Here is a 1,153,433-nt window from a genome sequence, read left to right on the forward strand (position 1 = left end):
CAGGATACAGTAACTTGTAATGATAAATTCTCATGACATTTTCTAATGGAAAGGAATGCAATTTTAAAAAAGACGCATTAGAATATAATACACTTTTCTGCACATCAAATGCAAATCTACTGCATGGTAAACAAGAAATGAAAATTTTTAGTATTCATAAGATAATGACCACAGTCAGCTGAGCATACAGCTTCAACAACTGCATGATGAACATAGGTTGCCTGAAGTCTTCAATTAAGAATAAAATAGATCCTATTAGTTATTGTTTGAGACTAGAGAACAGTTTTGCAATTAGGATGTCCACTGAGAAATACATCTCAATCTAATACCATTTATAAGTAACAAAAGTATCTGTGATAGCAATTTTATCATCTGTCTGAAGGGAGGAAATATACTTGGTGGTGGGGGGAGGGCAGGGACACACGAGGGAGATGAAATATAGAGTTGAGTTTGCTTTGCAATGCTTGAATCCAAATTAGGCTTTGAAAATCTTTCCCAGAAGCTTCAAAACTCCTACCTTGCTCCCCTTAAGAGTCATCAAGGATATTCTAGAAATAATTCTGTCTTCCAAAGTCACATTCAATTTTTACACCTTTCCACAGAACAACTGCAAAATTAAACCTTTTAAAGAGGGGCCAGGAAGAATGAGGCCAGAGAAGAGTGGTGAAATCCAGTCAAATTGTGATAACCTTTTGGTATTGCAGTGATTGGAACTGGTTTTTTAAAGGGATTAGCTGGAATCTTCTCCCATTCTGTCTAGATCTTTCAAGTCTAGGTTAGAACCTTTAAGAAGAATTCCTTTGGAGTAAAAGGTCAGATTGTTTATAAACCACTTTTCTCCAAGTCCTAATCCTGTGCCTCAATTTAAAAGGGGATGCAGGTGTCCCTGCTCTCAGAATCCTTTTGTCTGGAAATGGATGACAGGAAAGGGATCATTTGAGGATTACCTGTTGTGTTCCCTTCCTCTGGGGCATCTGGCATTGGCCACTGTTGGCAGACAGGATATTGGGCTAGATGGACCTTTGGTCTGACCCTGTAAGGCCGTTCTTATGTTCCTATGAAGCATCTTGACATTTAGAAACAAATAATGATATTACTATTCACTAATATCACAAACATACTTCATACACAAATTTTGTTACTGCCAGTACTATGACTACTCTAGTTAGTTCTTTCCATCCATAGCTCTTAAAGTGCACTACAAAGCAGGTTATTTTATAGAGGAGGCAATTGAGGCACAGAAAGGTAAAGTGACTTGTAACTTACTAGTGTAGTCTGGCTATTGACTAGACATTTGTGTAGGTGAAATTATGTTTGCCTTTCCCCAATTCAGACACATCACTAGTTCTCTATTTAACAAAAATTTTTCCCTCAGTCTTTCATACATGGAAGCCTCCGGGGGTGGGGGAGTGCAGGAAATATATGACCACAATTGTATCTCCTACAGGTATTCCATTGACTTGTCAGTGGGTACCCATCTCTGTACTCCTTCTAGCTGCACTTTGTTATGTGGATAACATGGTATACTAAGCTGCTATTTCAAATCTGAAACCTCAAAGGTGGCAGGGGCTGTAGGGATTGGGACAACAAACCAATAATAAGAATATTTCAGAGACCAGCAGTGGCTACAGAACAGAGTAAGTGTTTGGTTTGAGTAGCTTTTTTTGAGGGAAAGCAGTTTTGAATTAAAGCATAGAGGTGCCTTCACGATAGAGCAATTTTTGGGTTTTGTATCACTGTTTTAGACTGAGTGATGGTGCCATAACCAATAAAATAGCAACAGTTGGGAATTTTGGACAAAATAGTTGATGACTGCTGTGATGGATGTTCAGGATTGACAGGAATTCAGGTATTCATGGCATAATTGGACAAAATCTCAAAAGCAATGTGAGCAAAATCTCAAAAGCAAATATTAATCATTTGAAAGGTGTGTAATATGATCTCATCTGTCAAACTATTATCTATGCTTTTTGTGACAATACACTAAGCAGGTAACTCATTTTTTACTTATCAATGCTACATAAAGTGAGGCTGTACTCGGGGAGACATGATCAAAGCATTCCCATTTTTACTGCAAACTCCACATCCAATCTTACATAATTTGCTAAGCCTTATTTATCCCAAACACAAGCAAACAAGGCAATTTTCATGTTAAATCTTTCATACAACAAAGCGCACATGGGGCAACTAAGACTGAACCACTGTGTTACCCCCTGCCTTCAATGTGAGGGAATCTTTCTTGTGCTTTGGTGATTAGCTCCTTTACACCATCAGACTTTCAGACACTTAAGCATCCTCTCTGGGTGATGCCAGTTCATCACACTTGCGGATTAAGAGGTGAAACCTTTTCTTTTCTATTATCCACTTGACACTAGCTATCCTCAGAAATTCCAGATCATACCCCCCCTTTTTTTTGTAAAGAGCTGGTTTATTTAAGAAAGAATGAAGATTTGACTAGAAATGAGAGCAAGTTACTAAAACAAAGAGTTACAATTGTAAATGAAATTGTACAACACAAATATAATTTAATAAAAGTGAATTTTTCCCACAAAATTCAGTCTGTTGTAGAACTTCCTTGTTGCATTAGGACAAGGATCCAAATATTTATGAAGACACTTCACAAGAGGTTTCTTTAGTGAATAGAGTTAAAGAACCTTTCCCCTCCTCTATATGTATTATATAGAACCAGTCTTAATTCATTTTCTATCCATAGACAGGGTAAACCTCTGTTCTGTTGTAATGTTCCTTTTATACCCTGAAGGGGTTTCGGTTGTTTGCAGTTGCCTCTGATGCTTTTCCATTCACAGCACTGATATGAGCAAGGCTAAACAACAGTGCTTTACATTACCCCCCAGCTAAACAGGACTGAATGGAATCAGTGAGACATATACTGAAAATATGCTTCATTAGTCACCAGGGATAAGCTCTTTATACCCCAAACAGTGCCTGTTCATACCTGTTAGAATGATTGAGAGTCTTTATAATTAATGAGATTTCTGTAGATAAATGTTACTCTTTGGTATATATCTGTAAGATATGTTTGATTTACCTGTAGTGAACTTGTCATGTCTGAGGTGAGAGTTCTTTGCAAAGAACAGGAAATCCTTTGCTAAGTCATCTGTCATAGAACACATCTTCCTTCAGGGTAAACTTAGCTCAAAATCCACAAGTCATTTATTTAGATCTGATAGAAAGACAGGCTTATATAAAAGAACATTTAGGATTGAATTACCTACCTGGCCAATGTGCTGAAATCAGCATAATTGAAATGGAAGATATTCAGAAACTAGCAGTAGAAGTAGGAATACAACTCAGAGGTCCACAGATAGGATCATGACAAATAAATTGAGTCAATTACCCAAGCAGAGCTATTGTTCTACCATTGCTCTCTGTGGAAACCTTACTCAGACTCTCTGTTTGCAGATTTGTGTCATTGATTCTCTGAAGAAAACTAATCAGGATTCAGTCTGCTAAAGATAAAGTGACTTTCAAGACATCTGAACATTTTTAAAGATGCAACTATATCTTTCACATTCTTAATGAATATTTCTCTGTAAAATCACATCTGGAATTATACTAACTTTCTGGAACATTTCAAATTTTAACCTCCCATTAACATGGAGCTTACCTGCTCCTGCCCTTTCTGGGACAACTTGAGCCATTGAACATTCCTTCAGCTCTTTGAAGAGTCAAGATATGGCTATTACCAGCAGTGGGAAATCAGAGGTCAAATGGATTGTGTTTCAATTTGTGGTCTATCAGGATAAGATTAATCTGGGAGGACACATTTCTAGACAGTGCTGAACCATATATCATTTACAACAAGGAAACTTTGCTTCCTTCTTAAGAAACCGTTCCCTCCTCCCACTTATAGCATAATTGTTTACTTAGGTACATCAGTTAGTATACTGTTTAACCATGGTTATCAGTCATTGCTTAATTAAAACCTTTTGTGCCTGGCAACAAAATGCATGTGAAATAAAACCTTTAACATGTCTTAAACAGGGAGGGGAAGGAAAAGATTTTCTAATCCCACAGGAGAGGGAACAAAAAAAAAAAAGAGAGGCAACTGTGCAATTTGTTAACCAACGATAAGAACTAATTTGTGTTAAACAGGAATTCTTAACTCTTAGGACTGGAAGTGAGAGTCAATGAGAAACACACATTTTCTTCGTTATATTGAGCAAAAACATGAAAGTTAACTTTAATATTTTTCCAAATCCACAGCATGAAGGTAACCCATATCCCAAAAGAGGTAAGTAACTGCTTTCAGGCTCTCTGCACAGGTACTATGATGGAGAATTTTTTGGCAGAGATCTCTGAGGGAAGGGATCAGAATGAGACTCCATCGACCAGAAGGCATGGGATGTATAGCCTTAGAGATGGGGGTTCCACAACCACCTCCTCAAGAAAAGGAGATGGGTGGTGATGATCAGGGACTCCCTCCTAAGAGGGATGGTGTCATCCAACTGCCCTCCAGAACAGGAATCTCGACAAATGTGCTGCTTACTTGGAGCTAGAATTTAGGATGTGACAGTCTTCTGAGAGTGATCAAAACTTTGGACTACTACCTCTTCCTACTTACCCATGTAGCAACTAATGATACTTCCAAGATTGATCTTGAGTGGATCACTGCAGATAGATAGTACTGGGAAGTAGGATCAAGACGTTAGAGGCACAAGTAGTGTTCTTGTCCTTCTTCCCTGTTGAAGGAAAAGGTCCAAGTAGGGATCACTGAATTTTGGAAGTAAATGTGTGATTACACAGGTGGTTTCAGAGGGAGGGCTTTGGTTTCTTTGACTGTGGGATTCTGTTCCCTTTGACCAGGGTTGCTGCTAGGAAGAGATGGGATCCACCTAATGAAGAGAGGGGAAGAGCATCTTCTTAGGGAAGCTTCCAAAACTAGTCAGAAGGGTTTTAACCTAAGTTGGTCAGGGGACTGTGACCTAAGCCCTGAGATAAATGGGGAAATATGATACTGGGAGAAAACACAAGGAGGAAGATTCAACCGAAGAGGACCCCTGATAGGTATGGAGAAGGTAGGGCAATCAGCTAGTTATCTAAGGTGTATGTACACAAATGTAAGAAGCCTGGGAAACAAGCAGGAAGAATTAGTTTGACTGTGCCAGGACTTCTATGATTTGATTGGAATAACGGGGACTTGGGATGACTCACATGATTGGAGCACTATCATGAAAGAGTATAAACTGTTCAGGATGGGAGAGGTCGATATGTTGGAGGGCAGGGATAGGGTACAGAGTAACCTAGACAAATTGGAAGATTGGGTCAAAAGAAATCTTATGAGGTTCAACAAGGACAAGTGCAGAGTCCTGGACTTGGGATGGAAGAATCCCAAGTACCATTGCAGGCTGGGGACCGACTGACTAAGCAGCAATTCAGCAGAAAAGGACCAGGAAATTATAGTGGACAAGGAGCTGGATATGAGTCAACAATGTGCCCTTGTAATCAAGAAGGCTAATAGCATATTAAGATGCCTTAGGAGGAGCATTACCAGCAAATCTAGAGAAGTTATTGCCCTTTATTTGGCCCTGGTTAGGCCATATCTGGAGTATTGTGTCTAATTCTGGGCCCTCCATTACAGAAAGGATGTGGACGCATTGGAGAGGGTCCAGCAAACGACAATGAACATAAGTATGGGGCTGGAGCACATGACCTACAAAGAAAGGCGGAGGGGTCTGGGTTTGTTTAGTCTGCAGAAGAGCACAGTGAGGAAGTATTTGATAGCAGCCTTTAACTTCCTGAAGGGAGGTTTGCAAGAGGATGGAGAGAGGCTGTTCTCAGTAGACATATGGCAGAATGAGGAGCAATGGTCCCAAGTTGGAGTGGGAGATGTCTAGGTCGGCTATTAGGAAAAATTATTTCACTAGGAGGGTGGTGAAGCACTGGAATGGATTAACTAGAGAGGTGGTAAAATCTCCATCCCTAGAGGTTTTCAAGTCCCTGCTTGACAAAGCCCTGGCTGGCATGATTTAATTACGGTTGGTCCTGCTTTGGGAAGGGGATTGGACTCGATGACTTCCTGAGGTCTCTTCCAGCCCTAGGATTCTATGAATAAATAGATAAAATGGGACAGGAAAAAATTCCACAAAGAGCTAATTTCAGAAAGTAGTAATTTAGGCTCTGCACATTACATACATTTCTTTCTGAAATTGTTACATTAAGTCCAATCATTTTCACACTTCTCTTATATAGATATACTAGGTAAAATTTCCCCCGCTGCATAATCATTCAGTAAAAAGTAAGATCTAAGCTATAAAATTTAAATCCAGACGCAGGTTTTCCAAAGCCTAGGTGTTCATGTTAATTTGATGGAATGGTTATTAAGAACCATCATAAGCCTCAAACTTCAGATATAGATCTAAACTACTTTCAAATTTGGGTGCAGGAGCTAATTCTGGATTCATGGTTCTAGGTCAGGCTTATCTATAATGTCGGCATTATCCATTACAGAAATTAATAAATTCCCCATCAGGTAGCAATTCTATAACACTCATCATAATTAGTGCCCATATGATAACTTATCCAAAAACTATTCTTTTGGTTAAAGTGGGAGTCATTTGAATAAACTTACCAACCCTTTCTTACATCACAAGACATTGCCCACAAAGCCATCTTTCTCATTTATAGCTCACCCAAAAACTCACTCACTTTGGAGCACCTCCCAAAACTAGCTGGCCATGAGTTTGATTCAAAATCCATTAAAAAAAAAAAAAGGCAATGGAAGGAGTCCCACTGAAGGGGTTTGCATTAGGCTATTATACCTATTTGTTTATCTCATGAATAAATGCTGGTCAGAGGTATATGAAGGAAGGGTAAGTGAAAGGCAAGAACACAGAAGGGGCACAGAATACTAGAAGCAGAAAGGCATGAAACACTGAGTTATGGGAAAAGGGTAGAAAAGGTAAAGGAATGTATTGTTCTTAAATTACAGCCCCCACCTTCACCTCTCCCACAGCAACTACAGTGGCTGTTATGTCATCACACAGATCACTCTGCTTATATGTTAAAGCCCTTTCTCCAACCCTTCAGCTGTCTACATACTTTTAAAATGCACATTCTTTGGAGGAAAAATGTATGATGAAAGAGCTAGTCTATCATATGGTGGATATTCCTGCACATCATTACCATACACTCTGATTTTAGTCCCTCTCTCTAATTTCTTCTTCCTGTGATAGGGTGCTACACTCACTGCTAGAATGGCATCACCTCCTGGTCACACTGGGGAAATAGCTTTCATGATTGCTGCCTTTCCCATAGTTACACCCCATCTTTTGCATATGTGTCTGTTTTTGGGCCTGCAGACCCTTCTCTTATCCCACAAACTTCTGCTTCATGTTTGTTACTTAACCCTCTGGCCAAGTCACCAAATGATTTCCTCTTCCAGGATTGGACAGATTCTTCCTACAAACAGGCTAAGGCAATCTTGCCATCTATGCCAAACAGTGACATTCCCTCAGTGGTCTGCAGATGAACCCAGGCCCACCTTCTACTCCAGCTTCCATATCAAGAACCCTCTAGGCAGCTGTCAAGGTGAGTTTCACCCCAGAAATTGTTACATTTCCCTAAATCCTTTCCTAACCTTCTGGCCCTCCCTTTCTCCTCTAGAGCTATTAACTTTACCACTCCCTCTTCCCAGGGAGCCTTTCCCAATCACCATCCCACCCACTTTCTACTCTCAATTTCCTGTCTTTGTAAATCCAGTTCAGCTCTTTCCTCCCCAACTGTGCTCCCTCATTCAATCCTAGGATTACTTAGCCACCTGGTTCCTCTCAGATGTGGCCTGTTGTGTTAATTAGCTCAATTCTTAGGCTTCATTAATCCTGCCAGGGCAAGTGAGAGAGTGAACACCCTATTACACCTGACTTTGCCCTTCAGCGTACATTCAGATCAAGGGTAGAAAAATCTATCAGTAAGAAAGTACTTCCCCATGATTAGTCTCTCTCTTGCTCATTTTTTCCCTCAGTTGTTGCTCGGGTTTATTCTACTCTTAATGATAGAAGAGTACATTTGTAATTGATACTGATTGTCACTTAATGCCATTTTGATGAATATATCTTCTCTAGTTAAAACATTTGGGAATACTAGTAAGCTTTCATAAAATATGAATCATACAAAGACGTTAAGGACAATAGTTATTTCTTGTGTCATACATGCCCTAAAGTGATATGAAAAGAACATTTCTCTTTACCCTGTGCCAAGAAACTCTAAACAGAAACCATATTTTATAATAAAGGAACAACTTGTGCTTATTTCAAAAATGAATCTTTCACAGTGCCCTCACAGGACTTTTTTTAAAACTCCACTTCCTACCATTTTTCAGGCAAAAGTCTTGGCTCACAGAAGCCATATTAATTGAGTTTTTACTAGACTTTCCAAACAGATGGGGGGAAAAACAAGACATCCATGATATTTGTCAGTCAGCATAAGACTAGTGTAACATTTGTAATAACAATAAAAGCTCAGTCTTTATCTGAGATTACTTTGAACAGAGCACTGACTTGACATTCAACATCAGGTTGAACATGTTCCCCTTTTTTCTTAAAATGGCCCTGTTTTTTTAACTGGCTATATTAAAGGCTCTTCATTTTAACTCATGTGTGGAACATAAATGCAAAGCTCCTCTAAACTCACACTTACAAGGCAACTTAAAATGCTCAGGGCATAATTATATGAATTAAATTTCACCGAAGAAGCAAGGTTATATGTGCATGTTCTTGACAGTTGGTTTGACACAGAAAGGGTTTTTAATTCAGAAAGTTTAGAGTTCTGTTTTGGTTCAGATAGGCATCTATGTACCTTATGTACAAGATATGAATTTTTCAGTCTCTCTTTATTTAGGAAATTCTCTGTCCAATGCCCACATGACTGTCATTACAGAACAGCCCTAGTTCACTGCGCTATTAGCTTTAGTGCCCTACCAAATTCATTGTCAATTATGGCTAATTTCACAGTCAAGGACTTTAAAAGTTATAAATATCATGATTACAGCTGTTTAAATCTGAAATTTCAGTGTTGTCATTGTAGGGATCCTGACCCTAAAAGATGTTGAGGAGTGGTCACAAAATTATTGTGGGTGATTGCAGTACTGCTACCCTTATTTCTGTACTGCTGCTGGTGGTGACTCTAGCACCCCTCTTCAGCTTGCAGCATTGAAAGCAGCACAGAAGGAAGGGGGGAAGTATTTTAACCAGCACCCTAAAATAACCTATTGGTCCATCCCTGCAACTATGTTTTGGGTCAGAACTCCAAATTTGAGAAACACTGGTCTCCCATCTGGAGAATATAGAGTGAAAAGCACACAGAGCCAGATTTCACTGTCCATGACATGTTTTTCATGGCCATGAATTTGATAGCACCTTAATTATCTTATGACAAAGGGGTATAACTAACAGCTTTCTATTATCTCTACTGCATCTTTCTTTCTTCTTGTTTGTGCAGTGTACAGCAGCTTGCTCCATAGCCTTCAAGAGACATCTCAGTAGGCCCCTGATATCACATAAGAGAAAAAAGGTTCTGGTCAGTAATACTCCATGGAAAATCTGTTTAGAAATTAACCTCTCCACCCTCCTTACTTCAATTGCCATAATACCTGAGTACCTCAATCTTTCATGTATTTATCCTCACAAATGCTCCTGTTATAAAGAAGTGCTAACATCATTTCATACATGGGAAATTGAAATATTAAGGTCCTTAGGGGAAGACAGTGCTCAGTAAAATATGCACAAAGGTACTTTTAGTTCACACACAGTTTGTGCAATTTAAATTCACACTCTCTTTTGCAGCATGCTAACTTCCCTCTCTAAACCAGTCCTAAGTGACTTGCCCAAGGTCACAGCTGGTCTCTGACGGAGCAAGGAATTTAGCCAAGACCCCAGGACAGTGCACAAACTACCAGATTACCCTAACACTTTTACTGGGGAGGGGAAAGGGGGACTTTCAAAAACACTCAGCATTGACCTAATTCTGCTGCTATGAATGTGGTTGGGAACATTAACACTGATTTAGGGGTGTCTACGGAGGGAGAGGGGGTGCGGGATGGTAATCTGAAGCTTCCTTACACATATCAGGTTAATCACAGTATATATGTCACAGCAAATAATGCACACACAGAATGCCAGTTTTGTTTTCAGTTCAAATCATGTGAACACATACAGCAGTTTGCTTTGAAAGAAGGCGTAGTCCATGGTACTTTGTGTTGCTTCTGTGCAGCATCCATTCTGGGAGGCTGTGTCTACATTGGCAAGATTTAGCGCAAAAGCAGCCACTTTTGCACAAAATCTTACCGCCTATCTACACTGACCGCGAGTATTTGCGCAAGAACACTGACGTGCTACTGTATGAAATCAGTGGTTCTTGTGCAAATACTCTGATGCTCCCACTCAGGGATAAGTCCTCTTGCGCAAGAGGCCAGTGCAGACAGGTAACCTCAATTTCTTGCGCAAGAAAGCCCGATGTCTAAAATGGCCATTGGAGCTTTCTTGTGTAAGAGAGCATCTACACTGGCACGGATGCTTTTGCGCAAAAGCAAATCTTTTGCGCAAAGGCACATGCCAGTATAGACACTCTCTTACTCAAATACTCTATCGCAAAAACTCTTGCGTTTAGAGTATTTGCGCTAAATCTTGCCAGTCTAGATGTAGCCGGATTGTTTTCATCCAGATTCCTCTGTCTCTGCCCCATGCTTCTTTGATGGGATGTCTCACATCATTTTCAAATGGTTATTGACCAGCAAGGACCAAACAAAGCTCTTCCCTTCTGTGGTGACAAGGATGAGTATGCACAGGCTGTGTGGACCATATTACAGAGCTAGATAAATTCAGTAGAATTGGCCTTCACCCTCACACTATTGAGCATATGAATCAAGAAAACATTCTGTCCGCCTCTGGCAGCAGGGGACAGAAGACCATAACAACAATGAACTATTGGAACAAAGAAAATAAGTTCCTAGCTCACCTGTGCATCATTCAGTGCCAATTTTGGGCCTGGGAAACCAACATGGGTTGGTTGGAGGATCATTTTGCAGACATGGGATAATCAGATTTAACAAAAGAACTTCAGGATGGGGCGTGGCTACAATTTTTTGAGCTCTGCAGAAAACTGACACTAGAGCAGCAGGGGGCAATAACTGACCTGTGAGCCGGATGCAGTTCTCCAGGATTAGCTCCTGGAAAGCTGCTGCCACTTTATTTACCTGAGCCTCCACAGGTATGGGGGCACTTGTAGCGCTCGTTGGCCACAGATCACCATTCCCAGCCAATGGAAGTTGCAGGAAGTGGCATTCTGGTCCGCTCTGCTTTCTGCAGCTCCCATTGGCTGGGAACAGCGATCCATGGCCAACAGGACCTGCAATCACCTCGTAAACTGTCTCCATCTTATTGCCCATCCCTGAGCTAGATCTTCAGTGAGAGTGTATCAACATGCTGTGTCCTATGCCTATGGAGAAATGGGTTGCCAGCTGAAAACCAGCCATGCTGGAATGTTACTTATCAAGAGCCAATTTCAACATGGGGAGATTAACTGTTGGTGAAATTTTCATGCAGATCTGCTCTGCTATTGATAACATGCTGTCTTTCTAGATCATGAAACTGGGTAATGTTGAAGAGATTAATGTTAGCTTTGTACTTGTGAGGTCCCCAAATTGCAGGTGCAACTGATGGAACTTATTGTTTACCTCTTTCTCTATGCAAAGCATAGCATTTCTAAACAGAAAAGGGTGTTTTTTTTCTTTATTGCTCCAAGAACCTATGAGCCTAGCATCAGCTTTACTGACATAAAGGCAAGGGGTGGCCATAATGCTTTCAGAACTCGGTACTGTTTAAATTAATAGTAATTTTGTTGAAAGGAGCGCTGTGCTCATTAACAGAGTGGAAATTAGTGTGGGTATTCTGGGAAGTTTAGAATAGCCTCTGGTGTGCTGGCTAATGAAGGTACACAGACTGGTTGGGCAGCAGAAAGGAGTAATGTAATTACAGGTTGTACCTTAACCGGTACTCTCTGATTTGGCAGCATACGTGGACCACAGAGCCCAGGTCGGGCCTCAGAGCACTAGTGGGGCAGGATGAGGTGGCAACTCAGCCAGGAGCCCTGTGTTGAGGGAGGGGTGGGCGGTACAGCAGAGCGTTCTAACCCCTGCAGCTGGGTGGTAGCAGAAGGGGGCCTGCTGCTGTTGTGGAGCTCCGACCCCAGCCACAGAGCTCGAGGGCCAGCTGCAGTAGCATCCACAGAGCTGCAGCAGCCATGGAGCTCCAGCCCCAGCCACAGAGCTCTGGTTCTGGCAGCAGCGGCCACGGAGCTCCAGCATTGGAAGCCACAGCTGGGCTGTGTCCAGACTCAAGGGTTTTTTCAAAAAAACGTCATCTGCGTCTCGACTACAGCCGCGTTCTTTCGAAATTAAATCGAAAGAACGCGGCTTTTCTTTCGACAGCGGAAAACCTCATTTCACGAGGAAGAAAGCCTTTTTTCGAAAGTGCTCTTTCGAAAAAAGGCGTTCTTGAATGCAAACAGGGCTTTTTCGAAAGAGAGCATCCACACTGCCTGGGTGCTTTCTTTCGAAAAAGCGGCTTGCTTTTTCGAAAGTACTGCTTGCAGTCTAGACGCTCTTTTTCGAAAGTATCTTTCGAAAAAGCCTCTTTCAAAAGAGGCTTGCAGTCTAGACATAGCCCTGGGTAGGCAGCAGTGGGGCTGGGTCCTAGCCAGGGGTAGCATGGGGCCATGTTGGGAGGGACCTCTCTTCATTTGGTAAATTCCCTTGCTCGGGACCATGGTACTGGACAAGGGGAGCCCAACCTGTATCACTTCAGTAGTTGAGGAATGGTAGTTGAATATGTATTTGGCCATTTGGAATCCAGATATGGCACTGCTTATGGAATATGTTGGAACAAGTAGGGGGAAAAGTGTTCCAGCTGCTCTAACTCCATGTTGTGTTTCACAAAAACATTTGAAAGAGAAAAAAGCCTTACAGCTAAGTAAGGGTTTGAAGCACCCAGGCTCTAACAGCCAACAACAAGGAGACCCATGAGAATACAAACAGCTGGGGGGAATGCCTATCTATAATTTGAGTCTCACTGTGGAACATGTTATCCCATAGGTGTTGTGCTGTGATATTGGATTTGGCTTATTCAAGTACTGTGCTTCCTATGTGCTTTTCTAAAAGATATATTATTTAATCTTTTAAATAATTTTCTGTTTACAGTGCACAAATGACTCATTGTGGGTGGGTGTAAATGGCTTTATTATGAGACAATGGAAAATAAAGTTTAAATGAAACCAATGGGAAAATATCTTTGTTTTTGGAAATATATATAAATTAATCAATCTATAAAATAACCGAGTATACACAAACCTTTAATGAATGCCATAGTGAACATAGAATTCTAAATGCAACAGAAAGAATGCATCAAAATCAACAAATGTATGGGTTAGAAAAGGCATAAAGTTATAGGCAATTATACATCAGGCCGCTGAGGCTGAGTGCCATAAGCTCAACATTTCAATGGAATTACAGGACTCGAAATAGCAGGATTCCCAGGTGCAGTTGTTCTGTGCCCAGAAGCTGGAACTGAGTGGTAAACAGGAAAACATAAAAAGCAATGCTCAGGGATGCAATGATTAGGGGTTGCTGCCAGTCCTGGTAGCTAGCATTGTCCAAAGGAAGGGCATGGTTGTGTCCAAATGACAGGACTCCTGGACTAGCAGGAAAATGGTTTCCATCAGGGCATTCTGGCTCAGGATTGCGTTCATGTGCTGCCTCTGCATCTGTCTTTTTTCTATGTTCTCCTTCAGCATGGTGATGCTGATCTTAGACACATCTACACTTTCCCTGGTAATTTGGAAAGTGTCATTGGCTACCACTGTAGTCCTGTGAAAGCTGCTTTTCTTTCTCCTTCTACAGCCTTATCTGTGGTCTCTACCTTTTAACCAGCCAGTTTTTCTGTGTGACTCAGCCATGAGTTCTACATACATGTTACTGCAAGCCTCCCTATTTTTCTCCCTGAAGTTGGCCAGCCTGTCTTCAGTGTATGGAGGCTCCGTCCTTTATGGTATAATTGTTGCAAGTGCTGTGTATGTAGTAGTAGTAGAAAAAAAACCCAAATCAGAGTCACTTACTGTTCACATTCCAGACAATCGTATCTAAAAAAATAACCAATTAATCTGTGGCTTTACCTCCCTCCCTCCCAATATTGTGGGCAAGCTCAAATGTGGTAAGTGGTCTGCATGTATAGAGAATGCTGGGTGCACTTGGATTTCTGTCTATTATAATTGCTCTCATACTGCCACGACTGGGACAAGATAGGTGGTTGGAGCTATGCTCCTTTTTTAAAAATATTTGTGTGTGTGCGATTGCACTGAAGGCTCTCATATGGCATTGGAGTGTAACGAGTTGCCTGCAGTGATATTGGGGGCAAGTTGTATAGTAATGACCGCTACCTTCCCTTTATGCCATCCTGACTCGTGATTACTTTATGCTGAGATGTGTGACTAAGGGTACGTCTAGACTACAGAGTTTTGTCGACAAAAGTTCACTTTTGTCGACAAAACTATACCTGCGTCTGCACTACCGCTGAGTTCTGTCGACATAACGTTGACAGAACTCAGCAGTTTTGTCGACGCTGGTAAACCTCATTTTATGAGGCATAACATCTTTGTCGACAGAGTTCTGTCGACAAAAAGGGCAGTCTGGACGCAGGGGCTTCTTTTGTCGACAGAAGGAGACCTCCAGGGAAGCCCCCTGCTGGAGAGTCCTTCTTTAGGAAAAACCTCTTCTTGGTCCTGTCTGTAGCCATGTTTTAAAGGCACAGACATCCCTGGCAGGCATTGTGACAGGAAGCTGGCCACAGAGAGATCCTGTAAGCCCAGAGCTCTCCCAGCGTAACCTGCACGTGGCCATGTGTGCAGCTCCAGCGCCACGAGGCCCCCAAGGACCTTCGAGGGAGCCATCTCGAGTGCCCTCTGCTGAAAAAAAGAGAGCTTGGTCAGGGACAGAGGTCCTGACACTGTTAGAACTGTGGGGAGAGGAGGAAGCAGTCCAGGCCCTGCACACCTGGCGCAGGAATGCAAATATCTATGGCCGCATGGCTCAGGGGCTGGCCAATAAAGGGCACCATCCCAGGACACTCCAACAGGTCTGGGCCAAAGTAAAAGAACTTTGCCAGGGGTACATGAAGGCCTGAGAGCAGAGCTCAGCCTCAGGTGCAGCCCCAGTGCACTGCAGCTACGATCAGGAACTGGACCGCATCCTGGGAGGCCAGGAACCAATGTCTGCACCGGTGCTCGTGCAGACAGGCTTGCACACACCGGTGCAGCATAGCCGGCAGGAGGTCCCCAGGGACAATGTCGAGGAGGAGGAGGAAGAGGAGGCAGAGGAGCAGACGGAGGACACCCTGACCCTGACTCTACAGCCTGTTCCAGAGACAGAGGAAGCCTCGCAGGTACCGTCTGACACTGGAGAAGGAACATCAGGTGAGTGCAGGCAGGGTCACAGACACAGAACAGGGGAGGTGGGAGCAGAGAGGATGCAGAGCAGTGTTCACATCTTGGTCCTCCCTCCTGGACATCTTGCATCTCTCTGTGCATGTACAAGCAGGCGGGCAGGTGGTGGGTATGTGGGTGGGGGGCATGGGAGACCCAAGGTGCAGCAGGCGCCTGTCCTACTGTGCCTGCACACTGATCTGGCCTGGATGGCCACAGTGGAGGGCGGGAGGATCTAGGGGGTGGAGGTGGACATTGTCCTAGCCACAACGGGTCCCCTGTGCAGCCGAGGCAGCTGGCAAGGCCAGACGTGGCCTACCAGTAACAACATTCCCATCCCTTGTTGTAGGGACTTGTGTGTGAATTGCTAACACTGATCGGTTCTCCATCTTCTTCTCCACAGCCGGACCTGCTGCAGCTGTCCGCCGCGCAACTCCTGTGCCACCACCCACCCGGTCCCACAGCACCCGCAGGCATTGGAGGACCTATAATGACCTCCTAAAGTGGCATGTGGAGGCCATGGAGAAAATGGAGAGGACCATGGCCAAAATGCAAGAGACCATGGCTGAAAGAGCGAGGGAGGAGGCTCGGTGGCATAGTCGCCTGCTGCAGGACTTCCTCCCAGAGTGGAGCAGTATGTGTGCCACCGTCCGGGAGTCCCTGGCTGTGTCAGGCCCTCTCCCCCTGGGGACTCCTCCTGCCCATCCAGCTCCAGCCCCCTCTGTTCCCCCGTCCTTCCCCTCAGCCCCCTCTGATCCTCCTTCTTCTCCCTCCACCCCTGCCACCCCTTCCTCTCCCTCAGCCCCTGCCACCCCTCAAGCCCTGCCCCTCCCCCCCTGCTAGGGCAGAGTCATTGTCAGCCCCCACTCGAGACCGAGGATGGCTGGGTCCACGGACCAGGGGTGGCAAAGCCTTGTGGCCTATGCGAGGCCGCCATTACCCTTAAGGTGTCTGTCCTCCCTCCCTCCTTCCCTCACTCCATGTTGGAAATCCCTCCTCCCTCCCTCCCTCCAGGTTGAAATCCCTCCTCCTACCACAGTTATAAATACAGGTTATTAGTTAAAAAAAGAACTTTATTTTTCACTGTTGTTGAACAATTCTATTTTGTATAACAGATCTAATTTCTTACATTACTCCTTTATAAATATATTTTTCAAGTTTAACATGGTGTGTGCGCCTTAACTGTTCGGAGACTGATGCAGGGATGGATCGTGGGAGGGAAGGTTTTGGGATGGGGGGGAAGGCCCACAGACCCCATTGGTGATACCTTGGGGAGTCATAGGGCTCCAGCTGAGAAGCGCTCACACAGAGCCTCCCGGATGCGAACCCCCACCTGATGGGCTTGGCGAATGGCAGCTGTCTGAGGCTGCGCAAACCGCCTGCCCTCCACTTCAGCCATTGGCCCCGAACCTGGAAGGAAGGCCTCCCCTTTGCTCTCCACCAGGTTGTGGAGGATGTAACATGCTGCCACCACTTCTGGGATATTGTGTTCCCCCATGTCAAGGCGAGTTAGCAGACACCTAAACCTTCCCTTCAACCGGCCAAATGTGCATTCTACCTGTAAACTGGCACGTGTCACGTGCACATTAAACACTTCCTTGCTCAGGGTCAGATGCCCTGTGTATGGGTTCATAAGCCAGGGCATGAGGGGGTATGCCACATCGGCCACAATGCAGACCGGCATCTCTACGTCCCCGATAGCAGAGGTTCACTGGGGGAAGAAGGTTTCTGTCTGCAGCCTTTCGTACAGGAGTGAATTGCAGAAGATCCGAGCATCATGTGCCCGGCCCGACCACCCCACACACAGGTCTATAAATAGTCCACGGTGGTCAACCAGGGCCTGCAGCACAATGGAAAAGTACCCTTTCCTGTTGATATACTGGGCGGCTCGATGGGGTGGTGCACAGATGGGAATGTGTGTTCCATCGAGCGCTCCTCCGCAGTTTGGGAATCCCAGCCCTGCAAAACCAGCCATGATCGTGTCTAGGTCTCCGAGGTGGACAATCCGATTCAGCAGCTCTGAGTTGATGGCCCTCATCACCTGCAAAAATAGACACATACAAACACACACAGATTATGAAGTAAGAGGGGTTGCCTAAGTCCTTTGGCTACCCCCCCCCCCAGTGCTTGCTCCCAGTAGTATGATGGTGTAAGGCACAGGAGCCCGCCACCACCTCCCCTCCATTGCCCCCCACCCACCCTTTTTTGGTTACAGTCCCCTTACGGACTGCCCTCCCCCCATCCCCAAGGGACTTACCTCCATCAACACAGCACCAACACTTGATCTCCCCACACCAAACTGGTGTCCCACTGACCGGTAGCTATCAGGAGTGGCCAGCTTCCAGAGGGCAATAGCTACCCTCTTCTCCAGCGGGATGGCAGGGCGCAGGTGGGTGTCCTGTCGTTGCAGCGTGGGGGCAAGCCAGTTGCAAAGCTCCAGGAAGGTGGACTTCCGCATCCTAAAGTTTTGGAGCCAAGCCTGATCATCCCACTGCTCCATTATGAGCCGGTCCCACCAGTCCGTACTTGTTTCCCTCCTCCAACATCGCCTGTCCGGGAAAAAGTTTGGAGGCAGGAACAGTGCTGCTGCATCCTGAAGGAGGGGCTCCAGTCTGGGCTCAGGTTCCAGACCAGGCATTAACAGCATGATAGTCTCATGCAGTTGCAGCAGCATTTGAAGCACCGTGGAGTGGGGCCAGTGCCTGGCCAGGGGAAGCTCTCGCTCCATGGTAAACAAAGGTTAGGGAAAACCTTCAAAAAAAAAAACCCCACACTGCTGTGCTGTGCCGTGCCAGGAAGCAGGGCACTCCAAACAGGCACTGCAGAACCTTTGCTATCCCTCTAGGCAGCTGCAGCAGCAGAGCAATGGCTAGTCGGGGGGGGGGGGGGGGGGTGCCCCTTTTAGCATGTATCTCTGCAAAGTGCAGGCAGCAGAACAAGGAAGTACATGCTACCCCTGTGACCTGGCAAAGCAGTTCCGGGTACTTTCTTCTGTTGACAGAGCGTCCTGCAGTCTGGACGCTCTCTGTCGACAAAGCAAAAAGTTCTGTCTATAGTTTTGTCTATTGCTTCAGTAGTCTAGACGTGCTTTGTCTACAGAAGTTTTGTCAACAGATTCTGTCGACAAAACTCTGTAGTCTAGACGTACCCTAAGAGACTGAAAATAGTTTCGTAAGGCAAAGAGCAGAGCAGTGAGATATGCTATGAAACTATGTATCAGGACAAGTCCCCTCCCCCCTATTCTCAAGAAGTGTGACAGAAGCAGAAGGAGCTTGCAAGCTGTACCAGGGGGTCTGGGCTTATAGCTGTTCCCTATAAAGCAGAAGCCAAAATTGAGCAATCTCAATCAAGTTCTGCTATATCTCCCCTGCAGACATGGAGAAAGTGTAAAGAAAAATAGATAGGATCCTGCAATCAGTGCCAGCTAGAAGACACGTTACAGGGTATTTGTATCGCAGCAAGGAACAGAATTGTCTGTGCCCTTAACAAGTTATGCAATGTGCACTCATACGTCATGTCAACTCTGAACGCTAACCAAATGTGTTTTCTTACAAGCATTGTCTCAGTGAACTATTGACCTTTGCGCAAATGAATGCTTTCAGTATTCACATATGCTGTGGGAGGCATGCCAGGAGAACGCAGAGGTACAGACTGCAACTGTGTCATGCTAGCATGTGCCATTTTGAAACAGCAAAGATAGGGAGGAGGTGGCAACTCCTGGGTCACAGCTTCTAACAAGTTGTAAAGCTATGTACTTACATGCTACAGTTTTTGTCAAGAGATCTGATTCTTCAGTCTTGGCCTGGATTTCTTGTTGAGACTCAAGCTTGACCAATTCAGGGTAGCACTCAAGATCCATTGTGGCAGGATGGAACTGAAGCTGGCTTTCCTGCTGGCTGTCATTGGGGTCCTGAATCCCAAAGAGATCCTGGCTGTCAGGGGCAGCTCCTCTTCTTGCTCTCCTACTCATTCCCCAGTGGGTCAAGTTGATCATCTGCAGTAGAGGAAAAATGCAGGCATCCGCCCCAAGTAGCTTGTGGGACAATTATACTGCAATTGAATAGACTCCTTCCCAGTTCATCAAAAAATGAACAGGTGTCACGTGCCATACCAGATTGGGCCTCTCTTTAATAATCTTTGTGGGGGAATATAAAAAGAAACTAACTACCGTAACAGCTTCAAGGTAGGATTGGTGGAGTGCAGAAACCACTGTCTATCAGAATGACCAACGTTTTCTTGTTGTTTCCTTGTATTCCCCCATCTCTCCATATCTATCTGATGTTTCTCATCTTATGATTACACTGTAAGCACCTTGGGGCAGGGTTGGTCTTTTTGTACTGCACCTAGCAAAATGGGCTTCTGGTCTATGACAGGTGCCTTTAGATGTTTGGGTACTACTACTTACATGCTTTTGAACTGAATTAATGCTAACTTTAGCCCTTGAGCAACAAACATACATAAACTTGCTTAACTTTATTCACATGGGTAGTCCCACTGAGGTCAATAGGTGACTACATAGGTGAGAAAATTACACATGAGAATAAGATTTTGAAGGAATAGTGGTGGTGGTTTTTGTTTAATTTTGTCCTCAGTTATCATGATGATGACTATAAAAATGCAGAACATAAAAATTACGCCCTTAAACATGGGCTCATACAATCCATTTAAATCATTTGAAAAGTAGGGCTTGGAGATATTTTATTTAGCTTCTGTTTAATATGATTTGTTACCTTGTGTTATTTAAAATTTTGTTTTATTGATCATGAAAATCATGAAATTGAATTTAAAATAGGTGTCACTCTGGGATAATCTTGCAAACAAATCTTGTTTAAAACTCAGACCGATTTGCTTTTCCTGTGTTAATAATTTCCTTGCCACTTTTACTAATTATAAAATGGTTTTATTGTTTACCCAAAGGACTTCTCTCTCTTGTAGCCCATCTGCTCCTCCTACTTTGATGTTACATGAATAATTAAAGCAAGATGAAGCTAAAAAACTGATTAAAAAAGCTTTTGGCAGCTTATAAGAAACAGCTTTTTGGTGGTCAATATAGGGGTTTTTTTGCCCTTTATCTACCTGTAAAAAAAATCTATTCCCTCAATTGGGGCACCTAAATTAGAGGGCAACTTTTAAAATGTAGACTGAAAGACTAGAGAGGAAATAGTCACATGCCAGAGGAAAGAGTGCAAAGTCTGAGAACTTTAGGCCATGTCTTCACTCTGTAGAAGATCGACGCTGCCGTAATCGATCTTCTGGAGTTTGATTTAGTGATTTTAGTTAGGAATCGATAAATCAAACTCTGAGGGTGCACCTGTTGGCATCCAGTACTCCTGCTCTTGCTACATTCCACACGCTGGGGTGTGACACTTCAAGTGGCAATGTAAAGGACCATGGGTTCTGGTTACCATCACTGAGGGGCCGCCACCATTGTAGTAGCAGCAACAGCAGCCTTGCCCCTGGATCACACTATCCACAAAAAATAGGGAATCTGTAAAATGCTCTGAAAATGGGGAGAAAAACAGTAAAATGTTCATTGAATTTTTTTATTAGAAGTTTTGCTGTATCATAATGTGAGGGGGAAAGGACAAAAGGCAATGTGCATTACTTTGCTTTAAATTTTTTTGTCAACTATCCCCCTCTTACTCTCATTAAGTTATTTATTTCTATTAATACTACAGTAAATTAACATCTGAGAGGTGTATGAAGTCTCGAAACTTGCTTTGGTCAGCCATAATTTATAATTGGATAAGTGCTGAATGTCCTTAAGCTTATGATATGTTATGGTCTCAACTGAGTTGGAGTGGTGATGAATAGCATGAACTGATGTATGAATCTTTAGCACATCTGGCACATGAATATCTTGCAATATTTCCTTCCCCTTCTGACTTTCTAGTAAGATTTAAAAAGGAAACAGGCAACATTAGCTCCTACAAATTGTTTGTTTGATCAATAGACCGAACAATAGGAGGACTGAGTGGAGTTGTGAGGGTCTGAAGTTTTACATTCTTTTGGTTTTGAGTTCAGTTATGCCCAGAATTGGACAGTTTTCCACCTAAGATCTCACCAGTGTCTAATAGAACCCAGAGCAGAGGGGATGGGGGACAGGTGGCTGGCTGGGTTGCTGAGCTGCCACAGCCCCAGGGTTGACAGGGCTCTACTACCTTGGTGTTGCCACTGTCCTGGGCTGCTGTGACTCGCCAGGGTTGCCAGGGCTCTGGGGCCACTGTGGCTCTGTTGTTCCATGGCCAGACTGGTTTTCTAGCTCTCCTTCCTGCCACTAGGCTCCTAGGGCTCTCAGGTCCAGGGGCTCTCTTCTCCAGCAACATCCATGGTCTTGCTGGACCATGGATGTTACTGGACCAGAGAGTCATAGAGCAGAGAAGTTCAACCTGTGCTAAAGAACTACAAGTTCAAGATCCTGAAGACACAAAAGAATGTGATAAGTGATTCCTCTAGCTTTTCTGGTTGGGAGGGCCCTCCTCAGTCATGCTCACGTCTATCATTGCACAATTCTCTCTTCTTGTTTAAGGGCTTATTTTTTTCTCCTTACATCAACTGGCTACTTTAGATAAGGACCTGGCCAATGAGAAATCCATTAATGTAAATCAGCATATAGCTTAACTGAAATCAAGCAGTATCAGTTGAAATACTAGTCCCTCCACCATACCAATGCTAACCTAATGGGATAACCTTACATTCTAAGAAAGTAATGCATGCAGATTCAATTTCTTGGTCCATTTGCTAAAACTACAACAGAGATACAAATATGGACTGTGTGGCTGACATTTCCCCATTAAGAACTGAACCAAATCCACAAAAACTTATTTAGGGAAATAATTAACTGGTTAATGGAAATAGTCCGTGTTTGTTACTGATGCATCAATAGGACTCACTAAAGTCAACAGAATTCTAAAGCTGAGAATCGAGCTTAACTATCTAAACTTCATTAGGATTTTCTATATCACTCATCACTGTAGTATTTGAAACCTGGAATACAAAGCCAGAGATATTGCAGTGAAAGGCTCAATATCCCTTAGCAATCAATCCTTAACACAACCTCAATTTTAGATAAAGCAGTTGCGCTTCCCTTTCTACTAACTTGATTCTTCTGATGGTAGCACATTTACAGCCATATGAGAGAACTGAGGATAATTACCTGACTTGGTATTCACTACTTGGTCCAAAAGTAGTCAGGAGATATACAAGTCAGTGAGAAATCTCTCACAACAGTCTGTTGAAAAGTTTGCAGGTAGATTTAGAAACGTGTGTTTGGCTCCAAAGGGAGTTTTATCTATTTCTCCTGAACTTGAAGCTGGTTTGGAGAACCATGTCTTAAAAAGGACATAGAAAAATGCATAGACCTGCTGTAGTTAAATATACACTGAAAGCAAAATGTAATTGCTTGACCTGCCTATGTTGATGGTGAATCTCTGTTTCAAACAAGAATGGAGCATTATCTTTACTCAAGTAAAAAATTAAAACCTGCAATAAAAATTGAGATAGGTGAATCAGAGTTGAAGTTTCGATTGTTTAATCATGCTTATAGGTTTATAATTGTCTGCAAGCTAGTCTCTTCAGTATGAAAAGCTGAACGAGCTGATGAAATAAAGCCCACAGAATGCTTGTAATCAATCTTACCTGTATGATTATATGATACTGCAGACAGATGGCATGAATAGCCTCATCCATGAAGGAGTTTGACTGTTCTGGGGCTCTGTGGGAATCTCTGTCAATAGTGAACTAGCACAGCTACTCTGAAAGACTGAGCTAATGGAATCAAAGAACATTTCTAGTGAAATTGAAGTGATGCTCACTGTAAAACAATACCTTTTATAAAGATGCAGATCATTTGTAACCACTATTAAACAATTGGCATGACCTTGGGTTTCCAATTTGCAAGTATTTTTAGAAATCCATAACTGTCATAATTGATTAAACTTTCCGTTACCATAGTTAAAAGCCTTGTAAAGCTTCCATTATTCTTGAGTAATTGGTAATAATGTGCTGTTGTTCTAATGGGTGCTTGTGCATGACTGCAATATTAACAATTTATCCTTTGATTTCTAATGCAGTGTAACTAACAAGAAATAGTATATTAATTTTCAACTTTGTATATTTGATATAGCATTATATACGTCAAAACTACAAATAATTCCTCTCTTTGTTAGAGGATATTTTCTGAATGTTTACAATCATGGACCTTACCTACAGCTCTAGCTAATCAAGTAATTATTTGATAAAATCTGCAGAATAAGAATGAAAAAAAAACACTGCCATAAAGGCTGGCTATATTCATTATACAGGCATAATGCTTGGAAGCTTTGACTTTAGTGGATTAACCATGTGGGTTGTGCCCACAAAAGCTCATGATACCATCAACATGTTTTGTTAGTCTTTAAGGTGCCGCTAGACTACTTGTTGTTTTTTAACCTTTGGGTGTGTCTAGACTACCTAGTTTTGTCGACAAAAGTGGACTTTTGTCGACAAAACTATACCAGCGTCTACACTACCGCTGAGTTCTGTCGACATAACATCGACAGAACTCAGCAGTTTTGTCGACGCTGGTATACCTCATTTTACGAGGCATAACACCTTCTGTCGACAGAACTCTGTCGACAGAAGGTGTTATTGCCTGTAACACTGCGTCCAGACTACGGAGTTCTGTCGACAAAGCAGCTTGCTTTGTCGACAGAACTCAATGTGTCTGGACGCTCTTTGTCGACGGAAGTTTTGTCGACAGTATCTGTCGACAAAACTTCCGTCGACAAAACGCGGTAGTCTAGACGTACCCTTTGACTTTATTAGTGAACTCAATCACTAACAGAACTCTAACTTAATCATATTTTATTTTTTTAAGATATATATCCTTATAATTATGATGAAAGCAGTTAATTCTTGGAATTTACTATTTAACCAGTGTTATTAAGGACACTGGTTATTTACGAATCAAAGGAAATATTTCTTTTATTTCATATTTTTCCAAGTATACTTTCAACATATAAAAGTATTCAGTTATTACCATATAAGCCATCTGTGTATTATCTAAGTTCAAGAATAAGGCAAGTAAGTCTACATTACAGGCAGCCCCTGGGTTACATACAAGATAGGGACTGTAGGTTTGTTCTTAAGTTGAATCTGTATGTAAGTCGGAACTGGCGTCAGCCGCTGCTGAAACTGATCAGTTTCAACCGCGGCTGAATCTGGACGCCAGTTCTGACTTACATACAGATTCAACTTAAGAAACCCAGGCATCCCCAAGTCAGCTGCTGCTGAAACTGATCAGCAGCTGATTCCAGGAAGCCTGGGGCAGAGTAACTCTGCCTTCGGCTTCCTGTAGTCAGCCGCTGGTCAGTTTCAGCAGCGGCTGACTTGAGGATGCCTGGGGCAGAGCAGCTGGGGTGCTACTGGGTTACTCCAGTAGCGCGGTTTCTCGGCGCTACTGGAGCAACCCAGAAGCACCCCAGCTGCTCTGCCCCAGGCGTCCTGATTCAGCCACTGCTGAAACTGACCAGCAGTGGCTGAATCAGGACACCTGGTGCAGAGCAGCTGGGGTGCTGCTGGGTTGGTCTGGAGCGGCGCTGCGGGACCAACCTGGCAGCCCCCAGCTGCTCTACCCCAGGGTTAGGCAAGAAAAGCCTGGTCTGCTTGGGGGGGGCACTATCTGTACCCCCCCCCCCCCCAGCAGACCAGGGAGACAGGGGTGGCAGGACCGCCCAAGTCCTCCACGGCTTTGCTCTGTCTCCCTGGTCTGCTGACCTGGGAGACGCGGAGCAAAGCCGCAGAGCACGCGGGCAGTGGGACAGTCCAGGCACGCCGCGGCTGTCCCACTGCTGGCATGCTCCGAGGCTTTGCTCCCCATCTCCCTGGTCTGCTGGTCAGACCAAGGAGATGGGGAGCAAAGCCGCGGAGCACGCCCGCAGCGGGACAGCCCGGGCACGCTTGAGCTGTCCCGCTGCGGGCGTGCTCCGCGGCTTTGCTCCTGTCCCCCTGGTCTGCTGAGGGGGTCCAGCAAAGACGCTGGACCCCCCCAGCAGACCAGGGACACCCGAGCAAAGCCGCCGCCTGGGCGCAAAGCCTCCCAGGAGGCGGGACCCCCTCCGTCTGGGCGGCTTTGCTCCTGTCCCCCTGGTCTGCTGGGGGGGTCCAGCAAAGCTGCTGGACCCCCGCCCCCAAGCAGACCAGGGACACCAGAGCAAAGAGGCGGCAGCTTTGCTCCCGGGCAAACGAGCAAATCCGCCCAGGCGGCGGCTTTGCTCTGGTGTCCCTAGTCTGCTGGGGGGGTCCAGTGGCTTTGCTGGACCCCCCCAGCAGACCAGGGAGACCGGGAGAAGCTTTTCTTGCCCCGGAGGACACAGGTGGCGACCCGCCGCCCGTGAGCTCCGGGGCGAGAAAAGCCCTGTTCGTAAGTGCGGATCTGACATAAGTCAGATCCGCGTAAGTCGGGGACTGCCTATACTTCCTTTTGAAAGAGTGTTTTTTTCCATTACACAGTTACTGTAGAAATCCTACTTCAAAACTAAATATATCCTCACCTTTTGTTCCTTAAGATGGAAGCTACTATAAAAGCCCGAGGCAACCCTAAAATTTTCACCTTCACACATAAGTACAATGAAAGCAGCAGAAGAGACCATCTTAATTAAGCAGCATTTACAGTATAAGACCTTCCAAATACTTCAGAGATAGGAAGCCCAATTCTGCGGCACCATTTTTAGGAGACTATCTCTCCTAGTAAATGATTATTCTTTTGAGTGACTATTGGTTGCTTCAGGAATGTCTCGTTGTCTTTATTTCCATAGGTGATAGTTTGCATTTCCAGGTTAAATGGAAACTGCTGATCAACCTTCCACCTACCAGGCCCAAATGGAATGGCGCATTCTTGGTGAATCCATGAGCAATGAAACCTGAAAGCTATTAAGTCACAAAGCATTGCTCAACCAATTCAAATTCAAAATTAATTCATTCTAGCACACACCAGACTGCAGAATCAGCAACTTGCTGTAGCTGTGACCTCTCACACATTGTAATGTATTGGCTTTGTGCATATTGTTCTCTATTGCTTGGCCTGATAATTACCTGTCACTATTATTACCACCTACTACAGTGTTTGTCATCAGATATTTGTCTGTGTGTGGATTTTCAGCACTCTGTCCCAGCTCTGTGCAGATAGCGGAAATAGCAGACTTCCATTGAATAATAAATCCACAGACTTCTTTTATAGTGAAAGTATAGGGCCAGGTTTATTGTCGATGAAGTATGGCCCTAGTGGCCACCAGACTTTACATGACCAGTAATGCATGTATGTCTATTACAGTTGACCAGCTCAGTGAATGACAGGTATTTCCACTCCTCCCAAGCCAGACAAAGATACTCCCTCGGACTCCATTTTATATACAAAAATAAACAAGTTATGTACTGCCGCTTTGATGTGGTTAGTTGCCATGTCACCCTCTGACGTGACTAGCTACCACCCATGACCTTGTAGAAACACAGACTCAGAGTACTAGAACTGGAAGGGACCTTGAGAGGTCATCAAGTCCAATCCCCTGCATGTACATGTTGGTTCAGTCTAAACACCTCTCTCCATCATATTGTCCGCATGATCATATCTTTGGGGAGCATGTTTGTTCCATTCTTGGTATCCGGGGGTTTGGGTACTGCCATTCTGGAATGAGTTTGTGTGAATGTTCTGTGCCTAGCACTTCACAGAAATGTGTGTTTTTGCAATACCAGCCCTGTTCATGCCAGATTCTGTGAGCATGCACACAGAGGGTGTTTATAGACTATACCTCTCTGTCAACAGAGAGATGTAGATGAGGCACATCAAAATTGCTAATGAAGCTGGGATTTAAATATCCTGTGCCTCATTAGCATAAACATGGCCGATGCTTTTTTCGAAATGGAGTTTTTAAAAAAACCCAGCAGTCTAGACGTGGATCTGTCGAAAATAAAGCCTTTTTCGACAGATCCTGTAAACCTCATTTTTTGAGGAATCAGGATCTGTAAAAAAAGGTTTTATTTTCTACAGATCAGCAGGTAGACTGTTGGGGTTTTTTAAACTCCATTTTGAAAAAAAGCAGCGGCCATGTTTATGCTAATGAGGCACAGGATATTTAAATCCCTGCTTCATTAGCAATTTTGATGTGCTTGATTTGCATCCCTCTGCAAATGGACCAAGGGTTGCAGTCTAGATGCAGCCAGACAGAGCCTGACTTCTGCTCTCAGCCTGGTTTTGCTTAATATCTGCAACACTTGGCCACTATTTTAATTCAGCCTGAGGCTTCTTATCAGGACTCTTGTACAAGGGCTTATGTTTTAGGCTTTCTTTCTACTACAGTGTTCATCTAGTTCAAGTACTGGAAGAAAGAATTCACTGCTGATTCTAAGGGTCTTATTCTGAGCTCCCTGTATGAAAGTATACATTATGTGTGATTTATACAGCAACGGTGGGTTTGTCTACATACTAAAATGTGCCTTAAGAGCACCTAATGTAGTACTATAAGACTATATTAACATGCACTAGGGAACCTCCACTATATTCCAAATAAGGTCCATACAGGCCAGTTAGTGGACAGTATGGTCATGAACATTAGAATATATATTGAAAACTAAAGCAGTACGTAGACACGACTTGTGTGTGTTTGTAGCTTTTACTGCAGGTTCTCTCTCAGATGTTGGACTTGAAGCATGGACCTCAGATAACATGACAAGCATTATATCTTACAGGGAGGTGTTGATAAAGTAACTTACTGAGTTGGAGTCTGAACAACATAGTCACATAATCTAACAACTCTACCCTAATTACATTTGCACTTCTTCCATGCTATTCTTGCATATAGAAGATACTTCTCAAACTGATACAAAGGACAGACAACTAGCTTCTCATTGTTTGAGACCCTCTCCAATGCTAACTTTGTCTGTTATGCCTACAAAATCAGCCAGGTAATAGTTCTAAATAGAAAGGCAATAGGGCTATTCTCAGTGTGCATGTGAGCACAAACACAAAATGCACAAGTGTCAGTTCACTTACCTCAGTTATTTCATCTCTCTCGCACACTTTTTGCTAGGTTTTTGTCTTTCATGTTTTAATGTTTTTTGGGCAGAGAACATTTTATATCATTTTGGACAGCATCTCACACATTATGGGTACTATTCCATTAACCAGTTGTCATAATATTGTCCTTTAGTGGCTGGTTAAAATAAAGGATTATAGTCCTATTAGAGCTACAAAATACCTCCTCTAATGAAAATGTATTTTTTAATGTGAAATATCAGGTTCTAGTCTTGGCTTCACAGGTTTGTCACACATACTTTATGTATATGGTTTATAGATTCATTCTACCTGTTGAAAACAAAGGAGTGTAGTTATTTCAGTAGTAAGGAATGTTACGGCCAGAACCTCTAACTAAGACCACTCATTGGTACCCATATATAAGAAGTCTTTAATTATTCAGTTATCCCTACTCCTGCTCAGTCTGTTTGGCTACGTCCACACTGGCACATTCTCATGCAAAAACTCTTTTGCAGAAGAGTTCTTCTGCAAAAACTCTACTAGAAGAGAACATCTACACTGGCATGTACTTTTGCCCAAGAGATGTGCTTTTGCGCAAGAGCATCCATGCCAGTGTAGACGCTCTCTTGCGCAAGAAAGCTCTGATGGCCATTTTAACCTTGGGGCTTTCTTGTGCGAGACATTCATGTTGCCTGTCTACACTGGCCTCTTGTGCAAGAACAGTTGCACAAAAGGGCTTATTCCTGAGTGGGAGCATCAGAGTTCTGGTGCAAGAAGCCCTGATTTCATACATTAGAATGTCAGCTTACTTGCGCAAGAACACGCAGCCAGTGTAGACAGGCAGCAAGTTTTTGCGCAAGAGCAGCTGCTTTTTCACAAGATCATGCCAGGGTAGACACAGCCCTTGAGAAGGGTAAGGGTGCAGTGCAAATGTAGCTTGAAATAAGCTACGCAAATTGAGTAGCTTATTTTGAGTTAGTTTAGAAATAGAGTGCTATTCCAAAACAACCCTTACTCTTTGTGGATGAGGTGTTCAGGGACATCAGAATAGTAAGCCCATTATATTTTGAAATACTGAGTTTGCTCAAAAGACGTGGAATAGCTATATCAGGATACTTCTGGTATCCCAAAATAGTTCCACAGTGTAGACGTACCCTAAGAGTTTTGCGGAGATTAACAGGGGCATTGGAACAGTTTTTGGAGTGGAGGTTCTGAGCTGAACCTTGCCCTTCTCTTGTTCATGGTCCTCCTTCCCCTTGGAGCTAAGTCCAGTAGCACGGCTGTGGCTCAGGCTATGTCTACACTACCAGGTTATTTCAAAATAACTATTTCAAAATAAGTCTATTCCTCTTCACAAGCTGGAGTTAGTAGTGTGGACACTCGCCTTGTTATTTCATAATAGGGAGGGAGGGCTGGACATGGACAGGGGTAAGGCACCAGAGGCTGTGGCTACAGCTAGACATGTGGGGCCAGCAGCTGGGAAGTAGGACAGCCAGAGCTGGCAGCTGGGGCACAAAAACTGGGGGTGCTATAGCACCTCCTCCATATCTACTTCCTGCACGTATGAGGTTACAGTAACAAAGTAGTAAAAATGCTTGAACTTAATTTACACAACAGTAGTTCCAGAGCGGTACACTTGTTGATAAACATGGATAAGAAATTTCCTATTATACACAGACCCTTTTGTGTTGTCATTTGGCCAGTGATTCTGGGTGTCTAGATTTCTGGATGCCAAATTAAAACAGCTTAAAGGGATCTCAGGGGGCCAAGTCACTCAGCACTTTCTGAAAGTCAGATACATTTAGGTTTTCATAACTTTTGAGACCCCAAAAATCTAAACACTCAAAATCTTTGGTTATCCTAAATGTCAGCCTGCTACTTTCCCATTATATATACACATTAGATTTTCAGGATGAACATTTACCAAAGATGGTGTCCCTGGCCTCTGTTTGTCAGAGGCTGGAGATGGATGGCATGAGACAAATTGCTTGATCATTGTCTTCAGTCCACCCCCTCTGGGGCACCTGGCGCTGGCTACTGTTGGCAGACTAAGCTACTGGGCTAGATGGACCTTTGGTCTGACCCAGTATGGCCATTCTTATGTTCTCATGTTCTATATTTCCTGAATACAAGTGTTTAAGGAAGCCACAAGAGTAAGTTGGTCTCTTCTACTCTGAACTGGTGAGCCTTTCACTGGTGATGTGTCCAGTTTTAGGCCCCACACTTTGAACAAAGATGTGAACAAACTGAAAGGCGTCCAGAGCAGAGTGACAGCAAGAAGAGGTTTAGAAAACCCAACCTATCAGACAAGGCTGAAAGAACTGAGAAGAAGATAGAAGGGGACTTGATAACTCAATAATACTAAGAGTTGTTATAAAAAGGATGGTGATCAATTTTCTGCATGCTCACTGAGAAGTAAGTCAAGCAATAATGTGCTTAGTTTCTAGAAAGGAAAATTTAGATTAGACATTAAGAAAAAAGCTTTTTAAAGTTTAACTTTTCCACAGCTACTTAGGGATGCTATGGAATCCTTGTCATTGCAGGTTTTGAAGAACAGGGTAGATACGCTCCTGTCAGGTATACTTAATCCTGCCTCAAAATAATTCATCAGACTGTGCAGGATAATGCATCAGATGACCTCTTGAGGTTTATTCCAGGCATACATTTTTTTATGATTAGAGAAATCTAGTGGACATAAAGTTTCCATGACTGATAGCACATTGTAATGATTAACACATGTATACTGAAATAGATTTGGAGCTGCTTCTTTTTTGTTATTACACAGCATCGTAGAAGAAGTCCTAAAACAGTATTACCTCAATATACCTACCATGGACCTGGATGAAAAATTAAATGTAATCAAAATTTTGAGCAGAGAGCAGATTTGAGTTTGGTTCAACCATTTGGTGAAGGTCTAAGTTCTCTTAATTTTATTTGAAATGATTTTCTCTATTCTGAGTCTAAGGGTATGTCTTCACTGCATTCCTCTTTCGCGAGAGGTATGCAAATGCAGACGAACAAAATTGCAAATGAAGCGTGGATTTGAATTTCCCGTACTCCATTTGCATAATTGCGTCCTTATGAAATGAGGTTTAAGGGTAATTTCAAAAGAAGGGTTTTCTTTTGACATAACCTCATCTAGACAGCGTTTCTTTTTTCTAAATAGGCTATTTTGAAATAGCGCTCAGACGCGATTATGCAAATGGAGTGCAGGAAATTCAAATCCGTGCTTCATTTGCAGTTTCACTCAGCTGAATTTGCATTCCTCTCTCGAAAGAGGAATGCAGTGTAGACATATCCTGAGATGTATTTTATTAACAGAGACAATTCAAGATTTTAATAGTGTAAAGAAAGGAACAGTATTATCTGCAATCTATCCCAGAGCAATTCAGTAAGGGCGGAAATCTTCTGTTTGCCTAGTGAACTGTAGCAGTAACAAGAAGCCACATCTATATCTTTTAAATGGAAAAAAAAACCCTATGTCTTTTATGACTGTGGGGCCTAAATAAAAGATGACCATAATAAAATGAAGTTCAAGTAGCTGGGTCCATAGAGTATTTGAGATTGTCTACTTTAAGTGTTGCACATAAGCACAGAAAAAAAACAAAACCCTGAAACACAGAAAGAAAACCTTTCAAATAGTTTAAGATAAAAACAACAACTAGAGCCTTGAATCTGTCAGGACCTAACTGCTCAAAGTATTTTATGTGAGTGGTGCATATAAGTTCTCCTGCTCTTATTGAAGGAAGAGAAGAATTCAGAAGATCACTGGATTTAAAAATGTAGGGGATAACCACAGTCACACTAACAGAAAAGGAAAACATGGTGCTTTTTGTAAAAACTCAAAACCACTTTCAACTATAGGGGAAGATGACACTGCTACAATTTCCAAACAATTTGGAAACAACTGATTCCAGGTGTGGTAGTTACTTCATTGGGAAAGAAATAAGTGGATGCCAAGAGAGTATAGTGAAGTCCCAGTTTATTTTATTCACGCTTATTTATATGCCTGAACAGGTGTTTTTGATGGTAAAATTGTCAGCAAATCTTACAGTTCACAGGTGTAGCTCTGTTTTCAGAACTCCAGCAAAGGCAGCTCTGTTTGAACAACTTAAGCTATCCAACAACAGTTTCTTTTCCTCCTGCATCTCCCAAGACACTAGTCCCAAAACTGCTGTATGTCTGCTTCACTTTTTCACTCAAATAAAGACTTTTACTTGCAGCCTTGTGTAGAATTATTTATTGTTGTGGTGTGGTGTGCATATCAGCAGGCATAAACTCACGTACGCACACCATCTCTCTGTCTGTTTTATTTGGTCCAACTACATAAAACACCTATGCACCCCCAGCTCCTCTAACATATTTAGCTTCACGTCACTGCTCCAAGTAAATAAGTGCTATTATTCTCATTTGTCAGACAAAGTGACTTATTCAGGGTTACGCATCAACTCTGTAACAGTGAGGTCTTGAACACATGTCTCCTAATAACTAGGTTAATCACTGGCTTACCCCTGCTTTCATAGCCAATAAGGGTTTGCACCAAAACCAATAGCTTGCAGTTGATGGGAATTTGCTCAGGTCACAGCCAAAACCTTAGTCAATGCCCACTCTGAGGATACATCTACACTGCAGGCTTCTTGCGCAAGAAGCTTTTTGTGGAAGAGATCTTCCACAAAAACTTCTTGTGCAAGAGTGCGTCTATACTACAAAATCACATTGCAAAAGCAATGTGCTTTTGCACAAGAGAGTGTCCAGAGTGCCACAGAATTAGAGAGTGTCACAGAATAGCCACCAGAGCACCTATGCTTTTTTTGATTGGGTCTTTTTGCGCAAAAAAAACCCCTGTTGCCTGTCCCCACACACTTTTTTGTGAAAGAACTCTTGTGCAAAAAGGAGTTATTCCTCGCAGAAAGAGGAATACCTAAACTTCAAAAACCCCTCTGTTCTTTTGATTTGCTTTAAATCTACTTGAGCAAAAACATGGTTGAGGTGTAGATGCTCTGCAGGTTTTTGCGCCAAAAACCCTGTAGTGTAGGTATAGCCTGAGTGTCCCCCTATATTTGTGTACTACACACCATTATAATAATATTTATGCTAGGTGAGCTTTATGAGGTATCATTTGAAATCTAAGAACTCAATCATCAGTAATATCATGGTGAAATACATGTAGCCACCTTATATTTAAATTTATCCATTGCCATGAATGCTGTTGGTGGCACCTGTTCAAACCGCATACCTGTTCATAGTCCCAGTTAGTAGTAATGGTCAAGCAGGTCTATTTTAAAAGAATGGGTGTCTACCTTAACCTACATGTAAGCTGTAAAGGAGGTCCTTGAGGCAAAAAGAGGGAGAAACCACAGACTCCCACCTCCTTCTTTAATGTTTGACTAAACTTTGCTGTGAGGGGATGACCTCAGACGAATCCATTACAAAAGGGGATCAAGTGACAGAAAAAGCACCCCGGATATTAAATTAATATTTTCTTCCCTTATATTCACACCAAAGATGACAAAAATAATGCACTCTGGACAGGGTTCCGGCCTAAGAATGTGATGATCGCTGTTGATGGGAAGTATTATACTTGGAACCAGAATAACTTGTTTAAGTTTTGTTACTAGAAAGTGTTTTATCTTCATTGCTCTTGTAACCATTTCTGACTTCAGTGCCTTGTACTCACTTAAAAAAAAGAGAGTTATGGTAGTTCAGTAAATTTGTTTTATTCTTGAATTTAAACTATTCCTGTATTTATAGTATAGAGGGATGCAGTCTAGACACAGCCTTGGCGTGTAACCTGCATGCAGTTTTGGTAGGAGTCCAGGTTGAGAACTAAAGTAGAAAAATCTTCTGTGGCACCCAGGTTTCAGATCAGATGGTGGCAACCCCTTACTGATCTGGCTTGCACTTCAGAAGGTCAGACACTCAAAAATCAGCTAGACAAAAAGTCCACACCCACTTATAACAGACTAGAAGCGTCCCACACAGCTACTCCTGCCAGCTTCACATATCTTGTTAATTATATATTGACACAGATGTAATTGCATAAGTGTTTCCCTGCTCCTGGTGCCCCAAAGCATTGGTCCACATACAGGTCTGTTTTGGGACAGAGTCAAGGAGAAATCCAGCCATACTCATGGCTCCACAGTGACTCCAAACCAACTGAGGAATCCTCTGCCTAGGAGTATTTCTCTAGGATCCTCATCTGCCAGATTTAAGGAAGTTTTCCATCAGCAGAGCAGTATAGAACTATCTGAACACAGGCAGGAACCAGGTTGGCATCTAATTTTATGGGTGCAATTTTGTACTCACTATTCATCATACCAGTAATTTTGCACCCCACTTCAATTATAGGTCAGATTGAGGCCCATTAAAACATTATGTATTTTAATGTATGAAATGAATATGTGTATCCAGGGTCGGCCCACAACATTTTGTCACCTGAGGTGGGGAGCTCAAATGACGACCCCATGCCTGCTCGCTTGGGCCAAAACTTTGGGCCGCCTTCCTCCAGCACATCACTCCACCATCTCTGTGCATCTAGAGCAGAGAGGATACATATGCACCAGCAGCAGAAACAATTTTTTACACTATGGGTACTAGTGGCACCCCTCCACAGTCTGGCACCTGAGGCAGCTGCCTGAGTTCTCCTCATGGTAAGGCCAACCCTGTGTGTTTTATTTTTTATTTTTTCACTTAGCTCTCTGCTAAATCACTACTAAAGGATAAAAATTTTGATAGGCTGCTCCTCTAAAAAGAGATAGCAGCAACCATATATATTGCCCCTCTAAAAGTGAGTCTCTACTAAAGTTAATCAAATCCAGAGAAGATTGAGCATCCAAGTTAGGTGATTGGACAACAAGTGCAGATGAATTTTAAAGCTGATAAGTGCAAAGTAATGCATACAGGAGGGAAAGATCTGAGGTTCCAAATCTTACAGGGCTCCAAATTAACCATATTAATTCAGTAAAAGAACCTGGGCATCATTGTGGAAAGTTCTATGTTTGATGTGTAGCTGTGGTCCATAAAGCCAACAAGATATTAGAATGTGTGCTCCCCAAAGTTTTTAACCTCATAGATCTCCCTTACCCATGTCCACACCACCTCCAGCCCTCTGGAGAGAGCCAAGGCTGGGGCCATAGCTGAGGGGGGCAGGAGTGGAGCCAGCAGCATGGGGCCCCTGGGGCCAGGAAAGGAACTGGTTGGCACTCCCTTCCTGCTTCTTGAGAGGACTGGCCCCAGTCTCAGCCAGGCTTCTCCAAACATTCCTCTGCATGCTTCACAGATTGTGGACAGAGATGCATATAAATTGGATAGAAAATGTGGAAAGTATAATTTTATTATATCAATCAATGGTATAAACTCTCCCTGAACCAGTGTGTGCAATACTGGTGATCCCATCTCAAAAAGGATATTAAGGGAAGCACAATGAGAGCAAGTAAGGGCTGAAACTCTCACATGGCAAGATGGAAATGATTGAGATTGTTTAGCTTACAAAGGAAATGAGTGAGAGTGGACATGATAGAAGAATGAACGGTCTAGTGAAGTTTGACATTCAACTAAAACAAATGGTGTCAAATTCAAAACTGATAAAGGAAATGAGTTTTTCAAGCAAAATGTAATTAGATTCTGGAACTCATTGCCACAGAATGGCACTGAGGCCAAAAATTTAACAAGATTCAAGAAGAGCTTGGACATGTGAGCAAGAATATCCCTCATTGTAATAGTTAATACTAACAAAATTATTTGAAGGCGAACAAAACCCCGTCCGTCAGCATTTCAATCTATCTCCAAAAGTTACAGATTAAGTTGAGACCTTCATGAAAGACTGACTGTTCCATATCTGCCTAATTTGCATTGTATTTCTTGCACATTCCTAGGAATTGCCTGACTCTAGCACCTGTCAGACGGAGATTTCTGGACTTGGTAACTCCTGGTTACCTGATCTGTGTTGGCAAATCCTACTGATAGCGCAAGCCTGATCTTTGCTTTATCATTTAGTTTTGATACATTGAGCCTGACTAATCTTTGTGTTACAAAACTGGCATGACAGGGGTGAACCAGTTCCATTAGTGGGTTTTTTTCCAAGCCTCATTCCTCATAGTTAGTGTTCTCCTTCCCTGCTTTATTTGTTTTTTGTTATTTTTAAACCTTATCATTGCTCTTCCCTCATTTTCCTCTGCTAAGCTTAAGCACACATCAGACTGCTCTTTAGGGTATTAAGTGACTCAATTTTAGTTTTATTTCCACTGAACTATACCACTGAGTCAGTTTAACTTTCATTTATTGTATTTTTAAGTGGCTTGATTATGGTTTGTGAGTTTCATTGCTGTGTTGGAAAAAAATCCACTAAAATAGCAATAAGTAAATAAATGAAACACCTGATGAAGATCCAATATTTACTTCTAATTCAGTTACCTAAAAATAAAAACAAACCCGTTTGTTTGGCAATCACTCAGGCCATAAAAAATAACCAGCCTTGGAATGGTGCCAGCACCTAATTCCAAGTTCAATCAAACACAGAGGTGCAATAGATTCTATTGTTCCTCCCATTTATATCTAGCCTGAAGTCTCTAGCCTGTATAATAAAGCTAAACATTTTCACATGTTGGACATGCAGGCTAATGGTATCAAGGGAGAGTAAAAGTAACTGTGAGCTAGGGAACAAACGTATCTGCTATACTGAAGACAGAGCTAATGAGGTTCAATAAATCTTTCTGGCATTGCATTTATAAGAAATAAAGCTTTCTTGTAGGATCTTGGTCCCACTTTCCAGAGTTTTCAGGTGTTGAGATTGACAGCTCACTTAATTTCACAGGGAGAGACACTACCTTTTGCCTCAAGTAACTTAAAACCAAGCTTTCTGTCGGGTTAAGAAAGATTGCCTGCAATTGGAAACTCACCCATTCTTCCCCCATCCTTCTCCATGAGGCTGCGAAGCAGGGCTTCAAAGGTGCTGAGATAGAAATAGGCCAAGAGAAGGATCCTTTTTTAATTGTAAGAGGCCTGTGATCCCTGAAGGAATGACTTTCCAAGCTAAACTCCAATTTTTGTTCACACAGGTGCTTTGTTCATTAAAGTAATTCAGTATCATTATGTAATGATATTAGTATGAAATGTGCTTAGTATGTACAATCCGGTTATAATTACTTCATAGATTTGTGAAAGCTAAATAGACATTCAGAAAATTGCAGAAAAACAAGCTAATGACATTTACATATAAATCACCTTTTACAAAAATCTTCTGTATAATAGAGTCTATACTTTCATTACAATATGTTTCTTTACATAGAACAAAATTACCAAGTTCCCTAGTGGCTGACAAAAGAGTGTTAAATATATACTAGCAACTCTCTCACACATCAAATTTGTCATAAAGAACATGACTAAGTCTGAAGGAAAAATTGACAGAGAGAAAACATTAAATAGAAATAATTATTTTAACAGATTTTTTTTTTCCACACACACACCCTCCCCCTCACTTCTTCTAACTTTCTGTCTTTCACATCAAATCTCTGCATTTCAGTTGTGGGGAAGTGTTGCCCAATTTAATGTCATTTAGGTTCATTCACATTGAGAGGCAATATAGAAATTTAATATAGTTAATAAAGTAGATTATTTACTAAGACTCCTTAGTCTCCATCTCTGAGGCTGCTACAAAGTTTAAACCACCGCAAATCCTTTTAATTTGGAATTCCAATATCATCATTGTGGTGGTTTTATCTGATACTGAAAGCTTCTATCAGGTAAGTCTGCCACAGAGCATTGACACCCAGCTTTGTTCCTTACTTGTCATGAAAGCAGTTGACTGTATCTAAAAATCTTGCCTTTCCAAATGAGGTCTCAGTCCTAATTTTAAGTGCTTTCCCCCCTCCATATCAGTATATACCTCCCATTAAAGAAACATCCAGGATATGGCCACGCTGCAATGAGACAATTGTCCTCTGCCAGCTGATTCTGGCGTAGAGGGCTTGGGATATCGAGCTATTTAATTCTGGTGTAGACATTCTGGCTTGGGCTGCAGTCCAAGTTCTGGGACTCCCCCACTTCGCAGTGTCCTGGAGTCCAAGTGCCAGCATGAGCCCGAACAGCTAGAGTGAAATGAAACAGTCCCTTAGCCCAAACACCATGCTGAGCCCAAATCAGCTGGAATGGGTCATAGGGTTTTTAATTGCAATGCAAACAAGCCCCCGTTCATTTATAGATAGTGACCTAGTCCTTAAAAACTGCAAGTGGATTTATTCCTTAGAACATTTTGGCTCAACACCATTAGGTCTGATATCTTTTCATGCTTTAAATCACAGTTAAAGGTTTTTCCATCTAATGTTGTTAAAATGTCTTCCTGTGTAGCAAAATCCTAGGCCTGTCTGCTTACTCTTGCTTTGTGCATAATATGACATTGACATTTTCTTTTTTCACCTCCTTATGTGCTCTTCTGTAAAATATTTCAAGATATGCATGGGAAATTATGAGTGAATTGGTACATTGGATAGGTGCTCGTCAACATTAACATATTGAATGAATTTCAAACATTTTAATGGAACTATTTGGACAACACTGTTTGCCTCATAAGTGATTATATTATCCAAAACAGTTGTTTCTTTTCTTAAGGCAACTCTGGATTGCACTCCTGCATAAAATATATTAGCATTTAGAGGTTCCACAATTCATTTTCATATCTGGCTTTTTGTGCTCATGCAATTTATAAAGAGGTTTCTTGACTGTCCATTTAGCAACCCCTGCTGTTAAAGATGTGCCCCTTAATCAGAATTTTTTTTAAAGCTCTATATGTATTGAAAAATGCTGCAAGAAGTCATTTGGAATTATGCATTCCATCTGTGAAATTGAAATACATTCTTTAGACATGAGAAATGGTGCAGACTGCTCTCACAAAAAAAGAAGAATATCAATATTCTGTAAAGGAGAGTGCTCCCAATAAGAAAACCTAAATGTTTTCAATAGAACATATTTCAATGCTACCTCTTCAGAGTCTTGAGGAAAGAAGCACAATGAAAAGGAACTCAGCTCTTTTTCCCCCCCTCAATCATGTTGGAAGGCAGGAGATACAGAAAGGGTTTTTATACATCATTTAGGAGGAAATAACCCCACACTTTCCATCTTGAGAACAAAACCATCAGACGTCAATAATACCTTTCAAAATCCAAGACTGCTAGAAATAGGAAAAGTTCTTGTCTCAGCAAGTTCTTGAAGAAGCCAATTAGTCTATAAATCTTATTAAAATGAGATTGCCCTGAGAAATGTGACTATGAGAGTGTCATTATGGGGCTCCATGTTTACAATTTTGTTTCATATGTATAGAAGTGTGAAGATTTTTGTTCAACAGTCAGCTCTTCAAAACTGAGTTAGGGATTTAAAAGTCAAGCTGAGTTCTTTCTGGTGAAGTATTCAAGACTTGAAACAACCTGGTTGAAACAGACATCAAAATGAGATAGACATCTATGCCTTCAACCTTATGCAATGTAGATTGCCTATGGTGGAGTTTGAATTCTCCTCTGACATCAGCTGGGGTGAGTCACTGATTCAATGAGACTTTACTTACCCTCTGAGGCTGAGAGATCATTCTGGGCTCAGTTGTTTTCTCAGAAGGATCTATTTGTCCCCTTGTGATTGATGGGGTGGTTGGTTCCCTGTAGTTGAAATGTTCATATCTTGCTAAAGCACATTGTGAGGGTAGCATTGCTGCTGCCTCTGACTAATGCTCTCTCTTAGGAACACAGAAATGCTTGCTGCTTCTGTGTTGTGAGGGTGGTAAACAGACAACCCAGAGGGTTCAAACAGCAAAATCATTCTCCTTCTGTTTACCCCATGAAGATAAGGACAACACAAAATAGCTGTTAAGTAGCAGCCAAGGAATCATCAAGAAGCATGGAAGTAAAATAAAAAGGATGGGTGACAAAAAATGGCCTGGTTCATTACCCTGACATAAACCAAAATAATTTGTGAATTGTATGCCCTCCTGACTCAAAAAAGGTACATTATTGGTGTCAGTAAAGTGCAACTGCCAAGTTCCTTTATATACAACTCAATATAAAAGTAATGGTTAACAATTAAAATTTGTATTCATGATGCATGAGCTGAACTAATTATTGCTCAATGTTTAACCTCCCATTTCTAAGCAAGAGTCAAGAAGATGGAAACTATGTGTTTTGTTTCTAATAGCACACACTAAACACAAGTAGGCTGATGTCTATCAAACTTCAGGCTAACACAAGATATGGAGATAGTAGTTGCACCACCTCTGGATGACCACCTCCTAGCCATACTCATCCTCCTGGGTCTCAGTGCATCATTTTATTCATGACTATTGCCTTTTTCCCTATCCCAAGATAGGTGCATTGAAATGCACTGAAATGGCTGAGGTTCTTCACACTCTGAATCACAGGTTCCTTACAGGCAACTATTTCTCCACCTCCAAGACCTGCACCTGTGGACTCATGCGGCATGTCATGATTACAGGACAAGCTTCATTCAGCTGTCCCTCTTGAATGTGCTCCACTACCTTCACCTCTTTCTGGGCGAAACTACCACTCTGTCACTGAGTCTGTGGCCTGAAGTCCCCATTTATCACTCATAATAATCAATAAATAAGCCTAACGGTATTTGACATCTTCTAGAATTTTCCTTCAGGACCCATTTAAGTAAAGTGACTTAAAATGGGTCCTTCAAAATAAACTATTATTTTCAGAGAAATGAGTTAAAGCGGCATGGCTGTGTCTAGACTGCATCCCTTTTCCGTAAAAGGGATGCAAATAAGACACATCGCAATTGCAAATGAAGCGGGGATTTAAATCCCCCCCACTTCATTTGCATAAAAATGGTTGCCACTTTTTTCCAGCTCAAAGCTTTGCTGAAAAAGAGCACCAGTCTAGACGCGGATCTTTCCGAAAATAAAGCCTTTTCCAAAAGATCCCTTATCCCTTATTTTAAGATTATTTTAAAAGGGATAAAGGATCTTTTGGAAAAGGCTTTATTTTCCGAAAGATCCGCATCTATACTGGCGCTTTTTTCCGGCAAAGCTCCGAGCCGGAAAAAAGCGGCAGCCATTTTTATGCAAATGAAGTGGGGGGATTTAAATCCCCACTTCATTTGCAATTGCGATGTGTCTAATTTGCATCCCTTTTACGGAAAAGGGATGCAGTCTAGACACAGCCCAGACGTTTATCCAGTGCTTTTATTTTTCTAATTTTCATAAGCTCCATTTAGCCCATCCATTGCTGGGTAGGAGACAGACATGACAGCCCTGCAGCATTCTGCCTTTCTGTTTTGCCCACTCACCTCCACTCTGCCTCTCTTGGGGGGAGGGGGCGGGTTCTTACCTAGACTTTGGATCAACAAAACAGGTGACACCAGAAAATAGCATCTTTCAAATTAGTAGCCTAATCATTGCAGTTGTTGAATGCAGATGTTTTATCTGACCCCTGTTTTGTTTCCTTTTTGCTATTCCTAAGAGCTCCTTTAGCTCTGTGTAGTCAGACAGCTATACCAAGCAGCTCTAAGTATAGCTATCACTGAAGACTAGGCTGAGAATAGTGTGAAGGGAAATTCATGTAAGAAAAGTTGTCTCCTGAGGGCTATGATGTCCAATAAGCATCCATCCATGACAGGCTAAAAGCCTGTGCTCTGGGACAGATCTGGGGGAGAGAGGTTCCAGGCTTCCTTATTGCAACATTTTATTGCTAGGAATGAAACCGCATGCCTTGAAAATTTCCTACTTATGCAAGTCATAGCAATCTCTCTGCTTAGCAACACAAGTTGACACAAACAGCACCCTAAAGCTTCACTCGCGATACGAATTCTCCAATGGATACATAGTCCAGTTTACTCTGTCTACACTGAGATGCAAAGCTCTCAACTTGCCACTAGCACCCAAGAGATCCCCTGACCCACTAAAAATCACAACTCATCTCTTTGACTTTTCCTCGGTAAGTTAGTCACTAACACAGAAAACTAACAAGCTATTTCTTTTACAAGATGGAAATAAAAAGATTTTTTTTAAATAGAAATAAGTTTTAACAATTCATGGATGGTGCTTAGATCCTATGATAATAGGGACCATAACGCATAAATGAGCTTGAATTAACAAAATTTACAGTTCCCTTGAGAAAGAAAATGCCAATATAACAGTGTCACTTTAAAAAATAAGTACATTTTACATTTCAGACCAGGCTCAAAGGGGATTTGACTTCAAGATATTTATTGATCTCATTAGCTCAGTGTGACAGGATCACAGACAGCCATTACACGTTCAGTAGTCAAGTACACAAGGAAAATATTTTTATGTGGCTGTCTCCCCATTTAGACAAAGCAACAGCTGCACCATTTTTACCCAGCAACTCTAGCACTTAATTACAATAACCTCACTTCAGGCCTACCTTCCCTTCCAAAGGGTCTGACAAGCAGTGTCTTCTCAAGCAGCTACTGACTCCAAACACACCACTTACTTTCTCAGAGTGAAAGCTAGAAGTCTGTGCCCCTTCCCAACCAGCCTAGAGCTGAGCTGGGCTCTCACCTTTTAACTGTTCCTTTCAAGCGTAGCATCTCATGCAGGTATAGCAGGCAAGGGCTGATTAAGCTCACAGAGATGTCTTAACCTTTTCCTAGACAGTGGAGGGTTCACCCATTCACACCCATTGCTACAAAACTTTTTTGATTCTTACTCCATACGTAAATGTTAACTCCATTCATAAAGACGAAACAAAATGTAAAAGAAAGAACCAAATATAAGACTGGGATCCATGTCCAATGTGTGAAGGTCAAAAGGGCTTTTTGTAACATCTGGGTACCATGGCTGGTTGGGAATTTTTCAAAGGAACAAACTTCTGCTGGAAAATGCAAATTAATCAAAATCCAAACTTCTTGTAGAAATGAATTGGTTTTGATAACAGAGCTGATTAAGTCACTGTGTTAGGATGTAGAAAATGTAGTTTCATGTCTCTGCTTCATATTACACAGTTTAAGAACTTCAATCTATATCTCCCACATGTTAGCTAGGTACCCTTATCACGACCACAAGACGAGTTAGAGAGATAGCAGTACCTCTCTAATTCTTTTTTTTCAAGAGGTCTCAGTTTCATCCTGAGGTTGAACAAGTAATAATGTTGAAATTTTGGTGGGATAGGAAAACTGCTTCCTATGCAGTTCTAACAAGCATGAACTATAGGAGAATTGACCTTGAAAAAGCTGTAATATCATTTACATGGACCTCAGGGAAGAGCAGATTTACAAACTTCTCTCTAGCCAGCTGCTATATGGTAATAAAGTGCTGGAAGTGGTATTAGGAGAAGTATGTGTGTGGGCATGTGTGTTGTCTCCCTGTCATCCCAACATGGAAATGAGTTTCTCCACTGCTGACAGTGAGGGATAGCATAATGCCCTGCTTTGGCTTTGTGGAAGTCAGTGACAAAGCTCTGGTAGGATCTGGGCCTAAAATGGGCCACAGTTCTTGAAAATATTTTTTTTTGCTGACAGCCTTAAGAAGATATGGGGACAATAGGCACCGAAAGAGAAGGAATCCTTCCCACATTTCAATTGCTATAATCCTAGAGCTCAAGTAACAACTAATGACCAAGCTGGGGCGGGGGGAGGGGGGGAGGAGAAGGGGAGGAGAGAGGATGATTCAGGTAATATGCAGCGTTGAGTTGGTCAAAATATGCAGAAAGAAAAGGTTAAAAAATGTTGTCCACTTTCTCAACCAGTAATATAAATAACAAAATCTCTCACCAAAAAAAAATAAAAAATAAAAAATTGAAAATCCAATGTTTCTACCATTTCTAACATAGGGTTACTCTGGTTGCAATGTGCACAGCAGATAGGAATTCCCTGCCCTTGTCATGCAGAAATTCCTGACCTTCCATAGGAAAAGCTTGCCCCAAAATTATTATTGTCAGTTTTTATGTGGTGGTGGGGTTCGCATGCTTCATACTGCTACGTACTCTGACCTTAAGATTTAGTCCCAGTGTAATAACATACTTAAAACACAAAGGCTAAATCTACACTGCAAGCTTCTTGCGCAAGAACAGGTGTTCTTGTGCAAAAACTTGTGGCACGACTATACTGAACGCCTGTTCTTGCGCAAGTAAATTTACAGTAAAGAGTTGGAACAGAGGGCTTCTTCTGCAATAGTTATTACTCGTCCCATGAGGAATAAACCCTCTTGCGCAAGAGCTCTTGCACAAGAAGTCAGTGTGGATGAGCAACAGGCTAAAATGGCTATCAGAGCTTTCTTGTGCAAGACAACATCCACACTGCCATGGATGCTCTTGTGCAAAAACACATGGCAGTGTGGGCGCGCTCTTGTGCAAGACCTTTTGCATAAGCACTCTTGCGCAAAACAGTTCTTGTGCAAGATGTCTGCAGTGTAGACGTAGCCAAACTGTCTTGTCAAAAATCAAGTTTGAATGAGAATGGAAAGAATCTTATGGGCCTGTCATAAAGGCTTCAAATGCCATCATGCACTCATCTCTTTCTGCTGTCAGTATTATTTTCATTAATGCTAACTTGGGCCATAACAATAATTCTTATATTTGCCAGGCATTGGGGTACTTTCCACTCATTAGAACTCTCAAGGCTACAGGTAGTGCAAGGGAAACCCATTTGAAGGCAGATGAAGAAAGATGGAACTTAGGAACAGGGGGTATGTCTACACTACAAAATTAATTCAAACTAACAGACCTTAGTTCGAATTAACTTTGATAGGCGCTACACTAGCAAACCGCTAGTTTGAACTTAATTCGAACTAGTGGAGTGCTTCATTCGAACTAGGTAAACTTCATTCCAAGAGGACTAACGCCTAGTTCGAATTAAGTAGTTCGAATTAAGGGGTGTGTAGCCACTTAATTCGAACTAGTGGGAGGCAAACCCTCCCCAGCTTTCCCTGGTGGCCACTCTGGGCACCACCAGGGAAACTCTTCTGCCCCCCTCCCAGCCCCGGAGCCCTTAAAGGGGCACGGGCTGGCTACGGTGCCCATGCCAGGTGCAAGCCTGCCAGGACCCAGCCAGCAGACACTGTACCTGGCACAGCTTGAGCCGGCCACCCGCTGCCACCCAGCCCTTCGCCTCTTCCCGGGACCAGGCTGGCGGCTCCCGGGAGCCTGGCCAGGTCCGCAAGAGGCGGGCGCCCGCCTGGTCTACTGCAGACATCGTGGACCTCATCCACAACCTCCGCACTAGGCACAGGAAAGTGGCTGTCTAGGGCAGAATAGCTGCCAGCCTGGCCACCCAGAAGCAGGTGTGCATGAAAATCAAGGTGGTCCAGTGAGACCCCCAACTCTGAGCCCTGAGCTTAGAACAGCCGTACTGGGTCAGACCAAAGGTCCATCAGTAGCCTGTCTGCTGACAGTGGCCAACACTAGGTACCCTGGAGGGGATGGACCGAAGACAATGACCAAGCCATTTGTCTCGTGCCATCCATCTCCAGCCTTCCACAAACAGAGGCCAGGGACACCATTTCTACCCCCTGGCTAATACCACTCCATGGACCCAACCTCCATGACTTTATCTCACTTCTCTTTAAACTCTGTTATAGTTCTAGCCTTCGCAGTCTCCTGCAGCAAGGAGTTCCACAGGTTGACTCTTTGCTTTGTGAAGAAGAACTTTCTGTTGTTAGTTTGAAGACTGCTACCTATTCATTTCATTTGGTGTCCTCTAGTCCTTCTATTATGGGAACTAATGAAGAACTTTTCTTTATGCACCCTCTCTACACCACTCATGCTTTAATAGACCTCTATCATATGCCCCCTCCGTCTCCTCTTTTCTAAGCTGAAAAGTCCCAGTCTTTTTAGCCTCTCTTCATATTGGACCTGTTCCAACCCCCTGATCATTTTAGTTGCCCTCCCTTCTCCCAGCCTCTCTCTTCCCCTCTCCCACCTCCTTTTCCCAGTTTCCCCGAGTTTTGTTCAATAAAGAGAGTTTCTATTTTTGAACACACGTGTCCTTTATTTTGTACATCAGGAAGGGGGGCTAGAGAGGAGTCAGTGGAAGGAGGTGAGGGAGGAATGGGGGACGAGCCCCCGATGGGGAGCACTGGGGTGGCTCTGCAGGCTCCTCGGGGTGGAAGCTCTCCTGCAGCCCCCCGAGTTCACCCCCCCAGATGGCAGCCTGCGGCAAGTGCAGCTGGGCTGATGACCGAGTGTTGTGATGTGCCGAGTGTGGGCACTCAGGGCACTCCAAGCCAGGACTGTTTTACTGTCCCTCAACGAGTTAGACAAGTGAGCGGGGAACCCCTGAGAACTGACTGTCTGGGGTGAGGGTTGGGTCCCTTTAAGCACAGCCCTCGGCTAGCCTGAGGCAGCAGCTCCACGCTCTAAGTCCTCATAGACTCATAGACTCATAGACTTTAAGGTCAGAAGGGACCATTATGATCATCTAGTCTGACCCCCTGCACAGTGCAGGCCACAGAATCTCACCCACCCCTCTTAGAATAATCCTCTCACCTATGTCTCAGATATTGAAGCCTTCCAATACTTTGAAGGCCCCAACATGCAGAGAGTCCTTCAGCTGTGATCTGTGCCCAATGCTACAGAGGAAGGCGAAAAACCTCCAGGGCCTCTGCCAATCTACCCTGGAGGAAAATTCCTTCCTGACCCCAAATATGGCGATCAGCTAAACCCTGAGCATGTGGGCAAGACTCACCAGCCAGACACCCAGAAAGTTCCCTATAGCAACTCCTATCATCCCTCCATTGACCTATTTCCAACTGGAAATGAATGGTCAATTAGTTACCAAGATCATGTTATTTCATCCAACCATCCCCTTATCATAGAATCAGAACTGGAAGAGACCTCAGAAGGTCGTCAAGTCCAGCCCTCCGCTCTAGGCAGGACCAATCCCATCTAAATCAACCCGGCCAGGGCTTTGTCAAGCCGAGACTTAAACACCTCTAGGGATGGAGACTCCACTACTTCCCTAGGTAACCCATTCCAATGCTTCACTACCCTCCTAGTAAAATAGTTTTTCCTAATATCCAATCTGGACCTCTCCCACCACAACTTGAGACCATTGCTCCTTGTTCTGCCATCTGTCACTACTGAGAACAGCCTCTCTCCATCCTCTTTGGAACCTCCCTTCAGGAAGTTGAAGGCTGCTATCAAGTCCCCCCTCACTCTTCGCTTCTGCAGACTAAACAGACCCAAGTCCCTCAGCCTCTCCTCGTAGGTCATATGCTCCAGACCCCTAATCATTTTGGTTGCCCTCCGCTGGACCCTCTCCAATGCGTCCGCATCCTTTTTGTAGTGGGGGGCCCAGAACTGGACACAGTACTCCAGATGTGGCCTCACCAAAGCCGAATAAAGGGGAATAATGACATCTCTGGATCTGCTGGCAATGCTCCTCTTAATGCATCCTAATATGCCATTAGCTTTCTTGGCTACAAGGGCACACTGTTGACTCATATCTAGCTTCTCATCCACTGTAACCCCCAGGTCCTTTTCTGCAGAACTACTACTTAACTGGTTGGTCCCCAGCCTGTAACTATGCTTGGGATTCTTCCGTCCCAAGTGCAGGACTCTACACTTGTCTTTGTTGAATCTCATGAGATTTCTAGTGGCCCAATCCTCCAATTTGTCCAAGTCACTCTGGACCCTATCTCTGCCCTTAAGCGTATCTACCTCTCCCCCTAGCTTAGTGTCATCTGCAAACTTGCTGAGGGTGCAATCTATCCCCTCATCCAGGTCATTAATAAAGATATTGAACAAAACCGGTCCTAGAACCGAACCTTGGGGCACTCCACTAGAAACCGACCTCCATCCTGACATCGAACCGTTGATCACTACCCGCTGGGCCCGGCCTTCTAGCCATCTTTCTATCCATCTTACCGTCCATTTATCCAATCCGCATTCCCTTAACTTGCTGGCAAGAATATTGTGGGAGACCGTATCAAAAGCCTTGCTAAAGTCAAGGTATATAACATCCACTGACTTTCCCATGTCCACTGAGCCAGTTACCTCATCATAGAAGCTAATCAGATTGGTCAAGCACGACTTGCCCTTTGTGAATCCATGCTGACTATTCCTGATCACTTTCCTCTCATTCAAGTGTCTCAAAATGGACTCCTTTATGATCCCTTCCATGATTTTTCCAGGAACCGAGGTAAGACTGACCGGCCTATAGTTCCCTGGATCGTCCTTCTTCCCTTTTTTGAAGATGGGCACTACATTTGCCTTTTTCCAATCATCCGGGATTTCGCCCGATCTCCACGACTTTTCAAAGATAATGGCCAAAGGCTCCTCAATGACATTTGCCAACTCCTTCAGTACCCTTGGGTGCATTAAGTCTGGACCCATGGATTTGTGTACGTTTAGTTTTTCTAAATAGTTCCTAACCTGTTCTTTACCCACCAAGGGCTGTCCATCTTCTTCCCATCTTGCGTCGCTTAGCACAGAAGTCCAGGAGCCGACCTTGTCCGTGAATACAGAGGCAAAGAAAGCATTGAGTACTTCAGCTTTCCCCACATCCTCTGTCACTAGGTTACCTCCTTCATCCATTAGGGACTGCACACCCTCTCTGATCACCTTCTTCTTGTTGACATGCCTGTAGAAACCTTTCTTGTTATCCTTCACATCCTTAGCCAGTCGCAACTCCATTTGCGCTTTCGCCTTCCTGATAACCCCCCGGCATTCTCGAACTATACATTTAAGCTCCTCCCTAGTCATTTGTCCAAGTTTCCACTTTCTGTAAGCTTCCTTTTTGTGCTTAAGTACACCAAGGATTTCCCCTGTAAGCCAATCTGGTCTCCTACCAGGTTTGCCTCTCTTGCTACGTGTCGGGATGGTTTCTTTTTGTGCCTTCAATAAGGCTTCTTTAAAATACTGCCAGCTGTCCTGGACTCCTTTCCCCTTCATGTTAACATCCCAGGGGATTCTTTCCATCAGATCTCTGAGGGAGTCAAAATCTGCTTTTTTGAAGTCCAAGGTGTGTATTTTACTACTCTCTTTCCTTCCTTTGGTCAGGATCCTGAAATCTACCATCTCATGATCACTGCTTCCCAGGTTGTCACCCACCTCTACGTCCCCTATTAGTTCCTCCCTGTTTGTGAGGAGAAGGTCAAGCTGTGCACGGCCCCTGGTCGGATCCTTCAGCACTTGTACCAAGAAGTTATCCCCAACATTCTCCAAAAACTTCCTGGATTGCCTGTGTACTGCCGTATTGGTTTCCCAACAGATGTCAGGGTGATTAAAGTCCCCCATGAGAACCAGGGCCTGCGATCTGGAAGCTTCGCTCATTTGTTCGAAGAAAGCCTCATCTACCTCATCCACCTGGTTCGGTGGCCTGTAGCAGACACCAACCACAACATCACTGCTGTTTGCTCCTTTAAACCTGACCCATAGACTTTCAACATGTTTTTCTCCCTCTTTATACTGGAGTTCAGAGCAATCATAGTGCTCTCTTACATATAGTGCAACTCCTCCTCCTTTTCTCCCCTGCCTATTCTTCCTGAACAATCTATACCCTTCCATGACAGCGCTCCAGTCATGCGAGTCATCCCACCAAGTCTCTGTTATCCCAATTAAATCATATTTCTTGGCCTGGGCCAGGGCCTCCAGTTCTTCCTGCTTGTTGCCCAGGCTTCTCGCATTAGTGTACAAACACTTCAGGTAACCAGTTGATTGCGTTATCTTCTCCATTCGAAACTGGGGTCCTCCTTTCTCGCTCCTTGCTCTATGCATTTCTTCCCGGTATCTGACTTTCCCACTCCCCTCAGGGTTTTGGTCACCGTCCCCCGACGAACCTAGTTTAAAGCCCTCCTCACTAGGTTCGCAAGCCTGCCCGCGAAGATGCTCCTTCCTCTCTTCGTTAGGTGGATCCCATCTCTTCCTAACAATCCTTCCGCCCGGAACAGAGTCCCATGGTCGAAGAAACCAAAGCCCTCTCTGCGACACCACCTGCGCAACCACGCATTTACGTCCTCAATTCGACGATCCCTGCCCAGTCTTTTCCCTTCAACAGGGAGGATGGACGAGAACACCACTTGCGCTCCAAAGTCTTGGATCCTTCTTCCCAGTGCTACATAATCCGCAGCAACCCGCTCAAGGTCATTCTTGGCCGTATCATTCGTTCCTACATGGAGAAGCAGGAAGGGGTAGCGATCTGAAGGTTTGATCAGCTTGCTAAGCCTCTCAGTGACATCCCGAATGCGAGCTCCCGGTAAGCAGCACACCTCTCGAGATTCCAGGTCCGGACGGCAGAGGGATGGCTCAGTCCCTCTTAGGAGGGAGTCCCCGACCACCACCACCCGTCGTTTCCTTTTGGGGGTGGTGGCCGTGGAACCCCCATCCCTAGGACTACGCATCCCATGCCTTTCAGTAGATGGTGCTCCCTTCTGGTTTCTACCTTGTGTGGTCCCTTCCAGAGCATTCAGCACTGCAGAGCCTGTGGAGAGAGCTTGAAAGCGATTGCTTACCTCTATAGCATCGGGGGAATCCCGTGCTGGCCTTTTTCCCCTTCTAGAAGTTACATGCTGCCAGTTCTCCTCTTGGTCGCGTACTGCCCTCACTGGCTCCTCTGCCTGCCGTGCTTGAAGGATCAATTGCTGCCTTCTATCGAGGAAGTCTTCATCCTCTCTGATCAAGCGTAAGGTCGACACTTGGGCCTCCAGTCCTCTAATTTTTTCTTCCAAAATCTCGACCAGCTTGCACTTGGTGCAGATGAAATCCGTTCTTTCTTCCGGGAGGAAGACAAACATGGCACACGCCGTGCAGGTAACAACAGCAGCAGACGCATCATCAACCATCGCTGCTGTCCTGGAGAATGGATTTAAAAAGAAAGGCAAGAGAACTGCCCGCCCTTCCCTCTCCCCTTCTGAACTCCCTCTCAAAACTCCCTGTTAGCAATCACCTGTTCGCAAGCTCCTTGGTCGCTTGCCCACTGCCTTATAAAGCCCCTCCCCCTACCAAGGCTCAGCCAATCAGCAGAGGCTTCTACAATTCAAACTTTAATTAGAAGCCAACAGTTTCCACCTGCCAATCACAGCCCCTACCAATCACAGCACAAACTCTATCAAGGGGAGGGGGGAAGGGAAAAAAAAAAAAAAAAAAAAAAAACCTCACTCAAACACAGGGGAAAATAAATAAATAAATAAATAAATAAACAAACAAGAACACACACAACCCTCACTCACAACACAAGCTCAGCATACAGCAAGAAGCCCCAAGCACAACACCCACTTCTCCCAAACTCCTGTATCTACTTGTCCTGTACCTGGAGAACTCCCCCTCTAAAGCCTCACTCAAACAGAGGGGGAGGAGGGAAAAAAAAAAAAAAACACCCCACAAACCACCACACACCAAACAAACATAAGCTCTGCACACACTGAGAAAGCCCCAATAACAAAACACACTTCCCTCAAGAGTCCTGTATCTGCTTCTCCTTCACCTGGAGAACTCCCTCTCAAAACTCCCTGTTAGCAATCACCTGTTCACAAGCTCCTTGGTCGCTTGCCCACTGCCTTATAAAGCCCCTCCCCCTACCAAGGCTCAGCCAATCAGCAGAGGCTTCTACAATTCAAACTTTAATTAGAAGCCAACAGTTTCCACCTGCCAATCACAGCCCCTACCAATCACAGCACAAACTCTATCAAGGGGAGGGGGGAAGGGGAAAAAAAAAAAAAAACCTCACTCTCAAACACAGGGGAAAATAAATAAATAAATAAATAAATAAACAAACAAGAACACACACAACCCTCACTCACAACACAAGCTCAGCATACAGCAAGAAGCCCCAAGCACAACACCCACTTCTCCCAAACTCCTGTATCTACTTGTCCTCTACCTGGAGAACTCCCCCTCTAAAGCCTCACTCAAACAGAGGGGGAGGAGGGAAAAAAAAAAAAAAAAAAAAAAAACACCCCACAAACCACCACACACCAAACAAACACAAGCTCTGCACACACTGAGAAAGCCCCAATAACAAAACACACTTCCCTCAAGAGTCCTGTATCTGCTTCTCCTTCACCTGGAGAACTCCCTCTCAAAACTCCCTGTTAGCAATCACCTGTTCGCAAGCTCCTTGGTCGCTTGCCCACTGCCTTATAAAGCCCCTCCCCCTACCAAGGCTCAGCCAATCAGCAGAGGCTTCTACAATTCAAACTTTAATTCAAACACTGCTTCCGGCCATCCTTAACCCCGGTTCAGGGTCCCCTCAATGTGGACATGCTAGTTCGAATTAGGAAAATGCTAATTCGAACTAGTTTTTTAGTCTCGATGCGTTAGTTCGAATTAGCTTAGTTCGAATTAACTAATTCGAATTAAGTTAGTTCGAATTATTGCTGTAGTGTAGACATACCCAGGGAGACTGAAAGTAGAGTGCTTAGAAGATGCGACTAAATATATGATTGCAAGTAAGAAGGAGACACTGCTACAAATGTCAATGTAATACACTTTTGCCTTCAAGATACAAGAGCAATCTGAGGGATAGTTTTGCAGGTTGTCATTGCCACAGGCTCCTCCAGAATGTTTCATCCTTTGAACACTCTGCCTTGTTCATTCTTTCTGACATCTGAAAGCTCCTGAAGGTTTTTTAGAACTCTTTGGCAGCTTCTACTCAACTGATTTCCCACTTGTCAATTGTCCAATTTTCTCTGTGATTTCTTTCTCCCAAGCCTGAATATGTTTCTTCCCTTAAGAGGCAGTAGCTGCTAACACTGTATTAGTAGGAAGAAAATCCACCTCAATCAGCAATAGAATCATAGGATAATTGTCCCTTTCAATTTTCTTATGATTGTGGAACCTTAAAAATTCTACCTGTCCTGCAGGTCTTTTCTGAATAACATATTTCTGATAAACCCCATTAGAGGTCTTTTCTTCAAACAAAAGTGAAGCCTGATGGCTGAAGGAATAGGTACCTTTGAAAGATCAGCTTTACATTTTAACTTTGTCAATTTGTAGTCTAGCACCAAGCACAAAAGGTTACTTTGGAACAAATATCATTTCAAGTAGCACAGAATTTTAAATAACAGAGCAGTGAACATTTACCAATAGGACATCATTCACATGCAAACATGGCTACTCTTGGAAACAGAGTATGTGCAATTTTAATAGGAGAGATTATACATATAGCTTTTTAGAAAATAGGTGAATTTATTTTGTGAACAAAATCATGATATTCAGTTTCACAATGGGGCAATCTCAAAAAATTAAATCAGAAATACAACTGCAAACATACCACCAAGTAGCACAATTAGTTTCTGATGGGAAAAATCTTCATTCTCTTCTACCCCCAAATTAGAGGCAAAAACCAAAAAAGTATATTGCTGTTATAGAAACTCATGAACTCAGTGCAGAGAGCTAGAGATACCATCCAAGTCTAAATGTCTTCCATATTTTGACTCTATATTGCTTCATTGGCTTTGCCATTGGGGAGAATTATATAACATAGTTCTGATAATTGAATTACATCCTTATATTCATGAATGTGCAGACACTTTCGTGCATTTGTTTCCCTAAAAAAATGAGAAAGCTACATGTATGTAACAAGGATAAGAGGAGGGTGTTTGCTTTGTTTTTAACAAACCCAAATCTATCAATTTAAGAAAGGGTAGAACATATAAAAGTAAAGGATGTTATCATAAAAATTAAAAATGTCCTCTACTGCTAACAGATTCTATCTATATATCATCATAGTGGGCTCTTTATTATGTAGTCATTCAGTTTTATTACCTTTCCGTTTGTGGGATGCACTAAAAGGCAAGAATTTTCAGAAACAATAGGTCCTGACAACATGCATTGTTTAAAAAAACCCAAATGACTAGTTATATTATGACAGCATTTGCAGATGCCAGAAAGAGTTCTGAATCTATTTCCAAATCATAAAAGGAATAACATATTCTGTACAGTCAATCAGATTAGTAACCTTTTTTGATCTAAGTAGTTAGCTAATGTTCAGGGTCCTGAGGACTGTTTCTGTTAAGAGGTGAAATTGATGATGTAATCAGGTAACTTTCATGCAATCTTGTTTCTTTACAAAGAAATTACCAAGTCCTGTTTTCCTGAACACAGGAGAAATCAAACAACAGGACTTAGTTTTCTTGATTACTGCTCTAAGCATCTTTCCAGCCAGCATTTAACTCCAAAGCTCTCTTTTTTTTAGGCAGTGCTGCCAATGCTTTGGTCATTCTACCTGGTGGCTTCTCTGGGGTTTTTTTAAATCTTTTTATTGAAGCAAAGTTACAATTAAATGTTAATATACTACACTATACACCATGTACTGGGCACTTATTCAGCATTAGGTTCAAAGAACCTGGGTAAAGATTGCTTCGGTTTCTCCCAAACACATAATAAAAGTCAACAAAACTCTTCCACCAACATGTGCCTTTGCTTTGGATGGTAGGTAATATGTGCCCATGTTTGAGGTCGAGGCCATTACTATTTTCACCTGTATAAAAGAGCTCATTAGCTTCTACAATTATCTTAAATGAAGAGTGGTGATTATACTGCTTGCCCCAGATTCAAAGACATTTAATCTAATGCTTAACAATGTAATTTAGTTCCATCTTATTTAAATATACAGATTTGAATGCATCCTAACTACTGATATGAAAAAACCCACAACCACAGTGTTCATTTTCAATCCACAGTGCTTACAATTAGACATCTAAAAAGTGGCCTGATTGTCAATAGAGCTGAGCACACACTTTTTTTTGCTACATTTTGATTCAGGGGTCGAACTTTGGGCACACATGTTTAAAAATTTTACCATATAGCTATAAATAATTGTCCTTTTGGATCGTATGTTTTGCATACAAAGATGGGCAGGAATCTTTCTATTCTGTTGGTGCTGGAGACCATGAAGGTGCCATGAGAGGGCTAGTTGCCTCTCCCTAGATTCAAGCTGTTTCAGCCCTGATTCAGTAGTAGACAGATAGGAGCACTATATGGGCTAGTCTAATTTAGGACACCTGGTTCTGGACCCTAAGGGACCATATGCCAACTATGGGTTGACACAGAATTTTAGTTTCCCTTGCCTCACCCTTGTCTGCTATGACAGATTTGATTTCAGAGATTCCCTTGAGTCATTTGATGTGCTGAAAATTCCTCAGAGACTGCTTAGCTGCCCTCTTGGGTGCTCCACCACCCTGTCTTGCTGAGCTGGAACCTCTGATGTTCCCCAGCAATGCCACAGAGTTGTTGGGGTCATAGCCCACAGCAGAGCAACACAGACATTGAGATCCACTTAGCTTTGGGAAGCTTCAGTCAAAGGGACCATCACAGCACCCAGGTGCATAGCTCCATGGGGCCAGAATCTCAGATAAAGTGAGGCTTATACAGAATGAGCTGATAAGTTATTTGCCCCCTCTTTAGAAATGAAAAAGAGATATGCCCAGCTGTTGTCCTCCAGGTAGCAATTATTTACATTGGGGTTATTAATAAACAAAAGTGATTTTATTCAGTATAGAAGGTAGGATTTAAGTGGTAGTAAGTTATAGCAGACAGATCAAAGTACGGGTAGGTCTACACAATAGCATTAATTTGAAATATCTTATTTTGAAATAGTTAATTCAAAATAAGTTAGTTTGAAATAATGCGTCTATACACAAAATGCATTTCAAAATAACCTTTTTCTATTTTGAAATACTGTGTCCACACTGAATGGACCCTGATTTGGATTTAAAGCCGGCTGGAACCAGGTCAGGCAGGGCATCAGGTCAGGAGTGTCTGTGTACGGCTGTTGCCTGAGGCTATCTGAGTCCTGCGCTTAAAGGGACAACATCCCCCCCCCCCCCCCCCCAGGCAGCCGGTTCTCAGGGGTCCCTGCTTGCTTGCTTGCCTGCCTCGATGAGGGACAGCAAAGCATTTGTGTCTTGGAGTGCTCTGGTTGCCCTCACGAGGGACACTATAGCAGTCTGCAAGATGGAGCCAGAGCTGCCCCTGGGCACTCCAGTGCATCTCGTGGATGCGTTGCTATCAGCCTGGCTGCACTTGCTGCAGGCTGCCATCCAGGAGGTCCATCAGGGGGCTGTCAATATCCAGGAGGCTCTGCAGGAGAGAATCTACCCTAAGGGGCATTCAGAGTCTCCCTGGTCTGCCCCACTGGGGGCTTGTGCCTCATTCCTCCCTCACGTCCTTCCACTTATCCCTTCCTAGACCCCCTTCCCAATGTCATGTATTTTCAAAAATATAAACTCTTTATTTAAGAAAACTGGGGCGGGGGGGAGAATGAAACTATGGGGAGACTGGGGAAAGGAGGTGGGAGAGGGTAAGAGACAGGGTGGGAGAGGGGAGGGGGAAAACTGGGAGGAGGGAGATGGAAGAGGGAAGCAAGGTGAAGAAGGGGGGAAAGTTATGGGGTGGGGATCTTGCTGGGCCAACTGTCTCCCAGCACAGCGGGTGTGGGGGCCTCGGCGTCCCCAGGGGGATGGGGAGGAGGGTGTGGAGGTTGAAGAGGGAGAGGTAGGAGGGAGAGAAGGAGTGGGAGGAGCGGTAGCTGGGGAGGCAGCAGACCTGGAACGGCACGAGGCAGCAAGCTCTGCACCAGGGTCTGCAGGAATTCACAGATGGCACGACCCGGGGCAAGCAGCTCCCACCGGAACTCCCGGTCGTCCTGCACCCAGTGCTCCAAGGTGTGGTGCAGGGCTTGCAGGGCTCCCAGGTGCTGCTGTTGGTACCCCTGCAGTGTTCGAGTGGACCTGCCGAGCCCTCGGGTGTGGGAGCATGTCCCGGGAGGGGTGGTGTGCCCTGCACCCGCAGCTGGTGCAGCTGTGGAGAAACAAGAGAAGTGGTCAGTTCTCCCTGGGGACACAGAGGCCATGATCGGAATGTCTGGCTATCCCTTGGAGTGGCCCCGAGACTGCACCCATGCCCCTGTTCTGTGTATAGTGCAGCCAAGGCCGGGCGGGAGGGGAGATATCCCCTGCCTCTGTGTAGAAGGGGCTTGTGAAGGGAGGGTATCCTGCTGTTTCCCACCCTGGGGTCAGGAGCATGTCATATCTCTTCACACACGTGTGTGTCTATCGAGCGATGGCCCCTGTGTGGCAGGCAGCTGGAGCAATCTGCCCAGGGGTGGCACCACACGTGCTCACATGTGCATAGGTTCCTGTGTGATCCGTGGTATGCAAAGCCCACTCGCGCGGTCCCTGGTCCTCCCCCCCCCCACCCCGGGAAGGGGACAGTGATGGCACTCACCTGGTGTGGCCTCCCCAGATGACCCTGGTGACACCGCTGCTGGGACAGCTCAGTGGTGCTGTCGGCGTGGCACCCTTTGTGGTGGCTCCTGCGGCTCCTCCTCCACGCCCTGGTCAGGGCCCTCCGCTCCCAGATCAGAGCCATCCGGGGTGGCACGGACCATCCCGCCCCCCATGATGCGGTCTAGGATGTCAAAATAGGGTAAGGTGTCTGCCCCTGTTGAGGAGCTGCCCCAAGTGGCCCTGGTGTATGCCTTCTGCAGCTCCTAAATCTTCATGCGCACCTGCCTTTGGTGGCCATGGTGGCAGCTATGCGGCCGTACATGGTGACATTCCTCCATCTAGTGCAGAGATCATGGACATTGGAGGCCTCCCCCCAACCCTCAATGAGATCCATGATCTCCGCAGTAGTCCAGGAGGGTGTCCGCCGTCTCTGGCCCCTGGCTGGCTGCTGGGGGACTGGGTGGGGGACAGCTGGCTGGCACTGGCTGCCTGGCTCATACTGGGGCCACTGGGTGAGGGTCAGTGACTGCTGGCTCTGTGCTGGCAGGCCTGTAGCTGGCACATGCACTATGGCCAGAGTCTATCCTTTTAAGGGCTCCAGGGCTGGGGCAGAGGAGAGGAGTTTTCCTGGTTTCCTCGTGGGATGAGGTTTACCGGGGCTGCCGACAAAGGGCTTTGATGTCGGCAGGGGAGTGTCCAGACTAGCGCACTGAGTGGACAAACAGCTGATCAGCTGTTTGTTGGCTCAGTGCGGCAGCCATGTAAATGTAAATGAATCCGCGATCATTTAAATCGCGGCTTCATTTTCCCTTGCCAAAACAGCAAATCTACATGGCTCCGTCGATGGAGCCATGTAGTTTAGACGTACCCTTGGTGTTGTAATGTAATGTATCCTCTCAGGGTAGGGAGCAGTCTCTAAAGCCAGCTGAAGACAATTGTTGTTTACTTCCCTTTCCATAGAATGAGAAATCTTTGTTCAGTTCCATGCACTCCTGTGGCAAAGGACAAAATTCAAGATGGATTCCAGCATCAGGTGACAAGGTCACATGTCTTTGTAGGACCAACCATAGTCCAGGCTTACAGCAAAAGCAACACTATTCACAGATACTTGTCGCAAATACCCTAAGTACAACTACTGGCCCTCACTTAGTATGTCTAGATCAGGGGTGAAGAACCTCAGGCCTGGGGACTGGATATGGCCCTCGAGGCTCACAGCCCTCTCTGCATTGGGGAGCCCATTCTGGCTCTCCAAAGTCCCTGCTGCTCCACCATGGAGCTAGAAAACACATCATCTACTGGCTGTCCCTGCCTAGACTCTGGTGTGCAAGGGTAAGGTGGGGAGTGTCTTTTTCCTTCTCATTAGGGGTGCCATGTCAGTGAGGGGTTGTTTGCTTTTTTGTTTTTTTGTTTCTCACTTGTGTTCAGCCTCCAACTGATTTTTCTGTGGGTTAATGGCCCACAACCCCAAAAAAGTTTCCTTGCCCCCGGTCTACATCAGTAAACAGGTTTATGCTTTATATATCTAAGTTGAAGTACAGGAATGATACATGCACAAAAAATAGAACAGAGACATTCTGGGGATTACAAGCTCTCCAATGATAGATTCATTTATATAAAGTATATTTGAGTTAGGCATATTCATATTTATAAACATATTTGCATAAAGAATATGAAACATCACATCCCCTAACTCAAGGAGGTTTGATGGTATATGAGCCATTTTTGCTAGTTTTTCACCAGTTGGCTATTCCTCTACATCTGGGGAATTCTCAGCTTGCACCTAAAGCCACTTTCTTGCCCCTTTATGCTGAAAAGATTTTACAGTAAGGACACTGCAGCTGTCTCTACTTGCATATCATGCTCCTTTCCTTAGTGTTAATTTGCACACTAAAGAGCAAATTGTCAAAAACAGTTTCTAAGGTAATCACTATTTTATGCCAACAATCAACTGTAGGAGCACATTTGTGTGGAGAATTATACTTCAGAAACAAAGGACAGAATTCAGATAAATCACTACCTGATTTTCAAGTGCAAATAATTGCTGCTATTTATGCCCTCCACTGAGCAAGTAAAATTATGCCTGCTGGTGAAACTCACACCAAATTAGAGACAGAGATGAGCACTGTAAATATCAGGAAGGATGGTAGAAATCCCACCCCAAGGAGTTTACAAATCTGAGATGACAATGTCTTAAAATCTTCTGCTAACCTTCTTGCCTATCCTATCAATGTTTTGTTTAATTAATTATAACTGTTTGGAGATTAACACTGACTGGCCTTGCTGAAGAACTGTGCTTATAGGAGGGGTTAAAAGGGAGGGGTGTGTAAAGGTTTGCTGCCTTAGGGAGCAGATGAAATTCCTAGTGCAGCTAGACAGTGCCAGGAAGGAGAAAATGAAGGGATGAGTATAGGAAAAGGATAGGGAGATGTGTGATGTAGGCCTTTGGGGGAAGCAAAGGGGAGACGTATTTACAGCTATAGAGTGAATCGGAGCATGAAAGGTTCTGGTGAGGCTAAGCAGTTTTAACATGATGTGTTAGACAATCAGAAGCCAATAAAAGGACTTTTAAACTTTTAATATATTCAGAGGCAAATGAATAATATTATCTTATTGGAAGCATTTTGCAGATGGCATTTGGAAATATTAGATATTGCAAACTTACCATACATTTATTTAGCCAGGAAATTGGATTTCAAATTTTGGGTGTATGTTGCTTGTATCAAGGGAGCCAGAAAGGAATGTTTTCCATATACATAGATCATCATACCAGTGGTTTGGTGAATTATGGGTAAGTCTATGATTATGCCATGGATGCCCCAGAATCCCAGTGACTTCCAAAGACCACCTGGAGCTTAGCTTGTGATGGCTCAGAGTTGCAGAATAGATGGGAGCTAGGGGATACCCCCTCGCTGTCTGAGGCAGTTCTGACCCTCTGTGTATAGCAGTGGGGCTGCTGTGGGTGGCAGGGGGGTTGCCACAGTTTTCTTGCCATACCACCATGGGCAGCAGGGGGGTTGCCACAGTTTTCTTGCCACCCTAAGCTATCGTGGCAAAGGGTATGCCACTATTTCTAGGCACTGCAGGCAGTGGAGGGATCCTCATAGTCCTCCACTACTGAAGGTGGCAGAAGGATCCCCACAGCCCCAGACTGCCACAGTTGGCAGTGGGAACCCCACAGCTCCCAGCTGCAGGTAGAGGAGGGTGACCCTGAAGCTTTCCATCAGCCTGCAGCTGCCCAGTGTTACCCATTTTGTCAAGGATATTTTTAGTAAAAGTCAAGAACAATTCCTGGGCTTCTGTGAATTTTTCTTTATAGCTCTTGACTTGTCTGTAATTTTTACTAAAAAAAAACTGACTCAAAAATCTCAGCCTACCTTATGGGAAGAATAGCCACCCCCATCCCCCCGCATCCTCTGAATAATCTCTAATTGGCTACTGCCCAGGATGTCTAGATTACAAACAGATGTAATGGATTTGAATGTTCAGATAGTAGATAACACTACAGAAATTGTGAATTACAATAGCACCAGTAGATGTATTATTTAATGCAATCACTATTCTGTATCCTTCAAATGTCTGAGAAGCAGTCCCTCTAGAGGAAAGAAAAAAAATATTTTTCTGTCTGTTCAGTAAGCCCTGGTCTACACTAGGGAGTTATTTCAAAATAACACCTCCTATTTTGAAATAACAAGTGGAGCATCCACACTACCAAGCCCATTATTTCAAAATAAGGGGCTGATAATTTTGAAATAATAACTCCTGCTTCCCAAGAGCAATAGTGCTTATTTCAAAATAGGTATTTTAAAGTATCTACTCCCCAGCTTTATTTAAAGTAATTACTCCCCAGTGCTTCCTGGGGCACTAAGTCGAGATAGCACATCCACATTATGGGCTTCCCAGTAGTGTGGACACGCTATTTTGAAATAGTTATTTCAGGAGCTATTATTTCATTTAGACATGCCCTAAATGATCATGTGGCTGGTGCTTATTTCTAACATTAACATCACACACAAATGAAAACATGATCTGATCTGTGCAGGTAAATCCTGAGGTCCAATGATATAGATTTGTAGATTCTAAGGCCAGAAGGGACTACTGTGACCATCTGGTCTGACCTCCTGCATAGCACAGGTTTTAGAACTACCCAGAATAATTTCTGTTCAAGCTTAGATCATTTAGAGTGCATCTACCAGCAGGGCTTAACTTGAAATACACTATGCAAATTGAGCTACGTCAATTGAATAGTTTATTTTGAAGCTATATCTACACAGCACTTATTTCAAAACAGAGCACTCTTCCTCTGAATTTCCTTACTCCTCGTACAATGAGGGTTATAGGAGTTGGTGTAAGAAATCCTCCAGATTGACAGTATTTCAACATTATTTCAAAATAACTGCCTGCTGTGTAGAGGTGGACTAAGTTATTTTGAAATAATGTTGCTGTGTAGACATACCCTTAGAAAAATATCCGATCTTGATTTTAAAATTGCCAGTGATAAAAAATCTACCATCACTTTTGATAAATTGTATCAATTATTATTTACCCTTGCTGATAAAAATGTACATTTTATTCTAGTAACCCTATATCGAGTTTCAACTTCCAACCGCCATTGTACCTTATTATATTGTGGTCACCAAGATTAAAGAGTCCATTACCAATAATTGTCCCCAATACAGTACTTAACAAAAGTTATCTGTGTACCTTCTCTTTGTTAAGCTATGTAGGGTTTATCACAATAAGATATTTTTTTCAAATTTTAATATTTAATTATTCATTTACATTTACTATTAACTGAAAACAAAAAATTCAGCTACATCTAGTAGCAAGAGCTATTGGTTAAGAAAAATCAACAAATAATATAGAAATGAAGGCTTGAATGCATTTGAATATATCCTTTTTATTTTAAAAAAAATAGCTATTATTTCTCACAGGGTCAATTGAAAACAACAATAAAATGATATTACAAACAAAATAAAAATGTATTGAGAGATCAAAAATATTAATTTCATGCAAAAGTTCATGTGAACATCTGGACCTACATTGACTGATTTCAAGCTTTTCTAATGCAAATCATATTTTCATTCTACATTCCCCATATATCTATATATACTGTATAATGGATGGTGCTGATAGTACCAAGAAATCACATGCATGATCCTACACTTTGCTATGAGATAATTTTAGGTTGCCTGTATTTTCATGTAAACAACGTATTTCAAGCAACACAGACTGGTGAAGTATGAAGTCATATTTTACTGGCATCTCAGATGTGCGTACAATACTGACTTTGTGGATTACTTTGTGTCACGGGGTGTTATGGGGCCTCTAATATGGCTCGTAGGTAATGTACGTGTTCCTTCCAGTCTTGGCTGTAGATGACAATGTCGTCAATGTAGGCTGCTGTGTATCTTCGGTGGACCTGGTCCATCAACCTTTGGAAGGTCGCAGCAGCCCTATGCAGACCAAACAGCATTGTCTTAAATTGGAACAAACCAAACGGGGTGGAGAAGGCAGTCTTTTCTTTGGAAGCTGGTATCAGGGGGATTTGTTAAGTCCAGGGTTGATATGTATTGGGCTTGTCTCAACCTTTCTAAAAGTTCATTCATCTGAGGCATTGGGTAAGCGTCAAATCAGGAGATCGCTTTTACTTACCGGAAATCCACACAAAACTGGAGTGACCCATCTGGTTTTGGCACTAGCACAATTGAGCTCCTCCACCCACTACAGGATTCCTCGATCACCCCCAGGCATAACATTTCCTGCACCTCTCTCCTCACGGTGTCCCACATCTTTTTTGGCAGGGGTCTTACCGCGGGTTGTGGCACTGTGGTGGTATATGGCTTGGGTCCCTCCTGGTGACTTGGAGAGGGTGGAGGCATGGTCTCGGGTGATCCTTCCCACTTCTTTGCGTTGCACTGTTGTCAGTTCTGCTCCCATTGCCAGAGGTGTCAGGCTCCCCATTTCCTCAGTCCACGGTCTGACTTCGGGTTCTTCCAGCTCAGGAACTATCATGAGGGCCTCGCGGGGTTTCCATTTTTTTAGTAAGTTTACTTGGTATATTTGGGAGCCTACTTTCTTCCCTTCTAGCCGCACCTCGTAATCTACTGGCCCCTCCGTATTACTTCAAAGGGGCCCTGCCACCTCGCCAACAATTTCGACTCCCTTATCGGTGATAAGATGATCACCCTATCTCTGGCTTCAAATTCCCTTAATTTAGCACCCCAGTTATAGTACAAGGCCTGCCGGTCTTGGGCCTGCTGCAAATTCTACTTTGCAAACTCCCCTAGCTGTTGTAACTGTTCCCGCAACTTTAGGACATAGTTTACTGTCCCCTGTACGTGGGTCTCTTGCTCCTCCCAGGTTTCCTTAATAAGAGCTAGGATGCCACGGGGTTGTCTCCCATACAACAACTCAAAGGGACAGAACCCAGTCGAGGCCTGAGGAACCTCCCTTTCAGCGAAAAGCAGGGCTGGCAGGGCCTTATCGAGTCTCAGGGGTCCTCCTCCGAGAACCACTTTAACATATCCTTCAAAGTGCGGTTGAATCTTTCTACTAACCCATCCGTTTGTGGGTGGTAGACTGAAATTCGAAGGGTCTTTATTTTTAACTTACACAATTCTTGTATTAATTTAGAGGTCACATTGGTCCCTTGGTCCATTAAGCTCTCTTTGGGGATCCCTATCCGGGCAAATATCTTGACCAGTTCCCCCACTATCATTGCTGCTGTGGTATTTCTTAGCGGGACTGCCTCTGGGTAACGGGTCGCATAATCTACCAGGACCATAATATACTGGAACCCAGTTTTGGATTTCTCCACCGGTCCCATGAGGTCCAAAGTGACTCAATCAAAAGGGACACCCACGACCGGGAGGGGAACAAGAGGGGCCTTAGGACTTAGCTGTAATTGGTTATGTTGGCAGGTGGGGCATGATTCACAAAAGTCTTGAACGGCTTTGTATATCCCTGGCCAAAGAAACCGCCGTGTGAGTTGTTGTAGGGTCTTTTCCCTTCCTAGGTGCCTTGGTGCCTAGGTTCCCTTCCTAGCGAGCTGGTACCATTAGTTGCCGGACCACCCCCCGTCCCTCCATTTCTCGCGTCACCCAGTATAGGCGGTCCCTCATACTTCGAAATATGGTCCCATCTTGTCCAGGGGCCCATCTTCCTCATTCCCGCTGGCTTGCTCCCAGGCTCGTACGAGGGACGGGTCATCCCTTTGTTCCTGCAGGAAGTCTCATTCCGCTACCCAGTCTGGTTTGTTCTCCTCCCTTCAGCGTGTAGGATACTCCTCCCTTTGGCGTGTAGGATACTCCTCCCTTTGGCGTGTAGGATACTCCAGCCGACACTAACACCTCTTCTCGGTCCTCTGGGCGTCGCAGTTGGTTCCATGTCTGTAAGATCCATTGGAACCCTGGCCAATCTCTCCCTAGGACCACGGGGTATGCCAGCTTTGGGGCTAAGGCCACTTGGCATACGCCTTCATCCGCTTCACTTTCAATCCGCACCCAGGCCATGTGGTAAGGCTGGACATCGCCGCACCTGAAGTGTGGAACCGGCAGGCTCAGAACTCAGGACCAACTCAGCTCAGACCATAGTTTGTTCGCACCCCGAGTCCACCAAGGACTGAACCAGTACTCCCTCTACCATTACCAGAGTGGTTACTATAGCTCCTTGGTTGGGGGGTGGGCGTACCCCTTGCTCAAAGGAGCAATCCATGAAGGGACAATCCTGTTTGAAGTGCCCTTCCTGACCGCACTTGTAACAGTGGTTCCGGGGGGTCCTTTCCTCCCAAGTTGCCTCCCCTGTTTCTCCGGCCTGTGGCCCACTTGTTCCTGGGCTCTCATCGGGCCCCTCTTTTAAGTCCTCGGGGGGTCGCCTTATTATTCCCCGGCCCAAACCCCACCAGGCCTCCATTCCTTTCCTCCCCCCCCCCCACTATCCCCTCGTTCTCCCTGGATATCTTTTTCCCCTTTTCCTGGTACTCCCGGGTGTTCAGCGGCCAGATAATTTTCCATTAGGAAGACAGCATCGACTAATGTCTGGGAACAGTGCCTATGCACCCATTGCTGTGCCCCCGGGGATAGAATCTGGAGGAATTGCTCTAACACCACCATGTCCAACAATTGGGTGTTGTCCCTCTTGTCAGCTCCAGCCACCGCCAGGCCAATTCTCTCAATTTCTGTGCCACTGCCCATGGCCAAGCCCCACTAGGGTATTTCTTGTGCCGAAACCTTTGCCTAAAGGTCTCCGGGGTGACCCCAGCTTGGTCAAGTATGGCCTTGTGACGGACCCGGCACACCCTGGGGTGGGGAGTGCCCCCCCCCCCAGTGCCAGACGAGTGGGCAGGCAGCCTGGGAGACTGGGGCAACCCCGCTCAGGCGGAAACCCAACACGGGGAGAAGTGCTCTGCCCCGTACCAGGGGAGGCGGGGCCAGGAGCGGCTGCGGCGCGCCGGCCATACGGGACCGCACAGGGCTAGGGGCAGGGCAGCCCCCCACATCACGGAACGTGAGGACGCCCGGGGGGCGGAGCCAACGTCCCCAGCGTCCTTGCCCGGGCTGCTTGAAAAGTGGCTGGGCAGAGCAGCTAGAGGCGGAACCAGGAGGAGCCGCCAGGGACCCCGCAACCAGGCAGAGACCCCCCCATTGGAGGACCAGAAGGCCAACGCCGGAACCCCCAGGACGGCAGCTGGACGGGGCCGACGCTTCGGGCTGGGTAAGTGCCTCCAGCAGCCACGCTGGCAGAGCGGACGGGAGCGGGGAGTGGATGGAGCCCGGGGCAGGGCCCTTCTGGCACCCATGGACAGGTGTGTTACGGGGATAGTCCCCACCTGTCGTGGGAGGAACGCCTCCATTGTTCCCCCACTTAGGGCCCCGGGCAGGGACCCGGTGGAGAGGGTGGGCCCGGGTCCCCCACACCCCGCCCCTCCACGCATAGTCTCGACCCGCCCCACAAGTCCCATCAGAGCCACCCGCGGCTCGGCAGACGACGGGCAACTGAAACTGCGCAGTAAGACGCTCAATACTCCGTAACCCACTCCCAGCATGGACCTTGCCTCCGGACAGGCCGCCGGGAGTTCCCTCCCTTCCCCACTTTGTTTTACTGTTTGACTGAACCCAGGGACCCCTCTTCCCCCCCCCCCCCCCCCCAGGAGGGCCAGGGCAGTGAGTTCACCGAGCCCCTGTCCAGGTCTCCGGCCGGGTGATCGCACTCGAACCTGGGACAGTAACGGGTAACCCTAGATGGCGGGTCCGCTGAATCCCCCTGCCCAGCCAGTAAGGGGCGCTCGCACCCATAAGAAGCCTTCACTTTATAATACCTCAACGCATCCTGGGCTGCTAGGCTCCTATAATCCAGTTGCGCCGGCCATGTGAGGTATGGGGCTAAGAGAGTGACGCAGTGTTCTTTGGGCCAACGGGCCGCTTGTGCTACCCTCGAAAGTTATGAGGTAGGCCTCCGGGTACCATCTAACGGCCCCATCTTCATTAAACTTATTGGCAATTGGGCCGTCCCCGCCAGCCCCTCGTTCCCCTCTCCCAAGGGCATGCCACTGGCCCTTCCTAAATTGTCCCCTTGCTGCACCCATCTTTCCTGTTGCCCTGCCAATTCTCTAACCAGCTGCCGCTGTTGTTCCTGGCTTTGAGCGGCTAACTGCTGCAGCAGCTGTACTTGCTGTTGTTGCTGCTGCTTTTGGTGTTCCAAAAACCATTCAAATATCTGAGCGGGGTCCATGGCTCTACTTCCCCATCTCTCTCTCTCTCTCTCTTTTTTTTTTCTTGTGGGTGCCCCTTTGAGTCTAGGGTCCTTGGAATGATGCCTGCATTCTCCACCACCTGCCATGGGGTGTTACGGGGCCTACCCCCTACCTGGGGTTGACCCTCCCTGTTTTCCCCCTTTTTGTGCCTGTAAGTTCTTTGTCCACTGTTAGGTAGTGTGGGAAGTCCTGGTGACCGCTGGGAGAGAAGGGGGACCTGGGCCCTCCCTCTCACCAGGTCCCAGCGCAGGACCCTAAGAACAGGCATGACTGATGCCTTGTTCGATCTGGTGGGGCGAATGCCACAACTCACCAGCCCTCAGGTCCTCCCTGACCCTGTCCTGGGCTTCTTCCTTCCCTTGGGTCATCCTCCGTCCGGGCTTCATTGTCCCCGGGTCCCGCAGCTGCACCAGTGTGGTCTGAGTGGGTCTGCACCGTTGTTCCCCAGCGCCGTTCCCCAGTCTCAGCCTCATCATCCCCAGGTCTCACAGCCCCTCTGGTGGTCAGCCCGAGCTGGTTGGCGCCGCCGATCCCCGGCGTCCCACTGACCTCCATCTGGGCTCCCCCCTATCGGGGTGATCACCCTTCCCTTTTAAAGCCGGCATCCATTTCCCGTGATGCCAGTGCATTCACTCCATGGCCCCTCTCCCATCCCCCCGGTGTGCCCACCGGGGAACCCCCCGTGCCTGCGCAGGCAGCCACCGCTGAGCAGGCTCTGCAGAGCCTCTTGTGTGCTGCGGCGCTGGGGCCGCACACCGCTCGGGTACAGGGTGTGGGGCTTAACCTTTCAGCCCCTGCCGTCCCATCACACTTGGATTTTTTAAAAATGTCTGTTCTAACACAAAAGATTAATATTTTAAAGTTTTGCCATATGAACTCAACAGTCATTTATTTCAAATATCATGGTCACTAGCTTCTTGGAAGCCTAAAACATAAAGGTAGTATAGAACTGAAGGAGTTTAGCGTTACAGAGAAAAAGTTCAAGCATTAAAATACAGTACTCAGAAAACAGCTTCAATTATCCCACGAATAAGAAAATATCCTTGGACAGACTCCCCTTTGAGCCATCCTACCATAGAATCATAGAATAATAGGACTGGAAGGGACCTCAAGAGGTCATCGAGTCCAGTCCTCTGCCCCCATGGCAGGACCAAGCTCCGTCTACACCATCCCTGACAGATGTCTATCTAACCTGTTCTTAAATATCTCCAGAGAGTGATACAGTGAGTGCATTATTCACAGACTTCCTGCAGGTGACTGGTTCCAAGTCCCAAACATTACACAATTGGTGAAGTTGGATTTTGCTCAAAATTTGGGTTGTATAGTAAGCATAAGAATAGGAACAGGTGTCCACCTTACTCAGATGCCTTGCAGAGACATACAACCTCACAGAGATAACCATCTAATTGCAGTTTTCCATTCAGTACAATGATCACATTAGGGGATTGAAAAACACCTGCATGAAATCTCACATCTTCTACATAACAAAGTAATACGAACAGAGAGTGCATAACCATTGTGCAATTTGAGGTCTCCCCTTTAACAACCTGGATTTTTTGTTTGTAGCTCATATTGGATTTTTAATGGGAACCTAGCAGCATGAATATAACAAAACTTGGAAAGATCTATTTTCCTGCCTGCAGGGCCTTGTTTGCCTGTTCTTTCCAGAGATGAGAGTTAACTATCTATAGTTACTTCATGGGAAGCAATTCTCAGCAGTCCAGTATAATAATATTTGCTGGCATTTCCTAATAATCCACAGGTGGAGAGAAAACATGCAGCTGCCATTTCTTTGTGTAGCTGAACTAGCATAAGGCTCTCTCTTTCTTTTCACTCTCTCACACATTTCCAGTACTTTAAACTCTGAAAAAAAGGAAAACAAAAAGTGAAATAGCTCCTGTGGGGTGGAAATAGATATTTCACCATAACTGTCTAATCTAGACATTTCTCTAGATATGTCTTTTTTTCTTCAGATGTGCTTTTAATATTATGGGCCAATTAAATGGACATAATATTACAATGCCCTTTTGAACAAGGACCCCTGATTACAGAAACACTGATCTCCCACTGTGAAATTTGTATAGTATAGGGTAAAATCATTCAAAGGTCCAGATTTGATGTTGGGAGACCAGATTTCACAGTCCACGATGCATTTTTCATAGCTGTAAATTTGGTAGGGCCCTATCTAAAATAGAACAAAATGGCTTTTTTAAAAATGATTTCTTAAAGGTGACTCAGTATGGGGGGGGGAGGAAGCGGAAGGGAGACCTGGGGTAGGAGGAGGAGCAAGAGCTGGGGCGGCTGCAGGGGCTGGAGCAGAAGGAGGCAGGAACCTGTCCACCATGGTCTGGAGGTGACCTCGGAGGGCACAGCCCTGATCCTCTAGTGCCTCCAAGCTCCACTGCCGCAGCTGCAGGTCCTCCAGGACCCAGTGCTCTTGGGTGCGGAGCTGCTGCCCCAGTAGCCACAGGTGCTGCCACTGGTACTCCTCCTGGTTGCCGGTGCACCTGTTGGCCCGGGTGTGGGTGGCTGTTACAGGCAGGATGGTGCGCCCTGCAGGCCCAGGTGCTGCAGCTGTGGTGAAACAAGAGCAGTGGTCAGTTCTTCCTGGGGACACAGTGGGTGAAACCCAGCCCCCCTCTGAAAGGCGAAGTCAGCATGTGGGGAATGGGCCAGAGCCCCTGCATGACAGCAAGCTGCTGCTCCATGGTGGGCAAGGCCCAGACACACAGTCCCTGGGCTCCCTCTCCACCCCCCGCAATACACATAAGGGAATCATGATGGCACTCACATGTGGAGCTCTCCCTGGCCTCACATGACAGATGTGTTCTGTAGGATGACTCGGGGGTCCTAGGTCCTGGGCAGGTACCCTGCAGGCTCCTGCGGCTCCTGGCTCTCAGTGTCCTCCTTTTCCTCCATTTCTGCCCCGGGGTTGACCACCACCTCGGGGAAATGGACTGCGTGAGCCCCCATGATACGGTCCAGGGCCTCAAAGTGAGGGCACGCCCCTCTGGGTCGGCCCCTGGTTGAGAGGCCCTGATGTAGGCCTGCCACAGGTCCTTAATTTTGTAGCGGACCTGCTCCTGGGTCCCCATGTGGCCTTTGGTGGCCAGGCTGGAAGCCATGTGGCTGTAGACGGCCGCATTCCTGTGCCTAGTGCGGAGATCGCGGACATTGGACGCCTCCCCCCAAACCTCGATGAGGTCCACACTCTCTGCACTAGACCAGGAGGCGCCCGTCTTTTTCAGCCCCGGGCAGGCTCCTGGGAACCTCCAGTGTGGTCCTGGGAAAAGGTGGAGGGCTGGGTGGCAGCGGGTGGCTGGCTCACCCTGTGCCAGGTCCGTGGGCAGACCATGCCCCTTTAAGGGCTCCGGGGCTGGGAAGGGGGGCAGAAGAGTTTTCCTGGTTTGGCCCAGAGTGGCCACCACGGCAACCTGGGGTGGGCTAGCCTCTAGATAGTTTGAATTAAGTGGCTACACAGCCCTTAATTCGAACTACTTTATTCGAACTAGGCATTACTCCTAGTAGAATGAGGTTTACCTAGTTCGAATTAAGCACTCCTCTATTTTGAATTAAATTTAAAATAGTAGTTTGCATGTATAGCCGCTATTAAAGTTAATTCGAACTAACAGCTGTTAGTTCGAATTAACTTTGTAGTGTAGACATACCCCCTGTTCCTAAGTTCCATCTTTCTTCATCTGCCTTCAAAGGGGTTTCCCTTGCACTACCTGTAGCCTTGAGAGTTCTAATGAGTGGAAAGTACCCCAATGCCTGGCAAATATAAGAATTATTGTTATGGCCCAAGTTAGCATTAATGAAAATAATACTGACAGCAGAAAGAGATGAGTCCATGATGGCATTTGAAGCCTTTATGAAAGGCCCATAAGATTCTTTCCATTCTCATTCAAACTTGATTTTTGACAAGACAGTTTGGCTACGTCTACACTGCAGACTTCTTGCACAAGAACTGTTTTGCGCAAGAGTGCTTATGCAAAAGGTCTTGCACAAGAGCGCGCCCACACTGTCATGTGCTTTCACACAAGAGCATCCATGGTAGTGTGGATGTTGTCTTGCATATTTCTTGGAAACAAGATATCAAAGACAAATGCTCATCGTCTTAGCGAATGTACAACATGTTTCAGGTGGATTTAGTCTGTTGATTTAATAGGATGCTACAATGTTCACTTATAGCATGGCATTAAAAGAACACTAGAGCTGCTTAACCTTGACCATGCAAAGAAACTGCAATGGAATTCATAATGGATAATCGGGAAACCTCAAAATTATTGCAACAGGTAGCAGTGGAAAATCATCTCTAGTTTTCTCCTTCTCCTTGTATCAGAGAAAAGTACAAATCTATTTTTTCAGGATTCTATTGAAATAAATACTGCATGATCATGAGAATACTGATATCAAACAATACAAGGATGGATGGAAAGCACTATTCTATATGTAACAGGCCTGAAGGCTCTAGCTAAATGATTGCTGAAAATAACTTTAGAGAAACAATCTGGAAACTGTAATTCCCCAATTTTATAGACTACTGAATTAACAAACTGTCTGCTAGGTATGAAAATCACAATCAATCTCTTCACATGAAAACCTGCGTTCAGGAAATGAAGCTCTAAATACAATGTTGTAGCGGTGGGGTTTTTTTTGTTTTTGTTTTTTGGTCTGTTTTCTTTTAAATCAGTAGTCTACAGAACAAAGTAGCTTCCTAATTAAAGAAAAAGATTGATCTGATTCCAAAAACTCTTTCTTGAGGATTAAGAAATAACAATATTAGTTTTTCAAAAAATAATCCTTGTAAAGTATTCACATTTACTGAACCAAAGATGTTTAGTGTTTGCCAAACATAAATATTCATATAATTAAGAAGCATGCTACGGAATAATAGCTATTTTTTCTTAGAGTTATGTCAAACTTCTGTATAAATACACCAAAAGCACATAATGGCCCACTACCATATTATTGGATCGGGAAACCATTCCTAGATATATTCTCTAAGTGGCTGACACTCAAGTTGGACCCTTTTGCTAATTTTAGATCCCCTGAAAGTTAGTGCAAAAACTCCTGATAGGTATTTTATCAGATTTCCTGTTTTACACAGCTGTCTGGAATGGTACTTTGTAATCTGGATACCATAGTTGGACTTTTGCTTGCTTAGGCTCTGATAAATATTGAGAATGTCTACCTTATTTGCTTGCTAGTGCTTGTCTTTAACCACTTTCATGACATAATGACATATACTGATTGTTCTACTTACGTAGAAGCTTCATTGATACCAGAGTGGGAAACAGCATAGAATCATAGAATCATAGGACTGGAAGGGACCTCGAGAGGTCATCGAGTCCAGCCCCCCGCCCTCAAGGCAGGATCAAGCTCCGTCTACACCATCCCTGACAGATGTCTATCTAACCTGTTCTTAAATATCTCCAGAGAGGGAGATTCCACCACCTTGGCAATTTATTCCAATATTTGACCACCCTGACAGTTAGGAATTTTTTCCTAATGTCCAATCTAAACCTCCCTTGCTGCACTTTAAGCCCATTACTCCTTGTCCTGTCCTCAGAAACCAAGAGGAACAAATTTTCTCCTTCCTCCTTGTGACACCCTTTTAGATATTTGAAAACCGCTATCATGTCCCCCCTTAATCTTCTTTTTTCCAAACTAAACAAGCCCAGTTCATGAAGCCTGGCTTCTTAGGTCATGTTCTCTAGACCTTTAATCATTCTTGTTGCTCTTCTCTGTACCCTTTCCAATTTCTCCACATCTTTCTTGAAATGTGGCGCCCAGAACTGGACACAGTACTCCAGCTGAGGCCTAACTAGTGCAGAGTAGAGCGGCAGAATGACTTCACGAGTTTTGCTTACAACACACCTGTTGATACAACCTAGAATCATATTTGCTTTTTTTGCAACAGCATCACACTGTTGACTCATATTCAACTTGTGGTCCACTATGACCCCTAGATCCCTTTCATGCTCCTTCCTAGACAGTCGTTTCCCATCTTGTATGTATGGAACTAATTGTTCCTGCCTAAGTGGAGCACTTTGCATTTCTCTTTATTAAACTTCATCCTGTTTACCTCTGACCATTTCTCTAACTTGCTAAGGTCATTTTGAATTATGTCCCTATCCTCCAAAGAAGTTGCAACCCCACCCAGTTTGGTATCATCTGCAAACTTAATAAGTGTACTCTCTATCCCAATATATACATCATTGATGAAGATATTGAACAGTACGGGTCCCAAAACAGACCCTTGCGGAACTCCACTAGTTATCTCTTTCCAACAGGATTTAGCACCGTTAACAACAACTCTCTGACTAGTTATCCAGCCAATTATGCACCCATCTTATCGTGGCCCTATCTAAGTTATATTTGCCTAGTTTATCAATAAGAATATCATACGAGACCGTATCAAATGCCTTACTAAAGTTAGGTATATGACATCCACCACTTCTCCCTTATCCACAAGGCTCGTTATGCTATCAAAGAAAGCTATCAGATTAGTTTGGCATGACTTGTTCTTCACAAACCCATGCTGGCTATTCCCTATCACTTTATTACCTTCCAAGTGTTTGCATATGATTTCCTTAATTACCTGCTCCATTATTTTCCCTGGGACAGACGTTAAACTGACCGGTCTGTAGTTTCCTGGGTTGTTCTTATTCCCCTTTTTATAGATGGGCACAATATTTGCCCTTTTCCAGTCTTCTGGAATCTCCCCTGTCTTCCAAGATTTTTCAAAGATCATAGCTAAAGGCTCAGATACCTCCTCTATCAGCTCCTTGAGTATCCTGGGATGCATTTCATCAGGACCTAGTGACTTGCTGACATCTAACTTTCCTAAGTGGTTTTTAACTTGTTCGTTGTGTATCCTATCTTCTAAACTTACCCTCTCTCTGATTGTATTCACTACGTTAGGCACACCTCCAGACTTCTCGGTGAAGCCTGAAACTAAGAAGTCATTGAGCATCTCCGCCATTTCCTAGTTTCTTGTTACTGCTTCTCCCTCCTCATTGAGCAGTGGGCCTACCCTGTCCTTGGTCTTCCTCTTGCTTTTAATGTATTTATAAAAGGTCTTCTTGTTTCCCTTTATGCCTGTAGCTAGTTTGATCTCATTTTGTGCCTTTGCCTTTCTAATCTTGCCCCTGCATTCCCGTGTTGCTTGCCTATATTCATCCTTTGTTATTTGTCCTAGTTTCCATTTTTTATATGACTCCATGGGTCTAGCATGGGATGACAGTCCTATAGTGCTCATTGTTTTCCTCAGTGGAGATCTTGACTAATATAGTGGTGTCTCTTTATTAGAGATTTCCTCCTGAAAGGACACAAAGGAGAGTTCTTCTTCTAGAGAATATAAAACACTAGTTATGCAAGAATAATACTCTTGCCGCTCAGAGTCAGCAACCAGATTAAGGAAAAAGAGGCCGAGGCATCCCTCTGGTGAATCAAAGAAAAGCTGTCTTATTTTGATCATAAACATAAATAAATGAGGGTAGTAGAAGAGCAAAGAAGAATTTGTTCTCGTGGTGTGAGCATGGGACAGCTCCACTGGACATACTGGGCCTTTCTGTGTGAAAGGAATGGGGCCTGATGATTATCTGGGGCTTCAGGAAAATGTCCCTACCACCTTCAGGTGGAAGTCATGTTTGGGAGCAAATTGGGAAATTAATGTTCTGAGCACAGGTGATACCATGCTGACTTTGTTGGAACTTAGAATCGGGAGAGATGTTGCAGGGTATCTTTTAGCTCTGCCCCTGCTCAACCTTCCACCATAAGCCCTCAGGGAGTCCTGTGGCACCTTATAGATGTATAGGAGCATAAGCTTTTGTGGGCAAAGACCCACTTCCTCAGATGCATGTAGTGGAAATTTCCAGAGGCAAGTATAAATATGCAGGATAGAGATAACGAAGTTAATTCAGTCAGGGAGGGTGAGGCCCACTTCTAGCAGCTGATGTGGAGGTGTGAACACTAAGAGAGGAGAAACTGCTTTTGTACTTTGCTAGCCAAACACACTGACACATTCAGTCAATGCAATTTGACTATTAAAAGAGAGATTATAGATACATGGAAAAGGGGTTTTGTTAAAAAATTATGATTAAGAATGCCATGTCAATGCCAGACTTTTACTAATACTTTTGTCACTGCAATTATTAAAGAGTGATTTTCACATGGTTAGTCTTAAAACAAGGATTATACTCTTGTCCTGCTACACAGGCGCGCTGCTTCTATTAACAGTTATTTTGTATTTATATGCAATGGAGAATAGAGAGGTCTCTAATGCACACTGAAGATATTAGAAAAAGCTACTGCATGCCAGCACTTCCAGAATGTTTGCTTTCACCAGAAAACTAGTGAAATAAATTTGCTGTCTTTATTTTCTGCTCCAATTCCCTCCTTTCTTTGCTGCCCTCTGTACATGAAAAGGACTCCCAATTCCAGCATATCAGTGTTTTACTCACTTCAGATTCCAATTTCTGCAAAGATCTCCATTGTCCATTAGTCCCCCAGGCACTAGCTGCCTTCATTCAAATGCTTTCTGCACCCCACTGTTAGGTGACAGGAGATAGGAGAGGGGAAGAGCGGAGGAACTATAAAGTTACTACTTTTTCTGGATTGTATAGTGTATCTAGTTTTAGTTATATCTTAATTTGGGAGGATGAAAATTGTAAAACCCAAATTTGAGTTTAGAAATTTAATCTCGTCTTGGCTGCAGTACTCATTGATCATCTAATTTCACTTTATTATCAGGTTTCAACTGCATACTCCTTACTTTCCTTTTGTTCTTCTATGACACTAGTTTTCTGTTAATCACAGACAGAATGACATAATCAGTAGCTTTCTAAGAACCTGATTCAAATGAAAATCAATAAACATTCTCAAGCAAGAGTCTACAGATCAAAGATATGGCCAATTTTGGCTTTCTCCAGGAGGCTATCACTATTTTCTTTATGTGCAAAGAGCTCCCTTTGAAGTCAGTCATATCATATACTTGTTATGCTTTCTCCTGTCTCAAGCCAATTAACAAGTCAGCTCCTCTTCTACTTTACCATTGTCTCCTGCCCCCGTTATGAATATAATAGGCCTCAAATTTTAAATGGTTGTCCAGAGAATAAAACACACACAAGTGCTGTACTCAGAGCTGTGGCAGGCCTGGGCCATTAGAAGGTCTGCCACAACTGGGCTATTAGGCAATCTGAGAGGGGCGAGCTTTGACTTTAAGATTTAGATGATGCTCTATCCCAATGTGTTAGAGGTTTCATATCCAGTGCAGAGGTTGAGTCCCATTTCAGTTGTGCTATAGCTGTTCTTCCACCATTTATAAAGGAATACTTAAGTGTACAATGCCCTTTACAAACCTGGGGCTTATTTGACACCCAAGAGACTTCATTCTAGGCATCAGCATGAGAATGTTCCTGGCTCAAGATAAAATTTTCAAGGCTCTAGATTAGCCAAATATCAACATACATTTCTGACTGTATCTTGGGCCCCTGTAAACCATATATTTATCTCCACCCTAGCTGTGTGTCTGGGCTTTATGCTTGCAAATTAGGTAATTTAGCGTTAAGTACCTGAGATGCAAGTGCAATCAAGTAGTTTGACATTTGGAACACTTAAATTATGTCTGTAATTATTTCCAAGCAGAGGTTTCATGAGCAAAAATGGAAGCTGGAATCTCTGAATCTTGCCCTTCATGATTATGCTAACACATCTCCCCTCTTCCATCTTTTCTTCATGTTGACCTTTTATGCAGCGTGTCTCCCCTTAAACAAATATTCAAGAACTACTACTGGTCAGCCTCTAAAATTCGGGACTCTTTGGTCTGGCAACATCGATGATCCAGCAGGACCACAGATATTGCTATACCAGAGAGCCTGGGTTGGCCATATTCAGAAGCACAGACCAGACTGGGCTAGTGGTAGGGAGTGCCAGTTTGGTGGGGAGAGCAGCCCTGGCAAAGGCTGGTGCGGAGGAAAACACAACTTTGGTTAGGGCTGGTGTGGTGGGCAAGAAGGGGGAGTGTAGCCCCAGCCAGAACTGGGGGGGCCAGCAGTGTCAGTGGGGCCAGCAGCTGGATATGCAGCCCTAGCAGAGGCTGGAGGCAGCAGTTCTAGCTCCTATTGGGCTGGCACGATGGGGGATGCATCCCCAGCTAGGGCTGGCATGATGTGGGACTGGCGGCAGCAAGGCAGGTAGCACAGAGTGCAGCCCCAGTTGGGAGCTGAGCCTAAAGCTGGGTTGAGAACCTTTACCTCCCATGGTCTCGCAAACTCCATGGCTCAGGACTACTCAGGTCCCCAGACAAGGAAGATTTGACCTGTAGAAAACTAATCTATCATACACACTTTACCAATTCACTTGGAACAAATTTCAGATACTCATTCAGTCATGAAATGAATACAGCCAGGATGACTAAAGCCTCCTAATACTTTTAAGAAACATCATAGCATGCTCTCTGTGTATCTTTTCTATAGACAGTAAATATGGTTCATTGGTTTGTTTGGTTTTTTTTAAACAAAGTATCATTTAAACTCTCTTTTCTATAATAAAGTTTTAGGATCCTACTTGCATCTCATTTATATCAAGAGTCAGTGCCTTTAAGTCAGTTAATTCACTGGAGCAAAATTGTAGGTGAGAAGAGAATCAGACATTTGCTAAACAAACCAAAAGAGGAAGCCATAAGAACATAAAAATGGCCATACTGGGTCAGACCAAAGGTCCATCTAGCCCATTATCCTGTTTTCCAAGAGTAGCTAATGCTAATTGCCTCAGAGGAAATGAACGAAACAGGTAATCAAGTGATCCATCCTGTTACCTGTTCCCAGATTCTGAGAAACAGAGGGTAGGGACACCTATCCCATCAATCCTGGCTAATAGCCTTTGAAGAATCTATCATCCATGAGTGTATCTAGCTCTTTTTGAACCCTATTATAAACCTCCATCATAGCCTTTGTTACTCACGTTCACAACCTAAAGGTCTTGATGGATCCTTGGCAGTTGCAGGTAGGGAAATAGTGGAAGTGGCCTTGGCTCAGAGTCAATTTTTTATCTGTGCTTAGCCAGAATGATAATGGTGTTGGGAGGTCACAATTCTCATTGGATTTAATTATTTTTGTTCTCTTCAAATTGTGTTACCCCAGTGTATTCTTCATACTTGAAGACTACTCACATAGCTGTGCTTCTTCAGACAACTGTTCAATATATGCTCTGACTTCCAGTATATTTCAGGGTGCAATTCAAGCTCTTGGTTTTGATAACATAAATTCTCAGAAGGTTGGTGCTGGTCACATAAGACAGTATTTTTTTCTTTGTGTAATGCATCAGTAGCCGAGAGTAGCTGAGGTACACAAGGAATTTACTTTTCAAAATATGGCTGAGCAAGACCACAGTCTGTTGAGACTGTCAGAACATGCAATAAAGCTTAGCTGTTCTCACACTCCCCCCCCCCCCCCCCCGAGGAATGGGCTGAACAAATGCAAGGCAAAAGGGAATTAGTGGAACTGTTCCTGGATGTTGGAATTGGTACAAATCTATGGCTAATTTACAATAGGTATATTTTAGGAGCTTCATAATATTGATGCAGGTATCCTTACCTGAAATACCATGAAAGGTAAAAGGCTAAACATCACAAGTCGGAATGCAGGATGGAATGGCTAACAGTGGCAAATGTTGTAGGATGTATACATAATAATTTACAGCCTTTTTTTGGTATTAGCTCCTTCCCATTAAAATACACCTGTCCTGCCAATTAAAATAAATGGCCCAAATTAAGCTGGCATTGCTAACTTAGTTACAAGTCTAGTCAGGGTGCTCAAGTATTTTGTGCTAAGCGAGTGAGAGGATTTAATAACGATACTTTGACATTTATACAACATTCTACATTTATAAGTCTCCTGAATAACTTTGCAAACTATATTTAAGAATAATTTCATTCATCACTGAAATGCCTGGGTGGAACATAACAGCTGCTTAACAGCGCACTGTAAACGACACCCATTTAAATGAAGAAAAAAATCTACATCTAAATTAAACTGCAGGGTAATATATAGCAAGGTGGAATGTAATTACCCTATCTGGAGTACAGCCAAGACTCGAGACTGAAAAACCAAATAGTGGTATGAGATTTTTAAAAACTCAAAATACTGAACAGCTCACCTAGCTCTCACCCAGCAAATAACCCCTCCAATAAAAGCACCATGTTAATTCCACTGCCATCCACGCTATTTACAATAGCAATAAGTCTCTTGTTTAGAAGTCTCCTATATAAGAACTTGTTAAATTGGATGATTCTTAATATTTGCATTCGCAGCTGACAAAATGAGAGCTGAGATGGCATTGCTAGAGGCAAATCCCAATGATTATAATTTTCAGCCTGCACTTTTTAAAGCACTATGAGCACTGGTGTTTTTTAAATGTGTCTGTAAATGTGTGAACAAGTATGCTTTCATTTTTGATGGGATTGGGTGTTTCAAATATCAGATATTTGTTTGCAAAGGTGTTTTGGGGCCCATGTACTCTCTTGTGCTATATGTCCTCTTACTGGAAATAATTTGTTTGCAGCAGATATAATTAAATGTGTTAAAGTAGGTATTTTGAGCTTAGTTTACCTATTTCTGTGAGAGAATTAATTGACACTGAGGAAACTAAAGAGTCTATTGAAAGACTGTAACTGAAGGAAGGTGCCGACACTATGGATCATGAGCACACCCATCAGATTTTAGAGTAAATACCTCCACTAGTTTATAGAAGGAAACTGCAGTGGTCTCCCACCTTCCTTTCCCTGCATGTACTGGTATAAATACTCAACACAAGACAGGTAGATCATATTTCAACTGATTATTGGGATGAAAGAAATTATTAAAAAGTCAGCGCTCCAAGGTGCCCCTCTGCTATTCTCCCTTCTCCTATCAAACTGATGGAAAATTTAACATGATTTCTTTGTCTCAGGTGGAGTTCATTCTTGTGTCTGGATATGGCTAAATCAACTTTGTCTCATAAAAGTATAGCAATCTTTTGGAATAGTTCAGGATGGACTAAATGGGAAGCTAATAGTTTTCAAAGCAATTCCCAGGAGGAGGAATCCATTCTGCCTCCCTCCCCCCCCATTTTCCAAATTACACATTTTAATGCTGTGCTGTCCTCTCAATATACTCAGTTTTGAGAAGCAAACTTTTCCAGAAAATTATACTTATTGCAAATTTATTTGCCACATAGTTTTGACTCCACTTTGTATTGGACTAAGTTTCTCAATCTGTATCTATGAGCAGACCCTAAACTTTTACCACAGATTATGGAAGAAAATAAAGACTTTTACCACAGGACTTTTTCCATTTTTGTGGAAGGCTCTTGCTAAAATATTGTCACAGAACATTATTAGGCTATATTTTAAGAGAGAGGATTGTTTGGGGCTTTGTTTATAACTATCAATAAAGAAAGGCTCTAAGTAACTATCTTTCCCAAGTATACTTACAATAATGGATTTTAACTAGAATTTAGCAAGTTACTGGGCTAGAATTTATGTTTGTATAAATTAATGTAGTTTCCTTGAAGCCACTTGAGCTCTTCCTGTTTACATGAGAAGAATTTTGTCCCACTATATTAATTGAAGCTTAACATGTTTAATTTATAACTGAAGATGCTAACTATTTCCAAATATTTTTGACTATTTAAAAAAATTACTTTGACCTAACTGGTAATTGGCTATTGCACTTCTACTTTAAAGAGACAATGGGCCTAACACACAATAAAAACAGTTTCTCAGAAGTATCTTTTACTATTGGTAGCATAATGTCACTATGCTTTATAGATAAATAGATATCTCTATTTTTTCTGTGTAACATCACATGAAAAGCTTCCCAGTTGGTAAAATTTCTCCAGACAAAAAACATATGCTACACATATCATTCCTGATATGCAGTAGGTGATGAAAGGCAGATGAGCCTCTTCTCCCTTGGCCTTCACATAAAAGCAGTGCTATTTGTTTCTCATGTAACTACAATAAAATGTAATGGCTGTATTGCAACATCACTGAAGTCAAGAGTGTTCAAAATGTAAGGGATTTATTCTCCTTTTGTCAAGCATTTTCTACATACAGAACATCCACATGGTGTAAGTTACAGAAGAAAAATGCATGAGACAGACTACTGTAAATAATTGAGAAACAGTTTACATGGATCTCATTCACAATGGGGAAAATTGTTAAAAAGGAAAACAGATTGAGTAGTTAGAAATGTAAGCAGATTTTTATTTTAATTAAATCTACCTGCCAGGAAGTTTCCTCAAGCTAAAGAGAGATCTACTGTATTACAGAGCACAGGATGCTAAATACACACACAATTACAATGCTAGAAAATTGCAGGTTTCTAAGTGATTTTATACAATCTAAACTGGAGCAAAATTTTATTTAGAAAAGATTTATTTTCCTAATTGCCTTTAGTAAATAGAGGATAGTTTAAGAGCTCATAAGCATTCACTAGGAAAATAAAAAATAAAAAAAAGTTATCTCAAAGTATTTCTATCATTACTATAAGTCTATATAGAAGTTTTACTGCTGGTTTCGATTAGTCTCATTTTTTTCTGATTCTATGTGCTAACATTGTTCTAAATTTGAGAATCTTATCATTCTGATTTAAATGTGACAGCTCTGTCTAATTTTAGAGTAACAGTTAGTTAAACTAAAAAAAAAACCACAAGGGATTTTTTTTTCAATAATCCAATTGAAGATTTGGAGTGGAAAAATCTACTGAGCAAATCAAAAAGGTTACAAAATACTTGTACATGACATAATGCACAAGCAAGAACTCTATACACTGGATGTAGTCTTAAATCCCGTACAGAGTTTTATTACAAGTTCTTCAAAATGCATGTCTCAAAATTATTTTCAAAAATAACAGTTTTCTTGCCAGTACATTTCATATCAGTTTGACAAAGTGTGATTTATTCTAAGCAGATACACATGATTTTTCTCTTTAGTAGAACTGAAACTCCCTGTTGATGCAATCCTGTGATGGCAAAATAACCTGACACTTAGATTTGTTACAAGAAAGGTAAAATTTCTGTTATCAGTTGAAATTATCTCAACTAAAACACACAATAAAAATAAGATTCTCAAATTGCAATGATAAAAAAAACAAAACAGAACATGGAAAACATTGTAAATATAATTTGCCATTTTTTTCCATTATGTGCTCCACAATCTGATAGAAACTACAAACCTGTGACACTAAATGTTTCTTTTCAATGACAATCAATCCTGTAGCAACACGGGGAAAATTATATAATTTCTACTCTTTCTTTTTTTTTTTTTATGAGACATTCCCTTCAAGGCACAAAAAGATTAAACAGTGGACAGGACAGGACAAAACATTTCAGTTTAAGAAGTCTAAGGTTGTACAACACTTCTTATTTTTTTTAGAAGGAAAGCAAACCAAAATTTAAATACATTTCAGTATGCCACTTACAAATGCAATGGATCATATTAAGTCATTTGAAATTCCCTGAAGCTTAGGTTTGTTTGATTTTTTACTACTTTAAAATATTGTATCACTAGTTCACAATTAATCTTTAGAATTGCTTTCATTATTAAGGAATGCATCATAAATTTCAATATTGATTCTAGTCAATCAATACAACCTTAGATGTCATTAGTAATAAGTCCCTTTGATGAGTAATCACAGTTTTAATTATTTTCTATGTCAAAGTTAATATCAAATTGTATCTGAACCAAACAAATGACAGATGCATAAGGGTCTAAATTTCAAAGGAAAACGGTGTAAATTTAAATAATGAAGTTAAGTGCAATGTACTGTAGAACTATTCATTCAATAATTATCTAACGCAATTCCTTATGCTTCTCCAACCCAAATTACTGTGTTGCCTCTCTCAACTTCAGTGATTTCACAATTTAACTTATTGAGTCTTCCATCCAGGATAAACAGGGATTCCTTGGAAGGTGTCATAAGGTATTGGCCAAAGAGACCACTGTCCTTGATTAGCCGGTTCTTACTGTTCCATGGCCATTCTTCTCTCTTGACAGGCTCTTTAAGGCTCTTCACCATTTTAACTTTGCCAGAGGAGAGCTCTACAAAGAGCACATCAGTTTGTGTGCTGGAACTAGCATAGATGTTGTATTGGTGGGCTTCAGTAAATGATGGCTGAAAAGCAACATCAGATATGTGCAAGTTAGTATGAATATCAAATGCATCCTGTATTTCTCCTCTGATGGTAATGGACTGGACCCTCATGAGACCTTTCACATCATCAATGCTGATAAGATAGTGCCCATCTGGAGAGATATATGGTGTGCCCGTCACATCATCATTGTATCCAATCACAGAATCAGTGACACTGTCCACTATGAGCTGTGGTGGAATAGCCCCCGTTGTATCAGGCTTGCAGCAGATAAAATAGTATCCTCCAAGGTGTGTATAAGCCAGAGACTGAGGGATGCAATTATAATCCTTTAAACTAATTGTCTTGATGTATGACATAGTTTCAAGATCAATTTTCTGGAGCACAGGCTCATCTTTGTGAAGAATAAATCCAAACCTGAGAGGAAAAAGCACAACATCAAAGACAGAAAGTCCAAAGTCTAATTATGCTTAAACGTGCAACCTATGCAAGTAAAGCAGAGGAGTTAAGATGTATAACAATATGCTCCTGCACATCCTCAGCTCCAAACGTTTCCAACAGTAAGCTGCTTATAAATATCTATGTTTGCTTGGCTTCTTTGCAATTATAATTCAGAATTTGTAAAGCAAAAATTTTAAAACCATAGATCTAGTTATCTGGAAGAACATAATTAGGAATTTTTTTTCGAAGGGTAAAAGATAAATATTATTTTGAATGTGTCTAAATCTATTGAAATGTTGTATATTTGGTTATAAAATCAAGTAACTTTTACCAAAATCAGAAGGGATAAAAAGCTTGAATATCAAGATATAATATGTCCTATATATTTTAATTCACTTCATGTAGTTCTATTTTTTTGAGAACATCAGCTCAATTCTTCTCAATTGCTATTCAGATAATAATCCAAATCCTTCTAATTTAATTCAGCTGATATATATATCACATAAGGATTTAGTCTTATGTCTTCCAGCCACAGGGACCTCATTTGTTAAATTTTTAAATATCCCACCATAAATAACACAATTTCAACTGAAAATGAGTTGTACAATTAAAACTTAAAATCCTGAAGTTTGATATTGATAAAAAATTCAACATAAACCCTAGTGTGTCCGCACACTCTACCACAAAAGAGCATTTCTGGTGCCAATATTTATTGCATTGCCCCACAAAAAAACCTTAAAACATTTTCTAAAGCTTAGAAAGTGCATGGTATTCTTCCCTTCAAGACAAGTAGCATCAGCAGCATTTTTTAACCTTAATAGGTGCTTCATCTCAACACACATCTCAAACCATGACTGACCCTTCGAGCCTGAGAGCCAGGCTTTCTTGCTGCTATGTGATAATACATGTGGCAAGCCTGACAATCCAAGCTAACCGGTTAATAGGATTAACAACAAACACGGACAACAGTGATGCTGGGACAGGAAATTGGAATGGATTGACTGAATAAGATTAGGCGATGATGTGTTTTGGGAGAGTCAGATTTTGGATTCTTTTTCTTTTAGCTTTGACCTTGACTAAAAATACTGTCCGACACTCTTTTCATGAAGCCTGCTGAGACTCAAGATGTATGATGTTGTATTGCAGAAGATGCAAAATACAGTGTTCACATTTTGTCAGTATGAAAAACACAATGGGCTTATGATATACACATCATGAAATACCAAATGCAAACATTTGTCAGACTTCTAAAACAATATTGGGCAGTATTATGCATGAAATTACCATTTGTAACACAAGGTCATTTATCAAGCAACAACATAATTCGTAAAACTATGAAACCTCTATGCACATATCAACATACTGCATACAAATGCAAAGAGATAGCATGATTTAATAAAGGTGACTAGAAAAGAGCAAATAATAATTAAATCCTGATGCTTTTATTTAATGGTTCAACCAAGTTATCTTTGGAGACTGATCCTTGCACCTCCAGTGCTAAATGTAAAGAAGCATTAATTGGTAGCTATAGTGGACTTAGAATCTCTATGAATCAAGTTGTAAAACCATAGTTTATAGTTACCAATTACTCAGTAATTCCCTATTCAAACAATTCAACTGGATTTTTTCTGGATAAATGATGACGTGACACATAATATCTTCAATTCTGAAGCAAAACTCCCTTGGACTTCACTTTTGATACCACATTCCTCCCTCTCCCCTCAAAAAATTTTTTGTAACATTAAGATTGCTAAATCAAGCATTCAAAAGTAAGTAAATAAAAAAATTTAAAAAAGTATTTGTCCAACATCATTAGCTCAAATAAACAACATAACCTTCTACTTTATGGTGTGCATTAATAAAAACAAAAATTACATTTCACAAGTAAAATAGGATTTGAAATCATCTTGTATTTGCAAAACACCTGAGTTAACATTGTGGGAGGAGAATTATAATCTTTGGCATTTCTTGATGAGTGAATACAATTTATATGATTTTAATAAATGCATTTTTTTTTAAATAAATCCTTTTAAATACTGGAGGCTAATCTTTTCAAGAAGAGTACCAGGAATGCATTAAAATAACAATGCAAGGGAAAAGAGACATGGAGGCAAATTTAGTACAATATCAAACTCAGTATATAGTTATCACACTGAAACAATGTGACACACAATGTGAAGATATAACTGACGTTACTTCAACTTGATGGGAAAATACACATAATTGGAATATTAAAATCACTGGTTAGAATCTGTTTAGGATATAAAGAGCTGGACAAAGATGTGATAACACTATTAAAGACACCAGTGCCTATTTTACAGTTAATGGATCTTGAATGTATATATCAATGTGTTAACTATCAGTGCCTAGGTGTGGGTACTCATGAAGGTCTGTTATATACCACCAAATCACACCTGAGAACAGAATAAATAACTCCTTAAATACCTGCCTGTAATGAGTGGAAAGAAAAAAAATGAGTTATGTCAGTTTGGAATACACATGCTCAAGCTGTCATACAGCCAGTGCAGTGAGAAGTGGGCCTGAAATGGAAGCCCACGTATCACAGGCCTGGTGTGAGGCCTGAAACCTAATAATGGTCAAGACTTTGCTAATATAAAGCAAAGCTAGGTTGTGAGAAAGAGGCAGGCTCCCGGAACAAATAGGTAGTGTTGCCAGGTGTCTGTCCGGTTTTCATCCGGACAGTCCAGTATTTGTGGACCCTGTCAGGTAAAAAAAACAACCAGAAAATACTGGACATATAAAATGTCTGGTATTTTCTGTTTTCCTTGGATGGAAGGCCAGCAGGGACATTTTTCCTCTGCCATGTCTGGTGCAGGGGCAGGAAGCGTGGGAATTTAAAGGTCTGCCATAGTCGGGATTTTTTGTGAAAGTATCTGGCAACCCTACAAATAGGGTTGATAGTATAAAACACCAATTGGTAAGAGGCTCATGTGTAGAACAGTAATTGGTGCTAGGTACCAGCTGTAAAACAGCAATTGGTACTGGGCACAGGTTGAAAGCCCATTCCAGAAGGATGATCACAACACTACACTAAAAAGGACCTTGGAACCCATACATTCTCCACAGATAACAGGGAAATACTGACCCAGGTTCAGAAAAGGGTTTAAAATGACAGCATGAGGTATAAAGATGTTTTGATTGAATCACTAGTTGCAGGGTAATGAGTAGTATCTAGGTTGGGGTGGGCAAGAGACTGCCAGCAGGTGGATCCGGCTTGCCAAGCCACCAGAACCGGCCCACGGCTGCCTCGCCAGAACCCTTGGACAGAGAACAGCTCATACTTTAAATAGCCAGCTGTTCTCCATTCTAGATAGCTCCCATTGGACAATTTCCTAGTTTTTGGCCAATAGGAGCTGAGAATTTTTGCTGGGAGCAGGGAAAGTGAAGGAAGCCTTCTTCCTTCCTCCTAGAGCCCCTTCCCCAATCCCTCCCTCTCATGCCTCGAGCGGAGCCACCTAGAGCAGACTGCAGCAGACAGTCTGCCTCAGGTTTATGCTTATAAGAGCCTTCCATCCAGAGCCTGCTTCTGACACTCCAGCCCCTCCCCAACCTAAACCTCTGCATCCCCTCCACATACCCAAACCCTGTGTCCCTCCTGCACCCATACCCCCTCCCAGATCTGGCCAATCTCCTGCCCCAGAAAACAATCCCCTCCTACCCTAAATTACATTCCCAAATCCTGCATCCCAGTTCCCTGCCCTACATCACAACTGCCTCCTTCACCCAAACACCCAACCTACAGCCAGTAGTACAAATATCAATAAATACCTAAAGGTTATAGACAATAATTTAATAATATAAAAAGTATTGTATCCATAACAAATAACTATTTTGGACCTCATTATAATGATCATTAAGCACTGAAATGAAAGTTGTGACTGTCTAGAGGCCGAGTGATTCTTGACCTGATTCAATTTAATATGGGCAACCAGAGGATAGTCTCAGATAGTATTATATGGTACTTCAAAAGAGTTAATTTCCCCAATATGAGGCAAATTCTAAAGAAAATTGTTTGACAGAAAAAAGAGACAAAAAAATTGAGCGGAAAATGGAAATTCTTTAAGAATGTATTAGACAGCCAAAAAGAGAAGCTTCCAAAAATTAAGAAAGAAGACAACATTGGCTAAATGCCCACCTTTGTTCAGTGGAAATAAAAATATAAACAGATAAATGGGAAACAAGGATACATTCAAGTGATATAAATTAGAAGTTATAACATATAGAAACTTGATAAGGGAGGCTAAAGGCTTGGCTAAAGAAACAAAGAGGAATCCTTTTTAAGTACATTAGTAACACAAACATTCTGGCAAATCTGTAGGCTCATTACTAGAAGAGATGATAAAAGTACTATAATGATTTAAAAAGCTGACGTGCTCAACAAATGATTCTGTTCTGTATCTGGAAAGAAGTAGAGGTTGTAATAATCAGGGCTTGCCAAGTGGTGGTGAGCCCTGCTCATCAGCTGCACAGTTCTGCGCTCTGCGCCAGCCCTTCCAGGTTGTAAGCTACTCACACGGGCAAGTAGATTACATTATTTGTTGAGCCCTGGTAATAATATATGAGCATGATGAAGTATTTTCTAGTTAATTTGTAACGAAGAAGGATATTGATCAGCATCTACTAGTATATGACGACAGAGAATCATACGGAATGGTCTAGATTGCTTGGCAAGCAGGGTCCATTGGTGCAAAATGCTTTTTAGTACTATCAAATGAAAAATTATACATGTAGGAATAGAGAACGAAGGCCATACCCACAGAACAAGCAACTGTATCCTGAGAAGAGATATAGGGGTCATAGTGTACAAGCAATTCAACATCACCTTTTAGTGCAAAGCTATGGAAAAACGAAACAAAAACAAACAAAAACCCTAGTTTGTTCCTTGGATGAATAACAGTGGAAAAGGGAGTAGGCATGGGGAGGTGATTTTGCCTCTCTGTGTGGCTTTGGTGAGACTGATACTCAAATTCTGTGTACAACACCAGTGGCCACATTTTAAAAAAAGATTCTGAAAAATTAGAGAAGTGGAAAAAACACAACAAAAATAGCTTGATGGCTGAACAAAATGCCATACAGGATGAGCCTTAGGTTACGTCTACACTGGCCCCTCTTCCGGAAGGGGCATGTAAATTTCACGAGTTGTCGTAGGGAAATCCGCGGGGGATTTAAATATCCACCGCGGCATTTAAATAAAAATGTCCGCCGCTTTTTTCCGGCTTTTAAAAAAGCCGGAAAAGAGCGTCTAGACTGGCCCCGATCCTCCGGAAAAAGTAAGAATAAGAGCCTCCGGAAAAGGGCACTTTTTCCGGAGGATCGGGGCCAGTCTAGACGCTCTTTTCCGGCTTTTTTAAAAGCCGGAAAAAAGCGGCGGACATTTTTATTTAAATGCCGCGGGGGATATTTAAATCCCCCGCGGATTTCCCTACGACGACTCGTGAAATTTACATGCCCCTTCCGGAAGAGGGGCCAGTGTAGACGTAGCCTTAGTGTTTAATTTGTTTAACTTATTGAAAAGATTGAGAAGTGACTTGATTAAAATGTATAAGTACTTTCACATGGAGAAAATACTGGGCATTGAAGGGTTCTTTAATATAGTGAAAAATATATAATAAATAAACCAATGATTGGATACAAGTTAGACAAATTTAAATTAGAACTTAAATAAATGATATATATTTAAACAGTGAGGGAGTGACTAACCACTGAAACCATCTATAAAGGACAGAGGTGGATTATCATCTTCAAACCATTTAGATATCTTTCTGTAAGAGCAGAGCTTTAGTCAAACATGTTATGCCTTGGTCAAACAAAAGGTATTAGAAGACTCTACACTAGATTAAGTGGGTGAAATGTAATGGGCATTGACCATAGAATACTAAGACTGGAAGGGACCTGGAGAGGTCATCAAGACCAGTCCCCTTTCCTCATGGCAGGACCCAGTACTGTCTAGAACATCACTGATAGACATTTATCTAACCTACTCTTAAATATCTCCAGAGATGGAGATTCCACAACATCCGTCGGCAATTTATTCCAGTGTTTAACAACCCTGACAGTTAAGAACTTTTTCCTAATGTCCAACCTAAACATCCCTTGCTGCAGTTTAAGCCCATTGCTTCTTGTTCTATCCTCAGAGCCCAGAAAGAACAATTTTTCTCCCTCCTCCTTGTGACTCCCTTTTAGATACCTGAAAACCACTATCATATCCCCTCTCAATCATCTCTTTTCCAAACTAAACAAGCCCAATTCTTTCAGTCTTTTTTATAGATCATGTTCTCCAGACCTTTAATCATTCTTGTTGCTCTTCTCTGGATCTTCTCCAATTTCTCCACATCTTTCTTGAAATGTGGTGCCCAGAACTTGAAACAATATTCCAACTGAGCCTAATCAGCACAGAGTAGAGTGGAAGAATGACTTCTTGGTCTTGCTCACAACACACCTGTTAATGCATCCCAGAATCATGTTTGCTTTTTTTGCAACAGCATCACATTGTTGACTCTCATTTAGCTTGTGGTCCACTATAGCCCCTAAATCCCTTTCTGCTGTACTCCTTCCTAGACAGTCGCTTCCCATTCTGTATGTGTGAAACTGACTGTTCCTTCCTAAACATAGAACTTTGCATTTGTCCTTATTAAACTTCATCCTGTTTACCTCAGACCATTTCCCCAATTTGTCCAGATCATTTTGAATGATGACCCTATCCTCCAAAGCAGTTGCAACCCCTCCCAGCTTAGTATCATCTGCAAACTTTAAAAAGGTACTCTCTATGCCGATATCTAAATCGTTGAAGAACATATTGAACACAACCAGTCCCAAAACTGACCCCTGTGGAACCCCACTTGTTATACCTTTCCAGCAGGATTATGAACCTTTAATAACTACTCTTCGAGAATGGTTATCCATCCAGTTATGCACCCACTTTAGAGTAGCCCCATCTAAGTTGTATTTGCCTAGTTTATTGATAAGAATATTATGTGAGACCGTATCAAATGCCTTATTAAAGTCTAGTTATACCACAGCCACCGCGTCTCCCTTATCCACAAGACTCGTTATCCTATCAAAGAAAGCTATCAGATTGGTTTGACATGATTTGTTCTTTACAAATCCATGCTGGCTGTTCCCTATCACCTTGTTATTCTCCAAGTGTTTGCAGATGATTTCCTTAATTACTTGCTCCATTATCTTTCCTGGCACAGAAGTTAAACTGACTGGTCTGTAGTTTCCTGGGTTGATCTTATTTCCCTTTTTTATAAATGGGCACTATATTTGCCCTTTTCCAGTCTTCTGGAATCTCTCCTGTCTTCCATGATTTTCCAAAGATGATAGCTAAAGGCTCAGATACCTCCTCTATCAGCTCCTTGAGTATTCTGGGATGCATTTCATCAGGCCCTGGTGACTTGCAGACATCTAACTTTTCTATGTGATTTGTTACTTGTTCTTTTTTAATTTAATCTTCTAAACCTACCCCCTTTCCACTAGCATTCACTATGTTAGGCATTCCTTCATCAGACTTCTCAGTGAAGACTGAAACAAAGAAGTCATTAAGCATCTCTGCCATTTCCAAGTTTCCTGTTACTGTTTCTCCCTCCTCACTGAACAATGGGCCTCCCCTGTCCTTGGTCTTCCTCTTGCTTCTAATATATTTATAGAATGTCTTCTTGTTCCCTATATGCCTATAGCTAGTTTGAGCTTGTTTTGTGCCTTTGCCTTTCTAATCTTGCCCCTGCCTTCCTGCATTGTTTGCCTATATTCATCCTTTGTAATTTGTCCATTTTCTTTTTTAATAGGACTCTTTTTTTATTTTTAAATCATGCAAGATGTCCTGGTTAACCAAAGGTGGTCTTTTGCCATATTTTCTCTCTTTCCTATGCAGCGGAATAGCTTTCTTTTGGCCTCTTAATAATGTCCCTTTGAAAAACTGCCAAGCAGAATTAAGTTATCCCATCAGCCAAGTTGTATGCAGATACATTATATCAGTGCTTTTCCCCTCAATCTTGCCTCCCATGGACCTTACCACGAGCTCTCTGAGCTTACCAAAATCTGCCTTCCTGAAATCCATTGGCTCTAATTTATACAAGGACAATCCGGATGATCTAAGTTGACAGTTTAAATTTACAACTTGGCTAGATACTAAAATCACAAACTGAATAGAGATCCTGGATTTATGGATTATTACAATAATTTATAACTCACTCCCTCTCCTTGCCCCACTTTATTTTTTTCTCTCATACCCCTTAGACTTGAGAGGAGTTAATGGGACACTTCATTTTTAATGAGCCCTTAAAATATGGGATAACTACTTATGCTAACCAATCTCTTTCTCTTCAGTGCATTTAGTTGGGATACTGAGAGTACCTGAAGAAGAGCTCTGTGCAATCTAGAAAGCTTCTCTCCCTCATCAATAGAAGTTAATACAATAAGAGATATTACCTCACTCACCTTGCTTCTCTGATACCTTGGAATCAATGTTTATGATAAGACTGCATAGAGAGTTTAATGTTTTTTCTGTCCTTAAAATTGAAACACACTGTTAGTCCTACTCAAATATCTTGTCTACACAAGGATATTGTGTCATTTTAACTTAATTGGTTTAGAAACTGATTCAGTTGAATCAATACAACCTCCTTATTTAGACACACTTTATTTTGGTGTAAAAGTGGAGGAGGTTGGACTGATTTAACTAAATCTGTTTCTGAACCAATTTAGTTAAATTGATGCCATTTTCCTGTGGAGTCAAAGGCTCAAGTAACACCAAATATGCTGGTGGCAAACCAGTTTATCTAGCAGCTAAAAACTTGTAATTTAATTCATTTATCCCAAAGCCTTAAAATCATCAATTTAAAAAGTATCAATGTAGAAAAGTGAGAAGAGAGTGCTTGTAAAGAGCTTTATAAATGCTGCTTTTGTACTAATATCTGTGCTTTTAGAGAGTATCACTGAAATTGGGATGGGTACATATGCGTGGGGGCGACAGGTCTGTGTGTGTACATCTGTGCCTAAGCAAAGAGAATCTGGTAATTAAGACATTGGACTGGGATTCAGATATCTGGATCTGACACAGACTGTATGTAGGATCTTGAAGAAATTACTTAATTTCTCTCTATCTTATTTTCCATCTTTAAAACCAAAATTCTACTAGTTTCTTTCTGACACCCTTGGTCATCATCTTGCACACTTTTGGATGCAGGGACTCTCTGTGTACATAGAGTATGACAAGGTGATCATCTTTGTTGGGGTCTCCAGATGCTACTGTAATAAAAATAATAAAAAGGAAAAATGATATGCACCTCCCTGTGCTGGAAGCGGTGGCAGATTAACCACTGGGCCAACAGGGATTGTGCCTGAGGGCCCTCAGGAAAAATGGTTGCCCCCTTGCCCCTATCCACTCTACCTGGCACTTCTGCCAGAAGTGCTCATTTCCCTAGCAGGAACATGGGGGAGAGGAGCAACAGAGGGGGTTACAGATAGAAGCGGTGGGGAGGGGCCCCCACTTACTCTGGCCCAGGGCTCCACAGAACTGTATCCGCCTCTGGCTGGGAATGGATTGTATTGCTACTGCTCTCCCTTGAGTCTAGTAGGAGGAAGCAGAATTAAGTTATCCCATCAGCCAAGTTGTATGCAGATACATTATATCAGTGCATCTCAGTTTGGCCTTTCAATTTATTTTTGGCCAGATCTGCACCCATGTTGACTGTGCTGATTCCCTAAAAGCCTTCAGTGAGGGAACATTGCAGCTTCTTTCTATTACAACTTCTCACCAGTAGCCTTTTCTCTTCCAAAGGCCACAGTCATGGTCTGCACCAGCATAGACACTGGGGGTATGTTTACACCTAAAACAGCCATTTTTCTGTCAAAAATTGAGGAACATCCACACTGCAATTGCATTCTTCTACAAGAAAATCAAAAGAACAGAGGTTTTTTTCTGGCATTGGTAATCCTCATTCTATGAGGAAGAAGCCTTTTCACAAAAAAGCTCTTTCGAAAAAAGATGTGTGTAGACGGGGAGGAGGGAGTTCTTGTGGAAGAAGAGCAAAAAGGAAAAAGCACAGGTGCCCTGGTGGTCATTCTGTCTGTAGCAATCACAGCTTACATGTAAGAGAGCATCCATTTAGTGTGGATGCTCTCTTTTGAAAAAGCAGATAACTTTTTCTATGCATTTTGGCAGTGTTGATGCTCTCTTTTGGAAGAAGTTTTTTCAGAAAAATCTCTTCTGAAAAAAGCTTCTTCCGAAAGAAGCCTGTAGTCAAGACATAGCCTGGGTGTCTGATTCCAGAGCACTCTATTAAAACACTTATGGCTGGGATTTTCAAAACAGTTGGGCATCTAACTCACTTCTATTCCTTTGAAAATTGAATCTTATAAACATGTCATAAAATAGCATGTAGAGGCTTCTGTGTTCATATAGACCTTTCATATTACATTTGGACCATTTTAAAAAGGAAGAGTTTAGGTTTTAAATTTAACTTCACACCACTTTTTGTTTAGAACTTTTATCATTTCCACACTCTGCTGATTTCACACAAGGGCATTTTACTTAACTTTCTCTGAATGAAAAGGACTGAATGACCAGTTGATCATACACATTTTTCAATAAATGTCCCCTTCCACATAAATACATGTCTTCTTGTGAGACACTGATTTAGTAACTGGAAGAGTTTATTGGTGTTCATAATTTTATATTTTAAAAATTGTCAAAAAGGGGACCAAGCCTGGGCAGGCAACTCTTTTAAGGGTAAAAATCTAAATAAATAAAATATTAATTAATAAAAATGCATTGTTGCTAACAGATGGTTTTCATGTTAATCAGCAGTACAATGGAAGCTCAAGTAGCAGTAGATGGCTTAGGGGGTTAGTGCTGGAAGAGATACAGAATCTTTTCTCACAACATTGCTGGTTGTATGCAATATTGCAGCTGGGTCAATCCCAGAATAAGAGGGTACATCTACACAGCAACATTATTTCAAAATAACTTAGTCCGCATCTACACAACAGGCAGTTATTTTGAAATAATGTTGAAATACCATCTAGCTGGAGGACTTCTTACTCTGACTCCTGTAACCCTCATTGTACGAGGAGTAAGGGAAGTTGGAGGAAAATATGTGCTGTGAGGATGCTCCCAATTTTGAAATACACTATTTTGAAATAAGCTACACAATTGACATAGCTCAATTTGCGTAGCTTACTTTGAGTTAAGCCCTGCTCTGTAGATGCATCCAGAGAGACAAGGTGAATGAGATAATGCCTTTTATGGGACCAGCTTGTGCTGGTGAAACCCAGCCTTTCAAGTTTACACAGAGTTGTGCTTCAGGTCTGGAAAACACACTCAGATTGTCACAGCTAAAAGATGGTTTTGCATAAGGAGTTAACACAGATTCTGAGGCAACGTCCAAGGTGAAGTGTCCCATTAATATCTCTTCAATCATTGGGGTGGAAAGAAGGAATGAGGGAGTTGCTAGTGGGTTACAGATTGTTGTAATAAACCATAAATCCAGCATCCTTATTCAAAATGATCACTCTGCACCTGACCTCTCATTTCTCATCCTCAAAGGAAACCTGCAAATGAACTTTCAATAGATGAGCCTGAGGGATTGAATTCTTAACATTGCTGGACACTAAAAATCATCTACAACATATAACCCACCAAAACCCCACATGCCCTTCTTTTCCTCCTCCAGTGACGGGACAGGCATTAACAGGCCAATTTACCTTGAAAGGCCCCTCCAAAGATGTATTAATTACTTTTGCTAAACAGTCTTTTAAGTCTTATATTTAGCTGTGACATTCTGAGTACATTTCCCAGACCTAAAGAAGAGTTGTATAACCTCTAATGCTTGTCTCTCTCACTAATGGAGGTTTTACAATAAAAAATACTATGCCACCAACATTGTCTCTATAAGATTGGCAGTTGGGATCAGTGGTAGCCTGTCAATACAGGCGAACTAGGCAGTCACCTAGGGCGCCAAGATAAATGGCTGTTGAGGGCTTTGGAGGCAGGGGTGTTCCTGGTTGGGATTTGGCCTTGAGTATTAACAAATGCTTATTTTTGCTATTTTATCTCTTCTCAATGTCCTATATGGAATGAATGGGTTGTCATCTAAATCCTAGTAGAATGATGTCCACTTCACAAAACTGGCTTTAAAGAGAACCCACTGTTGACAGTCGTAGCAGGTTGGTTAGTAATTGACTGGGCAGCGATTTCACTTTATAGCTTTATATGAGGTTTTTTCTGATCTGTGTGGGAAGTCTGTGTTGGTACGCTTCACCTGCTCTGTGGATGCAGGAATTCAATCTGCAGGGCACATTTCAAAAGTGCTTAATTTTAAAATGTTTTTGTTTTTTAAAAAATATAGACACACATAATCATATCATGACATGATGCCCGTGGCTAATGCGCTTAAGTCTGCTTTATGACTAGGCCTCCAATAGAACAATAAGAGATATTTCACAGGGCCTTCAGTTTTCACAAATGATTAATATGTAGGAAGTGGTGTGTTTAATGCAAAGTTTCCTCTCATAAAAATTGATATGCAAAGTCCTCCCACTGTTCATTAATCCCTGATTAATATTTATGAGTTCAACCCTCATGTCTTCATGTAATAAAATTATGCACAGTATGAGGCAGCCTATATGGCATTTGTCAGAGCACAAAATGGGAGCTCAAACAAGTAAAGTCTGCAAGATTCAGTAGATAAAACTCATTTTTTTCAACCATTTATTTCATAATTAATGAAAGTGGGAAGCTGTAGCCTGTAGACATATCACTGCATTTAGAGTATTTGTCAGAGTAACAAAATCTGTAGTCGGCTATGTTTTTTCTCAATTTATTCCATCTGACTGTCTGATTTGAATCCAATCTTTTCAGAGGTAAAGAAAAAGTAATTAAATTGTATTTTTGACTAATAGTCAATAGAGGAAATCTGAAGAAATAATATTTTGCACTTGTGTACCACTTCTTAGATGGTGGTCTAGAAGAACTTTACGACCATATATGAACTAAGCTAATTATAAACACATTAAGGGTGTGTCTAGACTACAGGGTTTTGTTGACAAAAGTGGACTTTTGTCGACAAAAACTATACCTGTGTCTACATTGCCGCTGAGTTCTATCGACATAACGTCGACAGAACTCAGCAGTTTTGTCGATGGCTGTAAATCTCATTCTACAAGGAATAATGCCTTTTGACAACAGAGTTCTGTAGATAGAAGGCGTTATTGCATCTACTCTGTCCTTTGCGTCTACACTGTCATGTCGACAAAGCGGCTTGCTTTGTCAACAGAACTGGATGTAGTCTTGATGCTCTTTGTCAACAGAAGCTTTGTTGACAGATTCTGTCGACAAAACTTCTGTCGACAAAAGCCTGTAGTCTAGACATAGACTAAGTGTTTGGATAAGTACTATTACTATTGTACCAATCTGGGTAAAGGGAGGCAAAAGAGAAGTTAAATGCCCTCTCCAAAATCATATAGTACAAGTGAAAATTCAATCCAGGAGTGTCATTAGACTGCACTTTCCCAGAAGTAAAGCATGTTCTATACAGATAGTTCTTTGGTTTTTTTTCCTGATTCAAACAAAAGTAGCTGTATTAAAACATAGTCTGTGTCTAGACTACATCCCTCTTTTGACAGAGGGATGTAAATTAGACATGTCGGAATTGCAAATGAAATGGGGATTTAAATATTCCATGCTTCATTTGCATAATCGCGTAATGGCGTTCTTTCAAAAAAGTGCCATTTTGAAAGTAAAACCACAGTCTAGACGCAGTTCTTTCGAAAATGGAAGGCTTTTTGGAAAGATCCTGTAAACCAGGAGTTTTCGAAAATACCTGTGTTTTTGAAAAAAATGTGTCTAGACTGTGATTTTACTTTCAAAATGGCACTTTTCTGATAAAGCGCCATTACGCGATAATGCAAATGAAGCGCAGTATCTGTAATAACTTAACACTATGGGTATGTTTACACTACAGCGTTATTGCAAAATATTTTATTTCGAAATAGTTAATTCGAAATAGCTTATTTCAAAATAATGCGTCTACACAAAAAATGCATTTCAAAATAGTTTTTTGCTATTTCAAAATAGCGCATCCACACTGAGTGGACGCTGAATCGCATTTATGGCTGGACAGAACCAGGTCTGGTAGGGCATCAGGTCAGGAGTTGCTTTGTGTGGCTGCTGCCTGAGGCTATCTGAGGCCTGTTCTTAAAGGGACCTCCCCCCCCACCCACCGGACAGCTGGTTCTCAGCTTTCCCTGCTTGCTTGCATACCTCGATGAGGGACAGTAAAGCATTTTGTCTCTGCGTGCTCTGGTTGCCCTCACTCGGGACACCACAGGACTCTGCAACATGGAGCCAGAGCTGCCCCTGGGCACTCTAGTACTTCTTGTGGATGCGTTGCTGTGATCCTGGCTGCACTTTCTGCAGGCTGCCATCTGGGAGGTCCATCGGAGGGGCTGTCAGTATCCAGGAGGCCCTGCAGGAGAGCTTTCATCCTGAGGAGCATTAAGAGCTTCCCTGTTCTGCCCTACTGGGGGCTGCTGCCTCATTCCTCCCTCATGTCCTTCCACTTACTCCTCCTTAATCCCTCTTCATGATGTCAAGTAAAATACATATATTTTTAAGAACGCAAACTCTCTTTGTTTAACAAAACTGAGGGGGGGGAATGAAATTCTGGTGAGACTGAAGAAAGGAGGTGGGAGAGGGGAAGAGAGAAGATGGGAGAGGAGAGGGGGAAACCTGGGAGGAGGGAGCTGGGAGGGGGAAGCAAGGGGAAGAAGGGAGGAGGGGAAACGCAGGGCTCAGGGTTGGGGGTCTTGCACGACCAACTTGATTTTCATGCAAACCTGCTCCTGGGTTCACATGTGGCCTTTGGTGGCCAGGATGGCAGCTATCCTGCCATAGATGGCCGTGTTCCTCCATCTAGTGCAGAGATCATGGACATTGGGGGCATCCCCCCCAAACCTGAATAAGGACAATGATCTCCATCCTAGATCAGGAAGGTGCCCACCTTCTCTGGGCCCTGGCAGACTGCTCGTGGGGAGCGGTGGAGGGCTGGGTGCCAGTAGCTTGCTGGCTCATGTTTTGGGGCTGCTGGGTTAGGGGCAGTGACTGCTGGCTCTGGGCTGGCAGATTGGAGCTGGCACAGGCACTGTGGCCAGAGTCAACCCCTTTAAGGGCTCCAGGGAGGGGGGAGAGAGAGGAGTGTTCTTGGTTGACGCTGAAGTAGAAGCCCCCTATTAATAAGAACAACCCAGGAAACTACAGACCGGTCAGTTTAACGTCTGTCCCAGGGACGATAATGGAGCAGGTAATTAAGGAAATCATATGCAAACACTTGGAAGGTAATAAAGTGACAGGGAATAGCCAGCATGGGTTTGTGAAGAACAAGTCATGCCAAACTAATCTGATAGCTTTCTTTGATAGGATAACGAGCCTTGTGGATAAGGGAGAAGCAGTGGCATTTGATACAGTCTCGCATGATATTCTTATTGATAAACTAGGCAAATATAACTTAGATAGGGCCACGATAAGGTGAGTGCATAATTGGCTGGATAACTGTAGTCAGAGAGTTGTTGTTAATGGTGCTAAATCCTGCTGGAAAAGGATAACAAGTGGAGTTCCGCAGGGGTCTGTTTTGGGACCTGTACTGTTCAATATCTTCATCAATTATGTATATATTGGGATAGAGAGTACGCTTATTAAGTTTGCAGATGATACCAAACTGGGTGGGGTTGCAACTTCTTTGGAGGATAGGGACATAATTCAAAATGACCTTGGCAAGTTAGAGAAATGGTCAGAGGTAAACAGGATGAAGTTTAATAAAGAGAAATGCAAAGTGCTCCACTTAGGAAGGACCAATCAGTTCCATACATACAAGATGGGAAGCGACTGTCTAGGAAGGAGCATGGCAGAAAGGGATCTAGGGGTCATAGTGGACCACAAGTTGAATATGAGTCAACAGTGTGATGCTGCTGCAAAAAAAGCAAATATGATTCTAGGTTGTATCAACAGGTGTGTTGTAAGCAAAACTCGTGAAGTCATTCTGCCGCTCTACCCTGCACTAGTTAGGCCTCAGCTGGAGTACTGTGTCTAGTTCTGGGCACCACATTTCAAGAAAGATGTGGAGAAATTGGAAAGGGTACAGAGAAGAGCAACAAGAATGATTAAAGGTCTAGAGACATGACCTATGAAGCCAGGCTTCATGAACTGGGCTTGTTTAGTTTGGAAAAAAGAAGATTAAGGGGGGACATGATAGCGGTTTTCAAATATCTAAAAGGGTGTCACAAGGAGGAAGGAGAAAATTTGTTCCTCTTGGTTTCTGAGGACAGGACAAGGAGTAATGGGCTTAAAGTGCAGCAAGGGAGGTTTAGATTGGACATTAGGAAAAAATTCCTAACTGTCAGGGCGGTCAAATATTGGAATAAATTGCCAAGGGAGGTGGTGGAATCTCCCTCTCTGGCGATATTTAAGAACAGGTTAGATAGACATCTGTCAGGGATGGTGTAGACAGAGCTTGGTCCTGCACTCGATGACCTCTTGGGGACCCCTTCTAGTCCTATGATTCTATGATTTCGATATAAGTGTCTACACAGCACTTATTTTGAAATAGCTATTTTGAATTTGGTGTTTTTCCTCATGGAATGAGGTTTACCAAATTCTAAATAAGAGCTCCGCTATTTCGAATTAATTTCAAAATAGCAGTTTTGCTGTGTAGACGCTAGTAAAGTTATTTAGAAATAATGGCTGTTATTTCTAAATAACTTTGCTGTGTAGACATATCTATGTTCCAGCTGACAATCTGTACTATCTCAAAATCTACATATGACATGAGACTTTTTTTGTTTACTGTATGTTCCTTAATACTTAGCTATGCTTATATTAATGATTGTTGCCTCCTATAAAGGAAAGATTGAGTGATATTCTACACAAAGTACAAAAGAAACAGTTTTTTAGCCGAACTTCATATGAAAGCAGAGGTGAAATATATCAGTTGTTAAATAGTAGGTACATTAATAGTAAGAAAAAATGCAGATAGCTACAAATGAGTACATTTATTATAGCTCTAAAGCTAGAGCTAGAATGAGTATTGCATATCTCAAATCCTGGGACATAGCTGAGAAATGGATGAGCTATTCTGAATCCTAGATCTATGGAATCAATAACCAACCACTATAAAGGCAGAAACAGACCATGGTAAACACTTATCAGCATAGAGCTTGTTTTCTCACACAAATCCCCCAGCATGAAAGATTTCCACTGCTTCCCTACAGCCACTGGCAGCTGTTGCAAAACTAGTTCCCTTATACTGAACACTCTTCAAGGCCATGCAATTCTCAAAATTCCTTTCTCTGTTCTGCCAATAGCAGCCTCTTCTTCCACTTCTGAGTTTCCCTTACTTCATTACCTACTTGAAACATTTTATTTCCATTGTCTTTAACTAGTGAGTACCTGCATGTTTTAGGTATGATCAATTTTCCACAAAATTTCATAGAATCAACAGAATTCCCATGGCAGGCTAGACTAGTGGTCTAGTCCAGCAGCCTATCTGATTAAGAAACCCTGCAGTAAGCAACTGTGATATGTCATGCTCCAAGGAAACGTGTCTTCACGGGTCTTTTAATTTACAATTAACTTATACTCTTAAGTTAGGGTTTAATTCTGGTTTTAAAATATACTTATTTTTAAATCCTAATAATGGTAATTCTGGATGTTCACGTTGCCCATATTAACATGACTCTAATGGTTTGTCAAGTTTTACCTGCCTCCTCATGTTAGCTTTACCTGTTTTCAATATTGTTTCATATTAACTACTGTGAAATGTGAGAATGAGTTATACATTATACAAATTTATTAGGTTGCAATGTATATCCTCAAAAGTGTATGAGAAAATATTGTGTGAGAATGCAGTTTTCATGTTCTGTTGCCACCTTGGGATTTATATATCTACCTTCTTTTCATTGCCTGTAACACTTACACAAGGGAGATTTGTCATTGTCTTTTAGTGCATTAGTTATTTTCACAGCTGCTATAAATATGCTGCTACAGCAGAAAAAGAACTCAGTATCTAGCAATATCCATTTCAGACATTTGAACTGGAGCAGTCCCCCTGATGTTGTAGATCAACAGGAGTAAAGATTCTCTTTTATCAATGGAAGACGTGTCCTCAGCTTGATTATTCTCTTCTTCCTCATTATATGCATCTTTATTTCCACCACTACTTTATAAATGTATTAGCACAGTTTAAAGTGTGCCTAGGTGCCTCTGTGGATAGATGCCTCTCCAATTCAGATGCTTATTTTAAATCTTATAAAAACTACCAAGTATTTTGGAAGTTTTCCCATCTAATACCCTCCTTGCTCCCAGCAAAATTAATAGTTCTTACAATCAATAGGTTCCAGGAGTTGCCTGGGTACTTTTTCTCCTGTCTTCTAGCACTGAGAAGAGCTAGGGAGCCATCTTCTAAACTCCCACAGAGCTTCCTCTGGACTTCATTTCAGCACTTCTATCTCTGCATAGGAATCATATATCTTATTCGCCCAAACCAATGTCCATGGCTGTTAAGCAAGCAGGATAAATGTTGTTCAGAGAGGATATAGAGCAAGAGGACACACATGACAGCAGAGGTTGCTGGTCATACTTAAGTATGAATTTTGTAGCCTCTTTTTAACGTATTACATTTACTATGATCTTTTAATGCTTTCATCTGGCATCTTCATTCACTTAGGCTGAAGTCCCTATATGCCAGCCAGACTGGATATAAAAGTTGCAACAGAATTATATATAGCTAGGGAATGCCCTGATGAAGAAGCTACATAGGGCCAGCTCATGCCCCTATGCAGCTCTGCCCTCCTTTCCTTGAAATTTCCATTTGGGGGCCAGAAGACAACTGACGACTATGGGAAATTATATGCTGCTGCCATAAATCTGAATAGCTGGATCCTGGGTAGGTCACTACATGTTAAAGCAGACCTCTGCTGGAGTCTGTTCTGTGCTCCTCAGCAGCTCAGAACCCAGTGGGTGCAAGTGTGGCAGGAAAATTAGCTTTGCCGCCCAATGTCCCTGTGATGCACCACCCTCGAACTGGAGATCAGACACTATCCCTCTCTATGGTGTATTCTGAATCATACAGCTTTCAAAATGGCACCTTTCCCTGACAGTTTATTATTATTTTTGTCATAATAAATCACTTAAACTCTATTGTCATTTGATTTCTTGTTGATTAGCTGCAGTAATGCAAATATATTTCATACTATATAAGGGCCTTCTTTTACACCTTTCCAATGCAGTTATTTCTTGAAGCATTCTACAAGTTTCTGAGTTTTCCTTGTAATGAGGGCAGTAAATAGTTTTTCTTCTGATCTATTTTTTTTAAAGGAAAGAAAGAAAAGAATTTTGGTGTCAAGGTAAGTTGGTCACATGACTTATTTTCTCTATTCTCCTCTCAAAAGCCCATGGATAGTGTTAGTACACAAATGTTGCTTCTGAGTTAATTGGTGGGGCCTCTTGAATGTAACACAAAGACCTTTTCTGCTCCCTAAAGAGATGAGCATACTGCCTCTGCTTATAAATTCAGTCTAGTTCTTCATTTTGTGAAATGGATGCTCAAATTTATACTTCACTATCATATAACGCATGCTGCTTGTGATGAATCCAGCAAATCCTGAAGTTTGGGTGATACACCATCTAGATCCAAATTCTGTAACTAATGCATATTTTAACCTTAACTGTTGGTGATGTTTTTGAATGCTGAACATTAAAAAGGGCTTCAAAAGTCAATCCTGGGTATATGTAATCCTGGCCATAAAAAAGCAGTGTATTTTAGGGAAAAAATAGTTTTGAAACACTAGTGAGTAATTTATACTTGTAAATTTTCAAAGAGATCTTCCCGAGGGAAAGAACTAGACACTTGAAAGAAAAAAAGGGGAAAAGATAAAAAGAAAAAGGAGATAAAAAAGAAAAGAACAAAAGAATGAAAAAGAAAGAAATGTGTGATTCTCCCTTGCATTTCTAGGCTCCTTACACTAAGGGAGGCCCATAGCATGAGGTCCATAGGTCATCTCTGTTAGAATCTTTCTCCTCCCTAATGAATCACTGACTGACATATGCTGATATGTCTATCAGCTCAGAGTCCACACGGTTCAAAGAACTGCACATGACATTTACCAATAAGTTTTCCAATGGTAATTGTGCTTACTACAAATCTAAATGTGCAAGCTGTTGTGACTATTTAACTAAAAGATTTGACATACTATGCTGGCATTACTGTGATAGCAGCCAGTGATATGATTTCTACTAGATTTCTTTAGATATTCCATTTACAAATGTTGGAAAATGCTTAGAGAGGAAGATTGAACTCTGAAGAAAACATTAATATTTTCCCCAGGAAAGCCTAGATATTTTATTTAAAGCATTGCTTTAATATTTTATTGATGACTGCTAAATTACTCAGTTGATTTTTTTAAATTCTATCAAATACAGCAGTAGCAAAGCACTTGAGTCACATTGATGATTTATAATATTGTGGCTGAAATTAAAAGAAATATTTTTATTAGCGTGATTAATTTTTAAAGTTATTCCTTTCTTTAAAAATATATTTTTAGTGTGCCTTTGTATGTACACACAGGCAGATATTGTCATAGCTAATAAGGAAATCGGATATCCAGTTTTCATGAACTAAGAAACAATATCTCATTTAGGTTATATGGGTATACTTCTATATATTATTTCTTTACATATGTATGTACAGAACAGAGTGGCCACCATTAGACAATTGTCATCAATTTCTCACTATTTAGCATAGGAGATAGCTGTGTGAACTGTGTGATCATATCTAATTTCTATACAACACATTAGTACTAGGTGGATAGATCAGAAATAAATTCAATCCCACATAAAACAGTTACATTTGAGCTCCTGCTTCACCTTAGGGTTAGCCCAATTAAGCTTACCCAATTAACCATTTAATTACTGCATCATATCATATTAATTGAAATGTCACTAGAGAATCAGATGCATGGGCAATCAGAACTGCTTCTTCTGAGAACTGATTGTTGGAGAACAGGAAACATGTGATAGCTGTTTCCCTTCATTTCTGAGCCCATGTCAGGAGTTCAGGTGATTCTGATTTGACCAAACTTAGTATCCAGCAGCTTTGTATCTACGCCAGTAACACTGCATTCCCAAATACACTATTGCCATGATGACATCTAATGTAGTTAACTTCTATTGTGAAGAGTAATATCATCTGAAATCTCACATGTATAACTTTAAACACAGCTCTCCTGTTAGATTGAAAATAGTTTCAAACGCAGTTACAAACACTAGTGAAGGAGTTAATCTGATCTATTCTAAATGTTAATTAGAAGAAACTGTGATCACCATTACACAGGAATATCATGGTAAAGTAAGACGGTCATACAGGTCATGAAAAAGAATTAAGGAAACATTCACTTAAGTGGCAAAAATTATCATCCTTTCTCATTATTTTCTTTTAAATGTAAATGTTATATTTATTTGTAAATATCTGTCTAATGAAATGAGTGGGGAAATGGGTTGAACAGAGCATGCCGTGGATAAAGTCATTTTAAATTGTTATCTCAGTCCCTGCTCTCACAATGTACCCATTGAAGTCAACAGGCATATTTTTGGAATCAAGAATAGAGCGAATGAGGACTCCAAGAATTTATCGTAAGGAAGGAAACTGAGCAGTTAAGAGAAATTTCTCTCAAAATAATAATATAGGGGAAAAAACAGCAAAAGGAAAACAAAATGGGAAACAATAGGTGTGGACTAATTAAAGAACAAGAATTTATCCTGGAAACTAGCAAAGAGCAGCAGAAGTTTTAGCAGTACCCAGGACTTCTATGGGACTCCATAATGATGTATTTGTCTATCCATGAATTATTTTTTGGTAGGGCTGGGGGTTAACATCGTGAATGTACATGTAAAACATACTAGGATATATGCAATACAAAATAGCTCAAAAGAAGTATAGCCACATGGAAAACTACTAATTAACACTAACAAAATTCCAAAAAAGCAAAATATTATCTATAGGTTTAACCTCCCAAATCTGAGACACTCTGGTTCGGCTCATCTGTGGTCCACCAGGCCACGGATGTTGCTGGACCAAAGAGCCCGGCAGGTGCAAGTAAGAGCCAGCCACAGAACACAGGGTTGGGGAGCCCTGGTGACGGAACTCCAGCATCAGTGGGGCCAGGCAGTGGAGAGGAGCCCCCACCCTGGTCAGGGAACTTCTAGTGTAAGTCAGGCTAGGCAGCTAATGAGGAGCCCCTACCCTGGGTGGGGAACTCCCCACAATAGCAGGGCCAGAGGGGTCTCGGCAGGGGAATGCCCCGGCCTTATCTTGGCCAGGAAGGGCCAGGGTACCCTTGGCATCAATGGGGCCAGATGGCAGCAGGAGCGCTTTGGTCAGGGAACCACAGGGAATCCCCAGCAGCAGCAGGACCTGTGGCTTCTGAGTGGGGCTGGTGGCGGCTGGGTGGCCCAGACAGGAGAACCCCAATGGCAGTGAGACCGGCAGCAACCAGGTGGTCCTGGCCAGAACCCAGGGAACTCTGATGGCAGCAAGCGGGCAGCAGGGTGGGAGCCCCAGCCTTGGGAGCCCGAGAGTGTGACAGCTTACAGGGAGTATCGACCTCCCCATGTCTGGCAAACTCCCTGGCTCAGGACCCTTCAGATCCTGAAGGTATCAGACCAGGGAGGTCCAACTTGTATTTATCTGATTAAATTGTATAATATTCCCCAAAGCCCCAGTAAGGAAAGTATTCTTTTGAAATCCCCCCCCCCAAAAAAACCCTAAAAGACCTAAAAGAAACATCGTTATGTGTGTTTTACCTGATTCTTCAGATCAATTCCTTTCAGGGCCCATTTAATTTTTGTGATAAAATATCCAAATCATTATGTTTTTCACTCTAAATATTTAATCCTCTAAGAATCTGACATATAGTATCCCAAGCACTAGCTATTAATTTATTCTGTTATTTTCCTGTGTATAGCTACACAAAGATGGATGTGAGAGTGGGATTGACCGGTTGCACAGATCATTTATTTGATCTGGAAGCTTTTTATTCAGAAATTTTAAAGTACCACATGGATAACTTTCTCCAGCTAAAATGTTTTTAACCAGGCTATACTTCTTTAAAGCCATTTTATATTACATATATCCTATTATGTATTACACATACATATATTTATCTATAGATAATACGCCCACAGACATTTTAGACTAAACTGTTTCTGATGTGAAAAACTGTCAGCAAGTGCACTGCAAACATCCCCTCAGGTCTTAGAAAAGAATTGCTGCCTAGGACAGTACATTTCCGACAGATGCCAAGAACAATCCTTTGTTTAATTTCTGTAACTCAAAAATTGTTGTTTGATGATAACGAAAGGCTAAGTGACTATTGCCCAGTGGCTATTGCTCATCAGAATAAAAAAGTTGTTTTTTTTTCTTTTGGGTGCTATTACTGTCTGACCTTTAAAGTTCATTTCCTTAATTTTCCTTTCCTGCTGTTCTTAATGAATAATAAAATGTTACTGTACTTTTCCATCAATATTTAAAGCTCCACTTTGGTTGTTCTCCAATATGAGTTACATCATATATTCCAGAAACAAAAGGAATAACAATGATCATTGTTGTTATGATGTTGTTCAGTCAGACAGAGAAACACTACAACATTCCAAACATGTAAACAAGTGACCTATCATCTCCAGTTAACCAGGATTATATATATAGAAGGGTTTGCATGATCAGGGACAACATTTGCACATTAGATATATTTAAATGCTAAAGGAGTATATGGTATCAAATTAATATAATTATGGTAATTGTCACTGCTTCATGCTTTTAATATTTAAAATAAGTTTGTACAAGGAAGAAATACAACCACCAGACACTGCAGGATACCATTAACGAGGAATTTCTTTATAGGCTGATGCTGCAGCAATGAAGTCAACAGCAATTTTTTACATTGTCTTCAGGAGGACAATGTCCCAAGTACAAAGAGAAGGAAGACATATTTATTTTAGATCATGGCAGTAAAAGTTTTCCAGATTTGTTAATATCTCAGGAGAGTGCTTGTGTGTGTGTGTGTGTGTGTGTGTGTGTGTAGAGCTTTACATGGAAAGTATTTTTCAAGGAAAATTTCAGTATGTTTTTAATTTTTTTTTTCTTTTTTGGAAAGATTACCAACCAAAGATAATGATTTTTTTTAAAAACATTTTCAGACCACAATAAAGATTCTGATAGTTAATGAAAAATTGAACATGAGGCACTACTAAAAACAGTATTCAAAGTCAATATGAGGAAGATGCAGGACTATGTAGCACTTTAAAGACTAACAAGATGGTTTATTAGATGATGAGCTTTCGTGGGCCAGACCCACTTCCTCAGACACTATTTGATCTGAGGAAGTGGGTCTGGCCCACGAAAGCTCATCATTTAATAAGCCATCTTGTTAGTCTTTAAAGTGCTACATAGTCCTGCATTTTGCTTCAGCTACACCAGACTAACACGGCTACATTTCTATTACTATTCAATATGAGGAAGGTCAGAATTAAGAAGATTTTGGATTTAGAAATCATGGTAACATCAAGGTGTGGTGATGTCATGACGAATGTGCAGAGGAATATGTACAAGTCAGAAAAGAGTGAGTGTACAGAGGAAGGAAGGAATCAAGAGGTAAAGATCAAATTGCCAAAGGATTTGAATTACAGGCAGTCCCCGGGTTACGTACAAGATAGGGACTGTAGGTTTGTTCTTAAGTTGAATTTGTATGTAAGTCAGAACTGGCATCCAGATTCAGCCGCTGCTGAAACTGACCAGAGGCTGACTACAGGAAGCCCGAGGCAGAATTGCTCTGCCCTGGGCTTCCTGGAATCAGCCGCTGATCAGTTTCAACAGTGGCTGAATCTGGACGCCTGGGACAGAGCAGCTGGGGTGCTGTCGGGTAGGTCCCCGCAGCGCTGTACCTCAGCGCTGCGGGGACTAACCCGGCAGCACCCCAGCAGCTCTACCCCAGGTGTCCCCAAGTCAGCTGCTTCTGAAACTGATCAGCGGCCGATTCCAGGAAGCCCGGGGCAGAGCAACTCTGCCTCGGGCTTCCTGTAGTCAGCCGCTGGTCAGTTTCAGCAGCGGCTGACTTGGGGACGCCTGGGGCAGAGCAGCTGAGATGCTGCCGGGTTGGTCCAGTAGCGCCGAGGAGCGGTGCTGCGGGACCAACCCGGCCGTGCCCCAGCTGCTCTACCCCAGGCATCGTCGGCGAGAAAAGCCTGGTCTGCTGGGGGAGTGGGGTGCACTAGCTGTGCCCCCCCCAGCAGACCAGGGAGATGTGGGTGGCGGGACCGCGGAGACGCACCCCGTCCCGCCCGCATCCTCCGCGGCTTTGCTCCGCGTCTCCCTGGTCTGCTGGGGGGAGCTACCCCCAGCAGACCAGGGAGACGGGGAGCAAAGCCCCGGAGGACGCCGGCAGCGGGACAGCCACGGCGCGTCTGGGCTGTCCTGCTGCCTGCGTCCTCCACGGCTTTGCTCCGCGTCTCCCTGGTCTGCTAGGGCCCTTCCCCCCAGCAGACCAGGGAGACGCGGAGCAGCTTTTTTCGCCCCGGAGGACGCGGGCGGCGGGACCGCGGCGCATCTGGGCGACCCGCCGCTTGCGCCCTCTGGGGCGAGAAAAGCCTTGTTCGTAACTGCGGATCTGACATAAGTCGGATCCGCGTAACTCGGGGACTGCCTGTACTTGTATAATTCAGCAGAACAAAGAGTCTCAAAATATTTATTTATTCTTATTTAAAACTGTGCCAATCATCATGATAGCTGGGGACATTGCAAAAAAAATGAATTAATTGACACAATCAAACTCACCATATAGCCTCTGCCACTACACTCCTCTATCAACCCAAATGAAGAAAAAGCCAGATAGCACAAATGCATTTTGCAGTGTACCCTTCAGATCACCAATAGAGTTCTGGCGAATGGAAGAATCAGAGATTAAGCTGAATTTGCATATTTAGGACTCTGTTTCCCTTTCATAAGAATAACTTTTGAAGGGAAAGACTTAAATCTTTGAGTCATGCCATTACACGAGAATCCAGGAATTCATGACAAAAATAAAAAAATGTTTCTAGAACTTGTGATCATAAAGAAAAGCTTGAAAATGTGAACTTAGTATGTTTTAAAGGGACAAAACTAAAAAAAGCAAATAAAAACCCTATTTTGTTAAATCCCATTCTATTTAAACCAATTTACTATTTTTCAGAAGCCTGACACACTAATTTTTGAAACCAGGAGGCTGGCAATATTGACATGCGGAAAAACTTGGCTCTGACTAACTCATGGAAGTATAAATCATGAGTAATTCCTCTGACATTAGTGAAGCTGCATCAGTGAAAAAAAATTAATAATAAATGTGAAGAAATCCAAACCCTTTTAGGCAAAAAAAAAAAAAAAAAAAATTGACTGAACAACAGCTTCTGTATATCTCTGATGGACCTTGGTTTATAGCCTACATTTTTTGTTCTTCTAATTCAGACACATGAGTATACATCTGATAAATATTTCAGAATTACAAGGCACTTCATCATTTCCTATTAACTCGTAGATGGAATAGGCACCAAAATAAGATTAATTAACTTGCATTAACTCAGTGTAAACAATAAAAAACAACCCCCCCCCCCAGTCCCTTAGTACATATTTAGGTGTTTTGTGCTGAATTTAGTTTAACAATCATACTCTGGAGGTTGGCAAAATGGGTAACTGTTGAATTTCAGGATCCCTTCATATGCCAACTGAATTTTTACAATTTGATTTATCTGAAATATTCATAATTAATTAGGAAAGCATAGAAGGGAAGTTACCGTCTGTTCTTTGAATATCTAGGGTAACAATCTGTGACTCTGGGGGATAGTTTTATACTATACTTGAATATGTTTTAGAATATATTACATAGTGCTATATAATGCTTTTCCCAGAACAGTTGGGGAAATTAAAGTGTGACAATTATTAAAGTGTGGTTTATTTGGCAACATCTAATGGACATCCACCCTTTAATATATTTGCACAAGCACTAAGAAAGAAGAAACATATAGGATGACATTTTTATCTCACTGAAGTCAATGGTAAAACTTCCATTGACTTCTCTGGAGACAAGATTTCATGTACACAACTTATTTATAATCATGTTCTAGTCAGTGTCTGAATAGCTGTGAAAGGGGAAGGCACAAGACATTTCCTTTTACCACTATCCTTGTGCAGCAGCACATGTCTGGTCAGAATACCATATGTTTCTGATAGAGTTTAAGCATTAATTCTGATAAATAATGTGCTGACAGTTATTATATTTACTATAATCTTTACTCAATTAACAGCTACACTTCTGCAGCTCTTGGAAAATTCTTCCCCACCCACTCAGAATACATTTTTGGGGGTTTGTGGGTGTGCATTAAATCAAATATTCTTTTTTTCATGGTGTAACGAGGCAAGTAAATTTCATGCCTGAAATGCTGGTCAATTTTCATAATAGTTGTTAAGGCTGATTTATTAAATGTATTGTTACTGATTAGCTATATTGGAATAGCTGTTGCCTCTATAAATTGATGACTTTTAAATAGGAGCAAAAAAGATCACAAGATCACAAGGTGAATTTAGAAATGAATCGTAATCTAGAACACATTGCAAAATAATATTTATTATCTTTATCTATCAATTTAATTTGCAAACAATGGTAAAATGAAGCCACAAACTTAATTTGAACTGTTATACCAGTTCATTTCTTCCATAAATGCCAAATGACCTATTCAAACTAAATCTCTTCTTTTGGTTCATTATTTGTATTTCTTTTAAAGTACAGATCCTGGAAAGCCACAGTTTAGAACTAGAGGTAGGTAAAGTCTTAAGGAAGGTTTCTATCAGTTCCATGTTCTTCCTGTAAAACTTATTTATGCACTAAAATGCACCATTTCCCCCTTTGGGAGCAGCAAGAGGAAGGATATAAGAATGGGAAAGAGGGTTGACAAATTCTGCAAGTTTCCTCACTGCCCTCCAGTTTCTAGTGTGAAAGGGTCCGGCCAGAGAAATACAAGACAGTAACAGAAGAGAGGTATATTAATCTTAGATTGAGTAAATCTCTGTTTCCAGCATAAACTGGCAGGGGCTAATCCAGAACCAGCGAGAACCTACCAGAATCAATCAGGGCAATTGAGAACCTTAAGCTATTTAAGTGGGCTTACAAAGTCAAGTGAGCCATGCCTAGTTAGAGCACCTGGGGCCAATTAAAGAACCAGTTGATATTTCTCTGCAGTTAGTTGGTGTGTTAGGAGCTGAGAGGATGGAGGGAGCATTACAGAGAGTCTAGGAGGCTCAGGCACCAACAGATTCTAGTAGGAAGATAGCTGTCTTGCAGCTGGTGTTAGAGACTTTTATAGGCAGCTGCTATTGCAGGGCCCTGGGCTGGAATCCAGAGTAAAGGGTGGGTCCAGGTTCTCCCAAACACCCACTTCCCCATTTCCACTTGGGGAAAAGACTGGCTGGAAAAAGGAAAGGGATTTACCCAGCCCTGTATCATTAGGGGTTCCACTGAGACTGTGGAGTTTGGTTTCCCTCTATACCGCATGTTGGCCAATGATGAGAGTAGCTCAACATATAGCAAGCTGATACCCCCAGGTTTGGTGCCTAAATTGAGAGCTGCTGTGAGTCTCCGAGGCAAGCAATCTATGTGAAAGTGTAGGACCCACCAAGTTTGAATGGGAATTTTGTCACACCACCTAATGCTCTCCTTGCAATTCTGGGATTTAGAGAGTTTGAGTGAGAGTAGGCCTCCAAACTGGAGAAAATGCAGCTCCTACTGAAGATGTGCCACCATTGGCTGAACAGAGTATGTATCAACTGGATCTACAGTTACTATCAATTGCAGCTGCTCCTCAGATTCTCTGTGCTCCCCATCTGAGAAGGCCTCTACGCTTGAAAGTCTTGCTCCCAGAATGGGGCCATACAGTCTATTTTTGCTGTGCTGTGGTGTTGCTGAGCCTCACAAGTCTGCATCTTTAAGCACCACTTGAAATGGCTTTCCCTTTTCTTCGAGTACCACAGACGAGCATTGCTCCCTATATTATAAACATGTCACTAATATGACAGAATTAACTGTTCTAAGGAATGTTTGGAGGAAAATAAAGACAATGGATTTCAAGAAGGCAGACTATAGCAAATTCAAGGAGTTGACAGGTATGGTCCCATTATTAAGGGTGAAAAAGCAAACTGTTCCACTGCATAGAAAAGATAGGAAGTATATCAAGAGACCATCAGGCTGAACCAGCAGATCTTGAATGACCTAAAATCAAAAGAAGTCCTACAAAAAGTGGAAACCTGATCTAATCATGAAGGCTGAATATAAACAAATAATACATGTATGTAGGGGCAAAATTAGAAAAGTGAAGGCAAAGAACAAACTCAAAATAGCCAGGGGCATAACAAGAAAAGGGGATAACAAGAAAACATTCCACAGATATATTAGAAGTAAAAGGAAGACAAAGGACACTAAGGGGTAGGCCTGATCCAGGGGAGCAGGCTTTAAAGGACAGAGTCAGAGCAACCGGGGGCTGCAGACGGGTGGGTTTAAGAGGGAGAGCAAGAGATCCCACCGCTGTACAGGCTACCAGGTAAGAATACTAGCTTTTGATGTGAGCAAGTTAACTCAACTGTTTGAATTTTGATTCTGATTTCAAGTGATTGCAGTTTCAGTTGCTGTGGCAATTGGGACTGAGTGCCTGACCTTTGTTCCCTTGATTGCCATTGATCAGCCTTCCCCTATGTGACTCATGAAGGGTAGGCCTGACCTAGGCAGGCTTTAAAAGCCAGAGGCAGAATGGACAGGGGCTGCATACAGGGGAGTTTAAAAGGGAGTTTGACAGAGGGAAGCCTACAATGGTCAGGAAGACCTGCAACACCTATGCCAGCACTGCTTCTGTCTCCTACACCTGCGCCTGTAGCCATACAGACCACCTGAGCATGAAGGACTCTACCCAGATCCTGTGTGGTTTTGCAGGGACTGTGGCTGGCAATTCTCACTTACTGATATCCATGCTGGGGGGACCATCCAATGTGAAAGGTGCCTGCTGGTGGAATCTCTCAGGCAGCAGGTGGGAGAGCTACAGGAGAAGGTGGCTAGGTTGAGGAGCATCCGAATCCACGGGCAATTTCTGGACAGTATTCATGAGGAGACACTGGAGGTAGCTGTCTCAGTACACAAGACTGCTGACACACCACTGGTGGAGGAGGAGATGGCTCAGGGTGGACACTGGCAGCTGGTTACTTCTGGCAACAGGCTGTGCTCCACCCCTGCCTCCAACTTTCCCCCCATGGTACTAGGAAACCATTATGCTCTTCTTGATACAGGAGATAAGGAATCACCCCCTACAACAGAGGAGGAGAAGCCTACTATTCCCAAAGCTGGGAGGTCTGCTGCCACCAACGCGAGGAGGAAACATAGGGTAGTGGTGGTTGGAGACTCTCTTCTGAGGGGGATAAAGGCACCCATCTGTCACCCTGACATGTCATCTCGGGAGGTATGCTGCCTGCCAGGGGCCCGTATCTGAGACCTTATGGAGGCATTGTCAAGGATTATCCAGCCCTCTGACTACTACCCCATGCTACTCATCTATGTGGGAACTAATGATACTGTGAGGTGTGACACTGAGCGGATCAAGAGTAACTTCAGGGCTCTGGGAGTAAGGGTGAAGGAGTTTGGAGCACAGGTGGTATTCTCTTCTATCCTTTCTGTCAAAGGTAGGGGACCGGCAGAGACTGGTGCATCCTGGAGGTGATTGCCTGGCTGCGAAGATGGTGTCACCAGGAGGGCTTTGGCTTCCTCGACCATGGGATGCTATTCCAGGAAAGACTGCTAAGACGGGATGGCATTCACCTTTCAAGGAAGGGGAAGACCGTATTCGGATACAGACGGGCTAACCTAGTGAGGAGGGCTTCAAACTAGGTTCTACGGGGACAGGTGACCAAAGCTCACAGGTGAGTGACAAACATGGAGACCTGGGAGATGGGTCAGAAATGGGAGGGAGTGTGGACTATGCTAGCAGGGAGAAAGGAGGGGCAAGGCAGAACTGGGAGGCAAGATCAAATCAGTATCTTAGATGCCTATATACAGATGCAAGAAGTATGGAAGAACTGGAAGTGCTAATAAATAAGTACAACTATGACATCGGTGGTATCACAGAGACTTGGTGGGATAATACACACGATTGTAATACTGGTATAGAAGGGAACAGCTTACTCAGGAAGAACATGTAAGGGGAAAAGGGAAGAGGTGTTGCCTTATATACTAAAAATGTACACACTTAGACTGAAGTAGAGATGGACATAGGAGATGGACGTGTTGAGAGTCTCTGGGTTAGGCTAAAAGGAGTAAAAAACAAGGATAATGTCATGCTAGGAGTCTACTACAGGCCACCTTCACAGGCGGAAGAGGTGGATGAGACTTTTTTTAAAAAACTAACAAAATCATCCAAAGCGCAGGATTTAATGGTGAAGGGGGACTTCAACTATCCAGATATATGTTAAGAAACTAACACAGTGGGGCACAGACTATTCCATAAGTTCTTGGACTGCATTGAAGACAACTTTTTATTTCAGAAGGTTGAAAAAGATACTGGGGGGAAGCTGTTCTAGATTGATGAACTGGTTGAGATTTTGAAAGTGAAAGGCAGCTTGGGTGAAAGTGATCAAGAAATCATAGCGTTCATGATTCTAATGAATGGTAGTAGGGAAAACAGCAAATTAGAGACAATGGATTTAAAGAAGGCAGATTTTGGTAAGCTCAGAGAGCTGGTAGGTAAGGTCCCATAGGAAGCTAGACTGAGGGGAAAAACAACTGGAAAGAGTTGGCACTGTTTCAAGGGACATTAAAGGCCTAAATGCAAGCTATTCCACTGCATAGGAAAGATAGAAAATATGGCAAAAGATCACCTTGGATCACCCAGGAGATCTTGCATGATCTAAAAATAAAAAAGAAGTCCTGTAAAAAATGGAAACTAGGACAAATTACAAAGGATGAATATAGGCAAACAATACAGGAATGCAGGGGCAAGATTAGAAAGGCAAAGGCACAAAACGAGCTCAAAGTAGCTACAGGCATGAAGGGAAACAAGAAGACATTTTATAAATATGTTAGAAGCAAGAGGAAGACCAAGAACAGGGGAGGCCCATTGCTCAGTGAGGAGGGAGAAACAGTAACAGGAAACTTGGAAATGGCAGAGATGCTTAATGACTTCTTTGTTTCAGTCTTCACCGAGAAGTCTGATGAAGGAATGCCTAATATAGTGAATGCTAGTGGGAGGGGGGTAGGTTTAGAAGATAAAATTAAAAAAGAACAAGTAACAAATCACTTAGAAAATTAAGATGTCTGCAAGTCATCAGGGCCTGATGAAATGCATCCTAGAATACTCAAGGAGCTGGTAAAGGAGGTATCTGAGCCTTTAGCTATCATCTTTGGAAAATCATGGAAGACAGGAGAGATTCCAGAAGACTGGAAAAAGGCAAATATAGTGCCCATCTATAAAAAAGGGAAATAAAAACAAACCAGGAAACTACAGATCACTTAGTTTAACTTCTGTGACTAAGTCTATTTACTTTGTATTCGATCTCATTAGCTAATTGGATATACATTCCCAAATGTATCTATCTCTTTGTTTTTGTTTTGATAAGGCTAGATACAGAATTTACTGCTTGTATCATTTGATATGCAAATCAAAGAAAAATGTCATGATTTCTAATCTTACAGGATTTTTGATGCAAAGTGAGATTTTTTTTAAAAGTGCTGAGTTGCATTTAATTAAAAAGTGTTCTTTTCAGTTCTGTAAGTATTCCACAGCTGTGTGCAAGTCTATGCTTTAGAATTAGGTTGGAAAATTTGTAAGTTTTGTGAATGCATTCATTCTTCCCAAGTGGTTAACGTGTAGGAACTCTCACAGAGATTTATTTCCAATCACTTTTTAAAAGTGGCTCAGTTTTCACAAAGCTTGATGTGAGCAAATCAGTATAATTTCAGAGTAGATATTTCTCCTATTATCATCTGCACAACAGAGAGAGAGAGAGAGAGAGAGAGAGAGAGAGAAGAATGAAATATTAAAAACAACAAATATTTAATTTTACTCAGATCCCAAGACATTCTCCATCAATAGGTTGATAGTTCATTCTTTCACATATTGAGGCACGTATCTGTATGATGTTCACAATGCTCACTAAAAAGATTATAACAGCTAAAGAGTAAGGAAACATCCATTACAGTGAGTTCATTTAATACTGCTTTGAAACAGTGTAATGATAAATTTTAATTTATTTCAGTTATCTTTTGTTCAATTAGACTTATGAAGTGGAGAGTTGAAATAATCATCCCTTGTGTTTCTTAGACTTCTAAGAACATATTTTGGTGGGCATTACAAAAATCAGGTTTGTGTAGCCATCCTCCACACTAATTCTCTATAAAAATCTCTACAGGCAGTCCCCGAGTTACGTGGATCCAACTTACGTCGGATCCGCACTTACGAATGGGGCTTTTTTGCCCCGGAGCTCGCAGGCAGCGGGACCGCCCAGAGCACAGTGGTCCCGCCACCTCGACCTCAGGGGAGAGAAAAGCTGCTCCGGGTGCCCCTGGTCTGCTGGGGACCGTCTCCAGCAGACCAGGGACACCTGGAGCAAAGCCGCAGCAGCGGCAGGGGCCCCCGCCTCTGAGGCTTTGCAAGAGCAAAGCCTCAGAGGTGGGGCACCCCGCCGCCGCTTCGGCTTTGCTCCCTGTGTCCTTGGTCTGCTGGGGGGGGGGGCTCAGCTAGTGCGCCCCTTCTCCAGGAGACCAGGCTTTTGTTGTGGACCCTGGGGTAGAGCAGCTGGGGTGCTGCCGGGTTGGTCCTGCAGGGACCTACCTGGCAACCCAGCTGTTCTGTCCCAGGCTCGAGATTCAGCCGCTGTTGAAACTGATCAGTGTCTGATTCCAGGAAGCTGGGGGCAGAGCAATTCTGCCTCCAGCTTCCTGTAGTCAGCCCCTGGTCAGTTTCAGCAGCAGCGGCTGAATCTGGAGCCAGTTCCGACTTACATACAAATTTAACTTAAGAACAAACCTATAGCCCCTGTCTTGTACGTAACCCGGGGACTGCCTGTATTTTTATTACAAGGAATAGGTATTATTCGATATTTAAGGACAACATGATTGGTTGTATTGATCTCTCTGGAGAGGAAGGGAGGTTCATTGAATGAAGTTTTCTCTGAGATAAATATATGAGGCCAAAGACTGAAACCCAAACTCAATTTTACAGACAAATCTCCCAAAGGAATAAATTGTTTGTAGGTCTGTCTGAGTAAAAACTAAGTAAAACAGAATTAGGACCTTGTGATTGGTCTGCTAATAACATGTTCCATCTTAACTAATGGTCTACTTGTATGACTATGGTATCTGAATACCTGTACCTACAACAACAACCTGTACCTACAACAAGTAGGACCTACTTTCAGGCTGTCTATACTGGAAGTGTAGATAGAAGAAACTGCATTTTTACACATATTCACTCACATTCACATATACACAGCGTGTGCTCTGATATGATTAAATTGAAACCATCAATGGTTCAGTGTGGTACAGAAACTAACAAAATATCAGTAGATAATGTCTATACTTATTTAAAGATTTGCAAAAGAGAAAAAAACCTCTATTGAGGACCATAAACTCCTAACACCGACTCCACATTTATATAGGTTTGGAATCACTGGTGCCTTAGTTGGTTGTACTACAGTGTCGTTTGAGCGTCTGATCTGCCTAAGATAGAATTTTAGTGTACTGGACTCAACTAATGAATACCGGAGTCTTGGTAAATAGTATAGTCCTGCTGAAATCAATGACTTGAGTAACCAACTGAAGCATGTGTTAAGGGGAAGAAGCTCTTTTGCTGTCCCTTGGAGGAACTCCCACATGCATGATGTGACCCATCCTAGTGTAACTAGCAAGGAAAACCGCCAAGCCAAATAGTGACATGGGAATTATGGGGTTAAATCCACAAGATTTGTCTCACCAGGGAGTGGCTTCAGTGATCTGAGAGTAACTGAAAACATTTTAGGCTTCCTGCCTGAATTTGACATAATCGGGCAAGGGTTTGGTATCTAAAAACAAGGACAAGGAACTCTGAAAGTATGAGTACTACCTTTAACAACAGCCTTATTGTTATTAAATGGCTTGCTATAGGGTTTAAGTGACAAGAAGGCAATGAGGCCAGAAACTCTGATAGCTTAACAGTATTTTGGCAGGGCAGAGGCAGTTTGACCAGATCAGCGGATAGAAAGGTGCACACTGTGTTCTTCGTCATGTTGCAAAATAGAGTGCAAGGTGGGGGCACTCACTGCTTCACCTCCCAATGCTGGTGGCCCTCCTCTTCTGTCTCATCTGAATGATGATGTATTCATCTTAGAGAGGAGAGGGATCTGGGGATGGCATCAGAGATGGAAAAGGTCACATGCGCCATCTCCTCTTTGCACTCATTCAGCTAGCTTGAGGGAAGGAATCAACCAGGATTGGTCAGCTCTAACTCATGATGTCCAAGTTGCTCCTTCTCATCCTTCCTGGTAGGTAATGGTCCTGAACATGGCAGAAGTATGTTGTCAGCTTAGCCAGATCACTTCTCAGTCCTATGGGTAAGTTGGGATGAAATTTTCTCTCAGGACACTATTGGTCAGGGCTTTGAGGGCTTTTGGGTTTTGTTGTTATGCTTTTCACTAAGTCACAATACCTGGGAAGTCTTGTAGGGTATGTTGGGCTTAGGGAGTTGACACAATTTTTAGCTGGTGTTTTGTATGGGATCAGTGTAGCTGTCAGTTGATTCAGCTCCTGGAATAAACTTCAGTACAGTATTAAAAGCATTTGCCAAACTTCAGTGATGCAAGAGGAGCTATCTTTGATTTAGCATGGGTCATGGCAATTTTCCTTCACTTTCATTTCCTTACAAGAACAGGATTTATAGGGGGAATCTTTGTGGATGTTAGACCTCTAGATTGAGCCCTTGTTGTTGCTCAAAGCCATAATTACCTCTACTGGACCACTCTTTTGACTGGTAGAGTTTGCCAAACCCATTATTTCAAATCAATAAAAAAGTTATGGTCTGCTGCTTAAACATATCTGCTGTGTGTTGTTTCTGAATTCATCTTAGTAGCTGGGTCAAAAATGCTGAAAATAAATGCCAGATTTGGATTAGCTGTAGGGAACACATTAAAATACTCTCCAGACAGCGACTATCCCAGTCCTATTTCCAGTATTATTTTCAGAGAACAATCAGCAGCACCCAGTTTAATTGAACTATTTAGTCAAATAGACACAACATTTAAAGAGGAACTCCAATCCATTGTTTCAAAAATTATTTGCTCTAATGTAGTAAGTCTATATCTCTTGGGACTCCTGTAAATCCTTAGAGCTTTAAAAACTATAGGCTAATACTCCATTAAGTGAATGGCTGAAGTACAGTACTCAGTGAACAAGTCTTGCATAATTCACTTCTGTTCATGCTGATAAGGTGAAAGGACCTTTTAAATGACAAAGGTGGTAAATGGGTAAATGTGACAACCAATTTTATATGACAGATTTTTTAAATAACTTAGAAGCAATTTTCTTTTTTAAACATAACATTAAAAATAGCAAACTACTTGGTTTGCCTAGGCATGATTTTCACTCAAATTAAAATATGAAACTCACTTGTATTATATAACATGTAAATATGTACGTCGTTGTGTTAAAGATAAAAATGAGAAAGAACCAGTAGTCCGCTGTAGCTTTATATTTCTCAGGGCATGTCTAACTAGGAAATTATTTTGAAATTAGCAAATTCAACTTAACTCCTGATTTAACAAATTTGAACTAGCGTATCCTCACTACGGAGAAGCATCAAAATTAGTTTGTATTAGTCCAAAATAGCGAGTCTACATTGAACGGAAACTGCCTTGGACTTAGAGCCTCTCGTAGCACTCTGGGGAGGGTACCAGGAGAGTGGATACTTCCTGTGGTGGCTTTCTGGAACAAGCTGCAACACATGCTTCTAGGGGCTTCTCTCTACGGCCACATCTCACAAGCCACTCCTCCACTGCCTCCCCCCTTAAAGGACAGAAAAGGGACACAGTAGGCACATGGCTTCTTATGTTCTGGTTGCTTGTATGAATGCCACAGCAATGAAACCATGGAGCCAGAGCTGCTGCAAAGCAGTGCCAGGCTTATGGGCTTCGTGCTGTGCCTCATGACTCAGTACTTTCAAACTTCCTGCATGTTGCTCCAGCAGGGTGAGGATGAGGACGAGGAGGACAAACCCCAGCATAGCCCACAGGCCCTGTTCACCCAAGTCCGACTGCTGTGTATTCCCCTCAGTCCCCTGGACATAGTGGAACACCACTTCTGGCAGAGGAAGATGAGCTCAGACTGCTGGGATTGCATCGTCCTGCAGGGATAGGATAATCAGCAATGGCTGCAGAACTTCTACATGCGGAAGGCCACCTTCCTGGAGCTCTGAGAGTGGCTCACCACTAACCTCAGGAGACAGGACACCTGCATGAGACCTGACATTTCATGCGGAAGTGCATGGCCATCGCTCTGTGGAAGCTCGCCATGTCAGACAGCTACCACTCAGTCGGGAACTAATTTGGTGTGAGGAAATCTGCAGTCAGGGCCATGCTCGTGCAGGTAGCCAAGGCCATCCACCATGTGCTGTTACGGAGGGTTATCACTCTGGGAAACGAAGATACCATTGTGGATGGCTTTGCCTCCATCGTCTTCCCCAACGTCAGTATGTCCCCATTCTGGACCCCGACCACCATGCCTCGGAGTTCTTCAACAAGAAAGGGTACTTCTCCATTTTGCTGCAGGCCCTTGTGGATGACAAGGACACTTCACCAACATCAACGCTGAATGGTTGGGAAAGGCGCATTATACCCACATCTTCCGGAACTCCTCCCTCTTCCAAAAGATGCACACTGGCACTTTTTTCCCCTCACCACATCATCAGAGTCATAGAAGTGGACATGCCCATTGTAATTCTGGATGACAAAGCCTACTCCTTACTTCCATGGCTCATGAAGCCCTACATGGACAGCCTGGACCCCAGCAAGGAGGAGTTTAACACCAGGCTGAACAGATGCAGAATGTTTGAGGAATGTGCATTCGGCCATTTACAGGGGAAGTTCAGGAGTCTCCTCACCCATCTGGACCTCAGTGAGGACAACATCCCCTTTGTGTTGGTGGCATGTTGTGTGCTCTACCACCTGTGTGAAAAGGGTAGGAGAGAGATTCTGGAGGTTAAATTTAGGCTGCTAGGAAAGAGTCTGAACTCCAGGACCTCTATGGTAGCGTTCTTTGAAATGTGTTCTCAATGTGCGGATGAGACTATATGGTAGAGAGGAGGGGTTTAGATTTATTAAGAATGGGGGAAACTTTTGGGAAAAGGGGGAGTGTACACTGTGTCCCACACACACTGGGTTCAGGAGTGGTGGCATCCCACAGAGAGAGAACTTGTATACCTGCCTGCTGACAGGGAGAGGGAATTAGGGGAGATGCGTGAGAGTGGCAGGACCCACTGACTCGAGAGAGTCTAATGCGTTCTCTCTCTTTCTCTCTCCACAGCAGGTTCCCAGGCACAAGAAGAGTCTCCTCTGGATTACTGTACTTGATCAGGAGTGAATGCTGACTGAGTGTGGGTATGACCCTGGGCCATGTGTGGCATGGCTGTATGGTTCCATGACTCCAACCTACTTAGTGGCAGTATGGCATGGGAAGATGTCCCACCCTGGATGTTGGAATAAGGCAGGCCTCTCCAGGAACCTTGTGAGAAGGATTGAGGGATTTATGTGTGAAAGCGTCATAGAGCTGAGTGCTTGGACAAGCACTCCATATACACACATGTTGTGCGACCTGCGGGCCAATTAGGCTGAGAAAGGAACATGCAGCCCCCCACAGTCCATCATCTGCCACCGCTTGTAGATAAGGAAAGTTAGAGAACTCACCTGAAGTGCCCTTCCTGGGTTCCGTGGAATCCTAGAAGACATCCTGGGGGCAGGAACCAGCTCTAAAGTGAAGAGCAGCTCCTAGCCAGTGGGTATGAGGGCTGGCTGCCTCCTCCTCATCATCCTCCTCCATCACCATACCCTCCTGCAGGCTGACACTGGGAATGTCCAGGCTAGACTTGATGATGGCAGGGGAGGTGACCAGCCCGCCCCCCTCTGTCCCCCGGATGGGATTGAGCTGCTCATAGTAGCAGCAGGTGAACAGTGCCATCCTAGAGCATCCACTCTGCTCCCTGGCCTTGTGGTAGGCCTGCTGCAGCTCTTGAATTTTAATGTGGCACTGGCCAAGTGTGCTGGTGTACCCTTTCTCAGAAAGGCTGGCAGTGATCCAGCCCTAGAGAACTGCTTTCCTTTTCGTGGTGCAGAGATCCTGGAGGTTGGACTCCTCCCTCCACACCTCAATGAGGCCCAGCATTTCTGCACCTGTCCAGGCTGGAGCTCTCCTGCATTTGTGGGCAGTGGAGGCACTGGGAGCAGCAGTGGTACTGGAAGCCATTGGAGGGCCCAAGGAAGCATTGGGGTAACTCAGTCTGCCTCAGGTCCTAGTCTTTCACACATACTCAAAACTCTGCCTCATCAGTCACAGAATTTAGCTTACAAGTGACAAATGAGCATAAGTACAGAAGGTTTTCATTATGATGGCAAATGCTACTCTTGCATAGTCAGTCAGGACTGAAATTCTAACCAAGCAAAGAGGAGGTCTTGAACAATTAACTATATCATCTCACTCATCCAGTGCAGTAATTTCCCCTGTAGCTGTCTCTTGCTATTTGAGTTCATGATGTGTTCTCCTAGTGAGTTTATACAAAAGGATAAGCAGCAAAACTGATTTTTGTTGCCTAACATCCTTAACTTAATTATACTGTTATTGCGTATTTTAACTGTTCACTGATGACAGGTTAGATTTAGGCAGTTTTTTCCTTACCACTACTAATTTAATGGATGCCTCTGGTGCAGTTAATATAAAATCTTCCCTGACAAGCTGCTCACATAGTTCATTTTTATTTAAACAAAACCTCAGTAAGTGAATGCCACACAAGATGGAAGGTGAATTTCTTAAGCAGTACCAAATTTAAATAGGATTACTCCATATTTGTAAAAGAAAGTATACAAATGACATCTGTCTACATTATTGCTTTTTTAATACTTTTTTGACATTTTCTGAACTTTTTTCAGTGGCAATATATCTTGAGATTGGAAAAAGTTTAGAAAAGGACAACAAAAATGTTTAGGGGAATAGGGAGAGATTAATAAAACTGGGACGTTTCATCTTAGAAAAGAGGTGACTAAGGAGAGATATGATAGAGGTCTACAAAATCATGACCAGTGTGGAAAAGGAAAAATCATCTGCTTGCTCCCAGAACACAAGAAGCAGGGGTCATAAAATGAATTTAATAGGTAGCAGATGTAAAACAAACAAAAGGAAGTATTTTTTCACATAACACAGTCAACCTGTGGAACTCCTTGCCACAGGGTGCTGTGAAGACCAGGACTTTAAAAGGGTTCAAAAATAAATAGATGAATCCATGGAATCCATGGCTGTGTCTAGACTGCATCCCTTTTCCGTGCTACTCAGGATCAGAGGCTTTAATGATACTATAAAAATAACATTTATCAAACTATTTGCAAAAAAACAATTTTTTATTTTGATTTTAAACAGAATTGCTTAAAAAAGTAAGGCACTAGTTGTGCCTTTAAATATTTGATAATGGAATGTCCTTACCAGAGATTTTTCTAAGCATATGTTTTTGAGAAAATCTTGTGGGGCATTACAATACAGCAGAAAGCAATCAAACTCTGGAATAAATTTCATTGCTTATATATAGGGCTGCAAATTGATGTGCATTAATGCCTGTGATTAATGCAGGGAAGGATCAATGCATCATTTTTTTTAATGCGTTAATCATAGGCATTAATGCTGCGCTACCCCTTTGAAACGCCGCTCTGGTGCTTCAAAGGAGCAGCGCATTAGGAGCCTGGGATCAGCTGGAGTACCCAGCTGACCCTGGGCTCCATGCAGCACTGCCCCTTTGAAGCACCACTCTGGCACTTCAAAGGGGCAGCACAAGGTGGAGCTCTACATCAGCTGGGCACTCCAGCTGATTCCTGGCTCTGTGTTGTGCTTCCCCTTTGAAGTGCACAGCTGATCCCGAGCTCTGACTTGCTCTGCCCCTTTGAAGCGCTGCTACACTTGGGGACTTCAGCTAATCCGGGGCTCCCGCAGTGCTGTCCCCTTAGAAAGGCCAGGGCGGCCTTTCCAAGGGGCAGCTGCACTGAGGCTGGGGTCAGCTGAGGACTTCAGCTGATACCACGCTTCCGCAGCGCTGCTGTATCATTTCAAAGGGGCAGTGCACGCTATTAATCGCCATTAATTTTTTTAATCACTTGACAGCCCTACTTATAATATAGAAATAATTTATGTCAGCATTGGAAAAATATTACAGGCCCTTTTGAAACAATGGCCACAGAAGGCCCTTCTGATCTTATAATCCATGAAGTGATATTCATTTCTGTTTCCTGTTCTGACTGTACACAAATTAATGTAATCAACTGAAATGTCATCCTTGTTCCACTGTAGTTTTTTTCTATAAAAACCTGCACAATTAATGTTTCATAAGACTGTAACACAACAGGCCCAGCAAACAGTGGGAAAGTGCTATTAGGATCTGGGAGGGAGGATCCACTGAACCCTGGAAACCAACTAACTACTTTGGACAAATAAAAAGAAAAAAACAGGGGCAGGTGTGAAGGTCAAAGGGGCAAAACAAGAGAACCAGAAGATGAAACTTGAGTAGAGAGGTAACCAACAGATATTGAGTGGGAGAGTGCTTGAGGGGAGATATATAAACACTAGGCTAATTAAGGTGTGATTCCCTGGAGACTAGGGAAGGCTTCTACAAGCTAATTGAAGCACCTGTCGTCAATTAAGACTGTCAGGAACCTAATACACCCCCTGCCTTGTACTTTGGCAGAGGGGGCAGGGAGAGGAAGGAAAGAGGTGTGGAGTTTGAAGCTGTATTGAAAGACCAGAGAATTGGAGAAAGGGAGACTATTGCTTTTTCATGAAATAAAATAAATATGCTTATTACTGGTAGCTTTGTCATGATTTGTCAAACACAGTCTTTTAGGGTATGTCTAGACTACAGTATTTCTTTGAAAAAAGTAGCTTTTTTGGGGAAAAACTTTACCTGCATCTAGACTGCAGCCGAGTTCTTTAAAAAATAAATCGAAAGAACACAGCATTTTTTTCGATTGTGGTAAACCTCATTCTTTCAAAAAAAGGCGCTATTGAATGCAAACTGTGCTTTTTCGAAAGAGAGCATCTAGACTCTCTTTTGAAAAAGCGGCTCGCTTTTTTGAAAAATCTGCTTATAGTCTAGATATAGCCTCGAAAGAGGCTTGAAGTCTAGTATAGCCTTACTATTACGCGGAAGATATACTGCTTAAATTGAATACAATTTGAAACATGAAGTGCTCACAGGATCCACTAGTTAAAATATTGCTCAGGAAGACAGTTAAATCATTCAGTTAAGCACTTCAGGGCAGATCAGTGCCAACTCTTCCCTTTCAATGTTCCTCTTGATTATGGATTAAGGGTTTGTGGGCACCTATCCATGTCAGATCCACCTCCACTGCATGCTATTAATGACAGAATTCAATAGAAACACAGTGTCCCCAGGGCATTAATACAGAAATAAACTATATTCCATTAATGTTAGGAGAAGTGCTTCCTTCCTTGATTGCTACTTTAAAGGCAATGACCACTATTTATGTAAAGTAATGCTACTCCAAAATATAGCAGACATGGTTTAATGATTTTCTAAGTGTGAAGACAAGGACTGTTGGTACACAGAAATTGCATGTTATCATGTTTAAATCTACTAAATTAAAGAAATATGTGCACAGCAATGGTATTTGGAATCAATTTATTATTCAAATATATTAATTTATATTTACTATATATTTTTATTGACATATGACTGGATGATCATCTACTTCTTATCCAGGAATTATGTGGAAAATTAGACATTTTGCCTTTTAATGTGACAGCATCTTCATGAGAACTACGATGTTTTCTGATACAAAGGACAAGATTCATAAAAGGAATAGGGAATATATTTAGTTTTATGAATTTCAATAGCTCAGTCTTTTCCCTATTCATTTGAGTTTAGAAACTGACATTGACAAATATTTCTAATGATATATTTCTGAATTACAGATCTGAGAGCCAATGCCAAACTTCTAAATGTATATAAATTATTTGAAAATTTGGCTAATTCTCCATCAGGGCAAATGATTACTTGTTCATATATAGTGGAAGTATATCAAATTAAAGTTGTTTTTACAAGTAGAGAAAACCTTTAAAACTGAGAGTACTAAACAAACAGCTCAATTATTTGAATACAATCTGAAGTAAAAGCAGGACTAGGTTATTCTTTGGGTGCCCTTGTATTCCATGAGGACACGAAGTTCCCAAAGAGATTTAATAGAGGTTTTTACAAGAGTGGAGGGAACCTTTAGTGCCTGAATTCTATATCTGCTGTGAAGTGAAAAAGCAGTAAAATCCATATAATATATCTGCCAACATATCTGAGCATACAATGAGCATACATTTACATTGGTTACAGCACTTGCTGATGGTATGGGGACTTCCAGCTCTTCTGCCTTGAAGTCCGGGAGAGGGAGAACTTGGGGTGTGGGTGGAAACATGCGATTTCTTTCCTCTTATGTCTCATTTCAAATATTTCCCTCCTTCTCTCATCTCTTCATCATTTATCTTTCCTCTCTGCACCCCACCCCAGTTTTCCACTTTTCTCCCACGCCTGGTATTTTCATATTACAGAGTTTATATAGTCTGTGGGTCAAATTAGCACAGCTCATGGAATTCATAAGCGTCTATGATTCAACTGGTGGATTGTTTCTCTCCTAAAGGGAAACAGCTAGAGTCCATGGAACTTGCAATCTCTTCCAATACAAACACCACTAAAATATTTAAGATGTATATTTTTTCCATGAAGAAATGACATGAAACTCATTATACTAGAATACATGTGCATTGATTTGTGAGGGCACAATCAAGAAAGCCATGGGTTACATCTAATATAGTCACTGTCAGAAAAAATGCTTGTTGGCTTTCAAGACACCCTCTCCTGCCACCAGGAATCAATACTGCATTGTCAATGGGACTTTCAAGTGCATGCACAATGCATGAGCAATACTAACAAACTGGTATGTGTGACCTTCAGTCAAGGAAGCATCCAAACTCCACAAATAAATCAACCCTTCAAATAACCAGAAAATACTCAATTATTCCATTTGTGGAGCCCTTATTGACATCAGTGGAAGTTTCCAAGATATGCCAGGATCAGGAAGACATATGCTGGTACACAGCCAAGGTCTAACATATTTAGTTCACACTCAGCAAATGTCCCAGTGAAATGGGCCCTTAGAGAATAACTTCATAATGCAGCAATAAATGTTATCGTTACTCTTTTTTTTTTTTCAAACAATGCAAGTCCTTTCTTTACAGGAGATGTCATGTCATGGTTCATTTGAAAGTTAATTACAAAATATTATGATTCATGTGGAACTTACCTAATGTGGGTGATGATTAGTGTTGTAGTTGGAATGAAAAAGTCATCCACTCTGTCAAACTGTTTCCCCACTGGCTGAGTATGAATTGTGTGGTGAGAAACACTTCCACTGGCTTGTGTTATAACCTAGAGCAATAATGATAGTATTACATACTTTAAAAATACTTCTAAAATAAGTAAATTAATAGGCTTTGATTCAAAATAATAAGCAGGGTTAAAGACAACCTCCTCCCTCAACTCCACCATTGTCTGCACAGGAATATGGTATGTAAGTCAAATTTAATAAATGGTAATAGTCCCTCATCAACTGAATTTGTATTTCACCTGTGTTTGCATTATTCTTTGTCTATGATGACAAAGAGCAGTTCAAAGGATAATGGAATAAAACTGACTGGTATTACAGATTGTGTGTGTCCAAGGTTAACCTTCTTGCAATGTTTGAGCTTACACATTTATCTTAATTGTGAACGGAACTGTAAAAAAGTGCATCAAATTATAGAATATTACTGTAACCACCAACAACTAATGTTGTTGGGAAAAGGCACAAAAGTAAGACAGAAAGACATAATATAAACAAAAAGTCTTACTAATATAATTTAAGAACCGACCAAAGTTGTGGACAATAATAAAGAATGATAGTATTTCATGCTTTAAAAAGACTTCTATCATTAATCTGAAATAATGGGATTTGATTCAAAATAATAAACAGGTGCACAATGATAATGAATACTATACCACCCATCACTTCCTTTTGGGGTACTTAGTGGCTGTGTCTAGACTGGCAAGTTTTTCCGCAAAATCATCTGATTTTGCGGAAAAACTTGCCAGCTGTCTACACTGGCCGTTTGAATTTCCGCAAGAACACTGACGATCTCATGTAAGATCATCAGTGTTCTTGCAGAAATACTGTGCTGCTCCCGTTCGGGCAAGAGGGCCAGTGTAAACAGCACAGTACTGTTTTCCGCAAAAAAGCCCCAATCGCGAAAATGTACATAGAAGATGGTGGGAACTGACAATAAAAGCATGGGTGATTGCACTAGAAGCGTCTCTGGCTGATTCGTGGACCAGAAGGTGTCCCAGACCAAGTGTCCTGAGTGGGGACTCCACCACAAAGTCTTTTATCTTTTTCCCATTAACAGAAGAGCGTTTGAGACGAGGGGAAACATCTTGCTTGATAGTCTCTTGGGGCATGTCTATACATCAGCCTCTTTAGCCAGGCTACAGTGGCAGAGCTCTGGCTTAGCCAGCAGTCTGTCACAGTCTCAATTAATACTTTACATCGCAAACACTTTCACTGTTTTTTCTGTATAAATAATAAAAGGTTAAAGATGTTAACTGTTGTATTTGCCATACTAAGCAGCATGGCACCCAACTGTCTTTAACACCATTTCATGTTGCATGCTGACACGGTTGTGTAACACGTTTCATATTTTGGACCCCTGTCACAGGGCAGGCTTTCCTTGCTCTGTCCTTACTGCAAACAGTCTTCATGAACACAGAGCTAAAGGCAGTGGTCTCCAACCTTTTTACACCCAAAATCACTTTTTAAATCTCCGAACAGGCGAAGATCTACCCCCCCGCCCCTTCCTTGAAGCCCCGCCCTCTCTATTCTCCTCCTGTCCATCACTTACTATCCTCAACCCTTACTTACACACTCTGATAAACAGTTTATTTTTAAATTATGCGATGTATAAAATTAAAATCACATGTTTATAGCTATGAAATAAATGGTCTGTTTTTTATTCATGCTTTTTAAATCTAAAATGAAGCATTTATAATTATACATTTTGTGGGGACAGAGTTCTGTGGCGGGGGGTAGGGAACAGGGTGCTGGGAGGGCAGAGGACAGGGTTCTGCAGCAGGGGACAGAGTGCCAGTGGGTACAGGAATAAGGACAGTTCTGTAGCTGGGAACAGGGGAGTGGTAACAGAATTCTGTGGCTGGGGACAGGGCAGTGGGGACAGAGTTTGGGGAGAGGGGAACAGAATTCTGTGGCTGGGGACAGGAGACTGGGGACAGAGTTCTGTAGCTGGGGACAGGAGAGTGGGGACAGAATTCTGTGGCTGGGGACAGGGGAGTGGGGACAGAGTTCTGTGGCTGGGGACAGGGGAGCTGGGGAGGGGGGTGCCAGTGGAGACAGAGAGTCCCCTGTATCTGCCTCCTCCCAGGATTCACCCCCCCCCCCGAGGGAAACCAGCAAGTGCCTGCCCCGGGGCCGACCCCCCATGGCGCAGGGAAGCCCCGCGCACACACACCTGCCCCGGGGCTGACCCCTCTCGCCCCCCAGTGCAAGGAAGCTCCACGCGTGCATGCCTGCCCCGAGGCTGACCCCACTCCGGAAAGCCCCCCGCGCGCCTGCTCCAGGGCCGACCGCCCCACATGCATGCCTCCCCCAGGGCTGATTCACCCCTCCTGTGCAGTGCAGGGAGCCAATGCTCCCTCCCGCAGTACACCCGGCAGAGCAGCTAGTGCTAATTCCGGAATCGCCAGAAGTGGTGCTAAGCTGCGGAACTTCTGTCCATCCCCGGGAAGCCTACACTACCTCCATTTTCACTTGAGGTAGGTAGTGGGGCTTCTCGGGGTGGGAGGGAAATGGGGGCAGGGTGGACAGGATGCCTCGCGATCGACTGGTTGAGGCCTCGCGATCGACCAGTCAATCGCAATCGACCTGTTGGTGACCATGGGCTTAAGGCAAGTCTAACATCCAGTGCTTTATTTATAGGGTGAATACAACAGAGCAAGTGCCCTAATGTTCTTACATTCACCCTAGGCAAAGTTTGAGAGAGAAGACAAGATTGCACCTCTCTGAGGGTATGTCTACACTACAGAGTTGTTTTGGAAAAACAGCCATTTTTCTGAAAAAACTTCAATTATGTCCACACTGTGATCGCATTCTTCCAAAAGAAAATGGAAGGAGCAGAGGGTTTTTTTCTGGCATTGGTAAACCTCTTTCTATGAGAAAGAAGCCTTTTTCCAAAAGAGCTCTTTCAGAAAAAGGTTTGTGTGGACGGGAAAGTGGGAGTTCTTTTGAACGAAGAGGAAAGAGAAAAAAGCACAGGTGCCCTGGTGGCCACTCCATCCATAGTAATCACAGCTTACATGCAAGATAGCATCCATTCTTTTGAAAAAACCGATCACTTTTTTATGCACTTTTGCAGTGAAGGCGCTCTCTTTCGGAAGAAGTTTTTCCAGAAGATCTCTTCTGGAAAAGCTTCTTCTGAAAGAAACCTGCAGTCTTCTAGCCTGAGATCCTAGGGTCCTCCCTCTCTCCCTCTTTCCCTCCTTTCCTTCCTTTTTCTTACTTTTAGCTATCAGTTGATGAGATGACCCACACTGTTAACTTTTTAATCATTCAATCTTTAACTAAATATCTCCCTAATTTGCCCCATGTGGGGATGTTTAGCAAATGCCCAGTTTGATGAGTCGGCCTAAGGCTATTCTTACTCTCTCACAAGCCCATATATTCCATCTAAATTGGCACAACAGCCATCATGCTTACTTTTTTATTCTAATACAGTTTTCTTAGGCCAAAGTCAAGACCAAGATATTATTTAATGAGTGCCTAAAATCAGGCTGCTGAATCCACAATAAGGCAGTTACATTAAAGGGCCAAATTTTCAAAATGTGTAACCAGTAGTTCCCACTGAAAACCGCTACCTGCTTACGTACCTACACTCAGTTTAGAAACATCTGTTCAAGTATGCACTTTACAAAAATATTGTCCTTAATATACAACAAAAAAGGAAAGTATGGGGGAAGATTCTGAGAAGCAAAATAAAAGGAAATAGTCAGGTACTCTGAAATTACGGTAGAAAAATTTCAGGAGAGTACCACTTTGTCATGATGTTGTTTTAAACAGAGATAGAAAATACTATTTAAAAAATTGGAGTGCAACTGTTGGAATGTGTTCTTTAAATTGCTCTCCAGTGACTGTATTTAGATTTGCTCATGCTTTCACAAACATTGTCAAAGTGAAGCTTTTTATACTTTTATTTCCAAAACAGTTCAGGTGATGGATTTTTCTTAGCTTGCCTATATCTCCAGAAAGCCCACCTAATTTTAGTGAAATGCAGTTTAAAAATGGTACATCTGGGTAGCAGAACAACATGCTTAAAATGCATTGATGGCTCCAACCAGACATACAGTCATAGTCAGTAGCAACAGATACTGCCTACATCCAAAAGAAACACAGCTATAAAACATGCTATTCTTGTAACCTGTATCCCATTGTCATTTTCTATTCAATAGAATCCCCCTTTTGAAATGAATATAATGAAAGCAACCAACTTTAGGAAGCAAATTCTCTGGTTATCTGAATTATTTTCCAGTTCACTTTATCGCCATTGTTAAGATTATTAATGTTATGTGTAAAGGAACACACACAAAATGTTATGATTAAGCAGATTGTCAGATTTCCATATAATTTAATAATTTTGGAACTAGATAGTGTTTCCATGTAATTTTAAATCATTCTTTATTTGCTGAACAAAAAGTATTTTCCCTCGTGAAAAACTAATCTGGGTAAACAATTAAAACTGTTTTCCTCAACACCATTCTCTTTAAGTGGCTTAGTTTCAATATATAAAAAAGCACAAACTAAATATTTTAGTTCTATGTTTTCTTCTCTTGTGCTTTTAATTCTTTGTGCTCAGTTTTGAGAGATGGTAAGTTGTTTTTGAGATGTGATGAATCTTCTAGACTCCCAGCGATGCCAGTGACTATGCAAGGTCTTCAGCACCTTCCATGATCAAACTCAATATTTCCTGTTGCATCATGCAAACAAGAATGATCCTCAGATCTGCTGAGCCCTCCTCCTTCACTATCATTCCTGGCTCTGATTTAGGAAAGCATCCTTATTTAGGAAATTAAGCATTTCTTTAAATGCTGTCCTGAATAAGTATGCACTTTTAAAAGAGTTTATGTGCTTAGCTGAATCAGGTCCCAAGCTTCTGTGCTCAAAATTTTAAAGCCAGGTTTCTAGAAGGTAAAATGCCAGGACATATATCTGCTACCTCCCTGTTGTTAGTGTTGCTACTGCTGTGTTTTGGAGCTCCTGTGTATTTTGCACCAGCAGTGAGTGCATGTTGTTGATCGGCATACCTTACTGTTTCTCACAACCATAGACTCAGTTTGGAGGTGAAGGTGTGGTCAGGATTTTTTTCAGGAAAGTACTGAACTAGTACCTTATCCAATGGGTCACAGGTTCACTAACACATGTATGCCTATGACAAGGTACTGGCTGAATCACTATAGTGTTATTACTTAGGCCATTACAAATATATCCTTCCTTCCACTCTCTTCACATAACGTGTTTCTATCTATGTATACAACATTTCATATGTTGTTACCACGAACAAAACATCCTCATCCATTATTCCTGTTCTCTCAGGTCAGGCTATATATACAGAGGCAATTGAATGACAACTAAGCCCTCACCTGCCAAAAGACAGAAGTTTTTCCACAGCAAGTGCCAGTATTAACAGCACATTGTCAGGAAGAGTGCACTCTTGTTGGCAATGTGAATACCACATATTGGGAATAGACGTATTTTTTGAGTCAAAGAGCTGACAAACAGTGATTATCTCTGCTATCTCAGCCTTATTTTTAGAACAAATCTGTGTGCTTGTGTACCACCTTAAGAACTGGTTTACATGGTTAGTTGAGAACTATGTGTCTCCATTTTCTCGGGTCAAGGACATGCTTATATCTATCCTACCGCAGTAAGTTGACCTAAGGTACTCAATTTCAGCTATATGAATAACGTATCTAGAGTTGATGTACCTTAGGTTGAATACCTGCAATGCCTATACCATGCAAGGTTGATGGAAGACACTCTCCTGTTGACTTGCCTTACTCTTCTCATCTGGAGTAGAGTACCAGGGTCAACTGGAGAGCTATCTGTGGCCAGTTGGGCAGGTCTTCACTAGACCTTCTAAATGAACCACTGGATCTCTCTTCCATCAATACCAGCTATAATAATGTATATGTAATTCTGACAAAGTCTACTTTGATTCAATTTGTTTACTTCATACTGAAATCTGTGCCTAGGGCTCCAGGAAGGCCTTGCATAACTCACCGGTATTTTTTAACCATGGTTATGACCGTTACTGCAATAATTCACATAAATATACTGACCTGCAGCGTTGGTAAATTCTTCTCCATGTTTCCCCAGCTGAGCACCCAAACCTGATCATGTGATTTGTCATAGTGTAGTTTCACTGGAACAGGGTCTGTGCTTACTGCCTGCAATGGAAGACAAGTAGAAATAATCAATTTCTTTTTTATTTCAGAAAAGAAAAATACTATAAGACTGAGTTAGAAATTATAACTGTATGAGCCCTTCAAATGCTATAAGACCACATATAAAAAAAGGCTGGCAATTGTTGAAGCAGGTGTCTGACTAATTTGAAGCTACTGTACTTCTGCTTAAATGATAATCTTTGTTCATTATGTATGAACATATGGCATAGATATATGTTCACTCAGCATCTGACTGTAAACCATACTGCAGCTACAAAGACGCTCAAGACAAAAAGAGGTAGGTCAGCCAAAGGTTTATACCCATTGTATAACCCTTAACGAATATGGGTAAAACTTTTTACTAGAAATTCACTGAAAAGGGAAGGGCATTTTGATTATTTATTTTGCTAAAAGTTCTGAATTCCTCTTGAGTGGTTAATCAAAGTTTGAAAAATTCCCTTATACATTTCATAGCTTAAATCTGCAAGTACATTTGTGCAACACATGCATCTCCAAGATGAATTACTTAAATGACAAAGCCACAAGGAATAAGGAAACAGTTTGTATCGTGTTGTGTATAAATTAATATTGGTATTAGTCAACCTTTATTAATGATTAGTATTCAATTTACAAAACGTGAAAGAAATGACTGCCAAAAGAACAGTCTTATTTTATTTAATCTGGTACGTCCGGTGCTTCCACTCTAGATGAACTTTGGAACAGGCCACGGTTTCACGTGTGACTGAACAGTTTGTCTTAAGGCCTCTGTTGCACAACTTCACATTTTAACCATGCTAGCTAGATTAAAGCTTGTGTAGCTATGACTACCGAAGCTACAGTCACATCTTTATTGCCAAGTATCAGAGGGGTAGCCGTGTTAGTCTGAATCTGCAAAAGCGACGAGGAGTCCTGTGGCACCTTATAGACTAACTGAAGTGTAGGAGCATAAGCTTTCGTGGGCAAAGACCCACTTCGTCAGATGCATGTAGTGGAAATTTCCAGAGGCAGGAATAAATATGCAGGCCAGGATCAGGCTGGAGATGACGAGGTGGATCCAATCAAGGAGGATGAGGCCCACTTCTAGCAGCTGATCTGGAGGTGTGAATTCCAAGAGAGCAGAAGCTGCTTTTGTAGATAGCGAGCCATTCACAGTCAGACTGTGACTGGCTCGCTAACTACAAAAGCAGCTTCTGCTCTCTTGGAATTCACACCTCCAGATCAGCTGCTAGAAGTGGGCCTCATCCTCCTTGATTGGATCCACCTCGTCATCTCCAGCCTGATCCTGGCCTGCATATTTATTCCTGCCTCTGGAAATTTCCACTACATGCATCTGACGAAGTGGGTCTTTGCCCACAAAAGCTTATGCTCCTACACTTCAGTTAATCTTTAATTGCAGTGAGGACAAGAATATAGTGTGAGCTGTTCATTAGGATAATTCAACAGAAAACTCACTAAATTGGAAAATATGTGTGTCAGGATGCTAATAGGATGCAATGTCCTTTCAAGGCTGTGGAAAACATAGAAAAGTGTATTCACTTAAATAAAATATATTCTGGGCAGTTGAGAATTCCATTAGAACTGTTCATATAATCTTAATAAAATACTAAATATTTACATATTTAAATTCACTAGGGGGCTGTGCCGCCTGCTCACCAACCCCCCTCTCTCTGGTGGCTTTCACGGCCAGAGAGCATGAGAGCTATGCTCTCCAACTACCCTCTCTCTGGGGGCAGGTGTCTGTCTGGAGGGGGGAGGAGGGAGGAAGTGCAGGAGTGGGTTGGGGGAAGGCTGTCTGGCTGGAGGGGCAGGGACAGGAGCAGGGGAGGGTGCAAGAGCAATGGGGATAGTTTCTGGCCACCTGGCTGGGAGTGCAGGGTTTCATTGGAAGGGTGTAGTATGGGGGCTGGAGTGCGAGGTTTCAGCAGGGTGGTGAGTAACGTGGCTGGGGTGTGGGGTCTTGGTATGGTGAGGAGCGAGGGGGTTGGGGGGTCTCAGCAGGGTGGTGACTGAGTGGGTTGTGGCTGCGTAGTGAGCCAATGCTGGTGCTCCAGCCTTCTCCCTGCCCAAGCTGAGACCCCACATTCCCCCCCCCCCCACATACACACACACTTACCACCTGCTAAGCAGTGGGAAAAGTCTTCTTGAACCACCTCCCTGTGCTGCTGTTTCCCCAATTGGGGAAAGGGAAAGGGAAACGACAGCGTGAGGGGAGTCTCGGGAACATGCTGCCCATGGGGCTCCCTCCACTTCTGTTTCACCTGCAAGGGAGGCAGGTGACACACAAAGAGCCCTTTGTGGTATGGCCACTGCCCCGTATCCAGGTCTTCTCCATGCTGCACCCACTGACAGCATGGGCTGTGGCCAGGTAGACTTTCCCCTACTCTCTGCAGTGCTCCGAGTTCACCTCAGCTCCTGCAGCAGTGGGGTACCATGCACTCCAGCCAGCACTCACTGTAACAGGCCATCCCAATCTGAGCTAGGGGCCCAACTTGCTGCCACCTCCTCACCTGGCATTGCTGCATCACTGGGGGAACTCTCTCATTCTCGCCTACCCATTCCCTGCCTGTTGATGCTGATATGATGACGTCATTCTGTCATCCCACAGGAAATTGTTTTTATACAGAAAGAGAGAGATTACAAAACTAGAGAAACTGAGAATAGAGATAGATTTTTTCCTCTCAGTAAGTGCAATAATCCACCAAAGGCAAGATTCACAGAAGATCTTAGGTCCATTTTAGGCCACTTCCGGGGACTAAATACCAGAATCAGGTCATAGTAGAATTCATAAAACCTCATCTCAATTGCCCGTGTCCCATACCACTGCTTTTTTTTTTAACCTGGTCTCACATCAACCCATCTGGAGTAATTCTGTTGGAATCAACACAGTTATACCAGTGTGAGACCATAATTGTGGTTCCAATAACATTTCCTGCATTTTGAAACCTTGTGATCAAGTCTTAGTAGGTCACACAGTTCAATGTCACAATCATAATTCAGGATATAAATAATATGACTTCTCTTCAGACCAACTAATTCCTGTAGGCATTTGCAATGTCCTTCTTTCCTTCCTTGGAAATGGCTTGTTAACAAAAATCACGCAGATGAAAAAATATATCTGAAGGGTTTTATAAGTGGCAGGGAGGGGGACAACAGAACATGTGATTAAGTGACACATCATTTTATGAGTGAGGTAAAACAACTGTGGAGATAATTTTTCTGTTTTGGTCATTACAGTAGAAAAAAATCACATGTGGCACTCTGTGGGGTTTTTTTCATTTTGCCATTATAGAACTGTAAAGCACAGCTTGTTTATCAGTTTGTCAAGGAGAGTACCAGCTGGCTAATTAAGTGAACCTAATTTAAACTAATGATGTCGATCCTCAAGATAATGCACTAATGGCTGGATGAGACTGCAGATGATACTTAACTGTACTCCTGAGGTGTCAGAACAAGCCTCTGCTATATCTAAGCAGAACCTTGGTTTTCCTTCTGAACATACTAAACAAAGCCTGTTGTTTACCAGCTCTCTTTTTAAAGCAGCAAGATAACCCCTGTAAAACATCATTCACACTTTACAAAACATTTATAGTTCTGTTGAGTTAAGTTACTATCTGAAACAATAGCTAAAGTGCTGTACTGTTTAATTTGCCTGGAATTTCCAGTTAGCTACTTCAAAGGAAGTCTGAATGACAAAAATGGTTATATGTGAACGATTCCATTTTTTCCCTCCTGGTAATGCTCTAAGTTCCCAATCATGACTGAGGGCCCATAGTGCCAGACACAGCTCAAACACCAAAGGCAATTGCAAAAGGAATTTAAGGTCCTTATGTTAGAGATATTTAATGTTATGCATGTGAATAGTTCAACTAAAGTCAAGGGGCTCATTCCTGTTAAAAGTTAAACATGGGCTTGTTTGCAGCAAACATTTGTAATTCAGAACTTTCAATATAGGATCAGTCATCTCAAACAGGTGCTTCTCACCTAGCCCCAGGTGCCGCAGTGAGAGAGGTCTCAGGTTCTCATATCTCTCTGGGACATCCTGCATACTGAACTCCTCAACCCTAGTCCCACCCCAGAGCAATAAAGAAAAATGAAATTTATTTGAGTTAAGGACCTTGATTATGTATGTGTATATCCCTAAAAATACACCATCCTAGAACCAAGCTCTCACATATTCAAAGGACAATAAATGAAGAAAATAAGAGATAATATTTAGATTGGAAAATCCAGAATTCTGCAACATAAAAATCTGTACAAAATATGAAAAATTGAGTTTAGTGACTTAGCTTTTCCTCACTTTAGAAACTTGGTAGATTTTTTTTTCATGATTGAATTCAGGCCTCTCTCTGTTGTCCTCACTTTTGATCATGACCAGAACATCTTTTAGCAGGTCTCAAAACTCAGTCTGGACACAGACTGGCTAACCTAGCGAGGAGAGCTTTAAACTAGGTTTGACGGGGACAGGTGAGCAAAGCCCATGAGTAAGTGGAGAACACGGAGACCTGGGAGATGGGTCGGAAATGGGAGGGAGTGTGGGCTATAATGGCAGAGAGAAAGGAGGGTCAGGGCAAAGCTGGGAGGCAAGGTCAAATCAGTATCATAGATGCCTATATACAAATGAGAGAACTATGGGTAATAAGCAGGAAGAACTGGAAGTGCTAATACATAAGTACAATTATGACTTTGTTGGCATCACAGAAACTTGGTGGGATAATACACACAATTGGAATGTTTGTATGGAAGGGTACAGATTGCTCAGGAAGGATAGACAGGGAAAAAAAGAGAGGAAGTGTTGCCTTAGGGTATGTCTTCGCTGCCACCCTAGTCTAAACTAGGGTGGCTAATGTAGTCATTTGAATTTGCAAATGAAGCCTAGGATTTAAATATCCCGGGCCTCATTTGCATGTTCCCGGGCACCGCCATTTTTAAATGCCCGGTAGTTCGAACTACTTGCCCATGACTACATGTGGCATGGGCTAGGTAGTTCAAACTAAAATTCCTAATTCGAACTACCGTTACTCCTCCTGCAATGAAGTTTACCAGCTAATTTTAGTTAGGGCTTTAAATCAGACTCCCGTTTCATAGAATCATAGAATCATAGAATAATAGGACTGGAAGGGACCTCGAGAGGTCATCGAGTCCGGCCCCCTGCCCTCAAGGCAGGACCAAGCTCCGTCTACACCATCCCTGACAGATGTCTATCTAACCTGTTCTTAAATATCTCCAGAGAGGGAGATTCCACCACCTCCCTTGGCAATTTATTCCCTGACAGTTAGGAATTTTTTTCCTAATGTCCAATCTAAACCTCCCCTGCTGCACTTTAAGCCCATTACTCCTTGTCCTGTCCTCAGAAACCAAGAGGAACAAATTTTCTCCTTCCTCCTTGTGACACCCTTTTAGATATTTGAAAACCGCTATCATGTCCCCCCTTAATCTTCTTTTTTCCAAACTAAACATGCCCAGTTCGTGAAGCCTGGCTTCTTAGGTCATGTTCTCTAAACCTTTAATCATTCTTGTCGTTCTTCTGTGTACCCTTTCCAATTTCTCCACATCTTTCTTGGCGCCCAGAACTGGACACAGTACACAGTACACAGTACACAGTTTCACTGCAGCGTGTAGACATGGGCAGTTACTCCGGGCCAGTGAATTTCTAAAATGGCGACTGGCCGGGAACATGCAACTCAAGCGTAAGATATTTAAATTCCGGGCTTGATTTGCAACTTCGGTATGCTTCATTTGCCTCCCTACTACGAAGTAGGGGCAAGTGTAGACATGCCCTTGTAATGAGGTGGAGATGGACATAAGAAATAGAAGTGTTGAGAGTCTCTGGGTTAGGCTAAAAGGGGTTAAAAACAAGGGTGATGTCATGCTAGGAGTCTACTACAGGCCACCTACCCAGGTGGAAGAAGTGGATGAGGCTTTTTTTTAAACAAGTAACAAGAACATCTAAAGCCCAAGATTTGGTGGTGGTAAGGGACTTCAACTATCCAAATATATGTTGGGAAAATAACACAGCGGGGCACAGACTAAATTCTTGGACTGCATTGGAGACAACTTTTTATTTCAGAAGGTTGAAAAAGCTACCAGGGAGGAAGCTGTTCTAGATTTGATCCTAACAAATAAGGAGGAACTGCTTGAGAATTTGAAAGTGGAAGGCAGCCTGGGTGAAAGTGATCATGAAATCATAGAGTTCACAATTCTAAGGAAGGGTAGAAGGGAGAAAAGCAAAATAGAGACAATGGATTTCAGGAAGGAGGATTTTGGTAAGCTCAGAGAGCTGATAGGTAAGGTCCCATGGGACTCAAGACTGAGGGGAAAAACAACTGAGGAGAGTTGGAAGTTTTTCAAAGGGACATTGTTAAGGGCCCAAAAGGAAGCTATTCCACTGTGTCGGAAAGATAGGAAATATGGCAAAAGACCGCGTTGGCTTAACCATGAGATCTTGCATGATCTAAAAATAAAAGAGGAGTCCTATAAAAAATGGAAAGTAGGACAAATTACAAAGGATGAATATAGGCAAACAACACAGGAATGCAGGGGCAAGATTAGAAAGGCAAAGGCACAAAATGAACTCAAACTAGCTACGGGAATAAAGGGAAACAAGAAGACTTTTTATAAATACATTAGAAGCAAGAGGAAGACCAAGGACAGGGTAGGCCCACTGGTCAGTGAGGAAGGAGAAACAGTAACAGGAAACTTGGAAACGGCAGAGATGCTTAATGACTTCTTTGTTTCGGTCTTCACCAAGAAGGCTGAAGGAATGCCTAACATAGTGAATGCTAGTGGGAAGAGGGTAGGTTTAGAAGATAAAATTAAAAAAGAACAAGTAACAAATCACTTAGAAAATTAAGATGTCTGCAAGTCATCAGGGCCTGATGAAATGCATCCTAGAATACTCAAGGAGCTGGTAGAGGAGGTATCTGAGCCTTTAGCTATCATCTTTGGAAAATCACGGAAGACAGGAGAGATTCCAGAAGACTGGAAAAGGGCAAATATAGTGCCCATCTATAAAAAGGGAAATAAAAACAAACCAGGAAACTAGAGAGCACTTAGTTTAACTTCTGTGACAGGAAAGATAATGGAGCAAGTAATTAAGGAAATCATCTGCAAACACTTGGAAGGTGGCAAGGTGATATGGAACAGCCAGCATGGATTAGTAAAGAACATATCATGTCAAACCAATCTGATAGCTTTCTTTGATAGGATAACTAGTCTTGTGGATAAGGGAGAAGCGGTGGATGCGGTATACCTAGACTTTAGTAAGGTGTTTGATACAATCTCACATGATATTCTTACCAATAAACTAGGCAAATACAACTTGTATGAGGCTACTATAAGGTGGGTACGTAACTGGCTGGATAACCGTACTCAGAAAGTAGTTATTAACGGTTCATAATCCTGTTGGAAAGGCATAACAAGTGGGATTCCACAGGGGTCTGTTTTGGGAATGGCTCTCTTCAATATCTTCATCAACGATTTAGATATTGGCATAGAAAGTATGCTTATTAAGTTTGCAGACAAAACCAAGCCGGGAGGGGTTTCAACTGCTCTGGAGCATAGGGTCATAATTCAAAATGATCTAGACAAATTGGAGAAATGGTCTGACATAAACAGGATGAAGCTTAATAAAGATAAATGCAAAGTGCTCCACTTAGGAAGGAACAATCAGTTTCACACCTACAGAATGGGAAGCGACTGCCTAGGAAGGAGTATGGCAGAAAGGGATCTAGGGGTTATAGTGGACTACAAGCTGAATATGAGTTAGCAGTGTGATTCTATGGCAAAAAAAGCTAACATGATTCTGGGATACATTTACAGGTGTGTTTTGAGCAAGACACGAGAAGTCATTCTTCTGCTATACTCTGCACTGGTTAGGCCTCAGTTGGAGTATTGTGTTCAGTTCTGGGCACCACATTTCAAGAAAGATGTGGAGAAATTGGAGAGGGTCCAGAAAAAAGCAACAAGAATGATTAAAGATCTAGTGAACATAACCTATGAAGGAAGGCTGAAAGAATTGGGTTTGTTTAGTTTAGAAAAGAGAAGATTGAGGGGGGACATGATAGCAGTTTTCAGGTATCTAAAAGGGTATCATAAGGAGGAGGGAGAAAACTTGTTCATCTTGGCCTCTGGGGATAGAACAAGAAGCAATGGGCTTAAACTGCAGCAAGGGAGGTTTAGGTTGGACATTAGGAAAAAGTTCCTAACTGTCAGGGTAGTCAAACACTGGAATAAATTGCCCAGGGAGGTTGTGGAATCTCCATCTGTGGAGATATTTAAGAGTAGGTTAGATAAATGTCTATCAGAGATGGTCTAGACATTATTTGGTCCTGCCATGAGAGCAGGGGACTGGACTCAATGACCTCTCGAGGTCCCTTCCAGTCCTAGTATTCTATGATTCTAAGGAAGCGGAAGCAGTTTAACAAAGAGCTTACTATTGTATTTTCCAAGACACCTTGACATTTTTTCAATTTCCTGTACTAGAAAACTGTATTCATTACAGAAATACATATTTTTTCAAACTTACATGAGTAAGAAGTTAAACTCCCTTTTTTACATTTTATAGTATACATTTACAGACCTAACTTAAAGGGAAAGAAAAAAAAATATTGGTGTGTGGAGGAAAAAAAGGTAGTGGTGGAGGGGTGAAAGTAGATGTCTTATTAAAAGATAGGACACACAGGACTGTTTCCACAATAATACCAGTGATGCTGAGCAAAGTATTTCTTGTGCTATGTGCAGAAGCTTTATGGGCTTTTCCCCTCTTCTCTACTTGAAACACTCACAGACATTTTAGGTTGTCATTAAGCTATTAAATTTAAGAATTAATAGCAACTAGTCATATGAGGTAAGTCCCAAGGTATTTTTGTACTATCACTGATTGCCAGTTGAATTCAGAAGAAACCCTACTCAGCCACTTTAGTAGAGAAGAGTGACTATTTTTCCATTCATTTCTCTAGTCCAACGGTTATTCTAGTCGTACTATCTGACTTCTTATAACACTATCTTATATTTGTGTGTGTCTGAATTCAGTATTTTCAAGTTTACTTGGTAAAAATGAAATATTTTCCCACTAATATATGTTTCCTTGTATTCTGGGACCAACAGACATAACAGTGTCACTTCCATAGTTTCACAAGCTGGTGTCCAGCAGTAGTATCATTCAATGTTTTGCTTGATACAAATAGACTTTAGTTTTACAGTTGGAATTGTCCTTGATATTCAAATTTTTCTTATGCAGAAACTAAGGTTTCTGATAATTTGCACTTCTCATATTAAGGGAATAGCTTAGTTCCTGGTGCAGACTAGCATAGATCTGTTCCACATCCAGGATCCATTTCTTTACACAGCACAGGGGACTTTTGCAGGGAAACAAAGAGTTGGCTTCAGAAGACCTTTGCTCTTGTTTTAAATTTAGAATAATATAATGATGTATTCCATTCAGTGTTATGATCACAAAAAGTAAATCTTTGTAGTGAGTCAGCATGGCCCCCGCTGACTCAGAGGAAGAAGCTCCCACAGAAACCCCTTGGTGGGCGGTGCCAGAATCACCCAGCCCTGCCCACAGGAAAGAAGAAGTGAGAGCTAGGGGTATAAGAAAGGAAGTTCCCAGCTCAATCAGAGCCCAGATGCTGAGCAAGGCAGAGGCTCTTCCCCAGCCGCAGTGTCGGAAGGCTCTGCCGCACTGCGCTGCAGTGGGTGACTGGGTAGGATCTCCCAGGCTGCTACCAGGCCCTGAGGCCAGGACTAGATCACTCCTGGATCCTGGGCCACCCCTGCGGAGGCCACCACACAGGCCCACCCATCTACCTGAATTCTCAGGACTTGTGCAAGTCCCAGACGAGTGGGCTGGACCACCTGGACCCTTGCTTACCTCAGACCCCGAGCCGACGGACACCCTGCCAGAACCCCCGTTCTTAGCAGACAAGGACTGGCAACCAGTCCAGCTAGGCCCCCAGGGGGAGCAGGGAAGTGGCCTGGGGACAGCTGGCCTTGGGGCAGCTGAAGAAATGGAGGTTGGGTGGGCAGCGTGCTGTGGCTCGGACCCCCGCTGACCCATCGACCTGGACAGCACATTATGGCCTGGAGCCCTGCTGGTCCAGTGGCTATAGCACTTCCACTGTTAGAGCCTTGGGCTGGGATACAGTGCAGTAGGGAGGGCATGCGTGCCCCCTGCCACTCCCTCCCCTCGGTGATACGTTTCCCCTGTGGGCAAAAACCCCTGTGCTTGTCAGCTCTCTGCCAGCGATGAGTACTGACCCCTGGCTCAGTCTGCGAACAGGCCTGTGCTGAGGAACCACCCTACTGTTTACCTATGTACTTACTCCCTTGCCTTGACCCTGGACCTGGGCTCACAAACTGTTGTGAAGCCCCTAAGACTACTGTACAAGTGTTTATTTATTGTTTTGCCCTGACTCAGGGTCTGGGCTCCTGAACTGTGGGGTAGCCCTTAGGACCACTGTTGATCTTTTGCCTGACCCCAAACCAGGGCAGGCCACTAGAACTGCTAATTAGTGGCCATCCGGCCATTGAGGCTCCGGACTAGGGGCTTGCCATGAGTCAGCATGGCCCCCGGCAGACTTGAACAATCTTAAAAACAAGCATTTGGAATGAGTTATATCTCAAATTACAAACTTGAGATGTATTTGAATATTTGTGTTAGAATCCGAAAATGTTTTAAAATCAAATGTTTATATTGCTAAAAAGCATTTGTTATTCATAAGCATTATATGTCACAAAAAAATCTCGTAGACTTGTGTGATGGCAATTTGAATGAGAACATGGAGTATCATGTTAGAAATGCTCACATTGAAATAGTTCTCTTTTTTTCTGAGTATGACAGTACAATTGTTAACAAGATATTAGGCTTATTCATGAAATGGCTTCATAGTTGCTTGCAATAGAGTTAAATTTATTTTAGAAAGTGTAGAGCTCTACTTTTTTAAAAGTTATAAGATTGTTCTACATGTTCTGAAATGGACTATAATTAGAAAACTTCTTTGCTGGCAAAAAGACAGTTGACAGTTCCAAATGGAATGCCTGTAATTAGTTGACCTGTGTTGCAGCTGGGAAAAAAAAGCAAAGCTAGTTTTCTTGGTCAGATGCCAACAGTCAGAAAGACTAAAAATTGTATGTACAATATTCCACTGTATAGCATCAGTATTAAAAATGAAACATTGAGTATAATACCTTTATGGGGTATTAGACAGACTGAACAGTAAAAAGAGTTCTATTACAATTGTGCCTTTTGAAAATTTTACCTGTATTGTTATAAACTGTAAACACATGAGAGTTTATAACTTAAGTGCCCTCCTCATATTTTGGCAATATACTTTAAACATTTTAAAGCTTATTCTGTTATTCTCCAAGCATATTTTTATATTTGAGCATCCCATGTAGCTGGTAATGAAGGGACGGATCCTTATGCCATTAGCATTAATGACAAAGTTTCCACTGAGTTCAAATGGGGGCAAGATTAGGTCCACATTGCTCAGTTTTGAGTCCTTTAGTCCTTACTGAAATGAATCCTTCTCTTGATTGACTTAAATGGGAGGATTCACGAGTAAGTACTATTGAGTTATTGACATCAGTATGACAGTGCACATGAGTAATGTCACCACAAGTGAGCCTATAGCTAGATTTTACGCCACCTCGTTAACAAATCAAAACTGTACACCATTGAGCAATTGGGAGGGATTCTCACCTCTTTTAGAACATTTCTCTGGCATCATAAAACAGCCCAAGGGGCTCCAGATCCAAATGGAGAAGACAGGTTGCCATAACTTAAGAAGCCTGTCAGGGTTCTTAAAGCCATGTTTGAGGCTTCCCTATCTCCATAGCAGCCCAGACTGAAAGAACAGAAAGGTGGCTTAAAGAGCAAAAGCGTTCATTAATTTCTTTTGAAGTAAATAATGTTTGGTGTGAATTGTGATAATATGTTAAATTGTTTTCGGATACAAGATGTAATTGTCAGGTTTAATTCATGTAGAGATGCAGAGCTAAAAATGTTGCAACTAGATTGTCATTAATTTTAAAATTAGAAATAAGTACCTGCACAACTTTTTGGGATTGTACATCAACAATTAGCACTCTATCCAAAGTAGGCTGGGTTACGTAAATGAACTTGTCTTTGATATTGACAGCAGATGCCCACACACACCTCTGAAGAGTATCTCTTTCAGCTTTGGGACAAACTTCATCCTATAATGCAAGAGGAACCAACAGGAAAGAAAATTAAAAATCAAAACAATAAACTCAAGCAATGCAAAGAATTAGTTACAATTACTTTTTTTATAACCATGTTTCTTCCTAGATCAAATATAAGGGGTATTCCATTTCATCAATGGGACAGAAAAAAGGTTAGGGTTTAGACTATTCCAGGAATTTATCATCTTAGTGTTAAAATCAATGTGGACAAACATGTTTAAGTCAGATTTTTTTTTCAAAATCTCATGCATGAAATACTGAAACCTTAAAGTTGATGGCAAAAGTTTCCACTGAATTTAAAGCATCAGGAAAAAAAAATGAAAAATATTCTGTTTAGGAATGTCTGGTAAATATCAAGTTATTTATTACATTTCCCATCTTTATACTATCATGGACAGTTTCAGCAAAGTTACATTTTTGTTTGCTTAGCATTCATGTGCTGCTTATTCATTTTTAATCTACAGTTCTCTGTTGTATATATGATAACTAGTTGCTGTAGAAATTATTATCATGTGTCAGAAGAGGATTATTTCAAGAGGAAAATGAGCAATAAGAATCAATGATCTCTTAAACAAAAAAATTGTTTCCAAACATAGGACTCTTTTGAAAAGAATAAAGGGAAAAAACAATATGATGCCATGCCAGTAGAACTGGTACTAAATAATATGTTTATCATGATATGAGATATGTTTTAAAGCTAACTTTTCTATAGCATCAACATTTTAAATAATTGTCCCTCTGGTCGACACAGACTAGACCTTAACAGGTCAAAGTGAAAAATTAATGAATTGCAAATTTCAAGAGGCAGACCTACTTGTATAGAAACTAACAACCAATGATTACTCTATGGCAGACGCTTTTGTGCAAAATCTTGACGCCTGTCTACACTGGCCACGAGTATTTGTGCAAGAACACTGATGTTCTACTGTATGAAATCAGTGCTTCTTGTGCAAATATTCTAATGCTCCCGCTCAGGGATAAGTCCTCTTGCGCAAGAGGCCAGTGTAGCCAGGTAACAACAATATCTTGCGCAAGAAGCCTGATGGCTAAAATGACCATCGGAGCTTTCTTGCTCAAGGGAGCGTCTACACTGGCATGGATGCTTTTGCGCAAAAGCATCCGTGCCAGTGTAGACGCTCTCTTGTGCAAATACTTTTAATGGAAAAAATTTTTCCGTTAAAAGTATTTGCACAAAATCATGCCAGCATAGACGCAGCCCACAGTTTTTAAATCTGAATTGGAGTAGGATCCTAGGAAATCATGTTGATAAGGCAAAGTGCCTGCATTCAGTACCATGAGACGGTACATAAAAGCATGTTCTTTAGAGGAACATGAAGGTAGAATAAGATTCACTTGGTGCAGGCTATAAAATTGCACTAGTTCAAGGAACATGCTACCTGTCATCATTGTAGCAGGAACATATATGAGGGAAAATCTTACATAATTATTAAAATACTATTTATGAAAGCTCTTTGTTGCGAAGAGAGCATACATAGAAGGCTTCTAGTTTGAGCAAGCAAAATGTAATATGGTATATGATTGCCAGATTTCCAAGTGTTGGGGTTTTTATCATGTCCTCTGAAATGCTATCCTGTAGATCACCTGGGTTCAATCCTTCAGAAGGTTCAGTGCTGATGGCCTCTTACACCTCTGAAGTCCTCTTATAGGATCCAGGTTTCTCAACAGGGAAATTATTTCTGATCCTCAGCCTAATTTTCATCTTCCCAATTTTATGTAATTAACCAAACATATAACCTTTTGAATCACCCTAAACAGCTTTCTTCTTTCCTTCACATTTCCATCTAAATCAAGCATGCTCTTCTACAAAATCACTCCGGCTACGTCTACACTGGCCCCTTCTCCGGAAGAGGCATGCTAATTTAGAACTTTGGAATAGGGAAATCCCCTGCGGGATTTAAATAAACATGGCCGACACTTTTTTTCTGGCTTGGGGAAAAGCCGGAAAAAAGCGTCTAGACTGGCGCGATCCTCCGGAATAAAGCCCTTTTCCGGAGGATCTCTTATTCCTACTTGCCCTTTATTCTGGAGGATCGCGCCAGTCTAGACGCTTTTTTCCGGCTTTTCCCCAAGCCGGGAAAAAAGAGTCAGCCATGTTTATTTAAATCCCCCGCGGATTTCCCTATTCCAAAGTTCTAAATTAGCATGCCTCTTCCGGAGAAGGGGCCAGTGTAGACGTAGCCTCCAAGTTTTCAGCATGTTTTTGGCACTGAAAATCCTACAGCTGTATGTGGTATTACAGCCAAGGTCTCAGAAGTATTGAAAGTATAGAGTGACCATAATCTTCCTCGTGTATTTCTGTACATTAAGTCTAGAACGATCTTAGCTTTTTGGCTGCCATTTGGCATTTTCAGCTTGTGTCTTATCAAATATCCACCACAGTCAAAAGCCTCTCTCAGTACTATGGCATACAAAGTTTCTCATCCCAATTTGATACCTATTTATTTTATTACCATATTATTACTATATTATTTTTACAATTTTCACAAAATGCAAAGGATTTTTTAATTTAAAATATATTCATATGGACATATTGGAAAATAATACTAAATTAACAATGTAGGCCCTGATTCAAGAAATCTCTTAGGAATATGCTTAAGTGAATCCACTGATATCACAGCTTCCCAAGTTAGTCTCTCTAGTTGGCAAATGCTTAAGTGCTATCTAAAACATAACAGATTTTCTGAAACGGGACCTTAAAAGAATTCTCATTGTTCCTTGTGTTCCACATAAAAACTTGTGTTTGCTAGCAAAAGGTTCTGTAAATTGATGGAATAGGGTTGGTTAGGGCTGTCTTGTGAAGTTTTTATGAAAGAGAAGGGGGTTTGGAGACTGAATGGAACAAATCAGGGAGGAGCTGGTAGGAAGAGGTGGCAGGAGGGTGGGGGGGGGGGGGACAGGAATCGCATGGAATGAAGCAAGCTAGGGAACAGAGTCAGAAAAGCAGTCCTGGTGCCACTTCAAAAATTTCTGAAGTGTCCCTCAGTCAAAAATTATTGCCTACCTCAATCAACATACTGGTAATCTCAGTTATATGATTTGAATATTGGTTCCCAAATGGTTTGATTTTTTTTCCTCTATAACTTCATAGAGTATCCAATGTGTGAGTACATTGAGAAATTTAAGAATGTATGTCCATGGGAAAATGAAGTAAAAAACTATGAGACCCATCAGACAAATTTCAAATTTTCTTTTTTTTTTTAATTAGCAATATGTGAAACTGACCTGAACATAGGGAATATTCAGTTATTTCTTTCCTAATCTGCAAGCTTCAGATTATACATTAAAAGGTGGTCAAATTAAAGTTTATAATTATACTTCTAATGCAAATGCCATTATAGAGTCCCAATAGTGGCTTTATGATGTTTTTGTTAGAATTCCACAATACATAAGCTGGCCCTTGTAATGCCTAAAACATCTTTCATAAAGATATATAGAAAATTTCAAATCAATAGTACAGGCAGTCCCCGAGTTACGCGGATCCGACTTACGTCGGATCCGCAGTTACGAACGGGGCACTTCCTCTCCCTGGTCTCGAGCAGACCAGGGAGAGGAAGCAAAGCGGCGGCGGAACGCGCCGCCAGCTGACAGCCCAGACGCGTCTGGGCTGTCAGCTGGCCGCGCGTTCCGCTGCTCTGCTGTGCTCCGCTCTGCTCCCCCTCCCCCTGATCTGCAGGGGGGGGGGGAGCAGAGCGGAGCACGCGGCCAGCTGACAGCCCAGATGCGTCTGGGCTGTCAGCTGGCCGCGCGTTCTGCCGCTCTGCTCTGCTCCGCTCTGCTCCCCCTCCCCCTGGTCTGCAAACCATGGGGGGGGGGGGAAAGCAGAGTGGAGCACACGGCCAGCTGACAGCCCAGACGCGTCTGGGCTGTCAGCTGGCCGCGCGTTCCGCCGCTCTGCTCTACTCTGCTCCCCCTCCCCCTGGTCTGCAGACCTGGGGGACGGGGAGCAGAGCAGAGCAAAGCCGCGGAGCCCGAGGGCAGCAGGATAGCCACGGCGCGTCTGGGCTGTCCCGCTGCCCCCGTGCTCCGCGGCTTTGCTCCGGACGCCTGTGGTACAGCAGCTGGGGCGCTGCCGGTTGGTCCCGTAGCGCCGCTCTGGGTGCCACTGGACCAACCCAGCAGCACTCCAGCTGCTCTGCCCCATGTGTCCCCTAGTCAGCAGCTGCTGAAAATGACCAGTGGCTGACTACAGGAAGCCCCTGCCCCGGGCTTCCTGGAATCAGCCGCTGATCAGTTTCAGCAGCAGCTGACTTGGGGATGCCTGGGGTTCTTAAGTTGAATCTGTATGTAAGTCAGAACTGGCGTCCAGATTCAGCCACTGTTGAAACTGATCAGTTTCAGCAGCGGCTGAATCTGGACGCCAGTTCCGACTTACATACAGATTCAACTTAAGAACAAACCTACAGTCCCTATCTTGTACGTAACCCGGGGACTGCCTGTATAGAACTCTCTTATCTAAAATATGGTTTTATTTTCCCATATGAATTATTTCCTCACTTGCTTCCCCATTTATACAAACACACGTTATGTGACACTTCTAGAGGTCCAAGAAATATTTTTTTGATAAATGGAACTAAAATCTTGCTTTCTGAATAGGTAAAAAATTATCTGAGGAGGCTGAGCTGGAGTTCTCTTTTAAACTATGCTCTCTACAATTAAGATTCCCTATTAATTTCTCTAGTAATTAAGTAATTGGATAAAATAATTTTCCCTTAAAATATAGGTACAAGTGCATTATTTTCTCTTTTTTAATTAAGAGGCAAGCAATTTACCTTTTTCTAATTTAGTTTTGTACAAGACAAGCAAACATCTGATAAAATGGCAATGGAAAAACTTAATTTATTTCAATTCTTTTCACCACACTTCCTTAATAAGAAAACGACTCATTCTAAATGAAATCAAGGGACAAAGGAAAATAAATCCTTGGGAATATTGCAAATAAAGTTTGTGAAAGGCATGGTCAACAATACAGTCTAAAGAGAATATATTTGTGAATACATTTTACTTTCATACAAAGCCACTACTGTCAATACATTGTCCATTCTATTATACTGAAAGTAGAATAGGAGATATTGGATACAATTTAATTGCTTCAATTGTATTACTAAAAGTGTACAGAGCAGGTACTGCCATGTTCATTCAATATCTATGGGGGGGGGGAGGGTTCACCCTCTCCTTTTTCCATTCAGATTCTCCAGCCAACCCATGGATGGAACATTACCATACCCCTCATCAAATAAGGATTAAGGTGGAATATAGGAAAGGGGGACAGCTCCCTGATGAACATAGGAGTCCCATACTATCCGTTTTAAAATTTACCAAGCCATTTATCTGATCACTGTAGCACTCCCCTATGGAGAACCTGCACTAAATATCTTCCCCATACTTGCATCACGAGTTGCAACATTGAAGCCTACTTGCCTTCCCGATGCACCATAACAACATCCCTTCTGAACTTATAGACTCAGAGACTTTAAGGTCAGAAGGGACCATTATGATCATCTAGTCTGACCCCCTGCACAGTGCAGGCCATAGAATCTCACCCACCCCTCCTAGAATAATCCTCTCACCTATATCTCAGATATTGAAGCCTTCAAATACTTTGAAGATCCCAAGATGCAGAGAATCCTCCAGCTGTGATCTGTACCCCATGCTACAGAGGAAGGCGAAAAACCTCCAGGGCCTCTGCCAATCTACCCTGGAGGAAAATTCCTTCCTGACCCCAAATATGGCGATCAGCTAAACCCTGAGCATGTGGGCAAGACTCATCAGCCAGACACCCAGAAAGTTCTCTATAGTAACTCCTATCATCCCTCCATTGCCCTATTCCCACTGATAATGAATGGACAATTAGTTACCAAGATCACGTTATCTCATCAAACCATCCCCTTCATAAACCCATCTAGTTTAATCTTGAAACCAGATAGATCTTTTGCCCCCACTACTTCCCTTGGAAGGCCGTTCCAGAACCTCGCTCCTCTAATGGTTAGAAACCTTCGTCTAATCTCAAGTCTAAACTTCCTACTAGCCAGTTTATATCCATTTGTTCTTGTGTCCACATTTGTATTAAGCTTAAATAATTCCTCTCCCTCCCTGGTATTTATCCCTCTAATATACTTAAAAAGTACAATCATGTCCCCCCTCAGCCTTCTTTTAGTTAAGGTAAACAAGCCAAGCTCCTTGAGTCTCCTTTCATAAGACAGGTTTTCCATTCCTCGGATCATCCTAGTGGCCCTTCTTTGTACCTGTTCCAGTTTGAATTCATCCTTCTTAAACATGGGAGACCAGAACTGCACACAGTATTCCAAATGGGGTCTCACCAATGCCTTGTACAATGGCACTAACACCTCCTTATCCCTACTGGAAATACCTCGCCTAATACATCCCAAGATCGTATTAGCCTTTTTCACGGCCATGTCACAATGGCGGCTCATAGTCATTTTATAATCAACCAGGACTCCGAGGTCCTTCTCCTCCTCCGTTACTTCCAACTGATGTGTCCCCAGCTTATAAGTAAAATTCTTGTTATTAATCCCTAAATGCATAACCTTACACTTCGCACAATTAAATTTCATCATATTGCTATCACTCCAATTTACAAGATCATCCAGATCTTCCTGTATGATATCCCGATCCTTTTCTGAATTGGCAATAGCTCCCAACTTGTGTCATCCGCAAATTATATTAGGACACTTCCACTTTTGGTGCCAAGATCAGCAATAAAAAGATTATATAACATTGGCCCCAAAACTGATCCCTGAGGAACTCTGCTAGTAACCTTCCTCCAACCCGACAGTTTACCTTTCAATATGACCCGCTGTAGTCTCCCCTTTAACCAGTTGCTTATCCACCTCTCAACTTTCATATTAATCCCTATCATTTCCAATTTAACAAATAATTCCCGATGTGGTACTGTATCAAATGCCTTACCAAAGTCAAGGTAGATTAGATCCACTGCATTTCCTTCATCTAAAAAATCTGTTAATTTCTCAGAAAAGGAGATCAGGTTGGTTTGGCATGATCTACCTTTTGTAAAACCATGTTGTAATTTGTTCCAATTGCCATTAGCCTCAATGTCTCTAACTACTTTCTCCTTCAAAATTTTTTCCAGGATTTTACATACTACAGATGTCAAACTAACAGGCCTATAGTTACCCGGGTCGCTATTTTTCCCTTTCTTAAAAATCGGAATTATATTAGCAATTCTCTAGTCAAATGTTACAACCCCTGAGTTTAGAGATTTATTAAAAATTTTTGCTAATGGACTTGCAAGTTCATGTGCCAGTTCCTTCAATATTCTTGGATGAAGATTATCTGGGCCCCCAATTTACTCCCATTATGCTGTTCAAGTTTGGCTTTTACCTCGGATATGGTAATATCTACCTCCATATCTTTAGTCCCATTTGTTAAGTTACCATTATCCCTAAGGGTATGTCTACACTACCCCGCTAGTTAGAACTAGCGGGGTAATGTAGGCATACCGCACTTGCAAATGAAGCCCGGGATTTGAATTTCCCGGGCTTCATTTGCATAAGCGGGGTTCCGCCATTTTTAAATCCCCGCTCGTTCGAACCCTGTGCCGCGCGGCTACACGCGGCACGAACTAGGTAGTTCGAACTAGGCTTCCTAGTTTGAACTACCGTTACTCCTCGTGGAATGAGGGCACAGGGTTCGAACGAGCGGGGATTTAAAAATGGCGTAGCCCCGCTTATGCAAATGAAGCCCGGGAAATTCAAATCCTGGGCTTCATTTGCAAGTGCGGTATGCCTACATTACCCTCCTAGTTCGAACTAGGAGGGTAGTGTAGACATACCCTAAGCTCTTCATTAGCCTCATTAAAGACTGAAGCAAAGTATTTGTTTAAATATTGGGCCATTCCTAGATTATCCTTAACCTCCACTCCATCCTTAGTAATTAGCGGTCCTACTTCTTCTTTTTTGTTTTTTTTTCCTATTTATATGGCTATAAAACCTTTTACTATTGGTTTTAATTCCCTTTGCAAGGTCCAACTCTACCTGACTTTTAGCCTGTCTCACTTTGTCCCTACATGCTCTAACATCAATAAGGTACCTTTCTTTACTGATTCCTCCCATTTTCCACTCCTTATATGCTTTCTGCTTTTTCTTAATCACCTCTCCAACTTGGTCTAACACACCTGCCTATAAATTTTTTCCCTTTTCTAGGGATACAGGCTTCTGACAGCTTCTGCAACTTTAACTTAAAATAATTCCAGGCCTCCTCCACTTTAAGATCCATAATTTCTTTAGTCCAATCAACTTCCCTAACTAATTTCCTTAATTTACTAAAGTTAGCCCTTTTGAAATCAAAAACCCTAGTCTCAGATTTAGTTTTGTTTATCCTTCCATTTAATTTGAACTGAATTAGCTCATGATCACTCGAGCCAAGGTTGTCTCCTACAACCATTTCATCTATGAGGTCCTCGCTACTCACCAAAACCAAATCTAAAATAGCATCCCCCCTTGTTGGTTCAGCAACTACTTGATGAAGGAATTCATCAGCTATCACATCTAGGAAAATCTGAGTCCTATTATTATTACTAGCACTTGTTCTCCAGTCTATATCTGGAAAGTTGAAATCTCCCATGATTACGCAGTTTCCATGAGTATTTACTTCATTAAAAACATTAAAGAGGTCTCTATCCATATCCAAATTGGATCCTGGTGGTCTATAACACACCCCAAGCACTATCCCGGGGAGGATCTGATAGTTTTCTTCCCCAATGTGATTTTTGCCCAAACAGACTGTCTTCTCCATTCCATCACTTTTTATTTCTTTACAATCTACCTCATCTTTAATAAACAATGCGACTCCACAACCTTTACCCTTATTTCTGTCTTTCCTAAACAGCACATACCCTTCAATACCTGTACTCCAGTCATGCCTAGTATTCCACCATGTTTCTGTTATTCCTATAATATCTGGTTTCACTTCCTGGACCAATAGCTCTAGTTCCTCCTTTTTGTTACCTAGGCTCCTTGCATTGGTGTACAAACATCTTAATTTTTGCTGTTTGGCCTCATTCACATTTTTTTGTTTTGTTAGTCTTTAAAGTACTACCAGACTATTTTTTAAGTTTTTTGTGTTATACACTAACTTGGATGCATCTGACATAGTGGGTCTCTGCCCACGAAAGCTTATGCTCCAATAAATCTGTTAGTCTATAAGGTGCCACAAGACTCCTCGCTGCTTTTGACAAAACTAAGTGATTGGGTAACAAAATGGCAAATGAAATTTAATGTTGATAAATATAAAGTAATGCACATAGGAAAAAATAATCCCAAATATACGTAAAATATGATGGAGACTAATTTAGCTATAAGTACTCAAGAGAGGATGTAGGGAGCTCTGGGTAGAGGTAGTACCTTTGTTCTCTTTAGCTGCACTCAATTTTTGAGTGGACAGAAGCACTGGTCCTCATCCATCTCCTAAATCTCTCACATCTGGCTCCTAGTGCCACACCCCGGTAAACCACTTCAGCTGGCGGGCTAAACGACGTGAGGGGGTGATGTTTACACTGCATCACTGGGCGAATGAACTCCCACGATGGAGTCACCAGCCAGGGCGGAAGGGTCTCATTAGGACCCAACAGCTAAGTGTTCGGGACCAAGACGCGCCACTTCGTTATTGTGGATTGTGGCTGTGGCCTACCAGCTATGGTTTGAAATAGCAGGGAAGGTGGATCTCTTCAGCCCTGGAAGGCCATCTGCCTAGGAGAAGGAAACTCTGATGTAAAACCTACGGCCCAAGGACCTTGCTGTCACCGTCCCAGCTTGCTAGGCCATGGCAGCTGAACCCCGGGTTTAAAGGGTGGAGCCAGTTCCGCGCACACTGTACTCCACTTGAAAGCTCCTTTGTGCAGGCAAGAAGGAAATACCCACGTCAACTTCCCCCAGTCTCACTAAGTCCTGTAGCGATGGGAAAGAGGTGAACTCAGCAGGTGTAAGATGACACTGGCAGCCGCAGTCTCAATCCTGCATGCAGGCGGCTCAGGTGCTAGTGGTCGTCTGATGATGACCTGGAGACGACATCATCATTCGGCAGCACCCTGAGCAACCAAGCAGCCTTTTTTAGGGACAGCACTGCTTGCTCCACACGGAGAGGGGCCTAGAAAAGGTGGCCTAAACAAAGCTCGTCTCCTTTTCCCCCAGTTGGCTTACCGCGGTCAACGGGCATCTCCATATGCAGTCGAAATATATCAAAGAATCAACGGCACATCCCACTCACCTTGAAAGGTGGGAAAGGACTTAAACTCGCCTGCTAGAACATCAGAACCATGTTAGACTCAGCCGACAGCACTCGACCTGAGCGACGATCCACTTCAATTGCACATGAACTCACTAGGCTGGATGTTGACCTCGCCGCACTCAGCGAAATCCGCTTTTCAGAAGAAGGCAGTCTAAGAGAGCATGGCGCAGGTTACACCCTCTACTGGTCAGGCAAACCAGTGACAGAGAGACGTCTTTCAGGTGTCGGCTTCATGATCAGGGACTCCATCGCTATAAAGCTTGCAAGCCTGCCAACCGGCCACTCTGACCGCATCATCTCAATTCGTCTACCACTTCGTGACCAGCAACACACCACACTGTTTAGTGTGTATGCTCCAACTCTCCAGGCTGAAAAAGACAAGTTTTATTCCAACCTACGCAGCCTTCTGCAGGATGTTACAGCTGATGACAAGATTGTCATCCTGGGTGACTTCAACGCCAGAGTGGGCAGAGACTCAGAAACCTGGAAAGGTGTACTTGGAAGGCATGGTGTGGGCAGCTGCAACGGTAATGGATGCTTGTTACTTGAACTCTGCATGGAACAGCAGCTTTCCATTACCAACACTATCTTCCAGCAGAAAGACAGTCTGAAGACAACCTGGATGCACCCTCGGTCAAAACACTGGCATCTCATAGACTACATCCTAGTGCACCAGCGTGATCTAAAAGATGTCTTTCACACCACGGTAATGCCCAGTGCCGAGTGTCACACAGACCATTGCCTTGTCTGCTGCAAACTCAGCTTCCACTTTGAGCCCAAACCAAGGAAAGGTGGCGCCCCAAGGAAGAAGCTCAAAGTCTGCAGCTTTCAGTCTGCCGCGCTCAAGGCAGTTTTCCAGGAGAGCCTACGATCCAGGCTAGAGGAACCGATCTGCTTAGCAGACTCGCCTCCAGCTCCAGAAGTGCTGTGGGATCATATCAAAACCGTTGTTCTGCAAACATCTGAAGATATCCTCGGATTCTCCACGAAGAAGAACAGGGATTGGTTCGATGAGAACAACTTAGAAGTCCAAGAACTGCTGTCAAAGAAGAGGTCAGCACACCAGGCCCATCTAGCCCAACCATCCTGCCCGCACAAAAAAAACAGCCTTCCGCCTGGAATGCAGCACTTTCCAGCGCAAGCTTTGAGAGATTCAGAACGAGTGGTGGACCAACCTTGCAGTAATAACTCAGTTTTGCGCTGATACTGGCGACTACAGGAGATTCTACGAAGCTCTCAAAGCAGTATATGGCCCTTCGAACCAAATCCTGAGCCCCTTGCGGACTGCAGACGGGAAAGAACTGCTCACCGAAAAGGACTCTATCCTGAACCGCTGGTCTGAGCACTTTTACACCCTCTTCAATGCTAGCCGCTCAGTCCAGGAACCAGCGATTGACCGCATCCCACAACAACCAGTGAAAACTGAACTGGATGTGGCACCAACATTACAAGAGACTGAGGAAGCCATTGAACAGCTGAAGAGTGGTAAAGCTGCAGGAGTTGATGGCATCCCTCCTGAGGTATGGAAGAACGGAGGCCCAGCACTGTATACCAAACTCCATGAATTCTTCGTCTGCTGCTGGGAGAAGGGTAAACTCCCTCATGACCTCAAGGATGCAGTCATCATCACCCTGTACAAGAACAAAGGGGTAAAGTCAGACTGTTCCAATTATTGCGGCATAACACTTCTGTCCGTCGCTGGCAAAATCCTCGCAAGAGTACTGCTGAATAGACTGGTACCCGCGATAGCAGAAGATCACCTCTCAGAGACACAGTATGGCTTCAGAGCCAACCGGGGAACCACAGACATGGTGTTTGTCCTGAGGCAGATCCAGGAGAAGTGCCGGGAGCAAAACAAAGCGTTGTACATCACCTTTGTGGACCTGACAAAAGCGTTTGACACCGTGAGCAGGCAGGGACTTTGGAAAATCCTGGAAAAACTAGGCTGCCCACTGAAGTTCCTCACCATGATCATCCAGCTTCATGAAGACCAGCTTGGACAAGTCAGACATAGCAGCGACCTCTTGCAGCCTTTCCCTATTGCAAACGGCGTGAAACAGGGCTGTGTTCTTGCTCCCACACTGTTCACCATTTTGTTCAGCATGATGCTCCAGCAGGTCACAGAGGACCTTGATGACGCTGATGGCATATATATCCGCTTTCGTCTCGATGGGAGCGTGTTCAACCTGAGGCGTTTGCAGGCCCACACAAAGACCATGGAGAAACTGATCAGGGAACTGTTGTTTTCTGACGATGCTGCCCTCCTTGCTCACACAGAGGCAGCTATGCAGTGAATTACGTCTTGTTTCGCAAAAACTGCTCAGATCTTCAGTCTTGAAGTCAGCTTGAAGAAGACTGAAGTTCTTCATCAGCCCGCACCCCACGAGGAGCACCATCCACCAAGCGTCTTCATCGAACAAACAGAACTGAAAGTTGTCCACCAGTTCAGCTACTTGGGGTGCGTGATCTCGTCTGACGCCAAGATCGACAAAGAAGTCGATAACAGGCTGGCCAAGGCAAACAGTGCATTCGGCAGACTATACAAACGAGTCTGGAACAACAGCAACCTCAAAAGAGAACGAAGGTCAGCATCTACAAAGCTGTTGTGCTGACCACTCTCTTGTATGGTGCTGAATCCTGGGTCATGTACCGTCGTCACCTGAGTCTCCTCGAGCGTTTCCATCAGCGCTGCCTCCGCACAATCCTCAATATTAATTGGAGTGACTTCGTCGCCAACACCGAAGTCCTCGAGTTAGCGGAGGTCACCAGCATCGAGGCCATGGTCGTCAAGATACAGCTTCGCTGGGCAGGGCACATCACCAGGATGAAGAACCACTGCCTACCCAAGATCGTGCTGTATGGGGAACTGTCCTCTGGCTACCGCGACATAGGGGCACCACGAAGATACCCGCAGGGCCTGTATGGAGGACAAAAGGAGAAGGAAGAAGAACTGTGACCCCTCAGCACCTATCCCGGATCAGACCTATATTTGCAGCCATTGTGGCAGGACCTGCCTGTCCCGCATAGGCCTCGTCAGCCACCAGCGTGCCTGCAGAAGACGTGGATTTCCTTCCTAGATCTTCGTTCATGAAGCCAAGCCATGACACTCAAGAGAGAGATCTTGTCATTGTGGATAGTTCTCTGAAAACATCTAATCAGTGTGCATGCAGCAGCAGTCAAAAAAAAAAACAACAACAGAATGTTAGGAATCATTAAAAAAGGAGAGAGAAAAAACAGGGAATATGTTGTTGCATCTACATCTTGAATATTATGTACGTCCACATCTTGAATATTATGTACATTTGTAGTTGCCTCATCTCAAAAAAGATATATTGGCATCGGAAAAGGTTTGGAAAAGGGCAGCGAATATGATTAGGGGTTTGGAATGGATCCCATATGAAGAGAAATTAAAAAGACTGGGACTTTTCAGTTTAGAAAAGATGAGACTAAGGGGAGGAGGATCTGATATGGTCTATAAAATCATGACTGGTGTAGAAAAGTGAATAAGGAAAAGTTATTCATTTGTTCCCATAACATAAGAACTAGGGGGTCACAAAACAAAATTAATAGGTAGCAGGTCTAAAATAAATAAAAGGAAGTTTTTTCTTCACACAGCGCATGGTCAGCTTATGGAACTCCTTGCCAGAGGAGGGTGTGAAGACAAGGATTTTAACAGGGCTCAAAAAAGAAGTAGATTCATTCATGGAGGTTAGGTCCATCAATGGCCGTTAGCCAGGACTGATAGGAATGGTGTCCCTAGCATCTATCAGAGTCTGGGAATGGATGACAGGAGAAGGATCACTTGAGGATTCCCTGTTCTGTGCACTCTCTCTGGGGCATCTGGCATTGGCTACTGTCAGAAGACAGAATTCTGGGGTACATGGACCTTTGGTCTGACCCAGAATGGCCGATCTTCTGCTTCTGGGGCTGTAAGTCAACATATCACATCCACATTGGGGAATCTGCCTCAGACTAATTTCTAGGCTTCCCTGTAGTGTATATATGCTATTTCAAAATAGTTATTTTGGGAGTTATTATTTTGAAATAAGTTATTTTGAAATAATTTCCGAGTGTGGATAAACCCTTATTGACTTCAATGAGGCCGGATTTTCATCAGCCTCAAGGGAAGGGAGTGGATTTTGATTTTGTTTGTAACTCAATGATTTTCATTAAAAATCACTCTTTCAGACAGAAAATCCCCTGCATGACAGTTGGAATTTTAGGGCTTCAGGACTATATCACAAGCAACAAACTACATAACTAGCGTGAACTTTTCAAGGTCAATAAAACCAATCTGAAATATTTTTAAGTATTTTTTTATTTTAAAGAGAGGTACACTTTGTGCCTACAGAAATGTAATGAAAGGAATCAGTACATTCAGGGTATGTCTACACTGCAAACTTATTTTGGAAAAAGTTCTTCTGGATGATATCTTCCTGCATAGTTTATTTTGAAATAGAGCATCCACACTATAGGGAAGATTCAAAATTAGTCTGAGGCAGGCTCCCTATTGTGGATGTGCTATCTTGATTTGGATCCCCAGGAGGCACTGGGGAGGAATAACTTAGATTGGCCCTAGTGAAGACCTATTTTGACAAAGCAGCAGTGGATCATCCACACAAACCTTCATCAAAAGAGCTTTTTCAGAAGAGGCATTATTCTTCATGGAATTAGGTTTACCAACACTGGAAAATGCCCTCCTTTATTTTGATTTTCTTTCAAAATAACACAATTGCTGTGTGGATTGTTTTTCTGGAATAACAGCCATTATTCTGGAATAATGGTGCAGTTTAGATGCACCCTCAGAAACTCCTTAAGAGAATGAAGGCTTTTATTTTTTCTGGGGAAAAAATACCCTGATCATATTTGGGATGCCATTGAACCAAGTCTGGATGCATGCAAACAAACCAGGTTTCAATCCAGCAAAGTACTCCAACACATATTTAATTCTGAATGGGAAAAATTTAAATGTTAAGCACCTGTGTAAATGCTTTGCTCGATTTAGGCTCAACAGAATGAGTGCCTATAAAATCTTAGTTTATCCATGGTAGAAAACTACATTTCCCCATCATCAAAATGTAGACATTTAATTTACTGAACAGAATATACTCATAATTACCAAATAGCCCTAAACATAAATTTAAGGAATATATGAAGAATTACATTAGAAAGGTATTTAAAAAGTAACTGAAAGAACTGTGAATACACTTTGCTTTCTTCTTCCTCCTCTGAAAGGCTCATATTTAGGAAGCTAAGTAAAAATCACAGCATGTTTTTGTAGACATATCAAAGAATTAAAGAATGGAAATATTTTAGCCATGGTAGATATATTAAGTGATGGGAGAAAATATATGCATAGATATAACTATAGCGAGTAGATGTAACTAAAATTCTGCCCAAGAAAGCTCTCAGACAAAGGAAACATGAAGAAAGAATAACTGAGAATGCATCACATGAATTCTCACCAGGCAATGAGCACAAGCTGAAAGTTGATGAAATCTGACACTGAACCAAAATTGAATTTTTATTTAGAGCAAACTCAGAGCTTTTTCTAAAGAGGCATGGGAAAGATATACTCTGCAAAGGAGTCAGTTGTTATCTAAAGTTCCTGCTCAATAAGTTATTTTGAGTAGGACACAGCTGCTGTCTTGATATTAAGGGAATTCTGTTAAATCCACGCTTCAATCCTTTTTATTGGAAGAAAATATTCTCAATGGACTTCTATTTCTCCTTTTTCATTGCAGACTCTTTCATTGAAAACAAACTTTTTTTAAGACAGGGAAGTAAAAAGTGGTTTTACAAGTATCTGAAAAAAAAACAACCATAGGGCGATTGTTTGAATACTCCTGTGTTTCCTTCTGCAACAAAAAGTCCCCATTAACCTGCCTATTCAAGGAAAGAAAAGTCAATCTTCCGATGAACATGTAGCACTATCATGAAGTTAATGGAGTTGACCCACACATTTAAGGGCAAAATCTACAGTCCCCACTTTTTAAATTATATATGCATGTAGTACCTCATAATTGTATACCTAATCAAGATACATTCTACAAACAGACCAAGTTGGTTGCTATTTAAAGGAAAGTCATTCTAACACTTTCTTGGCTTAATTAGAATGTTATTTTGGAAATGGAAAGATACAAAAAGAAATAAGATTTTCTTTCATTAAACTTACTTATCTATAACATTAACCATTCTGAAAATCATTAAATTCTTAAATAAAACATGAATTACATTTAAAATACGCTATTCTCATTTTCATTTTAACTCAATAACATTTTCAGAGACTTCTTAAATAATCAGCCTTTGAATTAACCATCCATGAAGACAGGTCTTTGGCTTATTTTTGGCAGTGTTAACCTAATTTAAACTTAAGCAGCACAAATCAAGGCATGATTAGCTGCTGAAAGTATAATTATTCACAGTAAAATATATAGCTTGCTGTTGCATATTGCATATTTTGACTTCTGTAATGACAGCTGAAGAGGCACATTCCATAGAGACTGTTTTGTTTTTACTTGAATGTACTTTTGCTAATTGGAAAATGCTGCATAGGATTGCTCATAGATTGTTAGACTGAATTTTTCATCTACAGGTCATCAGTCAAATCCAGATCTGCAGTGAGAGTTATTACCATTTGAAGCCTCCATAAAGTACTATACAAAATGAGTTAATTTAGATACAAGCACACAAAGGTTTCTATCAAAAGTGTTCATCTTCTCAGTGAATGAGTGGATGTGGAGATTAGACTACTGTTTACATAGTGCCACATGCACACAATACTTTACAAACATACACAAAAAATGAACACAGAAAAATGGATGAAACTGGGAACTCAATTATTTGCAAAGATAATTGCTGACTGGTGATGTCAACTCTAATTGCGATCCACAGTGAGAGATCTTCTGGTGTTAACCATGTCATTCAACTTTCAGGAGCTATGAAAATTTACATCAGCAGTGGTCATGGATCTACACAGTTAAAAATCTAATTGTGATAAATAAAATGGAGAGCAATAGAAACAGAATATGCAGAAGGGACATTACATATTTGAAGATTAACATTGCAAAAAATTTCTAGAGAGTCGCCTTAAAGAAGGAAGATAGGGAGGTTGCTTGACAAAGCTGCATCAGGGTCCTGCCAATAACAAAGGATGACATGAAGAAAGATATGAGGTTGAAAGTGGAAGAAGACAGGGGGAGTGGATAGATGAAAGGAGTGGGAGGAAAGAGAAGGAGGGTCCAAGAAATAAAAGGTGAAAATGCTGAACTGGAACAGAAGATCTGAAAGAGAGGATAAAATGAGAAGTTTGAATTAGACACAGCAGAAGGATTAGTCTCCCCCAATAACAATGATCACTTCAGCATTGAGGTACATTGGTTTGTAGCAATTACCTGATCAAGGAATATATAGAAGACTTCACTTTCCATGGTCATCATGCTGGCACCCTGACCAGCATTAAATTGAAAATTCTCTTTTAAAAGAAAAGAATCAGTGAGGGAAAAAATGCTATAAATAAATTTATAAATTACTTGCCTGAAACCCAAGAAGTTTTTCACTGGGCTTAATATGTCTCTGAAATTCACATTCTACAGGTTGTATCACTTTGATTCCATCTTCATAAAAAACATAGAACATATTGCCAATTCCCAGACCTTAGGAACACAAACACATCCAAATGAAAAAATTAGACCATTAGAAATTGAATTCCTCCTCAATTCCGCCCTCACCATATCACTATACAATATCACTGATGTGAGATCAGTTTATTCATATGCATGATGTTAATAAAGCTAATCCGATACATCTTCAATTGGTTAGTTAAAACAAACATGAAAAAGCTGTGATATTATTCAGGGTTTCACATTTTCCCCTGAAGTTGACTTAATTAACACAGACCTAGAAATATATACCATTTTAACAGCTTCATTAATTAAAATGATTGTGTGGTTTTTTTGCATTGGTTCAAATGAAAATAAATTCCATTAATTTTTTCACTTTTCCTTTTCTATAATACATTAATGAAACTTCCTGACTTTTAGTAATTCATTATTATATACCACAATTCTTTCAGTACTCTGAAGAAGATAACCTCTGTTATATTTTATTGGAAAGTCATGGTGGAAGAAGAGGGGACCCACTTCAATGCTAATTTAATGTAGGTCTGGATGGCACCATGAGAAGTCTTCCAGTCCAGCACTCTGTTCTGAGGCAAGACCAGGTATAGGACAGGACTATTCCTGGCAAACGTATGTCTAACTTGTCCTTAAAAATCTCCAATAACAGGGATTCAGCAATCTTCCTTGAAAGCTTATTCTAGTGCTTAATTATTTTTACAGTTAGTAAGTTTTTCCTGATATCTGACCTAAATGTGCCCTGATGCATATTTTTGTTTGACCTTCAGTGAAATGGAGAACAACTCATCATCCCCATCTTTATAAATATATAAGAAGGCCGTTATTAAGTCTCTCCTCTCCTCTAGTCTTCTTTCCTCAAGGCTAACTGCTCATTTTTACCTTCTCCTAAGCCTTTTTTTTCCATTCTGCTCCATAAACTAAAATCTCTCCAATTTCTCTACATCTTTTCTAAACTTTGGCACTCAGAACTGAACACACGACTCCAGATGAGGCTTCACCAGTGCCACGTAAAACCCATGTGTATTAAAAACAACACCCAATCCCTCCTGAATTATAGTCACATTTTTCACAATTGCTTCACACAGCTGTCTTATATTCAAGTTGTAATCCACGGTGACCCCTGGATCTTTTTCAGTAGTACTACTGCCTACACAGTTATTCCCTGTTCTGTAGTACTTGTCTTAATTGAACTTCATTTTGTTTATTTCAGACCATGTCTTTAATTTGTCTAGATAACTTAGATTTCTATTCCTATCTTCCAAAACACTTCCAGCTTCTCCCAACTCGTCATCCCACACATTTTATAAGCTCTCTATTCCTTTGTCCAAGTCATTAATAAAAGTATGGAATTGTATTGGACCCTGAACACACCCATATGGGACCATGTGGACTGGATACATTCTCTCAGTTTGATGTGAAGTATCAGAGGGGTAGCCATGTTAGTATGAATCTGAAAAGGCAGCGAGGAGTCCTGTGGCACCTTTGCATGCATCTGACAAAGTGGGTCTTTGCCCACGAAAGCTTATGCTCCTACACTTCAGTTTGAAGGTGAACCACTGATAACTACTTCTTAAGTTTGGCCTTTCAACCAGTTGTTTATCCACCATATATTAATGTCAAGTAGACCACATTTTCCTAGGTTTTTTATGAAAATGTCATGTGGGATTGAGGCAAAAGCTTTAAACTAATCGTCTATTGCTCTCTCCTCTCCACTAAGACATTAATCCCATCAAAAAAGACCATTAATTAGGTCTGCCATGATTTGGGCTTGACTAATGCACTCTGGCTATTTCATATAATCCTATGTAACTACACTGTAGGAGGTTACAACATGATTGTTTAATAATTAGCTCCACTATCTTTCCAGGTATCAGAGATAGACCAATAAGCTTATACTTTCCCATATCCTGTTTATTTCCCTGTTTAAACATAGGAACAATGCTTGCCCCTCTCCAGTTGTCAGGGACCATACCATATAATTGCTGCAAGTTCAAGATGTATCTATGCTGACCAATAACTACAAACATGAGAACCTGCATTAATCTGTCAGCACACAACGCAATTAAGGCAGAGTATAACGTAAAGATCAGGCTTAAAGGAAAAGGAAAGGATGCGGGAGTGTTGCAACAGAATGGGAAGGGAGCAGTCAAAATTTCACTTCATCCTGGTGTTGCCATTATTGGGTTTCTGCTCGCACCTTCCTGCCAACCTAACACTTCTTAAAGGCACAGAGACTGTAAACAATAGGAGACAATGAGTATGTATTTGGGTACAGCAATGTCACTATACCTTTTCAGTCCACAAATAGCACTCCTAATGCTCTATAAGAGTCAGTGGGACATATTTACCCTGTGTTCACCAGTCCACATAGTGGCACATTATTTATTATTAATAACTATTATTATAGAAGAATTCAAATGTGGTTGATACTCTCTAATCATAGAAGATGACAGAGGATCTGTCTTTAAAAACTTACACTAAGCTTATACTCAGCAGTCAAATAGGGACAGCAATATGCTCAGTTCTGTAGAAGACAAGAAATGAGAGAACTTCTTTGCTAAAGTTGCAAAGAATGCTAAGAGGGTGATTAGTCCCAGCCAACTGAAAAAAGAACCCTAACATATGACTATTATTATGGTCTTGAAAAAGTCACTTGAACTCTTGTTGCTAGATTCCCAATTGGCATACACTGGCTCCACATAGATCAATGGACAGACTGAGTTTATGCTAGACCCTATCAAATAGGGGTGTTGAAAGAACTAGTTAATATCTTTAAAGCACTTCGGCAATATAAAGAATTATGTACTAAGAACTATTTTGTAATTAGGCCATTTCCAAAACAAATATTATATTTTGAACTTTGGTTTCTATGGAATAGAAAATTCAGTCACAAAAATGTTTTTGAGAGCCATCCTTCAACATCTATGGTGGCAAAAGAGCATGGTAGCACAGAGCAAACTGTGTGAGAATCTAAGCTACCAAAAATATTTCATAGAAAGTAACTAAAAAAACCCTTTACATTTATGAAAATATTTGAAAATTTCCCTGTAACTTTAATTGAATATATGGCTACTAGGGGTTAAGAATAAAGGTTCAAACTAACACTTGAGCATCAACATTTTCCCTTGTGCCTAGATATTGCTACGGTTTGTCATATCAAAGCAGTGAACTCAGAACCTGAAAAATACCTAAAAGTAAGCTTCAGAAGACAATAATGTTCTAAAGTAAATACTTTATATTTTCATACTATAATATGTATCCCTCAGAGTAGGTTCCAAAAGGTCATGAAATTTCACCCCAGAGTCACAATGTTATAGCAAGAAGCTGCTTTGTTTCATTAACTAATTAACCAAACAGAATTCTCTATTATTCTGGGAGCTGCACAAGATGATACTCTTGACAAATGAGTCACACCATGTGGCCAAAATTCTAACTACAGACAAGCTGAATGGCTGAAAGATTTATAACATCAACAGGACAATTTAAGGGCAAAGCAACTTGGATTTTCAGTTTTAACTCTGAGTTTCCTTATTCCTACACATTTAAGCCTTAGCATTACACAAATGTAAGTTAAATACAAACAATAAAAATAAGTTGTTGTAAATTATTAATTTGATTCAAATAATGAAAAACAGTTGACAATGACATGCTTATATAAAGGGATTAAAATAACATGATATTTTACAAAAAAAGTTCCAAAAATGAAAAGAAGTACCAACAAGAAATGGAATAAGCACAAATGAAAAAATATCATACTACAGAAAAAATAATGTATTAGTACCTTCCTCTCGCCACAATATGTTTGCAACTGCAGCATGTAAGAAAGAACAGAAGAGACAAATGAACAACAAAAAAAACCATGAAATGGTAAATCAGTCCCTGAAATAATTAAGATGCTACATTTTCTGGGGCATAAACTAAAGAATTTATGTATATATAAAATAACAGTGATTTGAATAATTGAACAAAAGATTCAAATGCAACTATTGTACTTCAAAATGGGAAAAGCTATGACTTATACAAGTTTTTGTTGATGTTATAAGATGTTTTTCACAATCAATGTTTCTAGTCTTTTAATGCAGCGTGTGTTTAATATTCCATTACTAACAACAAATCTCAAGTTTGTGTTCTTAGAAATATTAATACGATTATAGCTGAAGCCAATTTGAATCCAATGTTTATAGTGCAAATAGTGAATTTTGAAGAACTAATTCTTTGAGAAAAAAGTGCTGATACACACTTAATAATGTATTTATAAGAGGCACTTAAAATCATCCTTACTTTTATACTGTCAAAACATGAATCCTGATTCTGCAAAGTGAATGGTATGTTTGCCATTGATGTCAAGAGAAGTAAGAAAGGGCATAACTTATTTCAAAATAATAACTCCCCAAATAACTATTTTGAAATAGCATGCCCACACTACAGGGAAGCCTCAAAATTAGTCCTAGGCAGACTCCTTTAATGTGGACTCCCTACCTTGACTTAGAGCCCCAAGAAGAACCAGGGAGTAATTATTTTAATGACTGTGGGGAGTAGTTACACTGTATTTCAAAATAGCAACAATGGAGTATATACACAACTGCTATTTTGAAATAACTATTTTGAAATAAGCAGTATTCCTTGTGGAAAGCAGTTATTATTTTGAAATAATAGGCCTGTTATTTCAAAATAATGAGCCTGGTAAGGTGGATGTTCCACTTGTAATTTTGAAATAACTCCGTAGTGTAGACCAGGACAAAGAGACAATAACTTTGTGGGGCAAACATTCATGAATTGAGAGTTACATTTACATGGCATCATTAGCCATATTTGAAATTCTTCCTTTAAGTGATTTTACACTTGGATGGATCCATATTAATTATACAAACACTGGTACCCCTTCTTCCTGATGGAACGGAATATATCTAACATAATTGTATACATTCTAAATAGTTAAAACTCTGCCTTCAGTGGAAGAAACTGATTAAACACACAAAAATCCTTGAAAAATAATTGTCCTCACAAATAAATACAAATTTAAAAAAAAATGGGACAGAAAAATCAGAAATCAAAAGGGCTTGTAAGCTTGTGGAAAATGCCATTAGACTTCTAAGTTCACCATTCAGAGGCTCCAGAAAATATGGCTATTGGGTTTTCCATATTATGTTATTGTCTCCTCATTTTATTTCACAAACTGCCTCGCTTAGTAGTAATGACTTGTGGTATGACCTTAGCCATAGTACTTAAACACTCCATTTCCCCATCCTCACCGGAGAATAACATTTGTCCTAATTCAGCACTTTCAGGTGTATGGATGAAGTTTTTTATGTAAGTGTGAATTACTGCTAGCAATATTGCAGTGTAGCCTTATTGAATTTTGGAATCAAAGCTTCCCACTTCTATATGAGCACATCGGAGATGTATACATTATTAACATATCACTGTAGGTATGTATATAAACTTTACTAGGTTTAAATGTTCTTAATTTTTCTGTCTTTGTTAAATGCCCCTGGAGTGCACAGCAACTTCAAACTTTCAACACTGTATTATCTTCAATATGTGACCTATTAATGTGCTATACACTTCAAATACTAATTATGGTCCTGATTCTTCCACCTTTTATTCGCACTATGACCTTTCTGTAAAAGGGGGCAAATCCTCTTAATTGGTTTAAACTATAAATCAAGCCAAAGTAGAGTCAAGACAATTATACATATTCCCTCAATAATTATTTTTTATATTTGTTTTTTTTTTATCCGAGGTTGGCTGCTTATTTCAAAAAGAGATTGAATTCAGGGGAGATATGACAATTTACACCAGCTCACGATCTGTTCCCACGTATCCTGCTGCTTTCACTGGGACTATGTGCAGAGTGAATTACTATCCAGCAACTGGGAGAAGGGCAGAACCAGGCTCTATGTTTACAGCTCAAAATGAGCTTGGCTTGCAGTGTGATATTAGATTGCCAACCATGAACACAGTAGTTAATGTGCCTCTGTTAGAATAAGGTACAATATTTTTTACTTGGCTACTCATGTGGAAGCTATTTGGCTGTTCTGCTAAATGATATTTCTTTTGTCCTTGTATAAAACAGTTTAACAGTTTGCTGCAGATCTAGTCCTTTTGCTATAAAGCTGCATTAATGTAAGGAGGGAATATTAGCTTGATGTCTTATTGACTGATTCTCTTTGTGAAATAAGAAACCAACTTGACACCATGAGAGCAAATAGAAAAAAAATGGTGATGGTATAAAATATATTTTTAAAATTGTATTACTGCAGATAATGGAGAGAAAAAGGTTGGTTTGGGGGTGTTTTTTTTCTACTTAAAGAATATTTTCAGTGAGATAAACATAGTTCTGCTGCCCAGGAAGGTGAGGACTGGTGTACGTCCCTAAAGAAAAGGAGTACAGGTTGAACCTCTAAAATTCTGGACTCTGATCCAGCAACATCCATGGTCTGGCAGGACCATGGATATTGCCAGACCAGATATCCCTGGTTGGTCAGGTTCAGAAGAGCATCCCAGGATGGGCTAGCAGTGGGGAGTGCATCCCCAGCCAGGGTTAGAGGCTCAGGGCCAGCAGTCAGGGGCACAGCTGCGGCTGAGGTTGTTGAGGTGAGGAGCACAGCCCCACCTGACACTGGTGCTGTGGGAAACACAGCCTTGGTCAAGGCTAATGAGATGGGAGTGGGTGGGGTGAACACAGCACAGTTGGCAGTCAGGAATGCAATCCTGGCTAGCACTGGTGGCAGAGAGCACATCCCTAGCCAGGGCTGGAGTCAGTGGGGCTGGCACAGTATGGCTTGCAGCCCCGAGCAGGGCTGGCATAGTAAGGAACTGGAGGCAGTGGCAAGAAGCGCAGTCCCAGCCAGGAGCAGAGCCTACATATGGGTATGGAGCCTTGACCTCCCCTTGTCCAGCAAACTCCACAGTTTGGGACCACTCAGGTCCCAAGGGTGATAGACAAGGGAGGTTTGACCCATACAATCAATAAAGCATTGTCCTTCTCTTAACTCCTTAAAAGTTCCTCTCCTCTAACAACCTACAATGGAGCTTCATCAGGTGAAGGAGATGCAAGCATGAAGGTGAGCAGGCAGAAGAGACAAAATAAGGAAAAACACTCTGGCTACATCTACATTGTGCTTTCTTCTGCAAGAACATATGCAAAGGAGGTGCAGCAATGACTATCATTACACCTCATTTGCATTCTTAATGAACCGCCATTTTGCGCAAAGGGCTTTTGCACAAGAAAGAGCAGTCTACACTGTGCAAAATGGCAGCTCATTAAGTATTAATCACCATGCCTCATTTGCATATGTTCTTGTGCAAGAAAGCACAATGTAGGCGTAGCCTCTACATTTCATTTACCCCAGTAACTCAATCTTTCCAAGAAAAAAAATACATATTAGTTAACACCCAAACATTTAACAATCCCTTTGTACATTTGAAGGGGAGTAGGGCACAAAAAGGGTTCCAGAGAGGAACACTGATGAGCAGGGTTTTCTTGAAGATACACCAGGATTTTATGGGTGGAGATTATTATGCATGAACATTCAGAATCTGCAACATTTGTGGGCTCAATTTGCCTATGTTATGTTATGCAGCATTTCTCTGCACGACTGAAAAACTGTCTCTCTAGAGCAAATTGGAGGATTTTTTTAAAATTAGTTTTCCTCTCCAAAGATGTTCTTAAGGAAGGACAGCATGTGATTCAAATGTATTCAAGGCCTCCTGCGCTGAGCTCTAACTCCTGCATTTGAACAATAAATTTTAGGGAAGCGCAACATGGGGGAGGGAAAATTAAAACCATTTCCCCAATGATTTCTACTACTGGTAAGGACATGACATTAACAAATGCACAGCAAGTAAGACATTCTGTACAGAATATAAAGAATCTAGTTAATGCAAACTGACACACATGGTCTCTATATTTGTTAAAACAGGACAAAAATGAATAAAGGAAAAATATCTCAGCTTTAGAAAAACTGATTTGCTAGTTTGAAAATAACCTTAAGCCTGATAAACTGTAGTAGGAAGAAGATTTAACATTGCTTTTTTAAAGGTGCATTGTGATATTAAATGCAGATTTCATACATTTTAAGAGTGGATCATTATCAGCATCTAATCTGACCTCTCGGATAGCACAGGACAAAGAATCTGACCCAATAATTTATGCATTAAATCCACAACTTATATCTGAGCTATAGCATATTTTTAAGATATTCCTGATATGAGGATTCCAATTATGGAGGATCCTCCACATCTGCATTACAGATGGAAGACACTACAAGGAACATGTTCTTCAGTTTAATGAAAACTAATCATTGATCCAGACCCCAACACACAACTCTTGCATTTTTATTGGGCTCAAGATAGCACATTGCATGATTATCATAAATATTCGTGGATGAAAATTCTTCCCATATGTTAAAATGGAAAGTTTCCATTTTCCAGGCATGTATTTTTTGTGACAGGAAATGCAGTGTTTAATGCATTAAAATGACTTATTAAACAGTTATGTAACACCAACAGACCCCAATCATCTGCAGGCAAAATCAGATCTGGGATAGCTGGAACTTAGAGCATGACCTCTATAACTTCAGGAAAGATAAGACTTAGATAAGGCTTTAGAGCAGATTCATTATTCTCTCATTATGTGGGCTCAGTGCCAGTAGATGGGACAGTACACCACACCCAGAAGGTGTGTAGGGTACAGTTACATAAATAATAATACTGATCAACATCCAGAATTTTGGATAAGAAGTGTTCTTAACATAATCAGAATGCAGTGTAAATCAGTTTGCAGTGTTTCCAAAGATGTTTATATGCAGGCAGAGAAACTCTGAATGGCTAGCAAAACTTACACAATCAGCTTTTACAAAAGATGACATAAGTAAATAAAATATGATGCAAGTATAAATTATAAATTTATTTCTGTGCTTTTGTCATGAGCACCATTTTCCCAACACATATTCTGGCAATATATTTCTACACTGCATTTTGAAAACCTTTTTTTCAATAATTCAGCCTTTTATTAATCTTCCATCTTTAGTGGTCACTTCTCTCTCTCTCTCTCTCTCTCTCTCTCTCTCTCTCTCTATCTGGAAGGCAGCTGTACAGTTACCTATATATAGATCATTAGCATCTTGCAGATTGTCCAAGATTAATCTTCTTATAAAATGCAACTGCGTGTACCCTTTGTACAAGAAAAACAAAATGCTACTTACTCCTGGGAGAGAGTGCTAGAACATTGTTCCAAAGATGAAGTTTCCTGCTATATTGTGCTAGCACCAAGCTATTGCCATTATTTTCACTCTGTCATAAGACCTCCTTAAGACAACCAAAACACAATCTTCAAATGATGTGCCACATTCTCAAAGAGGCACCCTCTGGTGGTCCCTCCACACAAGTCACTCCTACTGTGCTGAATAGTGATAGAAATGTAGCCGTGTTTGTCTGAGGTAGCTGTGCTGGTAGGTTTCTATCTTGATACAATCCAGAGTAGTGGTGCTGTGGCTTGCTGGCCAACGTACCCCTCAGTCCTACAACTATGTAGGGAATCAGGAAAACACACTCAGTTCAAAACAGGGTCATCCAACATACCATTGGTGGGTCCCATCTTTCCATTTAGGACTAGTTTCTCAAACAGTCTGTTCTGCCAATTCCCTTTCCCCTTCCTTCCATCACTCCATTGGATCTGGTTGACCCTATTAAGGAGAGCAGATCTGCCTACCATGTGAACTCTCTTTCAAGGCTGAACCCAGGCTTATCTGCTATTTAGACGGGCTTATCCTCCTTCTTCATCAACAGTGAATTAGGCTAGTTCACCTCTGCTCTACTTTTTTCATGTTTAAGATTGGCTATAGGTCATATGGGGGTTAGTTCAAATTAAGATACACAACTACGTTAATTGTGTAGCTTAAGTCGAGGTATCTTAACTCAAATTTTGGCAACATCCACACTGTGGGAAGTCAAAGGGAGCACACTCTTCATTTGACTTCCCTTATTCTTTGTAGAAGGAGGACTACTGGCATTGATGGGAATTAGTGTGTCTTCACTAGATCTACTAATTCGAACCTTAGAAGATGGACTGCAGCTGCTTTGATCTTATTTGTAGTGTAAACATGGCCATGGATTCTCAGTTTTTTCCCAATGCTTTAAATAATCAGTGGAGACCTTGACAGCTTCCTTAAATCTCTCCCTAACAGTTGGGAATTTTTTGACTCATCATATGAGATTATATTAATTTATATTGAATTCACAGAGGATAGAAATAAAGTGTGGGATACTCCTTGTTGGTTTTCATGTTACTTTAAATTCAATTCAATTATTCTACAGTTAAATTAACAACTTTCTTTGGCAATATAACTGGATCTTCATATTGCCAAATATCAATAATCAACACTATATTTCCAGTTAAAACACAAGATGAGGCCACTGAGAATCTGAAAAGTCACTTGTTTTGTATTAAAAATGATGTTTCATTTTTTCCATAGAACAGTTTTATGTCTTGATGCACATTCTTCAATGGCTATCATTTTAAAATGACTGATGACTTTTAAGATCTATTACCCTCACTAAAATACTATCATTTTTCTGTACCTATAGTATACAGCTTATACTTAAATAAGCACCACCACCCCCTTTTTGTATTTCAAATTGCAGACTAAACAAAACATTTTCAAAGCCATTTATGTTGTTCTGATTTGAATGTAGTCTAAGTTAAAATTAACTGAAATATTAACTTTAGAAAAGTTTGCAGAATGACTATACTGGCTGAACACTTTGATTTAAAAAACCCATAGAAGGAAAAAAGAAAATCTTAATCATAAAGATACCAAATTCTCTTCTCAGTTTCTATACATATCTTGTAAGAAATTAATTGTTCAACATTGCAATTTATTATATTAAATTAACATAATTTCACACTGGACACCTGGCAAGTGGAGAAAAAATGATGATCTTTCCTAACACCTTATGATATTAAACTCAAAATCTGATTTCTAGATCTCTGACTCCCCAAAGTAACTTTCCAATGTTTTCATTAGTTGTGATCATCATTACTTCATACCACATGAATTTCAATTTAAATGTTGCATTGAAAACCATCAGGTTTCATTTGGTTTTCTGCTCACCATTGAAACCCACAGAATTTTCAATGTTTCTAAATGAATCCAATCGGAGTTTTTGCTTCGTCATGAAACCAGAAACCAAGCAAAATTTTTTACATGTGTTTGTGGGGGGAGGGGGGGGGCGGGGGAGGGGGGACGTGTGTGTTATCTTTAGCTAGTGTAACCAAATATAAGAAAGATATCATTTCAATGCATATTATGACACATAATCTTGCTGTCAAGAGATTAAATATTTCACTCCTTTTAGTGAACCTGGCTTTTCAGAAGCAGAGTAGGTCTGGTGCTCATCATTGATATTAGTCAGCTATACACTGCTCTCTTTTACTTTCTATAAAGTGCTATTAGTTGCTCCACATGGCTTGTGTTGCAGAGCAGGTCCTTTTGACCATGTCCTCGCACGCGCATTGCCCATTCTGCCACACAAAGGACCCTCACAGAAAATGTAGGCCACTGACACACTCTGAAAAAGCATAACTTGTAAGCGCACAATGAAGCTTTCTGTGAACAGAATTTAACCTTGCAGGCATCTAAGAACAGGGAGGTGAGCATGAAAAGATAGAGCACAGCTGCAAGAGATAAATAAGACTCTCTTGACCGGTCCTTGAAGGTAGGGAGGTAGGCAAAGGGAGATTAGACGCAACTGCCATGCACACTGACCATGCCCACACCCGGCACTGTTCACGGGGCCATCAGGCAGGCATCATGAAAAATCCTATAGGGCAATATTGCACATTACCTCATTACCAGCCTATCAGGCCCGGCCAGGGAACAAATCCTAATAAGGTACCGGATATCAGGTTATGTTATAAAAGACCCTCGACCCCTTCATTCAGAGAGGTTCCGTGTGTTGAGGGCACATATCCTTTTTGCCCGGCTGAAGGACTGATCACCCTGAGGCTGCCTCCCCACCCTTCGAGTCAAAGATAGGGGTGCATGAGTTCTGAGCATGCTCCGAGTTCGAGTGTGTCTTTATGCTGTTATCGTTGCTGGATTTGTAAGTATTGCTTAAATATATTAGTTATTGGTTTAGTTAATATTTGAATCGTGTTAATTTCATTGTGTAATTCTGTAGAGTGTAACTGAGCTCTATTAACCACACTGTGTAAATTGTATAATCTTGTGTTGTGTAGTGGTGTTGTATTTAGGCCAAGTATAAGTGTTAGAAATAGAAACCCAGAAATTGTTAAGTTGTAAAGGTAGATTAATGACTAACTCCACCAGCTGCCCTAAAATAACCATAGAGGGGCTAGCTGTGGACAGAGTTTTTTATTATCATTATATTGTCTTTGTTTTTGTATTTTTTGCTTGCATGCTGCGCTGCCTTAAGCGAATTAGAGATAGTGGTTTAATATAATCGAATTATAATCACAAAGTTTGTAATCAGTTAAATGCAGTTTGGTTCAGTTTTCCCTCCTGTAAAAGCATTAGGCAATTGCATGTTTTAAAATTCATTTAAAAGTCACTTGATTTTTGATAAAAGAATCATTCTGTTTAATAAAAAATCATTTGTTTCACCATTATCCAGTAGTTTTCACTGGGTAGTCGGCTTTAACCCCTGGGGGCTCCCATCACATCACCGAACCAAGTTGCGACAGCTTCTAGTTTATGGTTATAAGTTACACATTAAATAGAATATTTATAATTTTGTTAAGAGCCTTAGTCACTGCAATGCAACACTAAAACAGCAATGACTGCAGAGACTGTGGCTAAGACTAGCCTTTTCTGCCTATTTTCTTCTGAAAAATATGAATAGTTCTCCTTATGTCAATGAGTAGTCCTGTGGCACCTTAGGGTATGTCTAGACTACATGCCTCTGGTGATAGAGGTATGTAAATTAGACTACCCGACATAGTCAATGAAGTGGGGATTTAAATATCTGCCACGTCATTAAAATAAAAATGGCCACTGTGCTGTGCTGGCTCAGCTGATCATCGGCACAGCGCGGCAGTCAAAATGCGGATCGGTCAACAGGGAATGCCTTTGTTGACTGCTCCTGTAAAGCTCATTTCAGCACAGTGGCCATTTTTATTTTAATGAAGCGGGGGATATTTAAATCCCCGCTTCATTGACTATGCCGGGTAGTCTAATTTACATGCCTCTGTAGGCAGAGGCATGTAGTCTAGACATACCCTTGGAGACTAACAAAAATATGTAGTATCATAAGCTTTTGTGGGCAAAACTCACTTTAACAGAAGATGAGCTCTCCCTTATGTCATGAATCAGGAATCCTGGTTTCTGTTCATAATTCTGTCACAGACTTTCTGTGGGAGACTAGGTAAGTTTCTTATTCTGTGGTACACATTTTCCATAATACTTTCTTAAATTATGTGTTTCAGAATTTCTTCATTACCATTTAGTTTCCCTTTATTACAAGTTTGAGTACATTTAATGATATCAGATCCTAATTTAGATTATCTGGCTCATTATCTACCAATGTCATGTTCAAATACAATTCTTCATCCATGGTGAAACTCTTAACAACATGAATGAAATGTTCATGTATGGACTCAGAGCAATGTACAGTTCTAAAAATTCATTTCTAGGTAAGTGTCAGGCCTGTCTCCATAGTACTGTATAAATGAGTGCAGACAGCATTAGTGAATTGTGGGAAGAGAGGTGCAACCCACTTTTACTGCAGTTATTGGTATGATGTAATTATTGAGAAATTATTTCACTTTTGGGGAGATATAGTCTTTGCTTGATTTATATGGTGATAAATCTCATCGGCAACAGCTGTACATACAAATGCATGCATCAAGATGAGATTATATTCCTAATGGTATTGCTTGTTCTTGTACTTTTAAAGCAGTCATGTCTTGCAGCCCGATCATTTTTTTAGCGGCCCACAACTACACTTTTACAAAAGATCTAAGTGCATCCCACCATCTGCTTGGTACATGTGCCCCAGCACCTGCTGTGAGCATCCCAGTGCCTGGACGGAAAAGCATGTGGCAGAGGTGGTTCCAGGACACAGGCATTAGGTTACAGCGGGGGAGGGAGGTATGTGAGAGGGAGGGTTTGAGAGTGCGTTCATATATGTCCACAAGAAACTATAGTGGACAGTTATTCCCGGATAGGGAATATTTTTCTTCACTCATCAGTTTTTAGCTGGCCTATGACCTGAAACACGAGTGGGTTTTAATCTGTTTTTTATCCTACCTATGGTATTTTAGATGTTTTCATTATCAATAAGCCTTCATCTTTTAAAAAAATCTTACAAACTTTTGACCTTACTGCTATTTAATGGCAGTGAGTTCCACAAATGAATTGGGTAAAAAAAAGATTTCCTTTTATCAATATTTAATTTGTTGTCATTTAAGTAAATGTAAAAAGATATTCAATGAAGCCAGGTGAGGTTGCACCATTGATCTTTGTAATGGCATTACAATACTTGGATTTCTCTCAAATACACAAATAATTATATGTTTATGCAAAATCTCAAACTTACAAAGTATCTCAAATTTTCACAGAAGCCTGTTCTATTTGATTAACCACTGTCTATACTTGTTTTTATTTCAACAAAATATGTATCATATAAAAATCATTTAAAAGTACCTTACATATATATTTAAATTAAAATGATTATATATGAGCTAACAACCGTTTTACACATGAAATTACTGTATTATATTAAAACAAAACCTGAAAAAATATTATAAAATGTACCTAAAACATAATCTATAATAATAAATAATTACAACTTTCCAATAGAAGTACATTTTCTTGGGGGGCCCTGAAAGCTATCAGTTTTCATTTGTGCGGCCCTCAGTAGGCTTCTAGTTTGACATGCCTGTTCTAAAGCATAAAAATTATATTCCTAGGTGATAGGGACAATGTTGTGTCATTACCACTTCTTGGTACAAGAATAAAAGAATGCGCTTAAAAAATCCCATAGCTTATTTCAGCTGGTATTCATATGATGGAATATATCTAACAAAGTAAGCCTGACGCTTTTGTTCTCTGAGCATCATCTCAGAGTTAAGAAAAAAAATAGGTGCTCTGCCTGCATGTGCTACATGATTTGATCTCATCTTGAGGTATATTAAAACCAATTATCTAACATCTATTGTCCTGACTAATTATTAAGCTTTTACTTATCAGTTAAAATGTCACAACTTCCACATTACTTCCTCTGATTATATTGCTCAGAGCAGAAGGTTGTTTGATTTTAATTTTTCATAATTATATCTTGAGATAGCGTAACAAAGACAACATCTCAGTGAAAGGTGTGCATATTATGATACCAGTAATTTTGTTATGAAAGTTTAAATATTCACACATTTCAGTGAAACTAACTTTTCATGGGTATGATCATTCTGGAGTTCATCATGAATGCTAGTGAGCTGCTCTCTTATTTATTTTCTATAAGTTCTGGTAGTGATCCATCCTGAATTCCTTTCCTGTAGCACATTTACACAAAATAATATACACAAATATAATCTGAAAGCTTAGTCTTCTAAGCACTGAATACCTAACCATAAAATGAAATGCCAGCATAAATTATCTCCATAGAAATTAGGTAAATAGTTATCACTGAGTATGTGATGCGACAGGAAGATTCCATTAAAGGTGAATAAAGTCTTGCAGGGAAACTTCAGGCAATAGATCATAGTCAAAAAGCTTTTAGTCTTATTCCAAAGCGTAGGCAGTGGAGATGCCCGGTTGCTTATGATGGCCATAAACCTGTCAAATCAGTAGTATTCAAATCACACAACCTCTTGTTAGGTGATAAGACTGTGACATTACCTCCAAAAAGGCACTGTGTTAGAAACAGTGTATTTAATGGCATGGAAAAGGCATATTATTTTTTAAATACAGCCCCAAGACACAGAATGCATGTGGCAGATAATTTGCAGCTTGCTCTGGGTGAACAGATAAAAGGATTTATAGAAAAAGTCATGGAATGTGACAGTGTCACAGTGGCTATAGTGAATACATGGGAAGCTGTAATTGAGGTTAAAGAATAAAAAATGGTTGATAAAATTTCAAAAGGTCATCAAATATTGTTAAACTGCTCAAAAAAATACCATAATGACATTATGTGACAAATTTCTATTTCATTAAATAATTGGATATACCTCTAACCTGAACATTTAGGTCTAGGCAGTAAATTAGTTAAAAAAAGTAAGAGAGACACTTTTCAATTTAGGCAAGACATTTATTTTGTAAAACAAGCTTCTGAAAAGCCTGAAAGCAATAGAAATGTTTCCTCTATTTACAAACAAAAACAAAAAAATCAGCTGTACCAGTTGATTTTATGAGCACATGTATTTTCATTTTCCATCCCAATACTATAATATTCAGTGAGTGTGAAATGACTCAACAGTGAAACTGACTATAAACAAATGAAATTAATCTAGTTGCACTGTCAAAACTGAGCGAACAGCAAAAATTAGAAAAAAGTAAAAAAAAAACAAGTTTTATTTAAAATATTGTTAATAATTTATTATCAAGCTAGGGTTTTTTGGTTGGTTGGTTGGTTGGTTTTTTGCATAGCAATTAGTACTGAAAGTTTCCCTTTTGCATGCATTTTCTTCTCTTTTTCATGCTCATTCTTTTCCTCTTTCTATAGTTTTCTTTCTGGTTATCTTTTCCCTTGCCATATAATTCTCTGCCTATCTAATCTAGTCCACACTACTAAATGTGATAAATACTAGTTTAGTTCTATAGCTTTCCTTTATCTTTCTAACCTGATTTGAGGTTCCACATAAGACAGATTTCACTATGCTTCCCAACATTTTAGTTCTCTTAGAATGCAAAATTCACTGTTGCTCTTATTCAAATTCATATTGGTTAATTAAAGCTTGAGATATATACTACCAACACTATTACTACACGGAAAAATCTGTAAGTTAATGTTAATAAAAGTAATTTTTGTAAGACAACACCACCTCTGCCTCCTCAGTCCATGATTAGTGTTTCATTGTGTCATAGTGAATGAAAACCGTACTAAAATGATCATTCTCTGCATTGTCACTTGCATGTTGTCAGCACCAGTTAACTAACATTCATTAATATTTAATGAATTCCGGTGCCTCAGCCAGAGCACCTGGCTTTAACTTGTGGCTTTCAGAGCCCCGGCTGACCAGACTGTAATTCTCCTGGCAAGAACACCTATGTTAAACTGAGTCAGCACAGGGCCTGCTGCAGGCTGGCATTCACATAATATAATCAATGATACACTCATTATGATGGATGGAGAAGCTGCTCATGTCAATGACTTTAATGAGAGAGTGGAGAGCTTCTTGAAATGCAGCTGCATGTACTGCAGATTTATGAAAAGAAACAGCTGTCTTATCAGCTGTTGCTGGAGATGATGGACTACTGAAATGAGAATCATGTTCATGTTTCTCTTAGAAGACGATGTAACTTCAGCTACACTTAATACCTTTCTTTTAAACTGAAAGAATTATTTCTAGCTTGATATTCATTCGATGACATTTAATTCTCCTCTTCACCCTTTAGCAACAAGACCATAATGTGGCAACATTACAGCAACGTGTCAGATATGAGAATAGTGTGATGCAGAAACAAAAAAGCAAACATAATTCTAGATTGTATTAACAAGATTGTCATATGTAAAACATGAGCGGTAGCTGTTCCACTCTACCCAACATTGGTGAAGCCGTAGGATGAATATTATGCCCAGAGATTGGCACCATGCTTTCAAAAACAACGTGGACATACTGGAAAGCAACAAAATTGATAAGAGGTTTAGAACACAAGGAATTTTTTAAAAGACATATTTAGTTTTGTGAAAAGGAGACCTAATAATAGTCTTCAGCTATGATAAGGGATGTTATAGAGAGACATCCTTGATCAGTTCTTCTCCCTGTCCAATGAAGTTAGGAGAAGAAATAATTGAATTAATCTGCTTCAAGGGGCATTTAGGAAAAAGTTTCGAACTAGATGATAGCAAAATACTGGAATAAGTTATGAAGGGAGGATGCAGAATCCCCATTATTGAAGGCTTGACAGAAAAGGATAGAGTAGACAGTCTGGCCTGTAAGTGATGGTCTAGGTACACTTGGTCCTACCTCAGTGTGTTAGGCCAGGGCCCTATATTTCAATGATTCAATCAAAGACATGAGTTATTGAGGAGAAAAAATTATGGCCAGATGACGCCTTACAAAGATTATTAATCCAAACACTAAATCACGTGAAAAAAGCTGTAAGAGAAGAAGGAAAAACATTCCCTTTTAGAGCTACTAAAAACCTGGCACGTTTGGTTTGGTTTACATAGATGTTGGCAAACTTTATAGTATGTTTAATTGTTAAATAAATAGTTCTATTCCTTATTTAGAAATAAGTAGGATCATACATATTTACCAGATGATATTTTTCATTAAAGAGTCTCAAAAAGGTTAACTAAGAAAAATCAATGGCTCATCATGTTAATTTTTAAACCTTGAAACACCAGGGAAATTCCAGAATACTGAAAAAGTTGTAATTTTGTGATAATATTAAAAAAGAGCAAGAGAGATGACCTAAGTAACAAGATTTCAGTCAGTCTGATATAATTCTAGGCAAAATAATGTAAACACTGGTAGGCTATCCAATTGATAAAGAATAGCACTATAATTCATGCCAGTCAATATAGATTTTAAGGCAAATTGGTTTTAATCGAAGGAACTTTATTTCATTCTTCAAGGAAATTGTGAGCTTGGCTGGTAAAGGCAACTACAATGTTATAACACATTGACTTAATATTGCACAAAATTCTGATTAAAATATTACCATTATACAATATATTAAAAAGCATAAGTTAAATGGAATATGCACTAGAAAACAGACAGATCTCAGGAAGTAGTAAAGTACTTGATGATGGGAAATCATCATCAAATGGAAGCGTTTCTAGGGGTGTTCTCTAGAGACTGCTTATAAGCCTAATACTAGTCAACATTTTCATCAATAATATGGAATTCAATATTAAATTGCTGCTGATAAAATGTACAGGTGACAAAGATTGGTAAAGTGATAAATAATGATAAAAAGAAAGCAATAACACTGCACAAATCTTGATTGCTTGGTAAACTGTGCACATTTTAAAAAAGTGTTCTAATGTAGACAAATGCAAAATTATACATCTAGAAATGTATAATGAAGAAGAGGGAACTGTATCCTGGAAAGCAAGAATTCTGAACAGGATTTAAGAGGTCGCAACAGGCAAGCAACCCAATATCAGCTCCCAATGTGATGCTGTAGCAAAAATGACTAATGTGATCCTGGGTATCATAAATAAGGGAGCAATGAGTAGGGATAATACAGTGATTTTACCTCTGTATTCTGCAATAGAGACTTATCCTGAAATACTGTGTACCTTATTGGTGTCCACTGTTTAGAAATGATGTTGAAAAACTGGAGAAGGTACAAAAAAATGCAGAACAAACATTTGAGGGCTAGAGAAAATGCCCTACTGTGAAAGACTTGCAGAATTTTCTTCACATAGCTTATCACAGAAAAGAGATGACTTGAGTACATTGGGGAGAAAATGCCAGTAGCTAAAAGTCTTTTTGAACTAGTAGAGAAAGGCATAACAGGTACAAATAGACAGACTATAAAGCCAGAGAAATTTTAATGAGAAAACAGGCATTTTTGTTTTTTAACATCCATAAGAACATAAGAACGGCCATACTGGGTCAGACCAAAGATCCATCTAGCCCAGTAGCCTGTCTGCCGACAGTCGCCAACACCAGGTGCCCCGGAGGGGGAGGGCCGAAGACAATGATCGAGCGATTTGTCTTGGGCCATCCATCTCCAGCCTCTAGCAAACAGAGGCCAGGAACACCATTCCTACCCCCTGGCTAATAGCCTTTTATGGACCTAACCTCCATGAATTTATCTAGCTTCTCTTTAAACTCTGTTATGGTTCTAGCCTTCACAGCCTCCTCTGGCAAGGAGTTCCACAGGTTGACTTCGTGCTGTGTGAAGAAGAACTTTCTTTTATTAGTTTTAAACCTGCTACCCATTAATTTCATTTGGTGTCCTCTAATCCTTATATTATATCCAGGTTGGTTAATCTTTGGAACACTTACTAAGGGAAGTGGCAGATTCTCCATCTATTAATATCTTCAGATAAGGACCTGAAGACATTCTAAAGGATGTACTTTAGCTAAACAGAAGTTATTGGGCTCAATATAGTCATGACTGCGTGAAATTTGATTGCCTGTGATGTAAAGGAGATGTTGTTGTTGGTTGTCTCTCAGGTGCCGAGGAAGACATGTTATGCATTTCATTTGTGGAAACGCATGAGGCTCTGGAGCCCAAAGGTCAAAGCACACATGCGGCTGCAAATAGGGCACAGGACGCCAATTGTCAGTACAGGAGAGAACACAGCTGTATGTCGTCTTTCACGTGCAGCTGTGAGGCATTGGCGGTGGTTGTCCTCAAACTTTGTCACTGCTTTCCTCGTAAGAGAACACTAATTAATCTTGTCTGCAGCAGTCAGTTCAAACTGTCGAGGCTGACGGCCTGTCCACTGCAAGTTGGTCTTCAGGTTATCCTTATACCTCTTCCTTGGGCGTCCCTGTTTGTGACTACCACGTACCAGCTTTCCCTAGAACAGCTGCCTCAGGATCCTGCTTTTGTCCATGCAGAGAACATGGCCAGACCATTGAAGCTGGATCTGGAGGATCTTAGCTTCGATGCTTGTGGAAATAACTCTATCTCGCACTTCTTGGTTAATAATTCGGTCCTGCCAGCATACTCACATGATTGATTGTAAGGAGCGCATGTGGAAATGATCCATTTGCTTGATGTGCCTACGGTATAGGGTCCATGTTTCACAGCCATGCAGGAGAGAGGTGAGGACCACGGCATTATATACCTTGAGTTTAGTTGACAGGCGAATATCTTTGTGCTGGAGAGCTTTAATACGCAATCTCCCAAGTGCCTGACTGGCTTTCTGAATCCTTGCTATAATCTCTTTGTCAAGGGATCCATCACTTGATATTGTGCAGCCCAGGTACTTAAAGCTATCCACTACCTTCAGTTGTGTACCATCAATAGTGATACATGGCTGTGGAAGAGCACTGTTTGGTGAAGGCTGTAAGAGGGCTTCTGTCTTTCTAAGCCTAATTGTGAGACTGAACAGTTTAGATGCTTCAGAAAATCTGTCAATGATGGTCTGCAGGTGGTTCTCTTGGTGTGCCATAAGGATGCAGTCATCAGCAAACAGCACTTTGGTGATAAGCCTCTCTAGTGTCTCGGTCTTTGCAGTAAGGCATCTCAAATCAAACAGTGAACCATCCAAACGGTATCTGATGTAAATACCAAGATCTAAGTCTCTGACAGCATGCATGAGGATTTGAGCGAAGAACAGGTTAAAAAGCACTGGGGCGAGTACGCAACCCTGCTTCACGCCATTGGAGATGTTGAATTTCTCAGCTGGCACACCATCCGAGAGTACCTCTCCTGTCATGTTGTCATGAAATAGCTTGATGAGCGAAATGAACTTTGGTGGGCAACCCGGCTTCCTGAGGATGATCCACAATGCATCTCTGTTAACTGTGTTGAATGCCTTCATCAGATCAATGAAGACAGAGCAGAGGTTCCTATTCTGCTCAAGGCACTTCTCTTGCACCTGTCTCATTACAAAGATCATATCAACAGTACTGTGATTAGGGCAGAAGTGACATTGTGACGCGGGGAGACTCACTTCTGAAACTGTCAAAATCAGCCTGTTCAGGATGATGCAGGCAAAGATATTCCCAGCAACGGAGAGCAGCAAGATACCTCTGTAGATCCCGCAATCGGATCTTGCACCCTTATTCTTGTACAGAGCAACTATCACGGCATCATGGAGGTCAGATGGCATTTCTTCCTCTTCCCAAATACTGGTCAAGATATTATGAAAAACCTTAAGTGACTCCTCATTAAATGCCTTGTTACAGTTCTGCAGGAATTCCATCCTTGCCGGATGCCTTGCCACAACTCATCTGCCTGATGGCCTTTCTAACTTCGTCCATAAATAGAGGATCTCCCAGGTCTTCAAGCGTTGGCTTCTGAGCAATCTGTTCCAGTGCTGACTGATCGATTGATGATGGACGTTTCAGGAGCTGACTGAAATACTCTTTCCATCGGTTATTAATAAAATAAAGTTTCTCAACAAAACTAATTTTTAATCATAAACAAAAACAATGTATTCTCCCCTTAATTTTTTTCTCAGAAATGGTTGAACCTATTTGTGATGGGCTCTCTTAGCCTCAGACTATGGGACTGCAGTGCTACCTTAACTCTCCAGCCTAAGCTGTCTCTCACAAAGCTTTGCTCGTAATAAGCATCAAAACCCTCCTGGCTCTCTTCTTACTCAGCACAACAATACGAGGAGCTCCACACTCAGCTAGAATGTACATATACTCCCAGAGCTACTCATGAATAAAACAGAAAGGCACCAGCTCCCAAGTCTGTACCTCAGGAATATACCATCTTATGCTGCTGAAGATAAACAATGCATATATATTTATTGGTTCACTACTTCATCAATGGAAAGTGGACATACGCCAGCCTTCATAAACTTGGGCAGATTTACCAAACTCTTCCAGCAACCAGTTAATTTACTGACTACAAAAGACAGATTGTAAGTGAGAGGCAAAAAGTCAGTAAGTTACCAAAAGAAAATAAAACATAAAAACCGTCTAAACTCTCAAACCTATTAGATGAGGCAACATCTCGATTAAGCAGTTTTTCTCATCTCATTTGATATTTCAATTTATAGAAAGCATTTCACCCTTGAAACTTTGGCCAATCCCCTCTGTTGGAATCTTCCGTGTTCTGAATGTCCTTGTTGATTGCACAATAGGTGGAGGAGAAAGGCCAATCATGTGGCTACTGGGTCCTCTTTTATACTCTTAATCCCATATGCTTGAAGAACACAAATCCAGGCATGTCTAGTGGACATTTCTGATTCCCCAGGCAAGGTTGAACAATTCTTCTGGTGTGGCCTTATGCAGGTGAGTCATTGAATAGTAGTTCCTTTGCTGGACAATGACTGTTAATGGTTGTTTGATACCCACCTGGGCATTGGTTAGCTCCCTTATTCTTGTAGCATATATGTTAGTTAAAATTATGCAACACAATTCTTATAATTGTATATGCATTAATGATATACATATGTACATGGCACAGTGAGTTTCAGCAAATCATAACTTTTCCCACAATACCTCACATGTCATGCTCTATGTGCAATAGTATAATTATATACAAATAAGAAATATGGGGATAACAGACACTCTCCAAGATATAGAACGTCACACTATTAGTAGGAGCAAACAAACAAAAAACACGAGACACAAAATGAAAATGGAAAGTTTCAGCCTAAATAATTAAGTTTCAGTAACTGAAAATAGTGTCTAATCATGAGAAGTATCAGGCAACTTCTGCATACAACATAAATATTTTGGGGAATAGTATGTAACTTTAAATTTTTCCATAGCTTTTTTCAGGTCTGTTGAGGAAAAGGTATGAATTCTTGGCCTCAGATATAAAATATATCAAGTTTCAATTGAAAAGGGAGTTTTATGCTGACATAGTAATCCCCTGAAAGTTCATCATTTGAAAGAAAATGATCTTGCATATTCTACTATTATGCTTCTGGGACAATCCAAACATGAAAACATGTATTTAAAAGTTTGGTTTTTGTTTTATTTTAAAAAACACACACTGTAAAATGCACAAAGGCTAACCAGAGGCTGGACTTTTCTTGAGATTACTGTCATTTGTTAAACTCTTACCAATATATAACATAACATCAGCTCATTGTTTAATGTGAACATAAATTTAGCAGCTCTAGATGACAAAGCATCTTCACAATTTTTTTCATTTACTTTAATCCTGAATTTCCATCTTGATGATGAATCATTACCATCTACGCATACTGACTTCTCCTGAGAATGTTTCAAATATCTGTGCTACCTGCTAGGAACTTTAAAATAAATAACTTCCTTACTGATCTACCTAAGCAATACTTCATACTATTTATTTCCTTTTATTCTTGCTTCTAGCACCAGGTACCACACAATCCACTCTAGGGTCTATCCATCACTCTATCTATCGTTCTGTTACAAACCACAGGCTATTCATCTCTAACATACCACACCATAAAGCAGTGGTTCTCAAACTTTTGTGCTAGTGACCCCTTTCATATAGCAAGCCTATGAGTGCAATCCTCCCTCTCACCTTATAAATTAAAACACTTTAGATATTCAACATCATTATCAATGCTATATGCAAAGCAGCACTGGCGGGGAATGGGGGCTGACAGCTTGCGATCCCCTATTAGTAACCTCGGCATCCCAAAGCTTATTGGAAAACCTCTGCCAAAAACTATTAAATCTGAGCAGCCTAATCTCAAATTTAAAATATATCAATAAATGAAACACAATGCTTTTTGTTTCAGAAAATCAAATTTCAGCATGTAAGTTTAATTAACAAAATTTAAGAAGTGATATTAAGACAGAGGCATGGGAAAATGTAAGACTTTTTATCATAGTCTATAAGATCTAGTTCTTTCCAGGAGCTTTTGTAGGACAAGAAGAGGTTCATTATCTACATTACATAATTCTAGGGCTCTTGCAAGAAGATAGCACTTCTATTTATGTTCACTCTATACGTATACTCTTTAATACACAAATTGAGCAACTCATTTTGGTTGGGCTGAAAAATGAGATCCCAGAGATAAATAGCCAAATATAATATTATGCAACACTGATTCGATATCTATTGACCAAAAGTATTATATGCATTCAAAAATAGTAGGTGGAATCAGTGAAGAAAAGCAATCCATCATACCCAGGAAATGAAATGCTTACACCAGCAAGGCCCTCACCCCATGTAGGTTTTGGCTTTTTTTGTTTTTTGGTTAGATGAATTATGTTAGTACTGTTAAGTGCAATGCAATGCAATTATAAATTCTTTATATTCCACTCGAATGTCTCATTATAAATCATTACCACCTTAACAGCCAATCAGCATTCTGAATTCCCCAACATTCTGATATACCATTGTACTCGGAAAGCTGGGGTGTTCAGGCTAGCTGATGAGCTGGAGAGGATCTATCTTGCTTGTGCTTTTAGGCAGACCCCTCTTTGTGCAGCGTTCCATTATAACATTCCCAATAGGGAGGTTTTTTCGCTTCAGTGAGAAAGAAAAAAGAGCCTAGATTTAAAATATAAACATGTCCGCTTTTATTCCCTTAATGGAGAATAAAAGTGAAATCATTTATAATGAATGTGATATATAAGGGCTACAGCGTATGTGGGATCATACAAAATCACATTTACACCACTCACCAGAGGACAGTCTTAGATCAGAAGCTGTGGCTTCAAGAGCAGGAATTAGATTATAGTTGAAAAAAATAACTTTGTATTTAAGTAATAAATAACTAACCAGATGGTTCTAGATATATCAGTCTCCTCCTTGTTAGGGGTAAAGCATTTTTTTTTTCCAAAATGCCATACTTGGAAGGGTCTGAATAAAAGCAGACTGAGGTTAATGACAAAGCCCTCTTCCTCTAACTTGAAATATCATTAATTAAGTATTCTGTAAACAGTATCTTTTTCAATAAGAACACAGGAGAAGAGATAGCAAAAAAAGTGTGCACCTTGGTGTCTAGAAAGATCATCACTTGTACAGGCAGGCTTACATTTGTATCGGTAAAAACAATAATTGGATACTGATAGTAACTACCTATTTGAATGTATATGCCCATGTCTGATCTGCATATGTAAATATATGTTTTGAATGTATATGTGTCTTGCAGAAGCTCCTATTACACCCTTATTTAAGCATGGCAACTCAAAGTCTAGTGGCATCATGAAATATTGAGGACAAGTCCAGATCTATGGTCACAGGTTTGTAGGAAAACATGTTAAGAGATTTTTAAGAATAGATCAATTACACTCCCTCTCCTGAACGTATACAGTGTGACTAGGATACTCAAAGAAAGCAGTATGGTTTGCTTGGATGAATTCTTGCAGAAACATTTAGGTTTATATTCCGTTTTTCTCCTCTTACAAATTTCATTTAAACCCAAATGTCTCCCCTAAATGCACCAGACATGTTGCTACCAGACCTGAATGCATTCACAACATGCATTATTTACCACCTATTATATAATTTTTGTAAGTCCTATAAAGTTAGCTGCTGTGAAGTCATCATTTTATAATTAATGAAAATAATATTTTAAATTTAAGGGACTCTTTTCTGAGTTTTGACTTCATACAAATCATAATGTGGAATAAATTTTCTCAGCCTTACATTAATTATTAGTTTTATAAATTAAGAATAAACATGGCTAGGCATAAAATATTAGTATTAATAATTTGCTTTCAATAGAGGTATCAAAAATAAAAAACCTAGATATTAAGCTAAAAAAAACTAAAAAAAGATATCAAAATTGAATTCCCAAAATGCTACTTAAAACACATATATCACTTTAAAACATGACCTCCTGATCCTGAAAAATCTAACCGTTTATCAAACTGAAAATGACAGTACCTGTTTTGTAATCCTAGAACAGCAAAACTTATGTGTAAGATTCCTTAATGATTATGGATGTTCAAGTGAGTTTTAAATTGTTTTTTATAATCTTTGGCCCATTTCTAATGTCATGAAGATTTTATTTTATATTCCCTCGTCTCATTAGCACCACTAAGCAGATGCTTATCGGTTAATGGTGTTGGTTATACTCATTGAAGCTGCTCCCCTGGGACCTTGGTGGACAAGGGCTATTGGCTCTGCTTCCAGGGAGTGGCCTCGCTGCCACAGCGAAGTCTCCTCCTCAGGTGCCGAGTCGGGCTGGCAGGGGCTGGTGGTCCCACTCTCTGGAAGTCCCTGCAGAAAGTTCAGCAGCATAAAGCTAAGCTAAGCTTTATACTGCAGAGCCCACAGTGTGGGTAACCATGTAAGTGCTAAGATTTTCAGCACTTACACAAATACCCTAATACATGATTTCTAACACCCCAATATCTCAATTCATGTTTGTGATATACACAGATACTACAGGTTGATCCTCTCTAGTCTAGCACCTTAAGGACCTGACTGATTCTGAACCAGAGAATTTTCTGGACCATAAAATATTATCTAGCAACATTGCCTCACTTCCTCTGCTTTCTAGGCTGTTAGAGGACATTTAGGGGTAAGTTAGAGCGAAATAACAGCAGAGAACATTGAGAGCTAGGACCTATTGCTGTAAACAAACTTTATAGGACCTCGGGAACTTGGCCACACCCATGGGCAGTGGCTAACTACAATGACACTGCTGAGGAAATTACTAATTCTGTCCAAAAGATCAGGATTTGAATAATGTACAGTAAATAAAATTTAGGGCTACCTATTGAATAATGAAGATACAACTGTATTGAAAGTTGCATGCTAATTTAGTTTCATTCATTTAGTTGCTGAGTACTGAATGAAGCAGAAATTCTGTGAAAAAATAGTATGTGATTTTGTAATTAAAACTTGCATCAGCATACAGGCGCATATGGGGTTTGGGATAAAGTTAGCACAATTAAGATTACTTTTTCTTCATTTCCTAACTTCTAAGTGCTAGACTTTGCAATCCTAATAATGTCCTTTCAATTTAGTTCTTTCTGTACAACTTCCCAGATTTAAAAATAAAAAACCTGCAAAAATAAAAAGTCTATCACATGGCATCATAATGACATGCATTGTGTCATTATTCGCTTTGAAACATTTAGATTCATGCCACTTGAGCGAAAGGAGCAACTGATAGAAATAGCAGAAGAATATGCAAACTGGGAAAGAATATTGCCAGGTCCAAGGAGAGCCCAGTAGGGGGATTCCAGAAACAAGGACCCTATGAAATATAGTGACCAGAGACAAGGCAGCATTCTGGAAGTGAGGACACTCTACTAGAGGGATAAGACATTTTGTCAGAGATTTGCTGTCAGACTTAATAATCTTGGGTTCCATTATATATTCCAGAGGAAAGTGTGCTATAGTGGGCACAGATTCCATCTGCAGTCTCTTCCCCCAAATTATTCACTCTCAATCTCCACCCAGCATCCATCTCCTCTGTGTTTGATTCATGGAGCTTCCTCCTCCACAACTCATGGTCCCAGCATGTTGAGCTCAGGAGACACAGGCTTCCCTGCCTCAGTTTTGGTACCTTGGTACTAGCATGGACAAGAGGTAGCAATTGCTTTGCACCTGCTGGAACAGGCACAGGACAGACAGACTCTTCAGAGATTTTAATGATTAAGCGCTAGTAAGTCTTGTCACAAAATATGCAAACTGTAATTTTTCAAAGGCTTATAACATAATCGAACTTGGGTGAATTTGCATGAGAACACCAAAAGACATTTTTTTTTTTTACATAATAGCCTGCTAGTGCCAAATTTCAAGTCCCTACTCAACTATGGAAAATTAGAGCATCTAAAAGTAAAGGTGGCCAGAATGTTTTAATACGTACATACAAATAGTTTTCCTGAGACTCGGTCTCAGAAATGGATTAACCCTTTTGGTTGAAGTTTAAAAACCAAAAACAACAAAAACAAAACCTCTACAAAATCCGTGGTAGACACCCAGCATTCATAATTTCAGTCAAATGCTTAAATTTTAGTAAAATGATATGCAACTGGGAACAATGTCTTATAATGAGAAGCGTCAGGCAATCTTACTAGTAATACAATTATATATCTACTACATATAAGAGTTTGTCTGTCTGTGAGTCTGTATGTCTGTCTGTTCAAGATTGACTCCTAAATGATAAAAGCAAGGAACACCAAATCTGGTATACAGTTCCCTCTTATCATAATGTAAAGCAAGATAAGGGTCTGGTTGTGCAAGTAAAATGGGATGTGGCTGGAAAGGGATTGCTTCTCATAAAACCATACAGAAAAGAGACAGAATCACCAGGGAAAAGAGCTGAAAAGAGCTGGAGGGGACATACACACCCTCCATCTGGGGCTACCCAGCCGTGAGTCTCTTACCCCAAGGTGCCCTTTAGGACGGTTGGGGGAAGGGAGAGGTTGAAGCAAGAGGAAAATGCACAGTGTGATGCATTCCTCACTCTGGCTGGGGGCGGGAAGGGGGGGAGACACACAAGTATATATAATAACCTAGGGATTCCCTGAATTAATACAACAAGACTTCTTATTCTGCTATTAGTTTACTGGGTGTATATGCAATAGGTGGGCATCTGCATGATATTAAATATATCTTGAAGATTTATTCCACCACTGACAAAGCTTAGTGTAGAACCTGGTGGGGATTTTTGCAGGGTGTCTCTCTTTCAGTTGATATAAAGACCAATCCTTGGCATCTAAATTTCTTCAGTATCAACTCTAGTTCTGCAAAGGGCAGTTAAAACTGCCTTAAGGTAACAGCTAATGATTTTTCTAGCATAGTGGAATCCTGTGCTGGCATAGGACTAGCATCATTCCCTGTTTCACATTGCCCCAGGCAACCAGGTGCTTAGAGGAGGATTGGGGTATGCAGGGAAAATTACGAGAGCACAAGATTGCAAAGCAAGACTAGAGTTCATTAGACTCACTGGACTCTATAATATCCTAGGGCAATCAAAGCTGTCCTGTTGCTACTCCGATGTGAACTAGAGCCATATTTCACCTTCCAATGTTAAAGGAACAAAAGACTCCAATGTCACAGGAACAAAAAGGTGGCAGAAAGTTACCTACATTTTGTCTTCCTCCACTGTGCTGCTCTGGCATACCTAGGGAAATACATCATAGACAAACCTAGGAAGCCATTACCATCTGATAAAATGATCCTCAGAGAACTATCTGAATAATAATGCTGGTGCAAGGAGGCGTCAATTCACAGAATTAATCAAACATTTCACGTTACGTCTGCTTAAATTTAATATTTAAAATTGCACTTTGCAATGGCTATAATTATTGTTACAACTTTTTTTTAAGTTTCTAACTATCTAGACATAGAAACTGTAATTTATTCGGTACTTCACAGTGCTTTTCAATATCAATTTTCTTAACATATAGCTGAGGGCTAACATAAGTAATAGATTTTTTTCCTCAATACATACGGGTCTTTCGAGCAGAATCTTCCACAAAGAGAGAAGAAATGTCTTCATCCACTCCTGCTTCATTCTTTGCAATACAAGTATATGCACCTGTATCTTCATAGCGCACATTGCTAATGTGCACCTCACTGCCATTTGCTGAAAACAGAGGGAAAATACACACAATTTCAGTTTTGCTACAGTGTTTTCAGATTATATACTCAGTCAGTTTTCTCAGTTCACTCTAATTAAACTGCTTCCCTTCCTGAGCTCATGTACTGGCACAAGGCCAAACTCCAAAAGTATTCAGTTGGTTAGTGATCTGTGCTATCATCCATTTCACAGAGTGTAGAAATATCACTTCTACATGCTGCTTGGATCTGGATGTCAGTCTCAGATTATATATCTGCTTGAGTGTTGACATGCTTTTTTCTATAGATTTTGGCTGCAGTTGTACTAACTCTATATAAAATCAAGGGTCTGTTTTGGGACCCGTACTGTTCAATATCTTCATCAGTGATGTAGATATTGGGATAGAGAGTACGCTTATTAAGTTTGCAGATGATACCAAACTGGGTGGGGTTGCAACTTCTTTGGAGGATAGGGACATAATTCAAAATGACCATAGCAAGTTAGAGAAATGGTCAGAGGTAAACAGGATGAAGTTTAATAAAGAGAAATGCAAAGTGCTCCACTGAGGAAGGACCAATCAGTTCCATACATACAAGATGGGAAGCGACTGTCTAGGAAGGAGCATGGCGGAAAGGGATCTAGGGGTCATAGTGGACCACAAGTTGAATATGAGTCAACAGTGTGATGCTGTTGCAAAAAAAGCAAATATGATTCTAAGTTGTATCAACAGGTGTGTTGTAAGCAAAACTCGTGAAGTCATTCTGCCGCTCTACTCTGCACTAGTTAGGCCTCAGCTGGAGTACTGTGTCCAGTTCTGGGCGTCACATTTCAAGAAAGATGTGGAGAAATTGGAAAGGGTACAGAGAAGAGCGACAACAATGATTAAAGGTCTAGAGATCATGACCTATGAAGCCAGGCTTCATGAGCTGGGCTTGTTTAGTTTGGAAAAAAGAAGATTAAGGGGGGACATGATAGCGGTTTTCAAATATCTAAAAGGGTGTCACAAGGAGGAAGGAGAAAATTTGTTCCTCTTGGTTTCTGAGGACAGGACAAGGAGTAATGGGCTTAAAGTGCAGCAAGGGAGGTTTAGATTGGACATTAGGAAAAAATTCCTAACTGTCAGGGTGGTCAAATATTGGAATAAATTGCCAAGGGAGGTGGTGGAATCTCCCTCTCTGGAGATATTTAAGAACAGGTTAGATAGACATCTGTCAGGGATGGTATAGACGGAGCTTAGTCCTGCCTTGAGGGCGGGGGGCTGGACTTGATGACCTCTCGAGGTCCCTTCCAGTCCTATGATCCTATGATTCTATGATTCCGGTGTCTTGTATTGCTGATTTAACACAAAATAACATATCTTACAGAGAATGTAATGTAGTAAATTTTCAGCAACAATTCTTGTTGAATGAGATATAGCTCCTAATGTATAGGATGCTACATTAATTGAACTTCTTTATAATGTAGCATAATTGAGTTAGAAAAATGAATGGTCACATTTGCATAACCCAGCCTCTTTTTCATGTGTATATTCCTGCTCACAAATTAATCAGAGTGCCACTTCACACTCAGGTGACAATTTATATGTAAAAAAACATGGAAAAATGGATTTTTTTAGCCCATTAAAATTCACTCCCATGTCTTTTCAGCCATAAAAGTCTAATGAATGCATTCAAAAGAACTACTGCATCACATGCTGAAATATAAAGATAGCACCTAGGTTATGCAATGCTACTCACAGAGGCTAGGAAGAAGGTCCTTTGAAATATCACTCTGAGCAAACCCACCTTTCTAAAACATGTCACAAATATGCAGTGTTGCTCTAATACACATTTCAATTGATAATTCTGCTTTAAAAAAGCAGCATAGCAATTACTACAGCTGAAATTGAATACAGAAGAGTAGTTGACAAGTTTATACAGGATTTTATAGTAGTATTCTGTAGAAACCTGCCTCTGTATCAATTTCAGAGCTATATAATAAATATGCATCTAAAATAGTATAGGTTGGACCTCCCTGGTTTGGCACCCTCAGAACCTGAGTGGTCCCAAAGGAGGGATTTTGCTGGAACAGGGGAGCTCATTTCTGACCCCCTGCCACGAGCCCCCAAGCCTGGTTCTGCGCCTGGTCTAGCCTCCTGGCAGGCTCCTCATGTGCGAGCAGCCCTGCTGCCCTGTCACCGCAGCCCACAGTCCCACTGCTGGGGCTCTCAGCTTTGACGTGGAAAACCACTGCCATGATGCCACTGTTTGCTACCAGGCCTGCCAGGACAGAACTGGCCGTGCCAGCCCACAATCCTGCCGCCGGGACTCCTGCCCCCCCTCATTCCATGGCAGACTGCTGCTCAGCTACCAGGATTCCCAATCCTGCCAGCCCTACTGGGGAAGCACCAGCCCTGCTGCTGGCTCTCCTGGCCCCACCACAGAAGACTGCTGCCCCACTGAAGCCTGCTAATATTCTGGCTGCCCTGCCACCGGCTCAGCTGGACTCCCATAGCAGGGATCTCAGCTGCTGGTCACCCTGCATCCAGCCTGACTGGGTTCCCGGCCCCCACAGGGCTCTTGCCTCTGCCCTTCCCCATGTTTCTCTGGTCCAGAAACAGCTGTAGTCCTGCTAGAGTCCTGGTTGAGAGAGGTTCAGCCTGTATACACAAATAGAGTTTTGTGCAGAAGCTTCTACATGAGAAACCTGTATTTGTCCATATAGAATTTCCCTGTATGTGGACTTGGGTAAATAGGTACAATGATCTGATTTTCATATACAAATGCCTTTTTGTAATAGAAGTGCTACATTGCTGTACGTGCAAAATATGCCTGATCAACTTCAGAATCTGTGATTCAGACTCTGGTTTTTGAAAATGTATATGGACAAAATGTGACCCAAGGATGTGGCTTCTTGCTGGTCTAAGAGCACATTTCCTTTGTTCCAGCCTTGACTTTTTTTTTACTGCTGACTTGAGCAGTAAAGATAGGAAGTTATAGGAAAAATGTATTGTATTGAGATTATCCATAATTTAATTTTTAATGAAGTGTAGTAAGCAAGAGGGCATGGAATATATTTTCCTTTAACAAAGATAATTCTCTTCATTTTTATTCATCTTTAGACATCCAGTCTTAAGACCCAAAGAAAACCTTTTCATAGAACCCTCCTGAAAGCACAGGCAGCTGTCAGAGTCCAGAGAGCACTTTCCCATGGACAGCGGTCATGCAAAAGGGAATAGTTCCATGGTATGAAGTACTCCTTCAAGAGAAAGAGGGGGAGCAGGAGTTGTTAGGAGAGTACCATCTGAAAACTCAGTATTCTTATCACCTATAAGGGTAGCTCCATTCAGACAGAATTGCACTTATCTGCTACCCACTCATTCATACTATTTTCCCTGATGTACTCTGGTATATTGTTGGGAGTTACTCAACACTGTCTCATTCTCCAGACACCCTTCTGTCTAAAGGAATCACTTCCCCATGGCTTACCTTTGTTGTTGAAAATAATGGAATTGTGGAGGGATAATGACATCAACAATGACAGATAATCCAAGAGAAGGATGGAGGTGAAGGACAGCAAGTAGCTCTGCATTTGGTCATCCCTTGCATTCAGACACACCTGAGATTCACAGGATCACTCCCCTTTATCTTCCCATTATTATTTCACAAAAGCACATTCCTTTAGATACTTTTGTTTGCAGGAGTACTCCCCACACATCCCATTTAGAGAACCCTTGTGGCATCCCCACCCACTGTGCATCTTTTGGGTGCTTCTCTGGCGCTGTCTGCTACTGGGTTCCTTATTAGAGAGTCAAGTGTTCCTCCCCACATACCGACATTTGAGCAAAGCTCAGGGTAGTATTGCAGTTAAGTGTCCCTCTTTGCTGACAACATAGTAACTCTCAACATTGAGGTACTCTTTCCTATATGTTTTAGAGTTAAGGACAAAACTAACTCCTAAATTAGATCCCACTCCAAACTTTGGGAAAAAAAATTAGATCCAGAACTAGACTTAGTGGCTTGGGATTCTTCTCTCATATCAGAGAACTAGATTGCCATTTTTTCCAAAGTCTGTATTAATTTTTTTTTAAAGATAACAAGTGGGAGCTAATATCCTTCTCTTTCTTAATCCATTATTCAACTTTTTAAAATATTTGGGGATGACATATGTGTGGAAAGTCCTACACAAAATAAAGATGCGTAGCATTATGTGAGACTGCATTCCAAAAAGCTATCCTGACATATGGGAGTATGGAGGCAGTTTCAATATAAGTAAGAATTCACTTGACTGTTTATCCAAACTTGAAATGAACCAGAAACTAATTTTGTTAGGAGTTTGAAATAGTTTTTTAGTTTTCTTTTTCTTTCATTTTTGCTCAACTTTGGCTGCGACAGGAAGCACTGAAATTCAGTAAAGGGCTATGCTTGTGATATTTCTGACCTGATCAGATTCATTACATTTAGAAATCTCATGAAGGAGCCTGCCTTCTGTCCAATTTCCAGACAAAAGTGACATCCACATTGTCAGTGCTGTCTAAAATCAACTTTGAGGGTTTTCTCTATATTAAGACAGCCTTTCTTATTACTGAGTTGTAACTTACTTCTTAAATAGACTCAGTAGTATTAGAAGAACTACTCACATTAATAATATTCATCGTGTATAAGGGTGCCAGAATGTAGCAGTGACCCATGTTCTCAAAATAAAAACCATGACATACTTTGTCATGAAATTCTTCTATAAAAAAGATAAAGTACACATTTTAAAATGTGATATACAGCTGTTGTTATCTCACACATATATATTTCTCAGAGGGGAGGATTTTCTCCACTCACTCAAGGCAAGTGTACTTTGCAGCTGGAAGCTGTCTTCCCAGTGTGGGTAAATAGATCTGCTTAAGCCTATGCACAGAAAATAGCAGGGTTGAGGCATGTGCTAGCATGCCTCCCCATGCACACTAAGGGCTTCTACTCAGCCTACAAAGGAAACTGCTACTATTGCTGGACAATTCTATTAGTCCTTCCGATATTGCCAATTCCTGTCCAACAGCCGAGGATGATTTTTAAATCTGAGGGGGTGTCTACAGAGCACCCTAAACTCAAAATAAGATACACAATTTGTGCTATGCAAATTGCATATCTTAGTTTGAAACTATTTTGAAATCGCTTATTTTGAAATTTGGCATGTCTATACAGTGCCAAATTTCAAAATAACACGCTATTTCGAGCCATCCCTTATTCCTTGTGCAACAAGGTTTACTGGGATGGCAAAATAGTGCACCCGTTATTTTGAAAAATATTTCAAAATAACAGGAGGCTTGTGTAGACTGGTGGTAGCTAAATCGGGATACTTCCCATTGGCTGTGGTTTGCCAACTTTAAGAAACACAGCTCTACTGCTCAGTTTCTCCTGAGGTGGTGCAGTTCACACTTCACTGCTTGGTTCAGGACTGAGACATTTTTTCCTCCCCAACATGGCATAATGAATTTTTCTTTAAATATCCTATTAAAATCCCCATGATTGCTTTCAAAATCATCAGGAGAAAAATTAATGATGCAGGAGAGTGATGATAATTCCAGGAGACTCTAGGTCAATCCTGGAGGATTAGCAGATTAGCAACATTGTATTTAGAGGCATAATCTTTCTCTAAACAGATCAATGAAAGCAGCATAAAAGGTCAGATTCCACTGCAGAGACTCCTCAGTCCTTTAAAAAAATCATATATATGCCCTTGGCAGTGGAAAGTATAACTCATTACCTTGAAGAGTTAACTGTTTGGATAACTTTGGAGTAATGTCAATTCCATTCTTCAACCAACCAAGCTGTGGGTTGGGGATACCTTCAGCGTGGCATCGGAGGCTGGCTGTCACACCAGGTTCCCTCGCCTGGCTCTCTGGATAGACTCGAATGACTGGTGGAACTGAATACAGAAAACAATCATCAGTCAAATTAAAAGCAAAAATATGAAATTAAAAAAACCCCAGGTCTCCAAGCAACTGATGCTCATAATCCTGAAGCCACATATAATGAAATATGTAGTATTACCCGCATATTTAACAGCATCTGGCATTGAGCTCTATAACAATTAAATTTATGAAAGAGAAGGAATGTTCTTCTGAGAAATCCCTATTTCCATCATCAACTCTGAATTTTAATTCAATTGTTCTTAGGGTTTGATTATTATCTATATTTGAAGAACAGGGGCTTATATGAATCATTTAAAATCTATCAGCATCTTTCAGGTTTTATATATAATGTTTAGATAATATTTTAGCTACACTTCACAGTTGAGAATTGAGATTTTTGGTTGGTTTATTCTTCTGCCTTTTTTGCTGTGTGTCCATGCATCTTCCTTTCTCTGCATTTACCCCATCACCTTAGAGAACATTTTTTCCAAGCAACAAGGAATAATCCATTTTAAATGAATAAAAATATCTATATTTATAACAGTTAATGCTAACAATATTTTAATGATGGAAAATTCATGATACAGGGCTTAAGTCAATATTGAATTCTTAGGAATTAGAAAGAGACCTTCAAGAAGGTAAGATTGGCCCACATCTGCCTAGTGCAGGGTTTCCTGTCCTCTGAAGCATGTAGTGCTGGCCAGTGTCAAACATAGTATATTGGATGAGATGCAACTTGGGTCTGATCCAATAAAAAAATTCCCACAGTTCTAATTATTTTAATGGGCAAATAGGGCTTGCTGGATAAAAATAATTTAGTTTTGTGAATAACTTTCAGGTTTCAATTTCTGTTTCCATTGTGTGTTGGAAGAATACAGATGTCTTTGGAAATGTTTACTGAAAAAAACAAAGGAAGAGAGTCAAATTCAGTTTCAACTCCCTGCTTTTTGATTCAGAGCAAGGATTTGAAGACAGTCTTCTATACCAGTGGTATGCATGCAAATCATTAGGATCATTAGCAGAAGCTCTTTACTTTCTTTTCCTTCCTATACTCCTTCCTGGACCCAAGACACCTTCCCAATGAAAGCATCATCAAAATAACTGTTGCACAAAAAGTTTCAGTTTCAACAAATCTGCGTTTTCCCACACGAGAAAAATTAATTCCAATCAGCTCTTCTGAACTACATATACAATTTACAATACAGAGCTATAAAAAACTGAACTTACAAGATAAAACCATATAAAAACTGAATCATGTGCTTATATTTATTACACTTGAATTGATGTACTCCGAAAGTCCCTCATCTGGGAACATCCATGTACTCCCCTTGGCCCCACAGCTGGGAGAACAGCAGCATAGCAACAGACTTCCCCTTCAGCTTTCCGCACAGCTATGGGAGCAGCAGAGAGTGGTGCCTGGGAATAGTGCAGGATGTGGAACCACGTGTGTGTCTGAGATAAGCATCCCACTCTCATCCCATTCATGCCCAGGCCCCGCAGCGCCCTCTCTGGCCCAGCAAAATCTTTATTCTGGCATACCCTTTTCCCCAGGTTGCCAAATTAAGGGTTTGAGTGAATGATGGAGGTTGTGAAATGGATAACAGAATAATGACAGATGCTCAGTCTGGATAAAATTGAAGTATTCTAGATTGGTAAGGACTAAATTTGTGTGCATGTCTTGTGTTCTTTCCTTTACCAACACAATCCACAGTGTGGTATCATTTTAATGTGTCTTTTTGGATGCCTAATACAACAGCAGTTGTTCAGAGCACCTGTAGAATTGGCTCACACCAAAGGTCCACCAGAGTTCACGTTTAATGAGCTGTCGAGGCAAAATGCTTGCACTTTTTAACATTAATTAATCTAATTATATTTTACTTAATTAACTGATTTAAAATTTAAAATTAAGAACGGATAGACTAATAGATTTGTAAAACAAAAAACTAAGAACAAAGAAGTTTAGAGCTTGTAAAATAAGGAGGGCACCGTTTTCATAGGGCGTGGGTACTTGAGCCTTCCCTCTATGTCTGAACTTAGTTTCCCACCAAAATGATGGGGTATACCTAATCTATAGGCTGGTATATTTGTATGTATTGATGAAATATACATACACCTTTGTTATTTTTGTCCTCCCAGTTATTTCAGGTCTTTCCTTATGATATAGTCATTAACATTACAGAGGGTATGCATTTAGGAAGTCCCTATGCTAACCTCATTCAACACATCCTTATCTATGTCTTTTAAAGGTTGTAGCCATATATGGACCTCATGTTTTAATGCTTCACTGTCTATCTAGGTGAAAGTCCTGCCGTGAGGGCAGGGGACTAGACCTGATGACCTCTCGAGGTCCTTTCCAGTTCTAATGTTGTATGATTCTATGATATATATGCATGCTAACTTTTCTACCTGGGAGAAAGGTCTCAGACATATGTTTGATAACTTTGCCTTCGGTCAACATACAAGATGTGGCCAATAGGTTCCTTATGCCAAAATACTTTAAAATAAAAGTATTCTAATAAACCAAATAATCAAACCTATCATAAACTTAGAAACCTATGAGAAAAGATATATACGCAAGCAAACAGGCTAGCCCAATAGGCTGCATAGTAGATCCTCTTAAGGGCTGGAGCTAGCCAACACTGATTACAGAATGAGCCCCACCTTGTAGAGATAAGGTGCTTGCCCTATAAAGAGCAGTAGATGCCCAAAAGCTTCGGAAATCATAAAAAGTGTCAATGACCCATGCAGGAAGATCTTGACTGAGAAAAGAGTTTGGACCTGCAAGCCAGAACTAAAAGGCTGAGGAAAGCTGAGCTTTGCCAGATAAAGCCTGGGAGTTTTCAGCCCAGCTATGCTAGAGACCCTGATATGGTGAACAGTCTGGTGATCTGGAAGCCAGAGGCCTCAGAAGCCAGGTACAACCTGATGTTACACTAAAATACTGGCACTGACTCTTGGAAACTGGGTCAGTTGACTTGGGCTTGAACAGCTTGGGGCTAAAAACTGTAGTGTAGATGTTTAGAGCAGAGACTCTGAGAGACACCCTCATGCAAATTTAAGTCATATGACGTAGGCGAGCCGTGCCAGTACTGCAGGTCTCTTGTTGCAGTGTAGACATACTCTGTGATCTAGCCTGTATTGGGACCTAGCTTTGGGAAGAAGGCAGTCCCCAACCCCTAATTAACAGAAGAGAGTGAATGAACTAGGGTTGGGATCTGGAGGCCCAGTCAGAAAGGTGTTAATAAATGGGGTCCCAGCAGAGAAATACGTTAATTTCCTGCTGATTGTTGAACTCCTAAGGAGCCATGACCAAGGAGAATGTGGTAGCAGGTCACTGCAGAGTGATCTCTGGCCATGAAGGGAAGCTCATTAAAAGCCCACCCTAATACAACCTCATTATGGTTAAATTTATATTGCTGTACAGCTTACCTGATATTACATTACTTAACCTTAGGCAGTTGAACTAAATGAGAAGTAGAATCTATTTATACAAATTAGCAGTCAAACATATAAATAAAGCATAGCTAGCTATTCTACAGGTTTACATTGTTGGTTACAGTATGTGCTTAATATATGAATGTATGTGTGTGTGTTCTATTATAGATTATTTCAAAATAATTGACCTTAGGCTATCTAAATAATTGTACTAAAATCCCAGATCCAAACCACCTATTTAAATAAGCTCCAGTGGTACTCAAAAATTACTCTGTTGTTTCTAACACTTTTCTTAACAAAATATAATTACAGTCCAAAAGCACTTACCTACGTCTTGTAAATACACTATAATTTATGCTTATCAGTGAAAAATCTGATATGTAACACATCACCTTTGGCAGGAAAAGGATGTGATATCACAGTGACATTTTCCTATTAGATACCATTGATTAAGTAAGATTTGTAAAGTCTGCTAATGAAAATGTTTAAGCAAAACTAATTGGGGATCTTATCTTTCTACACCAAACAGCAGGAACTTTGAGCTCTTTGTTAAAGAGAAATGAGTTGTAAAGAAGGTTAAAGAAACATACCTTCCAATCCCCAATGTTTTATTTCCTGTTTATCTATTTATCTCCAAATTAAATAGAATTGGGAGTACTTAACTTGTAACACAAACCCCAGTCGGAGAGACAATGAAGATCCCATTCCAACATAGTTAAATATTTTCAAGTTTTATTCAACTCTTTACAAGAAATGCTCCAGTATGTTGTTCCATTAGGGTCCTGTTAATAAATATATGCCTCAGCTTTCTTCCTACTAAGAAGTACACAAATGCTTAGGTATTGTACCTCAGAAAGAATGTGTAAAATTAGCGGTAGTAAGAATGTTCTAAACACATAGAATTACAGATAAAAGGCTTCTAAACATTTAGAGATGGAATACTAAAACACACTTTTCTCAATATATTTAGAATCTATATCTGTTACTGCCTTCACGTGTCTTCGAACACCTATAGGCTGTGTCTAGATTGCATCCCTCTGCTGAGAGAGGGATGCAAATCAAGCACTTTGGAAGTGCAAATGAGCCTGGAATTTAAATATCCCGGGCTTCATTTGCTCACATTCCGACACTGTGCCGATCAAGCTCAGTGTCGAAAGTGAAAGTAAAGTTTAGCCGCGGCTCTGACGACAACAGGGAGCTTTTTCAGCAGCTCCTGTACTCCTTATTTTTGGAGGAACTACATCAGAGTAAATATGATCTCATTCTGGGGCAAGGAATTTGAAAGATTTCTGTCCCCACATCAGTTTTTTCCCTCCAGCTTCCCCTCAGTTGTGATGCATCTTGGGGAGTGTGTGTGGGGGGGGGGGGGGGCGGGGGTTCTTCACCCATTTCCTAGGCCTGGATAGTGAAGACCAGGGTCGTCTTCTACAGCTAGATGTTTTCGGTGGGGATGGAGTAGAGAAGCCATCCCATAGCTCGCAGAAGGGTGAGGGAATACCTGGGCCCTCCCATTTTACAAAAATACTGCCAACTCCTGAAGTGAGGGAAAGAACTCTGCTGGCTTTGCACAGAAGCCTTGACTAGTTGTTCTTCCTCAGGAGGGCACACAAGTGAGGAAAGCAGTCAATGGAGGTGAGAGGATTTTCTGCCAGGCAGGTTGACACTGGAGAGCAGCTGGAGCTCTTTATGTTATAACCAGATTAGGGCCAATTCTGGTTGAATCCTATCACTTGTGAATAAGCTGCAAGATGACATCACTCTACCAAAAAATTAGTGAACTACTTCTTCCATCATTCAACTATTTTTATACCTAGCTGAGTAATAACCAAATAATATAATAAATAAATGTTACTCAATTTATTTTTGTCTTGTGCCCTCCCAGTTCTCATTATTATGTTTATTTCTACACTGAAAGCTCCTGTGTCTGGTCAGATAATGTGGGCTTAGTCTATGAGAATGACAGAGTAGACAGACTCTATTTTGCCCTGAAACCGCTGCAGTCGATAAAGTAACTGCAATGTTACTAGTAAGAGTAAGTTTTAGTAATTACTACAATTAAAAAAATATATATGTATGACACACACACACAACTATGTGAAGGAAGTTAATGCCAGAGTTAAATCTGTCTAGGGGTTCCACAGCTATTTGTGGATAACATAGGAATGGTGAAGTTCAGGAATCTTGGCTTCCATTCCAATTTCTGGAGAAGAATGTTTTCTACTGATCACAGATTCCTCTATTGCTGTTCCTGTCATTACTGACTCCTTGTGCCCCATGTATAACCTGTCCCAGTCCTTTCTCCCCACTACAGCTCCTCATGCCAAACCCAAACCCAGTCTCCACTGCAGGCTCCTCATCCTACCCCCACTCTCTTTCCTTATGCAAGTGCTAGGATCCCTCTTGAGGCTCCATATCCAACTCTGATTTTTTTCTGAAACACAGATGCCAGTTTGCCTCGCTGGGCTTCTTATTCTAATTTCCCTATTCCTGCTTCTTGCCTCAGAAGGTCCAGACTATTCTACCCTGGTCTCTGTATTAGATCTTAATGCCACTCTTCCCAGTTCCCCACACTGGCTATTTCTCTCCGTTTTCTCACCCACGCAATCCCAGTCCCAGCTTCCAGTTGACTAATTTGATTTTGAGACAACTCTGGGTTACATTCTCAGACTTCTCTCACATGCTTCTTTTCAAATATCAGTGTTCCCCCACCCATTGGCTTCCAGTCTGCCCCTCACCACCATTTTCTCACATTGCTGTTTCTCCTATCTCCACCTACCCAATCTCCCATGCCCAGTTTGTGTGTCACCCCCAATTGACAGTCCTAATCTATGCCAGACTCCCCAGAGGCTTCTTTCTTTATGCTGGCTGGACATAAACAGTGACAGTATTGACAGTGCAGGAGAGGAAGTCTCCTTCTTGTAAATCCTGATGTCTGACATCACAGAAGATCCCAGCAAGAAACGCTATTGTTCCAACCTGGAATAGAACATACTCATTTGCTCTGGGGCGGGGAGGGGGGGAGGTATTTTCAGAGAAGTTAGCACCCTTTTATAATAAGTCTCTATCAAATAGATATAAAGTGAGATTTTACAGAAGTTTATAACTTGACCAAACTTGAGAAAATAGACATGGGGTTGTGACAAAAGCACTTTCCTGAGTCCTACAATCTAAACCATGGGCATTCCTAGCTGCCCTGCCTGTAATACATATATGAAACTGGCAGTGCTATGTACATAATTTCCCAGTGCTTCTCAAAATAAATTATCTTGATTACTTAAAAAACTAATACTATAATGGCTTTCAGTAGGACTTGAAAATAATATCTAGCCCTTATACAGTGCTTTTCTATCCAGCTTTTTTCCATCCAGCTATCTCAAGTGCTTTACAAATGAGTTTAGTTTTCTTTATCCCTATTTTATATATGAGGAAACTAAAGCAGACAGAGGTGAAGAGTTGCCCAAGGTCAGCAAGACAGCCAGGAATAGAACCCAGGACATTTGAATATCAATTTAGTGCTCTGAACACTAAACAACACTGTTTCCCTGTAAATCTTTACATCTGGAAAGGAGCCAGCCTAACAATAGGGAGAGTCCTTTACTTTTCCTCATGAAACACTATTCAGAGTCAGCTGACTTTTAAGTTATCAAAAATTGCCATTTGTTGTTTTCACTAAGATTAGTAGTGCTTATTTCAGGGCTGCGGCTAAAAATCACTGTTTAATCTGAGAGTATTCCCAGCACTGGACAGAGCTGAACCTCTTCCTCCTCCATCTTCTTAAAATACACTTTAGCTTAGGAAAGCTGCATGGGGCAAGGAACCAGGAGATCATGAATTCTAAGTTTACCACTTTTGGTAAATGATTAATAATACTGTGGTTCTCTCAAAATTTAGTACTGAACAAGCTTCATACCCCACACAGAGGTTAAACTAGGTGAGAATCTAAATCTTATCCATTTTGCTTCTTGGGTAGTAACTGCCAGATATATGGACTGAGCTTCACTGTCTGTAAAATGGGATTAGTAGTGTTTACGTAATGCACTACTTCCATTAATTATACCTCTTCCTTTGGTGAGTGATTGTTAGGGAGTTGCGGGGTCCAAACCCCTACTTGGGACTTCTATTCAATCACCTATTTGCTCTTGCCCTATCTGGGGCTCCCACCCAAGGCAACCCCTGCAGGAAAGGGGCCCCCATATGGGCTTCTTGCCACTCCTGGTGCTATCTACCACTTTCAGCTGCCGTAATTAAGATCCAGACCTAATGGGAAGGGTTCAGGTGGTAAAGGGAGACTCGGGCCCTCCCACTCTCTGAGTCTCAGCCCAGGACCCTAAGGACACAGGGACCCTCTGTCCCTGTCTTGACTGGCGAGGCTGATGCCCTCAACTCTCCAGCCCACTGGCTTGCAACTCCTGCACCCAACCTGGGCTACTTCCTTTCCCCTTGTTCCCCTTTCCTGGTGTCCTATCGCTGAGTCCTCCCAGCCATCTCCTCCAGGGATGCTGACGTTGGAATCACCCTCACCCGGTCCAATGTCCACCTCATCCTTTCTCCCATTCCTCCTCCTTTCCTCCCCCCTTGGGGTTTCATTCCACATCTCAGAGCGATCTCCCCTTCTCCTCTGGTCCCCCTCGGCATTCTGCGGGTGACCTCTTGAAAGGCCCACTCCTCCCGGGCCCCTCCCCCTGTGGTGGCATCGGGACGTTCTCTCATGCCCGGCATGCCCTCTTAACCCCGGCCTCGGTGTGCGTTGCACTGTCCAGAGTGCCCCCCACCCTACGTCTGAGCCCTGCTGGTTGCAGTCCCGGCTTTATGTCTGCACCATTCTGGGCACAAGTCTGGGGCCATATCGCCCTGTCACAGTGTTCATAACTGCTTCTTAGTCATTTAGCGTATGTGGTTTGTGTTGCAGTGCTGAGACTCCAACATTCATTTTTTGCAGATGATATGTGGAAGGTAAACATAGTTGCATTTATAATATAATATGTTCTATTTTCTTTTTAATAAACCCTAGAAAATTTTTAAAAAAACAAAAACTCTGAACAACAAAAACATGACATCAAAGGAAAGTTATTAAGTTGCAAAGTCAAGGACTCAGAGGATAAGAAATGCCAGAATTAAGGCTATTCATACAAACTAAACCATGTCCCTAGTTTGTATACATTATAATACATCCTTTTATTACACAGCCTCATAGTACTTTTTTTTTCCGGATTGTGATACAGCCTAAGAATGTGCTTCACACTAAAAATACTTGCTCAAATTGTAAAGCTAATTTGGTACAGCCATAGTTGTGTGCCCTTTGTGTTCTCCATCTAAACTGTTGCACAACTGAGTTCCACTTGCCTGGATGCTCATGGAAAGAAAATGTTAAACATGCATGCTAAAGCACTCATTACTGGTATATTTAAAATGCAAATTCTTGAATAATTGCACTCAAAGTAATATATTTTATAATGGACAGAGAATCTTATGACCAAACAGTGGGTATGGGGTTCTTAGGTCTCCTCCTCAGAGCTACTCCAAATTAAATGAATCAAAGAAGGTTCTGACCTACACTATTTGCAATCAAGATCAACAATCTACATGTTACACCTCTATAAACTGGGACTCTTTGGTCTTGCAACATTTGTGGTACAACAGAACCATGGATGGTCCAAGATCAGAGTCCCGGTGTGCTGTGGGGAGTGAGAGTGTAGCGTGCTGCACTGGATGGCCGTGCTGGTTGCCTGGTGCAATGCAGGGGTGGCAGGAAGCTTGGCATTGTTCAGGCAGGGTGTGTGTGTAGCAGGAACATGTCATGTGGCCCAGCTGGGCTACTTGGGGGGCTGAGAGCTGAGAAGCTGCCACACTGTGGAGGGCAAGGGTTAAGCTCAGAAACCCAGCACGTGGCTTAGCTGGGTTGGGAGTGAGGAGAGACAGTAGACAGGGTGCAATTCAGCTGGTTGTGGGGGGTTGGGAGCTAGTGTGCAGCGCAAATGGGCTGGGCTGCACAGAGGAGCCGGTGGGGTGGCATGGCAGAGGGTGGGCCAGCAGCAGGGAGGCCAGAAACCATCTCCCCTGGTCCGACAAAATCCCTCATCTGGGACCAGCCAGGTCCCATGGGTGTCGGACCAGGGAAGTAGAACCTGTACATGAAATTACTTGATTTGAATGTTATGCAGGAGGAAATCTATATCCAGCTAATAAATCTTACAGTATCATGATTTTTCTAGGAATGTCTGAGTCAAGAATTGTAGTTCCTCATATCCCAAAGAAAAATAACCACTATAAATTAGATGAAATCCACTTAGCAAAAAAGAAAAAAAATCCCTAATGATCCAGACACTACAAATACTCTAAAGAATCATTTCTTCTTTGAGAATTAAGGAGAAATATCTGTCTTGGAGGCAAAATGTTTTTCAGGTTAAAAGGGACTTGAAGACAATGGGCCAGTTCCACAGCTGCTATAAATCTCCATAGCTTACACCCAACCCAAACGTATCCTGGGGAGAACACACACAATTATTCATCACGGAAAACAAGACATAAGAAGTGGTGGGAGAAGAGGATGATAATAAAGGAAATAGTAATATATCCATAATGTTATCTGACCTTGCTATTGTGATTACATTTTATGTTTAATATTTGTCTTTAAATGAATATCTTCTGGCTCAATTTTCTCATTGGTTTAGTCATAATTAATTGGCTGACTTCTTGTTGGTTTCAAGTCTTGAGGAGATATTTGAAGAAGGAAGGGTAGTGACTTTATGCATTTCTTCTGCAAGGGCATTCAACTGACACCAGGCAATATGGAATAAAATGCAGAGACACTTGCTGGAGATATGAACAAACAGACATTCAAGGCTGAAAGAACAAAGGGAGTAGGAACACAATGTGACAGTGAATGATGATGAAAGGACAAAGTTGAGGCAATAACAAGGTTTCTGAATTTGATGTGATGGAGAATGTGCAGGTACCAGGAAAATTCAAAGGTGGAAATGGAAGATTTAGTCAGATTGAAGGACTAGGAAATGGTACCTTTTGTATGAATAGAATGGACAGATGTGAATATCAGGGAAGCTAGTGAGAAGATTTGAGTTATCAAAGAAGGAAATAATCAGAGCACGGAAGAGATTAACTGATGTCTGGACAAAGCAAAAGGACGCACTATAGAGTGGATGGAAGAAGTGGCAGGGAGTGGACACATGTTTAATTGATCTAAACTGACAGGGAGAGTCCAAAGTGACAAGAATTTGAGCTTAGCTAATAAGGAGAACAGCAGTGGTATCCACAGTAAAAAAAAAAAAAGTCTGGTAGAATGGAGTAGACTTGAGCAGATTTCAGAGAAACAGACTTTAAAATCTTTAATCCTAACCAAAAATATTGGATTGAATGAAGAATATAGTTGAGGTTTTGCTTAAGTAAGGAATAGAAGATTGACATTTTATATAGTGACAAGGACTGTGAACTTTTTAGCGTAGACTTTCAAAAGCAGGACCCTGAATTTGGACTACAAAATACCTAAAAAAATGGTTTCAGTTTTTAAAAATTAGAGCTCTCATTGGAGCGCAACACTTTAGGCTTCTATTTTTAAAATCAATTATGGATTTTTTGAAATTTGTATTGTACATAATATTTTTTGCAAGGTAATAGAACTGCAAACACTCTTTCAATGATCAAGTTGCCATTAAAATTATTTTTATAAATATTTATTATACAATAGTATGTAATAATGTTCAGTAACAATATTAAAGCCTTGGGAATTGAGAAACAGAGAAAAACTGTTTGGTTCTGTATTATTCTATTTAATAAGTATTATTTATATAGGATCATTAAATACTGTGATTAGACTTTGTTTTCTTGCAACAATATATACAGAAGGAAAGATATGAATAAAAACATATTGCCTATATCTACTATTGTATTCAGCTGTAATATAATGTTAAATAACTAAAAAAATCTAGTGAATAAAATCCAGAGACAGTCCTATGACTAGGCAGTTAGGACATCTTTCCTTACCATTTACTTGAACGATATGAGTCTGATAGAGATTGTCATAGCCATCAGCATTGCAGCTGTAATTTCCCATGTGAGTTGTGGTAATCTTAGTAATGTACAAGGACCCATCATCTCCAAAATCCTACAGAGAAAGATTAAAAACAAGGTGATCAAAATAATTTCAGCAACAGTACAGTAATTTTGTTCTTCACCTTGGCAACAGAGCTGTGATGCAACTGTCAGACATCTACATTTCAAACCAAAATATGCTGAAGACAATGAAGAAACTCCAGATATGCACTGGAATTAGAACAGACTTTGTCTTCACATTTTATAGATAGGGGGTGTGTGTGTGTGTGTGTGTGTGTGTGTGCGTGCGCGCGCCTTCTCTACCCCTCTGCTTATCTTAATTAAAAGGAAATACCAGGGATTTTTTGCAACTTATTAAACCTCAGTTCATATTAGTACTTATTATTGCATCTAACATTTTTATTTATTTAATTATGGTAGCTATAGGGAAAAGTTTAGTTTAATTTAGTCTCTACCTATTCATCATTCATGAGTCACTACTTTCTATTCTGTAGTTTTCCCATCTGCAAACTGGTGAAAACAATGTTCACTGCACTGTAAAAGGTTGTGAAATGTTTGGAATGAAAGAACCAAGTTTAAAGCATTATCTTTAGTAACAAGATACAACCTCAAATTTACAGTAAAAGTTTAACAGTTATGACATTTATTTGGCAGATTTATAGAAATGTAGCTGTTGAAGCTTATTCAGTGTTTCCTTGTTTTATTTCATGTCTTCAAAGATTGCAGTCTGGTAACTTTAACATAAAATTCATATTCCTCTCTATGGGTATGTCTACACTACAAAGTTAATCCGAACTAACAGACATTAGTTCGAATTAACTTTGATAGGCGCTACACATACAAACCGCTAGTTATAACTTAATTCGACCTAGCGGAGTACTTAATTTGAACAAGGAAAACCTCATTGTACGATGACTAACGCCTAGTTCGAATTCACTAGTTTGAATTAAGGGCTGTGTAGCCACTCTGGGCACCACCAGGGAAACTCTTCTGCCCCCCTCCCGGCCCCGGAGCCCTTAACGGGGCACAGGCTGGCTACGGTGCCCGTGCCAGTTGCAAGCCTGCCAGCACCTAGCCAGCAGACCCTGCACCTGTCACGGCTCGAGCCAGCCACCTATTGCCACCCAGCCCTCTGCCTCTTCCCGGGACCAGGCTGGCGGCTCCCGGAAGACTGCCCAGGTCCACAAGAGGCGGGTGCCCACCTGGTCTAGTGCGGACATCGTGGACCTCATCCACAACCTCCGCACTAGACACAGGAAAGTGGCCATCTAGGGCAGGAGAGCTGTCAGCCTGGCCAACCAGGAGCAGGTTTGCATGAAAATCAGGGTGGTCCAGTGGGACCCCTGACCCTGAGCTTAGAATGGCCATACTGCATCAGACCAAAGGTCCATCTAGCCCAGTAGCCTGTCTGCCGACAGCAGCCAACACTAGGGACCCTGGAGGGGATGGACCGAAACAATGACCAAGCCATTTGTCTAGGGCCATCCATCTCCAGCCTTCCGCAAACAGAGGCCAGGGACACCATTTCTACCCCCTGGCTAATACCATTCCATTGACCCAGCCTCCATTAATTTATCTAAATTCTCTTTAAACTCTGTTCTAGTTCTAGCCTTCACAGCCTCCTGCAGCAAGGAGTTCCACAGGTTGACTATCTGCTTTGTGAAGAAGAACTTTCTTTTATTAGTTGAAGCCTGCTACCCATTCATTTCATTTGGTGTCCTCTAGTCCTTCTATTATGGGAACTAATGAAGAACTTTTCTTGATGCACCCTCTCCACACAACTCATGCTTTTATAGATCTCTATCATATCCCCCCTCAGTCTCCTCTTTTCTAAGCTGAAAAGTCGCAGTCTCTTTAGCCTCTCTTCATATGGGACCTGTTCCAAACCCCTTCCCCTCTCCCACCCTCTCTCTTCCCCTCCCACCCTCTCTCTTCCCCTCTCCCACCTCCTTTTCCCAGTCTCCCCAGAGGTTAACCCCCCCCCCATTTTGTTAAATAAAGAGAGTTTCTATTTTTGAACACACGTGTCCTTTATTTTGTACATCAGGAAGGGGGGCTAGGGAGGGGTAAGTGGAAGGAGGTGAAGGAGGAATGGGGTACGAGCCCCCAATGGGGAGGACTGGGGTGGCTCTGCGGGCTCCTCGGGGTGGAAGCTCTCCTGCAGCCCCCCGATTGACCCCTCCCCCAGATGGCCGCCTGCAGCAAGTGTAGCCGGGCTGATGGCCAAGTGCTGTGATGTGCCAAGTGTGGGCACTCAGGGCACTCCAAGCCAGGACTGCTTTGCTGTCCTCCATCAAGTTAGACAAGCGAGCGGGAAACCCCTGAGAACTGTCCGGGGTGGGGGTCGGGTCCCTTTAAGCACAGCCCTCCATGCTCTAAGTCCTAATCTGATGCCTTGCCGGCACTGCTTCCGGCCAGCCTAATGAAATTAAATGAGTAAAGAACATTTTGAAAATTTTGTATTCCTTCCACTTTCCCAAATACAACAAAGAATTTCAAACAAGCAAGAAAAGAAGAGAATACAGGTCAGTGGGACAACAGCAGTCTTTCCTAAAGCAATCAACAGTTGAAAAGGTTGCCTGTACATGTATAGAAAACCAAATATGAAATAGGCCTTTGATGGACTATAGCTGTACTAACACCAAGCAGCCTGTGACAAATGAACTTGTATGCCTTATTAAGGTCAAGGACTGTCACAAACTCAATAAATTTGTAAACACTGATTTTCAAACCAGGAAGAGTTATTGTGCCATATTATTTTTCTATGCTGTGCATCACTTCAGTGGGGGAAAAGCAGACATATCTGGGCTGCAACAGGCTAATGATGCTGGGTAATTCTCACCTAAATAAATCCAGTTAGGGTGAACCCAATATCAGTTGTCCCCCACTTACTAGCATAGGAAAAGTATGAGTTTCCATTCTACTCTTCCAATACTCAGTTGGCATAGGACCCACTTACATCAGGGCTGGGTAAGACCCTTGGGAAGGAGGAAGCAGTAACCTGATGGACCTTCATCTCTGTTCATACTAAGTGTATTTCAGGGCTAGAGAGAATCTCTAGCTCATCTTTTTTACTGGATTTTTGGCATTGTATGTGTATGTAAGGGGGCAGGTAACATTTTAAGAAAGATGGAGAAGAATAGTTTACTGAGTATCAGAACAACTATTTTGTTTACTGTTGATTGAGACTGAGTCTTCATCCTCATTAATGACAGGTAAATACTGACACCATGATTGTTCTCTCAAAAATTCAGTTCAGATGATAGGACATTAGAAACAGAACATAAAAATGCAATTAAAATACAAATACATTATGTGCAACCCCGAGAGAAATCAAAATCAAATAATACCAGAACAAGAGCAAGTTCTAGTACAATCAACCTGTGACAATTATTGACTAGTACAAGCAGCTGATCAAAGATGTACAATTATGTAATGGAGGCACTATTAGTCATTGTATGTAGAGTACAATGAGAGTCCAAATTACCCATTATCAGAAGCATCTATTACAGTAATTATGAGAAGTATTAACATTTTGAATTCTCTCTTGGGGTTTTATTTATCTAGCAAAACCCGTGAATCTATCATATAGGTCCAAAGACCAGGGTGATTTTTCTAAACTACAGCTAGTCATGACATGCAATTATTTTTCTTGGATGTGACCCACATTATCATTTATGTCTTTGTATTTGAAGATTAGATTATTGCTTGATATTCTGTAGAAGGCTATAATTTACTTCAATTTGAAAACTGAAATTGGTGTAGAAGACAGTGTCTCACTTGTCACTTAATGTATCTTGCTATGAGTACATGACATCAATATACAGTAATCTGCATTGGCTGCTTGTTGATTTCCAGGTGGAGGTTATGACACTGGGGCAAACTATATGGTATAGGGGTGGCCATTTATAATATTATTGATACCAATATTACAAAATTGCAATTAATCTAATACAATATATACCATGTAAAATATCACCATAATTTGCTAAATATAACAAGCTTAATTATATACATATAAACATCTTTATATCATGAGTTATAAACATGTGTGGTATATTAATATTTCAAACTTGTGCTGTGCATCTGGATGACACCCCCCGACAGACTGGCATCAGCACTATCTAACCTGATCAACGGCACATCAAGGACAAAGAGCTATACTGGTTGAAACTCTGGTCCTGGTTTGGGACCACTCAGGTCACAAGGTGACTGGACCAAGGAGGTTTGGGACAAAGTTACATTCAAGCCACATGGCAGAGAATATAAAAAGGCAGCTGCACCACCAGACATACCAAGATTCCCACATGGTAGATACACAGACATCAGTGAGAGTATGTCTACACTACTACCCTAGTTCGAACTAGGGTGGTAATATAGGCAACCAGAGTTGCAAATGAAGCCTGGGATTTGAATTTCCGGGTTTCATTTGTATCTTGCCGGGCGGCGCCATTTTTAAATGTCTGCTAGTGCAGACTCTGTGCCGCGCGGCTACACGCAGCACGGACTAGGTAATTCGGACTAGGCTTCCTATTCCGAACTACCGTTACTCCTCGTTTCACATCCACACCCACACTTTCTACCCAGCTGCCCAAATCGCAGTATAAACCCTACATTACTTCTTACATCTCAGAAACCCCTTGCTTTCACATACTCCTACCTCAAGCTCAGAAACCTTTCACCTTCACAGTCAGAAAATGTCTACTTAGGTGAAGAGCCCCTCACTTCCTAATCTCACCTAACCTCAAATTCTGAATTCTAGTCCCACAGAAACAGGAAGGAAGGGGGAAATCAGAATGATTGTCATTTTACCCTCAGTAATAATGCTGATTGAACTTCTCTAGACCAGCACCCTTGGGACCTGACCAATACTGAACTAGAGAATTTGTCGCACCACCGGAAATCAATATTGTCTAGCAGCACTACCAACTCTTCCATAGCTCATTAGGTTCTTAGAAGACATTTATGGGTATATTAGAGCTAAGTAACAGCACAGAACAGTGGCGGTCAAGTCTGGTGGCTGTAAGCAAACTTTATGAGACCATGGGAAACTTGGCCACACCCATCATAAGTGGACACCTGGCAAACTAAAATCATGCTGGACCACGGATGTTGCTGGACCAGAGTATGTTGGACTAGAAGGTTCCAACTGGTACAACAAACTCCATTTTGGATCTGCACGTAAATATGGGATGTTTGCTTCTCATGAATAATCCCCACACAGTCATAGAGTATGCCCGCGGTTACACTTTCGAAATTCCAGATGGGTTTGATGAAGACACAATTGGAAAATATGAATAAGCATCTATCATATGACTTGTAGAATCTTTGGTTTTAAGGATAATCCAAGAGAAGTAAACATGCCTTTCAGAGCCCAGTATGCCTTTCAGAGCCCAAGTGAGTTTGTAGAGCTGATAATCAGGGAAAAATATTTTTTGTGTGTGGGTTAACTGTACATATGTAATGATACACATACATGAAATTAGAAAAAAAAAGGACTCTAATACAGTCAAAACTAGTGTAAAAACAAACTTTTTCTGCTTCTGTGTCTGCTTCCTGTGCTCTCAACTCTGTTCTTTTATCTGATTAATAACATTTGGCTTTTTTAAAATTTACTACATATTTTGCTGTGTTGTGCACTTTACTTCAATTGCTGTTCTATCTAATTTTTTTTTTCATTTCAGTTTCGGGGACTGCAGCTTTCTGTTAAAATATAGGCCATCTTTTTGCATCATCTGTCGCAATCCTGGTCCTTTGAGTTAAGTAGTGCTTCAGAGATTCACTTAGAACTGAGAGTTCTGTGTTTGGTTTTCATGCATTAGCGATTTCATGCACAGAAATTCAGCACACAGTTATTTAGAGTCATCCGATCCTTGTTTCCAAATATGGTTTGGGTTTTTTTTGTTTGTTTGTTTCTGTCGTGAATAAAAGAAAATAACACTAGAAGTATTTAAATCTGCAACATGTCCTTTGAGCAAGACCTTTCCATAAGAGCTCATTTCTTCATTAAATACAGTAAATTCTCTGCACATTCACAGTCAAAGGTTGCTAGTAGGGCTCTCAGGAAAACAAGAATCCTGTAGTTTGAAATTAGTTTTCATTCCAATACAGAATGTAAGCAGGACCATTCAAAAATATTTTGGGGAAAAAAATCACAAGAGAACCACCCAGAACAACCAATACTCTATGGTCTAGAGCATGGGGAGCCTGAAGAAATTCCAGGGGGGGTGCAAGGCGACCCAGCTTCCCCCCCCCCCATCAAGTTTTGCTGCCCTGCTCAGTTCCTTTTTTTTTCTCAACAAGTTTTGCTGCTTTTTTTTTTTTTTTTGGCAGGGCGTGAGGGTTTTTTCAAAAATCAAGAAATGGGGGGGTGATGCCGAAAAGTTTGGAAACCACTGGTCTAAAGCATACACCTGAGGTATCAGGCAAAACAAGGACTTGAAACTAGTGTTGCAAAGGCTAAGCACCTGACTATTCTGTGATGTGTTTCTCACTCAAAATTTCATCCTATATTTGAGAAATCATCCTAATAAACATTTCATTGAAACCAATGCATATCTGTGAAACATATCAGTTTCAACAGTATGGTAGATTTAAATAGGAAAAAAAACTGAAAAATTTTGATCAGCTCTAGTTGCTTTTGAAATTCTGCAATGTATTATGCAGTTCACTGGACTACAGTCTCTAGCTCTAAAGTAGATTATAGAGAGATCACTGGAGTGGAATTTGTACATTACAATAATATGATTCGGGCTGCTGCCATCCAAAATAGGCTAGAGCACCTGCATGAGTTCGAGCAAGAACATATAGTGTAAGCAAGTCTATATTCTCTGGTTAGCAGTTGCCTTAAGCTACTGTTTAATTGGCCACTATAACTTTTGTAGAACTTAGAATGATTTTTACTAACATGATATCTATTTCCAAAGGAAGAAAATTCCTATATTAAACTCAAATAATGGAACTCCTCAAAAATGTGCCTGCTGTGCTGATCAGTTAAACTCTACCCTTCAGTGTATTTAATTACATGAAGCAATATCAGGAAGTTCACATGTATCACATCTCCCATTCTTATCCCCATGGTTCCATAAAAATAGGACTTCTGTTTTAAACATGGAGATGACAGAAAATTCTACTCTCATTTGTCATATTCTGTATTTATGTATTTAATATTTCATAGTGAGTAAGAGAGTATATTCAAGAAGTAGTACGAAGCAACACTGAAGAAAGGACACAGCTTTATGTAATGATCACTGATTAGTTTTAATTGTACACATTGCCTTATTTCTTCAGTATGTGACTCAGTTAGTAGGCTTTTTCACTACTATTTTATGAGGGATAACATTTTGTTTACGAAGAAGAGACATTTCAGAATTTAACATTCAGATGGATTATTCAAGAAGTTAAAACTTGGCTTGTCAGCAGAAAATCTCTCCAAACTTTGAGGTTAGATACTGACATTCTTTATCTCTTGCATGGCTCTGTGAAGTAATAAACCCCTTTGATATTTTCTCCTCACTAGCTTGCTACATATTTTCAAGGGGTGTCTGTTTAGCTAACTGGAGGCAGTAGCATTGCTCTCTTCAAAAAAACCAAAACAGAGGGAGAAGAATAGTAAACAGGCTGCTCTTTCTTACTGCAAATACACTATGAATAAATCAATCACATGACTTGGTCTTACTGGGACTGTGCTGTTTTTCCACATGCTGTCCCAGGAACTTCTTATGGGATATATGAAATATTCCAGTGTTTTTTATTTTTTCATTTCATGAATCAAAATGTTTGGTGTTTTTTACAAGTACAGAATAAATGTTAATGGCACATTATTACACCAAACAGGATTTTCCCTGTGTTACCAGAAAACATATTATTGGCTCTCAGAAAACAAAGAGAAATTGTTGTTGAGTAAAGTAACCTTATCACCCATAGGTGTTGGGGAACAGGGGACATTCTGTTATCTTCTAAAATGATTTTAAAGCTGTGACCTGAAAAAAAGTTTCCCAGTTTTTGAATTTGAATATATGGCCATTTTAAGCATAAAGTGTATGGCAACTACTTCTGAAATACACACTATTACAATTTATAAAATTTAATGTATAGTCTTTCATTATTTTCATCATACAGGTAAACTATGAAATTAAACTATTATTTTGGAAATGATTCTTAAAAGACATTGTATACAGCTAAAGGACATGGAATTTAAGCATGTGTGTGATGAGTATCAATTAAAGAGACCCTGTTAAACTAAAAATGTTTACAATCAATTTTCACTTTTTTGTTATTGACAATAGAAACCTAAAGAATTTTAAAATTGGTTGTTTTATCTTAAATTGGTTGTTTTATCTCCCTTAGAATTTCAATTTGTTTTCATGTGCTAATCCCTATGCAAATGGAAAGCATTTGAGAACGCTTTCTAATTTTTGATTATGTGTGACTCCAGAAGCTTTCACCTTGTATAAGAAAGAGGAAGTGCATGAAAAGAAAGTAATTTAACTCCAATCTATGTGTAAATTTATATATAAATTTCATTATTTTATCAAACTAATATAACTTTCTTAAAGGGTTTTTTTTTTTTTGGTTTCTATATATTTTTATTTGACTTAAAAAAACTCTGATCCATTTCTTCAGTTACAAAATACCACCTACTTTAAAAACAAAAAAAAGAAGAAATTTTCCCATCCTGCCACATCTCTCCCTGCAAAAATAATGCATGCAACACATACAAAATGTTTTCCGATATTTCCACACACAATACACAATATTCTAGAATTTTTGCAAAGGTGGCACACCTCACTGTTTTGGAAATAATCTCCTGCAGTCATAAAGGATTTCAGAAAAGCAGGATTTAACATATAGTCTGTTGAAGGCCTGACTTGGTGCAATATTTTGGATTATTCTTGGTTTGGCACTTTATTTCTCTCAATCTGATGGATTAAGACCTGAAAATCTCCGCATCTCCTTCCATATCTTTTCAAAGAGCAACTCTTTTTCTTGTGAGAGAAAAAAAAGATGGCTCGTAGGACATAGAGTCTGACTTTATTTTGAAACAGAAAATTTAAGTTGATTATAATGAGATACTAGCAGAAAAAAACACAAAAATTATTTCTGTAGTGATACCGTGCTATAGAAATTGTCTTTCTTACTGCAATACATCACTCAGTACACAATGACACGATAATAGATGGTCTTCTCCTTGTGCTGACACCTTGATGCGGTTGAAAACCTTGCATATACATAAGACCATAAGAGCAATGCCATCTGAAATCCTGTGCTCCTGAAAGGATCACGTATGATGGTAAGGTCAAAGGTGAGGTACCAAACAAAATGCAGCCAAAACACAACCCAGTAAGACCTCTGGTATATTGGAACAACAAGTTGTGAGGTATTTTCCACCCCCTTCTTTTTGGTAAAATCCTCGTCTCATTGAAGAAAATGGAAAAAACACAAACTCAATAAATTCAAGATGATAAGTTTTTACTTTCTAATTTATATTATGGGAAAACCTGCATCAGTCACTGCCATGATGATTTGCCTTTGTTTGCTTGCAAAAGAGAGTGTGTGTGTTTAAACTGATCTTTCAATATGCTGTTTACATCTGATTTTGACACCTGTGTATTTCAGAAATAAGTCATTATTTTCTTTGCATATTGTGTATTTTTATTTGAATAACAGTAATCTAAGTTTTAGAGAAAACCAAGAGAGAAGACAACCTTATGAGATTTAACTGTCAGAATTTACAAATATTCTTTGATGTGTTCTCAGCTTGTCAGATAAATACTGCTCACATATTTAGTGTTAATGTCAATTTCACAATTTATATATTTTGGTAATAATCAGTTTCTCTGTTGTTCACACTAGCAGTGTAGTATAATTATTAGGCTTACTACTACATGTCAGAAAGGTATTGAATTTCTATACAAAATCTGGGAAAAGGTACACTGAGGGCTAATCCAGGATTCTTTAACCTTTTCTTTAAAGTACAGAAAGGAGATTGAAATAAAAAAGTTTCCTACATATTCAATTTTTGACCTAGCTTTTGTCTAGTCTGGGATTTTACAGACACAACAAGAAAAAAAATCAGAAATCCATGCTAAGGTTCAAATTCTTAAAAAATGTTTTGACATTTCCACATTGTGTGTAATGTTCAGGTCTCATTTTCATGATTCTGGGATTTAGGAACCTAGGAACTTAAATTACATTTAAAAATGAAACGTATGCTTCTAAGGCAATGAGGCATAACAAAGTAATGCCTAAATACCTTTACAAATCTTGGCCTAAACCTACAAGAAAGCAAACCTAGCTATAAAATGCTAGGGAATTGCTATCTCTCAAAGAGCACTTTCTGAACATATATAACTCCAGCTGAAATCAATGGGATCTGAAAAGGTTCAGCAAGTCTGAGATTTGGCAGGCAAACTTTCTGTTACTCTAAATGATTGAAATCCATTTAAATTGATTGATCTTGAGTCTGTTTATACCAGCAGATTATTTGGCCTTAACGCCTGCCTCCCTCTCCATAATTCTGAGTATACAATAAAGATTGAAGTTTTACACAAGTGATAAATAAATGACAGCAGCTATTATCTGCTGCCTTTTTATGCTGTAAATAACCACCAACCCTGTACTCTCCAAACTCTGCAGCCAGAGTGAGGGCTGCTTTTTGGCTGTGATTGGCCAGAGGAAAGTGTCACTTGTTCAGGAATGAAGAATAGGAGGTAACTATCTATCCCCCTCTAAGAAAGTAATGATGAATCTAGTAGATCTTGTAGCATATCACCAGAAGTGAAAGAAGACAGAATAGTCAGCCCCTTCTCATTAACAGAGAAAGCGACTCTCTTTCTTGTTACACTTCTTGCTGACGTGTGCTAAGGTCAATGCCTTCTGAATCAATGATGAAAGCAGACATGAAGATAATAGCCGGATAGTATATATTGGGTGACATGGTTATGAAATTTGAATCTCAATTTAGAATTCTTGAAGACCATCTACTGGAATGTGTATTGGCTTGATCCATCATGAAGGGAGACAAAATAATGTTTTGAGGACAATAAAATCTCAATTTTATGACCAGAAATGGCTTTTTTTTACTGAAATGTCTGAGTGTTCTGACCTAGGGGCTCCCTTTGAGATGGTTTACTATTGGTGAGATTTTCAAAAGTTCCTCGGACTTTTAGGAGTACAAAATATATTCACTTTACACAGAATCACTTAGGAACTTTTGAAAATCCTATCCATAGTCTGATATCTTACAAATATTTATATAATATCCTTGTGCATTGATCAAGTTTCGCAAATTAAAAACTAATGTGACATCTCCATAATCCACTTTTCCACCTACTGGTGGACTTTTCTTTTCCATTGAAGGTGGGATTTTTCCTATCTTGTTTTTTCCCCTTGTTTTGTTTACTCTGGTTGTGTCTTTGATTTCGCTGGTACTACTTACATTCATATTAGGGGAATGTTGTCTTGCATTATTTAGTGAAAATTCAACCTATTTCATTTTTCAAAAACAATGAGAAAAGTATTTTGCAAAACAACATTCCCCTAATATGAACATAAGTAGTACTGGTAAAATCAAAGACACAACAAAGACAATTTTGCATTGTGAGTAGCATGATTTTAGCATTATTTTAATGTTGTTATATATTTCAGTTTATTTAGATAAAGCTATCTAGCATTTCCCCAATATACTTTGAGCATGTTATTCCTTTGAAAGATTTAACAATTTTTCATGCACTGTTATGACATTCCTCTGTAATAATTACTCCATTTTCATAATCATAAAAGATAAATTAAGCTAGAATGAATTTAACACTGCACGTTCCATATAAATTCTGGAAAAAAATATATAACCCTGAGTGAAATCCTGAACTAACTGTCCCATCATTTTCATCCTCAGCAAGCTACCTATTGCAATAGGCTCAAGACATTTTGTCTTATAGCCATGGCTCAATGTTTACTTTCTCAAAAAAAAAAAAAAAAAAAGACAACCTCAAAAAACCCAAACAGCTGTCACCCTCCTCCCCCCCCAGAAAAGGTTTCAGGAGTGGCTATCAAATTCTGTTTAACTGAAACTGCTTAGAAGAACATTTGGGACTTAATCCTCAGCTGAAGAAAATCAATATTGCTGTATTCAAATCAATGAAACTGTACCGATTTATATAATTTGAAGGTTAACAACTTTCACGTGCTATAAATAAGTACCCGAATTTCACAATAAACCAGAAATCAAGCTAATTCCATTTCAAAATAAGTCAATCTGTAAAATAATCCCAAAAATGCCTGTGACTACATCTCCTCAACATGCAATCTGGGTCTGGGACTGTGGTGGGCCTGCTGTGCAACCCTGAACTATCTTCCCCTAGCTTCCTTCTCCCTCCTTTTTGGGACCTAATAAAAAAAGATGCAATAAACCAAAACAAACAACAAGCTAGAAGCCAAAACTAACTAGCATGGTACTTTAAAGCCAATTAAGCCTGAAACAAGTGCCACTTTCTTCCTTCTGAATATGTCAACCATTACTCTCCGAAAGTGATCTTTCTGTTCTAATTGTATGGAATCAATTAATTAACTTAATTAATTAACTTCAGAGAGACCATATCTTAAAAAAACATTACATGTCAAGTGATCTCTCTTCTGGGCACATAATTCTGTCAATTTACCATTTCACTAGCCAACCAGATTACATTGTTTTTTGTTTTGTTTTTTGACGTAGGTGCGGCTGAGACTATTTGCTATTGGAGTTCATTCTTCCATTTTCAGTTAACTATTTAATTCCACACATTTCTAAATAAAACAATCTGACCCTGGGGTTGCTTCCAGATCTTATCTTCACCAAAAATGTTCTATCAATTTTCATTTGTAAATAATGAGCTATTTTGGAGGCACACTAATCAATAGTTTGTACACAGGCTATATCTAATTAGTATTTTATATCTCTGCATAATAATGTTATATCTGTGAACTGATATAACTTATGCAGAAACCCTGGCATGGCACATGGGCATTATAACACTGTGCTCTATCCTTCAGTCACATTCTTTCCCTACTTGCTACAACAGTAACAGGACAAGGAGAGTGAATGGTATAAAAGTTCAATTTTTGAAGTAATTTCCCTTCAATCACATATTTAAAACCAGACATGGTAAGCAGAATGGCACAAAGAATACACATACACTGCATAATCTGATCCAATAGCTATAATTTTAGTATCCTAACTTTTCATACTCAATAACATATGACTGTATACTAAAACCACAACTGTAGAAGTTCAAATTGTCTTGATGAAAATGAATTCACCTTTCATTGATGTTGCAAATGAATCTTTAAAAGCATTCTTTTTTCCTTTAGCTTTGCTGCATGTATGCTGCTATTTTACTGATAATATCTTTAATATCATTGCATTACAAGTAGTTTGTTGTCATCTATTAGGGGTGACTTTAATATTACTTCAATTCCAACCACTTTAAGAGAATGCAGCTCTTAGAACAGAGAGCTTGTTATAGCTGTTTAAGCATATTTCTTCTGAATATTATAGGAAACATTATTTGTGGTCAGATTGAATTCCATCTATGCAAACCTTTGACTTATGATAGATGTAATTTACAATGTTAGAGTGAAGAGTTGAAAGTATATTTTTGTTCCTTTAAAATATTGTAGGTAACAGCTATCTTTCTTTTTCTTCTTTTTTTATTATACCAAATTTCTCTGCTTGCATATTTAGAAGCTTATAAAATTCAACCTAGAATACAAAAATGAATCTCATAACCTATATGTTATTGAAATCTTCATCCACCCACATTTCCAAAACTGTCAGAAACAATATTTGTATACACAGATATGCATCTTTTTTTGCACACAGGCAAAAAAAGCTCTGAGAGCTAAATCTGCATTTTACAACTGGGGAACAACACTATCTTGCACTGATATTATAAAGACCAAAAGGATAAAATACTTGTCAAACATATATCTTTTCTTCAAGTATGTTACAATCAATGCAGATATTTGAGAGCCACCTCAAATCTTTGCCTTGCTATATAATTCTGCTTGCATCTAAAATCCTTAAGAATGGCTACTCTTTCTTCGTTTGGTTTCTTTTTTTAAACAATATTATATTTATACATTGGAAAGTTTCAGAAATTCTGATGATTCCTTTGCCCTTTGTTAAAACAGAATTTCATGTGTTACAGTGGGTCAAAATCAGTGTTGTGTTTTCATATCTGTTTTACTTGAATTCAAAGTCTACAATATTCCTAAAAATTCTAGAGAGGAACTTTGGTTTCACCACAACAGAATTAGCAAATTTAAAAAAGATAAGAGGGAAGGTCTTTTCATGGATTGATAACTGGTTAAGAGACAGGAAACAAAGGGTAGGAATAAATGGTAAGTTTTCCGAGTGGAGGGAGGTAACTAGTGGGGTCCCCTAAGGGTCTGTCCTGGGACCCATCTTATGCAACATATTTATAAATGATCTAGAGAAAAGGCTAAACAGTGAGGTGACAAAATATTCAGATGATACCAAACTGCTCAAGACAGTTAAGACCAAAGCAGACTGTGAAGAGCTTCAAAAAGATCTAACTAAGTGACTGGCAACAAAATAGAAAATGAAATTTAATGTTGGCAAATGCAAAGTAATGTACATAGGAAAAAATAATTCCAACTATACATACTAATTTAGCTACAACTACTCAAGAGAGAGACCTTGGAGTCATTGCAGATAGTTCTCTGAAAACATCCACTCAGTGTCAGCGGAGGTCCAAATGTTGGAATCATTAAAAAAGGGATAGAAAATCAGACCAAGAATATCTTGTTGCCTCTGTATAAAACCATGGTATGCCCACATCCTGAATACTGTATACAGAGGTGATTGCATAATCTTAAAAAAAGATATATTGGCATTTGAAATGGTTCAGAAAAGGGCAACAAAAAAGATGAGGGTTTGGAATGGGTCCCATATGAAGAGAGATTAAAAAGACTTGGACTTTTCAACTTAGAAAATAGGATTAAGGGGGGGATATGATTTGATCCATAAAATCATGACTGGAGTGGAAAAAGTGAATAAGGAGAAGTCAATAGGCACCAGGTTTAAAACAAACAAGAAGAAGTTTTTTCTTACACAGCACACAGTCAACCTGTGGAACTCCTTGCCAGAGGATGTTTTGAAGACCAGGATTTTAACAGAGTTCAAGAAAAAACTAGATACATTCATGGAGATTAGGTCCTTCAAATGCTGTTAGCCAGGACTGGTAGGAATGGTGTCCCTAGCCTCTGTCAGAGGCTGGAAATTGGTAACAAGAGAGGGATCACTTGAGGCATCTGGTATTGGCCACTGTTGGCAGACAGGACACTGGACTAGATGGACCTTAGGTCTTACCCAGTATAGCTATTCTTATGTTCTTATAAATGACTTATATGAAAGGACTAGGGAAATGGAGGCTGCTGACCAGTGTGCCCTGAGTGGTTCCGTCTGAGTGCAGATGGAGAAAAGACAGACAAAGAGGCAAACAGACACACAGATATTATTGTGGTGCTTTTGGATGAGTCACTTGAAATATGACCTCACCTAGTTTTGTATTCAGGAAAATTAAATAAGCTGCTTACATACTTTTGGGTACTTATCTGAACTAAACCACAGAAGATGTATCTGTCATTCATTTAGTCACTGCACACCTTCCCTCTCAAAATAGTTCAGGGTCTGACAATAAGAAAATACCTGATGCTTAGAAAATAGCAAAAAAGAATTGTGAATTACCAGGTGATTTGGATACAAGATGGGATACTATGCAACTTGCAGGTCAACAGAATTAGGCAAGGAAATCTCAGAAAAAACAGCTTCTCCTTTTGTAGTCCACGTCTTTTGCTTAATGTCCCAAAGGGAAAATAAAGATTTGAAAAACAAATAATTATAGCTATTAGCCTTAAATCAAAATGATTCAGCTTTTTAATTTTGGGAAACACTGAAAAAAGAAAACTCTTATTTGAACATATTTGTCTATTCCTAACTCTCATATTCATATGCAAAAGTCCACACATAATCCCCTAACAACAGCATATTGATAGCAGTAACGGTTGTATTTTTCATTGGGATTAATAACAGCCTGCCATTTTTGGCAGTTCATTATACAATATGTTACAGAAAGAACAAAATGACACAGACATGTATAAGAAGATTTGAAGGCCACTTGCTTTTGAGAAAGATCCTATATGAAGGTTAGGGAAAGAATATAGACTAATACACACACACACACACACACACACACACACACACACACACACACACACACACGAAAAAAAGTGAGAGAGAGAAAGAGAGAGAGAGGTGTCATATTACTCCCATTATCTTCCTTAGTTCCCAACTGATGAAGAAAGGAGAGTGGTGAAAGATAGCACATTTGTTCTAGTTGCTTAATTTTAGCAAGAGCTTAGCCTTATCCCATTTTTACATACTTTACACCGATTGTATCTTTTTTGTTAAATGACTTATTTGTGAACACAGTTTAACACCAGTGAGTCTGAACTAAGAATTTAGTATTAGCCTGAGAACAGCAAGTAGAATGAATTTGTAAACAAATACATAGAAAATGATAAATTACACTAATTTAAAACTGGAAGTTTAAAGAAGCAAAGCATATATGTTGAATGTCAGTTTTAGGTGCAAACAGCATGCCTAGATATTGCCTTTCACAGATCTCTAGCACAATGTAACATCCTTGTCAGATTAATTTTATAGCACGAGGGGGGAAAAAAACCCTGTTCCTGTGCAAGATCACTTCTATTACCCAAGTAGAAGAAAAGACCTTTCAGTTCCATTGGCAGCAACTTCAACACTTCTATTGTAAGTATTGAAACCAATTACGTAGGAATGACTCAAATTTTTCTTCTACCAGAAAGGGTCAAAAAGGTGGCCTCCTTAAAATGGCTTTTGTATTTCACTTTGATATTGTGTTCTGAACAGGCAAGGCATAGGCTATTAAATGAGGGCAGAGCTAGTGGGGCGGGGGGAGGGACACTGTTGGTTACTGTGTTGGACAATTTATCTTCACCAAAAGGATTGAGCAGCTACATGCCATTCACAGAAGTTATTGGTTCCAGCTGCATAAGTATTCCTCTAAACTAGTGACATCTTTTCCTTTACAAATTATATAAATCCAAGATGTTATCAAGAAATTAAATAATTCTACCAATAATCTATTATACTTCACCTTTCCCAGTTGCATTTGTATTCCCATCTTCTGCAAAAGTACAAAATTAACCATCCTCTCTGCCTAAAAAAATCTTCAGGGCACAACACAACAGATTTTGACCAGTTTGGAACAAAGGAAAGGTGAATTCCAAAATCCTAGGAAATGACATGCTAACAGTTTTACTCATCACCAGTGATCACCAGCTCAAGCACCTCAGCTATTTTATGACAGCATTGCACAGGGAGTGGGAATGCAAACTTTCTCTCAAATAGGCAGGTCCTAGTACATTTAAAGCTAAACTGTTAACATCATTACCTTATTCTTTACCCAGAAGGCAACTTATCCAGTGATGATCAGAGAAATCTGCTGCCAGGTACTGCCAGGAAGAATCCCATGAAGGTACATATAAATGATAGACGCTTCATTTCACATCAGGTATAGCTTCCAAATAGACTTCAGGTGTAGCCTTATGAAATATCTAATTGCAGTAGTGTGACTCTGAAGTAACAAAGACCTGGCCGTCTCTACAGCTTATGGCCAATAAAATATTTGTGTTCCTTTTCTCACACACTGCCTTTTATTTTGCCTGATCCTAAAGATGGAAATCTGTAGGAAAATTACCCATGTGCTAGCGTACCACACTTTCCGGCTACTGTTAGAAAAATCCTGCAGATATTGAGTGCTTTACTGAATCACTCCTGGAAAATGTTTGGATAACTATAGACTGATAGGCTATGTCTACATTAGTGTGATCTTGCACCAAAGCAGCCGCTCTTGCACAAAAACTTGCTGCCTATCTACCCTGGCCACGAGTTCTTGATCAAGTATACTGACGTTCTAATGTATTAAATCAGGGCTTCTTGCACAAGAACTCTGACACTCCCATTCAGGAATAAGCCCTTTTGCACAACTGTTCTTGTGCAAGAGGCCAGTGTAGACAGGCAACATGAATTTCTTATGCAAGAAAGCCCTATGGTTAAAATGGCCATCAGAGCTTTCTTGTGCAAGACAGCATCTACACTGGCAAGGATGCTTTTGTGCATAAGCACATCTCTTGCGCAAAAGCACATGCCAGTGTAGATGCTCTCTTCTGGAAGAGTTTTTTCAGAAGAACTCTTCCGCAAAAGAGTTTTTGCATGAGAATGAGCCAGTGTAGACGTAAGCCCTACAGAGTAAACTGCAAAACATAATGCAAAGTACTTGTATTTTATTTCAAAGCATAGTAGCATTAAGAAAAATGCCACTTAGTTTCGGTGTGTTACTCAGACAACAGAAAAATTAAACTCTGAGGCCCTGATCCAGCAAAATATGTAAGTACAGTTTAAATTTAAGCATAAGGAGTTACACTGGAGTCACGCACATGCTTGTATGTTTTGTGGGATTAGGGCCCAAATTACCTATATCTTTTGTGAGAAATTAAATATTGCAATTTTATAGCAGTGACAATTCAACTCTTTGATTCTTTATGATTGTACATGCTATTAACTAATTTCTTAGGGTATGTCTACACTACAAAGTTAATTTGAACTATCGTCCGTTAGTTCGAATTAACTTTGATAGGCGCTACACTAGCGCTCCGCTAGTTCGAACTTAATTCGAACTAGCGGAGCGCTTAGTACGAACTAGGTAAACCTCATTCTACGAGGACTAAGCCTAGTTCGAACTTACTCGTTCGAATTAAGGGCTGTGTTGCCACTTAATTCGAACTAGTGGGAGGCTAGCCCTCCCCAGCTTTCCCTGGTGGCCACTCTGGCCAACACCAGGGAAACTCTATTGCCCCCCTCCCGGCCCCGGACCCCTTAAAGGGACACGGACTGGCTACGGTGCCCGTGCCAGGTGCAAGCCTGCCAGCACCCAGCCAGCAGACCCTGCACCTGGCACAGCTCGAGCCAGCCACCTGATGCCCCCAGGCCTCTCCCTCTTCCCGGGACCAGGCTGGCAGCTCCCGGGAGCTTGCCCGGGACCGCAAGAGGCGGGCACCCACCTGGACCAGTGCAGACATCGTGGACCTCATCCATGACCTCCTCACTAGGCACAGGAAAGCGGCCGTCTAGGGCAGGAGAGCTGCCAGCCTGGCCACCCAGGAGCAGGTTTGCATGAAAATCAAGGTGGTGCACTGAGACCCCCGACCCTGAGCCCTGAGCTTAGAATGGCTGTACTGGGTCAGACCAAAGGTCCATCTATCCCAGTAGCCTGTCTGCCGACAGCGGCCAACCCTAGGGGCCCTGGAGGGGATGGACCAAAGACAGCGACCAAGCCATTTGTCTCGTGCCATCCCTCTCCAGCCTTCCACAAACTTCGGGCAGGGACACCACTCCTACACCCTAGCAAATACCACTCCATGGACCCAACCTCCATGAATTGATCTCACTTCTCTTTAAACTCTGTTCTAGTTCTAGCCTTCACAGCCTCCTGCAGCAAGGAGTTCCACAGGACTATTTGCTTTGTGAAGAAGAACTTTCTGTTATTAGTTTGAAACCTGCTACCCATTCCTTTCGTTTGGTGTCCTGTAGTCCTTCTATTATGGGAACTAATGAAGAACTTTTCTGTATGCACCCTCTCCACCCCACTCGTGCTTTTATAGACCTCTATCATATCCCCCCTCCATCTCTCCTTTTCTAAGTTGAAAAGTCCCAGTCTCTTTAGCCTCTCTTCATATGGGACCTGTTCCAAACCCCTCATCATTGTAGTTGCCCTCCCCTCTCCCACCCTCTCTCTTCCCCTCTCCCACCTCCTTTTCCCAGTCTCCCGCAGTTTTGTTCAATAGAGAGAGATTCTATTTTTGAACACAATTGTCCTTGATTTTGTACATAAGGAAGGGGGGCTAGGGAAGGGTAAGTGGAAGGAGGTGAGGGAGGAATGGGGTACTAGCCCCCGATGGGGAGGACTGGGCTGGCTCTGCGGGATTCTGGGGGTGGAAGCTCTCCTGCAGCCCCCCAATTGCCCTCTTTCCCCAGATGGCAGCCTGTGGCAAGTGCAGCCGGGCTGATGGCTGAGTGCTGTGATGTGCCCAGTGTGGGTACTCCGGGCAATCCAAGCCAGGACAGCTTTGCAAGCGGGGCACCTCTGAGAACTGTCTGTCTGGGGTGGGGGTCGGGTCCCTTTAAGCACAGCCCTCGGCTAGCCTGAGACAGCAGCTCCACGCTCTATGTCCTCATCTGATGCCCTGCCGGCATTGCTTCCAGCTATCCTTAACCCCAGTTCAGGGTCCACTCTGTGTGGACATGCTAGTTCGAATTAGGAAAATGCTAATTCGAACTAGTTTTTTAGTCTCGATGCGTTAGTTCAAATTAGTTAATTCGAACTAAGCTAATTCGAACTAAGTTAGTTCGAATTAGCGCTGTAGTGTAGACATACTCTTACTCTCAGATTTCTATATCTTGAGAAAGGGAAGGTTGCTCAATCTGGGTGGAAAATGACGTTCTTTTAGATGTGTCTCCTTATGAGTGCTCCAACATAGGTACAGCCACCCTCTTACCTACAGCTGGGATCAGAGATTCCCCAGTAGAAGTGCCCACTGGACCATATATGAGACACTCCCCATCTTGCGCCATGAGTAACATTTAGATATAGCACCATCTGGTCTAATTGCTCCTAGTCCCTTCTCTATCACAGAAGAAACTTTCCAAAGCAGAGGAGAAGAGAGCTGGTAATGGAGCACCCACAGGGGGACATATCTCAAATGACCTTAGTTATTGCACAGGGCAAGTAACCTTCTCTTCTTCAGGTGAACTGTCTATGCTGCTTCACTGTAAGTCATGATAAAGCAGTTCCCGTAGTTGAAAGGATGGGCTTTGGAATGGCATTTAATGTGGATGATAGAACAGCTAAACATATCTGGATATGCCCACATGGCCATGTTGCAAATGTTAGCAGTTGGGACATTGTTGGGAAGGCACCTGACATTAAAACAGCAAGGGAATGTACTCAAGTTTCTGGAGGATGTTGTTGATTGTGTAGTAGGTAGAACAGGTAGATCCACGTGAAAAGACATTGTTTATAAATGGCCATGCCTTTCAACCTTTTCACCACTGATAGGAGTAACACTGCGTCTAGTTCTGTCCGAGTAAAAGGCTGGGAAGACAGATTTACTGATTTAAATAAAAAGAGGATGATAGAACTTGATGTGGATGTAAGCAGTATTCCCTGTAAGCAATTGTGCAGGAAAGATGCAAATGCTGCCCACTTGATTAGCAGAGCACCCACAGCAAGGCTTTGTCTTGGTGCACATAAAAGTCATTCCACACATGGATGGAAAAAACTAGAGGAAACATTGGACATAAGGTAACCTTATCTAATGAATTACGAGGTATGCGTGGCATGCCATGAGCATGCCAATTTCTTACACATGACGGGCATAGATGGTAACAAAAAGAAATACTGTTTTGACGGAAAAGTGAATATTAATGAATATAAAAGCATGTTGCCATTGGTTTGAACAGTGATCAAGTAAGGGAATGGAGCAGAAGGCCATATTCCCAAGCTGGAGTGTGATCCTATATATGAAGGTAAAGATTTTGGAGTTATTTTTAGAATCTTTTCATGGTTAAAAATGGAGTGACCCTCCCTACCAGGGTGAAACGCAACAATGGTGGTTAAGTGTATGTAAATGGGGCTGGTGGATAATCCTGATTCTTTAAAATGTAAAACACAATCTATGATGAGTGGTAATGTTCATTGCATTGACACGATTGGTGGTGCACCAGGACTGGAATCTTGTCCATATTTGGAAATAAGTGGTGTCCAGTTGCATCCGATTCAAGGTCATCTCTTTTACTGCCTCTGAACTGGTTATCTCTGAACCACAAAATCATGAAGGAGCCACAGCTTCATATGGAGTGGCTGTGCATTGGGATGGAATATTTGAGCTGCATTTGTGGTATAAGATAAAGATATCAGATCTGCCATGGCCATAATGAAGCTACAAGGTCCTCTCAGATTTTCTGGGGTACTCTGAATAAGAGGGAAAAGGAAGGGATGGTACAGTATCAGGGCATCCCATGTGAGGAGGAAAGTGTTTTCTAAGGATCTGTGGCTTAGGCCCACTTCAAAGCAAAATTGAAAACAATGAGTATTCTCCAATGTGGTGAAGAGATCTACTACAGAAGTTAGTTTATTTCTTCTCATAATATGTGTTGAAGAGAAGGGTATCTGAAGAGAGAGAGAGAGAGAGAGAGAGAGAGAGAGAGAAAGGGTGGGTTGGTGGCATACATAGGACTGGGATGAAGTATCCTCCTTTGAAGACCTCCAGGGCCTATTTGTCCAAGGTAGTTAGCCACCATGATGAATAGAAAGGGGCTGAATGCTTGGCAAACTAATCGGATCTGTCTCTCAGGAAGCTTCTCAGACGCAAAGTTATTTGTCTGATGGCATAGAGGAAGTAACCCTTTGCGGAGCTGAGTGCCTGTGCTTCGAATGAAGTTTCTGTTTTTGGCATATGACCAATGAGGAGTAAAAGATAGAGGTCGGGATCTTTGGGGAAGTTGGTATTTCCCAGGCAGTCTCTTCAAGGGTGGCATATAAATGCTGAGGGAATGCAGAATCACTCATGAGTCCTTGAGGAAGTGTAGGTACTTATCAGTTGTTTTTTTTTAATTTAGGGCCTTCAAAGGGTAGGTCCTCAAAAGTGGTTTGTACCTCCTTAGGGAGATTGAAGAGGTGTTGCCATTATACACGTGTCATGACTATGGCTGTCAAAATGCAACAGACAGCTCTGTTACAGAATCCAAGGAGGCCAAGAGATGTCCTTCAGATCTGAGTGCCTGAAGCTGCTACTTTTTGTGATCGGAAAGGCCATGGCAGAATTCCTGTATCTTGGAATAGTTGAGATTGTTCTTTGAGAGCTTTGTAATAAATCTTAAGATGGAAGAGGTCCATTTGCTTTCAATCCCTGTCAAAATGGGTGCAGCTTCAGTGGTATTAGAGCCCATTTTCTTGCATGACACTGACAACTAGGAAGTTTGGAGTGGGATGGGGAAAAAAAGGAACTCCATGTCATAAGCCAGACATAATATTTCTTGTCTTCCTGATTACAGCTATATATAAATGCCATTAATGGTATAAAATGGGGAGGTGTGCATGTATGGTCCAAAGGGCTCTGCTACTGGAGATCTCGAATCTCAACTGCACAAGGTACTGCTGCATCTACAGTGGAGCATCCATAAGGACATTACTTGAAGAACATTTTGATTTTTCAACCAATTTTTATTTAACTCCCAGTAATACATAATCAGAAATACAAGGCAACTTTTGAGGTACTTTGACGTTAGTAAATTATTGTTAGAAATGTAATGCACTTTCCTTAAAAATAAAAATAATCAAAAGAGCTAGTGGATTTTATTGTGTTTGTTTAGTCTGTTTTAGTTCACTCACATAGTTATCTAAATTAAGCATCATTCAGAACTTCATTTAGATAGCACATTGGTTTTTGTACCATGAAACCACATACCTAGAAAATAGTTGCTTTTTGCTGCTTTGTCATACATTTCCATTCTAGACAATGCAGAGGCACTATTATTGTAAAGCATGAATGTTAATGTCAGTATATGTAATTTGGTTACGAATACAGCAGTAAAATAATTTTTTCTATGAACAGTTCAGACTGAGCCTAGTAGGCTGAAATGCACAGAAGGTCGCTTTCAATTGCTGATGCCATTTGCTAACCCTGAGTTTCAATTATATTTTACTCTATTTATTACCCTATCATCAACAATTGCTGACAGGTTATGTTACTCATTCCAGGGGGAAAAAAAAGATCTTCAGTAAAATGACATCATACATGGAGACAAAAACCAACAAAGGATATGTATTTTTTTACTTCAATTTAAAATGTCAGTTTTTAAATTATATCTGCACTGCTTTCAATCATGATTTTTTAGAATAAAGAATAATGTGTGTTTTGTGTTCAAAATATGCACTCATGGCAAAGCATTTACATTTCCTCACAACTGATGAGTCTACTTCATAGAACTGATAAATAGAGCTACGGTTTGTATGGACAGGAAGATATAATCTTTGATTTAAAGAAATGGTAATCAAATTTGAAACAAGGTACAGCAAGTCATCTTCTTTCATGTGGCTAGAATAGGTAGCAACAACCACAAATGTATATGGGTATGTCTACATAGCAAAGTTATTTTGAACTAACTTTCCTAGTGTATACACAGCCAAACTGCTATTTCAAAATTAATTTGAAATAGCAGAGCACTTATTTCGAATTTGGTAAACCTCATTCCATGAGGAATAACACCAAATTTGAAATAGCTAAATTGAAATAAACACTGTGTAGACACTTATTTCGAAATAGGGGACCTCCAGCCCTTCCCAGGGTGCCCTGGTGGCCATTCTGGGCACAACCAGGAAAACTCCTCTCCCTCCCACCTTGGAGTCCTTAAAGGGGTAGAGTTTGGCCACAGTGCCTGTGCCAGCTCCAGGCCTGCCAGCCCAGAGCCAGTAGTCACTGCCCCGACCCAGGACCCCACAACATGAGCCAGCAAGCCACCAGCACCCAGCCCTCCGCCGCTCCCCAGGACCAGTCTCCCAGCTCCCAGGAGCCTGCCAGGGGCCGCAAAAGCAGGCGCCTTCCTGGTCGAATGCGGAGATCATGGACCTGATTGAGATCTGGGGGGAGGCCGCCAATGTCCATGATCTCCACACTAGACACAGCAACGTGTCCGTCTACAGGAGGATGGCTGGCCACTAAAGGCTACATGCGCACCCAGGAGCAGGTGCTCATGAAAATCAAAGAGCTGTGGCAGGCCTATGCCAGGGCCACAGGGGGCAGCTCCCAACCAATGGCAGACCCACACACCTGCCCCCATTTTGACGCCCTGGACCGCATCCTGGGGGCGGAGGGTGGGACGGTCCCTGCTTCCCCCCCCCCACCAGGTGGTCATCAACCCTGGGGCAGAGGGCTCTGACCAGGGCATCAAGGAGGAGAAGGAGGAGAGCCAGGAGCCAGAGGAGGCCATCATCACTGCCTTGATGAGCCAGGGCCCCCGAGCTGCCCCAGCGGACCTGTTGCCAGTGTCATCTCAGGCCAGAGAGGCAACAACAAGTGAGTGCCAGGTGAGGACACTCAGTGTCCTCTTATGTGGCCAGGGAGGGGGGGCGATGGAAATCAGGGACTGCGTGTGTGGGCCTTGCTGTTCATGGATCATGCAGCCTTGCTGTTCATGGATCATGTGCCATGCCACCCCTGGGCATGTGGCCCCAGCTGGATGCCACACAGAGGCCTTATCCTGTTAGTCACACGTGTATATGCGTAGGCATGACATTCTCCTGACTCCGGGGTGGGACACAGCAGGACGCCCTCCCTTCACAAGGCCACTCTACACAGAGGCAGGGGACATCTCCCCCTCACCCACCCACACTATATACACCACAGGGGCATGGGTATGGTCTCAAGGCAGCTCCCACTCCTGGGGATAGCAGGACATTCCGAACATTGGCTCTGATGGTGCAGGGAATGGTCCTTCTCACCTTGCAGAGGGGGGCTGGGCTTCACCCACTGTGTTCACTTCTCTTGTTTGTCCACAGCCACACCAGCTGTACATGCAGGGTGCACCACCCCATCCGGGACATGCTCCCACACCCGAGGGCTCTGCAGGCCCACCTGTGCAGTGGAGAGATGCCAACAGCAGCACCTGGGGACACTGCAAGCCCTGCACCGCACCCTGCAGCACTGGCTGAAAGAAGATCTGCAACTCTGGTGGGAGCAGCTTGCCCAGGGCTGTGCCATTTGCCAGCACCTGCAGACCCTGGTGCAGGGTGTGTTGCCTCCTGCTGCTCCAGTGCCTACTGCATTCCCAGTTACCGCTCCTCCTTCTCTTCCTCCCGCTTATCCCTCCACCTCCTCCACACCCTTCCCACCCTCTATCCCCTCCCCACACTTGAGACAGTTGGCTTGGCGAGACCCCCAACTGTGAGCCCTGAGCTTCCCCTCCCCCTTCTTCCCCTTGCTTCCCCCTTCCAGCTCCCTCCTCCCAGGTTTCTCCCTCCCCTTTCCTACCCTCTATCTCCCTTCTCCCTCCTTTCCCCAGTCTCACCAGAATTTCATTCCCCACTCCCCATTTTGTTAAATAAAGAGATGAAAATATTTATGAAAGAGATTAAAATACTTAGGAAAATATGTGTACTTTATTTTACACCAGGAAGGGGGTTAGGGAGGGGTACGTGGAAGGACATGAGGTAGGAATGAGGCACAAGTCCCCAGTGGGACACACCAGGGAGACTGTTAGTGCTCCTCAGGGTGGAAGCTCTCCCGCAGAGCCTCCTGGATGCTGACAGCCCCCCCAGTGGACCTCTCGGATGGCAGCCTGCAGCCAGGCTTGCAGCAACATGTCCAAGAGAAGCACCAGAGCACCCAGGGTCAGCTCTGGCTCCATGTTGCAGAGTGCTATGATGTCCTGAGTGAGGGCAACTAGAGCACATTGAGACAAAAATGCTTTGTTGTCCCTCATCAAGATAGACAAGCAAGCAGGGAAACCTGAGAACCGGCTGTTTCAGGTGTGGGGGAGGCCCTTTAAGCACAGACCTCAGTTAGCCTCAGGCAGCAGCCCCACACAGTAAGTCCTGACCTAGTGCCCTGCCGGAACTGGTTCCAGCCAGCCTTAAATGCTATTTAGAGTCCACTCAGTGTGGACGTGCTATTACAAAATAGCAAAAAGCTATTTCGAAATGCACTCTGTTTGTAGATGCGTTATTTTGAAATAACTTATTTCAAATTAACTATTTCAAAATAAGATATTTCAAAATAATGCTGTAGAGCAGACATATCTTATCTAAGTTTGATAACCAGCACATTCCTGGTGAAGTTCATGGTGAATATTTTTCAGGCCCCCAGCAAAAGAACAAAGGGAATGTTCAGATATGATGTACTCTATCATTTGTGCCTGGGGACAACAGTCACCTACACATGTTTGTTTTATTTTCCATTTAAAGAGTGTTTGTCCACATCTCCCATGAGATGTCTGATGTCATTCAGTATATATCAGTCTTTTCAACAAAACCCAGTGTTCCCTCAATAGCATTAATGATTATTTGTTTGTTTGAGCAGGCAAAGTGTTCCATGTAAATCTCCATTCAGCTTCAGCATCAAAGTTGGGTGTAAGGATCTTGATCTGGTTCCCTAGAGGGTTGTGAGATTTTAATGTCACCTTTGGCAAGTTCTTCAGGTCATGGTGCAGTGGGATCCTTGTACTTGCTGTCATATTATTGAGAAAGTGACATGTCTGAGTGACTCTTCTAATCTGTGAATGCTGGATGTGCTATAGAACTGGGTGCCAGTCAACTAAAACAGATTTGAGCATCCCTAACATTATGTGTTTAACATTGTTGAGCTGAATGTTAGTGTGACTGCTGTGGATCCACTCAGCTGTGCAATATGCAGCTGCAGAATATATCAAGGGAATTGTGGTTCATAAGGTCCATGAACTACAGCCCCATGATGTTCTGTCCAATTATCTGATAAGGGAAACACAAGACCTGACCTTCTCATGGGCATTTCGCAAAGGTTGTCAAAAAGTTAAACCCCAAACCAGTGCCATGCCGTGATATTTTGTATTAGTTTCATGATTAATGCTCTCACTGAAGAACTGCACATGAGGTTTGGTATTAACAGTGTTATTGTTCAGAAGGAAAGCAGTTACCGTGTGTTTTCTTAGATTAGGCCTACATTTCCAGCATTAGAAATAATCAGCCATTTTGCTAAAATCTCAAGTCAGGGTGCAAATGATGGTCTGAAGGCTTTTATGCTGAACAACTATTGCAATATCATGTGTTATGTGTGGAAGTAAAAAGTGCTGCTATCCATTCCTGTCCCTGTCTTCCCACATTCTTGTCACCAACTGCTGCAGCTCTCTGGCTTTGGTTTCCAACAGAACAAATGGAGTTCCTTGACTGAATATGGGGAAGGGTGCGGGGTTAGCTCCAGGCTTTGCTGAAGATTTCTGAAAAGTTCCCACTGGACCTCTCCTGTCTGTCAGCACCTTGCTATTAGGAAAAAAAAAAAAAGAGAGAGAGAGAGGAAGGAGCATTTCCTCTGACCTTTGCTGAGCACTGCATTACTGACTTGGATCTTCCAAATTGCCTCAAAAAAGTCCATTCCTTATGGCTCAAATGGGCGAAATTGAGACTTTCAGTGGTCTCTTTCCACCTTTCCAGGTGTGTCAAATTCAAGGACTTAAGCAGCGCAGCAGCTTTACCATCTGGAATACCAATTTTTTCATATTCCCGCAGGAAAGACTCAGTTTCTTTTGTCCAACAATGGGTGAATGCCTTGCAGTAACCACATGAAATGTACTTCTTAACAGTTGATTTTAGGATGTTTGTAAAACGATGACGTTTCTAGCTGCTGGTTTAAGCCATAGGATCTGAGATTCTGTTTCTGAAGTGTAGGTGGGCCAGTCAGCCTTTTGCACACATATTGAGAGATGTCAAAGCAGATGATGGGAATAGACCAGGGTTGACAGGATAGACTTTATGGTAGGAGAGTGGAACAATGTTACACAGACTTTCAAGAAATATAGTTGCAAAGAGAAAGGGAAAATGGAACACATGATTCTAAAGAGCATGCTTCATTAACCAAGTAGTGCAAGAGACAAGAAACAAGAGAAAGGGCATCCATGGCAGCACCAAAAGCAACAGGATGAGTAAGCCACAGCACTGGGAATCTCAATTGCAGGCAATTATATCACTCAATATATAAGAATAAAAATTCAGGAGTTTCATATTTTAAGGAGTTTTATATGCACAGGGAATGCAAAATTGAGCTCTCAAAAGAAGTTAACAAGAGAGGAAGGCAGAATCTGGATGTCCACTAGCTGTATCCTCTATTGTATAAGATTGTTATCAAACTAAAGTGCAGGTTTTTCTAGAATCAACACAAGTCTTCCTATAACTGAAAAGAGAAATCACTAAAGCAGATATATACTCCTGAGCCTTACCACACTCAGAATCAAATAGACAGAAGCAATACAAGATGAAAGCAGAAGTAGCACAACTAAAACAAAAAGGAGAATCAAAAAGACTTACAAAGGATGATGATTACTGAATAGCAATGTCAAGATCATTAATTTTCCAAAAAATATGTTATCAGCTAACAGGAATCAAAAATTAAATCAGCAAGAGGGAGTATTTGTGTACCAGAAGTAGCACTATCATTTAAGGAAGTTTATGATGTTTCTATTCATTTTCTATTAAATAACACATAGCATTAAGAAATACATTGAATGAGTTGTGTAAAGACAAACAGAAGTCTCAGCAACTGGCTCTCCAATAGCACCATGAATAATTGTGCCTTTGAATCCAAGTGCTATCAGTTTTCAATATGAAGAAGGATCTGAAAGTTTCAGGGAACAAAACTTTTGTTTGTTTGTTTGTTCTTGTAGCCACCTTGAATATTTTAAATAGAAAGGTGGGGTAAAAATATTTTAATTAATTAATTAAAGTATAGGAAATACAGTTTTTCACCATCAGATTGTCTGTTCAAGTCATATAATCATAAAATAACAGAACTGGAAGGAACCTTAAGAAGTCATCAAATCCAGACCCTTATTGCATGACCAAGCACTTTGAGAGAGCATTCCTGACAGGTGTGTGTGTCCAATCTGCTCTTAAAAATCTTTGATGATGGACATTCCACAACATCCCCAGGCAATTTATTCCAGTCCTCAGCCCCCCCTATCAGTTTGGAAGTTTTTCCTAATGACCAAAATAAACCTCCCTTGCTGCAATTTAGGGACATTGCTTCTTGTCCTATCATCAGAGGTTAAATAGGACAGTTTTTCTTCCTCCTTTTTGTAACCACCTTTTGTATACTTGAAAGCTTTTATGTTCCCTCCTCAGTCTTCTCTTTACCAGACTAAATCACAATTCTTTCAATCTTGCCTCATAGCTCATTTTTTCTAGATCTTCTCTGGACCTTTTCCAGTTTGTCCACATCGTTCTTGAAGTGTGGAGCCCAGAACTGGACACAATACTCCAGCTGAGGCTTAATAAGCACAGAGGACAGTGGAAGAATCACTTCCTTGTGTCTTGCTTACAATATTCTTGTTAATATATCCCGGAATGATGTTTGCTTTTTTTCCCCAATAATGTCACACTGTTGACTCATATTTAGCTTGTGATGACTATAATTTCTAGATCCCCTTTCACAGTTCTCCTTTCTAGATACTCAGTTGTATGTGTGCAACTGATAGTTCTTGTTGAACTTCATTCTATTTACCACAGACCGTTTGTCAAGATCATTTTGAAATTATAATTCTATCCACCAAAGCACTTGCAACCCCTCCCAGGCTGGAGTCATCTACAAACTTTACAAGTATAAGTCTCTATGCCATTATCTAAATTATTGATGAAGATACTAAACAGATTTGGTAGTCAAGCTAAGTAAGACAAGTGGCATTGATAGCATCTCTCTCATGCCCAATAGAATGGTGTCAAATAAAAGCAACATCTAATTAATAGGCTTTGTTGGGAGAGGAAGGCCAAGACAGGAATGACCATGGACACTGCAATATCATCTACCTCCTTGGGGTGACCCTTCTAAGTTACTGTTAAGGTACAAAACCAGGAAAGGGTAAAGAGAAAAAATGTCCTTGATTTACTGAGCTTGTTTTGTGGCTCAAGAATTTCAGAAGTAATAAACCATTTGAAAAATTAAATTCAAAATAATTTATGACATATGATGCTTTCAAAACTTCACAATTTAGCATGATAGACATGGGTTCAAAAGAGAGAAATTATGACAGACAAATCAAGTAAAATATGTAGGAAGTATTTCAAGTTTTATATGGGGAATTCATTGTCATGAGCTTAAGATCACTTTGATTTGTATAGTGTTGTTCAATATTTCACAGTAGAAATGTGAAAAAAATAATATAATACTCAATAAGTGCAGGGCTGTTTGTACATATAAAATCCTTACAATGAAAACAAAGGCTACTTACATACATCTGGAAAATGGAAAGAGTTGCAGATGAAAAGGTGTGAAAAATCATTGTTACACAATCTAAATGGGTTTTAACTTAGTATAAAAAACAAGGAATACACTGGAAGGTGATACGGTTTACACATGGTATAGAACTTGTAACATGAAAAGATACTTCAGTCAGTAGTAAGGTAGCTCATCGATGTAGAAGTAAATGGATTCAAGGTACTAGGAACATGGCTAGATAGATCACCGAGCAGTTTAATTTAGAGAAATGTTAAGTGCCATCACTTGAGAAGTATGTCAGACACTTATGTTGTAATCCTGTCGGAGCTCACATATTAAGTAGGGGTAATCTGGATAAGCAATTTGCTGCATCTCAGTTCTGCCGAGAATGATGCTGGTGATTTTATAGGTGGGTGGAAATTTGTTTTTTGAGTTAGTACTGAATCAATGCCACAGCTCTGTGATGAAACACTTGTTGTTCAGTCCTCTTGTCGTAGTAGGATTGCATGGCATTTTGGAGCACATTATGGATATGAGCTCCAGTCAAATTCCAAGCAGGACAACTCCATTCTGCTTATCTAAATTCTCTTTCCTCAGATGCCTAAACTACTCTTGTACTCAGTCAAATAGTTGATCCGAGATAGAAGCATTTTAGTAATGAATAGATTCCCATTAAATATACTATAACACTCATTCTAAATCTAGGATCACAAACCACTGATGGTCCACAGAATTGCTTCTTCCATAATAACACAGCCTCTGTCTTTCTTTCTGCATTGACCAACAGCACACATACAAAATGGTGAGGATCATAAATAAATAACTGCACAACATGAGTATGTTCACATCAGTCATTTAAATATGGATTTAGTATTTTTTTTAAATATTTAAACAAGAACTATATTTTTTCAATTAAGATACCAGGTGTCTGAGACCACAATGTGAAAAAAAAGATTGAGAACCACTCCATCTATATTTTTTTAGAAATAGAATCAGACACAACAATGATACACACAATCAGAGAAAAGGTTAGAGATAGAGGACCTAAAAAAAAAATCTTAGAACATATGAAAAGGAAACCATACTAAAATAACAAATTCTGAGGTGAGTTGAGATGTTAAGAAGTGTTTTCTGTGCAACAGTCAAATGCAAGAAAGATGAGGCGTGAACTTAAAGTCAGGACTGATGCTAAATTGGATGGTATCTCTTGGAAAAATATTATAAGCTACTGTAGTCATAGAAATAAAGAATAGTTTTTGAAAACATAAATTCAGAGAAATGCAATACTGAATATAAAGACCACCTGCTAAAGGGAAGAAACAAGTCTGGAAGGGGTTCCTCACCCTTTTTTTCTTGCAGTGTCCCACATTTCTAAAGAATCATGAGCAGCTAATTAATATTCACTTCATACAACTAAAAAGTAGAACAGATATCATAAGCAAGGCACAAATGTGGAGGACAATACTAACAATGATACAAATTAGAAGAAAAATTTTTGCTTTCTTTCACAAGATAAAATTAGCTCTGTAATTCCTATAGTAGAAGAAACTTTTTTAAATAAAAAAACCCTGCATCAGTGGAAAACAAAAAAAAAAAGAATGTTTACAAATAAATGAGGATTCTCTCATAAAAAAAACCTTATAAATATCTTATACAAACTGGACATTCATTTAATATGTAAGATAGCAAATATGCATATGTCCTTTTCCATTTGTTTTCAGTGTGTGTAAAATATGAACAATGTAATATGTTGTGTTCTATAGTGTAGCGAGACATTGGGGATACCCAGCTGTACCCTGATAGAAGCTTCCAGAACAACATCAGAAGGGGTTTATATTTTGGAAAATTACTTTTCTCTTAATTGGACATAAAAAAGGTAGTGATCGTATCAGGACACTTTAGTTTTCATAAAATGGTAATTAGCTTTGAGATAAAGGCTTTAAACACCTAGAAATTAATATTAGTTTAAATTTAGAAAATCTACGTATAAGGAGGGTCTGAATCAATGTTTCCATTACAGCCAGCTGGAATGGGAAAGGAATGATGGCTGTGGTTATGTAAATCCACTTCAAGCAAATTGCTCAGGCCTGCTAGATGTCCAACTGTTAGAAGGTGCTTTGCCCATTGTAACCAATTTGTTTGTTGTGTGTGTCACAAACTGTTAAAATTAAATGGAGGAATTGTAAGATACGACCATCAATGCTTGCAGTTATTGTGTGAATGCACAATGCAGAAAAGTCAGACTGTGTTTAATTCAGTTAAAAGAAGAGACCCTGTCAGTGTAAATACACTTCTATGGACAGAGCTGCTTTTTCTGAGACCTATGGACTGAGCTGGGGAGGGAGATGAGTCTGCAGGCTGCATGCCCTCCAGGCATGAGCAGAAAGACTATCTCAACCTGTTTCTCCTCACTGTTTCAATGATAGAGTTAAAGAAAAGCTCCATGAGGAGTCCCTTTTGTATGCAAACTTACTTCAGTGAATGCTGGAATCTCTGGTGGCTGGACTGTGCTTTGGGCCAAGAGCTGAACACATCCTGTATTCCTCAAAAAATGAGGTTTACAGGATCTGTCAAAAAAGGGTTTATTTTCGACAGATCCGCGTCTAGACTGCCGGGAGGGGGGGGGTGTTTTTTCAAAAAAGCTCCATTTCAAAAAAAAGTGGTGGCCGTGTTTATGCTATTGAAGCATGGGGTATTTAAATCCCTGCAATCTGTCATTCATGAGAACATCCTGGAGAGACAAAGAAAACACATGAAAGATTAAGACATCATCTTTAAGCCTTTTCTAGTCACATGGACCTACATGTTACTTGTCCCTCACTTTCTTATGCATCATTTAATGAATGACAGATTGCTGTTTACTTATGCTGAATGTTCAAGTCAAGATTTTCAAAAGAGACTAGTTATCACCAATTCTTTCAAAACATCTCCACAGTCCATCGGAGACTATGCTGTACCTGATCTGATCCCTGGTCTCATAATCTGGAATGTCTGACAGTATTTATCTATTACCACAAATTTCAAGTAATATTTTTTTCTGGTTTGTTAATCTGAGATTCATTTTCCTACTGGCTATATTGTGCTCTCATTGTTCTGTATCTTAAAAGCCCCTAGTCTGACTTCAAGGAAAGTCTAAAAACAACTCTGAGGATCACTTTGCATGAGGCCATAACGTTCAGTTTTATATAATTGAGTGACTCTGCATCAATATTATTACATACAATTATGTTGATATTCAGACACAAGTCTTTGAACTCAGAATGCCCATCATGTCCGTAACGTTTTCACTTCAGGTTGTCTATGCTGTAATGTAAGCCCATCAGTAGCAGAACTCAAGACCCTGGGTTTATAACCAGGGTTTGCGCATTTACACTTATTTGTAACCCTTGGTTAGGAATTGCTGAACCCAAGAGCTCAATCCGGTGCTTCTGCTTCTACGCTGTATTTTGTGGACCTAAATCAACCCCCTATATCCCTGCTTTCCTAGCACCATCCAGAAAGTGGCCTCTCTAGCTCTTTGTGATATTGTGTGAGAAAATGTGACTGTTCAGAGCACAAATAAAGTTGACACATGGGATCGTGGAATGCTTTTGGTGAATACCAACAGAATGAGTCCAGTGATACTACATCTACACTGCATATAAATGGGGTTTGAACCATGTTCAGCTTGCCTCCTTTTCCCCCTCCCCTCCCACTCTATGGGGTGCTGGGAGACTGAGTCAGCACAATATGTGTATAGACAGTGGAGAGGTTAGACTTGAGCCTGAGTTCAACCCTGGACTTAAATTGCAGTGTTGGCATAGTCCCTTTGGGTCTACCACTTGTTTCTTTGTGAAAACTTGTACTACTCCAAAGTTTAATTGTACTTTGGAGAGCAATAAGTCCTTAGTGGTCCCCAAACAAGTGGTCAAGTTGAGGAAGTTGTGAGATTCAGTCCAGCATCCACTTCTCTGCCCTGTTCCATAATGAAATAAAATAAAAGCTTTCCTTTTAAACTTTCCTCCTTTCTCCTATAATTTCTGATTCAGGCCGATCCAAACCTTGGCTAGATTCTTCTCTGCAAATTACATGGTTTCTTGGATGTTTTGGACTGCACAATGCTTCACTTTAGACACTCTCAGAGACAAATCACAGCTGCCATGTTTTGCTAGCAATGAGTGATCTGGCAGACAGACTGAATTGTAGGAAAGCATGCTGAGCATGCTGGAGCCAGGAGAAAGGTTCAAGGAGCACAGAGAAACATATGGCTACAAAAGAAGAATGAGTCTTACTAATGAACCCATATGTGAAATCCAATGTCAATCAACATCACTTTTGGACAATTTACTCCAACGTGCCTTCCAGTGTAGTGACTATAGCCCAGCCTTGACTCCTTTCATTGTCAACTTTATATATTTTCCAGCACTTTTCCATATGACTAAAGGGTATGTCTATTCTGCAACACTATTTCAAAATAACTTAGTCCTTGTCTACATAGCAGGCAGTTATTTCGAAATAGTGTCAAAATACTGTCAAGCTGGAGGACTTCTTACTCTGACTCCTGTAACCCCCATTGTACAAGGAGTAAGGGAAGTCAGAAGAAGAGTGCTCTATTTCAAAATAATTGCTGGCTAGACACTCCCTATTTTGAAATAAGCTATTTCAAAGTAAGATACGCAACTGACGTAGCTCAATTTGTGTAGCTTATTTCGAGTTAAACCCTGCAGTGTAGACTCGCCCCAAGACAACATTCCTTCTTTCTATGTGCTAAATGTCCTTGCTCTCTTTCTTCAAACCCTTCCTTTACACTCAACTGTTGATTGACATTATTTTTGTTTGTTTAAAACCTTATTCCTCTATTCCCTGCCTATTCCTTGGTATACTATCTTCATACTCTATGTCTAAATCAGATAACAAGCTCTTAGTGCAACTAGAGAGCAACTTCATATCAGGCTCCATGTAGAGAGCTGTGCCTTGGAAGTGCAATGAAACCTAAACTGATATGTTTAGAGGAATTACTAATTAAGCAGTAATACATAGAAACTATTTTAGCTACCTCCCCCCAGTAATTATCTATTTTTATTTGATCTGCAATCTTTATTTAGTATTTCATATTACCAGGTAAAGATACTGGTATGATTACTTTTATTCAATAGTCATAACACTTTTGCAACAAAAAAATTAAACTTCAGTACATTCCTGAAAGATAAGTAAATATCATCATGAATAGTTTGCTCAGGGTTAAAATGAGATACTTAGAGGTGAAGCAGATTAACAAAGAAGTTGTCACACAATATCAGTGTCATAACAGACTCCATGATCTCTACTCCAATTACAAAACCACATTCTTCCTAATTTGATCACAGTCCTGTCACAGTCTTAAAAAAAGCACACAGCAGAAAATACAGTGTAGCACTTTACATTTCTTATAGGATATTGCTATCATAGATGCCACAAATTAAACATTGAAAACACTGAAGCAAATCATACAGCATGTGCAAAACAACCTACTTTAACAGACCAAGCCACAGAAACACAAGCTTAGGGACAGATTCATATCTGTGTCATATGGATAAGGTGCCTCCGTTATTCAGGAAATGATGAAGGGAAGACCTAAATTATACCCTTTTTGCAATGGCTCTTATAGGAACAGTAACAATGGGATATAGGCCTAACTGACTACACTCCATCTTGTCCTAGCCACAACTTTGGAGTCTGCCAGGACTGGAAGCATTTAGATTTTTACTACAGAAAAGTTCTATAGCCAAAATTTCTGGGCCCTGGATCTTTATCCACCATGTTTAAGTTCAGAGATAAAGAGTGCACCTAAAAACAATGTATTCTATTGATATCCAAACTAAGTTTCAAATGACACATGAAACTTCTAGGTTAAGTGTCATCTACCAAGTTATACAACAAAGTGATAAAATAAATATTGTGAGAATTAATCATGCCACCATCACCAGTGTATAAAGATTAATCAAAGTTAGGAAAACAGCATTCAGTTTGTTCAATGGGCAATGCAGGGCTTAGTATTTCTTAGAAACAGAATAACAGTATTAAATATCTACAATATAGAAGACACTGCATTTTGGAGGTTTTTTTAATCTATATTATAGACAGTTTTGATAGTGTTTGGCTTCATTATAATTCATGTTGGAGATATGAATGGTGTGGAAGGAACATATTTAAGCCATCTATATAATTCTTTATAATTCTCTCTTTATGGAAGAAGTTTTGAACCTCTACTAGTTAAGTTTTGCATCCCCTTAGATGTAAAGTCAAATTGAAACAGTAGGTAAATTAGCTTGCCCCAATGGTTGTATGTATGTATATGTATTGCACTGATTGTTAAACATCCATTTTAAAAAGTTATGATCCACAGAGCACTTGAGACAAATCCCTAAGCTAAGAGATTCAGCTATTTTGAGTAGAAAACTGTTAATAATACAGTATAATATGGGTATTTTGTTAAAATACTAGAATTAGTATATAATGCATTAAGGAGGAGGCAATAATGCATAAGATTAGAATGTACGGGGCTGATTATATACAAATGACAAAATGAAACTGTCAAATTTTCCTAATTAATGCCGCTAAAATATTTCAGATTGTGAAGGTGTAACGTATAATTAGAAAATCAATGCTTTTAAAATATTATTTTTTCAAGGAACATAACATTGAAAATCATACATTTGTTTTGAAATCTTGTACCTGTTATTGCCAGAAAAATTCTTGGATTAATAAAATTCAAAGAGACTGGGGGTGTGTCTAGACTACATGCCTCCTTCGACGGAGGCATGTAGATTAGCCAGATCGGAAGAGGGAAATGAAGCCGCGATTAAAATAATCGCGGCTTCATTTAAATTTAAATGGCTGCCCCGATCTGCCGATCAGCTGTTTGTCGGCAGATCGGGGGAGTCTGGACGCGATGCCCCGACAAAGAAGCCTTTCTTCATCGACACAGGTAAGCCTGGTTTCACGAGGCTTACCTGTGTCGATGAAGAAAGGCTTCTTTGTCGGGGCATCGCGTCCAGACTCCCCCGATCTGCCGACAAACAGCTGATCGGCAGATCGGGGCAGCCATTTAAATTTAAATGAAGCCGCGATTATTTTAATCGCGGCTTCATTTCCCTCTTCCGATCTGGCTAATCTACATGCCTCCGTCGAAGGAGGCATGTAGTCTAGACACACCCTGGGAAGAGAAAGATCTTTCTATTTCTGTTTATTATGGGCATTGCATAGCACTTTGTATAGGCCAGTTTCATTTAACATTTATTTATATTGCAGTTCTGCCTAGAGGTATGAATCAGATTGGAATCCCAGGCTACATCTAGACTGCAAGCCTCTTTCGAAGGAGCGTCTAGACAACAAGAAGTTTTTTAGAAAAAGCGACTAGCATTTAAATATTATCGCTTTTTCTTTAAATATTGCTGGTTGTAAATAAGTGTCCCAAGAAGATATGGGGAAAAGTGATTGTGAAAAAGAACTAGTACAACTGTGGTCAAAACAAAATACATTTCACATAAAAATTTAAACAAAGAAAAATATAAAATATCTTGTATAGGCAATAATAGGCAATCTTATCAGTGAGAATTTAAAACAAACGTAATTGTTTTGATGTTTAATTATAAAAGCCTAACAGAGCCAACGGTATTATTATTTGATCCAGCAAAGAACAAAATCCCCAAATAATACTCAAGACTTAGAAAAGTAATGCCTAAGAGATAAAGGAGCTATAAAAATAGTAATGTGCCAGCTTTGATGAACTATTATTAATCAAATCTGTCTACTCCAGAAAATATAATCGATAAAAAATATAAGAGCTAGGCAGGAGACAAGTTTGAGTTTATCAATAAGAGAAATGTATAAGAAAAAATGACAGCTAGTTTGTTAAAATGAACTTCATATAACCTGTTGGGAACAAATACTGAAGATTAAACACCAAGAAGAATTTGTATATAAATTGTTCATTGACTGACCATTATTTATTGAGGAAAAATGTAAATAATTTATTTTAAAAGTACCTAGCCAAAAGCCAGTTTACCTTTGAAACAATACTGTATTTCATCTAGAAAAACTTAAAAAACAACGAATAGTCTTGCAGCACCATAGAGACTAACAAAAAATGTAGATGGCATCATGAGCTTTCATGGGCACAACCCATGGGATGCAAATGTAGCCAACCGAAATTGCTAATGAAGCGGGGATTTAAATATCCCATACTTCATTAGCAAATTTCACCTGTGCGCTATTCTGTTTGCCAGCTGATTCAAACCAGGAAGTATGCTCTAGGCCACGTGAGTTCAAATCAAACCCCTTGGTTCGAACTAACATTATGCCTCAAAAAAAGAGGAAAAAAAACCCCTAGTGGTCAATTGCAGAAGAACTTTGGAAGTGCTAATTTAGGGGTGGCGAGGCCTGCATTCTTTCCCCCCTTTTCCCTATATCTGATGAGCCAGAAGCAAGTCTTTGGGAACATACGCCATTTAAGATAAGCATTGTTGCCAGTATAGCAGGAATGGGAAAGAATGCATAAACAATTCTGTTTACCCTAACGTACTGATCACGTAAACAGGGCCAAAGAACAAGCAGAACTAGATCAGAACCAGATCGATGACTAACAGCTAAGCCCTACATCAACACGTAATGAGTAACCCCTGGAAAATTCCAAACTGCCAAACAAGGCAGGAAAACTGTATTTAAGGCTGCCTTAGAGCCTAGCAAATCAGACCTCATTGATGGGCCTCGGGTACCGGTACCTCGGAAGCTGAGACAACCTCCCACTTCATCCGTAGCCTACCAGGCTTATAAGAATGGAAATAAGATATGCTGCTTCTTTTTTATGTTGTTCTTCCATTTAAGGGTCACAGCTGTTAGCTGTCAGGAAATAAACTACTTGTGTTTGACAGATACCTGTGTGGCGTACTTTCAGAACCCAGTGTTGGACCTTAGACTTACTCTGGCTGGCTACAGCCCCCTTTTTCGAAGGATCCTGTGCTTCTCAGTTTGAGGAGTACAGGATCTTTCGAAAAAGTTTTCTTTTCTTCAAAAGAACCACATCTAGATGGCGGTTTCACTTTCAAAATACCCTTTTTTGAAAGAATGCTGTGACGTGATTATACAAATGAAGAATGGGATATTTAAATCCCTGCTTCATTTGCATTTTTGATCTGCCTAATTGACATCCCTCTTTTGAAAGAGGAATGTAGTTCAGACATGCCCATACAGACAATATGATAAAACAAGAGCCTAATTACTTCTTCCTATGGGAGAGGTTCAAGGACAAGGAGCATTCCGTAAGATCATCTTAAGAGCTTTCTCCAAATCATTCAGTAGTGTAAGGGCAGGTTTCTCCTTTGTTACTCTTACAGGAGACTCTGCTCCCATAGTCCATGAATCCTAAGATACCTCAAGAAGGCCATCTCCGTGGAAGCCCAGTTCTACTTCAGTGCTTCTTGTGCCACCCTTCTCATGGAGTACTGCCTGGGGACTCTGGAGCCCAAACGGCTGCTTGCGCCACTTGCTCTCCCGCGGTGGCCCAGCTGAGCAGCGCAGAAGTCAGCTGAGCACCACGGCAGGAGGGGAAGGGGGGCAGGGCAGTGATGTACACAGCCAGGGGGCAGGGCCTGGCCGTGTACGTCACCACCCCGCCCCCCTTCACCTCCCGCCATGGCACTCGGCTGACTTCTGTGCTGCTCAGCTGGGCCACCGGGGGGGAGCCCAAACGACCACTTGCTCCCCCACAGTGGCCTGGCTGAGCAGTACAGAACTCAGCCAAGCGCCATGGTAGGAGGCGAAGGGGGCGTGGGGCCTGGCCATGTATGTCACCCGCCCCGGTGCGAGTAGAAGGGGGGTGGAGCAGTGATGTACACGGCCAGGGGGTGGGCGCCTCCCCCCTTCGCGTCCCGCTGTGGTGCTCAGCTGAGTTCTGCGCCGCTCAGCTGGGCACGTCCCCGCGCCTCCCCCCTTCGTGTCCCGCTGTGGTGCTCAGCTGAGTTCTGCGCCGCTCAGCTGGGCCGCCGTGGGGGAGCCCAAACGGCCGCTTGCTCCCCCACGGTGACCCAGCTGAGCGGCACAGAACTCAGCCAAGTGCCATGGCGGAAGGGAAAGGTGGGCAGGGTGGTGACATACATGGTCCTGCCCCCTGGCCGTGTACATCACTAGTGTTACTAGGTAGGGTAAAAAAACAAAATGGGGTCGGAGGGGGAAGAGACTGTCTGGGAGAGGAGCGGGGCTGGCTGGGAGGAAGGGGGGGCGGGAAGCAGAGCTGGGGTGGGGGGGGTCAGAGGCAGCGTAGCTGGCCAGGGGAAAACGGGAAGGGGTGGGGGTCAGAGGTCGTGGGGCTGGCAGTGGAAGATCAGGAGGAGGAACTGGCTGCTGGGGGGTAGGGTGAGGGAATCAGCCGGCGGGGAGCTGAACTCACCAGGGCACGTGCAGATTCCAGGGTGCTGCCCACCCCTCTCATAGTCCCAGTGAAGCAAGTCCAGCTGTGGCTCCAACACACACTGGAACAGCACTCAGGAGCAGGGACAGAGCTTCTCCTGCTTCCCAGTAGCAACTAGAGGCTCTCAGCGCCGATCGTGCCCCACCTCCCAGCCACTCCCCCGTCCCTGCCAGGCTTCCATGGGGCGCCCAGGTGGAGAGCCAGAAAATACTGGACATTGTACATGTCCAGTATTTTCTGGGTTTTTTTACCGGACATGGAGCCCCAAAACCGGACTGTCCAGTAAAAAACTGGACACCTGGCAATCATATATATCACCACCCTGCCCCCCTTCACCTCCCGCTGTGGTGCTCGGCTGAGTTCTGCACCGCTCAGCTGGGCCGCCATGGGGGAGCCCAAACAGCCGCTTACTCCGCTTGCTTGCCCGTGGCGACCCAGCTGAGCGGCACAGAACTCAGCCGAGTGCCACAGCGGAAGGCAAAGGGGGGGCGGTGACGTGTGACAGTGGCTCCAGGCCCCACCCCCTGGCCGTGAACGTCACTGCTCCACCTCCCTTGCTGAGTGCCACGGCGAGAGGCAAAGAGTGGCGAGGCGGTAACGTACATGCCCAGGGGGCAGGGCTTGGATGAGCATGCATCCCTGACGGAGACAGAGGAGAGTGGAGAAAGAGTGAGAGGCAGGAGTAGGAGAAAAGAAAGAGAGAGACGGAGCAGAGGGAGAGTGAGAGGCAGGAAGAGGAGGAAAAGAGAAAGGGAGAGTGAGAGTCAGGATGGGGAAAAGAGAAAGAGAAAGACGGAGAGCTGAGAGACAGAGAGGGGGAAGCAGTAGGAGGAGGAGGAGAGAGAAAGACCGGAGGCTCAGGAAAGAAGAGGGACATGGAGGAGAGACCTGAAAATCCCATCTTATGACGGGCTAATTGGCTAGTATTATAGGTAAACAGACAAACCAGAATTTAGTAAAATATAGGGTAAAAGCATTAAAACACTCAAATGTGTATTAACACATTGATAAAATGCCCAGACACATCAATTCTTAAATGGGTCATGGCACAAATATATTAAGTTATGAGTCATGTTGAGTCTGCACAGATGAAATTAATTTTTAAAGTCACATTCTGACAAGTGCTGATTATCCACAAGCCACATGAGCTTAAAATGGGAGAAATATCAGAGCAAAATGGATTATTTGCACCAAAAGTAATCATCTGAACCATAAGAAAATCTAAAGAGCAGTAAGCTGTCTCAGACTTACTACTTTTTTGCAATCAATAAAACTATTTAGTATTCACCATGTCAATATACCTGGAATAAAATTTGACCTGTTTAAACTGCATTCTGGGAAAACAGAAAATTAGTAGTTACACAAATTCAAATGATCATTTTTTGATAAACAACATTTCTCTATATTTTATGTCCTCAGAGTTTAAAGAATATAACACCAATGGACACCAGGTCACATAGCAGTATCTCTCACCATTGGCTGCCTCACATATATATCCTGTAGTTTTCAGAAATGGGGCTAACTTATATTCAATCCCTAGTCTAAACCTTCAAGAATGGATGTAAGGAGGCTCTAGACTATTTCTGATTCCCCATTTCCATTTATGTATTATGGCCCCAAACTGGAAGTTATTGTGGGAGATTTAGGTACATGGAATGAAATCCTGACCCCCATTCTGAAACTCCCTGACCCAGTGTGTCCAGGATTTCACTGAAGACTGGTGTGTGAAAAACTGCATATAGGAAGAAGGATGCCATTTCTACATCCCAAGTGTGTTCAGGTGCATTTGCCAAAATGCAAAAATTCTCTTCATACTTGCAGCCATGCTGCTTAGACTGATGCAGAATTACCAGTGAAGCTAATCTCTGGGGAATTTTGCTGACAAAGTATTCAGCAGTTTTTCCAGAACAGAATCTGTTGTCACGTCATTTCACCAAGTGTGCTACTAATGAGTACAAAACACATACCCTCTTGGGAGATACTTGAAATTATAAAAGTGCTTTGAATGTTAAAATTGCCAACAAGTACAACAAATGAGTTGCCAATTAAAGTGTGACTTAGGCAGTAACACCTTATTGATCTCGTTTTATGTTTTTGTTTTAAGATTCATGTGACTGAGTGCTACATTTACTTTATGTGAAAGGTTTAAAATGCAGCTCTCCTCTGTGGAGCTATTCAACTATTCTTCTTCTTTCTCCCAGGTTTTTGTTTTTGCTACTTAGCCAAAACGGATATCATATGATGACTGCATCACAACTAAAAGTGAACATGAGTCTAGAAATGACTAAATAGATGGAGACTATCAAATTACATGGGGGGTAGGATGAGATAACCAAAGAAATTTTCCAAAATCCATGAGGAAAACCAGAAAATTAAAACAAAAAAGTAGATCAGTATAATGTAAAATAGCTCATAGTGAAAAATAATTCTCATGGACTAGCAAGAACTTAAGGAATATCAGTTCAATGCTGGAGTAATTTGCTGCAACTCCCTTTAAGTTGATTCATTTATGCCATCTATGCTTGTGATGAGTTAGCTTCAGAAGTAAATTAAACTTGATTGGACTAGTTGTAGGATGAGCAAAGAGGCTACCGAATAAAGTGCAAATCAGAAATATTAGATGATGGTGGGCACACCAGTACAACAATTGAAAATTAGAATGCTTGCTAATTTATACACCTCTATTTATCTAAGCCTGAAAACGGGACACAGAACTGCAAATGGAAACAAATCTTGACCTATTCTTACATGCATGGCAGCATGTATGTTTCATGCAATACAAATTGTGTTGTTGATAGTTTACTATTCCAATAACAGTGATCTGCTTCTGTTTGTAATGTCATACTGTTCCATGACTAAATCAAATCGCAAACTTTATGGGGTAGGACTTTTCCAGTTTACCATAAAGTTCTATGTAAACTCACAGTGCCTATGAATAGCCTTGGCAGAATTTGATTATTTTAATACAATTTTGAGAGACAGTATCATTGTTTATTGTTAAGCATTTATTCAATTTTTATTTATGTAAATGTTTATGTTGTGCAAAATTATGGCTGCTAAGCCCCACCCCATTTTTAGTGATTTCAGTTTTTACAGTTGTGGGAAATTATAGAAGGGTCATATGAGGGCTAGTTTGTAATTATTTAATGGCAGTAGATGTTGAGATTCAAATTAAAGCCTTATAACCATTAACACAAATGATCAACACCATGGCTACGTCTAGACTGCAAGCCTCTTTCGAAAGAGGCTTTTTCGAAAGATACTTTCGAAAAAGCCTTTTTTGAAAAAGAGCGTCTAGACTGCAAGCAGTACTTTCGAAAAAGCAAGCCACTTTTTCAAAAGAGAGCACCCAGGCAGTCTGGATGCTCTCTTTCGAAAAAGCCCTGTTTGCACTCAAGAACGCCTTTTTTCGAAAGAGCACTTTCAAAAAAGGCGTTCTTCCTCATGAAATGAGGAGTACCATCATCAAAAGAAAAGCCCCGTTCTTTCAATTTAATTTCGAAAGAACGCGGCTGTAGTCTAGACGCAGGTGAAGTTTTTTCGAAAAAAGGCTACTTTTTTTGAAAAAACCCTGCAGTCTAGACACTGCCCATGTATCAAAAAGAAAATAGCCTTAAACACAAATTCTCATGCAGGATTTTTTTTTACTTTGCTTATCTCTAAATTTCAAATATTATTGAGTTAAACATTTTTCTTTGATTGGTATTTGTACAGTGATATAAATATGTATTGATACATTTTTATGGCAAGTTTCATCTAGTGGTATTTGTGTGTTTGTGCGTGGCAAAAAATATAATCCTAAAAAAATTGGTTTAGTGATATTTATCATTACATTAAGATATATAATATACAATACAGCCCCTTTATTAAAGAACAGCAAGTTCCTTATTGCATTAGTTTCCCTTTTTAAAGAACAAAGTCAGTATTTATTCTTCTAATTATGATCTATTTGCACCATGATTCATTTTCATGGACAAGAATTTGGTGTGATATGTGGTACTACACAGATTATATTTTAACAGGTGATCTTGACTCATTGTTCTTACATTGCTGTATCCTTTCTCTGAAATAGTGACCCGGTACATTTTATTTTCTCTGTGTGTGATTCTTGCTATTGAGTCCTATACTGCAGTGGGTGTTTTAACGTTGACTTCAATGGGAGCACAACTAGACATTGAAGTAACTATTGGCCATCATAAATGCTATAACAAAAGTTGCTGATAAACAAGTAACCATGGAGAAACTGATATACATTGGCACTAAAAGACCAGATATTAAAGTGTTACATTTAATGGTATTTTCTTAGTAGCTTCATTTTATGAACAAATATTATATACAAATCTAAATATTATATAGATCTACATTTATCTGCAAAGATGAGCTAAACTCAGATCACGAAGGTAAGCAGACAAATACGTTATACCAGATTGCATATACTTCACAAACTTGGTTATGTGGTCATATTATAACAATGCATAATTATTTCAAAACAATAGATCAGTAAAGATCTGAAAACAATTCAATTTTCATTTGGTTTATGCTGCAAAAAAAAAAAAATATATATATATATATAGCCAATAAAATAAAAATATGTATATTCACTTTTAATTTCCTCTTTTCTATGTTATTAGCAAATACCTGTCATAACACTTTAAGTAATATACCAGCAGAGGCAGTTCTCAGCTTCTCAAATAACACTCTGCTAATTTTGTGTGGCAAAGATTTTACAATGAGGCCATTAAATCATTTTGTAGCCCTTTATTACTTACATTGATGTCTTCCAAATCTAAGTTATTCAGAATGACATTGTTTCTCTTCCAGATGATAGGAGGTCTCAGAGCTCCCTGAATGGCACAGCTTAGGACAGCACTTTGTCCTACTGTTGCTGTAGTGACACTTATTTTCTGATCATCTGGCAGACTCAGCTGAACAATCTCTGTAAAAGATATATTGTTTGGAAAGTTAATTAGCATGCCATTTCATAAGGTTAACTGGCATGCAATTTCCGTACCCTGGTAATTTAAGGAGTCTAAATTGAATCAAAGGAAAAGGAACTTTCAAGGAACTCTTAGAAGTTTAAACTGTTCCAAATAAAAGGTCAGCATGACATTTCAATTAAATTGACTGACAAACATCACTTAGAACAGAAGCGTTTAACATGAAATAAATTTCAGAGATAAAGTTATAATAAATATGGCAGACAAGATCTAAAGGTAGACATACAATGTTATGTAATTGCAAAGCCAGGATCTGCAATTGCACCAAAACAGATCAATTTATTCATCAATAAATTGCTTGGAGCCAGTTTAACACAAGCAAATAAGGTTACAGCAGTCAATTGATAAAGCTGACAAATAGATTTATTGTTGAGGGCAAAAACATTTGTATAAATATTTTGCATACATATAAAAGAAAAAATATATTTTGATGAGACTATATGGAAAAAAAACCCACTGCTTAGATCCAATTTGCAAACGCTTAATTTACTGGGACATGTGGCAGACAAAGTAGACAAAATCCCAGTTTAAACCAGTTCAATAAATAACAAACGACCTCAGGACTGTATCGGAAACCCTTTCCAAGGAATGTGAATATCCAAAAGATGACTTTTCCTACTTAACCTACCATTTTCCCAGGAAGAGGTGAAACTGAACATTATAACCCGAAAAGAAAAAGGAAAAATTTCTAAAACACAGAGAAAAAATTAAATTTTTAGTATTTATAAAAACCTACAAATAATATATCACAGTAAGATACAATTTTAATGTTACACTGACCAAATACAAGGTGGATCCAAATCACTAATTAGTTTTCTAAAAAAATCAGATATTTAAGTTTAAAATGGACTTTTAATTTGAATTACATACATTTTCTTTTAAACATAAAACTATTCAAAATTAAAATTATGACAACCTGTGTTAAAGCTTAAATTTACTATATGTTAAGGTAACGGAAAATAAGATTAGGCAGTGCATGTTTTCCGCTGAAGTTGTAAAGAAAGTCAAATCACTGTACCAATGGAAGCCACTAGCTATACACCTGAAACCATTTAACTGTAATTTTAAAGTAGCTTTTGACAGCAATAGCCTTCTGCAGCCATAGAGAATATTTTTTTTCATTTTTCACAACCAATTTAGTTCAATGACTAGTTCATCTAAAGTTAAGAAACTGATTGGGAGATGAAAAAAAGCAGGAAAATTTGTTTTCTTCTATTAATCCAAGAATAAAAACAACTTAGAAATTTCTAAAATTTACAAGTTCTATTCTTTTGAAAGACACGGTAAACAGAAAAAAAAACAACTTAATTTACATACTACTTACAGCATACACATGCATGTATAAACTGTTTTTGTTCATTTTAATAGAATTCCAATTCCTATCTAAATAGAATTTGCCAGAAAGTATAAATAAATCATCTAGTAAATAAGAAATGCATCATTCAACATTTAATAACATATATAAAATATATACTTTAAGAAATGGAATGTGTGTTAAGATATGTCATTACAGTACTTAATTGGGTGTGTAGATATAGCATTGCCTCTTGGTTTGAAAGAAGAAAAAACAAATTTAGCGTAAAGTCTATGTTTAGTTCAAAATCAACATGTTTTAATACTTACCAACCAATGAGAATCAACCTGTCTTTAGCATTATAATTAAAAAGTGCAAATGCAAAACAAGATTAAAATAAATTATTTAAATCATTTCCTGCTTGCTGATTTAAATAATGATTGAAATAGTTGGTTTAATTTGCTTTGATTTGAATTAATCCACCCTGACCTCAGAGACCCAATAAAACATGACACTTCTGACTTAAATCTGGCCCATTTACCCTTTCATTAGAATATTTATTTGCACACCTGATGAGTCTCCATGTTTTGAAAATGAGAGGAAGGAATTTGTTGCAGTTTCTCTATTGTGCTTCTGCTTTTCTTCTATCTGTTAATAAAATCATTGTTTATTGATCAGGCTAGCACTGCTAATGAAGGTGGGAATGTTCCTGCTTTCTAGCTTTAAAAAGAACTTTATTATCCATTGGGCATAATGGGATTTCAAATTATTTCCTCTAAAACCCAGAAGTAAGTTAATTTCTCTTGGATTACTGTAGTACATGAAATGGTTCCTCAGTATGCCAACCTCCAGGAATTTCACTCTCTTATTCTGCTTACAAGATGCAAGTGTGCCATATTTAAAAAGCAAGTACCCAACTAAATTGTCAACACATCTGGATTTTCCAAGGTTTTCTGTTTTATGTGCATCTGGTTTTCAGAAGTGCTGATCATACAAAAGTCCTGTTGAAATTTATGAGAGCTGCTCATGTTCAACACCTAAGAAAAATTAAGCACTGTGTTGGTGCTAAACAAACAACATTATATGGAACAGTTCTTACTAAAACCACAAAATGTTGCACTGCAGCAGAATCATATAAATACAAATATTCAATACAGTCAGTGTACTTAAAATAGGCTGATTCTGTCTCTGCATTTTTCATTGTCTTCTTTATACGTAGCATGGAGAAAACCTAGAGGATATTCCAGATTACAGTGGTATTTAGTAATCTAAGAAAAAATAGAAGTTCTAAAATATGACTACTGTATTTACAGTGTGGAAAGAGAATTACATGTATTACATTTTGTTATTGGAATTACAAGAGCTGGTTCTTATCTGTTTACTAACGAATACTAACAGTGTTTGTGTATTGTATCTGTGTATTCATTTATCTTTAGTGCAAAGTGCCTAAAGCTTGAAATGCCCCCTTTTTTATTTTAAATAAATACAAGTTTAGACAAACAATATTTAAGAATCCTTGAACCAAACATGGATAAAACAGTCTTATTCAGCTGTACTTCTGTTGTACTATATTTTGGAGCTTGCCATTTAGCTAAGGGCAGTCTTGGCAATTTAAACAGGCCAGTTTGCTGTAAACAACACACTTGATGTGTGACCCACTAAATGCTTCTTATGTTGGAAAAGCATGCTTTTTAATAACTGCATCACATCACACAGAGCCAGGAGGATTTTCTCTGCCAGAACCAGAGCCAATAAACCTAAATCTGTATAATGTAGTGGGGACTGACAGAAAACAATGCTATTTTTCAACCTATTTCCTTTTTTAATGGTGCATATATACATACACTAATCTTCCCTGTAAACACAGATAATTGGAAGAAGAAAGGAAGAGGTCCTGTTACACTAACTACAAGAAGATTTTTTTTAAAAAAGCATCAACAATCCTAACTTTCTCCAGACTGAATTTTAAACACACAAACAGAGCTCACCCTAAGTGCATCTACCATCACCGTAAGTGGAAATAAGATATGCAATTTGTCAATTTTATACATGTTCACTTTTTTTGATTGTATCCCTTTGGTATATATGGTCATGCCAATTTTCTTCCACAATTTGATCTGAGGAAGTGGGTCTGGCCCACTAAAGCTCATCACCTAATAAACCATATTGTTAGTCTTTAAAGTGCTGCATAGACCTATGTTTTATTTTAAAATTGCTTATTTTGTCATTTAGCACTGTCTACATAGCACTACATTTGAAAATAAAGTGCTATTCTGAAATGTCTTTTACTCCTTGTAGAATGAGGTTTACAGGGACATAGGAACAGCAAGCCTGAAATAACAGGCTTGCTGTGAAGACACGGGATAGGTATTTCAGGATACTCCTGTATCCCAAAATATCATTGCAGTGTAGATGTACCCTGAATTAGAATGGGTTTCTACCTTCTGTCAATATGTCATCTAATTACAAATCTCAGTAGATTTTTCCCTGCAAACAAATTGAATCCCATCATCTGAACTATACAATTATCAGGGAACTGGTACATCATAGGCATGGCTCTACCAAATTTGCACTCCATTTTGATCAATTTTATGGCCAGAGATATTAGCCAATTTCATGTTTTCAAATATTTTCATTGGAAATTTCATAGTGTTTTAACTGTAATTGGGTGTCCCAGTCCAAAAAGTACATGGTATACCTGGATGTGGGTAAGATTATCCTCCCTCCCCCTCAAAGAAAAGTCTTGTCCCTCCCCATGCTGGCCAGCATGCACAGCTAGGAGCACTGCCAAGAGCAGAGAGAGATCAGACCTACTCCAGAGCTCCCTGTTCTAGTAGGAGGCACTCAAAGGTAAGTTTTGTCTTCCTCCCTCCCAAGAATAACTATTTAAGGAAAGGACAAATCTTGTCCATTCCCAGCCTGGCCAGAACTCATCACTAAGACTCCCTGGTTGAGGCACTTTCACCTTTGGAAGCTTCCACCAGCTTCCGGAACCTTTGAGGCTGTTGCACAGCCCTAAAATTTCCTGCAGCAGGACGAAGCACCCAGAAGAAGATCTGAACTCCCCCTGAAAGCAATTGTGCAGGAGAAAGACAAGCCTTGTCCCTCCCCAGGTCTGCTGCGACTAGAAGATAGGAGCCCATGGGTGGAGCAGCAGCATGGGGAGATTATATTTCATGGTCCATGAGATGACATGTTTTTCATGGATGTGACATGTTTTTCATGGATGTGAAATTGGTTAGCCTTAATCATAGGCTATTCTCAGGACACTAGGCAACATACTGGAGGCATAAGGATCCAGGCGATGCCTCCCTTCTGTCCAGCCTGCCTTCTACCATGTGGTTTGCAGAGAGAAGCCAGCCACAAACTTCAACAAGTAGGCACACAGCAGGCAAAGCAGGAATAATAATGCACATAAAGCTGCAGGGGAACACTTTAACCTCTCTGGACATTCAGCAATGGATTTGAAAGTAGCCATCTTTCTACCAAAGAATTTCAAACCCCAGTTACAAAGGGAGATAGCTGAACTGGAATTCATTTGCAAATTAAAAACTATCAATTTAGGACTGACTAAGAATCTCAACTGATTAACACATTACAAAGGCAATTTCCCCACTCTAGATATTCACATCCCCACATTAATTGCTGTGAATGACCTACTTCCATCCAGACATGATTAGCTTCATGAACACAATTTCTTACTTATATATATATATACTCCTGATTCTGTAAAAAAGTGGGTTTCCTCCACAAGGCTTATGCCCTATTAAATCTGTTTGTCTCTAAGGTGCCACTGGACTCCTTTTTATTTTTGTTAAAACATTTTCACTTAAGTGTTGTCTATAGCTTTTCATTTTAAGGAAAGGAGATGGGTGTTCTGAGAACTGGAATGTTGAAAGTTCTGGCTACTGGATTAGTCTAAACCAAAATAATCTAAAAGTGGCATAATTAAAAAAACCAGCATATTTAGGAACATTCATGGAATTTCAAGGGGTCAGTAAGGAGGTGCTAAGGAGGAATTCCTGCTGTTTCCACCAGTAGTATCCACTGGACAGATTTTCATGGCAACAATGACAGCATGACTGTCTCTCTTAGGCTATGTCTACACTACAGGGTTTTTTCGGAAAAAGTGCCCTTTTTTAGAAAAAACTTCACCTGCACCTGGACTGTTGCTGCGTTCTTTTGAAATTAAATAGAAAGAACGTGGCGGGGCTTTTTTGTCAGTGGTAAACCTAATTTTACGAGGAAGAACACCTTTTTTCGAAAGAACTCTTTCAAAACAAGGTGTTCTTGAACGCAAACAGGGCTTTTTCAAAAGAAAGTATCCAGATTGCTTGGGTGCTCTCTTTAGAAAAAGCGGATTGCTTTTTCAAAAATATTGTGGCTGACTAGATGATCTCTTTTGAAGGAAGCGTGTACTCTAGACATATCCTTAATCTGTTCTCTCCTACCAACAGCCAGGCTGACTCACTCAAAAAGGCAAAAAGCATGAAAAGAATTTAGCTAGAGGAATAAGTGAATACTTTTCATAGGATTTAGAGCTGAAATGGAGCAAACTGTGGACTGCCTGGAAGTTATTTGAAGGCTTTCTTGCCACATTATGCTTTCTTCTACAGTGCACATCTTGCTCTTAGGAAGATGTCTTGGTTTCTTTGTTGTGGAAATTGTGTAATTCAGTCTTCTATTGCCAGTAGAATTACTTTAGTCATTCAGAAATTTTCATAGAGTATAATGAAACTCAGTTTACAACACATTCTTAATCTCCCTTTCACATCTTAGACATGTAACTGCTGAAATTTGAAATGTGAAAATCTTAACTTTATAAGGGTTTCATCCTCTCAGGAAATAAGGGGGAGAAATTTTGGATAGTCTGAATGGCTACGTCTACACTGGCCCCTTCTTCGGAAGGGGCATGCTAATTTTGAAAGTGGGAATAGGGAAATCCGCGGGAGATTTAAATATCCCCCATGGGATTTAAATAAACATGGCCACCGCTTTTTTTCCGGGTTTGGGAAAAGCCGGAAAAAAGCATCTAGACTGGCCCGATCCTCCGGAATAAAGCCCTATTCCGGAGGATGTCTTATTCCTACTTTGAAGAGATCCTCCGGAATAGGACTTTATTCCGGAGGATTGGGCCAGTCTAGACGCTTTTTTCCGGCTTTTCCCAAAGCCGGAAAAAAAGCAGCGGCTATGTTTATTTAAATCCCATGGGGGATATTTAAATCTCCCGCGGATTTCCCTATTCCCACTTTCAAAATTAGCATGCCCCTTCCGAAGAAGGGGCCAGTGTAGACGTAGCCAATAAGTTTAGTGTGTTACCTTTCATACATTTTACTGAATCTTGACAACCTTTCAGAGCTCATCCAAGGCTAACCATTTTGCTGCCAAGTGCTAGACCTTTAGTTATTTTATATTTCAGTATTCAAATAACTGGAACCAGAGGGATAGCCGTGTTAGTCTGAATCTGCAAAAGCAGCGAGGAGTCCAGTGGTACCTTATAGACTAACCAAAGCATTGGAGCATAAGCTTTTGTGGGCAAAGACCCACTTCGTCAGATGCATCTGCTCAGACCCTACGCCACCAGCACTCCCAGTTACCTCCATGACACTACTGATTTCCTGAGAAAACTACAATGTATTGGTGATCTTCCAGAAAACACCATCCTAGCCACCATGGATGTAGAGACTCTCTACACGAACATCCCACATGTAGATGGAATACAAGCTGTCAGGAACAGTATCCCTGGTGATGCCACAGCACAACTGGTGGCTGAGCTCTGCGACTTTATCCTTACACACAACTATTCCAGATTTGGTGACAATATATACCTCCAGACCAGTGGCACTGCTATGGGCACCCGCATGGCCCCACAATACGCCAACATTTTTATGGCTGACCTGGAACAAAGCTTTCTCAGCTCTCGTTCACTTACGCCCCTTCTCTACCTACACTACATCGATAACATCTTCATCATCTGGACCCATTGGAAGGAGACGCTGGAAGAATTTCACCACGATTTCAACAGCTTCCACCCCACCATCAACATCAGCATGAAAGTTGTCTACATGGGAGTTCCATTTTCTGGACACTACAGTGCAAATAAGTGATGGTCACATAAACACCACCCTATATCATAAGCCTACCGACCGCTACGCTTACCTGCATGCCTCCAGTTTCCATCCTGGACACTCCACACGATCCATTGTTTACAGCCAAGCACTGAGGTACAACCGCATATGCTCCAACCCCTCAGACAGAGACCTACACCTACAAGATCTTCAACAAGCATTCTGTAAACTATGATACCCACACAAGGAAGTGAGGAGACAGATTAACAGAGCCAGATGTGTACTCAGAAGCCTCCTGCTACGGGACAAGCCCAAGAAAGAAACCAACAGAACACCATTGGCCATCACCTACAGTCCTCAGCTAAAACCTCTCCAACGCATCATTAGTGATCTACAACCCATCCTGGACAATGATCCCTCACTCTCACAGGCCTTGGGAGGCAGGCCAGTCCTCACCCACAGACAACCCGCCAACCTGAAGCATATTCTCACCAGCAACTATACACCGCACCATAATAACTCTAACTCAGGAACCAATCCATGCAACAAACCTCGGTGTCAACTCAGCCCACATAAATACACCAGCAACACCATCACAGGACCTAACCAGCTCAGCCATACCATTACTGTTTCATTCTCCTGCACATCTACTAACGTAATATATGCCATCATGTGCCAACAATGCCCCTCTGCTATATACATCGGCCAAACTGGACAGTCCCTACATAAAAGAATAAATGGACACAAATCAGATATTAGGAATGGCAACATACAAAAACCTGTAGAGGAACACTTCAATCTCCCTGGACACACAATTTCAGATCTAAAGGTAGCCAACCTGTAGCAAAAAAACATCAGGACCAGACTTCAAAGAGAAACTGCTGAGTTACAGTTCATCTTCAAGTTTGACACAATCAACTCAGGATTAAACAAAGACTGTGAATGGCTCGCTAACTACAAAAGCAGCTTCTCCTCTCTTGGTATTCACACCTTCAGATCAGCTACTAGAAGTGGGCTTCAGGCTCCCTGATTGGATCCACCTCATCATCTCTAGCCTGATTCTGGCTGCACATTTATTCCTGCCTCTGGAAATTTCCACTACATGCATCTGACGAAGTGGGTCTTTGCCCACGAAAGCTTTTGCTCCAACACTTAGGTTAGTTTATAAGGTGCCACAGGACTCCTTTCCGCTTTTGCAAATAACTGGAGTGACTCCTAAAGGCTTCACTTTTCTCCATTCTTTAATTAGCAAATTACGTTAATATAAAACAGACATTAATCTCTAGATTATAGCACAACAGCAACCTATGCACATGCTGAGATCCTTAACTGGCTCTTTTTTAAGCACAAAAGCAACACTTGGTGATTAGCACTAGCATAATTAAAAAGATAGTATATTTTGTCTAATGTGTTTCAAGAAGTAGGCATCAAAGAAGTGTTTCAATAGCTTTTGGAAGCAAAGCTTTGTTATTTCATCATTAGATCATAAACTCAATATTTCACTTTTCTCTTGAATATAAATATTAATAATCTATTTAGACATGAAGAAAAATTACATCAATTTGTTCTTGTCTAAAAGGCATGCTCCATAAGTCAGAGCTTAATATATTGCCCAGCAGAGACATGTGAATGTGATTTCCACCTGGTTTTATAGGATTCATCATGTGACATGCAATTATGAATGTCACCAACTAGAAAATCTTTTTTTTTTTTTTTTTTTTTTAAGATAGAAACTTTGTGAGGATCAACTAGAATATCTGTGGTCATGTACTTAAGTTTCTAAAGTTAGACATATCCATCTTGAATGTTTCAATCACTTCCCCTGCCACATTATTAGCAATACATATGGAATAGACTTCCTGAAACTATTTGTCTAGCCACTGACAGATATAAAACAGATAATTACTTTTAGGAGGCAAAGACATACTTTGTTCAATTACAGTGCTTTTCATCCAATGATCTCAACGGATTTCACAAATTGTTATTGATGGTGTTAGCGACCTACAGTATGAAGGAGATCAAACAAGAAGATCTTGCTGTTCCTTCTGGCCTTGACTCTATTAATCCTAATTATGGGGAAATAAAGGAATAAAGGGATTAACTGAATTGTGCAAGATTACACAGGAAGCCACAGTTGGGGCTAGTCTTCAAAATGCCCAGCCCTGTGCCTTAATCTCTAGACCATGCAACAATGCCAAGTTTATTTACACAGTGTTAACTTTAAAAAATAAAATACAAAAGTCCCACTTGTTTTAATATTTTTCTTTTTTACAATTCCTTGCAGAACTAGAAACACTACAAATTGAAGTGTTCAGTGGAGCAGGGATTAGCAATTTTTTTTTGATAGAGCCTTTCTAGCCATGGTATCTCCAAGGGTGGAAAACATCAACCTTATGTTTATCTTCTTATTTTCTTTAGCTACTCAGGAAGTCTGCCTTTCATACTAGCTCACGGTGAGAAAGATTATGTTTCTTCTTGCCCTAGGTCACCAACAAACTTTGTTAATATCTTTATCTTTAATGAAATATAGAATCTAGCTCTGTGTTGAAAATTGCATGAAAAGCTGGGGCCTGCTTCTTTTATATTTAATAATATTCAGTAGTACTTTAGCCTGGCCCTAGTTCAACAAATAGTTTTACATATCTACGTTAATATCTATTCAGCAAAATACTTAATTTGCAGAGTGTGTGGGATTTATCCATGTGCTTAAATGCTTTGTTTAATAGGAATGGCCTGCTGAATTATGGCCCTATGGGTATTCACTGATTCCAAGGAACTACTAAAAAAGATAGAAGTTTGGATTCCTTGATTTTTCAGCATAGCCACTGACAGCATGCACAATGATATACATAGTACAACAACCTAGGCCAATGGCAGATGCACTTTTAGTATTAGGCATTACGATAACTGCTGCACTACTTACACAAAAAATACAGGCCTAGTTTGTGTTTCTCTGGGGGCGATGAGAAAACAAAGAAAGAAAACTATTTACAAATGCTCTTATTTTACATCCCTGTGAACATCACTATGAGGCTAGTATTATGAGTGGTCAGAAACCCTTCTCGAATTGAAGTATATTCTCCCTCCCTTTCTTTTACAGCTTGGCTGTGTCTACACTGGCATCCCTTCCGGAAAAGGGATGCTAATGTAGCACATCGGAATAGCAAAATCGCGGGGGATTTAAATATCCCCCGCGGTATTTGCATTAACATGGCTGCCGCTTTTTTCCTGCTTGGAGATAAACCGGAGAAAAGCGCCAGTCTAGACGTGATTCTCCGGAAAATAAGCCCTTTTCCGGAGGATCTCTTCAAAGTAGGAAGAAGAGATACTCCAGAAAAGGGCTTATTTTCCGGAGAATCACGTCTAGACTCGCGCTTTTCTCCGGCTTATCTCCAAGCCGGAAAAAAGCGGCAGCCATGTTAATGCAAATACCATGGGGGATATTTAAATCCCCCACGGATTTTGTTATTCCGATGTGCTACATTAGCATCCCTTTTCCAGAAGGGATGCCAGTGTAGACGTAGCCCTTGTGTATTCTCACTCCCTCTCATATCCAGAATGTGTATGTCACTTGGAGTTCTTCTCTGTACAAGATTCAAGGAAAGAAATTAGAAGGGCTCGCCAAACCGCGGTGAGCTCCGCTCGCCAGCCGCACTGTCCGGCATGCGCAGTTCGCCCGAACCCAGCTCTTCCGGGTTACAATCTACTCTCCTGTGGTGAGTAGATTGTATTATTTGTTGAGCCCTGCAAATAAGCATACCAAATAATAGTTTTCTAACTGCAGTGAACAATTTATATGGGGGGGAAGGTGGAGAGGAGATCAGTGAGATATAACAGCAGAGTCGACATATTCTAACATTTCACACATTCACATAAGATCAAAATTTTCATTGAAATCACAGTGTCAAATTGTGCAAAGTTTAACATGTTTTAAAATTATGAAATCAATGGGAATTTATCAAAAAGACAAAATAAAATGAGTAATGTTCTTACAATTCAGGGTCTAACTACAGGTTGAACTTTTCTAAATCAAGACTCTCCGGTTCAGCAACATCTGTAGTCTGGTAGAACCATTAATGATCCAGGAACAGAAAGAGTTGATATAGGGCTGGCAGCTAGGAGTCTGACAGGGCTTGGAGTCCAGCGGTGTGGCTACCCTCCAGGATTGGCAGGAGGGGGAAACGGGCAGGGGGATGAGAGACTGGAGGCCAGGCCAGGTATGAGGGACCAAAAAATGTTCTTCCCTGGTCTGGCAAAATCCCTCAATCAGGACCGGTCAGATCTCAAGGGTGCCAGAACAGAGAGAATTACTTATATCTCTTACAGTATGTTGAAACTACATTTTTTTGAAAAAAACTGCCCTTTTTTGAAAAAACTTCACCTGAGTTTGCACTGAAATCGTGTTCTTTCTAAATTAAATCAAAAGAACGCAGGGATTTTCTCGACATTGGTAAACCTCAAATTACGAGGAAGAACACCTTTTTCGAAAGAGCTCTTTCAAAAATAGGCATGTGTGGATGCAGAACAGGGACATTTTTCAAAAGAAGAGGCAATCGAAAGAAGCATAGGTGCCCTAGTGGCCATTTTGTGAATAGCAATCAGGGCTTTCTTTCAAGAGAGAATCCTGTTTTGAGGTGTGGATGCTCTCTTTCGAAAGAAACTTTTTTGAAAAAGCTTCTTTTGAAAGAAACTTACAGTTTAGATGTACCCTTAGTCTGCTTGTATCTAGAAATATGCTTAAATAAATGTACAAATATGTATTTTTACAAGACAATTCTATACAATGATGATGGTTCTTTGCTCTAGGGCTATCCACAATCATGACAACAGGTACTAAAAGATGACCAAAAATATTTATGGACATTAATTCAAACAAAAATCTTAAATTAGCTTTGATGGTACCTGCAATACTTTTTATGAATGTCACATGCATATTTGTAGGACAGTTTTTCTGAATCCTTGTAATGGACGCAGAAGGAAGAACACATGATTATTTGCACAATGATCATACCAATAGCACGTGCAAGAATGTGTATTCTCTTTTCTATTTGAGCCATAAGTTACTTTTCCAATCGTCTTCCTAATTAGCCATTTAATCTGTGAACACAACATATACAATGAAATGTAAATGGCCTGTCATGCCATATGAAGAACAAATGAGAAACAATGGGGAAATTATTGTAGCAAATAGTTTGTGAGCCATCTTGCTTTGAGTAATCCAAGTAGCTATAATTTATGATATAATATAAGAGGTAGAAATTAGGAGAAGAGCTATAATATCACAGCTTTCATATTTTCAGTTTCTCCATCTATTTTAGAGACCTATCTTCACTTGTAAAGTTCTGACACAATGGATTTTATGAACATTCTGGTTTTCACTGTGTTTAAATTGGTTTGATGACTAATCTCTATCTATTCAGAAGTATTACTGTTTTGTCCGATCCATTATTACGTAATGGTGGACATCCTTGAAACAATAGGAATTTGCTATTGTCTCATCACTGAACTGAACTGTGTCAGGCACAACCTATTTTCTGTGTTCATTTCAGAAATTTAAAACTGCCAAAAAGGACCAAGGGTAGATTTCATATATGGCTTGCCACTTGACAAGGAGATCGTAAGATGTATTATGAATATTATTTTTAATTAAGTACTCTAAATAATTATATATAGAGATGTACAAAGACAATGAGTCATGTTTCATATAGCAGAACTGTCAGATTTTGTATATTTTGAGAAAGGTATACTTTTTCACCAGCAAAAAAAGCAACATTTACCACATTATTGAAGATTGGATGACCAATTAAAGAGAGATTCTAGCTCTGTTGCTTGATTGAGATGATAAATAATCCATGTGCAAGACATACCTTTCTACTACTCTGCTATCTACTGCTAAGGATAACCCTGTGCACTATTAATGAAACAGAAAATAATAAAGAGCTGCAAATCAAAGTAAAATATAGTACTGCTATTGATAGAATTATTTATAATTATTTAATAATACTCAAGTCTTCTATATATTATACATTCATATATATTTTTGAACTGTGATTAAGGGCTAAATGATCGTATATAATATTTTTATGAAATAACTGAGTCATGCCAGGTTAGAACTAGTCAATGTACTCAACTTGTAAATAAATATTTATCTGGGTTAAATAAGAAATCAAGCAGTGTAAAGTCTATTTGCAAGCCCTTTATGTATCTATGTTTTTGCAAAACACCATATGTGTGTTACGTGTGCAGGGCCAGATTAAGGGGAGGGAGTAACCGCGGTGCCAACCTATGGGGGGCAGCTGGATGGCAGCTATAAGGGGCCCCGTGCGCCAGGGGCCAGGGGTTGCGTATACGCCATGAACCCGGGGGCAGAGCTGCGCATGCATCGAGCGCCTGCTGCCCGGGGCGCAGGAATGGCTTGAGCCGGCCCTGTCATGTGCAATGAAAAATACAGCCGGTCCCCAACTTATGAACAAGTTACGTTCCAAGCACTTGGTCATAACTTGATGTGTTCGTAAATTGGATTACATTCACTGACGTACGGACACGCTGTTCATAAACGCAGGTTTCATTTGTAACTCGGGTTCCGGCTGTATAGGAGGTTGGTCGTAAATATGAATGATCGTAAATCGATGCATTCATAACTTGGGGACCGGCTGTAACTGATATATATTTTACAGCTAATTTTGTGCAAAAATATCTTGCTGAAATTAAACTAATCTCACTTTTTTTCTGATATTATGCAAAAGAGTCAAAATATATATTGTAATACTCATTTTCCATAAAAAAGCTATATTTTAACAGTGAAAATTTGTAATTTGCTCAAAATTCATATTGTACTTTTTTAAAAAAAATCAGTTTTACTTATTTAGTAGAATTTAACCCATTATACCATTAAAAGTTTAAACAAAGAGAAAAAGCAATTTTTTGGTTGAATTAAATTCACAAAAGACTTATGAATATACTTTTATGTGTGTATTTGTACTTCAGTAAGTTTTAAGAAGTAGGTACATAGAAACAGACAAATGGTCTCATGTACTCTTTCCAACTTCAACAATAATCACTGTCAGATTCCACATTGGAAGGTATAAAACAATATACACTATAAATACACTCCATAATATTGTTTTGCAATAGAGGTCTATTTCATCCTTACACATTTCTTCCTTCCGCACTGTAAACTGAAGCATGAGGATTGATTAAAAAATAACTAGTCATAATTTTAAACAGCTAATTGAGGGCAAAGTTATCAGAAACTTGAAGATAAGTAAAAATGGAAATCCAAAAAATTAATGACTGACACTGGGTAAATATTTGAACAATGAGGAGAAAATTTCAAAGTAAATACAAAACAGCAATTTCTTGCACAATAGACAGAACAGGATTAAAAACAATTTGCAATAGACAATAGCCCTTTCACGAGCCAATTACATGTTTAAAAATTCTTCGATTTTATAAATAATTAACAGCAGCCATCCAATCATGTAACATAAGCAAGACCCAGGAGGTAATTTACATCCCTCTCACTTTTGACTTCCCTGTTCTGTGTGGGCAAACATTAATTAATTAATTATTATTAACCATCATTATTTAATAATAATAATAGTTCTTCTTATTATTATTATTATCCTTCCTCACCTTAGGAATGGGGGTGATGAGGTTGGACAAGATGACCTCTTGAGGTTCCTTCAAACTCTACACTTCTATCATTGTGTGCTTCTTTATTAGTGATATGGCAGAGCTTAAAAAAGACAACTATTGCCTCCAATATTTACTATCTAAAAACTGTGAATTCCTGCTACTGATATTAGGCACAGGGTATGGGTTCAAGTCCTGCCCACGCTGGGAGCGGTGGGACAGCCAACACAGGCTGCTCCAGGGATGGAGTTGGCTCCCGCATTACTTCCCCATTCATGGTTGGAGTTCATTGCACTGGACACAACTGGAATCACATTAGGCAGGTTTAAGGTTTCTGGAGCCAAAGCATAGGAAAATAGATCAGCTGAGATTTCTGGAGAAGTAGACACAAATGCCAAACCATTGAAAAAGGAATCAATTAATAGGTATGTAACAGGAAACCTCTCAATTTACCAGATAGGTATCTAAGGCTCACAAAAAAAAAAAAAAAAGTAAATTTTGTTAGACAAGATAACATATTCCTTCAAGTAAGGATGCCAACTTCATACCTCTCATCTCCCTAAGCCTCACTGGCTGTCATAATAACATTACAAGTTGACCGGTAATTGCATACTCATCTGATGTGGGTTTTGCCCATGAAAGTCCATGATATTATAGATTTTTGTTATTCTCTATAAGGGTACATCTACACAGCAAATTATTTAGTCTGCGTCTACACAGCAGGCATTTATTTCGAAATAATGCTGAAATACTGTCAAGCTAGAGAACTTCTTACTTTGACTCCTGTAACCCTCATTGTACAAGGAGTAAGGGAAGCCAGAAGAAGAGTGCTCTCGTTCAAAATAGGTGTTGTGTAGATGCTCCTTATTTCAAAATAAGCTATTTTGAAATAAGCTATGTAATTGACGTAGCTCAATTTTCATAGCTTATTTTGAGTTAAGCCCAGCTGTGTAGATGCACACTTAGCGAAAAATAACAATATGAGTATCTGCACTTGAAAGGGAATCCTCTGAACTGTCATTCATGTTAAAATTCGACACTTACCAACAAGGACTTAACAAGTCTTTGAACTTTCTCACCCATTACCAAGACAGTTTCCCCAATTATCACCTGTAATACCATTAACTCACAAACATCCCACTCTCCCTACCTTTAATATCAGCAATTCACAGACACTTACCTTCCTTCCTCCCCCTTCCCACCCCCCCGCATCCCCCTTCTGTTCTGCAATGTGATTTGTCCTTTTCATATTTGTTCATTTTTTTTAAATTGTATCCTTTGGTATATATGGTTGTGACTACTTTCTTCCACTATTTGATCTGAGGAAGTGGGTCTGGCCCACGAAAGCTCATCATCTAATAAACCATCTTGTTAGTCTTTAAAGTGCTACATTGTCCTGCATTTTGCTTCAGTATCTACACAGCAATTCAAAATAAAATTGAAATAATGGATGTCTTATTCCACCATCTGTAAACCTCATTCCACAAGTAATAATAGCTATTTCGAAATAGCCGTAGCTGGACCTATCTTCTATGAATGTATCTAATTCTTTTTTAATGCAATTATAAATTTGGCCTTCACTAAAGCCTCCGACAACAAAATAGCTCCTCCCCAGAGCCATTCAAAGTAATTACTCCCTAGTGTTTCCTGGGGCTCTAAATTGAGATAGCATGTCCACGTTAGGGAGGCCTGCCTTGGACTAATTTTGAGGTTTCCCTGTAGTGTAGATGCACTGTTTCAGAGTATTTCTGGAATAGCTTATTCTGAAATAAGTATGCAGTGTAGATGTACCCCAAGTTAGAGACTAACACGGCTATACCTCTGATACTTTTTAAAAATATACAGGTTAAACCTCTCTCATCTCGAACCCTCAGGACGTGACCGGTTCTGAATAAGAGAATTTTCTGGACCATGGGAGATCAATATTATCTAGCAGCATTACCAACACTTCCAATGCTTACTGTGCTGTTAGAGGACATTTAGGGGTAAATAAGAGCTAAATAACAGCACAGGACACTGAGAGCTAAGACTGGTGGCTGTAAACAAACTTTATGGGACCACAGGAAACTTGGCCACCCCCATGAAAAGTGGACATGTAGCTAACTAAAATCATTATTGACAACGGACGAGAGAGTTCTGGATTAGAGAGGTTCAACTTGTAGTAAGAAATTGTTTGAGATGGGGCAAATAATATTCAGGTATCACTGAGCTTCCATTTAAATGTTCTTTGCACTTCCCTAATTCCTGAGATAGTTAGTGGCAGTTGTGGTCTCCATCATATATTAGAGTAGCCTTTGGGATGTTCTAACTTAAACTTTGCTGAGAAGATTAATCTTCCTCCTGCAAGAGGTATTACATTGACTGGGGAATAAAGTTCTCTTGTCACACAACTCCTTATGCTTTTACGATTGTAAAAAAGAGATAAATCAAGCAGAAAGTCACAGAGAAATCACACCTTCATCTACTTTTACACCGATTTTCAGGAGGCAGAGGCAGTTTTCAAGGATTGGACACAAACACAGATACTATTAATACCTCTAGGGAACAACAAGCCACACCTGAGTAGGGGAAAGGATAAGGGAGCTTCTTCTGGGATGGGTTGCCAAACCCAGGCCAGAGACAAGGGTGAAAAAGCCATAATTAAGCCCAGAATGTGAATATGGAAAGCTGGAAATGGAACTTTTGAAAATGTTATATTCCAAACTTTATATACCATATTTTGATTGCTAAATATTATGGCAAGAATCCATTTAATTAGCCAAAATAGGCTGCAATTATATATTCCATTAACAGTTGTATAATTTGAGCCTTCTCATTTACTTACGTTAGTTTTATTTATTTACAGCAGCCACAAAACATCCATTGGAATCTAAACTAATGAACATTATGCAGGCTGATGCTCACTATCATGAATAAAGCTGCATTAAGCCCATATTCACTTTGTTTGCCTATTTAGAATTTAATTTAAGAGCAAACATCTTTTTTAAGCCATACAAAGAAGCCTTTTGTCTATAGACTACAGAGTATTTCAAACTGTAATGTGCTTCAAGTTTATGTAATGTATGAAATCTAAAATTAAAACATCAAAGTGGGTGTGGCAATAGCATAGCTTCTGCATTTCATTTTTGTATAGTTTTAGTGTCTTTTAAAAATTTTTTTAGTGCTATTGCATAAGATACTTTCTTTTACTGTTTCCTCACCAAGGTACAAAATGTTAGCTGTGTTTTCAGCTCATTTAAAAAATGTCTCATGTTTAAAAGAAAGCCTGGTTTCCTTCCAAGCTTAGCTACTTTTAAACAGTTTGAATTGATGAGTTAAATAGAAATGTACATCAAAATGATAATTAAATGAAACTTATTCAATCTTCAAAATGTTATACACCACACTTGTTAAAAAATACTTGATGTTATTCTGCTATGTATCAAGCTATCTAAACTATGAAACCGGATAGAATTGTGAAAATGCCAATTAGTGCGGTATTCCTGATCATTAGATTGCTTTTTTTCTCCATGGACTGCTTTATCCATCTAGAATTTAGAGCAATTTCCTTTGGTAACAAAATACAAGTTTAAATATTTCTGCTGGGGAGAATGGCAATGCATGACCTGCATCTCTGTGCAGGTATGTGGAGTGCTAGAAGTCAATATAAAGCTTTCCTCATCTGCAATACAGTTTTGAGAGGGGTTTGCAGAGAAACAGGATGAATTTTCAGTCGCTACTTGCCTCACTCCTAAAGAGGGATTTCATAATATGTCTTTGAACATGTCTGCATTGGCTGATACAGGTCAATGCACTTTGATTCTCAGATCTCGGGCTGTGGTATTATAACAATTTATTGTTGCTGTTCGGACTCAGACTGGAGCCCCAGCTCTGGTGCCCTACAAGGGCCAATGGCTCCAGAGTCCATTCTCTAGCCCAATCCCTGCTTGCTGCTAGTGTCCCACTTCAATGTACACCTACATTCAGTTTCTGTTACCAATAAAAAAAAAAAGCCCTCTAGCTCTTCCCAAGATTTAATATGCAAATTTATCATCCTAACCAGGAACAGGAAATCTCTTTCATGTGGATTTTATTCTATAAAACTAAAATACACCAGAGTCAGTATCTCTGGTCTGGAGTGTTAATGTTTATATCGGAACTTTCAGATTAAGCAGATATAGGAGTCCAAGTACTAGAAAGATATCTAATTTGTAACCCTATATCTCAACAGCTGCTATGAACATATCTACACTATGCAATTTTAGGAACAAGATTGTGTTGAGAAAATACATCTAGCCCTTACAAGCACATTTTGCTTTGTTGGCAGGATAGCACCAACTAAGCAGCATTCACATTAGCAGTTGCAGCAGCAAAGCTATTGTCATTCAGTGGGGGAAGGTTAAGCACCCGTGAATGACAAAAGTTTTGTCTATCAATTGCAAATGTAGACAGCTACTCTATCACAAGGAATATAGAGTCAGTCACTTTTACATCTGAATTGGACTTAATTTAAACCACTGGATGGGATAGACAAATTAAATTAGTGGTAATTATTCTTCTAAAAAATTCACCTTTATTTCCAAATCACAAACATTTATTGTGATTCCATTCACCATAGCAAGGCAGTACAGAGGCAGCATAAAATGCTATTTGGAATATTATCACCAAGAATTGTTATTTAAGTAGCACAAATTTATATCTTCTTACTGAAGATCAACACCAACAAATCTGATAGCAGAACGTAGTTGTTTATGTAATCATTAAGAAGTATTTTTGCAACATGAAGCTTATTTAAATACATCAATATTAATTTGTTAATAAATATAAAAATAACAAAATACTTAATTTTGTTATCATTGGGAAAACCGAGTCAGTATTTGCTGAACATCTACAGTACTCACTAGACCTGAGTCAGGCCTGAAGGTACAGGATATGAAGGTAGTTACCCAAAATAAAATATTATAGGAGACAGAAAAAATAGGAAACAATCTGTTTATGAAGAAAACCAAGGTAGCAGATGTGCCTTCTTTTGCTCTTGATTATGGCATAAACAAATTATTCCTACACTCGACAGAATCTCTCTGCATGAAACCTGTTTTTTGACTGGTTGTTGTTATTTAGGCATTGTGCCAACAATTAGACTTTTTAAAAGTTAAACTCAGTAGGCAGTACCACACTAGCTGTCTGAAAAAAGAAGTACTAGCATTAATTGTGAAGCTAGATAGTGGAGCTGTTTCCTTCATTGCAATGGGAGTAATGCTAAATGGCTTAAAAACAGGAGAGAAATATAGACAATAGTCAAGCACTTTCTGAGGGTGTGTCTAGATAGCGGCACTATTTCACATCTTTTAAACAAGCTCATTATTTCGGAATAGTTTTTGAAATAATGGGCTCACTATTCCAATGTCCCTGTAAACCTCATTCTGTGAGAATTAAGGAACATTTCAGAATAGTTGTTTATTTTTAAATTAAATTTCAAAATAAGCTGTTTCGAAATTCACTTCAAATTTGTGTATCTCAAATTGCATAGCTTATTTCAAGTTCTGGGTGCAGAGTATATGCACCCTAAATGTAAAACATTGTAATATAGCAACTAATCTTCACAACTTGTATGTGAGAGAGATTTGCATTTTTGTGATCTCCATTTAACAGAAAGAGTATGTTTAAGCAACTTTCTCACTGTCATATAGTGTGTCAGTGTCAGAGCTGGGTTTAGAACTCTGGAGTCCCTGATTTAATAAGAAGACTATAAGGACAGTCATACTGTATTAGATCCATGGTCCATATAGCTCACTATCCTGTCTCCCAACAGTAACCATTTCCAGGTGCTTTGGAAGGAACAAACAGAATAGGGCAATTACTATATGATGCTCCTTGTCATCCAGTCACAGCACCTGTCAGTCAGACATAGGGAGATCCAGAGGAGTGGGTTGTGCCCCTGACCATCTTGGCTAATAGCCATTGATGGACCTATCTTCTATGAATGTATCTAATTCATTTTTAATGCAATTATAAATTTGGCCTTCACTAAAGCCCCTGACAACAAGTTCCATAGGTTCAGTGCACATGCATTATATGAATAATGCTTCCTTTTGTTTGTTTTAAACCTGCTGCCTATTAATTTCCTTCAGGGACTACCCTAATTCTTGTGTAATAAGAAGGAACAAACAACATTTCCTTATTTACTTTCCCACACTTTTTTCCATCATTATTTTCTAGACATCAAAGATGAACTATCCCAGTCTTCTTTAATTTCTCCTCATATGGAAGCTGTTCCATACACCTAATCGTATTTGTTGAACTTCTCTGTATTTTTTCAACTTCAGGCAGTATTTGAGGTGTGTCATGATTAATACAGTGACATTATTATATTTATTGTTATATTGTATCTTTTCTAATTGTTCCTTACATCTATTTGGGTCTTTTTTTTTTTTTTTTTTTGGACTGCTGTTGCATGAGTGGATGTTTTCAGAGAACCATCCGTGATAACTCCAGGATCTCTTTTTTGAGTGGTAACCTCTCATTTAGACTCTACCATTCTGTATGTATAGTTAGGATTATGTTTCCCAATTCCATTACTTTAGTTTTTAACAACATTTAATTTCATCTGCCATTTTCTTGTCCAGTTACCCTGTTTTGTAAGATCACTTTGGAATTCTTTGTGGTCTGCTTTGGATTTAATTATTTTGAATAATTTTGTATCACCTGCAAACTCTGACACTTTACCACTTACTTTTTTGATTAATATGTTGAACCATTCTAGTTCCAATACTGATCTTTAGGTAACACCACTATTTAACTGTCTCCACTCTGAAAACTGACCATTTATGCCTACCTGTCTATTCCCTGTCTTTTAACCACTTACTGGCCCATGAGAGGACATTCCCCATGACTGCTTAGTTTGCTCATGAGTCTTTGGTGAAGGATCTTGTCAAATCCTTTCTGAAAAATTTAAATACACTATGTGTACTGGATTACCTTTGTCCACATTTTTGTTGACTACCTCAATAAATTCTAATAGATTGGTGAGGCATTTCCCTTTGCAAAAGCCATATTAAGTCTTCCCCAACAAATTCTAATCATTTATGAGTCTTATAATACTCTTCTTGACTATAGTTTTCAACCTATTTGCCTGGTGTTGAAATTTAGCTTATTGTCCTGTAATTCCCAGTATAACCTCTTGAGCCCTTTTAAAATTTGGCACAATATTAGCTGCTCTCTAGTCATTTGATGCAGAAGCTGATTTAAGATACTGGTTATATATGACAGTAGTTCTGCAAATTCCTTCTCCTGGTGACATAACTGTGACATCACTTTTCCCCCCCAAAATCTCCTCTGTTGACACCTCATTTTGGGACAATTCCTCAGATTCCTCATCTAAAAATGGCTCAGGTGTGAGAATTTCCCTCATGCCCTCTGCAGTGAAGACTGATGAAAAGAAATAATTTAGCTTCATTGAAATTGTACTTCCTTGAGTACTTCTTTAGCATCTTGTTCCTCCTGTGGCCCAACTGATAGTTTGGCAGACGTCCTGCTTCTCATGTACTTAAAAAAAAATTGCTGTTAGTTTTTGTGTTTCGGTAGTTATTCTTCAGATTCTTTTCTTGCCTGCCTAATTATATCTTCATTCTTGACTTGTCAGAGTTTATGCTTCTTCTTACTTTCCTCAGTAACATTTGACTTCTAATTTTTAAAGGATCCTTTTTCCCTAGCTATGTCTTATTCTCTGTTATTCAGCAATTATGGCATTTTTGTCCTCTTACTATATTTTTATTAGGTATATTAATTTAAGTGAAGCTTTTACTATGGTGTTTTTAAAAATGTTTCCATGAAGCTTGCAGTTATTTCACCCTTGGGACTCTTCCTTGTAATTTTTGTTTGTTTAGCTTCCTTATTTTTGTATGGTTACCCTTCCTGGAAGTTACATGATATTGTGCTGAACTTCTTTGGCATTTATTTGGTTTCCAGCCTTATAGTCCAACAGAACACTAGCTAACACAGTAACATGTCATCCAAAAAGTCCTAATAAATAAAAAATACTGCTGTAATTGAAACATTTCTACTCTGTTACCAAGTGAATTGAAAGTCACTTCTCTGTTGGTATGTAAATCAAATGCTGGAGCTTCTTAGGTTTATAAGATATCTTGCACAAGCTGATTCCATAAAGAAAATCAATTCAAACTTTAAAGAAAATCTAAACATTTTTATGTTGGAGCAATGGGTACTAATAAATGGTTATTTACAGGTCATATTAGTCAACATTTACTTCAAAGCGGAAGGAAAATATGCAACAGAGCTAAAATACATGCATTTTTAATACACGCAGAATACATTTTTATCTTATTGTTTGGAAAATCAAAAGAATGCTTCAGCTTTTAAAATTAGCGTTTCTGATAAGGTGAAATACCTCTATTAACATCCTGATTTAGTCAAATCACTATTTGATACTTACATTAACTGGAACTGATGAAATATTTTTCATCTTCTGATTAGGTTAGGGTCAAGATATTAAGTAGAAACAGATGTCCAAATGAGACATATCAACACTGAAATATATAAATGAACTAGATGCAGGTAGGCAAGGAGACAATAGTTTCTATAATGCCAACCTACTACTAAACATCTTATATTTACCAATAACTTGAATATAAGTGTACTTAATTTCATAGCTAATAACATTCAGGGATTTAGAGTGAAGGTTAATTTTACATTTAGCTTTTCATCAGTAATTGTGCTTGGTAAAATCTGTCAGTATTTCCTAATGTGGGCACAATATAAAGAGACTTTCTGGCTTATTTAAACGTTTGTGTCAGTCCTTTTAACTCAGTCCTTTTGCAGCTTCCTGAGTTAAAGCTTACCTCTTCTCCCCAGAGTAAATGATATTTATAGTTAATAAGCAAGTGCACAGTGTCCCAGCTTCTGGAATTGGAAGATGACACCTGAATCTTAATTTTCATTGCTTTTAATATTTAGTGGGGGAGGGAGAACAAAATATATTTCCAGCCCTTATGGCAGTGATGAAAACATTGAGTAAAATCCATACAGTGACATCCTTCTGAGTCTGCAGAAAGCCTGAACCATCCCACTCACCATAGCAAGTTGTTAATTCTCCAGACACTACCTCAGCGGAAGGTGAGGGACTATTTGTTGCTGTCACCTCATTATTGGCTGTAGCATGCCTCCCTGAGGGCACAAAGGAGGCTCAATTTCCCCAAAGAGGAGTGGTTGTGGGTATGTGGCTCCCAACATATCAACAAATTGTTCGTCTGTGTCTACATTGGCATGATCTTGCACAAATACTCTGTAACGCAAGAGTTTTTGCATTAAAGTATTTGCGCAAGAGAGCGTCTACACTGGCACGGATGCTCTTGCGCAAAAGCACATCTCTTTAACCATCAGGCTTTCTTGCACAAGGAATTCATGTTGCCTGTCTACACTGGCCTCTTGCGCAAGAACAGTTGCGCAAGAGGGCTTATTCCTGAGCTGGAGCATCATAGTTCTTGTGCAAGAAGCACTGATTTCACACATTAGAACGTCAGTGTTCTTGCACAAGAACTCCCTGCCAGTGTATACAGGCAGCATGTTTTTGCACAAAAACCCATTAGAGCATGGGTTTCCAAACTGGGGGGCGTGTCCCCCCCCAGTGTGTGTGAAGAAATTCCAGGGGGGGGCATGAGGTGACCCAGCCTCCCCCTATCAAGTTTTGCTGCCCTGTTCAGTTCCTTTTTTCTTTTCTTTTTCGCTCAAGTTTTGCTGCTATTTGGGGTGTGGGGGCATGAGGGTTTTTCAAAAACCAAAAAGGGGGGGGAGGCATGATGCCCAGAAGTTTGGGAACCACTGCATTAGAGTGTCTCTAACCTGATTCTGTATATGACCTTATTAAAAAAAACGAGTTATGCTTTGTCTGCCTTGTACATCATTCTACCACATGTGAGATGCATTATAGATAAGACAGACTTCAGCTACAATAAAAAATGGGAAAGGAAGAAAATGTCTTGGGCTTGGGCTCCAGCCTGAGCTCAAAAGTCTACACCGTCCAGTTCCCAGGGATCTGCCACATGTAATTAATTGAATTGAAGATATACCATGCAATTAGAGATGTAAAGTATTTCTCCAGCCCCCAAAATGTTTCTAGATTGTTTCTGAACCATTTACAATATTCCTATAGCCTTTAAAAATTTAGACACTAGAACTATGCACAGTATTCATCTCACAAAGGACATACTAAGACTCCCTACTCCTATTCATCATTCTCCTGTTAACAAGTCCTTCATGTACTGACCCTCAAGTCGTTTACTAATGATTGTTTCCTTGGGAGGAGGGAGTTTGGGCAGGAGATTTCATTCCCCAAATCCACAGATTTAGCCAGATGATATGCTAGAAGCAAAAAATCAAAACCACAAAAGTCTTATACCTCTAAACTGGCTCTAGAACACCAGGCATCTATCACAGGCATTTTTTGAGAGGGGAGTTGTGGCTTAAGGACGGATGGCAAGAAAGAGAATAATAATATAACAATTAATAAACCCCCTAAGCAGCCCAACTCCCATAGCAATAACAAAATAGTACACATTTGTCTTATTAAAGTTAGCTTTATTATTCACATTTTAATCTTGAAATGAAGAACAATAGTTAAAATAAATAGTAGAGGTTAATTCTACAGCATGTAGAAAGCTAATCCCTATGCAGAATGACAGGGCTGGAAATATTCAGTTTGATAAGCTCTGGTTGGTGATGCATCCCTAAGTACTTTACAGAGTAAATGAAAGGATTTGATTTTATTTTGATTTCTTCCTTAGCATTTTAATAACATTAAGGGAATTATAAGCAAACTGTTTTGTTGGCAGAATAGCAAGAGCTTGGCTACATGTTGTGATATTCTCTAGTATGTTATTGAAGACTGTCATGATTAGTTACCAGACCCAGGGTTCTTGTTTCTTGGGCTGACAGGAGCTGGAAACATCAGAGAGACAGTATGGGAGCTGGAAACATCAGAAAGACAGTGTGCCCTTGATGGGAGGGGAATAATGGCCTCCTGTCAGTTAACAGTGACCTCTGACTGATCATGGAGCAACAGATGGGCTTTTAAGGCAGACCTGTCTAGACAGTCATCTTCAGATAAAAGGAGGATGCTAATCCTGCAGGGCTTTCAGCAAAACCGGAAGGGGGTTAAAGTTGGGACATCATCTCCAGGTTCTGTCAGAGATGCAAAGGAGTCACTGGGAGTAAAACTTTATTGAATAACTTGAACAAATGTACAGGAATGGCTTTGTGCATTGATATAAGTGCCGTGGTGGAAACCTTTGTGATGTGTATTTTTATTTTATAGAGGCATTTTCAAGGAATGTTGGAGAGGAGAGGGAGGAAGCAGGTAGCTGGATTCCATGATTTATTGGTTTTTAACATACTTTGTTTGGGAAATAATTGTCTTACAGAAAACTTTCCCATCGATACTATCTCTCAGAGTTACAAGACAGACTGAATGCTGGAATCACATTGGTAGGGAGCCTAGGAAAGCTGCACAGCATCCATTGTGGAGGTTCATGATCATTAGTGAATTGCTTGCTGCTTCCACATGAATAAAAGTGAGACTTAATGCTTTATCAATTCAAAAATGTAACTAATATGTCTCACAAAAATACTAGTAAGAGATTGCTTCACCTAACATGGGTTAGGAGTTGTAATATTTTTATTTGTTCTATTTTGCACTTGAAAGAGGGTTGGGAAATTTGACACCACCTAACGTAAAAAAAGAGCCAGACCTTCAGCTGGTGTAAAACAATATTGTTCCACTGAACTCAATACCTTGCTGATTTATAGCAATTTTATATGGCTCAGTGTGTCCATCCTAGAAAATAAAAGCAAAGACACTCATGTTCATTTATGGCACTTATCTAATAAACCCAGTTCGTAGTTTCTCCTCCCAGAGATTTAGTGTCTGGGAATAAAGCCACCTTTAGTACAACTTCACTGACTCCAGTAGGGCAAATATTTTGTATTACTCTTTCAAGTATTATAATTATAGAGCAATTTAGATATAAATGATAGATATAATGATACAGTGGTCTATCTTCTGAACTTCTGAACTGTATTATCATGGATTATTTAAATAATATAATATCTGATATATTTTAAATTGCTCTTAACTAGACTACATTTGAAAGGTCAAACAAGCTTCAAAATATATTAGCTTTAGGATGGAATTTTTAAAAAAAATGATACTAGTGGGGGTTATTAGTACCATTAATAATTATCATTTGCTTCTATTCTGAAAGTTCAAAAATCCTACTATTACCCATAGCCAGCTGATTGTGCACTAAATTCTTATGCGATTTCCCATTATTACCCTATAGCATTCATTTGTTACACTCACTCATGTTTTGATTTAAATTAGATTAGAAGCAATTTTTTTTTCAAAGAACATCCCTTATTTTCTGTTTGCTCAGAGTATACCACAATGGGACTCCATTTATGAATGGGTCCTCTTGCTACAGTGTTGGGGATGATTTATATAAAGTAATACATAATTATGCATATGCCTTTCCTTACATATCTCTAAAATACTTAGAAAACAAATTAAGATACTGAATACATGGAAATATTTAAAATCATTAATATTATAATATTTTTGTATTTAAAACTACCAGTGCTTCTGGTTAGAAGACTTGAAATGCAACCATGTTAAAAAAGTCAGACAGAAACATAATCAGCACAAGAAGATTAGTGATAATCCTTAGCTCATTTCCATATATTCCACTTTGGAATGAAATGAGTTGGTTTGTAAAAAATGTCTCCAAGAAGCAGCCCTGTGAAGGAATAATTGCCTTCACTAATAAAAAACGTGCATAGGAAAATAACTTCTACAATTGTATGCCTTAAGCAAAGGAATTACCCTATAGATTCTCTATAGGTACAGTATTGCAAATTACTTTAGCTGCTAGAGGTCAATGCAATTCTATGATTCATGAACATTTACCAGAAAATTATTATGAACTAGGGGATTTTGCAACTGTTCATGGACTGATATGATACTCAAAAATCTGAAGATGTAAGAAAATTACTACTTTATAAAATGTAACAAGCATATACACACAAACACCATTCAGTCACATCAATATTTAATAGAACATCATAGATACTTTCTTCTGGGTTCTGAAGATTTTGTGAAAGTCTTAAATATGTTCCAGAGATTGTTTTCAGATTTAATTATTCTTAATATTCCTCCTCATGACTGTCTAACCCACAACCTAGACATTCAGTCTTCCAGACAGCTGTTCTCATCTGCCTTATATCTAAGAATGGAAATGAATCAACTGGCTCAATTGATCTGAAAGACCCACTTTGACCTGATAAACAAGGTGGAATGTTCCATGGACTTATAGATTGAAACAGTTTCTTCATAGTCGGGGGTGGCAGAAGAGAGTTTATTCATAGCTTTGGGGTAGGTTTGTTTTGTAGTCTTTTGATTTTTAATCATTTCTGTGAACTGAATTCTTCAAGATATTAATCTTTTTCCAAAAATTGTCCTATTAGACAAAATAGGTTAACCTTATATTATGTTCTCTGAAATAAATGTACTAATAAAACTAATCATGTATGTTGGAAGGCACTACTGTCAGTTAACAAGTTTCAGAATTAATATATTTTATTACAGTGTTACATTTTTAAATTTTAGAGTGAAAGAAGAAAATTATATGTCCTCCAAAAAATCTGGCCCTATGTGCTAAATTACTAATATTAACTTAGCACACAGTAATGGTTTCCTGAGAGAGTTTGACACATTATCCTAAATGATTAACTAAATGTTGCCTTTAAAAAGAAGCTGCTAGCTATTATACTACTTATTTTGCCTTTTCTTCTCTCTCTCTCTCTCTCTGAAAATCTCTTTGGTTGTCTGTTGCTTAGTGTTTCAAAATGTACTTGTTTGGTTTACTGAGAATGGAAGACTCAAATGGCTAAAGACATTTTTTCTTACCTGTAATGGAGTGCCTGTCTCCCACACTGGGCATATAAAGGATTAATAGAGCCCCTATGGATGCTGCATAGGAGGCAGTTTATTAGAGGGGCTGCAAGGAACAGTCAGTCAGGACAAGGCTGACCCATATGGTAAGGGCTGAAGAACAGAGCAGCTTCAGTCACTTCCTGGAGCTTCAAGAGGAAGGAAGGCTGGCTGCCTTGCAAGCTGAATACACTAACTACTCTGGACTAATCAGTGCTGCAGTCTGAGACCCTGAGGTAAAGGTAAAGGTAGCTCCTGGTGATCTGCAAGCTGAGGCCCTGAGGCAAGAGCAAAAAGGGTGCTAGAGCTGCAAGGAAGTGACTCAGTGAAATGGACCAAAGAGTTGGAGAGGACTGTCAGCCATACAGGATCCCTGGGCCAGGACCTAGAATAGAGGGTGAGTAGCCCAATCTCTTCATTTGTGACTTTACCTTTACTTCATTTATGACTGAGGCTAGCAGGGCTAATCCCTGGAACAAGCAGGAGACATTGCAGTCTCACCCCATCACATGGTCTACTTAACTGCATTTTTATATAGGCTAGATATGCGCAGAAGGTGAAAAAGAGAGAATGGCTATAACTTCATCATCAAATAGGAAATTCAGAAAATAATACTCTTTTTCATTCATTTCAGATTTGGACTTACAATTCAAGGTGCTTGAGATGGGGCTTCAGGATATCTGTGTAGGGAAGAAGGGAAGGGCTTCTCTCTTACTGTGGATTTATAAAATGTCTAGTTCAATGGGGCTACAATCTTGATTGGATCCTCTTAGTGGTACTGTATTATAAATAAATATAACATCTTTTGAACAGCAATTTTCAATCATAAAAATATCACTTTTGTCAAATGGAAGATATACTGCATAAAGAAAATTTGGTGATGCTACTTAAGTCATTTGTGTTGGCATTACTACTGTATATTTTTGCACAACTTTACAGAACCTTTATGGACAATCTCTTAAGTCAACAGCTTAGGCTCCTCTCCCCCCCCACTCTTTAGTGACTGAGAAAATTCATCTTGAAACAAAATGCTCAGAGATAGCCTTGTATTATTTCTTCTGATGTATCTATAAGCCTTCTTGAGCAACTGAAATAGATGACTGGAAGGGAATTCTAAACATATAGAATTGGGTTAGTTGATATATTTATGTATGGACTTGCACTATTAGCCAGGATTGGTAGAAATGGTGTCCCTAGCCTCTGTCAGAGGTTGGGAATGTGTGATGGGAGAGGGATTGCTTCATGATTTCCTGTTTTGTTTACTCCCTCTGGAGCATCTGGCATTGGTCACTGTCAGAAGACAGGATACTGGGCTAAATAAACCTTTGGTCTGGGCTAAATAAACCAATATGGCCATTCTTATGTTCTTACAGCTTCACCAGGTCCGATATTTTCCAGGACTAACAGGTTAATAGAAAAAGCAAGGTTGAAGGAGGGGAGAGGTTGTAACGGAGACATTAATACTCTAATCCTCTTACTTTGTGAAGTAAGAAATTCCAGATGCTGTTCAAATGCACACAACAGACAAAACAAAGAGCCAATGCTGCAAGGTCTAGATCTCCCTCATCATCCACTGAAGCCAATGGAGGCAGAAAGTATTAAGCATCTTATAGGATTAAACCTTTTAAATTATTATAATTATGGCATGTGTTTGCAGTTTAAATAATCATTGAATGGTGAAAATAACTCACTGTATGTTATTTGTAGAGGTTTGTGGAAAATAAGCATTCTATTGGATTCCTTTTTCTCCATTTGTCAACACATTAGGTGAAATCTGAATTTCACACTGGTGTACCAACAAATGTCCATTTTAACAGTGGCCCATTGTGTATTTCACTGGACAAATTGAGATTTTTGTCAGTGAATTTTGCCAATTCCCTGCATTGAAGAAATTAAAAAGATTAATAAGGATAACATGTCAACTATTTTAAAACTATGATCTAAAATCACCTACCATCTGTATTTACAATTTAATAAGTCAAAATAATTGAAGAGGCAACTAAAGTAAAACATTAAAAACTGCTAACTGTTGCTCAGGTACAACAAATGCTTTAGATGAGTATTTTCAGTATAATTTACACTTACTGATGCTTACTAGAGGAATACTTAGAATACTTTAAACATAAGCTTCAACACTGCAACTGACAGTGCTGCAACCTCTTCTGAAGTCAGTAGGGCTTCCTGCCACTCATGGAGTTGACTTGCTGAAGTTCATTGTAGGTTCAGTGGAAATGTTTCAGACTTGCCAATTCTCTGAGGGTTTCACACCCTCGTATTGCAGAAGAAATTCTAGCCTATGGGGAAATCCCCACTTTATTTTCCATCATGTCCTCTCCCACTTCCTGAGTACCTGTACATGCTGAAGGACCAACTCACTGGGTGCAGCAGCTAATGCTCCTTTTGCTTTCACTGAAAGAAGTTGGGCATGGTTCTGTATGCTGCTACTGGCTGGTGTGCAGCTCTTGCAGCCCGAGTATGACTTCCAGTAGTGATCCTAGCACAAACCTTGGAGAAGACAAGGCTATATCCCATTTTCTCCACACCTAGAGAACCAAAGTGAAAGATCCTCCAAGCCAGTCCTCCTTTAAGGCCTGGGAAGAGATGCTGAGGAGATTCCCTGTCCTGCAACACCTAGGCTGATAAAGATGTAGGGGGAGTAAGGTTCAAAAAATGGCAAGTATGTGTTTGGGTTTCAGAATGAAATTCGGGGATGGCATTTTAAAAATAAAATTGGTTTGTATGGGGAGAAGGAAATTTTGGAATACAAAGTTGACGTTGTTTGATGAGAATGAACCAATGATGCCTTTCTCTGACTCCCCTCTTCCCTAGCTCTATATCATTTTTAATCTCTATATTGCTGCAAAATTATTTAATTTTTATGCAAAAGTAATCTATTGGTTTTCATTCAGTTGTCAAGTAGGACATATGGACCCTGATCCTACCAAGATTTTCAAATATTCTTAACTTTAAGGACTCAAATAATCCCATGGAATTCACCATTGCTGATGACACCTAAGGAAATTAGAAAGATTTTAAGGATGGTTACTGCAATGAAATTCTTCTATATTTGTCTCTGACTAGGATTAAAATATTTATTCCCGAAACAATATAAAAGCAACTCAGGGTGAAAAGTGTGTTTTGACGTATGCCAACTATCACTCCTCAAAGTTTAAACTTCCTTTACAAAACCTTTACTAACTTTGTCAAACAAACAATGAAAGTATACAAATGGGAAGTTAAGGAACTCAGTTAGTGATTGTGATAGGCAGTAGGAAGTATCAGATTTACACAACCCACTTAAGCTTCACTTTTCCCCATGATATGTTCCATAACTGATTTTGTGTTTAGTAAAGATTTCAAATTGAATATAGCATCAGGATATATCAAGACGTGCCATCATTCTATCCCTTGTCTCTTAGCATGAGGAATTGGATCAAAGAATGTCTTTATAAATGATGGAATCTATATTCTCAATGTATGGTTTGCAAATTTGTTAAAGGCATGCAGAATTTTCAAATTTTCATATAATAAATACTGTATTCTAAAATTCTACAACTAATAGCATTTTTGTAGGAATAAATGTATAGTAATTATTAACATTAAAGCATAGTTAGAAGTTGATCTCAAAAAAGAACAACAGATATAAAACCTTCTAGTCATCTGTAATTTTTTCCCTTGCCCATATTTTACCAAATATTTCCTTTAATAGTTGGAAACTGTTAAAATAACTGCACACTAAACATACTCTGTGCAGAAACCAAACACACAAATGTCTGAAAAAAAGTTTAGTCCTTACACCTTGGGGCTACATCATTGTATGGGGGAAAAGCCACTTCAATGAGGCTATGTAATGATCTTCAATGTTTTTGGCTGTTATACATGATGACAGCAGCAGCAGCAAGAATTTCTGTCCCACCGAGTTACCCTTATTCACCCACTCATATACAATTCATTGATCTGAGTGCATTCTTGCAGTTATCTGGTGACGATTACTTAAAAATTGCCACTACAGTGGTAATAGTTGCTCAAAAAAATAATTGCAAAAAATACAATCTCAAGTATTTAAGAGCTGCAGGGAAAATAAAACTGAGTTCAATCTGGCCTTTCCTAAATTCACTTTTGTGAAACAAAGAGGCGAAAGGTGGGAATGTAGCAATGTATTTGACTAATTAACATACATATCTAAAAGGTAAGGTGCATTTGGGATAACTTAGATTTGAATTCCCTGTGGCATTTAATACATCATATTTCTGTGCTATTTTTAACGTTCAGCAAAGAATACGTTAGATAAATGTTTAGGGCAATAGATCTTACTACATGAATACTTCTTCCTTTGTTAATGAAGGAGAACACTGAGCATGCTAGACTTCAATTAGGTCTGTGCTAATAAATACAGGAACTTTTTTTTAACTTTAATGTCAATATGTCATTGTGGGCATTTAGCAGGTAAAGAATAGCAGCAGCAGGTGGCTGGTGTTCCACCCTCACCTCCCAAACCAAAAGCAATAAAAATGAATAGTCATATTAAATTCAGCTTCAGTGCCTTTTGATGAATTCTCTCTTTAGTTTGGGGCAAATTAGTATGTGCAACCAAAGTTTTAATTTTTTTTTAATAATTATGGTGATGAGGAATAGTAATTAAGAGGACCTGAAGGAAAGCACAATTATAATAAGGAAAGAAATACACCTGAGCAAAATAGGGAGAAGAAAAGAAACATAAGGTGTGACAGGTTTACCGGGTGCGAGCGCCCACTCCTGACCACGAGAGAGGGGCCCAGCGGACCAACTGTCTAACCCTAGTCAGGGGTCTGAGATGGTGACAGGTTTACCAGGTGTGAGCGCTACCTCCAAGCTGTGAGAGAGGGGCCCAGCAAACCCGCCGTCTGGTCTCTGGTCCAGTCATGGGGTCCCTAGCCCCTTTTCTTGGCCCCTCCCTGGGATCCGTGTTCTGGCGACCCACAGTCCTGGGTTTGCCTGAAGTCAGTGTCTAGTGTCGTGCAGATGAGGATGAAGTGCTGGGGGAGGGAGGTTTAGAGGGACCTGGGCCTGCCCTCTCTGCCAGGTCCCAGCCCGGGGCCCTAAGGGTCGGGGAATCAAATCCCTTCCCTGGCTGACGGGGTTCCACCCTGAAGCTCGTCAGCCCACGGGCGCCAGAAACACTTTGCCCCGGACTGTGTCCTATTCTCCCACCCGGCTTCCATCCCTACCAGTGACTCTCAGGGGCTTACCCATCTGCCGTCATTCTCGGGCTCAGTCGGGCTCCGCAGCATCCTGTCACCCGCCTGCCACTTTCTCCAGCGCAAGGGAACATCCCCTCCCTTAGGGAGTGACCGGTGGCAACTCCTTCCCCCTGAGCAGCCCCGCTGCCTCTGGCCAGGCCTCTTTTCAAATGGCCTGGGCGAAGCCTGGGCATCCTCACGCGCTGAGACACTGGTCTGGAAGCCCAGAGCCCTGCCCCCAGGGCCTTCCCGTGCCCCCGGGTTATGCAGCGGCCAGCTGGTGTGTACCGATGGCGTTCTGCTACAGCTCTTCCCTGGCAGAGTGCGTGGTGTCTCGCCACCCTCAGGCACAGACGTGGTGGGTCGGGTGCAGCGAACACCGTCGCCCCTCACTGTGCCACCCCACCCCGCCCCACCCGTCTGCCAGGAGAGCTGGTCAGGTTCCCCCCGGGGCAGTGCGGGTTCCGATGGGCCCATCACATAAGGAAGTAAGAGTACAGAAAAGGACAGAAAGCAAAAGGTAGAGAGGACAAACTAAAAAGATGGGCTGGAGCAGAAAAGGACCAATCAGGATGGAAAAAAAGGATAGGAAAATACAAGGAAATAAAAGATTAAGGTAGTACAGGAAAGACCCTCTTATTACCATGAAAAACACTTCAGCAATTAGTCGTGGCCTAAGCCTAAAGGAATCATGCTCACCTACATATATTTTGGCTAAATATTAGATTAGTTAAGAACAGACACAAATCTGAGAAGGAAGAATCTAGAATTCTATATTATATTTGCATTTTTATGTCACTTCAAGAACATAACCTCATCCCATATTCATATTCTGTCTTCAAACTGATCCCTTTATCTCTGTCCTTGTCTAAACTATGCGGGGGAAAAACCTCTGCAATTAAGCATCTAGTGATCAGCCACTGTTCTGCCTGAACAGAAAGCTTTCAAAGGAAATTCCCAAATGGGTCATGCTGACTTTCATGGAAGAAGGTCAACCTGGATGGAGTTGAAGTGACACAAAGTATCAGGTAAAAACAGGTATTTTGCCAATAGGCTCCCATCAGCCATAGCTTCCCCAAAAATGGGTGACACCATCTGGGGAGTACTAGGATGTACTTTTCAGTACATCTCCCAGGTAAGCTTTGCTGATGGGGCTCCCTTAGAGCCCAACCAGAAGTTAAAGCTGAAATACTTAGAGGTGCCTCGGGAGTGAATTCCAATGGTGCACAGATATACACAGTTTGTAGCTCACCATGATCAGCAAAGGTGAGTAAAACTAAGTGCCTTGTAATCAGTTTTCCTGGAATCTATTCACACTTATAGTACTTGATAACAGTATAGATGATGTTGCTTTACCAACCTTGATGGGGCCATTAAGATTTTCAAGAGCTGATGTTCTGATACTCAGTGTTATAAACAAATACACAATAACATATTATAGACCATCCATAGATAAAGTGTAAAAACAGAAAATGTATGTAGCTTGATGGCTAAATGGATATTGGAGCTTTATAGAGAATTCCCAAGAAAACACTTAAAATATTCACAGGTTCTAGGATTACTATACAATCCAGATTATTCCTCAGAGGGAAGCCACTATAGGAGAATCGGGAGAGCATTCTCTTTGATGGTGCCTCTGGAAATAAAGGGATGTAATCATGGAAAAGGATATGCTTACATAGTTGCCATTCTCTTCTTAAGAGTTGGCTAGTTTTACAAATTAGCTAGAAGGAATTGCTTACGTGAGTAAATGGCCTTGGTTTCTTTGCTTACTTTTCAGAGGCTGGTCAACCACTATATAGCCTTCCTACTTGTCAGGTTGCTCCCTTGAGTAAAACTTAGTGAAATAAGGGAAAGAAAAAGAAGAAAGGTTGCTGTATTTATTAGCCCACAAACTGATAATAATAAGCTTAATTGTCTATGTGCTAGTTTCAAAGAGGAAGGATTCAGACAAAAAGCTGATATGTAAGAAGGGATCTGAAGAATTACATCTCTGGTGCGATAGAATTTGTTAGTGTATTTTTTCCCATTTCCTCAATAAAGCAGGTAAGGAAAAAAAAGCTGTCAAAGGCTATTAAAGCCTCACATTATAGTGACAGAGGCAGTTTGTAGATTGAAAGGGGAACAAACTCTTAGAGCAGAACTCAACTAGCTGCTATGAACAGCCCAAGAAACATCTTCCAACAGCTCATCCAAGACATCATTAGACAGAAGGAACAAAATCTTTGTAAAAAGCTAAGAGCATTCTCCCGAGGGGGATATTTTGAAAATTACCTGTAATTTGATGCAAACTATTCAAAGGACAAAAGCATTGTTCTTCAAAAGCATCTTCAAAGGATATATCTTAAGAAAAACCCATGCATGACGAGGATGATTTAAAGGTATTAAGAAATAAGGATGAAATGCACCAAGGTCAGGGGCCCCTTGTAATCCTATATTCAGTTCAAAGAATGCTCACGTCACATTTATAGAATCTACAACAGTATTTGTGTATTTAGTAGTAACATTCTGACTATCTATTGCAGATTTTTTAAAAGTCTTCACTTTTTCCTATAATAAACTTTATTGTTCTTTTCTCCATTGCTTCTAGTGATCTGTGATTTCGTCATAGCTTTTGTTCCACTGTATACAGGTCAGTTTTCCTTCTGTTTTTATTTTCTTATGAAGATTCCACATAGTTCTATGGATAAGATGGCAAGGATTATCTTGCACTCCTGCTAACAAATCCTTTTGCTGAAACAAAGTCATAGCACTTCCTTTTAGATATGTGCACACACGCGCGCACACACACACACACACACACACACACACAAAGTTAGACTGTTACACTTGAAACTGCCTCTTAAGGGGAACTAGAGCACTGGAATTCAATTTCACAATAGCAAGTAAATGTACATACAAGGATCAAGTATAACTCTTCATCTGAGAAAGAAATATATAATTCTGCAGTTTTAAAGCCACAGATTCTTGCTTCAATAGGATATAATATTTCTAGTCACACAGGAATGGCCTATCTTGTTTCTGTTTGTACATCCAAATACTTGATAGAATAGAGTATCTCTATTGATGCTGTCTTTTAAGGCAAATGTCATACCTATACACTAAACAAGCATAGTTTAACATCTATGAACCATAATCTCCAAGCACAGAATAGAAATAACTCTCATTAAATGAAGTACGAGGATCCTACATTTTTTCATATCTTACAAAAAACAAACATGGAAGGGAAGAATGCACACAAAAGGAATCCCAAGAAACATTATAATAGTGATTCATGGGGTAACAGAAAAGAGGGAGTTAAACAGGGGCGGGGTGGGGGTGGGGGGAGAGAGCAGAGAAAAAGTGCTGAGGCTAATTGGACTGTGGCTGACACTCAGAAATAAATTTTTCACCCTACTGCCTTAACACATTAGAATTCTTTCTTCTGGAAGAGGGAGGATGTTTAATTCCTCCCTGAAGTAAAAATAAAGTTAAGCCCCTGTTCCTGCATGTGTATAAGAAGATGCTTTAAAAAATTTAATATAGCAAAAGTATGTTATTTTTGTTTAGTTAGTTAATGGAGGGAAAAAATCTTGAAGCCACCTTTGTGTACTTTATCAATGTTTAGCTAAATCTAAGATCCTTCCCCCCCCACACACACACACTAACATTCCTCCCCCAAACACTCAAATATTCTCCTTGACGGACTCTTCCTATAGCAAATCATGACCCAAAAGGAAATCACAAAGTCCAGAGAGTTTATAACAACACAGATCTATATAACAGGAAATACTATATCATTAGAAAAAAACAGGCCTTTGTACGGAAACAACTGATTCATTTAAATGATAAAATGAGTAAGTTATCAAGAGAAAAACCTTAGGGCATATCAAGCCACTCATCCAATTAAAAGTTGATACTTCATTTACAAATAGCTGGAATGGAAAATATAACTGAAATAAAAACAAACAAACGAACAAAAAAAGGATTGCATGGCCCTGAATGTGAAACAATACTAGGATAATTCATTCTATTTGGCTAGAGGAACTTCAACAGAATCATATTCTGTCAGAATATATTTTCGTTATCAAAATTCTTTGCAAAGTCTGATTTTATTGGACTGCAATTTAAAAAGAAAACAGGAAGAAGTTCTGGTGATACTGAAATAGAAAGTTTTGATATGTCTGGAGTTATAAAAATATTGATTTTTCCCAGTTCTTTTAATGTTTCATTATGTAATATAAAAATTTTAAGTCTCCATAGAAACAAAATATTGATTATCTGAAAAATGTTTTTCACAATTTTCTTTCATGAAAAATACTGAAGTTTTCAGATTTTGTTCCAATTTATAACTCATATGAATTTCAGAATATTAAAATTCTTTGAGAAATTGATCTTCCATCCACTTCACAGCTCAAATAATTAATTTAACTGCTTCCTATGATCTACTATTACAAGATCTGCTGCACTGTCAATATATGTTAAGGGGCACAGTGGCAGGGGGATCTTGACTATAAAATGTCCAAATTAATTAGCGCTCTTCTGTTCAACAATAAATAAATGCGTTTGCTATGTGAAGACTAAGGCAACTTATCAGGCAACTCCAGTAACCTGACCTCTTACATCTTGAATACAAATGCACTATATACAAGGTAGTACTTATTGCAACATCTTCCATGCTCAGTTCAAACAAAATGGGGATGAAGCACATACCTTGCCAAACAGAGGAATGAGAAAGCTCAGGAATTCTGAGTTCCATTACAGGCTGTGGAAAGGAGTGTGCTTGAGTAGTCATGGATTCTTCTCTCTTTCCCTAAGGATGACCTCATCTGCCCCTCTACCTGTCTGAATCCTCTGTCTTTCACACTCCTTTGTCTTTGTCCCAGTCCCATTCTCCTTGCCCATTCCATCTTAGCTCTCCCTCTTTTGTTCCAGTTCTTGTCCTCTGTCTTCTAGCCAGTCACAGTTCCCTCCTCCTGGTTTATCTCCAAACTGTATCTCTCCTGGCTACTTTTCAACAATATTTGAACTAGAACTTCCCAACTTCTATAATATACAAAAGGTTGGCATACAATAGATCTTTACAGAAAACTGAATGCCATCAAGCTGAAAAGTTACAACATGCATGATTGATGGGATATGAGGAGCAAGAACTGAATGATAATTTTTGGTTCTTTAAATAAATTATTTCAAATTATATACATTGTGAATGATGGCAAAATCAAAATATAGCTTTTAGTTATGAGGAGATCATTGATAAAGTTATGTAATTGTTTATAAAAACAATGCAAGCGGAAGATTAGGAGATCATGGACAGAGAGACAAACATTAGAAAAGTTTTCAACACAGACAAGCATATTCCTATCACTTTTTCTCTCTTGTCCTCTCTCCCTATTCCCTCCTTTTGCTTTGTTTGGATAGTTGGGAATACATTTTCCAATGTGTATTACTTCTCATTTTTCATAATTGAGTTTTACCTGCCATTTTCTCACCCAGTTTGGTGAGATCCCTTTTCACTGTGGTTCGGGTTTATCTTGAGTAGTTTTGTGTCAACTGCAAATTTTGCTACTTCATTGTTTACCCTCTTTTCCACATCATCTGTGAATATATTGAACTTTACTGATCGAAGTACAGACCTCTAGGGAGCACCACTATTACTTCTCTCCATTCTTAAAACTATTTATTTCTACCCTTTGTTTCCCATCTTTTAAATAATTATTGATCTTTGAGAATACTTTCCCTCAAAACATTTTGATTCTTCCCCAACAAATCATGGTTTTCTATGTGTCTGACAATTCTGTTCTTTATTATTGTTTCAACCAATTTCTCTGGTATTGAAGTTAGGATTTCTAACCTCTAATTGCTGGGATCACTTCTGGAGCCCTTTTAAAAATTGGCATCACACTAGCTAATCTTCAGTCATCTGGTAGAGAGGCTGATTTAAATAGGTTATATACCACAGTTAGCAGTTCTGCAATTTCACATTTGAGTTCCTTCAGAATTCTTGGATGAATACCATTTGGTCCTGGTGACTTATTACTGTTTAATTTATCATTGTGTTCCAAAACTTTCTCTATTGACACCACAATTTGGGACAGTTCCACAGATTTGTCATCTAAATAAATGGCTCGGGTATGGAAATCTCCCTCACTTCCTCAGCTGTGAAGAATGATGCGAACAATTTAGTTTCTCCGCAATGGCATTCATTTCCTTGAGTATTCCTTTAGCATCTTAATCACCCAGTAACCCCACTGAATATTTGTTAAGCTTTTTCTTTCTGATGTACTTTAAAAATAGTTTTGGTGTGTCTTTCTAGGTGCTCTTCAAATTATTTTTTTCTGCCTGCTTAATTATACTTCTTCTTTTGACATGTTGAAATGTATGTTCATTTTCATTTTCCTCTGTAGAAATTTACTTCCATTTTTAAAGGGTGCCTTTTTTCTAACCACCTCTTTTACTGTATTTTTTAGCCATTGTGGCACTTCTGGGGTCCCCTTATGGTTTTTTTTTAATTTGGGATATCAACAAACTGTCTTGCATCCCATCACGAGGTGAACTAAGCATACACAATGTGAGCATGGTGGAAATCCCCCATTATTATTGAGGAGGAGTTGTTTTTATAGCTTGCTTAATCTTCCTGAACATTTTACAGTCACTATCGCCATCCTGGCCAGGAGATCAGTTGTATAGTCCTAATGCTCTATTCTTCAACCATGGAATTATGATCCATAAAGATTCTATGATACAGGTGGGTTCATTTAAGATTTTTAAAATATGAGTCCATACTTTGTTTCACATGTAATGCTACTCCTCTACCACCAAGACATTCTGTCCTTCTGATATATTTAGTACCCTGGTACAGGTTAGACCTTCCTTGTTTGGCACCCTAAGGATCTGACTGGTGCCAAACAAGGGGATGTGACCAAAATGGCCTGTGCTGCTTCTCGCTAGGACTCTAGCCCAGCTCCGCTGCTGCTTACATAGCTGTAGCTCTCCAGGCTGGAGCTCTGCAGCTGCCGCTGCTGGAGCCAGAGCACCGGGGCTAGAGCTGCATGGCTGCTGCTGCCAAGAACAGAGCTCCACAGCTGGGGCCATTAAGGGAGGCACAACCCGTACTACTCTATCCTCATTCCATCAAGTTTTTGTGATGCCCCTTGAATCAATATTCTTGTTTAATATGAGGCACTCAAGTTCACCTATCTTACTATTTAGACAACTGACATTTATATATATGAACTTAAAATAATCCCTTTTTAGCTCGGCCATTATGTGATATAATTGAATGGGACTCTTTTCATATGACTGTTTTTAATCAGATCCTACCTGCATTTTATCATCTTTCCTTACTAGGATATAAAGAATCTCTATTAATAAATCCTCTTCTTAGGGAGTTTTTGTCTGAACCACACGCTCTTCCATGTCTGTTAGTCTTCCCTCAGTCCTTTGTTTGTAAACTGTTCCACAATGTTTTTAAGTTTAAGTGCCAGTAATCCAGTTCTATTTTGGTATAGGTGGAGACCATTCTTCCTGCACAGGCTGCCAATTTCCTAAAAGGTGCCCCAATTCCTAATAACTCTGCACCCCTTCTTTCTTCACTGCCATCTTATCCACACATTTAGGTCATGCAGTTCTGCTGATTTAACTGTCCCTCTGTGTGGAATTGGAAGCACAGAGCAGAGAATGTACCCTGGAGGTCTTGGTTTCAGTCTTTTACCTAGCAGTCTAAATTTGTTCTCCATGACTTCTCTCTTATCTTCCCTGTATCATCGATACCAAATGTACTTCTCCCCAGCACTATCCATTAGTCTGTCTACGTGTGTTGAGATATCTGTAACATTTGCACAAAGCAGGTAAGTCACCATGCAGTTCTCCTGATCATCACAAACCCAGCTTTTTATAGTTCTAATGATCAAATCCCTCATTACTATTACCTGTCTCTTCCTAATATACCTCGAGTTCCCTCCTCTAGAGAGGCAGCCTCAAGAGGATATCATGTCATCTGGAAGTTGGAGCCCGACTACGGGATTTTTTCCTTCTGTTCCAGTTTGAAGTTCTCCTTCCCTGAGACTTTTATCCTGCTCAATCACACAGAGATACATGAAGTTTATATACTCAAACACATGCTAGCTTTTCACAAGTTCTCATCCCCATTCAGCATTTTTTTTTATCCTCCACATTAAGTAGGTGGTTTACAACCATAAGAATGGCCATTCTACTTATGGTCAAAGGCCCACCTATCCTGTCTCTAGCAGTGACCAGTGCCAGATTCCCCAGAGAATAAATAATCATCAAGTGATCAATTGCGAGCTTCTAGCAAGGGACTAGGAACACTATCCCTGCCTCTCCTGGCTCATAGCCATTGATGGACCTATCCTCTAAGAATTTATCTAGTTCTTTTTTTGAACCTATTATAGTCTTGGCCTTCACAACATCCAGTGGCAAGAAATTTCACAGGTTTACTGTCTATTGCATGAAGAAATACTTTGTGTTATTGTTTTAAACCCGATGTCTATTAATTTCCTTTGGTGACCCTTAGTTCTTGTGTGTTATGAGGAGTAATGACACTTCTTTATCTACTTGCTCTGCACCATTCATGATTTTATAGGCATCAATCATATTTTCCCTTTGTTATCTCTTTTCCAAGCTGAAAAGTCCCAGTTTTAGTAATCTCTCCTCCCTCAGAGGCATCCCGAAATAGCTACCCCTTGGCTTTTGAATATGTCCGCTATTTCAAAATATAGCAGACACGCTATTTCACCATCCCCATAAACCTCATTGTACAAAGAGGAAGGGATGGCTTGTAAGAGCATTGTATTTCAAAATTTGGTGCTGTGTAGCACAAATTGCGTATCTTATTTTGAGTTTCGGGTGCTGTGTAGACGCAGTCACAGAAGCTAGTCCATACATCTTATCATTTCCCCCTACACACACATTTTTCTGCACCTTATCCAATATATCTTTTTTGAGATGGGCCAACCACATCTTGACACAGTACTCAAGGTGTGGGCGAACCATCGATTTATGTACTCAAGTTGTAGGTGAACCATAGATTTATGTAGAGGCAAGATGGTATTTTCTGTCCTTTTATTTCTTTCTTAATGATTCCCAACACTCTCTTCTCTTTTTTGTGGCTGTTTTCAGAGAACTACCCACAATTATCTCTTTCTTGAATGGTAACAACTAATTTAAACCCCTCATTTTATATATATATAGTTAGGATAATGTTTTCCAGTGTGCATTACTTTGCATTGATCAAAGTATATATCATTCAGTCCTACACTCAAATTAATTTCTTCTTTGGCTTTTTGTGGTGCTCTCACCATGATATGCAAATGTGTTGCATATATTAATGAAGTTTTCTTCACAACAACAACGTGAGAATAAGTGGTATTATTTTTTTCTTCATTACAGATGAGAAACAAGGCATAAAGAGATGAAGGCCAATCAGTGTCCATTAATTTTGGATGCCCAATTTATGTTATTTAGTAACTGATTTTTCAGAGTACTTGGCATTATGTAGCACCTTATGGGTATGTCTAGTACACAGGGTTTTGTCGACAAATGTTCACTTTTGTTGACAAAACTATACCTGCGTCTACATTACCGCCGAGTTCTGTCAACAGTAAATCGACAGAACATGGCAGTTTTGTCGATGGCGGTAAACCTCATTCTACGAGAAATAACACCTTTTGTCGACAGAGTTCTGTTGACAAAAGGCACTATTGCATCCACACTGCTTTTTCAAAAGAGAGCGTCTAGACTTTCTGTCGACAAAGTGGCTTGCTTTATCAAAAGAATTGGCTGTAGTCTAGGCGCTCTTTGTCAACAGAGGCTTTGATGACAATATCTATCAACAAAACCTCTGTTGACAAAAGACTGTAGTCTAAACGTACCCATAATGTTCAAAGCACAGGACACACAAACTTCCTTTGCAATCATGACTGCTCAGTTCTTCAACAAATAAAAGACCCCTGGACATCCAGAGAATGAGGAACAGACAAACATTTTATGCAAGATGAAAAGCATACAGGGATAGATAGATACAGGGATAGAATCCAGTTGTCCAGGGTGACATTCAGCTATCTGAACATAAGACCATTCTTTCTTTTCCGGAAATTCTCTGTCTCCCTCACTTGACCCTGTCCAGTTTCTTCAACAAATGGATCCTACAGATAACAACTTAGGTCACTATACAACCCTGAGTCATTCTAAGAACAACATCCATCCTGTGCATTGAAAGTTACAGGCTCCTTTGGAATACATATATGAAATTATTTAAGTAAAACTTATTATTAAGGCATTTCTATACTCTTCAGCCTTACTATTTAATGTTCACCATGCTATTTTAAGTGCTTTCTAGCTTTTAAAAATTAATTTGTTTAAACAATCTTTAAAAATGTCATGGGAAATCATATTGACCCCCAGCTTAGCTCCTCATCAGATTTCAGGCCTTTAGATCCATAGCTCAGACCTCTACCAAGTGAGTTAACAACGTAACTAGTCATAGGAACAGGTTTGCATCCTCAATATTGACTAGTCATTGGAAAAGATGCACTTTACCAGTGGGTTTCATAGGTTATTTTCTGTCAGCAAATACTGCAGAAACTTGGTTCAATATCAGGTTCTATAGGAAAGTTGTCATAGTGGTTATAAACCCAGTCTCCCTCACTGCTCACATCCACTGCTTGTTCTCCCATTCTGTATCTTTGAACCTCCTCCCTCTCTACTTCCTCATCTTTCTGAATTCCAGTAAAGCTGTATATATCATCAGATAAAATTTGATCAATAGAAGCCTTACCTTTGGCTCAAGTTTATGATCAGCTCCCCCTGAAGTTTGTTTTCTATTGATGCAAGAACTTTCCAGAATGCACTGGAATTTTCTTCAGTGCCCATCAAACCATTAGGAAGTACAACAAATAAGTTCTCAAGTAGAATATAAATTGTTGTTTTCATAAGTGACGTGTATCTCTACACATTGCATCTAAAACCAGTAGCCTGAGGGACAAAATAGGAACTTGGTTCAGATGTACTAAGGAGGTTATTAAACTTCAGCTGAAGACTTGTCTGAATTTACTTTACTCAATGCTTTTAAAAATGGAGCAACATCCTAAGCACTTGATTGGGTGGCAGACTGGAGAAAAAAAATGCTCATGGGTCTCAAAATAAATTTGTTAAATTCTTTCTGCAACAATGAAAGGATTATTCCAGTGTTTCATTTACAACTTCAAATGAGATGCTGATTCTCTATTCTGTAATGTCTGTGGGGTATGATTTCAAAATGCTAGCCAATAAAACCCATCATGCAATACTAAAAGTTGAAATACAGTATAATTTGTAATCAATATAGTGATGTGAAATAGAACGGGCTTCCTCAGGGATAAAATTTGATTGAACATTCTAGTCACTAAGAAATAGTGTGAAGCACATAAGAGAAAACTGAGTCATTAATGTTATGCTTTTCAGAGTTTTCCAGTTGTTCACTATAAATGAATTGATAAATTAATTACTTTCAAAATTATATTTGTGGAAGGTAACCTGACAAATCTGGGCCACTTATTTTCTTCTTGCTGATGGAAAGAAATACTGAATTCAATTATGTCAAGAGAGAATCAAATTATGCTGATAGCAACACTTCCATAGAGCTATTACAGTGAGTGGGGTTTATGCCTATAAATGAGGACAGAATTTGACCAACAATGTCTAGTAACTACAAACATACACAAATGATAACCCTGACATCTTCATTGCTTTTAATAAGTCCATTTACCCTTTTTTCTGAAAACATATATAAAACAGTTTTATATAAATACAGTTTAGTCCTTACACCAAATACATCTTCCAGTTCACTATGGTGATAGTGATATACTTAGCTTCCCTCCCTCCCCCCGTCTCCAAAGATAATCTTTGACTTAATATATGTAGAATAGCTTGGTGAACTTGTCTAACTGGAAAAGTGAATTTATTGAAAAATCAGTTTCAGTCAACATCTGTTGTGTTTTCACATGATTAGCTCGAGCAAATATATTTTACTTATATGTTAAAAGTTTAGCAAATATTTTCAATCAATTTTACTGTTAAAGATCCCAATTTAATATTTCTTATGTTTATTGCAAATATAGATGCTGAAGTACTTGCAGTTATTTCAGATTAAACATTTAGAATGAAGCAATTCATTTCTGGGACTAATCAATAACAAACTGGGAATTTTAAGAGAAGAGATGTCATCCTCAATAACTTATGGGGATATATATGAAGGCTTATTTAAAAAAAATAAAACACACTAAATAAAATGGGTAAATGTATAGCTTGATTTATATTTTGAATTCCAATATTGCTTTTTCAGAACCATAGTAGAAGGACTAAATATTTACAATCTTTGAAATGATCTACAATGTCACAATAATCAGACTTTTGTAACTACTGTCTTTATTTCTAGTTCTATCAGCAAAGTGATAGAAAGATTTAATCTTGATGACTGTATTAGATGTATTGCTCTAACTGAAGAAGGACTTCAAACATCCTGAAACATAACAAGTGCAGCAGTTCTGCTGGATCAGAAGGCAAGAGGCTATGTAAGAACTGTAGGGTTCTCTGTGTACTGAAGAGTCAAGCTATACAAAAGCTCTCAACAGGAGTCTGAAATGTTGAAATAGGGCAGGCTGAAGTGGCAGTGGTGTATCAAGTGACTCTGCAAAATCATTCTGTGAACTAGACAATTATTCACAGGCAAGGAGAAAGGGAAAGAGTACAGGATGGAGAGGGAAGGCACTGGCTGCAATCCAGCTATTCAGATACCATTCATTTTGGCCCCTGATTGGTGGTAGTTTCTGTATCCCACAAATATTAATTTCCATAAAATGTTTGAGCTTCACCGAGGAACCAGATTTTCTCTCTCAAAGCCTGGTCAAAATGGGATCCTAGTGGCTCTGGTCAGCAAAGTCCAGTTGACAGTGCAGCACAGTTAAGGCAAGCTCTGTTCATGCCCTGTCTCTACATGGCTCTCAGGGGCCTTTTCCCTCCCCAGCCTGCACACTGCATCCCCTCCCATACCCCAATGCCCTTCTGCAGCCCTGAACCCCATCATGAATCCGAACTCCCTCCTGGAGCCCACACTCTGCTCCCTTCCCTGCACCCTAGCCCCACACATCATCCCTGAGCATGCTCTTGTACCCAAACTTCTTCCCATAGCCTGTACCTCAACTTGTACTGCACATCCCACAACACTCGCTCAGAGCCGCCTCCTCTCTCCAAGCCTCTCATTCCTGTCCCCATTCTCAGAGCCTGCACTCCAAACCAGAGACCTTACCCCTACAATTTAACCCCTTCTCTCAGCCTGGAGCTCCCTCCTAGACTCTGAATCCCTTCATTTCTGGTTCCAACACACAGCTCACATCCCCTGCTGTAGCCTTCACCCCCTCCCATGCCCTGACCAGCCCAGAGTACCTTCCCTCCCCAACCTCCCAGCCTAGTGCCCTTTTCTGTGACCCAAACCTATCATCCCCAGTTCTGCCCTAGTGTCTGCACCCTCTTCCAAACCAAACCCTCCTGCCTCAGATGGGTGAATATGAGAAAGTGAATGAGGGTGGAGGAAAGTGAACAAAGGAGGGAGGGAGATGAAATGAGCAGGGAGTAGGGCCTCAGAGAAGTTGCTGGACAGGGGCACAGCAAAGGTGTTCAATTCTCTGCAATCAGAAACATGGCAACCAGGTTGTAATCCAACCTATTATTGTGATGTTAATATTCAGAGAGGCTCAGTAAAATACTGTAGCAAGTAACAGACTTTTGGCTTGTTTGTAAAGTAATGCACATTGGGAAAAATAACCCCAACTATACGTACAGTATGATGGGGGCTAATTTGGTTATGACAAATCAGGAAAGAGATCTTGGAGTTATCATGGATAGTTCCTGAAAACTTCCACACAGTATGCAGCAGCGGTCAAAAAGGCAAATAGGATGCTAGGAATTATTAAGAAAAGGATAGAAAATAAGACACAGAATATCTTACTGCCCCTCTATAAAACTATGGTATGCCCACATCTTGAAAACTGTGTACAGATGTGGTCTCCTCACCTGAAAAAGATATTTTGGCCTTGGAAAGGATTCAGAAAAGGGCAACTAAAATGATTAGGGGTTTGGAACAGATCCCATATGAAGAGAGGTTAAAACAAATGGGACTTTTCAGTTTAGAAAAGAGGAGACTGAGGGGGGATATGATAGAGGTATATAAAATCATGAGTTGTGTGGAGAGGGCGAATAAAGAAAAGTTATTTATTAGTTCCCATGATAGAAGAACTATAGGACACCAAATGAAGTTAACGGGTAGCAGGTTTAAAACTAATAAAAGAAAGTTCTTCTTCACACAGCGTGTAGTCAACCTGTGGAACTCCTTGCCAGTGGAGGCTGTGAAGGCTAGAACTATAACAGAGTTTAAAGAGAAGCTAGCTAATTTCATGGAGGTTAGGCCCATAAAAGGCTATTAGCCAGGGGATAGAAATGGTGTCCCTGGCTTCTGTTTGTCAGAGGCTGGAGAAAGATGGCAAGAGACAAATTGCTTGATCATTGTCTTCGGTCCACCCTCTCTGGGGCACCTGGTGCTGGCCACTGTTGGCAGACAGGCTACTGGGCTAGATGGACCTTTGGTCTGACCCAGTACGGCCATTCTTACATTCTTATGATTACTGGCAATTCTGGAAAGCAAATGTTTCAGGTTGAACAGACTTTTTTTTTTTACTTTTCTTTTTGCTGAAAATTAAACCAAAACATGTTTTGTATTGAATACAAAGTTGTGTTAACCAAACCAAAATGTTTAATTTCAAAATTAAGTATTTTAACCATTTTTCCATGAAAAGTAGTTTATATTTTTTTTAAATCAACAAGTTTCCATTAGAAAATCTTGAAAGTATTTTTTTAACAGAATTTTATTTCATTTTGTGGGCTTTTTTGTTAAACGAAACCAATTGGGCAAAATTGACAAAAATCTACAAAAAGTTTGAAACAATCTGGATTTTTCCTTCCCTTCACAAACTAACCCTCCTTTCCCCCCCCCCCCCCCCCAAACACAAGATGGGGTATGATGGGTCTTTGGAAGGCAGCCTTGCTATTTTTTTTTTTGGTCTTGTGTGGGAGAAATTCTTCCCAAACCTAATATGTGGGTTTACAGAACTCATTTACACTACTCTAGCCAGAGCCCTGAGTTGAGGCAAAATATCTCACTTTCATGATTTGACATTTCACATATACAGGTTGCACTTCCTAAAACCAACACGTTATTGTCTGGCAACATCCTTGGTTTGGGAGGACCACAGATGCTCCTAGACCAGAGAGTCCAGGAGACTAATGGCAGGAAGCCCAGCCAGGGCCAGCAGCTCCTGGCAGCGCAGGGCTGGAGCTGGAGCCCACGTCAGCATTTGGCAGAGCGAGGCAGGAGCCAGAACCTGTGGCAGTCCAGTGAGGCCAGGGAGTCTGTGGCAGCTGGGGGGGCAGTTTAGCTGGACTAGCCATAGGAAGGGAATGGCAGAGGCATGGTGCCTGCTAGAGTGGTAGTCAGCTGGCAGCAGGTGTTGACCTTGGGAGCCAGTGGCAGGAAGCCTCCTCTGGTGTGGGAAATTCTTTCTTTTGGAGCTGGTCTTATCCTGAATATGCTAGACCAGGGAAGTCCATCCTGTAGTAACTCTTTACAAGTCAGATGATTCAGAGAACATAAAAATCAATGCAGTGCTCCACCCAACTTAATGTGGAGATAAATTTATTTTTATTTGATACAGACTGGATAACTTCTAAATATAAATTTAATTTTCATATACCTTTATAGTGTTGAATGCCAGAATGAACCTGAAACAGAATGGTGAAAGAGTGCAAAAAAAGGTGGTTCTTGTGATATTTTTAGTGTAATTGCATATCAGAAAACTTATAAATGAGCCCAGTCTTGTAAAAAAATTCAATCCAGTTTTGCAGGCTTAAAATGTTCTGAGAATTCATAGAAGCATCCAAACTTTTGCCCTCACCTGAAATTTGATCCATTAGCATGTAGCTGTACACCCATATAGAACCTGTCTTGAACAGGGGGTCAGGAATATACATATTATTGGATCCAATTGCAGGATAGAATTGCAAGACTATTGAGCATTCTCAAATTAGTCCATACAAATAAATATGTAAAAGTTGATCAAATAAAATGTTAAACTATAAGCACAGAAAAAAGAAACATTGAAAGCACCCCTCTTTCCTCTTAAAAGCTTACTAAATAAAATTTTCTTTTATAACGTTAGCCTAGTTATTGTGCTATAAACAGAATATGAAATAAACAGTTCAGTACAGTTTTGGGATCATTGCCCATTAGGATCCTGTCCTTATGGTTTATGTGTAAGATGCAACTAATGTAAGTGATATTACCAAGAGCAGACTCAGGCTACATATGGATGCAAAATAAGTAACCTTGAACAGAAAAATAACCCAAAACCAACAAGGACAGTTTCCATTTTTGGTTGTGAACTTCTTAAATTAAACAAAGATTAGCTGCCTGGAAAATAGTCTTAGTACCAAGAGCTTATTGAATTTATAGGTGTTATTGAAGGTAGCCAATGTCATAAACAGAAAGGTTTTTGTAGTATAGCTTTCATTAGATGTTATACTAAGTTTACGAACCACATCATGCATGTTTAATTCCATTTCTTGCTTTCAACAACTAAAGATGAAAACACTTTAGTAGTAGTTCCACATTAGATATATCAGTAGACATCCATCTTCAGTGTTTTATGTTTTCTATATGTCAAAGATAAAGCCAAATATGTGTCCGTAACAGTCCAATATAGAGATTTTAGTGAGCAGTCAACTACCAAATAAGCATAAGCTTATCACATAGATCAATGGAGTATTAATTATTCACTTCCCTCCCCGCTTGCCGCCTCTCTGAGGGGGGAGGACAGGAGCTGGTACTGGGGACAGCTAGCGTAAAAGCCAGTTCCCCCTCAGCACCTTCTCCGCAGTGCCACCTGCTCCCCACCGCTGCCTCTATCAGAGGCACTGGGGTGGGGAGGACAGAAGAGGCAGCTGCAAAGCTCTGGCAGCAGCCCTTGTCTGTGGAGGTCTCAGCAGGGATCTGCCTCCCTAATGGGCAGGAGCTGCTGCTACAAAGCAGTCCCTGTTCATGGTGGTCTGGGCTGGCCATGTGCAGAACTGGCTGCCACGAACAGGGGTTTCTGGACTCAGTGGAAGCCAGGACTAAACAGTTCCAGATCATGCTGTTCTGGGCAGCTGTGCCACTGCATTTTAAATGTGTTAAGAGCCCGGTGGCTCATACTACATTTAAAATGCAGAGACACAGCGTGGGTGGTTCCCAGAGCTGGCACAAATTGTATCGACTGTACAATTAGTCAGATAACCGCAATTTAACATCCTTAGTCCAGTAGCACTATCATACTAATGTGAACAAGTTTTGTCAGTTCACAATCAATAACTTCTCCTACACACCCGCTTTTTCTTCACCAGGAAAATAAATAGATTTAAAAAATCTACAAAATGTAAGGGCTTTATTGTTACAAGTATTCTAGGTCAGAGATCTGCCTTAACCTGCTCTTTAGAAAGTTGGAGTTTTTAGAAGAAGATAAAACATTTCAGAAGTGAACCATTTCTTCTCTTTTGCTACTGCTCACTGGTTAGAAGAGGGATGGGGCACCTAAGGCCGGTGGAGTTGGATGCAGTTCCCGGATTGTCTGGATCCAGCTGCTAAGGCTTGAGGCTCCTGTCCAGTGTAGGGGAGCCTGCACTAGTGCTTCAGCACCCCCCTGCCATCCCACCATGGGTCTGGAATATACAAAATCTACTAGACTGGGCCCCCCAGGCTCTGATGTGCAAGGGATATGTGGGAATTGTCTTCCTCCTACTCAACTGGGGGCCATGCTAGTGACGGTTTGTTTTTCCTTTTTTGCTTCTCACTTGTGTGCAACAGCCATTTAATTTTAATTTGGGTTCCCCATCCCTGGATTAAAGGTAGAGACATTTTCTGAAGACGGGAAGTCATTTCACTGTACCTCTCTGAAACTGAAGAGGATTCCAGCCCAGGATCACTATCACAGAATAAATCCCTAATCTTGTAAATACCCACTTAAATAAATGTGACTATTCATGTGTTTAAATTCAAGCATGTTTATATGTGTTTGCAAAATCACAGTCCAAGAGCTGGATTCTGCTTGTTGCTTTGGCCCCAATCCCAGCAAATATTTGAGCAAATGAATAATTCAACGGCAGTCTTAAGTGTGGATCAGGGAGTGAGAGAACTATTTGTCACACTCCTTGTTAAAATACTAGTACTACACCTTAGCTCTGAAATAAACTTTTCAGTCCACGGTAATACATCCATATTTAAAAACACCTACAATTTGTGGCAGGTCCAGTGGGTATGAGATATTGCTAAATGATTAATTTCTGTACAGGCAGTCCCCGGGTTACATGGATCCGACTTACATCGGATCCCTACTTACAAATGGGGTGAGGCAACCCCGCACTAGCTGCTTCCCCCCGGCAGATCAGGGAGACGCGAAGCTAGCGCCCTCCCCCCAGCAGACCAGGGAGATGTGGAGCGTCTTTTCTCAGCAGACACCTCAGCTGGAGAATAAAGGACTGAGGGAAGTGAGGTGTGGGAGAATAAAACTGAGTTCTGGAGAAATGTTTGGCTAGAGTTTCCCCTATAATATGTACCAGTTCCGACTTACATACAAATTCAACTTAAGAACAAACCTACAGTCCCTATCTTGTACGTAACCCGGGGACTGCCTGTATACCTAGATAAGTTTTAGTTTGATTTGGTTAATGCCATCTGGGGATTAACCAAATCTGTGTCCTGACTGCCATATTCATTGTTGTTGTTATCATTGTTTTCCCTTTGGCAATAAAATTGTTTTCTCTTTCATTTCCTGAATTAAAGTGTACTTGTCGTCGATCGCCAGTGGACCTCCATGACTGGGAATCTTATGGTTCTACCCCATTGTAACTTGGGACAGAGGGGGCAAACTTAGAATTTCTGGTCATATTAGTGAACCTAACCCATCTAAATTTTATTAGAGTTCTTTCCCAGGCTACATAACTTAGTTACACAGGATTTTGGGTACAGGCACTAGAATCCACTGACAAGTTTGTTTTTAGCACAGCACAACCCCAGTTTTTGGAAGGGCTTTGGTATTAACACAAAACATCTCTGAATAAAAAGGATTTTGTGGTAGTACAGTGTGTATTATGATCTATAGTTCAAAAGGCAAAAAGCGGGATACATGTAAGAGGTATGCCCCCTTTATGACTCCGCCTTCTGCTCCTCCTTCTCCTCCAGACCTTCACATCTGTCCCTCCTCTTTGTGCTGAGGCCCCTTAGCCAGCTAAATTGGAAACCAGACAGGCCATGATAAAAGCTATCTGGGGAGCCTTGGATTCTCCACCTGTATTGGAAGAGGATGCCAGGGTACCTGAGAGCAGGCCCATGTTCTCACCCCCAACGTCATGGTGCCCAGGACAGGTGGATGGTCTGGGGTTTCCCACAGCAGCCCAGGCTCCCTGGGTGGTTCTTACTACTGTCTGGCTCTGGCTTCTGGCCTGGACATGGGGTAGGACCTCAGAAGGGAGAGGAGGAGCAGGGAGCAGGACCTCATGGAAAAGGGAAGGGACTAAAGCCCCATACGTACACCAGGAGGAGGCTGGCCCCATCTCAAACCTCAGGTGGGAACAGAAACATGCCACAGGTTTCCGCTGTGCTGCTACATCTTGTCTGAGAGAGATTTTCCTGGCCACTCGTCAGCTGATTTATACACTTTGCAGGGTCCTCATTTGCCTTAAAAGGCTACAGATCCTAAAGTGCCTTTGACTGGGTATTCCTCATTCATACTGCCACACTCATTCCATAGATTACATACGTATTCATAAGCTTTACATAAATTGTAACTAAGAAAGCTAGGGCCAAGGGAAGGGAAAAAGTAAATGGGTATGTTCATCCAGCTAGACGCCAATGGAGGGGAGAGGTCATGTACATCTGGTTATATGAACGAGCTACCATAATTTTTTATTGTTTGTTTTGGGGGTTTTTTCCACTTTTTTTTTTGTAAAGCTGGTTTGAGCTACCACAAACCACTGTGTAATGCAGTTTTTCCACTAATTTAGTGTATTGAAAACCAGAAATACTGAAGCCATCAGTATGTTGTCACTTTAAAAGAAGTTAAAAGAAGTTAAAGTAAAAGTAAAAAAGTAAAGTAAAAAATAGTAATCATTAAAATCTTAGGAATCATTTAAAAAGTCATAGAGAATAAGACAGAGAATATCTTATTGCCTCTGTATAAATCCCTGGTATGCCCATATGTTGAATACTGAGTACAAACCTGACTTATCTCAAAAAAGATATATTGGCATTGGAAAATATACAGTAAACAGCAACACAAATGATTAGGGGTTTGGAACAGGTCCCATAAGAAGAGAGATTAAAAAGAGTGAGATTTTTAGTTTAGAAATGAAGAGACTAAAGCAGGGTAGAGGTCTATAAAATCATGACAGGGATGGAGAAAGTGAATAAGGAAAAGTTATTTACTTGTTCTCATAACATAAGAACTAGGGGGTACAAAATGAAATTAATAGGTAGCAGGTTTAAAACAAACAATCTTTTTTCTTCACACAGCACACAATCAACCTGTGGAACTCCTTACCAGATGATATTGTGAAGACCAGCACTTTAACAGAGTTCAAAAAAGAACTAGATAAAAACATGGAGGTTAGGTCCATCAATACTGATTAGTCAGAATGGATAGCAATGATGTCAGAGGCAGGAAATGGATGACAGGGCAGGGATCATTTGATGTTTACCTGTTGAGTTCATTCCCTATGAGGCATCTGGCATTGACCACTGTCAGCAGACAGGATACTGGACTAGCTGGACCTTTGGTCCTGTTCTTACATCACTAATGGAAATGACAGGTGAAGTGGACATGCACATTGCTGGAAGCTAAGGAAACAGCTCACTGAACTAACTCTATACTAAGTCCTCTTCTCCAATAGCATTCAAGCAGCCTGTAAGAACATGAAATCCCAACCTCTAGCTCATTTAGTGCCACCGTGGAAGGTGTACAATGGTGATCTCCCTTCTTCCATATGAAAGGGCCCATGATTCATGTCTGGATGTCCCATCCAAGCAGGAAACCAACGGATATAATTGAGCCCTTTTAAAAAGTGTCTAGCCGTACCCTGACTCTAGTAACCCTCATTTTATAAGAAGTAAGAGAAGTTGGAGGAAGAGTGCTCTACATTGGACTTGCTATGTAGACAGCACCGAAAGGATTTTATGGATCGGGTGAGAAAAACTGTTTTCCTGTGAAAGAAGCCTGCATGTGAGTAGTTTAATGTGAGGGAGCTGTTGCAAAGAGCAGCCACACAAATCTTGGCAGAATAGGCATGCATGTCAGGTGCCAAGAAGGTCCAAGATGATAATGGGGTTTCTTTTCTGTTGTAGTCTTCATCTGCCTTGGTAACTGATGAGAGGTGATCCTGCATCATCCACCTATTTTACTACTGAGGTCTTATATTGGCTTGCGTTGGACTACACTTTGTCTGGACCTTGTGATTGACCTTACTGACATAGATGGCATTGCTCTTAGGGTCTTAAGTAAAGGTTGAACCTCTCTAGTCCAGCACTCTTTTTTTCAGCAACATCCGTGGTCCGGCATGATTTTAGTTAGTCAGGTGTCCACGTACCACAGGGGTTGTCAAGTTTTCTGTGGTCCCACAAAGTTTGTTTATAGGCACCAGACCTGGCTTTCACTGTTCTGTTCCATTATTTATCTCTAATTTACCCCTAGATGTCTTCTAAAAGCTCAGTAAGCAGTGGAAGTGTTGGTAATGCTGCTAGACAATATTGACCACCTGTGGTGTGGCAAATTCTCTGGTTTGGCACCAGTCAGGTCCTGAGGGTGCTGGACTAGAGAAGTTCAACCTGTACATGTGAGCTTGTTCATCACATCAAGGTGGCAGCCCAAGGAAAGCATTCACAGGCAATGAAAGAAGCAAATGAGTAAAAAAATAACTAAAAATAAACCAAAACAGATGAATGAGCCTTTGTGATAAATTTACATATTCTGGGAGCTCTGACGGGGAAGGCACCTTTCTCCCTTATTTGATTTAGTAAACCAGATGCTCTCATCTATCTTCTGAGAGAATGGCCAATTGAAAGAAGCCCTGCATACTGGCCCATTTACAGATGGATGTGCAAAAACAATGAGTCCAGAACTTGGCTATAGCTCTAGCTTCTTGCATTGACTCAGAGTTTCTCAAGTATTTTTATATCTTGTTGATGATTTGTACATCAGAGTTTAAGACAGAACTGGAAAACAGTATATTCTAAGTAACTTACTGAATTAATTTGTAAGATTGTTGCTGAAAAAAATGATTTCATTTTTGGAGGGGAAATAATTGTTTTTTAATCATAATGAGTATATAAAATGACAAATATTCTTTCAGCAATTATATTTCAGAAGTGCCCGTGTATTCTGTAGCACAATTAACTCAATTTCTTTAGCAGAGCATCCTAATTTTAATTTGTAGGTAATGTATGTTGAAAAGAGGCTAGGTGACTTAGGAACATAAGTCCCATTCGTCTTCAAAGGAGCTTATGTTCCTCAGCTACTTAGGTGCTAATCCCTTCCTTATTTTTTCTAATCCCTTCCTTATTTTGGTAACAAGCAATAGTGATTTATTTTTAATTAGACAGATTTTAAATGGTTGACTAAAAATCATCTGACTTCACTGCTGTTCAGCACTTAATTTTCTAAAGACAATGGTTTGGGCACCTGAACATGGATTTCAGAACCTAGCTTCAGACACTCTTTTTGAAAAATCTCATCCACCATTTAAAATGCAACTGATACGACTATTTCTTTGCATTGTAGCAAAAGAATGTTGCATCGTATATACTGTACTAATAACACCTCAAGACAGCTCGGATGGTATGCCACTGTTGCATTAGCACAGTTAAAGACTGCGTTAACATGAAAATTTGCACTGCCTCAGTCAGATATGAGATTGTCACAAGTGTTTTTTCCACAATACAGCAATGTTTATCAGATTGTTTCTTTTCAGCCACACTGTTTGATACTAGGATATCTGTGAAGAGACCAAACAGTGGACGGCATATGAATTTCAATGCTTTTCTTACTTTGTGGAAGGAAAATGATCTTTGTAGGGTCAAACAATCTTATTTCTTTCACAAACTGGGATCCTTCTTTACAATCTACAAACATTTATTCTTTTTCTCATCTACTTCTACAAAATTCTCCTTGAGCATACAAAGAAACTACAACAACTCTGAAAAACTATAATTTCCTTTTGTGCTTTTAGATTTCTTCAATAAACTATGGGTAGATGGATTATCTATGATTTTAGCAGCAACAAGGATATTTGATTAAATTCTATGCAGAATAACACACAATTTGGCTTTTCAGGGGATTTTCAGCCAGGAAGTCCAATTCAATTTCTAGCCTGACATGCTGTCCACCATACCAAAAAAAATGGTTACAGTTTTGCAGTGATGTATTGCTGTGCAGATCCTTTTAGATGAAGAACTGCTTATATTCAAGGGGCATACAACAGCTTTGGAATGCTTAGTTCAACTTCATGCACAAGCATTGTTGCTTTTATGGCAGTTTTTTTATCCTCAGATTCTGTAAATATTTTTTCCTTCCTGGTATTGGTAAGGAAAACAGCTTAATTAAAATACTAACAAAGGTCATTGTGACAGAGGATGTATTTTCAAAGGTGCTTGAAATTGGTTTCTTATATTAGCCTTACAAACAGTATGACTGAAATTTGAAGAGGCTTCCCTCAGAATATCAGTTCAAGTCTTTTAATGTATGTTACTTTGTCTTGCAAAGAAGTGAATATTCTCAGAATAGACTGCATAATCCATGATATAGTCAAAATAATTAAAATTGCTCCCTGTTCATTTGTGTCTGAATATTTTTCATTATTGGGTAGGATTTTTAAAATGCCTTATGTGACAAAGGGCATCAGTCACAACCCAGGACTATCTGGAAAGAAAGGGGGTGGGTAGTAGAGAAATAGAGTGAAACAGATGGACTGAAGATCCAGGTCCTAAGTGTGAGTTCCACACCCTTATCCACTGTCTGCTTCCATGGAAAAGTACTATCACTCACATAATGCTCCTATAAACGAGCAAGAGCTCCTGACCCATAACATATCATCTGATAGCAGAAGAAGTTTCAAAACTTGCTCTTTAGATGTTTATAGGCAGCTTACTGAGAGCGCGTATTAATCATTTAACCATTACTATAAAGAGAAAAAAAGCCATCAAGTGCTCAGTTCTACAGGAAAATTCTGTGCAACTGCAGAATTCATAAGACCCTGCCTTATATTTATTTAAATATCAAGGCAGAACCAGAAACAAGTGCACTAGTCTTTTATATCTAGACACCTGTGCTTAACAAATATTGGCTTAGTCACAGTAAAATGTGATTGCTGCACTCTTATTTGTTCATGTCACAAGTCAGCTATTTGACACAAATACTTTTTGTGCAAGAGTGGCCTAGGACCGATGTAGCAGCTATTCATCTTGTTAACATCAAGATTCCTTGTCGCTGATATGTGAAAGGCATACACAGCATCTGTTTGTACTGTACCTAACTCAGGACAAATATTAATCCTGCTTTCTTCTATATGAACAGAACACTATTCAAAGTTTTAAAAGTGAAAAAAATATTTAGTAAAATGACCTTATTAAAAATCAACGATGACAAGTGTGGTCAAAACCAGTTTCGTTGTTTATTATGCTGATCTGACTAGATAAAATATACCGTGGTCATAATATCTCCAAGAAGTAACCTACAGACACACAATCTGCTAACGACAATGTCAGCATTTTAGATTAAAAAATGTGCTTAAGGAGATCTGTAGTAGAAAGCAAAATTAGAAGAGAAAAATTGGTATTTTAACAGTAAAACTACCATTTTAAATCCTGATAGTAACCCTACCACACACTATTGTATATGACATCTTGTGTAAAATAACCCAATTTTACCATATATAAATCTCTGCAATTCCAATTGAAGTAAACCACAGCAGTACCTGCATAATATGAAGGCAGAATTGGGCACATTACATATTGAGGTTTACATTCAACGCCATAACCAATCATCCACAATACTCTGAGGCCACCTGAAGTCCATGAGCGTCTTGAAGCAGGACTTCCCCATTAGCTTTGCCTCATACTCTGTGGGCATGATGTGGAAGAGTAAAAGAAATTTACTTACAGATGGGCAAAAATTGTAAAGTTGAATAAGGACTGCCTCACCTTCCGGAAATGTTTGGAGCTTCACAAATGTGTTGAAAATACACAAAAGTAAATACAAGTACAGGCAGTCCCCGGGTTACGTACAAGATAGGGACTGTAGGTTTGTTCTTAAGTTGAATCTGTATGTAAGTCGGAACTGGCGTCAGCCACTGCTGAAACTGATCAGTTTCAACAACGGCTGAATCTGGACGCCAGTTCTGACTTACAGACGGATTCAACTTAAGAAACCCAGGCGTCACCAAGTCACCTGCTGCTGAAACTGATCTGCGGCTGATTCCAGGAAGCCCGGGGCAGAGCGTTCCTCGGCGCTACTGAAACAACCCAGCAGCACCCCAGTTGCTCTGCCCCAGGCGTCCTGATTCAGCCACTGCTGAAACTGACCAGCAGCAGCTGAATCAGGACGCCTGGGGCAGAGCAGCTGGGGTGCTGCCCGGTTGGTACAGTAGCGCCGAGGAGCGGCGCTGCGGGACCAACCTGACAGCACCCCAGCTGCTCTACCACAGGCATAGGCAAGAAAAGCCTGGTCTGCTGGGGGGAGAGGGGGGCACTAGCTGTACCCCCCCCCCTCCAGCAGACCAGGGAGACCTGGGTGGCGGGACCGCCCGCGTCCTCCACGGCTTTGCTCCGTCTCCCTGGTCTGCTGACCAGGGAGACGGGGAACAAAGCTGAGGAGCACGCCCTCAGCGGGACAGCCCAGGTACGCCTGGGCTGTCCCGCTGCGGGCGTGCTCCGCGGCTTTGCTCCCAGTCTCCCTGCAGACCAGAGACGGGGAGCAGCTTTTCTCGCCCTGAAGGACGGTGGCGGCGGGACTGCAGCGCATCTGGGCGTCCCGCCGCTCCAGTCCTCCGGGGCGAGAAAAGCCCCGTTTGTAACTGCGGATCCGACATAAGTCGGATGCGCGTAACTTGGGGACTGCCTGTAATCAAGAATAATTACTGTAAAGAAAAAAGAGCCTTAATTCACATCTATACAAGGGATTTTAGTAAAATAGCCAATATTTCAATACATAGAGCTTTTTTCTCTTAGGGTCTGTCTACACTGCAAAGTTAATTTGAAATAACAGCAGTTATTTCAAATTAACTTCAATAGCGTCTATACATGCAAACCACTATGTCGAATTAAATTTGAAATAGCGGTGCATTTAATTCGAATTTGGTAAACTTCATTCTACGAGGAGTAATGCCAAATTCAAAATAGCTAATTTGAAATAAGTGCTGTGTAGACACTTAATTCGAATTAGCTGGCCTCCAACCCTTCCCAGTTTCCCCTGGTGGCCACTCTGGGCCAAACCAGGAAAACTCTTCTCCTCTCCCCAGGCCCGGAACCCTTAAAGGGGTAGACTTTGGCCTCACACCACGTACCAGACCCAGGAATGGCAGAAGCCACAGCCCCTCACTCAGTGGCCGCACAATGACATACAGTGGCAGCCAGCCATCCCCTGCCCAGTCCACCAGAACCCAGGGGCCAGCTAGGGGCCGTAGATGGCGCGTGCCCTAGTGCGGAGATCATGGACCTCCTTGAGGTTTGGGAGGAGGCCCCCAATGTCTATGATCTCCGCACTAGGTGGAAGAACGCAGCTATCTACGGCCGCATAGTGGCCACCATGGCCAGAAAGGGCCACAGGTGCACCTAGGAGCAGGTGAGCCTCAAAGTAAAGGAGCTGTGGCAGGCGTACGCCAGGGGCACCGGAGCAGTGACACAGCAGGGGCTAACACCTGCCCCTACTTCCCCGCCCTCGACCACATCCTGGGGAGTGGGACAGTCCGCACCACACTGGGGGCAGCAAGCCAGGACTGGAGGGCCCTGACCTGGGCACGGTAGAGGGGCCATTGTGGAGGGTGCCACGCCGGCAGGACCCCCAAGGTTTCCCAGCACCGGAGTCAGCAGGGTTGTCCGGGAAGGCCACACCAGGTAAGTCCACACCATCACTGTCCCCTACTCGGGGGGGGGGAGGAAGGGGTGGAAAGGGAGACCAAGGACCATGCGCGTGGGCCTTGCCTACCACACATCACAAAGCAACCTGTGCAGGTGCGAACATGTGCCATGCCACCCTGGGGCGGGTGGCTCCAGCTGTGCGCTACCCAGAGGCCGTGGCCTGATAGGCATACATGTGTGTGAAGAGACCTGACATGCTCCTGACCCCGGGGTGGGACACAGCAGGATGCCCTCCCTTCACACACACCCTCTACACAGAGGCAAGGGACATCTCCTCCCACCTCAGCCGCACTATACACTGCACAGGGGCATGGGTGCAGTCCTAGGGCACCTCCCACTCCCGAGGATAGCTGGACATTCCAAACATGGCCTCTGTGCAAGCACAATGGCTCTGAGTGCAGGACATGGTCATCCTCACGTTGCAGAGGGGGTGTTGGGCTTCACCCACTGTGTCCCCAGGGAGAACTGACCGCTTCTCTTCTTTCTCCACAGCCACACCAGCAGATGCAGGGCGCACCACCCCACCCGAGACATGCTCCCACATTCGAGGGCTCCGCAGGACCACCACAACACTGCAGGGGTACCACAAGCAGCACCTGGGGGCCCTGCGAGCCCAGACCCGCATCATGGAGCAGCAGGTGCAGGAAAAATGGGAGTTCCGGCAGCAGCTGCTTGCCCAGGGTCATGCCATCTACGCCCATCTACAGGACCTGGTGCAGAGCATGCTGCTCCCGTGCCTGCTGCCCCCTCCCAGCTACTGTTTCTCCTCCCACTCCTTCTCCCCCTCCCACCTCTTCCTCCTCAACCTCCACACCCTCCTCTTCAATCTCCACACACCCTACCTCAACCTCCACACCCTCCTCCCCATCCTCCCATGGATGCCGAATCCCCCGCACCTGCTGTGCTGGGAGACATGTGGCCCGGCGAGACCCCCATCCCTGAGCCCTGAGTTTCCCCTCCCCCTTTTTCCCATTGCTTCCCCCTTCCAGCTCCCTCCTCCCGGTTTCCCCCCTCCCACCTTCTCTCCTGCCCTCTCCTGCCTCCTTTCCCCAGTCTTCCCAGAAGTTCATCCCCTCCTAGTTGTGTTAAATAAAGAGAGTTTATATTTTTCAAAATAAGTGTATTTTATTTGACATTAGGAAGGGGGGTTAGGGAGCGGTACGTGGAAAGACGTGAGGGAGGAATGAGGCACAAGCCCCCAGTGAGGCAGACCACGGAGACTGTTAGTGCTCCTCGGGACAGAAACTGTCCAGCAGGGCCCCCTGGATACTGACAATCCCCGATGGACCTTCCGGATGGCAGTCTGCAGAAAGTGCAGCCAGGCTGATGGCAACGCATCCACAAGATGCACCAGAGTGCCCAGGGGCAGCTCTGTCTCCATGTTACAGAGTGGTAGAGCGTCCCGAGTCAGGGAAACCAGAGCGCTCCAAGACACAAATGCTTTGCTGTCCATCATCAAGATAGACAAGCAAGCAGACACACCTGAGAACTGGCTGTCCGGGATGCGGGGGTAGGGTCCCTTTAAGCATGGACCTCAGATAGCCGCAGGCAGCAGCCCCACACAGGAGGTTCTGAGCTGGTGCCCTGCCGGAACTGGTTCCGGCCAGCCTTAACTCCGATTCAGAATCCACTCAGTGTGGACGTGCTATTTCGAAGTAGGAAAATGCTATTTTGAAATGCATTTTCTGTGTAGATAAGTTAGTTAATTCGAATTAAGTTAACGCGAATTAACGCTGTAGTGCAGACATACCCCTAGGTAATCAAGTGCTTGACATGAGTTTCAGCAATTACATACATACTATGGTATCCTCCCATATCTGGGAACCACTTGGCATCCTAATGTGACTAATTATGAATGACAATTAATGAAATAAATAATTTCAGCCATATGGAAACATCATATTTAAAGAACCCATATTTTCTGTCTCCCTCCTATCAGTACTGGTGGGTTCTATCATTGGCTATACCTTTGCTCACTAGGATATACGGTAATAGGATTTTGCAAAAATTCTATGGAATATCAGTATTTGATAAATCTGCAGCCAAATAAAATTAGTTAAAATGAAATATAAGTAAAAATAAGGCACGAGTCTGAAAAAATCTTTGTTGGGGATGGCGAATTCAAGTTTTGAAGATGGTATTGTCACTGACAGCACCCTGAAACTTTGAGATGTTTTCAAGTCAGATCTGAATTTTCTGACCTGAACCCTATCTGTATCTTAAAATAAAGCACATTCCAATATCTGAATTATACTGTTCTGCAATATGTAGATTGCCAGGATATGGTATTCACTATAGGCTGGATTGGGATATCCTTTTTCCTGATGAGCAGCACTTTATACCAAAAGTAGTAAAGTATTATTCACTGAGAATAACGGTATCAAAACTGGCCCCTATATTGTTTTGTGCAGCTAATTATTCATTTTGCTCCTGGCATATTCCATACATTTAAAAAAATCCCAAATGCCACAATAATTGTTTCCATGCCCTTTTCTTTAGCATAATTTGAACTACCTTAGAAATAGTTCTACACCAGCCAGGTTAACTCATTGCAGAAGGCATTATAATAACTTTTCTCCACTTCACAGAGGATGCCAGTTTCTACTGGAACATTACTTTGTTTAGTATCAGAGGGGTAGTCGTGTTAGTCTGAATCTGCAAAAGCGGAAAGGAGTCCTGTGGCACCTTATAGACTAACTGAAGTGTTGGAGCATAAGCTTTCATGGGCAAAGACCCACTTCGTCAGATGCATGTCCCCTTTAACTTTGTTTAGTTATTTATTATAAAACTCGATATTAATCATCATTGTATTCTGTGCATTCTATTCAGAAATTTTACCTTACTATCATTTTTTTCTAACACTATCATAAATTGAAATATATCCATATCTACTAAATGATCAAACAGAATATTACTTTTTACTTGTTTGTAGCAAAGCTATGAGATTTTATGAACCATTGTAAAAGCCCCCTGAGGAATTATGCTACAGAAATTTTCATTTTAAAAATTAAAAAGCATAACTTACTAATATACAATTATTGGTTTCAGAAATTGAATAAAAATTGTAAGGACCAAGACAACAGATAGTGTTTCTAGTTCATATAGAATTACCCACTACCATAAGAAACAGAGCATACCATAGCTAAAGATTAATGCCAGCATTTCTGTTTCAAGTTAGACTGTTCAAAGTGCTCTAAAATCCATATGGTCAATTGGATATCCTGGTGTACCTCGTGGGGGTACAGGATGTGGTCAGTGATCCAAATTTGGGACAATGTGATCATGGGATTTCCAGACAGAGCTACAGGATGGAGATCATCGCATCAGAGTTCAAAGCTCAGGGATTACCACAATAGAATGCAAGCCACCCATTAGCCTTTCAGGGAAATCAAATTAAAACATTATTTGAAAGAGAGTTTACTTCTTCAGTGAGTCATTCTGTCAATATTAAGGGTAGGCCTACACTACCATTTCAATCAAACATTGTGTTTCAATCAATCAAACTCAATGGTGTAGAATCCCTACCCTCTGGCGCATATTTAGCTCTATCCACACTGGTGCTATGTCATCCACTGATGTAGCTTCTGTTTCTCATGGGATAATTATGCCAATTGGAGAGTGCTCTCCCGTTGCCATACTGCGTTTTTACCAGACATGCTGCAACTGTAGTGTAGTACAGATTTACCCTAAGGCTCACATGGCTAATAAATTACACTTGTGTTCTATCTCTGCACAGGCACAGTGTTTAAAGATGCCTGAGGTTCATAGGACCTCTGAAGTTCTAGGAGAATATCCCAGTCAATTAATTAAAAACTTGCACATTTAAATGAGCTGGTGATATTTGCTCATTTCACACATTACTTGCATTGGAAAAATGAAAAACTATATTTATCTGAAATGCATTTTATCAGATGAAGAGAGAGTGTCTAAATAATTCAGTAAGTGGATGTGAGTATAATATATTAGCTTTACACTAAACAGTTACCAGATTATCATCAAGAAAACCAGTTTTAATCTAATGTGTGTATTATAAACTTAAAAATGGAAAATCTCTTCATCTTGAAGGTAATTTATTAACAGAAGAAAAATAAAAGTTCCTATTGCCTGACTGGAGACTTACCATAAAACTCACAATGTAATTTATGGTCATATTTGATTCTGAATTTATAATCTTTATATGACAGTCAAAGCTATAATCAACTACATTACCCCAAAAAAATCTATTAGGAGATGCTAATGAAACAAAAGGGATAATTAGTTGAAACATATCACACTCCTGTCCCTGTCCATATATTAAAATGAAATTTAATTGCCTAAATCAGTGGTTTTCAAGTACGGGTCTGAAAATATTGAAGTTACTATAGAAAAATGATTTTCAACTTGGAGTCCACAGACTGAGGGTCTGCAGACTTATGTCTACGTTTTCCAAAGGGTTCCTTACCACCATTTGACATTTTCAGGGATCCACAAATGAAAAAAAAAGGTTGAAAACTACTGGCTTAAATCTTTAAGAGATATAGATCGTATAGAAGATTAGGAAAATAGGTTTTCAACCTCAAAGATTTGGGTTCAAATATAATTCTAAGTCACGGATAAAAATGATCTCAATGATCTCATACTTAGTTACTAGACTCCTCTCTTTACTCCCAAGCAGCTAATTAAAATGTGCTAAAGGCCATCTCTCATACTTGTTTACAATCTTGAAGTCCTTCCTCATATGGATACTTGTGTGTGCTGTAACCACATACTATAGGGAAAATACATTAAACTATTGTGGGACAAGAGTTGAGAGAAGTTATACATGGGGACCACCCTGAAGCAGGGAGACAATGTGGTACCTAAGAACCAGAATTTCTAAATAGTGTAACTATTAAAATAAAGGCATTGTTTGTGAAAGTCATCTAATACTGTTCCATATGTACCACCAATTGATGGATACAAAAGATAGCAATCTAAATTTGGTTTTCTTGAAGCACAGTAAGTAACATGCAAAAATTTACCCAAAAATGTATGGCTATCAAATAATTCCAAAACAACTCCAAGAGTAAACTCTATAACAAGGGGTGGGGAACCTTTTTTGGACAGGAGGCCTATGACCCACAGAAAAATCAATTGGAGGCCACACATAAGTAAGAAGTGGGGGGAATATCCCCTCACCCTGGCCCTCGACTGAGAAGAAGAAAGATACTCCCCACATTCCCCTCACCACACCAGAGCTTAGGTGGGCCTTGCCAAGTCGATTTTATGCGCTCCAGCCCCAAGGTGGCAGCAGGAGGTGGGGTGGGGGGTTGGAAAATCATTGTAGGGTCCCCAATGCTGGAAGGGGAGTGCCTGAGCCATAGGGGTCAGATCCAGGACCCAAGGCCTGAGGTTCCCCATCCCTGCTCTATAAAATCATCCCCACAAACCTCCCCCAGGGACATTCTACATTCTTAAGATAAATGAGCAAGGGAACACAGGCAGACCCATCATATCTAGCCATTGCACTTTCACTGAAGGAGTATCAAGACTCAAAATCCATCCTCAAACTAATCACTATGCAAAGGGCCAGCTTCCTCCTGGACACAACTGACTTGTTCAGCCAACCCCCTCAAACATTTCCACCATGATTTCAACACCACTTATCTATTACACTCTCTCTGGAACACCCCCACACCATCATCAATGTTCTGGATACCATGATTAGTGTCAGTATTTAATCCTACAGATAACAATATATAAAAAACTCAGGGATCATCACACCTACCTGTATAGGTCCAATAGTCACCCCAAAACACAAAGAAATCTTGTCTACACCCAAACATCTTAGTAAGATACAATAGAGTATGTTTCAGGGAGAAAGTCCAGGATGTATACCTTAACACACTCAAAACTGCTGTCACTGAACAAGAACACTCCACCACAGAAGTAGCTTGCATCATGGAATGGGCTACCCAAATACTTGAGCAAACCTGAGTCAATACAGAAATAAAATCTTCTAAAACTGTATATGACTAGTTGACCTCTACCATTCAAAACTAGGACCCATATGGGCTATCACCAAATAACCACAACCCATACTCATTGAGAACCCCATCTTGAAAAAAATAATCTTCCCTAGACCTTTGTGTAAGCTCAAATTCTTACCCCCCCTCACCAACAAAAATCAGTCCAATAAATGATTCTCTCACTTATTTTATCTATCTGACCCATAACTCAAGTAGTAAGACTTCTTAAATGTGGTACTCATAATGCATAAACAGAACTGAACCTTCACAATCAGAACATTTTTTTAAAAATCTGCCCCAGAAATAGTTTAAATAGGCCACATTTTATTTAAATGCTTTTTACTCCCTAACAATCATATTCAATTTATTATTTAAAAATGTCCAAGTTCTTATGATGACAAAAGTTTAATGCCACAATACATAAAGTATGTGATATTGATTATGTAATACTGTATCCATTTTCATTTTTTAATCTTTCATAATAAAAAGTATTATGTAGGAATATCTTATGCCATACAAGATCTCTCCAGCAGACCTTGCATATACAAAGAGACTAGTACTTTTTGTTGTTTTCACAAAAGCTTGAATATGCACAGTGTAAGCAGAACAATCATTTCTCTGTGGGCCTTTCCTCAGAATTTTTAAAACCATACAGAATAATTCATATGAAATCATTTATAAATGACCATCATGTTTGCACATTTCAAAGAGCAGGACTGTGGTATTTCTGGATATGCTAAATTATTTCCTTTTTGTTTAGAGGGTGAATTTTGCTGCTCATGTATAGGAAGGACCAACAGCAACTAATAACAAGCACCAGAGTTAGAATATCCGTGCATGTTCTCCACATAGCTCTGTCACTGAATCTTAAGACTAACCTTCAACACTCCAGGGTTTCACTGTTGAGTATGTCAGAATATGACAAATTATAAAATGTTTTTAGTTTTTCCCTGTATACAGCAAGTGGGAAGAAAACACCAAATTAATTTCCACTTGTCATCTCAGTGATAATTAACACCCAAACACACCTTACATTCTCAGACCACTCTGCTTTCACATATATAAAAGGAAATTATATGACTTTTAAAATCAGTGCAGTTACATCAGTAGGAAAACAATAAAGTAAATTGGGCTCTTCATTTCCTAACAGAAAAATCTACAAAGGTTGTGAAGCAATACTTCCATTATCCATTGCCTCACATATGTTTTCCAATAGCTTCCTAATTTTAAATATGGTCTGCTCTAATCACCTACAAACAAAAAACTTTAGTGTAATATTGTTATCCCTTTTGACTTAAGTAGTAACCAAAAAAATGGGGTCTTGTAACAGAAACAGGGAGAACTACAGTGTCTGCAGAGGCAACAATAACATACAAATATTGGTTCCCAGACATCTAGGACATCCAATAAAGAGGTTGTCAACCAACCACCTGAAAAGTCACATGGTTTCATGAATCTTCTACAGAGTGATCGTTGACAAATTTTGTTGGAAAGCACAGCAGACGAAGATCAGCATGAAAAAAAAATACTTGTCTGTTAGGCATGTGTGAATCTGAATACAGAAAAGTGATGCAGTTTGGCCAATTTTACAGATTATAACCTGAGCTTGAACAGAGTAGCTTTTCACTGGTGCAGTTGTACATTCATTTGTGACAGAAAAAGCATGTCTTTTACAAATGTCCCTTTATCAAAATCATTGTCTTGAGAAATCTGGACACAAATGCTTCTCCTATTGATTCCTGCTTCAGCATGTTCCTCTACAGCATAACAGTCAAACTGAGCTCACTGTCAAAACACTGTTTTATAGAACTTTAAATTAGAGAATTTTATTTTTTTAAAGAAAGTGAGACAAAGGCAAATTGTACAAATAGAAAGGGAAAAAAACCTTGTACTGACCAAATGCTCTGTAGAATTCTTCCAGAACTAGGTGCTTGTCACTGTTATAATCATCATATTTCAGTAGATCGAACAGAGAGCAGTCAGACAAATCCTTGCCAAGCTCATCCTGTTTTATTACCTGACAAGAAAATTATAACCATGAAATTACATTTGAGCTCTCAGAATTTTTTGGTATAATTAATTGTTTCTAATAATCATGAAATAAATCATTGTAAGGCTTCTTTGGGGTAAGGAACTGAAACAGTGCAAAGTTGGGGATTTCCATTTGCTTTATAATTACTTACTATGACGTATAAAATTAATACAATTTAAACAGTGGCAATGAGTTTATACAAAAGTTTCTGAAATATTTGGAATATATAGAATGAAACAATATGTAACAGCACAATATAAATATTTTGGTTTGCAAGAAAGATTTCTCTGTTGAAATTCAGTGATACAGCCATTAACAAAAATGAGCTGTGTCAACAAAGACATTGCCCTGTATATAACAGGGATTAGAAGCAAGTCTATCTATCCCATTATCCTCCCATATCCTATCCCAAATCAGAATGTTTTATTTTTTCTAGGTTCCAATTCTTACTACACCTGCAACTGCACTAAGTTCTTATACACATTTGACAAACCTATTATAGTTCTTAAGAATTTGTTATAATTGTTTCCACAGGGGGGAATATCCACTATGTAAGGATACAGTTTATGTTTTTTAGATTTTTACACTAATGAACCTCTGCTGAATGACCATTCTTATAATTTATACAATGTTTATGTTCAGTCTTGAGATTGGGGTGAGCAAAATATGGCCTGTGGGCTGGATCTATCCCACCAAACTGTCCCGCGGCCCAACGGAAGCATCAGGCATGCTCCCTGCCTGCTGTACCCCTGCATGCTGCTCAAAGCAGCCAGCTACAGGGGTTGTGCGTCTCTGCACACTGCACACCCTGGTGGCAGTGGCAGGCTGCTCTCCCCACCCTCAGCACAATTCTCATAGCTCCCACTGGCCGTGCTTGAATCACAGGTAGTGCGCAGAATGCCCCTCCCCTCGAGGGACATGCAGCACACAGGGATGCACATGGCCCCAACAGCTAGCCACTTTGAGCAGCATGTGGGGGTGCAGTAGGCAAGGAGCCTGCCTGAAGGTTCCCACTAGGCTGCTGGCTGTGATCCACTTAAGGTAAGTACCCTCTGGACTAAGCCTGCCCTTGGAACTCTTGCCCCTCCTTCTCTCAGCCCTCTGCATCCCCACTCCTGCACCTGTAAACTCTCATAGACCTTGTACCCTGATCCCTTGACCTAGGTCACACAACACAAAACTCTGCACCTGTACCACTCCCAAACCCTACACCCCAATCCCCTGCCCTGGGTCACAAGACCCCCTTTTCACCCCAAATCCCTTCTGTACCTAACTTCAACCCGAGATCCCAAACCTCCTCCTTTAATATCATGGAAGAATGCCATCCTTGTTCACTTACTAAATTCTTAGAATGCACCAGTCTCCGCATGAAAAATAATTGCCCAATCCTGTTCTAGATTTGCTGGTCTGCAAATCCCACTGACTCATTTAATATCTTAAAAGTGTCTAAGATCCTTTATAACAACAAATGCTTTAAAAAGGAGACTTAATTATATATCCTTAGAAATCGAAGAACACAGCCAACTGTTGAAATGCTGAAAGAAGCTCAATTTGCAATGAACACAGTTTAATTCAATATAAAAAAAGACTATAAGTTTTCCCATAATCAAAACAAAGGAACCAGACAGTTTCACAAAATACATAATTATGATATTCCAATTGCTCTACCCAAAAGAGCAATGCTGATAACTGATTTCATAGCTCTCTTTATGGCAGATACAAAAAAGTTCCAAACATACAAACAGCATAAAACAAAAAGGACCAATAAATCAGAGGTAGAAAGTGAAAACTTATTTTTCCCCAACAAACAGGATGACTCTCATCCATCTGTACAAATTTCTGTAAAAATTGTATAACTTGTTAGTAACTTTCAAATGATAATGAAGTACAAACACAAAACCCATAAAAACTACCATATGCATACTTTAGTTATTTAATAAGATGTTATTTGAAGCAAATTAGTTCTATTATGCATTATTTATCTAGCTTGTTTAATGCCACCAGAATGCAGGGGGGGGGGGGAGAGATGCTATATGGGCTCTATAAAATGTAACAGGTCCTTAGCCACCCAAACATCTCCTTAGCTGGCTGATAAAAGAAAGAAATGCTGCCAAGGATAATTAACAAACATACATACCTTATGCTCCAAGTTAAATACTGTGCTTACAGCATTCGGAAGTCTCGCTGTTCCAGAAGTCCTACAAGTTTCAGCTAATTAACTTCTAAATTCAAGATGCTTGTGGATGTTATATTTCACAGATGGATCATAAAAACACAACTTTGTGTACACGGAATCGCTCAGAGCCTGCATTGTCCAGGCAAGGGCTACAAGGGCAAAGCCACTCTTCCCCACAATGACTTCTTTGGACCAGACATCTGTACTGGCAGCAATGAGCCTCTCTCTCCTGTGCTCCTAATCATTGCTGGGCCTTCCTTGACTCAAATGCAACTGGAACAAAAGTTCAGGTGTTGAATGTGTGTGGTGGGGAATATATTTGGATGAGAACCTGGAAAGAGGAAGGCCAGAATGGGAGTATGGCAGTGGTGGGCAGAGAGTGGGCAAACAAAGAGAATTTAGATTGGAGCCGCTGGTGGTGGGAGGCACTGGGGAAGGGGAGGTAGAGAAGGAACTTGAGTGCCAGTAATGCAGAAAACCTGTTCATTTTTCTCTGTGGGTGCTCCAGCAAGGATACTGGTACTATAAAACAGAGTGAGGTGGGGAAAGAAAGAGCCATGGTGCAAGAGGAAGGACAAGGAAACAGGAGGCAGAGAGTGAGGAAACTAAGAATGAATGGGTAAGGAGAGACTGGGATGAAAAATGTAAGAAGTGGAGACTGGCACTAGTAATGCAAGAATGGAACTGAAATGAGGAGCTAACTGGAGGTTATGACCTTTCAGGGGTCATGAGCTGTCAGCCTCCATACCCAAGCTCTGCTTCACCTCCAGCATTTATAATAGTGTTTTTAACTTATAAGAGAATTGTAGTGTGAAAGGGGTCACCAATTCAAAAAAATGTAACCCACTCTCATATATTCCACTTTGTTCAGTGCACAGAGTGGGTGGTGCTCTGGGAATGAGGGTATGTAACACTTCAGCATAGATGCTACTTAATTAAACCCTATGGAAGAGCTCCTCCCATCAGCATAGGTAACCCATGTCCCTAAGAGGCAGTAGCTAGGTCAATAGAAGTATTCTTCCTTCAACCTTGTGCTAGCCACACTGGGGGTTAGGGTAGGATGACCAGATGTCTCATAAAAAAAAAGTGTCTCAATTTTTCACACTTGCTATTTGGTCACCGTAGGTGAGATTAATATAGCTATGTCTCTCAGGGATATGTATTTCTTCCATACAGCTGAGAGACATAACTAGACTGAAGTAAAATCATAGAGTAGGCCAGTCCTAAATTAGGATCTTATAGTAAATGCAGTTGTTGTCTGTCAGAACCTCTGTCGTATTTGTTGCAGATGCAGAAAGGTGTGTACTGAATGAGATAGGTGGTTGAAGGAAGAGAAAGAATGATCTTACGGCTAAGGAAGTTGAATACTACTTGGGAGAGCTGTCTCTCATCCTTACCTCTGCCACAGAGTTCCAATATATACTACAGGTTGAACTTCTAAAATCTGGGACTGTCTAACCCAGCAACAGAAAGCAATTGCTGGACCAGAGAGCCCTGGCTGGCCAGGTTCAGAAGCGCAGCCCAAGTTGGGTTGGCGATGGGGAGCACAGCCCCAGCCAGGGTTGTGCAGGGTCAGCAGTCAGGAGCACAGTCCTGGCTGGCGCTGGCAGCGGAGAGCCCTGGCAGTCCTGAGGCTCCCACACCACTGGCCAGATTACGGTGCCCACACTGCTAATTTCAGAGAACAAGCTGCAGCTCATGGTCAGGGCACTCATCTGAGACAGAATCATAGGACTGGCAGGAACTTTGAGAAGTCATCAATTCCACTCTGCTGCACTCATGACAGGACTAAGCATCATCTAGAACATTTGATAGGTGTTTGCCTAACCTCATAAACATCTCCAATAGTGAAGATTACACAGCCTCCCTAGACAATTTATTAACCACCCTATTATGAAGTTTTTCCTAATGTCCAACCTGAACATCCCTTGCTGCAATTCAATTGTAGCAGACACATGTTCACACACCTGCTTTGAAATTTAATCATGAAACCTTTGTTTGTGTCAATTTGGATTAGCCTGAGAATTTCCATCTCCACTGGCAATTACATCTTCCAGGTACAGTACAGACATAATCTCTCTTTCTCTCTGCCCATGTGAATGTGGTTCCAACAGGAAAGAGAACGTGAGAGACAGATGCATGGGGTTAAAATTTAGAGACGTTTCTGACTTTTACACGTAATAGAGAATCATTAAGAAGCCATATCATGTGTCACTGAGACATTTTCATTTTTTTTGGAGCGAGAACTGACACCATTTGAAACAGTAAGAATGTGAGATTTACTGTGTTTTACAACACTGCTTCAACTCACAGCAATATCCTCCTGTTTTACTTCAGAACCTCTGAGGAACTTAATTAAAATACTGGGGAAACAGGAGGGGAGGTCTTGGTGAAACTGACACTCATTTTCATTATAAATTAAGATTATCAATAGCTGCTTGTTTGATTTTAACTATATTGGAGACAAGACATTCACAGTTAAATCCTGCGGTATTTGGAGAGTTTAGACTAGCAGTGAAATAGTTTCCTTCATCAGCCTAGATGACTTCAAATTCTCATGTGCTTTCCTTTCTAGGAATGGATTTAAGCACATGCTTAAATACGTTCATAAATCAGGCTTTTAGCTAAAGGCACAGAAAAGGTTTACTACCTAATGAGTTCTTTGTTAGCTTGTTTAAGTCCTAAAAGAAGGGTATATGCCACACAAAATACCACCACCACAACCAGCATGAAAAAGCCTTTATTTAAAAGTCAGAGGCCAAGGATTTAATTAGCACATAGAAAGAACAAAACAATCCCTCAAGAAAAGCATTAACCAGGGCTTGACTTAGACACAAGCAAAGCAAATAGCTCTTTTGGGCCCCGAGTTTCTACTGACAATGTGAACCAAGAAGTCTGCAGCTCTTTCCTTCCAGAGAGAGATACATTTCCTGTTCCACATCCTCCTGCAGCAGATCAGGAGGTCATGGCCTAGTATGTCAAGGAATTAATAAAATGTGAACATTTACAAAACAAACAAAAAAGAGATGAATAACCATGATCTTATTATAACCTCTTTTCCCTTACATCTATTGTTTATTAGCCTCAGTTGTTTTGTCTAAATTAGATAGTAAACTCCTCAGGGCAGCAACTTCTTCTTTTATCTGTTCTCTAAAGCAAAGCATGCACATTAGGGCTTCACTAACATATAATTAGGAAGGACATAACAGGTCCTGTGATGTGATTTGAATAGTGGAAACAATTAATTTGGTTCCATCAAAGATAACTGAATGTGTTCCCTATGGTAGATAAAACATCAGAGAAGTTTTTTTCTAACATTAACAAACCAATCAACCATGGCAAGAGGAGCGCCAATTACCCTTTTCCTTATATTTTTAATTATAAGATATTTGGTGCAGAAACTATACATTTTTATATTTCTGAACAACATGTAAAACATTTTGGACACTATTATTAGTAAATAAGGCTCAAGAAAAAGTCAAGTAGGTGCAGCAATTGCCTGATCCAACTTGTACCACAGGCTTGAGAATGCACCAAAGTTTGGGAAGGAAACTCAACTTAATGGAAGAAACAGGTAAAGGCAAAGACGAGGGAGTAATAACAAATGAGAGGGAGTGTGGCAATCCTAGATTTCATCTCAATGCTGGATTTCAAAATGAAAGTGAGGTGATATACCCTGAATGCAGTATTCTTCCAGGAAGCTATTTGGATGGAGAGGGCAATGGTGTGATTAAAGATAGGAGTCCTGGCTGTGTAAATATAGATAGAAGATACTGAAGATAGTAAGAAGAAATATTGGTATTACCATAAAAGAAAGCATAAAATGCCATTCCTTTTAGATCTCAGGAAACTTTCACTTCTGAAGCCACATCTCCAATTAGCAATCGATCTTCTTCGGTTTGATTTAGTGGGTCTAGCTTGAATGCTGAGGGCACCTCAGCATCGGCACCAAGCCTCCTTGCTGTCACAAGGAATAAGGGAAGTTGATTGATGGGAGTCTTAAAGATTAATCAGTTACTTGGAAAATTTGATAAAAATATCTACTTCTTGCCTGTATCTTTTGGAAGTAGAAAATGCTAATACTATAATAAAATAAAATGACACTAAAGTTAGAGCTTTTTTGAATGAACTAACATGCAACAACTATGTTGTTCCTGGATATTACCTTTCATTTCATTTGTGAACAAAGAATTAATTGAATATATTATCCATGTAGGCACCACATGAATTCTAAAACATGGAATGTTTGTGTGTTTATGTAAAATGTGAGGCAAGAAAATGGAAGAGCGAACTTTGCAGTGAGATAGCCTCTGAAAAACCAGAGGGGTGTAGGTGTGTGAAAGTGAGTGAGAGAGGAAACAGCTGGAGAGCAGAAATGCAATCCACAATGCTTAAGGCCTACCTAAGTGTTACATATGTGGATAGACCTTAACTTTTTTTTTCCTTTTTGTTCTTTACTATTGATCTTATATAATACTTCCTTTAGATCATGGAATTCACTCCTGGCCACAGCTCCTGAAAGGAAGGCTTGAGTCTTGTTCACACTGCTGTGCTTCATTAGAAATTGGTAACTATGCTCCCACTTGTGCCCGCAGTGTAAGAATCTTCATCTGATTATTAAAAAATATCTTACCAACTGTTTTTATTTTTTCTCTTTTAAAATAGTAAATACAGAAAACAAATGCAGATATAGGTATATTTTGCTGTCCAACCTGGTTTTGGAGTAATAAGCTAGAGGTGATTTGCCAGGGTTAGCCCCTGGAAGGCTTCCAGTGCTTTATTTACCTGTGCATCCACAGGTACTGCTACTTGCAGCTCCCATTGGCTGTGGATTGGGACACCACTTCCTGCAGCTCCCTTTGGTCAGGAATAGTGATCCCTGGCCAATAAGGGCTGCAAGTAGCCATACTTGCAGATGTGCAGGTAAGTAAAATGTTGGCTAACCTTGGTGAACCTACTCCTCCTCTACGCAGTAAATCATAAATAAGCAGCAGACTTCATTCTTCTTCATTATTCCCTCTGACATGTATAATTTGATTTTGGATTAATTCATTTTAGGATATTTCCCTTTTTTCATCTATATGCCTTGTTTTGGATGACCCACAAATATAATAAGCAAATACAGCTGCAAAACAAAACAGCTTCTGGGGACTTAATAAAGTACAGGCAGTCCCCGGGTTACATGGATCCGACTTACATCAGATCCCTACTTACAAACGGGGTGAGGCAACCCCGCACTAGCTGCTTCCCCCCAGCAGACCAGGGAGATGCTAAGCTAGCGCCCCCCCAGCAGACCTGGGAGACACGGAGTGGTTTTTCTCAGCAGACACCTCAGCTTGAGAATAAAGGACTGAGGGAAGTGAGGTGTGGGAGAATAAAACTGAGCTCTGGAGAAATGTTTGCCTAGAGTTTCCCCTACAATATGTACCAGTTCCGACTTACATACAAATTCAACTTAAGAACAAACCTACAGTCCCTATCTTGTACGTAACCCGGGGACTGCTTGTATAACATTGTTTCGTCATCTTTTTTGTTACATTACTGCAAAAATGCACTTCAATAGGTCTGGTTGAATGGAATGAAGCTTCTTAAGAGGCCAAACACCTTTCAGTGAACACTTATAGTAAATAACAAAGGTTTACTTTTTGTAAAAGGCCCATCCCACTATATGGGAGCTATTTCATTATCTACTGGAAAACCCCAATTTTATTCTCATGTCTCCCCACAATAACTGAATCCTCCTTGTTTTCTCTCTTTCTCTCTCACACACACACAAGCAGAGTTTAAAGAATATATTAAATGCTAGAGTTTTTTTATGTATTAGAGAACAGATAGCTAGAAAGCCAGTTTATCAGATTCATAGCTAAAGATGTGATTCCATCACAGATCCAGTGATTTTCTGAAACCTCCATTACTTCTGCAGTGAAGCAGCTGTCAGCCCCAAAACAGTAGCAGGGCTTAGGTGAGGCCCTCCTAGGGCTGGAAAAGTGATGGTCATCCTCTGTGGCAGGAGCCTTACTGTAGCTGGAACAGTTGGCCACAGAAGCAGTCCTTAGGGCTGCTGCAGCAGCAGCTGAGATTCGGTCAGCCTCCAAAGCAGGAGCAGAAGCATGACTAGAGCAGCTGCTGAACGTGAACCTCTGGCAGTGCTCAAAATGCTAAGACTCTCCTCTATCCAGCATATTTTAAGTAAAAGTCATGAACGGATAGTAGGATTGTGTGAATTTTTGTTTATTGCCCAAAACCTGTAACAAACTTGATTTTATTCATGGTTAACCATGAACAGGCCCAACATATTATCTTTTTTGATTCTGATTAACTTAATGACTTATCCTTTAAGATATCAAATGCCTTCAGCCATTACTGTATTTTCCTGTTGTTACAGATTTAGATATTTTGAATTATTATTTCTGAGAGAAGGGGAAAGATTATATCTTAAATCAATATGATCTTGTGCAAACTTTACCTATTCTGATTTAGCCCTATCCCACATGAGTAGTCCCATTACTGATCATGAAATAGTTGCATGAGTAATTGGCTATGTCTAGACTACAACTTTTTTTCGGAAAAAGGTACACAAAATGCACTCTATAATTTGTGTACCTTTTTCTACTTCGTTTTTTGTTTTGGAAGAAGCTTTTCCGAAATTTGGCCCGTCTACACTGGGCCAAATTTCAGAAAAAAACTCTTTCGGAATATCCCTTCTTCCTCATGGAACGAGGAAGATGGTGCTTCTGAAAGAGCACATCTGCTCTTCCACATAAAAAATGGAAGAGCAGACGCGTTCCCTGGATGCAGCAGAGTTTTTCCAGGATGTCTGGTATTCCGAAAAAACTCAGCAGTCTAGACATACCCTAAGTATTCACTATCAAATGTAAAGACTCCAGAATTTGTCATGCATTTACACTGGATAGAAGAGGTAAAATATTCTTGAGCTATAATACTGTAATAAATTATAGTAAATCACATAATCACTTGTTAGTGACAAATCACACCTGAACAACTGTAATCCTAATGAAAAAGGGAAAAGAATAATCATTGGCCAACTTGAGATACTGTAATGATACAAACTAGCTTTCTGGAAAAGTTCTCACTCTTGAATATATCAGTTTAAACAAACAATCAACAAAAGACACTTTCACCACTGCAAAAGCTATAATCCCTTTGTTTGGAAATTTATTTTCATCTCACATTGAGAGAAGAAATTTCATGATTGGTTTCTGAATGGAGTATTTTGGTTCACCAAATCCTGCTGTTCAATAATGCAGCAAAACTTTTTGGTTGCTACTGTACTTCAGTGCTGCAAATTAGAACATCTGTGGAAACAGGCTGCACAAAAACTCTGAAATATTTAGCTATTAAAGTAGAGAAGGGGGGAATAAATCACTCCAGTTTTCCTATAATGGGTTAGTAAATTAATATTCTCACAGTTGGAATACTGCCAGTCTCCCAGGATTCAAAATATTAGGAATCAAGTGCCTCACCCCTAAATCATGATATTGTCTTAAAAATAATTAATTATGGATTTTTTATTTGCCTTCTGGTTTTTGAGCCAACAGGGTGAACTCAAGTCAAAAGAAGGCTGAGGGGGTACATGATTGCACTTTTTAAATATATTAGAGGGATAAATACCAGGGAGGGAGAGGAATTATTTAAGTTTAATACCAATGTGGACACAAGAACAAATGGATATAAGCTGGCTAGTAGGAAGTTTAGACTTGAGATTAGACGAAGGTTTCTAACCATTAGAGGAGTGAAGTTCTGGAACGGCCTTCCAAGGGAAGTAGTGGGGGCAAAAGATCTATCTGGTTTCAAGATTAAACTAGATGGGTTTATGAAGGGGATGGTTTGATGAGATAACAGGATCTTGGTATCTAGTTGACCATTCATTATCAGTGGGAAATAGGTCAATGGAGGGATGATAGGAGTTACTATAGAGAACTTTCTGGGTGTCTGGCTGATGAGTCTTGCCCACATGCTCAGGGTTTAGCTGATCGCCATATTTGGGGTCGGGAAGAAATTTTCCTCCAGGGTAGATTGGCAGAGGCCCTGGAGGTTTTTCGCCTTCCTCTGTAGCATGGGGTACAGATCACAGCTAGAGGATCTCTGCATCTTGGGATCTTCAAAGTATTTGAAGGCTTCAATATCTGAGCTATAGGTGAGAGGATAATTCTAGGAGGGGTGGGTGAGATTTTGTGGCCTGCACTGTGCAGGGGGTCAGACTAGATGATCATAATGGTCCCTTCTGACCTTGGAGTCCATGAGTCTATGAGAATATTTTCAAGGTTTTCTTCCACAGATGAGGACTGGAAACTTTGTTTTTTGTTTGTTTGTTTTTTAATGGAATTTGAGATCATAACGTATTTTGATTATTTCAGGAGTTGGTCATATATAAAAACACAAATATGACAATAATTACAACAAATTAATGAGATTTCACAGCCATGAATTGGCCAGATGGGAGGATCTTGCAGCAGTTTATGAAAGTATTGGGTGGGGATGGAAGGAGCAGAGGCCAATTCAAAAATACTTTCACTTAGGCAAGAGGAGATTTACCCATACATTATGTAAATGCTTCTTGATACTGACATTCAACAATACTATTTAGTCTTGTCTTCTCATGTAAAGGCTGCCAGTCATTCAAAATTTTATGACTGATGTGTAGTATAAACAAATGAAACTATGAAGCTAATTTGCAGTAATGAATTGAAGGCTTAAAATTCAGCTTCCCCTTAGTGCAAGTCAAGTCCATTAATTCATTTCACCTTTTGTTTCAAGAGTCAATATTATGTTTATTCTTTGTATCTGGAGCTTATGAATTTTTATTCCAATCACATGCACATGTGCACATACATGTCTCCTAGAACTATGTCTAACTTGCCTTCAGAATACCTCAAAACAGTATTTTGTGTCTAAACAAACATTACCAATATTTTAACACTTCTGTTTTCCCCTGTAAAATGAGAAATGTAAGTTGGAGTGTCAGCACAATAGCACACTTTCTAGACAATTGGGGCATAGCACCTGAGCTCACGCAATATTCTAGAGCTGGTATCCATTAATCCAGAAAGCTTCTCTGCTCTTAAGTCTATTTGAAGGCTCTGAGCTCCTTTCTACCTTCTATAGGGTTTCTGCAGGCTCTTCAGCATTTTGGTGGTTGTCTTTCTAGGTTATTATGCCCGAGTAACTCTTCAGCAGCTTGCTTCAGGAGTTTCCTCCTCCAGCCAATACATTCTTCTGGTTGCCACCCTGGTCCTCAGCTTCCCAGCTTTTTTATCCTCTTAGTTTCTGTGAAGCTACCAACAAGTGGTGGCCAGCTTTGGTTCCTGGACTGACGTGGGGTACGTACACCCTTTGGTGTTATACGCAAAGGGGTCAGATGAAGATTATATTGGGATACGATGTTAAGTAGTGCACAACAGCAGTGGTCAACATTTTTACAGAATTTGCATTTGCAGAGTTATTTTAATCTTAACATAGTGTTAATGCCTCAGGATAATCATCATCCACTTCAAGAAGCCTCAAATCCCTGAATAAAGTCTCACATCCAATAAGCCCCCATGTAAGTATCAAATAAAGGAAAAGGAGTGCAATCAAAGGACACCATATATCTACACAGCACTAGAGATTTTGCAAACTTGGCCACAGGCAAATTGAAGAGATATTGTGCTGATGAAAAGTAAAATACAGATCTTACCTGAGAGAGTTCGTTGCTGTCCACAAATCCATTGTTGTCAGAATCAAAATATTTAAACATTTGATCCACCAGCCATTTCTTTAAAACCATTTTATCTTCAGTGCTGTTTTCTTTTGCTTGTGCAATGTATCTCTGCTTTTGTATATCCAACAACATACTTTTCACTTTGCTGTATTCAGTGGATTTGCACTTGTCTCCTGGAAAGGAAATGTGCAAGATATTTTTGAGGCAGTTTTTTAAATTGTTTACAAGCATAAAAATATGCAAATACAGAAGACAGTGATATCTTCTACTACTAACGCTTACCAACAGGGTTGACACATGTATGTGGGTGCATTGCTGTTTTCATTTGTACATCTATTGAGCTAGAGATCTGTTCTATAAGGGCTGACTCCAAATCAGCTAGAGGCTTTCCATTTGCTTACATGTGCTTTGGATTAGGACAAATCAGACTGAAACACTTTTATAATCCTATATGGTGGCTCAGTTTTCTGTCTCACAAGACTTTCCATTCAAATATTTTCCAAAAACATAAACAGTGTCCAACATCCTGCTGTCCTTCACATTGCACATCATTTTAGAGCAAGACTTTTTGAAGATGAATAAAATTTTAAGAAAATACTTTGTTGTATGAACATGACAAAAAAGTGTATTGCACTGCAATATATGTAGTAACAACAGTAAACACGATGTAAAATGATGTATTACAAAAAAGCAGAGTTCATAAAAGGATTTCACTTAAAAATGGAATTACAGTTTTGAGTATTCATAAACCAACTCAACCTCTTTATCCACCTCTAATATTAACTTAAATTTAATAGGGGTGGGCGGGGGAGAGGGAATAAGAATATATATGACATAAGATCTAGTAGAGAAACAAAGTGGGTGAGTTTGTATCTTTTATTGGACCAGCTTCTGTTAGTCCACTCAAAGATATTACCTCCCTGTGATGGGCTGCACTAGGCTCTAATGCCCCGTATAGGAGGCTAGCAGCCTTGCCCATCCCAGCAGAAGAAGTAGAGAAGAGATCCTCCAGGTACTACAGAGTGACTGTCTCTGCGGCAGCCAATCAGGACCCAGCAGAGGGGTATAAAAGAAGCTGCAGGGCTGGGGCCTGGAAGTTCCCTTCAGGAGCTTGACCCAGCCAGGTCTATACCCTGACTGGGAGATCAGCATTATGGCTAGCTCCCAGTGTGAGCTGAACCTAAATCTGGGTAAGACCCAGACCCAGTGGCCAAAGACCAGCCACAAGCAAAGACTTACAAGCACCATGGACAGGGTTCGTCAGGCCCTGGTTCCAGGACTTTGAGGGTGACTGGACAACCGGGCAAGGACCCTGCACAGCACCACTTGGGCTTGGTGAGTAGTGGGGTGCTCACCAGCAGGTGGACCCATTACACTCCCCTGTTTTGTGTGTCTCCTATTCTGGGATCAATACAGTGACAGCACTGTTAAGGCAATGCTCAGTCTAATCTGTTCTTAAAATCTTCCAGTGCTGGGGAATCTACAACCACCCTATATAGCCTATTCCAGTGCTAAATCTATCTTCCTAACTGTAAGAATAGTTAAACTTAAATATCCCTTTCTGCAAACGAAGCCAATTTTATTCTTATCCTATCCATGGACATGGAGAACAAATGATTGCTGTCCTCTTTGTAACAAACTTTTACAAAGTTGAAAGCTGTTACATCCCTTTCAGTCTTCCTCTTTCCTCATAGGTCATGTTTTCTAAACCTCTCACCATTTTTTTGCTCTCCTCTGGTCTCTCTCCAGGTTTAATCACATTTTTTTAAAAGCACAATGACCAATACTGGACACTGTACTCCATCTGTGGAGTACTGGTTGAGAGGAGGTCAGAATAATTTTATCTTAGGTCTGACATATGTCACTCCTATTAATATCTCCTCCCCACACATTTCGTGCTTGCCTCTATCTACAACATCACCACACATAAGAACCGCCAACTTGGATCAGACTGAAGGGCCATTAAGTCCAATATCCTCTGTTCGGACAGTGTTCAATATCAGATGCCCAAGCAGGAATGAACAGAACAGGCAATCAGCTGATCCACCCCATTTTCTATTCCCAACTTCTAGCAAACAAAGGCTAGGGACATGATTCCTGCCCATCCTGGCTAATAGCCGCTGATGGATCTATCATCTAAGAAGTATATAGTTTATTTTTGAACCTTGTTATAGTCTTAGACTTCAAAACATCCTCTGGCAAAGAGTTCCACAGGATGGCTGTCAGGTGTGAGAAGAAATAATTCCTTTTGTTCTTTTAAACCTGATGCCTATTAATTTTATTTGGTGTCCTCTAGTTCTTGTGTTATGAGATAGAGTAAACACTTCCTTATTTACCGTCTCTACACTACTTGTGCTTTATAGACCTCTATCATATCCCCTCTTAGTAATCTTTTCCAGGCTGAAAAGTTCCAGTCTTATTAATTAATTTGCATTTGAAAGTATTTTTGCTGCCTTTTACTGCATATTTTCCAATATGTACTTTTTTGAGATGGGGTGACCATATCTGCATGCAATATTCAAGATATCTTGCCATGAGGGGAGGGTGTGATCCACAATGACCTCTTGTACTTTTTAGACATAGTACTGCCTAGTCAGTTATTCCCCTTTTTGTATTTGTGCAATTGGAATTTTCATCCTATTTATAGTACCTTGTGCTTTATTGATTTATATGTTATTCATTCAGAGCAGCTCTTACAATGGTGAAGTCATTTTGAATCCTAATCCTATCACAAAGTGCTGGCAGCCCCTCCCATCTCATCTGCAAATTTCAAAAATGTACTTTCTACTTCATTATCCCAGTAATGAAAATACTGAGTTGTAGCACACCCTGGACAGACCTTTGCATGAAACCATTTGATATATCTTCCCAATCTGACAGCAAAACTTCTGATAGGCTATATTAAAAGAGAAGATAACCAGTTGTGCATCCACCTTATAGTAATTTCACTAAGATCATATTTTTCTAGTTTGCTTACGAGAATATCATCTGGGACTATGTCAAAAGCCTTGTTAGAGTCAAGATGCATTACATTTACTGCTACTGGTTAAATCACTGTACTGAGGCTCAGCAGATCTCAATTCAGGTCCTATTTCTGACACAGACAGCTTATGTGACCTTAAGCAAGTCATTTAGGGCTGGTTTAGTTTTGGGAAAGAGAATAACATTAACTAAAGAAACCAGAATCTTTTAGTGTAAATATAGGTCAATATGTTTTTTTTACAAGAGGACTCTATGCTTTCCCATTTTTACAGTTGAGATAACATGTCTAAATACAAACAAATATTAAAGCTGTAAAACATCACATTTTCTTGTAGACACAAGATTCCTTAAACTTTGACATTAATTTGAGAGAAAAATCATAAACTATAAAGTTCAATATTTTTACTTCACTTATACTGAGGTAATAATTATGCAAGTGAATTTTATTGAAAGAATTCAATCACTTACTAATTAAGACTTTTTCATGCCTTAATGAAAATCATTACAATTCTCAAGCTTGAAGAAGAGGTCAGTTACTTAAACTAATTACACTTACTATGGACAGGCAGGGGAAGAATACAGAATTTTTTCTGCAATTTTTATTTACATAGTTTACTTATCTCAAATTGACTAAAATATTCAGTTACACAAAATGGACTACATTTAGATTTGACAATGATAGGGAAACTATTGTTTCAGATCTGCATTAACTGACTACTTAAAGGCCTGCACATAGAGAGCATTTACTATTGGCATAATAATTTAGATACTGTCTTTTAGGTGATTAACTGCATCTTTCCCTTAATCTATAAGCATTATGAAACTCTTGCCTGCAGTCACTCTACTAATTATATTATAATAGTGTCACTACCAACTAAATACCTTAAATTACCCCTACCATTTGTTAAAATGGTTTAAACTTACCACATAGATAAATCAAGTCTTCATGGACAAAATACTACTGTAGGAATAGAAAATATCAGCCATAACTAAAAGTCTGTCATGGATTTTCTACACTCAAAGCCATTTGTGGTCCCTATATCTCCAGTTTCTCTTGCAAAATTAAAAAAAATCTAAGGGAAAAATCAAAACCATTATTGCAACTTTCTGGGTTATAAAAGTAAAATTATTATTGTTCTTGTGCACCATTACTAATTGTTAACATAAACAACTTTAATATAAGAATAGATTTAGGGAAGAAACTGCTTGTAGTTCATTTGAGACAAAAATGGGTTACTAATTATTGTTTAGATTCTGAAACTTTAATATAAAGTCTTGCCTATGGAAAGCCAGCAATAAATGAAGTAAATATAATCCGCAAAGCAATTTTATCTGTCTATAGCCCATCTCCTACAGATCATTTTAGACATGCTTCTGTATGTAAGCCTATTCTTTCATGGTGGTGTTGCTGTAAGATAATAGCTGTAATTTCCTTGCACTGTGTACCTGTTCACTCCACAGATCAACCCGATTCTGAATTACAATTCCAGCTACAGTAGCAAGCTACCATCCAACATCATCTCCATCTCCAACAGAGATACAAAAAAGTCAATATTTAACTGTCTTGCTTGAAAGACAATCATTTTTTTCCTCAAAACATACAATAATCATAATTTATTGCACTGGGAAAATCGTCTTTGTCTGAATCAATTAGGATTTAACAGATACCATTGTACTTCTCACAAACAATAAAAATCAAATAGAGTGATAAGTGTAAATGCTTTAGTTGTATAGGTTCTTTCCCAGTTAGTTGTGTTGCTTGTGATCTTGGCCAGCTACTGAATTTCTCTGTGCCTCATTTCCCATCTACAGAATGAAGATAATAGTCCCCAAACTCACAGGAAGAACATTCAATTTTCGTGAAATACTTTGCAGTTAATGTGTATAAAGTACTATATGAAAATATTGCCAATATATTTATTATGTTAGTCTCTTCCTCCTACGAAATTATAAAAATATAACAACCCACAACACATGAAATAAGTTTTCTGTTACTGTTGTTTTCTTTCCAATTATTCAGGACAGCTACAAGTAAATGACGCAAAACAAACCTGAATGTGTTGACCTTTAGGCATGCTGCAAAAGCCATCAATTTGACAATATTTCAGAGGAGGGCTGAAGCCATGGTGTTTTGGTGGGGAAGAATTATGCATCATTTACTGCTGTAGTAACTGGCTAGTCCACCAACTTATTTTATTGTATTATATTGCTGAATGACACCCCTATACATTTTAAGTTTTGATTGTTATATCACTTAGAGGTTATATAGATGTACATGCTTAAATATTTTAAATCAAAACGTAAATAAAAATAACTACTTTTCAACACATGCTCAAAATCTTTTGCCTTTGTTTCCTCCACACAATTTTCTCTTGGCATTATAACAAGTCAAAGAAATGAGGGTGGATAGAAAAGTACAAAGTACTATTTACATTTTTTAGGACTAATAATGAATTGAAATCCTGCCCAAACTGTGTCAGTTCTAAAAGAAAGAGTGTTATGTCTAACTTTACTTAGCATGCTCCCTTTTCCATTATACTTGACAGACAGAATTTAGCTTATCTTGAACTTTGGTACCTTGTATCAAAGTTGCTGTGAAGATTCTGGAAATTTTGGTATAATGTGCCACTCCCAGCATTATTAGGTGTTCTTGCAGAGTATTTTTTTTATGTTAGCAGCAGTTTAACCTTTAGCAACAGTTGAAAGTTACCACATTTGTGATATACCAGGCTTATATTAGAACACTGAGTTAAAATAATTTGGTTTTAGTAATATATGCATAACAGACAATTCTCTGTGCATTTGACCTGCCTCTCCAATTACTATCCCATCTACTTTCTTTTCACCTCTAAGCTCCTTGAAATTTAATTTAGAACTGCTATCTTGACTTCCTCTTTTCTAATACATTCCTATATTCCTTCTAATACACATAAATAAAAAAAATTTTGTGGCATAGTATAAAGCTTGTATCAGCATGGCCAAATTACTTTAAAATGATAAAGCTATGTCATTCCAAATGAGTACCAATCTAATATTTATTGAGAGAGTTTATCTGTTTGTGTGTTGTCTGTCCCCCAGCTGGGGAACATGCATCCCTCCTGCCAGCTGTGCCTGCTGCAGCAGTCATGGACAGATGTGTCTCACCTGGCCCCAAGCAGTGACAGAGGGCTAGGGCTCTCCTGTCTCTCTCTCTGGGGCAGCCTGAGTACTGAACCCCCATCACCATTCCCAGCCCCAGTCTGGAACAATGATTTAAATGAAGGAACAAATTCAGTTAAGGACCTGAGCAAAGCCAAGTAAATCCTCTAGTAAAAGTCATATTCTATACTAGCCTATATGCTCAACTGGCCCTAGATGCTATGGAAAAATCATGTTTCATTCTTTTGAAAATGTGGACCACTTTTTGCATGCTTCTCCCTATAGAGCTCAATGCTTTGGTCATCATGATTCCAATTGTATAAGAATAATAGGGAAAGAAAAATCAATCAAAATTTTACACATCTGTAAAAGTGATTGAAAGTATTTTCTGTATTTCAATGTGTCATGACTTTAACATTTTTTGAGATGTCAAGAGCCAGAAAGCAGTGATAGGTATCCAGATGTGAAGCTATGAATCTTTCCTTTCCAAAAACATAAAGCTCCTATTCCTAACTGTGCTGCTAAATAACAGATCATAAAAACTATCAGCTATGATTCAGTACTGAATATTCCCATTCCTGGGCCTCAACAAAAAAAGACACACATTTCAAAGGAAAGGAAAAGAAAATCTTTTGTCATTTTAAATATATGATTTTTAAAATAGTATCTCTTCAAAACTACTCATAGATTCAGAATGTTAGAAACAGATGAATTAGTGCATGCCGGGACAGCGGGTGGCATCACATGCTGAACTCTAAGTACACATGTAGTCCTGCTGAATTTAAAGGAACTGTTATTTGGAAGTATTGATTGATTGATTGCTACTCGGAGCCCAAGTCATGGACTAGCTCCTCATTTTCTTAAATAATATACTAAGACATAACAAAATCAATGAGCGTACAATCTACACACAATAAAAGTGGCTATAACAGATGGAACGAAAGAGCACAAGAAATTAGATAGTGCTGCAGTATATTAGCCAAAAGTCTTAGCAATCTATTGAATATTATTTTCCAGTTTGTTCTTTGGACACATGGCAAAGGGTTTTAAGTGGAGACATTTAAAGTGAGAGCAATGAGGTGGATTTATATATATTTATGGGTAAGAAACAGCACAGGGAAAAGAAAAAAAGGATGCTTGTTTGAAAATGTAACAAGTAGATGAAGAAAGCTGGCATTTTTGGCAGAGTGGAGGTACAAGTTGACATCCCAATAGCATATGACAGATGGTAAGAAGAGTGGAGATAGGACATGAAGGCTTGGAAAGTGAAGACAAGTAATCAGTCTTTAATGCCATGAAAAAATAGGGGAGGTAGGGAAGCCAGCAGGAGAGTGACATGGCTAAAATGAGGAGCCACAACAATAATCTCTGCAGCAGCATTTTGAAAAGTTACAAGTTAATCAATTTGTCAAGAGCAGAGAAGATGTTACAGCAACCAAGATACAAGCATTTCAGCTTTGTGGATGGAGAAGAAAACCTGAATCTTAACATATTATGAAGAAAGTCCCAGCAACATTTAAAACAGCCAAGATCTGAGGATAAAGGGAAAGATCAAAGTACAAGATGACTCTCAGGTTATGCACCTGAGTTTATAGACAGGATGGTAACATTGTTCATGGGGTCTGAGGGTATATCCATACTTTGAAATGGAGGTGTAAATTCCAGCTTGAAGAGACATAACTGTGCTAGCTCTGATCATGTACCATGATAGAAATAAAGGGGTACCGGCAGTAGTTGAAACAGTGTGATGGGCTGGCCATCTTGAGTACACATTTAGCAATTTGGCCTCAGAGTGGCTACCTCCTCAGCTGTTTTTAGTGCACTAACTCAGTCACAGCTAACATGGATATATATCCTCAAACTGGAATGTATGCATGCAGCTTGAAGTGTAGACATACTCAAAGAAAGGAGAGAAAAGAAAAGGGTGTAGGAAAGATTAATAGCTCAGGCTAAGTCACACTGATCTTAAAGTCACAGCTAGAATTCACAAGATTACTCATGTGCTTAAGAATAAACTGATGCTTCCATGTTTTTCTGGATCAAAGCCATTTGTGGCTAGCTTTTTTCATCTCCCTTTTTGCAACATGTATAAAGGATCTGGGTATTATCTTGCTTTTAAATGTTTCCCATAAGTTTATTTCAAGATTATAATGGTTAACAGGAAAGACTGTTGGTAACTACTAATCATGTTCTGTGGTTTTCTTTTTTTCTCTCTAATATTTGCTTGAATGGGAGGAAGTATTCCAGCTATGATGTTTTTACATTCTTGCATGCACAGCATTTTTTCTCCAATACACATGATTTATTCTATTCTTTTTGTATTGGCTTCATATTGGATTTTAGATATTGTAGCTTAGCTGTGTTTTTTGTTGTGAAATGAATGCAGAAAATTAAATATTAAACAAGTGAACTAACAGGAGTAAAATAAGTTTCATTCCCCTCTCCCCTAGTGTATATTTTTGAAACATTGATAGGTTTGGGTAGGGGATTGTTCATATGAGTTAAAATTTAGTATAAAGTGGTAAGATTTGACTATTTGTTTCCTTCTCCTCTGTGCAATTCATTCTTTTAGCTGTGTGTTAGTTACCTAGGAAACAGCTGTAAAGTAGAATTTCTAAGTGCTATTGTCCTCACAGGCAGAGTTTTGAATAGATGTTTGCCTACTATGCATATAGCAAAGTAAATATTTGACAATTTAAGCTATATTCATTTTGTAAAGGGAGCAGAAATATTGAAAATTAATTAGATTATACATATGAAAAGTTGGCTGCGAAAGGAAATACTATGCTAGTGTTACAAATTTGTGTGAAGAAATAATTCTGATTGATCTAAGTAAGGGTGTCGTAGGAAATTTTTTTTAACATCTCAAATTATAAAATATTGTGTATGTCAGGTTTTTTGGGTTAAAACCATTCTCTCATGGTTAAAATAAGAAAGGACTATTTAACTCCCATTGTAGGGTCCTAGAGCCCAGACTACAGCCTGAGCCCTAACATCTACATTGCCAGTTAAACAGCCCATTAGCTTGAGCTTCATTAGCCCAAGTCAGCTGGCATGGGCCAGTTGCCTGGTTTTTAAATGTAAAGCAGATGTGTTAAGGTCACAGGAAGTATTTGGCATAATATTAATAATATATGGCCAATTGTAGCCATGTTAAGCTTCCAAAACCAACTTGTGTGTTCTGCTGAAATAAATTAGAGTTTTTAGATGGCTAAAAGTTGCACTTTAAAAGATTTTGTGCTAGCTCTGAATCATGTATCATGTAGGATCTTTGACATCAATAAACAACTTTGTGAAAATTGGGGAATTACTTCAAGCCATATTAATTCAAAAACTGGAGTTTTGACTTGAGTTTATATCACTTTTCAGGTATTTACTTCAATGGAAAGATGTAAGGGTATATATGTTTGGGCACATGAATACAAATTCTCACATCTATCATAACTGCCCTGAGCATATCATCAGGATTACTCACCTATTTGTTAAAAAATATAAAGGAAATTCTTTTTAATCTCCAGGTAATAGATTCCTAAAACATTTTAGGAGAGCAGAGTCTGAATTTTATCTCCTTTTTCAGTGTGAAATGTTAAGTGCATATGACATCCGTGAAAATATATCTGATACATCCAGTAAGTTATCATGACACTTGCTACAGTATATCCATATGTAGTAAGCAATATCATCACATACAATGAATTTATGTACATTGTGTCTCCTATAGGTATTTGGGTACCATTACAAATATTTTCAGTTCATTATCATCTTGCCTCTACAACAGGCTTGAAATTATATTCTAATCTCAATCTCACCATTTAAATTTTGAATAACTCTACTCTTTCATCATTTGTATACAAGTTATGAAATTATGGCTAGAATATGTTTCTTATTTTTAGAGCTGTTAGAGCAATCATGCTGACATCTCCAAAATTTGAATCATAAGATACTGAAGTAAAAATAGGTTTCAAGTCGATCGTATGTCTAGTAATGACATCTTTGCCAGCTATGTTTTCTGACTGTCAATATGAAAGGATTTCAAATGTAGAACTTGAAAACATGCCATCTGGAATTTGTAATTTTATTACATTCTTGGTATAAAATGCAAGTTTTTGAAAATCTTACACTGTTTTCCTTAATTAAAGGATCAAGCTGACATGTATTTGTATCATGTCTTGTCTACAGGCACAGATAAATTTTCAGTACTTAAGAAATAACTTACGGTATGCAGATAAATTATTCAATCTCATCCAAGAGATAATGTCCTAGTTAAGGCAAACACTATTAAAGGATGAATTAAATTATGTAGTATGTCAAAAGTTACTTTACATAATTTGTCATAATTTGCTAAATTCTGACCTCAGTTACATAATAATCACAGAGAGTTGCACAAAGGAAGAAATAGCTTGAGACTGATTATATTCATTTTAGTAATTACTGATGACTCTGCATGACTAATAGAGTCTAATCTATGTTTTTTCCTTACTGCAAAAGTATTACATTTAAAGACTTTAGATACCACTTAGTAAATACCACAGATCTACATAATCGAACCTTTAAATCAGATCAAGTGTCTTGAAGCTTTGTTTTCATTGACTATTTACTAACTCACTGTAATCAACTACTACCAGGCTAGCCTTTTTGATCCTTTGAAGATATTTATTACTTGTTTTTTAATTTGTTCAATATTCTTTGCACAGAATAAGTGTCCCCAATCATTATTGGTAAGCTAAGTTATAAGACAAGAAACAGATTGCTGCAGGAAATAATATATCTGTGTGTGACTTTGTTAAAGAAAATACTTAATCAAATGCTCCATTCAATTCCTTTTATTATTTTTCAATGCTATTTTATCTTCACCATCAAGATTTATTTTATTTTTCCACTTGCCCCCTTGAACTTGCAATTTCAACAATACCAAACACCTTTATATGTAAATATAACAAAATTTTAACCCTGGAGTTCTCTATACTTTCCATTCACTCAATTTATGAACGAAAAAAAGTAAGAGCAATAAAAACAAAAGTACCCTGTCCCAAAGGAAGACGTTGAAAGTGAAAGCCAAGACAGGAGTTGAAAAAGGAGCTTTATTTTCTTCTCTAGTGAATTTAGCCCAACTGTTGCTGTCACACAATCTCTCATAGGGCCTGGAAATGTTTTGCCTTTCAATATTTATTCAGGATAATACTAAGAAGGAACAAAATAGCTCAATTTAATGTGTTAAAATAAATATTAAAGGGAATAAGAAAGCCCAAATCTAGATGGAAAAAGCTTTAGGACCTGAAAGATGGTCATAACAAAGATTAGAGAAAAGGTCTAGATGCTAACAAGACAAGAGGCAATGGCTTCAAACTACAGCACAGCATATTTAGATTAAATCTCAGGAAAAACATTCTAATCATATATATAGTAGCCCAATGTCTGTGACCCTGTAACACTGTAGCATTACAAGTTGCCTCTGGGGGGCACTGTTGCCTCGCGCCATGACACTCGGCTGAGTTCTGCACCACTCTGCCTGGCCGCTGTGGGGGAGCAAGCGGCGCAAGCAGTCGTTTGGGCCCCACGGTCCCCATGCAGCCAAGGGGCGCAAATGGCCACTTGCTCCCAAGGAGGGGAAGGGGGATGGAGTGGTGATGCACACGGACTGCCCTCTGGCCATGTATGTCACTAGGGTAGGGTAAAAAAAAAAAAAGAACACACTTGATCAGGGGCAGGACAGGGGAAGGACTGGCCAGGAAAGGAGTGAGGCTGGCTGGAAGGAGGAGGGGGGCGGGAAGCAAAGCTGGGGGGGGGGGGGTCAGAGGCAGCATAGCTGGCCAGGGAGAATGGGGGATGGGCAGCCAGTGGGAAGCAAAGCTGGTCGGGGGTGGGGGTTGGAGGCCACGGGGCTGGCTGGCGGGAAGCAAAGCTGGTCGGGAGCGGCAGTCAGGGGCAGCGAGGCTGGCTGTGGGAAATTGGGAGGAGTAACTGGCTGGTGGGGGACGGGGAGAGGGAATTGGCCGGTGGGGAGCCGGACTTACCCGGGCACGTGCAGATCCCAGGGTGCTGTCCGCCCTGCTCATGGTCCCAGCAAAGCAAGACCAGCTGCGGCTCCAGCATGCACTGGAACAGCACTCAGGAGCAGGGACAGAGCTTCCCCTGCTTCCCAGAGGCAACTAGAGGTTCCCAGCGCCAATCACGCCCCGCCTCTCAGCCACCCCCCCGCCCCTGCCAGGTTTCCGTCTGGTGCCCAGAGGGAGAACCAGAAAATACCGGACATTGTACAGCCACTTGCTCCCCCACAGCAGCCCAGCTGAGCGCCACGGTGGGAGGTGAAGGGTGGTGGGGCAGTGACATACATGCCCAGGGCACAGGGCCTGGATGAGCATGCATCCCTGATGGTGACAGAGGAGAGCAGAGAGAGAGAGGCAGGAAGAGGAGAAGAGAAGGGGAGAGTGAGAGGCAGGAGGGGGAGAAGAGAAAGAAAGAGATGGAGAGAGAGGCAGAAGGCGGAGGAGAGCTGAGAGAGAAAGGGGGAGGCAGTAGGAGGAGGAGAGAGAGAGAGAGTGAGAGATGCAGCGAGAGACCAGAGGCTCAGGAGAGGAGACTGACATGGAGGAGAGACCTGAAAATCTTGTCTTATGAAGGGCAATTGGCTAGTAGTAAAAAGAATAGGACAATGAAATAGACAGTCCGGGAATGTTGTGGAAGCGCCTTCCCTGAAGTTTCCAGAAAGAAGCTGTATAGCCACTTGTCTTACATGCTTTGGACAAACAAATCCTGCCACTTGGCAAGGGGTTAGACTAGACTACCTTTGTTGTCCCTTCTATAGCTCTATAGTTCTATGTTTCTAAGGTAATGTTTGACTTGGTCAAATCTGCAGCTTTCTTTTGGTTCTTGTAACCTCTATACTATATCACTATCCTTTCAGATACCACCTGGAAAAGGAAAATGTAGGTTATATTATGCCACTATCTTCAATGTTTCCCAAATGTTAACTATATACTCATCCAATCAATTATTCTCTAGCAAGACTCTGCTTTCATTTAAAAAAAAATTGAAGTCAGTGAAGCCAATGAATTTGCAGAGAAATCTGAAGTGTGAACTTCCCCATTCTTTTTGGTGTCTGTTCAGTCCTGTTAGGAGAATGTAAAATTAATAGGGTAAAAACTAAACAGTAGTATTCTCCTGCTTGCTTATTTAATCTAATTAAAAACAAGGCCAAAGCAATTATTTAGTTTTTTTCCTACTTTACATTCTGCTAATCAGTCCCGTTATTTTAAAAAGCTTCAGTATCTGAATACTTATATTAAAACAAGCACTTATAATATGAAGGTTTACACCAGCATTTTCCTTGAGGGTATGTATAAGGAATCAGAGTTTACAGTAATAGACCACACTATGAAATCCCTAAATTGCTATTGGGTCATGGAAGATGTATAAATGAAGATGTGTAGGTCATTAACAGCACATGGCAGAGTACATTGGAGGAAGGTGGCTATTGGTTTCATTTTCATGAAAGAGGATCAGTTATCAGAAGTATGAATCACAATATTATTAATATTCATCATTTTATTTTAACTTGAATATTAATGCTTGAAAAAAAAATCAGAGTATAGCAGCAAGAATATACAACTGACTATCCAAAGTGTGAGGGGGTGACAGTGACAAGGAAATGCTCTGGGAGAAAACAGGGGTTAACAGAGGCAGAAAAGCCATAATAATGGGGAATCTCAACTATCCTTGTATTATTTGTTACCTCAGGAAGGTATGCAGAGATAAAGTTTCCAGATATCTATAAATGACTGCTTCTTGGAGCCCAGAAGGGGAGAAACAATTCTTGGTTTTTGTCCTTAGTGGCTCACAAGGACAAAAGGTGAAAACAGGCCAACCATTCCTCAATGACAATAACATAATTAAAGGGTATTATAACCCACGTAGGAGGGAAAATACTAAAGAAACCCACTGCAATTGCAATTAACTTTAAAAAGTGGAACTACCAAAAATGAGGAAGTAGTTAAATGGAACTCACAACCATGAAATGCCTACAAACTACATAGATGCTATTTAAGAAGACCATACCAGAGGCTCATACTAAATGAGCATGACAAACAACACACACACACCAGTAAGAGGAGCATAAGAGGCCACCCTGCCCAATAAATGTAGCAGAATAAAAATGGTCATTGGCAAAAAGACATCTTTTAAAAACTAGAAGTCAAATTCTAATATAATGGAAAATAAACTCTACAAGTCAAGTGCAAAAATAGAATAAGGCAGGCCAACCGTTTTTGAAGAGCAACTAGTAGTAGTAGTTCTGCAATTACATGTGTGGTACATCCTTTGTGATTTATCATTTAAGTTATCAATTTGTTCCAAAGCCTCTATTGTTAACATAGTCTGGAGCAGTTCTTCAGACTGTGTCACCTATAAAGATTAGCTCAGGTCTGGGATTTCCCCCTTATTCTCTGCAGTCAAGACCAATGCAAATGTGTTCAGTGAGTGCTCCTCCAGTACTGTCACTGGTTGGGCAGGCTTCCAGCTTTTGAGATATTTTAAAACAAAGAAAAAAAGCTGTTACTTTTGTTATGTTTTGTCCTTAGCTAGTTGCTCTTCAAAAACTGTCTGTGAGCTGGGTGAATAGTTATATGAAAATAGGTGAGTTGGAGATCAAGGGCTGAGAACCAATCTCCACTCTCTAATGTTGGTATGATGATTGCTAGCGTGACCATCTTAATCCTTCAATATGTTACGTATTTGTTGAGTTTTCTGAGATCTAGAAGGGGTCTCCACCCCACTGTCGTCTTCTGCATAAGGAAGTATTTTGAGTAAAACCCTCTTCTGTGGTAAACCAATGTGGCTGGTCCTATGGCCCTGATTTGTAGGAGATGTTGAACTTCTAGCTATAGCAAGTTTTTGTGAGAAGGCTCTCTGGAGAGGGACGAGGAGGTGGGGCGGGTAGGAGAGTTGGGGGTGGGTAGGAGGAATAGATGTGAAAGGTATGGAGTAGCATAAACTGATGATCTCTAGAACCCACCAGTTGGATACTATCTTGGTCCATTATTAGAAAAAGAACTGCAGCCAGTGGGTAAACTGAAGATTGGATGGCATAGAAGGTGATATAATAGAGATGTTGCTCGAGCCCTCAACCAAACCTTAAAATTTTCTGCTTGGATGTGGACGGCTGGTTCATTCTGGATTGTTGTTGATGCTGTGGTCTGCGTTTTTGTTGTCTGTGTCTTTATTTGAAATTGTAGGGTCTGTGAGACTGCCTGTATGACTCCTTTCATCTCGAGTAGGATTTGTATCTCTGACGCTTATTAGGCGACATATACATCCCTAGTATTCTAAGGGTAGTGCTTAGTCTTTCATAGAGTGTAAAACCTGGTCAGTTTTACTAGGAAATAAGTGGGTTTTATTGAAAGGGTGGTCCTCTACTTTGAGCTCGGTATTCCTGAGGCTTGGAGCCAAGAGGCCCTGCACATAACAATTTCTGTAGGAGTGCTGCATAGCATGGTATCTTTCACATCCAAGGATGCCTTATGTGCCATGTGGGTGATAGTGTGGCCCACTTGCATTATGGCTTGAAGCCGAGTACACTTCTGTTCTGTGAGGAACTGGATGAGGTCTACAGTTCTGAATAATCAGTGTGGTCATAATAATTGAGGAGTGCTGAATAATTAGCTACACACAATTGTAAAATGTCTGAATAGTAAACATTTCTGCCCAGTATATCAAACCACTTATGGTCTTTGTCCTGGGGGAGATAGACCAGAATAGGGGATATTTGGCTCTGTGATGAACAGAGTCTACCACCAAGGAGTTTGGGGGTGGATGGGAAAAAAAAAGTCCATACCCTTGGCAGGGACAAAATATTTTCTATCAGCCCTCCTATTTGTGAGTGTAATTGAGGCGGATGGCTGCTAAATGGTGTCAGCCAAGTCAAGAATGGATTCATCCATAGGGAGAGCTATCCTGGAGGGTGAGGAAGGTTGCAGGATGTGAAGAAGCCTCTCTTGCTTTTCCTGCACTTCTTGTAGGTCTATCACCTGTGCATTGGCCACTCATTTGAATAACTCCTGAAACTGCTTAGGTCATCCTTCAGAGTTGGGGTCCGAGGAATATTTGCTTCATCAGGAGAAAAAGGCAAGTTGTGAGAAGAGGATCTGTCATCCTCCTCGAACAAAGGCTCTTCTTCCTCAGACTGCAGTTGTCCAGTAGAATTGGGTGCATTGTCATGAGTCCTGGGCTCCCCCCGCCAGGGGCATGTGGAATAAAGGGCGTCCTGAGAGTAAGGTGGTGGGGCAGGTTCTGGCATGGCCTAGGGGATAGGGCATTCACCTGTTTAGGGTGCAGTGTGGTGACTCCTATAGGCCAACCATGAATACCATGGGGGCCATTGTCCCGTATATGGAAGTAGGAGTATGGCTATACCAACGTGGAGAGGGTGGTACATGGGTGGACCTGGATAAACGTGACTCCCAGGGAGGGTGAGGAGTGTTGGGATAAGAACCTGTTTTGTGGTCCCATATAGGCCTCACTCAGTGATACTGATGGTGCAGGAGATCAAGAGGAGTATAAATAGGCTGGTAATGCTGGTGAATACGGTGCTGATTGGACATCCATCTGAGTATGCTCACTCGGTGCCGAAGTATGTCTTGGTGCACCCTTGTGTGGTGCCATCTTGGTAGGTGCCGCTGATGGTACTGTCAGTGCCAGAGGCAGCGTTGGCGTCAGTGCCTTGGGAGGCAGCATGTTTGCACAGGTAGCTTTGACTCCATCGTTTATGCTGGTTTCAGCATGGTCTTAGGTGCTGTGTCAGGTGACAGTGGTGCCAATATTGATGCCAGTGCTGAGAACTTGTGTCTAGGTTAGAAATGTTCATGTTTGTTTCATATACTCTGTTTTGTCAGCACTGTGCCTGAGGTGCTGGGCTTATTGGCAATGCTAGCTCTAGAGGAGCTCAGTGCTAAGGGCAGGGATGTGGATGGAGATGTCCTGGCCTTTGTCTTTGCCCTTTCAGAGGATGAGGAGGAACATTTTTTATTAGACATTGAAATGCTTTCCCTTTTGAATCCTCACTAAAGCGGGAAAGTTGTCTCGAGTTGGCTGGAGGGATTTCTTGTAGAGAAAAGTCTTGAAGCATTCAGTCCCGTCTTGCTCTCACCATGAGTTTGGAGAAACGAGGACTTCTCCCAGGCATCTTATACAAGAGGAGTGCCCATCAGAGGTTGACGTGGCATCTGTACACTAGTTGCATCTCTTGAATCCTGGTGAACCAGGCATTTTGAACTGGGGAGAACACAGGAAACTAACTTTTTTTAAAAGTGTTTTTTTTTTTTTTGTTAAGAAAACACAGAAAGAAGGGTCCAAAAATTTGGAGAAGGATAAAAACTGAGGAACTTTTTCAACTCTATCATTTTAGGCCTGAGGAGGTGACTGTTAAAGGAATTCCGTATGCTGCTGTGGATGGTGGAGAAAAATCTGAGGCACCACGCATGCAACTAATGGACACTAATGACACAAAGAGACACTGCGGCACATGTGCGGTGTGATAGGGTATTGCTAGAAAAGATCTCTGCTCACTAGCATGAGGATGCACCAGTAGTTAGAGTAGAGCACCCATGGAGACATCACTGGAAGATAAATAGTAGGACCCCCAATGATCTGCATTGGAACCTTTGCTATTCAACATCTCCATAAAAGATCTGGAAAATGGTGTCAACACAGTGAGGTATCAAAATTTACTGATATACAACATTATTCAAGATAGTTAAATCCAAAGATGAGTTACAAAGGGATCTCATTAAACTGGGTGATATGGCAACAAAATGTGTTGATATGTGCAATGCATGTAAGATATCATAATTCCAAGTATTCATATAAAATGAGATTTTATTTAGCTGTTGCCACCCAATAAATATCTAGAAATCAGTGTGGTTAATTTTCTAGAAATATCCACTCTATATGCAGTGTCAGTCCAATCCCCCCTCCCCCCAAAAACAAAAAAACAAAAAATGCTAACAAAATGTTGGGAACCATTAGAAAAGGGAGTGACAATAAGTTAGTAAATATCATACGGAGACTATAGAAATCCAACCTACATCTACTTCTTGAATAATGTGCACTGTTCCTGTCACAACATTTCAAAAAATATATGAATGAAATGGAAAAGGTACAGTCACAAGGCAAAAATGATGAGCTATATAAAACAACTTTCACATGAGAAGAGATTAAAAAGACTGGAACTGTTCAGTTTAGACTATGATAGAGGTCTATAAAATTATGAATGGTACAGATAAAGTGAATAGGGAAGCATTATTTATTTCATCACATAACACATAAACTAGGGGTTATGTAATGGAATTAATATGTAGCAGGTTTTAAACAATCATAAAAAAGTTCTTCACACAATGCAGTCAACCTGTGGAATTTATTGCCATACGATGTTGTGAAGGCCAAAATTATAAGTGGAGAAAAAAATTATATATGTTATGAACTATGGGTCCATTCATGGCTATTAGGCAAAATGATCAGGAATGCAATCTGATGCTCTTGGTGTCCTTAAACCTTTCAGTACTGGAAGCTTGGACTGGACAACAGGGAATGGATCACTCAAAACTGACCAGTTCTGCTCACTCCCTGTGAAGCAGGTGGTACCAGAAATAGGATGCTGAGCTAGATAAAGCATTAGTATGACCCAGTATGGTCTTTGCTTTCAGAAATAAATTAGTATTTTTTCTTCAGACTTCAAAACCAAATTAAAAAACCTGAAATATTTGGCTTTTACAAACAAATAGGCCATTAACCCAAATTGAAAATATTTTGGAAAACTATCCAAGTAAAAAAAAAACATAGCTGTAGCGTTCACTACCAAGCAAAATGGTACAATAATTTGGCCTCAGATATCAGTTGGTAGGAATTATATCTACAAAACAAATTCAGAATCACTAAAATAAAATTCAATTATTACATCTAATGGTGTAATATAATACAACTGCAATGTTAACCATTACTGCAATGATAGATTTTTTTTAAAAAAAATAAAGAGCTACAGTATACAGAGAAAAATATGTCAGATTCTTTAATGTTATTTGATCATGTAATAGAAGACATGAACATATCTGCCCATTGATACAAAAGGTAAAATTAAAAGTGTCAAATCTAATTTCTAATTTGGTAGATAAAAATAAAAATCTACTATTATGTCCATTAATATTTTGCACTGCATGAAATATAATAAGTCCACTTCTTCTCTCACACCAGTCACTGGAGTCATTCCTGCATAAATCACTGTGAAAAAAGTCAGTACCAGATATGTTTACCGTAGTTTACTTTCTGATGTATGATTTGTCTCATGAGTTATTGAATGACACATGTAGGTGTGTTGTGATAAGTCATTTCTAAGCAGCATTTAGAATAAGATCATGATTTCCTTTTGCAGAAGATGACATAAAAGTTATCATTTTATTCTAGCTTTCCTAGAAAGTAGTAAATGTTTCAGCTCTAGGTATCTCTGTATAACTACAAAAGAGGCTATTGACCTAAGTTTAAGGTGTTACATGCTGTCTTCATATCATCATCCTTCCTTTGTGGTTTGATGCAGAAGTGAGTGATTAAAAAGAATTTGAATCTACAGCTACTATAACTTTTCTTTCATAGTGAAACTTGACTTTCCTTTTTGTTTTTATTTCACTTTTTGGCCTTCAGAAGAAAGTCCTCATTCATATATAAGTCCTTTTAAGAACAAAGGTATGTAGTTTTTATTCTAACCCATATTATTAATATGATTCTGCCTCTATTTTATAGACACATGAAAATGTTGAAAGTCTGTGCAAACAAGTGATGAAAGGTTTCTGTCTCAATGGAAAGCATTTATTTAAATTCTGTTCCACAAATATCAGTTTGGATATGTAAATTTCATCTCTTTTTTCCATTAGTCATAATCTGGAAATGGCATAATTAGGTAAGGGCCTGACCTAAGAATATGGTATTTTGTTATATCACCCTATTTTGAATACACACACTTTTCTGTCTCAGTAATTTAGAGATATTACATTATCTAGCACAGTGGTTCTCAAACTGTTCTGCAGGCCCACTTCAGAAAAGCCACTACAGGTTGGACTTCCCTGGTCCAGCACCCTGGGGACCTGACTGGTCCCGTATGAGGGAGTTTGCCAGATCAGGGGAGGTCAATTCCATCCCTCTGCTGATGGGATTCTGGGCTCTCCTAGGGTCCATCAGCAGACCTCGTGGAGCTCTCTTGCCCCCAGGCCACCAGCTTCCAGCTCCACTGGCCAGTCCCCACCGCTGCGGCTCTTCTGCCCTAGGACCATCAGGCTAGGGCTGCCACAGCTCCAATGCCCAGGGACTACCAAGACTCCACTGTCCCAGGGTTGCCATGGCTCTCAGGCACCAGCACTGCCATAACTCTGGGTTGTCGGGGCTGCTATGGCTCTGGAGCTGACAGGGCTCCCCTCCTTGGGGCTGCTGGACTCCGTTATCCCGAGACCACTGTGGCTTCCCAACGCCAGCACTGCCAGAGCTTGGGACATTAGGGCTATCACAGCAGATGTGGCTACACTCCCCAGAACCACTAGGGCTCTGCTCCTTGGGGCTACTAGGGCTTCTGCACACTGGAGCCGCCTTGGATCCGCTGCTTTAGAGACACCAGGGCTTCATTCCTCTGGGTTGTGAAGGCTGCCGTGGCTCTACTGTTCCAAGGCTGCTATGGCCAACCCCATGACCACTCAGCCCTCTCATCCAGGGGCTCTCTGGTCCAGAAATATCAATGATTATGCTAGACCATAGATGCTGCTGGACCAGAGTGTCCCAGACAAGAGAGGTTCAACCTTCAGTGACTTTGTTTACATAAAGTCTCCATAGCCACAGAGCCTCATGGCTCCCACTGGTTCAGGTTTGCTATTTCCAGGCAAAGGGAACAATGAGGCTCCATGACTAAGGAGCCTTTAGGTAAACATAGTGGTATGGGCCCGTTAGTGGCTTTCCCAAAGTAGGCTCACATGTTCTAGCATACAAACCTACCTATAAAGAGCCCAATTTGAAGTGTGCACAGGATATAATTAAAACAACACAAATGTATGACATAATCTTGGTTTAGCTCCACTCTCTCAGGTGACTAGAGCTAGATATTTGGTTATATGGTTGCAACCTTACTATATTTTTTTTAGTTTAAGACAGCAAAACTCTTTGAGAAACCCTGTCCCAAGAGCAGTGAATTGGAGGAAGCAAATGCCACTCTACTCCTGGACCAGCACTGCTCCCCACTTCATATCAGGCAGTTTCCTCCTCCACACTGTCTGGGCAACAGCACAGAAGCCATTAATAACACAGGAGAAATACCCCTGTGCTCCAATTTTTTGTATCCAGCCCCAACATGACCCTCAGCAGCCCAGATGCAATATTGAAATATTTTAGATGTGAATCTGTATCTAACTCTGCATGCACAAGTTGTGATTTTTTTCAAAGCTTATAACTTGGCCACATTTAGGTGGATTTTCACAGTGACAGCCATAGGCCTAACCCTGATAAAAACATTATATACTTGCCAAATTATAGGTTCCTACTCCAAAGATTGCAGTACTACAGCTTTTCAAAGTAAATGTAATTTGATTTTTTTTACACTAGAAAATAATAATAATTCAGCACTCTCTTTCTCAGATATGGCAGATACATTTTGGATGAAATTTTCTACAGTATACAGCCTAGTGCTGATACTGAGCATTGAAACCATCAACCTGAATGGTTAAAATCTGACAACATTTTAAGCAGTACAGGTTCTGATAATGGGAAACTCCAGCCTACATTAGACGATGCTACCAGCCTGTCCTATAGTAATATGTTTTTAAAAGGAATAATAAATCACTCAGTAAAAAAGCAGAAATTCAGGTACAGATACTAGAGATATCCCTCAGTAGAACAGTTACATGAGAATATTCTTAAACTACTCATATTTTCATGACATTTTAACTTCAGTTTTTACATTCTTCTACTCTATTGTTGAGACACATTTAAGAAGGGAGCAGAAAAGAAAATGCAGTATTTGGGCAGAATAAGTTATAAAATATTTTAACTAGAGCAACACATTTGCTTGCTTCTGGATTTAATTTGACTGTATATCAACCAGTCAATTACAAAATCTAAATAACAAAATGTTATGTCATATGATAGTATCTCAGAAAACTGCACCTTTATGGTAATTTGAGGCTAAGTATATAAAGTAAGTACACCAAACAACACCCTCTCCCCTTGCTCCCTCGCTGATAAAGTGTAGTCAGAAGCATGGTAACGTTTCATGGAATTTTCCATAGGAGTAAGTAACCATAAGTTTGAACCATAATTCTGCCTTGTTTGAAATTCAATTTTCTCCTAGGCAAGAGTGGCCCAAGAGTGGCATCTTGGCCCCGGCTGCGACAGCTGGTGCCCCAAGTGGAACACACAGTTGGCACCCCCACCAGCATGGCCGTCAAAGGCGTGACGTCATCGGGTGCCCCGGGTGCCCTATGACATCACCAAGCATCCCGGGTGCCCTGTTTGAAGGAGGCATCCTAGGCAACCACTGAGTTGGCCTATGCTCATGGGCTGCCCTGGCTCCTGGGCTACGTCTAGACTACACTGTTAAACTGGGAAAAGATACGCAATCCACGGTATGCAAATTACTTATCTTTTTATGATTTACTTTTGAAACAGGCTTTTTCAAAATTTGGTGTGTTTACATGATTCCAAATTTTGGGAAAAAGTGCTCTTTTGAGTCATACCATATTCCTCATAGAATGGGGTTTACAGGAATGGTGAAAGCACATCTGTGATTTTGAATATTTTTTTGAAAAAGCTCCAGTCCACACAATGCAGTCTAGATGTAGCTCTAGAAGAGGGTGGGCAAAAGGGCCTCCATGGGCTGGATCCAGCCCACCAAGTGGGTTGATCCAGCATATGGAGGCAGTGCCACTCCCCATTACCCAAGGCCAGTTAGGGCCTTGGGGCAGGGGAAGTGCACAAAGTTTCCTCCACTCTGACAGGAGCACATGGCAATTTGAAATGCTGCACACTCCTGGCAGGGTGGGAGCATATGCAGTTTCCTCCACCCTTCCCCTGCCCTTGCCCTGCGAGGAGTGTGTGGCACTTAGAACTGCCTTGCACTCCTGGCAGGGCAGGAGGATGCTTTTCATGCTTCCCCGTCCCTGGGCCCTGATTGGCTTTGGGGTGGGGGAGCACAGGCAGTATCTTCCCACCACCAGGGGCATGGGTGCTTTGTGGGAAGGGGGAGGCAAAGGGGCTTCCCCACCCCCGGACTAATCATGGTCTGGGGGTGGGGAAGCCTGAAGCATCTTGGCCCCGCCCCTTCTGGTGCAGCCCGGGAAAAAATGATTGCCCACCTCTGCCCTAGAAACTTATAAGAGAGATAGGAGAGGATTGTCCTGTTTGCCCAAAGCCATTCTTCCATTCATCCTTAGAGTTCCATTAGAGGAACTGATATTACTTTAAATGGGGGATTGTTTCTCTCAAAATAGTTTATATAACTGGATAACCTGTTGAGCAGACTCTGAAATTTGTGTTCAGAGATGGGCGTCTATTCAGGTCCTCTCACTATTTGAAGATTTCAGTTATCTCTAGAGTCCTCCAGCTAACTTAGGTTTCACTAGCTATCAAGACTACCGGAGAATACAAGCACTCTTTTCTCTTGAAAAAAAAAAGTGATCTTTTTGTTTATTTGAACTTTTCACAAAATATATTTATTTACAGACTGTGTGATGCCTCAAATAACAATCTCCTTTTAAAACCACATTGAGATAAAATATTTCTGGACACTATACAAAGGTACTACATTGTGTTCATCAAGTTGTTCATATTCCAGATGATTTGTGTTAAAAAGGGCCACCCGGTAAGACTTGCTGCTGGTGTTCTTCCTTTCACGCACTGAACTAAAACATATGATTTCAAAACAATCCTTGAAGACAAATGAATTTTTTTCTTTACCTTAGAGTTCTGGAAATATTAGACAATGGAACCTTTAACTAAAAAAGGGACTCAGATCAAAGGCAAACATGATAAAATTAGACAAAAACCTATAAACTCTCCCCATAAGAAAATAATACCTTAAGCTTTTTATCAGTAGATTCCCAATGCGCATTACAAATTGGAGGCAATCGTCATTATCTTCATTTTACAGATGGAGAAATTAAGGCAGAAAGAAGTGACATGAATTGCCCAAAGTCAACAAGCAGACCAGTGGCCAAGCTGAGAATAGAACTAACTCTACTGTAATAATTGGGGTGTAGTAGACATACTCTTGTTGTGAATCTAAACTGGGGAAAGTGAGAAGTCTATAAAATGACTCCATTAACTGCTATAACAAATGTTAATGGGAAAAGATGAAAAAAGCTAGACAGAGTGAATTAGTCCAAACAAAAAGTCCTGAAGTTACACCATTAAAGAGAGAGAGAGAAGACCCAGAAATTAATGAATGGAACGTTTTTGTGAAAATTAGGTCTACTTTGTGGAAAATTGGCTGTTTGTCCCATTAGTCCTTTTTGGAATCCTCTAAAATAATTGAGGAGATAAATCTGGCTGCCCCGATGCTGGTTGACTGAAAGACAGGGAATCAGTAAGCATCATCAACCTGGATAATACAAATATGATCTTCTTAGATCCCAGATCTTTATCCAAATCCTAATAAATGTCCTGGCCACACTGTTCCAGGGAAGAAGTCACATAATATAACTTGTAGACCCATTCCTTTGTGTCCATCTTCTCTGCTCTCCTCCTTATCCCTCTCCTCTTGTCTAATAAGTATCTGGCTTAGCTGGTCAAGACTGCATATAGGTGGAAGCTCTCTAGTCTGGCAATCTCCAGTCCAACAACATCTGTAGGTCTGGCATGATTTTAGATAGCTGGATGTCCACTTATCATAGATATGAATAAATTTCCTGTGGTTCCTGAAAGCTTATTTACAGTCACCAGTCCTGGCTCTCAGTGTTCTGTAATATTAGTTATCTCTCTTTTACCCCAACTGTCTTCCCAGAATCCAGTAAGCAGTGAAAGTGTTGCTAATGCTGCAAGACAATATCGACCTTCTGTGGTTCTGAAAATTCTCTGGTTTGGCACCAATCAGGTTCCAAAGGTACCAGACTAGAGAGGTTCAACCTACATTTTGCAACAGTAATGTAGCCTGTTAACTGAAATAATTAGCTCAAAGCAAAGCCCTAACTAGCCCAATGCTTTTACCAGTTTGCCTATTCTCAGAGTGGCTGATAAGACAGTGTGCCACGCCTGTGTTTTTCCAGAAATGAGGGTGCAAGTAAGAATCAATACGAGAAACAAAAGCAGCATTTTCTCTCTTTGCTGATCTTTTGTTTACCTTTTTATGTGTGTTCATATTGTTGAGTGTTTTAGGAAATGGAATGAAAATTTAACAAGAGTTCCAGCTCAACAATTAATTTATTTTAGTTTCTCAAAAAATGACAGTTATCACTACCATCCTTAATACCATGCATGTGGTTGTCATGTTTTAGCCCTTCTCTAAAGACTCTCTACAGCAGTGCTTCTTAAACTGTGTTCTCTGTAGTTAATAGACTTGTTTTATTGTTTTATCTAGTCCATCATGTTTAAATTGAAATGTTAGGGAAACTCTATTTGGGGTGGCAGTTTATGGGCATATTAATTCTATTAAAGCACTAGTAGACTCTATAAACCAAAACTTGTATAGCCCAGGCGAGGGTTGGGCAATACAGGGCATACATTTCTATGGAAAAACTGAACACTGAGAATATATTAGGGTCACCAAGTAGTATAGCCAAACCTGGTAACAATCAATGGTGGCTGGGTGGGTACAGAACATGCAGACATAGCCAAAAGTGATCTGATTGCTGAAATCCAGGAGCAATCCTGGCTGGAAGCTAGAGCAGCAAAGCATTTCAAAGTGTGCACCGGGTTAAATGGCAGAGGTGACTCACATACATGTTGGTCTAGATTGTACCCTAGATATGTCACAGCAAGGTACTACAATAAGTCACTCCTCACAGGAATTGTACACTTAATTCTCCATATTCTAGCATAGAAAGGTGCCTTGCTACACTGATGTTTTTCAGTGTACTCTAATTTTAATATTAGAGCTACTCAGAAGAAACCATTAAAGCAAATTGGTAAGGTATAACTTCCAAATTCAATGAGCCATTAAATTTGGAACAATCATCTGGTTACTAATTAGTAATGCTGTATCAGAGGAACAAAAATACATAATTAACTTGATTACTAAAAAGATATCTTCTACAGGTGAATCTGTGGAGTGTCACCCTTTATCCAATTATTCAATAACAACCTCCTGAGTAAAAAGAAGAATCTAACCCTCCTCAAAAAAGTACTTTGGAAGTTAATGTATTACTTGGTCTGTCAGTCTACTAAGCCTGTAAGTTTAGAACAAATTCAGTGTTGTCCCTGAAATTTACCATTAAGCTACCCCTTTGAGTGCCTCTTTCTAAGAAGTACCACAGATATAACTGAAAAAATTGTATGGTTCATGAAAGTGAGATAAATTATGCATCACATTTTACCATTATGTGATGGAAGGTCTCAAATATTTGTTCAAAGCTGCTCACTTACCAAAATAATGAACCGATTATTCAATTAAAATGGTGAATTTCACTGTGTAAAATATTTAAAATATGTGCAGGAACAGGGAACAGGTATTTAGTATTATTGATCTGTAGGCTTTCTAGTTCTACTATATGATTGGCCTCCACTTTCATTTTATAGCCTTAAGTCTAATAAAGGAATGTATTTGAAAGCAGATTGATAATACTGACTAATGCAACCCACTGCACTGTGAGGGTGTGTCTAAAAGCAGCCTTGCCTCAAAATAAGCTACACAATTCAATCTTATTTCAAAGTAGTTTATTTTGAAATTTGGCGCTGTCTACACAGCACCAAAGTTCAAAATAAAGCGCTATTCCTGAAAAAATTCTTTATCCCTCATGTAATGAAGTTTACTGGGATGTCAGAATAGCAAGCCCGTTATATTTCAATATAACATGCTTGCTCTTTAGATGCGGAATAGCTATTTGAGATACTCCCCACTGGCTTCAGGAGTCTGCATGCTTTGCCCTCTGGTTCTCAGGCAGTTTCTCCAGTCCTATCTAAAGTTCTGTCTCAGCCCTGATATGGGGCTTCCCCTTTGGAAACATTATTCTCCTGGGGCCTTCCTCAGGCTCAGTCCTCACCCAATCCCTGCAGCCAGCCAGGAGCTCCCTCAATGCTCCCTAGTCCCTAATTGAAAATTTTTCTTAGTTCAGTCTGAGCAGTCAGCCAGGGGCCTTTCTCTCTCCCCTCTCCAGTGCCTGCCTACAACTTAGTTTTTGTTGTGCTACAGTTCCTTCAGGCAGCTGGGCATACAGTTATCCTTCTTCAGTGCTTAGTAGCAGCTCAGTCAAACAACTCGTCGACTCTCTCCAGCATTGTTCTGCCACTCCTTTTAATATGGCCCTCCTGGGCCCTGACTGATTGTTTTCCATGCAGCCACTCTGGCCTGCTTGGAAGACATCTCCACTGCTGCCTTCCTGGGATGGGTGTGGCAGAGTCCTGAGGTCTCGTGCAAGGGGCCTTTGGGCTCAGTCCACCCCCTTATATGGAGACATCTGAATTTATACGGTCAGGAATGGTCCTAATAAATAGGTGTGTTCTTCTCTCAATTAACTTTGCATCTTCATTTTCAGCATAGAAGTGGAAAGAGCTTGTGATCCCCTGAGGCTTTTTCCTAAATATTTTCCAGGGTGTGTGTGTGTGTGTGTGTGTATTTTTTTTTTAACTTTTCAAGGCTTCCTGTCATTGATGGGTCACCAGCCCCTACTCAGTCATCCATCCCAGAGGCTCCATTTACTTTCATGTATTGACAGGGGTAACATCTTCATTCATATATCAGAAGACAGGCAGCTATGAAGCCTTTATCATTTCTTCTAGAGAAAGAGCTGTATTAAAATACTCTGTGGGTTTGCCTGGAAAGATTAAAGTTTTTCATAAGTCAATTGCAGCCCCTGTATTATACAATTGACACAGTTGTTGAAAATTAAATATTATCCTGCATATCCACTGGGTTACCAAATACGGTATAGGGTGTAGTTTCATGGCAACTGGGGCTTTGAAAATGAAGTTCAATCACTGTTCTGCTTTTTGTGCTCTCATTGGGCAAAAGAAAAAAAAAGTACTTTCAACCAAAAATTGCGGTGTTTCATAAACAAAACTGAATCTAGCAGCTGAATCAAAGTTGTCCAAAGACACCCCATACCACTTCTCTGTTCCTTTGTATTTAATTGATTATTCTCTTTAAAATCAAAGATCAGTATACACCTGATTACTTCCTAAAAGTGTAGTAATTTCTCATTAGATACCTTAATATTAGACATATAGAAAAGTTTTAGTGATGGAAGGGGGAAGCAAGTTTTATCCCCAAGATTCAAAAGGTGACATTTTGGTGTTTCGTAAGAATTATTTATGTTGATTAAGAAATATGCAAGTCCATACTAAGTATAATCTTTATATTATTGCAAGTAATCAAGCTCAGGGATAATAATTGAGTCCTGCTCAGGCAGATGACTGTGCAAGGGGTATTTTAGCAGGAAGGTGAGGGCAAGGAATTCCACTCTGTAGAAGCTTCATCAGTCAAAATGTTGAAGCAACCCTAATGTGCCCAGTGGGTGCAAGAACTGAAGTATTCTGTGGCTTGTCCCCAGCCCTTTCAGATACATGGTACCACACCGATAACCTCTCTCACAACACCATGCACAATCCCTGTTTATTCTTTTAAATCCTGGCCCTGTGGCACTGCAGAATAACATTGATTCTGCTGCCAACGGTTATTTCTCAGCCACAAAAGGTGGAACTAGACTTTCTCCTCTATGCCTTTCACTAGTCAGCCTTTATTTCTGTATCTTGATACTTGTCAAACAGAATTTTTAGTCAATGACAAGACCTGTGTTGTTTCCAGAATTCTAAGTAGCAGGTTTCTAAAGAAAGAGTTTAGCTTCCAATTTTTTTTTTTTTTTTTTTGTCATCTGAAGTTAATCAGGCCTATTTTATTTAGATTGGTTGTTTCTGAACAAACAACTGATGTTCTGGCTGCTGTAGAAAATTCAAATAGAGATGTGCTCATCAGAGAAGGGACTACATTCTAAAAAGACAGAAGCATGGAAGAACAAAAGAATATTTTGAGAGAGGATTTTTTTTTTCATTCTGTGTCTTTCTCTGTCTTCTGAATTTTCCTTTAGGCACAGATTTTGAACCCTCTATTCACCGGTGAGCACTTATAAACTCAAATTGTCCCCTTGACACCAATGGAATCTGTAATATTGAAAAGAAAGCTCTGTATGCCAATCTATTAATACTGTGTTACTTAACTATCAAAGTATCAATGTCTTCTGCCTGAGTCTACCTATGAAATAACACATACAGATTCCTGTTAATATCTGCTGATTTTCATACATTATTAAAGATGTTCTTTGTCATTGTTCCTTTCCCCTGCAAATAGAAAAGAATGGTGATAAAAGCCTTGACATGCTATTCCCATGGAAAAGATGTTTCTGTCAAGCAGATGGGTGGATATTCCTCAATCTTTCTAATAAGAATTAATGGAAATTAAAAAAGGATTTATTGACTGATGGCAGATGGCTGGAGGATTTTGTGGAGGTGCGTCGCGTGTAAACTACAGCAACAGTAAACTCAACCTCTTGCTGTGGACAAAAGGTTAGTTCTGCATTAAATTAGGAATGTTCTGCTTGATTAAATGTTAAGAAGAAAACAACAGTTTTGTTCTACCTTGTCAGATTTCAGTATGTAAGATCCATGCAATCCCTTGATCATGATAAATAACTAACAGCAGGCCTATTTAGATTTTTGGGAATTAGTACTGCACAACTCTCACATTTCACAGTCTCTAGGATCAGGCCTGTCTAAGAGTTTAGTAGAGCAGGAATGTTTTATATTTTTAACTTATCTTCTGGACTCACAAACCACACCCTCTCTCCATTTCTTCGCTCAGCTTCCATTCTGTTCTCCTATCTCAGTCCATTGATCTATTTGCCTTGTTTTGGAAACATACCCCAAGCACACAATCAAGCTTGTTACTCTCTAACATTTACACATTCTCCTGATCAGCACTGGATTCTTTGCTCTGGTTTTGTAAGTAACATTGAGTCTGGTAGGACTGAAACACAAGTGCGTGGACTGAGGCAGAGGCATAGATTGGAGTGTTGTATGCCTCCAAATTGCCAAGCTTATAGGGAAATGAATCCTGGGGGTGGGGGAAACCAGATGAAAATTTAAATTCCACATTACCTTCAGCAAGGTATAAATCTCTGTCAAGCCTCTGATTGAGTCCTCAGAGTACTGCTGGGAAATTTTGATTTTTTTGTTGGACTACTGTTCTTGAAGCTTGGTTATTTGCATGTCTGTGTTTTTTCCATAACCCTCACTGTTAATTATGACCTCAATATCCCTATATGTTCTGCTTACCAGGGACACTCCTGAGCAAGGTGTATTAGGCCAATTTGGGATCTACCCACTATGTCAGAGATTAAGCAAATGGTACCAATAACAACCTTAGCATCATTGGGAGGAGATCCGCCCTAAATGTGAAGGCAGAGAAGAGACCCCTCTCTCCAGGTTAGGTTGGTCTTCCTTCTAGACAATTTATGGAATCAACACTTCCTCACTTACACAGGAAAACCAAGCTTCTTGCTGCTGCTGGCTAATAGTTGTTACTCCTGAAGCTCAAGGATTAGCTATGTATCTTGTAGTGCTCTACATGTGGTTCAAACCATGCCAATCATTCCTTATGGCTGTCAGTGTTTAGTGTAGTAGAATATAATGGAGCTTTTTTAAATCTTTTCATACAAAATTATACAGAAACTAGACAACAACATTATTTAGATTAAGAAGGCAAACCCTCAAACATTAGGGAAACCAGATTTAGTTGTCTCAAACTATAATTTTGACCTTTTTGTGCATATGCATTAGAAACAGACGTTAGATATATAATCTATTTTTTCTACTTTTTCAACACACAGTTTGACACGCAAAGGGGAAAGATTTAAGATTTCACGAGCAACCATAAATCTGGCATTTCCTAAATTTCAAGTGATTGACTTCTCAATTATATTTTATTTTAACTCGTTTTTTTTCTGTGTGATTATATTGCAAATATTTAGACCATGGTTTGTTTCTCCCCCCTTCACATCATTTGTTAAATGCCCAGTTCACTGTTGCCCAGAAAAAGGAAAAAACCAAAACCTACTTTCTAATGAATTTGCACTACACGAAGTACAAGCCAAATTCACAGAGTAGTGTTCTCTGTCTCTCTCTCTCTCTCTAGGCATGTCTAAACTACAGGGGGTTTTCGAAAGGGGATATGCACATTTCACAAGAATGTGCATATCTTCTTCTGATCGCTCTTTCGAAAGTGAGTATTTCAAAAGTGAAAGTAGTCTGAATGCGGGGTTTTTTTTTTTAAAGCCCTTTTTCAAAAAATCGCTCTTCCTTAAAAAGGAGGTATACGCAGTTTTTTGAAAAAGGGGATTTTTCAAAAAAAAACCCGCATCCAGACTACTTTCACTTTTGAAAGCCCTGCTTTCGAAAGAGAGATCGGTAGAAGATATGCAAATACCTGAGGAATGTGCATATCCTCTTTCGAAACCCCCCACCCCATAGTTTAGATGTACCCTCTCTCTCACACACACACGAACACACATATATACACACAAAACCAACCTACCACATCAAACCATTCAAAAAATAAAGCTGTAACAAGGTTTTTGTTTAAAATAAAGCAGACTGAAAAAACACTAGGTTTCCAAATTCATCCAAGCACAACAAAGAGAATGTTTGCACTGAAATTGAAGATGTGATAGTGTGACCCAAAAAGGCCTCTGCAAGCTGGATCCAGCCCAGCAAGCAAGATGATCCAGCCCGTGGAGGCCCTGATTCCCACCACCCCAGGATTAGCCTGTGGGTGGAGGGGAGCACGTGAAGTCTCCTCCCACCCAGCGAGGGGTGTGGTGCTTCTAAACACCACACACTCCTTGCAAGACTGGGGGAAGGGTGGGCGGAGACTATGTGCATTCTCCCTACCCATAAGCCAATCAGGATTTGGGAGCAGAGGGAGCATGTGAAGTCTTCCCCTACCCTGCATGGAGCTCAACTCTAAAAACCAACCACCAGCTGCTGCTTAGCTAGCAGTTGACTCTAAGCACAGTGCTTCCTTGCAGGGTGCTGGCAAGGAACAAGAGTTCACGTGCTCCCACTCCCCAGTCCCTGATTGACCTGGGTGCAGCAGTGGGGAGCAGCGGCATGGGTATCTAGAGGGAATCACCAGCTGTTCAGAACAGTTGGCAGTTCTCTCTGGACGGAGGGGGGCAAGGACTTTGCCGCTCCCCCATCCCCAGACTAATCAGTGTCTGTGGGTGGGAAGCACAGAAGAGTCCTGGTCCCGCCTCCCCTTCCACCTGAGGCCCCCCATCAAAAATTATTGCCCACCCTTGACAGAGCAAGAGATAGGAACAAGGGAACTCTACAGACTAAAATGGCTTTATAGCTCAAGCTGTAGCAGCTCCTACACTAAGCTCCAGAGATCCCAGATTCAAATTTTTCCTGTGGCAGTTACAATAGTATTTTCTCAGCTAGCTTTAATCTAGATAGAGCAACTAAATGTATCAGTGAAGAGTCAAGAGTGCAGGCAACAGTGCAAGCCTCTCTACCCCCAGACATAGGATAGATACAGTGCCAGCCTAAACTAAGATCCATGCTACTACGTATTCAGTGCAAAGTTAGTATGGGTATGTTTCCATGAGCTGAAATCACACTTTCAATTACAGTGTAAATATACTCTAAATCTCTTAAGCCATCACAAGGTTGTTATTGGCCTACAGGAAATCAACCACTGCATGAAGGGCAGCTGGCTCAAATGATAGGTAAGCAAGATTTCAGTGATGTTGGCTGGAAGACGGTAACAGAGCAGACATTGGCTTCCTCTTCCATCACGGTTACCTCTATAAGATTTATTCAAACACTGAGATGGCTCTTGGCTTATTACTAGGCCTTCATGAGAAGGGAACATTAATGACTAGAGTCACATCTACTTGTGATAAAACTTTGCTCCTGGCCACCCTGATCCATGTATTGTCATCTCCAGCCAAGATGGCAATTAAGGGTATCTGTGACTAAAATTACTAAGAACTGCAGTACACTGTTGCTTACCTCCATAGCTTCAGTGGGTCTTAAAGTGCTTCATTTTCCAGTTCTTGGCCCTGCTTGTAATACTTAAAGCCAACAACAGATGCAACTGAATCTCTTTGTGTGATTAGTCAAGACACCTAACCTACTCTGGGAAAATGCAGCAGACAGACAGTATACGATAAAGTCAATGAATGCAGGAGATAAGCATGTTTTGTTGAAGGGCTTCAGCTACTGAAGGAGATCAAATTAATTCAGATTCTGACCATATTTAATTCATATAGCAAATATCCTTTCCATGATTAATCTCTCTCATCATAACCAAACTGACTATATTTCACATAATATGCATGCACACAGGAATAAACAGTTTTCTTTCAAGAAGGAGCAAAAGTAGGAGATTTCATGAAGTTCACTAGGAACCTTGCCTTTCAGACCTAATTTGCCTGGACAATGTTTATGTACTTCAGTTATGGATACTAAAAAAATAGTAAACAAGGTCAGAATCTGGTCTATATAATCTGCTGTTTTCATGTTTTTTCAAGGCATTTGTTGTCATCACTCTGTACCAACAGAAAAGTACTACATTAATTGAAATTTAAGCCAGTAGGCTTTCCTGGGAAATATAGTTTATTTCACTGTATCATTGGTGTATAGATCCTTAAATCCACACACTGCATATTATAGTTAAATAAAAATATTTCTCTTTCTCTGTAATTTTTGTAGTAACTGGAAATCATATTCAGTAATACATTTATTTCAATACTATATGTTGAGCTTTCAAGAATAGCAAAGACACAGAATATCTTGTGAACCCCTCACATAAAGTATCAAATTATCCTCTGGAGCGTTCTTTGCAGAGGTAACATATGTCTATAAATTACAAGTGCATAGCCATTTGAGATGTTTCTCACACACCCTGCAGCACAGTGTTTTTAAAACACAAATTAAGATAGTAATTTTCCATCATGAAAGCATGAGAAGCAACACAAACCTGTATATTTATTATGTTTACTACAATACAAACCGCAACATATGGCATGCACCCACATGGGGGAGTAGGACGTCCCTTTACCCCTGTCATCCAGAAAGCTTCAACTATACAGTTCATCACTGTTCAAAGTGCATGTGCTTGAACTGTCCCCTTGAGGCTATTACTCCCCCTTCCTGTCCACTTGTGTGCTCAGGACTGGGCAAAGTCTTGATGCTGTTTTCTCTGCTCTTCCAAACTTGTTAGCCAGTATGGCTGACTGGGAGAAAAGAGGAAGGAAGCTGCTTGCCATTTACCTAATGCAAGTGGAGGCTGAATTGTGACTGACACACAGTCTGGTACCTAGTGTGCTCCTAGGAGTGTGTATTTTGGTGCTGCCACTTACTCATTACTTGATGTAAATTCCACAACCTATCCCTAAATTATCTTTTTTTTTCCAGGTGCTATCCCCACTATAAAACTGCCAAGGTATTTAATTACACACATGCACACATATGTTTTGTGGGACTGAAGAGCTGCTGAGGTCACACAAAGATTTAATTGATAAGCCAGGACTGGACAGCACATTGTCTCTGCAGAATCCTTAGGATGTAATTCATTCCCCATCAACTTTCAGATGTCTATGAATGAAAAGTCATGATTTTTTGTACTCCTTCCTCCCCCATTAAGATTGCATTTCATTATTTACTAGATAATAATGCAGGTAATTTAAAAACAGGAGTACGCCCTTCTACCATTAATTGAATATTAGACATTGCTCACTGCTAACCAGCTGGGAAGCACAGAAACAAGCATCAGTAAATCCACTGTATGGATACACATGTAGTACTGTGATTCTGCTGCAATACATGCATCATGGTTTTTCTTTACTTAAAAATGGATGGAGAAATTCAACAACACATTTAGAAATTGGTTAACAATTGTATCAATATCAATGTGTGTGGTGAAGTATGGTGGCAGAATAGACTCCAGAATAGTACTAATTATTTGCACTTCTATGGCATCTTCCATTGAACGATGTCAACAGATTTTACAAAAGTAACAGTGCTGTTTTAATCTTATCAATTAAATCTTTGGGATATTGGTAAGGAGGGGATAGCTTATTCAGAAAGAACAGATGGGAGGAAATGTCACATTATACATTAAGAAGATATTATAGGTTCAGGAAGTGAGACTAGATGAAAGTTTCTAAGTCAGGAGTAGCCAACCTGTGGCTCACCAGCCCCCGCATCAATGCAGCTCACGAAGCCACTCCTGCACCCCCTGAACACGGCCCATACCTCCTGGCTACCCTGTGCTCACCGGGGCAGGGGAGCCGTCCGGATCAAAATAGCGGATCAGCTGCAGCCACCACTGAGAGCCTGCTGAAGCCAAAAAGCCTTCTTAAAAGGCCAGTCCTTTTTTTTTCTCTACAACTTTTTTCCCTGGTTCTTCATGCAGGATCCAGGTGGATCTTGGCTCTTCATCTGGAATGGGTTGGCCATCCCTGCTCTAAGTAAAAGTGAAGGTGGAAGAAGGAATGTCTACCTAATAGGAAACTACTATTGACCACTTAATCAGTGAAAGGTGGAGGTTGAAGCATTTCCATAACAAATAAGATAAATATCCACCGTACAAGGCCTGGTAATAAGAAGACTTTAACTAGCTAGTCATCTGTTGGAAAAGAAATATGGCAAAACTAAAATTTTCAAAATGTAGTGGGGACAGTATTTTGTTTCAGAAAGTGATGGAAGCATTTTTTAGACTTGATTCTGAACAACACAGCAGAATTGGTGGCAAAGTTAGAAATGGAAGGTATTTCTGGTGAAAGTGACCTTGAGATAATAGAATTCTTGATTCAAAGGAAAGGAAGAAGAGAAAATGGAAGAATGAGAACAATGAACTTAAAAAAAATTAGATGTTAAACTGAAAGAACTAGTAGATAAGATTCAATGGAAAGAAAATCTAAGAGATAAGAGTTTAGGAGAGCTGGTAGTTTCTCAAGACAACAATTATAAAAGGTACAACTACTGATGTGAAGTAAGATAGAAAAAATAGGAGGCCAATCTGCTTCCACTGGGACTCAATTACCTGAAAGTTAAAAAAAAAAAAAAGAACCCTACCAAAAGTGAAAATATAGGGGGAAAAAAGTTCAAAAATAGCAAAAAATACCATCTACTTTCTCACAATGGTATAGTGTCCCTTTCTATATGCTACAATAAAACATTTTTCTGGCAAACTCAGCTTTGTACATTTCAAGGGAGATGGACAATATTTCTCATTGTCAAATTGAGGCCAGCTCTATTTAAAAATTCTCTTGTGTATCCTGACCACCATGGTATTACTGTCACAGAAGAGTGTGATAAATGTAAGCTAAGTTGAATCAGAATGTGTTTTCCTCTGGAGTCCAAAAAAAGATCCAACCTCATTATGATTTTTCATTGAAATATTTTCACAAAAATTAGAGGGTTATGGTGAGTGAGGTAGTACCTTTTAATGAACCAACTAATGTTGTTGAAAGAGGAGAGCTGAAGAAGTAGTCTATGTAAACTTGAAAGTTTACAAAGAATTCTTCCTCAGCTGTCCTCTTTTACCAGCACAAGTTGGCCCATTAAAAGACATTATCTTACCCGTCTTTCTAATATTCTGGGATCAACATGGCACAACTACTTTTCATACAATTGGTTAAGAACAATTTTTTTTTCAAAAAGCCACAGAATTTCTACTGAATAAAAAATGCCTATTATCTGGGCTTCTGCAATATTATTTCTGAAAGAGTTCTTGAAAAGAATACAAAAGAATAAAATTTCCAAAATGTAGTGGGGACAGTAATTTCCAAAATGTAGTGGGGACAGTAATTTCCAAAATGTAGTGGGGACCTTGGTTTCATGAAACATATAAACAAAACATACACAATAATCCCAGAGACTCTTTGCAACAAATAGTCTACTTGTATATGCTTTTTAAAGCTTCTTTACAAATTTCCATAGTAAAGCCAGTGCAAATTCAGTTAACAGAATTACTTTTTGCTCTTAATGGCTTCTGTTGTTGAAAAAAATCAATAAATGCATCTAAAAATGTACCATCTGTTCCAGTAATGCATTTTTCACAGGTAGTTTTCAAACAAAACATATCCCATGTTCTGTTTTTAGTCTACTCAGTGAAAAAATTTAATGTAATATTGAAAAGCAATTTGTTGAATGCATTTGTAAACAAACCTGTAATTAGAGAAATTCTAATTGTGGTTTCTGTAACATAATTATTTTTTTCTAATTCATATGCTGGGTATTAAATAAATAGAGTCTTACACCATTTTATAATACAAGTTTGAAAAATACTAGACTGTATTTCAACATTTCATTAACTACTAAAATGAATCAGCATTAGCTGTTTTTTCCTTATTAAGGAACACAATGTTTTTAAAAAAATAGCACATGGATAGTAAGGCAAAGATTCAAATGTGTAAGGGCATGTCTACACTTGGAAATTATTTTGACATAACTTATTTCAAAATAATTTCCAAAATAACTATTTTAACATAAGTTTATTCCTCAAGGAAAGCCAGAGTTATTATTTCAAAATAACTAGCCCCCTATTTCAAAATAATAGGCTTATTAGTATGGACACTCTGCACGTTATTTTGAAATAACTCCCTAATGTAGACTGCTCAAACTGGATTAAAGTTGATTTCAGCTAAATTGGTCATGCTTTAAACTAGGTACCTGAGTAAATCGAGGTCTAAATTCTCCCCATTACATCGGTACAAAATCTATCCACATAGGCTACGTCTACACTGGCCCCTTTTCCGGAAGGGGCATGTAAATTTCAGGAGTCGTCGTAGGGAAATCCGCGGGGGATTTAAATATCCCCCGCGGCATTTGAATAAAAATGTCCGCCGCTTTTTTCCGGCTTTTAAAAAAGCCGGAAAAGAGCGTCTAGACTGGCCCCGATCCTCCGGAAAAAGTGCCCTTTTCCGGAGGCTCTTATTCTTACTTCAAAGTACTTTGAAGTAAGAATAAGAGCCTCCGGAAAAGGGCACTTTTTCCGGAGGATCGGGGCCAGTCTAGACGCTCTTTTCCGGCTTTTTTAAAAGCCGGAAAAAAGCGGCGGACATTTTTATTCAAATGCCGCGGGGGATATTTAAATCCCCCGCGGATTTCCCTACGACGACTCCTGAAATTTACATGCCCCTTCCGGAAAAGGGGCCAGTGTAGACGTAGCCATAATGTATTGCAAAAAATGTGCTTTACAGGATCTTTCAAAAAAGCACTCCATTTTCGAAAGAACCGCATCTAGACTGCGGTTTCAATTTCGAAATAGCGCTTTTTCAAAAGAGCGCCATTACGTGATTAGGCAAATGAAGTGAGGGATATTTAAATCCCGGCTTCATTTGCACTTTCGAAGTGCTTCATTTACATCCCTCTGCCGACAGAGGGATGTAGTCTAGACATAGCCTGAGAGAGTTCCTTTATTAAATTTTTAAGTGAGTTTTAGTGTTTTAAGATAAGATACTTGCACAGAAATAATAAAACAGATAATTTATGGGGTTTTTGTTTTTATAAAAAAATTAAGTCTTTTACTATATTTATGTTGCTAAGTTATTGCCTCATATAATTTTGCTTCTTTTCATAAAGCTATATTTCTCCCCAGGCACACGTGTATTAGACTAACTTCCAGAAGCACTCTGTTGCTGAATAGTGGTCAGTCTCTGTTTTTGCTAATATTGTACTTTCTTTCGAAGCCTATGTATCTGAAGAAACAAATCAATCCATACTTTAAGGGTCAGTTTGTTTTATGTGTATAGAAATAACTCTTTGAGAAAATGTATAAGCTTGTGTCTGACAAACAATTGAGAAAAGGTGCAAAAATAAATGAACATAGTAAAGACATTTAAATTATTTTGAACAGATTAGGTTCATGAGCCACTAATAAGCTCATGAAGTTCAATAAAAAACAGTGCAAAATAATGAGTTGAGGGACCAAAAATAATTATAGCAGCTATAACGTACAAGAAGGAACTGAATACAGACAAGAAAAATTGATTGTGGATGTTATTAGATAACCCAGTAATTCTCTCTATTTAACGTATAGCGGAAAGAAGGAAACTGTGGTGTAGAGTATGAATTAATGGAAGTTATTTACAAAACATTACTAAGTACACATTAAAAACATATTACTGTGTTAAGTCTCAGTCATTTAAATTGCTTGTATTCTTACACTTTCAGACTATGGGCTGAAACTGATGGCTTTTCTACCTATTCATTTTTCAGCAAGTCTGCCAGAAAAGAGATAAGAAATCATGAGTGCAGCTGGAACTAATTGCAACCATATTACATTGGAATGATGACTAAATAAGTAAACGTGTATTCATGAATGAATCACATAGTGTGTAAAGTGGTTTAAATTATTACAGTAGGAGGTTAATATTATTGTACATATTATACATTTCCTTTACTAGGATTTCTTTCATGGAATCTTGGCTTCCTTTCAAGGATATTGATGTTTATAATATAAGTACTGTTTAAGCATTTCAAATATACAAGGTGATAGCAAAAATTCCTGAAAGCACCGTCTTCTTTATAGTGTGTGCCCTAAAGTCAGTTACTACCAGATGTTCACCCACAGTTCGGATTTCTGTTCTAGGTTTCACATACACACACAAAAATATATTTAGCATTATATCTTGAGTGCAGTGTTGTAAGTATAGACAAGCCTTCTGAGTAAGAAACATTAACTATAAATGATTAGAAATAAGAAAAAAAATCATAATAACCAAAAGAATGCTGGCCATCTTTTATATTACATTTGACTTCCTATAAATTATTATTGAATAAATGTTGTTTACCAATGTAGACAACTGATATACTGTTGAATTTCTCTGACCCATATTCTTAAACCACTCACCTCCTCCACCTTTATTTTCTACTTCCCTTTTTTTCCCCCCATTCTCTTCACTCTTTTTTTACTTACTCTTTCAATACTCTTTTTCTTCGGTTTTCTTCTGCTTACTATTACATTTTTAAAGTTTTGTGATTCTCTTATTTAACATTACCAGTGGACAGTATATCTATGTTGTAAAAAATCAAATTTAAGTATTTTATTGTACCATTTGCAAAATTCATTTATTAAATATTTTATATTTCATTTATTTCTAATTAAATAAAGATTTAAGCAAAAAGATCAAGAGGGCAGGAGAAAAGTTCCAGTGGATCAAGATAAAGATTTCAAAACCTAATGTCTTTCTCCAAAGGTTAGATGGTTTTAATTTCAGTATTTGGTTTGGGAGAGCTAATGTCAATTCTGTATATTGCTATTTCTTTTTCTTACTCACTTTGGCTTTCTCAAATGTCTTCCTGTTTTCCTTTTGTACCTCTCTTATATGGTTTGTTCTCAGCTAATGTCTGTAAATTTACATCTGAACACTGTTTTTTTTTTAAATGGACATCAAGTGGCAGCCACAAAAATGTTGGGACACCTATGGTATACGTTACAGCTTGAACTTGGTCCTGAGAGAAGGGAATGATCTGACCCATGAACACTAATTAGCATAAGCAAATGTAAAATGTTTGTGTGTAATAAGCAAACAAGCAAATTGTGACAACTTCAATAGAAGCTTTGGAAAAACTGGTTCTGGATGTTTTAATCTTCTATCTACAATTTTGTTGGCATTTAGTCAGTACTAGGAGGTTTTAAAGTCTGACCCAATGCCCACTGAGGTAAATGCACAATGGAAGAGGCCACTGGTGAACTGAACTGATGTTCAACTGGATTTTTTTATCTAGATGACATAAAACAATGACTCGTGTATTTCCCATTATTCATGTAATGACTTGTTCTCTAAAAGTAGAGTTATATAGCAGCCATTACTTTTCCTTTTTTGTGCAAAACCAAATAGGATAGAACTATATATTTACTTTCCAACTTACTGACCCAAAATACTGTCATCATTTACTTCCACATACCGGTAATCCCCCTGTGAGTTGAGTGGGGCATATAGAACTATAGTTCATCAGACTACTACAAATATTATGGTCATAAAACCTTCTTCAGTCTCTTTCTCTTAAAACTAAAAGGCTATATCTAGACTGGCATGATTTTCCGCAAATGCTTTTAACAGAAAAGTTTTTCCGTTAAAAGCATTTGTGGAAAAGAGTGTCTAGATTGGCTCGGATGCTTTTGCGCAAAAGCACTTTTTGTGGAAAAGCGTCCTTGCCAATCTAGATGCAGTTTTGCGCAAGAAAGCCCTGATCACCATTTTCGCCATCGGGGCTTTTTTGCGCAAAACGGTTCTCAGTTGTCTACACTGGCTCTCTTGCGCAAAAGCATTTGCGCAAGAGGGCTTTTTCCCGAACGGGAGAGTCATTGTATTTGCAGAAGAACACTGACAGTCTTACATTAGATCGTCAGTGTTCTTGCACAAATTCAAAGCAGCCAGCATAGACAGCTGGCAAGTTTTTCCACAAAAGCAAATGCTTTTGTGGAAAAACTTGCCAGTCTAGACACAGCGAAAGAGTAGTCCAGTACCTTGCACATGTCAAAGCAACAGTTAAGAGTTTCTCACTTTTTTTGTGACAAAACTTACTCAGCACATAACTAGCAATTTATGTCCTAAAAATAGGAGGATCAAGCTCAGTGAATAATCTTAAAAATACTTCAGGATTTTAGTTTTTATTGCTAACAAAATGAGCAGAGTTTACAATTTCGTAGGATTAATCTTCTGCTTCTAGTATACCTTTCACTACATCATGGTTTTTCATATATCATACATTTAGAAAATGCATCATTTGCATTTTGATAAGACTGCCATTTTAGCAGTAGTTGCTGAATCTGATACACTTTAATTTTCGTTCAGATCATTACATCTGACTGTCCCACTTCAACAAAATTGCCACTACTAAACATGCATCTGAAGTCCTACTATAAATTCAGAGAAGACCTTACTCTATTCTGATCTGTTTTTACCAAATTCCAACAATAACAAGGTTCATGATGGAAAGTGCAGTGTGTTATACTCCATAAAATTTTTATTACCCATCATATTCTACTCAGCATATTTTAACCCTTTTCATTGCCCTAACATTTCTCTCTGAATGCAGGCTGATGACAAAGGAGGATTTCATTTTGCAGTACTCCCTTTTGTGATGAGAACATTGAAAATGCTTCCCCCTCACACCTCTTATTCTGTATTTACAGACCAGCTAGTCCCATCCATTCTTGGTCAGTGGGTTTCTCTTTCTCAGGGCATGCAGTAAATGTACGACAAAGGGAGGATGTTTTTCAGAACAGTAATGTGGACTGCCTAATTAATGTACCTATATTATCTTGTGGAATATCTCACTTACCACTCATACTAATGCAGACCATCTTCCCTCTAATTTGCTGATATGGAATAATCTTATGACAACTACGGTTGCTTCTTAAATCTAATTTTCCATGTAAAGTACTTAATGTCCCTTTACCTTTTTTAAGCAGTTCAGCAGCTAGAAACAAAGACAAGAAGAGTCTGTACAGTGTGGGTAGCTCATTATCTGGGACTACCAGTCATTTACCCAAGACACATAACTATGCATTTAGGGATTAATAACAAGAATTTTAGTTGTAAGCTGGGGACACATCAGTTGGAAGTAATGGAAGAGGAGAAGGACCTTGGAGTCCTGGTTGATCACAGGATGACTATGAGCCGCCATTGTGACATGGCCGTGAAAAAGGCTAATATGGTCTTGGGATGCATTAGGCAAGGTATTTCCAGTAGGGATAAGCAGGTGTTAGTGCCGTTAAACAAGGCATTGGTGAGACCCTATTTGGAGTACAGTGTACAGTTCTGGTCTCCCATGTTTAAGAAGGATGAATTCAAACTGGAACAGGCACAAAGAAGGGCCACTAGGATGATCCGAGGAATGGAAAACCTGCCTTATGAAAGGAGACTCAAGGAGCTTGGCTTGTTTACCTTAACCAAAAGAAGGCTGAGGGGAGACATGATTGCTCTCTTTAAATATATTAGAGGGATAAATACCAGGGACGGAAAGGAATTATTTAAGCTTAATATCAATGTGGACACAAGAACAAATGGATATAAACTGGCTATTAGGAAGTTTAGACTTGAAGTTAGACGAAGGTTTCTAACCATTTAGAGGAGTGAAGTTCTGGAACAGCCTTCCAAGGAAAGTACTGGGGGCAAAAGAGCTATCTGGCTTCAAGATTAAGCTAGATGGGTTTATGAAGGGGATGGTTTGATGAGAGAATATGATCTTGGTAACTAATTGACCTTTCACTATCAGTGGTAAATAGGCCAATGGAGGGATGATAGGAGTTACTATAGAGAACTTTTTTCTGGGTGTCTGGCAGGTGAGTCTTGCCCACATGCTCAGGGTTCAGCTGATTGACATATTTGGGGTCGGGAAGGAATTTTCCTCCAGGGTAGATTGGCAGAGGCCTCTGTAGCATGGGGCACAGATCACTTGCTGGAGGATTCTCTGTATCTTGGGGTCTTTAAAACATGTGAGGACTTCAATATCTGAGATACAGGTGAAAGGATCATTCCAGGAGTGGATGGTTGAGATTCTGTGGCCTACATTGTGCAGATGATCATAATGGTCCCTTCTGACCTTAAAGTCTATGAGTCTATGAGTTTTAGAACTGCTACTTTACAGACCTCCTCCCTTACTGTTAACCTTTACTGTACTTGCTTATATGCATAAACAATAACAATGTTACTTGGAAAAAGTGTTCTCAGGCTACTGCAAATTTTTGGAAGGATCAGTACATGAAAAGCTGATACAAACAGCCACTTTCTTCTATAGTGGAAATGGAGAATACCAATACTTCTACAACAAGATTGAGGGAAAAATTACTTAAAAAACGTTTTAAAATTAAATTTATTCCTGTATTTACACCACGGAAATATCATGGTATTTGATGCCTTACAAGCAGAAAATATTTTCCTTTTTTTCTTCAATTATTTTTGTAGAAAGCTGTGAGAACAACAGGTTTTGCATTTTTTCCTGAAATCCACATTCTTTCTAATCTTCCCAAAAGAGTGAATTCCATATTTGTGGGCCAAGAACCTGTACTTCGGAAGCTCATCTGTAAGATGAGCAATCATGGTCAGAGAGAGAAAGAGAGAGAGAGTGGGAAGGAGATGTTCTCAGATAACTTAGGCAACCCTTGTGAATTGTTTTGAAATTTATATCTAAGACTTTGACTTTCATTTGATGAAGTGAGCAAAACAGCGGTATTATGCACTTCATCCCAGTATTGCTAAGGAAGTTGGCAGTTACAATCCAAATGGGAGCTTTTTCCAGATGCTTTCAGTATTAAGTACAGCTTCCAATAATTTAACCTGAATCATTCAACTTGTGACGGGGCAGCCCCGCCCCGCACGCAAGCCCAGGGAAACCACCTGGGGCCGGGGGCGGAGAGGGCCGCACCCACACAGCCCTACAGGGCATGCTCCAAGGGGAGCACAGGTACAAAAGGCTGCTGGCCTGCTCAGAAGGGGCAGACTGCAGCCCAAGCTGGAGCTAGCGCCCACCGGCCGGAGAAGGAGTCGCCAAGAGGGCTGAACGCGTCGCTGACGGGCCTCAGCTGGGCTTGGCCCCAACGCCGGAGCTGCCGACCGACCCCCCATGACCCGAGCACCGGACCAGACCCTTCTAACTCCGACGTGGCTGGGGGAAGTACCAGTACAGCCACCCGACCAACGCCGACAGGTGGGACCGCGCCGGGCCGGGGGCTGGGGGTAGGAAGTGACCCAGGGCAGGGAGCTGTAAAAGCCCCTGAGGGCTCGGGGCGTTGCGGGGAGGAGCCCCTGCCGAGCCAGTGGTGGGAACCACCCGCCACTACTAGGGCCCTGGGTCGGGGCCCGGTGGAGAGGGAGGGCCCGGGCCCCCCTACCCCTGCTGCCCAAGACCCCGGCGAGTGGGGGCTGGGATAAAGAACTTTGGACTAGGCCTCTGGGCCTGTGAACTGTGGACTAGGCCGGGAGGCCGTATTTCCCCTATTGCAGGGGCAGTGAACTTTGGACTAGGCCGGGAGGCCGTATTTCCCCTACTGCGGGCGCAGTGAACTGTGGACTAGGCTGGGAGGCCGTATTTCCCCTAAAAAGGGGCACCACGCTTCGGGCCGAGGCCCAAGCTTGTTGAATGATGCCCCGGAGGAGGGTGGCAACCCCTGTCGGGGGGGGGGGGGGAGCCCAACACAACTATAAACAAGATACCCAATCTTCTGTCCAATAGTTGATGGAAAATGGTCTTAAAAAATAGACATGGCTACATAGATGCCCAGTAACAGTGAGTACTCACTCAAAATCACAATGATTTGAGGACACTTTTGATGGACGGACACAGTATCATAGCGGAGAGCTCTACAGAAGATTTCTATGTTTCACACAATTCAGCTTCAGCCACCTGCTTATCATGCAGGGGAAGACATCTCTTAATTACTGGGATAATGGATGATTGCATTCACATCTGAAGGATTTGCAGAATCAGGGTTCTTTCCTCCCACATACTTCTGCCACTTAAGGCTGTGGGCTCAAAAATGCATTGTTGACTGGATAGTTTTGTACATTTTGTACATTAATCAAGAGAACATATAGTAGTTCACAGCTGAGTATGTTATAGGAAGAACAAGGTCTTAGGTCAGGTCTTCACTACAAGGGCGGAGTTTCGAGAGAGCTGTGGAGGCAGCAGCCATGTGCCCCTGGAAACAGCTTGCTCTTCCTTCCCATTCCACTGACGATAAGGAGAAAGGGGAAAGTACTTTGTTTCTGTGCATGCCTCTCACTTCTGGCTGATGAAGAGAGGGAAACCACAGAATCCAAATATTTTCCCCTCACCCTTGCTACACTAGACCCAGCAGCTCAGTTTAAGGTACACATCTCCAGCTATGGAGAATACATAGTTAGAGTCATCTTACCTTGAGTCAAACTTGACAGCAAGAACAGGAGTACTGGAAACCAGATGGGATGCACTCTGAGTTTAATTTAGCAAGTCTTAACTAGACTCACTAAATGAAACTCCAGAAGACTGATCATGGTAGTGTCAATCTTCCGCAGAGCGAAGACGTGAACTTAGACCTTTTGAGCAGCTGCTGCACTTCAGAGAAATCCTCCTGATAGCTCATTAATATACATAAAGGATAAGACACTGAAAAATATTTTTCATCTCTTTCTCCAGACATATGGTGGGGGCAGCCAGGGAAGGAGTTATTTGGAGACAACGAAGGGAGAAAAGGAAACACAAACAAAAATCTGGAGAATACATAAGACTAATGCCATTGCTTTTCTTCAGAATGTATTAGCAGGTTATACAAACATATTGATGAAAAACAGGTGTCACAGTTGTGTTAATAACCAAATAACAAGTGTATTATACGTGCCACAGCAACAATCTAGCTGGCTACTATGACAGCAGAAGAACCTAACAGCAGGTGCTCACAATACGAACAACCTTGTTGTTATATAGTTAACATCTGTGCTTCCTAAATGGTAAAGTAAATGAACATAATGGTTATTGCCTTGGATTCACATTTTGCCACCTGTTTTTGCATGGCAATATACTCAGTGTAATCAAACTACAAAAGCCAACAAAAGCCAACAAAAACCTAATTCCATTCTTCTAGCTTCTCTTGAACATGTTTATATTGAGACATCTAACACACCAAAAAGGTTTATTTAAAGAACACAAAATTCTCAAGAACATCAACTGTAATAACACAAAACCCAGGATAATCAATGCTTAGCAAATGGCAGAAAAAATTGACTTTGACAAGGCCAACAATCACTGTCTACATCTAATCATTCTGCAGTTCAAATTATGCAGTGAAATCAGAGGTAATACCAGAACAATCTCCATTATATACTTACTTGAAGCAGCAAGCATAAAAGAATGTCTGGAACTTTTATAAACCAGGTTAAGTGAACAGGTTTTAAAATGAATAGGTTTAAAAAATTAATTATAACCTCAGCACAGACCATAATATTAATGAGTAGGGCTCAAATAAAGTGATGGGGCTGGTGATGGCAACTTTTAGCCCTCTCCATCTTTGTAGCCAGCAACTTAATTATATCTTAAGTTAAAAAAAAAAAAAAAAAAAAAATAAACACCCACCTCCAAAACAAAACAAAAAACTCTAGGACACTATGGCTGAGAAGCCTACAGAGAAACTTTTTGGTGGGGAAATAGGAAGAAAGATTGTCTTCCTTTCCCTTTCAAAATTAAAATATTGAATATTTCATAACAAAAGGAAGATGGGAAAAGAAGTGTGTTTACCACTCAGTTACTCCTTTACTGTTTACTCCCAGTCCCAAGCTCCACCTCTTCCCTACAATTTTTCTGGTACCTTATCAGACTCTTTCCTCCATACATGCAAGCACACCATCAAGCTGACCCCATGCCTGCAGCACTTAACCCTGCCAACTCCACTAAAACAATTCCTTCTCAGTCAGAAGTTCTCAAACCACTTTCACCCTTCCATTGTCACCTGCTCAAAACCCACACCACATACCCCAACATGGGAGTTTAAATTAGTTTTCAGGGCCAATCTGTAATCTGTTGCTTTTATTATATGCCACACTAAATGTTTGTATGACTGCTCACAACTTGAAAATATATTGGGAGTAGTAACTGAAGCTGTCTTGTTGCTCAGCTCTTCAATTTGTGGACTCAAACTTGCCAATTTTGATCAGAACTGTTGTGAAAAATATTTTAAAACTACTTACATCGTATATTGGAAAAAAGTTGATTTGAAAACATTATATGCACATTATATGTGCTCACATCTGCATCTTTTCATTATCAAGACAATTAAATCTCAGGATTATATCTTTCAGCAATACGTCTGGTATTTTAAAATATTACTTCTGTTCATTCAGGAATAAATTTAATGTAACTAACAAAAGAAATACTTTCCTAAGTGAATTTTGTAAACTTTATGGATACTCTATTTAATTTGATTGAATTCAAGAGAGATCTGTGAGCACAAAAAGCAAATAAATTCTCATTCAGTTAGGGTAGGAGATAACCAACAGACTTGACCCTGAGGAAATCTAAAATGTGTCAACTATGATTGTTTCTGATTAGTTAATATTATGTTCTATCATGCTCAAGATAAACTGTTAAGTGTTAACTAATGAAAGACACTAAAAGAGCCGGAAACCTATGTGCATTATTTATGTTGCTAGTTGTTTATTTATGTTTTATGTAATAATGTTGGCATTCTAGTAATATGATTAAAGGGCAGAGCATTTAGACTAATGATTCTGTCTGACCTCACTGTTTCTCTTTAAAATAAAACCAAACCAAACAAGCAAAACCCCTGGTACTGTTTTATTTTATTTTTTTTAGAAAAAAATTGATATTTTTTAAAAATGGAGGAAATAATTCTCAGTTAAGAGCATGTAATGATCAATAAGAGAGAAAGTGTATAGGTTTTTTGGAATGCAGTAATTGATTTAAATACAATACTGTGTATTGGAACACTCCAATACAGTATGTTACCACACTTAATACTTATTGCCAGACTGTATGGACACACTGGGAAGTCGAAGACATAGTCAATAGTCTCTACAGTGAGTGAGTAGGAGTTGCTGGGAATAAAGCTATGGTATATAGAAAACAGTGCTTATAATTATAAGATTTGTAGGAAAGTGTGCAATCTGCATCTTCAGAAACCAGCCTGTAATGAGCCAGCATAAAGCAAGATAGGGTGCGATGCTCCTATCTACTTTAGGAAGCAGCCTGCTCTCTGGCTTTCTCCTTTTCTGTCTTACATGCTAAGGTTCTGGATTTAAAAAAAATAAATAATGTAGTGTTACAGTGGAAACTGCCACAAAGAGTATTATATATAACTTTGCTCTATGCTGTTACCATAACAGAGAACCGGCCTTGATATTTTAATATAACATAAGAGTTTCCTCACTGTCAACTATCAAAAGGTACTAATGGAATGGGTTGAATGCTGTGTGATTGAGTTGGTATCTACAGATCTGTCAATGTTAAATTGAAAAATTCTGTTTGGCCAAGTGGATCCTGTGTATTCTGCCTGTTTGTTTATGACAGCAAATTTATGTATTGACATTTTCAATTTGCCTCCGCAGCGATGAGGCTGTCAACCAAGGAAGGAACATTATCTCTTTTGAACTTAAATGTTATAGAGGGACAGTAACCCTGACATGGAGAGAATATGACAGCAATACATTAGGAAACTTTTTGGTAATATAGATTTAGTTGTATTTGTGCTTTTCGAAGTGTAAGTGTATTTGTCATTTGTGGGTATTTGTGTAAAGTCACACAGGATAATGGGCTGTGTCTACACTTTTCCGTAAGAGAGATGCTAATGAGACACTTCGGAATTGCAAATGCCGTGGGGGATTTAAATATCCCCACAGCAATTGCATGAACATGGCTGCCGCTTTTTTCCGGCTCGGGGTTTTGAAAGATCCCTTTCAAGTAGGAATAAGGGATCTTCCGGAAAAGGGCTTATTTTTCGCAAGATCCCATCTAGACTGGCGCTTTTCTCCGGCAAAACCCCGAGCTGGAAAAAAGCGGCAGCCATGTTCATGCAATTGCTGTGGGGGATATTTAAATCCCCCACGGCATTTGCAATTCCGAAGTGTCTCATTAGCATCCCTTTTCTGGAAAGGGGTGCCAGTGTAGACACAGCCATAGTGTTTCTGATCTCAGGAGTTGGGCAAGGTATTTTTTGTTTTGATACTTATCTAATGCTGAGGTTTGTAACACACTGGCCAGTGCATGTGTAAAGTGGAATGCCAGACCTACTCAAGTGTCAAGAATCCTAATACTGCCTACTACTAAAAGAGGTTCTATTTTAGCTCACAATCTGAACATGGGCTTTTGGACACAAATTTGAGTTTCTAGTATCACTTCTGATGGAGAAACTTGGTGACCTCATACCCATCAAAAATCATGTTCAGCTGTCTAGTTATTTTTTGCTCGCTTAAAATCACTATACAAATAACTCCTCTCTTTATTAACATATGTTTATGGAATTAACCCTTGATGGTGTGATAGATGAACACAAACAAAGTATTAGCAATATCTTCTTCTTGGGCCCAAATTGCACAAACAGTTAGGCCTGGTCTATTCTAGATGAGGAAGATTGGTTTAACGTACATAACTCCAGGTATCCATAGCTGGAGTTGGCAGTGTCCACACAGCAGGAAGCCAAAGGGAGCAAACAATCCCATTGGCTTCCTTTATTCCTCACAGAAGGAAAACTTCTGGATGCTATCAGGGACTTCCCTCAGCATTCATTTTACATGTCTATATTACACCTGTTAAATTAAATACAAGAAGATTGCCCTCCAGAACATTGGTTTCTTGTAAGTATACATGGGCCCTCACATATATTCATTATTGTATGTGTTTCACTAGTTCCACTAATTTCAGTGAGACCATTTGTGTGCCCAAGACGAGGCACATATATGTTTGCAACATCACAGCCTTATTTATCAGACTACCTCAATGGTTTGGTGATATAAGGCCATCTTTCCAAAGATTTCCCCTCCCCCTTTCTCACATATGTATGCATGATTGTACCAGTGAAAGGTGACATTGCAGCTATGAGAAACAACATAGTGCCTTTCAGTTATAGCTACTGGTATTTCCCTACATCATGTTTATCTTGTTTTTCCATTTTCACTTTGTACATTTAAGGTAAATACATTAATTCTATTATTATTTATCTTCCATTTCAAAATAGCACCATCTTCTGTATTGTTCATGGTTAAGCTACATGCCAAATTTTGAAGTAAAGTGAAATTATTCTGTTTCCTCACTTCTTCCCTACTCAGTTTATGGAAAGCATTGAGCATTTTCATGAATTACAAACAGCAAAGCTTATTTTTCAGATTGTTCTTTATAATCTGTTTTAGGGGTTTATTGAAAACATTTTACCAGAAAGGTCAATAAATGTACTTAGATATATGATCCACTTGAATGTAAAATTACTAAGCAATATTCCTGAACAGATGCTCAACCCCTACGATGTCCCATCACAGTACCGGAACAGAATTTGCCATATGTCTCCTACGGCAATTCTCCTTTGTGTACTGCAAAATTCATATATAAAAATCAAATCAGAAGATTAACAAATGGTTTCACTAATTGACAAATCAAAACATTTAGAACCATGATTTAGTGCTCCACATACAAACTCAGTGAAAAGATTAGATTCAAGAAGTAATGACTTCATTGTGCATTTAAGCAGTGGAAGCTATTGTATGGCTTGTAGGAAAGCTATTGTATGGCTTGGGTCCCTTTGGGGGCTAGATAGCTGGAGAATTACTTGCTGTGGCTGCTTCAAGCCAGGTCAGTGTAGGGGTGCTGATCCAACACCACAGGTGACCAGAAGAAAGAAGAGACTATTATTAGGTTCACGCCAATGCATGAAAGTCCTCTTCCTTAAATCAGGCATAATACCACACTTCTTTTCACCAACCCAAGAAGTATCTAAGGCTATGTCTAGAATACATCCCTCTTTTCAAAGAGGGATATAAATTTAGACATATCAAAATTGCAAATGAAGCTGGGATTTTAATTTCCTGGGCTTCATAATTGTGTCATGGCATTTTTTCAAAAAATGCTATTTTGACAGTGAAACCGTGGTCTAGATGCAGTTCTTACGAAAAGAAAAGTATTTTTTGAAAGATCCTGTACTCCCCAAAAAATTAGGTTTACAGGTACTTTCGAAAAAGGCTTTTCTTTTAGAAAGAACCGCGTCTAGACTGCAGTTTTACTTTTGAAATAGCGTTTTTCAAAAAAATGCCATGATGCAATTATGCAAATGAAGCACTGGAAATTCAAATCCTGGCTTCATTTTCAATTTTGATATGTCTAATTTACATCCCTCTTTTGAAAGAGGGATGTTGTTTAGAGGTACCCTAAATATCAGTCTCCTCCCTCCTTCCCCTTCCCCTCCCCCTCCCCCGTGGTCCACGAGGCATAAGGGAGCAGTCGACAAAGACTTCCCCTGTCGACCGATCCACATCTTGACTGATCAGCTGAGCCAGCACAGCGTGGCAGCCATTTTTATTTCAATGAAGCCAGGGATATTTAAATCCCCGTTTCATTGACTGTCGGGTAGCCTATTTTACATGCGTCCGTTGGCAAAGGCATGTAATCTAGACATACCCTAAATGATTAAGGAATTACATGTTCTGTACAATTGTATTTATTGTGTTTTCACTGATATTTAGGAATAAACTTCTAGCTTAAGTTAACCATATCCAGTGCCTCCTCTCCTTGTAGCATAGCTGAACAATTCAATAAATTCAGTTTAATCCTCTTTTAGAAAACAAGCCATTGAAAAATTCTATGATTTTATTTGCATTTATTATTTACCACCCCTATTCTCACTAAGTACTTACACAAGAACTCCTAAGGAGTTCATTTGCCTATGTGTGCTATTCAATATTTTTTTTCTTTTTCTTTCAATGTCACAGCCCTCTCACCCTCAGACATCATCATCATCATCAACAATATACAACAATGCAGCCTGCATTAATGAGACACTTTGGTCACACCTCTGTGAATTCTACTGGCTTGGCCTCATGCCAAGCTGAGCTTTCACAAAACACTGAGAGTTCGGCTCTAGCATTCTGTCTGTTTCACTAATAAGATCAGACAAGTCCCCGTAAGGTATTGTGTTTTTTCCCCTTGGTAACACTATCAGAAAGTACAGCCTTATACATGATACAGTTAAATAATTCTCAAAATTGTAACTTTTATTTAAATTTTGCTAATTACATGGGTCAATTAATAGATTGGGGGATGGAAGTGTTTCCATTGACTTTACTGAATGTTGCATAATGCCACATGTACCACCACTTAAATCAATGTCTCTGCACTTGCACAAACTCTCACTCTCCAAGTTACAAAATTTGAAGTTGTTGTCATAGTCTCTAGAGTAGACTGCAATATAATATTCATATACCACGACCTTGCTAATTGACATCTGTAACCCATCCATCACATACACAATGTTGTAAGCCAGTCCTCAATTCAGGAAAGCATTTAATCACATGCTTAATTCTTATCATGGTCTCTGAATCTTAATCCAGAACTGCACGGTTCATAGGAGTGGCCATGCTCCAAACTGCCATCTGGCAGCCTGCTGACAATTGCTTATCTGGCACCCAGCTCTAATTTGAGGCTTCACCCATGATGTTCTGGGAGCAGCCATTGAGCCCACTAGCTCTACGTAAATCATCAGCAAGAATGGGAAATTTTCTGTTCAACTGCCCTTCATCCTGTTGTTGACTGCGTGCCTTGTGTTTCCTGCTCTCCTAGTTGAATTTCTGGCATATGACTCATGATTCTGATTTCCAGTTTGTCTCTTGCCTCTGACCTGCTACTATCCTGACCCAGCCAATAATTATTTCATAACTGTCGATTCTAACTCTGACAGTGCCCACAACCGTCCCCTGAAAATGCCCGCTGAAGTTAAAAACATTGAAGTTCTTTGCTGAATAGGGATGAATTTAAACACTTGCTTAACTCTTTTGCTGAATTGGGGCCCTCGTGAATAAGCAAACACAATACAAAGCAATAACACTGCAAATCATAATACAATATACTACTTTGGGAAATCCTGTTTACAGATATTTTTAATATTAATTCTTCACAGTGTGCTGGCAAATACATTATGGAATGATTTGAGAATGTAATGACGTTATGGCAGTATCAGACTGTCCTCCAGAATTTGGATATTAAAATCTCAGCTGACGACAAGGTGATTCATTTTCAAAGTTGAAGTTATGTTGAACAAAATAAATTGTATTACACCTTCTAGACTGTTCTGTCAATATAACTGAGTTGCTTCCAAATTAACTCCTCATGTTCCCTGGTCAATTGGCATCCCATTAATAGCAACTCCACCAGGGAACATTTTCCCTATTTTTACAAACATTATATGTTAGAAACAAATAATTGATTGCCAGAATCTCATCCTGTGTCCCATTATCACAGACTTAGCTGGTTATATAGTCTTTGAGACAGTTTGGTCTCCTCAACAGCACATTAGGACAAACCCCTTCCTCACTGTGGGTTTGTCCTCAGGATGGTTCCTTCCCTGTGATTACTTCAATATTTATAAGTTTTGAGTATAGTGTCAGTTGGCTTGTAAGAATTTCCTTATCCTTTGACTAACTTGCACCTGTTGCTGGGTCTCTTGTATGAGCTGGCTGCCACTGCAAGCTCATGACTCTCACTCCGGTCCTTCTGCTGTCTCTCTAAAATCTGGATCCTCATCAGAGTTCTCCAAGGTCAGCCAATCCTTAGCTGATCTGTCCTACTCTTATGCATGCTTTCTCTGATTGTTAGATATCTGATTGCCCCATCCTTCTGGCTGCAGCAGGTCTCCTCTTATTCGTAGCAGGGCAGTAACAGCTCCCCCAGAGATCATGGGCCTTCTGAATCCACTTCTATTGCGCATAATGCAAAAGGGGACTCTCCCATCCATGAATTGTGGTTGTACTAAAATAACATTAGCACTGGAATCCAGATCAATCACAAACAGCAAATCACATGACATTTCTTCTTAGATGTTGATGGATCTCACAGCCCACTTGCTTAGGCATCAAATCTATGCCTTCCACCCACACAAGCAGGTAAGGGAAGAAGGCATAGGCATAGCTTTTACAGATACATGGCAAAGTTTTACTGGTGTTTCAGAGAGAATATATTGCACAGGTAATAGACCTAGCACAGTTTACTTCTTCCCCAAAACTGTGGGATAATCAAGACAAATAATGTGCCTCTCAGGCACAATTGCTATTCTGACTTCTCCAGAAGCAGGCCAAAGGTTCCCCCCACCCCTCTGCCACCATCAGATACCACAAAGCACTGTTGGCCGATTCACTGAATTTTGTTTTCCACATTTATGCATATTGTGCAGTGTTTCCATTCACCTCTTCTTTTAGGTCTTCAAATAAGAGTTTGAGATGTGTATTATATATTTAGCAACAGGATTATCATAATTACTTTTAATATTTTAATATACTGTACTTCATTAAAAGAAACCAAAACAAAGAGGCTATAGAATAAGTTCATGAATAAATCTGTCAATCTGATGTTCTCCCACTAAGCTAGCATAGGAATTCTCAAAACATAGCTGGCACTTCAGAGCCTATATGAGCAATGTCCTATATTTTGGCAGGTGTGCTGCAAGAACATCATTTCAATTTCATCAGCTCTGATCATTAAGTTATCATGCAGAGAAAGGCTATTTCAGAGTGACTATTGCATCAGGATATACTAAAGGGGCTTAAGAGAATTTACTTAAGCAAGAAACAAAAATAGATCTTCAGTTTGTAGGTGGGGAGGGAAGGAAAGCAACAGTGCCCCACAATGTTTTGAAAGACAGATAGCACAGTACTAGATACAAATTCAGCCATTTAAAAATGTATCTTTGTGTACTTCACGGTCATTTTGGGAAAAGGAAAAGATGGTTGTAAAAACCTGGGAAATATAAGGGGAAGAGCAGCTCTTATCTGAAGAACAGAAAATCTTTACTTTCTCTGGCATGGGCTCACAGATACAATAAAAAAAAATGCTCATGTCTCTGGATATGTCTACACTTGCCCCCTACTTCGAAGTAGGGAGGCAAATGAAGCATACCAAAGTTGCAAATCAAGCCTGGGATTTAAATATCCTGCGCTTGATTTGCAAGTTGCCATTTTAGAAATTCACTAGCTCAAAGAAACTGCCCACATCTACACACGGCAGTGAAATGGGAGTCTGATTTAAAGCCCCTAATTCAAATAGGCTGGTAAACCTCATTGCAAGAGGAATACCAGCTAATTCGAGTTATGACTTTTAATAGGACTCCTATTTCACTGCCGCGTGTAGACGCGGGCAATTACTCCGAACTAGTGAATTTCTAAAATGGCGACCAGCCGGGAACATGCATTAGCTTACTAAACAATAGTTATAACTGTGTCAAATCTTCTTTCATCTTTCACAGTATTTCTCAATAAGGAAAATCTGTTATTAACTAATTATCTAAGTCAAGTTATCCAGAACCACATCTGTTCCTCAAGCAGGTATAAATGCAACGATTGCTATAGGCATTTATTGAACTCACCAATTCAGTCATGAAAGCAATTTTCATATACTAGACTTGATGCTCAGTATTTATACTAAGGAAAATTGCAAATCAATTTACTTATGATCATCAATTCTTTAGTACTTAACATTTATCACACTCCCAGCATTCTCCAAGAAGAAAGGATGCACTTTAAGACTGAGGTCCTTGTTATTTAAAACTTTTAAACTGAAAGGACAAGTTTACAATATCAAAAACAATTGCCTCAAGTTATTGTTCAATTACATTGGGCCAATTTACTTGGATTATTAAGGGAAGGCACATATTGAACAATAGTTACTTCTAAAATATGGTTACTTAAAATCTCACCAGAGTGTGTCCATCTAGCCCAGTATCCTGTCTGCTGACAGGGGCCAATGTCAGATGCCTCAGATGGAGTGAACACAACAGGTCCCTCTTCTGTCATCCATTTCCAGACAAACAAAGGCTAAGGACACCATTCTCACTCATCCTGGCTAATAGCCATTGATGGACCTAACCTCCATGAATTTATCAAGCTCTTTTTTCAACTGTGTTAAAGTCCTACTCTTCACAACATTCTCTGGCAAGGAGTTCCAAAGGTTGACAGTGTGCTGCGTGACCATAAAAAAACAAAACTTCCTTTAGTTGGTTTTAAACCATCTACCTATTAATTTCATTTTGTGACCTTTAGTTCTTATGCTAACAAATAAATAACTTTTCCTTAATCACTTTTCCATACCATGCATGGTTTTTTAGACCTCTATCATATTCCCCCTAGTCTCCTCTTTTCTAAAATGAAAATCCAAGTCTTTTTAATCTCTCTTCATATAGGGCTCATTCCAGATCTCTAAGAGACTTTGGAGATTCTGCAGTTTCTTTATGGGTTTAGTCAACTCTTGCTGGTCCTATGTCCTTGGTGGAATGATGGTGTCCACAGAGGTTCAGCTAACTGTTCATAGTCCTGTGACCCTAGATGAGGTCACACAGAGGTCCAGTAATACATGGGATCATATGCTGATCTCAGTTTCATAGATCCTGATGCCAAAGCTTATTTCATCTTCTGATAAGATCATGTGCCAAATGGCTCAGCTTTAAGCTCTTAGGGTATGTCCACACTACAGCGCTAGTTCGAACTAACTTAGTTCGAATTAGTTAAGCTAATTCGAACTAACGCGTCTAGAACTAAAAATTAGTTCGAATTAGCGTTTTGCTAATTCGAACTAGCAAGTCCACATTGAGTGGACTCTGAACAGGGCTTAAGGATGGCCGGAAGCAGTGCCGGCAGGGCATAAGAGGAGGACTTAGAGCATGGAGATGCTGTCTCAGGCTAGCCGAGGGCAGCGCTTAAAGGGTCCCGACCCCCACCCCGGACACACAGTTCTAAGGGGTGCCCCACTTGCAAAGAAGTTCTGGCTTGGATTGCCCGGAGTAGCCACACTGGGCACATCACACCACTCGGCCATCAGCCCGGCTGCACTTGCCGCAGGCTGCCATCTGGGGAGAGGGAGCAATTGGGGGGCTGCAGGAGAGCTTCCACCCCCAGAATCCTGCAGAGCCAGCCCAGTCCTCCCCATCGGGGGCTCGTACCCCATTCCTCCCTCACCTCTTTCCACTTACCCTTCCCTAGCCCCCCTTCTTATTGATGTACAAAATAAAGATAACGTTTCTTCCAACATTGACTCTGTCTTTATTGAACAAAACTGGGGGAGACTGGGAAAAGGAGGTAGGAGAGGGGAAGAGAAAGGCTGGGAGAGGGGAGGGCAACTAAAATGATCAGGGGTTGGGAACAGGTCCCAGATGAAGAGAAGCTACAGAGACTGGGACTGTTCAGCTTAGAAAAGAGGAGATGGAGTGGGGACAGAATAGAGGTCTCTAAAAGCAGGGGTTGGGTGGAGAGGGTGCATTCAGAAAAGTTCGTCATGAGTTCCCATAAAGAAGGACTAGAGGACACCAAAGGAAAGGAATGGGTAGCAGGCTTCAAACTAGTAAGAGAAAGTTGTTCTTCTTCACAAAGCAAATAGTTAACCTGCGGAACTCCTTGCTGCAGAAGGCTCTGAAGGCTACAACTAGAACAGAGTTTAAAGGGAAGTGAGATCAAGTCGTGGAGGTTGGGTCCATGGAGTACTCTTAGCCAGGGGGAAGGAGTGGTGTCCCTGCCCAAAGTTTGTGGAAGGCTGGAGAGGGATGGCACAAGACAAATGGCTTGGTCACTGTCTTCGGTCCATCCCCTCCAGGGTCCCTAGGGTTGGCCGCTGTCGGCAGACAGGCTACTGGGCTAGATGGACCTTTGGTCTGACCCAGGACGGCCATTGTAAGCTCAGGGTCGGGAGTCTCAGTGGACCCCCTTGATTTTCATGCACACCTGCTCCTGGGTGGCCAGGCTGGCAGCTCTCCTGCCCTAGACGGCCACTTTCCCGTGCCTAGTGCGGAGATCGTGGATGAGGTCCACGATGTCCGCACTAGCCCAGGCAGGTGCCTGCCTCTTGCGGTCCAGGGCAAGCTCCCGGGAGCCGCCAGCCTGGTCCCGGGAAGAGGGGGTGGGCTGGGGGACATCGGGTGGGTGGCTCGATCCGTGCCAGGTGCAGGGTCTGCTGGCTGGGTGCTGGCAGGCTTGCACCTGGCACGGGCACCGTAGCCAGCCCGTGTCCCTTTAAGGGGTCCGGGGCTGGGAAGGGGGCATAGAGTTTCCCAGAGTGGCCACCAGGGAAACCTGGGGAGGGCTAGCCTCCCACTAGTTCGAATTAAGGGGCTACACACCCCTTAATTCGAACTAGCTAGTTTGAACTAAGCTTAATCCTCGTAAAATGAGGTTTTCCTAGTTCGAACTAAGCGCTCCGCTAGTTCGATTCAAATTCGAACTAGCGGAGCGCTAGTGTAGCGCCTATTAAAGTTAGTTCGAACTAACTTTGTAGTGTAGACATACCCCTAGTGTCACTGCTGCTTCCATGGTATCAAATAGATGGTGTTGATGTATAACATTTCTCCGGTGTGCTTTATAGTCAGAGAGTTTCATTTATTTTATGTAATGCACTTCAGTAATAGCCCTATCAACTGGGATCACTTTTTTAAAGCTATTTCTTATAGTTTTCCAAAGTTATATCTTGGCTAGTGCTTATAACTTTCAACATTTCTTTCCCCGCATCAACCCACCTCTTGTTGTGCTGACAGCTTAACAGTGTTCCAGGTGAAAGGGGTAAGGGGCTTACAGGTATCTAGTAGTGAGTTTCAGCTGGCTTGATAAGTTGAACATATCTGTGATTCACTAACATCATAACCTGTATCTATAAACTAGTCCCTGTGAAGCAAAGCTCAGAGACTAGCTTTCAAGCTTACACAATCAACAGAAGTTGGTCCAATAAAAATATATTACTTTGTTCACTGTGTCTTTCTAAAAGGTACCAGGTAAGATATCAGTAGAAAGTAAATATATTGATCAATAATATTATTAGATGGTGCTTGTATGAAGGGCAAATTCAGAATTAACGTACAAACATATATTCATAAAGTCTGCCAGGTAGGGCTTTAAAAAACTTAAAAACAATGAATAGTCTTACAGCACCTTAAAAACTAACAAAACATGTAGATGATATCATGCGCTTTTTTGGGGACAACACACTTCTTCAGATGAATGGAGTTATTAAAGGACCAATTTCTAAATGAATAGGAGATGGGGTGGGGGGGAGAGAATTAAAAAGAAGGGGAAAAAAAGAAAAAAAGAGGAAAGAAATAGGTCAATTAGAGTGTATGAAGCTGATAGAGAAGGTATTAATTATTCTTAAGTACCTATTGCTTGTTTTTATGTCATTAGGGTGTGAAATGTAGTGGGCATCCAGCCAATGTCTTTATTCATACCTATGTTATAGGAATCAAACTTGCTATGTTCTAAGGCTTCCCTGTGGAGTTGGCTTGTGAAATTGGCCTGAAACAATATGGTGACTTTGTGCAGCACATATATCTATTGGTGGTGCACATCTACCAATGCCTCAGCACATATAAAAATTCATTCTGGACATGGATGGAAAAAATAGAGGGAACATTGGTTTCCATCAAAAAAGGTAATACCTGGGGAGATGAAAGCTTGGGAATGGGTGCCCTAGAAGGACCACTGAGAGAAAATATAGGTGGAGTTGCCCAGAACTGTGATATGAAGTTTTATCCATACAAACTGTGGAAGTCATTAGTTGGAAAATTCCTTATCAAACCTCAGAGCTTCCCTTTTCTGGGAATTATTTATTTTAACTTTAGCTTCATTTACATTTTAATATGAGATTTCCCGTTTGCTGGTGTTGGCCAACTTATCCTCAATGTCTTTATTTTTGAGAACAAGATAAAATTCAAAAGATGCATAAAAGTGATTGATGGCAATCTTATTGCTTCATGCCATTAGAAGGGAAAGAGAACTATAATTTACACATTTTCATGCTTATACAGCTTACTAGAGTCCTTTACATTTTCACCCCCATTCAAGAATCATGGCATTTTTTTCTTTCGGAAATCACACAATTTATGTTAGGGGAAAAAAGGGCTGTCGTTTTTTTACACATTAAGCAAAACTCTCTTGCTATTAAAGTTTGAAAATAGAGAGCCCAAAGTGCTTTTTGGTTTCTCACATTAAGCTCTGATCAAATTTTTAAATAAAAGATTAGAAAAAAAAGCAAAAGTGGGAACTACGTGCCTAACCGCAAGTCTACTAGTATGGGTAAAGAACCAAACAGAATCTCTGTGCAAAAATTCAATCCAATCCTTTCTCAAGATTTGGAAAGATAAGTTTTCACATGCTAAAAATGTCTTCTTCTTCTGTTCCCATGGAGAAGTACCAATGTACTGCAAGAAAGTGTATTTCGTAGAGCTGGCCAGAAAACAAGAATTTTCTTTTCCAAACCATTTCATGGTTTTGACGTTTATTTTCATTCTGCATCAGAACAAACACAAGATTTAAAAAAAAATTCATGAAAAAACAAGAGAGATGCCTGTGCCAGAATAGTCAAGGCATCCATCTGGGATGAGACAAACCTGGGTTTCTATCATCAGGCATAGTAGGGGTTTGAGCCTGGTCCTATGATTGGGAGTTGGTATTCCTCTCTTCCAAGCCCATTCTGGGCATGAAAATGTGAATACTAAAACTTTTGTGGTTATATCTCAACAAATGAGCATTTTCTGATTGAAACAATAGTTTAGTCCACAAACTCCTAACTGTTCTAGTATTTTGATTTTACCAGAAGCAAAGGTTATCAATAAATTGTGGAAGAACTTATCTTCATAAAATTTCCAGCACTACAGTACTTTGTTGATTTGGCTGGAATTTTATGTGTGACTGAAATCATGCTTGAATAATTTATATAAGCTTCTGAATTCTGCACAATTATTAAAAGAATCTCAACCTTTTCATGTGTGAACATTTCTAAAAAATATTTCACATTAAAACAGGAGCACATATTTCCATAATGTAATAGTTCCCATTGAAAATGTATTCAAAATTCTCTAGGTTAGAACCCCCTTCCCAGCACTAATCAGCATGACTTCAATAACAATGTGGTTCTATTGACTTATATCATCTGGTGACTTGGCTTTATATATACTGAGACTAGCTCAATAAAATAAAATTGAATGCAGGTTGGGAAGCATCCTATTAATGATTTCTATTTCCATGTAGTTACAGGTTACACTTCCTACTTCTGCAATGTATATTCTGACAAGTGTATTCAGACTATGCAATAGTCTATACTATACTATACTATACTATACTATACTATACTATACTATACTATACTATACTATACTATACTATACTATAGTAGACTGTCCTCTGAATGGACATTATTGTACTTAATTTTTAAAAAGCTTATGCTTTTGTTGTTGCATTTCATTGAGTCTCATGTGTTCCCTATGTGCACATGAAAAAAAAATCCTTGATCAGACGATAGAAAGCTTACAAAAAATTATTGTTAGTTGCCCATAACTAAAAAATAAGGAGCAAAAATACTGACCCTTCAGTTGTATCTCTCTCAAAGAAGTTATACAGGAAGCTGACCATGCTGCTTTTCCCTACTCTTCTGTCATATGAATAGAGGTTAGGCTGGTGACCAAAAATCAAACCACCACAACCAATATAAAATTATATAGAACTTAAGACCATCATGGGTTTCAGAGGACAGATAAGTTTTATTATCTTCAAGACAAACTGCTCTGTGCTGTCAAAGGAGATGGAAATTCACATTACCTTTAGTCTCAGAAAGCAATGCACAGAGCTTCAAATATTCTGTATTGCAAAAGTCTATAGTTAATATTAAAGAAAGATACTGGTAGGAGGCTTCTATACTTGTCAGCTTGCCCCCATTCTAGCATCTTTCATTTTTGACCCTCTTCTTTCTTATATTAAGAATCCACACTGAGAGATCAGTCAGTATTCTCAACTCCCTCTACAGGAGTACAACAATCTGTGACTGCAGTTATCTTAAGCTATTTTCCTTAGTGAAGGATTCCTCACTCACTTCTATGAGAAGGGAATACAGTAACAGGAGCACATCAGATAGGAAAGATTCACCTTATCTTACATAATTCCTAGTAATGTTTATACAGTGCTTTTAAAAAATAAAGTGCTATATAAAAGCTAAATATTGTTATTACACATCAAAAGCATGGCTACTGTTAAATTATTCCTTTGTTCAATTTTAATTTTTAAACTAAACTAACAGATATGACACATGCCAGAAACGTCTATGGTTATGGTTCTCTAACTTTTTATAAAGTTTTCAGTTATTTTTAACACAGCCAAAATTTAACCATGTGGGCTGTAATTTTCTTTGCAAGGTATTTAACTCAGAACAATTTTTTTTTAAGATTCAGCAAAAAAAGTTCACCTGTTTCCAAGCAGAGAATAGAGGAAATACATTATTTTCAAACATGACCATTTTCTTACAACTGAGTCATTGAGAAGCTCTGCTGCTTTCTTGGATCAGGTACTGAAATTTAACCAGGGCATGATGTTACTTGTAAAATGCTCTGTCACACACTGCACCTCAAAGTAGCACTCTGTAACATCTATATTCACCAATCATATATGATTGGATAGTTCATACAAAGCTTGCCGAGTCAGATATCTTCTAAAATTCATTGTGCTGTCAAAATATGCATATTGATAGTTCGTATGAAGTTATGAGATTTTGCTGTATGGTTGTTACTGAAATATGCTACAACTTTGAGCATTACCCCATGGCAACAAAGGAGGTTACTAATACCCAGGAAGGCATTAAACAACCATTAATTACAAGGGGTGTTATAAACAAAGGTTTACAATTCTGTAAGAGTTGCTAAAGTGTGATTCAACTCTATAACTCAGCAAGGCTTAGCATGTCTGGGCTTATATTTTCCAGGCACTTAGACAGAATGTATAAAATAAGACACATTGAGTAGCATTATACAATTGCCTTTTTCTTCCCCCACCTGTGCTGATGGCAACTAGAACTCTGGAAAGACAAAGACTTGAATTGAGGAGAGTTCAAGGAAAACAGGCTCAGAAGGGAAGCCTGTATATTGAGACCTGTAATCTATCTGCAACATCCCGTGGGGTGATAAACATTACTTGATCTGAATATTGTTTAGTGTAATAAGGTTTAAGATTTAACTTACATTCTTACCTTTTAGTTTCTTGTCTCTATCACTGACTTTTATGTAGGGTTGCCAACTTTCTAATTGTTCAAAACTAAACATTCTTACCTCACCGCTTCCTGTAGGCTCTGTCCCTGCACTACTCCTTGTATGAGGCACCCCCCACTTACTCCATCCCCACTCTCATCATCACTCACTCTGCTCCACCCTCACTTACACTCACAGGGTGAGGCAAGGATGTGAGGTACAATGGGGTATGAGGGCTCCAGGCTGGGTCCAGGGATGAGGATTTTGAGATGCAGATCCTAGGAGGTGACTTGTGGTAGGGGCAAGGAGTTGGAATGTGAGGTGATAGCTCTAGGAGTTTCAAGGGGGTTGGGATGCAGGATGCTGGCATTGGGAAGAGCCTCAGGGCTGGGTCAGAGGGTTGGGGAGCAAGAGGGGGTTCAAGGCACAGGATCCAGCCAAGTGGCACTTAATTCAAGCAGTGCCTGGTCTGTGGTAAGGCAGGCACCCTACCTCTCCTGGCTCAGAAGCAACCTGCATACCCAGCTCCTAGGCAGAAGAGACATGGGGCTTTTGACATTGCCCATGCTTAGAGGAGCCACCCACTGCAGCTCCCATTTGCCTCAGTTACCAACCAATGAGAGATGCGACACTGGCCCTGGGTGTGGTGGAGGGTAGCTTGCAGAGCTTCCCTGATCATCACTATTTTAGTGTCCACCAGCAAAATCTATACAGAATAGACAGTACTCAGTATATATGTGCTCTCTAGAAATTATATCATTCTAGTGCTCATTACTTCACTGTATAGACAAACCCACAGTTATTGATAGGTGATACTTAAAAGCAAATTTGTATGTGTTTTCAGTGTGAATTCACAGGAAAAAATAATGCAATGCTGGGCTATATATAAGAAGGTACCATACACCGAGGCAATGTCAGAATGCTCTAATGTTGCTTTTCAGAGCTGCATCTGGAAGAGTGTGCTCTATTCTGGGCACCTTGCCAGAAAATTATTGACAAACTTACAAGCTAAGATTCACATGAGCAACATATAATAGCTTCCCTATGTGAGAACTGAAAGGTAGAAGTCTCCAAGAATTTGAAAGAGGTAGTAGAAACCAAGACTGGAGAGGAATTAATTAGCACATGAAGCATAAATGGAAATAACAGTATGACATTAATAAATGGAACATTTAGGATCAATATCAAGAATAACTTTCTAATTGCAAGATCAATGAGCTTGTGGAATAACCACTCTATGGAAATGGTGGGAGGTATGACACATTTAGAAACAAATTAGACAAAAAAAAAAAAAAAAAAAACACTAGGGAAAAACAAAACAGAAAAAAGAAATGATTGGAAACAAGCAAAAAAAATTCCTGTCAGGGTTGTTAAGCACTGGAATAAATTGCCTAGGGTGGCTGTGGAATCTTCATCATTGGAAATTTTTAAGATCAGGTTAGACAAACACCTATCAAGGATGGGCTAGATGGTTTTTGGTCCTGCCACGAATGCAAGGGACTGGACTAGTGAACCTTTTAAGTTATTTTAGTAAAAAAGCTTTTTAAAAAGGCCAGATATTCTGCTACTCCAAGAGGCAGTTCTTTTTGGAGTCCTTTGTGATCAGACTGGAGACTATTTGCCCCATTCTCACAAAATGAAAAAGAATTATAGATGGAAACTGAACATCTACTTGATCAGAAGAAAAAAAAAATCAGTGTAATTTCTTTACTGCAGTTTCATTTACCATAACTCTGAAGTTTGCCAGGTATACCTTAACCCTGGGGATTAATTTTAAAGCTTCCCAGAGGGATTTGTGGCCTTAGGAGGAGCCTTTCTCCCCTCTAGCTATATGTTGAACTAGATCAGAGGTCTCCAACATTTTTAAACATGAGATTACTTTTTGAATTTAAGTGCAATCCAAGATCTACCTCAAATATAAATACCCTTACCCCACCTCCCTCCCTCTTCTCTGAGGCTCCACCCCTCCCTTTCTCACCCATTCTCACTCCCTATCAACAGGCTGGGGCAGAGGGTTGGGGTGCAGGCTCTGGTCTTGGATTAAAGGATCTGGAATGTGAATCTGAGGTGCTCTTGGGGCAGGCAGTTGAGATATTGGAGGGGCTTCCAGGTGCAGGCCCTGGGATGGCATTTTGATGCAGAGGTGCTAGGGGCGTGGGTGCAAGAAGAAGTTCATTACTGGGGTAGGAGTTTGGGATGTGGGCTCCAGCTGGGCACTGCTTACCTCAGATAGCTCCTGGTTGATGGTGCAGTGGAGCTAAGGCAGTCTCACCCCAGCCCTGGTCCTGGACTATTCCCTAAAGCAGTTAGCAAACTTCATCCTAATCCTGTTGTGCCCCCTCTCTGCTTTGTGGAGAAAAGATACAGAGTGGGAGGGACACCTTGACATCAGCACCCCACTTCTTCCTTCCCTGTCCTGCACTTAAAGCAGGAGGCTCCCCGGGGAAGGGGCCACTCCAAGGCAAAGGGCAGGATATGAGCAGCAGTGGGAGAAGGGGCAGATGAAATGCTTTGCTAGATAGCATCTTGGCCAAACCAGTCAGGAACACCTGTCAGAAGCTCCAATATCTACCAGTAGATCCCAGTCTACTGGTTTGTGACTACTAAACCAGATGAACAGCAGCAACATGACTAGAAAGTTCACTAATTTAGGGCACTTGTAAGAGTGCATCTTCGTTTCTAGCAGATGTGGTTTCAAAAGCCAGTATGAAAAAAATACTTACAATTTCTATTTTATCTGCAAACATTAAAAATTGAATGTTCACCTCTTGACTTGTGTCCACTGTGTGATCACTTTCCCAACCCTGTTCTGATGTTCTCTTAAGCATATTGAGTGTGTACGCAGAAAGCGATACTAGTTCCTAGAAATACTTGAACATAGTACTATGATAGTAACAGAGAGATGAGAGTTTCCATGCCCAAACTGCAATCTCCTACAGCAAGCACTAGGGGAGGAAAATTCTTTCAGTTATCTGAATAAAGGTTCCCATGCATCCAATAGGTTTATTGGATATAACAAATGTTATATCTATATATATAAAGATTAGAACAAAAAGCTAATCAGAAACACAAATAATAATAATTCAGCCTACTTATTCCTCACAGGCGATGGGTTCCTCTCTTTTTTTGAGCATTTGTTCAAATATATTGATAATATATACTGTACTCTGAAACAAAAGACATTACCATACAGCACTTTAAAGACTAACAAGGTGGTTTATTAGGTGATGAGCTTTCATGAGCCAGACCCACTTCCTCAGATCGATTTGAGGAAGTTGGTCTTGCCCACGAAAGCTCATCACCTAATAAACTATCTTGTTAGTCTTTAAAGTGCTACATAGTCCTGTCTTTTGTTTCAGCAAGACCAGACTAACACGGCTGCATCTCTATTGATATCTGCTCTTACAGATTGCTGTCCTTAAAGAATCTGCATGATTCCTAGAGATACCTAATAATCAATATAATGAATCTTAATTATTCAGAAAAAGAATTTTATACAAAAGCAGTCCAAAGAATAGGTTTTAAAATAATTATCCCTTAATATTATAGCTCTGTGAATTTTAATACAGAGCTATTTGTATTGTCTTTATTCAGGCTAAACTGGCATGAAAATTTGACTTATGGACATATTCAGTAAAAACTGTGGAATTTGGCTCTATATTAGTAGATTTACAAAAATGGCTCTTAATTAAAAAATCATGCACATTCTCATGGATGAAAAAATTAACTTAGAGGAAAAGGTTCAAGATAGGGACAAGCATCTAAAGGACCAAATATTTATGGAAATAATAAAAAATACATGTATGAGGGGAAACAGACCATTTTCAAGGAAAATGGAGAGAATCACTAACAAGGAACAAAAAAGACTGAAATATTTGGGGATGCTGAAGCCATATAGGGAGCAAAATCAGAACAGTAAAGACTATGGAAATACTATTAGGAAAGTTATAAAGGAGAACAAGAAATAAAGAAAAAAGATTTAAAGTGCCTAAGTAGCAAAAGGATAATTTTATCCCTTTAAAATAAAAAAGCGAAATCTGATATATATAGTTGCTATCTTATGATTCAATCCATAAGTAATAGAATAGAATAAGATGTTTAATGAAATAATAGTAAGAGGAAAGAGAAAGTCAAGAGAGAATATGAAAGTAACATATTAGAAATAAATGGTCAATTTGAATGACTTCACATTAGCACAGCCTAATGAAATTCATACTAACAGTGTACTAAAGAAATTCACAGAAGAGTAAGAATCAAAGACAATCATTTGAGAATTTGTAAAGGATAGGAAAAGGATTATTCTAATGGATTATTCTAATTATTCTAAAGGATTAATTAACACTTCTAGATATGGTGTTAATCCAGCAACAAAGTTGATAATTATCACTAAATTTATTGAATATGGTTAAATTAGAATACAATTGTTGTCATGCTCTCATTAACTAGCAGAGCCTGGTGACAGATAGAAATATATTTTTGCAACTATGTTCTAGCTTTCATGTATTTTGAATCTTCAGAAAGGTTGCAGAAGAGCAGTTTGATAGCAGACGAGAAAAAGAGCTAGCTTCTAAAAATGCTTAACTGAATGTTTTAATTTGTATCATACATTAGAAACCTTTTCTTTAATTAAACCTAGCCATTGTTGGTTAAATAAATTCCAATGGAATTGGAGCTAGTCTGTGAATTTTAATACAGAAGACATCACAGGTATTTTTGGGAAGGGAAATACAGAGCAGCAAGCATAATTTCAACAAGAGGCAAATTGTTACTATAATAAAATAATCATTTTGTAAGCAACAAGAAGAAAATAAAGTGATTAGATGGTAATCTGTACTTGTCAGAAATCACTATCAATTTGTTAGTGTTTCAGTATCAGGTAGGGAGGAGGAATTGAGTGAGACGCTATAGGGATTTGTAGCGAATATTTAGTGTTACAGTTAAACATTTGTAGGATAGAGTGTAAAGCACACTAATCAAATTCACAGATGACATTGAACGGGAACTGCCAATTTCTTTTGGTAGATGAATAAAAATACAGTGGAGTCTTTATACAAGACATTAAATTGTTAAAATGAGATACAAAACAATGCAAAGTGGGCTCCACAGAAACGAAAAATCCAATGAGCACAAACTGAATGGAAAAATATTGTCTATGTGGAGGTCCTATTTGAATTATAGCAGATTTATATTGGATGATATCAATGGATAAGAGAATAGGAATATATTTAGTCTAGAACAAGGCTTCACATGTGTATCTCTTTTCAGAAGACCCTTTTATAATGTCTAAATACCTGAGATATCCATATAGGCTCATATTTATTTGTAAAAGTCACCATCCTGCATCTTAAACTAGGGGGTTGTTTGTCAGGCTGGCTGGAGGAGAGTGATACTTGCTGGCTTGGAGGGAAGGTGTTTGTAGGGGGGGAGACATAAAACTGCAGGAAAAGAGAAGAGCATGGTGGCTGACTCATCACCCAGAAATGAGGGGTTTTAAAAGGTCAGCCCGTACCGTGATCCTCCCCACGTATTCATGGAGCAGCACCCATCCTTTCTCCCTATTCTGGTAGTAACTATACCATATCATTAGCTATACCAGCTGTAGGTATAACACTAGCTACCTGGCTGAGGGAGACCAAAAAAGATGGCCCATGTGCAATGTTTTTTTTTTTTTCACCTTCATCATATCAGGTTCAAATGGGACCTGTTTGTGCAGAACATGACAGGTGGTAGGTCATATGTCATAACTCATTATTTAAGAGTATAGCACATGTTCAGTGCAGGTACTACATAAAAGATGACATACAATAATGGATAAGTGGCTTGGGGAAAGGTTTTAATGGAGAGGTACTTAGTAACTGAGCGAGCTAGGGATATTTGGGGACTTCTATGTTTGATATGACATAGAACCAATTCCCCAATTCCCTTACCTCTCCTATAAGGGGGTTGGTTTGATAAGGTCCCAGCAATGGGTGAGATCTGGATAGTAGGTGGAGGGTGTTGATTCAAGCCCTCCTCCGCCCTTTGATGGAGGATTGTAAAGTCACATCAATGGATTTGCTGAAGGGACATGGAAAAAGGAGCTGGGGGAGCTAGTAAAGGCACTCCCCTAACCCCTGCTGGTTAATTATGGGAGAAAACAAGGGAGGGTTCCCTGCACTGTACATGTTTTCTGTGGAGTAGTCCCAGACAAAGTTGCAACCTCTTTAAACCCATATTGAACGTCTCATCTGCTTTGTTCATTGTAGTCAAATAAACTATATCGCAAAGCAGACCACAAGGCTGTGTCTACATTGGCAAGATTTTGCGCAAAAGTGGCCGCTTTTGCGCAAAAACTTGCTGCCTGTCTACACTGGCCGCGAGTTCTTGTGCAAGAACACTGATGTTCTAATGTAAGAAATCAGTGCTTTTTGCGCAAGAACTATGATGCTCCCACTCAGGAATATGCTCCCACTCTTGTTCTTGCGCAAGAGGCCAGTGTAGACAAGCAACATGAATTTCTTGCGCAAGAAAGCCCGATAGCTAAAATGGCCATCGGAGCTTTCTTGCGAAAGAGAGCATCTACACTGCCATGGATGCTTTTGCGCAAAAGCACATCTCTTGCGCAAAAGCACATGCCAGTGTAGACGTTCTCTTGTGCAAATACTTTAATGCAAAAACTCTTGCGTTAAAGTATTTGCACAAAATCTTGCCAATGTAGACGTAGCCCAATAGTTCAGCTGAATTTAAAGTTTGTTTCCCAAAACAAGCTAAGCTCATTTTACCAAAGAGAAGATGTGTTTCTTTTGAGGACTGCCTAAATTATTATGGTATCATGAGCTTTTGTGGGCACAGCCCACTTCTTCAGACGAAAGCTCATGATACCATCTGCATGTTTTGTTAGTCTTTAAAGTCCTACCAGACTATTTGCTGTTTTTAAAGTTTATCCTGTACAGACTAACTCGGCTATCCCAAAGCTTCTAAATTATTATGATAACTTTTTAACTCTCCTCTACCTGATCTGAATGCATATTTATTATTATTTCCTTGGAGTGTGTTATAATTCTCTGACTTGTGCTTTCTTCTGCTTCAAAGAAAATAAATACATGAATGAAAACCAAATGTAATGGGACTAATGGGGGTTATATATTAACTATTATTTTCATTATGTTTGCTGAGGAACCCCAGTCACTGTACTAAATGTAGAAACACAGAACCAGAAAATGGTCCCTGCTCAACAGAGTTTACAATCTAAATATATCCATTAGACAACAGTGGCACATGCATGACTTCAGAAACTCAAAAGATCATGATGCTGAAACTAATAGTTTATTTTTATAATACATCTAATTGAAAAATGATCCAATATAAAAATTCAGATGTCATGTTTATTTTTGCTGAGTGTTACAAATCCTATTTACCAAATATTAATTTAAATGTACATTTTGCGAAGTGGCTCTTTGTTTCTTGAATTCTCCTGAGAATAATTTTATGAAAGTTAGAAACAGTCAGAATACATCTGTGGGAAAAAGTCCCAAGAGCTATCCTGTTTACAAACTGTCAATATGAGGAGATGAGCTCATGTTTCTAGATTTTCAGTTACATCATCCAGCTTTCATGTTTAAGCAGATGGTTTAATGTAACAGGAATAAATCCACACTAAATACTGAAACAAATTATATGTTTAAGAAGAATACCCCTTCTGACACTAATAGGAAATAAATATCCTCTGAGATCTACATTCAACAGAAAACTTGGGGTGACTACAGTTTAAAATATCATTTTTACAAATTTCAGCACATAATACTGTATGGCAATTTATGTACAGTGTTAATCACAGGAATAAAACATGGCCAACAGAAACCGAAAAGGCTGTTCTAAAGTTAAATCAATTTTTCCTTAGCAGAACATTCCTTCCCTTCCCTAGAGCACATGATTAAATAATACTGATAATCACTGTCAACAGTTGCAACTTTAGATGATGGTCCTAGCAACAACAGCCAAACAAAACAAAACTGCAACAACCTTGAGCTGGGAGTCGCCTCTAAAATAAGAATCTATGTTGTTTTTACAAAACCAAAAAGTAATTCTGTCTGCCTCCCTCTAATTCTATTCTGGGATCATTAATATTGACTATCATATGTTAAGGAACTGCCCTTCACTACCGCTCAGAGTCTTATGTGTTTCCTTCTGTGAAAGATCTATAGCAATGACTGTAACATGCTATACCCCAAAGCAACACCCTGGCTCCCCCAGATTTACCATGGTCATATAATGATATACTGCCGCTCCCCGAGTTGCAAACGGTCGAGTTATGACCGTTTGCACTTACGACCAAAGCTCCCATGGAGCGGCCGAAAAGGCGGTCCCCAAGTTATGAACGCGACCCGCGCTTACGAACAGCGTGGTCACATGTAACTCAATGGGGTCCGAGTTACGAACAGTTCAAGTTACGGACCAAGTGTTGGTCCGTAACTTGTTCATAACTCGGAGAGTGGCTGTGCTTTGTACAAAGTATGCCTTGTTAGGCATCTTCTAAATTCTTTATCTATTGAACATTAATATTCTGTTGGATTATATGTGCTATTATTGTATGTAAAGTTATGAAGTTTTGCTACGTGTGTGTTGCTGAAATATGTTGTGAAATTGGAAACACTCACAACCATCCTTTCAGGTACAACAATGGGGCAGCTGGACAGTGATGCACATTCATTTTCCTTTACAGAAGTGGCCAACTGTGTAATAAACTTACACTAGTCAGGCTTTTCTGCAAGGTGAGATGATACAGCTCTGGGACCCTAGGCTCAAGAACTCAGAGAATTGGCCGGAGCCTCTCTATACTTTGTTCATAAGTGGCTAGGAGAAGCCTTCATGTGACTCAGCTGGTCTGTCTCTGCCTGTGAATGGCTGTGTAAGTGCAGGACTGGGAGAGCACTGCAGCTTGTCAGAGCATCACAGTGTGATAGGGAAGTCTGATCACCGGTAAGCAAGGAAGAATCTCCTTTCCCTGGCTACTCTGAATATAGGGTGTGTAAACCCCATTACAAATAGTCAATATATTTTCTACGTATGCCTTTCCCCAATATTAAGAATGCTTGTTTTAAGTTAAGGCATTTTGTGGCTATATTGGTGATGTTGGGGCGTGGTATACTGAACACACAGGGGACTTGAAGGACTCCTTCACATAGGGAATGATGATGCATGTTTTTGCCATAGCACATCTTCCTTCTCATTTCAGTACTGATTTGAGAAGCTCATAATATTAAACATAATTCAACAAATGGTAGTTCTGACATTTTCTTCAAGTTAACAAGGCAGCTATTTTGGTACTGAAGCTTTGCTTTCAAATATGCTATTCCATGAATCTGCAAGGTCAATATCTGTAGGCTAATTCAGGATGAACTCTGGCTTGGGCTTAGAGATACAAGAGGATTCATGTGGGGGGACATAATTACTGATTTAAACAGGGGCTGGGAAAGCTACCTCCTTACTCCACTTTCTGAATAATTAAATAGCAGTAAAAGTTGAAAGGAAAAGGAAAGGAAATATATAGGACTAAGCAGCTCAGGGAGGCTAAGATGAGCTGTGTCTAGAGAAGAAGTAGCTACTTTATCTTCAGTTAATATTTAATAGTTTAGGTCTCACAAGACATACTAGAATACCATGAATATTTCCTAACATGATCCATCTGAGGTACATGGAACAATATTAATGTCTATCCCCAGCCTTCCAGGTCCATTTTCTCACCCGCATAAACCTTAGGTTACCCTTACTCTGTAGGTTCGCATATTCAAATGCATTAATAGCATATCATGCATATTAATGCAATACATATTAATGCTCATTCTTGACATCTTTGGCCCACCATTAGTCCCATGTTTTTGTGGTGTACCTTTTGGTTACTGGTATGTTCCTGAATTTTGGTGAAGACATTTACTTCCCCAACGTCTACTATAAAAGGCATATATCTATGCCAAAAGCTACAAGGACTACAGAAGTTACTTATAAATTTAAGGAGAAACCATCTCTTTAAGAAAGGACCTGGTGAAATACAGAAGTAGGATCAAAGTAATAGAAATTGTTACTCCAAAAATATTCTCACTGGAGACTACCCAGGGTTATATTAGCATGTGTTTATTGTTTGAGGAATTAAAACACCACTATTTGCACAACAAGGTTAAACCAAAGAAGATAGAGCTGCCACCAAAGGTTTAAACTAAAGATGATACAGAGCTCTCTCACTCATACACACACACCCCTCCATTCATTCACTCATTCTTACACATTTATTCCTGCCCTCAGGCACTCACACACTTACACAGCCATATGGGTTGCAGAAGGAACCAAGGCATGTACATCCTGGAGGGTCTATCTGCTCATCATGGCTGGGGAAGCTAGTCAGGAGGAGAGACACTGGCTGTAGAGAGGAGTTTCTCAGGAGCAGGGGAAGAAAGAGAGAGAGAGTCTCACATGTGCTCCCTCTCCTTATATAGTGTCTGAATGGCTCCTGTGACTCATTCAACTCCTCATCAGGAAGCAAGCCCAGACTTCCCTTTATCCAGAAAAGCAGCAGTCTGTGATGATTCATCACTATGTGCTCCAGCCTTGCATTACAACTTCAAAAACATACTCACATTCTCTCTCCATTCACTCAGGGAGAAGTTAAAAGCAAGATGGCTGAGAGTTCCAAAGATTATAAAGTTGCAGCTTACAGTAAGTTTCTGAGAGTTACAAAAAGTTGCAAGGTTTGAAAAGATTACGAGCTGCAGTTTAAAACCTTAGACCTTACAGTTAGTGTATTTTCAGAAAATGCATGTGTAAAATCAAGTAAGCTCAGGCGGAGGCTTTTTTTATGCAACAGAAATTACTATATTTCTCCCTTTAGTCTAGGATCAGATTTTTCATAGAATCATAGAATCCTAGGGCTGGAAGAGACCTCAGGAGGTCATTGAGTCCAGCCCCCTACCCAAAGCAGGACTAATCACAACTTAGCTAGGGCTTTGTCAAACTGGGACTTAAAAACCTATATGGATGGATTTTTAACAAAGGGCAACTGAAAACTTCTATTGGTAGCACCTTACAAGTTAAGAAGTTATAAAGATGAGCACCAAAATGTTTAAGGAATATGTTTCTGCTAATGACTATTAGACAGTTTGCTAACTTTAAGGACTAATAGACAAAATCTAAAAATTAAATTGATCAACCCAATGTATATAACAACCTTCTAAAGCAATAGATAATCAGATGAATTTCACTTACATGTGAACACCCTATAGGGTCTGAATCTGACTTCTATTACTCTGACGTAACACTCAGAAATCATTCACCACTTCCCATCTTCTCTTTAGGCAGCATTCACTGCAGTTGGAGGTAAAGAAAAAGATACAGATGGCAGGGAATAAAATTGTCAGAGATGAAAAAACAAGGGACCAGAGAAGAGCAAGTACATGAAAAAAAATTGATTGTATCAGCAGATAATATTCAGAAGTTCCAGTTTCTTTTGTCTACAAAACTAAAACAAAGCACAAGAACAAACAAAGAAACAGAAATAATAATCCCAAACCATCCACACAGCCCATTCTTATTGCTAATCATATTCTTCTGCTTCTTTGTTTTGATTCCGCGGTGAGTTAAACAGGTTCACTAGGTAATTAGGAGGTGGGATAGTGTGTTGGCAGGCCATACTCAGCTGAGAAGGACCATGTCACTTCTTGGCTCCTATTCAATGACTTCATGAAGCAAAGGACGAGGGGACTTATCACTGATATTCCAAGAGTCCATCTTTATTACCTCTCCATATGTTAGTGATTCTCTATCGTCCATTTGTGGCATACTTGGCTACAGCAGGCTTATCACATTGTACCTCCACTTATAAATACTACTTCCAAAAAATATATCAGTAATTTGCAGTGCACTTCCCCTGACAGTTTAGGTTAAAGTTATTTTATTGTAATACAAAATGAAGTTACAGTATATATGTGCGTACTACAAAATTATATTAGCCATATATTTGAATATAATATAATATTAAAACAAATGTTTGTTACATATCTATATCTATGTATGTATATTTTAGAATAATACTATGTTTTGTCTCCTTATTGCTCTTGTCCCCTCTATTGAAATTCTGGCCACAGTGAAGTAATGACAAAGCTCCAATTAACTTTAATATAGTCAGGATTTCGCTCCTAGTCCCCACAAGAAGTCCCATTAAATCCTACTTCTAATGACTGTGCTGTAGGGAAGGAAAGACCTAATAAAAGAGATGGAAAAATTCTCACCACTCAAGAACATTTATATAATAAGAAGCATCAAGACTGTGCAGAACAGGTCAAAATACCACAAATCAAGACCCTCCAGAACTTGGCATTTCCGTGTGTTGCTGTTACACCATCCTAGTGAAATTTAAAAAAAAACTTTTTTGTGTGCAGTATGCCATTCCCAACCAAGGGAATATGAAGTTTGATTTTATATTACAATAAAATATTACTTTTTGAAGTTAAAGCAATGAAAACCTTCACAAGGAAGATTCCCCACAGGTAATCCTAACCTTTATATAGCTGCTTCATGACATAAATGTCTGCACCTTATAAATTTTACAGAGTAGAACAGAAAGTGACTGAAGATTATATCCTAAAATACAATCAGAATAAAGTTTCTGAATGTGTTTAAGTTGTTCAAACATAGAACTTTGATTAGATTTTTGAACTAGATTAAATGTCATTTTGCTATGAAGTCCATCTGAGCAGAAAATTGTATGAGTTCACTGCCAAAGGACATAGACATAAATATATTACACGTTCAGAGTAAGTTGCTATTAAAATTGAGTTTTGCCCAGCAATTATTACATAATAAAAATAACCATGATGTCCTATTTAGTAACTCTTCATAAATGATTCTTAATTGTGACTAGAATATACAAAAATATGTCTTTGCAAAGTTAAGAAGTGAACTTTTAAGAAATGCCAGAGTTTAAGGTTTCATGTGCAATCTTAATTCATCCCCTTGGGCAATTATATTACCATGCATTATTTTTCTTGGCTTGTTTATTTACAGTGCTTATTGAATGGGTAGCTGTTCCATCTTTCTTCAAACTTGAAATGCTAAGTAATAAGCACAGCTATGATACCAGTTGCCATCAGTGACTGCACAGGGCTTGGTAGTAATGGGGGACTTCAACTAGCCAGACAGCTTTTGGGAAAATACCAGGGCAGGGCACAGATTATCCAGCAAATTCTTGGAATGTATTGGAGACAATTGTTATTTCAGAAGATGGAGGAAGCTACTAGGGGAGAGGTTGTTCTAAATTTGATTTTGACAGATAGGGAGGAACGGATTGAGAATTTGAAAGTGAAGGGTAGCTTAGGTGAGTCACTGTGACCATGAAATGGAAGTATTCATGATTCTAAGGAATGGAGGGAGAACAGCAAATTAACCCTAATGGGTTTCAAGAAATAGATTTTAGCAAATAAAGGGAGAACAATCAGGCAAGATTCCATAAGAAGCAAATCACAGGGAAAATCAACTCAAGAGAGTTCACAATTTTTTCAATTAATTTTCAAAGCATGAAGGGCACGAGAGTAAACTATCTCACTGTTTAAGAAAGATAGGAAGTATGGCAAGATACTACAAGATCTTAACTAGATCTTCAAACATCCGAAGCTCAGAAAAGTGGAAAGTAGGTCACATTGCAAAGGATTACTGTAACCAAATAACAAAATTATGTAGGGATAAAATTAGAAGGGCCAAGGTACAAAACAAAATTAAACTAGTGAGAGACCAAGAGTAACCAGAAAATATTCTATGAACATATTAGAAGCAAGATGAAGAATAAGGACAGGGTAGGCCCTGGATGGGTGTGGGTGTGGTGGGGAAGGAACAATAACATAGAATGTGGAAATGACAAAAGTACTAAATAGCTTTTTGTTTCAGTTTCTATTAAACATACTTAGGGAAGTACAGCCTAGATGGACTAGAATATTGTGTCAAGTTTGGAGTGTCACATTTCAGGAAAGATGAGAACAAGTTGGAGAAAGTTCAGAGAAGAGCAACTGAAATGGTTAAAGGTCTAGAAAACATGACTTATGAGAGACGATTAAAAATGGGTTTGTATACTCTGTAGAGGAAGACTGAGAAATAACAATTGTCAAGTATGTAAAAGATCTTTACAAGAAGGAGGGAGAACAAATATTCTCATTATCCTCTGAGGAGAAAAAAAAGGCTCATATTATAACAAAGTGGTTTAGGTGAGACATTAGGACAATTTTCCTGTCAGTGTGGTTAAGACCTGGAATTCATTTCCTAGGAAGGGTTATGGAATCTCCATCATTGGAGATGTTTAAAAGCAGGTTACACAAACACCTGCCATGGATGGTATAGGCAAATCTAGTATAATCATGAGTACAGGAAACTGGACTAGATGATGTCTTGCAGTACTTCTAGGTCTATGGTTCTATATCTTCATTATTCAATGTCTTTGCCTTAGTACATATTTATCACAATTCATCTAGACTCTAAACTGAATAAAGCATTACTGCTTTTCTCTTCTACAATATTAGGCCTCACAAATAAATTTGCAAGATGTGCTTGTGTTTTAGTGGTTTCTACTTTCATATTGCAGACTTTTTGTAAGGAAGAAAAAAAATGACCCTTCCATAAAAAATACTAAACTTTCTCTGTTAAATACAAAGCAGTAAATTCTAGCACAAAGGTGACAGTTGTTAATATTGCACATACATGTACAAATATTACAGTTTAAAGATATCAGTAATGATCTGATTATTTTTTAAAAGTCTCAGAGGGGTTGCGTTACTCATGATTATTTTTTTTTTCTTTGAGAAATAGTTCATAAAGTAGTTAATTTTCAGTGGGTATTTCCTTTTCAACAGATCAATTATGACTAATAAGTACATCTTCTGTGCAAAGATCATTAACCGAATATTTTTCAGGTTATGAAACTCTAGGTAAATGTGGTCCAAATATATGATCATTGTTTCAGTCAACTAATGCATTACAGTCCAATTTACAATACAAAACCTTCAGTCAATTCATTATAGATACTGGACCTTGTAAACAGTTTAAAAATAATGGTATTCATTATCACATTCTCCAGAGGCTAATACAGTTTAACCTTACAAAATGAACATTAAACATGGAGTAGATCTTGGCAAAACACGCTTTGCATATCTTATTGCTATTACTAAGAAATATTTGTCATAAATGTGTTCTTCTAAAACCCATTTTCTGATCAAACAATAACTACTGATGATTTTCGTATATAAAGATCATGATATTTAGCTTGTAAGGGAAACCTGCCATTTTCTGTTTTCATTTGAGCAATATTTTCTCTACATAATAAGTACTATTTAGTAGGATGCATGAGGTTGAATACGATGGTAACTTTATTCCACTTGTTTAAAAAGCTATTAGAAAGCTTAAAAGACCTACCATTTTATTTAAAATACCTCTAAGTATGGGGACAATTCTTCATTTAGAAGCTGTTTTGCCATCAAATTAGACTGCACATGTCATACTGAATTGAACAAAAATACACTGAGCTTCTGCAAAACAAGACCCTTTGAATTAAATATTGTAAGAACTGAATTTGTTTTTTATGCTAATAATTCTGCCTGTGGAACTATTAGGTACATTTTAATTTCCAGTAAAACATAATGTAAAAAAATCAATATGAGTGACACTAATTTGTGCATATTTTCTATGATCAAAATGCCTTTCACGGCACTCTTTCTTTTCTTTTGCTTTTGAAATTCATCATCTCAACAACTACACCTTCTATGGCCTTTCTGAATCATGTCCCCACATTTAGTCTATCTAAGGGTATGTCTACACTACAGCGTTATTTCAAAATAGCTTATTTTGAAATAATGTGTCTAGACACAAAATGCATTTCGAAATAGCTTTTTACTATTTCAAAATAGCACGTCCACACTGATAGGACACTGAATCGCATTTAAGGCTGATCGGAACTGGTTCTGGCAGGGCATCAGGTCAGGAGCTACCTTGTGTGGCTACTGCCTGAGGCTATCTGAGATCTGTGCTTAAAGGGACCCCCCCCAGACAGCCGGTTTCCCTGCTTGCCTATCTCGCTGAGGGACAACACATTTTTTTTCCTCTGCGTTCTCTAGTTTCCATTACTGAGGACACCTCAATACTCTGCAGCATGGAGCCGGAGCCGCTCCTGGGCACTCTGGTGCTTCTCCTGGACATGTTGCTGCGAGCCTGGCAGCACGTTCTGCAGGCAGTAACAGTCTCCCTAATGTGCCCCACTGGGGGCTTGTGCCTCATTCCTCCCTCATGTCCTTCCACTTACCCCTCCCTAACCCTCCTTCCTGCTGTATAACAAAAGACGTGTTCATTACAACAAAGACTCTTGGTTGAACAAAACTGGGGTCGGGGGGGGGGAATGAAACTGAGGTGAGACTGGGGAAAGAAGGAAGGAGGGTGGGAGAGGGGAGGGGGAAACCTGGGAGGAGGGAGCTGGCAGGGGGAGGCAACAGGAGGAAGGGGGAGGAGAAGCTCAGGGCTCAGGGTTGGGGGTCTTGTCAGCCCAACTGTCTCCCAGCACCGCGTGTGCAAGGGCCTCAGGTTCCCTGGGGCTTTGGGGATGGTGGAAAGGAAGAAGTGGGAGAGGAAGAAGGAGTGGGAGGACGAGCGTTAGCTGGGGAGACAGCAGGGGCTGGAGCAGCAGGAGACAGCAAGTTCTGTCCCAGAGTCAGTGACCACCTGGGGGACACGGACCATTATGTCCCCCAGGATGCAGTCCATGGCATCAAAATAGGGGCAGAGGTCTGGGTCTGCCCCTGATTGGGAGCTGCCCCCTGTGGCCCTGGCATACACCTGCCACAGCTCCTTTATTTTCATGTGAACCTGCTCCTGAGTTTGCATGTGGCATTTGGTGGCCAGGCTGGCAGCCATCTGCATGTAGATGGTTGTGTTCCTCCATTTAGTGTGGAGATCATGGACATTGGAGGCATCCCCCCCAAACCTGAATTAGGTCCCTGATCTCCACACTAGACCAGGAAGGAGCCCACCTTTTCCAGCCCCTAGAAGGCTCATGGGAGCTGGCAGACTGGTCCTGGGGAACGGTGGAGGACTGGCTGGCACTGGCTGCCTGGCTCATGCTGGGCACTGGGTCAGGTGCAGTGACTGCTGGCTTTGGGCTGGCAGGCTTGGAACTGCCACAGGCACTGTGGCCAGAGTCTACCCCTTTAAGGGCTCCGGGGAGGGTAGGGAAGAGAGGAGTTTTCTTGGTTGTGCCCAGGTGGCCACCAGGGCACCTGGGAAGCTCTGGAGGCCCCCTGGTTTTGAAATTGGCACTATTTCTCATGGAATGAGGTTTACCAATTTCAAAATAAGCCCTCCGCTATTTTGATTTAATTTCGAAATAGCAGTCTGGCTGTGTAGATGCTGGTAAAGTTATGTCAAAATAACGGCTGTTATTTTGAAATAACTTTGCTCTGTAGACATACCCTAAGATATCAACTACTTTGATTCACTTTCTGACACCTATAACATCAAATCCAACATAAAATCCAAGCTTCCTGTTCTCACTTTCATGGGACTGATTATACTAGTCCGTGCTAATATCAGTGCTTGCAGGCCCCAATTTCAACAAAGCACTTAGGTACATGCTAAATTATCTATTTCACTGACTTCATGGGTTTACATGTTTTACTGAATAGGGATGATTTAAGCACAGACTTACATGCTTCTCCTTCCATTCCTCTGGTCTTGTTGTCTCCCAAGTTTGGCTTCATGTGCTGTCTTCTAGGCTGCCTCCTTTTTGTCCATTAGGTGCACCCCATCCTTCTCTCATTTTTAAATCCCTCCTTAAAAATCACTGCTACCAGGAATCCTTCTTCAGCTACTACTTCTCACCATTAATTAATTACATTCTACCTTTCCTTAATTTTGTCTAAATTAAACTGTTTGAGTTCCTTGGAGCAAAACAGCAGATAATATTCTGATATGTACTTTCCATCTCTGGCCACTTATGCACGGAATAAAACTTGTGCCCAAATGTTCAGTGTTAGAAAATGAGTGGAGTAACAAAGTCTGACTTTCCTTTTTATACTAAAGGCTTTCAATTTGCATCATATTAAGGCTCTACTTGAAACAAGTTTGCTGATTTCAGCTCTATCCCTAAAGCCTGTTTCTAAAATAAAACAATTGACCAGAAGGTAGGAATGACTGCAAAAGCAAGTGATGTATAAAATTAGCTGAGCTACAAACTTGAGTACCACCTGTTCCCACAGGTTTTTGGCTAGTGTTCTTGGTCTCTCACTTACATGACTTTATATTTTCCAAATGATAAAAACAAACGAACAAATCAAACAGGCATCTCTATCTGACCACTTTAATTGAATAACATCCACCAAGGTATCTCAATTTATGTACTACACAGAGCTTTCACCCGAGGTAAAGTCATAAATTATTTCTGAACCCATATATGTTAAGGAAATCAATCATTGCTACAATGGGAAAACAAGAGATTTTTCTTCAAGCTTTATCTAGTTATATTCCTCATTTTCAGAAATAGCTAATATTTTATATTGTGTGTTCCAAAATAATGTTGCTTTAAAAACTGGGCAGTTTTACAATAAATATTTAAATTGACAGACATATAAACCGTGCAGAAAATTTTATAGAAAATGTTTATTTCTTCAGTTAATTTTCCAGAAAACTGTTTCCTCTTCAATATCATATCCAATAGTTCTCCCCTCGCCTGTCACATAGTATACAAGGCATAAGGGATCTATTGGAAAAGGCTTTCTTTAGCAATAGATCAGCCTCTAGATTGCCACTTTTCTCCGACAAAGCTCCGTGCCAGAAAAAAGTGGTGGCCATTTTTATGCTAATGAAGCACGGGATATTTAAATCCCTGCTTCATCAGCAATTTCACCCAGCCTAATCTGCATCCCTCTACCAGCAGAGGGGTGCAGTCTAGACATGTCCTTAGAGTGCAGTGTTTGCCTGTGTGCCACATGAGCTCCATTGGGGTTCTATGGGTGGTGAAAAATTTTCTTTATATTTGCCAATACAAAGGGCTGACATATTCCACTATGTTTTCCATGTTCATGGGGTTTTTTTTTCTCCCCATCACTAGTCTTACTAAAGTGACAATCAAGTAAACCAAAGGCACATGAAGTGAAGTGCATGTGGACTGCACACAACACTGACTATGAGAGCTGTGTGCTCCATCTGCATCCACAGTGGTTCAGTTGGCACTCTCTGCAAATTCTAGGTACACAAGCGCAGTTAGCAAAACTATCCTATTCCAGGAGACTGTCTTGGTTACTACAATATTGTGTCTCACTGACATGAAGGAGGGCCACTCATGGGGCCTACTCACTAGCCTTAATTGCTCATTGCTGACTTAGTGTGTCTCAAATATTTACATGAGTCTCGTTTGCAATTCTTTCTTCTGTGAAAGTATGAACCTCTTGTACAATTCCTTTCAGTGAAGATAAAATGTGACATGGCTTTGTCCTTTCAATTGAAGAAAAATTCCTGGTATTGTGACACCATTGAATGTCTGTTCTATGCATCTGCTTGTGTATGAATGTAGCAGTTCTGGAGAGTCTGGTTTTTTTCTATGCTATGTGGTAGTACTGATACCTACTACAACAATGTTTCTTGAACTGTGTTTCGCGGCACACCGGTATGCCATGAGGCAGTTGGGGGTGTGCCATGGAGAACAACAGAGTTAAAAAAGGATGCCCTTAAAGGGGCAGGTGACCTTTTTATTTTATTTTATTTTTTTTGCTCAATAACTCTCCCCGAACCTTTTTTGGGGGCCAATAACTTTCCCCACCCCCTCTTTTTTTCCCCTCAATAAATAATCCTTGGTGTTCCTCATAAAAAAATATTATTGGTGTTCCTTGGTCTTAAAAAGTTTAAGAAACACTGTACTACAAGGCAGAAAATTAAGCCTTTTCCGAAAAATCTCTTATCCCTTATTTCAAGAGGGATAAGGGATCTTTTGGAAAAGGCTTTATTTTCCGAAAGGTCAACGTCTAGACTGGCGCTTTTTTCCGCAAAGCTCCGTGTGGAAAAAAAGCGGCAGCCATTTTTATGCTAATGAAGTGGGGGAGATTTAAATCCCCGCTTCATTAGCAATTGCGATACGTCTAATTTACATCCCTTTCATGAAAAAGGGATGTATTCTAGACGTAGCCTTAGTGAGGGCATTCCCTAAGGGTATGTCTACATTGCATTCCTCCTTCGTGAGAGGAATGCAAATGCAGACAAATGAAATTGCTAATGAAGTGTGCATTTGAATTTTCCGTGCTTCATTTGCATAATCATGTTATAGCGCTCTTTCGAAAAAGCGCCATTTCAAAAGTAAAACCGTGGTCTAGACGCGGTTATTTCGAAAACAGCAGGCTTTTTCGAAAGATCTTGTACTCCTCAAAAAATGAGTAGACTCTTTTGAAAAAGCTTGCTGTTTTCTAAATAACCATGTCTAGACCATGGTTTCACTTTCAAAATAGTGTTTTTCGATAGAGTGCCATAACATGATTATTCAAATACTTCATTGTAATTTTGTTTATCTGCATTTGCATTCCTCTCTCAAAGGAGGAATGCAATGTAGACATACCCTAAGTTGTCAGAGAGTCAGGTTTAAGTCCCGATTCCAATAAATATTTAATAACAGCATATGACCAGAACCTTCTGTTGGAATTATGTTGTTACTTTTAATATTAGGCCTATAATATAATAAAATAATAATAATAATACACTCTAGGAGGCAATTCCAGTTTGAAATAATGCTGAGATTAACATTTTCATGCAGTTCATCAATGAGCATTGTAAAATGCTTTCTGTGAAAAACATCAGGAATTTCTAAGTGTTATTCTTCCAGCTTGTTTTAGGCTATCTAGTGTTCATAGTTCTGCATAGTCTAACAATTTAAACTAATCTGTCAAAATAATATTTTTCATGCTAAAAAATGGCAAGATGCTTTGAGGTCAGTATTATGTTGTGTTCTGTTTATTTTGTTGTGTTGTATTTATTTTCAGATTATTCTTATCTTTGGACAACCATTCTCAGAGAGTAGTTATCAATGGTTCACAATCATCCTGGGAGTGCATAACAAATGGGATTATGCAGGGGTCTGTTTTGGGACAAGTTCTGTTTAATATTTTCATCAATGATTTAGATGTTGGCATAGAGAGTATGCTTATTAAGTATGCAGATGATACCAAGCTGAGAGGGGTTGCAAGTGCTTAGGAGGATAGGGTCAAAATTCAAAATGATCAGGACAAACTAGAGAAATGGTCTGAGGTAAACAGGGAGAAGTTTAATACGGACAAATGCAAAGTACTCTACTTAGGAAGGAACAATCAATTTCACATATGCAGAATGATTATCTAGGAAGGAGTACTGCTGAAAGGGATTTTGGAGTCAGAGTGGATGTCAAGTTAAACATGAGTCAACAGTGTGACACTGTTTCAAAAAAAGCAAATATGATTCTGGGATTCATTAACAGGAGTGTTATGAGCAAGACATGAGAAGTCATTCTTCTGCTCTACTCAGTACTGATTAGACCTCAGTTGGAGTGTGTCCAGTTCTGGGCACCACATTTCAAGAAATATGTAGAAAAATTTGAGAAGGTCCAGAGAAGAGCAACAAAAATGATTAAAGGTCTGGAGAACATGACCTGCGAGACAAGACTAAAAGAACTGGGCATGTTTAGTTTAGAAAAGAGATGGCAGAGATTGGACATCATAGCAGTTTTCAAGTATCTAAAAAATTGCTACAAGGAGGAAGGTGAAAAATTGTTCTTCTTGGCCTCTGAGGATTGGAAAAGAAGCAATGGGCTTAGATTGTAGCAAAGGAGATTTAGGTTGGATATTAGGAAAAAGTTCCTAACAGTCAGGATTGTTAAACACTGGAATAAATTGCCTAGAGGGGTTGTGGAATTTCCATCACTGGAGATATTTAAGAGCAGATTAGACAGACACCTGTCAAAGATGATCTAGATGATGCTTGGTCCTGCCATGAGGGCAAGGAACTGGACTAGATGACCTTTTGACATGCCTTCCAGTACTATGATTCTTTGATTCTATTCTATGATTTGAGCTAATACCTTGAAGCCCTTCTCTCAGCTTTTTTATGTAATCTAAGAATAACATTAAGAATTAAAAGTTAAATTTTAATGTCATCTTTACTAATAATGATCTCACCTTTACCGAGGTTCCCCCTTTTCCATGACTCCTCTTCCTCCATCCCCCATGCAGGGACTGCAGCCCACGAGTGCCTTACCTCCATGAGCAGGGCCCTGACAGTGGATTTCCCCATGCCGAACTGGTTGCTTACTGATTGGTAGCTTTCAGGGGTGGCGAACTTCCAGATAGCAATTGTGACCTGCTTCTCCAGGGGGACAGCGGGCCACAGGTAGGTGTTGCATCATAGGAGGGCGGGGGCGAGCCAGGCACATAGGTCCAAAAGGTTGGCCTTCCACAAGAGGAAGTTTTGGAGCCACTGCTGGTCATCTCATTGCTCCATGACCAGCCAGTCCCACCAGTCGGAACTGGTGTCGAGCCTCCAAAAACACCTTTCCACTGTGGGGTGTAGCTCCCCACGTAGGGAGAGGGTCCCAAAAATTCTCTCAGGGTTGGGCTTGTGCAGGACCAGGAAGGCAGCTGGCACGAAGTGCTGCAGAAACTGCAGCATGGCCATGTAGGGCTCCGGCTCCATGGCACAAAGGAAAAAGCTGTGGCATCCAAAAAAGCAGGGCAACCACAGAACGCACTGCAAGAGCTTTGCTGTTGCTCAGAGGTACACAAGCATGCAGCAGAGGCAGAGAAATGGATGTCCGAGGGGTCCGTTTAAGTGTACACAAGGGTCTGGCACTAGCACTCAGAAACAACTGGTGACCTAAAGCCCTGGCTGAAGTATTCCAGGTGACCTTTTATGCAAGATAGCGTCCAATTAGTGTGGACGCTATCTTTCAAAAAAGCAGATCACTTTTTTGATGCGTTCGGCAGTGTGGATACTCTCTTTTGGACGAATTTTTTTCAGAAGATCTCTTCCAGAAGAAGCCTACAGTCTAGATATAGTCAGAGAGACAGTCAGACAGACAGAAACTATCACCACAAAATACACTATGGCCTACAGGAAAGTGCACTACTACATAAGCCAGGTTAGCACAGGTCCTGGTCTCACTTCTTCTACTGATGGCTTATACCTGTTGCAAGTGGCAAGCAACCATCATTTTTTCTATTCTCTGAAATAAGTCAATGAAGAATCTTGAGAGTACAATGTCACTTCAGGCAGAGCTTTGAACAAAACCTACAGCTCTAATCCTGTGAGCTACACAGTTTCAGGCAAACATAAACAAATCTGTGTGTTTGGGTCGTTCTGTCTGTAACCACTAGCTCAAAAAATCTGCTCCAAAAGCTGGCAGTAGAACCCGAGAAATACTTATAACCAACATACTGTGAGCCACAAAAAGCCATACAACCCATGCCACAATGTATGTAGTGTCTCCATTTTGTAGCGGGTCCTGACAGACACAAGAAAAGCTACCAGTTGCTACTTTGGGCCATATGGAAGTGGCATATCCTATATATCTAATGAGTCTGGTTTCAATTCTGCTGAATAGCAATACAAGTTGAATATTGGTGTGTCCCAACTTTTAAGAGATGATTTTGCACCCTGAACAATCTTAGCAGAGGCAGAGAAAGAGAGAAAATAGATTCTTTTAAAATTAGTTTCAGGATTTGGAGATAATTGTGGTGTATTTTACAATTGTTATAATTATGTTATACTCTTTATTTAGAAGCAAATGTGGCTACAGTAGTATTTTTTAATATTGAATTTTATTGCTCAATTTTTGGCTAATGCAGTTCACCCTAGAAAAACTAGATAGAACATTTGATTGTGAAGTATGTTTACAAGACAAAAAAGAACGTGTGGCCAATGTTTGCCCATGTATTCAGAGAATGGAAGATCCTGATGTTTTAAAAAGGTCACAACTTGATTTAATTGACATTCAATAATATAAATCTCATTCTAGTGGGTATAACAATAGGACATATTTGGGGCTTAGACACTTAAGTCATTATTAATGAGCTAGTTCAATAGTTTGTAACTAGCACATCTTAGTGAGAATCAAAACTTGCTCTAATCATTGCATGTTTGGAGGCCCTTATAGAAGATGAGTTTGTTGGTTTTTAGTAGCATTTCCCACATCAAAATATCATCACCATGCTTTTTTTATTAACTGAGACGTCTAACAAGCCAAGAAATGCATTGGCCACTGTACTATATACATTATCCTTCCAAGTTGCTTCAAACGAAAGTTGAGAGATGCCGGCAGAGAGTGTGAATGGGAAGCTTGCCATGCTGCTGCCTTGGAGTTAAATAGAGGGATTAATTCCCCTGGGCTGTCAAGCCAATACCTTTCACCAGCTATAAAGCCACATTTTTTGTTATTTTAAAATGAAGTGTATGGTTACATGAAAATAAGCTGATTAAATAATTTACATAAAAAGTTATGCATGGAACTGCACAAAACTTGGTAGCAGTTTAAAAAAAAATCTAACGACAGATAAAAATCATCTTATTAAAGGTCCCCTTCATGAAAAGGATGCAAATTTTGAAAAATACAGCCTTGAAAGATTCCATGTGATGAACACACTTTCAAAGAGCAACATGTCAAAGTTTAAAGCAAGATGTTGCTTCCCCTTCCTATCCTCTCAAGGTGATTTTGAAGGTCTGGGGAAGATAAAAGTATCACAGTAATCTGTGATAGTTCTCTTTATGGGTCTTCTTTTAAAACACTGATGTAAGCAATATACTGAATCAGGAAAAAGGAAACTGTAAAGTAAGTACGACCGTTTTTTTAATTTAGTGCGTGTTTCTTAATGCAATTAATTCTTCAAAAAAGTTAAGACACTACAACATGATGTATTCTGAAAGTGAAAGTTATCATGTGATAACTGTACTCCAGACCAGCTGCAGAAGGGGCCAGGGAAACACCCACACCTTCATGCGATACCTAAATACTATTTTACACACATTGCTTTTATTACCTCTCCCATTAGACTGTGTCAGTAGTGTTGTTCTGAATGTAGTCACCTATTCAGTTGAAAGTAAGATCATTAAATTTACTTCAAAATATTTCTATCAGGGATATTAATTTTCAGTTACTATAGATCTCAGGTGGATTCCATCTGATGACCTTAAAAAAGCCATCTGATGGCTTGATCCAATATCCACTACAGCCATCTGATGGCTTGATCCAATATCCACTAGAAAGAGTCCCATTGACTTTTATAGTAAGCCCCGGCCAAACTCCACACAGACCCTCATGTTAGTATTACCCTAAAACTTTGGGCAAACTGATCTTAATTCTCTTCCTCCTCAGTTTTGTTAACATGTGATCCTACCTGAAAGAAAAATATTTTAGGATCACAAACCCTAATCTAATTTTAGATGTTTGTGCTAAGTGAGAGGTTTAAATATTTGTAGATGAAACAATAGTTTTAAAAATGAAACACACAAAAAAACAAACTAGTGACAAAATATGTTTGCAGGATTGTTTAAAGTTATAGTTTTCCAATTTCGAATTAAAGAGATGGTTCTGGATTTGTTAGGCTGACTCAATTGCTGTGACATGATTCTGCTGTCATAACAGGATGGGATGTATTTGAGAAATGATACTGCATGTCAGCTGAGGAAATTGAAAACAGTGCAATTGATGGTTTTTTACCTTTAAGAGGTTTCTACTCTATTAAAAAAGGAAATGGTGCAATTGCCTGAAAACTGAGTTTAAAATACTATTAAATGCTTGTACTTTGAAACATAGCCCAAAGCTATTTGATGGGCCTTATGCATCTTATCAGCATGCTCAGGAAAATTCACATATCTTAATGATTCAGGCGTGTTACCTGCAGAAGAATGTTTTTTTCTTAGAAAAGATGATGACCAGGTAATTAAGGAACATTTCTTTATACATGAGTTTAGACTCGTCATTTAAGTTCATGCTGTTAAAAAAAAAAGCTTATCTTCTGTTCAGTCTTCATTTTAGCACTCACTCCTCAGTTGCATTTCTGCACATCCAAATATCTTTTTATATTAATTTCTCTTTTTGACTCCAAGTCAAACAAATACAATTTATGACTGGTTTCTAATCTGAATAGAAGTCCCTAGACTTCTAGCAACAAGTTTTAGACTCAGTTTAATACTTTTACATTCCCAATTATCTTTTAATCTGTTTCAATAAGCATAATCTACTTTATCATATTAAGTATTAGCTAAATATAGTGACTTCCTTTTCCTACTGTTTCTATTCTATATTGGTGAGGATTCTTTTTCTATGTACATATGTATACTGAGTGCATTTCTAGATGGTCTTCCCCCATCTTTGATTACAACCCATCCGTCAGACAAATTTCAATATCTGTATGTCCAAACAAGCTTTCTCTTTGGCTGACAAAGCTCTTATGGTAAGATCTGGGGCGAAGGGGAGGAAACCCAATATGCAGAGGGAATTTTCCCCATACACAATTTGATATTATGTTTGAGGAAACCTGAATCAGAGAATAATCAGTTATTATAAGTAGTAAATTTACCTATAAGCTTCTATTTCTCTCCAACAGTTAGGAATAAGTAAAAACCCCATCACTTTTCTATGGGTTTATGATTATAATACTGTTTTGGGGCTGGTTGGTTTGTTAGAGGCACACCAGGATATGTGCATTTCCACTTCTTGGGGGCATATATATTTCTGTTTTATTAACACATTGCAACTTCCTTGAGATGCATTTTTGGAGAGAAGATATATATATTGTAACTGGAAAAGGTTCAGAAAATGGTAACAAAAATGATCAGTAATATGGAATGGCTTCAATAAGAGTAGAGATTATTAATAAGACTACAACTTTTAAGAAAAGTGATGACTAACGGGGACATGATAGAAGTTTGCAAAATCATGACTGATGTAGAAAAAAATGGATAAGGAAGAATTATTTACTCATTCCCATAACACAAGAATTAGGGGTCACCAAATTAAATTAATAGGTGGCAAGTTTTAAAAAAAAGGAAATATTTCATCACACAATGCACAGTCAATTTGAGGAACTTTCTGCCAAAAGATGTTGTGAAGACTAAGACTTTAACAGAGCTAAGAAAAAAACTAGATACATTAACAGAGGATAGGTTCATCAATCGATGGGCAGGGGTACTGTTCCTAGCCTCTGATTGTCAGAATGGGGAATGGGCAGCTTGATAATTATCTGTTCTGTTCATTCCCTCTGGGGCATCTGACATTGGCCACTATTGGAAGACAGGGTACTAGGCTAGATGGACCTTTGTCTGACCCACTCTGGACCTTCTTACACTCTTATGAAATTCAAGTTGGTGAGTCTGGCTGGACCCTACCATAGCAACTTTCAATAGCATGGCCTGCTACACAAACAACTGCTGCAATATTACTATGCTTGAGGGGTCTGAAAGACGGCAGACATGTTCATATGGGTTGAGACCTTAAAATGGATAGAAATCTTGTTCCTGTGTAAAGAATGAGAGAGTTTTATGTTGTATTTTTTAAAATATTACATGTCTCCCCAGGTTATATGCTTGATATTAAACTTCCATCATGCAAAGAGCTAAACCAGGATCAAACACAAATGAAACAAAGGCACAGACAAAAATCCTGGATTAAACAGCTTCAGAGGTGTTAAGAAAACAATTGAAGGGCCACCAACTGGTATTAAAGGAAATTCTTAACCTTAAAAGTGCTGGTTTGAGGAAGTAGGAAAGGCTAGTGAGAGCTGACAGCTATACAAGGAGAGGCAGATGGAGACAGAGAACATGCTGTAAGTAGGAATGTCTGCTTCTCCAAGCCAGAGATGCGAATGAGCTGGGCTGACTAGAGCTATGGATAGAGAATGAAAGCTTAGGTAAGAAATGTATGTCGGACTCTTTTTTGTGTTAACTCATTTTCTATATGCTGTGATCCTTCTGACAATTTGATTTGAAGATGCTGTTTTTGAATCACTTTTATCAGACTGCTGTCACAGGTGCACAGAGAAAAGTTCCTACAGGCACCAAACATAGGACTCTTGATTTAAGTGGTTGAGAAGTGAATGGGTTTGAGGGTTGTGGTCTACATAATACATAGTCTAGGAGTTGTTGGACTATGTGCTTCCACACATACTAATGTGTGTGAGATCAGATCTGTCATCCAAGGGATGTACTCAAGAGAGAGATTAAAAGGGTTCTACAAAGCACATCTTGCATGATAACTGTGACAATCTTTTTCAGAAATATTAATGCGAGCAAATACTGATTTAAATTAGAAGACAAGGATTGATAATATTTTAATCTTGTTACTCATTTTACACCAGCCTCAACAAAATCAGTATCTATCATAAGATGATTTTTTTTAAATATCTACATGTTACCTTGGGTCTACTGTCACCACAAATCTCTCCATGGACAAAGAAGAACTGAACATCAGAATTGGGAAGGCAGCCACAACATTTGGCAGACTTACTATACGAGCATGGAACAATCCCAAACTGACATTGAAAACAAAGATACTGATATACCAAGAGTGCATATTAAGTATCTTGCTTTATGGATCTGAGACCTAGACTACCTACTCGTGCCAAGAGAAAAAAATCGAGCAGTTTCCACCTTCACTGCCTTCACAGAATCATGAATATTAAGTGGCAAGATAAAGTTTCAAATGTAGATGTCCTATCAAGAGCTGGCATACCCACTCTCATAGTGATCCTTAACTCTCATAGTGATCCTTAACAACAGAAGACTCCAGTGTCTTGGCCATGTGAGGAGAATGAGTGATAAACGCCTTCCCAAAGAAATCCTCTTTGGTGAACTAACAAGTGGAGCAAGGGCAAGAGGAAGGCCAAAGTTAAGATTCAAGGATATATGTAAAAACACTATGAAAATCAATCCAAGCTCTTGGGAATCTACATCATCAGATCACAACACATGACGACAATTATTACAACAGGGCACATCATTTTTTGATAGGACCTGTGCAAGTCATGCAAAAGAACTCCGCCTCAGAAGGAAAAATTCTCAGACTCATGAAAACGAAAGTAGACTGGCATGTAGCTATTGTAATCGACTGTGCAAATCCAATATTGGACGCACAAGCCATGAAAGAAGTGGCAGATCCAGGCACAACTCACAGATTGTCACTGCCACTGCTTACCACCATCTCTCGAGACAAATGAGCCATATACATGAGCAGATTAACTCAGTGATACCTACTGTATATTTTTCACAACACAAATTAATTTAATTTGATTAAACAAATGTTCTAAATATTTTAGATTACAATTCAGAAATTGTCCCCAGGACTTATGATCAGTATATTTAGTGGAATATTTTGGCATAGATAAAGGACAGTTACAAAATATTATGTTTTAATATTAATGCTTGCTTGTAATTGTTGGTTCTATAGTTCAGACTAATTGCCTTAATCAAATTGCTTGAAAATATTTCTTTCTGAATTTAACTGAAGTGGCCTGTGCTCAGACGTCATAATTCCTGATCACTGAATGAAAAAACATCATTTTTTATATTCTCTAGATTTCACTGAAATTTGCTTATGGACTCAAGAAATCAACTGCAAATTAAGCAAAAATACTACCATCAGGCAAACATAGAGATTCCTTCCTCACACCTTGCCATGTTTCAAAATTACTAAGTACTTACTCTAGGTTGGTTTACAGGTTCATTAAGGTAATGATGATAATAATACTAATTAATCCTCATTAGGTCAACAAGGTAGGAATTATCCTCATTTCAGAGATATACAAATTGAACCAGAAACAAAGTAAATAATCCATTGCAACAGGTAAATTCATTATCAATGCCCAAACAAAACCGTGGATTACAACTCAGGATTTCCTCAGTCCAAGTTCAGTCCTTAAACCATACTCTCTGTGATCATAAGGGACCTAGTGGAAGTCATATCTGGATTAGAAAACATATCATACTCTTACATTACTAGTTCAGAGCTCCTGAATGTCCTTGAATATACAACAGTACAACAAGGACTAAGACAAAATCACACACTTGATTTCTACAGAGGAGGGAAAATATTGATTTTTTTAATGTGCAGATAGTTCAGTTTTGCTACTTTAATAACCTGCATGCAGTGGGATTTTCAGAATAGCGTACAACTAAGAGATCTGTGTCAGTGAGTTTCAGTCTAAAAAATAACAGTAAGTTTGTGCAAGTAGCCAAATGTTGATCGTTTGACTCAAGTTTTTAATAAAATAATTTTAAATTTGAGCTTTAAATTTATGTTTTGACATAAACAAGCAAACTGCCTACGGGTATATATTATCCTCTCAGTATGCAAAAATCTTCATTGTCAGGAGAATACTCTATAGCCAGTTGTTTCTGAAACTGATAAAAAAACCCAACTATTAAATTTCCTTGGATGATGTTACATCTCCAAGTCAGAATTTCATATCCCCACCGCTTATATTGGTGAAAATGTAGGTGCAATATATGTGAGTAAAGTAGTATTATCTGGCTATGTCAAAAGAAGGAGAGGAGACATTCAATGTGGGTTTAATCAGGCTGAAATATAATTAGATGTCTGGGACTACCCAGCAGATAACATTGCTCCTTGTTCTGCCATCCGTCACTACTGAGAACAGCCTCTCTCTATCCTCTCTGGAACTTCCCTTCAGGAAGTTGAAGGCTGCTATCAAATTCTCCCCTCCCCCACTCTTCTCTTCTGCAGACTAAATAAGACCAAAACCCTCAGCTTCTCTTCGTAGGTCATGTGCTCTCGCCCCCTAATCATTTTGGTTGCCCTCCACTGGACCCACTCCAATGCATCCACATCCTTTCTGTAGTGGAGGTCCAGAACTGGATGCAATACTCCAGATGTGGCCTTACCAGAAAGGGGAATAACAACTTATCTAGATCTGCTGGCAATGCTCCTCCTAATGAAACCTAATACTCCATTCTTGTTCTTGGCTATAAGGGCACACTGTTGACTTATATCCAGCTTCTCATCCACTGTAATCCCCAAGTCCTTTTCTGCCGAACTGCTACTTAGCCATTTGGTTCCCAGACTGTAACAATGCTTGGGATACTTCTGTTCCAAGGGCAGGACTCTACACTTGTCCTTGTTGAACCTCATCAGATTTCTTTTGGCTCATCCTTTTAATCTGTCTAGATCACTCTGGATCCTATCCCTGCCCTCCAACATATCTACCTTTCCCCATAGCTTAGTGTCATCCGCAAACTTGTTGAGGGACCAATCCATCCTTTCATCAAGGTCATTAATAAAAATGTTGAACAAAACCGGCCCTTGAACTGATCCTTGGGGCACTCCACTAGAAACCAACCACCAACCTGACATTAAGCTGTTGATCACTACCCATTGAGCCCAACAATCTAGCCATCTTTTACAGTCCATTTATCCAATCCATACTTCCTTAACTTGCTGGCAAGAATATTGTGGGAGACCGTAACAAAAGCTTTGCTAAAGTCAAAGTATATCACATCCACTGACTTGCCCATGTCCATAGAGCCAGTTACCTCATCATGGAAGCTAATCAGATTGATCACACATGACTTGCCCTTGGTGAATCCATGTTGACTATTTCTGAGCACATTCCCCTCTTCCAAGTGCTTCAAAATAAATTCCTTGAGGATCCCCTCCATGATTTTTCCGGGGACTGAGGTAAGGCTGACTGTTCTATAGTTCCTTGGATTGTCCTTTTTCCCTATTTTAAAGATGAGCACTAAATTTGCCTTTTTCCAATTATCCAGGATCTCTCCCAATCTCCATGAGTTTTCAAAGATAATGGCCAAAGGCTCTGCAATGACATTTGCCAACTCCCTCAGTACTCTTGGATACGTTAAATCTGGACACATGGATGTATGTCTAGCTCTTCAAAATAGTTCTTATCCATCTTCCCTCCATTCTATCCAGTTCCATCCAGCAATTCCATTGCTGGTACCTTACAAATCACCCTCAGAATGAGAGTTATAGTGTTCTATAATGAGGGGTTGGCTGCATCCTGTACCCATCACAGAAGTTCCCAACTATCCCCAACTTGCTTAATTATGGAGCACCTCTTTATTAAGTCCTCTCCCCCAAAACATTTATTCATTATTGTATGTCTTCTTTTATGGAGTACCTACACTGAACATGCACTAGAGTTGCAATGTATGGCCTACCACCCGTCATGTCCTGCATGGACAGGGCCCACTTGAACATCCTGCAAGGAAGGCAAAAACAACCCCCAAATGTACCTGGGCCAACCTTGTGGAAAGGGAAAAATCCTTTGCCCCCTTCAATGGGGCAGCTAGTGTAATGCCCACGGCAAATATAGCCAATAATGAATCATATTTACTACCAGAATATGAGGAAGGGTACTGTCAATCCAGTTCTTTGAATAAGAGAGGAGGGTCGCAGCATAGTCTGACCTTTCAAAACCCCTTATTCCTGGGTGATATGAGAGCCACCATACTGGCCTCTTTTCCAGCAATGTTACGTCTTCCCTCTCCTCCTCAACCAGCAGCAATCACTATCTTTTTTTCTTACCAGCCAGGCAAAACAACCTACATCTTAAGATGCAGGGTGGTGAATTATCTCAAAGAAATATTTGTGTTGTTTTCTCCTAAGCTAGAGGAGACTATTTTACTTCTTACTATAAGTACATTTGGAGGAACAATTTACGCCTTCATCCATCCATGAGGTCACTATTCTACCTGTAACATGATACTACAATACTACAATAATATTTGCACATTTCTAACTAGGGATGCTTGAGTGTAAACAACTCACCGTTTAACCAATAAGTGGATGTTTATCAGTTAATGGTGTCAATTATACATAGCGATGCCATCTTCCTGGGAGCCAGGTGGGCAAGGACTCCCACTCTGTTGCAAGGATCAAAGCCTCCTCCCTTGGAGCCAAGATGGCAGGGGATGGTGGACCTGCTTCTGCGGAGGTTTTGCTATGGGCTCTGCAGTATAAAGCTAAGTTTTATACTGCAGAGCCTGCAATATGGATAACCATGTAACTGCTGAGATTTTCAGCGGTTACACAGTGACCCCATTACACAATTTTAACATCCCTTTTTCTAATCTTCAGGGACCATGCTTGGATGAGAAAGACTTAAAACAGATTGAAAAGGTTAACAAGATCACAGTCTACAAGCACTTACATGGGGAGAAGACTTCTGATGCTAGAGGACTCTTTAAACTAATAGAAAAAGGAATAACAAAATCCAATGGCTAGAACTAGACAAATTCAAAGAAGAAAAAAAGCACAAGATTTTAACGCTGAGAGTAGTCAAATGTGGACAAAGTACTAAAAAACATGTTCCATGTGGTTGATTTTCCATCACTCTCAGCCTTTAAATTAAGGCTTCTTTCTAAAAGATATGTTGTCATTCAACCAGAAGTAATAGCCAGTGATACACACATAGGAAGGTCAGATAAGATTACCATCTAGACATCTATGTGAAGCCATATACACAAGAAATAATCTTCCTACCAGCCCAAAAGGGAAAGAGGAGACAAATTATATTGAGAACCTATAGTACAGAAATTATGAATCAGTCAGGTGTTAAGAAAAGATCCCTTTAATCTTCTTAGTGGCCCATCCTAGGCTATTTTTCTGCACAGTTCAATATTGCCAGATTCTGTAATTACCACAGAGATTAGAAGATGTCAGCCAGTCAATTCACCAAATAGCCAGGTATCCTTTGCCAGGGAGGAAAGTAAAATGCCTGCAATAGTCATTTTGAATGACTTGTCTAAAATGTCAGCCTGATCATTTTGAAAAAAAGGACTATGATTTTTCTCCCTGATTGAAACTTTTATACTTGCTAGTTTAGGCATTAACTAACATGACCCTGGTACCGGGACTGTTATTAAGTACATCAGGCCCATCGCTGGATCAAAATGTTTTACAGCTACTGAAGTACTATTAAACTGAGAGCTTCCCAAGCACACCACATATCCTAACTCCATACAAATGCAAAGAAAAAATTTTGTGTTAAAAATATGGTAGCTAGGTCAAACATTTAAAGATTAGGAAATGCCAAAATGAGGACTGCATGTGTGTAAGTCTGATGAAATTATTTTAAATTATATAAACTATATGATGTTTGGTATCCTAGTGGCTCTCAAACATAAACAAATGTACCTTTACAGTTCCACTGCTATTATTTCAGATTTATAGATGTGGAACTAAGCCATAACATGATTAGGGCCAAAACGTACATCATCATCCCTACATTTTCAGTGTGTCAGTGATTGGGTGCTCAACTTGAAATGTCTTTGGCCTTATTTTTAGAGATAGTGAGCATTCACTTAAAATGGAGTTACAAGTGCTCAGCTCTTTTGAAAATCAGTTTCTAGGTGTCTCCGGTTAGTTACTCAGAAAATGAAGTCCATAAAGTTATACCCACCTCTAAAAAATTTAGTTTAAATAATTGGTGGAATCCCACAGGAATGTTATGACAAAGTCAGATACAGAATCCAGTTTCAGTCACAAGTATCTTAAATACAAGACCATCCTTTCTCTTCCACCACCCCCTATTACACCTCTGATCCTTTGCACACCTTCCAATTTCAGAGTAAATGAGGTAGGGAAACTATAGACAACTTTGTTCATAGTAAAATCCTAAATCATTTACTAAGCACTATGCTTTCACACTGAAAGGTTCTGGGGTGGGACTTGGGGAAAATCTGTAAGCAGGCATATATAACAAAAGGCTATATCATAATACAATTGCATCAGGAAGAACATAAAAACAGCCATACTGGAACAGGCCAAAGATAGTATCCTGTCTTCCAACAATGGCAAGTGCCCCAGATGGAATGAAAAGAATAGGAAATCATCCAGATATTCATCCCATTACCCATTTCCAGCCCTGATAAACAGAGCAACAGACATTATTCCAGTACATTCTGCTTAATAAGCATTGATGGACCTAGCCTACATGAATGCAACTAATTTTTTAACCCTGGTCAAATATTGGCCTTCACAACATCTTCTGGAAAGGCATTCCACATGTTGATTGTGTGTTGTGTGAAAGGGTCAAATATTTTTTCTTATTTACTTTCTCTACATCAGTCATGATTTTATAGAACTCTACAATATCACCCCTTAGTCATCTCATTTCTAAATTGAAAAATCCTAGTCGTATTAACCTCCCTTGCTATGGCAGTTGTTCTATACTCCTAATCATTTTTGTTACCCTTTTCTGAGCCTTTCCCAATCCCAATATCTTTTTTTTATGATGAGGTGACCACATCTGCACAAAGTACTCAAGATGTGGGTATAACACGTATTTATACATTCATTAAAATATTTGTGTCTTATTATGTATCCTTATCTTAATGATTCCCAACATTTTGTTTGCTTTTTTGATTGCTGCTGCACATAAAGTGTATATATTCACAGAACTATCCACAACAACCCCAAAATTTCTTTCTTGAGTCCTAAAGCTAATTTAGACCCCATCATTTTATATGTATGGTTGGGATTATGTTTTCCAATATTTCTTACATTTCATTTATCAAATTTCATCTGCCATTTTGTTGCCCATTCACCCAGTATTGTGAACCCTAGGGTACGTCTAGACTACAGGCTTTTGTCGACAGAGGCTTTGCCAATGGTTTTCTGAAAATCTAAGTACACTATATCCACTGACTCCTCCTTGTCCACAAGCTTGTTGGCCCTCTCAGAGAGTTGTAGTAGACTGTTGAGGCATGATTTCCCTTAACAAACAACATGTTAGCTCTTCCCCAACAAATTATATTCCTCAATGGGTTTGACAACATTGTTCTTTAATATAGTTTCAACAAGTTTGCCTGGTACTGAAGTTAGAATTATTGGCCTTTAATTGTCAGATACAATTTGGAGCCCTCTTTAAAACACGAGTACCAAATGAGCTATCCTCCAATCATCCAGTGGCCTGACTGACTTCCTACTTCTGATATACTTTTAAAAATTGCTATTACTTTGAGTTTTTGGCTAGCTGTTTTTCAGTTTTTTTGGCCTTCCTAATTTTATTTTAACACTTCATTTGCAGAGTATATGTTCCTTTCTCACTAGGATTTAACTTTCACTTTTTAAATTATGGGTTTTTTGCTTCATTTACTTTGATGTTTAACCAGAGTAGAGATTTTTTTGTTTTTTTGCTATGTTTTGTAGCTTGGGGTGTATATTTAAGTAGGGCTCCTATTATGGTGTCTTTAAAATGTTTCCATGCAACTTTCAGGGGATTTCACTTTTGGTACTGTGCATTTTGATTTCAGTTTAACTAACTTTTTCATTTTTTATAATCTCACTTTCTGAAATTAAATGATACAATGTTGGGATGCTGTAGTGTGTTTCCTACCATAAGGATTTTAAATCAAATTATATTATGGTCACCATTACCAAGCAATCCAGCTATATTCACCTATTTAAGCAAATCCTGTGCTCCACTGAGGAGTAAATCAGGAACTGCATCTCCTCTTATAGGTTCCATCAGTGGCTGGTCCAAGAAATAGTCATTTAAGGAGCCAAGAAATTATCTCTGCATCTCATTCTGAGATGACATATAGGGATAGTTGAAATCCCCATTATTACTGAATACTTAAAGTTTCACATGAAACCTTAATAAAGACTTTTTTTATTTTTACTTTCTTAGTTCTTGGAAATAAATCCTAAGCAGAAAAAAAAACCAACAACAAAAGAAATTACATCAGTTATAACTTCTGTGCATAACTCACCAGCAACTTCTGAATTTCACAACTGCTATAGAGATCTCTACTAAATTAGTTTAATTATCTAATAATTTCATTAATTGGCAGCAGGAGCAGGTCTACAGACTAACTACAAGAAAGGACATGTAATGCACTGGACAAGTAAGTTACATAGGGTCAAGTAGTCCAATTTATATAGTATAGTCAAGTGCATAGAAAAGAGTGGATGACACTTGAGTCTGCCATATTAGAAACCTATTTGTACTGTCAGTAACCTCTACAACCTCTCAGTTACTCATTCTGTTAAATGAAAAAGACGAAGCTGATACTTTCCAACTACCTAGGGATGGCATATGAGATTTGTCTCAAAAATGAGATTGCAATGTACACAGAATTAACTTCAATCAATAGAGGAGGTGGGACTAGAATTAAGTTTCCTGGATTCTAGTGCAGTTCACCCTCCCTTAGAACAAACCTTATTTTAATGAGCAAAAATTGGAGGAGAATCAACTTGGTCAGTGTTCCATAGTAAAAGTCTAAATGGGAATTATCCATCTCTAGTAGATCAATCAATCTGAATTTTTAAAGAAGAATAACGCTTATTCCGAAATAGCTATTTTGAAATAGCTCTGGTATGGATGCTCCATTGCTGCTATTTTGAAATAGCTCTTCCCCAGGGCCATTCTTCCCCAGGACCATTCAAACTAGTTACTCCCCAATGCCTCATGGGGCTCTAAATCGAGGTAGCACATCCACATTAGAGAAGTCATCCTCAGACTAATTCTGAGGCTTCCCTATAGCATAAACATGCTATTTTGAAATAAGCTATTCTGGAGTATTTCTTCCGGAATAGCTTATTTCAAAATAAGTGTGCAGAGAAGATGTACCCCAAAATGCCACTTTGCTCAAACTTTAAAAAGTATTTATTTGCCTACGTATCTTTGAGCATTCTGGGGTAAATTTCCAACCTCGTCTCTGAAACTATATAGCTAGAAACTTATTTTGGTTTTAATGACAATTAAGATGTCCACAAACATGACATTAGGAGCTGTGTTTTAGGGGAAAAAACACCAAATATTGTAAAGACTCATGATACAATCATGTGAGCTGCTGATATAGCTGCACAGACTAAACATAGAATATTTCAACACTAATGGATAACATTTGGCAAAGTTATCAGAAAGCCAGAAGTTGTAGAGGGAAGTGTTTAGGAAAATAATATAGATGTGACTTCCACTCAGCTAAATATCACTAAACATCATCTTTAGAAATTACCACATTTATTAATCCATTTCTTCTATATTAGTTGTAACCACTCGGGGTGTTATAGTTTAAAAGTAAATTCCATCAGAATTTCTAGTGTTTATTACAAGCCTATCATATCCACTTCTAGTGCTGTAAAACTTATCATATCCAAGGCCTCAAGAACTGCTGTGATTTCAGGCATTAAAATAGTTTACTATGCATTGCCTTTACTGTCTTCTGCCCCTGCTGTTAAATAGATCTACCTTTGCATATACAGTCTAGCTACTGACTCACAGCTATAGAAGAGATTTTGTGGGCTTTTTTTTACTAATTTACTTGTGTACTACTATATCACATACGCATATATGTGAGAAACAATGAAACTAGTAAAAAAGATACAGGCAGTCCCCGGGTTACGTACAAGGTAGGGACTGTAGGTTTGTTCTTAAGTTGAATCTATATGTAAGTTGGAACAGGCATCCAGATTCAGCCGCTGCTGAAACTGACCAGCGGCTGACTACAGGAAGCCCGAGGCAGAGTTGCTCTGCCCCAAGCTTCCTGGAATCAGCCAGCTGATCAGTTTCAACAGGCTGAATCTGGATGCCAGTTCTTACATACAGATTCAACTTAAGAACCCCAGGCGTCCCCAAGTCAGCTGCTGCTGAAACTGATCAGCGGCTGATTCCAGGAAGCCCGGGGCAGAGCAACTATGCCTCGGGCTTCCTGTAGTCAGCGCTGGTCAGTTTCAGCAGCAGCTGACTTGGGGACGCCTGGGGCAGAGCAGCTGAGACCACTGGGGGTCAGAAGGCCAAGGGCTGAAGGATTTGGGCAGATGGAATGAGAGGCACAGTAGGGAGTGGGGTGCCCTGGGGCATTGGGGAGTGCTGCCTGGGGCTCATGGTGTTGGGTGGTGGGTGAAAGCCCAGGTGGGGAAAGCAGCCAAAGCCTTGCCCCTTCCATCCAAAGCCACAGCCCTTCCCCCACGACAATGCCTCTTCACAACTTTCCCCCCAGCAGCTAAACCCTGCTAAGGACTGGGGCTGCTGTGCAGCGGGGCCCCAGTCTTTCCTGGCTGCCGGGCGGCACATCCCCAGCTTCTCCCAGGTGTCTGGGCAGTGTAGGCAGTTTTGGAAAGCAATGCCTTCCCTTACCTACATTACCTGCCACCCACAGTGCCAGCCCTAAATATATGCAACATAGGGCATTACTAAATTTGGAGCATCACTGGTGGCCCAAAGTTAATGGTTCCCTATGCAACATAAGGATGGCCCTGGCTTTCCCTGTGATTCTATCCTGCACTGGAATAATCTTCTCATCAGAAAGTTAATTATATTGGCACATTTTCATGAAAATGTTTTGGTCTGACAGAAAAAGGTGCCAATACATTTTCATCCAGCTCTAGTCTTTCCTTACCAATACACACACCCACACACCGCTCAAAGCCTTTTATGTAATGAACTTTGGATTTTTTCCTAGCTCTTGCTTTTGTATCCGCATAACATTCCTTATGCTTTTCTCCTCAAGGGCCCAATCTAAAGTTCATTAATTTACTGGGATTAGTATGAGACCTAAAATCAGGCCTTTCTACTAACTAGTTCCATTGTGGTGCCATTGCCTGGTTCTTTCCTCACCTTAAGCCTTTTACCAGAAATCCTTACCGTCTGTGTTGTTTTAGTTAACATTCTGGAAGAATGCATGGGTGTGATTTTTTTAAATCAGAGATGTATTCTTAAATAGTTACCAAAATATTAAGGAAGAATCATTAGATTCCTTAAATCCACAATGTAAATGAAAAACAATTAGGTCACAAATTCTGATTTATGAGATCCTAGAATCCTAGGGCTGGAAGACACCTCAGGAGTTATTGAGTCCAGTCCCCTGCCCAAAGCAGGACCAACCTAACTAAATCATCCCAACCAGGGCTTTGTCAAGCCTGGACTTGAAACCTCCAGGAATGGAGATTCTATCACTTCCCTAGGTAACCCATTCCAGTGCTTCACCACCCTATCTATACCAATTTTCTGCACTCTTTTAGTAAGCTTTTGGGCCTCACGGTCGATCGATCGATAGATTATACAAGTCTGTGTTTTCCTACTCCATAGCCAAAATTTCTGCTTTAAAACTTCATCATACAGTAAAAAAGATGGATGTATTCCCAGCTTGGCCATTCACCATCTGTTTAAGCAAATACACTTAAAGATGCTTCTACAATTGTGATAAAGTGACAGCAGATCTAAGAGCACACAGAGCTCAGTTTTTGAAATGATGATTGTACAGCTGTAGTTTACATCATTAGGGGCTAATAAAATCTTTATGTTCCATTTGAAAGGCAAGGACCTTTATCAAATAGAAACTGAAATGGGCAAACAAAGAAATGACCCAGTTATTTTAAATTTAGGAGTACAAATGAAACAAACTTCTTAACCTTAATTTGTATTTAATATTGTAAAGGTATTTAAACACTTTCATATATTGCTATCAATATTTCAAACCTGCCATTTTACATGTATAACCCTGAATGTTTTTGTCTCGCTTTTCTTGAGGAACTATTATATGAGCAGAAGCAAATTCCAGATTCTTAACAGCAATGCAATTGGAGCTCTCTGTGTGTTTAAAGGATTTCATTTTAAACTTATCCAAGTTAATTGTGCCTTCCTTGCACAATGAAATTTACTAGAACATGGAGAGTAAAAATGCTTTAATTTCTTATTCACAGATACTAAAACCTTTGCTTTTTTTAGTCTACACATTAATAGCATTATTTAATGACTACAAAATTACTATTAAAACAAAACAAAAAACCCAAAGCCTTCAGTATAGTATATGGTTATTGGCAGCCTCAGCAATAATCCCGTAGACAGCACAACTAAGAACCCTATTGCTTTAGTTTGACATCAGCAGATTTTCACAGTGAATGCATTTTTTTTTCTTCTCCTACAGATTCAGCACTCCCGGTCTCTAAATATTTCAGCCATCTGCTCTAGGCCTCAGGGAGAAAAACTTTTCTGTCAGTGTACAGTTCAGAATTTAATTGTAACACAACTAAATAAAGATAAAAGCAAAAATTCCAAACATTATCCCTTATGAAAGAAAGTATTTGTATGTTTGTTCTTTAGTTTATGTTGTGGGGTGATATTTTAACCTGTTTTTGTTGTAAAATGTTTTCATTTGTTTCTTTTATTTGCTTTTGACAGCTTCAGATTACATCAGTGTTATCATTACAGGCAGACAGAAAACCAGTGAATCTAATTAGTTTGTGTTTGCCCAATTTGTTTTGAGTTTCATTTAATATTCACTTCAAGTATAAAGAAAGCACATTTTCTAGGACAATTGGCCATAGAAGTTTTTCAATCTCAAATAACCACATTTCTGGAAAATGAGTTTCTTTATAAAGTACGAAAATCAATATCTCCTTCTCTCTGTTTGTGTCCTAGTTCTGCTTCCACTGAAGTAAAGAGGCATTTTGAAATTGATTTAAATGGAAGCAGATTCAAATCTCAGCAAGTAAGAACTAAATTAAATATTGAGGCTAACAAATGTGTTGTGTTGATTCTGGAAAGAATTTCTTAAAAACAATTCCTGTCAACAGAGCCTTGTTGCCAACTCAGTAGAAACCATGTATAGATAGCATTTTAGTCCATCAGTAGTGTAAATTCTTTGGATTCTAGATTGTAGTAAGGAAAGTAAAATGAAGAGAGACAGTTTTATAAAGAAGATTTTCTTTAAAGTATTAAATTTGAATATCTTCCCTGGATCTACTTTCCCTATCATCATCCTTGCCTCACTCAGAACCTTTGTCATTATTTCAAGATTAGCTGTACCACTGTCCTGTTATGGTCTCTCTTGTGCCTTTTCCTATATCCTGGGGAGCCTTTAGCTATCTTAAGGAGGTTTTTTGCAGATCTATTAGCACCTAGACATACATCGAATTGCTCGGTTTATCTAACAGGACAGAACATATGTCTTAATAGTCTTACAGACTCTTACATCTGACCAATTTACATGGGTGGAATTGATGCCAATCTTACAAGAAAGGCCATGGTAGTTCCCTTTCATCTCTGAGAAGCTGCTGTGCCAATTATCTGGTAGAGGGAAAACAGGATCTGCAGTAGGGGTAAACAATAGCTGTGCAATGGGGAAAAAAATGAGTAATGTGTCATAATCAGAGAGGACTATGCTGGGAAGGGAGAAATCCACCAACACCCTCAAGTGTGATTGCAGCATGTGTCCACTAACTTTGTATCAAATTAACCTGTGAAATGAGGAATGTTAACTGATTAAAAAAATAATCACATATAATTTAGATGTATAGATTGAAGAACATTTCATAATGTCTGTAATCAGTACATTTGCAATTCCCAGCACATTGAGAATGGATATTAAAAGACTATTGAGAAAGTCTAAAGCAACAAGTGTTAGAAATGCTGGTGCCCTGTACTGCTTTCTAACTGCAAGAGCATTCAATTCAATATATGTACCGCCATCTTAAAAAAAACAAAAAAACTGATATTGGTGAGGTGTCAGAATCAAAGAAACATAGGGCTAGAGGGACTCCACATGTCATCAAATCCAGCCCCCACATTGAGGCATCATCAAATAGAGAAACCATCTCTCACAGATGTTTGTGTAACATGTTCTTAAAAACTTCCAGTGATGGGAATTTTATAACCTCCCATGATAGCCTATTCCAGTATATAACGATTTTAACATTTAAGGCTTGTCTACTCTGAGCACCAATGGACATCATAGAGGTGTGATTTCTACCCATATGTTAATGTATCATGGATTAACTGTCCCATGTAAAACCTGCTGATGAAAACAAAAAGTTCACTATGTGCACTGATGTGTTTTATCTTGTTTACTTCAGAACAATTTTTCAATTTCTCAAGGTGATTTTGAATCTCCTCTCAGTTCAGAATCATCACTAATGGACCATCACTATAAGTGTGGTCTCTTCATATCTTCCTCACTATCCAAACCATTCAAATAAATGTTGAATATTACTATATCCAAGACAGACTCCCCAGCCACCCCACCGAGCAGGACTCCAGTAGATACATCATCTCAGTTTGACAGTAAACTAGTCATAGCTACTCTCAGTACAGGTATGCATTTGTCTTATAGTAATTTAATGTATATCACTTTTCATTAGCTTTCTTATGATGTAATGTGGGACTGCGACAAAGCCTTACTACAACCAAAATATATCACATCCGTCACTTCGCCCCACCCATTAGCTCTATAAAAGAAGGAAATGAGGTTGATTTTGCCTAATATGTTCTAGACAATCCCTACTTGCAATTCCTTATTATCCTCGAGGTGCTTACCGATTGATTACTTAATAATTTTTTGAAGTTAGGCTGACTAATCTATAACTCCCCATATCCTCTCTGTTTCCCTTTTTTAAAGATAGGTACAATGTTCTCTTCTACGGTCTTCTGGGACTTCACCCACTCTCCATGATTTCTCAAAGATGATCACCAACAGCTACATTTGGTTTCAATATGTGTCTACATACTTGTTATACATGGAAGCAAATAATGACATCTTTGATCATGAAGCTGTTAACATAGGGTTACTCTAAACCCTGGTCACAGCAGCTCATCAAGTCTTGCTTCCTGTGTGACCATATTTGAATTGTCTGGATCATAGCTCTGGGACAGGAAATTGACTCTGGGACTTCACATCTGATCATCTTCACTTTGTGCAAGTAGGCAAAGAGTGGAAAGAAAAGGGTGGGTAGCAGCTGAAGCCTTATCTCCAGCCTATGTGGCAAGCAATGGTGCTGAGGAGGGAGAAGAGGAAGGTGTCAGGCCACTAATCAGCCATCACATCACTGTCAGTGGATGTTAACCATTTGAAATGAGAAATACATGACTTTTATATCAGATTATTAAAACTCTTGAGCTTTCTAGTTGCTCTCATAAACCACAAGTAAAACCACATTCAACTTATAGCATGTTAACCAATAAAATGGCAGTATGCACATTCATTACTGTCAACTGTATAGTAACCAGACTGAATTACTCCTGATAATATCACACCTTCTAAGTCCTATTACTACTTTTCTGAAATCAAAATATTCTCTAATTTGAAAAAAAGACAGACATTTTCTTCTCTCTCACTTTTTTTCTCCCTGAATTTTCTCTAAAAGTTACCCCCAAGAAAACATTTCCATCCTTGGCAAAAAGCAAAGAGAGAAAAGCCCAAACTGATCAATATTCTGAATAGCAGTGCCAACTTTCAGAGCCAATTCCATACAGCCTTCTCAGGCATTTTAAACTTCAAAAGTGGGGTCTAAGGATGGGAGAGGGAATAAATAAGCAGGCAGAGGAGGTTATTTTTCAAGGGTCCACTTTTCATCAAAAAATCTTCTAAGAACCTTCAAATACATAAAACAAGAAAAATAAGGAAAAGGCTATGGGGCTCAGCTCTGAAAGCTTAAACTGGATGTAGTGAGAAAATTAGGGCTGTCATGATAGCCTATGAATGGGAAGACCATGTAAAATAGCACAAGACATGTTTGTAACTTAAAGGCTCTACCAATTAATAACTGTTGGGAAAGTAAATTTTAAATATCTCTTACTCAGCATTGACAATTTGTGTGTGTGTTTATATGCCTATTTACTCTATTATTAATGATAGAAGCTGTTGCTTTATCTATTGCTATGTCATTTACCAGCTATCTCTGAGTTACAGCTATTACACCAATATGTCATGTAAATGTGGAAATGTATCCAACTATTAAGATCTCAAAAGGCCAAAAATGTGTTACATTAATCATATTTCCCCACATTTAATGATAATTCTGACACAGATTTAATTAAAACTAAAGAAACCATGTTGTGTGAATTGTATTAGCTGATGTACATCAGTTACATGCTTTGTTTTTATTCTGATCTCTAAAAACTACATTTTATGTAAATGTCTGTATGAAGAATATATTTCCTCTATTTCATTTAAATTCATGATTGGATAGTTCGATTTCAATTAGCTTTACTGTCTCCTGTCCCTTTTCATTACCACACATTGTCTCTAATAAAAGTAACAGTTTTGATAAAAACATGTACAAGGAGTTATACCTGACAGAGTGTGGAAGTTGACAGAGTAGGCAGAATGTTGATACATTATTGATCATTGTTTCTATGCTTTTTTTTCCTGTGTTAGGAGAAACTTCCCCAGTGTAAAGAGTGCTGATATTTATTTTAATACATTAAATGAAGAGTTTGTTTTCACATTTTAATTATGTATTAGATGATGTTTACCCAGGTGTTAAAGCCCCATGTACTATATCAGCCCTGCCCTGCCCTGCCAAGTAGATTGCAGAAGGGGAGAGGCAGGCTCTGGTACTGTCAAAGGGAACTCTACTATGACCCTGAATTGGCTAATATATATGGAGAGCTAAGGACGAGTCTCCTGGATCTCCACTATCATAAATGCTGTGTCCCAATTTCCCTTCACAAGGAACAGAGTAGAGCTGCCTATCAGTTGAAACACATGATTGGTGCTGGTGCAGGGAAGGAAGTTGGATTCTAACTCACCCAGAACTCTCTGGATGGGGTTTGAATACTTGTGTTGTATTTGGGATGGAAAGAAAACAGGGAAAGAGGAATGTCACCCTTTATGAAAAATCTGGTATCTTGTAGACCAATTTATATATAATATTATGCAAATATTATATGATCTTTAGAACAGCATGAACAAGAAGTGCATCTCTTTTTACAAACAAAAATCTCATTTGTTCACAAAATGTTAGTGAAGTCAAATTATACTAATTTTACAGAATTACTGTATTGACTTGACAGGTATGTAGGTGTTTTTAAGCATTAATGGAACTATTCATGCAGATATCATATCGCCACTGGCAATTAAGCCCACAAGTGATACAGCTCATGAAACTTACTAAATAATTTTACAAGGAGGTAAACTTTATTTATCCATAGCTTTGTCAGATTGCAAATGGGTTGCTTCAATGTGCTCTACAACAGCTAGGAGTGTTCCAAAACATAAAATAAGGCATAATGCAAATGTCTACTTATTAAGAGAATTTTACATACAGGGTACGTCTAAACAACATGGCTCCATCGACGGAGCCATCGACGGAGCCATGTAGATTAGTGTACACAAAAAAGGGAATTGAAGTGGTAATTTAAATATGCCTCATTCCACGAGGCATTATGGGGAGATTGACAAGGGCTTCCCTTGTCGACAGCAGAGCGTGCAGACTACTGTGCTGTGCCGCCAAACAGCTGATCGGCACAGCGAGGCTGCCATTATGATGTAAATGAAGCGGCGATTATTTAAAACACCACTTCATTTCCCTATGTCTAGAAATCTCATCTACATGGCTCCGTCAATGGAGCCATGTAGTCTAGACATACCCACAGAGCACACGTATAATGTACTCACTATCACACACCGGCTTCCAGTCTATTTCTGAGCCAAGGTATTGTTGACTTACAAAGCTCTCAGTGGTTTGAGCCAGGTCTATATTCGAGACTGCCTCTTTTCTAGTGATAGTGTGGCAGGTGCCATTGGTGAATTCAGAAGAGATAGAAGTTCTCTGTAAACAGGGGCAGTGAGGAGGATTACAAGAGGGAGTGACAGAATGTAGTGACAGTTAGTGGGGGTGTGGAGGCCTGGAGTTTCCTACCTCCTCCCAGACCCGTTCTAGCTCCTGCTCTTTGGCCTAATCCCACAGCCTGCAGTGGCAGCTTCAACACACTCGATCTCACTCTCATCTCCACCCTCCCGTTTCAATCACTCACCCAGTCCTGTGTGAGTTTGCACAGGGGCAGAGCTGAACGTCCTCTACTTGCACCCCCCTGCTGCCACTACCCATGAAGTCATTCCTGACAACTGCCCTCTGGTTTAAATGTGACAGAATTGGTAGCAGAGAATTTTTTAATTCTGATATGTGGTTCAAGAGTGTCCAGATGTATTGCTGTGACGGGCCCCTCCTGCCTACCCTCTCAAGTCCAAGGCCCTCCGGCTTGAGTCCAGAACACAGTTTAAAGCTGGCCCTTTAAGGCAAGTCCAAGGCCCTCCGGCCTGAGTACATAACACCGTTTAGTGTTGTAGCCGGGATGCACCCCAGGTAGGGGGACCTGGGCCCATCCTACCCCACCGGGTCCCAGCCCAGGGCCCTGTGAGCAACCAAGTAGTGGGTCACTCCCTCGACGGGGCAATCCGGCCAAAATGTGCTGAGGTTCTCTGGGTGGGATAGAAGGCTCCCACTCCTGCCCTGGGCCACTTCCTACCTGGTTCCCTGGGGTTCCTTCCCCTGTAGTCGTGCAGCTTGCTGCGACCTCTGGGCCGGGTCTCCTGGCAGGCAGTCCCTGGGTTGCACCCGTTTGCCTCTGCGCCCCCTCCAGCCTCTCCTGGAGTCTCAGGCAACAGCTGAGCAGGAGCTCCCTTTGCAGGTCCTTCTCCTCCGGCTGACCTCCCAGATTGAGTCCTTCCCCAGGCTTTCATAGTGGAGCTACAGCCTGGGCATGCTCAGTAGGGCTGTGGGGGAGGGGCCTCTGCAGCCAGGTAACCCAGGCTGGGCCCTTCAGGTTCAGTGCGGGGCTGCCTCGCCCTGTCAAAATTGCCTTCAGAGTATGTTGGAAGGCCTATTTTCCAGTCTCTGTGAGGGAGTGAACTGAGCAGGATTGTGGATGATAAATCATACTGGTGGTGGGTGCAGAAGTTATGGGAATGTTAAATGGAGCAAACACAGAGATTTATTTGGATAGACAAAGGGGGTTTATAGAGATATTGGCCCAACAGATTTTTTGTCTTAAGTGTTTTACATAACTGCTGGCATTTTGTACTGAAACCCATTTTATATGAGAACTGTAGCATGTGGAGTAGCACAAGTGCAAAAAGAAGTCCTAAGTGTTAAAGGGGAGTTTCAGTCTAGCATTTAAATAAAACTTTATAAAGTTATTGGCATGCAATTAGTGAGGCCAACACCTAATGCATGCATATGTCTAAAGAGGAAAAATTCTAACTAAAGTCTCTTTGATGTCAGTATTGGACACCTGCCATTTACTGTGCATTACATATTGTCTGTAGTATTTGATGACGTAACTGCTAAATCACACGGTTCATTGTCCCATGCATAAAAGAAGTCCAATTCCCAAGTGAAAGAACAATTCTAGCTTTGCTAATCTTGCCAGACAGCTATTAGCTCTAGCTGAGAATACATGCAGCAAAGATGCTGGCAGAAGCGCAGAGTAGAGAAGCTCTGATCAATTGCAATCACCACCCACTGTGAGTTGTTAATGGTAGGGTGCCAACAGATAGCAGGGAGTTATTTATTATCCTCCTCCTCCACCCCTTCCTCAACAAGGGCAGAGTCAGCCAGTCATTTCTCAGTTCTCCCAGTACACCAGTCAAAAGCAGTTCCGTGGCACAAAGCATGTGGCCCAAGTCTAGGAACATCAAGTTTGGCCTTTTTACATACCAGTTATCTGTTCTTGGGGGACAAGAGCATGGCGACCTGTCAGCCTCATGCTCTTGGGGAGCCAGGGAGTGATACCCATGGAAAACAACCCCTCTCCCCCAGGCCTCTGCTTGAATCACAGACAAAGCAAGGAAAAGGCGGTGGAAGACACACTTAAATTCCTCCAGACAAGGGTGATAGAATTAAGGAAACACCCCAGCCTCATCTGCATTGAAGATAAAACAGAGAGACCTCTCCATTAGAATACAGAATGGAGACCAGCTCTTCCAAAGCAGGAATCGCACTGAACTATGGGATACCGAAAACAGAGGAGCACTGCCTGATGCGAAATCTCTGCTCCAGATGCTAATGAAGAGCTAATGATGCTCTTTCAAAAGAAGCTTGTAGTCTAGATGTACCTTATGAGAGCACAAGTAGCACAAGCAGCACATGGATAGAATTATTAACCTTCCTCCAGCCCCATAAGAGTAACCCTAATAAAGGAGCATACCCCAGAGTAATGAGCAAATTTGGTAACACCTTTATGTGTTCTCTACACCCACAAACTCCCTTCAACCAGCTAAATAGCCAACATGAGCAAAACAGAGTTCACATGCTCAACTAACATCAGAAACTGATTATTTTAAATTTCACTTCATTTCACCAAGTATATGCCCTTCCCTAATCTAACCCAGTTCTTTATGCCTCTCATCAACCTCTCTTTTCGTTCCTCCTCTTCCCAGCTCCATCTTACTTTTTCCACTCCTTCAAAAACTTAATGTAATTGTTCAAAAACTACAAACTAAAATGTTATCACGTATAATAACCATGAAGTATGCAAAAATAATCAAATCAAGCCTATGATCTAATTTATATAACCCTCATCCTCCATCTCTTTACCTTCCTACTGACCGTAATCACTTCTTGGTAAATTCTTAAAGTGTAAGATCTTTGGGGTGCAGGCCAGGTCTTTCAAACATTCCGCTAATTGTGCAGTGTATTTTAGGTCTGATATAATAAACGGCCAGTTTTAATAACCATAAATGGTAAAAATTGATCCAATTTCTGACAGAGGTAGCTGTATAATGCATTCATTGACTGGGAACACTTGACTCTGAAGCTGAGTATCAATCTGGCTCAGAAGATACTGATGAATATATGAACTTACTTTCTTGGTGATTCATATATAGACTGGCTTTGACTTTATGACGTTCAACTTAGAACAAATGGAACGTATGACTTTTTTTAATTGACAACCTGATTCAACATACAATATTGGTTATGACGTTATGACACACAGTCCTGCAATGGAATGGATTACGGTTCTGAGTTATGACATTTTGATTTATGCTGCTATTTTCAGCAACCAGTTATATCATAAATCTGAGAACTGCAGGTAGAGGTTAGTTTCCCAGCAGAGTACATTTGTCTTCAGAAGGCATACAGGTCATAACCCTCAGTGTAGTGCCATGCTGTTGAATACTTGTTGTGTGTTCAATGACTCTACAGAAATGTCAATAAAAGACTGATGAGAAAAATATTATGCAAAGGGAAAGAAAATCCCTTTTTGGATTATAATTTCTATTATGTTGATACATCTGATTAATGTGTGCTGTTTGCCTAAGAACTCAATCAGAAGAGAAAGAAGAGAAAAAAATGTATCCCTTCGGCTTTGGTTGTTATTTGATGTAGTGCACTGTACAGTAGACACACAAGACTTCATTTACGGTTGGAAAGGAAGATGGCAGAGGATAGTGGTCCAATGAGTCTTCCCAGAGGAGAACAGAAAGACACTAGAAAGGGGAGAATAACTGATCTGTTGCTATCACTGCTATCAATTCGCTCAGCATACCCACTGTCACTGGGGCCAATGCAAAAAATTGTCCGTTTTAGAGACAAATATTTCCTGTTTATAGTATAAAGTATGTGTATATCTGAAGATCTATTTGGTATCCTAACATAAGCAAGGGTACTGATTGTATGCCCTCAAAGGTCTCTACCTGCATATTTCAAAAGGTATTTCCGATATCAATATAAAGTTATATTCCTTCTGTCTATAAGGCCACATATTGACCTCAGTCCAGACAAGCAGTTCTCTGTAATGTCAATGGAAGTTTCCAAATATACATCAACAGCTTTTGTTTGTTTAATGTCACTCCCTCAATTATACATATAATGCACCACTCTATTCAAAGGGTATTTTCATACCACTAAGCTGAAGCTCTAAAGTTCTTCAAGATCAATTTAAAAATTATTCAGATACTCACAGAGCATTTGCTTCTGTGATTTTCTTTCTCTAGTTGGTGGATGGCAAGTTGTTTTCCATGTTCCTATATTCCTTATTAAAGGGGTAATTCTCAATTATTTTGTCTTAGGATTCATATTCACTTTCTATCTGAAGTTTTAAATTTAAATCTTGTGTAAGTAAATTATGTTTTCTAACAGACTGATCCCGTGTAAGGATTGAAGAAATTGTGCTTATTAGAAATAACTGTATGGATTAGATTAGTTGAAAAGTTATAGGAAAAATGACTAAGTAAATGCCTGCCTAGTCTGAAATCTGACTGGCCAGGCATGACACAGACATTGAAATATTTATATTAAAGCATAATTTGAAATGCATTTATAATGCAGGCAATAACAGATGGTGCTATTTGCATCTTGAATGGAAATAGTTAAAAAAGGTTATTTCCTACTAAAAAGAATATTCTCTATGAGTAAATGCTGTCTGTGGTAACGCAGTGTGCATAACTGTTATCTGCTTTTAGTTTAAAAATCATTAAATATGAGTTACAATCAGTGATAGATTAAGACCAGAACCTCTGTGCATGAATATGAAGGCTTTGCCATTGCAGAGGGCTTGTCACACACCTCTGATGAAGGCAGCTGATGGTTATCGAAGTATTCTCTAAAGACACCATCAAGTCAGGTTCTGACTTCCATGCAAGAAAACTTCCTTAGCTCTTAAGATTTTGCCTAAATGACTCAATGGCATAACCCTACTGAGCACATACTAGGAATTCTGTAAGATTATATGGTTGAAGAAGCAGAACTACTTCATTCAATTTGTGTGGGAGGTAGAAGAAACCCCTTCTCTCTCTTGTTCCGCAGAAGCATGTGAAGGGTGGGTCAGAATCTAGTCCCCATAAGTTCACTCTTTCAGAAATTATGCATTCTGTATTCTCCCTGACAGCATTTTTCTAGCACTCCAGTTGCTGGTATCACATTCTGCATGGGAAAAACATACCTGCATTAACTTAGATTAGTTGACACATTCTAAACTAGGTGAAATATCTAAGTGATCGTCAAAGATACCCCATGGAGGGTGTGTAGAAATAATTCATCTGGAGATCCATATCTCCAAGAGATCACAATCTCTTTTTTTTTTAAATAATTTAGAAACCAATTTTTTTCCTCAGGTCGATAACAAATATGATGGCTTTTTATATTATAGATGATACAGTGCATTATTACAAACTTATTACTACAAACAAGCTAAAGTTATAGGGCAAATTTCAGTTCTTTGATTCATCTTTCTTAACTGTAAAGGGTGAAACTCTAAATAAAAAACAGGATTATGTGGCACTTTAGAGAATACCAAGATGGTTTATTAGGTGATGAGCTTTCGTGGGCCAGACCCACTTCCTCAGATCAAATTGTGGTATGTCTATTTTCTTCCACAATTTGATCTGTGGTATGTCTATTTTCTTCCACAATTTGATCTGGCCCATGAAAGCTCATCACCTAATAAACCATCTTGTTAGTCTTTAAAGTGCTACATAGTCCTGTTTTTTGTTTCACCTAGACTAGACTAACACGGCTACATCTCTATTAAAACTCTAAATACATCTTCTAAAACTCAAGGGTGAAAATTTTAGCTCATAATATTTGCATAAATTTACACCACAATTAAAATAATTTACTGATTTAAAATACATACACACATTCTCTTAATGATCTTTGAGTCTCTTAATTTTGAGTCTCTTAATTTTGATGACTTACAATTATTATTTCATTTAATTTGACAAATAAAATTGTATTGTTTTATATGAATGGAATTCTCTGAGTTTTTAGTGGTTTTTTATATATACTGTTGGAGCACAGAGCAGTATACACTTGCTTATACAGGGCAAGTATTTATAGATATAACTTATCACAAAAAATGTTAAAAAGATAATGTCTGTCTAAAGAGAACAGAAAGTCATTCAACCTAATCATGTCATTAAGAGCATCTCAGTTGAAAAAAAATAGCTTTTCTAGAATAGCCATCTGCTTCTCTCCGCATTAAACACAATGCATAATTCAGAAAAATACCATTAAAATAATTCCATCATTTACACCAGTGCATACAAACATTGTTTAATTCAAGGACTGTACTGGCAGTGTTCTAGGAGCCTCAGAGCTACACTTCAGTTGCATAAAATTGAGCAGGCTATGATTACTCTCATCTTTAATATGATAAATGTAGCTTGTGCCAACTGCTATCTCAGCGTTTAGTGTGGCATTTACAACAAGCAATAAACAGTGGGAACCCTGAAAGCACATGGAACCCTATGGAACTCTTTGACTGTATACTTGTGTTACTGATACGAATTTATATTACATGTCGCGATGACCATCCTATGTTAAGATGAATACGTTCATCAGCTACCTTTGTATACCTCTTTGCGTATATTGGTCCCAGAGCCACACTTTGACTTCCCCAGGTTTATACAAACTGTTTTCAGAGATGCTGAGTAAAATGAAAAAAATAGCTGCAAGAAATCTCTAGAGGGAGATACTTGTCAAATCAACTTTTTGCATCACTTCTTCACAATATACCCAGTGTAGTCTCACTGGTGCTTTAATTGAATTGCTTCAACATATGTACCTGATGAAAGTATTCCAGACTTTGTCCAACCACTTACCTTTGAAGAAGCAGTCTTCATTGTGAACGATGGTAATCTTTTGCTTTTTCAGGCAGGCAGCCCTGTGCACTTCACAATGGTTTTTATAGAATTCTCCATCAGAACCACATACAGGCTTGTAGTGAGATTTGCAGTGTTCCATGCATGCACATTCAGCTTGGCCAATCTCTCTGTTAACAACACAGTGCCTACCTAGACCACAATACTTATTTTCACAAGATCCAAAGGGGCCATCCTGATCAACATGCCCTGAAGAAAAGAGAAAAAGAAAAGAAGCTATAAATTTACATGCAAACATCTGACAACCGAAATAATATAAAATATCTGGCCTGCAGGTTATCTTTGAAAGCATAAATTGGAGCCATGTGAATCTCATATATATTGTTACATACTGCATAGCAAAAAATGCCTGGTGATGTGTGAGTATTGTGTTGTGAGAAAGCATAGTTCTGTAATCTATAGAGCAAGTTATAAGTATTACTATGAATGGGGCATTGTTTTATTTTAAATCCCCTGATTCTAGCAAGTCAGTATCCTCTGCATCTTTTAAGGTTGTATGAAGGTGCCAATGGTTCTTGAAGTCTGTTTGGAATCTGGTGTTAGTATTCTTCCTTTCCTAGTGCAAACTAATGGTTCTTATCAGCCTCTTTTAACTATTTAGTCTTTAAGGTGCTAATAGACTATTTGTTGTTTTTAAAGTTTTTCCTGTTTCAGATTGGCTCGGCTATCCCTTTGAAACTTATCTACCAAATGACTCTTCCTCCCCCACCCCCATTTTTTTCCTCCTCCGCTCCTCCTTCCCTTCTTTATTCTTGGTTCTGGACTTCCAACACTCCGGTTATCTGAAGAAGTGGGCTGTGCCCACAAAAGCTCATGATACCATCTACATGTTTTGTTAGTCTTTAAAGTGCTACCATTCTATGTGTTGTTTTTCAAGTTTTTGCCTATTTTGTGTAAGAAGTGAGAATCCAGTTATAATGCAATGGGAGAACACCAATACTGTCCTGCAGCCAAATAAGTTTAAAGTTTCTGAAAGAGGGAGATGATGGAATACCACTGTTTAGAAAATGAGGCAATGTAAATTCTGGCTGATGATGAAACAATGATAGCATAAGATGACACAGTGATATTATATTGCAAATAGTCTGAATTTCGTTTGTTAAATTGTAATCACCAGAACAGTTTACAATAATTTACTGTTCTCACTGTTATTTCAAGAAGCTTAAAAGCACTCTATTTATCTCATAGCCTGTAAGAAATATTGATTGTATGCAGTATGCACTTAGTTTACTTAAAGTTTCTACATTTATGCCAGTCCTCAGTCATCCATAACTGAGGGTCTCCTCTTTCTTCTTTTAACTCTGAGCCTCAGTAGGAGATTTGAATACTGTAACTCCCAGCTTAATTTTGGAGGAGCTCACTTTACTTTTGTGGGAACTTGATTTTGAATGGCACCTATGAACCAAGGAAATATTTCAAACTTGGGGAATGAACAGGGATGTTTGTTCATAAAAATATTGACATCTAAATATTTCAAGTAAAAGAGCAAAGAATTCCATTCTCATTGGTTCTTTTCCTTGTCTCACATATCTTCCTATATTAAAAAATAACCACCTCTGCCACCAGACTAGGATAGCAATATTATTCCCGTATTCATTCTTTGCTTTGTTCTCAGACCACCCCATTTCTCGTCTCTCCACTTCATTTGCTCCTCTTTTTGCCCCGCCTTTGGTCTCCAATCAGTTTGCCTTCCTTACTGCTCACATGCTTTGCCCCAATGACCCTGTTCTGATTTTCCCTTCCTTATTCTCCACTGTCTTGTGTTCTATCATCTGCCCCTTCTCTCCCATCTGCTTCACAAGTGCATGCATGATGTTCAACTTTGAAAATACTTTCCTATTTGAGGAACTATACTCCACTGATGTGAATGTCCCCATTAGCCATTTATAAAATCAGGCCTTCAAAACAACTATATTCATATGTTGGCTAACTGGCCAAAAGCGCTAAATAGAGCAGAAAAGGACATTTTGGTGCAGATTTTACTATGGTATTTCTGGGGCAATGGTGTTACGAAACAACAGTATTCCTCTTTTGTCTATGAACAAGGCCTTTATTTTCTGTTCCACTATTGCTTATGCTGACTGTTTAGATACTTATGTCTAGTAGTAAGCTTGAGAGCTCACTTTACTCTTTACAAGTCCTGAAAGAGTAGTGGAAGGGGCTATTGCTTTTCCTCACACACAGAAAGCAACCTGATCAATGGCATCTATGTATCCCACAAAAGAGAAGTGTAGGAACCTAATATTTCAAGTAGGCTTCAAAATGAGTAAGGACGATGTAAAAAAATATGTGGATATACTGAGCATTTACATCATCAAATCTGGTATTGCTAAAACTAGCAATTCAGATAAACTTGTTGCATTAGAAAATTAGCCATTTTCTCAGAGTTAATGACCTGTTTTACACCACATGCAAATGTACAGATTCAAAGCAGCTTCAATACAATTAAACAAAATGTAATTAATCCATATGAGATCCAAAAGGATGCTTGTATTATGTAAATGAATGGTGAGAACATGGCCTTTTGACTGTAATTATCCATGACTAATGTGAAACATAGTTCAGCCTGAGATTAAATCAATTTAATATGATTATCATGACTAGGTATACATTCAGTTGTCATTATACATTAAATGAATTGCAATCAGCACCAACTGATAATTTTGCATAATTAACTCATCGTAAAAGATATGTTTTCAAACTAAATCATATCAACTCTTACCAGCCTTCTTTTTTAAAAAATATGCTAAAATACTTCATATCATTAGAATGGTTTGGTATATAGATATTAAAAACCCACAAACAACTGTATCAAAAAAGGCTTATAGGAAAATAAAATCGACACTAACATAAAAACAAAATTAATTGCCAGTCATGCTAATTCCTTCTGTGGTATGTGAATAACGTAGAATATACAATATGGCCATCTCTGCCCCATTATATTAATAATATTAAACAGAAAAAAACTCCTTTCTATATTGGAAAAACGTCTACACTAGCCCCCAGATCGATCTAGGGAGGCTAATGAGGGCAACTGGAATTGCAAATCAAGCTCAGGATTTAAATATCCCGTGCTTGATTTGCATGTTCCCGGCCAGTTGCCATTTTAGAAATTGACTAGATCAAAGTAACTGCCTGCATCTACACGCGGCAGTGAAACGGGATTCCGATTTAAAGCCCTAACTCGAATTAGCTGGTATTTCTCCTGCAATGAGGTTTACCAGCTAATTCAAATTAGGGGCTTTAAATCGGAATCCCGTTTCACTGCCATGTGTAGACTCAGGCAGTTTATTTCGGGCTAGTCAATTTCTAAAATGGTGACCGGCCGGGAACATGCAAATCAAGCACGGGATATTTAAAATCCCGAGCTTAATTTGCAATTCTGGTTGCCCTCATTAGCCTCCCTAGATTGATCTAGGGGGCTAGTGTAGACGTACCTTCAGAGTACTATACACTCCATCAGCTTCCCACTTCAGAATTTTTGTAGTGTTGTTCTCTTTTCTATAGCTTTAGTTATTTTCTTCATATGGAGCTTCACAAAATATTTATTCCAACTAGCTGTTCAGTTCTGTTGTCCAAACATCATTCCCTCATTTCCCTACTGTGAACAATGTTGCATTCTTTTCTTTAAAAAAAAACCCAAGAACTTCAAAAGATGCTCCAAAATATTAGAAATCAGGGCAGCATTAAAGGTGTATGGTAGTATGACATCAAATCTAGGAGAATTTGTAAAGTGGAAAATTGTTCCAGTGAATGGAGAAGGTTCACATAATATGAAGTCAGTTATCTAAAGTAAAATCAATGAAAGCAGCTGCATTTTCATTCTGGAGACCTAACATACAACAGAAAGCATGCAACCATGGAAACTAGCACTGGTGTGACAGATTCTTTTTGCTGCATTATGTTGCATCAATTTAGGGATAAAAATGAAGTTTGTATGTGGTCTTTAATGTTTAATACATCTAATATACCTCTACAATCCACTGGTGTTGAAAATACATGGGAGAAAATGACTAGTCAAACTGGGTTTAATGAGTATGATTTTCAAAAGTACCTAAGGAACTTTGAAAGTTTGGTGCCATTAGATTTAGGCTCCTAAAACACTTGGGTGCTTATGAAAATTTTACCCAATATTCCAAGAAGTTATTTCTATAGATGGGCATTAGGCAGTAACTGATATAGTTAATGCAAATCCAAATTCCTTATTTAACCACTAACCTCAAACTATATAACATTTTTCAGGATATGAGACTACTTTACGGACTAGGTCATGAACACACATTACAAAATTATGAGACTCCCTCTCAGGAAGGGATAGAATTGTTGTAGTTTGAAGCCAAAGTCTATAAATCATTATTTCTGCTTTCTGAATTAGAAGATAAAGATCAGAGACTGACAACTGTTCTGAATTATTGCAGTATGTGTCGAGACTTAACGATGTATAGTGCTGCATACTGCTGTGCCAGTAGAGACTGAAGTGAGACTTCACTTGGGATTTGATGTTAGCACTGTAATTGACTCTGATACCTGAAAGCAAAAGGCCAACCAAATAGCTTCTTCAGGACAAAGGAAAATAATACAGAGAATATCTGATATGCTCTATATGCCAGAGGTAGCATTTATAGCCAATGTTAAAAAGAAAAGCCTTTTCTCCTAACGGTTTTACTAATTTTCTTGGACAGATCTTTTACCACCTTTTTGCTTTATACCACTAGCTAGAATTACTCTAATATTTTACACACACACACACACACACACACACCATTGCATAGACAATCTTGGTCCTGCTGAAGTCAATGGAATAATACTCTCATTTACTTTACTTCAATATGGCCAGAATTTCACCCACAATCTTGATCTGGAATTCATTGGTTATTGAATGGCCTGAGTATATTCAAAAAGAGTACAGGAAATATTTGTGTAGGTTTCAATATGAATTTAGAAGATGACAGTGTATTTTCTAATGACATTCATAAAAGCAGTAACAGTGCATAGTATTTTAGTCATTTACTCGTCATGTTTGGAAAAAATTGAAGAAAAGAAAACCATATTTTTCAGATAAGTGATATGAGGCTCAAAATAATTCAACTCTAAATATAAACAAAGTCACATTGACCAAAAGTGCAAAATACTGCAGAAATGAAGGAGGGGAAGAATACGGTCTCATATGTACAAAACCTGAAATAATAAATAATCAGACAAAGAAAAAAATATTTTAAAAGAATTGCGATATGAAAAATTGAAAAGAATTGTGGTAAAATAAAAATGAATTAAGGTCATCTATAAAAATAAAGACTTGGCCCTGAGCACTGAAGTCAATGGGAGCCTTAGTGTGTACAGGATCAAACCCCAAATCAATGAAAGGTGTAAGGCTCTTGAAACCTTCTTAGAACATTCTTTCTCTGAGAAGATCAAAAGAAAGGGGAAAACCAGTATATCAATAAGTGCTATCTCTGAATAATGCATCAAGAAGAGAAAGAAAAAATGGTGTGAAGCACTGTTTTAAAGAATTACCGTGACAATTGTTCTTCCAGATGCATGCTCACGTCTCTCTGATTGAATCCAGTGAGACAGACATGTGCAGCAAAGGGAAGAATTAGACCTCTAAGCCGCAAATAAACAGATATAAAAGAGCCCAGATGTTTTGAATTGCTTCAGTAGGGCCCTTTTAGCTACAGATGAAAACACCAACATTTTTATATCAAGAACAGACAATTTCAAATATATATGACCCAAAATTGATGGTAAAGAGATGTGTATGTTGATCAATGACCCTTCCATCTATCTATGTATATAATCTATATTTTTAACCTGCTATCACAGTAAGCCTCCAAGAAATATATTTGGGGAGGAGAGAGGGAAAAATATACCTGTTAAGCAAGCAACTAGCCAACTTTTAACCACACAATCTATTTACACTGAAGAATTTTTGTTAACTTCTGCTAGATAAAATATTATTTCCTCACACCTACCATAAATAGATTTATAAACTATGTTAGATTATAACTTAAACCCAGAAAGACAAAGTACATTCTTCATTAATCCAATTCACCTACGTAGAACAGCACAATGGGATTTTAATGTCTATCATGCACCATTTGAAAAGATTCCCTTCAACATTTAGACATAGGAAAGCAGTCAAATGTCCTTTAGGCTAAATTCTGCTCACTAATTATAGTGAGTGTTCTGCTGTAACTGAGTGAATATTTGATCCCGAAAGCTGAACACTGAATGAAAGTAGCCCCAAAATGTGAATTTGAGGGGCTGACTGCATTCTAAATTCAGATAGATAGATGCATCACAGAATGTGGGTTTCAAAAGTAAAGTTGGGTTAGTTATAAATGTCTAAAGGACCTAAGCTATAATTTCTCCCCTGAAGAGGCAGCATTCATAAGGAGCAGTAGATTAAAGCCTTACACATCAACGTCTTATCTAAGTGTAGCTTATGTTCATGTTTCATGAACACAAGATTTCATGTAATTGCTGGACTAAACAACCCACAGGAGACTCTAGAGCTATCTGGTCAATAGTTTTGTCTGCTTTCATGTGACCTTTAAACTAAGTCAGTTATAAATAAGATATATTACATGGATTTCAAACAGTGTCCAGAAGGTTGTGGGTCCATAAAATCAAATGAATACAATATACTTTAAGATACATAATAGCTGACATCAGAAACAGATATAATATTGATACTAGTCTTTATTTAACAAGCCGTTCAAGCGCAATTCAATTTAACTACCTCATAGAAGTTAGAAATGATTTATATTATTTTCACAGAACACAAATAAATAGGAAAGAACAGAACGGTTGAAATGCAATAGGTCAAACTCATATCCTCATAGTTTTCTCATGGAAAAAATTGTAAGTTTCTTGGAAGGACTGAGAATCCCAGACCAGTTGCCTCCTTTAGACAGAGTTGAAATGGAAGGACCAGTAGCTCTCCTTACCATGGCTTTTGACTGCTTTGTGGTATGACTCTGGAAGTGTTACAACCTGAGTGATTTACCTTGATTTTCCCCTACTATTTTTAATTCTAGGGAAGCTATAGTAGCTCCTTCTGTTTAGAAGCCTAGTCACAAACTAATTTTGTTAGCATATGACTAGCCATCCATAACCAAGATAAAGATGGAATTGTGGGCCATTTCCAAAAAGGCTGTCTCTCTACTCATAATTTTCAGGAAGCCACCACTGATACTCTATCAGGGCAATTTTGATAGTGCTGCAACAATGGAGAATTTCAGAAAAAACCTGCAATGCATATATCTAATGTCACTAAATCATGGAGGGGTGACATTATTTAGGAGAAATAAGAAGTGGAACACCTGAAGAAGCAAAAAAGTTCTCCAGACTATTACAACAGGCATTATTCTATGTAAGAATGTAATCAGAAGTTGGCTACATCTACACTGCCCTCTCTTGCACAAGAAAATATGCAAATGAGGTGCTAGGTGCTGTATAAACATTGAAAGATGGCCTCTTGTCCCAAACATGATTTATTGTCTTACTAGAGATCTCACAGGTCCCATCTGGAAATATCCTGAAGCAAAGATTTATGATAAAGTTTACCTGCCCACCACTTGTACACATAAAAATGAATTACAAAACAGCATTTATTTGTAGGCATTCTGGAGAATCTTATTGCAAAAGTTCAACTATTAGAACATCAGTTTTCATAATTTTAATAACCAAACATAAGAATTCAGAGATTAATGAAACTAAAGGCTTCTTAAAAGGAATAATTATACTGGGAGAACAAAGCAAAACTGCTACCACAAGCATCAAGTAATCTTGCTGTTCACAAAATGCTTTTGTGGTATGAAAAATACTAAAGAAAAAGTGAGCTAATAATTGAGATATTTACAATAATTGAAAATGAAATGGATGTTGTCAAACTAAAAGTATTATGTTCTGAATAAAAAAAAATATTTACCTGTATTGCTATCAACAATTTAGGTAGTCAGAAATGAAATTGCTTTTTCAAACTCTCTCTTTGTCATTATGTTTACTAGGACACTCTTACTCATATTTTACTCAGCATGAATCCTTTGATGTCAATAGCTATAGCAGCATAAACTCCAGTAACGTATTTGTGAATTAGAACTTTTTCTGATTAACTTTTGAATTTCTCAGATTAGATTTAAAAAAGTGTGCCTGCTTTGTTTAGCATGTTTCAATTCAACTTCTATACGCTGGAATAATTGGATTCTAAACTTGAATCTGGATTTGGTGACCATCTGGGCATCTTGTTGTAGCTCTCTTTTTTATCAGCATTTTTTCTGAAGCGGTACATTGAATAATGTTTTAACAGACTGAAGGAGGAGAATTGCTTTGTGGCTGGATTCTTGGCTATTGATCCAAAATAATTTTTGATTGACATGTTTTTGTTGTAAATAATACACAGGCAAGCAGGAAGTATTATAGGTATTTTTTCAAATGATAAAGTGACGCAGAACATTGACTTATGCTAGATGAATACTTTAATTTTTTTGCAACTGATATGTATCTTTAGAAGTTACAGAAAAGTTTCTTTATTAAATCATTTTATACCACTACCCCCTTTACATTCAGGAGGCTTCTGTCATGAGACTAAAACAAAACAACAACAACAACAACATTTCACCTATGTCCCCCTCAACCTCAAGCTTAAAGGATGTTCAGCTACTCAACCAAACATTGAAACTTGGATCTATTAATAACCTAAAAGAACTTTTTGGAACAATCATTACTTTAAATATCACAATCACTAGCTAGTACAATGTGCCTTTTATTCCACAAAGAGTGTTAACCAAAGATGCTTTTCAAAAGTAAGTGTAGATTTTTTAAGGAAAAATTTAAAGGTTCTATTTCATGTTACTGGTTGATTGTTCGTTCTGTTTACTGAGTTTTCAGCAATCTCTGAATAGGTTCTAAATGCCCAGCTATGCTTGCTATCAGAATTTCTTCTGACTCTGGAAAATGGCAATATAAAGATGCCAAGTAGCCAGTTTTTTTGTTAGCATCATTCATTGTTGGACAGTTTTTTCTATTCTTCTGCATCAAATATGCATTTTTCCATTTTCATTTGTGATCAATAAAAGCATGGCTATTTACTAGAGATTTATCAATCACATGAATATATGAATCCTCCTAACTTCATCTTTGACTATTGCACCACTTTTGGGGGCATTCATGCCCTATATAAAGAAAAAATTTGGAACTCCATACAGCCCAGAAAATCATTTCCTATATCTTTCACCTTCTACCTTTCCATTTTCTTCTGTCATTTCTTTATTTAAGTGGGAGCCAACAAGGGCCATCTGCAGAAACAGATGGCACTCTGGGATATAAATGAGACCTAAAGAAGTCAAATATGCATGACTAGGCAGAAACAGGGATAGTGCTTTGAATGGCAAGATAGGGGACTGGAGAAAAGGCAGAGAGGATTAATTTGATATGGTATCATTAGGGAGTGATTATAGTAGTCTCTGTGTTATTCTGTCAGTAATATTTTATGACATTTTCAGAGCTCAATCGGTGCTAGTTACTGACAAATCATATAAAAAGACATGGTGCCTTACAATCTAAACCCATCATGAGAGGGCCATAGACAGACTAAGGAGGAGGAGGAGGAGGAGGAGAGAGAGAAAGAAGAAGGTGATCTAACAAGACTGTGTGGTTTGTTGTTTAGTAAAGGGTGGATGTCTTAAGCCCTCTATCCTCTATCTCCAGTTACTAAAAGAGGTTCTACAGTAAGTTAAACATTTTGATGGGTTTGTTAAGAAATAATCTGATCAGCTGCTACTTTTATCTCTCCATCTCAGTCCCCTTCCCTCCATGCCAGCTAAGTTCTTTGCAGCTGTCCCCAATAGGCTTTTCTGAATTTTCTCCCTGGACTTGAAGCACAGGAAAAAATCATACATTACTCACTGAAGGTATGAAGTAGGCAGGAATAAGATCATATGGGTCAATTTCAGCTTGAGGAAGAAAAGGGAAAAGAAAGCTATCACACACCCCACAGTACTGGTCCCAACTTGCAGCAAAGAAAATAACTGGTGAAAATCACCACAACACCCCAGAACCCTCCTGTTTCCCTATGCATCTATTTGCTAATGCCCTCTCCTTCTACAATGTGCTCAACATCTACACTCCGTGCTTTCTCCCATGCACCTGATACCAATTTTCCCTTTTCCAATGCCCTAGATCCCCTTCCTGATTCCCTTATATGCCTTCTTCCCAAAACCACCCACTCCCTCTCTTATTGGCCTCAGCCTTCTCCATCTACCTGACCTATCATCCCTCCACTCCTGTCTTGCCCTTTGCCCTCTGCAATTCCCTGATGAACCTGCTACCCGCTGGGATATTTGCAGGCTCTGCCACTTACACAACCTCACTCTCCCTACTGCTCCCAGAATCCCTCAACATCAGGGTTCAGCAGCTTTTCTCCCTGGCCTGCAGCCTGTAGGGAAAAGGCTTTCCTTCAGCTCCTATGTCCATTATCAGCATCACACTAGGCTGGATAGAAGGAAAAGGAGATGGTCCAAGGAGATGCACTTGCTCTAAGGCTCTACTCCATGGGTGAGCCCTAGTTCTGGAGGCAGCCACCCCTCCTGTCCTTTACACAAATGGTGTGATCTAATTGACAAAGAGGGAACTGCAGGAGTCCCAGGGAAAATTCTTGAACTGTCATCATTCTTCATGAGCAAAAACAAACAAACAAAAAAGTCATCCCGGAATTGTAAACCATGATAGATAGCTTTTGATCTGAGGAAGTGGGTCTGGCCCACGAAAGCTCATCATCTAATAAACCATCTTGTTAGTCTTTAAAGTGCTACATTGTCCTGCATTTTGCTTCAACTACCCCAGACTAACACGGCTACATTTCTATCACTATTCTACATGATAGAACTGTGAGCATTGGCAACCATGGTCTGATCTCCAGCTGCTCACAACTAAAGCTAGGGAGGAAACTCTGCATTCATTGGAAAATGATTGATCAAAACAGAAACTTTTTTGTAGGAACATACCGTTTTTGACAAAACTTGATTCTGAGGAATCTGAAGCTTGGATTTCGTGCATCCTAAATGATTGCTTTTACCACCGTGCTATTGGCTATTCTGAGGTGGGTATCTTTCAGTCTCTTTCAGAAGCTGTTCAACTTTGTATAAATACTTACATAGTCATTAGCTCAAACTAAGAGGAATTGCTGTGGGTAGAATACTGTGGGTAGAACATACACCCCCATATGTTCCAGGTTCAAGCCCATCTGAATCGAGAAAAGAAGGGAATTGTACCTGTATCACTTAGATGAGGTGAGGGCATTAAAGTTGCTATTCTGGGGTTAGTCTCACATTTCATCCTAATCAGGAAGGATACATTTTTATGTCAAAAGTACTTACAGGATGGGGAAATCATTTCCTACCCTTTTCTGTTCACAACTATTCCTCTCACTGGTCAGAGCAACACCACCTGCACCACGACAAAGCCTACCTGTAAGAATTCTCCATTTCATTTGCCCGTGACATCTGTAAAACTTCCATGTAGGCAAGCTAACTGCTTTAAATTGTGGAAATGGAAAGAAAGAACCAGATGAGAAGACTAAGGCTATGTCTAGACTGCAGGCTTCTTTCGGAAAAAGCTTTTCCGGAAGAGATCTTTCGAAAAACTTCTTCTGAAAGAGAGTGTCTTCTGCAAAAGCGCATCAAAAAAGTGATTTATTTTTCCAAAAGATAGCGTCCACACTGAATGGACACGGTCTCGCGTGTAAGATGTGATTACTATGGATGGAGTGGCCACCAGGGCACCTGTGCTTTTTCCTCTTCTTTCGAAAGAACTCCCTTTGCCCTGTCCACACATGCCTTTTTCCAAAAGAGCTCTTTCTGAAAAAGGCTTCTTCTTCATAGAATGAGGATTACCAATGTTGGAAAACCCCTCTGTTCTTTCAATTTTCTTTTGGAAGAACGCAATTGCAGTGTGGACGTAATAGAAGTTTTTTTGGAAAAATAGCCATTTTGATGAAAAAACTCTGTACTGTAAACATACCTTTAGAAAAGAGCACCACTGCACTCATATATAAATGTAGACTGATGTCCTTCAGTTTCAAGACAATAATTTATTAAATATCATTAAATGCTTGGTTGCCGCTAACATTTACTGTGTTTCTTCTCCTGCAGGTTAGCTTTTAAAATGTTTATTTTTCAATTATGTGAAACCTGGGATAAGCAATGGACATTTCATTTTGTTCTTAGAAGGGACACACTCCTCTCAGCATAGATACAGGGACCAGAATTCAAATAGCTTGAATGTTTTTCCATTAACAGCACAGCACACAAGCCTTTAGTATGCCAACTTTGTTTTACCTACTGTAACCAAGTAACAGAAGGAAACATGCATCACAATCATCATACTTTTGAATAAAGTCATACTATGAACAATATTCATTTAAAATATTGCTTAAGAAAATCTCAGAGGCCTGGATTAATTCTATACCCAAATAATTAGTTCTATAGCCAATGCTACCTATATAGTACAAAATACACTACATAAAATAATGAATAGATTACTAGAATTAAAATAATAGTTTAAACTTTGGCAAAGCTGTCATCTTTTAATTAAGGTTCTCCCCAGTAGAAGAAAGTTTGCAGCAGCATTCAAGCTAAGTTCCTACAAGTCTCTGTTAGCAGAAAGGACTGTATATAGTGAACTGCATAAGAAGTTTGAAATAATTTAATATTCTTTTGGGAATATTAAAAAGAGGAAGTGAGCCCTACAGTAACATACTCTGGGAAAAAAACAGGACTATGTAGCACTTTAAAGACTAACAAGATGGTTTACTAGGTGATGAGCTTTCGTGGGCCAGACCCACTTCCTCAGATCAAATAGTGGAAGAAAATTGGCATGACCATATATACCAAAGGATACAATCAAAAAAATGAACACATATGAAAAGGACAAATCAAATTTCATAACAGAAGGGAGATGAGGGGGGAGGTAAATGTGAGCTAATGATATTAGAGGTGATAATTGGGGAAGCTATCTTTGTAATGGGTAAGATAATTAATGTCTTTGTTAAGACCTAGGTGTAAAGTGTCAAATTTAAGCATGAATGACAGTTAAGAGGATTCTCTTTCAAGTCTGGTGTTAAAATGTCTTTGAAGCAGGATGCAGTTAATCAAGTTGTTGAGTAAATGCCCTTTCTGGTTGAAATGGCAAGAAACTTCGCCAAAGAAACAATGCCCACAAAATAGATATTAGACAGGATCACAAAGAAAAAACAGTTTCTTGTTATTAAAACCAGAAAGGGAATTGTCTCAACGACTTGATTAATTATCTTACCCATTACAAAGATAGCTTCCCCAGTTATCACCTCTAATATCATTAGCTCACAGACATTTACCTCCTCCCCTCCATCACCCTTCTGTTCTGAAATTTGATTTGTCCTTTTCATATGTGTTCTTTTTTTGATTGTATCCTTTGGTATATGGGGTCATGACAATTTTCTTCCACTATTTGATCTGAGGAAGTGGGTCTGGCCCACGAAAGCTCATCACCTAATAAACCATCTTGTTAGTCTTTAAAGTGCTACATAGTCCTGTTTTTTGTTTCAGATACATCAGACTAACACGGCTACATTTCTATCATGATCTGGAAAGAGCAGCAACATGTACACACACCCTTTGTGAGCTTATAGGTCACTTCCCTCCTTTCTGAGAGTAGGGCAGGATCTTTCCAACAAATTCAGGCTGCATCATCATCAATAGAAGTACATCATTATGCCTGGAGAGGTATATGGATACTAGTAGAAGAGAACTTGCTTAAATAAGAAGTTGGAAACCTGCTGGAAGCAGCTCTAGCAAAAGTTAATTACTCTTCATGCTTCCTGTATCATCTAGCATGCACTCAGGAGCTGGCATGAAGCATAGTAAAGAATCTTGCTTCAGGTAGTCAAGGCTGTGGATAATAAATACTCAGACACTCATTCATGTCTACAGGTTAAGGGCAGGGTATCAGAAATCCACACCATGTTCTGTACATGCACAAATCCATATTATGTGCCTGTGTATAAGCTGCCATGAATTATTCATTTTATTACAGAAGTCCATTAACGTTTCTCACACATCATGTAAATGTGAATGTAAAAGAGCAATGTGAAGTTTTTACTGGCATTTCTAGTTATTTATGAAAAGTGTTGCAGAATTTGAAATCCTGTGCATACAATGTATGGTTTTCCTGCTCACTGAACTTAAATATGTCTGTTCCTTTTAAATTCTGGGAGAAAAAGAATGCTCCACAAACTCTCAGCTAAAATAATAAAAAATTGATTTATTGTTTATTGTTCAATATCAAATCTTGTTTCTAAAAGTCAGGCTCTTCATGGGAAGAAAAAAGAAAATATGTGCTTAGATATACTCAGCAGAACTGACCTACTTTGAATTTTTCATAACAAGAGCATATATTCCCCAAAGACACCTAACTCAAATAACAAACTTTGACACCAGTAGCATGCTCATGTGTGTTTGGATTTCTGGATAAAGACCCTCTAAACCTAAATGTCATTTCTAAAGGTACAATCAATGGCATTTCTGAAGATGATGCTTCAGAGGCAGTAAGACAGACTCTTCAAAGCCCTGGTGCTTCTAAAAATGACTACACAATAAAGTATTTTGCTTTTACTCCTATGGACAAATAATGGAGCATGTGACACTAATTTTGTAGGTACAGGTAATTATATTTGCATGGCTCAATTCTGTTCTTTTGTGTACGTTTTCACCTCAAAATTAGTTGTCAAAACAGTTAAGAATCCATAAGATGCATAACTTGTGTCTCTTTTCTCTCTATAGTCTACACATTTCAACAGGCACTGCTTTACTCAGCATTGAAAACAAAGAATTTCTTTTGATGATTTCAGTTGTTGTCAAACTTCTATATTCATTAATAAACTGTGATGTGACAGACTTCATTAAGATAGAGAGAAAGTAAGAAAAAAAAAGATTTTTCCTCTCTATTTGGAGTGAATAGTGGCTAATTAAAATGGCATGTATAATGCAGAGTGAAATAATAGAAATATTTAATTTTTATGCATTGTAGGGACTGCTGATTTGCAAGGACACTGCTTTTAAAAATAAACCAATGACATTGAAGAAGCCATAATAAAAGGTCTATCAAAAAAGCTCTACATTTTCTGCAATTTAAATGCTACTTGTAAAATATTGCAAAAGTAAGAAACTATTTCCAAGAATGACATCCTCTGCTAACCACAACAAGATGACCCAAACAACAGAACAGTTGAAGATTATGTTTTCCATTTACTAATGACAATACACTGCATCAAATAATACAATGATGCTTTCATAAATATAAACTTGATGAAGAAAGTTACAGAATACATTTGATGTGAAACCACATTAACAGATTTTAAGTATATAAAAATGATCAAAATTCTTGGTTAGAAGCCTTTCATTGTAGAGACAATTATTTCTATTCCCTTTATTCTTGTGTACAATATATCCGAGATCCTTAAAGCACAAATAAAATAAGTCCCATGTCCTTCATGCTGAAAGATGAACACTTTTGAAAGTGCTTTGTATGGAAAATGCAAGGGAAATGTATTTTAGATGACAATAGAAAGGATTATTCATGTTCCAGTACCTGGACCTAGACATTCTATATTCTAGTTGAATGTTTAGGGAAATAAAGAAAAAACGGTACTAATGCAAAAGAAATAATCCTATGTCTTTACTTAAAAATTACTGAGCCAGGGACACAGATCTTATATCTTGACTTCTATAAAACATTTTTATTAAAAAGAAAAAATATATAATTTTAAAAATTGCTTCATACATTGCACACTGAATAACCATTTACACAACATGAAGCAATGTGTCTAAATTTCACATGAATCCCACCCAAAGGAAAGCTTCTAGAAGTTCAACCAATCTGTTTTTCACATTCCAGCTATGCATTGTTAATCTGTTTTGACAAAGATAGAAATTTTAACACAAAATTTTAAGTGAAAATTAAGTGGATGAAATTATAATGCACAGTATTTTTTCTAAGCTTAATTACTACCAGAGGAGCTTTCTTCTCTCTCAATAGTTCAAAATCTGGTAAACTGAAGCAAATTGTATGTATGGACTTATTAACTCAATTTACTGGACCAATCTTCAAGATGTCAGTATGCTAGTGTGTTCCAGAAGGCATGTATTTCTCTCATACTGTACTATAATTGTATCTTATTTTATGTATACATGAAAATAAAATGAAATGACAAAAGATATATTCATTTAATTAAAGCTTTGTTACTGAATGGCTTTTTTTGGTCTGCCCTGGAGATTCTTATCGCAGTGTATCATTTGGGTGGTTGAGTGTATGAACAGATCATGCTTCTGTGCAGAGGGGAAATAGAGGCTTTGGGATTCTTGTTATAAGAGCCGGATCCTTGATTCCCAAGGCAGACCCTGATACCAAGCATCAGAACTTAGATCTGGGAAACAGATTGTGAATCTATGAGTTTTGTGACAATCCTGAAAGCCATCCTGATCAGACAAGTCGGAGCGAGGAAACCATATGACATTACAATATAGCTGAAGCGAGTAAATGTGGCAAACAGCACCTAAGATATGAGACTTCAGTTCCTGCTGTCAGTCTGTCCTTTTTGTCATTTTCCTCTTCCCTGCCTTATATCTCCTCTTTCCTGTCAATCTCTTTTTACCTTTTCTCTCAAGAGAGTGAGAGTCTGACATCTGATTAAGACAACTCCACATTTTTCAACTCTGTGGTGAGCCTGTGACATGAAAGACAAACTAAAACCAATGCCCTGAACAGCCTGAAAGTGCTAAAAGTTTGCTAGGTATCTCAGAGTAGCTCATAGTAGCATGTTTCCCCAGAATCTTGGTTGCAAGTACGAGTCAGCCCCTAAGGCAGAAGCTGTGCTTTCTATCAATGTCATTCTTTTCTCTCTCCCTCTTTTTGCATGAGTTTATCTCATTTTGTTTTTAGAAGATCAGACTCAGCAACACCCCACCATCTAAACTAACTTTCTTTTACCCTCAAAAGAACAATTATTACCATCTTTAACACCATCTTTAAAACAAGAATCAATCAGACATTTTCCCCTATAAATGACTCCAACTACCAAAGATAACAGGAGTTAGGAAATCAATAAATTAGGGAAATTAATAGATTTTTAAAGACGGTTGTTACAGTGGAGTAAGTCAACAAGAACTTGACAGAAAACTTTGGCACATTTTTAACTGTTTAACCCCTGTATTAAACCTACATACTTTCCTACTTGTTGAATGCATAAACCTAACCTTATCAGTGATATCCAAGCTAGAATATGCCCATGATACACTTAAAAAAATCTGCAAATCTGCTTGTTTGAAAGGTTAGGCTTCCTTGGAATAACTCCAGCTATAAGAAGAATATTTTGCATATATTACTAATCAAAATATTCATAAAGCAGAGGAAAAAAACAAGCTGAGGCCAAAGCTCTCAAAGTAACTGAACAGAGTATTAAAGAAACCATCTGAAGTTGTAGTTATACTGTGTGACTTCCATGATCCACACAGAATGCAATCCATGTGGTAATAATTAGATTAAGCAGGTCTTCAAACTGTTGTTTTATGTAGGTGGACTGTTTATCACTTGGTGTTTGTTTGCTTAACTGTATATGTATTAAATGAATAGTCAAGCTGTGCATTTTGTGAGCAGCCTCCAGGATTATTTGGTTTCTTGAAGTCAAGTAAATACTTGCAAATATTCAAGTCAAGCAATACAATCAAATACAAGCACATTGATATTGTGTTAGGGTGTGTCTATATGCCAAATGTATGGGGAAATTAGTGCAAAATAGTTAAGGTGTTAATCTAAATTGCAAAAGCTCTCACTAAATTCTCGTGTAGACATTCTTATTCTGCATTAAAGTGACTTTGTAGGATTTAGCTTAATCCACTTCCAAAACCAAAGTGCAATAGATATTCTGTACTTCCAAAGTCAATTAACCTAAAGCACACAAAGGCACTTTTAGTGCAGAATAAAGTGAGAGATAGTGAGTAATAGCTATTCAACAATAGATATCCTCGGCTTTCCCCTCCAGAAGTCCTGAATTCTAATCTCTCCTATATGGTGAAAATTCGGAGCAACTCCACTGACATTAGAGTTATGCTGGTGTAAAATTAATTTAAGTGAATCTGAAAATATATATATATTTTTAAAATTAGTCAAAAAATCAAGTTGAGACCATTGTCCTTTCTGTCCTACAAAAGTAAAAAACCTGTTAAAATGTATTTGGTATTTTAATATTATATCTTCATTTTAACAAATTGCCTTATTACTCTACTCTACATTTGTTGGGGACCTTTTGTATAAGTGAAACACCTATGCTTGATGTAAGCAGGGGCTAAACTACTGCTTGCTATCAGCCAGCTAAAAGAAGGGAGCTGCTCTGGGGGTGGGGGTGCTCACTCCAATTGTTTAGCACTGCAAAATAATTAACTGTTAACTGTTGATATGTAAATACAGCTCTTGCCAGGATGGGGAAGGAATCTGAGGTGTGGTTATGTAAATCCAATTCAGCCAGGGCTGATGGAGGATCATTGTTGGAATGGAATGTGATGTATTGTAACTAATTTGGGCTGTTGTGGGGATCACAAATCATGCAATCCCTAAATGTGGGAACTGTAAAATATGACACCAGTGCTTGCAGGAGAGACACCATCATTGTAAGAGGTCTCAGATGAACAAGCCTCCCCCTTCCAGAGTTGGGTGTACTGAACTTGAGGGGAAGGGCTTGAGCCAGCTTGCATCATGCCTGCCAGCTGTAAAACTAGTTCAATCTGCCTCTTTTCTCCCTGTTTTAAGGATAGACTTAAAGCAGACTCCATTAAGTGTCCTTTTACTATTCCAGTGGAAGCTGGAATCTTTTGCCAGCCAGATGATGGCTAAAGAGTTGAAATCACTCAAAGCTGAAGTCACTGGTTTGGCCTGGTGGGAATGACCAACGGGAGGCCAGTAGGAGCAATGGCAGGAAGCCAGAGAAGTGGCTGGCGGGAATGACCGGCGGAAGGCAGGTGGCCAGTAGAGCAGCTGGTAGGAATGACTGGCATGCAGCAGGGACAGCACACAGGTGGCATCACATCAGGCTCTATGAAATAAGTCATCAGGGTGATGTGTCTGAGTCTGCACTGATTGGACAGAACTGTAAGTGGGGTGTTTGAAGTGGAGTACGGGGAAAGTTTGGGTAAGTGAATGGAACCCTTACCTTGTAGGACCAGTGAGCCTGAGAGGCAAAAGACATTGCTCAATCCATTTGAGCTGGGACGGTTACTTGTGGGGAGTTATGAACTCTGTTCATGGTATTTTCCCAAGTTAATACCATATCACTTCTCTCTCTCTCTCACTTTAATTAAAAGTTTATTTTCTACACTCAGACTCTCTACTTGCGAGTGGAGAAGCATTGCTTTTCAGAGGCGCCCAGAGGTGTGTGAATTTCCCAGGCTACTGGGTAGGGGATCGAGCCAGTTCTGTGTGAGATGGACCCCTAGATATTGAACCCGGCCCTGGTTGCTGCCAGCCCTACCCGGCAGAAGGGTTACACTTGACATCTCTCAGATAGCATTAAATATCCTTATTTACAGAGTTGATGGATTCAGTCATTTCTTAATACAAAACAAGAAGCACACACACACACAAAGGGGGGTAAAGTAAAAAGAACAACTAAACATGGGGAAAATAGGGAGATACATCCTTGTATGTGTAGCTTGCAACAGTTAATGGAAGACTTCAGGCTCAGATGGCACAGGACCTACTGAGCCATTTCTGGATCCCTTCTTTGCCTTTAAAAGACCTGTGGCTACCTTTTCCTGAGCGTCCTCTGACACTCGGTGAAAGTTAAAGCTTCCATTCAGGTCAGGCTGCTTAAGAATTGACTTTAGCTGACAAGCTGGTCACAGTAAGTTCTGGACAGTTAGGATGGTCTCAGTTGGATTTCTGTTACAGAGAAGACAAAAGGATAGCAAGGAAGAGGAATAAAAGGTGAAAAAAATGGCATTCTAGTAGGAACCTAAGTTCACATTCCAAGGACTGCTTAAGACACAGCCACAGAAATGGCAAAGCCCTGTGGTTACATCTATTCATGGAAAATAGATCCTCTCAAAATTACTTGATCCTCTCAAACTTACTTGATACTTTTGTTGTTGTTGTTGATAAAGATGATAGTTTGATGCAATTTATTAAGACTCCTGTAAGACAATTGTCTTGGTATTTAATTACAAAACAAAACCAGAGTGATATGAAATTAATATTGTATATTTTAAATCAATTAAAAATTGGCTAACGGCTTGGTCTCTTAGTGGGGAATCATAACTGAAGAGATATGTTTCTACCTGGGTTCTAAATTCATTTCTTGGCCCCATACCATTTAACATTTTTATTAATGATTTGTAAGAAAACAATATCATCACTGAAAGTTTGCAGGTGAGTGAAAGATTGGGGAAGTGGGAAATAATGAAAAATATTGAAGAGAACAGGTCATTGATACAGAGAATAATCTGAAGGCCCATGCAAAGCCGGTACCAAGACAAAGCAGGTACCAAGACAAAACAGTCAATGGGCCCCATGTCATGCACATGGAACTAGTCCACCTGATATGTTGGTGGTGCTGTGCCAGTGGACTTCTGGTCACACACTTCATGCACAATTAGACAACTCAGGCTTCCACATGCCTGCTTGGTTGCCTTTGCTGCCGCCAATACCACCCTATACATCTCTAGAAGCCCTGCAGTCTGCCCAGGTGATTTAAAAGGGCCCTTGGGCCCCTGGGCAATTGTCGTGTTCCCCCTACAACCTCATAGGCGGGGCTGGTGATTTGCTTGGTTGCTAAGATGAACACAAGCAAACAATTTGCATATGAATACAACTAAATGTAGTTATACACATCTAGGAACAAAGAACATAGACAATAATTACAGGATGGGGAACTCTTTTCTGAAAAAGAAGTTACTGGGAAAAAGTTTTGGATCCATGGTACATAATCAGCTGTACATGTGGTCAGTGTGTTCGCTGTAGGCAAAAAAGCTCAGGTGAGACTTGGAAGCATAAACAGGGGAACCTCAAATGGTCATAGAGAAGCTATTTTTCTTCTGTATTAGGCCTAGTGTAAACATTGATGCAATACTGTGTCTCTTCCTTCTGTCCACTGTTTCAGAAGAATATTGATAAACTGGAGAAAGGTTCAAAGAAGAGACATGAGAATGATTAAAGCACTAGAATCCATTCCTTGGAGATACAGACTGAAAGAGATCAGCGTAATTAGTTTAACAAAGAGAAGGCTAAGGAGAGACTTGATTAATGTCAAACTAATTACCACTGAGTACAAATATTTAATAAGAGATGCTTCAGTCTAGCAAAGAAAGATATAATCTGATCCAGTTGCTGGAAGTTGAAGCTAGACAAAACCATGAGAGAAAGGACTTGGTCACAGGTCACCCTGGTGGGTAGATGGCTGAGAAATCCAGATATTCCTCTAACTCAGGGGTAGGGAACCTTTTTTGGGTTAGAGGCCACTGACACACAGAAAAAGCAGTCAGGGGCCACACACAGGTGGGAAGCAAAAAGAAATAAAATCCCCACCCTCACTGATGTAGCCACCAACTGAGAAGGAGAAAGATACTTCCCACATTCTCCTTGTGCACCAGAGCATAAAGGGGCCCAGTCCAGTAGATTTTGTGTGCTGCAGCCTCACAGAAAGGAAGTGGGGGGCTGAAGTGCCAGCAAAGGCTCCCCAGTGCTGGGAGGAGGACCCTGAGCCTCGGGGGCCAGATCCAGGCAAGCTGTAGGCCACATCCAATCCCTGGGCCTGAGGTTCCCGCACCCCTGATCTAACTAGTACAGGGTACTATGTACTCTTTTGTTACCCAGAACAGAAAATGAGGACAAAGGGGAATGGAAACTGGAAGATGGGGTCATGAGACTGAAGGCAAAATTTGGTTCGGAAAACCAGACAGCAGGATCTGATCAGAAGCTGCAGATCAAGCATAGAATTACTGGGGGAAGAAGCTGGCCTGAAGCAGGACAGAAAAGAAAAGAACATTGCCATCTGGTGGGGACTGAAAGAAGACAGGGGTACCAATGAGTAGCAGCAGAGCCAAGATTAGGGAAAGCCTGGCTTGAGCAGTGGACTGCAGAGTTGGGTTGGCAGAAACAGACAGAGAACAAGGAATTCAGTATGTCAGAATATTTGCACAGACCCGGATGATGGGTCCATGGTTATGTTATATAATGTATCACTTACAAAATCAGAAAATGAGGGCCAACAACACTTGAGGCAGCAGGGAGAAGATATGAAGGGGGCCAGCAATGTGACCTTCAGAAGATACCCAGAATACCAATGTAGAGAAACGCAAAGCTTCTGAATGCAAGTAACTTGGACTGCCTCCCAGAGAGATTAAAATTGTCAGATGAATTATTAAAAAAAATTAAAAAGAGAACTACAAACCTTTATCACCATTGCATAGCTGAGGCCAATCTAGTATATTGATTTTAGAGGCCTAAAAACATTAAGAATATTAATCACTCCATCTGCTGGTAAATGTACTGTAGTTGCTTTCTTGTTTCTCCAAATAAACCTTTTATGTCATCTCCTTTATGTCTGTTTCTATCAAGTCAATCCTACCTTCTACAAAATTTTACCAGAGAATCCATTTTTGCATTTATTTTCTCAAATTTAGATTATAACTTTTGAATGGAATGAAAGTTTCCTCCAGGTATAAAAAGTAATCTTGAGAGACTTACGGGAAGCAACAGAATTTGGTTCTTGAAATTATGAAGTTGTCACCAAGATTAATTCTCTCCAGCATGACAGTTGTTAAAAGGCCTAGTGACAAGGGCTAGAATGTCAGCAAAAACGTCAACATTTCTGCAGTCGTCTTAGACAACAGAAGAGGGTTAGAAGATAAACATGCATCTAAATAAGTCTTGTCTTTGGTCTTATGCTTTCTATGTGGAGCTAGCTTTATAAACCACATAATGGAAAATACGCTACCTTTGATGCAAAGGGGATGCAGGATCAAAGAAGAAAAACTAATTGATAGGAAAAATAATCTACATACTCTAAGATGTGTTGTACTGTTGTGGAATGTTTTACCAAAAACAAACCCCCTGTTTAATGTTTATTAATAACAATTCACAATTACTGCAAAAATTAGCTGCATTCTTGAAACTATTTCTCTCTAAATGATGCATAGGATAAGTTATTTCAAGAGAAGTTCCTAAAATTAACCAAAGGCAAAAAATTTAAAAACAAACATTTGATTTTGGAGGGCAAATAAAAATCTTCTAAATAAGCTTTTGTATAATCTGAGGCTAAATTGAGTTGAGATCCATAGTACTTGTTTAGCAACAGGAGTGTGAACACAAGGCACACAGTATACATAACAATATACCCTCTTATATTATATTTCTTAAACAAAAGTATAAGTTTCAATTTAGTATGCAAAACTGACTTTATACTATATTTGCGGGCACCACTTTGTTCTGAGTATACTAGTGACATCATTGGGTTTTCTTTTTTAACAATAACATGTAATGCTAAGAGGGGATACTTAGGAAGAGAATTAAAACAAAAGTAACAGCAACGAATGGTGGAATATAAATGTTCCAGGCAGGAGTCTGCTGTTCACTTCTTGAGCCCTAAACATTTCTTTCCTCTTCCCCTTCTTCTCTTCCAAGGGAGAGAAGAGGAGAAAGAATACTACTTTGTCCCCTGGATTTCCACCTAATGCACAAATGTGCACAATTTTATTTAGCTACTGTGCACTTTCTGGGTGCTGCGAAAGATGTCCATTTCCATTTCTTCTTTGGTTTTTATTCTCCTCCTCTTCTGCATTCCATCACTATATAATTATGTAATGTCTCATCAGACAGTATTGAGAGTTGTGATGGTAGTCACCATAACTGGTCAGAACACCATTCTATTTGGATCTATTCCAGCCTCTGCTTGTAATTTAGACAGTCTTGAGCAATGCAGACTTCTAAAATTATAAATACCTTTGCCACTAGATATTCTCTGAATACTACACAATATACACATCAGTCTTTAGAGAACCTTCATTCACTACATATCTATAATCAGTCTTGAATGGCACAGCAATAGGAAAAGTCCCATATTAATATATTATATGTAAAACAATATAACTGCTTTTAACAAAATACTATTTTGCTAATGAACTGTTTGGAAATACCATATTAAAAGGAAAGCAATCTACTTTGATTTAGGGGGGGAAAGTTACATATTTTTACTTGAAACTATTTCTGTACCAATCTGAAGTCAAATCCATGAAATAGATTCTGAAGTAATGGATAGAAACAGTTTATTCATAGACTGAGTTCACTGTATATGGACTTGGAATCTCTGCAACACGCACTGACAGTTGCACTGGATCTCACTTGAGAAAAACTGAATTCCAAATCAATATCTTGAAGCTTCCTAAATACAGATTAAATTCTTTCAGAATTTAGCAGTTATGCTGCATAAAAACACACATAATAACTTTCAGAAGTTTTTCTGCTATAGCTCTGAAACTGTAAGATACTAATTGTTCTGAAACTAAAGAACCGGGTTTACACAGCAGGAATTTCAGTGTTAATTACATTTCTTGTACAGAACATATAAATCCCTAATGGATACCAACAAAATTGATTCAACAGTATGCATAGATAGCAATTTTTTTTTTTTTTGCACAGCTGGATTCTGCTACAATCATGGACACAATGAAAAGGCACATCAAAGCTTTGTAAAAGTTATTTGAAGGCTGTTTTCTCTTGTGTTGACAAAAGACAGAAACATTTTTAAAAACCTTATGATAAGTAATACTAATACTAGCTTTTAAACTGTACTGTAACATTTTACATTAACATTGTCATGTTATAACTCATACTATATTTTTCTGTCTTTCTAAAGAGTGTTTTTAATATGGTCATAAGGGAATAATACAAAACTTTAAAATAAGCTATGTTCAGAAGCCCAGATTGATGTGGACTCTGTATACCCAGAATACATTTGCCCTGGTTTAATTGTGTGCTGCAAGTTTGTCTAAATTCTTAAAAAATAACCAATACCTGTAAAAAGCGTAGTGCATAAGAGTTCTTTCGAATATCACATGTGACTATCCCAGTCGAGTGCTGTTCCCAGCTACTGAGTGTCTGACACAACAGTAAAAGGATGTGACTTTTGGTCATACATTCCAATCTAAGTCAGTAAGGCCACGTCTTCACTACAGAAAAGATGGAAGCTATCTTCTTCCAGGGTTAGAGTTAGTGAATCTAGTGAAAATCTGCTAATTCGAACTGAGAGGGTGCTTCCATTGACACTGGTAGTTTTGCTCCTATGAGGAGTAAGGGAAGTCGAAGGGAGAGTATGCTCCCTTCGACTTCCCACAGTGTGGACTGTGCCAATATTGAATTTAAGATATTTTGACTCAAGCTACACAATAAACGTAAATGAAATTGCATATCTCAATTCGAACTAGTGTAGATCTAGCCTAAGGGGCTAAGGCAATTGACAGTATTCCTCAAAAATACCTCTTCATAGTGAAAAGAATCCAGGATTAAATGAGGAATGCCACAATCTGAAGACCATGACCTGACTACTGAAGACCATTACCTAATATTGGTCCCGGACCAGCTACTTCCCAGCTCAGAACTTTGGATTTGGATAAAGAGACAGTCTCAGCTACGTTATCATTGCTTGACAGACTCCAGCCCCCACAACGTTACAATACATTATCACTAACATCAATGAGCATTATATGGGTGTATTGAGGAGATTGTTGATATGGTAGAAACTCAGTTAAGAAGCCTTAGGAATGGAGGTTGCTTGTAATTCTGAACAAAACATTATGGTTATTCTCTAAAATGTTTACAAGTGAACATTGATTTAATGCAGCTTTGAAACTTTACTATGAAGAAGAAAAATGCTGTTTTTAAACTATCTTAACTTAAATGAAACAAGCACAGAAATTTTCCTTATCTTATAAATCTTTTTAGTAGTTTATAGATAACATAGTACTGTACTGTATTTTCTTTTCTGCGGGAGAGAAGGGAGGAGGAATGGGGTTTAATCTTCTGTGGCCTTATTGCATCCTTGCTATTCCAAATGAGGTGTGTGGTTGACCATTCAGTTTGTCACTCTGGTGTTCATACCTCTGAGGTTGTACTGTAAATAGTGCACTCCTGCAACCTTTCAATCAAGTTAAAGCCACACTCTAAGGGTATGTCTACACTACCCCGCTAGTTCGAACTAGCGGGGTAATGTAGGCATACCACAATTGCAAATGAAGCCCGGGATTTGAATTTCCCGGGCTTCATTTGCATAAGCGGGGCGCTGCCATTTTTAAATCCCCGCTCGTTCGAACCCCGAGCAGCACGGCTACACGGGGCACGAACTAGGTAGTTCGAACTAGGCTTCCTAGTTCGAACTACCGTTACTCCTCGTGGAATGAGGAATTTTAAAGAGACTCCTCGTGGAATTTTAAAGAGACTGATTCCTTTTTTCATACAATAGTGTCTGCCTTCCACTACAGATCACTGTATGTGTTTGGAAATGCTTGAAATGTCAGGTTCTGATATGCTATTGTTTCAAACAGAATAGAAAAAAAAAGTATTTTATTTCACCAATTGTTATTACTTGGCATGCTGAGCCATAGAAAGATACTAATATTAAGAGGCTGGAATAAAATAAATGTTATAAATTAAGTGCAGGTTGGACCACCCTCATCCAGCACCCTCAGGACCTGACTGGTCCCGGATTTGCCAAATGAGGGGCGGTCCCTCCTAATATGGCCTGTGCTGCCCCTGGCTAGGATTCCAGCCCAGCCCTCATACTCCCTAGGCCGGAGCTCCATGGCCGCAGCTGCAGGACCAGAGCTCCAAGGCCACTCTGCCAGAACTGGAGTTCTCCAGCTGGGGCAAGAGCTCCATGGCTGCCATGGTCAGCCCTCAAGCTCTGCAGCCGGGGCCAGAGCTCTGCAGCCGCTGCTGGCTCCCACTACCACCCGGACGCAGGGGCCAGAATGCCCTGCTGCACCGCCCGCCCTTGCCTGGACACAGGGCTCCCGGCTCAGTTGCTCCCTTCCTTCCCCCCATCTCCCGCCCTGTGGCACAGACTTCTCATACTTGGGCTCTGTGGTCCAGGAACATCTGTGAGCTGGAACAGTGTGTCCCGGTTAAAGGAGGTAAAACCTGCAGAGACTGTTTTCATGTTGATAGATCCTGTTCACTTACTCATATCAATCAGCTGCCACTTCTACAAGTTATCCTATGGTGTACAAAAAAGACTGATTTCAATAGGACTGCTTGAAAAATAAGTACTTAATGTTAAGTGTGGCCTTTCTGCAGACGGGAAACCAGACCTTAAGAGTTGAGAAAGGATTTGATAGAAAGAGTAAATTAGAACTTTAAAATATTTGGCCATTAATATTATCTAATACACAAGCACCCTTATATAAATACAATAATATTCTATTCTGCTAACAGTGATCCTGTTGTACTTTAGTTATGACACTGGACAGCTCTAATATAGATCAAATATAGACCATTATTTTATGGAACCAGAAACATTCTTAGATTAAAAAGATATTTGATGCACTTTAAGCATACAGAAAAAAAAGCCGTACGTTTGCATTGCACAAATCCAACAGAAATCTTCCTCATGTATGATTCTGCTAGAAAATGTCTTCAGAGAAGGACTGTCATAACCCTCTATATTTTATTAGAGAAATGTTATCGCTACAGTCTTGCATATTTTGCAGTCTGAAATCAAAGTGAAAGCCTGATAAATTATGTATTAATTAAGGAATAAAAAGAATAAAGGATGTCAGTGAGCAAATTTGTGCAGATACTGTTTTCTACTAAGGAAGAGCTCTAACTCTAGGTTTTCAATTCACATCACATGGTTGTCAGTCTGTAATAAAATCCCCGAGACACTCACCAGAGTACAATAAAAGCCTTCTCAAATTCAGCTACTTTACTTATTAAACACATTTCAGGGTCACACAAGTGTGTAGAATGTATTTTGATGCTAAGAAGAGTGAACTAATAGCAAGAGTCCATAAAGTTTGAATGAGTTTGGCAGGGAAACATGGTTCTTGCATAACATTATTCCATTGCATCTTTCAAAGAAGGTAACCTGGGGATATGTCAAGCATGACATTTACTCTATTGAGTTGAGAATAAGACCACTACATATTCTACGCCTTCAAAAGAGCAGATCCAGGCCCCGAATGTCACATCAGTATCTATACTTTACCAGCTTTCAGTCAGGCAAAAACTGAAGTAAACAACATCCCCATATCTCTGCAAGTGCCATCCTCTGTCAAGCCATACCAGTTGTCTGTGTATGTTCTGGACAATGTGGAATTGAGCAATATTGACATGCAGGAAGCAGTAATTCTTTTGCACTGTGTAATGCTGTTCTCTTTATCCTTTAAAATGCAGAGATACGTAATAAAAATCTACAGGATTATACAAATCTTTAGAAGTTTGTTCTCTCGCAACCCAATCTAGCTCGGACTCTCTGAATGGTCTTAAGCAAATAACCTCTAAGAACTTCAATTTTCCAATCTGGGAAATGAAAAATATTACATCTACCCTTACACCTTATGGTAGATACAAAGCAAATTTCATATTGTGTAGAATGTGTTATGTATGGGAGAGGCAAGGTCACACAGAGTGGCCAAACCAGCAATAGAACTCAGGAGGCCCTGGGTGAGCCTGTTGCTCTATTTATGTGTCCATTTTTCCTCAGTATCTCTTCCTATATACAACCTACAGAGGTTAGCCTAGCTATCTCAATTCATCCTAATGTCAGTACAATACTGTTGGAATCAGATCACACAGTCATTTTAGGTTTGGCAAATATGAAAAGGGTAATTTAAAAATACCTCCCTAAAATTTCCTACAATGTTAGACACACCGGTGGTGATTAAGGCCAAACAAGAAAAATAAATTTGAAGTATATTGCTGTAGGCAGGTGATTACTTTGCTCTGAACAATGTATGAGCATACTGTAAAAAGTCCAAGATTTATGCTCATCCTGGAATTTTGGTTTTTTTGCTAACCTAAAACAAAAACACCACAGAAACTTCAGCCTACAAATTTGTCTGGGCTTGGCTGTACCTCTGTTTTTTCCTGCAGGAAAAGCTCTAGTTTCTTCTGTTCTTAAAAGAGGTCCCAATCCCTCTTCATATCCCAGTTAAGAACTATATAATCTACTTAGTAGTATATCATTTAGTAATAATTATATACTGTATCCACATGCATGATTGAGATATGCAAACTAGGCATTCTATATCCTTATGCATGACCCTTGTGTCTGGCATATTACTGTACAGCCTCATTGCTGTACAGCCAGACAATTTAGATAGGATATTTGAGAATAAAAGTATAATGGTGAAATACCTCCACATTTAAATTATTGTAGATTATTAAATGCCATGTACAATTCAATCCAGACCAAGCTTTATAAAAAACTTTTTTTTCCCATTGGAAGAGAAGAAAACACAAGAACTTCCATACGTATTGGTTGAGTTTTAGTAAATTGAAGGGGGATTAATTGAATTTCTAAAAACAAGAAGTACCACATTTAATAAGCTATTGCTTCATAAAAATCATATCAGATTGTCTATTGTATTAGGATGTTTCAGTAAATAGCAGGTTAAGTATTTAGTTATAAAAATAATAAGTTATTTCCAGCGTAACATTTTTACATGGACTAGACTTGGGAAAAAGGAATTTTATTACGATTTGGGAACTGGATTCTCTAGGCCAGCTGAAGTGCTCTTGGTACTAGTCAGGTGATGGGGACAGGGCGCAAAAGTGTCCTTAAGCCACTTTTACATTCCTCTAGTTCTGCAACCACTGAGCAGCATCCAGGTCCATGTTGTAAAGCAGAGAAGTTTTCTCTACTCTATTGCAACTGCCAATGATCTGTATAGGCCATTTGGTCATCTGGGAAGTAGCTGGGAATAGAGAGACAGGAGGGACATGGTATACAAAAAAATCTCTGCTGGCTGGAAAGGACTCAGAATAATCTTAAAGGATCAAAAAATTCAATCCTGATTTTGTATAAATGTATACGGCTAACATGCCTTGCTATATTCTACTTATCTTGCTGTATAAAAGTATGTTATCTCTTAACTAGGATTAGAACAGCCACATAACATTTTTGCTAAGATTCAGAATACAGTGACGGCTTTGTTATCCAGCACTCTGGTAACCAGAAAACTTTGTTCATCAGCATTGCCCCCACCATGAAACTGCTGCATCTTCAGGCATAAGCACATGACTCCTGCCAGTCCAGCCATGTATTGTGGGGATTGTGACAGCCAGTATTGTCATCAAACAGGCACCCTTCCTTCTCAGCCTTTCTGGAGCTGGAGGGAGCCAAATCTGTTGGTAGCTAGTGGAGGCATAAGGGCAGCCCCTAAACAGAGGCATATCAGATATACTCCCAGCTATCTCCAAGATACTACTGACTTCCTGAGAAAACTACCAAACATCGATAACCTCCCTGATAACGCCATCCATGGATGTAGAAGCTATTTACACCAACATCCCACATGAAGACGGATTACAAGCAATTAAAACACTATCCCAGAGGATACCACTGCCAATCTGGTAGCAGACCTGTGTAACTTTGTTCTCACCCACAATTATTTCCAATTTGGGGACAACTTATACCTCTAGATCAGCGGCACAGCCATGGGTACACGCATGGCCCCACAGTACGTTAACATCTTTATGGCTGACTTAGAACAATGTTTCCTCAGATCCCATCCCCTTTTACTCCTTCTCTACTTATTCTACATCGATGACATCTTTATGATCTCGACCCATGGCCAAGAAACACTGGATACATTACACAGAGACTTTAACAACCTACATCCCACCATCAATCTCAGCCTGGACCATTCTACACGAGAGATCCATTTCCTGGACACCACAGTACAAATCACCAATGGTAAATTAGACACCACTCTCTACAGAAAATCCACTGACTCCTACAGTTACCTGCATGCCTCCAGCTTCCATCCAGGACACACCATACGATCCATCATCTATAGCCAAGCCCTTAGATACAATCACATCTGCTCTAATCCCACTGACAGAGACCAGAAACTTCAGGATCTCTACCAAGCATTTATAAACCTCAATTACCCACCAGGAGAAATAAAAAAACAAATTGAAAGAGCCAGACCAATACCCAGAAACCATCTACTTCTAGACAGACCCAGGAAAACCAACAATAGAACACAACTTGTCATCACCTATAGCCCCCAACTTAAACCCGTCCAACGCATTATCAATAAACAACAACCTACACTGGAACAGGATATTATACTCTGAGAGGCTCTGGGAGACAGACCCATAGTCTCCTATAGACAACCACCTAACCTCAGGATGATTCTTACCAACAACCACAGGACATATCACACTAATACCAACCCTGGAACTTTCCCTTGAAACAAACCCCAGTGCCAGCTTTGTCCACATATTTACTCTGCTGACACCATTATTGGACCTAACCATGCCAGTTACAAGATCAAGAACACATATTCCTGTTCATCCAGAAATATAATTTATGCCATCATGTGCCTACAGTGTCCGTCTGCTGTGTACATTGGACAAACGTCTCAGACACTTTGCCAAAGAATCAATGCACACAAAACAGACATAAGACTCTCTCACAGAGAGAAAGCTGTTGCTTGCCATTTCAGCCAGACTGACCATTCCCTCAATGACCTTAAAACATGCATATTGCTTCAAAGAGACTTTAACTCCAGACTTCAACGAGAAGTTTCTGAATTGTCATTCATGCTTAAATTTGACACTTTATGTATGGGTTTAAAGAAAGACTCTAATTATCTCACCCATTACAAAGATAGCTTCCCCAATTATCACCTCTAATGTCATTACCTAACAGAAACTTCCCCCATTATCACCCCTTTGTCATTACCTCACAGACACTAACCTTCCTCCCTCACCCCCACTCTGTTCTAAAATTTGATTTGTCAATTTCACATGCGTTCATTTTTTTGATTGTATCACTTTGGTATATATGGTTGTGCTGATTTTCTTCCACATATTGATTTGAGGAAGTGGGTCTTGCCCGCAAAAGCTCATCATCTAATAAACCATCTTGTTAGTCTTTAAAGTGCTCCATAGTTCTGTCTTTTGTTTCAGCTAGACCGGACTAACACGGCTGCATCTCTATCACTTTGTTATCTGGCACATTCAATTAACCAGCAACCCCCATTCTCCATGAGTGCCGGATAACAAAGCTTTCACTGTAGTATCTGATATGCCTCTGTTTAGGGGCTCTTTTTTGTCCTTCCAGGAAAGTGCAGTTTATGATTTATAACAGGATTTTTCCATCTCTAATTGCAAGGATTTCAGATCATTTTCCTTACTCATTCTGCTTCTCATTCTGCTTTGTCCATTAAAAATTAAAAATAAATGAAAAAGAGGAAAAATGATAATCTCTGTATATATAATTAACAGTGCACTGGCTAGGAAATATCCAATTTGCTTTTAGAGATAGTCTTCTACAAAATTGACATTTTTCTATGAGGTAGGCTACCTGAACTTTACTAGAGGTGTTAAAGTAGCTCACAAATATTATATACTGAACACAGAAAGTCCAGGTAAATACTGATCCCACATGTGTTAGGTTTGGAACACCTGCTTTATGAAAATAAATCCCTGAAAGCAGCAAAAGATAGCACTGTGCTCACAAGTGTCAGTCACCTTTGTGTGATGGCAGACTGTTAATTCAACAGTTTCTTTTAGAACTAACACAAAATGTGTTTGATTTTATTGCTACATATGCTCACCAAAAGAGAAGTTTTCTAATAACCGCCTTTAAAGATTTATCATCTCGATTGGTCTTTTAATTAGACCCTCGTTACATTTAAAAAACCAGCTCTTAAACTTTCAAAAATCTGTGCAAGGTCTTTTGTCGCATGATGCATTAAAAAATAATGTGAGTCTCAGCTACAATCACATGCAATTCTTTGAAAATTCACTCTTATCAGTAGCTTGCTTTTGAATCAAAGATGGCCTCTGTGTCTAGTAATGATAATATTTGCTTTAATATAATGAAAGGACCATTCATGTACAAATAAGACTGATGTGGTGCCTATTATACTACAGTAAATCTCTATCTTAAACAGCATCTGAAATGGTTTAAACCAATGAAAATAAACATAATTAGCATGATTATTTGGTCACTGCACAAAACCAATTGACACAATTAATTGATATAACCAATTTGGAAATGTATTTTTATTTGTTTATTTCAGAAGTCTACAATCGGTAAACTGCATATAGTAAATTCAGTTCTGGCTTCAACAGAGTTAAATTCTATTGTCCAGAATACAATTTCAATTTCAAAACAACTAGGACTTGTCCATGTTAGACCAACTTAAACAAGACAGGTGCAAATTGATCGTTTGTGTGCTGGAGCCATCTTAATTTTAAACTACATTTAAAAACAGCCCTATTTGATAGCAGTTTTAGCCCTGGCATAGACTGAGCTGTAGGTAAATTGTACGATCCATTATATTGTAAGCAGTGCAAGAAGAACATAAGAACACGCATACTGGGTCAGAACAAAGGATCATCTAGCCCAGTATCCTGTTTGCCAACAGTAGCCAGTGCCAGATGCACCAGAAGGAATGAACAGAACAGATAATCATTAAATGATCCATCCCCGTCACCCATTCCCAGCTTCTGATAAACGGAGACTAGCGACAACATTCCTGCACATCTTGGGTAATAGCCATTGATGGACTTGAGCTCCATGAACTTATCTAGTTCTTTTTTGAAAACTCTTAATGTACTAAAGATGCAGGGCCTAATCACAAGAATGAAACATCATAAGGAAAACTGCTTATTGGGAGAAAATGATATGGATGAAGATGTGGATATGGCTGATGTGGATCAATTGTTTAGTAACTTAAATAATGCACTTTGCAATGCATCATTCTTTAAGACTCTCTCTGTCTTTTAGTATAAGTGTGATTAAACAAGTAGATTCCTAAGCAGTTTTCTATGTTGGACATTGCTAGAAAAAATATTTAGCTCATCTAATTCTTATGGTTTGTTTAATTAATTAAGTAGGTTTAGAATCTGTCACTCAAGTGTACAATATAAAAAGTGGCAGTAAGAAAAAACTAGAATTGCCAGTTGCCACGGTGTTATTTTCTAAATTTATATTACATAACACATGCCCCTTATTTTGGAACACTCTGGACACAGACCACAATGATGATGTCATAAATCTAGTCCCTTTTTTATTTCAGCATAACTCAGCTTTTCCAAGGGAACCCCATTAAATACTTGCTTACTCAAAAACCAAGAGTGCCAGTGAGTTCAATGGGGCTTACTCCAAATTAAAGGCACTGTAAGCATAGTCAGTCTTAGCTTTGTTGATGACTTGATTTAATTCAATGATTTTTGGTGATTTAAATTGTCATTTAAATTAATGATTTAAATCACCTTCATTTAAAATCAATTCACCCTGGAGGCAGCAGAAAATGGGAATTTCAGCCATATGCTCTAGCCCAGACAGCATGACAAGAATGATCCCTAGCTAAGCCTGTATCCTCTATTTTTTATTTCTTCCTTTTGCAGCTTCCATTCTGTATGCTGTGTGACCACCAGAACTTGGAGGTACCCAGAGGTACTGCAGTTGCCAAGCACAGAATATTTTCATTTCCACCAGGAATCTGCCCAATGGTACAGAATGTATAGCACCATACAGTGTCTCAGCTTCACAACACAGTATCTATACTACATTGCAGCTAACAGCTGTGGCAGTATTGTTCAGGATTACCAGAACAATAATTGTTAGAACTTAATAACCAAATGACCCTACAGTGTATGACATTGAATTTTGTACCACAAAACATTAGATGCAACAGTTCTTGATTAGGGAAGCACTTTCACATGGAAAAAAATGTCTATTTCAGGAGCATTGGTCTAGCACTGAAATTAAACTCATTTCAAGAAAGAAAAATTCCATATGAGCTGTAGGCAACCTTCAGTTATCAAGTATCAGAGGGGTAGCCGTGTTAGTCTGAATCTGCAGAAGCGATGAGGAGTCCTGTGGCACCTTATAGACTAACTGAAGTGTAGGAGCATAAGCTTTCGTGGGCAAAGACCCACTTCGTCAGATGCATGTAGTGGAAATTTCCAGAGGCAGGAATAAATATGCAGGCCAGGATCAGGCTGGAGATGACCAGGTGGATCCAATCAAGGAGGATGAGGCCCACTTCTAGCAGCTGATCTGGAGGTGTGAATTCCAAGAGAATAGAAGCTGCTTTTGTAGTTAGCAAGCCATTCACAGTCTTTGTTTAATCCAGAGTTGATTGTGTCAAACTTAAAGATGAACTGTAGCTCAGCAGTTTCTCTTTGAAGTCTGGTCCTGAAGTTTTTTTGCTGCAGGATAGCTACTTTTAGATCTGCAATTGTGTGTCCAGGAAGATTGAAGTGTTCCCCTACAGGTTTTTGTATGTTGCCATTCCTAATATCAGATTTGTGTCCATTGATTCTTTTACGTAGGGACTGTCCTGTTTGGCCGATGTATATAGCAGTGGGGCATTGTTGGCACATGATGGCATATATTACGTTGGTGGATGTGCAGGAGAATGTACCAGTGACAGTATGGCTGATCTGGTTAGGTCCTGTGATGGTGTTGCTGGTGTATATATGTGGGCAGAGTTGGCACCGAGGTTTGTTGCAAGGATTGGTTCCTGAGTTCGAGTTATTATGGTGCGGTGTGTAGTTGCTGGTGAGAATATGCTTCAGGTTGGCGGGTTGTCTGTGGGCAAGGACCGGCCTACCTCCCAAGGCCTGTGAGAGCGAGGGGTCATTGTCCAGGATGGGCTGAAGATCACTAATGATGCGTTGGAGAGGTTTTAGCTGGGGACTGTAGGTGATGGCCAGTGGTGTTCTGTTGGTTTCTTTCTTGGGCTTGTCCCGTAGCAGGAGGCTTCTGGGTACACGTCTGGCTCTGTCAATCTGTCTCCTCACTTCCTCGTGTGGGTATCGCAGTTTACAGAATGCTTGTTGAAGGTCTTGTAGGTGTAGGTCTCTGTCTGAGGGGTTGGAGCATATGCGGTTGTACCTCAGTGCTTGGCTGTAAACAATGGATCGTGTGGTGTGTCCGGGATGGAAACTGGAGGCATGCAGGTAAGTATAGCGGTCGGTAGGTTTTCTGTATAGGGTGGTATTGATATGACCGTCACTTATTTGTATCGTGGTGTCCAGGAAATGGACCTCCCGTGTAGATTGGTCCATGCTGAGGTTGATGGTGGGGTGGAAGCTGTTGAAATCATGGTGAAATTCTTCCAGAGTCTCCTTCCCATGGGTCCAGATGATGAAGATGTCATCGATGTAGCGTAGGTAGAGAAGGGGTGTAAGTGGACGAGAGCTGAGGAAGCGTTGTTCCAGGTCAGCCATAAAAATGTTGGCGTATTGTGGGGCCATGCGGGTGCCCATAGCAGTGCCACTGGTCTGGAGGTATATGTTGTCACCAAATCTGAAATAGTTGTGTGTGAGGATAAATTCACAGAGTTCAGCCACCAGTTGTGCTGTGGCATCATCAGGAATACTGTTCCTGACAGCTTGTACTCCATCTGCATGTGGGATGTTTGTGTAGAGAGCCTCTACATCCATGGTGGCTAGGATGGTGTTTTCTGGAAGATCACCTATGCATTGTAGTTTTCTCAGGAAATCCGTAGTGTCACGAAGGTAACTGGGAGTGCTGGTGGCGTAGGGTCTGAGCAGAGAGTCCACATAGCCAGACAGTCCTTCAGTAAGAGTGCCAATGCCCGAGATGATGGGGCGTCCGGGATTTCCAGGTTTGTGGATCTTGGGTAATAGATAGAACAACCCTGGTCGGGGCTCTAAAGGTGTGTCGATTTGTTCCTGTGTTTGTTTGGGGAGTGTCCTGAGCAGATGGTGCAGTTTCTTAGTATATTCCTTAGTGGGATCTGAGGAAAGTGGCCTGTAGAATTTGGTATTGGAGAGTTGTCTGGCAGCCTCCTTTAGGTAGTCAGGCCTGTTCATGATGACAACAGCACCTCCTTTGTCAGCCTCTTTGATTATAATGTCAGAGTTGTTCCGGAGGCTGTGGATGGCATTGCGTTCTGCACGACTGAGGTTACCAGGCAAGCGATGCTGTTTTTCCACAATTTCTGCCTGTGCACGTCGGCGGAAGCATTCTATGTAGAGGTCCAGACTGCCATTTCGGCCCTCAGGAGGAGTCCATGTGGAGTTCTTCTTCTTGTGCTGTTGGTGGGAAGGTATCTGTGTGTCAGTGCACTGTTCAGTGTCGTGTTGGAAGTATTCCTTGAGACGGAGACGGCGAAAGTAGGCTTCCAGATCACCGCAGAACTGTATCATGTTAGTGGGGGTGGCGGGGCAAAAAGAGAGTCCCCGAGATAGAACAGATTCTTCTGCCGAGCTGAGTGTGTAGTTGGAGAGATTGACGATATTGCTGGGTGAGTTAGGGGTACCATTGTTGTGGCCCCATGTGGCAGGTAGGATTTTAGACAGCTTACAGTCCTTTTTCCTCTGTAGAGAAGTGAAGTGTGTAATGTAGATCTCCTGTCTTGTTTTAGTAAAGTCCATTTGTGAGGAGACAGATTGACAGAGCCAGACGTGTACCCAGAAGCCTCCTGCTACGGGACAAGCCCAAGAAAGAAACCAACAGAACACCACTGGCCATCACCTACAGTCCCCAGCTAAAACCTCTCCAACGCATCATTAGTGATCTTCAGCCCATCCTGGACAATGACCCCTCGCTCTCACAGGCCTTGGGAGGTAGGCCGGTCCTTGCCCACAGACAACCCGCCAACCTGAAGCATATTCTCACCAGCAACTACACACCGCACCATAATAACTCGAACTCAGGAACCAATCCTTGCAACAAACCTCGGTGCCAACTCTGCCCACATATATACACCAGCAACACCATCACAGGACCTAACCAGATCAGCCATACTGTCACTGGTACATTCTCCTGCACATCCACCAACGTAATATATGCCATCATGTGCCAACAATGCCCCACTGCTATATACATCGGCCAAACAGGACAGTCCCTACGTAAAAGAATCAATGGACACAAATCTGATATTAGGAATGGCAACATACAAAAACCTGTAGGGGAACACTTCAATCTTCCTGGACACACAATTGCAGATCTAAAAGTAGCTATCCTGCAGCAAAAAAACTTCAGGACCAGACTTCAAAGAGAAACTGCTGAGCTACAGTTCATCTTTAAGTTTGACACAATCAACTCTGGATTAAACAAAGACTGTGAATGGCTTGCTAACTACAAAAGCAGCTTCTATTCTCTTGGAATTCACACCTCCAGATCAGCTGCTAGAAGTGGGCCTCATCCTCCTTGATTGGATCCACCTGGTCATCTCCAGCCTGATCCTGGCCTGCATATTTATTCCTGCCTCTGGAAATTTCCACTACATGCATCTGACGAAGTGGGTCTTTGCCCACGAAAGCTTATGCTCCTACACTTCAGTTAGTCTATAAGGTGCCACAGGACTCCTCATCGCTTCTGCAGATTCAGACTAACACGGCTACCCCTCTGATACTTGACACCATGCAAGGCACTGCATTTAGCCGTATGGAGTGGAAATCTATCAACCTCATGAAGAAACTTGCACAAGTACAAACTGATATCATCTTTCTCTCCAAATGCAAACGGATGGACATTATACCAAATGGACTGAAGGTGAAAAATCCATTGCTATCTACATACTGCACAGACTACAGTGAGAGATTATGCCATATACTATCCAAAAAACTGAGGAACCACCTGATCAGCATCCTGTACAGCAAACAGGAAAACATCAAAAAAGAGCTCTCCAATCTGGAGTCTCTCATAAAACACCAACCTTCTGCACAAATGGACTTTACTAAAACAAGACAGGAGATCTACATTACACACTTCACTTCTCTACAGAGGAAAAAGGACTGTAAGCTGTCTAAAATCCTACCTGCCACATGGGGCCACAACAATGGTACCCCTAACTCACCCAGCAATATCGTCAATCTCTCCAACTACACACTCAGCTCGGCAGAAGAATCTGTTCTATCTCGGGGACTCTCTTTTTGCCCCGCCACCCCCACTAACATGATACAGTTCTGCGGTGATCTGGAAGCCTACTTTCGCCGTCTCCGTCTCAAGGAATACTTCCAACACGACACTGAACAGTGCACTGACACACAGATACCTTCCCACCAACAGCACAAGAAGAAGAACTCCACATGGACTCCTCCTGAGGGCCGAAATGGCAGTCTGGACCTCTACATAGAATGCTTCCGCCGACGTGCACAGGCAGAAATTGTGGAAAAACAGCATCGCTTGCCTGGTAACCTCAGTCGTGCAGAACGCAATGCCATCCACAGCCTCCGGAACAACTCTGACATTATAATCAAAGAGGCTGACAAAGGAGGTGCTGTTGTCATCATGAACAGGCCTGACTACCTAAAGGAGGCTGCCAGACAACTCTCCAATACCAAATTCTACAGGCCACTTTCCTCAGATCCCACTAAGGAATATACTAAGAAACTGCACCATCTGCTCAGGACACTCCCCAAACAAACACAGGAACAAATCGACACACCTTTAGAGCCCCGACCAGGGTTGTTCTATCTATTACCCAAGATCCACAAACCTGGAAATCCCGGACGCCCCATCATCTCGGGCATTGGCACTCTTACTGAAGGACTGTCTGGCTATGTGGACTCTCTGCTCAGACCCTACGCCACCAGCACTCCCAGTTACCTTCGTGACACTACGGATTTCCTGAGAAAACTACAATGCATAGGTGATCTTCCAGAAAACACCATCCTAGCCACCATGGATGTAGAGGCTCTCTACACAAACATCCCACATGCAGATGGAGTACAAGCTGTCAGGAACAGTATTCCTGATGATGCCACAGCACAACTGGTGGCTGAACTCTGTGAATTTATCCTCACACACAACTATTTCAGATTTGGTGACAACATATACCTCCAGACCAGTGGCACTGCTATGGGCACCCGCATGGCCCCACAATACGCCAACATTTTTATGGCTGACCTGGAACAACGCTTCCTCAGCTCTCGTCCACTTACACCCCTTCTCTACCTACGCTACATCGATGACATCTTCATCATCTGGACCCATGGGAAGGAGACTCTGGAAGAATTTCACCATGATTTCAACAGCTTCCACCCCACCATCAACCTCAGCATGGACCAATCTACACGGGAGGTCCATTTCCTGGACACCACGATACAAATAAGTGACGGTCATATCAATACCACCCTATACAGAAAACCTACCGACCGCTATACTTACCTGCATGCCTCCAGTTTCCATCCCGGACACACCACACGATCCATTGTTTACAGCCAAGCACTGAGGTACAACCGCATATGCTCCAACCCCTCAGACAGAGACCTACACCTACAAGACCTTCAACAAGCATTCTGTAAACTGCGATACCCACACGAGGAAGTGAGGAGACAGATTGACAGAGCCAGACGTGTACCCAGAAGCCTCCTGCTACGGGACAAGCCCAAGAAAGAAACCAACAGAACACCACTGGCCATCACCTACAGTCCCCAGCTAAAACCTCTCCAACGCATCATTAGTGATCTTCAGCCCATCCTGGACAATGACCCCTCGCTCTCACAGGCCTTGGGAGGTAGGCCGGTCCTTGCCCACAGACAACCCGCCAACCTGAAGCATATTCTCACCAGCAACTACACACCGCACCATAATAACTCGAACTCAGGAACCAATCCTTGCAACAAACCTCGGTGCCAACTCTGCCCACATATATACACCAGCAACACCATCACAGGACCTAACCAGATCAGCCATACTGTCACTGGTACATTCTCCTGCACATCCACCAACGTAATATATGCCATCATGTGCCAACAATGCCCCACTGCTATATACATCGGCCAAACAGGACAGTCCCTACGTAAAAGAATCAATGGACACAAATCTGATATTAGGAATGGCAACATACAAAAACCTGTAGGGGAACACTTCAATCTTCCTGGACACACAATTGCAGATCTAAAAGTAGCTATCCTGCAGCAAAAAAACTTCAGGACCAGACTTCAAAGAGAAACTGCTGAGCTACAGTTCATCTTTAAGTTTGACACAATCAACTCTGGATTAAACAAAGACTGTGAATGGCTTGCTAACTACAAAAGCAGCTTCTATTCTCTTGGAATTCACACCTCCAGATCAGCTGCTAGAAGTGGGCCTCATCCTCCTTGATTGGATCCACCTGGTCATCTCCAGCCTGATCCTGGCCTGCATATTTATTCCTGCCTCTGGAAATTTCCACTACATGCATCTGACGAAGTGGGTCTTTGCCCACGAAAGCTTATGCTCCTACACTTCAGTTAGTCTATAAGGTGCCACAGGACTCCTCATCGCTTCTGCAGATTCAGACTAACACGGCTACCCCTCTGATACTTGACACCATGCAAGGCACTGCATTTAGCCGTATGGAGTGGAAATCTATCAACCTCATGAAGAAACTTGCACAAGTACAAACTGATATCATCTTTCTCTCCAAATGCAAACGGATGGACATTATACCAAATGGACTGAAGGTGAAAAATCCATTGCTATCTACATACTGCACAGACTACAGTGAGAGATTATGCCATATACTATCCAAAAAACTGAGGAACCACCTGATCAGCATCCTGTACAGCAAACAGGAAAACATCAAAAAAGAGCTCTCCAATCTGGAGTCTCTCATAAAACACCAACCTTCTGCACAAATGGACTTTACTAAAACAAGACAGGAGATCTACATTACACACTTCACTTCTCTACAGAGGAAAAAGGACTGTAAGCTGTCTAAAATCCTACCTGCCACATGGGGCCACAACAATGGTACCCCTAACTCACCCAGCAATATCGTCAATCTCTCCAACTACACACTCAGCTCGGCAGAAGAATCTGTTCTATCTCGGGGACTCTCTTTTTGCCCCGCCACCCCCACTAACATGATACAGTTCTGCGGTGATCTGGAAGCCTACTTTCGCCGTCTCCGTCTCAAGGAATACTTCCAACACGACACTGAACAGTGCACTGACACACAGATACCTTCCCACCAACAGCACAAGAAGAAGAACTCCACATGGACTCCTCCTGAGGGCCGAAATGGCAGTCTGGACCTCTACATAGAATGCTTCCGCCGACGTGCACAGGCAGAAATTGTGGAAAAACAGCATCGCTTGCCTGGTAACCTCAGTCGTGCAGAACGCAATGCCATCCACAGCCTCCGGAACAACTCTGACATTATAATCAAAGAGGCTGACAAAGGAGGTGCTGTTGTCATCATGAACAGGCCTGACTACCTAAAGGAGGCTGCCAGACAACTCTCCAATACCAAATTCTACAGGCCACTTTCCTCAGATCCCACTAAGGAATATACTAAGAAACTGCACCATCTGCTCAGGACACTCCCCAAACAAACACAGGAACAAATCGACACACCTTTAGAGCCCCGACCAGGGTTGTTCTATCTATTACCCAAGATCCACAAACCTGGAAATCCCGGACGCCCCATCATCTCGGGCATTGGCACTCTTACTGAAGGACTGTCTGGCTATGTGGACTCTCTGCTCAGACCCTACGCCACCAGCACTCCCAGTTACCTTCGTGACACTACGGATTTCCTGAGAAAACTACAATGCATAGGTGATCTTCCAGAAAACACCATCCTAGCCACCATGGATGTAGAGGCTCTCTACACAAACATCCCACATGCAGATGGAGTACAAGCTGTCAGGAACAGTATTCCTGATGATGCCACAGCACAACTGGTGGCTGAACTCTGTGAATTTATCCTCACACACAACTATTTCAGATTTGGTGACAACATATACCTCCAGACCAGTGGCACTGCTATGGGCACCCGCATGGCCCCACAATACGCCAACATTTTTATGGCTGACCTGGAACAACGCTTCCTCAGCTCTCGTCCACTTACACCCCTTCTCTACCTACGCTACATCGATGACATCTTCATCATCTGGACCCATGGGAAGGAGACTCTGGAAGAATTTCACCATGATTTCAACAGCTTCCACCCCACCATCAACCTCAGCATGGACCAATCTACACGGGAGGTCCATTTCCTGGACACCACGATACAAATAAGTGACGGTCATATCAATACCACCCTATACAGAAAACCTACCGACCGCTATACTTACCTGCATGCCTCCAGTTTCCATCCCGGACACACCACACGATCCATTGTTTACAGCCAAGCACTGAGGTACAACCGCATATGCTCCAACCCCTCAGACAGAGACCTACACCTACAAGACCTTCAACAAGCATTCTGTAAACTGCGATACCCACACGAGGAAGTGAGGAGACAGATTGACAGAGCCAGACGTGTACCCAGAAGCCTCCTGCTACGGGACAAGCCCAAGAAAGAAACCAACAGAACACCACTGGCCATCACCTACAGTCCCCAGCTAAAACCTCTCCAACGCATCATTAGTGATCTTCAGCCCATCCTGGACAATGACCCCTCGCTCTCACAGGCCTTGGGAGGTAGGCCGGTCCTTGCCCACAGACAACCCGCCAACCTGAAGCATATTCTCACCAGCAACTACACACCGCACCATAATAACTCGAACTCAGGAACCAATCCTTGCAACAAACCTCGGTGCCAACTCTGCCCACATATATACACCAGCAACACCATCACAGGACCTAACCAGATCAGCCATACTGTCACTGGTACATTCTCCTGCACATCCACCAACGTAATATATGCCATCATGTGCCAACAATGCCCCACTGCTATATACATCGGCCAAACAGGACAGTCCCTACGTAAAAGAATCAATGGACACAAATCTGATATTAGGAATGGCAACATACAAAAACCTGTAGGGGAACACTTCAATCTTCCTGGACACACAATTGCAGATCTAAAAGTAGCTATCCTGCAGCAAAAAAACTTCAGGACCAGACTTCAAAGAGAAACTGCTGAGCTACAGTTCATCTTTAAGTTTGACACAATCAACTCTGGATTAAACAAAGACTGTGAATGGCTTGCTAACTACAAAAGCAGCTTCTATTCTCTTGGAATTCACACCTCCAGATCAGCTGCTAGAAGTGGGCCTCATCCTCCTTGATTGGATCCACCTGGTCATCTCCAGCCTGATCCTGGCCTGCATATTTATTCCTGCCTCTGGAAATTTCCACTACATGCATCTGACGAAGTGGGTCTTTGCCCACGAAAGCTTATGCTCCTACACTTCAGTTAGTCTATAAGGTGCCACAGGACTCCTCATCGCTTCTTCAGTTATCAAGTTTCCCTGGATTTCATACAAGGTTCAAATTATTCTGCACTATAAAGATAACATAAAAATACAAACTCATCTGCTTTCTGTGCCTTTATCCTATTTAAGTTTGAATATTTGTACACATTTTCCTGAGACAGCTCACTTGGATTTTCACCAACATTTCAATTAAAAAGCAGGAAAGCCTTGATTAAAAAAAAACATAGTAACAGCCATTCCAGAATAAAATGAAAATAGGATTCTGGTCTAGATATATTCAGTCATGGACAATGCTGATTACTTCAGAGACAGAAATAGAATAGAGCTAATTGCAAAATGCTGTGGCGGAAAATGTCTTTCCAACTCTAACAGATGATCCATCCAGCCCAAGTAACATGAGGTTAATAGCTTATTATAAATTTTACACAGAGACACACGTACACTAGTCCAATTGCAGAGGTTATTTTTATGTACTTAAAAGTCTAATCTGTGGATTCGCTGGACATTATATTTTCCTTCTATTTGAAAGCATAATATTCACATCATCTACTTTTTAACTGCTCTGATTAACAGTTTAAAATCTTAGAATTATACACACTATATTTTGGGGGGCAACATGGCCTAGTGTATAGGTAGAGCCCTGCATGGATACAAATTTCTATCTGCAGATGTAGATGTGTGAACAGAAATTGGTATTTGTTGATCCTCATGTTTCTACTCCCAGGACATGCAGCAGCCAAAGAAGAAGAATGTGGTGCCATCATTCGCAGGAATCATGGCTCCTCCTGGCCATTCAGCAGTACCACCACCAGTCCTGGCCCTTGTGAGACATGGCTGTGGGCAGTATAGCCACATAACTGGAAGGAGCTGCTGGAGCACGGTGCTGACTTCTGGGAGCAGCAGTACTATATTCTCCTTTGGTCTCTGCATCTCCAGGGAGAAGAGCTCTGCAGATCAGTGGATACTGATTTCTATCAATGTGTAAGCAGGGGCTGAACTGCTGCTTGCTATCAGCCAGCAAAAAGGAGGGGTGGGTATACCCACTACAATTGTTTAGCTCTGCAAGGTAATTAACTGTAAACTGTTGATATGTAAATACAGCTCAGGAGAGAATACGAGGTGTGGCTATGTAAATCCCATTCAGCCAGGGCTGATGGAGGGTCAGTGTTGGAATGAAATGCGGAGAATTGTATATAATTTGGGACTGTTGTGTGGGTCACTAATCATGCTACCCCTAAATGTGGGAACTGTAAAACATGCCACCAGTGCTTGCAGGAGAGACACCACCGTCATGGTAAGAGGTCTCAGAGGAACAAGCCTCTCCCCTTCCAGAGTTGAGTGAACTGAGCTGGGGGGAAGGGTTAAAGGGCTTGAGTGAGCCTGTTTCACACCTGCCAGGTGTGAGCTATAAGGCTGGCCCAACCTCCCCTTTCTCCCTTTGTTTTAAGGACAGACCTAAAGCAGACTCCCTGAGGAGTCTTTTCTTTTGCTAGTCTAGTGGAAGGTAGATTCCTTTGCCAGTCCAGCTGGTGGCAAAAGAGTTGAAATCACGGAGAGCTGAAATCACTGGTTTGGCTGAGAGCCAGACCTATTGCAGCCAGTGGAGTGGCGGCAACCAGCAGAGTGGCTGGTGGCGTAACGTGGCATAGAGCGGCGGCAGGTGAGGAGCGACAACCAGCAGCGTGGGGCGGTGACCAGTGGCATGGCGTGGAGCAGTGGCAGGCAAGGAGCAGTGACCAGCGATGTGGTGCAGAGCAGCAGCAGACGAGGAGCAGTGACCGGCAGCAGCAGGCGAGGAGTGGTGGCAGGTGACCAGCGAAGCGCCTGGTGGCATGGGACGAGACAGCTGGTGGAGCACGGCGGAGTGTCGTAAGGGGCCCCCTACCTATCCCGCCACCTCCATTTCTACCCAGAAACTTTGGGACTCTGGGTGGCACGGACCAGGGACAAAGACTTCTGGGGTGTCGGACTCTTTGGACTTCGGGCGATTCTTGGCTGGGGGAGGGGCTTGACTCATGTTTGGGTTATGAACTCTGTTTGTGGTGTTTCCCCCAAGTTAATGCCGTATGACTTCTCTCTCTCTGTTTCATTAAATGTTTCTTTCCTACACTCAGACTCAGTGCTTGTGAGTGGGGAAGCATTGCCCTCAGAGGCACCCAGGGGTGTGTGAATTTCCCAGATTACTGGGTGGGGGCTTGAGCCGGTTCTGTGTGAGATGGACCCCAAGATATTGAACCCAGCCCTGGTTACTGCCAGGCCTACCCGGCGGAAGGGTTACACATGGATATCCTCATCAATGCACAGAACATTTTATCCATACAGGGCTTTATATATTTTTGCCTTGAAATTCATTCGTTAAAAAGTGTTAAATGTCTTTGCTTTAGTGTTCACCAAAAAGGTTAGCAGTGCTCAGATAATTTTCATAATGTAGTATATGAACATCAGTTTAAATGAAATAGGATCTGATTCTAAAATAGGGAAAGAATAACTTGAAAATTACTTGGACATGTTAGATCTCTTCATATTGGCAGGGCCTGAAGAAATACATACTGAAATATTTAAGGAACCGGTCAGAGAGTTTTGAGACATTAGTAATTATCTCTGAAAGCTTGTGAAAACAGGACAGATCCCAGAGGACTGGAGAAGGGCAAATGTAGTACCTTCCTAATAAAAGAGGAATACAGACAACTCAGGGTATATTAAAGCAGTCATAGGTACCTGGAAAGATAATGGAGCAAATAATCAAATAATCAATTTGTGAGCACCTAAAATAACAAGGTGATAAGTAACAGCCAACATTCATTTGTCAAAAACAAATGATGACAATCCAATCTCATAGCCTTCTTTGTCAGGGTAACAAGCCTTGTAGATAGGAAATATCTTGACTTTAATAAAACTTTTGATATGTTTCATATAAACCTTCTCATAAACAACTAGGGAAATATGGCTTAGGCCCTAGACAAATGTAATAGATTATGGGTGCCCAACTGGTTGGACAACTGTATTCTGAGAATTATTTACAGTCAAGCTGAAAGGGCATATTGGGTGGGGTCCTGAAGAAACGTGTTCTGAATCCAATTCTATTTAATAACTTCATCCATGATTTGGATAATGATATAGAAAATGTACTTGTAACATTTGTGGGCAATACCAATCTGAAAGGGGTCCTAAGCACTTTGAAGGACAGGATTAAGATACAAAATCTTCTTGTCAAACTGAAGAAGTGATTTGAAATAAACAGAATGAAATTCAATATGGATAATTGAAAATTACTGTACTGAGGAAGTAATTAATCAGTTGCACAAATGCAAAATGGGCAATGATTGCCTAGAAAGGAGTAGTGCAGAAAGGGATCTGAGATTTATAGTGCATCACAAACTTAATACGATTCAATAGCGTAATATGGTTTCAAAAAAAGCAAACATTCTGGGATGTATTAACAGGAGTGTTGTAAGCAAGATACGAGAAGACATTCTTCTGTTCTACTCAGGACTTATAAGGTATGAACTAGAGTACCATGTTCAATACTGGGCATCACATTTTTGGAAAGATATAGACAGATGGAGACATTCCAAAGGAGAGCAACAGAAATTAAAGCTCTAGAAAACATGATCTACAAGGAAAGATTGCGGGGGGAGGGTCCAGTTTGGAGAAGAATGAGAGGGATATGATAGGTTTGCAAGTATGTAATAGGTTGTTATAAAGAAGAGGATAAGATGTGCTGCTTATCCAAAGATGACAGGGCAAGAAGTAATGGGTTTAAATTTTAGCAATGCCCATTTAGGTTAGATAGTAGGAGAAGTTTCCTTTAAAGATAGTTAAAACATTGGAACAAATTACATAAGGAGGCTATAGAATTTCCATCAATTGAAGTTTAAGAACAGGCTCGGCAAACACATGGTAGGGATAGTCTTCTAGAAAACACTAAGCTCTGCCTCAGTTGAGGGGACTGTCCTGACCTATCAAGGTCCCATTCCAGTGCTACATTTCTGATTCTTTAATTATATTCTATTTTCACACTTCCTAGTTATCTATCTGGATAGATATGCCATAACCCTGATATGTGTTTAGGCTTGAGATCTGTGAAGAAATTTTCTTGTTTCTATGCTTTGAATGTAGTGAACCCCTAGCTTCTCCACAGCAGCCCCAAAGCCCTGAGTTATTGTTCAAACTCATTCCATTTCCCTTCCAACTGCAGTGGATGCATAAAAATGGTCTTAGCCTTGCTCTCTGTGCCAGAGCAGAGAGGAGTTGCAGCACTGAATCGGAGACCTCTGTTCTACAGCAATAGGGGATGCCCTTCTGTAGGGAAATCTTTCACTGACTGGATCACCAGCTTTAGAACAGCTTTGATCTGGAAAAGCGGCGAGGAGGCCTGTGGCACCTTATAGACTAACCTAAGTGTTGGAGCATAAGCTTTCATGAGCAAAGACCCACTTCGTCAGATGCATGTAGTGGAAATTTCCAGAGGCAGGTATAAATATGCAGGCCAGAATCAGGCTGGAGATGACATGGTGGATCCAATCAGTGAGGATGAGGCCCACTTCTAGTAGCTGATCTAGAGGTGTGAATTCCAAGAGAGGAGAAGCTGCTTTTGTAGTTAGGTAGCCATTCACCGTCTTTGTTTAATCCTGAGCTGATTGTGTCAAACTTGAAGATGAACTGTAGCTCAGCAGTTTCTCTTTGAAGTCTGGTCCTGAAGTTTTTTTGCTGCAGGATGGCTACCTTTAGATCTGCAATTGTGTGTCCAGAGAGATTGAAGTGTTCCCCTACAGGTTTTTTTATGTTGCCATTCCTAATATCTGCCATTCCTAATATCTGAATATTCCTAATATTTGATCTGGGAGGCTGGTATCAGGCTTCCTTCATGAAGCCTCATATCCAGCATGCTGAATTCCAAGTAGAGCTAGATACAAAGCTTTCCTAAATTCCAAGCGATCTGTCTCTACAGATGGAATTTGAAGGAACTAAATAAACATCAGCATCACTTTTACAATCTATTTGTACTTTCTGCCTGGCTTGTTTAGGGATCTTTATGCAAATAAAACTGGCTGAACTTCCTGCATATGGCATGAGCTTAGTTCTCTGGAACATGAATCTGCAGATAATCCAGCTGGCTTATTTAAAACTAGCAGATGTGCCTGGCATTGCTTGGGTCCTTAATTGTAATAATGTTTAAATGATTGTATAGGGCAGGGAGCTGGTTGTTTAGAGCAGGGAGTTGGATACGAGGGTTCAGGGTAGGGGAGGGTGGGTGCAGGAGTCAGGACAAGGGGTTGGTTGGGGGAGCTTAGGGCAGGGAGTAGAGGTGTAAGAGTCATGGCAAGAAGCTGGTAAGTATAAGGGCTTAGGGCTAGGAATTCGATATGGTGATCTCAGAGCAGGGAGTGCAGGTGCAGGTGCAGGAGTCAGCACAAGGGTTGGAGCTCCAGGCAGAGTGTGCAGGATTCAGGGTAGGCGGGGTGGGGCTCATAGAAGGGAGCGGGGAAGTCAAGGCAGGGGGTAGGTTGTAGGAGAGGCTCAGGGCACGGGTCTGGGAAGTGTGGGGGACTCAGGCAAGGGGAGAGTTGGGGAGGGTGTCAGTGCTGGAGTGAGGGCATGGAGAGGGGCCTCAGAGCACAGGGTTTGGTGCGGGGTTCAGATCAGGGATGGGTGTGCACGACTGAGGGTGGGGGACTCAGGGCAGGGGCATGTAGCTGGTTCAGGGTCGGGGAAGGGCTTCCGGACCTGGCCATAGCCTCCAGCTGCCTTACCACCATGCAGCTGGCCCAGTAGAGGAGAGAGGGCAGGGAGAGGGCAGACTAGCTCTGGTCTCCAGCCACCCCCCTCACTTCAGCTTGGTCAGGGTGGGGTCTCCATGGGCTGGCCACAGTTTGCAGCTGCCACCCTCTGGCCTGCAGGTGGCCCAAAGATGGGCTGCTGGTTCTGGCCCTGATGTCTCATCAGGGTGGCAAGAGATGTCTTTCCTTGGGGAGAAGAGGTGGGCCAGGGTTTCTGGCCTCTTCTCTGGGGGAGGCATTGGATTATTTATTAGTATTTTAATTGCTCAAATGTCTATTGGTCTCTCATGCAAATGCCAGGCAATGCCATTTTCTGATAATTCTCTTAAGTGCTTAATGACCCATAAAAAGAGTTGGAAGGAATTTTGCCAAATATTTTATCATCCCTATAGACATTCATTGTACACTATGACATGGAAATGTAAGTTATGGCTAGATCAATAATTCAGCCTTATTTGATTAAGTTATATCCACTACAGATATTTTCAAGACCAACTTTTGACTTTTTGTTCATGGTTACACATCTGTGCAAAAATATTTTGAATTTGTCTAAGGGAACTTATGAATTCCAGATGGATTTCATGACCTCTCCGTATGTTTGTACCTGGCTGTTATCTTTTGTTCTTGCCCCACACATTATAGGTATGTTTGCACCATATCGTCCATGAGCTGCTGAAAGATGGCTGCAACTCTATGAAGGTCAAGTGGCTTGGTTACAAATTGGTTCAGGATGAAGGTGGTAGTACATTTGTAAGGTCTAATGCAGAGCTATATTCACCATCCAACAGCCTCTGAAGCAGTTCATCTACCCAGGGCTCTAGGTACACTTCAAATCTGAAAACTTTCCTAAAATCTATGCAGAATCATATTAGCCCATATGTTTTTGGCACCAATATGATAGGACTCCTCCATTTGATGTGGAACTCCTCAATGACTCCTAAGGTTAGCATGGTCTGCAGTCATTAGTGAATCACCTCCCACCTCCTTCTTTCCAGGAGACAGCAGCTAGTCTCCTGAAAAGATTTTCTGCACTTGTTCAGTCGTAATATCGTGGTAGATCAACTGCATCTGTCTTGAGTTGGTTAATAACACCCCATGCCTGGACCAGTCATAGCATTTGTGACCATTGTTCAGGTCAGAGCTCTTCCTCCATTTGCATTGGCAGTGGGTCTGGAAATATCAGGACTTGAAGCGCAAGTTCCAGTGCAGGCAGATATGGTGATATGAGCTAGCTCTCCTGATCTTTCCAGAAGTTTATATGGGTTTGGATGGTGTATCTCTGCCTCTTTTTGCTTTCCTGATTGACATATCTGTTAATTGGTGGAGTAGGGATGGGGCTTGGACTGCTGGGGGGGGGGGGGGGCAGAGGCAGGACTCAAACTGAGCAGTGTGCTCCTCAGGCAAATGCCCTCTCCCCTAAGACACTCCAGAGCCCACCCTCCCCCTACCTTCAGAGGGTCCTTACCCTGCTTTCCTAATGCGGGAGCCAGCTCCATCTCTGGGGCAGCCTGTGTTGGCTGCCTAGCTGGGATTGAGCCCATCACACTGTGTACCAGAGGCAGTTTTTGCCATCTGGCCAAACGTTTTGATTCAGAGCCCATGAGTAACAACAGTACCCTATGACTGTGTTCAGACTGGTAACCAGGTTCCTAGGCTGTAGGTGCATCCCCAGCACTGCTGGGCTTTGGTGAGATTTCAATTTTCTTAACCAGTTAGTGATTTTAGTCTCTCCTGAAACCAAACCCATAACCTTAGATTCCTGATTCTGCCGTGTTTCCTGGAGGAGATCTAAAATCTTACTGGGCTGTTTCCTATACAGCAATTCAATTGATGAAAAATTTCGGGACGCTTGAGGGACTTTCCACACAGCAAACGATAGAGACTATAGGAATAGGCCACACAAATTTCCTCAGCATAGCCTTCAGAGTTCCACTGAACTACTTCCCTTGTCTGTCTGTCTACAAGTGGTAGGCTGATTTCATGAGGGATTTAATCTTTAGCAGTGGGGTGATGCCCAGTAAACACGGTAGCATACGTGCAAGTTCTTTTCTATTTTTTATTTTTCCCCATCATGCTTTTTACTTCAAGAATAAAGAAGATTTTCATAGCTAGTACCATGTGGTAACTTGACTCTTTAACAAATAACTTTGTTTTCAGATTCTGATAAGAAGGCAGGTCTGTTTAGGCAGACCATCTTTGTCAGAAAATAAAGAGTGAATGCAGGCCACTGTGCAAGCGTGTATATACCCTCATCACAAAAGGACTGAGACGCAGGTCTCCACCCAAGGGAAGTAAAAGCTGAGGAGCTGGAAGCCTGAGGGCTTGTGTCCTTGCTGATCTATTGATGGGAAATAAAGGTTCAGTTGGTCTGAAGCCACAGTTTTAATAGTCTTGCACACTTAGAAAAAATTCCTAAAAAAAGATTGTTATTACCCCTTGTCGTACCTCGGTGTTTTCATACCTCGGTACCTTCGGTTGTCTGGACTGTCAGTGTCAGCGTCATCTGGTCAGGGTTGTCCTGGTGCGCTCCTGACAGGACCTCTACTCCGTTGTTAAACTTTCGGCTGCGTGCATAACAATCGGTACTCCCTTTATCTAGAGTGTTAGACCCCGTGCACTTGGGTCAACACAAGAGATCTCTGAGAGGCCTCGGAAACGACAGATGCAGGCAAGGTTTGAAATCAATCGAGCAGGTTTATTGTCAAATGCGAAGCTCTACCAGTTGGTAACAGAGATCAGTACAATGTTACACCACTGGGCACTATGGCCCGCATTGACAAGGTACCAACACCGGGCAGGCCTATTGCCATATAACAGATATTAACAGCAGTTAGTCAAAGTTAAGCTACTGTGCACTCTGTAAGTTTAGGCAATGACACCGGCCATTCAGGCGCCTAGTGCGCCCCCCCCCAAGGTCGGCCAGAGAGCACCCTCTGCGGTGTCCTTTTATAGACAGGTACAAACAACTTACATCATTTCTTTACGTACCAGGTTACCACCCTCTGTTGCCTAGTTACCACCCCTCACCTTATGGAAGGGGGGCTTACTTACTATCCTTCATGCTGTCAATTTCGACCTGGTCCTGAACCTAGGTCGGTATGTGCATTAGTTTTTAGGGAGTTTTTGTACCAAGATATTTCTTATTAAGATGTTCCAATACTCCCCTTTGGCTTACAGTCTGTACCCAGTGCCTCCCTGTGTCCTTCCATGCTCGACCTAACTTACACAATCACACAATTATCAATAGGGCCTCTTTCTTGGCTCCTGTTACTAAACCAAAGTCTTGCTCACTAGATTGCAGGCCTGTTGCTGTTTTCATGTTATAGGCCTCTATTTAGGCCTGCTGACTCCATGTTACTGACCCTCAACTTACTACACCCCTGTATTCCTAAATGATCATACCTCCTATATGATAAGAGCTTCATGACAGCACACTATTTTATATTCATGTTGCCTAGATTTTAGCTTTACAATATTAATTTTATTATTTCCTTCCTAAGAAAAAAGATGACCCAAATCTGCCAAAATAATAAATGGGTTAGAACCTTTAGTATACAAGTTTATTCAGAACTTAGTCCAGCTTTAAACAATTTTGGCAACACACCGACTTCAGAATCTATAAAACAATTACAAAGTGTGAACAAAACCACATATTGTTAATGTGTCTTCTTGATGAAGGCTGTATTGCATGTTTTTTGACAAAGCTGCTTAGTATGGTAACATATTGCATTAGCTTAAATGAAGTTTCAATATTTAAGTTAGCAATTAAAATGCACACTCTATGAACACAATTACCTAGATCACAATTACCAGAAACAGAACCTCTAACATTTAACAGCCCCTCAAGACATCTCCATATGAATTTGTGTGTTTAGCACATGTCACTCTGTTGGTGATATTTGCATACTGCAATCAAGGTAACACTCATTTCATAGTCATTAATTATTACAGAAAATGAAGGCAATATTATTCTATAAATTAACAATAAACAGCAGATCTGTTGTGAACAATGAATAAAAGGAAATGTGGATTTATTACCAAGCAAAAAGTTATGACATTCACGTCTTTGGGAAGCATCTCTAATAAATTCTGTTGAGAGCGGGTGGCGTGGGGGTGTCTTTAACAATAGATCCAAAAGAGTGTGCTAACCACTTTAAAAGATAAACAATTATATGGATCCCACCCTAAGAATTTATAATCTCATTTTTATGTAGACAATGCCTGGGTATAAAGTAATGGGGAAGGACAAGAGTTACAACGATAAAAGTACAGTATTTTTTTCTAAGCATGGGCACTACTATGAGGGTTTTTTTTTGGGGGGGGTAATTAATAGAATCTATTTAAGAGACTTCATCTAGAGTGATAGGTCAAAGTATTGCCCTTCTTTTAATATAATGCTTAAGAAATCCTCCATTAGGTTTTATTTATATTATTAGATTACTCGAATGACAACTTAAAATATATGCCTTACTGTTAGATAAAAAGGGAAAATTAAGGTAAATTAAAAAGCATAATAGTAAGCAAATACACTTACACAGTACACATTTTTTCCTAGCTTGGTTTTAACAACCATCCACAAGTATGTACTATAAGAAAAAAATATATAATGCAAGTCCTCTCCAGTTGAAGAACTGTCAATGTAGGGGTCAGTGTTCCATTTAATATTATCTACCAATATCAAACAATATCAGAAGAGGGGAACTTGAGAAGAATTAGAGCAAACCCCATAACAAAAAGTAGGTGTTATGTGTTTTTAAAGTTTTCTGACTACTAGCCTCTAAGTGTTAAGAAATGGATTTTCTTCCTAGATCTTATTGCCAGCATCAGGACACAAGAAGATTAATTTTATGAGGTTGTGAGTTTTGCATATTCCACTGGCTTAACTGGATTTACCCATCCAGCTCCTTTCAAAAATCAAGCTGCATATTGTTAGTAGCAGCAAGAATTTTGGTTCCATTCCCACATAAACTTATGCATAGAAAAATAGCATTGGTTTCAATCTGAGTATAACTCTTGTCTTCTTGTAATTCTTGTCCTTCCCAAATCTATGAAAATGAACACAATCCTTTAACCTTTGCAGACTAAGGACCTAAAACTGTATGGGGATGGATCACTGTTCTGTTCATAGACTCTGGGGCACATGGTATTGGCCTCTATTGGAAGATAGGCTAGTGGGCAAAACAGACCTGAGGTCTCCTCAGTATGGCTGTTCTTTTGTCCTTTTGAAATTCTGTTCTGTTAAACTGATTTGTGTTCAGGTCCAGCAAACAGCCAAGAGTTCATTCTTGCTCCCCCGGTCCCTATATCAGCACAACACACAAAACTCCTCTGACACCTGCAATGAACTGACTGACTCTGGATCTGCTGCTCCTTTTTTATATGGGCCTCCTTGGCCTTCATTCGCTGCTCTCTGCAGCCAGGGCTGGCCTTAGGCCGATTAGTCCGATTCCCCTGAATTGGGCCCCACGCCTAAAGGGGCCCCGTGCCCTGAAGCCGGAAGTGTGCCGGGCGCACTGCGGGAGGGGGCATCGGCCCCGGAAGAGGAGTGCGGCAGCTGCCTGCGCTGCAGGAGGTGTGAGTAAAGCGCAGGGTTTCCCTGTGCTGCGGGAGGGGGGAGGGTGTTAGCTACCTCTGAGGCTTTGCAGGGGAGGTAGCTGGTGATTTTTTGGGTCCCCCTTTGAAACTTTTGTGTGCTTTTTTTTTTCCTCAACCAAAATTGCCGCAGGGCCCCGTCAAAATTGTTTGAATTGTGCCCCGCACTTCCTAAAGCCGGCCTTGTCTGCAGCCTCTCTTATTGGCTAGCCCTGCAGCTTTCCCTGATTGATTGCCTCAGGCACAATCTTTCTTGGCTGCTTTGAAGACTTAGTTCTGCTGCTTATTTTCTGGGATGGGTGAGCCCTATAGGGGCTCTCTATGCCTAGGCCACATCAACCCAACATTTGTAAATATAAAATTCTAATCTATGAACTATCCAGAGATATTTACAAAAATAAAACAAAACAAAGAAAAAAACCAAGATTTATATTTAGGAAAGTAGCAAAAGAAAAAAAAACTCATCTGCTGCTAATTAGGAACCACATTCACCTCTATGCACTCTCAAGTATCTAAAAGGATATCACAAGACGGAGAGAGCAAAATTGTTCTCCTTGACCTCTGTGATAGGACAAGAAGCAATGGGTTTAAACTGTAGCAAGGGAGGTTTTGGTTGGACATTAGGAAAAACTTCCTGCTGCCAGGAGGTTAAACACTGGAATAAATTGCCTAGGGAGGTTCTGGAATCTCCATCATTGGAGATATTTAAGAACAAGTTAGACAGACCTCTATCAGGGATGATTTAGATGGTGCTTGGTTCTGCCACGAGGGCAGGAGACTAGACTGGATGACCTCTTGAGGGTCCTTCCAGGTCTAGTATTCTATGATTCTACTTTTTTCAAGTTTTCATTCTTACTCTTATTCATTAAACAAAAGAAAAAGTGAGAAAACCTATTTTAAAAAAGAAAAGACAGATGCAATTACATTCACCCACTTTCTTTTTAAGTTATAGTTTTTGTAATAGGTTTAAATGGAATATACTGTGTATAAAATGTTTCTGGTTGTTAAGGCTGAGATAAGATGCAGATTCTTATAATCACAGTGGGTTGTAATGGTTGAAAAGGAGATAAGATCATTTATTTGACTAATATGAATTTTCATTTATTTGACTAACATAAAATCCACAAACTAGTTCATTATCAATTTTTCAAACAACATAAAATGAAATAGTTTATTTTTCATTATATGGATTTCATTATTTAGTAGAGGAACATGAACGGTTTAATTATTTATCACTTGCTGCTTATTTATTTTGTGCTGGGCTCGCTGAACATTTGGGCCCCAAAAGCCTCACAGACATGTTTCTTTATTTCCAAAGAACTAACACTAAAATGTAACCGGAGGTGAGGTAAAAGACCAGGAAACTAAAAAAACTCCAAAAACCAAACACCGAAGCAACAGAAGAAAAGCATGATCTGCTGAAGACAGGAAACAGGAATCACACCTAACATCTAAAATGCTTTTTTACCCTATATATGTTTTAATGGATAAAAGAAACAACCCTACACATGTAAAATAGTTCTAATTTTACTTTTTAGAAAGTATCGAGCCTCAATCTCCCCTCTCTTTTACACCCTTCTCCCCCCTCAAACCTTCAGCACTATTTTGCCAAGCATTAGAAGACCATGTAAACACGTATGACAAGCAGGGCCATGGCACCTAAATGCACATTGACTTGTTCAGGTACTTGATTAAATACCTGGATAATAAGGATGACCCTGCTATAGGGGTTATTTGTGGAAGTACTTAGTACGTGCAAGATTAGGGGTGGTGAGGCCTGCATTCTTTCCCCCCTTTCCCCTATATCTGATGAGCCAGAAGCAAGTCTTTGGGAACAAACGTCATTTAAGATTAAGCACTGTTGCCAATATAGCAAGAACAAGTATAAGATAAGGGTAAAGGGCAAGAACGCATAAACAATTCTGTTTACCATAATATACTGATCATGTAAACAAGGCCAAAGAACAAGTAGAACTAGATCAGAACCAGATCGATAACTAACAGCTAAGCCCTACATCAGCACGTAATGAGTAACCCCAGGAAATTTCCAAACTGCAAAACAAGGCAAGAGAACTGTATTTAAGGCTGCACCAAAGCACAGCAATTTGGACCTCACTGATGGGCTTTGGTTACCGGCACCTCAGAAGCTGAGACAACTTCCCACTTTGTCCACAGCTGACTCGGGATCCCCGGTTAGCAGGAAGGGACGTAAGATATGCCGCTTCTTTGTTATGTTGCCCTTCTAGTTAAGGGGTGCAGCTATTAGCTGTCAAGAAATAAACTACTTGTGTTTGACAGATACCTGTGTAGCATCCTTTGTACTTTGAGAACCCAGTGTCAGACCTGAGACTTACTCTTGCCGACATCACCTGCTTAAGTAGGAAAGATGGTAAAGTGGAGAGGGTACCAGACTGGGTCTCAGAAGACTTTAGTGTAACTTTTACTTTGTCTTAGATTTCATATAATCTGCCTCAGTTCCCTCTCTGTAAAAGAAGACCAATCCTTCCCTGCTCACATAGGTGTTATTAGGCTAAAATCCATTAATGATTATCAAGAATTCAGGCAATATGGCAACACACACAATAAGAGTTTCAGGATAGATTACGTATGAAGCATTTTATTGAGTGGGTAAAACATGATGTTACAGGGGGTGCATAGCTAGATGCCATGAAAAAGAAATAAAGTATAGATTCTGGGAAAATACTTCCTGCCACTGGAGTATTCTCCCAAGGGACTATTGGACGATCAAGTGTATTCAAAACTGTTTCAGATGGCCAATTGTAGCATCAGCCAGTCCCCATGTTATAGGGCTCCCAATCCCAGGATAGAGTGAAACATTGATGTGATCCTTCCACCGTGGGGTACAAGTGCACATGTTGTGAAGTATTAGCTATTGCTTCTTGACCAAGAACTCTATGGTGATGTTAATTCGGCCTCCTCTGAGAAAGTAGATTTTTTTTCCCTATCATTGCCTTTCTAATCAAAGGTTTCCCTTCCAGCTCTTTAACTGGAAATCTCCATCCACTATTTCCCTAATTCCTATATATATTCACAAATTCTGAATATATTTATATTGGATGAGGCAGCAGCCTGGTCCTGTTTCCCCTTTTCCATGCAAATCAATGAAATCCCTCATGCTCACTATGAAGCTTTGGAGACTGGCTCTACTTAATAAGCTGGACAGGTAGTAGTTTGGCACTCATCTTTAAGTACCAATCCTACACTGAGAATGAAACAGTCTGAAGCTACAGCCAGTGAACAGTTACACCAGAAGGACATTCTAATTATACTAAAATTCTTCTCCAAAGTATACTGTGAAATTCCAAGAAAAAACTGAGGAGACTAACTGCTAGGTGCATAATTTCAAACTGATTTTCTCCCTTATTTTAGTCATCGATATTATAGAGATACGTGCACAATCTTACTTTCAGGAAATGCTTCTCTAGGTGTTCTGAAGTCCAGTTGAAACTAGCAATGCTTGCTCACTATTGGGAGATGCCATCTAGGAATTAAGGCAGTGGTGCCAATGTATAGTTTCATATTGTTCCACTTTGGCAGCAGAAATGCTGTATTGCAGCTTCTCATTAAATTGAAAGGTGAAATTGCAAAATAGTTGATTTGGGTTTTTTTCCATCTTTTGTTGTTATTAAGAGTTACTAGGAGTTAGGAAACTGGTAATATCTAAGGGTATGTCTACACTGCCACCCTAGTTCGAACTAGGGTGGCTAATGTAGTCATTCGAACTTGCAAATGAGGCCCGGGATTTAGATGTCCTGGGCTTTATTTGCATGTTCCTGGGCATCGCCATTTTTAAATGCCCCGTAGTTCGAACTACCTGCCCGTGGCTACACGCAGCACGGGCTAGGTAGTTTGAATTAGGAGCTTTAATTTGAACTACCTAGCCCGTGCCACGTGTAGCCACTGGCAGGTAGTTCGAACTACCGGGCATTTAAAAATGGCGGCGCCAAGGAATATGCAAATAAAGCCTAGGATATTTAAATCCCAGGCTTCATTTGCAAGTTCGAATGACTACATTAGCCACCCTAGTTTGAACTAGGGTGGCAGTGTAGACATTACCCTAATTGTCTGCTGGTCAGAGGATTCAGGCCATTTGTTTTACACTAAAAGGACACACACACAAAAATTAAGGAGGTAGGAGGGGGAACAACATGGAAAGAAATACCTGGTTGACACCATAGAATGGAGAAATCAAAGCCCTTTAAGATTCATCTTCAGAATTTAAGTGGGCAATTTTGGTCAATTTTTTATTTTACATTTAAATTCACATTGCTTTATATAATTTGGAGTTGCACTAGATTTATGGTTTCAACGAGCTGAGGGAGATGTTTATTAGCTATCCATTCTCTATGTAGAAAATAATCAAAAAAATATTATACAGGTAATTACATGAGTTGTTGGCGTTCAGAATCTCTCAGGGTCTGGTCCATTAAGTGCATTAAGGAGCCCAATCCTGCTTCTCTTCATACTGATGGAAGGGTTTTTTATTTCAAAATGGGAAGAGAACTGAGCTCTTATTTTTAATCTCTTTGTAATATAGCTGCTCTCTTAGAATGTTCTCTCCTGCTTTCCAATATAGTGATAGATTATAGCTGTCTTTGTTACACATAATGTAGGAAAGGAATCGTACATTGCTGGCTACAATGTGGCTGGGAAACGCAGGAGTATGTAAGGCTGGAGCCACTGATATTTATAGCTTGTACAAAAAGGGAAAGAGAAAGGCCAGTGAAGATGGTACATCATTCCAAGACTTTCCTTACTGCCATTGTGGTAGCTGGAGAAAAAAGTAAATGCTGGGGCACCCTCTCACAGAACAGCAGAACCTCAGCATTCCCTGGATCCCCAGTTAGTCCGAGTTCTTCAGGACTCTTTTGCATAATCATTATTGAGAGTGAGCTAATAAGCCACAAACTGGACTTCATTTATTTAAAATTACAGTTTACAAAAAAAAAAATTTTGATTACTTTGAAGTGAAGTAAAAATTTCCTGGAGAAGAACATATGAAAGCCTGTTTAATAATTAGAGAAGGTGCTACAATTCCTATTTCCGTTTGCCTTATGAAGATGTTATTATCTAATAGTTCTTGTGAGAACACTCTCAACCTCAGCCTGGTAAGTGATTTAGAAACTGTCAAACAAAAAATGTATTGTTGGCATGTGGCTTCATAATGTCATATGATTGGATGCATCAGGTTATTTGGAAAGCAACAGTATATTTGTGAGCTGAAGCAGTAAAAGCAGACTGAAAAGCTTTTAAATGACTGATTCCCATTCATTAGTGTCCAAATTATATGTGAACTATTTGGCAAATGCATGTACTCTATTTCTTCTGAATGTTCATGAATTCTTTAGAAAAAGTGAAATGATAATTGCAGGATGATCTTTTTTGTTTTAGACAGATCTGTCAAAAGATTCTGGGATGAAAGCTGAAGTAATGAGGGCCATTTACCATAAAAGAGGATAATTTAGCTTACTCAGAAAACTCAGTTTTGCAAATGGTGATGTGATCTGGGTTGAGTTTTCTTGAGTTAAACCCTTATCTATGTAGGCAGATCCCCTCAACCTTGTAGACACCCACTGAAGTAAATGTGACTCCAAACAGCTTTATTGTCTGAAAATCATGATTGCATATCAAGAGTTATTTTGCTATATCAGTTTTGGCAAAAAATGTTCTGATTAGAAAGAGATAAATGTTACAAAGCTAATCTTATCCTCTCACATCTTGATTACGGCAACATCCTTTTTTCTGCCTTGACAAGTGCAATTCTGCCCTATTTACATCCTTTCAGAATGCTGCGGCAAAGATCGTTGCCCCCTAGTCTTTTGATCTTGTCACTGCTTTCTTTGCATCCTTTCACTAGCCTCTTTTCTCTATTGTATCAAGCATACACTACTTTTCGTTACTTTTAAGGCTCTCTCATCCTACCGATCATTTCTCAATCAGCATCAAAAAGGCAACTCCTATCTCTGATCAACCCCAGATGTTCACCTCTACTACTCACCCTGTTAAATTTGCAAACTAGCACCTTTGTGATATCTGCAATGCTGCCCCTTGCACTTCATAAAAAAAAAATCACGAAATTACCTCATTATACTCCTTAAAACTCTTCTTTGCTGTGAGGCCGTTTTACTGAGACCATTTCCAATCATGCTGCCCGTTTTGTTATTATTCCTCTATTTTTTTCTCTGTATCCATCTTTGTCTCTTGTTTATATTCAGCTTGTAAGCTCTCTGGGACATGGGCCATAATTTTTGTTCAGTGTTTATACAGTGTCTCACATAGGGAGTTCCTGGTCAAAGACCATTGGAAGTACAGAAATGTCAATAAATAATAATAATCACAACCAAAACAAAGGCTTAAAAATGAAAGAAATAGTTAGTAATTCAAAAACATGAGTAGTCCTCTGGGATGGCTGCATTATCTATAACCTACTGTGTCTGGGTGGTCAGTCTGGTTCAAAGGCCCCAATGAAGTTACATACTGACATAACATTAAACCAATAATATAACATACCAATAATAGCTGCTACCTTGTTGTATGTAAACTTAACATTGTTTGTTCACGCAGTGCTATTTTGTGTTTCTCCAAGTTATTTTTTTAGTACTCTAGTTGATATTAAGAAATAAAATGCTTAAGCTGGTTTATTTGGAATAGCAAAAAAAAAAAAAAGAGTTACTTCTAATAATGATATAACTCCTTATGGTGTTGTCTTTGAATCATTTGAGGATTTGTAGATAGTATCTTCTGACTGCAAACAAGATAATCATACAATTGCAGATATCAAGCATTCCTTTTCCAAACAGTGGTGGGCATGCATATTCAACAGAATGCAAATATTGACTTTTCTGATAGCAACCAGATCAGATTTCTAAAGTGTCTGATGGAAAATTGCAATCCCATTGTGAGAAGTGTACTGACCTTCATGCCCTGTATGGCTAGCATGTAGTCTACTTGCATTTATGATTCTCCTAACCTTTAAACATTTGCCACAGTTGGAAGAATAAAATAGACATCTGGAAAAGGGCAGTCTCTGTCAGTACAAAAAGGTTTGAAAGAAAATAAACAGACTTCATGTCTCATAATGTTTCTCCAGAGATGCAAGGCAAGTTAGAATTGCAGGTTGCAAGAGACTTCTTATAAAAACAAGTCAGGTGCATAAAAGGGTCTTCTTTCAGAATAAGCAGCAAAGGTGATGATAAAAAGGTCAAATAATAGTGTGGCCACTGATCAGTATTGCCAGGAAATACATTAGTACCCTGTACATGTAAAACTATTCAATATTTAATATTTTGAACAGTAATTGATCAAGCAAGGATCCAGTCAGACAATTTCCTCTCCTACATTTGACAAACTGTGCCACAATAGTAGCTCTCCATAGTAGATTCAGGACTAGGTTTTAGTGAGAAGTTGCATTTAATGTACACTTCCAGATACTTTTCCAAATGGTTAATCTGGCATTTCTGTACAAAGTGCAAGGTAAGAAATGGAATGAAAGGGTCTCAGTGTTTTCCAATGTTCTTGTTATAGTTGCAGTAGGTATTGACAGTGGTGAGAGGATAACTTCAAAAAGTACACATAAAAAAAAGCATGCAAGAGTTTACCAAAGCCTCCTTTGTCTGTAAAACATAAGAGAAGTCTTTCTTCTGGGATTTCCAGTACTTTATGTTAGAACATAAGAACATAAAAATGACCGTACTGGGTCAGACCAAAGGTCCATCTAGCCCAGTAGCCTGTCTGCTGACAGTGGCCAGCGCCAGGTGCCCCAGAGGGAGAGGACTGAAGACAATAATCAAGTGATTTGTCTCGTGCCATCCATCTCCAGCCTCTGACAAACAGAGGCCAGAGACACCATTCCTACCCCCTGGATAATAGCCTTTTATGGACCTAACCTCCATGAATTTATCTAGCTTCTCTTTAAACTCTGTTATAGTTTTAGCCTTCACAGCCTCCTCTGGCAAGGAGTTCCACAGTTTGACTATGTGCTGTGTGAAGAAGAACTTTCGCTTATTAGTTTTAAACCTGCTACCCATTAATTTCATGTTCTGGCTAGATTGGAGCTACAGTGAGAATTGTTTCTTTCATTATTTCTTTCCTTGGTTCTGGTCAGGACAGTATGAGAAAGTGCATCATTCAGCTCCTCCAGCACCATACAGCAGCAGCCCCTGAAGGATGGTGGGGCTAGGAGCAGTATGGCAGCCAGAGGAGCTCCTTTCCTTACTCTACGTCTCTCAGAAAGAAGCTTCTAGTCCAGCAGCTGGGAGTGGAAATGGAGAATGGAGCAGGACATTGGCCGTTTCTCTGTCTGTTTTATCTTCCCAGTGACCCTTTCCCCCAGGAAGAGCATGGGGGACCCAGGCTTTGATGGAGTCGTGGAAAGAGGTATGTGAGGAGGTCATGTGCCCTCCAGTGCCCAAACTGAGAAGAAAATTTTACTTCCACCACTGGGTGTGGGAGAATTTACTTCACTTGGTTATTAGATGTAATAGCTGTTGGATTTAAATAAGAGCTGAAGTGTTGGAACAATGTTTATAGTGAAGGCACAGAGCCATTGAACCAAACTGTAAATCCTGCATTTAACTGGAAACTGCTTCAAGCGAGGGGGTTTTGCACCACCCCCAGTTCCAGTATTTATTAAGGGTTTGGGGACCTGACTTCTCAACTTTGAGTGTCAAGAAGCCTATAAGAGATGGCAAAGCAGGCTGTAATGCAACAAGTCCATGAGGAAGGCTCAGATCAGTTGTAGTGACAGTCTTTATCAGTGTTAGGGAGACCTTAAGCAAGGAAAGTTATAGATTGGGCTTTGAAATTCAGGGAGGTGGGAGTGACCTGGCAGCCTGACTTTCAGAATGTCAAGAAACCAATTCTGGGCCACAGGAAGAGTCATACTACTACCAGAGGATGGAGGAGGCTGAAATTTCACGAAGATATATAGACTTACTTACTGCAGGTGACACTTCAAATAGGAGCTGGGTTATCGAGAGTAATTTATGTGCTAAACTCTTTGGCTACGTCTTTACTACAGTGTCCTTGCGCATGAAGTCCGTAGCGCTAGTTTTTTGGTGAAAAGGCTTCTTACGCAAGACCACGTCCACACATCAAAGCACCTCACATTTGCAAGGCTCTTTTGTGCAAGAAAGCATCCACGCTATTGGATGCTCTCCCGCATATAAAAGCCACCTGGAACCACTTGTAGCTGGGCTCGAGGTCATCAGTTGTTGTTGAGTACTGTTGCCAGAGGCCTCCAGAGACATGCACTTAAAGGGACCACCTGGACAGCTGCTTCTCTGTCTCTGCTGCCTGCTTGCTAGCCTATTTGGCAAAGCCAAGCCTCAGCAGTGCCTGCTGTGTTTGCCCTTTGCTCTTTGGGTCCCACAGAGCCTCTACCCTTCCTTCTTTCTCCCTTCTCCCTCTCACCCCCTCCACTTGATCTTACCCCAACCTCCCAATAAACATACCTCTTTGGTTTTCAGTCAAAATTAGTCTTTTTAATTAACAAAAAAGAGGGTGGTCGGGGGGGGGAAGGGCTGTGTGAAATAGGAGGGGGATCATCACTGGGAGGGAGGGTGAGGACTGGGAGGAGTACTGGGGCGGATAGCTGAGCCCCCTTGTGTGCGGGTACATTGTCGGGGTTGGGCCCCAATGTACTGGGGTCCCAATTCTGGGGCGCCAATGTGCTGGGCAGGGGGTGCAGCTGGAGTGGGGCCAGGGTTGGCAGGAGGGGAAGGAGGAGGAGCCTTAGGAGGGACCATAGGCATGACTGGGGGTGAAGCCATGGCCATTGGGAAGGGAGGGAGCAGAGGCATGGCATGGGGAGGGAGAAGAGGCTTGTCAGGGTGGGCAGATGGGTGGGCCATGGGGATAGGAGAGGGGGCAGTGGCAGCAGGCACCTGTTCTAGCCTGCTACAGGTGAGGGCATGCCTCTTGGTCCCCCTTGGGGGGGGGTCCTGTGATCCCTGTGGCTGGTCCCTGGAAGGGCCAGGGGAATCTTGGGGAGCTTGGTGGGAGGTCATATGTGGCTGCAGCAGAGCGGCGTGCTGAAGGCACCTGCAAACTTGCAGCCACAATGTTTGTGCAGGGTGCCTGTAGCTTTAAAGGGTACCAGCAGACAGGAACAATAGAGTTCTGATTGAGTTGGCTGGAGTGGTCCAGCGGCCACCATTTTTTTCCCCTGGAGGCCAACTGTTGCAGAAAAACCCCTCTGGAGCATCCACACTTGCCTTTCTTGTGCAATAGCTGTAGAGCTAAATGCAGTTATGCCTCAGAAAAGGAGGTTTACCAAGGGAGGAAAAAGCCATCTGTTCTGCCATTTAACTGCCCATTTAATTGTGCAACAGCTCATTTGAGGTGTGGACACTCCCCAGGTTTTTGCACAAAAACAGCTGTTTTGCGCAAAAACCTGGTAGTGTAGACGTAGCCTTTGTGTTTATTCCTTATTTCAGGATCATGTGAATGGATGTAGGTGCTAGTAACAGGGATGCATGGGCTTAATCTTGTACATTTGGCCCAGAGGTTCACTGGTTGGCCTGAGCAGTTTTGAGTCAGCATGTGTGGAACAACATTTTCTAGAAGGAACAAGTCAAGGAGGGGCATATTCTGTGATCAGCTGATGCCCCTTGTACACTCTCTGGCAGCCTAGGAGCAGAAAACGGCTATGATTATTGTTCATATGAATGAAAATGATTAGAGAAGAGTTAAGAGAGTCAACTTGATAAACAGATTTAAGGGTGCATCTATACAGCACCCTAAACTAGAAATAAGGTACACGTGTGCATCTTATTTCAATTGTATTTCAAAATAGCTTTTCAAAATTTGACACATTTACACAGTACCAAATTTTGAAACAACAGGCTATTTTGGAACAAGGGTTACAGAGATGCCAAAATAGTACACCTGTTATTTTGAAAAATATTTTGAAAAAATGGGAGGCTTGTTAAGATGTGGGGGGAGCTATTTTGGGATAGCTATGCACTGTAGATGTACCCTAAGGGATTTGGTGAAGATTTGGGATATTTTCCCAGAATGATGATTATTTGGGCTTCCATGTTGCAGTGCAGGGGGTGTCAAGAAGCAGTGAGGCCACCCTGGGTAGATAAGTTAAGGAGGTATATGAACAAGAATGTACCTGGATTCATATGGAACAAAGTGGGGTTGGTAGTTACATTTCAACATCTTACAGGCACCTGAGTTTATTCAATAAGGATAGGGTACACCTTTCTGAGTGGGGAGAAGATATAATTTTGTCTGACATTAAGGCATGAATCAGTGAATATTTGGGAACTCAGCAGGAATGGGGGAGGAGAGGAACCAAGTATAACTGTAGGGATCTCCTTGTGGAAGATAGCCAGTGTAGGTACTTGAGATAGAAGGGATTTGGTTATTGGATAAAATGGACTGGAAAAGGATTTGAAGAAAATCATCCCTTCAGGGAGCTGAGTAAGGGGTGGAAAATTGCAGCTTCAAGGTAGTATACAGAAGGCAGACAATCCACCACTCCTTTTCTGACTCTCTTTAACACTCATGATACCTACCCACTGTTGTAGGGTGCCAGCAGTGGGATGGGTGAGGCCAGGATGGGAATTACATGTAAGGAATTAAGGAAATGATGATGACCTGCCCTGTACAAATAATTTCTGGGTGCTCCCACATATTTTAAATGAATAGAGTTGTAGCCTAATCATAGAATACTAGGACTGGAAGGGACCTTGAGAGGTCATGGAAGGTGTGTCTAGACTACAGGGTTTTGTCGACGAAAGTGGCCTTTTGTTGACAAAACTATACCTGCGTCTACACTACCATCGAGTTAGAACATAAGAACAACTGTACTGGGTCAGACCAAAGGTCCATCTGTCTGCTGACAGTGGCCAGCACCAGGTACCCCAGAGAGGGTGGACCAAAGACAACGATCAAGCGATTTGTCTCCTGACATCCCTCTCCAGCCTCTGACAAACAGAGGCCAGGGACATCATTTTTATCCCCTGGCTAATAGCCTTTTATGGACCTAACCTCCATGAAATTAACTAGCTTCTCTTTAAACTCTGTTATAGTCCTAACCTTCACAGCCTCCTCTGGCAAGGAGTTCCACAGGTTGACTACACGCTGTGTGAAAAAGAACTTTCTTTTATTAGTTTTAATAACTAATAACCATTAACTTCATTTGGTGTCCTCTAGTTCTTCTATTATGGGAACTAATAAACAGCTTTTCTTTATTCGCCCTCTCCACACCTCTCATGATTAACTTGGCAGTTTTGTCAACGGTGGTAAACCTCATTCTACGAGGAATAATGCCTTTTATCGACAGAGTTCTGTTACAAAAGGCGTTATTGCATCTACACTGTCCTTTGCCTCTACACTAGGTTGTAAAAGTCTCAAGTTCAAATACGTGCCACAGTGACCATTTATTTATAAAAATGGAACATCTCTAAGGGGAAAGACTGAAAAAGACACCATAGAATATCCCACAACAGTATCTAAGTTGCAATGTGGGTGACAAGTTCAAATCTCTTCTCTCTATTAAAAAGGGTAAATTGAGTCTGTCTCTTTCACTTCCTAGGTGAACACCGTAAACTGTAGGCAAAAGTTAATAGGCACCAACACCTCTTCCCGCAAACATTTTGTGAAGCCTTCATTTCACTTTTATTAAAATGCCTGAAAAAAAAACAACACACCAACAACTAACATTTCTGAGGTCAATATGAAGCATTTTGTTTTGACACTACTGAAATTTTTCAGTTTGTTCCAAAATGAATTCTTTTTTACTTTTTGACATACTGAAATGTCATTCTCTGTCCCCTTCTTTATTTTGCAGGGAATGGGGGGGGGGGGGCGGGACTGTCAGTAAATCAAAAAAACTATTATTTGCCCAATTCTCCCTAAAATAGACTCCGGTTAAAAGTTTTCATTAATGTAAATCCCCCAAAGATTATCAAAACCATCAAGGTCTTTTTATTTCTATCCTACATCTTGTTTCAAGCCACTTTTTATCTTCATTGTGCCGTATCTTTATTTCTAGCCAAATAATGAACACCAATGTCCCTGTGTCCTTTACTGATTCCCAAACGTGGACTTCTCATTCTCTACATTTGACACCACAAAAGCAACCAAATGTAATATATGATTCTGCCAGCACCCATAACATAATAGTCAGTCCAACAGTGAGAGCCATGTCAGACAATAGACAATGGAAGTCACACAATTTCCCACAGTAACAAGAAATTATGGGGAGTATTGGATAGCAGAAGAGAGGCAGAGTCCTAATTTATATCAACAAGGGAAAGGATTAGAAGGAGGCTGGATCTTTCCCCTCCTCTAAACCAGATTGTTTCCCCCTTGTACCATATATTCTGAATTTGCCAACCACAAACATATGATTAATTTCCAGTTACCAATACAGCTTTTAACACTTTAATTTTTATTACATTGTTCCACACAAGTCACTATACCAAAATAAATTGTTTACATTGATATCAAACACATCTGGATTGTTACAATAATTGAACATTTACAAATATAAATACAAAACCAAAACAAACTAAAACCTGTGAATGGTAATGTACAGGTTTTATAACACTGCTTTTCAGACTAGCTTCTCAATTTAAAGGCTATTTTGTGAATCTTGCTACAGACACTATGGCTACGTCTACATTGGCCCCTTTTCCCGAAAGGGGCATGTTAATTTCACAGGTCGTAATAGGGAAATCCACGGGGGATTTAAATATCCCCCGCGGCATTTAAATAAAAATGTCCACCGCTTTTTTCCAGCTTTTAGAAAAGCCGGAAAAGAGCGTCTACACTGGCCCCGATCCTCCGGAAAAAGAGCTCCGGAAAAAAAGTAGGAATAAGATCCTCCAGAAAAGGGCTTTTTTTACGGAGGATCGGGGCCAGTGTAGACACTCTTTTCCGGCTTTTCTAAAAGCCGGAAAAAAGCGGCGGACATTTTTATTTAAATGCCGCGGGGGATATTTAAATCCCCCGCGGATTTCCCTATTACTACCTGTGAAATTAACATGCCCCTTCCAGAAAAGGGGCCAATGTAGACGAGCCCTATGGCTGTGTATAGACTACACCTCTCTGTTGACAGAGAGATGTAGATTAGGCACGTCAAAATTCCTAATGAAGCAGGGATTTAAATATCTGGCACTTCATTAGCATAAACATGGCCACCGCTTTTTTTCGAAATGAAGCTTTTTTGAAAAAAAACAGCACTCTAGATGTGGATCTGTCAAAAAATAAACCCTTTTTTGAAAGATGCTATAAACCTCAGTTTAAAAAAAGTGGCGGCCATGTTTATGCTAATGAAGTGCCAAATATTTAAATTGCTGCTTCATTAGCAATTTTGACGTGCCTAATCTACATCTCTCTGTCGACAGAGAGGTGTAGTTTAGACATACCCAAAGAGGGGAGTAAGCAGGCATAAAGAATTGCCTTACCCCTTAAGTGATTGCTGCTATTTTTGTGGGCAGCTCTGCAGGAAGGGGGGAGAATATCCTCTGAACTAATCACATTAACCCTCCAACATAGGTAGATGCCTGGAGTAGAAGAGCCTTGATTCCACTCCACCTCCTCATATGCATTGCATTGGTTACTGAGCAGACACAACAGAGGAAGTATTCTGCAGCAGTGCAGATCCTGTTCCCTGCTCCCCACCAACACAAGGAGAAACCAGCTCTAAGAAGGACTAAAGCTTCATTTTCAAGTCTTGCATGACTTTCCATTGCAAAACTGAATCATAATCTAGTTCCTGGCCTTTCCTGGGGTAGCACAACCATCTGTTCTCCCCTATACAGGTATTATTTAGTCAAAAAAACCTGATACTTTACACAGCTTATCATAGTTACACAGCACAACTTATTGTTTGTATCTAATAATGTAAAGCAACCTGACCATTTTCCTGGGCAAAATAAAATGTATTTTCAATACTATGGAAAAACTGTATTAATTTTGAAAAAAAAAGAATGTTTATACTCTTAATTAAAGGCTGAGATTTTAAAGAGATATAAGGATGTTAGGTACCATTTGCCATTAGCATTCAGGTAGAGTTGGGTATGTAACTTCTCTTTGCAAAATCCCAGACTACATGTTCAAATTAATACTGCTATCCAAGTTAAGATTCTGGTTATGTTTTTCTAATTTAAATACAAGACTCAATTTGTCCCATCCATTTCAAATTTTGTATAAAATTCTGAAAACATAATAATAAATGGTCTAAAACAATTAAAGGAAGAATATTATAAAGTCATTCAAGAAATTTATCCTTATGAATCATGGTGATTTGTAAACTGAATTCATAGACTCATAGACTTTAAGGTCAGAAGGGACCATTAAGATCATCTAGTCTGACCCTCTGCACACTGCAGGCCACAGAATCTCACCCACCCCTCCTAGAATAATCCTCTTGCCTATATCTCAGATATTGAAGCCTTCAAATACTTTGAAGACCCCAAGATGCAGAGAATCCTCCAGCTGTGATCTGTACCCCATGCTACAGAGGAAGGTCTTCTGCCAATCTACCCTGGAGGAAAATTCCTTCCCGACCCCAAATATGGCGATCAGCTAAACTCTGAGCATGTGGGCAAGACTCATCAGCCAGACAATTCAGAAGTGATTGTGCAAATCAGACCCTCCTTACACAGAGATTCCTTTAGGCTAACATACACCTTATCTACTTATGTGAAAGGAGGTCCAACTGAATGTAGCTGAGAAGCTAGAAGAAGATAGTAAATTAAAATAGATAGCAAATTAAAATTTGCACTTTGTGAGATTTTTTTTTTTGACTCTTTAGCCTGTAAGTTGTGCCCAGTCTTTCAAGCAACTTGCATATTTCCGCAAAACCAGTCATTGGCGCTCTGTGGGCATACAGGGGTACCCACAAGGTTTTGGCATACCACAGTTTTCATAAGAGGGTACTGAGTATAAGGGGTTAATATTCATACATCTGTTGTGTAAATTCTGGATTTTTCTTGTGCAAACTACAAAGTTATACACATTGGGTAACAATAGCTCTTTCATTGGTTATCACTGAAAAAAGAATAAAGGCTTGGCTAAGGTTGCAAAGTATTACTGGAACAAACAAACAAACCTTGTTTTCTGTCTGCACCGTCCCACCTCACCCATACTCAATTTTGCGTTCTGTCAAAAATTCCTCAGCTTTCTCAGGTAAACTTAAACTGGTTCTCCAATCAACTTAAACCATCTCCCAATGTGTTTTTACTGACAAAGCCTGGTGGACACAGAAGTACTTGTACAAGCAGGCCACTAGGTACAAGCCCACAATGCAGCTGCTCTGCAATGTAGTACTAACTGTTAGGTTTGAATTTTTGAACTCAGCTTCATTATCAAGTCTTGTATGTTTTTCCATTATAAAACTGAAATTTCTTTCATCCCTTTTCTTGGTGTTTCGGGATCCAAACAAATTGCGCACTATTATGTTGACAACCTTTGATCTCCAGATGTTTAGACAACAGAAGCTTAAATGTAAGTCTACAACAGAAGAAATAATCTACGATACTTATTGTCACAGCTTTTAATATTCCTCTAGTTATAATGAAGAAAAGAAAGATAAGTTGCATTTTCATTGGAATCTTATAAGGCATACTAACTGTACCACTATTTGCCATGAACAAAAGGGAACCTATGCTAACAATGAAGACAATTTATTATCTTTTCAATCTGTAAAAAAAAAACATCTATTAGTGGTGTTATTCCTTTTGTAGAGGAAATGTGCACTGAAGAACTCTGGAGATTGTGTTTAAAAAAGGATTTTATGAGAGACACTTAAACATATTCCCTCCAGATTTTTGTGCTGCTCTACCAGCTATGCCAATTTTATTTACTTTCCTGTAACTCTGCATAACTCCTTCTATTTGGAAGTGTCTGATGACTTCCTTATAAACAGTAACAGGATTCCTCAGTGTTTGGGGCAAGGGTGGAGGGTCAACTTTTTATTAATTAGACTATATTGCAAGATGCACAAATGATGCTCTAGGGATAGAAATTATGATAACAGAATAATATTTTATAGGGGCTTTCTACATTTGCAGCACATTTTAGTGGGCAATTATCCTTACAGCTATTACATCACAATTCTTACATTTTACAGGGGAGAATCAATGTGTGTGCTAATTAGAGCCTCCATGGAACATGTAACAGGAATAGGATTTTTGTGTGTCTTTTTGATTTGTTAAAATTCTTTATTCTGTGTTCCACATCAGAATTCTATGCTGAATGTTCTACAGGTAAGAAATATTTTTTGTAGTTCTAAGATATTATTTTGGATATAAATAATGATGTGCTTATTCAATTTTTCTTTAGTCTTAAATCAAGCATTTTCTTTAGTCTTAAATCAAACTTCCTATTGATTTTTAAGGGAGTTTTAACTGAGTAAAGAGATAAGGATTTGGCCAATTATCATTGAAGTGATCATTCAAAGTGATATCTGGTTTCTTCTAATAAGCTCTGAATTGGAAGCAAATTAACATGAACTGTAAGCAATGAATGCCTAGGGACCTCTGAAGCACAGTTATACAATGCTATGCTCAGAGAGAACTCCAGACAGTGCATTGAATGACAGAGAAGCTTCAGGGTTATTTCACCAGTGTGCAGACTTCCAGGCTTGGGCTAGAGCCCAGAATCTAGGAAATTGTGAGGTGGTAGGATAGAGAGCACAGGCTCCAGCCTAGAGGTCTATACAGCAATGAAACAGTGCCACAATCTGAGCTCCAGGAGCCTGAGTTGGAGGCAAGAGCCATATGTGTGTTTTAATTTGCTGTACAAACGTACCTCAGAGAGCCAGGAAGCCAGTTTGCCTGTGCCCTGACTTACTGATCACTTGAATCTGGGCTTCCTAAATCTTGGGATATATATGGCTTGGGGGAGCCAGCTGCACAAGTAGTCTAGAAATGGTGGGGTCTCCAACTCCAAACAGGTCTGCCTGAAGGGCTGCCCTAGAACTGCAGAGCACAGGAACCTGGGACTCAGCAGTCCCATGCTAGGTAAGCATTGAAAAGCAGTGCAGTAAGCAATCTGGCAGGAGCCAGGCAGGTTTACAGCAGAACCCTGCCTAGATTCCATCAAAGCTTTGTGAAACTGAATCATTTCAACAAATGTTTAGATTCTAACAAATCCATAAATTTCAATGAAAAAATATTCTGTCAAAAATTTTCCAATGAGAACTGGTACACCCACAGTTGTGGCTAAAGTCAACAGGAGCTGTGCTCAGAACACTGAAAGTGCTTTATATAATGTGAAAAATTAGAACAAATTGGACACCCAAAATTAATGGATGCTTCTGTGCTTATTCTGTCTGTGCCCACATATGGCACCTGCCACCAGTGCTTAGTCGCTCTGCATCTGAGCTCTCCTTTAGAAAATGGGGATGATACTACCCCATTATCTCACAAGAGCATTGTGAAAATTAATTAATTGAAAGTTTTTGAAGCACTCATGTATGATAGTTATGAGCACCATTGGAAAATCTGTGTGGAAATTAATAATTCTGTCTTCAGAAAAGAATATGAATAGTATGCAATAAATAAGGGCCAGGCTACACTGAACAATGGGGACAAAACAAAGCACTGAATAGCTCACTGAATGGTGCTAGTCATTCAGTGAGCACCATCCATCCCATGGACTGAAAGAGGCATGGACTGTATCAAAAATTACTATGTGCTCATGTAATTAAAGATTGTATCAAAACATATATGCACAAGAGGTGTGAATTAAGGTCAAACAAATATGCTTTAATTCTGACATTTTCTAATTGTTGAGCACTTGACTTTGCATGTGTAATATTTTTAGATGTATTTGTGCAGACAAGTGCCTCCATGGAACATGCAACAGGAATAAGATATATACATATATACAGGACTGCATATACGTATACAGTTACATTTCCTACTTCAGGTAGGGTGCAAGTGTGCTTCATTTCCAGATTCTGCCATGCTTGGAAAAGGTAGCATGTCCCAAAGAACATCAATAAAGATGAAGTATAAAGAAGTAATTGACAATTATCGCCATGTAGTGATGGGGCAATAAGGCATTTATTTCCCACTTTTCTTTGTGGTATGTAGATATTATGAATTGTATTTATAAAGCTGAACTAATAAATATCTATTACATAGATTTCAGGTTTGAAAAAGTCAATTCAAATGGACCATTGGTACCTCAGTGTAGACAGACAGGGAACCCCCCTCCCTCCCCCATAACATCCATCTTAGCTTGCCTGGAAGCATACAGGGCACACAGAGCAGTAAAATCAGCATAGTCTTTGAAGCCTTGACAGGAGGCCCAGATATGCCAGCTCAGTGACCCTGGACAACTGTAAGCAGAGATAAGAGGGTGGTTGAACTAATTGCTGACCAAGAGGCTGCCAAAGACTGCCCTTGACTGAAACCTATATTGATACGAACACACGCTGTCCGGGGGTAGGAATCTCCCGCCCAGTAAAAAAATGTCCAGTACTCACAATTTAGTTATCTCTCTTGCAAGTGTAAATTAAGTTGAAACTCCCTTGTAAGAACTGGCATCACAAAGATGGACAAACACAATTTGGCATCTTAGATAAGAAAGAGGATACGAGCCCCAGGGGTATAAAGATGGGTCCAGTAGCACACTTACTCTGAGTGTCAATCTACCATCTATCTGCTGGTCGGGTTAGGTGATTGGCTTCCCGAGTTCCATGGGGATGCGCACCTCGTATTCGTCTTTCCTAGGAATTGAGGGACCGGCCCTGGCCTGATACGCTGGAGTCGAGAGGCACAGAAGGGGGTAAAAATTGTACCTGGATGTGGTCCTTTGTCTTAAGTGTACACATAGACTTAGAGCTCTTTAAAGATTAAGCTGTCACTTGGTACCATTATTTCTATTTTCTATCTTTATTTTCTTTGTAACCATTTTAAGATCTATATTTGCTAGCAGTTAAGAAATAGAGCAATAACCATTGTAACCATATGATTTATAAGCTTCTTTAATAAATCTGTAACTGTTTAAGCTTTAACCTGACTCCTTCAGTTGCTGTAACAGAACCAAGCACAATTTAAAAGAACTCCAGCCGGTCATAAGGGACAGATACAGGCAGAGCTAGGCATTTGGATCGTGTCGCTTCCAGGGGACAGATCCGTAGGGGCATCTCTCAGCCTTCCCTAGGCTGCCCACTGTGAAGGAATCATGTATCCTAGCAGTCAAAATCTGAGGTGTAATAAGCTCTCCCTGTAAACTCTGGGGCGTCTGTCAGCCTGTTGGCTGCCCACCATGAAGGGACCTGGTCCTAGCGATCAAAGACACAGACGTTAAACTTCTCTAGGCACCCATCAGTCTTCCCTAAGGCCGCCCGCTGCAATGGGACATTGTGTCCCAGCAGTTGAAGATTCGGGTGTAACATACACACACACACACTGCCCTGACCATTGGCTGACACTCAGTTTACATTTAACTAATCAGAATATCCAATATAAGACCTGCCCTTTTAAAAAAAATTAATATAGAAATTGACTGAAAAATTCCTCCATTTCAGAGGCTTAACATTTCAATATTTTGCGGGGGATGAGGATACTGAGGAGATGAATGTCCGTACAGAAACCTGCATATATAGAAAAATCTGGTGGAATGCCACAAATACTGCATGAATAAGAATGAGGATACTTGTAATGATAATTTGTATAAATATAGTATACTTATATTTATATCTGTAGATCTCAATACTCATTTCAATACTAATTAAACCTCAGCACCTTGTGAGGTAATGGAGTAAGGCTGCCTGTGTCAAACACTTTCTACCTCATTTACTTTTTTTAAAACAAAAATATTATTGGCCTGTGCAGCAATAATGTCCAAGCACACAGAAATCCTGAGTCACATCCAAAAATATTCAATGGTTGACCGAAAAACAATGACATTTTAGAAAATGTAAAAAAATAATTTCAGCCAATCTTTCCATCTCTAATTAGACAGGAAAGAGTGTTCCCCCCACTTTCTCTCATCAAATTCTTGTACAATATCCTCTCCCTAACTTCTCCTCTACATTCATTTCCATCCATATTTCTCTCCATTCCTCTTCAGTCTCCTAAATATTGCATATTTTCTCTCTGACATATGGCATTCCCTGAACCCTCTTAATTCTGCACTCAGCTCTCCACATTTCCCAGAATCTCCCCTCAGTTTACATTTTGCCCTCAACCTCTACCCACTTCAGTCTGTCTCTTGCTCCCAAAATAGCCCTCCATCTGCTCTTAGGGTACATCTACACTGCAATGCTATTTCAGGAAACAAAGTATCCCGTGTCTTTACAGCAAGCCCATTACCGACATCTCTGTAAACCTCATTCTACAAGGAATAAGACACATTTTGGAAAAGCACTTTATTTTGAAATTTGGCACTGTGTAGACATCACCAAATGATGAAGTAAGCTATTTCAAAAAAGCATCAAAGATAGATATGCAATTTGCATATCTTATTTTGAGTTACGATGCTGTGTAGACACACCCTTACTTCTCTCATTTTTTGATTCCTTACACAGTCTTGCCCTATTTCCTCTCTGTATTACGCAATCCATGATATCCACACACAAGAAGATATCCAGATTCCCCCTTCCTCTTACCCATGAAATTTCATACTACGTCCCTCCACGTTTTCGTGCTGTCTGTCAGCCCTCATATAGTGACTGAGAGAACATAATTTTCACTAAGGGTAATCTGGCATTAGCCACATTGGAACAATGGGAGGTGGGAGCCATCTTGCTATGGAAAGCCAAAGTCCCATGGACTATAATTGGTATGAGCTTCCATTTTGAATAATTATACTTCATAACATTGATGCTCATTCATAAACATTTATGAGTCATTTTAAGGCCATTTTACCATGCCAGAGTGAGATGAAGGCACCTTAGTGTAACATAAGAATCAGGCCTGATGTGTACATCTTGAGAAATAGAATAGATCCATTGTTCTCTCTCCAGTCACAGGATTTCACTCTCCAACATTTCTAAATGAATTAGTTTGATTATTGCATGTGGAACCTGCTGAGGTATTACACTCAGGTTTATTTATTTGAGTTGCACTGCTCCTGAGTTATTCAGAGTGGAAGATCCTTGGCAGACAACAGCATTTCATATTTCTTTCTGTTAAGCAGAAACTGTGGCAAAAAACTATCACCAGAGCTCCTGTGTTTCTGTTTTGGGAAAGAAGCCCAAGAAGTGTGTTAATTGGGTCCCTGACAGACATCCTCAGCAAAAGCAAAGAGGAAGAAATAAAATCACAATAAATTTCTCATGATTCTTGCCTGAATGGATTTAAACCATCCTCTCTTTAATAGTTTGTGCAATACTAGTTTGCAGCTGACACTTCCAACTGGATGACCTCAGCTACTCAAGGAGCTATTTAAATAGGAGGATTACAAATTTTCTATTCTTTTAGAGAAGAAACTGAGTTTTTTTGTACTTCTAAACTGAAAAGCAGAAAGACATTTGATTGACAGCAGCCTCTGGGTTGGATCCTTTCTAAAAAGAAGATCTAATAATTACCCACATTTAAACTGCTAGTTAAGAATGGATGCATTCATTCCTTTGAAAGTCTCCCTAGAAACACTAGATTCTAAGCATAATCAAAACAGACAGCTAGGCCCACCCTTTATGATAATGTGCTATGCAGCTTTATTAATCTGACCTTTGGAAATAAATGAGAAATTTAATACTGCCCCACCATAATTGTTAGTGGCAGGCATTTTAGCAGTCTTTAATTTGAACTTCACTTTAATATCTGCTCCCAGTTATGATGTAAATGTTAACAGAATCTGACACTATTAATAGCATTCTAGTGTCTGGATCAGTAGCAAAAGAGTGTTCTTGGAGTAAACTAGGACATGACCTTAATAGATAATGAAATATGTCAACCCTTGTATGCGAAGACTAGAGCACAAAACAAGTACAGTAATTGTTTCAACAGGCACCTGCATAATGTACAGTGCTGCAATTACAGAATATGCACGAAGAAAAAAGCACACTCATTGGATTCATATTTCAAGGTTACGTAAGTTTGTATTGTCTTTTAAATTGCTTGTAAGAGATATAAGAAAATAATATGGTCCCAATCTATAATTAATAGCACTCTAAAGAATTCAGAATCAACATAGGAAACTAATGTGTCTTGGATGGCATGAGTAAGACAACTGCTTCTGTATGCCCTCTAAAACAAAATTAACTCTATGTCTATTAAAACTTCCTTTGATAGACATTGTAACTAATATTATTTTTACTTAACATCTGTTGTCAAATAGATGTTCCAGAATCTTCTGATAAAGTAAAATGCTAGCTTTAAGAGACCTATATCGCCTCATTCATATAATAGGAAATCACACTGCAACAAAAAAACAATTCTGATCTAACAACAAATCGTCTGGTAGAACTTTATAGACTAACAAAACATGTAGATGGTATCATGAGCTTTCGTGGGCACAGCCCACTTCTTCAGATGAAACTCTGGTCATCTGAAGAAGTGGGCTGTGCCCACGAAAGCTCATGATACCATCTACATGTTTTGTTAGTCTAAAACGTGCTACCAGACCATTTGTTGTTTTTTCCTGTACAGACTAATTTGGTTATCCCCTGAAAATTCTGATCTATTCAGTTATTAAATCTTATAAATATACACATACTTTTGAATATGCACATGGTATAGTGTGCATGTCTAAATGTAAATATGAGGTACATACAATTTGATGTGGTGTGATTTATAGATGATTTTTTATCTGTGTGATGTAAGGCATATGAAGATGCTGATGGCCAAGTCTGAGGAATTCACAGTAGCACTGAGGGGGGATACAAAGATGTCCTTTGCCCTTCTTAATCTTAGGATGGCTTTGTCCAGGTTCAATCTGCCATCACATATTAACTGGTCCCACTTCCTCTAGCTGCCAATATCCCATTGGCCACTACTACAGCTGCAGTTTGCTAGGACAAAGAGGAGCTCCCGCTTCACCCCCTGTGCAATATGATCATACTTTTATGCAGATGAGGTACTCCCAACTAGAGATGGTCAGAACAATTTTAACTCAATTAAATGTTGTCAAAGCCAAAAAGTTTTGTGAAGATGTGTTGGTTTTAATGGAGTTTTCATGAAGAATGGTATTGAGGAGAGGAGTAGGAGATAGAGAGACAGACCTCTCAGACTCTATGCCTAGTGGCTAGGACACAGACGTGAGGATGTGCCAAACATAGGTCTCTGACCCAGTGTGACAAACTCTGCTGTTAGGCAGACTAAATACTTGAATCGCTGTTTTCTCCATCAAGGGTCAGTTGCCCTATCCACAAGTATAGGCACACATACACAAATAAAACTCACATTTTTATCTGATAAGAAAAATCTCAATCTAATGGTGTTTTCATTTCAATTGTGAAACAAAAACAAATGTCAAAACCTCAAAATGGAACTGTCATATTTCAGCCACGTCTGTTCTCAAGGCCTGACACATCAGGTTTAGGGCCACTGTGCATATGTGATATGGTATACAAATGAAACCCAATATTTTAGGATTAAAACTGTAATTTTAAGATTAAAATAGTCATTAAAATATTGCAGAACGTATCACTAGAAATAGGGCGCTAAAGCTGTGCATTCGGTGTGATTTTTCAATTCTTGATGTATGTATTGAGGGTGATAATATTAAACTGACAATGAGTACATTAGAACAAAAAACAGGACTGTGTAGCACTTTAAAGACTAACAAGATGGCTTAATAGGTGATGAGCTTTCGTGGGCCAGACCCACTTCCTCAGATCAAATAGTGGAAGAAAATTGTCACAACCCTATATACCAAAGGATACAAATTTAAAAAATGAACACATATGAAAAGGACAAATCAAATTTCAGAACAGAAGGGGGATGGAGGAGGGGAAGGAAGGGAGGTAAATGTCTGTGAGCTAATGATATTAGAGGTGATAATTGGGGAAGCTATCTTTGTAATGGGTAAGATAATTAGCGTCTTTATTCAAATTTGAGTGTAAAGTGTCAAATTTAAGCATGAATGACAGTTCAGAGGATTCTCTGAAGTGAAGTCTTAAAAGGTCTTTGAAGCAGGATGCAGGTAATCAAGTCATTGAGACAATGTCCTTTCTGGCTGAAATGGCAAGAAACTGTTTTTTCTTTTTGATCCTGTCTGATATCTGTTTTGTGGGCATTGATCCTTGCGAAGTGTCTGAGACGTTTGTCCAATGTACATATCAGAGGGACACTTTTGGCACATGATAGCATAAATTATATTTCTGGATGCGCAGGAATATGTGTTCTTGATCTTCTAACTCACTTGGTTGGGTCCAATAATGGTATCAGCAGAGTGAATATGTGGACAAAGCTGGCAACAGGGTTTGTTGCAAGGGAAGGTACCAGGGTTGGTATTAGTGAGGGAAGTCCTGTGGTGGTTGTTAAGAATCATCTTGAGGTTAGGTGGTTGTCTATAGGAGACTATGGGTCTGTCTCCCAGAGCCTGTATGGGTGCCTAAGTACCATAACATTATTGAGCTGATACATAATATTGATATATGTGTTTAATGTTTGGTGGAATTAAAATACATTTGAACAACCTGAATCTTACTTTAGTGATGGTTTTGAAAGGGATTTTTCCCCTTCAACATTTTTGCATACTGATACACTTTCTAAATAATAATAGTCTACAGAAAATTGAAGTTATTTAGGCCCTAATCCTTTATAACACCCAGTGCTACTCTGCTTCCATGGGTGGGAGGGTGAGGATTGCTAGCCCAGGAATGAGAGAGACTCTGTCAGGGCAATGTTTCATTATATACCTTTCCCTAATGTCAACAGGCCAATAGTTTACCTGAGCTCCTCTGGCCAATCTGTAGCTCAGATGATGCTCTCTAACCCTCATTCAACCTGCAGGAGAGACAGAACCTTTAGAAGAACAACAACTCCTTTCTCCCTGCCTGACTAGACAACCTCCCTTCTGGCCCACGAAAGCTCATCACCTATTAAACCATCTTGTTAGTCTTTAAAGTGCTACATAGTTTTTCCTTTTGTTTTTACGCACTTCCCTTTGAGGCTGCAGAAGTTACATTAGGAAGATGATTCAAAATCCACCTGAATTCTAAATAATTGGAGGTTCACACATCACTAACTTTCAATCTATTAAAACAAATTAAGCAAAAATGGCTAAACTCATCCCTAGGGTGAATTCACTGAAGTCAGTGGAGTCACATCAGAGGTGAATTTGGCCCCAGTAAGCCCTTCTTTTCCTTTATGGTATTGAACTTTGTATTCTTTGTATCTATGCAACTTGAAATGTTATGCCCCCTAAAGAGACAGGAAATTAATAATATATTGTATAGAAATAGCTCTCTCCAGTATATTTTATAATCTTTGTTTCAAGGTTTTAACAGAACAACAGTCTTTTTAAAATTGTGGCTACGTGTTTAAAGAAAAAAGAAGAAGCCAGCAATAAAAGTCTACGGTATTAGCTGTACAGCCTTTCTACAACATCCCCACATACATTAGCAACTGTTAATAAAGTTAGATAATTTTGTAATAAGGAAGTAATTTGGGTCATTTTCTCTGCAGCTTTTTGAATGACAGAGAGGTCACAGTGGAGCAAAGAGCAATCTAAATGACAATCTAGCTTGCAACTACTATAAGCAGGAAAATAAATAATGATATTTTTGTGTAATTCTAAAGCTGCTTATGCAACGGAAACATGGGATAAGTATTCTACATAAATTCCACCTGAACTCTGTTTACAATGCAACAGAGTAAAACTGCAGCGTGAAATACAATTTAGCTACATATATTTTCCCATTATACAATAACATGCCAATTATTTTAATGCTACTAGTAACAAGTCTTGAACGTTGGGTGTGTATTCTGTGCTATTTGAAAGAATTATATATAAGTTTGAATATGTTTTCTGTGTCTCATAATCCGCAATCGTTACTGAACTGAATAGTATTTAACCCTAGAAATATCCTAAGATGCCTCCATCAGTCACATGAGTTATTCAGGAAGAAACAGGACTGCTGAAATGACTCTAAGCAACACATTAAATAGCATAAAAAAGCCACATTGCCAGTGAGAGCAAACGGATCACTATTATGTGCAGAAAATCATATTAGTGGTTATTTTTGCTGTCAAAGGCAATTTGACATTAATCAAGCAACTATACTTTTAAATAAATTATATTAACAAAATTAATCCAAAGAAAGATAAATGACCAGTACATTTAGTTTTACATTTCATAGTAACAAATCAGTTGAACCATGCAAATAAAAGAGATACAGAATTTACTTGGCTAAAACCTAAAAATTCTTGTTTCTCTAAGATCAGAGATAGAGAGGGAATGGTGAGGTACAGATTCTCACCTGTTACCTGATGTAACTCTAGTGTAAATTCATAAAAACCCAACAGAATTATCACAGATTAACATCACTGCGAATGAGATTTCAATTTGGCCCAGAATATCCACTACCAGACACTATTTGTAGGTAGTACTGCATGATTAAAATCCCTACTTCCTTCTGGGGCTTCAAGGTACAAAGGTACTCAAAGTGTCTGATACTAATCCTATCAAACCAATTGGCATATTTCTTTTTTGGCTTTGAAGTGTAGAAAATGAGGCCTCAAATAACTTAAGAGCAGAATATGCATGTCTGTTCCTGGAGGGTGAATGGATGATGCAAGAAATACTGTCATCCTCCTTGCTGCTCTGTATACCAGCCAGGTCCAACCAGAATACTGACACATGTCAGGACCACTCATTCCTAGCAACCCCTAGATTCCAAGGTCCCTCAAAGTACATGTAGAGAGATACTGCACATCTTCCAAAAGCTTTTTAGCAGGCACACTTTCCTGTCATGTCGACTTACTCGATCTTTACTTTATTATGTTATCGAATTTCCAGAATCTCATTTACTTATTCTGGGCTTGTTTAACACTCTTTCTGATGGAAGTTGAAGGGAAACAGAGTACTCTGTCTTGACCCAAGTGGGCAAGAAGGTACTGTTTGGACATGAAGCGTGGAAGAAGCCAAGGCAATATAGCTGCTGTAGCATAGTGAAGGATGTATGCTACATCAGGTATAAAGATGATAAAGGATGTCTCACAACACACACTGATCAGTGAGAAACCTGTCGGGGACCATTTTAACTTGCATTAATGGATCTCAAAGCCACTGTATTATTTCAAACCAACTTCAAAACTCAGCTCAACAGGAAATCTACAGAACCTTTTATACCTACAACAGAAGTCTAAACTAAGATGTTGGCTGGATGGCCCACTAAATTCCACATCCTAATAACAAAAACATCCAAAAAAAGGGTCCTTGGAGTGGGTGCTAAGTATTCTTATCAGCTTCATTCAGCATGGACACTCTGACAATTTCTTTCCCCTTTTTTCCTTCTTTTTCCTTCTCTTCCCCTCATCCCCTCTCTGTGCTATTTATTTGAAAACTGGATCCCTTAAATCCATTCATCTGAAGAAGCAGGTTGTGCCAGAAATTCATAATACCATCTACTTTTGTTAGTTTCTAAGGTGCTGCAAGATTATTTGTTGGGTTTTTTTAAGATTGTTTAAAGTTTTTCCACTATTTACTTTTTACTCCATGAAGAATTATGATTTTCTCCATTCACAAGTAATTTCAGTTGAACCAGATTAGCAACCTCAAATCTGCATCCTTTGATGCAATTTTAGAGTCTTCATTAGGCTTACACCAATGATAAATTTGTCCCACTGTCACTAGACCACAAATACACCAAAGAAAGAGCTGACTTACTTTTAACTAAAATCTAGGGTTTTTTTTAAATTGGTCAATTCTCTTTAACTGGTCAATTGTTACTGTATATAAAGATAGCATTGAAATAAGTTTCTCTCTTTATACAATACAGTATTTATTCTTCTCTTATGTCGGTTTTATACCTGTGTAATTCCTTTAAGATCATTGGTGTCACTGCTGATTTACATTGAGTTAGATAAGAAAAGAATCAGGCCACAATAATTTGAAAATTCATGTTTAAAATAGGGATTAATTTATCATTTCTTCATCTCAATTTATGCTAATGTAGTTTTAGTGAAGCCAATAGAAATAAAATGGCACAAAACAGGAAAGACATCTTGGTGAATCAAACCCACATATTTTATTTTCTCCTCTAAAACTGGTTTCACCACCAACATCAATTATCTTTTCAAATGGAATTACATTCAATGAAGAGTCTGTATGTGTGGAAAACATTCTGATTTGTTTCAGAGTTTCAAGTTATAATCATTTGATTCTGTGCTGGTTCACAAACTGAAGAAAGTTAAACAACATGTAACTTTTCAAAACCATTCCAAACTATTAGATGAAAATATTCTATTGGTGATTGAAATCTGGGACTGATTGCGGTAGTCAGGTCACCAGCAATTACTCTTAAATTGACCTCTGGGGCCACATCCTCTGTCCCGCCTGTACTGCTTTTATGGCGAAAAAGGGATGGAGAACCGCACTAGAAAAAAACAGCTTGGTTATGGGGTGTCTTTGCACTGAGGAATTTTCAAGTGTCATCAAGCTAACTCTTTAGTGATGACACTCACAGGATTTGCCAAAGGTTGGTGTGAATGTAGTGAAGTGTCTTGCTCAATGGGAACTGTATATCAGCACATCAGCCTTTTGGAGGCTGTTAGTTGTGACAAATTAGAGCATTACCAACAAAAGGACACAGACCAAAAGAGATCTTTAACTTTTTTTTAAACGCATAGTTAAACTGTCCATTTCAATGTAGGATAAATGTAATCAACCAAATCTGTTTACAATTATATTCCAGCATGAAGGACATTTTGGATTAAAAAGTCATGAGTTTAAAACAGATTTTTTTTTCCAATCACTTTCAATATAAATAATTTCTGTCCATATCTGAATGTATCAAAATATTCTGGGACTGATTCTGAGCACAATTCTGGAGTTATCTGAATATAGAACAGTGTAAGAAAGCAGAATTGCAGCCATGTATCAAATGACATATGCCAGACATGGAGCAAAATATACAGTGGCTATAATTCAGTGTTCTAATATGATGTAATATAAGGACTAGATACAGTATATCCTAAATTTCAATATAGTTTGCTTTCTTCATTTAAAGACTTATAAATGATTGCCCTACAACAAGGTGTTTGAAATATTTTCTGTCAAGTACTCCTCACTCTCCAGCCCCTGAAAGTATTGGAGGATAGTCTGGTGATTTTTTAGCAATTAGATAAAGGCCCCTGTTGGACTCCATTCATATATTATTTTAATGTCCAATGGTGTCTCCGGTTCCTCCTTCCTCATCCCTTTTACTTTTGTTTGAGCATAGAAAAGCTTAAGCCTTTATGATTTTATGAAACCAGCTACAGTACCAGTTTGGCATTCCAAGCAGGATTTGTACTGAGCATTGGTATTGTGCAGGTGTGCTGTCTTTTTCCAAGTGTTAAATGCAAGTAAGATATGCAAGTGACTCCCATATGGTATTTTCTTTATTCCTGATAGCTAAGTATGATAAAAGGGACAGATGTTTGTTAATGAAATCAGAAAAGGATGGCAATATGTTCATAATAATAGAGAATTACATTTTTTGAAATTGATCTGTAAGTCAACAGTCATTTTGCATTCAGATTGTTAAGGTAAGCGTAAAATGAAAAGGGTTGAACATTTTGAGAAACTAACACTGTAATTAAAGAGATGTCAATCAATACTCTTGTCTTTAGTTGCATGTGTTGATGACACTATATTCAGCTGATCAATAGCAGCTCACAAAAACCTGAAAAAATTGTCAGTTTCTAAAATGCCATTTAAATAAATGAAAAACAGTTATTCTGTAAATGTTAACACCATGCAAATCAACTAAGCACATATGCCATTGCTTACAAACTGTGTGAAAAATCTTGTCTTTTGCCAATATCCATTTGGCCTCTTTCTATTTTTTTAATTTTCTCTCTCATAAGTTATTATGACAAAGGCAAACTCACATTAGGATCTGCCCAGCATGACTTTAAGTCAGTGACTGCAGCAAGCTACACCTTCAGATTTTAGCCCTTCCCCCCTCTTTTTTTTCTGTTGATAATTGGCAAAAGGGGTTCTTGGTCATTTAGTGTAAATTAGTTTCTATTGTCCAACTATACCAAAGGAAGGAAAAGAGACATTTGATATGGTTGCAATTTTGTTATAAGATGTCTGGGACTACCCGGGAGATAAAGAGGAACAGTGCAGGTGACCCCCATATTCATTCGATATTTACCCAGGGGCTTCCCCACTTTTTCCCACCCAGGTTCTTCAGCCATTGCTGGGATCTTACCTTCTACCTTCTTCATAGGAAGGTTCAGGTTTGCTATAAGGAAGAGGGAGGGGGAGTACCAGTCATAGTAGCCCCAAATCTCACATGCTATACCATCCCTTTCATTAATACTTCCTTTTTAAATCCTTTTCCGATCTATTTAACTGATCACTCTATACCTTTCCTATGGAATACCTGCACTGGACATTCACCCCAAACTTATTTAATGAGTTCCAACGTACAGATTACTACCCTTCAGGAACTCACTCGGGGAAAATGAAAAAAAATCCCAAGTCCACCTAGGTCAATCTAGTGGTAATGGAAAAAACTCTTTCCCAGTCCCTCTAGAAAAGGCCAGTCCTACGGGTGAAATCCCCGTTTACATAGAGCAGGCTATGGACATTGTGCTAGTTCCCCTAGGAAAGGGGGCTAGCACAATGTCCATAGCCTGCTCCATGTAAGCAGTGATTTCACACATAGGACTGGCCTTTTAAACCCTTCTACTCATCTAGTTCCAGTGTTGCTGTGCTGGCCTTTTGTCCCCTTTTGAAGCAATTATACCTCCCTTTTCTCACCCCCAAGCCATAAAGTACTGTTCTCTTAAATGAATCAGACAAATTATGCATGCACACTTAAAGGTGCAATGTAGTCATTATCAACCCAAAAGCAATCCTATTAGATATAATAAAAATATGATTATTTCTCTTCAACTGTAGGAACATCTCAAAACAGCTTTGATATGAGTTTAACTTTTGACCATGAACCACATGTAGCTTATTGGATTATCTGTGCCTATACAAATGGTACCTTAATACTTTTTTTTCAAACTCTGCTTTTTGATCTGACTGTCCACAAATTTGCAGAGGCAGCTAATCAAGGAATATTTTGATGGTCTGGTAAATAAAATTACATCATGAAGCTACTACCCAATTTCTGATTTATTTCAAACAATTTCCAACATTAATAGGAATTACTATTAAAACAGTTTCCATTTTAAAATAAAATCAGTTTATTCCATCAACTAATTTAACAGACTTACATGAAAAACTCTCTGCAATGCTTTACATCATATATACTAGATACTTTATTATCCAATCAAAATCAACTCAGTTATTTCAAGGACCTATTAATATTTTTAAAAAACCATTTATTTCTCAGAACCACATGGATCAGTTAAAAGACTGCTCATTTTGTCTGGATGTGGTAAATATTGAACTGAATTTTAGTTACAGGTTGCAAAGGATTGACAAAATTGTGTTGCTGGCATATACGTGTGAAGAATCCTAGTGGGAATTTAATTATCTTTTTATTTAGAGGAATCCCATTAAAACAGATCAAGTATACTGTTTTTACATGAGTATTCTAAGTTTCTAACAGGAAAAAAAATTAGAAAGGAGACTTATCTAAGATTATGTGCATTACTTTGTTCCTTAAGGCTATATTTACCACCAATCACATGCTATGTTTAAATGTGTGCATAGTTAAATAAGAGGCTTGAGTTAGGTAAGATATTCCCTCATTAGCTACAACTAATCAGGAAAGAAATCTTGGAGTCATCGTAGATAGTTCTCTGAAGACGACCATTCAGTGTGCAGCAGCAGTCAAAAAAGCAAACAGGATGTTAGGTATGCTTAAAAAAAAAGAGAGAGAATATCTTATTGCCCTTATATAAATCCATGGTATGCCAACATCTTGAATACTGTGTACAGATGTAGTTTCCTCATCTCAAAAAAGCTACACTGGCATTTTAAAAGGTTCAGAGAAGGGCACCTAAAATGAGTAGGGGTTTGGAATGGGTCCCATATGAGGAGAGATTAGAGACTAGGACTTTTCAGCTTGAAAAAGAGGAGACTAAGGGGAGCTATGATAAAGGTATATAACATCATGAGTGGTATGGAGAAAGTGAATAAGGAAAAGTTATTTACTTATTCCGATAATAGAAGAACTAGCGGCCACGAAATGAAACTAATGGGCAGCAGGTTTAAAACAAATAAAAAGAAGTTCTTCTTCACACAGCACATAGTCAACCTGTGGAACTCCTTGCTTGAGGAGGTTGTGAAGGATAGGACTATAATAGGGTTTAAAAAAGAACTAGATAAATTCATGGATATTAAGTCCATTAATGGCTATTAGCCAGGATGGCTAAGGAATGGTGTCCCTAGCCTCTGTTTGTCAGAGGGTGGAGATGGATGGCAAGAGAGAGATAGCTTGATCATTACCTATTCTGTTCACTCCCTCTGGGACATCTGACATTGGCCACTGTTGGCAGACAGGATACTGGACTGGATGGACCTTTGGTCTGACCCAGTATGGCCATTCTTATGTTCTTATATTCTTATTTGCTTTATGCACAATTTATATTCTCTTTGATGCGGATGTAATCATAGTCATTTCAAAAATATTCTGGTAACACAATGAAGGATAAGAGCCCATTCTAAAGCTGTGATTGGAACATTTTAAAATGCTTTAACTTTGTAAACAAAAGCAGATCTTCTGACAAACTAAGTACCATAAAGTTCTGAGATATATGTTATGGAACAAGGAAGAGAATATTGCAGACAGAAAATGACTAGTTTGATTATTTATTTCTGTTTTGGTCTGAGTAACTTGAGAATGGTAGCAGAAGTTAACAGCTAGGACAGAGGAGCAAAGAAGGAAACATACCAAAATATAAAACTCTGGCTTTGTAAATGATGGAACACAAAGAATCACTACAAATTTATCACAGAATTGAAAATTATAGAATCACGATTAGATACTAAAAGTTTGATACTACTCTGAATCAAATCATACAGACAGACATGGAGAACAGCAGTACAGTGCAGTACACCATACCAGCAAGATATTTATAGATGGGAAGCCACAAGATGAGCTACCGGTGTGGAGCCACCCAGCAGCGCCTGAGGTTCAGGGCTCCCTTGGGCACTGCAGCGGAAATGCTAACGGCTGCAAAATGCCAATGGCTCCTCCAGGAGTGTTATACTGCCCCCAGCCCTGTCCCTCCCACCAAGACCTGTTCTCTTGCTGAAGTGTTGCACAACCCCAGACAGACACAGCTGTGTGGAAGGGTGGGAGCAGGGTCAGGGATGATATAGTCACATTGGAGGACCTGTTGATGTGTGGCCACTGAGTGAGGTGGAGAGGAAGAGTCATGTAGAGGGTCATATGGGGAAGTCACATGCTCCCCCCTTTAGCTGGTGCTGCCTTGCCAGCGGTAAGAAATATATTTTACTCACACCACCACCACCAACAGAAGAAGTCCTATTGACTTCAAGGGAGCTAAATCAAACCTTAACTGGATAGTTATCCTATAAAGTAAAAACTCAAGGGAATGGCAGAGTAAGGAGAAGGTATTGGAATATAACTGGCAGCAAGGAGTTATGAGGTACTGCAAATCATAAAAATAGGAAGAAAATAAACATTTTGATTTCTATTTTGGGAAAGCTTTTCGGCATGATCTTCATTTACCATCCAAGTTATAACAAGATAGAGGTCCTGAAAGGTTCAAAATATTTCAAGAACCTCAGACCTTTATTAGTTTTGTCCACTCCTAATTAAAGACTCATACTATTGGAGTCTTACTTCTTGTTAGTACCAGGCAATTAGAAGGGCATTACAGCCTCTCTCTGACTTACAAACCAGTTATGGACCAAGCAATTGGTTGTAACTCGGTTTGTTCGTAAGTCGGACCCCAAGTTACGAACGCAATTCGCACTTACGAACAGCACAGTTGAGTGTAACTCTACGGGGTCTGCTATTTACGACAGTTTCAGTCGTAACTGCGAACGGTTATAAGTTGACCGTTCACAACTCAGGGACCAGCTGTATCTCAAAACAATATTCCATAATGTACACAGTAGATATCTGTGCATTGGATGTAGAAAACATAATTAAATTCTGTTTTAGAAACATAAAATTACTTTAAGTTTATCATAAAAATAGGTGTAGTACAGTTGATTTTGGAAGTGAATGACAGATGAAATGTGACTCCCTGTTGCCAGGAAAGAAGTTTCTATACACTAAAATTGAATGTAGCTTTATATTAATTACAATGTTGACCAAACTGTAAAAACACCACTGATATTGTAATATGCCTTCCTCTATAAGTAAAGTAAGGATAATATTCTGAAACTTCAAATGACATGGAGAAAAAACAATGAAAAATGTAACAAAAAGCATGATAAAGCCACTAAGCACTATGTAAACTAGGGATATTAATGTGTAGTCAACTACACAATTAACCAATAAGCCTGGGCTTATCAATTAATCCTATTGACTACATGCACTCCTCCCTTGTTGCCTCTGTATCAGTGGTGCCTGTGGAGAGCAAAGGGGTGGTGGGCTGCAGGCAGGGGCTGCTCTGGCTGAGCTGGAACAGCCTCAGCTTCAGGTTAAACAATACATTTGGCCAATTAAATGTGATTTTTACATCCCTACTCTGAGTTCTTTCAAATCAGTGGAATCTTCAAAGCTGAATTGTCAGCTTAAGCGGAAACATGCACAACGTGCAAGAAAAATCAATCGATTAAAAATTTCATTCAAGATGTCAAAGTCACAACCATGAAGAGTCTGCAGCTGAACACCAATTTAACTGACTGCTGGAGATCATGGTTTGTCCCTGAAACTAGTGCTTGGCATATTTCAATGGATGTAGTTGAGGGCAAGATTTTATAAGCCCCTGAGAATTATTTTTGTATTTAGTCTGCTCAACTGATAGCCTAATGCAATCCTGAACATGGTGAGCCCTACCAACTGGCAGGAAATAGGTTCCCTATCTGAATATGTTCTTCACTGTATGGAAGTAACACACCCAGAAATAAAAATCGAAGTTACCCATCAGCATAGCCTATAACATACCTTCCAGATGATTTAATACTGTAAGACTTGGCTAAGCAGGCTGAGATGGCTCCCATGGGCATACAAGGTATATGTACTTATGATCAACAAACGTCTAATCTATTTACATCTAAAAATTCTAGCTGTCATTAGGAAAGTCAATGTTTTCAACAATGTATTGTAGCATATCAATGAGAATTCTGAAGGGTTCAGCTATAGATTATACTGAGAAAACAAACACACCTGGGCAGTAGTGAAGTGTCTTAGAATGTAAATGCTTCAGACTAAAGACTAGCGGATAGTTACTTAACTGGTGTAAAATGTCATAGGTCCATTACTGTTAACAGAGCTATGACAATTTACACTAGACCTGGACCACTGCTCTAGTGCAATGGGACCCAAATCATGATTAGCAAAAGTGCTTTTTATATTTATATACATACTAATTATCGTTTTATTTATTGTACATATTAACACGTAGTTCGGACTATACAATTAAGCACTTCAATAGGATATTAATGAATAAGTAAGTAGCACCTGTCTCAGCTGTGCAATTAGAAAATAGAAATACAATTTCACATTAATAAAGATACAAACTGCAGTATATCTACCTATCATTTAGAAGGAAGATCAGACTTTGCTTTGCCAAGAAAGCATTGGAGAACAACTGAATGCAAGAGCAGCTGAAGAGTGGGCATATATATGTGTGTGTGCAATTTCTACTAAAAGGTCTTTTTGTTGTTTGGGTTGTCATAAAAAACTGCACACACAATACATAAATATGATTTTATTCTCTTGAGCCTTAACTTATATTGATTGCTTAGTGTTTTCCCCTTCTATTCACTGTCTCATACTTTTTCTTTGTACCACAGCAAAATTATCTCAAATGGGATAAAAATGTAATAGTAAGGGCAATACAGATACTGCAACAAAAATATTATTATGATAATATAGTGGAAAGCATTACTATTTAGAAAATCAAATACATAACAAATAGATTTATTGCCACACCCTTGTTGCATTGATACCTGCCTCTCTAAGTGATGCCAGACTGTGTTAACCAAGTGGCAAGCCTTACAACAAGAACTGTTGTGTTCTTACTCTTGACATCCCTTATTCCTGGAAACAGTTCCCTGAAAAATAGGTCTTCCTTCAAATTCATCCTTAAACAGCAACTCTGCTATAATGGCTTCAAAAAACTTGATAGTGATTAGGCAGCTGGTGTTCTATGACCGCTGCATATCACACTACTTTGAAAGATCTGACTGTTACTTGCACCACCATGTCTGCGTGGTATGCACCACTTGTCTTTTGTCTTATATTTGCACTGTGAACTGTTCAAGGCAGGAACTTTCTTATTGTTATATACTTGGTCAGTGTCTAGCTCAATGGGGATCTTACTACTACAGTATATATAATATGTGGAAATAGCCTATATTGTAAACAAGTTTTGGCAACTCAAGTTTCTCAGACACAGAATTTCTTTATACTTCTTGTGCCAGAGGGGTGGAGTCTGCTTCTTCATGTGGAAATGGCAAAGGGTTCAAATCCCAAAAGTGCACTGATATTCTGAGACCTCTGAGAAGCAAGATGAATCCACTTGGAGCCCCTTACTCTGCAGAAGCTAGACACTAGGGCTGCATCTAGACTGGCATGATTTTGTGCAAATACTTTTAACGAAAAAGTTTTTCCATTAAAAATATTTGCGCAAGAGAGCATCTATACTGGCATGTGCCTTTGCGCAAAAGATTTGCTTTTGTGCAAAAGCATCCATGCAAGTGTAGACGCTGTCTTGCGCAAGAAAGCTCTGATGGCCATTTTAGCCATCGGGCTTTCTTGCACAAGAAATTAACATGGCTGTCTACACTGGCCCTCTTGCACAAGAGGGCTTATCCCTGAGCAGGAGCGTCGGAGTATTTGCCTAAGAACCACTGATTTTGTACATTAGGAAGTCAGTGATCTTACGCAAATACTCGCAGCCAGTGTAGACAGGCGGCAAAATCATGCCAGTCTAAATGCAGCCTAACTGAAGTAACACTTGAGCTTGCTCCCTGAATTTGAATGGCAGGAGAATCTGGTGAAATATGGCCACTTCTCTGCCTCTTCACAATGATCTGGATGTACAGGTCTCTCAGAATGGATGGGTTAGGAAAACCATGTTTTGCAGCCAGTTGTGCTCCACATTCCACAGCCAAACTGATTAATTTTTGGTCCAGGCCCTTCAATATCCATCTCTCACGATGTTTTACTCTGACATTTTTTCTAGCATATAATCACTGAAATGTAGCAAAACTTCAATTAATGAATATAAAGCAGTGCTTGCCTGCCTAAAATGCAGAATATTGTCATTTCCTAAGGAGGTTTATTGAGACTTTGATTAATTTGTAAATATAATTGGGATCAGTTCTATGAGTGGATTGGAAATGAGGTAATTGCGAACTGCAGGGAGCTTTTACATATATTTTTCTAAGTAGATTTGTTCTATTAAATTCCTTTGCTTTGATTTTACATCACAGTGAAACACTCAATCTGCAGATTATTTTAAACATACATGAGAATTAGGCTTTTGATAATGGCACTAAAATTAGTTCTACATTTTAAAACATGGCTAATACTTACCTTTATTTCTTGAACTTTCTTGACTCTTTTCTTGCTGGAATTAAAAAAGAAAGAAAAATGTGTCATTAACTGCATTAGTTATATTAGCAAATTAACAAGAAAAAAGATTTATCACACTGAGAACTGAACCATTTAAGTAACAACATCAGTTGGTGTGTTTATAAAACTCAATCGACTAAAAAAAACCATGTAGGAGTGCTGAAATCCTTTAAAAAATATAAGCAGAGGACATGAGTTAAGGTAGACATACTCAGAAGACTTTAAATCTGGATGTACTGTATGCAGAGGAATATATTGTAATTTTATTGTTCTTCTTGTTATTAACTATTGTCTGCTAAATACTTTATATATAATTTCAGACTGTGAAATATATATACTTCCAACTATATGCCTCCACTGTTTCTTCTAGTACTACCAGGGCTGGCTTTACCATGAGGCAAACTGAGGCGGCCACCTCAGGTGCCAGATTGTGGGGGGGGTGCCACTAGGACCCAGAGTGTAGAAAATTGTGTCTGCTGCTGGTGCATATGTATTCTCTCTGCTCTAGATGCACAGAGATGGTGGAGTGCTGTGCTGGAGGGCACAAGAGACATAACAAGCAGGCATGAGAAAAGGTGGCATGGGGGCATCATTTGAGCTCCCCGCCTCAGGTGCCAAAATGTTGTGGGTCGGCCCTGAGTACTACCATTCATTCTCTGTATTATGGAGCTGATCTCCTATATCAGATAATATTGTTTCTATTGCCTGATCAAACAGAAATGTAGGGATCACACTAGTCCAATATCATGTCTCTGACAGCAGCCAATACTTGATGAACTTCTGAAAGGTGCAAAACAACCCAGTATGGGCAATTATACAATAATTTGCCCTCAAGTGATGTTTTCTCATCATTCCAAGTAATTAGTTAGAACATAAGAACGGCCGTACTGGGTCAGACCAAAGGTCCTTCTAGCCCAGTATCCTGTCGACTGACAGTGGCCAGCACCAAGTGCCCCAGAGAGGGTGGACCGAAGACAATGATCAAGCGATTTGTCTCCTGCCATCCCTCTCTAGCCTCTGACAAACAGAGGCCAAGGACACCATTTTAATAGCCTTTTATGGACCTAACCTCCATGAAATTATCTAGCTTCTCTTTAAACTCTATTATAGTCCTAGCCTTCACAGCCTCCGCTGGCAAGGAGTTCCACAGGTTGACTACATGCTGTGTGAAGAAGAACTTTCTTTTATTAGTTTTAAACCTGCTACCCATTAATTTCATTTGGTGTCCTCTAGTTCTTCTATTTAGGGAACTAATAAATAACTTTTCTTTATCGGCCCTCTCCACACCACTCATGATTTTATTGACCTCTATCATATCCCCCCTCAGTCTCCTCTTTTCTAAACTGAAAAGTCCCAGTTGCTTTAACCTCTCCTCATATGGGACCCGTTCCAAAACCCTAATCATTTTAGTTGCCCTTTTCTGAACCCTTTCCAAGGCCAAAATATCTTTTTTGAGGTGGTTAATTTATAGTCCTTATAGATGTCGTAAGTACTGTTTCCTCATGGATCCAAACAGGCCTGAACTTGTGTAAACAGAGATGAAAATTAATTGGTTAGTGATGGTAGCTGTGACAACCACATCACAATGCTGTAGGTAAACTCTCAGACAAATATGGGTGGATTCATCCAGGAACAGTGCTCTCTCTCAGAAGCAACACATAACTATCCTGAGGCTGTATCTCTGGAGTCTCCTTTCCTCTCCTCAGAGAGTTATAAATGTATCCTCTGTACTTGTGGACACCAGACACAAACTATTTTATCTTTTTTATTTCCACAGTATCTCCTGACATGAAATCCAGCCCCAAATTCATTTTCTTGCGCTGGGACTCACCTATCTAGCTAAGTATCAGTCTGTGATCAGCCAAAAACTGCAGTAACTCAGTCTTCTGCTGGGAAGACAGTAAAGATCATTTCACAGCCCACTGTATTTACTATCTTCTCTCATTGTCCATATTCATATCTACAATTGTATTTAATCCTGCAAAGCTCTTTTCCATATCTTGTATGGGAGTAGATTGGACCATTCATTATTTTAGAACCAAGAAAACTATTTCCTTTAATGAAGTTTTAAATGTTTGTGTCTGTCAATTTCATTAGAGAAACATCTATAAAAAAGATGAAGGAAATCAAAAGAGATTTAAAGAGTTCTTCACAAGCACTTCCAGTCTCAACCTTCCTTCAACCATGTATTCAAAGTGGCGTTCACTTGCCACAAACATTTTTACATACAAATGCTCATCTGTCATACAAATATTTGTGAAGAATGAATGGAGAGCTGTGAATTCAGTTGAAGTGAATTCATGGTTTGTTTATATGATTTGAATAGAGATTTTTAAATTTTTCTGAAGAATTTTCCCATTTTTGTTTTATGTTCTTATATAAAAAAGAAAGATCCTCAGTGAAAAAAATCAGTTTGAAGTTTAAGGTGGCATATTAATACAGAAAACACAGGTGTTAAGCAGTATGCATTTTAAAAGCCCTTTTTTCCCCCATGAGGAATATTACTTACTAAATAGTTTGAATTGTACTTAATAATAAACAAAGAAAAGAGTCAGGCAAGTTGTGGAATTCTGCATCAGGATACAAAGAACCTTAAGCAATCCTGGAACTTAACTTACCAAAAGGCCCTCTCTCATTTATCTGAAACAAAAGCTAATGTAGACAACTCTTCTGTTTATTCATTTGATCTGTCTCTCTATTTGACACACATCTTGTTGGTTGCCTGGCAACTAAGGAAGTATTATTTCTCATTCAAGCATTAAGTGATATCATACCATATTCTTCTAATTTAATTTTAAGCATATTTTACTTTCTGATTGACAAGTTGTTTCTCTAGAAGTGCTGAAGTCCATGTAACAAGAATTTAGATGTACATAACTCAAAGAAAATACCTGATAAATACACACAGAGAATTTCATACAGTCACTAAATACCCTAATAACTCCATCTAAAGTAGGCACCTAATAAAGAAAACTTACAGTGAAACAGAGTTTAAAAAAAAGGTATATGCTCAAGTGTAAATTGCCTTCAGTGGAACTATGACCCAATAAGGATCTGACCCCAAAATGTCAAGCATGTTTATTATATGCAATGACTGTCACCGTCAGTCTCTGATTTGTTTACCATGGAGCATTTTTTTTTGTTTGGTCTCTATCAGTTATTATTATACCAACAAAGTGTGTTAAGAATACGTTAACACAAAATACCTCATCAAGAATATATTTTTACTGAAACATATGAATATTTTACAATACTTGCAAAGTAACTATGATACTTTTGGTTTTGGTTTTGTTGCAAATTTATATACAACTAATAATGAGAGACTAAATATAACTACTACACTGGAGATTTTGTGTTCCCTACAAAAATAAACCAGACTGATTACATTTAATGTCCAGTTGCATTATTCTGTCTAAACTATTTGTAACATTTACCAAACCATATCTAAAGGATTTATAAGATTCTTAATATTTTGTGATATGCATTTACAATTCATTTGTATCAGTCATGAACAAGGTAAACATTGCAAACAATGTAAATGCCATGTCAGAGGGAGGGAAATTAGAAATAGATTCTCCTAGCAATATATGCTTTTCTCTAGATTACAGAGAACAGAGTCCCCTTCAAACATTACTTTTTCACAGAAGCCAACAAATGATTGTACACTGTGACTTAACACCAGCTTCTGCTTATTGGCAATAGCAAAACTTCACTGCCTGAAGCTAATTTTATGCTCCTACACACTTATTTAAAAAGCTACTGGGTATCTCATAACTGTAGGGAAGAAAATTATCACAGTACTGAGAGAGTATTTGATTATTCTACTATAGACACAAACTTTTACCTACTGTTAAAACCACTGTGAAGCTCTCTCACCTATGTGATGCCAAACATATTTATTATTTGAACTTTAAAACTTTCTCTTTATATCAGATAACCTCCTACTGGCAGCTGGATACAAATCAATCCTTGTATGTTTTTCCTTATGGGCTAGATACTGCTCCAGTGAATGTTTTGCTAATGATTTCAATGGTAACAAGAATTGTGTCCATGCTGCATCGATATAGAGCAGTGGTCCCCAAATTTTTACATCCTGCCTCTCAGTACAGGACAATAAGTGGCGCCATTGTGGGAAATAGAGCTGGAGTTGCAGCTGAGGGTAGGTGTGGGAGAAGGGAGCTGTGGCCAGGACCAGGTACGGAGCCAGAGCTGGGCTACAGCTGGGGCCATGGATGGGTGTGAAGCTATAGCCAGGGGCACAGGTCAGAGCCACAGCTAGGGACTGAGCCATGGCCAGAAGTAGGGCCATGAGCTCTTGGGTGGTACTTGTTCCTCAGAGCAACCTCTTCCTTCCTTTCACTGCCTGCCGCTGACCTGCTCTGCTCCTCTTTTTAAAGCCCTGCCTCAAGCTTGTGCAGGCTTTGCACATCTGGCTGAGTGGGGCAATCTGAATCCAGACCCATTTCCTTAACACCCTTCTTGCCACAGTGTAAAAAAAGCCCAATTAAAAACTAGTTAGAAGACATACTTAACTCTTAATTGCAAGATAATAGACTGATCTACTGGATCTTAAACTGTTTTAGATTACATGGCTAAATGATTCCTTATACAATGAGATGGTATTTGCTGACATTTTCAGCAGACCAGGTAAGTCAAATTCAAGGTAAATATTTGGGCCTAGTTCTAATCTTATACCAGTACTAGTTTTATTGTTAAAACAATGAAGAGTCCTGTAGCACATTGGAGACCAACAGTTTTATTAGGACATAAGCTTTCATGAGTAAGCCCCGTGTTATCAGATGTGTTGGATTGGAAATTATAGAGGCACATTGTAGTAAACTCCTTTGGTATCAGTATAAATGAAATCATAATGTTGCTTATGGGACTCTAAATTTGTGTAAATTACACTTCCTTCCACCCTATTAAGGATACAATCTGCTCTCCTTCCGCTAGTGTAAATTTAGATCTAAAGGTTGAAACTCTCTAAATTGGGATGTTCTAGGACTAGAGTCCTAGAGAAGGGCTGGGGTTTGGGAGCCCTGTGGCAGAAGGGTTTACCAGAAGGGAAGCAGGAGCCTTGCATACAGTAGAGGGGCTTTCAGGTAGGGCAGTGGGACTGTGGCATGCAGAAGCGATGAGGCTGCCCGGGGTGGCAGCAGAAGTCTGGTGCACAGGGGCGGCGGGGATGCCCAGGAAGACAGGACAGTGGGGGTGAGGTGGATAGAGAGGCTAGCAACAAGCAAGGAGGCAGCTAGGCCAGGACTGGGGAAGCTGTGGCAGGAGGACAAGAAACTGGCAAAATCCCCAATCCAGGACCAGTCATGTCCTGAGGCTTCAAGACCAAGGAGGTCCAACCAGTAATTCAGTGGAATTGACTGTAAAATCAGAGGGTTCCTTGCAGAAAAGCAAAAAAGAAGGTGATTATATTACTAAAAAAATGAATTTTCTGCAGACCAAAAACATTTAGAAAGGCATGGGAAGGGGATTACTATGCAGGTGTATGAAGGGCTTCTGCTCATTGAGCATGATCTATGTGGTGCTCATAGCCTCTCTCTGCAGAGAAAGAGCAGGAATAAAATTGTTTAGAAAATGTGGAAAGATGTTGATGAAGAAAACTGTTTTAATTAAAGTTTTCAACAAAAAAAAACTAAAAAGAGTTTTCATTTTTTGCAGTTCTGCTAAAAATGAAAACATCTGGTTTTCTGGAAAGTTATCTGCAAATTTTTTCATTTTGTGAAAATCCAATTTTCAGTTGGAAAAAGCATTCAGCTGGAAAATTTTCAACCAGCCCTGGGCAAGGACCTGAGTCTCAATTTCAGTTCGCTGACAAGAGACTGCAGCCTTGTAAACTTTGACTTTCTGCCATCTAGCATCCTCGTGTGAGTGCAGTTTGAGTTGCCAGACCAGAACTTGTAGAAGTGATGTTGACCCAGAAAGGGTTATCAGACTAGATGCAATGCTAATGAGCTATGGAATAAATCCTCTCTATTCCTTCTGGCTAGAGGGAATTTGCTGCATATTGATGCCTTTGACCAGAAAAAAAGAAAGCTAAAAATGTAGAGAAAGCCAGCTTTCAGTGAAAGTACATAAATTCACATTCCTCACTACCTAAATCCTGGGTACCACTAGGGTGCCATCACTTTGTAGGTTAAATTGTGAACTATACCAAATAAAAACAGCACAGGTTAGTGATGAATCCAGTGTAGATTAGAAATAAGTTAATAATGGATTTAAAAAGCTAAACTTTAACCATACTGAGGTTGCATTCTTTGTCTCCTTAGAACAGCCCTGTTGAGAGGTAAAACCGGCCTTCAGAGACAGAGAAAATTCCGTCTCCCATCGCTTGGCAGGAGTCAGCAGCAGCCACAGTTATCACGATCCATATGCACCGGTAAGGTCAGCAAGTTATTATTTTAACTTTGGAAGATTATTTCTATTTTTTTCCTCGTTTGTACAGCACAATAGATCTCTAATCCTAAATTGGCTTTTGGAGTTCCACTTTAAGAAAATAATACATCAAACTAATAATACATCTTTTTAGCAGTCATTACATGTAAATATTCAACTGCTGTTGTGCTGTAATTAAAACAGACACTTGTATATACAAAAAAGTCAGTGTAACTCTATATATTATTACATATGTTATAACATTAATCTCTACTCTGCACTTTAACCTTAAAGCAAATCATTTTCTGAAGGTTTTACATTCACAGAAATGAGATCTATTCAAATAAAAATAAAACTGATTATGTGAATAAAAACATACAACAATATCCACTGTCACAGATAATTTGCAACCAGCACAAATTATCCAGTTTCCCAAGGGTTTCTCATCTGCTACAATGTACCAAGTTTTCAATCCAATATGCTCTAGCCAACTTTATCAGATGAGTTGCATGGCATTGCATCATATTATGTTGCATCATGTTGTGTCAGCCTAGTCTAGAGAAATGTGGTATGTAGAATACATCAGAAGTGGAAAGAAGCTAGTCTATTGTGCTAGACAGGCTCTATTCAATCTTAACTTTTCAAAGCACAGTAGATGAAAGTGCTGAAAATGTCAATTTTTCCACTTTATTTGTGAATTAGAAAAGATCATGGATGGCTGACCACACAAATTGCAACTCTAGGACATCATGAGTTTTAAGCTACTTGCAGTATATCTTAACCCAGGGGATGTAAAAGAACTGATTTAAATATACTGAAATGCTCTTGCAGGAGTAAAATCTTCCTTTATGACAACTGCTATATCATCTAAGTCATAATACACAAATACACTCAATCTTTCTTAGAGAATTCTGACATTATTATTGTTCAGCTATGACTGGGTAAACAGCATGGGTGTAGTTTGAAATTTGTATTTGTCAAGGAAGCTTTAACTTCTCAGTAACATTAACTTTTCTGAAACAAAAAAACTAGGACTATGTAGCACTTTAAAAACTAACAAGATGGTTTATTATGTGATGAGTTTTCATGGGCCAGACCCACTTCCTCAGATCAAATAGTGGAAGAAAATTGTCACAACCATATATACCAAAGGATACAATTAAAAAAATGAACACATATGAAAAGGACAAATCAAATTTCAGAACAGAAGGGGGATGTGGTGGGAGGGGTAAATGTCTGTGAGCTAATGATATTCGAGGTGATAATAGGGGAAGCTATCTTTGTAATGAGTAAGATAATTAAAGTCTTTGTTCAAACTTAGGCGTAAAGTGTCAAATTTAAGCAAGAATGACAGTTCAGAGGATTCTCTTTCAAGTGTAGTCTTAAAAGGCCTTTGAAGCAGGATGCAGGAATCAAGTCGTTGAGACAATGTCGGTATTTGTATGAGTCAGTGGGTTTTCTGTGGAGAGCGGTGTCTAATTTTCCTAACAGATATTTTTATGCTAATATCTTTATGACTGACCTAGAACAATATTTCCTCAACTCCCGTCCCCTTTTGCCCCTTCTCTACTTATGCTACAGCGATGACATCTTTATTATCTGGATGCATGGCCAAGAAACACTGGAGACATTCCACAGAGATTTTAACAACCTACACCCCACCATCAATCTCAGCCTGGACCATTCTACACGAGAGATCCATTTGACACCACAGTACAAATCAGCAATGGAAAATTAGACACCACTCTCTACAGAAAACCCACTGACTCATACAGTTACCTACATGCTTCCAGCTCCCATCCAGAACACACCGTACGATCCATCATTTATAGCCAAGCCCTTTGATACAACCACATCTGCTCTAATCCCACTGACAGAGACCAGAAACTTCAGGATCTCTACCAAGCATTTATATACCGCAACTACCCACTCGGAGAAATAAAAAAGCAGATTGAAAGAGCCAGACGAATACCTAGAAACCATCTACTTCTAGACAGACCTAAGAAAACCAACAATAGAACACGACTTGTCATCACCTGCAGCCCCCAACTTAAACCTGTCCAACACATTATCAATAAACTACAGCCTATACTGGAACAGGATACTAAACTCCAAGAGGCTCTGGGAGACAGACCCATAGTCTCCTATAGACAACCACCTAACCTCAGGATGATTCTTACCAACAACCACAGGACATACCACACTAATACCAACCCTGGTACCTTCCCTTGCAACAAACCCCGTTGCCAGCTTTGTCCACATATTCACTCTGCTGATACCATTATTGGACCTAACCAAGTGAATTATAAGATCAAGAACACATATTCTTGTGCATCCAGAAATATAATTTATGCTATCATGTGCCAAAAGTGTCCATCTGATATGTACATTGGACAAACATCTCAGACACTTCGCCAAAGGATCAATGCCCACAAAACAGATATTAGACAGGACCACAAAGAAAAAACAGTTTCTTGCCATTTCAACCAGAAAGGACATTGTCTCAACGACTTGATTACCTGCATCCTGCGCTTCAAAGGCCTTTTAAGACTACACTTGAAAGAGAATCCTCTGAACTGTCATTCATGCTTAAATTCGACACTTTACGCCTAAGTTTGAATAAAGACTTTAATTATCTCACTCATTACAAAGATAGCTTCCCCAATTATCACCTCTAACATCATTAGCTCACAGAAATTTACCTCCCTCCCCTGCCCTTCTGTTCTGAAATTTGATTTGTCCTTTTCATGTGTGTTCTTTTTTTTTTAATTGTATCCTTTGGTATATATGGTTGTGACAATTTTCTTCCACTATTTGATCTGAGGAAGTGGGTCTGGCCCATGAAAGCTCATCACCTAATAAACCATCTTGTTAGTCTTTAAAGTGCTACATAGTCCTGTTTTTTGTTTCAGCTACATCAGACTAACACGGCTACATCTCTATCATTAACTTTTCTGTTTCTTTACTGTCACTGAGTAGCAGACAGGGAGGTGACGAGGACTCTAAGGGTATGTCTAGACTGCATCCCTCTGTCGACAGAGGGATGCAGATTATGTGGGTTGACATTGCAAATGAGGCAGGGATTTAAATATCCCGTGCCTAATTTGCATAAAAATGACCACCACGTTTTGCTGACTTAGCATTTTGTCAGCAAAAAATGTCAGTCTAGAGGGGGATCTGTTGAAAAAGAAAGCCTTTTTTGACAGATCCTGTAAACCTCCTTGCAGGAGGCATAAGGGATCTGTCGAAAAAGGCTTTCTTTCTCGACCGATCCCCCTCTAGACTGCCGCTTTTTGCTGACAAAGTGTTGAGTCAGCAAAATGTGGCAGCTCTTTTTATGCAAATTAGGCACGGGATATTTAAATTCCTGCCTCATTTGCAATGTCAACCTTCCTAATCTGCATCCCTCTGTCGACAGTGAGATGCAGTCTAGACATAACCTAACATAGCGGCTAAAGAAAGTAATACACCAGTATTCAAAAATATATGAAAAGTGATAGATTTGGTATATATTTAAACTAAAGCCATCAGATTATTATATGAAGAAGGAATGTAGCATCTTAGTCAGAGCCTTTTTAAATCTATACATTCTGATATCTGTTTTGTTTTGTTATTCATGCATAGCTGGCTCAAGCAAAGTTGATCAACAGGGGGCAAATTTTCAAAAAGTGCAGGAGCATAGGTTCCACTGAGTTTCAATTAGTCTTGTGCTCCTAAAATCTTTAGACACGTTTAAAAATCTCTTCCTAGATAAATATACATCGTCACTACTCATAGATGAGCACTGTATTACATATATGCCTTCTGGAGTCAGGGCAAGAAGAATGAGAGAAGCATCATTTCTTCAAGCCAAAAGCCTTTCACAAATTCTATCAAGGGTAAACAGATTTAAAAAAAATATTTGTTGTATTAAAAGTGGAAAGGTTGAATCCATAAAACTCAAACACAAAATATGAATTAGTCCAAGATATGGCAGGTTATCCTTAGCATGTGAATGAATGATTAAAATTTTGCTAACATAAATTACTAATTAACAAAATTGGGAAGGAAGAGAGAATACAGACTTCCTTACTTGATTAACATATTTTTGATAATGAAAATTCATCATTAGTCATATCATAGAATGTAGTTATCATGCAAAATATGGTGCTCATTTAATTCTGTATTTCTTCTCTGTTAGCATTGCATTACTAAAAACATAATTTCATTACCAACAACTTTTTGTAATGAACCATAAGGAAGATTTGCTATAGAATACAATATGGTTATGGGAGAACATTGGAGATACAGGCAGTCCCCGGGTTACGTACAAGATAGGGACTGTAGGTTTGTTCTTAAGTTGAATCTGTAAGTAAGTCGGAACTGCCATCCAGATTCAGCCGCTGCTGAAACTGACCAGCGGCTGACTACAGGAAGCCCGAGGCAGAGTTGCTCTGCCCCGGGCTTCCTGGAATCAGCCGCTGATCAGTTTCAGCAGGCTGAATCTGGACGCCAGTTCTTACATACAGATTCAAATTAAGAACCCCAAGCGTCCCCAAGTCAGCTGCTGCTGAAACTGATCAGCGGCTGATTCCAGGAAGCCCGGGGCACAGCAACTCTGTCTCGGGCTTCCTGTAGTCAGCGCTGGTCAGTTTCAGCAGCGGCTGACTTGGGGACGCCTGAGGCAGAGCAGCTTGGGTGCTGCTGGGTTGCTCCAGTAGCGCAGGTCCTCGGCGCTACTGGACCAACCCAGCAGCATCCAAGCTGTTCTGCCCCAGGCGTCCTGATTCAGCTGCTGCTGAAACTGACCAGCAGTGGCTGAATCAGGACGCCTGGGGCAGAGCAGCTGGGGTGCTGCCGGGTTGGTCCAGTAGTGCCCAGAGCGGCGCTACGGGACCAACCGGCAGTGCCCCAGCTGCTGTACCACAGGCGTCGGGAGCAAAGCCGCGGAGCACGCCGGCAGCAGGACAGCCGCGGCGCGTCTGGGCTGTTCGCTGCCCGTGTGCTCCGCGGCTTTGCTGCCCATCTCCCTGGTCTGCTGGAAACCAGCAGACCAGGGAGACGGGCAGCAAACCCCGTTCGTAACTGCGGATCCGACATAAGTCGGATCCACGTAACTCGGGGACTGCCTGTAATTTTCCCCATGATTTAAGAAAAGACAACATGTCCAAGTATTTTAACAACAATGTATTTAGAGCTTATATTGTATTTTTATGGTCTATATACCCTCAGAAATATCTAACTGCAGTAGGACAGGTAGACAACTAAAGCAAAAACCACAAGAAGTTGGGGGAAAAAGTAAAATTCAGTCACAAATGTCATGGACAGACACATTCTTACAAAAAGAATTCATGGATGGCTTTTCAGCAGAAGCTCTCAACAAGGGTCATACAATAACAGGGTAACCTGGATTTGTACAGATTATACACACAGGACTAAATTGTGGCATATGCTAAGCATCTATGGCATGACCCCCTCTTGCATAGCCATTCTGACACACAATACTAAAGACAGACTACACAGCCATTATCTCTTCAGAACTCTAAATGTCAAGCTTGGGCTACAGCCCTACTATTCACTGGGCAGAGCATCAGAAGGAGTGTTGAAATTGGCTGTTTGCAACTTGGCGGTGGTGCTGAAAATGCAAGCATGGTCCATATAACCAGAAATCCTGATGGTCTGTAGTGACTGATGAGATTGTAGCCTTGGGGTCATATTACATGTAATGTGAAGAAGTGCGAATAAAAAATTCTTAGTCTGCTGCTCAGACAGGGACAGAAGATTGGAAAAAGAGAATGGAAAGGTAACATTCTCACCACAGAGAATGGAAAGGTAACATTTACTTAGTAAATCAGTGCCAAGGGTCCAGAATAATTGCCTGCATAGAGGGAGCTGGGACACAAACTTAATACCACAACTAATGGGAGTTCTTCCTGAGTGACAAAGTGGTGAAGCCTTGATTTCAGGATAACTTGTAAAACCTCAGAAAAGGATTGGGGAGGTCCAGAGTGAAGAATTTTGTTTAATAATAAATTAAACTCCAGTAGGGACAACTGTTGTGAAACATAACTTGTGTTTAAGTTTCACTGAGCTGAATCATTGAAGAGTGGAAAATGTGAACATGGTGGCTCACCCAGATGGGTATGGAATATAACAGTAATCCTCCTGCACTGCTGTTAGAGTCCACAACAAATTACTACTGCACCAGAGCAAGGAGGAAACGTGACATACAGGTGTGTTTCTGAGTTATAATGCCTTCAGGTCTAAAGCACCAATCCTTAATCAAGAATGTGCCTAAAGGCACAATCTAGCACATGATTTTTTTTCCTGTTACAACTTTTTGTTATTGGTTAAATTAGCTCACTACAAAATGAGCATTAATATCACAGTAATATTATATAAATCATGTAGATTTCTGCAAACCCAATTACATTATCCTGACTAACAATTCTTTCACGAAAGAGGTAATGAGAAAGAAATCTCTTTTATAAGCACTTAGCTGGTAAGCTTGCACCTGCAAAATCATTGATGACATGTGAGAAATGTTTACTTAAAACTGCTGCCCAATATAAAAACACCTATATGCAGCAGGTTGCAAATAGACCGAAAGGGATTTAAGCACCACCAGTTACAGATCAGTCCATCTGTCCCAATTAGCAGTTGTGGTTGAAAGAAGCTGACAAGGAGCTTCTATTTTTAACTTACCTTTAGATTCCAGGAACCTCATTTCAGTAAATCATCTCTTTCTAGTCAGATTGTACAGCTCTCTCTTGCTGCTTATTCATTTTAAATCTAGATCTACCAGCTCAAAAGTATTCCTCTAAGATGGCTACTATCCTGATCACTCCTACTCAGCCTTTGTCACTGCTTTAAAAAAATCCTCAAACTTATTAGCATACAGAAAAGCATGCTGAGGATATTTTGCACTACACAGAAATGCACATAGGAAAGCAAAACACTATTAACTCTGGCAATTTCTGCAACCTTTGCATTTACCACAACTTATAAAATAACCTGTTTATTTTTTAGAACTTCAGATCATGCTATTTATAGACTTATTTAAAGTTACACCAAATGATAGCATGATATTCATCAGTCTAAAATCTTCAAGCAGACTGTAAGGCCTGATTCTGCAATGCAATCTTCCTCACTACTCCCTCTACTTAATTTCAATACAAATTTTGGGTTCATCTTTCCTTATAGGATTGATCCCTGCAAAAATGGAGGCAGGGGAAAGGTCTCTGGGCAGCCCTGTATGCTATTGCAATTTTGCTCCAACTTAATTTCTCCAAGTAGAATCACAATGGATTCAGTTTAAAACTCCCAAGTTAAGGAGAAGCCAACATATGTCAACATAATAACATGACCTCTTTTTATTCAGACCTCAGACTAAACCTTATTGTCACAAACACTTCATTAGGGTTCTCAGACTTACAGTCCATACCCAAATCTGTGAGATATGCTTGCTTCTTAGTGTCTGAGAGATCAGTTGTCACCCACTGCAATCTACTGTACTTAGCTTCTATTATTTCATCCATCTTCCCTGCCCAACCTCCTGTTGTTTATATGGTTCAGTGGTTCAGAGCCGCATCTCCTTGATACCCAGGCTGCAGGGTTCCATCTTTAACGGGTAAAGTATACTTTTTAACAAAATGCTGTTTCACAGCTGCTAATTGTACTGAAGGGAAGAAAATGATTACTAATACATAAAGACTTACCCGAGGTACAGGGCCAGATTAAGGGGCTGCAGCCCAGTGTACCAACCTAAAGATGACCCCTTTAGCCTGGGGCCATTGACTACAACCACTACACCCATGTGTTCTGGGCCAGCCCTTCCTAGGGAGGGAGGTAGCTCTGTGTTCCTTACCCTTCATTTGTGCTGGAGATGAATCGCCACAAGCACCAGAAAGCTCTATCCACATTGTGCCTTCACCTAGAGGCTCTATTCCCGCAGTGCCCATTGGCTGGGAATTACTGTCAATGGGAGCTATGGGGGGTGGTGCCTGTAGAGGAGCACAGGGCAGAGCAGGCTGCACAGAACTACTCTTCTCCCTCACATACACCAAGTGGGAGCTGCCCCAGGTAAGCATCCTGCACCCCACCCCATGCCCCAGCCTTGAGCCCCCTCCCATGCCGTAAGTCTCTATTCTCCTAGACCCTACACCCCAACACTGAGCCCACTAGCACCCTAACTCCCACCCAGACACCAAAACCCCACTCCATGCCCCAGTCCACACATTAAGTCCCTCCCAGACCTCTCACCCAAACTCAGAGCTCCACTCTAGTACCCTTGCACCCTCCTAGACCTTGCACCCCAACTCTGAACCCACTCCTGCACCCTAAGTCCTACTCAACTCTCGAATCTCTATCCTATCTCCTGGAAACTGAACCCCACATTTTGGCCCCATGCTGGAGCCTATGGGGCCCCCAGAAGAGTTAATATGGCCCTGCCTGAGTAAACCTTAAGCCAGTGCAGTTTTACAGAAAACTACAGTACAGTTCTCAATGGTTCTGCCTACAGGAGCAATCTGACCACCAAACAACAGACCATAAGCAGCTCTTCCTTTTTCACTGCAGCTGGAATTCACTTTGGGAGACCAGTTGTCCAGATTTTATACGAACAGTCTCGATATACTTGGTTTTATGTAGGCATGTATTATCCCCCTACCCATATCCTGATTTTTCACCTTTGCTATCTGGTCATCCTGAATTCTCTTCACTGGAGATGATCAGTACAAAACCTGCATACTAAGCCTCTTTTCAGACCTTAACATGAGGATTAAGTGGTGTAGACTGAAAAATATATTACCCTTTGGAAATATATAAAATATGACCACTACCACTGCATGATTTCTATAACCAGTTGAATTGACCTTTCCTAGTTGAAGATGGGAAATCTCTTTAACAGAGCAGGAGCAGCTTGGTTATAGCCCTGAAGCAGAACTTATGTGCAAAGTGATCAGAAAGAGCTGAATTATTACTATTAATGTTTGTTGTTGCCCTAATATTTAATTGCTGAAGAACTAAATACACATTTTCAGCATGGAAATACCTTTCTGTACATAAGGGCTACTTCTACACTGTCACCTTTTTCCAGAAATGCTTAAAACGGAACAGTTTTCCGTTTTAAGTATTTCTGGAAAAAGAGCGTCTACACTAGCAGGCTGCTTTTCCGGAAAAGCCCCTTTTCCGGAAAAGCGTCTGTGGCCAATGTAGATGCGCTTTTCCAGAAAAAAGCCCCGATTGTCATTTTCGCGATCGGGGCTTTTTTCCGGAAAAGACTACTGTGCTGTCTACACTGGCCCTTTTCCGGAACAGTTTTCCGGAAAAAGGACTTTTGCCCGAGCGGGAGCAGCATAGTTTTTCCGGAAAAACAGCTGATTTCTTACAGTAAATCGTCACTGCTTTTCCGGAAATTCAAGGGGCCAGTGTAGACAGCTCGCAGCTTATTCCGGAAAAGCGGCTGCTTTTCCGGAATAAGTGGCCCAGTGTAGACACAGCCAAGCAGTATGGGGATTTTTTTTTTTTAAACACATTCCTGGGAAAGAAATAATGTACTAGAGGAAGGGAAATATGCTGTACTCTTACAATACATAATACTAAATACCTAAAAAAAAAAGTGGGTGATTATGCAGTAAATATCTTCAAAAGAGTAACCAATGACATTCTCTAGATTTGGGTATCATGTTAAAAAGCTGAAAGGATTTTGAGAAATGAGGTTTCAAAACCACAAATTATAATTCAGCGTGGAAGGGGACTGATTTAACAGGTATCCAATTACCTCCAGCCTGTAAGTTCCTAAAACTCTTGGTAGTCACACAATATTTAAAAAGTATTTTTCTCCTAAAGAACAGTGTATTTTTAAAACATATCACAAATGGATTTTAGTTACACTCCCCTTTGCATTAATGTGAAGTAATTTGAATAAAATCTCATTCTCCTCTGAAAATTTTGGGGGAGGGGCTTAATTAACATATAATTTGTGTTGCATTCCATTTTTAATCCTGCACATTCTGATCTTATCAAGAAAAATGAACTTCACACTCCTTACTCATTGCAAAAATTTGGTGGGAAAGGACAAAAAACTGAGAGAAGGAAAATTAGAAAACGGACAGCTTTGTTGTAAGTCATCTTCACACACACCAACAATTCAAGTAATTTTTAGGCTGCTTGAGGACATAATAATTTCTGGGACTTTACCATACACATTGGTGTTGATTAGAAGCCAGATTCTGAGGAATTTTCTATGAATTATATGCTGCTTTTACCATTCTTTTAAAAAGCAAGATAAGATAGTGTTGCAAAGAAAAACAGAAGTGGGTGGTGTGAATATTAATCAATGTATCTGCCCTTTGGTAAAGTGCTCAACTAAATATTTGAGGGATACACTCATTCTAACTTCAGATTTGATGAAAGATAATATTACATTGCATACTGTGTGACCTTTAGGAAACTAGAGTAAAATTAAGACGGTAATTTTGTATTAAATCTTAGAAAATTCCAGATTACATCAGGTTATGATAGCTGCATATCAATTAACTTTTCACTATGAACTAGAAAGCAAAGCTCTATAGACTACAGAGGTACTGGCAATTGACTGAAATCTCCCTACTGTGAAATAGGTAATTAATTTAAAGCTTTTGGTTATTTTCCTTCAGTGTTTATGTTAAAGGCAGGAAGCTTCTTATTTTTTAAAGCAAAGGCACTAATACTTTAATAATATAACCAAAAATCATTTTTAATTGTTCTAAAGTTATTAAGTGTTATAGCAAATATTCACCATGTTTTTAGAAGATCTAGCATATCTGTTTTTAATAGCCATAAGTGTTTAATCTTATTTTCCTGAACACATCACATTAAATCTTAATGCAGTAGAAATTGCTAAAGTATGTACACTTTTTTTTTTTTCAGAGCATAGACATCTGTTTTTCTGTGTCATCCCTGTATTGGTTCCTTTCATAATCTTCTTGTTTCTATGATAAGGTCTTTTTTTTTGGGGGGGGGGGGGGGGGAGAACTGGCTTTTTGTTATCTTTTTTTCCATTCCTTAATTTGTGGTTGGGGAACTACTACGTTGGAAATTTATCTTTACCTTAGTGTATAGTCAGTATTATAACTTTTGTTTTAATCAGTTCTCATAAAACATGATCAGCTTCTTGCTTTACTTTCCAATATCCTTACTTTAAATTATATGATGGCAGAGAATAATATGATTTTTTTTAAAAAGACAGCATTTCTTTACAATAGGCTAATGTAGTGATTTGATATCACCTCTCCAAGACTTAACTTTAGCTCAACAGTAGTGCCAAGTTTTCTGGCTAGGGGGATGCAGAACTCAAAGTTTGCACTCCTAACCAATCAGATCCAAGTCAGTCACAATCTCTCTGAGTATCTTCCAACAGTTTAACCATAAAGAAGCTTTACTGTTAACTGAAACAAAGGAAGTCATTCTTCAGCCAGGCTGATTGAATACAAGAATGTGTAAATGTAGCAAATAATCTTATAACATCTCAGCCATTTCAAATTGTATTAGGTTGACAGGCAGTGTACAGAGTATTGGTTTGAATTCAATTTATAAAAAACAAGGCTTAACTCCATTAACTGTTGAAGTTGTAGAACTGTAGAAAGTGTAATCCCAAATGATCTTTAAATGTTTTTTTCTGTCAAAAACTTACAGCCAAATAGTGAAGCCAGGATTTGACAAAATCCTGACTGATATGATATAGTTGGGGTTGGTCCTACTTTGAACAAGGGGCTGGATTAGATGACCTCCTGAGCTTTCTTTCAATCCTAATCTTTTATTTTTCTATTTCTCCTTTATATTTAAAGATAGGAACCACAAAGTTTTATGCCATTAATCTGAAATTTTTCCTTTTTTAAGAATATAATTGAAGAAACTTTTAAGCATTTAATGTTTTCCCTTTCCAATAACTTCATCAGAGTCACCAGAGCTTGATTCAGGTGGGTTCTTTCTTCTGTTTCATTTTCCTAAGTACTTGTGCAGACTCTTCTACCTGTCTACAATATATTATACCCAGTTTGGCTTACATGTTCTCAATTTGAGATTAGAGTTATCCTCATTTGTCACTTTATCAAAATAATAACTCCAAACTTTGTTTATTGATTCACCGTTCACTTATAAAATAATACTATTCATTTCTAATGTAAGCAAACTTGTTCACATCTCTCATCATTTTCTCTCTTGCCTTAGCAAGTTTATAGATGGCCTTCTGTCCCTGATGTCCTCACAGGCAGCTATATATCAGTTACATAGCTCATCACATGGGATACTATTAGCTGTCACAATTCTTCTGGCTGTTTTACCTCCACACATGCCATCTTATCAATGCTCAAATCACTCTGCTGCCATTTCCTTGAAGGTTACCCTTTTCTTCCACTCTGTGGCATCTTAAACTTGAGGATTTCACCACCAAGCCTCCCCCTTATCCTTTTTGACACTGGTTTCATCATTCCTAGGTCATTGTATGCTATTTCCGGAAAGCTGACTTTCATTCAAACCAAATGTCCTCCACATGTGCATAGACACTTTGCTGAATGGGGGCATTTGCTGCTCACCCTAATCCTACAGCCACTAACGTCAATATTTATACAACATTGGATTAGTTAGTAAAGTGGGTGATTCAAACAAAAATTTTAATATAGCTAAATGCAAATACATTTTTATTCCAGGTCATACATCTCAGAATAAAAAATGCTGGTCATAACTAGAGAATACATTAAGGTCTCCAGGAAACAATGTTTCTGAAAAGGATTTATGGTCTATAGTGGACAAATGACTATACATGAGCTCCAAGTGCAATGCAATAACAAGAAGGGCTAATGCAATCCTTGGAAGTAGAAACCTAAAAGTCATTTCTGTCATACTACATTCTAAATGTTTTTATTTGTTGCTGAATATGTCTGAGGAGATGTAGAGAGCTTATTTTGCCTCCTTACACAGCATTAGAGAGATTAATACTAGAATACTGTGTACATTTTGGTGTCCATATTTTTGAAAGAAAATAATTTTGAAAAATAAGAGGGGGGCAAAATAGTCACAAAAATGATTCAAGGGTTGGAAGGAATGCAATATAGTGAGACACACAAAGAGCTCAATTGGTCTAGTTTATCAAAAGATCAAGACGTGACAATGACATAACGAGTAAACATTGAAAAATAAAGTCTCTTTCATCCAGTGGAGAAAGGCATGCAAAAAACATTGGAACAAACTACCAAAAAGCTGGTAGATTCTCTAACTCTTCATGTCTTCAGATCAAATCTGGATACCTTTATAGAGCACATGCTTTTGTAAAGTGCAAGTTACTGATTCAATAGAGGGATAACTGTGTGAAAGTCTATTGTCCATGTTTTACGGGATTATACTAGAAGAGCTAATTATCTCTTTCAGACTTAAAAATACATGATTATGTGATTCATTTAAAAAGCACGATCCATTTTAGTCTAATATTTTCTTGTACTAATGTGTAATGATCATTCATTTAAGTTGGACTTTAATTAACAGTCTCACATTGACACCAGTTCAACTAGTGAAGACACATTGTGACATCAATGTAGTCTTGTTGATTATGTTATTCTATGGAGATCTAATAGTGTAAGATGATGATAACAAAACTATATTGAGATGAAGACTATGCTGATGATACAATAACGTTAACTAAATTTTAAAACAACAATATTACATAATCGAAATTATGTACCACATGATGCCAATAGTAACATTCAAAGAGTAAAGTTCTAGTTAACAAAAGTAAGTATGGTTGAATCATACCTTATGATAAATAATGTTTGAGTATAGTAAGATTTCAGTAGAATAGCTCATCTTATCATGGCTAGTTACATTATTATTTGATAAAAATCAAATATAAATAACCTTGAAAAATATTATGATTATGACACCCAGAAACCTAAATTCCAAAGTAAGTCTGTAAAGCACTATTAGGTGCTTTATTCAATCCTTCCTGCTGCAACTGAGTGTGGAACATGTAAGAGGAACATTCTCACAGGAAAGGCAGGATCTGTCTTTTCCTGTACACTCCTGCTATGTCTAGACTACATTTCTCTTTCAAAAGAGGAATGTAAATGAGGCAAATTGAAAGTGCAAATGAAGCATGGATTTAAATATCCCATGCTTCATTTGCATATTCATACCCGAGCAATTTTTCAAAAAAGGTTTTTAGAAAGTGGAAGAGCAGTCTAGATTTTGAAAGTGGGGGAGGCAGCTCCCCTCCTTTTTCTAAACAATCCGTACTCCTGAAAAAATGGGTATGGGTTCTTTTGAAGAAGGATTTTTTTTTTTGAAAGAACACCGTTTAGACTGTGCTTTCAATTTCAAAAAAACCCTTTTTCGAAAAAGCACTCAGGCATGAATATGCAAATGAATTGTGGGATATTTAAATCCTGGCTTCATTTGCACTTTTGAAGTGCTTCAGTTACATCCTTCTTTCGAAAGAGGGATGTAGTCTAGATGAGCCCTAAGAGGAATAACAATGTAACCCCCATGATACATGACAGCATTTATCGATATCTATCAACAAGTTCCACTCCTATCTCAGAGGAAAGCCCTAACCCCATTTCCCCCTCTCGCACTCCAGAAAATAAATTCCATTTCCTTGAGGCATTTTGTCTGTCTATTCTGCTGTGTTGGATATCCCAGTGGTGCTTTGCAAGTCCTCACCTTAGAAAACAATTCCTAGATATGAAAGCTCTTCTTTCTCATTAGGATCACCTAAATGTCACTTCTGGCATACGGCTCTCTGAATGTTTTTGTCTGGCTCCTCACTATCCCAGAGTCCCTTTGCTTCTCTTAGAGATTTTTTCCCCAGCAATAATAAAACAGACAATTCTATTCTTTCTCTACAGATCTGAAAGAGTAGCAGTCAGTTACAAGTCACTCTCTTAGAAAGATTCATCCTTTTTTAATCTCTTACAGAAAATAATAATAAAAAGATGTTTGGATTGAAAAATGCCTAGAGGGAGGCATGGACCCTGTCATGCAGAGTTTACTCTTAAAATTAGACAGACCAACTAGTTTAAGAATATATTAAACAGATTGTTATCGTGATAATTTGATAGCTATGATTCAATTTTGAGCTCAGAAAAGTTTGCAGGGCCTTTTTTAACAGAGGTAGGCTTCTGGACACCATGAATGAAAAATGTGGCTTTTGTGAAGAAAAAAAAAAGTATGGGCAACGTTTTCAAAAGTGGACTTTTTGAAAATGAAGAAGTGGATTCTTCATTTTTTGAGGTAGGCATAACTTGAAAAACCTTGGGCCTGATTTTCAGATGTTCTAGCCACTCATAGGTCCAGCTTTAGTCAAGAGACGCTGCTGGTGCTCTGGTGTCTCCAGGGATAGCTACTGTCAGAGCAGATAGGAATCATGTATGGCTGGGAGGGAAGACAACAAAAATGGTTTTGCAGACTCCCTGAAAACTTTTGGCTTGGCTAGCTCTCTCAATGACTAATCTGACTGCTGTTTGCTTACACAGCTGTTCTGGCAAAAGGTGTGATCGTCATTCACATACTAATGTCTACTGCTTTAAAGAAAATCGCCTCCCCCTCCTGCATCCCTCCTTTAGCACCACTGGGATACCCTATCACCCACGATAGCATAGATAGACCTGTCTCTGCACAGAAGGAGAAGGGGAGCCTGAACGCACCTGCTACTCCATTGAATGCAAGTCCTTCAGCAGCTGCAGACCATCTTTTACCCTTCCTACCCTAACCTAGAGTTTGAACAATCCATATTAGGGAGGAACATGGAACCCTGTTCCCACATCCATCCCAGGGGAATCCCATTCCCTCCAATAGCCCAGGGAAACCCATTACTACACAGGAGCCACCTGTTTCAAACACTAAAGGTACGTCTACACAGCACTCTTAGCTCAAAATAAGTTACTCAATTTGTGTAGATTATTTTGAGTGTATTTTGAAATAGCACATATCGTAAAGTGCCAAATTTTGAAATAGCTCATTCCAAAATTGCCCTTAACCTTCATGGAATGAGGGTTACCGGGATGTCATAATAAGTTGCCCATTATTTCAAAATCTATTTTGAAATAATGGACTTCTTCAATAGACACGGAATAGCTATTCCAGGTTACTTGCAGTACCCCAAAGTAGCTCCGCAATGTACCCTAAAGAAAAATCTCTTCCCCAATCAACTACGCAGCCCTTAATGAGAGGATACAAGTTCCTCTTCTAATTAACTACTCCCTGTGCTCATTCCCTTATTTGCTGAACTCGTTTCATGTTTCACACAAGCAATAAGCCTTTTTTTTTTAAATGGAGTCCCTTTTAAAATACACAGGGTGGTTTCTTATGACCACATATGCGAACACAGAATGTCAAGAAATAGATGCATGTCCTGTGGGAACAGTGATGTATGATTTGGGGCAGAGGCTTAGGTGAGAGGAGAAGAGTAAGGGAATTGACATTTTACCACATAAATATCACATTCTGTTGCTAAAACAAGTTTTGAGGGAGTCCATTATTAAAACAAATGTTATTTTATCACTGCCATATTTTAAGAATGTGGGAGGACACCATTAAAAAAATTGCTGGTACCCTACAGGGGGGAATTTTATTTTTGGAAAAGATTTAAATGAGACAGGTAAGATTTTTGTCTAGAAGCTTCTAATCTGATATCTGGACATGTTCCGGTCCTTTTCTCTTTGTTTGCCCATGTCATCACAGTCCTAAACCACATTTCTTCTTAGGAAATCTATCCTGTGCTAAATTTTGAGTGATCCTCTGTGCTCATTTCCTTATTTACTGATCTAGTTAACCCCTTATGTTACACACAACTGATAACCTTTTTATTAAATTGAATGAGAGATTCTGCCTTAATATATTTGCTTAAAAATTCAAACAATTTAACTGGCTCCTTTAGCATATACACACAATTATATTAAACTGGACTAAAGATCTTCAGAGTGCATGAATTGCAGTATATTTACGACTCAGTTTTAGGATGGTGGGACTAAACTTGCACCGTTTTACAATAGTAGCATTATAGCATTGTAACACAGATTTATAGAGTACATTTAAGGCATTGATGAAATGCCCGATTTATTTATAAAAATTACAGCCTGAATTATTGGTTGCTTTTCCCAAGGTGCTTACTTTATCATGCCATAAATGTTTGATGTTTGGGGGAAATGAAAGAGAAAGGGCTTGTTAGAATTTTATTTTCAGATTTTGTACAGAGTATGTGAATCCAAGTAAAAAATAATTAAGATCGAATTAACTAACAGTTTTTATTAAAGCATGACTGCTTAATGATCTAACAAATATTTATAACTGATTTGGGAAGTATAGGTTCTCCGCAGAAACACTGAAGAAGCTATGATGAATTCAGACAAGAAAGAGCAATGTGGTTCAGATATAAGAATCATCTCCTTAATTCCTCACCTATATTTAGAACTGAATTCAAATATTGACCATTTCTGAAGCTCTATGTCTGTTTTGATTTTAACATCTGGGATTGTTCATAAGGAAAGCTCTAAAGAGAGACCCGTGTCTCCTTTTAAACTTTAGATACCATTATAAGGGCTGCATAACCAAAAAGGACAATGCAAAGAACAAAAAAATAGATCAACAATTCCAATCAAAATGTCATTAGAACATCACCCCTTTCTGGTGTTTCAGCCATGATGAGAACTATCATGAGCTTTCATTTCCTCCTTTAAGATCTTTGTGGAGCCCACAGTCAAACTAAGAATAAAGAAAGACAAAAAAATCCACTGGTGTAAGATTTTTTTTTTTTATATCTTCAGAACAGCTACAAGATGGCAGATCCATTTTATATCACTGATTCAGATGCCTACAACCCTTAGTGCTCTGTGAGGCTATGTCTTGACCACATCCCTCTTTAGATGTAAATTAGACATATCAAAATTGCAAATGAAGCTGGGTTTTAAATTTCCTACACTTCATTTGCATAAAAGCGTCATGGTGTTTTTTTTGAAAAACGCTATTTCAAAACATCCTATAAATCTCATTTTTTGTGGAGTACGGGATCTTATAAATGGGCTTTTCTTCTTGAAAGAACCGCGTCTAGACTGCGGTTTCACTTTCAAAACAGCGTTTCAAAAAAACTCCATGACGTGATTATGCAAATGAAGCATGGGAAATTCAAATCCTGGCTTCATTTGCGATTTCGATATATCTAATTTATATCCCTCTTTCAAAAGAGGGATGTAGTTTAGACATACCCTGAACTGGACAAAGTCTCGTAATTAAAGCTGGTAGGAAACAGATGTTTCCAGATCTTGCTGAAAATTTTTTTTGATAAACAGTTTTTTAAAATTTTTCACTAATGCCACTGCAAAATTACCCTAAAAAAATATAGCAATAGAAATGCCTCTTTATAAACTCCTATGGCAGCTGTGAATAAAAATCTGGCAAGGCTAATGTGTGAGTATATACACATATAAAGAATAAGGTATCAGTGCTAGTTGAAAGAGAACATGGAATGGAAATAGTTAAACGTATCATATTACTCCTAGAAATGACTGAAGAACACAAAGCATTGAGTATTAAGATTGAGCCAATGGCAAAATGGGCATGCAGTAAAAATGTATGTCTGACGGAGGTCCCAAAAGGCACTGAAACTGAGTACATAATTGCATTTCTTCAATTAATTCTTAAGGCTCCTTAGATAAATACATGAAAAATCCAGGATACATTGAGAGAGATAATACACCTCCAACTTATCCAACTTCACACAGTGAAGACAATTGGACTACTCACATATGCTTATAGTTAAACACATGAGTGAGTTCTTGCAGGACCAGGACCTCTCACTGTTACAAAGAATTACAGAAAGAATACAAATACAATGAAGTGTTGATAGTTTCAATAAATACTTTTTGCTAGGGTTGCCAGGTGGTTTCAACAAAAATACCAGATACAGTTGACATTACAATCTACATTACATCTTATTTAGAAAAAAACAGATATTTATATTTACATAAGAACATAAGAACAGCCATACTGGGTTAGACCAAAGGTCTATCCAGCCCAGTACCCTGTCTGCCAACAGTGGCCAATGCCAGGTGTCCCAGTGGGAGTGAATTGAACAGGTAATGATCAAGCGATCTCTCTCCTGCCATCTGTCTCCACCCTCTGACAAATAGAGGTTAGGGACACCATTCCTTACCCGTACTAGCTTACAGCCATTAATGGACTTAATCTCCATGAATTTATCTAGTTTTCTTTTAAACCCTGTTATAGTCCTAGCCTTCACAACCTCCTCAGGCAAGGAGTTCTACAGATTGACTATTCACTATGTGAAGAACTTCCTTTATTTGTTTTAAACCTGCTGCCCATTAGTTTCATTTGGTGGCCCCTAGTTCTTATACTATGGGAACAATTAAATAGCTTTTCCTTATTCACTTTCTCCACACAACTCATGATTTTATATACCTCTATCATATCCCCCCTTAGTCTCCTCTTTTCCAAACTGAGAAGTCCCAGTCTCTTTAATCTCACTTCATAAAAGGGGCCCGTTCAAACCCCCTAATAATTTTAGTTGACCTTCTCTGAACCTTTTCTAATGCCAGTATATCTTTTTTTGAGATGAAGAAACCACATCTGTACACAGTATTCAAGATGTGAGCGTACCATGGATTTATATAAGAGCAATAAAATATTCTCCATCTTATTCTCTATCCCTTTTTAAATGATTCCTAACATCCTGTTTGCTTTTTTGACTGCCGCTGCACACTGCGTGGATGTCTTCAGAGAACTATCCATGATGACTTCAAGATTCCTTTCCTGATTAGTTGTAGCTAAATTAGCCCCCATCATATTATATGTATAGTTGGGGTTATTTTTTCCAATGTGCATTACTTTACATTTATCCACATTAAATTTTATTTGCCATTTTGTTGCCCAATCACTTAGTTTTGTGAGATCTTTTTGAAGTTCGTCACAGTCTGCGTTGGTCTTAACTACCTTGAGCAGTTTAGTATCATCTGCAAAATTTGCAGCCTCCCTACCTATGCTCTACATAGCCATTTTGAATTACTATATTTAACAATACCAAATGCATATGCACGTACAATAAAAAACTGGTACTTTCCTTCTATTCTCAGAAAGAATAGACAAATGAAATCACTATCTGCAATAGGGAATAAATTAGGTATTAATATTTAATATATAATAATCTAGTCAGAGAATCTTTATGGAAGAGTAGTGATACACATTTATTTATACTTATTAGTGTAGTTTCATGTATCAATCCAAAGCTCTATCAACAGTGATGCCATAGTGACAACATAAATGTCAAAATCTCAAAACTTAAACAAAACCCAAAAGGAATACAGGCAGTCCCCGAGTTACGTGGATCCGACTTATGTCGGATCCCTACATACGAACGGGGCTTTTCTTGCCACGGAGGACTCAGGTGGCAGGACTGCCCAGACGCGCCGCGGTCCCGCTGCCCACGTCCTCCGTGGCGAGAAAAGCTGCTCCGCATCTCCCTGGTCTGCTGGGGGGACCCCCCAGCAGACCAGGGAGATGCGGAGCAAAGCCACGGAGGATGCAGGCGGCGGGACCGCCCCAGCAAACCAGGGAGATGCGGGCAGCGGGACCGCCGAGATGCGGCATGTTCCCACCACCCGTGTCCTCCGCAGCTTTTCTCTGCGTCTCCCTGGTCTGCTGGGTGGGGGGGTGCAGCTAGTGCTCCCCCCCCCCCCCCAGCAGACCAGGCTTTTCTCGCCAACGCTTGGGGTAGAGCTGCTCTACCCCAGGTGTTCCCAAGTCAGCCGCTGTTGAAACTGACCAGCGGCTGACTACAGGAAGCCCGAGGCAGAGCTGCTCTGCCCCGGGCTTCCTGGAATCAGCCGCTGATCAGTTTCAGCAGTGGTTGACTTGGGAACACCTGGGGTAGAGCAGCTGGTGTGCTGCCAGGTTGGTCCCCGCAGTGCTGAGGTGCGGCGCTGCGGGGACCTACCCAGCAGCGCCCCAGCTGCTCTGTCCCAGGCGTCCAGATTCAGCAGCTGTTGAAACTGATCAGCGGCTGATTCCAGGAAGCCCGGGGCAGAGGAGCTCTGCCTCGGGCTTCCTGTAGCCAGCCGCTGGTCAGTTTCAACAGCGGCTGAATCTGGACGCCAGTTCCGATTTACATACAAATTCAACTTAAGAACAAACCTACAGTCCCTATCTTGTATGTAACCCGGGGACTGCCTGTAAGTGAAAAATATGACTGAGGAGCCATAAAAGCTGTTATTGCAAAGTTCACTTTTCCATACATGTAATATTTCCCCTCTCATTTTAGGAATATTACACTTTACAGTAAGACAAGTACACTTCTATTCATGTAGCCATTTAAAAAAGATACTTTCAAGAAACATTAGTGAAATGCCTGTATATCTATTGCATGTTTGACAAAACAATAGCTATGTGTGTTTCACTTTGTAGAGTAACTGAAACATATTGTAATTGATTAATTTATAGCTTATATGGATCTATGCAACCATATAGTCTGATGCACTTCACAACACAGGTCAGAGCTCTTCCCTCAGCTAATTTCTGCTTCAACTCCAATAGCTGTAGTTATACTAGACAATATCTTTTAAGGGGGATGGGTGGAAAACATCCAGTTTTGATTGAAAAGTTACAAGTGATAGAAATATTCAACAAAACCCTTGACAAATTATTCTGAGAGTATTTACTCTCATTTCTAAAAACTTGCACCTTATTTCTAGTTTGAATTTGTTTAGCTTTAACTTCCAGCCAATAACTCTTGCTATAGAGTTTTGTCTGCTAGATTGAAGCATCTTCGCTTTCCAAATTTATGTCCCCCACACCGACTGATTAAATCAACCATTAAACAACCCTTTAAAAAAACAGATGAAAAATTAATAGACCGAGGTTCTTGACACACTGTCTGTAAGACAGATTTTCCCAGGTCTTCAGTCATTCAGTGTCTTTGAACCCAGTCTAATTTTCCATTCCCTCCTAGAAATGTGGACACCAGAATCTGGACATGTTATTCCAGGTGCACAAATTCCCATTACAAGAATATTATAACCTTCCTACTCAGTACATCCCTATTAATATGTCCAAAGATGCCATTAATCCTTTTAGCAACAGAGTTTCCTGGAAGCTCTTAGCCAACTGATTATCCACCATGGATTCCACGTCTTCTTCAGAGTGACTACTTTAATGAATAGAATTTTTCCTCTTTTTGAACCCTGTTTTCCCACTGTGTCCCTGGTTCCTGCTTTCCTAATCTGTTCATCCCTGCCTCTGGTCTCTGACCTCTCCAGCTTTGGCCCTGTTTCAAATACCAAATACAACCCTTAGCTTGACACTGACTCCTGCTTTGACCAGTAAGTTAGACCATCCAAACCCAGGTTACATCTACACTGCGGATTTTTTGCGGAAGAGGAAATGCAAATAGAGCATTCATTTGCATATCTCATATAGCTTCTTCCGATCCTTTTTGTGGAAGAGGTTTTTGTGATAAAAAGCCCTGTGTAGACGGGGCCATTTGTTGGAAAACAAAATGCTTTTGCGCAAGAACCTGTAAACCTCATTCTTTGAGGAATAAGGGATCTTGCGCAAAAGGAGTTTTTTTTTCTAACAAATGGCCCCCATCTACACAGGGCTTTTTAATCACAAAAACCTCTGCCGCAAAAAGGATCAGAAGATGATATGCAAAGGATCAGAAAATGATATGCATTTCCTTTTCCGCAAAAAAGCCGCAGTGTAGACGTAGTCCCAGTCATGACACTATATTCTTTGTTTGTAGGTTTATAAGCTTACTTTGGTTCTATTGAAACCCATTTGCTTACTCTAAATTGACCAAGCAATTCAAATTTCTCTGTAATAGTTAAATGCCCTATTCAATATATAGCACTCCCTCAGTCTTTGTATTGGCTTCAAGCGTTATCAGTGATTTCATGTTTTCTTATTAGTATAGATAAAAACGGTTAAATAAGGCCAACAACCCATCTTTTCAGGACCTCACCACGAATATATCTGCTTCATGATTCCTTGTTCATTATTAATTTTGAGACTTATCTGCTAGCTAGCTTTTAATTCATTCAATATGTATTGTGCTGATTTTGTATCATTCTAGTTTCTTTATTAAGATCTGTGAACTAACAAAAATCCATTACAAAAATATTGTACAGAATTTTTAATCATTTTTAATAAACACTGCTAGTCTCACCCAAACATGATGTGAAGCTAATGTGATAAGATGTATGTTGCATAACCTCAAAACGAGGTACATAAATTATAATCTATTTAATTCTTTGTATCTGCAATTCCATTTTTTTTTTCTGAAATTGAAATCAATCTAACAGGCCTATAGTTTCTCTGGTCATCCTGTTTATCTTTATTATATATTGGCAAAACAATAGCTTTCTTTAAGTTCTCTGGAACTTCTCCAGTGTTCCAAAACTTCCCAAAGCAACATAGAGGGTCACAAGAGTGCCTCAGTCACCTCTTTTAGAATTCCTGAATATAAGTTATCCAGAGCTGCTGACTTAAAGTAGTCTAATTAAAGTTACTGCTGTTTAACATAATTTTTGGTTACTGTAGGTTACTTGTTTTCCCATCCTAAGACTTAAGTCTACTGGGCTAGTTAGGGCATGTTTCGGTCAACATACATACACTTTCTAGTTATAAACCCCTCAAGGCAGAAGACACTTACAGGGAACCCAGGCAAATTAACCCTGTTGAATGAGCATTGGTAAGAAACAGTGACCCAGCTAGAGAGGTAATCACAGGATTCCTTTTGATAGGTCTGTGCTTCCAGTTGAATCACAACAAAGAGTGCACTCAGGAGATTGCAAATGAGTACTAGACATAGCATGTTTTTTGGAACAAATAAAAGGGGATGCACAAAAAAAAATCTCTCCATCAAACAAAGAGAGGAAAAACCTGTAAAACTCAGCAATAAAAAGGATATGCAAAGAACATCTCAGAAGAGATCGGGATGGTAGAGATGTAAATTATGTCTGGTATTGCAAGAAAGTTTCATATTCAGATAGGATATGATTATATATACTAGTTTTTTCCCCAGTTAAAAGCCAGAAATATTTAAATGTTTAAGCAAATGACAGACTTTTAAGGGTAAGTCAGAAAAAAATAATGATTTATCTGGCAATCTGGCTACCATTAATAAAAGTGTTGAATATTGTAGCAATTATGAAACTCTGTTGCAACCCTTATTGAAAGAGAGAAAATTGCCAGCTTGCTGTCTTTAAAAATCAAGTGGATTTTTATGAATAAACTGGTCTTCAGATTTACAGATTAATCAGCATTTATATAGTCTTATGTAAATGCTCCTCTAAATGGAATGCACTAATTGAAATGAATTAAGCAAGTCCTGGTACAGTATTTGCTGATACACAAGATTTAGCAAGTGACAAAATATTTGGCAGAAGAGGGGTAGAACTTGTTCAAATACACTTGGACCTCACTAAATATATAGGGGGGTTAAAATCTGCTGAACCATGAAAATTAATGTCCTATAAAATTAAATTGCCAGTGATGCATCAAGAGGATTTAGATTGATAGCTACAAAATGTTCCAATATGAAAATACACGTAAAATGTAGGTTGGATTTCAAGATTTTTTTTTCAGAAAGCGAGATATTGGACAATAGAATAATTGCCAACATTGTGGTGGAAATTCACTATTGGAGACATTTACAGTTGGAGAAGAAAAACACACTGAAAATAGAATACCTTACAGAACAGTCCTACAGTACTGAGGAATTTACTGCACGGTGCTGAGAATTATGGCCTCTTAGGGGTAAACAGGATTTGGGTGGGGGGGTATCTTATTATGCTTGCATCCACTGAAAAGGAACCTTTCTTTTGGTGGCTGGGAGTCAATTCATTACCACCACCAATCTCTCAAGCACTCTCCTCTTGTCTATCTCAACCCTCATGTCTGCTTGCAGGATTGTTCTCCTTTCAGATACAGTTCCTGACACTGGCTACTCAAGGAAATTCCAGATTGTCCAGTGTAGTCCAGTTTTATCTTAAATCCCTGCTCCTATAAACCACAGAGCACTTGTGAGCATGTATGATAAAAGTAGGTTTTTTATAAAAGAATAAAAACCTAACTAAAAGTGAGAGAAAATTATAGAAACAACTGGTTATGCAACAAAACAACACTGTAAATACTAACTTTGCCCTGCAGCTTGCATTTGGTAATATTTCCTATATACAGGCAGTCCCCGGGTTACATGGATCCGACTTACATCGGATCCCTACCTACAAATGGGGTGAGGCAACCCCGCACTAGCTGCTTCCCCCCAGCAGACTAGGGATCAGATCTAAATTCCTAATCCAATTCCACACAAATGTAGTGCTTGAATGCCATAAGCAACTACAAAATAACTTCTACAGTTCACTCTACCTTTATGTATTCAATGCTGCTCCATATTAGTATTATCTGTATTCCAAATAAGAGTACATTTCTATACAATATATATGGTATGATGGTGTTTCAAAACCAGTAATTATAGTACATATTTCCTCTGATTTATAATACAACAGTTTGCTTATTGGAATCAGAATAGAAATTAAACAGTGGAGCAGCGGTGCATGTCAGTTTGTCAACATGCAATTACTAAGAATTAGACTGATAATTTTCCTGTTAGAATTACACAACATTCTATAAGACTTTCCTATTGATTTTTAATTTTATATTTCACATTACAATTTTGTTTAATATGTATGCTCTGGACTTATGAGTCAAGTCATAATACGTGCAGATCACACTTTACCAATACACTTTAATTCACTTAACCCGTGTATGTACTTTGCTTTAATGCTGCCCCAACCCTTACACTCGAGAGAGGATGAAGGAATTACTTGAGTAATGGAGTCAGAATAAAGAATATACAAATCAATCTTTTCATTCATTCATCAGAGACTGGGTTGTGCATATCATCATTCTATTGATAACAAAAAAGATACTGGGATTAGTAGATGAAGCCAGACAGCAGAATAGAAAGAACTCATGTAATGCTGGGCTGATTCACAGGTGGAAATGAATAGGGAACAGGTTTTTGGGTTTGGGAAGCTAACTGAGAGAATGTCTAGAGGAGAGGAATCTGAACCTTGCTAACTTGTTACATGGAAACAGCCATTTTAGCTATCCTTTATTTATTCCAAGCAGAATTGAGTGAATACTAATCAAGGAGCAAATCAACTTCCTTTGTACATTAAAATATTGCAATGTAGGTATTGATCACATTCCTAAACTAAGGCCATTTGTGATTCAACACATTTATTCATTATTAAATTATAGCATACAGAAAAAATGTAGAAGTAGTGATTTTTAACCTCATCTGTACCACAAATGTCTAGCCTTCTTCCATCTAGCTAAATAGGACCTTCCTCTTAGTTAATATAGGGAAGGCAGGGTGGTTATGTCTCCTAGCACTTCGAATTATGACCTCCAGGTTGAGCAGCCATGATTTACAGGGTAATTAAACAAGCTCTTCAGAATATGGACTGTACAATTTGACATTTTATTAATGGTTGGCATAGTATGGCTGCCATCCCAGCTCTAGATAGAAAGGGCCCTGTGAATATCGACCTCATTCATTTAAAGAAGAATTGGGTGAGATCAGCCACTTCCGGTGTCAGGAGTTGCATGAGAGTAGAAGACTGGGATGATGCTAAAATTCCTACTTCTCTCCTCATTAGCTTCAGAGAATTTCTCAGGTGAAGTTTAATTGAGCTAGATGTTGCCAATAACCAACAATAGGAGCTAAGCTGGGACTTCTGTAGCTATAATCCTGGCCTTTTCCAACATGTAGTTTTTCTGGCCAGAAATACTGCTTCTTCCACAAGTTAATGGAGGTGAGAAACAATGCACAGAAGACTTTGTAAAGGTAACCTCAGTCTCAGACTCCTTCTAAAGGCTATCCATGTTCTAGATTTTTAGCTAGAATCAGCTGCCATATGGTTTTTTTTAAAAAGTCATGTCTTGAAAACATTAATGGACATAGGAAAGAAATAATATATCAGACTGATAAATTCTATTCATGTATATCTGGAAGAAAACAAAAAATATTGTTTACAAAACTACCGGATTATAGGGGGGTTTTGTTGGTTTTTTTTAAATGCTGCTATGTAGGTTAGTGGAAACCTGGAATTTGTATTTCCATCCCTGTACATTAAAAGGCACTGAGTGCAAAGCATATGGTTCTTCAACAAGAAAATAACCACTGACAGCAGCACAGACATGTTCTGAAGTAACTATACTCTGAATCTGTAGCATGCATTATTGCATTTTACAGCAATAAAAAGCTATTTTTTTTCCACAGCAGAGAGGATTTAAGGGGATGAAATCATATGAATTCTTAGAGCCTTCAGGCAGGCAGTACTTCTAGATAAACACTGTGAACTTTTAAACTTGTGATTGTTTTGAGCCTTGATAATCTGGGCTTTGCCTGCTTGACCCCTCTCTGAATCTTTGAATAGCATTATTTTGCATGTGATCTTTCCTGGATAAAATGCCCCAAATGAGCATGTAAGTGTAACTTTAGAAAACTCAACCAATATACACAGTGTGTGTGCATATATATTAAACATTTTCATTAAAATATGAAATGCAAAGTAGTATGTTATACAGTGTACTTCAGCAAATAGGAGGCTTTTGATGGCTGTACGTATAATTATATGTATGCACTATAATCAGTATATTATATGATTATGTAATATAATCAGGAGGCATTGGATGGCTGTACATTCTGATTATGTTACATAATCATATAATATACTGATTATAGTACATACAAATAATTAGTACATACAGCCATCAAATGCCTCCTATTTGCTGAAGTACACTGTATAACATACTACAGTAAACTTCCGATAATCCGGCACCTTTAGGACCCAGGGGGTGCCGGATTATCAGATATGCCGGACTATCAGAAGGGAGAGCTATGAGGGGTCTGGAATGGGGTGGGAGGGGATGCCACCCCAGACCCCTCATAGCCTCCCCCTTACGATAGTCCGGCTCTGACCCAGGCATCCCTGATTCAGCCGCTGCTGGTCAGTTTCAGCAGCAGCTGAATCGGGGATGCCTGCAATAGAGCAACTGGGGTGCTGCCGGGTTGGTCCCGCAGCGCTGAGGGGCAGCGCTACGGCACCAACCCAGCAGCACCCCAGCTGCTCTTGGGGACGCCTGGGGCAAAGCAGCTGGAGTGCTGCCGGGTTGGTCCTGCGGCGCCAAAGGACGGCGCTGCGGGACCAACCCGGCAGGACCCCAGCTGCTCTGCCCCAGGGGTCCCCGATTCAGCCGCTGCTGAAACAGATCAGCGGTTGATTCCAGGAAGCCCGGGGCAGAGCTGCTCTGCCCGTGGCTTCCTGGAATCACCCACTGATCTGTTTCAGCAGCAGCTGACTTGGGGACCCCTGGGGCAGAGCAGCTGGGGTCCTGCCGGGTTGGTCCTGCAGCGCCGAGGGGCAGCGCTACGAGACCAACCCCGCAGCACCCCAGCTGCTCTGTCCCAGGCATCCGGATTCAGCCTGCTGGTCAGTTTCAGCAGCGGCTGAATCCCGATGCCTGGGGCAAAGCAGCTGGGGTGCTGCGGGGTTGGTCCCGTAGCGCCACCCCTTGGCGCTGCGGGACCAACCCGGAAGCACCCCAGCTGCTCTGCCCCAGGGGTCCCCAAGTCAGCCGCTGATCTGTTTCAGCAGCGGCTGAATTGGGGACCCCTGGGGCAGAGCAGCTGGGGTCCTGCCGGGTTGGTCCCGCAGCGCCGTCCTTTGGCGCTGCGGGACCAACCCGGCAGCACTCCAGCTGCTCTGCACCAGGGGTCCCCAAGAGCAGCTTGGGTGCTGTCGGGTTGGTCCTGCAGCCCCGAGGGGCAGCGCTACCAGACCAACCTGGCAGCACCCCAGCTGCTCCGCTCCCGACTTCCCCGATTCAGCTGCTGGTCAGTTTCAGCAGCAGCTGAATGGGGGAAGCCTGTCCGGCTGCCCCAGCACTTCCGGGTTCCTGATGGTGCCGGACCATCAGGAGTCCCGGAGCATTGGATGCCGGACTAATGGAGTTTTACTGTACTTTGCATTTCATATTTTAATGAAAATGTTTTATTCCAGTTTATTATACTAATTGGAAGGCATCTATTTTTGTCTACAAAATTCTCTTTTATATCCTTTCTTTGTTTCGCCTTGAAATGTAGATTTTTCATAGGAAGGCAAAAATGAATATATTTTGGCTTGTAAAAAAAGTTTAGGAAACTTTGACTGTTGTGGATTTTCTCACACTGGTATAAATCAAGATGTTGTTATACTGAGGTGAAAATATAATAATTATAGAACACTATTTTTAAAAAGCTGGTGTTTATACGACAAGTATAGGTCATACTAGGGTAGAGAAGATCAAAGCTGCCACTGCTGATCTTTCATGGTTCAAATTAGTGGGTCTAGTGAAGACACACTAATACAAACAGAGGGGCACTCTGGTTGATGCCGATAGTTCAGGGTCAATGAAGAGTAAGAAGTCAAAGGGAAAATGTTCTCAAGCTTCCTTCAGTGAGGACAGCACCAAAAGTCGAATTAAGCTACTTCAACTTCAGCTATGTAATTAATGTAGCTGAAGTTGCATATCTTAATTCAACCTTATCCCGTAGTGTAGGCATACCTTAGCTGTATGCTATCTTCCGAGATCAGTAACACAAAGACAATACTCAATACTGTGCTCATTCCAGCATCATGACTGAGCAACTTTACTGAATTCTCAAGGATTAGCAATTAACTCTTCTATCTGTTGGTCAGTTTTTGTGTCCACCATAAAGGGCAAGTCAAGGTTTTTGTTCTTTTTCTTTTCTTGCATGGCACAATTTTGACAACGTACTTTTCAATAAAACCAATGGTGATAAACCACTTAAGCAAGATGAGACAATGAATAGTACTACACATTTAAATTATAAATATGGATTACTACTCTAAATTTAATGAAGGAAAATCTTTCTTAAGGAAATATCCTCTTTAAGAAGTCACATTTAGGACCACAAATCAATTGTACCGAACAGTGATTAAAACTCTGTGACCAGATACAGTAGGCAGTTGCAGAGCCAAAGTGACATAATGACAAGAACATTTGCTTCACAATCAGAAACTTCCTAATTGTCTAGTCATCCATTAGTTTAAGTTTAATTCATACACTCAAACATTTGAACTTAATTGACATGTTATTACGGTAAAGTCTGAACTATTGTCAATTTACATGCACAGAGCTGACCAGTTACAGAAAAATGAATTTTACTCCTTTTACAAAATTTCCAGAACGTAGGATGAGGCATAATGCTTGGATACCAGCTGGTCATTTTCTACACTGGATATTAAAATATCATAAATGAAACTTTTCATAGTTTCAATTAATACCTGATAAAACTAGACTTTCCATTTTGAGAACTTTTTACTGAAATACTGCCAAGTGAATGGATAAGCTCAAATGGGATATTTCTTAAAGTGAAACCTGTTAAAATAACATTCAATATATTTCTATCGTCTATATATTTGAGTGAGTTTCTGCATCTGTCTGTGTGTCCATTTGATCAAGACCTCCGATCAAGACAATAATATGTAATGGTATTGTAAGAAACCATGCGAATGGGAAAATAGTAGTTCAATGGCACTGGATCTAAATATTCATTAACTGCCAGTGTGATCACCCCTACCCCTAGATTAGTCTGGGTTTGGCCAGGGCCATTCCAGCCCAGGCCCAGAACTGAGGTATCTAAGTACTCAGACTTGCATTGCCATATCTTTCTGTATAATGTTATCCCAAAATGAAAGATTAGGTACTGAAAGCTAGTTTGCAAGATTATCAATGTCTTGTGATATCTTGAGCAAAACACAGCATAGCTGTCTCTAAGAAAAAGTCCCATACCTATAGTCTAAAGTAAATATTACCAGTCTTCATCAATGATGAAACCAACTGGTCTGTGCAGGCCTGCATCAGTCATGAAGAAATAAATTATCTACAGTCTCAACATATATATTTATAAATGCTATCCTCCAGTCAGTCTAAAGCATCTGTTGTCAAAAGCATCTTCCCTCATATTTTATCTAGTGCAGATAATGTGTAAACCCAGGTGACCTGAGAAGACAAACCCAGAGAACATACACTACTCTTTTGAGGACTGAAGATAGAAGTTAAAATAGCCAAATAAATATCTCTTGGAAGAAACAATATAGATCCTTGTAGCCTTCTGAAAGAGCTCCAATTCCCATAACCATTGGGATAGACCATCAACGCAATTTCCTTATCCCAATCAGTCTGTCCTTTTCAGATGAAGGCAATGATTCAGACCCTGACACATTTAAAAATGCTATCTAATCTACCATCCCAATTCAGAAATGAAATTAAGAGTGTGGCAAATTATGTGAAATGAGACAGTTACTACCTGTGATAGTTCCATGGTCATTATGGTAAGGAAATAATCTTGACCTGATTCAAAAGATATCATCAGATATCTATTAAGTTCTAAAATCATTGGTAGCCACAAAAGCTCCAATGCCACCATGGGGAGGAAACCCATAAACCCATGCAGGGACTTTGCTACCTAATAAATTATTGGTACAGTAGACCCAGTCCCAATTTAACTCTCCCAATTTAACTCTCCCACATGACTCCCACAGAAGATACAATGCATTCCATCCAGTTATGGTGGAAGGCACTTCTTAAATTACAGATTGGATACAAAAAGCTCCTCTATTCCTGGTTCCTCCTTAATTCAGATTGAGCTGACCAGAATTAACTGTATCAAAAACAGTCTATCATTATCACCCAGCCAGCTTTCAGTAATTCAGTGAAAATGATTTCTATGAAATTATGGACACCTAAAATTATATTATTCATTAATCATAGACTTAGCATCACAAATCTAAAACTGGCATTTTTGTTTAACAACATCACAGTGTGAGTTAATGACCAGCAATACCGGGTGGAGTAACGTTAAACATCTCAATTCTAGTTTTCACTGTAGATTTCTTTTTGCCTTGACTTCCTTTGTCAGCTACCACAGAGATCAAAGAACCCAAGTGCTCACCATTGATTCCCTACCCCCAGGCCTCTCTCACACTGTTTAGGGTAGCATTGCTTCACTTTTTCACGCGGGGGAGAGGGGAGGAGAAAGTTTTTTCAGAGGGGGGGGAGGAGAGAAAGTGGTATGTTTATTTCCTTGTAAGAGAAAGAGGTTCTTTGGAGCAGGAGAAAAAGACAGATGAAAAAAGAGGCATCAGAATTCACTTTGTGTTTCTAGAAAAGCTGACAATGACCCACTTCCTAATTATAATGTCCTCATAGTAAGAAAAACAGTGTTGATTTAGTTTTCTGTTCCACTGTTTCCACAGTACTACAGGATCCACATAGAGAAGCCAGAGTGCAGTATATTTTACATGTTTATATTTGTTTTTCTGGGTAATATGGTTTCAGTTGGCTAATTTTCATGACATTTCTAGAAAATCCACACACTGAGCATTATCTAGTGATATCTGAAAAACTTATTGATTTAGTTTATAATTCTTTTTTTTACTCAGCCTACTAAATGAGTAGAGTAGGGAATCCTCTCTTTATTATCTTTAGCAAGAATGTTGCTGCTTTCAGAGGCAACTATAGCTTTCCCCTTGTAACATTCCAGGTTAACTACTCCGTGTTTGTGTGTATCATTGTGACATTGTAATTATCTGTCATCTCCCTTCAGAAATCAATAGGCAAAATTTCATACACACAAAACCACACTAATATCAGATTTTGGCCATATATATTTATGGGAGAAGAGAGAGAGAGAGAGAAGTGGGTCACTGTTTATATCTATATCTTTATCTCTCTATACACACACACACACAAAATATAGTTTAAATTAACCTTGAAATTGCCTGAGTTTTCCAATACTTATGTGTAATTCAGAAAAAAAAATCCTGCATAAAAGTGGTATATAATCCATTTTTAAATGTAAATACATAAAACCTTTGTGAATATCTGAAATTGCTAACTGTAGAAATAATAATTATTTTCTCACACAGATAAGCTAATAATTTCAAGTTAACAAAGAAGAAATGGGATACTTTTATTTCCACCTGAGAGTTAAAACTGCTCTGACTTGGACTCTAATAATTGCTTACACTTCCCAGTACAGAACTGCAGCAACTTTGAATTCTCATTTGTTTTCACTCTATGCAGCCATAAAGCTTCAGAAATATTACTTACTCAACTATAAGCAACACTTTCCTGTACTTGTACACATCTTCTACTTGAAATAAACAATACTACATAATTGAATCTATTTATTTTAACTTTTAAAATATAAAATGCTTGTTGAAGACAGAAAAATGCTCAGATTCCTGTAGTGTATATCTAATATAAAATATTATTACTTATTAGGTATTATAAATGCATATCTATGCCAGGACTGACTACAATACACTGACTTCAGGACATATTTTATATCTTTTTTTTTGTTTGTTTGTTTCTTTCATACTAATAGTAAAGTATTAGTATCACTCAGAGTCCTTAACTGAAATTATTTTTTGTTTTTCTTCATTTAAAGCATTGCTGTAGGGATGAGGGGGCCTGGTTTACAGGTGACAATGGAGAGAGAGGACAACCTCAGCCCTCTGGCACTGTAGTAGCTTGGGGTCAGGTGGGAAGTGCCTCTCTATGGCTGCTGTAGCAGGCACAGCTGGCGGGAAGGGTGCATGTTCCCCCTATCTGGGGGAAAGACACACAAACAGACAGGCATACAAACAAAATGACAAACTCAATTATATGGTAGATAGTTGTCCCTTTATCCACCCCATCCCCTGCTGCCCCAATGGGGTTATAGTTGTCCTGGTCCCCATCTCTGACCCCTGGCTGCTCCTCAATGGTCATTATACAGTATAACTGTGCCTACTAGTAGACCTCTCCCTTTCCATTGTATGAGAAACAATCATATTACAGGCACATCCCATTGTCCTGGCACAACCAAACCCACACTTTTCTGTAAGTTATAAGAGTGATAAGAGGAAGCTGCATACCAAATTTGGTGGAGCTAGCCCTTATCATTTAGAAGAAGTTCTTGAATGAACAGATTCAGACAGATGGACAGATAGACAGACACTCAAACACTCTCAAATATTTCATAGGGGTAGCCAAGTTAGTCTGTAATTGGAAAAACTTAAACAACCAATAGTCTAGTAGTGTCTTCAAGATTAACAAAACATGTAGATGGTATCATGAGATTTTGTGAGCAAAACCCACTTCTTCAGATTCCACGTCTTCATCTGAAGTGGGTTTTGCCCTCAAAAGCTTGTGATACCATCTACATGTTTTGTTAGTCTTTAAGGTGCTATTAGACTATTTGTTTAAGTTTCTCTCAAATATGTACAGGTTGTACCTCTAAAATCCAGGATTCTCTGGTCCAACAACATCCATGGTCCGGCATGACCATTGATGTTCCAGAATCAGAGAGTCCCAGTGCACTTCCTGTGGGTGGAGGGCCACGAGCTGGCATGCAGATCATCTGGGATGCAGGGGTAGGGAGTAGGTGCGCAGCTCAGCTGGGCTGCAGAGCTGGCTCATGGCTCAGCTGAGCTGTGGAGAGGGCGGTGCCAGGAGCTGGTGCTTGGGGCTCAGCTGGGTTGTAGAAGGAACCAAAAAGCCCAGTAGAGAGGGCAGTGAGAAGGTGGCTGGCAGTAGAGAGCCTGCAATGACCTACCCTGGTCCAGAAAAAATCCTCATTTGGGACCAGTTGGGTCCTGAAGGTGCTGGACCAGGGAGGTCCAACCTGTAGTAGATTACAAGCTAGGTAATTTTTATCATCAAAAAAATAATCCACACAGATTTTGTTGGTTAGTTCTCAGTTGCTTACACTCTTCTTCCACTCCAATGTTCTCTTCATTTTCACCAGCCGCCTATTCTTATTTTATCTTTTAAAATTTGTAATTTTATCTTTTCCAAAGAGACAAAAATGTCAAGACATGCTAACAGAAGGTGCCATCACTTCTGCTGTAAAACATAACATTCCTGACCTACTTTTTAACAGTTATTTTCAAGAATAGTGTATCTGATTCTGATTCCCTTGAACTAGGGTAACTCAGGAGTTACTCCACTTGAATAAATCAGAAGTTAATCATTCAATTCCATCATTACAGTTGAACAGAAAACATTTTGCAAAGCGGGGAGAGGGGATGTTTGTGGTGCTTTTGTTTTTGTTTTCTGGGAAATGCCAATTTATCAAATCAAAGCTTTTCATGGTAATGTACCAATTTTGATGAGTCTTTTGTAAGAAAAGTCAAGGATAGAATTTTGGTCAAAACCAAAGAGAGAAAGAAAGAGTGGCAACCCAGAGCACCTGAAATGTGGAACATTCAGATTCATGTCTTGGATCTAGATCAGGAAGCTTCTTCCATATTACCATGAGTTACCTAACCAACAGGCAATTCTGAGCTCTCTTTCTCTGGGAGTTTATCAAAAACTTTTGAACAAATGTAGTTTCTCACCAACGTGGAATGGAATTTTTTTTTGAAATCTTGTAAGTGTTCATGGTACAGTAAAATCATTTCCCGAACTAGCAATCATTGATAGCACTCTGTAAGCAGGAGTCTTTAGCAACATGCCTTATAAAAGAAGTTCACATGCTTTAATTCCAGGGGTTTGGCTTTACAACAATAAACTAAAACACACTAGCTCACAACTTCTACAATGTTTGATTTCTAAGAGGATTTTTTCCTCTTAGAAATGTTCAGGCCACAGTCTATATCTTTCTTCTCTCCGAGAGAGAATCCTATTTCCTTTGTAGCCAGATGGTGATGGCAAGTCATCTCACTCAGTGAGTCAACAGGACTCATTTAAACCTTTCCCAGAAGTACCAACCCTTAGCAGAGGGAACATGTTTAGGAAACCACCAGCAGCCTGATATATTCTTACAACTACAGTAATTGCAAAAAAAACCTGGGTATAATATCAGAGGCCTTTTACTAGAATTGAATAAATAAAATAAAACAATGATGGTTTAGAGACAAGAGAAAAATAATCTATTTTTAATCTATATTAATCTCCAAAATCTACATTTGTAATCTGTATCATATTCTGTTCCTAGCTTAAAATAGCTATCTAAGAACTAGAAGGGAAATAGCAACGCTGCTCCACCAACACTACTACAAACAGCCTCATCGTAACCTAAGATGTATTAACTAGAGATCATGTATATTAAAAAATATATTCTTAGCTGTTTCTTATCTCCTGCTTCTGTTTTTCTCTGCTTTCATCTCTTTCCTTCTTCTCCCTCCTCCCCTTTTCAACTATAATGTCTGTATTTTCAGTGTTTTCATGGTCACCCTTCCTGTCTGTTTTTGTTTCTTCTCAGTTTCAGTATACTGTTTTCTCAGTTTCCTTTTTTCTCCTTGCTACTATGGTAGGATATGCTGCTCTAAAGTTGCATAACTAGAACTGAACTAACAGGTAAAGTCTAATACCCTTATCCTTCCAACTAGTCTACTTACCCACTTAAAATTAAGCTCTTGTAAGAGTGTTTACAGGACTGGGGCCTCAAGGATCCAAGACATGATTGGCTCATGCCAACATTGGTTAATACAGTGAGGATTCATACTGTAGCATTTCTTCGTAATTATACTAAAATAAAGTTTTTATATATTTTATATTCCAGCTGTAAGAAATTTACTGTACTTACATAAATAATGTACATTCATAGATAAATCTCAGAATTTAATTAGGCAAAAATTCAGTGGTTTCACTTGAACATAGACCGAGCGAGAACTTCAGGATTTGGGCTCGTCTTTACAAACTTACGACTATTTGGAAACAGTTTTAGTATGTTGTAAACTATAGAAAGAAATTAAACTAAAACACCTTGAAATGTTAACATCAACCTACTTTGATGGTTTCAAAATACTTAAAGATATTTAATACAGATAATGGTCCTGATTCTCCAGCTAAAGTGCACCTGCCATAAGTTCACAAGTATGTGGAAAAGTTTTAAGTCATTGTTGTGGCCTCATCCCCAGATTCTAAGACTCTCCAAGGTGCTGCTTCTGTCTCTGACATAATTTAAAGCAATTTAATCGCTGTTTTAGTCTATGCCAGGGGCCTTTATAGCAGCCCAGTGAGGAGCAGTTTAGGAGATGCTGTGATTATTCTCTATCACTACAGAATCACCCTATGCAAGGGGAGTTATCTTGTGACTATGGAAACTAGATTTAAGGCTGTTTTGGAGAGTTGCAAAGCATCTCTTTACACTGTTCAATCAGCAATATTCTGCAGATTTTATTATTGGAAGGTTTCTTTCTAAATGGTTACTTTGATAAAATAAAAATCTAATGAGTAAGTTATTCTTTATCTGTGAAAAAGCAAGGAATGTTAGAAAATCAGTACCTTGTGGCGTAATCTTACTAGAGGCTGATAGGGTTTAAAGTCATATCCTTCCTTGGCTGGCCTCCCTTCTGCTCCCAACAAAATGCATCCAAGAAATAAAACAGCTGACCACCACATAAACATCCTTACTGGCTTGTGCCTGTCAAAATAAAAAAAGTAAAAGATTAATGACAGATCTTAATAAATCATTTACTTAAAAATAATCTAATAGACCTAAAACTCTCAAATTCCATTAGTAAATTAGAATAGATGTTAACAGGATACCATCTCAGTACAAATTTATTACTCTAGTTATCATATAGGATATGCAAACATAAGGTGTACGCAAGGCAATGTACATATGACCTAATACCCTATTTATGCCCCAAAATGCTGAAGACTTCTTAAATCGAGATACTGAAGCACACATTTTATGAGTTTTATTAAGGATGTCTGCACTCAATGTGTATTTCTATTCCACTAACTAAAATCCCAACCTCCTGTTCCAGTATGTTCTGGAATGTGTGAAAACTGGATTGGAGACTTTGCGAGAGAACTCTTCTTTGATTAAAAACCCAGGTGAGCTGTGGGTATACTCAGTTAGCATAACTTAGGAAGGGTGTGAGGAAACAAAGTTTGTGGGACCTGTCAGAGTCCAGCCATAGGAGCTACTCTAAAGCTGGTGGTAAGCAACAACAGCCAAAAAAAATAGTATCATAATGAGGATCTTGATAGATCATCTAGTCTGACCACATATAGCATAATACTCCATACACCTTCTGATTCCCAACACGTGTTCCTTGGCACTGTAAATAGTGTTACAGGGCTATTATTCTACTAGCGCTAGCTCACCAGAAGAATTCTCCAGGCTGATATTCTCTAATCACTAATTCTACTGACTTTGTGGCATAGCAGAGGAGGCATAAACAAGCCATAATAAAACACAGAATTAGGGCCTCAGTCAGAAACCTGGACAGTCTATCTTCAAGACATCGCACACAGGAAGATTATAGATTAAGAAGGGTTTATGTGTTTCTTTAACTGTTTGCTTAATGTTGTTAAAACTTTTCCTTTTATATGTGTATTTTCCCTAAAGTATGAGATAGTGAAAATATAACTTTAAATATACAAAATATCCTGTGAACAGGTACTTCCCTAGGCATCACCCAGAATTAAAGGGGATGTGCACAAGCATACACAGATATTGTTTGTAACTTTGTCTTGTTCTACTGTGTATCTATAAGAATACTAAACTTGATCTTGGTTAGGCTGGTGTAGATCCTGCAACACCTATAAGCTAAGACATACTCCTTAACCACTGCCCTTCAGCTCAGACATAATCCATTAGTTTAAGGTGAGAAATATGTCAGAAAAACTAAACCTTTCAATTGTTTTGTGTTTGCAAATGCAGTGCTGCTACTTTGTGTACATCTGTAGAGGAAGGAAGGGTTTTTGTTTTGTTTTGGAACACACACATGAAGGATGATTCATTGATTAGGAGGGTTAAACCAGGGCTCAAGAGATTCAGATTCAGTTTATGTGTTCCACGGGCAACTCAATTCATCTTTCTGTGTGCCTCAGTTCCCCATTGATATAATTAAGATAATGCTTCCTTTCATATAGCCTTTGTCCGAATTGTGTAGACCCAGGTACAACCACCTTATTTTGTGAATAGGAAATTTGCTGGAAAATGCATTTTTGGGGCACCAAGATTCATAACAAATTTGGATAGAATTTAGCTAATGCTTTTGGCTATAAGAATTGGAAAACAAACAAAAAAAGAAATGAACAATTTTGATTTGAAAACTACTGTTTGTTTGCTTAAATTGCTTCAATCTGGGGGAAAGGATTTAAGCAATTTCAGCCTTTCAGGAACTCTCCTTTGCCAAGTCTAGTTGCTGGGGCTTGGTACAGGAACAAGGATTTCAGTCTGAAAGTCTCTATTATCAGTTACCTATAAAAGCTATATCATGCACTATGTATATACTACAATAGAAATTATAATAAATAATACAACATGATCTGCTGAAAAGGATGGAAAGCCCACTGCTGAAACTACAGATTTCAAAAGTATTCCAAATAACTAAAAAAAACCTTGCAATTTCCATTCTGGGTTTGTTTCTGCAATTAAAACAAATCATCTTGCTTAGTGTTTAGAAAACACTAAAAACATTTTGAAAACTGCTGCCATCTAAATAAAGGTAGGACTTCACTAGTCTGGCATTCTTGGGACTTGAGCAGTCCCAAACAAGGGAGTTTGCTGGATCAGGCCTGCAGGCTCCTTGGGGCTGCTTTCCTAGCTGATGGCCCTGACCAGCATATTGCCCCCAACCTGCCTGCCAGGTTCCTCTGCTCCTGACTGCTGGTCCTGCTCTGGCTGGAGGATCTCTGCTCCTCTTCCTCCCTCAGCTGATTCTTCCTTCCCGCCCCAACCCCCTGCTGCTGGCTCCAGTCCAACTGCAGGTGCTTTCTGCCCCAGCTGCAGGTTCCACTTGGGCTACCAGCCCACCTGCTGGGCTGCGCTCCTGGCTGTTGACCTTGTGAGCTGCCTGCCTGCTAGAGCAGCTGTGTTCCCAGCTACTGGCAAGCTCTGCAGTTGAGGCTCTCTGGTCCAGCAACATTCATGGTTCATGAATGTTGCTGGTCCAGAGAATCCATGACTACAGAGGTTCAACTTGTTTTGAGTAATAACTAACTCACAAAAGGGGTGGTTCAAGAATAAAGTTTCTAAAGATTTAAAATCAGTCTTGAGCCTCTTTAGAAAGAAATACAAAAAGCTAACTAAAATTTAGTAAGGTGAATTTCATGAGTTAAAAACTTGATGTTCAAGGACCTGTACTTAATACATTTCTATCAAATCTTATGGTATTTATTTACTTCATTTCACCTTTAGAAATAATTTTAAAATATCGAGATTTCTTTTTAACTTTATATTCAGCCATTTGTTATCATAAATAACATTTAAAAGTGTGAACATCATAGAGGACACTTTGAAAGACAGTTAATAACACAGTGATAATTTATTTCACAGTATTTTGAAGTAGCATCTCTAACGTCAGGTGCTGAAATCGCTCAATAGCTATTCTTGTTTGCACAGGTAATGGTAAATTTGTCAACAGCTCAGTGCAAATGCAATCATTTGACAAACCCAATGTAACTTTTTACGATACACTTAAACTTGAGAGAGTTAAAGTTTAAATCCAGATCTTCTCTTTGTTCAAAGCCCAGTTCATGGACATTGCTTTGGATTATGCAGAAATAGTAAGGGGATGACATCTCCTCTTTAGATACTTAATAGACAATCCTTCATTGATGTAGCAACCTGCTATTCTAGGGTTAGGAGAGCTGACTGATGGAACTACACCATCAGTTACCCAATTTCAGGCTATTTATGCCCATATTCAGGCAGATGAAGTTTGCTCTTTAAGGATACTAAACAGACTGTTAAATTTAAAAATAAAAATAAATATATGGGATAGTGAGATCAATACTCTAAATTTCATAGATTATGCATAGATTGATGGCCTTACCTGAATTCTACACATTACTCCAACACTCTGGACTCATTCTAACATTACAAATCTCTGAGCAGCTACAAAGCACTCTTTCATTTTTTTAAATCAACATATTACACCAACGTTTGCTTCTGGTCCTCATACCAATATAGCATTTGCCTATCAAAACTGTACTGTTTTTGGAGGTCAAACTCATATAAATCAGGCTATGTCTACAATACAGAGATTGATGGAAACTTGTCAGGGAACACGTCTGCTCTTCTGACATTTTTTGCAGAAGAGCAGACGTGCTCTTTCGGAAGCCCTGTAAACCTTGTTTCACAAGGAAGAAGGGCTCTTCCTAAAGAGGAGTTTTTTCCAAAATTTGGCCCAGTATAGATGGGCCAAATTTCAGAAAAGTCTCTTCTGAAAAAACAACCAGAAAAAAGGATGCAAATTGCAGAGCAAAATTTGCGTACCTTTTTCCAAAAAAGAATGGAGTGTAGACATAGCCTCTGTCCCATATCAGTGACAGATTTTTGAAATCTTGTGATTCATTAGGATTAAAATAAGAACTTTATATTCATGGAAAAAGGGAGAATCCAAGCTAATGCACTTACAGAAGGACATTCCAGAGCTAGAAGTATCAGATTTACACAAAAGAGACTTCCAGGAGTTACTGGCAAGTCATAGAAAGTTTATGTCACAACTGCTTCTAAGAAAATTGAAGTCTTTTCTTAAGAAGAAAATTAACATTCTCTGCTAATTCAGTTTTCCTCACTTTCCATTGATAGTTGTAAGCCTGAGAACTCATGTATTTGGTAGAACGCCAACATTAGTGTTTTACACCTTTTTTTAAACTAATTTATTTGACCTAGTGAGCAACTGAAGCAAATGCCATGCATTCAATTCATATTGCTCCAGCTACAGTAATCAACATCTCTCTTGTTTCTTGCTACTTATGGAAGCAAAAATATAGCTGGAAAGAGAATTTATATAAGGTTTCCAGAAAATTCTATGTAGGTACTTTTTATGTTCAACCTGTATTGATCAAGCACCTCATATACACAACACCAATCTTCTTATTTAACATGATATTCCATAGCAATCAAGAGAAAATCAATACATCTGTCACTGGAATTGGTACATTTTAGGGTTCACGTAGCTCCCAATGGTATTGGCAGCCTACATCATGTATTATATTTTTTAAATGTCTTCTATAGAGCAGTCTGCAACATTTGTAAGTGTCTATTGACATCCGATGCATACATCTCATGTAGTATTCCTCTATAAGATACTAAAAATCATCCATTGACATACCAAAATTACATCTGATTGAGAAACTCTGTCAATCAGCCATTTATTAATTATTGTTTCTTCCAAAGCAAATGCTCAACTATCTAACTTTTGCAAAATAGTTTAGGAACAGGGATTGTTTCACTGCACAAAGAGAAAGACAGAATGGGTTTACCATGCAGGGAGAGCTACTCCTCTCTTTTCTGAAGATAAACTTCACTGAACTCTAGTTTCTTATATAGCAGAGATCAGTGAGGAGCAGGTAAGATTAGAGGATCCACCACTACTCAGTACAGCAGCTACTGCATCTGCTGAGTGGGACTGTATTCTCCCCCTCTTTATCATCTGGAACTCTCCACCCCCCAGTCCAGCTACCTGTGATGGGGTGAACCAACCCTGCACCGGCCTGGGAGATGTTAACCAGGCCTGCTTAGCTGAGCGGGCCTCGCCCCACAGCCTTGCTGGGCATGCTCCATCTGCAGGCTTCGTATAAAAGAAAGGGGAGGAGCTCAGTCAGGGATAACCATGGAAGAGGAAGGAGCTCCAGCCAGAGCCCAAGAGCCACAGCCACTGCCACCGCCACAGCTGTAACCGTAGCAGCAACAGACATGGCAGCAGCTACTGCAGTAGGCAGACGTTGGGATGGAGGCCCGCCAACAGGACTGACGGGGGAGCGACTAGTCGAGAGGATGCAGGTGGGGAAGATGCCGGCCATCGGACAGGGTAGGAAGTAACCCAGGACAGAGAGCAAGAAGGGCCCCAGGAGCTCAGCATGTTTCAGGTGGATTTCCCATTGAGACAGTGGTGGGACACACACACCACTGACAGGGTCCTGAGATAGGACCTGGTGGAGAGGGAGAGCTCAGGTCCCCCTTCCCCTACTCCCACTGACTCCCAAAAGGGGGGTTGCCTCAACTACACTGACTTGGCTACTGGGCCTTACTGCACCACTGACTAGGGTTATTACTGGCTGGGCCTCTGACAGTAGCCCTATGGACCAATTATGGGGTGGAGCAACCCAGACAGGACCTAAAAGGCTCCCTGCCCTGCCTCCCATGGGACTGGGCTTCCCACCCCATGACACTATCTAAGATGAACAGTGGGGAAAAGCATTTGTGCATCAGATACCTTCATCTTTGAGTGCTTGTTATTTGTCATCAGGAATGTTCTGGGACCCCTGCTCCTCCTCCTATACATGAGTAATTCCCAGTGATATTAAATGATGGCATATAGGAAGAGGAAAATAAAACTGCTTATAAACAATCAAGGTTTAATTACAAGGAACTTATAACTTCCTAAGAACAAGATAAGATTTATCCAGAAAGGATCTATAAAACCACACTTACAGCTCTTATAAGAATGCATAGTGTTTCTTATAGGACCATGTTTCTTATAGGACCGTGCATTTCAGAGCTATGCTATATACTGAAACTACCATCACCACAGATGACAGTAAAAAAAAAAAACCACACACCACCACAACAGAGGGCTGAGATCTATGCAAGTCTTCTATTTATAAAATTGATCTTTATATGCAAGCTGACTTACTATTCACTTTATCTCTTAGCATCATGCAGTTCATATACCTATGCTGCCAATGTGTAGCTGTGTGGAAAGAACAAAATTACATGAGTAATTTCACAGAGGCAGAAGAGTGCCCTAAGTCTAAAAAAATTTACCATATTTAGAAAGTCCGGACTAGCATTTTCCTTTTACTCATTATATAGGAACTCAACTAAGCTTAAAATGTAAACAATTATGTAGGATAACTGCTATCCCCCAACTTATGTCCATGCTATTGGCAATATTGCTACTCCTCTATGCTGATGACTGTATTATTCTACTTTCAGCTATACTACTTCAAGTCATGAAAGCAAGGACTGTTTCCTCTAGAAGCATTGACTAGCATGATTTTCCAGGAACTCAAGTCTGCCCCTCACTGAGGTTCCAGTCCTGGGACTATATGTAGTGAAACAATTGTTTTCCCCAAAGTACAAGCTGTTCCTCTTTATATCTGCTTGCTACTTTTTATTTACTAGCCAATTAGCCCGTCATAAGACGGGATTTTCAGGTCTTCTCTCCTGAGCGCTCTCGCTCTGTCTCTTTCTCTCTCTCTCTCTCCTCCTACGGCCTCCCCCCCTCTCTCGCAGCTCTCCTCCAGCTTCTGCATCTCTCTCCTTTTTCTTTCTCTTCTCCCCCTTCTGCCTCTCACTCTCCCTTTCTCTTCTCCTCCTCCTCCTGCCTCTCTCTCCCGTCCGTCTCTCCCCATCCCCCTTCCCTCCCGCCGTGACGCTTGGCTGAGTGCTGCCTGCTCAGCTGGGCTGCCGTGAGGGAGGGGGCAGGGCAGTGATGTACACATCCAGGGTGTGGGGCCGTGTATGTCACCACCCTCTCTTTCTCTCCCACCCCAGAGGAGCCTAAACAGCCCCTGCCCCCTGGCCATGTACATCACCTCCCTGCCCCCCTTCCTTTCCCACCAGGGCTCGGCTGAGCAGAGCAGTGCAGCGCCAGCGCCACTCAGCTGGGCCGCAGTTGGGGAGCAAGCGGCAGCAAGCACCCATTTGGGGTCCAGCTGTGGCCAGCAGCTGCACCCCCCTCCCCACCAGGTCTGCTTCCCCCCCCCCCAGCTCTGCTTCCCGCTGGCCAGCCCCAGGACCCCCCCACCAGTGCTACTTCCCTCCCCCCTTTCTTCGGGTCCCCCCATTCCTCCCTCCAGCCCCACAGCCACCGATCCCCCCCCCCAGCTCTGCTTCCTGCCCCCCTTCCGGCCAGCTCTGACCCCCCCTTCCTCTCCCTCCGTAGGGCACTGCCCCACACGTGAGGAGCGCGGACCCCAAAAGGCCGCTTGCTGCCACTTGCTCCCACGCTGGGGCCCAGCTGAGCAGCGGATGGAGGGGAAGGGGGGGTAGGGTGCCACACAGGGAGGGGAAGGGGGCCGCTCAGCTGGGCCTTGGGTAGCAAGCGGCCGTTTGGGGTCTGCGCTCCCCACGTGTGTGGAGTACAGACCCCAAACGGACGCTTGCCGCCGCTTGCTCCCCCGCCAAGGCCCAGCTGAGTGGTGCAGCGCTCGGCCGAACTGCCAGGGAGGGAGGGGAAGGCGGGTGGGGCGCTGACGTACACGGCCAGGGGGTGTGGCCGTGTACATCAGCATTACAGACTCACAGACAATGGGTTACTATATATATATATATATATATATATATATATAATGACCTTCACCAAACCCCTCCCTTTCATTTCCTCTTAGCACAGTCCCCACCTCACTGGTCTTAGTTCAAAAGATGTTTCCATAGAGAGCTCCCACCAGCAAGCCACTACAACAGCTCCTTTAAAATTTCCTAACACAATTATCCCCACTCCTCTTCCTGGAGGAATGTTGCCCATCCTATAATTTCAGCAGTTCATGCTTCCAGTTTGCAGTCATGTGACACATTTGGAGACTACAGCTGAGACCCTTGCCCACCCTTTAAAGACCAGCATTAGATTACTGAGGGATGCTCTTGCATAAGTAAACAGGCACAATAATTTTGTCTCTGTGTTCTGTAATAGAACATACATAGTAATTCAAAGTTGAGTATGAATGCTACTATACCATGCGAATGCAGAGGAAAACCAAATATTCCCTGTGGATTTTTGGTGCTGAAAAGTTGAAAGGGCCCTGGAGTATGGAATATTGGCTAACACTTCTTTAAAATTTTTCCGTTCAAGTATACAGAAAGAATGGTGTTTTCCTTCCATTATGTCCAGTAACAATGGTGGAGAAAAATAGTTAGAACATTTAGAAAAGAATATGTTAAGACAAGGAAACTTGACTTCTAAAGCTTATTGGTATTCAGTATAAATGGTGAAAATGTCTGAAAATATACAGTAGTTAGTAGCTGACTTATAGCTGATACTGACCTTGAAATTAACAGCTATACATGCTAAAACTGGACATGCATTTTCAGACCTGTGCCTCCCTTGTGCACTGAAGGAAAGTCCTATCATACAATGAAAATGTAGGTTACAAAATAGTAATTTCAAATTAGACAGAGAGGAAAGTCACATTCCACCACTCTTCCATCTAAACTGTATAAATTTTGGCCTCATGTGGGGTGACAGAATAGAACCCTTACAATTTTAAAAAATTATCTGACCTTGAAGGGTTTTCTCTTTGTACTGGTTCAAAAGAAGAGAAAATTATTACATGTTCAGTCTTCTGACTTCATTGCCGCTTACCTTGATGAGCACTTAAAATGTAAATTGAAGAAGAAATGCAGCTTTTAGGACATGCTTTGCCTAAAATCCCAGAGGTATAATGTCTGCAGTTCTTATTTGCTACTCAGTTCATTTTTGTCTAAGTCAGACAACATTTCTCTTAAACTTATTGCATAATGTGATTGCCACAATGCATATTTCTATCTTTACAATCCATTGCAAAGGGTACAACTCTTCCATAAAATAATGTCTTCTTTTTATTACATCTTCATAATAAGAGTAACATGAATTACATGTTAATACTATTTAATTCTGAGGACTAAATAAGGAGAAAAACCTGACTATATTAAATAAGAGGAGAGAATAAAACTTCATTGAAAATCCATACTATCCCTTTACTATCCTACATACATGGAAATCAAAAGACATGATTTGGCCCTTTGCACATATATAATATCTAGTGAAAGGGAACTCTAATTCCTGTTGGCACTACAACAGCATAAATAAATTTATTTTGAGAATGTAGCCATCAGGAAAAATATCATAAAAACAGCTTAGAAAATGTTACTATTTTATGTTATACTTGTAGAATATCTGCCATGATTCACCTACAACAAATTATATCATGATTTTTATGGTATCCAGTGTACATTGCTTAAGCACACAAAACTCCAATTGAAGTTAATGACTACAGACTTTGGCTCTAAATCTAGTTTGGTTATCTGATCATTAAGTATAGAGTAACTGAATAACATTTTCATATATTTTTGTCTTGTGTAATTTATATTCATATAGAATGGGTAAGTCTGAGCACAACATGGCAGAGCCTTTTACCAACAGCTTGTTATATTAGGATGTGTGGTACATTTATCTACCATGCTTTTGCTATGATATAAAGTAATAGCCAAAATAAGACCTGTAAATAAATAAAGGATCTGACGATAACTGATGGATACAGTTGAAATTATAGCTCAAACTGTATCTCAAAGAAAATACAGCATAGAAAAATCAAACAGATTTACCACAAATACTAATATTTGGAAAGGAAAAAAATGTTTTCAGAAAATAAAAGAGCTCAGCAGAAGTAGCTTTTTTTTTTGATCCAGCAAGTACAAAAACCCTGCAACCATTGCATTTTACTTCCATCACTTCAAAGGGACATGGCAGTGGGAAAAGAGGGCTCTGTTTTAATTTTTTGCATCTCCTGAACATAACAACTGAGTGCCCATTTTTACTCTGTTTGACAGTCAAAGGTGTTAGAAATTTTGTATGTCTAAGTCATAGAAAGTGAGGTGGGACAGGATAGGAATGCACTTACACTAGAGTGGAACCTTTTAAGAGAAAGGCATCCTATGTCCCAGGAGAAGTTAATTGGCCAGTTTCTTTTCCTATATATCTGTCATTCATTGCTTTAACAGTAATTGAAATTATGAGGTATGCTTTTAGTCCAAATAAATGTTTGAATTAATACTCCTGTATGTCTCAGTCCCACTGTGTTGTGTCCCTCTCCTAACAAAGGGCAACCATGGCATCTGCCTCACTGTATTGCTATAAGGGCAACATGATGTTTGTGGTGCCATTTTATGATGGCTAGAACGTGAATTAGCTGGTTGGAGTTCTAAACAGATAAGACTGGAGATGCTGGCCTTGGGGGAAAACAACCAGATATTTAGGCAATTTCTAAAATACTGGTCTAGGCTCCCTACTGGACTGTTGGTTGATTCTCTTCAACACTGCTTAAGGCTAGAGTGCCAGTGAAGCACAGTATATAGGAAGGGGTAGTTCAGAGCCAATGAATAAATCATTTGTTCATATTGTGAAAGTAATTAATCAGATTGTCAGATATTCATTCCTGGTAGCCTATAACAGCTTTATCAGCTGATAGAGTTTGTGGCTGTCAGTTTTTAATGCCATACTTTCCAAAACCTTGAGGAATTTATTTACCACCTCATATGTCATAATAATGACCACACCACACATTAAGCAAGAGGTGGGGGAGAGTTTCTCTCATTTTTTTGGAGAAAGGCTTGTACCTCTTTAAATTATTAGAGAGTCAGAGAGCTAATTTTACGGCAGCTATAGGGATGCTTACCTAGCCCTGTTGCTGATTAACCAGAAGTAATGGATACTATATAGGTTGATGCCAGGCAAGAGAAATCCTCTTTTACATGACCCAGGCAGAGCAGCTTGCCTCTCCCACCCATGAAAATGGCAAAATAGCAGGTTATTGGGATCTAGTGTGGTCATTGTACAAGTAATTTCTCTCTCAGGGAGCTGGGAAGAAATGTTTCCCTTCATGGCCAGATTGGTCAAGGTGAAGTGGGGGAAATTGTCACTTCTGGAAGGCCTTGCAGATGCAGGAGTAAAGGAAGTTGATGAGAGAGTTTCTCCAGTTGACGCCGACTATGGGGCAACCCCCCAAAATCAATGCAAGGTACATCGACTCCAGCTGCATAATTCATATAACTGGAGTTGTGCATCTTGCATCAATTTGTTTTCCACCACTGTAGAGCTGTTAAGCTATTCATCTCCATAATTTAGCAAACCTGGTTCTCTATCCTGCACCTCCTGATAGATTCTTATTGCCCAATATTATTCCATAATATTGTATGTATTAGTGTCTTTTACCCTTGATATATATCCAAGACTCATGGTCAGGATAATTTGAATAATAATTCTATAAGTATATGAACTTTTGAACCAGATAGGATTATATGAACTGAACCTCCATATATTTTGAAGTTTGACCATAACCCCAGTAATTTAAACTTCAGTAACACTTCTTCTAACCAATGACATAATTCCTAAGAAGTGCTGAGCAATTACAACTCTTATTTATGTCTGTCTCAAGGAGTTGTAGGTGTTCAATGCCTCTCATAATTTGGCCTAGTAGACACACATACCCCTTGGTTATAGCTAGAGTAGTAGTCAACAGAAGAGGGATTAGAGATACTCTTCCTATCAACACTTATTAAATATTATGGTACTATTGTAAATATCACAATGAGAGAACTGATACAAGTTGTTTTTCAGTGTTTAAGCATAAAAAGAAATAAAGCAAAATAGTGCAATGTTCAGGCTTTATTCTCTTCCCCACAGAAGTTGTAGTCTCTCATCAAGCACTTCCTAAAGGTAGAGTTCTCCAAGTTCCTATACGCAATCATACAATAGCACCTTATAGGGAGAGAAGTTATTTTTCTTAATCTTATTTTGTCATATTGGTTAGAAATAACAAGATTAACTCTAAATACCATAATATATTTAACATTCCTAGAATACCTACATAAAGGCCACAACATCACACATCTAAAACTTGCAAGAACTTTAAGATAATCAACTCCTTACTTGCTTGGCAACCAAGGTATTTTCCTATGTGTTTGAGAAAAGTGTTACTTAATGTATTAGTATTTTCCAAAGTCTTGTATAACCTTGAAGATGGTTTGATCTTGGAAAGAATGTGAGTTTGTTTTATAGCAACAGGAGACTACCTTGCACTTGGTTCTACTTGTGTGGTATTTTTGCAACTCTCCTCCTTCTGTGTCTTCCTGATCAAGTCTCAGTAAAATGCAGATTTTGTCATCTTACACATTCTTGGGGGGGTTTTCTGTGTTCTTACAGGTGAGTTCATTTATAGTTTTGGTGAATACACACCCATTTATTGTTACATAACTTATATGAAGCAGGGTCTATCTGTCTGATACATACTGCTTGCCTCCAAGTACATGACTTACCATGAGAAAATAGTCTGAAGCTGATAGCTTCTCCTATTTGTAGCTCTGGGAGGTATTTTTTTGTCAGGTGTAGTAAACTCTAATTAGTCTTTGCAGGTCTTTCTTCCTGGGTCTTTCTTCCTTTTTATCTATTACTTCTTCCACCACTGTCAGTATGCTGAGCTATAGGTTCTTAGACTGCAGGAAAACATGAAGTATTGTTCTGGGCTGATAATTAATGCTTTGTGTGGGAGTGCTTATCTACTCAAGGATGTCCACTCATATATTTGTGATGCTTTTTACAGCTTTAATAGACCCTAGGAAATTTTAAGCTACCAGTTTGGATTGACTCTCTTTGGTAGGATGATGTGATAGGACTAAATTCCCATGACCAGGTAAATTGCACAAACTCAGTGTAAGTGAATTGGGGTCTGTTCTCTGAAACTACACTGTTTAGGATGCCATGCATGATGAAATGTTTCACCGCTTTGTCTGTGATGTGACTAGTAGTAGTGCCTGACAGTTGGCCTCATTCCCAGAAGTCTGAATAGTAGCCTGCAATAATGAGGTAGTTTGTGTGGTCTGCAGTGAAAAGGTCTGTTCCCTCTTTGCTTCAAGGTCTGATAGTGAAAATGGACAATATCCCTGTCTCTTTCTGCTGCTTGCATTCCCCACGTGTATCATAACTAGTTTCAGGTATCAATGATCATATTTGACCAGTATAATGCATCTCTGACTTTCTAGATACATGTTTCTATTCAATAATGGTTCTGATATATTCAAGAGAATTTCTGTTCTGAATAATCTAGATATTATAATTTATTTACCTTTATATATGAAGCTATTTTGGATGTTCACACTCTCTAGATAGTTCCAATATTCTTGGGAGGCAACTGCAGCATCTCCATGAGTTTCTAGCTCTCCTGACAGAATGATGAATTTTTGCACTTAAATATATACCTCAGCAGATTTTTTTTTCTAGCGCTTGCCTTGAAACTGGCACATAACTGGTTTAGTTGATTTTTCTGTGTGTGTCGTTCTGATTTTCTATATTTCTACCAGAGTGTGGCCATCATATTCTTCTCCAGGCTCTTTATTTTCATGATGCAAGGCTGCTCTGAATAAAAAGTCAGTTATGCACATCTCTGTCTCTTTCTTGAAATGTACATCTAACTTGCAGCACTTTGTTTTCCATAGCATACACCGAAGTTCTTTCGGGGCCATGAGCTGTCATTTTTAAAAAACTGTTCCTTTCTGATTTATGGTCACATTCTATTGAAAAATTTCCCATTCTTGAACTTACCGGTTGAACTTTTCACAAGTGAACACTATGCATGTCTGTCCCAGGATTCTGGAGAGTACTAGCACTCTGTGTTCCTTTCCCAGACCAGAGCCTCTGGGTAGCTCTAAAACTTGTTTCCTCTCACCAAAAGAAGTTGGTCCAATAAAAGATAATAGCTTACTCGCTTTGTTTCTCTAAAACTGTGAAAGACATTCCTGTTTCTTTCCCTCTCATTGTTCCACTGTAACCTTTTTATGAAGACTACTAGCAGTTCCTTTTTTGGCAGTGATGCTTAAGACTAAGATTTAACCATAGGATTTTTTGGTAAATGTCATGGACCGTTTACAGGCAATGAATAAAAATTCATGGCCCATGACCTGTCCATGACTTTTTACCAAAAGTACCCCTAATTAAATCTCTGCTTCTGGGGCCTTTTTACTTCTGGGGTCTCTGTCCCAGTACTGGTAGTTCACTACCCCTGGGCTGTGTCCAGACTCAGGGTTTTTTTCGGGAAAAGTAGCCTTTTTTGTGAAAAAACTTCCCCTGTGTCCAGACTCAAGCCGCGTTCTTTCGAAATTAAATCGAAAGAACGTGGCTTTTCTTTCAATGGCGGTAAACCTCATTTCATGAGGAAGAACGCCTTCTTTCGAAAGTTCCTCTTTCGAAAGAAGGCGTTCTTCAATGTAAATAGGGCTTCTTCGAAAGAGAGCATCCAGACTCACTGGATGGTTTCTTTCGAAAAAGCAAGCCGCTTTTTCGAAAGTTCAACATGCAGTCTAGACGCTCTCTTTCGAAAGAGGCTTGCAGTCTAGACATAGCCCTGGATGCTGCTCCCAAGGAACTCTTCATGGCTTGGGACTACTATTCCCCACCCCCACCCCGAACCGTTGATGCTCAGGGTGTTGCCAAGACTGCTGCTTCGGCACCTCCCAGAGCCATCTGCACTAGCTACTGCTTAAGAAGTACCTGGAACCAGCTGCCCAGAGCTGCCTAAGCAGTAACTGGTGCAGCTGGCTTTGGGGGCCACCTGAGACTGCTGCTTATATGCTCACCAGTGCTATCCCCAGGACCAATGTTCAAGCAGTCTATGGGACCAGCAGCTATTCAGGCAGCCCCTGGAGCCAGTTGCCTCCTGAGCAGCAGCCACTGTGGTGGTCCCAGTGTACTACCCAAGAAATTGGCCTCACATCACTATAGCCACAGTTGGTATAGCTGGCCATAGGGCTCCCAAGCAACTGGCTCCGTGGCTAGCTGTTCCGGCAGCCATGGTGTCAGCCACACCAGCCTCTGCAAAAGTCATGGAGGTCACAAAATCCATGACTTCTGTGAGAATCATAACCTTAAGTGATGCTCCAAGCCCTTTCTTACTGGCATTACGTTGTATGGCTGCTCATCACTCTCCCCATAGCATTTCAGGACAGGATAGTTAGTCAACAGCTGCTTGATACAAGACAGCTATGTTATATTGAGGTAACCACATCCATTCTGCACCTTTGTCCAATTGTCACCTCAGGAGCTCACACACATCTAACAGGTTTGGAAGTTATCTTGTCAGATAGTTTACAAATCCTAATAGTTTCTGAACTGATGTTCTTTAGTTGTAGGCATCTCTTTCATTCCTTTCACCTTTCCATAGTTAAGTTGCACCCTTTTAGAGGTTAGCAATTGTCCCATGTATGGTATTATGGACACGCACAGTTTAATCTTGATTTTATTCTACTTTAGACTCATCTTTCCTGGCTATTTCTAGCAGGCAGATGAGTTCATGCTTATGATCTGTCATACCTTCCACCACATTGTCTGTGCAGCCATTCACCAGAATGTTGTCACTTATGGCTATCATACCTGTGAGTCCCATCAGCATGTCTTGCTGGTAACGCTGGATATTCTTTCACTGCATCTTTGCTCCCAAATTAAATTCTCAACCATCCCTACCTAACTGTGAAATCTGAAATGTGATGAAGTAGCTGCTTTCCTTACTCTGTAGCATTTTTTAACAACTACCTTTGACATCAAGTACTGAGAACAGTTTGTGCTTTGTGAAGCAGGTAATATTTTTTCAGTTGTAAACATTTGGTAATGAGGCTTTTTTATTGCTTTGCATAAGTTGTTTGGATCTATGCAAATGCACAATTTGCCCAGCTTCTTAATAGATATCATGCCTCTTATTCAACCTGTGGGATCTGTAACTTTAAAATAAGGAAACATTGCTACTTACTTTATAATTACCAATATTCTTTCTCTTAATGCAATGAGTACCATTAGAAAATTGTAAATGATGATGAGAAAACCAAGAAAATCTACACAGGCTGAAATTTTACACTAATACAGCCAAAATAGCTAAAATAAATGCATTATAAACCTCAAGAACTGTACTTGCGGAATTATTTTATTTCCAGCTATAGCATACCCAGAGGACATCTCAGTCCTTCAAAAATATCTTGTTAATCTTTTCCCTACTTTTCTGCAGGGATGCCACAGTTTTGTTTGTTTTGGGTTTTGTTGGTTTTGTTCAGCTTGTGTCTACTGTAGAAATCACAGGTCCCAGGCTTAGTGCCACTAGGTTCATGTATGCACTTGTTTTAACTGAAAAAAGTGTCTTCTGTGTAATAACTAAAATTTCAGCCTGTGTAAGTTTCATTGGAATGCTGCTCATAATTTATATTTTCTTAGTGGCTGTATGTCCATTCCTTAGTATAACTTTTAATTAGAATTTGATTGGATTTAATTCACTTTCTACACCTGAATAGTGCTCTGATTTTTTTTTTTTTTTTTTTTTTTTTTGGTAGCCTAGTGTATTCACTGATGTCTCATTATCTATTTGGCATTCCATTTCCTGTTTGTTTTTGTGTTGCTGTCTTCTCTTTGCATCTGACGGTAGTCTGAGCTATATAAACCATTTATTTTGTCTATTCTGTCTGTATTAATATTAATGGGTTTCAGTTAACTGTTAAGAACTGGAGCAGATTCCCACCTGTCCTTGCCAGCCCCACTGCAGCAACAAAGCCTGCCCCAGAGGTGGAGACAGCAGCTCCTGCTGGACCTGCTTTCAGAGAGGCGACTTCACTGTGGCAGCAAAACTACCTCCCTGGGAATGGGGCTGGCAAGGGTTGGCAGCCCCGTTCCTGGGGGGGCTTTGCTGCGGGATCTGCAGGATAAAGTTAAGCTTTATTCTGAAGAGCCCACAGCACATGTAATCATGTAACTTGATTTTTAGCTGTTATACAGTTATCTTTTAAAAATGTCTTTTTACATCCCTAATTAATATCATATACAGTATAAGCAAAATATCATCCTGTGAGTTGCTGCTTCTTTCCCCAATGTGGTACATATTTTTCTTGGCTTTTTTCTTTAATATCATGGTTAATTTTGCCACTTATTATAAATGAAGCCATATACTAGGCATATACAAAACAATACATTTTCAGATATGAAAAAAATATTATATTTTTGGACAACCCTTACAAATGAATTACATTATAAAGTTGAAGCTATGTATAGTTGGATATATCAAATTCCTAAATAAATAGAAGTTAATTTCCCCTTTTGAAATATCTTAAATACAAAGAAAGAATCCACATCTAATGAGGTGAATATCCTGTTTGAATATGAATGTATTTATTTCTTAATGATCAAGTTTTCCAATTTCGAAGAAACTACTACTGGAAATTTTCACATATTATACTATTAGGCTGCACTACTAGAGGGTAACATTAAAAACCTCACTATAATGGATCTGAAAATATGACTGCCCTAACTAAAGATATTGATTTTAAATAATCCAATTACAAAAATAATAATGGAATTTAAATACTGTTCGGATTATTGAATTTGTTCTCCAGTTGAGAAGAGAGACCACCCCCAAGACAGAGAACTTGTCAGATAGTACACTGATAACATTTCTTCTAAAAACAAATGAGGTATCTTAAAAATATCAAGGAGTAGTTCTATAGACTCTCAGGCCTTCACAATTGTTTTACCCAAACTGCTAATCTGGAAAAGAGAATGTAATTATTTACCACATATCAGGCATAGGCTATACATTTAATCATTATATGTGGTGTTATTAATAGGTTTATAATATCGGTATAATGGTAAGTATAAGCTATGCTTCACTGTTTATGATTTGGACACTACACTGTAAATGCTGATGCAAATAAATTCCTGTCATTGAAGAGTATACGCATTACATTTTCCTAAAAATGGTTGTTTGTACACATTACATTTTTCATGGCATGATGGCACCTTCACAAACAAGACTGCTTTTATAGGAATCATGGAGAATGTTCATGGAGAATGTTCCATTACATAAACTAGAGATTGTTCAAAAATAGACTTTAAGAGTGTCTAGAACAGCTTCCACAAGCCATGGAAGTAAACCATGTACAGTAAACAAGAAAGCCAATCATATTTACATTCAGTAAAAGAACTGAACAATGGAATTCACTATATGGATTTTACATATATTTTACATATTTGGGGCCAGAGTTTGGGGCTGAGGTGCATGAACTGCAGATCAAGAGAGATATAATTGTGGCCATAAATCACCATGAAACAACTTAATCCTGGGGCTCTACAGATAGACAGAAGACAGTTGTACTTTATGCTGTCTGCCATAATCCCAAGGATCTGTAGTGGAAAACCACCCCTTGAGCCAAATATTGTTACAATAGACAATTTTCCTAGAAATAATGACTGGAAAAAGTTTAACAATTGATAAATTTCCACAATAATGTTTCTCCCTGAAGTACGCATTCACCCTGGAAGATTCTTATTCCCAGTGTCTCCCTGAACTTGTCCTTGCATCTCATGCTCTCAAAAACTAGAAACAATGACTTATGATGTCTAATCACAACTAACATAATTCCATTCCCTAATGTACAACAAAGGATTTAATAGTTCACAAACAATGTATAGATTTTTTTTTAAAGAGAATCTCTTAGGGGAAAATATTAAATAAGTAGATTTTGGGAAAATTTCTTCATTCATAGAATCAGTACTGGAAGGGACATCAAAAGGTCATCGAGTCAAGTCCCCTGCCCACATGGCAGGATCAAGCACTGTTTAGATCATCTCTGACAGGTGTCTGTCTAACCTGTTCTTAAATATCTCCAGTGATGGAGATTCCACAACTTCCCTAGCTAATTTATTCCAGTGTTTAACCAATCATTACAGGAAGATTTTCCTAATATCCAACCTAAACCTTCCCTCCTGCAATTTAAACCCATTGCTTCTTGTCCTATTCTCAGAGGCCAAGGAGAACAATTTTTCCCCTTCCTCCTTGTGACACTCTTTTAGATACTTGAAAACCACTATCATGTCCCCCTCAGTCTTCTTTTCTAAACTAAACAAGCCCAATTCTTTCAGTCTTCCCTCATAGCTCATGTTTTCTAGACCTTTAATATTTTTTGTTGCTCTTCTCTGGACCTTCTCCAATTTTTCAACATCTTTCTTGAAACGTGGTGCCCAGAATTGGGCACAATACTCCAATTGAGGACTAATCAGTTCAGAGCAGAGTGGAAGAATGACTTATCATGTCTTGTTCACAACACTCCTGTTAATTCATCCCAGAATCATGTTTGCTTTTTTTGCAACAGCATCACACTGACTCATATTTAGCTTGTAGTCCTCTATGAACACTAAATCCCTTTCAGCAGTACTACTTCCTAGACAGTCACTTACCATTCTGTATGTGTGAAACTGATTGTTCCTTCCTTAGTGGAGTACTTTGCGTTTGTCCTTATTATATTACATCCCATTTGCCTCAGACAATTTTTAATTTTGACCCTATCCTCCAAAGCGCTTGCAAGTCCTCCCATCTTGGTATCATCTGCAAACTGAATAATTGTACTCACTATGCCATCATCTAAATAATTGATGAAGATATTGAACAGAACCGGTCCCAAAACAGATCCCTGCAGAACCCCATTTATTATGTCCTTCCAGCATGATTGTGAACCATTAATAAATACTCTCTAAGAACAGTTAACCAGTCAGTTATGCACCTACCTTTTAGTAGCCCCATCTAGGTTACATTTCCCTTGCTTATTGATAAGAAGGTCATGCAGGAACGTGTCAAATGCCTTATTAAAGTCTAGGTATACTGCATCCACTGCTTCTTCTTTATACACAATGCTTGATATCCCATCAAAGAAAGTATCAGGTTGGTTTGACATGATTTGTTCTTTACCAATCCATGTTGGCAGTTACCTATCACCTTATGATCTTCCAAATAGGAGCATGCTAGATAGTATCTTATTCTGAGAAGTCCAAGTAAAATCAATAGAGTCAAAGTCAATGGACTCCAGAAAAGGTACTACACGAACATGAGTAAAATTATTGGATTATTATGTTATGTGATAGAAAAGAGAAGCCATAGTAAATTATTTGGGATTCATTTTAATTTGAATTTCATATTAATTTTTTGCAATAAATAAAACAAAAAAACCCAAAATAACACCAGAGGTTCTTTTACACATATTTACATTAAATTTAATAAAATGGGAAACACTACAGACTTACCCCATCTAATTTCATCCTTGAGACTCTAATATTGTAGTCTCTCTTGAATGGTATAGGAAAGGGGTGAGCAAAATACAGCCTGTGGGCTGAATCTGGGCTGCCAAACCACCAGATACAATCCACCACTGTGCAGTGGCCCAGCAGGAGCCTTTGGCAGGCTCCCTATCTTCTGCATCCCCACATGCTGCTCAATGCAGCTGTCTGCAGCGGCCATGTGCTTCTCTGAGTACTGAGAGCCCTGGGGAAGAATGCTTCACTGCCCCTTCCCTAGCACAGGATCACAGGTCCCCATTCATCAGAAGCTGGCCAATGGGAGCTTCCTTACCATGCTTGCACTGCATGCAGCACATGGAAGCCCTCCCCCCTGAAGTTCACAGAACTCAGGGAATGACAAATCCCCTACCTGCAGCTTGATCACTTTGAATGGCATATGGGAATGAGGAAGGCAGGAAGCCTGCCTGAGGGTCTCATTGGGCTGCTGGCCAGCAGCCATGTAGATAAGTACCTCCTGGCCAGAGCCCACACCTGGCGCCCCAGCCTCTCCTGAGCCTCCATGCCAGGTCACAATCCTAATCTTTTGCATCCATACACCCCTTCCAGACCCTGAACTGCAATCCACTGTGCTCCAGGTCACAACCCAAACCCTAGGACTCCTGTCTCAGGTCAAAAATCCCTCCCATATCCTGCATCCCTCCTGCAGGTCAGAATCCTCTCCTATACCCATACCCTCTCCCAAACTTTACACTCCAATCTCCTGCCACAGTTTACAACCCCCCTTTCATCCAAACTCTCTTCCAGATCCCACAACCCTTCATGTACTCCACTCCCCAACTCCAAGCTGCCTTCTGACCCACTCTCCATTTCAGATCTACATTAATATCTTGGAAGAATGTGGCCCTTGACCACTTACTAAATTCTTGGAGTGCCCCTCCCTCCAATCACAAATTGTTGCCCACTGTTGCAGTCAGGAAAGAGACATGATAAAGGGATTGTCCTTCACAGAGCTCAGAGGAGCTTTTTTAACAGAATTGAGCTGTGCCTGTTAATTTCATTTTCTCATAAACCTTCAAAGCTCATTCTCATGGAACTGCTATATTTAATAGCCTTGCTATTTGTACTTAGTATATGGAACATGCGGAGTAAGCTAAGCAGCCCCTTTCTTCCCTTGCTAACCAGTCTTATTGTTACTACTTCCCCAATATCTTGTGGGATTCACACACATGATTATATCAGCTGCCGGACTGGTGGGAATTACAGCTGGTGTCTATTATGAAATCATGAATATTAGAACTGTCAGCTTAAAACTGATGTAAAACGGATGTAAACTGTGTTCTATGTTTCCAATAATTTTAATATTTTGGAACTGTTTTCATAGCATGGATTTAGGACAGTTTCCAGGAGTGGTGTAGAACTGGTTTGAAAAACTGCAAGTGCTTGTTTCTTTTACCATGAACAGTTTAACTTCTTAGTTTACTAACTTCGAGTATGTCTAGAGTTGCACCCTACTTTGAACTAGGGATGCAAATGTAGTCATTCGAAATAGTAAATGAAGCTGGAATTTAAATATCCCGTGCTTCATCAGCATAATCTCGACCGCGTGCTGTTTCGGAACACAGCTGTTTAAAAGATGAAAGTGCACTCCAGGCCCTGTAAATTTGAATCAAACCCCTTGATTTGAGTAACGTTACTCATTACTGCATTTTTTGAGGATTAACGTTAGTTCGAACCAAGGGGTTTGATTCAAACTAATGCAGTCCAGAGTGCATTTTCACTTTTGAGACAGGTGGGTACCGAAACAGCGCGTGGCCGAGATTATGCTGATGAAGTGTGGGATATTTAAATCCCGGCTTCATTTACTATTTTGAATGCCTACATTTTCATCCCTAGTCTGAAATAGGGTGCAAGTGTAGACATACCCTTCTATGTTCTCTGTGCACAATGGGAAAGATGTGTTTTCATTTAATTTTCCAATATAACCTTGAAATAATTTTAAAATACCACTCTTATTGAGGTACTGATTGTTTTTTGTTCTATTTTCTGGCTATAGAAGATACTAAAACTAAAAAATAAGGGTAAGATGAAAAACAGGAGTCACTACAATGTCCTTAACTATTAGGCTTAATCTAAAATAATAAACAACAATTAAATCACTGAAACTTATTCTAAGTTGTCCTAAAATTCAATGGATATTTCCCCAATCAGTTAATAGAAAGATCTCAATGGACTTTGGATCAAGATGTACGTATCATGAGGCGATGAGCACCCTTAAGAGTGATTGACAACCAGGGTAACAGAGCATTCAACAACTATCATAAGTGGGTCCAAATTATATTTTCCCCCACTGATTAACTTACATTAATTCTCTAAAGGTAAGTCTACACAGCAGCATTATTTCAGAATAACTGAGGTTATCCCAGAACAACATAATGCGCATCTACAGTACAAGCCTTCATTTCAAAACAATGAAGAGCTGGAGGACTTCTTACTCCAACTCATGGTAACCCTCATTTCATGAGAAGTAAGGGAAGTTGAAGAAAGTGTTCTTTCTGCTGTGTAGACAGCGCCAAAAGCTGAATTAAGCTATTTCAACTTCAGCTATGCAATTGACGAAGCTGAAATTGTGTAGATGTACCCCATCAGACTGTGAATGAAATCAGGTCCTTACTGAAAATCAATGGCAAAACTTCCATTGACTTATATGGGTCCCGGATGCTACCCTGTTTCTAGAACTGTGTTGGTATAATTGATGGTGCCAGTGCATAGAGAAACAAATGGAACAAAAAAGATCTTTGATATGAAAGCTGACATTTTTCCTTCCTCGCCAAGCTTTTAAAAAAGAAATGAACTCTTAAATAATTAAAAGACTATCCTATAAAATCAAACAGGCCCTGAAATAATACAAAATAATTAACCATGTTTTATGCTGAAGGTAAATATACTTCTGTAATTTTTTTTCTTCCTTGTTTCATTGCTTTGGTTTTTCCCCTGACTACTTTGTAGGAAGCTAGTTTTGGTTCTATTTTGAAGCTATCAGGGTCAACTTTCTTGATGAGCTTGAATACAGCATAGTCAGAAATAAGTGCAGAAAATTGTACTTGTTCTGTCAGTCATGAAAGAAGTTTGAGTTGCTAGGGTAATGTAATGCATTCAACATCTTTCTTAGATCTGTCAACTGAGGAAGCTTCCAGAACCTGACAGTGCTTTGGGAACAGTAGGAGAACAAGTTGGAAAACACATCTTTGAACCCAAATACGAGTGCATTTGTCATGCCTACTAGCCCGGCTGCTTCACTTGGACAGTTTGGTGAAGATTAAATGGAACTGAGTGGAATATAAAATATATATATATTACCAAGGGTTTAAAGAAGAACAAAGCAGCAGCAGTAGCAACTGTTCTAATCCACAGACTACCATGCTTCATCAAACACATATACCATAATTGTAAATGTTGCCTGAGCAGAGAAATTGTACTATTGGTAGACATATAGTGTATTAATGCAAAATATATTTGCATTTTATTGTACTGATATAATCTCACTTCAGTTTTTCTGTTGCAAGGACATTGATGGTACCAGAATTTATGTATTGCTGTCTTGAGTGTTAATACTTTAGTGTGAAATCCTAGTATGTGTCTGTGTTGTAAATAAATTAAATAAGTTAAAACTACCTGAATTGATAATAGTCATATTATATATACATACTGATGATTTAGGCTGCTCCAGGGATAGCGCAACTACATGTTGTTCCTTACTCAGGGCAGTTTGTAAAATCGTATGATACCCTCGGATTCATTATACACAATGAAATTGACCTCCATGCACAGAACACACTGCTGATCTCCATGAACTGCACTTTTGGCTTTCCTACCCATTCTTGAAGAGTACAAATCAGCTGTTTCTTAATCCTCACTACTGTACAGGTAGTTTAATTTCATGCCTCAACCTTCACATGTTAACTCTCCTAATGAGTTTGAAAGAGGAGATCAAGGAATATTAATTTGTAATGTTAAGGGATGTAGAACACTCAACATGTTCAATGGTTGCAAGCATTCCTTACTGAGCAACAAAATTACCTCTAGTTAAAAATGTATATGCAACACAATGACCTTTTCCCTCATTTTTCAAGGAAAAATAGTATGCAATATTTATCAGGGAAGGACAGGACTACTATTAAAAAATGTGGTGCATTCTCTCTCTCACTCTCTCTCAAATCAGAAATCTGGCAGTTTTTAAACATCATCCTGGAAGATATAGCTCAGATATGCCTTATGGCACAAAAAGGCCTAGGAGGGCATCTCTAAATATTTCCCCTCTATGAGAGACCCAGAGCTTGCACAGCCAAGCCTACAGAACATCCTTACAACCCATCATATTGTCCTGTGAATGTCAGGGACATGCCAAGGGAAGGAGCCTAGGAGGCCACAACTATTCTAATGCTAACACTTAGTTTTAATGCCTTTTGTGTAAGTTCTGGTGATGCTCAGTTGTTTGACAGTAATTCAAAATCAAGCAGCATGTCCTCCATTCATTCTTTAGGAAAGATTTGCAATATAGCCACTTCGTACTTCCAGAACATAATCTAAAGTTTGTCCTACAATTTTAATGGTATTTTGTTTTACTTTCAGTTTCCAGTTAATTACAAGAAAACTGTCTTTAGATTGGACTAAGACATCTTGTAGCTCCTCAGGTTATCTAGTAGTTGTGTGCCCTAATCTCTCAAATTTATCAGATAGTTCTAGTAAAGAGTCTTTATGTCATCTAGTCTAATACAGTTCTTGAATAATTGTGGCAAATGCTGTCTGGCACCCTACTTACAACTCGTGGATAAATGTAGCTTAAAATTTGTTCCTGTCTTTTTTCTGATAGAAATCTTAGAATAATACGGGCATATTCTTTAGAAGCAGAGCAAGAAATATAACTTTTTGTTTCTTGGTCCATTGGTTCATTTGCCCTATTATCTCAAAATGAGAATAATAAGCTTAAAAAGATTGTTTTACTTCAAAGTTGACTGGTTTATGAATTGATTGATTAACCAAGCTGTCTACATGATCACTTCTCACAGTTTCCTGGGGCTATGAACTTGTCTTTGGATTCCATAGCATAAAAAAAAAGTGTGTGACTTTCCTCTGTGGGACTTCTGTGAATTTCTGAAGAAGAATCTGTCTGAATTATAACCTACGTCTCCTTTCCATAGACTTTCTAATTCATTGTGTGCTGGTCCAAAAAAGTTCTAAATTTCTTTTGAACAAAAGTTAGCCCTTGATTTGTTTCCTCATTAACTTTGTCAATTTTATGAGATGCTTCTTCAATCACTTTGTATAATTTATTCCTAAGTTTTACCTTCACTCATGATTATTTTGTGATAAGATTTATGTTTTCATGTCACACAGTTTTTGGATCATGCTTTTATACCTTTGTATATTTTATAATGTTTAGTTAGGTATACCTGGCTGTTTTTCTTCCATCCTTATATTTTATTATGTGGCTTTGACCTGGTTTTTCATATATTCAACCTGGCTAATTTTACTTTTTTCCCCCATTAGCTGACCACTAATTTCATTTGACAGGTTTCTTATTTCATCAGTATTTGTAGAATGTTGCTAAAGATAAGGTAACAGAAAACAACTCAGATGCCTCTGTGAACTCTTTTGAGATTCAAGAGACGTAATCTCAGGAAAGTTCTTCATATATATAAACCAAAAATATACTGCAAAAGTGGATCTGTAGAACCACAACTACAAGGCTCAAAACTACTATTCAGCATTCCTTAAGAATTGTAGACACAGAGCTCTGTGGTTCCATTTTGTATTTGAACACTCAAAATCTCTTAGGAGTGATATATGCAGAGCCAAAATGAAAACTATACCTCTATTACAACTTCTACAGCCCCTTAAGAATGTTTTGGAGTTTGATTATTTTAACATTATTACACTTATCCAAAAGCTATCCTAAAAAGATTTTCTACATAAAATAATATATTTATAAAATATTAAGACATTATATAAATAATGAAGCTAAAATAGACATAAAAAATTGTTTTTCCCATTAGGTATGTTAGCAAGAATTATTTGCAGTTGTCAGTTAACAATAGGTGAAACTGAAACTGATCCTTAAACAAGGATAAGCTGCAATTTACTCTTGTAGTAACTGCAACAAGGAGTCCTGTGGCACCTTATAGACTAACACATGTATTGGAGCATAAGCTTTCGTGGGCAAAGACCCACTTCATCAGATGCATTTGGAAGACCCACTTCGTCAGATGCATTCATTAAAGATGCATCTGATGAAGTGGGTCTTCGCCCACGAAAGCTTATGCTCCAATACATCTGTTAGTCTATAAGGTGCCACAGGAGTCCTTGTCGCTTTTGCAGATCCAGACTAACATGGCTACTCCTCTGATATCTTGTAGTAACTGTTAGTTCTACTAATTTCTAAGTTATGTCTCTGCTTGCTAAGCCTCCCTCTGTTAATGTGGAAGATTTGTTTCCAGAAATGCGTGAGAAACTCACATCCTCTTTATTGAAGCATTTGGACTTCTTTGGCCCAAAGAAAGGGAGATAAGCAGTGGAGAGGACATAGGTATTTCAACTGAAATATTTGGAGTCTTTGTATACTTGCAGAATGCTGTGCAGGTCAGCTCAGCTAGAGAGGTACAGAAACATCCAGAAATAGGATGTGGTGGTTAACTAAATATGCTCAGTAGCTTTATAGGTATTTTTTAGTTTTGTTTTGTGTGACACACCTTGTAGGTCACACCTTATTTACTAACCTAGGAACTGAGCCAGTCAGCATGAAGGGGCTGGTAAGAGAAAGGAAAAGATATATACTTATGGGTTAAAGACAGCCCTGACTGATGCAAGACTGGGGGAAATGTGTCTGCTGAGAGGGTGGGTTCCGATACCAGATGCACTCTGGACACAGATAAGCGATATGTCAGCTTTACTTATGAGGGAAATTCTCTATTAGCATTTTTGATCCACAATGGCAAATGGAACTCGAAGGAGAGTTGATGGGGAGCATTTAATATGCCTAGAGACTATGCAGCTATTAGTTAAGTGGGACTCTCTTAGGGTATGTCTATACTACAAGAGGGAGACTAACACTGCATCTGTCGATCTGCCTGGGCTCAAATTAGCAGTCTCATAAGGACAGCTAATTAGAAGTGAGAGGGGCACTCTGGTCAATGCCAGTAACCCAGCTTTCATGAGGAGTAAGGAAAGTCGAAGGAAGAGTGTTCTTTCTTCGATTTCCTGCATGTAGACAGTGCCAAAAGCCGAGTTAAGCTACTTCAACTTCATCTACACAATTGATATAGGTGAAATTGCATATCTTAATTCAATTTTGTCCTATAGTGTTGACATACTCACAGGGATTAAGTTGAGAGATGTGAAGGTTTGTAAATTCTTATGTAAATGACCCCTTTTTTGGGGGGTGGGGGGAGGGAGATAGTGCCCTACATGGTGTGACCTTTATAGAAATCTAGGGAATGGATATGTTATATGCCAGTCCCTGTCCCACTCTGGATGCAGACCATATATTTCTGCTTTACTAGCAATTGAGGAGACCAATCAACTATTAATCCAAGGGCTCAAATGCTGATAGCCGCATAAATCCTCAGTGTGCTGTTGGTATTCCAAAGTATTTGCATGGACTGAGATGCTCTCACTCTTCCCAAATTCTGAAGAATCCAAGTGACATGCTACTTATTGCTGTCAAATTAAAGGGACTCATAAATCATCTCAATAAAAAAAGATCAGGGGGAAGTGAGTTCACTGGTACTTGTTAAAATTGTATTTAAATATGTAAAAGAAAAAGAAAAAGGATGGCAGGAGTGAGAAGAAAGAAGGGAAGTCTTTGAGACACATCAGTAGATTTATTATCTGATAGCTTTGTTTAAAAGTTATAGTATTCCACAAATTATATACAATTTTTTTTTATAGATAACTCTTCATAGGTGACTAGGTACTATTAACAGGTGCTTCTTAGGATATTACATACAATAACCCAGAGATTTATCACTGTGTAAGACTTTCTGAGAAGTCTGGAAATAGACAACTCTGGCCTGAGAAAGAGAGACTGCCTAAAAAATGCACTAGTCTGCAATAAAATGGAGTGTCAATCTACCGTGCTCCAGTGTGCATATGGACCCACCTGCTCCTCACTATATGTTTCCTAGTGCACAATGAACAATGCAAAATACACTAGGCAACTTTTAGTGTATGGCAGCAGGGTCAGTATGGACAGTTAGTATGGAGTACAGTATACTGGAGCAGGTGGATATATATGCCAACTTGCTGAGCAATAACTCATTTAGACACTTTCAAAGTTAAGCTGAGATGCAGGAAGAAGAGAATGTGAGAGAGTTATATGTAATATTACCTCAGCATCTTACCGACCCTTTACATATGCTATCTGGAGGAGAGAAGAACACTAGCAAATCATTAATTTAGCACTGAAGATGGAGACAGTGTTTGTAATGCATGTATTATTCCAGTGTGGGAGATGTTGTTCAGAAGCTGACCCCCCCCCAACCCAACATTTAGAATGACTCACCACAGCTACCTTTACACAAATCAAATTAATGTAGACTTTTTCTGATACTACATATCCATCACCATGAATGTGCTTTCATTGTTGTAAAGCACGGACTTGGATTTGATAATACTTCATGAAGACACTCAAAGTTATATGAATACATAGAAAATAAGAAAGTGGAAAATTTCAAACGGTGATGTAGCATGATGCTTATTATGCACATTACAGGTTATACTTCCAAAAATCAGCACTCTCTGGTACAGCAGCATCCGTTGTCCAGTAGGACTATGGATGCTCCTGGACCAGAAAGCCCAGGAGACTATGGGCAAAAGGGCCAACTGGGGCAGGAGCAATCCTAGAGCCCCACCGCAGCCTCCAGGAGATCAGGACTGAGGCCAGAGACCCATGGCAGCATATGACCCGAGTCTCCTGGCAACCCCCATGAGCATAGGGCTGGGACACCACAGCAGCCCCTAGGAATGTGGAGCTGGATTTAAGCCCAACAGTAGCACAGGCTAAAGACCCACAGCAACCCACTGTAGCACAGGGCTGGGGCCAGAGTGTGCAGGGCCCTACAGCGAGGGATGGAGTTTGTGCTGCCCAGGAAACTGGCAGCAACTGGACAAGGATCCCAGCCTGGTTGGGTTTGTGGGAGGGTGAGGCTGAGTGCCTACTAGGACAGCTTGCCAGCAGGTAGCAGGAGACCTCTCCTCATCTGGCAAATTCTCTCATTGACCAATCAGGTCCTGATGGTGTCGGACCAGAGAGGTCCAACCTGTACTTATAATGTCCCTTCAGCGGTTATACCTTCAATAGAAACATGCCAGGCCTGATTGTACTTTCTCTTTAACTGATGCACATAGGGTGAGATCCTATTAATATCAACAGAATTATGAGTGAGAATCATCTCACCACTTGCATGTCCCCTCATAGCCAACTCTCATCAAGTGCCCCCTACTTACAACCAATCACCCCAGCCTTGAGATGTTTAGCCTCTTGCTGTGACACAGCCCTTTGGTTAGGTCACATTTAATCTCACTCTTGCCAAGATAACAAAATATCAATGTCCTTCTGTGGTTCTTCTCATATCAAGGTTTTCAAATGTCCTCACCCAAATATATCAAAAGGCCCTTTATGCTTCCTCGTTGGTAGATAGCGGAACCTTCCTGAGTTCCAGTAGAGGGACCCATTAATGACCTCACGAAGTCCATTTATTCAGACCCACCCCACACTACCTTTCTGGGATTCTTCCTATCAGGTTATCATCAAGGCCTCTCTCTAGGTTCATTCTTTTTTCAAGGATGGGGCTCATAATTCTTGCCCTCGTGAGTTACCAAACACATTCCAAACAAAGTATAAATGTAAACAACTATTGCCCTCCTCAGGATTGGCCTTTCTTTCCACTTAGGTTTCCTCTGCTCTCTTTGTTGAACATCTCTCGGTAAGTAAGCTTGCGTTATGTTTCACTTGGCCTCTTGTCACACTTCTCTTCTCAGTGGATGCCAGGGGCAACTCTTTTCTTGAGCTTCCTCCTTAACCCTGACAGTGTCTCTATTAATGATGCAAAAAAGTTTGCACAGTTCAATTCCTCTCCCTCCTTTCTTTATAACCACCTTGTTCCACTTCAGCTTACATCCACCTTTAACAATGCCTGACTCACCCTCCAGGTACACCCAGCTGCCTTAATTGATCTTTCCAGTTGCAGTTAATCTTTTCCTTACCTGTGTGGGGTATATACTTCCCTTCAAACTATATCAATTTAAATTACTGTAAAAGGAAACTAGGATCCTGGTTTTGTTTCAAAATTTCCACTGGAAACCTGGAATCAGCAATATGACCAGTATGCCAACGTATTAATTTAGTTTAGAAATTAGAGACTGATCTAAAATCTGTACATTTTCTAGCAAGTTGTGAAGTGGAGAAGTGTGTCAATTCATTATTTCTTAACATAGGAACTCTTCAACCATATGTATTTCTTTTCAAGATCTGGAACTGTGTTCGCTTATTTTGAATTAAAATAATAGCTGCCCATGACTTTGCTGGGTCAAGATTTGTGCTAGTGAAATATATCAATAATGAAAATGTAGAAGGGACTTCAAAAGACTACCTTGTCCAGACCTTCCCATTCCTTGTTCAGGTATACCTAAACCATTGGTTCTTCTCTCAGACCCATTTAACCAGTTTATCAATGACCTAAAACAGAACAATCATTCCTAATAAAATTTGAAGACTACACAAAAGTAGTAAATAAAAGAAGAGAACATATCATGATACAGAGTGATCTGTATTGCTTGGTAAACTGGGCTCAAGCAAACACTGTTTTAATATAGCTAACCATTAATATACAAGAAGAATGAATTATAGGCCATATTTACACAAGGGAGCACTATCCTGGAATGCAGTGACTCTAGAAAAGATTTGGTGGTCCTAGTAGCTAATGTGAGATGCTGTGGCCAAAGGAACTAATGTGATTGTGAGATGCACAAACAAGGGAAATTCAAGTATAAGTACAGAGGTTGTTTTCCTTTGTAATTGGCACTGGTGTGACTGCTAATGAAATACTTCATCTAGTTTTGGTGCCCACAAATCAAGAAGGATGTTGATAAATTGGAGAGGGCTCAGAGAAGAGCCATGAAAACGATTAGAGGATTAGAAAACATGCCTTATAGCAATAAACTAAATAAAGTGAGCTGCTTAAGTTAACAAAGAGAACAGTAAGGACTAACTTGATTACAGTGTGTAAGTGCTGCCATGGGGAACAAATGATAAATAATGAGCTCTTCAGTCTGGCAGAGAAAAGTATAATATTGCCAATGTCTGGAATTTGAAACTAAGCAAATGCATACTGGCAAAAATGTATCAGTTTTCAATACTGAGAGTAATTAACCATTGAAACAAATTTCCAATGAGTTGTGATAGATTCTCCATCACAGACAATTTTTGAATAAAAATTGGTTGCTTTTCTCAAAGATCCATTCTATAAATAATTTTGAGGAAGTTCTCTGGTCTGAGTTACACAGGATCTCAGACTAGAGGATCATAATGGTTTCAAAAATCTAGGAATCTGTGAATCCCTACATCTGTTTGTCTAATTTGTTCTTAAAAAACATCTAGTGACTGGGATTCCACAACTTCCCTAGATAACATTTTGCAGTGCGTAACTATTTCCTCCTGAATAAAAAAGTGGCAGTGTGTCCCACTATGGGCTGAGGGACATGTACCTCTTACCCTCACATTCATGTTAACATTATTCCTTTTGACATTTAAGAACACCTACAGAAGCTTCCAGAAACATCAGCATTAATTTTGTTTTATTTTACCTTTTCTTATAATATTTTTTTTTCAATTCTTGGGTGTGATCCCTTTACTCACAGTGGTGAATAGTTACCTGGCTTTAGTTGAGTGAGGTATTTGAATGTCTACTCACCAACATGAGTGAGGGATCTCTAACTGCCCCCTCAAAAAGGACCACAACAATAAATCAGTACGCACAAAGTGTAGAATAAGTTGAAATACGTCATATGTCATTAACTTACTGGTGTTCATGTGTGTGGACAGCAAGTGTTTTAGATTGCTTGTTCAGAAAAATGGATTGTTGAATAATGCCCCCAAGATATATCAATTTTTAAGTATTTTTTAATTATTATGCTCTTTCGGGGCCTATACAGAGAAATGTAGAAGTCTGCAGATAGATCTGTGATTACTTTAAATAAAACAATGTTTGTTTGCGCTTCCCAATAACTCCCAGACTGGAATGCTTTTGTCCACTCTAGTGACATCCTTTGTAGTTGAGAATCTCTAACTGCAGAGCTCATTTCTGTGATTGATCCCACAGAGCCTAAACTAATTAATCTTCACTGCACACTGCAAAGCCTGTCTTAAGACTTCTGGATAAGGAGTTGACTTGAAGAGGTTGACTTTCTGATGTGGCTCTTTGGGTATCTTTGAAATCACTTTTTCCTTAGTTTAGTTAATGCTGTAACTTGTGATTTTAAAACTCATGTATTCTATGCCCACAGAGATTATGATTTGCATATGTATAAACTAAAGTAGTAAACACATAAGATGTATTTATGTTTGGTTGTATCCAAATATTCTGTGGCAAAGAGAAGAATTCAGAAAAATGACTCGCAAGAAGATTAAAATGCAATGGAAAAAATAGCAGCATAAAAGCTGCTGAACATATGTGCCAAGAGAGAGGAAAATGATGCCCGGGACAGATATTATATTCAACTAAGACACAAAGCAGAGTTAGAGTAGGTATAAGATTGTGAGAGAGCTGATCCCTCAAACTTGAAAACACCACATCGGCTTAATCTACATTCAAATCAGGCAAATAACCCCAGGAATTAATTGCTCCTAAATACTTACTGACATGACAGACTGCACTGAATTATATCTTTTCAATTATATCTTGCTCCCTCAAAGACTCAGGGTTTGTGGGGCAGTGGCCCTTCTCTGCTGGCCTCCTCAAAGACCCAATTTCAGTGGGCCTGGCCAAGTGGTGCCTCCCAGACACTTAAAATACCATCAGGCTAAGAGGTTATGAAGTCTAGCCTCTGTGCTCTCCCCCTCCTGAAAATGAAATTAAGATAAATGTTGGGATTATGCTGCTTAATAGAGTTCTTTACCAGTAAAGGAATTCCTGGCAGGTCTCTCAACATCCAGCTTCATTAGACTTCTGTTTGTGGACAAATCTAATCTGATGGTCAAAGGTGTGTCTAGACTACAAGGTTCGGCAACAAAAGTGGACTTTTGTCGACAAAACTATACCTGCGTCTACACTGCTGCTGAATTCTGTCGACATAACGTCGACAGTACTCAGCAGTTTTGTTGACAGCTGTAAACCTCATTCTACGAGATACAACACCTTTTGTCGACAGAGTTCGGGTTACAGAAGGTGTTATTGCATCTACACTGTCCTTTTTGTCTACTTTGTCATGTCGACAAAGCGGCTTGCTTTGTCAACAGAACTGGATGTAGTCTAGACACTCTTTGTTGACAGAAGCTTTGTCAACAGTATCTGTCGACAAAACTTCTGTCGACAATAGCCTGTAGTCTAGACGTACCCCAAAATCTAATAGAAACCCAGCATCACTATTTTTTCGGATACATTTGAAGCTTTACATGAATCTTGCTTTTGAGCCATTAAATCAGTCTGATTTTTTAAGTCCCTAAGTATTCATACTGCAGTATCTTAAAAAAAAAAAAAAAAAAAAAAAAAAAAAGAGAGACTGTTACATAAATAATTGCTTTTAAAAAAAAAAAAAACTGAGCTTCCTTAAGTACAATCTATTGTTCTTTTTCCTCTTTAAAAAGAAACATAATTGCAGACATAGTCCCCCACTCACATTTAAATCACATTAAGAGCTGCACTTTCAAATATTTCAAGTTACTTTCAACATTTATACTCACTTCATGAACAAATACCTATTTTATCACTCAAATACAGGTCTGGTGGATGCAAATTTGGCTCCCTCTCCTCTCCCCAGGGAGATGAATGGAGAAGGATACATGCATCCTTGATGTTAGTTATGTTCGCTTGTGCAATGCTGGAAGGTGATCAGGTACTACAGTTATGAGTGTGGTATATGAATCTGAATAAAACAGATTGACTCACAATAGGCAGGCTATTCGAAATTGCATATGAAATTTCAACTCATGTCTTTATATCCATATGTTGTGGATGATAGGGTACATTTAAACATATATACTACAATGTATCATATGAGCTGCAATAACCAGGAATATTTCAATAATAGGAAAAGAGTTTGCCAGTCTTAATATTGAATTTCCATGCATGTGGATATAAATCGGATATTTACTATTGTTTTAGCATTATTGTGAGTGAAAATAAAATTTATTCACAAAGACAAATACACACCCTTTGAAAAAATAAAACTATAAGAGAAAATTACTGAAAGCCTGGATCACTCGGTGAATGAGATTATCACAATTAAAAGATGTGAAGAACATAAATATATTAAAATATTAGATTCTTGCCCTATTGAGGCAGCTTTGTTTAATTTATGACCCCTACAGCGTTCTGATTATGCCTCAGATGAAAAGCCTCAGGTGCATCCTACCTTCCCTATTGAATGCAACAAGAACATGAAAATGAAAGTTATTGCAGTATGTTTGTGGCATTAACTCTCTAAGTATTAAATAACAAAATCATTCCATTATGTGATAACAGACAAAAATGTAATATAGCTAAACAACACCATCTAAAGTAATCTGATATTCTGTCACCAATTCAGTGCTTTAATTAGAATAATACCATAATTAAACCTCAGGAAAAACACTGTTCAGTTTCTAGTATCCAAAGAAAATAACTAAACTAGTCAGGCATTAAAATGCAATATACCTTTTACTAAAACTTACTGTTGGCCAAAAACTACTCAGAGCAAAACTATAAAAATTAAGATAGGAATCTCTCTCTTTTTATTTATAACCACCAGACAGCTGCTCAGTATCTGAATGGTCCAAGAATTTTAATGGAATATTAGTGGTGAGAGAAGCACAGCAGGTGCATTGAAGGAATAACAGTCTTGGAATTAATATTTTAGATCTCCATTGTAGTAGCTGACGTTCTTTCTTCTTAAATGTAGAATGCTCCATTGAAAATATTATCTTCATTCACATCATGATAATGTGGTGAAAAATGTCTGATGGATGGTTATATATCGGATATTATATTTGTTTAGGAACATGACTGCTTGGGAGACTGGTAATGTTTTAGTGTCTTTCACTTATAGATTATTTGTCACAATTTGGTCTATGGCAGTTATGTTTGGAAAAACAAGCCAGCATACTTCCCAAACTAGCAGTGGTTTGTCATTAAGGATCATGTTATCATTTGCATAGTGTGACAAGTAGGCAAGGAGCTATTTTCCACCCTTACATATAACCAATAAGGGCTAGATAAAAGTGCACACAGGGACTGCTGTTTTTCTGTGTACCCGCAGGAACAAGGGAAGAGGCCAAGACACATGGCTATATCCCTGCATCAGCCTGCAGAGTAGTAGTACATAAGAATGGCCATACTGGGTTAGACCAAAGGTCCATCTAGCCCAGTATCCTTTCTGCCAACAGTGGCCAATACCAGATGTTCCAGAGGGAGGGATCAAAACAGGTAATTCTCATGTGATTCCTCCCCAGTCACCCACTTCCAGAGAAACAGAGGCTAAGGACACCATTCCTACCCATCCTGGCTAATAGACATTGATAGACCTCACCCCCATGAATCTAGCTCTTATTTGAACCCTGTTTAATGTTCTAGCCTTCACCGCATCCTCTGGCAAGGAGTTCCACACGTTGAATGGAACAGATAATCTTCCTTTTGTTTGTTGTGTACAGATAATCTTCCTTTTGTTTGTTTTAAACCTGCTGACTATTAATTTCATTTGGTGACCCCTAGTTCTTATATTGTGGGAATAAGTAAATAACTTTTCCTTATTCACTTTTTTCTCACCAGTCATTATTTTATAAGACTCTATCATATCCCTCCTGATTCTCCTCTTTTCTAAGCTGAAAAGTCCCAGTCTCTTTAATCTCACTTCATATGGGACCTGTTCCAAACCCCTAATCATTTTAATTGCCCTTCTTTGAACCTGTTCTAATACCAGTATATCTTTTTTGAGATGAAGAGACCACATCTGTACACAGTATTCAATATATGGGCACACCATGGTTTTATATACAGGCAATAAGATATTTTCTGTCTTATTCTCTATCTCTTTTTTAATTATTCCTAACATTCCATTTCCTTCTTTGACTGCCACTGCCCACTGAGTGGATGTTTCCAGAGAACTATCCACAATGACTCCAAAATCTATCTCTTGAGAAGTTGTAGCCAAATTAGTCCCCATCATATTGTATATATAGTTGGGATTTTTTTCCCCCAATGTGCATTACTTTACATTTATCAACATTAAATTTCATTTGCCATTTTGTTGCCCAATCACTTAGTTTGGAGAGATTTTTTTGAAACCCTTCACAGTCTTCTTTGGTCTTAACTATCTTGAGCATTTTGGTATCATCTGGAAATTTTGCAGCCTCACTGTTTACCCCTTTCTCTAGATCATTTATAAATAAGTTTAATAGGATGGGTCCTAGGACAGACCCTTGGGGGACTCCACTAGTTACCTGTCTCCATTCGGAAAACTTACCATTTATTCATGCCATTCATACCATTGTTTCCTGTCTTTTAACCAGTTATCAATCCTCGAAAGAACCTTCCCTCTTATCCCATGACTTTAGTTAAGAGCTTTTGGTGAGGGACCTTATCAAAGGCTTTTTGGATATCTAAGTTTACTACATTCACTGAATCCCTCTTGTCCACATATTTGTTGACTCCCTCAAAAACTCTAGCAGATTAGTAAGGCATGATTTCCCTTTACAGAAACCATTTGACTTTTCCCTAACGAATTCATCCATGTGTCTGAACATTTTATTCTTTACTATAGTTTCAACTAAGTTGCCCAGTACTGATATTAGACTTACCGGCCTATAATTGCCAGGATCACCCCAAGAGCCCTTTTTAAATATTGTCGTCACATTAGCTATCTTCCAATCATTTGGTACAGAAGCCAATTTAAAGGATAGGTTACAAACCACAGTTAATAGTTGTGTAATTTTCCATTTGAGTTCTTTCAAAACTCTTGGGTGAATGTCATCTGATCCCAGTGACTTGTTACTGTTAAGTTTATCAATTTGTTCCAAAATCTCCTCTAATGACACCTCAATCTGGGACAATTCCTCAGATTTCTCACCTAAAAAAATTGCTTTGGTTTGGGAAGGACACATCATGAGGAACAAGATGCATCACCATTCTGGTAGCCACTGTACCTCTGTGGACTACATAGTCAGTGAAAGTATAGGGACTATATTGCTCTCCAAGGCCATGTCTACACTAGAAAATTATTTCGAATTCACTTTAAGTTTGACTTCTGGGCACCCAATTTTACAAACTCAAAGTTCTGTGTCCTTACTACGGGAAAGTATTGAATGTAGTTCGGGAAGGATCCATTAATGTAGACATAATACTTCAGTCTTAGAGCCTCAGGAAACACTCTGTGGAGCTGTGGAAAGCCTCCCAAAGGCCAATTAGTTTAAATTAGAAGCACCAGAGCATTCACACTAACATTATTTTGGACGTACAAGTTCAGGAATATCATTATTTCTCATGAAAAGCAGGACTACAGAGTTCTGATTCCATGGCCCCTTATTCCAAAACAACGGGCTTGGTAGCATGGATGTATCACTTACAAAATCAACCTTGATTTGAATTTCAGATGAAGTTCCAAGTGTAGATTAGGCTTCAGCAACTATCTGTTCCCTCCTAGTCAGGACTACAAGGACCACTGAAAACAGTGAGGCTACGTCTACACTATGAGTTTTGCCAGAAAAGGCAATGCAAATCAAGTCTGGATTAGCATTTTCTTGTGCTTCATTTGCATACTCTCTTCTGATCCATTTTTGCAGTAGGGGTTTTTGTGCAAAAAAGAAGTAGTGTGGACGTTCCTTTTTTTGCACAAAACCCCCTTTTTTGCACAAGATTGCTATACCTCATTTTTTGAAGGATAAGGATCTTGCACAAATAGGGGTTTTTGCACACGTCTTGTTTTTGCTCAAAAAACCCTAGTGCAAAAATGGATCAGAAGAGAGTATGCAAATGAAGTGTGAGAAAATGTTAATCTATGCTCCATCGCTGTGTCTAGACTGCATCCCTTTTCCGTAAAAGGGATGCAAATTAGACACATCGCAATTGCAAATGAAGCAGGGATTTAAACTGCAAATGAAGCAGGGATTTCCTCTGAAAAAAAGGAATAAGGGATCTTTCAGAAAAGGCTTTATTTTCCGAAAGATCCCCATCTAGACTGGCGCTTTTTTCCGGAAAGCTCCGAGCCGGAAAAAAGCGGCAGCCATGTTTATGCAAATGAAATGGGGGGGATTTAAATCCCCGCTTCATTTGCAATTGCGATGTGTCTAATTTGCATCCCCTCTACGGAAAAGGGATGCAGTCTAAACACAGCCCATTTGCATTGCCTCTTCTGGCAAAACTGATAAAGTAGACGTAGTCTGAGAGAAAGCCTGCTTTTCACCATGAGGTATTTAGTCTCATAGCTTCATTCTCCAGGGTTGACAATTCATCACCTTTCATAAAATAATTAAGGTTCTGATGAAAAGTTCAGGAAGATCAAGGAGGCAGTTTATTGACTTGGATATGCTGTGGAACAGGACCTTAGTATGGGAGAGAAGAAAAAATAGTCACTTCTGAGAAAAAGGAAAGAAAAAACAAAACTGTTGCATGCAGAAGTTGAAAAGAGAATTAAAAATAAAACTTAAGGGTGAGACTCCGTGCTTGTAGGAAAATATGATCTCTCTCAACATGAATATTAAAGAACTGTTCTCACATAGATACATATGGGAGTTATTTGCATAAAACCCTCCCTACTGCATCAATAAGAGATTAAACTCCTATATCGATGGGTGGAGGAATAATCATTAAAGGGTTTGTTCTCTTGTTCATGTGCATACTTATCTCTCAGTAACATTCACTAGAATTCAGCACTCAAGCATTAAAAGAGCAGATGCTAGTATTTGTATTTATGCATTAACTTTTATTTTAAAAGTTCAAGTGTATCACCCATACATATGGCATTGGTGGCACAGACACACACAAAAGAGAGAGAGAGAAGAATCAGGCCTGTGTTTTCCAAAAGATATAGTTTATCTGATAGTCTATTTAGAAAAACAACATGGTATCATTTAAATGATATCTTATTTTTATTGGGGGGGGGGGGGGAATTTCATGAAGAGATTTCAATTTCTGAACAAACCCTTTTTGAGAACTATTTTGAAAAATGTGGGGAACTTTTATCGTGAGCATATATAATTAAATAAATAAAGCAAGCTGGCAAATAAGCATGATTTCTTACACATAAGAACTGCCATTCTAGATCAAGCCAAAGATCCATCTTGCTTGGTATCCTATGTCTGACAATGAGCAATATAGGAAATTTTAGAGGAGCAAACAAAAAATACTATAGTGGGGGGAGGGGGGGAAATCCATGGGTGACGATTTTTTCCTAACCAAAATCAGTGGTTGGTTTATGCCTGGACAATGATTATGTGCATCTCTTGATAAAGTGTTCCATTTATATGTACTGTATTTGTGTATGTTCTTACTATATGTGTCCATATCTTTTTTTTAAATCTTGTTATCACTTGGCTTCACTGATAACTTGTGACAAACTTCAAAGATCAACTATGTACCATGTAAAAATATCATTTAATAACTTTTAAATTCGTTTCCACACAATTTAACTGAATGTCCCTTTGTTCCCATGGTATGACAAAGGGCAAATTGAAAGTTACCTGAATTATCATCTCTCTGTCATTCATTATTTTATAGTCCTTTATCATGTCCTCTTTTTCATCTTTTTTTCCTATTATAGTAGTTTACATCCACATCCAATAATGTTGTGGCCCATTTCTGAACCCCACATATCTCTGCTCTTTTAGAGGCTTCCTGAGATGAGAGCATCACTGAACACAATATTTACCATATTATCTATTTTCTCTCGCATTCTTTGTACTACTTAATATTTTGCTTACAGAACTTTTTTGGCTGCTGTTTCATGCTGAGAAGAGGATTCCACTGAGCTGTTCAATGATGCCAAATCTTTTTTCCTGAGCAGTAACTGTTAATTTAAGTCCTGAAAGTGACACTGTAACCTGGCTATACAACATTGTACTAAATCAAATGTATAGTGTAACAGAACACAAAATATTATACCTTGAAGCTACTCAAGAAGCGTGAAAGGCAAATTATTTATTTCCTGCTACAAATTAAGAGCACCAATTTTCTCTTCTATTTAATTTTCCATTCCTTCATACTAGATTTGTTTTGGTGTAACTGCGAGCACAATCAGACCTAGAAGATTTGTCCAGGTAATTAATGTGTTGAATTACTTCAGAATTCTATGTATTTTCAAAAGAATTGCATGATAGATAATAAATTAGTTTCTATCTTTTTATTAAACTTTTATAGTAATAGAATATCCTGCATTTTGCTACAAGATAAACCATACATATTATATAATTGAGAACACAAATATTCAGCACTACTGAATATAAAACTATTTTATATAGCTAAATATGCCTTTAGAAAAGCTTAACTTTAGACAAACAGGTTTGAAGATTTGTCCTTATTACAGTGTAATACAAAATTGCATACTTAGTGGTATAAATATTTGAAAGTTATTACAAAACTTGCTTTAATAAAATCTATTTAAGCACAAAAAGTTATGAAATAAAAATATATTGAAAATATATTTTATGTCTTCCCTCTAACATTATTCATTGAGTACTTTAAGTTTTTCTGAAGCCTGTTCTATAAAGCTCTGTTGGACACCAATCTCAATTAATTCCAATGCAAATAAACTGTGAACTTCAACCTACTTCAAGTAATAAGTGACAGAGAACTGGTCCTCAGATTTAACTCTTCATATTCTTTTAGCACCTCGTGGCTTGGATAATCTGTTAATACCCTGTACAATCCAAATAAAGTGCCACTAACTTCACTTCACATATGTCAAAAGGGTAATTAATTAAATCAAGCAGTTATGCCTACTTCATGGTTTATTTCTGGAATAGCAAAGGGAAATCTCTCAGTGAAAATTATCTTTATATGACACAGAATAATAAATGTATAATTCAACATACGCTCAAATCACCTGAGAATCATAGTTTTCTGGATCCAGTAGTACTGATTAATTTGAACAACACCAACTACTCACCTTACATCCCCCATAATACAGATAACAGTGGATGGAAGATGTTGCCAATGGGATGGAGGTATTCTCTGCCACGTGAACAGTGAAGCATTGTTCTTATCCAGATTTCTCACCCTTTGTTGTTCAGGCAAAGGCCGATCAGAATTAATGATAACATGCCTGTTACTTCATTCAGTGCATTTTTGCCACTTATACTTTTAGTGCAAACTCATAGCTACAGTATCTGTCAGCAAGAAGTGCAGGAGAAATTGGATAGTGTGTCAGTAACACAAAGCTTGGGCATAGAATTTGGAAAGTGAACACCACAGTGTAGCCATAGGGAAAAGTCTAATTATGGTATTGTGATAATATCTCCTATTTTGGCTGGGACAGTCAGGTTTTTTAAAAACCCTGTTTCTGCTATGCTGACTTTTTTTTTTTTTTTTTGCAAAAAATAGGAATTAACCCCCAAAAATGGGGAGTAGAGGACTGGGGGTAACAGGATGCCAACCCTATGCAAGGGTGAGGGAAGCAGGGCTCAGGTAAGGGGCAGCTAAGGCTCAGGTGAGAAGCAATGCCAGACTCAGTCCAGCATGCCAAGCGACATCTCCAGCTCTGCATGGGGGTACACTGAATGTAAGTGAGAAGCTGCTGTGGCTCAGACTAGCCAGTTATGATGTCCCATTTTCCCTTTGAGAAATACAGTCAGCCTGAATCGGGGTGGGTAATGAAATGGCGGTTACCCTCTAGCAGGCTGCTGTCTCTATATGTACCTGAGCCTACATAGGCATCAACAATTGCAGCTCCCATTGGCCACAGATAGCCATTCCTAGACAATGGTAGCAGCGGGAAGTGACGCGGAGCAAGACACTGCTTCCCACAGCTCTGTTTGGCTGGGAACAGCAATCCACAGTGAATGGAAACTGACATCTCCCATGCCTGTGGAGGCACAGGTAATTATAGCAGCGGCTATCTCTGGTGGTAGGCTTCCCTCTAAGCTGTGCAGCAGCACAGCTCTGCAGCTACTTAAACAGCCATGACCAGTCAAGCAACTTTGTGCAGGGAGCCCTGAGCCCCGACTTGGTGGGGCTGATTAAGCAGCTATGGAGCTGTGATGCCACACAGTTTAGGGGGAACCTTGCCTGGTGGACAAGATCCAGCCCGTGGGCCAGAATTTGTACATTTCTGTCCTAGATTATGGAGAAGAGATCCAAAGAACCATTGAGAGTTGGTTAAGTCTTCCTGTGGGCAGAGAACAAAATCAGGGAATTTTGGTGGATAGGGCTGATTTCCCTGAAGACTAGGCAGTAATAGTAACTTTGACCTTAATAATGTTAGAGACTATAAAGGAATTGAATGTGTTTAATCATCACTGTTTTTAGAAAATTGGACACCCACAACTCTCCAGTGCTCTGGATGCCTTACACTTCTGAAACCTGGTCTTTTTATTATCCAGTATAATGTGTTTAATGAAAGTTGAAACTTTCAGTAAAGCACACAAGAGATCTGATGGTCTTTTCTTTCTTTCAGGAAGAAAAAAATCCTGTTGGATCAATATCATGACAACAATTCCCAAACTTTTGATTTGTTATCAGATACACCAATGCTTTGAAATGGCTGCAGACTAGATGAGCAAGTGAATATAGTAAGCCATCTATTTTGCTTTAGAATTACATAATGTCATTGGACAAGTTATAGTAAATAATATATTGATTGCCTAGTTTAATCTAAAAAAAAATAAAAAGACCCATAAATCACCCTTGAGAGATTTAGCATGTTCTATTCTGAGATCACTGCAACATCCGGCAATAATGATGTAATATTGCAAACTGAAAATTGATTTTTTTTTCTTTTTGCTCATGGACAATTTTTGCATGGAAGTTTTGAATCTTTAAATTTAGGCCATACTCAGAACTAGTGTAACTGAATACAATGAAGTTCTTCCCCTTTATTTCAGGAATGAATTTTAAGGATGGGCATTATCATGGAAAAAGGTGACAGGATCTAAAGCATAGCACTGTCGTCAGAAGAAGCTAGAGAAGTTAATAGAAAATGTACATCTTTTACTTTGTATAGAAATTAAGAATAGTGGTTGCTGCAGATGGAAATTTGTGATTAATGTATTGTTTATGGGTCTTAGGCGAAATATTTGTGTTTTAAAGACATACTGAAGGCTAGACAATTACAAAAAAAAGTACAGAATGACAGTTCATTATAATTAGATCACAACAGAAAAAAAATCTTTCAGAGTAAGACAGACAACATTCACTTGAAACCCAATCAATAACTTTTAGTTGCCATTGTGTAACTCAGCAAAATAATTGCATGGCTCGCAAAAATATGGTAAAAATTACTGTAAGACTATATATTGACACTGATATAATCCTTGCACATGATTTACAAATACATTCACATATTGGGGCAGTGATGGCAAGGCTCACACTGCAGCCTTTAGTAAATAGGAGGTTTTGCTGAAATAATTACTTTATTGTAAGGACTTAAAATGGGCAACAGTGCAACTGTGTTAGTTTGGGAATAAAATATACCAGAGATTTTGCTGTGTAAGTATAGTTTTCATTGGCTATCAAGACATAATTTTGTAATTTAATTTAAAGTTGCAAAAACTCTAACAAATCACATTGTTACAAGTATATATGTGTGTGTGTGTGTGTGTATCTTTCGGAAAGATGAAAAATGACTGTTGCCTAATTACACAAGGTGCACAAAAGAAATATTTATGGTCACCACTAAATTATGCTTACATTATATGTTAAAAATATCTGTCTGAAGATAGCAATACCATTTTACTACTTGGAAATTCTCTTCCTACTAGGTAAAAGATAACTGTTATTTTTAACTCTGATTCATAGCTCTTAAAAAAAGCACCATAATGTAAACCACACAGACATATAATGAGGATTTACAAGAGGTACAATAAGAATTTACATGTTGTAAATTCTAAGTACATAAGTTATCATATGATTAACCCTAACACCACTTGTGATGCCAGTGAATTCAATTCATCATTCCTCATGTGAGTAGTTCTTAATCTTGCAGCAGTAACACTCATGTTAATATGACTTTCTGTGTGTGAACAGGGACAAGTCAAGTGAAAGGCTTAGGCCTTTTACATGTATATTTCAATATTACAAAATGTGGTGGTTTACTTCATTTTATTTTAAAAATATTAAGACTTGTTCATGTAACATGTTTCAAAATACAGTTTTCATAATAATAATGCAATTTTTCTTTTAAAAGCAAACTTCCTGAAATTTCACACTTCTAAAAAGGACAGGCAGTAAAAATAAATAAATAAAGGATGAAAGTGTTTTTACTTTATGAAAAACCCGAACAGATTTATAAACAAATATATGCAGGAGTTAAAGGAGTTAAGAGATACAGGCTTTTTCTAGGATCATAAAGGTTAATAGTCTATTTGAATGCTGCATATAAACTCCTCCTCCCCCCCTTTTCTTTTCTGTGGGAAGAGAGGAAGTGCCTCTTTATAAATAGTGAAAGGGAAAATATAATTTCTTATGTGTCAGTAATGGGGTTCAACACCACTAAATTCAATTAGAATATCAGCATTAAAAATTATTTTTCTGAGTTTATCAGCTTTTTAAACATTACATTTCAGCATGCCTGCATTGCTGCCAAGTAGCCTTACTTATGTTGTAGCTTATATGCACTATTACACTTCAACTTTAAATAAATAGTACAAGCAAAAATGCTGCTGTAATAATGTGGTACGCTACTTTTTCTGCTTCTGGAATGAAGCAGATAAATGGAGATTACTTAATGTTTATAGCTATTCAAGGTATTTGTACATTTGGAATAATGTTATGCAGCACATGACTTTTAGATTTTGACTCTGAAGAAAATTAATTGCAGTGGTCAGAGTAATAAGGTCACAAAATGCAGGATGGGGACTTAATTTGTCTCCCTATTTCACCCAGTCATCTCACTGGCACTGGCCACAAGCAGCACCAGTCAATGCATTTTAGAATCAGCATTTAGCTCCACACACACAAATCCCTACTCTTCTCCGGACGCTGAGAATTCACAGAAGCAAGCAACGCATCTTCAATAGCAAATCCTTAAACGGAGCAGAGCACTCTGCTAAACATGCCAAAGGTTAAACGCTGCTGAAACAGCTACATTTCATCTGCCTACGCTTCCCAGTTCCATTCAATTACCAAACAGCAGCAGCCCCGTAATACAATATAACACCCTACTATTGAATCAGAAATTTACATTTACATCCACTTCTAGCCTAGAGGAGGGCCTGAATTCACCAGTCAATACTCGAGCAAACCAACCATAACTTCCCAAACACCCACCGTTTCCCCTATCTACCTTGAGGAAGAAGCGAGGAGGAGCCCTCAGAAAGATTTCAATTTTACAAGTTTGTTCTTATGAATCACCCTAGGGCTCCACTCCTCTTTTCAGCCACACATACAGACACCAAGGCAAACATCAGGCATGTCTTTTGCAAATCCTCTCTAATTCCTACTTTGCTCACTACTTCCCAGGCTGACCTTACATCCCCTCGGTCCCAGGCGAAATCTGTTAGAGATTTATGAGCCCCCAAAACTGACATCTTCTCTAAATCCTGTCCATTAAAATCCATGAAAAAAACAATGCCCGATTTTACACACTTGGAAATATTTGAAACCCCCAAGCCTATAGAAACTTTGCAACAACAAGCAGCCCCCAACTTCTTATTCTGCATTCGTCTCTTGCGTGCAGAGCCCATTTTGATCCGGAAAGCTGCTGAAATCTTTCCTAAGTGTCTCCTTTGCACTGACTGGGTGGAGGTGGGGGCTAAGAAGCCCACAACTTTGCACCTTCTTTTTTCCGGCCAGTCCCCCTCCCCAACAATTAGACGACCGTTTCCATTCCAACTGAGCTTCCTCCTTACCTGGTCGAAGAGTCACAAAAGTCACCAAGGAGAACACGATGTGTCCTTTTGCAAGAGCGGTGCATGCAGAAATATTTTTCCCCCCACGTCCAAACTGAGATCCCGAAAAGGAAGCCTTTGGGAAAACACTTCGGGTAAAACTCTGAAGCAATCTCCAGGAACTCGTCTAGCAGGGCGCCCCGGAGCAGCACAGCGGGGGGATCTCTTCCAGGGCCGATTAGCTCCTTTGCCAAGTTGCTCCTAAGTGGGTGTGGGTGGAGCGGGAAGGGGTGGAGGCGGTGGAGCCTTTGAGGAGGGCGAGGAGAGGGGCCGGCGTGCGCTCCCAGGTTCAGCACCAGCAGCGCCGTGGACAGCACCCAGCTCTGCTCACCTCCAGTTTGTTTCAGGCACTGAACCCGCCTGGCTCTCCCGCCTCCTCTCTCCCCGGCGCTGCCACTCAGCCCCGGCGTGTCCCGCCTTCCCCCTCCCCAGCCGCACGTCAGCCCTGGCTCTTCTCTCATTTGCACGGACGCCGAGGAGGAGGGGGCAGGCGCGGGCATCAGGAGCAGCCGGCCATAGCGGGGACAGCCAGAAGCTGACCGCCCTGCCTGGCCAGCCGTAGCCCTCCCACTGCAAAGCTCCAGCCCAGCCCACGAGCAGCCTCCGCTCAGCAGGCTGCTCCTTCTCTTCGCATTCGGATGGTCGCTTGTGTGCGCCCAGGACTCAGGGATCAGCAGCCTCACAGAGCTGCGGGAGCCTGGCTCCCTCTGCACGTCCAATTGCCTCGTCGTGTGCACGTGCTGAGAACTGTTTGGGGTTGTAGAATGGGGTGAGAGACAGGACCCCCTTCCCTTACTTTGGACCCCTAATAAGTAACTAGCGCTTCAGCAGCCTAGCTGAGGTGTTACAATACTGCACCCACCATCCAGCCCCCTCCGTTGAGTCTCCGAGGCAGCCAAACCAGGCGCTGATCGTCTGCAGGGGCGAGGGGAGAGAGATTAGTGTATGTACGTGAGAGATTTTCCAGCGTGGGGAAGGAAGGAACAAGTACAATCAACACAACCTAGCAAACAGGTTCATCTTGAACTGCTTCCATTCTAAAGGCAGCATGTATGCTATGCAATATGTATTAGATGGAACAGGTCAGATGGCTAATTGAGATTATGTCTACACACCAGCTTGTTTCGCAATAATTGACCTGAATCTGAAATAACAAAGCATGTCTACACCGCAAGCCATTATTTCAAAACAACATTGAGTGGGAGGTCTTTTTACTCCTACTCCCATAACCCTCATTTCACCAGGAGTAAGGGAAGTGGAAAGAAGAGTGTTCTTCCTTCCACTTCCTGCTGTGTAGCCAGCATCAAAAGCTGAATTAAGCAATTTCTACTTCAGCTACACAATTGCTGTAGCTGACCTCACATAGCTTAATTCAAGTTTTCAAGTGTAGACTACCTAGAAAGACTAAGTATGGTGGAAGTCCTTGCACAGCCTGTAGCAGTAATCCCTACTCTACACACACACACACACACACACACACACACACACACACACACAGAGAGAGAGAGAGAGAATCATGTTTTAGTGGTCCAATTGTGAGCTCGAGTTTTCACTATGGTAAGAATGCTAGCATCTGAGGCTGTAGTCACAGGTAGGATTTGTTTTTTTTAGTTAATGCACATAAGGAAAAACATGACCAAATCCATTAGGATAAATTTAAACAATCTAGTAGCACCTTAAAGACTAACAAAACATATAGATGGTGGTATGAGATTTCATGGGCATAACATATTAACAATTCATTGTTTTTTTTAAGTATTTCCAGTTACAAACTAACTCAGCTACCCTCTCTGAATCCATTAGGATACTGAGCTCTTGTAAAATGAAGTTGGTCCTTTTAAAAAAGGGGCAGAAACAAAGTACTTTACAGCAATAGATTATCTAAAACGTTAATATTGTCAGAGAGATCAAGGACTTATGCTAAAGTTAAAAAAATTGAGATAGTCACAAAAATACATTTTATTAGAGAGAAGTTTAACAGTTTGATATGCTTTAAATTAATGATAGTAGATATTAATCTTTTTTTCTTGAAAGGGTTACTGGTGTTAAAACTATAGATTACAGGCAGTCCCCGCGTTACGTACAAGATAGGGACTGTAGGTTTGTTCTTAAGTTGAATCTGTATGTAAGTCGGAACTGGTGTCCAGATTCAGCCGCTGCTGAAACTGACCGCCAGTTCTGACTTACATACAGATTCAACTTAAGAACCCCAAGCTTCCCCAAGTCAGCTGCTGCTGAAACTGATCAGCGCTGATTCCAGGAAGCCTGGGGCAGAGCAACTCTGCCTCGGGCTTCCTGTAGTCAGCACTGGTCAGTTTCAGCAGCGGCTGACTTGGGGACGCCTGGGGCAGAGCAGCTGGGGTGCTGCTGGGTTGCTCCAGTACCACCGCTCCTCGGCGCTACTGGACCAACCCAGCAGCACCCAAGCTGCTCTGCTCCAGGGTCCAAAACAAAAGTCTGGTGTGCTGGGGGAGGGGCACACTAGCCGTGCCTCCCCCCCCCCAGCAGACCAGGGACACGGGGAGCAGAGCCGCAGCGGCAGCGGGGTACCGCGCCTCTGAGGCTTTGCTCTGGCAAAGTCTCAGAGGCGTGGGAACCCGCCCGCTGCTGCCGCTTCAGTCTGGGTGCCTGTGGTCTGCTGGGGACGGTCCCCAGCAGACCACAGACACCCGGACTGGAGCAGCAGCAGCGGGCGGGTTCTCGCGCTTCTGAGGCTTTGCTCTGGCAAAGCCTCAGAAGCGCGGGAACCCGCCCGGTGCCCCTGGTCTGCTGGAGACGGGCACTAGAGCAGCTTATGAACGGGGCTCTCTCGCCCCAGAGCTCGCAGGTAGCAATCCTCTACCTCGACCTCCGGGGCGAGAAAGCCCCGTTTGTAAGTGCGGATCCGACATAAGTCAGATCCGCGTAAGTCGGGGACTGCCTGTACATACTTCTGGCTTTGGGGGCTAATGCATGTTCCAGATTAAAGTATTAAACTCTCTTTACATCATCCATGACTAGGTTGAGACAGACTCAGGTCAGCTGCAGTGATCTATGGTAGCATGCCAGATGAGTGAATTAGCCTTGCTGCTATATGTAGAATCAACATACGTAGCAGCAAACAATAAGGTAAATATTTGGATATTCTAAGTGATTAATTTATTTTTCAGTATATCTGATTTGGCACAGAACTAGGTAAACACAGCATTTAGCTTTAAGAATTCAACCATTCAAAAGTGGGAAAAAATACAATTTCACATTATGATTGTGTTTATTTTGGTGGCGGGGCTTTTATATGCATACGCAGTCAGGTAAAGTTACTGTAAACAGGAACATTACTCATAAGACTAGTCTCATTAACCATATACGTAGTCATATACATGGCCCTGCAAAGGGACATATCTTCAGCCTTGATACATCCCCCTTGTAGGGACATCAATCGTGTCATAAAAGCAAGATTAACTGACTTAGAGGATTCTAGATCATCCTCAGAGGGCCAACAAAAGCTGGCACTACTGCAGCCCTCTTGTGACTTACAGAATAGATAGAGAATGGGAGATTGTTGAGCACTATTGCATTGTTGAATCTTCTCTTTCTGGAGCACATGGTAGAGAAGCATTGAAATGTCCAGTAAGCTTTCACTCCTAACACCTCAGCTATCCCAATGCTGCCCTATATTTTTAACGAATTGACTTTCTCTTCATGTTCTTGTTTCTTTCTTTTTGAGGCACCTGCTGTGACATCTCATTTTGCAAACTCCCATTTAATTATATTTTTAATGGTTGCAGTACATATATTGTTTTCCCCCTTCTTGCATCAGTTATCATGGCAATATTTGTTGCTAATTAAATATATGCTTATTTTGAAAACCTGAGCTTTGCATCTTCCAATGGACAGATGAGGTTTCCTATTTTTTCATGCCAGAAAAGTAGGCCATATAAACATTTTGCTTTGTGGGTAAATTAACTAAGACTTTCTTAATTATTTTAAGCAAGCAATAGATTTCACTATCCCTACTCACTGCTGGAAAGTCCACTGAGTTTCAACTATGTTACAGTAAAAACATACACTTGATGACTTGTACCTTGCTCTAACACATAACACATTATGGAGAATGTGTTCTGTACTATTTAGCAATTATTTATTAAGTAGAAGGAATTGCTGATGCTCAGTTTCATGTTTCTCCTTTACAGGGATGTTTAATTTAGTCTTGCTAGGTGCAGTGTAAATACATCACAACCATGTTCTTTATTGTTCTGTTTAACAGTCCTAAATGCATGGATTTACCTTTTGTTTCCATTTGGTAATCTTAACTGTTTTGATCAAAGCATTTACAATTTCCATTTCTTTTGATTTTCTTGGAAGATTCTGTGATGCATTGAAATTCACTGCAAAGTTGCCTTACTAATTTAAGTCTACTTGAAAGATAGCGTTGTTCTTTGTTGTTGTGTTTTTAATGTTTTGTGAGGTTTTTTTAAGGCTTCAGCATACTAGTACACCACCTGTAGGATGGACATCAAAGATTCAGTACATAAAAAAAGGAAAACAATGCAAGATAATTCTTGATTAAAGTTGTTCAAACATCAGAGACTATTTGTCCAACATATTGCTTTCATTTATTACGCACCAACTTATATCACACTTACGATATGTTGAACAACTGGTCCATTTTAGTCTGACAGATTTGTGTCTGTTTTGTTATCCACAAATGTTAAGGGCCTCTTCTGAATTCTTTGCATTAGAAATTTTAAATGCAACAGGAATGCAGAATTAGAACATGAAAGTTCAAGAACACTAAAGGTAGTTTTGTTTTTGCTTTGGTTATCTTTTCCTTTTTTTAGTACTTATGTCCTCTTTAGTCAATTCTCTATAGTTGGGGCTTGTATTTTGCCTCCATTTCGCTATAGTATATCAGCATGCAGCCACAAGAGAGTTTCGGAGGGACAGATTTTGTCATCATTACTCATATAGAGTTGCACTTAACTCCACAAGTCATCTCAATGACTTAAATGGGTCAAGGTAATACTACAACAGGAGTAGCTAGGACACAATAATGGGTCAAATGATCATCCAGTGTTTCTTAGGTACAAGTGAGTTTCTTATTGAAAGTTCATAGAAGTCAATGGACAATCTCCTTGAATTTTCTGTGTTTGCTTCAAGCCTTAAATGTAGTACCATTTAAGAGTGCCAATTTTCTCTGTACTTTTTATAGTCTAGTTACAAAATGCTCAATTGAAATAAACTTTTAATCTGCAGTATACCTTTATTTTAATAAGTATTTAATAGTTTTATCAAGTCACCTTAGATTCAGAGAACGTTAAATTTGTATTTTTCTCAAGATCAATAAAGTTTACCCCCTCTTATTTGCTACTTTGTAACATACAAGAAAAAAACCTGAATGATACTTACAAGACGAATCCAAACATTCTTTAAATCAAGTCAATACAATGATTTTAAACACATACTTCATATGCCCTAATTTCTAGTCACTTTTACATATTGATTTCTCATATTAATTGTCTCAGGAACTAATGTTAAAGAGATACCTTAAAGGGCTAAATTATATCCAAACTCACCCTCCATTCTGCTCTAGTCACTTTGTGCTGCTGAAGTGGCACAAAGTAATTGGGACAAGACACAAATTGCCAGCACAGGAGAATTTTACTGGTATAATGGTGCTGGAGGTGACCAGACTGCCAGCTGAGCCAGCTGCCTTGCCTTTCCCCTTGCATAGGAAGGCACCATCTCAAAGGCATGGTGGAGCAAAGTTTTGCTATGCTTAATTCTTCATTGGTATAAACTTGTAAAGGCACTTGCTTAATACTAATAGTGTAATTTAGAGTGGCTCTTGCACCTATGTCAGATTACAGAGTTACAGCTGGTTCCCAATTGTCTCCTCTCCCTTCCATCACTGCATCCAAGAAGAGTAGAGATAATGATGAGAAACTGGCCCATTGAGTAATATCTGACTTCACAAAGGGTACCACTGAAATAAAAAGAGTTTACTACTTGATTGATTATGCCCCTAAACACAAGGCCAAAATGAGCTCTCTCTCAAGGTTTATTTTCTCTTTACCTCCATATGCCTACTTTCATTCCAGTAAAGGAAGGAAAGACTCATTAGAGGGTGGTGGCCTCTGTAATGCAGCGGATGCTACTGGAGCACATTGATTAGACAGAAATAAAAGGGTTGCAGAAGAGGTTAGCTAACCTCCTCTGTATCGAACAGGAGACAGAATGAATTGTGTTCCAAGTACAACTAATCTCATATAGCATCAAGCTTGGAAGCCGGACTTTCTTCCCCACATCATTCAGTGGACACATTCTCTGGCTGTCTATTTTAATAAATTTGAATCTATAAAATGATGTTGAATGATATTATAGACTGTGGTTATATTTGCAAAGTAAGCACAATGCAATGAGACTTTATATTTTATGATCTGGCTTAAAAGTGGGACATTGAGCCCCAGGACGGTAGACATTGACAATGGTATAGAAGATAGTTATTCAGATGAGCGCCTCAAGAAAGTGTGTACAAAGCATGTGGGAGCCAATTAAACAAAGAATGATGGTTACACAAGACAAGACAACTTCCTAACATGGGACTCAAGTCCTAAAAAAGCAAGGTGGAAATGCACTTAAAACCTACATTTATGATAGAGAGCACATCCACTATAAGAAATTTATCATAAAGCTATCAATACATCAACTTCAAAATAAATTCAGTCAAGATAACTTGGAAATGATGTTAGACTGGTAACTTTTCCCATTTTAATCAAATAAGTTCTTATTGGTGTTTATAGTAATGTTGAATTATAATGAAATAAAGCAACAGTTACACAGTAATACAAAAAGACAATCTATATGACATTTAAAATTACTATTTAAAGCCAATCTTTAAAAACTGCTAAATATTTAATTTCTTAACAGCCAGTCTTTTTGGAGTTGGCTCGAGGATCTACTAGTTTAATTATTCAATATAGCTTTGAAGTCAGAAAACACTCAATATGTAGGGAGAAGCAGTGTTTATAGGCAAGCAAACACAATGCTGAAGATATTCAATAAGAAGTGGCCATGTTTACAAGAGATCTCTTAGGGCATCTATTGGAAAACCTTAGTATTGCATGTGAAAGAAAAAGGGCTGGTGGAACTAATCAAGATGTAATAATTAACTTATTCTATATTTCCACAACCTAATAATAAATGTACATTTTAATGAAGAATGAGTATAAAATTTGTAATGTTGACTTACATTTAAGATTTAAGAAAAGCATTTAAGAAATGAAAGGGGTTTTAAGAAAGACAAGCAAAAATATGAAAAGCAAATAGTGTATAAGTGCTGATCTTGCACTTCTCAGCTACTGTGCAAGTAGTGACGGTAATTTGTAATTTACAAAGTAATCTAATCTTGAGCACTTAAATATGATCAGATCAATACTCTATGTAAAAACCAGTTACTGTGCACTGTTCATGATTAGATAAACAAATAATATGTTTTTATGAAAAACACCAAATCACCACATAAGAATGAAAGTCACAGGTAAGGACTAAACATTTGATTTTGAAATGGAAGTCTTACTAAAAGGGTTTATGATTATTCCATATGTTCTTTACACATTACTCTGATTTCTCCATTACAGTAATACCAAACTCTTTATTCTTGAGACTCAAACCCATAACAGTCTCCTCAGCTTGGTCTCCAATTCTAAATTTCATTTATGTCCTTCTCAACAGAGGATATTTCCTTCCTCTGATAAATGGCTGAGGAATTGCTTTGAAAACCTAAAGAGAAAGGTGCCTGACTAGGGAATTAAACTTTAATCTCTCAAATGGTAAAACAGAGAAGGGTATTGACCTCACAGAAACTCTGATTCTTCAGTATTGTCAGTGCAGGTGACACTGTAGGTGTGAATGTGCCTTGTACATGTTAGATTCCTGTTAAAGTGTTTGTCGGGACCATAGAAGCTTTTTCTCCCCTCAGAGACAATAAAAAGGTGGAATGGTCATGACTCTCTCTCAGTTTCCTCACCATTTAAAGCCCATAGCAAAGAAGGTGCTTCAGGGAAATTGGTATGTTATTCAGCAATTAAGTCTAAAAATTCAATGTCACATTGATATCATAAGGATTTCTGAAACCGGCACTTTCCTGAAAACGGTGAAGGATGTTGTTTTAGCTGTGGTGAAATGAACCTGTATATTCAGTGACAACTTCATGCGATATATTGTGTTGCTCAGGTTTATATTCTCTAAGGAGATAAACTAACATTTAGCACACCTGGCTATGGTTTTAAATTGATGGGGCAATAGCCTAAAAGGTTTGGTCCTGTCAATCAAGTGTGCCATTTCTTCATTGCAGAATAAAGCTTCAGGAAGCAGACAGGCATTTGGGCTGACCCTTTTCAGATGAAATTCTAAGGACACCTTTGAAATAAATTTTAAGTAAAGCATAGCTTCACCTTATTCCTATGGAATATCATATAGAGGAGTCTATCCATGAGTGTCTCATGTACTCTTGTTTCAGAGTGAGAAGTATTGTGGGAGAGGTTCAAATGGATTGTCCATCACTCTCACAAAGACTGTACTGGAAGTAGGAAGGGGTTCTCTTTGTTTGGGTTGATATTTATAGGACTTTCTTTAGGGAGGCAGATGAAGTTTAAGATAACATAAAATCGTCATTAAGGCAATGGAGTTCTTTCTGCTCTTTGGCTGAATAATCCATTTTCTTGAGAGGTTTGTGGCTAGTATAACATGTAATATGCTAAATAACTGGAGCCAATAAACTTGTCTCATATAGTTCAGTATATGACTATGGACTTTGCAGCTGTATGGGAGCAGTGATATTCTGTCTCCTACTTGATCTTTCATGTCATCTCTGCAACCCTGCAGGACTTTTCAAAAGGAAGAGCAATACTTATTTCCCATGTTCTACTTGGCAAACAATGCCAGGTAGATTGCCACCAGGAGCTAATGAATAAGCCTTTCACCCAGACATTTCTAAATTCTAAGGACAAAGATTCCAAGAGTGCTGTTAGTCAACTTAAATTTTTCTTGCACTACAGATGACAAAGGATCAGGATTGTGGGCAGGCATTTAAAGAATTGTTCAAAGATTTATTGGGCACTGCAAGCCCCCTTAGAGATGGGGATGAGGGTGAAGATGGTCTTGAGTGTGTCACAGCCCTTTAGCTAATTCCAGGAACCCTTCATTAACAGGGAGGGAAATTCTGGCCAGCATCATTGTAGGATGATCTATGTATAACTTGTGATTTTTTTCTAGTCAGAATACCAGGGTCTCTGTAGGTTGGCACACAAGACCTCAGAAAGATGATTTTAAAGCCTTTTTCCAAGCAAAAGCTAGCATTATTGACTCATTTACAGAGGAGAATTTCTTGGAACTTTGTTACCTCTTTGCAAGTAGTTTTTTAAAAACACTTTTTGCTTTGCCAGATGCCCCTGGTCTCCTTTTGAGATGACAGAGGAGTTAGCATTCCTGTGTTGGATAAAGTGGCAGAGCACAAAAAAGTACAGAGCTATGTAAAACAAAAGATGGGGCCCTGATCCTACTCTTTCCTTCCCTTGCAGGATAAAAGGAATTTCCAGTATCTTGGGGTGGGGAGAGAAAATAGGGCGCCCGGTTTCTAATTTGAATGCTTCTCCCTCCCTCTTCTCAGGTAAAATCCTGTGCATCCTGAATTGAACTGGGCTATTTCCCACCCCCACTTTTTCCCCTCAGCAAATCAACTCTTTTGGATTACAGCAGCTAGCTATGAAGTCAGTAACCACATATCTTCTTAACCAACTATAGGCCCATGACACCTTGAGCTGTATAGGAAATTGTAGAGCAACTGATATTTAGTATGCTATCATGATGAAAGGCTAAAAACTTATCTGGAATTAAACTGAATATATTTTATGAAAACGGAAGGGAAGGGGTGAAGAGTACTAAACACAATATGCTACACTGTAACCCAATGTTATTCAACATTTTAAATGGAAAGAGACATCTGCTTTATAAAATGAAGTACTAAAAACCCACTTTCACAGAAAAGCAGAAAGGAAAGGCAATCTGTATGGGCACAGCTACACTACGAGATTAGGTCAAATCTAATGTCAATTTCTTACCAGCCAATTTTGCAAAAAAAAGGCCATTTTTGTGCAAAAACCTGCAACATATCCACACCTCAAATGTGCATTTGCGAAAGTAAATCAGCAGTAAAACAGCAGAACAGAGGACTTTTGCTGGTGTACGTAAACCTCCTTCTATGAGGCATAATTCCCTGTTGCGCTACAGCTATTGGCAAAAAGGCAAGTGTGAACATTTCAGAGGGGTTTCTTGTGCAAGAAACCCACTACGGGAAAAAGCACAGGTGCTCTGATAGCTCTGATGGCCATTCACAGAATGGCCTTCTTGACAAGAGCATCCATGTGGACACTGTCTTGCGCAAAAGCAAAGCGCATCGCAAAAGTGATGTGAAGTGTGGACGCTTTCTTGCGCAAGAAATTTCTGCACAAAAACTCTTGTGCAAAAGGCTTCTTGCAGAAGAAGCCTGCAGTGTAGATGTAGCCTAAGAGATTTGCCCAAGGTCTTATGGGAAATCTGAGGTGGAGCTGAAGCCCAGATTTTCATAATTCCTAGTCTATGTTCAGGACCATCTTTACCCATACACAAAATATGCAACCACATACAGCACCTCTATGTCTTAATGGCAGATGGGTAGAATCTCCCTATCCCTGTTCTGTGGCTCTGCTTTCTCTGGAGAGGATTTAGTTAAATTAAAAGTGAAAACACTTGCCAGACCTATCAGCAGAACACGAACCTGTGAAAGGGCCATTCAAATGGTAACAAAGCTATTTAATAGGCACTTACCAACCCCTGGTATATACTAGGAGTTTCTGAATTTATGATCTCAGACGGGTAGACATGTTCGTCTGTATTAGGGATGTAACAGTGTAGATGGTTAAACGATGAACCAATAAGAGGTTCCTTGTTTAACCATCTATATTATTACATCCCTAATAAAGACACTTATCAGTTAATGCTATCGGCTACACATTTAAAGTGTTTTGAGAACCAGCACTCAGGCATGCTGGCTCAGTCCCAGCTCATGCTGGGTCCCAGCTGCTACCCTTGCTGCATCTCTGCATTTAAAGGACCACGCCAGCTCTCAAGCTCCTTTAAATGCAGAGCTGCAGTGGGGTAACTGTTGGGACCTGGAGCAAGTCAGCATGCCTGCCCATTGGCTTTCAAGCTCCTTTAAATGCAGAGCTGCTTATCGGTTACTCAAGTAACCGACAAAATTTGTCAGCTATGCAATTATCAAATTTCACGCTTTTTAACAATTCTAGTCTGTAACTGCAAAATGAGGCGGCACCTTAGAGACTAATCAATTTATTAGCCCTAATTATTCTGTTAGTCTCTAAGGTGCCACAGGACTTCTCCTTGAATTTATTGTGTTATTTTTAAAGCACGGTCCTGTAGATTATTTCATTAGTGTATTGCTGAAGATTATAAAATTATACCTCTAAAAAGTCACCCCCTCCAGTCTCTGTCATTGGGACTAGGGAACTAGTTTAATAATACTGCATAGAGTCCCATAAATCCTATGGATGGTCCTGACTGTGTTAACTACAAAAGGCAATCCTTCCTTCCAGATCAGTATACCGATTTCAAAATGGTGGCTATACTTACTGGTATGGCTAGAGGAGGACAGCATACAAACTTCAGTATCTGAGAGGCTGGAAGGGGTGGGAGTTTTAGGAGAGGAATGGTCATGTAATACTTTTTTTTTCCCCTTATAAAGAAATCTGAGATCCTGTGTGGAGAGAATAGTGAAGGCAGATGATGGTGGGGAGGATTTAAAGGGATGAATCAAAGATAGTACTTATATTTGCAGGCATTGAATTAAATTAAGTTGGAGAAGAAGAACTGCTTAGTTACAAAGATAGCAGAACCTAGGAAGAGAGAATAAATTTATTGTACAGGTTGAACCTCTCTAGTCCAACACCCTTGAGACCTTATCAGTGCCAAACCAGAGAATTTTCTGAATCATCAGAGATTAATGTTATCTAGCAGCATTACCAACACTTCCATTGCTTACGGGCTCCAAGAAGATATTTTAGGGTTTGGTAAGAGCTAAATAACAGCACAGGACTGGGGGGCTGAGAAACTTTCTAAGACCATGGGAAACTTGGCACACCCATGATAAGTAGACATCTGGTTAACTAAAACCATTCTGGGCCACAGATGTTGCCAGACCAGAGAGTGGTGGACTAGAGGGGTTCAACCTGTAGAGGAAGTCAGCCTGGTCGAAGTATTTCCAAACATACTCTGCAGCATGAAAACAGAGGCAGAGGAAAAGGAAGTTGGAGTGAGCTAAGTTTGTGAGGGGACAGGAGGCAAAAAAATTAAAGCAGGAGGAGAGCAAAGCATGGGGCAATTGTCACAATTATCAAGCTAGTTGTACCTCTGTTCCCTCTCAGACAGGTCTTTAAGTGGCAGTTCTCTGATGCAGCATTTACCTCAGCAAGCCTGATTTGGGTCCAGTTTTGCTCCTTAGCAGCTCCAGTGGCATGCACTTTCCATGCAGATTTCTTATGGCAAAATATTGTTAATTTAGGGCCAAAGCATTTCAGAGACAATAGATCTTAAAATTAGCAGTCTTTATACATGCTTATCTTTCATAAGCCTTACTATCCCCTGTAAGTTCAAAGAAGCCTCAACTATTCCAGGTGTTCCTACAGGACCTGTCATTCTGCTACATTCAGTTAAGGAATAACCCACCCATGGGAAACATTTCTTGTTACTTAACTGAATCCCATGCCCATATTGTTAGCTACCTAGGGATATTAGCGCATAGTTAATTGGAGAATTGATTACTCGCTTCCCCCCCACCCATGAGAGGCAGCAAAGGGAGGGCAGAGGACAAGAGCAAGTGCTGGGGGAGCCATCTTAAAATGTGGCTGGGGGAGCCAGCCACAGCATGGGTGGCTCCCAGAGCCAGGAGGAGCCAGGACTGCTGGCTTAAGCCAGCTCCTGGAGCTACCCCCATTGTAACTTTTCAGAGCAGCACTTATCAACTAATCGTGTAGTTGATCCGATTTGTATTGACTACATGATTAGCCAGATAACTGCAATTTCACATCCTTATAGCTACCTGTTCATCATATGCTTCAGGAAATAAGTCATCTAGTTGTATAAAAGAGTGCATATCCCTTATAAATTTACATTTAATAGAATAAAATGTAAGTGCCTAATAGTTATTTGAGCTCTACTCAGCTCTTGACCTCAATGACATTTTGGCAGTAGGTTCCACATGCTAAAAATGTATATTTTTGCACAATGCATAACTATTATTTTTAACTTGTTGCCTTTGACTTTTATCAGATGTCCCCTCTTCTGCTCTGCTGAGAGGATAAATAGGAGCTCGAGATTTGTCACAAGACTATTATCATCAAGCTATAAACTGTACTGAGGGATGCTTGCTTGCTTTCCATAGAACATATCTGAACAATATGCCCAGTTCAGCAACTTATATTTTTGAAGCCTAATCACAATTCAGTGTAGACACTTGTTCAGTTTATCACCCATTTTGGTCCTCTGATCCTTCTTTATGGTGCTCTGTATGCTATATTCATGCTTTTGACTACCATTTTCTACTTTCCCAGAGAAAAAACTACATTACAATGAAACCAGCATTGACAGAACAGATGAGTAGTTTTGCGCAAACTACCTTCATAGAGAAGGTTAATTTATTCAAGGATGATTTCAAAAGAATTCACTAACAAGTTACGGTTACACTAACAGTATCCAAACATACTATGATATGGAATAAAATACAGGACTATGTAGCACTTTAAAGACTAACAAGATGGTTTATTAGATGATGAGCTTTCGTGGGCCAGACCCACTTCCTCAGATCAAATCGAAAGCTCATCTAATAAACCATCTTGTTAGTCTTTAAAGTGCTACAGAGTCCTGTATTTTGCTTCAGCTACACCAGACTAACACGACTACATTTCTATCACTATGGGTACGTCTAAATTACATGCCTCCATCGACGGAGGCATGTAGATTTGTGTATTCGAAAAAGGGAAATGAAGCCGCGATTTAAATAATCGCAGCTTCATTTAAATTTACATGGCTGCCGCGCTGAGCCGACAAACAGCTGATCAGCTGTTTGTCAGCTCCGGGCGCTAGTCTGGACACTCCCCTGTCGAAATGAAAGCCTTTTATTGACATCCGCTGTAAAACTCATCCTACAAAGCCTTAAGGGGGATGTCGATAAAAGGCTTTCAGGTCGGCGCGGCGCGTCCAGACTAGCGCGCGGAGCCGACAAACAGCTGATCAGCTGTTTGTCGGCTCAGCACGGCAGCCATGTAAATTTAAATGAAGCCGCGATCATTTAAATCGCGGCTTCATTTCCCTTTGCCTATCTGTCTAATCTACATGCCTCCATCGACGGAGGCATGTAGTCTAGACACACCCTATGATATGGAAGTGAGAGTTAGGGCACACAAAAACAGCCTTATTTCTAAAAATCACAAAACTATGAAAGTTTGATTGAGTATTTGCTTCCAATTCCATGCCCTTTTGTAATCTTGGTCATCAAGCCTCTGTTACTCGCAGTATCACATCATATAATCCCATCCAGAAAATTATCAAACTCCATTTTCAAACTAGTTAGGTTATTTGGCCATCTATTAGACCGTGATCTATTTGATCAGCTCTGTTAGACTGCAATAGTAACAATTTGCAATTCACATGCTACTATTTCTATTAGTCATTCAATCAAGGAACATAAGCAACAATATTGTGAATATTCATAAACTAAAAATTATCTGCAGTTTAAGACTTATTCACTGAAGAAATTCACATGTAAATTTGAATAATGAATTAATTTAAGAACCATTGAAAAGGAAATTTAGTAAACAGAGAGGCAAGATGAATGAATTATTCACTATGAATATTTGCTCAGTTCTATGAAACAATCACTTTAAAAAAAGAATGGAAAACAATAATATCAGACAACATGTGATTTAGTCACATTACAATATTAAGCACGAGCACACAGATTCTAGACATAGGTATGCTTCTTTGGTATTTGTCCAGCAATATGATGGTTGTGTAAATTTTATCCAAAAAATACCCAGATGCAGGATCAAAGTTACAAGTCAAATCTGATCTAAGACAATCAAATCAAGAGCTGACTAAGGAACAAGAAGTAAATCCTTCTATATTAAACCAACCATAGTTTTAACATCTGCTCTTTACTTAAGGCTAGACTGAGATACAGCCCTCTGTGGCCATGCAGAGGAATTAATGCTGTAAGATCTCCCTATGTCCTTCCCCTTTGTACAGGACTTACCCAATTTGTATAGGGCAGCAAGCTCCATGAAAGGCTGACTCCACCCATGAACAAAGTAGATGGAAAGAATTTGGAGGTGCGGGGGAGAGGGAGGGAGTAATTGAAACTTGGCTTTGTCTTCAGCCCCTGCCTCCATCCCTCTCCCACATAAGAGCCTATAGAGCTCATGTGACAAGATAGGGATTCTTACTCCTTCTTTCCCAGGCTACAATACGTTACTTTTTCCCTAAAACAAGTGGGGAACAGCTAAGAAAAGTGACTACAACCATTTATTTTGAGGACTGCTCCTGCACTTTCACCCTTTACCAAAGCCCAGAGAGTAATCTTTCCATCTAGCACAAACCCACAGTGGTAACAGAAACCAAATTCCATTGGAAACTGAACTCAGACTTTGTGTGTCAGAAGTTAGGTACAACACTTAAGACACCAAACAGGATTTTGAACTCCAAATAACCACCACAATTCGGCTTTATTTACACACCACTTTTCTTTAGACCTGTATTTCAAAATCCTTTCTACGAAGACAATGCACAGTATATATTACAGACAATACTAGTAGAGGGGCATTAGGCTGGACTTTGCTCTCACATGGGTAAATCAGGAATCATTTTCTAGTTACTAAAACTACTCTGGATTTAAACCAGCATAGATGAGGGTAGACTCTAGTACATTGTGTTGTGAATAAATTAAAACATTCACTCACAAAACCAATAAAAAAAGGAGTTAAGTGGAGGCAGAGAATGCATAGAAAAGATCAGTTTTAAAATGAGATTAATGGAACTCATTTACTACATTTACTGTTCAAACATTAAAACAATATTAGAACAAACAAACAATGACATGAATCTGTAGTCAATAGGACTAAGTGTGCATGAGTAAAGGTCGCATTATTAGGCCTTAAGTGAAAAAGAACATTGTATTACTGTATAAAAGGGAAAACAGAGAAAACAGCTTACAGTAATTTAGACGCATGATTTAATTTCAACTCCCAGCCAGTCAGCTCATCAGGCACCATTTCACAGGCTGGCATCTCCATAATAGGCTTGAACTGGCCATTACACATACTTCAAGAATATCCGTTCACTCAGCTCTGGTCCTCAGTGATCCTAGCTCAGAGTTCAATTAATACTGTCAACTCCCTTGTTTCATTATTTTTTTTAACAGTTAATCAATACTCAAACCAGAGCAGGTGTAATTTGGAATTCTTGGGATCATTCATTACAGAGGGACACAATTTTTCCTCAAATCATGCCTGCTCTTCAGGCAGCCTGCACAAAACTGTAAGACTGATTGGTTAGGACTGAATCATGTTCCAACAATTAACCTGAAGTTCCTCACAAAAAGTTCCTCAGGTTTGGTGAACTTTCACTGAACTCCAGGTAAGGGTTGAGGGAACTCTGGCAACTAGAGTTGGAGACTCCAGGCTTTAAGGTTCATAGCTTTACTATGCAAGGCTTCCCAGACTCCTTCCTGTGGAGCTAGGAAGCTAATTGGACTAATTGAAATTCAGGTCTTGGCTCTGCAGTAGAGAGATTGCAAATCCCTAGGTCTCTCCTTGATTCCAGGTTTCCTGCTACAGGGAGCCTGTAAAACTCATTTTTTGAGGAATGGGGGCTCTTGCGCAAAAGGGTTTTTTCTTGACAAATGGCCCCATCTACACAGGGCTTTTTATTGCAAAAACCTCTTCTGCAAAAAGGCTCAGAAGAGGATATGCAAATGAGCGAGATATGCAAATGAACACTCCATTTGCATATCTTCTGCTGGAAAAAAACCCCAACATACCACACAACCCACACAACCACACAGTGTAGACATAACCTTTGAGATGAATTCTATAGTTTGCAGTTCTGGGGCAATCTTCATGGCAAGGTTCTCCCCAAAGCTGCAAACACTGGTAGCCCAACAGCTGCAGAGTGAAATTGGTACTGCCAGCTTTTCCACTGCATTAGCAACATGTCCATCAGCAGCTCTCAGTCCCCAGGAGCAAATATTGTTTTGGAAATGCAATCAGTGTTTCCAAAATTAATTTTTCTATAGTTACTGGTTTATGAAAGAGTTTTGAAGACACTGGAACGGAATCAACTTGGAAGGAAACCAAACTTTGAAATGCCAGCATTTCTCACAAGCCAGAAATCATATGTGTAAGCTAGCATCACTGCTGGTTGTATTGCTAGTCCACTACTAATCAAATCCTGTTCAAACTAGTCTCTCAAAACATCCCAGCTGAAATCCATAGATTTCTAAACTTTGAAGCCAGATGCAGCTATTGTGATCATCTAGTTTCATCTCCTATATAAACAGACTATATAGAACTCCCCCAAAATAAAACCGAGAACATCTCTCACAGGGAAAAAAATCCAATCCTGAAATAAAGTTGCCAGATGTAGAGAATCTACTACTTCCTTGCTAAATTGTTCTAATAGCTAACTATTCTAACAACCTAAACATTTACTTTTTCCACTTTGGATGTACTATCTGCAGTCCAAAATTTTGCATTAATTAGATTAACAGGAATTGGCCTTGTATCCATACCGCCTAAAATCACCAGAGACAACATATTAATCTTACACTCTTCATTGGTAGTTCTTGGAATTCTGAAGTATTGAATCCATTACTAAATTTGATAGATCAAACATAAGATTGTCAAGTGAGCCTTGGTAGAAGAGTATTTCCTAACTATTGTTACATTTCCATTTATTTATCAATTCCATGCAAAGAAATCCCTAGAAAGGTAGGTTTTGTATGGGTAATACTTATTTTATGATTTTGAATTTACAAATCTGAATATTTAAATTGACATAAGACTTAATTTGTAAGTTGTTCTCTTACATACAAGTTCTACACTGTTTCTTCTTTGGAAATAATTATGCAATATTGACTTTGTCGAGACTAGTTCTCTTAGGGTCTTTTTGCTTTTCATGATTTTTAAAAAGTTCAGTAGGAATTTTGCCATTGACTGCACCCTTTAAGATGCATTATCACTGCTTCTATTCAATTGATTTTCTATCATGAACCCTTTAAAATCCTTGGTTTCCAAGCTACAGTGTCTCACCTTATAAATCTGACCAGAGTCTTCGATCCAAGGCATACTAACATACACTGGTCATTTTTACAAACTCATTCATATGAGACTGCTTTATCAAGCCATCCAAGGCAGTTCATATAAAACTTTACTAATTTTGGTGTCTTGTACACAGTTCACCAGAAATTTAATATTTTCTTCTTGATCATTGATAAAGATAGTGACTAGCACTGGATCAAGAAGTTGTAGGACCCCATTAGAAATAAACATATTTACAATTTTTGTAATCTGTTAGTCCTTCACTTTCTAAATAAATTAATTTAAAAAAGTCTATTATAAGTTGATAATAGCTCACTAAGTATTATGCTTCACAGAAATCTGTGTTAGAGCTAAAAAAGTCTCACTAAGGCTATGTCTACACAAGAAAATGGACAGAACAGAGGGCTTTTGCTGGTAGAGTTATTCTTCTCCCCATAAGGAATATCTCCTTTTTGCACTACAGCTCTTGTGCAAAAAGGTAGGTATGGATGCTCCTGAGGGGTTTTTGCGCAAGAAACCCCTATCGGAAAAAAGCACAGGTGCTCTGATGGCCATTCTGTGAATGGCCATCAGAGCTTTCTTGCACAAAAGTGTCCGTGCAGTGTGGACGCTCTCTTGCATAAAAGCACATCACTTTTGTGCAAGAGCTCTTCCACAAAAGGCTTCTTGAACAAAACACTGTATACAAAGCCTAAGTGTTTTTCCTTTGGTTAATGCCAATTAACTGAGGTAAGTGTTCCATGGGAGTTTTAATTTCAGCATTTTAAGAAAAAAATCCAAATTCTTTGATCAGGTTGAAATGTTCCTATGGTTTCAGAATGCAATGTTTTGATTTTAAGATATTTACTTGTTTCAATCACATAATTTATAATATTAAATATATAATGGAATACAAATATCAATTAAAATATGCAACTAATATTATTCACAATGAATAATCTGACTAACTAGAATTTTGCTTATTTGCTACTAGAATACTCAGTGTTTTGGGGTATTTATGTCCATTTTGTACACTTGTGATATTTCCAAGAACAGTGAAGCTGCTAGGAGTGTCCTAGGAAAGGAACTTAGAAAAGCAAGGGAGAGAGAGAAGATGGTAGAGAGACTTCATTATGTTAATATTCCTTCTCTCTTTAAACTATGAACTTTGTTTAGAACAAACAATCCTTTGTTGTGTGTGGCTGTATTTTTACATTTTACATTTTTACATTTTTTTTTTTTAATTGGACACAGGTTCTGAAGGGAGGTCTTGCAGAGCATCTGAATCCTATCAAGCCTGCTGAGCAATGACAAGTGGTACACAGAGTACCGTAGCTTAGTATCCCAGTGAGAGAGAGTCACAACATTTCATGCCAGGGAGATGAAGGCAAGAAGTCTGCCACCTGGAATGATTACACCCAGGGAGTGGAAGGATTCAAAACATGTTAGTAGCCCTAAAGCAAGAAGTCTACATCAATCACCATTCAGGATTTTATTTCACTGAGAATTAAGCACACATTTAAAGTTAGCATATGCTGAAATGTTTTCCTGAATAGGAATAGGTTCCTGAATTGGGACCAAGTAATTGGATTATCTATGCTTTTACCTCACTAATAAAGCTATGACGAGCAGTGATCTTTCATGCTAAGATAGCAGTCCTTTTCCAGACACTTAACCCTCTCAAGGAAATTCTTGAACCTCAACCTATGAATACTGAGATAATTTTCCAGACAATTGCTTGCCAATTTTTCCAGGTCATAGTGCTTGACTTGCAAAACCCTCAGTCATTTATTAGAGATGGTGGAAAATTTTCCACAGAAAAGTGTTTTCATAAGAAATTGCTGTTTTGCTGAAATCAAAAGTTTTTTCTGGTCGCAAATCAGTTTTGACAACAATTTGTCATAGAATAAAAAAAGCATTCTGATAAGGTCAAAATATTTCAGTCATGAATTATTACAACATAGCATTTTGCTTTCTCTCGTTTCAAATTGCTTTTATAAAAAGTTAAATATTTACATCAAAAAATCAAAACATGTTTACCATTTTCTAGAGGAAAAAATTTTAATTGACCCCAAACTTTTTCCAAAAATTCATTTCATGAGCTTTTCAACTTGAAACATCAGAATTCTGAATTTCCACCACCTCCCTCAATTAAAAGTGGGCCTAACTTTTTCCTTGTGTCCAACTTAAATCCTCTTTTCCTATGGCTAAGAGGACTTTTCAAGTTGTCTCATTTCTAGAGTTCCAATTATATGATCATAATAGCTCCTTCACAGAAGAAGTGTATTTTTGCACTTGATCGGTTTCTGACTGATGCTTTGGAAAGTGGGTCCATTTATTCTTTTCAAAACTTGACTTCTATTTTACTCGGTTAGCTGCAGGCATTTTATGGGATTTATAATTTGGGATGGGATTTTCAAAAGTATTCAGTATTGACCTCACCCAGCTTCCATTGAGGTCAATGGAATGGACTCCAACAACAACAGTCAGAACAATGATCCACACAGTCACAGTAGCAAAGTAGAGAACTCAAATGATTATTATAGATTTTACAGATAGGAAAATGGAAGCAGAGTGAGAGATTGTTATATGTTCAGTGATACCCAGAAAGTTGGTGACAGAGCTGGCAATAGAACCAGATATCCTGATTTATAGTCCTATGAATCAACAAGGCAATCCTTGGCTTGATAGAGGTTTGTGAAATTACTTGTTTTGCCCTTATATGGTCAACTGGATTTACCTCAATATAGAGAGAGAGAGCTGAATTGCCATTGATACCAGACATGAAGAATAAAGGTGAGCTTCCATAACTTGCTCTTTGAGAGAGATCTAACTGCTGATTTTGTAAAAAGCTTTGGATGATTTGAAATTCAAGACTTTATCTGAACATATGACTATGCTCTTAAACCGAGCTGTCTTCATTTGAAAAAAATACAGTGAGGATAACTCATTCACATTCTGTGCTGACACAGTCTTCAAGATTTTATACTATGTAGATTTGTCTAGTGCAGTTATTTTTGCTGGCCTTTCTGTTTGTTTTACATCTGCACAGTTTTCCACGCAAGTTGAATTTGCTAATCATATTTCCTCTGTGCTTTGATCACGTTGAAGGTTAGTGTGCTGAAACATCTTTTTACTTTATCTATCAAGTACTGTATATTATTCTACATGGTCTAGCATGAGCCTTCTTACGGAAATGTGCACCCAGGTCAAATCCTTACATTCCTCTGGTTGTCCCTTTAGCGACGAAACATTTTTCTATGAATCAGCTTTATTCACACAAGATTCCTACACTTATCTGGTACTATCTTTCATGGAAGGGCTCACTCTATGACTGTGTCTCGACTGGCATGATTTTGCGCAAATACTTAACGGAAAAACTTTTCCATTAAAAGTATTTGCGCAAGAGAGCATCTATACTGGCATGTGCCTTTGTGCAAAAGATATGCTTTTGCGTAAAAGCATCCGTGCCAGCATAGACACTCTCTTGCACAAGAAAGCTCCGATGGCCATTTTAGCCATCGGGCTTTCTTGCGCAAGAAATTAATGTGGCTATTAAGAATACTTGTCCAAGAGGGCTTTTCCCTGAGCAGGAGCATTTGTGCAAGAACCACTGATATTGTATATTACAAAGTCAGTGTTCTTGCACAAATACTCGTGGCCAGCGTAGACAGGCGGCAAGATTTTGCACAAAATCATCTGCTTTTGCGCAAAATCATGCCAGTCTAGACGCAGCCCAAGGGTACGTTTACACAGCAGAGCTAAAGTTAGAATAAACTATGCAGCTTCAGCTATGTCAAAATTGCTTATTTCAGCTTTTTCATGGTCTACACAACAGGAAGTCTAAGGAACAACACTCTTCCTTCGACCTCTCTTACTCCTTGTAAAATAAGGGCTACCTTATTGGAGTAAGAAGTCTTCCAGCTCGACATTATTTCAAAATAAATGCTTGTAGTGTAGACATGCACTATGTTATTTTGGAATAACGTCATTCCTGACAGTTGTTTGTCTGACCTGCTCTTAAGAGCCTCCAATGATGGACATTTCAAAACCTTCCAAGGCAACTCATTCAGTGCTTAACCATGCTGACAGTTAGGAAGTCTGTCCTAAAATCCAACCTAAAATCTTACTTGCTGCAGTTTAATCCCCTTGGTTCTTGCCCTATTAGAGGTAATTTTCACTCTCCTCCTTGCAACATTTTTGATACTTAAGTCACCCCTCAGACTTCTCTTTTCCTGACTAAATAGTCCCAATACTTTCAATCATTCCTCTTGGTGATGTTTTCTAGACCGTTAATCTTTTTTGTTGCTCTTCTTTGGACCTTCTCCAATTTGTCCATATATTTCTTGAAACATATCACCCAGAACTGGCCACAAAATTCTAGTTGAGGCCTAATCTTTACAGAGCAGAGCAAATGAATTACTTCTCGTGTCTTGCATAAAATACCCCTGTTAATATTTTCAAAAATCATATTTGAAACAGTGTCATACTGTTGACTTATATTTAGCTTGTGGTCTACTATGACTCCTAGATCCTCTTCATGGTAGTCCTTTGTAGGTAGTCATGTCCCATTTTGTAGATGTGCAATTGATGGTTCCTTCTTAAGTGGAGTATTTTGCATTTCTACTTTTTTAAAATTACCCTGTTTACCTCAGATTATTACTCCAGTTTGTCCAGAATATTTTGAATTACAATTTTATCCTCTAAAGCACTTGCTACCCATCGCAGTTTGTTATAATCCATGATCCTTACTAGCATAATCTGAACACCATTACCTACATTATGGGTGAAGATATTAAATAGAACTGGTCCCAAAACCGATCCCTGTGGAATTCCAGTCATTATACCCTTCCAGCATGACTGATCCATTGAAAACTGGTTGGATAACCATTCTCAGAGAGTAGATATGTATCCACCATATAGTGACTCCATTTAGGTTGTATTTCCCTAGTTTAAAGGAGAGGTCCTGTGAGACTATCAAAAGTGTTGTTAAATTCTAGATATATCACATCTGAGCTTTTTTCTTCTAATTTGAGTTTTTCTACTACCTTTTATATAAAATTTTTGCACAAAATATGAAATAGGGGAAAACTAAAGCTGTATGTTGTAATCCATCTGTCATTTAGTGGCCTACAAAAATGAAATGTTAAAAATTAATTGAGCAATCTACAAAATGTTCATTATGCTATGTTGTGGGAGTTCACTGACACATAGCTCAAAATATGAGAAGCATGCAAACAGTATCCTTCTTGGAATTGTACCAAGTAATTTTGCAATTAAAAAACTGGTTTGTTAATAGAGCAAATATCATCCTGAGATGGGTGATTTTACTCCATCAGTACACTCTGGACCACAATTTTTTTTTTAAGTAAGGATATTGAAATGTACTTATAACACATCAGCTACTACAAATAACTCATTCTCCAAAATGAATTCATTTTTCTGAACATTTATGAGCAGTAGTTATATAAAGAATTTAGCAAGATATGTTTAATTCAGTATGTCAGCAATGTTAAACAATTGTAAAAAAATTAAAAACAAAACCCTATTAACTCTGATGTCCTTTTGGCAATAAAGTTTTAATTTCACTATATTCAAGGCAATATATTTTGAAAAAAATAGATAGAAACAAAGAAATTATAGTATGTATTATTTTGTAATCTATCTGGATCTCCTGAAAACTATAGGTCCAAATCCTGCAGTCTTTTTTCAGGCTGAGTGCCCATTGATTTTCATGCAGCAAAGCATGACTTCTTTTGAGGTTTTGCCTGATTCATGCCTGTATGATTGAACTACAGCTGACAATTGTGTCTCAGCCTCCAGGCACACAATTTTTCTAATTAAAGTGAACATACCACATATCAATGGAATGCAGAAAAAAGATACAAAGGTCAATGTTTGCTTTTCTGCTCCTATTGCTTTATTGGAAAGAAACAAACCATGTGGCGCACTGTTACCGAATTCTATTTGCTAATTCTTCACTCAATATTCTGTGGCAAAGAACAACCAAACAAAAGAGATATGGTTTTTGTCAGTATGCCCTAGTTCTTTCCTTCACCTAAAGTTAGTGTTCAGTTGACAGCTGTACATAAACAGCAAGAATCAAACTTAAATATCTAATCCTGGATAGGCCAAAAAAACAAACTGATTACACAGGGTGTTTATAAACCGGTTTATTCTGTGAACCCTGCTGCAAGTGTGCTGTGTTATAAGATCAATGTTCCTCAGGATTTGCACCTGGAGGGAGGCATCTTAAATTTTACTTTAATCCTGCAGCTCTTATACTGGCTGGAGCCCCCTCTGGCTGTGCCGTTTAAGGCTTAAGCATTAGAGCCTATAAAACTAAACAAAGATCCTTGGTATCATTCAACAAAGTAGCTGTCCCATGGCAAAGAACAAGTTTAGCTGTTTTGCTAGCCTCTCCATAAAAAGATTTAAGTCTAATTTAAGGCAAGATGCAATAAGCAGATGTGAAACAATTGGACAAGGGAAGGAGCACAACTGTAAATAATGAAGATGTGCTAGGTGTTTTTAATCTAATTCATTTTTTAAAGTTGAGAAAACAAATCAGCGAGTTAAGTATCTGAAATTCCCTAGTGAACATCTACCTAACCATTGTATATTGACAATTTATCATAGATATCATATTAACAGTGAGTGCTGAGGAGGGATGCAAGTAAGGACGGAGTACTTGCTATTTGGACCAGGGAAGACATAACTGAACAGTCATATTCTAACACAGACAAATACCCCACCCCTTCACCTCACTTTTCCCTTCAAAACTAAAAGAGTGTTTGATCAAAGGCTTTCAGACTATTTAGTTCTCTAGAATTTTTAACGTTCTCCTAGCGTCTGTTTTTCCTCCCCCTCGACAGGTGGGTTTTTTTAAACTGATGATATCTGGAACAACTCATTACAGCCAGGCATTAAACTATTAAAATGTACCAGTCTGTATTTACAAACCAGTCCTCACCTGAGAGTCCTCATCTCGGAATGTAAAATCCATTCAACCAAACCATCCAAGAAGTCTGAAGTCAAATTGCTATTCCCTTCTTGCACTCCTGTTATTCTTCACATTCCATGTGTATCTCTCAGGCAAGTGACTGTCCTCTCATCTTTCAGATGCAGATCATGGCTAATAAGTATGACATCTTGAGGAAGAGGTGGCTCTCTTTGCTACTTCGATGTAAAAATAATCTTTTCAGTGTGAAGGGACTTTAGTAGTTTCCTTTCCTGTACTAACACTCTTCATCAGTTGTCTGTATTTCCTAAACGCTCATCAGTCATTTTCCTCTTCCTGTTGGAGAGTAGGTAGGAACTGCTTTTATTATTTCTGATTCTGCCATTATTCCACATGCAGGATTCCCATTGAAACCAATAAGAGTTTGATCAATATGTACATGTGATGCCAAATCTTGACAATCTAAACAGGATATAATTTTCTACTGGTTTCCTGTATAAAGATTCTATTTCACTTTTCCATTAAAAGCATTTGCGGAAAATCATGCCAGTCTAGACGTAGCCAATGTGTTTAATCATCCACTTCTATGTATTACTATGGAATTGGTTCCATGTTTTCTTCCTTGTATATGGATTACTCCTTTCGAGGATAAGCTTCATGTTCGAATAATAATCCAGATTGGGGGGAGAAGACCTTTTCACTTCCTCCATCAAAATGTACTTATTTTTTAGTCAGTAACAAGCCCGAAGAGAACGAGTTTTAAGTCTGCATACAGAATGCCCATTATATTTAATGTAATGATTGGGGGGTTAATATTTTTGTATTAGCAATTTCTTTTCAGCATCCTATGTACAATTAGTATTTTTTGCATTTCTATAGCACCCTCCATCAAAGAATAGCAACATAGAACCCGCTGCCCCTATGAAATGAAGTTAGCTACCTGAGAGATAAATATTTAAATATAGGTCAGCAGACAAGTTATACCCATTAACATAGGAACACATCTCAATCATTCCATTTTTTAAAAACTAGTAAAGTTGGTTAAAGTAAACTGAAATAGGAGAAAGATGTCGCTGAATGAGCCCAAGAAAATAAATCTTTTGTGGGGAGAGCTGCTGACCTAATAAGCGTAGTGAAAATAGGGGAAGTGACATGCCAGAAGAGGCTCCTCATCACTTCCTCCTATTTTAATCTCTGGATAAATATTCATTAAGATGAAAAAATTATAAATATGATCAAGGGTTCCCCCCTCCCCACACACACACACGCCCCAAAATATCGATCCCAAACTATAAATCTATTAAAAACTATGAGCAGTCCTGTGGCACCTTAGAGACTAACATAATATTACTATCTATATCTTTTATAAATATATAGTTATAGTAGATATAGATAGTAATATCATGTTAGTCTCCTACTAGCAAAACCTACTTCTTCAGAAGTTCATTAGTGGTAGAAGTCTGCTTTCATGAATACACATAAGGGATCTACAATTTTCCTCCAGATTTATTGCTGGAATATTTACAAGCCTTAATATTTCAGTTACAATTTTAAAAAGGGAGATTTTCATATGGAAACCAGAGATCTAACACTACGTATTATTGAAACAAATCTTATATGACTGTAGTATCAATTGAAGTGGCCATCATTGTGCATTGCTCAATTACTGAAGTACAGTAGTGCTCATTTTACCCTCAATAGTTAAGGAATCATTTAACATTTATACAGTGAAGTTCATTTTTCAAAGGTGTAATAGATCAGATGTTTTGAGTCATATTAACTTGCAATACTGTACATGAATTGTCTGTTAAAATGCTTCAAATTCATCAGACTATTATACAGAGAGTTGTTTTAAAAAGTTTTGCTGTGCCACTTGCTTATATTAAGCCATGTTAGTACTAAAAGGGAACCCTAGGTTGAAAAACAAGTAACTAGCATGCATCGAGGATTTTTGTTAAAAAACATCACTATAGCTATTGCACTTTTACATAAAAATGCTGTTTTATTTCCTCTCATCTAATGAATTCTGTATGTAACTACATTTATTTCAGAGTCATACAAGAAAAACTGGGGTCATATAATTATACTTAAAAAAAATTTAAAGAAGGTAAATTGGTGTAGAGGTGAAGAGCAGTGGAATATAAACTGCTACATGGGTTATAGCATAGTGTTTATTTTGTTTCAAATTGGCCAGTGAAAAACAGGACCAGTAAAATACTACAAGTTAGTACTTAAAAGGGAGGGTAAAACTGGCACAATAATAATAATTTAATTGGCAAGAGGTGGCAACCCACAAAATTCACCGGAAAACAGAACAGAAAGATAGTATTCTGAAGCCACTGTTTACTACAAAGTAGAAAGTTTTCACATTATCTGAGTAGGTTTTATTGTTGAAATCAAAAGCAAATGATACAACTGAACTGCCTGTAAAAGGTGACATTTTTGAATCTATTGCTGCTGATTTACTAGATTCTAGAGAAACTGAAGAATGCATCAGGATCAAAGTGAAAGTATCAAGTCGCAATACTAATATTACAGACAGATAAACCAGTCTTCAATGTGTATGCAAAGGGAGATGTGGGGGAAGGAGGTGGGAGGGGGAAAAGAGACATAAGGGTTATTGGTTGCAGTAAAGTTGTTTGGACTGTTTGACGGGAAAATTTATTGGACCAGAATATGGTTTGATTTATCACTCAGCCCAGTCCTGCTCCCACAGAAATCAATAGGAAGCTTACAGTGTATTTCCCTGGGGATTTTTATGTGAACAGTCAGTTGGGATTTGATCTTTCATGCTGCTGAAAGAAGTGTTGAGAAGCAAAATGTCAGCTCACAGCATTTTGCACAGGTACTGATGAATGCTGAGGGACTACCACATCACACTGGGAAATGTGCACAGCTCTCCACAGTGAGAACCATTGGCACACCATCAAGAATATGAGTGGAATGTGGGATATGAACTTGAATGAGGCAGGGATATTGGGTGGCCAGTGTATATTGGTCCTCAAATACACTTTAGGGTTAATTGCAGTCTTTCTACAAGATGCATTTTTTGGACAGTGGGTTGGAAGAGGAATAAGAACAGTTACTGGCATAATACTAGACAAATGGATTCTGAGAATACTTACACTGACTCAACGGGAAAGGTGGGGTTTAGTATGAAGCAGCTTCCTTATAGCTACTTCCCTGAATATAAGAAAGGGCACAGGGAGCTCAGATCAATTAACTCCCCACCAGGTCTCATTGTATTCTATGGCTCTTAGAATCATAGAGTACTAGGAAGGGATCTTGAGAGATCAGGTCCAGTCCCCTGCCCTCACAGCAGGACCAAGCAATATCTTTCTAGATCATCCCAGATACCTGCTGTTAAATATTTCTAGTGATGAAGACTCCACAACCTCCCTAGGCAAGTTATTCCAGCGTTTAACCAACCTCATAGTTAAGAATCATAGAATAATAGTTAAGAATCATAGAATAATAGGACTGGAAGGGACCTCAAGAGGTCATCGAGTCCAGCCCCCCGCCCTCAAGGCAGAACCAAGCTCCGTCTACACCATCCCTGAGAGATGCCTATCTAACCTGTTCTTAAATATCTCCAGAGAAGGAGATTCCACCACCTCCCTTGGCAATTTATTCCAATATTTGACCACCCTGACAGTAAGGAATTTTTTCCTAGTGTCCAATCTAAACCTCCCTTGCTGCACTTTAAGCCCATTACTCCTTGTCCTGTCCTCAGAAACCAAGAGGAACAAATTTTCTTCTTCCTCCTTGTGACACCCTTTTAGATATTTGAAAACCGCTATCATGTCCCCCCTTAATCTTCTTTTTTCCAAACTAAACAAGCCCAGTTCATGAAGCCTGGCTTCATAGGTCATGTTCTCTAAACCTTTAATCATTCTTGTCGCTCTTCTCTGTACCCTTTCCAATTTCTCCACATCTTTCTTGAAATGTGGTGCCCAGAACTGGACACAGTACTCCAGCTGAGGCCTAACTAGTGCAGAGTAGAGCGGCAGAATGACTTCACGAGTTTTGCTTACAACACACCTATTGATACAACCTAGAATCATATTTGCTTTTTTTGCAACAGCATCACACTGTTGACTCATATTCAACTTGTGATCCACTATGACCCCTAGATCCCTTTCCGCCATGCTCCTTCCTAGACAGTCGCTTCCCATCTTGTATGTATGGAACTGATTGGTCCTTCCTAAGTGGAGCACTTTGCATTTCTCTTTATTAAACCTCATCCTGTTTACCTCTGACCATTTCTCTAACTTGCTAAGGTCATTTTGAATTATGTCCCTATCCTCCAAAGAAGTTGCAACCCCACCCAGTTTGGTATCATCTGCAAACTTAATAAGCGTACTCTCTATCTCAATATCTACATCATTGATGAAGATATTGAACAGTACGGGTCCCAAAACGGACTCTTGAGGAACTCCACTAGTTATCCCTTTCCAGCAGGATTTAGCACCGTTAACAACAACTCTCTGACTACGGTTATCCAGCCAATTATGCACCCACCTTATCGTGGCCCTATCTAAGTTATATTTGCCTAGTTTATCAATAAGAATATCATGCGAGACCGTATCAAATGCCTTACTAAAGTCTAGGTATATGACATCCACCGCTTCTCCCTTATCCACAAGGCTCATTATCCTATCAAAGAAAGCTATCAGATTAGTTTGGCATGACTTGTTCTTCACAAACCCATGCTGGCTATTCCCTATCACTTTATTACCTTCCAAGTGTTTGCATATGATTTCCTTAATTACCTGCTCCATTATCTTCCCTGGGACAGACGTTAAACTGACCGGTCTGTAGTTTCCTGGGTTGTTTTTATTCCCCTTTTCCTAATGTCCAACCTAAACCTCCCTTGCTGCAATTTAAGACCATTGCTTCTTTTTTCTATCATCAGAGGCCAACAAGGACAATTTTCCCCTCTCCTCTGGATGTGCATAAAAGCAAATAGACGCATGCACATGCAAATTTATCATGTGGTTACTCGAGAGACTGAAATCAGGGTAAGTATGTTATCTCAATACTCACAGAGTGAAAACACACAAGAGGCATGGCATGGGCCAGCATATAAGGCCAAAATGAATTCACTTTACAAAGTCAAGTGGTGACTCACAGAAATTGTTGTGTACTATCCAGTTCACTGATAGTGGGAGTAATTACAACCATGAGACTGTTAGGTTAGATCCTCACTTGGTATAAATCAGAGTTTCCTAATTGACTTCAAAAAAGCAATGCTGGTTGACATCAGTTGTGGATCAGATCCAAAACCTATGGACTGACTGACATCCTTTTAGATGACTGAAAAGGGACATAATGGTTTTCAGGTTTCTCCTTTCCAAACAAAACAAGCCCAATTCCTTCAGCCTTGCCTTATACATGATGTCTTCTAGTCCTTTTTATTGCTCTTCTTTGGACCTTCTCCAATTTCTCCACATCTTTCTCGAAATATAGTGCCTAGAACAGGACACAGTACTCCAACTGAGGCCTTATCAGTGCAGAGCAGAAGAATGACTTTTCGTGTCTTGCTCACAAAACTCCTGTTAATGCATCCCAGAAATATTTGTGAGTTTTTTTGTTTTTTGCAGGTGCCACACTGTTGGTGCATATTTAGCTTGGGGTCCACTATGACTCCTAAATCCCTTTCTGCAGTACTCCTTAGACTGTCGCTTCCCATTCTGTATGTGTGGAATTGATTGTTCCTTTCTAAGTGGAGTACTTTGCATTTGTCCTTATTAAACTTCATCCTATTTACCTCAGGCCATTTCTCTAGTTTCTCCAGATCATTTTGAATTAAGACCCTTTCCTCTAAAGCACTTGCAACCCCTCCCAGCTTAGTATAATCTGCAAACTTAAGAAGCATACTGTCTATGCCATTATCTAAATAGTTGATGAAGCTATTGAATGTAACTAGTCCCATAACAGACGCCTGAAGAACCCCACTTTTTATACCCTTCCAGCAGTAGTAATAACTGCTCTGAGAACATTTATCCAGCCAGTTGTGCACCCACCTTACAGTAGCCCCATTTAGGTTGTATTTCCCTAGTTTATTGTTAAGGTCATGCAAGACCATATAAAATGCTTTACTAAAAACTAAGTATACCACATCCACTGTCTTCCCCTTACCCACAGGACTCATTATCCTATCAAAGAAAACTATCAGATTGGTTTGACATGATTTGTTCTTTACAAATCCATGCTGGCTATTACCTATTAGCTTATTATCTTCCAGATGAATTCCTTAATTACTTGCTCCATTATCTTCCCTGGCACAGAAGTTAAACTGACTGGTCTAGAGTTTCCTGGGTTGTTCTTATTTCCCTTTTTTTTTTAAATAGATGGGCACTATATTTGCCCCTTTTCCAGTTTTCTGGAATCTCTCCCGACTTCTGTGATTTTTTGAAGATGATAGCTAAAGGCTCAGATACGTCCTCAATCAACACCTTGAATATTCCAGGATGCATTTAATCAGGCCCTGGTGACTTGAAGACATCTAACCTAGTAATTTTAACTTGTTTTTTTAGTTTAACTTCTAAATCTACCCCACCAAAACAAAGAAGTCATTAGGTGCCTCTTCCATTTCCAAATTTTGTGTTATTTTTTCTCCCTTTTCACTGAGTAAGAGCCTACCCCCTCCTTGGTCTTCCTCTTTCTTCTAATAGATTTGCAGAAGGTCTTGTTACCCATTATGTCTTTAGCTAAATTGAGCTGGTTTTGTCTTTCTAATCTTGTCCCTACATACCTGTGTTGCTTGCTTGTTACAATCAAACTTGTATAAATAGGGAAGAACTCCAAAAACTGAGATTCCTTCATCCAGCAACCTCTGCAGTCCAGCAGGACCATGGATCTTCCTGGACCAGGGAGTCCTGGCTGGGAGCCCCAGTGGCAAGAGGGCTGATGGCCCGTAGGGGCTAGGACTGGGGCAGGGTCTTGGGCCAGAGTCCTGGTAGCATAGCTGGGGCCATGGAAGCCCCAATAGCGGGGCTGGAGATGCAGCAGACATGGCAGCCCCAGAAGCAGAAGTGGGGCCAGGGACGCAGCAGCCACAGTAGCATGGCTGAGGTACGGCAGCTGTGGTAGCAGGGCTGGGGATTCAGCAGTCTGGCAACAGAGAGAGGAGGCAGGCTGGGAGGCCTGTAGCAGGAGACCTCCCCTGCTCTGGCAAATTCCCGTCACAAAACAGCCACAGCCACACTGCTGGTTTTTGCGCAAAAACGCCTTGCACAAAAACAGATGGGAAGAGATTATGCAAATGAAGCATGAGAAAATGCTAATCCATGCTTCATTTGCATTGTCTCTTCCGGCAACAGCCATAGTGTAGACATAGCCTCTAAATTTACTAAAATTTGCCTTCCTGAAATCCATTTTCTCTATTTTGTTCTTCTCCCCTCTACCATTCTTTAAAATCATTATCTCTGTGATTTCATGGTCACTTTCACCCAAGCTGCCTTCCACTTTCAAATTTTCAACCAGTTCCTCCCTATTTGTTACAATCAAATCTAGAACAGCTTCCCTCCAGTAACTCTCTCAACTTTTTATTTTAGAAAGTTATCTCCAATGCAATCTAATAATTTACTGGATAATCTGTGCCCTTCTGTGTTAGTTTCCTAGTATATGTCTGGATAGTTGAAGTCCCTCATCACCACCAAATCTTGTGCTTTGGATCATTTTGTTGTTTAAAAAAAGCCTCATTCACCTCTTGCGCCTGGATAGGTGGCCTGCGGTAGACTTCCGGCATGACATCACCCTTATTTTTGCCCCTTTTAACCTAAGCCAGAGACTCTCAACAAGTCTGTCTCCTATGTCCATCTTCACCTCAGTCCAAGTGTATACATTTTTAATACTCCCTTATTTCCCCTGCCTATTGTTCCTGTGCAAGCTATGCCTTTCTATTCCAACATTCCAATAATATTAATATTATTCCACCAAGTCTCTGTGATACTGACTATGACATAGTCATGTTTATTTATTAGCACTTCAAGTTCTTCCTGGTTATTTCCCATACTCCTTGCATTTGTATACAGGTATCTAAGTCACTGATTTGATTTTGCCTCCCAGGTGTGCCTTATTCCTCCTTTACCTCTACTATAATAGTCTCTCTCATATCTGACCCATGTCCCAGATCCCCATGTTTTGCACTTACCTACAGGCTTTGGACACATGCGCAAAAACCTAGTTTGATATGGAGAGGTAGAAGCTACTAGTATCCTAGTATAGCTTCCATGTAGTGATTTCCAGATAAACGCAGATACCCAAGGGCATATTACAAGTTTCACAAAAACTGGACAGAGTATTAAGGTGTCATAGCAGTTTCTGCTGCTTTCTCTAGGTTCAGTCTCTCAGCAGGGGGAGGAAAGGGGACCCTTCCTTCCCAATACGCTAGGCTGAAAGTTCCAGTCTGGAGCTGTCCTTTAGCTCTGGTATGTGATGGGACTAGCTTACCAGTCTAGATGCAGCCTAGAGGGACTAAGATTTTGCGCAAATACTTTTAACAGAAAAACTTTTCCCTTAAAAGTATTTGCGCAAGAGAGCATCTATACTGACATGGATGCTTTTGCACAAAAGCATCCGTGCCAGTGTAGATGCTCTCTTGTGCAAGAAAGCTTCGATGGCCATTTTAGCCTTCGGGCTTTCTTGCGCAAGAAATTAACTTAGCTGTCTACATTGGCCCTCTTGCGCAAGAATACTTGCCCAAGAGGGCTTATCCCTGAGCAGGAACATCCGAGTATTTGCGCAACCACCACTGATTTTGTACAGTACAAAGTCAGTGTTCTTGCACAAATTCTCGCGGCCAGTGTAGACAGGTGGCAAGATTTGGCACAAAAGCAGACGCTTTTGCGCCAAATCTTGCCAGTCTAGACGTAGCCCTATTGTTACTCTCTGGCAGTCACCGTAAATCCTCAACAGAGCCTTGGTTATATACATTGAGTGGGGGCTGGCAGAGCTGGCCTACAACATTTTGGCACCTGAGGCGGGAAGCTCAAATGATGCCCCAATGCCCCCTTGCTTGGGCCAAAACTCTGAAAGGTCTCAATTCTGCCTTCTTCCTGTTCTATTCCTCTCATGGCACTCCACCATCTCTTTGCATCTAGAGCAGAAAGAATACATTTGCACCAGTAGCAGGCACAATTTTCTACACTCTGGGTCTTAGTGGCTTCCCCCCCCCCGCTTCCCTCCACAGTCTGGCACCTGAGGCACCCGCCTCAGTTCACCTCATGGTAAGGCCACTGGATGGACACTGAATCCTTCGGTCAGTATTTTACACATCTATTGTATGGATACACATGATATCAAGAAATAGAATAGCCTTAAAGTTTCAAAAGTAACTCACTCTTTTATTTATGGATTAGCTACATTCTAAATTGTGTTTGTTGTTTTATTCCACATTATAACATAGCTTAACATCAACTAATAATATAGAAGTTAACATTTTCTGACTCATTAGTAACATAATGCTGACATGCAAGATTTCTACAAAATGAAGAATGTTCCATGCTAGTTGCTAGCCATTCACACTGAAATCATATCTAAATACCAGCAACATTAAGGGCAGGATGATCTGTGCACACATTAAAAAGAACATATTTCTAGGTGTACAAATTCACACATCCTATCACAGCAATTGGGAAGATAACATGCTACCATTGTACAGTGTGTCTAATTTAAAATACCCCAAGATGTGCAGTTGTGGGTTGGTAAAGTACAATACATTGCCTAGGAGGACTAGTCAACTACTAAGTTGTAGCTAGGAGATGAGCAGTGGTGCTATGATCAATCTGGTTCAGAATGCCAGAAAGTCAGGGTCAGGCACCAAGTTGCAGACTTCAGATGACTAGCGGATTCAGAGTCCAGCAGGATAAGAATATCAGGGTCAGGCACCATGTATAGTTAGCAAGCAAATAGCAAGTCAAGGATGAACCAGGGTGAAAAGCCAGAGCATCTACAGCAAATAGGATCTGGAACTAATGCAGGAAGGCATGCTGCATTGTTGCTCAAAAAGCTCCCCACCATGCCTTCCTTATTTAAATACTAAAAACAGTAGACCAAGAGGTGCCTCCACTTAAACTGTTTAGGAAGCACTGCCCAGCAGGCCCTAATTCCACAGCATCATCCAACAGAAATGCAAGGTCAGCTTCTCTTTGTGGTACAGATGCATCAGTGGCCCACAACCCCCCCAAGTTTCACAAGTTTCTGTAAACTTTGCCAATTCACTGTTCAACCCTTCTCAAAGGTATGAATATGTTGAATAATATTGGCTCCAGTACAGGTCCTTGTTGAAACTTACTATTTATATCTTTCCAGAACTATTTATTCCTACCCTTTCTATCCATCAGTTACTAATCCACAATAGGACCTTTCTTCTTATCCCATGAACACTTACTTTGCTTCAGAACTTTTGGTGAGGAATCTTCTCAAAGGATTTCTGAATGTCCAAGTACAATATATTCACTGGAATACCATATTGTTAACCCCGCACAAAACAGAATTTTAATAAACTGCTGAGTCATGACTTGTCTGTATGAAAGATGTGTTGACTGTTTCCTAACAAATCATGTTCATCTGCATGTCTGAATTCTATTTGCTACAGTTAAGGTTTTCCCAGTATTAAAGATAGGCTTACTGGCCTGGACTGCTCTGTAGACTTTTTGAAAGACTGGTGTCATGTCAGTTGTCCTCTAGTCTGATTTCAATAAGCCACTAGTTATTTGTAAATCTGAAATTCCATATCTAATTCCTACATAACTTTTGGGTAAATAGTATCTGGTGCTGGTGATTATTACTGTTAAATATATCAATTTGTTTCTCAATTGATGTCTCATTTGGGGACAGCTCCTCAGATTTGTCATCTAAAAATTATGGTCCAAATGTGAGACTCCCCTTTGTAGTAAGATGAGGGCCTAAAACATAAGCCCATGCATAACATAAGCACAGGCCTGAGACATAGGCAACAATAGTCAAGACTTTGCGAATATACAACACAGATAAGCTGTTAACAAGAAGAAGGCCCTGCTCTCAGAACTTGGAAAGAGCAGGGCTAATATTATAGAAACACTTGTGCCTAATAGGTACTATGCACAGGCAGTAAACACATTCCAGAGGGATGGTAACAGAACACCTCATTAGGAGACATCATGGTACCAACACTCCCCACAGGTAACAGGAACATACTGACCCTGGTTCAGGACAAGGTCCAACATGAACAGCAGCGTTTTGATTGAACCACCATATACTTGTGTTTGTTTATACCCAGGGCTCGACAAATAATGTAATGTAAGTAGATTACATTCACCATATACTTGTGAATGTTTATACCCAGGGCTCGACAAATAATGTAATGTAAGTAGATTACACCCCGGAAGAGCCGGCGCAAAGCGATCTGTGCATGATCAGAGCGCAGAACTGCATGGCTGGCAAGTGAGGATTGCCACTGCTCGGCGAGCTCTGTTTATACCTGTATATGAAAAGAAATGCGTCTTAGAGGGGCTGTTCTTCTCCAGCCAGGGGGACAGTGACAAATCCCGTGACAATGACTTAGCTCAGTCCATTGCAATTAATATACATGTGGTAGTGGTCTAGGAGAGTCCTCTGGCTACAAGGACTGTGATTTGATGACAGTAAACCCAGCCTGTTGCCTTCAGTCATCTGATTTTGTGGTCTTTAGGGGGCCCCTTCTTGGAGTCTTCTGTATGGACTAATTGCTCAGAACAAGTACAAGTACAACACATAGAGGGGGCATGCATGCAGTCAAACTGTTATCATCACTGAACAGATCAAGATATCTATCAGGTACAGGTTTAAATACTCTTTTACGAGGATTCTTTGGTCCAGCAACATCCATCAACCACAGATTCCTGGTGGAGGGCCAGTGGCAAGGATCCCTGTGGGACCAGCAGGGCCGTGGCTGGTGCAGTAGTTCAATGGGATAGGTATCCACAGCGCATGGCTGCCCAATGGTTCCTGGAGCCCCAGCACAGCAATGGCTCCCCAGTGGGGTCAGCAGAGCAGTGGGGCCAGCAGGCAGGTTACTTCTGGTCAACACCCCCTTACATCCTCTGCAGGGATGATAATAGCATAGCATTAATTTAGTTTCTCTGCAACGGCCTTGTCTTCTTTAACCAGTCCTTTAGTTCCTTAGTTGTTCAACAGTCCCACTGAATGCAGCTTAGTCATCTAGTTGACCCACTGCTTTAGACATACTTAGATTTTTGTTGTTTGAGTCTTCTAGTACTTCCTCTTAAAATTCTTTTTTGGCTTACTTGTACACTTCAGTTTGCCAGGGCTTATGTTTCTTTCTATTTTCCTCAGTAGATTTTGATTTCCAATTATTAAATGATTCTTTCTTGCTTCTAATCAATTTTCAATGTTTAGCCATTTTTTCAGTTTTACAATTTTTCCCCCCAAATTTGGGGGCATATATTTAGATTTGAGCCTCTCTTGTGGTGTTTTTTAAAAGTTTCCATGCAGCTTGCAGGCATTTCACTCTTGTGACTGTTTCTTTTAATTTCCATTTATGAAGTCCCTCTTTTTTTGTATTTCCCTTATTACGTGTTCAGCTATTTTCACTTCTTAGACCAGATCCTCTGCTCCATTTAGGACTTAAAAAAACAAACAAACAACAAACAAGAATAGCTCCTCCACTTTGTGGATTCCAGGATTAGCTACTCTGAGAAGAGCATCCATTAAATGGCGATGAAAAACTCCTCACAATCGGATGCTGAGAAACATACATAGTCATGGTCAGTCAACAAGGATAGTCAAAATCCCGCAGTAATATTGAATTTTCTATTTTTATAGCCTCTAACTTTCCTGAGCATTTCACAATCACCAACCAGGTCAGGTCATCAGCACTATATTCCTACTGTACTCATTATTCAAGCATGGAATTTCAATTCATAGAAATTCTATGGTACAGTCTTATTTAAAAAATTAATAAATGTTTCTCATAGTGCCACTCCCCCAGCATGAATTACTAGGTCATTTTAATATGTTTCGTAGCCTGGTTTTAGTGTTTCATTGATTTACAAAATTCCCCTAAGCAGTAAATGTGCAAGATCAATATCCTCATTTAAAACTAGGCACTCAAGTTCATTCATTTTATAATTCAGACTTCCAGCATGTGCATTAAAGCACATATAAATTGTGTCACTATTAAGTTGTGTTCCTCCTTGTGATGCAAGGTATTCTCTGGTGTTCTTTGCTTGTTCCGGTCTTACTATACAGATAATTCAGACAAATATATTTGTTCTTATTGATGGAAAAAATACTTCTCTTCTTTCTCCCTTGTTTTGTGTGTCACTAAGATGATGGTGGTATCATATAACCAGGCTTAATTTAGGGGCTTAAATTGACATTTCATATTGGCTTTCTTATTTATTCCTTCAAACCATGATTATGCTTGAAGTGACATGCATACGGCATCTGTGCTGAATGTGGTTTTGTTCTTTCTTTGTTTCCTTTCACTCTTTCTGAATGTTTTATGTTGTTAATCACATACTTTCGAGGCTAACAAATGCTCATATTGGCCTTTTCAGCACTTTCTTTGTATGACTCTGTTTATTCAGTAAACTAAAGAGTGTTTATGCTTTCACTAGCAATAATGACTTCTAAGATCCACAGGGACTTTTATTTTGATTTTTCTCTTTTATTTGTGCTTATAAATAGCCTTCAGGGTGATATGTACTCTTATTGGACTAGTTTCCCCGTCCCCAGGCTTTAAGCAATACTAAATAAAGAAGAAAATGGTGCTAACCAAACACCTGAAAAACAGTGGTTTGTGGCCTGGCACTGATCTGTGGAGCAGCAGTTGGGAACCACAGTCTTAAATTAAGTATGTTGTCTTCAAAGAAACAGTATGCACAATCACTTTGTCCTTGGCTGAGAACTCACTCTATCTTAATACATAGATTTGAGATGGATAAGCTAAGTGTAAGTTTATTAACAAAGAACAGAAATTTAAGTAATACTAAGCAAGAGAGAAAGCATGTATGATTATAAACAAAATGTATTTTAGTCACTAAAGTTTAACTTTAGCAAGCTGAAGTTTGACTAATCAAATTATCAATACTTCCAGTCCCTTGGGGCAGGAGGAACCATAATTCACAGAAACAGAGGGTTCTAGCTGACCTCATTGTCTCCTGAATCAAGGGTTGCAAAAAAGGCTCTCCTTTCTTCATAAAAGACATGGGTTTTCTCCGCAGAGTCAGGCTGACCTCCTGGGGTTTAAGCTCAGGTCCTGTTGGGATGCTTTCCAGTAAGCTGGGACTCTTTTCCTGCTGGTTTGATCATGGTTATGTTCACTGTGTTTGGCTTGTCATTAAAGACAAATGAGTAGACTTGTGGCACCTTAAAGAATAAAATATATATAGTATCATGAGCTTTTGTGAGTAAGGCCCACTTCATCAGATGAGCTGGAGTGGAGTAATTAAGCCATACTGTTTCCTCTGTCCCCTGTTAGCTTGATCATTCTTTTTACCATTCATACAAATAATAGTTTATCCATTTTCTCGGTCTTTCAGAGCTTGATGCTAGTAGATTGGAAGATATACACTCCTTGGCTAGAGCCTGGTCTAGACTACACAAATCAATATTAAGCAGCTTATGTCATCTAATTATTTTCATTGTCATGTAAGTCCAATTCCACCAACATAACTCCACCACAAGAGGCATAGGGCTTATATTGGTGTGGTTAGGGCAACGCAGACACTGTGTTATTTACATTGGCTGTTAGTCATCTTGCCAATTTCATGGCTCCAGAGAAAAGCCATAGAAGTCAGCTCCCCTGGCATTCCTGGAAAGCTGGATGACTGTATCCTGCCCCCCAGGATGAGAAGCCCTAGTGATTATACCCCACTATCACCAGACAACGGGTGGAGAAGTTCCAGGAGGTTCCACCCGCTCCCATGCCATCTCCCTTTCCGCACCCCCAACACACAGGAATACTGGCTAAGAAACCTGTTCATCAACTCTACTTGGATTGCTTTGTATAAACAAACATTTCTAGAGCACTTGCATAACTATTTACATGTTAGCATATGTTTTGCAATAATGTTAATGATCAGAGTGTCACCAGTTTATTTTTAAGATGCCTTAAAATAGATATGACAGTGTTACATGTAGTTAGTCAGGCATGGTAGCAGTCATAGTTACAAATAGTGAACTCTTTGGGCATGGAGTAACTTATAGGTCATGGTCCCCAGTTGTTCCTACCCAGTCAGGTATATTATCTGTCGAGGTAGTTAGAAGTTTTGCTGTGAAATTAGTCAAAACATACCCATCCAAAGCAAGCAGAATGTTTTGGTGACTTTTACACTGTCAACTAAATATTCAGTGAAATACTAGCAGAGTTTCCTGGGTCACATCTCCGTGGTAGACAACCTGCCAACCTCTGAAGCCAGGGTTCTTGTTGCTCAAGGAGCCCAGATCCCCACCCCAGAATTCAGGACCCAAGCGGTAGCTGAGGCTCTATAACAGCGTTGCCATGGCAAGTTTCCAGGCACCCTGCAAGGATGCTGAAGCCTTATGGTACTAGGTCCTCAAACTCAAGCAGTAGCTTGGCTTCTGAATTCAGAACAGGAAGACAGTCCTGAAAACATTATTTCAAGGGACTATTACCAATTTGGGAAGTTTCAGAGGCTTCCAAAAGACATAAGTGCTGGAACTAGGTGTGGGGGATGCTGTAGTGGCATGAAGGGATTTCTATTATATGCCAGGTTTAGTTTGGTTCAATGGCTCTCAGTACCCCTACTATACAATTATTCCCTAAAATGGAGCTCCAGATCAGGCCAAAAAACTCAGTGTTCTCCATTCACAAGGATTTTATTTATGACTGCTTTCCATCCATGCATTTACAGATATCTAATGTTTTCGTTATTTTGTTTAATTGATTAAAATACTTTAATAAAATGTTTAGGTTTATTTCTTTTGTGGGAATGATTACAAGATTCCATTACAGTACACATTAAATCTTAACTTAATTTCATGGGATTTTGGTGATTTAATTTAAGAATGACATTTTTTAATAGTTCTTAGCCTCTTACTAACCCTGTTACAAAAGTAAGGAAGTGTTCAACTCCAAAGAGGACAAACTAAAAATAAAAATAAAAAAATAAATAAAAAAAAAACTTGTGACATACTGAGAAATAACAGAAAATGTCATACTGTTACAATGTTAACCTTTCTCTTCTCCAATTAGAGGTGAAAAAGTTATACCTTATTTTCACAAGAAAAAAAATCACTCCATTTCACATTAAGGAATAAATAATGCCTGACTTGCAGTGCAGTAATTACATGCAGAAGGCAGAAAATAAAATAAAGAAAACACCAATTTAGACGCAAGTCAGTCATGTGGTTTGGAGTCCTAGGGACATTTTAGCAGTCAGTTTATAAAGTTGAAATTGAATTAGGAGCAGATAGCCACATGCATAATGTACCACACAATAAAAATCTGAAAGCAAGGTGGAAAGGTCCAATATTTCTTAATTGGAGACCTGAAGCTAGCAACTAAATCTTAAATTCATATTTGGGAACCTAAAGAAATGGCTTTATTTTCAGAGATGTTGAGCACCTACAATAAAACAGCAGCATTTGCAAGGGTTAGCCGCAGGCCAGCCGCTGCCACTATATTTATCTGAGATACCAGCATTCACAGCTTCCATTGGCCATGGATCACCATTTCCAGCCAATGGGAGCAGCAGGAAGCACTGAGACTGGAACACCACTGTCCAGAGCTACCATTGGCCAGGAAAGGCAATCCGTGGCTAGTGGATGCTATGATCACCCATATCTGTGAAGGTGCAAGTAAATATAGAGGCAGGGGCCCACCAAGACGTAGAACATGTACTCTCTCAGATTCCCCTATAAATAGAGCTGTATCAATTTCACAGCTATGAAAAACACACACCATGAAATAAGACCTTCTCCATGAAATCTGATGTCTCCTTGTTCCTAGGAGCAGCCCATCAAAGGGGGCCTAATCCTGTTTGTCCCCTGCCCAATTAAAGGAGCCACTCCTCCCCTGCAAACTACTTTGGCAGTGGTTGGGGGTGGGGACCAGACCAGATCCACCTCTACCCTTTTGAATCTTCTTGTGGCTGCAGGAAGCTCTGTGGTTATGGTCTTCAGAATCTAGAAGTGGCAATTCCATGACCCCTCTAAAATTGGTTTGTGGCCTCCCCCTCACCACAAGCCTCCTTTTGGGTCAGGACCCCATGGTTATAACACTGTGAAATTTCAGGTTTAAATGGCTAATTTTCAAATCCTATAACTGTGAAATTGACAATAGTGGACCATGAATTTGGTAGGGCCCTACCTATAAATGCTTAATTCAGGGGAGAATTTTTGGACATTGCACATGGTGATGTTAGGCCTTACAGGTCTAGTTTGTCTTTACATTAGTCAGCAAGAACAGCAGTCTATGTCCAGTCTCCTGAGTAAAGGATCCCCCTTCTAAGGATGCCCCCATAAATGGCCCTTCAGAAACTTTATAGTAATCAGGTACCATGTTCTACCTCAAGAGTTGGCTTAAGAACACCCCTAACTTCTTCTCATAAAAACCCTTGCATACATGAAAAACATTACAATAATTTCTTCCCAAGACTAAATATTTGCTGGCATACTAAGAAAACAAAACTTTGAGTAGAAGTAACAGTACCAGCTGCAAACCACCACAAATATTTGTTATAAAAAAAAAGAGTCCTGTCTTGTTAAGATGAGGGATACCAGACTGCCTTTCCTTCCAATTGCAACAAGTTATCAGTATTGCCAGAACCATCACAACTTTATTCACATAACTAATATTAGCATGGTTTGACTGTACATGGATGGAAAGCAGAAATGAATTCAAGTCTCAGATTCATTCCCAAATACAATAAGAAAAAAAAAGGGGCGGGGGGAGCCTCCAATATACAATGTTACCAACTTTTATGATTTTATCAAAACTTTTGCAATTTGCTTTTGTGAAAGATCTAGCTCCTTGAATCATGTTATGGAAGAACCTCAACCCTCATGGAAAGAGAAGCTTGAAACTGAGGGTTTATGGGTATGTCTACACTGCAAATAAACACCTACAGCTTGCCCATACCAAATGCCTCAGACTCAGGAGCTGTTTAATTGACATGTGGCCACTCAGACTCAGGTTGGAGCCTGGGCATCTACAACACCATTAAACAGTAGCCCGAGCCCTTCATGTTCAAATAAGTGACATAGGTCAGTCACAGGAGTTAAATTGCAGGGTGCATCTAAACTATTAAAATGCAACACAAGACCAGGGTTAGTGGGATACAAGTCATCTGATCCAGGGTTAGAACAGCCAGAGCTAAGATGGAGGGGGCATACAATATATTCCTGAAGTAATTGCTGGCTTTGAGAAAATGAAATTTTTTAAACCGTGTTGGGACCCTGGATAGGATTCATATGCCCATAGTTTGCCCTCTTCCCAGAGAGAAGCATACATGAATTGAAAAGGGCACTACACCATTATTATACAGGCCCTGGGGGATCATAGAGGATAAACTAATAGAAAGGGGGATGCAGTGGGAAAGTTCAAAATGCCAAGGCTTTCCATTGTTTGAAAGTCTATATTCTCAGTAAGCTGGGACACTTATACCAGCCCAAGACTTTAAACTGTCCCGACCATTATTTTGGAAGACTGTTCAACCCCTTGTTTGGTTATGAAACCATAGTGGGCTTTGGCAAAATATGGCTTAATTACACTCAGCAGCTGGTGAATGTGCTTTTGGCAAATTGAAATCCCCTTGGAGAGGTGCTGTCTGTGTGGCCGTGACATGCTGTGCTCAGACTGTGTGAAGCCAAAGGTGAATGGACCTATACCATGAAGGGCACACTGGGTCAGTATGCTCTGCCAGAAACTGCATCTAGATGGACATCGACACCGTAAGTCAGGACTGCTTTGTGCTCCCTTATGAGGGAAAGTAGCATGCCTCAATGTTTTTTGGTGGGAAGACAAGGAGAAGCTAGCACTCAGCTCATTGACAGCATAACACTGTAAATTTATGAATGATATTCCCCTTACACAATGAGGGAAGTGGGGGGCATTTGATTCACAGAATGGACAGATGTAAGGAAGTGACTGAAATACAAATAGATGGTCCTGATGTTTTTACTTTTAAGCAGTGAAACATGATTTAAGGTCAGCAGAAAAGTTTCTTTGATAATGTTTTATTTAAACAGGGATTAAAACACACCACTAAATGCCTTTATTCAGCAACTGTTACTCCCTTCAGTCACCATGCTGAGGTGTGGTGCCTATAGGGTGCCATCCTGGCTGAAGAGAACTTCGTGCACCACCACTGGCCCTGGGCTAGGTGCAGTGCCCCCTACTTGGGCCAATTCGTCACACAACAGGCATGATATCTGCAAGTTGCCAGAGCTGCAGTTCTGCTTCCTCATTTTCCTGTAACTCAGTCTTGAGCTACTTAATCTGTTCCCTGGACTGGCAGCATCACTTTACAAAGCTGACAGCTTCTTAAGCATCTCCTGGTAAAGTCACTGTTTCGGTCACCTCATACTAGATGTGTGCTTCCAAAACCATGAAGCAGTGAACTTTGCAAAGCTACTTCCACGGTTTGTTCTCCCCTATAAACAGAGGAGGCTCTCTTGTAGGTATTCACAGTTGGGTATTCAGAAGAAAGTGGAAGGGTTACATACTGACTCACCAAGCTGCTGCAGTGCTTAAAGGGGTGGAGAGGAGTAACGGTAGTTCGAACTAGGAAGCCTAGTTCGAACTACCTAGTTCGTGCCACGTGTAGCCGCGCGGTACGTGGTTCGAACCAGCCGGAATTTAAAAATGGCGGCACCTGGCTTATGAAAATTAAGCCTGGGAAATTCAAATCCCGGGCTTCATTTGCAAGTGCGATATGCCTACATTACCCCGCTAGTTTGAACTAGCGGGGAAGTGTAGACATACCCTGACAGCTTTGCCACAGTCTTCACCGAGACCAGGGCTAGCCCAAGCACACCAGTGTGGGGAGGGGAGGTGCATGTACACAACACCCTTAGCACGAAATAACCTACACAATTTGAGTTATGCAGATTGTGTAGCTAATTTCTAGTGTATTTTGAAATAGCTTATTTTGTAATTTGGTGCTGCCTACACAGCACCAAAAATTGTGAAATACTGCTATTCTGAAATGTCCCTTAATCCTCATGGAATAAGGTTTACAAGGATGTTGGAATAGCGTGTCTTATTTCAAATGATTTGGATACAGTCACGCTGTCAAGACACAGATGAGCTATTGCCAGATTCCAGAAGTTTCCCAAAATAGTGCCACAGTATAGACAGTGACTCAACTGTAGTAGGTGACATTTACTGAGCTGTGAATGTATTTGTCTGCTTCATTGCCTAACATTGTTAAAGCACACAAAAATTACAATTGGTCCTCAGAATACTGAAGGTCTACCTGAATAATTTGTTTAAAGAAGTTGAAAAAAGTGATACTTTTGATTAAAATTTAACAAGGTCAAACAAACAAACACTGAACACTTCAGTGTGTACTTCAGTATGTTTTCTGCAAGAGTAAGAGTCCTAGAGATCTTAATATAGAATAACGTTTCTTTACACTGTTTAAGCTAACCTATGGGAAAAAAAGAAAGAACACAGAATGTGAAGTAGCTTTCTGAATGCAGTGGGATCATGGTTCTATTGTCTGCTGTATATTTATAATTTTGTAGTGGTGTTGACTTTTTAAAAAAACTGCCACAGTTTACCCCTTTATGCAGAAAAATTCATCTTTTCAAGCAAAGAAATTCAACAGTCAAGAAAAAGCTAAGGTGTGTTGTATTACTGATACTTCACATGACAGTATGGAAGTACAAAGATTGTTTGAAGTCCCTTGCTGCTTCTTGCAAGGACATGGTTTTGTTCATTTGTGTCACAGCAGCCCTGTGCTTCTTGTCTGAAGTGACTAGGGTAGAGTGGCTGTGTATGCAGAAAAAAAAACAAAGCAGCAAAAACAATGCAATGGACAATTGGAGAAAGAATTGAAGAGATCACATTGAAATGCAGGAGAAAAAAGGCAATTTATGCCTACGTTTTGCACTGCCTACAACAACATTTCTACATGCTCTCACACCTGTCATTTAAGAAAAAGGAAAATAACCCAAGCCTCTAGAACACTAAAGATATGTCTACACTGCAGGGCTTAACTCAAAATAAGCTACACAAATTGAGCTACATCAACAGTGTATCTTATTTTGAAATAATCTCTCTTCCTCCAACTTATTACTCTTAAAAAGAAAAGTCCTCCAGTTTGACGGTATTTTGATGCTATTTTGAAAAAGCTGTCTGTGTGGACATAGACCAAAGTGTTTTGAAATAGCACTAGTTATTTCAAAATAGTATTGCAGTGTAGCAGTCCCCCTAGAAATCTTTAGACTGAGCACAGATACCAAAATATAGTTTGGGCTACCTCAAAAAAGTGGTAGGATTTTCAGGCATGTCAAACAGAAATCCAAGTGAAATTAATGGTAGCTGTTGAAGCTTAACTTTAAAAAATTATACAAGATTTGTTAAAACTCAGTTGTCACAATATGGGTAAAGTGCTATTTTAGTGACATTCAGGTTCATTGAATACATCAGTTAAGGCTTTCTTCTCTTGACTTCAATGGGAACAGTATCAAATATTCATTCAGGACTGGATCCAATACTCACTAAAGGGCACCAATCCTTCCCAATTCATAGGGTGCTGTGTAAGAGGTTAGTTTTCACCCTCCCCTCCCAAAGCACTGAGGCTAGCCAATTCTGAGGACTCAAGTGACTCCTGGGCAGGATCAAGAGATTCCTCACCTTAAAAAAGTAATAAATAAAATCAGGAAGCTACACAGAGTGCAGGTGATAGAGAAGGAAGTCAGGGCCAGAAGGCTGAGCACACTAGGCTAGGTGAAGCACAGAGTCAGAAGAACCATGGCAGAGTATGAAACTGTTACGGTCATGGTTTTATTTTGGGCCACCCCTCCCCACCTCAACCCCAAGAACTATTTCAATCTTTTCTCTTAATAGCACCTCTACTCGGGGCTAGCTTAGCACTAAGAGGAATGCTGTGGAATTTGTAAATGACCTGTAAGGCAACAAGTAGCCACTTGCTAATTCACATCTTTAAAAATTCTTCTATATTAAAGAAGGGAGTTGTGGAAATTTGGGGCACACATTGAACTTCTACACACAAGTCATTGATGTATACATCATTAGTGAACACAATGGAAGAATCTGATAGTTAAGTATGCAGATTTTTTTAATATGTATAAAGTAGGTTGGGTAACATTTGGATGAGACATATAGAGAACTGTGATGGTAAAGTAAAGCCTACTGAGTCACCTCAGATCTCTTATCTATATCATCCAAGATGACTTTAAAATGGAGTCATTTACCAAATTGACTGATTTTGTTTAGTGTCTTGTGTGTATCTGCTAATGGCAAATTTTACTGTATTTTCTCCTTTAAGTTTCTAATCCAGTGTAGTAAGCACTTTCCCATTCTGAAAGTGACAAATAGCCTACCTATGTTTAGATAACATGGCGATTTACACAGTATCGTTGAAAAATTCAAATGCAAGGTCACATTTCTGCTGTTTCTTTCATTGCATATCACCGAGTCATTGACAAACATGTAGTCTTCTCATTCTCACACCAATTTAAGTCTCAGCAGGCTATGGTATTTTTTATTTTAAAGTTATGGTATCTTCTCAAAAGAAGGCCAGCAAGTGATTTCTTTGCTCTACAACACAAATATGGCAGTAAGACATTCACAATTTTATTTTTGCTACTGTACAGCCTATTTTCTGGCATGAAAGAGCTATGATTTAGAATTGATTTCATGACTAAGACACTCAAAGTTTATCCTAATGCATCACATTTGTAGTACTGTGTTCATCCAATAGCTCTGATTTCTTTTGAAAACAAAATGCTAGTCAACTCCTTCCAAAACAAGCCCTATATTGACATTGCTTGTGACACCATCTTGGATTAACAGACTTTAAAGTCTATTGTTCCATAGTTTACATTCCAAGTGAGAATGCTTTACACACCGAGCATTAATTGCTACAATCACTCCTATCTTTTTTTGGAAATTGCAGCCACAGTTGCTTTTCTGCAGTCTGCCGGTATCACTGCTGTTCTCAATTAGCTGTGAATGATAATTGCATGTATATCATTGTATATATTCAAGCTTCCCAATTTCTTTTATCAATAGGTGTTTTAGTTGTCTCTACTTAGTTATTTTTGGAACTAAGTCAATTTTAGAGTAATCACTCAATGCAATTGGCTCTTCCTCCAAATGCTATTAGACTATGTACTTTTCTAAGTTGTTTAGGCTAGCACTAACTTCTTGGGAGGAATTAAGAATTTTCTTCCTTCAGTCAAGCCATAATAGACAGTGTTCAGACAGAATGAGATAAGGAGGATGTGGTTTAATCTGCATCTTTAAAGTGCCTAGCAATTAACTTGCAGTGACTTGTACAGTTCAGGTCATCATTATTTCCACTTATCAGGCCCCCAGCCCTCTCTTCCTGGTCCCAGCCCACTGATGGGAGACCTCACCCATATGAGGGCTAAGGGAGGCAGCCTTTTCCTGTAGGAGACATTAAAAACTAAAATCCCACCTCTCTCAGGAGAAGCCATCCCCTAAATCCATTTTCAATGCTGGTTTCAGGGAACCAGTGGTCATAAGAAACAAGTACCTGCCCCAAGGAGGAGACAGTCATTAGGTGATTGGGAGCCTTTTGGGCATGTGGGGTGGCAACCAGGGTCTTTTATGAGCATGGAGGGAAATGTTAACCAATGTCTCAGTTGAAGTATACCCCTAATGTGGGTAATTACCAAGCCTCTGTGTGACAGTTTAGCTTCTTCCCAATTCAGTTCAAGGACTCTTAATAGCTCCCTCCCACATCCTTTACTGCAGCATTTTGGATTGGTTTACCCTCATGTGTCACAACTGCAATGTGGGCAGTCTGTGCTAATGATAGGATCAGGAATAAGTACAAGGGTGACAGCAAGAGCAGGGAAACATGGGTCAGAGTCAGAACCCTGAATCCAGCTATAAGCTTGGCTTCGGGTATTGGGAATCAACCCCAGGATAAGAGCTGAAGAAGAAGAAGAATCTTCAGTAGCAGTGGGCCAGGTACCACAGGAGTTCCTTCTTGAAACTCCCTTCATGCTTAAATTATATGCCTGGACCACAGGTCAGAGATAGAATTTCTTGCTATGCTTGACTTGCTAGGGTTTCTAGTACATTGATTGTGGCTCAATCATAGATACCAGATGGTGGCCTGGAAGCATTAGTTACCCAGAAGCCTGTGGATCTGGGTTCTCCTTTTGCAAAGTTATGAGCCTGCCCATGGTTTTCCCTTTTATCAAATCAACCCAGTTAAAATCCCAAGTCAATTTTACTCAACCAAGCTATCGTGTGGTAGCAACTGGTCTCACACCACACACCTCCTTGTAGGCTAATTCTGGTTGGCTTCATCACTGAGGACCAGTTCCAAGTCCTTGGGGCAACTGACTGCTTACTTGTGGACAATACTCTATGTACAGATCCACATACTAGCTTCTGTTTGGTCACTCAAAAAAATTGGAGTAGCAAAGTCACTGATTCCAGTGATGTGAGTCCCTCTTCTAAAATTGAGGCAATCTGAGTTTATGGGACTCACCACCATGAAGACAGAGACAATCTCCAGACAGTCTCACTAGTATACGAGAGTCTTTAATGACCTGTCTGGGAACAAAAAACAACCCCCCCCCCCCCAAAAAAACCTAACTTTCTGTAGCTCTATGGACTCACTTTACTCCTAAATCCCAAAGACTTGCCTGCCACTTACCCAGGCATCAGTTAGTTCACTGACCTTAGAAGGTGCCCTCCCCACAGTCACCAAAATGAAGCCTTGTAAGAGGTTCCCTACTGGTCACATTGGCTATTTGGCCAAGAACTTCCATACAATTCTTAAGGATTTTAATAGTCATGTATTGGGGGGGGGGGGGGGGGGGGAGAAGGAGAATTTTCCTTCAAGGTCTTTGGAGTCTAGTGGATGGTCTCTTGCCAATCTAAAAATCCTACCAAAAGGATCTGGATAACTTTTAGCCTACTATAAAAAGGGATGTCTGATAAATGTCCATGGATTGTGGTTGATGACAGCTTCTGGTTCATCAGTAACACCAGATACTGAGATAACCTATCAGACAAAGCCATCCTCATATGAAACTGCATTAATGCCTTTCACCTCCTCTCCCATCATCATAATCCTAGATGGGCTAGTGAAGAGACCATTAGAAACAAAAGCAACCATGAGTTATCGTTTCAAATGACCACCAGTACCTATTGGGCTGGTAATTGACTCCTGGCACCAAGACTCATTCTGCTCAACTGTAATCATTAAGCTGTCACAGTAAACATGTTAACTACTGCAGAGTTAATGACTTCACAATCCTGAGAGATCTGGGGGAGGACTGGATATTGAATACATGTACCAAGTTGTCCCTCTGAATTACACACTTACTTGTAGATGCTTGTCCTCAGTCATTGCCATAAAAGTGGCGAAGAATTCCAGAAATAGCACATACTTCAGCTTCTTTTGTATTCAGTCGGACATTTAAGAATAAGACCCGACTGGATTTAAAAAAAAAAGTCTAATGCTCCCAAATCCAGAACAATAGATCTTTGTTTTTCCCCCCCCTAGCCCATTTCTGTCGAGTGGAGCAATGTGTGTACATGGGCAAGTGTGCACTGACTTGCAGTTTCAGTTGCTCGCCAAAATGAATGATCTGAAGTTAAATAAAGTATTTTGTTTGACCTGAAAGTCTGTTTCCTTTGTTGGATTTGTTTTTTTTTAAACTGAAGTGCTATTTTCAAAACTTAATGTTTTGAAATGTTCCTGCACAACTTGGAAACCCCATTCCCTAAAATCCAGTTGCTATTTTTTGAGCTTTTCTTATAGCAGCTTTCTGTGGTTAAAACTGCAGTATTAATTACCTCAAACCTACACAGCCATCAGTCAGCTTTTCAGCCAGAAAGTAGTTTGCAACAGACCTATACAGCCCACTTTTAAATTAGGGAAGTGGTAGCAAGTTAGGTTTTCTAGCATTGGAAGGTTGATAAAGGGCCTCACAGTGCCATGAAGTCAGGTTTTCTTGGTCTGAAGCCACTTCCGGGCCATCCCAGCTTTCCAAAACATGATCCCACCACACCACATTCATTCTAACAGCAACAGAAAGAGTCAGAAAAAGGGCAAACTGTGACAATATGGCACTCATGTATATTAGTGAAGTGAGCTGAATGGTCATTGACTCTCTAGGCCAGCTTGCCAATGCATCAGAAAATACCCAAAATTCTTCCACCCCAAAATCCTTCCACCAAACATCCCATCAAGAACCCAGGGCCCCTGCATAGCCACATCATACAACAAGGATCAAAATCCGATGGAAAAAAACGTTCCATGTCGTAACCCCCCTCTGTTCCAGTTTTGCAAGGAATATGATGGAGGAGCAACATAATCAGGAAAAGCCACCAACAAATAAGAGATGGGAGACAGTACCACACACCTCATGGCAGTTGCTAGAGGGTTTCCCTGTGGCACACACAACCCTTGGATACCAGCCCTAAAATGATAGCACTAATGTCATACTTACAGTGGTAGTGTGGACATGTGCCTCTACATAGAATTACACCCATATACAGCACAGGAGAGCTCTCAGGCATGGATATGGGACACTCAAGAACACTGTGGTATCCAGCAACCCAAGTATGTGTACAAGTATACACCTATCCTATGCATAATTATGAATCTACCTGCGAGCCCCCAAAACATGTCTCTGTACTGAGGGGGACAGGGATCATCTGAAAAACATGCCAGAACACTGAAGTAGTGACCCTAAGCTGTTGAACTACACCAATTCCACTAAATTCCAGGTTTTCTATAGGCCTTGCCTTGGCTGCATTTCCTTGTACTAATTCTAGCTAGCAATTTAAGTATTCACAAGTTTATATTTGTGGTTTCAATATCTTGAATAAAGTTATCCAAGTAATTTATTAAGATTAATTTAGAACAAGAACTTTCAATCCTTTCCCCATCCATAACCTAAATAGACTGATAAATAAGTAGGATAAGGGGAGATCAGAAGGGTATTTCAGATGTTTTGAAGACAAATATTGTCAATATAAAATATTTAATTTAGTTCTGATCCACTAACCTTTGACAGAATTAGAGTTTGCAAACTGTAGTATTTAGCTTATTTTGCTTTGATGAAGGCAAGGAATTTTCTCAAGGAAAAAGTTGTTCAACAAACATAATAGTGAAAAAAAAAAACCTCAGTTGAGTGTTACAATTCAACACTAAGTTCTTGGGTTAAGGTTATGTACCCCAAATCTTTAACAATTCCTCTTAGTCATGGGAAGGTAACTCTTCCCATGACTAAGCATAGTCATAATTTAGACCACTCCTTCCAGGATAACAGAAGAGAGTCTGTTCTGACAAAAGAGAGATTGCACCTCAACCTCCAAAGCCATTGCAGCTATAGTCCAGGGCTCTGAATGTCCTTCTCCCTATACAGGGTGGGGAGAGACCAGCCATACAAACTTATCTACTGGCTGGTGAGGGAAACCAAAGCCATTCCTTTATACCAGGTTCCAGCCTAGGAACCTCATAATCATGCAAAGCAGATCTTGGCTGCTAACTCCTAGCTACTTCATTTCTAAAATTCTTCCTGCCCAGCCTCACTCAGGCTGCCTTCCCCACAGTTTCTCTAGCTTTCTCTTCTAAGGAGACCAGGTATCACTTAAACTACCAAACAACAGAACACAAACAAACCCATTTTCACCCTCCTTGAACTTCCCCTTACATACCTCTCAGCTTTCTCTGGACACTGTCCCCTGAATATTACTCAGGAGTCTCTCTCTAGAAGTCCACTTCTTACCCCCTGATTCAGGGAATCCCAGCAGAATTTGCATTGCTTTACTCCTGAGGTATTCCTTCTCCAAGCCAGACTTATTTATTCAAGACAGAAACCACACACTTTCCCTCCTACCAGACCACCTTTTTAACCAACCACTCTCTAACTCTCTTTTCCCAGGAACTATACAGTTCCCCTACAACACACTTTTCTCTTTATTTGCTGTGTTTACTCCCCAGCTGCATTTCATTAATTAAGCTTGGTCCACCCTTCAAGTGAAGCCAGGTAGCATGATTGGCTTTAAAAGGCTCACATTAACCCTACAATCATTAAACATGTATGGCTGACCCATACCGGCTGACTTGGACTCCGGCTAACAAGCTATTTAATTGCAGTGTAGATGTTCAGGCCCAGGCTGCAGCCCAAGATCTGAAACCCTCCCACTCTGCAAGGTCCTAAAGCTCAATTTCCAGCTTGAATGAGAACATCTAAATTACCAATGAATAGCATGTTAGCCAGAGCCCCACAAATCTGAGTCATCTGGCATGGAGTAGCCATGGGATTTTAATTGCAACATAGACATATTGTGTGTGGAGGTGCACATACCAATACCATTTTTGTGAATATTTGTTTAAATTTTAAGTAAGTTACACTTATGTTCAAGTTCTCTCATTAGGGAGACAACATGGGTCAAATAATCTCTCTTTTTTTTGGCTCATATTCAGTTTGAGAGAAAGATAAGCTTTTGAGAAGTCCCTTCTTCTCATTTTATGGTTGGTACAGTTGTTTCCACAATATGCTAGAAGAAAAGTTTATGGAAAGAATATTAGTGAATTCTAGTGGACAGCTAATTCTGAAATCATAATGATAAATGTTTGCACTGGAAATCTGATGTATACTCTTTCAGAGTTACAATAATCTGAGAACAGAAAGAAACTTTTCATCTTGGTTTTTGGTGCATGTTTGAGGAAAAACTTAGATTGGTATATGCAGGTACAAAATAATGAATAAAGGTCAAATCCTGTTCCTATTTACCTCCAAACTATTCCATTCACTCCAGTGAATGGGGATCACTCAAATAAAAAAATTATCCCTGTGTTAAAAATGTATAATAAATATAGTTTTTCATCTACTATGGAGTACTACACATGTGATCTATAAAAACTCCATTTCAGTTTAAACGTATAGAATTTTTTCATTTTCTCTTTGATGTACAGCAGCTTCTTGCTAATGAACAAGTTACAAAGGGCTGTTCTCTAATATTTTTAGGATACCATTCATTTTACAGTATATTCACAGGGGATTGAAGAGATGTAAGATTTTAATTTTATGTTGAGCTCTGTTTTCATTATTTATATTTTATAAAATGAGGTGAAGAACAAGCAAAGGGCTAATCTTTTCCCATCTTTGAGTACTACCCAAAGAGAGAAATGATCTTTAAACCGAATAGTTTTTTCTGAGACTCTTATAGTCAAATTCATTTCAAAAATTGATTATATACTAGTTTGATTGACTCAATCATTTTAATAATAGCATTGTTGAGCAATGATCTGATATTTTAAAGTTCCTCTCACTAAAATGTTTCTCCTATTCATATCATTATAAAATGTTTTAAATAGTAGCATTAATCTTAAGAAAAATGTAAATATTATATTTTTTATATTTTATTAAGTAGATAAAGACATTGGAGTAGATTAGTGATAAGGAAAGTGAACAGCTATTTTTTGTGTGAAATTTCCATAGTAAATGGCATTCCTATATGTTATATTTATACCTGAACTTCAAAAAGTGCTCCTAGTAATAATTACCCAGTAGCTTGTCTATATGTGCAGAAAACTGGCACCTATGGAGATAATTATGGCAGAGTAATTTTTTTTCTATATTTAAAAAATTGAGATTTATCACATGTTGAACAATCAAGGAATTTCAGAACCGATTCAGCAAAGCACTCAAGTACATGCTTAACTTTTGTCATATACTGAAGTCTCATTGAACTATAAGGCTTGGTCTACACTGCCAGTTTTTTTGGTAGAAAATATGCTAAGGAGGGACTCATTAGCATAAGCCACAATCTCATTAGTATATTTTCTGCCGTTTCTTTTTGCACAAGGGGTTTTTGCACACAAAGCAGTGTGGATGGGGGGGCTTGTGCAAAAACCCCATCCACACAGCTTTTTTTTTTTTGCGCAAAAAGAAATGGCAGACAATATGCTAATGAGATCATGACTTATGCTAATGAGTCTCTTATTAGCATTTTTTCTGCCAAAAAAACTAACAGTGTAGACAAAGCATAAGGGATTTATGTATGTGCTTAAGTGCTTTATTTAATTGAGATCCATTTTCTTATGTTATTGAAGATAAATGTGCTTAAGTGCTTTGCTGACTCTGGGCCTAAACAGCTAGCTTATTTTTATTTGCCTCTAAAACTTGGTTCCCCTGAGATTCCTAGAAAGCCAAAGTCTCCTTTTGGAAGTTCTGTAACTTTGTGTTGTCTCTTACTTCCTTCATCTCACTATTTAGACCTTTCAACCCACTTATTTAATGTGAATTCTTCAGCATGGAAAAGGAAAGCACGGCAATTACTATAACATCATGTAAAAATTATTCCAGACTCTTTTACCTGACCTTCAAATTACATGTAACTTCTAAAGTAGTTTAAGTGAGTAAACGAGGAAAGGAATTTCTAGTAATTAAAGTTTATATTATGCAAACTACATTCATGTTTTCTATGATTTAACTATATGAAATAAAACACTTTAGAAAAGCTGTTCATAGCTTTTATTTTTTTGCACATTTTTTAGCTAGTCTTTTTGTCTTTCAAAGTTTAATTTTCATAATAAGGAAAAAAAGGCCAAAAAAAAAGAGGAGGAGAGTGGTAGAATAGGAGCCTCTTTATAGGCTCCAAATATGAGAATAATAATGCAGCAGATATGGAAATTGTTATATGAAACAATAATACTAGGTATATGCAGGGGAGCTGACAAAATTTCTGGGCCTCTGGACAAGGTGGAGGGGCCAGTTCCATGAATCTAGAAGGGGCAAAGCCTTTGGTGGATGTGTCAGGGTGGGGCTTGGGGCCCCTTCAGTGCCACCCTATGCTCCAGTGGTGAGTAAAGGGCAATAGCAGTGGCTGGGAGGCCTGGGTCCTTTTGAATCTCCACATCCTGGGGTAGTTGCCTCCTTTGCCCCCATACCAGTAGGCCTGGGTATATGACCTAGTGATGGCCAACTAGGCTGATTACTGGATCTCTACTCATATTAAGGATGCCCAACACTAAGTTGATATTCCAAGCCCATTGAAGAATAGTCTTCCTTTCTTAATAAGCCACAATTCTCCCACTGCATCCCTAAGAGAATTGCAGCTCTTCCGCATCTGCAATTTTACCCAATATATACTAATATGGGACTGGATGGCAATGCGTATTTTTTGCTAATTATCTTAACACATGGCTTGTTTATCAAAAACCCAGGAGTAAGGTATTCAACTGGTGTAAACTTTATAGTTCCATAGACACGAACTACCTTACTTTGAAGATTAAAATAGGAAAAAACACCGATGTCAATGGAGTTATTTATAATTTACATCAGCTGAGGATCTGCCTCCTGGCAATGACAGGTCCAGAAGCCTGTCAAACAGCTCATTCTACCTTGCTTACAGAGGGACAAAGAAATGGTTTTCTTTTCTAAACTGAGTTAAACTGGGAGTGAGAAAGCCCAGGGCAAACTGAGCCTAATGGGAGTTAGTTTTGGGCATCAGATTTCCGTAAACCTAACTTTGTCACTTCTCCCAAATTCCTAACATGGTTTACAGAACAAATGCACCCAAGAAGAACTGATCAGGCATACTTGTGTCTGAGTAAATGATATAGCTCTGAACTGAATATTGTTCTACCTGCTTTCTAAACTCAGTACACCTATATTCATTTATCTTATCCCGAGAATGCGCTAAATTGTCAACAGGATAAGCAAGTTTAGCTACAATAGTGGCTGGAAATAGACAGAAAATCTTTAATGTTAACAATACGATAGCTACAGCTAAAGAACTCAGAAGAAAATATACCCTAAGTATTGTTGTTTATAGAACTATTTATCTTTTATTTGCATGCTTAATGGGAATTTTATACTACAGTGTAAATAATACTTGGTTATGACACCTTTAAATATTACCAGCAACATTTTATTAGAAAAAAAAGTCCATTACACTATATTTTTAGTTAGCATTTAGAATGTCTTTGTGAAAATGAGAGACATTTAATAAACCTTAAACTGCTTGTGAATCATTCTAAATAGACTAATCATTGTTTCTATGATATGCCCTGAAAAAAATACAAAAAATGTAATGAAGTGTATCCAAAATTTTACTATCCTAAAGACTTATGAAATGTGTAGACACTTTTTCATATTGATTGAAGATTGATTGTCCCCTCCCACATCCTTATAGTTACACAGCTACAACATTCAGCTTCACTCAGTGGTTCTTTCACCTTACCCAAATAAAAGGTTTCACTTTTGATCTACTAAAGTAGCTAGGGGCATGCACAAATATTTGATCTAAGATAATGGAATGTTTTGGTTACTGTAATAAATAAGGTAAGGATGTGCATACTGTCGCTCTTGCAGAAGGCTCGGATACACTTAATGAAGCCACACCAGGTGCATAAATATAAGGGGTTTTATTGCCAGGGCATATTATGCCTCACACCCTTCGTGCATTGCTAAATGTGTGCTTCTCACTGCAGAGAAGCAAACAGGCCAGCAGGCAAGCAAGAATCCAATGCTTACGCCCCTTCTGATACCAACAGTCCTGAACCCTCCGTCTGTGCTCTCAAGGACTAATAGCGGGTGCTGCTTCAGCGTGGGGAGTTCCTGGGCACCCACACGGCCTAGTTCACCCGATCAGTGCCTTTCAGCCATCAAAGTTATTCCTTTCTTAGGGGCATAAACACCCACAAGCGGATTCTGTCAGAAAACACCACCGCTATCTAATTCTCATACCTCATGTCCTTGGGCCTAATTATCTCTCAACTTGGTGATGCAACTAAGGAGGCCTTAAAACCGGCTCACCGTTGGCTCTACCCAGGCTGTTTACGATAAGGTGCAGGGGTAACTGGTGGTCAGCCCTGACACTCCACCCCTGGTTTTCTGGTAGAATTATGCCTGTGGAGGGCCCATGAGAATAAGTATTTGCACATGCTGGGCCATTTGCTTGGTGCAACAGCACAAAACAAAGCAGCCCCCCATTACTACAAAAAACAACAACACTTGGATGCAGCATTAATTTTAAAACAGTTGTGGCCTTTGGAGACCACCCATAAAATATAGTCCACCAATGATGAACAATCAGCTTTGACTCAGCCCTGGCCATTTGGAGAAAGGAGTTGTGATCATACAACATTTTTACCTGGGTTCGCGTGAGTGCCGAGCCCTGCTCCATCAGCACACGAGTGTCCATAGAGTGCTGCTGCAAAAAATATTCCAATTCATTAAAGGTTACCCCAAGCTTCAGGGAAACGTTTGAAGGCCTGAAGTTAAGCCACTGCTCAAAGGTATATTTTGTGGTGGCCCAATACACCATGCCCACCATGCGATCAACTATATGGGTGATGTTGCAACAGCAATGCTCCACGGGGGGCTTACTATATTTCCTGTCCTTCCAGATGACATTGTGGAGTGACAGCACACATAGACAACCCTGGCCACTGTTGTAGACCTGCGTGTCACTGGCAGCAAGCGGCTGCCATACACATGTGGCCGCAACATGCTGGAGGCTGCAGGGCTCTGGAGCAGGGGGAATCTGGGAGCACACCCAAGTGGGGGAACTCTGGGGGCACACCCAAGCAGTCTTCCAGCATTGGCACTCAATGGGTACTTCCCCCATCTTTTCACAGGCGTTGCAGGGATGGATTTGTGTCAGTGTTATTGCTGCCAAGTATTACTTTGTTTTCATGGAACTCGGGGGCCCACAATCTGGTGCCAATAATTCATGGCAATGCCATGTAGTTGGACCACATTGAGGGGCTCTGGCCTGGAATTGGACAGCCTTGAATTGGACACGCAGGTGCTTTCCAACAAAGGATGGGCCGGCACTGACACAAACCCAGCCCTGCAACGCCCGCCAAAAGATGGGGGAAGTACCCATTCCAATCCATCCAGTTTTTCCTGTAAAAGGTTAGCCATAACATTTTTACCTGCATTAAAGCTGCAACTTGTTTTATCTCACACGACATCATTAAACTACTATTTCATGCAATATTGGCAGCAATGCGAGCTGTCTTCCAATTGGTATGGTTTAAAACCTTCCACATTTACCACTGCCCTTTCCAACTTTGGAATGACACTTTTAATAATAGCAGGAGCCAGTTGGCCAGCAACTTAATCACTTCTGAATTAAAGGCACCCAAAGTAGCAAGTTTGTTTTGCAGCATTTTTATGTTAAAGGAATTTAATATTCTGGTATCAGTTTTTACTTCCTCCAATACCGTTTTCATGAGGCCTTGGTTCTTGCCTCCCCTCTTCACAAGGGGGATAAGTGAGGCCCACCATTGCTCCCACAAACCATTTGTTCAGGGCCAGCAGCTTGCATTATACAACCAACACAGACTGTACTAATATTAATATTTACATTAATCGCATCAATTTGTGGCCCCAAAACCACAGGGCTACATGAATTGGGTAAAATTATCAGGTGGGGTTTGTTCCAATTTATTGGGGCAGAAGTTGGAAACACATATAATAATACCAAAAAGGGGCCTTGCCCCATTATGCGAGTTTTATTGGTAAAGTTCCACATAGTTTCGTGGGTTACAGAAAAATGGGTACCATTTCTAGTACAGTCAAGTAGTTCCCTCAAGGCAGTCTTATTGGAGAACGGGATTTACGGTGTTACTTGACCACACCGGTAGGAGTCAGCATTCAGCAGGCGAAGGGTCACATTGACCAAAGGATCAGCATATACCAAGAGGGTGGCTGGTCGGTGGCCTGGAAGTTGAAGAGTGCACATACCAATGCAGCTGACCACAACCGACATAACGAGGCAGCTCTGATATGCAGGGCAGGTGAAGTTGCCAATGGTTCAGTTTTTGAGGAAGGCATTCTAGTGGAAATATCCGTGGTGCAACAAAGGTCACATTTGTTCACTGAACACAGAGGCCCAAAGTCCCCAAAGGATACACAAGCACTTCATTTTTGGAGTAGTTTGCCTCTATTAAGACAGACAAGATTCTTACCCCCGTTAATGCTGACCCAATATGTATTTTGAGACCCTTGGGTGATGATTCTCCCTGACTGGAGGCATCGCCTGGGATAGCGCACCCTGAATTCAGCAATGGAGCAGCGAGGATTTTACGCTTTTATTTGACTGCTGCTTATACTGGGCATGAATCCCCTGGAGCTTCGTCTGGGTATAATTCTGAACAACTCGGGTCTGCTAGGTGGCACCCCTGGAGGTCCCTTAGCCTGGTTTGTGACCAGAGATCAGACATCCTCGGTGTTAGCCTTACTTGCCTTAGTCTTATGCTTTACCTCCTACCCCTTCTCCTCCTTGCTGGAGTCTCTTATGTCCCCGTCCCAAGTTTCAGGGTTCCAGTCAGATGCCATAAGGGCCCAGACTTTAGACTGGGACATGTGGGGTAGGGGTTTCGCAAGAGGCGGCAGTGGCAACCTCGGGTGTAGCAGATCACCAAAGCCTGAGCCACTTCCTGCTGCTTGTGGGCCCTCTGCTGAGCTGCTTCAAGAGCCTCAGTCAAAATTTTGCTCTTATCCATGAGATCCCGATTGCCATCCCTCAGGATGTTCCCACAGAGTATGTCTACACTACAGCACTAATTCGAACTAACTTAATTCGAATTAGTTAATTCAAACTAAGCTAATTCGAACTAGTGCATCTAGACCTAAAAACTAGTTCGAATTAGCATTTTGCTAATTCGAACTAGCATGTCCACATTGAGTGGACCCTGAACCGAGGTTAAGGATGGCCAGAAGCAGTGCCGGCAGGGCATCAGGTTAGGACTTAGAGTGTGGAGCTGCTGTCTCAGGCTAGCCGAGGGCTGTGCTTAAAGGGACCCGACCCCCACCCCGGACAGACAGTTCTCAGGGGTTCCCTGCTCGCTTGTCTAACTCGATGAGAGACAGCAAAGCAGTCCTGGCTTGGAGTGCCCTGAGTGCCCACACTCGGCACATCACAGCATTCGGCCATCAGCCCGGCTGCACTTGCTGCAGGCTGCCATCCGGGGGGAGGTCAATCGGGGGGCTGCAGGAGAGCTTCCACCCCGAGGAGCCCGCAGAGCCACCCCAGTCCTCCCCATCAGGGACTCGTATGCCATTCCTCCCTCACCTCCTTCCACTTAGCCCTCCCTAGCCCCCCTTCCTGATGTACAAAATAAAGGACATGTGTGTTCAAAAACAGAAACTCTCTTTATTGAACAAAACTTGGGGAGACTGGGAAAAGGAGGTGGGAGAGGGGAAGAGAGAGGGTGGGAGAGGGGAGGGCAACTAAAATGATCAGGGGTTTGGAACAGGTCCCATATGAAGAGAGGCTAAAGAGACTGGGACTTCTCACCTTAGAAAAGAGGAGACTGAGGGGGGATATGATAGAGGTCTATAAAAACATGAGTGGTGTGGAGAGGGTGCATAAAGAAAAGTTCTTCATTAGTTCCCATAATAGAAGGACTAGAGGACACCAAATGAAATGAATGGGTAGCAGGCTTCAAACTAATAACAGAAAGTTCTTCTTCACAAAGCAATTAGTCAACTTGTGGAACTCCTTGCTGCAGGAGGCTGTGAAGGCTAGAACTAGAACAGAGTTTAAAGAGAAGTGAGATAAAGTCATGGAGGTTGGGTCCATGGAGTGCTATTAGCCAGGGGGTAGAAATGGTGTCCTGGCCTCTGTTCATGGAAGGCTGGAGATGGATGGCACGAGACAAATGGCTTGGTCATTGCCTTCAGTCCATCCCCTCCAGGGTACCTAGTGTTGGCCGCTGTTGACAGACAGGCTACTGGGCTAGATGGACCTTTGGTCTGACCCAGTTCGGCCATTCTAAGCTCAGGGCCGGGGGTCTCACTGGACCCCCTTGATTTTCATGCAAATCTGCTCCTGGGTGGTCAGGCTGGCAGCTATCTTGCCCTAGACGGCCACTTTCCTGTGCCTAGTGCAGATGTCATGGATGAGGTCCACGATGTCTGCACTAGACCAAGCGGGCGCCCGCCTCTTGTGGCCCCGGGCAGGCTCCCGGGAGCCGCCAGCCTGGTCCCGGGAAGAGGCAGAGGGCTGGGTGGCAGCGGGTGGCTGGCTCATGCTGTGCCAGGTGCAGGGTCTCCTGGCTGGGTGCTGGCAGGCTTGCACCTGGCACGGGCACCGTAGCCAGACCATGCCCCTTTAAGGGCTCCAGGGCCGGGAGGGGGGCAGAAGAGTTTCCCTGGTGGTGCCCAGAGTGGCCACCAGGGAAAGCTGTGGAGGGCTAGCCTCCCACTAGTTTGAATTAAGTGGCTACACAGCCCTTAATTCGAACTACTTAATTCGAACTAGGCATTAGTCCTTGTGGAATGAGGTTTACCTATTTCGAATTAAGCACTCCGCTAATTTGAATTAAGTTTGAACTAGCGGTTTGCTAGTGTAGTGCCTATCAAAGTTAATTCGAACTTACGTCTGTTAGTTCGAATTAACTTTGTAGTGTAGACATACCCACACTGCTTTAACTGCTCAACATCTGCTGTTAACTTTTTTATTACAGACAGGAACCACCATCCCCACCTCCAATTTTTATAAAGCTTATTGCAAGCATATAGCTCCACTGCTTTCTCCATCTGCTCAGCCAAAGCGGCTGGGGTGAAGGGAACTTTGTTCCTGTCCCATCCAACCGGGGGAGCTAACCGGCCCAAGAACTTGGCCCCCGGTACCCAACATGACGTACCACTCCAGCCCACTATTTTGTCGGTGGCCACAACCCCACATCCCCACATGCCCCACATTTATCTATAACCCCCACACACCCAGGGTGTCACTGAGTGTATCCTGCTGACTACACCAGGTGTCATTCTAACAGAAGGCTCAGTTACACTCAATAATTATAAGGGGGTTTATTGCCTGGACATATTACACCTCACAGCCTTTAAAAATTTGCAATACTCATCAGTATTAAGAACCTTAGGCTACGTTTACACTGCAGGTTTTTTGTGCAAGCCTACGCTGCACGTGCGTTCTTGCACAAGTAAATTTACAGTAAAGCGTCATAACTGAGTGCTTCTTGTGCAAGAGTTATTCCTTTCCCCATGAGGAATAAGCCTTTTTGCGCAAGAAGGCAGTGTGGACAGGCAACAGAGGTTTCTTGTGCAAGAAACCCGTATGGGTAAAATGGCCATCAGAACTTTCTTGCATAAGAGAGCATCCACATTGCAATGGATGCTCTTGTGCGAAAGCTCATCCCCTGCGCAAAAGCACATGGCAGTGTGGACATGCTCTTGCGCAAAACCGTTCTTGCGCAAAAAGCCTACAGTGTAGACGTAGCCTAAGGGTTTATTTATTGGCAATGAGGAAACACAATAAATGTGTAAGTGCAATGTAGGGTTTATTAAATCTGATTAAAGAAAGTATGGAGCATTCCTTTATTTATACTTATGCTATGTGATTTGTTCTGTGCACACTCAATCACTTTAAATATGGCCTTCATTCCTTTAGAATTAGATAAATTAGGAAGAAGAGGCTTGTGGCATCAGGAGGGTTGGTATGCTATGCCACTGGAGACTAGAATTCAGAAGTGCTCTCATTCCACTCATCTGGAAGATGGACAAAATATGGGAATTGGATTCAGAGTCTGTGATGCAAAGATGGACTACATAAACAGATACTCACATTAGAATAGTAAGAGTCCAGTTCAGCAGATCTCAGGCACAATTCTAATGGACTTTAACAGTGAATGCTAAAGCAAGTCACTCAAATTTATCTGGTATCTTCCTTCAACCATATCAGACACTGAAAGGTCTGCTTTGCCTAACTGGGATATAATGTACTGTGCTATATTAGATAGAACATTAAATCTGCTCATGCATTTGCTGGCTTACTGGAGGTTTACTAGAGCATATCTTCTCTGTTAATCAATTACTGTGTAATGCAGTTCTTCGTTTAGCTAAAGTGATAGAAGCCTGTGTATCTGAAAATGAAGATTTCCAAGTGCCACCACTGTAGGACATAGTTGAAAAAAAGATGGCATATCTGTATTTTCTCTATTCCAAAGAACATACACTGGGTATGGGAGGAAGGGACAAGTATTCAGTTATTGGAAATCTAAGCACTGCAGAAGGCAGTGTTCCTTATTGGAGTCCCCTGGAAAGAAGGAAAAAGTTTTGGGGTGGGTGGGAGGCTCTGGAGCTAGGGCCCCCTCCTCTCCTTTTCTTCCTCTTTTCTCCTCTCTCTCTCTCCCCCCCCCCCCCCCATTCTCAGCACTTAACACTCACCCAAGTCCTAAGCAGGAAGGACTCCACCAGGAGTTGCCTGGGGGGGATGCCAAGCGCCTTATCCCCTCTTCCCTCAGCAGAGGCAGCAGACAGCCTGCTACTATGGGCTTCTCCCTACAGCCAGGCTTCAGCAGCAGGCAGTAAAAGAAAGCACTCAGAGCATAGGTGTTTGTTGCAGGCTGCAGGTGAGGTCTCTGAGGGCAGGCAGCTAGCAGGGATGTTTGGGGGAGATGCATGGGGACTGACACGAAGGGCAAAGGGACAGACCATCCTGACACTGATGGAGTTGGGCCCATACAGCTCGCCATCTATACTTCCACCATCCAAACACAAAAAAGCTAAAGCTGACAGAATGGCGTGTACCTGCAGTTAGAGGTTTCAGCTCAACAAAACTGAGCCCCCATGGGGAAGTAGTAATAGATTCAAAGAAATGAGGGACTGGAAGAGATCTCAGTAGGTCATCTAGTCAAGCCCTCTGCACTGAGGTAGGACTCATTCATCTTCCTCACAACTCTGTTAGCCGACCTGGATGATGACACATCTCTGCTGACCCAAGCAAACGAAACATGAGGTTCTGTTTGTGAACTCAATACTTCAGGTGCCACATAGGCCTAAATAACATCCACATTGGCTATCAAATGAGAGAATTATCTCATTAAATAAAATGGTTTATTTTAGAGACAGAATATGAAAATCACCAGTTGTGTAGATCAGCTGTCTGAAATGTGTCTAAGTAGTGGAACGTGTATGTGTTTTAATGAGTTTTCAAAGACTTCACCCAGAGAACAAAAATCTTTTCTCCTTTAGACCTATCCATACTTAGGGATAATAAAGTTTCTTATAACATTCAGTGATTCATGTTATCTTTATTGCCTTTTTAAAAAATTACTTAATTTCTCAGTGCTCATAAGAATTCATTGAACAATTTCCAGAGACCACTGAATTAATAAATATCCCCAGTATCTTCTGAATCCAGTAGAGAAAAACAGAAAAACTATTTAATCTCACAAGAGACAACTAAATGCAACCCTCCAATTATTTCCAATTATTATCTTCTATTCAACATGTCCACTGGCATTCTCTAAAGCAGGGATGGGGAACGTTTCTTGGGTCGGGGTCACTGACCCACAGAAAAATCGGTCATGGACTGCACACACATGAGAAGCAAGAAGAAAAATAACTAACCCTCACTGACATGAGAAGCAGACAGACACTCCCAACATTCCCACACATACCAGAGCCTGGGGGTGGGGAGGTCTGGGCTAGTAGATGTTTTGTCCTCTAGCTCCTCAGGAGGATGGCAGAGGGACTCCCCAATGCTGGAGGGGAGCCCTGAGCTTCAGGGGCTGGATCCAGGCAACGTGGGGGCTGCATCCAGCCCCGAGACCTTAGGTTCCACACCTCTGCTCTAAAGGAATTTAGTTTTGAGTATTTTAGTGAGGGAATGAAAAGAATTTATATATTTCTAACCAAGCAAATCCACCAATCTATCCAATCTACCAAACTTTGGGATTGATGCATTTCTCATCTATTTCTTATCATGGCACCTAGAGACCCTGCACATAAATTAAAAAATTGCTGGGTCAGCGTCAGCACAGCTCACTTAACAGTCACACAGCCAGTTCTTGGTGATGAATGTAAAGTTGAATGTTGTGTATGCAATCAAATCACAGTTGCTACTGGAAACTTTTAAATGAGGAAATAATTTGTTTTGTACCTATCTAACCACTCGTGTGCAAATATTTAATGTACAAGGTAAGCTGACTGAGCACATACCTTAGTATATAGTCATTGCTGTCAAAATCTGCTAGCACAGTCATCCTGTGATCAGAGCAATTTATTTTTCCCTTATATTTGATGTTTATTTTGAAGTAATCATAACCTAGTTTTGGAGCAAAAATGTTTTTTAAATCTGGGTTAAACTTTTTCCTTAACCCTTTTCAAAACTTAAAGGGGGTGCCCTGAACTCAGACATTCCCCTCAAACTGTAGAACTCAAGTGTTGTTAGTCCATCAAAGTTGAAGCAAATCTATACTCCGCATTAGCTCACCCAACATATATTGCAGTGGCTGTTACGGACATATCTGTGAGTTCTCTTCCCTGTGTCAATTATATTTTATTCCATAAGTAACCATGGAGTAATAAATGTAATAAAGAATCCAGTATTAATTCTAAGATGTGTAAACTACTGAAAATATTATGCTAACCACTAAACATGTTTTATCATTCAACACTATACAAGATTTATTGTTTTTTTACATAACCTATAGTCCTTGTTAACAGCTTTGAATAAAGATAGATTTAATGTTAGTATATAAGAAATTGAAAAGATGTATGTACACACTGGAAACACTATAGAAATGAAAATTCCCTCAATTGCTACTTTCCTGAATAGTGATGGCACTTCATGCTGTGTTCTTCCATCTTCTTTCAGTACTTCACTAAGCTTTCAAATAAACATTTAATGGTAAGCATCAGGCTCCATGAAATATCATTTAAGCAGTAACATTTGAATTTGGTGTGAACTCCTTTCACGGTGTCTTTAATTCCTGTTTGGATTTCATTCCACTCTTAGCTGCCAGTGTGGTATTACTGGGTTATGAAAGGCATCTGTAGAGCTTGCTGGCCAAATGACATTTCCTTCTTTCTTTGTATTAAATGATGTTCAATATTAACTCTGCAACTTGTTATAGGTATGATAATGAAATTCATTGGAAAGTGCCCTGTTGTTGCAGCAAGCTGAACTTGGCAGAAAATTGACAACATACTATCTGTTCTCAAAACCCAAAAGGATCATTTCCAGTTATATCCCTTTATGAAAATAAATATTTTACTGATCTAAATGGTTACTGAATGTTTTAAAATAGGAATTAAGACACTGACACTATCAGAAGAATGCAAACATTCCACTAATTTCACACGTATTTTACTTGTTTGATTTTTTTCATAATGCTTTTCTCACTCAATCTTTGTCCTTATACCTAGCCCACATTTTTGCCACTCAGCATGATGGACATGACTTGTGTACTGATTACTAGGATAAAACAACTTTTCTCTTGACAGGAAGATTTTAATGAAAAAAAATACATGACTTAAACTTGACAACAATTATGTTACACTTTAAAAAATATGTAAGGGTTGTATCAAATTTCTGCAGATATTTTTTGAAATACCCTAGGAGACAACTTACATTCCAGTCCCTACATTTTCGTTGTAAATTAGAAGCAAATTCTTTAATTTTTTTAGATAAATAAAACTATGATTTTTCTCCTGCAGAATCACATTCTTCTGGGAAAGGATGGTCTCTTTATTTTTAGGTTTCTGGTAAATTGCTGTTGAAATTGCAATCTCCTGTGTATCATCCAGCTACCTTATCTCTCACACATATCCTGGATCTTCCAAATAAGATCTGTACTGCGATGACTGTCCAGTGTTTCATTTCACTGGTAGTCTGATTACACTGTCTAGCTGCATACATCATTTTTAAACTCTTTAAACATCAAGTTCAATCCTGCATTTTAGGAAGCACCTATATCTGGTTTATTTTAGCAAACATTATTTTTTATGAAAGTAATATTCCAAGCTCCTTAAAGAAAAGCTGAAGATTTGACTAACTGCATCATTTGCAGTTTAATTAACACTTTGTCAGAGCCTTCACATGGTATATTCAGTCAAGCCTTCCTGAGCTGTTATTTGCGCTTCTAAGTATATACTCTGTGTACTTGGAATAAGATCACAGCTAAAGATTTATGCTCTTAAAATCTATTATTGTTACATAACAGGTTTTATATATGCTGTTAGCCTTCAGAACCTTTCCTCCAGGATGCTGTACAATTAGAATTGTTTGAAAAGTTAGTTGCTATAGTAAATACATTGGTACTGATTTTATATCAATTTTACACTAATGTAACTTCATAATATTCTGATTCACACCAACACAAGTGAGGACAGACTCTCACCCACTAATATTTAGCTCTGCTACGAATTAAGGATGTTAAGTATAGGTTATTGCACTAATCAAATAGTCAATGCATTTTAGTCAATAGTCCGATGCTGCCCCTTTGAAACACTGCCACGGTGTTTCAAAGGGGAAACGCTGCACAGCTGATCCTGGGCTTAGTGCCACTTGGAGTCCAGGGTCAGCTGGGGACTCCAGCTGACCCCAGGCTCCCTGCTGCGCTGCCCCTTTGAAATGCTGCAGCAGCGTTTCAAAGGGGCAGCGCTGCACTGAGCCCAGAATCAGTTGTGCGGCATTGCCCCTTTGAAATGCTGCTGCGGCATTTCAAAGTGACAGCACAGCACAGAGCTCAGGTTCCTTGTGGCACTGTTGCTTTGAAGTACCCCCATGTTTCCCCCTTGCTGCCTCTCTTTGATAGAGGCAGCAAGGAGTGAGGGAGAGACTAGTTGACTATCCTGTCAACAATCCTGTCAGCTAGTTATGTGGGGAGAGGAAAGATGATCCTGGGATTAATACATTGGTCTAGAATTTAGTTCAGTTTCCAACTCTGCTGCAAAAGTCACTAATAAATCATATTAGTCACTGCATCCTCACTTGGAAAATGAGAATTCCCTGTATTAGGCTGGCAAAGGTAAAGTAGCACTCACGGTATATTCTGAATGCAGCAAATGTTGAAAGATCCAGGGGTGACACAGATATGACTAACAATAATAAATGGTGTGCCCACTCCACTTGATAATCATGTGATGGGACTAGCCACTATAGCAAGCTACAATAGATGGGTACAATTAACAGCATAATGAATATTAATTTATTGTAGATATTGAGTTGCCTTCTGCAAAGAGCTCCATTAAACTAATATTAAAGGCACTATCCTACATAGGCTAGATAGTGGTGATCTTCAGGCATGTTTAAGTTGTTTTGCTGAATACTGTACTGGCTAAGGAAAATTAATGATGAATTTTGTAAACGATTGTTTTTTTTAGGAAAGCAGCATGCATATTTTAAATATTTGTAGCTACCTTTGGCTATCTGAAAAAATACTTCTATGGAGTCAGAAATCTCTGTTAACACATAATATTGAAATAAACAAATGAATCCCTACAGCGTACCCAACTCCCATAAGTTCTCCTGTGAGAGAACAAGATGAAAGAAATGGCATTTTGTACTTTGATATAGAAATTCATTCACCTCCAGCCATTAGTTTATAGAACTATTAGAAAAAAATCTGACATTGAGACTCTTCACAACTACCGATAACACAGATGAGATCAGAAGTGACAGTGGTGTGCAAAGGTATAAAGAAACAGCATGATCCTTCTGACCTGTATGAGCTTGCAGTGATGGAGCACAGTTTGAAAGAAAAAAAAGCAACTTGTTTAATAAGAGATGCTTTATGGACCCTGCAAAAACTTAAGAGCTCCTTTAAGAAAGTTTGAATGATGAAAGGAGTAATCTGTATTTTCCCCTTTTAATAAACTTAAAATCCACATGAAATCAGACAAAATGGAAATTATCCCATTTATATGGGAATACCAAATTATTATCAGTCTGCATCATAATGTTGAAGATGGACTGGAGATGGGAATATAGTTTGTGTGAATAAAAAGGTTTATATATTTATTCAAGCAAGCAAACTATATACATAAAAAACTTCCTCATCTCAATGTTAAATTAGTAATATTAAAAATAGTGTAGTGAAAGTCATTTGCAAGATGTAACACTTCCTCTGTTTTAGCACCTAGAACAAGTAGAAAAAAACTATTTGTTCTTGTAAAACCTTAGTTGTTATGAAAGAATTATTCATAATATCACATAATAAAAGACCTTAGGGCACAGATGACTTATAAAGGTCCTAGATAAGTTTATTATAGTTGGTATTCAGACTTTCTAGTATGTTGTCATTTAAACCGATAAAGATACTTCAAATACATTATTTTTCCTATTTTAATTTTAATGATATTTCTTGGATTGGAATTAATGCTTGAAGACTGCAATAAATCTCACAACATTTTATAAAATTCTAGGTACATGTTAGGGCTAAGACTAACTTGTTCGCCAACAGTACATGAAAATTTAATTAAAAACTATTAAATTATTCATGATCAATGAAATGGTCAGGAACTCTGCAGAAAAGTTCAAGTACATTTATCATAGCGTTACATTCATGAACTTATTCTTCACCATTAATGAAAATTCCTAGTTACTTTTTAAAGGTTCACGTACCTTTATGTATATAAAATATCCTATTTAACAGTCACAGTCCTTAATGAATTAGTTTATGAATTTTAAGAATGCTCCTGGAAAATGGTAAAATGAACAATTTATGAACACCTCACTGTAGAACTGGTCAGATATCAGAAAGTGCTAATACACTTATTTAGAAACAGGACAAAAATGAGTCTAGGAAATACCTGCAGTCTAAAAGGCACATAAAAAGCAAGAAAATTGATCATTGGAGCATTTAAAGTACAGGCAGTCCCCGGGTTACGTACAAGATAGGGACTGTAGGTTTGTTCTTAAGTTGAATCTGTATGTAAGTCGGAACTGGCATCCAGATTCAGCCACTGAATCTGGACACCAGTTCTGACTTACATACAGATTCAACTTAAGAACCCCAGGCGTCCCCAAGTCAGCTGCTGCTGAAACTGATCAGCAGCTGATTCCAGGAAGCCTGGGGCAGAGCAACTCTGCCTCGGGCTTCCTGTAGTCAGCCTCTGGTCAGTTTCAGCAGCGGCTAACTTGGGGATGCCCGGGGTAGAGCAGCTCGGGTGCTGCTGGGTTGGTCCAGTAGCGCGGCCGCTCCTCGGCGCTACTGGACCAACCCAGCAGCACCCCAGCTGTTCTGCCCCAGGCGTCCTGATTCAGCCACTGCTGAAACTGATCAGCAGTGGCTGAATCAGGACTCCTGGGGCTGAGCAGCTGGGGTGCTTCTGGGTTGGTCCAGTAGCGCCAAGGGGCGGTGCTGCGGGACCAACCGGCACCGCCCCACCTGCTCTACCACAGGCCCCGGGCTTTGCTCCACATCTCTCTGGTCTGCTGGGGGGGGCACTAGCTGTGTCCCCCCCCAGCATACCAGGGAGATGCAGAGCAAAGCGGCAGAGGATCCGGGCCGGACCGCGGCGCTTCCAGATCAGCACCGCGGTCCGGCCCGGGTCCTCCACGGCTTTGCTCAGCGTCTCCCTGGTCTGCAGACCAGGGAGATGCTGAGCAAAGTGGTGGAGGACCCGGGGCCGGACCCGCGGTGCTTCCAGATCAGCTGGAAGCGCCGCGGGTCAGGCCGGGTCCTGCGCGGCTTTGCTCAGCGTCTCCCTGGTCTGCTGGCTTCCGCAACAGACCAGGGAGACGGGGAGCAGCTCTTCTTGCCCCGGAGGAGGTGGGCAGCGGGACCAGGCGTCCCGCCGCTCGAGTCCTCCGGGGCGAGAAAATCCCTGTTCGTAACTGCGGATCCGACATAAGTCGGATCCGCGTAACTCGGGGACTACCTGTATTCCAACACTGACTAGAATAAAAATTTCAGATTTACTAAGCAAAATATATATCTATTTGGAAAGAACTATTTCATAAATTGTTGTATGAGTAATTAAAAATATCAAATATTTTCTGTATCTAGGGAACAAAATATTTATTTTACTATAAAAACATGCAGGTTGAACCTCTAAAATCCAGGATTCATTGATCTAGCAACATCCATACTGCAGTCTGTCTGAGACTGGCACTGGAAAGCACAGCCTCAGCCAGCAGCACAGCCAATTTTAAAGTTACCAGAAAAATTTTACAATCTGGCAATCTATACCCTCACTGTTAAACACATGACATGGGGATTTTGCAATTATTTATATGTGTATGATCAATTAACCGTTATCAGCCCTCTTATTGCTTCTTTTATGATTAAACTTTATAGTTACTAAAGGATTGGCACCAGCGTGGTTATTGGGTAGGATCAGGGTTATATATTGACCTGGCTCTGCAGTTGATCTCTTGGGATAAATAGAGTACAAGACATTATAGAATACTGTCCATTTATAACATGTCATAAAATAAATCCTTAGTACACTGTATTTTGGTTTTATCATAGGTAGGTAATTAAGAGAAAATCACTAATTGTACACTTTAGTGCTCTCCCATTTCTCATGTTAGAAGTTAAATGTGTGCTAGACAGTACAATATATAATAAAACATACTTTTTGTTTTGTTGCGCTGTATTTAAACTTACTTCTTTTTATTACCATATTATGGTGCTTTAACCATGTGGGGGTCCAAACCATGGGTTTTCCTGGATTGCAGACGCCTGGACTAAGGAAATGTGAGTGTAGTTGTTAAAAAAAGGCTTAAATTGGTGTAAGCACCCATCATAGTACAAGGTCTGGATGGCCATACAAGTCTGGAATATATAAGGAAATTGCATTTTTTTACTTTTTGTTAATGTGGTGAAATAGAAGTTCTCTTTTGTTACTGGTTTGGTATAATCTAATGATAGATCCGAAACTTGAGTTTACTCTATCCTATTTCTCAAAAGTTTGTCCTGAATATGGTATTCTCATTTGTGACCCACTGAGGCATAGTGATGCGTATGTATTTATGAAATTAATTTCTATATGAAACATGGTATAGCAAATTATTTAAATCTATTTCATTTGCTTTCAGTTTTGCTTATCCAGTTTATAACTGTTTGTTGAGGTTCTATATGGGAACACATTTTCTCAGAATATCTTTCTAAAACAGAATATGTGATATACTTGCTAGTAGTTTAGTTTGATACATATATTCCCCACTAAAATAGTAAGTGCCTCTTATCTTCCATAAAAAACAGCAGGCATAACAAATATAATAAAAAACACTCACATTTAATTAATTGTCAACATTGCTTTTTTGTATTCACTGCAAGTTTCTTCACCTTCAGATACAACCTTTCTGCTCCCACTAATTATTCCAACTACCTCCTAAGCAAAGCTGAAGCTTGCAAATACCTGGAAATTGGTGTAAGAACAAATATTCAGAGTCCAATTTCAAAAATTGTGTTGCTTATTCAAACTAATCAAGGCGCTGTTGTGTAATAAAAATGGGCTGCAAGTTTAATAAAAGGTTTATTTCTATCCCCAAAATGTATTCAGAACAACTTCTCTTTGGTTTTTATTATATATATATATATATATATATATATATATATATATATATATATATATATAACCAGATCTAGAACCAGCCAAATATCAGAATATTTCAATGTGTCATAGAAGATTTAGCTCTTCTTTGTATGATTCTCTATGTGTATCACACTTGGCGCATATGTACCCCAGGATCTTGAGTTCAGAATCTTTTGACCAATAGCATCTGCTGGGCCATACCCGCCCCCTAAATGCTGTTCCTGTACTCAACTTCTCATCATTGACTGAGAGGAGTAGAACATAGCATTGCTTTCTAAAAAGTATAAAAAATAAGTACAGCTCACTCTCTGAGGTATCTAGTAAGAAAGAGAGGCATAGATTGACTCACTTTCTCATCTCATCTACACTACCCTCCTAATTCGAAATAGGAGGGTAATGTAGGCATACCGCAATTGCAAATGAAGCCCGGGATTTGAATTTCCCGGGCTTCATTTGCATAAAGCCGGCCGGCGCCATTTTTAAATGCCGGCAGTTTGAACCCCGTGCCGCGCGGCTACACGCGGCACGGAGTAGCTAGTTCGGATTAGGCTTCTAATCCAAACTAGCTGTACTCCTCGTGGAAACACAAAATCTGAGATCTGAAATGGTTAACCTTGGCTCCTCTCCTCCTCTCCACACAAAAATCTTCCAGTTTCTATGATATGGAACCATCTAAAAAAAGATTTTCATGCAGTATCTGGCTCTGACTACAGTTTCAACTTCAGGGCTGGCAATCCTGTTATCAACTCTCTCTGAACTGATGATGTTGTCATCAGTGACCATAGTTTCTAAATTCTCATTCATGCTACAATTTCCCAGGTCTAAGAGTCATGATTCTCAGTGATCTAACAGGATCAGGTCAGAGTTCATCTGACCAGAGTTCAAGCAGCATCTTTCAGAAGTGTTCCCACTTTCAAAATATTCCCCCAGCAACTTAGGAATTGGTACATTTATAAAACACTATTTCCTGTGTTGATGAAGGAAATGATAGATGGTTAGCTCACCTCAACCTTTTAGCTCTTAAGTGGAGAGGTAAAAGGTTATTCAGGAGGCCACAAATGTAGCCCTAACAAATTCTGATCTCCAACACGTGGGACACATGCACACAGAGTAAAATATGCATATGGGCAACACATTTCAAAGAACTATAATGCAGAGGATAGAACAATTTTTTCCATATTAATTCTAAAAATTGATTAATGCTCTAGGAAGGAAGGGAGCTACCTCTTTCACCCATAATCTTCAGAGGTGGGGAGATCCAACTGTAGTCAGTGAGAAATGTGGATGCTTATCACCTTTGAAAATCAAGCCTTCAAATACTAGGACTGTTATTCTACTGGCTAGGTTTCTGTATGCCATATCTATAGCCAGTTTCTAAGGAGCATGGGAGGCCAAAAGGGAAGGACCCCTGAAATCTGAAAATAACCGAGAGGAATTCTAGGGTGGGAGTTTGCCTTCTGCCTGAGAGGAAGGCAAAAATCTGTTTTGCATTAGCAGAGAAAAGACTCCTCTGTCACATCTTCCAATGATAACATTAAAGTTCCTTTTACAAACCCATGTCATCATTACCGAGATGGTGCCTGCTTAAGATAATCCACCAATAAGACCACAAGGTCACACACAAGTAAATACCAAATCCTAAAAGAATAAAACTTGGAGTACATAGTATTTTTCCTCAAACCCTTTCAAAGTGGGAGAGAAACATCTCTATTTTACAGATCAAGAGTATGAGGGCAAAGAATGGCTAAGTGACCTGCCAAAAATACATGTTGAACCAATGAAAAGAACTGGAAACACCTTTGGGTGAGTCTTAGTTCCACTGAAGTTCATGACAAAATTCCCATTTAGTCTCATGGGGCCAGGAATCCTACCCCAGTTTCTTAATTGCAAGTGTGACCTCTTAGATAGCAAAAAATCAAAATCAGAATTGTTACCCAAACATTTCCCACAGGAGACCACCCAGGGTTACACTAGTATGGATTTATTGATGGAGGAATTAACACTCCACTATATGGTTAAACTAAGGAGGATAGAGAGCAGCCCACTAAAGATTTAAACTAAAGAGGAACCAGCTATCTCTCTCTCTTTCTCTCTCACACACACGCACCTTCATTCATTTGCACACATTCATTCCTGTCCTCAGACACTCACACACTTACCCAGGCATATGGGTTGAAGAAGGAACCAAGGCATGTAGATTCTAGAGAGTCTGTCTGCTAATCATGGCTGGGGAGTGGTCAGGAAAAACTGGCTGCAGAAAGAGGAGCTTCTTAGAAAGAGTGCTACTGCCACGTGCTCTCTCCTTTTATTGCCTCTGTACAACTCCTGTGACTCAGGGTACATCTAGTAGATTAGGCTACCAGACATAGGAAAATGAAGCGGCGATTTAAATAATCACTGCTTCATTTAAATTTACATGGCTGCCGCACTGAGCAGACAAACAGCTGATCAGCTGTTTGTCGGCTCAGCACGATAGTCTGGACACGCGGGTGGCGACATCAAAAGTATTTGTCGACCACCCAGGTAAACCTCATCCCAGGAGGCACACCATGGGGGTGTCAAATAGAAGCCTACGTTCTTCTGATTCCATATATGCTATTCATGTGATTATATAATGTTGGTATGTGAAGTTATAAACATGTATTTTGTGTGAATACCAAATGTTTCTCTATATGTGGTTGAACTATGGGCAAAGCAGCTCAGCCTATGGACATGCTAACGAGCAAAGCTCTGGAACAATAGCCCTCTATAGGCCAAGGACACACCTCAAGAGTGGTGACTCATACCTAGGGGCTACCAGCAGGGAACACAGGGATAGGCCACGGGCCAGGTGACCTGCTGTAGCCAAGAAGAGACCAAGAAAGAGGGATAAATAGGCCATGTGGCTGACTCCATCTTGGTACTCAGCTCAGCACTTCTTCCCAGAGGCAGCAGTGCAGGGATCGAAGGGCTGGAAAGAACTGTAGACCCATTCTGATCTAGGATGCACAACAAGGACTTTTAAGCCAGCAGCTGTAACACCTCTGCTAGAGCCTGCATCGAGAACTGGGAGATTCAATGCATGTAATGTATGATTCTTTAGCAACCTTACTCCCATGCTTTTCTTTATTGTAGTAATAAACCTTTAGATGTTCGATGCTAAAGGAGTGGCTCAGCGTGATTTGTGGGTAAGATCCAGAGGGTAAATTGACCGGGGATCTGTGGCTGGTACCGGACAGAACTTGTTCGGGGTAGGTGGGATTGGGTTCTAAGACCCCCCCACCTGTATATGAGGCCCGGGGCCATCTGGGGCACAGATATTGCTGGGGTGCTGGAGGGGTTTTGCTCGTGAGGCTTCAGGCAGGCAGCTGAAGCACTCTGTGGGACTGGTTTATGGCCTGTTTGGGAAGGTCTCCAAAGAGCCCCGAATTTGAGCAATTCGCCCTGAGCGGACACCCTCAGCTGTGCCCAGACCCGGCCCAGTTTGTCACAGGGTGAAGTACTGGAAAGGGGAATCCTAGGTAAAGGGAAAGTGGGGATGGGGATAGAGGGACGCCCCCTTCCTTGAGCAGCTCTCCAGTACTGCATTCACACAACCCTGCCGGAGGAGCATGCTACATAGGGAGTGTCTCTTGGTATGGTTGTGTGGGGGAAGGAAGGAGGACTCAGTGGTCCTCCCAAGGGCTCTGGCACCCCTGTGATTCTATGGTTTGTTTGTCTCCCTCTGCAGGTTTTGAGGGCCATCAACACCATACTGCTGCTGTGCAGGGTCATCCACCTCAGTGACATGGACCCAACTGTTGCCAGCTTTGCTGTCATGGGTGCCTCTAACTGTGTGTATGTGTGTGGGGGGCTATTGATGGTACTTAAGTCTCCATCTGGTTCCCTGACCACCGGGCATCTCTCTACATAAACAGGAAGGTATAATTTTCCATGGTCTTTCAGGCCATGGTTGACCACTACCGGCAGTTTACTGACATCTACACTGGGTGGTTAGAGAAGGCACACAATGTCCACATCTTCAGAAACTCCATCCTATTTCAGAAGCTGGAGGCTGGCACTTTCGTCCTCAAGAGCACCATTAGGGTTGGGGATGTGAATGTGAAAGCAGAAAGAATTATACTGTAAGAAAAAGATGAATTGTGCTGTAATAATTGAATAAGTTGAAGGAATTCTGTTTGTCTTTTTAAGAGGAAGAAGAAAAGTATGTTAATGTTGATTGTAGGTATGCAGATCAAGGTGCTAGCCAATTTGGGCCTGAGTTTAACAGGAAAAGGAACATTAGGTGTTAGACAGAAAGCAATTCCAGATAATCAGGGAGATATAGCCAGGAGATTACTGTGTGCTTGATATTGAAATGAAGATACTTAACCACACTAATAATGTGAAGTTTTGCCACACCCTTTGATCTTGTTAACTTGGCCTTTTGACTGTATAAATCAAGGGGTTTGAACCTTGTACAGGGCTCACTGTGACGGACCCGACAGGAGCAGGTAGCGGGAGGCGGGGCCGAGCACGAGCGGCCAGGAAGCGCCCGCCCCTGCCGCCCCGACTGACACTCCAGCAGAACACCTGGGAGCACGCCGGGATGCCCGTGAAAGGGGCGGCGCCGGGGGGGCGGAGCTTACCACCCCGACGTCATCCCCTGGCGACCATAACAGCCGGGAGCGGCCCGGCAAGAGGGGGGAGAGTGCAGCGGCGGGCGCCCTGGCGTCCAGGAGCACCAAACCCCCATCCCTCGGGGCAACCCGGAGGGAAGGACTCGGCAGCTGGCAGCTCGCCCTGGGACGGGCCCGATGACTCCGACGTGGTGAGTGACCCTGAACTTGTTCCGCCAGCGGGACAAGTCAGCGGGGAGTGGAAGGAGCCCGAGGCGGGACCCTTTTGGCGCCCGTGGGCAGACGAGTTGAGGGCCGCAGCCCCGTCTGCCGCGGAGGGCGACAACCGGTCGCTGACCTCCGCTTAGGGCCTCGGGCTGGGACCCGGAGGTGAGGGAGGGCCCGGGTCCCCCACTCCCCTTCCCCTTCCACGCCACAACCCTCTCCTACTCCGCCAAGTCGAGGAGCAGGAAAGACCGGCGAAGGGGTCGCAGAGCCCCCCCAGTCCCTTGGGGGCTGAGGGGTGATCGCCCCCGCAACTAGAGACTACTACCAAGACCCCGGGTGGGACGACCAACGAGTCTAATTCAGACGGTGGGTACGCTGGGCCCCGCCCCCTCCCCAGACTAGGGCCAGGATCGGCTGGGGGAGAAGGGGCGAGGTGCTCGCACCCAGAAAACCCCGTCACACTCACATTTTCTGGATGCATTTTAGCAGAGCTTTGCTGAAATAAACTGAGCGGTCTGACAAATCTGTGAGTCCTGTCTGACTTTGACATGAACATGCCACTGTGTATCATGGGGGATGTGGCCTACCCTCTCATGCCGTGGTTCATGAAGCCATACACCAAACACCTTGACCCCAGCAAGGACTGCTTTAATGCATGGCTGGGCAGGGCCCACATGCAGGCGGACTGCACCTTCAGCTGTCTCCAGGCCTGTTTCCAATGCCTTCTGACCTTCCTCGATGTAAGGGAGCAGAACATCCTCCAGGTGGTGTCTGTGTGTTGTGTGCTCCACAACCTCTGTGAGAGGAAGGTGGAGGTGTTCCCCCCTGGGTGAGGGGTAGAGGCCAGACAGGGGGCAGGGTTTTTGAACAGCCATGCACAGCTGCCATCCAGCAGGCCCAACAGGTGGGGATGCACATCTGGGAGGCCCTGAGCGAGAGTTTCTCACAAGGACCCCAATGACAGAGTCTCCCCACTAGGGGTCTGTGCCTTGCCCCTCTCTGCTTTCCCCCCTTCACTCATCTCCCTTGCAAAGACAACAAAACAAACATTTCGGTTTTGAAAAAAAACCTGGTTATTTATTTGGAGTAGAAGTAATGGGGGAGGGAAAGAACCTGGAAGATGGGAGGAGGAGGAGATGGGATGAGAACTTTGGAAGGAGGAGGGAGCTGAAAGGGGAAAGGGTCAGGGCTGGGGCTGGGAGTGGCATGTGGCTCGGATGCTTCCTCCGCCTCATATCCAGGGACCTCTGTGATCATGGGGAGGGTTAGGAGGGAGAAGCAATGGAGGGGGATGGACCAGGGTCTTGCATGGGAGGAGGGGCTGGCATGCAAAGAGGGGCAGGACTAGGAACTGGGGCAGGAGTGGCAGCAAGAGCAGGAGCTAGCTCTGTGTGGGCAAGGAGAGCCTGCATTCGTCCAGGTCTGTCTCCACCACTGTGTCCTCCCGGAGCCTCTGGTCCAGTGTCTTGTTCAAGACTTGGAGTGCAGAGATGTGCTCCTGCATCAGTTCTTCCTGTGTTCTCCGGCACCTGTGGCTCCCCCAGTGCCAGGTGGCTGCCTCAGGTGTTGTTGCCTGCTTCCCTCTCACAACTTGTCTGGCTGGGGAGAATAAAGAAATACAGTCAGTCATCCCTGAAGACACTGTCCCTGAAGCCTTGTACTCATCTGTGAGCCGAGACCAACAGTTCTTAGGTCAGATGAAGGTGATGTCATGAGAGCAAGGCCACGTGTGGCCTGGACAGCAGGCCCTTTCTTTCAGAGGCTCAGATGTCCCCAGAGGAGCTTGGTCCCTCCCCTTGCTCCCTCTTACACACACATCCCGAGGACAAGCAAACATGGGAAGTTGCCAGCCACACTGGGATCCTATGGGTGGGAAGGGGGCTTTGGGCTGACCTTGTTGCAATGCATACGCCGGGTCTGGCAGTGGGAGCATTCCAAGGGAAGAGAACTTGTATCCCTGGCTGCTAGGGTATAGCCAGACATGAACCCTCCCTGTAACATCCATCTTTGCTTGCCTGGAAGCATACAGGGCACACAGAGTAGTAAAATCAGCATAGTCTCTGAAGCCTTGACAGGAGGCCCAGATATGCCAGCTCACCCAGTGACCCTGGACAACAGTAAGCAGAGATAAGAAGGTGGTCGAACTAATCGCTGACCAAGAGGCTGAAGAGGAGTGGACAAACAGCTGATCGGCAGAGTGGGGCAGCCATTTAAATTTAAATGAAGCCGCGATTATTTAAATCGCGGCTTCATTTCCCTCTGCCAATCTGTCTAATCTACATGCCTCCGTCGACGGAGGCATTTAGTCTAGACACACCCTAATAGTCACCTTAAGTCACAGTCAAGCTTGTTTATTTCTGTTTCCTGTGTGGGGTCCCTGTTTATACTTACCTTGTTTACTGTTTAATAAATCCGTTGTTATTTCACCTTTATCTGTCCGTCCTAGTCCTTGGGGAAGTCCTAATAACTCCCAACAGTAGATGTGGGTTTGGGGACGGGCCTGAAGGCCAGCTTAGTTTAAAATCATTAGTTTTCTGGCTAACAACTCAGTGCCAGATAGATCAATGACTATTACAGAAAACATAAAAAACAATTAAATGAAATAGCCTAGCAAGCATGTCTTTATACAGGCACTCTAATAATGCTTTCTAAACTTCAGAGCTTCTTCATTTTCATAGTTTTGTTCCCTTATTCTGCTCAGGGCAAAGGCTTTGAGCTAAAAATAGTTATAACTAGATGAAGTGAAATCAGCATAGACTTTAGTCTATATGGCTTAATTAAAACTTCTTGACCTGCACTAGCATTCATTTCTCCTCATTTTTCATTTCTCTTTTTCATGCCCATTTCATTATCTATGCTTAAATCTCTGTATTTTAAGTAGTGCACATTCTTATTCTTGATAAATCTAACTTCTGATGTCATGATGCTTGAGACTGAACTCTAGCATCCTGGATGGCACTGATCAGGGAATGAAATTCACTTGCTACTGGTTTGTTAAGGAATTGATGCTTTTTCTGTTTCTTTCTTCGCCATCTTTTTAAACTCCTCCTATATACTGTATTTTGAACCCCATTAGAGTCCATGAAAACTACTAATTTAATAGAGATAGCAATCCCCACAGGTTGGGCCATGTCCTCTATGTATATATTAATATACTGAATGGCATAGCCTTCAGACACTGATAACAAGGAATGTAATTGCTCATGTAGCCCAAACCACTGGAGACAGAGGTTGGCTGCATCAAGATAGGCAGGGTAAGGATTTAAAAAAAAATGAATTAGGCACAAACAAAAACCCTGTGTCAGAGAAATTCTGGGATTTTAAGGGTGAGAGAGGTTGGAGCTATCTATATTTTGCAACTTTTTAATATAAGATGCCTTGCTCTACTTTTAGCATATGTTGTAGATATAATTGCACAAATATCAGTTATTCTGAAAGCACTAGAGCACATTCTAGTAAGTACAACAACAAAAGTTACAGGTCTTACAATTCAAGGCAACTGTATCTGCATTTCCTTCCTCAGAACATAGAAACAATAGAATTAGCCATAGTTAAGTTACCACACTGCTCTTTCATAGAAAGCACATTTATCCTGATGGTAAAAGAATTACAAAGAAAACATTACAAACAATAAGTTAGCCTATCCATGTTAATAAATTTAGTGGAGCTTTCTCCGGTAGGTTTGTTGTTTCACTGTCATTCTTACAGCTCATTGAAAACTTTTGAATGTCAAAAAAATTCAGAAATAAACAGGAATATTTTGAATATTTACAGTGCCCCTCTTCACCCCACTCAATATTTTAAACCAGTCATAGATCAAGTCAAAATGTTTCATCAAATTTCAAATGTTGAAAAAAATAGGAACTGATTTCAAAAGAATATTTCCCCCATCCTTTTTGTACTCATTCATATCTTCTGCGGGAGAGGTGGGAGGTTTTATTTATTTTCATTTTCTTCATCAAGCAGAGTTGTACTATATTTATATATGAGATATGCTCTTTTCATAGTTAATATACTTCATTTTGTATCAAAGTCATTTACCTGAAGAAATAAGATTTGAAAATAGCAAGTTCATAAAGTTAGTAAATAGAATAAAATGTTTTAAAAAATCAATTACAAAACAGTAAGGTAAACAAATACTATCTCACTTTCATTATTAATGATAACATTTGATAATATATGATAAACTAACAAAACTACTACTGTTAATTAAGATAAAAACAATGTTAAAGCTAACAGCATTTGATATTAAAACATTCCAAAATATAAAAACATATTCTAGGCAAAAGCAACCACTTTAATCTTTTTCCTTGCATCTCCTTTGGACATGCTGTTTATTTGATAATTTTAAGTAAAGATACATTTTTCTGTTCTTTGACTGTAAAGCTTTAAACTTTTCTCCAGCAGACTTTCTTTTAAAAATGCTGTCTGTAATACCTTTTTCATCTGATTGCAGAAAACAGCTAGATATCTTATCATTTGAATTAGTTTACTGACCTATGTAATAGAGGAGTCTTCAATGTTACCTGAAAAACCTTTTTTTAAAAACATGTTTATCAACTATTTTTAAAACAGCGAGGATATAGAAAGCAAATAGCTGCATCTATGCAGGAAGAGCACAATTGTGATTCACTGAGAGAAAATAATGCAGCCCTAAAAAGCTTTGAAGAAAAACATCTTTGGGGAGGGAAATGTTGATTCTTTAGGCATGTGCTGAGGTATGAGATACAGTGGTGTGTGTAGGGAGTGAAACTGATTTCCCCTGAGGAAGAGCAAGAGAGCCTATAAGGCTAGATATCAGGTTTCAAGTCTGGTAGCATTATGGTTTCACCTGAGCTATGAATCGGGGAATGAGTAGTGTTTACTAATTGTTCTGAGAATCCTCAGAAAACTTAGCTGAGTATTTCGGGAGTTAATAAAGTGTAGCTAATCATCTTTCACTCTACCCAGTTTTCTCCCTGTTTCTATGTGTACAACCCTGTCTCTCTCTCACACACACACATTTAGGGCAATAGGGTATAGAAATCTGTGAGCGACATGTATCTGACAAGCAGAGACAGAGCTGTAACATTTATTATATGACATTTCTTCATAGACGCTATCACTCTCCCTCCCCAAATTCAGAGCCTTTAAATGTAGTGGGGAGAGGGGGTCGGGAGGAGGCCTTGGGTGAAGAGGATGAATAGTTTCTTATAAAAGGTCATTTATTTCTGCTGAAGCCAAAATAACCACCCAACAGAATATTTAGCACAGTCCCTCAATCAACAAACTCCATTACGCTATATAACTTATCCTAGTATCTCACCAACAACCTTCCTCACCATGAAAACAAGAATCCAGTCCTCTTTCAAGACTCTGAAACTAATTAGGCTCAGCTGCAACTGGTTACCTTGGACAAAATAAAAACAGCAAATCAAACAAGAACCAACTGAAACAAATCCTAAAAAAATAGTGTTCTCTACATCTTCCAGACTTGTTTGTTTGGTCCTAAACCATTGGAAGCTGGGGAAGTGCAGCATCATAGGTAATGTCATCTTTTAAGCAGAATTCTATGTACTGTAATGTTCAGTTGGTAGGTCAAGTTGTTCTTTATAAATTAGACCAACTGCATCTTTGATTCCATGACACGTCCACTCTTTCAAAACAGACCTAACTCTTTTAGTTTAGGTTTTACCAATATTTCTGGGCACATTCTCTGCTGGATTTCTGGAGTGCAGCTTTAGCCTCTGAAATTAAGAGCTCGGGATTCAGTTGTTGAAGTGAAGTTGGGTGAGCTTGAATTTCTTTTTTATGAGTGGGAGCAGAAGACATTCAGCAGCTGCAAACCAGTCAGACTGTTTTTTTTTTCTTTTTTGTTCCAAAGACATTCTTGGCAGTAGCCAGGTATTATTTTTGAATTTTTCCCACGTGTTGGAATCAGGAGAATAACTTATCAGAAACAAGCTCAAACATACATTGAAACTTTGTACAAAAGTGTCAGCACTCTTCAGGTTAGTGATATTGATGTGAGGTTTCCCTTTGACTTCTCAGGATGGATCTTTTAGGGTGTGTTTGGAGCATTGCCCAGACAAGGGTATGGTATTGGTCAATGTGAGAATTAGCATTATGCATTGATCAATCATGCCATATAACACAAATGTTTCAGTGATAGATCAGAATGAGGTCTAGCAAATGCCAAGGTTCTGAGTAGGGATATCTCAGTATGACCTTCCTTCCACAAGGACATGATGGCATTTTTTGCAGAAGCTACCTGTGCCAGGTGGCAATGATGTGCTCTCCCCCCTCCCCCCCACAATGCTTCTGGTCCTTATTGACACAGGCATTGAGTCTGTTTCTTCCACGCATATTCTTGATTATTTGTTCCAATTGAGACTAGAACTTTTTTTTTTTCTGTTTGGAGTAGTCAAGTGTTGGTCCAAGATGGACAGAAGAGTCAAAGTTCCCAAGTTCATATTCACATCCATCCTCATGATCCTCTCATTAATAAAGACCAGAGAGGTATATATGCATGGAAGATAGACTTCTTGACAACAAATCCAACACAATATATCTTGGGTTCATTTTTAGGTTTCCCAGATCAGCAGAAGTGGTAGTTTACTTCAACTAGTGATCCAGTTTCCAAAAGTTTCATTTCACTGATAACTGCAATATCTACAGTTGATGTAGTTCTTGAGCAGTTATGGCTGTTATTTTCCAAGTTAATGGTCTTTCAGTTCAAGTCCAGATAACAGTGTGAAAATTCCTACAAGCAATAATTAGATTAGAGCAGAACAGAAGAAGTTGAAAGGGAGCTTTTTTAACCTTCCTTTCTTTTCTCGGGCCTTCCTGGAAGTGAGACATGCAAGTCATCCTCATCAAAGTGCTGCTTGGACATCTGAGTCACTACTGAATGTCTGGGTCTCCCCAGCCACCTTCCCACCCTGAACAAGCAACCATCAAGAACAGACCTTTAATGTAAACAAAGAAAGAAGTTGCCATAAGTCAGCTGCCTTCTGTCTCAGCAGGGACTATAAAAATCCAATGGCAAAACTATTGGAATATACCTGCTCTGAGTTGAAGGAAGCACCCACCTTATTGCATACACAACTGTACCTTTTCTAAATGAGTATGATTCAGTAGTGTAAGTACCCTTGGCCAATAGGATTCTGGCTTATCCACTTTTCTGGAGACATTTCCTTCATCCTGAGGGTTCCATTACCCCACTCTTGGGTGCTAATGGGACTTCTCAAGGGGAAAACAGGTTTATTGAATAGTGCTTATCACTACCTATTGTGTGCCAGGCTGCATTATTTTTGCACCCTGCAGTGAATGCCAGAGAGACCAGACAGATAGATGTTAGGGAATAGGACCAAGCTTTTAAAAGGGACTACAAGTTTGCTCCATCAGCCCCAATCCTACAAACTGTTCCATGTTACATGGTCTTCCCAAGGGGACTACAGTCCCCCCTAAGATTCCTTCCACTATCTCCTGCCTCCCATACCTCAGGAGTGAGCTCTCTGTTTATTCCTCCCCCCTCCCCTTCACCTTCACCAGTGTGAAAGGAATGTAGACTTAACCAGAACAAAAGACCACATCAATGCAAACTGCTGCTTGGCTGAAATCTGGAGCAGATGGGTTAGAATCAGAGCTCCTGAGATACTGGTTCCAATATGGCAAGAACAGAACTGCAGCAGCAAATGTAAAACACAAAGGTGAGCAGTCACTTTCCTTGGCTTACTCTTCTCCCCTCACCAGCCAGCCAAAAACTATCTATGCTGCTATTCCTCTTCAGGCTCCTCCCTGCAACCAGGCTCAGCCACACTGATTAAAAAGGCAGTTCACTCTCCCTCCCCCCTTTCCAGACCAGCTACTCTTTGTTCTACCAACAGGAATACAGAAGTGTTTCTGGAATATCCAATATCGGGGCTGGGAGTTTCTGCATCATTTTTTTTTTCAAATTCATTGAGACAAGCAGGCTCAGGGAGTAGTAGTTGGGGAAAGAAGCTCAGAAGATGATTGTTGCCTATTTCATCATGATTTGCCCTCTTTCTCACAGGTTGCTGTGTTACAAAGGCTTGGAGGAACAAGCCCCTTCTGACTGCACTAGATATAGAGCAGCTCAGGCAGAGGAGAGGGCTGCTATTGCATGCACATTCAAATAAGCCCAGCTTTGGATGTTTCAGTGCTTCACTGAAAGAGTAGCTGAGCTAAAGCTGTGATCTTTCCTGCTGACAAGGAACAAACATGGTGTCATGCCACAAACACTGCTTAAAAATTTCCCATTTTTTTTCCAGCTCTCCAATCTTGGGCGGGAGGAGGGGAATGGCAATACCCCAGGGTGGCCATTTACTCTTGTCTTTGAAAGTCTTTCCTTTGACTACAATGAGCGTGGGCAAGGTTACCAAGTGTCAGCCGATGGTCAGGGCAGTGTGTGTGTGTGTGTATGCTTCCGAGAAAAGGTTTAACGTCCGTGTCTTTACTGCTAGGACCGGGGTCCCGTCGCAGAAGGTGGCCAGCAGGCCAACAGATGCCCCGTTATATAGGAAGAGCTTATTACACCTTAGATTTTAGCTGCTAGAACACAGGGGTTCCTTCACAGCGGGCAGCCTAGGGAAGGCTGAAAAGTGCCCCAACGGATCTTGTCACCTGGGAGTGACACAGATCCAAACGCCCAAGCTCTCCCTATGTCTATCCCTTTATGACTGGCTGAAGTTCTTTTAAATTGTGCTTGGTTCTGTTACAGCAACTGAAGGAGTCAGGTTAAAGCTTAAACAGTTACAGGTTTATTAAAAGACTTATAAAAGCATATGGTTACAATGGCTATTGCTCTATTTCTTAAATGCTATCAAATATATATATAGATCTTAAAAATGATCACAGGAAAAAGGTAAAGATAGAAAATAGAAATAATGGTACCAAGTGACAGCTTAATCTTTAAAGAGCTCTAACACTATGTATATATATATATACTTAAACAAAGGACCACATCCAGGTACAATTTTTACCCCTTTCTGTGCCTCTCGACTACAGCGTGTCAGGCCAGGGCCGGTCTCTCAATTTCTAGGAAAGACAAATACGAGGTGGGCGTCCCCTCTGGAACCTCGGAAGATCAAACACCTAACCCGACCAGCAGATAGATAGTAGATTGACACTCAGAGAAAATGCGCTGCTGGACCCATCTATATACCCCTGGGGGCCCGTATCCTCTTTCTTATCTAAGATGCCGAATTGTACTGGTCCATTTTGTGGCGCCAGTTCTTACAAGCAAGTTTCAAGTTAATTTACACTTGCAAGAGAGAACTAAATTGTGAGTACTAGACTTTTTTTTACTGGGTGAGAGATTCCTCCCCCCCGCGGACGGATGTGTGTTCGTATCAATATGGGTTAAGTCAAGGACGCTCCTTGGCAGCCTCTTGGTCAGCAATTGGTGTATCTCTGTTTACAGCCATTTGCGGTCACACAGCCTGGGCCTTCTGCTCTGTGTGCCCTGCATGCTCCAGGCATGCAAAAATGGATGTTACAAGGGGGGTTCCTGTCTGGCTACACCAAGTAGGGCCAAAAGACTATTACACACAAATTTTGATTTCTCAGCAGGATGTCAATTGCTGATTTTTTTCCAGTCCAGATGAGGCCACAGTGTTACCCATTGCTTTAGATCATATCTGGAGTGTTTGTTTTTCAGTACTCTATTCTAAATATTCCTGGATGAAATTAACTATCTATCTCATTCTTGTCTTCACAGTTCAGACCACAAGACATTTAAAAATAACAATATTTGCAAGTCTAAGCAGATTTTAAGCAGATGTTTTTTTATCTCTATTAAAGGTGTTATATAGAATATCAAACTTATGTTAAGGTTCCAAAACTGACACCTCAAGATTTGGGATTGGAAATATCTTTCTGTTGATTGTTCTAAAGTTGCAAATAAACTTAAAATATAGCTTTAATTGGAATTTATTTTTTTTCTTTAAAGAAGAATTAGGAATACTGTCCTTATCAGTTAATTTTTAAGTTATCACCTGCAAAAAACCCAGGAGTTTTCAGGTGCCTAAGCAGCCTCTGCAGCCTCTGGAATTATGCTTAAAGCTGCCCCGCACCCTTCCCCCCCCCCAAAAAAAATCTGAAATGGTGCCCCTGAGTCTGCCCCAGTGGAACAATCTGTAGAAGCAGCAACTTACGTTTTAGCTTCACTATCATTTGAACCTTGAAGCCCAGGATTTTCAATATGTTCAATAGTGATGCAAATATAAAACTTCCCCTCAAAATGTGATCCAAAGAGTCATGCTCCAATCATAGATCCATAGTATAAATTAACAACTGTTGTGGATTTACCCAAGTGCTGGTTGAAATATCATCTGAATCCACCTTTCAAATTTGAAATTTTTATTTATTTATCCTGATTCTCCAAAAAGTTACAAAGTTGTCAATTAGGACTAACTGCATTGAGAACACTGGTATTACACCAGTGTACAGCAGATGTATATGACAAGACACAATCCACAGTTTTCTTATCTCAAGCTATTGCCTAATGAGGCATGGCCAGCTATGAATCGTGATGACAAAGGCAAAATGGCAAGTTTGGGGATACTTAGAGCTGGTCTACACTAGGGAATTATTTTTAAATAAATCCCCTTATTTCAAAACAACAAGTGGAGTATCCACACTACCAAGCTTGTTATTTCCAAATAATAGGCTGGTTATTTTAAAATAATAACTCCTGCTTTCCATAAGGAATAATACTTATTTTGAAATAGTTACTTCAAAATAGTAATAGTGTGGACACTCCAGTGCCACTATTTTGTAATAACTACTTCCCAGAGTAATTCAAATTAATTACTCCCCAGTGTTTCCTGGGTCTCTAAGTCAAAGTAGCGTAGTCACATTAATGGAGCCTGCCTCAGATTAATTTTGAAGCTTTCCTGTAGTGTGGACATGCTATTTTGAAATTATTATTTTGGGAGTTATTTCAAAATAATTTGTTAGTGTAAACATGCCCTAAATGTCCCTGTGGATCTCACTACCATACATTGAAAGCTCCCTAGTGTTATTTTTGATGTACTCCTGTTACAAAGTTGTGTAGATCAAAGTTCCTGAGAAAGTGTTTAGTGTGCAGTAGCAGGGTTCACACCACTAGTCTACAGGCAACTAGTCTACAGCGCACAATCAAATTGTAGATTTTGTCCAGCCTGCTACACACTAACTGTTCATCTACATAAAACCTTATTTACTATTAAAGGACCATATTCTACCATAGTCTTCTTACAACATGCTTTTCCACCTCCCTGCCCATTATCATCTGTGAAAGGTCTGCAGTAGAACAAGGTAGCAAATAAATATTACTCATTCCCCGAAATCATAATTAAAAGTGTTATCTAACTGTTGGCACAGAATGAGTTTTAACTTGCCAGGTAAAGTAAATAGTTTCTACCAATATACAGTAATTAAAAGAACATGCATAAGTTATTTAAAGATCACAGAAGGGGAGATGAGCCAGCTCTGAGTCTTTCATTTTGCAAGCAGATATACTGACAATAAGCTACAGGTGCGTACTAAATAAGCAAGAAGAAAATGCAAGAGTGATGGATGGGATTATTATTCATCTCAAACATCCAATTTTTTCTGACTCTTCTAATTTGGTAGTTTCCAGCTGTTCAACTCCTGCAGCTGAGATGTGCCATTAAAGAACCACATCCAAAGCAGAGCAGCTTTACCATTCTGAAAACTATTTCCATTTCTGAAAGAATTTGAAATTCTCTCAGACATATAAGGGAATCCAAACATATAAAAATCAGTATTGCAAGAGAGGCTGTGGGGAAAAAAATTAAAAGTTTAAAATAGATTATGCAAGAAGCAGAGTGAAATGTGTACACTTAAGAGCTGGAGAATTGCTATTTTCAAATAGCTCCTCCTTTAAAACTTTACATTAATATTTACATAGCTAGATTAATATACAATTTAAAAGTGGCACCTGCCATGGTTTTGGAGCCAGCTGACCTCAGACCTCATCTCTGGTCTCAGTACATTCCTTAAGGTTTGATGCCTTGATCCTTTACCTCTTGTGGGACTGAATCCTGAAATTCTCTCACATTTGCACTGGGTACTGGAGCCTGGTCTATCAACAATGCTTATCCCAGCAGGGCCAAATCAGGCCATTTAGGACACATCTAAACTCACATGAGTGAAGTTAAACTTCTGCATCAGAAGGCCTGTCAACTCTCATGGTTTTATCATGAATCTCCTCTATTTGGCATTTTTCTTAAAGCCTCAGCTCATTGATTCACATGATTGTAATAATCTATCCCTTTGTTGTGGGACAAAGCTTGAAAAGGTGACTCAAGCATACCATAAAAGCTCTAAAATAGGAGGCAATTATGAAGCACTCAACATTTATTATTTTAAAAAATTGCATGACGTCAATTTCTTGATATTTTGGAACTGACTCATGATTCTTGTATGCTTGAGATTATCAGTACTTCATAAGTGTTTGTAGGGTTAGAGCCTAATTTGAAAATCTGTCCATCAAACTACCGATATCAGTTTTTAGAGTTAACATCCCACTAGAATGACGGGGAGCAGCTTACACTGCTCAGAGTTATCAAATATAGTTATATAGCATTTCATATTCAGAAGGTTACTGTTGTGAAGCTAAGTACTAGAAACATAAATTTCATGAAATGAAACTGCACATGGTACAGAATATGAATCTGTTTAGGAGACTAATCATAGCAAATAAGCAAGTATTTGACAGTCCTCACATATAAATATAATTGCATGAATATCAGATATTTTGAAAGTACTAGAGTACCTATGCTAGTAAATACAGCAACAAAAGTGTCTGTCTTACAATTCAGAGCAACTGTACCTGCATTTCCTTCCTCAGAAGGTATAAACAAGCTAAATAGCCACAGTTAAGTTACCACCCAGCTCTTTCAAAGCAAGCACATTTATACTGAAGGTAAAAGCATTACAAAGAAAACATGACAAACAATAAGCTAGCCTATCCAAGTTAATAAATGTAATGGAGATCACCCCAATTCCAACAAGGGCTCTGGAAGGCAGACAGTCCTTCAACCCCCACTATGAAGCTTTTATGTGGACACAAGTTCATAGCTGCTGTTAGTTCAGAACAAGCATACTCAGGAACTGGTGAGTTTTATCCAGTTTGGTGAAAAAATCATGCTGTTGTGGAATTCTCTTCGGGGGGGGGGGGGGGGGGCTGCAACAGATTGGCTCTGGAAGTGAAAAGTAGCTTTTCCGTCCTCCTAAATATTTCCTGGAAATCACACTTAAATTTGATTGTCTAGCTTACTGTTTGAAAGAGCCAATTTTAGCTCATAACACTTGCTTGACTTATATTAGCCAGCTCTCCCCATAGGGATATAATTCCACAATAATATAAAGTAGGGATGTGAATGTTTAATCTGTTAACCAGTTGGGGGCTGAAGCATGTTTAACTGGTTAGCCAATTAAACAGGATTTTACATCCCTAATACATGCAGGTTTGCATTTTAATACAATGAACACCTAAGATATAGAAACTTATTTCGAAAAGGTTTGTCCAGGACCTTGCACTATCTATTACTTTACTATGACAAGTAAAGAAGCACATGGCATAAATTTAGACCACAAACTCTTAATCAGCATATTTTCCCTGCATAAGATTCCATGAGCTGTTTGATAACCTATCCCTCCATTTTCTGCTAAATTTTTCATTCATCATTTGACAAAGATTAGACTGACTGGTTTTGTTCCTTTGTTAATACATCTTTCCTTTTTCTAAGATATTGATGTTAATGAAAACACCACATAGCCAGACCATGGCATTCTAAGATTTTCCTTCTATGTTTTAGTACCTGTTTTGGTGTGCAGACACTGAGAATTCAGCTATGACAGTGGTAACTAGGTGCTACCTACTTAGCTGACTTCAAGAGTGTACATTTTCTCCAAAGTAGAGATCATATATTCTTTCTCACTACAGTGATCAAGTCATCTTCTCTGTTTGGTTTGGCAGCGGAGGCATTCCACTCAGGAAATAAATATATGGGATTCCAAACTGTTATAGTTAATGGGAAGATTAAATAAAGAGGTGGGTCAAGATATTTCAAAAGTGATTAGTGATTTTGTTTACCCAAGCTAAGATGACTTGAAGGAGACAGATTTTTTTGAAGGTAGAAATTTAAGGCATCTGAAGGTAAGTACCCAAAAAAGAGTGAAGAAACCAAAATTACCAAGTCACTTCTAAAGATTTTGTTCATGAGACATCATGTTCTAAAAGTAGCCACGTGCATAGCCATGCAACTCTCCTTAACATTAATGGGAGCTGCGCAGTTACATACATATGCATTGCTCTGACTACTACTATGTTTTCCAGTTAGACCACAAATCCAGTACAGTTCCACGTTGTTGAATTCCAGACACTCGGCTGTGCATCTTGAATAACTTCAAAAATCAATTTAGCAAAATTCTGTTTATAGCACTGAAGATGGTTGCCATAGTTATTTCAGTGGATGCTAAGTTGCTTACATTGTTCCCATTTTCAAATCTCGGTCTATGATATCAGTTATATTTGAATAGCAGTAGTATGGTTTTTTCTCTCTTTCAAAAAGACTATTGTTTCTATTTCACCTTCATTTCCTTTACCTAAGAATAAGAATATCCTGACAGAAAATCAGCTGTCATAGGGATTAGTCTTTCCTCGTAACATTATATGTCCTATGCCTTGTCCTGCATCTTTTTCTACACAGATTAAAAAATGCAGAGCATAATTTATATATTGAAAAAGGAGCATTTTTTCACAGCTAAATTCTACAAGATATTAAGAGGTTGCCTTCCATGTCAGAGTAAAAAAATCCCAAATAAATAGGAATGGGAAAGTGTGGCTGCTACCATCTGTTTTACCTATTCTATAGTTAAACACAACACTTCCAATTTCTAGTGCTCTCACTTTCATAAGCAATAAAATCAGTAAAAAAAGTTAGTGAGGCAAAACTGTGCTTCAAGTATTTGTGTTGAATGAGAATTTGTGGGGGTTTGACTGGCTTTTTTAAAGCCCGAGGGAGAAAAAGAAGACTTGCAGTAAAAACAAGCTGACATCACTTTCTCATGTCCGAGTGCACTGTTCATTGATCATGGAAGAAAATAATTTTAAAGAAATGAGAGCTCGGATTATAATACTTACAGGAGAATTTACTGCAAGTGCAGTCATTCTCTGCAAATTACTGCAATGCTGGATGATGAAAGAACTGCTGCTGCCAAGGATTTAAATTGGCACAGTAAACAGGTACATTTCTCCCTCTTACACACGTCTCAGCTTCTAGCTAAATGAATGATTTTCACCTATTTGCTCCTTAGCTACTGTTCATAAGCTCTAAGTTATCCATTGGCTGGGCCCTTGCACTTTCAATCCTCTCAGTTTCACATCAGGTATATTTCAGATAATTCAATAATGTTGAGCCTGATGCTCAGCTGGTATAAATAGCATAGTTCCATAGACTTAAAAAGAGCGACACCAATTTACATCAGCTGAGATTCTCAACTATAAGATGAACCTCCCAAATCCAGGACTCACTGGTTGAGCAACATCTATGGTCAGGCAGAGCCGCGGATGTTGCTGGACCAAAGAGCCCAGAGAAGGACAGTGGGATCCAGCTGGGAGAACACAGGGCTTGGAACCCTGGTTGGGCCAGGAGTAGCTGGGCCAGGTGGCAGCTGGGGAACCCCAGGTATCAGCAGGGCCAGGTGGGGGCGAGGAGCCCCTGCATTGGTTGGGGAATCCCCTGTAGCAGCAGGGCCCAGGGTCAGGAACTCCCAGCAGAGGCAGGACTGGCTGTAGCTGTGACTCCACCAAGGGAGCCCCAGGAAACCGCTGACAGTATTGGTCTGGACAATCCTGACCTCTGAACTCCCCAGAATTATTAGGGCCAAGTGAGCAGGGAGCCCCAGTCAGGAACGGGGAATCCTCAGTGGCAGTGGGGCTGGGGTGGCCAGGCAGCCCCAGCCAGAGAACCCCTAGCTTCAGCAGGGCTAGGTGGCAACAGGGGCACTTTGGCTGGGAATCTCCAGTGGGGCTGGGTGGCTTATTTCAGAAGTACCCCAAAGTCTCAAATCAGAATCATTGTATCATTGGGCTATACTCTTCATGACAAGCAATATTTCATACATGCAGCAAATATCCCAGTCTCAAAGAGCTTACAATCTAAAGTGAAGTGACATGCAATGAGACCAAGAAATTATAGGAGGGAAAGAGAAAACAGTGGACAAAGGGTAACTGGAAAAAGATAAGTGTAAAGAGGAGACTGAATTAGCAAGTGCCACATCTGAAATGGCAGCATGGATCAATGCATAGTATTTCAAAAATGTATGTATTGAAGCCTAGGTAGTGGCCTTTTGTGTTTCAGACACAAACATTTTGTTGCTTGTGATCAGACACAATGTGTTGTCATACTTTGTAGGCATTGAGTGGCTGAGTACCAGGTGCATCAAAACAAGCAAAAATGCATCCAACAATCCTCTTCAATTATCTGTGAGCAGAAGCTGTGGATCTCCTGGATCTATCTGTGATGGAAAGTTAATAGTCCAGGTGACTTCCAAAACTGCTTGGTCTTATATAGATGGAAGTCTAGTGCCCATCTAACATCTAACGGTATGAAAAAAACCACCAACAGATGTTCTGATATGTTCAGATGAAAATCCAATAGTACCATAAGAAAGATGTAGGGCAGTGGATGAAAAGAAACTTTGCCTTTAAAGAACACCTCGAAGGGGTACTCTTTTAACAAGATCCCAGTTTCTCCTACTCTTTGGGCTACTGTGATATCAATGAAGGTGACCTTTATAGAAGCTAAGCGAAGCACAGACTCTCATTGGTTTGAATGCAAGTTTTAAGAGAAATATAAGTTGGAGTGGGGTCCCTCACTTGTAAGAGGCTGCCAAACCCCTTAATAAATCCCAAGAGTTTACGGTGAACAAATTTAGAAAATCCTGCTACTGGAGAATGAAAAGCTGATACTGCAGTCAAGTGAACCTTCATTAAGCTGTTAACCAATATCTTTGGGTCCAACCGGTAATTTAGAATAGCAGAGAGTGATGAGGACTCAGACATAAACTGTTGGAATCAACACCAAGATGGTGGGATTGTCCTGAGTCATAAGGTTTTCAGGATGCATCTCTTGCATGGTTATTGGTTGGAGTTAGGAGGATGAAAGGAATGCCTGTGTTGATAATGAGTTGATCTTTTTTACCATTATATGGAGTTTTTTACATGAAAAGGGACTATGAGATGTTTGTCCAAACTCTTTGATCAGTGAACGGATCATTTTGAGCCAGTCCTGGAAGAATCAGAGGCATAATCTTGCCTAGCTCGTCACAAAGGTACAATCTGCCATATGGCCCAAGAATTGTAAAGTATTACTTATTGTGGTTTGAGGACTCCCTTGAATGATCCTGACTAGATCTGATAAAGTTAACGATCTATCTCTGGAAACTATGCTCTGTCTGTCAGTAAATATAAATACAGCACTAGGAAAGACCAAAGAGAAATAATCTCTTGAAAATATTCCTGGCCTATAGTAAATCATAGCTATTTTCTACATGATGGGTGTATTATTATGTGGAAATAGGAGTCTTGAAAATTGAGGACTGAAAACCAATCTCTTTCTTCTATTGATAGATTATAGCTTCCAGAGTCAACACCCTGAACTTCTGAGACTTCGCAAATGTGTTTAGAAGTCTTTGATCCAAAATCAGTCTTCACCATCTTCTTTGGCACAAAGAAATACCTTGAATAGAATCCCCTTTGTGAGAAGCTGGAACCAGCTAGATAGCTCCTGATCAAAGGAGTGAGTCTATTCCTTGTCTCATTAAAAACTCAGCAGATTCCTCTAAGATGGATGGGGAAGGGGTCTGGAAGGGAGGATGGGACAAAGTGGTGGAGCCCAGTGTTATGACCTCGAGGACGTACCCATCTGTAGTGATCTGCCCCCATGCATGTTAGAAAAGGTAAAAGCAGTCTCCAAAGGAGAGAAAGTGAGCAAAGGGAACTATTGAACTAAAGATGTGGGAGAATTCATACCCCTGACTGGCCTGGCAAAAGAATTGTTCCAATTATCACTAGGTACTCTTCCTCTGGCATTTATCTCTCTTCAGGCAGAAGGAAGTATTGGACAGTAGAATCTGTGAAACCAGAAATAGCCATGTGAGATCTCTGGGCAGTGTGTGATCTACTTGATCTTTTTATTTATAGTTCTATATTTATACCCAGTGATCTTGACATACACCAGGAAACTTTCAGTGTGGGGACATTTATTTGTGATTTCTGAGAACAGCTTTTGATAACAAAAGGAAAGTCTCTTGCTGTGTTCTGAAACTATCTCATGAGGCCTAACAGTTGGAGCGATGACACCTATGCATAACTACCACTGCAACAATGGACCTGTCTGCATTATCTGTAGCATCCATGCTTGAAGAGATGTGCTTGCTGATTTACCCTTGTGATATTGGCCTGAAATAGTTCCCTGTTCTGGTTGAAGATGGTCAATAAAGGCCATAAATTATTTATAGTTTCTGAAATATTTGGCCATCATCACCTGATAATTTGTAAATCCAATTTGCAGGATCGTGAAAGAATAGGTCTCCCGTACAAAAACTTCTAAACACTTTTGGTTATTGTCATACAGGGTACACTTGGATTAGTGTTGCTTATCTTGCTTGTTCACCACATCTACCACTAGAGAATTAAGTGGGAAAATAAAACCTCTAAGTCCTTAAGTGGGAAAATAAAATACTTTCTATCTGCCATTTGTGAATTTGTGGAATAGTAGTAAGCATTTGCTGAACTGTCTTTGCTAGGCCCAGGAGTGTCTTGTTAATGGATAGTGATAATCTAGTGGGAGTTGCTGATTGCAAAATGTCAGGCAATCTGTATTGTCAATCCTTGATCTCTTCAAGTGGTATTTCAGTAGTGTCAGTTATCTGTTTTTAAAAGGTCTCGACATTGCCAGAAATCAGCCATGGATGGTGGTGAACTGACTGACTCATGTGGAAATTTAAAAAAATAGAAGTTTGAAGGGAGACTTTTTTATCTGCTCTAACCCCCTGTTCATCAAATGTCTCCTCCTGTCATGGACCCATTTGGAGAGGAAACGGTTGAATATCTCTAACCCCCATGTGTCAGAGCTGATGGTCTAGCAAATTGCTGTTAGTACAAAGCAACCAGGGATCCCAATAGGGCCATTGGGGGGATCCAGGTTTGGTCCCCCTCACCACCAACTATTCGGCACAAAGGTCTTCTATATACGTGTCAAAGAGTGGTTTCCTTGTGGATGGGTAGAAAAACCCTGCAGTGAAAGAGATGTCCCTTCTGTCTTATATCTATCCAATGGCAAGAGGGGCATGGGAGGTCATCAGCAGAAAAGAGTGAAAGTCCAGTAGTGCTGGAGAGTGATGGGGTCACCATGTAAAAAAATCATTTAATATTCATGAGATTCTGATTCATCTGACACTAAAAAGTCTAAGTATTTGAATTCTTGCAGAATTGAGTGGAAGACTGTTACCAATGTGCTTGGTGATTAAAGCAAACAAATCTGTACATAAGAACGGCCGTACTGGATCAGACCAAAGGCCCATCTAGCCCAGTATCCTGTCTGCCGACAGTGGCCAGTACCAGGTGCCCCAGAGAGGGTGGACTGAAGACAATGATCAAGCGATTTGTCTCCTGCCATCCCTCTCCAGCCTCTGACAAACAAAGGCCAAGGACACCATTTTATCCCCTTGCTAATAGCCTTTTATGGACCTAGCCTCCATGAAATTATCCAACTTCTCTTTAAACTCTATTATAGTCCTAGCCTTCACAGCCTCGTCTGGCAAGGAGTTCCACAGGTTGACTACACGCGGTGTGAAGAAGAACTTTCTTTTATTAGTTTTAAACCTGCTACCCATTAATTTCATTTGGTGTCCTCTAGTTCTTCTATTTAGGGAACTAATAAATAACTTTTTTTTATCGGCCCTCTCCACACCACTCATGATTTTATAGACCTCTATCATATCCCCCCTCAGTCTCCTCTTTTCTAAACTGAAAAGTCCCAGTCTCTTTAACCTCTCCTCATATGGGACCCGTTCCAAACCCCTAATCATTTTAGTTGCCCTTTTCTGAACCCTTTTTAAGGCCAAAATATCTTTTTTGAGGTGAGGAGACCACATATGTACACAGTATTCAAGATGTGGGCGTATCATAGTTTTATACAGGGGCAGTAAGATATTCTGGGTCTTATTTTCTATCCCTTTCTTAATAATTCCTAGCATCCTATTGGCCTTTTTGACAAATAGATTGCTATCATGCAGATTGCTGTAGATTTCTATCATGCAGAAGCAGGTGCCAGTGGTGTCTGATGCTTCACTTTGCATGGTGCCAAAAGTCTTAATCTGGAGGTATCATGGGTGGCCGGTCCCCTGGCTGCCCAGGGAGGCTAGCCCCGGTCCCTTCCCCTGTGCCCTTCACACTCTCATAGGACCCCAAAGCACACCCATCGCAGCTGATGACACCAACACTGCTCATCTGTGGGCAGGAAGGCAAGGGCCCACCCCGATGTCCTGCAGATTCAGCGCCCACAGCACTCACAGCCCCTGGGCTCTAGACCCCAGAGCACTGGGCAAGCATCACATCCAAACCCAACTCCCCATGGAAAGTACACTAGCCACAATAGGCTGTTTGGGGATGCACAGCCTCCCCCTGCCTGCAATACCCAGAGCCCATGCTGTTCTATCAATAATGTATTAAACCATAAATGAGTCAGACAGATTCCAGTTATTCATCTGTTAGTGTCCTGCTGGGACACAGAGACCTTGGCATGAGCTGGTGATGAGTCTGCCAGCATCACAGCATGCATTTAAGGAGAGATTTTTCAGCCTATATAAAAAAGGTTAAAGGTTGGGTAAGCACACATAGAAACTGCTATAGTGCTCTTTGATCTCATTGTATAAGAGCCTTCAAAACAGGCCAAAATTACAGCCAATACTTGCTCAGTATGGAAAGAAGTACGCATGCACACTCATACACACACACACACATATTTCCTTACATTTCACATTAGAATGATTCCACAATATCAAACCAAAACAGATGACATTTTGAAACTGCCTGGAAATGGGGGATTTTGCTGGGTTCTCATGAAAAACCTTAAAACGACTCAGGCTTGCTTAAATGTTCTATGAAGATTTAAGTGTACCTTGGGGCTCTTTCATACCAACAACATCATGCTTGGCAGCATGGGTCCATAGCGCTGAATGTCCTTGGCCACACTGTATGGCTTTATTCCAGGCATTTAAAAGTTCCACAAAGTTATTACTGATCTGGTACAGCTAAATTAATCATGGATGACCACAAGGCTGCCACTTGTCAATGGCTAGGCACCGTCTCCTCCTGACCTTAAATCCAATCTTCAGGGTTCAGTGTGAAGGGACTTTATCTCTGTTGCAGATGATATGAGTTCCAGCTGGCAGTGACCAATGAGAACATCAATTCTCTCAAAGCCAGTTCTCAGTAATACATCCCTATTACTGATAAAATTCAAACCATCAAAAATGCCCATCACTCACTGAAATGCATATGAAATGGACTAGAGAGTGAGGGTATCTGTGAACCTGACCCAAAGCACATTTAACTCAAGGACAGCAGATTCCACAGACAAGAGAGGAGCAAGCCCAGGATTGTTACAGAACAGGAGCAGGCACAAGCACCAGGGCAGACTCAGACCACACCTGCTACGGTCCAAGTCCACAGCTGTAACTCTGGTTCCCGTCAGCCTCCTGCAGTGTGGATGCCACCAAGGGTCGGTTTAAAGTAAGCCGACTCCAGCTATACATTTTACATAGCTGGAATTGTGTCCTTTAAGCCGACATTCCCCTGCAATGGATCACTTTTCATAAGAAATCATGGTGTCACCTTTCCTAGAAAACTTGAATTTATGTTGAGCTTACCTAGAATGAGGAAAAGGGTTATGACATGTTATTCACAATACTCACATTTAGCCGTTGTAGCTTCTATTCTTGGAGAGAGCAACTCCCAAGTTTAGCTGACCTGTGGGTCCTTGGACAAAATGTCTCACATGTTCTGAGCCATTGTATAATTGTCTTTATTTCTATTGGATTATATTTTAAGACAAATATAGGTGGGTAGCTTTTCAAATTTTTGAGGCTCAGAAGGAATCAGTTGTTATAGCACAGTTACACCTTAAATAATTAATATCTCCCTCAAAGCACACACATTAATAATTCTCAATTATTTGAAAGCTTTATTTAAAAAAAAATATTTAGGTACCTAAAGATGTATATAGGTTCCTAGTAGGATTTTCAAAATCACCTAAGGGCCTAACTCCCATTTGAGTGGAAATTAGTCCTCTGCAGGAATTTTCAAAATATCTATGTTCATCTTAAGGTGCCTAAATACTTCAAAAATCTGGCCTTGAGTGACTCTTCACCAAGCCAACAGGATGGGCAAAATTCTTGAAGGCACTGCATTAGGAGTAGATTTATTGACTGCAGCATCACGGCATAATTAGACATGTGACAAACAGTGCATTTTGCTTCTCATGCTATAAGCAAACCCTAAATCATTTTGAAAGGGTGGAATCAATTATGTCTATTACATTTTATAGGAGATTAAATATCCAGTATCAATATTCTCAGAAGCCCAAATACAAACCAGAAAAAATGCAGGATCCACATTTAAAAGAAATCCATGCAGAACCTTAATATAGGTTTGTTGTATTTAGGTGCAATGCTAGGTGAGGTTTTGTGGTTATATAGAAGTGCTAGGACAGTGCACTCCTCAGGCTGACTATAGAATTGGAAAGGTTAAAAAAGAACAACAAAAGAACCAAATGTCAGATTTCATAGGGCTAATTACAGTACCACTGGGCAAGCCTTTATGGCAAATCATTATATTAAGAAGCCCCATATTGTCTAACTCAATTTTCTATTAATTATAAAAAGAATGTAAGTCAAAGAAGTGAGAAATAGCTCTATGACTACAATATAAGCAATGATAGAAAAATAGACCTTTTCAAAGCAGCGTACAGGATTTACAACAAAGATCAGGCTGGCCATGAGTTCAGTTTTTACAACTGCTGATTTTGTAACTCTGTAGTTAATCATAATAATTTCAATGTGCAATTATTTTACCATCTATCTTGTGTAGAGATAAGGGTTTTCCCCTTTTTTGACAAAGTATAAAGAGAAAATAGATGTACTAGTTTCCTCACATGAATGGTTCATAAATTACTGTAATAAGTTTATACATATAATATTGTAAATAAGAGAGCTATTGGCACAATTAAGCTTTTTTCTGCTCTACAATCTTGCCATTGAAAAATGGGTAAGTGTGGAGTATTTTTATTGAAGAGTGTAATACATATTGAAAGTTTTAAAGCTCTAATATTAAGCCTTGTAAATTAGCTAACCCAAAACTATAAATCAAAAGTACACTGATTCAGCTCTGCGGTGTTCTTTTACCTCTCAGATATGTCTCCTCTTTTAGAGCTTCTGTTAAAGGCATTATTTGTTAAAAATTCTATTTATTTTCAGTTAAGTTAAACTAAAAGCCATTCTTCCAGAAAAGATTAAAGCTAAAAGGCATCTCACCTTGTCACTTTAGGTTTAGATCAATTAAGATTTAATGTGTGATTTTAGAAGAAATTCTGGCCAAAGTATTAAATCTCATCACTCCAGTACACTTAGTAGCTTCTGTAGCCCAATATGGCAGAGCTGATTGTGTATGGCAATAGAGCAATGATGTCTCACCGACAAACTGGAGAGAATTATCTGTTTCTTTTTCTACGGGTTGTGGCCAACCTTTCCATCCAATAGTTAATTTCATCATTCTAACTCCAGAATTAACCCATCTACTCTATGGCATTTTATGAACTTTGTAACAATAGCCACTAGAACCAGGGACAGATTCTAGCAATCTCCTGAATCTGACCCAGGTGATGTGACTATGGCCAGGAAATATAAAGATCGGAGGGTTACCGTAATTTTAATTATTGAGTCAATCACTGCCACTAGATAAAAGATTCATTTAACCTTCCCATTAACTTTGATGATGAATTTATTCAGAAATGTTTGATCTGTTGCTCATTCTAAGCACTCCTCCTCCTACATGACTGCTACACTGTTGTTTATTTAAACAATAGTTCAAGAAGATTTTAATATGATGCATTAATTCCTTTTAATTAGTTAAGCCCTATTTATCTGCAAGTGTAGTTCAGATTTTTTGTAACTCAGAAGTTACAAGGTCAGTGACTGAATCATCCACAGAACACCAGTCATTTTTATTTCTTATTGAGTCAAAGCTCATGGCACATGGGTTCCTCAGAATTCATTTATATATATATATATATATATATATATATATATATATATATATATATATATATATATATATGTAGAATCCTGTATTCCCACAGTATTCATCTTGAGTCAAAGAGTTTTCTTCTCTTCTATTTCAAGTGTATCTTGTGCCAGCTAAAAGTGCCACATTGACGGTACTGATATACAAAGTCTTCTGTTTGTTCAAGGTCAGATTTTGCAGCTCCGTCTCATAGTGAGAAATACTTCCTCATGGCTTCAAAGAATTATTCAGGTAAATAAACAGTATCAACAATAACAGCTGCAGAACTGGGTCTTTAGAGAGCAAGAGTAGGATGGTAAATGGCAGTGAAAGCTTCCCCAAACCACCCACAAAATAGGTTTTAGTCCTCAACTAGAGGGACTAACTTTAGAGCATAAAGAGTAGTTCAGTCTTTATGACCATTCATACTTTGGTCTCTCAGATGAGATTAATGCTAACATCTGATCTGGATATGAGACCAGTAGGAAATGAAATATAATAAACAACTCACTTCCTATGGGCCACAAAAAGGCATTCAATCAGCAGAAAAGGTCTTTTAGTAATGAGATGGGCAAGAATTTAACAGAAAACCTGAAGTGTAAAGCTTGTATATTGTATAAATCTCTTGAGTTCTATAGATCTATATTGTGATACTGAAATGGTACATGCATGTTAAATAAATTAACCCCAAGAAGGCAGAAAAAGTAGCAGTTTTCACAAATGCTATCTCTGTCCAGAAAAAGTAGCAGTTGGCTTAGATGTGTCATATTTGATACCTGGGTCAGTACATGTTTCTAAGTATCTCATCTAAGTGCCACAGAGGTGGAAATAGAGAGTCTTTTATAACAAAAAGTACAAAAGGTACTGAATTGTCAGTCTACAACCTGTGAAATTTATAACATTCTCCTGTGTGACCTGTCCAAGTTTATATCATGCACATAAAGGGAAAGGGACACTTGACAGTGAAGAAGATTTGTGTATCGCTGGAACCAGTTTCTAAACACAATGATCAATGCATTCAAAGTTTTACTTACATTCTCAGGAATAAAGATAAGAGGAAAGGAAGAAAAAAAGGAAACAAAAGAAAAGGAAGAGAAAGTAAGACTGTTAATGCTGTGGTTTGTTTAATGTACTGTACATTATCAATATGGTGTGTGTATGCATGTGTCTGTGTTAATCTTCAACTACATTACCTTACTTCAACAGATGCCTCACATTTACACTTCTATGATTTATAATAGACATCTGCGTAATGTACTGGAAGTTTCTGAACATAATCAGTACTTTCATATATTTGAGCAGTCCAAAATTCAGGTAAAAACAGTAAAAAAAATAAAAGCTTTTGTAAAAATAAAAATGTCATAAAACTAAATCCAAGGGCCTTTACAAAAAAATACCCAAATCATTATCCTTTTAACACCAGGAGATGAAACTTCCTAACCAGCAGCACATTGCTGGCAACAAAATATAGAACGAGAGAATGTGTCATATTAAAGTTAGAAAGTTCTCTGAGCCCCATCCTCCTATCAAACACTTATAAGGGGAAAACAACAACAACAACAACAACAAAACCCACATAAAACATTCACACTCACCACTTCTAGCCTTCCAATCATGTTCAAAGATGTCCATCCTCACAAAAATATGGATCCACAGCATGGGGGAAAAGGCTTAATTGATAAAGCTGAGGAGTCCAGAATGGAAACACTATCTAGCAGACAGGAACTTTGGCATAGAGTGTCCAGAAGTCAGCTAAAAAAATCACAGCAATATGGGAGGAAGTATCACCTTGCAACAGATGCAGTGGAACTCAATAGACAGAATAACACCACTATGAGATTACCTCAGTGAAAGGATTACAAGCATAGAGGAGAACAGAGAATTCATTTCGTGACACAACATAGTTCCTGGAAAAATATGTTTGTGTTTCTTAAAACAAATGAAAAAAAAAATCAAGACAGTAGAATGCCAAAATGGCCACTTTCTCACAGAAAGGATATGAACTTCAAAACGTCATCTCACTGGAAATATGGCTGCCAGAACTCATGTACCTTTTGCTCAATAAAGGTACAGAAAGAAACTCATTAAGCCCTGGGATTGGCTCTTAAACTAGTGTATTCTCTATGGTATGAATTCATTGGATTCAATTGTTTTCATGAGCATTAGCTACTACTACTTCCATAAGCCACACAATATTAGGGACAGAAGATTTTCCTAAATACATGGGTTTTCAGTCAAAATGCAACTGTCAGAGACAGGTGTTCACAGATATACTGAAATGCTTTTAAAGTAATGCAAGCAGTTGTTCATGGATCAGACCATTAGCAGGATACAGGAGTAGAGGAAAACTTTACAAATGCCATTTCAAACAAGCTATCTGAAAATCATAGTGTGTTTTCTGTGTGAATGTTTGAATACCTGCATGACTATTGTGCACACATATTGACATTCACCACTCTACTCTAGTAGCATAACTAACATCTAATTGGAAAGGAATGGATAATTCTATAGAGAAAGAAAGAATTTAGACCCTCTGTTTAACTACAAGGTGAGAGTCATTAACAGTCACCATCTGTGACTTCTTCTCTAGTTTGCCCACATTTTCCTGGACTTACAGAAAAACCTGTCACTCTTATTACAAATACTGATTCTATCTGCTTCTAAATACCATCATGGGAGAACTTTCCTATGTTGCATCTTCTAAGAAGGTAATTAGAAATCTTGGCTTCTAGACAGGCAGTCCCCGGGTTACGTACAAGATAGGGACTGTAGGTTTGTTCTTAAGTTGAATTTGTACGTAAGTCGGAACTGGCATCCCCAAGTCAGCCGCTGCTGAAACTGACCAGCAGCTGACTACACGAAGCCCGAGGCAGAGCAACTCTGCCTCCGGCTTTCTGTAGTCAGCCGCTGGTCAGTTTCAGCAGCGGCTGACTTGGGGATGCCTGGGGCAGAGCAGCTGGGGTGCTGCTGGGTTGGTCCAGTAGTGCTGCTCCTGGACCAATCCAGCAGCACCCCAGCTGCTCTGCCCCAGGCGTCCTGATTCAGCCACTGCTGAAACTGACCAGCAGTGGCTGACTTGGGGACGCCTGGGGCAGAGCAGCTGGGGTGCTGCCGGGTTGGTGCAGCAGCGCCAAGGAGTGGCGCTGTGGGACCAACCCGGCAACGCCCCAGCTGCTCTACCACAGGCATCCACGAGAAAAACCGGGTCTGCTGGGGGGGCACAGCTAGTGCACCGCGTAACTCAGGGACTGCCTGTAATTAAAACCTATAGTCTCTCTGAAATGCTTGTAGTTCAGGGAAATGTCCTAGTGGACTCTAGAGAGAACTTCTGGAAACAAGTAATATTTGAGTAGATATTGATTGGTAAAGTCAGCCTTTATTGAAAGGGAGAGAAGTTGTGCAAGGAAAACATACATACTCATCCTTAGAACCTTTGTCCAGGACTAAGGATATGAAAAGACTCCCCTGCTAGGAAAAAGGAAGGAGGGAAAGCAAACACACCAATATGGGGAACAGAGGACAGCAACTCTTACTCAAATGATAAAGGGAAGATGTTGAATAAAGCAGAACCACTAAGCTGAATCCTCTATGTTTACACAGAGGTATGCAGGTCACTAAGGTGACAAATACCTTGTATATGCTTTCAGATTCATGACTGACAAAAGACCTTGGGTAAGGATATGAATCAGCTTGTAGAGAAAATGAGTAGGAAGGTGCAATATGGAAGTCAGGGGAGACATGAATCAGCTTGTAGAGAAAGTGAGTAGGAAGGTGCAATATGGAAGTCAGGGTAGAATCTGGGTAATTTAATTTGCTTTATAGAACAACAGAATTTATTTAACACACTTTTGCTTACTCTCCATTCTTCCTCCTCTCTGATAAAAAACTGCTCTAGACCTTGCAGACAACAGAATATACTTACCAATAGACAGAAAACTTTACTGGTAATAACTCAGAATTCAATCATGGTACTCACACAGATGAGTATTAAGATATTGGCAGAGTGGTTTGATTCAGAGCAGAGGTACTATTTTTTACAACATCGTGCTTCACATTTAAAAGCAGGTGAGAATCTTGAATCCTAGGGAGAACTGTTCTGTTTAATGGGACTGAAAGAACTGAAGGGGTGGAGTGATTACAACTGCCAGGCTTAGTGATTAGGACTCAGATGCAGTGGATTAGCTGTTAAAAAGCAGGAGTGCAAGTGTTACAGTTTTACAAGGGCTTTATTGATTAAAAGTACTGTGTGGTACCTTACAGCTGTGCAAAAAAGAAGGGATATGCTACAAGCAACAGATGAACCTTTTTCACCTTCACCTTTTGAGGTCACCATCCTGACGATGGATTACTAAGCCCAGCTCCAAAGGATTCTCTTCTTAAAATAGTTGGTCAAGTTACTAAAGAGTTCAGCTGAGGCTTGAGCAGAATCTATATGGCTCTATACCTATGTGGGAGTAGTAGGTCAATTCAATAGCCAGCTGACCTAGTGCTTAGGAAAAGGCTTCAGAGTTCATTTCAATCTGGGTGTCCTGGAGGAGGCCCTGACTGGTCATATATACAATAGGCCATAGTCTTTCCTGCATGCCTCTTCATCCCTCTTTCAAGGATTCTCTCATGACAGGGAGGAGGGGGAACTGGGTAGGTGAATGTGTAACCTCCCACCTTCCAACCCAGGCTCTTCCATTTAGCCAACAAAATGTAAATGTCACTCAGAGTAAGAGCTAGCCAAAGTCAGACTGCCAGTAAGACATTATATTTTTTAAATACAGTGAGGGTTATTAACCCTCTGGTGCAATTAACTAAGAGTGGTAGATTCTCAATCGCTGGAAATATTTAAATCGAGGTATTTTTTCCCCTAGAGATATGCTCTAGGAAGAAAAGGAATTATTTCAGGGAAGCTTGATGCCTTGTTTTAAATAAAAGGACAGGATAGGTGGTCATAATGATCCCCTCTGGCCTTAGAATCTATCCTTTTTTTAAATTTCCAAACATTCACTGGGCCCATTCCCTGAATTTTGTATTTAGTAAAGATTTAATGTAATTGTATTCATTCATTAATACCCTGCATCATTGCTGCAGCACTTACTTAGTCCCTACTTTAATAAGCAACACCAATAAAAGTTACTGTACAAAGACAGCCCCCAAAGCTGAAGCAGCATTTTACATCCTCTAGCTCTGAGCTCATTGACTTTAAATCTATTCCTGTTGTATCATAGCAACATGCACTAAGTCATAAAAGGCATGATACAGGAGGCTTCTTGGTTTCAAGTATACTTAACATACTGTACAATAACAATTAAAAATGATCTTTGTTTTCAGAATTATCTGGTTACAGAGTAACACTTCAATGCTTTTTATCTGATGCAGCATTTTGGACCACCCTGCTATTGCCTCTAGAATGATCTTCAAGTCACATGCTTTTGATAGGCAGGACAGAAAACTCCAGGATCATAGCCCTTTGCTTTTTTTTAACTGACAGTCAACATGAGATTCAAAACGGTTCTGTTAACCTGTCTGTCTAAATCTCTACTCTCTTACTAACAATAATAACAATAAAGAGAACAAGAATAACAAAAAACAGCTCCATTCAGATTGAAATTGGACTCTTTCACTCAATTCTGTACTTGACAGAGCAGGTCTACATCATCCTCTAGAAAATGAAATGACAGATGGGAACTGGGATGTTTCAACTCTAGCCTCTTCATCTCACCAGAAGCGATCTCTGTCTATTAACTATCTAAGCATGGCCTGTGTTTTCTGTAATATTTAATTTATCATTAGCAAAATTATTCAGAGCTATCATCTTCAGAAATAGCAGATGAATATTCCCAACCCTCTAAGGCCAATGAGTTGGATGGTGTCTATAGTCTTGAAAAAATACAACAAATGGAGTCAAGTCCATCAGGTTTCTTTCATTCATCATCTGTTTGGGACCCAGGAGCTGAAGAGACCAATCTAGAACTGTTAAACAAAGAGGTTTGAACTGTTCAGACATTATGAATTCTAACTTGATCTTGTTTCCACACTGTGTATTGTGTAGGCCATCCTGCAACAGAATCATAGAATACTAGGACTGGAAGGGACCTCGAAAGGTCATCGAGTCCAGTCCCCTGCCCTCATGGCAGGACCAAATACTGTCTAGAACCGTGGTCCCCAACACGGTGCCCGCGGGGGGGTGGAAGCGCCGGCCCCTGGCGCACGGCGCTTGCAGGGGAGGGGGGGGAAGCGCCAGCCCCGGGCGCGCGGCACTTGTGGGGGGAGGGGGTGAAGCACTGGCCCTGGCCCTGGCCCCGGCCCCAGGCGTGCGGTGCTTGCGGGGAGGGGGAGCGACGGCTCCGGGCGCGCGGCTATGGGGGGGCCCTGGCCCCGGGCGCGCAGCTATGGGGGGGGGCCGCACCAGGGTGCGCAAGTGTCCCCACCCCCTGGCGCCCGGCGGGCGAACGGCCACACCCCCGGTGCCCGGCGGGCAAACGGCCACGCCCCCTGGCGCCCGACAACCTCAAAAGGTTGGGGACCACTGGTCTAGAACATCCCTGATAGACATTTATCTAACCTACTCTTAAATACAGGCAGTCCCCGGGTTACGTACAAGATAGGGACTGTAGGTTTGTTCTTAAGTTGAATTTGTATGTAAGTCGGAACTGGTACATATTTTGGGGGGGGACGGGGAGCTAGAGTTAGGTGAAAAGACCCTGATTCTCATACAACTTCCTTATTCTAAGAAAAACACATACTGTTTTGATATGAAGGTTTTTTTGGTTGATATTTTAATTAAAAATTGATCATAAGTTTCAGTGTTTCATGCTATATCCAAATCTTCCTTTTGGGGTACCTGAAACATCCCAGTTATTCATTTAATAGTCAGAATCATTGTTTTTTATAACTAAAAAAAGTTTATTCAATGCATATTACTGTTCCAAATAGAATTTGCTACAGATGGTTGAGTGAAATGGGTATTAAGTGTAATCAATAGTCATTGGAGAGCACAGTGAAATATTGATACAATCAAAGCTGTTGTTCTATTCTGCTGAGCAGAAAATGGAAATCCCTTCCTGTGAAGTGTGTGAGTGAATTTATCCACAGGATTAATTTTAAAGAAAAATTCTTTGTTTTGGGAACAGGAGTTTAGCCATAGGTGGGTCCTCATTGTCCACTCACCCACTTTGCAACCAGACCCATCCCCTCGGGGCTTACCCTGCTCCGCTCCAGCCAGGGTGTGGGGTTGGGGCTTATCCCCTCTTCCCTTCTGTCCTGCTCCTCCCCATTTTTGCCCATCCACACCACTGGGTAATTTTCAGCTTCACCTCTGCCAGGCTGGAAGGGACTTGTTAATTTCACGTGACACTAACAAGATACTTGCAGCTCTAGTGCTGAAGAGGGAAAGAGCTGTTGCTCCCAAGGTGGGGACTGTAACACAATGGGTCTCACTGCCTGCTGCTCCTGCTGTTCCCTAGGAAATTAATTTTTCCGCTCTGGGGTGCCCCCTTTTGGCTGGTGTCTTGTTCCCCCCAGCAGACCTGCGTCCTCCGCGATGAGAAAAGCCGCTCTGTGTCTCCCTGCCAAGTGCCGCGCACCCAGGGCCGGCGCTCTCCCCACACAGCGCCGCGCGCCCGGGGCCGGCGCTCTCCCCGCCCAGCGCCACGCGCCCGGGGCCGGCGCTCTCCCCGCCCAGCGCCGCACACCCGGGGCCGGCGCTCCCCCCGCCATGCGCCCGGTGCCAGGCCAGCCCTGAGCACCTGGCGGGCGCATGGAAATGCCCCCGCGGGCGCCATGGCACCCGCGGGCACCGTGTTGGGGACCACGGCTCTAGACCTTTAATCATTCTTGTTGTTCTTCTCTGGACCCTCTCCAATTTCTCCACCTCCTTCTTGAATTGCGGTGCCCAGAACTGCACACAATACTCCAACTGAGGCCCAACCAGTGCAGTAGAACAGAAGAATGACTTCTCGTATCTTGATCACAACACACCTGTTAATGCATCCCAGAATCATGTTTGCTTTTTTTGCAACAGCATCACACTGCTGACTCATATTCAGCTTCTTGTCCACTATAACCCCTAGATCCCTTTCTGCAGTACTCCTTCCTAGACAGTCGCTTCCCATCAAGATACTGATTTGACCTTGCCTCCCAGTTTTGTGCTGACCCTCCTGTCTCTCTGCCATTATAGCCCATGCTCCCTCCCATTTCTGATCCATCTCCCAGGTCTCCAAGTTCTCCACTTACCCATGGGCTTTACTCACCTGTCCCCGTTGAACCTAGTTTAGGGTACGTCTACACTACATGCCTCTGTCGGCAGAGGCATGTAGATTTGTTTGTTCAGCAAAGGTAAATGAAGCCGCGATTTAAATGATCGTGGCTTCATTTACATTTACATGGCTGCCGCGCTGAGCCGACAAACAGCTGATCAGCTGTTTGTCGGCTCGCCACTAGTCTGGACGTTCCTCCTGTTGACATCAAATCCCTTTGTCGGCAGCCCCGGTAAACCTCATTCCACGAGGAATAACGGGGTTGCCGACAAAGGGCTTTGATGTCGACAGGGGGAACGTCCAGACTAGCGGCTCAGCGCGGCAGCCATGTAAATGTAAATGAAGCCGCGATCATTTAAATCGCGGCTTCATTTGCCTTTGCTGATCTGTCTAATCTACATGCCTCTGCCGACAGAGGCATGTAGTCTGGACACAGCCTTTAAGCCCTCCTGACTAGGTTAGCCAGTCTGTGTCCAAATAGGGTCTTCCCCTTCCTCGAAAGGTGAACGCCATCTCTGCCTAGCACTCCTTCCTGGAATAGCATCCCATGGTCGAGGAAGCCAAAGCCCTCCTGATGACACCATCTTCGCAGCCAGGCATTCACCTCCAGGATGCACCTGTCTCTGCCCGGGCTCCTACCTTCTACAAGAAGGATTGAAGAGAATACCACCTGCTCTCCAAACTCCTTCACCCGTACTCCCAGAGCCCTGTAGTCACTCTTGATCAGCTCAGTGTCACACCTCGCAGTATCATTTGTGCCCACATGGATGAGTTGCATGGGGTCATAGTCAGAGGGCCAGATAATCCTCAGCAACTTCTCGGATATGGGCCCCCGGCAGACAGCATACCTCCCAAGATGAAATGTCAGGGCGACAGATGGGCTCCTCCGTCCCCCTTAGAAGAGAGTCTCTGACCACCACTACCCTACATTTCCTATTCGCAGTAGTGGCAGCAGACCTCCCAGCTTTGGGGGTATGAGGCTTCTCCTCCTCTGTTGTAGAGAGTGATTCTTTATCTCCTGTATAAAGAAGAGCATAACGGTTTCCTAGTACCATGGCGGGTGAGTTCAGAGCAGGGGTGGAGCAGTGCCTGCTGCCAGAAGTAACCAGCTGCCAGTGTCCACCCTGAGCCGTCTCCTCGTCCATCAGTGGTGTGTCCGCAGTCCTGTGTACTGGGACAGCTACCTAAGCTGTCTCCTCATGAACACGGTCCAGGAATTGCTCACGGATTCGGGTGTTCCTCAACCTAGCCACCTCCTCCTGTAGCTCTCCCACCTGCTGCCTGAGAGATTCCACCAGCAGGCATCTTTCGCATTGGATGATCTCCCCAGCCTGGATATCAGTAAGTGGGAATTGCAAGCCACAGTACCTGCAAAACCACACCGGATAGAGGCATCCATGCTCAGGTGCTCTGTCTTGCTACAGGCGCTGGTGGAGGAGACAGAAGCAGCACTGGCACAGGTGTTGCTGGTCTTCCTGACCATGGTAGACCTCCCTCTATCAAACTCTCTCTCAAACTCCCCTGTCTGCAGCCCCCTCTCTGCTTTCGCTCCCTGGTCACTCTGCTCTAGCTTTTAAATATATTGGAGTAAAGTGGAAGTTGGTGTCTCAGCATAATGGTGAGGAAAACGCCTGGTCATTTCTCAATAGCTATAGCAGAAGGCCTTCTAGTAAAGTTACCAAGAAGGAACGGCATTACCAGCTACAGTAACTGGAGAGAAATCACATTTTTTGAGGCACTGAAAGTAATCATATGCAACATCATCCTGGAACACAAAAGAAATATACTTTTAACTAGGGAAGAACAAACAGACGTTTTACTACTGAGAGAATATATAGACCATATTGTTGTTCTCAGACACAGAACAACATATGAGCTGGCAAAGACTTCATAATACGCTGTATAGATTTCCTGAAGAATTTTGATAATATATACGGAGATGGTCTTTGGAAAATGATGGCATGCTACAGAATAGGGATTTGTGTAATAATCCCTAATGTGCAGTCAGAGATTGTGACATCAGTTAGTGATCTGAAGTGACAGCTAGAGAGAGGCAAGAATGTATTTATGTCCCCACTGTTCTTTGCACTCATCATGAACTATGTCATGAGAAACTCACACAAGACAAACAAGCAATTTAGAGGACAAATGATACAGCAAAATTAGATGATTGGCTCAACAGGCAAACCCCCAAAATTCTAGATACACAAGCGCAGTTAGCAAAACTACCCTATCCCAGGAAAGCTAGATTTGTTAATGAAATCTTGCGGCCCACTGAGATGAAGGCGGGCCACTCATTCAGCCCACTCACTAGTCTAGGTTTCCCGTTGTTGTTCTAGCCCCCTTATGTGTTAAAGAAATGCCCTTAGGAGTTGAAAGGAAGTTTGCCAATAAGCAAAAAGAAATTAATTATTGTAAAAATTATTTATCTTCAAGTTACCGTGCACATTGCTGGCAATATATACATGTGTGTGCATACTAATGTTAATGACACATATTCATAATGACATATCTCTTTGAGGAAAATCTTAACCTCTAAATTTGATGCTAGAAAAATGTGCATCTTGGCTCTGGATAATTTGGACACTTCCTGTCATTTATGCAAATGACACAATGCATATGTATCAAATATGCAAATTAGAACTGTCAATCATCTGCATTCAATTTCCAGGTATGTCTGCTGTGGGGAGATGAAAGTGAATGTGAGTGATGACCATTTTAATCCAGTGACTACTAATTTTAAACCTGGAATTGTTCCTGACATTTTTACACTCCCATTCACTTAAAGAGACTATAAATTTTCAAATTTATTTTCCTGTTTAAGTTCAGTTTCAATATCCTGTTGAAGCCCAAATGACTTGGGAGCTGACTTACCTACAGATTAGACTTTGTATCACTGAAAGTCTTCTCTATTTTCTCCCCCTTATTTCCTTTTCGCCTCTTTGGGATGTAGGATTATGTTGTATTGTGTTACAACCAGCAGGGTCAGATGGCAGGGAGAGGGAGAGAGAGAGAGAGAGAAAGAGACAGAGAGCGACAGCGAGGTCGGTATTATAAGAGTAGAAACGTACTACAGAAGTAGTAGGACTTCCAGCATTGAAGTGTGACAAAGCAAGAACCTAGCGAAAATAATTAAATGGGTCTTTTCATTTCTATTACATCTTCAATTTGAGGATCTCAAGGCTCTTTACAAGAATTAATTTATTACCCATACTGGCAAAAGTATTATACATGGATAGTGAAAAGCATCAATATTACAGGATCTAATATAGGGGACATGCAGAGATCATTCATGCCTAATAAAAATGTAATTATATAGACCTTGAATTCGTTACACCAAGTTCTTAAAACTTGTGCATGTGGGATGTAAAGTTGAATGCTATTAAAAATCAGTACACTGAGAAAACTGAAATGTACCTCTGATTTACTTACTGCTGGACTTCAGAGTGCCACAGATGACTGCTTCACCCTCATTATGCATCCATCTGAGAAGGAAAATGAGGCAATCTTAACAACAAACTGCATGAAAAGAAAGTCTGCATTACTGTTCCTAACCACAAATAGTGAACAGGATACTAGCTTTCACTCAATATTCAGAAGCAGTAAAAAAAAGCACATAATGTTAGGAGTGATTTTTAAAGGGATAGAGAATAAGATAGTATCTTATTGCCTCTATATAAATCCATGGTATGCCCACAGCTTGAATACTATTTGAAGATGTGGTCACCTCATCTTAAAAAAAAAAAGATATCTTCCCATTAGTTCATTTCAGAAAAGGGTAACAGAAATGTTTAGGAGTTTGGAAAGGCTGCCATGTGAGCATAGATTAATAAAACTGGGACTTTTGAGCTTAGAAAAGAGGTGACTAAGGAGAGATAAGAAGGAGGTCTATAAAATTATGACTTGTGTGGAGAAAATAAATGAGGAAAAGTTATTTAATTGTTCCCATAATACAAGAACTAAGGGGCCACCAAATGAAATTAATAGGTAGCAGGTTTAAAACAAACAAAAGGAAGTTTTTCTTCATGTAATGCACAGTCAGTCTGCCAGAGGATGTTGTGAAGACCATGACTTTAACAAGGTTCAAGAAACTAGATAAATTCATGGAAGTTAGATCCTTCACTGGCTATCAGCTAGGATGGGTAGGAATGGTGTCCTTAGCTTCCTTTTGTCAGAAGCTGGAAATGTGTTATAGGGGTGGATTATCTTTTCTGTTCATTCCCTCAGAAGCACCTGGCATTGGCCACTGTTGGAGGACAGTATGTTGGGCTACCCAGTATGATTCAGTATGACTGATCTTGTGTAACTTCCAGACTAACCAGGAAAGGGCAAATATATTTAAAATCAGGGGGAAAGAGGTTCTAGGCAGCAATAGCTCTCTGAAGTTTTCTTTCCACCTCCGGTTTATTAGGCAGCTGAGGGCCCTCACTGTCATTTTACCAAGTGCACTTGAGAAGGATTACATATATAAGGAAAAGACAATTTTACAGCATGGGAAAATTAAATCAAACCATCATATGGATCATGTGATGGTTAGCAATTTTAATAAGGCTGTGACCAACTGCAGATATAATCTAGCATTTTATCTTTTTGCTTGGATTGTCCTGGACAGAAAGCTCAAAGAAATCAGCAGCCTCTATAGTGGACGCTCTCTTTCAAAAAAGCTCTGTTTGTGGTCAATAAGGCCTTTTTTTGAAAGAACTCCTTTGAAAAAAAGGCATTCTTCCTCGTAAAATGAGGTTTACTGCTGTTGAAAAAAACGCCATGTTCTTTTGATTTAATTTTGAAAGAACGTGGCGGCAGTTTAGACACAGGTGAAGTTTTTTTGAAAAAAGGCCACTTTTTTTGAAAAAACAACAATCCTGTAGTCTAGACATAGTGTAGGAATTAACAAAAGCCCAGTTTTCTTAATCCCTTCTGGTCCTGGAGGATTGTTGCCCAATATAAGAGAACCCAATATAGGCAGGAAGCTATCCACCCAGATGGTTACTGTGTCCAGAACAGACTATCACATGCACCAGTGAAACATAAGACAACATCACTATGGAAAGGAAGGAACCAGAATTTATTTATCTTGCAGGGCTAATTAATCCCAAATTACAAATTATGTAACTACAACCATAAATTATTCCAAATTGAGGTAGTTTGCAAATCTTTAGCATGATGAACCAGAGAGCAAGAAAGCTCACTTCTGTTTAAGTAGAAAGATTTCAACACAACAATCAAGGCTTATGAAGCAGAAACACACTTACATGCCAAGACAACAAAGCAGATGCTACAAAAGAGACAATGAAGCTAGAGTGCGGTTTGCTTGGCATCATAAGTGAGAGAACAGAGCAAACAAACAGAAGACAGTGCACAGCAGAATTACAAGTATTCTGAACTAAGTCCTCTGACATTGAGATGAAAACATACTCCAATAGGGGTCACATTTGTGATTCATGCAGATGCTTACTTGAAAAGACAAATATTGTAGTTAGCTTTGAGATGCTCCTGAAGAACAGCAGCAACATACAGGCACACACAACAGAGGACTATCAAATTCAAACTATTATAAAGCTGTCTCATGGGCCTTCCCAGTGCTTTTTTTTTTTTTTTTTAAAGAAAAAAGGTGCTGGTACTCTGGGGCAAATTTGTTGAGCAAAAAAAATCCCATTCCTTTTCTGTGGTCTGGGAAAATAGGTGACGTTATGCCATCCCACCAGGGGCGGGGAGATGGACATGCCCATCTGCATAGTGGGGCATGTGGAGTGTGGCCTACCCTCTCTTGCCTTAGTTCATGAAGCGATACACCGGCTACCTTGACCCCTCTTGGGAACGCTATAATGCTAGGCTCAGCAGGGCATGCATGGTCATGGAGGATGCTTTCAGACATTTAAAGGCACAGTTCAGATTCCTTTTCACCTGGTGGGACCTTGGGGAGTGCAACATCCCTCACGTGGTGGCTGTATGTTGAGTGCTCCACAATATTTGTGAAAAGAAGGAGGAAGCATTCCTGCCAGGTGGAAGGGGGGGGGGGGGGCTGGCTGCATCATCAGGGCCTTTAAACAGCCATGGACAGATGCCATCCTGCAGGCTCATCAGGGGGTTGTGAGAATATAGGAGTCCCTAAGTGAGAGTTTTTCCCTGAAGGCCCAGTGACACTCTCCCCTAGGCCTCCCCACCAGAGGCCTGTGCATCTCCCTCTTAACCTTTCCTCCTCCATCTCTCCCTTCCCCATTTCCCTGTTGTGACAATAAAAACAAATTTTGTTTTGGAAAAATAAAATCTGTTTCTTTTTATTTGGGGTTAAAGAAACTGGGGAGAGACTGGGGAAAGAATCTGGGAGAAGGGAGGAGAGAATGGGGAAGCAGAAGGATAAGAACTTTGGAGGGGAGAGGGGAAGGAGGAGGGAGCTGGAAGAGGGAGCAGGGGTAAGGAGAGGCTCAGAACTGGGGCTGGGAGTAGTGCCTTGCTATGGTGATCCCACCACCCTGGGTGTGGAGGAGGTGGGGAGTGTTGGAGGAGAAGTGGGGGAACACAAGGAGTGGAAGGCAGAGCAAGAGCAGGAGAAGGAATAGGAGCTACAGTCAGAGCAGGAGTGGGAGCAGAAGCAGGCATCAGGCTGGCCATTAGGGACTGCATGGACACACACATGGTGAGGCCCTGTTCCAGCAGCTCCCTCCAGGTGTCTCAATACAGCTGGATATCTTCCAGCAGCCTGCGGTCAATTTTCTGCTCCAGGGATCATGAGGTGCTCCCTTTGGTATTCATCCATGTGTCTCCAGTGCGTACAGGTCCCTCAGGTTTGGGAGGCTGTTCCAGGTGGTGTTGACCTCCCACCTCTTGCAGATGGTCTAGCTGTGAAGAATAAAGAGAGATGGTCAGTCATCCCAGTGGACACTGTGCCTGAAGCCTAGCCCTTATCTGTGAGCTTAGAGCGACAGTTCTCATCACAGTCAAAAGCGATATGCTTGGAGCAAGACCATGTGTGCTCTGGCCAATGGGCCCATTCCTATAGGGGCCCAGATGTCCCCAGGAGTGGGTGCTGCCCCAAGAGTGTGGGCATACCGGTGTGCCATGTGTATGTGAGAGTGTACCGGCTGCTGAGAGTGTGTATGTGTGTCCCCAGCCTCCTTCTAGAGGTGGCTTGTGAAAGGAGGCTTGTGGAGGGAGGGTATCCCATCCTGGGGTTAGGAGCATGGCAGGCCTCTCCAGACACCCTATGGCCAATAGTACAGGGGCCTCTGTGCCAGCCCCCTGGTGTTGTGTAGCCAAGAGCGGCATGGCATGTGCTCCCACATGCATAGGTTGCTGCACGATCCCCAGGCTGCAAAGGCTGAGTGAGGAGCTCCCAGCTACCCCTTGCTGCCCTTTACCCGCTATGTGAAGGGAACATGATGGCACTTACATTATGTTACTTCCACGGTCTCAGATGATGCCTGTGACATGTCCATGGGGAGTGGTACAAGCTCCAGAGTCAACAGGGTGATGGTGCTGGCCGCGTTCCGCTCCCCTTCTTCCTTCCCCTCCTCCTTCTTGTCTCTCCCCTGCGAGGATGACAACAGGTGTCTCGAGCCCACAGTCCACAACTGGTACGGGGTAAAGAGACTGCCCTGCCCCTCAGGATGCGGTCCAGGTCTTTGAAGTAAGGGCAGGTTTGGGGTTCTGCCCCCAGAGCAAGATCTGCCCTCCCTATCCCTGGCATATGCCTGGAGGAGTTCTTTAACCTTCATCCACACCTGCTCCTGAGTGTGGATGTACCCTTTGTTGGCCAGGCTCTCAGCCATGTAGCTATAGATGACCGCATTCCTGCATCTGGTGAGAGATCATGGAGGTTGGTCTCATCACTCCAAACCTCAATAAGGTCCAGGATCTCCGCACCAGACCAGGAAGGTGCACACCTCTTTCGGCCTGTGGCAGGCTCCTGGAAGCTGTCTTGCTGCTCCCTAGGAATAGCGGAGGGCTGGCTGGGAGCAAAGAAGTCCCTCATTTTTTGAAAAAAATTAGGCAGTGGCAGCTGCAGGGTGGCTCAGGACTATCAGGGGCTCCTGATAGCCACAAGCCCTTTTTGCTGAAGCTGCAACTTTAAGGGCTCCAGTGGAAAGGGGGGGGGAATATAGAGTTTGGCTGAGTGCAGACAGAGCCGGCAGCAGGGCACCTTGGGAAGGGCTGGAGGCTACTTATTTCAAAATAATTGCAGCTGCCCTGTCTCCATAGCCCTTATTTCAAAATAACTGTTTCAGAAGACATGCTATTTCTCACAGAATGAGGTTTACAAATTTCAGAATAAGCCGCCCTTTATTCCAAAATAACTTTGCTGTGTATACATACCCTAAGAATTTAAAGTTATAAAAGGAATTCTTCATGTAGAGCAGGGATAATGATGAATAGCACTGGTGGCAGCATACATGCAATCTAACCTCTCCATCCAAAACTTATTTTCCTCTTTAAATCAAGAAGCAACAACTTCATTCCAAGACCATATAAGTATGATTCTTTACAACCCTTTCATGCAGATGTAAGCCAGGCACTGCTGCTTATAGCCTTGAGTAAGATAAGTACAGGCATAAGCCAATACTAGTAATTCTTATGACTCACCATTGGCATTCAATGGATTTCTGTTACTCAACTCCACACTTTAGCATCTAAGCAGATAAAGGCACTAGTATGTGGAGCAAACTATGTAAAATGGACTCAAACAGAACTCCATTGAAACTATCCATTGAAAAAAGCTATATTTATGCGCACTTAAAAATTGTTCCCTCTCCAAAGCTCTAGCCATCAAGTAATATCAAGTGATTCTTGATATAAGAACTCTGGAAAATTGAAACACTCTTCTCAGACAGTCAACTGACTTTGACCTTATAAAAACACAAAATATCATCCCCCTCTTGCATATCTAATCTGCATCAAATCGCACCCTTTTGCAGCAGTGTATGTAAATAGATGCACCTTATACGGTGTTCCCTGAAGATCAACACAGAAAAAGAGGCTACTTCATGCCAAATGCAGATATTACATTAATCCTTAGTCCATACAGTATTAATGAACAGCTATTTTCTGTTCATGAAAATACTGTAACATATACATAGTAAAATTCAACTGATAGTGGGATTTTGCATCAGTTTCTTACCAGTTTACTTTGTTCTGGCTTATATATTAAATAGAATATTCACAACTTTGAGAAAATGACTACAAAGACTGTGTGAAACATTCCTCATGAACTTCTCCAGAAAAGCTCCACTGTCACTGACCATACATCCTATTCTCAATTCTGATGAAGAAAAATCACTCCTGGTTTTGTCTCAAGTAGCTTTAAGAAGCTTTTAGACAACAATGCTATTTTCTCTGAGATTTAGTTGCACATGCTTTCTGTAGATGATGGAGAAGAAAGTTAATGAGCAGTGAGCTTTCTTTGTTTATTATACATCAATAATGAGTTACCCCAAATGTTCCTTTTTAGCTTCCCTGAATAATTACTGCGTGGGCAAGATTCAGATAACTCATTGTATATTGTGAAGTTTGAAACAAGAGAAATAGCATCTCAGGGAATTTAAGATCTCCATGGATCTATGCACAGAAGAAAGACCCAAAACCTGGTATTTTACCACAGCAGAAAATTGCAGAAATTTTTATAGCTAGCTTGATTTTTGTGTGTGTGTGTGTTAGCACACTAATTTACTAATGAGCACTGCTTAAGCCTATTTGTCTGCTCAGTGTTTTTTAATTAGGCATGATTATGTTTCAGCACCGATAGTTATAACAATCTTTACAAGTGACAGACTGTTAGTTGTAGACATGCTAACAGACAAAGATGTTGCAATGTTGCTAATACTTCATTAATCTTCAACTTTATCCACTATCATATTTTTCACTATCTGAATTCTAAACCACATAAAAGCTTTTGTAATGGTAATGGGGTGATGCTCTTCCTATCTGATTGACCACACCTCTACAATGCTTTTCCTTTTCCCAGTGTGGGGTTCAGATAACACAATGGCTATGTCTAGACTGGCATGATTTTCTGGAAATGCTTTTAACGGAAAAGTTTTCCGTTAAAAGCATTTTAGGAAAAGAGCGTCTAGATTGGCACGGACACTTTTCCGCAAAAGCACTTTTTGCGGAGAAGCGTCCGTGGCCAATCTAGACGCGCTTTTGCGCAAAAAGCCCCGATCACCATTTTCGTGATCGGGGCTTTTTTACGCAAAACAAATCTCAGCTGTCTACACTGGCCGTTTTGCGCAAAAGTTTTACGCAAAAGAGACTTTTGCCCGAACGGGAGCAGCATAGTATTTCCGCAAAAAGCACTGATTTCTTACAGTAGGAAGTCGGTGCTTTTGCGGAAATTCAAGCGGCCAGTGTAGACAGCTGGCAAGTTCTTCCGGAAAAGCAGCTGATTTTCCGGAAAAACGGGCCAGTCTAGACACAGCCAATGAGTAACCATTTTACTGGTTAGTAGAACACAGTATATAGACCCCACTGTAACTTCTCCTTGCCCTCCCTACATATTCAGGGTATGTCCAAAGCTTTGTCTCTTGTAGTATAAGAAAGAAAATGCCAACATTTGACAATAACAAGAGGACCCGTGGAAACTAACAAACTAAATTAATGCAATTTTAAATGCAGATGGAACAATGACTATTTATATTATACATCAAAAGATGAATATCTAAATCTACTTGCATACAAGAAAGATGGGATTAAACCAAATTAGCCAGAGGAAGAACTCACAACAGCTGCAATGAGAAATAATTCTGGCTTTTGTCTATAAATAAGAAAAGGGAAGTAACAGAAATTGTAGTAATTGTGTCTTATAGCATTTAGTACTTGGTCTTAGATTTCTTTTTCCCTAATAAGTTTTCTAGTCACAGAGTAAGCACCATGAACCTCAGCATAGCCTGAATAGAGACAAATCAGATAAGTAGGAATAGACTTGTGTAACAAGAAATCTGTGATGCCAAATTGAGAAAGGTGATTTGAAGGGGGCCAGAATGCTTACTAGATTTTTCACTTTTAATAGCATTTTTATAGTTTGATTCAAGCAGTTCATGTTTTCCAATGATCCTCTAGACCAATTTAGAAGGCTAGACTCTGTAGAGCGGTGGACCCTTTGTGTTTAAGATAAACAACTACAAATCAGAGACCTACTGTTCTGAAGCTATTCAAGAGAATATAGAAGTGGCTAGTGACTATAAAGACCATTTTATTTTTAACCTTTGCTTTAGAAACAGCTGTAATCAGAAATCAGAGTTATTAATAGCGAGAACTAACAAAACAGTTATACCTAAAAAGAAATGCCAGACCTGATTCTCTACTGCTATGCACTCAGGCTACATCTATATTGGCAAGATTTTGCACAAATCCTCTTTAACGCAAGAGTTTTTGCATTAGAGTATTTGAGTAAGAGAGCGTCTACACTGGCATGTGCCTTTGCGCAAAAGATGTACTTTTGCGCAAGAGCATCCGTGCCAGTGTAGATGCTCTTTTGCGCAAGAAAGCTCCGATGGCCATTTTAAACATCAGGCTTTCTTGTGCAAGAAATAGGTGTTGCCTGTCTGCACTGGCCTCTTGCGCAAGAACAGTTACGCAAGAGGGCTTATCCCTGAGTGGGAGCATCAGAGTATTTGCGCAAGAAGCACTGATTTTATACATTAGAACATCAGTGTTCTTGCGTAAGTATTCACGGCCAGTGTAGACAGGTGGCAAGTTTTTGAGCAAAAGCACTGCTTTTGAGCAAAATCTTGCCAATATAGACATAGTCAGAGTGTAATAACTTACATTTGGGCAAATTTGCATTCAGTTTTCAAGTGTTTTACACCCACATGTAAATAATTACACAGGGTGCAACAAATCAGACCTGAATGTTTTAGGGCCACAGATAGTGCATTTTGATATTACCAGAAACATTTCTGTTTACCAAGTCTTCAAAAGGAAAACAACAGACATAATAAGGTATGTTAATAAGATCATAGTTACATGCCATAGTTTTTATGTGAGAAGACTGCATGACAGTATTAATCATATAAACCTTTAATACAATTAGGAGATGAGCAAATTTATTTTTGTCTAATTTTTATATATTCACATATCATATGATTAAACGTTCAACCCAAATATCATTAGGTTCCTGCTCTATTTAAGAGAAACTCTGGGGGAAAGGAGGGGAAAAAATTCAGTGTAAAAAATATGGTATAAATGGGTCATACATCATGCAGAAATAAAAATAAATACCGAGAGTTTATGAAAAAAGCACATAGAAGGCAAGATAATATTCTAAGGAAAATAATATGTATTTAATGTTTCCCACACAAAAGTCTTTATTGTTCTAAAGTTAAGGTTGAATACTGATGAGTGCACATTGCCACTCAAAACTATTACAGATGAAATGTTAGTAACCTGGCAAATGAGCATCTCAAACAAAGCTCTGCTGTGTTATTTTCAATTGAATAAATGGGCACAGAAAATTATAGGTGTTAATACGCCTGACATCACAATATTAAACAATTTTAAGCAAGGTTCAGGGTTCTGAGTACAGAAACCACAGCATGCTTTCTATCATCTCAAACATGTCAAAAATTCATACAAAAGTTCAGAAATGTATTATTTAGCATGCACAAAAGAAAAAGAATGCAAAAAGCACTGAAACTGAACTTAGAGTAGAAGCAATCAATTATCTAAGTCTTCTTTTCAGACAACAAGGATATTGTTAGCTTCTTAGTCTGTCAAACAGTCCTTCTCAGTGAGGAGGAAAGGATTGGTGACTTTCAATTCTGAGTCATAAATAATAAGCACTTCCTGCTTTTGGCAAAATAGACTCAAAGAGGATAGAATGGTAACAGATGGGGAAAATATGGCTTTTTACTGATGATCGCAGGCCATGGGTCAGCTAGGCAGTCATGGATGGATCCTTTGGGCAGCAGATTGAAGCTCCTCTTCAAACATGTCACCTGAGTGGTTTTCTATACCTATACCTTAGTGATCCTTCTCAGGCTGGACAGAGCTGAATGGGCCATCTCATTTTGCTATACTGTGGTATAGTTATTTTCAATAAAATAAATGGGCACAGAGAATTCTAGGTGTTAATATGCTTGACATCACAATATTAAACCATTTTAAGCAAGGTTAATTTTTATTAAACACAATAAACAAACACAATCTTATTATAATATTATATACTAATATATAATATATTATACTATTATTAAACACAATATTAAACAATTTTCACAAAGGATAAGTCATGCCTAACCAATCTGATTAGCTTCTATGATGTGGTAACTGGCTCTATGGACATGGGGAAGTCAGTGGATGATATATACCTTGACTTTAGTAAACCTTTTTATACAGTCTCCGACAATATTCTTACCAGCAAATTAAGGAAGTATGGAATGGATAAATGGACTGGAAGATGAATAGAAATCTGGCTCGATTGTTGGGCCCAATGGGTTGTGATCAATGGCTCGAAGTCTGGCTGGTGGTTGGTTTCAAGTGGAGTGCCAGAGGTCTCTTCCAGCCCTAGGATTCTATGATTCTAGTTGATCTCAGGATCAGGTAGAGAGTCAAGAAAGAGGGGAGACAGTAGAAAGATAGTGGGTGATGAAAACAGACACATGAGTAAGGGGAAAAAGTTAGATGTTATAGGTATCAAGATGACGTCTTCACTGGTGCAGTTGTGACAGTCAGGAATCCTCTATAGTGTGCCACGCTGTGGGTGTATTTCCCTTCTCATTCAGGAATAAAATATTATTATCTAAGCATTTTATACCAACATAACTGCACCCACACTATATTGAAGAATGCTGCCTTAACTATGCCAGCATAGTTAAAGGTATATTGACAAGCCCTAAGTCTCCTGCCAATCACAGCCGTAACCCTAGGAAGGGAGACAGAGATCTTCAAAAGTGCTTTCTGAAGAGCCTAGAAAAAGCTTACAATAATTATGATTATTTTTCCGTTTTGAAAGATACTACTAGGTTGGGAATAATTCCCTATACTTAAAAGAACACTATCTTATGGGATACTTCTTGTATGATAGTGTCTCTTCTTCTTGACTTCCTAAAGTTGAAGGTACGTCTTGAGGTCCATAGAAAGGGCCTCAAGGAAATGTGGCTGCCAGCAAGCTTGGGAACCAGAGAATTTGGGGCTGTGCATGGACTGAGGGTGGGAGGAAGGGGCAAGGAAACTATCCTTACTTTTCTTGCTGCTTCCATCCTACACAAAAGGAAACACATGGATTATGAAACCCCTCCCTGCTTCCCCTGTGGCCTACCGATCTCTGGGTTCTACCCGGTGTTCCTTTGTGGATTATCCCTGATCCCATTACTTGTCAGGAATTTTAAGATGACTGATAGCCTCTAGTCTCTACCTCTTCTTGCCCCTTAGAAGCTCATGGCTTCCATATCCCTTGAGCACTAGGGCTTTCAGCTCCCACAGTCCTCTTCTGGTTCAGACCACCCTCAGATGACACTAACATGATCATGAATAGTCAGACTTCCAAGAATGATTGGCATAGAAAGTACGAGGAGTTCCCTGATGAACATCCTAAGGCTCATAAAGAAGGCCACGTGATCTTTTAGGTCTGGCTATAGATTCCCTCTCCTCATTCTACTGATGAGATCCAAGATCTGCAGGATCCAGCTCCCTTCCAGCAGGTTTTATGAGCACGCACTTAGTGAAATTGTGTTGGAACAAGGAAATCCTGTGGGTCCGATTCATTAGTGCCTTGCACAGGCATTTTACACAGATGCAAAGTGAGCCTGACACCACTAATCAGAATCTGAGTTAAGGTCCAAGATACATCAGGTAGGGCATATTCACTTGTCTAAAGTTTGTGCACACGGAGATACAGTGTATGTCCAAAGTGCAAGAGAATACCCACAGCTGACCTGTGTTAGCAGACATGGGCTCACGGATCTTGGACTGGTGGATTATAATACTGCAGTGTAGACATTCAGCCTCAGCCCAGAGCCCAAAAGTCTACACTGCAATTTTATAGTCCACTGTTACCCCAAGAACAAACCAAGAGATACAAGATTAGCTCTCCTATTGCTTTCTTACAGATTCCCAAGATGTTGACCTATTAATCTGCTCCTAAACCCTAATAGAATTGCCAGGGTTTACCAAAGATCTCCTTGTGTCTCCTTCAGAAACTCCCTAGAACAGACTAGATTGGTTTACCCCAGAAAGACAGTGATACAACCCCTCCCTCAAAGGACTGACAACCAGGCAGAACTTTACAAAACAAAGTATTTTCGGTTTAGTATAACCAACTTTTCTTAATACAATTAATCTATAATCTAAACCTAAATTAAAACATAAATCTTTATAAAGTAAAGTATCCAAGACCATAATGTCATACAGTTAGAAATGGCATAAGTAATTATGTTTTGCACATGGTGATCAGTCACATGCAGGACACTGATAGAAATCTTAATAAACCCAACAAATTATACCTAGCAACAAAAATACACCACAGGCACTCATCTTTATTATCCCAGCCACACACATTCATTAACCCTATTTCCATTCTATATACTATAGCGGGCATTCTTATTCTCCACAGGTTTCTCTCCCTCTACACTGTCTCAACAGCATTATTACTGCTGTTGCTGCTACCCTGTGGAGAGGGTTTTTCTGCTTTTCTCCCCCTTCTAATCTAACCCTCTAGCCTCACCTAGTCACAATGTACACTTGAATTGCCAGTGTTTGAAACTATAAACCATTGTCTTATTTCTTTGCTATAGGCTTAACTGTTATCTTGTGTATCTTAATATTATGGTCCATCATTGCAACCGCATTTCTTATCTATCTGGTTAATTTTATTCAGTTCATTCCATCCCGCTCCCCATTTTCAGTTAATGGTGGCAAAGAAACATTCTCACTGTGCTTTAAGAATGAAAATAGAACAGCTCAAAACCCTTTGTATCACAGCAGCTTAAGCCAACATCAGCTGACATGGGCATTTATTGCAGTGTAGACAAGACCACAGTGACCTAGTTATCATCACTTTATTCAGCTGCAAAGTAGGCATGTCTGAACCAAAACAGGATGTGATTGTACATAAGTTACATTGCTCTAATTCTCACCCAATATCTGGGTCAAAGTGTCACAAGCAGTCTGTATATAACAGTAGCCATCAGTCACTTCTCTATTACTATGCAAATGTAGGGCATAAAGCAAGTTTTAACATGTTGAGCATCATGGCATCCTAATTTGCAACATACATCACTTGCTTACTTTTATTTTTCTTTGCAATCTGTGTATTAATGCAGCATGCCATATTTGTTTGAAAAGTAAGTATGCAAAATGTTTTTTACATTAAGCTGTGGTTTGGTTTAAAAAAAAGTAAAATTGTACTGAAAAGGTGAACATGTAAATAGATGCTTTGAAAAGCAATTAATATTTATATGTGTAGAAGGGAAAAAATGATACAAAGACAAATTCAGAAGAGTGGGAACCACTATGACTATGGTGATATTTGGAATTTCTTAAATCCCCAGCCCCCTAAACCAGGTGATCTCAACTTACCATTTAAAATAATGAAGTTTCTATCCCTCATGAGTGCAGAAAACCTTCAAACCACGAGCCCTGATGGCTCATAAACCAGAAGGTGAATAAATAAAGATCCAAAATTTATTATTGTAAAATCTCATGATGTTTTGAATACTTGCCAATACTACCAGCAAAGCCTATAACAACACTATTTCTCATTTATTCAGCACCAGTCTGAAACATTCTTCTCTAAAATTTCCTGCCATCTGGTAATAGGCCTCCAATTCCCCTCTCCCATGACAACTCTCCATCTCTTTCCAATCTCGTCTGACAAGAACTCTCTCTCTCTTTTGCTGATATCTTCTAAATAAATAATAGAAGCAAGAAGAAAAGTGAACTCTACTTAGAATGTTTTACAACGTTCACAGAAAAGCATTTTTAAAACATTATGGGAAACTTGTCTTTTCCTATTAATGACTTACCTATTTTCTCTATTACCAAAGTCTTTATGTTCTTCCCTTACAACAAAAGCAAATAATCCCAGTTCTCAATCTTTCTAATCAGTAAAGTTAACAATATATTTTACTGTTCTTGGTTGACATTCATTGATCCAGAAGGACTGCAGAAAGTACCAATTACATGGTCCATATGGTGAATTTCCCCAGCATTAAGTCTACATAATAGCTGCTACTCTTGTGCCTCACTTGCAGTGTGTCAGGGATACAATCCCTAAACTCATTTCCTGACCCTCCCACCCTTCCTCAAGCTACTCTTCATACTGTCCTGTGTCAGGCCAGCACATTGACCTCCCTCATGGTACATAGGGTAGAGAGGCACCACTATTTAACTGCTCTGCCACGCAATAGCAACATGCACTGAGCCTTGTACTATCTCTTTGTACCTAGGGTAATTTCACCCTTTCAGAACAACTTTGAGAGCACTTCAGATAGTCACATGAAGAATTCTTGCATGTATGTTAACCCCTCCAAAGTGAACACTATAGAATAGAGTAAAAATGGATGCCACAAACCATTACAAATAAAGCATGCATTTGGCAGTGGATTCTTATAACTTCTTTCCATCTTTTAGGAGATATCTTCCAGGGACCAAGGAATATAATCATCACATTTGCTTGGCTCACTCAAGTACTACTGAATATTATGTCAAAAGCGAAAATGCCAATTAGAGGGTGAAAACTCATCTATTCCTTCAGCAGGTAAAATGAATAATTGACTTGGGATCTCTCTCCAGTTGCAGCAATGCCAGGCATGAAATATAATTAAAGTGAAAATAAGCCTATTTTGGTACAAATAATGTGGAGTCTCACAGTTTGTGAACAATTTACTAATGCACAATATTAGATTATTTTTTACTCCAAGTGCTATTTTCCAGCAGGTCAGCAATCCTGACAAACTTGTTTCAGACTTGTGGTTTCCTCACAAAGCAGTAACAAAAAATAATAATTCTTTGCCCAGCCAATTGTAAGAAATGGCACTTACAAAAAATATAAGTTTCTGGATGTTGATTGAAAATCTGGGCTCTTCCAAACTGATTTCATTACTCTGAGCTCAGAATAATTACTTATTAGAGAACACACACCTGGGACAGGGAGAAATGTCAGCATTGTAGGACACCTTCTCCTCTTTAAAGACATTTATAGTTTTATAGAAGTGACTAAGGCTCCTAACCTTTCAAAAACATTCACTATAGGTTTATTATAAGATTTATTAGGGGACAAAATATGTTTTGAGCCATTAAGGACTTTTTGACCTCTCGTAAGAAGCCCAGGCTTTTCTTCTGCAAGCTTCAGCAGTCAAAGGCTGTTCCAATTTGCAACAGAAATTGTTTCGGGGATACAACTTTCACCTGAGATTTAGAATGCAGTAAGGAATTAATATTAGGATAAAAAGAGGTTAAACAGGTCTGAATCTGAATTCTGAGTAGGCCAAGCATCTGTAAACATTTACAGCGAAATTCTGATGTGAAAAATAAGCATGCAAACTATTGCTTTTTACATTAATGTGTCGTTTAGTTCTGAAAAATGACAAAGTAAAATTGTACTTAAGAGGTGAACATGTAAACTAAGGCTTAGGCAACACTATTACAGCTAGATCCACAAAAGAGACAGACTCAGCACCTAAATCAGACAACATGAAATACAAAGGAAAGAAGAACGTCTCAAGCTCCACCTCTCCAGATGTTTTGGATTTACATCCAGGAACCTTCTCCTGGAGTTAGGCACATTAATTTCAAAGGTTGAATGATTTGAAGTTGTGCCTTTAGTCAAAGTGAAAATGGACTGATACTCCTGACCATTTTGCACTGTTTTTAATAAAAAGTTCTGGGGCATTTTCTCCTTTCCCAAGCCCTCCTTCCCCCCTAACAGATCATGTGACTTTGTTTGACTTGTATAGACTTTGGATATATCAAGGGGGGTTGTGAGAACAGTGTCTTTCATAATCCTCATTACAGATACTTTTATTCCTGAAGTTCAAAAGCATATTGGCTACTAAGATGTGTTAATACTGTACTTCATCATTTAGTTGGATCAGCACTGACAGTTCTGTCGTGATCAGAAATGAAACATTTTTGTGCTCAGGCAGCCTCCCTGATAACTAATTAGGTTAAAAGTACATCTCATGGTGAATAAGCTGTGCAACCTTCTTTTCAGGTATTGTTCTTTACTTATCAGCATTTCTACTACTTGCAATTCAAAAGTCAGAAACTCAGTAATACCCTCATATAGAGCCAGTTTGCAATGACAGGAAAATATCTAGTCTTCACACGATTTTCCAAGGGGAAAACTTCCTCTCAGTAGCTACCTTCTCACTCCCTTTCTTCCTGGGTAAGAGCAGCCCAATCAAAACAGCTGCAGGAGTCAGATCATAGAATCATAGAATCCTAGGGCTGGAAGAGACTTCAGGAGGCCATCAAGCCTGAAGCAGGACTAACCCTAACTAAATCATCTCAGCCAGGGCTTTGTCAAGCCAGGACTTAAACACCACTAGGGATGGAGATTCTACCACCTCCCTAGGTAAACCATTCCAGTATTTCATCATTCTCCTAGTGAAACCGTTTTTCCTAATACTCAACCTAGACCTCTGCAAGTTCATATTAAAATCCAATAACATCACAGAAGTTTGCAAATTGCTTCCTCCCCTGAATCCTGAAGTTCAGCAATACAAATATGAAAAATGAGTGGCAATAGCCCTGTGGAAGCTTGCAGTGCCAGACAGCTACTAGTCAGCTAGGAATCAGTTCAGAGGGGATAAATCTCCAGTGAGGGCTGTCATGATCCAAGTAACCAAGACAAGGAATACCAAACCAAGACAAGGATAGTTACTCTGGCAAATGTGTGGGACATAGTGGAGGGCCTTACTGTGATGGGGTTCTCTAACTGTGGTAGGGCGATAAAGTACATAAACCACAAGGGGTATTTTACAATAGTATTGCAGATGCTGGTGGATCACAAGGGCTGTTTCACTGATATAAATATGGGATGGTCAGGAAAGGTGCATGATAGATGCATCTTTAGGGACTCCCATCTCTTCAGAAAACTGGAAGCTGGAACTTACTTCCCAGACCATAAACTTAACATCGAAGGCATTGAAATGCCAATAGTGATTCTTGGAGATCCAGCCTACTGCTTCCTTCCATGACTCATGAAGCCATACACAGGCAGCCTGGACTGCAGCAAATAGCAGTTCAACAAAAGGATGAGCAAGTGCAGAATTGTGGTAGAATGTGTCTTTGGACATTTAAAGGGAAGGTTTTGCAGTTCATTGACTAGGTTAGATCTAAGTGAAAGCAACATTCCCAATGTTATAGGAGCCTGCTGTGTATTCCATAATATCTGAGAAAGTAAGGAGAAAAGTTTTATGCTGGGGAAGGAGGAGAGGTATAAGACCTAGCCACTAATTATGAGCAGTCAGACACTAGAGAGGGGCACTGTAAATCAAAGAGACTTTGAATAAACACTTTGTGAATGCCCAGACAGTGATATGACGGTCATGCATGTTGCTCTTAATGAGGTGATTCTGGCATTAATTGTGCTTGCCTGTAAACCCTATAAACACTGCTGTACTATCGGTTACAGAAACTTCTCCTGCTTCATCTAGGTTGCCACACTTGATATCAGTCTTCTCTGAATCACACAGGCTACATCTACATTGGCCCCTTTTCCGGAAGGGGCATGCTAATTTTTCAGATCGTAATAGGGAAATCCGCGGGGGATTTAAATATCCCCCGCGGCATTTAAATAAAAATGTCCACCGCTTTTTTCCGGCTTTTAGAAAAGCCGGAAAAGAGCGTCTACACTGGCCCCGATCCGGCCCGGTCCTCCGGAAAAAAGCTTTTGAAGTAGGAATAAGAGATCCTCCGGAAAAGGGCTTTTTTCCGGAGGATCGGGCCGGATCGGGGCCAGTGTAGACGCTCTTTTCCGGCTTTTCTAAAAGCCGGAAAAAAGTGGCGGACATTTTTATTTAAATGCCGCGGGGGATATTTAAATCCCCCGCGGATTTCCCTATTACGATCTGAAAAATTAGCATGCCCCTTCCAGAAAAGGGGCCAATGTAGACGTAGCCACAGAGCGATAAGGAGCAGTTGCTGACTGAACATGGCTACAGACCTGGACCTTATGCTACAATGAGTTGTGCTGCAATGATGCTAGACCACTTACTGCTGGCTTGGCATGGAAAGTTATTCTGCCATGGAGGACGAAATAAGGCAAGCCTCCCCAGAAATCTTGTAAGAAGGATGAAAGAATTCCTCTATAAGAGCTTTATGGAGATGTGTAGGCAGGATTCCTGTTCTATCTCCAGTCATGTAAACAAGTTGTTCCTATGGAGCCCCCACTGTGTAGGCAGAATGGCCGCCACCAATCACATTCAACTACCTTAACCCAACTTGTAGCTTGATTACAAATGTGAACTCACCAGAAGTGCCCTGCCTGCCATCAAAGCCCAGCAACGAGACTTACTAGGTGCTGGTGAGGTTGAATGTTCCGCTTACCTGCTGACTATTCTTTTCTTCTTCCTCATCCACACTGTCTATTCTGCTGCCTGAGGCTGCCAGAGGAGCATCGTGAGAGGAATCCATGGACTGGCGTGGGAAACTGGTCAGGTCCATCCCTAGAATCTCATGCAGCTGCTAATAGCAGCCACATGTATGTGGTGCTAACCCAGACCATCCGTTTACCTCCTTTTCTTCCTCTGGTATTCCTGCCTGAGCTCCTTTATTTTCATGCAGCATTGCTGAGCAACCCTGGCATGTCCTTTCTCCACCATCCTCTGTGCAATCTTGGCATAGATATCAGCATTTCTTTTGCTGCTTCATAGTTCTTCCTGAACTGATTCTTTTCCCTACATTATAATTAGATCCATGATCTCCCACATACTCTATGGTGGTGCTCATTTGCAATCCTGGGCATTCATGGTCATGTGTACTACTGAGGTGTTTTGCCTGCTTGGTCTGAGGTCTGCTTGCCATACTGGACATACAGGAAATGAAATTAAAATTTTCCTGTGGCTTTTCCTGTGCACCTGGAGAGCAGCAAAGCTGAAAGTCCTGGACAGAGCACTCACAGAGGGGCACCGTGGGACACCTCCCGAAAGCCAAGAACATCGACTTTCACAGCATCATGTTTGTTCTCCCCTAAAGTTGAGCGTGCTTGATAAAATTTATCGCTACTCCTTGTGAAATGCAGGAGTATTGAAATAGACTTTAAAGTCTCTGGAACTGGCTTGGTGGTGTGGACTCATTGTTTACATTAGAAAAATGACCTAATGCACTTAAGTTCAACCTAAATTCATAGTAACAGAGAGGTAGCCGTGCTAGTCTGATCTTGGTAAAACAAAAAAAGCAGTCATGTAGCACTTAAAGACTAACAAGATGGTTTATTAGGTGATGAGCCCATGAAAGCTCAGCACCCAATAAACCATCTTGTTAGTCTTTAAAGTGCTACATGACTCCTTTTTTTTTTGTTTTAGTAAATTCATAATGTAGACCAGTGGTGAGATTGTTGTTTTATCTGGATTTTGCAGATGGCAGCAGAAGGCAGTGCTGGAGGGGTTTGTTGGGGAATGTTTACTGGCTTCAAAGTGTTTACTGGGGCATGCAAGACTCACTGATGGACTGGAATTTTGCCCAGGAATCATGAACTCTGAGTGCAGATGCATTGCTCAGCATGTCCCTCTTCAGACCACGGTACCACTGGGTCTGTGTTGAAAGTCGTCCTGTTTTTCCGCATTCAACCCTCTGTGAATAAACATGCTCCTTTCCTATATTTATTATACTCTTCCAGGATGTGTGTGTGTTCACTCCAGACAGGTGGCAGGGGATTTCCTTTTCCTGAGGTGCCAGCTGAGCATACGACATCTTGGCCAACAAAGTTACATATTGCAATCAATGGTCACAAGATTTGCCCCTGAATTGGCATGCCGGTGTTCATCTAATTTGGGTAATGTGGATACACATAACTCTCACTAAGTTAACTTTAGGCACTCTGGTTTGAAATTTATTACCTGCAAAGCTGTCACAAAGAAATTATTGGTGCAGGATAGTGCTGAGTGTGAAACTTTGGGTACAAGGTGGAAACTTAGATCATTTTTGCATAATTTCTTAACTTGTAGGTAAATGGAAACTGATGTTTGAGCAAACTTGAGCTGACTTATGGTTTTCCCTCAATGGCTTTGAACACAATTTCACTTTGAATTTCACTGGGTCTGGAAATGGCAGCAGAGCAATCTGCTAAACTGAAAAAAATTGGAACAGTTTTCTTCAACTAAGCAAAATGATATCCATCACAGATGGATATGCCATCTTAGTTACTTCTGTTTAGAAGGTGGAATATAAATAACTTATGCACATTGCTAAAAGTCTCGGATTTACAGTAAACTATGCCTCTTTGGAGAATCTTCTGTCAAAGGCAGATCTGTATATCTTATCTAATATGCTGTCTGGAAAAAGAGACATCAGTGCAGTCTATCAGTTTAGGATTGAGCCTATTATTAGCATAAATAATTCCACTTGCTAAATATTAGTATAAGTATACTAGTCTTATAAAAATTCATTGTGAATACATACACAATTCCATCTGTCCTGTGGAAGAGAAGTGATTTTTTTAAACAGTAAATTAATGTTACTTACCCTGTGGCACTGGACATTTTTCCAGAACAGAGAGAAGGTTAAAATCCATGGGTGAAATCCTGGCTCTGTTGAAGTCAATAGGAGATTTGTCATTAATTGCAATAGGACTAGGATTTCACTTCATGAATGTAGGAAAGTGTAAATGGGAGAACTCATTGAAAGATGCAACTTGAACAGCTCCGGTCTGGGACTCTTTGGTCTGGCAACATCTGTGGTCCTAGCAGAGAATCCCAGTGGCTGGAAGAGGGTGATGGCTGGGAGTCTGGCAGCAGAGAGGCCAGCTTCCAGGAGACTGGCTGGGGCTGGGAGCACACCTGGGCCGTAAGCAAAGCCAGACTGTTGAGCTGTCAGCAGGTACCCTGGTGGGGGATGGCAGCATAGCTTAGTGGCTGAGACCGGCAGCAGAATCGGTGGCCAGGAAGGGAGCCTAGGAGCAGGGGCCAGCAGTCAGGAGGAGCATGAACCTACCCTAGTCTAGCAAACTCCTTCATTCAGTACTGGTCAGGTCCTGAGGGTGCTGGATCAGAGAGATCCAACAGTACTTGGAAGAAGGGTACGTCTAGACTGCAAGCTTCTTTCGAAAGAAGCTCTTTTGAAAAAGCTTCTTTTGAGAAAGAGCATCCATACCTCAAAACCGGATCGAAAAAGTGATCTTTTGCTTTTTCAAAAGAGAGCATCCAGACTGCATGGACACTCTCTCGAAAGAAAGCCCTGATTGCTATTCATGGAATGGCCACCAGGGCACCTGAGCTTTTTTCGATTGCCTCTTCTTTTGAAAAATATCCCTGTTCAAAAATGTCCCTGTTCGAAAGAGCTCTTTCGAGAAAGGCATTCTTCCTCATAATTTGTGGTTTACCAATGTCAAAAAAAACCTGCATTCTTTCGATTACATTTTGAAAGAACGCGATCGCAGTGTGGATGCAGGTGAAGTTTTTTGAAAAAGGGGCAGTTTTTTTCGAAAAAAACCCAATGTAGTCTAGACATACCCTTAATTAGGATCTGATTTAGCATAAGCACTTGAGCATGCACTTAGCTTTTGGGGTCTCCAATTCAGCAAAGCACTTAACCGAAAACTTAGAGTTAAGGGCACATTCAAATTCTTTGCTGAATTGGAGCACACACACACACACACACACACACACACACACACACACACACAATCTACCTGAAATAAATAATGGATCACACACACACACACACACACACACACACACACACACACACAATCTACCTGAAATAAATAATGGATCACTATGAAGATGCATCCCCTCTCAGATGCTAAATGCCCAGATTTTAATCTGCGGCACAGGATCCATTACATAGTATCACAGATATTCCAAGAAATAGGCAATAACATGCTCTTGAAGAGAACTATTGCATACATTATTTTCCTGAAAATTGTTTTGCAGCCTGCTAAGATGATCCATGGAAGATGAGTGTCATCCTTTATACCTCTGGACTATGAAATGGGAGATATGCACTATTTTCATCTTTACTAATGCACATGCTTCAGGCAGGAGGCATTCTAAAGATGTGTCAGTATAAGCTAGGAATGGAGTAGGAAATGCATTCTTAATTATTTTGCTCAAATGATTCTAAAACATGAGTAATTTGATTTTGAATATTAAAAATACTCACTCTTTGCCTACTCTTTTCCTACAATATTTTACATAGTGGTTGGATAGAGAACATGCATTTAATTTGCAATCAAACAATCTGAAATGCTGCTTTTTTGTGTTGCTCTACAATAATAGGAAAATGGACTGTGATATTGCTTATGTCTATCCTGTTTCAAAGTCAGTACTGCCATCTAGGGATGGTTGAAAAACAAAGTTCCTTTTAAAAACTTTGAAAAACAAAAAATAGTTCTGTAGCACCTTAGAAACAAATAAAAATTCCTTCTAATTACACTTCTAGGACTCTCAGATGTCCTGCTTTTGGATTATACTTTATACTGACTGTACACGTGTGTATGATGGGCATTCATCATTCGTACATTGAGTGTAATTAAATAGCTTACAAAGCAAGATAACAATAACCTCTCCTACAATACTTAGGCTATGTCTACACTGCAGAGCTTTTCCAAGATACCTGCCACGTCCAAAGAATGCATCTGCTTTCCTGAAAAAAAAATTGGAAAAGCAGATGAGTTTTTTCTGCATCCTTGTAACTTCATTCTATGAGGAAGAAAGGACATTCCAAAAGAGGTTTTTTTCCCCGACATTTGGCCCAGTGTAGACAGTCCAAATATTGGAAGCACTTCTTTTGGAAGAAAGGCAGAAAAAGATACGCAAATTGCAGTTCTCAATTTGCTTAGATTTTTCTGACTTTTCCTTGCGGTGTAGACATAGCCTCAGTTTCATTTGGCCACAAATGAAAATGTATTTGGTATTTTGGTCCCTAGTGTTGGCCGCTGTCGGCAGACAGGCTACTGGTCTAGATGGACCTTTGGTCTGACCCAGTACGGCCATTCTAAGCTCAGGGTCGGGGGTCTCACTGGACCACCCTAATTTTCATGCAAACCTGCTCCTGGGTGGCCAGGCTGGCAGCTATCCTGCCCTAGACGGCCACTTTCCTGTGTCTAGTGCGGAGGTCATGGATGATGTCCACGATCTCTGCACTAGACCAGGAGCGCGTCCGCCTCTTGCGGACCCGGGCAGGCTCCCGGGAGCCGCCAGCCTGGTCCCGGGAAGAGGCGGAGAGCTGGGTGGCAGCACGTGGCTGGTTCGTGCCGTGCCAGGTGCAGGGTCTGCTGGCTGGGTGCTGGCAGACTTGCACCTAGCACGGGCACCGTAGCCAGACCGTGCCCGTTTAAGGGCTCCGGGGATGGGAGGGGGGCAGATGAGTTTCCCTGGTGGTGCCCAGAGTGGCCACCAGGGAAAGCTGTGGAGGGCTAGCCTCCCACTAGTTTGAATTAAGTGGCTACACAGCCCTTAATTCTAACTACTTAATTCGAACTAGGCCTTAGTCCTCGTAGAATGAGGTTTACCTAGTTCGAATTAAGTGCTCCGCTAGTTCGAATTAAGTTCGAACTAGCGGTTTGCCTGTGTAGCGCCTATCAAAGTTAATTCGAACTAACGCCTGTTAGTTCGAATTAACTTTGTAGTGTAGACATACCCCCATTTACTAAGGCCACATCTACGATAGTAGATCACATTTATTAAGGTTGACGTCTTGCCATCTAAATTTATTAAGTCAAAGTTCTGTGTTCCCACTTTGCAAGAGAATTCAATACTATTCAAAGCAGTGCATCACCGGTTGGGAGGCTACCATGGACTATAAGAGCAATGCATTGTGGAAAGCTATCCCACAGTGCCTATGCCTCTTTGCAGTCTGGATTAAGCTCCCAGTGGTTGCTGGGACCAAAACCATGCAGTTGTTAGTTCTAGGTGCATGTTGTCAGCATCCCATAATGAACTCATCCTTTCACTACATGTGTGCTTTATTATAATGGCAAACATTCTTCTCATACCCTTTCTTTACCTGCCTCTCCATGCAGATACCTTAGAAATGCATGCATAGATCTCTGGTGGAGTGTACTGATCAGCAAAGCATCGTGCGCCTTATGCTGTAGTTTATCTAGCGAGCATGAAGGGCCCGCTGGAATGAGGATGAATCATGGGAGGCCAAGAACATGCTCCTATGTAAAGCACATGAGTTGAGCAACTCGCAAGTGCCACTGGTGTTCAATCCTATGGACATAGTTGAATGCCGGTTCCAGTTCCAGAAGACAAGCACAGACTGGTGGGACCATATTGTCCCATACGTGCATTGTAATCAGCAATGTCCACAAAATTTCTTCACACACAATGTCCACTATGATGGGACTTTGCAAATACCTTTCCCCCACACTGAAGCACAAGAAAACCAGAATGAGACCAGCTCTGACAGTGGAGAAGCATGTGGCAGTTGCCCTCTGGAAGCTTGCAACACCAGACAGCTACTGGTCACTTGGGAATCAATTTGGAGTGGGGAAATCTACAATGGAGACTGTTGAGATCCAAGTGGCCATGGCAATCAATACCCTCCTGCTGTGAAGGGTAGTTACTCTTAGAAACATGAAGGACATAGTGCAGGGCTTTGCCAAATTGGGCTTCCCCAACTATGGTGGAGTGATAGAGAATGCCCATCTATATATTGGCCCCCAACTACCTTACCAAGGAGTACGTAAACCACAAAGCATTCTTCAACAGTGCTGCAGGCCCTGATGGATTACAGGGATCAACATGGAATGGTCGGAAAAAGGGCACAACATGTGGGCATCTTTAGGAACTCTTATGTGTTCGCCTGCAAGCTGGAACTGTATCCCCAGACCAGAAAATTAACATCAGGGGCATTGAAATACCAACAATGATCATGGGAGACCCATCCTATCCCTTGTTCCCATGGCTCATGAAGCCGTACAGACTGGCATCCTGGACCACAGCAAGGCGTAGTTCAACTATAGGCTGAGCAAGTGTAAAATGGCAGTAAAATGGGTTTGTGGATGTTTAAAGAAAAGTTTCCGCAATCTACTGACTAGGTTAAAGCTTAGTGAAAGCAACATTCCCATTGACGTATCAACCTGCTATGTGCTCTATAACATTTCTGAGAGCAAGGGGGAAGTTTGTTTCAGGGTGGGAAGTTGAGGCAAAGTCCCTAGCCACAAATTATGAACAGCCATACCCCAGGGCAATAAGGACAGCTCAGCAAGAGGCTATAGTAATCAGAGATGTATTAAAATATGGCTTTTTGAATGGCCAGATTTGAGAGTCATGTATATTTCTCTTATTGAGGTGCCCAGCTTTCATCACCCCTCAAAACAAGCAATAGACTGTTACAGAAATTGTCCTACTTCAATGTAATGCTTAAAGTGGTACTTATTACTACTTTTAATACATTTCAGTATATCTGAAAATAAGGGATGGGTGATTACCGCAAGGGGCAAATCAATGAAATAAGAGATGGTCTCTTAAAATAAGGGATGAGCAGGTATTTTATGTTTCTCATGCCCTGGGCTACATTTTCTTCCATGGAAGAGCTCTTTAACTCTGGAAGAAGAAAGAAACTCCTTGAACCCACTTTCTTCCCTTTAAGCTGTTTATTCCATCTAGCTTGAAAGACCTGCCTCCATACATTACATTTCTGTAAAGAGCCACAAGAAGAGTTCACTGCAGCCCTCGTCTACAGGCCAGATCATTAAACCCTCCTTGGTCTAGTGTGCAAGTTTGTTCATGTGTGCACACAGACACAATATATATTTGATTGTCAATAACTTAAAATTTGCAACATAGCTACAAATGTTAATTAAAAAATAGTTGGGAAATTTTATAATCAAATTAAAACATTTGACACTAGTTTTCCTTTGTAATAATTAGCACCTAGTGTCCTGTGTGACTTTGCATTGTCTTTTTTAGATTAACTGCTGTGGTAGAGACCTTTCATTTTCTCTGCCAGTCTCCATTCATCCTTCTGACAATGCATAACTAACTAAAAGTTCAGATCATGGTCTGAGTTCCATAAGCATAGAATATCCTCTCAGTTTTCAGACATGCAGTGACTCAAAAAGCAGTGAATATAAGAATAGCTACTAAAGAATGCACTTCTGAGTCTCGCACCTTCTGTACATTGTTAAAAAAAAACCCACCTTGTTTTAAAAATGGGGCAGATCTCTCAATCTGTAAGGGAAGAGTTGGATGGGCAGGCTCTACCATTGCTAAATATTCTTTGACAGGAGCAGAACATGACCAAGCACCATCATGCTCCTGATTCTTTTCTAGCCACAAACCAGGTGGAGATCTTCTTTCTGGTCAAACACCTTTTGCAATTTATTTACAAAATATGTATTTCCCACCACCTTTACTGACTTAAGTATGCTTATAATTACTGAGCTACACAACTCACTCACCAAAGAAAGGGGAGATAGATGGTAACTTCCCCCTAATATTGGCTCTGGCTCTCAAAAGCCAGACAATCACTCTCAGCCCCCACCCTGGAGCTTCCTTCTTGTGACTTTTCTGCTTTTAGACTAATGGGTCAATAGGACTTGGAGCTCTCCCACCCCAATCAATTTAGCCTCTCAGATTTATTCCAAGGCACTTTAATTGGTAATCCAGTGATCAGAGTGCTGGTACAGCTGCTTTTGACCAGCATTCAATCACACAGGAAAAAACAGAAAGGTGAAATCTCCACACTGTTTCACAAAGTAGGCCTTGAGGCATTTGACAACCACAATATATTCCACTGGGGCATAAAGTAGGCTGCACATTGCTAGACAAAGTAATTCAACAATTTGATCCACATAAAACTGCCAAGTGGGGAAAATCAATCACTTTTTTTCTTTTCAAGAAAGTAGCTGCCACAGGAAATACATGCTCAAAATCTGCATAAGAACAGGTATCTATCTGTGCTTGGATTAAACTGATCACATTCAGAGGCAGACATCTAACAAGTATATAACTTGTCTACTGAAAAGGTCACAGCCTATATTCCTAAAAGATATAATGAGGTGCTCAGTGGACAGATTCAGTAAGGATGCAATACATTACATTCACACAGTCCCAAGTATGCTGCCAAAAATACATGCACAACATGACATCCCACTATCAGCAAGAGTAAGTAAAAGGTGATTTGACCAGATGGCATAATTAGTTATTATTGACAGGATACAGATACCATGCAATGGGCCTAACAGCATGATCACTGTAATAAAGATAGTTTCTTCCCAGCACTTTCAGGTATACCTGGAAAAAGAAATTCTGCTCTGCTGTATGCTTTTCTCCTGAACATCTCTGAGCCTTTAAGGAGGGTTTTGAGGTCAGAAATTGCAAGGAATGACTGTCCTCATAATGATTTTCTAGAACTCCTTGAGGGACTCTTCAGTATGTAGTTTTCCATCCACAGGAATTTCTGCAGGGGGGCAGTGTTCTGGGCTAATATTATCACTGTGTTTATGGTTTGTTCTGTCCTTCCTTGCAAAATTTGTGTTTTAATGTCCCTTTTTCTCTCAAACTAAAGGCTTTACATAGTTATTCTGAAAAGATTTATCTGGTGATATTTTTTCTTGTGTTTGTTTCATAACTGCGGAAGGCCCCTTTATTTTTCTTTCCTTAGACAACGTTAATTTAAACATGATAAATAAAATGTTGTATGTCATTATACTAAGAGTTACATCAAAGTGGTAGGTATTTTGCATGAAACTCTTGGTAAGTCTCCTTCACCTACAGGTCCTGAAACATTGGTGGCAAATTAGTGACAAAAGTATCCTACCCGCATGTAATACTGTAGCCATTGTAACACATGCTTTTCAATTTGGCCTAGTCACAGACTGAGGCATACTGTAAACACTGCTGACCAGACTGTATCAATAAGTAGGTTCAGGCAGACAACACAATGATTTCAGGGCACCATTTAGGACAATGATCTAGGTGGTTGGGAGAGCAGAAGCAATTGTATGTCAGGTATCAGGGGAATTGGGAAAAAAACATATTGGCAAAAGTACTATAGCTGCACATTGCCCACATGGCATGTTAGCTGGGGATGTGATGGCAAGGAAGGGGAGGAGGATTGGTGGTACACTATGCAGTGGAGGATGCAGTGCTTGGGTGCTCACCGAGCATGGTGGGAGTGCTGAGATGCTTATCTCTTCTCAACATGCCAGCCCATTAGAAACAGCAAATTAACAAGGGGGGGAGAATTGCACAAAATTTTAGGGTCTTTGCAGGGCTCATTGGCTCAGTCTAGTTCTAACATGTTGCTTTACTTTGGATAGTCACTAAGCAGGGTTGCTCTTGCATCTGCAGTACAAAAATCTAATCTCCTACCCCCTACAGAGAAGATGACAGGAAGGCACTCTTTTACAAGGGGGATTGGTTTTCTTATAAGATAAGCCTGCAGGGTTTCCTAATCACTTGTTTTCAAATGCTGGTTTGTTTGTTTTCAAAGATATCACAGTTAATGGATTTCCCTTCCTTACTTGAAATACAGGCAGGCTGCATTGATGATGATAGGTTGATTTTAAATATATCTGTTACAAACATCATACTGTGAGGTGAGAATTCAAACAAAAAGTCATCAAAAAGGAATTATTGGCGGCTGAATCTTAGGGGATGTAATTGATAGGTTGCTTCTCTTGATGGCTTTTTCTACACTTGCAGATACTAAATCTGCAAATCATCTATAGGTGCCTTGTTGATATTTATAAATTATTCTAGTTGGGTTAAGTAAATGTTTCTGGGTAGTTTGATGGACTGTTTATTTTATGACACTAGACTATGAAGAAAATTGCTTGGATTGATGCTTGCCTATACTCTTTGGCAGGTGTTAGTTCCCGTAACTGAAACGGTCAGGAATCGTTCATTTTCAATGCTGACTTCCTACATCAAGTATTGCTTAACTATGTTCACAGTTGCATAGTTAAAACAAAACTTTTTTGAATATCAGAAGTAATAGTTCAGTTTCTTAAAGTTTCCATGTACAAACATTCCTGGAAATTATTCAGCCCTACAGATTTCAACTTTAACACAATGATGAACCTAATAACAATTACACGATGTGCCATGACATAGAAAGTTGAATTATTTGCATTCTCCCAATATAAAATAGTTTCCTTCTTCTAGGCCAACTAACCCAATAATCCTTTGAAAAGCATATTAAATCCTACTGTGCTTGGTAAATCAGGGAGACAATACAAAACATCATAGAAGTAAAACGTGACTTGCTAATGTGAACAATATTCATAAGGGAAAGTGGTTATAAATAGACTACCTAGTCACAGTATTTTTGCCATTAAGAACACTGCTGATATATATAAAGAAATTTTGTCTGAGGGCCTTGGAAATGTCCAGCAACTGCTTTGTTGTCCATATCTTTATAGCATCCCTTATGAAATGGAGAAGAGTCTTATTTATTGCAAACCGATTTCTGTACTGTGCAGCAATTAATACATCTTAACACAGACTACTCAACGTGTAACAGTATTTGAAATGAGAAACCAAGAAACTAATATGCACTAAGATGAAGCTGTTCTAGTGAATGATCTGTGCTAGTGTGGAGCTTCTTGGATGAAAGGACCAAGAGGTAAATCAAGCAAGAAAATACTTTAAAAAGGAAAGAATCCAAACTGAAAAAAACCACAGAGGCTACGTCAGTCAATGGAAAAGGAAAATAGCTCCTTTAACTATATGAGTTTAAATAAGATCACAATTTCAGGGGAAAAAATCATAAACTATCAGTGGTTGAAAAATGGTAGGTCTTGAGTTGGTCTTAAGATGTTTAAGGTATAGTCCATAGATTGTCAAATACTGCATGGGAGAAGGAACATGCCTAAAATCATTCAGACCATGATATTGTAGAATATTAGCCAGATAATGACTTATATTTGTCAGAACAGACAGATACCCTCCCAAGCCTTACTTTGTAATAATAAGAATTTTATCTTATGTACATTGAGAGAAAATGGGTTAAACAGCATAAAAAAGAAGAGTGGATTGATAGAAACTAGAGGTTCTTTTTAGAGTAGTTGTTGTCCCATTACCACTTATGCTCCTTGTCCCACTATCAAGAATATGGCTTAATGCCCAAATGCAGATAAAATAGGTGTCTAGACTCTATTTGTAGCATACCCTTGACTGACTGATCATAAGAACGGCCATCCTGGGTCAGACCAAAGGTCCATCTAGCCCAGTAGCCTGTCTGCCGACAGTGGCCAGCACCAGGTGCCCCAGAGGGGGTGGACCGAAGACAATGATCAAGTGATTTCTCTCCTGCCATCCTTTTCCAGCCTCTGACAAACAGAGGCCAGGGACACCATTTCTATCCCCTGGCTAATAGCCTTTTATGGACCTAACCTCCATGAAATTATCTAGCTTCTCTTTAAACTCTTAGCCTTCACAGCCTCCTCTGGCAAGGAGTTCCACAGGTTGACTACGCGCTGTGTGAAGAACTTTCTTTTATTAGTTTTAAACCTGCTATCCATTAACTTCATTTGGTGTCCTCTAGTACTTCTATTATGGGAACTAATAAATAACTTTTCTTTATTAACCGTCTCCACACCACTCATGAATGTATATACCTCTATCATATCTGCCCTTGGTCTCCTCTTTTCTAAACTGAAAAGTCCCAGTCACTTTAACCTCTCTTCATATGGGACCTGTTCCAAACCCCTAATCATTTTAATTGCCCTTTTCTGAACCCTTTTTAAGGCCAAAATATCTTTTTTGAGGTGAGGAGACCACATCTGTACACAGTATTCAAGATGTGGGCATGCCATAGTTTTATACAGGGGCAGTAAGATATTCTGGGTCTTATTTTCTATCCCTTTCCTAATAATTCCTAACATCCTATTTGCCTTTTTGACCACCGCTGCACACTGTGTGGAAGTTTTCAGAGAACTATCCATGATAACTCCAAGATCTCTTTCCTGATTTGTCGTAGCCAAATTAGCCCCCATCATTCTGTACATGTTGTTGGGGTTATTTTTTCCAACGTGCTTTACTTTACACTTATCCACATTAAATTTCATTTGCCATTTTGTTGCTCACTCACTCAGTTTGGTGAGATCTTTTTGAAATTCTTCACAGTCTACTTCTGTCTTGACTATCTTAAACAGTTAATATCATCTGCAAACTTTACTACCTCACTGCTTACCCCTTTCTCCAGATCATTTATGAATAAGTTGAACAGAATTGTTTCTAGGACTGACCCTTGGGGGACACCACTAGTTAGCCCTCTCCATTTTGAATATTTACCATTTATTCCTATCCTTTGTTTCTTTCTTTTAACCAGTTTTCAATCCAAGAAAGGACCTTCCCTAAAGGATCTATAGGGATAAGGAGAGAATCATAGAATCATAGAACCATAGAGCTGGAAAAGACCTTGGAAGGTCATCAAGTCCAGCCCCCTGCTCTAGGCAGGACCAATCCCAACTAAATCAACCCAATCAGGGATTTGTCAAGCCGAGACTTAAACACTTCTAGGGATGGAGACTCCACTACTTCGCTAGGTAACCCATTCCAGTGCTTCACCACTCTCCTAGTGAAATTGTTTTTCCTAATATCCAACCTGGACCTCTCCCACCACAACTTGAGACCATTGCTCCTTGTTCTGCCATCTGTCACTACTGAGAACAGCCTTTCTCCATCCTCTTTGGAACCTCCCTTCAGGAAGTTGAAGGCTTCTATCAAATTCCCCCTCACTCTTTGCTTCTGTAGATTAAACAGACCCAACTCCCTTAGCCTCTCCTCATAGGTCATATGCTCCAGGCCCCTAATCATTTTGTTTGCCCTCTGCTGGACCCTCTCCAATGCATCCACATCCTTTTTGTAGCGGGTGGGCCCAGAACGGGACACAATACTCCAGATGTGGCCTCACCAGAGCTGAATAAAAGGGAATAATCACTTCTCTGGATCTGCTGACAATGCTCCTCCTAATGCACCTTAATATGCCATTAGCCTTCTTGGCTACAAGGGCACACTGTTGACTCATATCCAGCTTCTCCACTGTAACCCCCAGGTCCTTTTATTTAGAGGTCAGATACCTTTATATCTAAGAGCTTCTGCAGTCTGTTTAGGCTATACAGTCTGATAAGTTCACTATTCAGAATAACTCTAATGGCAGAGGTAGTATTTTTCAAACACAAAAGATAATTCATTTCAATTTTCATAGTGTATTAGACTCTTGAAACCCAAGAAAAATTGTGCTAGCAGTAGTGGTCATAGTAATGGCTTTCTGAAGCAATTAGTTGTAGAATCATAGCTTATTTTTAAATGTAGATAAACAATTATTATAAAAAACCCTCATAGTAACAATTAGTTTTAAATCTCTACATAAAATCTCTGCTTCCACTTGATAATTTTTATGGATAAATGGCTTACTGACAGTTTCATAGCTCGATTTCCAGTTTGTAAGGAGTTCACAGCCATCCTTCAGTCATTTGACAACTTCATTTATAAATTTGACAATATTTATGCATATAATCTGATGTTCAGCTCCTATAACATCTGTCCTCCAGTGAAACCTTGTTTAGTATACTTCTGTCAGACTCTCTCAATCAGCTTTGAGTCTTGATTTATTGTTTTGAGGGGGTGTTTAAAAAAAGAAACACACACACAAACTGATGCACATTCCCATACAAAAAAACTCACCAGACAAAAACGTGGATTTCACTATATACTATCTGAAAACATCCTAATGAGATCATCTTGCACACTGTTGGCTAGTTTTTGCTTTTGTTTTTTTAATGCAGGCTACTTATGGGTTTTACACAACATTTCTCTTAATGTACAGTTAATGCACTAAGGACATGATGCAAAACTCCTCCGAGTCAATGTCAGAGGCTATGAGACTATTGATCAGACTCTTCTTTCTGCCTACATCTTACTCCATTTAAGGCCAGTATGTCCATAGTGTAGTCGGACACCACCCCCTGCAATCCCGCATTTGCCCTTTCTGCTGCAGTTTTATTTGCTATGTAATGCTCGGTAGCTGTGGTCTAAACAGTTTCTTATTATGCTGAGTAACAGAAAAGCCCCATGTTAGATGCCTGTTAAAACCACATTGCTTTAATAGAATCAATTATATTCATGCTTATGAATATGTAGCTTATCAATGTATGAAGTGCAAGAGGAAGTGTGAATGAGAAACCGCTAATCATAAGACAGTACAACATATAAACTATTAACTGTCGTTTGTAACCTATCCTTTAATCAGCTTCTATACCTAATGACTGGAAGGTAGCTAACATAACACCAATATTTAATAAGGGCTCTAGACATAATACTAGCAATTACACAGGGCCGGCTTTAGGCCGATTCGTCTGATTCCCCGGAATTGGGCCCCGCACCTAAAAGGGCCCCGTGCTTTAAAGCCAGAGGTCCCTGCGCCCTAAACCTAGAAGGCAGGAATCTGCCCTGTAGCTGGGGAGTTAAAGGGGCTGTGAGTAGTTTGTTTGTGTGCTGGGTTTTTTGGTTTTTGTTTTGGTTTTTTTGCTCAACCAAAATTTGGTTCGAATTGGGCCCCGCACTTCCTAAAGCTGGCCCTGCAATTACAGACTGGTAGGTCTAATGTCAGTACCAGGCAAAATAGTTGAAACTATAGTAAATAATACAATTCTCAAACACATAGATGAATATAATTTGTTGGGGAAAGTTAACATGGTTTCCGTAAAGGAAAATCATTCCTTACTAGAATTCTTTGAGGGGGTCAACAAACATGTGGACAAGGGGGATCCAGTGAATATAGTTTACTTAGACTTTCAGAAAGCCTTTGACAAGGTCCCTCACCAAAGACTTTTAAAGAAAGTAAGTTATGGGATAAGAGGGAAAGTCCCCTCATGGACTGATAAAGACAGGCTAAAAGACAGGAAACAAAGGGTAGGAATAAATGGCAAGTTTTCAGAATGGAGGGAGGTAACTAGTGGTATCTCCAAAGGGTCTGTCCTGGGACCAATCCTATACAATTTATTTATAAATCATCTGGAGAAAGGAGTAAACCAGATAGCAAAATTTGCAGATGATACTAAACTGCTCAAGATAGTTAAGACCAAAGCAGACTATGAAGAGCTTCAAAAAGATCTCTCCGAATTAAGTGATTGGGCAAGAAAATGGCAAATGAAATTTAATGTTGATAAATGTAAAGTAATGTACATTGGAAAACATAATCTCCAACTATACATACAATATGATGGGGACTAATTTAGCTACAATTAGTAAAGGGATAGAGAATAAGACAGAGAATATCTTATTGCCTCTATATAAAACCATGGTACTCTCACATCTTGAATACTGTGTATAGATGTATTCACCTCATCTCAGGAAAGATATAATAGCATTGGAAAAGGTTTAGAAAAAGGCAAAAAAATTATTATAGGTTTGGAACCGGTCCCATATGAAAAGAGATTAAAACCTCTTGGACTTTTCAGCTTAGAAAAGAGGAGACTAGGGGGTGGGGGGATATGTAAGAGGTCTACAAATCTATAATCATAACTGGTATTGAAAAAATGAATAAGGAAAAGTTATTTACTTGTTCCCATAACAGAAGAACTAGGGGTCACCAAATGAAATTTATAGGTAGCAGATTTAAAACAAGCAAAAGGAAGTTTTTCTTCACACGGCACACAGTCAACATGTGGAACTCCTTACCAGAGGATACTGTGAAGATTAGGACTTTAACAGGGTTAAAAAAAGAGCTAGATATATTCTCAGAGGTTAGGTCCATCAATGGCTATTAGCCAAGATGGTAGGAATGGTGTTCCTAGCCTCTGTTTGTCTGGAAATTAATGACAGGAGAGCGCTCATGTGATGATTCTCTGTTGTGTTCACTCCCTCTGGGGCATCTTACATTGGCCACTCTCAGCAGACAGGATACTTGGCTAGATGGACCTTTGGTCTGACCCAGTATGGCCGTTCTTACATTTTATTTATACTTTTTATTGCTATGAGGAAGGATCCTGCAAAGTGCATACATTGATGTGATGGGCGGCCAGGTGGGGGTTCTCAGAAAAGATTTAACAGCACACCAAACTCGGGACTGGACCAGAAGCAGTAGAGCACTCCCACAGATCTGAAGGAACTCTGAGGACTCTCATCGCCTCGTGGCTTATCTCTCGGAAGCTGTAGCCTGGCCAGCCTCATCCACTTGTGAAATTAAAAGTAACTCTTGCTGCACTTGCAGCCTGCCTCCAAACTGCCAGCATGAATGTGAAGTGTTTGTGAGTACTGCCGTACTATTAAAGAATCTTTAGTGCTACTCTAGTTCACTCTGTCTGGGCTTATTCCTTGGCTGATTCCAAGGGCAGGTAGCACATAGAGGCAGTTGTGTCAGAATGTCCTGATCCTTGTATATCTGGTTTCCAGTTGGTGTACATACATCTGAGCCCAAGTATCAAAACATCCACCATTCAAATTAGGCAGAATATACACTATCTTCACAAAAACTCTAGAGCTGAGAAAGGACTGTGTTGTATCCAAGTAGCCTCTATGCCTCTTGGGAGACTTGGCCCACACCATTGAGGCTGGTGCCTCTTTTTGCAATCCATACAGCATAACCTCGGATCCTGTGCCAAGAAAGAGGCTTATTCATCACCATTTCTCCAGCAACTGTAGGAGTCTAACACTATACCACTTTTGGTAGCATAGTTGGAATGCATTACTAAATGCCACAATGAAAACAAGACTGATTCCATACTGAAGTAGGGTTGCCAATTTTGTAATTTCACAAAACTGAAAACCCTTACCTCGTCCCCTTCTCCGAGGCTATATTCCCTACCCCTTGCTCACTCCATTCCCCCTCCCTCTGTCACTCACTCTCCCCCAACCTCACTCACATTCACTAGGCTGGGACAGGGGGTTGCAGTACAGGGGGGAGTGTGGGCTCCCGGGGTGGGTACAAGCTCTGAGGCAGGGCCAGAAATGAGGGCTTTGGGTTACAGAAGAAAGCTCTTGGGTGGGTAGGGTCTAGGAGTGCAGCAGGGGGTACGTTCTCTGGAATGGGGCTACAGCTTCAGGAGTGGGCCTGGGAATGAGAGGACAGGGATGCAGGAGGGGTCTTTGGGCTGGAGTCAGGGGTTTCAGAGAGCAGGAGGGGGCTCAGGGCTGGGCCAGGGGTTTGGGATGCAGGGTCTGGGAAGGAGTTTGGAGTCAGAGGGTGTTCCAACCTGGGGCAGGAGTTTAGAGTGTGGGAGGGGGCTTGAGGTGCAGGTTTACCTTACCTTAGGTGACTCCTGTTCTACAGCACAGCAGGGCTAAGGCACTGGCATTGCATGGCTCCTGGAAGCTGCAACATGTCCTTCCTCCAGTCCCTAGGCACAGGAGCAGTGAGAGAACTCTGCACACTGCACATGCCTACATATGCCACCCCTTCACTTCCCAGCCAATGGAAGCTGTAGAGCCAGCACTCAGGGTAGGGTCAGCGCATGACTTGTGGGAGTTGTGCAGAGTCAGGGCAGGCAGGGAGCATTCCTTTGGCTCACTACACCATCAAACAGACTTTTAATAACCAGGTCAGCACTGCTGACCAGAGCCACCAGAGCTGCTTTTTGACCAGGCCCTGCAACCCTACTCTGCAGTGTACAGCTACACATCTGTGAAAGGGTCTGGTAGAGGGGCAACAAGGAAAAGCTTCAGCAGCTCCCTTCTCACTGCCAGAGCCCTTCCTTTCTGGAGGGAAAAGGCTCCTTCAGCAAGACACTTTAGGGCTTGAGATGGCTAGGCCTGGCGTGGCCAAGTGAGGGTACGAGCTTGTGTACACATCCAGTCTTGCAACATCCACCTGCTGAAGCTGTGCCTTGCTGCCAACACCATTATTTATACTTCTTGGAGGGGAATACACGGGTAGGTACTCTGCATGCCATTGAAAGCAGGCAGCATAGATGTACCCTAAGTACCTTATTAGTCAAGAAGTAATAGAATTAATGTAATGCAATGGCTTTATTAAAGATGTACAATGGGCTGTAATTACTTCAGCCTTTATTCGTTCAAATATGTAAGTGGGATTTATTGCTAACAGAGTTAAGCTCACAGATGGCTGAGAATAGATAGGCCCACCAATAGAGGGGGAGCAAAGGGGGCAACTGGCAGTGCTGAAAGTTGCAGGGGGTGATTCACAGCCCAGGCGGCAAAGAGGACAGGCTGCTTCAGCTTTGTCCTTTCTGCCCAAGGCCCCACCTTTTCCCGAAGTGTGGGACCAGCACCCCCACACCTTCCCCAGGGCCCAGCAAGGCTGTCAGCTCCCCTGAGCATGGACCTTGACAGTTATCAGGGCTATTAAAGAGCACCACAATCATGCATAAGTTTGTATTTTTAAACTAACTATCCAGTTGTTGAAGCACAAAACCAATATCCCATTTATTCAGCACTCGTAACAGAACTATGTACATTTTTGACATACTGCATACATTAACCTTTTAGTAAAAAATCAAGTTAATTTTACACAAGAATAACCTTATTACAATAACTGTTTGACTAAATTTAACATCTGGATCACTGCTCTATATCATTAAAAATTTCAGAGATACATGACTCATCTAGGAGCGACCTTTTTCCTGTTTCTCTTTTTGTTCCTGTGTTCTGTGGTTTCTCTTCTTATGGGCAGTTGTACCCGTATAAAGTTGGAGTAGGATAGATATGCAATTTATCACTGGTGGACTATAGTATTCTCTGTGCTTCTGAGGACATTTGATGATAGCAATCATAGATTAGTTGTTCTGTTCAGTCCTTATCCAAATGGGAAGTTCAGGGAGCCAAAAAGGAACCTAGTTGATAAAGGATTACATTGCACTATTTCTGACTGTACGCCTAGGTAAAGCTAGTATAAATCTGTTGTCCTGAGGCTGCTGTAATCTGATACACAAAGCTTGTGTATACTACAGCTGATTGGCAAGTTATATATTTGTGTGGAAATTAGCCTTTTGGTCAATAGTCAGAAATATTTCAGAGAAAAAGTTTCTAGGTTTTTAATTTTCTGGTGAAAAAATAAGGAAAACACAGAAATAGACCTAGAATGTATAATAAAGACTTCATCTTTAAGACATTTAAAGTTGCCACACAACCTGCATGCTGTTATCAAATCCCACTTGACCCATTGAAGCAATTTTGTTATTTTTGCTAAGTTTCAGATGCACTCAGAAGTCCTACAACAGATAGCTCTCTGGCCCCAGAAGTTGTATTCAGTACTGTTCAGTTAAAGCTCTCAGAATAAGACTAATATTCTTGGTATTGAAAATGGCTGACAGAGCCATGCACACTGTGGTTTTCAATGCTACACTGATGTTAAAAAAACTGCTATAAAAAGGCTACAGAGAAAGGAACAGTTACAGACACTGACATGGTGAATGCTGCCTACACTAACATCATTACATTGGTTTGATAAATTTTTAGTCAAGGTCCTGATGCTTACTGCTCGGGGAGAACAATACTCCTCAGCTAGTGTAGAAGTAGCAGCATCTGGTCCTAAATTAATTATCCTAACATCCACTACAATCTTGACTGAAGAGCCACATGATGCAAGAATTGGATGACACACAATTGGTGCTGGTGAGACAGACTAATAATATCCTGAGCATTGAAGTGCTTTGGTATATTATAATACCTGGCAACTATTCACCGAAGAGAACTTAAGTAGTCCTGCTCAGGCAGAGACTCTTGCTGGTTTTATCACTGTATAGTCAGGAAGCCACACAGCAATAGCCTGGTCGGAAGAAAGAGATGCAAGTCTCTGCTCAAGTGATGTGATGGCCAGGGAGTCTGAAGCTTCAGATGGGTGCCCTTGCTGGACCAAAGAGTGGAAATAGAATGCAGGTGCAGTTACCCTGAACTGTGACAGTTGGCTGCTTGGTAAAAAAAAATTTTTTTAAGTTTCACACCAGCTCCAGTAAAGTGCAAATAGAGGACTTAGATAAACAGATTCTTTCAGCAACTCCACACACTTATAGACCCTCTGGATTTCTACATAAGCTTTATGTCCATTTCCACTTCAGACTCAGGGAACGCCTAGACTGCAAGCTTCTTTTGAAAGAAGTTTGGAAGAGATCTTCTTTCAAAAGACAGCGTCCATACTGCAAAAGTGCATTGAAAAAGTGATGCACTTTTTCGAAAGATAGCATCTAGCCTCTCTGGATGCTATTTCGCATGTATGCCGTGATTGCTATGGACAGAATGACCACCAGGGCACCCGTGCTTTTTCTTCTTCCCTCTTCTTTCAAAAAAACTCCCTCTTCCATGTCCACACATGCCTTTTTCCAAAAGAGCTCTTTCAGAAAAGACTTCTTCCTCGTAGAATGAGGTTTATCAATGTCGGAAAAACTCCTGTGTTCTTTTGATTTTATTTTGAAAGAACACGATTGCAATGTGGACACAGGTGAAGTTTTTTTTTCAGAAAAAATGGCCGTTTAAAAAAAAAAAAGTCGTATAGATGCACCCTAGTTTGCTCTTCTGTAAATTTGTCTTCTCATTTTCAAGTTGATATCTTGCCATGCTACCGGCCATATCAGAACTAAATCTTAACTGTGGGGGTCTACACATGGACAAGCATTGTTTCCGTTCTTTCATGTGTCAGAGAAATTGGAATTTTATAGGCAATATTACTTCACCCACTTTGTCTCTCCAATATCCAGTGAGTAACATGGCTATTACTACACTGAATACAACCTTTATGAAGGCATATACAAGATACTATGTTCTACCTACTCAACGGTGTCAAGAACTAAAAAAAACTGAAGTGCAGCATAGAGTCTTCTTGGGGCCCCTTCTACATTGGGGATGTAGTAAGTTTAGAATCAGTAACATAAAAACAGCAGGCCTTAAATCTAGTGAGCAAGACTTTGGCTCAGTGAAGCTGCAGGCAGGAAAGAGGCTTGGCTAAAGAGAAATAGTATAAGCCAGCTCAAGCATAAAGAACAGAAAAAATTACCAAGGACAGGTGGTAAGCACATTCCAGAGGAGCGGTAACAAGACATCTCAAAAAGGAATGTCTTGGTACCAACCACCTCTACATAAATAATGCACACACTGATCTAGGTTCAGGACCAGGTCGAAGTTGACAGCATGAAGAATAGTAAGTAAGCCCCCCAAGTAACAGAGGGTGGCAACCTGATCCGTCAGTGATGTGTGGCTTGTTTGTATCTACATATAAAAGTGCACCTCCTAAGGGTGATCACCTGCTGACCATGGGGGGAACTATATGGCACTTAATGGGTATTAGCACATTGTTGCAGCTTACATCAGGCATAGTGGTGCAGAGCAAGTCTGTTCGCAGACAGCTATTAGTCTATGTCATTTGGCAATAAACCTGCTCTGGTGATTTCAATCCTTATCTGATTTGTGTTCTCTGGGGGCTCTCTCGGGAGTCTGTCATGTTAACTAATTGCACATGGTTAATGCACAAGACAGGGGAGCAAACGCATGCATGCACACAGCCAAAAGTTTGTCTTCATCAGACAGAGTAGAGGACCCATCGGGACAAACTCTGACCCTGACTATACGACAGAGGAATTGCCATCCCTTTATGATAATCACTGTTTAAAAACATTCACTACATGCCTGCAGTTTTCATCCAAGCACATCACACAATCTATTGTCTGCAACTGAACACTAAGATACAGCTGCATTTGCTCCAGTCCCTCATACTGAGGCAAACTCCTACAGGATCTTTATCAAGAATTCTTAAAACTACAGTACACCGCTGGTGAAGTGAAGAAACAGATTGATGAATTCAGGTGGGTAACCAGAACTCACCTAATGTAGACAGGCCCAACAAAGAAAGCAACAGAATGTCACTAGCCTTTACCTACAGCCCCTAGCTAAAACCTCTCCTGCGCATCATCAAGGATCAACAACTTATCCTAGATGATTATCCCTCACTCTCATAGACCTTGGGAGGCAAGCCAGTCCTCACAGACAGCCCCACAAGCTGAGGCAAATACTCACCACCAACTTCACACGCCACAACAGAAACATTAATTGAAAGTGTGGGGTCTAATCAAGGAACCTAGCCCTACAACAAACGTTAATCAAGGAACCTATCCCCACAACCAACCCCATTACCAACTCAGTTCACTCACATATCCTAGACTATGTCTAGACTACGGGGGGTTTCTGGGATACCTGGAAAACCTCTGTCGTGTCCAGGGAATGCTTTTGCTCTTCTGTTTTTTTTTGTTTGTTTGTTTGTTTGTTTTTTGCAGAAGAACAGATGTGCTCTTTCGGAAGCCCTGTCTTCCTCCTCCCATGAGGAAGAAGGGCTCATCCAAAAGAGGGGGGGGTTCTGAAATTTGGCCCAGTGTAGATGGGACAAATTTTGGAAAACCCTCTTCTGAAAAAACTATTGGAAAAAAGGTAAGCAAATTGCAAAGCACAATTTGCATATCTTTTTCCAATAAAGCCCCACAGTGTAGTTATAGCCCTAGTGATAACATCACAGGACATAACCACGTCAACTGTACCATCAAAGGCTCATTCATGTGTACATCTACTAATATGATTAGTGTTCCCTCTAAGCAGAGGCTCAGGGCTCAGTGCAGGGAGCTGACTGACTGGACAGGGCTGATTAAGCATCTGTGAAGCAGTACTGACATGCAGCTTAGACGGAACACTGAATGGGATAAATGCCTTCATGTGCCATCAGTGACCCTCTGCCATGTACACTGAATAAACCAGACTCTCTCTACACAAAAGAATAAATGGACACAGATCAGACATTAAAAATGACAATATTCAAAAGTCAGTGGGGGAGCATTCTAACCTCCCTGGACACACAGTTTTGGACTTGCATGTTGCCATTCTCAGACAGAAAAACTTCAAAAGCAAATTGCAGAGAGAAAGTAGTGAGTTGGAATTCATATGCAAGTTTGACACCCTGAATTAAGGTATACATAAAACACATGGAATGGTTCCCATATTACAAGAGCTAATTTCTCATTCAGGTAGTCTCAACTTCTCACCACTGTTGGAGGTTATCCACATCCATTCTGATTTAATTAGCACTGATCTCACACTCCAATCTCTGTATCCTTTTTCCCCCCCCCTTTCTTTTTCTCTTTAGTATCTGAGGAAGTGAGCTATAGTTCACAAAAGCTTATGCCCAAATTCCATAATAATTTATCAGTCTTTAAAGTACCACCAGACTCTGTAGTGTTTTTGCTGAAACAGACTCACACTACTACCTCTCTGAAACCATTCACTGACACAGGGTTTTCTTAGCAGTAATAAAGAGTGGATGATATTATCACAACAAGCCACAGGGAGGCAGCAAAAGATAAAAAGACTTATAAATTGTTTTATATTCATATACACACATACATACATAGATATGTAAGCCCAGCAAAAATGACAAAAAGCATACTCCACAACAAATATAGGATAATAAAGTCAACCATTAAAACAGAAGCACTCACTCTCGTGGTTCAATGCATGGATTTTAGACTCCCCTGAATGAATGCAAGGAAATTGAAGTTGGAGTAAGTTACAAATTGAATGGCCCAAAGAAATTTTAACTTAAATCTGTGCAGGCAATTTTAACATATCAACATATACCCTCCAGTGAGTTGCATTCTTCACTAATCTCTCTCTTCTAGCTGTAATGCTTGTTACATCAGCTAAGATTCCCTTATGCTCAAGACTCAATAGTCCACACTCAGAGATGGGTAAGGAGTCTGTGTGTGTGTGTGTATGACCTAATAGGTGTGAACATAAGTCAGAAGCATACATACATATATATATATATATATATATATGAAACATTTCCTGGGAGAAAGAAAATGCAGTTTATTCAGTGGTGAGTTTGGCCTACCATATTCAAAATTATGTTCGTAGAGATTTCCCATTATTCCCATTTTGAATAACCAAACATATTTCTAATGCATAAATAGTGTAATGATACCTATTAACAACACAATCACTCTTTGCACTGGATACATCCATCTATTTGAAAACAGCATCTGCCTGCATTAATTATGAATCTCTGATGTGTAGATGATTAACCATCGAGTCTTCAAAAATAATTCAGAAGTAAACAGTGCCTTAAATCAGGTCTTTTGCCAATATAGCAGTATCAGTTAGAGATCTGATTTTTCTTATGACAGTTCACTACCAGACAAAGGCCTCCTGTGGATACAGTTGCAACAGAAGCCAGAGAAGGAGAAAAAAATGTTTTTCTGGTAGAAGTTATTTTGCTTGTTATACTGGTATCAGCTACAATGGCCAAAGTTCTCTTTTGGTTATTATCTGGGTAGTTATAGGCCTGCCAGTCTGAAATGAAACACTAGTAAGTTAATAGAGCCAGGGATTTATTAAAACATTATGGTTATGTCTACACTGCCAGATTATTTTGAAATATGTTATTTCTAAATAATAACTCCTGAAATAACTATTTCAAATTAACTTATTCCTTTTCACAAGCAGGAATGGTATGGATACTTCGCTTGTTATTTTGAAATTAGGGGAGTTATTTCAAAATAACTCCCCAGTGAGACATACCCTGAAAGAGGGCAATACAATGCCATTCATCATGGATTCATGGAAAATAAATCCTGGACTACCTCTCTCATTTTTTTAACTGAAATTACAAATTTCATTGGTAAAGGTAAGATTATTGACATAATATATTTAGATTTCTAAAAGCTGTTTGATGGGCTACATCATTTTAACTAACAAAAATTAGAATATCAAATGTACATCATACATGCTATTTGGATTAAAAGCTGGCAAACTGATAGGTTTCAAAATATAACTTGAAAGTGTGATGTGTTTCTATTCTTGTGGGATCAGCTCTGGGTCCTACTTAATTTACCATTTTTATTAATAACCTGAGAAAAATCACTAAAACTTTACATATAAGAATTGGGGAATGGTAAATAATGAAGAGGATAGGTCACTGACTAAGTGTCTGGGAATTCTTAGAAATCTGGAAGAAAGCACTGTGCATTTACTATGTCAGTTACATGTAGATACAGGTTGGATCTCTGGCACTCTTGTCCAGCAGTAACCATAGTCTGGCATGATTTTAGTTAGCTGGATGTGTACTTATAATGGGCATGGCAAAGTTCCCTATGGTCCCATAAAGTTTTCTTACAACCATCAGTCCTGGTTCTCAGTGTTCTGTGCTGTTTAGCTCTAATTTACACCTAAATGTCTTCTAAGAGCCAAGTGTTGGTAATGCTGCTAGACAACATTGATGTCCTGATGTACAGCAAATTCTCTGGTCCCATATCAGTCAGGTCCTGAGAATGCCAGGCTAGAGAGTTTCAACCCATATTTTATTTTTTTAATACACACACACCCAGTAAAAAGATTGGAGGCTGTGGTGGATAATCAGCTGTGCATGAAGTCCAAGTGCAACATGGTGTCCAAAAGACATAATGCGACCCAGGGAGGCACAGAGAGGTTAATTTACCTCTCTATTTGGTATTGGTGTTACCATTTGGAATACTGTGTCAAGTTCTAATGTCCACAATTCAAAAAGGGCGTGGACAAATTAGACTCTGTCCAGAGAAGAGCCACAAAACAGATTAAAGGATTAGAAAACATGTTTTATATTGAGAATCAACAAGCTCACACTATTTAGCTTAACCTTCTTTGTTACAGTCTATGAATACTTGGATATAGAACAAATCTTTAATAATGTGGTCTTCAGTCTAGCAGTAACAGGATAACAAAAGCCAATGGCTGGAAACTGAAGCTAGACAATTTCAAACTGAAAATAAGGTGTGCATTTTTAATAGTGATTAACTGATGACTAGAAGAATTTACTATGTGTTGTTGTGGAGTCTCTATAATTAACCATTTTCAAATCAACATTAGTTGTTTTTCTGAGAGATCTCCTCCTAGGAATTATGTTAGAGACCTACACAGAAAGTAAGATTAAATGATCATAATAGTCCCTTCTGTCCTTGCAGTCTATGGGTATGTCTATACTGCAAAGTTATTTCAAAATAACAGCCCTTATTTAGAAATAACTTTCCAAGCATCTACACAGCCAAACCACTATTTTGAAATAAATTCAAAATAGCGGAGCACTTATTTCAAATTTGGAAAAACCTCATTCTATGAGGAATAATGCCAAATTCGAAATAGCTATTTCAAAATAAGTGCTGTGTAGACACTTATTTCGAAATAGGGGGCCTCCAACCTTCCCAGGGTGTCTTGGTGGCCACTCTAGCCTCAACCAAGAACACTCCTCTTCCTCCCCCCTCCCCAGAGCCCTTAAAGGGGTAGACTCTAGCCACAGTGCCTGTACCAGCTCCAAGCCTGCCAGCCCAGAGCCAGCAGTCACTGCCCCTGACCCAGTGGCCCCAAAACATGAACCAGCAAGCCACTGGCAGCCAGCACTCCATCACTCCTCAGGAGCAGTCTGCCAGCTCCCAGGAGCCTGACAGGGCCCGGAGAAGGCAGACGCTTTCCCGGTCCAGGGTGGAGATCATGGACCTTATTCAGGTTCGGGAGGGATGTCCCCAACATCCATGATCTCCACACTAGATGGAGAAATGCAGCCATCTATGATAGGATAGCTGCCAGCCTGGCCACCAAAGGCCACATGCGAACCTAGAAGCAGGTTTGCATGACAATCAAATTGGTCCGGCGAGACCCCCAACTCTGAGCTTCCCCTCTTTCTTCTTCCCTTTGCTTCCCCCTTCCAGCTCCCTCCTCCCAGGTTTCCCCCTCCCCTCTCCTACCCTCTATCTTCCCCTCTCCTGCCTCCTTTCCCCAGTCTCACCAGAGCTTCATTCCCTCTCCCCCAGTTTTGTTAAATAAAGAGAGTTTATGTTCATGAAAATGTGTATTTTATTTTATATCAGGAAGGGGGGTTAGGGAGAGGTAAGTGGAAGGACATGAGGGAGGAATGAGGCACAATCACCCAGTGGGGCAGGCCAGGGAGGCTCTTAGTGCTCCTCAGAGTGGAAGCTCTCCTGCAGGGCCTCCTGCATACTGACAGCCCCCCGATGGACCTCCAGGATGGCAGTCTGCAGAAAGTGCAGCCAGGCTCGCAGTAACACATGCAAGAGAAGCACCAGAGTGCCCAGGGGCAGCTCTACCTCCAAGTTGCAGCATGCTGTGGTGTCCTGTGTGAGGGCAACCAGAGCACGCAGAGACAAAATGTTCTGCTGTCCCTCATTGAGGTAGACAAGCAAGCAGGGAAACCTAAGAACTAGCTGTCTGGGGGGAGGGAGGTGTCCCTTTAAGCACAGACCTCAGAAAGCCTCAGGCAGCAGCCCCACACAGTAAGTCCTGACCTGGTGCCCTGCCAGAACTGATTCCGGCCGGTCTTAAATGCGATTCAGAGTCCACACAGTGTGGACGTGCTCAAAATGCTATTTCGAAATGCATTTTGTGTGTAGACGTGTTATTTTGAAATAGCTTATTTCGAAATAACACGTTTACACACAAAAATTTCGAAATAACACTGTAGTGTAGACATACCCTATGAATCTACGGTTTGACAGTATAACTATACCAGTAAACCCTCAATCATTCAGGCAAGGCCTTCTGTGAAAGTTTTTGTTCAGTGACTGTTTAAGCTCTATTCTCTGATCTCCCCGCCTCTCCCCCCCCCCCCCCCACAAACACAAGAGAACTGCTGCTTACAGGAAATGAGGGCTTTCTTTGACATCTCAGCATCACTGTTAGTGATATGTTCTCATGGTAAATCCAGCCACCAGAGGGCACACACTGCTAATCTCTAAAACCCTCTCATGTTTGCCACAATTGACAAATACAAAAAGGAATCAAAATTACCAAGCAGAGTTAAGGATTGGCCTATAGAACTAGTCACCTACAGAGGAAAAGCCTAATGCTTTAAGAACATGCTCTTTCCACAGAATGTTTGCCTGGTATGTTGTATTGTCTAAACTAAAAAAAAAAATCCTGTTCAACTGGTCACCTGGCAGGGCTGAACATTTAAATTTTCTCTTCAAAACCAAGTCTAAATCCATGACTATGTATGAATTGACTAAAATATTTGTATTAGTCACTCAAATAGCTAATTAGTTACAGCACTTAGTTTTCAATTATAGGAATGTAGTTTTGAGAGGAACTTTCATGCTTTTATGTCTGTATAACTATAGAATAGGGCTGCGTCTAGACTGGCATGAATTTGCGCAAATACGTTTAACGGAAATGTTTTTCCATTAAAAGTATTTGCACAAGAGAGCGTCTATACTGGCATGTGCCTTTGCGCAAAAGCAAATCTTTTGCGCAAAAGCATCCGTGCCAGTGTAGACGCTCTCTTGCACAAGAAAGCTCTAGTGGCCATTTTAGCCATCGGGCTTTCTTGCACAAGAGATTAACTTGGCTGTCTACACTGGCCCTTGGAATACATTGCAAAGGTAACTAGCTAATTTTATACATAGAAAGTGTGTATGTTCAGAGAAGGCTCTGTTTTAGCTATATATCATTCTTTGTTTTCCTGTGACACCCTTCCTGTTGGGGCATAAAGAATACTTGCACAAGAGGGCTTATCCCTGAGCAGGAGCGTCAGAGTATTTGCGCAAGAACCACAGATTTTGTACAGTACAAAGTCAGTGTTCTTGAGCAAATACTCGCGGCCAGTATAGACAGGTGGCAAGATTTTACACAAAATCTTGCCAGTCTAGACGTACCCTAGGTGTCTCTACATTGCCCAGACAATAGAGTTTGTTGACCTGTTCCTCAGAAACCTATTCACATTTCTAAGAATCTATGCAATATTTGTTAGTCTTCATAGAATTGTTTGAACAAATAATTGGTCACCTGTAGTTTGTTCAAAAAGATTCATCAAACTATTCATTTTTTTTATGATAGGTTTGGTTGGATAAGGTATTCACTGCATACATGTCACTGTTACTTATTAACAATAGCTGTAAATGAATAATTCTGTATTTTCCCAGCTCTGATGTGCGGTGTGTGATTGACTGAAGTGGACAATCTTTTCCATTTATTGATGACACTGTGTAGAGTCTAGACTTATTAAAAGGAACTCACTAGCCTGCAGACTGACCAGAGCACCAGGCCCTGAAAGGTGCCAGAACCCACATATATTGGTCATTTCTGTTTGTAAGCTAAGTCAACTTTCCTTCAAAAAAGGAACTGTATTCCACAGGATGCACAAGTTCCTCAAAGATTATAGGGGCAGGCTTGAAGATTGCCAGTAAGTGTCAGAGAACTGCTTTGTATTTATTCAAGGAAGATTCAGGTCCAGAGCTCTGATGTCAAAGGATGAACCATCCAAATATCAATTGGATTCTTATTTTATATATATTGTAAACAGGCTAAATAATTCAGCCAAAGGTATAAAAATTAAATGCATATTTAAGACTAAATCAAATGCAAGGAAAGTAAGTTACCAAAAAATTAATCCAGTAATGTTGATTAACAATATAAAGTAAATCGATCATTTGTTAGATGCTCTATATAATGATTTGGGAAGGTAGCAATCAGCCCCTAAAGTTATTGTCAGTGTCAATGTCAAATGATATTCTAGCCAAACAGCTGATAGATACAGAGAGGGTGAAATCAGTCCCAGGTTGAAGCTGATGTTGAAATTAAAGCACAGAAACCATTTAAAGCAGCCTGCCCAAATTATCCTCGGTCTTCCCCACCCTACTTCAACACTGGATTACATGGAAACAATTCAAAGTAACGGATTGTTATATTTACTATTCTTAGGCTATCAAGATAGTTTTAGGTATCTGAGTCACTATTCTGTAGGTGACGGTCTCAAATAACTTGTGTGTTTTACACTTTTTCCCCATACCAGCCATCAACTTGAGTTTTAAAACACAAGTGCAAGAATGCTAAGATAGAGGCCTCCCTCTAGTAATAAAGGTTGATACTTGTGTCCAATAATTGTAGTGACTTTGTGGTTTCATTCAACTTCAGGAAAGCTGATAGAATGTTAAGTGGGTGGTTTTATTGGCTGTGATGATTTATGTTGACAAATTCAGTGTTTGGTTAAAAATGTCTTTCTTTTAGATGTCAAACCTTATAATTTGCACGTTGTTGAACTCCTACCCTTTGGTAATATCTTAGGAAGATAGAGGAAGCATAGGGCACTTTGTCAACAATGGGGTCACTGAATAGCCAGAGGCCAGCAAATGATGCAGCAGCAGCCATTGCAGATAAACAAACCAGAGACAAACAACCCAGACAACTGCAAGGCCTCTTCCTTTCAATCAGTTTTGAAATTGGTGACCTGTCTGCCTCATCCTCTTTATGTCTTCTTAGGACTGTCCTGGCAAATCAGAATGAGGTAACTGGTGTCATGATGAACTTCCCCTTTCCAATCACTTTGTCTCAAAATCCACATCTCTCAATACTCTCAATGTCCATAGATTTTCTAAACCGTTTAAAGCCCATATGCATTATGTCAATCACCCTAAAAAGACCCTAGTCAAATCTAATTTCAAACATGCAAAGCTAGCAAAACAGTGGAAATTGTAATCATAGGAAAACACTTGTCCTGCTTTCATGCCTATAGAGAGTAGTTCCTTCCTATGACTTCCCCTTTATATTTTAGAATTCAATATCTCAACTTTGAGAAGATTTTTGTCACAAATCTGGAAGAAAGTTTAGACTTCAGCTTGATCAGAACCCTCCCACACACAAAATGTTGTGTTTCAATTTTTACAAAAAGACCTATCTGCCTCACAATTATAACATTTTAAAGTGGAAGTAAGAAATCCTAGATTCATTCACATCAGTGGGAATTAGAGCTCTAACTTAATTGGGGCTAGGATTTCACCCCCAAGAGTGACAAAATAAGATATTCTGATGCAAATTTTTGGACATTTTTGGACATCTGTAAAATATTTAATAGATGTTGGGGAGTCACAAGCATTTCATGAACATTCATCTAGTGCCTGAACATTCATTAATTATATGACACTATAATTAAAAGGAACTGGACACTACATTGTTATTTTTTTTAATCACCTTTGTAGATGATATTTGACAGACTTTTAGAAGGGCAACAATTACTGCCAGTTTAAGCAGTTTTTGTAATGAGGACAACTGGGAGCTAGATTTATGAGCCCAATAAACTCATTTTACTTAGGTTAAAGACCAGGCAGCAGGTGGTAACAATTTTCAATCACTATGGCCTAAATTTGCACACAAACTAGGAACTAGTAGGAATTTATTAAAGAGCTGTTTATATCTCAGTTGTATCCTGGTACCAATTATAAACACCATAGCTACTTGTTTTTCACTGATTAAATCCTCTTGAATATTTGTTCTCTATCCATAGCTACCTCAAGCAGTGTTTTTGGTAAAGTGCTTTTTTAACCTCACTTAGGGTACGTCTAGACTACATGCCTCTGTCACCAGAGGCATGTAGATTAGGCTACCAGACATAGGAAAATGAAGCGGTGATTTAAATAATCGCCGCTTCATTTAAATTTACATGGCTGCCGTGTTGAGCCGACAAACAGCTGATCAGCTGTTTGTCGGCTCAGCGCGATAGTCTGGACGCACGGGTGTCGACATCAAAGGTATTTGTCAACCACCCAGGTATACCTCATGGCTCAGCGCGGCAGCCATGTAAATGTAAATGAAGCGGCGATTATTTAAATCGCCACTTCGTTTTCCTATGTCTGGTAGCCTAATCTACATGCCTCTGGCGACAGAGGCATGTAGTCTAGACATACCCTTAGAATCATTCTTACTTCACAGTCTCCCACTCATCTCTGGTCACAGCACTGATTAGAATTTTCATTTCTAGTACTCCTTACTATGCTCTTCCTCAGCCTTAAAATGATCTTTCACAGCTTTTGTCTTTTCCCAACTTCCCTTGGGGTGTTCTATGGCTTGGCCCTTCAGCCACAGAAAATGAAAGTGTAAACCCCTATCAGCATGACACAAACAATTCAAAGTGAAAGAGAGATAAACCTTCAAACTAATACCACTTCTATCCTTCTCAGAATAACATCGTTCTCTAGTGTAAGGCTTCCCTTTGTGGTATCTCCCACCGTCTGATTACAAGACCTAGCTTCACCTCCTCTGATCAAGAGGCAATTTAATTACTTCACTCACCCAGCTGTAGAGCATGACTAAATTATTTTTTTTCATCTGCCTTGTAGATCATAGAATTATAGAACTGGAAGGAACCTCAAGAGGAAATCAAGTCCAGTCTCTGTATTCATGGCAAGATCAAGCACTATTTAGACCATCCCTATCAGGTGTTTGTCTAACCTCCTCTTAATAATCTCCAACCTCCCAGGACATTTTATTCCAGTGGTTAACTATCCTGACAGTTAGAAAGCTTTTCCTAATATCCAATCTAAACTTCTATTGCTGAAATTTAAGACCATTGCTTCTTGTCTTATCATCAGAGGTTAAGGAGAATAATTATTTTTTCTCCTCCTTGTAACTACTAACTTTTAGATATTTGAAAGTTGTTACCATGTCTCTTCTCAGTCTCCTCTCTTCTAGACTAAACAAACTCAATTCTTTCAATCTGCCATCAAGTGTCATGTTTTCTAGACCTTTAATTATTTTTGTTGCTCTTTTCTGGACCTTCTCCAATTTGTCCATATCTTTCCTGAAATTTGGTACCAACAACTGGACCCAATACACTAGTTGAGACCTAATCAGCACAGAATAGTTTGGAAGAATTACTTCTCATGTTTTGCTTACAACATCCTTGCTAATGCATCCCAGAATCATGTTTGCTTTTTCATAAGTGTCACACTATTGACTCATAATTAACTTGTAACCCATTATGACCCTGGCTACATTTCTGCAGGACTCTTTCTTAGGCAGTCATTTCCCATTTTGTAAATGTGAAGTTGATTGTTCCTTCCTAAGGGGAGTATTTTGCATTTGTCCTTATGGAATTTTATGTTTACCTCAGACAATTTCTTCAGTTTGTCCAGATCATTTTGAACTATAATTATATCTTCTAAAGAACTTGCAATCCCACCCAGCTTGGTATCATTTGCAAACTTTTAAAGTGTACTCTCTCTGCTTATTTCTAATACATTAATGAAGATTGATGAAGTATTTCTAATACATTGAACTGAACTGGTCCCAAAACTGGTTACTGTGGAGCCCTACTTGTTTCCCTACTCTCTGGGAATAGTTATCCAACCAGTTATGTACCCATCTTGTAGTAATAGTAGAGAGGGGGGATGGGCGGTCTGCGCGTGTATTATTGCTATAAGCAGAGAAACAAACACAGTGAGAACATAGTAATCAAAGTACATTAGTGTTCATGGTAAGTAATGCTGAGCCCCTACAAATAACATTTACATAAATTGGACCTGTGTATGTTAAACAGCTTTTTAAAAATATAAAGTATACAATATTGTATAGTGAGAACTTCAACATTTCTAGAGTTCAGGAATTATGCACCTACTGCAATATCAACCAAACTGGTACAACTCTACTAGCAAAAGCATATGTGCTGATTTACTTCCCCTTGACATTACACTTACCCAAAGTGTAATGCTCTCAAGATAAATAGGATGGTGAAAATGATCTGCCAAATACTTCTGGACTTCTGAACCATAATTTCTGTTTCACTGATCAACTAATTCCTCAAAGTAATAGTTTGGTCAAGATGTCCTGACCTTGAAAGTCACACATCAGTTGCAGTGGTAAGAGAATGGGCTGGATAAGCTTGGGAAACTACAAAAAAGTGAAAGTGGAAAATTTAAGCATGGAAAGGAGTGATGGGTATCAGAAACTAGAACAAAGGGGAGGCTTTTGGGCTTCTGCAGTGAACGTAAACACGCTTAGATGTCATGGGCCTCATGAAACTACTAGTTCCAAAGCCTACAGGTATCTTCCCTCTAGGACCTTACATGGTGCCCTGGCAGCATACATTCCCTTTGTTATTTTACTCTTGATAGCACCCCATCACCTCTCTTCTCTCTGCCTCTGCAACTATATTGACTTTTCTTATGTTTGGATCATCCAATTTCTGTATTGGGCCATTTGTTACATCACTTGAATTTTGGTATGTATTTCACGGATAGACTACTTTACCAGCATCTTTTTTTACATCACTCCTTGCTTTCACTCTTATCTTTCCCCTTTTTTCTCCCCACCATTTTCTAATCCTCCTTTGGTTTCCTCCCCGAACGCAGTGGCACTAGGACCCTGGGGCCGCTACACATCCGCAGCATGGGGACGCCAGGCCACGCAGAGCGGGGAGTTCAAAAGGGCAGGGGAGGAGGAGAACAGGAGGGAGAGCAGGGACTGATTGTGCTCTCTCCCGCAGAAGGGCCAGCAGACACCACTGTAGTGGAGGAGCTGGAAGGACTGACACCCAGCCTCTCAGACCAAGGCACCAGAGGGCATCAACTGGAGGACATGGGCCAACGCAGATAGTTGTTGGTGACCAGGAATGAACTAGGGGTGAAGTTTGGGACGGGACATCCATGAAGATGGATGAGACATTAGGTGGGGTGAGGAACCCCAAGGGGCAAGGTAAGGAAAAGGGCAATGACCGGAGACCCCAAAACAGACCTTGCCACACCTGAGTATAATTGTTTAGCAAATCTATAGGATGGTTCAACACATCTTTGGAATCTTACCGGACTGTTGCATAAGGGAAACCTAGTTATTTTGGCACCCCAATCTCCCTCTGTAAACTTTTCAAGACAGAGACTATGGACCATGTCCTTGTTAACATAATTCAATCTTTTTTCACTTCACTGTAGCTAAGCTGATTTACACTGGGGCTGTGTCTACATTGGCACCCCTTTCCGGAAAAGGGATGCTAAAGAAACCAGTCGGAATTGCAAATGCCGCAGGGGATTTAAATATCCCCCGCGGCATTTGCATGAACATGGCTGCCGCTTTTTTCCGGCTCGGGGTTTTGCCGGAGAAAAGCGCCAGTCTAGACGGGATCTTGCGGAAAATAAGCCCTTTTCCGGAAGATCCCTTACTTGAAAGTAGGAATAAGGGATCTTCCGGAAAAGGGCTTATTTTCCGCAAGATCCCGTCTAGACTGGCGCTTTTCTCCGGCAAAACCCCGAGCCGGAAAAAAGCGGCAGCCATGTTCATGCAAATGCCGCGGGGGATATTTAAATCCCCTGCGGCATTTACAATTCCAACTGGTCTCATTAGCATCCCTTTTCCGGAAAGGGGTGCCAATGTAGACACAGCCTAGATGAATCTCTATCCTATGTCTTTTCTATGTTCTTCAGCATTTGCAAAGGAAGTCTTAAAATCCTCATCTTGTGAAACTTGTAGGAGAATGCATTTTACATGAGGTATTATTTGATGTTTTATTAATGTGGATGGTTGGAGATTCAAATAGCAATATGCAAATAAAGCTCCTATTGTTCTTGCAACCTTTAAAAAGGTTACAAATTCATATAATATTTTCCTTAGTACTTTTGGGCAGGTTGTTGAATATTAATTCACCATTATTCTTGGTTTAGTGCTGTATTACTATAAAGATTTATTACACAGCACTACTTTAGACAGGGAAATGCTTTTAGTTTTGAACACTAACATTATATAACATTTTACTAGAATGTTGTGACCAGAAAGTATAGAATAAGGGCACCAATAAAAAGTGCATTTTGTACCATAAAAAAAAATACAGTTCAGCCTCAGAGTAACGAACAATAGAGTTATGAACAACCATCAGTGTCATGATCAACCATATACTCCATTTAGAATTGGAAGTACACAATCAGCAGCAGTAGGGGAAAAAACCCAAATACAATACGGTATTAATCATAAAGGAAACATTTTAAAAGATTTGACAAGAAAACTGCTTCTGTTAAATTTAAATTAAGATAGTTTAATGCAGCATTTTGCTTCTGCAGAGTAAGGTTTCAAAGCCTCATGAAGTCAATGTTGAGTTGTAAATGTTTGAAGACAAATTTTTTTTCCAGAGTTGCAAATATTTTAGTTTCATTCCTGAGGTGCTGGAAATTCTTATGTTCTACTCTATTGGACTAAATAATAAAACTGTATTTGTAAGCTTTGGACTACCTATATTTTGAACATAAACCTTAGACATTCAGGCTGTGTCTAAAAGGGATGCAGATTAGACCAGTCGGAATTGCAAATCCGCGGGGGATATTGAAAGTAGAAATAAGAAATCCCCCGGAAAAGGGCTTATTTTCCGGAGAATCGCGTCTAGACTGGCGCTTTTCTCTGGCTTATCCCCAAGCCAGAAAAAAGCGGCAGCCATGTAAATGCAAATGCCGCGGGGGATATTTAAATTCTGACTGGTCTAATCTGCATCCCTTTTCCGGAAAAGGGGTGCAGTGTAGACACAGCCTCAGTGTTCCTATTGATTCCTGTAACAGGGGGTTTGGTGGGAATGCGGGATTTCCAGTTCTCTGCTTGGTCTCAGTCTTTAAGGGTAAAGAGAGGTAAAAGGACTTTGCTGAATCCCAGTCCAAGGCCCTCCTACGTAAGTCAACCCCAAGTAGAGAGATCCCAGCAGAGAGTCTATATTCAGTACCCGGAGCCTCTTTCTACTGCAGTCCCTTCAGTTTGGGAATGAGCCCTATAGTCCAAGTTGTAGTGGTGGCTTCTCTCTAATAGTAGTCCCCCCTCATGGATATTGTGTAGTGTCCCACTGTGGTCCCAGGTTGCTCCAATATGAGGCAGTTGTACATTTAGCAGGGTTTTTAGCTGAGGTTTTCAGAACCTCAAACCTATAGTAACTTAAATTATTTTCTCTAGGCAGTGTCAGGCATGAAACAATGGGGACTCCACTCCTCTATATGATAAATGATTGATACAGAAATTGATACAGAAATTAGTATTAAGTCTCAAGCACACACAAATATAGACTATCGCAATAAGTTCAAAGTGCTCCAAATTTTAGTTACTCAAAATCTGAGATGGCTTTGAGTGATCAACACTTGGACTTCCCGGGGCCCTCTTCCCATACAGCTATGAGGGAATATAGGTGTTTGCTCTTTGCTCAAATAAAAGTTCCTTGAGACTGCTTCATAGTGTATTTTTTTAATTCATATTTGATAGATCACTCCTAGCACATAAATCATAGTGGGTTACCATAGTAACCCCCAGTGGGTCACCAAATTCTCCTAGCTTTAGCAATTTACTAATTCTCTCTTATCAAAGCATTCCTAGTCATAACAATAAAACATATATGTGGGAGAACTTTAAAACCAAGGCCTGGGGTCCAAACATTCCTGGCATTTTCATGGTGCATGAACTCTGCATTTTTATGAATCAGAATGGCAGAATAGGACAATCATACAGCTTTTGGGCCTTACTTTTCAGAATTCTAAAAAATTATTCTTAAGTTGTAGTGGTGGGTTTTTAGGTAGCAGTTGCTGGGCACACAAAATGGGTTTTATTCTTCCATAACAGGTCCAAAACTCAACAAGGTTACTCAGTTCTGTCTTAGGTGAGTGCTCACCTCATTCTCTGTATCTTTTGGTCAGGGAGATAGCTGACTAAGCTGTAAGGGTGTCTTTTTGGGCACGTGGGCAGGGGTAAGACAGGGCTAGGAAAGGGCTAGCTTTTCATCCCAAACACTAAGGGAGTGAGGGGAATGCAAGGAGAATGCATTCCTTGCATGCTCCTCACACATGTCTGGTGAAGGGAGCTCAGAAGCACTTTCTCCTCACTCCCTTTGCATCCAGGGAAGGAGATGAAAAGCAAGCCACATCCTGAGTGCACTGCTGCTGCCCCCCTCCTCTCCCTCCATGCACCAGAAATAGTGCCCTTGCTTGGCTGGCATGAACCTTCCCTTCATGGAGGGAGGAAGATAGCTCCTCCTCCTTCATCAATCAGTCCCAAACTAAACCACTTTCTCTCTTTTCTCTCCCCTGAAGGCCTGGCATTGGTTGAAGGTATGATAGGGTAGGGCTCGCTGGTCCTAAAGGCTCTTTTTAGCCCCTTCTGTTTCTTTTCCTCATCATAATTTCAATAGGAATTTTAATCTTATTTCTTTAATGCTTTAATTCTTTAACAGATGAATAACTGATGTTTTCATTATTTCTACACTTCTTGAAAACAAAATCAAACAGAAGGCCCTCAATTTCTTCAAATTCCATGCAGAAAGTAGGAGAGAAGTTATTTTTTAATATTCTCATGATTTTGTAGCCTTCCTTATATGGTATCTTTCACCTTTATTGTGCTCTCAGTGGTCAACGTTTTCAAATTTACCTGCCTGAAGTTAAGCCTTAAACCCATATTTGACACCTAAATGAGTGTTCTATTCATCAGAAGGGTTGAGCACCTTCAGCAAATTTTGATTTGCTTGGGTGGCAATGAAATTGTTTTAGTATACAGGTAGTATGATGGACTCCCTCGTTTGGAATCAGTACCTAGCTTTTAAGCATTTCCTCCTAGTAGAAGTCCTAACAAGAATGGACTTCACAGGGACAGCATACCTAAAGAAGACTTGGTGCTGTAAGCAAAAAAAAAAAAAAAAAAAAAGAGTCTATCTTCTGTTCTTTGGTTCCTTGTGTGTTTGTGGAAACAGAGCCTTGTACATTTTTTATAAATAAACAGGACTTGTCTACATCAGTTGTTGCTCCTCCTAACCACATCAACCTGTAATACCCCAAAATAATTGGCTTGTTGCTCAGGTCAAAAAGGCTAACTATTACATGTTGAACCTCTAGTCCAGCATTGTCTGGTCCAGGAACATCCATGGTCCATCATGATTTTAGTTAGCTGAATGTCCACTTCTCATGGGTGTGACTAAGTTTCCCATGGTCCCATAAAGTTTGTTTATAGCCAGCAGTCCTGGCTCTCAGTGTTCTGTGCTATCATTTAGCTCTAATTTACCCCTAGACGTCTTCTAAAAGCCCAGTAAGCAGTGGAAGTGTTGGTAATGCTGCTAGGTAACATTCACCTCATGTAGTTCAGCAAATTCTCTGGTTTGGCACCAGTCAGGTTCCGATGGTGCTGGACTAGAGAGGTTCAACCTATACTATTCTAACACTTCTCCCACTGCTAAGCACAGTGGCAGTGTGTAATCTATTAAAACTTAGGATTTTACCATATATTTTATTTAGCCAATTACAATGAATAATTTTAATTGTTTAATAATTAAAGAACATAGAGTTGCTATTTCAGTGACGCATACATAGGCTTATCATGGACTAGTGAAGCAATAGCACCCTAACCAGCACTGGTAAAATGACATCTTAGTTATTATGCTGAGCAGCTCAGGGCCAAAAGTATATCTAAGAAATTCAGAGAAGGGCAAAAAAATGATTAAAGTTCTAAAGTGACTACATGGGAAGACTGAAAAGGTGGCATGTAATACACGCACACTCAGAGGCTATTTATCCAAATGTGTATGTTACATTCAATTAACTGTGGAGTGTAGATACCAAATAGAATGACTTAGAGTCATCTAAGGAAAATTATTAAGAGTAATGGTATAAAACCATCAGCCAAGGTAAATTAGACTGAATATAAAGAATGAAACTGAGGAAGATGAATTTGATTGTATAAGTTATAGTTAACAGCCTATATGGTAAGCCTAAATCTATTTATAATTGCATCAAAAACACTTACCTTTAAAAAATTCATGTTTCAAAGTCAAGTATGGCACTTGGATAGCAAATGGAAGAATTATGTTTTATGTGCAATATTAATTCTGCCCATTTGAATATGTGTGCTCTTGGGTTATGAAACAAAGGAGTGTAGAGAATGGATTATCCCAGGACACGAAAAGTTGTGAAATGATTATGATCTATTAAGAAATTCATTTCTGCAAGCAGTGCAATCAGTTGTTTAGTTTAGTGCTAAATATTTGCACAAAAAATATTATTTTGCATTAGTTTGTTGAAGAGACATGTTGCACTTGAGGACTTTATATAATTCTCATATAAGATGGTTCAGTTGTTAATTCAGATACAAATTCAGATTACTCTTAAGCTTAAAGACAATTGTTTTTCTTGTAATTAACTCCACTACTTCTACAATTTGAACAGGAGGGAACTCTGAAAAAAATATTAGGAGAATTAAGCTCTAAAAGCAAGGTAATATTGATTTATCAGTTTCATCATGAAAATGCCATTACTTAATTATAAGGATCTGAATCGCCACATAATTCTTAGAGTTAGTATACCCAATATGGAAAGTTGTATGGAATTGAATAGGGATCAAATATATGTGGCCCTATAGACATTTAATAGCACTATATAGAAATGTCTCTAAGAAACTTTTAAATGAAATTACTAATCTTTCTATAGGTTTTTTTTAACTATCCCAGTGATACACTTTAATTTGTCCATTGCATTCTACATTTTTCTATAAGCTTTTGGGTGCACAGAGAACCTCTGCAGGTTAAGGGATGTCTCAAAATAGTGTATTACTTTGAAATTTGGCACTGTGTAGACACCCCAAATTTCAAAATAGCCTATTTCAAAATATATTTGAAATAAGATAGGCAATTTGCGTAGCGCAAATTGCATATCTTAATTCGAGTTCAGGGTGCTGTGTAGATGCACCCTAAGGTGCCATCAGACCACTCATTTTCATAGTATGGAGAGTCTTTCACAAGCCTTCTGTTAAATGACACATTTCACTCACAATAAAAACCTAAAGAAATAGGCCCCGGCTTAGGGTATGGCTAGCAAGGCGGTTGCCTTGGGCCCCTCGCCTTCAGGGCCCTGCCCTGCTTGGCACCCGCCCACTCAGCTGCTCGCTCGCTGCCCAGTCTGGGAGCCACCCAGGCACGCGGTGCAGCCAACCCTACCATGCCACCTTGGGCCTTGCAAATTCTTTGGCCGGGCCTGTAAGGAAAGTATTTAAAATGGTGTTAACTGAACTGGCAATAGATATGTCAGAGCACTACAAACATTCAGGGTTACATTCTGAATCAGGTGAGTTTAGGGTGTATGTGACATTCAGGAAAGGATTAACTTTTCAAAAATACTAGCTACATGCACAGCTTCAAAGTATGATCACCAGTTGTGATTGCATCATGAACTTTTCCTCTGTAATTGACGATTTTTATTTATTTTTCACTGTTCACTATTGCTAGAGGTCAATATTTCTCTTCAGTGGACAGTATTATTGCAATGTTTTAAAATATTCTTCTCATTTAAATTTAAATCCCCTTCCTTGGGTGTGTGTAAAACTCAAATGGTAAAAGTATTAGAAAAATCTTCCACTGGAAAGAGATTAGATCACCTATCAAAAAAACTCTGTAATTTCTTTGGGCTCAATTAAGAGAACAAGCTTTGTGTTAATCACGCTAGCACATATTGCTAATTACACAGACTAATGTGGTATTTTTGTTCTATTTCATATCGTAAATTAATTGCAAATATTGAGTTTAAAGATTAAGAAGGACTGACATATAGCATAGGATGTTATTAAACTCTTTCTTCTGTTTCACTTCTGAGAATTCTTAAACATTGGAGAGAATATGGTGATAAGAAACAGAACAGAGTATTATATTAGATCCATTACCAAATTCTTATCTCTAACACCAGGAAAAAGGGAATCCATTTTTTCATATCTTTGTTAAAGTAAAGCTTTTTAAAACTAATTGCAGAATTTTCCACAATTAAATGCTATTCTTCAAAGCTATATGTGGATCTTTGAGACATGTACATTTTCTAACAGTAAATTCAGTTGAGTTACATTTTATATAATTCTCATGGCTTTTACAGCTTAAACTATATTCTGTATTAGAAACATGTTCAAATGAGTGCTGCATTCAATAATGTTTTACCAGACATCTCAAGTTCATCCAATGCTCTAAGGAAGACTGAATGACACAGGAAATAAGTACTAAGCTAGAAGTCATTCCATGTCTAGGTCTGCTGTGTGTAATGTAATTACACACAAAACGCAATATTAAATGAATTTTATTAAATTGCAAAATCAAGCACTGAATAGTTGTGAAGTGCCAGAGATAAAGCAGATTGTACAACCTTAATTTGCCATACCAGTCTCAGTCTGCGTGCTTAGCCAGTCCCACTTCTCTATTCCTGTCTTCTCAGTCAATCTCTCTCTCCCCCTTCTCTTTTTCATGTCCTCTGTACCCCTATATTCTCTAGAATCCTTTGAATCCTAATCTCAATCCTGAAGTTATCTCCCTACATCAGCTCCTTTGACCGGTCCCCTCATCTGAATCTCAATCCCCCAGCTCACTCCTAATCTCCTTGCCCAGATAGTCACAATCCCTGACCCCACCTTCCAGGATCCTTGGCAGGTCGGTCTCACTCATACTCCTTTCCAACTCCTCATTGCAATTTCCCTCTCCCTCCTGCCAGGCTTCAGCCCCAGTCTCCCTCCTCCCAGGTCCTTTGTCCAAGCTGTGCTCCTCTGCACTATTGGGTGTGGCAGATCTGACTCTTGATTTCTCTGTATTTGAATCTGGCAGCTTCCTACTCCAACGTGCCTGGATTCAGCAAAGGGATCATTACGAACAGTGCAGTACACCCTGCATCAGACCACAGCTGCAACTGAAAGGAAAGTCTTCCTTTACTCCAGGATTGAACATGCCTAGTGTGGGTAGAATGTTCAAAGAATTTAGCTGCTAAAATCCATGACATTTCTATTAAGCATGTGCAAAATGAGGGATTTCAGAGATTTACAACTTGACCAGATTTGATAGATTTTCAGGAGGATGATAAAAAAAATCTAGATAAAGGCTTCCTCTCTGAAAACATGTAAATCCCTGTTTCAAAGCAAGGAGGCTTTAGAGCTGTAATACAGTGGCCAGAAATTTTTAAACATTTGTATCTTGTCTCATTCTGAGAAAACAGCTGAACTGTCCTGGATCACATAAATAAAATAATAATGATTTAAAAAATAACCTCAGGCAGATGGCTGTCATGGACACATTCAGCCGAAATGGTTAAGTTTGATAGAATTATAAACCAGAGAAAACACAGTCTTATAGCAAGAAGTGTCAGACATTCTATCAACATATCTAAAATAAGCCTACACACACACACTCGCACTAATCCCCCCCCCATTTTAAAACTTCCCTAAAAAGGCATTAACATTACATTTACCAGCAATTGGCATGATCTGTCTTCTTGTACGTTACATTCCTTTTTCTTCTCTCTTTAAATTGTGAGTTCTTTTTAGGGGAGAAACCATCTCTTATATAATGGAGTTCCATTCCTGGTTTTTCACCTCTCAGCTCTGCTGCAAGAGAAAAATAATAATCATGCAAACTTAACTTAGCTTCATAATAATGGCCAAAATTGTTACTATTCTATAGGCGTTTGGACTCCTGTGTCAAATTATTCTTTTTTATGGTATCACTTGCAGAGTGCTGGGCACTTGTCCACTCTCTTAGGCCATATCTACACTACAGATAACAGCAAAGCAGCCACAGTCGATCTTCCGGGGTTTGAATTAGTGTGTCTAGTGAAGACATGCTAATTCAAACTGAGAGGGTGTTCCCATCGATGTTGGTAATCCTGCTTCTACAAAGAGTAAGAGAAGTCGAAGGGAGAGAGCGCTCCCTTCAACTTTCCACAGTGTGGACAGCGCCAATACTCAAGATATTTCAAGTTAAGCTACGCAATTAATGGAGCTAAGGTTGCGTATCTTATTTCAAATGTATCCCCTAGGGCAGACCAGGGCTTATAGAACAAAAGTGTTGGCTTTAGATCTGTATAATACTTCTGTATAAGTAGTTTTACAATTCTGAAAATATATGTTCTGTCACCAAAGTTTTACCAGCTTATGTAAAGAAGATATTACCTTAAACTTTCGTTATGTGGGAATTTGGACCATGTTTTGCTGTAAACTCTAGAGACTGCAATGTGTTTTAGACTACTGGCTGAAATTTTATTGCCCCTTTTGTCCTTCAGTCCAATGCTGGAATGTATGTTCTGCCTGCTGCTGCATAATTTAAAATCTTCATCCTGATATGAATATTTTAAATAGAAAGGCAGGGTAAATATATATATATATGGTTAGGACTGTATCCTAGAATATCATAATAGTAAGGGATTGCAACTGGTGCAGAATACTCATTGCTTGTGACCAGGGGCGGATATAGGGCAGGGCGAGTGGGGCGGCCGCCCCGGGCCCCACTCTTCAAGAAACCCCACACATGTGCCGTGGCACCACTGGGCATGCGCCGTGTCAAAGGGGGGGGCGCCCACGAAATTGTGCTGCCCTGGGCCCCGCAAAATCCTTACCTGCCCCTGCTTGTGACTATATTTATAATCTTTAATCATCTTCTTCCCCCCTCTGCCCTTCTTCCCATCCTAATAAGGATATTTGTATCCTTTTGCTGAGTTCTCATAGACTTTAAGGTCAGAAGGGACCATTATGAACTTCTAGTCTGACCCCCTGTACAATGCAGGCCACAGAATCTCACCCACCCACTCCTGGAATAATCCTTTCACCTATATCTCAGATATTGAAGCCTTCGAATAGTTTAAAGACCCCGAGAGTTAATTGTTCATTTAATGCAGATATGTCAAGTTAATTGTCCACTTATGGATATATAGCTCTATTTAAACTTTGCATCCATTTTTGCAGAAACCACAAATACTGCAGTACATAGACCTATGATCAACAGCAGCAGGTCCAAGTAGTTTGGTCTTGTCTAATTACAATATGAATTACATTTAGCACATGTGTTACCTAATAAAATAAAATCTGCAGTACATAATTAAGTCATTTAAGACATACATTTTGCTATAAACTCTGATTCATTGTTCACATAGCTTGCAGCATTAAATTTAGTCCATATTATAGGACACTCAACTCACTCTTATAATTGCCTGTCAAAAGGTATGAGTTAGGAAATGACTACCTAGGAAGAAACAATGAGGAGTCCTGTGACACCTTAAAAAAAAAAAACTAACAGATTTATTAGGCCATAAACTTTTGTGGGTAAAAACCACTACATCAGATGCACAGGTCTGATGTGTCAGATGCCACAGGACTCCTCCATGTTTTTGTAGATATAGAATAACAGAGCTAACCCTCTGAGACTTGCCTAGGAAGGAATACTACAGAAAAGGATCTAGAGGTTACAGTGAATCACAACTAAATATGTCAACGATGTTAGGCTGTGTAAAAAAAAAAAGCCATCATTCTGGACATAATAAACAATTCTTGCATTCTACTCACATCTGATAAGGTCTCAGTTGGATTCTTGTCTTCAGTTTTGGGCAAAGATTTGAACAAGTTGGAGAAAACTCAGAAGAGAGCAACAAACATAATGCAAGGTCTAGAAAACACGACCTACAAAGAAAGATTCAAACAATTAAATTTGTCTAGTCTGAAGAAAAGACGACAGAGATGCACAATAAATCTTCAGATATGTAAAAAATTGTCATGCTGAGAAGGGTGACACATTGTTCTCCACTGAGGACAGGACAAGTAGTAACTCTTTAAAATTGCATGAAAATAAATTTAGATTATACATTAGGAAAATTGGAAGGGTAGCTAAGCACAGGAACAATTATGTGGGGAGGTTGGGTAATCTCCATCATTTGGGGGTTTTTAAGAACAAATTAAACAAACATCTGACAGGGATGGGCTAGACAATATATAGTCCTGTCTCAGAACAGTACTCTAGCTCAGTGGCTTTCAACCTTTCCAAACTACTGTATCACACTCAGGAATCTGATTTGTTTTGTTTACCACCAAGTTTCACCTCATTAAAATATTAGTTGCTTACAAAATCAGACCCAAATATACAAAGAAGTGTAACTGCACACTGTGACGGACCCAGCGGGGTCCGCACTGATCGGGGGAGGGGGACCACCCCCCTCCCCGGCCCGGGGCGGGTAGATCAGTGGTGCGAACGGCTGGAGTAGCCCCGGCTGGACTGAGACCGGTTGCAGGGGAATGCGCACGGACCCACGGCGAGGGGGGCGGGGCCAGATGCGGCTGTGCCTGGCGGGCCAGGCACCTGAGGAGCATTCTGGCTGCTCGGGGCCGTGCGGAGCGGGAGGTGGAGCTCTGGACCCCGGCCATTGTGCAATACTTGAAAAGCGGCTGGGCGAGATGGCTAGAGGCGGCTCAGGGAGGAGCTGCTGAACCCTCCCCAGAAGGACGAGCATCCCGCCCCACTGGAGGGGAAGAAGAGCGGTGCCGGAGCCCCCAGGACACCGGACGGATGGTGCCGACGGCTCGGGTGCAGTAAGTGTCCCAGGAGGATACCCAGGCGGGGTGGTGGAGAGCGGGGAGTGGAAGAAACCTGGGGAAGAGTGCTTCTGGCGCCCGTGGGCAGGCTAATTTCGGGGATCGCCGTGCCTGTTGTGGAGGGAATGCGCTAGTTGTCCCCCACTTAGGGCCCCGGGCTGGGACTCGGTAGAGAGGGTGGGCCCGGGTCCCACATTCCCCCTTTTCTCTGCAGCCTCAGCCTACCCAACTTCCTCAGTAGGCCACAACTGCTGGGAGCCTGGTGAACTCGAACGCAATCCAAATGCTTGATTCCCCCTCCCCCCCCTCCGGGGTGGACCTTTCCCAGGAACAGGCCCCCAGAATCCTTACCCGACGGGAGCCCAGGACCCTTAACGGGGGCAGGGCAGTGAGTCCGTCGAATTCCGGTGCCGACCCAGCAACGGGTGATTGCACTCATGAACTCCTCCCCAGGGAACAGGACCCTGGGAGAAAAGTGTATCAGACTTGGACGGTGGGTCCGCTAAAACCCCCTGCCCCTCCGGGAGGGGGCGCTCGCACCCAGTAAAATCTGTGACACACACTATTCCTTAAAAATTGTTTTTCTCATTTTTACTACCTAATTATAAAATAAAGCAATTAGAGTATAAATATTGTTTTTAAATGTCGGTGTATAGCATGCAGAGAAGTATTAACAAGTCTTTGCCAGTATAACATTTTAGTTTGTACTGACTTTGTTAGTGCTTTTTATGTTGTCTGTTATAAAATGTTACAAAGGACAGGGGAAGTGCTATAAAAACACACTGAAAGTGTATTTTAATAAAAATGGATGTCACAAACTCAACCTAGTGGCACTACATTCTCTATCAAGCAGTGACCCACTTTTAGGAGAAGCACCTTGCCCTCAAAACTGAAAAGAAAAAGTGAAGGCAGGAAAAAGAACTTTCTTCCAGCAGACAGCTGGCCTACCACAAAATGTCTGTCCCTACTCTGAGTCACCTCAGGACACATATGAAAATTTGTGGTTAAAATCATCCAATGAATGAATGAATGCTTGGTGACTGGCAAGTTCTTATGGGAGGGTGGAGAGCAGCAAGGTGTCGGAGGAAAACCTTGGGGGAAGGATGGAGATGGGAGCAGGCTCTTGGGGGAAGCGGCGTTACTGAGCACTCACTAAGAAAAATAAAGGTTAGTTTCTGTGACTATACTGCAGTATACAGCAGCCCACTTCTGTCATCACAGGACTGTAGATGGGACTGGTTTCATTACACTGATTATAATACCCTTTCTTAATACCTAAGGTCCACTGGCATTGCAGCATTTTGATCTCAGGTAAGGGAGGAAAGAAGCACACAGTCCCTCCCGCCACAATCCTCCACTTTTGCCTCTGCACCTCCTTCTATACAACTAACATCAACTGTATGGGTGAAGTGGCGGGTGGGGCCTGAAGTAGTACAATTAGAATGTAAAGTTCTACATTACAATTCCTTTGTGCTACGTTTGAATAGAGCAATGCCCAAATATAGCTTTGCCAGTTAACTGAGAAAGTCTGCTGTTGTTAAGAGTTTTGTAAAGTAGCAAAGCATAAAGACTCTGGAAGCATGACTTGATAAAAATAAAAAAATATATAAATGCATGATTCACACTTTAAATATTGTAGTAGTTGAGGAAGGGAAAGGCAAATGTCATGGCTGCAGTGCTCTGCATGGCACGTATGGTGATATATATACTGAAAAACAACCAATAGTCAGATGTCTTGAAGTACATTTTATATTATTCTGGAGATTTCAGAAACTTACTAATGATACTTATTACCATAATTAACAGTGACTCTTTGAATTGCATCTTTAAAATGATTTTATACTTTAGCCACATCCTGAGGCACAGTGGCAACAAGAAGAGAAAAGAAAAATGCATCAGTCTGCGTTAAAAGGCCACCTTCAGAATACTGATAGTGTGCATACAGGTGAAGTAATGGAGCAGAGAAACACTGGGGCTAAAGGAGCTGAAACGAGGGAAGTATTTTTATTTTAAGGAATGATGCATAATACAGTGTTAAAATCTACATTGCCGGTAGATTATCCCTTTCTATATTCATGGATTAATTCAGGAAGAAAATCAATTCCAGTAATCTCATGCTAGTTGGCTATTTTAAGACAACGAGAAAGCAGACTAGGTTTTGTCATAGACTTATAATACCCTGAACAAACCTTGCAGTATTAAGATAATCTTTACTGAATTATGTTAAAACTTTTTGAATTAGTGTTGATACCTTGGAATACTTTATATTAGAATGAAATTGTGTATGTTATTATGTTACTGAATGTATCTTCTCTAGTAAGTATAGTGATTATAATTTATTTTCTAGTGGCTTCCTATTTTAGTTTAAACTAGATTCTCTAGGGACCAACAAAGAAAGGAACTTTGAATAAACAGCCTGGTTTTAAGCAGCCTCAGAACCTTTTTGCTGATCCAGCAAATAGACAGGTTTGCTGGTCAACAGAACGTCCACCTTAAGGAAGGTATGATGTTATCTGATTAAAATATGACCATATAGCTCATTGTTGCTATCACTGTTATATAATTGCCACAAATTTTATATAAAGTGTGTCAAGGAAGGTAACTTATGATTTCTAAATTATACATGCTATTTGTAAGCATGTATCTTTTTATTTGAAATTATTACTATTGGCTCATACCTGGATTTCAAATGTTTGCTCCTGTGATAACAACCCACAAGGTATTTAGCCTGCTCATCTAGAAGGGATCATTCAAGCTAAAAGGCTCATCAACAAACATTTAATTCACATGGGAACATGGAAGATGTTTCTGTCTAACTAATGGACTTCCCTGCCAGTGTTCTATCTGGAGTATAGGCAATTGCTTCTGCTGTAACTAAGCGAAATCATTCCTGGATATGTAATTTGTCCATGTGAGTTAAAACACCGTCTAGTTCATTTTAATTTTTTGAAATAAGAACAAAGGGTGTCCCTTGAAAGAAGTGAAACAATGCCTCCCATTTTTGCTTCTTGCATGCTCAAACTAATGGGAGTATTTGAACCTTTGTTCTTATGTAACTAAAGGACTGAGGACTTTCCAATGATTTGGAAGCAACGAGAGACTTAGCAATCCAGCAGTTTACTCCATCAATATTACAAGCTCAAACCAATAACTTTGCAATTATTGTGTGTATTTGATTTCTTTAGTCAATTTTAATTCTAACCTTTCTTTCTTTTTATAAATAAACCTTTACATGTTAGATATGAAAGGATTGGCAACAGCACATTTGTTGGGTAAGATGAATTATATACACAACTGAGTTTAATTAAATTGTTTTCATGTAACCACTCATCATTAAGTTCAGTGGTTTAGTGGCAATCCAAGTTCTAGGATGCCTGACGAGACTCTTTTTATTATTTCTTGTTAGACTGTGTGATGAAACAGATTTTTTACTTTGTTGCTGGATTGGTGAATTTTATGGGAGAATAACCATCAGTTTGAGGTGTATCTGCCCTATTTCTCAGCTGTTTGTCCTTACTTTGGTATTCTTGGTTGTGACTCTCAGAAGCTGGGTGACACTAAGGGTGTGTCTAGACTACATGCCTCCTTCGACGGAGGCATGTAGATTAGCCAGATCGGAAGAGGGAAATGAAGCCGCGATTAAAATAATCGCGGCTTCATTTAAATTTAAATGGCTGCCCCGATCTGCCGATCAGCTGTTTGTCGGCAGATCGGGGCAGTCTGGACGCGACGCGCCAACAAAGAAGCCTTTCTTCATCGGCACAGGTAAGCCTCGTGAAACCAGGTTTACCTGTGCCGATGAAGAAAGGCTTCTTTGTCAGCGCATCACGTCCAGACTGTCCCGATCTGCCGACAAACAGCTGATCGGCAGATCGGGGCAGCCATTTAAATTTAAATGAAGCCGCGATTATTTTAATCGCGGCTTCATTTCCCTCTTCCGATCTGGCTAATCTACATGCCTCCGTCGAAGGAGGCATGTAGTCTAGACACACCCTAGGATAAGAAGAACTAGATGCTACTTGTCAGCTGAGGCTGAGGATCTAGCGACCCATAAAGAAGCCCAGAGGTGGAGTGTTGAAGGTTTGATCTGGCAAGAACCCATATTAACACTCTACTGTGTTCTTTCAATATTGTTGTATTTTTTTACCTCAGTAAAATAGTAGATTTGCCTAGAAAGTGCCATGTATTAACTTATAACTGGAACAATTATACCCATTAACTATGCCTGACGTAAAAACAAATAGGTGACACAGTGTTGAGCTCTGACTTTATTTGAGTTAATTAACACAAATTAATATTAAACAAGTGTTGTTATGCTATATCCATGACTCCTCTAACCAGACCTGTCAATAACATTGTCTTGGTAGTTTATTATAAATAAACTACAGATATTCATATGCATTGCTATTAACCATCACTTTAGGTTATATATAATTCAAATTTCAATACTGAGGCTAAATCTCATTTTTGATTCTTTGATTGGTATTACCCATGATTTGGACCTTATAGTATTTAATTAATAAAATTCAACCAGCTCCACATTTATCTGTATATTTTTTAGTGTCTGGTCATCCTAATGCATTTATGTAATTAAAAAAATCAGATTAATCTGAAAAAAAGGACACTGACAGTGGAGTTACATCAATTAAACTATATCTGATGTAAAACCATGATAACCTTTAAGTATTCAGAAATATTTTCCAAACTGCTACAAAATGTGGTATTTTGGATGTGTATTCTTGCTATGTAAGAAGTGAGAGGTGGTGCAGCTGCAGGAATGTAGGACAAGCAGATATTTTGGGAATTTTCTTCTCCCAATCTTATTAACTCATCTTCTATAAAAAGCTTGTATTTAAAGTGCATAGAATCTGGACTCTTTCAGCAGCAAGAAAACTGACTGTATGGTTAGCACAGCCTTGTCAAGTGCATATAAAGAGAAATTGTATTCAACTCTCTCTGCAATTCAGAATGAAATATTTATTGTTTGTTTCTCTCTTATTGCCATTACCAGTGCTTAGTATACTCTCAGACATCATTCCATGTTCATCAAGGTGATGCAGTTTTTTCTTAAAGAGCTTGTTGGGGCCCTTACCTCTTGAGTGCCTCATTGAAGCTGGGTGCAGGATTTCAGACTTTTCCCCACTTCTGGAACTCCTGTAGGTTATTGACCTCACTAGGCAGGCTTTTTTTGTTTTGTTTTGTTTTCAGTAGCTCAACCCTCTGGCCTGGTCACACAATTAAAAGATGTAGAAAAGCATCCAACAAATAAACATTCCATCTGGCCTCATCATGATCTTTGCTCCCTGCTCTTGCCTCTAAGTTCAGCCCAATCCCTCAGGGCTTATCACCCTCTTCTTTGAATTTATGCCATTTTGTCAGTGTAAAGCTGTAGAACCTGGGCCCGCCCACTAGACTAGGTTCTAATCTAACCCTATAAACAACAGCCTATACTATTCAATTTAGTTTATTATTTCTACTTTCCTGGCCCTCTTCTTACCTGGCCCCCAGGCCTCAGCCTTATCTCGGGGTCAAGGTTCTCTAGTCCCTTTTATCTGGATTGCCCTTATCCACTTGAGTCACAGAAATAGAGTTTGTTTCCAAAATTTGCCATGAAAGTACCTTCCATTGGCATATAACAACATTACTCTTGACATGGTCAGGCTCAAATATAGGTTATGAAGGCAGGGTACCTCCCATATCAACAGCAAAAGAATTCCTTATATACAACTTAATAACCCCTGTTTTTCTGACTATAAATTATATCACATAATTCATGAGTGACTCAGTTACATTGCAGAAATCAAGCCACATACAGCAAGTTCTGTCCACGTATCACCTTTTCTCTATATTCCAGGTTTATCTTGTCCATTGTGCCCACTGTCAGGGGTTTCCCCAGTTATATTAAATACAATGACTCCAGCCTAATGCTTATATACAGCTAAATCTTGTCCATAGAGAAATTAGGTCTTCCTCATGTCAAGTCAGGGATACACCTTTCTCTCTGCAATGCCAGGGTATGTCTATACTTCCCCCCTAGTTCGAACTAGGGGGGTAATGTAGTCATTCGGAGTTGCAAATGAAGCCTGGGATTTGAATTTCCCGGGCTTCATTTGCATGATGCCGGCCGGCGCCATTTTTAAATGCCGGCTAGTTCGGACCCCGTGCCGCGCGGCTACACGCGGCACGGACTAGCTAGTTCGGATTAGGCTTCCTATTCCGAACTAGCTAGTCCGTGCCGCATGTAGCCGCGCGGCACGGGGTCCGAACTAGCCGGCATTTAAAAATGGCGCCGGCCGACATCATGCAAATGAAGCCCGGGAAATTCAAATCCCAGGTTTCATTTGCAACTCCGAATGACTACATTACCCCCCTAGTTTGAAGTAGGGGGGTAGTGTAGACATACTCCCAGATATTTAGTGCCAACCAGAAATAAACCCTGGATAATCCTCAAACTACTGCTACCAAAAAAGAGCAAAATAACTTACCTAATTCAGAGGTCCCAGACAACAACTGAATGAGTTTCTATTGTTTCCAAGATGTGCCTCAGAGATGCATCTCTACATAGGCAGAAAAGACCCTGCTCCAATTCTCCCACATCACTTCTTTCAGGAGTAGGGCACAGGTGGACAGTGGGGCCTCCTGTAAAAAATTGCAAAGACCATGTGTACCCTATCACAGGAGATGAGGCAGTTGGTAATCAAGTATTGATTTTGTGAGTCTTATGCCTGATGTGCTTTTTCCCCCTCTACTCCCACTGACCAGTACCCATTTAAAAGAACATTTCCCAACTCTATTCAGTTCTACACCATGCATACAGCAAGAGTCATAGTGCTAGCATAAGTAGTGCCCTCTCTTTAAGAAACAAAAACAGAGCTGCAAAGCTACACTCTACAATAAAATTTCTTCTATGAATAAATTATAAGTGACTGATAATTATCATTTCTCCCTTTCTTTGTTGGAGGAAAAAAGTTTTTATATGCATTTGAAGTGATTTTAAAAAAAGGCATCATATCAGTATAATTTCTCATTCAGAAACAGAATCTTAAAATGAAAGACTCAAGAGACATTATCTTTTCTTGCCACCATTCAGTATGGCACCTTTGGTAGTGTTAGGTAGGCACATATTTTATATTAATATTTAAAATGGATGAATCTACTAAGAATTATTAAACCCTTTTTCTGATCTATCAATACAGAGTCTGGGTCATTAATACACAGTTAAATTAGCAGATGCAATATGAGGACATTGCAGAACATCTGTTCACTTTATTGAAGAAGCATGGATTTGCTGATAAATTGTCAAAACTTGTGTGGCATTTGGTGCAAATGGTGAATCTAAGATGTCAATTGGAATAGCAGGTGCTAGAATATCCCTGGCCCAGAAGTATCCCAGACATGTGTTTTGGAACTTTTTCAGACACCATTACTAAATATACATCAATCATTTTAATGCTAAAACTTCTCAGAATTGTCTTTGCCAAATTACAGTGTTTATAGTTCTTCATATCATTTCAGAATGGCACATGAGAACATGACCTATTTTCACTTTTTAGGATTTCTGTGAACTTGATGGGTCATATTTAGAACTGATTAGTAAAAGATTTTTGGAAGAATATACACTATTGTTCAACTACACTTCAGTGTACAGGGTTTTTTATTATTTTAATTTTTAAAGAAGAACGTATGGACAATTTTCTGAAACTATTTAGTGCAATCAATACTACAATGCTTGTGTTTATCAGTCATAAAATAACACAAAGAGTTTTGTAAAATGATTATACATTTCCAGATGTACAAAATGTGATGGCTTGGCAGGGATTCTATAACTGTGTGCCTCAACCTACGGATCTAACTCAAATAGTTTCCGTTCAGGCAACATAATTCTACAAAATGACACTGTCCAGAATGACTTCAGAGGAATTGGGAAATTGCTGCCATTTAAAGGGCAGAAATGGACAATAAAATAAACTAGTTTCCTGAAATTTTCTGCTGTTTAGAGGTATCTGCTTCTGAAAGAGATATATTTCTCAAAATGAATATCAGTTTTTCATAGATCCCAAAGATTTGTCGGATGTTTCTCAGGGAAAGGCAGAGAATAGCAAACATTTTATTATACATAAAAATTAAGCATAAAATTTTCAAACCAAGGTGCTTAAATCCCTATTGAGATTTTGAACTTGTGTCCTTAGTGTCATTATAATAACAAGAGGACATCAATAAACAGTGTTGCAAATTCAAAATTAAGGGAAGATTTTTTAATACATGTATTTACACTCTAGAATTCAATTTCACATGATGTCATCACTCCTAACAAAAATCATTTTGGAAAGGAGATGAAGTCTAATATTTCAAGTATTAAACCAGTTTTTACTATAAAGGTTACAAAGAGATTTTCATGGGGACAGATTATCACCTATGTGCCTAGGTGGGGGAAGAAAGGAGGATTCTGGCTAAAGTCAGGAACTATAAAAAATAGCATAAAAGCCTTCAAAGGACTAGATGGATCGTTGGTCTGATTTTGTCTTATAAACTTTTATCTTTTTAAAATGAATTTTAATGTAGTGTTACACCACTGTAAGTTCAGCTATGCTAACTATAGCTTCAAGCTCAGAGTAAAAGTCACCTTTGCTACTTGTTTCAGATTTTGAGTCTTTAGGAACACATAAAAGACCAAGAACAGTGACTACACATGCATTTACAAGTAAAAAATTTAGTCTGTTTTATACATTTTATTAAAGTTACAATTAAAGTTATGATTTCCCAAGAATATAGAAATCCTATAAAGACTTAAGCACAAGTTACAAATATAGTTCTACTCACATCCTTAATTATATTCTTAAAGTCTGATGTCTGACTTCTCAATTGATCATCAGTAGAAGGATGGTTCCTGCCGCAGCTTTTTTTTTTTTTTTTTTTTAAATAAGGAACTCCTTTTTCTCAATCAGCTGTTTGTAGCATTCTGGCTCTGGAAGGAAGTAGGAGGAGCGTGAACGGAGCATGAAACAGCAGGTTCGTGGCACTCCAAAAAGTACTGGGGGTGGAGCAGTTAAGGGTGGAGGTCCAGTGCCCCAGTGCATGAGAGGGATGTGGGCATGGGGGGGGGGAGCAGAATGGAGGGCGCAGGCTGCATGTGGCCCACTGAGATGGAGGGCCACTCATGCAGTTACTAATTGTGGTTGCCCATCGCTGATTTAAGACTTCAGGCTCCAATCCTGCAACTGATCTGTACAATCATAATAAAAGGATCAGTACAGGCCTGCCTTCTTTTAGTCTTTCTCTTCCTTTCACTCTCTTGCCTTTCTGCCATGAGAACTGTCTCTTTCCATGATCATTGTCATTTTTGTCTATAAACAACTCACATCAGGAAAGTGATCCTTATCTGGCATACTGTACAATATCGCCCCGGTCCCACGTTTCTCACATAAATCAAAATAGCTATTTCTTTATTTGTAAACTCAAATTTCATTCAATTTTAGTGAGTTTTCATTTATCAAGAGTAAATAAAAATTAAATGAATGGGATGCAAAGTAAGCAATGAATATTGGAAACATAATCCCTACTATACGTACAATATGATAGGGACTAAATTAGCTATGTCCACTCAAGAGAGAGTTCTTGGAGTTATCGTGTATAATTCCCTGAAAACATCCACTCAATGTTGAGCAGCAGTCCAAAAAGCAAACAGAATATTAGGAATCATTTTTAAATGGATAGAGAATAAGATAATATCTTATTACCTCTATACAAATTCATGGTATATTCTTGAATAATGTGTGCAGATGTGATCACTTCATCTAAAAAAAGATATCTTGACATTGCAAAAAGTTCAGAAAAGAGAAACAACATGATTAGGAGTTTGGAACAGCTGCCATAAGAGAAGGAATTGATCAATCTGGGACTTTTCAGCTTAAAAAAGAGGAGACTAAGAAGGGATATGATAGAGGTCTATAAAATCATGATTGGTGTGGAGAAAGTTAATAAGGAAAAGTTATTTACCTGTTTCCATAATACAAGAACTAGGGGTCAGCAAAGGAAATTGATAGGCAGCAGGTTTAAAACAAATGACAGGAAGTATTTCTTCATGCAACACAGTGTCAACCAGTGGAACTCTTTGCCAGATGATGTTGTACAGTCTAGGACTTTAACAGGGTTCAAAAAAGAATTCGATAAATTCATGCAAGATAGCTCCATCAATGGCTATTGGCTAATATGGGGAGGAATGGTGTTCCTAGAAGCTGAGAATGAGTGACAGGGGATAGATCATTTGATGATTTCCTGTTCTGTTCATTCTCTCTGGAACACCTGGCATTGGCCATTGTTGGAAGACAGGATACTGGGGTATATGGACCTATGGTCTGTCCTTGAATGAGTTTTATACTGGGAATCTGTACAAATGCATTATTTTTTATGATGGAATATCTTCTGCACTTCAGAGTTCACTTTACTTAAAGTCATCTATTAAAGAATCCGTGTTTTTGTTGTAATAAGCAGAGACATACAGTTAGTTACAAAAGCCATTTGCTCAAAGAACTGTATGTTATTACTATGGACATTGTTGCTATTTTTTTATAAAAGAAAATAGCAACAAACAAATCTTTCAACCAAATTACAAAACTAAAAACACCATTTTGGTAAATAAGTTATTGAAGCTGGTCATCATTACTGACTCTTTTTTTTTCCAGTTTAAAATTATGCCTGATGCTCACATATCTAACTCAATTTGCTGCCTTGACATTTTGCTTTACAAACTTGCTGTACAATATTTCCTTCCTCTTTCTTCCCATACCTTGTTCCATAATGTTAGTGATGATGGGTAGGGTAATGATGGCAACTCTTCTCTGGGGACTTCTGTGACTATTGAGAGATGTTATCTCTTCTTTGTACTATCTAATAAGATTCCAGGAATGTTGATCCAGAGCCTAGAATGTCTACATAGGCAATGGGAAATTATGTGAATAGATAGAAGCATGGCTGAGAGCATTTTCTTAGAATATCACTGGGTGCAATCACTACAGGAGTGTGTGGCCTGATACTATCCAGTTTTTAAGTTCTTGACTATTTTCAGATATTGCTAATTCACAATTTTACAAATTTTACTCGTGCCAAAATACACTTTCAGCTACTGGTTTAGATAGGAGAAGAACATGAGGGAAATACATTTTTGGAACAAACACATAAGGAGTCAAAAGCCTTTCTAAAGCCCCATGATACCATTTCACAGAGATGACTGCCATCTCAGATAATGTACATCCACCTTTCTAACTTCTTCTGACTCTATAGTTATATGGGTACGTCTAGACTACACGCCTTTTTCGAAAGAGGCTTTTTCGAAAGTATCTTTCGAAAAAGCCTCTTTCGAAAAAGCGCATCTAGATTGCACTAAGCAGATCAATTTTTCTATCCGCTTTTTCAAAAAAGAGCATCCAGACTGCCTGGACGGTCTGTCAAAAAAGGCCACCTGGAAGCACTTTATGCCAGGGAATGGGGGCAGCCTTTACTTCCAGGTCCCGCTGAATGCTCTTTGCAGAGACGCATGCTTTAAGGGATCCTTCTGAACAGCCGTTGCTCTGCTCCTGCAGCTGGCTTGCCTACCTCCTAGAGGGAAAGCAAAGCTTCTGCAGTGCTTGCTTTGAGTGCCCTGCTTTCTGGGACACCACAGCATTTTTTTTCTTGCTTCTGTTTTGTGGTTTGAATTGTTTTTTTGTCATGGAGCCAGATCTGCCGCTGGGCAGGCGATGGTCCCACACTGTCGTGCTTCAAGAGCTGCTGCAACTCCATGAGACCTTTGTGGTGATCATGCCAGGTCTGGATTCTGAACCCAGTCTTGAGCCACTTGTTCGGGATGCAGCAACACTGGTCTTGCCACAGAACTTCTTCCATGACATTTTGGATTTTGGAGGCTGGAGACAAGTTCAGACAGGTGGGACCGGCTCGTAATGGAGCAGTGGGACGACCAGGCTTGGCTCCAAAACTTAAGGATGCGGAAGTCCACCTTCCAGATTCTCTGTAACTGGTTCGCCCCCTCCTTGCAACAACAGGACACCCACCTGCACCCTACCATCCTGCTGGAGAAGAGGGTGGCTATTGATGTAAACGCGGCTGAAGTTTTAAAAAAACAAAACAAAAAAAAAAAAACACTTTTTTAGAAAAAACAGCGTAGTCTAGACATACCCTATGTGTGCAATTAAAGGCTTTATCTTGTGAAGTTACATAAAGTGTTAAAGAACAAAATGGACTTGAGTTACTTACTAAAGCTATGATGAAAGTAGAGAGCTTGCAGCGGTGCAGTAGCACTGATGCAGCGGTGCCACTGTAAACTCTCTAGTATAGCCTCTCTAAGCTGAAGAGAGAGAGCTCTCCTGATGACTTAATTCACCTTCAGTCAGTGGGCAAGAGAAGCTCTCCGAGGGTATGTCTACACTGCATCCCTAGTTTGGACTAGGGATGCAAATGGAGACGACTGAAATAGTTAATAAAGTGGGGATTTAAATATCCCGCGCTTCATTAACATGATCTTGCCGGCGCGCTAGTTCAAATCACAGCTGATTTGAACCAGGAAGTGCGCGCCAGGACGCGTTAGTTGGGACTAAATCCCTTAGTCTGAACTAACGTTACTCCCTCATTTTTTGAGACAGATATAACGCCATCTACTCTGGTGCTTATGTTGGTGATACTTTTGTCACTCAGCAGGTGGCTTATTCACACTTGTGAGCAATATAAGTAGTATTGTAGACATAGCCTGTGAACCAATATCAGATGACTAGTTTTTTATTTGGCAAATAATTCAAATTGTACAACTCAATGGAATGGAGTAAGATACTACATAGTACGAATACGTGTATCAAAATGTGACCAAAAAGAAATGTTGTGACACAAGGTTACTGAACACATATGTACTACACATAAGTACTATCCCTGATGAATTTTTGCCCCAAATCCCTAAATGGCCTCTGCAAGGATTGAACTGACAACCCCGGGTTTAGCAGGCCAATGCTCAAACCACTGAGCTATCCCTCTCCCTACCCCTAGCTGTATCATAAGCCGTATACTCTTTCCCTCCACCATCCATAGAGATAGCTAAATTTGACCAGGTAAGCATGAGCCTCAGCTCCCTTTAATGGTGTCCTCAGCTCTCAACAATGAGCTTAAACTTTATGTAGCGTGAGTAGTCATATTAACTCTAATGCACTAATTACAAGCTTAAGGATTAGTACATACATAAGTCCAAACAAGTCAGACAAAGGCTGGAAGGATAGCAAGAATCATTTTGCCCATTTGGCAGCCAAGGAAAATTGAGAGAGAGATGCAGCCGTGTTAGTCTGGTCTAGCACTTTAAAGACTAACAAAATGGTTTATTGGGTGATGAGCTTTTGTGGGCCATACACATTTCCTCAGATCAATTTGTGGAAGAAAATTGGCATGACCATATATACCAAAGTGATACAATAAAAAAAAAAAAGGAAACACATATTGATGTTCAGAGCCTATAGTATAAACATGGAGCCATTCTTTATGTCCTACCATAAATAACTTTCACTCCACAACCATTCAAGAGAAGTCTGGAGAGACTGACTTTCTATGTGAATGTCCCAAAATCCAGTGAGAGCATCAGAACTTTCTAGGTTATCTCAGCATCATTTGAAGGCCACTGTTCAATCCCTAGAAGGCCACACAGCTACAGGTTGAACCTCTGAAATCCGGGATTCTCTGGATTCTCCAGAAGGACCACAGATGTTGCTGAATCAGAGTGCCCCAGCACCCAGCAGTGTGAACCCCATCCGTAAGGAGCCCCAGAAAGGTGGGGAGAAGCACGGACACATGACTTTGTCCCTGGGGAGCCCTGGCTGGGCAGAACAACAATGGGACCGGCGAGCAGCAAAAGCGGGGCAGCCGGCAAGACTCATCCATGGGAAGTCCTAGATGGCAGGGCAGCAGCATAACTGGCGAGCCCTGTCCTAGGCGGGGATCCCTGGTTGCGCAGGGGAAGGACTGGGACCCCAGAGATTGGGGAGCTCAAAAAATGAGGTTTACAGGATCTGTCGAATAAAGTTTTATTTTCGACAGATCCACGTCTAGACTGCCGCTTTTTGTTGACAAAGCGCCATGTCAAAAATAAGTGGTGGCCATGTATATGTTAATGAAGCATGGGATATTTATTAACAATTTCGATGTTCCTAATCTGCATCCCTCTGTCAACAGAGGGATGCATTCTAGACATAGACTAAGTGGAGGAGGTATATAATAGAGGTCTCTAAAATCATGTCTGGCATGGAAAAAGTAAATAAGGAAAAAATATTTACTTGTTCCCATAACAGAATAACTGAGGGTCACCAAATGAAGTTGATAGGTAGTAGGTTTAGTACAAACAAAAGGAAGCACACATTCAACCTGTGGAACTCCTTTCCAGAGGATTTAATGGAGACAAGGACTTTAACAGGGCTTGAAAAAGAACTAGATAAACTCATGGAGGTTAGGTCCATCAATAGCTATTAATCAGGAATAGTATCCCTAGCCCGTTTGTCAGAGGATGGAAATAGATGACAGGAGAGGGATCACGTGATAATTACCTGTTCTGTTCACTCCCTCTGGGGCACCTGGCATTGGCTAGATGGACTTTTGGTCTCACCCAGTATGACCACTCTTTTGTTCTTATGTTCTGAAGTTATCTTTTCTGTAGGGCCTCCGTGTTGAGGTTACACAGGTAGTATGCTCATCATGACCAGTCTGGTGGGAGACAAATGGAATGGTGGTCATTAGTAACCTGGGCTGCAACCAACCCAATATGGTCATGGCTGACCTACTCATATGATGTGTCCTGCGCAAATTTCTAACTTGAAAGAGTCCATTCTTCTCTAAGCAGCCCCCTTTTAGTCACCTCTTATGACAGGCACAAGGAGAAGTAGGCCTTTCTGTCCCCCAACCCACAGGGTAAATTCTGTCAGAGCAAATTAAAAAGCACCCAGTATGTGCAGCAAAGTTATTGTCAGTGGATCTTGACACATCATTTATGCTGCTTATAAAATTATTCATAACTTTGTTTACCTCCTCCACAAATTAAAAAAAGTCTTATTTGAAAACATTTATCATGATTTCTCTCCCCTTCCTCTTCTCTCTGCTCTTACTTGTATATTAAAAGTACTTTAGTGGCACTCAACACAATGAGAATACATTTGTATTAAGTAAACATATCGCCATATTACACTGGCACATAAGGACAGAGTCATGTTCTGTACCAAAATAATTAAATGTATTCATATTATTAAACAGTGAATGAAGATTGTTTTTCCAATCAGAGAAATCAAATGTCATTTTAGCATTTTTGCACTTCTTACTTATAGTGCTCTCACTTAACTATGAAGGCTGTTGGGCACGTATAATTTGATCCTCAATTGTGATACTGGTTTAAAAAAATGTTTACTAGAAATCCATTATGAGACATATTTTCTACCAGCTGTTCAGATATTTTTTCCCCTTTGTGATTATGTAACTATGACTTTTGAGTGCACATGGCTGCACTTTTAATCCATGTACTCTTGGGAGAAAAGATATTACAGGCCATGCTAAACAAACAGAACAAATACAAATGTTAAAAAACAATTAAAAAATAGGAACATTAAAGGAATAATCAAAAACTTAGTTTAATTGGAGAGAATTGCACCTCCATTACATTTTTATATATTTTAATTATACTAATATTCATTTCAACATATATAATACATACTTATTGTAGCAACAAAAAAAGAGCATTAACCAATGAAGATTTCAATTAATACTTCATATGAAATTTGCTAGTGAAGTTTTTTCTCAACATTTGTTGTCATATCTGTTTTACACTTACATTTTCTAAAACAATGGGCAAGCTCAACTTTCATTTGATCAGTTGTGACAACGTTTTAAAAGTTCTGTTTTATTTAAAGTGCTCTGAGTACAAGAACAAAATAATTAAACTGGAGAAGCTTTATGTACAACATTTCTACAAATATTTTGAAAACAAACTTTCGTGCGACATTTTGTTCTTATCCTGGGATAAAAGGTATTCATTACATCACTTAGTTAATGTTATACCAATTTACTTAAATAATTCACACATTGTTTTGGTTTCTTTTTTCTTTTTTCTCAATCAAAAAATACTTTTCAGCTCATTATTACTAGCAGGTCCAGATCATTTTCTATGGTCAAAAGAATGGGTTGTTAATTCAGGGTCCTATATACGGAAACACTAGAGAAAATGCTTAAAGATAACTTGTTTAAATGCTACCCTAAATAGGGATACTTTCTGGAACTGGAGCATTGGATTGCTGACAAAACAGCATTAAATGTTTTTAATAATTTAAATGACCTATTTCCACTAAAAAGAGTTCATAAGAGGGTTTTTTTGCTACCCAATAGAGCATTTTTAAAAGTTCCAACTATATCTAAGCTTCATCCATGTTATATTGTCCCTCATTTATTCATGTCTGATATTTGGTCCTTCAAAATGGCTATCTAGCACAAGAAGATATGACATTTTTTCTGGGTGGATGAAATTAAGACAAAAAAAAGTTAAATATCTGTGGAGAGTTTCTATCTTTTTTTAAAGATGAATTGATCAATAACAATGTGGTGAAATAAAATTCATTTTCTAAAATCTTATTATTGTGTCACTTAAATCAGCTTCTATACCAGATGACTGGAGGTCAGCTAATGTGCCAATTAAAAAAAATGTGCATCAATTAAAAAAAAAACATTCAAGATAATGAGCCAAATATGGGCAGTTAACAGATTTGATTATAAGATAGGGCTGTCCTTACACTTTGTTTGGCCCTACACAAACAAGGACATCGCTGAACATGTCGTCTGCTGGGGCTCAGGGCTTCCCTTCCCCTATCCTTCACGTGGGTGTCTGGGTGGGGCTTCCCTTCACTCTGGCCCTTCTGTAGAGCTTCTTCCAGGGGCCCTAACCCCTTCCCCCCATGTGGCTTATACTGGGGTCTAGAACTCTGGTCTTCCCTTACTCCCCTCAAACAGCTTCTACCTGGGTTCAGGGCTTCCCTGAGGCTGGAGCAGAGCTGCAGAGGATGAGAGCTCCTCTCTGCCCCCAGCCTAGCAAGAGGGAACCCTCACCACCAGCCAGCTACTGGCCCTGAGGTACACACAGTGGTTTAGAGGGAGAGGGCAGGGAGAAGGCAGCCCTGCTGCTACCAGCAGGAGAGAGCAGCTGGAGAAGAGGCAGAGAGGAACGAGGCAGGCCACAACAGAGGTGATTGGGCCATACTTATGCATGCAGCTGTGTATATTGCACAAGCTTGAGGATAGCCCTGATAAGGAAGCAATGTATAGTTAAAATAAGAGATCCAAAGCTTCAGAAAAGATTACTGGAGCATATGGATCTCACTTTGGACAAAACAGTAAGACTACGTCAGGGAGCAACAATCACTCAAACAGAATGTAAAATAGAACACTGTCACACTAGATAGAATGAAAAGACAGGAAAACTGAATTGTCAAGTAGTAAATCTGTACAGAACAAAACAGAAGCATGAAAAAAGCAAAACATAAGAGTTTGTGAAGGACAGCTTCAAGCACAAAAAGATTTCAACAATGCCCAGCTTTTCATAATCAATGTGCTATTGGTAAGAAATACAATCATTTTGCCAAATTCTGCAATGAGGATCAATGACTACAGAAGAAAAAAGCATGTATCCAGGAAGACAGGATAGACAGCAACACAGAAAAGAGTTCTTTGAAGAGGAACAAACAGATGAATGGGCAAGTTTTTAGTGACAAATGGGACTCTTATGACTTACAAATTAGACACCGGTGTCAGGTAAATGTTTTCAGATATTATTGTTAAAAAGCTGAAGAGAAAAACTAGGAAGATGATGAGCAAACTCAAAGCTTTTAGTGGGGAGCTCATTCCTACTAGATGTATTAAAAGTGAGGTAAAAGATCAAATAGCATCAATAAATTTGGTGGTGGTTAAAGAGAATAAAGCACTTATACTGGATTTAAAAACATGACAAGTCCGTGGGCTGATACAGAGAGTACACATGGTAGAAGAGATAAGGGACACATTGCCCAGACATTTGATAAAATTGTAGTGGAAACAGGAGGAGGCAGACATTGTACATATTAACTTGATTAAAAAAGAATTGTCCTATCTCAGAAAGGAAGAGGAATGAATTTCCTAAGGCAGCAGCTAAAGATGAGTCTTTACAGAGAGTAATTAAGATTATTATCACTGTGTAGCCAGGACATTACATAAGTCCATAATTCCAGTTCAAAGCAGAACTGTCCATTATTGTTTAGAACAGGGGTGGGCAAAATATAGCTCATGGGCTGCATCCAGCCCACCAACCTGCCAGATACAACCCATGGGTGCATGAGGAGCATCAGCAAATCTATCCACTTGCCTTGCCATGCTGCTCAAAGAAGCTTTCAGAATGCTGCAAGCCCACAGGAGGCTTTCCATGCTGCCCCTGTCCCCCAGCATAATCTTGCAGCTCCCAAGAGCTGCCTATTTGCAGGATAGGCAATGCACAAAGTACTCCCTTCCCCTCTCCCCCAGACTCGTAGCATTCAGAGCAGCACACATGGCCCCCATGTGGCTTAGGAACATGCTGGGCAGTGCTGCTGGCCAGGAACCACCAGGTAAGCACCTCCCAGCCAGAGCCTGCCTCTGGCACCCCTGCCCTTCCTTCCCTTCAACCCCCCATCCAGGACTTCTACTTCATGTAACCCAAACCCTTTGCAGTCCTGCACCAACACCTCCTTCCAGACCCTGCACCTCCTCTTATACTCCTCCCTCCCTAGCTGCCTGGCTGAGCGGCGCAGAAGGTGAAGGGGGGTGGGGCGGTGACATTCACAGCCAGGGGGCAGGGCCTGGAGCCACTGTCACAGCGCACGTCACCGCCCCGCCCCCTTCACCTCCCACCGTGGTGCTCAGCTGACTTCTGCGCCGCTCAGCCGGGCCGTCGCGGGGGAGCAAGCAGCTCAAGTGACCGTTTGGGCCCTGCACTCCCCATGCAACACGGGCCACCCAGAGGGAACAGCCAGCATTTCAAGCAACAGCGCCCCCCAGAGGAAACAGCCAGCATTTCAGCAACAGAGCCACCCAGAGGGAACAGCCAGCATTTCAAGCAACAGCACCCCCCAGAGGGAACAGCCAGCATTTCGGCATTACAGACTCTCAGACACTGGGCTACTATATATATGACTAGCCAATTAGCCTGTCATAAGATGGGATTTTCAGGTCTCTCCTCCACATTGGTCTTCTCTCCTGAGCCTCCAGTCTCTCGCTCCGTCTCTCTCTCTCCTCCTCCTACTGCCTCCCCTGTCTCTCTCTCAGCTCTCCTCCGTGTCCTGCCTCTCTCTTTCTCTTCTCCTCCCCCTCCTGCCTATCACTTGGGAGACCGCAGAGCCCAAACAGCCAAGGGGGTAGCACGGAGCCCAAATGGTCGCTTGCTCCACTTGGTCCCACACGGCGGCCTGGCTGAGCGGCGCAGAAGTCAGCCGAGAGCCATGGCGGGAGGTGAAGGGGGGCGGGGCAGTGACGTTCATGGTCAGGGGGCGGGGCCTGGAGCCACTGTCATGCCGCACGTCACCACCCCGCCCCCTTCCGCCATGGTGCCCAGCTGACTTCTGCACTGCTCAGCCGGGCCACTGCGGGGGGAGCAAGGAGCCGTTTGAGCCCAACACTCCCCATGCAGCATGGGCTGCCCAGAGCGACCGGCCAGCATTTCAGGCAACAGCACCGCCCAGAGGGAACAGCCAGCATTTCATCATTACAGACTCACAGATGTTGGGCTACTATATATACGATTACCCTAAAATATTAACTTTCTTTGTCTTATTTCTCTTTATCAAAGTGCTACAGTTTCTATATAATAGGCCTAAAAAGCTGTGTAACATTTCCGTAGGTTACAAAATTTTAGCCCTTCACCATAAAATACTATAATACTGTATATAGGGGAGAATCTAAGCTTTCACATTGCAGTTCTTTGTCAGCCTGAGCAAGAAAAGGACCAAAGATTGGGAAGAGTGTGAAAAAATAGAAGCAGTTAATTACGGTTTTGAGAATTGATGGGCAGAGCCTGACTCACTCCTTTATAGGACTCTTCCACCCCAGTAATGATTAAGAGTGTCTTCACATGTGCAAGTAATTTTCTTCTAAACTATGCTAAGTCCACAAGAAAAGCCCACAGTCCATTAACCTCCTGTATCCCAATCTAAACAGAAATGCTGTTAGATAAACCTTGCATGATGTGTAGCTCCAAAGTTTTTAGGCATACAGAAACATAGGAATTGCCATGCTGCATTAAACCTGAGGTCCTTTTCAAAAACAGACCAGGGCCAGATATATCAGAAAGTGTAAATATACTTCAGTAGGCAGACAGTTTGCCTCCTTCCCTGCCCATTAGCTCTTAGCTTGATCTCCATAAAATCCTGAAGAATGAAGTTTAATATCCCTTCCAGAATTAATTAACAACTCTGAGATATCACTGACATCCATGTAGATATCCAAAACTTTTTTTCTGAGCTCTTCGCTTCAACGACTTCTTATGCCAATGAGTTCCATGATCTAATTACACATTGAATGAAAAAGTATTTCCCTCTAGCCATTTTAAAATTGCCCCCATCAAGGTCACTGAATGATTCTTGTGTTATAAGCTAGATCAGGAACTTCTGTTCATCCTATCTTCCCTAGATGTAATTTTATATACTATTATCAAGTCCCCTCTTATTTGTTTCTTTTTTAAGGTGAACATTCCCAATTTTAGATTTGTATAATACTTTTAACCATTCTCAATCCCCTTCTCTGATGCCCTTCTAATTCTGCAATATCCGAGTTTATCTGAGAGTTGACTGAGGAAATGATAAAGAGTAGCCAGAATAAGGACTGGGACCCGTAGCTGAACATCAAGACCTGTGCATATGGGAGTTTGTGCCATTAGATGACACTAAGCAGGCTTTGTATTATTATTTATTTTGGTTCTCCATAGCAAAGCAATATCCCTCTCAGATGAAAGTGACCGGCTTCAGAATCCACCTCCAGTAAGTGACAATGGCTTGTGCAGTTCAGGAGACAGAGGTTATTTTTCAGCGGCATCATGTCCAAAAACTCTCGCCAGAAACTAATTCAAATGTTTTTCCTAATCATATCATTTCAGATAATTTTCCTAATTCTAAGTATTTTAACTAACTGAGAGGTCTGAATTAGTTTGAAACTAGCTGTGCCCATCTGAAATTGTTCGTGATACAATTAGATTGATAAGATCCCACTGTGAACAGAAAAAAATGGCCCCTATTATATTATGTACAGACTTACATGTGCGAGTATTCTCATGGAATTCAATGGAACTAGTCATGCATGTAAAGTTAGACACACAGGTTCTCCCAGGAACCAGGCCTAGGAATGTAGTCAGGCTAGAACTTCACCCTTAAAAAGAAAAGAGCACAAAGTGTTTCCTGGCCCATTTTCTGGACACAGGAAAGGAGAATTTTCTCTGACTAATAAGTAGTAATGTTTTCTGATAGCAAGACCTAGCTGGCTCCTGAAATCTCCAGAAACTTCCTACTTCACAAAATTTTTGATGAGGTCAGACCCCTAGGAGCAGGCCATGGAGAAAGCATAAAATAAATGAAACGTTGACAAATTATAACTATATTAGAATAGGGTTTTTTTCGATAGTACCCAAAGGCAACTGGTTTAGACCCTTTATGATCGATTGCAGCCTGACATCTATCAGGAAGATACTAACCACACATGTGCAATAATATTTTTAAACGTTAACCTTGGACATTGGTGGGAAGGGATGTTCCTAACAGCTTTTACTGTTATAAATATGAAAAGCAACAGCCAGTCTGATAAAATAGCAAATGTTCCTGTAGGCAAGGGTTGCAGCGTAGTTACATGAAAAGCATTCACATTCACTAGAAAAGAGGAGGTGAATATAATTTTTTTTTTTTAAAGAGATGTCCCCATTCTGTCAAATTAAGCTTCTGGAATTCTACTTGATCTATAGTACTATACCTAGATCCCAGTGAAATGAAACGTATTGCTACTATAAAAAAAGTATGTGTGGGGATGAGCAGGGGAGAGACTTCAGTTGATTACAGAGACAAATTTAGAAAATGTTTGCCCTTCTAAATTATGCCTCCTCTTTTAATGATGACAGATTGTTACATGTAGCCTGTTAATGTCAGTTCTATAATAAAGACATTGCAATGTTGCCTTTGCTTTTCACATAAACACCATCAACTTCATATAGTTTGATAAACACAGCAGACTTTCTGTTCTTCATAAAGCATTTTTTAAAGGTTTTCAAAGTTTAATATAGTTGACCAAGATTTTCAAGAATGGATGCATAGAGTAGATCCAAATCCACATTCAGACATCCTTTTCCAGATGTAATGAAAGCGTACCATTGTAAGAAGACTTCTACTTTAGATACCCATTTTGGAAAATCTGAGTTACATATAATATACAGTGCAAAAGTGTACCCAAGGGCTCCAAACATTTAGCCTAATGCTATACACTTGCAGTGATTAAGTAGAGCTTCTTTTGGTCCTATTCCAGTAGTTCGTGCTGCCCAGGCATTTTTTAACCTATTAACTCCCTCTCTCAGAACAGGTGAGATAAAAGGTAATGGAAGAAGGATCAGAATGGATTGTTCACTAAGGGTATGTCTACACTAGCCCCCTAGTTCGATCTAAGGAGGCTAATGAGGGCGACCAAAATTGCAAATGAAGTGCAGGATTTAAATATCCCGCGCTTCATTAAGCATGTTCCCAGCCGGTCGTCATTTTAGAGATTGACTAGCTCGAAGTAACTGCCCGCGTCTACACGTGGCAGTGAAATGGGATTCAAATTAAAGCCCTGATCGAATTAGCTGGTAAATCTCATGGCAGGAGGAATACCAGATAATTTGATTTAAATCTCGAATTTAAATCCCACGTTTCATTTGCAATTTTGATCACCCTCATTAGCCTACCTAGATAGAACTGGGGGCTAGTGTAGACATACTCTCAGTTCCTTGCAGAACTTTTATTAGTGATGATGTGGAAACTAGAAAGAACTTAGCTTGGATCTCACATCCAATGCAACAATGGCAGATGGAAAAAACGTAGTTATAAATTGAAGAAGACTCAGAGAAATCACTGAACAAAAAAGATGGAGCCCTATGAAGCTACTGTTTTATAAAAATCACTTTTTCAGAGTATAGTCTCACATCAAAGTGCCCATGAATGAGAAATCAGAAACTGTTTACATTTCAGTTGAATTTCACCTGTTAATACAGACTGCACCTCTGTGGATGCCACTGAAAAAAATCTGCATTTATTGCACTATCATCAGTTTTACTCTATCAAGCTTCCAGCATTGCAATATTAGTATTTTACTGTGCTATTGTTTTCTATTATGTGAGTAGGACAGGCAAAGGGGGGCACTGTGGTAACGTCCAATGGCAGTAATTACTATTTGTTGTTTAGTAATAGCCACTTGCCAGCACTCAATGTTAAATAGGTATGTGGCCAAACAGACCTTTCACAAAAGTATTGTCTTTTTCTGTCTGCTAAAATCATGCACATTCCTCATCAATCTGATTTCCCCCCTCATCTTCACCCAGCTAGTGAAGTTCTGATCACAGAACATGCATCATTTTCTACACTGAGTTAGAGTGTAAATAAATCTAAGAATTTTATAGGCCAGATTGTGACCACAGATTCTGATCCTGAAAATTGATCCACATGGGTGACTATTGTGCCCTTCTAAGGTGCTGTTGGAGCCTGATTTTAGTGGATCTCCACATGGGTCACTTTGTGCATTTAGGGTCCTAGTAGGTGTAAGGCTGGAATAGCTTTTGGACAGAGTGCCAACAACTATCAAGAAAATAAGAAATATTTTTTTCCTCTTTATTGGGAAGGCATGCTGGGAGAGTGTTGACAGCATAACTTTGAGAGTGTCCTCTTGTACTGACATTACTATATTCTTAGCCTGCTCATTTAAATCAATAGTACTGTACATAATCACTGTTTGTCACCCTCAGTATCAAAGGGAACTGTGTGATTTTATGCTCCACATGAAGCCCAGTATGTGGCCAAGACAGAGAGATTTTTTGGACTGAGCACAAAGAACCTGAACTCCTGGTTCGCATTTCAGCAAGACATGCAGTACTTTTGACTTCTTAGTGAACAAAGACCTAGGTAATTGCAAGGTGTAGATGTGAAAAATAAACAAGGTGTATTGTGATCAAAATGGAAACAATTTATCTAAAAACATATGACAACAAAAAGTATAATTACTGCATACTGTGAATATATATTTTTAAGCATATTGTGTTGACTCCATTTTTACACAGTTGCTATGTGATGGCAAGAATTGGTGGAAGGGGGGAAAATAAGATTTCTTCAGCTTTTAAAAATTAATTTTGTATTTAAAGACACCCCAGAAACACTCAGGGTAATGCTAGGGGAGCAATAGCTTCTCCAGAATTTGATGTAGTCTTCTGTAGTCACCCTTCCCAGGGCAGAGATCACATATTATGCAGGAATAAGGGTGGCAAGGTATTGCCACCGTTTCTTCTCTGCTGCTGCAGCTGGAAGCAGCACTGACTTCAGAGCTGAGTGCACCCTCATACACATCCCACAGACCCCTGAATCAGTTCAAGGCCCTCAATGCATGTGAACTATAAATGGGGCTCAGTTATAGCCTAATCTGGAAGGCAAATGTTGGAGCAGACAGAGGTTTAGCTCCACAATTGGCAGTTTATACAGAGTTGGTAGCCCACGCCACTGGTGCGGAGTTTTGCCATTTCTACTCATCCCCAGAGCTGGAACAGTGGTTGCAGGACATTAGACTGCAGAGCAGCCAGGTCCTGAAATCCTACCACATAGGTCCCAATGTAACCCAGATACTGAGATCCCTGGAGGGAGAGTGAAATCTGCTCTACAGCCTTAGCTAATAGTAGAGGAGCCAAGAGGGTAAAGCATCAAGCAGGCACCCACCAGGTCTCCACTAGGCAAATTCACTGAATGTATGGACCCTCAAAAGCTTTTCTAGCAGTAGTGTTTTAATTGGCCAACATCACAACAGGAGCAGTATAATCAACATTCATTCATTTTGTAGTTGTGCCAAAATTGAGATTACTTGTGCATGATATATGAACATGGGAATAGAATCTCATGGCTTTAGCCTAGTGATGTGTAACTTAGACTAGTGAGTGGGCCACATGAGTAGCCCTCCATCCCAGTGGGCTGCAAGATGGTCATAGCCATAACAGTTTCCCAGAACAGGGGAGTTTTACTAACTGCATGCCAAGAATTTGGAGGATACCAGTTGAACAATAGTAGTTTGGATGCAAAGAGAGCACATGGCTCTCACAGTCCATGTTATCTGCAAGCAGCACACACTTCGCTTCACATGCCTTTGCTTTACATGGGTGTCACTTGAGTAATACTGGTAGGAAAAAGCTAAGCAAATGGAAACGCTACACATGGACAATGATAAATAAAAGGTCATGTGAGCCACTCGTAGAATCCTGATGGGCAACACATGGACCACATTGGTTGCCCACTAATGACTTTAGCCCAAAAGTTACCAGCATCAATCCTGCCTCCTGACAACCAGAGTCTGTTGGCATGGCAGATGAGGGCTCATCTGGGATGAGCAGCTGGGAGATCTATGATGGCCAGGACTTACTTTCTCAAATGGGGGGAAATTATGTAACCCAGAGACAGAGACCCTGGAGAGAGAGCGAAGTCTTCTCTACTACAGGCAGTCCACGAGTTACGCGGGTCTGACTTATGCCGGATCCGCACTTATGAACGGGGCCCTCTCCCTGGTCTCCAGAAGACCAGAGGGACAGGGAGCAAAGTGGCGGAACACGCGGGCAGCGGGCAGCCCAGACACGTCTGGGCTGCCCGCCGCCCGCGGCTGTGCTCTGCTTTGCTCCCGGCCAGGGGGAACGGGGAGCAAAGCAGAGCAAAGCCCTGCCAGGGGGACGGGGAGCAAAGCAGAGCAAAGCCGCGGAGCCCGAGGGCAGCAGGACAGCCACGGCGCATCTGGGCTGTCCCGCTGCCCCCGTGCTCCGCAGCTTTGCTCCGGGCGCCTGTGGTACAGCAGCTGGGGCACTGCCGGTTGGTCCCATAGTGCCGCTCTGGGCGCTACGGGACCAACCCGGCAGCACCCCAGCTGCTGTGCCCCAGGAGTCCTGATTCAGCCACTGCTGGTCAGTTTCAGCAGTGGCTGAATCAGGGCGCCTGGGGCAGAGCAGCTTGGGTGCTGCTGGGTTGGTCCAGCGGCGGCGCTACTGGACCAACCCAGCAGCACCTCAGTTGCTCTGCCCCAGGCATCCCCAAGTCAGCCGCTGCTGAAACTGACCAGTGGCTGACTACAGGAAGCCCCTGCCCGGGGCTTCCTGGAATCAGCTGCTGATCAGTTTCAGCAGCGGCTGACTTGGGGATGCCTGGGGTTCTTAAGTTGAATCTGTATGTAAGTCAGAACTGGCATCCAGATTCAGCCACTGTTGAAACTGATCAGTTTCAGCAGCGGCTGAATCTGGATGCCAGTTCCGACTTACATACAGATTTAACTTAAAAACAAACCTATAGTCCCTATCTTGTACGTAACCCGGGGACTGCCTGTACATAAACTAATAGGCATTTGGCTTTTATTTCTTGGGGTAGAATCATGGGTTTAGCCCAAAGGTTTCAGGTTCAAGAAGACCTGTCAACCACCAGTGTTCTGTGCAAATCGGCTTATTTCACGAAGAGTGCATAGTGTCTGTAGACTTAAGTTTGGAAGTAAAATATTTTCAAAATGGATGAAAAATGCACACATGCTTATTAATGGAAGTACAGTTAAGTAATTTTAAAACAACAAGGTAATCGTTGATCCTTACCAGATTTAGCATCCTTCCCATCTGCTTACCCAAGACTCAATGATGCAGAGACATGCTCCATTAAACACTGGTTTACATGCAAAAGCACTCAGCACTGGTATATATTTTTACAAACCCTGTATCTTCGAAGTTTACACTTCAATGCATTTGATGAGAATTCATTTCCAGATCCAAGTCTGAATTTCATTATTCAGTCCTTTATTGATCACAGAATGCACCAAATCACAAGATCAAATTGTTCTGAAGTTTGGGATATTTGAAAACCAGATCGGAATTGTATAGCTTGGACTAATCCTTAATGCCAGTATTCAATCCAGTATGAGTAACCTGTAATTAAAGAATGTCAAAGATATTCAAGGTTTTTTATGAGTGTCTCTGCATTTGACCAAACCAAGATTTAAAAAATTGTTTTGAAAAACACTGATTTCTTTTTATTCCAAATGGAATTAAGCAAAATCTGAAATGACTAGAATTCATGGAATAGAAATTCTGAGTTTTGACCAGCACAAGTTATGAGATTCACCTCACAGCTTATACATCAAATAGGTTTTGATAATCTTCAAAACTGTGCAGTTTTGTAGATAAAGTGTGACCTTCCTATTGAACAACAATTAGAACTTGCAGTAACTGAAAATTGACCCAAATAAAAAAAAACAACCCTACCATTCTATTTCATTACTGAAGCTCACTGTGAATTACAGATTGTAATTATGATTTAAAAACATTATAACGAAAGCAGACATGGCTACAGAAAATGCTTATAGATGTGAAATCCATGATGCTAATGCCTTCTGGTTTTAGCCAATTTACATAACTGCCAGACTTAAGCTTCCTAAAGTTCCCCGGTTCAAATAGTGTCCAATTGTGTTACCAAGAGAAGCATAACAGCTTTTTCAAATTAAACTGTCACTACATTTCCTCTCAGTTTCTCAAAGTATGATTGGAGAGGTCCACTTTCAGTGAATGAGAAAAGAAATGTTTCTTGGCAACTAATGTATTTCATTTCAGTATTTATTCAACCCACTTTCCATACCTACGATGAAGGGGGAAAACCCATAGACTTTATTTGACATAAAACTGGTGGCATAATTTTTATGAATTAAATACCAGCTCTCTGCTGGATATCACTAAAAAAAATCCACCATAGTAGCTTTTACATAGATATTATTAGGAAAAGGTGATCTCAGGTCAACATAATGAATGTTTAGCAGTCTTATTCCACCAAGCATAAGCAAATGCTTTTTTATTATTATAAAACAGCACCCCCAAATAAAACTAATATAATATGAATATAGTTTAGGTTGGGGTGGGGAACCTCAGGATCCCAGCCCCTGAAGTTCAGTCCACACTCCCTACATCATTGGGGAGCCCCCCTCCTTCACCCGCTGCTCTACTGTAATGAAGAATTGTTTGTGGGTTTTTGTTGTTGTGGGTTTTTTTTATTTCTTCTCAGTTGTGTGTTGCCCCGGATGGATTTTTCTGTGGATTAGCAGCCCCTGACTCCAAAAAGTTTCTCCACCCCTGATTTAAGTAGAAGGGCAAGGAATAAATTCACCTCTTGTGCCAAGGGTGACAAGCCAGGTCACACCAAGAACAACTAAATGTGACACACAAATTAGCTCAAATTAGGGGATTTCTCTATAGCCCTGAAGGATAGTTACCTCTAGGAGAGCCATTTGGTAGGTGACTGGTCCAGACAAAAAGGAGTGATCAATCTATAGACTCCACCCACTCACTTGACTCCTTGTGCTGGGCGGTGATCTTGTGTGTTCAGCAAACTCCAGGATATAGAATCTCTAAGTTGGTGTTAGGCACTGCAGGATTTCAAAGCTGAAAAGAGAATTTAAGAGGTGTTGGATGCTGACTGGCCATCACCAGGGCATTGACATATCACTGGGGAAAGGAGAACTTTAGTCTATTTTCTTGACCAAGGCACAGACTGGACTTTAGAATGACAGCTTGATGCAAAGTTTATTATATTTGTATTATATTATATTTAGCACCTGGCTGGTGTTCCTGCTGTAACTCCTGATGCATAACTTCAACTGTACCTGTGATTCAAGTCATCAAAGATCATCATCATAGGTCAAAGTTCTCAAATTGTCTCAGAAGTCTGCTTGATTTTTCCAGAAATGGAGAGGCCCAATTCAGGGTAACCCTGGAAAGCAGTCTGATAACCAGCCCCACTCTGGTTTAGCCAGTGAGGTAAAACTGCAGGCATAGCAGAAGTACAGATTGGAACTTACAACTGTTGTGATCGCCACTGAATTTGTCAGGCAGGTGTGCCTGGGCTTGAACTTGTAGGATCACTTTATGTGCCTGAAATTTGGTAACCTGGACCTGCAATGTAAATAGCATTCTCACTATATCTGTCAGAGTGATTAGCTTTTGTGGGATCAATGCTCACCTTGTCAGCGCTAGCTCCCTTATTGTTAGCAGGACTTGGCTGCTCAAATAGAGATATTAGGACATGGGTTCTTGTGCCTAGTGGTTAGAGCAAAATCAGAGTCACAGCTGGGTTATCTGGAATAAGACAAGGCAGGAATCGGACTGGAAACAAGCTCGGACTGGGATCTCACACAGACATAGGCAAATGCATTGATCAGCCACCCAACTTCAGCTGTTGCTGGCTTCAGAAGTTGGTGTGCTGGCTCTTCCCATCAGTCAGGCAGCCAGCTAAAGGCCAGGCTTCTGAATCAAATATGAACTGATTACAGAATATTCTTCTCAGAGATACAGCAGAAATTGTCTACAATAAGGTCCTTAAATTATCTGTCAAGTACTGAAATTAGCTTATCTAAGGTATGTTATGTACATGCACTATAGAACTGATTAAAGTTGAATGTCAAGGTTCCTTTTTTGTAGCTAGCATAATTCTCTTTTTTGACAACAGTCCTCTATGTCATCTCTGACCTCCTGGACTGCTGAGTTTGATGCTTTGCATCATGACAGTCTGCTACTACCAATTTTTTTCCCAGGAACATACCTAGCAACTTATTAAAAAAAAAACCACAACCTCCCACACAACATAAACAATGCCCCCCTCCCCCGCCCACCTTAACCTTTAATCTCCTCAGTACTAACTTTTAATCTTCCTGTGGTTTACAGCTTCTAAGCTAGTTTCAGGTTTTTCGAGTTGCTTTTGCAACAAAAACACAGAACAAAACAGAGAAGCAACTTGCTATCTGTATAAGAAGTTTTGCTATCTGTATAAGATGTGGCTAGTGTTACTCTGATTTTTATACTCTGTGGCTAGGGTTTTTTATACAGATAGCATTTTTCTATCTATATAAGATGTGGTTAGGGTTATTCTGTTTTTTAATTGCAGCTGCTGTGAAAGATTTTTTTCTGTTAACCCAAACCTGTCTGCCTCTGGTATTTTCATGTTCTGTGATTTTTCAGGGATTGCAATTTTCAGCTAATGCATCCAGGGCTCTTAAAGAAAATTTTTCTTCTACTTGAAATCTCAGGTAAAAAGTTTTTACAAACTACATTTCTCTGTGATAGAAGATATTCATCCAATATAGCTGGAATCGTCTCAAAATCATCTTTGTGACAGTTTTCATAAAGTCAAATGATTCAATAATATGCTCTGCTTTCTTTCCCATAGCATAAATTAAAAAGCCCATCCACATAGCTTCAGTTTCCTTATATGTCATAGCAATTTGAAATATTATGAAATACTGCTTTCCAGATTGTCCATTGTGAAGGTTTGTCAAAGCTCAATTTTTGTAAGGCACTGAAGAGTGGTAGACAGTTCAAGAGAGTTCGCTGTGAACATCACTATGAATGTCTGATCTTCTATGATGTACTTAAATATTATGGTGATTGGTGCTAGCAGGCCTGCCAAAATGGAGGACAGAGTGGGATGGACAATTGCCCTGGGGGCCTGGCGATTCAATGGGACCTAGTCCCTGGCCCTTTAAATCACCCCTCGAGCACTGTGCTGTGCACTCTGGGTGGCTCTGAGATCTATGAGGGGTGTGGAGTGCTCCATATTGCACAGAGAGCTGGCTACCCTTGACACTGCCCCTTCCACCTGAGGCCTCACCTGAGGATCCCCTCCACCTTGACATGGGGCACAAACAAGCTGTTGGCTCCCCTGAGTGCTGTTGAAACTCTAAGGCCTAATCTTCACTGGGAGTTTAGGTCAAACTTAGCCACAATAGGTTGATTTTCTAAACAATGAGTCCACAATACTACGCCAACTCCATCAACCTAAAGTGTCATTAAAGTCCATTTCTGAACTACAGCTTTCACAAGGAGTAATCACTAAATTCAATCTTACATGGTCGACTTTCCAGTAGTGGAAAAGCAGTGCTGTGACAGTCAATGTTCTTTACCATCAGGTGGTGTCCCACAGTGCCCTACAATGACTGGTCTGACCAGGACTTTCAACTCTACTGCTCTCCAGGTGAACAGAAAAAGCCCCAGGAAAATTTAAGGCTACGTCTACACTGGCCCCTTTTCCGGAAGGGGCATGTAAATTTCACCAGTCGTCGTAGGGAAATCCGCGGGGGATTTAAATATCCCCCGCGGCATTTAAATAAAAATGTCCGCCGCTTTTTTCCGGCTTTTAAAAAAGCCGGAAAAGAGCGTCTAGACTGGCCCCGATCCTCCGGAAAAAGTGCCCTTTTCCGGAGGGTCTTATTCCTACTTTGAAGTAGGAAGTAGGAATAAGAAGTAGGAATAAGACCCTCCGGAAAAGGGCACTTTTTCCGGAGGATCGGGGCCAGTCTAGACGCTCTTTTCCGGCTTTTTTAAAAGCCGGAAAAAAGCGGCGGACATTTTTATTTAAATGCCGCGGGGGATATTTAAATCCCCCGCGGATTTCCCTACGACGACTGGTGAAATTTACATGCCCCTTCCGGAAAAGGGGCCAGTGTAGACGTAGCCTAAGTGTCCAGAGTGGTGAGCAGACCTCAGAGCAGGCAGCACACCAGACCATGAATTCAAGTTCCATGAGCTGCATGAGTTCTCAGGGTCGCAGACAAGCACCAGCATATAGGAGATCCTGGACTTCATTATCGTGTGCGGAGAAGAATTTGTTCTTGCAGAACTAAGAACTAGCAAAAGAAATTCAACCAACATGGGCTAACTCACTGCTGGAGTTGTTTGGACATTTTCCAAAGGAACGCTTTTCCCACTGGAAAATACCAAATAGATTAAATTGAAATATATCTCAAGAATGTTCCTGGGAAGCCCATCTGCTTTTCTGCCAAATTGTTCGCCTCTTTGGCAGCCTCCCTAGTGGACCACTACAAAGCTAAGAGACTGGAAGCTCTAGAAATCCTGAGTAAAGCCACGGTTTCCAATATTCCTAGGCTTTCAGCTGTGTTTTTAATTAGAAGCAAGGAACCAACTGTATTACAGTGTTGTCGGGGGGGGGGGGGAGTTAAAAGCACCTTGGTATTTTAGGGTACGTCTACACTAGCTTGTTAGTTCGAGCTAGGTAGGGTAATGAGGGCAAGCGGAGTTGCAAATGAAGCCCGGGATTTAAATATCCCGGGCTTCATTGGCATGTTCCCAGGCGCCACCATTTTTAAATCCCCCAGTAGGTATTTCAAATTAAAGATCCTAATTCGAACTACCGTTACTCCTCGTGGAGTGAAGTGGAATGAGGAGTAACGGTAGTTCGAATTAGGATCTTTAATTTGAACTACCTACTCCGTGCCGTGTGTAGCCGCGGGCACGGAGTTCAGACTAAGGGGAATTTAAAAATGGCGGCGCCCGGGAACATGCCAATGAAGCCCAGGATATTTAAATCCCAGGCTTCATTTTCAACTCCACTTGCCCTCATTACGCTACCTAGCTCAAACTAATGAGCTAGTGTAGAAGTACCCTTATAGAAATAACTGAAATATGTTTTCTGATGCAAAATATTTTTTTAATTACTAGAAAAACAGGAAAAACAAGTGCTGGCCAGCCCTACTCATTGCTATTTGCTTATGCATAAGGGATGTGATCCTCATTTGAGCAAGTTCTCAGTTTCTGCAATAGTGTACTCAGGACCTTAAATTGGTCATAACTTACTGTAAGATCCATTTATATGTCTAGACCCCTAGTGTAAATGAGAATCATCCATAAGTTATTCATCATTTGTATTTATTATTCTAAATGTCTTCTATAGGATTTGGCAAGGGAGCGACCTGGCACTCTAACCATAAATATTAAAATAATTCAAGCAGAAGCTTTTGAAAGATACCATTGGATACCATGCTGTGTTTTAGTCTCTAATATTATCTCAGGGTACGTCTACACTGCACACTTACTTCGAAATAAGCTATTCTGGAATAGTTACTCCAAAATAGCTTATTTCGAAATAGCACGTCTACACTGCAGGGAAGCCTCAACATTAGTCTGAAGCAGGCTTCCCTAATGTAGATACGCAATTTTGATTTAGAGCTCCAGGAGGCACTGCGGAGGAATAATTTAGAATTGCCCTGGTGTGGGGCTATATTGAAATAGCAGGAGTGGAGCGTCTACACACAACTTATTTCGAAATAGTTATTTCAGAATAGGTGTTATTCCTCATAGAATGAGGTTTACAGATTTCAGAATAGCCATCCATTATTGTGAAATTATTTCAAAATAAGGGAATGGCTTTGTAGATGCTCTCATTGTTATTTTGAAATAACACTAGTTATCTCAAAATAATGGTGCAGGGTAGATGTACCCTCAGAAAACATTTCTAGTTTCAAGTAGAATTTTGTTTTTGTTTTACTTGCACTGTGCCTTGTGTGATCGATTCGTATTTGGAAACATGATTAGTGTTTTTATAATAAAGACTATGCCCAAATAAGCTAAAAATAGATTACACGAATAACGTTAATAAACACTGAAAACCCAAAGTGATCAGCAGAAGATTAAGTAATGATCAGATCTCATGGGCCAGCACTGTCTAAGTCAACTCAGTTAATTAACTACTGTAATGAGTTATTGATAAGCTTTTTACAGATGCCTCTTCTTTTCTATCTACCTGCACAAAGATGATAGTTTGTACTGATCATTTATATCTTTGTCTTCTTTATATTCCTTTCATTCACCTCTAAGGAGTTGGAAGCAGTTTTATGAACACCATAACAACTTCTGTACCTCTCAGGGGTTTTGTGTCAGTTAACTGACGGCAAATCACTTTGAGAGAATTCCATGAAAGATTCAAAGAAATATAATTAAAATTTAAAAAATGGAATACGTTTTAAAAACTAGGACTCATAAAATAGTAAGGATATGAAAACAAGCATTCAGTTTAGGAAATGCCAAGAATTGTATGTGCTCTGCCAACTTAATCTCAGTACTATCACATTCCCTTTTTATTTTACGGAATTCTTTAATACAATGAAAATACCGCACAAATACAAAGTGGCACTGGCCCATTGAAAAACAGATTTACTCATGCTGCCCTTCTCCTCTAGTTGACCTGTATCTACTGTACTCAACATTCTAAATACACTATCTTTTTCTTTAACGTGATACAGGATGAATTTTACTAACACACTGAAGTTTTAGTTAGGTGATATATTTGTTACTTTATGGACACTGATCAAAAACTTGATCTAAATATTTCATTCTGGCAGTAAGGAAATAAAACATCAGCTATATCTCTGCAAACATTAGGAATAACTATTGTTTCCAAAGTCCTTGACCTTTCAATTCATCTTTTAAAATTACCATGTTACATCTGAGAGTTAATATGAAATATAATGCAGCTGTATTTATTGAACTTACCCATTTTGTGCAAAGTGATTAGAAGTGGCCAATTTGTCACAGCTGTCTGAGTGTGTGGCAGAATTAAACAATTCTTAATTATATTTTGCTAAAATAACGGGAGGACAAAATAATGAAAACAGCACCCGAGAAAGTGTGTGTGGTTTAGCCCAGGTCTTTGCCAATAACAACTCTTTGTGCTGATCAGCAATATCCTGTATTCTAAAAAAATGACTCATATAGAGTACAGGCTGCAAACCAATATTTCTCCTCATGATATTTTTTTGTGTAATATTCCCCTCCACTTTGTTTAACCATTAAGTGTATAAAGGTCATACACCACCTTTGATCCATACATGCAATTCTCATTGCCATCAACACATCAAAAGCAGAAGATTGTCTAGAATTTGTGTGCTATTAAAATCCCCTTCTCCCTCCTCCCCTCCCCCCCCCCCCCATCTCCTTCTTCTGGCTAAAGGAGATTTTCTTTTTCTTGCTAGCATCTTCTAAAGTGGAAATGTGAGAGGAGGGAGAAAAATCAGCCTCATCTCTGACCATCCCATGAAAAAGTTTCAGTTCTTCTAAACCATTGGACCAGTTTTCTTAGGTTGCCAGAGTTGCCTGATGGTGTCAGCTACTCCTGTGAGCAGTGTTATAATGGATGATTCTGCCTAAATCTATGCAGAGAAAATCAACAGCATTCTCAACTCAGCCAGGCACAACAGGAAGTGTTCCATTGGTCTTTTTGATTTTGCTCAGTTCTAATGCGTCAATTACACTTGTTTCTGTATGTTAAAAGACCTGGACAGAGCACAACATCAGTAACAAATAAAAACTCATCCATGCACTTTTATGGAAGCTCTATTCAAATGCTTCCTAATCATATTATACTGTTCGGTACCAAATGACTGACAATTTCCTCTTTTATTATTGTAAAGGTGATTATTAACCACCTAATTTAGATTTTATAATAGAAAGTGACAGCTTAATTCGTTGAATTGCTAGCAACTAAAAAGCAAATTAAAGTTGAAATCTTGGCATTATCCAAGGATGCACAGCAGCTTTGGCAAGCTGAAAAAGGCTATTAAAACCTGTTATTAGTTAGAAGAGAGCCTTCCTAGTCTCATTCAATACTTGTGCCTTTTTTCTGCATCATTTATTTATTATGTGCATATTTTTAATAAAGCAAGAGCTTTTGTGGCAATTTCAAACATGGTCAGACAGGACTGCAATCTTTCTGTTAGTTTGAGTTTTGGTTTAGATTTTGCCTTACTGTTTCTAAATTGCACCTTTTTAAGTTATGGAAAGCCAAGCACCTTCTATGAAGTGCTAATCATCTTCAATTCACGATGTATTTCAAACTGCGAAGATGTAGAACTTCCTTGGACTGGCTTCTATGCATCTTACAGGATGAGATTTAATAAAGAGAAATGCAAAGTGCTCCACTTAGGAAGGAACAATCAGTTCCATACATACAAGATGGGAAGCGACTGTCTAGGAAGGAGCATGGCAGAAAGGGATCTAGGGGTCATAGTGGACCACAAGTTGAATATGAGTCAACAGTGTGATGCTGTTGCCAAAAAAGCAAATATGATTCTAGGTTGTATCAACAGGTGCGTTGTAAGCAAAACTCGTGAAGTCATTCTGCCGCTCTACTCTGCACTAGTTAGGCCTCAGCTGGAGTACTGTGTCCAGTTCTGGGCGCCACATTTCAAGAAAGATGTGGAGAAACTGGAAAGGGTACAGAGAAGAGCGACAAGAATGATTAAAGGTCTAGAGAACATGACCTATGAAGCCAGGCTTCATGAACTGGGCTTGTTTAGTTTGGAAAAAAGAAGATTAAGGGGGGACATGATAGCGGTTTTCAAATATCTAAAAGGGTGTCACAAGGAGGAAGGAGAAAATTTGTTCCTCTTGGTTTCTGAGGACAGGACAAGGAGTAATGGGCTTAAAGTGCAGTAGGGGAGGTTTAGATTGGACATTAGGAAAAAATTCCTAACTGTCAGGGTGGTCAAATATTGGAATAAATTGCCAAGGGAGGTGGTGGAATCTCCCTCTCTGGAGATATTTAAGAACAGGTTAGATAGACATCTGTCAGGGATGGTGTAGGTGGAGCTTGGTCCTGCCTTGAGGGCGGGGGGCTGGACTCGATGACCTCTTGAGGTCCCTTCCAGTCCTATTATTCTATGATTCTATGATTAAGGTAACCTTTCAAAATATAACCATGAATTCTCTTGCTTATTTTAGTAGTATCATTACAGCAACCAATTCCAGCTTTGAGGGCTTATTTGTACCAACCTAGTGGAAAAGGGAATCAAAGAGATGCTAAACTAGCAGATGTTCTGTTAAGTGGTCATTCAGATCTTAAAATGCTGTTAAGAGTATTGCTGTAGTTTGTGTCTGGCTTCACTTGGCCGTGCATAAAAAGGCCCCTCCCCAGATTTTCTCAGCCCTTAAAAGATACAGTCCATCATAACTCAGATGCACTAACGTAGTTGCAACAGGAACAACAGTCCCAAACCATAACTGGGTCCAACTGCACTACCCTGCTCCATCCAGATCCTCCCATACCATTAGACAGAAGTGTCTTGTAGATTTGACAAATGCAACAGGAATTCCCTGGTAACATGTTGGGGAATTGCTACTATAGAAGTTCCACTTGATGCCAAAAGAGAGAAAGTAGAACCACTTTTGAGGTCCAGGAAAGCAATAGATCCTAAGGAAGTTAGAGACCTATATTCCTTATGCTTGCTCTAAAAGGGAGGTTTTCATAGTTGTTGGAAAAAAGAATGCACAACTCCTTTAATTATACTTTATATCTCCTTTATGCAATTATCTATGATTTTCTTAGTATGACTTGTCTTTTGTTCACATCCTTTCCTGATTGTGTAATATGAAGTGAAGCTGTAATGTAGAACATATGACTTTGTGGTCATATTCGTGGTAAACAATTATAATTACAAGACTATAATTTCATAATTAGAATTAGGAGGCAACTTCTATTCAACACACAAGCATTTGTAACAAGTAGGCAGATAAAGAACAAAATTGAAAAGTAACATTGATCCCCAAAATCAGGTCAATGGTAATTGATGTCTGTGGTCCTAAGGAGACAGTGGGGTTTTGTGTGAGAGCAAGTGTCTAATTCAACAATTCTCATCACAAAATTGTGGCCTAATTGCAACAGTAGCTTCATAAATATTGTTTTAAGTATATTTCAATGCCAGAGCTCCCTTTTTATAAACAGTTGGCCATTGTCAATGATTTAATTACGGAAATTGGAAGAAAATCCTATTAATATTGGTCCAAATCCTTTAAATATGTATTTTGTTTTTACCTGGTATTCTCACAGCAATTTTTCTCATAGGAAAAGTTTCTGATGGCAAGAACGTTAATATATTCAAGTGAGACACACACGGTTTGTATAAACAATTTGATTTTTTTAGCCCATGAGGAATTCTTGATTAAATTACTTCAGTTTTTATTAATTTGTTTGCTCTTCATACTCCTTCAGTGAAAACAATGACTATCTGTCTTGCTCACAAACTATACTGCATAACTATGGCTTTGAGTTTTTGGCTTTTGTAATTCTTATTTGTGCTAAATGATTAAGTTGTCCTTGTTTGGAGGGATGTAAGGTTTACCAATAGGATATAGGCGTTAATAGCTGAATCTGACATTAACAATCCCACACAAAGAAAATATTCAATGGTTTCTGAAACATTTCTGTCAGTGAGCTAGTCCCTCGGTTACATGTGCCTTTCAGTGATTACTAGTAGACATTTTTGAAAGCAAATGCAGAGTTGTTTAACTTGATTTTTTTTAAAGTGTCATTAAATAGAGCACCACCTAAAATGTAGGCTGACATTCTTTGGTCTGGTAGAACTGTGCTTAATGCCAGTTGGTTTACCTACACAAAATTATTCCTTTCTGCCAAGCAGTGCTATATCCCAACACCATCATTTTGAACTTTGATGGATTACCATTGCTTTTCAAACAAGAGGTATGAAGTTTTGATTAGAGACATCTTTGACTCTTGCTTTAATCAGTTTTTCCTCCTCTGCTTTAGAGATATTGGTGACCTCCTGAGAGCTTTTAGCTTTCTGAGATTGAATGATCTGTGCACTTAGCCTTCAGACTTGATTGTAAACTGCTGTAATTCTTTATTGGACTGCCTCATGCTCTTGTTTTGTAACTGCAACATGTACAAAATGCCATGAACTGACTACTGACAAGCTCAAACATATTGATCACATCTCCCCAGCTCTCCACAACATTCTCTCTGACATTTAGTGCTGTTCGTAGAATTCCTGTTGGGGGCATTTAAATGTCTGATGCAGTTATAGCATCTCATTTTTCTGACAGCTCAGATTCATTTGGTGTTATATCCCCACTCATCATTTAAGTAACCCCTGTCCATTGCCCAGTGTAAAAAGAACGACTGCTATGCTCTACCTCTCGCAAACGTGGTAGAGTCTGCAGGACGTTAGATCAAAATGAATTTATAACACTGATAACTTCTAAAGTCCTACTATACAGAAAAAAGATGTTTTGCCATTTAGAATATAATGGTGTTGTTTTAGCAAGTCTTACTGATTTGGGGTCCAATTTTGCTTGCACTTTGCCTAGGTGCCAGGTTTGGAGAAAAAGATGCAAAGAATTAAAGTTTCTGGACTTAGGATAAAAAACAGGGCTCCTCTGTGCCTACTCCATCAGGGAGCAAGGTGATTCAAATGTGGAAAGGAAGAGGCAGGATCATAGTCCCCATGGAACTTCTTGGGAGCAGTAAAGTGCACCCCACAAAGTACCAGAGCAGGCGGCATGCAGTCTATGGGCACCCAGGAGTCCGGAATGTGTTCTGATACCCTGAAGCAGCTTGCCTCCAAGACTTCCCCCGTAAGATTGTGAGACATACTCACCACCAGGCCATAAATGCCTGCTGTGCTGTACATCAACGCATGCTTTCAAGAGTTTCAATATAACACTCAAAATCTGATATTTCCAGATCCCTTGGAAAACTCACATTTCAAGAAATAATTTCTCACAGTAATTTGGAGCAGGCTGTGATGGCACAACCTAAGCGGATGACTCCCTTGCAACATAATGCAGCAGGCATTCAGATTCAGTTTTCTAGAGGCTCTTGTGCTGTGCCACCCTGAATCCAACTCTTCAGTTGCAGAGCCTCTGGTTAAGTCAGTTACAGACAATTCTTTCCTTCCTGGGAAATGGAGCCCAAACCAAGTATGAAGCAACACAACACAACCCTATCCCATGTTTCCAGGAGATCTGATAGCCCTAGGAACTAGCCATCTCTCTCTCTCTTTCTCTCCTTGATCCCTCCCAACTATACAAGGCTAATCCCTTTCCTAGAAAAATGCCTCTTATTTCAAATTTCTACATCTGAACTCATTTGGCCTTCAGTAGCCTATTAACACCTCCTGCTTTGCCCAGAAATGTGTGTGCCCCATTACATAGGCGTACTAGCATATGAACATGTGTAGGGTTTTCAAAATGATCTGTCATACAGCCACAAAATAAATAAGTTATAGACATGAAATAAACCAACAGTCAAGTCCCATCTATGGGCCTGATTGAAGCCCACTGAAGATGATAAAAGGGCTCTAATTGACTTTAGGAGTCTATGGACCAGTCCTAAAGTTTCTGAGAGCCTGTGCAGAGTGAGGATGAGAGAAAATGGCAGCATTCCCATGGCAACATGGTTCAGGTTCTCTGGGGGCCTTTTCTTTGCTGTTCCTTTCAACAGCAACCAATTCCCTGCCAATTAATGCAGCAGTATGCACATGCCACAGAGTGACACACTCTCAAACTATCCTCACCTCTTTCCCCAATAGTCTCTTTTCCCTATCCCTACCAGCCCTAGTGTATTAGCCTAGCTCATCCCTTGGTGCTCTCTTCTGTATGATGCCTTAATGGGTTCTGGTTGACCACTGTATCATGTTTGAGGCTGCTAGTATTTCATTTTGAGATTGTACACAAAAGGATGATTGGACAAAGTCAGCAACATGTAAGCAGATAGTTATGCTGAAAACATAGGAGAATATATTGAAGTTGAATCATACACTCAGACTCTTCTTAAAGGTCAAGCATGTTAAGTCTCTGATCCTTCAGAGAGAAATATTAATTCAGAAGGGTCCTGAATAAGCACCAATCTGAGTACTGGATAAGAGCCAAAGACAATTTTACTCTATTTTTCAAATGCTATCTGCACAAAAATATTACAATAAACTGCTGAGATTTTCAGTCCAGATAAAACCAGCAAGAACTAGAAGTGTCATGAGACAACCCAGGCATTTTAATGTTCTGAATTCAGAACATTAGAGAATTAGAAAGTTGAAATCAACTTCTATATGCTCACCCCGATTTAAACTAATTATTAGATACCGCTATTTATGTTGCCTTAGAACTACAGTAAAGGCGTATGATGACGATAGTATGCATTTTAACTAAATAATTAGTTTGGATCATATAATCCCTTTTTTGTATTCTCAGGTCAGCTTGTTTTAGCTAATCTTTCAGCCATTTCCTTGGAAAAAAGATTGACGGTTCAAATATGTGACCCTTCACAATTTAATCAGAGCACATCCTGTTTCACTAAAACCCTTTGCCAAAATTGCAACAATTAATTTGAGTGACTAACAAGAAAAAAAAATGCAGATAAATGCTGGACAATCATTGTCCTTCCCAGTGTTTCAGAACATTATCTTCATACTATTCTCTTAGTATATGACCAAATGGTTGCTTTCACAGGTACGGCACGGCTATCAAAGTCCTGTCGACTCATTAGGTGCTATGACACATACAGTCTTGTCTGCGAGAATGCCAGCTATTCTGTTTATATTGTGACATTTTCCATCATTAGCAACTTAAGTATTATAGCATCCGCTGTGAAATGAATGCTATAGTTCTGATTAGTTCAGGCCCCTTCAGATGGCCACTCACACTTCTAAAGCAATATTCTCTTCCTTATCCCAATATGCTTCACTCAAGTAAGGCCAGAATATAGGTCATAAGATAATTATACCTGAATGTTGTACTCTCTTAGCTCAATCTGTCTTCTCGTTTACAGACGCTTTACTCGTTTACTTTCCCCATCTACAAGACAGAGATCACTATTCACATGTAAAAGGAAAGCAAACATTCATAATCCAATAATTCATTAGGTTACACTACAAAATAATTCTTAATTTTTAAAGATGGTATGAATCCAATAAAACTAAAGTTTTAAGTTACTGTAAAGTGTTACTGCAAATTTTATCATCCAGAACTTCTGAATAGAAGAACTGCCTTGTTTTACCACAAGTGCAATTTTGAGGCCTGAGCTCAACCAGCTCTGCAATGATAGAAAATGAGACCTCCCTATTAATGTGTGAAACAATAAAATCACGGCCTAACCCAAAATGCTCAGAACCAGAGCCAGACAAATATTAATTCAACCAAAATGCAAAAATGTTTGCAATAATTGTGGTCCTTTTTGTGTGTGTTCTGTGAATTTTTGCCAAAGTCATCTTGCAACTACGTGCCATTATATGTTTGCAAAGATTCACATTGAAAATATTTATTCAGATATTTTAAAACTTGCTTGATTTCCTTCCACATATTAGTAAATGTTTCAGTCCATGAATCAGGGGCCAAAGATAGTATTGTGTGACTTGTATACCACCATTGTACATGAATGTTCATTACTGAAAGAAAGTAAATTGCAAACAACAAATGGCTCCTCAAAATTGATATTTCCTTAAATGAGGAGCTCTGAAATGAAAAGCTGACAATATACATGAGAAAAACCTGTATGAATACTATTTCTTGCATTGCTTTGAAAAACATTAAACAAAAAACCTTGCCTGCTTCTTCTGATACCTGAGAGTGATATAAATATAAATTTGCATGTGAAATGAAACAAGATTTAATAGATTAATTGGTTATAAACATATCCTCCTGAGCTTTTACTGTCAAACCAGTCTTCTATTCCTAGAGTAACAGATTCTTTTTGACAGAAGGGATACAAACTGACACACCAATTAATACACATTCATCTTAATTGCTGTTCACTGAGAAGGGTCTGACACATTTGACTTGGCTTAGAATTTGAAATCTGCTTCTAAAATTAGGAGGTATAATTTTGATATGGCCGAATGAACTGCATAAGCTTCTATATCGGGGAACTTGTTTATTTCTGAAATCAGAAACCCTATAAGTGGATATATGGCGGAGATTCAGAGAAAGGAACCAGTTGCACCAAAATCAGTGCAGAGATATATATGTTTATTATATCTTCTCATAATAATTTTGCTCTTTTCACTGGAGGAGAAATTAATCCCAAAAATTGATATGTAGTGATGCTTCAGTCTTCCCTCCTCGTCTCTTCTCTGTGGGGCAACTTGGTTATTAGGCAGAGGCTCCATGGAAATATTTAAAATGTAGCCCTGATTTCATGGGACGTTACTTCAACACATTAAAGTAAATACTCAGACACAGGTGATAGACACCTACCAACCAAATCTGCTGAACATGTCTCTATCATAATTTTTAGTGTGGTAGAGAGTCACAGATATCAGTCACCACAGTGTCAGAAGAAAAAAACAAATAAGTCTTTCATAAAGTCAGCTAGACAATCTGGAAGTTAAGTATTCCAGTAGATCTTACTTTTTAAAAAGCATTGCAAAAAATCTTTTCTATTAGACCTATATTAATAGTTGAGTTACTTTATTTAAGTAATATGGACCCTCAATGTCTGTAAGGACAAATGAGTGTACCTGCAAGTGGGCTCCAAATGAGCTATTGTTGATATGAAGAATAAGCCATGCACATTTTTTCCTGCCAAGAAGCGCTAGAAGTAATTTAATTTTATCAATTACTTAAAACAACTGGCAACAAAAGTATCAATTAACGACTAGGTTAAAACCTCTGAGCTTAATTAAGTCTTTTGAAGCCAGAGACATTTTTTTGAAGCAATAGCAGAGGAGCAGTTTGGAGTTGCGGAGGCTGGCATTATAACTAAGATGTTGCCTAGTCTCTGAAAAATATCCAAAAGGTAGAGGAAATGTGCCAGTACCAACCCATTCTCTTGCACCTCAAGGGAGGGCCAGCTAGAGTCAATGGCAGGAGCAGAATCCCTTTTTTTAGCACCCCAGTACATTATACAGGAGACCATTAGATGAGGTAGGGTAAACTTGAGGCTGTGACTTTCTCCTATGACACCAGTCCATGGTAATAACTAGGTCCAAAAAAAGGTTATCTTGAAAAAGATGGAGCAAAGAAAGTTATTTGAATCACACAGATAGAAAGGGGAACTAGCAGAAAAGTGGGAAAGAGGATTGTAGTACAGGCAGTCCCCGAGTTACGTACAAGATAGGGACTATAGGTTTGTTCTTAAGTTGAATTTGTACGTAACTCGGAACTGGCTCCAGATTCAGCCGCTGCTGCTGAAACTGACCAGGGGCTGACTACAGGAAGCCCGAGGCAGAGTTGCTCTGCCCCCGGCTTCCTGGAATCAGCCACTGATCAGTTTCAACAGCGGCTGAATCTGGAGCCTGGGACAGAACAGCTGGGGCGCTGCCGAGTAGGTCCCCCCAGGACAACCCGGCAGCACCCCAGCTGCTCTACCCCAGGCGTCCACAACAAAAGCCTGGTCTGCTGGGGGTGTGTGCACTAGCTGTGCCCCCCCCCCCCCCCAGCAGACCAGGGAGACGCAGAGCAAAGCCGCACAGGCGGCGGGGTCCCGCCGCCTCTGCGGCTTTGCTCCTGTCTCCCTGATGTGCTGAGGGAGTCGTCCCCCCAGCACAGCACGGAGACCCGAGCAAAGCTGCACAGGCACAGCAGGGAGACAGGAGAGACAGGGTGACAGAAGGGAGGAACAGCAAAGCTGCACAGCAAAGCAGGGAGACAGGAGCAAAGCCGCAGAGGCGGGGGACCCCACCACCTGTGCGGCTTTGCTCCGGGGCAAAGGAGCAAGGGCAGCGGGGTCCGCCGCCTGTGCGGCTTTGCTCGGGTCTCCCCGCTGTGCTTGGGAGTCCCCCCCAGCACACCAGGGAGACCCGGAGCAGCTTTTCTCGCCCCGGAGGATGCAGTGGCAAGACTGCTGCGCTCTGGGCAGTCCCGCCGCCCGCGAGCTCCGGGGCGAGAAAAGCCCCGTCCGTAAGTGCGGAGCATAAGTTGGGGACTGTTTGTACTCATTAATTTTCTCCAAAGTCACATTTCAAAGGAATAAGAGGGTGTAATCTTTACTCTAATGTACATGAGAAACATAGAAGCACTGAAGATCTACACTCATTTCAGATGGGAGAATGGAAGGAACTGCAAATGTTTAATAGTCATTCAAAAATGTTAATAATACTGAAGCTAGTCACTAGGCTAAGGGCTCATCTAGACTACGCTAAAATTCGGTGGGAATTTTAAGCAGAGCTTTTGAAAGTAAAAGTAGTCGGGACACATTTTTTTCAGCAACTCCCCCCCCTTTCCGAAAAGCCGGTTAACCTAAAAAAATGAGGTTTACACGGCTTTTCGAAAAAGGGGGGGTAGCCAAAAAAAAATGCATCCAGATTACTTTCACTTCTGCAGGAATTTGCATATCCTCTTTTGACACTTTAGCATAGTCTAGATGAGCCCTAGAAGAGACCATTGATAATGATATTACTGACCTATATAACAAAGGTGTCATGTTATTTTGAAAAAAAAAGATTAAGCTATATGTAACATAACTCACAGGTAGGTCAAAGTAAAGTTATTGGGAGAAATAGCCTAAATTTGAAAATAACTTTTCAGTTCATAATTTTGTATACCACAGTGGTATCACTTCCATAGGATTGTCACCCCATGCCTCTCCCCCTCCTCCCATCCATGTAGAGGAAATCATGTAGCAGAATTAAGCTTTAATCAACACTGCTAGCATTAACATTAATTCCCTTAGAAAACTAGTATGAAGAATTTCATTTGCTGGGGGAGATGGAATATAGCAGGTCAGTCATTACTATTTTCCCACCATACCAGTGGGGCTTTTTCCTTCCATAAACTTCCAAGCTGTGTGTCAGTCTCAGGAATGGGTTTTCTGGACTCTCAGTGGGTTTTCTGGACCCTACTTAGGCTTAAATACTTCCTGGACCTATTTAAACGTGATTTGTCATCTTCTCCTAAATGTCATGCATTGGAGAAGATAATAAAGGCCTTGGTCTGTTATTATTTAGCTATGAAACATAGGACCGGTCAAATAAGTAAAAAAATAGTAGTGCCTATGCACTCACTTGAGAAAGGCATTATATTTTAGCAATTTTATGACAGACGTTAAGCCAAGACTACTATCAGGTTTATGAACTTTTTGTTGAGAACTGCTTTTAACTGATGCTTTTCAAAGTAATATTATGCTTGCTGGGGCTTTTCATACAAACTAAAAACTACTAAAGGTCAGCTTGTAATTAATAGGCTGTATTCTCAGTAAGGGAATGGATGTATACGGGTTCTGTTTATAATGAACAGATTAACAATATGTCACAAGATAAAGGATACCCACGACTGTATGCAATCTCACAGTGTCAAGCTGGCAAAGCTGTGCTTAAGGTTGAGGAATTTTCATTATAACCCAGTTCCAGGCATATCACAGAATAATGAGATAACAGTTGAATACCTTTATAAATACAGATTGGAAAGTTTAGAATATGTGATCTATGTATTTCAACTTTATACCAATATTCTGAGTCATAGTAATGTGTGTATGCACAGAACCAACCCAAGCTATGGACTGAGCGGGCTACTGCTCGGGGCACCCCATTGTAGGGGGAGCCATGCAGGGCTGCCACGCATGCGCCAGGTGCCCGGGAGTGGATCCGCGCATGCACCGGGAGCCGGGGGAGGGGCCGCGCATGCAATGCAGTCTCAGGGGCGGCACCACGCTCCCGGGGCCCAGGTAGCATGAATGGCTCGGGCCAGCCCTGTGTAGGCATACATCAGGCCTGGGCAACATACCCTACCTGGGTTGAATCTAGCTAGCCAAGCAGCCAGATCTGGCCCGTGACACAGTGGGGAGCCTCAGGCAGACTCCCTGCCTGCCCCCCGAATGCTGCTGAAAAAAGTGATTTTGTGGGGCTCTGTTTGAACAGCTGTGAACCTAGGAGGGGGGAGAGATTTCATGCACCGCCCCCATCCCAGCACGATCCCGTTGGCCAGTCTCCGGCCAATGAAAGCTGTCTGTTGTCAACAGGCAGGTTGCAAAGCACATTCCCCCTCCCTCTCCTCAGACTCCTAACTGTTCAAAAACCACATTGCCAGTGTGGGGGTGGGGCAGGCAGGGAGTCTGCTTGAGAAGGTTGCTGGCTGGGAGTCAGGCATGTAAGTCTCCCAGCTAGAGCCTGCCTCTGGCACCCCAGATCTTTAGCCCCCTACAACGCATAACTCAAACTCTTTGCTCCCCTTCCTGCACCCATATCCCATCCCAGTTTCTGCACCCCCCCAAACCCCTGACCCGTGTCATGATCCCATCTTGCCCAAGGTTACAATCCAAACCCTTGCACCCTGGCCCCCTAGCCCTGGTCACAGCTGCCTCCTTCACTCAAACTCTCTCCCAGATCCTACAGCCTCTCCTGCACTCCAATCCCTTACTGCAAGCTCCCTTCTGCACCCAACCTCCATCCCAGACCCCGTACCTCCTCCATTAATATTGAAGAGTGTGGCCCTTGACTACTTTCCAAATTCTTTGAGTGGCCTCCCCATCAAAAATTATTGCCCACCCCGGGTATACATGCATGTTTCTTTATCCTTAGTACAGACACATTCAGGCAGAGTTTAACTCATTGAGCTACACACACACTGTATTTTTACTAATTCTGCAAAACACATAAAATGTACTAACTCCTATTGAAGCTAAAAACAAAAACAAAATGCCATGAATAAAAATGAATAAATTACATTTCCCTTTGTAAATGTACAAAGTTTCTCCTTTCATTATGATAATATTGTATATAAAAATCTAGCAGAGTGTGGCTTTTGAAAGTTGTTTAGATAGGGGCGCGTTTACTTACATTTTGTGCAAAAATATTTTTATTAAAACTATTGTCATTCATAACAAGATGTTTGCTTTTCAGTAGGGTTCATTTAGTAGCTCCTTGGAGTTTTTTCATTTTGGTATTACATGGAATTCATGGGATATTTAATTCTTAAATATTAATTTTGTCTAAATCCTTTGTGAGAGAGAGACATTGCCATTAAGTCACAGTGAAAGCTCATGAGCGACACCTGCCATAACGAGTTATCAGAAATTCAGTATATCATGCAGGACTCTAATATTTGCTAAAAGGATGGGTTAAAGAAATTCCTTGTCCCTGGAACTGCAAAATAGCTTACTCCTACAGGATCTGCTAAAATGATTACCATTGGAACAAATCTTGTCTTCTTATAGAATGAACAAAAGACACAGTAATCCAAGGACCAGTTCTTCTGTGCCTACATGGAACTTAATTAGCAAAACAAATGTATCTAGAATTGTTACCTTTTTCATTTCAAGCCAACCTAGAAAAACTCATTTATTTTATCTAGAATGCATGAGACTTCTTTTTAAGTTTAACAAAACGGGAAGAATGAAGACAGGAAGAACAAAGAAGGAAGACATCTTTCTAATGCTGAGAGATGTAGAAGTCCTTTCTTTTGTTTGTTCTCCTAAACATGAAAGAATTGGAATGCTAACAATTGAAGAACTGCATTTCATCTTCTATTTAGAAAGATAAAGTGCAATCTTATGTAATAATCCTTTCAAAAAGGAAATTTGAGCATTATATTTCAAACAGTCCAAACCCCTTAAAATTGTAGAATTTTTACTCTTAATAAACGGGAAGCATTGGAGAATAAAATTGCCTAGCAGTGCTACGGTACAATAGCTGAAGAGGGCTGATGGAGTAATACTGTAATACTCCATCTGTACTTTCAGATGCTATCACGAATGTCAGATTGTATTTTTCTTAGCCAATAATGTCAGTTATAATCCTTGCTTAGGTCAGTTTGATGGTGACAGATTGCACAGCTAAAACATCTATTTTAACACTTTACGTTACCATTCTAAAATAGAACAGATTAAAACAAAGCTAAGACAAGCTGAAAGACCTTATATAACATCCAACCTGTAAAATCATTGGAATTTGACAGATAAACATGGTTCAGAGGCCAGGCTACACTAGGGGACAAAGTTGAACTAAGATACACAACTCCAGCTATGTGACTAGTGTAGATGGTGCCAACATACCTTAGTTCAAATTTCTCTAGCATCTCCACTTCCCTTACTCCTCATGACCTAGTGGAGTCAATGGGGGCATGATCAGCAGTTGAATTAGTGGGTCCTTACTAGACCTACGAAATTGAACCCCGGAAGATTGAACTCGATAGTGTCGATCTTATGGTAAGTGGAGATGAGTGGCCTCAGAGATTTTAAAATGGCATAAAAGGACTATGGAGTATTTCACTGAAGGAATGACAATGAGAACAGTACATCACAACTCCCAGACATTACACATTCTATAACAATAAAGGAGATACCGTATATACTCGAGTATAAGCCGAGTTTTTCAGCACATTTTTTGTGCTGAAAAATGCCCCCCTCGGCTTATACTCGAGTCAGCGTCTCGAGAACTGAGGAAAGTGAGTACGCTGGTCAGGTTCTAAGGCATCCAGGTTGTCGTATCTGTCAGGAGGTGTTATTGTTATGGGCTGCGCTGTAAATTCATCATCAAAGTATCTCGTGTCAATTTCTGAGGTCTGAAAGCTCTATGTATGTGCGATGAACAGCGCACATACATAGGCTTGTTGGCTGCACAGTGACTGCCAGTGATTGGCTTGTCACTGTGCTGTGGGCAGGGGGCGGGTCCGGAGGCAGAAGCGCGGCTTGGCGCAGGCTGAAGAGAAGAGATAAGGTAAGGGGCCTGAATGGAAAGGATAAAATCCTTATGGAAAGCAGGATCTGCCCAGGGATTGTGGAAATATTTTATCCTCTGTGTCGGGGGAATGGTATATGTGGAGAGGGAGTTGCCATCTGCAAGTTTCCCTCAGCTAAAAACACGAAAACAGCTAGGAAGCCGGGACACCTGAGGAAAAGAGCTATGGGGAGCTGATTGAGCTTGGTTGCTGATTGAGCTAAGGTTGTTGTACTTTTAAAGTTACGGTATTTTTGATACCATATTGTTTTTGTTGACCCCCTTTTCCACTTACAGAGCTAGGTTATTGTTTTTCTTTGAAATAAATATTCATGTAATTTTACTGGTATCTATCTTCATTTTTTACATTTACCAGTAGCTGCCTCATTTCCTACCCTAGGCTTATACTTGAGTCAATATTTTTTCCCAGTTCTTTGTGGTAAAATTAGGTGCCTTGGCTTATATTCGGGTCGGCTTATACTCGAGTATATACGGTACTCACAAAGGCATTAAACAGTTTGCTTGGGTTAGATAGACAATTTTTGTAGTGGTTGTCTGATTGTCCAACAGTGCACATTTACACCCTCAAATGGAGTCCGAAATACTTCTCTGGGTTCAAAATGTTCTACAGGAATGAGGAGAAATAAAAAGTGAAGAGTCAAGAGTGTCCATGTGTTATGTGCTATTCAATATAAAAGAGTGACATTGGCACACCAGTTTCATCTTTCTGTCCTTTTCAAAGGTATCCTCTGAATACAAGTGATGCTCAAGGACTTTTGAATCATTTATTTCTGTGAAGTAAGTGCTTTCTTGCTTTAGTCAATCATAGAATATAAATCCTCAAGTTGAGCTAAGAAATCAAGGTGAACTTATTTAACTTCCTGTTGATTTGTTGAGTACATACACATTGGGGGTATTAAAAGATTAATAAGTTGTTAGTTGAACAGTGGAACTGGTAAATACAGACATGGTGCATCTTTGAGCTAGTAACAGGAACATTTCCATGGAGAACTCTTGTAAATTCAATGGTAATGAAGGATAAACATATCTTTGACAATGTAAAACATTGGTTCCACTCCCTTCATCTTTTCTCCTGTCCATGTGAAAACAAATCAACTTTGTATTTCAAAGTCGTCCTTATTGGGGGGAAATCATTTGTGAAAAGGATCTTGCATTGTCTTCCAGAAATATGATTATCTAGCATTGTTGCTCATCTTGATCAACCTTAGTGTTCCCATGAAATGTATCCAGGTTTTGGATGAGGTGACGGAAATTAAAATCTTCTTCTTGGACTGAACCGTCAATCGACGGATCTCATCTTCTATGACGCCATTGATGAGCGACTAACCCAATCCTTGATCGTCAGAGCCGATTACAGATGCCACCTAAAAAAACCCACCGACTGCAGGCATTTTACATTTTTTTCAGATCCTACACTTTTCCTGTAATGCCTGGATACGCTGACTCTCAAAGCAATTAAGAGCCTGTACAGTGGTTTGCTGCCAGGACAATCTGTCCTGAATTAGAAGTTCCAGATCATTGGGAGATATGCTGCATGACTTCACATTGGCCTTTAAGATGACTTTATAGTGCTTATACTGACCAATGATAAAGCTCTTTCCATGAGCAAGCTGGCCATAGAAGACCATCTTTGGTATTCATGTATCACCCATCCTCGTAACATGACCAGTCCAGTGAAATTGTTTGTTCATAAACATAGCTTTCATACCCATGACACCACACTGATTAAGAACCTCTGTGTTAGGAATTTTGTCCCACCAATTCATGTGGGCAATCTACCTCAGACAAAGCATATGGAACTGATCGAGCTTCAAAACATGGTGATGATATATTGTCTATTACTCCAAGCCATAAAGCAGGATATTCAGGACAACTGTCTGATAAACTGCTACCTTGATATGAATTTTGATTCCGTGGTCATTCCATAGGTGTTTGGTCAATTTTCCAAAGGCCGCACTGGCTTTGGCTAATCAAACAGATATGTCATGATCCATGTTTATGCTAGAAGACATTACACTTCCCAGGTAGCAGAACTTGTTAACAGCCTTAAGGGCTGTACCAGCAGAAGTGATCACTGGAGTGCTGGGCTCTTTCCAAACAGGCTGAAGGCATAACTTCTGCTCACCGCTTTGGACTCACAGTGAACCTCAAGATGACAGAAGCAACAAAGTGATCCAAAAGCTCCTGTGCATCCTTCATTGATTGAGCACAGTCATCAGCCAACAGAAGGTCACAGATAGTTGTAATAACTACTTTGACGTGAGCCTGAAGTCTCCAGGGAGACTGAAAATACTGCCATCTGTTCAGAACTGAATAGATATGCCCAATGTGCAGTCCTTAAAAGCAACTAGCAGCAGCACTGAAAAATAGATGTTGAACAGGAGAGAAGCAAGGACACATCCTTGCTTTGTACCATTTGATATTTCAAAAAGTGCTGCTAGCTCTCCATTTTTAAGGACGCGACCAAGCATGCTATCATGAAAGGACCAAACAACACTGATAAATTTTTCTGGACAGCCAATTTGCCCAAGCATTTTCCAGAGCCCATTTCTGTTGATTGTGTTGAACGCCTTGGTCAAGTTGATGAAAATCACATAGAGGTCCTGATGTTGCTCTCTACATATCTCTCGTATCTGTCTAGCTGTAAATATAGCGGCAGTGCCTCGATCGGCATGAAATCTGCACTGGCTTTCAGGAATAATGACATTTTTGAATACACGTAGGGAAAGCTGGTTGTAAAAGATGTGGGCCAGTATCTCACCAGCTATAGAGAGAAGAGAGATGTCCTGATGGTCATCACAACATGCACAGTCATCTTTTCTTTTGTATATGTGTACAATCAGGGCATCTCTGAAGTCCTGGGGGATTAGCTTCCTCTCCCAAATGGTATCTCACCCATTTATTTAACATCAGCTGGCCACCAGCAGCTTTATACATTTCTGATGGAATTTCATCACTGCCAAGTGCCTTTCCAGATTTAATCTGATTAACAGCTTTTTGTACCTCATCAAGAGTTGGTGGTATTTCCAGCTGTAAGTCATTATCCCACTGAGGAATCTCTTCAAGAATGCTATTGTCAAAAGTTGAGGTCTGGCTCAATACTTTGTGAAAATGTTCAGCCCATTAGTCAAGGATTTTAGCACTATCTGTGGTCAAAGTCAAGCATCAGAGAGGTAGCCATGTTAGTCTGAATCTGCAAAATTGATGAGAAGTCCTGTGGCACCTTATAGACTAACAGATTTATTGGCGCATAAGCTTTCATGCCCATTTTCAAGGAGTCAACACTGCGTACCATGTAGTGGTCAAACCAGGAGCCAGTGCCACACATTGCATGGGTCAACTGGACATCAGAAAGATCTCTTTGTTTTGTGATGAAATAGTCAATCGTATGCCAATGCTTGGACTGAGGGTGCATCCAAGTTGCTTTGTATTTGTTCACCTGTTGGAAGAATGTGCTTGCAATAGTAAGTTCATGTTGCACACAAGTTTGAAGAAGAAGAGTGCCATTTGAGTTCTCACCTCCAACATCATAATATCCAAGCACCTTTGACTATGTGGTGTAGATCTGATCAACTCTAGCATTAAAAGTAAATATCGCTTGGATTTAAAAGGTACTGAAAAGATCACTGAATTCAGGCTAGCAGAGAAAGCCTCCTTTTCATCATCTTCAGCAGTCAAAGTGGGAGCATATGCACTAACAAGTACAAGGTATTGTCCCTGCCTCAGTCTAAGCTTTGAGGTCATAAGGCGAGGACTGATGGCATGTGGCTTGGATTCAAGCTGGGGGACTAGCGGTGTCCTGATGGTAAAACCAACTCTTGCTTGCCTTGGGTGACCCTCAGGGTAGCCCACGCAGTAGTATAAGTAGCCTGCTCCAACCTCTGTGAACCGGCTGGTACCAGAAATATGCATTTCACTTAAAGCTGCTACATCAGTTTTATAGTGTGCAAGTACTCTACCAATAATTTCTGTCCTGCATTCATGGTGATCATCACAATCAAGAAGTGTGCGTACGTTCTAGGATGCAAAGCGTAGTTTCTGTTTAGTCACTGATTTTCCCTTATGACCGCAAAAATTGAATATCCAGTCAGCTGCTGTTAACCGACAGGGTGCAATTGGAACAAGCTGTGTTTAGAGATTGTTTTCTCTCTCCCTCTTCTTTCGAAGAAAGCAGTTCTGTCCCTAAATAGGGCTGCTTTGACACCTAGGCAGAATACGGGTGCTGCTGTTGTTCCAGTTCAGCAAACAGACGACCATCACACTTGGGCCGCCTACGTGCAGGTTTGTGGCTAAATGCTTCCAGTAGTATCCTCCACCTGCATCTGTCAACACTTGCCCCTCACCATAGGACTTTCATCAAGAGGTAAATCTTTAGCATCAAGAGAGATATCTTCACATATGAATGGATTTAAGTGATGCTGGCTTGGGAGTTCCAATCCCACTCTCTCTTCTCACACTGACCATTGTGTACAGGCACAAGAACTGTGACATGTACACTAGAGGGAGAGAGTGCAGGTTTGAGATCAGAGTTGCCTTCTTCTAGACCGATGCACCTAAAGTCTTAGCGAGCTCAGTCTGCCCCGGTTTGGAATCAGAGTTTCCCTTCTCCTAGTAATGTTTGTCCACGGCGCCTTATTCCATATTATTTGGCACAACCCCTCAAGATCACTCCATGGAGGGCTTCCTCAGTCCACCACCCTGAAGATGCACCTCAATGCTGTAATACCCCAGCACAAGGGGAAAATTAAAATAATGGGTGAGGGACTGGCTAAGGACCTTAAAGATTAAAGCCAGATCTCAAGGAGTTTGTAGAATCAAGTGTAGATTTGGTAGAGCATGCAGAGCACTCGGGTTATGTTCATTATGCAGACCTGCTGATGGGAGTGGGGGAAAGAGGGTAGTTGCCTTGGGGCCCAGTGATTCAAAATGGCCTGGGGCTCCCAGCTGCCACTTCTGCAGCAACGATGGCACCCAGAGACTCAAGCCCTTTAAATTGCTGCTAGAGTACCACGCAGTGCACTCCAGATGGCTGTGAGGCCTGTGGGTCATGCCACAGTCCAGGCTCACTGAAGGCTGTCTGCCCTGTTTCTTGTCAGATCTTACCCATATTTTATCATCTTCCATCCTCTCCTCCTTACTAGTGTAAGGGGATACTACTAGGCTGTGTCTAGACTGGCAAGTTTTTCCTCAAAATCATCTGCTTTTGTGGAAAAACTTGCCAGCTGTCTACACTGGCCGCTTGAATTTCCGCAAAAGCACTGACGATCTCATGTAAGATTGTCAGTGCTTTTGCAGAAATACTATGCTGCTCCCTTTTAGGCAAAAGTCTTTTTCCGAAAAACTTTTGCACAAAAGGGCCAGCGTAGACAGCAGAGATTTGTTTTCCGCAAAAAAGCCCTGATCGCGAAAATGGGGATCGGGGCTTTTTCGTGGAAAAGCGCATCTAGATTGGCCACAGACCCTTTTCCGCAAAAAGTGCTTTTGCGGAAAAGTGTCCTGCCAATCTAGATGCGCTTTTCCAAAAATGCTTTTAATGGAAAACTTTTCCATTAAAAGCATTTCCGGAAAATCATGCCAGTGTAGACATAGCCTGGTGTAATGGAGATGTATCTCCATTTATAGATCCTCCTCCAAGAGATGTTTCTGTACAATCCATGTGCTCCTCTGCATCCATTGGTTTTCCCTCAGCCCTTGATTTAATGAAGAAGGCATGAAAAGAACAAAAAGTCATAATTACTTGACCTAATATAGAATAATACTGTTTTGGAATGCTGGCAGACTGAGAACCATCTATTAAGTGAAAAATTGGATGATTTTTATTATGGTAACAAAATACGGACTAGCATGCTTAACGAGTATAGGATTTTGACAGCTCTCCTAGGAAAAATATGTCACACATAAAAGAGCCAAAGTACAATCTAAAGATAACACAAATATGATCGCTACTGCAACAGAATGATAGGAAAGTGTACAGCCAAGGAAAAACATACGACTCAGAAAAGGAGTTTTGATATGATGATCAAAGGGTAGTGTAGAAAAACTTCTGGGAACCAATGATCAGAGGCCCACATTTGGGAAATAATTACCAGTTTGTCCTAATAGTTTAGTGAATAAGATCAACACTGAAATATCTTATGCTCTCCAGGTTACAAGAAAAAAAATTAAACTGAATAATTTTCCAGTACTGTAGCAAATCTCTGGACTTGCACATTACAAAACTCCACATGCTTCAAAATATTGTAACTTTTGTTGAATCTCTCCTGCTATTGATTAGGCAAGTCAAAAGGATAGGCATGGCTGAACCTCTCCCTGAATCCTGTTTTTGTTATTTAATGGCTGTTGTGTTTGTCTGCTATTTATTTCCACAAGAGAAAAAGAAAGCAAAGCATAATTTGCTAAAAGCAAGACGAATGATGAGATGTGTCAGAAAAGGAGGAACAGCTTAGAGCAGCCAGACAAGATAAGCAGAAATAGAAAATATGACAGCATTTGGAAGAGTAGTTTGTAATTGAAAGGAAGTTAGAAATAGGGCCAGGGAATGATTACAAATAATGAGAACATAAAAGAACAGCTGAAGTGCAGCAGATGAACTAACCTCACAATCTAGATAAAAACAGGAATGGGTATCACTTTAAATGACTCAAGAATTTAATTTCTCTATAATTAAAATGTATTTAATTGTCCAGATTAGAAGTCTAATAAAGCTTAATAAATATTCTTTTTATATACAGTTACTTATTTATAGTAACTGATAAAATATAAATTAAATGCTTATTGAAGCAATTAAGTATCTTTAATCCTTTTTTAAAAATGAACAAGATGTACTTATTCTTTTTAAATCTATTACCTTTGTTAATTGTCTTAGAGTTTCATATTTCCATTTTCTTCTTCATTTTCATGACCTCTATAGTGCAAGTATTTTAAATTCGTTATCACCTATAAACATACAGATTATTATTTTGATGTGTTGCATGGGCAGTTCTAAGAATGTTTGGGCCTCCCTAAAGATGGAGGAAGACTACTTGCTCCAAATGGTTTCATCTTAACAATTTTATAAGAACTTGTTATTAGATGTGAGAACTAGATCTTAGACCCTAACAGGTCTTCAGGATCCAGTTATGAGATTTGTTGCCAATTCACACAGTTGCAAAGGAAAAGATACTGGGTCCTGACTCTCACAGTAAAACCTCTTTCCTATGCTTCGTACTGTAAGATGATGTCGATTGGGTATAGATTACCTTGATGCTGACAAAGTTCTCTGTACACATCCAAGGATAAAATATTCCTTATATGCAAAAAAGGTTCAATTTATTTTCTACCTCAAGAGTACTGTGGAACTTAACCAATTAATATTTATACCTAGGTATCGGACCTTCCAGTGTAAGATCCTCTATAAATACCAACAAAATGTTAACATTTTACCCCCACCAAAAAAAACTATTCCAGAGATGCTGTTATTCCTCTCTTTGGTTTACCTTTTTGTCCCCTTATTGCAGGGCCTGACACCATTAATTCAGTCAGCTTTTTCTGGCCAAAATGATCGAGTTTGGGTGCTTAAAATTCAGCTTCTAAATAAAGATTAAAACGTCTCTCTAAAATAGACACCTAAATATAGACACATACATCTAGGTTTGTGTGGGCGGGTACTCACATCACACTGTAGAAGAAGGGGAGACTAGGATTTCATGAACCTGCCACAGAGAGAAGTGAGGGTGACTCCTCAAAGACACCTAGGGCGGCTGTGTAGGAAACAGCCAGTTGGAGGAAGGCTGAACAGAGCAGGGAATCAGAACCCAGTGGACTCATATAAAAAAGGGAGTTGGAGGGCAGAGCAGAGGTAGCTGCTGGAGAGAGCCCAAAAAGAGAGGGCTGTTCTCCTTGTAAGTAGCAGAAAAGTAGCACTTCAGACCCAGTAGTTGCTGGCAAGGACTCAGAAAGAAAGGGGCAGCTCCTGAGATGTGCTGGCTTGAGGCTCAGAAAACTGGTCCCAGCATCTTCTTTCACCTGAGGGAAGTGACTCAGGGAACTAAAGAAGCAGAAATGGAAGTTAAGGAGTACAGAAGAAGGCTGCTACCCACAGAGTCACTAGAGTAGGACCCAGAGTAGTGGATGGGCCAGGGTAATCCCCCTATCCCCCCCCCCCCCCCACACACACACACACACACCTGTCATTGAGGAAGTGGCAGGATTTGGACAGATACCTCTTACCCATGACTGAGAAGGGAGAAACAGATGGTGGACATCCAGAGGGGTAAGTCTGGAAATGGACACTGCAGTTCCTGGCCTGAGATAAGTCTGCAGTGGAAAAAGCAACAGGAGAGTTGTCACCAAAAGAAAGTGTGCTGGCTGAAAGAGCTAATATCAGAAATGGTCAGCAGGAGGTGCCACTCTGGTAAGGAGGGCTCCATCACAGTTTGGAAATTCTATATTATAGTACATGTAAATCATATTACCTTAAAAATTAAGGAAGCATCTTCAACCATCTCTTAGATTTGAATCGCTTAAAGTTCAAGTTCTCTCTTTTTTCCTTTCTTTAATGGTAAACTTGCCAAAAAGTTATGTTTTATTTTAGAGTAAAGCGATAGTAAAAACTGGACTTTAAAAGTATCAGACTGTTGCCATTACCAATATAGTATATACTTGGAGGTTCTGATGACATATGGCCATTCAGCTATTGTTTCTCACCCAAACCATTCACTAGATGATGCTCTTGTACCGTAGAAGGTTTCCTGCTAATGTAAGTGCTGGTGATGAGAATTAACATTTAAAAGAATGAACATCAATTTCAAATTGTATGATCATAAACTGTGTTGTAAGGAATAGTGATGGTATAATATTATTCAGTTGTAAATAAAAGTAGAAGTGGTGTAAATCAATTAAAGTGTTCATTGTAACATGTAATTCAACAGCTACACAAACACCCATACACATCATTCTAGTATTCTAGGATCATGAATGGCATCTTTGTTTATATATGGCATGGATACTAAATTGTTGTTTTATTCCTCCACCTGAAGTTTGTACAAATATGGCCTTTACCATTCAAGGCTACCAACTCAGGTCCCATTCTTTTGTTGTCCCTATGGTGACCACCTCACTTGTCCTATGCTCAGGATCTTCAGAGCCAAAAACTCAAAAATAATTTAAAAAGTATGTACATGAAAGGGTTGGTATGAAATGCTATATTTGCAATTTCCTCTCATGGACATGAGTTATTTCATCACAAGCATTTTTAAGTAGTATAAATACATATAGGTTGGGCCTTCCAAAACTGGGACTCTTTCATTTGGCAACATCCGTGGTGCGGCAGGACCACCGATGTTCCTAGACCTGGGCATTCTAACTGGGAGCGCCAGTGGCAAGAGGGCTGATGGCTCAGAGCCCAGCAGGGCTGGGACCAGGGACACGGCAGCCCCAGTAGCGGATTCAGGGATGTAGTAGCCATGGTAATGGAGTCAGAGCCAGGAATGTAGCAGCCCCAGGAGCAGGGCTAGGGACACAGAAGTCCAGGCTGCTGGAGCTGTAGCAGCCCAGCAGCCTGACAGAGGAGAGGTGTGGCTAGGGCTGGCAGCAGGGAGGGAAGGAAGGCTGGCTAGGGGGCCAGCAAATTCCCTCTTCTGGGACCAGTCAGGTCCCAAGTGTGCTGGACCAGAGATGTCCAGCCTATAACCACTAGGGCTGTGTCTACATTGGCAAGATTTTGCACAAAAACGTGCTGCCTGTCTACACTGGCCGTGAGTTCTTATGCAAGAACACTGACTTCCTAATGTATAAAATCAGTGCTTTTTGCGCAAGAACTATGACGCTCTCGCTCAGGAAGAAGCGAGGCCAGTGTAGACAGGCAACATGAATTTCTTGCGGAAGAAAGCCCGATGGTTAAAATGGCCATCAGAGCTTTCTTGCGCAAGAGAGCCTCTACACTGGCGAGGATGCTTTTGCGCAAAAGCACATCTCTTGCGCAAAAGCACATGCCAGTGTAGACGCTCTCTTGCACAAATACTTTAACACAAAAACTCTTGTGTTAAAAGTATTTGCACAAAATCTTGCCAATGTAGAAGTAGCCTTGGAGTTTTGCTACTATAAAACAGTGTCCTTAAAAACTTTTTTTTTTTTAATTACAGCCCAAACTACCATTACTATACTGGCAAAAGTTACAATCTTAAGCTATGCTGGAAAAAGATTTGTTTCTATAACTTGTCTACATGGGTGGAATAACACATCTACCAAGGCTTTTGCTGGCACAATTATGTCAATGTAGGGTGTGTTTTTAGGGGGGTTTGTTTGGTTATTTGGGGTTTTTTTTGCAAACACTTTTGGTTTAGTGTACGTAAAATGAGTCAAATTCTTCATGCTGAAAATACAAGGTAGCTTTCACTGCCCCTTAATGTTTTTAGGACCATATCTACTTATTCTAGCTTGGATTCCCTTGGAAAAGCTCATTTGCTGATAAGGTATAAAGGATTAGAGAGGACTGGATGGTGAATAATAAGATAGGAGCAATTCACCAGCATACAGACTCAAATGGAGACCAAATCAGGAATGTCCAAAAGCTTTTTCCATCTGTTGTCTTTTTGGAGTCTCACTCAGGTGCCTAGGGGACATGCATCCATTTCTCAAAATACACAGTAAAAGGCACTAATTGACTGTCACTAAAGGTGCCAGAAAAGCTAAAGACTAGCTGTTGGAAAACAATCAATCAAGGTCCCCGACTTCCAAGGTAGGGTGTAAGTATTCTTAAACCCCGTCTGCACCTCAACTCCCTGCCCCAGGCTCAGCTCTGAACCTCTCCCATGCTCCAAATCCTTTAGCCCAAGATCAGAGTCTGCAGCCTCCTTCCTTGCACCCCAACTCTCTGCCCCCTGCCTGAAAAAGGATGGGGGAGAGAGGGAGGATGGAGTGAATAGGGGTGGGGTCTTGGAGAAGGAGCAGGAAGGAGGCAGGGCAAGGGTGTTTGGGTTTGAGGTGGATCCTGGATTGCATTTACATTCAAAAAGTGATCTCATGCTTAAAAATGTTGGAGACCACTGCTATAATACAATCACAAATACTTTGAAAGGACTGCGATTAGGCACTCTGGCAGACTCTTCTTCAAGTAAGAAATCCTGTATAGTAATCTCTTGTGGTCTTACCAGGATTCTAAGAACCAAGAATATTTTGTCTCAGGCAGAGAATTATTTTGTCTCAGGCAGAGAATTATATTAGACAAACTGCAAGTTACTACACTTTTTATTTCTACTCTTTGTTACTGTTAACGTGCTGATTTCAAATCTGAGTAGGAATCAAGAGGCAGACCCTTCAGAAATTCCCTTGTTCTTCACATTGTCCTTATTCCCACTTTTATAGACTGGCACTATATTTGCCCTTTTCCAGGCTTCTGGATCTCTCCCATCGTCCATGACCTTTAGAAGATAATCATTAATAGGTCAGGTATCTCCTCAGTCAGCACCTTAAGTTTTCTAGAATATATTGTATCAGCCCTCGGTGACTTGACATCCAATTTGTCTAAGTAATTTTTAACTTGTTCTTTCACTATTTTAGCCTCTGATTCTACCTTATTTTCACGAGCATTCACTATGCTAGATGTCAAATTGTTACCAATCTTTCTGGTAAAAACTGAAACAAAAAGTCATTTAGCACTTCTACTAGTTCCACATTTTCAGGTACTTATACCCTTGGCCTTCCTCTGGCTTCTAAGGGTCTGTCTACACTAGCCCCCTAGTTCAATCTAGGGAGGCTGAGGGCAACTGAAATTGCAAATGAAGAGCAGGATTTAAATATCCCACGCTTCATTAGCATGTTCCCGGCCGGTCGCCATTTTAGAAATTGACTAGCCCGAAGTAACTGCCCGTGTCTACACGTGGCAGTGAAACGGGATTCTGATTTAAAGCCCCTAATTTGAATTAGCTGGTAAACCTCATTGCAGGAGGAATCCCGGACTTGATTTGCAATTCCGATCGCCCTCATTAGCCTCCCTATATGGATGTAGGAGGCTAGTGTAGACATACCCAAATATATTTAAAGGTCCTGTGGCACCTTATAGACTAACTGAAGTGTAGGAGCATAAGCTTTCATGGGCAAAGACCCACTTCATACATGCATCTGACGAAGTGGGTCTTTGCCCACGAAAGCTTATGCTCCTACACTTCAGTTAGTCTATAAAGTGCCACAGGATTCCTCGTCGCTTGTGTAAGTATGTTAATTATTGTGCAAAATAACTATTTAGGTGCCTAATGTGACAGTCCGCCCACCACCATGCTTTATTAAATTGACTTATGGACACAGATATTCATAATTTAAAGATGCTTTGGACAAAATACCTCACATAACTTATCTTAATATCATAATCGTCTGGATCTGTACGTGTTATTTTGGTGTATGTATCATTCTTGTACGTAAAGTAAGATAAAAGGAGCATAGAACGGTTTATGGTTTTAAATGTGCACATGAAAGCCATCAAGAGTATTTCCCCTCAATGTCTGGGTGATAACCCATAAATACCCTCTTTTGACATTTAAGTCTTAGCAGTGGTTGGTCTTAATAAAGGTATGTGATCACGCCAACTGGTAGGGTCTGACCAGGTAATTTTTCATAGAGAAGAATGTAAAACAGAGAATTGCCAACTGAAAGGAAGGCTTTTAAAGATGCACATTTTTTCAGTTCTTTGTCTTTCGCTGAAATGGCACTCCCAAGAGAATAAACCAGAGACCCAGTGCAAATTGGAACTTCCCTGGTTTGGAGGCTTAGCTGGAATAAGAAGAGTTTTAGGGTGAATTTGTAATACACTTGATTGTGTGTTAAAATTAGCTGTGTGCTCTGTGTTATTTTAAAATTGTAATTCACTTTGCTCTGCCTGTTTTCACTTGCAACCACTTAAATCCTACTGCTTGCATTTAATAAAATCACTTTTATAATAAATAAATAAATAATAAGTAAATAATAGTTACCTGAGGGAACAATCAGTATGTGCAGCCTCCTTTCATTCTTAAAGAGGGCTTACCTGAAAAATTTATTTGGGATTTTGATCCCGTTTGGGAGTAGTTTTCATGGATGCTGGGACCAAAACTGTATTTTCCTTGGTCCTGAAGAATTTCAGTGACTATATTGCTCCTTCGTAGGGGAGGGAGACAGGGATCTGTGTCTTGGCTGTAGAAGACCATTAGCTGGCCCAGCAGGTCAGGGTGGTGAGAAAGCCCCAGAGAGCAAGCAGGGGAGTGTCAGTGGCTTTGTCTGCACTCCAGGAAGCACCCTCAAGGGGTCTTCTGACGGCACCCTGTCATACCTACTATTCAGATTTCAAAAATACCAGATTTAGGTTTGGATTTATGGTACACTAGTACATGGAGCTGCATGGCTAAAATCTTGTATTTGTGTGCACTAAAGCGTATACCTTTTTAAACTGTGATCCTAAAAATCACGTGAAGGTTTTTTTTTGTGGAGGGTAATGAGTTAAAAGGTTTTTATGAATGATGATTAGCTGTGCATCTCAATTTTAAAAAGTCTTGAAAAGCCATTAGAGAGGTACGGAGAACGTGACAGTCTCCAGAGGATATACTTTCAATGAGGCGGTAGCAAGGTGTGGATTCTGAGAAAGACCCAAGTTTGTGGATTCTGAGAAAGAGACAAGTTTATCTTTTGTCTCACTCTTGATTTATATTGACAGCTCCAATGTTTATTGTTTTATGTTATATTTCACTGCTCTAGGGTGATCATTGATTAAAGAAAAAAACCTCAGTAATTCTCCAATTACAGGCAGTCCCCGGGTTATGTACAAGATAGGGACTGTAGGTTTGTTCTTAAGTTGAATCTGTATGTAAGTCGGAACTGGTGTCCAGATTCAGCCGCTGCTGAAACTGACCGCCAGTTCTGACTTACATACAGAATCAACTTAAGAACCCCAAGCGTCCCCAAGTCAGCTGCTGCTGAAACTGATCAGCAGCTGATTCCAGGAAGCCCGGGGCAGAGTAACTCTGCCTCAGGCTTCCTGTAGTCAGCGCTGGTCAGTTTCAGCAGGAGCTGACTTGGGGACACCTGGGGCAGAGCAGCTGGGGTGCTGCTGGGTTGCTCCAGTAGCACCGCTCCTCGGCGCTACTGGAGCAACCCAGCAGCACCCCAGTTGCTCTGCCCCAGGCGTCCTGATTCAGCCGCTGCTGAAACTGACCAGCAGCGGCTGAATCAGGACGCCTGGGGCAGAGCAGCTGGGGTGCTGCTGGGTTGGTCCAGTAGCGCCCAGAGTGGCGCTGCGGGACCAACCGGCAGCGCCCCAGCTGCTCTGCCACAGGCATCTGGAGAAAAGCCTAGTCTGCTGGGGGGGCGTACTAGCTGCGCCCTCCCACTCCAGCAGACCAGGAAGACGCTGGCGGCGGACCGAGACGCACCGTGGTCCCGCCGCCTGGGTCCTCCGCGGCTTTGCTCCCAGTCTCCCTGGTCTGCTGGAGCAAAGCCTCTGAGGACGCCAGCAGCGGGACAGCCGCGGGGCGTCTGGGCTGCCCCGCTGCCGGCTTCCCCGTGGCTTTGCAAAGCCGCGGGAGGGCTCGGGCAGCGAGGCAGCCCAGGCGCGCCTGGGCTGCTCCGCTGCCGGTTTCCCCGAGGCTTTGCGAAGCCCCTCCCCCTGCCCGAGCCCCTCCGCGGCTTTGCTCCATGTCTTCCTGGTCTGCAGACCAGGGAGACGCGGAGAAAGCCCCGGAGTACACAGGCGGCAGGACCGCGAGGTCCCGCAGTCCGTGTCCTCCGGGGCGAACTCCGTTCGTAACTGCGGATCCGACATAAGTCGGATCCGCGTAAGTCGGGGACTGCCTGTACACTACTCCCACACACAGTATACACTTAAACAGCAGGAGATGCTGTGAGCAAATGAACATTTATATACGATCAAACATTTTCATGACAAAAAATGTACATCAGTAACATACTAAGTCTAAATTGTGAGAATCTATTTTAAATTTTTATTTGCAGAATTGTATCTGTGTTGGTCCCAGCATGCAAGAGACAAGGTGAAGTAATTTTTGAAGAGGCTTTGAAACCAAGAAAGTCCATTTTTTCTTCCACTACAGTGTTGCAACCTATCTTAGCTTCTTCAATCTCAAATCAAACGAAGCAGACAATGCTTAGGGACTTTCTTTCCACAAGGAAGGCCATCTAGCCTTGTTCTTGTTTAAAGAAATTTCATTTTCACCTGTGAGCATTGAAAGTCATGTTATCATGACATCCAGTAAGTAAGCAGAGGCATGTAATATGTATTTTACTTTTTCTCCTTGCCATGCTGCATACTGCTGCCTCTCTCTCCCTCCCCCTGCCATCCTCCCACACACCATTTCTGCTATCCTCTCAATTTTTCATCACATCCTGACATCAGCTATATTGCATTCAGCCAAGCCTGTCTTGTCTAAAAAGAAAGGATCCAAACAAATTACACCCTTTACCAAAATGTGACCCATGGTTAAAGCAGCAGGTGGTGTAGTCAGCTTGCAAACCAAAACATCCATTTGTAACTAACCACTGCTCCAAAAACACTAACAGAAAGCTGTGTTTAACCCATCTTTTCTATCCTGTTTCTCCTCCACCTTCTGTTTGTCAAAAACAGGCTAAAATGAAAGCCCTTCACATATAAAAAATGCAGAGTAAAATGAACACTTTCCTTTTCATCAACAGAAAGTGAATACAAATAAGTGATATTTTAACTTCAAAAAGAAAGACTTTGCCAGGATTTAATTATGTTTCTTTCTTTTACATAATCACTAACTACTTTCAGTTTTTTTAAGTAGGAAAGCCATCAATTTGCTTTGCATACTTACTTTAAATAGTTTAATATAGTCAAGAATTTTAATACAAGCTTCTTTTAAACTAACTTTGAAAACCATTTCTTGTTTGCTAAGGTGCCAGCTTTTGAACATGTATTTTACATAGGCATTATGTTGACTATATTGTTTTACATGGAATAAGTGGGCCAAAGTCGTTAATATAACATAGCATTAAACATTAAACAAGGTTTGGAATTTAGAGACCATGTCATACAACATAGACTAAATTCTTTAGCTTATAAAAAAATATAAAAAGAAAAAAAGTTTAAAAGTACTAAGTGAAGCTTTTATTTTTCCCCTGCGTTTATCTGGAGAGATTTTTGGAATGGAAAAAGCTACCTTCTTTGACAGGCTCTTAAATAGTATTAAAGATGGAAATAAGTGGCCTGATGAATTTAAAAAAAAGTTGAGATAAGCTGCAGCTGTTAAAATCGGATCCAGTTTCATTACAGGTGCTGTTTAGGATTTGGCTGAAGCCAGTAGAATTGGCAGTGTTAATTCAGTCTCTCTTTTTGGTCCAATCTGATCTGAGAATTGGGGGATAAAGGCCTGGTGTGGCAGCCACAAGGATGAAGCTCACTTTAGTAGCCTCCATCTGTTCTTCCCTTTCTAGCACATCCCTCCAAAATTACCTTCCTTGAAAGCCATAAAAAGGGAATGAGGCAGGATAGCTCATCCCTTCCCCCTCATTTTGTAGGCCAGTTAAGGTTAATATTTGACACCTGTTTTTGTTTACTAGTTTTCCATTCAACATCTGTTTTTATTAAACAGGATTTTAATCTAGTATTTAAGTTCTGTTAGTACATTTGTTTAGACTAACTTAATTTGTCTCTCATTTGTACTTTTTTCTATTAACATTTGTAGGTTATGACAATTTATGAATTCTACTTTGAGCTTAATCAAGATTTTAGGTCTTATCATTACAGCAGGTCCTCAATCCTGCAAACCGGTGTTTGTCTTCATCCATATAAAGCTCCCACTGAAACAGTCACTGTGCTGCTCAGTAGAAAATTCTCTTGTGTGGGAGTGTGATCAAACTAAAGGAAAGCTGGAGGCAATGGGGTAGACACCTTCAGTGTCTGCTGCAACCTCTTTCCCAATATAGGAAGAGAGTGACAATGTCAGGGAGGTGAGTGAGGCAGGACGGACCAGTTCTCAGCAGTTAGGATTCATACTATAGGCTGAGTGGCAAAGGCTCAGGGCTCCCTGCAGCTTCTGCCTCCAATGCTCTTAAATGCCATTTGGATAGGGTGCTAAATTTTGGCCACAGTGCTAGTGCTACAAAACCTAGACCTCATAATAGTAGCATGTATGCAAGCATAATTTCCTCTGCAATTTAAAGCCTGGACAAATTCACATTTAAAACACAGAAAGGAGAGTTAAACTGTGAAGAAGTAACAAAGAATAGAGAATTAAAGCATCTCCAGCCTCTAAATCTAGAAGGTTTAATAAATGCATCCGGAGGAGGTAGAAGGACCCACTCAAATGAAGACCCAGATAAGCTATAGACATCGAGCAGAGGTAGGATAAATTAAATTACTATGCTGACTGATGCTGGTGGAGCAGCTGCCAGCTCACATCAAGTGCCCCACGCCTCAGTGTACACTGACAAATACATATTTTACCAGTATTAACACAGAGATGAGCCAGACTGGTTTCCAGCTATACATTAGATTTAGAAAGATGTGTCTGGACTTTGTGAAATACTAGAGCTGCTGCATGTGTTAATCTCACTTTCTGTATCCAATAGTATAAGGTAAATATGTACATGTCTGCAACTATAATTGTAGTAATGTTTTCTATGAAATTGGAAGCCATCCTTCCCCACAGTCAGAAGAAAAAAGTACTACCAAGTGCGAAGTACTAGTTTACCCATGAGATATTGCCTGCCCAACAAAAGAAGACTTACTAGACAGAAGATGAACTATTGTGAAACATCAACGAACAGAAGAATTTACTGACTGATTTCCGCAGACCCATGAAGAGGAGAAATGCAGATAGTTGTCTTCTTGAACTCTAGGACAAGGGAATAAAATTCCCTGATAGGGAGAAACTGGATTGCAATGCAGCTTGGACTTTGAGAGGGCAAGAGTTCTAAGCATATGCTAGAGATCCCCAGCTGTTTAGCCTGGGTTGCCCAAATTGAAGTTGGCATGTCTCCAAACATTTTGCTTCAGTGATTTTGCATGTTAACCAAATAATATTCCAATGGAAAACTCTCGACTAACTCTGTACCCATACACAAGCTCTGAATATTTTCACTTAAAATAAAGCTTAAAGATACTATCAACCAGCTCACAGTCAAATAGTAATACCTCAGAATATTACCCTATGTTTACCTAGATGAAACAAACAAACGGGCCTTATAACATGAAAGTTGACAAAATGTGGGTCATACCTTGATGGGAAATGTTCCAGATTCCTGAAACACTTACAGAAATGCCCTGCCAGACATTTTTTGCTATAATCAGGGGAAACTAGCAGCAATATCTACCCTGATCACAAGCATGTGGGTGCATGATGGGGAGAAAGATGATGTCCAAAACAAGAATTTAGAAATGTGTCATGCTGCACCTACTTACAAACCTCACCGCCATCACATGCAGTATGGGGTAATGTTTTACATTGGAGATGGAATGTCCACCGATATTCTGTGAACATTATATCTTGTCTAAATGACAGACTGGTAAGTAACAAAGGTAAAGCTTATATTGATTAATATCTACAAATCCCTGTTAACTTTGCCCATCCTGCTGTGACTACTTCAGTTCTTGCCAACCTAATTGGTGACCATTAATATCTCCATCTGCATTGTTAATGTGAGTGGGCATCAGTTGCCAACCTACAACTTCCTCTATGACCCAAAGCAAATGCCAAGCTCACAGTGGCAGATGGACAATACAGTTTTTACCCAAAAGTGACTGATTTCCATGCAACTGCTGTCAGTTGTCAGAGTAGCAGGAGCTTGAAACTTTCATGAAGTCTCAGTATTAGTAGTCTTTGTTTGATATGCACAGGCCATGGGAGAAAACTTGCAGAAGGCCCAGTGGAATTTTTGGAAAGTTTGATTGGAGGAGTGTCTAGAAGACTGACATCAGTCAGCAAGCTGGCTGAGTGGGACTTGACAAGTCCAGTCAGTGTAAACAACTTCTGACCAAACTTTCTATTAATTAATTCAGGCAACTGCTAAGAAATTGATCTCCAGCGGCTATCGCTGACAATGAATCCCTGGATAGTAGTCAGAGGAAATTAAACTCTGCTAGGAATTCAAATCTGCTGGTAATGAACAGGAGGTCACTATTAAAAACCCAAGGACCTCATTCAAGTGCTGGATCAAACCAGGAACAATTGCTGGAGACAATTACAAAGATAGACTTTCCAGGCTCTGTCAAAATGAATAAAGATTTTTCTGTAGTTTTCAGCCTCAGCAAAAAAGGGTTTTTCAGTCACTGCAAATGCTGTCACATTCTAGCTCAAGGCTAATGGCCATGTACAAAATTTGGATAAGTCTTTTCGTCATGCAGTCAAAATTGAAGTTGAAGAGGTGACAGGCCCTAGTGTGAATTAAAATTTGATGGCTCCTTTCTCAGACAGAGCTTGACCAAGCTGCAAAGCTTATGCAAAAACAGAAGAAAGCTCAGCTCCAGAGGCCGGAATTCTATCCTGATGGAGCTCTTATTTCAGATAGAACCCAAGCTTCCAGCTTTAGGGCTGTCAACTGGATAGTGGGCAGTTATCCTGGAAACAAAGAGCTGCTGCAGGGCAAAGCTCATAACCATTCCAAAACCAGGAATATGGGCTGGAAGATATCCAGGTTCTACTTACAATCTGATCGAGAGCAATTCTGATGCACATTAACAAGGCTGTTGAACTGTCTCTTTCATGTTGGTTTCAGGTGACAACAGTGCATCCAAGATCAAATCATTTACCTAAACACAAGACATTGAAGATATCCTTGAGAAATTTGTGCCATTCTGGGGAATCTGTCAGCTGCAGATTATGCTGACTGGCATGTAAGGCTGCCTGCCAAGTGGCTGAACACTAGTCCCTGGAAACCCATGATGTAGTTTATCATGGAAATTATAAATTGGGCCCTTAAACTCATGTTCCATTTTGATCAATTTCACAGACACAGGATTTTAAAGATAGCTGAAATCATGAAATTTATCAATTAAATCTCAAATGTCACAGAGTTATAATGGTAGAAATTCTGGCCCAAAAGAGTTTTTGGGAGACCACAAGGTTATTTTGGGTAGTGGTTGCAGTATGGCTACTCTTACTTCTGCACTGCTGCTGCTAGTGGGGCTGTCTTCAGAATTGGTTTGCTGGAGAGCTGTGACTGCAGGTAGGGAGGCCAGCTCTGAAGGCAGAGCTGCTTTCAGCTGTAGTGCAGAAGTAAGGGTGGAATGGTATGGTATCACCACCTTTACTTTTGTGCTACTGCTGGTAGAGCACTGCTTTGAGGGCAGGACTCCCAGCCAATAGTCATATCTGACCAGCTCTGAAGTCAGCACAGAAGTAAAGGTGGCAATACTGCAGCTCCTCTAAAATAACTTCCCCGCTTTCCTTGGAAATACCTTTTGGGTCAAGAACCCCAATTTGAGAAATACTGGTCACCCCTGTGAAATCTGTACAGTATATGATAAAAGCACAAAATGTCTGATATAGTCTGTAATGCATGGCCATGAATTTGGTAGGGCCCTAATTTGGAGCTTTGTCTAACAAGCTGGAGGCAAAGGTAGCTGGTATGCTTACACATCTCCTTAACTGACTCCTCCTAGGATCCATTCTAGCTCCTCTGCTTTTCAAGATATATATTTATGACCTATCAACATTAGACCAGTAAGTATGTATGGATGACATCTGACTTGTTCGCGTGAATGGTGCTCCAGACTGTAAGTTAGCCTACTGGTCCCATCTACCCTGCTAATGGTAATCTCCCCCATATTGCCTTCCAGGAAAGTAGAGGCAAATATTGTACTAATTGCTCTAGTTTAGTGCTTCGGTGTAATATTGTGTAACGGTTTGGGGCAGAAGTCTGCATGGAGGGCTGAACAGTCACCATATGAACATCTAATTTGGCTCTTATAGCACCTTCAAAGTTTTGACAGGATATTACACTGAAAATTACAAGGAGAACTGGGATCTATGAAAGCAACCTGCTGCACACAATGTTCACAATGATTCCACTGGGTGCCAGTAAGCACACACTTCCTATAAGATCTGCCTGCCTCATGGACACACTTACGCCTACAGTTCCTGCTGACTTTCTGCTACGATTCTGCAATATTCTTTTGCAGCCACTGTTCATATTCTCATGTGTAGTGCTGCCAGAACAATGCCAATCTTGGCTGAATGGCATATCAGGGCTGACAGCAATATCCTAGCAGAGTGGCAGCAAAACTGGCATTAGAGACAGTGCAATGCTGAAATGTGTCAGCATGCCGAACTGACATCCATCTGTTTGTAGTCTGGGATGCAGATCCTGAACTAGGATTAATAGGTTGCTGATTGGAATGGCTGGAGTTGCTGCCACAATGCTGAAGTTTGCTTACCCCTATCTTCAGTGTGTCTATGAGAAAGCGATGCAAATGGTGAAGCATGTGATGGAGCGTGTAATTAGGAAGTAGGAAGGTGTTGCAGTCCACCTTCCAACCCTCAATATGTCTGTTCAGCAGTTAGGTGGCTGAACAATCTGGATATTCATTTGTGATGCATATAAGATTAAACACATTGCAAAGGTAAGGTCAGATGAAGAACATCTCACACTTTGTGCCTCCTGTACAAAGTGTGAAGGAATAAATGAGGGAAGGGAAAGGAATTAATATTATGGATACATACGCTGGTAAGTAAAATCTAAGCTTTGGGTAGATCTGTGAAACAGCCTGGATCCAAAGAGAGTACTACATTTTGAAAGAAAAACAGTACAATAAATAGGCCAAAGTATTCATGCCACTAAAACTGAAATCAAACTATGTATGTGATTTTTAAAAGTATAAAGAGTTGTTTATAGACAGCAGATGTCAGTCATTGGAATGAATGATGTTCCCAGAGCTTAGAACTTTTTAAAAAATAATTAAACAGTACTAGCTTTTATGAAATCATGTTTGAAGAAGATTTTTTTAATATATTAGATTTAAGTACATGAATTAAATAGAGATGAAATACACAGCTAAGTTACCTGCATTCTATATTGCCTTTCCTTGTAATAAGTCGAGGAGTACTGCTGTTATGGAGTGATAGAGACTCTACAGTAAAGATTGAGATACAGATTTCAGTTTAGCAAAAGCTTTAAGCCTTTATTTTGGGTTTTAATGTCAATGAAAATAAATGATAGGAGTTAAGCCCTAAAATGTAGGGCATTTGATTCTCCATTCACAGGATTGCTTGATGCAAAAAAGGATTGATACAGGAAGATTAACTAGTTCAAAAGTTACTGCTTTGGGCAATTGTTCACTGGATTGTCTCACTTTTCTTTGTACCCTTTTTTCAAAGGGTCTAAAATCCTTAGATTTGTCCATATTGAAGAGTTTACAATATGGGAGGGAATATATCCCAAAACACTTCTAGGAAGTTATTTCTGCTAATTCTGTAATCCAAGAGTGTAGATTAGGGAGTTCCATGGCAAATTGTGTTTTCCTTCTTAGTTTCTTCTCTGAAGATTACATTGTCATTTGGCCTTACTGGCTGTGGAAGACTAGACAGGACATCTTCTGAACACTCTCCATGCTTATAATAGCTATTTATTATTATTTATCACTATTGTTGACTTCTATATATTCTTACTGGACTATTAGGTTTGAAGGGAGGTGCATCTCAAGAGTTATTCAATGACTCCCTAACCTCAGGCCCTCCTCTTCAGTATATCCACATTTGGGAACAAAAAAGACAAAGCTCAAAATCTGAACTCCAGCTCTTCTTTGGGGGCTGTGATCCAGGAAAGTACTTAAGTATGTACTTATCTTAGAGCCATAGTCACCAACATGTCAATCGCGATCGACTGGTCGATCCTGGAGGCTTGACCAGTTGATTGTGAGGCTTTGGGGGACCCCCTCGCTGTTCCCCACCCCCAAGATGAACGCCGTGTTGATGCTGCCTCCAAAGACAACAGAGGTAGTGTAGGCTTCCTATGGGGTCAGGGGGAATTCTGCAGAATTGTGTGGGCTGCTCTTTCCCCAACCTTGCAACAGCCGGTGCAATACCTAAAATGTCTGTTTGTTGCACACCGGGGACTTTGTTCCCCTGCTGCCTTCCTTCACGTGGGAGAAGGGGTGGGAGTGCAGGACTGCGCCAGTTCTGGCTGCTTGGGCAGCACACACTGCCGTGGAGAGCGGAGGAGCAAAGCACACGTTGCCTAAGCGGTTGGTACTGGCATGGGCACGGTCTGGGACTCCCCCTCTGCCCTCCCCCTGCACAGGAAGGTAGCGGGGGAATGAAGCAAGGCACGCGCTGCCCCAGCAGTTGGTGCTGGCATGGTCAAGGACTCCCCCTTCCTTCGTGTGGGAAGGCATCAGGCATGCGACAGACCAGCGTTTCAGATACTGCACTGCTATTGGGGCATGGGGGAGCAGCCTGTGCATTTCCTGGGCCTTGGTATGCAACTGCAGGATCCCCAGGTACCAGTCCCTGTCCCCTCTCTCCCACCTAGACCCCCACAAGTACCCTGCCCCAGCACCCTGTCACCTTCCCCCACCAGCACAGTTCGGGACACATTAGTAAGGTTTGAGGGGTTTGGAGAGATTGTGTTTTTGTATCTCACTTGTGTGGCCCCGACTGACTTTTCTGAGGGTCAGTGACCCCTGACTCAAAACAGGTTCCCCGCCCCTCTCAAAGACAATGCTGAAACCTTTTGTGTTTGACATAATATTTTATTTAAAAATGAAGCCTGGCTAACATGACCCCAGTTGGGGCCAAGCCTACATCTGGCCACAGCAACATAACTCTCCTGTACTCCCCACCCCGACCCCAAATCTGAGCCTATCGTACACTGCAACCCCCTGTCTGAGCCTCTCATATCCCCAAACTCCTGCACCCCCACATCCTCAGTCTTCTGGCACAACACTCTTGCACCATTCACACACTGCAAATCTGTGTCATGAGCCCATCATACTCCCAACCTCCCTGCCCTGAGCCCTTCACACACCCCAACCCAAACTCCTGCACCCTCACATCCACAAGCCTGTGGCTTGCTCAGCACCCCAACCCTCCACCTGAGCCCAACACTCCCCATCCTGGAGCCCCCTCCCTGAGCCAGCATCCCCTTCTCCACATCCTCCTGCATCCAAATTCCCTCCCAGAGCTTGCACCTCTCACCTTTCCCACACCTAAATCCCTCATTCACACCCTAGAGCCCAGACCTCCTGTCTCAACCCAATGAGGCTAGACTGTAGGAGTTTTTCCAGCAAACATGCTCTTTTGGCAGCCCCTGTATTCCTCATTCCACGAGGAATGAGGGGGCTTCCAAAAGAAGGGGTTTTTCTGACATTTGGCCCAGTCTAGACAGGCAAAATTTCAGAAAAATTTCTTCCAATAGCAGAATTGAAAAAAGCGGCAGTGTAGCCGTACCCTGAGAATGTATAAGGGCCAGGGATAGCAAATGATGGAGAGAAAGGGAACAGAGATGGCGGGGTCTCAAGGAAGAGGTGAGGTCTTGGCTTGTCCTGACATTTAAAAAGTGATCTTGGGTGTAAAAAAGTTGGAGACCACTGTCTTAGAGCATGCATCTAGGCCTATTGAATGTTTTGTTAACCGCTTGAGGAAGATACCTGAGAAAATAAGCATGTTCACAGGCTTAAAATTAAAAATATGTTTAAGTGTTTTGTTCAATCATGGACTCTGGATCAGATCCAAGACTCACTCAAGTCAATTGGGTGGGAGTGGTGCTTTCCTCTTACTTCATCCTATATCAGTGGATTGTGCTGTCATTGTACATTGCACTGTGAATACCAGACAGAAAAAAAACGCATAAATGCTGTAACTTGCAGAGAAATTTGTTTTTGTTTTTGCTTAGATTTGTTTCATATTTTCAGAAAGAAAATGTCACTGATTAGTAGAGCCCTGCACAGACAAAATTTTGTATCCACACGTGTATCTGTATCCACAAAAATGAGCCACGGATCTCTGCACCAAATAGCCACCAATATTTGTGGATTTTCAGGGCTCTAACTAGTTTCTGCTAGTGAAATGACAGCTATGGTTAAAAGCTAAGGGAGTTCAAACGTAAGTTTTTTCTGTATGGAGCTCCCTTATTTGTCTGTTACACTTGACTGAAAAGAAACATTCCATGGAAGATATGAAAGAGCAATGAATGATGGAAACAAAAAGTAAGACAGCCTGGAAACTTGCAGCTGAGCTTTAACTTCTATGTGCAGTTGTTTTACCTTATCAGATAAAACTGGTAACAAGCCTGTTGTTGAAATGACAAAGCAGGATACACCAGACAATTCTGTCCATAAGAAAACAAATTAACCAATCAATCCCAGGAAAGTTAGAAATTGACAGCTTGTCTGAAATCCACATGTTCAGGGAATCAAAACTTTTTTTAATTTTGGCACAGAGCTCCTGCTGTTATTGTGAGGTGTTTGATCTTGCAAGGTTCCCTTAACTTCTAGTGACTTCAATGAAATAATTTCAAAATATTTCATCTTCTGTTTGTAGTAACTAGCTTCATCATACCCCCCCAAAAAAAGAAGAAGAAGAAGTTGTGTGGTATTGACTGGAAATGGGAATTTTTCCAGAGAGTGCTGAAAGAGGTTTTATAAGGAAGTTAGTTTTCTGGTTATGATTTGATCAGCAACCCAGGAGTGGGGTGAAACAAAGGTGCACCCATTGGGCAAGAGACAGAAAAGCACTCCACACATGTATTGTAATTTGGCATTTTCTTGTAAGCGTGACAGGCTGCAATTTAACAGCCATGGATGAGCTTGAGCTACTGTGAAAGGTGCATAAGATATTTTAAGTTCAGCCATTCTGGTATGGACCTTTCCAATTTTTGTGCAAGATAAAGGGAAGCCAGTGAGATTCCAGTCTTCAAAAACGCAAGCTGTCCCAATTTCTGAAGAAACTGTGTGGCAGTGAGTACTTCTGTGTTAAATTAAAATTGCACTAGGTTCACACTGTGCCTGCCATGTTATACTCATCTCATGTTGACTGACATATAATTACCCCAAGCTAAACATCAGTGACAAGCTCCTAGCCCCATAGACCTCTGAACATTCTCTGCATTTCAAAGAACATGGGTAACCTAGCTTTGTTGACTCTACACCAGTTACACATGAACCAAAAAGGAAGAATGCTCTATATACAAGTTGAAAGATAATGTTTCCCATTCCAATGACATATCAATGGATGACAAGAAAAACTCAAACAAGAGTTTCAAGTCATCTATACATAACAGTAATTGCTATAAAATAAGAATTTCAGAATTGCAATAATGAGATGTCACATTTTGGGATCTGTTACAGACCTGAGAAGATCTATCAGCCTTTTTCCTATAATCCCAAATGCCTCACAGTCTTTTGCTTCTGTTGCTTGCTGACTGGAACACCCACAATCAGCAACAAGTATGCACTGTCTTCATATTGGGCAGCCCAGGTTCAACGCTGCAATACTAAAGATTTCCAACTAACCCCAACCTCAGTTAACAACGGGTAAGGTGACACCACTCTACTCACCCCCATATTTTCCCTGAAATGGGTGTCCTAAAGTCTCTAGATGTGGCAACAGTCATGTTAATGCTTGTTTCTTCCTAAAGGAGAGAAACAGCAGCAGTTTCTTACTTCAGCTGTACAGGTTAGACCTTTATCTTCAGGACATGACCTGTCCCAAAGGAGGGAGTTTGCTGGACCAGGGAAGGTCAATTCTGGCCCCTCTGCTGATGGGCTCTGGACTCTCCAGATCTGTCAGCAGACCCCCTGGTTCTGCAGCCAGTTTTCCTGCCTCTGGGACACCAGGTCTCCAGCCCCTGGCCAGTTCTAATCCCCAGGCTTCATGACGCCAGCGCTCTCTGGTCCAGGGGTTCACTGGTCCAGCAACATCCCCCAGCTCTAGCTGTACCAGGGATGTTGCTGTACCAGGGAGTCCTGGACCAGAGAGGTCCAACCTGTACTTTCTAAACAGTTTAATCAGATTGGTTTAGAGTAAAAATAAAACAAATGTTTTTTATTACAAAGACAGATTCTAAGAGTATGTCTACACTACCCTGCTAGTTCGAACTAGCGGGGTAATGTAGGCATACCGCAATTGCAAATGAAGCCCGGGATTTGAATTTCCCAGGCTTCATTTGCATAAGCAGGGCGCCGCCATTTTTAAATCCCCGCTCGTTCGAACCCCATGCCGCGTGTAGCCGCGCGGCACGGGGTTCGAACGAGCGGGGATTTAAAAATGGCGGCGCCCCACTTATGCAAATGAAGCCCGGGAAATTCAAATCCCGGGCTTCATTTGCAATTGCGGTATGCCTACATTACCCCGCTAGTTCGAACTAGCGGGGTAGTGTAGACATACCCTAAGTGAGTACAAATGAAAGATTAAATCAAAGTGTTTCTAGAAAAATGATGTAGTTACCACAAAGCTAGACTTGGTTCAAGGTAAAATCCTCACCCACCAAGTGTTACCAACAAGGTATTTGAACTGTCCTCCAGCATCAAATGAGGGATAGGGGGCACCAAGAAGTCATTAGTTATAGTCCAATGAATCATCAAAATGTGTTCTTTATCAGAAGACCTCCAGATAAAATTATTTCCAGCTATGAATCATAGGGGGGTCTGTTTTGAAAGAAGTTTCCTGCTACTTACTCACCCATACCTCCCCCCTGCTGGAATTGTGTCTGCTAGTCATTTAATTCCTTCCTTCTCCCATGTAACTGAATGAACATTGAACATAGTATGGTCGGTCAGTCTCCTCTTCCAGCATGATAGTGTGAAGTTTGCTTCTAGCTCCCCAACCCCGCCCCCGCCTTAGTTTGATGGGTCTCTTATGCAATATGTAAATACACATTCTAATCAAAAACACTTTGGCAGTAACTCCCTGGTGGGAAAGGCTACATTAGTCTGGGGTGAGATCATTTCTGCTTGGCAGGCAAACAGTTTAAGAATTCTAATTTTAGTACACGTCCATAACTTTGGATCAGTTGCTCGCACCTACCTAATGCAATATTAATAGCCAGTGAGTCATGAGCTTTTCACTGGCACCTTACAAGGCATATTTTGTATGTATTTCAGTAGCATGTAGTCACAGGAGAGCACTTTTGCAGGTTCACCTACTTACTCTTACTTTGAAATATGGAAGAGAAGCCAAATAGAGCATAGGAGCTAACCATTTCAATTTCATGAGAAGTAAATTTTAGAATATTCTATTTCCTGAGACATCCATTCTCTGGCCCCACTTCATCCCCTTTTCATTCCGTTTTTAAACTGATTTCTAATTCAACTATTTTTTAAAAATAGTTATTGTTTTGGTAATAGCTGCCACTAAAATGTACTTACATTTAAAAAAAAAGAAAAAGTAATGCCATGTCAGTAAATAATTAAAGAATTTTAATGTAACATCATGTTTGTTTCTCCATGGAGTATGGCAGGTGGGAAGGTTCCTGTTCACTACTACAGTCTCCAAGTTCCACTCCATCTCTTTCATTTTTGGTAATGCTAACATTAATATACACCATTTACAAAAAACAATCATTTCCCCCGGGGAACATTTATAAACGTTGTAGAAGGTTACTGATAACAAAGGCATAAAAAATTAACCTGGCCATTACCAATTTGCTTTACAATAGAAGGAGAGAACCAAGAGAAGTCACACAGGTAACTATGCAAGTCAGCAGGTTTAAAAACCCAGGAGGATCTAGTGAGACTACTAAGAGTCGAGACCCTTCAGGATTCTATCAAAACATTTCAACAGGTTTAATTTTAACCACCTGGGTAGTCCCACAGAAGATGAACTGTTTTGTGGCTCAAGACCTAGAAAAGTTCAATTATCTTATGACACTGGGCATATGTCTGTTCATGAGGAAAGAAGGTAATTTACTGCAGTGTTTGGAATATGTCTGGTACCATTACAGGAGAAGTCTTGGAATTACATGCCAGATATTATTTTGTTGTTCTGTCAAGGACAAATCACTGAGATAGGATCAGTGAGAGTCAGGCTTCAAAACAATCAAATTGTATTTGCTTTACTCAGACATATTTGCTTTTGCATACAGGTGCTGGTGTATGTCTGACTCCTAGTAGCAATATACTAAAGACTACTGAAGTGTGATGATGCAAAGCAGGAGGAACTATTCTGCTGTTGTTCTCTTCTATGTTATCATTTACCAGGTGATAGAGAGCTACATCAAGAAAAGGTAGCCAAATGGTGATTTGCAGAATTACACTGAGTGTCTCATTAAAGTAGTGGTACCTAGATCACCTTTTCCCTCTTGATTTATGAAGATCAGAGAGAACACACTGGAGGTACATGGATCTTGAGGTACCTAATTCAAGTAGCACTGAACAACTGATGGAGTGGTTTGTTCACTGACCAAGTATGTGATCTGCTCAAAGATTTTGCAGCTGGTCCTGCACAGAAGAATGAAAATAAAAATAGGAAAAAGATGGGCATTAATATTTGAAACTCACTAAATGTATACTTACTCTGTGCCTTTCATCCAGAACAACAGTAAAGTACATGCTGGAGGCAGCTGGAGCGCCATAGGGTATGGAATGGTAATAAATTCATCACCAAGTATCTACCCACTGACAGGTACTTTGTCAAACAGGATTTTAAAGAGAAGTGATGCGACATAAGAGTTCAAATGAAAGGCTGTTTTCATTATTTGAAGGGAAGATTACCAATGTGTTTATCCAAAATACCATCGCTAATTTCACTATTTAGAAAAAGAGTTAGCACTGATATTTTAAATGCACAGGATAGAGCATGGTGATTTAAATGCACATTGCTTAGCATGGTGATTGTGTGTGTCAGGGCTGTTCCCTACTCTGACACTCCAAGTGCAGCAGATGGGGACCTGCAAAGCTTAAAAAGAAAAAAAAAACGTTGTCCTTGCAGACACTAGTTACAAAAACATGCTCCTAGAATCACAATACACAGATTTTGAAGAATCACTGCCATCATCAAGTGATTTTTGTCCTTAAAAAAAACAGGGGTGAACACTTGAATCCACCCCCAGGGGTACCCTAAGCTCTATTGCCCCAAAAGAGCTTGAAAAAAGAAAAGAGAAAAACAAGCTGCAGTCTCTGGTAGCTGCTCTCTCAGTCTGAGGCATGCAGATACACACAGACAGATCTTCCTGGACACAAGAATCAAATCATCACCTTAAAAAGCTATTTTTGTATTACAAAACAAAAGGTAAACTTGATAAAGCATACTTGGTTGCTAGATGCTACAGAGTAACTAAGGAAAACAAATTAAAACACAGAGAAAAATCTCTGAGCACAATGCTAGATGGTAAATAGGGAGGGGAGGCATAGATTCACACAGAGCAGTTCAAACCAAACCATAACAAAGAAAAATTACCCTAAATGCAACTAGATTCACTTTTCCCTTTACTTACTTCCAATTTTCTCTTTGTTCAATCCACTCCCATGCCCCAAATTCCTTGGAGACATGGTAGACTTGCCTAGATTTAAATCATTCTGTGTCTCAACTCCTGGTTTTTCTCTCCCACACAAAGAAAGCAGGCAAGGAAGCTATATCCAATTCAAATTTCAACACTATCTCAACTGATTCTCCCAGCCCCTTGGCCAATACCTGAATGTAACCCCTTAGTCACCAGGTGCTGGTCAACACTCCTCCTGTCCACTACAGTGTGCTGTGTAGATAATTTGATAAGAAAAAAAGAGTCAAGTGATCCAATTACATCCAATACATATTTATAAGAAATGTATAGAGATGGTGGACCTGTAGTGGAATAAAATCTTTCAGTCATCCACTCTCTACTTGCTCCCTCTGTCAGCACAAATAGAGGGTATAAAAAGTGGTTATAGGGTTTGACATATTTGTATGCTACACACTAGCTTCTGTCTCAAAAAGTTGTACAGTCAATCCTTTTTATTCACATGGACCTGAAATATAATAATTTGCCCTTGTTAGATTAGACCTGAATGCATTCAAGTATTAACCAATAATACCGTTCCTATCAAAGTTTAATATGGAGGGGTTGGTTAAGACCAAATTAAAGCTTTGTGGGATTAATGAAGTAGCAGTAACAAAACATTTTCCAGAACTACTATATCAATCTACCCATCACTGCAGACTTCAAAGGAAAACTGTCTCAAGAAAGGGCATGGGAAGAAGTGTTATGTGAAGTGTATGACTTAGGCTTATACAATGTGACTGTCAAGATTGCTCTGACACAAACTCCCTCCTTGGTGTCACACCACAAATCACCCACACCCAGGTCGTTGAAATTTCTGGGAAACTTTACTTTACTTTTTTTTGGCAATAGAAACACATGCCTGAGGTTTGGGGCTGGAGACTGCTATTATTTCAGTCACATATTCAATTCCAGATGATCGGAAGTCATTGGTTATACCCAATTCAAAGCAAGAGTTCTAAGAGGCTCATAAGAGCAATTAGCACCACAAGTGTTTGGTTGGTTGGTTAAGTCATTAGGATGTGGCAGGTAGTGTGCAAGCCAGCTGACATCTCTGTCTAATCCATTCTGATCAGGATCTAACTTGTAAATGAAGTTAAGTCCCAACCTTCCCTGTGTATTTGGCTTGTAGAATTAGCCTGAAACAACATGGTGACTTAGAAGATATGTTAATAAGTGCCCGGGCAGGTTAAGTGTTCTCCAACATGTTTGCGTGTGTTGCCTTTTCGGATATCTGATTTGTGTCCATTAATTCTTTCCTGTAAAAAGACTGTCCAGTTTGGCCAATATACATTATAGTTGGGCATGACAGGCATTTGATGGCATAGATCACATCAGTGGATGTGCAGTTAAAATGAGCCCTTGATGTAGTGGCTGATGATGTTGAGTCCAGTGATGAAATCGCTGGTATAGATGTATGAGCGTAGTTGGCACCGGGGCCGATTGCAGAGGTGGGTTCCTGGATGTTTATGATGGAGGTGTGTTGCATGGCTACTGGAAAGAATTTGTTAGAGTAGGGGGTTGTCTGTAGGTGAGGATTGGCCTTACCTGCAAGGCCAGTGAGAGTGAGGAGTCAGGACAGGTTGTGGGTTGTTGATAATGCATTGGAGGGTTTTAAGTTGTGGGCTGTAGGTGATGACAAGTGGAATTCTGTTGTTTTCTCTTCTTGGCCTGTCTTGAAATAGTTCATATCTGGATACTCTTTTGGCTCTGTTGATCTGTTTCACTTCTCCGGGTGGGTATTTCAGTTTTAAGAATACTCTATATAGATCCTGTAGGTGTTTGTGTCTGTCTGTGGTATTGGAGCAAATCCTATTGCATCTCAGGGCTTGGTTGAATACAATAGATTGAGAAATGTGTCTGGAATGGAAGCTAGAGGCATGAAGGTAAGTGTAGCAGTCAGTAGGTTTTCAGTATAGGGTGGTGAAAATTTGTACATTATTTAATTGTACTGTAGTGTCAAGGAGGTGGATCTCTTGTGTTGATTGATCCAGGCTAAGGTTGATGGTGGGGTAGAAGTTGTTGAAATCTCTGTGAAATTCGTCAAGGGTCTCTTTCCTGTGGGTCCATATGATGAAGATGTCACCAATGTAGTGTAAGTAAAGTAAGGGTGCTACGGGGTGAAAGGTGAGGAAATGCAGTTCAAGGTCATAAAGATGTTGGCATATTGTGTATTTTGTATGCAACTTTTGCTTCTCCTGAGAAATGGATTTACACAACTGCATTCAATAAGAGGATTAACAAAGCAAAGAGGTCAAATGCTATTTTACATGGAAAATTCTTGCACACCATGGAAATACAAATTTTAAATGAATTTAGATTCAAATAATGTGAGACCCTCCTCCAGTAGTGGAAAAGTCTATATAGTACTTAAATTTAATTAGCTTGAAAATACAACTTAATCCTCATTTTCTAATTATGTGTGAAAATATCTGCCATGTGAAGAGGAATTAATACAGAATTATCATGAAAGCAGCTGTACTGATGTGTAAACAATTAGGGACAGACTCTCCCGCCTAGTATGGTTGCTTTGTGCCTCTGTCAAAGTAAACATTAAAGTCGGATCAGTTTAGGATAAGGCTTATCCTTTGGTGACCTGGAACAGACAGAAGCTCTTACACCACTCCCTCATCAACTCGGTGAATGTAGGGAGAAGGAAAAGACATGAGTGGAAAAAAAAACCCTGGGATTAACCAGTAAGACCCTAAATCATGCCAATCTGCAGTTTCACCCCATTCTAGCAGCTGTTTGCAGGATTCTCTTACATAGCCCTGCACTGAGCCTGCAAAGGAGTCAGGGGGATATACATGTAAGTCTTTAAACTTACCTTTACATGCTTATCCCTGCATTATATTTTTAAAAGATCAGCTTCATTCAACATTTGAGCTAAGACATCCGTTTGAGGATTGTATTAATTAAAAACATGTCCACAGATTATTGAGGAGGCAGAGAGAATAAGATTTATTTATACTTGTTTTTACTATTACAGGCAGTCCCCGGGTTACATACAAGATAGGGACTGTAGGTTTGTTCTTAAGTTGAATTTGTTTGTAAGTCGGAACTGGTACATATTGTAGGGGAAACTCTAGCCAAACATTTCTCCAGAGCTCAGTTTTATTCTCCCACACCTCACTTCCCTCAGTCCTTTATTCTCAAGCTGAGGTGTCTGCTGAGAAAAGCCGCTTCGCGTCTCCCTGCTCTGCTGGGGGGGCACTAGCTTCGCGTCTCCCTGGTCTGCTGGGGAGAAGCAGCTAGTGCGGGGTTGCCTCACCCCGTTTGTAAGTAGGGATCCGATGTAAGTCGGATCCATGTAACCCGGGGACTGCCTGTATTTCATGATTTTATTTCCCATATGATATCCAAGCACCCACAAAATAAGAGATTTCTACTATAGTAAAATAAACCCAAGGAAGCTTATTGTTAATTAATAACTTATTTTCATTTTAGTGATTTTTTGGTATAGCACCAACATTGTTTTTGGTATAGCTTTATACAAGACAGGAATCAGGGCTCAGAGGCACTCGTGTTCAGCATGTAAAGGTAACTTCGTTGACTTCAGTAAGAGTCTTTAATGGTAAATCAGGACTACATTCTGTCCCTAGGCACAGATGCGCAGCTCCCACAAAGAGCTGAAGTAAATAAAGTTGTAGGAAAAAAGCACTAGTACACATTACAGCCAAATAGATCCTACACAGCAAGTCTTCATCACCCAATCTTGATAAATCACTTGACAAGTTTTCTGGAGTAAAGACTGAAAGAAGAACTGCCCCCCCACACACACACCCCAACTCAGTGGGAGGATTACTATTGACTTTAATGGAGGTGGGATTGTATCAAGAAAGTGGGCAGTGGTTTGGTCCCAAATATTATAACATTTTGTGTATTCAGGGTCTAATCCAATGGGAAGCCAATTGGAGATTTTCCCACTGATGTTAGGGAAGAGGATCAAACCCCCATATGTCTTAAAAATACATGTAGTACAGTACTCCCATAAATGTTTGTGTCAATCTAAAAAAAAAAAATCACACTTGAAATTATGTTTTGGAAGGACATACTTTGAAGGACCTGATTTGCATTTCAACTACAGCCAAGCCATTTTCTTGGTGCTACTCAAACTTGAATGACACTTTTTTAAGGAATAATTGGGATAGCCCCATGTGCATTTGCAGCTGATTGCTTTTAAATTTGTAATGTTACAGCATGACATGAGATAATGAAAAATTTATCCAGAATTACTGTGAATTTATGATGTACCTTATGGGACCTTTTTCCATTTAAATTGGATGCTGGCAGAGATGATAGCTTGATGTCTAAATATATACTTGAATTTAATCATGTTTCTGCCATTCCCCCTCCCGTATGAAAACAGTATCAGAGGTCCTCTTAGAAAGAAAGTATCTGAATGTTTGACTGAAATACTGAAGAATCATGGTAACACTTGATGTTTGATACATCAAGGTAAATGTTTGGTTTTGGGGAAAGAGTAGGGGATAATTGAGATTGACTGGGGACAGGGGGAAAGCTATGAAAAGACCACCACGTAATTATGAGCTATTGCTATATCTGGTCCTGTTGCTCCAGATCCTGAGCCAGTATAAAGCAAATGTACTTCATTGACTTTAATAAAGTTAACCTAATCAATGTAACTGACAAGCTGAGAGGTAATTTAGGTGTCCAAAATAAGAACCCTCCACTTGTCACAGGGCAGAATGACCTACATCAGGTCAAGACAACATGTTATGGTATGCTCTTTACTGTTCACACTTGGGACCATTGACTGGTTTTGTTCAGCACTTAGGGTACGTCTAAACTACAGGCTTTTGTCAACAGAGGCTTTGTCAACAGATACTGTCGACAAAGCCTCTGTTGACAAAGAGTATCTAGATTATATCCAGTTCTGTCGACAAAGCAAGCTGCTTTGTCGACATGAGAGTGTAGATGTAATAACACCTTCTGTTGAAAGAACCCAGTCAACAAAAGGCAATATTCCTCATAGAATGAAGTTTATCACCGTCGACAAAACTGCCAAGTTCTGTCGACGTTATGTCGACAGAACTCAACGGTAGTGTAGATGCAGGTGTAGTTTTGTCGACAAAAGTTCACTTTTGTCGACAAAACCCTGTAGTCTAGACACAGCCTTAGTGCCAGATTGTCTTGGTCTCTGCTCAGGGATTTTGAACACCACATTACAAATAACTAAAAGCACTGAGTGAGGTAACTGATTAGTAGCACTATTTGGCAGTCATCAGTTTATGTGGCAATTGAGCCTCCATTTTTGCTAACTCCTTATTAATGGTTAATAGTCTATCACGTTAGGTAGCTCCATTATGATGGAATTTTGTCATGTTCCCTGTCAGTCTGCATCATTTATGGGGCTAGTAAGGAAGTAGTTCAGTTAGGATGTTCCTTTCCATTAGAAAATAAGGTTTCAGCAAAACTGGCATAAGAAAATAAGAACAGCCAGATTGGGTCAGACCAAAGGTCCGTCTAGCCCAGTATCTTGTCTTCTGACAGTGGCCAATGCAAGATGCCCCACAGGAAGTGAACAGAACAGGTAATCATCAGGTGGTCCCTCTACCATCACCCATTTCCAGCCCCTTACAAACAGGGGCTAGGGAAACCATTCCTACCCATCCTGGCTAATAAGTATTGATGGACCTAACCTCCATGAATATAGATAGAAATGTAGCCGTGTTAGTCTGGGGTAGTTGAAGCAAAATGCAGGACAATGTAGCACTTTAAAGACTAACAAGATGGTTTATTAGATGATGAGCTTGCTGAAAGTGTCCGTCTGCTATGTACATTGGACAAACATCTCAGACACTTCGCCAAAGGATTAATGCCCACAAAACAGATATCAGACAAGATCACAAAGAGAAAACAGTTTCTTGCCACTTTAATCAAAAAGGACACTCTCTAAATGACTTAGCCACCTGCATTCTGCTACAAAGACCTTTTACATCTGCACTTGAAAGGGAATCCTCTGAACTGTCATTCATGTTAAAATTCGACACTTGCCAACAAGGACTTAACAAGTCTTTGAACTTTCTCACCCATTACCAAGACAGTTTCCCCAATTATCACCTGTAATACCATTAACTCACAAACATCCCACTCTCCCTACCTTTAATATCAGCAATTCACAGACACTTACCTTCCTTCCTCCCCCTTCCCACCCCCCCGCATCCCCCTTCTGTTCTGCAATGTGATTTGTCCTTTTCATATTTGTTCATTTTTTTTAATTGTATCCTTTGGTATATATGGTTGTGACTACTTTCTTCCACTATTTGATCTGAGGAAGTGGGTCTGGCCCACGAAAGCTCATCATCTAATAAACCATCTTGTTAGTCTTTAAAGTGCTACATTGTCCTGCATTTTGCTCCATGAATATATTTAGCTATTTTTTGACCCTGTTCAAGTCTTCACAACATCCTCTAGCAAGGAGTTCCACAAGTTGACTTTGCACTGTGTGATGAAAAATGTCCTTTTGTTTGTTTTAAACCTGCTACCTATTCATTTTATTTGGTGATCCCTAGTTCTTATGTTATGGGAACAAGTAAATAACTTTTACTAATTCACTTTCTCCTTACCTGTCATGATTTTACAGACCTCTATCATATCCCCCCTTAATCTCCTCTCTTTTAAATTGAAAAGTCCCGGTCTTTTTAATCTTTCTTTTGTCAGCCATTTTTTAATGAATAATCTAAATGAAATAATATTAATCTTATTACCTAGGATAAGAATGATAGACTCTTTGTCCAGAGTCAACATTTTATCATCCCATACGTGCTGATTTTCAGCCACAGAGATGCATAGTAGTCAACTAGAAAAATTACTAAAACATTAAGAACTATTTTTCACATTACCTTGAACAAATTAAATCTAATTGGTCATTAATGTTATTACTTATCCTATGAATATTGCTGAGTGATTTTCTGAGGAGTGCCACACACACAATCTCCATGTAAACATCTCTGCCCTTAAACTGAAGCTATTATAATGCATTTTAATATTGTCACTCTGGACACTTGTCCATAAATTAAAAAAAAGGTAGTGTAATATTTGTCAAGTCTCTATTCCAAAAGCAATTTAAATAGCTCACTTGACTCTGTACTTCAAAATATTTCTTTACTCTAGCTCCTTTGCCAAAGTTCAAAAAAATTGGTGGCCAAATCTTATTAGCAATAGGATACAAATCAACTAATGTTAAAATTTGAATTCACACACTGGTACATTGTTGCTGAAGATCATTAATGATTTTCCTCAATTCTCTTGACTGTGTAATCTACAATAAATGCTACGTGTTGTAAAAATAGCTAATGCAATTTTAAGTTTCATTAACACAGGCACAGTATGCAAGTCACATGAAATGGTAACACCACTCTACTCAGTACTAATTAAGTCTTATCTGAAGTATTCTGTGCAATTTTGGTCACCAAATATAGCAAGTATGTGGTGAAACTGGAAAGGATCAAGAGGCAAGCAACTAAGATGATCAAAAGGCTAGAATGCACACCATATGAGCAAAGACTGAAGGAATTGGATAGGGTTAGTTTGGAAAAGTGGAGATAAAAGAGGGATATGAGAGTGTTCAGATACTTGAAAGGTTGGCATAAAGATGGAGAAAAGTTTTTTGTCAGAGAGGGCAGGACCAAAGGCAACGGGACTACAGCATAGCAAATTCATATTCAATCTCAGAAAAAAGCTTCTAACTGTAAGAACAGTCTGACAATGAAACAGACTGCTTTGAGAGGTTGGGGCTAGATTCTTCACTGGAAATTTTCAAAAAGAGGCTGAATAGGTAGCCATCTTAAATTATTTAGTCACAAGAAATCCTGCAGAGGATTAGACTAGATGATCCGTGTGGTTCCTTTTAAACCTACTGTTCTGATTCTATTTAAACATTCTTTTAAACACTTAAGACACTGTTCATGACAACAATCCAGCTGGGTATTGTCTTTTACACTTCTAGAATGACTTTTACAGGATATAGGCTACATCTACATGGCACACCACTGTGGGTGGAGAGTATGTGTTGCTACATGCTGCATCCAAACTATGGTGCATGGCTCTGAACATTAGGGAAGAGTTGCTGCAGCTCCCAGCAGCAGGACACTACTCTACTAGAAATAGCATAGATGGGGAAGGCAATGCTTGAGTGCAAAGAGAGCTTTGTAGGCTATACACCATAGGCATTCAAGTGGCTCTTCACTCTAAGGAGTGTGCAATGTTGAGTAGCCGTAGAGCCTCACCTTTTTCCATCCCTTGTTTCAGAGTATTCCTTGACAGCACAAAGAGAAATTTCGATATTCGATAGGAAAGATAATATAATATGGAATAAATATTACCTCCCTCACTCCAAAATTATAATTCTAGTTAGTTACTCTATAGTGAAGAACTTAAGACCTCTGTACCCTACATATTAGAATTCTCTACCTAAAAGATTTTGTCTCCGTGGCAGAAGCAATGACGACATGATAAGAGTGCAACATTTGATGACACCCCAAATTCCAAAGAGAAGTGCAATCACACCATTGATATTGCCCTACTTGCTACCTCTTTTGTGACCAAACCAAAGTGTCCACACTAGCCTATCACTGCCATCTTTCAAAATCTTCACTTCGCTCCTTATGACCATAACAGCTTCCTCACATTCCCCAAGTCTTTGGTGTGGATGCCTTTCTGCTAACCCTACACCTGTGTCTCTGATCCTTTCAGTTGTTCTTATCAGTTTAATATCTAAATATTGCCAGTTACAAGTTTTCAGCATTTCCTGACTTTATAAGGTACATAGTCGAGAGATTCCGTAGTTTGGGGGCCATTCTGAAACTGTGGAATGAATTAAGGACCTTCTCTAAGCATGAGGCCCTTATTTGATTTTGGAATTTCTAACAAATACAATGCAACAGAAGTTAAAAACCAAGATGCTCCAGTGCACACATTTCTGCTTTCTGAAGGGAGGATAAGAGAACGACCACCTCATAACAGATTAGCCACCCTGCTTAATGCGCTACTGGAAAATGCTCAGTTTTATGGTGATGAGCGCAATACAAGAACCAATCTAGAATACAACTAAGATTTAATAGGGGAACATGAGGAGGCCTCCACTACAATCACCACCATCCTTTACTTTAATGGCCTGGAGTATGAATGAGAATTTTCTCATATCTAAAAAGTTCATTTGTAAATAACTATAATTTAAAGAGAAAAAAAATTATTTATGTTCATTAATAACTCTGGAATGGCAAACTATTGATACCTGTTTGTATTGCCTCATGATATTTTTCCTGGGCCAATTTGCAGATGTTATGGATAACGATTAAAATGTAGGCTAGATGCTTCACATTTCATTCTGTACATATTTGCAGCCGACAAGCTTGTGCCTTTAGACAAAAAAAAAAAAAAAAAGTCCATGCAAGAGAAAAACAAAGCATTTAAATTCTCTATTCAAGAGCCAATTATTCAAAAAGAAGCTGTTACAACCTTCTTAGTATCTGATATTAATTGCACAAAAGAGATTTAAGTAATAGTTGAAAAATAAACAAATGTCTCAGCCTTCAATGAAAATTTTGTTTAAGCCCTAAAGTTTTGTTTTCATGTGCATAATAAAATTACTAAATAAGTTCCAAGATTTGAACTATATGCCAGTAATATTTATTTCATATCCAACTCACTAAGACTATGTCTATAGTATGAGATTATTTTGGAATCATAACTCTCAAAATAACTATTTCAAAATAAGCTTATTCCCCAAGGGTGCATCTACACTGCATCCAGAGCGCGAAATAAGCTATGCACTGCAAGCTATGCAAATTGCATAGCTTATTTCAAGTTAATTTCAGAATAACTTATTTCATAATTTGGCACTGTCTACATAGCGCCAGATTTCGAAATAGAGCACTAATCCAAAACGTCACATGGAGTAAGGGAGATGAGGTTTACAAGGACATCGGAATAGTGAGCCCATTATATTTCGAAATAGTGGGATTGTCCATGGAATAGCTATTTCAGGATATTTCCAGTATCCCAAAATAGCTCTGCAGTGTAGGGGCAGCCCAAAGAAAAAGGAGTTATTTTGAAATAGCGAGCTTATTTCAAAATAAACTGGCTTGGTAGTATGGACGATCTGCTGGTTATTTCAAAATTTTGAAATAACGCTCCAGTATGGACATGCCCTAAGTATCTTTGACAACACTAATTTTATACCTCTAACTTTCCCATAGGTATTAGTTAATGCTCTTTGAATTCTAAAGAGAGTTTTCAAAACTCAGAACACAAATATTTGTTCCACAAAATAGGGAAAATTCCCTAAGTAAAGTGAGCAGTGAATGAGGAGGGATAAGTAAAATAGATTTTTCCATGTGTTCATTTAATTTCACCTTTCAGCATCACACTATTGGACCTCTCTTAAAGCTTATATATAACACCCCAGGGAAACTTTTAATTCACACTGTGCACATTTATACTATTTACAGTCTACTCTTTGTAACAAAACAATTTCTTAGTCTAGTAGTCTGTTATTGGCCTTAAACACATACGTAGACTTTGATAAATGAGCTAGTCAAAAGCTAAAAGAAAGGGATATGTTTTCATTAACTAAAATACAATATACAATTAATCTACATGAATTTGACAATAATCCCTGCAGTTTTGCTAATGTGCGTGAGAATCTAAAAAAGAAATTACCAATTTCTCTGTCAAAAGTAAGGAACCAGATCATCTCCCCAATTCCTTTCTCTAAATGTAGAGTATTACAGTATTATTATTTAGAGTTTCCTGTTGGGTCCAGTATTGGAATCACTTCTCTGTTCATCAAGACACAGATTTGCCTCCATAAGGTTTAGGCCAAAATTGTCATATGTAGCTACTGAAGCTAAGCACCTCAGTATGTGGCCTCCTTTTCAATAATATTGGGCACCCACATCTCTTTATGTAGAACTTGAGGTCAATAAATCCATGTGTAGGTTTATGTATCTAACAGAGTTTTAACCTCGACCTTTTCTTCCAAAGAAGGCTACTTAAAATTGTTATTTGTGCTATGGAGGACTAAAATACCAGTCTTCTAGGCAGACTTGGCAGGAGTCAATTCATGATTATTTTCATTTTGATACTTCAGTTTTTATTTATTTAAATTTTCAGTTATGCAAAATTATGGAGGAATCATAGTAACAGTAGACACTGAGATTCAAAAGTTAAAGCTTTTAACTTGAAAAATTGTCATCACATGTCATAATATGCAAAGTAAATATCCTTATGTCAAACTCTAGTAAGTTCTCAAGCAGTATTTTTCTTACTTTCAGCCATACTCAAAATCTACAGATAGGCATTTTTGTCAGTTTGAGCATGCACAGTGAAACTGACATTTACTGATAAATATCTAATCCTTCCAAACTGATTTTATAGGTAAGAGAAGAAGTCATTGATTAGAATTTTGTCCTTCTAGCTTTGATCCTATAATTTGGACAAGGTGTAGCTGACTTAAAAAAATGTTTGCAATTTTAAGAAAGAAGAAATTAAAGCTGGGAGCAGTTAGATTGTAATATAACTGCCTAACTCTCAGACCAAATATAAAAAGTGGATACTTGTCACCACTTAGAAAACAATTTAAAATTTGAGTTTCTACCTATCTGGTGATATTCTCTCTGTGGTGCATCTGCACTGCACGCGTAGCAAATTGTGTAGCTTATTTTGAGGTCATTTTGAAATAGCTTATTTTGAAATTTGGTGCTGTCTACACAGCACTTATTTTGAAATAAATCACTATTCCGAAATGTCCTTTATTCCTCATGGAATGAGGTTTACAGGGACATTGGAATAGTGAGCTCTTTATATTTCAAAATAAGGGACATGCTCAAAACACATGGAATAGCTATTTTGGGACATTGCAAATATCCCAAAATAGCACTGCAGTGTAGACATAGCCTTTTTGGCCCTCCTTTCTAGCATTAATGCCCTATTGGAAAAAATGACCAGATTTTTTTGAAAACAGAAACAATGTGTGCCACCAAGTAATCATTTCTCCCTGTGGCTGATGAGGTAAATCATCTAATATGATGAGACTTGAGCAGCTGTTGTGTTCTATAGCTGGGTGGCACAGTAACACAATTCAGCTACTGCATGCCTAATCACGAAGCAAGCGATTCTGCAAGTTACTCAAGTTTATCCTACAATCTGGTTTGGTTACATACTTATTAGTTACTTGGCGAACCAATTTGATTTACAAGTATTTCAGTACAGTGCCAGTTCTAAGAAACGGATACTTAAACATGGTCCATTTTACAGGTTTCGGGCGATGGTGGGGGGAACAAACTAGTCTGCTTCCTCAGAAATCAGTTCTTAAATCCTAAAAGAAGAGGCTTTTTATCGACCATAATGAAGAGTCAATAGTGTTAATAGTGGCTATGGTTTTATTCAATGCCTTTACATGGAAAATTAGTGTTCCTGCCTTAACCTGCTGTGTAGGATTTACGTGTCAATACTTCAACTTGCTTCTTCCTACCACTTACAAATTAACATATTTAGCAACATGCTAAATCTCTCCTTCTCAGGAGGGAATTTCACATACCCATAAAAAAGCCAACGGAGGTAGGGGGTCAATTAAGAGGTTTTGTTTGGATTCTAACCTTTACGATAGCTTTTCAGACTGACAGTTCAAAAAATGTCTTTTGAACCAGAAGATAGGATTTGTGCAAAAAAGCAAAGTGTTTCAACTCTTTTTAGTCTGGAAACTATTTAAAGCAGACCCTTTTTTGCAAAGTTTTCTTTTTACCTATAGAGACTACAAAAGAGCACTATTGTCAAAGAATTCCCAGCCGTCTATTTTAACCTAATTCCTATTTACAACTACCTATGGCTAAACTTCCAGGAATTCCAGAAACACAAAGAATTTCTGATTCTTGAGCTTGGAGCTTTCAGAAATGCTAAGAATAAAGATGGCAGAATCAGAGCTGAGACACAGAACTGTTAACAAGGATTCCATTGCAATTGTCTTGGTTTCTGTAGCAATAGAGTTAAATACATTTTTTTATAAACAGAAAACACTATTAGGGAGGTACAAACGAGTCTTTTAATATGTGGCTCTAGCAGAAGCACTGAACATTGTGACAGACAAATCAATAATGTTCATTCAGCTTGTTGTTAAAGTTAAAAACTAATTCAATAAGGTTTAAGATTATGGGGGGTTGTTACATTAATAATGAAAATCTTTATGTATTATTGAGAGTATCTATGGAATTTCTTTAGCTGGAAGACAAGATTCATGCAGATTGTTTCAGAAGATCCTAGGACAGTGTGAAATTTTCAGATTACCTGGGTACCTGTAAGAGAAAGGTGTATATGTATTGATATAATTGCTCTGGTTTTACACCCTTTGAAGCCACCACTCCGACCCTGAAATGTGTGAATATACTACAGGTTGAACCTCTCTAAACTGGGACTCTCTGGTATAGCAACATCTGTGGACTGCCAGGACCATGGATGTTCCAGGACCAGAGAGTGCTGGTGGAAAGCTGATGGCTGGGAGCTCTGCAGGCCGGCAGGGCCAGCAGCAAGCTCCAGCCAGTGGCCAGGACAGGGCAGGAAGGGCCAGTAGCTGGGGTTACCAGAAACAACCACACCTGCCTGGTCCAGTAAAACCTCTCATCCAGGTCCAGTTAGGTCCCAAGGATGCTGAACCAGAGAGGTTCAACCTGCAGATCAAACTGGATTCTCTGAGGATCAGACAGAGAAAGGGCTGTTGGATAAATAGCCTGATTTTGAACTGGCTGGGGCTTCTTCCTAATCCAGCAAACATACATGGAGGGATCCAATCATTCGGGAAGGGACCTACTGAGGAACCATGTGAAGGGGTGCACTGCTTGCTCTGAGCTGAAGTGTGGTAAACTTGAAACCATAAAAACTACAGGTGTGGGGAGGAGGGAGAGGGGAAGAGGAAGATGATTGGATTGTTCTTAGCAGAATCCACATTAGGGTTGGTGTTAACTATGGCATGTTATTATCATGTGTTTACATCCTTTTAAATAGGTTTTCTATAATTCTGTTACCATAAGAGTGAGGTGGTATTTCTAGGCAAGCCTTGTTTTCTACACGTAACTAATGATAAACACTTATCTTTCTCCTCAGAGATTCCAAGCAGATGTTTTATGTGTACTGGAAACAACAGTGTACACAGGGAACTATGCAACCTAGAAATACCCCATTCAGAAGGAAGAGAAATTTGGGTCTCTACCTACTACGGGCAACAGCTGAGGAACTGGAAGCCTGAGATTGGGCATTAAAATGGGAATACAAGTGGTGTTACCCTGAATTGTGACACACAAAAAAGATATGCCTAGACCTCAGACTATGTATGAGCTCTGAAAGGGATTTAGGAAGTTATAGATGAGAAGAGACGTAAGACAGTGTTTGAAAATATTAAAAAACTAAGTTTAGAAAAGTAGCAGAGAAACCAGGACCAGACTGTGGGGTGCTCAATGTGACTAAAGGTAATGGCTCACTTTGCAAGTAAGGAGCTCTGCTTGCAGCGAGATATTATTCAAAGTAGTTAGTACCACACACTGGCCAATGAACTATTTGTAATGGGAAGGGCATTTCATCCCTTCTACAAACTGGTAGACTATAAGGGAAGACTGAAGATAGGCACAGAAACAATTTGAAGATTCCTAGCAAGACTGAATCTACAGGAGGTGAATGGGGCAGGGGGAGAATGAGCTATTCAGAACCAATATTGCAGGCTTTACAATGCTTATCAACTATTTTTGGAGGTCTCACTGGCAGTGAGTAGAATGAAAACCTTTCCAGGCTGTGCTTATCAAGCTGTTTTATAAAGTTTATATTGCTTGGCTAAGAGTTTAATTTCTCTAGATGGCAAAACTGTTTTGTGCCAGAAACTGTGAAATGTCTCCAGCCCTGTAGTTATGCAAAGATAGCAGGCTTCAGAGTGCTATAGGAAGGATAGAAGAGTTTTAGTTGGGAGCGGGGGAGAAATAATCTGTTTCCTTGCATATTAAACCTCTGCATACCAGCCTCCTACTCACTTATCTTCAGGGGTCTGTGAATGACTTTGTGAGGTTTCTAGTGGCTCCTTCCCTCTTCTTTAGAACTGTACTCCTTAGCCACAGGCTTATGAGAGGCAGGATGGGAAACATCCTGTACTTGACACTTACTTTCTTGGCTCACATGGAGGCAGATAAGCACCCTTCTGGCTTATCCTACAACCTTAGGCTCTCTCTGCTGTCTGGCAAACAGACTTGGGATCTTCCCAAATTTCTTTCTTTCTTTCTAACTCTTCCAATACCACCAATTGTAGCACACAAGTGGCTATATGGCTATTGGGGTCACTGCAAATGCTGCAAAGCAAAGGAGAGTGAGAGCAGGCATAGCTCAGTCCTTTAAGCCATTTCCCTGAAGAAGGAACTTTGTCATATTGCTGAGGGAAATGTTGTCAGTACTGTGAGACACCTAGCAGGTATGGAGCTGCTCTATAACAATTCTATGAATAGTTCATTTGACTTGGTTAATAACATATCATTATATAAGCTTTCCCATGTCATTGTGTTGATGTAGCTTGACAGGAGCCTGCTGCCAAAAGTGCATGAAAAACTATACAACAGGTTGGGAACTACTAATGCTATGAAACTTACTGTGCTTAATTACTACATTTTAGACAGATTATAACCATTCTAAAGCATACTTTGTTTTGTAGTGTATATAGAATGCCTGGGAGAGATGTGGTTTTGTACAACCTGGGGTGAGATTTTTATTTTTATTTATTTATTTATTTGGAGAGGCAGGGGAGGAGTAGTAAGTCATTATAGAGTTTTCAGATGACTAGAAGAGTAAAAAAATCTAAACTGTTCTCATAATAGTCCTTAAATCAGGACAGATTGAACCTGTCTTCATGCTGAATGACAGAAAAAAAATATACTTTATGAAATATATTGTAAAATATTGGTATCAGATGTGCTCACCCGACTACCTTGAAGCGTTTACAGTAAATGTAAACACCTTGAAAGCCTCTATAGAAAAATAAATCTTTTTTCCTCCTTCTAAATAGATATAATTTGTACAATAATATTAACAAATAACCAGCAAGGAATTATATGTGTCCATTTTATCCCCATAAAGATAACCCTACTTATTGTTTCGTCATAGTAATTACTCCACTGATTTTTATGGACTATTTACTTAAATTATAGACTCAGGGTTTAGGATATTGTGCGATAGGCAATGACATGGTCAGTGAGTTATATGGGCTCATGATGTCCCTGCTCCATCAATATTTGGAGTTGGGTCTCTCCCCCACCCCTGCCTGGAGCAGTCCCTAGCCCCCACCTGCCGGCCTCCCCCGCACTTCCTCCCCCTCCCCCATTCCTGTCCCTGCCATGCAGAGCTTTTAGTCTGGCTCCCCCTTGCCGGCATGTGCTGCTGGTTGCTGCTGCCATGCGCAGCATTTACAGGTCAGTGGGGAGATGCCAGGATGTGATGTGATGTCACGGCCCAGGACTTTAAAACTACTTGGCGCAGCATTGCGCCGCATGACCTAGCTCCAGGTTCGGAGTCCTGGGACTTCTGGGGCCCGAGCGCAGACTCCAGCCCCACAAAGTGGAAGGTGAAAAGGAAGGGAAGGGGGAAAACTAGGGGGAAGTGGTGGGAGAGGAAGGGACTTATATGGAGGGGGTGGGGGGAAGAAAGGGGAAGGCACCAAGGGACGGGGTGGAGGAGACACAAATACCAGGGGGCCAAGTTCAGACAATGAGGAAAAGGGCAGGAGGGGAGGTGTCAGTGGGATGGAGGACAGGGTGATGCTGGGAGAGGAGAGAGTAAGGGCATTGGGGACTAGAAAGGACAGGGGGAGGTGCTGGGAGAAGGCTTGAAAGAAGGGGTGGGCATGAGAAAGGTGGGGATGGAGCAAGTCATGTGTGAGGGCACAGAGAGACATGAGGGGAATGGGGGCAGAGAGTGGTGAGGGGGTGGGCATCAGGGAAAGAGAGGGCAAAGGGGGCAGGGGCAGTAAGGGAAGGGGGAGGCACCAGGAAGGTGTAGGGGTAAGGGAATGTGCAGGTGCCAAGGGATTCTGAGGGTGAAGCAGAAGGGCAGACACCTGCAGGGGAGGAACCAGCATCAAAGGAGAGAGGCAGGGCAGGTATGCAAAGGGAGGTGTTAGAAGAGGAGATGAGGAGGGATAGCTCACGTGATCAGAGTGGGGCTACTGAAGGAGTGGGCACAGGGGGCAGAGAAGGGCTGGTGGAGGGGGCAGGTCACAGGAGGGCTGAGGGCAGTGATAAGGGCAGGAGTCAGGACAGCAGACGAGGGTGAGGAGTTGGGGGGGCAGCAGGCACCAGGGGAGTTGATGGAACAAGGGGAGGAGACATGGTAGCAGAGAGAAAAGGTAAAGGTTTATAAAATATTTATTAATAACTTGGGTGCCACAGTGGCACATCCAAACAAGTCACATGAACTCAGTACAGGTGCACAACACAAAATTCATTCTGCTCAGGGGAGGAAACTCTTAGGCTATGTCTACACTGGCAGCTTCTTGCTCAAGAACATCTTGTGCAAGAAGTCTTGCTCAGGAATATGTACACACTGCCATGTGCAAGCTGTGCTTTTGCGCAAAAGCATCCATGGCAGTGTGGACGGTCTCCTGCGCAAGAAAGCTCCGATGGCCACTTTAGCCATAGCGGTTTCTTGCGCAAGAAATCCCTGCCGAGCATCCACACTGCCCTCTTGTGGAAGAGAGCTTACACCTGTTAGAAAAGAGCATAGCTCTTGCCCAAGATACCCTCTCTTACCATGCTGTACTGTAAATTTCCTTGCACAAGAGCAGGCGGGATACTCTGTGGGTTCTTGCTCAAGAATGGCTGTACTTGCACAAGGAGCTGCAAGTGTAGACATAGCCTTAGAGGTAACACTTCCCCCAGCCTCTCTGCCCCCAAGTTAATGTCACAAACTTTGGGTTAATGAAATTGCAGGATAGTTGCATGAGGGAGGTTTGATGGGGGCTAAACTAATCCCTGTTGGTAGGAGGATGGTGGGAAAAGTCCTTCGAGAGGGGTGACATGGCACCTTTTACTTCTGGTCATGTGTCCATCTTGCCCCGAGTGTGTTACCTCCCGAGGCGTGGTTAACGAGGGTCAGGGGGTGTAGCTAATGGGGATCAGGGCGTGGTTAACGGGGGTTAGAGGGTATGGCTAATGGGGCACCACCAAAAATTATACAAATATGCCACCCTTGGACACTGTAGTAAAGCTTCAGTGAGACAAACACAGACGGTTCCAAGACAGATGTCTTTTTGGGGAGATTGAGGAGGCCAGCATGGAAGAAAAGTGCACTGCCAGTCTCTGTGCTTTGCCAGTTCTGGAGATAAATTGAGATCTTCACTCTCCAGCAGCATGCCTCTCTGAGCACGGAAAGCCACTTAATAGAAATACACAGTGGACTAACTTGTTTCTTTTAACTGAAGCCCTTTCAAAGGTTAACAGATATTTTTCCTGTCAGAGTAGCCTTTGCGGGGGGGAGACTAAGTTGAGATGAAGGCTACTTCTTGCACGGAAATAGAGCTAAATCACTCCACAGATACTAGCTTCAGCACTCTGCTATATCAGGCTACTTATTTCCTATCCCTCTCCAGAAAGCCTGTCCAGGGCAGCTAGAATCTGGAGTTATGCTGTTTCTGCTCATTAGCCATACCTGAATTTGAATATGAACCAGCTTTTTATCTAGAGTTATTAGTGAAAGAGCAAACACAGCTTATTAGCTGGATATGCCAAGAAAGGGCAGTATTTCAGCTATATTTACATGGTGTAAGTTATTTCAGTCTGGTGAGGTTTGTGGCAAGTTGCATTGAAACAGGATTCTCCTGAAGCCTGCTCCTCTTATTTCTTTTGATCAAGAATACTTATTACAAGACAGGGGAGTAGTACCCAGAGCACTATCAAGTTCTGATCAAGCTACTAGTACAACCATGATCAGATGTAAAACAACAAAAAGGTTTTATTTGGCTGTCACCATGTACAAAGACACCTACTGCAGTCTTATCTAACCTCCAACCAATGTAGAGACAACAAACTATTATCTCACATTTGACTGACCTACCTTCCTTCGGAGAAGCTCTGGCAGGCAGTATATCTGAGGTAGCTATCAACTGTAGTTCACATCAGCTCTACCATCTCTCTGTGAGAGTGACAGGCAATAGCCAGCCAAGCAGGGCCATTCCTTTTCAAGCTTCTCTCACCACACTAATCATCTACTGTTCTTTCCAGTCATCCCTTAAGCTGCTAGTGATCTTCCCTTTCTAACTTCTCCCTCAAAGCCTGATCCCTACTGCAGGTGTTAGCAAAACAGGGCTGATTAAACCCACAGACGATCATTAACTTTAACCCAGGTGGGTGCCATTTGTAGACCCCAATCACAAGGAATCAAAAGATAAAGATATATTTAAAACAGAAAGCTTGTGTGTTTTCAGAGCGTTAACATTCATGAGTTCTTGTTGATTCAATTAGGCCTTTCAGGTATAAACCTGCCCTGGGGTTGCTGTCAAAGCATGCCGTTGGAGTAGAGCTGCTGGTAATAATCCACCTGAAATTGCTCAATTTCATATAGAAGAGCAGGCTTCCCATATCACCAAAATATTGTAAGACTAGACAGTAATGTGGCCTTTCTCAACATGTACATATTAGAGTTAGAATTCTTCCACCTGTTTTTAAAAAGAATGTTTATTATGTATTTGTTAAGATTGTATTAATTCATGGTCCATTTGCCAATACTAAACATACATAATAACCATATGGCCTTCAAACAGAGCTTGTTTCCTGGCCTACTCATAAATTTAAAATTTAACCAAGTTGGAAGAAAAATGGTATGGTAGTATTAAAATAGCCAATACTTTAATTCAGTAGGTCCTTTACAAATGTGTGATGAATGGGAATGTCCCTTAGAAATAAATCCTGCAGATGCATGGAAATATAACAGACAACTTTATAGCTGAGAATTTTACACTCTATTCTAGTTTATGCATTTACAATAAATATTTTTGACAATTACCTTTCCCACCTTTTTGACCTCTAGATGTACTAGTCATAGAGTAAAAAATAATATAATCTATTTTGTCTGACCAATGTATGATGCACTCTTTATTAATTTTATTGGCACTTCTTACATTAAAATTGTCATGCATGAGTGTTTAATTCATTTACTGTGTTCACTTTAATATTGTATGTGACCATGAACCTCCCTTTCTGCAAATCTTTGTGCCTTTACAACTTAACTGCATGAATATGGGCAGAAGCTAAAAACAAATGAATGCAAGCATTGTTGAAGTTAAATTAAAAATTCACATAAACATACATAGAACATTTTGCAAAATATTCTTACAAAGTTCTCAGCTACTAATTGAGATTATTCAAATGTTGTTTAAAAGTTAGGTCGTAATTAGAACTGCCAAACAAATCAAGTTTGATATTTCTAGTTTTAGACAGTTTTGAATTACTTGAGCACAAAAGTATCATGGATGAAAGTGAGAGCTAAACAATTATGCTCAAATGTGTCTTTGCATAAATGATGATTCTTAAACCCAGCCATTTATATTGTTATAAGCACTATAACTAAGATGTTCACCATGTGAGGAATTCAATGACTAATTCTGTATAAAAACAGACATTAAATTATTATTTGGTAAATTCCAGAAGATAGTATTACAAAAAATTTGCTTTTAGTAAATCATGGTTCTTGTGTATTTTCAAAATCACTGACTAGAGATGGATGCACATTATATGACTAATTGTGCTGAAAATACAATTAAGTGCCTGAATAGAAGATCCTGCCTCAGTGTTTCCACTCTCTTAATTGTTTTGTTTCCCTGATTCAACAAAGCACTTGATTTAGATTTAAACGTATGTATAAGTGCTTTCCTGAATAAGAGAGGAGTTTAAGAGCATGTTTTGTTGAATCAGTGCATTAAGCATCATCTAAAAGCCTACGTTATTGAAAGCACATAGAACAATTGCATACCTGTTCAAACAGGAAGAAAGTGACATATTATATATCTGTTTAATAAGTTTTTAGAGAGAGCTGAATGGTTTGGTTCCCAGAACCACCTAAGGGTTGAAAAAAATTTTTTTTATAAGTAGCTGGTTGGCAGACGTTCTTTCAAAATGACGATTTTAATGCTGCTGTAGTTTAGTGGTAGTGTTCAGATAACATACAGTCATCTTTTTGTACAGGCATCTTTTTCATTAACATTATAAATTAGTATACGGAAATAAATTGTATTGAGCTAGTGAAAAATTTCTGATGGAGCTGAATTTTCTGATGCAGTGGCATTCAGAAAGGCTGTCTTTCCACTACAAAGAAAAGTTGGAAAAATATACGGAAATTGCGAACTTGTGTATCTTTTTCCGCTTTTCTTCCAAAAGAGGCTTTTCGGACATTTGCCCTCATTTACATGTGGCCAAATGTCAGAAAAAAACCCTCTTTCAGAACATCCCTTCTCCCTTGTAAAACGGGGCTTACCGGGGTGCCGAAAAAACACGTCTGCTTTTTTGAAACTTTTTTTGGAAAAGCAGATCTGTTCATTGGAAAAGCTCTGTGGTCTAGACATTCCCAAAATGCTGATCTAATGAAATTGAGATACTGTGAGAATTCGTTGTTTAAAAACAACTGGTGAAAGAATGTCAAAGAGCTTCATTTTAATAAGGATATAGGGCTTGCTTTAACTCTGTTGTTCTGTCTTTTATTTTAAATTCTATAAACCAATATAAAAGTTTACATGAGAAATTCAAAAAGAAGCACTGCAATCTTAATGTAATGAAGAAAGATGTTTCAATAAATTTGGTTTGACATTTCCTAAACTGTTTTTTTTTTATTTCCTTACATTGGAAATTTTGACTTTTCATCCCAGTTTGGTATCGGAGGAAATTTCAAATATTCAGAATTTTCCAGTGAACAGGAATTCCAAGTACAGGCAGTCCCCGGGTTACGTACAAGATAGGGACTATAGGTTTGTTCTTAAGTTGAATTTGTATGTAAGTCGGAACTGGCTCCAGATTCAGCCGCTGCTGCTGAAACTGACCAGGGGCTGACTACAGGAAGCTGGAGGCAGAGTTGCTCTGCCCCCAGCTTCCTGGAATCAGCCACTGATCAGTTTCAACAGCGGCTGAATCTCGAGCCTGGGACAGAACAGCTGGGCTGCCAGGTAGGTCCCTGCAGGACCAACCCGGCAGCACCCCAGCTGCTCTACCCCAGGGTCCACAACAAAAGCCTGGTCTGCTGAGGGGGGGGGGCGCACTAGCTGCGCTCCCCCCTCCCCAGCAGACCAGGGACACCGGGAGCAAAGCCGCAGTGGCGGTGGAGACCCGCACCTACCCGGCTTTGCCAGAGCAAAGCCTCACAGGCGCGAGACCCCTCTGCCTCCCTGGCTTTGCTCCAGGTGTCCCTGGTCTGCTGGAGACGGTCCCCAGCAGACCAGGGCACCCGGAGCAGTTTTTCTCGCCCCGGAGGTCGCTGCGAGCTCCAGGGCGAGCTCCAGGGCGAGAAAGCCCCGTTCGTAAGTGCAGATCCGACATAAGTCGGATCCGCGTAACTCGGGGACTGCCTGTACTAGCCAGCTGTAATATGGTACAGACTTCTCTTCATGTACATTTCCCCTTCCTCTGACCCCTGGTGGACACCAGACATGAAATGAACAGCCTTGACATGCTAGGGGTTGTTCCTTCTCTGTTTCTTATTTCCAGTTTTAAATAAATCTGGATGTTATGGCTTTATTTCCTCCTGGATAATTTCTGACCCAACAGTATGCATCTGTAATATGTTGTTTACCGTGAAATACTCTCGTTACATAATTCCCTGCTGCATGCCTATCCTCAGCTCCATATTTTGCTGCAGAACAATTCCACTGTATGCTGCACCTGAGCCTAATAATGTGTTTGCTTATTATTCTGTATAACTCTATTTGGACTGTGTCCCAAATAGCTTATGTTGACTTTGCTGGGTTGCATGAGGGTAAGAGGTAGTGTTGGAGCAGTTTACTTTCTCCCCCCCCTCCCCCATTTCACAGCTGCACATTTTGCCTGTGACTGTACAAGTTATCTCTGTGGTGTTTTGTGCCATGCCTGTCAGTTCCTGCTCTGATTTTGCTATCAGTTACTTCTTCCAGCTTTACATGTGAAAAATCCATATTTTATCATGCTTCAGCAGATGCCTCCCTCATCCTTCACACTTTTCTTACTGTTTTACTTTCCCTTCCTGATGGTCTCATTTCCTCCTTTCCTGCTTGCCCGGTGCACCTTCAAGTTGGTTGGTGGGTTTGGAGTTGTTCATTTTTGTTTTCACTTTCTATCAAACCTCCTAGGCTCTCATACATTTTTCTGCTTCCCATCCTTCATAGGCAATTGAGGGGCATTTCAGCTGGAAATTTCAAATGGGCCTAAGAGAATTAGGAACCCAACTTGTATATGTCAAGGAGCTGGCTTCTAAATCCCATGGGTCCCATTGAAAGTCTCAGTCCACAATACAAGATTATTCATTTTCTGTTCATGGAGATGCATGCTCGCAGTGTAAGGGCTGCATGCCTGTAATCTCCAAAGAAAATGAACCCATAGTGAAACCTGAGGTTATGTCTACACTGCAGGAATTTGTTGGTAGAGGCAATGCAAATGAAGAGCTGTCATTTGCATAGTCTCTTCTGATCCTTTTTGCAGAAGAGGTTTTTGCACACAAAAAAGCAGTGTACATGCGGCCATTTTGCACTAAAAAACCTTTTTGCGCAAGATCCCTTATGCCTAAAAATGGAAGTATACAGGATCTTGTGCAAAAGGGTTTTTTTTGGTGCTAAATGGCCCTGTCTATACTGCAGTTTTTTGCACAAAAATCTCTTCTGCAAAAAGGATTGGAAGAGACCATGCAAATGACAGCGCAAGAAATGCTAATGAGCGCTTCATTTGCATTGCCTCTGCTGACAAATTCCTGCAGTATAGATGTAGCCTAAGAGTGAAACCCTGGCTCTATTCAAGTCAATGGCAAAACTTCTGGGCTACGTCTACACTGGCCCCTTTTTCGGAAGGGGCATGCTAATTTTGAAAGTGGGAATAGGGAAATCCACGGGGGATTTAAATATCCCCCGCGGATTTAAATAAACATGTTTACCGCTTTTTTTTCGGCTTGGGGAAAAGCCGGAAAAAAAGCATCTAGACTGGCCCGATCCTCCGGAATAAAGCCCTATTCCGGAGGATCTCTTATTCCTACTTCAAAGTATGTTGAGGGACAGCATGTTGAGGGACAGCAGCACAGCTTGGGAACCCAGCCTGGTTCGGTGGATGTGCTTCCCCCTACAGCCGTGGTCACCAACCAGTAGATCATGAGCTACCGGTAGATCTCAGGGGCTCTAAGAGTAGCTCTTGAGCCCTCTCTGAACTGCACACCTGCGCAGTACATTTACATTAGATTTCCTCATTTGAGCAGCTACTCACTGAGCAACAACACAGGTGAGCACCTGCGAGGAATGGTGGGAGCTGGGAGATCGGGAGGGCTGAAACACCCCAGCCAGCTGACTGTGGCTTTCACAGCTGTAGCTAGGCGCAGCCTCCCTGGGCTGAGTGCAGGGCAGCCGGGCTGGAGCGAAGAGAAGCAGCTGCCCAGGGCGCTCAGCCAGGGTGCACCACACTCCACGTGGGCTGGTGCAGAGGAGAAGCTGCCTGGCCTGCTGGCTGTGGCATTCAGCCCAGAGAAGGCTGAACCACGCTCCAGCTGATTGGGCGGCTTCCCCTCTGTGCCTGCCCACGTGGAGCTTGGTAGCACCCTGGCTAAGTACCATGGCCAGCTGGCCGGGCAGCCACTTTTCTTCGCTCCAGCCCGGCTGCCCTGTGGTCAGCCCGGAGGGAGCGCGGGTCAGAGGCTTCCCTCCGTGGCTGGTGTAGGGAACTCCCTGCCCCCAACCTTGTTCCCTCTCCTCTGCCCCAAAATTGTCCCCTGCCCTCCTGGCCCCCTGTTCCCTCTCCCTTGTCCCCCCGACCCCGCTGCAGAAACCTGCCCCCCCTTGCAGAAACTTGTTCCCCGGCACGCTGCCCCCTGCAGAAACCAGTTCCTTCTGGCACCCTGTCTCCTACTACAGAAACCTGTCCCCCTGCTCCCCTCTGCAGAAACCTGACCCCCCGCAGCACCCTGTCCCCTGCTGCAGAAACCTGTCCTGGCACCCTGCCCCCTCTACCCTGCCCCCATTGGCACCCTGCTCCAGAACCCACTAGCACTCCTCCCCCGTACTGTGTCCCCTGCTCCCAAATGACTTTTCTATGGGTCAGTGACCCCTGACTCAAGGCAGGTTCCCCGCCATTCTCATAAATAAAGACAATGCAGAAACTTTTTGTGTTTAACATAGTATTCTATTTAAAAATGAAGCCTGGCCAACAAACCCCCAATTGGGGCCAAGCCCCCATCTGTCCACAACCACTCCTGCACTCCCCTTTCTCCAGACCTGAGCCTATCAAACACTGGAACCTCATGCCCTCAGCCCCTCACATACCCCAACCCAAATTCCTGCACCCTCACATCTGCAAGCCTGTGGCTTGCTTAGTATCCCAACACTGCCCAGCCTGGAGCCCCCTCCCCGAGCCAATGTCCCCTTCTCCACCTCCTCCTGCATCCAGATTTCCTCCCAGAGCTTGCACCTCTCACCCTTTCCCACACCCAAATCCCTCATTCCCACTCCAGAGCCTACACATCCTGTCTCAACACAGCAAGTGTCCAGCTAGACTGCAGGCGTTTTTCAGGATTCTGGAGATATCCCAGAAAAACTCTTCTGCATCCAGGGTTGCATTTGTTCTTCCACTTTTTTAGTGGAAGAGCAAACAGGCTCTTTTGGTCACCCCTATATTCTTCTTTCCACAAGGAATAAGGTGGCTTCCAAAAGAAGGGTTTTTTTTCTGACATTTGGTCCAGTGTAGACAAGCCAAATGTTGGAAAAACCTCTTCCTACAGAAGAATAAATAAAAAAAAAAATAAGCAGCAGTATAAGGATTGGGGATAGCAAGTAATGGAGAGGAGGAGAATAGAGAGGGCAGGGCTTCAAGGAAGGGGCGGGGCAGGTGATCTTGGCTTGGTCTGTCATTTAAAAAGTGATCTTGGGTGTAAAAAGGTTGGAGACCACTGCCCTACAGCAACCACAGCCTGTCCCTTTCCAGATGGCACAGGGCCAGTAGAACGCATTGGGAGCTCCACTGGGAGCCAAGCTGGGAGCGTTTACCTGCACTGCAGTGGAGCAGACACCAGCATCAGCCCCTTTCTTGCTCGTGCAGTGCACCAAGGTACACCAGCCTGTTTTCACGTTGCAGCCTACTATGCCATGAGAAGCCCCACTTTGTATAAGCATAATCCATTCACATTAGTGGGTTGTGCAATTTAACTAAATTGACAGTTATACTGGTGTGAATTTTCCTTAGGTAAAGATTATTAAGATTCTTAACTGAATTGATTGAATAAGAGTCTTATTCAATATACAGAACATCACTCCAATATCTTCAGTATGAGCCTACTTCTTTGGACCCTTCTTGTTGCCATTTGCTTTATGCTCCTCCTTATCGTAATAATTTGGATTTCAGAGACAAGTATAAAAATAGTCTTATCTAGCACTAGGCCCAAGAATAAAATAAAATCCTGCTATTTATACAGAAATACCAAGTATACTTCTTTGTTAAAACAATGCTTATTTTAAAATATTTTAGTACTTCATTTTTATTTAATTTTCAAGTGTAAAAGCTCATGTGCAGATATATTAATTTATTAATTATACAATTTTTAATTCAGGGTAACTCGGTAGCAAATATCTCTAATTTATATATTACCCAAGAATGTGGATAGGAGATACAGCTGTGTATTTTCAGTATGCTTAGCAGCTTTAGATGATTGCATATGCAATAAAAGGCATTAACACGTATCTTATTTGATATTTTCAGGCAAGCAACATGGAGAAAGAATAAAATAGATTCATCAGTTCATAAACTTTATGGCCAGAAGAAACTGTTTGAGCAGTCAATCTGATCTCCTGTATATCTGAAGCATCCACTTTCTACACTGTTACCTCTGTATTGAGCCCAATAACTTGCATTTGGCTAACCTATAGCTTCCAAAAAGACATCAAGACTTGATCTGAAGACCTCAAGAGCTGCATTGTGTGCAAGCCTACCAATGGGGGTAGGGGGCAAAGAGGGCAGTTGCCCCATTGCCTAGTGATTCAGCTACTGCCATTGCTACAGCAGTAGCTGGAGCCACAGGACCTTTAAAGTGCTGCCCAACCGTGCCATGTGGGGTAGTGGTGGGGAAGCATACCGCAGTCTGGCCAGCACATAGGGCTGACTGACCCTAGCCTCATTCCTTCCTCTCAACACTCCACTCCTTCCCGGAGCTGGACCCTTCCCCCACAGGGCTTGCACAGGCTGTTGGCTCCCCTGATTGCGTGATAGATAGTTCCTCACCATTAAACATTTGTGCCTAATTTCTAATTTAAATTTCAGTTTAAATAACCTTTTCTTAATTGACTTTATAAAAATAAACACTATATTTATGAAAAATACAATCATTTAAATAAAGCATGTACTTTTTCCTTTTATTTAAAAAATCAAAATTAATTGCAAATTAATCTAAATTAATTTACCAAGCAATGCCAAGTAAATCTGCTAGTATAGATTAAGTGATTTGACAAAGCCGCAGTTAGACACACCTTCCAAAAAATCAATTGGTCTTACTCAAACTGAACACCCTTGATGTTTTAGGTGGGGGCAGGGGTTCTGCAGATCTTCTCTCATGTGAATTTACAAACTCTTCATTTAGCTTCAGGCTAAGTAATACAAATGTATTGACTTAAAATGTCTAAACACCCAATGTACAGTGACTAGCCAGAGATAAATGTGTGCTATCTTCTGCCTGAACAGAACCTGCTAATCACCTTCAGTGACCCATCTAAACTCATATAACTTAAGAATACATTTTTCAGTAAAAATATATAAATTCTTAAACATTATCCATACATCTGTCACATAACGATTAGGATGACAGGGGCATAACTGGCTGTTGGTAAAGTCTTCTCTTGACACCCCTGGTGCATCTTTATGTAGACAACTGATGCAGGTGATCCGCCATGCACCCTCTACCCCTTCTGCCAATTGGCACCAAGGGGTCTGAGTCACAAATATATCAAATTTCCCTTAACAGAGTCTCCCACTTAAAGCTATAAACACAGTCATATCACAAAATTTGACCATACATCATCAGTCAGCCTTCACTCTCTCTACTTTTATGAAATATCATCCAACCTAAATGCCTTTAGGAAAGTGTGGTCTTTAGAGCATATTGAATATGCAATAAATTCAGGCTATGGTGACCCTAGGAGCAGAGCAAATTGTGTACTCTTGGATTCTTCATATCCTGGATAGTGTTCTGCTGGCAGTCTCATTTGTAGAGAAAGTTCCTGCTTCCATGTTTACACTGAACGCTACTATAGCAATATGACAGGGAAAGATAGGGTCTTTTACGTAAGTGGGTCCCAGAGAATTTGCAGCTTTATAGCATAAAACCCAGTCACTGACCTCCACACAGAAATGTATATCAAGGCAGTATTGTTCTCAGAATATTGGCCATACAAGTTATCTCCATGCCATGCTGCATTCAACAAGCAGGCAGCTTGTTATAAAATCTAGGCTTACATTTTCAAATCTGGATACTTAGAAATATTCTCCAGAATTCACACATTTGGCCTTCAATGGGAGCTGCTGAGTACTCAGTACTTTTGAAAGTGGTCCACTAATTTAGATGCATAAACATGAAGTTTTGAATCTGACTTTAGACACTCAGTTTCAGTCTAGTCTTAACAAAAGACAGGCATGATTGTAGCATGATGTGCATCAAAGAGAAAAGGTCACATATTTCTGACCAGTAAAAGATGAATAATGCCTTTAGGGGAACAGTTACAATTTGATCTTTGAAAAGCAGCCCTGGATTTAATGCATTATTTCTCTGAAAAACAACTGAAGTGGCTTTGGCAGCTGCAAAACATATTGAGGCTTTCTTGTTATTTCAGTTTCAGTTATTTCACACAATGCAACCCTTTTTTCCAGTCAACCCAGCCAGAAAATGCTTTCTGCATTCTCATGATTTTTTTTGCTTGTTTTTTTTGTTTTTGCTTGGTTTCTTTTTAAGCATAGCCTAAACTCTTTATTCTTCGTCCGATAATAGTAAATGGCCTCCAGCTGAAAATTTCCAAAAGTTGCTGGCATACAGATGAAGAACAAAACAGATGGGAGTTAAATTTGAGCACATGAATGCAAATAAGTAAATAAATGCAATCATGGGAGGGAATCAAAACACGGACATCGAGAAGTACAATTTTTAAAGTTAGAACTCTTTGGCTTACAATTGTCGTGCTAGAGCAGCAATACAGGTTGAACCTCTGTAATCTGGGACCCCGTGCACTGGCAACATCCATCGTCAGACAGGACATGACCACAGATGTTCCAGGACCAGAGAGTCCTGATGGAGGGTTGGTGGCTGGGCTCCCCGGCGCACCGCAACTAGGCACAACCCAGCCAGGCACAACCCAGCAAGACTGCCCAGTGGAGCCAGGAGCTCAGTGCTCCACAGTGGGGCGGCTCGGCATAGCAGGGAAGGAGGTGGGGGGACCGGCAGGGTATCAAGGCTAGAGGCAAGGGGGAGCTGGTCAGGAGGCTGGTGGATGGTCCAGAGCTGGGGGGAGTTGATAGCAGGGGAGCCAGATATGACCTCCCTTGGTCCTGCAAAATCCCTCATCCTGAACTGATCAGGTCCTGAGGGTGCTGGACCAAGGAGGTCCAATCTGTACTCCTCAGTGGTTCAAGAGCAAAATTGGCAATCAGTATTCAAAAGAGCCACAGTAGTGTGAATTTGAGGTTTCATTTACTACAGTATGACAGAGGAAATATATATTATCTCAGCAAAATGAGTTACCACATATTATTTTATCAAGTTCCATTGGCTAAAAATGTAATAAAAGCATCCTGACTGGTTAATAACTTAGTTTGCTTAATAATTAAATCACACTATATTTTAATATCATCTGTTGCAAAGAACCCATTAAAGAGCCATGTGAGGCTGGCAAGCCTCAGTGTGAGTGTCCCTGTCTGAGAGACAGTGGCTGCTGCTTCTGGCATTTTAAGATAAAAGGTAACAGAGGTCAATAGGTGTAACAGACCAAGCAGCAGAAATGGTGCATCTTTTATTAAGCCTACTCAGTGGATGGCAGTTCCATCAGCTTCACATGGCAACTATTTCTTCTTCAGCTTGAGTAAGAGATAGCATTTAGGACAAGGTAAATAGACCTTCTAGAGAGGGAATGGTAATTGGATCCATCACATATAACTGAATTCAGTCATTTTCAAAGAAAAATGCTTTCATTTCATTTCACTTTTCTGACCAGTCTCTATTATACAAAAGTTGATCTGAAGAAATGTATTACCTCCCCCACCTTGTCTCTCAAGTATTGTTTAAGAGAAGTGGAAGAGGCAGCAATTTGGCTCTGCACTGTGGACAGTGCCAGTGAAAAATATTCTGTGGAAAAGACAGATTTGCCATGAATCAAGCAACCTATGGAAGATGTTTTTAAATATTCTAAATAATATTTATGATGGCATAAAAATAATAGCTAAACCCAGTTTGAGTGTGGCAAAGGGGTTAATGCTCTACTTTATATGTGAAGAAAGGAGTCACAATTAGGGATGATGTTAAGGGAAAGAACAACAAAATATAATAGTTCTATCAGGACACCTCCACATACATAATATAGTAAAAAGCCCTAATCAGAGAGCAGGGAAGCCAAAGTATGTCACCTTTCACCTAATTAGGGAGAATGTTGTATGAATGCTGACTAAAAATGTCTTCATATCTTATTGAAAGTTAAAACTCAAAATATATGTGAAACAAAATCTATGCATTCTAGCCATACAATTAAAGGACTATAGGTTTAATCTCTATATTGTTATAAAACACCTGTTTAAATTTGTTAAATAGAGCTGTGTACATAATCATTTTTTCACTTCAGAGGATGAAAAATAAAAATATACATTTGGATCAAACTTTTGGCAAAATGAAAAATTCTAAAAAAATAATTTTAAGTAAATTAAATGGTTTGTTTCACTCAAAACAAAACATTATTGTGACAGTGTGCTGGCTGAGGAAATCTGAACCACACCTCTCTCATACCATCTACAATCAAGAAAGGGGAATTGGAGCTGGCAGAGTAAGCCCAGATCTGATTGACGAATGGGGAACAACGGTCGGCCTTGTTAGCAATGGGCTTCATAAAGGGAGGAAAGGAAGGAAGGAAAGAGAGGAGCTAGAGAATTAGAGGAAATGGGAGCAGGAGCATCTTGTAGATGGTATGACAGAGGTTTGGTTCAGATTTCCTCAGCCAGCACATTGTCACGATAATGTTTTGTTTTGAGTGAAACAAACCATTTAATTTCCTTTAAATTATTTTTTTAGAATTTTTCATTTTGCCAAAAGATAGGAAAAAAATTCTATCAGCTTGATCCAAATGTATATTTTTATTTTTCATCCTCTGAAGTGAAAAAGTGATTATGTATACAGCTCTACTTAACAAATTCAAACAGGTGTTTTATGACAATATAGAGATTAAACCTATAGTCCTTTAACTGTATGTCACATAGATTCCCTGAGAGCTGCAGCAGCCAGCACAGTTCCCATGGCTGTAATACTGAAGCTGTTCATAGTTAAAAGGTTGTGGGAAAATATACTGTAAATAAAGAGAACTGGCAATTGCACCAACTCAGAGGTTGTTGTCTGGTTTGTGGGTGCAACAGAAGCAGAACGGAGGGAGGCCCAGTCGCACCTCTGTTACAATTGTGTAAAAAAAAACAAACTAAGATTAAAAGTGAAAAGTTATTTCTACTGAAAAAAAAATCACATTTGATTTTGAAAATGTCAAAAGAACCTAAAAATAATTAGAACTTCTTCCAGTCAAAAGAGTCAGGCAAATTTGATGTGAATTTGTAAAATGTTGCAGTCTACCTAAATATATATTTTTGGTGAAAAAAAAAATCATCTAAAAATGTCACCCATTTCTATTGTCCAATAAAATACCTTCTAGGTAGTAATTTGAATTCCTTGGATTTTTTCATATAAAAAAAGATGAAATATCATTAGGGAAATCAAATTTACCATAAATATCAACTTCTTGTTTGATGGATTAGGTTCTCCTTCATTTTCTGATTAAAACACCTAAAAGATGAAAAATAGGTCATAGTTAGCTGCCATATGGTCCCTAAGATGGCTAACAGCTTCCCTTCTGATCAGCTTGCTTGCTGCCTGGCTCCCGGGTAGCCTGGATGGTTTGGGTGGACTGGCCAGTTGCCACCTCCCCAGCTTATAGGAAAACTATCCAGCTTCCCAGTTGCCTGATTCTTGCTGTTTGGCCAGCTTTCCAACCAATCTGCTTGCTGCTAGCCAGCTGCCTGGCTTTTGAGCAGCCAGACTTGGCTGCTGACTGGGTTCCTAGTTGTCCAGCTTCCTGGCTGGCTGGAAATGGCAGAGTAATCTCCTAGAGAAAAAGATGGACACATTTAAAATCTAATGATAAAAATAAGTATTTATTCTTGGTTCCATTATTAACACATTTTGAGATCCCATAACAAAATTTATACAAATGAATCACATAGATATGAGCAAAACTTTTGTAGAGAATGCAAAAATCTCAGAAAATTGTCACCTGAAATGTTGCTGCGTCGCAGATATGAAATTCAGCCCAGGTTCAAAGAAAGGCTCGCAGACTACATAAGGGAACCATGGCTCTGTTGCAGGTGACCCACGTTCCCGGAAATCTTAGATGAGGTATGTTTTCTTGCTGAAATCATGTATTCATTAAATCAGGTAGACCTGGTGGACCTGAAAGTTTCATCTAAGGTTTGATTGGATTTGGGGAGTTTGTTTGAATTGATAAATCTGAGTGAAATTCCAGAGACCCATTTCTGTAGGGCTTTAAACACCATTGACTTTAAAGGAAAGCAAAAGGAGTAAGAAAACATAGAGGATGTGTCTACATTGGCACAATCTTGTGCAAGAGCAGCCACTTTTGCGCCAAAACTTGCTTCCTGTCTACACTGGCCACGAGTTCTTGTGCAAGAACACTAACGTTCTAATGTATGAAATCAGGGCTTCTTGCGCAAGAGGCCAGTGTAGACAGGCAACATGAATTTCTTGAGCAAGAAAGCACTATGGTTAAAATGTCCATCAGAGCTTTCTTGCGCAAGAGAGCATCTCCACTAGCATGGATGCTCTTGCGCAAAAGCACATATCTTGCGCAAAGGCACATACCAGTGTAGACGCTCTCTTCTGGAAGAGTTTTTGCACAAGAACTCTTCCACAAAAGAGTTCTTGCGCAAAATCATGCCAGTGTAGACGTAGTCTATAGAAAGGCTACTCATCACAAGGACTGCGAGCCGCATGAGGCCTGTATCCCATTTGCTTGTGGTGCATAGTGTGGTTTGGGGCTTACGGTGCAGTTTGGGTTGATATGTGTTTTAGTAGTTTAAATTCTTGAACTGTCATTGCTCATTAAAAGTGCTGTCATATGGGTGGAAATTAGGCATATATTGCATTAATATCAGCAGAACTGACTTAAATGGGGCCTGCGTGTTGTATAGTCTTGCCTTAATCTTTGTATTCATGCCCATCAGCGTGAAAGAATCTATTTGCATCTGTATTGGCATGCATATGCAACCACATTTAAGTTGTAGCCCTCGGCTTGTGCTGTATCATTGTGGCCCCGAGGGCTTCCCAAGTTTATTAGCCCTGCTCTATAGGAATGTAGGAAAATCTTCATAAACCTGTGCACTGAACCAAAGTTTCACAGAGATCTGATCATTTATTCATCAACCACTACATCATGACCTAGGGATCTTCCATATTTTTAAACTCCCTAGGCCCAGGATTCTGCCAGAGTCTGAATATCTATACCACAGTTTAATAGCTCAAACAAGGTTTGTACAGTACATGTTTAGTCACAGTGCTGCAATTAGCCCCTGTGTGTATGGGGGAGGGAGGAAAAGTAGTGAATTAAGAGAAATGCAATCATAAGCCTGAACTCATTTTTCTTCACTCCAAACTGTGGAGTGGCAGTCTCCCCCTCTATAGGACAAGAAGCATGTGTTTGTCATCCAGCTGCCAAAGGGAGGATGCCCAACTCCTCATGCCACTTGGCCCTGAGTATAGAACTGAACTAGAGATGTAATAGTGCAGTTGATTAACTGATAAGCAAAAGCTTGTAGGTTAATGCTATAGACTGCACTCATTCCCTCCCTCCTCCCCCAACTGCCAGTAAGTTTTTTAGCAGGATGGTCAGCAGCTTCTCCCAGTCCTGGCTTGCAATGGGTCCAGGACCTACCCCTGCTGTAACTCTGCATTTAATGTGTTATTAGGAGGTAGGTGGGCAGGCACTCCGTGCACAGGCAGCAGCACAGAGTGGCAGGGACTCCTCAGGAGTGGGGCTGGAGTTTACTGGCTATCAGTCCTGCCCCCAGGGACTATAGAATAGGTGAGTAACCAATAACAATTCATGAGGTTACTTCACTATTCAGTTAACTGATATTTAACATCCCTAATCTGAACCTTTGTCTTCTTGCTGCCCAGCCTGGACTTCAGGGAGCGGCAATAACTATTTACTTCTTCACCTGAGTGCAGGCTATTGATCTTACAGAGCCTACAGCTCTGCCCAGAGGTTGGCCAGAGTTAGACAATGGGACACCTGTCAAATTCTCCTACCTGTAAGCAACACCCAGCATTGTGGTAGGAGGAATGACCTCCCATTGACTCAGAGGGAAAGGGACCCCTCTTCTGCACTATGATACATAAACCAGACATGGAATTGTGCTGGTATTTTTTAGGAACTATTTTTCTGCTTTTCTCTTTCATCAAGAAAATCTGACTTTTCCTGGTTTTCCAGAAGGGCTTCTTAAGGTCTCAAATATTTAGCTTGATTGCCCACAAAGTAAAAGAAGAGGTAACAAGAAAGGAGTTGAGTCTTTGACAAAACCCTCTGTCTTACAAATGTTCATTAGCCTTTGGAGTTAAGTACAGGCAGTCCCCGACTTACGCGGATCCGACTTATGTCGGATCCGCAATTATGAACGGGGCTGCCCCAGAGTACACGGACTGCGGGACCTCGCGGTCCTGCCGCCCGTGTACTCTGGGGCTTTCTCTGCGTCTCCCTGGTCTGCAGACCAGGAAGACGCAGAGCAAAGCCGCGGAGGGGCTCGGGCAGCCCAGGGGCGCCTGGGCTGCACGAGCCCCCCCCTCCGCCTCTCCCGCCCCTCCCCCCCGCGGCTTTGCAAAGCCGCGGGGAAGCCGGCAGCGGAGCAGTCCAGGCGCGCCTGGGCTGCCTCGCTGCCCGAGCCCCCCCGCAGCTTTGCAAAGCCGTGGGGGGGGGCTCGGGCAGCGAGGCAGCCCAGGCGCGCCTGGACTGCTCCGCTGCCGGCTCCAGCAGACCAGGGAGACGGGGAGCAAAGCCGCGGAGGACCCAGGTGGCGGGACCGCGGTGCGTCTCGTTCCGCCTCCCGTGTCTTCCTGGTCTGTTGGGGTTCGGGGGGCGCAGCTAGTACGCCACCCCCCCCCCAGCAGACTAGGCTTTTCTCTGGACGCCTGTGGCAGAGCAGCTGGGGTGCTGCCGGTTGGTCCCGCAGCGCCGCTCTGGGCGCTACTGGTCCAACCCAGTAGCACCCCAACTGCTCTGGTCCTGATTCAGCCGCTGCTGGTCAGTTTCAGCAGCGGCTGAATCAGGATGCCTGGGGAAGAGCAGATGGGGTGCTGCTGGGTTGGTCCAGTAGTGCCGAGGAGCGGCGCTACTGGAGCAACCCAGCAGCACCCCAGCTGCTCTGCCCCAGGCGTCCTGATTTAGCCACTGCTGAAACTGATCAGCGCTGACTACAGGGAACCCGAGGCAGAGTTGCTCTGCCCTGGGCTTCCTGGAATCCGCTGCTGATCAGTTTCAGCAGCAGCTGACTTGGGGATGCTTGGAGTTCTTAAGTTGATTCTGTATGTAAGTCAGAACTGGTTTCCAGATTCAGCCGCTGTTGAAACTGATCAGTTTCAGCAGCAGCTGAATCTGGACGCCAGTTCCGACTTACATACAGATTCAACTTAAGAACAAACCTACAGTCCCTATCTTGTACGTAACCCGGGGACTGCCTGTATTAACAAAAAGGGGGTGGGGCAGAGAGAATCAAACAGCTTGGTTATGACTCTCTCCTGATGCTATTCTACTGGTTCTCCAGCCACCAGAGGCTTCTCTTGCAGACAAGACCTGAATTTATAATGTAAAAAACAAATAAGTTTGATAAACAGTTTTTAGACTTTCTTTGACCATCATAAGAAAGCATACATTGGCACAAAGTTAAATTTTGTTTTTTTCTCCTTTGCTGGTCATGGACAAAACAAACAGCACAAAGAACATATGGTATTTCAACAGCTCAAAGCACAGAACATACTAAGATTTTTAAATGGGTCCTTTTCTTGACTTCACTTCTGATATTAACTAGTTTGGGGCATGATGAAGGAGTTCATTCATTACAACCCAGTGGTCAGGCAAGGCATAACAGACCCTCATCTTTCCTGGTGTCCCTATTGAATGTACCCTGATCCAGCAGCAGTCTCTCTTTTCTCTAATCTTCCTGCCAGATCACATGTTTTGTGTCTGACCCTTTCGTGGTATACAGAGAGTCCACCAAGAGGTACTTCTTTGGTTAGTCAAGAGTCTCTGGGGCTGTGTCCAGACTCAGGGTTTTTTTCGAAAAAAGTAGCCTTTTTTCAAAAAAACCTCACCTGCGTCTAGACTGCAGCCGCGTTCTTTCGAAATTAAATCGAAAGAACGCGGCTTTTCTTTCAACGGCGGTAAACCTCATTTCACGAGGAAGAACGCCTTCTTTCGAAAGTTCCTCTTTCGAAAGAAGGCGTTCTTCAATGTAAATAGGGCTTCTTCGAAAGAGAGCATCGAGACTCACTGGATGCTTTCTTTCGAAAAAGCAAGCCGCTTTTTCGAAAGTTCAACGTGCAGTCTAGACGCTCTCTTTCAAAAGAGGCTCTTTCGAAAGTATCTTTCGAAAGAGCCTCTTTCGAAAGAGGCTTGTAGTCTAGACATAGCCTGGGTCTCCTTCTGGGTTGAGGCTCAAAGTCCTACCCCCCACAGTCTTTAGGGCCTTCAGCTAGGTCCCCTAGCTTTTTCATAATTCCATTTGACTGCATTATGTAACAGAAAGAGGTGATATTTTCTTGCTCCAGAATTCTACACTATATACACATATCTGGATGCATCCTACATGGAACAAACTCACATATCACATTGTGAAACTTAGTGGGAGCACTATCTAATCACTGTTGTAAAGTTCCAGCTGTGTCCCATTGGTCCTGAGCTCCTAGGCGGTTTTATGATATGCCTTAGAGGCTTGCTGTGACCCTCCACATTGCCTCTTGTCTTTTCTAGAGACCAGTCATAGTTTACTGAGCCATTCTCATCATTGCCAAAGTTAAAGGATTGGGGCAAAACCCCTCAGTAATCCTGGTCTCCCTTTCCAGGAGCACCCACTTCTCTGGGTTCCAGCCCAGGGATCGTGGGTCCCAGCAACATATGGGCTATGTCTACACTGTAGGCTTTTTGTGCAAAGAACACCCGTTCTTGTGCAAAAACTTGCTGGGTGTCTACACTGCGTGAGCGTTCTTGCGCAAGTAAATTTATAGTACAGCATCAGAAAACAACGTTTCTTCCGAAAGAGTTATTCCTGTCCCCACGAGGAATAAGCCCTCTTGCGGAAGAGCTCTTCCACAAGAAGGCAGTGTAGACAGGCAACATGATTTTCTTGTGCAAGAAAGCCCTATGGCTAAAATGGCCATCAGAGCTTTCTTGCACAAGTGAGCGTCCACACTGCCATGGACGCTCTTGAACAAAGGCACATGGCAGTGTGGACACACTCTTATGCAAGACCTTTTGAACAAGAACTCTTGTGCAAAACAGTTGTTGCAAAAGAAGCCTGCAGTGTAGACATGGCCATGGGGTTTTTCCTCTACCGCTCCAATACCGCAGCCTTCAATACCACACTTCCTCCTTTCAGTTCTTCACTCTTTTTCTTTCCCCTCCCTTACCTGAGGTGAAAGCTGTTAAAGTAACCATAGGCGTGCGCAGCAGATTTCATTAGGGTGTGCATCCAGGGAATCTTTTTTAAAGACATTTTTTAAAGACATTTATTGAATACTCAATCATAAAGGGCATACTGCAAGCGAACGTGGGCTTGCTATACATTTCTACAACATCTATATTATGTAATTCTGCACTTATTGCATAATACAATAATCCATACTTTAAAACTAAAAGAGCATACCATGAGATTAAATTAAAATACAAAGCCAATTATTTTTGAGACATTAGGGTGTGCCTGGGCACACCTGGCACACTCCCTGCGCATGCCTATGAAAGTAACCTAGCAGGCCTTAATTGGCAGCAGGCACCTGATTAGCCTAATGCTTTAGTCAAGCTCTTAATTAGCCTTAGATGCCTGCCTGCCTTGATTATGTGGCAGCAATCTCTAGCAGTTTATTTTGGGAATTCATTCTCCCAGCTCTTGATATGTCTACCCTCCACTCAATTATTGTAGCCTTGGGTCTGTCTCACCACTTCTTTATTAAAGAGATCACATATGCAACAGATTGGGACCCGTGTTTCCCTCTGATTTAGCCTGCTTCAGTCAGTCTAATTAAAATTGGCACTTCAGTTTATACCTCAGTTCCTCATCTGTAAAATGGACATAAAACCTATGATACAGAGAGATAACATGGAGTTGATTCATAAATCTTGTAAAGCAAATTGAGAAACTTGGAAGCTACTAGATTGTTTTTATTGTATGTATTTTCAATTCTAAGTCTTGCAGTAACACAGGAACATGAGAGTGGCCAAATTGGATCACATTAATGGCACATCTAGCCCAATAACCTGTCTTCTGACAGTGACCATTGACAGATGCTTCAGAGGGAATGAAGAACACAAAGCAATATACCATACCCTCTCATCCAGTCCCAGCCACTGATTGACCTATCCTCTAAGTATATATTTCATTCTTTTTGAACCCAGTTATACTCTATGCCTTTACATTATCACCTGGCAATGAGTTCCATAGGTTGAGTGTGTGTTTTGGAAAGTACTTCTGTGTTTGTTTGAAACTTTCTTCCTCCTAAAACATGTATCTGCATATTTATCAACTTTCATAAAGACAGATCAGGGGAAGCATAAGTGTTCCATCCTCTCAGGAACTCCCACAAGCATTGTGCCTCAAAAAGCACACGATACTTCAAAAAGCCCTGCTGCAGAAAGATTGTCTAGTGAGATATTATCAACAGTCCTTACATTCAAGTTCTTGTTCAGTTCAGTAAGGCATGAAACCTTCTTGCCCTTCCAGATCAGATTTGAGCACCTGACAAAGCTATTAGCCTTCAAGCAGATAGTGTGTGTGGTTAACTTGAGACTTAAATTCCTAATAAGCCTTGTGATCCTTGCAATTTCAGAATAAACACCAAGCAATTCATGTTTATATAGTATGTATTTTAACCATCTCACTCTTGGTGCTGTATAATAACTGTTTTTAACTAAAATAAGACAAAAATAAATAATCCTCTGCTGGAGAATGTATGTGACTGAACAAGACTCAGCATTTCATCTTTTTTCTAGGATTTGAAATATACTATAAACATATTCCCTCTTCATTTTTATTAACTTAACCCTTTCTGTGTGTCCTGACTTAAATAGCAGTGCTGTGAATCAAAGCAGCTCTCAATCTAAGCTTGTCATAGCACATTATCAGCGAGATAAAAATATTTATTGCTGCTATAACTTTGAACACCAGACTACAGATAAAATGTTGCATTCACTACATTACACATGGCTTTTTAAACAACTTTAAAGTGTTCTAACAGAATATTTTATGCAAAGAGCCTTCAGTTATTTGTTGTTGCTATAGAAGAGAAGATAGAAATGCTCACATTTAGGTTTAATGCTTGTTTTATTGTAATTTCAATTCACATTCCAATAGTGTGGCATAATGAATTATTGAGTAATAATACCATAACTTACACAATATGAAATCAATGTAAAAATACTTTAAGAAAATATATATTTCTGATCATAAATATTTCTGATTCCTGTATTTAGTCATAAAACCTACAATATGACACCTCTCAAGAACATCTTAGTATATGACCATTGAGTGATTTTAATGAAAATGTGAGGGAACTGATTTATAAGCTCCTCTAATATATCCAGCTGGGTTTTAATCATATGTCTTGGAAGAACACCAGTAGAATAAATGTTTGTCATTTACAAAAGTCACAAAAGATAAGTGACTACCTCAAACTTACATTTAAGCAAACCTGGATGAAATTTTGAATAATAAAATTCTTCATTAAAAGAGAAAATTCAGTACCACTCCAAATTATTTGCAGATTTGTATCAATATTGCCATATTATTTTGACTGATAAACAGCTAAAAATATTTAATTTGATAAAAATCAAAACATTGTTTCAACATTATGTAAACAAAATATTTTGATTCTAAATTGAAATTTCCTTTCATTTTGTTCATTTTAAAATTTAGTAATGCTTGAGATAAAAAAAGTTTCATTTTGAATGAAACGTTTTGTTCAGCCCTAAATGAATTTTTTATCAACCTTTTTGATTCACTAAAAATTCCTAAAAAATCCCAATTTTTTAATTGACAGAGAACCAAAAAAAAACTAAAAACAAAAACAAAAAAAACACAACAACAAACTACCCCGCACCCTAATTATTCAACTGAATCTAGGCATTACAAGATCCAATGACTGGAAACTGATGCTAGATAAACTAAGAGTGGAAATAAGATGCACATTTTCAATAGTGGAGGAAGTTAACTTTTGGAATAAGTTAGTTAAGGACATGGTGGATTCCTTTGTCAAGATGTAAGGAGTGGCTCAAGAGAACAAGTACCAACCTCAGGGCAGACTGTTCAGACATTAGTCATAAATCTCAAAACTACCTGTGAATTCTCTGTTTAAATTCCACCAACCAAGCATCAAGTGTGAAGTTTTCAGACACTATGGTAGCCTTAACATGGAAGCTATTTTGCAACTCAGGTAAGCTTTCCCTTGTGGTGAATGGTCTCTTACAGGAAAAAAATCACAATGATATTCAGATTACTTCAGTCCCAAAGACAAGTTACTTACTCCATGTCAGTTGCACCTAAAATCTTACACAAAAGACAGTATTTGTAGCCAATCCTATATGAATAAATGTTTAGTTAATTTTTAAGAAAAATAAATTAGAGTTATTTATAAGGTTAAAGCAAGTAAACAGACACAAATGAGTTGCAGTCTTAGGTTCTATAAAAGTAATAGAAGCTGCCATTATATGCAAGCTTTACATATCCTTTAGGCGAACCCAGGCTAAGCAGCTTGCTAGTGTTTAGAAATATTTCCCTACTAAAGTCTAAGCAGAATTGACATCCAATTCCTTCCTTTTACAGATTTTTATTTTCTTCTCCCAGAGTTCCAGCTGATGGGAGAAGTCTTTGTGCACATCTCTGCTTCAGTTTTGGAACTAGTTATGTTCAATATCTTCATTAATGATTTAGATCGGGGTGGAGAACCTTTTTTGGGTCGGTGACACTGACCTACAGAAAATCAGTCAGGGGCTGCACACAGGTGAAAAGCACACACAAAAAAACCCCAACAACAACAAAAAACCAAAACACAAAAAAAAGTCACTGACAGAATCATAGAACACTATGACTGGAAGAGACCTCGAAAGGTCATCAAGTTTTCCATTAAAAGCATTTTCGGAACAGAGCGTCTAGATTGGCATGGACGCTTTTCCGCAAAAGCACTTTTTGCGGAAAAGCATCTGTGGCCAATCTAAACGCCGCGCTTTTGTGCAAGAAAGCCCCGATCGCTATTTTCGCGATCGGGGCTTTTTTGCAGGAAACAAATCTGAGCTGTCTACACTGGCCCTTTTGCACAAAAGTTTTGCGCAAAAGGGACTTTTGCCCGAATGGGAGCAGCATAGTATTTCCGCAAAAAGCACTGATTTCTTACAGTAGGAAGTCAGTGCTTTTGCAGAAATTCAAGAGGCCAGTGTACACAGCTGGCAAGTTTTTCCGGAAAAACTGACCAGTCTAGACACAGCCTCTGAGTATGGTTATCCAGCCACTTATGCACCCACCTTATAGTAGCCCCATCTAAGTTGTATTTGCCTAGTTTATTGATAAGAATATCATGTGAGATCGTATCAAACACCTTACTAAAGTCTAGGTATACCACATCACCGCTTCTCCCTTATCCACAAGACTTGTTATCCTATCAAAGAAAGCTACCAGATTGGTCTGACATGATTTGTTCTTTACAAATCCATGCTGGCTGTTCCCTTTCACCTTGTCACCTTTCAAGTGTTTGCAGATTATTTCCTTAATTACTTGTTCCATTATCTTCCCTGGCACAGAAGTTAAACTAACTGGTCTGTAGTTTCCTGGGTTGTTCTTATTTTCCTTTTTATAGATGGACACTATATTTTCCCTTTTCTAGTCTTCTGGAATTTCTCCTATCTCCCATGATTTTCCAAAGATGATAGCTAGAGGCTCGGATGCCTCTTCTATCAGCTCCTTGAGTATTCTAAGATGCATTTCATAAGGCTCTGGTGACTTGCAGGCATCTAATTTTTCTAAATGATTTTTAACTTGTTCTTTCTTTATTTTATCTTTAACTTTATCTTTATCTATATTTGGTGTGCTGCATCCCCGCGGTGGAACAGCAGAGGTACTTGTACACTGGCCTGGGTTCCCTAATGCTGCAGGGGAAGTGGGACTGAGCTTCAAGGGCCAGATCTAGGCAAGCTGGGGTCAGATTCTGGCCCTGAACCTCAGGTTCCCCACCCTTGATTTAGATAATGGCATAGAAAGTACTCTTATGAAGTTTGCAGATTATACCAAACTGGGAGAGGTTGAAAGTACTTTGGAGGATAGGATTATAATTCAAAATGACCTGGATAAAATGGAGAAATGGTCTGATGTAAATAGAATGAAATTCAATAAGGACAAATGCAAAGTACTCCACTTAGGAAGAAGCAATCCATTACATACATATAAAACTGGAAATTAATGCCTAGGAAGCAATAGTGTAGAAATGGATCTAGGGGTCATAGTGTGACACTGGCTATGTCTAGACTGCAGAGCTTTTCCGGGGTACCTGAGGTATCCCAGAAAAGCTCTGCTGCCTCCAAGGAATGCATCCATTTTTTCAGAACAGTTTCCAAAAAAGTGGATGTGTCCTTTCAGCATCCTCGTATTCCTCTCAGTGAGAGGAATAAGGAATGTGCGAAAGAGGACTTCTTTGAAATTTGGCCCTGTGTAGACGTGCCAAATTTTGGAAAAGCCTCTTTTGGGAAAAAAACTGAAAAAGATACGCAAATTGCGGTTTGCAATTTGCAAATCTTTTTCCAGCTTTTCTTGGCAGTCTAGACGTAGCCACTGTTGCAAAAAAGCAACACTCTGGGATGTATTAACAGGACTGTTGTAAGTAAGAATGAGAAGTAATTCTTCTACTCTACTCTGCACTGATTAGGCCTCAACTGGCATATTTTGTCCAGTCCTGGATGCTACATTTCAGGAAACATGTGGACAAATTAAAGAAGGTTCAAAGAAGAGAACCAAAAATGATTAAAGATTTAGAAAACGTGACCTATGAGGGAAGACTGAAAAAATTGGGTTTGTATAGTCTGGAAAAGAGAAGCCTTAGAGAGGACATAATAACAGCTTTCAAGTATCTAAAAGTATTGTTACAAGGAGGGAGATATATTGTTCTTTGATTAATACTAATTTGACAGACTTGCTCCTTTGGTGTTCCTGAAATATATACCAGCATGAGTGCTGGAACTAAAGGAGTGGGGGGGGAGGGTGTCTCTCAACACCCATTGACTTGAAGTGCTTTCCATTATACATAGGGTTTAGAGTTTGGTTCAGCAGCACTCAGCACACCTGCTATATACATTGTTCCAGCACCCCTGCATACCAATAAAGAAATAGATGCTAGAATTTTATGAGTAGCTCAATTGTATTTTTCTCCTTTGTAATCCCATTACAGTACCTCCCTGGGTGGCATAATTGCTCCGTTTCTCTACTTCTTTAAAACAGAGATTTTCTGCTTTTTTTTCCTCACAAGAACTATTGATTTCTTGTAGTTATCAGAATCTGGTTAACATTAAAATAGAAACAGGACACAATAATCAAGCAGTGGAATCCATGTCTGCACTGCTCTATCTGGCTCTGATCCAGGACCCACTGAAGTCAGTGGAAGGACTGTCTTTGACCATGCTGGACATTGCCTCAGATCTTTGCGATGAGCTGTGGGTGAAATCTAGCTTCCTCATGGCTCAGAAATGGATAATTTGGGGAAGGTGACATCTCAGATTTTTGTAGACCACCTTGGCAACTGCCACTACTTCCATTAGCACAGTTTATATGGAGAAACTCTACTGTATTCAATTCAACAATCAGAGTTCAAGAATAAAAGGGACTAAGGAAACAATAACTACCACTATTCACACAGCAGCAATGGCAGTAACAAAAAATGATTGCTACACTTACTCTAAAATCTGTTTGACCTTAATGATGATAACTTTTGTCCATTTGTCATTACCCAGAATAGGGCAGCTCTATTCAGGAAAACTCATTTCTGCTTCTATCTGCAAAAGAATATTTCCATAATGAAATAAATGACTGTAATATAGCTGGAGGAAACTGTTCTTCACACAGCTTAGCTCAGGGGAACATACTTAAAAAGGGGGTTTGAAACTTGCTTGAAAGCAATGTAGTAATCTGATGGTTGTCAGCTGAGATTTGAAGCTGCACTTTTTAATTCAACATTTTTTAAAAATATATTCTTTAAGTCTTTCTCTGTACCATGCTATAGGACCCCAGGCCATGTAACTGCAAATTAAAAGGACTGAACTGGCAGTGCTAATGTAGATTAATTTAATAAAAATCTATCTGTAAACACTTGAAAAGCCTGGAGACTGAGGTAAAAGCAAGATAAAAGCAAGATAAAAGAAGATAAAAGCAAAATTTACATTAACTTGCATGAGATCAAGATTTGGTCCTGATATTTTCAATTTCTGGAGGATTTCCATCTTTGTGCCATCCAAATTTGTCTATAGACACCAATGGTACATAGACAACATGTTACAGTATTTTAAATAATATCAGAGAGACAAGGTGGGTGAGGTTATATATTTTATTGGACCGGTTGGTGAAATGTACAAGCTTTCGAACTTCACAGAGTTTTTCTTCAGGTCTGGGGAAGGAAACCAGAGTACCTAAGCTAAACATACATTGGGGCAGATTGTTAAGTATAAGGGGTTTTTACATGATCTAGAAGACAACTTAAATAAAGTGCTCAGTTAAGGGTTAGAGAGCAGTAGAATGTGTTACAAACTGTTGTAATAGTTCATCATGCCAGTCTGTCGTTGAGTCCATGGCTTTTAACATCTAGTAGGCCTATGAATTTAAGTTTCCAGACTTGTCTTTTGAAGGTGTTGTGCTGGTTTCCTTTGAGGATGAGTACTTAGAAAAATGTTCTCACACGGGTAATGTGGTATTCTTATCTTTCATTATTTTGGTGCATGAGCTCCTCCTTCAAGAGCATCCAGTCTTAGGCAAATATTTGTTGTTGGGGTATTTGATGCACTGGGTGAGATACACCACATAGCATGATAGGACTGATGGATCTCGAATGGCGCATTCTTGATCTTTATAGCAGTGGAGATTTTGCTTTGGTCTGAGACCACTGCTGCTTTGATTTGGTATGTCAGGTCTGGGGAAGCTAGCTTCTGATAAGTTTGGGAAGGTGGGAGGAGGAGGTTGTTTCAACACCAGAAGAGGCATTCAGGAAAGATTCCTTTCGCATGTGCCTGTGGCCAGGTCTTCTGGGCAGCGGGGTGGCCTAGTGATTAGGTCCCAGAGTTAACTGGTGATGAAGGGGTATAAGCCCTTGCCACTGACACCCCAAGCCTAGGAATTCCAGCCTCTTAATCTGAGTCTAGTTCTTAAGTTTGGGGCATGGCCCCAAGAGCCCAATTTCCCTGCCTCAGTTAGGGTTCTACGTAGGTTCTCCCCCTTTGCACCAGGGGGAGGGGTTGGAGGCTTATGAGCTCCTCTGATTCACCCAGTAGACAACTCTGGCTCAGGACTTGCAGACAGCAGAACCAGCTCCGGTCTCTTCACTGGGCAGCCCCTAACTGAGTCTGGCTCCTTCCTTTTATACTCCCTGCAGGCCTGACATTGGCTGCAGGTAAAATGAGGTGGGGCTCTTCTCATTTAGCCCTGGTCTACATTAGAGTGTTATTTCGGAATAACCCCCCCCCCTTATTTTGAAATGACAAGCAGAGCGTCCACACTACCAAGCTGGTTATTTTGAAATCCGTATTCCTGCTTTCCTTAAGGAATAACGCTTATTTCTAAATTGTTATTTCAAAATAGTGTTAGTGTGGACGATCTGGTACTGCTAATTCGAAATAATTGGCCTCCAGCAGCTTCTCACAGCTGCACTTGTGGCCGCTCTGCCCACACCTGTCAGCTCCACTGTTCCCCTTCTGAAGAGGTTAAAATAGCAGGCTGCTGGAGAAGGGCTTGTGGTTTAAGGGCTGCTTTGCCAGCCCCTTGCTGTACGGCCTGAGCAGATGGAGCCATGGCAGATTCCAGCACTCTGAGCTCCCTCTGAATTCCCCATGGCTGACAGCACTCCCGCAGCATCCTCAGCTGCCACTGGCCAGGGATTCAGGAAAGCACTGGCCTTGATTGCTGAGGAGATCCTGGACCTCATCAAGGTCTGGGGCGAGGAGATCAACCTCCAGAATCTCCTCACCAGAAAGAAAAATGCTGATCTCTATGGCCAGATGGCTGCTAACCTGGCCAACAAAGGTCACACCCAGATCCTCAACGAGGTCAGGATGAAAGTCAAGGAGCTCCACAGGCCTACAAAGAAGCCAGGGAGCAGAATTGTCACCTCTGGGGTGACACCTCTCACATGTTGCTACTACGACCAGCTCAATGCCAGCCTGAGAGGGGTGCTGGTCATCCCCTTGACCCATTATCATAGAGCCTGGCCAGGCCATGCCCAGCATCAGCTTTCCCACGAGGGTGGGGTTGCAGAGGATAAGGAGGAGGAGGAGGAGGCCAGCCAAGCGACCATGCCTTCAAGCCAGGAGCTGTTCCTCACTCTGGAGCCATTCTTCAGTGTCGGCTCAGAGATGAGGACTAGGCTTCATGCACAGTGTCTCCTGGGATGATTGCCCTTATCACTTTTCTTCACAGCTGGGTCAGCTGTGAGCATGATGCGTACAACACCTCCCATGCCATCCTCCCAACTTCATGGGATCTGCTGGAGGAAACACAAGCAGGAAGACCTGATGCATCAGCAGATGGCGTGCCTACAGTCCCTCATCTGGGGGCTTGACAAGGAGCACCGGGAGCAGGCCACTGACTGGGAGGAATGCCAGGCTGACCAGGAGCAGTGGAAAGCCACCTCCAGCACAAGGCCTGAGTGATGGAGTGAATGGCCTCATGCATGGAGCAGGCCACCAGCCACCTCCCCAACCCCACCTATGCCCATGTGACTTCCCCTCTTAGTGGGACCTTGAGGGCTGCTGATGCTTCCTGAGCTGACCCAGGCAGATGCCAGTCCCAGTCCCAGTCCCATCCATAAGCCCCCCCCCAACCTGTCATCCTCCTCCCCCATTCTTTCCCCTGTCTCTTCCCTGTTTTATATCCCCCAAATAAACACACCTTTTTAAAGAGACTTTATTTGTTCTGCATGGGAGAAGGGAAGGGAGGAGAGTGGAAGGGAGAGGTGGGGTGCGGGAGGAAAGGAATACAGGGAGAATGCAGGGACCCTTTGTGGAGAGTCTCATAGCTGACCTTGGCTGAAACTCTCCCTGAAGGGCCCCTTCGCATGCTCTTTGAATTGCACTGGTGTCCAGCTTCTCATATGCCATTGCCAGTCATTTAGCATCTGCACCCCACCCTGACAGGAAAGTCTCCCCTTGCTCTCACAGATGTTGTGGAGCACACAGCAGGCTGGCACCACAAAGGGGATGTTGCACTCACTGAGGTCCAGATGGATAAGGACACTCCCAAACCTCCCCTTCACAAGGCTGAATGCGCCATGTGACACCTGTTCAGCCTGGTGTTGAACTGCTCTTTGGTGGAGTCTAAGCTGCCCATGTAGGGCTTCATATGCCAGGGGAGCAAGGATGCATATAGGCATGTCTACCTCTCCCCACTCTGATGATGTCATCAGGTGAAAAAAATGCCGGTGTGCATCTTTTGGAACAGGCATGAGTTCTAGAAGATGTGGGCATCATGAGCCTTCCCCAACTAGACAATGTTGATGTCCATGAACTTGCCCCTATGGTTCATGAGGGCTTGCAGCATCATGGAGAAGTATCCCTTCCTGTTTATATAGTCTGAAGCACAGTGGTCAGGGCCAGAATGGGGATATGAATGTTGTCTATGGCCTCCCCACAGTTAAAGAAGCCCAAGGCAGCAAAGCCACCCATGATGGTGTCAACATTGCCCAGAGTGACAATCCTCCATAGCAGCACTTCACTGATGGTCTTGTCTACTTGCAAGAGCAAGGCACCACGTGTGGATTTCCCCACACCAAACTGGTTCCTGACAGAGCGGTAGCTGTCCAGCGTGGCAAGCTTCCACAGGGAGATGGCAACACTCTTCTGCATAGGGATGGTGGGTCAGAGTTGGATGTCTTGTCACCTGAAGGCAGGGGTGAGCCACCTGCAGAGCTCTAGGAAGGTGGCCTTCTGCATGCAGAAGTTCTGGAGCCACTTCTGGTCATCCCATCGCTGCATGACTATGCGGTCCCACCAGTCTGAACTGGTCTCCCCTCCACCAGAAGTGGCATTCAATGGTGTCCAGGGAATTGAGGGGCATTTGCAGCAGCAGAAGCACCAGGACCTGTGTGAAGAGGTCCTCCAGTTCAGGCTAGCCATCATCCTGCTAGAGTAGCATGCAGGCAGTCTGGATGAACTGCGCCATGAGATGCAGCATGAGGCCCGTGAGCATGGCACTGCTTTGCAGCAGCTCCACATCCATAGTGTCAGTGATGTGGCATCCAAAAAGGCAACCAAAGCACAATCCATCCATTTTGTATCCCACAAAGGGGAAGGCAGTAGGGGAGTGGTATGTGACATGTGGCCATATAGAAGTGCCCCTTGAATGCACATGTCACAGCTTGCCTGGCCAAGCAGCCACAGGAATTTGTGGTGCTCTCCCCAGAGTGCTTTGGGAGGTTCTAAATCCAAGGCAGGCTCCAATCAGTGTGGACACGCTATTTCAAATGAATTCTGACCACGTTCGTTGCTCCCCCATAGTACTCCCCATGTGCTATTTCGATTTTGTTATTTCAGGAGTTATTATTTCAATGTTACTTATTTTGAATTGTTTTCCCTAGTGTACACATGCACTTAATGTGATGCAAATCAGGAGTAAATGAATTGATGATAATGAAATTACACCAACATGGACTCATTTATGAAGAGAATCAGACCCATTATTTATTTAAGAGAATTTCTTTACCCTCATTTCTCTGGTCTCTATTCCCTGATAGGTTTTATCAACCTCAAGAGACAGTATTTTTTGTTTGGGGAACAGCTTGAATATTCTAAAAATATCAAAGCTTCAAGTCTCAGCTCTTTTCTCTGCATCTGTTTGTATAGTAAGGACATTTTGCTATTGTTAGTTTGTTTCTAATGAAAGAGTTCTTTCATCCCTTTCAACCCTACCAGCTATGAGTGGCCTAAAAGGTGCAGCTCTTATTTAATACAGATTGACTGCACCTTTGGTATTAAGCCTTCATTGAAGCCAACTGATTATTGACTATGTACAATGCCACAGGAAAAATACTGGACATGTTTGCCTTCTTAAAAGGTGGCATGTATCCCAAGCACAGAGACTGCTTGCTACCTCCAAATATTCAACTCTGCCTTAATAGAATTAGAACACACAAGTGGGCACACTTAAAATGTTGTTCTATTTGTTCATTTGCAAATTAAATCTTGCAGTAATTGCAGTTATTATTTTCAGTGCCTCACTACCTTACGGTATAATGGATCCAGCCAATGGGTAATTATGGCCCCTCTGCTGGCTTCAGGCCCTCTGAAAAATATTAGCTGTTCTGTAGATAGATCCTTCAGCTGAACCATGTCATAGTCACTAAGGCAACTAGTTGTGTACAGCTAGGAACAGCCGCATTTGTTTGCCTTATCACATTAAGGCTGCCAGAGCAACCGTTTAATACTTCGTACCTCAAAAGCTACTTCTCCATTTACAAAGAGCTTAAACATATTAGAAGAAATACCTCTCTCATAGAACTGGAAGGGCCCTTGAGAGGTCACCAAGTCTAGTCCCCTGCCCTCACAGCAGGACCAAGTACCATACCAGACTAGAGAATTATCAGCTGAATGTTTACAAACATTTTTTCTGCATGTGGAGCAAGCAACCTAAGTCTAGTGGTGGCCATGAGAGAGGCATGACAACATATCAACAATAACTACTCAGTGGGCTGAGAGCTCACTCAAAGAGTCCACAATAGGGACAGAAATGACCCCAGCAGAGTTCCAGGCTGTCTCTCTGAGGCAGCCAGCAGTACAACTGTGTGTCCTATAGCTCCATAAAGCCTCTTTTGACCCTCCAATAAACTATTAAATGGCACTGCTTTATATAGCTGCATAACAGTCATTGGCCCCCACAGAGTACTTTTCCCTGGATGCTCTTTTATTGAGTAGGCATATTATGCTAAGTGACCCCTCTCGCAGATTAATATACCAATACTGCAACCATCTTATTTTACATTATGGAATCAGTGCTTACTGCTCACATGTTGCATACCCAGGAGCATTTAATTCATTATGCAGCGTTGCATTTCTTTTCATAGTATGTATGCCCAGAACTGAAACAAACCCACTTTAGGAGCTAAACCGGTTTTAGGAGAAAAGAGTGAAAAGATATGGATGGGCTCAAAATAGGTCAAACATACATATCTTAGAAACAATATTCTCTTCAAGAGATTAAGGCAGTGATATAAATCTGCTGGTTAGCCTGTAAAAACACATAAATAGGCTATCATTAAAGACATAAAAGCCATGTACCCAATGTATTGTACGACACCATAATACAGTCTGACTTTTCACTCTGCAGGGTTACTGAGCAACTACACTGAAACCTGCAATTTTGATGAAAATATTTCACTGTTTAGCTTAAGCTAAATATATAAAAGTCACTTCATGCTCTATTATTCATTTTTACACTGGTGCTTACTGTTTCATAAGTTCAATATGCAATTGAATTATTTCAATAATCTAATGATACTGAAAACATAAACAATTGAAAATCTCTCCAAGATAAAAAGAAGAGCAGTTGCTGAATTGAGTGTGTGCGTGACAGAGAGACAATTCTTGGAGTACCCAGGACAGAATTAACCTTGTTACCCCTAACTCCAGTGAGAGGGAGTCTTGCTTGTGTTTAGCTGGGTGTCAGCTCCGTGATACTATCAGCCTGTCAGCCACTCAAACACTCTCTCCTAGGTAAGAATATAAGAACATAAGAATGGCCGTACTGGGTCTGACTAAAGGTCCATCTAGCCCAGTAGCCTGTCTGCTGACAGTGGCCAGCACCAGGTGCCTCAGAGAGGGTGGACCGAAGATAATGATCAAGTGATTTGTCTCCTGCCATCCCTCTCCAGCCTCTGACAAACAGAGGCCAAGGACACCATTTTATCCCCTGGCTAATAGCCTTTTATGCACCTAACCTCCATGAAATTATCTAGCTTCTCTTTAAAATCTATTATAGTCCTAGCCTTCACAGCCTCCTCTGGCAAGGAGTTCCACAGGTTGACTACACGCTGTGTGAAGAAGAACTTTCTTTTATTAGTTTTAAACCTGCTACCTATTATTTTCATTTGGTGTCCTCTAGTTCTTCTATTTAGGGAACTAATAAATAACTTTTCTTTATCGGCCCTCTCCACACCACTCATGATTTTATAGACCTCTATCACATCCCCTCTCACTCTCCTCTTTTCTAAACTGAAAAGTCCCAGTCACTTTAACCTCTCCTCATATGGGACCCGTTCCAAACCCCTAATCATTTTAGTTGCCCTTTTCTGAACCCTTTCCAAGGCCAAAATATCTTTTTTGAGGTGAGGAGACCACATCTGTACACAGTATTCAAGATGTGGGCGTACCATAGTTTTATACAGGGGCAGTAAGATATTCTGGGTCTTATTTTCTATCCCTTTCTTAATAATTCCTAGCATCCTATTTGCCTTTTTGACCACCGCTGCACACTGTGTGGAAGTTTTCAGAGAATTGTCCATGATAATTCCAAGATCTCTTTCCTGATTTGTCGTAGCCAAATTTGCCCCCCTCATACTGTACGTATAGCTGGGGTTATTTTTCCCGATGTGCATTATTTTACACTTATCCACATTAAATTTCATTTGCCATTTTGTTGCCCAATCACTCAGTTTGGTGAGATCTTTTTGGAGTTCCTCACAGTCTGTTTCTGTCTTTACTATCCTACACAGTTTGGTATCATCTGCAAACTTTACCACCTCACTGCTTACCCCTTTCTCCAGATCATTTATGTAATACCAGCCCTATCTTCATCTTGCAGATTAACAGGAAGTGCAACCCAGTCCACAATTCCCTTTGAAGCAGTTTACTGTGCTATCCATCTCCTGGCACTGGCCACTCTGCTATGGAAGACCCACTTGTAGGATTGAGCTCAGGCCCAGCACTTTGCTTAACACTGCAGCACTGAGTGAAAATAAGAATACATTTATCAAAGACTAGAGATTCAGGAGATAATAAGGATACTGAAAATGTTAGGCCACATATAAAACAAACTTAAAAAGTGCTATTTGGAGTCTCAGCACAACTAAGAGGTCAATTTCCCGTCTAAAAAAGTTTCTCAACCCAAAGTCTTCTACAATGTTTTCAACCTAGACTGGTTGAGATCCTGTTATCATGAAGGTAAATATACTGCCCTATTTACTTCCTACGGGTATGTCTACACTACCCTCCTAGTTCGAACTAGGCGGGTAATGTAGGCATACTGAACTTGCAAATGAAGCCCGGGATTTGAATTTCCCGGGCTTCATTTGCATAAGCGGGGAGCCGCCATTTTTAAAACCCCGCTGGTTTGAACCCCGTGCAGCGTGGCTACACAGGGCACAAACTAGGTAGTTCGAACTAGGCTTCCTATTCCACGAGGTGTACCGGTAGTTCGGAATAGGAATCCTAGTTCGAACTACCTAGTTTGAGCCCCGTGTAGCCGCGCTGCACGGGGTTCGAACCAGTGGGGTTTTAAAAATGGTGGCTCCCTGCTTATGCAAATGAAGCCCGGGAAATTCAAATCCCGGGCTTCATTTGCAAGTGCGGTATGCCTACATTACCCCGCTAGTTCGAACTAGCAGGGTAGTGTAGACATACCCTACCTGGATAGATGGGCATTTATTATGTTAGCTTACAGTGAATATTGTACATCCCTGACACAGAGAACTAGAGGAGGAAGAAAAGTTAGTTTTCACTTCTGCTCGTGACTTAAAATGTTGATACAGAATTTTTAAAAGTGCACATTTTCAGTATATGTAGAAAACTTAATACATAATAGCTGTATATGCATTTAAAAATGATATCATTGACCAGTGTGACCACAACTTATGTTTAAAACTTCACATGGCATTCTGTGGTGAACTAGAATATACATACCAGAATCTAGATAATTGTGTGTGTGTGTGTACCAGAAAAAGATAAAGCAGCTTAAATGATTATTCTGTTTTCCTTCAGCTAATTAAGTTCCTTGTTCACATAAAAGAAAGCAGCTTTCTGTATTTTTAACTCAATCACAAGACAAAAATTGACAGGGAAAAGAGACACCAGGATCACAACAGAAGAAAATAGAAATCAATACTTTTAACGACTGATAAATGTTAAAGATTGGGGTGGGTAGATCCCAGTCCATCTCTGTGTGCTGCTTAGGTGGCACACAGAGACTGTAAACAGCTAGATGAAGAACATTAAAATTTGGGGAAACCCTGCTGTGGCATATAGCTTCATAAACCAGCTCTAAATCACTTCTCACCTGCTCCCACTCCAACTTCTAGTTTGTGAACTAGTGAGCCCCCATGCAGTAGTTGTAGTCCTCAGCAGCAGTCCCTGTCCAACAATAAGGCACAGGGAATTAGGGCTCCACTCCACCAGTTTCAATCCAGGGACCCTCATGAGCATTATAAAGAAGGTATCTGCAACTTGTAGTACAGCTGACACCCTCCCTAGAGACTCTTTCTATTGCTCTGTCCCTTTTGGGGGTACACTGTGACTTTCAATTGTCCCTTACAACCTGACTCATATGAGTTAGGAAGTACTAGCATTGAGCAGCAATATTTCTTCTTTGGGAATACCATCCTCCTATAGTCTTTCTGCAGTAGTGAGTGCAGATCTGTCTGTTTGGGACCAACACCCTTCTATGCTAACAAGATGCCCTTTCAAGTCCCTGCTCAAATTCAGACACATCCAACAGGCCTGTCAGGATGGGGTTTCCCAGGCCCAGAGCTGCTCATGAACCCTGTCTCTTGTGTGAAGGTTTTATCCACTTTAACACAAGGTAGCATATTGAAGTTGTAGCTGGGAGCAAACTCTGGCTGCCACCTCAGCTCTCTGGGAATTGCTGTAGTCATCTGTAACTCTGTATGCACCAGAGTCCAGACCAAACTCAGGGTCAGAGAAAGTCAGCAATGGTGTAAAACCAACTTTATCTGAAATACACTTTGTCCTGTGGCAGATAGAGTTCAGCTACACTTAAGACTCAGGAGCCAAATTATTTAGGCTGTGTGAAAGCAGATATTTCAATATAAAGGAGAAATTAAAATTACATTTCCCAGACTTGGCTAAAAACAATCCAATTATGGGGCAGAGTATATTTCATTAGGTCTGAACATCTCTTTACTTATTTCTGCAAAATTATTGGCTCTTGTTCGGAACAAATTGCATCTTGTTTTCATATGAGCATGCTAAGACATTGTATAAGAAATATATTTTGGGGGAAAAAAAGGAATTATTGATGTGCAGAATGTTAATTCTGGTTCAGATGCTGAATCTATTTTTGACCATCTATTCTTTCTTGAGTAATATTATTATGGATCTATTTTGGTGATCATTTGAAGTAAAAGAGAACTCTTATGAAACTAAAGTGTTTTTGGGGAAAATTATTCCTTGCATGCTAAAGGTGGCATTTTATAAGCAATAAAATAGTTTTTAAAAGTATTATTCAATAATTTATTGTTGGATTTTGTGTTATACTTTTAAGACTTCATTTGCTAAGCTATTTATCTCCCCGACAGTATTCTCCTAAGTACAGTGGCCTAGACTTTCCCTAATAGTAAGGCAGCCAAAGAGTGAAATAGGAACCATTCACTCAGTTCTGGTAAAGCTGTTTGGATTGTAGCTGAAGGAAATGGAGGAGAATAATGACTTCATGTCCAATATCATCACTTCCCGTTTGTAAATAAGAGTACGTCTATACTGCAATGCTATTTCGGGATACCGGAGTATCCTGAAATAGCTATCCCATGTCTTCACAGCAAGCCTGTTATTTTGAGCTCGCTATTCTGACATCCCTGTAAACCTCATTCTACGAGTATGAAGGGACATTTCGGAATAGAGCTTTATTTTGAAATTTGGCACTGTATAGACAGCACCAAATGATGAAAAAAGCTATTTTGAAATACAGGCAGTCCCCAGGTTACGTACAAGATAGGGACTGTAGGTTTGTTCTTAAGTTGAATCTGTATGTAAGTCGGAACTGGCGTCAGCCGCTGCTGAAACTGATCAGTTTCAACCGCGGCTGAATCTGGATGCCAGTTCTAACTTACATACAGATTCAACTTAAGAAACCCAGGCGTCCCCAAGTCAGCTGCTGCTGAAACTGATCAGCGGCTGATTCCAGGAAGCCTGGGGCTGAGCAACTCTGCCTCAGGCTTCCTGTAGTCAGCCGCTGGTCAGTTTCAGCAGCTGCTGACTTGGGGATGCCTGGAGCAGAGCAGCTAGGGTGCTGCTGGGTTGCTCCAATAGCGCAGCTCCTCGGTGCTACTGGAGCAACCCAGCAGCACCCCAGCTGCTCTGCCCCAGGTGTCCTGATTCAGCCGCTGCTGAAACTGACCAGCAGCGGCTGAATCAGGACACCTGGGGCAGAGCAGCTGGGGTGCTGCCGGGTTGGTCTGGAGCGGCGCTGCGGGACCAACCTGGCAGCCCCCAGCTGCTCAACCCCAGGGGTAGGCAAGAAAAGCCTAGTCTGCTAGGGGGGGCACTAGCTGCACACCCCCCCCCAGCAGACCAGGGAGACGTGGGTGGCGGGACCGCCCAAGTCCTCCACGGCTTTGCTCCGTCTCCCTGGTCTGCTGACCTGGGAGACGCGGAGCAAAGCTGCAGGGCACACGGGCAGCGGGACAGTCCAGGCGCGCCATGGCTGTCCCACTGCTGGCGTGCTCCGAGGCTTTGCTCTCCATCTCCCTGCAGACCAGGGAGACGGGGAGCAATGCCTTGGAGCACGCCCGCAGCGGGACAGCCCAGGCGCACCTGGGCTGTCCCGCTGTGGGCGTGCTCCGTGGCTTTGCTCCTGTCCCCCTGGTCTGCTGGACCGCCCCAGCAGACCAGGGACACCAGAGCAAAGCCGCCACCTGGGCGGCTCTGCTCCCGGGCAAACGAGCAAAGCCGCCCAGGCGGTGGCTTTGCTCGGGTGTCCCTGGTCTGCTGGGGGGGGTCCAGCGGCTTTGCTGGACCCCCCCCCCCAGCAGACCAGGGAGACCGGGAGAAGCTTTTCTCGCCCCGGAGGACACGGGTGGCGACACGGGTGCGGATCCGACATAAGTAAGTCGGGGACTGCCTGTAGCATAGAAATAAGATACGTAATTTGCATACCTCAGATTGCATATCTTATTTCAAGTTACAGTGCAGTGTACACGAACCCTAGGAAAACTAGAAAAATGGATAGTGGGCGGGGAGAGGTACAGCCATAGTACCATCACTCCTATGATGACTGCAAATACTCCACACCCTGTAAAGAGCAATAGTAAAATAACTGTCCTAATCCTCCATTCATTACTAAAGAGCAAAAGGGAAGCATGGGAGGAGTATGTGAAAGGGAAAATTTCTGGCAGGGGGATGGGGTCCTCCTTCAGCAGTGCATTTTATACATTATCCAGTGCTCAAAGTAGTGCCTAAAGACACAGACTATCTCCCGCACTTAACCCCTATGAAAACAGTGCTTTTAGAAGTCACATGGAATGTTCATTACTAAGATGACATTGTTTTGTATGTGTACATGTATACAAAACTGTCTGCAAGAAATTCTGAGATATAACACAAGATAGCACAATTTTTTTTTAGCCACCATCATTGTTAGCAAGGGGTGCTTTTTATTGACGAAACCCATATATTGTGCAATTTTAACTGTTTGTTTTCTCAACCCTTGTTTGTCAGGATCAGTCAATATATTTAGTGATGTAATACTGTTAAAATATAATAAAAAGGTCAGTTTTATTATTGGTTATAGAATTCTGTATGTCATTTTCTGCTCTAGAGATTGGAACAGTCAGTGTCAACATGCGCAGTCCTGTCAAAGTTGGCACAAATAAAGCACTGTACCCACTGTTTTCCAGCAAACGCATTGTTTCATGCTTTGTTTTATCATTTTCTGTTCACATTCCTTTCATTTTTGTTACTAAAGAGGAGGGGACATCCTTACTTCCACATCTACAACAATGTAAATCGACTTGATGGACAACAAGAGATTAGCATATGAAACACTGACTGACTAAAGTTAAATTAAACACACATTGTCATCTTGGGAAAAATTATAGGCAGCTTAAACATTCTGTTAGACAAAGACAAACCTTTATTGAGGTTTCCAGGGGAATCCCACAGGTATTGGTTCTTGGCCCAATACTATTTAACGTTTTTATCAATTATTTGGAAAAAAAATAAAATTAGCATTGATAAAAGTGGCTGATAACACAAATATTTCTATTTCTGGACTGTGGAAGGGAGGTATGCTAGCCTGCTCACTCTTTGTATGTCTGCTGTGGTATTCCCAGATTGGGATATCCGGATGGTTTCTGTTGTCATTGTGCCACCTGAGTTACACAAGCATGATAGAAAGGAACAACAATCTGGCCAATAACTAATCAATTTTTATGTATGATAAGAAACAACCAACTCCAGTGCGCTATAATGTAATTCCAAATGGGGACTGATCAATATATTTCTATTTTAAACTGCAGACCAGCTGTCTGGGTAGTATCCTGCTACCCTCTCAATATTTTGTAGTTAGCAGACCACTTAGGGTTCGTCTAGAGACAGTGGGGCTATATAGCTACCCTGTGTCTTTAAAATGCGCTGGTTATTTCAAAGTATTTTTCAAAATAATGGGCATTTTATTCCAGCATCCCTGTAATCCTCACTCCACAAGGGTTAAGGGATGTCTCGAAATAGCGCATTATTTCAAAATTTGGCAATGGGTAGACACGCCAAATTTTGAAATAATCTATTTTGAAATACAATCTTATGTATCTTATTTTAAGTTTAGGGTGCTCTGTAAATATACCCTTAGTGAACTTCAGGTCATGGCCCCAAATAAGCCAACTTTATACCATGTGAGCAGCTCAGAGCAACCTTTCAACTTACTTAACTGGCTACATGGAGTTTCCCTGAGCATAGAAAATCACCAGATGGCATAAAACTGGCCTGATCAGTCTCTGAAGTGCTCATCATTTAGAAAAGGGGAACAAAGGGCTGATCCCACCATGGTAGAGAAGATAACAAGGTCACAGCAAACAGATGGGCTATAGGGTGGCCACAGCGCTACTGAGTTCTAGATAACTCCAGGTGTGAGGTTGGCCCTTCAGGAGCTATTGCAGCAGGATGTGCTCTAGAGACTATTCTAACCTGCATCAAATCCAGTTAACCCCACAATTGGTAGTGGTGGGCAGAATGCTTCCTCACAATCACAGCACAGCATAACTGTGCCAAATACTGCTTTGACACAGAAAAGATTCAGACCACAATGATTTCAAAATGTGTATTAGAGCTCTCACTACTAATGATCCATATAATCTGGAAATTTCATTCCCTTCCACTATCAAACATCAGGAATTCCAAAATTCAGATAAGTGGATGGCTGAGTTACGGGGGGGGGGGGGGGGGGAGAGGGTATTATGTTTTTCTTGTATTTTTGGTGTACCTGTCCATTTCTTAGTATATACAGTAGTGATTTTGTTACTCTGGGAAACATATCACAGTTTCTCCTGGTGAGAGCTGGAACTCAATTAGAGACTTCTCATAAGTGTGGTAAAGACATAATAGAAATAAATTGTAACTCCTGGTCTGTAGCTCTCTGGCAGTATCAGAGAAACTAAAAGCCGGATGGATGTTTTGCTGCTAATTTTGACACATGAGTGGGAGAAGAGACCAATGTTTACAGTGTGGGTTAACATTTAATGAGTATCTGCACATTTCTAAAGATCAAGTACCCTGCAAGTATGTGTTAAAATTATTTAGTTATCTTATGATTTAGATTTGCTTTATGATTCATTTTTAAGATGATATTGGTTATAGTTATTATTTTCCCCTATCACTATTAAATACACATGATCTAATTTTTAGATGAACCAAATAACCAGATTTGGGGGGGGGAGGGTTGGTTTGTTTGTGTCTCTAGCATTTTGCAGACATGAAAAAATTTCCTATCAATGAAAAACAATGGATAATATGAAACAGCAAGATTTTATTTCTTCCACGTATACTTTCAGTTGAAAGCCCAGCACAGGCCTTTTGTCTCAGATTTTAATTATAGCTCTAATGACCACTAATAATTATGGTTCAGATCTTCTGCTTGTATAAGCAGACCAATCTCCTTTGCAATCATGAATTGGGGTTTAAATTATCTAGGTTTTACTGGTTGATTTAAAAAACTCAGAATAGCACCAGATTCTTAGCAGGCACTAGAGCTCCATGGACTTTCACCAGTTGAGCATCTAGCTCCTATATTTTTAATATATCAGCTTTGACTTCGAAGTTAAACACTAAAACCCAAAAACCACATCTTTCAAACTCCGGTGCATAAGTGGTTCTTACTCTAGCACGTAATCCCACTGACTTTACTGGATCAAAACCATGACTCTGAGCTGACAACAGTAATGATTGCTAATGATTGTAGAGGGTTATAAAGAGGATTTTAAGTATTGGGAGGAGGAAAATGGTCCATGCAGCAGCAAGAGGATCTAGCATTATGGCTTATTCAGTCAGAATGCCCCAGGAAACCTAAAAGTAGCCTGGGTCAGTATAGAAGTTGTAACACCATTAGAAAGATGCACCATGTGACTGCCCCATTACCACCCTCACTCCCTCCACATGCACACAAAAGCCTGCTTTGCTAGATAATTTGGAAACAGAGTGAGACTTGAGCCACGATCTTGGAACAACCCCATTAGAGAGAGTATAGTGCTGCCAAGTGAGGACCCACAAATGTTAGGCCCAGAATTTTGGCTGCAAGGTTGGCTTTTGTTCCCGCTATCTGTGTTGGGCCACTGTGACACTTCACAGGGATACTCACTGTTGTGACATACCTACCACCTCCCCTGTGCACAAAGAAGCTTTATCTGCAGCTGCTGTGGGTCAGTTCCTCACACCAGGCTAATGAGAGGCACAATTCAGTCCTCAAGTCCTCCAATCTTTTCCTAGGTATGCCCAATCCCAATCTTCTAGACTATCATAGAATACCCATAGCCTCTGTCCCCAGCAGAACAGTGCACTCCAGCCTGTCAGTTATACCATGCAACACACTCAGCTCCACACACAGCTCTTAGATTTGTTTATAGAGAAAGCAAGTATAAGTTCACCTAAAGATTCAAATGACAGCAAGCAGCAACCATGGAAACCATATAGTGGAAAAGCTCAATCCAAAGGCTTCCAATATACTCCAGCCAGTCTTAGTTGTAACCTTTTAGTCATGAGCCAAATCATGCTGTCTTCTTGCCTTCTCAGTAGAAAGATCCCATGTTTCTTTGCCATCCCACTTTATATATAAAGCTGATGGTTCTTCTCTTCCTGTTGTGTTGAGCTTGAAATCTTTTAATCTGGCTCTTCATGCGAACGCACACTACACACATAATTAAACAAAGACATAATCTTCTCCCATTCTCTGCCTCAACAGAATTTGTTCAAGATCAGTCACCTTCTGGTGTTCTACTTTTAACATGTAGGGTTAAAATTTCTGAGGCAGCTATGATATTCTATTAAGAACCCCTATTCTAAATTTCAAGTCTGGAACTAGCACACAGACACAGTACTCCCCCCCCCACACACACACCACACATTGCCTAGCCCACTGGAGGAAGGTCATCATAGAGCTAACGGTCCAGACAACAGATGAGTGATAGGACATAACACATTCAATGGTGCTAGGAACAAGTGCTTATTGTCTCTGCTTTAATCTCCAAGTGCAACACCAATGGATCACATCCATGCAAAGATACCGTCCTGAAGTTAACAGACACGTTGCCACTTAACACATAACTGATAATTGATGTCTGCTTTGTTTAAATGCTTGTTTAACTAGATATAAGGTATTCTGTAAGCTATGGTCAGAAAACACTATTAACCTTTAGATTATTGCTCTCCTTTTGCCTCCGATTAGCATCTATCCAGGGTTTCCCCCCCCCCCCCCTCCGCCCCCATCACTTCATCCACCCATTAAGCATCCTACATAATTAGTTGTAACCTTCTGTCTGGCAGCGTTCATCAATCCTAACAAGTGAAGTGACACTCCACCAGCATTGAGTGTTAATAAATCCACTGCTTGCTTCGTACACGGTGTCCAGAATCTGTTTCAACAAACATCACGACTTTTAGAAACATAACTTCTTACCCATTACTTATGCGTATATTTCACAATGAATAAGATGACCTGTGCATTATTGGTTGTTGGTAGAGATCTCAACGGCCAGACTAGATACCAGACTCAGTGGAGTCCTGTAATCCTAATCTACACCCATATCCTTTGCCAGCTGGCACCAAGAAACCCCGGGGTCACAGCCAATCATGATGTAGCCCATCATTGCATCCAGCGTAGTTAGCAATACATATACTTAGGATTGCTCAACATTTCCCATTATAAGATATGGTAACAGGGCACAGCTGTTGAAAATAATCAGTATATGATCATGAATTATGGGCTGTGCATTAGTGCCTACATGCAAATGACCCAAATTATGGTTGCATGGGTAACCTCAATTCAGGATTTACTAATTTTTGACTGCTTGACTATGCAACCTTAACATTCACTTTATTTTATATATGTCAGAGAAAAATAATAGAAATAATTAATTTCAAACTTGTGGCATTATAGAAATTAGTTCATGTAAAAGTAATTTGAAAAATGTGTAGATAATAAAATATAGATAAAGAAATCTACTGTATGTTTGGCAATGTATTGTAATATCCATTATGATCTGTTCACAATTCTCTGGAATGTTTAATTTGCATAAAATTTGTAATAACCTGAACGATAGCCTGGAAGAACACACAAATTTATTTCATTATTTTCATATTCTCTTATAAACTTTAAATATTGGAGAGTAATCTTTTTCTCTGTACAGTTCAGACAATGTTTTGCAGTTAGATTCTATCTCCAGTGTTTGCAGAGACAAGAAAATAAGCTTTATGATTAATGGGAATCTATTAAAGAAAGGATCTTACTGAATTGTTAGTTGAAAGTTCTTAATGCTAATTTACCAATCTTTCAAAGTGACTATCATCATTATATATATATATTGTGCAATCTGCTTGCATTGTCTTTAGTGAGAGCCCTTCGTTTACTGAAGATTCTAACACAATTGTGATGGAAAAAGCAAGATGACTTTCTATTATACATGTCTTCAAAATCTATGTAAAAGTTATTTTCTGAAAGTCTTTATTTTATAGATCTGGAATGATTATGTACTGACAAGAAAGTATTTTATTTTAAGATATGAATAAAACAAACACATTAAAAATGCTGGCCAATATTTTGATCTCAGATCTCATATTTCTTTATTGTGCAAGTGTTCCCATCAAAATCAATGCAGCCACTGGTGTAGTAAAGTACTGCTCAGTATGAATAATGGAAATTAGAATCTGAACTTCTGATTTCAGTTAGGAAAGAGCTTCATTTCAATGTAGCTGTTTACTTCAGGCATCGCTTTCTATTTACACTAGTATAAGTGAGATCAGAACAAAGACTGAAATATCCATCCAGGAAAGCACTCTGCTATATGTCCCCTCTGATGTAAGTATGTGTGAGGCCCCTTAGTTGTCACTGAGATATCTCGCTTTGAGAATATAGAATTATGGAACCACAGTAGTGATGCCATAGAAAGCTATGGGATAGTTTATTACAGGTCCAATTTTGATACAACACATCTCAAAAATTATTTTTTCTCTGTAAAACAACAAGTAGACCTGTACCACGTTAAAAACTAACAAAATGAGCACATGAGGAAGTGGGTTTTGCACACAAAAGTTCATGACAGTGTGTGTGTGTATATATTTGTTAGTCTCTCAGATGCCACAGGATTACTTGGTTTTTAAAGTTACATAATAACACAGCTATCTTCCTGAGACTTTTTTTCTTAAGTGTTGCTTGCTTATCCTTAGAAGACAGAAGAAGTTTGAGTGTGGCAATATAAAGAGTGGGAATCTGAATTGTGCAATCAGTTACAGTGCCCATAACTCAAATGGGACTAAAAAAATCTCATTTTGAAACATTTTCAGATGTTTTCTTGCCATCTCACATAATCCTTCATAAAAAAAATTAGGTCAAGATGTTTTAGCTCAAAAGTTTGGGTTTTCATTCAGGACCTGGTCCAACTATGGGAATGTTTTCTCTGAATTTGAGTTTTGAAAAATATTTGGAATTGTTACATGTCAACATTACAAAAGATAAAGCTTCTGAAAGTTTCTGTGACCATCTCCAACTCTATTTAGAGCTCTGAAAATCTGTGAATATTCCTTTTCTATCCACTGACATCTGTATCCAACATCCACATTCATACCCAATATCTGCAGTCATGGATGTCCACAGATCATGTGAGGATCCTGGATGGATGTGGATCCAAATTTTAAATCTAGAGTAATGTTCTAATCTTTTCCATCCATGTGTGTATTTTTCCATCCTTTTAAAAACAAAAATCTTTCAGCGAGGCAGCATTTGAATTTCTCATTAGTGGCTGCATAAGCGCACAGCTTAAATAGAATACTGATCTTAAGCACCACAAATCTATGAATATCCACTTTATACCTACAGACATCAGTGAACCAAGTTTGAAGATTGTTGATCTGGTGTAGATACAAATTTTGTATCCTCATCAGGCTCTTAGCTTTATCTAGTTTTTAAATTTACTACAAATAATAAAAATAAAAATTTCCTCTATACATGAAGTTACTGATGACACCTTTCCAGAGATAGTTTTTTAGTAGGAGGAAGGGAGCGTTTGATATTAGAGACATTAATGATGTAAAAAAATATTCAATCCAGAAAGAAATAGTATGATGTATTCTGTGAAGAGTATGATGATCTGTAGATTTTGTTTAATCTTCTTTTCTATCTTCCTTGTGTTAAATGCTCACCCACACAGCAATCTAGAGCATGTAACCCTAAATAGAAAGAAGGCAACAAATATTGCATCTCACCGATTATTATACTTCAGACTTTTTGGAACTGTAGTCAATGCATGCAAATGACGTAACTGTTTCCACACACAGCCCATTCATCTATATCACCTAGCAACCGCTCTTGTTTTATCTTACTCAACTGTATGAGCTGTGCGAAGCAAACGTAAGTGCTATTTATTGTGCTTTGCTATCTGGGAATCTGAATTTTACCAACACTCTGAACTAGGAGCCTGAATCTTTTCGGTTCATCCAATCCATCTGAAGCAATAATAATGCAAATTGCTGTAAGTTAAAGGAGAATCAGGTTTCAGAAGATCACTTTTTTATTACCAAGTATTTTAAAAGGAAAAAAAGAATGTGAATTCATAACAAAAGGATGACTGAAAGAAAGTTTGCATGGGTTTGATATCTATTATACGTGTATTATGGATCCTTCATAAAATCAGGGATAATACTGTTCAAATATTTTTAGCAAATGTCATATTTTTAAAAACTGCTTTTATTCTGCCCACAATCCTTACCCTTTTTTTGAATATTCTAGTGAATGAGTTTACTGACAGTAAAAGCAAGTTTTAACCAAATAGAGGAGAATATTTGAAGAAATCTGTAATCTTAAACTTTCATGTTGCAAACACAAATTTAAAAATTATTTTGGTCCACACTGCAAATATATATAACCTCTGTCTACTATATACACTGCTTGAATCCCTGCAATGAATTTATTGTGAAAACAATGCAGATTAAAAAATATTCAGCAAACTAGATTAGGCACATGCTCAAAGCTCTGACTGAGGTCACTGCATGGCTGCAATAATGCAAGAAAAACTCAAAAAAAGGATTTTGATTAAATCACTTGCAATTCCTTCTGTTTCCCCTTTGCGAAACACCTTGCCTAAACCCTTCCTCGGGCTGTGTTCCATGTATGCTGAGCTCTTAGGTTGCCATTCAGGAGAGATTCAGGTGCCACCCTACCACCATCGTGTGTTTCTATTGGGGTACACATCTGCATAAGCCTCGGCACACATAGCATTTATTTCATTCATCAATGGAAAAAAAATAGAGGGAACATTTTCTCTGGGTACAGTTTTCTTTTCTTCTCGGTCACCAATTTAGCTCCACTATCTGGTGCCTTAGTAAGGTATATGGAGCCAGGCTTCCCCATTCCCTACTTTTCTCTTTTTGGGGAAAGGAGAATACAAAGGCTCTTTGTTCTTCACAATACTCCATGAAAGGTAAGGAACACCAGTGCTGTCTGTTACATGATTTTCTTACCATAAGCTCAACTTCTTGTGGCACAGTGGGGCATAGTGGCTTTCTTTCAGTATAGCATCTGTTGCCAAAAGTCACAATGTTGCAGTGATGGTCTCTTCTTGTAACTTAGCCCTTTGGCCAGATCATGTTTTTGTTATCTTGGAAGGGCACGACACAGTCCAACCAAACTGTAGTCTAATGACCTTGCATTAAGTCTTCTGTCTGTCTCTGGGCTTCATGGACCTTACACTCCTTATCTTAGGAACTTTTTCTCCATCTTTGTCAGTGTCTGGTAGGGGAACCTAGGGTCTCTTAAGAACATAAGAATAGCTATTCTAGGTCAGGTCAAAGGTCTGACCCAGTATTCTATCTTCTAACAGAGGCCAATACCACATGCCCCACAGGGGATGAACAGAACAGGTAATCACCAAGTGATCCATCCCTGCCACCCATTCCCAGCTTCTGACAGACAAACAAAGACTAAGGACACCATTCCTGTCCATCCTGGCTAATAGCCATTGATAGATCTATCCTCCATGAATGTATCTAGATCTTTTTTAAACTCTGTTATAGTGTTGGACTTCATAACATCCTCTGGCAAGGTGTTCCATGTGGTGACAGTATGTTGTGTGAAGAAATGCTTCCTTTGGTTTGTTTTAAACCTGCTACCTATTAATTTCATTTGGTAAACCATAGTTCTTGTGTTTTGGAAAGGCAAAAAGAACTATCCTTTATGCACCTTTCCCATACCAGTTATGATTTTACAGACTCTTTCATCCCTTCCCCCCCCCCCCCCCCCGCTTATTAGTTTCTTTTCCAATTAATCATCTCTTTTAAACTAAAACTCTCTTCTTCTACTGTCAGCTCCAGCCTAGTATCACTACAGCCAAGGTCTCATTGCTTCCTCTCATTGCTTCCTCTAAGTCCTTAGTTCGAGTTAAAGTTTGACTGCCGCGTGTATCCGCGGACAGTTAGTTCGGACTAAGGGGATTTAAAAATGGCCCCCGGATGGGAAGATGCAAATAAAGCCCGGGATATTTAAATCCCGGGCTTCATTTGCAACTTTGAATGCCTACATTAGCCTCCCTAGTTCAAACAAGGGGGCTAGTGTAGACATACCCTGTGTTACTTCCTATCTTTTTTTATCCACCAGTGAGTAACTACACCCTGTCTTTTTGGAGGCCCTTTTTCCCCATGAAAACTTCCTGCAGGGTGGCAGTGGAGAGGTGCAACAATCAGTCAGCAATGCGGCAGTGTGAGCAGGCCAATGGTGAGTGGTCAGATGAGTAAGATGCCTCTTTAACTCCCTCCATCTATGATGGGAGATAAGCTTTGTGATGCACCTCTGAACTCTAGATCTGCACTGGCCAAGAGAATCAACTATGAGTCAGGTATAGAGAAGGTTCAGGGAGTAGCTGAGTTAGTCTGTAACTGGAAAAACTAAAAAAAACAACAAATAGTCCTGCAGCACCTTAGAGACTAACAAAAAATGTAGATAGTATCGTGAGCTTTTGTGGTCTCAACCCACTTCTTGAGATGAATGGAGTTACTAAAGGTCCAGTTTCCAAATAAATAGGTGATGGGAATGCAGGTGGAGAGAAGGGGGAAAGGGGAAAAAATAAAAAGGGGAAAGAAATAGTTAATTAGAGGCTACATCTAGACTGCATTGCTTTTTCAGGATACCAAAGGTATCCCAGGAAAGCAATGGCACGTCCAAGGAATTGGTCCGCTTTTTCAAAAAATTTTTGAAAAAGTGGATGTGCTCTTTCACAATCCCTGTAAATCTCATTCTATGAGGAATAAAGATGTGTCAAAAGAGCACTTTTTTCCCCAAAATTTGGTAGCATATAGACGCGCCAAATTTCAGAAAAGCCTCTTTGAAAGTAAATTGGAAAAAGATACGCAATTTGCATACCAAAAATTGTGCATCTTTTTCCAATTTACCAGTGCAGTCTAGATGTAGCCAGAGCATCCATGCTACATGAAACTGATTAGAGGTACTAATTGTTCTTAAGTACCCATTGTTTGTTCGTTTTATGTCATTAGGACTTTCTGCAGGCAAGGGTTGGGCATGAGAAGATGACATTTACATCCTGGGCTTAAGATACTGAGAGGAAAATGACATTGTCCAACCTACTTGGGGTGGGACTTTTCCTTGGGGCTTATGTTTATAAACCCTGGTTTTGGTGTTTTCCCAAATTAATGCCAAGTTACTTCCCTCCCTTTTATTAAAAGTTTTTTTTTTTTACACTCAGACACTGTGCTTGTGAGTGGGGAAGTATTACCTTTCAGAGGCACCTAAATTTTCCAGGTTACTGAATGGGGTCTCGGGCTAGTTCTGTGTCAGCTGGATGGAGAGTAGTCCCTAGATATTGAACACACCTGGCAGAAGGGTTAAACCCACCTTAAAACTCCCTTGCCTTGGCACTGGAGAAGTAATTGCCCATGAATATCTTTTGAATACAGTCAGAAACACTCCCACCCAAGAGCAGCACGTGTCATAGACAGATTAATGACTCACCACCACCCTACGATGGAAAGTATTACAAACAGTCGATGAATCTGACTACCAGTCTAATCATCTTGTCTCCTGCCAATTATTAAGAGAAAATCAACTGCTGGTGCAAGGAGTGCAGTCTCCATGCCAAACGAAGGCTAACAAACAAACTAGCAAGGGACAAATACATCTGTTCTCATCGTAGCATTCAGTAAACTCACCATAACTGGACGTTCCATGGCAATAATCATCTATATCAGGATTTCCCATCCCATGGGTCGGGACCCAAATATGGGTCACCATTACATTTCAAAAGGGTCACCAGGTGTCTCCCCAGATGGCTCTTAAGGAGTCATTCACACATTTTTTGAATTGCCCTGGATCACCAAGTCTTCCAGAATTGTCAAAATGGATCCTCATCTGGAAAAGGTCGGGAACCGCTGATCTATATTGTCAGCATGGAGATGGAGTTTTTGAGCAGTGGTTGCACACACAGTACATCTGCCAAGTGAAGCCATCAACAAGGCATTCACAGTCTTCAATAATGGGTCCAGTTCTTCACCACTGGCCTTCCTCCTGAAAACACTGTTCCCGAGACCACTTTGTCAATACTTATGTTCCTAGAAACTTCATCACCACAGAGAATGACACTGCAGACAAGACATAGTGCTAGCTTTCTTTATCACATAAAATTAGCATTTCAATTACGAATAAAAACCACAATGTATCCACCTCTTGGCATGAAAGTTTCAAAGGAACTTCAGTAAGGACTCCAGGGTGTATCTGCATTTTAATGTCAGAATAATATGTGCATGAACTATTTAAACTTACCCATAGAACGTTCATATGCCCACAGAAGAACTGCACCCACAAGTCTGAATAAGCTGCTATGCTAGAATGACACACAGTTGCTTATAAATTTGATTTAATTTTGTGCTCAATCCACATAATTAGAAGCTGAAGTTTGATCATTTCTTTCCAGTCTGTCCTCCCCAGCCTTCTGAGTCTGCTACTGCATTTGTAAATGCTTTGTGTGATAAATTTACCTTTGACTGGGAGTTGGTATGTGCTTTTCTGTGTGCATGTTTGTGTCTGTGCTACTAGTGACAGGTTTGAAAAATTCTTTTGACAGAAAGTTTTTAACGGGGCTGTTTCTCTTCCATTGTTTCCTCGAAACATCTGCAATCCCATTCAAAATTCTTCTAAGTACCTATCTTCTTTCCTCCAGACTGACTTGAAATTCAGCTGGCTAACACACATTGGCACACATGTGCCTTTAATGGTTATTACGATGGTCACAATAAGTCTCCTGCATTCCATAATATACTGAAAAGAAATAAGTAGCTGTGTTTCACTGAACATGGATTTGAAGGTTTCTCAGTCCCAGATATATTTCCACACAACTAATTAGACACAAACTCATATTCTGATTAGCTGTGGTAGTTATTTGTACAGTAAATCTGTATTGGCAATGAAAATATTCCCATTATGGTCACTAGAATTTCAAACATCATTCTATTAAACAAGCATCTATACTTTACATCTGCAACATCTTCTTTCTAAGGCAGGTGCTAAGTTTGATTTCTTCTTACATAATCATGTTTCTAACATTTTGATTTTTCCTCCCAGACACTGCTACTGTTGTCACCACTGCTCCTATTATGCCAAAATTACACCATAAGCAGCCATGCTATACTGGTAGTTCTGCTCATTTCCTCTGAATAGCTATGTTTACCTTCAAAATGCTTGCTCCTTCTTCCTTTCTCTGTTATTCACCCAATAGAATGAAAGTTGGAAGCACAATTTAAAAAGCACACCTGAAATATTGTAAACTAGATTTTAATCTAATAGTGGCTACTGTGCATGACACAAGATTAACTATGGGAAAATTATTAATCCTGAAAGCCTGATGAAAGTATGCAGAACAATTAATGATATCTACTTGCCTATAAATCAGGTATTTAGAAAGTTCCCATCCCATCTAACATATTTAAGATATAAACAACAATAACCATCTCTTTCTCCTCTCCTAACCTGTACAAAGAATAGCATAACCACTCATAGCAGCAAAGAAAAAAAAGTTGTTTTGTATATCTATGTATAGACCTTACTGAGAGAATTCAGGTTTATGCTTAGCTCTGAATTTGGGTAGGTTAGTAGCTGTTCTCGCTCTCTTGTGATGTTGGTACAGTAGTCCAAATCTAGCTCCTGTAAAAGGTCTGTGTTCTGTGGTCACAAGCCTAACATATTGGAAGACTGTTTAATTTTTTTAGTGTTGTTTTGTCACGGGCAGAGTTCATTTTGAAAAATCAGAATGAAGACATAAAAATAAACTCTGAAATTCATAGAAAATCAGTGTAGAGAACAGACCACCAGAGTGATACATTCACTGTGACATGTAATGATAGGAAAAAAGATTACTTTGTTGTATATTACTTTGAGCTTTTTCTTCTTTCTTACATAAAAAAGTTGCAGTAAGCGATCTCAGAAGGCTGAATACAAGAATTATAGTTTGAAGATCTGCCTAATAGAATAATATTCTGGCAAGACATGCTTGGAAATAGCTTGTTTTTGCTGCCACTTTTCTTTGGACATCAAATGATGCTGAGAAGTCAAAGACAAAGACCAACTTACCTACCTGTAGGTTGAGGTTCTTGAGGAGAGATTATGGAAGAGATATGTTCTTCAAAACACATCACTTTTATGACCAACAATGTCTTGCTTTTCTTGGGGTAAGCTTTAGCCAATTGCTCTTCATTCAGGTGTTGATTTGGAGTAGGCATTGAGAAAGCAGTGAGAGGGATACAGAATTGTTACAGAGTTCATGAATAATATGAGTACATGTTCTCCTACATTATCATTATAGCTGTTTGCAGAGATATTGTACTCATCATAGAAGTTCTCTCTGATTTCTGGGTTTGATGTCAGCTGGCTACTATGTTGGATATCCTCCCTCTTCTCTATTTCCTTTGTTAGTGTTATTGCTGTGTATATCATTTTCCTCAGCACTGTAGGAAATGAATGACATAGCCTATCGGAAATTCCTGGTTGTCCATTGGAAAAATATTTCCATCCCCCTTGGCTGGGATGTTAAGTAGAATAGTCAGTTGCACTCAAGTCTTTGAGCTTCTCCTCAGCTAGCAGAGGTCTGTTGGGATTTGATTGGTTATTGATGGTTCCTACCACTTCCAATCCCTTCTAGTTACTGAAAAGCCAGATCTCAGTGGTCCTGAAAATGGCTGCCCTCAGACACCTCTCTAAGCAAGCCTGGAGTTCTAATACCTGATGCACTTTTCTTTTCAAAAAGCTTTTTCCTGGGGTAGGGTGTAACAGGGGTAAGGTATAACACAGACTCAATCAAGGTGCTGTAAAAGCCAGGTATTCTCCATCAAAGTAGGAACTGCTTATGTAACAGTGAGGGAAATCTACTCAATATCTTAGATATCTGAACACAAATGTCAAGAAAGTGAGAAATAAAAAGGAAGAAGTGGATATATCCATGCATAAATTAAATTATGGCTTAATTGGCATCACAGAGTGAGTCACGTGATAAATCTCATGACTGTAATATTGATATCCATACCTATGTCTTGTTCAGGAAGACAAGTGAGGATCAAATGGAGGTGTTACATTATACATCAAAAATATACTAAATTACATTTGAAGTCCAGAGAAAGTGAGAGTAGACCAGTCAAAATTCTCTAGATAAAGATAAAAAAAGGGAAAAAATAGATGTGACATCATGGTAGGAGATATACTATGGAGAATCTCCAATTCTATACTGCACACTTCAGGAACGATATGGACAAATTGAACACAATCTAGGAGAAACCAATACAGATGGTAAGGTTTTCTAACCCTTTTATCTACAAGAAAAGACACATCTAGTCTTGAGAAAAGATGGATCAGGGAAAAGCTTGAAAATGTGATACAAGCATAACTGTTCCTGTAAAATCCACCCAAGTTTGCAGATAAAGCTGGAAAATAATAGATCTGAAAGGGGTGGAATAGCATCCATCTCAAAGACACATTAGCTCAGATCCCAACCTCTCAGGTGCTCCACTAATCCTACTTCCACAGAGCACTGTATGTGGCAAGAGAAGATTTCCAGGTACTACCAACTAACCCATACAGATGAGGTAAGTGTGGCAGAGCTCTCCTAGTTGCCACTAGTGTCCTTCTGTGTGGGGAAAGGGAAACTTTGTTTTCACCCCTCTAGTTCCCAGTGGGAAGAGGCAAATGCAGATATTTCTGAGACAAGGAGGGAGTCCCATGAATTGGTCCTAGGAAGGAGAGAGGAATTCTCCTAGCACAACCACTCCATGTGGAAGTTGGGACCACAGAGGGAAAGCCATGTGGGACCAACACCCCATGTTCTGGTGGGCTTAGACCACAGGAATTTTTTAAATTAGCCTGCATCATCAATAGAACTATGTCATTAGATGCTAGGCAGGATTGGCTCATGTTGTAGGTGCTATGTAATCACCATTACATAGGAAAGGTCCCTTTGCATCTCATGTCATTTCTGTAGCCAGGGAAACCAAGTTATCTGTGGGCACATTAAGGGAAGCATATGAATATAGATGTGATAGTTATAATTTGAATAGATACATAATGTATCTATAGCACCATATATAATAAAGTCACTGTGGAAGTTCTGGAAGCATGACTAATTGATGCTTCTCAAAATCACAGCAGTGATGCATAATTGTTTGCTTTGGTTTAATGAAAATGTAACTTTTGTCATCTTATTAGCTAACTTAAAATGATTTGGATATGTTAATACTCTGAAAAGTCTTCATATTAACTTAGTGCTTAAATAACTGTGTGTGCTTAGGGAATCTTCTGATTAGTAATGCTTAAAGACCAGATGTGTACTAGGATAAATTATAGTAAATGGAGATATAATATACCTCAGCTGAAGATACAAAAGCATCTGTACAAATTATAAATAGCCAGCATAGAGATCAAAGTTGCTTACTTAAGAAAAAATACATTTACAGAAGCAGGATTTGAATCAAGCAATGTTTTATGTTGACAAGTGGCACAAATAGGTTACAAGTTGTCAGTACTCAGACCGGGACTGCCTTCCAGCCTGGAACTAAACTTCCCCAGTTCAAAATCTTTTTTCTTGTAGGCCTTCTTCCAGGTGTTGAAAAGTGGGGACAGGAAGAAGAGAAGAAAAAAAAGGCCCAGTGGCAACATCTTTATATGACTTCCTTCCAGCTGCTGGAAAGACCCTTGATGTCACCTGAGGATCAGGCAGTCTCCAGAGGTCAAACAGTCTGAATTGAATACGTGCCACCTCTAAGGAGTCTCTAGGACAGTAGATTCTTTTTTGGATGGACCATCAATGCTGCCTGAGTCTCCTTTTTTTGCAAATGAAAGTCTGGCTGTGGCCTTTCCCAGTCTCACTTCATATGAAGTATTGCTATATGTTTCATTGAAACAACTTCACATACAATAACAGAATGTAGGATATTGATGTTCAGCCGATCCAAACTTTTAAGATGCTATCTCAGAAGGTATTCTTTGTACAGAACATCTTAATCAATGGTGAATATGGGGCTCTTTAAGGTCATAATATATGTCTCTAGAAAACTAAGGGATTATTTAAAAAGTAGGGAAAGGAAAAATAGCCTTAACATTAGGTAGAAGTGTATTATATTTAATATATAAACTTCCAAGCAAGCCTGAGGCATATTTTTGGCAGGAAAGACTGAGAAAGTTGATGTTTGCAATCATTTGAAATCTTTCAATATTTTATGAAGCCAGAAATATATTATACAGACAGAGTTATTTTTAAACAACCTGATAACATGCAGAGCTTCAAAGGACAGTTTCAGCATCAGATCATTGTTTGACCTTTAAAGGACTTGTTCCTTTTTTCAATATGGGCCAGTAAAATAAGGAAACTAATTGACACTTATAGAAGTCAATACTTCCCAGAGTCCTTTCTTTGAACAATAATACCCTCTTGATCTGCATGAAACCTAATAGTGAAATGCCAGTACTTATAACATTTGTAAGAGGTAGAGTTAAATTAAAGTGGAAGATATAAATTTGCTAAATATAGAAACACCTATTCCCTCATGAATTGACATATGACTTGTTATTGAGACACATTTCAAAAGTCAGCATATTGTATATTTCTCTGTGGAGAAAGGGATCATTTATTTCTTAATATCATACAACAGTTGTGACAAGGGAACTAGTAGGCGCTCATTTGTGCTAAAGTTTTGTTGCACAATAGCTTTATTCTATTCTACGGCAAAATGTTAAGCACATTTTGTTATAAAAAGGCAGATAACTGGATTCTTTTCTTCAAAACTTATACACACACCCCCTCCCTCCCCCCCTCCCCCCCACACACACACAATGATTACATGAAAGTTCTAACAGCACATGCCAGGCAGATTTGGGGACTTGTAATTTCCTTTTTCTTTTTTTTTTATTTGTTTACTGGAAGACTTCATTATGATGACATTCTTGTACTTGTCATATATTTCTTCTTTTCTTGATTATCTGATCATTATGTAAAAATCAATAAAAAGTGTAACTGATTCTTCATGGAAAACATTGGAAAACATCCTATAGTATTTAGAAGTAACTCTAATATTATATTGAGGCCTAATGCCAATTTCTAGGTTTGAAGCCCCCTTTGGATCTAAAATGCTATATCCAGTTCAGTCCTTTGGATTCACTGCTTCAATGATCAATACACCACCACCACCAATCACCTGTCAAGATCTAGGGGTCTTCATAATGGGCTGGCACCCATCTTTCATGAGCATTCTCTTGTTGAGTTCATACCTTCTACCGCTCTTTGGTGTTTCCACAACTGGGCTGTCAATGATCCAGCCCTCCAGCCAAGAGACACACATTGTCTGTATGTGAAACATAACAAACCTTTTCTTGTGGGTGCAGTCTTTAACTTGTCCTGGCCCTTGCATTGGGCAATCCCCCCAGGGCTTTTTCCCTGGAGATACTGTTTTCCTGTGGCTCTGGGCTCAGTCCTAGCAGCCTATAATGAATTCTCTCTTGATTCCTCCATCACAGCCAGCACTGAGCTGTTCATGATCTTGCTGCACTTTCAGCCAGCCAGGAACACATGCCTCTCTTCTCCAGCTCCAGGCATCAACTGAGTGACTTTGGTCCTGCAGATCCTTTAATATGGAGCCTTCTGGGCCCTATTTTGCTACTTCCCCACAGCCTCCCTCATTGGTTGTATCCTGTTAACCACTCTAGATTATTTGGAGGACTTCTCTTCTGCTCCTCTCCGGGCTGGAGTGTGGTAGGACCATAGGCCTACAGTGAGGGCTTCTGGACCTAGTCTACCCCATCTTAAGCATGCCTATCACAACATGTTGTTTAAATGCCCCTCCCCCCCAGCAACTACATGGATGAATCCAAACAATCATTACACTCATTAATGAATTTACACAGAAAAATGATAAAGAGGAAAAAAACACCCTATCATCTCTAACAAAACTGTTTCACCAAACAATTACTCCATATCTGACCTCAGAATCCTCATCCTCCAAGGAAATTTACAATACCCTCAAAACACAAGTCTGGGGGTTTAAATTCATAACTTTTCTAGATCCTGAAAATCATGGATTTAAAAAGACACTAGATTACAAAATTATAATATTATAATTGAATTATTACAATAATCTGTAAACCACTAACCTCCCTTTTCAATGAAGCCAACTGTCATGTTTTTGTGCTAGGTAAATCTCCCTGTACATCCTATCTCAATCTCCTTGTCCAGACAAATAGTCACTTCCCCTCATTTCCCCACAAGTCCCACTTTCCCATCACTCATTCACAAGCCTCTAGTCCTAGTTCCATGTCCAGGCTATTTACTCAGTTTTCCTTCCATCCCTGTTCTTGTCCCCTCTGTGTTGGAATCAGGCAGCTTCCTTCTCTGATCCAGAAGAATTGCAACTGAGAACATAGAAGAGAGGGTCTTCCTGCTTTTAGTTCCAGTATCCAGATCTGGCACAGTCTGCAGTAGTCCAAAGCTGCAACTACAGGGGAATCCCTGATCAGCTCTGCATTTTACCATTCCGACTATAGATAGAATTTTCAGAGCTTTTAGATTCCAAGGTCTATCGAGTCTCCTCAGAGCATGTGCAAATTGTGATTTTTCAAAAGCAATAACTGGACCAAAATTGGGCAGATTTTTCAGGGATGGCAAATGGCAAATCCCTGACACAAAGGCAACCCTTCTGACAAATGTCAAGTCCCTGATCCAATGCCTAGAGCTGTTCAAATAAAAGGTTGCTACAATTTTTTAACACAGTTGAAACAATGTCTTTTTTTTCCTTGACTTATTATTGGAAAAACTGTACTGTTTGGCTGAATTTTTCTAACAATATTTAGCCTGAGGTAAATACCTGGAATGGAAAATTTCATTCCTACTAATTAAAGTTCAGCAAAATTATAAGCACTGCAAGCAAAGTTTTATAATGGGAAATGCTACCAGGCAGGTAATACTTTACAGCATTGTTTCTCAACCTTTTCATGTCGGTGACCTCTTATTCAAATTCAAAAATTTTAGCAAATCTAGGTACCTTTACTATAAAATTAAGAGAAAGTGTATCATGATAACTATGATAAGTCTATATCATTTGTATGTGTTTCAAGAGGCTGAAACTTGAAAGGAAGAATGGGTGGACGTAGGGAATTTCTTTGATTTAGATTGTAATGAAGTATTTGGTGCCTTGTGGATCCCATGATTGCCTTTTATGCCCCTTCACTCCCCTACCTTCCTCCAGGGGTTGAAGTTCACTGGTCTCCTTTATTAATCTAATTTTTAAAATGATCAGTGGCGGCTGTCAACTTTATGATTGTGTCTTCTGGAGAAAGTTTAAAAAAAGGAGTTTGTTACTGACCTGCACGTCTTTCAAATGCTGACTTATTTACCTTTGTAATGCCTCCCTGAACCTACCTATCTCAATTTGTGCCTCTGCTCCCATGGGTCCTATCACATACAATCCACAGTGTCTATTCTATCTGTTCAGCCTTATTCTTTTTACACATACCCTTCTAATAACATTTGGATACCTTTATAAGATGACCTGAGTACAATCATTTGTTCAGAGCACTGAATTCAGTCTTGTTTTTAATTGCACATATCCTTATTGTGATTTTTTTTTAAATGTTGAGTAATGTGCTGGGTGAAGAGGTCCACACTAACATGTTGGTTTCTGGAACTTTTATAGATGCATTCATCTTTTATTTTGTAACATTCTCTAAGGTGCAGCAAAATGAAAAAAAAAATTGTAGGCACTGAGATAAAAGTCAGCCTCCTACCTCCCTCTTATTACTTCATATAATAATCTGAGATTTTCACAGAAAGAAAATGTAAAGCTCAACTGAGTCACACTCTCTTACAAGGATGCCAGAAAAATAATACACTTTTCTTTCTTTGTATAAATCTTTGTTTCCCCCTCCATCTCCTCTGCACACAATACAGTTAACAAGAGCTGTCTGTATAAATCTCCACACACTATATATGCCACTTAACCCAAAGATCTCATATTTATGATTAGATGGCTCTAGCCTATACCCAAATCTTATCTAAAGGCCTGGAAGAAAACTAGCCATATTTTCAGCTGCTTAGGCAGTGATTAGGATTCTCATGGTCAAATATTCAAATATGACCTTCAGTAGAGGATTTCAAAATTTCTCAAGTAAAAACTGTTGTGCAAATATATAAGACTACAAACTGTGACTCTAATACAGGAAATGCTTACACACTTGGCTGTTGAAGCATGCTAGTAAGGGCTAATGTAATCCTTGGATGCATAAACGGGGAAAACTTGATTAGGAGTAAAGAGGTTATTTTACCTCTATATTTGCCACTGGTGCAACTGCTGCTTAATACCATGTCCAGGTCTCATGCCCACAATTCAGAATGATATTAATAAATTGGAGCAGGCTTAAGGGAGAGATAAGTATATTTAAAGGATTAGAAAACATGCTTTAAAGTGATTGAGGTCCTTGAGTTTATCTAACTTAACAAAGAGACAGTTACAAAGTGGTATAGGCACAATCTATAAGTACTTCTGTGAGGAACAAATATTTTATATTGGCTCTTCAATCTAGTAGACAAAGATACAAGATCCAATGGCTGGAAGTTGAAGCAGATAAATTCAGAATGGAAGTAAGGTGTACATTTTTAACAGTGAGTGTAACTAACCATGGAAACAATTTACTAAGCATTGTGGTGGATTCTCTATAATTGGCAATTTTTAAATCAAGATTGCATTTTTTTCTAAGGGTACAGCTGTACTTGCTCCCTAGTTCAAACTAGGGAGCAAGTGTAGACGTACCCTAAAAGATACAGATCTAGTTCAAAAGGAATTATTTTGGGGAAATTCTATAGCTTGTGTTAAACAGAAGGTTAGACTATTTCTTTTTCCAATTTATCTTTGTAGTCTAGACATAGTCAAAGACACACGGACAGACAGATTCATAGACTCTCTCACATATATAATAGAAAAAGATGGGCTCTTCAGTCTACCAGAGAAATGTATAACTATGGCTAGGAGTTAAGAGTAGGCAAATTCAGACTGCAAATGAGGACTTATAATGTTGAGTGTAATTAACCATTGGAACAGTTTACGAAGAGGATTGGTGGATTTTCCAACACTGACAATTTTTAATCAAAATTGGATAATTTTCTAAATGTAAAATATTCTCTAGGAATTATTGGGGAACATAAGAATGGCTATACTGTGTGAACCAAAGGTCCATCTAGCTCAGTAACCTGTCTTCCAACAGTAGCCAATGCCAGATGTCCCAGAGGGCATGAACAGAACACATAATCATCAAGTGATACAGCTTCTATTGCTCAGTCCGATTCTGACAAAAGGCTAGGAACATCATACGTATCCTTCCTGCCATGAATAGACCTATCCTCCCTGACTTCTTTCTAGTTCTTTTTTTAATCCTGTTAGATTCTTGACCTTCAAAACATCTTCTGTCAAGGAGTTCCACAGGTTGACTATGTGGCATGTAAAAAATACTTTTTTTTTTGTTTGTTTTAAGCCTGCTGCCTCTTAATTTCATTTGGCAACACCTCGTTCTTGTGTGTTGAGAAGGAGTAAATAACACTTACTTTTCCATTTTTCCACACAATCATGATTTTTATAGTCCTCTATTATAGCCCCCCTCTATTATATCCCCTCAGGTATCCCAAAATAGCACAGCAGTGTAGATGTAGCTGAGATGAGCAGTGGATTGGAGTCATTCCTTCCTGCCTGCATCAAGTGGAGGCCCCTCCACCTCACTACAGCACCTAATGGCTAAAAGGAAATTAGCATAGTTATGCTCAGCCTTCTGGACAGGGCAGAGCAAAAGCAATCTGTGGCCCAGCTCCCTGGCTGGGGAAGAAAGCAAACAAATCCATGTTGCCTAAGACAGGTAGGCTGCCATCTCAAGGGTGGGGTTGGCAGCAGGTGGCAGGGGATTCATGAGCACTCTACTCCCACCAGGTCAATCTCCCAACATGGGATAGGGAAATGGTTTCTCTCTGCATCAGAGGGAGGCCACTGCACCATACTAGAAGACTATATGATCACAATGGTTACTTCAGGGCTTGCAATCTATCAATCTATAAATATTAATACTGACATTTCTTGATATTCCCTGGAATCTATTGTGTGAAGTCTCTGGTAAATAGTTGAAACACAGGTTATACCTAGTTCCCCATTTTACTGAACTACATCTATTATATACCAGTGTGACTCACTGATTTCAATGGAGCTACACCAGTATTGGAATTCAGTTACCATTCACAGAGCTAAGTAAAAAATCAGAAACATTGTGTGTGTAAATATATTAGATATTATATTTATCAATCATACTCAAAACTTTCAGCCTCTATTCCATTATCTGAGACATAGAAAGAATGAAAATCCAAAAGGATGGAAGAGAGGAAAGGGAAATCACTAAAATAACACACACTGATTGATAGTTTTGTTTGTTTCTTTGAAGTAAAGTTTCAGCAGATGTCCAGAAACAAATATATTTACACAAAATAACTTTGCTCTTCCTCCACCAATATTTCTGTTCCCTTATGTTCCCACTGAACCCCTCATTCATCAGCCATACCTATTAAAGAAAGAACTTAGGCATATGCTTAAATTTCATTGTCTAGACTGAAGCCATATAAATTGTATCAGTGGTGCAGAACTAGAGTTCTGTAGCAAATATATTCTGTTTCCTTACCGCAGTGTCCCCTGAAGACGCCAGTCACATCACACACAGAAGAGAAAACTTAATCACTTTCTGCACTAGTAATTTTGATTATTGGGAGGTGAGATTGATTTTCCTCACTTTGGCTTCTAAAGATCCAGGAGCCTGCTGTGACACAGTATGAAGTAGCACAAACCACAGAGGAATCTATACCATAGCAGCTGTTCTGAGAAAGAGAGCTGGCAACATCATAAACAATGCTATGAATTCATTGTTCAGGTACAGTACTTCTTCTTCCTCCACTCTTTAAAACTGAACAGATCCTATTACAGGCCAGGTAGCCTAATTGTAATGAGTATTTTATTTGCTGTTTGAACTTCTGTTGGTTTGATGTGTTATGGGGCTGTCTACACGTTAATGGTTTCAGCATATATACAGCCAAATAGATAAATAAAAGGGAAAAATAGTAAATGTGGCTGGTCTAATATTTCCAGTTTGCCTGTTAGTCAGCTGTGATAGAGGTACAATAACAGCACCTCAGAACCCAACAAAGCTGTTCATTTGCCACTTCAATAAGAGAAAGTGTATTAAATCAGTCATTTTGGCTCTTTTGCATAAGAGACAATTCTGACAATAACCGAATATAATTAATTATTTGTTGGCTTCAAGTGCTAAGACTGTTTGAATCAGTGGATACAAAGTAGTCAGGTTGTTTTCCATCAATGAACTTTCAAAAATATTGGCATCACTGGCATTTTCTATAGCTAGCGAGCAGGACTGAATGTTCTATGGCCTTTAAGTTACGCAAATTTGACAAATTCTGAAAAGTTATCTAAAATTCTGGGAGAAGCAAGACTCCATGTTCCTGATTGTGATCTGACAGTGGAGTAAATCAGGAGGAATTAAACTGAAGTTAGTGCAGTAAAAACAATGTTCTATTCTATATTGTAAATCTTCTTACAATAGGAAGAACCTTTCAGTTGAATGTTAAACAACATGATGGCACATCTGACGTGTTTGTTCTTTAACCCTCTCTCCAAAAGGAGAAGCATGTGCAACAGAGTGTCTTGTTTGGGTAGTTTGGGGTTTTTCTCCATTTAAACACAGGTTGAACCTCCCTGGTCCAGCACCCTGGGGACCTGAGCTATCCTGGAACAGGGAGTTTGCCAGACCAGGGGAGGTCAGTGTTCCCCTGCTGGCTGTCCTGTTGCTGGATTCTCTTCTTGGGGCTACCTGCCCTGCCGTTGGCCCAACTAAAGCTGGCCTGGCATGGCTCCCCATCCTTCTGCCTCCCCGCTGCTCCTGGATCTCCTGAGGTTCCTGGTGGGAACTGCTTGGCTGCTGCCAGTTCCACTGCCACAGGGTATTTCCCTGGGTTCCCAGCTGGGGCCATCTGGCTGCCATTGGCCCTGCTGCTAGGGCCGCCTCACTGCCACTGGGGAATCTGTAGGTTCCCCAGCCTAGGCCGCCTGCCTCCACCAACCCTGCTTCAGCTGGGAGGGTTCTCCCGTGGAAGTTCCCAGTCACCCTGGTTCCTCTGCCTGGGTGTCCCAGGGTTCCTGGCCAGAGCTGCCTGGCAGCTCCACTGTAGCCAGGACTTCCTCGGATGGGGATGGGTCTCCCCAGCTGCTGACGTAGGGGTTCCCCAGCCACTGTCTGGCCCTGTTGATGCTGGGCATCCCTGACCAGCACAGAGGCTCCCGAGATGCTGACTGACCCAGCCTTCCCTGCCTCTGCATTCTCTCAGCTGGTTCCCGCTCCCCTGTGGGGCTCTTTGGTCCAGCAACATCCATGGCCCTGCCGGACAATGGATGCTGCCAGACCAGGCAGTCCTGGATTTTGGACGTTCAACCTGTGTAGCTGGTGTTGTGTGTTAGAAATAGAGAAGACAAGGTCAAAGAAGTATATCTTCCACTTGAAGCAGAAGTTGGGAAAGTTTGTGATACTCCTGAGGGTGTTCTTTCCACAATTTCACATTCCTTTTGAAGAAAGTTCTTTCTTCTGAAGACTAGCTCTAACTGCTGAAAAAGAAGGAAGATTTAAAGACACTTTGAATGGAGGCAGTATTGAGATGCAGAACACACACTAATTAATACATGATTTCATAAAAACACTTGAATCCTTGAAAGTCTGTGAACTGTATGTCAAGCAGGTGAAAACTGCTAGTTTCATCCAGATCTTTGTAAAAGGACATCTAGGAGAGTGTTAGGTCTTAACATGCAAATATGAGTGTTACATAAACTACTCTGCATAGTCTACCTTGAATAAGTATAGCATACACTCTGCTGGAATTTGACCTACAAATAAGTGATTCACATTTTCTCATCCCCACTATGATAATTAAAATTACTGTAAATGCTTGGGAAAGTCTTTTTGGAAAACTTGATTATATGAATTTGCTTTGGGTTTTTTCCCCCAGTAAAAAAAGATGAAGACAAAGGTAGGAAAATGAAAGCTGTTGTACTAAATGTAAAGACTGACAATGCTTTACTTAAGAAAAGAAAATATCCTTCCGCTTTGTTGTAAAGACTGTCTTTATTGGGTCAAGAAATATTCTAAGAAAAAAAGAGCTATTGCTAACCTCTATCCTCCTTTTAACACATAAAGATGGTTTCATCTACATTTCATGAATGGATAATGATTAACGACATCCTTTGGTTTAAATTTACATTTTGATAAGTTGGCCTGGCATTTTTAAATTTTTCAAAACTGTGCCAGATACATTATGTTACTGGGGTTGCTCAACTGTGGAAGCTATCCTAAAAAAAATTCTGGCAGCATACAATCAAGTTCAAGGCATATAAGCATCTCCTTCTGCCAAAAGGTGATGGCTTATTTAAGTATATAACACAAATGAAGAACAAGAATCAGTATTTTCATAGCATCCATAGTCCAACACAACCAACCTAGATCATTTTTAATTTCATTAAGGAGACACATCAGTCGATTGAATGCCTTTGTGGCAATCAGGCTGTTGTTCTCAAATGGCTTTCCCAGAGTAAGCAGCAATGTTATCTCAAAGTTAGACAAAATAAATCAATTAGAAGTTACTTAGAGAAGAGATAATGGGTATAGTTTGACATCGGATTAATAAATGTGCTACAGCATTCCCCCATATCCAACTTTTATAGATCTACTGACTTGTTCATTAGTGTAGTACAGCACAATACAATTGTTTCCTCCATATCTTATGGTCATTTTCAGACAACAAAAGTTCATTACAAATGTTATGAGCAAACTGAAAAGAAAATATTTTTCCTGGTGGGAGAGCTGTGGCATTCCCTGAGGGGCTGGTATTTCAATTGAGAGGAAGGAGAGTGTTTAATTTTCACTCTTACAAATTATCACACTAAATTACCTTGAGTTGAACACAGCTCACTAACCACTAGTTAAAAGAGGAAGTCAAATTTTAATCCAATCGTTTATTTCGGAAATGAAAAGCCAGGCCCTGATTATAAACAATCCTATCCAGCAGGTCTTCCTCACCTCTTCTATAAAATAAAACAAATTATTTGTACTCATGAGCTAGTGATAGGTGATACCACGTACAATTACAGAATCACAGGACTGGAAGGTCCCTGAGAGTTCATCTAGTCAAGTCCCCTGTGCACTCATAGCAGGATGAAGCACCATCTAGCCCATCCCTGACAAGTGTTTGTCCAAACTGCTCTTAAAAATTTCCAATGATGGAGATTCCACAACCTCCCTGAGCAATTTATTCAAGTGTTTAATCATCCTGACAGTTAGGAAGTCTTTCCTTATGTCCAACCTAACATGAGATGTTTAAATCCTAATAAACATGAATGGGCTCATAACGTATCAATACATGGGGCTAAATTCAGTATCGCAGCACCCTGCCACTTAGTGCAATCCAAACACCTGACTTCATACTCCAAGATCAGAAGAGAACATCTAACTTGGCACCCGAAGTTAGAGCATGGAGAGAGTTTGCTTTTAGGAGTGGAATACACAAAAGCTAAAATTCGTGAACCAGGAGTCACTTAAACTAGGAAGTGCCAAAAAAAAGAGTATGACTTAGTTTCCACCCATTTAACAAACTCAGGTTTATAAATCTGGTCTGGAGGAAGCCACCTCTAATCAGGATTTACAGCCAAGACTCTTTCCTGAAGAAAGGACTGAAGCTCAATCTTGGACAAAATAAAGCTCTCCCCCTCCCTTCTACCCCGTAACCCTGAGGTGACAATACTCACCCAGAATATCAGGAGGGCAGGTTCAAATGTCCCTCTGCTTGATGTAGAGGAGGGACTAGAACACAGGTCTCTAGGGGTGTGTTTAGACTACATCCCTCTTTCGACTGAGTGAAGGCTTTTTCAAAAGATCCTGTAAACCTCATTTTTGGAGGTTTACAGGATCTTTCAAAAAAGCCTTCTATTTTCAAAAGAACCGTGTCTAGACTGCAGTTTTACTTCTGAAATAGCGCTTTTTTGAAAGAGCGCCATGACGCGATTATGCAAATGAAGCACAGGAAATTCAAATCCCGGCTTCATTAGCAATTTTGAAGTGCCTAATTTACATCCCTCTGTCGAAAGAGGGATGTAGTCTAGACACACCCTAATATGCCAGTTATGTGTCCTAACTCCCAGTGTATTGGCCATTCTGAGCAGCTTTCTTTCATTCTCTCCTGTTGAAATTATTTCACTTTGTGTCATTAACTAGCCATTGGAACAAGGACATGAATTTGGGTTTCTCACAACCCAGGTGAGTGCCCTCATTACTGGGATACTCTGTCACCCATGCTGTTTCTCTGGCCCACTGACTATTAAATATGTCACTAGAAAAACCTTGCATAATACAAATATCACCAAAATGTGGATAGATATGGGGAAATTGACACAGTTACTATTGTTAGATCAGGTCACTAGTTGAATGGGAAATGTGCAAGCAACACCGAAGTGGTATAAAAAGCAATTTTAGGGTTTCAGTTGACAGCATTGGCTCTTGTCAGTATTACATCACTGCTTTAACACTCAGTTGTTGTGGAACATCACATGGGAGATAGTTTAATACCACATTCCAAATATGGTATTAAGCTGAGGCCAGGACTGCAACAGAGCCACGCAAACTACAGGAGCTTAAAGGGCAGCTGGGTCCAATTTTATAATGGAGCTTGCTGTGGCTAATTGGGGGTGGCAAAACAGGGTGGGTTAGTTCACTTTTAGGTTCTCCTTGCAAGTGTAAATGGGCTTTGCAATAGGTAGAACCAGCAATTTCCAGAATCATGATTTCTCCTGCAAGGGTTTTGTCAGGAAAGGCATTCTCTCTAAAGTCATTTTCCCTGACAAAGGGACTTATTAATGGAATCGTATTTTGAGGAGTTTTCAATGTATAGTCTGTATAAGCTTTGAGACTTTCATTCACACACACAAAAGTACAGCATAACTGTAGATTTGAGACTCTCTGATTTGTCCCATGTCACAGTAAAAATGTATGTTCATTATACCCCTTTCAGTAATTTTTGTAAAAGTCAGTACCTTACTGTCCAAGCCAACCAGGCAGTGACACCGTGGAGATAGCACAAAATATTTTGTTAACTCTGTGAATTGCTTTGGGATCCTTCATGATTACCAGTTCTACATACTACATATTGTAAATATCCTGGGGAAAAATAATAAGTCTGAGGTTTGCATATATCCTTCTAATTCTTCAACTGTAACAAGCATCAGATTAATAGTTTGGCAAACAAAAACAAAATATATTCACACGCTAAATACTGCAGCAAACTGCAAAAACAAGATTTCTTGAAAAATGATAGTGTCATTGAAAAAGGTATAAAAAGTAACAGAGGTGAACAGTTACAATTTAAATGAAGGATAGTTACATGTCTTATTTCTACAATCCCATAATTGCCCTTTTTGCCCTTGTTCATAGCCCATAATAGACTAAGCCAACAATATCAACAAGAATGTTATAAAATTCAGAGCATTGAAGGGAAAGAATATGTTGCCTCACATAATAGACAGCTAATCAAAAGACGTGTTGGGAGCCACTGACTCCTCCACTTCAAAACAAAGACAATTCATTGTGGCACCTTTGGGAGCCAAAGAGGAAGAATTTTAAAAAGAATAATGAAGTTGAATTTGGTGCTTCAGAGTATCTCAAAGCACTCCTTTGGGTATGGAGTGAGTTATGTACTATATGTTGTTCTCTGCACGTCAATGAGCACATTAAATGACACACATAAACAGATTTTAACATATTACAACCATATACTTTTACAACTATCATAAAGTAGTGGCTGATAAATGCCAGATAGATTTTCTGCAATATGTTGTACGGTGTTTAATGATCCAACTATTCCATACTTTGTACTCAGTAACTTCTTTTTAAAACAATATGCCATGCCAAAACAAAATAATTGCGTATTTGATAGGCACACAATTCCTAGAATGTAAGCGCTGCTGGAATTGTTAATAGAGCAAATTCCAAACAGGAAGAATAAAATGCTAAGTTCAGAAGAGAAAAAAAAATACCCCCATATATAATTCATTATGGAATCTCAGTGCTCTATTGTGCAGTCAGAATTTGTGATGCCAGCAGCTCTGGTAATTACTTTTGCATTCATTATTAGAGTGCATAACAATTAGGAAAGCCTGCAGGCTTCATGAAGATGGCTTTTCCCCCCTTCCCTATCCCTGTTTAATTTTTGTAATTAATTTTCATTTAGAAGCATGCAAAATATCAGTCTGAAAAAGCAAGATAGTCTACAGCATCAAAAGTTCTGCTCCTGTTAGAGCTAAAAGTACTTATTTGGCTTTCACTGTGAAAGTTTTTCCTTCCTCGTGGCAGTTAGACTAATGGGGTTAATGCAACAAAGGCAATTGATTTATTTAGCAGATATTATTTTCAATGTCAGCTTTTATGTTTTTTCTTGCTGACAGATATTTTGGATGTTTAACCTTTAACTAGACTATGACAGGCTTCATGTATAAAATAAAGTATTTACAGTAGTACAATACTATAATTTTGTTTGTTTTTGTATAGCTGAAAAGATCTTAACTACAGAAATGAAACAACCAAACTTCAAGCAAATATTTTACAAGGATAAACTTCTTGTGATTAGAGTAAACAACACTTGACTTAATCATGAAATTGATTAAGATTAAATTTCCAGGATCTAAAACTGTCTGGCTGAATCTGTAATCAGAGATATTAGTAGCTGTTGACAGATGACTCCAAACCTTTCTGTTTCATCAATCCTGGAAGTTGTTCGGGGAAGCTCTGCCCATGAAGGCTCACCTCATTTCCTAAAAGTTGTCCACTCTTGGATACCTGTATCCACAAACTCAATGCCCACGGGGACCTCTCACCTAAGCTGGTTCTTCCTCTTGTCTGCCAATAAGGAACTAGAAACCACACAAAACGCCATTCTCTGAAATGTTTAGATCTAGATCTAGATATAAACATTTCAGAGGATGGTGTTTTGTGGGGTTTCCAGTTCCTTATTGGCAGACAAGAGGAAGAACCAGCTTAGACAGCTATATAGCTATGTCTAGATAGATAGATAGATAGATAGATAGATAGATAGATAGATAGATAGATAGATAGATAGATAGATCTCTAAGTACTTTAAATTAAAATACTCAGTTTCAGACAAATATGAGAATCATCTCCTAAAATTTGAGATAAGTGATAATGCCTGGCATGTTGATTGTACTATTATGACATCCTCTTCCTCTCCTAATACAGATCCTAGCAGAATGGGGCCCTGAACCTTGTTTGTATGGGAAAGGGCAGCAGAGGGAGGGATCTAGGTGCTATTGTAAACAAGGGTGTAAAGATTCACAATTTTGCGAGTCCCTGTTATTGGGTGCCTGTGATTGGGTGCCCCTCAGTAGCAGAAAAGGGTTTCAAAGTAGCCCTATGAGACTGTGCAGGAGGCAGACAATCAGAGAAGGGCTGAAGGAAGCAGTCAATCAGGGCCACGCAGGCTCATATTAAAAGAGAACTGCAGGACAAAGGAACAGAGTTCTCTATTGGGAGTCCAGGGAAGAAGGGCTGTTTCTCTGGAGGACTGAGAGAACTGCCAGCACCTTGGATAGAGCAGTGCTGCCAGCAGTGGCTGAGGGAGCAAGAGAGCTCCTGGCTGGCTGCTCGGAGTTACAGGCTGAGGTCCTGATCTAAGGGCAAAAAGGGGACTGGTGCTATGTGGAAGATGGCCCTGAAGTAATGGACTGCAGTTGGCCACTGAAAGGAGTAGCTGGACAGTGGATTACAGGCCCAACCAGAGGGCTGTGTTGCTGAAGTGGATGCCTCCGTCCTTGTAGAGATATGAGTCCTAGAGCAGGAATGATGGTGGTGAAGCACCACGTGAAGAGGGTTAACTACTGCTCAGGGATAATTTCGTAGAGAGACCAACAGGAGGCAGTAAAGTGGTGAATGAACCCCATTACAATGCTCAATTGATGATACTTGAAAGGGGCCTGATTTTCATATGCCTTTTAAGTTGCCCTGCCTTGGGCACCCAGCTGAAGCAGCAAAATCACTACTTACTTTTGAAAGTCTAGTCTGTCAAATGCATCATTTCAAGTTCTATCAAACCAATAGTGAAAATGAATATGGAACTGTCTGTGAAATAAGAGTTAAAAACAATACCTGCTACACCATTACCATAACTCAGTTAGAAACTTAGCCTTGTTGCCATGGCATTCTGTGTTGTTTCTATGTCACTTTCATTTCTTCACAGCTCTCTTTTTTTTCTACTCATGATTTTCCATGTCACCAAAACAGAGTCTTGACATAGTTAACACATTTCTGGTTCTTAAATTTGATATTTTTAAAAATATTTCAGTCCATTATCTGGAACATTTTTAAAGTAAAATAAGTTTATATTACATTGATTTCAGTGTTTCTTGTTCTTAAGCCACTTTTTAAAGCTTTGTACTTAGAGCAGCTAAATATACTATGATGGTCTTCAATCAGGTATCACAACAGCAACTGTAATAATCATACACACATATATAGAATTATCAGACTCAGTTTTCTATAAATCATGGAGTCGTGTTATGTTATTTATGAGTATCATACAATTAATTAGTATATGTATAAGTCATCCTGAAAGCTGTATTGATATTAGTGCAAATTATTCATCCAACTATCCAAAAGATATATTATTTATTATCGGCTAATCTTTTGCTTATGGAAGTTTCAGCCAGCCAGTCAGGGGGCAGAACCATATCACTTTAGTTACTGGTCATGTACCATGGCTACAGATGAGGGAGTAACAAAAAGCTAACAGTTTGTGAACATCCCACTGTCTGAAAATTCATCCAAACTGACTCCAAAGTGAATAGCTATCACATTTAAGGGCCTAAATTTGTCAGTGTCCCCTATTTGCTTTTATAGCATAAACATCAGATATTACTAAAAAAAACATTTCAATATAGATATATATGTCCAAATTCTATTAGGGGAAATTGTCAGGCGTTTTGATTTCTAGAAGAGCACTTAGCAAAGTATTTACTATGCATTTCTGGTTTATGTTCAAAACAAACAATCACAAAATCACTATCCAGTATTCAACACTTCAGTTCTTTAATTCAAAAGGGGAAAAAACCTATTTACCAAATTAACTCAAATAAACAAGGAATTTGCCAGGAGATTTTAAAACAATTTCTGCAGCTTTAGCTGGACAAATGGAAATAGCCATATGATGGCAGCACAAGCTAAAAACAAGGACTTCTACAGTGAAACTAAGAAATTGCATGCATGTTAAAAAGACAATCCTTTGTTTAAGAAGATGGGATGGGATATACACACAGTAACATAGAAGCCGTCATTCACCTGGCACCCACTGCTAACAGTCATTCTGTCATTATAGCAGTCTTGTCCATAAATCAGTATTCCAACCAGATCAAGATTTAGTCCTCCACATCTGGGGTAACTACAAATTCCAACATAAAACAGTCTAAGAAATTATTCTTAGCTGTTGTATCAGATCTCCATCCCCTGACTCTGGGCCCAGAGGTCACTGCATCATCCCAGGCTTTCAGCTACCCTTATTCATTTCTTTCAGGGGGCCTTTTGATTACTACCCAGTTTCAATCAACCAAGGTCTGCACACTTCCACTCCTTGTCACTGTTTCCTTGGACATCTTCCTACCCAGACTCTCTTAGGCCATCTTCCTCACAATTTCTCCAGGTTGGCTTTCTTCCAGCACTAGAATCCAGGGGTATAATCTCCTCCCTGGGTTTCTTGCTCATCACCACTTACATCCCAGAGAGTGACTGCAGAGTTCCTCCTTGCAGCCCTCTTCTGCTAGAGAACTTTCTCTTTATTCTAATTATCCTGCCCCAACCCCACTAGATGTCATAATCATTTGAGCCCAGCTCTCCCTCCTTTTGGAGCTAGGTAACATGACTTGCCTCTCAAGCCTGCATTAAACCATTCAGGGCTCCTGGTATGGTGTGCACTGTATCATAGAAACTATCAGTGAAATGTCTTAATGTTTATATAAACACATTATTTCATCCCATAGAGGGATGAAACATTTTTCATGAAATCTGATTTAGATGGTGTGACAGCTTGGGGAGATGCATTTGTCAGATCGCAAATTCTTTAGTTCTGTGAATATCATTTGTAGTTGTAATCTTCATTGTAGAACAGAGCTTCCATTTTGTAGCAGATGCTTGATGCCTATTGGACAGACGGTGTCTGAGAAGCTGTGACAGAGCAATCAGAGACATCAGAACTGAATGGCTCTTCCTTGCTGGAACAGGTTTTGTATAGGTAGGATAACTGACTTGCATGACCCTCTCTACAGAAGTTGAGGATGGAGAGGGAGATAGGCCTCCTAAACCCAGCTTGGAGGTACATGCAGAAACAAAGGATAGATCTGGATTTAAAATCAGTGCTTCTCTTAGCAAGGAAGCAGAAAAATGCCAGAAATAAAAGAAACTATGACAAGCAGACAGAAAATGATGCTTGGCCTAAGGACTCAGTCCAAAGCCAGGACTCACAGGGTCAAAAAGCACAGGATAGCTGAACTGTTAACTAATTTTCATGGATTTTCAATTCTTTTGTACTGTACTCCTTTGTGGATAAGAAGTTCCTAAATCTGTGTTCATTGCTTGTATTGTCCCTGAAAGCAGCATTCCCACAGCTAAATGGTCTTTGGAAGAGATCATATCTAAGCATTTGGAAGGACTAGGGGCAGGACTGGTGCTGTGATCCTAAGCAGCTAAAGTGCAGAGTTCCACTGCCCAAGAAGGGTATCAGATACAGGGCCTCCATTTAGGAGTGCATTTGAGAGCATCAGAGCTTGGATCAGTGATCAGACTCAATCCAGACCCCGAGGCCTTAGAAAAATGTAAGATTTAGCCATTGGATCCAATCACAAGAGACTAGTGTTCCTCTGGAGCATGGGACTGGGTCAGATTGTGACAAGCAGAAATTTGGATTTTTGATTAAACACGGGTTTTCACAAAAAAAAGTCTGTTGTCTAGAAAAAAAAAAGAATGCCCATATACTGAAAAATGTTGTCTTAAAATCAAAATATTTGTTTGAAAATGCTGGCAGTGAAAATGCTGGCAGTGTGTCTTATAGGAGTATTGGTTCTGTTGATTCATGTCCCTGTTCTCCTGGCTCCCCAGCCACACTACATGTCTCATAACACACCATGGCCAGGAACTCTCATGATGGCCCCCTTTCCCCTTCTTTCCATGAATTAAGATTGGTGCATTAAGAAAGATGCTGTCACGCCAGGCAGTACTAGATAACAGAAAGTATAATCAATGAGCCTTTGAAAAGTAATGTTGAGGACCCACTCGTCTGCTGATTCCATTTTATCTGACAGTGTTTCCATACCTTTCTTTTATTCAACAAGAGGACTTGTCTGGCAGTTAGCAGGAATTGATTCCACCCAAACTCTGTTTTGTAAATTCTTACTTCAGTGCAACCACTCCATTAAGGCACATTAGTATTTGAAAACCTAAGTTATGACACACAAATTTAGCTCTCTTCTAGCTACAGAGAAGCTTGTTTATCTCAGGACTCCCAGGATTCAGTCCAGATTGTGTGTGTGTGTAAATTCTCGTTATTTTGTTGTTTTTGCCTGTAAATTACATTTTGTATCATGTAAAGATTCTTATACAGATGCAAAAGCACATGAATAAGAGAAAATAGGTAAAATAATTCCCACAAGCACTATAACAAACAGTTCAGGAAAGCTGAGCATGCACTTTGGTACTGAGAAAGGTGATAGTCTATGGAGGGCTTGAATTCTCATAGATCATTTTCTAGAGCCCTCCCACAAACATCCTTCATGGATCAACTCATATTTGTGTGACTATCAATTTTATTGCCTATTTACTTATAGCCTGCAATTTGCTATTATATTATGTATACCCAGTAATTAGTTAACCCTAGATTAAAACGTGTGTTAATGTTAATGTATGAATGTTCTGGATATGTAACTTCATGAAAAACTAATGAAGGAATGCTTCTGGCTAGCACATTGAGTTTACGTTATGTATCATCAAGATTGGAGCCTTGGAAAACTAAAAGACTGCTAATTTCAAAACAAGGAGCACTGTGTTTGACAATGGAAATTCACAGATACTGTTTGCCTTTAACCAACGAAGAAGAACCCATGCTGCAAATAAAAGTATCTGCCAGATTGTCTTCTGTGGAAAGATGCCATAAGAATAGATACAGAGGCTGATCCAATATCCCTGAACTATTTGGACATTCATAGGGAAAGATTCCAGATGCAAGACTGAGTTATTTTGGGTAACTCTGAAAAGACTTAGAAAACTAGCAGATTACTGCATCTATGCTAGACTCACCTGTTAATGTATTTTACCTGTTTAACCACTTGATAATTCATTTCTTTTTTTCTTCGCTAATAAATCTTTAGATAATTTACTGGAAAAATTGTCTGCAAAAAGTATTGTTGTTGTGAGACTGAGTATCCCTTGACCAGGGATAAATGAGTGACACTTTGGGGTTGTGAATATCCTAATGGGACTTGGTGTAGCAACCAGTATCACAAAACCCAATTTATATGGGTGGCAAGGTATTCTGGAAAGCCTAAAGGAACTCTTTGTGACTCCATAATAAGACTAATACAGTGATCCAGGAGTCCATATTTCTTATGGGATTGGTGAAATCTAATTGTACTATCTACCACAAGTTTGGGATATGGATTTACAGCTTACGTGCCACTGGCACATCACAGCATTGTCAGTGGTCCTTCTGCCTACAGCTGACCTTTGTGCTTTCCGGTAAAAAAACTAAACTTTTAACCCACTTTTAAGTTGTAGGTGTCCTGAGAATGCTGGTGGCCCTGGCCCATGGCTATCTGGCCCTGGGGATGTCTGACCTGATATTGGCATTCATAGTTGTGAGCCACTTCAGACAATATCACAAAGAGAGAGCCAAATGCAAATAAATAAAATAAAAGTGGAAATTTTAAATACAACATTAGGAGGATTCTGTGGAAAACAGATGGATTATTAAAAATCCAAATTTATGTAACCAAAGATACATTTCTGCAATCCTAACAAAAATTCAATATAAAATCCTCTGACCGATTAAATGTCAGTTTATTAATGTATTGCTTTTCTTGAAAATGATAATAGGAGGAAACCAAGCATCATACAATGACCTCAGAAGACAAAGAACAAGCATGGCATATGTATACTGAAAAAAATTATAAAAGGCTTCTTCATACGTTTAATTTAGACTGGCTTAGTGGTGACCTCATTGTTTATAGGGGGATGATTTCAGTAAAACAGCAGGCTAAAGCTTCTGCTAATACAAACCCAAATCTTCCAATTAAAATACACACACACACATATACAGAGGCAGTGGGATACCATCCCGGTTTTGATCTACACTATTCCCTTTTTTACCCATATAATTTTGTGCTCTTGCCAAACGTTTTTCCCTCCCTCCCACACACACAAACAAAATTTTAATGTGTTTTTATTCTGTACACTATTGGCTTCATTTTCCCCTACTGTGGATTAGTTTGGTACAGCTCCTGCATAATGTTATCCCTAATTATAGGAACTTAATTCATAACTGCTGTTTATTCTAAAAGAAGGTATTAAACTCATTCCCATACAGTTGACTCTTGAATTTAACAGACCTGCCATTTCTTATCTTGCAATGGCATCAAAAGCTGTCAAGGATGTAGCACATAAAAGGTGTGTATGCACTGCACAGCTATGTCAGGATACCAGAGGTATCTACAAATACCATTCTTTATTTCAAAATATTTTTGAAATAATGGGCGTGCTGTTTCAGCATCCCAATAACACTTGTTCCACGAGGATTAAGGGATGTCTTAAAATAGCATATTATTTCAAAATTTAGTGCTATGTAGACATGCCAAATTTCAAAATAGCCTATTTTGAAATTCAATCAAAGAAAGATACACAATTTGCATGGTGCAAATTGCATATCTTATTTCAAGTTTAGCGTGCTGTGTAGACACACCCAAAGAGACATAGTATGAAGAGATAGTGGAGTCTCCATAATAAGACCGGCTATGCTTTTTTGTTAGAATACTGATTCTGACATTTTTACCTCCCTTCTGATTTCTCAAAAACTTAACAAATTCCCTTTAAGTGTATTAAACCTAAACCCCTGCTGGTAAATATATCCTTCACACACACACACCCTTAAAACTAGAAGATAATTTGACAAATACATTAATCAAATGTGAATATTAGAGGTGTCAGTGCTGTTCCCCAATCTGGCACTCAGAGTACAGAAGATGGGGACCTGCAAAAAGCTCAAAACCTTGCCTTTACAGACACTGGTTATCAAAAACTTCCCCCAGAATCGCAATACACAGATGTTGGGGCATTTGCTGCCACCATCAAGTGCTTTTTATCCCTAAAACTGGAGTAAACACTTGAAACCACCCCCAGAGTACCCCAAGATCTTTTGCCCCAAAAGAGCTTGAAAAAGAAAAGAGAAAAACAAGCTGCAGTCTCTGGTAACTGACCCCTCAGTCAGAGGAATGCAGATTTACACAGACAGACCTTCCAGGACACAAGAATCAAATCATTGCCTTAAAGGAAGTTTTTTTATTACAAAACAAAAGATAAACTTGATAAAAGCATACTTAGTTGTTAGCTGTTACAGAGCAACTAAGGGAAGCAAATTAAAACAGAGAAAAAACTCTGGCACGATGCTTAGATGTAATGGGGGACAGGAGGCACAGAATCACACAGAGCAGTTCAAAACATACAACAAAATAAAGAAAAATTACCCTGAACACAATTGCATTCACATTTCCCTGTTACTTACTCCTAATTTTCTCTTTGTTCAGCCCACTCCCATGCTCTGAATTCCATGAGGGCATGGTAGTCCTGCCTTGGTTTAAATCACTCTCTCAATTCCAGGTTTCTCTCTCCCATACAAAGCAGGCAAAAAACCTATATCCAATTCAAATTTCAGCACCTTGGGTATGTCTAGACTGCATCCCTTGTCAGCAGAGGGATGCAGGTTAGGCAGGTCAACATTGCAAATGAGGCAGGGATTTAAATATCCCGTGCCTAATTTTCATAAAAATGGCAGACGCATTTTGCCAACTCAGCACTTTGTCGGCAAAAAGCAGCAGTCTAGAGGGGGGATCTGTTGAGAAAAAAAGCCTTTTTCAACAGATCATGTAAACCTCCTTGCAGGAGGCATAAGCGATCTGTTGAAAAAGACTTTCTTTCTCGACAGATCCCCATCTAGACTGCCGGGTTTTTCTGACAAAGTACTGAGTCTGCAAAACACGGTGGCCGTTTTTATGCAAATTAGGCACGGGATATTTAAATCCCTGCCTCATTTGCAATGTTGACCTGCCTAATCTGCATCCCTCTGCCGACAGAGGGATGCAGTCTAGACATACCCTATCTTGATTTGTTCTCCCAGCCCCCTGGTCAAAACCTTTGCTAGCTACCTGAGTTAATCCCTTAGTCACTGGGTGCTGGTCAGCACACTTCCTGTCCATTACAAAAGGTAATTCTTATGCAAACACTTCCTGATTTTTATTTTTAAGAATATTAGATCTTAAAAATATCTTCCAGAAACTTTTAAAACTTCTTTATTCTGTTCTGAAATTTTGGTATAGATTAATTCTGAAATTATACATTTTTTCCTGATATGAAAATATTATTAAGTCTAAAGACTATTCTGCAAGATCACCTTCACTGATATTATGAGCACCACAGTGTCTGTCTGCATGTCATATGTGGAGAATAACCTCTATAGGGACACAGATCTTCACCTCATATCTTTGAGGGATAATCAACATGTTTTTCTGGCCAAAACCACGAAGATCACATTTCAAGGTAGGTCTTGCTGGTCAACCTGTGAAGATTATAAGTTCCTTGGAACCATATGAAGATATCAAGCTAACCCACAGTGGGGAAAATGAGACCAACAATGTAACAATACCTTACATCTACAGATCTTATCAATTATTCTGGCTCAGACATGGTAATCTTCTCTAGATCTGCAGAACTTTTCATATGGATTACATAACAGAAAGAAATGTTAAATGAGAGGAAATTTATAATATAAAAGATCAGTGTGGTTATTTTTTCTTATGTAATGAGAAATCCTTATACTCAGTCATTCCTGCTGCAGCTAAGAAATGCTACCTTTATGAATGTGCGCTGATATTTCAGTCTTTTCTTTAAAATAAAAAACGTAGAGATTAATGTAGTTAAAACCAAAGTACTATATCTGTTAGTTTTTATAGGATAACTAAGCCAAAAACAAAATCGAACATATTTGTTCTCTTTATGCCATTATCTGAGAATTGTTCTTCCAAAACTAGAACATGGGAACCTGGCAAACTATATTCTGAATTTTATGAACAGCTTGAAAAATTATTGTGGGAGCCACTTAAGATGCAGTCTTTCCCTTGCTTGTATCTTTATATTTTGTTTCATATTCTAGCTCCAGTTGATAATGTGAAACTCTTATTGAGACAAATAGAAATGCAAAGTAAGAAAATATTTATATATATTTCTCATTGCTGTGAAGAGCCAAGCAGAATTATATTAGGATTTCTAGAATGCAGCAGTTGCTGCCCTGTTTTGATCTTAATTTTATACAAATTTAAAACTGAGAACCATACGATTGTGTCCTGTAAAAAACTGAAGAATATTATTGACAAAGATACTAAAAAAAACACCCTAAATCATTGTAAATAATGTATTTGTTTTGGAAAGTAGCGGTACTTAGAAAAATTACTACCCCATTACATGTGACAAACAAAGATTATATAGGGATATACTGTGTCCTAAAATATATATGCCATACTGTTGAAGTAAATAGGAGCTGGACATGTTTCTAAGGGCAGAATTTTATCTATAAAATTCAACTAAGTGTATCTTTATCAGATATCTTAAATACCATTACATTGGGTGGGTAGCTACCTTTGCTACCTAAGGAAATTAAGTACAGGCAGTCCCCGGGTTACATGGATCCGACTTACATCGGATCCCTACTTACAAATGGGGTGAGGCAACCCCGCACTAGCTGCTTCCCCCCAGCAGATCAGGGAGATGCGAAGCTAGCGCCCCCCCGCCAGTAGACCAGGGAGACACGGAGCGGCTTTTCTCAGCAGACACCTCAGCTTGAGAATAAAGGACTGAGGGAAGTGAGGTGTGGGAGAATAAAACTGAGCTCTGGAGAAATGTTTGGCTAGAGTTAGGGTTCCCCTACAGTATGTACCAGTTCTGACTTACATACAAATTCAACTTAAGAACAAACCTACAGTCCCTATCTTGTATGTAACCCGGGGACTGCCTGTATTAGGCTCCCATTGTGAGTCACTTGGAATGGAGTATCTCCCTTATATACCTTTGAAACTTTCCTTGGTATTTTGGTCATTAGGTTTCTTTTATTTCTATTGCATTAGTGCCCATAGTCTCAAAAACAAATCAGATAGCCAAGAGCACTAAGCACTTCTCTCTCTGCAATATAAAGAAATGTGACAAGTGAACAAACAAGATGGAGGAGTTTCAGCAAATAAAAGTTATAAAAGAAAAAGGTGCATGTTCCTAAGTGACTATAAAAAGGGATCCAGTAATCTGCTCAGGAGGATGTTCAACAAGGCTGTACTTGCTTTGCTTGCTCAGCACTCCAAGTCTACGCAAGCCTTGAAACATAGATGAATAGACCAGTGTCACCCTCGTTGGCATCCCCCGCAGATTTTAATTGAAAATAATGGAATATTTAATGAAGGATTAATAATTTATTGATTTATTTTTTGTATTACCGTAACACCTAGGATTCTTAGTGTTGGATCAGGCTATCCTTGTGCTGTACGAACAGAACAAAAAGTCCAGATTTGAGAGTAAATATTGCCAGGATTGGGAAAAAAAGTCAAAATTAAGTTGACTTTCTTTTCTTCTATGAATTATTGTTAAATAAGTACTGCCTTACTATTTATTTGGAAAAGTGACTCATGAAACTGTCCATATTATCCAAACTGAAACACCTTTTACAACGTATATTTCACTTACAATGTGTAGTAATCTAAAATGAATGTTGCGTTAACTAGCTTTGTTGGTCTTATGAGATAGCCCAAAATAATACAGAAAAAATGTTGTAAGAAGTCAGGAGGGCTAATTTATGTTAGATTTGTGTGTGTCACTAATCCAATGTCTTATGTAGTTGATTAGATTACACATATGGATGTTTCCTTAGTTACGGTAAGAGGGTTGATCAGAGGTCTCTTGGATTAGAAATGCAGAATTAATGTTTCATATGCTTTAGACATTTTAAGATGGCAAGTACTGTATAAATGAGTATCATAATGAACATTCTCTTTTACTGGGCATTGCTGCTAGAAAAAGTCTGTGCTTGCTCATAACCAATGTACATCAAAGGAATCCCAACAAGGGAGAAGCAGTCAGTTTCCATCCCCTTTGGGCATGGAAAGCAATACAAAGGAACCAGTACAAGCCAGTGAATCTGACCTATTCTTTTAAAAAAGAACTGAAGAACTTTAAAGTTGTGAGACTCTTTTCTTAAATTATGTGGCAGAGCATCCGCTAGCTCTGCTGCAGGCATTTGTTTATAGACAACTTTATATCTTATTCTGTAAGATAGATGTATGACAGTAAATAATGACAACTGTATAGCAATAAATAGTTGTCATCAGGTGCTGGGAGTAGCTGCAGGGAGAGAAGAAATGAAATACTAAAAATGCATAAAAAGGTATCCTGGTGCAGAATAAAGGCAGCAAGACAGTGCCCTGTGGATGCACCTGGTGGATGCTAGTGGACTATGAAGGGGGCAGAGGTTTCGGATATCTGGATTGTATTATTGTATCTGCCAGTGGCCAACTAGGTGACCTAGGCTGTTACCCCAACTCTTTGTTTTAAATTTCTTCATCTGTCACATATGTATCCTCACTTGTAAAGTTCTTTGAGATATTGGAATGGAGAGTATTGTATAAAAGCAAAAAGATGTTACTAAGTAGTGAAAGCTGAATGTAACTCCAGGAAAAAAAGCTATGCTGATAATGAATGCAAAACTGTACTCCATGAAGAATCTGTAGTATTATTGAAACACTGCAATATCATTTTGTGGTGTTTTTGTGAATAACTTATTGCTGTAGCACCAAAAGAGGAGGGGATCTTTTGTGTTCAGTTTCAACCCTTTCACACACACCCCTCCATGGAAAAGTACCACATCCAAAATTAGCTTGTAAGAGCCCATAAAGTGCTTACAGCCTGTTTTCTCTGCTTTCCCAAATATATTGGTCCAGCTTTCACCTAGCTAAGCCCTGGTCTACACTAGGGAGTGATTTCAAAGTAACCCCCCCCCCTTATTTTGAAATAATAAGTAGAGCATCCACTCTTCCAAGCTCATTATTTCAAAATAATGAGCTGGTTATTTAGAAATCTATATTCCTGCTTTCCTAAGGAAACAATGCTTATTTCAAAGTAGTTATTCTGAAATAGCGGTAGAGTGGATGCTCCACTGCTGCTATTTCGAAATAACTACTCCCGAGAGTAATTCAAAGTAATTACTCCCCAGGGCTTCCTGCGTCTTTAAGTCAAGGTAGTATGTGCACAATAATGAAGCCTACTTTGGACTAATTTTGAGGCTCCCCCATAGTGGGGACACACTATTTCGGGAGTTATTATTTCAAATTTAGTCATTTCAAAATAATTTTCTAGTGAGACATGCCCTAAGAGTGCTAGCTGGAAGGGAATCAGCTTCATAGCATATGCCTACTTTAAAGTGTTTCTTGGAGACAGTATCTCATTAAGGAGTCCTGAGAGGAGTTAGTGACCTGACAAATTGCAATTCTTTTGGAGATATGGACTGAAGTGCATACTGTGTTAAAATACATATAAAACGGTTGCTTTCACATCATTTTAAAATGCTTGGAGATTTATAAGAAAGAGGTGATTTAAATAAGTCATTTATCAGTCCGCTTTCCAACCAGTGACAGATTTCAATAACATTCTAGAGTGGTTATTAAAAAAGTCTTAGGAATGATTAATGTCGCTTGATTCTAGTCCAGAATCCTCCAAATGAAAAATAAATTATTCCTCACTTACTATGTGTTGCGTCAGTTATACTTTTCTGTTTATAAAAATGTTTAACAATATATATATATTACATCAAGAGTTTATAAATATGCATTGCAAGTGCCAGTTATTTTAGTGAGAAATAATTACTCATTATTCAGATGTGACTTTATTTTTAGAAATCTGAGTCACTTTGAAGCAGTAACACATAGCAGAAATGTTTTTCAGCTTATGAAACTGTTTGTTCTGCAGCCTTTCAGGTACAACTTAGTCCTTTTCCCAGTGCCTTCAATAATATTCCTCTGACTTCAAAGAAAAAAAAAAAGCATGAACTTGGACACAGAATTGCATGTCAAATTTGGGACACCTGTTCATACTGGTAGATGCAGCACCTATGCATTTAGGGGTCCAACTTTAAGGGCACATCTCACAGCAGGGTAAAAGTCAAATTAAGATATGGAACTTCAACTACGTCAATTGTGTAGCTGAAGTAGAAATAGCTTAATTCAGCTTTTTGGCACTGTCTGCACAGCAGGAAGTTGAAGGAAGAACACTCTTCCTTTAATTTTTCTTACTCCTCATGCAATGAGAGTTACAGGAGCTGGAGTAAGAAGTCTTCCATCTCAACATTATTTCAAAATAATGGCTTACTGCATAGATGCTCACAATGTTATTTCAAAATAACATCAGTTATTCCGAAATAATGCTGCTTTGTAGAAATAACCTAACAGTCCAGGCAGTGCAGTGACTCCTATAGCCAGAACATGTACTAGAATCAGGGCTATCATTATTTTGACTGTGCATGATAGAAGACTTTGACCTACAGAACTATAGATCCTGATTCCTTTTTCTTAACATTTAAGTAAAATCAATTTTTCTTGTGCCAGTTAGTAACATGTTAATAAGAAGACAATCCTGAGTACTGCTGTGTTAACTCTGTTTCCCAGCTGTTCTGGTACTAAACACAAATTACTCATGGTAATCTGACACCTGGTGTGAATAAAGCAATTAGTTATCAGGTGGTAAGGGAAAGGAACTCTATGGAAAACCATTCTGTGGCCCCCTAAAGACTCCTTGTTGATGCATAAGGTCTTGACCCAAAAAATTACCTTAGAAGCCTCACCATGTGGGTGGTAAGGAAGGCCTGATAATCTACACCATCAACTGGACTCTTCCAAAGCAGAACTGAGGAGAACCACCAGACAGAATTAACTAGCAGGAAAGTAGAAGACTTTGCACATACTGATGGAGTGTGTTCTATTCCATGTCTGCTACTTGGACCAATCTTTGTGGGATGGGTTGCCTTCTTTATACCAGCTCAAGAAGTTGACATTGCTCCTCAGGGCACAATGAAAGTCCTATGTGGCAGATGTAACAGAAGACTGTCACATTCCACAGGCATTAACTGTTCTATTTCAAAAGTTAACTCCAGGAGAATTGTGGAGGAAGCTCTTGTGGGGCTGAAAGATAATGAAAGACTTGCACATAACATTGTTTTGTTAAGGCACAGTTCATATTCAAATTAAGTGAAGAGTGCCTGGGGTTTGCAAGAGTTCAACTGTTAGGTATCTCTGTTGTAGCTGCAGCTACATTAGTGCACAGTCACAAATAAGTAATAGTATAAGCTAGCTGATACATAGATTATAAACTGTACTAAATGAACGATCACTATAAAACAGATTAAGGATGTTTCATTTTCTCCAGGACTACAATTCTGAATCCAGTAAACTGAATATAAACAAATCTCTCTGAGAAGAATGTTAATATAACTAAAAATATAATTTTTACACTATATTACTGGATATATGTAGCCAGACGGGAACCCCCCTGTAGCATCCATCTTTGCTTGCCTGGAGCATGCAGGGCACACAGAGCAGTAAAAGCCTTGAACAGAAGGCCGGATATGGCAGGCTGCTGTGACTCTGAATGGCTGTAAACAGAGATATGCCAATTGCTGACCAAAAGGCTGCCGAGGAGTGCCCTTTACTGAAATCCATATTGATACGAACACACAGCGATCCGCGGGGGGAGGAATCTCTTGCCCAGTAAAAAAAATGTCCAGTATTCACAATTTAGTTATCTCTCTCACAAGTGTAAATTAAGTTCGCAACTCCCTTGTAAGAACTGGCGTCACAAAGACAGACCAGTACAATTTGGCATCTTAGATAAGAAAGAGGATACGGGCCCCAGGGGTATAAAGATGGGTCCAGCAGCACATTTACTTTGAGTGTCAATCTACCATCTATCTGCTGGTCGGGTTAGGTGTTTGACCTCCCGAGGTTCCACGGGGACGCCCACCTCCTATTCGTCTTTCCTAGGAATTGAGGGGACCAGCCCTGGCTTGACCCGCTGGAGTCGAGAGGCACAGAAGGGGGTAAAAATTGTACCTGAATGTGATCCTTTGTCTTAAGTGTACACTTAGACTTAGAACTCTTTAAAGATTAAGCTGTCACTTGGTACCATTATTTCTATATTCTATCTTTATTTTCTTTGTAACCATTTTAAGATCTATATTTGCTAGCAGTTAAGAAATAGAGCAATAGCCATTGTAACCATATGATTTATAAGCATCTTTAATACACTTGTAACTGTTTAAGCTTTAACCTGACTCCTTCAGTTGCTGTAACAGAACCAAGCACAATTTAAAAGAACTTCAGCTGGTCATAAGGGACGGGTATAGGAAGAGCTTGGGTGTTTTGGATCGTGCCACTCCCAGGAGACAGATCCGTTGGGGCATCTCTCAGTCTTCCCTAGACTGCCCGCTGCGAAGGCATCCTGTATCCTAGCAGCTGAAATCTGAGATGTAATAAGCTCTTCCTATAAAATTCTGGGGCATCTGTCAGCCTGTTGGCTGCCCTCCGCGACGGGACGCCGGTCCTAGCGGTAAAGGCACAAACGTTAAACCTTTTCTCGGTAACACACACACACACACACACACACACTCCCCTGACCATCGGCTGACAGTATATCCTTGCACAAACTCATAACAACAGCTGTTAGAATACGGTGAATATTGTTAACACTTAGCAAAAAAAAATCTACTTTGCCTGGTCTTGGTACTTAATTTCATTAACAATCTAAAACCAAAATATATCCAATCAATCCACCAAAATCATATTTCAGAGTTCACAGCCTGTTACAGATATTAAGATTGAAATACCACATAGAATTGCTTTTTCTACTTTTGATCAAAAAATTGGTAGAAGTAAAAAAAAAAACCATATCCAAACCACTTGGGCTACATCTATAAGAACATAAGAACATAAGAACGGCCGTACTGGGTCAGACCAAAGGTCCATCTAGCCCAGTATCCTGTCTACCGACAGTGGCCAGCACCAGGTGCCCCAGAGAGGGTCGACCGAAGACAATGATCAAGCTATTTGTCTCCTGCCATCCCTCTCCAGCCTCTGACAAACAGAGGCCAAGGACACTATTTTATCCCCTGGCTAATAGCCTTTTATGGACCTAACTTCCATGAATTTATCCAGTTTCTCTTTAAACTCTATTATAGTCTTAGCCTTCACAGCCTCCTCTGGCAAGGAGTTTCACAGGTTGACTACACGCTGTGTGAAGAAGAACTTTCTTTTATTAGTTTTAAACCTGCTACCCATCTATACTGCATCATTTTTGCAGAAGAAAAAATGCAAATGAAGCTCTCATTAGTATTTCTCATGCTCTCATTTGCATAGTCTTTTCCAATCCTTTTTGCGGAAGAGGTTTTTGCAGAAAAAACCTCAGCGTAGACGGGTCCATTTTTTGCAAAAAAACACAAAACCCTATTGCACAAGATCCTGTAAACCTCATTTTTTGAGTCTGTGCTTGCAGACTCTAGTTAAATACCTGTTTGATCAACCTCATTTCTGTTTCTTTGTCTATAGCAGCTTCCTTGCAGTATAAAAGTCACTGGAAGTGTGGTAATTGTTTGCTATAGGTAGATCTTCACTGTGTCTCTTTAATTAGATAGAACACAGCACATCTAACATGTATTTTTGTGGACCATTGGGTAGTACAGGTTAAAGCAGCAATTATTTTGGTGCCCAGGAGCCAGTCAGAATATTCCTTTTTTCACAGTTAATGATATCACTGATTAAAACTTCCATTGATGATGATATTGTGTCCTGAAAGCTCCGTCCATAAAATATATGCATGTTGTCTATGTGTTCAGATATATTCAAAACTGTCTTGAGTAAGAAAGGATAAAAGGCTAAAATACCTATGTTAAAGGAATTACTTAGACTAACAGCCACTGGGTTTATTTGTTTTTTTGGTAAGTCCCAAAAATCAATTAAAATACATATTAGAATACAGATGCTTTTAGCCATAGCAAAGGACTTTGAAAAGAGACACTGCAAGATATAGCATCATAGAATACTAGAACTGGAAGGGACCTCAAGAGGTCATCAAGTCCAAACCTTTGCAGTCACAGCAGGACCAAGTGCCATTTAGATCATTCCTGACCGGTGTTGATTATTGGAGATATTTAAGAGCAGATTAATTAGATATTCCACAACTTCCCTAGACAGTTCATTCCAGTCTTTAACCACCCTGACAGTTAGGAAGTTTTCCCTAATGTCCCACCCAAATGTCCCTTTCTTAAATTTCAGCCCAATGCTTTCTGTCCTATCATCAAACATTAAGGAGAAGAATTTTACTCCCTCCTTTTTGTAATACCCTTTTAAATATTTGAAAGCTACTATGATGTCTCCCCTCTGTCTTCTCTTTTCCAGACTAAACAAACTCAGTTTGTTCAGTCTTCCCTCATAGGACATGTTTTCTAGACCTTTAATCATTTTTGTTGCTCTTCTGTGAACCGTCTCCAATTTCTCCACATCTTTCCTGAAATGCGGAGCCTAGAACTGAACTCAGTACTCCAGTTGAAGCCTAATCAGCACAGACTAGAGCAAAAGAATTACTTCTCATGTTCTGCTTACGACACTCCTGATTACTACATCCTCCTAAGCACTTGTGACCCCTCCCAACTTGGTATCATCCGCAAATTTTATAAGCATACTCTATGCCAGTGGTCCCCAACCTTTAGAGGCTTCCGGGTGCCAGGGGGCATGGCCATTCACCTGCCGGGCGCCAGAGGGCAGGGACACATAGCCGCGTGCTTGGGGGCTGGCCCCCCCCAAGCGCTGCGCTCCCGGGGCCGGGGCCGGGCCCCCGCTCCAAGTGCCACATGCCCGGGGCCGGCGCCCCCTTCTCCCTCAAGCACCACGTGCCCGGGGCCAGCGCCCTCCCCCAAGCACCGCGCGTCTGGGGCCGGCGCCCCCCCCAAGCGCTGCGCGCCCGGTGCCCCCCCTCTCGCCCTCCAGGCGCCACGCGCACGGGGCACGAGCAGCCAATTCGCAGCGCTCCCGGGGCCGGCGCTTACCATTCGCCCGGGCCGGCTCTGGCACAATGCATGCACCACATGCCCAGGGCCAGGCCAGCCCCGAGCACTTGGCGGGCGCACACAAATGGGCCCGCAGGCTCCATGGCGCCCGGGGGCACCGTGTTGGGGACCACTGCTCTATGCCATTTTCTAAATAATTGATGAAGATATTGAACATGTGAGATCTGCTACAACAAAATACAGAATAGTTTGAAAGAAAGTAAAAGATAGAAGACAAGAGAAGCAAGGAAGATAAAAGTGCAACTTTGTCGCAATCCATATTAGCTGCAATTATTTTTGCAGCTCCTCAGCCAGTATAAATCAAGAAGTGTGATTTCAATGTGGCTGTGTTGCTTTATGTCAAGGAAGGGTGTCACCCATTAAGTTGTTTGGTATATATAATGTGTTAAGATGCATGCAAATTTGAATCTTGATCCTTAGGTAGAACTTATGGTCTACTCCTTTCTGATCCTAGTGGCACAAAAAGTGGGGAAAAGGTAGAAATAAGGGGACACACCTGGAGAAAATCTCCAGACTAATCAGTGCCAGCATTGACACCAAAAAGCAGGCAGTATGAGGGGATTTCACTTGTTCACGGCAAGCAGAACTTTTCTCTAGCTTTTTTGTAGTGCCAACACTGCCAGCTCTGTAATGTTTGTGCTGCACAAGAGCACTTTTATTGCATTGCTTTTGTTCTTCAAATTATGCTAGTCAGATTGAAATGTTTTAATGATCCTTAATAAATAGAGAAATCACCATGATTTAGCATATATATCACTTTAGAGTACACAGTTCAAAGCACTGTATTATGGAAAAATGGTTGTATAATATCAGGGAACTGTAATAATTGGATTGAAAAAGCTTCTGCATAACAAATGTTTGTACTAACTTAATTAAAAAAGAGGTTGGTAGCCTCCTGAGACAGCAAACACCCCTCTTCCCATGGCACACAAAATGAATATCAGGGTTAAGGAGAATAAACCTTGCTAAAAGTGATCAGAAATCTAATGGTATAATACAGTAGACACACAGTTAAAAAAGTGATAGCAACCAATAATTGGGTTACAGCTATACAGCATTTCTACAAACAGTTATCAAGATATCATGAAAATCAAATTGATGTATTTTCACAGCACCCTACAGACATTTTTATCAGTTTAATTTAACAAAGGTCATGGGATGGTAAGATCAAGGAATAAACAGAATTTTAATAGTAAAAAATGTTAGTACTTTGTAACTTCATTGTCAGCTTTTTATTTTGTACAAGTTTATTAGTCGGGTATTCAGTAAACCTACTTTGAAGAAGGAAGTATCTTTTAAAATCTGATTTTAGAGAGAAATCAAAACTTCCAGTGGGGAGAGTCACCAGGGTTGGACTAATTCTTCTGGCGGCCCAGAAATAATACATTTTGTGGAGACCCCATAGGCTCCAGAGAAGGATAAAAAATGAGGGGTTCAATGTGTGGGAGGGTGCTTCTAGGAAGCAGGCTGGAAGTGTGGGTGCAGGGTCTGGGAAGGTATGGGAAGGGTTGGGATGAGAAGTCTTGGCAGGAGGGAGGGTGCAGGAGCAAGGTGGCGGTGAGAGGGTAGAGTCTGGAAGGGAGAGACAGTGTGCAGGTGTGGAAGCAAGCTAGGGTTGAAGGTCTGGGAGAGAGGTAGAGTGCAGGAGCAGGCTGTTGATGCTGGTTCTGGGTGGGAGGAAGGCAGGGGATTGGAGGGCTCCCCTGGCACAGCTTCTATTTGGCAATGGAAAACAGGTGCTTCTGCACCACCCCTTGATGCTCCTACTGGCAATGATTTCCAACAGTGGGAACAGAGGGAGGAAAGCCTGCAGGTGAGCACAGGGACAGAGTGGGTTCAGGGTGATGTGGCTCTAGCCCGGAGGGGGAAATGCCTTAAAACCTGGCCTTTAATGTTTCTGGGGTTGCTGGTGAGTTCACCCTCTGGGGGACCTACCCAATTCCTTTAGAACAGATGTAATCTGAACTTCCCCCAGTGCAGCCCAAACCTATATGCAGTTCACAAGAGATGTGGGTGTTAGGGTATAACCACTCTACAGTAGAAGGTATGTCTGCAGCACAGATAGACATGACACCTGAGCTAGCTAGCTCAGATACCAATAGCAGCAATGTTGCAGCAGCACAGGCTTCAATATGGACTAATAGTATGTACTCAGGTCCTCAGAAAACATGCTGAAGCCCAGGCTGCCATGGAGTCACAGCTACTGGTACCTGACCTACTTTGCCTGGTGTATCTACAAGCACTGCAGTCACACTTCTGACTGCAGTGTAGACATACTGTACTATTAGAGAAGTCATTACTGTCAGCTACTCTTTTGTCCTGTTCTCCTCCCTGAAACCCTATCAAGGGAGCAGTTTTTGAGTCCAAGGCTGGCAGTGCCATATAGTGGTGATACTCTGGACTGTCACTCAGGGGTGAGAGCTAATAGTCACTTCATCTAGTGACTGGATTAAATGGCTGTGTGGCACAATGGCAAGAGCCCAGTCATACTGCCCAGTAGCAAGAGTCAATGGCTGGGGTCAGTGTTCCCTCTAGGGGCCGCAGAGCTTCACAGGTGATTTATCAGCCCCACCCAGTCAGAAGCTCAGGGCTCTGTGTAGGGAGCTGACTGACTGGGTGGGGCTGATTAATCACCTGAGAAGCTGTGCTGCCACACGGTTTAGAGGGAACACTGGCTGGGGTGGGGAATCCAGACCTATTCCAAGTTTCAGGCTTGAACCTCCCCCCAAAAAATCATTCAAAATATGTGGGTATAGGGTCAGGCACCACTTTACCTGCTCCATAGGCTACTTTCTACCCCAGGTATGGTTCTTCTGTTGGTGCCCTGTTGGTCTCAGGGTCACTCTTGGAGTTCTTCATGGTTACTTTGTGGAGAGTCTCGCTCTGTCTAGTGGCTTATTATCCTTGGACCCTGCAGCTGAAGGGTCTGTAGCAGCTTGACCGGAAGGGCCTGATGCTGGCCCAATGGAACCTCAGGAACTTCTCTGCAGGAGACTGCAATGTCCCAACGGCTCTCTTCTTACCATCTGGACTGAGCGGAGATGCTCCTTTTTTGGGCTTTTCCTCCACAGTGCATCTGCCCAGCTGGGGTGTGGTCCCGTGACCAGAATTCCATAGTCCTCACTTCACCACCTCATCACAGCTCCCTAGATGAGTCCTATTGGAGAATATGCAGCTGTGAAGACTGCTCTTTTTGGATAGATGTTAGGAGCAGGTGGGGAGGAAAAAGAACCAGCCTAGTTTTTAAAGGGAATCTTGTTCCTCCGGGGAAGAAGCCATGTGTATTCACTAATACATGACAGATTGGTGATGCAAATCCAGGGCCAGTAGAAATTAATAGATATAGCAGCAGAATAATATTTGGAAAGTCTGCCTGGGTGGACACAGTTGATTGTGCTGGCACCATCTGCCACACTGACAGAAGCTGTACAGTTAAACTGAAGTCAGTGGTGGCTGCTTGTATGCAAATGAATTAGTTCTGAAAATATTTTTTCCTGCCTCCTGACTGCAGACAGCTGGGCAGTACTGTGTGATATGTCATGAGAGCATCAAACAAGAGAACACAAAGTCTGAGAAGCACTGATGTTTCTATGAAATGGTCTCTTGAATCATCAGGGGAGAAAAGGAGTGAGTTAGAAATTGGGTAACAGGAGGGTGAGGGTCAAACATGTAATCTGAGCATTTAGATGTCACCCAGGCTGCAGCCTTTTTGTTTTCAGACCTGACATACAGCAGGACTTATGACTCACAGCAGGTCTTATTTTTCATCATCTGTGGAAGACGATACTCCATAGCACTTCAAAAATTTCATTAAAATAGGGAGTTGACATTAACTCATGCTTTGATTTGTTTTTTCAGAGTACAACTAAAAGAAGATGTTTTTGACTGATATAGTCCCTCTCTTGACTATAAAGTTCAGCAAGTCCATGAGTGAGGTTTGGGGATATGTACACAGGCATTCATAGATCCTGAATATTTTATTGGTCCATTTAAAATATACAAATAAATTAATTTAAGGGATTGGATATACTCTTTGTATTTTAAGCATAGATTATTTTTTCCATATTAGCTCTGCATTAAAAAAAAGCAAACAGACCAAAATAAAATCTGTCTCCAACCTGTCTGTCAGCCTTCGACTAGATTGTTTCATTCATTTTCAAAAGAACATTTCATTTTGTGCTTGGAGAAAATCCATGCACAAAAAGATACATCAAGAAACATTTTCATTTTGAATGTGCAATGTGATCTCAAAGAAAGAAAGCAATGCCTATTAAATACAGTACATTCCGCATGCTTATAAAAACACTGAATCTTCCATATGTATTGAGAACTTATGATTTTCTTATACAGAGAAATCTTTTATATTCTGGTTACATTTCAATGATCTTTTCATCAAATTATGTAAGTGGCAGTTACACTTGATGAAAAGCTACCAACTCCCTTTCAAGTAATCTATCTTTTTTTTTTCTGTTGAGAATGTATCGGGTATTATTCAAAATCTGTGACAATCAGGAGGCTCTTGTCTTTTCCACAAGTATTCAAATTGCATATCTAGCTGCCACTGGGAAACATATTGTTTGGCCAGTTTCATAGTGAGTGTACCCTCAAGTGATAACATCAGTAAAATCTTCAAGGACTCACAAAAATGTAGGACTGCCTGGTAAGGATCTCAGTAGGCCATCTTGTCCAGGGTCTACACTGAAGCAGGGCTAAGTATTATATAGACCACCTCTGACAATGTTTGTTTAAACTATTTTAAAAAAAACCTTAAAATGACAGAGATTCCACGATCTCCCTTGATAATCAGTTCCACTCCTTAAGTATCCGCTCTGCCCTCCCTCCCCCATGTCTGAGCTAAATCTCCCTTGTTGTAATTTAAGTGCATTACTATGTGTCTGGTCCTTAGTGAACAGAGAGAGCAATTTTTCAATCTCCTCTTTGTAAGAACTTTTGTGAACTTGACGTACATCCTCTTTCAGAGTCAACCAACCTAATTTTTAAAAATCTTTCCTCACAGGTTATGCTTTTTAGATCATCCTGTGGACTTCTCCAGTTTGTCCACATCTTATCCAAAATGTGGTGCCCAGAACTGGATGCAATCAGCCAGATGAGGCCTTATCAGGATTGAATGGAAGAATTACTTCTCATGTTTTGCTTACAACACTCCTACTAACACTTACCCAAAGGATTCTAGATTTTTTGCAGTAATATTGTATTGTTGATTCATATGGTTTGTGATCCACTCTAACCCTAAGAACCTGTTCTGCAGTAATTATTCCTTCACAAGTGTAATGCTTAGGATGAAATTCAATAAAGAGAAATAATATTTCAGATCATTTCTCCAGTTTGTCAAAATGATTTTGTATTCTTATCCTGTCCTCCAAAAAGCTTCAACTTTTACCAGGTTTGTATCATCTACTAACTACTCTTTGCCATTATCTAATTCATTTATTAAGACACTAAACAGAACTGAACTCAGGCCATATTTCTGCAGGACAGCCACCCACACATTTAATATGTCTTTCCAGCTTGACAGTGAACCATTTGATAATTATTCTGAGTATGGTTTTCTAACCATCGATCACTCATCTAATAATAGGCTGATCATCTAGACTACATTTCCCTAGTTTGATTATGAGACAGTCTCATGAGACCTCAAGGCTGTGTCTACATTGGCACCCCTTTCCGGAAAAGGGATGCTAATGAGACACTTCGGAATTGCAAATGCCGCTGGGGATTTAAATATCCCCTGCAGTATTTGCATGAACATGGCTGCCGCTTTTTTCCGGCTCGGGGTTTTGCCGGAGAAAAGCGCCAGTCTAGATGGGATCTTGCAGAAAATAAAGCCTTTTCCGGAAGATCCCTTATTCCTACTTTCAAGGATCCCTTTCAAGTAGGAATAAGGGATCTTCTGGAAAAGGCTTTATTTTCCACAAGATCCCCCGCGGCATTTGCAATTCCGAAGTGTCTCATTAGCATCCCTTTTCCAGAAAGGGGTGCCAATGTAGACACAGCCCAAAAGTATTACTAAAGCTAGATATCACATCATCTGCTCCTATCCTCATATATTATGCTATCAAAGAAGGTTGATATTAGGTTGGTTTGATGCGATTTGTTCTTGACAAATCCTTGTTGAGTGTTACTCATTGCCTTATTACCTACTAGGTGCTTAAAACTGATTGGTATTTGCTCCGTTAATGTTCCAGGTATTGAGGATAAACTGCCTGGTGTATAATTCCATCTGTTGTCCTTATGCCCTTTTTTACGGTTGGGGACTATTTTTGCCCTTTTGCAGTGCATGAGGATTTTTCTGTCACTAATGGCCCAGAGATCTCTTCAGTTAGTTCTTTATGTATTCTGAGAACCACTGCAAAAAATTGCCTAGGCAGGTTGTAGAATCTTGATCATAGAATATATTTAAGAGCAGGTTAGATAAATACCTGTCAAGGATGGTTTAGATGGTGCTTGGTCCTGCCATAAGTGAGGGGAACTGGACTTATTGATCTCTTGAGGTTCCTTCCAGTCCTATGATTTAATCAGTTTAAGACATCTAGTCCAAGTAATTCTTAAATTGTTCTTTTCCTAATGTAGCATCAGATCCTACCTTATGAGCTATGAACTTTCATGGGACAGCTTGATTCCTTCGGTTTTCAAAGGGTAGGAATATAACTGTGGTCCACCATTCTTGAACTTTAATGTTGTCCATCAAAACATGGGGAATGATACCAATCATTTTCTCATTCCTTCCAGCAAAGGTAAAAGGTGTCCTTATGAACTTTTATAAGTCTGAAGAGGGACAAGATACCATCTGAACAATGGAACTCTTTTGTGTCAGAGCCTGCCTTGATGGAGACTGAGCAAAGGATTGACTGTATGAAGACAAGCCATGGGTTGCACAGTGTCTGGCTGAAGACTTCTCAGATGACCCTGCTTTCTTATTTTTGGGTTTTCTTACCTCAGAAGAGGTGAGTCTCAAAGCTAAAGCACCTCTCCAGTGAATTCACTGAGAGAGAATAATTGTCAAAGACCCTGTCACAGGGCTGCTCCACCAATTCAGGCTCTGTCACAAGGAAGTCTTGATAAGCTTTACAAACTTCTTTCAGTCTCAGAAATTATAGCAAATAAAAGCTTTAACTGTATGGTGATAACAGATTATAGCTCAGCAGATGGCACTGATCAGTGATATAGCAAAAGACTCTGCATACATCACTATAAAAAAATTCAAAAACAAGCTTCCCTCACAAAGGGAGTAGCAGAGCTCTGCTCTACACCCATCCTAGTCAGTCCCAAACTTAGTGAAGCATTCTTTTAACTTCTTTTTCACACCTGACATCTGCTGCAGGCACAGGAGAGGGCCCAGTTGGGTCCACAGGTTCATTATATTTCTCCTTTTGCTGGCGTGGCTACTATCACTATTTTTCTTTGGCTCATTTCTACATTTTTGAGTTTCATTTGTCATGAGAAGTACAAATAATTTTACTTAGCTCTTATATACCACTTTCATTATAAGATATTGCCCTCAAATAATGGACAAAGCAATTTTACCCAATATTATTCAATCCTTTAGCCTCAGACTATCGGACTCAATGCAGAATCTCCATTGACTTTGCTTGGAGTTGAATCAGACCATACATATAATCGTAGGGTTGGAAGAGACTGCAGGAGGTCACCAAGTCCAACCCTCTGCTCAAAGCAGGACCAACCCCAATTAAATCATCCCAGACAGGGTTTTATCAAGTCAGGACTTAAAATCCTCTAGGGATGGAGATTCTATCACCTCCCTAGATAACCCATTCCAGTGCTTCACCAACCTCTTAGGAAAATAGTTTTTCCTAATATCCAAGCTAGACCTCCCCCACTACAACTTGAAACCATGCTCCCCATTCTGCCATCTGTCACTACTGAGAAAAGCCTCTCTCCATCCTCTTTGGAACTTCCCTTCAGGTAGTTAAAGGCGGATATCAAATTCCCCCTGACTCTTCTCTTCTGTAGACTAAACTCTTCTCCTCTGTGGACATGGTTGTAAATAAGAGGTAAAAGTTCTCTGGCAATTTGTGTCATATGAGAATTCTCAGGACTTCCCTTACTTTATTAATTTGATAAAGACAAATGGTGATTTATATTATTTAAAAAGCAGAAACAAATTAAACATATGATCTGCATTTGTTGTGCTATCTAAGCAGTGTTTAAGTATCAAACATTAAGTAAATGGAATCTGAATTTTTCAAACTGTGAGTTTAGAAAGTTCTCAGGTTTTGCTCAGTGAAAAAAAGAGCATGTTTAATTGTCACTTTACCTTGAAGCATGCGATTCTCAAGATTATGTGGTGCTACATAAGTGATAGGAATCACACTTCGAAAAACTATGTCACAGATAGTGCCAGAAAGGAACTACTGAAGCTTGATTTAAGTTTGTTTGAAGTATTCTCCAGTTTAATTTTCAAACTCAGGTAACACTCTTAACCTTTTCCTACCTTGTGATTTTTTTAATTAAAAAAATCAATTCAGAATAAGTTAGAAGAGGATTAGATCATTTACTCTGTTCTTCTGTCAAGAAACAGTTTTTCCTTTTTATACATCTGCTAGTGTCTTGTCCACACTGCTTTTAAGAGTTCCAAAGAGTAGGTCCTCCACCACTTTTCTTGCAAGACTATGCCACAGCCAAATACATTTGACACTAAGGATATTTTTTCTATTCTTTATTTCATCTCCTTTGTGTTAGTTCAGGCGTGTCCAAACTTTTTTCAAAGAGGGCCAGATTTGATGAAGTGAACATGCGTGAGGGCCGACCATTTTGCCTGACATTCTTTGAACCATTAAAATTAAATGCAAATTAACTATTTTATGCAAAGTTTATTGCAAACGGAATACTTTTTATTTCGTCACATGGATGACAAATCTAAACAGGTGTTAAATCACTCTGCCTTTCATATCTGAAGGCCAGATGAAAAAAAAATCCAGGAAGCTGAAAGATATGTCAGGAACATTGTAAAGTACATTACATATTATTGGTAATAAAGGTTGTCTGTCAAAAAATATGAACAGGAACATAACACCAAGTATACATGTTGTGTCCAAATATATTTATAACTGATTTAGACCAACTGACAGTAACTGAGATTTTACAATGTATTCATCTCAATACATATGGATTCATTGGGGGCCATAAAAGATAGATATTGCCAAATTACCTGTGGGGCCGTATTAAACCAGAACACGGGCCGCAATTGGCCCGCGGGCCGGACTTTGGACATGCCTGTGTTAGTTGCACCACTTTGTGATTGGGTGTACCAATGCCGCATTGGAACTAAAGCAGTCAACTTGGGCTATCTGAGCGAGACCCACCTCCACAGCCCTGCGGGGCATACTCCAGCTGGAGGATCAATATAAAGGCCAGTGGAGCAGCTCAGTCAAGGCTTACCACTGCAGAGGAAGGAGCTGCTGCTGTGAGAGCATGGGAATAAGAGCTGCAGATGAACGTGGTGTCGAGGTCAGTCAGCAGAGAATGGCTGGAGAAGCCCTCAGCCCAGATGCAACTGGAGAAGAAGCCAATGTCAGGGAGGCTGGTAGGAAGTAGCCTAGGATGGGGATGAAAAAAATCCCTGAGAGCTCAGCATGTTGCAGGCAGATTCCCTGCTGAGCTTATAGTGGGACACACTCACCACTGACAGGGCCCTGGGCTTGGACCTGGTGGAAAGGTTGGACCTGGGTTCCCCTACCCCCACCCCCTTAACTCCCAAGGGGGAACTATAATTGTGACTACTTACTCTGGCCACTAGGCCTCATTACCCTGCAAACAAGGGGGTTGCTATTGACTCTGGCTGCTAGGCCTCCTTGCCCTGCAAATAGGGTGCGATTGGTGTGGACTTAGACCACTAGGCTCCACTGCCCTAAAGGATAATTGACTTTGGCCACCAGGCCCCACTGCACTGTGGGAAAGGGGTAAAAAGGACCCTGGATGCTGTGCCTCACTACTCTCTGAGAAAGGGTGCTGTATTGACTATAGAATGTTGTAAGGAAGAAGGGGCATAGTGAGAAGACTTTGTGGTCATAGTGAGAGAGACTTAGTTGTGTGACGTAATGCTTCAGCAGCTGCTGCCCTAAACTGCATTGAAATTCTCTTTTTCCCTCAAATTCATAATGATATGTTTGATTATAGCTCCATGATAATGCATTCAATATCCCCTAAAACTAGTCAGTAAGCCCCTGATTCTTAAGAATGTTCCTAAACTAAGTACTATACAAGTTCTTAAACCCTTTGGGTATGTCTACACTACCCCCCTAGTTTGAACTGGGGGGGGGGGGGTAATGTAGTCATACGGAGTTGCAAATGAAGCCCGGAATTTGAATTTCCCGGGCTTCATTTGCATAAAGCCGGCTGGCACCATTTTTAAATGCCGGCTAGGTCGGACCCCATGCCGCGCAGCTACACGCGGCACGGACTAGCTAGTTCGGATTAGGAAGCCTAATCCGAACTAGCTAGTCCGTGCCACGTGTAGCCGCACGGCACGCAGTCCGAACTAGCCGGCATTTAAAAATGGCGCCGGCCGGCTTTATGCAAATGAAGCCCAGGAAATTCAAATCCTGGGCTTCAATTGCAACTCCGTATGACTACATTACCCCCCCAGTTCGAACTAGGGGGGTAGTGTAGACATACCCTTAGTGAGGCAGATGGAAACCTGTAAATGAAAACTGAGTTCCAGAATTGAGAAGACAGACAGGGTATGTCTACACTACCCTCCTAGTTCGAACTAGGAGGGTAATGTAGGCATACCGCACTTGCAAATGAAGCCCGGGATTTGAATTTCCCGGGCTTCATTTGCATAAGCGGGGAGCCGCCATTTTTAAAACCCCGCTGGTTCGAACCCCGTGCAGCGCGGCTACACGGGGCACGAACTAGGTAGTTCGAACTAGGCTTCCTAGTTCGAACTACTGTTACTCCTCATGACAGACTGGTTATCTTTTTGAATCCTATTGCTACTCCTATTGGTCACCAGCCTCCAGCCATGCAAACCCACCATGCCTGACAAAGAGTCCTGTTTTATCACTCTTCTGGCTGGCTACTAAGGGAAAGGAGTTCATCAGTATTTGATTTTTAACATTTGACACCTGTAAACAGCCAGCATATCCACTTACAAACTACATAAGCTGAGAAAACCAGGTAATCTTTCAATCACTTATCTGAGTCTTTCCTTACATGGTTCTACTTATTCGTTGTATCATGTTAAATAGATTATAATCTTTAGGGGTTTTCCTCTTACTAATAGGAATCCAGTGCTACCAAGGGCCTCTACCAGACAGTCTTACAAGTAATAAAATTAAGTAAAACATTGTCAGTAAGCTAGAACAAAGAGCTGATGGCACTTCATACAAGAAGAGAAGGACTCCTATTTGGAGAAAAGAGTCTGGGTCTGAGAATTTGTCTCTGAAGGGTGAGGTAGAAAGAAAAATGGAAGAGTGAAGATGTGCTTTAAGAAATCTAAGATCTTGTTTTTCAGAATATAGGTCTCATCCACTGCTTTTCCTGCAACTAATTTTATTAGTGTTTATCAAAAATAAAATCTAGTTTGGCAAGATTTATTCTTTATCATCAGCTGCTGCTTATCATCCATGGTTTTTCCTCAAGGCTGTTTTGATATCCTTCATTTAGAGGTCACAAGAGGGCCACATTTATCCTTAACATCTTTATTGTCAACAAATTGCATTTCTCATTAAATTCAACTGCTGCATGTTTACAACCAGTAACCCAAATTTCTTTCGGGAGGTAAATGACTACAGTTTTAAACTAAGTCCATCATTTTAACTAATTTATTATTTTCAATAATTCTTGATCGTGAAAAACATTAACAGAATTCTTAGGCTAGTTTAAACAGCTGAGATTTTTAATGATCAGTTTTAAAGTCCATTACTCACGCAGGACCGATTACATCCAAAGAACTCTAAAGATATGTAGAAGGTCATGATAGAAAGTAAATGTATGCTTTCTCCTGCATGGCCTTTTATACATTATCCTGTAATGTTTATGAACTGTCCTCTTTCCAATTCCTTTATTTTTTTACAGTGATGCCTTCAAATAATTATCAGTTGACGATACCAAGGTAGAGAGCCAGTGGGAATTGTGGATGATTATGTTAATAAAATAAACTAATTCAAACCATCAGGTTAGGCTAGGTAAGGGCGTATGTAAACATGTGATCTCTACTAGTCTCATCTTTTTGCCCCTTCTTTGTTACTTTCGCTTCTTGTATCTTGTATTACAGGGTTTCTCAAACTGTGCTCCACAGAGCCCCAGGGTTCCACAAGACATCTCCAGGGGCTCTGTGAGGTTGACAAACTGGAAACATCGATAGGTACAACACATACAATCAGTGGACCACTGAGGCTCTGCATAAATTTTTACACATGTAAAGGGCTCCGGAGCCCAAAAAGTTTGAGAACCGCTGTTGTATTAGATTAAGTCTCTCAGCACACTGTGAACCATGCAAGTGGATCCCTGTGCATGAATGAAGCCCTTTGACTTCAGTGGGGTTCCAGTTGGCCTACATGTCCATACATGAGGTTCTCAGTGCAGGACTGAGGTCTTAGATGAGGGGTGGGGAAACCTTTTTGGGTCAAAAAAAGGAAAAAAAATCAGTTTGGTGGGGGGCAATGGGGGCTGGAGTGCCAGCGTGGGCTCCCCAATGCTGTGGGGGAGGAGCTTGAGGGCTGGATACGGGCAAGCTTGGGACCACATCTAGCTGCTGGGCCTTAAGTTCCCCACCCCTGCCTTAGATACTAAGCACTTTCAGGACTGGCTTTACACGTTATACCACTCTAGGAACACCATATTCCATGTCCCCCCCTCCTCCCCTCCAACAGCTGACTTGTGTTGCATAGTTTTAGAAATATAAATCACCCCTAAAATGTCAGCACCCAAGGCACATGCTTGTATGCCTAACTGGAAATCCAGCCCTAAGCACTTTGGGCAAGTCTGTATCTTCACATATGATTATGCAGAGTTAGCATAATGAGGGTGTCAGAATCTTAACAAGGGCAGTTGGTGCCAAGGGTCAGAGCAGGAGCAAACCTGAGGCTGGGAGTAGCCAATAAGTTAATGGGTGGACTTCCAATCAGGTTTCATGATCTGAGTCAGGAGTCAAAGTCAAACAAGGAATTCAAGAGCAAGGCACAGGAACAGTCATAGCAGCTACAAAACAACAACCACCACAACTTTACTGTTATCCAATTAATTCCTGGTTTTATATAGGGCAGGAAGCCAACCAGGAGACACGGGGCTTCTATCTATCAAATCCTTGAGGTGAAACTTCCCATGGTCTGTGTCCACATAGGGTCCTGGGAAATAAAGCACAAAAACTATTGCAACGACTCCTGGATGGCAGCCTGGAGAAATCAGCCTCCTGGTCTCTTGGCAGGTCTGGGTTCTAGACCTGTGGGACCTTACAGAAGGGCTGATCATTAATGTGGCCATTTAGCACTACCCAATACAACAGCAGTTCTTCATCTAATAAGCTATATCTTAATATTGTTTCCCCTTTTTTATTTCAGCCTTTTTAATTCTATCCTTCTCTACCTTGAATAACCATTATCTGACCCAGACAACAAGTGGCACAAGATTTTTTTCTTGGCAGCAGAACTTTCGCCAAAGGACTTTGTGATAGTAAATTTGAGCTGCTTTTCTGCAGCTTATCCTCCGAGGGACACCTTCTGTCTTCATTGTAATATCAAATGTCATAGCTGTCAGGTCTTTTTATAAGCTGCTTTACATTTATTGTCAACAGTCTGTTGAGTTTTTTTTAAATCTCTGCATATTATTTAGACACATAAGTATATGTGATCAGATGAACTGTGGCCTGATTTCTTTTCCTGATGTAATGAAACCCACAAAACTTGTACCTGCAAATGAATTAGAGGTGCAAGCCTGAGCACTTACAGGTGAAATTCTCTAGCTTCCATCTTCATTTAGCTAGTTAGGAGAAGGAATTATTCACATTTACACCTTAAAGTTGTAGGTGCAAGTTTTGTGGAATCACACTGCATACACAAAGTGTGACTGAAAATGTGGACTACAATGTGCAATCATCCTTATAGCACACAATACCTGGGCAAATACCATAAAATTATGTGATCCTTTGTGAGTGCACAAAGTAATCTGGCATAATTTCTAATAAGGCTGAAACTAATGTCTTTTTTGATGAGAGGCAGTAATATAATATTTCTGAGTATATTTGACATCAAAACAAATGAAGGAAAAATCATATTTCCTCTTGTATCTTTATCAAGGAAAGAATCTATTCTTTGTTAGAAAGAGAACTTATTTGCCATACCCTGCCAAAATAGACTTATGTTATCTTTTGATTAAATTGTCTGAGAAAAAGTATGCCCTTGAAAAGCCACACAATCGGAAGACTACAACTATCCATCACTTGACGTGGAATGATAACACTATGCAGTTCTTACAGAGTGAGGGCACCAAATCTCTTTTTCTCTTTTTGTGAAAAAAACTAATAAGCAAATAACATTTTCCACTAAGACATTCAAATATTTGTAATATCTTTTTCAATATGTCTGTATGAATATTTTCTTTAAGATTGCACTATAGAGAGTTATAATTTTCTTCATAACAACACCCATAAAGAATCTCAGGGCACTTTTGAAGGAACAGACTGCAATCTAAGTCTACTGTAGTCAAAATCAATGAGTAGCTTTCTATTTACCAACATTCCTTTAAACTATGCAGCTTTATTTTCTATTGATGCAATAGATATTTACATAGATAAATCTCATTAATACACGAGTACTGTAATTGATGCAGGAGGTAAGTTATGTACAACATTTTTTTCTCTTTTTTTCTCTTCCCTTTCCTGCACTTCAGCCTACCCATCCATTAACCAGCGAGTTTCTGTAAGGGCTTTTCAAATATCATTATACAGAGTTATAGCCCAGCACTATTATATTGGAAGCTCTGAATGTGGCTGTTAGTAACAGTCAGATTCAGGGATAATAGGTGTTTTAATAATTAGGGTCCAGCAGGCCTACTTAAAATTATTAGCCTAACCGGCGAAGAGTCGGTAAAGATTCATGAATTGTCATAAATAATTTGCTATATAATACTGCATAAGAAATTATGTAAGAAGGAGATGAAAACTAAATTAAATTAAACAGAAAGATTGCTGATACCACTCAAAGACTGTGTTAAGATGATGACTGGTAAAGTAGAGAAGTAGGGGGCCAAAAAAAAAAAATGCACCAAAACTGGTCCTTTGAATATTTTAATTAAAAACAATTTAAAAAGGAAAGATTGAAAATTCCATGAACACTGAGAAAAAGAAAATAGGTCAAATCACAACTCTTTCAAAATAAAATTACTTTTGAAATTTCCAATTTGTTTTGCAAAACTAGTTTTACATGTTCATTGACCAGCTACACTTGCAAATGAGTTCTGAGTGTGAGGCCTAATATACTTTCATGCCACCGAATAATGTACTTACCTTTTTCCTTTCCAGAAAATATAACTTTAGAAAAGTTATAAACATTCTTATAATATTCACTATCAAGGAGTCACTCATCACGATACCCCCTCTTCAGGAATTAGCTCAATCGCAGTAGGTGTGCCCTTGGGTGTTGGTAGGTCTCTGACTTTCACCTCCACTTGCAGACACATTATAGATGTAGAAATAAAGAGGTTAAACCAGAGATATTAAGTGAGAGGTTTCTCCAGAAAAGAGTTCCATACAAATTCAGAGACTTCATAACAGTAAACCCTCACAACCAGATGGAATTTCTCAAAATTCCAAAATAAGTAAAAATATGAAACTACTGAATTCCAAACACAGAATATATCCCCATCTCTAAGGTTTAGTAAGTGGTCAAGATGGGTTCTATCTTTTAAAAAAGTAGCAGAGGTTGAAAATGTAGACATAGTCAGTATGGGCAAAGTGGTTAAAAGCAACATTACAATCAGATGAAAATATCACTTGAATGAATCTCAACTGGTAGAAATAAATTAGCATGATTTCTGCAAAGATGTGTCATTTCTGTCAAACATGCCACAATTGTGGGAAAAGGTTAATAAAATAATGGGCAAAAAGGAACAAATGTATATAATTTACTAGGATTTCCTCAGGTCTTTTGACAGGGTCCTTTACAAAAGATTTTTAAAGAAATGTAATAGTCATAGGATGAGAAATAAGGTGTAAGATCATGACATGGATCAAGCACTAGTAAGGAAATTAGAAATTATAATTGATAGCGTGGAGAAAAAAATTAGTGGAGTGCTCAAGAGATAAGGTCAAGTAGTGATATGGTTCAAGATATTTATTAATGATTTAGAAGATGGATATAAAAGGCACTAAACCTGCAGATAACATATAATTATTCAGGTGGAAAAACTATCACAGATTTTTAAGAAACTCACGAAGGATCTAATTCAATTAAGTAGAAAGCAGGCAACATTCTCACAAATTTAATTTAAATATGGGAAACAAAAGATGTTGGAAAAAATATTGTTACTTTTCAAACACACAATGATGGATCTGAACGATCTATAACCTTCAGTGAAAAAAATCAAGGAAGACTTGTGGAGAAATCAAGGAAGATGCCTGATGCACAGCAATGATCTAAACTGGATCATTAAGAAGAGAATCGAGTATTGTCAAATCCTTCCATTCCCCATCCCCTATGCCTCCCTGGAGTCTTCTGGCCCTCTTTCAAAATAAAATCTGTTTCACAAATCTCCAAAGTTAGTTCATCCCCAATATTTACCTCAGACTTTCATGATATTGACTTTCTCCATTATGTATTTAATCTTTCCTCCCTCTGTTCTGATGTGTTCCTTCCAAACACTACAACATCTTAGATCTTCGTGTATGTCTGAGATCCACTCAGTGCATTTGAAGAACAGGTGAGAAATAGGTGATTCTGGGGGCTACTGAGATGGGTTTGGATGAATGAATAAGAAGAATACCTTAGCTACCATCTACATACAAGAGGATTGTGCCACACACAATACTTTCTCTAGTGAGGTCCCCTGAGCTAACTGATACAGCCTAATAAGTCAGTGGCACTGACTTCAGGGGGAGTATGATCAGAATGCCCAGCAGATGCATTGAATCAGATCATCTTTCCAAGCAGCCTTAGCTATGCTTAAAAGGCAGCTCTCAACTCAACAGAGCTGGGGGCTCACCCACTTCAAGAACAGCTATTCACACAAGGACAGTTTTACAATTTGCATCCCTTTTTGTCAGCCTAAATTACTCAGATTTATTCTACCAATTGCTTCAGGTGAAGTGTACAGAGATATCACAGCTCACCTTAGAAGTAACAATGCAGATTAAAATGAGACCCAAGATGCTCCACACTCTATTGAAGCATTTCTCACTTTTTGGTTTATTTTTCTTCTATTTTATTATAAAAACACTGAAGGAAATGTAATCAAATCTTTTGGGCATGACAGATGGCAACTCAGGGTATGACTTCACTGCAAATAACAGGTGTCTTCTTAACTTAAGAACAACGTGAAGTACTGTGGCAACTTATAGACGTGGGGTATGTCTACACTACCCCGCTAGTTCGAACTAGCGGGGTAATGTATGCATACCGCACTTGCTAATGAAGCCCGGGATTTGAATTTCCCGGGCTTCATTAGCATAAGCGGGGAGCCGCCATTTTTAAATCCCCGCTGCTTCGAACCCCGTGTAGCGCGGCTACACGGGGCTCGAACTAGGTAGTTCGGACTAGGGTGCCTATTCCGAACTACCGTTACTCCTCGTGAAACGAGGAGTACCGGTAGTTCGGAATAGGCACCCTAGTCCGAACTACCTAGTTCGAGCCCCGTGTAGCCGCGCTACACGGGGTTCGAAGCAGCGGGGATTTAAAAATGGCGGCTCCCCGCTTATGCTAATGAAGCCCGGGAAATTCAAATCCCGGGCTTCATTAGCAAGTGCGGTATGCATACATTACCCCGCTAGTTCGAACTAGCGGGGTAGTGTAGACATACCCTAACAGATTTATTGGAGCATAAACTTTCGTGGGCAAAGGACCCACTTTGTCAGATGCAAGTAGTGGAAATTCCAGAGGCAGGTATAAATATACAGGCATAAGAAAAGAGTTCCAATCAAGAGCAAGGTTAGAGGTAATGAGGTCAATTCAGTCAGTGAGGGTGAGGCCCATTTCTAGTAGCTAATGTGGAGGTGGCAGAGCTCTGTGATTTTATCTTCACACACAACTATTTCAGATTTGGGGACAATTTATACCTCCAAATCAGAGGCACTGCTATGGGCACCCGCATGGCCCCACAATATGCCAACATTTTTATGGCCGACCAGGAACAACACTTCCTCAGCTCTTGTCCACTAGCACCCCTCCTCTACTTACGCTACATTGATGACATCTTCATCATCTGGACCCACAGGAAGGAGGCTCTGGAAGAATTTCACCATGATTTCAACAATTTCCATCCCACCATCAACCTCAGCCTAGACCAGTCTACACAAGAGATCCACTTCCTGGACGCTACAGGGCAAATAAGTGATGATTACCTAAACACCACCCTATACTGAAAACCTATGGAATGCTACGCCTACCTACATGTCTCCGGCTTCCATCCTGGACACACCACACGATCCATCGTTTACAGTCAAGCACTAAGATACAACCGCATTTGCTCCAACCCTTCAGACAGAGACAAAAACCTACAAGATCTACACCAAGCATTCTTGAAACTAAAATACCCACCTGAGGAAGTGAGGAAACAGATCAACAGAGCCAGACGTATACCCAGAAGCCTCGTGCTACAAGACAGGCCCAACAAAGAAAATAACAGAACACCACTTGCCATCACCTACAGTCTCCAGTTAAAACCTCTCCAATGCATCATCAGCGATCTACAACCAATCCTGGACAATGATCCCTCTCTCTCAGACCTTGGGAGGGAGGCCAGTACTCGCCCACAGACAACCCGCCAACCTGAAGCAAATTCTCACCACACCACAGTAACTCTAACTCTGGAACCAATGCCTGCAATAAGCCTTGGTGCCAACTCTGCCCACATATCTACACCAACACCACCATCACAGGACCTAACCACATCAACCACACCATTACAGGCTCATTCACCTGCACATCTACCACTATAATATATGCAGTCATGTGCCAGCAATGCTCCTCTGCCATATACCTCGGCCAAACTGGACAGTTCCTATGTAAAAGAATAAATGGACACAAATCAGATATCGGGAATGGTAATACTCAAAAACCTGTAGGAGAACACTTCAATCTCCCTGGACACACAGTAGCAGATTTAAAAGTAGCCAACCTGCAACAAAATTTTTTAAAAAACAGACTTCAAAGAGAAACTGCAGAGTTACAATTCATCTGCAAATTTGATACTATCAGCTTAGAATTAAACAAAGACTGTGAATGGCTAGCCAACTACAAAAGCAGTTTCTCCTCTCTTGGTATTCACACCTCCACATTAGCAGCTAGAAGTGGGCCTCATCCTCCCTGACTGAATTGACCTCATTATCTCTAAGCTTACTTTTGATCGGAACTCTTTTCTTATGGCTGTATATGTATATACCTACCTCTGGAATTTCTACTACATGCATCTGACGAAGTGAGTCTTTGCCCACGAAAGCTTATGCTCCAAAAAATCTGTTAGGGTATGTCTACACTACCCCCTAGTTCGAACTAGGGGCGGTAATGTAATCATACAGAGTTGCAAATGAAGACCGGGATTTGAATTTCCTGGGTTTCATTTGCATAAAGCCGGCTGGCGCCATTTTTAAATGCCGGCTAGTTCGGACTGCGTGCCACGCGGCTACACGCGGCACGGACTAGCTAGTTCGGATTAGGCTTTCTAATCCGAACTAGCTGTACACCTTGTTCCACGAGGTGTACAGCTAGTTCGGATTAGGAAGCCTAATCCGAACTTGCTAGTTTGTGCCGCGTGTAGCCGCGCGGCACGCAGTTTGAACTAGCCGGAATTTTAAAATGGCGCCAGCCGGCTTTATGCAAATGAAGACTGGGAAATTCAAATCCCAGGCTTCATTTGCAACTCCGTATGATTACATTACCCCCCCTAGTTCGAACTAGGGGGGTAGTGTAGACATACCCTTAGTCTATAAGGTGCCAGAGGACTTCTCGTTGTTCTTGCAGATTCAGACTAACATGGCTATCCCTCTGATACTTCTTAACTTAAGTTGAACCAGCAGTGAAGGCATGGTAATTTAGCTTTTAATTACAAATAGGGTGATAAAATGCCATAGTTTTATAGGGATAGTGTTAATATTTGGGAATTTTCTTATATAAATGCCTATTATCCCCACTCTCAAGTCATGAATTTTCACAATTCCTGGTGACATTGGTCACACTAGCTACAATTAGCAGCTGAGGTTCAATCCCAGCTCATTCGAGTTGAAAGCCAAGTTGCCATGTTCCTGCTGCTACTTTAACCTGAGTTAGCTAACCCAAGATAAGAACACACGTCTTCTAGAGTATAGATTATTCCAAAATCCTCAGGATATTGTTAATTCATGCTGATGACCAAAGTATCACACCATATCCAGTATAAGACTATCCTTGAATCTCTAAAATAGCTAAATATCCAGAATTTAAAACCCTAACTCACCAGTTTCTTGACATAGTCAGTCTGTCCACTTGAACAGCATTTTGCATTTGATTTTAGTACACATTGGACCTCCCTGGTCTGGCACCCTCCAGACCTGACTGATCTCAAACAAGGGATTTGCCAGATCAGGGGAGGTCCCTCTCCTCCTGGCCAATGCTAACCCGCTGCCCACCACCACCACTAGGGCTCCAGCCTGCCCCAATGGCCAGCCATCGCTCCCTGGATCAGAGCTCTCCACCTCCTACTAGCCCACTGCTGCTGGGGCTGGAGCTGCACAGCAGGGGTTGGAGCTTCCTGGCTGCTGCTGGGACCAGAGCTGTGCAGCTGGGCCTGAAACTCCCTGACTGCTGCCAGGGCCGGGACTAAATGGCTAGGGCTGCTGCCAGCTCCCTACTACTGCCCAGCTGCTGTGGCCATATCTCCCCACTGTGTTGTCCTTCTGTCCCCCTAAACAGGGCTCCTGGCTGAGTCCCTAACATCCCCTGCCATGCTCCTGCCCCATGGCCAGACCACCATATATCTGGACTCTGTGATCCAGAAACGACTGTGGTCCTACCAGACCATGGATGTTGCCAGACCAGAGAGTCCCACTTAAGAGAAGTACAACCTGTAGTGATGTTTTCCATTGAGCTTCAATTCCATTTAACTTAACTTGCCTTTCACCTCTCCAACTGTGATTTGAATCTAATCCTCAAAAAAGGGACTAGACATATGCTTAGAAAATAACTGTTCTTTAATGAAATATTTTGAGCTTAACTTATGCAGTTTTTTATAATTTTTTTCCAAATGCACAGTAAAACTATGAAGATTTTAATTTTTTGGTTTTTTTGCCTTTGAATATTTCTATCCATGGCAAGATCATTCACACCAAACAGTAATAATTCATATTTTAACTTCCCTCATTTTCTTAAGTCTTCAGCTCTTACTATAAATCAGCGAGGAAGCAGTATTAGTTCAGAGAAGTAAGATGGGGAATGGAAAGAGGGAAAATAGCAGCAGAGTTGTGGATTCCAAAAAAATACTTCACATTTGATAGATATCTCTTGGGCTGCTGCAGATTTTTCAGCTATCTGCAAGATGAAAGATTGCTTCGGAATGTAAACATGCCCTCCCTTCAATGTGGTAAATCACACCATTTAGTTATGGCTATCATGTAAGCTGTAATTTTGAATCTCTTTTTTTGGAGAGAGAGCAATTCAAATGTGGATTTTTTTTCTAGTGAAACTACATATCAATTTGAAAGTAAAAGGGAACTAAACAAGGTATAAATAGTTTGCATGTTTTGATTTCCTATTCATAATTTTTAGCCGGCAAAACTCCTAATCATAGCTACATTTTTAAGAGGGATTTTAGCCACATAAATGTCATTGTCTTGAATGAGAAGTTTGTCCCCAAAACGTAGTACAGGCAGTTCCCGGGTTACGTACAAGATAGGGACTGTAGGTTTGTTCTTAAGTTGAATCTGTATGTAAGTCAGAACTGGCATCAGCCGCTGCTGAAACTGATCAGTTTCAACCGCGGCTGAATCTGGACGCCAGTTCTGACTTACATACAGATTAAACTTAAGAAACCCAGGCGTCCCCAAGGCAGCTGCTGCTGAAACTGATCAGTGTCTGATTCCAGGAAGCCTGGGGCAGAGCAACTCTGCCTCGGGCTTCCTGTAGTCAGCCGCTGGTCAGTTTCAGCAGTGGCTGACTTGGGGACACCTGGGGCAGAGCAGCTGGGGTGCTGCTGGGTTGCTCCAGTAGCGCGGCTCCTCAGCGCTACTGGAGCAACCCAGCAGCACCCCAGCTGCTCTGCCTCAGGCGTCCTGATTCAGCCACTGCTGAAACTGACCAGCAGTGGCTGAATCAGGACTCCTGGGGCAGAGCAGCTGGGGTGTTGCCAGGTTGGTCCGGAGTGGCGCTGCGGGACCAACACGGCAGCCCCCAGCTGCTCTACCCCAGGGGTAGGCAAGAAAAGCCTGGTCTGCTGGGGGGGGCACTAGCTGCACCCCCCCCCCCAGCAGACCAGGGAGACGGGGGTGGCGGGACCGCCCAAGTCCTCCACGGCTTTGCTCAGTCTCCCTGGTCTGCTGACCTGGGAGACACGGAGCAAAGCCGCAGAGCATGTGGGCAGCGGGACAGTCCAGGTGCGCCGCGGCTGTCCCACTGCTGGCGTGCTCCGTGGCTTTGCTCCCCGTCTCCCTGGTCTGCAGGGAGACGGGGAGCAAAGCCTTGGAGCATGCCCACAGCAGGACAGCCCAGGCGCACCTGGGCTGTCCTGCCACCGGCTGCTCCGCAGCCCCAGCCCCTCCGCGGCTTTGCAAAGCCTTGGGGGAAGCCGGCGGCGGGTCTGCAGAAGCCGGTCTGCAGACCAGGGAGACGCAGAGCAGGTTTTCTCGCCCCGGAGTACACGGGCGGTGGGACCACGAGGTCCCACAGTCCGTGTCCTCCGGGGCGAGAAAATCCCCATTCTTAACTGCGGATCCGACTTAAGTCGGATCCGCGTAAGTCGGGGACTGCCTGTACAACTGATAATTCAGGGGCTACTGTGTAATTAAATAAGGATTTAACAATACAGTTTAAAAGGTATTGAACCTTTAGTCTTCTAACTTCTGCTGGGCCAGTTCCTTCCTTACGTTTTATAACCCAAGCTTTGTACATAAGCTTTTTGTTCTTTACGTACAGAACATTCTCTGAACTCCTCTCCTACTCATCCGGCTTGCATACCAACCGCTCTGTTAGGTTTGTGATAGGACTTCATAATTTGCCTATGTTCTCCTATCCTTCAATGAAGATAGTCAGGATTGCTCATTTTTACAAAGAATGTGTCACAAGTTATAGAAAATTAGAGAATACATTTAACTCATCTAAATATTATAGTAAGAATAAATCCCCATGGGCATGTCTAAACTACATCCCTCTTTCAAAAAAGGGACGTAAATTAGACAGATCGAAATTGCAAATGAAGGCAGGATTTGAATTTCCCACACTTCATTTGCATAATGGCAGCTGCACGTTCTTTGGAAAATGGGTATTTCAAAAGTGAAACTGCTGTCTACACATGCTGCTTTCAAAAAAATCCCTTTTTCAAAAGATCCTGTAAACATAATTTTTTGAGGAGTATAGGATCTTTCAAAAAAGGTTTTTTTTTTTAAGAAAGAACCGCATCTAGATGGTGGTTTCACTTTCGAAGTACTTGTTTTCAAAAGAATGCACGGCTTCCATTATGCAAATGAAGCGCAGGAAATTCAAATCCCAGCTTCAATTGCAATTTCAATCTGTCTCATTTACATCCCTCTTTTGAAAGAGGGATATAGTCTAAACATTGCCTATATTAGGGAAAACATTATCTGAGGAAAGCCTCTTTCTAGATCAGTGGTTCTCAACCTATTTCCCATGGTGGACTATCTATGCAACTCTTCATATGCTATGTTAGCCACATCCACACAACATATATACTACCCTGAGGATGTCACATAGGCCACAGCTGTGTGCTGGTTGGGCTGCAAGCTGAGAACCACTTTTCTAGACAAGTCTTCTACAAGGCCAAATACACTTGGGACAAGCTCCTTCAAAGATTTAAATATGCTGGCATGCTCTCCCCTAATTCTCCTCCCTCCCAACCTTCCAAACTGAGGTTCTCTTATTAAAACCTCAGATGGAGACTTAAGAGAGAAAGAACACTAGAAGGAATTCTGTTTCAATAATAAACCTTCAAAAAGATTACCCTTGAAAAATTTACTCTCAGAAGTGAAACAATTCAGTGAAATCACATATTTGTTAAATGATTCAGTATCACTAGATCTGCATTTTTCATCAAAAATTTTAGTAGATAAATGTTACCCAATCCTACTCACAAGCAGCTATTCTGACACATATTCCTCAGAGCATCATCCTCCTGTCCTGCAATGTAAATACATTTTTAGCTCAACTGAGGGTTTCCAAAAAAAACCCATTCTAATGTTTCCATTTTTGTCATAGGCAATGAGAAGAGCAGAGACTGTCAATATGTGTTCCACAGTGCCTACTACTACAGAGCACAGATTGTGACTCAATCCCCTAGGTGCACTAATACAAGTTCTTAGTAACTGACAATCTTGTATGTCAAATAGAGTGAGCCAGGCAACTGAACTTTACATCTGTGAAAAATTTCAAGGGTTTGGAATTTTTTTCATTCCAAATTGCGACAAAAAGCCAAAACCTCACCTGCTTGCTGCAGTGAAGGCATATCAGTATTTCATTTTGTAAGCACTGAAGTCCCTGTAGTAGGGAAGAAAAAGCTTGGAGCCTGGAATCCCTGACTCCATAGTAGCCTGCAGGGTAAATTGCCAAGCAGCTGGGAGCCTGGAAGGCCTTGGAATCCTGGGTCCAAACTTCCCACCAAGCAAGCTGTGGATGGGCAATTCCATTCTATATTTAACCCTAAGATAGTCCAACTTTTTAGTGATGTTCTGCAGAATGGCATCCGTACTGGTCACACTTTGCAGAGGTTGCCATTTGGTTCTGCAATGCATGTTCTAGGGCTGGATGGGAATCCATCACACAGGATACCAGTTGGACCTCTGTTTTTGTAAATTTGGGGGCATGCAATGGATACATTGTATACATAGACAGCATGACATAATAGGCCACACAGAAAGATACAGAACAGATGTAAAACTTACCTCAGACAAACCTGAATCTCTCAGGTATTTTTCATAATACCTAATGCTGTCTGCTCTCAGAATATGTATATTCACCATATGGGTAATTCAGTTGCCTTCTGAAGAATTACACTAAATATGGAGACTAAATTCAATAGCTGAAGTGTGATAAAAGGTATTTTATTATCTCTTTAAGTGAAAATCTCAATATAACCATTCCTATAGAGTTGCTGCAGATACCAATACAATATACATAAACATATGTATGTGTAACTTCTTTAATGAACTCTTTCAATTCTTCTAGCATGTTAATATAATCATGCTTAGTGTACCAATATAGTTTCTAGTTTGTGTTGTATGTTAAACAAAGGTTAGTAAAGTAGCAATTTTTTCATTCTCTCTCTCTCTAAGGGTACAGCTACACTGCATGCTTATTTTGGAATATGCCATTTCAGAATAGAAACTCTGAAATAGCTTACTTTGAAATAGGGTGTTTACACAGCAAATGCCCATCGAAATAGTGCTGAGCTATTTTGAAATAGAGCATCCACACTCATTGGATGCTAAATCACATTTAAGGCCACCTGGAAGCACTTCAGGTATAGCATCAGGACAGCACTCACGTTCTGGAGCTGCTTTCTGAGGCTGTCTGAGGCTTGAGCTTTAAAGGTCCCCCCGTACAGCCATGTCTCACACTCCTTTCCTTTGCCTGCCTCTTTGAGGGACAGCAAAGCCTTTTCACTGCCTGTTCTGGTTGCCTTTGCGGACACCACAGTGCTCCAGCCATGGAGCTGGACCTGCCTCCAAGCAGTCTTAGACCCCATGCTGCACCTCCTGCTGCAGTTTCTGCAGGCTGCCCTCTTGGCTCTGTTGGAACAGGACCCCCAGCTTATTGTGGGGCCCATCCTCTCCTCTCTCCATGCGCTGCTTATGTGGTACAACCCCTCCCTGCACACTGTTCACCACCGCTTCTAGCGACTGAACATCAGTTCTAACTGGTGAAACCAGATCGTTCTGGAGCAGTGGGATGACCAGCAGTGGCTCTAGAATTTCCACATGCTGAAGGACACCTTCATGGAGCTCTTCCTGCCCCCACGATGAGACACCCACATGAGACCCGTCATCCCCCTCCAGAAGCAGGTCACCATCATTATCTGGAAGCTTGCCACATCAGACAGCTACCATGCAATCAGGAACCAGTTCAGGGTGGGGAGATGGATCGTGGGGGCCATGGTCATGTGGTTTGGTGCTCTCGTACTGTTGTCCCAGGAGGGTGATGAAATGTTGGAATGGGATCCCTAGGGAAGGGGGGGGGGTTCCCTCCCTGGAAGAGTTTTCAGTCCCACCTTCATAAAGCCCTGTGGGGGATGGAGTAAGTAGGGGTTTGGTCCTGGTGTGACGTGGGGAGGGGGAGGGTTGGCCTCGGAACCCTAGCAACCCTGTGATTCTCAACCCTGTGGATCCCGTCATTGCTGAATTTGCTGCCATGGACTTCCCCAAGTGAGGGGGGCCATCAAGGGCACTCACATGCCCATCTGTGCCCCCACCCACTGGGCCTCCAAATAAATCAACTGGAAGATGCATGCCAGCACTTTTTTCCCTGACCTCATCATCAGAGTCGGGGACATGGGCATGCTAATGTGCATTGTGGGGAACACAACCTACCCTCTGCTCCCCTAGCTTATAAAGTCCTACATGGGACACCTTGACCAAGGAACATTTCAAAGCCAGACTCAGCAGGGCCTGCATGGTTTTGGAATGTGCTTTTGGCCATCTGAAAGGGAGGTTCCGCTGCCTCCTCACCCGGCTTGACCTTGGTGAGTGGAATGCCCCCCAGGTGATGGCAGCCTGTGGTGTCCTGCATACTACATGTGAGAACAAAGGAGAAACTTTCCTGCCAGAGAATGAGCAGTTGGCCAGGGCCTTTGAACACCTGCACACGGCTGCCATGCAGCAGGCCCATCAGGAGCTATGCACGTCCAAGAGGTCCTGAGGGAGAGTTTCACACAAGCACCTCAGTGACACTCTCCCCTGGGCCACCTGATAAGGGGCCTCTGCATTGCCTTCTGTGCCTTTCCTCCCACACCCCTCCCTTCCTCTGTCCTCCATTCCCACCTTCCCCTGTTGATACAATAAAGCAGGTCTTTGGTTTTTGAAACAAGCAACTGTATGTTGGTTTAATTAGGAGAAAATGTAACTGGGAAAAGAACCTGGGAGGTAGATTGGGGAAAGAAGAGGGAGATGAGGGGGAGAGGCTCACGGATGAGGTTTGGAATGGCTCCTTCCTTGGGTGGTCCCACCGCCTCGTGTGCGGATCCCTCAGCAGCAACAGGGGGGAAATAGGGGGGAAAAGCTGAAGGGGAAGGAGAAGGGAGAGGAGCTGGGGCAGAAGCAGCCAGTAGGCAGTCAACAGCAGTGGTGTAAGTTGCGCACATGGTCTGGGCCTACTGCAAGAGCTCCTGTCTCCAAAGACCGCTGCAGGGCATGCAGGGCTGCAATGTCCTCCGACTCCAGGTTCTCACAGGCTCGTCTGCAGCAGTGCCTCTGGGGGGTTGAGAGGGTGGCATGGGAGGTGTTTGAGGAGTTTCACTCACAGCTGGTCCAACTGTGAAGAACAAAGAGAGGGGGTATGTCTACACTACCCCCTAGTTCAAACTAGGGGGGGTAATGTAGTCATACGGAGTTGCAAATGAAGCCCGGGATTTGAATTTCCCGGGCTTCATTTGCATAAAGCCGGCCGGCAGCATTTTTAAATGCCAGCTAGGTCAGACCCCGTGCCGCGCGGCTACACGCAGCACGGACCAGCTAGTTCGGATTAGGTTTCCTATCCGAACTAGCTGTACGCCTCGTGGAACGCCTCGTATGCCCCCAAAGCCGGCCGGCTTTATACAAATGAAGCCCGGGAAATTCAAATCCCGGGCTTCATTTGCAACTCCGTATGACTACATTACCCCCCCTAGTTCGAAATAGGGGGGTAGTGTAGACATACCCAGGGATAGTCATCCCAGTCTACAGGGTGCCTGAAGACTAGCCCTCATCTCTGAGGTGACACCAAAAGGTCTCGGGCCAGATGAAGGCTATATGCTTGGGGCAAGGCCATCAGTGGCCTAGACGGTGGGCCTCTTTCTACAGGGGCACAGATGTCCCCGGGGGGGAGCTCACACCCCCACGTCCCAGGGACAAGCAGGCATGGGAAGGTAACAGCCAGACCAGGAGCCTGTGTGCAGCAGGGGGCGACAGAGGGTTGGGATTTCCCTGTGTGGCATCCCTTAGGGAGATGACTTATATCCCTATCTGCTGCGGGGGGGAGGATGTTGGGGGAAGGTGTGTGTGAGTGGCAGATGCCACTTGCTAGGAAGGGTGCTACTGGGGTTCCACTTTCTTCCCCTCCCAGCAGGCTCCCCTAGCAAGGGCTTGGTGTCCTCCACCTCGCCATCCTTGCCCAGGAGTAGATGCTGCCCCAAGAGTGTAGGCCTGATCATGTGCCATGTGTGGCACTGCTGTATGTGTGTGAGTCCAGGACCCCAGCCTCCTTAGTGGTGGCGTGCAGTGGGAAGGTGTCCCACCAAGGGGTTGGGACTATGGCAGGACTGTGCAGGAACCCTGTGAGCAGGAGTTCCAAGGGCTTAACATGTCCTTCTGGCCTGGACAAGTAGGTAGGGCCTCAGGAAGGAGAGAAGGAAAGAGGGCAGGGCCTCCACTAAGGGGCATATGGAGGTCTCAAAAGCATTTTGTGTCCAGGGCCCCAGTAAATCTTAATCTGCCTCTGTCTCTATTGAACATAAACCTAATTCTTTCTCAAATTCAGGAACATTTTATTCGCTACTTTATTTAAAAGATTATTGTGCGACTCTTTGCTTTCTAAATGTAGATGATCTGTGAATGAAAGGTATTAAAAAATGGCTTATTTTTTGTAGTATAGCAAACCAGACTGGAAAACAGATAAACAGAAAACTCAGAAGACCATGGCTGACAAGTGCACTTCTCTGGCACAGTGGAACTTTCTACTCTAATAGTAAAGGTCATCTGTGAAGAAAGAGGGCTCTCTCAGGAGCTTGGCTGAGACTGCAAAATGAACTCCTTCAGAACTTAAGGTCATCACAAACCCCCACCACCTTCTGCTCCAAGACCAAGGGGCAATTCTTTGATCTGCCTTCTCTAACATAAATACACAGCAACAGGTCCAGAAGACTTTTTTGTCTTTCACCCCCAAAAGCTGCAAACAAAGAAACCTACCAGAAAAACTCAGTCCACTGCACATCCACCTCCATCTCTGGGAAGAGACTGACAGAAAGATGTTAGGTAAATCACTTAATGCACTACGAGAGGCTGTTCAGACACTACAGTAATGAGCATGTTATAAGTAACTGTATAAAATAGAATAAGAAAGCCTGTGATATTTCCAACCCAATTCCTCGATCAGAGTGATTTGATTGTATCTCAGATAAATATATAAAAATTCCAACATTTAGTCCAATCTTTCTTCTTGAGCCTCATAAGTCACTATTAAAAATTGGTTGCAGTTCCAATTCTGAGTAGTATGAATACCTGAAGCAGGGTTTTGAGTGCCCTTAACTACCACTGAGTTCCATGAGGAGTTGAAGTTGTTTAATATGATGTAAGAGCCATTGAGTGCCTCAGAGGATGGGGACTTTAGATTGTATCCCAGAATATATTCCATATCCTTTCTGTGCATTTGACAATTTGTAGTATTGTTTTCCTCTACTGGACATTAAGGTAGAGCAGGTCTACTCAACTTCCATAGAATCATAGAATACTGGAACTGGAAGGGACCTCGAGAGGTCATCGAGTCCAGCCCCCTGCCCTCATGGCAGGACCCAGTACTGTCTAAACCATTCCTGATAGACATTTATCTAACTAAAAATCTCTTAAATATCTCCACAGATGGAGATTCCACAACCTCCCTGGGCAATTTATTCCAGTGTTTCACCACCTTGACAGTTAGGAACTTTTTCCTAGGGTCCAACCTAAACCTGTCTTGCTGCAGGCACTTGCAAGCCCATTGCTTCTTGTTCCATCCTCAGAGGCCAAGATGCACAAGTTTTCTCCCTCCTCATGACACCCTTTTAGATACCTGAAAACTATCATGTCCCCCCTCAATCTTCTCTTTTCTAAACTAAACAAACCCAATTCTTTCAGCCTTCCTCCATAGGTCATGTTCTCTAGACCTTTAATCATTCTTGTTGCTCTTCTCTGGGCCCTCTCCAATTTCTCCATATCTTTCTTGAATGCATTGACCAGAACTGGACACAATACTCCAACTGTGGCCTAACCAGCGCAGAGTAGAGTGGAAGAATAACTTCTCATGTCTTGCTCACAACACACCTTTTAATGCATCCCAGAATCATGTTCGCTTTTTTTGCAACAGCATCACACAGCTGACTCATATTTAGCTTGTGGTCCACTATAACCCCTAGATCTCTTTCTGCCGTACTCCTTCCTAGACAGTTGCTTCCCATTCTGTATGGCTACATCTACACTGGCATCCCTTCCGGAAAAGGGATGCTAATGTAGCACATCGGAATAGCAAAATCTGCGGGGGATTTAAATATCCCCCGCGGCATTTGCATTAACATGGCTGCCGCTTTTTTCCGGCTTGGGGATAAGCCGGAAAAAAGCGCCAGTCTAGATGTGATTCTCTGGAAAATAAGCCCTTTTCCGGAGGATCTCTTATTCCTACTTGAATCACATCTAGACTGGCGCTTTTCTCCAGCTTATCCCCAAGCCGGAAAAAAGCGGCAGCCATGTTAATGCAAATGCCACGGGGGATACTTAAATCCCCCGCGGATTTTGCTATTCTAAAGTCTACATTAGCATCCCTTTTCCGGAAAGGGGTTCCAATGTAGACACAGCCTATGTGTGAAACTGATTGTTCCTTCCTAAGTGGAGCACTTTGCATTTTTCCTTATTAAACTTCATCCTATTTACCTCATACCATTTCTCCAGTTTGTCCAGATTGTTTTGAATTATGACCCTATCCTCCAAAGCAGTCGCAACCCCTTCCAGCTTGGTATCATTTGCAAACTTAATAAACGTACTTTCAATGCCAATATCTAAATAATTGATGAAGATATTGAACAGAGCCAGTCCCAAAACAGAGCCCTACGGAACCCCACTTGTTGTACCTTTCCAGCAGGATTGAGAACCATTAATAACTACTCTAAGTACGGTTATCCAGCCAGTTATGCGCCCACCTCATTGTAGCCACATCTAAGTTATATTTGCCTAGTTTATTGATAAGAATATCATGCAAAACTGTATCAAATGCCTTACTAAAGTCTAAGTATACTACATCCACCTCTTCTCCCTTATCCACAAGACTTAGATATCCTATCAAAGAAAGCTATCAGATTGGTTTCACATGATTTGTTCTTTACAAATCCATGCTGGCTGTTCCCTATCACCTTGCCACCTTCCAAGGCTACGTCTACACTGGCCCCTTTTCCGGAAGGGGCATGTAAATTTCACGAGTCGTCGTAGGGAAATCCGCGGGGGATTTAAATATCCCCCGCGGCATTTAAATAAAAATGTCCGCCGCTTTTTTCCGGCTTTTAAAAAAGCCGGAAAAGAGCGTCTAGACTGGCCCCGATCCTCCGGAAAAAGTGCCCTTTTCCGGAGGCTCTTATTCCTACTTCGAAGTAGGAATAAGAGCCTCCGGAAAAGGGCACTTTTTCCGGAGGATCGGGGCCAGTCTAGACGCTCTTTTCCGGCTTTTTTAAAAGCCGGAAAAAAGCGGCGGACATTTTTATTTAAATGCCGCGGGGGATATTTAAATCCCCCGCGGATTTCCCTACGACGACTCGTGAAATTTACATGCCCCTTCCGGAAAAGGGGCCAGTGTAGACGTAGCCCAAGTGTTTGCAGATGATTTCCTTAATTACTTGCTCCATTGTCTTCCCTGGCACAGAAGTTAAACTAACTGGTCTTTGGAAGCACCGGGGGCCACAATGATACTCACAGTACATGCTGAGTGCCGTAACTTGAGTGTGGTTGCATATACATGCAATTATACATGCAAATACATGCAAATATTTTCTTTCACACTGACAGGCATAAATACAAAGATTAAGGCAAGGCTGCACAATGTGCAGGCCCCATTTAAGTCAATTCTGCTGGTAATACTAAAATGCAGTATTTACCTGATTTCCACCCATATGACAACACTTTTAATGAGTAATGACAGTCCAGGAGTTTAACTACTAAAACACATATCAACAGAAGATTATTATATTGACTTGCATTGTGGAGCATGTTCCTATTGGAGGTTATATTCAAAGGATCCCACCCACAGGTTGCATGTTGAGCCCCGTGTAAACCCAAACCACATCACGGACTGCAAACAAACAGGCCACGGGCCATGCCGTGTGTTGAGTAGCCCTGATGTAGAAGTTGGAAACAAAAGCTAAAACATCTGACTCAAAAATTAACATGAACAGATGGCATTGCTCATTCAAATGCCCTTACAACAAAGTAAATAGGTTTTAAAAGAATGAGGATCAAAGGATTTCCAACTGGGCAAAAACTACATTAAAATACTGCATTATTTAATGATGAAAACATTCAACATCATAAGGCATTTCCCAGATAAAGAATTTGTTGATTCCAGGTCAGACTTGAGAGAGAAAGTTACATTTGTATTGCAACCATTTTAAAATACAAGTGACAGTATGTTATGGTCTTCACGGATTGCTTGCCTTCTTTAATTTTTTGTAATGCTTTTAATTTAGTCAGTGTCAAGAAGGTCTACAACCTATAAACACTCCTTTTTATGTTTGTAGAATTTTAAATAAATGGTACTGTTGTTGACAGTATGAGTTTAAAAAAAAGTTTAAAAAATCTCTAGGCTGGGTCATTTATATCAACTTTCAACTATTTGGGTAATTATTTGTTTAAGGAAAGCATAATACAAACTTAGGTAGACCCTTACATAAAGAAACATTTAAGTACCTCTCTTGTATATCAATGTGGAAACAGTTTTATTCCCCTCCCCCCCCCCCCAAAAAAAAAGCTACAGTATGTCTAATTCTTCAAGAGACAGAGATCTCATTTTAATAGTGAAACATCCAGCAGATGCTCCAAAGGATAAAATTAAAACATGTATAGACAGAGCTGAAATACAAATGGGAAGCCTCTGGCTTACACTAGGATGACCTTTTCTGAATGGAGGAGCTGGCAATTTTGTATGATCCCAATTCCTTAGATTCAGCAAACTGATTTCTTCTGGTCCTGATTCTGGTGGAGGGAAGACAGACTGGCGATCACAACGGTCTTCCTCCAGTTCAGGCTGAAAGGAGAGTTAGGATCGGCCAGTGAATTAGTGTAAGCTCCCCAATAGCAGCTTAATTAGCTTGTGCCCAAGGTCACCACATAAGTAAGTTATTGAGCTGGACTCATTCACAGTGTGCAGTTAACTGTATTCCAGCCTGAAAGCTGGACTCATTTCACATATTATGGCATGCATTAGCACCTATGTTGGATAAACACATAGCTTTGTATATAATATCACTTGTAGATTTGTTCAAGGCACAGCAATTAGGCACCCACATTTCTGAAGCTATAATAAATGGTTACATTAGAATTTTTATAGATGGCACAATTTGCCTCTGTGGTTTGCAGGCCTGCCAACATGGAGCAAAGAGGGCAACTGCCCCAGGCCCTTTAAATCACTGCTAGACCCTGAAGCAGTGTGCTCCTGGTGGTACTGAAGGGCTGCTGAGGGGAGGTTAGTCCTCATCCCTGCCCTTCCAGCCAAAACCCCACCCTTCCTGGGAATACAGAGCTACCCTCTCCTTTGCCTAGAGGCCTGAAAATTCTATTGTCCCCTTGTTGATATGCTAGGCATTATGCAGAGCAAAGGGAAGTTTGTAAGCATCAGCCATTTCAGCTGACAAACCTCTTCATCAGCTTGAGTATTGAGAAATGCTGTCTACTTTGTTTGGTTTCTGTCAAGATAAAAGTGATAAAACGAAGGGAACATTTTCATAAGCGACTAGCAATTTTGAATATTTGGGGGTTTTTGGCTATCCAATCTGAGACACAATAAAGGGATATGGTTTTCAGAAAGTGAGCGGTCAACACTTTCCATGGAGACAAATTCCACTTCCTGACCAGCTCTGTTAACAAGAAGGTTTTAAACTAGCACTGACTTTAAGAGAAGTGGGAGTTGGCCCTAAACTAGCTTAACTTTCATTTTAGAGAATAATCATAGCTACCAGTGTGCCTGTGCCTGAATTGAGTCAATAGTTGGTTAGTTGATTAGTCAGAATAGTGAGGCATCTTAGAAAACTCTAATTTGGACAATCTGTACAGAATGTCAGAAAAGCAGATAGAACATTAGGAATCATTAAAAAAGAGATAATAAGACAGAGAATGTCTTATTGCTTCTATGTAAATCCATGACATGCCCACATCTTGAAAACAGCATGAAGATGTGGTTACCTCATATCAGAAAACAAATCTTCTCATTGGAAAAATTCAGAAAATTGCAACAAAAAGTATTAAGGATAAGGAATGGCTGCCATATATAGAGGAGAATCAGTAAGACTGTGACTTTTCAGCTTGGAAAAGAGATGAATAAGAGTGAATATGATGACAGAGGTCTATAAAGAAGAGTTACTTACTCCTTTCCATAGCACAAGAACTAGCAGTCACCAAGTGAAATTAATAGGTAGCAAGCTTAAAACCAACAAAAAAAAAGTATTTCTTCATACAATGCACAGTCAACCTGTGGACAACATTGTAAAATCCAAGACTATAAAAGAATTAAAAAAAAAAAAGCTAGATAAATTCTTGGAGGATAATTCCATCAGTGGCTGTTAGCCAGGATGGGCAGGAATGCTGTCCCTACTTTCTAGTTTGTCAGAGGCTGGGAATGGACGTTAGGGGATAATCACTTGATGATTTCCTGTTCTGTTCATTCCCTCTGGGGTACCTAGCAGTGGCCACTATTAGAAGACAGGATACTGGGCTAGATGGACGTTTGGTCTGACCCAGTATTTTTTTCATACATTTTCAATTCTCTTACATTTCTGGTATCAGTGCATTCTAGAATACAGATTTTTTTTTAAACTGATGTAACTCTGATTCTCTTTATAAAACAAAGAAAATGTAACCACAGGCAAGATCACAGTGAATTTAGCATTGACAGAATGCTCTCAGCCTCGTAATGGTAACCATAGAAACACAGTTTTGCGGTCACTGGATTTTAATACTTGTTCTATCTAAATAATGAAATAGATGCTCTGAGTTATTTAATTAGTGATATTTGCATAGGTATGAGATAATCATCAGCAATTCCTATAGGCAAACTTACTGACCTAAAAAGGTGACAATAATTTGTAAGGATTTCAGCATTCTAATTTGATTTTTGAATCTTATAAAAAAAGTTTTGATTTTTAGATTTGTGTTTAACTGAAATCTGAAAATGTGCTCTCAGTAGACTAGATAAGACCTGATTCTACATAAAAAAAAAACTGGAAGGACACCTTGCTTTGGAGGAATATGAACCTCTGAAACAACTACATATTTTGATTAAATGAGTCAGTTTCACTACAGAAAGTTACATTTTGCTTCCATCTGAAGAAGAGTGTTCTAAGTGTAGGCAGGCATTCACTCACCTGTAACCCAGGGTTCTTTCAACCCAAACTTCTCGGTAACTTTTACTCTCTGCGAGGTGGTGTCAGGAAATAATTCAGGGGAGGCACGGTCATCTGACCGATAGATAGATGGTACAAACAGGACAACACAAGAGTGCTTTCACTTAAAGCTAAACTTTACTTAGTCTCAAGCACTTACACATGTCTGCAACAGGTTACCAAAGTTGAGTGTGGCTCTCGAGTGACACTGAGCAGGCTTCCGATGGCCAGTCTTCCGTCTGCTGGTGGGGATAAAGATGCGTCCAGGGCCAGACGGAGGCATGGGTGAGCCAGATAGCTGCCAACCAAAGGGGGGCATCTGATCACAGCTGTAAGGGGTGTGCCTGGTTCCCGCAGCGCCGGCCTGCCCTCATCCCCGTGATGCCAGCCAGCAACGCCCTTCCCCCCACGGCTGCAGGGCCCTACACAGTCTGGCACATGCACCAGTAGCAACAACTGGACTGGACTAGGCCGTGCTTGCACCATGCACCACAGGGGCAGGCCCCGGGATGCGTGCCAGCGGCCGTAGCCGGGTCGTGCATATGCCACGTGCCCCGGGGGCAGGCCCGGGCTGCACGCCAGCGGCTGCATGCCAGCCGGGCCTGCACATCCTTGAGGTGTGGGCCTGCTCCCCACGGGTAGGCCCACGCATGCGCCGTGCGCCCGGGGGCAGCGCCGCATGCCCGTGCCCGGGGTGCCAGAATACCTTGGGCCAGCCCTGGGTGTGTCCAGAAGTGAAGAGTCCTCAAGGAATCCTCGAGGTGTTCCTTCAAGTGTTCCCAAAATTGTCCCCCCCAACTCAAACTTTCCTTCTCTATTTATCCATTAGTATTACAATAACATGTCACTCAAAAACTTGCTAGGCAAGCACTTTTTAAAGGTTAGGCAAGAGGTTTTCTTCTGATCATCACTTTCACCAGATGCGTTTTTTCTTTTTCAGAGACTCCATGCTCGGTGGCCCTGACAGATATATGCCTTAGGGCATTTAGACAAACTTCCTGTTTTTCTTAATGTGTAGCTCAGCGATTTGAACCTCAGGAAGAACGTGGGGTCAAGCTGCCCTCTCTGTGGCACCCAAACTCCCCTTCTTCCCCCTCCTTGACTTGGTCATGCTGTCTAGGTCTATTTTGGGCCTGTTAGCTTGGTTGCTAAAGTTCAAGCAGTAAGCAATAGTGGTTCAGGCACATTACTGGACTTGCCAAAAGCTCCCCATACAACCCCTAAAACATCTTTGTGCCCATGCATAGCTAGTCTACCTACCCTCACTCACTGGAAATTCCTGCCAATTGCTGCTCCAGTTCCATGGTGGTCTCTCTTCTTATGACTTGGCCCTCTAGCAAGTACACCTTAATGTCTTTTTCTCTAAGTAACAGAAAGTCCAGAGAATAAACAGTCCCTTACAGCAACGCTTGTGCTGCAACTCTGGGCCCTGAATGTTCTTTTGGGTCTCTCTCAAGGCTCAATTCCTCTTCCCTTCTCCTGACTAAACATCACCAAACTAGTGCAGAATCAAAGGCCCTTCTACTACATTGGGTTCAGGCCAAAGGACCCCATAACCATTAGCTAGTCAAATAAATCTAACATTAGCTGCACATATTCCATATTTGTTTAATGAACTATATGTTATGACAGTTTATGTTACTTATTCTCATTCAATTAGAAAAGAAAAACATGCTCATTAACATAATTTAAAGATTTTTTTTCTTTGGCAATCTTTTTTTGTATTTTAAAGATCAAATGATGGTCAGTTATACATCAGAAAAGTCTTATTAATGATTGGGAAATAGTTATAATGACTACCAGTAATAAAAAAACAACCTTGACAAAAGCTGAGGCTTTCCTAAGGAAATATTTCCTAATATGAATTAAATAGATATTTCCTTGGTCCACTAGTTTTACAATCTGTATGTGCCTTTAATATTAATCTTTATTTATTCATATCCTCAACAGCTATATTATGTGATAACTTTTTTGATGGCAATCTTAAAAAATGCTGGGAAGAAAAATGACTGTATGATGCATTCATGTAAAGTTTTATTATACCTCCCATTAGTCAGGAATCACAGCAAGTCGTCATTCTTTTTAAATATTTGAATTCTGGAATAAGTCTCCAGAGATTAAAGATATATCTGTGTCAAAGCTTATGAGCTTTTCCCTTGAAGTTTTGAAAGTTACTTTCTTTCATGTGGTATAGAAGTGGACAGGAGTAAATGACTTTGATCTCCATAGTTCTTAGCTCATGACTTGTATTCATCTAAACATTTTTGAAATCTAATGATCCGCACTGCAGCAGGGGAAAATTTAATGCATTTGTGAATGTTAAGGGGAAAAAAAGAGTAAGCATCATTTCACCCATATTTACTGCTAAATCTATGGAACAGTAGGTGTTAGTAGAGATAGAGATAAACAGGACAGTTTTCTTTATAATAATTTACCTTTACAATAAAGTAAGCTGTACATTATGTGTCATTTATAGACATACACAGGGAACTTAAGTATTAAGTCCCCAATTCTTACTGTATAATTAAATTTGGAGAGCATAACAAAACACTTAAACAATCTCCAGAATAAACTGTGGCACTATTTGTACTGAATCATGGGACTGCATTTTCTGTGAGTTTTCCTAGTATTTGAACCATTTTAGTTTCAAGTTCAAAGCAACCTGAAAAAATAATTTCCTTTCGACTATATGTAATGCTATGAAGTGGTTAAGTTATGTAAAGTGTTGGAAGAATGAAAAAGTCTCTACAGCTCGTGCTAATTGTTACAAATGTTATTTTAAAATATAACATTTTAAAATGACATTTAGAGCCAAAATGTTAAGAAACAATGATGTGATGCACTAGAGGCAGGAATAAATAGGAGCACTGACCTAGTACACATAATTACTTGCCCAGGTAACCACCAGTATATCTTGTGAGTTTCTTTTTAACATGCAGTCCCATTTTCCCCCTGTATGCAGTTCTCTCTCCCTTCTGCCCTCAGAAGGTAGCCGGGCAGATCAGTGTGCCAAATGGCCTTTCAGATATGTTGGTGTAGCCCAGTGTTTCTCAAAGTAGTCTGTGTAACCACTTTGAGACAGCTGGTAACCTGTGCCATTGTGTTTCTTTACTGTTGCCGTGGCCACAGAGTCCTGTGGCTCCCATTGGCTCCGGTTTGCTATTTGCAGCCAAGAGTAGCAGCAGGAAGTAGCATGGGCCAGGCCTCCACTTTCCGTGGCTCCCCTTGGCTGCAAATGGCAAACAGGAGCTCATGGGAGCCTCCAGACTCCATGGCCACAGCACTGGTAAATAAACACACTGCTGCAGCCAGTTAGCAGCTGTCTCAAAGTGGTTTTGTGGACCCCTGTGAGAAACACTGGGGTAGCCCATACCTTGTTCAGAGAACAGGGCAACAATCCCTCTGGCAGACCTCTTCTCCCCTCTCTATCAGATTTCCTGATCCTCTAGAAAGCCCAGCCCCCAGATGGAAAGACGAATAGGCTATATTCAGGCTGAGCTACATTAGGCTATTCAGGCTGAGCCTAACCCTAATCCTAGTAGAGTGGCTCTTTCTTCCCTCCCATCCCATGGTGCTTCTATTATTGGTGGCAGAGGAGTTTGCTGTCCCCAAACTCAAGCCTACAGAGGAAGCAACTTTGGAAAGTACAAGGAAAATGAGCCTCTGTATATTATATGGAGTCTGGAAGGAGGGAGAGGGGCATAGGTTATAAGACTACATGAAAACCCCAACGTGTTCAGCAAACCTGGACCCATACTACAAAACCCGCTATTGCCCACTATAGCGCATGTTAGTCTCTAAAGTGCCACAGGACTACTCATTGTTTTTAAAAAGTAAGGGTACATCTAGACTTCACTGTAAAATCTAAATAAGAAACCAAATTTGCACTATGCAAATTGGGTATCTTTTTTTTATTTTATTTTGAAATAGGCTATTTTGAAATTTGGTGCATCTACACGGTGCCAAATTTAAAAATAAACCACTATTTAGAAACATCCCTTATTGTTTGTGAAACGAGGTCTACAGGGATGTTGAAATAGCTTATCTGTTATTTTGAAAAAAAATCAAAATTGCGATGCATTCCTTGGACATAGGTTAGCTATTTAGGGATACTGGAGGTATCCTGAAATAGCCCTGCAGCCTAGACATACCCTTACAGACTAACATGGCTATGCCTTTGAGACTTATTTCCAGTTACTGTTCTGCTGAATCCTAAAATTAAAATGCAATGATACTCAAGAGAACAAATATAATCCCAAATGTTGCTATCACTATGCCATATCTGTATTAAAGTTCTCATCTGAATTACGTTAAGATCTTGTGTTTCAATTGTTCAGCAATGAAAGTGCCTCATATCATAATATTGGACAAGTAGTGAATAGTGTTAGGAGATTAGATGACCTATTTAGTCTGTCCTACTAATCATTAAAATTAGCTTTCTATTTTACAAATTTAGCAACATTTTCTTTCTTAAAACATGACAATGTTAACAATATTCAAGGCAAAACAGTTTTGTGTGATCAGCACAGCAGATCTCTGGGAGTTCTGAACATGGAACAAGTGTAGAATATATAATAGCAACCTGCACTGCAGATAAGTAGTATAAAGTGCAGTTCAGAGGAGAAATTTGCCTTGGGGAAATAATGGAAGACTGGAGATAACATCTGTTTTCATTTCCACAAGGCTCACTATTAGTTCTAATCAAAGCAGTAAATTATCACAGAAATTTAAGGCCCATAATTGTCTTACACATTATAAGTATATTTAAAATATTTTCATATTCATATAATTATGTTCTAACATTCTAAACCCTTACCATACTGTGAGAAGCTCCAGAGTAGATATAAAATATAACTAAAATTAGCTTTAAGATTTTGAGTTATTCAGATTAATTTCTGATAGGAACAAAATCTATTTAAATATTTGGTTGCATGCTTAAATAGAAGGATTACTGCAATGCTCAGCTAACATGAAACCCTTGGAGTTCATTAGCCACGGTAAACATGTCAATGCATGGTTTTGTTTCAACTATATCCAGATGCTCAACCACATCTGGGCCGAATGCTCCATGATTTCAGATGGCGCAGCAGGAATATTCACCTCTATGGTGACATCTAAGAGAGGTTAGTGAGGGCAGATATCCATTGAATAGCAAAGCAGTGCAGAACATGAAGTTCCTGTACTAGGGGAGCCAGGGACTGCAACAATCAATCTGTCATGCATATTGTACACTGTCAAACACCTTTAGCATTATGCCTGAAGTAGTTCACAGTGTCCTTGTAAGCCCAAACAGCCTCATTGTCCAGCAAGACAGTCAGCACTAACACAGAAGGTATTTGAAGTCAGGTGTAATTATGTTTGCTGCTCTGTTTAATGTGGCATGCATTGCTTTGTGTCTGTGTATTGGGGCATTCATCACTGAAGCCATAGCAGTGTTCACCACATCCTCTTATCAAATTCCAAAGTTCCCCTTCCCTTTCCTCCTCATGATGAACCCTACGCAGAAATATTGCTGAAGAGGAATATTGTATGCAGCGTTGTAGCCCTGTTGGTCCCATGATATTAGAGAGACAATGTGGGTGAGATCATTTCTTTTATTGGACCAACTTCTTTTAGCTGTGGCATTCTGAGTAAATTTCCCTGACGTGTGTAAGCTTGTCTCTCACACTAACAGAAATTTGCCCAATAAGACGTCTCACTCACTTTATCATTCAGGAGAAATAGAGTTATAAATCAGTGCACCAGAAGCAAAGAGTCTGCATTCACAAAAAGCAAGTTTTTGTAAACACTTTGCAAATTAGAATAAATTGTGTCCCTGGGCCTGTCAAGGCTGTGCCTTTTTCTGTTGACTTCCCTGACACAGCCTGTTCCTGTGGCAGGGAATGGTTCTTGCCACAGGATATTATGCTGCTAAAAATAGTAGTGTAGATGGGGAGGCACCACTTGGGCAAGTAAGGAGCCAAGTATGGTATATAACTGAGTATATCCACATACCTTCTGGTGCGTCTTTACTTACCTGAGCCTTGCCTCACTGTCTGCACTGCTATTTATACAGTGCAACCCACTCAAAGAAGCATATACTGTAGATTCATCTTTGTTAATGTGTTTGTTGAACATTTAACCAAAAAATCAAACAACAATCCCATAACATAAGGACAATCATATGGTATCTATCAATTTGATGCAACAAACCCATTCTCCCACTTCAAGCTATGTAACTGATTAAGGGAGTCTCTACGGGTATTACTTATAACTTACAAGGGCTGCAATTCCACATTATCACTGACCATAGTGAATAAAGTTCTTCCTCTCAGACCTCCTCATAAGCACTTTACAAATGTTCAAGCACTCCTATAAGCAATGATCTGTAAAGATGTGGCACTTCAGAAACAAAGCAAAGACATGAAAGCACACAAAAAGTGTATTGTGATTTGAGGATCAATTCCACAGGTAGCACTTTTTTAAAAGGGGTTTTTAATTAAGCACTGAAAAGTGTTATTTTGTAAAGTACTTCAAACACTGGATGTGCAAACAAAATACAGGACTATGTAGCACTTTAAAGACTAACAAGATGGTTTATTAGATGATGAGCTTTCGTGGGCCAGACCCACTTCCTCAGATCAAATAATGGAAGAAAATAGTCACAACCATATATACCAAAGGATACAATTTTAAAAAAATGAACACATATGAAAAGGACAAATCACATTACAGAACAGAAGGGGGATGTAGGGGGGCGGGAAGGAAGGTGAATGCCAGTGAGTTAATGATATTAGAGGTGGGGAAGGGGAAATGTCTGTGAGTTAATAGTATTAGAGGTGATAATTGGGGAAGCTATCTTTGTAATGGGTAAGATAGTTGGAGTCTTTGTTAATTCCCCTGCGGAGAGTGTTGAATTTTAGCATGAATGCCAGTTCAGAGGATTCCCTTTCAAGTGCAGATTTGAATGTCTTCTGAAGTAGGATGCAGGTTAGCAGGTCATTCAGACAGTGTCCTTTCTGGTTGAAATGACAAGCAACTGTTTTTTCTTTGTGATCCTGTCTAATGTCTGTTTTGTGGGCATTGATTCTTTGACGAAGTGTCTGAGACGTTTGTCCAATGTACATAGCAGACGGACACTTTCGGCACATGATAGCATAGATTATATTTCTGGAGGCGCAGGAATATGTATTCTTGATCTTATAACTCACTTGGTTAGGCCCAATAATGGTGTCAGCAGAGTGAATATGTAGACAAAGCTGGCAGCGGGGTTTGTTGCAAGGGAAAGTACCAGGGTTGGTATTAGTGTGGTATGTCCTGTGGTTGTTGGTAAGAATCATCTTGAGGTTAGGTGGTTGTCTATAGGAGACTATGGGTCTGTCTCCCAGAGCTTCTTGGAGTTTAGTGTCCTGTTCCAGTATAGGCTGTAATCTATAGGCTGGATGTGCAAAGTAAGTGCTAATGCACCCTTCACCAATGTAAAGAGAACCCTGAAATCATTGCATACCCTGCATGAAAGAGGGGTCCCATTATACTTGTAAATGGAGTTTTATATGTTACCCACCAAAATAAAATAACAATGGCCAAAAGTATTACACTCCCACCTGAATAATGATTCTAATAATCTAAACATACGAAAAGCCTTTTATATAGGTGTTAATGACAGCAGCAACAGTGAGTGCATAACAATGCAACCACCACCATCAACAGCAGTTAACCAACATCAAGCTGGTAGCACAATGTGGTTTCCCCACAATAATTCCCTTATATAATATGTGCACTGACACATGAGAGCAGTTAACAGAGCATATTAATAACAATTTGAAATGGAACACAGAATTACAAAGCTATATAGGTTCATAAGTGTCTATATATTTTCCCTCATTTACGTGTACTGCAAGTAGAAAAAAGGATGGTAAGGTGTGTCTCAGCATAGACAAAAGGCTGCTATTATGCTTTCTCCCCCTGCTGTGCTGTGCTGTGTGCATGTATAACATTCCTAATTTCTTTTGTCCACTAGAACCTGTGTGCATGTAGGTTGGATCTGGCTACCTGTAAACAGTTCAAAAACCAGACTTGTCCTAAGCCCACTCCGAATGGAAATATCCTCCTTATCCTCACAAATATTGGGGAGTGTGCAGCACAATATTCTAAAAACATTTTTCACATTGCATTACAGACTTATCTGTCAGCATCTCCAATGAGTTTTCAGCCTATCAAATGCACATTCCATGGCAATTGTGCAGTTACTGCATTTGAAATTGAACTCTACACTTAAGGTTTCATTAGCCGAGTCATCAGTGGATATGCAGTGTTCCCCAAAACAGATGTTTCAAATTCACCATACAGAACAATTTTACACCTGGAGAATAAAGTTCCAACTTCCACCATTGCAAACAACCCTGATGTCCTCATAAACCTTTCCAGTGCACCCTAGAATGAGTGTTCATGAATCTGCCCCTGTGACCCACAAGGCTCTGCAGAATGCTAAAATAGTATCTTCTTCTGTTCATATAGATATTTTCTCCTTGTAGTGAGCAAACTATTGTGATATAAGTTCAACAATAGCCCTGCAAAGTTTGCAAACCACTTCCTCTCAAAACCAGCCATTGTTTCTGTAATGGATCTTATGCCAACCACCCCTGGGTAAACCCCAGAATACCCATTGTCTCACAAACCTCCAAAAACCACAATCCCTACAATAAACTTCCCAATCCCTAATTGAGTTGCCACAGATCTATAGCTGCCTGGAATATCTAGTTTACACAGAGCAATATAAAACCACTTCTAAGCAGATACAGCTTCCCTATATCAATTAGTATGCTGCTTGAGTGTGAGTATAGCACCACACCTAGTTTCAAGTAGATTTCCTTCCTCATTCATGCTCAATAGTTCAGAACATAAGAACGGCCGTACTGGGTCCTTCTAGCCCAGTATCCTGTCTACCGACAGTGGACAGCACCATGTGCCCCAGAGAGGGTGGACCGAAGACAATGATCAAGCGATTTGTCTCCTGCCATCTCTCCCCAGCCTCTGACAAACAGAGGCCAAGGACACCATTTTATCCCCTGGCTAATAGCCTTTTATGCACCAAACCTCCATGAAATTATCTAGCTTCTCTTTAAAATCTATTATAGTCCTAGCCTTCACAGCCTCCTCTGGCAAGGAGTTCCACAGGTTGACTACACACTGTGTGAAGAAGAACTTTCTTTTATTCGTTTTAAACCTGCTACCCATTAATTTCATTTGGTAACCTCTAGTTTTTCTATTTAGGGAACTAATAAATAACTTTTCTTTATCGGCCCTCTCCACACCACTCATGATTTTATAGACCTCTATCATATCCTCCCTCAGTCTCCTTTTTTCTAAACTGAAAAGTCCCAGTCGCTTTAACCTCTCCTCATATGGGACCCGTTCCAAACCCCTAATCATTTTAGTTGCCCTTTTCTGAACCCTTTCCAAAGCCAAAATATCTTTTTTGAGGTAAGGAGACCACATCTGTACACAGTATTCAAGATGTGGGCGTACCATAGTTTTATACAGGGGCAGCAAGATATTCTGTGTCTTATTTTCTATCCCTTTCCTAATAATTCCTAGCATCCTATTTGCCTTTTTGACCATCGCTGCACACTGCGTGGAAGTTTTCAGAGAACTGTCCACGATAACTCCAAGATCCCTTTCCTGATTTGTCGTAGCCAAATTAGCCCCCATCATACTGTACGTATAGTTGGGGTTATTTTTCCCAATGTGCATTACTTTACACTTATCCACATTAAATTTCATTTGCCATTTTGCTGCCCAATCACTGAGTTTGGTGAGATCATCTTGGAGTCCCTCACAGTCTGCTTCTGTCTTGACTATCCTAAACAGTTTTGTATCATCTGCAAACTTTACTACCTCACTGCTTACCCCTTTCTCCAGATCATTTATGAATAAGTTGAAAAGGATTGGTCCCAGGACTGACCCTTGGGGGACACCACTGTTTACCCCTCTCCAATCTGAAAATTTACCATTTATTCCTACCCTTTGTTTCCTGTCTTTTAACCAGTTCTCAATCCAAGAAAGGACCTTTCCTCTTATCCGATGGCCATGTAATTTACACAAGAGCCTTTGGTGAGGGACCTTGTCAAAGGCTTTCTGAAAATCCAAGTATACTATATCTACTAGATCCCCCTTATCCGCATGCTTGTTAACCCCTTAAAAGAACTCTAATAGATTAATAAAACAGGATTTCCCTTTACAGAAACTATGTTGACTTTTGTCCAACAAATTATGTTCTTCTACATGCTTCACAATTTTATTCTTTACTATTGTTTCGACTAATTTGCCCGGTACTGAAGTTAGACTTACCGGTCTGTAATTGCCAGGATCGCCTCTAGAGCCCTTTTGAAATATTGGTGTCACGTTGGCTACCTTCCAGTCATTAGGTACGGAAGCCGATTTAAAGGATAGGTTACAAACTACAGATAATATCTCAGCAATTTCCCATTTGAGTTCTTTTAGAACCCTTGGATGAATGCCATCCGGTCCCGGAGATTTGTTAACATTAAGTTTTTCTATTTGTTCCAAAACCTCCTCTAATGACACTTCAATCTGGGACAGTTCCTCAGATTTACCACCCACAAAGGACGGTGCAGATTCGGGAATTTCCCCAACGTCCTCAGCCGTGAAGACTGAAGCAAAGAAATCATTTAGTATCTCTGCAATGGCTTTATCGTCCTTGATTGCTCCTTTTATAGCTTGATCATCTAGGGGACCCACAGGTTTTTTAGCAGGCTTCCTGCTTCTAATGTACTTAAAAAATATTTTGTTATTTCTTTTTGAGTTTTTGGCTAGCTGTTCCTCAGAATCTTTTTTTGCTTTTCTTATTACATTTTTACACTTGATTTGACAGTGTTTATGTCCCTTTCTATTTATCTCAATAGGATTGGACTTCCACTTCTTAAAAGATACCTTTTTGTCCCTCACTGCTTCTTTTACATGGTGGTTAAGCCACAGTGACACTGTTTTAGGTCTCTTGCTATGTTTTTTAATTTGGGGTATACATTTAAGTTGAGCCTCTATTATGGTGTCTTTAAAAAGTTTCCATGCAGCTTTCAGGGATTTGTCTCTAGTCACTGTGCCTTTTAATTTCTGTTTAACTAACCTCCTCATTTTTGTGTAATTCCCCTTTTTGAAATTAAATGCCAGGGTGCTGGACTGCTGAGGTGTTCTTCCCACCACAGGAATGTTGAATGTTATTATATTATGGTCACTATTCCCAAGCGGTCCTGTAACAGTTATTTCCTGGACCTGATCCTGCACTCCACTCAGGACTAAATCGAGAATTGCCTCTCCCCTTGTGGGTTCCTGCACCAGCTGCTCCAAGAAGCAGTCATTTAAGCCATTGAGAAATTTTATCTCCGCTTCTCTTCCTGAGGTGACATGTATCCATTCAATATGGAAGTTCCCCCTTCCCCACTACACTGTCTGCCAATTCGTTGCCACCTACATGTGCTATTACTACAGTCATATCCAATTGCACCAATTCAGTTAACAGTAATATTTCATTAAGCATATAATTTCTGCTGTCAGACTTACCATATGGTGCCTGCACCATTATAAGGAATCAGACAGAATGGCCATGGCAGCTGGCCAGATATCTAAGGCCTAAGTTAGTGCCAGCAGTATCCCAGTAGCTCAGCCCTAGAGACAAAGTCAAAGTTATGCTTTTGAGTTAGAATAGTGGCACAAAGCAACCCGGTTCCTACTCTAAAGGTTCCTTACTCTCTGGAGCTATCAATGTACATTTGACAAGTGTCCCTACTTATCACAGATCTATTACTTATTGTATCTTCTATATTTATCATTCTCCTCCTTTGGTTTATTTTATTTTATAATTCCATGTCTTCAAGTTGGGGTGCGGGAGTGATTTTCCAATGTTAAAATATTTTCCCAAAACTATTGATTTTTGGCCTCTGTTAAGCCACACATATCACTGAGAGCCTTAATCCACTTCTTTACCCTTTACATGACGAATTTTGAGTTTTTGTCCTGTCCAGTCTCCACTTAATTCCAAACAATCAATATACATTAGCTTAGTATCATCTTCACTATTATTTAATGCTTTGGCTGAAAAGGTACAGAAGCATCATTCTAAGAGAGACAGGAATTTCTCCATCTGCTCTTGACATACAGACAGTAATGAAGACATTTTAATCTGATGCCTGGATAGAGTCAAGTTTTCTCAGGCTTGTTTTCAAGGCCCAAAGCTATATACAATAATAGATTGGATTAATGCTCTTATAGCATTAGCACCATTTTCTTGTCCACTCCCCGGGAAGTTCCAGATGTAATTTTAAGTAAACAATTCTTCCTTTGCACTTAAAATCTTTTCAGTGTGATCTCTCCAGGTGACCTTTTAATCAAATAGCATACCTAAGAATGTGTGCTTTTTCCACTATGCTTATTTTCTGGTCTTTTATATAACATTGTATCTCTTTTTGAATTGCTCTTGTTGTGAAAGTAATTTCCCATGTTTTGTCAAATGAGAACTTAAAGCTGCTCCTGTTTCCTTATTCTGTACACTCTGAAGTGCATCAATGATTCTGTTTGGTGGCACTTCCAGGGTTTCTGATTTAGCCCTATGGCAGTCATCAGGAAGTAATGTAATACTCATTCCTGCACTCATCTGTTTTGGAAGGTCAGTTATTTGAAAAAGAGTTATGCTAATGATACTACTCATGAAGTTCCTTCTGTAGCATAATACTTGATGAAAAAGGCTTTCCCTACCTGGAGTTGAATGGGTCTTTTGCTTAGGAAATCCCTTAACCATCTGTACATTCTTCCAACAATACCTATAGTTGCCAATTTTATATAATATTCCTTCTCTCTGTAACACATTGGTATAAACATTTTTTCAATGCCCGTAAAAAATATACTGTATTTGTTGGTTGTCAAGCTTTTTTGTGCTTCTGGGTGATATAAGCAGACTCCTACCTCTTTAGAACCCGCTGTGAATTCCATCTATGAACCTATTTCTAAGGGTACGTCTACACTGCACACTTATTTCGAAATAAGCTATTCCAGAATAGTTAGACCAAAATAGCACATCTACACTGCAGGGAATCCTCAAAATTAGTCCAAGGCAGGCTTCCCTAATATAGACAAGCTATAAGAACATAAGAATGGCCGTACTGGGTCAGACCAAAGGTCCATCTAGCCCAGTATCCTGTCTTCTGACAGTGGCCAGCACCAGGTGCCCCAGAGAGGGTGGACTGAAGACCCTCAAGCGATTTGTCTCCTGCCATCCCTCTCCTGCCTCTGACAAACAGAGGCCAAGGACACCATTTTATCCCCTGGCTAATAGCCTTTTATGGACCTAACCTCCATGAAATTATCTAGCTTCTCTTTAAACTCTATTATAGTCCTAGCCTTCACAGCCTCTATCTTGATTTAGAGCCCCAGGAGACACTGGGAAGGAATAACTTAGAATGAACCTGGTGAGAGGCTATTTCAAAATAGCAGCCATGGAGCATCTACACACCTTATTTTGAAATAGCTATTTCAGAATAGGCATCATTCCTCATAGAATGAGGTTTACAGATTTCAGAATAAGCCGTCCATTATTTCAAAATTATTTCAAAATAATTGAATGGCTGTGTAGATGCACGCATTGTTATTTCAAAATAATGCTCTCACTATAATGGTGCAGTGTAAACACACCCTAAGTTTTTCTACTAATCTCTCTGTCACCAGTTTTTCCATAGTTTTACCTACACATGTTGTAAGGGCAGTTAGTATGTATTTTCTTAGGCCTAAAGTGCATTTTGCCTCATCTCATAACTGGAACAATACTTGCATATTTCCACTCCCTAGATATTTCCCCTTTTCCCCCAATATGGCACTTTATAATTTTAATATTACCCATAGGTCTTTGTTAACTAGGGTACATCAACACTACAGAGGAAGATCGAAGCTGCTGCTGTCGATCTTCCAGGGTTCGAATTAGCAGTCTAGTTATGACAGCTCATCCAAAGTGAGAGGGGCACTCCAATCAATGCCAGTAACACCGCTTTCATGAGGAGTAAGTGAAGTTGAAGGAAGAGTATTTTTCCTTTGACTTCCTGCACCACAGACAGTGCCAAAAGCAAAGTTAAGATACTTCAACTTCAGCTAAGCAATTAACATAGCTAAAGTAGTGCATCTTAATTTGACTTTGTCCTTGTCAACTCACAGGGCCAGGGCCCAACAGGATTGTAGATTCGCTTAAAGACAGAGTCGATTAGGGATAGTTGTTTTTATTAATCTCACTACATCACTACTATTACAGGCTTAATACTGCCAGATGGTTACACAGCTACTGCAAAGTAATATGTCAATAAGCATAGGCAGAACAATGCATAAAAGCGAGCAACAGGCACTTGGAAATACTTACGCCCCTTCAGTCTGCGGGAGTCCCGTTCCTGTCACCTCACACTAGGCCGCAGTGGATGTGGCTCCAGCTGTGGAAATCCAGGGCACCCTCTGAGGTCTAGGTCCCTGGTGAGACTCACAGGGCACAGGACTCCCTAAACTAGTTATACTACAGTTGTTTATGGGTGTGCGTGTACTGGCTCAATGCCATTCTTATCACTCATATGAGCTGAGACTGGGGTCAAACTTGTTTACCATTTAGTAGTTTCCCAGCTCAAGGCATGGTTTAAAGCTGATAACACCCAGCTGCTGTTTGTGCTTGCAGGGTTCCAGGCTATGCTAAGCTGGGTACAGCAGGGATGGAAACTTCCATCCCAGACCTGCTAAGCTGAAGGGACCACATATGACTCTTTATGTGACAGTCCCATAGTGTAGACATACACTTATCTGTCTGGCCATTTCAAAGCTTATTTATTTTGTGCTTGCTTGGTGTGATGGTTTTGCTTCTTATAACCACCTTTTGCAATTCCCTCAAAGCAAAGTTTCCATTTAAAATAAGATCTACATCCTCTTTCTACCTCTTCAATTCATAATTATTATTAAGGAATATTCTCTTCCTTTCCCTAATTTCTATCCTCTGATCCTCATTAGTGACTTTTTGAAATGTGACTGCTAAAATTTCCACTTTTTTTTTTTGTTGGAGCTTATTACTCTATGGACTTCAACTGAAAGGGCAAGTTTCAATGTAATGTCCTTACTCGATAGGCCATTCATTTTCTACAGTTCCTTGTACAGCTCAAATGTATTGATATCTTTATTTACTCTTGGTATTTCCTCCAGCTTTTTTTTTTTTTCATTTTTGCCCTTTTCATAGACCTTTGTATAGCTGACTTACTTTTTTTGATACATCATGAAGTCCTTCCTGTTTAGCATGAATTTTGCTTTGTCTTCCTTTTTTTATTACCATAATGCACGTTTTCTATTTTAATCACAGTTGATTACTTGGAACAGTTAGGCAGGCTGCCTTTTTAATTCCCTTAGTAACATTAAAAAAATTGCTTAGTATCCTCACTTTTACACTGCTCACATCCAAAGTCCTCACATTTGTGTCTAAAGAGTTTCTAATTTACTTTTTCTAATTTCCAAGTAGGAATACTAATGTCATCTTCAATATTTCTTTTTTGTAGAATCACAAGGTTGGAAGAGAGATCTTTTAGTCCAACTCAGGCCTTAAAAACCAATAATGATAGAGATTCTACCACCTCCCAAATTTACCTGTTGCTTTGGGGTATGCTTATTTATTAGGGTTACTCTTCTGGGGCAGGGAGTTAATAATTTTATTGGAGTGCTACTTGTGTTACTTGTGTTTTCATATGTAGCTTTACTTCTCCCTTCTGCCAGTTCCCTCCCAAAGAAGCTCTCCTGCAGGATTAGGTTCTCCAAGACAGAGTTCTTCCCACCCTCAAATCAGTTGAACATGCACATACTCTAATACACTACCAGAGCACAACTGAGAGAACCAGTTAATCGGTGCTCACAAGCTGACCCCTTATATGTTCTTGGGTTCAGTTGTCTGGGCTGCACAGTAATGCCAAGCAGCGACCCTCATGTGCCCTTGGACTCAGTGGACTGGGGTTAAACAGCACTTTAAACTGCCACCCTTGTATGCCCCCCAGGTTCAGCACTTCCCTATCCCCACTTAGACACCACGACCATTCTTTTAGTAACCCACCTGGGAAGCAAACCCCACAGGATTTTTGGGAAATACAGGGATACAAGGTACAGGCTTAGGTATAAGGAACATTGTTGCAGGGTGAATGGGGAGCCAAAACACCCCCAAAGGGAGAGAGAGAGAAAAGCAACCAGCAACAATGAAAGTTATTTATTTCTAGGCAGTAACCATACAGAGGAAGCCAAACGAATAAAACAGTTACAGTATTAAATCTAACTTAAATCTGATTACAAATGTTTGGGCTAGCAAGCCACAGCTGATAAGGCAGGTCAAGAGGCTATACTTAGAGAGAGGGAGGGGGGAAAAGAGAGAGAGAGATCTCACCACTCTGTGAAGCTTGATCTGAATGGGGTTCCCAGATGGTGATGGTAGCTGGGGGTCCAGAGTGTTGGAGACAGGCAGAACAGAGTCCCTAGTATCTTCAGTAAGGAGAAGATGAAGTCCCAATGGAACTAATTCAGAGTTTAGATCCAGGCATCAGAACACTTTAATTTGAGTATGGGTAGGGGGTTTTGTAGGGAATCAACAATGGTTTGGAGGAGGAGGGAGGACACACTAGATTTGTTTATGGGTAAACTGATGGCTTAAGGAAGTATTCAAAAGTTGTTTGACTTAGATCAGACAAAAGAGACTAATGATTCCTGGCTAAGGATGGTGTTCCTTTGAGAGATCCCGTAATGAAATTAGGCAGTTTCAGTATTTTGGATAGCAATAAAGGATTTATTACTAAAATAGGTCTAATTACTGATCTGGGTGTGAGGAGGCATGGGGCCATAAGCATCTTGAGTAGAGATTTCCCATGAGGCAGTCCTATCCTTCAGTTCAGGACGATTCTTGCTTTTGAAGCACCGTTCTCCCTTAGTATACAGAATGAAGATGTCTTTCTGTCCTATCTTCAATGCAGATGAGACTGGATCTTAATCTTAATCACCTTTGTCTAGGGGTGTTTAGGTATATCTTCCTCTGACTTTCCATTGCTTTGGGTTAGTTCAAGCAGACGCCTAGTGAAGATGGTGGGGGGCAGATAATCTTCCATGAATACTTTGCCCTGCTTCCCCAAAAACACAGAGCTGGGAGGTAACACAAAATAACCCATTCTAGTGCTTCACCATCCTCCTAGTGAAATAGGTTTTTCCCCCTAAACTTCCCTTACTGAAACTCTAGATTACTGCTTCTTGTTCTGTCATTTGCCACCACTCAGAATAGCCTGGCTCCATCTTCAGAATCCCCCTTCAGGCAGTTGAAAACTGCTATTAAATCCTCCCTCACTCTTCTCTTGAGTGGAATAAATAAGCCCAGTTCCTTTAGCTTCTCCTCATAAATCATGTGCCTCAGTACTCTAATTATATTCTTTGTTCTCTGCTGGCCAATTTGTAATACATCCTTTCTGTAGTGGGGAGAGAAAAACTGGATGCAATACTCCAGGGCTGCATCTAGATTGGCATGATTTTCCAGAAATGCTTTTAATGGAAAAGTTTTCCGTTAAAAGCATTTTCGGAACAGAGAGTCTAGATTGACACAGACGCTTTTCTGCAAAAGCGCTTTTTGCGGAAAAGTGTCCGTGCCAATCTAGACGCGCTTTTGCGCAAAAAAGCCCTGATTGCCATTTTCGCGATCGGGGCTTTTTTATGGAAAACAAATCTGAACTGTCTACACTGGCCCTCTTGCACAAAAGCTTTGTGCAAAAGGGATTTTTGCCTGAACGGGAGCAGAATAGTATTTCTGCAAGAAGCACTGATTTCTTACAGTAGGAAGTCATTGCTTTTGAGGAAATTCAAGCGGCCAGTGTAGACAGCTAGCAAGTTTTTCCAGAAAAGCGGCTGATTTTCCGGAAAAACTGGCCAGTCTAGGCACAGCCCAGATGTGATCTCCCCAGAGCCAAAAAGAGGGAATAATCACTTCCCTTGATCTACTGGCAATGCTCTTTCTAATAAAGCCCAATATGCCTTTGTCTTCTATAATCCTCTACTGCAGGACAGAAGGATCTCATGTACTAAATGCAGGACTCTGAACTTGTCCTTATTGAATCTCATCAGATTTCTTTTGGGCCAATCCTCCAATTTATCTAGGTTACTCTGGACCTACTAGCCTCCAGAGTATGTACCTCTCCTCTCAGCTTAGTGTCATCCACAAACATGCTGAGGATGCAATACAGCCCATCATCCAGATCATTAATGATGATGTTAAACAAAACCAGCCCAGTAACTGCCCTTTGGGGCACTCTGCTTGATCATTGAGCTATTGATCACTTTCCATTCAGCCTGATAATCAAGCCAGCTTTCTATCCACAGTATAGTCCATTCATACAGGCCATTCTTCTCTAACCTGCTGACAATACTGTGGGAGATGGTAACAAAAGCTTTGCTAAAGCCAAGGTATGACATGTGCACTGATTTCCCTATATCCACCCCCCATTTATCTTCAAAAATTGCATAATATTTTCCATTTTCATCATAGAAGGCAACCAGGTCGGTCAGGAATGACTTGCCCATGATGAATCCATGTTGACTATTCCTGGTAACCTTCCTCTCCTTCAAATGCTTCAAAATTGATTCCTTAAAGATCAGCTCCATGATTTTTTCAGGGACTGAGGTGAGACTATCAAGTCTGTAGTTTCACAGATTCTCCTTCTTCCCTTTTTTTCCATAAAAAGTAATTACCATCAGGAAGTGGTCACTATCCATTCTCTTCTCTCTTACATTTCTCATACATATGTTACTAGAAGCTATTCTCAAGTCTAGCCAAGAAAGGCTTCTATCTGCTGAATTAAACTGGCATATATTCCATCATTTAAGGTTATTACATTATCATCTTCAAAAATTGCACAATATTTTACATTGTCATATGTCCTACTTCCCCAAAATCTGTTGTGACTGATCAGAACACTGCAAATAATTTACAGGCATATGACACTACAATTCTCTCAGCATCTAGTTTTCTGCAGGAGTTATAAGCATTATACAGTTTGAGCGATAGGAAGGTTTTTTTATATCAGTATCTCAATAACATTATAGTCAATAGTAAGCTTTTTAAGCTCTCCTTCAAGGTAGTTTGGATTCTTCCCACTTTTTTATTAATCTATTATGTCTAAATCTACCATATCATGTGATTTTATAGTCTAGGTTTTCTATTAGCCAAGTCTCTTGTATGCATAATATATCAGGCTTTCTTTTCAATATCAGTAATGTTTCTTTAATCCCAGCCCATGGCCTATAAGACTGTGTGCATTCTAGCTAAAAACACAGTCATCCCCTTTTCTTCATTTTGGAAAGCACGGAGTCATTCCACTGATAGGTTACTCCCTCATAAATACATTCCAACAGCTATACTTATAATTCTTATTGTTTCTGGGGATTTTTCCTCTCTGAGAAGTACAAGTTTATTTTACTTGAATCAGAAATGCAATGACTCTTGCTCTATAAATAGCATATCATCTCCTTTTACGCTGATGTCACTCATTACTTCCTTCCCAGCATTTTGTTGTTTACTAATCCCTATCCCTCATTGGCCTATTTTTTCCTTCTCTTTTAACATGCTTTCTAGCAACTTGCACATATGAGATGCTAATTATTTGGAGCGGGGGGGAGGGGGGGTTGTATTTCTTTAGTTTCCTTTGCCTCAGCACAGCCTTCATATGGTGGCCTGTGTTTTTTTCTCCATGGCTGCAAGATTTTTGTTCTTTCTTTTCCTCACACTGGCCATGGGAATGAGCATCTTCACACTTGCTGTACCATAATTTCCCCCCTTGCAATTAGCTTTTGTGTGACCAAATCTTGACACCGGTAATGTCTCAAGGAAGGAGGTATATATGGAGGAGAATATCTAATATACTGAAGTTACACCCTCTTGAAATATATTTTCCTTTATTGAGGGCTTGCTCTCACATCCCTGTCTACTAATTAGGCTCTTAGCACCTTTTCTTCATCTATGTCTTGTTTTATTTCTTCTTCTGGCATTTCAAACAGTACATAGGGATCTGGATGGCTGACAATTTATTTTTAGATTTCTAATATCTTTGTCTTAAAGAGTTTCCCTAGTTTCCTTTACTTTTGCATTCCATCACCAAGTTTCCAGAAGGTGGTTTCCTAGCTCTTACTGTCTCTCCAACATTTTTTTTGAATACTCTGCGATCCTTAGGGATTTGAAATCTACTTTCTTTATGTCTTTAGCTAGGGATTTTACTATTAAGTAATTTTTCCCTTATGTCCCATGCCTGTCTTCCCATTTGTTGTTCTCTCTGCTGATTCTAAAGAATCTACCCCCCTTTTTTTTCCTTTGCATTCACTCTTCCTCCATCTTTTTCCTATCCACATTTTCTAGCCTGGCTTTAACATCACTGTAATCACTTTCATTTCCTTGGATCAGCTAGTTGAGTACAGCTGGCCTGAGCTTCAGTAGCCAGTCAAACTCTTCCCTCCAAGCCTTTACAGACAACCCAATCCCCTTCTGCTCTAGATGCCCCATCTTTTATAGTTACAACTCTGTTCCTTTCCCAGCTGGTCTTCATATTTTATTAAACCTGGACCACCCTCCAGCTGCAGCCAGATATCATAATTAGTTTATAAGGCCCATTCTCCGGGGATTAAACCTTGTTATTTGTCATCTGTTTGATTCACTTTCTGTAGATGCACAATCCCTACATCTTGCTTTGATTTCTGAATTTTAATCAAATTTAATTTGCTGAGTTTCATGTGGTTTTGAACAAACTTTTAATCCCTCCCCAATATCAGTAGGGAATGAGTGGGTCCGCAACAAACCTGGCCTATGATTGCACAAAGTTTGGCAAGCCTTTAAAGGAACCCAGTATCCATTTGACATTTTATTGAAAGGTTAATGAGCTAAAATGCTGCATCCAAAGGGTGGGAGGAGTGGGTAACAAAACATGCACATAACAAAACATGCATATATAACAAAGGGCCTATTGTTAAGAAAAGACCTATAAAGTAAAGCAAGAAAACTTTCCCCTAGAAAACTTTAACAATAATTATTACTAATTTAAAATAATATGTTTAGTTTTTATTCATAGTAATTAGAATGGACAGTTTAGATACTTATAATAATTGTTTATTGAAGCTAGTATTTTTTAATTTAAAAATATACTAATTGTAATAGTATGGAAAGTTCAGATTTTCAATATGTGCTTGGAAATTTGCAATATGTATCAACAAAAGTGGTGGCTATCTTCTGCACCTGATGGGAAGAGCCAGGGACATCCAAGGTTTTTCCATCCTTATATTTACCAGTGACGGGTGCTGTCACTTCAGGTCCTCACTAGAAATGGAAGCCTCAACACAGTCCTTTGCTACTCCACCACCACAATCCAGCCTAGAACAATTTTTCAACTATGGTCTTTGCAAAGATTTTTTTTCACAACCTATTCCTTTTTACATTAAAGGATTGATTTTAGTTTGATTTATATAAGGGCATGTCTACACTACAGCACTATTTTGAATCAACTTAATTCGAAATAGTTAATTCGAATTAAGCTAATTCAAAATAACGCATCTATACACAAAAACTATTTCAAAATAGCGTTTTGCTATTTCGAAATAGCACGTCCACACTGAGTGGACTCTGAACTGAAGTTAAGGCTGGCTGGAACCAGTGCTGGCAGGGCATCAGGTTAGGACTTGAGTGTGTGGGGCTGCTGATGGAAGCTAACTGAGTTCCCTGCTTAAAGGGACCCTATCCCCACCCCAGACAGACAGTTCTCAGGGTTCCCCGCTAGCTTGTCTACCTCGGTGAGGGACAGCAAAGCATTCCTGTCTTGGAGTGCCCTGAGTGCCCACACTAGGGACACCACACCACTCGGCCAATGGAGCCAGAGCTGCCCCTGGGCTCACCAGTGCATCTCGTGGGGTCGTTCCCATCAGCCCGGCTGCCCTTGCCACAGGCTACCATCCCAAGGGAGCCATCGGGGGGCTATCAGGATCCAGGAGGCCCTGAGGGAGAGTGTCCACCCCAAAGAGCCCTCAGAGCGTCCCTGGTCCTCCCCACTGAGGACTCGTGCCCTATTCCGCCCTCATGTTCTTCCACTTTCCCCTCCCTAGCCCTCCTTTTTGATGTCAAATAAAAGACACGTATATTCAAAAATAGAAAATGGGATTATTGAATAAAACTGGGGGGGGGGGGAATGAGCCCCTTTGGAAAAAGGAGATGGGAGAGGGAAAGAAAGAGGGTGGGATAGGGGTGGGGGAAACCTGGGAGGAGGTAGCTGAAAGGGGGAAGCAAGAGGAAGAAAGGGGAGGGGAAGCTCAGGGCTCAGGTTCTCACCGGACCAACCTAACTTTCATGCAAACCTGCTCCTGGGTTCGCATGTGGCCTTTTGTGGCCAGGCTGGCAGCTATCCTACCATAGACGGCCACATTCCTCTGTCTAGGGCTGAAATCATGGAAGTTGGGAGTATCCCCCCCAAACCTGAATAAGGTCCATGATCTCCACCCTGGACCAGGAAGGCGCCCACCTTCTCCAGGCTCTGTCAGACTCCTGGGAGCTGGCAGACTGCTCCTGGGGAGCGGTGGAGGGCTGGCTGCCAGTGGCTTGCTGGCTCATGTTTTGGGGCCACTGGATCAGGGGCCCTCGTGGCCACTGCTGGCACTGGGCTGGCAGGCTTGGAGCTAGCACAGGCACTGTGGCCAGGGTCTACCCCTAATGGCTCTGGGACTGGGGGAAGAGGAGAGTAAATTTTCCTGGTTATGCCCAGAGTGGCCACCAGGGCTACCTGGGAAGGGCTGGAGGCCCCCTATTTCGAATTAAGTGTCTACACAGCACTTAATTGGAAATAGCTATTTTGAACTTGGTGTTATTTCTCATAGAATGAGGTTTACCAAATTCGAAATAAGTGCTCCACTATTTTGAATGCATTTCAAAATAGCGGTTTGGCTGTGTAGATGCTATTAAAGTTAATTCAAAATAACTGCTGTTATTTCGAATTAACTTGGTAGTGTAGACATACCCTGAAAGAATATATTCTATTGCCATCTGCATTCATCCTGACCATTTCTTTTTCACTATTTCCTGTTGTACCAACTTCAAATGGGGAAACTTACTTTGTATTAGTTTCATTTTTACTTTAGTGTTAAAATAAACCAGCTGGAATCAATCAATATTAGTACTAAATTTCTCCCTCTGTTATGTACATGTACCAAACTAACTCTTTGGGGATCCTGGCCTTCCCCATCCATCATTTTTAGAAGGAGAATTGCATGTTTTGAACTACAGTTTAGTGCATAATTTTATCAACTTGAATTCTTACTCCATGCTAGAAATTAGGAAGATGAATGTTGCATAAAAGGGGATGAAAGAAACAAGGGAATGTGGCAAAAGTCTGGGAATGCATGGGGGTTGTGACAAAGCACTTTGTTAACATTGATTACAACAGAGAGAACGTTTAATGGAATGGGGTGCACAAAGGAAGGCATGAGTTATAACCTTGGACTTCTTGCTTATTTGTCGCTCCCTTTTCCCCCAAATTGCTAATCTATGTAATTGTCATGTTTTGGAGTTCAAACCAGAGCAATGAAGTTGAATCACCATTTGTCCTATAACCCCCACATGCCTTAAAATATTCTGTTGCTATAGCTCCCTGTCTAATTTCTTCCAGTCAGCATACAAGCATATAATAAGTGTGTCTGTGTCAAGCAGCCCTCATTTAGCAGTTGTTACTCCAACAGCTTGCTTGTTACACCACAGCCATGTTCTGGTCTGCACAAGCCTTGGTTGCAAAGTAACCCCCGTTTTGCATTGCCACAAAACTGCCTTCTCTGAATATCGAGCCATCTCTGAGAACATTCAGATAAGTAATAAGATCCATTGCTCCTTTAAAGAGACAAAAGCACATCAGCTTGTTGTAGAAGCAGGTGTTAATAACCACTTCAAGTCAAACACAGTACTGAATTGATTCAGAATAAAAATAAAACAGACTTTTGTTAAAAATAGATAGGTTTCAAATGAGTTCAAATTTAAGATCAAATATTTACAAACAAAGGTGAGAACACACATTCAAAAGTTTAAAACCTAATCTACCATGATAAAGTCTCTGTCCAAGGTATTTTTTCTCTTATCCACACTGTTCTTTACAGCTTGTTACTGGCAGGCCAGGCAAAGATTGAGAGCAAATCTTTTGGTTTCTTTTCCTCCTTATGTGAAGCATAACTTATGTATTCACTCCCCCCTCAATCTGTAATTCAATTTACCTGTGAAATATATTCTCAGGTATGTCCCCAAGTTATGTTCATTTATTCCTGATGATTATAGAAGCAATGAGATCTGGAAGATAAGGCTCCATGCTGGTTCTTTCCTGCTGGAGACTGCTACTATTCAAACTCTCTCTTCCTGCTGCAACCTCTGATACAAATGAATGCTCCACATCTGATATGAGATGTCAGTCTCTTTGCTTTGTCTGGAAAAAGCCTGTTTATCAACTCTTCCTGACATGCTTGGTTTTTGCACATTTTGGTGACATCACAGATGTTAAAGCCAGGGAAGTATGCTCTGGGATGGAGTCTGGGTGCTGGCTCTGGCCTGGGGTAGGGGTCCTGAGTGCAGAGGTCCTGGGAGGGAGTTCAGGAACTGGAGGGTGAGGGGTACAGGCTCTGGAGGGAATGGGGTGCACAAAGGAAGTGGGGGAGATAGTGAGGGCTTCCCTACTTACCTGGAACACCCCACTCTGGCAATAGCTCCTAGATGGAGTAGGGGTCTCCAGGTACTAGACCAACTCTGTGTGCCCCCCAGCCCTACCTGCCATCCCCAGACAGTTTAAAATACCCAGGGGTGGTGTCTCTATGCTGTGTGTTGCTCCAGCTGCTGGGAACAGCATGGACACAAGCAGCAGGTAGCTGTGCTAACCCTGCTGTGCAGCCCATGCTCATGGCAGGGCCCCGGATCATTTTAAATTGTCTGAGGGCAGCAGGCGGGAGCAGGGGACACACACTCAAAGCACGCAAGGTGGCCAAGGAGCCAGTGAACACAGGGGGCAGGGAAGAATAGGGGTGCAGGAGGCGAGCTTTGGTGGAACCCAGCCCTAAGCCAGGAATATTCCTGGTGATGGGACACCACGGGCCCATATAACTCACCATGAATGGTTAAAGCATAATATAAGTGAGTATTCATAATTCCACATGTAGGATTATTACATGTATTTTACAATATTAACCAGTATGTTTTTAGTTTTCAAATTATACTTCACAAGGGGAATTTCAAACAAAAAAATATTACAGTAGTGTGTAGGGTTTGAATACAGGGTGCCCAGGGAAACAATGATGTCTATTTAAATAGCAAACACAGTCTGGGGCACCTAGAACAGAGGGAGCACTATACATAATAAAAACCTTACTGAGTCTTTTTTTATAGCTCTAAATCTTCGCTCTCCTTTAGCTTTCTTTCCCTTTACTGTCAACAATGGAGTGCTGTTGGGAAACCAGGTAAAGTTTATTAAGCCTTATCCCCTATAAATTATCTTGCAACTTTGCTATCACTGCAGTCTTTCTGGACAGTGGGTAAGAGGATATTTTCATATTCTGAGAAGATTAACAGATATATAAGATTGGCAAATAGATTCTGCAGGCACACAATAGAAATGGCACAGAATCAAGAATAGCTGCCAAAACACATTCACTATTGTCCCTGAAACAGGCAGAGGGGTGTCTCACATTTCTAAAAGCTCTAGGCTTAATCCTTTTTCTTTTTCTGTTGAGTGAGCTTGTCCTTGTTGTCAGACTTTCAGTTGCTATACAATGTACATAAGGAAAGATGAAACAAAGGAAAGAAATAAACTCTCATCTAGCATAAAAATCAAGATGCTGAGAACAGAATTAATCAAGGAACTAAAGGACATGGAGAAGAAATTCATTAATCACATATACAACAGTGCTAGGAGCCTGACTAACAAACAAAAGGAATTGGAATTGTTCTTCAAAGAGCATACATTCAACTTAGTCATTATTCCTTAAAGGTGATGGAAAGAGTACCATGTTTGGAAAGTTAAAATCAGTGGTTATGACCCATTTAGAAAAGAATGAGTGGCTAAAAGGGGGAAGGGACTGGTACAGTGTTTTAATCTAGGTCCTCCTGCCCAGCCCTGGTGTGGTTGTGGGATCCCACCCCTTCTCATACTTACCGGCATGTTTGTCAGTTAGCCATTTATCAACCCTATTCTTAACTACACCTGGGTATGTCTACACTACAAAGTTAGTTCGAACTAACTTAGTTCGAATTAGTTAATTCGAACTAAGCTAGTTCGAACTAACGCATCTAGAACTAAAAACTAGTTCGAACTAGCGTTTTGCTAGTTCGAACTAGTAAGTCCACATTGAGTGGACTCTGAACAGGGCTTAAGGATGGCCGGAAGCAGTGCTGGCAGGGCATAAAAGGAGGACTTAGAGCATGGAGATGCTGTCTCAGGCTAGCCGAGGGCTGCGCTTAAAGGGTCCCGACCCCCACCCCGGACACACAGTTCTCAGGGGTGCCCCGCTTGCAAAGAAGTTCTGGCTTGGAGTGCCCTGAGTGCCCACACTGGGCACATCACACCACTCGGCCATCAGCCCGGCTGCACTTGCCGCAGGCTGCCATCTGGGGAGAGGGAGTAATTGGGGGGCTGCAGGAGAGCTTCCACCCTCAGAAGCCCACAGAGCCAGCCCAGTCCTCCCCATTGGGGGCTCGTACCCCATTCCTCCCTCACCTCCTTCCACTTACCCTTCCCTAGCCCCCCTTCTTATTGATGTACAAAATAAAGATAACGTTTCTTCCAACATTGACTCTGTCTTTATTGAAAAAAACTGGGGGAGACTGGGAAAAGGAGGTGGGAGAGGGGAAGAGAAAGGCTGGGAGAGGGGAGGGCAACTAACATGATCAGGGGTTGGGAACAGGTCCCAGATGAAGAGAGGCTACAGAGACTGGGACTGTTCAACTTAGAAAAGAGGAGACGGAGGGGGACAGGATAGAGGTCTCTAAAAGCAGGGGTTGGGTGGAGAGGGTGCATTCGGAAAAGTTCTTCCTGAGTTCCCATCAAGAAGGACTAGAGGACACCAAAGGAAAGGAATGGGTAGCAGGCTTGAAACTAGTAAGAGAAAGTTGTTGTTGACAAAGCAAATAGTTAACCTGTGGAACTCCTTGCTGCAGGAGGCTGTGAAGGCTAGAACTAGAACAGAGTTGAAAGGGAAGTGAGATCAAGTGATGGAGGTTGGGTCCATGGAGTCCTATTAGCCAGAGGGTAGGAGTGGTGTCCCTGCCCAAAGTTTGTGGAAGGCTGGAGAGGGATGGCACGAGACAAATGGCTTGGTCACTGTCTTCGGTCCATCCCCTCCAGGGTTCCTAGGGTTGGCCGCTGTTGGCAGACAGGCTACTGGGCTAGATGGACCTTTGGTCTGACCCAGGACGGCCATTGTAAGCTCAGGGCTCAGTGTCGGGGGTCTCAGTGGACCCCCCTGATTTTCATGCACACCTGGTCATGGGTGGCCAGGCTGGCAGCTCTCCTGCCCTAGACGGCCACTTTCCTGTGCCTAGTGCGGAGATCGTGGACGAGGTCCACGATGTCCGCACTAGCCCAGGAAGGTGCCCGCCTCTTGCGGTCCAGGGCAAACTCCCGGGAGCCGCCAGCCTGGTCCCGGCAAGAGGGGGTGGGCTGGGGGGCATCGGGTGGGTGGCTCAAGCCGTGCCAGGTGCAGGGTCTGCTAGCTGGGTGCTGGCAGGCTTGCACCTGGCACGGGCACCGTAGCCAGCCCGTGCCCCTTTAAGGGGTCCGGGGCTGGGAGGGGGGCATAGAGTTTCCCTGGTGTTGGCCAGAGTGGCCACCAGGGAAACCTGGGGAGGGCTAGCCTCCCACTAGTTCGAACTAAAGGGCTACACAGCCCTTAGTTCGAACTAGCTAGTTCGAACTAGGCGTTAGTCCTCGTAAAATGAGGTTTTCCTAGTTCGAACTAAGCGCTCCGCTAGTTCGATTCAAATTCGAACTAGCGGAGCGCTAGTGTAGCACCTATTAAAGTTAGTTCGAACTAACGTCCGTTAGTTCGAACTAACTTTGTAGTGTAGACATACCCCCTCTTAGGGATCTGGATTTTTCACACTTCTGAGTAATATAGTTACTTTGATCTAAATATTAAATGTAAACATGGATTGGGTGATAACAATAGTCCTTCCTGGAATTAAAATCTATAAATCTATTCATCCTATATATTCCAATAAAGAGGCCAGGAGAAGAACAAGACTTACAGCCTCATTAGTAGCTCTGGTTTAAGTTTAATACCTGTGCCTTACTTTTTTTTTTTTTAAACAGAAGAAACCTTATTACCTTTATTTATTATGATTATTTATTAAATTTTTATTATAGTAGTACCAGGAGGCCCCGACAGGTAGTGATCAACAGCTCAATGTCAGGTTGGAGGTCGGTTTCTAGCAGAGTGCCCCACGGATCTGTTCTAGGACCAATTTTATTATTAATGACCTGGATGAGGGGATAGATTGCACCTTCATCAAGTTTGCAGATGACACTTTGCTGGGGGAGAGGTAGATACGCTGGAAATGCTCTTCCTAATGCAGGGATAGGGTCTAGAGTGACCTAGACAGATTAGAGAATTGTGCCAAAAGAAATCTGATGAGGTTCAACAAGGACAAGTGTAGAGTCCTGCACTTGGAACAAAAGAATCTCAAGCATTGTAACAGGCTGGGGACCGAATGGCTAAGTAGTAGTTCTGCAGAAAAGGACCTGGGGATTACAGTGGATGAGAAACTGGATATGAGTCAACAGTGTGCCCTTGTAGCCAAGAAGGCTAATGACATATTAGGTTGCATTAGGAGGAGCATTTCCAGCAGATCTAGAGAAGTGATTATTCCCCTTTATTCAACTCTGGTGAGGTCACATCTGGAGTACTGTATCCAGTTCTGTGCCTCCCACTATAGATTGGAGAGGGTCTAGCGCAGGGTGACCAAAATGATTAGGGGGCTGAGGGATTTGGGTTTGTTTAGTCTGCAGAAGAGAAGAGTGAGGGGGGGATTTGAAAGCAGCCTTCAACTTCCTGAAGGGAGATTCCAAAGGGGACCGAGAAAGGCTGTTCACAGTAGTGACGGATGGCAGAACAAGGAGCAATCGTCTCAAGTTACAGCGGGAGAGGTCTAGGATGGATATTAGGAAAAACTATTTCACTAAGAGGGTGGTAAAACACTGGAATGGGTTACCTAGGGAGGTGGTGGAATCTCCATCCCTAGAGGTGTTTAAGTCGTGGCTTGACAAAGCCCTGGCTGGGTTGATTTAGTTGGGATTAGTCCTGCCTTGTGCAGGGGGATAGACTCAATGACCTCCTGAGGTCTCTTCCAGCTCTATGATTCTATGATCAAGATCAGGGGTAAGCACTAACCGTGAGCCCGCTAACTACCTCTTCAGACCATGAAGAGGCTACCATTTCTAATAGGCAAGGCAGACTGTGTGTGGATAAAAGAAAGTGTTATCATTCCTGTTTTACAGTTGGGAACTGAGGCACAGAGAGATGGAATAATTTGCCCAGTAAATCTGTGAAGGGATTAAACCAAAACCCCAGTCTTCTAGGCCCAACATCATAACAAGTGATATGGTCAGAGCTGACTGATATACTTCTGTAAAGCCACAGGAAGAAGAATGATACAGATACTACTACTACTACTGATACTGATACTTTCAGTCATATTTTCTATAATGTTCAATTTAAAAACATATAATATATAAAAATGATGATCTACTTCATACTTGTCACTTGCTATTTTCCAAAACTAAAGATCCTTTTTCAAAAAGCAAAAAAAAAAATATTGCCATCCATCACTCCTATCCAGATTTGTTCCTCTTACCCCCAGCAAACCATACATGTCCTTTTCAAACACTTTCTAAAATGGAAAGTGTCAATTTTCACTTTACTTTCTTGATTTGTAGCATTAGGTGTTAATGCCGTCCTATATGACCAGTGCCAGTAGGTTTTTTTCTTTTTAAAAATATGTTCTCCAGCAGCCTTGAAATTGCATTTTTCTAAGCCTCTACTTAATGTTACTGATGGTGTAAGGTCAGCCAGGCACACAGGGTAGAATATCAGAAAACACTGAAAGGTCCATTCGTCTCTTATGGTGCAGTTTTCATGGGCAGAAATGTAAAATGTTTCCCTGCAAGAGGGTTTCATTGTGTTTTTACACACAGATGAAAATGCCTCACAGGATCATTTTCCTATGCTCTTTTTATATCCTGGCTATGACAACCTAATGTCATTAGGACAGAAGAGTCAGAAAAGTTTGCTTTTCCATTTTGAAAACCTACACAAAAGAAAGAGCATCCCAGGGGGCATCATTACTGAATGTGCCTCAGTTCTGTATCAGCAAATGCAGCAACAGACACAAGAAATCAGAAACAGAAAGAATCTTTTTGCTAGGGAAGAACATTTACATATGAGAAAAGATTAGTCCTCTGGGTGATTTCTCAGTCCCATTTCAGGAACAGATTATAAAATAGACTGCAATGTTCAATGGAGCAAAGATTACCCTTTAAAGAAAGGTAGAAGAAAATAAAGCACAAGAGGTTAGTCAGATTGACTACTATCTGCCTACTGAAATTCCATATAAGAGTTATGCTTTGCTCTGTCAGTCATATTTCATTTTAAAAATCCTAGTACGTATATATGGATTTTACAGGCCTAGTCCTCTTCTCTTTTACCCTTATTTTACTCCTCTGTAACTGCAGTTATGTTTATTTTACACCATGAAAAGTAACATCAGAATCAGGCCTAAGCTTGTACATCAGTCATCCTGCAACTACAAGTTCTATTTGGTTCTAAGCCTCTTTATACTTAGCTTCTGAACAACTGTACTCTGAAGTATCAGAGGGGTAGCTGTGTTAGTCTGGATCTGCAAAAGTGACGAGGAGTCCTGTGGCACCTTACAGACTAACAGATGTATAGGAGCATAAGCTTTCGTGGGGAAAGACCCACTTCATCAGATGCATGTACTCTGAAGGTTACTCACTTGGGTGCATCTACACAGCAGGACTGAACTCGAAATAAGCTAAACAAATTGAGCTATGTCAATTGAAAAGCTTATTTAGAGATAGCTTATTTTGAAATTGGGACCATCTACACAGCACTAATTTTGAAATAGAGCACTCTTCCTCCCACTTCTCTTACTCCTCAGACAATGAGGGTTATAGGAGTCGTCGGAGTAAGAAGTCCTCCAGCTTGACAGTATTTTGAGATTATTTCGAAATAACATCCTGCTGTGTAGATGCAAACTAAGTTATTCCAAAATAATGCTAGTTATTTCGAAATAATGTTGCTGTGTAGACATACCTTTGGTGTGCTATGTCTGCTGAAATAGTATTTGAATTTTTTTATAGAATCACAGAAGATTAGAGTTGGAAGAAACCTAAGGAGGTCATCTAGTCAACCCCCTTCTCAAAGCAGGACCAACCTCTATTAAATCATTCCAGCCAGGGCTTTCTCAAGCCTGGCTTTAAAAACCTCTAAGTATGGATACTCTACCATCTCCATCTCTAACCCATGCCAGTGTTTCCCCACCCTCCTAGTGCAACAGTTTTTTCTAACATTCAATCTAGATCTCCCACACTGCAACTTGAGATCCCTGCCCCACGTTCTGTCATCTGCCACCCCTAAGAACAGCCTATCCCCATCCCCTTTGAAACCTCCCTTCTGGGAGCTAGAAGCTGCTATTAAATCCCCCGCCTCTTTTTTTCCTCTTTTGCACAATAAATAAAACCAGTTTTATCAGCCTCTCCTTATAAGTCATGTGGCCCAGTCCCTTAATAATTGTCATTGCCCTCCACTGGACTCTCTCCAATTTGTCCAGATCTTTTCTATAGTGGGGGGCTCCAAAACTTGGCACAGTACTTCACATGTGGTATCACTGGTGCCAGAGAGAATAATCACTTTCCTCGATCTGTTGTCAGTGCTCTTATTAATGCAACCCAATATGCTATTAACCATCTTGTCAACAAGGGTTCACTGTTGATTCTCATCTACTCTCTTGTCTACTGAAATCCCCAGAACCTTTTCTGGAGAACTGCCACTCAGCCAGACAGTCCCCAACCTGTAGCCGTACATGGGATTCTTCTGTCCTAAATGCAGGACTCTATACTTGTCCTTGTTGGACCTCAGATTTCTATTGGCACAATCCTCCAATTTATCAAGGTCACTCTGGACCCTCTAAGGGTATATCTAGACTACAGGCTTTTGTTGACAGAGGCTTTGTCGACAGATACTGTCGACAAAGCCTCTGTCAACAAAGAGTGTCTAGACTACAGCCAGTTCTGTCAACAAAGCAAGCTACTTTTTCAACAGAGAGTCTAGATGCTCTCTTTTGAAAAAGCACAGTGTGGATGCAATAGCGCCTTTTGTCGACAGAACTCTGTGTTTACCACCGTCAACAAAACTATCGCGTTGTTGACTTACAATCGACAGAACTCGGCGGTAGTGTAGATGCAGGTATAGATTTGTCTACAAAAGTCCACTTTTGTTGACAAAACCCTGTAGTCTAGACACACCCTAACATATGTATCTCTTCCCCCTAGTTTAGTGTCATCTGAGAACTTGCTGCAAGTGCAATCCATCCCATCATTCAGATCATTAATGAATATATTTAACAAAACCAGCCACAGCAGGACCAACCCCTGGGATACTCTACCTGATATAGGCTGCCAACTAGAAATTGAGCCATTGATCACTACCTGTTGAGTCCAATGATATAGCAGCTCTCTATTCACCTTGTAGTCCATTCATCCAATCCATATTTCTTTACTTTCTGGCAAGAATATGATTCACTCCTCCAAGTGTTTCAAAAAGAATTCCTTAAGGACCTGCTCCATGATTTTTTCAGAGACTGAGGTGAGAGTGACCCTTCTGTAGTTTCCCAGGACCCTTCTTCCCTGTAAAGATGGGATATTCCATTAGCCTTTTTCTAATTGTTTCCTTAGAAACAATTTAGGGATTTGTGTCTGAAATGAAATATTGCTCTTTATTCCAAAAATCATTTATCAAATAAACTGGACTACACTGAGCATATGATTGTCTTCTAGTCAAGAAATTAAGAGAGTACAATAGTACAGAGCTAAGCTTGAGTGCCAGCTTTGCTACATTAAGGCTATCAGCATGGTTTATAAGGAGGCACATAATCATCCAAGGCAGGCTACTATTTCAGTATAATTCATGTCCTCTTTTTGTTACCCAGAAAACTTTGGAGTGAAATATCATTGGTGAATAAATTCATTCTTCAAATTTTGGGATGACAATAAGTGTATTAAATGTAGGATTACATAATCTTTTGAAATTCAAAATGTACCTTCTGAAGCACATGAACATTAAAGACCATTCCCCAGATGTATAAAAATTCTGAGTACTCCATACAGCTGGATCATGAGAGCCCATCCTATATTGAAGTAACCTAAGAGATTTGTTAATTATTCTGCTATACATTCTGCAGTTGGAAGCTGTGAGCTTCTTCATGAAGATTTGAAATCTAGAACCATCTGTTCATTGGTCAAGCCTCAGCTGGGGGCAGGGCTATCAGGAGGACTAAGGCTTTATAAAGCCCATGACTAAGCAATTAGGGAGCTTTGCAAATAGGGGCAGCTAACAGGGAGTTTCGAGAGGGAGTTTTCCAGGGGAGTTGGAAGGAGGTGAGGTAGACTTGCCATTCTTTAAAACTTTTAAACTAAACTATAATCAAAACTTCCTGATTTAAATAAAAACCCTATCGATAACCTAAGTTGCTGTAGGAGAGAATGCAGGCAGAAGCCCAGCAGTAGAGTAGGAGCTATCCTGTTTATTCCACACAATGTAGCATGTATAATTACCTGCCCTGTGGGTGGGTGGCATATGTGTGCATTTGGTGCAAGGAGCTCCTGGCCCTCAGAGATCGTGTACAGGCTCGGAGGCCAGGGTGGCTGAACAGGAGGAGCTAAGGGAGGCTGAGAGGTATGTATGTACGGCTTTCTGGGTCACAGGAGAATTGTCCCACCTGTAGTCAGATAGCCCCTGTACTCTTAAGGAGGATGAAAGGCTTGGGGAAAGAGAACATTCAATTGGAGCAGAGGGAAATAATCCCATAGTTGAGACTCTCCTTCCAGAGGATGTTATGGTATCCTCTCACACTGAAGATACATCTCTGGGGGAGGGAACTCCACTCATTAGAAAAAGGCAGGTGCTAGTAATAGGGGATTTGATCATAAGAAACATAGATAGCTGGATTTGTGCTGACTGGGAGAACCGTATGGTGACTTATCTGCCTGGCGTGAAAGTTGAGGATCTCTCGAGACATCTATATAGTCTTATGTGTAGTGCTGGGGAGGAGCTGGTGGTCGTGGTACATGTAAGTATCAATGATATAGGCAAGGGTAGGGGAGAGATTCTGGAGGCCAAATTTAGGCTACTAGGAAAGAGATTGAAATCCATATGGTAGCATTCTCTGAAATGCTTCCAGCTCCATGCGCAGGGCTAGGTAGGCAGGCAGAGCTTCAGAGTCTCAATGTGTGGATGAGACGATGGTGTAGAGAAGAGGGGTTTAGATTTATTAGGAACAGGGGAAACTTGTGGGATAGGGGGAGCCTATACAGGAAGAATGGAAATCAAAATGGAACCAGACTGCTGACACTTACCATTTAAAAGGTTGTAGAGCAGTTTTTAAACTAAGAACTGGGGGAAAGCCGACAGGTGGAGAGGAGCACATGGATCGGACAGCAGCAACTATTAGGAAAGGTTCTATTAATAGAGATGCTCTATGTTCTAGTCGGGAGCAAACAATGGAAGTATGGGTCAGATCAAATGAAACACAATCAAATGAAAAAGTCTAACATCAGGAAATGGCAGATAAATTATTAAAGTGCTTATATGCAAATGCTAGAAGTCTGAATAGTAAAATGGGTGAACTGGAGTATCTAGTTTTAAAGGAAGATATTGGTATAATAGGCATCACAGAACCTTGGTGGAATGAGGATGATCAGTGAGAGACAGTCATACCAGAGTATAAAATATATCAGAAGAACAGAGCAGGTTGTGCTGATGAGGGAGTGGCACTATCCGTGAAAGAAAATGTGGAATCAAATGAAATAAAAATCTTAAATGAGCCAAAATGTTCCATAGAATCTCTATGGATAGTAATTCCATGCTCCAAAAAATAAGAATATAGCTGTAGGGATGTATATAAATGTATACCCCAAATTAAAAAACACAGTAAGAGAACCAAAAAAGTGCCACTGTAGCCTTAACAACCAGATTTAAAAAACAGTGACAGATAAAAAGCTATCTTTTAAAAAGTGGAAGTCAAATCTTAGTGAGGAATAGAACTTTGTCAAATTAAGTGTAAAAATATAATAAGAAAAGCCAAAAAGGAGTTTGAAGAACAGCTAGCCAAAAACTCAAAGGCTGTGTCTACACTGGCACCCTTTTCCGTAAAAGGGATGCTAATGAGACACTTCGGAATTGCAAATGCCGTGGGGGATTTAAATATGAGAATGGAGTCCTCTCTGAGGGTACGTCTAGACTGGTGTGTTTTTTTGTGGAAGAGCAAATGTGCTCATTAGGGGAGCCCTGTATGCCTCGTTCTATGAGGAATAAGGGCTCCTTTGAAAGAGGAGGTTTTTCTGCCATTTGACTCAGTCTAAAAGCCTCTTCCGGAAAGGCAATCAGAAAAAGCGGAAGCGATTGGAAAAAGGGGAGCACAATTTGCGTAGCTTTTTCCAGCAAAAGACTGTAGTCTAGACCTAGCCTCAGAGCAAGTCTACGCTACCAGGATAATTGATCTAAGGTACACGATTTGGCTATGTCGTGGAAAAAATATGCTAATGAGGGATTCATTTGCATGAGTCGCAATCTCATTTGCATATTTCCTGCCGATCCTTTTGTGTGCTGTAGTTTTTGTGCAAAAACAAGCAGTGTGGCCATTTTCTTTTTTCACAAAAACCCCTTTTCCTGCAAGATCGGTAAACCTCCTTTTTTGAGGCATAAGGATCTTGCGGAAAAAGGGGTTTTTGCACAAAAAGAAAATGTCCACACTGCTTGTTTTTGCCCAAAAACCCCAACGCAAAAATGGATTGGCAGAAAATATGCAAATAAGATCATGACTCATGCAAATGAGTCCCTCTTTAGCATATTTTTTACTGAGAAAACTCGTAGTGTAGACGTAGCCTAAGAGTTATGTTAGTAGCGTTTCTCAAATCAATGTAGCTCAGATCTACTCACCATGGAGTCCATACTGTGAGGAATCAACAGAAAAAACTCTCCTGTTGACTTCCCTTACTCATCTTGTTCTGCTGGAGGAGCAGGGCTAAGAAGTAATTGGCAGCTGATTTAGTGGATCTCTACTAAACATGCTAAATAGACCAGAAGTGGGGAGATCATTTCAGCATCAATCCACCCCATAGTGGAGACAAGCCCAGAGAAGAGACGATAAGGGTACATGTTCAAATTGCTTCTGCAGCTTTCACTTACTTTACCAGAGCTGCTTTTCTTAAAATGGATAACTTGCCAATCTCTGTTTGAGCTTTCAAACTATAGGTTAGAAAGATTCCTACTGACTTCCGTGGGTGCTAGTTCATGCTTTATGGGTACAGTTATAAAAATAAACAAACCAGAGTACAAGGTCTGTGCTCACATGTGCTGACACACCACTGAACAAAAAGCAAGGTCTATACATGTTATCAAAAAAATTAAACAAAAGCAATATTTGGGTCACAGAACCATGCTGTTAGATTGTAAGAAGAGCTATAAAGCAGTATTATTTTGGAGAACAGTGGCAGATCTTTTCAAGAATTCTCAGCTCTTAATAGAATTGTGAATTCCCTTATTGACTGAGAGAAGCATACAGTAGTAAAGGGCTACAGAAATGAAATTTTTATCCCATTTCACATTTTTTCCTAATGCCTTTATCAAATGTACTTTGAGGGGAGTAATTCAGCTACACTACATTTCACCTGACTTAAAGCTTTCTCATACAAACTTCCTAGGAATCAAATGAGGCTATGTCTACACTACAGAGTTTTTCCAACATTTGGCCTAGTGTAGACGGGCCAAATTTTTTTTTTTTTGGAAGAGCAGATGTGCTTTTTCAGCATCCTTGTAAACCTAGTTTTACTAGGAAGAAGGGATGTTCTGAAAAAGGTTTTTTTTCTGACATTTGGCCCAATGTAGATGGTTTGCAATTTGTGTAGATTTTTCTGGAAGAACAATGTAGTGTAGACATAACCTCAGACCCACATTTGAGATCTTTGCTACTATAGTCTTTGAAAAGATATGGCTTTAACTTCATTTGTCACAGGAGAAGAAAAAAATATAACAGACTGAACTATCATATCAGAATTAAATGTGAGGCTGTTGAAATGATTATGAATCCAGGGTACATAAGTGAGAGTAAAATAATGATGGGGAGAAAGAATACATTTGAAAAAAATAATGGTCATGTTTGGTGGTTAGAATGGGGGTGAACTATGAAACACTGAAATATGAGGAATTCTGACAAATAAAAATTGAGAAGGAAATGTTTATGACAAAGATCTTGTCATTTTTATTTTCAGTTGTATTTACTGGATGGAACTTTGAAATATTAACACTTGTCAGCCAACACACTACTTTATTCCTGCAGTTTCGATAGAATTAATTTGGAAACTCATCTCTGAGAAATAATTATTTCAGTTAGTCTCCTATAGGAAACACTTATTTAGGTATTTCTCAATAAAAGCTAGGAAAAGAAGGTTCCTCATGAATCATTCATATTAGTACCATACTTTTCTGCTTCCGTTCTCTGATGGGAATGCAGGATACATCTATGAATATGCTCCCACTAGTGCTTAGTAGACATTCCTCATGAGTCTGGTGTCTATCAATTTTGCAACTTGTGAACTAAGATTATAGTTATTTTTCTCTAGAACAGAAAGTCCTAATTGTTTCATCATTTGAGGGATCCTGTTGGAAGAACACAGCTTCTATAGCACCCTGTTCACACCCACATCTCTGTATATTGGGGCACCTAATTGGTGCTGCACATTATCCATGCCCATAACAGCTCCTATTCCACTGCTGGCTACCACATTTCACAAAGTAGCTCCCTCAAGCACATTTACCACAGGAAGTGCTAGAAGGAGATTATACTGCAGAGACACCAGTGCCAGGACATGTGATTGGAAACAAAGAAAAATCTTTTAAGTCTCAATGGCCTCATAGCTAGTGTGTCCTTCATTGTAAAAATGGGAATGTTGACAACTCAGAAAAAGGAGGTGAACTCAAGAGAAAAAGTAAGCCATCAACAGAAGGGTGAGCACTCACTAAAGGATGACAGGTAAGAGCTGAAGAACTGGATGAAAAGAAACATGTGGTTGAGAAGAATCTGTCCACAGGCTAGACCAGAGGTGGGCAAGACAGTCTCCATGGGCCGGATCTGGCCTGCCAAGCTGGTTGATCCAGCCTGTGGCCACCTTGCCACTCTCCCGCCCTCAGGCCAGTTGAGATCTGGGGATGAAGAAGCATGCAAGGTCTCCTCCCCACACCAGGGGCGTGCAGCTCAAAACAGCTAGCTGTTCTCTCTAGGTGCTGTGCACCCCTGGCAGGATGGAGGCAGGGACTGAGAGACTTTGCATGCTCTCATGCCCCCAGGCCCTGATAGGTAGCCACCAAGGGCACGAGATGCCTAGAGAGGACCACCAGCTGTTTTGAACATCTGGTGGTTCACTCTAGGCATCGCGCACCGCTTGCAGGGTGGGGGTGGGGAGCAAAGACGTCACACACTACCCTGCCCCCAGGCCAATCAGGATCTATGGACAGGGGAGTACAGGAAGTGTCCTTGTCCCACCCCTTCTGCCTGAGGCCCTTCCCCTCCGGAGGTGGCTTGAGGCCACTTTAGACATTTGTGAAGTGGCCTCCCTTCAAAAATAATTGCCTACCCCTGGACTAGACTGAGGGTTGTTGTGTTGGTGGACAAGGAAGATTATGATGGAAAGTTAAATGAAGAAAATTATAGAAACTGGAGAAAAGATGGGGGAAAGAGGGAATATGGGGGAAACAAGATAGAAAGGCAAGACAGAAAATTCTAAAAAAAGTGGTACACCAAGCTTTTTATTTTTCACACCCCCTCTACCAGTAATGAATGTGTTCATGCCTCCCCCCTCATAATGGCATAGTTAGGAGAGAAGCTTGGACTGGGTAGCAGAACTGGTACAGTGGGAGAAACTGAGACTAGAGGTGGAGCTGGCCTAGGGGCAGAAACAGAATCAGGGCAGGGCTGGGCTGGGGGCAGAGTGGAGCTGGGTGGCACTCCCTCCCTGTCCCTTACGGTGGTTGTGCCTCATCGTGCGTCATCCCTGAGCTTTCCTCCAGTCTCTTTCAGGGGAAAGCTCAGGTTGGGGTCCATTCTTCTACAAGGAACATTAGATGGGCAAAATAAACAGAAAAGTAACTGAATAATCCAAAAATTGTTTTGAAGAGACAATCATTTTTCTGTTCATCTCTTTAAACATTCAATTATTTTCTTCCAACTACTGTATTCTTGTATCTTATTTCTGATATAAGAAATAAGATACAAGTATACAGTAGTTAGAGGAAAATAATTGAATGTTTAAAGAGATGAACAGAAAAATGATATCAAGGAAATTGTATTGTCTGTTGAACATTTTCAGTGTATGATAAAAGGCAAGCATATGTGCACATGATATAAGCACATACATGAACAAACACCCTTTTGTTATAAATATAAATCTGAGCTTTAGCTCTATTGGCTACAACTCCCCTCAGAAATAACCTTCAGATTTCCTAGTCTTGTTCTGGCCCTGTGCACATTTTGGGAAAAGTAGAAAAATTCACAAGAATGATACTGATGGTAGCATCAGTAAGCGACTGCTCATATAGGATTTACTACTGAGCTATTTGAAGCTACTGGCAAAATGCCCACAGTTTACAGAGGCACAGGAGCAGGCTGTTAATTTTTATGCTGTTTTGGATAAAGCAATTAGTGTTAGTTTCCTAGGTAATTACACATTAAAGTGTATTCTAAAGTTAATTTTAAGAAGCACTAAATTGGATGTAAAAAATGGTCTTATTTAATGTGTTTCAGTTTTCTTAGACTTTTTAAAATGTTGTTTTATGTCTTAAAAACCCTTTATTTCACTGGACATTATTTTTCTCCAAATGTATAATTCTCCCATTCTGTGCTAATATGTATCTGTCATTAATAATAAATATTCATATGAAATAATGTGTTTAACCTAAGGTACACATGCTGTGGAAATAATAAATAGGGAACGTTTAAAATGTTATCATTGCAAAGGAAAGATGCAGAAATTTGGGATTTATAACAAGTGGTCCAATCTGGCATCCCTTTCACATCCAAATTTCATACTAAGAAAAATAGGATGTATACAAATTATGTAGCCCTGCTTTCAGGAATTATATGTGAAAGTAAGACCTTGTCAGATAAACGTATATGGTGCCAGTGCCAACTGAAATGATAATGAATCTCTGACCTAATAAATTAATGTGGTTTGAGAAAAAGCTGAGAGTCATTCATCATTCATTTTTTATTTATATTATTCTTGTTTCAAAGAAAATTTGGGATAACTGGAGGATTAGGGATTGATAAAATATAAATCCTTATTTGTAGTCTTGAAGAATGTATATATGTCACTAGGCAACTATTTGAGAGGTGGGTAGGGGTGGTTATATTTTAGTATACATTCCATCATTATAGATGGAGTGCGTTGGCAGGGGATGCAGTCAACTATGAAATGCAAATGTAGCTCAGATAATTTTTTCCTGCTGATACATTGTATAAAATGTACTTAAAAATCCAGCTCACTCTCTCTTGTTTGGAAAGACACTGTTTTCCATACCACAAATATTTTTCATGCCATGTAGAAATGTACATTTGCAAGCAAATGCTGACATTCAAAGGAGCATAGCATAGGGACTGAGTACAATAATCCCCAAACAAGAAAAGTGTTGCAGCCCAAGGTAGTAGCCAATGCTTTAATCAATTGCCTGTATAGTTCTAGCAGTAAACTTTCCCTGAAACTGATTAAAAGCTACATCAAGAAGCTGGATAAACCACACATCTAATTAATGTTATTGTTGCTGTCCACTGATGTTGTGGAGTATTGTAGAATATAGCAGATGTCACAGGTTTTGATTTATTTATAATTCCTTCTTGAATATTTGTATTCTGACCAAACATCTCAGCTTCACAATATTTTGATCATCTTTCACAGAATTAACAGATATGTATAGTACAGAAAATGAGTATCTCTACTAGTTTCAGAAAAAGTAATATAATAATTATTTTGTTTCATCTCAGCAGTCCATCTCTAGTCAACAAAGCAGAGATGTGTATCCTTACATTCTTTGCTAAATTGTACATTGACAGGGTAACAAAAATTAACATTTCTGGAAACCAAGAGATCTCATTTAAAAACTTACTGTAACGGTTCTAAAAACCCCTTTGGAATTTTTCTAATACTACATGTGACCATGAATTTGGAGCAACATGTATTTATGGTAAATATGAAGGAATATTTAGTTGGGAACCAACAGAATGTGTTAAAGTCTAAATAATGTCAATATTTTAATTATTTTAATGGAGAACTTTTGCAAATTACTATCACCTCTACCGTGTAAAAAATTGGATTATCCTGAAGCAAAATCAAATTTACAATATGAATATAAAATAATTTTAACCATACCGCTTAAAATAAACTACTCAAAGTTTAAAAATCTATACCACTATTATCCACTTCATCTAACTTTGAAAACACTTCAGTAGCACACAAAAATTATATCTTAATTCTTATTCATACAAAAAAGTATAAAAGCTGGTGGTTTTTATATCTATACAAAATTCTCAAAAGCAAGGGTATTTTAATAAATTAAAACTGAATGAACCTCACATACAACAATATTATCTAACTCAGCAATATAATTCTTCATAGCCATAATTAAACAAACTCAAAAAAGGAACAATACATAAATTAATAAATAAATATGGTCCAGATCCTTTGCTGGTGTAAACAGATGTAGCTCCACTGCATCAATGGAAACAACCATGGATTTGGTCCCTAGCAAATTTCAAAAGGTGATGCTGAGTACAGTTCTCTTGAGTGACAAAGAAAAATTAATGAACTGATGTCTATTTACCTGCAAAATTTAGAATTAAAACAATAATAAGGAACGGGGCATTAAAAAACATAAAGGGACATTAAAAAGAAGAGAACAATAATAGGTACTCAAAAAAGGGTTTAATAAGTACATATCCATTTGCAGCTAATATATCATTTTAAATTCTGGAATTCTGGAACTGCATATTATCTGGTTTTGATTTTGTTACAAGGTCAATGTCAAGGTAAAAATAATAAATAAACTTACCTATATTTCTATTAGCACTGTTTGTGTGGTTTGTCATTCACTTTCAGCAAAGTGGATAATGAAACTTGACTGGTTAATTATATTTTCTGATTCTAATGAAATAGCACAGTGCTCTAATATTTGGATTCCAGTACCTCAGGGTTATAGTTAGATCCCCTAAAACCATTTATATTATGTATTTTTAAATTACAATGCTTTTGTTCATATTAGTTTCACTAGCCTTATTACCTGCAAGCCTCCCATTCTGGGACTAATTACAGTGTACTGCTATTATCTATTCTGAACATCTATAATTAACAATTCAGTGGTTTTGTATATTTACAGCAATTTTACCCTAACATTTCATATTGATTTTGATCATATACCATCTGTGCTATCATTAATTTGTATAATATTTTGAAAGATGATTCCATTTAAGGTATTCTTTTCTTGAGTTCTATTTTGTAAAACATATTGAAGATAAATTGTGGCTTTAGATAACACTCTGTTCAAATACATTATTAATTGCTCATTAATATCTTTCTCCATGTAATTCTTTTCTGCTGTTGAGCATTCTGTATTGCATTCAGTATTAGTATATCAGTCTCTTTCTCTATTGAACTGAACATGACAAATAGGAAACATTAATCAGGCCTGTTTCTGATTACGCGCTTACTCAAATTTGACTAGGATATTCTTCAGCTAATGGTGCATGTTAGAAGCAATGTATAGGTTTAAAAAAAGGGGGGTGGCTTTGATAACAGGGGAATAATCTGTACAATTTTTAATTCTGTGTAAAATTATGAATTCTGTATGTAAGCTACAAACTCCATCTAGAATGTGCAGCACTTTGCCTTTTCTATTATCCATTTGCCTCTGTGTTGGACTGGAATTCCTGAAGGCAAGTGGCAATGGGCTGTTAATTTCAATGTTCAGCCACTGAAATTGTGTTGCTCTTCTCAAGAACAGACTGACCCTAGCCCGGAGAAAGTTGTTTAGCAGGGAGAGGCTGTCTTGCAACAACTTTCCTGACAGGGGTTTATGATCAATTCTAGAGTAGCCATGGAGATACCTGACTGGTGAACTTGGATGGTTATAACATGCAAGAAACAGCTCTATCTGGGCGCTGGCTTCTGCCATTTTCTCCTGGTTTGATATAATGGAAAACTGCTGTAGAAGCTGATGGAGGTAAGTTAACCCTGTTATTTCTATTCAGACCATCCCCCAAAGACTCCTTTGGGATGTGTAAGCTATCAAGGAGAAATACATATTTATTGACTGATTAAGTAAAGAACAACAGAGAGCTTTGACATCATCAACCTGGCCAGGCCTAGTGTTCGGAACCATGGTCAGGTCTAGTGGTCAGAGCCAAAGACAGAGAAAATCAGGGCTAAGGCACAGGAACAAGGACCTGGGTTATTGTAGGAAACCAGAAACTAAAAATAGACATAGTTTTGGACAAGCAGAGTAAACCAGATACAGGCAGTAATTCAGGGCTCAGGATCAGATAAGCAGGATGGGTCCATAGTAACAGCCAGCCAGGGATTCTTCTAGTTCCTCAGATAACTTCCTGCCCTGCTTCCTGGTTTATACATAAACCTTCAGACAATCAGAGGTGATGGATGTTGGTGGAAGGGGCAGAACTCTGGGCAAGCTAGTACTTTGCTGAGTGCCTTCTGTCATTGCTCAGCTGGATGGTTATTGCGCGTGAGCATTACCTGATCCCATACACTGGAGTCCAGAGGCTGGATTTCCCTCACAGAAGTCTTCTGGACTCTTGGCAGAGGGTGCTGTAGAAAGGGATTTAGGCAACCTGACACAAAGTACAATTCTTACCCCCTCCATTTGGGGGCAGGTTCCTTATATATTGCTTAGGAGAGATAGGTGTCTATGGATGGGATTCACAAACAGCCCTCTGAGACACTTAAGCAAACCTGAAAGAAATGCAGAGGAGAGGAATGTGTTCTAAGTCCTACCCTTCAAAGGAAGTAGGTACCTAAATCCAGGCTGGAGGGAGGTACCTCTCTCTACTTGGGCTTATACCTCTCCTAGAGTTAGGCACCCAAACAGAGGAACAGATATAACAGGAGAGATGGAGAGACCCTATCCTATAATCCAGGGTTTAGGGCACTCTATATCCAAATCTCTGCTCCACATTTGGTAAGTGGAAAGGTGTCCAACACCTTCGATGAGTGTCCTAGCCACAAGGGTAAAAGTTACGATGAGACATCTACTCCTGCCATTCCATAGACATTTTAGCCACGTCTCAATGAACAATAATTCAGTTGTACCACTAAAGTATGTCTGGTGAAGATGTTTTATGTCAATGGGAGAGAGCTCTTCTGTTGCCATAAAAAAAACCACCTCCACAAGTGGCATAAGCGATGCACATAGCACTTAGTTGGTGTAACTTATGTCACTCATGAGGTGGAATATTCACATCCCTGAGCAATATATGTTTTGCTGACACAGGCTTAGTACCGGTTGCACCTCTGTAGCCCTTCTGCCGGGTAGGCCTGGCAGGAACCAGGGCTGGGTTCAATATCTTGGGGTCAATCTCACAAAGAACCGGCTCGAGCCCCCACCCAGTGATCTGGGAAATTCACGCACCCCTGGGCGCCTCTGAGAGGCAATGCTTCCCCACTCGCAAGCACTGAGTCTGAGTGTAGGGAAAGAACATTTAATGAAACAGAGGAAGAATTCATACGGCATTAGCTTGGAGAAAACACCACAAACAGAGTTCATAACCCAAACATGAGCCCCCACCCCGGCCAAGATTCGCCCGAAGTCCACCGACTCCCCAAAAGTCTCTGTGCCACCCAGAGTCCCAAAGTTCACCCGCAGGGTTTCACCTCCCAACCTGGGTAGAAATGGGGGTGGGGAGATAGATAGGGGGCACCTTATACGAAACTCCGCTACGCTTCACCAGCTGTCTCGTCCCACACCTCTGGACGCTCCGCTGGGCACCTGTCGCCACTTCTCGCCTGCTGCCGCTCCATGCCACGCCACTGGTCGCCGCTCCTCGCCTGCCGCCGCTCCATGCCACGCCGCTAATGGCCGCTCCTCGCCTGCCACCGCTCCACGCCACGCCGCTAATGGCCGCTCCTCGCCTGCCGCCGCTCCACGCCACGCCGCTAATGGCCGCTCCTTGCCTGCCACTGCTCCACACCACGCTGCTAATGGCCGCTCCTCGCCTGCCGCCACTCCACGCCGCTGATGGCTGCTCTTCGCCTGCCGCCGCGCCACACCGCTAGTCGCCACTCCTCGCCTGCTGCCACTCTACTGGCTGCAGTAGGTCTGGCTCTCAGCCAAACCAGTGATTTCAGCTCTCAAATGAATCCAGCTTTCACTGGACTAGTAAACAAAAAGACTCCTCAGGGAGTCTGCTTTAGGTCTGTCCTTAAAACAAAGGGGGAAAGGTGCAGGCTGGGCCAGTCTTATAGCTCACACCTGGTAGGTGTGAAGCAGGCTGACTCAAGTCCTTTAACCCTTTCCCCCAGCTCTGTCTACTCAACTCTGGAAGGGGGGAGGCTTGTTCTTCCGAGACCTCTTTCCATGATGGTGGTGTCTCTCCTGCAAGCACTGGTGGCATGTTTGACAGTTCCCACATTTAGGGGTAGCATGATTAGTGACCCCCACAACAGTCCCAAATTATATACAATTCTCCACATTCCATTCCAACACTGACCCTCCATCAGCCCTGGCTGAATGGGATTTCCATAGCCACACCTTGGATTCTCTCCTGAGCAGTGTTTACATGTCAACAGTTAACAGTTAATTACCTTGTAGAGCTAAACAACTGTAGTGGGCACACCCACCCCTCCTTTCAGCTGGCTGACAGCAAGCAGCAGTTCAGCCCCTGCTTACACCTCTATAAAATGAAACTCTCTGGTCCGGTAACACCAGTGGTCCAGTTATACCGTGGATGTTCCAGGATCAGAGAGTCCTGGCATGCTGCAGGGGAGCGGAAGGGGCTGGGAGCTCGGCACAATGCAGGGAAGGATCTGGGAAGGCAAGCACACAACCTAGCTGAGCTGCCTGGGGAAGCCAGGTACATGACTCAGCTGGACTACGGGGTTGGGGAGCCTAGAAGGCTGGTACATGGCCCAGCTGGGCTGCAGGAGGAGAGGGATGCGGGAAGCCTTGAGCATGACCCAGCTCGGCTGCCAAGGGGAGCCAGGAAGCCCAGTGAGGTGGCAGGGCAGTAGAAATGATCTTCCCTGGTCCAGCAAAATCCCTCATCCAGAACCAGTCAGATCCTGAGGGTGCCCTACCAGGATGGTCCAATCTGTACAAACAGTCTTAGAAATACCAGATCAACCCCTGAACATGAGATAGGAGAGGATAGCTTGTGAATCCCATCTCTGATTTTCACTGTCAACCTGTCTTTGATGAAAAGGAAAGGGTTATTTTATTTCCAGTCCTGCTGGGTAAAGGATATTCACTTCTCTTGTTTTAAAAAGCAGGCAGACACAGTCAAAGGTGAGAGAGAAACAGGATAGGAAAGGGAGGAGAAATATGGCTTTTGTTTATGTTCTTGGAACACTAAGTGTCTGGTCAATTATGAATGGATGCTTTGGGCTGGCATCTGAGCCATGACACCAGTTACTTGAACCTTAACTCACATTTCAGTTAGGGAAGTGAGTTTCTTGTGTCCTTTCTCCTTACACAGGGCAGGTCTGGGTGGATTGTCTCACATTGCTATTCTGGATTAGATAATACAGGTGATTTCAGAATCCAGTGAAATGCAGAGGGAGATAGGAAGGAGGCTAGTAAGGCAAAAAAAGTAACACAAAAAGGAAAGGGAGAAAGAGCAGGATCTTATGTGCCTCTGATCGCAGCTTCTACATTGCTGTCAAGTAGGTATCCCCACCGATAGGCTGAGGACTGAATGTCATGATATAATGATTTTCAGGACTCTCAAATGAAAAAAACAGAGTTCCTTAAACAAGAGTTAAATTTCCTTAAATAAGACTGTCAGCAAGAAAATCATTTTATCTTCTCTGCCACAATGAGAGAATATGACTAAGGACAAGATGAGTCTAGATCAGTGGTCCCCAACGTGGTGCCCATGGGCGCCATGGCGCCCGCCGGGCCATTTCTGTGCGCCCGCCAAGTGATCACGCAGCACATGGGCAACGCAGCACATGGGCAACGCCGTCCCTGGACATGCAGAGCATGGGCTGCGCTGGCCCCGGAAGCACGGTGTATGGGCGTCCCCGCCCCTGGGCACACAGCAGAGGAGCAGTGCTGGCCTCAGGCATGCAGCGCATGGGCTGTTCCAGCCCCAAGCGTGCAGCATATGGGTAGCCCCACTCCTGGGCTCACAGCTCAAGAATGGCACCAGCCCTGGCAGTGCAGCGCATGGGTGGCGCCAGCACTGGGCATGCGGTGTATGGGTGGCCCCACCCCCAGGCACATGAGTGGCCCCGCCCCCGGGTGCCCGGCAGCCCCAAAAGGTTGGGGACCACTGGTCTAGATGATACCCCAGATGATTTTTTAAAGTCCCCTTTTAAGGACTCCCACAAAACAGGAGGGGGTGACATAGTTCCATTTCCTCACTATTTCATCTACGAACTATCACACCAATCTTTGTTACATAAATTCCAGTTCCATATCTTATTTACCAGGCATGCTCTTAGCACAATCTTTGAGTTTTACCAGTAGGCCTTTTTGTTACTAATTCAATGTGTGTCTGATTATCTTACACCTGTTTAAAACATGCTTTATTGAAGATAACTTGACCTACTTTTCATGGTTAATCCCCAACCTGGCAAAAAAGTTATAAGCCCAGTGTTATGAAGGCAGCAGTCTGTAGGTGGGGGAAAGGAAAAGTAAGTTTCCAAAGAGAATGGTTATAAATACCTACCTTTACCAAAGTATTACATCGCTATTTCTGAATTAATAGAAAAGACACATTCAGATCCTGCTCAAGATAATCTCACAGAATCTTTATAGCTGTTTCATTCAGTAAAGCTTATGTTTGTTAGTCTGTTTCACTGATTAGTGTAATGGCTGCAAATGCATTCTTACAATATTTATTTTGTGGAGCACCCAAATGATTTTACTAGCGGAACAACCTATAAATAAAATGTTGCTTGTCTTACTTAGTCCAAGTCAATTCCTGCTTTCTCATTAGTTTTTCCCTTAGAGCATGTTCAGGGACTCTATAAATAATTCAGCCCCTTATTAAAGATTCTGTTCCATCTCAATCCCATATTTTGGTTGGTATTAAAAGTTCTCAGTTGTAGTGAACTATAAATTCTCTTTCTTTCTCACAAGAGAACATATGGCACTATCAGAGAATATTTTTCCTGTGAAATATAGTAATCATCTATAAATATATCAAAGGGATGAATACCAGGGAGGAAAAGTATTTAAGTTAGCCACCAATGTGGACACAAGAACAAATGGATATAAACTGGCCATCAACAAGTTTAGGCTTGCATTAGACAAAGGTTTCTAACCATCAGAGAAGTGAAGTTCTGGAACAACCTTCCTAGGAACACAATGGGGGGCAAAAAAAACCTAACTAGTTTTTCAGAGGAGGTTTTGCAGAAGAGCTGTTGCTGATATTTGGCCTCGTCTACACACGGCCAAATGCAGGAAAAAAAAACACTTTCACTAGACCCTTATTCCTTGTAAATCGGGGATTACAGGGTCTTGTGAAAGAGGTGTTTTTTTCCCAATATTTGGTCCCGTCTACATGGGGCCAAATATTGGCAAAACCTCATCTGCAAAAAGAATCGAAAGAAGATATGCAAACGCTAGTGTGAAAAAAACCCAGAAGTGTAGCCCATAGCCAAAGAGTTAAATCCTGGCTCCATTGCAGGTAATGGCAAAACTCCCATTCATTTAACCAGCCAAGATTTTACTCCAAGTGTTCCTATTGTTGATAAATTGTATAAACAATTGCTTGAGTCACTTTATACTCAAGAGACCAAATAACCAATGTTAGTCAGGTTTATTGCTGCAAGACAATAATATACTACCAGAAAAAGTTTCTATATCATACCAGTGTCTGGTGGAAGCCATCTGGTGCAGAGTTATTACATTCATCTAATGCAAAAAGGTGTGCTCTTAAAATCACACATGTAAAATACATCTTTTTATACCCTACCTGTTTACAAGTAAAAGCTAGTGCATGTCATATGAAACCAGATTTAACCAGTTTTCTACCGTGTTTCTCTGAACACATGTATTCCATAGCGTAGTGTGCTCTGAACACATGTATTCCAACTACAATGGGGTGTGAAAGCACCTCCCAGCTTTCTACTGGGATAGAACAATATATTCTGTTCTCTTCCTTTCAGATATTGCAGTACTGGCCTATAAAAATAACTCCCTACTGTTGGTGTGATAAAATAATCATCTCTCCTGACAACTATCCTATCTGCTTAAGCAAGGTACTAGCCTGTGAGGGGCTGGAATAGAAATCCCTTCACACTGCACACAGAGTCCTCCTCAATGGTGCTCCCTCACCCTCAGCTTCAGAATGGGGGATGTTGTTTGTGTGTTCCACTCTTATGGTCATTTCAGACTCATGCAGACAGCAGTTATTTAATTCTTGTTAACATATGATGTCAGTGGCATCCTTATTTAGGGATAGCCAACTGTTGACAGAGGCATTCCATTCTCTGCACATGCACTGTTCCCTCCCTATAAATATAAACTGTACAGAAGTTTCAGTGATAGCAATATGAAAATAAATTATTACAGACCTAGGAGAAAACCTGTCATGGGCATAATTCATAAAGTTAAAAAATGGTTGAAAATTTAAAAATTGGCCAGTAAGAGACTATGAATGCTAATGATGATTCAATCTAGTGATATTCTAAATCAGTGCTTCTCAAACTATTTGAAAAAGCTGCTAGTAGGCCTGTGCTGCTTTGTTTACCTAAAATCTCCATAGCCAGGGAATCTCATGGCTCCCGTTGACTCAGGTTTGCTGTTTCTAGCCAAGGGGAGCCGTGGTAAGAGGCAGACCGGGCCACGACACTTCCTGCCATTCCCCTTGGTTGGAAATGGTGAACCAGAGCCAATGGAACCTCAAGACGCCGTGAGTACTGAGCTTCTGGATAAACAAAGTGGCATAGGCCCATTAACAGCTTTCTTGAATTGAGCCCACAAAACAGTTCGAGAATCATTGTTCTAAACACCTGTGCTTGCAAACTGTTGCAATCCCTTCACAGTGATTCAGACATTCTAGGCTTCAAAGTGACAAACAGAGAAAGTGACAGTCCTGGATTTTGATTATATAAATAGCAATAGCATTTATTTGGTAGTTTTCAGAAATTAATATGTTAACCTTTTACTTCTTCGATCATTCTATCCCAGTGTTGTTCCTTTTGAGACCTATGAAAATTAAAACAAATAAAGAAACATATGTTCCTTTTTAAAAACTATATCAGTGGTCTATTAAGGGACAAATTGTAAAGCTTTTACTTTGAGTAGGTCCCTGACTCCTTGAGTAGTCTCATTAATTTCATGGTTCTTTGTTATTTCGAAGGGATTTTTTTGGAGTATGGTACCACTCAAAGTAAAGACATCAGAATCTAGCCCCAAATGAATGCAGGGAACTGCAAAGTACATTATCAATACTCAAAACCTAATTAATTACAATAAATGAGTAATAAGAATAAAAAGATAACAAAAAGTGAATACAGAAAATAACTAGTAAACATCTTTTCTTAAGAAAATGTACAGACTGTGTGTTACACAGGCTACCTAATGCAACTAAATGATCCTAAACAAAGAAATCAACACTGAAGAACAGAATTTGAGTCTGCCTATTTCTGCTGCTTAACTACAAATCACAGGTCTAAAATATACAAACCAAGAGATGCTTGCAGTTCATGAATTAAAATTATTAATTAAAACGTAATAAAAAGTCAAGTTCAACACAATTTCTTGATAAATCTTTATTACCCATTGTCAGATTGTTCAGAATTGGCATAAGGACAAGGAACAATTATTCAGAGAAAGATTTAGGTCCATCAAATGATAGCTAAGTCAAAACATTTCCTAGCTATATGTTCTAGTTAATGCTAATTGTAAAATCCAGTCTATTTTTCATTCTCAGCCTAATTCTCTGTCTTTGGAGGTGGTATCACATGGCTTTCTGCTCTGTATCAGATTTTTGACAGCTATTCTCTTATCTGGATTTTGCATATAATTTGTTCTTCCTTTGCCAATTCATTTTATTTTTGTTTATTTCATCTGCAAAATACCAGAGGCCACACAGCCTTTTGTACTTTGTGTGACATTCAGTGACACCCAATCAATTAATCTTTCAATAGTTGAGTCTAATACTCTACTTGTTGCCAAAAGACGAAAATACAGCACGTGTTAAATATATGGCCACTGAATAATTTATTTCTTTAAGCAGTATATTTACATGATGACTATAAAAATGTTAGTCATTAACATTTTGTGTTTGCATAAATATCTGTAGTACTTATGAGTATATTAGCATTTTTTTCTTTCTTTTTTACCTTAACAGGGCAGACGATATATTAAGCTTTTTATATAGTCAAATATGAAATCATAATTAAGATTTTATCTTTCATAATTTAAAAAGCACTGGATGTTATTTTTTGAGAATTATCTTCAAACAGAGGGCCAAATAATTCTTTGCTGAAATCAATGGCTTTATGGGAATAGAAATTTTTGCTTTATGGTTGTGGGAGAGGGTTTGCTTACATCATGGCCATTGTTAAGGCAGATAATCAAGCCTGGAATACTAAAAATAGAATCTACTGGACAATTTTTCAGGTTGCAAGCATATATGTATTCAAATAACTTTTCTCCTTACTGTGCAGGTATACTTCCTTCTTTTGTCACCTATTGAAATGTCTAAGAAGTCTCACAGAGGCATTTCTTAGACATTCTGCCTGATCACAAGTTCAGAGCACTCAGAGACATGAAGGAAAATGGTCTGTTCCACTGTTGTGATGTTGGCTATTATTTGATATGTGTGTGTGTGTGTGTGTGTGTGTGTGTGTGTGTGTGTGTGTGTGTGTGTGTGTGTGTGTGTGTGTGTGTGTAGTGTTTATATATAACCTTAGCTTTTTTGTAAAACATTGTTTTAGTGTCAAAAGGATAATCTCAATTTTCCCCATGTTGTATAAGTATAAAACATGAAAGGATTATCAAAGCCTCAACCATGAAAGGTGCTGAGCGCCCTCAACTCCCTCTGACTTCTGGCTTCACACCCCTTTTTCAGAGTCAAGGCCCAGAAATATTTTGCTGAAGTTCTACTGCAACTGTTACAAAGTGAACTTCAGTATTCTGAACACTCTGATCTCACGTGGAAGGACAAGGATGTTAGAATACTGCAGAAAATTCTACTGCATCTGCAAATCAAATTATTTGAGGGTATGTCTACAGAGAAGATCGAAGCTGCTACTGTCCATTGTCCAGGGTTCAATTTAGTGGGTCTAGTGATGACTGAGAAGAGCACTTGGGTCAATGCTGGTAGCCCTACTTCCATGAGGAGGAAGGGAAGTCGAAAGGAGAGTGTTCTCTTTTGGACTTCCTGCAGCATGGACAGTGCCAAAAGTCAAGTTAAGGTACTTCGACTTCAGCTACACAATTAATGTAGCTGAAGTTGTATATCTTAAATATGACCTTATCCCTTAGTATAGACATACCCTCACATAACATATTTATGACTTTCCATTTATCATTGCTGTACCTGAGACATTCCAAACTTCACTTTATCCTCCCTGTGTTTCTTTGAAATATTATCCTCGTTTTACAGCTGAGAGGCTGAGGCACAGAGAGAGCTTTGCCAAAGTCCCAAAGGTAGTCTGACACTGAACTAGGACTAGAACTCCCTTCTCTGAGTCCCTAATGGCCATTCCATTACAGGTGGCACCTCCCAGATCTGGCACCCTCAAGACCTAACTGATCCTGGATAAGGGATTTTTCTGGACAAGGAGAGGTCATTTCTGGCCCCCCTTCCACCAAAGACCCCCCCCCCCCCACTCACTGCCACCCCACCAGGCTTCCCAGCTCTTGGCCCCCTCTTGCAGCCCAGCTGAGCAATGCACCAGGCTTCCTGGCTGTAGCCCTCAGCAGTGCAGCAGCTTCCCAGATCCTGCCCCTCCCCAGCAGCCCAGCTGGGCCACACATCAGTTTCCTGCCCCAACAACCATAGCTCAGCTGGGCCATGCACTGGACTTCCCCCCCCAATTCTCCCCACAGTGCACAAGGACTCTCTGACCTTGGAACATCTGTAGTCTGGACTAGAGTGTTCCAGTTTATAGAGGTGCAACCTGTACTATGCAATTGCAACTTGTGGGGGACAGCTGACTGCTCCCCTCCCATCAAGCTGGTAGCAGTACCAGCATGCATGCGGTGCCACCCCAGAGCATCCACTCTGCTCCCTGGCCTTATTGTAGGCCTGCCAGAGCTCCTTTATCTTCATGTGGACATGGTCAAGAGTCTGCATGTGTCCCCTCTCAGACAGGCTGGCAGCAATCCAGCAACAGATATCCACATTGTGCCTTCTGGTGCGGAGACACTGGAGGTTGGTTCCCTTGCCCCAGACCTCAGTGATATCCAGGATCTCCACACCAGTCCAGGCCAGTGCTCTCTTGCATCCCTGGCCACTTGCAGCCGAGGGTGCTGCAGGACTGCTGGCAGCTTGGGGGGAGGGAGGGGAAGGGAGGAGAGGGAGGCTCAGAAGAAGTGCTGGGGTTGGCCATTGCTCCTGTGCTGCTGTGGTGTAGCACAGGGCTCGCAAGGCTGTCCTCATGCCATAAGACCTTTTCTTTCAGCCTGCTACTTTAAAAGTGCCACAGGAGAAGGGGAGCAATGGAGCTGGCAGGTGTGACCAAAGCCACCACAAGTGCAGCTGTGAGAGGCCCCTGGAGGCCCATTATTTCAAAATAGCAGCATCTGAGCAACCACACTAACACTACTTTGAAATAAGCATTATTCCTCTTGGAAATCAGAAGTACAGATTTTGAAATACCCAGTCCATTATTTTGAAATAATGGGCTTGGTAGTGTGGATGCTCTGCTTGTTATTTTGAAATAAGGGGAGTTATTTCCAAATAACTCCCTATTGTAGACCAGGGCTAAGTGGCCTGTGGCTTTAGGACCAGTTTTCTGTATTATGTTTTCCATATGAAACAAGCCAGCAAGTACTCCTACTCTAACTCTAAATGGACACATTAAACAAAAATGCCAAGAATAGACAAGAGACTGAACTATGTATCTCTTGCATGAATAAGTAGGCAGCCAGCAGAAGCAGAGGAGATCCTCATAAAAGGTAGGTCTGCTACATCAGGGAGCCATGCCTAGCATGGGGGCAGTGGGACAGGGACAGGTGCCTTGAACGCTGGAGAGCAGCATCACCATATGGAGCTGGGGATGCTCAAGGGGCTCCTGGCCAGAGCATTCATCGCTCCCCACAAGTCTGCCTGGAGGAGGTAGTTTAGGAGGCTCCCCTATCTCCATGAATGTCTTCTCCCCCCTACCCCCTCCATGCTTCCCTATCATTGCCTGTCCACCTAAGGTTGGGGCCCACCCAAATGTTCCATTCTGTCAGTGCCTGAACTCATTCAATTCCAGTTAACATGGTTTGTTACCCAGTTGCAATGAATAGCAAAGAATTCAAATCCCTAAAAAAGTATAAGTCAATGGTACTAATACTTCGGGCTATACCCAGGAATGTGCAAGGTTGTTTTTCTCCTGAATCTGCAGTTCTATTTGTGCATTCTGATCAATTTTACAACACACACTCTTATTTCATGTACAGCTACCTCCAGAATAGGACATGCAAGTCATGCACCATTACGTAGTACAGACAAATATCCTTAGGAGACTAGAATAAGACCACCAAATGCAATTCACCTCTCATCCCGTCAGGATTTGAATGCACCATGGAGGTAAAAGGTAAGTATGGTAGCCTACTGAGCTTCTTAACCTTCCTGGAATGCTTTGGCTTTATAATGGAATTCTGACAGACACGTAATGGTGCAATTTAAAGTGGGAGTATGGGGATTAAGCAGACTCCAATTAGCAGGGTTAGCAGATGCTGCTGTTGTATAACCTAACATTCCACTTTAATTTTATTTTCTCACCTCTGTATTTTAGGACTAGCACAAAAGAAGTTCTTCCAGAACCTTAACGATTGTTCTTCAATTCTTGGGTGGTGTGGGAGGCAGGGCAGAGAGAAAATGTCATGGCAGAGTACTGTATTACTTAATTGATCTTTTAGAGTTCTATTTTCATATGTGAGACTAATTTACATTTGCGTCAAATAGAGGAGCATGTTAGATGAAATTCTGCATTCTCGGGATACAACTAATAATCAAGAATCAATACTAACAGAGGTGTGAGTCTGTAAAAATCTGTCTCCTAGTGGCAAGAACACTGCAGATAGTAAACAACCATATTACTTCTCTCAGCTTGGCTTTCTTCCAGAGCATGTCTTTTATAGCACGGTGCTATATGAAGTGACCATTCATAGCAATGACAAAAGGTGGAACCTAACCCTTCTGTTGCTGCTTAACTTGATGATAGTAGACAAGCCACCCACACTCCTAAAGACTGGGATTGAGGAGAGGGATACAAAACTTCCTTGCCAGGTTCTGCATCCCACAAAGAAAAGAAATCAGGACTGGAGTATCATATTTGCAAAAGAGCCAGTCAGCTCTTGACAATGACATCAATGTATTGTGAGATCATCCTACATACTGGCTATCCAAATATAGGGGTCTTAATTCTTCTCTCATTTACACTGATTTGTGATAGAGATGCAGCTATGTTAGTCTGGTCTAGCTGAAACAAAAAACAGGACTATGCAGCACTTTAAAGACTAACAAGTTGGTTTATTAGGTGATGAGCTTTCGTGGGCCAGACCCACTTCCTCGGTTCAAATTGTGGAAGAAAATTGGCATGACCATATATACCGAAGTGATACAATAAAAAAAAAGTGAACACGTATAAAATTGATTTAATACCCTTGTAATTACATTCACTTCATTGGAGTTGCTCCAGATTTACAATGGCGTAAGTAAGAAAAGAATCCATCTAAGAGGCTTTTCAAAGTTCAGTTGCCTTAAAGCCTTTAAACCGTGGGTAGGGAGCTTACAGCTCCTGACTTGCCTGTATCCTGCCCCCGAAGCTTGGGGCTCTCCCCACCCCCCAGCACTGGAGAGCCTGAGCTGTTACTTTTTCCCCCCCACCATCCCACCTTGAGGTTGGAACACACAAAATCTACTTGCCTGAAGGTCAGCAGCCCCCAACCCAAAAAAGGTTCCTTAACCCTGCTTTAAATGCATTCAGAACACACAATGCTGGAAACTAAAGGGCAGTTTATTTAATTTGTTTAATTTATTTTTAAATATGAACTAGGCACTAACGTTATTTATGGAGAGGGGAAACTAGAAACTGGCATTCAAATTTCAGCAATGTTGATATTACTTTGGCAATTTTAATGCATCTGAACATGTTCTTTTTTAAATCTTATTTTTACATAATACTTTGAGTTTCAAGATTCATTTTTGTTTCTTTGTTTTTAAAGAATACTACACCTTATTCACGCCCCTCCGCCCCGCCCCTACACTGAAGAGTGTGTTGTTGTTTTTTTCATTCCAAACTCTTCAGTTACAAAATTTTTGCCTGGGGATTTGTCTTAATCCCAAACCACAATTATATATTTGTACACTAGTAAGACTTAGGGCAACTGAATCAATGAGACTACTGAAGGAATAAGGGACTACTCGACATAAGTGTGACAGGAACTAGTCCTTAATTAACAACCGGTTTTCCAATACACACCTACACAGAAGCTCACATTTTCCTGAAGAAGAAACACAGTTTGATTGTATTAAAAATGTGTATTAAGTCAGTTGCCAGAAGAAAAGGTCCAACACTTTCTAAAATAGCATGCCTTTTAAATATAGCTATAATAAATCTCCCTGACAGGGTGCCAAGAGACATTCAAATATTTTCATTTGCAAAAATGCAGACTGCTCCAAAGTAATAAAAAGTCACTGAAAGAACTAGATTATGTGCGGTTAAGAGATTGAAAGGTAGATGTTTAAACAGGAGAGTATCAAGTATGAATAAGCATTAGTAAGATCATTACTGAAATGCAGTGTCCAGATCTGGTGTCCACATTTAAATAAGGATGTTGAAAACTGGAAATGGTTCAGAAAATAACTAAAACATTATTCAAGGTCTGGAAAACATGCTACAAGGAGAAACTTCAGCTCAGTTTATTTAACTTATCAAAGAGAAGATTAAGAGGATCATTCTCCATAAGTACCTAGATGAAAAGAAGATTTCTGATAGCGAGAGCTCTTTAACCAAGTAGACAAAAGCATAGCAAAATCCAATGGCTGGGAAATGAAGATGGATACATGCAGACTGAAAATAAGATGCACATTTTTAAATGAAGTAATTAGGTTCTTGAACAATTTTACTGAGGAAAGTAGTGAATTCTCCATTATTCACACTCTTTAAATCAATATTGGATTGCTTTCTAAAAGATCTATCATAGCACACTAAACATTATGGCCTTGATATAGGAATCACTTGGTGAAATTCTATTGCCTATGTTATACAGAAAGTCAAAGCAGATAATCACAAAGGTCCCTTCTGGTTTTTAAATCTATGAATATAGATAATGAGATTAGATAAAATTAGCTTTTTACTAGATGGATATTCCGTCCTTCATAGTATCAGCTATTATATGGTAATCAGGTGGGGAACCTTTTTTGGGTTGGGGACCACTGATCCATGGAAAATCAGTCAGGGGCCACACACAAGTGAGAACTAGAAGAAAAAAAAACCACTCACTGACATGGCCCCACAACTGAGAAGGAGAAAAACACTACCCACATTCCCCTCGCACACTAGAGAATGGGTGAGGGTGGAGAGAGAACACAAATTAGTAGCTTTTGAGTGTTCCAGCTACACAAAGGTCTAGATGAGAGGGCTGGAGTGCCAGAGCAGGGGCTCGATCCAGGCAAGCTGGAGCCTCATCTGGTCCTTAGGCCTTAGGTTCCCCACCCCAATGTATTGTATCATCATTAAAAAGAGCAGGATTTTTTTCAAGGAATTTCAGGACCTAGGATATCCTACATTCTTTTTCCTTATGCTTCTTTTGTTCAGAGGGAATATTTGCGCTTTACAAAGAGGCCAGTCAAAAATTTGCAGAAGAACACAGTTTTAGGATTGTAGGGCACAGAAGTATTATTTATTTATGTATTTATAGATAGATAGATAGATAGATAGATAGATAGATAGATAGATAGATAGATAGATAGATAGATAGATAGATATGAAACAAACAGTATGACATCACAAAATAAAAATGTCACAAAAAGGTGAAAATGTAGCCCTGCTGAAGTCAAAGGACAACACTTCCATTGATTTTAATGGGTCGACATTTTGCCTGCAATGTTCAGTTACCATTATAATCTCAACATTTACCAACTGTTATCAGACATACATTAGAACCTCAAAGAATATCAGTTATGGACTGAGCAGCCAACTGGACACCAAATGAATCTAGAAGTAACCAATCACGCAGCACTAGAGACAAACAAAGCAAATACTTGCTGTATTGCATCTTAAAAGTTGGCACATCTGGGGGAGCCTTCAGGCACTCTCATCCTCCCTAAAGGACATCTGGAGGTGAGAGACTCAAGGTTGTAGCAGTCCCAAATGAGGGGAAGGGGAACCATTCCCCCAGCCAGCCCCTTTCATCTGCTTGGTGATTCTGTATGGTTTTATGAGAAACAATCCCATTCTAGACACATCCCATTTTCTTAGCACAACCAAACTTTCTTTAAAAGTTATAAGAGGAGGCTCTATACCAAGTTTGGTGGTCCTAGTTCTTCCTGTTTAGGAGGAGTACTTGAACAAACAAACATAGATGGACAGTCAGACAGACAAACTTTCTCATGGTATGTCTACACAGCAAGGCTAAAGTTGAATTAAGCTATGCAACTTCCATTATGTCAATTGTGTAGCAACTTCCATTATGTCAACTTCCATTATGCCAATTAAGTAGAAAGAGCTTAATTTGGCTTTGAGCACTGTCTACACAGCAGGAAGTTGAAAGAAGAACACTCTTCCTTTGACTTCCCTTACTCTTCATGAAATGAAAGTTGTCATGAGTTGGAGTAAGTTCTCCAGCTCAACATTATTTCAAAATAAAGGTTTCTGGTGTAGACACTATGTTATTTCAGAATAATGTTAGTTATTCCGAAATAATGCTGCTGTGTAGACATATCCTCAAATATAATAGAGATGCCTTGGTTACTAGAAACACAGAGAAATAAATAGTTATCACAAAACTTGTTTAAATATCCAACTCACTTGACAAATTTTAAAGTAATGCCATGTGACTACATTGGGATACTATGGGAGAAAGGTTTTATATAAATAATATATAACTGCATTTACTAAAGGAGGAAAATTTACATAAAGTAAAAATTGAAGGTAAGAGTTTACATTTAAATGTTTATTATTTCAGGTTCTGCTGTTTGGAAAGAATATAGATTGTAGATATGAGGTCTACATTATTTTAAAGGATTGGTATTTCAAAGGCCCCAATTTATTTTTGGAGCTGCAGATAAACTGCTATAGGTCTATATATCAATCACAATACAAGCCTGATTCAAGGCCCATTGAAGTCACTGGAAAGACTTCCTTTGACTTTAATTAACTTTGGATCAAGCCCTAAGCTTTAACTGAAAAGCTTATAATTGAGAAATGTGCTGAAGCTCCAAACAGCGTGCTTTTATTTAAGAAAGTTGTAAAAATCAATTTAATTTTTCTTAGGGAGTCCCTTTGGCTTTCTTACTATCGGAATGACTTGACATGCATGATAATATGCTTGGTGAAAAGCTCTTGAAGGAATAAAACACCATTTCAATCTGAGCTACATTTTTAGACAGTTTTATTTTGTCTGATCAAAAGACTGGCTAAATACTGCTGCGTTCTAAGCTCTGTAGTGTATTACTACAGTAATAACTACATGGCTTTTCTCAGTAACCGAACAGATAATACAATAGAATTGTCACAAACTGATCTTATTTCATTATGAATTAAGGCACTTTTTTAGATTAGCAAATTGTATGTGAACAATCTTGATTTTCTTTGATAGTATTTGTCATCTTAGATATGAGAAACATGCCTCGAGTGGCCCTTGACCAAATTTGGTCTGCTGTGGTTAGCTTCCCCAGCTTGAGCCAAGAACTGGGGCAAAGTTTGATGTGAGCACTGATCCATGCTCCCCTTTGAAGTCGCTTATTTGTGTTAAATGTGCTGCTGTGTGAGTCAAGATGACCATTTAGATCATTGATATATATTATACAACTGCAACAAATCTTGTATGAAATGTATCATGTAAGGTGTCAATGGAAAAGTTACAATCTGTCAAGGATGATTATCTTGATTAAATCCATATATCATCACAGTATCTAAAGTTATGGATATTAGCCATGTATTTGTATCTTAAGTATGTTTGTTCCTGTGGTGATAACCACAAGATAAGTTTACATAGTTTCACCAGTCCATTATGAATGGATTATTTAAACCTGATGAACCAATAAGAAAAATCAACTCTCCAGGACAGCAAGGGGCCAATGACCTCCCTTGTGATTCAGCAAAAACATAAGGCATGTGATATGTACATACGACTGCAAATTCCATCTTTTGTCAGTAACTTTCCACATACAAGGGCTATGGGCTATGTTTAGTACAATTAATTTCCATGTTCATGGCAGAGGATATAAAAGACACCTGAAGCATCTTCATTTTGCCTCTTTCCTTCTCCAACTTCTCTGGACTGCGGACTTACAAATAAAATTAAAATTTTGAACTATGCACTGAGAACCTTTCAATCTTTCAGAGATAACCAGAGAGACTTTTGCAAACCAGCAGACTATTCTGTCACTACTACAAACCTGATCTAAGGACTTTGCAAACATTTGTATGTATATGATCTTTTAACTATTTAAAAATCTTTTTTTTAATAAAGATTTGAGTTAGGTTTACTAAAGAATGGCTGACAGTGTGCTATTTGGGTCAAATCTAAAATATATATAGACCTGGAAGTAAATGTTCTGTAAAACCTCATATATAGTGAATTGGATTATTTCACTCTATTATACCTTTCACTATATTAGACCAATTGGTCTGAATGGGGATCAAAACCTGGAATGCCTAAAGGAAATGGTTTAATTTCTTGTTAACCAGTGTGGTGCTACAAAATATCTTTTGTTCCAAGTTTGCTTACTCTAATTTTAGAATCAATTACAGATTTTGGGGGATTGCCTGCCCTCTTTCTTGCAGTCTGCCTTCAGTATGGTCCATTCCAGGCACCAGGTCACAGTAAGCATTTAGCAAGTATTTTCAGACTATATATTCACAAACTTCTGTTTCATTTTTTTTCATGCTTCCAGTGCTTAAAGTGTTCAGAGGAAAAAAAGACAGTCTCATCATACATGTATCAGCTCTTCACCCTGCCAGGCAATTAAATCTGCCCCCCAAATCACTCAGTCCCCTAATTATGTCAATTTTGTCTCCATATCTGTCCTGTTCCCCAAACACCTCCACCAGTTATGATCCACTATCTGTCCTTCCTATAAACAAATTCAGTTCAATTCTGCTTTCCAAACCTCTCCCACCCCATCAGTTTTTCTCCCATGCAGTCTCTATCTTATACATTTTCTCTCTCAAGTCTGTGATCCAGTACACTTTAAGCAATGGTCCTCCCATTGCCTTCCCTCAGCTTCCTATCACACCTTCACAGGGCTGTTTCACGGGGGGCTGTTGGACGGGGGGAGAGGGGGAGAGAGGTGGGGAAGGCAAAGCAACTGCCCCAGGACCTGGCATTTTAAAAAGTCATGGCAGCAGTAGCCAGGAGCCCTGGGCCTTTTAAATCACTAACAGAGCCCCTGGCGGCGCATGTCCTGGGGCCCCAGTGATGTTGAAGGACTGGCTGTGGGACACTGGCCCTCATCCCTGCCTTTTCTGCCTGTGGCCTCTCCCCCTCCAGAGGGGGATCAAAGCTGGTTCCCACTGAGAGTCAGCAAAGGCTTTTGTCAGCCTTGCTCCTTCATGACATCACTGGGACACAGGTCAAAGGATCCTGAGCTGTGTTAGATACACAACCTTGCCAGACCAGATGACTGGCCTTTCTTTGGGACTAACATCCCCATCCCAGCCAATCGCATCTGACCCAGCCCCCAAACAACCAGCCAAGCAGATTCTGGTCAAAGCAGAAGTAGATGGGAAGGAGCATGGCTCTGCCAATGGGGAAAGAGATCTGGGTAGCAGAGTGGTAAAGCACTTCCCCTGAATTCATAACGAAGTGCCTGTCAGACTAATAAGTGCATAATGGCTCTGCAGAGCAGAGGCTAAACCTGGGATCAGTAGTTTCAGTGAGAATCATAGAACTGGAAAGGACCTGGAGGGGGTCATCTAGTCCAGTACTCTGCACTCTTGGGAGGACCAAGCACCATCTCAACCATCCCTAATATATGTTTTTCTAACCTACTCTTAAAAATTTCCAATGATGGTGGTTCCACAAATTCCTTAGACAATTTATTCCAGTGTTTAACCACCCTGACAGTTAGGAAAATTTCCTAATGTCCAACATAAACCTCCCTTGCTGCAATTTAAGTCCATAGCCTCTGATAAGACAAGCAGCAAAGGAAAATAATTTTTCTCCCTCCTTCTTGTAACTACTTTTTAGGCACTTATCAGGCCATTATCAGGTCACCTCTCAGTCTTCCATTTTCCAGACTAAACAAACCCAGTTCTTTCAATCTTCCCACATAGATCATTTTTTCTAGACCGTTAGACATATTTGTTGCTCTTCTCTGGACCTTCTCTAATTTGTCCGATTTCTAGAAATGTGGCACCCAGAACTAGACAATACACCAGCTGAGGCCTGATCAGTGTACTGGAATAATTCCTTGTTTCTTGCTTACAATATTCCTGCTAATACATCTCAAAATGATGAGGGTGTTTTATTTCTGTGTTTGTTTGGGGAGGAGGGGAAGGGCTGGCACTAGGATTACACTGTTGACTCATTTACCTTGTGTTCCACTGTAACACCTAGATCCTTTTCTGCAGCACTCCTTCCTAGGTAGTCATTTTTCATATTGTGTATATGTGTATGTGTAAGAATGATTGTTCCTTCCTAAAGTGGAGCTCTTTACATTTTTCCTTACTGAATTTCATCCTATTTACTTCAGATGATTTCTCCATTTTCCCCCAAATTGCTTTGAATTTTAATCTCATTTTCCAAAGCACTTGCAAACCCTTCTAGCTTGGTATCATCTGCAAATTTTAAAATGTGTTCTCTATGCCATCATCTAAATAATTGGTGAACATATTGAACAGAACCAAATCCAGAACCAATCCCTACAGAACATAACTCAATATGCCCTTCCAGCTAAACTTAAGCACTGATAATTACTCTTATAGGATGTGTCTAGACTACATGGTTTTTTCGAAAAGTGGCCTTTTTTCAAAACAACTTCACGCACATATAGACTGCTGCTGCGTTTTCGAAATTAAATTGAAAGAACACAGCAGTTTTTTCAACTGCGGAAAACCTCATTTTACGAGGAATAACACATTTTTCGAAAATGCTCTTTCAAAAAAAGGCGTTATTGAACGCAAACAGTGCTTTTTTGAAAGAGAGCATCCAGATTGCCTGGGTGCTCTCTTTTGAAAAAGCAGCTCTCTTTTTCGAAAATACTGGTTGCTGTCTAGACAATCTCTTTTGAAAGAAGGTTTTTCAAAGCCTCTTTCGAAAAAGGCTTGTAGTCTAGACCAGTGTTTCCCAATTTTATTTGGCCAAGGAACCCTTTTCAGCTTTTTAGAATTTCAAGGAACCCCTAGGTTTGTCAAGCAAAAAAAAAGGGGGGGGGGGAGAGAGAGACCCACCAATTCATGAAAATCCCCACAAATGCATGAAAATCACATTCCTTCCCCAAGACCTTCACCCCCCTTCCTTGAGGCCTCATCCACTCTGTTCCCCTCCTCTCCATCATTTGCTATCCCCAGCTCTTATACACTCTCACTAGGTTGAGTCAGGAGGTCTGGGGTGGGAATGAGAGATTTGGGTGTGGGAAGGGATGAGAAGTACAAGTTCCAGGAGGGAATTTGGATGCAGGAGAAGAGGCTGTTGGCTCGGGAGTGTTGGGCTCAGGTGGAAGGTTGGGGTGCTGAGCAAGCCATGGACTTGTGGATGTGAGGGTGCTGGAGTTTGAGCTGGATATGTGAGGGACTCAGGGCAAGAAGTTTGTGAGTATGATGGGCTCAAGACACAGATTTGTGATGTGTGAATGGTGGAGGAATGTTGTGGCAGAAGACTGAGGATGTGGGGATGCAGGAGTGTGGGGATGTAAGAGGCTCAGGACGGGGGTTCCAGTGTATGATAGGCTCATATTTTGGGGTCAGGTGGTGCAGGAGTGTTATGATGCTGCAGTGAGATGGGGGTTTGGCCACAACTGGGGGCTTGTTGGCCTGGCTTCATTTTTAAATAAAACATTATGTCAAACTTAAATTTTTAGCAGACTCAAAAAGTGTCTATTTATGAGAGGGGTGAGGAATCTGTTTTGAGTCAAGGGTCACTGACCCACTGAAAAGTGTGTTAGGGGCCACACAAGTGAGATGCAAAAAAAAACCCAACAACCCTCCAAAGACCCCCAAGCCTCACTAATGTGGTCCCAAATGTGCTGGTGGGAGCAGGGGACAGAGTGACAATGGGGGCTGGGGCTAGGGTGCTGCTGGGTGGAAGGATGCTGACTCAGTTGGTGGGGTGGTGGGGCAGGCAGGTGGCGGGGTGCTTGGGTCAGGGACATGGTCCTGCTGGGCACTAGGGTGACTGGCAGGGTGCTGGGACAAGGAACAGGGTGCTAGTGTGGATAGCAGGGGGCCAGGGCGGTGCTGAGTCCTGGGGTGTGAGGCAGGGTGCTCGGGCCAGGAACAGGGTGGTGCTAGGGTGGATGGCAGGGCTGCCAAGGAGCGGGATAGGTATGGGGTGCAGGATCTGGGAGGGAGGTGGGAGGCAGAAGGGGGCAAGGTCTGGGTGGTAAGTAGGGTGCAGAAGCAGGCTGGATGTAGGGTGTCTGGCCAGCGGGAGGAAGAAGGAGCAGATTGGGGGGGGTAAGGTGTCTGGCTATGAGGGAGGGTGCAAGGAGGGGACGTGGGGAGGAGTTGGACCTCTCTGAACTGGCACCCTCTGGACCTGACTGGTCCCAGATGAGGGATTTTTGGACCAGGAGAGGTCATTTCAGGGCTCCTGGTTCCCTCATTTCCCCCCCCCCCCCAGCTTCTTTGCATCTCTATCCCCTGCAACTCAACTGAGCTGCCCACCCATGCACCTCCCCCAAAACCATCCCCCACAATCCAAGGGAGTGCAGCATCAGTTCCCTGCAGCCCCTCACAGCCCAGTTGAGCTTCCCGTCTGTTCCGTATGCCCTCCCCCATCCACCTCAACCCAGCTGAGCCCTGCACTGGTTCCCTGCATGCCTCCCCCACAGGACTGCTGAGCCCCGTTTCCCTGCACCTCCCCCAAACCCCACAAAACTGCTGAGCCAAGAGCTGATTCCCTGTCCCTCCCTCCCCTTGAGTCTAGCCCCGGCACCTCCCTCCTCCTGCAGCCAAACTGAGCTCTGAGCTCCACACACACCCCCACCCCACAGCCCAGCCCAGCTCCCCAGACCTCCCCACTCTGCAACCTAGCTGAGCTCAATTTCCCTGCACTTTCCCCCAAACCATGCAGACCTGCTGAGCCAGCACTGATTCCCTGACCCTGCCTCCCTCTTTCCCTCCCCTTGGCTGTGTCTACACTGGCACAATCTTGCGCCAAATCATCCTCTCTTTTGCAAAAACTTGCTTCCTGTCTACACTGGTCGCATGTTCTTGCGCAAGTATGCTGACCTTCTCATGTATGAAATCTGGGCTTCTGCTCCTGCCCAGGAATAAGCCCTTTTGTGCAACTGTTCTTGCGCAAGAGGCCAGTGTAGACAGGCAACATGAATTTCTTGTGCAAGAAAGCCCGATGGCTAAAATGGCTATCGGCACTTTCTCGGGCAAGAGAGCATCCACACTGCCATAGATGCTCTTGTGCAAAAGCACAGCTCGCACATGGCAGTGTGGATATGTTCTTGTACAAGAACTCTTGCGCAAGATGTTCTTGCGCAAGAAACCGCCAGTGTAGACATAGCCAAAGAGTTTCCTTGCATGAGCAAATTGAATTTTGTGTTGTGCACCAGTACTGAGTGCATATGGCTTGTTTGGATGTGCCACTGTGGCACCCAAGTTATTAATAAATATTTTTAAATCTTTGTCTTTTCTCTCTGCTACCATGTCTCCTCCCCTTACTCCATCAGCTCCCCTGGTGCCTGCTGCCCCCCCAACTCCTCACTCTCCTCTGCTGTCCTGACTCCTGCCCTTCTCACTGCCTTCAGCCCTCCTCAGACCTGCCCCCCTCCACCAGCCCTTCTCTCCCCCCTGTGCCCACTCCTCCAGTAGCCCCACTCTGAGCATGTGAGCTACCCCTCCTCATCCCCTCTTCTAATGCCTCCTTCTACACACCTGGCCTGCGTCTCTCCTCTGGTGCTGGTCCCTCCCCTGCAGGCGTCTTCCCTTCTGCTTCACCCCCAGAATCCCCTGACACTTGCACCTTCTCTTACTCCTGCACCGTCCTGTTGCCTCCCCCTTCTCTCACTGCCCCTACCTCCTTTGCCCTCTTTTTCCCTGATGCCCACCCCCTCACAACCCTCTGCCCTTGTTCCCCTCATGCCCCTGTGTCCTCACACATGACTTGCTCCATCCCGGCCTTATGCCCACCCCTTCTTTCAAGCCTTCTCCCAGCACCTCCCCGTCCCCCTCTAGCCCCCAATGCCCTTACCCTCTCCCATCCCAGCATCTCCCTGTCCCCCTCTCACTGACACCTCCCCTCCTGCATTTTTCCTCATTGTCTGCAATGGCCCCCTGGTTGTCTCTCCTCTACCCTGTCCCTTTGGTGCCTTCCCAATCTCTTCCCCTCTCCCCTCCCCCTCCGCACAAGCCCCTTCCTCTCCCAGCCCTTCCCCTTCTCCTACCTTCTGCCTTCCACTTTGTGGGGCTGGAGTCTGCATTCCATCCCTGGACTGTGAACCCGCAACTCAGCCATACGGTGCAACTCAGCGCCCAGCAGTTTTAAAATCCTGGGCTGTGATGTTACGTCACTCCCGGGCATCTCCCCGCCTACTGGTTTGAGCATGCCATGCAGGGCAGCAGCAGCCAGCAAGGGGGAGCTCAGTGAAGGTTGCACACGGACGGGACGGAGATACGGACGGGGGAGAGATGCTCTGGGACCAGGGTAGGATGACGCGTGGGGGGGCCAAGGCCCACTCCAGTTCCAAATATTGGTGGAGCATGAGCACCACGAGCCCATACAACAACTCGCCAGCTCTCTCTTTCAGAGGGCGCGGGGGAGTGCCAGCTCCTCGCGGAACCTCTAGTTTTGCTTCGCGGAACCCCAGGGTTCTCTGAAGCACCAATTGGGAAACACTGGTCTAGATGTAGCCTAAGAAATGGTTTTCCAACCAGTTATGGCCCACCTTATAGTCGCTCCATCTAGATTGTCTTTTTCTAGTTTATTTATGAAAAGGTCATGCAAACCAATATCAAAACCCATAATAAACTCAAGGTATACCACATCTACCACTCCCTCCCCCGCATCCACAGAGTTGTTACCCCCATCAAAGAACACTATCTGATTGGTTTGACAAGTCCTGCTTACTATTCTTTATCAGCTTATTATTTTCCAGGTGTTTGCAAAATGATTGCTTATTATTTGCTCCATTATTTTTCCCAGTACTGGAGTTAAGCTGACTGGTCTCTCTTTGTTCTTCACATTGTCCTTATTCCCATTTTTATAGATAGGAACTATATTTGCCCTTTTCTGGGCTTCTGGAATCTCTCCCACACTCCATGACCTTTAGAAGATAATCATTAATGGCTCATGTATCTCCTTAGTCAGCTCCTTAAGTTTTCTAGAATATATTGTATCAGCCCTTGGTGACTTGATATCCAATTTGTCTAAGTAATTTTTAACTTGTTCTTTCACTATTTTAGCCTCTGGTTCTACCTTATTTTCACGAGCATTCACTATGCTAGATGTCAAATTGTTACCAATCTTTCTGGTAAAAACTGAAACAAGAAGTAATTTAGCACTTCTATTTCCACATTTTCAGGTACTAGCCTGAAGTAACTGCCTGCGTCTACAAGCAGCAGTGAAATGGGATTCCGATTTAAAGCCCCTAATTCGAATTAGCTGGTAAACCTCATTGCAGGAGGTTGAGTTAGGGCTTTAAATTCAGAATCCCGTTTCACTGCCGCTGGTAGAGGCAGGCAGTTACTTCAGGCTAGACAATTTCTAAAATGGCAACCGGCCAGGAACATGCTAATGAAGCACGAGATATTTAAATCCCGCTCTTCATTTGCAATTTCAGTCACCCTCACTAGCCTCCCTAGATCGAACTAGGGGGCTAGTGTAAACATGCCCTAATATATTTGCAAAATGATTGTTACCCTTTTTGTCTCTAGCTAGTTTAATTTCATTTTGGCCTTTCTAATTTTGTCCCTATGTACAAGTGTAATTTATTTATATTAATCCTTGGTAATTAGTCTTTGTTTCTAGTTGTTGTAGGACTCTTTTTTCAGTTTCAGATCATTGACGATCTCCTGATTAAGCCAGGGCAGTCTCTTACCCTACTTTTTAATTTTTCCTACATAGCGGGATAGGTTGCTCTTGTGCTTTGAAATTTTGTCTTTGGATAAACAGTCTACTCTCAAGTTGTTTTACCCCTTAGACTTGCTTCCCATGAGATCTTACCTACTGATTCCCTGAGTTTTCTAAAATCCATCTTCATGAAATCCACTATCACTATTGTGTTGTTTAGAATCATGAACTCTATCCTGTCAATCATTTTCACCTAAGTTGCCTTCCACTTTCAAATTCTCAGCTATTTTCTCTCTAATTGTCAAAATCAAATTTAGAACAGCCTTTTCCCTCAGCTTTCTCCATATTCTGAAATATTTTTTTAAAAGAAGGTTTCCAATGCATCCCTGATACTATGAGCCCAGCTATGCTATTTTCCAAACACATTTGGATAATTGAAATCCCCAAATGCCACAAAAGCCTGTGCTTTGGATGATTTTGTTAGTTGTTTAAAAAAAGCCTCATCCACTACTCCTCCTGATTAGTTGATCTATAATAGACCACTTCCACGACATTACGCTTGATTTTTTACCCATTTTATCCTTACCCAGAGACTTTCAATAATTCTGTCTCTCATTTCCATCTCAGTCCAAATGTGTACATTTTTACATACAAGGAAACACATCTTCCCTTTTCTTCCTTCCTGTCCTTTAAGCCACCTGTATCCTTCTATATCAATGTTCCAGTCAGGTATGTGTATTTCCCACCAAGTTTCTGGATTACCAATTATGTCGTGATTGTGTTTATTAACTAACACATCAAGTGCATCCATTATTCCCCAGACTGCTCACCATAGTATACAGATATCTAAGATACTGGTTTCATGTCCCCAATGTTCTCTTTTGTTGCTCACATATCCCTGCTTAACTAGGCCATTCACTCTCCAGCTTCTGACCTTCTCTGAGATTACCTTGTTTTTGACTTATCTGTGTTGCTTCTTAGTGTGCCTTCAATGATCCAGCTCAAATTTTATTTATTTTACTATATCTGCAACCCCTTACAATCCTGTCCACATTAAGCACTGTGTTCTGGCCACTGAAGTCATTTGATATTGTTTCAGATCCCTTACTGATAGAAGCTTTTTAAGCAGAATCAAGCAAAGAGCTGTTACCTTTCAAGAATTATAAATAATATATAATATGACCACCACAAAGACTCATAATTTTCATTCACTGAGCTATCTAGGAATCAGAGTCAACCAGATCTATTCACCAGCAAGTGTGACCTAAATCTTCATAGTATTCTTCTCCATTACAAATATTTTGGCTCAATAAAAGCTAGATGTACAAATCCAACATCTCCTGCCAACTTTGAAAAAAAATATTGTCACTCTTGAAATTAACACTATAGGTATTTAGTTAAATAAGGATTGAATGATAGTTGATATTTGTATGTGGTAATTCTACCATGCATTGGAAGCAACGGGTAGTATTCTTAATGTTAACAGAAGTGTCTTTGCCATAATAGCAAAAGGCTGGTTGCTAAACTACAGCTCTTCAAATATATTGCAGACCACATTGAATTAGGTACAAAAAGAAAATTCAGAGAGAGGGAAAAAACCTTGGCAGTTCATGTGGGTTTAATAGGATATATAGAGCAACAATGAAGTGGACTGAATTGAATTTAGTTCCGCTAAGTAAGTGAGCGACCCAGAATTACCACCATCATTGTTCTTCTGTATTTTGATATTGACTTTGGATTAGGGTTGAAAATAGATGGGCACTTGACACCTATTGTACCAGCACCTACATTTGATGAGTGTACTGTATCCTTCTGCTCAGAGATTAGGCAAATTTTTTATTTTAGAAAACATAGGGTAACATCTTTGATTGATTTGGAACTGCTTAGTTAATGCTTATTGTGACAAAGCTCCTATGCAAACTTAGTGGATTCTACACTTCTTGGTGAATTTGCTTGCCTGAGAGGCTCGCAGCAGCCCACAGTTTTAGGCACCACTCCTAAGGCTTTAGCTTGCTAAGTTCTTTTCACCATTGGCCAGTGTACAGTAAAATAGAGAATAAACTCCACAATCCTTTCCCCCAATTCAAAACGGGGAGGTAGGTGTTGGGGGAAAACCTAGGCCCAACCTTGACTCTGGCCTTGTAATAGTAGCTGCTGGTGTGAATCCCCAACACCTGCTATAGGACAGCTCCAAGAATACTGGGCTACTTTCCCACACCTTCCCCAGCACCTCCCTTCTTTTCAGTTCATCCTCCTCGTAGTCAGTTGTCTCCTTTCCTCTCACTCCAAACAGCATCCTCTCAGCTACCTTCACACCCCAACTGTAGGGGAAACTTCTCTTATAGGCAGTCTGAACTGGCTTTCTTAATTACCCCCGGGTGTCCTAATTAGCCTAGGCTGGCCTAACCTGATGGACTGATCAATTAGCCCCAGGTATTCCACTGCCCCTAATTGCCTCTGCTGGCTCTAAACCAGCCCCTCCCTGGTACTCCAGGAACAAAGATCTCCTCATTCTGAGGCTTATACATCTCTCCACTACAACTTTTTTATATAGCCTTCTGTCCTGACCCGGTCACGTTATGAACACTGCATACTAACCTCACAATTAGGATGTTCACTGTAGAATGTGTTAGTTTAATTTAAAGAGGCAATCAGAAAAGCAGGCAGAGTGGGAAAGAATGGCTCAAGAGAAACCAACCCTCAGTAAACACTTCAGAGTTGTTAAGGGACAATGACCAAAATATTAGCTTTGAAAATTCTATCTCCTCTCCTGCCACTCTATAAACTCCAGACACTTTTTGAACACAGATGGGAAAAAATCTGGTGAACACAGAAGAATAAAAGGACTATATATCAGGGTTCAGAAAAGGTACACTCTCTCAAGATATTTGGGGGCACCAGACAGATACAAGCATCTGCTGAGGTTGTCTGAAGAAGTTAGTTCTGCCTGAGTATAGTAAGCCCTAAGGTAAGATAGAGATTCATGTAGACTGTTCGTGGGAAGTTTTTCTGGAAATGCTTTGTTCTCAGAATAAACATTACTTTGATTTTAAGATGGCTGCATAATCACTAGATACACAACTGGTCACAAACTCCCACAGAGAAGAAACACAGGCACCCAAGGGACAGGATTAGGCTTTAGAGCCTGAGCTCCAGCATGACCCTGACATGGATACAGAGACACTTTTATGGCTGTAGCACGACACCTTTGAGCTCGAGTCCATAGACCCAGCATTTGAAACTTGCTCCCATGGGATCCTGCTTGCTGTCTAGATGTACCCAGAGAAACCACAAAGAGACAGCAAAGCAGCTATGCAACCTGCAACTATGACAAAATCTTCAAAGGGAAATTATATACAATGAAGAAACTAAGAATCATTAACTTGGACTGCATTGAGGACTATAGCTTTTCTTCGGTATATGCATATTTTTGTTACAAATAGCTGACCTATTATAGTGCTGCCCATGATCCAGAATACAAATGAATTTTCAGAAGAGAATATTCTGCTTGCTTTATGGGGACAAGTATCTTGCTCAGATCTCTCACCATGGAAACTGTTCTATCTATATTCTTGCTCAAGTTTCATAAAGTGTACAGTATTTAATTTTTACTTCTTAAAAATATAGAAGTGCTCGGCTGATTTCAAAAAAGGGCCAAAATGTATCTAAGGAATTTCATATAATGATTCATTACCTATTTCTAACTAAAGAATTTTTCCTTGATAGACCTCAAACTGTCTGAAATAACCCTGTGAGAGTATTATGAATAGTAGATTCCTTTATATAGTAGTCTCCGTTACTGCAGAAATATTTATATACAGATTTAAAACTCTCCAAGCAACCAAATATTTGCAAGTTTTGCAATTTCAGAAATGAAAAGGAAATTTAAGGTTTCAGGTCCCATGAAAAATGTGTTTTACTACTGTCCTTTTGGCACAGTGGAACCCCAGGGATATTACAAGATTAAGGATATTCTGTGCAAATCCATTCACCTCGGGTAAGTAGGACAGCTAGGAAACTCCTTCATAACTAGCTGTATCAAAAAGGAGTTACAGAAGCTGGCAATCCTGAATGCTCAAAAGATGTCTGCAATCAAGGGCATCACTTTAGTTGCCAGTAAAGCAACTAGCACTTCTGAGGGCACTAAAGAATAATTAATAGAGCTAGTGGTAAAATGAGGATCACAGCTAAGCAAGATTCAGAATTTCTGTCCAATGGGAAATTCCAACATTTTGGTTTTCCTTCAAATTAGAGTAAATATTTCAAATTTTATAATTTTGAAATTCTAAAAAATAAATTTGGAAATAAAGATTTCAAAGATTTATTTTCTGAAATCAAAATGTTTAGTTTCAATTTATTGAGCTAACCTAAAATGCTTTCTTTAGATAATTCAATATTAAACTGCATTTTCCTTCAATGGTGCATTGCCTTATGGGATTGTACGGTAATCATGCCTGTATTCTGCCCTATGGACTAGGCTCCCTGGCTAGATTACATTTCCCATGGTGCATCAGAGAGGTTGGTCAAGGGAAATCCACACTGCATTAAAGGAGATGTAGTCTTTCAGGAAACTTAGCTCAGAGAAACTGGAAGGAGTCCTGTGGCACCTTAAAGGCTAACAAATTTATCAGGGCATAAGCTTTCTTGGGCCACAGCTCTCTTCATCAGATGCATGAAGTGAATGAATTAGGTGGCAGGGATTGTTTCCTGGGTTAGTGTTTCAGTATGTGTAAATCCATGCTATTTGATTCTTTCACTTCCTGCATCTTAAGTGATCAGCCTCCCACAAACACTTATGCCTAACAAATTTGTTAGGCTGTAAGGTCCTACGGGACTTTTTGTTGTTTTTGATGAAACAGACTAACTCAACTATATTGGGAAAAATAACCCCAACTGTACAGTATGATGGGGGCTAATTTGGTTATGACAAATCAGGAAAGAGATCTTGGAGTTATCGTGGATAGTTCCCTGAAAACTTCCACACAGTGTACAGTGGCGATTTTTCACTGGAAAAATCCTAGTGAGATAAATAGAAAGGAACATAAACACAGTCAAATCAAGTGTAAAAATGTAATAAGAAAAGCAAAAAAAAAATTTGAGGAACAGCTAGCTGAAAACTCAAAAAGAAATAAAATGTTTTTTAAATACATTAGAAGCAGGAAGCCTGCTAAAAAACCTGTGGGTACCCTAGACGATCGAGATATAAAAGGAGCAATCAAGGAGAAACTAATGATTTCTTTGCTTCAGTCTTCATGGCTGAGGACATTAGGAAGATTCCCAAATCTGCGCCGTCCTTTGTGAGTGATGAATCTGAGGAACTGTCCCGGATTGAAGTGTCATTAGAGGAGGTTTTGGAACAAATAGAAAAACTTAATGTTAACAAATCTCCAGGACCGGATGGCATTCATCCAAGGGTTCTAAAAGAACTCAAATGGGAAATTGATGAACTATTATCCGTGGTTTGTAACCTATCCTTTAAATCGGCTTCTGTACCTAATGATTGGAAGGTAGCCAACGTGACACCAATATTTAAAAAAGGCTCTAGAGGCGATCCTGGCAATTACAGACCGGTAAGTCTAAATTCAGTACCAGGCAAATTAGTTGAAACAATAGTAAAGAATAAAATTGTGAAGCATGTAGAAGAACATAATTTGTTGGACAAAAGTCAACATGGTTTCTGTAAAGGGAAATCCTGTCTTACTAATCTATTAGTTCTTTGAAAGGGTTAACAAACATGCGGACAAGGGGGATCCAGTAGATATAGTATACTTAGATTTTCAGAAAGCCTTTGACAAGGTCCCTCACCAAAGGCTCTTGTGTAAATTACGTGGCCATCGGATAAGAGGGAAGGTCCCATCTTGGATTGAGAACTGGTTAAAAGACAGGAAACAAAGGGTAGGAATAAATGGTAAATATTCAGAATGGAGAGGGGTAACTAGTGGTGTCCCCCCAAGGGTCAGTCCTGGGACCGATCCTTTTCAACTTATTCATAAATGATCTGGAGAAAGGGGTAAGCAGTTAGGTGGTAAAGTTTGCAGATGATACCAAACTGTTTTGGATAGTCAAGACAGAAGTAGACTGTGAGGGACTCCAAGAAGATCTCACCAAACTGAATGATTGGGCAACAAAATGGCAAATGAAATTTAATGTGGATAAGTGTAAAGTAATGTACACCAGGAAAAATAACCCCAACTATACGCACAGTATGATGAGGGCTAATTTAGCTACAACAAATCAGTAAAGAGATCTTGGAGTTATCGTGGACAGTTCTCTGAAAACTTCCACACAGTGTGCAGCGGTGATCAAAAAGGCAAATAGGATGCTAGGAATTATTAAGAAAAGGATAGAAAATAAGACCCAGAATATCTTACCCTGTATAAAACTACGGTACACTCACATCTTGTGTACAGATGTGGTGGTCTCACCTTAAAAAAGATATTTTGGCCTTGGAAAGTGTTCAGAAAAGGGCAACTAAAATGATTAGGGGTTTGGAATGGGTCCCATATGAAGAGAGGTTAAAGCGACTGGGGCTTTTCAGTTTAGAAAAGAGAAGACTGAGGGGGGATATGATAGAGATATATAAAATCATGAGTGGTGTCATGAGTGGTGTGGAGAGGCAGGATAAAGAAAAGTTATTTATTAGTTCCCATAATAGAAGAACTAGAGGACACCAAATGAAGTTAATGGGTAGCAGGTTTAAAACTAATAAGCGAAAGTTCTTCACACAGCGTGTAGTTAACCTGTGGAACTCCTTGCCAGAGGAGGCTGTGAAGGCTAGGACTATAACAGAGTTTAAAGAGAAGCTAGAAAATTTCATGGAAGTTAGGTCCATAAAAGGCTATTAGCCAGGGGATAGAAATGGTGTCCCTGGCCTCTGTTTGCCAGAGGCTGGAGAAGGATGGCGGGAGACAAATCGCTTGATCATTGTCTTCGGTCCACCCTCTCTGGAGTACCTGGTGTTGGCCAATGTTGGCAAATGGACCTTTAGTCTGACCCCGTATTGCCGTTCTTATGTTCTAACTACCTCTCTGAAATTTGTCAGCAGAGAAACTGGGTACCTAACTAAAACTTTCATAAGGCAATGTACCAATAGAGAAATACTGCTTAATGTTTTATTGGACTGAATCAAAATGAAAAGTTTCAGGTCAAAATGAAATATTCCAATTCAGATCAAACTAACAAAATTTACTTTAAATTTTCCCAATGGGAAAAAAATTAAAAATTTGAGTAAAAAATTGAGATTTTCCTGTAGAAAATGTTATTTCTAGAGAAACTGTTTGGAATGATTTCCCAACAGAATTCCTATCAAAAATTCCCAAGCAGCATTGCCGAGCACTTGATGTTCCAAAAGCTGGCCCAGTATGCACAGCATGAATAATTTAAACAAGTGACTCAAACTAGATAAAAGTAAATCTCAAACTCCTGCTACTGTGGAAAAAACAAACAAATAAAAATTGTATTGTAATGCAACATTTATATTGTGATTGCACTTAGTGGCTTTGATCAAGTGTGTCCCACTGCTGTAGGCATTGTACAAGTATGTAATAAATGACAGTGCCTACCCCACAAAGTCTACAAGGCAGGGTGTAAGATGGATGAGACAAAGCAACAGGTCAGTATAGCACTGGAAGAGGAGTGTAATAAATAAATCTAATAGTATGTGTGCAAGACTTAATCAATAGTAGCAATCACAAGGGTGCTTTATGAGAGAAAACAGGGGCAACCTGTTGTAACAAATGTACAATACAAGGAAACTCAGTCATTGCTGATATTGCCAATTTTCTGACTGAACAAAAGTCAAACACCTTTGCTCACCCCTTCTGCAAAGCCCCACCTTACTCAATCCATCCTCATTTTCACTCAGGTGGAGCCGGTCCCGTTTCAATTAGGTGTTCAGTTATTAAGTGGACACCCGGCAACCCTAGAAAAAGGTTAAGAACTCAACCCAGTCCCCCCCTCTCTTTAAATGTTGGTAGAAAGTGAGGTGAACTGTTCAGAAGAATCCCAATCCTGCCTGAATATCTGGCTCACACTATTTTCTCTGAGGCATTAATCCCTAACTGTGCTTAATCAACACTTTCAGACATGGCACTAAGAGGAGAAAATGCAGTTTCTAGAGGTTTCAATCAACAAAGTGGAGTCAGGTAGCCAGGCAACAGTGGTACTAGTAGCCTTTAAAAACTATATCAATTTAACAATGCTGAGGGTAGAGGAGTCACACTGAGCAGAGGTTGCTCTGAAAAATGATAGTCGCTACTCAAAATAAAACAAAACACATTTACAGCAGTGGAAAGTGGAATTACCAATACATTCACTTCTGGAAAACTTCCATGTAGCGTTTTTTAGATTACTTAGATTTGTAGTTCATTGGGATGAACTATGTTCACCAATGTCCTGCTGCACCCCTGAAGCAATGTGTGTTCTCAATGGATAATCATACCTCAACTCAGCTACTTATTTTTTACCTATTTCCTTGCAACAGAGCAATCTCAGTAGATTTGTGGGAATAAAAAATGCAATGTTTTGTCAACATAAGGTGCATGCAAAAGCAGATTGGATTTTATATCCCATTTAAATCCAGTATCCCATCATAACAGGCTGCTAAAGAAAATCATCATGCTGACTGACAACTACAATAATTCTGACACAGCCTGTAAGTGAAGATGGGCTCTAGCAATTGATTCACAATATGCAAGGATAAATAGAGAAAATTGCATATACATTCTTTGTCAGGTCTCATTTGTGTTTTACAAATGGTTGGGAGTCCTCTGAAGGCTAACCAGAAAACGTTGAACATAATGGCACTGCAAAGCAGAAGATTTCACTAAATGCTGAATTTTGAGTGACACTAATACTATCTTGCAAAATATAATTATACAGCTACAAGCAGAAAGACGCTATGTGCAGTAGTCCTTAACTCTAGCTTTAGCATTTTGACTATCACGTGTACTCATTTTTATTATATCTACTCCAATAATGATACCTTTAAAATTGAAAGAGTACTCATAGTAACACTTTGTACACCTAAATAATTTGTAGGAGAGCAGAAAAATCAAAATTAACACGCATGCCTTTACTATCATAGGTTCTGAAAGGATCCAACTTGACAGTCCTGATGATTGAATTCCCTAATGTGGTTTTCTGACATGGATAAAGCTCAAATCTCAATGAATCAGCTGTGTAAGAAATCCAGATATTACAGAGTACTTTGTAAGTGTAATGGATGAAATTCTGGCCCTAAAGAAGTGAATGGGAGGCCACTGACTTCAATAGGATCAGGATTTCTCTGAGGGTATGTCTATACTGCATTCCTCTTTCGAGAGAGGAATGCAAATGCAGTCAAGTGAAATTGCAAATGAAGCATGGATTTGAATTTCTCATGCTTCATTTGCATAATCACGTCCAGCCACTATTTCGAAATACCCTATTTTGAGATAAAAAAACACCATGTAGATGTGGTTATTTTGAAAGAAACCCCTTCTTTTGAAATATCCTTTACTCCTTAAAAAATTAGGTTTAATGGTTATTTCAAAAGAAGGGGTTTCTTTCAAAATAACTGTGTTTACATGGCATTTTTATCTCGAAATAGGGTATTTCGAAATAGCAGCTGGATGCAATTATGCAAATGAAGCACAGGAAATTCAAACCCACGCTTAATTTGCAATTTTGCTCAGATGCATTTGCATTCCTCTCTCAAAAGAGGAATGCAGTGTAGACATACCCCTAGTCACTCAAAGCAGAGTATAGCATATGCCTTTTGGGAGGCCATGTGTCCTAGGGCTTGCCTTCATCTTCATCTCACAGCTAACTCTTACTCCCATGCTGTCCCTAAGCCCTCTGCACACAAAACTTCTAACACTTGGCTTAGCTGGCCTATCCTGACTGAAGTCTGAGTACTGCTTACACTCAGGCTAGAACAGATAACACTCCAGGACAGATAATTTCTCCTACTGTTAACTGGAAAAAAAGTCCTACAGCTGTCCAGCTAACTATAGTGACAAGGATAGGTAATAGGACTTCTGAGGGAACCTTCCATGATTGAGCTGAGTGGCCACGTGAGTGCATATTCTTGGGTAAGCCATTTTGTCTCTTTCCCTTCCCAAGCTTTGCATCCTCTATTTAGATGGTTTGTGCTTTGTGTGCTGATTGTCACTCACTGTGTGTTGGTACAATGTACCCCAATGTCACTTGGGACCCATATTTGCTGCTTTAATACTTGTAACAACAATTTCAAGTTTGTGGTATCTACTTGATCTATGGAAAGCATTTTCTTGATGTAGATATGTAAAATGTTAATTTTGCCTCCCACATAAGTCTCCAAGTGATGTAAAAAATGAAGCTGTCTAACAGAACAGAAGCAACTAAAGGCTTCACAAATTTACCCCAGCAGAAAAATACTGCTGTAAAACATTCATTATTTCATTTATAAATATGCTGAATTGCAAGAGAAAAGCAGACAAAAAACATCTCTGTGGCCTGTTCCTAAAAGCTGTTCAATTATCACAATCTGCAGGTAGGTATCAAATTGACCTCTTAAAAATGTCATATAATGTTATCCAATATTGTCAATTTCAGCCTACAGCTCTGAAGCATAGTCTCAGTTCTCCAGGAATAGTACAATACTTATGTCAGCAACCAAGGAATAACATCCTACCAAATGCATTGCTAATACTTCTGGCTATTCAGCTGATACTGAGCAATCATTTGGGGAGATCTTTTGGATTATACCCCAAAAAAATGGCACTTGCACGTAGCATCTCCTATAGCTTTAGGTTTTGCCATGGTTTAGGACAGGTCAAAGCCCACGGTGCGGTTTGGGTTTACGTGGAGCTCAACACACAGCCCGTGAGTGGGAGCCAAAACAAAAAAGTAGTTAATATAATGGTCTTCCGTTGATATGCATTTTAGTAGTTAAATTCCTGGATTGTCATTGCTCATCAAAAGTGCTGACATATGGGTAGAAATCGGGTAAATATTGCATGTTCTTAATATCAGCAGAACTGACTTAAATGGTGTCTGTGTGTTGTGTAGTCTTGCCTTAAACTGTGTATTCATGCCTGTCAGTGTGAAATAAGTTATTTGCATATATTTGCATGTATATACAACCACACTTAAGTTGCGGCCCTCAGCATGTGCTATGAGTATCACTGTGGTCTCCGGGGCTTCCAAAGTTGAGTAGCCCTGGTTTAGGTGGTTGCATTACTTTTTGTTTGGCTCGATTCTCTTGGCTCATATTTGGAATGGAATCCTAATTATAATTAAATAGACTGATATCAGGAACTTAATCAAATCATTGATACTTCTTTCAGTCTTCCTGATTAGGGACTTTTAGACAATGGAAGCAATCCCACTGATTACAGTTTATATTGGACTGGGTACTAATACTTAAGTAATAGTGCTATACGCAAGAGCACTGTTTCAGGAGAGCAGAGGGGTGAGGAGTGGCAGAAGCCATGCATAATGGCATATGTAGGCTATAGGTAGCTGTGTTAATCTCTAAGGATCCACAGGACTCCTTGTTATGTTTGCAGATACAGACTAACAGATTTATTAGGACATAAGATTATGCCCTAATAAATCTCTTAGTCTCTGAGGTGCCACAGAATTCTTCATAGTCCTCTAGGTGCCTAAGGTTTTCATCACAATTTGAGTAAATTCTCAATAGGTCGGTATACAAATTTACCAATACAACAAGCATAGAGCAGATCCTTTATTTATCAAGTCTTTTTGTTGCCTATACAAATCACTACTGAATATTTGCCTTGTCCAATTTAATGTTTTCTGAAAGGAATTACATAAGTAGAAATAGCACTAGTCACAGACATTTCCACATTCTGGTAGAAAACAAGAACAAAATATTAGAGGGCTGAATTAGCAGAAAAGTGCACCAAAGCAATTGTATAGCTGGCCAGCTAGTGATTTCCATTATGTCTTCCAGTGATTCCTGCAACAGCCTTTTGGGAGCTGAATTTCAGTCTCATCTCTCTCCCTTGCTTTGAAATTAAGGCTATGGGTAGTTGTTCCCTCCCTCTACACTCCTCTCTTTGGCAATTTCCCAGGGACCGCTGGGAAACACCTAGGCTGCCTGTATTTAGTGTGTTTATTTGTTTTGGTTTGGGAGAGGTAGTAATTTTATAAAATATTTTTCCTGCAATACTTACTTTGCAAAAACCTATTAGATATTTCTGCTAGCAGAAAAATGTGGTCATGGAACAAGCAAATAAAGTTTCATATCTTCCTTAAATCTTCAGACTAACTCATTATTCTTTGCTAGTATTGGTTAGAGTAGATGTTTTACAGAGAAACAAGAGGGCACAGACCCTGGATTGTGAGCATCTCAGATAAGAATAGACAGATGTTAGCAGAACAGTCCACAATGTATAGAGGGTTGAGGTTGTGCTTGTCCCCATCTTGGTAAAACATGTCAGTGTAAAACAACTAGATTCTTTGTAGAGAGCATGGCATTAAAGGGATTTAAATGGGGAGAGAGTAGGGGCCTTGGAGATGAGCTCAAGAAAGATGCTCCATGCAGAGCAGACAGCAAACCAGGTAGCTTGGCGTGAGAAGCGGAGATAGATAGTGAATGCTGGCATCATTGGCTGATCAAAGGGGGTTGATTTATTAAAATTAAACCTAGTCTTAGCGATATACAGTATCAGTTTGGACTGGATATAAAGGATGTCATGTGGGGGCAATTTATCTTTCACACCCTTCGCAGTCTGCCTCCCATTTCTACCAGCTCAGTGCCAACCATTTCTAAATGCCCTGCTACTATTTCTGGAAAAGTTTTGACACAGCTTTTTACCTCTAGAACTGCTCTGAATTTGAGACCCATTTTATGGTCATCTGGCAGCTAGTCTTTTGTAAAGTCTATCTCATAACGTCTCTGTTCCATTAAGATCCTCTACGCAATAGTGGGGATCATACATTAGATCATACATTACATTAGTGGGGATCATACATTAGATTATATTGGACTGGGTACTAATACTTAAGTAACAGTGCTATAGGCAAGAGCACTGTTTCAGGAGAGCAGAGGGGTGTTGGTTGGTTTGGTTTCATAAGTGGGGTTTCTCCCGTGTCTCTTCCACAAAAATCACAGGGGCAGCTTATCTAGACTCTGCACGCTCCTCTTTAAGTATTTTAATCTCAGCATCTCTGTGAATTTAGCACCGTAGCAGCTCATTCTTCAACTCTTACCTCTCTGTTGATTAAAATCTCTGTACATTGCAACCCTTTCCTGTTACTCAGATATATCCTCATTTTCCTCAGCCGGGGCCTCTAATTTTTCTTCAAGCTCTATAGCTTTCTGTCAGCTTTATCGCTTTGTTCTTTTTTCCTGTGTGGCTTCTGCTGACACTTTGTATATCAATTCCTATGCTTTGGAGATACCATCTTCCAATTTTTGCCTCTACTTTGCTTTTGTTGACAAAGATCTTCCCTCAGATCCTAATTCTTTAACTTGTATTCCTTTATGTTGTTCAGTTGGTATTAGAGTAACTTCCAAACTGATTCACTTATATCTGACGATTTTATTTTTACTCCCCCTTCTTTTCTAGTGGTCTAACATCTATCTATCTCAAATGCTCACTTGTCAAATCAGTTTCAGTAGTTAAATTTGCTTTCCCATTATTTAGTTTGAATTTTAAACAATTAATCTGCTTCAGTACCACTACTTGTACCATCTTCCTACCCAGAAAATAATCTGTCTATACTAAGACCCTGAACTGCAAGCACTTAAGCACATGCTTAATTTTCAGCAGTGGAGTAACCCCATTAAAGGTGATGGGGCTACTGATGAGTTTAAAATGAAGCATGTGCATAAGTACTTGTAGTTTTCTTTCAGGAAAGATATGGACAAATTGGCGACGGTCCAGACAAGAACAAAAAATGATTAAAGGTCTAGAAAACATGAACTATGAAAATAGGCTGAAAAATTGCCTTTATTTAGTCTTGAGAAGAGGGGGATATATCAACTTTCAAGACTGGGTATTAGGAAAAAACTTCCTAATTGTCAGGGTGGTTAAGCACTGAATTACATTGCCTAGGAAAGTTGTAGAACCTCCATCATTGGATATTTTTAAGAGCAGGTTAGACAAACACCTGTTAGGGATGGTTTAGATGGTGCTTGGGCCTACTGTGGGTGCAGAGGACTGCACTTGATGACTTCTTGAGGTCCCTTGCAGTTCTATGATTCTATGTTGTTTGTAATGGCCAAAACCTAAATGAATCTGACAATGCCTCACATTCACTACTCTTTTCTTCTAAACTGTCCATAAAGTTCTTTCTTATATCTAGCAAACCAGCTCTGTCACCATGTTTCCTTAGGGAAAGATGTATCAAGAAATGCTTTATATAGGTCAACCCCTCATTAATTAAATATCATAACCTTTTCACAGTACTCCACACAAACAGGTACCTTTGCTTTTAGCATTAAGATGAACCTAACTATACTCTTTTAAAGAACTGTAGATTTTGTGTTGAAATTATGAAAGGTTACATTGATTTTGATCTACATTACAAGTAACTGTTGAAACTAGAATTTTCTTGGACCACATCAAAGACTTAATAAACTTTTCAATATTACCAAAATGCTGGATTTTTTCTATGAAAAAAAAAATTGGTGATTAGCAATCCCACACAATAACCCAAGACATGGGAGTCTACACTCCACTCAGTTATCTAGAATCTACATTTATTATTTTCCATCAGAGAGGAAGAAATCAAATTGTATAATAATATCACAGTCCAATACTTAAAGGCCGAATGCCTATCACTTTGCAAGATCAACTACAACTGTAGGTTCGAAAGCGGCAAGTAGTCCTGTGGCACCTTATAGACTAACCGAAGTGTTGGAGCATAAGCTTTCGTGGGCAAAGACCCACTTCGTCAGATGCACGTCATCTATAACTGTAGATTATAGATCAGAAGGATTAGATTTTTACTGTTAAATGTCAGTAACCATTGATTTCACCACTCTCTCACTCCGACTATGTCTATACTGCTTCCTTCTTGCACAAAAGCCTATGCAAATGAAGTACAGATTAGTATATTGCTGCACTTCATTTGCATAATTAATTAGGGGCCATTTTTGCACCAGGCTTTTGCACAAAAAGGAGCTGAGTAGATGGCTCTTTTTTGAGCAAAAACACCCACTTGCGCAAGAGCCACTCTTCTTCATTTTTTCAGGAAAGCCTCTTGTGCAAAAATGGCCCCTAATTAATTATGCAAATGGATTAGCATATTGCCGTGCTTCATTTGCATAATTAATTAGGGGCCATTTTTGCACAAGAGGCTTTCCTGAAAAAATGAAGAAGAATGGCTCTTGCGCAAGTGGGTGTTTTTGCTCAAAAAAGAGCCATCTACTCAGCTCCTTTTTGTGCAAAAGCCTCGTGCAAAAATGGCCCCTAATTAATTATGCAAATGAAGCACGGCAATATGCTAATCCATGCTTCATTTGCATAGGCTTTTGACAAGAAGGAAGAAGTATCTATTGACTGATTCTTATCTGCTTCATTTTAACTACCCAATCTTCAGATACTTATTGATTCCCTCTGGCTCTCTGTCTCCCACCCCCATTCTCTTTTTCCCCTCCCCCCTCCTATTTATTTTGTGTGTTTACATCCTAAACTCATCACTCTGGTCATCTGAAGAAGCGGGCTGTGCGCAAGCTCATACCATCTACATGTTTTGTTAGTCTATAAAGTGCTACCAGACCATTTGTTGTTTTTTTCTGTAACTGACTAACTCAACTACCCCCTAAAGCTTCTTAAGAGTGTGTGAGTGTTCTGCTGAAGTCGTCTTAGCTGGACAGTACAGTCCCAAGTAGAGATAGTGCAGATCATTTTTGCCAAAATGAAAGCCAGCTCTCAGTTGCAGTCTCTTCTCTTCTTCCCCTCACCCAACGATCTGGCTCCTCTCCCTTCTGCATATGTGTCAAGTTGCTTCCTTTACTACACGGCCTAGGTGCCAGCATGGGAAGCATTGAGCACAGGAGGCCAGATAGTCTCTCCATCCTTTCAGTCCCTGTTCCTGGAGCCCACAGCACCAGACGCACCATTTTCAGGGAGCATCCTAATCAGTCCCTGTATTGCTGGCAGGCCAGTACACAGGAATTTCTGTGAGGTGGTGCTTTTTTTGTAAATGTGGACCGCAAGGATGTGAATGCACTCAGTGGTCCCCCAAGTAAGCAGGGAAATTAGCCCCAGCCTTCCCCTGGCTGGCCAGAGCATAGGGGAAGGATGCTTGGGCAGCATGCTGTTCCTGCCTTTCCCTGGCCGGCCAGAGCATGCTTACTTGGGGGACTATAGGGAGTACTTTCACACCCTTCACACACACACCATGCATACCGGCCTGGCTGGGCTGGAGTAAGCCCAATGCTAACAGAATCTTCAGAAAATGTGTCTGGATAGTTGTAACAAGTGTCTCCTGATCATGTGCAAACACTTTGCAAAGGCTCACAACTTGACCAAACTTCACTATAGTTCCGTCTATTATAATAAAACCTATAAGAGTAAAATCTTCAAAATCACCACACTAAAATACCTGCATCAGTACCAACATTTGGGTTCAGGGCTGGATTCTGGGACCCTGAAAGTGGGAAAAGCCCTGCAGGGTTCTTTGTACTACAGATATATCCTATGTGACCTAGGAGCTTAGATCTGATTTTCAAAAGGGCCTTACTTAAGCCCTCAAGAGTCTAAGTCTCATTAAAAGTCAATAGGACTTGATTTCTAAATGCCTGAGGGTATGTCTACATTGCAAAAACACACCAATCACCACCACCAAACTCTACTGCAGTGAGTCTCAGAGCCCTGGACAACTAGCTAGGGCTCAAAGGGCTCACACTTGGGGGCTAAAAATAGTAGTGTAAATGCTCAGGCTTATGTGGGAGCCAGGGATCCGAGACTCCCCCTTCTCTCAGCTCCAGCCTGAATATCTCCATTTCTATTTTTAGCCCTGTAGTTGACTCGGGCTCTGAGGCTCATGGTCACATGTCTTTCACTGCAGTGTTAACAAACCTAAGTGGTTTTTGAAAATAAAATCTAGAATCCTTAGTCACCAAGGCATTTCTGTGGGATGTTTGACAAATTAAATGGTCATATGTAGACGTATTCAATTCAATACATGTTGTTCTTATAGAAATAGGCTCCCTTTCTTTACCATGGTTAAGAACTAAATTATTTCAGTTAACAGCTAAATTCACGTTAACCCTTCTTTTTAAGCAAGTGATGCTATACCATCAATTTTTGTTTCAAACTAATAGACGCCCCAACAGGCATTTCCTCTTTTATATTCATGTGCACATTTAGACAGCCCTGCAATCACAAAAGTCTTTCTTTGTTAAATGACTAATAAAAGTCTAACTTGAAGTTTTCAGACAAAAGTCAGATCATTAATATTAATGAGTGGCAAATGTTTTTCACTACGGTGCTGACACATTCTTCAAACATAAAAAGTAATGTATGTCTTGAGGAAAAAAGGAACAAAGGTAAAATGAGGCACAAAGAGAAAAGAAAAAAAAGGAGTTAATTTGTACCAAATGCTTCTTTGTTGCCACTTCCTATTCGAGATAGACATGTTCACAGGAACATATCTATTGCATGAACTTTATAGGTTGGTTATCCAAGCCTAACACTCTTGGTTTGAAATTGGAGTTTCTCTTTTCCTGAGTGAGCTGCTTACTGACACTAGCACATCCCACATGCCCTGGCAAGACTTATTTTAAGGAGTTTCTTTATTTTCCTTGCCATTCTAATCATATGCCCTGTGTGGCATATTATTCAGGTATAATATGCCAGCAGCTTCTCCACCACACCCAGTTGAGAGAGGCTGCCAGTTGTTTTGATAAATTACCAGGCCATTGGCAGATGTCTGGCATCTTCAGGATGTTCCCTTACCTGGGGAGGAGGGGAGCACAATATGGCCCATGGGCTGAATCTGGCCCACCAAGCCACCGGATCCAGCCTGCAGTCCAGCCAGAGTCTCAGGTTCCTTCATACCACTGAAAGCAGCCAGCTGCAAGGGCCATATGCTTCTCAGAGTGCCACAAGATGTGGGGGGAGAGGAGGGAGAGGGAGGTGCTGTCCTGTCCTCACAACAATCTCGCAGGCCCCTTTAGTCAGAAGCACATGGCCCACGAAGCCAGCTGCTCTGGGTGGCATGCAGGGGTATGAAAGGCAGGGAGGGACCTTCCTGAAAGTTCCACTGGGCTCCTGACCAGGAGCTGCTTAGGTAAATGCCTTATGGCCAAAGCTTGCACTTGGCACTCCAGGCCCCTCCCCCCTACACCCCGGCCCAGGTCAGAACTCAGATCCTCTGTATGCCTGCTCCTGCACCCATACCCCCTCCCAGACTGTGCACCCCAAATCCCTTCTCCAAGTCACAACACCATCCAGACCCTACACTCTCATCTACACCTCCAGGTCAGAATCCTCTCCTGCACCTATAGCCATATCCACTCCTGGACCCTGCACCCCAATCCCCTGACCCAAGCAACAACCCCCTCCTCCACTCAAACTCTCTCTCAGACCCCACGCTGCCTCCTGCACCCCAACCCTCACCTTGAGCTCCCTTATGCACCTAACCTCTATCAATATCATACTAAAGTACCACCACTTTGACCACTTATCAAATTCTCTGGGATGTACCTAATAAAAAACATGCTAAGCAACCTAGAAGTCCAATGATCACCCCTTCACAGCAACTTGTACCAAACATCAGCATAGGTTCCTGTAAGGTGCACACCTTCATGGCCGTGCGCACGCACACACACACACACACACACACACCCCTGCCTGCCCACCCCTTTGCAGAGCCATGTAGCATCACTCACTTTCTGCTGGAAAGTGAATGGTGCCGTAGGCAGCTGCCCTGGGCTGGGGGCAGCTGAGGCGGAGTGGTGTGGGGAGGACCACTCATGGGGCAGGCAGCTAAGGATTCGTGGTGATGGGGGAGCAATGTGGTGGGTGGCTGCTCTAGCAGGGGGCCATGGCCTGCTCTGGCAACCAGGGACTGCTCCACACGCACGGACAAAGGAGGAGGGGGGGCATGCTCCAACGTCCAGGGCCTGCTCTGGCCACAGGGTGTGGGAGGGGCGAGGGGGTCCACCTGCTCCAGCTGTGTGGCAGGTGACGGCTGGGGGCTGTCTGTTCCAGCCATGTGGTGGGGGGGTGGGGCACCACCTACTCTAGCCATGTGGCAGCGACTTGGGACTGCTCTGGCAGCTGGGGCCATGAAATAGTGGAGTTGCTCCTGTGGTTGGGGCTCTTTCCAGGGCCAGCTCCAGCCCCGGGAAGGGCTGGAGCTGTGGCCAGGGTCACAAAGTGATTTCCCAACTGCTACCTAGGTGGGCCACATGTGGCTGCCCAAAGCTAGAGCCGGGCTGTGGTGCTGCTGCTCCTGGGGTCCCCTGCATCTCTCTTCTCCCCTCCCTCCTGCACATCTCTTTTGCCCCTCAGAGCCCTCTGTCCCTGCTCTCCGCATGTCACTGCCCCACCCCCAGCACCTCACTGCCTGCAAACTCTGGGCATTGGCAGCAGCTTCCCTCTGCCCCAGGTAGGGCCTCACAGCAGCCCTGCAAGGAGCAGCCTGGGGCAATCCCTGCCCTGCACACACGCTACCCAGGGATCAGTGCTCCCTGGGGTTGGAGGGACAGTACATCTATTCTCTCCTCAGAGTGGGGGGGGGGGAGGAATGCTACCTGGGAGAGTCTCTAGGGGAGCAGTGCCACTGGTGGGTGCCACAGTGGCACACATCCGAACAATCACACATGACCTCACTCCATTCCTGGATGGAAAACCTTAGAGGGACCACTGAATATCAGTAATAATACTGAGGCAACTGAAGGCTAGGGCAGATAAAGATGGCATTACCCTGGCCATCTGTTAAGTTTAACCTTGAATGCACCTGTAAACAAAAACAGATTCTATTGAAGACTCATTTTACATCCTAAGTTTTATGCACATGTTTAACATTAAGCTCAGTAGTAGTCACACTGAATTTATTAGAACTACTTATAAGTGTAACATTAAAACGCACGCTTGAAGTCTTTACAATGCTGAAGCTTGGCTTAATGGCAAGCCCTGCACCTTTTATGTTAATAATAAAATTCCAATTGATGTCAATAGGTTGAAGATTAGTTAGTAGTATTTTCTATGACTGAATAGATTGTTCAAAAAAATCTTGGTATGGAACTTCTCTGTAGTTTTTACTTGACAGATGTTTCATTATTGGAAAGCATTATGTTCCTGAGCAATAAGCAACTGCTGTAACATTTCACTGAACCTCTGTTATAATTGAGTTGCTTACAGCCCTTTTGGCTCAAGATTATATCAGGCTAAATGGGCTATCATGAGTTTAGGTATTCCATCAATATTCCTTTCTGCTGTGAAATGAACATCTAAAACTAATTATTCTGACTATTAAATAGCAAATGATGGAGCTATGCCAGAGAGCCTGTTAACCTCACATATCCTGGGAGAGCAGGAATCAAATGCTTATTTTTCATAGGTGATAAAACCATTTATTTTCTGCATAGTTTTCATTTTCAAGCACTATTTTGAAGTATTTATTTTTGGGTGTCTTCAATTTATAAAGCATTATTTCAAAAGTTATATTATATCACAATAAATCAGAAATATTCCACATGCTTTCCATCTATGTAACAAAAAAATTGATCCACTCTTCAAAGTTTAAGCCCCTTATATTTTATAGGGCATTCGTGAAGTGAGAATCCAAACCGTAGAGATATTCAAAGCTCACTTGTTGTTTCATGACTATTTCTACTTAATGACAGGTGAAAATATGCAGATATAAGCTTGACTACTTTAGAATAAAGGTTAATGATATCACAGCTTGAGGCAGCAAGTCTGTTAAATGACAACTGGGCTTTGATTTTCAGACTAATTTCTATGTTGCTTATCCACTATATAACAATTTATAATACCTGCACAGAACTAATTTTATACTCATTATTAATCAAGTAATCTAAAATTATGATGCCTATCCATGAGCCTGATGCTGAAAATATCCAGTGAAGTTCCAAAAACCGTGCACTGCAGAAAACCACACATATTCTCTTTAGATCAGTATAACAAGCAGATCAATAAACAGTACCTGTAACTGATTACCTTCAGCCAAATTCTATTTTCAAGTACTCATTCATGTAAATGAAAGAAAAAGGTGCTAGAATGTTACCCATTCCGCAGATAAATGAAGTAGAGGATCAAGAGTGTCTTTTCTTTGCACAACCTGCAACAGACCTGAATGTATAAAAGCCATTGTGGTATCTGTCCTCTGCCACAGCTCTGAACACAGTCCCTTTATGGAGTTTCATGAAACACTATGCACATAAAGCAAAAGTGGCACATTTAATCTTTTCTGGAGTGGTCAAAAGAGGAATAAAAGATTCATGTTCAACCAAGGTGAATTCTCTTTAACCCAAAGTCTTTAAACTAAGATTTGAGGATGTTAGTAACTTACCCAAGTCTATTAAAGGGGTGGGTGGATGAGGTTCTGTGGCAGGAGGTCAGACCAGATGATTATGATGGTTCCTTCTTGCCTTAAAGTCTATGAGCTTACGTATTTTTTTATTAGATTGAGGTTGTTTTGTTTGTGGCAACAAAAAAATACCACATTAGAACAGAGGAACATGATAGGGCCAGCCACTTCCCAAGTGCACTCTTATGAACTGCTCAAATAAAATTGTATCCACACTTTTTGAGGTAAAAAAATACCCTCCCTTGGGGACTGGGTTTACTGATATAAAAAAAATCCTCCAAACAAAGCTCAGAACAAAATCTAACTAAAACCCTCACAAAACAATAAGTTCCTTCCCTTTTCTCTCTTCCTTCCCTGCTTGAGAGAGCTACTCCTAGGCCCTACCTGGCTAGACTCCCAGCCCTGACACTCTTCTTGAACCTGCTCATTAGTTCAGGCACTTTAGCATTGCTCTCTTTTGCAGGTTCCTGCTGCTCTATCTTTTCAATAGAGAAATCACCTGATTGCTCCCCAGTGTGGTTTCTTCAGTAATTAGGGTTAACTCCTACCCAAACCTCCAGCCTATAAGGACAAGTCCCCTGACACAGCACATAAGAAAATAAAGTTAATATGCTGTTTGCTGCATTTTTAGTTATTGAAATTAAATGTAAGCTGGTGATCAGCCATGCTAACTCACTGAAGACCAAAATAGAAAACAGTTGCAGGCAGTAGATACTAACCTTTACTTAAAACTGATTTCTGTGATTTACAAATTTAAAAGCCCACATTAAAAGTTTATTTCGCTTTGTTCTGCAAAGGTTTGAGACAAGAATAAACATAAACATGTTTTGTTTTGCATTATTACTAGGGAGAGAAAGAAAGCATAGAAAATGAAGAGTAAAAGAGGAACAGATAAAAGAAAAGAGAAAAATTAAATGAAATGCCAGAAAACAGCTTTACCACACAGCAAACTCCCAGCACCAATACAACTGGCACCTTTGTTTCCAGCCTCAGCAGAAAGTGCAAGGATTGAAAGAACATGAAGACTATAAATCCTTGTGCCTCCAAATCAGACTTAAGATACAAAGGCACAACAGGGCAGGGACTCTGGTATTTTACTTGTAATGGTGAAAGCTATAACTACCTTTTCCAGCTGTCTTAATGGGAGCATTATAAGAATAATTATTTAATAGAAGGTATTGCATTCATGTTTCTAAATAAACTAAAATGTATAAGAGTTTGTAAAATGCAAGTGGTAATCTTACATTTTCTTCATATAATTGAATCTAAGGGGGTAATACCCAAATAGCTAAAGACCTTCAGATCAGTCTCTGTTGAAATAGCCTAATGTGCAATGAAGCAGGACAAGTACAGTATGAATGCTCAATGCTCAGACTATTAAATGAAAAGAGGCAGTTTTATATGTCAATGACTGATGAATATGATCTCAAACTACCTGTTGCTTGGCAACACTAAGATCTGAGAAGCTGTTACCCTGAGATCCCTGAATCAGAAAACTTTACATTAATGTAAAGCATAAACAATCAAAAATAGCATGGAATGGAATGAAGCCAAAATATAAATGACTGTTTTAAGTATGACATGTAGTAGAGAGGTAGCCATGTTAGTCTGATCTTGGTAAAACAAAAGGAAAAAATATGTAGCACCTTAAAGACTAACAAGATAGTTTATTAGGTGATGAGCTTTCGTGGGCTGAAGAAGTGGGTCTGCCCCACAAAAACTCATCACCTAGTAAACTATCTTGTTAGTCTTTAAAGTGCTACATATTTTTTCCTTTTGTTTTAAGTATGACATGAAAAAGCTACAGTTTTGGGAGACAGAACAGGAATATTGGAGTCAAGGGCAAAATTTTCATTGGCTTCAATGGACCAGAATTTCATACCATATCTTCTGATCACTTCTATGTCACTGATTTTAGGTTAGTACATTTTGGTAGCAATTGAAATTTATTATAAGTTAATAGTTAATTATTGTGCAATGCTATGGCATTTTATTCAGTAAAAACTGTAGTAGCATCTACATTAAAAAACCCACCATCACAACTTTGCTGTCAGTCTCAGTAGATACTAAAAATGGATTGGACCTGGAGATTGAATTGATCCTTAACCATAAGGGTGACTGTCCAAGTCATGAGTGGTTATGAGTAGTTTCAGCATCTAAACTGTACATGGGTCAGGAATGGAAGGATGACAGTCTCAGGGCTCCCAGTGCATCAACTTTTAGAACAGCTAAATTCACTTAATAATTATGGAAAATATCATTATTTCTGAATATTTTTAATTAATTTTAATCCTGTATTTTAAGTGAACATCAATTACAATTTTTGCCACTGATGGCAAGAAGACATCTTGGATAATAGGAGATATGGAAGTTAATATATAATGGATGAAAATCAAAATACAAAGGATGGAAAAGAGGGGACACAAAAGGTAATGAATACAAGTTGCAAAAATGTAGGTGACTGAAAAGGGAAGCTAAAGGAATCACTGAAATACCAATAGCCAACAGAGCTAGAGACAATGAGAAATATTTTTAAACATAATAGGAACAAAACAAGAATACCAGATCATGTATAATGATCATTGCTGGATACTAGATGCAGTCAATAATGATGTACAAAAGGTAGACCTATTCAATAGATATTTCTGTTCTGTATTTGAAATGAAGTATTTCCATTACTATCTCATACAATGTTGTTAATGGAATCAAAGTTAGTCATCTGTATCAAAACTGCATGTGAAGCAGCAGCTGCTAAAATTACACATTTTCAAATCAAGAGGCCTATATAACTTAATGCCCAGAGTTTTAAAGGAATTAGCTAAGCAGCTCTCCAAGCTACAAATGTTTTTTTTAAATTACTTTTTAGAAAAACTGGGAAAGTTCTAAAAGATTGGAGGACTTTCAGTGTAGCTTCAATATTTAAAAAGCGTAAAAGTGATGACCCAGACAACTATAAATCCGTTTGCATGATATCAATCTCATGTAAAATAATCAAATAGTTAATTCAAAATCATCAAGAATTAGAAGTTAAATAGATAATTATTGCCAGTTAACATGGTCTCATGATAACTAAGTCTTCTCAGATAAAACTATGTTTTTTCTTGATAAGAAAAAGGCAATGGTGATCCAGCACTTGTTTTTTTCCCCAAGTCATTTGACTTAGTGCTGCATGACATTTTGACTGAAAAATTGGTATAGACAGGACACAAAACTGGCTCCCTGGCAGGTTTCAAAATGTAGCCATTAATGTAGAGACAAACAAGTGAGGCTGGAAGGAATTTTCTCCAGATCAAATTGGCAAAGACCATCAGGGTTTCATGCTTTCTTCTGTTGCCCACGGCATGTATCTTTTGCTATGATTATCTGTCACCTAATCTATTCCTTGCAATTGCAGGGACCTCAGGCACTGGTGGCATCTCAACCTCTCTCTGGCTATGTCTTCACTAGCGTGATTTTCGGAAAAGCACGTCTAGATTGGCAGGATGCTTTTCCGCAAAAGCACTTTTTGTGGAAAAGCGTCCGTGGCCAATTAGACGCGATTTTCCGCAAAAAAGCCCCGATGCCCCGATCACGAAAATGGCTATTTTTGCGGAAAACACTATTGTGCTGTTTACACTGGCCTTTTTGCGCAAAAGTCTTTCAGAAAAAGACTTTTGCCCAAACGGGAGCAGCATAGTATTTCCGGAAAAGCACTGACCATCTTACATGAGATCGTCAGTGCTTTTGCGGAAATTCAAACGGCCAGTGTAGACAGGTGGCAAGTTTTTCTGCAAAATCATCTGATTTTGCAGAAAAACTTGCCAGTCTAGACACAGCCCAAGTGTCTGTGGAAGACAGCAGTTTAGTAAGCCACGGAATGATATATGTTGTCTTTTTTCAAGCTGAATGCTGTAGATTGACTAATCTTGAGGAAATCATAGAATCATAGGACTGGAAGGGACCTCGAGAGGTCATCGAGTCCAGCCCCCCGCCCTCAAGGCAGGACCAAGCTCCACCTACACCATCCCTGACAGATGTCTATCTAACCTGTTCTTAAATATCTCCAGAGAGGGAGATTCCACCACCTCCCTTGGCAATTTATTCCAATATTTGACCACCCTGACAGTTAGGAATTTTTTCCTAATGTCCAATCTAAACCTCCCTTCCTGCACTTTAAGCCCATTACTCCTTGTCCTGTCCTCAGAAACCAAGAGGAACAAATTTTCTCCTTCCTCCTTGTGACACCCTTTTAGATATTTGAAAACCGCTATCATGTCCCCCCTTAATCTTCTTTTTTCCAAATGCCCCACTACTGATGATACCTTTTGCAGTACAGGCTTCAAGTTCTCTTTGCCACCAATGTTAAGGACAACAGAGCTTAGATAGGGAAAATTGCTGACCAGTCTGACTGGGTGGTCATCCACTAAGATGCTAGAGTATGCAGCATGTTCCAAATCACTTACTGGAAGAACTTTGGTTTTACACCAATTAATTTTCAGGATGACTTTTACCACTGAGTTTTCCAGGGCATTAAATGCCACAACTAGCTTATGCATTGATTTGATGACTAGTGCTATGTTATCAGAAAAATCAACATCAGTGAGGTTCTTATCAAGGCATATGCCTGAAACGCATTTACTTAATGTCTGGTCAGGCATATTGTCTACAATGGCATTGAAGAATTCTGAGGGCAACAATGCATCCTTGTTAAGTGCCTGACCTAATTGAGAAGATGGTGCAACTTGGTGAGACATCATACCAGAGACCGAACATTCCATAGAGCATGTCAGGGAGACCTATGAGCTTCAAAATCAGCATAGAGATTTCCTTCAAATAGAAAGAAATGTGGCCTGGATGTACACCAATGCAATATGAGTTGTTGAATTCTCATGTTTTCTTGATAATCTGGTGCAATGTAAAAATGTTCTCTGTCATAGAAAGCTACAAGTGAAAAAGCAAGCTTGTGGGCTGGAGAGAAGAGCAATGCCACAATAGTTGCACAAGTCTCATTTGCTGCCTTTCATTTCTCAAATAATAAAATATCTGTTATTCTAGTCAGACAGGGCTGATTCTGTTTTCCAGATGAAATGTAAAAGAATCTACAGTCACAGAAGAATAGATAAGTAGAAAGACAAAGCTGAAAATATATATTGCTTTGGTGTAACTGAAACATCATCCCTCAAATCTCAAGATTGAGAAGCTGGACACCATTCAGAGGAAGCATCTCCAGATTATCAAAAACATCAAATGGTATGAAGTCAGTTGAATGTAAAGCTCATTTTTCTAACTAAACAAATCCCGTTCTCACAAATAGTTGACCACCACTCTTTAAGGTGTTATGGACATATGCTCTGAATTTCTACCAACTTCTCTGAGAACTTCAGTTTCAACTTCATCTTAGACTTTGACCCAATGAAAGAAGGAAAGAAATGGCCCCTCAAAAGACCTAAGGCATCATGGCTAGATATTTGTACTTGACAGACTTCCTATGCCAGATTTGGCTCAGGACAGATCACCATAGGACACATAGTGCACTGGTGACCCCTAATGCTGTCCAAGCAACATCATAAGAACTAACCTCATCTGTTATACAGGAGGGAAAATACAATGATCTAATTGGCTGTGATGAGATTTGTATCGTAGGTAGACCCTGAAGGGCATAATGTTGGCCTGAGGGGCCAGTTATGGTACCTAGCTGTACAGCCACTCTTAAATTATCATGGAGGACAGCTAGGCAGGTGCAGGCTGGTTAGTTGAGAACAAAAGAGGGTTATAGGGAGAGAGTCTGCAGTCATTGTCTTGGAGTGCAGAAATGATGATGAGAAACCTGAGGCAGGGGAAAAATAAGCCCTGGAATCCTTGCACTCAAAGAAGGGTCAACCCAGAGAAGTTTCAGAGAAGAAAGCCTCAAAAACACTGTGTTGAAAGTAGCCAAAAAAACCATAGGACTGTGCAGACCTTGGCTACTGGTTATAGGATTGCATGGCTAGAACCCAAGTCAGGGCTGACTTTAGGAAGTGTGGGGCCCAATTCACGGGGGTGGTGCCGCACATGCACCACGCACCCGGGGGCGGGGGCCACGCATGTGCCACGCACCCAGGGGCAGGGCCCTCTTAGGTGTGGGCCCCCCCCCTTAGGCGTGGGGCCCGATTCAGGGGAATCGGCCTAAAGCCGGCCCTGACCCAAGCAGAGGGTGGGCCCAAGTTCTCCTACTAGCCCAGTAGGAAGCGATGCAAAAATAGTGAATTTGGTCCAGCAAGATGTCAATGCCCCAGAAATTACACAGTGACTGACCAGAGAGCTGAGTCTGTGTGAAAGTGACTGCATGGTGAACAAGTGATGGAAGGGAGTGCTACACTGTCAAGAGCAGATCCTCAGACCCAACCACAAGGGGATGCCCTAGCAGTGAGTGAAACCTGTTATATGGTCCCTTCTGACCTCAAACGCTAAACTAGCTGGGTGGTAGTTCAATAAGAAGCCTAGAAAAGACTGGCAAGTATTAATTAAAAATCTCAGAATAATTCAAAATGCTCCTCTTGAACTATCTCCACTGTGTGATATTGACATTAAATTCATAACTTTGCTAGACACTAAAAATCATTGTCTTGATAAAGATACCAAATTTATAGCTCATAACAACAATCTGTAAACACCCCTTTTAGTCCTATGATCACAAGGGTGTTAATAGGCCTCTTCACCTTGGTTGGTCCCTTAGAATACGTGCTATATATGCTAAATTATCTGTTGACAGTCTGAGTACATTTCCCAGACTTGGAAGAGCTCTGCATAAGCTTGAAAGCTTGTCTGTTTTCCCAACGGAAGTTGGTTCAGTAAAGGATACTACCTCACCCACCTTGTCTCTCTAATATCTTGGGACAGATACACTGTATATATTATGTGAAGTCAATCAACATCTTTTGCAATCTAGTCTCCTGGATATAAGGCAATTATGGTGCAGCACTGCCTATTAATCCATAACTGAGGCTGTCTGAAACATCTTTATGTACATGAGAGCTTATGTAAATGTCAGTATATTCATATCTGCAATTCTCCCTTCTCCTTATGCAATTATCAGAATCTTCTTGAAATTATACCTATCCTATATTAAACTCAGTGATTCAGTCAACTATAGTGCTTGGTAGGTATTGTAATACTAAAAGTGGAGTAGGAAATCACAATTTCTACTTTCATTAACCTCCAGCCTTTTAGGTCCGTTATATGGTTGTTTTGTGTTTTTCCTTCATAGGTAATGGACGAAGCATTGACATGAAGCAAGATATGTTTTATTTTAATCTCTAGATTAACTTGTGTGTTGCTCCTGAATAATTCTCATTGTCTCTTGTGACTTTTAGCACTTGGAATCTAAATGAAAAAGCATGTATCAAGCAGGCAAGGATGTTCCTGGTGTTGTATAAGCTTCCAACATTTTTGCCTCTATTACTAAGTTTTATGACTGCCATCATAATAGTTATAATATTTACAGTTTACTTTTTCTTTCTTTGCATAACATTAAAAAATAAAATAAAACTCTACCACAACTTTCATGGGTTCTTATTTAATCTTGTTGCTGTCTTCCCCATCTCTTTTATGGATTCTTAATACCAGAAATTACTACATGGAACTCAAACTGGAATTAGAAGGTAGCACAACAGCAGTTAAAACAAGATCTGTCCTTTCTGATTTACAGTAATGGACTAGTTGCATACAGTACCTCCTCAAAACTGTTATTACGTGTGAGCAGTAAAAACATATTTTAACTGGATTCAGTATTTTATTCTCTTTCTAGTAACACCTCGTCTATTACCATGTTTTCAAATCCTCTCTACTTCTGGACATAAATCTGAACTATTGATTTTTTTCCTTGCCTTTCTGTATTTGCAATCATGCAGTATCATTGAGAACAGGGTAGACATTTGTACAGCCATCTAGTATGACTGGAAATAAACAGGCAGATTCTCAGCTGCAAGGAATTGTCACTGTGCTATTGAAATCAATGGCACAATGACAATTCATACCAGCTGAGGAGTCATGCCTTAGAATCCATCACTGTGTCTTTTTTTCTTTATATAACAAACGTAAAATAAAGGCACACAATCACACTGGAGCTGAAAAATCTGTGTTTGTTGGTTAACTATGCACACGTACATGTTGCTGCTCGGGCAGGGTTGTGTGATTATGCACACGTACATGTTGCTGCTCGGGCAGGGTTCTGTGATTTCCGAAACACAGACGTCAAAGAGGACCAGTCAAGGATTCAGGGGTACTACTCAATTCCTACAAACTACACATCAACTCCTGAGTTGAGCATTTAATTGGCAGGATTTATTAAATGCTAGGGAGTCAAAGACACTGCCAAATTTTCATCTTTGGAGGGTTTGAATTTAAACACACCACTGAGTTTGAAACATGGTAAAATATTCTAAACTCAGAAGAAACAAAAAAAATGAGTTTTATTCATGCATATCGATTGCAATGGAAACAGGACTGTGCCCTAAGAGGCCAACTAAATTAAGCAAAATGTGGATTTTTAAAATTTTGTTGGACAAGAAAAAAAAATGTCAACGTAAATCGAAAGACCCCTCCCCCCAGTTACTTCAACGGGCTTTGGATCTGGACTTCTACCAGCTCAAACAAAATAGGAACTATTTATAGAAAAAGTAACATGTAGAAAGATTCCAAGTATAGGCAAATAGAATGTTTCAGGTCATTTTAGGTCTCTCATTCAGACAAAATTCTATTCTTGATCAAGTTTAGCAAACTTGCATAGCTAGCAAACAATGCAAATACCAGTTTTACCACCTGATCCAGCACCCTAGGAACCTAATTGGATGCAAATCAGGGAATTTGTCAGATATGGAGAGGTCCAGCCACATTGACTGAGTGAGGATTGGAAGGGGCACACAGGAGAAGAGGTAGGGTGGCTGCCACCAGACTGTACTCCCTGCCCTCACCACCAACCATGGACTGGACTCCTGGCCCCCAGCTATGGGACTCCACAGCTACCCTGCATCTTCCCCCAAACACCGCTCACCTCTCTCCCCTCCCTCTGAGCTTGAATGCCACAAATGAGCTATTTGTTTCAAGCCAAAAGCTCTGGGAGGACAGGGAAGGTGTTGCTGAGTGTGGGGCCCAGGCTTTTCCCTGTGAGTGCTCCAGCCTGAGAGCACCTACAGGGATGCCAGACCACAGACATTGCTGGATGAGGGAAGTCCAGATATAAAGTTCCAATCTGAATTCATTTGTTGACATTTTTATTTATTTATACTTTGAAGGACATCTACATATTGTAGTATTGAACTAGATAGTTCCGGAAACAGTAAAACAGCAAAGTGACTAACAATACGAGTACAAAATGCCCTATGAATTTGTTGAGAAAAGAGGCTGGGGTACCTGAGGATTAGTTCTAGGGCAGGTCTGTCTTTAAATAATAGGCATATTTGCTCTTTTCCAATGGAGATGTATATAACTGCTTCAGGACCTGGTCAAACAGTCTGTGCACCTTTCCCAGTTTTTTTGTAAACATTGGAGGAGAACTTTGACTTTCTTATGTTTGTACCTGATTTTTTTTTTACTTACAGGTTTTTTGTTTTGTTTTGTTTTTTTACACAAGTGGGAGGATGAAAGGCAAGGGAAGGAGATCTGAAAAATATATTTAGAGACTTTAAAAATAAGTAAGTAATCATGCATAAACAATTCTTACTTATTACAGAATGACAGTTTGATCCTGCTGCCAATGAACTCTATGGCAAAATTCTTACAGATGGCAATGTAAACAGGACTGTGCTCTAAGGAAACATCTACACAACATTATTTCAGATGTAATTCCGAAATAATGTAGTGCTCATCTACATAGCAAACATGTTATTTCAAAAGAATATCGAAATAACGGGATTCTTACTCTGACTTCTGTGAACCTCACTGTATGAGGAGAAAGGGAAGTCAGAGGAAGAGTGCTCTATTTTGAAATAAGTGCTGTGCAGATGTGCCCAAATTCAAAATAAGCTATTTTGATGTCAGCTATGCAGTTAGCATAGCTCAGATTGTGTAGCCCTGCTTTGTAGATGTACCCTAAGTGGCCAGCAGAATTTAGGTAAATGTAGATTTTCTTCATTTTGGAAGAAAAATGGAAGAAAATTTTTTCAAGCGGAAAAAAATCCCACTTTTGAAGCTGAATTTTCTGCTTACGTAACACTATGTACTGATTTTACTTGAAGTACCTTTGGTCTCCACTTGATTTTATGAGTGAAAACAAGAAAATACCTGCCAAATGTGCTCTGAATCATCACGAACTGTAATTCTACTAGAGAATGCCAGAATTCCTTCTGGATTTAAAAACTGCCTTCTTTTAAAAATCACAACACTAATGGCGTAAAATGCAGTCATATATTCCAGCAGAATGAGTCTAGGAACCCAAAGATGTGCGCTTGCGCCCGCTCTCACTCTCTCTCTCTCTCTATATATATATATTCAATGAATCGCCTCAAACAGTAGCAATAATGCTGGGAATTAATCATCTTATCATTTCTTGATTATTGTTGACAGTTTGACATGTTAATAATCTGGAAAGATTGCACTCATCGGAAGCAATTTCATATTTGAAACCCAGGCATTTTCATGGTTGCCTGTACAATTCTACTGTGTATAATATCAGAACAGCTGACCCAGGCTACATCTAGACTGTAGGCTTTTTGCACAAGAAGTCTTGTCGGAAAAGATCTTCTGCAAAAACTTCTTGCACAAGAGAGCGCCTACACTGCAAAAGCGCATTGAAAAAGTGATGCACTTTTGTGAAAGAGAGCGTCCAGACTGCCTGGATGCTCTCTGGCAAGCAAGTAGTGATTGCTATGGACAGAATGGCCACCAGGGCACCTGTGCTTTTTCCTCTTCCCTCTGCTTGTGCAAAAAAAGCCTTTTTCCCCATCCACACATGCTTTTTTGTGCAAGAGCTCTTGCACAAAAAGGCGTTCTTCCTCGTAGAATGAGGATTACCAATTGCGCAAAAACCCCTCTGATATTTCAATTTACTTGCGCAAAAACACGCTTGAGGTGTGGACACTCCACAAGTTTTCCCAGAAAAATGGCCATTTTCCCACAAAAACTCTGTAGTGTAGACATAGCCCCACTTGTGAGATACAGCTAGACTTGGCTTTCCTATTTCTTCTGTGAGTTCTTTGCACTATGTTTTGCCCTCTAATTAGCATTTACACTCTTTGGTCAGAAACTACAGGTAAGATCCACAAAGGGATCCACTCAGGTATTCCAAAGTTAAGCATCACAGCATCTAACTGCTAGAATAATTATAGGAACAACATTGCAATCTGCAAAGCTCAATTTGGTACCTAGAATTTCTCTACAATAAATAGGGAAAGATAGAATTCCTCTCCTTCTCCACCCCCCAGAATATAACCTACAAAAACTAGTGTGCTAGGTGGGGAGCCACCTAAACTAGCCAATGATAGATGTGAACTGGAGAGGTACATGCTGAGCCCCACCCCACTTTTGGAGATATTAGGCACCCAAGTCTAGACTGCACAGAGGTGCCTCACCATCTATGACTGAATGAAGGAACTGGTGATGTTACCCTCACTACCCAATTTACATCGCTTTCACCCCACTGGTCCGATCAATAGGATATTATAATGTGGAGGTCCACTGAAGCTGTCCCACTGTGGATAAATAGAAGAGTGACTGGACTATGGGGAGTGGATCCAGGGTCTTCCATCTCCTAGATGGTGACAACCACTGAATTATAGAGTCATTCTTTCTCTTGCTCTCTGTCCATTTAGTTATTTACAGTGGAACTGCTTTAACAGGAGAGACTGAAGGAGTACAAGGGCAGAGTTTCGGGAGGGTAGGTGGGGCAGCAGGCGCATGCTCCGGGACAAGGTTAGCTTTTCATCCCGTTCCCTGGATGCTAAGGGAGTGAGGGGAAAGTACTTGCATTCCCTGCATGTCTCTCACACCTGGCTGGTGAGCTCCCTGGTGAGAATGCAAGTACTTTCCCCTCACTCCCCGATAGTCCAGAGAATGGGATGAAAAGCAAGCTGCATCCTGGAGTACATGGCTGCTGCCCCCCCTACCCTCCTGAAACTCTTCCCTTGAAGGAACACCACAAAATATTCCATAACTCCCTATTTAGAGAACTCTCCTAAGAAGTTGGAGGCCCTAGTTCCAATCCATTCTTTTTCTCTGGAAAAAATGGGACATGAACCTGTGTATTCCACAGCCCAAATAATCGCTAGGGTATAAAATCTCCAGCTTTTTGTCCTCCAACCAAACTTTTATTAGGATCCAACTCAGGCCCACTGTGATTTAAGTAACTAGACACCCTGTTTTGTGAATCACTCTGGAGCTTAGGCAGGAGGTTGTCTTCCAGGCACCCAGTGCTCAAATAAGAGAGGGTTGGAGGAATGGACCCCTTTACTACTTTTACCACTTCTGACTTATTCAAAGGCAAAAGGGGGCTATGTTTTGTGTCCCTCATTTCTTCCTGCAGGGCTAACTGTAGGCACGGGACTGTAGGGAGAGCAGCAACCGCAGGTTCTGCTGCACTCTGGTGGGGAGAAGCCAGGGTGCCGCAAGTAGACAATCTGCTGAGAAAGGGTAGGCTGACAGAGCAATCAAGCATTATTGATTCATCAGGAGAAGGGTCTGCCTCCTGTCTAACCACTCATCCAGTGATGGGCTGGGGAGAGAGATGGGAAAGGGGCTCAGGACCTGGGAACCATGGGATAGAAACTGAAGACTGAAGGGTCAGAGATCGAGCCAGTGGGAAGAAAAGTAGGTCAGTGACATAGTAGGTGGGAGAGAGGAACAGGGCATCTACAGGGGGGAACGAGGGCAGGGAACAGGAGCTGTCACCACAGGAACCAAGGAGTAATCCATGTTAATGAGAGATGAGGCTCAGGTGGACCAGAAATATATAAAGCCCAGTAGCTGAAACTAGAAGGGAGCACCAGAAAGGGAGCTGTGGTCACTCTCAGGGTATGAGAAAGCCAGGGAGGCAGCAGATGAGAGATACAGTAGTAGAGTCCAGGGACTGAGAACCAGTGTAAAAGGTGCCGCTGAATTCCTGCCTTACTGTCATTTCACTTATGGGAGCATGACGATCATCACCATTCTCAATCACCTGCATCCGCTTCCTGTTCTTTCTAAAGCTGGGGTGTGTTCCAACATATAAAACAGACACTGATCCTCTTTATTCTCACCTCAGATTCATCCACATATCTGCTTTCTCTGTGCCGCTGCCTACCAACAGCCTTCTTCTCTATTGTACCTGCCTTCTGGAGCAGGCTTCCTGTCTCTTCCCATCTCCCTTTTCTTTCCTGCTATATGACATTTTGCTCATTACTTTTAGTGGAACATCCCACTTTTTCACCAATGTACATTTATACAATTGATTTTTGTCATTTGTCCCATGATTATACTATAAAGAATGATGGGAAACAGTTTGTATGAGAGACACCTGACAGGATAAATGTGGAGATTTCAGTTTTCTTTTTGTTAATTGAGTTGGAGTTATCTATTTAGATGAGCTGTTTTAAATATATGAATGAGGAAGTGAGTGATACCTTTAGTAATATTGGCAGAAGATAAACGTGCTTTGAATTTAAACTCCTTACATGGCTCCATATTGCATTTAAGAAACTGATTTGAGCATTAGCCAACACAAATTATGAGCAGATAACCCTGGAGGAACGGGCAAAGCATAGGCCAGCTAACCTGAGACACAGAGAATACCTAGAAAAACAATGTTATCTGAAGTCTACCCAGGAATTTGGGCATACTTCTAAGCAATATGTGGAATGGCAACAAAAATATTACTGACCATGATAAAAATCCATGGGTTTCTAAGGGTGTGTCTAGACTACAGGGTTCTTTCCAAAAAAAAAAAAAAAAGAGGCCTTTTTTCCAAAAAAAACTTCACCTGCATCTAGACTGCCATCGTGTTCTTTTGCAATTAAATAGAATAAATGCAGCAGTTTTTTCAACCATGGTAAATCTTATTTTATGAGGAATAACGCCTTTTTGTGAAAAAGCACTTTCGAAAAAAGGCGTTCTTAAACGCAAATAGTGCTTTTTTGAAAGAGAACATCCAGACTGTCTTGGGTGCTCTCTTTCGAAAAGGCAGCTCTCTTTTGAAAAAGGTGGTTGCTGTCTAGACGTTCTTTTTCGAAAGAAGCTTTTTCGAAAGATTGGCTTGTAGTCTAGATGTACCCTAAGAGACTGCCTATAGACACAATTGAAATTGAAACCAGTCACTGCAAAGTACTTTGCAGATCTGAACTGCTCAGAATGCAATGGAACAGAACCCCTCATTTGAAGAATATGGCTAGACATGATAGAATGCAACCGTCACATAGGCCAAAAAAAATAAAGCCTTTACAGAATAAATGTGTAGACTTGGAAAACTGATCTGATCACTTCAAGTTCTATGGGACAAGGCTCCAAGTTCTGAACAGCTACGGAATTAACTAGAGATCTTTGCCTGTTGTATTTTAAATTCTAGTTGGCTGTGTTTTAAGTGGGAAACGATAACAAGTGTCACAATTTTCCCTTAATGACTGACTAAGATAGAAATTTACCTGAAGGACCCTTAGCCCACTACTAGGGTGTGTCTAGACTACATGCCTCCTTCGACGGAGGCATGTAGATTAGCCAGATCAGAAGAGGGAAATGAAGCCGCGATTAAAATAATCGCGGCTTCATTTAAATTTAAATGGCTGCCCCGATCTGCCGATCAGCTGTTTGTCGGCAGATCGGGGCAGTCTGGACGCGACGCGCCGACAAAGAAGCCTTTCTTCATCGGCACAGGTAAGCCTCGTGAAACCAGGTCCAGACTGCCCCGATCTGCCGACAAACAGCTGATCGGCAGATCGGGGCAGCCATTTAAATTTAAATGAAGCCGCGATTATTTTAATCGCGGCTTCATTTCCCTCTTCCGATCTGGCTAATCTACATGCCTCCGTCGAAGGAGGCATGTAGTCTAGACACACCCTTAGTGTCTCTGGCTATTTACCTGATTTTCCCATTTCATGGTCTACTTTATTACCATAGTTGATTCCTTACAAAAAAGCCTTCTGCTTAGCCCATGAGAAATGACCAGGCATTGTAACCCTTTTAGGCACTGTCACTATTCATCTTGAAGCCTCAAATGTCTCAAGGAACTAATTCCCAAAACAGAACTGAAATAACTGAGTTGCTGAATTGAGAAGACCAAAATTTTAACAAAATTAGTCAATGAGTCGACTTACCCATCAATTTGTTTGAATTAAGGACTGAAAAAGAAAGGGAGAATAAGAATGATGAGTGAAATACAAAAACCTACTCAAAAGAAAAAAGAATAGAAGGGAAAGAGGAAAGAGTAGTATTCAAAGAGTGAGCGAACACCCATTCCCTCACACCGGAAAGAAGAAAAGGTGTTCTTTACTAGACTACTGTTAAAAGTCATACCAGAAGAGGAGCTAGCCTAATATAGAACAGGGAGTCTTTGTTGTCTGCTTTATTATTCTACTCTTGAGTCAGTATTAATAACTTAAATGCATTTATTAGTCTGTTTATTTAAGTCATGCACACATTCATACTTACTGTAAACCTAGAATGGAGATTACTCACCAGTCAGTATTGATATTACCTTCACCCCCAAACCCAACACACACAATTAAAAAAAATTTTTTTTGCCTCCCCTGGATGGTAAAGCATGATTGCTCTCATTAGGTTCCTTCTGAAAAAGGTAAACTAGATAGTGCTTAACAGATCAGCCTCAGTGATTCTTTCCCTCCTCTGCCACCCACAAACCTCCCTTTTTATTGCATTATGTCTGGTTCAGAGTTAATTGGTAAGAAATTTGTATTACTTTTTTATGCTCTGAAACAAAATAGAGTCATTTAATTGGATAAGTAATTAACCACCTATGGATATCTGTTTGTTTATTTTAACTTCACATGGAAGAGGCAGAAGATAAAATCGATAGATATGCTTAAAAGCCTGGCACAGGAAAAAGTCAATACTTTTCATTCACCTAGATTGTGAGCATCATATAGCTATAGGTGAAAATTATGCCCTGATTGAGTTCTTCCAACTTTACACATTACGTTGAGTCTTTATTACTCTTTCTTCTGGATATGCAAACTGATTCTCACTGAGGAGTCCCTCAGTCCTGCAAAAAGGTACAATTGCACACATGTGGTTAAATCCATTGACTTTAGAGGGACTATTTGTATGAGTAAAGTATATGGGTAAAGATCTTGTTGTCAGGACTAGGGTTTAACAATAAACTAGTAGTATTACATTCACAAGGGAAACATAGATGTCTAACTGCTTGCCACTTTAGATGATACAGGTGTTCACAAAACTCCTGTGCAGCTGCCACCCAAGGCTGTATGTGCCCAAAGTCCCTAGATACTTGAGTTTCCACTGTTAAAATACCTGTGGTGTTTAAGTTTCAGGGTTGGGGATGTGCACAGACACCTAACCCATAACACACCGCAGCATCTTGCCATCTAATGCGAAAGATCCAGAGAAATTCCCAAATTATGCGTTCTCTCACCTATTTAGTAGACATGCACAGAGCACACCTAAACCTTCATAGAAGACAAAGGAGAGTTCAGAATTAACCAAATATACTTTCATTTTTACTTGATGTACTATACTATAAAATGCAATTTTTAAAAGTTAGAAAATGGCAGGTTTAGGATTGCCATATGAGATTGATTCTGCCCTCATGTGCATATACATTAAGATATTCTATAACTATATGATTACACACTTTGTTTTCACCACAGGAAGTACATAAATGAGGTAGGATTATATTGTGAATGAGGCTGCTGTTTCAGAAATGCAAACAATGGCCTTGTGATTAAAGCACTGGGCTGCTACTTGAAAGACCCAGCAGTCAGAAGCATGCAGTAGTATGTATAACAATAATGTACACCATACAAAGATTACCCAGAATTCCCAATGGGCAATAGATTTTAACTAAACATTGAAAGAATGTGCCAGATGCTAGTAAAGTCCTATATTCTCATTTGCACCAGTATTCAAGAAAATAACACTCAGCACTTGCATTGCATTTTTATTTTTATTTTCAACATGATTTACATATATTTAATCCTTGCAGCATTTTTCAAGGCATATTATACTCAAAACAGATTTAGATGCAGGTCTTCCTGGAAGGCTAACAGATGATATCTAAGGCCCCTAGATTGACTTACCATGCATAAAGATGTGCATCTAACTTATTTAGACTGTTTTAAAAATCATAGCTTAAGATGCTTTTCTCAAATCACATTAGTGAAAGAATGAAATTTCTAGCTGCTGTCCTGTTCTTAAACCATATCTCTCTACATCACAGCTTACTCAAGATGAAAGAGCAAAAACAGAAGACAAGGAAAGTTCAGATCAGAAATACGAGTTAGCCTAATCATATTAAAACAAGGCAAAAATGGAGAAATTTATTTCAGAACATTAGCCATCTTCTGCTCCTCCCAGGTGGTTAGAAAAGTGGTGAAGTTTTGGTTTGGGTTTGCATCAACTGCAGTATATATTACCATTTTATAGTCTTCAACATTCATTGCTGGGTTTTGTTTTTTGCAATAATTTACTGTTTCTTATATGCATCATTTAACATATTAGCTCCCTGTTTTGCAAGAGGGGGTTAGCTCATGTTATTGTTCCCCTCACACAATCTCTATGGTGTGCCTACACTACAGGGGTTTTTTGAAAAAAGTGAGCTTTTTTTAAAAAAACTTCCCGTGTCTAGACTGTTGCCGTGTTCTTTTGAAAGTAAATCGAAAGAATGCAACAGTTTTTTCATCCGCGGAAAACCTTGTTTTATGAGGAATAACACCTTTTTTGAAAGTCTTCTTTCGAAAAAAGGTGCTATGTAATGCAAACTGTGCTTTTTTGAAAGAGAGCATCCAGACTGTCTGATCACAGCTTACTCGCTT

At 40.5% G+C, this 1,153,433-nt stretch overlaps 1 protein-coding gene and 3 long non-coding RNA genes across 6 annotated transcripts; 1 reads left to right on the plus strand and 3 right to left on the minus strand.

The window, feature by feature from the left end:
* Nucleotides 1-82,782: 82,782 nt before the first annotated feature.
* FSTL5 (follistatin like 5) lies at nucleotides 82,783-643,360 on the minus strand. 2 transcript variants are annotated; one of them, XM_006121877.4, is made up of 16 exons: nucleotides 642,945-643,360; nucleotides 596,229-596,367; nucleotides 552,432-552,465; nucleotides 457,863-458,111; nucleotides 340,520-340,716; nucleotides 328,511-328,631; nucleotides 258,965-259,131; nucleotides 212,585-212,705; nucleotides 201,004-201,165; nucleotides 195,163-195,297; nucleotides 168,809-168,835; nucleotides 164,927-165,045; nucleotides 146,951-147,100; nucleotides 134,798-134,905; nucleotides 128,664-128,788; nucleotides 82,783-83,931 (listed from the first exon to the last, which is right to left on the minus strand). In XM_006121877.4, the coding sequence occupies exons 1-16, from the start codon at nucleotides 643,007-643,009 to the stop codon at nucleotides 83,229-83,231; spliced, it is 2,622 nt and encodes an 873-aa protein (XP_006121939.3). In that variant the 5' UTR covers nucleotides 643,010-643,360; the 3' UTR covers nucleotides 82,783-83,228. The 2 variants fall into 2 exon arrangements, with proteins under 2 accessions (XP_006121939.3, XP_006121940.3); XM_006121878.4 differs by lacking the exon at nucleotides 168,809-168,835 and having other exon boundaries at nucleotides 642,945-643,357.
* On the plus strand, nucleotides 176,316-238,661 carry LOC142829617 (uncharacterized). The gene is made up of 5 exons (XR_012904201.1): nucleotides 176,316-177,135; nucleotides 229,367-229,484; nucleotides 230,165-230,232; nucleotides 236,575-236,663; nucleotides 238,372-238,661. It is a non-coding gene; the product is annotated as an uncharacterized LOC142829617 (long non-coding RNA).
* Nucleotides 643,361-849,368: 206,008 nt separating the features above from the next.
* On the minus strand, nucleotides 849,369-921,450 carry LOC142829440 (uncharacterized). Of its 2 annotated transcripts, XR_012903853.1 has the most exons (4): nucleotides 921,298-921,450; nucleotides 911,462-911,585; nucleotides 850,843-851,011; nucleotides 849,369-849,508 (listed from the first exon to the last, which is right to left on the minus strand). It is a non-coding gene; the product is annotated as an uncharacterized LOC142829440 (long non-coding RNA). The 2 variants fall into 2 exon arrangements; XR_012903852.1 differs by lacking the exon at nucleotides 911,462-911,585 and having other exon boundaries at nucleotides 849,373-849,508.
* A 120,333-nt stretch (nucleotides 921,451-1,041,783) lies between these two features.
* On the minus strand, nucleotides 1,041,784-1,047,916 carry LOC142829441 (uncharacterized). Its single transcript, XR_012903854.1, has 4 exons — nucleotides 1,047,719-1,047,916; nucleotides 1,046,107-1,046,208; nucleotides 1,045,007-1,045,144; nucleotides 1,041,784-1,042,496 (listed from the first exon to the last, which is right to left on the minus strand). It is a non-coding gene; the product is annotated as an uncharacterized LOC142829441 (long non-coding RNA).
* Between the last annotated feature and the right edge of the window lie 105,517 nt (nucleotides 1,047,917-1,153,433).

This window comes from Pelodiscus sinensis, chromosome 5 (assembly GCF_049634645.1).
Source record: "Pelodiscus sinensis isolate JC-2024 chromosome 5, ASM4963464v1, whole genome shotgun sequence".
Lineage (NCBI taxonomy): Eukaryota > Metazoa > Chordata > Testudines > Trionychidae > Pelodiscus > Pelodiscus sinensis.

Coding starts and splice junctions, on each gene's coding strand:
- FSTL5 (XM_006121877.4), bottom strand. CDS start 643,009: ATGCACCGCTCTTGCAAAAGGACACATCGTGTTCTCCTTGGTGACTTT. Junction 195,298..201,003: donor CAAACAGTTAACTCTTCAAG/GTAATGAGTTAT, acceptor CTCTGTTTTCAG/CAAATGGCAGTGAGGTGCAC. Junction 165,046..168,808: donor CATATTGTGGCGAGAGGAAG/GTACTAATACAT, acceptor TGTGTTCCTAAG/GTCTGGGAATTGGCAATATG.